Source organism: Castor canadensis, chromosome 9, assembly GCF_047511655.1.
Source record: "Castor canadensis chromosome 9, mCasCan1.hap1v2, whole genome shotgun sequence".
Taxonomy (NCBI): domain Eukaryota; kingdom Metazoa; phylum Chordata; class Mammalia; order Rodentia; family Castoridae; genus Castor; species Castor canadensis.
Window position 1 is genome coordinate 113,510,261 of NC_133394.1, and position 1,153,433 is coordinate 114,663,693.

Genomic DNA, 1,153,433 nt, shown 5'->3' on the forward strand with positions numbered 1-1,153,433 from the left:
CAAGATGCAATCATATCACTTGATATTATCCCCTCTTATTTATATATGCCACAAAAGTTATGTTTTCTCCCTACTTCAACTCTCATGGTAAATATTTTCCAGTGATTCCAGGGATCACATAGAAGGATTTTCCTGAAATTATTTCTTATTTCTCTTTGGTTGTTATAAAAGGATAGAAGCCTAACTTTGGGTGGCGGGAAATAGTTTGTCACTTTGAGTAGGTAGCCTTTTTATTATCGATATGATGACATGGCTAGGTGGGATGGTTTCAAAGACACAGGATGTTACCTTAAACATTTACAAAACCGTGGTTAAAACAGTCTCCTTAAACTACCTTTTCAACCCACAGAGCTGACATAAATATTTGGCTGTTGGTGACAGGCCTAATAAATCTGTTTAGAATGGCGCAGCAATATTTACTTACAAAGGAATGTTTTAAGCCCACTTTGGCCAATAGTTTTAAGATGGAGAGATGCTACTTTTTAGCACCTTGCATAAATATTTGTAAGACCTATAAATCCAAGATAACCCTGCCTCTTCCCTAAAGCTGTTTACTGCTTCCTATCCAAATGCCCCTTTTAGATGTCTCTTCATTCAGCTAGAAAAGCTTGACATTCTATTTTCTTGACTGTATTGGAACACATCACCTGGTACTGCGCTCTCATGCAGGGATTCTCAGATTTCTAATGGCTCAAATGCTGCAAGATATTTTCAAGTTGCAGGAAAAAACACAATTTCTTTTGCCTCTGAAGGGTTCATGCTAAAACATGAAAGTTTGGGCAGGGTGTGGTGACTCAAACCTGTAATCCTAGCTTCTTGGTTGGCAGAGATCAGGAGGACAGCCTGGGCAAAAAAGTTCACAAGACCCCCATCTCAACTAATAAAATCTGGGCGTGTGGTTCATATCTGTCGTCCCAGCTAGGCAGGGAAGTACAAATAGGAGAATGGGCCCAGGTTTGCCCTGGCATAGCTCAAAAATAACCAATGCGGGAAAGGGCTGGGGTGTGGCTCAAGTGTAGACCACTTGCCTAGCAAGCACAAGGCCCCGAGTTCAACGCTCAGTACATAAACATGAAAACTAACATGAATGTTTGGGAAATAAGTCTCATTGCACATGACCAGGAACTAAAGATGCCCCCTTTGGTGACCTGCCACATTATGGGGATTATAGAAAGTGCTGGGAACAGAAGTACATAGAAGAAGGGCTCTGCTGGGCATTGTTTCACTGGAGAAACTAAAATGAGACCCAAGCACTTTGGCAAAGGCGACAGGCCAAGCTGGAAGGTCCCTGTCCTTGTAAAGTGAGATGAAACATCATCTGACTTCTCTCTGGCTCTCTTCAAGAGTCGAGTTTCTTCTTGATTTCCAGAAATGATTCCTTCCTGGAAAAGACAGAACATGCTAAACATCTCTTCATGAGGATCAAACAGCAAATCAGCTCATGGTTGCTTAATGCACGCCTGGACTATTTTCTATCATGGTTGAATTATTTTTTTAAAAACTTTAAGAAACATTTCCTGTTTACTGCATGGTAGAGAATCAAGGCTATGAAACACTCATCCCAAACTCAAAATACCAAAGAATTTCAAAGTATTTGTTACTTCCGTGTTACAGTGATGCTATCCGTCTTAAGTAAGCACTCACTATTTATAAGAAAGCAAGACTGGTTGACTTATAAAGAACCCATTTCAAGGTCTCATATTAAAAATTACTTTTTTCCAGACTTACAGTGAGGCCTCCTGGTCTGAACGTTCCTAGAGAGGAAGAATAAAGAACTTGCCTTTGGTATTCACATTATCTAAGGATGCAAGAAAAGATGACGATGACTTTGATGTTCCTAGGAGGATGGTATTTATCCTTTTTTTAGTGCATGAATTTAAACCAGATGGTCCATTGAAAATATTCTCCAATCTAAGCCATTTGACATTAAGTGGGGCCTTACAGAAAGTCCTCATTTCCTCTCTGTCCGTCACTGGTGTGAGATCAGCCCCCTAGGAGTGAGTGGCAGGTTGTTGTGAACTTGCCTGTGCTGCCAGCCTGTGGGAGCTTGCTGCCCATCCATCACCACAAAGATGCCCACTTGCCAAAAGTAACTCCAGCAGAGACCGTCTTCTCCAGTGACTGCCATTTGGGTCATAGCCTTTTCTTCTGACTATGGGAATGGCAAATCCAGAAATACTTTGTTGATAATTGTTTCATTTATTCCTGGGAGAATGAGGATAGGCATCATGGAAAATTCAAGAAACAGATCTGTCAGGATCGGCTAAGCATCCCTAGACATTGCACAGTATGCTTCTGGTTTTGGGTAGTTTTCAGGATTATACTGTGCGTCTACAAGACATAATCCCTTCCGTCAAATACTGGCTCTTGGACTTTTTCCACATCAATGTCAAGTTCCCTCAGGGGAAGAACTTGGATGAATGGGTACTGTTTACATCTAAGAAGAAGGGGGAAGAGAGACAAAAAACTCAAGTATCTGTTTCCTGCGCACTGGAAGAAACACCTCCCAGTTCTCACCTGACCTTTCTTCTACCCTCACTGCCTCTCCTGTGATTTTCAATCCTGCCTGTGCATTAAAATCACTAGGGAGCTTTACCATACTGGAGAGTTTGGCTTCATTGGTCTGGGGATAGGTGCTACAAATGAAGCTTTTGTTTGGTTTGGTTTTTAACTCTCTAGTGAGGGTGATTCCACCATGTTGATAATCACAGAGTTCCCATCCTTCTGGGCTTGGTGGCAGTATAGAAGCCGGTTTTTATTGTAGTAGATGCAAAGATAAAATATGGTAGGCAGCTGGAGACATCATTTTACACTAGAGGCTTCTCTGTGCACAAATCAGTACTGAGTATCTTCTACGTAATGGTCCAGTGATGAAAGGTGATGGAAAAATAAAAAGAAGTAAGCTACAGTCTTATCTCTGCTTCCTGGTTGCTCACTATGTACTTGTAAGGAGGTGAGGCAAGCAATAATTACCATCTAATGAGAAAGATAAAGTGTGGTGACAAGGATGCTTTTGTCTGATTTCATCATTGATGGACCTAGGTAGTGCCTGACTAGCAACAGCATAAATGAAGAGAATGGATATGGCATCCCTAACACTGAAAAGGAATACACTCTTCCTAGAGAACAATTTGGAAATAATAGACAACCCATTTCACTAAACCCATTTCTGAGCACCCATACTAGAAAAGTCAGTTGAATATGAAAAGCTGTGTTTGCAATGTTACTCATCAGAGTATTCTCTATGATAAAAATTAAAATAGCCAAGTGCTCCCACACACAAGGAGAATTAAGTAAATTACAGCCAATCCATTTAATGCAATAATGCAGTCATTGAAGGTGGTGGTTGTGGAGTCTCTCAGTGTGGAGAAGTGTTTATGCCTTTATATGAAAAGCAAAGTTGAGGTACAAAATTATAAAAACATTACCTCTGCCTTAAAATTATTTTTAAATGAGGTAGGAATAAAGACTATACTTTTTTAAATGGTGTGAAAATGTGCATATTAAAGAGAGAAAATAATTAGTACAAAAGTTATTGCTAGAGTGGTAGGCTTATAAAGTAATTTAAAAACCTCTTTTTCAACAGTTTGTGACATTCTACTAATTCTATCATTAAGCATAATTTTAAAAGTTTTTGTTAAAACAACAACAAAGTGCTATGAAATTACCAAGAAGGGAGTGATTAGCTTTTAGGAGAGTTGAGAGCAACTCACAGAGATTGATATTCAGATGTTGCTCAAGGACTAATGCATTAGTCAGGAGAGGACAGAGCTGTAGTAAGCAGCCCTCACTGGGATTAACGCTCCAAAACACTGCTCCCTCTCTCCTCCCCACCTCCCTCTCTCCTCCCCACCTCCCTCTCTCCCTCCCTCCTTCCCTCCCTTCCTACCTTCCTTCTTTCTTTCCTTTCTGAAAGTACTTGTGTTTGAACTCAGGGCCTCATGCTTGTTACACAGGTGCTCTCCCACTCAAGCCACTCCACTAAGCCCTTTTTTGTATTTTTCTTTTTTTAGGGGTGGGACTGAGGTTTGAACTCAGGGCTTCTCACTTGCTAGACAGGTGCTGTACCACTTGAGCCAAAATTCTAGTCCATTTTGCTTTGGTTATTTTGGAGATGGCAGCATCGGGGGAGGGGGAGGAGGGTATCTCATGAACTATTTGCCTAGGCTGGCCTTGAACCCCCACAATCCTCCTGATCTCATCCTCTTGTTTCTCACTTCTAATTGAGTGTTAGATGCGTGGTCTTCCAAATGGTGATTCTGGGGCCCAGGATTTATCTCACAGCTCCATGGTTCTCTAGGACCTTGAAGTCTTCCACATCCAGCCATCAAGTGTTAAGATGAGAAGTGAGTATGGGGGGCTGGTGGAGTGGCTCAAGTGGTAGAGTGCCTGCCTAAAGCACATGCCTAGCAAGCATGAGGCCATGAGTTTCAGCCTAGTACTGCCCCCCAAAAAATAATAATAATAAAGAAAGTGAGTATGGGCACTTTAGAAACCAGCTCAGGAAATGACGGTAGATCATACGCACCAGATACCAATGGCCAGAGCTAGACATCTGACCCCACCTAGGTGCATCGGGACTGGACAATGAACTTGTTTGGTAGACACAAACCATCATCTTTGACCTGATGAGTTATTTACACCGTACAGGGAGGAGAAAAGTGGTTGCGGGTGAAGAGACTAGCATGGCAGGGGTTAGTGAGTGTTTTTGTTTGACTCACTTGAACCCTGAAAGAACACTGGTGCCCTCAAATTCTGAGTGCAGCTGCGGTGTAAGGAGGAGGAGTCTGGTGAGAGGTAGGGGTGAGAATGAAATCATGGCACATTCGCCTTCAAGGAGACTTGAAGCCACCCTGTGAAGCTCCTTCTGTGTTTTTGTATGAGTTTTCAACTCTGACCTGTATACAATGGAAGGCCAACGAAAATATTTAATAATCCTCACATTTACATATTAGAAAAGTTAGTCTGGTGACAGTATGGAGGACAGATTAGAGAAGGAGAGAAATTTGTTAGGAATTCATATTTCTAGATGTATGATTGGCCCCCTTAATTCATGGAAGACATTTAGAATTTCTCCTTTATGGTCAAACACCCGTTATTTGCTGTGTGCTCCTATTAACATTTTGGCAGGTGGGTTTACATGTTGACCTCCATACCATGAAATAAGGCCAGAAACACCTGATTTGTCTCTGTAACCTCCTCTACAGCACATGGAGGAATCCTCCAATTGTGCTGGTTTTTTTTATAACGAGAGGCATGTCTGACATGCTTGTTTCAAAAAACAATCATTTGATTTACTTACTTAAGGAGTTGCAAACTTATGTCTGTACAGAAACCTGCACAAGGATATTTATAGCAGCCTTACTCATAATTGCCAAAACTTGGAAGCAACAAAATCTTTAAACAAGTGTGTGGATAAACAACGGATAGTATATCCATATAAGAGTCTTATTGGCATGGAAAGGAAAGGAACTCTCAACCCATGAAAAGATGTGAAGGAAGCTTAAATGCATATATTACTAAGTGAGAGAAGGAAATTTTACTGTATGATTCCAACTATATACATTCTGGAAAAGTCAAAATTGTGGAGACAATAAAATGATCAGTGGTTGTCAGAGATTAAGAAGGGAAGGGTGACTAGATGTGCTTGTCAATATCAGGCAACAGATATTTTTATGTATCTGTCGAAACCCATAGCTCACCTTCAAAAGTGAACTCTAGTACCAATTAAGACATTGATTCATGTGTCGATGTTGGTTTGTCTAAGAGGCAAATACACCACTCTGGGTCAGAATGTTGCTTGTGGAAGAGTCTGGGAGTGAGGGTGGGGATGGGGGAGGGATGGGGTGGGGGAGGGGGTGTTTGGGAACTCTACTTCTGCTCAACTTTCCTGTGAACCTAAAACTTGTAAAAATTAGTCTCTATATTAGACAAAACCAAAGCCAAATCTCAAACTATTTTTTTTCTTCCCAGAAATATTAAGGATTCATAAATACCAGTCTCATATTGGAGATTACCTCTCAAGCAGGTTTTTACCATCATTTCTGTTTTCTCTTAAAAAACAAAGATTGGTATTCAGACCGTTAGATAAATAATGTTTCTGGATTAAAATGTGAAGTGATGAAGCCTTCTGGAATGTTGGTTGTGGATGAAGGGAATGCTGCCCTTTTGGTGGTGTCCATTGGAAAGCAAGGGTTATTCACAGCCCTGCCCTTCAGGGCATCCCATGGAGGCTGTGAAAACGCCTACCCAGGGTCTTACAATGAAGGCTGTGTTCTTTCCCAGAGCAGCCTTCCCTGGCTGGTGGCAGAGTCCTATGGGGTTATTCCATGGTGATAAAACTTAGTGTTTGGCATCCAAAAGTGATTCCATACCCCCCTGACTTTTGGTAAATCATGGGTTTGGTTATATTGGTCCCATTTTAAGACCGTGAGGGGAATTGGAGGACAAGGTTGGTTCCTTTTGATCACTCTGATGCTCATAGACAGAAATCACATAGAAAACCCGGCTCTCAGCAAGCAGTGGATAGACTGGAATAAAAAATAGATGATGGGACCTTGCAAGCAAATTCCACAAGGCTGAGTCAGCTGCCTTCAGCCACCAGGGTCTATGAAACGCCTGTCATGCACTTTCCTCCTACTGTCTTTAGTAGTGCGACCTCAGGAAGGATGTCAGGACTGCTGGGGCCTCTGAAGCCACCTGAAGGCTTGAGACCAGTCTACCTGCAGGGCCCAAACCCCAGTGATCCCCAAAGCACATACTGTATGACTGCCACCTAGGCCAAGCTAGTCTGACAAGTCTGACCACCACAGGGAAGTGAGTGTCCCTCATCTTGTTTGGCAGCTTCACACTTTTCAGCTGTGTCTCAGAGGTGGCTTCTCCACTGTGTAGGAGAAGTGTGGAAGAGATCCTTGAATAAGAAGTCTTCCTAGGGACCCAGGCACAGGTGCTGGGACACATAGAGATGACACAGACACATGTCATGCACTGACCCCAGTGTGGGCACCGATGGATAAACTCTCAAGTCACAACAGTGGTAACTGCCTTGAAAGAGGCCAATGACTAATGGAGGGGCTCAGAGGGTGGCACTGTTTGCAACACCAGCAGTCCACTAGCCAGGGACAGGATTGGGCCTGCAGGCAGAGGGTGGGAGGACACAGGGATGCTGAGTGTCATTTTATCGCTAGCTCCAATGGAGGGGACATGCCTATGTTTGAGTAGAGGGGAAGAGAGTCATTGAGCAGTCTTGGAAGTGAGAGGAAGGAAGAAGAAGCCCACAAGGGTTACGCCCTGGATGGGCACTGCAGATGTGGGGACAGAAGGGCCACCACACTACCAAGGCAAACTGTGGTGAGCAGGAAAGGTGAAAAGGAAGGGTAATAGGGACACTCCGACGGGGTTCTGTTTGTTTTTCTGTTAAGTTAGAAAAGCTCTGGTTACGTGTGTAGACTGAGGAGGAGAAAAGCGACAGCCTGAAAATTAGATGGAGGATTGACAGGGAAAGACATTAACAGCACACAAAGATTTGCACAAGAACGTTCATGCAGCTTTGTTATATGCAACAGCCTCAAACTGGAAGCAAACTCAAATGTCCATCCACAGGGAGACCACCAAATAATTGGTGGCAAATTCATTCATACAGGGAACTGCTACACAGCAAAAAAAAAAAAACCTGGAAAAACTGATGTTTTATGAATACTCTGATGAACCTTGAAGATGCAATGCTGAGTGAAAGTGTAGGAAATTCCCCCTTTCTGCATTTCTCTTTCTGTGGTTTCAGTTACCTATGGTCAACCACAGACTGAGTATTTCATGGAAAATTCCAGAAATAACAAGTTTTAAATCATGTATCATTCTTAGAAATCTTGTGTCATTTGCTCCAACCTACCTGGAGCAGGAATCATCCCTTTGTCCAGTGCATCCATGCTGTAGATGCTTCCTGTGCGTTAGTCACTTAGTAACCACTTGGTTGTTGGACTGAGCAGCAGTGCAGTACTGTCAGGCTTATTTTCTAATAGCATTAAAATACAGTATTAAATAATACTGGCCCCAAAGTGCAAACTTTTATTACAGCATATTGTTATAGATGTTCTGATTAATTAGTAATTGTTATTAATCTCTTCCTCTGATTAATTTACAAATTAATCTTTGTCATAGGTATGTACAGCAAAAAACATAGTACTATGTGCAGTTTAGGCACCCACTGGGGAATCTTGGAATATAATCTCCATGGACAAGGAAGAAGGACTGTGCAAAACTGAAATACTGTAAAACTGAAGGGCACAGAGAACCCTTATCGTAGGACTACCTTTATATAAAGTTCAAAAATAGCCACAACTAATCTGTGATGACAACGGCCAGAATATCCTTTACCCTTGAAGAAGACACTAAATGGAAAGGGCCACATAGGAACCTACTGGGTGGCTGGAATATTCCTTATGGAGACTGCATTAAGATTCGTAAGACAGAGAGGGGGGGGGGGAGGGAGAGAGAGAGAGAACAAACTGGGCAGAGCAAAGAGGTAGATGAGGTGAGGACCAGAGATGGAGCAAATATGTAGACATTTTGAGGTAGAATGGAGACAGGTGGCAGTGTTGCCTCTGACCCCACTTACCAGGTGTGAGGAGATCGATGCCTTCCTGGAGTGGTGATGAGGGGATGGAAGGAGGAATGGGTTCTGCAAAGGAACCATCTCCAGGACTCAGTGACTGAGGGTGGACTAGGATGCCCCTTAATCTGCACCTGGACAGGTGTGTGTGATGCCATCGGATCTGTAGGCTGGGCACTGACCCACTTCCCAAGGGCTCATCCTAGTTGTAGGACGTGAACACACGTCTTCTCCATTCAGCTGGGTCTGTGCAGCACAGACCTCTATTCACTGCAGGTTGTAGCTGTGTCATGGGAGGGCTCAGACTCAGGCACGAGAGCAGATCACAGGGGATCGTTCAGTGGACATAGCTCTTCTTCATCTTGGCCTCGTCAACACTAGATGGGGTGGGATTTGGGGATTGCCCCAAACCTATTAAACGGAGCTGATGCCTCCGTGAATTCAGGGACCACTTAAAGGCTTAGTAAAGTACATGTAACAAGGAGCCCCAATACCCTGAGCTCATTCGAAAGCCTAGAGCAAGAGGCTCAGGTAGGGAGAGGCTGCAGGGCCTCTGTGACCACAAGCTCCTGCTCTCCTGGTCAGCATCAGGAATCTGAGGAAACATGGCTATTCAGCCTTGCTAACCTGTGTCCTAGCTAAGGCACCTCAGGCTCCACTCTGATGGAGGGCTTTGGGAGGTTATGGTGAGAGGTCAGCTGCCTGGGTGGGTTCAGGAGAAAGGGCTCTCAGAGATGCTGGTGGGCTGGAAGCAGAAAGGTCATTCTGCATCCATGGGACACTGACCCCTCTTGTCCCCGGATGAGGATGTGTCCTTACTGGCTTGAGCCCCATCAGATCCAGGAGAGCCTGGTGTTTGTAAACAGCCCCACAGATGGAGGTATGTACACTGTTGGGGTGAGTGCTTCCTGCCGGATGCTGGGAACTGAGGCCAAGAGAACAGTGGCAAAGCCCTGACTTCAGCAAGGGCTTCCGGCAGCTGTGCATCTTAGGGAACCCAGGAGTAGAGGAGAAACCATGACTTGAGTTGGGGCTTGGAGGGAAAAGCTTAAGTTTAAGCTAAGCAGAAAGAAGGAAGACCATTCCAGAAAAGAGACTGGGTAGATATAAAGGTGTGAAGGTGAGGCACAGCAAAGGAGCAGTGGTTCCCATGTGGGAGTGGTTCCATGGCCAGTGTGGCCAGAAGGCCTCATCTAGAGGCCCTTCACTGTTAGTGTGCCTCGTGGCTAGTGATCGGGGAGCACATGGCCTGGTGTCCATGTGTGGGAGCCGTGAGCTCATGGAGAATGGGAAGAACAGACACATTTCTAACACAGTAGTGGAACAGAACCCAGGGGGCTGCAAGCCAGCACTCTGACCAACTCACATGGAAAGAAGAAAGACAGGGCCTCCCTGCCACCCACCCTCGTAGGGTCCTGAGCTCACGGTGAGCTGAGTCCCCCAGGCCTCATCAAGGTCTCACCACAGTGCAGCCCAGCACAGCAATCACAGAGCTTGGACAAGCACAGAGGTAGCTCTGGTCACTTCCTCCATCTGCCTCCGTCTCCACCTGTGGCCCTTGGCAAATGACCTCACAGAGCCCCCTTTTCCTCCCCTGCAAATGGCAACGCTGTAACAAGACCATCTTCAAAAGCTGTTTTGAAAACAAAAAAAAATTTCAACAGTCAAAAAAAAAAAGTTGTTTTGAGTTTCATGAACCTATAGAGGACAAGCCCAGCCATGGTCACGTGGTGAACTCTTAGCGAACATCAGCTGCTTTTATTTTTATTACAAGATAGAGTTGACTGCGTTCTCTGCCTCTGCCATGGGATGATAAGACTCATGTGACTTGGTGACTTCTGTGGTAGAGTCTAGTTGCTGCCCCATATCCACTCTCCCCTTCTTCCTCACAAGTTGAACCCCCATTTTATTCAATGTATCTGTGTGCTTAGATCACACACACGTGTTTTTCCCAGCTTCCCTTGCAGCTGGGAGTTAATATGATCTGCCCCACAAGATGAAAGGACAGAAATGTTAACTTAAGACTGGATGAACAGACAAGGAACAGAAAGTTAGATGGTGCCTGGGTCCCAGATCATGAGGGAACAGCCTAACACAAGTACCTCTACTGTAAGTCACATATCTTTGATACTCACCATTCATTGCAAATTGGAAATGATGAATTTCCTTCCTTCCTTCCTTCCTCACACCCTCCATTCTTCTTTTTCTTTCTTTCTTTCTCTTTCTTTCTTTCCTTCTTTCCTTCCTTCCTTCCTTCTTTCTTTCTTTCTCTCTTTCTCTTGATAGGTTCTTACTATGCAGCCTAGGCTATCCTGGCACCACTATGTAGACTAGGCTGGCCTTGAACTCAAGATCCTTCTGCCTCAGTCAGTGCTAGGATTAAAGGTATGTGCCACTGTGCCCGGTTGAAATGATGCCTTTCTTCTGACCCCCAAAATGTGATTAGGGGCTAGATTGGCTGGATTGGTTGCAGAATCCTCTGTAGGCAATTGGTTCCTCCCATGCCTTGGCCTCTCTCTTGTTCTCTCTCCCTGACACACACCTAGAGAGAGCTGAATGGGCCTCCCAAAAAGATAAGTCCATGGCCCAATCCCTGGATATAAATGTAACCCTATTTGGGAAAAGGGTCTTTGCAGACATAATTGAGTTAACAGTCCTGAAATGAGGAGATCAACCGTGCATCAGCTGGACAGGTCCTAGTGTAACGCCAAGTGTTTTTATAAGAGACACAGAGGGGAATGACAGAGAAAAGAGGAGGAAGTGTGACCACAGAGGCAGGGCCTGGAGTGATGCAACCCTGACTCCAGGAAGGCGACAGCCCCAGAAGCTGGAAGACCAGAGGACCAAATCCTTCCTTGAGTCTCCACAGGAAGTGTGGCCCTACGGACATCTTGAATTCAGGGTTCTGGCTTTCAGCACAGGGACAGAATACGCTTCTGTTGTTTTAAGCCATCTCCCGTGTGGTAATTTGTTACAGCAGCCACCGGAATCTGATACATACCCTCTGGCACTGTGTCCAGGCTTGTGCTGAGCAGGATTGGGGTCTTCAACTCTCTGCAACTCTGCCATCATTTCTTTTTAGACCTGACAGCTGTGTTCTCACGTCACAAACTCGTGGACCACGCTGTTTGTTCTCCCTCTCTGAGCCAGAAAGAGGCCAGCCATGACACTGACATTCCCCACACATTCCCCTTCCCAGACTCCATAAACAGCTGTATTCCAGCGGCAGCTGTAACCCCACCAAACGCAAGAGTAAAACCATTTGTAACCATCTGCGAGACACAGCCGGGTCCTCTTTCCTCTGAAATGTCTCTGAGTTTAGAAATCTAAACACAGATTCCAGCTTGCCAGGCTTCCCCAAGGCTGGGATATATTACATGGTTGCATAATTTTCAGCCGAGTGACCGGGCTGCCTGCGTGGCCCTCCACCCCCACTCCAGCCCCATGGGAGGAGAGGAAGGGGGCTGCATAGGCCTGGAATGGAGGGTGGGCTGCAAGAGGGCAGAGCAGCCTGGGGAAGTGCACTTGACCAACTCTGAATCTTTGACCAGCTCAATCGTTAAGGTTTGTTTTCTCATTCACAAAATGGGGAAGGCTCTACACCTGCCTCCTAGGGGATGGTAGCTTTGGGCAGTGCCTGGTGTAGGGTGAGCCTACATTATCAGAAGCACCTGTCATTTAATTTTAACAGAATCCATGAAAACAAAGGGACAGACATTACCAGCAATGCGTCTGTTTCTGGTGGATAAGTAACTCAGGTCTGACTTTCTTTTTCTGTTTTGAATCAGGACTGGCCAGAGCTTCATATCATAAAACTCCTTCCTTCCCTCAACCCTATGGCCAAGGCCTTCCCTCCTAGAGGGATCAGCAAACCACCTGCAGAGAGCCCCACCCTTCTTTGGGCTCCATGTGTGTTCCCTCACACATCCAAATTGTTTTGGCACCACTGGGATATGAACTCAGAGCCTCATGCTTGTTAGGCAGGTGCCCTACCACTGAGTCAAGTTCCCAGCCCCTTTTGCTGTACCTATTTGCAGATAGGGTCTTGTACTTTTTGCCCAGACTAGCCTCCAACCAAAATCCTCCTACCTATTGCCTCCTGAGTAGCTTGGATTACAGGCATGGGACCACATACCTGGCTTATTTGTTGAAATGGAATCTCACTAACTTTTTGTGTAGGCAAGCCTCAGACCTTGATCCTCTTACCTATTCCTCCTGAGTAGCTGGGATTACATCTGTGTACCACCATGCCTAGCTTAATTTTTAAAAAATTGTCATGAAAAAAATTAATGTGACAGGGCTCTGGAGGCCAGATTTGGCCTGAGGTCATTGATTTGCCACCCCTGCTAAATAAAGGTTTAAAGAGAATCAGCATTTTTCTGAGCAGATACTCATCGGCATTGGGAGGCTGCAGGAGGTGTCTGAGATCAGAAGGGGTTTTCTGTTGTGTCTTTGTCAGGACAGGAAGCGATGGCAGTGGCTTTCACAGAGGAAAGGTGGCTTTGAAGAGTTTCAGGGTTTGAAGGACACAAAATAGACCCGGAGGCCTGAGTCACACCCCACATACTCACCTCTGCCCTACTCCAGCCAGCTTCAGGGGCACAGGCATCAGTGGGAGCAGGTGAGACCCAGCCCAACATCTGGGCTCCTGTCCTACCGCTCAGAAATGCAGTCTATCCCCAGCCATCCAACCCAGCAAGGCACTTAGAAGTTCAAACGCTGAGCTCTGATCTCATAAATCCCTGGTGGCAGCTCTCCCCACCCAAGAGAGAGATGGGCTGCAATTCCCTGATAGCTGCAAAGACCCCTGGGGCGGGGAGCTGAGACCAGTCCTCCACCCCCATGCCAGGGTGCTCCCTTCTGCATGTTGTGAAAGCTGGCTGTGGCGACACTGCCCATGGCCCAGTTCCAATGGGTGTCATGGACTCCGCTTCACAGGATGGGGGCTGAGCCTGCAAGGAACGCAGATCACTCCTGATCAAAAGAGGAAAGGATGACAAGTCAAGCTGTCTTTATCCAAAATACTGAAAGGAAAAAGAGCCATAAAGCATGCAGTAACAACTCCCAATGGTTTCCACTGAGGCGTGTTGCAAGGGTCTGCACTTCCAGCGAAAAGTTCATCCTTTCCCTGGCTTTCCTCACATTTAATGTTATCAGTCAGGTTTCTCCAGAGAAACGGAATCAATAGGATGCATGTCAGGGGAGAGAGAGAGAGAGAGAGAAAAGAATTGGCTTGCATGACTGGGTGGTGGCCAGTCTGAAATCTGCAGGACAGGCTCGCACTAGCAAGCTGGAAACCCTGGGAACGGCTGATAGTGCTGCTCAAGGCCAAAGTCAGTCTGCAGCAGGCTGAGTTCTCACTTACTTGGTACCTCAGTCCTTTTCTTATAAGGCCTTCATTTGATTAGATGAGGCCCACCTACATTAGGGAGAATAATCTGCTTTACTTAAAGTCTACTGATTTAAATGTAAATCTCATTTAAAAATACATTTGCAGCAACATCTAGCTTGATGTTTGACCAAAGAGCTGAGTGCTATGGCCTACCCAAGTTCACATATAAAATTAACCATATCACTCATCTTACTACTTTTCTTTGGGCTCAACAAATTAGCCATAGATATTAGACAATTAAATTATGACTCTGTCATCCTTTATCTAGGATGATAAAAGGGAATGACAATAGAGATCCCCAAATGGCATATGCTGGCCTTTAGCTATGCCTTTGACTGCAACTGACATAAAATTGAAAGAACAATAGCTTAAAAAGGAAGAGTTTATTTTTCTGTCATAGCAAGAAATTCAGTGATGTTACAAGAGACCCACATTCTTTTCCTGTTTTGCTGTTTTATCCTGAATGATTGGATTTTTCCCCTCATACTTATTTGTCTCATGGTTTCATGGTAGCTGCAATTGCTTCAGACAGATCATCAACATTCAAAACCTGGCATAGAACAACCAAGATGGGAAGAAAGAATGGTACCAGTGGCTTTTTCCTTCGACTGGAAATCTCCCCAGCAGTCTTCCACCCATCTCACGGACAGCAGGAGTTGCAGTGCAGGCTGGAAAGACAAGCACTTCCTGGAGTTAGACTTACTGATGTTCCAAATAGAGCTAGGGTTTAGCTAGCAAGGAAAAGGGGTACGATTATTGAGTGGGTAACTCAGAGTGGCTGCCACAGGATGGTTTGCCATGACTTTTATGTGCATTTGAAAACTGTTTAATTATCTAGTCATCTAGTCATTCATTCAATAAACACTTGCATCTTCGTGTGATAGGTTTGAGATAGTTTGACTAAGATGACGTGTTTACTCTAAAGACAATCAAGTGAAATTTTCTGAGAATAAACCACATGTTAAAGGGGTATGTAGAAGAGGATCACCCAATTCACCCTTCTTCTTAGAAGTAGAGCAAAGTCCTACCGATGACAGAGACCAGTCCAAGGCCGAGCAGGCAGTCAGCTGCAGAGCCGAAGGCCAAGCCCAAGTGTGCAAGGTGTGCGAATCATCATTGTCAGGAAAACAGACACCTCCTTACTTATTTACATTTTTGAGATGGTCTCGCTATACAGACCAAGCTGACCTTGAACTTGTGATTCTCCTTTCTTAGCCTCTCAAGTGCTGGGATACAGACATGTGACACCATGCCAGCTGCAATATAGGGAAATTAAAGCAAAGGAGAGAGAGATGCTGGGGCCATACAGGGATTAGCATCAGCAGACACCACCACCACTTGGGTTGAAGGAAAAAAAGGACCAGAGGCTAACCCACAGGGGTGCTCTTTGGGAAGAGCTAAAACTACCCTAAAGACAGACACTGGCTCAGAAACCACCCAAGGTAGCAAGGGAAAACATACTCTGGGTCTCCCTTCTTTCTTACCCCATTATTTTGCAGTACCTCATTATTTTGCTGATTGCCCTAACCCAACCAGCTGGAAAGATGGGACATGGAAGCCTGTGAGAAGCATCCTGCCAAGGTCAGCCATGATAGACAAACACAGAGCAAAGAAAGGATGAGGGTGGATTCAGGGCAAACATGCCTAAAGCCAGGGATACCTCTTTAGGGAACTGGGAGTGTCACCAATGGTCACTAAGACAGCCACCATGGAAAGCATTTGGTAAGTGCCAGGACTGTGCTAAGAGTTTTGTGTTTTGCATGTGTTTAGCCGTGTTACCCGGTACAGGTAGGGTACAAGAGGGGTGGGGTGACATGACTGCAGTAGATTTCGAAGCATCACCAAGGGCTAATCTGTCACACCGTTGGGTTTGACATCTGTCCTGAAGGCACTGAGGAATTCACAAGGCGTTGGAAGGAGAATTGTACAGTCGATTTGCACTTCTGAAGGTCATTCCATGACCTTGCCTGCAGTTCAGAGAACTGCTAACTCATCAAGGTACGTGGTAGAGCTCTGTGAGTGTGACCAGCTTTCCTGTTCCCCTCCTCAGAACAGACAGCCTCACTTCTGAACACTTGTGTCATCTGTTGATATAACTAGGGTCTTGGTTTACACTGGTCCAGCAAAACTGGAGGGGCAGACCTTTTTAAACAAAATATTTGTTAGTAATCTATACAATGACTACAACGGTTGATGTAGTCATATATTACTCACCTCATTAACCCACTTCCGGAGGACTCTACATCTTGGCAATGTTTTCGACAGTCTTCTATCTACTAGTTCCTTAAAGCATCCTATGGTCCTTTTGATTTGCTTTCCAACCTTTAAAATAAATCAGTGTCATTTGTCATTGGCTTGTGGAGGTGGCAGTTGGAGACAGAACCTCAGATTAACTTGGAGTGTTGACACAATGTTATCACAGAGCCAAGACTCACTGCATTAGAAGAGACATTTAGAGCTCCTCTCTCCCAACAAGTTCCTCCACAGACAAGGCAGAGGCCACACAGACAAAGCTACCAGTCCAAGGATCTGACAGTAGTTAGTGGCTGTGGGGTGAGCCCAGATTCTCAGAACAGGACTCCTGCCATGTCCTGCTATCACCAAGGTCTTCAAAGCCTGTAAGAATCTGTCAGTTTCAGAACTATTGCTTAGGTAGAGGAAATTCCATCTCACTTGGATTTATCCAGAAGAGAGAGTTTATTGGCTCCAGAAATAGTTTATGTGGACACCAACTTCAAGCCTGGGTCAGTCTAGGGACTCTGTTGTCATCAGGATACAGCCACTCTGTTTCCTGGACACTTTCTGAGTCAATTTCACTGAGGCATGTCCCTTCTGTGTCTCTAGTGGCCAGGATCTATTTCTTTCCCAATAATACCAGGCAAAGTCCAGGAATTGGATTTTATTGATTTGGTTTAGGTCAGGTGCCCATTTATGAACCAATCACTGTAGCGGACATGAATGGATCACTCTGATTGGCCAAGTCTAGCTAATCACTAGTGTCAAAAGATGGGCTCAGCCTCTCCATTCAAATTTACACCATTCTGCATTGCTTAAGGTTGGGGATCCAGTTCTGAGAAATGCAAATGCATCATTAGGCATTTTCGTCCTTCTGTGAATATCCTAAGAGTGTACTTACACAAACTAAGATGGTATTGTGTCACCAGACAATTTTATCTTTTGGGACCATGGTTCTATATGAAGTCTATCATTGACCAATTGTTCTTATGCAGTGCATGACTGCATTTGATGAATGGGGGCTGTAAGATTTCCTGAAAAAAAAATTAAAGTTCCATCAATCCAAGAAAAGAAAATAGATACGGACAGACACAGCTGAGATGTACTCAGTATTGAGAATCAGTCAAATAGAGTGACTTTCTCCTACTGGTGAGGTTTTCCTGCTGGCTACTATCCTGCTATGCAAAATAACTAATTTAACTAAGGAACTAAGTTAGGGAAGATTTAGCTCCAGGTTGTTTATGATAATAAAATTCTGGAAACAACCAAGCTATCCCATACAGAAGAATTAGTTAAATACCCTATGAGACCATCATTGAACATACTGTTAAGTGGGAAAATCACAAATATAAAAAGAAGTTAGTGCCATCTTCCAGCTGATTTTATAGATAAAGGTTTTGAAGAATACTCAAGAAATGTTAACAGTTGTTTTCTTTTTTTCCCATTTGTACTCCTCTAATTTATCTTAAATGAGCATAAATGGAGATTATCACACTGAAAAAGAGAAGGAGTGGTAACCTGTGTGGTTTAACAGGCTTGCCCCCTAGGCGTGCCTCTCTCCCTCTTATGGGACAAGGCAGGATAGAAATGCCCAGTTCCCCAGGATACAGGGCTGTCATTTCCTGGTGGGTATCTATGTCTGCCCCAATCCCTGGCTGGAGAAAGGCCCTGAGCCAGAGATAAGCAAGCTTGCCCCAAGAGGGGGTCTTTTGATCTTTCTGCCTGGACAAGCCATTCCTTGGTAGAGCTAAGCCTTGCTTACCATGTTGGTGTTAAGGAAAAAGGCCTTTCACACACAGGAAGGCCTTTTCTTTCACACACAGAAGGGCAAATTTTCCATTTATTTTAGCAATATGATGTTCCTTGAATTCTCCCACTTTGCACACAGTGATTTATCAACTTTTACTGAAGATGAAGAAAACAGAAGGAAAGACAAAAGATCTGTTGGGCCCCTCTGTCTCCAGATCCTATCTGGTATGCTGAAATCTGCCAGTTCATATCTCTTTCTGAATTCTCTGCTTCATGATAAGAGCCCCTGTTGGTATCTTTATGCTTTTCAAGGGTAGAGGCTTAGAGCTGGGCAGAGCCCTTTCATGTTTAGCTGATAAAGCCTATGTTTACTTAGATTCAGACATATTGAATCCATTTCAATGATCCCATATCTGCCCCTACCCTGACTGAGAGGGCAATTGATATCTTTTCCCCCTTCCCTGTAGGTCCACTCCAAGACTTCCAAGGAATTGAGGAAATGTAAGTCAGCTTTGGGATGGACTAACAGTAAAAAATATTTCTAAGGCCCAGGTGTCTATGGAGCTGACATATTTTCAAATGGTCCTAGCCTCTCCAAGCCTTCACTCCAACCTCATCTCATCCCATTTGATTTCATTTTATTTCACTTCACAGTCAAGACCCTTCATTTTTCTGGTCGTGGCTCATCTGGATGGAGTTGCAGTGCTGTCCTCTCCCACCTGATGGATAATTTCCTGCACTGCATATTGCAAGACAATCTGGTGAACATGCTTTCCTCCCACTGAGCCAAAAGCTCTCATAATCCTCGGTCCCTCACAAGGGGCTCCAGCCCAGGAGCTGCAAAGACTCAGAACAGAATGAATGGCTCCTTTGCTCTGATCTTTTGGGTTTTTTTTCTTTTAGTTTCTAAGTTTCTAAGCACATGTCTTGAGCTTTTTCTGGCACTGTTAAGTCTTGTTGAATTCAAAGTCAAGGACGATATCTTCATAGCCATTCACTTTGCTGAGGACTTCTTCATTGACTCCAAAAAAGGTCACAGAGTCAATGGAGTTTCTTCCCCATCTGTTTATAAGATCTCGCAGAGCTTCATCAAATTGGATGAGGCTAGTTTATGGAGTGCTCAGAAATCCACAAAGGACATCATCCCTCCAAAAGACTCCTCCTCCTCGTGGTTAGCAGAGTTGCAACCAGGAAAGCAGATATTCTACATCTGGGGTGGTAGGCCCTTCCCAGGTAAAAGTCATTTTGTAAGAGTTGTCACCCCACTCCCAGCTCCTCTCTCAGTCCCCCATGTGTATTAAAATCTTTGCTTTTTCTAATTATAAAGAAACACTATCTTTCTTTACCTTGGAAAAAGTTGAACACAATTTTAGGAGTAGGATAAAGGGACATCAAAACCCCCTAAGGAATTGTGGGATTGATTTATATGTTCTCTTTGTTGATTATAGTGATAGTTTCACAGGTTTGCACATATTTCAAAATGTATCAAAGGGACATTTTGTGTACAGTTGATTGTAGGTGAGTTACACCTCAATAAAGCTTTAAAACAAAATAAAAACCTATTCCAATATTCTCCCTATCTGATCCATGAGTCTCCTCTGTTACCTTGCATTGTTATTAATAAGCTTGGCGTAAGTTAAAAAACAAAAAACTCCATAAGAAAATAACATTGGCCCAGTCAAAATTTTCTAGCAGCAGGGGGAGGGCTTGTTTTGTTTTTATTTTGCCTACTCTCAGAACCTAGAAACTGAAAGGCAGACCGCTTGTGGGAAAAGAGGTATGTATGCATCAGAAAGCAAAGTGACAAAACTGTGGCAGAAATAACTGACAAATTGTGTGTAGGAGACAGCTGGGGACCCTCTCTTAAAGACCCTGTGCAGTTTGAGGGATTAGCGTGGGCGCCATCTTAATTGTTATCGGATGGCTAACTGGTCACCAGTTCCTGTTGCCTGGGATTTAGACAGTGTGTATTGGTCAGTGTTAAGGCTAGAATTTCAAACAAGTTTCCATGCATTGGAATTAAGAAAAGAGAAGAGGCACTTTCATTTAGATGGTGACAAGTTGTCTTTTCTCATGTGTGTCAAACGCACACTCAATTTGCTAATTTCCTTAGATCAAATGCTAAATCTGTTCAGAGATGGGAAAGGGACCATCTGGACACTTGCAGTGACTGAGTATTTAAGAGCAACACTGGGTACAGGGGCTGATGGGGAGTCACCAGCAGGCTTTAGTGTCCCCAGGGTGTTGGTTCTCTCTATCCATGGCCAGGGCCCAGGAATGGAGCCAGGCATTGTGAAGCAAATGCATATTCCACCTTATCACAACCAGCCTTGTTCACTTGCTACGTGCTAGTGCTCTACATATGTTATTTTTCCCTCAACCTCACATTTTAAGATAGGTGTATCATCCTCATTTTAAGAGGACAACCTGAAGATGTGACACAAGTTGTCATAGTCACATAATACTGACACTAATGATAATAGTGAACAGTTTTATAGCATTTGCTATGTGCCAGGGACTATGCCAAGTGCATTGCATATACTAACACAGTTATGTCCCAATAACCTTACGAGGCATGAAAGACCGCTGCTCCCATTAAAGATAAGGGCACTGAAGAGAAAAGAGGAACAGTAACTCATCTGAGGTCACACACTTGACAAGTGGCAGAGTCTGTACTTCACTAAACTTAGCATTTTGTATATTGTAGACACGTGTGTGTGTGTGTAATTGGGAGAGTAGCTTCTGGCAGCATAGGGAAAGTATTTGCTCTATTTCTAACTAAAAACCCCTAATTAGTATTGAGGGGGTAGGGGGGATAGGGAGGGGGCGGAGTGGGTGGTAAGGGAGGGGGTGGGGGCAGGGGGGCGAAATGACCCAAGCCTTGTATGCACATATGAATAATAAAAAAAAAATAAATAAATAAAAACCCCTAATTAGCTCAAATGAAGGATTAGGGTTGACCTTGACATGAAATTTATGCTCTGCCAGGGTCACAGAATGCCCAGTGCACCACCAGCCAGTTTCCACTTACAGCTTCCAAACCCCTCTGAGGAACCGTGGCCAAAGTTCTAGAAGTTAATCACAGTACAATGGGGGAAGCCCGTGTCCTGTGCCGGCCAGTCTAAAACCTCCCCAATGGTCACTGTGATCAGCCCAGCATTGAGCATTTGAACCACTGGGAACCAATTAGGATCCTTCCTCGGGAATGTTTATTTATATGATCCAAGAGAAAAATCTGTTTCCTTTGGAGATTTTCACCAGGAACAATACACTTGAAGCTGTTCAAGGTCATGTTCCTCTTTATTCTGTTCTGCTCATGCTAGAAGTTCAGCCATAATGGGACAAAATGATGCCCTAATACCAAATAGGCAGAGATAGGTGATGGGGACAAAGAAGGAGAGGATGACAGAGAGCAAACGACATCCTTTGAGTCTCAGGAGTTTCTCAGGCTCACTTAATCCCTGAATTTCCTAGTTATAGGAACCAAACAACCTCCTTCATTACTTAAGGTGGTTTCATGTAAGTTTCTTTCACTCGTTACCTTAAAAGTACAGGAAATATTCTTTTTCCTTTTAAGATATTAAAATCATATCCCCTGCAAATTTATTTTTAATGATACACATAACATTCTGAGGGAGAATTGTTGTGGGTCCTTAAATACTCAGAGAGAACACTGGTTTATTTTTAGGGGAACTTACTGTGGAAATGTAGTAACATTAGGGAGGATAATAAGAATTAAAAGATCAGTATTATCCTCTTTATTGTCATCAAAACAGAACCAAATAAGCAGGGGCATAAGTTGGAGAGAACTCATGAAACCTACTGGACCTTGGGATAAAAATAGGTTCTTTCTGAAGATGACTGCCTTTGTCTAGAGATTAGCAGACTCAGTAAAAATCAGGCAGCATTTCAAATTTTTGCTTTAAAACAGAATGGTTCTGGTGTTCCTATAAAATTTGTCCCAACCAAGTAGATTTCAAAGACAGGGGCAGAGAAGTTTCCAAAGAGTCCTATTCATTTCCCTTGGTCCCCAAACACCTGAGACCAAATCCCTGCAAGTTCACTAGGAGAGAACCATTCATTTGATAAACACTCCCTCTTCCTCTGGTTTTCCTTTTAAAGAAAAATTCTTTGGCAGGTAACATTACATCACTGTCATCTCAAGATGAACCAGACCTCATCAAAACCTGGCTGCTTCCTTTATTCCCTATGTGCCTTACTTCCCTGCTTACTTCTCTAGACCTTTTTTTCTGCCTCTGTGAAATGGGATTATATCAGAGTTAACTGTCCAGCTCTTAACCTGGTACCTGGCACACAGAACATACTCAGTCAATAACAGCTGTCATCCTGAGGCAGGGGGGCACCCTGGCTGTGTGAAAGAACTTTGGGAAATGGGCCAGCAACCTTGCTGCTGAATTCACTTCTCTACACTCTGTTGGCAGGACCTTGACCAAGCGCATCTCCATTTTCCTCACTGGATAAATGGCTACGCTGTCACTCTGGTCTCTGTCTCAGTGGTGTAGACCTGAGATGGTGCTTTGAGGATAAAAATGAAAGAGATTTAGAAAGACTAAGTAGATTTTTCCAAATCACCACTACTCTCTGGGAGAAAATTGTTTATTCATTCAAATGTAAATATTTACCAAATGCCTGCCAGGTGCAAAGACCAAACCACAGACTTACCTTCCAGCAGCTGGTGAAAGCTGCTCCATGATGGGAGAGGTCAGAAGAGAGATAAGCTTAAACCTGGGGAAATGTCTGACATGAGCGGCCAGAGAAAGGCCTCTCTGCCCGTTTCTGCAGCAAGCTGATGCCAATGTTTTCCTGATCCTTCTCAGCATGGCCACCCCAGAGCATGCTCCCCTGTCACCTAGTCATCAAGTCGGGCCAGGGGAACAAATTCAGGTGTTTCCATGTGTCACAAATTAATGTCAGCTGCTTTCCACGACACAGAGGTTTCTTGATGTCTGAGATAACTGTCTCAGGAAATGTGGAGTGTGACCACATTCTGCCTGGCCCCAAGGCCCTCCTTCCATCCTTGGCCTTGAGCGTACCCAGGCTTCAATAACGGGCAGAAGGTGCTACTTTGTGACTCCTGTGGCTTCCAGTGACAGCATGTGAGTGCGGCTCCTCACATTTCACCTTTCTTCTGCTGTTTTCCCTTTCCCTCCACTTTCCATGTCAAGAAGACCTTGGAGGGGCAAGTGTGTGAGCCGGGGCCCCCTGAACACTTTTGATCAGTTTATGGAGGCTTTTGAGGTCTTGTAAAGCAAAGTGAGAAAAAGCAGCTGCTCGTCTGTGCTGAGCCTCCATTAGTGACAAGATGAGCATTTGTCATGAAGGTAAACACTGTAAGATGGGAGAAGTGGCTAGAGGGCTCTGAGAGGGGCAGAGGATAAAGAGGTAGCTTGCTGGTGATCCTGGGGCCAGCAGCCAGGGGTAATGCTAGTTCTGTCCTGGGAATAGGCTTCCATGCCCCAAACCCAGAAAGAACCCCAGGTCTGCCAGTCCTTGTCTCCTACACCTCTGGGCGTCTGGGACAGGCTTTCGGCTCAGCAAAGCCCCCCTCCTTCATGCACCCGACTTTAAGAGAAAAAAATGTATTCCAGAACTTACACTTCCAAATGCTGCTTGCCCTCCTCTAAGTTGTCACCCAGGGGGAGCACTACCTCATGCATGAGGGTCAATCTGACTGCTACTTCCGGGAACAGGCCCAGAAGTAAAGACATTCTTGCAAGACTTCTCAATGGTGGAAAGTCAACCACCATTTGGATTTTCAGAAAGTCCCTTAAATCTGATCAGCACAGCATTGGATCCACCAAGGAATGTGGATTAGAGGGGACAAACAAGGCTCAAGTTAGTGCAATATGATGGCTGATGTTTATAGAGGCAGCCAGACAAGCAGGTACTGCTCCAGATGTTCTGGAAGGATTCTCTTTTGGGATTTTCACAATACCTCATGAGTTTGGACAGTGTCGTTGCTGTTTCACCATCAGGAAACCAAGAGGCAGAGAAGTTAAATACTATGTCAGGTGTTTCGTGCTTCATAGTGGTACAGCTGGAGTCTGATTTCAGAAGCGTCCACTATACTGTCTCTCTGATTTACTTGAGGGGCCCATCAACTGCCGTATTTAAAGACTACCAAAGGGGACTTCTTGACTCAATCTCCTACTTTTCCACTGCTCATGGGGCCTGGACTTTCATCACTGGCGTTGCTCCTCAGGCATTTTGCTTGATGAAGGCTCCTGTTCAAGTGCAAATACGTGACTTTGGAGAGCATGTATTTAACTATGCTTAATAAATTGAAGACACAGAGAATAAGGCAAAGAATGCCTGAGAATGGGACCAATGCATTTTGACAGGGCAAAAAGTAGCAAAGAGCCTCATTGGAGAATTCTGTGGAGTGAAGCTGATATGTAGGTGCTTCATCGGTCCATCTACCCACCTACCCACCCATCTGTCCATCCATCCCTTTGTTTATTTGACAGCTATTTATTTATTATTTTTGGTGGTACTGGTATATTAACTCAGGGTCTTGCACTCTACCACTTGAGCTACAACCCCAGTCCTTTTTGCTTTAGTTTATTTTTCAGACAGGGTCTCATATTTTTTGCCAGGGGCTGGCCTCAGACCTTGATCCTCCTACCTCTGCCTCTCTATAATTATAAGTATAAACCACCGTGATGCCTGACCTGTGTTTGAGATAGGGTCTTGCCAGCTTTTTTTGGGCCTGGGATGGCTTCAAATCTTAATCTTCCCATCTCTACCTCTGGAGTATCCGGGATTACAGGTGTGTACCATCATGTCATCAGGTCCTAACAGCTGTTTATTGAAGGCCTTTGGTGTTCTGGGCATCATACTAAAATTTGGGATACAGTGCTCAAGAAAATTAGACTGAGTCCTAGAAAAAGAGAAGTACAGGTGCTAGGAGCACAGATAACAGGGATGGGAATGTGAAGATGTGAGTTTGCAGATGATTGGTAGGAGGGCGGGGACAGAAAGAGATGCCAAAAGAGGCTGTGGGAGGCTCACTGGTGCTGACTGCTGAAGAAAATTCAACTGGATCCGCAGGTTTAGCTCACGCTCTTTGCTTGGTGGTGGACAAGTGCATGTGTGTGCCAACTGCCTGAGCAGCATGGGAGGACGTTAATGTGTTCATAGAGAGGGCTGTTGTCTAGAGGGGCAGGAACTGTGACTTTAAACGTGCATTCAGCCTTGACCCTTCCTCCTTGACTCTACTACTCCCTGTCATTTCGGTCATCTTGACATTCCTTTCCTCATGATAGAATAATGCCAAACATCCATAAGCTCCCTTGAGAGTCTTCACATGGCTACAATTCCAGGGCTGCTGCTGCTACCTGTGTGCAGTTTCCCTGAGGGGCTGTACAAAATCTGATCAACATGAAGAGTGTCTGTAAGGCATTTGGTTCTAGAGTCCAAGGGGCAGGGAGAGCAGAACACCTGCCTTTGCTCTGCTATAGGAGGGAGCGGGGAGAGTCCTCTTTTCACAGGGGCCAGATCAATTAATTCCAGAAGACTGGGATTGCCTGGCAAACTCACAATACAAAGAAGGGCATTGCCCAAACTACACTAAGAGTACACCCTTCAAGTAGTCATCAATACTGTTAATGATAACACTAGCAGTTAACGTTGACTGAGCAGTTGATATGTGCTCCTTGCTTCATGTTCACGTTCTCATTCCTCATTTTAACTCTGAGAAATAGATACTGTGCTGCCTTGTTCCTGTCTTACAGAAGAGAAAGAGATGTAGAGATGTCACATGGCTTAACCAAATTCTCCCCACTCTTGTGGTGCAACTGGCTTTGGAAACCGAGATCTGACTGATCACAAACCCCATTAAACAATACTCTTAAAGCTTTTAAGGCACAATGGCATAAACCTATAATCCCAGCTACCCAGGAGGCAGAAGCAGGAGGATCTCAATTTGAGGCCAACCTGGGCAAAGTTACCAAGACCCTAACTCGAAAACAAAATAAAAATTAAAAGACTGGGGATGTGACTCAAGTCATATTACACAAGGCCCTGGGTTCAAACCCTAGTACCAGAAAAAAAAATAAAGATAGAAAAGGCTCTTTAACACCTGTCTCTACTGCTTCCATAGTGAAAGACATTAATATACAAACAATTAACAAAAGTTCTTTCGTTAAGAAAGGCAGGTCCCTAAAGACAGTGACCCTAACATTGCCAGTCTATAGATGAATAAAATTTTAAATTACACGGGCATCTGGTTAAAGGTTGCCGAGTTCTTACTTTGCTTAATGTAATTTTAAAAATATATATCACCATCATTTTACTAAAGAAAGATTAATGTAAAAAAAAGTAGGAATTAAGATCAGAATCTAAAAGGTGAATAAATTTAACGACGCTTTTCTGGTTTATCTCATTTTGCTTCAAACCAGTCATAATAGGGCCCCAAACATTGAGTGGCACCAATACGAGAAAGGGGTATTTGGGAGAATTTAGCCTTTGCCTTTTAATACAGCACTTATATAGCTGGGAAAATAGGGTGGTATTTATTATGGTCTTTTATAACTCAGACTTTCCATTACCTTCATCTGGTTTCTATCCTCCCTCACCACACAATTAGTCTGAATATTTGAGGTTTCCCTATTGTCTTCAAGAAGGTTCTTGAAGACAAGGTCAAACCAAGGGCAAGTCGCACAGGTCAGAAGTACTCTGCTTTGAGTTATATGGGTGTGTCTCCACATCCTTCTTTAAAAGTAAAATCACCGTGTTACTGAAGTTATCGAGGGTTTAAACCAAATGGGTGAGTAGGTCTTGGGCCAAAACCAAAGAACATATTTTAGAGATGGTCAATGATTTTAAAGTGATGATTCATCACAGGACAGATGGGCAGAGAGAAGTAACACCAGTCAGGAGGCCAAGGCCTGGCTCTGATAGATGTGCCGATGTGCTGGGAGTCTGATTGGTTTGGGGCCAGCGACCTTTCCCTGCCCCGATTTTTTTCAGATCTTCCTTACCATTTGACATCACACAGTTCATTTAGTTTATGAGCTGCAGGTTATCTTGAGGGCAGTGTCTCCTTCTCAGGGGGTGTATTGGAGAATTCCACCAGGTAAGCTGTGCCCATCACTTCATCACTTACTTCTTTGACATTTAGGGGAGCAATCGGTGGAAAGTACATTCAATGTCTTAATGTCTTCCTCGTTAAGCAAGGCACACGGTGCGGAAGAGCTACCTCAGTGAAACTGTTTAATTATAAAAATAAAATGAGTTTGACACCACATCTTCAAAGCAAGTCTCCGTATCTTGAAGTCACCCACGTAATTTGGTCAGTGTAGACAATCATTTCAAGTACTGCAGGAGTCTGCTCACTCAGTTCCCCTCAATTTTCAATGTGATGCAAGAGACAAAACTAAAGATAAGGGCTCCGAGATTTTTAGAGCCAAAGTCCCCATCGAAGCTAGCGACCATAGACATCTGAAAATAAATCTGAATTCCCAGGTGAGTTCTACCACTTACATTTTAGTAACCTTGAGTCACTTAACTGCTAAGCCCCAGTTTCCGTGTAGAGCTAAAGGAAGACACACACATTCCTGGCACTGTATCTAACATTCATAAAATGAGGCAGACACCATCTGAGCTACCAAATATTTTATGGGCTCCCCTACATTTCCCAGCATCGCTTGGTGTTAGGTGGAACCAATGGACCATAAATATATGTGTCACAAATGGGCTGAGACACTGGTGTATATCCTTCTGCCATTAGTGACCTTGATTGTCCCATGATAGCCAGTGGCCAAGCCATTGTGAACAAACTCAGTACCTGATGGTCAAGAACCTGCTGTTCACCTGCCGTGATCGCCACAGTCTCTCGTTGGGTGATTTCTACCCATCATAAAATATGGTGTTCCACTACCGACTGTGTATTCTTTAGCATAAATGTACGTTTAAGACCTGAATGAGAACTGGAGTATTAATTTCTTAGGGCAGTCATAACATAAACAACTGGATGGCTTAAACATTCATTTCTTTACAGTTCTGGCCCCTCTCTCTCTCTCTCTCTCTCTCTCTCTCCTGTTCAGACAGGGTCTTACTATATCTCCCATGCTGATCTTGGGGCCTCTTTCTTCGCAGATGGCCATCCTTTCTGCTTGTCTTCACATGGTCTTCCCTCTGCACTGTCTGCATCCAGTTTTCCTCTTCTCTAAGGGCACAGCCATATTGGATCAGGGCCAATCCTAATGGCTTTATTTGAACTTAATAACCCCTGTAAAGATCCTATCTCCTAACATAGTCTCACTTTGGGGTACTGAGGATTAGGACTTTACCATACAGATTGTGGGGAGACACAGTTCAGCCCCTGACACTACACAACCAGGATTCGGTGTGAAGTGATGCTCAAGCCTTGTCCCAGCCTCATTGTGTGACAGGCACAGACACAGGGAGGGAGTATGGTTTGGCCCCACAGTGAGAGTCTTGGAACCCACTACAAGGCAGTAGTGGCTAGTCAATGCTTGGAGTTTTCATTTAGCTAATTTGAATGATCTCAAGTTGATCATGATGTTATCTAGAGGCAGCTCAAGAAAGCATGAAAGACTGAAATTGTTTCCCTATCCCAGCTTGGTAAACAATAGAAAATTTAAAAGGAAAAAGATATTCAGTTTACAACTGGTACTTTAACTTTTGTGCTTTTGTTCCATTTGTGTTTTTCGGTCAGCTGGAACTGACTTGCTCTGAGGACCCTGCCGCATCCAAATAAATACAGCGTACACCACAGCCATTTCCAATTAAATGAAAAGATTTCCTTTTAAACTGGGTTTGCTTTACTCTTTGTACATGTAAAAGCCCAATTTGGGGTTTCAGATATCCTTTCGGGTCGTTTCACTATTTCAAACTCATGCTATGTGTAAAAAACATAAAAGGAAGTTAAATCAAGACTTGGAGCAGGGAGATGTGATTAATTGCTGGCCTTTCAAGACAAGTCACTACACAAAGCTGAGCAATAAATTAATAATGCCTCAGATCATGAATTAATCAAGACAGCTTGCCTAAGAGGTAGGTAATCATTCAGAAAGGGCCTTGGAGGCAAAATGTCTCAGACACCCCTGGGGAGGTAGAAGAATCGGAAAGAATGTCCCTGTTATAGCCCTTGCTTACTCTGCAAGAAACTTTTTTTGTTGTTTTACTTTTTCCATTTTTTGAGAAAGGGTCTTGCTATGAAGACTTGAACTTGTGATCCTCCTGACTCAGCCTCCCAACATCTGGGATCCCAGGTGTGTGCCACCATGCCAACTGCTGCAAGAAATTTAACAAATCTATCTCAGATTCTGGAATTAACTCCAGCTTAGATTAGAAAAAAGACTTTCTTTTGACCTCGACTGGGTTTGGTGGTATTGGGGAGGTGATAACAGGGGTTCCCACAAAAGGCAGCATGGTTTAGGTCAAGTCCTAGGTATTTGCTCAGGGCAGACTTGGATGGAGAACAAAGCCAGCTCAGAGGCTATTGGACGAGGGGTGAGTCGGACTGTGGGCTCTGCAGCCCAGGTTAAGAGGTGGGACAGTAGGTCCGTGCTAACTCCTGGGAGCGACCCTCTGAGCCCAGCTTCCTCCAGTGGCCTGGCCCTGCTCACCAAGACCAGCCCAGAAAAGACCTACAAGGGACTCCCTTGCCACTTGTAGAATCTGCCTGTGTGCTAGGCCCGCACCTGTCTTAGTGCAGGGAGAAACAAGTCCTGTTCTGTGGTAGAGCTAGAATCAGTGGCTTCTTCTAGCTGCCCACTGCCCAGGTCAGTCTGTGCTCCACACAGAGTCTGGAACTTTCTGTGCCTTGGTGACTCACCGGGTTGTCATGGGCTTTATCTGAGGCAATGTCTGTTAAATGCTTAGAACCTGCATTTCCCAAAGACATGAGTTCCAAAGACCCATCAAACCTGCCCTCTGCAGGGGACTGCTGCAGCCTCTCCCCATCACTGAGGGACACAGGACCAGCGCCTGAGGCTGGAACGCTGGGTTTGAATGCTGACTAGCAGAAATGCAGCCTGTGCCTCTTACCATTGACATTAGTTTGGTGGCCTCCGTGTTTGCCTTGGGAAAGGAAAACTGGAGACTGGATTTCACATGGGTTGGCCACCATGCCTTTTCTCCAACCAGAGCTAAGCTGGATCCCAGAGAGAAGGCGGCCTAGGCCTCTGACCCCACCCAGGGCCCCGGTCACAGTGCACACACAGTGGTACTCAGACAGCTTCGGAAGTGGGGGCCGTCTGAGCCCGCTGTTCTATCAAGCCCCAGAGGGTGTTGGCACTGCCGATCAGGGACTATGTTTGGTGACACAAGGGAATCTCTGCTCGGCCTCAAGTCTGTCCAATTCTTCTGACTCCTAAGGCAGGGCCCATGTGCATGGGGTCGTCTCCAGTGGTGGATCCCAAGAGTGGAGGGATGCAGTGCTAGCTCTGTCTTTCCCTTGTCTCTCTGTCTCTCCCTGGCTGAGTCACTTGGAATTTAATTACAGACATCATAACTGATTTCATACAAAAATTGATTCCATGAAATGAAATCAATATTTCAGCTTATTTCTCCTAGCACCAAGGGCATCCTCCTCAGAAATGCTGATATTACACCAACATTTCATATCTATTAGTAACCAACCATCCATATTTATAAATCTTCCAAATTGTGCCACTAACATCCTTTCTAGATTTTTCTAAAGCTCTTAATACAATGGAAGTTCTTTCCCACAGGACTTCCTAATGTCCCTCTGGACATTCATGTAAGTAAAAATATAAAGAAGTCTTGTTTCTGAGTCCAGAACCTAACTTTATTTAATAAGTAAGTGCAAAACAATTTTCCACAGTTTTGACGAAGTTTCTGTTTATTTGACGATTAAGTCAGAATTTAGACTATGTATTTAAAATTCCAGCAGTGCCCGAGCAAGGATGTTAACCCACGTTTTAATAAACATTAAATTTTTCACACTGTGATTAATTACTGGATCAATCAAGGAAAAGTGTACTAGGCTCATCTGGGATTGAGTAAGAGTTGTCACCATCTGGGAAAAACACCCGGCTGGTGGCCAACCAGCCCTGGCGTTCACATTGCCCAGGGCACCTGTGTCCTCCAGCTCTCCCCAGCAATTCCACTGCAGGTGTAAACGGTGACAAGTTTATTATGTCACCCAGGTTATGCTCGCCTATCCACACACCAAAGCACACCTTGTGTTATTGGACATTGCTTCCTCTATTTCTCTCTCACTTTTCAGTTGGGACATTCTGCTGTTGGTTTGGTAAATGATGCTTTAGAGGTAGGTGTAAAACAGTAAGTTTCACTTTGGGAGAATAGAGGGGGAGTTGCAAAGCACTTGTTATCAAAAGGCCCTGTTGACCCCATTAGAATGTCTAGAATGAAAACAATGGACCCTACAAAAGCTGGGGAGGATGGAGAGCAGTGGGGACACTGGGCACTGTGGTGAGGATGGAAAGTGTTGTTACCACCATGGTAAAATTAGGACACTTTCTTTAAAAGTTATACGCACTCCTCCCAATGACCCAGACATTTTCTTTCTAGAGAGCTACTCAAGAAAAATAAAGGCTTTTGATTGTACAATGACCTCTATATGAATGTTCATAGAAGTTTTATTTGTAATATTTCAAACTGTAAGTCACTCAAATGCTCTCTGGCAGGTGAATGGATAAGCCAATTGTACTATACCTGTACAATGGAATACTGCTTAGCAGGAAAGAGAATGAATGACTGACACACACCAACCATGGGTGAACTTCAAAGTGATTTGGGTGAGTGAAAGTAACCAGACAAAAAGAGCACAGACCACACGATTATTCCACTTTTATAAATTCTGGAAGATGTAACTTACAGGGATGAAAAAATGATTAGTTACAGGAAGGAGGAGAAAACTTTCTATTGTAATGACGGTTTCTTAAGTGTATAAATACATGTCAAAACTTACCAAAGTGTACACTTCAAATATATGAAAATTTTAATACGTCAATTATACCCGAATAAACCCATTAAAGAAAAAAGGAAGATTGTTACAAACTCCCACCCTATTAAATAGAGTTCAGCCAAAATCTGGGCCCTTCCCGCCTTTGCCCTGGCAAGCACCCTTCTCCTGGCGGGGGATCCTGACAGCTCCAATTAATTAGCGTGGTTTCATTCCTTTTCCTCCAAGAATTGATGTGGGCATGAGTTATATTCTGGACAATGAGATACAGAATCTGTGGGGAGGCCTTCTGGAAAGGTTTACCCCTTGGGAAAAAGATTAACAGAAAAAGAAGGATCTTCATCTTCCTCTTTTCATGGATGTGTCCAGATGTGATACCTGGAGTTTCTGCAGCCATCTTGGAGCTATGAGAGTTGGGAACCTGGGAACACAGCTAACATGGAAGAGAACAAAACAAAGATGTGGGAAGATACTGACAACATTGAATTAACCAACTTGGACTATCTCTAGACTGTATTTTGTGATATAATGAGCTTTGATATCGTTATCATGTAAGGCTATTACTGAGTTTAAGGTTTTTAACATGCAACCCAAAATATGTTAACTGATAACATTCCTTCTTTTTCTTACAAAGCTCAGGTCAATAGTCACTTCCTCTGAGAAGCCTTCCCTGATACCTATCCTGTTCAGGCCTGCACTGGGTAATACATCCCCACAGGTCACCCTCTTATGGCCCTTTTACACCGAGTGCAGTTTACCTGTCGGCAGTTCTCCTCCTTCTCTGCACTGGTGACCTCCCAGGACAGGACTGTGTGTCATTCTTCTCACTCTCAGCAGAACTAGACGGTAAGCGACACATAGGTGGCATGCAGTCTACAGACCAGCTGAACCGACTCTCACTGCCTTCCATCGTCCCTGGCCACGGCTCCTCACAGCACACAATCCCTGTCTTCCATTCCTCCATCCTCGAGCTTGCTCTTCCCTGACACCTGTGCACCTGCAGCTGTCATCTTCACACTGTGAGGGAGGAGAGGTGACCTTGCCCTTCCCTCCACCTGCGGGCTCACCGTGCCCAGTTCTCCCACTGTGGCCCTGGCTCTCGGGGAGGGTGTCAGCACTGCTGTCCCTAGCGTGCCAGCACGCCAACAAGACCTGTGTCCACCTGTCTCTCCCATTCTCCCAGGCCCACTCGGGATTATTTTCTACAGTGTCTTAGCCCACATTTGCCAAGGTTTCTAAGTTCTCTCTATTTAACTCATTTGTATGCCCTTGTGGGGCGTTTCCCGAGAGCATAGCTCTTGTGACACTGCAGGGTGACACTGTAGGGTGACACTGGGGGGTGATACAGTGGGGTAACACTGTGGGGTGACTTTTTCCTATTCCCAGGTTATTACCAGTGATAAAGAAGCAAGCCCAGCACAAGCCAAACCAGCCCCAGGCTCCTCCTGGGGCTGAACCTCAGGTTAGAGGCAGTCGCTTTAGCTACAAATTGCCAAACATGGGTCCTATTCTGAGCAAACAGGACTTCTTTAGCCTTTGTAATAAGCAGTAGCATATCCTCTCCTTCCTTCCTTGTCTCTCCTCTCCCTCTCCCTCTCCCCCTCCTTCTTTTTCTTCTTCTTTTTTCTTTTTCGCTTCCTCTTCTCTCTCTCTCTCTCTCTCTCTTCCCAGATTAGTGCCTAAGAACTCAGACTTTAGGGTAGAAGCCTGGTTCCAAATCCTCATTCAGCATTTACCAACTGTGCCATCTGTGGGAGAAAACTTAGCCCCAAAGTGGAGAGGACTCTGCTGTGCCTAGCTCACACAGTTGGATTAAAACTCCTACTACAAGGTAAGCATGCGTCTTAAGCATACAATCACTACGTCTGTTACTGCCATGGATACTGTTAGGAGCTGGCATTATTGAGCACATACTATTTATTTACTGTACTAAGCTTTTTAAAAACACTAGTCCACGTAAGACACAGTGGCTCAAACCTGCAGCGCAGCCACTCAGGAGGCTGCAGCAGGAGGATTGCTTGAGCCCAGGAGTTCAAGGCCACCCTGGGCAACATTGCAAGACCCATCTCAAACAAATGAACAACACGAATCCACTCAGTCCTCATTAGGTCTCATGCAGTGCTTACAAAGCCAGGTCTTCACGACTACATGACAGGCAATTGTGTAAGCTCTCTATACTGATAACATTATTTATTCATTCATTTATTTGTTTTGGCAGTACTGGGGATTGGATGTTCTATCACTTGAGCCATATTCCCAGCCCTTTCTTACTTTAGTTATTTTTCAGATAGGGTCTCATGTTTTTTGCCTAGGACCTCGGACCAAGATCCTCCTACCTACAGCCTCCTCCATAGTTAGGATGACAGGCACATGCTTGTTTCTTGAGGGGGGGGGTCTCACTAACTTTTTACCTAGACTGGCCTGAAGCCACAGTCCTCTCTATCTATGCCTCCTGAGAAGCTGGGGTTACAGATATGATTTTACTATTTAATTTTCACAATAAGCCTGTAAGGTGGTTGCGGTAACGGGCACTGTGTCATAGAGGAGAAAACCAAGACTTAGATTAAATATCTTGGGAATGTCATACCAATTGTCAGTGTGGAGAAGCTAGGATGTGACCTTGGCTTTGCCTAAACCTGTAGTTCTCTGACACTGGCTTGGGAAGACACCCACCCCGGGCCTTTGTTCGGGAGGCAGAGCTTGTTCTCAGTACGGACATTACCCTGCAATTGATGTCCTGAATTTTGTCAAGGAATCATGACCGTTGTCCCAGGGGACATGATGATTCAGCTCAAAGTCTTCTCACTCTGCTCTGAAGCTGGAGCTCAGGAAGTGCTCTCACTTGCATCGTGCCTCTGGCTGAGAGTATGTGCTTGTTAAGATTTTTATTGCCCTGCTATATTTTGTCTTTTCCTACAGAGAGGTCATTTATCTCATGAGCAGTTCCTTCAAAACGCCCATGAATCTGATCACTGATTCTACCCGATTGTGGGGAGAGAGGCAGAAGAGAAAATGGAGCTCCAGGTTAGGGAAAGGGTTTGGCTATCTCCCTTGTTAACAGCAGATAATTATCCAACGTGGGAGATGTCTAGAACATCACAATAAAGTTCCTGAAACTTAAAAACATAACCCATTCATGAATGGCCATCACCATCTTACTCACACCCAGCTCCAAATCCTCCCATCTTTGCTCTACTGTGCGATGTGCAGCTGGGCCCTGCAAACATTTCTCCTTTTCCAGATGCTGCAGTGCCAACCTTTGTCCATAGAAGACACTCTACCAATGGCACTGGGAGAGGCTTGCCTTGCTTTCCTCCCCCAGTGGCACAGCCTCTTGCAGTTGGTGGGCAGGTGGTACACACCCCAGGAAGTTTCTCCTGTACCCAGCAGACTGCTTCCTGTGGACCAGGCAGCCCTGGTCCACTTGTCCACTGGTGCCCCAGCAGGCCACGTCCAGCTCCGTACTCTCTAGAGAGCCATTAACCACCCAAGTTTGGAGTTTCTGCAGACTGGCCCCAGCTTGCCTGCCACTTCTAAAGAGTTTCCCCTGCCCCAAACTGTTCCTGCAGAGCACCAGGACCCATATTCTCTGGAAGTTTCTACATATGAATTTCTCTGCAGTCTTTCCATCCCCACTTTGGTCTGGGAGGTGGGTCCTCTCTCCTGTTCTCAGTTTTTCATTTTAAACTTTCTCTACTCTTCAGGTAATAGCTTCTTTTGTTCTATGCCAGCATATTTTAACTCTCTTTTAGTAGTCATCTACCTTTTATTTATTTATTTATTTATTTTAATTTTTTTTTCTTTTATTCATATATGCATACAATGTTTGGGTCATTTCTTCCCCCTCCCCCCTCCTCCTCCTTTACCCCCCCTACCTCCTCCCTCTCCCCCCTAACCCCCTCGCTATCAGGCAGAAACTATTTTGCCCTTATCTCTAATTTTGTTGAAGAGAGAGTATAAGCAATAATAGGAAGGAACAAGGGTTTTTGCTGGTTGAGATAAGGACAGCTATACAGGGAGTTGACTCACATTAATTTCCTGTGCGTGTGTGTTACCTTCTAAATTAATTCTTCTCGAACTAACCTTTTCTCTAGTTCCTGGTCAACTACCTTTTAATAACTAATAATTCTGTATATTCGATTTCCTCTGTTCAAGTATTGATGGGTGTCTGTCTCCTGACTAGGCCTTCATGATACGGAATTGATGTGGGGGTAGTCCCAGAAGAAAGACCCTGAGACAGGAGACTTCGTGGTAGTTTGATCATACTTTAGTCTTAGGCACAGTGATGAATTCCTTGCTCATGGGAAATGAGCACAGTCCATGGCATGGGGAAGCCTGGTAATTAATCAAGTTTTGGTAATTGTGCCAAACTATGAAAAGAAGCAAGAGCCCCTTGGTGGTGCCTGTGGTGCTGGATGAGTTCTCTAGGGCATTACAGGAAGCAAGGGGCAAGCTAAAAACTTTTCAATGTCAGTTCAAGCCATCATTTGAGAACCAGAAATTTCCATGGCTATCCCCAAAGCATTTCTTATCATGACCACAGGCTGAAATCATTAAAAAGCAAACAAAAATGTAACTGGTAATCTTGCAACATTACAATGTCAGCTGAGTTCACAGCCTTACCAAGTTTTTTGCATAAAAGTTAGGGAATTAAAGCCAGAAATGGTGGGGGCATTCCTATAATCTCAGCTACTCAGGAGGAAGAGGCAGGAAGATTGCCAGGTCAAGACCAGCCCTAGCAAAAGCAGGTGGAGAGACCTTGTCTCAAAAAGATGGGGCAAGGGGCTAGCTCAAGTGGTAGAGCACTTGCCTAGCATGCTTGAGATCCCAGGTTCAATCCCTGAAATAATGAATGAATAAATAAATAAATAGAGAGTTGATAGGAAAACATGGAGTGGGGACATGGGGTTGGAGCTGACAGCTACCCCCTCCCATCCCTCTGAGCCTCCCTCTCTGGTCCTTCTGTGTGTGAGTTGACCAGCCTTCCCCTGATTGAAAACCTGCGGTAACCTCACCCTGTACAGAAGACCTGCAAGGACCTATTCATCTTCCCCAAGACCCACCACAGCTGCCCCTTGTCACCCCTGAACAATAACTAGGTTGAAATCACAGCATGCTCCAGGGCTGTGATTATATTAGACTTTGCTAATATGTGCTGGCAGAAACCTGAAGGATGCACATATATCTTCCAGTAGGTTTTGCAAAAACAACACTAGGTCATCATTACTGTGTCTTCTTCTTGAAGCATAATTAAGGGTCCTTTTGTAAACAAAAACAAGTGAACTTCATTTTATGGAACAGTTACATGGAGATTAGTCTTAATAGAAGTTAAGAGTGTAAATAAAGCTACAGTATTCAAGACAGAGTTGCACTGGTACATGAATGAATATCACGGTGAGTGGAACAAAACAGAGTCCAGGGAGTTACTTGAAGATGAACAGGATTTCATTTATGAAAAGAAGTAGGTGGTTGTGTTAGTCAGCTTTCCATCACTATGACAAAATACCCGAGGTGATCAATTAAAGGAGGACCCATGGTTTCAGTCCATAGTTGTTTGGCCCTATTGCTTTGGGACCATGTGACACAGTATACCATGGCAGAAACGTATGATAGAGGAAGATGTTTCTGACATGGTGATCAAAAAGTCAAAGAGAGAGAGAGTGAGACCAGGGTCCTTCAATGGTGTACCCCACAGACCTAACTTCCTCCAAGCAGCACCCCCTCTTATTTTTTATAGGTCCCACCACGTCCCCATAGTGCCAAAAGCTGGTGACTAATATTTTAACACATTGGTTCTTGAGGGACAGTTCAGATTCAAACCTTAGTAGTGGTCAAAACCCAAGCAAATGAAAAATAAATAGTGCTGTGTCAAAGACACAGCAGGAGGAGGAAGCTGAATCCTTACTGCAATCAATTCCATTTTGATCTATTATTTGCAACATACAAAAAACACCCATAAAAGCATTGGAATGAAGGTAGCATTTTTTTTTCCTTGGGCAACTAAAGAACTTTCTTTGAAAGCATGACATAAAACCAAGAAGATATAAAGAACAGATTATAAACTGGGCCATGCAAAAATTTAAAATAGCAAAACAAGACCCAAAGACAAACAACAAACCAGGAAATGTAACTGCCACTCATATCATAGATAAAGATTAATTGAATTTAAAAAGAACTTAAGTCAGAAAACAAAGCAGAAAAATGGACCAGAGGAGTAAGCAGCTCACGTGATGAAAGCAGAATGAATGGCTTCGCAGTACAGTGAAGGCCCAACTCCACTCAGAATTCAGAGTGCGGGGCAGCCATATGGAGAGCATGTGAAGACGGGTGATGCCGGCCCCGTGGGGGCAGGAAAGGAAACAGTCCTGAGCCCGTGGTGGAGGAAAGCAATGGAGTCGGTTTTTGAAGGTGCAGTCAAATCTGTCCAAATTTAAAAGTGCATGCCCTTTAACCAGCTCTGCAGTATTTATGAAGTCTACACCACACAGGTGAGCAAGGCATTTCATCAAGACGCCTAGTGCTCGTTCGTTTGTATTCATGGGAAAACGCTGAATGCCCACATTTAGGGAACTGGCTACATAAACCATGTTCCACCCATGTGGTGAAACACGATGGAGACTGATCTACAAGCACTGACATGGGAAGATATACGCAGTATATTCCTAAGCAAAACAACAAAGAGAAAGACAGTTGCTAGACTGGGCGTGGTGGTGCACACCTATAATTCCAGCACTCAGGAGGTGGAGGTAGGAGGATCCTGAGCTTAAGCCAGCCTGGACTACAGAGTGAGACTCTGTCTCAAAAACAAGCAAATGAGAGGAGCAAATTGCTGGACAGTGTGCATTTTGTGTTACCTCATCTGTATTTTTAAAAATATAGACATGGACTGTAAATTTATAGAAAAGTCTGAAAGATGTATTGCAAATTGTGAGTAGATTTTACCTCTGGGAGTGGGGTGGGGAGGCCGTGTTTGATGAAGAGCCTGGGATTCTTAATTCTTATTTTATACAGTTCTGCACTGCTTAGTTTAAGTGAGTATATATACCAATTTTATATTTAAAAATACACTCTTCACTTTTTTAAAAAAGGTCTTCCTTCCTCTTTCCTGCTTGGAGCGTCCCTGCTTCAGGGAGCTGATATCTTTGCTCCAGGATGGGAAGCTCCAGCCAGGGTGGCCCAACAAGACGTGGAGGAGGGATGGCGAGGCTCAGAGACAGGAGTCCTGAATTCTGGGTCGTTCTTCTGCCTCATCTCACGGTGGGATGGCGGCCACCTCACCCTTTTCGACCCTCCGTTTCTTATTTGTGAAGCGAGGCTGCAAGACAAGGTGTCTTCCGAGGCCCATGTCACATCAACAGGTGACCTTCCCCTGCCCAGCGGCTCCCGCCCTCCTCCCTGTCCAGGGACACCAGCTCCTGCCTTACATGGGAAGGTCCTGCGGTGCCCACCTGTCACTTGCCAGTGCAGCTGACACTGAGGGACAGCAGAGGGCTTCCGTTTCACCCAGGTCTGCTCTATTTCAAGTCACTGTCAGCCATCTCACGCCTCAGACTTGCCTTTGTTATCTAAATGGCTTTTGGGGACTGGGAAACAGATACTCCGCCATCAGGAAGAGCTGTCCTTGTCTAGGTTTGAAGTGGGTTGCTCTGAGCACTCTGATCACCCCAAATGCTTGGGTGGCTCCTGAGTTGAGCCTAGAGGCAATGCAGGCTGGGACACCTGGTTGGGCAAAGATCATACCCCAGGCCTAATGGTTGCCTAGATGAATGCAACACACTTAACTCACGAGCATGACATTGCAGGCGTATGCATGGCTACCTTTGAGCAGCGTCCCAGTGCCTGCCAACACGCTGGGTGTTGACCATGGGATAGATCATCCAATCCTCTGGCAACCCCAGGAATGGGTGTTATTAACCCATTTCATAGATAAGGAAAACTGAGACTCAGCACAAGCAAATAGTTAACTTATAACTGTGTTCGAAAGACCAGTTGCTTTTATGAAGTTGAGTTAGTGGGCTGGGGATATAGCTCAGTGGCAGGGCAGGTGCCCAGCAAGTGTGAGGCCCTGGGTTCCATCAAAGAACATTCAGAAAAACTTTCTTCACGTCAAGAAAGTCACCCTTCTGTTGGCAACCTAATCGGTCACCCCACAATCCCGATCTTTTGTTAATTCTTCCCCACCCTGCTCCAACCACCATCGTGTTATTATTTCCACCTTCCTTCTTCTCCAGATATTAGGGTAAGTAAATAAAAACCTTCTGCTTGTCAGTATTTGCTAAGTTGTGGCCACTGGGTGGGAGACAGGAGGACCAGTGCTGAGGGGACAGAATACAAAGTAAATGTCCATGTGTTGTTTAAAATATGATCAGTGCCGGTGTCACAAGCTTGCCCAGATCTCTGATCAATTTTGTTGATTCAGGCACTTTTTGAAGGCTCAGCAACATATCTTGAAATATGAGGCTGGGAACAACTTCACCGGCACTCGTTCCTCAGTGACAAGTTCCATCTTACCTCCAGTGCCTCTGTTCCTAAAATTGCAAGCATATGCCTCACCACTGTTGAAAATAAATTTGTCGAGACAACAAGCTGTGCCGTGTGCAAAACAGGAAGCTGTGGCAAATGCTTCCATATTTTTCCAGGAGACAAATTACTCTGCTTTTTTCACTGGAACCACTTCAGAAATTAACATTTTATTTCCTAGACCTATAAAAGCCTAATTGGTGCCCATATGTCAGACTATATTTCTTCCAGCTTTTTAAAGTCTGCCGTGAGAATAGAGTGGGGTGGGGGGAAGACAAGAGCTGAGTTTTCCTTAGTCTTCAATGACCCCATGTGACATTAGATTCTATGTGTAAGCTGTTTTTTATCTTTACTTTTTCTGGGTTCCTTGTTAGTTCCTCTCAGTCTCACAACCAAAACCCTACCCAGCCTTTGCACTGTCCCCCACAATGTACAAGTCCAAATTGCTTCTTTATGAACCTAGAGACTATTCTAGAGTCCCTGGTCAGTTTTGCAATGTCCCAGGAGAAGGTACACATATCCTTTTTAAGAGGACACAAGAAATCACCCAGCTGGGGTCCTTTTACAGGGTATAATTGTACATGCCTGTAATACCAGCACTCCGGAAACTAAGGCAGGAGGATCAGAAAGTACAGGACAGCATGGATTGCATACTGAGAGCCTATCTCAATAAAATAAAAAATAAAATAAAATAAGGAACCCCAGAGTGCTGCCTTGCACTGCCACAAAGACACAGCTAGAAGGTTCTGTCTATGGACCAGGAAGCAAGGCTCCATCAGATCCTAAATTTGTCAGTGCCTCAATCTGGGACTTCTGAGTCCCTCAAAACTTTGAGCAGGAAATTTCTGCTCTTTAAGAGCCACCCCATCTATGGTGTTTTGCTATAGGAGTCTGGCTGACGAGGGCAGAGAGCAGGGATTTTTGTCTTTTTTCTTCATTCTGCACTGCCAACACCTAAGACAAAGCCAGGCACATTCTTGGTGCTCAATAAATATTTGCTAAATCAAAGAATAATGACGGTGGGCATCTGGAGTTGTCGTCTGGCTTCTGGTAAGAGCATCTACAACTTTCTTTGGAAACCTTTCCCTTCTTACTCTCAGTGCACCAGCTCAAATGAAGCTCTCACCCGTCATGGCTGAGCACAGCCCCAGGCCTGAGCTGTGGACCACAGCGATTGGCTCAGAGGAGCACAAGATCCAAGGAGAGTCAACCTGGGAAGACGTTTTCTTCCAGCAGAATGGCTGTCCCTAAGGGTCCTAGAAGCTTCCCTCCGTCCCTCCCTCCCTCCTTCCCTCCCTCCCTCCCTCCCTCCTTCTCTCCTTCCCTCCCTCCCTCCCTCCCTCCCTCATTCACCACCTGCTATATACGTGGTACTGTGTTGAGCGCTAAGGATATGACATCACCAGTTCTCACTTTCCTGAAGCTTTATACCGCTCAGTAAGTTACTAAAAAAAAAATCAGAGTTTTGATTTTAGATGGTGGCTGCTCCATGTGTGAAATCTGGGCCTTCCTTTTTGCGAGTTCTGGGAAGCCAGCCACCTCCAACTTCTAAGAGCCAGTGGCTTCGTCTTCTGTCCTATGCCTACTGAAGCAGGAAAAAATGGCCATTTACATTTGCACATTGTTCATCACATACATTAATTTTCATCATGTATATGTTTGATCTTTAATCATGCTAGTGAATACTGTCTCTTTCTAAAGGAGTTTCAGGCAATTACAGAAGGATGAAAGAGACATTTGTTTACAAATGCTTCCTGTATCATGGACATGTTGTGAAAATTCAATTTATTATTACAGTAAAGATATTATTTCTAAAATCATTTTTATTATATTTTCTGGTCAAAGAACATTCTTTCTCTCTCCCTATTTCTCTTTAGGGCACCTGGCAGAGAAGGTATCTAGATTTTCTTCTAATGTTGAGTGAATATTACTTTTATCTTTAATAATTTAATATATGGAATAGTGATTTTTTTTGTTTTAAAAATATGAAATATGCTCATTATAAAGTATTTGAGCAATAGAAAAAAACTGAAAATAAAAATAGTTTTTATAATAACACCAAACCATTAGCTGATATTTCATTCACATCTTCCTAAGTAGATGTATCAATGACAATGTTTTCTCCTCTAAAAATATGATAAAATCTGAATCTGGTTGCTTTAACACATGAAAGTGAGCTGATTTGTGCAACTGACCTCAGCAACTGGGTGATAGCCATCTCTCCATTAGGCCTCTTAAGGACTTCTAGGGACTGGATAAAATCTGAATGGAAATGCTTTAACAGAGGAGTGTGTCCATTTGTGTAACTGACATCAGAGGCCGGGGACTGTCAGGGGTGGGCTGATCCAATTTTACTCTTTATGACTTCCCCCTCAGAGTGTGGCGCTTAAGTCTCAAGCTGGCTTCACCTGTGGTGGTGAAACACCTGCAGCACTCAAATTTTGCAGTTGACTGACAAATAGAGAGGGGGGAGGGGCTCCTGCATGGGCCTTGCAAAGGCAGGAAGCCTCATTCCCCAAAAGTCTCCTCCACCAAACCTTCCCTCCAGTTCCCCTGCCTGAGCTGGGCCACACTCCTACTCCAGGTTTTGAGGCAAGAAGATGCCATACTCTAGTTGGCTTCCATCTGAGTTCCCTAGGACAAGGGAAAATGGGATTATTCTCAGACCAATGATGCCACCCTGTAACCAGAACTGAGTTCGGAGTCCCTGGAAGTCCTTAAGAGTTCAGAGATGGCTATTTTAATGAACATGAGTGCCATTGGAAGGGACTAGCTAGGAAAGGCGGATGTATGCTGAAGAGACACAGAGAGAGAAAGCAGATCTATCACAATTATTCTTCGGGAATATGGCATCTTTGTACACACTATTTAAATAAAAGAATAGATTGAATATTATTTGAATTTAACATTAGAAAAGCAAAAGTAAAGTTAAAGGAATGTTGTACTTTAGTTAAATGCGCTTTACCACAACAGATATGATTGCCTTTAAATTCCCTCCTGGGGGAAATAAGGTTAAGAAAAAAAATCATGAAAAATATTAGGAGGTTGGAGTTTTATGTTTTCAGCCACGTGTTTCAATTTTAGATGGTATGGAATGACTCGTGGTTATGAAAGATGAGTAAATCTTTAGCCTGTACTTCCGTCTCTCCACCACTCACCTCCCAATTTTGGCTCTATCACTATTCTTACACTATCAAGGTTTATAGCATTTACATTTGTCAGGGAAACATTTCTTCTGTAATTGTTTCATATCATTAGGTTCAAAAAATTACATGTTCACAATCAATTCTTTTTTTTACACTGGCCTGTCCATTCCTGACAACTTTTTTTTATCTCTAAATTGACTGGGTTTCATTACTGAAGAATTTTTTTCAGGAAAGACCCACGCATGTGTTTTCCCTGAGTTCTTTTGAGGGCCAGGATATTCATCTGTAACTTCTAACTGGATCCAGTCATGGATGAAATGGTCCTGAGTCATATTTTCTCTTGGAAATTCTAGATGGAATTTCATCATAACCTGGCACTGAGTATTGATGGTCAAAGTCAGATGACAACCTAAATAGCTTCCTTTACTTCTTATGTCCTATGCCAAAGGACTTTTTTTTTTCTTATGTTCTCAAAGTCCAATAAGGTAATGAGGATATGTCTCAGTGTTGGTCATTTAGGGTTTTTTTCCCTTGGGTCATGGTATGCTCTTACAGTCTGCAGATTCATTTCTTTGTTTGTCAGAGCAATGTTCTTATGTTATTTCTTTTGTCAATCAATTAAAACTCAGAAACTGCAAAAGTAAAAGGATTTTATTTGGGGTCTTGGGAATTGCAATTTGAGAGCCATGGGTTCAGAAAGCTTAGGATCTGTGATCCTCTAAGCAAGAGAGGGAGCTCATATGGACAAATGGCACTGATTTATTACCGAACAGTAAACATTCCTTTGTAGGAAATTTCTATGGAAATGTTGAGAAAGAACAGAGACCACAGATGATAGAAGATAAAGAAAAGAATGTATAAACAGAATAGAAATGTCCATAAAACAAGAATCTAGTAACCTCTTGATAGGTAGCACAGTGTAATTACCTGGGCACTTCAGATACCTGGCATCAAGGGTTCACATTCCAGGCAGCATCTTGAATGTGCAGCAGTTCTGTGCCCTTGATGGCCTCCCACCTCCATTTTGCAAAGCTCTCTCAGTGCTGCTGTCACCCTCGTTTTCCTTTCATTGTCACACTTTGCATATTTCATCTGTCCTATTCGCAGACTCTATGTCAGCAACAGCTGGGTTCAAATTGCTTTGTGCTTTCCACATGTATTCGCTATATTTATCTCAAAACGTTTTTCCTATGTCTGAAATTTTATTTTGAGCTATGTCTATTCAGTGTTTTTTGCTATTTTTACTTCTCAGTTGCACAAGAGTGTTATTTTGGTCATTACTGTGATCCTATAGGACCGAAATACCTATTTTTTTCCAATCATTCTCTTATTTCAGCATTTCCTCTTTGGGCCTTGGTGTGTTAATTTTGCCTTTCTTACGAATCTCTTCTAGAATCCACAGCGTCAAGAGAAATATTATGCTCGAGGTAGTTTGCTTCTTTCAAAATTGAGGCTTTTGATGGAAACTCTTAAGATTGGGTAATTCGAGAGCTCCAAAATTAGAACCTACTCCTCTGAAATCCCCCCTTTTCTTCCTTGTCCTTCTCTTTCTACAATAGATGGCATTAGACTTACCCATTTCCTTGCTGGCTTGTTGCTGGTGGTTTTTTCTCTTTTTTATTATCTTTTTGCTGGGTTTCATTACTTTTACTCACATTTTAGATATTGAGGGACTAGAGTCGCTAGTTTTCTTCATTCTGTCATCTTTCTTCAAAAGTCTATATTGCTGATATTTATTTTCATTTACTGTAAAATCAAGAAAAAGTGACTGCCGATTTAAAAAAAAAAATCAAGGAGTTGAGGTACATGAGGGTTATTTAAAACTTTGAAGCACAGTGGGCATAGTAGCAGGTGCCTGCGATCCCAGTACAGAGGGAGGCTCCAAAAAAGGGACTGGGGCATGGCTCAAGTGGTACAGTGCCTGCCTAGCAAGTACAAGGCCCTGAGTTCAAACCCCAGTACTGCAAAAACAAAAACAAAACTAAAAAGTCTTTGAAGTACAATACAAACATATACATATATTAAAAAATTTTTTTTTGCAGTACTGAAGTTTGAACTCAGGGCCTACACCTTGAGCCACTCCACCAGACCTCTTTTTTGTGTGTTGGGTATTTTTGAGATAGAGTCTCATGAACTATTTACCTGGGCTGGCTTCAAACCATGATCCTCGTGATCTCTGCCTCCTGAGTAGCTAGGATTACAGGCATGAGCCACTGGTATCCAGCAATTTTGTTTTTAATCACAGAATCTTAAGGTTGGAATAGATTTAGGATTTCCCATTCTCAACTCAGAAATCTGCAGCAGCATCTCTGATGGTGTCTTCTGCTGCTCTCTGAGATGGAGAAGCTACTTGTTGGCAGGCATATCTTTTGGTGGATGGACAGCTCTCCTTGTATTTAGATAAAACATGCTTCTCTTAACTTCAGCCTACAGTTTCTAGCTCTGCTCTGATTAGCAGGTGACATAATGAATGGGCAGCCTCCAAAGTCATCACAATGTAGGGACTCTGGCATCCTGAAAATAAATAAATAAATAAAACCTAAAAGATCTGGTGTGTTTACATGGGAAGAACACAGATCTTAATAACGAATGTGACTTGTTTTATACTTGTGCCCAAATATATACAGCAGAAAAAAGTGATGTTAGCTGTGAAAATGATGGTTTACCTGTGTAGCAAGTTTTTAAGTGAATTTAAAGCTTATAGGTGATTACCCCTGCCAATGCTGACAACCTTTTAAAACAAGGAAATGGAGTACCACTGATAGATGCTGTTATGTCTCTGCCTCTCAGGCTGCTGAATAAGCAAACGTTGAGAGAGAAACTTCCTTCCTGGTGGTGTCACCGGTCACTTCATAGGAGGAAGCAGCCAGAGCACTTCCTACTCTACACAAGTCTGCTTGCCTGCCCCTCAGAGCAAGCAATCCACTTAGAAATCCTGCCTGCACATATACCTGCTCTTGTAGGCAAATGTTCTAGAAATACTGAACAAAATCTTTCTGAGATTTTTTTACAGTCTGATGGTAGCTTGTTACGGAAATGTGTTTGAATTCTACAGTCACCTTCCCGTACTGCATCAGCTCGTGTCCCTTGAAACTGCTTAGCAGCTTCTGAAATCATTTGTTGTCCTCTGGAGAGCTCAGTCACTGTTCTGGTATACAAAGTCAGTAAGGAAATGGCATGGAGACATTGCCCACTAAGGAATCAGAGAAGAGCTAGATGGAAGCTAAGAGTGGTGTGGACTCCCCTTGTGGTCAGGTTGGAGATCCTTGACTACCGTCCACACACTACTTCTATCATGGTTAAAAGTCAAGGTGCTTTGTTCATGTGTCCTATAGCACCCAAAATAAAGGGTGACATCTCAGCCCGGCAATGCCCTTGAGACCCCTCTGCAAGATTTCATTTTTACATCCACACACAAACTTTAATTCATCCTCAGCCAATTCCACAGTCAAAGAGCCTTTCTTAACATCTTCTTTTTTCCTCCCCTGAAGACTGGGCCAACATCATCTTCAGCTGCAAAGGTGATGGTCACAGACCTTTCCTTTTTCTCTTCTCATCCCTCTTTCCTTTCTGACTTTGGGGAAGGGGCTGGTGGATGTTTGTGCCTCCATCCTCAGTCCCACAGGAGAACTTGGAGAAGACAGACCTCTTCTCCAGTCCCATTCTTACTAAACACCCATAGACTGAGACTCAGAGCACACAGCACAGGAGTCCAGCCCTTTCTGCACATCTCAGTGACTCTGGGGTGGGTTCCATCATTCTTATATCACACACTGGGGAATGACAGGTTAAATGACTGGCCCAGGGTTGACGATCTAGGAAGTAGGAGAATTTAAATCTGCATAGTCTGATTCTAAAGCACACTCATAAGCAGGACACAATGCCCTGTCTCCCCTCTCCCCCATGCCTTTATAACACAAACACATGGGTGTCAAGTACCTGCATAAACCAGGTGGCTGGCTTTGCTGTGCCTTCCTGTGAATTCTCCCAGATCTTATCTCTATGCACATCCTGTGAGTGTCTCACACAGGGCTAGCTATTCCAGATGGTAAAAGTGGCAGAGAAAGGTGTCTGTAGGTGGCCATGATGCTGGCATAGACTTACACGGGTCGCATAGGCCTAATGGGATTTCCATTTGGGGCAATGCAAAGGATTGCATTACATGAAACCCTCCTGCTAGGAGACACCTGGAAAAGCATTGTAAAACAGAACTCACAGGCCTCTAAATGTACAACTGAGCTCAGAAGAAGGAAGAGGAAATCCCAGGAGCCAAAAATGAAGTCGAAACTGAAAACCAGAGTCTCACCTGCAGCCTGAAGCCCGGGCCGCCTGGGGGTATTGGATGATCTCACAGACCAAGGAGTCATGATTTAATGGTTAGTCTAGGACAGAAGGAAAAAATTGATGTCCCACATAAAGCTGTTTCCCTTATTGAAGGAGAAAAGGGAAACAGTCCTACCTTCTTCCTGCCCAAAAAAGACCAAGGGAATACCAAGGTGGTCTGCATTTCTTGACATGAATCTGAATGGGGAAATTTCCTGAAACCCCAGGCCTGACCTCACTAACTTTGAGGTTATACTCCCTGTGTGGTACTGGACACCTTGGGTCTCTTCTTCTATTAGCATAGAAACATTTCCTAGAACTCCCAAAGAAAGCACTGGAGAGACCCAAGATTCCCACGATAAAAGATAAAATGAAATCAAAATCCAAGATTTTAAAAAAACCAAACACACGAGCCAATGCCGGCAGATATACCAATAGAAAATCTAAATTTTCCTAAACTTGGATATAAGATAGAGACTATAAGATAAGAACCTTTAAGGTGATGGAAGGAAAGAAGTGTGTGAGAAAAAGGAATCACTCAAACACTGAGCAGATTGTACTAAATAGACCTTAGAGAAGTGGACATAGCTGGGGAAGAGCAAGTGCTCAGCACAAGCAAGGCCTTGGTTTCCATCCCCAGCACCACCGGTGTGTGTGCGCACGCTAACAATATAGTTATGAAGATCAAACTCAAGGGGAGCCAAACAGACACTCATGGAAGCCATTGCCCCAGGTCTCTCTGATGTCTGAGAAGACAAATGAAAAAATGCCAGACGGCAACAACAAGGTCCACCAAAGCTAAAGTGGGTCTCTTATGGAAACCCTAAATGGGAATAGCTTTTTACAGTAGAGTTGTTGTCTGTAAACCTTTTTATTTTTTTTGTAAAAGTAATAATTATTTTTGCCTTTGCCAGCTATCCATCTCTTTCACTGCATAGTCTTCTTTGCCTTTTTTTTACAACCCATTAAAAATGTAAAATCTTTCCTTAATGCACAGGCTATACAAAATAGACCTTGGGTGGGATTTGGTCCAAGAGCTGCAGTTTGTGGACCCTTGTGTTAGGCCACAAGCTTGCAGTGGCTTGAGGGGAGATGTCTGCCTGAGAATGGCAGGCTATGCTGGGAGGAGGAGGGAGAACACAGATCCCCAGGATGTGGTTTGAGTGTCCAGGCCACCATCTACAAAGATTCAATCCAGGAATTTTTAGTTATGTGACCCATGAAGTGTTCTTTTTCAAAAGTCAGTTTGTCTTGTTTTAGGCCACTTATAAACAAAAAAAAATTCTCACTTTAAAAGAATCACCACATTTTTTATGTGTAATAGTCATCCTGCCTTAACATTATCTAAACTGCAACTTTATTGTTCAGGAATTACTCAAATAGTTAAGCCCAATGAGTGCAGTATTATTTTACAATCAGTTGCTATACAGAGGGAAAATAGGAGAAAGAAGATCATATTTTGTGTTAGACACTGTAGTGAGGGGTTTAACAAGAGGTCTCATTGAATAGTCATAGTAGAGACTGGGCAGGGTGGCTCATATCTGTAATCCCAGTACTTGGAAGGCTGAGGCAGGAGAACTGTGAGTTTAAGGCCAGCCTGGCTACATAATAAGACACTGCCTCAAAAAAAGAAAAAAGGGGGAGAAAAAGACACGCACAGAGAAAGAGAGAGACAGAAAGAGAGAGAAAGAGAGAGGAGAGAGAGAGACAGAGAGAAAGGGAGAGGGAGAGGGACAGGCAGAGGGGAAAGGGAGCAAGAAAGTTGTCATAAAAAATGTCAGTATTGATGACCTAAATCATTCATCCACTCTTTCTTAGAGCATTAGTGGCTGCTTCACATTCTTGTTCCTGTTCCCCCGACTTGGTCTCAAGCTGTTCATGGATACAGACAGTTCCTTCATTCTCTAGATCTTTCGTCAGCAGCTAACATCCACAAGTCAGATGCCACTCATGGGTGATCTGTGGCCCACGAGAAAATCATGCCTCTCTATACCTGCTTGCTTTTGTTTGTTTGTTTAATATAATCTTTTGGGTACTGGGGTTTGAATTCAAGGCCTTATACTTGAGTCACTCCCCCAGCTTTGTTTTCTGTTTTTTTGAGATGTGGTTTTGCTATATAGCCCAAACTGCCCTGGAACTCACTATCCTCTGACTCAGCTTCCTAAATGCTAAGATTACAGGCATGTGCCTCTATGCTTTGCCTCTTACTGTTTTCTGTCCTGTTTTATTTTGTTTTTGCAGTAGTAGGGTTTGAACACAGGGCCTTACACTTGCTAAGCAGGTGCTCTACCTCTTGACCCATGCCCCAGCTCTCCCCTGCCTGTTTTTATGAGTAAGGTTTTATTGGTGCACACTCATATTCTTTTATTTATCTACTGACTACTTTCATGCCACAATGGAAAAATTGAGTAGTTGGGGGGCAAAATCTTTCATTACATAGTCAAAATTTCTTGCCGTCAAGTGCTTTACAAAAAATGTTTGCTGACCCCTGCTCTAGCCAAAGAGGTACAAGTGTCAATACCTTAACTTTGGCTGAGGTTTTTCTTAAGGGGACGGTGTCTTCGCTTGGAGAAATACTTTGCAAAGTGTTTGGAGAGAGTCCCCAAGGGCCTTGGTATTTGAAGGAGCCCAGCAGAAAGGGAAGACACACCTTCTGTAGGAGAAAATGAGAGCTATGTTGGCTTTGGCCTCTTAAAAAAAGAAGGTATGGAGGTGGAAGCAAGGGTGGGATTGGAGAGAGAGGAGCTGGAAGGTGTTCAGGAGGCAGATTTGTAACATGTCAGGGTGAGGGGGATCTAACTCCTGATTGTAGGTTGTTTGCTCTGTAATAAGTCCCCCTTCCCTGGAGTAACTGGGCTTCAGGAACTGCTTGTTGTCATGGTTACTGGGGAGGTACAGAAGACATGTGGGGGTTGATGCCAAAACAGTATTGAAGAAATACTTTCAAGACATACAGGAAAAAAATTTTTTTGACGAAGTTAGGATATGAGAATGTCACCAGTAGGTGCTGTGTTTCAGACATTCCTCAACATCTAAGATTAGGTTGCTGCCCAGCTATAGCAAAAGAACCACGAAGAGAAGAAGGCAGCAAAGGGGGATTTATTAGCTAAATGGATTCCAACACACCTCAAGAGGGAGGCGGGCAGTTGGATGGGGCTGACTGCACCAGAGCTCTTGGGGCCTGGGTTTTACTGTCCAATTAGGTGGAGTTACTAGGGGGTGAGAAATTGAGGGCCTCCCTTTGTGGCTCCTCCCCTTGTTTGATGACTGTGCAGTGACTTCCCAGGTGTGGGAAGTCAAACATTGGTGCTTTTCAGAGGATGAGGTCAGGTGCCTGTGCATTTGATCCTCTTTGCCCCTCCTGGTTTAGGACTACCAGTGGAAGGTCTTGGTCACTGTATCACCAAGGGGTATGCACAATCTTGGGAGAGTGAGCTCCATAAGAAGGATATAGGGCTATTATATTGATCACTGGCCCAGGGTGGGGGCCATCTGGGGTTTTAGAATCGAATCTTGCAACCAGGGAATCTCCTCATTGCTGCTCATGTCTACCTATCTGACTAACAAGAAGAGAACTGACTATAAGACAGTAAGAATGTCCCCAGAACTGTGAGAGCCCTTGGGAAGTGCCTTAGGGTTCACAGATCTATGAAATCAGGATTTGAATCAATCTCATCTAGAGTTTAAAGCCCAGAGACCCTAGCTGCTAGCTGAGTTAGACACTTGCTCCACGTATGAGTAAGGCATCTTTCCACTTCCAGAGCTCATGCTTTGTGGGGAAATGGACCTAGGAATAAATGTGGAACAGGGCTCTGACAGAAAGACAAACAGGTACTGTGAAGGCACAAAGGACAAAATGATCTACTCTGCCTGAGGGGTCAGGAGGACTTCCTGTAGGAAATGGTACTCAAGCCAGGTGTTGAAGGATGAGAAGTTATTATTAGCTGGGACTGGTGACACTCAATTGTAATTCCAGCTTTGGAAGGTGGAGGCAGGAGGATTGTGAATTCCAGCCAACCTGGGCTACATAGTGAGACCCTGTCCCCCCCACCAAAAAAGTTTATTATTCAGGGAGGGGAAAGAAGAGTCTTTCAGTCAGAAGGAGCAGGAGGGGCGGAAACACAAGGTGGGAAAGAACATGTCAGAAATACGTTCCTGCGTCATGACCAGTGATGTGGACTTGCTTCCCCTCTGTAATGCTTACGAAACAAGCAAAACCCACAATCAAACTTGCTTTGCCATGGGTTAACACCTCTATTATTTAATAAGAATTGTGGCTTAATGTGACGTCCCTTTATCATTGCTGTCTGGAACATTTAACATCTGGTGTACTAACAGCTGCTCTTCTTACTGCTAACATGTGTCATGACCGAACGTCCTGATGTGCACTAAGGACTTGGGGTTAATTGATTATTTGGACAGCCCAGTGGCTGTCCCATAAAAGGTATTCAATAAATACGAGTGTCCTTTTTTCTAGTTAGATGGCATTCTCTCTGTACATGATTTTTTGATGGTTTTTTAGAGTTGTATTGTTCAAAGCAGTAGCCACTGGCCACATACACTGTTGAGCATATGGCTAGTTGAAACTGGGATATGTGATGGTCAATTTTCTGTGACTATGAAAACACTTGAGATGACTTACAAAGAAGAAAGGATTATTTTTGGCTCATACTTTTGGAGGTTTCAGGCCAGGACCAATTGGCTCCATTGCTTTGGGCCTGTGGCAGCACAGATTATCATGGTGGGAACACATGGTAAGGAAAGCCTTTTCACTTCCTGGTTGCCAAGAAGCAAAGACAGTGAGGGGAAGGGCTGGGTTCCCACAATCCCTTTCAAGGGCATGCCCCCAATGACCAGAAATCCTCCCACTAGGCCCCACCTCTTAAAGTTTCCACTACCTCCCAAGCTAAGGCTAGGACTTTAACACACGGGCCTTTGGGGGCACTTATCAAAACACTGCAGGATGTACTGTAATTAAATACTTACTAGGATTCAAAAGCTTAGTGTGAACCAGAGGTTGTAAATGCCTCATTAATAACTTCTAAATTGACTGTATATTGAAATGGTATTTTGGATATACTGGGTTATATGAAATGCATTCCCAAAATCAAGTCATTTGTATTTTTTAAAAGTCTTTTCAACATGACTACCAGCAAATTTAAAATTATACTTGTGACTAGAATTCCATTGTTATTGAACAACTTCCCAGACCTGCAAGTCTTCCCCAACCTGGCTCTCTCGCAGATTGGAAGCCCTAGAGTTTAGGAGTTCAGAGAAGGAGAGAGTTGCTTCCAGCAGGTGGGTAGGGGACCTTTCCAGGCTTTTTGCCTCTAAGGGAGGCTGTACACCTGTCATGTGGGTGTTAAGAAGGTCATTCAGAGAGCGGGAGCCATGATTCACTGCTTCAGCCAGCCATCATTGTGGGGCATTTCTTCTCAGCCAGCCCCACCGCAGGGGCTGGGAATGTGTGGATGAGCAAATACAGAGCTCACAGCCAAGGGGCCGATGTGGGAGTGTGCTGCCCCATTTATAAGGAAGACCTGCTGGAGAAGTATACACATAAAACTGACAGGGCGGGGCAGGACGGTGAACAGAAGGGAAGGCACAAACAAGCTCCCTTAGGCCTTACCTTTTTCTTTTGGTGGTACTGGAGTTTGAACTCAGGGCCTTGCACTTGCTAGGCAGGCACTCTACTGCCTGAACCACTCCACCAGCCTTTTTTATTTTAGTTATTTTTCAGGTATGGTCTTGCATTTTTTTATTCAGGGTCTGGCCTGGACCACGATCTTTCTATTTATGCCTTCCCATTGCTGGGATGATAGGCATGCATGACCATGCCTAACTGGGATCTCATTAATTTTTTGTCACTTTGAACCATGAACCTCCCATCTCTGCCTCCTGAGTAGCTGGGATTACAGTCATAAGCCACTGTGCCTGGCAGGCCTTGCTTACTCATAAGGGCTCTCATTCCCATTCCTGAGGACTCTGACCTTACAGCCTTAATCAAGCCTCACCTCTGAATACTAGCACACTGGGGATTAGATCTTTACATCTGAATTTTGGAGGGAATTAACGTTCAGATCACAGCAGTGCTCATCTGTAAAGTGGGTTGAAGATGAAAACCCTTTAGGCAGAGAACCCATGAAAAGTGGCCAAGAAGATAAATAGGACAGTCCAGATTAGAGTCTGGGCAAGGGGAAAGGAACTGAGCCTATCTCAATAAATGCCTGTGTCTCTCTGTCTCTGTCTCTCCCTCTGTCTTTGGCAGTGCTGGGATTGACCCAGGACTTTGCACAGGCTAAGCAAGCACTCTACCACTGAGCTACACCCCTAGTCCTTGGTTTTTCTGAGACAGGGTCTGGCCTTAAACTCTTGCCTCAGTCTCTCTAGTGCTGTGATTACAGGCATGTGTCACTATGCCTGGCTCCTTCCTCTTCCTTTCTTAGATATGGAATACATGCAGTGTGCTGGCTGGAAACACATTCCACCTGCTGGCTCTCCTCTAACTATGTGTGACCATATAAATTGCTCTACCAGTGTGATGACAGCGGATTGTTGGATGGGACATCCTGAGAAGTTTTAAAAGGAATTTGCCTTTTTGTCCTTTCTCCTTCCTCCTTTCATCTTCCCAAGATGTGGACATGATGTCAGAAACCCCAGCTGCTGTTTTAAGCCACAAACAAAGATGACAGAGAAGAAAAATGACAGGAGTGGGGTCTCTAATGTCCACAGCTCAAATATCTCCTGTCACAGAAAGAGGCTCTGTGACACTATTTGGGGAACCCTTGTAGCCCGTGTTTCTAGTGCAAAGTTACAGCCCATGTCCACCTTCTCAGACACCTTTGGCTATGTTTCTACATGTAAGCTAAACAGAATCATCTACTTAAAAAGAAACCAAAAGAAAAACCTGGACCTTCGGTGCCAGATAAGCATCTATGCCCTCGAGAAATTCTCAGCAGGCGCAGATTCACATGGACTGTGTATTATCTGAGCTCTTAGGGAGGCACAGGGTGACAGCACACTAAGACACAAAGAACTGCTTGGGCAGAGGCCCCTATCAATATTTGAAGGAGTACCATTTTTCCCGTTTCCTTGGCAACAGAATCTGCACCTCCCCTTCTTTTTTACGGGCAATAAGGTTGCCAGAACCATAAGCCCGTTTCCCCTCTCCTTCACAGCAGAGGTTTCCATGTGACAATGTTACATGGAAACTTCATGGAAATTCCTAAGTGGAACTTCTTGGAAGGTACCCTCCAGGGAAGGGCAAGGCTGTCTTTGGCCCTTCTTTCATTTGGGTCTAAGAGCTGTATCTCTAGGAGCCATCTTGGCCAATGATGTGACTGCTGTGCAGTAAAGAGAGTGGAAAGATGATCTAGAAAGAACGTGGGCTCTGAATGACTGGACAAGGCCTGCCTATGAAGAGAAAGAATCGGCGTTTTCATAGCGTATGTTTTTATTTTTCTATCACATGCATCCAGAGCTAATCCTGATAGAGTAAATGTGTCTGGAAAGATACAGCCACAACATAAAGTCATTGTAAAGAACCTTAAGAAGTTTGAAACTCATTTTGAAGCAATGAAAACAAAGTGAACATTTTTTAGTAGTGAATGAACAGGATGAGTTTCCTAACTTTTTTTTTCTTTTTGAAAAATTACTCTTGGGAGCAAAAGCATCTTTGGGAAGAATGGACTGAAGGAGGCTACATAGCAAGACTCTGTCTCAAAAAAATGAGTATGACAGATATAATATTAATCAGCAATAAATCTGGAAGAAACTCAAAACCTAGACAGAAGTCTTTGATTTTTTAAAAAAGCATATTTGAGTGGTTTTTAAAGCAAAATCAGAGTCCACAAATCTATATGGACATTCCAAAGAATGAAGAAATAATTTTTTATCAAAATCTTATAACCTTATTCATACCCAAAGAAATTGTCCCTAGCCGTGCTGACAACCTTGTGAATCTGAGAGCCCTGTGTATTTTTTTCAATCATACTTTGGAAGCATTGAATGAACTCAATGAAATTCCAGAATTAATCCATTCCAGTCTGGCAATATCCAGTGACTCATCCAAAACTCCTCCCTCTTCCTTTTAGCAAAGTCCCCTTTCTCACCCCATTTCCCCCACCACACACACACACACACACACACACACACACTCTTTCAGTTAGAACCAATGGCTATGAAACAACCAATTATTCACAGTTAAGCTCTGTGAATAACAGAAATAAGAGCTTATTTCTGTTCCTGCTTCTGTTGTTCCCTCCCAGATGGAGGAGAAACATCTCATTTACCACCTGGAACGTCTGCCAGATGACCTGAGAAGCCCGGCCACTCCTAATTTAGGGGGGTATGTTGGGTCCTGGTGCCCATAAATCCAAGCTGCTCAGCAGTCTCACATAGAATGCCAAGAAAGCTGTGTGTTACTGATCACACAAATGCCAAAATTGCAATGGGTTGCCATTTATTATGAGTGTTCATATAACAAACGAGTTACCTAGAAAGAGACACAGACTTCTACTGAAATGACATTTAATTCTTCTTCCAGGACTGGAAAGAGAGAGATTCTGTGAACCAAATTACCTTCAAAATTCATGGTTTTAGCTGCATAATAGATTTTCTTTTTTAATTTAACTTTTTCAAAAGATATAATTCACATACATAAAACTCATCCATTTAAAGTATACACGTCAGTGGTTTTTAGTACACTCATAAATTTCTACAACCATCATGACTACCTATTTCCAGAACATTTTTTATCACTCTAAAATGAATGCCATAGTCACCAGCAGTTTACCCCCACTCATCCAGTCCCCACCCCCAGACCTTTGCAATTCTACTTTCTACCTCCACTGGTTTGCCCATTTTTGACATCTCATAAAATTAGGATTGTATAACATATGACCTTTTGCAGGTGGCTTTCTTTCACTTCAAAATGTTTTTAGGACTTTTTTGGGAGTTTGTAATGACATGGTGGATTCCTCTTCTAATAGCTCCACCAGTTGTCATGTGCCTAGTGTCTGTTCATGCTGAAGGAGTCGATGTGCATAACCTCACTTCATCCTTCCAGCAGTGGACTGGGCACCACCATTACACCCATTTTATAGATAGAGTAACTGAGGCTCATAGAGAAGTCAAATAACTTGTCCAAGGTCAAACAGCTGACAAGAGACAGAGACAGGATTTGATCCAGATCTGTTTGACTCCAAAGCCTGTCATCTTAGCCTCCAGGCCCACTGCCAGAATTTTTAGAGCTGAGTTGTGATTTTGCTGCCTTTTGGTCTCTTAAAACTGGAAAAAGTGTATTCCAAAGATGCTTAGAGTGAAGGCAAGTTGGGAAATGCAGCCAGGGGCTCAACATCAGCGGCTAGAAACATAAGGCCTCAGGAACCCCAGGATCTGTCGGGGGACCCCCAGAGCTCTAGCAGTCAGCACACCAGGTGGGCAAGCGGAAAGCTTGGAATCTGGTTCCATCTTGGAATACTGCTGACACCTCTGCTTTGGTCTCTAAATGATAGGCTAATGAGTCAGATTATTCACAGAAGAATAAAGAAGTCAGTTTATTCACAGAAACTGGTCTTCTTGACAAGTTTTGGAGAAATAGACAAAAATAATCTTGCTCCTCACTGCACTGGGGACTGGACTTGATCATATGTGAACCAGACTTTGGATGCTGTGGCCAATACCTGAGGAAAAAAACGTCAGGGAGTAAAGATTTATCTGGGCTCACAGTTCCAGCCTGTAAAGGTATGGAGGACATGGAGGAGCAGAGCAGCTCACTTCCAGATGCCCAGCAGGCAGAGAGAGAGAATTCCTGTGCTAGTGGGCTTCTCTCTTCTTTCCTTTATGTTTTCTCTGGGTCCCCAGCCTATAGGGTGGTGCTATCCACATTCAGGCCAGGTCTTCTCCCCTCTGTGAATCCTCTGGAAGCGTCCTCACAGACACACCCACGGGTATGGTTTCCTAATCTCTTAGGCTTTCCTCAGTCCAGTCAAATCCACAATCAGGATTAGCCATCACAATGTTTTTCTCAAGCTCCGCAAAGAGTGACAAGGGTTCCCCAAACCTTGTCAGCTCAGCAGTAGAGTGCTTACTTTGCATGCAAAAGGTCCTGGGTTCCATCCCCAGCACCAAACAAACAAAAGCAAAAAGAGTGACAAACCATTCAGAGATCCATGGAAAGCTGTTGATTTTCATCTTTCTCCCAGATAAAGTGACATAAATTGCTGAAGCTACAGTTTAATCTTGTCTTAGTCAATAGTTTCACCATGAAGGAAAGATTGCCTCACCTCTCCTCAGTCCTACCCCAGCCCGGGAGCCCCTAGAGACTGTGGCCCTACACACTGGGCATGGTTGGAGGTGGGAGGCATGGGTTGAGAAGAAGCAGAACAGAGGATCTGGGTAATTCCTCCTTTAAACATCAGCCCCTGGATGCACTTTGGATGCAGGTGCAGAGGAAATGGTCTTTAAATGATGACAGATTATTAGGTGCTTAGTTAAAATGAAGCCAACACTCTCAAATGTTCAGATCTTCTTCCCAGGTCAATTTTGGGCTGGAGTTGAATTCTTCAAAGGGAAAAAGAAAGCATCATTCTCCCCTCACCAGGGAAGGCTTGTCCATTGTCCTACTCTGTCTGCCTTTCCTGCTAATTCTGGCAGCAGGAGTCTGTGCTCCAGGCTGAGCCTGAGTCTCTCTGAAGCTGCATTGGGACAGTGCTCGTTCTAGCTCTGCAGACAGACAGAAGTACATCTGAAACCCCCTCTGCATGCTCCTAGATGCAAGCCAAATCCTCCCTTTTCTAAGCCTGCATTTCCTCACTTGTTAAATGGGACTATTAATACCAACCTCTTAAGGGTGTTATGAGGATTAAATGAGCTAAAATATGTAAAGCACTTAGCAGAGTGTTTGATGTGTAGTAAGTCCCAGTAAATATTAGCTATTGTTTTTATAAATTCCTCTCAGCTATTTGGAAGTACATCCCAGAGACATTATGTGGTCTTATTGCAGCGTGCAGTGAGCACGTCTGACTTGGAGAGGCCGGGAGGGAGCAGGGTGTGAGCTGCCTCTAGCCTTCTACCATAAGCACTGGATCTGCGGTGGACACCCTCTCAGGTGCCTCAGAAATGGGAATCATTTTGTCCTTTATTCATGAGTTCTCTTCTCAGAGGAGGCAGGGATGAGAGAATGCCCAAGGGAGGAGCCAAATAGTGGAAGAGGCTGAGGCAGGAGGCAAAAGCAAAGGCAACACTGCTCAGAGGAGCCAATGGCAGCAAGCAAGAGTGGGAAGAGGAGGATTCAGGCCACGTGGTGATGGGGAAAGGGGAGACAGTCACCTCCATGTCTAGCCATATGGCTCTGGGAGTCAGGTGCCCTGTCTCCCAAATGACATAGCCCCTCAACAAGCTCCATGATTGGGTGAGAGGGTCATAGCAGTGGACCCAGGCTGGGGCTTGGTGGGTGTCTGCATTTGGATATGGACCATGAGTCTGGAACCAGAAGGATGAACACGGGATTATAGGAAAAGGAGGAGGAAGAGTCTCAGCGAAGCATTTCTCTCTGTTTTGCTGCATCTGTGAGCCTGCTGCAGACAGGTTTCCTCAGACACTGAGGTTGAAATGAAGACCAGGATACAAGACGTTTATCAGGGATCAGTACCTGTGGAGGGAACAGGGAGCCAGGAAGCTGAGCCAGGCAGAGGGCAAAACCAAACTGCAATGAGGCCAGGCAAAGCTCCAGCCAATAAGGTGGGGGGATGGGAGAGCCTGGAGCAGGAGGGAGGGCTGGACTCTGTTAAAGGGTCCAAGACCAGAGAGGGGCATGACCTTGGACAGGGTGGCTCTCTGTGGCTGAGGGGACCCTGACACTGGAGGTTGTCTGCCCACCCCTCTCTCCATGACTGGGCAGCATGGCGTTCTTTGAAAGATCTGAGCAGTGGCGCTCATGTCTATCACAACCACCTCCACTAATTCATGATCCATTACTGTCCCTGCAAACACCAATTTAGTAATGTTGATCCATTGCTCCTAGAACACAAGGTGAAGTCCCTTGGAGCCTTTGGTCACAACATTTTCATCAGTCAGTCAAGACATAGTCTTGTCTTGTGTGTCTTATAAAAGACAACTTACTTCATACATCTTGTTAACTCTTAGCATTGAACTTGTGGCCACAGCACTGTAACTCATGCCTGGATGAAGCTTTTCTAATACACCCATTTCCCATAGGCACTCCACAGTCTTCTTGTACCACCCCGCACTTCAGTACCACCCTGTGACCGTTTTAAGTGGCAAATCGCCAACAAAAAGCACAAAGATGAAAAAAAGTGACAGTAATTAGACCACTTGCTTATAGACACTTGTTTATGAAAACTGAAAAATATTAGAAGTGAGCAAAAAAAAAAAAAAACAAGTGTTGCCTTGTTGGGACATGTGTGATGGAGAATTCTAGTCTTTTGCTTGCTCTGTGCTTGACTGTGAGTGAAGGCAAAAGTACTGCAAGGATTGACATTTTAGTGATCAGGTGAATTCACAAACACTAAACTGATGACTCTATTTTTAAAAATTGCCTCCCTTCTTAAAATTTAAATGTTCACACTACTCTCATTCAGGTGTAGATAAAGTATTATGTTCAGGCTAATAATGGCACGGTTGCTAGGTTAACTGGACTAGTTGCTAGGACAACTAGTTATGTAGCCAGTGGCTGGATTTACATACGCAGTAGATGTAATAACTTGGCTGGATGCCACTTTTGTCTATGTTTGTATAAAAACCACTGCACAGAGTGGCCTGGAGCTGCTGACTGGCTGCTGCTGCTGGTAGCTGGCAATGGATAATAAACTGTGTAAAACTCTCTCTTGGCTCCTGGTGTCTACCCCAGACTGCCCAAATCAATGAACCCAATCTGCTTAGAACAGGGCATTTGACACACACTAGGTAATGTTATTGATGAGCTTGTGTTCATTGTGCTGGACACACAATATACACTGATTTAAATACATTTCTGTTAAAATTAAGTCACTCATCTTTATACTATCTAAAATCATCTTAGGCACAGGGCTACAGAGCCAATGATCCTGTGAGGCTGAATGTTGTTGGTGGCAAGGGTTTGACACACGCAGACTTTGGTCCTACTCAATTGCAGACAATCCATCTCTCCTTGGGATTCTATTGGAATTATTCATTTGTTCAAAGGCCTCTAAGCAACAGAAAACCAAGTTCTCTACCATATCCACTCAGCATAAATTATGTTTATCCTTCACTTGCTAATAAAACAACAGCTTGTGTTTAATTGTGAACCGACTCACATAAGAGAATTAGGCAACTTTCCAAAGCCACCAACTTCTTCCTGTGTGGTTAAGTGTTCCCATATTTGATGAAAATGGAGTCAGGAAATGACAAAGGACTTGGATATTATCCTGAAAGTTATTTGCTTGCTTATAAAATCTTAATAAAAGATTTCTTCAAGTTGCTTCTCATAACTTTGTGGAAATCGAGAATAATTTCTGTGAAAGAGATGGTTTTTAGACAAAAACATCATTTAATTTCAGAACACACCTTCATTCAGTTTTAAGTGCTAACTGGCATTTGTCACTTGAAATGTTCAGGGTTAGTAACTTTACAGACTCTGATGGTACTATAATCACAAGACTGCAAATTGACTTCTTTTAGTGGAAAGCTTTTTAATTGTTTTTAACCCCTCTGCCACACTGTAATCTAACTACATAGTTTGTAAGCAGTTGATGAGTTATTTATAGGTGAGGCTAAATATTTGTTAGTTCAAAGTAGGTAACGTTTAAACCAAACCAAAGACAGTATGTATGCATTTCTAAAATCTTGAACCTATGTTAAAATGTTCAAGAACTTACCATCTGCTTCCTTTTTCATTTGTCTTCTGATTTGGATTCCCTATGTAATTCCCCACCAATTAATTATGCAAAAGAAAGATGGAAGAGTTTCTTCAAATATAACACAACTGATAGCTCAGGTCACTAGTCCCACACCTAAGAGAGGCACTCCAATATTTAATGTGGACTCCAGATGAAGGGAGAGTCTGTGGTCCTAACATTCTTGCAGAGTCCTGACAGGTAATTCTGCTTCACCTGGTTCGTACAGCACCTAATTTCCCTCTCTATGTTATCCCATGATGGTGGCAACAGTTCTGGTGTCACAGAATCTACAACTTATCCACATGCCATCTTCTTTGTTCTCTAGACACCAGCTTTCCCACCTGTAAGCAGTAACACACTGGTGTGCTGCTAATGGGTTGCCAGTATAAAACCTACAGCCTTTGCGCTGGAGTGGATGGGGCCCCCCGACCCATTACCTCATGGCCCATCACCTCTGTCCCTGGGTAGTCTCATCCATACAGTATAATATGCCATACAAGAATTTCTGTGTGTGTCACGACATGAAACAGGTTGGGGAGTGCTCTAGACCAAGGTCATCATGGCTTTGGGAATCTCATCCTCACGTATATTTGCTTGACTCTAGTGCCTGGTGACTAGTTCCCCAGAACAGCTGGCTCATCTTTGGCTTTAAGACTAGTCCATCTTACTTCAGTCCTGCAAAGAGTAACTAGATGTTTACCCAACACACCTTAGATACAAACTACACTCCTCAGGCCTCTTTCACCCATGTGGGCATGGAGGACCAGCTCTTGCTGATGCAATGTAATAGAAGTGATGCATCACTTGTGGGTCAACACCATTAAGAGCTGTGTGCCTTCCCCCATGCTTTCCTCCTGTCCTGGCCTCTTGCTCCAAAGAGTCCTGGGACACAACATATGCTGAAGAAGGCAGTGAGGTCCCTGCACAATTCGTTCATTCATTCCATGATCTCTAGCTGATTTGAAATAAGCTTCAATATGAGAGACAAATGAATTTTTTATTGTGTCAAACCAAGACTTCAGAATTCATCAGTTCTAACAATTAGCATTATTTACCATGATCAGTAAAATTAATTTAACCTCCTAGACATGTGAGGTTTATGCACTGAATCTTGACTCCCACCCCATTCATGTGTCAAAGTCCCTACCCCCAGCACATCAGAATATGATGATATTTGGAGATAAAGCCTTTTAAAGAGGTGATTAAGTTATAAACTGGAGCAGTTAGTGGTGGTGCTAATCCAAAATGGCTGGTGCCCTTATGAGAAGATCCCATTGGCATGTGTACATATAGGGATGGCCAGAAAGAGACAGTGAAAGGGTGGCCATCCACAGAAGAAACCAACCAGCACTGTGGTCTTTGACTTCCAGCCTTCAGAACTGTGAGAGAATCTATGACTGCTGTTGAAGCCACCAGCCTGGGGTGACTTGTAATGGCACCTTGGCAAACAACGCACATGGTCACGTGTCCTTATGTCTCTTCTTGGACCCCTCTTATTTCCCAACAGCTTTGCTTGTATTTAACCTGTAGGCAACAAAGATGCTAGTTGTGCCAGCTCTCTTGGCTTGGCCATAGGTATTCTTCATGACTGGCCATCAATTTTGGATCAATTTTGGTAACTTCTTTTCTCAGAAATCACACAAAACCACAGACATGCCCCACCTATATTATTATTGCTTCTGCTGGATACTTTCCACATTTCATAATAGTCTTGGTCACAGAGACTTTTTCAATAAAAGCTTTTACCGTGCAATGGCTGGCTGCCCAGGACCAGAGCTAGATAGTTTAGCTAAACTCAAACTCCAATATTTTTGCAAGATTTTCCTTTTCTGCATCTCCTTTCTGTCACTAATAAACCTCATCACCTCAACACCTGTCACTAACAAACCCCATCCATTTACAGGTTTCTCTGACATAGGGTCTATCTCTGTAGATTCTGAGCATGACCAATGCTGCCCTGTGTGTATGCAAAGTCAGCGGGATTCACCCGTGCCATAGTGAAAACAGGGCCTGCCTATGGAATCCCAAAGGCTATCTAATTGTAGCAACTGTCATGTTGGGCCAAAACCCCACTCTGCTGATGGAAGCAAGATGTACAATTCTGGGAAACCCACAAAACCCAACATACCACCTTGCAAAAGCTTCTGGAGCAGAACTTTTGAGCAGGCAACCACTCCATTAATACATGGAGTTTCCAAAGTATACAAAGGGCCACCTGTTTGGCACAGTCTTTTACCCTTCAACTTGGGGAATTTGTTTAAGACAGCTTCTTCTACTGGGCTATTACTTACTCTGAAGCTTTGGGTGTCAAAACTAGAGAAGAATAGAACCAATCCAGTTGCCAACTGAGGAAGCATAGCTGATAAAATTAATGAGGAACATTATGTCCGTCACGAGAATGCTAAGAGGTGTGTAAGTGGGGCTCTCTGGGTTTTTGCCAATCCTTTCTGGGTGGTCCCTCACCTTCAAGTCCTCTTTGCAGCTCAGTAATCTGTCATTGGAGAAAAAAAGAGGCAGTAATCCTGGCCTGCCTTCTAAGTGGTACAAGATAATATGGTTATAGCATATTATTCTAGGGACAAATATAATCTCAAATTCAGCTCCACAGGAAATCGACAAGCATGAGAAACAAGAGGGCAAAGGTGTTCCAGAAAGGCAATCCAGAACACATGTTCAAAAGGGGTCCTTCCAAGATAAAGACAGCCTGAAAGGGAAGCAAGCAGCAGCTATGGTGAAAGTCTTATCTGGACATCAGTGGGAGCCCCAGGCTTAGACGGAAGACTATTCATGACCTTAGTGGAACTGCTACAGACTTAACAAAAATATACCCAGATTTGCTTCTTGCACCTTGCAAACTCTTTTTCCTCCTTTGCTGCAGAGCTGGGTCAGAAGGGAGCTCTAAAATACGGAATGAGGCAGAGAAGCCTCCATCTACAAAACTTGGGGTCATTCCTGTCTTGGCACATGGGATGCAGTGGAGCCACGGTGATGATCCCATGCCCACCATCCACTGTGACCACACATACGCCTCATCTGTGTTGGGGTTCAAGTGTCCAATAGCTAGAACCTTTCTTCCCTGCCACAGGAATCAGGCAAAAATCAAAACAGACAATACTGATAAAATCTGGGTTTTTGCATGGCTTTAAAAATAATGGCCAAGTGGGCTTTGCGATGTCTTCCCCCATATGGAACTCATATAGTTATAGGCAGCACCTTCCTGCAACAGCCGGCCTCTGTCAAGTTTATGGCTTGGAGCAACAGAGGGAGTGATCCCCAGCAGGGAGGAGCTGAATTACCCTGTCCGTTTCCTCTCGTGAAGGGCTAACTCTCCAATCAGATAAGTCATTCTTCCCTCCCCTGGGGAGACATGAGTAAAGAGGGGTGGGTGGGAGGCCAGCCTGACAATGTGGAACTCTAGCTAAAATATCGCCATGTGGAAGGAAATTCAACATGAATGTCCGCCAATGATCTCCTCTGGAAGCCTCCATACCCACTCTCCCTCCTTCCCTCTGCTCAGGCACAGGTGGGCAAGCCCCTTCCCCCACTAGCACCTGGCACACAGACCAAGGTAGAACTTCACCTGTGCCTCCAGAGCTTGCAATTACAACTACCATTGCCCTGCTCTATACCTGCTTGCTTTTCTGCCTCCTGCACTAGAACTTGAACTTTTGGAAAGCAAGGGTCACATTTTGTTTTGAGGCAGGGTCTCCCTATAAAAACTCATGATTTCCCCCAGCCTCGGCCTCCTAGAATTACAGGTGTGCACCACCACACCTGGCTCATGTTCTCTTATTTTTGAAATTCATCTCTGCATCCCCAGAGCCTAGTATTAACACATAGTGGATGCTCACTAAATATTTCTGGAACGAATGGGTGATGAATGGATAGATAAATGAATATAACCTATAGAAGTAGGGTTTTCTTTTTCTTGAGATACGCTGAGGTTTAGATTTGATTCAGTCTAAGAGCAAAGTTACCTTAGCTTTGGTAGAGAGGTCAGCCTAGAGCCGACCTTGGAGAGGGTTCTAAACTAAAACTCCTCCAAACACCAGGGTTTTCTCGGTACCATGAGTCCCTGCTGAGTTACCACAGCCTCATTCTGGCCCTGGCCTGAGTGTGGACCTCTTACTCGCCACACTCCTTCTGCTTCTTCTCATCTTCCCTCTTCCAGGCGGGTAGAGCTTTAGTTCTGGGCTGAAGGGTGGGTCTAGGTGTCTCTAACTCAGGAAAACACACAACCAAAGAGCAACCATTCATAAAATGTAAGTAAGCTAACTAGTCACATGGTATAATCACACATTTCTTTTGGCTTCATATACGCTGGAATAGCATCTTGCCCAGAGATCATACTCAGTGAATGGTAGTTGGATATGTTTAATTGTGACATAAAAGATACAAGATGCAATATGGCTTGAACTCTGAGCAGAAGGAAGGCTGTGAACAAAAGGAGCTATTACCTGGGGCCTCTGACTTGGTGTGCGCTAAGACATGAAAATTCATGGGGCAGACTTGTGCTGTGTTCCACCTCCCAGCAATGGTGACAAGTCCTGTAGTTTTTCTAACTGCAGTTGCTCTCCTGTCATCTGGACATATTAATGACACCCATTTCATATGACTGAGAATTTAACAAAATAAACCTTATGAAATGCTCAGCACAGCATCAGGCACATATAAAGTATTTGACAAAAATATTTTTGATTTACAGATACTGTTTTGTTATTTTTATCAGTAAATATTCCAGGGAAGGGGAGGTAGCCAAGGAGGAAAGACCACAACAGCTTCCAGCCGCCCATGATAAAATGGTAAAGCCCAGAGGGACCCCACCCTGTGGCACAGATCTCCGAGTCTCCCTATGTTCTCTTAGAACTCGTTTTCTGCAGAGTGAAGGTCCAGGGAACTTATAGGAGCTGAGAGGAAATCAAGAGTAGAGGCATGGATCTTAAAGTCCCCAACAAGGAAACCTCAGGCTTTAACTTAGAGAACTTGCTTTTGGGGCAGGGAGAGAGAGAGAGAGAGAGAGAGAGAGACTGTGCACCCCTGATGCCTCTGACCAGCTTCCTGCCTCCCTAGATAAAGGAACACTGTCCCTTAGCCAGTAGCCATCGAAGTTTTAGAGGGACGCCTTATGTCTGACTGCCAGCAAAAGCAAATAAGCCCTGCTTCAGTCCCCCAGGGACACGGCCCTTGAGGCCACTGCAGAGGGTGTCTGCACATGGTGGTCCATGGAGGGCAGCAGCTTGCACACATGGGGCATGTGAAGGACAGCTGAGACTGTAGACTGAAGCTGAGGGCTATTTTAGGCCATAGCCAGCACTGAAGGCAGTGGAGATTTTGTTTATGTGACATCTGCAAAAGGCCCTTTGGAGCAAATAACCCAGGGTCTGCAGGCCAGCGTGTGAGCAGGGGCGCGGCGTGAGTTTCCTGTTGTTCTTGGCCCTGTCGCCTGCTGTCTGTGTGGCTCCTCACTGGAGCGTTTTGCTTCCTTGCATGCTGCAGGCCACTCTTCAGCTCCCTTCCTAGAGGTCACAGTGCAAGAAGCAGCAATGTGGGCTGACACAGTGACTCAGGCACTGGGCTTCAGAGAGTTGACCCCAGGGTGCCTTGGCCACCCTGCAGCCTCCCTGCCCCAGGGTGTCCTTCCTACCCATTCCCTTGACTGAGCTGCTTCCCTGTCAGGTCCAGGGTGGTGGGAAAAGATCATGCTCTGAGCCAGGCCTGCCTCTGCTCATTGCTCATCTGGGTAAATTGCTTAATCCCCAAGTTATTTATTATATGCAAGGACATATAAACATATAAGCGTCTTGGGTGATTGGTTCCAGGGCCCTGTGGAACCATCCTGGGATGCTCAGATCCCTCGTATAAATGGCACAGTGTTTGCAGTAATTTATACACATCCTGCTACACTTATGTACATCCTGTGTGCACTTAAGTCACCTCTAGATGACTTGTAATTCCTGATTCTATGCAAATGCTGTGTAAATAACTGTTAGATTATATTGTTTGGGGAATCATGACAGAAGAAGAGTCTAAACATATTCAGTGTTGTTGTTTTGGTGGCATTGGGGTATGAGCTCAGGGCCTGGGCTCGGCTCTACCACTTGATCCATGATTCCAGCCCCTGATAAATTGTTTTTTAAAAAATATATATTTTTTTCTCTGTGCGGTTGGTTGAACCCATGGATGTAGAACCAAAGCATGCAGATGGAGGCTATACATCTAAGATAATTATAGCTGTTAATTTCCTTTCTTCACAGGCATGAAGACTATATCATTAGCCATTAGAAAAGACTGCAGTAAGAAGATCTTGTATCAGTTTAAATAAAATTTACATACACAAAAATACACAAAACTTACATGGACAGTTTGATACGCTTGCTTCCCTACGTAACTCCATGTTACTACCACTGGGATCGAGATGTAGAATATATTTCCATCTTACTTATGTGGAAAGTCCCTTCTTGTCCCTTTAGGGTCAATAACCCCTCGCCCCCAACCTGCCCATATTGATCTGCTAGGGAAGACATAATAAAATGCCATAAGCTTGAGGTTTAAACGACATAAATAATTTCTCACAGCTCTGGAGGCTGGACATCCAAGATCAGGTAGCAGCATGGCTGGGCTCTGGTGAGGGCTCTCTTCCTGCCTTGCAGATAGCTGCCTTCTCATTTTGCACAAATGGCCTCTGTCCCTCGGAAAGCAAAAGCAAGCTCTCTGGTCTCTTTTCTTAAAAGGACACTAATGCTATTGGATCAGAGCTCTAACTTTATGACTTCATTTAATCATGATTACTTCCATAAAGATCCTGTCTCCAAAAACACTAACACCAGGGGTTAGCGCTTCACCACATGAATTTTGGAGGGAGCGGGATTCACAAGTCAGTCCATAACACTAATAACATGCTCTGTTCCCCCAGCCTATAGCAGGTAGCTACTACTTCACCTTTAACCTCTCAAGCTGGAAGCAACCCAAAAGTTCATCAACAGAAAAACGAATACGTGAACGTTGGTATACTCATACAATGCAACACTGCCTCAGTAGGAAAGAGTGGATGCCGGTACCTTGGATCCATCCTGAGCTTTTCCCAGAGTGGGATTTGAACAAAGCAAAGCAACAGAGGCTTTTGGACCTTCAGAGTTCTGACCTGTGCTGCCACTGGGTTCATTAGGACTAAAATTTTAATTTCTCCTCATGTTTGGAGGCAAAATTTTAAGTCTTTAAGGATCTTGCCTAACTACTGCTAATCCTCCCATTCTCGAATAATGATGGGGACCCCAGATCACAGCAAGACTGGTTCCCAGTATAGCTTTATTAATATGAAACATAGCTTTCTTGGGGAAGAACTTGACTTTGAATTTGGACTTTCTATTATTCTTACCAAAAAAAACGATAGGGCAGCCAGTTGGCGGAGGAAAAAACAGCTGTTTCAAATTAGGTGTAATTTTGAATTAAGCCAATATTGGCTTAGTAGGTTTTATCCAAGATGTTTTGCTATACGTAGGATGTTTTACTGAGTCCTGCAAAGAGTGTGGTGGATTTCCACATCCATTGTTACTTGGCTGTATGTTTGGTAAAATATCAAAGTAAGTTTGTTTTTAACAGCTGTCCTACCAGTTGTTTACCAGAGAAAAGTTTTTTTATAAAAATCATCTCTTCGGGGGCAGGGATTCTTAATTCAGTCAAATCATAGATTTGGAAGTGAAGGCAGCTCACCCGTGAGATTTGAGATAATTGCCAAACATCTTGCAACTCTAAAAATGTGGCATTTCCCAGGCAGTGAATTAGTTTTCTGTTGCCAGAGCTTTCATTCTAGTTTCTGTGAGTCTGCTTTTATCCAGGGGTTCTGTTTGCCTGATGTCCCAATTTGCACTGGGAGGATATTAAATTGGCCAGAAGCAGAGTAGCAAGGGAAATGCTGAGAAAGGTTCTGTGTGTCAACATTAGAGAGACCTGGGTTTAAGTCTTAGATCTTCATTCCTGGCAAAGGGACCAGGAGCAAGTCCCTTGGTTTTTCAGATCCTCAGTCTCACCATTCATAAAATAGACACCAGAATATCTACCTCTGAGCATTGGATAAGAATCCAGAAATCATATCTGTGAATTGCCTAGCTTACTCATTTAATAAAAATTTATTATGTCAGACTCTTCAACAATGGGAACCCTGTGAGAACAAATGATCTTTGTCCTCCTGGAGTTCATGGTTGTTCAACAAATAGTCACCATGCCAACAGGTACCTGAAAGACGTTCAATATCACTAATTGTCAGGGAGATGCACAGATATCACCTCATACCTGTTAGAATGTCTTTTGTCAAATGTAGAAAATTTGGGGCCTTGGTACACTGTTGGTGGGAATGTAAAGTGGTACAACTGCTATAGACAACAATATGGAAGTTTGTCAAAAAATTGAAAACATAATCCAGCAATCCTATTTCTAGGTATTTATCCAAAAGAATTAAAACCAGGACCTTGAAGAGAGATTGGCACTCCCACATTCATTGTAGCATTATTGACAACAGCTAAGAGATGAAAACAACTTAAATGTTCGTCAGTGGATGAATGGTTAAAGAAACGTGATATATACACACAATGGAATATTATTTAGCCTTAAAAAGATGGAAAACTTGACAATTGTGACCACATGGATGAACCTAGAGGACATTTTGATAAGTGAAATAAGCCAGGCACAGAAAAACAAATAATGCATGACCTCTAAAGTTGAACACAGAGTAGAATGGTGGTTGCCAGAGGTTGGGAAGGGGTAGGTGTTATCCAACAGTGTAAAGTTTTGGTTATGTACTGTACACTTAAAAACCTGTTAAGAAGGTCAATCTCATCTTAACTGCTCTTACCACAATGGGAGAGACAGAGACAGAGACAGAGACTTCACTTGAGAGGAAGATGGTATAAATTAGAGATACCTAGCACTTTTCTGTATCTCCATGAGTCTGAAAAAAAACATTAGGTATGTTTTTAGAGATGGGTAGCATGGAAGGCACAGAAGAGCAACAGTAAACAGTAGACAGAGACCAGATAAAAATCAAAAAATATTGAACTTTAGATATGTAAATGAAACAACACACCCTAACTTTGGGCAGTAAGCAAAATGGCAGAGAAGGGAGAAAAATCACTCTCAGTGAGATTTTAAGCAAAAGAGAAAAGAAAGGCCTCAGAGATGTCCATAGGTATACCATCCAGCAATCTGCAAAAATAGTTTCTGATGTGAGGTCTTCAACCCACACAGCAAGCAGACACTAAAGGAGGGTCCCCTACACCTCCTAGTTTGCTCACAGGTGACATGGAGGGGAATCATTTCAAGAAAGGGCTTTCAGACAAACCTTTCCTCTGGGGGAGCAGCAGCCCCTGCATTCTTACATCTCCTAGTCCCAAAGGCCTCTCCTTTCTATTGGCCAAGCAATCAATCGCTCCAAGAATTAGTGTGGGCCCAGGAAACTGACAGTGACATGAATGCAGGTTTGGGGACATAGGTCTACATGGTGGGAAGTGTGGCCACATTGCAGAGGGAGGCAGAGGACGGTCACACTGGGGAACTTCAGCCCACCTTCTGGGAAGAGGAGAGAGACCAGCTATGTATAAAAGTAGTGGGAAACTGGAACAGAGACTAGTGTGACCAAGGCACATTGCTCACTCTGTGCCTGCATCTCATACCACCCTCCTCTCCCCAGAGCCAGTTTCCTTGGTTTGACTGCTTTCTATGCTCTCAGAGCCATGGGCATTTCCCATACCCACATATGCACTGGCAGAGCACCTATTCCAGCTGGGCAGTTCATGGCTCTGCTAGCAGGGACAACTGATGGACATTCCTATACTTAACTGTGTTGCTGGGCCTGAAAACAGAAGACACTGGTAGGAATTCAGTCCAATAGCAGTCATGGTAGCCAGCTAGCACACCCTGGCAGGGAAGGCAGGGTGGAGCTCAGTTGTTTGCAAATAGACATTTCTAGTTGGATCTGTTTGGACTTTAGACAGAAAATAACTCAATCCCCTGGTCCCCCTCCCACCAAGTAAACTGTAAAATCAGAAGTCTGGAAAAAAAGCAAAACATAGCATCTCTATCCCCTGTCTCTTCATCAAGGAAGAGATATTAAATGCCCTGTTTTATTATTTTCCCTTGCTTTGTATTTGTTTCATTTTGTTTTTCCTCCTCACTATTACGTATCATTCTTTCATCCCCTACACTTTCCCTCTATTTCCTATCTTGCTGCTTCTCTCTTTTTCTTTGCCCATCCCCTTTATATTACTTAATTATTAATAATTCCATTTTTACTTAATTTAAAATTCCTAGTTTATCCTACAAGTATCCCAGTTATTTTCTTTTCTATCTTATTGAGAGTATAGTTTTGTTTCCATTTTTACTGTATTTACATATCTTGTTTGTTTTTGTATTGTTATTGTTCTTACTTTAGTCTGCTTTTTCCCTCTGAGTTGTAGTGGGGATTGAGACATCAAGAGAAGGCTGTGCACTAAGAAGACCCCCATATAAAACTAGAAGTGATATCTCTCCCTACAAATGCATGAATTGCAATATAGAAACACAAAAACTATGACAAAGCAATGCAATATGACTACTCTAAAAGTTCATAACTCTTCAATAAAAAAAATAAAGATATTGAAATGGTTGAAAGGCCAGACAAAGAATTCAAAAGACTAATTTTAAAATGGTCAATGACATAAAAGAGAAGACAATTAAGTAAATGAATGAGATGAGGAATTCACTAAAGAGATAGAGATTCTGAAATGAAGGAAGGAAGTTTGGAAATGAAAATCTCAATAAAGCAAATAAAAAACTCAGTGGAAAGCATCATCAATAGATTAGATCAAGAGAAGAAAGAATATCTAAGATTGAGAAATTATTGCATTCCAAGAGCAGTAAGGAGAAAAAGCAGTTATCAGCACAGTGTTCAAGACCTCTGGGACACAATCAACAGACCAAAACTAAGACTCTTGGGTATAGAAGAAGGAGCTGAGATATAAACTAAAGACATAGAAAACCTGTTCAATGAAATTATAGCAAAAAATTCCCAAATTTAGGGAAAGATATGGACATCCAAGAACAAGAGGCATTTAAGAACCCAAAGTGGGCATGACAAGAAAAAGTTCTAAACACATTGCATTGTAATTAAAGTACGAACTGTACAAAACAACGAAAGCATATCAAAAGCTGCAAGAGAGACATGTCAAATTATTTATAAAGACATACTCATCAGAATTACATCAGACCTCTCAGAAACTCTAAAAGCCAGGAAAACATAGAGTGACATATTTCAAGTTTTGAGAGTAAATAACTTCCAACCATTATTACTATATTCAGCAAAGTTATCCTTCCAAGATAAGCACAAACTAAAGGAATTCATGACCTCTAAGGCAGCATCCCAGAAAATACTTAAAGGAATCCTATACACAGATGAGGAAAAAAGACAGTAACAAGCATGAGAGCTCAGGAAAGAATAAATCTCATGAGAAGAATGTATGAAAAAAATGAGAATTAGGAAATAATCTAACATTTTTAACTCAGTAAGACAACAAACCTCTAAGATGAATAAAAGAGAAAGAAAAGAAAAGAAAAAAAATACTGGACTCAACCAGGAAAAAAAACAAGAAAATTATAAGAATTAAAACATAATTCTCAATAATAGCCCTAAGTATAAATGCTTTTCACTCTCCAATTAAAAGACACAGACTGACTAATTGGATTAAAAAAACAAGATCCAACTGTTTTTTATCTGCACAAAACACACCTCATTGACTAAGACACACAGACTGATAGTGAATGAATTGAAAATGATATTCCAAGTAAATGGAATCTGAAAGACAGTTAAAATAGCTGTACTAATCCCTGACAAAATAGGCTCCAAACCAAAATTAGTTAGAAGGTACAAAGAAGGTCACTACACACTGATAAATTCATGAAGAATATACAATGATGATAAATACATATGCACCAAACATAGGTTCACCAAATTTCATAAAACAAACATTACTGGACATAAAGAGACAGATAGGGCCAGAAACAATAATATAAGGAAATTTCAATACCCCACTCTCATCAATAGATAGATCATCCAGACCAAAAATAACAAAGAAGCTTCAGAGTCAACATGCACCATAGATGAAATGAACTTAACAGATATCTACAGAACATTCCATTCAATAACTAAGAAATACACATTCTTCTTGGTAGCCTATGGAACTTTCTCAAAACATATCACATTTTGAGCCAGTAAAAAAACCTTAACAAACACAAGAAAAGTTTAAATAATTTCATACACTGTATCAGATCATAATGGAATAAATCTAGAAACCAAGAGATACTACAGATAATATATAAACACTTGAAGATTGAACAATACACTTTTGAATGATCAATGGACCATTGAAGAAATTAGGGAGGGAGGAGCAACCAAAAACTTCCTAGAATCAAATGAAACTTTCATTTACCAGAATCTGTGGGATGCAGAAAAGGTAGGTCTAAGAGGGAAGTTTATACCTATCAGTGCCTACATTAAAAATCAGATCTAGGGCTGGGATGTAGCTCAGTGGTACAGTGCTTGCCTAGCAAACGTGAGGCCCTGGGCTCAATCCCAGCACCAAAAAAGAAAAAAAAATCAGATCTAAAATAAATAATCTAATGATAGAACACAAGGTCTTAGAACAACGAGAAAAAAAAACCCAAAATTAGTAGATGGAAATAAAAAATAAGTATCAGAGCTGAAATTTGTGAAATGGAAGCCAAAATAACAATACAAAGAATCAAGAAAACAAAGAGATCGTTCTTTGAAAAGACTAAGAAGATGAACAAACTCTTAGCCAAACAAACCAAAAGAAAGAGAGAGCAAGAAGACCTAAATTAATAAAATTAAAGACAGAAAGGGGATATTAAAACAGACATCATAGAAACACAGAGGATAATTAGGGAATATTTGAAAAATTATGCTCTAATAATAAGTTGGAAAATGTAGCATAAATGGATAAATTGCTAGACACATATAACCTACAACAACTGAAACAGACTATAATGAGCAATAAAAATGATGCAGTAATAAAGAGTCTCCCAGCAAAGAAAACATCAGGACCACAGGGATTCACTGCTGAATTTTATGAGACCTTTACCAAAGAACTAACACAAATGCTCCTCAAATTATTCCATAAAACAGAAAGGGAAGGAATGCTTCCAAAGTAATTCTACAGAGCAGGCTTTACCTCAATATCAAAACCAGATAAGGACACACACACACACAAAAAAGCTATAGGCAGATTTCCTTGATGAACATAGACACAAAAATTCTTAATAAAATCCTTGCAAACCGAATTCAACAACATATTAAAAAGATCATACACCATGATCAAGTTGGTTATATAGCAGGAATGCAAGGATGGTTCAACTTAGGCAAATCAATAAAATAATAAAGCATATAAACAGAATCAAGGGAAAAAAATCACATTATCATTTCAATAGATGCAGAAAGGGCCTTAGACAAAATTCAACAGTCCTTCATGATAAGAGCACTGAAGAAACTAGGAATAGAAAGATCATACTTCAATATAAAGGAAGATGTATATATAACAAAACAGCAGCAAACATTAAATTCAATGAGGTAAAACTGAAAGCATTCCTCTAAAATGAGGAATGAGACAGGGCATCCACTGTCTCCACTCTTATTCAATATAGTAATTGAAATCTTAGCCAGAACAATAAAGCAAGAGAAAGAAATGAAAGCGATACAAACAGGAAAGGAAGAAGTTAAATTGCCTCTATTTTCAGATGATGTGATCCTATACTTAAAAGACCCTAAAGACTCCACCGGAAAACTCTTAGATCAATAAACACTTTGAGCAAAGTAGCAGGATACAAAATTAACATTAAAAAATTAGTAACTTTTCTATGTAACAATAATGAACTCACTGAAAAAGAAATCAAGAAAACAATCCCATTCAGAATCACCTGAAAAAAATACCTAGGCACTAATGAAATATGTGAAAAACATCTACAGTGGAAACTATAAAGCACTGAAGAAAACACTAGAAGACAGAAAGGCCTCCCATGATCCTGGATTGGCAGAATTAATATCATGAAAATGGCCATATTACTGAAAGCTATCTATAGACTCAATGAAGTTCCCATTAAAATTCCAATGGGTTTCTTCATAGAAATAAAAAAAAAATCCTAAAATTCATGTGGAAACATAAAAGATCCAAAATAGCCAAAGCAATCCTAAGCAAAAAGAGCAGTGCTGGAGGCATCACAATACCCGACTTCAAACTATATTTCAGATTCACAGTAACAAAATGAGCATGGTACGGGTAGAAAAACAGACACACAGGCCACTATTCACAATAGCCAAGTTATGCAAACAGCCAAGATGCCCCGCTACTGATGAATGGATTAAGAAAATGTGGTATTTATACACAATGGAATTTTACTCAGCCATGAAGAAGAATGAAATCTTGTCATTTGCAAGTAAATGGATGGAACTGGAGAACATCATCTTAAGCGAAGTTAGCCAGGATCAGAAGACCAAAAATCATATGTTCTCCCTCATATGCAGACTTTAGATCTAGGGCAAATGCAGTAATATTATTGGGCATGGGTCACATGTTCAGGGGAGAACATATACATGAGGGATAGGGAAAGGTAGGAAACCCAAAACTTCAAAGTGTTTGATGTGCCCACTGTAGAGGAGTTAATATAGTAACCTTAAAATGACAGAGGTCACTATGGGAAGGTGACCAGGAATAGTGAAGAGGTCAGGTAGAGATGAACCAGTTCAGGTTGTAATATGCATGTGCATGGAGGCAATGCTAGGAATCTCTCTGTATAGCTCTCTTTACCTCAAGCTAGCAAAAATGCTGTCTCTTTCTTATTATCGCGTATGTCTTTTCTTCAACAAAACTGGAGAAGAGGACAGAACAGGTTCTGCCTGGAAGAGGAGGGAGTTGGGGGTGAAGGGAGGGGGGAGAGGGGAGAAATGGCCCAAACAATGTATGCACATATGAATAAATTTTAAAAAAAGAAGACTCAGAAATAAATCCATGCAGCTACAGCCATCTGATTTTTGACAAACAAGCCAAAGACATCTATGGGAAAAAGACATCTATGTAACACATGGTGTTCCTTACATGAGAAGACAAAGTACATCCCTATCTCTCCCCCTTGTGTAAAAATCAGCTCTGAATAGATCAAAGACCTTAATATAAGATCTAAACTTTAAAACTGGTAAAGAAAAACAGAGAAGATTTCAAGACCTAGGTATAGACAATTACCTTCTGAATAGTATTCTAACAGCTCAAGAAATAATAGCAAGAATAGACAAATGAGATCACATCAAATTAAAAAGCTTCTGCATAGCAAAAGAAACAATTAGCAGAGTGAAGAGACAGCATACAAAATGGAAGAAAATCTCTGCCAGTTAGTCAGCACAAGGTATTAATTCCAGAATACACAAAGAACTCAAAACTTAAGTACTAAAGGAACAAATAATCCAACCGATAAATGGACAAATGAACTGAACAGACACTTTTCAGATGAAGAAGTTAAAATGACCAGTAAGTTCATGAAAAAATGATCAGCATTTAACCATCAGGGAAATGCCAATCAAAACAACACTGAGATTCCATCTCACCCCAGTCAGAATGGCAATAACCAAGAAAACAAAAGGCAATAAATGTTGGTGAGGACACGGGATGGAGGTAGGGAAGGAACTCATATGCTATTGGTGGGAATGCAAATTAGTACAGCCACTATTAAAATCAGAATGGTGGTTCCTTAAAGAATTAAAAATAGAACTACCATAAGATCCAGTTATCCCACTTTTGGGAATATACCTGACAGAATCAAAATCAGGTATATCTATACCTGCATTGCCTTGTTTATCACCTCCCTGTTCACCGCCAAGTTATGGAAACAGCCTAGGAGCCCATCTGCAGATGAATGGATAGAGAAATGTGGTACCTGTGCATATAATCAGCCATAAAGGAGAACATAATCGTGTAGTTTGCAGGAAAATGGGTGGAATTTGAGACCCTCATGTTAAGCTAAATAAGCCAGTCTCACAAAGACAAAAATGGCATATTTTCTCCTATATGCAGAATTTGAGGTAGGGGAGGGGCATGAAGCTAAAAGAAGACTGCTAGGGATGTGGAAGAGGGAAAAGGGGGGACATAAGAAAGGATAATGCAGGGGGTGAAAATGACCAATGTACATTTTATGCATGTATGGAAATTTCATATTGAAACCCATTACTTTTTATAATTAATAAATGTTAATAAAAATCATATGAAAAAGATTTTACTAAAAAATGAAATATCCTAAATTTGGATTATGGTAATAATAAATATAACTAAATATTTATTAAAATTAATTGGATTATACACTCAAAAGGATGAATTTTGTGATGTGTAAATTTGTACCTCAATAGAGTTGGTTTTAAACAGTCATTAATTTAATGGCCCCATTTCCTTCAATTGTTTGATGTCACTATTCCCCTCCCAAGCTTTCTTTGTTTTATCACTTTTTTTCATAACCACCTCCTAATATACTATATAACTTATTTCTCATATGTCATCAATTTTAAGTTGAGTGATTTTTTTTTGCATTTTAACACATGTGAAGTCTACATTCTACAGTTGACAGCAACGAATTAGCTGTATGTTTTCATTCTGTCATAGCACATAGAATGACTGCGTCTTTTACCAATTCCATCTTGCAATCCATAGACTGTAGCATAGTGCTATTGTTTCTTCTCTGTTTTCCCCTCTTGAATGTCAGCTGCACAGGGCGAGGATATTTATTTTGTTTACTGCTTGCTGTAAACAAAGTGCCTAAAACAGCACTGGCACACAACAGATCCTCAACAACCCTTCGCTGGCTGAATGAATGTCATGCCATTGTCAATAAACAGGTAATGAAATAAGAAACTTAAAATTAAAAGACAAGATGAATTAATAAAAGAACAACCTTGTTTTATACTGTTCCTTACCTCTTCAGGAAAGGCACCCTAGTAAAGGAGAATGTTATCAGGAAGGCACCAGGGCTCATCAGCCTCCAGGGGGCTGGAGTGTGGCCCAGTGGTAAAGTATGTGCTTAACACGCACAAGCCCTGGGTTCAATCCCAGCATGTACACACACACACACACACACACACACCAGAAGAGACATCCAGAGCCCTATGAAAAGCTTTGCATGGTTAGCTCACTCCCAGAAACTTCGCATCCACGCTACCTTACCACTGATGCACTAACTCACAATGTCCTCAAAAATGCAGAAGACACCTCTGTCCTGCAGGGCCACTGGTCCCACTGGTGGCCAGTTAATGCCTTAAACATTCCGAATGGTGCAGGACCGCCCACCACCAGAGCAGGCTGAGTCTCACTCCATTTCTGCTCCTGGTTGGCCCCTGAGGTCAGGCCTTGGGTACAGGTGGTTTCCCCCACAGTCTCAGGCTGAAGTCTTCATCTCTGTGGTTGAGGGCAGGTCCCATAGGGTACCTGGACATGTGTGCATGGGCAGACGTCATCTCTTCATTAGCCAAGTGCTTTGGTGTCTCACATTAACTCAGGTCCACAGGGGACTGTTTGGTTTGCCTGCAATTTCAAGGGCAAATCTTATATCACATCTCCCATTGCCGGCCCTCTGGAAGGCACTGAAGGGTCAAGGAGCCAGGAAGACCCATCTAGGGGTCCTGTAAAACTTCCTTTAAAAGTGAGCCCCCTTTCTTGAACAGCCTCAAGTCTCCAGACTTGGTTCTCCTGTTTTTGTTTCTTTCCCGATTCTCCACCATGCCCAGAGCCCAGGGCCCAGGGCCCAGTACACCTTTAGGGATACATGAAAATGTTTTAATTTCTTTTAAAAGAAGAAGTGAAAAAAAATGAAATCTTAAGATTAAAAATATTTTTAGTTTTGCTTCAATCTGATAAAAATGAAAATTTTAGTGTCTACAAAAAATCCACACTATTGAAGTCATTAAAGTTATATCAAAAAGAATGTTCAGGCTGACATTATTGGAGGAGGGAGCCCACGAGAGGCATATTACCAGGGAAAGAAGTATTGGACTGAGGATCCCAGCCCAGTGCAGTCACAGCCCAGGCACACAGCTGGGAGGGCTGTTTTAGGGAAAAGTGTGCACCAGCGGTTCTTGAGTGTTACTTGGTGTCACACATTTTAGGCATATCATCTCCCTGAGGACATTCAACAGCTTTGGGAATCCAACTGTCTGATTTCACAGAGAGTATAAAGAAATGCTACTCTGAATCCATTCCCTCCCCCACCGCATGTATTTCTTTTTTGTAAAAATAAATAAATACATGCACATGTAAATGACTTGTTTTCAATGACCTGATCCAAATATTGCTTGGAATTTTTTTAAGGCCCTTTATTTTTTGATCTTCCTATTAAAACCAGGAAGATGGTTTTTGACAGTGGGGACCTGATTTAGGTTTTGATTGTGGTCTGAGATACACCTAAGATCTCCCAGTCTTGATTGCCAAAGGCAGCCCAGCCCACCTGGGGAAACATGTACTTTTCACTTAGTTTTTGAAACATGTTTCATACCTCCGAGGGTAATTTAAAAGACAATTTCACCATCAGACTTTGATTGTCTTGGCCCCAGTGCAAACACCCACGCTGTCCTCAGAATGCAGCCCAGGGGACATTCAATTAGGAAAACCAGAAAACAAAGCTGACCCACTGGAAAAAAACCAGAGTGCAGGCTTCCTATTGGACAACTTGGTCCACTCGCTTATTCAACGCCTCTGACTGCTGCTGGGGAAGGGTCTGACCCTGTGCAGACATTGGGGGTTAAAACATAAGAGGCTCTAATCCAGCCCTCAGCACTCTCAGACTAACAGGGACAACCCTTGTGGCCCAAGTCACCACAGCCCTTCGCTAGCTCTGCAGTAGAAGCCTCAGCAGCCTCCCCAGCCAGCCTGCTCTTCATGATGTGGAGATTCTGTTAAAATGTGTCAGATCATGCCCCTCTTCTGCTCAGCAGCCTCCAACGCTGCCCACCTCACTCAAAGCAAAGCCAAGTTCACCTCAGGACCTCAAAGCCTCTGCCACTGCTCTCTGACCCTGTCGCCTGCTTCTCTTCCTCTTGCTCGCTCTGTTCCAAGCACACTCACCTTCTCGCTTCTTCTAAAGCTGTCAAGTCCCTTCCACATCAAGGCCACTTGCAATTCCTTAGCCCGAGGTTCATGTGGCTTGCTCCTCGCCTTCTTCAGGTTCAATTAAAGCATTCAGTAAGTTACACCTTCCCTGACATCCTACTCAATGTGGCAGCACCCCGCCCCCCAGCCTCCCTGAGCCTCTTCCCTGAATTCTTGGATTCCATTGTTCTTAACATCTAACCACACCATGGATTTCACTCACTTTTAATTGTCTCTCTTTTGCTTCTCGAGAGCAAATATTTTGTCTGTTTTGTACCTAACTGTATCCATAGTGCCTAGAATAGAGCCTACACAGAGTAGTCACTCAAGTAGCAAGCAAAGACCGAATGAGATGTTCACGTACAGTAAATGAGCAGGAATGGCTTTTCCAGAGCACATGCTTACAGAAATTGGTGAAGTGACTCAATGAAGTAACTCTGCACGTCATCACAAAAGGCTAGCGTTAGCCAGGTCTACCTAAAAGAAAGAGAAAGGTAATCAAGAGGAAGCCATGGTGTAAGCAAAAGACTGTCTTTGGGGATTGCAGGTAGTGTGAGTGTAGAGGATAGGTGTGGAAAGGGGAGAGGCTGGAAGGCAGGATGGATATGTTAATGGAAGCCAGCTCCTGTCAAACATGGCGCCTTGGTGATAGGATGCCAATGAAGGCTGGAAGGAGGAGAGAGACGTGATCAGATTTGTGTTTTAAGAAGATCTCTCTGGAAGGCCTATGAGAAAAGGTTTAGAAAAGATGGGAATTGGAGATAGGAAACGCAACTTCAGAGGGGCCTGAGCAAAACTGTGGAAAGCTGACCAATGGTCCTGCAGCGGTGACTTGGGGGTGTAACTGAGAGAGTCATTGGGTCATAGGCTCCAAAGGACTTGCTGACCATGGTGGGAGGAGAGGGAACCAGCTTGAGCAGAAAAGACTAGAAAGATTCTTCCAAATGTCTTCTTAGGTAATAATGTGAATATATGAATTCATCCAACAACTATTTGTTGAGAATCTACTATGTACCAGGCATTTACTCATGCACTGGGAGCAAAAGTAGAAAAAGCCCTAATTGTGCGACTTTCATTCCAGTGCAGGGGACTGTTAGTAAATAAAGCAAGGGAGAGAGAATGTAAACTGAGGTCGTAAGAAACTTTCTGAAGAAAGTTGGAACTTTCTAAAGATGGAACCCATTGTTTACCCCACACAGGAGTCAGGGAATTCTCTGAGCAGGTGATATTAGACTGAAGGAGAGAGCCAGGAAAATCCGGGAGAAGATGCTCAGGCAACAGGAACGGTGAGCGTAAAGAACAACGAGGAGGTCAGTGTGACTTAAGCTTGGGAGATGTGGGATGAAGGAGGCTGGGCAGGAACTGGATTCCTACAGCCTTGTCCACCATGACAGTGAGTATGGTTATCATTGTTCGTGTGACCGGAAGCCATTGGACGGGTTTGAGACATGGGTTGTAGCAGGGAACATGTTGAGAAGTAGATAGGCTTTTATCATTGGGAAGATAAAAAAAATCAGGACATACCAATGAATTGGATGTGGGGGAACAGGAATCAAGTCTCCCTCCTAGCTTATTTCCCTGAGAAAATAGGTGAATGTGGGTGAACAGGTGAATTACTGAACTTGAGAAGTGTTGGGGAGGAATAGGTTTTCAGGAAATAGAGGAGGTAATCAAAGGTTTTGTTTTAAGCACCTGACACTTGGAAAGCCTATGTGAAATCCAAGAGGAAATGTGGAGGGCTGGTAGAATGGCTCAAGTGGTAGAGCACCTGCCTAGCAAGCATGAGGTCCTGAGTTCAAAACGAAGTACCACCAAAAAAAGAAATATGGAGGTGAGATAATAGGGTTCTGGAATTGATGGCTAAGGTTTGGGTTGAGATAAAATTTGAAGGTATTTGATATCATGAGACTGGATGAGATTACCCAGGGAATGGGATAGAAATAGGAAAGAGAAAGTGGTTCAGGATTGTCCTTTGTCACTGAAGATCTAGTAGATGAGTGGAAAAGGAGGAGCAGCCAGTGAAGGAGACTGAAAAGGAGCTGCTGGAGGGAGAAATAAGTGAAGTTGTTTGAGGTAGGAGGAGGTCACCTTTCATGTGACATGCTGCTGAGAGGTCCAGCAAAATGAGACCAGAGAAAGGCCATGGCAAGAGGGAGCTGCCCCTCAGCCTGGACAAGAACTGTTTTGGCAAAATTGTATTGACAAAGCCCAAGAAAGAATGGAAGTAAGAAGGTGACAATTACTCTAGCGATGATTCAGAGAGCTTGGCTTTAACAGAGTGCAGAGAGATGAGGTGAGGGCTGGAAGGGCACAGGAGGTCAAGGACAATTTATTTTGTGTTGTACCTAGAGCAAATTTATGTGAAGATGGAGATTATCCCATGGAAAAGGGGCACTGTTGAAGGGCAAATGGGGTGAATTATTGGAGTCAAAGGCTTGAGAGAGCAGGGACACACTATCGAAATGCACAGGGTGCTCTTAGAAACAAGTGCGATGCCACTCATTGAAAGAGGAGGAAGGGGACATAGGGACTCAGGGGTGTGAAGTGTGGCAGATTTGGTTCGATCAACAGGAATGCTCTCCAGTTGTTTTTCTAGACAATCGCTCAGCTAGGGGTGAGGCAGTAGAAGGGTTCGAGACTTACATATGTGTATGGAGCGTATATGCAATTACTAAGTTAAAACGTGTGTTGAGAGACACACGCTGAAAATGATTTACTGGTATCGGTGCTTAACTGCCCACCACCGGCCGGGGCACCTGGAGCTGAGCAGCAGTGGAAGAGGGAGGGCAGTGAGCTCTCCTAAACCCACCAGGTCAAGGACATAGATAAGGAATTAGATTAGCTCTACAGAGCACAGCTCCACAGTGATGCCGTTCTGTGTCAGGAATTACAATTCTTAAATGATGAAGCTTCCAGAAATGAGACATAAGAAAAATACGCAGAACTTTGCAATGATTCTGCTGTCAAAAAACCAGCGCAGGCTTCTGCTGAATGTCCCCACCTGGTCACATGCAGCCTGCACTGGTGAGGCTGGCTGCAGAGGGATGTCCTCACTGTTAGGAAAAACACCACTCACACACAAAGAAAGCTCACGAGAAAAGTCTCACGTCCATAGAGCAAAGTTTAATGGCAGGCCTGAACTGCCAGGCTGGCTGGGGAAAAGATGGCACAGCAGCGAACCTGGACCAGGCGTGGCTTTTATAGAAGGGGGAGGGTAAGGAAGTTCGCGCATGCGCGGCAGTCTCTGGTAGGGGTGGGGCTGTCTTAGAGCTTGGGAACTTGTTTAAGGGCAGGGCTGTCCTTGGGAGTTTCTCAAGTGAGGTCTGAGGATAAAATGGCCACCGATTTATAAATGGCGACCTTATTGTTCCATCACTCACCAGGACTGGTTTCATTTCCTGGGGGAAGATTGGGTCACCTGACCCTTGAGTGCGCTGAGCACTAAGTGCTCGTGAGTGCGTGTGTGCAGAGGGAGCTGGGAACGTGGAATTCTCAAGTCTTTCTGCAGAGAGCTGGACTGGGAAGGGTGAATCACAGCTTGAATCTACTGAAGGGCATGGCTGCCCAGTTTGCAGGGAAGGAGGGGTATGCAGGCGTCTCCAGCTTGCTTCATGGGAGAGGGTGCCTGAGTGGCAAATGTGAGTAGTTTCTGTGGCTGGAATCTTCCTGTAGTGACTCATGAGGTCTCCACAGCAGGATGAAAATCACAGATGCTATATTTGGAGGCACACACCTGTAATCTCAGCACTTGGGAAGCTGAGGCAGGAGGATCAGGAGTTTGAGGCCAGCCTGGGCTGCTTAGTGAGCCCTCTACCTTGAACTTGGGAAGCAGCTGGCCTGGAGAGAAGGCACATTCAAGATAATAACTTTGGACTGGAGGTGTGGCTCAAGTAGTAGAGCACCTGCCTAGCAAGCACAAAACCCTGAGTTCAAACCCTAGTACTGCCAAAAACAAAAACAAACAAGGTCACGGCCTTGCTAACTCTTCCACGTGCCTGCATGCTAAGCACCATTCATAGAGCATCTTGACGAGAAGCAGGACTGTGGCTCCAGAGCCTGACTTTTTACCCTTGTGCAATGGTGGCTCTGTGACAGATGTGGGCTCCTGACTCCTGTCTGGTGTTTTCCCCATCCCACCCAGCTTTCTGTCTCACCTCCCTCTAGACACCCGATGCACACACAGCTGAACAACCTCTGTAAAGTACAACCATAATCAGAACTTTGCTGCTTACAAACCTGCCATCATTCCCTCTTGCGTCCCATGGTTAGCATAAATCCCTCTCTGGGTATTCAAGGCCCATGACAAACAGTTCCAGTCTTGTTTCTTACAGTTCCCTTGTGTGGGCCAACAAAGCCTTCAGCCAAACTCGGCTACGAGCTCTCTAACCTAAGCTGTGTCTCCTGCCTTTGAGGATGTCATTCCCTAGACCTGCAGTGCTCTGCCCCTTTCTTTTAGAACAGTTGAGAAATCCCTCTTTGTATTTTTCCTTTTCCTTCTCACACACCTTTGCTGTGCTGGAGGCTGCTGGTTGCCTCTCATCAGCCATCTCCCTTTTGTCTTCTAGAACCAGCGTCTCTGCATTTTAGCTTGACGCCTGGCTCTTTGGATTAAAGACATTCCTCAGCTTCTATGGTGACTCAGTTTGGCTATTCCTTCTAGCCTAGGATCTGTGAGCAGAAACCATGTGCGAAGTACTGGGTCACACCCAAGAGGGAAAAGCCACCTTCTTCTCCCTTCTTCTCCCTCTTCCCTCTGGATAACATGCAAACCAAGTGGGCAAGATGGGGAGTGTGTAACCTTCAGCCATGCAGATGGAGGCTATACCAGGAGACGTGGCAGAGCCAAGAGTTAGAAGGAGCCGGGACCCCCACACAATGGAGCCCTCACGTTCCTATGCTCAGACTGCCCTGTGTGAGAAGAAACTTCACAGTTGACTTTGGCAATTCGTGGCCGTCTTTGTGGTAGCAGCTTATGTACCTTACAAAAGCATTGGTTCTTCTGTGACCCTGTAGCTCATTGTGTTTTCCTAAGGCATTTCTTAAATTTCCTGTGTAGCAGGGTGAATGTGGGGTTTTAAGTCAGGCAGCACTGGCTTTGGATTCCAACTCCAGTACTTCTCTGCTGGGCGACTCTGAGCTGGTTGCTTAGCTTCTCTGAGCTTCAGTTTTCTTTCCTGTAAACAACTGAGACAACCCTACATGGAACGACTCTCCACTATGCCTAGCTGCCTTGTGGTGATTTTAGTTTGGGATTTGTTGATCGAGTTGATCTCTAAGGCATTTTCAACTGTCCACAGAGCCCCTGATTCTGTGAATGACACTGGCTACAGAAATCTATAAATCATATCACAGAATCAATTAAGTAACATTGGTTTTTGTTAAATGTGGCTTCCCCAGACCCAGTTGTCATAATTCACAATGTAAAGCAAACAAGCCAAAAAGCCTGCTGGTCTAGGACACTTGAGGTACACGCCTGCCCAGTTCTGCGCTTCTGTCTTCTGTCTTAGAAGAGGAATGGGGACCCTACGCAAACTGTTAAACTTTCTGAGTCAAAGCAGGAGTGAATTCTTTGCCAGGATCTCTTGAGGAGGCTGCTAGAGGGATCCCTGGGTCCAAATGCACCTCCTCACTAGAATTCCTACTTCGTAGAGCATTTCTGGGGGCTCTTGACTTCCTGGTTTTGGGGAAGAGGACTGTGCAGAGGGTAAGCATTGTTGCTGTAGTGCAGGGGGCAGGATAAAAAAGAATAAGCAGCAGGCTGGATGTTGGTGTATTATGGGTGGAATTGTGTGTTTTTCAATTCATATTCTGAAGTCCTAACCCCCATATCTCAGAATGTGACCTTTGTTGGAGAGACAGGTGCTCAATTTATGGTGGGATTAAGTCCTATGAGCCCATCACTAGTTGAAAACATCACAAATCAAAACAGCATTTAGGCCAGGCATGATGGTGCACACCTATAATCCCAGTTACTAAGGAAGTAGAGGTAGGAGGATCATGGTGTAAAGCCAGCCCAGGCAAAAGCTTGAGACTCTATCTGAAAGGTAAAATAACAAGCAAAAGGACTCTGGTGATATGGCTCAAGTAGTAGAGAAAGACTCTGAGTTCAATCCACAGTACCACCAATCCCCCCCCCAAAAAAAAAACCAAAAATAAAGACTACAATTAATATATCTAACCAACCAACATCCTGGCTCAGCCACACAGCGCTGTGGAGCATGGCAGTCCCCTCGTGATGGTGGGCTGCCTGGAGCAGAGTTTACACTGCACAGCATCACAAGTGAGTTCCTACTGCATATGGCTGGACTGGGAAGGACAAAACTCAAAAATTCCGAAGAGCCCTTGCTACTGCGTGCAAACCACTCTCCCATTCAGGCCAAAATCCCAAGGGAAACGATCCCAGGTCTGCAGCCGTCATGGGTAATAAAGCTAAAATGAAGCCATTACGCTGCACCTTAATTCCAGGTGCCTGGTGTCCTTGCTGAGGCAGAGGCACGTGCAGGGATGACACCACATAAAGAGGAAGGGAGAGAGCAGGATGACATTTATGTGAACCAAGGAATGCCAAAGAAACCCCTAGAAACTACATCCTCAAGGGGAGCCAACACCACCAACACCTTGATCCTGGGCGTCCAGCTGCAGCGCTGAGTCAGTAAGCATCTGTAGCCATACTGAACCGCAGCCTCAGCAGCCCAGCACGGTCTGCGTCACTGAGACGCTGCACGGCCAGCACCTAGCCAAGTGCCTGGCTCAGATTAGTTGATGAATTGTTGTTGAATCAAAAAAAATGCCTTTGTTTGCTTATTTTGAGGCAGAGGCTCACCCTGTAGACCAGGCTGCCTTGAACTCGGGGTCCTTCCGCCTCCACCTCCCAGATGCTGGGATTATAGGTGTGCCCCACCGTGCCTAGCTGAACAAATGAATCACCTTGCTCCTCACCACCTCTTTTCGGGGTTTGTCCCTCTGTTGTAAGCGGTGCATACTGCAGTCTTCCTGGAGAACAAGGGAGAGAGAAATGGCAGTGACAGCAGGAAGACACAACTGCCAGCAAATTCTCCCCAGGAGGCAGGTGCCCACGGCTTTGGCCAGGCCTGATAGGCTGAGGGGATTCGCCCAGGAAGATGGTTCATTATTTGCTCTTAGAACACTCATGTCTATAAATTCACTTAGGTTTTGAAATCAGCAAAATAGCTTGGAAAATGTGGGGACCTCGGGTAACCCTGGTGTTATTTTAGAGCAGTTTTTCACTTCGTCGTGAAAGAACTGTGGGTTTCTGTGGAAATAAAATCCATGTGTTTTGGCCCGTTTATCCTGAAAATTCATCCAGGACGACTGGCTTCGCAAGGGAGGGAGGAGAGACACCGGGAACCATTCGACCCCGTTCTCTTTGAGCAAGTGCATTCTCTTTTCCAGTTTCATCATCCAAGTCCTTTGATTCCATTTGAGCCTCAGTTTCCCCATCTGCTCCTCGGGGACCTTTGTGGTTGTTTCTGTCTAAAAGCTTCCTGTCATTATAATGAAGTACCTGAGGCTGGATACTTACATAGAAAAGAAGGTTAGTTAGCCTCAGTTCTGAAGGTTATAAGCATGGAGCTGGCTTTGGTTCAGCATGAGAGTGGAAAAGAGAGATCAACAGGAAGCCATGGAGAGGCTTGGGAGGAGCCAGAGACTGCCTCCCACTAGGTCCACCTCTTTAAAGTCCCACCCCCTCCTAACATCTCCACACTGGTCCTTTGGGGTACGCACTCCAACCACACCCAGACCCCGACAGCACCGCCACCCCTCCCCACTCTCAGCCAGGCCTTGCTTTGGCTCCCAGGCAGACTCAGACAAGGACCAGCCCTGGCCAGGGTCCTTCCTGCCTCCCTTGTTCCCTGTGTCCCACCCTGCCCTGCAGCGCCTCTTCATGAAAGGTGCTAAGTCAGAGCTTTTAGGGCTCCGGGTACAAAACAGAAATAGCAATGATGCGAAGCACAGACAGAGTGAGCCGTGTGAGCGAAAGACCTGCTCACTGTCATGGGGGAACAAAATGTTTGTCCCCTGCATCTTGGGACAGCAGGGGTTCGTCATAAATACTTGCATGTCTCCTGTCAGAGAAACCGATCCTGGATTCCAGGAAAACCCCAGAATATATGAACCCCGTGGGACTGAGCCCCTCCTGCCAGCTCCTCACTTAGCTCGTTCCAGCTTTCTGTGTGGGGTGAGCACAGACACTTAGAAAGCCCATGATTGAGCACTGCCTCAGGCTGAGGCAGGAAGATCACAAGTTCAAGACCAGCCTGGGCAAAGGTAGCAAGCCCTTTTTATTGAAAAATGAAAACGGGGGCATGACTCAAGTGGGAGAGTGTCTGCAGCAGGAAGGAAGGTGAAGGAGACTTCTGACTTTGCATTGGAAATAGTTTGTCACTGGAGATGAAAGGCAGGGAAAGAAGCGGTTAATGCTGGGGATGGAAAACTTTTGGGTCCGAGTCACCCAGCGTGGCCATCAGAGCTGCTGTAAATCAGCCCTGGACCAGGGCAGGGTGGGGCCTGGCACTGATTCCCCCAGAACCATAGGCTCCCACCCGAGGGACAGCCTGTGGCCTCCCCAGTCCCAGGAGCAACTTGAGCTGGTGAAAGGTCTCCCACCAGGCGTTGAATTGGTCACATTCCCAGCCCAAGGCTCAGAATTTTCAATTGACCTTGGGAAGTCCCTTTCTTTCTTCCATCTCCCGCTTTTCGTTCCTCTTCATTGCTTTCCTTGTGTCTCCTGCTCTTCCCTCCCACCACCGTCCCAATGCTTAATCAGGACGCGTCCAGGCATGCTTGCAAAACGAATCACCGTCTCTTCCACACACACCTTGTAACTCCTGCACACGGCATGGTGCAGTCGATCCCAGACTTACCCACCACTGTCCGAGTGACAAGATGCAGACGCTCTGACAACGCAACCCACAGACACTGCTGCCAGCAGCACTGATTCCTGAATGCAACAAACACTTACAGGAGGAGCACCTATGACGTCCCAGCTATGGCTTACTTAGGATGTATCATAAAACAAAAGACGGAAGAATTCTTCCACGCTTGGGGCTCATAGACTAGCAGACAGAGAAAGAAAATAAGCAAAAAGACTGAATAACATAAGCACATTATGTAGGATGCTAGAAGGTGACAAGCATTACGTAGAAAAAGAAAGGGCAGGATTGAATTGTGGGGAGGTGTGAGCACCAATTTAAATAGCATTGTCAGACGGGAATGGCGGTACATGCCTGTAATCCCAGCTACTCCCTGTAATCCCAGGTACTCAGGAGGCTGAAGCAGGAGGATCATGAGTTCAAGGTCAGCCTGAGCAAAGGTGGCAAGACCCTATCTTAAAACCAAAAGGCTAGGGGCATGACTCGAGTGGTAGTGCATCGAAGCCTGGGTTCCCCAGTACTGCAAGAGAGAGAGACACAGGAAGAGAGAAGAGTAAGAGAGCGAGAGAGAGGGAGGATTTCTTTCTTTCTTTTTTTTTTTTTTTCATTGCACAGTGTCACAGGAGTCATTGAGTGTAGACTTGCAGGGGCTAAAAGGAGGACAGCTATTCCCTGGGAAAGGGAACAGCCATCGCCAAGTCACCAATTAGGGACTGCTTGCAGGGCAAAGATGGCCAACGGAGTGGAGTGAGCAGGAGAGGGCTGATAATAGGAGGCCCTGCAGCATCCGAAGCTTTTGACTTGCTGGTCGGTGGAGAGTTGTTGGAAGGTTTGAGCAAGAAATGTCCTGAGCTGATTTGTTGTAAGAGGGTCACCCTGACTGTCATGCTGGGAGGAGACTGCATTTGCAGGAGGGCAGACGCAGGATTCCATTCAACGACTTTTGTGATGAGGTCAGTGACAGATGGTGCTGGAGGAGCCCGTGAAGACCATGAGTGATGGAGGAATTCTGGACAAATTTTCAATTGAAAGCTGATCAGATTTCTCAAAATTCAGCTTCTACTTGGGAGGTAGCAGCAAACCACGAGCCATAGTTCTCAAGCAACCTTAAAATTAGTCAGGACACTGACTAATCTACAAGCCTTTTCTGTCCTGGGCCCACCAGAGAACAGTGGTCTCAAGGCAGCCCGAGGAGAAAGGAGGTACAAGAGAGGAAGAAGATCCCAGCTAAAGTTTTCAAGAAATTCCTAAAGACTCAGTGTGGGCTCATATAGCAGGGACTACAAACACAAGGTGACTTCTCACGCCCAGCCTCACAGGCTTCTAGCAGGTTCCTAAACACTGGGAGCAGGGTAGGGAAGAGTCAGCAGCCTCAGTGGCTGGGTATGGAGAACAGGGAAAACCCTACCAGCTACCCAGCCCTCTGTCACAGAAAGCTAGTGTCTCTTGCCACTGGCAGAGTCTGGCAAAAACTACCATAAGAGCTCCTGGGTGGGTACAAGGAAACACAAGACAAGTTTGGGGCCTGAGCAGTGAGGGGAGAGAAAGGGCAGGCATTAGGAGAGGCCAGGACTCCAAGGTCAAGGTGCACTGTCCCCGCCTAAGACCAAGACCACACAGGAGAGCTGAGAACCTCACCCTCACTAATCAAGAGCTCGGGCCAGCAGTCATGGCCTGCTGCAAGAGGGGAAGAACGGGGACAGAGGGTGCCCAGAGGGAGCTCGTAAGGAGAGCTGAAATCAGAGGTTATGACAGAAGCAGAAAAAATTACTCCAGTACCAAGTCCTTCCATGAAGCAAAGCTGAAGACAACACGCCAGAGGAACTTGAAGTGGGGGCTGCACTGAAGGTACCACAGCCACAACAAATCCACCCTGAGCTCAACCCTGCACTAATGGTCCGACAGAAGAGGGACAGCCCGCTTCTGGGCACCAATGCCATTCATCTTAGTCACTACTGTTCTTCCAACACAATGTCTTGCAATTAGTTAGAAAATCAGAATAAAAAAGAAAGGAGAGGGGTGACCTTGTTAAGAGATAAAGCCATCAGAGATGCTGGAATGATCACAGCGGGTCTTAAAAGTAACTACAATTAACTTAAAAGAGCTAAAGGAAGAGGTGGCATGCATGCATGAGCAGATGTGGACTCTGCCCTTGAGGCAAGGGAATGGAATTAGTGTGATCAGGTCATTTCTTACAGTTGGGAGAGGGAATACCGCGACATCAGCACAAACAGCCCACCTGTAAACTGAAGAGCGTCAGGATTCTGCTAGCAAGGAAGAATTCGAGAAGGGTTATGATGTAGGCAGGCGGCAGCAGCATTGTAAGGACAGTTATGGGGCCTGGAAGTCACTGCAGGAACGTTTTCAAACACCCGAGGAAAAGTCTTCCTATCTTTCTTACGTGCACTGTGTGCGTGTGCGTGTGTGTATGTGTGTGTGTATGTGTGTGTGCGCACACACGCCAGAGTTAGGATAACAAAGAAGGATTTGCAGCAGGGACATGGGAGCCCTGGCCTGAGTCAGATCTCCTCTTACACTGGGTGGACAAAGCTCAGTAGACTCCAGGAAGAAACAGAGGTGGAGGGAAAGATCCAGAAAGAAATAAAAGGAAGCAGAGGCTGGATATAAAGGGGCCAGGATAATCAGAGCTACAGAGAGAAATGGACCTAGAATATTGTGACAGTGGGAAGGGAAAAAGAGAACTAGCACAATGAAAGCCAACTTCAGTGTCACTGGAAGTTATATCAACTAGGAGCATGTTACTGTAAATAACTGAAAACCTGCCTGCAGTGGCTGAAGCAAAGTTATTTCATTCTTACATGACATGAAGCCTGAACTAGACAGTTATCGATGTGGATTCAACAGCCCAGTCAGGTTCAGCAGCAATTAGGTCAGATAATTGATGAAGTGAAGTTCAGAAGTTCAATAACATTGGAGTAAATAACGTCACCATTGCAAGATGGTTGCCATAGCTCCAGCCATTGCATCTGGATTTCAAACAAAAAAAAAGGGGGGGAAAGATGGAGTAATGCCAACTGTCTCTATTCCCTTTATCAGGAAAACAAAGCAGTTCCAGTACCTCCATCAGTGCCTCTACTTATTGACCAGCTGGCCATGTAGTCACATAGCAGCAAGGATGCTGGAGACAGCAGGATTTATCTGGGTCCATTTCTTCTACAAACACGTGTAATCCGGGTTCTACCGGCAAGGAAAAATGGAGCATGTAACATTGGATAAACAACACGACCAGAGGCCAAACTGCGAGTATCAACTGAGGCAGTGCATGGGAGATCAATGCCACACCTGGCGCAGAGCTGCAGGCTTTTTCTCCAAGCAGAAGGATGGAAGCTTCTTTCCTGCGTGAGGAGGTCAGGTTCCCACACTCCAGGGCTGACAAATGGCGTTTAGACTTGAACTTGAGAATCCTTCTCCATTCAGGAGCACTGTGAACAGCTGGAGGGGCGGCTGTCCGCGCATCTGTATGATGGGATGGTCCTGTGAACCAGGAGGAAAGAAACGGCGCCAGGTGCAGAGACACAGCACATGTCACAGGAAGCCAGGGGACACAGGGGCAGCCCCGTCCCAAAGAGGACAGGGAGAGGTGGCAGACAACGGCGTGGCTGCTCAGAGCTGGGCACGGCGTGCTGTGTGAACCCCTCTGGCTCCAGCCTTCAGAGGCCTGACCCAGGGAGGGTGTCACACTCTCCAGGATCACCATCTCCACCTGTTCCTTCCTCAGCCTGAACTGCAGGGATAAATTTCACCATCCGTTTCCACATGGCCTAAGAGAACCATGGAAATGACTTCCACCCTGAGCTGAGTTCTTCTTGGAAGAAAAGGAACCTGCATAATGGATTCAGGAACCTTCTGTCCTGTGTTTCTCTCTCTGATGTTTCTGATGGTAACAGCTGTAGACTAGGAATTTCATCTCAGCTTAATTTCTTTCTCTTTCTCTCTCTCTTTTTTATTTTTTTGGTGGTACTGGGGTTTGAACTCAGTGCCTAGTGCTTGCTGAGGCAGGTGCTCTACCACTTGAGCCACCACACCCAACCCTTTTTGCTTTAGTTATTTTTGAGACAGGGTCTCGCACTTTTGCTAGTCTGGCCTGGACCACCATTTTCCAACCAACACCTCCCTGGGATCACAGGCATGCACTACCATGCCTGGTTTGTTTGTTGAGATGGGGGGGGTCTCCCTAACTTTTTGCATGACTGACTTTGAATTTCATTCTTCCCAATCTCCACCTTCTCAAGTAGCTGGGAATACAGGCAGGAGCCACCACACCTGGTCATTCTCAGTGTATTCTCTTAAGGGTGTGTGAGTTGTAAGTCAGGACTATCATAGACACAACAGACACCTACCTGTCTGTGTTTGCTTTCCATCACTGTAATAAAACACCTAAGATCATTGGCTTAAAGCGAGAAAGGTTTATTTTGGCTCATGGTTTTGAAGGTTTCAGTCTGGGGTCGCTTGGGCCTGTGGGAGGCTGAACTCCATATGCTCCTTAAGCACATGATGGAACAGAGCTGTTTGCCTCATGGTGGCCTAGAAGAGAGAGAGGAAGCGCCTGGGGGTTCCAGTACCCCCTTCTAAGGCACACCCCAATGACATAACTTCCTCCACTAAGCCCCACCTCTTAAAGGTCCCACCACTCCCAATAGCACCACAGGCTAGAGACCAAACCTTTAACTCATAGTCCTTGGGGGGACATTTTAGATCCAAACCATAGCATTTTTCCCTTTTCCAGGTGACACGCTGAATCCCCAGCACCTTCTGCTTTTCTATCCAATGGAAGATGAAGGACCAGTAGCTACAGAGAAGGGGCCAGAAGGTCCTGCAGGGCTACCAGATCAGACAGCATATGTTGACTGGGGTTAATCTTTGTTTAAGTAATCATTTAGGCAATCAGCACACAGTTGGAGGTCTTAATTGAGTTACAAGACAAAAAGAACATGTTTGAAGATGGTGTCATTCCATCTGGATGATCATTGATTGGCATCACCACACAGACCAGTTTTGACAAACAAAACAGAAGGTGCTTCCTTGTCATCGCCAGGCCTCCCTCATCCAGGAGGCCAGCTCTGGAACTGAGTGCTTCAGTAAAGACTCCAAATGACAGTGACTGTGTACAAGTTCTGGAAGGCAGCCAGGGCAGATATGGCCACTCACGACCCCAGAACCCAGGCTCCTTCTCATTTCCTGTCCTGTCACCCTTGGTATGTGGCTTCGTTGGGCTGCCGTGACAGACCGAAGGCTTGAACCGCTGAAATGCATCTTTTCAGTGTTCTGGACACTAGAAGTCCAAAGTGCAGGCAGAGTTGGTTTCTGGTGAGGCCTCTCTCCTGGCTCGCAGGTGGCCACCTTGTCACTGCGCCTGCACACAGCCTCTCCTCCATGTCCATCCTGAGCCTGGGCTTCTTAGGGGCCTGCCCTGTGCCACTGTAAAACCTCACCAAATACAGTGGCCCTGGAGTTGAGGCTCTGACGTGGGAGCTCGGCAAGGACACAATTCAGTGTCTAGCATGGCTCAGCAGAGCTGCCCTGCTGCCCCTGTGACATCCACAGCCCAGCCTCAACCCAGGGAGGGAGCAGCAGAGGACGCAAGAAATTTCTACCCATCACTGTCACTCAAAGCCCTTTGGCCAGATGCTGGTCAGATGGCCACACCTAGCTGCAAAGCAGGCTGGGTAATAGACTGTGTGGCTGAGCCTCCATGGAACTGCTTGCATTTCCATTCAGAAGGGGAGGATGGGTGTTGAGAGACAGCCAGCAGTCTCGGGGCTCCCCTCAGTGCACCCCAGGAGGAGCACGGCCGTGCTTACATTTGAAAGCTGCTTCAGGGCCTCAGTAGGAGACCTGGATGTGTGACCTCTGTCCCCTCTTCAGGAAAGAAAATGGAACAGGAGAGGGAATGAGGCAACTCGCCATCAGAGGGGACCCTGCAAGGCCAAGGGACCCCATGGGACATCCTGTGTGCAGTGGGGGAGACGGCCTTCTGCCCATCCACCCAGGACAGAGCTTGGGTCAGGGAGGAGGCTGACCTCTGATGATCATCCTCTCTGGGTCTGGCCTCCTGCTTCGTGTGTCTGGAAAGTGGAACACGTCCTTCCATTAGCGCTTTTCATCTGGTTCCTGCAAGGTTGTGCAATTTCCTGCTATTTCTCCTTGGATGATCTGGCTAGCTCCTCTTTGGGGGACCTCCCCTGCTGCTCTAAGGTTTCCCGAAAACTTTCCATGAGTCTCTTTGGAGAAAGAGTGTCCTTGGCGGGGACACTCTGTCCCTGCACTCATCTGACAGCTATTTAAATGTGCACCTTGTCACCTTGGCCCCATTTCAGCCAACAAGTGATTTCTCTGTTCCAACGCCCTTCTAGATCCTGCAGAACAGAGAGAGGACAGACTCTGAGGTGTGGATCATTTCCCACAAAAGCAGCTGAGGTCCAGGGACGCACAATTTGCCTCAAGGTCATGGGGCTGCTGAGAAGAGCCACCTGCCCACTCTCTCACCTCCAGTCCTCATTTACCTTTGCTTAGGAAGATGGAAGCAAGGATATGGGAGCACTGGGGGGTGGGGTGAGGCACCTTCTGAGGGCCCGGCCTGGTGTTTTCCATATGGTTCCCAGTCTGTGTCAGTGTGAAAGGTGGATTCTTCCGTGGCACTCGAACAGGGTGAAACCCACACAATGTCCCCACGCAAAATCTGTACCTTGTTTCTTCCTATGAGGACACTTCAAGGTAGAACAATGATACCTGTTTTGCAGATGGAAGGGGGGAAGCAGCTGGCCCAAGGTCTGCTCCTTTATAAGGGGCTGACACACAGTGGCAAGCGACATAGACAGCTCACACCTGAAGCCTCTGAGAAACAGAGCCATTCGTTTTTGTGACCTTGTCTAATTTGGCATTTTCTGAAGTCTCTTGACGGTGGCCCCCGTTTTAGAGCCACACCTGAGGAGGTGTAGGCAGAAGCAACACTGCCCCCTAGTGAGGAATGTGAAGATCACGTGGGAGCACTGCAGATCTGCGGGGCCGGGAGGAGGGGAGAGAGAGACAGGCTTTGCTCATCTGTTCACAGGGCGGAAAAAGGCTGCCTTGATCCACGTACTCCAGACTCCTCTCCACACACCACAGCAGCAAGAGCTGCCCTGGGCTTTCATGATTCTGTAGAATTGACCACTGAGATCACCCAGCAAATTCCTGGCTCTGTTTGCAGTTTACCCAGGAATCTGCTGCTTGTTCTGGCCCTTGGCGATTTGTCAATCAGCAAGACAAGTTATAGTTCCTATTGTTTCGGAAATTGAATTCTGGTTTATACTTCAGTCTCTAGTGAGTTTTGATATTGTGAGTCTACTACCCAACACCAACACCCACTCCAAGGATTTATTTAACTCAACTCGTAATTCAGATTCTGAACTTGTAAAGCTAAGGACCAGATCCCGGGACACCACAGTGCTGATACTTTTAGAGACTTCTTGGGATGTTATTCCTCTGTAAACTGCCACATGAGTCTCTTTTTATCTTCCCAACAACCTTGTGAAGATGTCATTATTGTCATTTTAAAGATGAGAGCACCAAGGCCTAATGGCAATGTCTTGGGAGGGAGTCTGGCCTGACCAACAAGAAGTTGTGATGAAAACCAGATTTTAATAACGCTCCTCCCTTTCCCGCCCCAGCTGCAGTGACCTGGGCAGCTTTGCTCCATCACATGACATTTGTACTGCCACAGACCCAGGGTGGAAGCCTCTGAAGCAGTGGACAGAACAAACCTCCCCCCTTTCTTGGGGGAGGGAAGTGAGGAGCACCTGCCCCCTAGTGGCAGCAGGAAGCTGTCACTGTGTAATCTAGACTGAGGCCATGGAAGGCTGCCCCGGGTCCTCTTCTGGGGCCTCCTCGCGGCTCCCGCGTGACCATCAGTGGATTTGAGGACACGACTATCCTCATGCATGCAAAGAAGTAGATGAGTGGTTTTCCCAGTCTGTGGTCACAGGGCTTACGCTTGCCTTTCTTCCACGAGGAAGAGGCAGCTGACTCTCCTCTCTCTCCCGCTCCCTGCCTCCAATGATTGTGTCACCTTAGCTAAAGGTTGTCACCTGCTGGGTCCAAGTTCTCTCGGTGAATCAGGGTGGAGCCCTGACAAAGGACCCCAGAGGGAGGGAGCACCAGGACATAGTGTCCTTATCAGATGCCTCCGTGGGGGTCTCTGCGGAAAGGTTCCTTCCCTAGTCCACAGACCACATGTGGCTGGACTGGAAGGGTCAGGAGAACACAGCAGCACACACAGGGAGGCCGAGGGCAGGCCACCTCCTACCTGGTTTCCCTCTGAGATGCTCTGGAGTGGCAACAAAAGTGAGGGTCACCTCCATGACACGACAATGGAGTTGAAAAGTGTTTAGACAGAAGCACACTAAATAAATCAGGTGGTCAATGAAGCAAGCAGGACAAGAGAACTGCAGAGCTGGAGGGGAGTGAGCCATGAGGGGAAGGGGAGTGGAGGGACTGGGACTTTCACTCTTCCTATACCCAATTCTAGATGGTGCTGGGGTTTGAACCCAGGGCCTCGCACTTACTAGGCAGGTACTCTACCACTTGAGCCACACTCCCGCCCCCTTTTGCTTTAGGTATTTTTTGAATAAGGTCTTGTGTTTATGCCCAGGTCAGCCTGGACCTCGATCCTCCTGCATAGCTGTAGCTGGCATTATACGTATGAGTCATCTCTCCTGGCCAGATAGCTGAAAGCGTTCAATGAGAATGCTTTCATTTGTAATGTAAGGAAATTAGCATAAAGAAACTTTTAAATAAATAAGCAAAAAACACACTGTTGCAAACTGGCCAACTTCAGCTTTTTTTTTTTTTTCCTTTAAGAACAAAGATTTTGAAAACTACTCAACAACTGTGCAGGAGGAGGTCCTGCGGGCTTCGCCCCATCCCCAGCAGCTGGCCACACGCTGTGGAAGGTGTTGGCTTCGTGTCTTGGACTTTGCCATTCTAAGCCAAGCTCCCAGCTAGCCTTGAGCTCCCCCCTTCACCTTCAAAGCCTCAGGGGCAAAGACCTGGGTTCTGTGCTTTCCTGGTAACCTTCCAGGCATCCAAGGACTTAGCCTTTTTCCTACCTAGGAGTCAAGTTCGTCGAGAGATCCAGAATGCTCTTTGAGCTCTGCTCAAGAACCAGTGGAAATGCTTGAAGCTGTGCGGGAGGTCTGGAGTGCTGACCCTTGCACTTGTGAGTCAAATGCCACCTCTCATGTGCCATATTGGGCAGTGAGAGTCCCGGGGAGTGACACAAATGCTCTGGTAATGTAATGGACTGGCAGATCGGATTGAAGACTTTGTGTTACATTTGCAGAAGATCCTAAGCACTGTGGTTATCGTCACTACTGCAGACCTACAGCTGCTTATCTTCACGCTTTTTAAAAATGCTTTTATTTGGCAGCTTTGCCTGTTAAATTTATTTCTAAAGAAGCTCTCAGATATAGAGAAAGTGTCTGGATTCTACCAAAGGAGGCAGCCCTTAGGGGCTTTCATCACCCTTGTCACGGACACACCCCTGTTTCCACACAGGAGTTCATAACAGTTTAAGAGGAAATGCTAGTGGGACCTAGTCCTGTACCGCTTTTCAGCTGTGTTTCAATTCCATGGCTTCAAGTGGAGGCAAATTCAGAAAGAGGGTATCAACAACTTATTAGGATTTTCCTTTAGACTGGAAATTGTAGTAGGGCACAGTGGTGCATGCCTGTAATCACAGCTGTGCAGGAGGTGGTCGTAGGAGAATTGTGCTCATTTTCTGGGATCTGTGCTTTTCTGGTGTTCCCTCCCACACTGAACCAGGCCTAGCCTGAGTGACCGTGGAATAAGATGTGTGATACTGCACCTTCCGTCTTGTCCTCTTGGCTCCCTCCTCACAGAGCCAATCTGAGAGGACACTCAGACAGCCCATGGAGAGGCCTCTGCCAACAGCCAGCGCCAACTCATCAGCCATGGGCAGTGCCTGGGTGGGGGAGCCTCCTGCTCCTGTCAATCACTCAAGTGGCTGCTGTGTGCGTGTTTGTGTGCGTGTGTATTGGGGTGGGTGGCGAGTGGTAAGGGAGCAGGCCTCACACTTTTTCCCTGAGGTCTTGTTTCTTTATAACTCATTTGAGACTTTTCACTGAGAGTGCTTTACTTCTATAATTTTTCCTTGTTTTGAAACAAGGTCACACTACATAGTCCAGGCTGGCCTGGAACTCACTATGCAGCCCAGGCTAGCCTCAAACTCAAGATCCTCCTGCCTTGCAAGTGCTGGGATTACAGGTATGTGCCACCACCTCCAACATTACTTCTACAATTTTTTTTTAAGTAAAAAGTAATCTCTCTTGATACTTGGAAGCATTGTATGCACCAGCTGAGAGCCACTGGACTGCAGCTGGCGTGGCTGTCCTGGCCACCATGGCACCACGTGCCCAGAGCATCCACACCAACTCTGGTTCCCAAGACCCACGCTCCCCAGAAAAGTCAGATGCTGAGGCTAACGCTGTAAGGTAACCCATGCCCGTTTAAATGAGATTCTCCCCAAACGATGAGATCCACAGAGCACTGAGCACACTGCACACAGCTGGATCTGCTTTAGAACAAGAAGAATCTGAAAAAACAAACACAAAATGGGCTCCAGCCGCCTGAATCGCTGTAAAGAAATCCACATTGAACCCAAATCCTCTTCACGTTTTCCCACCTCTTTTCCCTATGATGGGGGTGTCAAATCACCTGACCCTGTCAATAAGTCATGCAATGGATGCGGTCTTCTCAAGTACGGAGGTCAAGGCTTCTGCCCACAGAAAAGAGATGCATGCCAGATGGAGTCCCGGGGTTTTTCCCCAGTCTGAGATGACCCCATGAGTTTCTTCCTGGAACATAAGAAATCTGGGGTGTCCCACACGTTGTCTTTCTCATTCTTTTGTTTGGTTTTGTTTTGTTTTACTGTTTTTCTTTGTTTTACTAAGTATTGATCTTCAGGATGGACAAAAAGTTTGGTTCCCGAGATGGGCAATACACACTCTCCAGTGTTTGAGCCACCCCTTAGCCCAATTCTTCTTATATTTGTTTTCAAGAGGGTCTCGCTAACTTTGCCCCAGCTGGTCTCTGACCTGCATCCTCCTGACTCCTCCACCTCGTCAGTGTCTGGGATTACAGGCATGCACCACCACATCCAGCTAAAATCTGATTTTTCTTAATGCAGTAATTTCTTTTATCCCTTTCAAGACAGGATCAAATAGGGCACCTTAGACATACAAATTTGCAAGGTGAGGCAGAAATTTGAAAGTTGAGTTTTCTTACAATTTGCTCAGGAGAAAATTGCCCCCACAGCAAGCAGGTTGGAGAGTTGGATGTCCAGTTTGTGTGTCCAGCTCCAGGACTGACTGCAACTTTGAGCTAATACCTACATTACTCTGGGCCCAGTTTTCTTTTCTTTTTTTTTTTTTGGCAATACTGGGTTTGAACTCAGGGTTTCATGCTTGCTAGCCCAGTGCTCACCACTTGAGCCACTCAGTCAGCCCTTTTCTGGTTGGGTATTTTTCAAGATAGGGTCTCTCCAAATATTTGTCCAGGACTGACTTCAAACCAAGATCCTCCTGAGCAGCTAGGATTACAGGTGTGAGCCACTGGTACATGGCTGGTTTTCTTTGTTTTCTTCACTGATATGGCGGAAGAACTCTTTGTGAGCAAAGCAATATTAGAATGGTGACAAAGTAAGGGACAGAAGTCCTAGCTACAGATGTAGAACATGAGTGTGTGCGTTCAGCTGGGTTGACCCCATGGTAAAACTGTTTAATATAAAAGTTTTCAGGGAGTTTGCCTGGATTCTAGATTCTTAGATTTTTCAAATCTAAAATATAGCACTGATTTTTTTTTTTTTTTGGTACTGGGGTTTGAACTCAGCGCATCATGCTTACAAAGCAGTAACTCTACTGTTTGAGACATGCCTCCTCCAGTCCACTTTGCGCTTGTCGTTTTGGAGATGGGGGTCTCACTTTTTGCCCAGGTTAGACCTCAATCTCAGCCTGTTGTGAAGCTAGGATTATAGGCGTGAGCCGCTGGTGCACGGCCTAGCATTGATTTTGAGGATGAGGCAAGCACTTGGCTTAGCCACTTTCTAGTTGCAGTGTGAGATTTATTTTCACAAACATGTTATTCCTAAGTACAGCAAAGATGACTGTGAAGGAAACAACTTAAAGTGCAGTCCAAATTAGTCCACGTTGGGGTGTAGGGTTGGGGAGTCCTGTTCAGGTTGGGGACAGAAGAAAAGAGCCAATCAGGAATCTTAGATATTACATCAGCTCTCCGAGGAGCGGATGGAAAGTGACTCAGCCCTTTATCCTGTCCTCCCTGAAGCAAGACACATTAACCAAACAGTGAGAGGGAAGAGAATGGAACCAAGAGCACAAAGAGCTGTCTCTTCTGGCTGGAGAAAGCATGCATGGCCTGCTTAAACAGCTTCAGCATAAGGATCTAAGAGGCAGAGGGAAGGAGGCCCTAGCCTTTTCAATGAGGCACCCAGAACCAGGAACTAGAGAAAAGGTTAGATCAAAAAGAATTAACCTAGAAGGTAACACACATGCACAGGAAATTAATGTGAGTCAACTCCCTGTATAGCTATCCTTATCTCAACCAGCAAAAACCCTTGTTCCTTCCTATTATTGCTTATACTCTCTCTACAACAAAATTAGAGATAAGGGCAAAATAGTTTCTGCTGGGTATTGAGGGGGTGGGGGGGAGAGAGGGGGGGGAGTGGGTGGTAAGGGAGGGGGTGGGGGCAGGGGGGAGAAATGACCCAAGCATTGTATGCACATATGAATAAAAAGAAATGAGGCACCCAGAGCCTGGGGTGGGGGGAAAGCAGGGAAGGACCGATCAGATTGGTCCGTAACTCCTGATCTCATCAATCAGACTGACTGTTCCTCCTCCTATTGGGAGGAGCAATGCAGGGGTCTGGGGTTCCATATTGCACTCTCCTCTCTGACCGGAAGTTCCTTCCTAATATGTGCAGAAAAATAAGTGTTTCCTGGTTCTGCCTCAGCCCCCAAAATATGATCCCTGTGTGAATAAATTAGCTTGTAGGCTTTCCCAACGCATGCTAACCAGAACCCAAATGAAGATGAGAGGCAAAGAGGGTGTGTCTGGCGATGAGTCACCATACTTCTGCAAATTTATATAAAACACAAAACAGGCAAACGCTCTGCTTAGAGTTTTTGTTGCAGCAATTTAGGGGGAGTAGGTTGGTGGTTAGAATGTGGAACACATTTTCCCCCATAAACTAATGTCCTAAAGCTAAATGATACTTATTTTCCCAAAGCTGGCCACTGAAAGTTTTTATACCAGTGTAATTTTCTCTCTGCTTTGTTGTTTTCTTGGAGAATGAATTACAAACTCTAGCACGGAAAGCCAAAAGTGCATTAGAACAGCAGCTGCCCCCTGCAGCTTGCCCTCTACTCCCCTGGGCTGGAGAACAACTGCGACAGAAACAGAAGGGGGTCCTGGGCAGGGGGGACTTGGGTAAGTTCTGTAAGCCAGCAATTACTTGTGAATTCCCTCCCTCCGCCCAGGGAAGTCATGTCTGCATCTGAATAAGAACAGTAAGTTCCTCTTCACAGCTATTTAAGAAACTTGAGTTCCTTGAGTGACCTGAATTATGAAGAAAAAAAAAAAACATTTTCTATTCAATTACTCATTCCTGTATTAACATTTTAGAATCTGTTATGTATCAAGACAAAATCGACCTTCCTTTCCTCATGGAAGGCCACTCAGGGTGGAGGGGTAGCAATGGGTTGAATATAAGTTGAATATTAAGCAAATAGGCAAATAAATAACACGTACACAAATCATGTTAAATAGTACTAAGGAATGAGAGCAGAAGATAGGGCGGGGTGTCTCTGAAAAATAATATTTGAGATGGGACCTGAAAGATGAGAATTAGTCAGGAAGAGAATGAGTGAGGAGTGAGTGAGTGAGTGAGTGAGGTGGGGTCAGAACAGACCAGGCCTGAAGAGTGAAAGCTGAGAGAGGAGGAAAGCTGGGGGGGGGTTGCACACTGAGGGGAGGGGCTGAGGTAATGTGGGGGACCTGAGATAATGTTGGGGACCAGGCCTTTTGGGCCAAAGGAGGGATCTGGTACTCTACCCTGAGTACCATAGAGAGTCTGAGGCTTTCAGATAGACAAAGAAAGCTGAAAGTCTAGGCCAGGTGGAGTGTGGGGTTTCGATATGGAAGAGGGACTGGGGAGGGAAGGGAAGCAGGGAGATGTCAGGTGAGAGTGGGTGGGGCACAGCAAATTGTGGTGGTGGAACCAGGCAGTAATTGAAGTCGTCCCGCATTTTGGAGATGGGATTGGATGTGGACTGGATGAGGGTGGCTCTCAGGCTGAGCACAGGGTAGGTGAAAGGGCCACATGTGGAGATGGGATACAAAATCCAGGACCAGAAAATAAGGTGAAAGGTTGGCTTCCTGGGTGACATTGGAGATGGCTGTGAGACACTGAGAAAGAATACAGTTGGAACTCAGCAGAGAGCTCCAAACTCTGAGCCACAAATGGAAATGTGGGGTTGTTGGTACAGAGACAGAATCTGAAGCCCCAGCTGGGGCTCTGGGCTCTGGGCTCCAGGCTCCCCTCTGCCCCTTCCATTTGTTGGCGTGGGTGGGTAAACTAAGCTATATGCTAAGAGCGAAGAAAGGAAAGCAATCAGTTCTTAGCAGCTCAAAAAAGCCATTTCCTTTTTTTCTTTTTAGCAGTACTAGGGTTTGAACTCAGGGCCTTGCACTTGCTGGGCTTGAGCCATACCCAGCCCTTTTTGCTTTAGTTACTTTTCAGATAGGGTCTTGAGCTTTTGCCCAGGACTGACCTCAGACTGCAATCTTCCTGTCTCTGCCTCCTGAGTAGCTGGGATTACAGGTTACACTACCATGCTGGATTCTCAAAAAATACCATTTCCTACTTCCTATTAAAATAACCCATTTTCATCCTGAGCACCTCATAAGAATGAGAATGGGTCTCTAAAAATGGGCCAGTTTTCTTTCTGTAGTGAAGCTGCTTGCCTTCCCTTAGTAATTAGGATTTTAGTTACATTTGGACACTTCTGCAGAGTCAGAGTTGGTAACTCACTGGAAAGTCCCACTCCAACAGAAAGGCCACTCTAGAACCATGGCATTTGAGCAAACTCGGGCCTCCATGTGGTGGCCTGCCAGGGGTGAGTAATTCTGGCTCTGGAAAGGGCAGGTTTGTAAGGCTAAATTAATACGTCCTGTTTCTCATCCATGACTTCTCTGTTTCCAGTTTATAGCAGTCAGCTGCCTTGGTTACATGACCATGAGGAAAAAAAAAAAAAAAAACTGGAGGCATGTGTGTTTCTTGTCAACCTCAGAATGGACTCAGCTCTTGGAACCAAATCAATCAGTACTAACCCCAGATTCTCACCAGAAAGAAAGGAAAAATAAAATCCATCTACTTACCTTTCTTAATGGAAAACCCCCAAATCTCGACAGTCCCCACATCTCCCATCACAGCTCCCTGGTAGGGAGCAGATGAAGAGCTTCTTCCCAACGTTTGGTTTTCATCTCATTCAAAAAAGGTCACTAAGGCCTGGTTGATGGTTCAAAACTACCTTCCCATCAAAGAACTCCAAGAGCAGAGTCTGTAAACACACCAGACACTGCACTGAGCTGTCAACCACTGGGAAAGACAGGGAAATGATATCTAACCTAGACGCCAGCCTTCTGCCACCCTCCTCTAGGTGACTGGAACTCCAGTAAGTCAGTCTTCAGTCTGCTATGGAAACAAAAGGTGACCAACTGCAAGTTTAAAGGCTTATGTTTCATTAGGACAAAAAGCCTCAACAATATCAAATCCACAATACCAATTGCCAGGTGACAGGGGTGAGCAAAGGCCCTGCTGTCTCCACTCACATAGTTGCCCAAGCAATTTGGGTCCGGTCAGAATGCATCACTTTGTTGCCTAATTAACTGTTTTACTTTTCTTTGACCAGCAGCCAGCTCCCCTGGATAAGGGTCACAACACAGGAGAGCTAATTGCTCACAATTGGAAGTAAAGATGAAGACAATACAAACCCCCAAAAAAGGCTAGGTTGACCTCAGGTCTGAGAACACATGTGCTGATTTTCCCCTGCAGGAGTTTCCAGGCTGGGAACTTGGTCTCATTTCTTCCTAGATTATTGAGTAAAGGAACCTGGTAACAGTTGGGCTCCTGAAGCTGAAAGGACAAAGGAGCCATCAGGCGGTGACCAAGACACACTGAGGCCAAGAGATTTGCAACATTAAGTGAAATGTTGCAGCCTGCAGCACCACCTGGGACGAGATGGGATGTCAGGCATCTGGGTTACCTGGGTCCTACTTACATGCTACATAGGGGACAGGGTACCTCACATCTCTGGATCACTCCCTAATGGTCCATGTTTCTATGGGAATTCTTTTCCCAAAGCTAACAGTTTATTTAAGCAGAAGTTTTGGCCATCACTGGAGCTGTCAGAAGCCAACCTGTGAGAAGAGCACAGTGACATGTTTCATTGTGGTCACTTTGTGGGAGTGACTTCATCTCTGTCACTGTCGGTTTCTTCATCTCTATAATGGGAGTGACCATTCTACGACTATGGTGAGAATTAAATGAAATGATGCTAGTCAGGTGATTAGCACAAGGGTGCCGACAATAAGCACTCAACTGCTTGTGACTTTGGAGTGAGCCGCGGAAATCCTTGTTTCAACCATTACTCTGTAGTTTTAGAATTACGTTTTAAGAAGCATCAGCTCATTCTTTTTGTTGTTTAAACACTAATCAATGCTCAGTTAAAAGCGACACTGCCTATGGAAAATCTTGAAAGTTTCGGCAAGGTGTGGGAACAAGTCAGACCTGCCTGTGTTGTCTGATAGGGATTTTGGTGCTAGCATCTTTGCATATTCAGAAGTAAAAATACAGCTTAGGATTCTAAGGTGGGTGGTCAGTGACCCCTGCTTATTGGGGAACTAGTCACAGCATGACAGTGTCCCAGCGATAATGATGGCCCAAAGGCGCACCCACCCGGTGTGTATTTCCTTGTTGATTTCCCTTCTCTGGCTCCAAGCTCATTTTCCCACTGCCTTCAGGAAAACAACATCAAGATCTGGTGGGCCTGACTTGGCAGCCCCAAAGGTGAACAGAAGCATCCCTGCTTTTGATGAGAGCAGGAGGAAGTCTGAGGGCGTCTCTGTCATCCAAGCCAGAGAAGATGTGTCACTGGTGCTAACTGGTGCCACTCCGGGAACCACTGTCTGTGGAAGCCCCCCCAGGGGATACTGTCATCAGGTTTGGGGTCTGCTTTCCCCATGCCTGGCATCAGATGCTGATTAATCCCGGGGGGGGGGGCCAAGGTGAGCGGTTTCCATGCATGTCTGGAAGTGGGACTCAGAGAGAAGGGACATTTTCCCCCAGCTACTGCTGACCCAGAAAAGCTCAGCTCCCACGTGGACCGTGTCTGAGACCTGGACACCTGGGAACCCATCTACAGAGCAGCAAAGGTAAGACAGCCTCACTCCTCCACCAGGGGGATTTCACACAACCTCAGAAAACTCTGCCTTCAACACACATGTGCACACACGCACACACACACACACACACACACACACACACACACACACACTTGCCCAACACAGGAATGTCTGCGTATGCCTTCTTCAAAACACTAGAACATCCTCAGGGTGGTGGGAGGTCTCACAGCAGAGGCCTTATGTGGCATGAGGTAACATAAAACAGCGAAAAGAACTACACAGATTTCATGTGGACTCCCAGTTCTCTCCTCTGTTTACATAAATATTCATTTCTAGGTTGGTCCATAGGTATTGAAAACCAGAAAATGGCACTGGTACTTCCGAGTCCCATCCAATACCGCAAGTTCATTTCCATGCCTGTAACACATTTCTCTGACATTCATCAGAGTTCAGCTCCCATTATCCTCAGTATACTTGCTTCTTTCTTCAGTCCTGGAATCCCAAGAACCAGCTGCTATCACAAGCACCGTCCCCTTCCCACATAGAGGTCCTCCTCACCCGGCTTAGGGTCTGACACCCTACTGTGGGCCCCGTATCCCCTCTGCTCCCTGCACAGGTGCCTGCTTTGCTGGGCTCACCTAAAGAATATAAGGCTGTGCTGTGGATTCAGGGGTGCACAGATAGTCCTCAGTTTAAGATGGTTTGACTTGTAATTTCTCCACTTTACAATGGCAAGAAAGTGACATGCATTCAGTAGAAACTGTACCTCAGTACCACACAACCATTCTTGTTTGAACTTTCAGTACCATATTCAACAAGTTGCATGAGATATTCAACCCCTTATTATAAAACAGGCCCTTGTGAGCTGACTTTATCCAAAGGTAAGCCTAGGTATGTGTTGTGAACACGTGAGATGGGCTAGGCTAAGCTAGGATGCTTGGAAGGCTAGGGGCATTAAGTGAATCCTTGACTTATAATACATAAATATAAATACATCTATCCATATATTCATGCTTATATTTTTATGTGTGTGTCTGTGTGTGTGTGAGTGTGTGTGTGTGTGTGTGTGTGTGTGTGGTGGTGGTGATACTGGGGTTGAACTTGCACTTGCAAGGTAGGTGCTCTACCACTTATGCCACACCTCCAGACCTTTTTCTTTAGTTACTTTTAAGATAAGGTGCCACATTTATGCCCGGGCTAGCCTGACCTCAATCCTCCTATTTAAGCTTCCCTCATAGCTGGGATGACAAGTGCATACAACCAAGTCTAGTCATTAGTTGAGATGGGAATCTTGACAATTTATTGCCTGGGCGGGCTTTGAACCGTGACCTTCCCAATCTCTGTCTCCTGAGTAGTTAGGATTACAGACACAATCCACCACAGCTGGCTGGCCTTTCAATATTTTCTACATACAATGGATTTATCAGGATGTAAAGCCATTGTAAATCTAGGGACATCTGCATGCATGCTGCCACTGTCTTTGATTCTGGGGGCAGAACAGTTAACTCCAAACAGAGCACATGCTCCCAGCACCAGACCCTAGAGGAGCAAGTCTCATTTATTCTATTCTATTCTGTCCTCCTCTGCAGACTACAGGTTGCTCACCAGCTCAGGCAGAAAGACAACCTTGGGGAGCACGCTACTCTTTGGGCAATCACCACTCCTGTTTCTGCTCTGCCTCATCCCCACCCAGCTTCTCCTCTTTCATTTTCTCAACAATAGACACAAGCAAAGCACCAGGCCCTTGTATCTAGGTTGAGACATAAAGATTTAAAGCCTTGGTCTCTGCCCTCAAAGAACACTCCATCCACTGTGGGAAGTAGATAAGCCATCAGAGACAGCCAAGGGCAATGAGAACCGACTCTACAGTCTGTCACAGGAGGCCCGTGACCCAGATGAAGTGGGCAGGGGGAGCAGCCCCAGGAAATCCAGAATGGACAGGGATTAACAGGGTGGAGAAGGCCTAAAAGGAAAGCAGAGGCAGCGATCTGTATAACGGTGGAAGGATGAAATGGGAGGTGAATTTCAGGAGCTAACTCAGTGTGGCTGGTGCTAGAGGAGGGGCTGGACAGATAGGCCAAGGCTGGTGGTTGGGATGGGCCATATGTGCCAGGACAATGTGACCCCATTGTAGACTTTAGCATTTAGCACAAGAGGCTCTGGAGCCAGGCAGGCTTTCTGGGTGAAATCCTGGTTCTAAGACTTACTATGAGTTCTGTGATCTTAGGTAAGTTACTGCTCTGTTCCTCAGTTTCCTTCACTGTAACAGTGGAGATTGTGCCTGATGTGGTGGTACACAAATGTAATCCCAGCTACTCAGGAGGCTGAGGCAGAAGGATTGTGAGTTGAGGACAGCCTGAGCTACATAACGAGACCCTGTCTCAAAGCAAAGCAAAACAACCCTGGAGATGGTAACAGCACTCACTTCATGGAACCGGCTTGACTAAATTAGTGCTTTTACATGGTAATGAAAATGCTTACCCTAGGAAGCGTATGATAAATATTTGATCCAATAAGTGAATCAAAAGGAGGTGAGGGCGCTAGCAAAGCAGCACCAAGAACTGAAAAAGTTAAAACCCCAACTAACGAGCACAGAGATTCAGGTCTGCAGGATGAAAAGTGCTGTGAACGACATGATGAACTCAACACTTCTGAACTGTGCACTTACAAATGAACAGATCGCAGGCTTTTGGGTTTTACCATCATTTCAAAGTGTTGAATGAGTCCTGGCATTTTTTTTTTCCTTAAAAAGGCAGACCAATGGTATGGGAGAAAATGAGAACTACAGAAGGAAAAACCAAAGTCCTAGAATTTATACAGAATATTTCCATATCTCTGTGCTTCCTAGAAATGACAGAGATCTAAATTCTAATACTTTAAATTTTTAATGCTCTTCTCTGGGAAAATAAATATGTAAGAAAATAAATCTTGATCAAAACTTAATCATACTTTCAAAAATTTGGCTATGTAAATGGAAAAATGAGACCTGTTGAAACTATGCCAGGAATGGGGGGAGAGGGGATAGAGGAGAATGGTGGAGAGGGTGAATTCAACTTTGATATATTTGATATATTGTAAGAGCTTTTGTAAATGCCACAATGTACCTCCAGCACAACAATTTAAAAAGTTTGGTTAAGATGCTCTTTGTTAAATCATAGCATTGACAACTCCATGAATGAAATATCTAGAGATCACTCCCTAAAACCAGTAAGATCAATGTCATATTGAAGATAAAGAAATGAAAGCACACTATGGACTGAGTTGAGGCTTAAGTGGTTAAGCTCCTGCCTAGCAAGCACAAGACCCTCAATTCAATCCCCAGTATTGCCCCCCTCCAAATACACACACACACACACACACACACACACACACACACACAGAGAGAGAGAGAGAGAGAGAAAGAGAGAGAGAAAGAGAGAAAGAGGGAGAGAGAGAGGGAGAGAGAGGCAGTATGTGATATGTTCAATTCCTCAGTATGTGTGTGCCTGCCATGTGCAGTACTAAAATATTTTAGGCTTACATTTCTTGACAGGTGGCAGGCGATCTGAGATGGGACGTGAGAGGGTTTTAAGAAACATACACCTTCACCGTCCAGTTCTGCACCAAAGTTTACAGGCACAGACCCAGCAGGAGGCGGAATCTGAATGTGAGGGCCCAGCCCATGGAAGGAGAAGCATTCTCCTAACCTGTGACTCTGGGACAGGAGGAAGGGAGGCAGTGGAGCAGGGAGACCAGGATGGATGCCAGGGCCTCCCTGCCTCTTCCAGTACCCAGCTCCCCCGCCTCTACTCACTCAGGGATCACTTCCTCTCCATGTGGGGGGATTTTTAAAATACAATTTTTAATTAGGATATATTCATTATATGGGGGGGATTCGTAGTGACAATTCCAATTAGACTTATATTGTACATTATTTACATTGTCCTCATCGTCTCTCCCCCTCAACCCCTCCCACCTCACTTAAAGCAAGAGGTTTCTTAGTTCTGTTTCATATAGGCATATGAAGTCCATCTACCATATACTGTCACCTTAATCTCCTTCCTTCACCCTCCCCCAAACACACCGTACCTATTTTACAGTCCTAGTTTTCATTATTAATATTTAAGTTGATGTTCAAAGGGGTGTCTCAATGTATGCCCACTGTGGATATACTTTATTTTGGTCTGTTCAACCTCTTCCATTACTCTCCCTTATTCCTTTACCTCCCACCCCCCCATTTTTCAGCAGCTTTCAGTACACATCCTTACATCCTCTACCTTCACATCTTATGTTATGCAATATTACTGATGCTCTATCTTTCTCTTTTCCTTTCCCTTTCTTCCCGAGTTCCATAGAGTAGTTCCACTGTTACAAACAGTGGGGGATCTTAATGTACTCATGCTAAATTGGAATAATAATGAAATAATAACTGAAAAATTAATAGTGGGTGATGGTGCTGTGTAGAGTGTAAACCGGATATGTCTTACATCATTCCACAAAAAGACTGTGGCGATAAGGGAAGATCAGGGGCCACACACTAGCGTGGCCCATTTCTTTTTATTATTTTTTTTCTTTATTCATTTATTCATATGTGCATATATTGTTTGGGCCATTTCTCCCCCCACCCCACCCCCACTTCCTCCCTCTCCCCAACCCCCCTTGCTTCCAGGCAGAACCTGTTGTGCCCTTTTCTCCAATTTTGTTGAAGAGTAGACAAAAGCAATAATAAGAAAGACATAGCTTTTTTGCTAGTTTGAGATAAGGATAGCTATATAGAGAGATTCCTAGCGTTGCTTCAACACACACGTGTATTACAACCTGAATTGATTCATCTCTACCAGACCTCTTCAGTACTTCCCAGTCACCTTCCCATAGTGACCTCTGTCATTTTAAGGTTACTGTATTAGCTCCTCTGCAGTGGGGACATGAAACACTTTCAAGTTTTGGGTTTCCTACCTTTCCCTATGTGTCCTCCCCTTAGCATGTGACCCATGTCTAATAATATCACTGCATTTGTTTTAGGTCTATAATCTGCATATGAGGGAGAACATACAATTTTTGGCCTTCTGAGCCTGGCTAACTTTGCTTAAGCTGATGTTCTCCAGTTCTCATCCATTTACTTGCAAATGATAAGATTTAATTCTTCTTCATGGCTGAGTAAAATTCCATTGCATATAAATACCACATTTTCTTAATCCATTTGTCAGTGGTGGGGCATCTTGGCTGTTTCCATAACTTGGCTATTGTGAATAGTGCCGCAATAAACATGGGTGTGCAGGTGCCTCTGGAGTAACCTGAGGCACATTCCTTTGGGTATATCCCCAAGAGCGGGATGCTGGATCGTATGGCAGATCTATGTTTATTTTTTTAAGAAGCGTCCATATTGTTTTCCAGAGTGGTTGCACTAGCTTGCATTCCCACCAGCAGTGTAGGAGGGTTCCTTTTTCCCCACATCCTCACCAACACCTGTTGGTAGTGTTTTTGATGATGGGTATTCTAAGAGGGGTGAGGTGGAATCTTTGTGTGGTTTTGATTTGCATTTCCTTTATGGCCCAAAATGGTGAGCATTTTTTCATGTTTTTTGGCCATTTTAACTTCTTCTTTTGAAAAAGTTCTGTTTAGTTCGGATGCCCATTTCTTTATTGGTGCATTGATTTTGAGGGAGTTTAGTTTTTTGAGCTCCTTGTATATTCTGGTTATCAGTCCTTTGTCTGATGTATAGCTGGCAAATATTTTCTCCCACTCTGTGGGTGGTCTTTTCAGTTTAGAGACCATTTCATTTGTTGTGCAGAAGCTTTTTAATTTTATGTAGTCCCATTTGTTCATCCTTTCTCTTAGTTGCTGAGCTGCTGGGGTTCTATTGAGGAAGTTCTTGCCTATATCTATTGCTTCCAGAATATTACCTGCTTTTTCCTGTATTAACTTTAGAGTTTGGGGTCTGATATTAAGGTCCTTGATCCATTTTGAGTTGATACTAGTACAGGGTGATAAACGTGGATCTAGTTTCAGTTTTTTGCAGATGGATAACCACTTTTCCCGACAACATTTGTTGAAGAGGCTGTCTTTTCTCCATTGTATGTTTTTGGCAACTTTGTCAAAAATAAGGCGGGCATAGCTGTGTGGATTCATATCTGGGTCCTCTTTTCTGTTTCACTGGTCTTCATGTCTGTTTTTATGCCAGTACCATGCTGTTTTTATTGCTATTGCTTTGTAATATAGTTTGAAGTCAGGTATTGTGATACCTCCAGCATTGCTCTTTTTGCTGAGTATTGCCTTGGCTATTCAGTCTCTTGTGTTTCCAAATGAACTTTAGGGTAGATTTTTCAATCTCTTTGATGAATGTCATTGGGATTTTGATGGGAATTGCATTAAACATGTAGATTGCTTTTGGTAGTATAGCCATTTTTACTATGTTGATTCTGCCAATCCACGAGCACAGGAGATCTTTCCACCTTCTGTAGTCTTCCTCGATCTCTTTCTTCAGGAGTTTGTAGTTCTCCTTATAGAGGTCGTTCACATCCTTTGTTAAATTTACTCCTAGATTTTTTTTGAGGCTATTGTAAATGGAATTGTTTCCATATATTCTTTCTCAATTTGTTCATTGTTGGTGTATAGAAAAGCTAATGATTTTTGAAAGTTGATTTTGTATCCTGCGACCTTGCTGAAGCTATTTATGATGTCTAGGAGTTTTTGGGTAGAGTTTTTTGGTTCCTTAAGATATAGGACCATGTCGTCTCCAAATAGGGATATTTTGACAGTTTCTTTACCTATTTGTATTCCTTTTATTTCTTCCTCTTGCCTAATTGCTCTGGTTAGGAATTCCAGTACTATGTTGAATAGGAGTGGGGAAAGTGGGTACCCTGGTCTCCTTCCTGATTTTAGGAGAAATGGTGTCAGTTATTCCCCATTAAGTATGATGTTGGCTATAGGTTTGTCATATATAACCTTTACAATGTTGAGGTACATTCCTTCTATTCCTAGTTTTCTTAGAGCTTTTATCATGAAGTGGTGTTGGATCTTATCAAAGACTTTTTCTGCATCTATTGAGATGATCAAGTAGTTTTTGTCTTTGCTTCTATTAATGTGCTGTATTACACTGATACATTTGCGTATGTTCAACCACCCCTCCATCCCTGGGAAAAAGCCAACTTGGTCCTCGTGAATGATCTTTTTGATATGTTGTTGGATTTGGTTTGCCATTATTTTATTGAGGATTTTTGCATGGATGTGCATTAAGGAGATTGGCCTATAACTCTCTTTTCTGGAGGTGTCTTTGTCTAGTTTTGGTATGAGTATAATATTGGCTTCATAGAGTGAGTTAGGCTGTGTTTCTTCCCTTTCTATTTCATGGAACAATTTAAGGAGAGTTGGTATTAGTTCTTCTTTAAATGTCTGATAGAATTCAGCAGAGAATCCATCAGGTCCTGGAGTTTTCTTTTTTGGGAGACTCTTTATTGCTGCTTCAATTTCATTTCATGTTATAGATCTATTTAGGTAGTTAATACCCTCTTGGTTCAATATTGGATGGTCATAAGTATCTAGAAATTTGTCCATTTCTTCAAGATTTTAATTTATTGGAATATAGTTTCTCAAATTAGTTTCTGATGATACCCTGGATTTCTGTGGTGTTTGTTGTTATCTCCCCTTTTGTATTTCTGATTTTACTGATTTGGGTTTTTTCTCTCCTCATTTTAGTCACATTTGCCAGGGGTCTGTCAATCTTATTTTTCCAAAGAACTAGCTTTTTGTTTCATTGATTCTTATGGTTTTTTGTTTTGTTTCTATTTCATTAATTTTGGCCCTTGTTTTTATTATTTCTCTCCAGCTTGTTTTGGGTTTTGCTTGTTCTTGTTTTTCTAGGAATTTTAGATGTAGCATTGGGTCATTGATTTAAGATCTTTCTATCCTTTTAATATATGCACTCGTGGCTATAAATTTTCCTCTTAAGACAGCCTTTGCTGTGTCCCATAGGTTCTGGTAAGTCATGTTTTAATTTTCATTAACTTCCAGGAAACTTTTAATTTCCTCTTTTATTTCATCAATGACCCATTGATCATTGAGCAATTTGTTGTTCAGCTTCCAATTGTTTGCATGTTTTCTACTGTTTTTGTTGTTGAGTTCTAGTTTTAATGCATTGTGATCAGATAGAATGCATGGGATTATTTCTATTTTCTTGTATTTGCTGAAGCTTGCTTTGTGCCCTAAAATATGATCTATTTTGGAGAAAGTTCCATGGGCTGCTGAGAAGAATGTATATTGTGCAAATGTTGGATGAAATATTCTGTAGACATCAGTTAGGTCCGTTTGATCTATGGTGTGATTTAGTTCTAGAATTTCTTTATTGATTTTTTTGTTTGGATGACCTATCTATTGGTGATAGGCAGGTATTAAAGTCTCCCACAACCACTATGTTGGAGTCTATATATGCTTCAGAGTATGTTTGATGAAATTGGGTGCACTGACGTTGGGTGCATATAGGTTGATAATTGTTATTTCCTTTTGGAGTATTTCACCTTTTATTAGTATGGAGTGTCCTTATTCATCTTGTTTGATCAGTTTAAGTTTAAAGTCTACTTTGTCTGAGATAAGTATTGCTATTCCTGCCTGTTTTGGGGGGCCATTGGATTGGTAAATCTTCTTCTAGCCTTTCACCCTAAGCAAGTGCTTGTTTCTGTTAATGAGATGGGTCTCCTATAAACAACAGATTGTTAGGTCTTCCTTTTTAATCCAGTTTGCCAAATGGTGTCTTTTGATGGAGGAGTTAAGTCTGTTAACATTTGTGTTAACATTGATAGGTATGTGGTGATTCCTGTCACTTAGTTGTTCTTGTTGTTTAAAGGTTTAATTGTGTACAGCTGAATCAATGTTACTCTCTGATTCCTTGTCTTCTCCTGTGGTTTGGTGTTGCTTGTCCTCTCATGGTTTTGTTTGCTTTCGTTTTCTGTGTACAGAATTCCTTGGAGAATCTTTTGTAGTGGTGGCTTTTTGGTCATATATTGTTTTAATTTCTGCTAATCATGGAAGACTTTTATTGCTCCATCTATTTGGAATGATAGTTTTCCTGGGTAGAGTATCCTAGGGTTGAAGTTATTTTCATTCAGTGCTCAGAATACCTCACTCCATGCTCTTCTTGCTTTTAAGGTTTCTGTTGAGAAATCTGCTATAATTTTGATGGGTTTACCTTTGTATGTTGTTTTTTCTGTCTTACAGCCTTCAGTATTCCTTCTCTGTTCTCTGTGCTTGTTATTTTAATGATAATATGGCATGGGGAAGTTCTATTTTGGTCAAGTCTGTTTGGTGTCCTGAAGGCATCCTGTACCTGAATGGGAATGACTTTCTCTAGATTTGGGAAATTTTCTACTATAATTATATTGAATTTTGCACCTCTTTTCTCTCTTCAATGCCCATGATTCTCAGGTTTGGTCTTTTGATGGAGTTGGTGAGTTGTTGCATATTCCTTTCACAGGTCTTGAGTTGTTTGACTAAGAGCTCTTCAGTTTTTCCTTTAATTTCCATTTTATCTTCACATTCTGAGATTCTGTCTTCTGCTTGTTCTAGTCACCTGGAGTGGCCTTCCACTGTGTTTTGTGTTTCTGTTTCATTCTTTTTTCTGAGGTTTTCTATAGCATGGGTCACTTCCTTTTTAATATTGTCTATTTTCATCTTTAACTCATTTATCTCTCTATTTATAGTGTCCTCTGTTTCACTTTAGTGTTTATTTAGGGCTCCTATGAGTTCATTTATTTGTTTCTGTGTCTTCTCATATTCTTTATTTTTGGTGTCTTGAAATTGCTTGAGTGCCTCTTGTACATTTTGGTTAACCATGTCTAGTATCATCTCCATGAAATTCTCAGTGATTACTTGCAGGATTTCTTCTTTGAGGATGTTGTTGTGGACATCATTGGGTTCTTTGGTGTCATTTATCTTTGTTTTGTTGGAGTACAGAACTGGGTATCTGTTTTCTTCATTTCCCTCTGAATCCTGTATTAAATTATTTTGGGGGAGAATGATTTCCATCTCTTTTTCTTCTTCCCATCACTCCACTTGGTACTGTGCAACTATGTTCTTGATAGACTAGTTGGTGGTTTCAGTTTTTTTCAGTTTTGTGGCTGTCTTGGGTTTTTAGCTAAGGTGGTATGCAATTTCTGTTCCTGGTCTCAGTGTAATTTATTAAACCTGTGTATTAACTAATTCTCAGGTTTAATACCTGACCAGTAGTTTATGTGTTATACAGACTATCTATAAGCAGTGGGAGTTGGGGGACGCTTAACATTTGTAAGGCTAGCTATAGAAATTTGGGGAATTGGATAGGGTGGCACTAAAGGTGGAGATGGGAAGTGGGGTGAGTGACTGGGGAAAGCAATGTGGGGGCTGTTTTTGTGGTCCTTGTGTGTGTTTGGGTATATTTCTGTTGTTTTAGAAGAGGGTATTTTTGTTAGGGATTGCAGGGGTTTAGGGTTGTGTAAAATTGATATAGTAGGTTGTTCAGTGGGTGATGAGTGTGAAGGAGGACGGAGAAGTCTGGTGACAGGTTAAGAGAGAGTGGGAGGAGAAGGTGAGGGCTTGGGGAAGAGAATGGGTGAGGGGAGCAGAAGGAGTTGTTGGAGAGGGGAGCAATGGGTTTTAGCAGGATGGAGAGTGAAGGGGGAGAGAGTAGGGATGAGAGGATGATGATGGTTAAGTTGATAGTATAAAAAGAGAAAAGAAAAAAGATAACAGGAGTAAAAGTAAAAATAGAAAACCCACAATAATAAAACCAACAAACAAAATATATATATAAAATCAAAGAAATCAATGGGGAGAGATGAACAAACAGACAAGAAACAAACAAATAAAAACTCCAGGCTCAGGAACAGTAGAATTTCAGTCTTAGTAGTTCTGGTGTTACTCCTTCAGAATCCGGTCCTGGTGTTGGTATTTAAGCAGAAGCTCTGTCATAGTCTCGCTAGGTGGTTGGGTAGTGTTTTTTTCTTTTGTCTTTCAGCTGCGGCTGCTTGGTCAGCTCCTCCCTCAGTGAGGTGTGGCAGTTTAAGTTTGCATGCTGTCCTCAGATTCAGGAGATCAGCCCTGTAGTTCATCAGCTGTCTTGCTTTAGAGTTGGGTTTTCACTGTGCTTGTTTACTGGGGGCTTGTTTTCTTTGCCTGACACCCTTTCTCTGGGACAGGGTCAGTGTTCTGTCATCCAGCCCCTTGCTGTCAGCATGCTGTGATGTTTCGCTGTTTTTCAATTTTGCAGAGCCATTTGACTTTGGATGTTGCTCACTGGCTCAGGAAATGAGCTTTGTGGTCTACTACCTGCCCTGCTTCAGGCAGTGGCTTATCACCTGCCTGCTGTTGGCCCTTCTGCCTTTCCAACTTTTGTTTACTGATGATTAGCGGAGATCAGCTCCTTGTCTCTCCCTCCTTCTCTGGTGCACTTTCAGATTCCTGCCCCTTCTGCTGTGTGCTAGTTTTCAGTTCATTGTTTATTGTTCAGTTTTTCTTTTTTTTTTTTTTTTGCAGGGGGGTCAGTCTGCCCAGGGGGCTATGCTGGTTTATCCCAGGGTGGCTGGGGGAATACCACATGACTCTTGGCACCCACCTGTTTGGTCTGCCAAACATATCCCAAGAAGGTTTGGAGCCGGCATCTGGCAGTAGCAGGAGCCCTCCTGTTTTCTCAGTGTAACATGGCATGGAGAAGCTTTCTACGGGCTAAGGTTTCAGGGTATTGAAGTTTTGATTCTCCTTGGTGCTTCATTTCTGCCAAGTGTGGCTCCAGCATGTCAGCAAGGTTTTGGAGTCATGGAGCTCATGCTCCCTGGTTCTGCACCCTAGTTACCATCTTGGATCCTCCTCCTCCTCTTTCAGTGTTTTCCAGTGGGAGAAACACTCCCTTTAGCAACAAAAAGGCCTATAGTGCTGAATTGAAGAGACACATGTGTCTGCTAGCGTTGCTCATTTCTGACAAGCACTGGGTTGTACATTTTTATATTAACCACCAAACACCTAAAAAACATTAAGAGAGTTCATATAAAAATCCAAATTTCAAATTCTTTTGAAACAGGAAAATCTGGCACTTTAGTGCCACTCATTCATTTACTCAGCAAGCAAATGCAGACTGGATGACACTTCTGTGCCAGGCACTGGAAGGTATTACAGAGGTGAGACTGATAATAACCAAGCAGACAGAGTGGCAGGATAATTATAGAAAATGATAAGTGTTATGAGTAAAGTAGGGCAAGGGACAGAGACTGACAAAGGGTCAGAGGACAACATGCTCTTAGTACAATGCCCAGGGAAGACCTTGTTGCATTTGCCTTCGTCTCCACCAGCCCTATCACCCTGACTCCCTTCAGTCATGTACTGCGACCTGTCTGGTCTTTGGAGGAATCTGAAGTTATAATTTCTGCAATAAAATCATGGCCAATGTAAACACGACTTTGAACTGGGAACAGAACTAATAAAAATAAAGGTAGGACAACAGGACCAGAGGAAACAAGAATGGAGCAGAGATGTCATAGGTCTTCTTGATTGGGGGAGTTGGGCACCGGATTTAACTGAGCTTCCTAACAATGTCCCCAGTGACATTCTCATTTTCAGACAGGAGGAAATCATTCCATCCTTTTATAGGTATAAAGTTGTTCTCTCCTGAACTGGGAGAAGAAATTGATTGTGTCAGGCTTTACAAAGGGAACTGAGTGAAGCAGGGATTAAATTAACATCCTCACAGACACATGCACTGGACACGCCTGCAAAACAACTTTATTGAGACATGAAAGTAAGCACTGTAGATGTAAAAATGCCAGTCAATTTCTGTGGTTGAGGTAGGGCAATGCTTCTTTCCATTTCTGGAACAGCCCAGTGGAGATCATCAATATTTGTGCACACTGATCCATTAATGCCAAGAATGGCCCAGGGGAGGGAAGGTGGCCCAGGGGAGGGAAGGAAGTACTAAGTATATTCATTCAATCCCTGCACAAAAGGCCTCCAGCACATGTATTGGCTGGAGACCAAAGGCCAGGAAATCTTGGCTGCCTTCTAGAATGTTCCTCGGAAGCTTCTCCATGACTCCATCTCCTAACCCTCCCATGAGTTCCTGCGCTAAAGAAGCCCCTCCCTAGATTCTGACAGGGTGCAGAGTGTATCTATGCCTGCAAATGTACTCCTGCCCCAACCCCAGGAGAGAATATACAGGCAAAACAGGGTTAAACCAGATTTTCAGCCCTAAATCAGGTTTTTGCTCCTATGCTGCCTGACTGAACCCTTCCCACCTGGATTATCTTCTGGCTTACTGGAGTCTTTGTGGGCTCCCTCCCCTCCTGTTAGCAAGAATAGTGCAGCTGTCTGAGGGCCAGACCCAGGCATTATTTCTCCCTCATCCTTCTGAAAACCCAGAGGAGCCCTTCCCAGACTTCCTCCCATTACCACACCCCTGAACCAACCTTGCAGAACTGGTTCTCTGAGTTTGTAACAATGACCTTCCAGACGTGCCCAGAGCTCCCTCTAGCCTCACAGTCTGTGCTTGGCTGGCTGGCAATGGGCCTTTCAGGTGTCAATTAACCCTCCCCATATAAAAGGCTACCCCAAGTCACCTGAAGTGGAATCCCTCTAGATCCTAGAATGGGGCAGCCATGATGATCTGAGGATTGCTATGAGAGTCTCAAGTAACACTGAGTTTTAAGACAGACTTCACATTCATGGGCATAGTCAACACAGGTACTTAAACACTTCAGCATAGAAATACATTGTTTTCACTTAAATCACATTTTCAATCTATTTCTTTCATCACTAAAATGAATTATGAAACATGGTGAGTTCGACTTCTTCATCAGGTTTTGTTTTTAAAGATGAGGGTCATTATTATTAAGATTTTTAAAGTACATTAATAAAATTTTATCCCTAAATGGTGCTAAGAAGCAAGGAAACACACCTGGCCACGTGCCTTGCGTTCAGTTCATGGAATGGTAACAGCCATCACTCACTGAGCCCCTCCATTGTGGGCACTATCAGACTCAACATGGATGGGCTTCTCTCAGTTCATTCTCAGAAATTTAAAAACTCCTGTTGTTATTTACAGATCAGGATACTGAGGTATAAGAACCCTTAACAACTTACCCAGAGTCACCAAGCAGCAGGTCCTGGGTTGAAAACAGATCCATTACACTCCAGATCTTTTACTTGGAGAGACATGGAAGCAAGGGAAAGGTGAAGGCAGAGAAGGTGAGGTCTTGGATGGTCAGTTCTTCAGTCCTCTCAGGCTTCAGACCCACTCTCTATGTATATGCCCAGCCCTTGCGCGATGTGTGAGTCAGCCCCTTCCTCTGACCTTGTGTCAATCCCTGTTCATTCTGGGTAGCACCTGACTAAATCTTTAAGATCAACGTTTCTCAGTTTTACTGGATAGTTCTTTGTTGTGCGGCTGTTTGTGTGTTGTAGGATATTTGTCCATCCCCTTGTCCTCTGTGCCATAGGTGCCAGTAGCACCTCCCAAGATGTGACAAGCAAAGATGTCTCCAGACAATACCACATGCCCTCTGGAAGGCAAAATCCTCCCCTGCCCCCAACATGGAGGACCACTACCCTATATACCGAGGGAGGCAAAGGGAGATTGAAATTCCACAGAGGTGACAGTAGAAGTCCCCAGGAAAGGAGTTTTGTGGGCAGGACTCCAAGACTCTGGAACTTCCTCAAGTGGACCAGATCCTCAAACTAAACAGAAAAGGCCAGGACCCTAACAAACCCAAAGCAAGCCTTAGGCCATACTGGCCAGATGAGTGGGTAGAGCTAGGGTAGACCCAGAACAGTCTAGGGTCAGGATTAGCCTTCCATTTGGGCAGGAAATCTGTTACATACAGGAAAGGGTCCTTCCTACCATAACATTCATTTAACTCCCAAGCACAAAGGGTTGAAGAGCACATGTGCCAGGCCTAACTTTAGGGTCATACAGGCTATGTGAGGAGGCCCCATGCTGGCCTCTGGTGGCCTATCACGAGGTGGCCAATGGCCAGGGGAGCCCTTTGTCCCAGGCCCCACAACAGTACTCTCAAATTTAAAATCTTGGTATCATCTTTGATGTTATATACATACCCATTTTTTGGAATTATTTTTAATTAACATTGTTGGAATAGTAATAGATTTACAGAAAAGTTAGGAAGAAAATAGTTTCCATATGTTCCAAACCCAGTTTCTTTCATCATTAAAATTTTACATTAGTGTGATATACTTGTTACAAATAATTAACCAAAGGCAGGCTTGGTGGCACACATCTGCAATCTCAGCACTTGGGAGACTAAGATAGGAGGATCTTGAGTTCAAAGCCAGCCTGGGCTGTCTCAAAAACCCAAACAAACAAAATCAAAAATAATAATTTACCAATATTGATATGTTATTAGCTAAGTCCATAATTTAATCAGTTTTCTTCAGTCTAAGCCAAATTTTAATGGCATGTTCAAAATCACTCATTTGTTCCAGTGTGCATTTAAAATATATCATATTTCTTTTGTTTTCAATATCTCAGGACCCAAAAAGTGAAAGTGGCCTAGGCTTGTCTTGACTTTGGACTTGTGCTGTTTCTGCCATATAAGGCACACTGGGAGTGTGATTTCAGGGCTAGAAGGTCCTGCTCCCTCAAATTGCTGAAAATCCCCTAAGACTTACCATACAATGCCTTACATTTCAAGGTAATTCTTTAAATTAAAAAAAAAAAAAACCCAGGAGAATATATAATGACCTCTCAAAATGCAATACAGGTTGAGGACCCCTTATGTGAAATTCTTGGGAACAGAAGAGTTTTACATTTTGGACTTTTTTCAGTTTTAGAATATTTGCATATGCATGATGAACTGTCTTGGGGATAGGACTGAAGTCTACACATGAAATTCATTTGTTTCTTATACACACAGTCTGAAGGTAATTTTATACAGTATTTTTAGTGAGATTGCATTTTGACTGTGACACATCACATCGGGTCGCGAGTGGAATTTTCCACTTGTGGCATCATGTCAGTGCTCAGTTTCAGATTTTGGAGCATTTCAGACTCTAGATTTTTGGATTAGAATGCTCAACCTTTAATGAGAAAATAGAGAAACCAATTTCAGAGATAGTTCAAATAGAGATTTGAACAGTCACTACTTCCACGTTAGTACCTGGAGAAGATGTTTAACAACTTTAGTCATTAGGGAAAAGCAAATTAAATCCCCAGTGAGATGCCATTCCCTATTCCAATAGCTGAACTTAAAAAGGCTGACCACACCAAGTGTTGGTCAGGGCATGTAGGATCTGGCGCTTCGGAAGAGTTTGAAAGTTTCTGGAATAATTAGATGCCCACCTACTCTAGGAGCTGCCCGTTGTACTCAGAAGCATTTACCCATGAGAGATGAAAGCTTCCATGTACTCAAAGGGCTGTCCATACATTTTCACCACAGCTTTATGGTTACAGTCCCAAACTGAAAACAACCCAAAAGCCCATCAGAGACGAATGAACGAACAAACTATGGTATGTCTACACCATGCAATATTGCCAGCTATAAAAAGGAGTGAGCTGTTGGTCTTCACAAGGTGAGTGAATCCCCAAATTACCATGCTGATTGAAAGTAGCCACACACACACACACACACACACACACACAAAGAATGCACACTGTCTGATTCCATTTATATAGAATTCTAGAACATGCAAGCGATCGAGTTACAGAACGCACGCAGTGGTTACCTGGGAGCACGGTAGAGGGACCAGGAGTGAGAGAGCACAAGGGGACACAAGGAAACTTTTAGGGGTAATGGCTATGTTCCTTATCTTGACTGTGGGATGATTTCATGGGCATGCACAAATGGCAAACTTGTCCAGGTGGTAACATCAGGACGGTCCGCTGGGAGGCATAGGCATTTGCCCCACTTGAGTGATTGCACCATTTCTCTCTTCTCCAGCTGAGCACAGTGTGGCTATCACTTCTCAGCACTGTCTGAATGTTACTGCTGAGTATATCGTGAGAAATCCACAGTTTGTGGGTGGGTGAGAGCACTGCTGTGCCACTGCTCGCTCTCCCTGAAGGGCACCTTTTATCTGCTAAGTCCTCTCTGAAGGCCAGAAGCAATTAGACCAAAATACACCGATGTATTTGCATGCTGAAACCCCCACCTTCTTAGAGAGTAAAGAAAGTGTTCCCCCCCCACACACACTTCTCCAAAACAGAGAAAGTGGCAGAACAACTTGGATCCCCTCCAGGATGGCCAGGCCAAAAACAACAACAACAAAAACTGTTCAGTACCCCAGTGTTCTGAGGAAATAAAACACACACACATAAATGCATGCACACAGAACAGGACCGGCACTGAGCCACCTCCAAGGCCCGGGTCTGCAGGTGCGAGCTCCAATTACAGTAGCCAGGCTCCCAATACCTTTTCATCCCCAACAACAGCCAGCTCAGCCTCAGCCAGGGACTGGGGAAGGCCCCGGAAGGAGTGCCGACCAGACTGGGAAAAACAAAGACAGTCTAAATGTCCCTTGTGTGAGTTGAACCTGAAACCCAGCTTTGCTTTCAAAACCCCTTGTAAGACTTAGACAATGCACAGTGTGGGAAATCAGTTCCTGACCTCAAGGAAGCCAACCATCTTGCAGACCAGCAACAACAGAAGCAACCCAGGGTGATGGTTGAGGTGGTCCTCCACACACCACAACTGGTGGCTCTCTATTGTGACTATCACATCAAGGCTTCAAACAAAAGCAAAGAGGTATGTGGGTTTTGATGGCTTGTCATAGTTCTGTCCTCAGCAGAGAAGCACTAAGGTGACAAACTTGTTCTCCACTCCACTCCCTCCTCTCTTTTCCCCATTGATTTTTCAAAGAGCAGACTCCAACATCTACCAGGAACTCCATACTTCGGTAACCAAGTCAACTTGTCCCATGGCCATGGCCAAAGCCAAACAGGGGAAGAAAGACTACAGTCACTTTTTCGTGCTAGGGGCTGTCTCCTTGCCTTTCTGACCATCTTTCTTATTTTTAACCACCTAAATCTCCAAAGAAGTAGAACAATTTAGAAATGTTAACAGAAGGCCAGTTATGGTGACGCTCCCCTCTGGTCCCAGCTACGTGCGAGGTAGAGGCCAGCTGGGCAAAGTTAGTGTGAGACCCTAGCTGTGAAATAACTAAAAGCAAAAGGGCTGGAGCCATGGTTCAAATTGTAGAGGGCTTGCCTAGCATGTATGAGGCCCTAAGTTCAAATCCCAGTACTGCCAGGCACCAGTGGCTCTCACCTGTAATCTTAGCTACTTGGGAGTCTGAAATCAGGAGAACTGCAATTTGAGGAGAGCCTGGGCAAATAGTTTGGGAGACCCCATCTCCAAAATAACAAAGGCATGGCTCAAGTGGCAGAGTGCCTGATTTGTAAGCATGAAGCCCTGAGTTCAAACCCCAATCCCACAAGAGGAAGAAGAAAAGAAAAAGGAGCAAATTTCCGTACTGTCAAAAAAAAAAAAAAAAGTAAAAGAATGCCAAAACCTACATTTTTACCACCACTATCATTCCCTTTTTTCTGTACTTCCTTCCAGATCTTGCCACTGGGCATAATTTTTGTTAATTTAATGCATATCTACAGTTTGTGCCTACACATATAACTTCTGACTATTCCTTTGCCTTGACTTGTCCACTGGGTTTTCGGTCATGAGACATTATGGCTGGGAAGCTGGCAACAGAAGAAAGAGTCCTTTTGGCACTTTTACACCTCAAAGTCGCCAATCCTTATTAGCGAGAAGTGGTTCCTGGAGACTCTGGTAACAACATTGTCACCAAGTGACCAGTACATAGCCTCGACTTATGTGTGTCTCTGTTTAAAGAAGCCTCATGTAATACACACTGTTGATTCTCTGGCACTGAACCATAACTCAGGCCTGAATGAAGCTTATCTAACGCAAGTATTTTCCTCATAAAATGCACAGCGTCTTAAGCTAGCAGCACTGGACAGCACTTCAGGACTATACCTGAGGGCCATTGAAAATGGTGAAATCACTGGCAAAAAGCACAAAAATGAGGAAAACATGGTACTTCATAGACCACAAAAAGCATACTTACGTACAGTATGAGAGCTGGAACAAGAAGTCAAACATGTCCTCGTTCAGCCTCAGCTGGGAATGTGTGCATCATTTGCTCTTCTGAGCATGCCCACAAATGCCCACAAAACCGTCCTGCTTTGAGGTTGCAATTAAATTTTATCAAATAGACAAATTCACTACTACGGAATCTGCAAACAATGATAGGCTGTACTTATGTCGTATTCTTGCGACATGGTGAGAGAAGGCAGGTAGTTACTCAGATCTCCCTTGGAAAATAGTTTGCTGGGTCTTGTTGAGGACACTATCACAGTGGCTGTCATCTGTCAGTGGCAAGTCATTTCCTCCGAAGTGCTCGTTTCGGGAAAAGGCTTCCAAGATCAGCTTTAAAGTTTCTAGGTCCTGTTGGGTGGAGTCCATTTGGGCGGAAGTCGGAAGGTCTTGTAGAGGCCCAGCCTCCACCAGCACACTGACCTTAAACGTAGTATGAACTGCTTCATCTGTGAAAGGGAGAGCCCATGTTTCATCAGTTCACGTTTTAACATCTCTGAAACTGTGTGGGTTTTTTTTCTTTTTCTTGATTTATAATTGCTGATGTGTTGTAGTTTAATTGACAACATTCTGTGTTCTTTCTGGGTGTACCCAAAATAAGATGTACACCCCACCCTTTGGCCTCTGAGAATACAATAATGACAGTGTCTACCACATGGTGTGAGGATGGAGCTAATGCTACAATTTCAGTGCTATTGTGAAAAAGTGAACAGTATGTGAAAAGACCTAACTGGTGCAGAGTGCCTGCAATGAGGAATTATTGTCATATCTGTAAGTATTTACTTGCTTCTGGAATACATTCCCACACTCACCCCATCCTCCCACAGTGGGGATTGAACTCAGGGCCTTGCATCTGCTGTAGCTCTTGAGCCATGCTCCCCAGACTTTTGCTGTTAGGTTTTGCTTTTCAGATAGGGTCTTAGGCAAACTTTGCCTGGGGCAGCCTCTGAGTAGCTGGGATCACAGGCATGTACCACCACACTTGGCCTGCTTTTATTTTTTAAGGTAACTCAGGAAATTTCAGAAGAGCTATGCCACAATCTCCTATGACTCTGACTAGATTTTTTTTTTTTTTACAAAGAAGAGATTCCAAAAACAGTTTGAAAACCACAGTTTAGGAAAAAGCAAAACACTCATCTCTTAGAGGGTAGAGAAGTCCTTTCCCCACACCCACAATGCTATGACCCTGGTTCCATACCTGGGATTAGCGTCTTTGTATTATGGGATACCTTGCCAGTGCAAAGTGGGTCTCTTCCCGTAGGACCAGTTCTGTGTTCTGTCTTCACAGCAGAAAAAGTGAAGCAATTGGTATGGCAATTCAGTCCTAACTTATTACTGTGGCCCAAAGTTCTTCTGTCCACATCCCTAGGTCCGCACCTCAGTGCTCTGCTGCTTCCTCAGGGAGGGAGGGAGGCTTCCTAGGTTCTGTATAGGAGGGCAGCAAACAGGCCTCCGCTCTAAACATGTTCTGACTATACCCCATGACCAGCTCTCCTTGCGTATGTTTGTTTGTTTGTTGGTTGATGGAAAGGAGAAAAATAAATCTAAGAAATGTCACTGGCTTTACATGTAGCCGTATGGTGGCATCAGCCGTTGGGTTGTAGAGCTGAAAGTCAGCTGAGGGCTTACTCCCTGCAGGGGAGTACAGAGGCAGCTTTAACTGCTGTGACTGTCCAAGTAAGGGGATCAGTGGAAGGAGATAGAAAACCAAGGTTTGTCAGTCTGCTTCTGTGCATTGGTCATTTTGTGTAACAGTTTCAACAAACCTACATATGGACATTATGTCCATTTTACAGTTACAGAACTTGACACTCAAAGGTGAAGTGATTTGCTTATGGTCACGAGATAAAGGATGGACTCAGTGTTCTCCTCTATCTGAAGGAACAAGACAGTCTAACCAGAGTTCCTGAGATGCCATCCATTTCCTCTGCCTCCCTTTCTCCTGTGATCTCCTCTGAGGGCCGCTGCAATCCTGGCTGCTGTACTCAGACTGTTTTTCTTACCATATCATGTATAAGCAAGTGCATGCTAATTTTTTTTTGAGACAATCGAGCTTTGTTTTCCTTTAAATCAAGCTAGGATGGCTTAGCTCCACCACTCCTCCATTAAAGAAAGATAAAACAATAGAGGTGCAGTCTCCATCAGAGTCCCCTTTGATTTCCACTCTGAATAATAGGATTGTTCTCAATAGTTATTGCTTTTGGAGTGCTGGCCAATAAAGATCAGTATCTCCTTTACCCAGTGTAGCACTAGAATGGGGAGATATTGGTTGACTTGCCCAAAGTCACACAAGGAATTGGCCATGGAACCAGAAATGGAGCCTAGAGCTCCAATTCCCCATCAGTCCACACTGCTTCCTTATACTCACTTGGTAAATATTTACAGTTTTAAATATCTCCCCATTTGAAATTAGGACATGAGGTACTCTCATATATATGTCTATGCATATAAAACAGATGTGAGAAAATATAAACTGGAATTACATAGATACAATCTTCTTGATATTAAAAGTTCCAGGATAAACCCTAAGGTATCCAAGACCTAGGTGTTGCCCCTTTCAACACCTCTTGGATATTTTTGCTATTTCATATAGAAGATGGCTCTTTTAAAATCAGTTGGATGGAACATTGGCCAAATCATGTCCCTACTTCTCAGTAGACACCTTTTACAGTAAATAATTAAAAACCCTCACAACAAGGTAGCAGTTCTATTTCTCTCTATAATAATATTGAGTAATTGCACTATATTAGTACTAGATGGCCTCATTCTGTTCTAATGACAAATGTTCTTTAATGTGAGATGCTTGAGGAGGGAGAACATTCATCTAAGTGGAGATTTATTTTTTTAATGAGTTTCTTTTCAGCTTTATAGTGAATTATGTGAAGCAACCCTAATCCAAACTAGAAATCAGAAATTTTCTTGGCTCACAAAACAGGGAAGTCCAGAGGGGTGGATCTGGTTCAAACAGTGTTGTACTCTCTTTCTCTCTTCACATCTGGCTGCTGCACTGTTCTGGTTTATAATGTCTTGGTTTCATGTTTCCCATCCACACCATGTGACCAGAAAGATCCTAACTTATTTCCAAAAAGGCAGAGAGCTCTACCCTTCTACCTCCTAGTCCAAACACAGTGGGACTAATGAATCAGCCACTGGTTGGGCCAATCCCCATGACCAGAGAGAAATGGACTGTGGTCCTCTGAGGCTGGGTCCTATGCCCATGCTTCCTGCATAGAAAGTGGTGGGTTGGTTGGCCAATGCTGACCTATGACTACAAGGTCATTAGGAGCGCCCCAGAAAAGATAAGTATCGAAGCCAGAAGAAGGACCTGTTCTACTGGACCTGTGATAGGAGTACTTATAATAAAAATACAGTTAGACACCTGGTATTGGGTGCACAAGGCCAATGTATATCCTTCTGACTCCCACCCTGTCCAGCGTAGAGTGTTACCATGGAGGATATGGTTTACAGGATGAGTAAAACATGGTTTACAGGGTGCCCCTGGTGAGTTGATGTGCAGTGGTTTCCTAGTGTTATTAACAAGAACATTACTAACAAAATACATTGTTCCCAGTCAGTTTTTTCCCTGGGTTCCAGTGCTCCCCAAACAATACTTATTTTATGAATTCTAGGGGGTCCCTTGTGAAGCAGCTGGCACATATTTTACTGTAGAGCTTTTCTGGTGATGGAGAAACGGGGCCATAAGCAGGTTATGCAGTCTCCCCAAAGTCCCACGGTTTGTGGCTGAGCCTGTAAACTCTTGTGTCATCTCCTGACTGCAGGGATCAGTTTCCTTCTGGGCCCCCCATTTGGCTCAGATGAGGAAGATGGATGAGGGCTCTTTTGTCAAGCACTGGTATGATTGGTTTTTAATGGCCTTTACTTTCATATTTCGAGGAAAATAACGAATCCTTTCCTGGATAAATGCAATTTCAGGAAAAGCCACAAACCAGTCCCTGAGTCCTGTTTACAAAAATAAACCCAACCTCACTGCTGAGCTGACAAAAACTGATAACCTCACAGCAGCTTCTGTATTTGGGGGGATTGTCATGAATTTTTCTTAGTTTATCATGGCCAAAGAAAATGAAAAACACCACAAAAAATAAGATGAAGAAACTCTGGGAAAAGTAGATAGAGGAAGACATAAAAGGGAAGAAAGCCAAAATGGAAACGTCAAGAAAACCATTGTGTATTTGGGACCAAAGAGAAGCATGAAGAAGGAAAACTTGGGCTAGGTGGGGCCAAGGAGGCAAGACAGCTGATGTCACTGCGTCCCTGACATGTGCCATGAATTTTTCATTCTCTCGTTGCATTTAATGTGATCATCACAACATCCTTGGAAGGAATGGAGGGACAGCCTCTGGCATATAGAGAAGGAAATGCAGAATTACAAAGTTCAGTGATCTGATGAGCTCATGCAGCTGATCAGTGATGACCTTGGGGGCTGAACCCAGACATATTCAACTCTAGGGTTCGTGTTCTTTCTGCTTCTCCCTTTCCATCACCCATTGTCTTGGGATGGGTTATCTACAAGTAGAGCCCAAGATAAGGGTTCTTGTCCAAAGAATTTCTTGAGGAAGTGTTCTCAAGAGAAGGGGGTGAGGGAAAGAAAATTCTAAACAAGGATATAGCTTCAGCTATGCCTGCTTTAGCCTGATCTCACAAGGGACATGAATTGCACCTCTCAACTCATCCTGCTTTGAGGCAAAGGAGTAGACATTTGTGCTCTATATCCAATGGGTCATTGTCATTGGCTGTCCTTCTTGGCCAGGGTGAAGAAAGGATGGAGACAGGGTGACAGAGGAGCAGCCAATTGGCAGAAGGCAGTTCCCTGGAGAAGGAGGCAATTGTAAGTCATCACCAGGCACATGCACAGCAGTTGGGGGATAAATGCAACAGCCTAGCAAAGGAGGTGTGGTCACAGCAAGAGCACCCACCACACACCCCCTGCCAGCTTTGTGCTGTGGGAGGGAAAGAGAGGGGGAGCCCAGAAGAGAAGGCACCACTGTCCTGGCAGTCACTGCAAACACCAATCTGACTGCCTAGGTTAGATCCAAAGCCACCAGTGCTGTCACAGCTAATCTGAGCTAGCAGACCTCACCCTGGGACAGGTCCTGTATAATGCAGCCCTGGATCTACCCAGGCACCACCTTGTTCAGTGACCCACCTGTCACCCATGCAGGTCAGGATTCAGTAGATTAAAAGAACCACAGGACCAGGGATCATTGCTCTGTCCCTCACCACATCTGTGTATTCATAACCAACTCCTTCACCTCGCTCTGTTCCTTGCTTTTCTCTAGAAGACTTAATTTTAAAATTCCAAATACAGAATAACTGTGGAATCTAACAAAATCAAAGACTGTCACAGACTTTTTAAAAAGCGGGGGAGGGACAGTGTCTGGGCTCCATCTTCAGTGAGTCTTTGAATTGATTAATTAGCCCGGGATTTCTTTCACTCCCTGGTGACTCTGTATGCAACCAGATTGAGAACCACTATGCCAGGCTTTCCTCGGTCACTTTGGGCCTGCACTTTAGAGTCATCTGGAGCATTTAAAAAAATACCCATGCTTGGTTCCTTTCCACTAGAAATTCTGGTCAGTCTTAAGCCAGGGCTCTGACATTGGATTTAAGTTCCCAAATGTTTTCCAGTGTTAACCAAGATGAAGGTCCAGGAGCTTGGGGATTTTTTTTTTTTTTTTGAATTGTGCCCGGGGGAAGCATGACAGGCTAGGGAGGTTTGGAACCATGTAGGGATCAGAGTTCTAGGGAGAGAAAATGAGGTCTCCATGGACAGAAGCTGCAGGGTAGAGGAAGAAACACTCACCATTAATTTGACAACAAGCACCAGTTGGGGTCAAATGTTTTCTATCAAATGTAAAAGTGAGCTAAATTTTTCAGGAATCATTTTGTTTCTTTGGGTCTTTCTTAACAGGTTTCTTCCTGTTGGAGGCCCATAGGAGGCTCCCTTTCCCTCTCAGAAATGGGGAGTGGATGGGGAATCATTGGACCTGGGATTAAACCCACAATTAATCCACACAGTCAGACAGTTCAGGCTCTGGCATTACCCCACCCTGCTGCCAAGCCTTCACCCTCACAGGACATGAGGCTTAGGAAAGACCAGCACTCGTACTGAACTTGTCCCCAGGTAGCTGCATCCCTCAATTTGATGGCCTCCGCCCCACCCTTACCCCACTCATCACCCATGTTCCTCCATATTGTCCCAATCCATGGTCCCAAACTTCTACCCAGAGGAACTTACTGTAAAGTTCTGGCTAATAACCTTTTGGCTTACCTGGACTGGCTTGCTCAGTTAGCTTCTTTAATCGAGAAGATGAGGATGACTTCTTCATCCACCATGGCAAATGCTCTCTCCTCATCCTCCTTTCCCACTTCTAAAAGCTGATTCCGTGAGCTCTTGATAGTCAAGGTAGACAGGCTCTCTAAGTCACTGTGAATAAGTGAATTAGAAAATTCTGAACCATTGCTCCTAGGAAAATTACAGGATTAGTTTTCTGTGAGCCTTTGGTCACACTTTCATCAGTCATCCAAAGCATAATCTTGTTTTATATGTGTGTTTATTTAAAGACTCCTTACTTAATATGCGTTGTTGACTCACTAAAGTTGAATTCCCAGCAAACAGCACTGTACCTCGTGCATGAATTAAGCTTGCTCTGTGGCTCACAGCACGGCCTTCTCACATTATAAAACACTCGTACTTGGGAGCCATTTTAAACAGTGAAGTCGCCAACAGAAAGCACAAAAATGTGAAAATTTGGCACTAAATAGACCACAAAAAGGGTACTTGTTTACAGAAGAGCTGAAACCAGAAGGCAAACTTTACCTTGTTCAACCCTCGCTGGGAATGTGTACGTCTGGTGACTCAAATTTTCACCGCTCTAAATATGTCCACAAATGACCACAAAGAAACCATGACTATTGAGGGGGAAGTCACAATCAAATTATATGGAGTACGTGAATTCACTACTATAAAATCTAAATAATGAAGATCAGCTATATAAACACTGATTTCCACGTGGCAAAATGTTTTTATGCCTTGCTATTAATTTGGAAGCCTCTGTGGGGTTTTTTTTTGTTGTTTATTTATTTATTTATTTATTATTATTCATATGTGCATACAAGGCTTGGGTCATTTCTCCCCCCTGCCCCCACCCCCTCCCTTACCACCCACCCCGCCCTCTCCCTCTCCCCCACCCCCTCAATAACCAGCAGAAACTATTTTGCCCTTATTTCTAATTTTGTTGTAGAGAGAGTATAAGCAATAATAGGAAGGAACAAGGGTTTTCGCTGGTTGAGATAAGGATAGCTATACAGGGCATTGACTCACATTAATTTCCTGTGCGTGGGTGTTACCTTCTAGATTAATTCTTCTTGATCTAACCCTTTCTCCAGTTCCTGGTCCCCTATTCCTATTGGCCTCAGTTGCTTCCAAGGTATCTGCTTTAGTTTCTCTGCGTTGAGGGCAACAAATGCTAGCTAATTTTTTAGGTGTCTTACCTATCCTCACCCCTCCCTTGTGTGCTCTTGCTTTTATCATGTGCTCTTGCTTTTATCATGTGCTCAAAGTCCAATCCCATTGTTGTGTTTGTCCTTGATCTAATGTCCACATATGAGGGAGAACATACGATTTTTGGTTTTTTGGGCCAGGCTAACCTCACTCAAAATGATGTTCTCCAATTCCATCCATTTACCAGCGAATGATAACATTTCGTTCTTCTTCATGGCTGCATAAAATTCCATTGTGTATAGATACCACATTTTCTTAATCCATTCGTCAGTGGTGGGGCATCTTGGCTGTTTCCATAACTTGGCTATTGTGAATAGTGCCGCAATAAACATGGGTGTGCAGGTGCCTCTGGAGTAACCTGTGTCACAGTCTTTTGGGTATATCCCCAAGAGTGGTATTGCTGGATCAAATGATAGACCAATGTTTGGCTTTTTAAGTAGCCTCCAAATTTTTTTCCAGAGTGGTTGTACTAGTTTACATTCCCACCAACAGTGTAAGAGGGTTCCTTTTTCTCCGCATCCTCACCAACACCTGTTGTTGGTGGTGTTGCTGATGATGGCTATTCTAACAGGGGTGAGGTGGAATCTTAGTGTGGTTTTAATTTGCATTTCCTTTATTGCTAGAGATGGTGAGCATTTTTTCATGTGTTTTTTGGCCATTTGAATTTCTTCTTTTGAGAAAGTTCTGTTTAGTTCACGTGCCCATTTCTTTATTGGTTCATTAGTTTTGGGACAACTTAGTTTTTTAAGTTCCCTGTATATTCTGGTTATCAGTCCTTTGTCTGATGTGTAGCTGGCAAATATTTTCTCCTACTCTGTGGGTGTTCTCTTCAGTTTAGAGACCATTTCTTTTGTTGGGGAGAAGCTTTTTAGTTTTATGAAGTCCCACTTATCTATGCTATCTCTTAGTTGCTGTGCTGCTAGGGTTCCATTGAGAAAGTTCTTGCCTATACCTACTAACTCCAGAGTATTTCCTATTCTTTCCTGTATCAACTTTAGAGTTTAGGGTCTGATATTAAGATCCTTGATCCATTTTGAGTTAATATTGGTATAGGGTGATATACATGGATCTAGTTTCAGTTTTTTGGAAGCCTCTGTTTTAAGCAGGAGCTCTTTAAATATCACATAGTGTCCGCAAAAGGAGAAAAAAAATACAACTATTACCCTCTTTTTTAAATGAAACTTTTTCATGGGAAACTATTCATATTTCCAAAGATCTTTAAAGTTCTTTTTTCTTTCTGGGCCAATGAAACATAACAGAAAAAAAATGGTCTGGATACATTGTATAGAACTTCAATAGAACAGTACTTGGGAGGAATGAGAAAAATAGGTGTATTTGCAGTCTTTATTGTACACACATATAGATGATCTTTTAAAAAAATATTACAATCCATATAAAAAACCAAACCAGGGTGTGCCTGCGATATTTGAAAACTGTAGAGAGGAGGGCTCTATCCCACTCACGGTGATAGCTAGTGTTTTCCTGCTGACATCTGCTAGGAAGAGACACAGGTTAGCCATCCTCCATCCCCGTCACCCCAATGATTGAGCAAACACTAAGCTGGGTGTTGTTTTCCCACACCCCAGGCCTGAGCCTGGCCCTTACCTCCAGCTCTTCTCTGTTACCTCATCAACAAAGCAAATGGCTTTGCCATTGGTTTAGGGCAGCTTTGGGCAGAACAGTAGCTTGTGACACAGACAAGCCATTTGGAAAGCAGACTGCATCTGTTATAACACCACTTCATTCCAGGTGGTGGGGTGAGGCTAGGTTTGTCCCTACCAGGGACATTGTGAAAGGATAAGCCACAGCTAGGATAGAAAAATCCAGAGTGAAGTCTTAGCACAGAAGTTCTGCCCCTTCTGTAGAGGTGGCCCAAACCTGGTCTGTTCCTTGGTTGTAAGAACCTTGAAGCCATTACTCTGGTTTCTAGCAATGTCTTCCTGTTGTCCTACACCCATTTCCTGGATGCACAGAGGGAAGGCTGGGGACAGGAGGGAGGTGCTTAGGCTGCTACCCTCATCTCCAGCAGCACCCTAGTCAGTGCAGGGGAACATGCTTGTCATGTGGACACAGTTTCGGGAAACATCTTCCCCTTGCTCCCAACCTTCCAATGAGTGGCTTGCCTCTAAGCTTTGCTGAACAGAAATTCTGAAGATGATCTGGTTTCTGATGAATTTCACTGTCATTCCCTGTTGAAAACTTGAAGAGGCATGAAGAAAAATGCCTTCAAGTTAGTGTGTTGTATGCAATAGCCAGGGCTTTCTCCTTTGGTGCTTCCTAAATGTAGCTCTCCTCAGAGACTTGTGAAATCACAATTAGGTAAATCCTGGGTCCGTTTGACCCAGAGCTGAGTGCTGCCAAAGACTAGGCATTCTCGAATCTTCCTGGGGGAAGTACAGAAGGATGGGTCTAGGACTCCCAAACTAGGTGCTTCTAGATGGGTCTCAGGCAGCCACAATGGCAGTGGAGGCTTACCAGGCTCTGTGCAGCTCGAAGCATTGGATGTGGACAGATTAGAGCAACCCTTCTCACACCTGCCTGTCAGCACATCTAAAGGGGAAAATGACTTCACTCCTGTGCATTCATTCCACAATTATTTGATTTTTTTAAAAAATTTTGATGTTCCTCTCTTTAGGTTGAGAGAATTCAGTTTGAGATTATTTCACCTTACTGAAGTCAGGAAGCATCAGCTCAAGGAAGAAAATCCTTGTTCTGTTGACCTATGGTCGAGTCAAGTTCACCAGCAGAGCTTACTATGAGCAGGAACTCTCATGGAAAAATGTGAGTCCATCCAAGTTACTTGGAAGTGAATTACACTTAAATAGGATTGCTGGACTCTTAGAATCGGTTTGCCAACACATGGCTGGGCTTTTCTCATCATTAGTAGCAGCTTATCTTGGAAAGGATGCTAAAATGCGTCAAAGGACCACCCAGAACCTTCAAGGACAGGATAAGACAGGTAGGTAAATGGGGAGACCTTTAGGAAATCAAAACCCCACACCCGGCCCCATCTCTCCACAGAGGGTCTTATCACACTTGCTAAGCTTTCCTTCTGCTAGGGAGAGACACCACCGTCCTTTGCCACAGCCCTGTAAAAAGTCAGTGAAATGTCCCTGGAGCTGAAAAGGACAGAAGGAGCTCCCACTCCTGTCCACCAAGCTGGACCTTGGACCCCTGCCTGTCTCATTACCTCATTACAGAGTGTTCTGTTGAAGGTGTATGAGGGAAAAGGTTCTGTCTTCCCAGACTTCTTGTTGTGCCTATGGCTTCAATTTCCAGTTCACACACCTGGCAAAGATGGACTCATGGGCTGGTTTGTATTAGATTTCAAAAGTGAACTTAATACTCAAGTCTTTGCATCTTACGCACATAAACCCAGGAGCTTTCTCTGGATCATGAAAGAGCCAAAGAAAAGCTCATTTCCTTTCATTGGTCTGACTATTTATAGTACAAAGAGTGTAAAGAGGTAACTTCTGACTGAGAAGAGCTGAGATTGTCTGTTTGGCCGGCTCCCGACTTTGCCAACTGACCATGGCTTCAGATGATCAAGGTCTCCACACTGATACCTGGTGATCTTTTTGCTTTTGTTTTTAGTTTTGAGACAGGGTCTCTCTGCATGGGCCATAATGGCTTCGAACTCACAATCCTCCTTCACATTGAGATTCATGCTGAGATTAGGTGTGTGCCATGACACCCAGTCAGGTGATTTTTTTTGAGATGCTGTTACTCTCAGAACTTCCCACAGTCCCTGGATCTGCATGTTCAATGAATTCATTTAGTAAATGAATGACTGAGGAAATGGATCCAAGTCTGCAGGGAGTGAATCCTTATTAGTTAATTAATATTTATAAAAGGCTTTAAAAGAGTTGGGACTCACATATCATAAAATTCTCACCTTTACAGTGTATTACTCCATGGTTTCTAGTGTATTTAGAAGATATTCAACCCTCACTACTATTACATTTCAGAATAGTTTCATCACCCCCAAAAGAAACCCTGGGCCTATGTGTAGTCTTTCTGCATTCCCCTTTCTCTGTGTGGTTCCTAAAAATTACTAATGTATTGTAACATATGTCAATACTTCATTCTTTTTTATTGGTGAATAATATTCCATTGTGTGGATATACACATTTTATTTATCTGCTCATTAGCTGTTTTTTCCTTAGAGTTTTATTGCTTTTTCCTCTTATATGTAGGTCATGGATCCTTTCTGAGTTCATTCTTTATATACGGAATGGCTACTATTTTTGAAAATACTTACCTTAAAGATATATAACTCTTTCCAAAACAATTAAATTTACTCCTTATTCTGCACAAAGGATTGTGTCTGTAATGTCAGGCATTTTCCTTAATTGGAATCATTTCTCATTAATATTTTAACATGTAAAAGTTGCTTATATGTAAAACCTTTTCCTGATCTTTAGCCATACACGCATAGTACATAAGAATTCAGAAAAGTACATAAGAATTTCAGAAGATCACATTGTGATTTGTTGTGAAAAGGAGAGAAACATGATTCTGACTAAAAGACACAAGAGTCATGTACAGAATTATCTCAAACACGGGAAAGCAGAGCACTGTGAGGTAAGAAGAGAGAGCAGGAGAGAGAGAGCTCAAAGTAGCTCAAGAGAAGGAGTCATCCAGAGCCCAGTTCTCAGAGACAATCAGAAAGGGTGACGCTGATAGCATAGGTTCCATAAGTAACTCACAAATCAGAAAAAACTACATTCTTCCTATAAAGAGATCTTTTGACCCAAGGTCATATTTTAAAGTAAAAGTTCCAAACCTAGAATTAAGCTGTAGATTGGACAAACCTGGGTTCAAATTCTGCCTTTGCTACCCATGAGCTGTGCAATTTTGGGCAAGCTAGTAACTGTTCTGGTCTTCAGAAAAATGGGAATGATAATAGACATGTCTCATGGGGTTGTTTGTGTGAGAACTACAGACAAATCTCTCAATAGTTATACATTCTTAGTAGCTGTAACAAAAATAGAACATATCCAAATTACTTCAGTTGAGACTTGGCTACAATTGTGTTTTATTCCATCATGATCCTCTTTCTACCCTGAAGTCCCAGGGCTCTTAAGCAAAGCTTGAGAAGCACGTATGGTTTTTATAAGACGTGATCTTGTCCAGTCTTCCCTCGTGCCATTTCATGCAGTAGCAGTGAAATCTATTACAGGGAGTCAAGTCCTCTGGTGCAACTGACATGAAGCTAGATGTGGGTATCCATTCGAGCCCCACAAGGTCTCCAAGTGATCCGTCTTGTGATGAGATCACATCATTCTGAAATCTCTTCCAGGACAAGATACTAAAGCTCTTTATGACCGTCACCAGGCAACACTGTCCCTCATCTCTGGCTAATGAAAGAACAATCTGTTTCTACCTTTCTTGTGCAACTGTATTCACTCTGGGCAAAACTCATTAAATTCCCCTCCCAAAGAATAATATTTTGCTTCTAAGACAAATGGAGTTGTGAAAGAAAATGCTAGTGGCTTCCAGTCAGTCACAAAGGCTGAATTTTGAAGCCCTGTGACAGACGATGGTGAGGTTTCTGCAACACGGGGGTCTGCCTCCCACCCACTCTGTCTCTCCAAAAATGAGAAATTTCCCAATGAACACAGAAACTGCATTTGGGGTGCCTTGTTTTGCTCTGAGGCATTTTCCATTTACACTTTTAAACCTCTTCCCCCTCATGAATTTCCTCCCTTGTTTTCTTTACTGTATCCTGTTGTAATAAGAGGATTTTGTTTCTTATACTGATTTGGAAAACTTCCTTCCTGTCATTCAGCTTCTGTCTTCGGAGGTCGGAACGGGAGATAATAGTCCATTGCCTCCTATTCTGTGGAGGGGGACAAGGAGGGCAGAGAGGGAGCTGGGGTTTCCCCACGCCTGCCAGGTCGACATACTTCATGTGTGCTGAGTGGCCCAGTGTGTCAACAGTGGCTGTACTGTTCTCTCCCACAACACCGGGACATTAACATGCAAGGCCAGTGGTTTGAAAATTGTCAGTATTTTCTAATCCACGCACCCTTTGAAAAGTCAATCCGTTTCTAAAGAATTAATTCCTCAGAACAGAGTTGGATTGACTGCAAGTGCCAGCTTTCTGATAAAAACCCACTTTTCTTGACTTTACAGCATGCCCATGTCTTCCCAAGGCAGGTTCCATCCCATAGTTTCCTTCTCATGAAGGGATGATTTAAAAATATCTAGGGAAATAGGAGAAACGTGTATTTTAGTTTAACTTGCCTACAAAAGTGATTATGAGAAATGATTGTTAATCTCAAGAGGCCTGTTCAGATTAAAACCTTCATTTCTAAAGGGCCTCCCTATCAACAAATAGTTGAATTTTCACTTTTAAAAGACCTGTTGGTGTGTGGAGCACTGCAGGATTGGTCACTCAGCATCCTCACTGTGATGAGGAGAGGATCCAGAGGCCCAAATGCAAGGCCAAAAGCAATCCACCTCCAATGAGCCCCAGATATGGTACTCTGCTCTCAAGCCAGGGTCCATTTAGGTCCTTCTGCCTCCACCTTTTGAGGTGGCACCCGATACACCAAAATATAATGAGACATCATACCATAAACCTTTCAAAAGTGGAAACTGGATTTCCTCCTTCATGCTTATCCATTTAGTCTCCTTACCTTTCTGTCGAATTCTGTCTGACGCTGATGAACCAGACAACCAACTAGGGTTAGGTGAGTAGGCAGAGCAGAGTAGAGATCCCTCGGTGAAGTCCACTACAGATGTGGGGTCCACACTGGGCAACTGGCACATTTCATCCAGCTGCCCACAGTGTCACCAAGTGGAATGCACCGAGCATCTGTTACAGGCTAGACAGCAAGTAGGATCCGAATTCCTGCAAATAGCAGAGAAACACGAAACAGTCTCCCCACCCTGCAGAAGCCCACAGGTTACTGTTGGAGGCCGCAGGTAGGCAAAGAAACCACTCACAGTCAATGAAATGTCTTTTTTTTAAAGACAAATTTTATAGTGAAATTGATAGTAAAATTTAGTAGGGAAGAAATACACTTTCAGTAGACTGAAAGCAGGTCGAGGACAACCAGTGAGCTCTCTGTTTTTTGTTTTTTTTGTTTTTGGTTGTGTTTTTTGGGTTTTTTTGTAATTTTTTAAAATTTTTTTTTATTGTTTTATTATTCATATGTGCATACACGCTTGGGTCATTTCTCCCCCCTGCTCCCACCCCCTCCCTTACCACCCACTCCGCCCCATCCCTCTCCCCCCCTCAATACCTGGCAGAAACTATTTTGCCCTTATCTCTAATTTTGTTGTAGAGAGAGTATAAGCAATAATAGGAAGGAACAAGGGTTTTTGCTGGTTGAGATAAGGATAGCTATACAGGGCATTGACTCGCATTGATTTCCTGTGCGTGTGTTACCTTCGGTGAGCTCTCTTAAAGGGAGGCCCACTTCTCTGTGATCAGGGAAGGTAGAGGAGGGAAGGGCCTCGCAGGCAGAGGTGCTACACAGAGACTAACCTGGCAGGGTTGGAGAACTGTTGAGTCTTTCCGGCAGCTAGAGCTGAACTTGGAAACTTTCACAGGCACACAAGTCACCGGGGGTTCTTGCTAAAATTTGTGTTCAATTCCCTAGGTCGGGAGTGAGCTAATAAGCCCCAGTGATGTCAGTGGCCCTGTGTGCCTCACCTCGAGTAACAAGGAGCTTCAGGAGGGTGGAAGTGGAGACACAGGCAGGTGCCAGTCAGTGTTTTGAAGATCATGCTGTAGAATTGTACTTCTTTTGGAAGTAACAGGAGTAATGAGTGGACTTATCTCGAGGCTGCATTGGCTTTGTTAAGTCTATGGGATGCTCCAAAGTCACTTGCATGCTCCCTGGGTGGCACATCCTCATGTAGAGGGTGTTGTTAACACTGATTAGTCCAAATCACTTGACTTTAAGCACTGAAGGACCAGTTTTGTCCTGCTTCAGCTTTGAATCCTCAACCTGAATGCACTTACCTCCTTGCATTGGATCTGCCCTGAAGTTTCTATAACCTTGGTCACGTGTGGTTTGCTCGAGGGCAGAGGTTTTCAAACATTCACCCACCTCAGAGTCACCTGGAGGGCTTGCTAAAATAGAAGGCGACTCCCACCTGGACTCGGAGAGTGGGGCTGGAGGGTTTCACTTCTACTCTGCTCACAGCTAACGCAGTCACTGCTGGTCTAGGGACCACACTTTCTGAAACACTGGTTTAGAGGAGAGAGACCATCAAGGACTTCTTTCCTGCCAATGACATCCAAGGGGTGTCAACACATGAGGCACAGTAGTTTAGTGAAAAAAGCATGGACTCTTACCTGTCACTCACTCACTCTCTCCAAGTCCCGAGTACACATCCATAAAATGCATGGGGCCTAAATAATTCCTTCTCCCCAGGGCCAATAAGAGGACTCCATGAGTAACAGAGGTAACAGTGATGGTAAATCAGTCTTAATTATCTTACTAACGGCACAGACAGAGTAAAAGACCTTTTTAGGCAGGACACTGTGGTGCGCACCTGTAATCCCAGCATTTGGAAGACTGAGGCAGGATTGTGAGTTGGAGATCAGCCCTGGGCCATGTAGTGAATTCAAGGCCAATGTGACCTACATAGTGAAACCCTGCCTCAAAAGCCCAATGACTTTGGATGTAGCTCAGTGAGAAAGTGTTTGCCTAGCATGAACAAAGCCTTGGGTTTGATCCCTAGCAATGAAGGGATGGAGTGGTGGCAGGTCGGTGGGGGGCACCCAGGTGTGACCCAGCTTTCTATCAAAGCCCAATGTGTTTTACAAACTCACATTAAGAAACTGTGAGTCCAACCACTGATCTTTTAAACCTGTAAGAATAGCATAACTCTTGTTGCATTTTGTAATCACAGTTTTTATATTTTATTAATCTGTGAGAGCACCAGCTGATCCTAGGTTTATCATCCCTAGTGGGTGACTGTAATAAAAAAGACAGACAGTACTAAGTGTTGGTGAGGATGTGAAGAAGGTGGAACCTTCACACATTGGTGGTAGATGTGTAAAACAGTGCAACAACTTTGGAAAACAACCTGGCACTTCATTAAAAAGTTAAACATAGAATTAGCATATAAGCCAACAATTCTACTCCTAAGTTTTGAATTGAAAACATGTTCTCACAACTTTCATAGTCACTTTTTTTTCCTTTCTTCTTTGTCAGCACTGGGATTTGAACATGGGGACTGTGCACTAGCTAGGCAGGCACTCTACCACTTGAGCCACATTCGTGGTCCTCAAAAAAGTACATGATTATTCATAGGAAACACTGTTCACAGTACCCAAATGTGGGGAAAAAAAACTAAAGGACACGAATTGATTACTAGCTAAACAAGATGTGTTGTATGTTCATACAGTGGAATATCATTCAGTCAGAAAGAGTAATGAAGTACCAATCCACACTATGACACAGATGAAATTTGAAAACATGCTAAGCAAAAGAAGTCTGGCACAAAAGGTCACATATTACATGACTCCATTTATGTGAAATCTCCAAAACAGGCAAATCAATAGAGAGAGAAAACAAATTGGTTGTTGCCTGGGTTGGAGAAAGGAGACAATGGGGCATGATGTTGATGGCATGGGTTTCTCTTGGGGATGATGAAAGAGTTTTGGGGTTAGATAGTGGTGATGGTTGAACAGTTTTGTGAGCATACTAAACCCACTGACTTGGATGACTGGGGGTAACAATGAAGGCTGACCCTGACACTACCCCTTTCCCTGCCATGTGGGATTCAAGGGGCCCTAGTGGATCCTGGTGCCACAGCGCAAGAAAGAAAGCACAGGTAAACAGAAGTGAGCAACAGTATCAATGCCCATGTTCTAGATCAGTCAGCCTGGGCCAAGTTAAGTCAGCACTTGTAATGCCCACAAAACTACAGCAGCAGAGAATTTCCTAACACAGACAGCGAGAGAGACAACTCCCTGGGAAGGCATCAGGACAAGAGCTAGTCAAAGATCTTGAAGAAGTAAACCAACCAACAGAAAACAGTTAAAGTCCACAGAAGAAAAGGAACAGACTGACAAAGAGGCTGATTATTGAACTAAAAATACTTACATGGTAGAACTGAATGGAACAAATCCAGTACACAAGGTAAGACCTGATTGAATGTTTACTTTGTTTATTGTCTGCATGCCTTTAAAAATTAACTTGTTATGCAAAATTTAAAAACATTGAGCTGCATGCCAAAGAGACTTAATTTTATAGTAAGCAAATTATATGCCAATGTAAAAAACTGAAGGCCTTAAAATCCTACTTAGTTATAACATTTTCATCTTAGATTTGCATTGTCTAATGAAGTAGCCATCAGCCACGGTGGCTCTTCAGATCTTAAATGGAACTTTTAAAGTATAAAAGAAAACCACTTAAAAAATAGAAAGAGTTGGGGTTAGTGGTACACACTTGTAATCTCAGTAAATTGCACTTGTAAATTTTTTTAAATTTATGTTTTTTTATCATATTATTGTTGTACTGGGGGTACATTCTGACATTTATAAAAGCTCTTATAGTATATAGTAGTTGAATTTACCCTCTCCATCATTCTCCTTTATCCGCCTCCCTCTCCCCCTCCCCATTCCTGGAATAGTTTCAACAGGTCTCATTTTTCCATTTTCATTCATGAAGACATAATATTTTCACCATATTCACCCTCCTATACCCTTTCCTTATTTCTTCCCCCTCCCACTGGTACCAACCCCCAGACAGGAACTGTTTTATCTTCCTGTTCTCCATTTTTTAAAAAAAGACATTTTTGTTTAAGATAGCAATACAGAATGTTTCATTGTGACAGTTCCATGTATGTATGTATTATAACCCAAATTGGTTCATCTCCTCTATTTTTCTTTCTAACTTAGTCCCCTTCTTGTGATGATTTCAACAGGCTTAAAAATTCTATATTCATTCTTGTATAGAGAGTACATCAACCATATTCACCTTCTCAACCCTCTCCCATTAGTGACCTCCCCGTAGTGTGACTTGTTTATAAGAAGCTGAGGCAGGAGGATCTCAAATTTGAGGTCAACCTGAGCTACATAGCAAGACCCTGTATCAAAAAAAGTAAGCAAACCAACAACAAAAAATAACAAACATTTAAAAATAGGACATAAACTATCCCAATACATATTAAAATGACACTGTTCTGGATATATTTATTTAACTAAAACATGAGATTAAAATGAACTTTTCTATTTTTAACTTTTTTAATGTGAACAGTGGAAGATTCAAATTTTGTATAGGGTTCCCATTATTTCTCTGTTGGCCCGTGTGCTCCTCCCCAGTAGGTCGTGTGTCTCTGTGAGACACAGGACAATGGGGGCATCTGAGGGGTTGTGGAGCCCAGGCCAGTCCTTTCCTTTGTAGAGGGCTCTGTTCCACTAGCATGACTCAACCCATGTAAACAGGGCAATTCAATGGAGGTTTCCAGTTTTTGTTCTTTGAGTAGAAGGCCACCTGCAAAAACAGAGCCTTGTTATCTCAAAGAGCAGGGTTCTGGGCCATTATTATTTTAGAAAGAACTTTCTGTGTCTCTTGCTAATGAACTACTCAGCAAGACATCTGAAAAAGAAATTCTTAAGGCATAATTTCTTTCCACTTTAGAGTAACTTTTCCAAGGCTAAATCCTGCATCAAAATATCGTTAACTTGGATGTGTATTTCTAACTGGCAGTGACATTGATCATAAGCTCTCTCCTAGAAGGGAAAATTACTTCAAAATGAGTCAAACACGAGGAATATTCGACAGGCAAAGTAGTTAAGAGCAATTTATTTAAATGGTGTAAGAATGTCTTTCAGTAAGAAAATTAAGTAGGTTGATTGTTTCTTAAAAATCACAGTATCTTTTGACTATAAAAACAATAGATGTCATTTTGAAAAGTTTTAATGAGAAGAGAATAACTAGCACTTCTAATACCTCTACCAGGAATAATCGTTAATATATTTATACATGATCTTGACAGTGAAATTTTCTACGTATAGAGAATTGACTGAATTTCTGTTGTTGACTGTTGGTTTTTCATCCGATCATAAACAATTCTGTTAGCATTCTAAATGTTGAGAAGACCAGCCCAATTTCTATAGTTGTGGTTATCTAGCAGTCCTGGGTTGCAGTTTTGTGGCTGAGTTAGATGTCATCTTTTTGCCTTTACTTCAACAAAACAAGGAAGATATTTACATACCACACTGAGATGATGCGGATGGGCATGTTCCTGCATGTTTCTTTCCTCCTCTCCAACAGGCTGTATAAAAATATTTACTGCTTCCCTATAGATTCACATATGTGGTATAGAGTCCTGTCTTAGGACAGAAGGATGGATATTCACTGGAGTTTTTATGGACCCAAATCCAAGTGTTTCCCCAGCTGTGTTTACAGCATTTGGGTTTCTAAACCTCTTGAGAAGTAATCAGTTTTGATCATCTTAAATCCCAAAGTAAATTTTCTTTTCTGGATATTATTCTAGTTGCTAAACACAGGTTAGTTTGGCCTACTGAACTATCTTTTAGTGCTGTGACATCCCCAAATGAAAGCTGTGGTTTTACTCCAAGAAGGAGCAAAGGAGACTTGAAATATAACTCAGATTCTAGCTGAGGTCTCAATTCCTCTGCTCTTTAAAAAAAAAAAAAATCTTATTATATCCTGTCTTGCTCTTTGGTTATTTCACTGTGAAAGTATGACCCTTTGAAACAGTGTAAGCCCTTTTAGAGCTAAAATTCTCAAATGATTTTCTGGTATTATAGTTTATGTCTTAGCTCTTTCTATGGTCACGGGCACAGAACAAATACTCCTTAGTTTAAACCCTTCTCACTACACATCTAGCCACACTAACAGTCAGGGTGTTCATTAGGAGTTGAGGCTCTGCCAATTAACTGTATGAACTTGGAACAATCAATTAACCTATCTGTGTCTCAGCTTCCAAATGGAAATGCTAAAGAACTAATTAAGTTAATTCATGTAAAGTGAATGATGTGGTTATCAGCATATTGATCAAGGTTGTTTTTCTTTTTGTAGTACTGGAGCTCAAACTCAGGCCCTTGTGCTTGCTAAGAAAGCATTCTACCACTTGAGACACGTCCACAGCTCTTTTGGTTTTTAGTATGTTTCTGATAAGGTCTTCACTTTTTTTGCCTGGACTGGGCCTCAGACCTCAGTCTTCCTACTTTTGCTTCCTGAGTAGCTGAGATTACAAGTTTGTACCACCATGCCCAGGCTATTTTCAAGAATGGGTCTTGCTGACTTTTTGCTCAGGCTAGCCTCAAACTGTGATCCTCCTGTCTCTACCAGTCAAGTAGCAGGGATTACAGACATGAGCCACCATGCCCATCTTGACAATCAGGTTAGCTGCTCCTGCTACCACTGATATTACTACAACCATGACTCACTTGACCCATAAGACCAATCTTCTACTAACTAGAAAGATGGTCTTCTTCAAGGCTGGGTCCTTTGGGAGTTATCTAGTTAGGAAAATGAGGCAGTTAGACAGCATCTACAGAGTTGGCCAGGTAAACTGCACGACTAGACCTGTCATTTCATGACACAGCCAAGCATGAAGAAAATAAGATGTCAGAGCTGGGTACTGGTGTCTCATACCTGTTATCCTAGGTACTTCAGAAACTGAGATGGGGAAGATTATGGTTTAAAGCCAGCCTGGGCAAAAAAAAAAACCTATCTCAAACAGTAGCTGGGTACAGTGCCACACACCTATTGTCCCAACTACTGCAGAGGCATAAAATAGAAGGATCTTATCCAGGCCAACCTGGACAAAAAACCGAGACCCTATCTACAAAATAATCAGGGCAAAATGGACTGGAGGTGTGGCTAAATTGGTAGATCACCTGCCTAGCAAGTAAGAGGCCCTGAGTTTAAGACCCATATTGACACCAAATGAAGGGGGGGGGGGGGAGAGAGAGAGAGAGAGAGAGAGAGAGAGAGAGAGAGAGAGAGAGAGAGAGAGAGAGAAGAAGAAGAAGAAGAAGAAGAAGAAGAAGAAGAAGAAGAAGAAGAAGAAGAAGAAGAAGAAGAAGAAGAAGAAGAAGGAGAAAGAGAAGAAAAGGGGATGCCAGCACAATAGGTGACATCTTACATTGGCTTCCAATGACCATGAGCTGCTGCCCTGAGATGTCATGCCTGCCTTTACAGTCTTTGGTCTTCTGTAATCTTCTCAGCATGTACTTCACAGGAGTTATGGATGACTGTGTAAGCAATGTGTTTTCCTACTTCCTAACAGGACAAATGAAAAAGTACTTCCTTTTCCAATTAGAAAAAAATATCAATTGAACTCAAATGTCCAAGCCCCTGTATTAATCAGGCATTGCTATTTTACAAAGCACTTTCCAACTCAGTGGCTTAGACAACCTCTGTTCATTGTTTCCATCATTCTGTGTGTTGGCTGAGCTGTTCCTCTGTGGGTTTTACTTGCAACCACACAGGGACTGTCTTTAACTGGGAAGTCCAAGATGGCGTTGCTCACATCTGGGAGTTGGTGCTGGCAGACAGCGAGAGCCTCGGTTCTCTTCCTAAGGCCTGCTAGGCTGAGCAGCTTCACAACTTCGAGTTTCATGGTTCCAATGAAGGTGAGAGTGGAAGGTGCAAAGCCTCTGGAATTCCTGGTGTCCCAAAGCCAGCCTAGGTAGACCCACAGGTGTCCAGATTAGTTCCTACCTATAGTTGGGGGAAGAGGCATGGTGTTGCCAAGGGGGTTGACATGGTGTCAGTTAACCATTGCTGCATAACCAGCTACACTGCAAGATGCTAAACACCATTACGCTCTCAAGCAGGGTGCTTTCTCGAGTGGTCTCAGTTTCTTCCTGCAGTTTCTTAATGTGCCATGACAAAACTGGGGTCAGTGGCGTGAGGAGAAAAGAAAACTCCGTTTCTTTCCCACTCTCAGAGTTCAAAAGCAGACACATGAATTTCAGAGCAGCTCCAAACATCAGCTTGGGGTAAGGTGAAGAGAACCCACGTTGCACTACAGAGCAGGAGCAGATTTTGAGGCCAGGCCATACCCCAGGAAACTCCCCACACCTGGAGCCTCCTTTGAAGTGAAGGAATTTGCTCTACCACAAGGAGGCTGAGGGAGAGACAGATGTGGCCTGGAATGTAACCCAGCCAAAGCTCTGTCACCATCAGGAAGGAGTTGGCTCAGGAGCCACAAAGGGCGTGGGCTGGCCGGAGGTGTCTCCAGAGAGTGTTTTTGGCTTCTTGAATTTTACTTCTGTTTGATCCCGAAGACCTTCACAATTTAGGTGACTCTAAATGTCTGAGATGGGTCTCAGACACAAGTCCAAGACACAAGATCGGTCCAAGCACAAGTGATTGGATATTTTCCCAGGTACCTATGGTATGGACGCCCCCAGAAAATCTGCCTAAAATGGCTTTGCCCAGAGAGGTACATGTGAGGTCACGCATAAAAGGAAGTGTGGGTGAGAAGGAGCAGGAGTGGAAGCCCCAAAGGGACATCCAGAAGGTCCTTGTTTGGAGGTGCTGTTTCTGAGATGAAACACTGTATAAGGGAGAAACAGTCTTACAGCGTAAGAGTCCCAGGCTCAGAAATTCTTTCCTGGAGAATGTATCAGAACACAGCTACAAATGGGGCAGACCTGGGAGACAGAGCCACTCCAAGGTGCTGAGTGATTTCTGAATATATGGATACCATGAATTTTCATAAATGCACGTGTGTGATCAATTCACACATAGGTGTGTGTGTGCAATCACGATGGAGTGACCTTTTTGTTTGCTTTCCTTTTAAAGTTTTGGGGGTTTTGTTTTGGTTTTGGTTTTGCCAGCTGCTTCCTCTTCTCTATCATGCATATCAATTAGCAGCCCAGACACCATCCCATATCAATAATATAGTATATCTTTCCTGTTTCTGCCCATGTCAAATAGCTGGGTGCATATGGACCCATACACACATGCACACTCACACACACACACATGCACACATGCACACACAGACACACATTCACACACAGACACCACATGCACACACACACATGGGCTTTTTCATCATTGTTTATTTTACAAAACTAGGCCCATGTTATTGATTTTTTCCTGCATTGCTTTACTCAGTTAACAATACTTTCTGAGATTCTTCCTGCCAACTAGCACAACTCTGACTCATTCTTCTTCTTGTCTGGGACAGAGTTCTTTGCTTCTGTCTAAATTGGTATCTTGTTTGTTGGTTGGTTTGTTTGGTTTTTGGTGATACTGGGATTTGAACTCAAGGCCTCACACTTGTTAGATGCTATGAGCAGGCTGGAGGTGTGGAGGAGTCAAAGTTTTGCCTCTTCTCGGTGCTTTTTCCTGTAAGGTGTATCTCCAGCGTCTCTCCAAGATTTTACTTTAGAAGGCATGCTTTCTGCTTCCTCCTTCTAGCCGCCATCTTGTAATCTCTCCTCACACTTGTTAGATATGACACTTTACTGCTTGATCCATGTCCCCAGAGTTCATTCTTAATGGCTGCATTGTTCCATCATATGGATATGTCATAAGTTCTTCAGCCATTCTTCTATTTCTGGAAACATTTTTACAATTTGCAAAAACAAAACAAAAGCAAGCCAAAAAAAAAAAAAAACCCAACTTTGTACATGAATCCTTGTATTCTGGTGACATATTTGCATTAGGAAAGTCTCTGGGAAGGGATTGCTGACCTAAGGAGCGTTTGTGTCTTAAATTTTCATAGTCACCGCCATCCAGCTTCCCCAGAGGCTGTTGCATTTCTCATTCACCAATGCCAGGTGAAAGTGCTCCTTTTTCTATGACCCTGACAGTGAGTATTACAATTCTTTTAAATTTCAGTCTGCTGGGTGCAAAGTCACATCTCACTGTTAGTTCAGCTGCCATTCTTGTCACTCAGTGGATTTGAAAGAGGATTGCCCCATGTTTCTTGGCCAGTTGGATTTGCATTTCTATGAATTCCCCATTTTCCTGTTTTTTTTTTTTCTCTTGTTTCTCTGGTCAAATTATAGTAAATCACTGCATATTATTAAATCTATTATCTGCATCATAAGTATTTTACCCACGTCCTTCATGGTCTATTAGATTTTTGTGCTGTGTTTGACTAAACGATTCTAATTTTATAGGCAAACCTGTCTGTCCTTTCTCTGAGTTTTTGGCATCCCAGTTTTGAGTAGGAAGAATTTCCTGCCTTCTTGTAGTATATATGATCTCTTGGATTTTCTTGCAAGAGCTTTATTTTTTACTTTACCTTTTACATTTATCACTCACATATTTGTCATGTGTCAGCAAATATGCAACCAAATTGGAAGCCAAGACACCGATTTAAAAGCGGTGGCTTCATGGAGGCCCTAATAACTGGTAAAGAAAAAAGTCACCTACCCTTCTGTAGTTGTTTTTCCAAAATTGCATGTCTTTTCCTTGGTATTTATGTTTCTGTGGAAAGTTTAAGAACATTTTTTCTGATTATCGAAAAAGAAATAAATAAAACAAAAATATCCACCTGTGATGTTTAGTGAAACACACACACACACACACACACACACACACACACACACACACACAAGAAAAATAGGGGGAGTTTGATCCTCTATGGTAGTGAGGCTTCCCACCCAAGATTATGGCACTTTGTTTCTCCTTGTGTACATTTTAACATGACTTTGTCATTTATTTCCTTTTTATTATGTCGACGTGTAAATATTTCACATGGAGCATTTGTTTTTTTCAGTAATTTAAGTACATGTTCCCATTCCTATTCCAGGTCCTACAGTGGAGACAAGTTAATGATGTCTTCACATATTTTTGGATCCAGCTACCTTATAAAATTCTCTTCTTGATTCTAAGAGATTTATATTAAATTCCTTTGGGTTTTTTAGGTTTACAGTCATATCTGTGATCCGTAGAAGACTTCTCAAGCTTGATATCTCCTTTTCCAGTGTTTATTCCAGTTTTCAAATGTGTTGCCATAGAGTTCATATTGCATTATCTTTTAATACTATTTGTCATTTTAATATCTGTTCTTTCTGCTTCTTGATCTTTCATGATATTGCTTTTTCTCCGTTTTAAAAAAGTCAAGCCTAAGGGCTGGGGGTATGACTCAAGTGGTAGAGTGCCTGCCTACTATGCACAGGGCCTTGAGCTCAAATCCCAGTATTGCCAGAAAAAAAGAAGTCAAGCTTGCTTCTGGATGTATAGTTTGCTTATATCTTTTATACAAGAAGATTTCAAATTGTGCAGTCTGCTACTTGCTTTTCTTTCTATATCGTTGATTTGAAAAACGAGATCACTATTTGTTGATTGCTATTATTCTTTTTCTAATTCCTTTGGATGAGGATTTAGTTTGATTCTCAGGAATCTTTCACAAGAATGTCATTTTCCTATAAAATTTTTCAGATACAGTATTCACAGACTCCTAAGACTCATTTTCTCATAGCTTTTAAGGTAGTCAGTATTTTCTCTATTTCCTCTTTGAGTTGAATATTTTCCAAGTATTTCTTAATTTTTAAGTAGTCAATTTTTAGTCACCTTTTAATAATTTCTAATTTATTGAAAATTTCCTGTATCAGGACCATGGGGAGTTACTTATGGTGTTGGCACATATGTTAAAAGGAAAGACTTCAGCTGGTGAAGTGGCCATACCTGTAGTCCCAGCTACTCTGAAGGCTGAGGTTGGAGGACTTGAATACATAGGAACTGAATAGAATGAGTACTAGATGTGTGTGTGTGGCTGGGAGGGGGGAGGGAGGATATAGGTCAAAGTATACAAAGTTGTAGGGTGGATAAGTCTAGAGAGAGCTAAGAAGAGCTAGGAGCTACTAGATGGTAGTACTCTATGGTATACTGGGTATTTGCTCAGACCGTATTTCAGGTCCTCTTACAAACACACATGCAAAGTAAGATGATGAATATGTTAATTTGCTTGCCTGAAGTAATCACTTCATCATGTCTATGTATATCAAAACGCTATGTTGTACACCTTAAATTTATACAATTTAAAATGATAATATATTAAAATTTTTGTAAGAACTTTTATAAATGTCACAGTGCACCCCCAGCACATCAATAATAAAAAAAATTCCAAAGAGTAAAAAAGTGAATAAATAAACTAATATATTACAATTTTAAGCATTCCAGAGGTCTGTTGTAGCAGAAGGTATTTTCCAAAATGGCTGCCACAACACACCAATTCCCACCTGCAGAAGTAGAATCTGTTTCCATCCATTTAAGTCTGGGTGGGCTTGTGGCCCCTTCTAGGCACAGCCCCTAAGTGCCTGGCTTCTGCTGTGCCAGTGGGGACCCCAGTCTGGCTGTGCTTCGGTCGCCCAGCCTCCTGTGTCCTCCTACTCACGGTGCTGGGTATGCAAACCTGCAGGCGTGAGGAGGGACATGTGTCGCTTGCTTAGATGCAATTCATCTTTTTTGCCACTTGGTTCAATTCTGAGTTATTTTTTATTCTTCATAGGTAATTGGACTCCCTCCCATTCATTTCATAGATTTCTCTGTCTTCTTGAATTTCCTGTTCACAGCCCCAAGGTCACTCTAATGACATCCTGCACTTACCGACCATAATTGTATTTTTCAAAGATCAACTTATTATGTTTCTAATAGTTTTTGGGGTTTTTTTGTTTTTGTTTTTGTTTTTGTTTTTTATTATCTTATTATTCATATGTGCATACAAGGCTTGGGTCATTTCTAGTTTTTGTTTTTACAGTTAGGTGTTTGGTGTTTGATGCATACAGGCTTATAATCATTATATATCTTCTTTATAAAAAGTGTCTTATCATAACAGAACGTCCTTTTATCCCATTTAATGATTTTAAACTTAAATTCCACCTTGGCTGACGTTAATATTTTATTTCAGATCTCATTGTATGTTTTCACTTGCCTCATCTCCTGCCCTTGCTTCTTCATCTTAACAGCATGTAAATGTTGGCAAACAGTGTTTACTGTGTATCTGCTATGTGCTAGACTGTGTTCTAGGACTCGGTATGTCAAAAGAAGATACCTGACCTCAAGAAATTCTCTGGGAGGAGGTAAACAACACACACAACTAGAAATCAGCTAACATGGTGTGTTGCAAATCCAGTGCTCAATGCTAAGGTGAAAAATGAAGGTAGAGCAGGAGGTCAGGGGAGCAAGCAGCCATTGTAAATAGAGTAGTCATGGCAGGCCCTGTTAGCAAGGTGGTATTGGAGTAAAGATGAAAGAAGGGAGGGAGCTGGCCATGTGGATATCTGGGGGAGAAGAGCCAGGGAGAAATAACAACAGCCAATACCAAGTCCTAAGGTGGGGGTGTGCCTCCCACAGGCAAGGCAAAGCAGGGAAGTCAGTGTGGCTGGAGTGGAGATAAGATTGGGACTCACCATTGGATTTAGCAATGGGTTTTCAGTAGCATGAAAACAGTGAGTGTGAACATGTGGATGGACAGAGGAAATGCCATGTGCTGGCAGCATTAGGATAACGGTGGCTATGCCATCAGACCCTCCACAGGCTCTGAGAGGTTGCATTCACAGATGAAAATATTTGAGAAAAAATCACGTCAGCACTAAGCATGTACCAACTGTTTTCTTGGGATTAACTAAACAATACAGTGTAAGAGCTATGGACGTAGTGCTAACATTGAAAACAATGTATCCTAGGAAGTCTGGAGTTGATTTCAAGTGTACAGGAGGATACGTATAGGTCGTTCGCAGATACGATGCTGTTTTACATAAGAGATGGAAGCATAGCAGATTTTAGTATCCATGTAGTCCTGGAACCAATCCCCCTCAGTTACCAAGGCACGACTGTACTTTGTGGTTTTTTAATTTGTTCATTATTTACTTGATTTGGTTTATTGTGCTTTACCTTGATTTCCATTGGTTCAACCATTATTCAAGACAAGATATGCCCTACTCGTAGGCCTTGAGTTCTCTGCTGTCTGGCCCTTGTGTCATCTTTGTCTTTGCTTGCCACGAGGTGGGACAGGGGGACAAGGCAGGATTTTCAGCTATTCTTTACTACAGACCCTGGGCACAGAGGAAAAGGAAGGCTGTGCACATCCTTGGGCCACTGTCCCAATCTGGGCAGGAAGCAGGTGCCATTGTCAAGCCAGGTCATTGAAAACAGCTTACTAAAGGGACTATTTCCAAAACTGAGCACAGTGGTAGTAATAGTGTATGCACAAGGGATGGGTGGAGCCACTCCCATGCAGGTGGAGAGAAGCATTGACCAAGAGCTGGTGCCCTGTGTCAGGAACATAACCCCTCCTTTAATCTGGAGGGGAAGTTGAGACGCACAGAAGATAGCACATCTTCCTTAAGTCCCTGGGTCACTTCCTCTTGCTGCTTCCTGCCTCAATTCTCCCACCTTGGCATGGGCTCCACTAGTTCTGCTTCTTATCCATCTGGCTTTTAAGTTGAGAGAGCTCACCAGTTCCTCCCAGACAGCACTCACACCACTTACCTTAATCATGTTATAAGGACAAGAACAGTCACTTTTCATTTGGTCTCTTTTTTTCTTCAATCATTCTCCAACTTCAGAAGGACACCTTGCTGTGACAAGAGAACAAATAAGAATGCACAAGCTTTTGCTGCATGCATATTTTTAGTGGCACAGTGGGAAAAGAATAATATAAATTCTTTCCTAGGAAGGACAGAACAAAAATCAGCAGCTTATCAGCAACTTTGAATGGACATACCATCAATTTCACAAATCAGCCTCCATCGAATTCACAGGAGAACAAGTTGGTGTTGGCAGTTCTCCCTGTCTACACCAACACATCTATGAGAGTTATTCATATGATTGGTGGCACTCTGTCACAGGAGAATGGCCATCAGAAATAGATTATTTTCTATTTGTGAAACTATCTCCAAATAGTTCCATGCAATAGATAGCCCGGGTCACAGTGGGTGGTTTTCAAATTACATAACAATGGTTATAGCACAGGCATCCATCAGCCAATCAGAACAAAGGTCAGGAGTCAAAGAGTGGCACAGCCCCAGTTGCAAGCCACTCTGCCTTCCATCCAACTCTGCTCATTTGCACCATTTTGTATCCAAATCCTCTTTCCTTTTTCCCTCATAAATGTTGTGTTCCATTTATTGAAGTCATTCTTGAGTTTCTCCATGCACCAGGAGACATGAGAACAAAAATGACTCAGTCCTCAAGGAGCCTATAATACTCAGATGGTCCCATGGCCTGCCTTACCCATGGCCAGTAGGGCGTGGCCTGCTCATTTGCTGCCTTAACACTGTGTTGTTGTGGTGGACCATGTGTTAGAAAACTGCTTTCCTTGACCTTTAGAGCATCCTTTGATTTTAGAATTTTATACCTGGAAAGGATCTTTTACAGAAAAAGAAACTGAGGCCGGAGAACTCCATGCCTCTTTCCATTTTCACCTGTGTTTTCATGTTCTTTTCTCGTCTCAGAAGGGTTCTCACTTCATCCTTGCTGCCAGTGCTGAGACCAACTTGAAAGAATAGGAAAACTGTCACTTTCTAGGCTTTTAGGTACAGTTTAACTTTTTTTTTTTTTTTAATCATTGGTTGATTGGCTAGTTTTTGGCAGTATAGCGATTGAACTCAGGGCCTCATGCTCTGTAGGCAAGTGCTCTACCACTTGAACCCTTTTGTTTTTAGTTTATTTTTCAGATAGGGTCTAGCACTTTTTCCCAGAGCTGGCTTCAAACCAAGATCCTCCTACTTTCACTTCCCAAGTGGCTGGGACTAAAGAAGTATGCCATCAGGCTCACTTAACTCATTTTGAAGTAGAGCAAAAATGATCTATCAAGGATAAATCTGACAGTCCTTTGGCTGGAGTATACTTCTACTCAATTTTTCCTCTTGTTCGTATCACTGGTGTTGGCTTTGGATCACAGTCTGACACCTCTCCAGCCTTTCTCAGGCCATATCCCATGTCAGTCAGAGAGGTGTTTCCTCTAATCAAGTCCTGGCATATCTAATCTCCTTTGCTCCAGGACCTAGACTAATCAGTAATGTCAGGATCACTGGATCACTGGCAGTAGAGCTCACTTGCTATCTCTGACTCCATCTCCCATAACTGTGGAGGGTAACTTCTTTTTTTTTGGCAGTACTGGGGTTTGAACTCAGGGCCTCATGCTTGCCAAGCAAGTGCTCTACCTACCACTGAAGCCACTCTGCTAGCCCTGAGGGTAATTTCTTTGATGTGTGCATCAACAGACTTTAGTTTCTATTTCTTACTCTTTGTCTCTTATCAGTAGAATCCTAAGGTTTCCTGGCTTTTCTATGCGATCTCATGTAACCATTTCCAAGCAAGCACAGTGTGCTAGAAGGAGACATTGACCATTTCAACAGGACGTGGTATGCAGGTTGTACAGACTAGGGTAGGGGACAGGGAGAAATTGCAGTAACCAGTTGGAAGAGCTGGACTTTAGGATGACTGGCAAGTTGTTCGTTGGTGACCCCTGGCATACAACTTCTGGTTCATTTATCCAGTACAAGAGGCTACGGTGAAATGAGGTGAAGATAGATCTAGAATGTCATAGGTCTTCTCCTAACTTCAGGTTCCAAGGAACCGATATGTACAACAACCCTGAAGGCAGAGATGAGACGGGACATTCCTAACACAACTGTTGTGCTTTCTGCCCAACACCCATGGCCTCATGGTACCTCAGCTTGCACAGTAGCCACAACTGTCATGAGTTCCGCATGGCTGTATGAGACACAAACAGTGTTGTCCCAGGTGCAGCCTAACCATTTAGAAGTCTCCTGGGAAGGCAGTTTAGTGAGAGTCGCCCAGTGTGGAGGTGTAAGTACTTGTCAAGGCCGTACTTCCAGTCCCTCTCCTGGGCAGACTAAGAGAAAGTAGGTGAGGAGGGGACCTGCTACGTTAAGAGGCCACTGCAACTGGAGGAACCGGTCTGGCCAGCCTGGGCTGATGGCTAGCACTGATACTGACAGACTCAGACATCAGGGAACTTGGAGATCTGGGGCCTCTAACACCCAGACTACTTATTAACACTGCTCTCAGCTCTCATCCTGCCACATGTGGTCAGGCTGAGCTGAGCAGACTTGAATACAAAATGCAAGTCTCTTCTCAGACATTCTCTTATCCCTGTTCTCTCCTGTTTGTCATTTGGTCCCTAGATTGCAGTTAACGTCAGCATTTCCAATTAGAGATTAGCTGAGCTACTCAGGAATGGGGGACTCCAGAGCAGGTCCATATAACACCCCACACTCTCACAGTGACAAAGCCAGGGGCAGGGAAAGTACTCATTACTTGATGATAATGTGAACTCTACGCTAGAAGTCCAGCCTCTGCACAGGGAGGGGATGGCTGCTGTTGGACCCAGAATTATTGAAAGTGGACAAGGACAAACTCTCCCTCCTCATTGCTGGAATCCACGCCTGCTGCTCCACCTGGCTGTGACTTGTGGACCTCACCTGCTTACTCCAGGCCCCCCACCATGGATTAGTGACAGGTGCCACGAGAAATTCAGCTCTAAGAAGCACCAAGAAGAGACGTCACCCCATCCAAAATCACTGTGCAGATTTAAAAGGAGTGTCTTCTGGTCGTGATTGGAGAAAAGCCAGATGAAATTCTTTTTGCTGCGACCCCCTCACTCAGAATTAGACTGAGAAGGCATCTCTCCATTAATGGTGAGTGGTTTTCATGATACCTTCTTTCTTAGATTCTTGGACTTAGGAGTCTAAGAAGGACGGACTCCTTTGCTGTGACCCCTGTTTTGGAGGACGTGCCCTTTCTTGGATAAAAGTGAAAGTTCACTAGGAAGGAAATCGGTCTCACCTAGAAAGCTGTGTTTCCTGTTCTCACATTCAAATAGGCCAGCAACACAATTGTCCTTTTGCTTTGACCCTTTCCACTGTGTTCCCCATTGGAACATTTCTTGTCCATATGTGCCCTTAAGTACTTTGTGTCACCAGTGATTATGAATGATCAACCTCTTTGGGAAAAAGTTTGAAGAATTTGGTCTGTTAGGCCTGAATAGAATCCTCCATTTGAGAGCATGAAAATCAATGTTCAGGGTTGATGTAAGGAAAATGGTAATTTGTTTTTTCCACTGAAGATTGAATACACTCACATAGAATTAAAAGGAATTTAAGTTACACAATGCTTAAAAAGTTTATGATGTTTGAGGTAGGGGTCTTAAAAAAAAAGGTCTTCTGAGCTGTGAACTCTATGTTATAAGAATTTAAATTCATCTCAATACCTACTGAGATGAATGTCACTGTCACAAGCACAGCACCACTCTTTTTCAAGTTCTAGCCAAGTTCCCAACCATTCTTGACTGTGGGCATGCCATTTGAGATATAGCTGGTCTTTTTACCCACTCAGGGCATTTACCTCTAATAGTGTGAATTGCACGCTGTGAAAAGTTTAGGCTTTCCAGGAAGACACACATTGAATATAGAAGCACAAGCAGGTCCTAGTTTCCACAAGCCTCCTTATCTGCTTGGTCCTACATGGCTCAGTGCCAAGGCAAGACTTGGGGACTGAGCAGATTACGACTATACAGTATAGCAGAACTGCACTCAAGTGTGTGCCCTGCCATTTACTAGCTGGGTAGACTCATGCATGCTGTTTTAACCAATTGGAGTCTTTATATTACAAGGAGCCAGCTGGCCTCCCTGACTCAAGCCACAGTGTCTGTAACATTCCTCTTCTCTGGCAATTTCTACTTTGCACTCTAATTGATGTCCTTAATTCTGCTTCCCTGCTGGCTGTAAGAAACTGCTTAAAGGCAGTTTGACACTAACTCGTATATTGAAGGTGCTCAGTAAATCTGTTATACAAATGAGTAAATGAATGAATAATAGTTAATGTCTAGATTATTGTACATATTATGAAAATTAAGTAGGATAGTTAAGCTCCCTTCCTAGTGTGCAGGGACCTTGACTCTTGGGAAAAGAAAAGATGACTCAACATTTAACTTAACCACGAGTATTCCCTCCATCCCTCCTCTTGTCTTATATTCATCTTTAGTTCTTACAGGAAAATTTACTGTAGGTGTCCTACAGTAAATTCTAGAAAAGTCATATTTCTTACCTTGCAATCTTGAGAGAACAAAGTCTTTTAAAAATTCCAAGTAGTAAAATAGCCCAGAAGTAGCGTTATGTAAAGAGCACAGAATGGGCACCAGAGTCTGCTGGGGGAAATCAGGAAAGGTTCCATGAAGAGCAGACATCTGAACAGAGCCTGGAGCTGGAGTTTCTCAGGCTGAGGAGGGAGTAATATGCCTACAGCCCAGGATGGAGCCTCCGGTCTGCCCGCAACCAGCCATTTAGGACAGTTATTGCTCAGAGACTCAGTTTCCTCATATACTAAGTAGAGTTAACCTATGGAATTTCTGCTGGGATTCAGTAAGACAACATCGGTAGTGTGCCTCACAGCAATCCAGGCAATGGTGCGGGATGCCTGTGAGCCTGGACCTGAGAGATCCTGGTTGTTATGGGAACCACAGATGTTGCAGTCTTTCCTGAACCCCAATGGATTCAGGAAAGTTTGAGAAAAGTTTAAAAGAGTAATTATGGAGGCCAAAATTCACCTTTGAAATGGTAATGGCTAAGTTGGGGAATAAGCCTGGAACCAGGGAAGCACAGCTAGAACTGGGCAGCTCTGGACATGATGCCTTCTCAAAAAGGAAAGACTCAGAGCATGGAGCAACAGAGGAAAACTCAGGCTCCCGCCACGGTTTCTCTTTCTCTGGTGAGTAGTCAGGGACTCCCAGGAACAGGCTGAGAAAAGGGTGGAGTGTGGTCTGAGTGTGCTTGGGAAACCATTTCTCTGTGGCAATGGGGACCAGGGGAATGTTCCCCTCCAGCACAGTGTTACCAGAGCATGGGGCTGGAAAGCAGCTGCCATTCTGTGCACAAAAAGGACTAGGAGATATGGGGGAGATGTGACAGGCAAGCAGAGGTCAGATCCTGAAGAGCCACACATGGCAGGCAAGGCAAAGGACTGAAGGTGAACTAAGAGAGGGAAGGAAGAGCGAGCATCCAGGAATATCATCCAATGGATTGCTGAGGAGGCTAACAAGTGTGGCTGGCACTGCATAGCACACAAACAGGGTGGCACTGATGTCCATGCTTACTGGATAAGAGAAGGATGGTGACATGGTTCTGTCAGGTCCTTCAGAGACTGAGAATGGTAACAAGAAAGTGGGACCTGGGCTAGACAGGCCAGAAGTAAACACAGGAGAGGAGGAATCATTGTGAATCATCATGAGTCCAGGAACCACAAAGCACAGTGGATTCAGAAAGCAAGTAAAGTTTGAGTAAGGGAGTGAAAGACCCCAGTGGAAAAGAGGGTACACTAGAGAGATGAATTCTCAGATTCTTTTAAGTTGGGAGATTTTGGGGTGAATCTGAGAGTGGGTGGGCAAATATCATTGTCATTGTAGTCAAGAATGTCAAAGATGTTAAAGGGGGCATCTGCCAGAATGTGGAAGCCTTCAGACTGGGGTCAAAGTTAACAGAGAAGAAACATTTTCCATTTTTGATGTAAAATTGGGTCAATTAAAATAAAGGGGCCAGGCATGGTGGTACACACTTTTAATCCAGCACTCAGGAGTCTGAGGTAGAAGGATGGTTTGAGGCCAGCCTGAGCTATACAGCCAGACCCTGTCTAAACAACAACAACAAAACTCTGAGAGTTTGAAGGAACCAAGAAAGAAACAAAGATGTGACAACCTTCAAAGCGGCAACCACTACCACCAAAAAAATTGCATGAGAATAATTCGCCTGGTTAATGTAAAGATGGGGACCGTATAAACATTAGGATACTTACAGTTGTCACAAGATACAGGCCTGTGACAATTATACAGACAGCAGCAATTAAGGTCTTTTCTCTGCTGGCCAAAGATCTGTGTAGTGAACCTTCACAAAATATGTGCTACCTTTACTAAATGATTTAACTCTAATTTCCCTGAGATACTCCATGCCCTCCCCCTGCCCCATTCCCCAAAGCACACAATCTAGACAAGGGTCTCCCTCTAACAGGCGATGCACAGGGCATCCTAGTGGTATATCTGCAAACCAGGCAACACATGGGCTGAGTTGGGAGAGAAACGAAACCCCTTCCCTATCCACAGAACCAGATGGCATCCATCACATCGCTGACATCCGTGATTACTACTATTATTCCCCATAATCGTCCTGAGGTCTGCTCATTTGCATCATGCTAAGCACTTGTAATTAACCAATGAAAGATTTGGAGCTGAGCTAGTTTAAAAAAAAGTTGAGGCCTGTGTGACGCAATGTACGTGCAGCAATTTCATCTCGCAGTGCAAAATGTCTTCAGAAATTAGATAGCCAAGGCTTTTTCTACAGATGTCTTTTATTAAAGTCAGATGAAATCTGTTCGTTTGTGTTGTGGCATTCAGCCATCTTAGACAACTTTACAAATATGCTGGGGGCTGGGGGGAAGAGAAGCAAAACAGAGGCAAAGTAATTCTCTCCAATTGTGAGGTGTGCTGTTAGCCATAGGTTCAATGCCAGGAGGAAGCCTTGCGAATGCCGGCCTTCATTGTGGGAACGGAGACGAAAAGAGCTTGGAAAATGGACCTCCTCCCCACCTTCCATTGCCCTGTCAAGATACATAAAAGAGTTCAAACTAATCAAAAAGCCCAAGAGAGCTGGCTGGTTAACTAAGACAGGTCTAACCTTGAGTTCAGAGAATTTTCTAATGCTTCCCAACTGCCTCTCCAAAGAACAAAGTTCCCAGGATAGAGCAAAGCAGGTTTGTTCCTAAAGAGAAAGAAGACCTTAGGGTAGCTGAAATGGCGTGTCCTGGAAGGTCAGCTCAACACTGAAAACATTGCCACTCTTCCTTCCATGTAACCTGGTCCTTTCTCACCTGTCCAGGTTTAGCACCCAGTGGGTCCTCTTCATCCATCAGGATGAACAGATGAACACTTCATTACCTCACATTCCTATCTGTCCCCTCCTCCAGTCCTTCCCAGCACACACAGGCAATGTTGTGTTGATCATTCCTGCCTCCAACCATGCAGGTGCCCCACCTGCAGTGGTTCATCCTCCCTGCCATCTCTCCACATCCTTCACAGTCCAGTTCATTTCCTTTTGTCCTGAAGTCTTCTCCATTGGCACTGGCAGCATCGATCTTTTCCCTCTCTGCTTCTCCCCATAGAAAATGGTTTGGTCTTGGGGGCCAGTATCCACTACTGGTGCACCTGCAGTCACTGTTAGAAGATCCTGAGGTGAGCTACAGAGCACCTTGACATTTTAGCATTGACAACAGGAATGGTAAGGGAGAAGGGGAATGGTGTAGTGTGTGTCCAGTATTTGCCAAAACTGGTCTACACAATTCATGTTGGCAGTGGTTTATAATGGAACCAAATTTTCGTGTCTTATCCAACTGTATGCAGTTCTGGGATCTTATGGCCACTCTGATAAGATTTTTTAGATTTTAAAGAGCTAGGCCTTAAAATCTATCTATGTGATAGAAATGACCACAAAAGATGTCATAGAAAGTTACAGCTGGTCATTCTCAAAGGCACCTCAAGCTGGCCCTCTTTCTTTTTTTTTATTGTTTTATTATTCATATGTGCATACAAGGCTTGGGTCATTTCTCCCCCTTGCCCCCACCCCCTTCTGGCCCTCTTTCTTGAGTTTGATTTGATAGGTTCCAAAAAGATGTATTCAAGAATATTCCCAAGAGTGATAGATTTCCTGGTGCTTCTCATAAATATGTGTATATATGTATGCATATGTGTGTATGTATGCCCTACATAAACCAAATTACTAATTAACTTGCAACTAAAGACATTCCTTCCCAGAAACCACATTCCCCAGGTCTACTTCCAGGCCCTTCCTCCTGATAATGGACAGGTAAGAAGCTAAAGTTGTGTCCAGCACCTAGATAAGATGCAGTGAGCATCCAATCAGAACCTTCCCTTTTTTCTCTCCAGTGGTTACAAACTGCTCTTGTCCAGCCAGCCACCTGCTGGGTGAGCTGTCCTGAGGCAAGTTCTCAGTCTCTCTATGCCTTGGTGTCTCCAGCTGTAGCCTGCAAAAAGCACTGGGACCTGACTTACAGAATTGCATAAAGTGCTTGGAACAGCAAGTATCACATGGTGACACAAACTCATGCTAGCTTTTCTGATTATTTCCATCTTCTCTCCAATACCTTACAAGTATCATTCCCATCGTAATATATATAACAGCCCTGATGGAATAACGAAGCCCAGATTGATTTTTTTAGCATTTGAAGATTATGCTAAATCCGGGATCACAGAAGCCTGTCACCTGGCATGGCTTTTTCTTTATGCACTGTACCTGGCCCTTAGATCCAGTCCAAGCTTAGTGCTGGTTCTCTATGAGCCTTCTTTCCTCCTCTCTTCTCTCTTTCATCAGAACGTGTACGCAGATGTCTGAGTGCATGCGAATACAGCAAGTGAAATCCCATAGTCCGGAGGCCTTTCCGTGAAGTTTTATGTACATCTTCCCTGCACCCCTCTCCCAACGCCATGAGCCTAAGGCAAGTGGGATCAGGTCCCTTCTGCCAGGTGAGGCGTGACTGACAGCACTCGGAGGGCGGGGCTCCATGGGTCCTGCAGGGGGCGGGGCCCTCAAGGGGCGGGGTCTACAGGAGGATTTTTCAAGTCTGGCTCCTGGGCTCTTCCTCCTGTGCCTGGGGACACCCGGTCGCAGGATCGGAGAAGCCTGTCTTTTTCCTGAAAGACTTGCGTGTCAAAGGTTTTACTATCTCCTCTTCCCATCTCCCTCCTCCTCCTTCTTCTTTCTTCCTCTTCTTTTTTTTTTTTTTTTCGTTGTTTTTTGGTTTTGGTTGTTTCGCTTTTACTAATAAAGGTAGCCACACCTACTTTTGTTTCTGTTGGACAAAGACGTGATTTTTTTTTCTTTAAACCTCTAACTCTCCTCAAAGGGCACCAAGTTCCCAGATGGGAAAGGTGGTTTAGGCCTGTCTGGGGCGGCTCGGGGTGGGAGCGGGGCCAGCTCTCCTGCAGGTGATCCCTTGGAAGGATTTCTCCCGCCCCCCTGCCCTCCCCCGGCGTCGCAAGCTATCGGATGGCTGGCCACAGCCGTGAGGGAGGCCCAGGCACTGGATCCACACCTCCTCCCCTCTCCGCTCGGTTTCCTTCTTCCCCACTCCTCCCCCAGTCCAAACGCCCGCCAGCCGGGCCCAGCCTTAAGCAGCCAGTCTGAGAACACGTGGAAGAAAAGCATTTCCAGGATCAGGGGTAGAGGGACAGGAGGAAAGGGAGGCAAACATAGGGACAATGGGACTTTTTCTGCACTTCTTTTCTTTAAGGGAAAAATGTCTCTCGGCCAAGCCGACATCCGCAGTTTCCCAGGGTGGCACGTGCCAGAGAGTGAGCAAGTTGTCCTTGCAGGGATGCCGAACGCGGGTCTCCTAGACACGCTTCCTAGGGCGATGGCAGTTGTTTACCGTCCTCGCGGGATGCCAAAGGGCTGAACACGCAGCCAGGTTCCCCACAGCTGCGGCTCAGGTGGCATTAGCCTCTCTTTCCTGATGGAAAAGCTGAAGCAACAGTGACTGGTGCAGGGTCACACACCAAGCTTGGGGCCAAAATAACTCTGACTCCTCCTTCCTGGCTCTAACACCAAACATACCTTATTACGGCGCTATCGTTCAAATCTGAATCATGTAAAATGCTCCTAATTGCAGGCATCTGGTGAGGTGTAAGCGCCCTGTGACTAACTGCCAGCAAGCCCAGGTAGGAATGAAAGACGTTTTACAAATGCCAGAGCATGGCATTAAAATGCAGGGAGGCCGGGGTGGGGGTGGGGTGAAGAAAATGGAAAATGACTTTACTGACAAATATCATATTTCTATTTTTAAGAAATGAATTTGAAATGTCACCTCCAATTTTCATGATATTGGAACAGAGCTACGGATTTGGGATTCAAGCAGATGCCTCTTTGACATGCATTTAGGGGCTAGGTCTCAGACTCTGCTAAGCAGTCCACCTTCACACTCTTCAGATAGGTCACTAAATCCGTCTCATTTTTGTGTATAAACCTCCCCTTTAACTCCCATGCTGGCAACCGTGTGGCTTGAGGAGGGATTGGGAAGTTATCAGGTATATAAATTCAGATCTGTACTTGGGGCTGGACACGTGCGGTGCTCAGGAAAGAAAGTAAATTCCAAAGGGCAAAATTGCTCTAACTGATTCATTTGTCCTCCCAAAGACACCACCTACCTGCTTGCAGGTATTCAGGTGACAGGTGGGCGGAGCCTACTGTTTCAATCGCTAAGGTCTCAGCAATGCTTTACCTGTCCAGACTTCCGTGATGTCACACATTTCCTGCTTTGAATCAACCAATGCCCTCCTCCTTCCTCCAGGCACCTGTACACAGAAGTTGAGGCTGGTCACAGCTCAAGAGGCCCAAGAAGCTGCTAGCTTCAGCCACAAGTGATGACAACTGACTGGTTACTGCTGCTTTGAGACACATACAACACACTTTTTAAGGTGAGCTGAGACTTCATTTTCTCTCTAGGCATGTAGACCTCTGGCCTCCGAGGAATCTGAATGAGAAATGCAGGCTGAATGGCGCAGCAGCAGGTAAAGTTCTTTTGAGAGAGTATGTCTTAGACATCCTGGTTACAGTGAAGTTTTTGCAGGCCAGATACTAAATCTTTTTTGTTTCTCCTCATCATTAATCCAGCCTCTGCTTGTCTGTGCAGCTGATCTGATTGTTTAAAACCCTAGAGAGAAGGGGAGTGGAGACGTTTTTTGAAACTTAGCCCAAAGGGGCAGACCTGTTCCGCACGTTTAATGGGGGCTGGGAGTGCAGACAACATTCAGAGTTGCTGCTTTTGGCCTGATTTTGCCTTGCTTTCAGTGTTCATCTCATCAGAGGCAATTTTGATCCGAATCTGGGAGATTTTTCTGTCATTGTTGTGTTACCGCCCCCCCCCCAAAAATGTTGTTCCTCCGACAGGTAAACTTAGTGGCCCTATTCAGAAGCCTCCCCTCTCCCCAGTTTCCTCCCTCTTTTCTAAAAAAGACTACCTATGCTTGGTTCCTTTGCTCTTTGTTGAACACTCTTCAGAAACATTTTGCAGTCTGGATTAGAATTGTTTATCTTCTGATCCAGACTGGCTGCCTGCTGACCTCTGGCTAAAGTAAAGAGTATGCCTTCAAGGCCACAAGAATGTAACTTCAGGTCTGATTTTTAATTTGTTGAAACTTTGTCGCTTTTTCTGTCTCTGATTCTGTTAATAGCAAATATACCAAGAAAAGTGTCCTGCCAGGATCCGACTTTTAAAGTAATTTTACCTCCAGGGTGCACTTTTATTCTCTTAATCATGATTAGACAGCCTGTACTACTTCTGTCCTTCCCAGAGCAAAAAGCCACACTCCCCACCCATACCGTACTATTGTTAGCAAGAGCAAAGAAACCCTTTCGGAACCCAGGGATGAACTGGGAAACTGGGGAGAGAAATAAATGCCTTCATCAGCTGTTTTTCTAAGATTTAAGTTAGCATATAGGTTTACAGGAGAATAACCTGTTAGGAGTTATGCTCCTGCTTCTCCATCCAGAAATTAAGAGTAAAGGCAAATTCTCCAAGGGTATGAATTGAAACAAGCAGAGAAAATGTTTGCGTTCCACAGACAATTGCTTCTTACCATAAAGAATCTGTCCTGTTCTTGTTGCCAATTTCCCTCTTACTCCTGGGAAGCTCATATGGTACTCCTTTAACTGACCTTTGTGTCTGTTATTTCCCCCTGAGCTTCTGTGTATGGAGGCTGACTGCAGCTTATACCTCAATAATGTTTTCACTTGATTCAGAACATTATCAGGAGAGAGAGAGAGAGAGAGAGAGAGAGAGAGAGAGAGAGAGAGATTTCCTGTGACATGAATCTCCTGGATGAAAATATGTCTTTAAGGTTCCCAGCCTCTCTGTAAGATTGCATTCCCCTGTTTACATGGTTGATTAGCTCTTGTCACAATAGTTAGTTTATGATTAAAAAAGTCATTTCATCACTGCATATCAGCACCTCTGGTGGTTAAAGGGACAAATCTGTGGATGTTATAATCTCTGATATAAGAAAAGGAAAAGGTAATAAGAGACTGAAACTCAGTCGGAATCTCTAGAATATAGTTGGTGCATTGGATAGCTTGCACGGAGGGTCATCCAAATGTCCTGGGGTGACTCCATTGCCTGCTTGAAGTGGACATGAGACCTGATGGGAAATCGTACCATATCTTTTGCTGACATCTTTATACAAATTGCTGAATTTCTCTGACCCTCAGTTTCTTCATCAATAGGACAAAGGATAAGAATCCCTAAGATATAAAGCAGTCATGAGAAATAAAGGAAGTAACTAACATATTAGAGCAGGGACTCATCAATGCCAGGACCAAATATACGCCAGTCCCCTAGAGGAATCTTGCTGGGAGTTTAGATAACATGGTCAGAGCCTACCATGCAAGATCTCCTATGGTTGTGATAGTTAACAACCCTGCTCTTCTTGTTATTGTAATTAATTATAAGTAATTAACTCCAGAGTTAACAGTTTGGAGAACTACAATAGGGTGAGAGGAGAATGCTTGAACAGTTGTTATTAACCTGACTGAGCCAGGCAGCTGGGGCCCTGCTAGCCTTTTGGTGAAACCTTTGGGAAGCTGGTGATTTCTTCTTTTCTTCCTCAAGACTCTCACAACAGACACACAAAATGTGGGTCTCCTGCAAGCCTTTGGGGGGGATGTCTCATTGTCATTTGCTGTAATCTGACTTAGCCAGGAGCTCTTTCTGCTTTCAACGGTGCTATCTTCAGGGCCAACTGGGCACTTGGCCATCTCCAATCTTGTACATAAACACCATTCACCAGAGTCTTGGGAAGCAGATGGCCAGGTCACTGCAGGAGAGGGCACCATTCTGTAGAAGGAAGACTCACAAGTCCTCTGGATTTGATTGCCTCCTTTGGAGAATATCCTGTGCCCTTCAATGACCTTGAGTCATTGCATCAGAGCAGGTGTGTTTGCAAGCCGCTGGGAGCTTCTCCTGATCTCACCCTATCCTAAAGGGATAAATTTCCATCATTCAAGAGCAAGAACTATGGATTGAAGACAGTGGATTCTGACCTCAAACCTACTGCTAGCTTGCTGAGGGTACTCAGGAAAAACTCACTTTCCATGCCCTTTAGTTTTCTTCTCTATATCCTTTCTTCCAAGAAAGAATGCTAAAATAGTGAACTTCCTAACCCCCCTCAATCCCTACAGAAGCTAGAGGGGCTGCCCACCTAGATGAGGGGATCAGACTGACAGAGAAGAGCAGTGGGCAGTGCCTCACTGGGAAATAATTGATCTTATCCATTTAATTCTAGTCAATACAGGGCTCCTGTTCTAGAATAGAGAGATGGTTTCTGGTATCAAAACTCAATTCCATCATGGGCTCCCTTTGTGCCCTGGGACAGGGTCTTTCACCTGCTTTACCTCAGCTATAAAATAGGGTTGTCTGAAGAAGTGTTGAAACAGTCACAGTGCTTGGAGTGGTCCCTGGCATGATGTTAGCTATTACTGCTGTTATTTTCTTGAAAGGAAGGCATGGTGGGTGGAATCAGAGAGATCTGGGTTCGAGACCCAGTTTTGCCGTGTAATTACTGGCCTACATAAGGCTCTTCATATCTCTTTGCCTCAGTTTGAGCATCTCAAAAATGGAATACTTACTCAACTCAATGCTGTTGTGATGAACAATTGAAATGGCTCCATGTGAAATGCCTGGCATATACTAAGTGCTTGATAAGTGTTAACTATTGATAGGTGTTAAATACAACAAAAAGTTTGTTATATTGATTATATAGATCATGCTACGGTGTGGATATAAGACGAAAATGGTAGTAAGTTGATGACCAAAGCACTGAACAAAACACATTTCCAGAAAGGCCCCTGAAGGCTTAGAAAGAAAACCTGTTAGCAAAGATTATCTTGTTTATCTTGGCACTCAAAGGTAGTATGGCAGCCAGGGGTGATTCCTGGTCTTTTGCACCAGTGGGCAGAAGACTCTGTGATGTGAGAAATGGCGGGTCTTTCTGGAGCCCAGATGCCCAGCCGCACCTCTCAGTCCCCTCTTCTCCCTGACCTTGGCCATGGTAGCCTTTTATTTTTTTACTTCCTCACTTAAGGTAGAGAAAATAAGGTCTGCTGGGATTTTGCCACTTAAAGTCCACCTGTAAGAGGCTGCCAAAAGGTGACAGGCCAAGGAAGCACTCTAATAGGCCCTGCTCAGCACCGTGGTATCCCTGGTATATGGAACTATTCTTGATATTTATGGCTATAATTGCATAGACTCACTTTTATGTAGGTGGCAAATTTATTGTCCTCTGACAGCGCCTCTAAACAATCAAGGGAGGAAAGACTGTGTCACTCTTTCTGGGTTAACGAGATTTAACCATCTACTGTCCCCATAGAGTGAGGGTTGACATGAAAACTGTAAAGGCTGATACTGAAACTGAGCTGGAATCAGGAATAGAAATGCTGGTTGTCTCCTGTGGCTTTCCACATTTGTCATTCCCTCCTTGTTTCATAGAGACATGCTTCAGATCGATGTGAAGAAGAACGTTCTATGAATAGGAGTTGTCCAAAAATGTAGCAGGCTGCCTGTTGAGGTACCAACCTGCTCATCACTGAAGGTGGTCATTTTGGTGTTCAGTAGTTGGTATGTATTTGCCAGATGAATTAATGAATAAATGGCAAAGAGCATTTGTGATTCAGCAGCTGTGAAATGAAGGTTAAATGACAGTCTTATAGGATTATTTTAGAGATAGAGAGGATGCACGTCAACATAGTATCTTTTGTATAACAAATCTCCCATTTAAAGTAACAGTAATAATAATTTTTTTGGCAGTTCTTGAGTTTGAACTCAGGGCTTTGATCTTGCCAGGCAGGTGTTCTACAACTTAAACCACACCCGCAGTTCTTTTTCAACTTAGTGTATTTTTCAGATAGGGCCTCACCAGGGCCAGCCTCTGACAGTGATCCTCCTGATCTCTACCTCCTGAGTAGCTGATATTGCAGATGTGAGCCACTGCCCCCAACCAGTAATAATTAATTTTCTGTTTTGTATTATAGTCTAAAAAGAAAAAAAAAGAAAAAGAAAATGAATTCCTGCTCCAAACAGAGGGTACATGAGATGTCCTCCATACTGGAATTCTGCCCTATTTATAACAGTTCCTTTGTTCCTATTCCCTGCCCTTCTTCTACCTTTCTAAAAGAACTCCACCTCTGCCCAGGGAGCCACAATCCTTGACACTGTGGACTGACCAGTAAAGCTCTAACAGTGGCAACAGGTTTTATTCCAATTAACCAGGAAGTTTTTCTTTTTTTAACAGAAGGATTATGACTTAGAATTTATAGGCTTAAATTCCATCATTATTTTTGAGTGACTCGTGTTTGCTCTTGCCTTTGATGCATTTGTCACCAAGACACAAAAGACACAACCAACAACAGAATGGAAACTCCCCAAGAATTTCCTTTATTAATAGCCTCTTGGCACAAAGCATGGCAACAGTACATGCATGATGGGGCTGTCTAAATATGTCATTGCTATCTGTGGAGATGGTGTGCATAACTTGCTCATGACTGTCTGTCAGTCATGCGGCCTCTCTTGAACAGAACGTTGTATGTTTAGGCTTCTGCACATTCACATTAGTCCATGAGTCACTTGTGTTTTCAAACTCCTCATTAAGTATTATTGTCATACTTGTGTCACGTTTTCCACAGCATGCACACACTCAGCCATTCCATCCATGGCTTTGGTCCCCCTTGAGCTCCTAAGTTTCACAGTCATCTCTGAAGGCATCTACATTTTAAGTTATTGATAGAGTAAAGGGAAATCCTCACATTTTTACCCTAGGGAAGAACTGCTGTTCCTAAGTATAGGGCAGGCTAAGTGGCTTCCCTCTCAAAATATCCCTAAGCCACATAGAGAATTACTGGCAGAGACCATTAGAACTCTACAGCCCAACTCTTGGGACTACCCCTAGTAACGCACATTCCCATTGTGCCTTCCCTAGGGCTGCCATAACAAATTACCTTAAACTTGGCATCTTAAAACAACTCAGATTTATTCTTTCGGTTCTGGAGGTCAGAAAATTGAAATCAAGATGTCAACAGGGCCACCATGCTCTCCCCCTCCCCCCAATGAACACTGGAGAAGAGAGTCTTCTGCCTCTTCCAGCTTCTGGTGGCTCCAGACATTCCTTGGCTTGTGGCTGCATAATTCCTCAGTCCTCAGTTGCCTTCTCCTCTGCATTTGTCTCCTCTTTTGTCAGTCCTAAGAACATTTATTGTTGGATTTAGGGATCACTCTGATAATCTGAGATGATCTCATCTCAAGATCCTATATTTAATGATACCTGTAACGACTGGCATTCTAATAAACTCATATTTCCAGTCTTGGGGTTAAGCGTGGACATGTCTTTTGGAGGGTATCGTTTTACCCACTCTACTTCATAACTGATATTCACATACACAAGCCCTCCAACTATGTCTGAAGAGATTCTTTTGTCCACCTGGACAAAAGAATAGTTCAACTATTGGGCAAAGTCCAGGCAAGGAGCATTAACGAGTGGGCAGGCTTTACCACCACCATTGTTTGTTCCCCTGTTCAAGGACAGTAGTGTTTTGTGCTATAAAGACTAGCCAACAGTGCAACGCATCCACTGAAAGAAGTCAGTAGCAGCCACTGAAAGAAGTCACTAGCAGCCAATAGAAAAGCAGTATCCTGGTTAAGGACCGAACACTGCACCGAATCCTGACTCTACCAGTCCATGTTAAGTGATAACTATTCGTTTCAGGTTTCTTGGTTTCAAAGAGACCTTAACAAACTGGCAGACATCCTGGTTAGACCCAATACTACCCAGGAAGATAGTTGGAAGGATCAGAGACAAAAAGCAAAAGCAAAGGAGAAACCATCAATGCTGTCTTTATTTGGCTGGAAGGGGGGCTGTCATTTTTTAAAGGAGTAAATATGGTATATGTTATATTTAAAGCCAAAATAAGACCCAAAGTTCAAAGGAACAAGAGGGCAGCATGAGCTTTTTTGAAAATTGACAAGGTCCCCATCACTGGAAGCATTTCAAGTAGAAGCCAATAGGTCATGCTTTAAAGACTTTTGAAGGCCCATTTCCCCATTTGGTGAGAATCTGAGATCCATACCCAACTCAAAATCCTATTTCTATGACTTCTAAATAAATCAACTTGAAATCATCACATGGGATCACCAGCACCAGTGTGTAAACTCCTTTTCCTTGATGGATGCACTTGCTCAAGTTCTTTCCCTCACCTGCATTTCTTATCCAAACCCATTCCGCAGTGCGAGCCTTCCAGAGGTCACCTATCTGATAAATTCCCTTGAGTGTTCTTGAACACCACACACAGCTGTCTTCTTCCTTCTCCTCCCAAACTTGTCCAGGCCTCTTACTTGGAGAAACCACCCTCACCACTCATTGTGTGTCTTCTTGCCCTGCTTTACCATTTTCCCCTGCATAAGTTCAATCCTCCCAATTAGACTTCAACTCAAGTGAAGATGAAATTGAACTCGGAAGTTCCCACAGAGTTTAAGACAAATGCCAGGTGTGCGCTGGGCAGTCAGCACATACCTGTACAATTGAAATAGCAGGAAAAGTTTGAAAATTTAAATATCTTTCTTCATCATGTTCTCCTCTCCATAAAACTTGTGGGGTTTAAAAAAAAAATAAGTATTTCCTGACATAGTTTGTCAACTTTGAGTACAAGACTAGCTCAATTCTTTTCCATACTTCTCCTCTGACATCAGCTCTTCCCAGGGTCCTATGGTGACCCCTCTCATGAACAAAGCCCTTGATCAATACAGAGTTCTCCACCTTAATTTTTATTGTTGTATGTCACCATATTATATAGGAAATAGAAGGACATCTTGTCAGGCACAAGACATCCTTACAGACATCCCATCCTTACAAGGCCTTACGGACAAACCCGAGTATGGAAGGTATCCATGACACCTCAGGGGAAGCGTGGCAAAATCTCCCCTCATGGGAGATACAGCTGTCCTGTAACCTACATATGAAAGGACTTCCCTGGCCTCCAAACCTATCTAATTTGCTAGCCACTTGTAACTCCTCTCACTTCATCCCTTTCCTTGTTTGTCCCACTTTCTGGACACCTGTGCTCTGTTACTGACTCCAGATGTATGATGCTGTCCCATTCTGTCCAGTTCTCCTGTAATTTCCTGACGCACTCTGACCTCTTTACATGCCCATTGTCCTTTTTTCTGTCCTTCCTGCATAGTGTTAGAAACACTACGCAGGCGAGTCATTCACAGATCTCATCAATGAATTGCTTACTTCCTCTTTGAGACCATCAGGTTAGATGTCAAGCAGAATACACACAATCCTGAGGCAGCCCCTGAGCATCTTCCCTTTCGTCTGCCATGTGTGCCCCACCCCCATGCACACAGGCACACACCCCCTACCCCCAACCCTGGCTCTTGGTGCAAAGACAGTTTTTAATCCCATGTCACTAAAGCACCTACTTCCCTGATTCCATACAAGTCTAAAGCTAAGGAACAATGTATTTTACTTCACAGTTGGTATTTATTAAAAAGTTAATGGCATCTTATTAATAACTTTCTCACCAAATTTATCTAAAATTTAAAGCAGAATTCTAAACTTACTTTGTTAAAAAAAAAAAAAGAGTTGGCTCTAACTTTGGAAATTGGTTTTTTTCCAAAAATCTAATTTAGGAGTTATAGACAGGGCCAGGGCAAATATAGTGAGACAGACATGCCTGCCGGGTAAATTACTTCACGGTGTTGGGGATCGAACCCAAGTCCTCCCAAAAGCTAGGCAAACATGCTATCACTGAGCCATACCACTTGAGCCTGTGGGTGAGTAATTTTGGAAAGAGGGACAGGTCGCTGTGAAGACAGTCGACACTGACCATTTGATTTCTCCATGGGTGCTTCTGCTCGGGATAGTGTCCCTGTGATGTTGATCTTTGCTCTGAGGTGTAGATTTAGTGACCAGTTTGAAATCACCTAAGCAACCCCTCTGCCCCGCTCTCCGAGGGGCTTCATCCACAGTGTTAAAGCATCATTTTTTTGTTGTTTTGCAGTGGTAGGGATAGAACCCACGGCTGGGCTAGCCACGCTCATTTCTTGAAGCTAAAAGTTATCTGAGAAATCACCTGGTGTAAGGTTAGCCTGTGTATTTGAAATACATTATAAAACATTAGGGCTGATTAAAGGGATTGAAAGATTTTGAATAATTTTAAGACATCAAAAACTACAAAGGACTACCAGGCATGGTAATGTATGCTTATAATGTCAGCACTCGAAAGGTGGAGGCAAGAAGGATCCAGAGTTCCAGGCCAGCCTGGGTTACATAGCAAGACCTTGCTAAAATGAATGAATGAATGCTTAAAAACCACAAAGAAAACAGTACTACAGTAGAGTCTCTTACTGTTTATAAAATGTTGAATTCTGTGTATGTCCTGGCTGGGGAGGACCATTTATTATTGGACTGGGATCATATATTCATGAAACAAAGCTCTTAGGAGATCCAATTATTTTAGAATCCTTCTTTGGAACTTGGCTTTTGATTACACTTCTTTTATTTAAAGCATTTTGCTTCCCTTGCCTCGTGAACCTAGAGAACTGCTCACCCGGTGTTTCCATCAGGATAGCAATCAGGCAGAGCTCCAACCCATTTAGAGTGTGGTTAAAGTTCGGGGGCACACCTGTGAAAGCACACCTGTGAAGCATTCATTGGCAATTCTAGAGTCTCATCATTGCACCTGGCTGGTGACCAGGTCCACTACAAGGAAAATTCAGAGACCCACCAAGGTGGTTCTTGCCAGGGTTTGATCCAAGCCAGGTTTGACAGCCCACTCTCTCTCCTTCAGATTCTAAGAATAATATTATTGAGACCATGATTAAAGGTGAGGCAAGTGAGGCACTCACCTAAGGTTGCAAAATTTAAGGTGCCAAAAGCTCAGTGATCATGACTTTAATGCAGTCTTTTTTTAAAAAATCAAAGTGCAAAAAAAAATCCATGGTGCACAAAAGATCAAAAGCAACCTAAATACAGGCAAAATCAGTAAGCTAAGGTAACCAAGAGAAACTGTCAAATATGGCATTTCCTCAAAACTGCCATGAGCCTTTAAAGAGGTAGGTTTTGAAAACATTGAACTTGCTTCCTTTACAATCAGGAAAGTTAAATATTTTTAAAATTCTGTTTTCAGAGTAAATAAAATATTTAAACTTTAAATTATGTAAGTTTTAATATACCTACCTTTCCGGTTTTTCCAGATTTTTTCAAATAATAATCTGGTAAAGTTAACTTAAAAAAAATACACAAAAGCATGTGTATTGAGACACACATTTTCCCTTCTGCCTCAGGCTGCGACCTGGTTTGGCACAGCACAACAAAGAGGAATTTTCCATAAGCCAAGCTTCCTAGCAGACTCCCCTCTGCTGGGTGATGGTCCAAGATGATGGGCAGACCTCCCTGGACACGTTCCTTTTCAAGTTCTTGTTTCTTTTTTCTCTTTTGGATGAGTGGCCAGAGCTTCAGGTTTCCACCTCTTCCCATTGCCCCTCCATCAGCTGCCCTTAGCCTATCACTTTTCTAACTTTTTCATTTATTGATGAATTTCAGTGAATACTAGTATTTGTGCTCTTGGTGGCAAAAAATGACCTGTGATTAACTATTTGTTTACTTGGTCTCCAGTTGTCCTTTCTTGTATTATTTATTATGTCAGTACATTTTGAAACGAGATTTATCAAAATGAAGTAATGCTCACAAACTGACAGGGAGCCCCAAATTCCCCAAATCTCACTTGTTTAGGGGTGAGGACCCACCTTTCCTATACCATTTAGCTGCTAAAGACCTTCTGTGTCTGTAAAGCCATCAACAGCCACTGTGCATCTGCCATTTTCTAATGTGTGTCACAGCTCTTGTTTTTGACTTTAAGCCTTTGCATTTCTTCTTACTATCCTTGAGATATTTGCCTATCTGTGTCTTTCTGTCTGTTTATCTTCAATCTATCTATCAGTGTATCTACCTATGTCTACGTATGTATGTATGTATCCATCTAGCTAGCTATTTATGTCTGCTATCTATCTATTGACCTATATACTTACCTATGTCTGTCTATCTATTATCTATCTACCTACATATCTATATCTGTCTGTCTATCTATCTACCTACCAACCTACCCATGTATGTCTATCTATCTATCTATGGAGAGATTATTGTCCCTTGGTATCTGCAGTGTGGGGTAGTTACTTCCAGGACCCCCCACGGATACCAAAATTCACAGCTATTCAAGCCTTTTGCATAAAATGCTCAATATTTGCATTTAAGATTCACAATTCTCCCTTGTACTCTAGATTACTTACAATACTTAATACAATGTAGATCCTATGTAAATAGTTGTTATACTGTATTTTTAGGGAAAAAAGCAAAAAGGTTTAGTACAGATGCAATTTTTTTCAAATATTTTCTATCCATGTATGGTTGAATTTGTGGATTTGGAGCCCTCACGCAGGAAAGGCTGACTCTACACATACAGTTTTTTTTTTTTTGTTTTTCTCCTCCATAGCCAAGAATGGTCCCCTCCAGGCCTCAGGGCAGCACCTCCTGCTCAGCCTCTCCTGTGGCCACAAGGTGAGCTGTTGCTATGGAAGAAATCCTGGGCTGACCACCAGCTTCCGGGGGCAGATACTTCTGCTCCCCGCCCCACCCCGTCCTGGAGTTTTGGAGCTCATCCTACCCAGGCATTGTAGGAGGGACACTGACATGTCAGGGTTCTTGCAGGTGACATTTGGTCAGGCTCATAGAGTCTGGAAACCTGAAGAAGTGCTCAATGAACCTAAGGCTGCTCAGTCCCAGAAGGGTATGAAATCTGTCTTCAAATATTCATAGGATTGAAGGGTCCAGATGGACTCTGTAACTCTCCATGGATTGTGACCAGAGGAAGGTGGAAGAACTAGAGGGAAGCAAATTCCCTCTAGTTATCCAGAGCGATCCAGAGGCAGAATGATCTATTTCATAAAGTGAAAAAGGCCTGTTTCATTTAAGGACCATCTCTCAAAACTTCCTTTCATTTCAGATTCTGTGACAACACCGTTTCATCTTTAACAAAGTTAAGGTGTCCTTGCAGGACACTGTCATCCTTGTGGGTGGAGGGACTCTATTTACCTACTTACTCATTTATTTTTGCAATGCTGGGGATCAAACCCAGGGCCTTGTTGCATGCTAGGCAAGAGCTCTACCACTGAACTACACCTCACCCTCTGCCTAGATCCTTTTTTTTAAATTGGCATATGTTAAATTACATAGTAAGGGACTTCATTGTATTTTCACACCTGTATGTAATGTGCATTGGTCATATCACCCCTCCATTACTCGTTCTTATACGCTGTCCTCCCTTTCCCTTTTTCCTTCCATCTACCTAGCAGTCCCCCTTTTACTTTCATGACCTTGATTTTTTTTTTTTTGCTTTGTTTTGTTTTCCCCTAGCTTCCACAAGTCACAGAAAGCATGTGACATGAATTCTTTCTAATAACATGGGATCCCCTTACTTTTGTTAGAAACTGGGACTCAGGCAACAATTAAAGAGAAGCTTTAGGGTCATGTCTGTTTTTTCTAATAGGGAGAAAATATGAAACCATTGCTATAGACACCAAGGGATAAATGCAAACCACTGCTTTTCTATCTGCTTATTCTTGCAACGACACCAGACGACCATTTTCTCTAAAACCAGGATGCACTGATAAGAGAATTAGCAAGACAGAGCACATCAGGGCCCCAGTGTGCTATTGGGTTACCTTATTGAGAGATTTTTTCTACTGCCAAAAGGTTGTATTCCCAAGGTTGTTCCTGAGTCTGCTAGTGCAGGTGACATGTTCCTAAGCTCTGCATGACCCTCTTGGCACAGCAGCACCAACTTGCTTTTGCTCTGCTGTGGATCTTTGCTGCCAGTCAGTGCTGTGGTCTGAGTGGCCCTCTCCAAATGATGAAATTTAAGCCATGGTGACAGTACTAAGAGGTGGCACCTTTAGTAGCGTGGTTGGTCACAAGGGTTCTGCCTTGAGGGATGGAGGAAGGCTATTATGTCAGGAGAGGGCTAGTTATAACATGGTGATTTCACTTCCCCTCTGCCCTCTGGCTCTCGTGCACTCACTCTTGGACTTCCCTTATGTGCTAGGCAGCAGAAAACAGAGTAAAACAGCCAGGAAGTCTGGAATTTGAAAACCAGGCCAAGGAGCTTCTGCCCAGGTTTCAGGTCAGATCATAAAGTGGTAGGAAAGGAAACAAAGATGAGCAGAACATTGATGGCTTTGATGGCACATATCTCTAAAAGTCACCATGTGCTTCTGTCCTGCCCCAAAGTACAAGGAAGCTGGAGATGGTTGTTCCTAAGGCATGATACCCAAAAGTGCAAGACTTCCCTGCCCTCCATGCACACACCCAAAGAGAGGACCCACTTTCCTGTTTCCTCACTCCAAGCTGCAAAAAAGTCACATCATGCTCTCTCTGCCTCCTTCAGCTTGTGCCAGGAGTGAGGGCCAGAAGTGAGGGCTCCGTGTGGCAGGGTCACCAAACTAAGTCAATGCAAATGCTCTCCAAGCTGACGGGCCCTCTGTCTTCCTTGTTGGGGGAGAAAATAGGTTACCTGTGAGGTCTTAATGATTTTTGATAATTCTTCTCACTTCAGTAGTGAGGCTCATGTATGGCTAAAACCCATGCTACATCACATATAGACACAGGAAAGACAGAAATGGGGGATAAAGAACTGCTGGTAAATGACATTAATCATATATTTAAAGTCTACTTAGTTCTGTGCTCTAGAGCCCAAACCGCTCATTCACTGCGTCCATTTTTGAACTCCTTTTATTTCTGTAGGCTTTGTTCAGTCTAAAGTAAATTCAGAAGACATACACAGCACTGTTTATGGTAATACTACATTAAGAAATTGGGTTACCACATGGGTAAGTACCAGGAATTCAAAGTGCTCCTAGAGAGAGAGGGAGGAAGAGAGAGTAGAGAAGGAAAGGAAGAGAGAAGAAAAGGAAGGGGAGGCAAGAGGAGGGAAGGGAGGAAGGAAGGGATGAGGGAAGGAGAGAATAAAAAGAAGCAAGGAAGGAAGATGGAGGGAAAGAGGAAGGAGGAAGGAAGAAGAGGGGAAGGAAGGGAAGGGCAGGCAGATGGAGTTGTAGCTAAAGCCCACCATGCTTCCTTACCCTGTTCTGTTAATTCTGTCTCAGACATTTCCATGCTCAGTAGAGTCAAGGAATCCTTGTCTTCAGAGATCTTTGACCTGTCTACCTGTAATAGGGCCTATTTATCTTGAATTAGTTGCATGTTAGGTTTCAGACTTGTCACAATCAGGAAAGATGCTGGGGACAAAGTGGTGCAAAGGTGAAGAGCAGAAGGTCGAGTCCAGCAGCCCTGCCTGGTTAGTTTCCTGTTGGGTGTGTCCGGCAAGTTCCTTACATGCTATACTTTCCTTCCTCCTCTGTTAACTTAAAACCAAAAAGATTCCTGCTGGCTTGTGAGGATTAAGTAACATAATATAATAAGGTCCCTAGCACAGTGCCCAGCATATGGGAAATGTTCAAGAAACTGTTAGGAAACAAAGTTTAGAAAAAATAAAAAGGATTTTCCCAAACATCCGGCCACCAAAACAAAACAAATAACAACACTCCTCGTGATTAGCACAGAATCATAAAACCATATTTGCGAAAGAGACTTTATATTATCTAGACTAGTGATTAATAGTTTTTTTCTTAAAGCAGCACTACCTCCCAATAGTGCCACACTGGAAGCAGTCCTGTAACACATGGACCACCCGGGGGAGGCGACACTCATCTAAACCACCTGGACCTTTGTGGACCTTCATCCAAACCACAGCCAGTGGGCAAGCCTCCCCCCTCTCCCCTACCACCTTGTCTCTTCCTACCCTCACTCCCCTGGAAGATCCAAGATGTCAGACACCTTTAAACACAGTTTAAAAACTAAAAATCTGCTCCACACTACCACATCACTGATGAAGGAATGGCCCAGAAATAGGAAGTATTTCTTCAGTGGTACCATGAGATCTACAGCCCAATTTCTGGTTATAAATTCTCCCACTACCACAGACAGACAAAGAAGGCAGGACCCAAGCACACAGGACAAACTGATACAACTCTTCCAGAGAAACCTTCAAAGGTCTATGGCTTTACGTCACCATATGTGACCCTTTCCCCCCTGTACTGCTTCATAACCTTTTTTTTTGGTGGCCCACTTCCATTTTCATGTTTATTTTTAACTGCTTCTGGTGTTAAGTCATGCATTTCCTGTGAGGTTCCAGCCTTGGGGACAGAGAGCAACTGTGCAGGTTTCCATGAAATTTGTCTGAAAGAAACTTCACCTCCTCTCCGTGCCCTTACCTTTGCCTTCTGTGGTCCCATCTGACACTAAAGAAAGTGCTGTGGCTTCTTGGCGTTTTCACATTCAGGGCATTTTACTTCAGTCTCTCATCCAGAGGGTTGGCTCAGGCATCTCAGTGCAGTGCAGAAATGTAAACAGCAAAGCTGACTCTGTGAAATTTTGAAGTCAGTGTGTGAGATAAGGCTGTGTTCGCACAAACAACCTCAGACTTAATTTGGAAAAGAAAAAAGATGCCGCACGGTTTGTGCCTGTCATGCTGTTTCCACATGTGTCTAGTTTCCTGGTGAGTTGTTCATGTTTCTTCACATTCCTGTAGAAAGATGAAGGCCTTTTTACTGAGAAAAGAAGTTGAGTTGGAGGTTAGGGAGTGGCCAGGCTGCTGACTGGTCATGCTGGTGACCCACCTGGTTTGCACTGATTACCCTGACTCCTACCTACTTCTGTGAGTGTCCACCTCCTCTCCCGACTGGGGACTCCTCCAGAGTAGGGCATATCCTTTCCATCCCCTTCAGAGGGTTCCACCTGCAGCTCACTGCCAGCTCACAGTTGGTGCTTGATAAATATTTATTGACTGACTATCCAAGAGACTTTGGAGGTATAAATCAGACATGTTGAAAAGCTCTATTAGTTTGAACTTCTACTGTATCAAAGGAAAATACATATTGAGATGGTCTTCTACTGATTAAAAGAAATATATAACTGAATAAAAGAATATTGTTAAGACACAACTGAAAGAGCTATTAGAGCTATAGCTTTCAGTTTCCAGGACCACAGATCTAGACCGGAGATGGAATGAACTCTGTAACAGATACATGTAAGAACAGTAGCTAATAATAAACCCAGACACAAGTCTAAGCACTTTATGTAACTCATTGCATCCTTACATCAGGACTAGGAAGTAGATCAACATTATCCCCATTTTATAGACACGAAGACAGAGGCAGAAATCACTGGCCCTCAGTGGTGATGGATTGAACTCAGGCAGCATATCCACAGTCCACTTAACCCATGATGACTGAGCGAGTGAGTTAGTGAGATGCAGGTAGAAGAAAGTGATGCCCTTACCATAGTACGAATGCAAAAGGTCCAGTGGCTCAGATGATTTAATTAAAGGCAGGGATGTCGTATAATTTCAGAGTTTTGGAGAAAGATGGAGAAGAAACATAAGCCATCAGAGCATCAACTGTTTTCTTCTCTTGTGCTGATCGAACAGAATTTTTATAATTCACTTATCTATTTAATTTTATTGACACATTAAATCTCTTTGGGCATATTTCTTTTGCGTTATCTAGGCATTTCACAGGTAGACATCACCCCAGTGATCTTTACACACCAGTAGGATGTTAAGCATTGTTTCCGCTGCAATGAATGAACAAACTTAGGTACAGTGAGGCAAAGTCACTTGCCCAAGGTCCTGTTGGTCACTCCAGGGTGTGCACTAAGCCCTGTCCACTGACAGCTCATGTAAGTGTCAGTCTTCTGCATGCTGAGAAGCAAATGTGAGCCATCTTCTTCTCTTGTAGGTTTGTGGATGGCTCCTAGAACATCTTGACTTGCTCCTGAGGAAATAGTATTCTATTGGGTTTCCTGCCAAGCTATTCCCTCGTGAACCATGAACCAACCAGACCCTGCAGATGACCCAGATCCCAGCCCTGACCCCCTGTGCGTGGTGTGTGGCCAAGCCCACTCCCCCGAGGAAAACCACTTCTACACCTACGCTGAAGATGTGGACGATGACCTCATGTGCCACATCTGCCTGCAGGCCTTGCTGGACCCTCTGGACACCCCATGCGGACACACCTACTGCACCCTGTGCCTCACCAACTTCCTGGTGGAGAAGGACTTTTGCCCGGTGGATCGCAAGCCCGTGATTCTGCAGTGCTGCAGGAAGTCCAACGTCCTGGTTAACAAGCTCCTTAACAAGCTGCTGGTCACCTGTCCCTTCACAGAGCAATGCACACAGGTGCTGCAGCGCTGCGACCTCCAGCATCACTTCCAGACCAGGTAGGTGGCATTCCTCCTCCTCCTCCTTGCAAGCCACCCATGAGGGTGCAGCTAGGACCAGCCAATCTCCTGAGGGCTGGGGATTGGGGTGCCCTGGTGCCCCATGGGATGCTTGTTACTCTGTCTTTTTCTCTGTGACCAAAGGAAGGATCCATTCAGAATAAGACACATTCTCAGTGTCAATGGCTGTGAATCAGTGTGAGGAAGCAGCACTTGGGTAGAGTTGTGTGTACAAGCATGTGTGTGTTTATGGTTTTTAAAAGTTGTGGCAAAGGTATGTGACATTAATTTTACTGTTCTGACCATCATCAAGTGTGCTGTTCTGTGGTGTTAGGCATCTTGTGTACCATTGCCACCGTCCATTTGCAGTTTGGAACTCTCTCATCCTCCCAAACTAAAATTCTGAACTGTTAAACAAAAATTCTCATTCCACCCTCCCCAGCCCCTGCATTTTCCCTATATATAACGTGACTACTCTTACATACCATGTGTAAATGGCATACAATAGCTGTCCTTTTGTGACTGGCCTCTTTCCTATGACATTGATTGATTGATTGATTGGTGATCCTGGTGTTTGAACTCCCTGCTGAGTGTTGCTTGTTTTTTCCCTAAGAAAAAACTATCTCCCAATTTGATCCATGATGGTCAGAATTCCCTCTGTATGGAAATTGACAAGGCCCATCTGGTCTTTGAGAAGATGTGTGGTGTTTTCAACTAAGTCTTAAGAAGAGAAAATTTTTGTTCGAGTGACTTGTTTAGCTAACTTTTCAACTAAGGCCCACACACTCATAGCAGAATTGGGGTGTGCTTGCTGTTGCTGGTGGCTGGTAACACCCACTCTCTGCCAGCCCTCCCCCTCACCTCTTATTTTGTCCCTTTTTTGTTGTGGACAGCCTCACAAGCAGCCCTGGGCCTGTTCTACCTGAGGAATTCTCTCAGAACACTTAAAGGTGCTTAATCAAGGGTGAACAATAACGCCAGTTATTTTGTAAGAGGAAATTTGCAGGTTGGTGTTTTTCTTGGTTCCTGTCATGACGAGGGCAAGAGGCAGGTGCAGGTGTTTATTTTTAAAAGGTCACACATGCCTTAGGTCATGAATCTGAGACTTTGTCTTTGGGGACATACATGGATTTTCAAACGTGGATGTTTGCATGAACAGCAAGGGCCTGGGCGTAATGTTTAACACGTGCTTCTCATACCGACCATGCCGGGGGGTCAGTTTTCTCCCCAAGATATTGAGTCACATGCTTCAAACTTGGGTTTGCGATGCAGTTCAACATATGGCTACATGTCCCACCTCCCCATTTCCCCAGAAGAAGGTGTGGCTAAAGAAGAAGGAGGAAGGGGATCTATTTGTGACCTTCGCTGAAAGTTTTACCCAGGTATGAGAGGCACTGTGGGGAAAGACGTAGGCCTAGGGTCAAAGGTGAGGTAGGTGCTGACAGGTGGTGGTCCAAGCCCAAGACCACACTGTGTGGGGGAGGTGAGGAGCCTGAGGAGGAGAGAGGGCCTGGTAGAGCGCCCTCTGCACACGTCACACTCCCCTGTTCCTGACGTGTTGCAATCTATGCATGAATGCCGTGGGTGCAGGAGCTCCCTGTTGCTGCTGTAACTAATGGTCACAGACTTAGTGACTTAAAACAACTCAAAATCGTTATCTCATAGTTATAAATTCAATGTGGCTTCACCAGAGTAACATCCAGATGTTGCAGGGATGCATTCCTTTCAGCTCTAGGGGAGAGTCCCTTTCTTTGACCTTTCTAGCTTCTAGATGCTGCCTACCTTCCTTGGCCAATGGCACCCTCCTCCATCTTCAAAGCCAGCCATGTAGCTTTGCCCAGTTTCTCTCTGTGACTGCTGCTTCTGTTGACACATCTCTTGGGACCCTGACCTTCCTGCCTTCTTCTTGTAAGGACCCATGGGATGTCCCTGGGTCCACCTGGATGGTCCAGTGTGGTCTCTTTATCTCAAACTCCTTAATGTAATCACATCTTCAAGGTCTCTTTTGCCACAAAAGGGATCCTATCCACAGGTTCTGAAGATTAGGGCAGACATCATAGAAGGTCATTACTCTGCCCAGCCTGGAAATAAGACAGAAAAGAGTGAGAACTCAGACCCTGGCCAAGAGCTGACTTGGGGGAGAGTGTGCCTAAAAATAAGGATGAGATGGCATGTGGACTGGAGAGTAGCCCAAGCAGAGATGTATAGGGGAGGCTGGGGGAGGCCATGGCAGACCTATGGGGTCCCCAGGGGGAGGACTCAATGCACCTGGATGCCCGAGCTGCAAAGGGGTTTTATTCACCTGCCACACCACCCTGAGACTCACACACCTCCAGGAAGCCTGGGAGACAGTGTGGATTGCACAGCTGATAATGATATGCACTCAGGGAAAATAGCCAGGAGGGAAGAACCCCAGACTGACAAAAAGCGAGTCACCTCTAAGCTGTGGCTTCAGAGTCCTTGGCAGCTCTGGGGAGAGGAAACTCCCACCTCCAGGAGGTGTGGGCCTCGACACCTGCCCTTGCACCTCTCCACACTTGAGCTGCCTAAGTAGGTTGATGCCAGCATTTCCCAAAATATATCATAATTAGTCATCAAATGCTTAATATACACTCCCCCTCCCCCTCCCCCACCCCGGGCACTTTATTGGCAAAGATTAAGCCTTTGGATCCAGACCCTGACTCTGGACATCTCTTGGACCTTGGCCATGATTGGCCAGTAGAGCATTTCCTCCTTCCCTAGAAGGGACATGAAAAAGAAGGAATAGTAATATCTCTGGAGTCCCCTGAATCAGGTAAACTCAGAGGTGACAGGAAGATGAATGTTTCATTACTTGTCTATGTGAGACCTCCAGAGTGGTGACCAATGGTTGGTACGGTTATCATACATAGTACTGGAATGGAGATTTTTGTTTATAAATTTGGCATTTTTTGTTTGATCACTTTATTCGATAAATATACATGTAAAGAAAATAGCATTTACATTTTTAATTTAGCTTTTAATTAACAAAATTGTATGTATTTATGGTGTACATCATCATGTTTTAAATACGTAAGCATTGTGGAATCAAAATAATTAACACATATTACCTAACATGCATACCTGCTTTTTTGTAATGGAAAGTCTTAAAATCTTTGTTAGCAATTTTTACTCTTTGTGGGGGGGCAGTACTGGGGTTTGAACTCAAGGCCTTGCTCTTCTAGGCAGGTGCTCTATCGTTTGAGCCACTCCACCAGCCCCTTCCACGAGCAACGTTTAAGTGTGCAGTCATTGTAATTAACTCTAACCATGTTGTATAGAAGACCTCTTGAAGCTATTCCTCTAGTCTAAGGACTGTCTAGCAGCCTTTAACACACAGAGGACTCTTCGGGGCTGTGGGCAGGCAAATGCCATCTGTTCTCCAGGATTCATGTCACCTAGACATAATACTGCATGTCCACTTCAGAACCTCAGCTCAACATAAGTCCTTAGGAAGACATGTAAGACTGATTGTGGCTGGGGTGACCAGCTGGTCACTAACTACTTTGTTCACACTAGAGAGCTATTTTCTGAGAGTGACACTGAACATGATCCAGCCTTTGGAATCTCCTTCTGACCTCTGCCCTCCTGGAAGTTTGCAGACTCCCTGGTCTACTGCAGAGAATTCCCAGTAGGATGATGGGCTTGTCTTGAGTCAGCTGCAACCTTCTTGACCAAAGGACACTGTCAGTAGATGTCATGGGGCCACTGCAGAAGGCCCACCTGTACCTGTGTCCCAACACAGCCCATTGATGAGGGAGCTGTTCCCTGGATCCTAAGTGAGACTTGTCTTAGGCTCAAGACTACATCTTCATTAAGTAATATTACCATCTGCACATATATTTGTCAAAGATCCATAATATACCAGGTCCTGAGTAAAAGAAAAATCTCAAGCCATGATTCCTGCCTGTGGGGAAGGGACTTTTTAAAGGTAAAGAAAAGAAGCCAAAAACATAGGCACATTGGATCATTTCATAGGACGTCATGTCTCCCGTTTCTTTCTTATGCTCTAAAAATGACAGCTTATAAGGCTGACCCTCCCTACGTACCTACTAGCATGAATAAAGAGGTCATTGCTGTGTTCTGAAAGGAGCGGAATTACAATGAGAAGTCACTGCCTCAGGCCACACCTGTCTGAGCATTTTACGACTAACTTTGCACCAGTGTCCTGGGAGTTTTTTCAAAGGTCTACCCTGGGGCCTCTGCTGACCTTGACATCTCTTAGGGGTACTTTTCTGTAGTGTGCTCAGTACAGCACATGTTTAGCCCACTGGCTACACCACAGAGGGTATTTTACAGCAGGGAAAAGGAATCTTGGGGGCCTCACCTGTGGACAGATGGGCAGACTACCAGTCTTGTTGGTCATTTCAGCTTGGCTGGACATCTGCACAATGATTTGTATTGGTCCTTACTGTGACTTTCTAATACCAAAGCTGACTTTATCCTGATCCCTACATCAACCCTGTTTAGTGAAGAGAAAAGGAAAAAGAAAACAGAAGTTGATAGGGGATGCTGGAGGTGACATTTAAGGATAAATAGAACAGCCTGGAAAAGCATGGGTATGAGGAGGAGGGTTAGGGTTGTTTACTGGCAAGGAAGCTATAGAACAATCCATGGTCATTTGAAGGAGGGATTTTTTTCTTTTTTATCCCCAAGGGATTGTGTTAATTAGGCTTACATCTGGTTGGTAAAAGAACATTCAAATTGTAGAGGTTTAACCAGATACAAGTTTCATTTTTGTCATGTAACACAAAGTCTTGGGGTAAGAAATATGGGACTAGAATGGTGTCACTATGATGCCATCAGGAATCCAGCTCCTGCTTTACACTTTACTTTCTATCCTCAAGTCTGTGACCACTTGTTCTCAAAATGACTGCTCACCCAGCATCATGTCCAAGTTTCAGGAAGAAAGACTCAGGCAGGAAGGGAAAAATGCAATGTACAAACTGAAATTGTCTCTTTTAAGAGCTTTCTGGAATGCCTACCTAGTAATTCTGCTTATACCTCATCACAGCCTCTCTGCAAGAGAGACTTAAGCACACTACCACCATGAACAAGACTGGGTTCTGTTTTAAGGAAGAAGGAGAGATTAGGTACTGGAGAGGGGTTGAAGTAGCGCCATAAGGAACCGCGGGCAGCAATGTCTTCATTTCCATCTTGCATTCACATTCACTTCCCTCTTGAAATGCAAGGAGATGAGGGCAGGCAGCACCCTTCTTTGCTCCTACAAGACATAGCAAATGTCAGTAGCAGCCTGACAGGTTCAAGCTTGCCAGAAATGCAACCCGACACCAATACAAAGCCCACAGCCTGTGTTATGTGTCCCACTACGTACGAACTATGATCTTACACGGGGTCCTGAACCTCCAAGGAGAGCGTGTCCCAGGACTCTGAAACTCCTTATCTGGGAAACGATGCCACTATGTCATTTCCCTCACAGAATGAGAGAAGAAATAAGAAGAGAATGACAAAGCCTTTTGGAGACAGGTGCTAAGTGGCCAGCTAGGCTCAGTTGCTATTCTGAATAGATTTTAGTAACAATAGCTGCCACTCATTAAGCCCTCTGTTGTAGGGATCATCTTCCACCTTTATGACAATACGCTGAGTTCAGCATTATTATTTTTGTCTTTCCTTTACCAAAGAGGAGATGGAAGTTCAGAGAGGTTAAGCAGCATATCAGTGACACACAGCTAGTGATGTGGCAGAGCTAGGATCCACATCTCAAGCTTGACTGAGTCCAGCACCTAAATACCAAACCCGACTTCCTCTTTACTACTGGTCACCAGCTCTGACCCAGCTTCTGTTCTTACATGGAATAGAATGCATTCAGGCCCCCACAAAAATGAGAAGCCACACAATGCCTTCTCAAGGTTGCTTGTTTCTGATCTAAGCTGTCAGAGTTAAGGCTCCATGTTCTAAGGCCCTACAGTGCTGAAACTTTCCCTGCCTGGCCTCTGGTACAGGCAGAGCTCTGATGCCACACTTCAGTTACTGAACAGCTGATCACAGTTGGTCGTGTCCTGCACACTTTTCTCTGCTCTTCTATCAAATCGTCTCTGAGCCATATCTGTTAAGATTTAAGTCGTGAGTTGACAAAATGGGCTTGAATATGGGGCAGAAGGGAGTCCTGGGGGCTTAGGCATGCAAGGAGTCCTAACCTTTGGACAGGTGCTGCTTGATTTTTTGCTTAGTTGTTGTTTGATTGTTTGTTTGTTTGTTTATGGTACTGAAGATGGATCCCAGGGCCTCGTGCGTGCTAGACAAGTGCACTACCACTGAGCTCCATCCCCAGCCCTAGAATCACAGATCTTAAAGCTGGAAGAGGTGGTGGAGTCTGGGCTCTGCAAGGCCAGGTATTAGCTCTGTTTCAAGGATGAGGTGACCGAGGCTCAAGCTTAAAGGAAGTACTCAGGATCACACCTGTCTTATCAAGGTTAATTCAAGGAGGAATGGGCCACCCCCTTTCCTCACAAGATAGGAGCCTTCATGTTACTCAGGTCATTTATTATTCGCAAAGAAACGACAGCAGCCTATTCTTCTCCAGATCTTTCCTCAGCACTGGCCAGCGAGCTGTCTCCGCTCTTACGGACTCAGTGTAGCCAGGACAGTGGTGGGTAAAATGTCTCAAGTGCATGTTCTACACAAGTTCAGGAGGTGGAGGTGGCTCCTGTTTATTTTTATTTTGTCTTCTCTTTTTTTGGTGCTGGGATCGAACCCAGGGCCTCACGCATGCTAGGCAAGCGCTGTACCACCGAGCTACATCCCAGCCCCTATGGCTCCCGTTTAAAGCACTGCTCTGTCACAGTAACTGAAGGCTCGCTTTGAGCTCAGACCTCCAGGCTGAGGGGCAGAGATTTCCAGTGTCTGGCTTGAAGCAGGCTGTAGGACAGCTTCAGGTCCACACGTGGGGTCTGAGTGCACCCTGCTCTGCCCTCTTCCAACACAGCTTCGCTCCCAGCCTGGCTGCTCCCTGCCGATGATGTAAATGTACCAGCTGCTTCTGAGGAGCCAGTCGGCATCCTGCAGGAGGAGCAGGTCCCTCTCCAGGCATCACTCTGCTCCCCTCAGCCTAAGCCCTCTGGCCACCCATGGTGTGTCCCTTGGATCTCCCATCTCCTCATCTGAGACTCCAAGGACATAATTTTCTTACAGACTTAGGATTTAAAGTGTGGCTTAATCTACAGGCTCGAAGTCAGATTCGTTCTGATCTTCTGATTGTGGAGACATGAGCGGGTTTACTTAAAGGGGTTGGGCTGGGCCACTGCCACCAACAGAGAGAAGGTGGCTAGAAGGAAAGCAGCAGCCTGCTGGCAAAATGAAGGCACTTCTGTTGCTGGTCCTGCCCTGGCTCAGCCCTGCTAACTACATCGACAACGTGGGCAACCTGCACTTTCTGTACTCAGAACTGTGAGTCCCTCTCCCTCTCTGTGCCTGCTGTCGCGTGTGTGTGCATGTGCGTGTGCGTGTGTGTGTGTGTGTGTGTGTGTGTGTGTGTCTTGGTGCTGGGGTGGGACCTGAGTCACCTCCCCAGCTGGCATGTCTGTCAGGAGGATTTAATTCCACACACACTGCATGCATTTGGACGATATGCCCTGACGGTATTTGAAGCAGCATGCATATCTCAACCAAAAAACACCATCTGACTGGATGCGCTGCTTCCCCAACAAGGCATTTCTCCCCTGCTTCTGTGCCAGCACTGCTTTGTTTTTGCCTCTGGGCTTCTCTCAATAGATGTGTCTTCTTTTTTTTCCATAAATAGATTGCAAAGAGTAAAGAATAGAGTTCGCGCGCACAGATCTACATCCTCTGAAGGGTATTTCTGATGGCTAGCAGACATCAACCCTTTATTGAGACCATCAGTCCCATACTTAAAAACAGGGATGGTATCAGTAGAGGATAAAGACAACCTAATTATTAAAAAATACATATATCTAGCTAGCTAGATAGATAGATACATATCCATTTTATTTTTATTTTTGATCAGTTTTAAACTTATGGAAAATAAAAAACCATGACACGAGCACCTATACTTCCATTGCCTGATTTAATGATTAATATTTTGCTACATTTACTACATTTACTTCATATATTTTTTTTTTTTTGCTGGGAAAAATAGCCTAGGATAAATTGTAGCTATCATGACATTTCACTCCTAAAATACTTCGCCATGCATTTCAGAAACATAAAGGTATTTTCCTACAAGACTTATGTCTATTTTATAAGAGGAAATGATTCACATCCCCAAACTGTAAAATAAGTGTTTTTCTGGCTTCTTTTGTTAGTAGCTTTGAAAGAGGATTGTAGACTGTTGCAATGGTTTCTAACAGTCATATAAAAAGTGTTGCTATGTGTTCTTCAGTGTTTGGAAACTTTACAAAAATATTAAAATGTATAATTAACCAGACAGGTAAAACTAGCAATGGTCGGTGAGTATGTGAATTAGAGTCAGAGGGCAAATGAAAACAGAGTTCATAGCTCTGATTAGAAAGGCTTGGCTGGTCATATTTAGATTAGTGATGCCTCCATGACTATGTGGTGACAACCTGTGACTTGTAATTGGTTAGACCAGCCAATTTGCCTAGCACAGCAGCTGCTCAATAAATTCTTGACAATGGAGCTAGGTCCTCTGTTTTGAGGACTCTACTTTTCAGGACTACCTTACCTAGTCTACCTTATTGGAATGTAACCCCAGTGCCCCTTAGAATATAAGCCTCAAAGAGAAAGTGTCCGCTTCAACCTGAACCATGAGCATCTCTGGGGAAATTATGACCTTGTGGGAGCTTTTCTAGAAAAACATTCAACGGCAGAGCTCACAGAATTATGAAAAGGCTCCCTCCTCTCTCTTGATAGCTGCTGATGTTGAGACTTCTAAAACCCAGTGTGGTAGCATTGCTTCCTGCCCACTCTCCCACCTGCTATCCTTGTTGGATGCTATACTAGTTTACTCATTATTTGCTATAGCAAATAATCACAAGTTGGGTACCTAGACATTTACTGTCTCACAGCTTAGGGGTCCGGAAGCCTTGGAATCCAGGTACCAGCAAGTCCACACTCCCTCTGAAGGCCGTACGGGAGATTCCTTCCTCACATCGTTCTGTTTCTGGTGGATGCAAACATTCCTTGGTTTGTGGCTGCAAAACTCCAGTTTCTAACTCATCTGCACTGACTTTCCCTCCGTGTCCTTGCTAATTCTGTCCATCTCCTCTTTTTTAGAAGGGTCCACTTGAACTCCCCAGGATGACCACGTCCTGTAATCTTTAACTAACTTCACCTTCCAGTTCTGGGCGGACATATCTTTTTTTTGGGGGGGGGGTTGCACCATTCTCCCCATTTCAGTTGTTACTGAAGAATCCTCCACTTAGTTCCTTTCAGTTGTATGGCCTCATTGAAGGAGGGCTGTCCATCTTGGCTCAATGACTTTCTTTTCTATAAGAACCTGAGTCAGAGACAACTTACCTATGAATAACTAGTGGATACAGGTCATTCTTTCTAAAATGTGAAGCCAACCAAAAAAGCATGATGCTAGGGAATTCCCAGGATGGTGTTCCCAGACTGAACTGACAGGACTATCTCATAGTTGTTTCTAATGACTGAAGATGCTTTATGAGGGAATTCTGTGCAGCTATTACCTGATGCTACTGTTGGTAATGAACAAATCAGTCGCTTTCTGACACATTTCAGGTACCATGACATGCTCTAAAGAGTACAGGCAGTAAGAAATTAGGCCCAGTTCCCACTCTAATTGAATCTAATTGAGAAGATGAAGTTTATGTACATAAGAAATGGAGGGCTAGAGGTGTGGCTCAAGTGATAGAGCACCTGTCTAGCAAGCGTGAGGTCCTGAGTTCAAAAGAAAGCCATGATCCAAGGTAAAGTAAAGTAAGAAATACTATGAAAAGATGTGGAGATCGTCCACTTCTGGTTCCTAGTGAATGTTGGGGTCTGAGCAAAGCATGGGGGGAATTAGGCCCCATCAGGGATGGAAACGGATTGTGCTTCAGGCAGGGTGAACAGCACTGTCACCAAAGCTCTGAAAATCAACAATTTTAAACAGAGAGTGGGACTGCTGGGCTAGTGTGTCACCCTAGGACTCAGGCCATGGGGTGGGACCCCAAGGATGGGCAGAGCTCAGTGAATTAGCCGACTTCCCTTAGCTCCCTGAGCTCTGAGCCCTGGCCTTGGGTGAAGCTTACCCTGTACGGGTCCCCCACAGCCACACAGGCAGAGACCCTCCTGGATCAAGATCTTCTCAGTCTGAATTCTGCCTACTTGGGCCCAGACAGAACAGTGTGCGTGTGTATATATATATATATATATATATATATATATATATATATATATCCTTCAGCTCTCCAGGTGATGGCCTGCATTTGCAGGCTGAAGGAGCTCCTAGGTGATTCTTCTGAGCTGTCAATAAGGGGCCCTTCCCTCCTACTGGGATGTAAGCCCCTCCCCCTTCCTTGTTGAAAATCTGTGCTGTGCAGCCCCAAGTTGCTTCACATCTTTCTATTCTACCTGGTGAGTTCTTAGAGGTTGGTGTCCATACGCTCAGCCACACAGTTCAGCACAGGATCCAGCAGAACTGAATGATACGAAGCTGCTTCAGATCTTGGCCAGCTGAACATGAACATGGTGAGTTGTGATAACGAGGACCCTGGTCTGGTTTCTATGGAGGGGATGCTGTCTTGCTTGTGACAGCAAGCAACTCTTATAACACAGCTCTGTACTTGAGGCCTGAAGTCATCAGAACCCTCATCAGTAATCTTCTGTGGCTTCTGTATCATTTCTTTAAATACTCAGTTTAGTAAAAATACCAGGAAAAAAAATGCTGGAGTTTGGAGTGCAAGGCAGCATCTAATGCATTTTATTGTCCACACAGCAAATCCTCCAGAGCCATTTACAGAAAATTGAAGTTTTTCCCATATTTCTTCCACCTTTAAAATTTGCATTTCCTATCACCCTTGGAAATGCTTTTCACTGTCATGTTCTGGTGGGTGTAATGACCTGTCCATGCCTGCAGGCACAATCTGAGCGAGCTTTCAGGGGACACACAGAGTGTAGGGCATTGCTTTTCAATGAACACATCTGTCTCTCCCTAAAAGGACTCAGTTATCAACAAGACAGCTTGGCCTCATTGCTGGAGGGTCACATATCCCAGAACTACTGCTACTGCTTAGCTGTGTGACTTCTCATTAAGTCAGGAAATGCCGGCTCTCTATTTGGATAAACATTTTTGGTCTGTAAGTGGAGTCATTATTCACAGTATTCCTGCAGGAATCTGGAGAGAAAAATTACACTCTATTCCCTGACCCCTGTGAGATAGTGGTTCTAAGTGCGGATGGCTTATTCCCACTGGAGTTTTGTACTTGGGAAATTAAAGTGAGTGATTCAGTTTCGCAATTTGAATCATTTAGGGTTGTGGTGGGTTGAGGTCACCTGGAGAAACTGCCAAGAGCAGCGGGATGTCCTTCCTGCAAGCTGAGGTCAGCCCTAAGAGTCAGGGACCCAGGTCACCTACCAACTGCCTTAAAACTAAGCATACCAAGCACTCATCATGTCCCTAGAGGAGAACTTTCTGGAACCAACCTATGAAGCAAACCTCTAACAAATTTTACTGGCTTCATGCAACAGGGCATTGCTTGAGGCTCACAGGCCACAGAGCCTTCGGTCAAAGCCAGCTGGCCATTCTGGGCTTGCAAGTTCGAAGGTGACTTGCCTTGGTTTTGTATATCACTCATTAGCGGGTGTGGAGTATCAGTTTCCCTTCCTTAGGTCAAGGCCTTGTAGCAAAATTAGCCATCGTGGCTCCTTTTCCTCCTCAGACTCAGACTCAGGCCAAGTGTTGGACGATGGACCACAGAACCTGGGGACGGATATTTTTAAAAGCTTTATGGAGATAGGAGTGGGGAGATGATGTTTAGTTACTGGATGGAGGAAGGAGAGGTGAGCAGGAGGAGTAGTGAAAGGAGTACAGAAGGGTGGCCTCAGCACTTCATTTTTCTTGTTAATCCCTGCATCACTGTCCAAGTCCAAACCAACAGGGTGATCTTTATGAATTTGCCAGTAAGTATTTTCCAAACAGCATCTCAAGGAACTTGTTCTTTGATCAAAATTGAAAAGAAAAAGAAATGCAAGCTGCAGATCTCTGAATTTTTCTCATCGTGTTGTGAGCAACTGGGGTGGATTCAGGATTAGGAGCCAGAGAAAGGAGGTAGAGTTTACAGAGAAAACAGGCTGCAATAGAGAAATCACACTCCAACAGGAATGAGGTCCAGTTGTGGGAGGCGTGTTTGGATTTGGTGAGCATCTTAGGCGTTTCAGTTTGGCACTGGTGTAACAGGGCAGTTTCCTTAACTTCTTAGACTTGCATATTTTGAAGGTAATGGAAGTTTCATGTTGCTGGGCTATGCACACTGAACTCATCAAAATGCTGCTTTGCGATGATTGCTTGGTGTCCAAAGAGCATTGTGACCCTGTGTCGTGAATATAGCTTTGGCAAACTCCAAATACTAGACTAGTAACTGAAAAGTACAATTATTTTAATTTTATATCCAAGTTGAGGGAAATGTTAAGAAGAAATTATCTAAAACATTGAACACTGAAGTCTTTGTGATTTTTACCTGAGTTGAGTGTTTTCATTTTTGTTTTGTTTGAGATAGGGTCCCACTACACAACCAAGGCTGACCTTGAACTCCTCAGCCTCCCAAGTGCTGGGATCACAAGTGTGCACCACCAAGTCCAGCTGAGTTGAGAGTTTTTAATGACCTTGTCACTCAGGAGCATTTGGTGGGAGAGGGCAGTGGCAGAACTTAAAGAGGATGAATAGGGAAGTATCTTCTTCCTCGGGGGACAATCTGCCAAATTTTTGATTATAGAGTGATATCATAAAGAAGTTGGTTCATATGCCTGCCATCTGTGTAGTTACATATAGAGAGTTATATACAGTTGCCTAGACATATATGTATATAGTCACACCTATCATATGTGTATAGTATGTATGCTGTATATCTAGCTATCTGTACATTTTACACTAAACTACTGTATTAATGTATCCATCGGTGAACATGCTTAAAAACATTTTTTAAAAGTAAGAAAGTCGATCGAGTTTTAGCACAGTCCTCCGCCCCCATTCCTCACACTTTGGCAGCCCACTGCTTGACAACCAAGCCCTCTGAACTCCTTGGCACTGGAACACAACATTTTGAACCTTCACAGAGAACAATTTCTCACTGCAGTCCATGGGGTTGGTCTTGGAAGGAATGGGGCAGGAAATGGCCCACTTTTGCAGGCCAAATAAAACTTGTGGACCAAAGAATCAGACATCCTATTCTCTTAGTCATATTCCATTCCCGGAGAGAAAAGGACTGTCCTTTGAGGCACCCATGGTCCCCACCTCTCCAGTGTTTTCTGCAGCCCACCACTCTCTACCACATCTGCCTTCATAAACACAGCAGTGGCTTTGAGGAGCCAGGTTTACTGAACCTGAAATGTTGGTCATTTAACACATTCAGTAAGACTATGTCATAACGGTGACCCTCTGAGGGATTTGCCAGGAACTTTGACCCATGACCATAAGTCTCACAGTCACCCTGCCTTCCACCCGCGCTCTCACGAACCAACTTCACCCTTCCTCCTGACTCCCATTTTCTTCTTCTCATACATTTCCCTAGACAATCAGCCTGGCAGTCTTGCTGCCCTTCTGAGCCTGTTCCTCCTGCCTCTCTTGTGTCCCCAGAGCTGGAACTCTTCCCGATGCCCTGTGTGCCCTCCTCACCCTCTCCTTTCATTAGCAGCTCTGTCCTGGGCAGTGAAAGAGGAAGAGGTCAGAGTCCTAAGGCTACAAATGAGTCCACTTGTCACATTGATGACCATGATCAAGTGTCCCTCATAGAATGTTGGGGGTGAGAGGACCTGGTGGTGAGTGAGCAGGCACACTCAAGTCAGACTGACTTAGATTGCTTCTATAGTCTCTGCCAGCTGGGCAACTTTGAGCAAGTTACTCAGCCTCTCTGAGCTTCTGTCACCTAAAACTGGGAATAACAACATCTACATCATAGGTTGTTTTAAGTACTGGATTTACTACAGTGCCCGGTATACAGGAAACCTTGAAATTGTGGATTTCATTAGTAAGGGCACAATAGTTACAAGAACATATTTCATCAATACTAAGACATTTTTAATGTCTTTGGAAGCAAATTGCATACAAAGAAAATTGGCACCATTTTTCTTTCTTGGTGATCTGTAAAATAACAGTACAACTTACAACAGATGGAGTCTGATGAAATTTGACAAAGACCAAACTTCATCTCCAATGAGCATGTGGATCGAGATCAGAAAAGTATGAAACCACACAGTCTCCTCCTCCCTCTCTCACTGGAGGGGCAGGCAGGTGACTTACCTGAGCCAAGAAGGGGGTGACTAGCATCTTAGGGTGGAGGCAGAGGAGAGTCCTGACTCATTCATCAGCAGACAGGGGTCACACATCCCTTGCAGCTCTGCTTCTAAGAATCATTGGGTCCTAATTGTCATCTGTTCCCCACCCCCCAGCCTCTTGGAGTCATTCCTCTGCTATTTCTCTCCCTCCCTTGACGCTGTAGCACTGTTTCCTCTTTCCTATCTATCTTCCTCCTTCAACCCAGCATGTAGTTGGCCCGTGGAGTCTATGGTCAGGAGCCATAGCTATCTAGAGCCTCAGGAGGCGTTGGGGATGAGCTGGTCCAAGCTTCCCATTTTGTAGATGAAGAAACTGAGGCATAATAATTTCCCCGAATGACTCAGCCCTGTTGGTAATTGGCTATGTGACCTTGAACAAGGCATGCCATTGTTGGGAACAATGGTAACGCATTCATTATTATATGAAATGTGTCCTCAAGAAGCAATAAACCTGGAGCTGGTTGTTAACATTTTCAACCAACAGCTTTAGGCAAAATCAGGCTATAGATGTAATACAGTGGGTCAGGTGACTTTGTGCTTCACCCATTAGGGACTGAGCGTCCTGACCTAGGAATGCTCAGAGAATAGCATCATGGGACTTCTTTGGCTGCTTTTGTACAAATGCAACCTGGGGCCATTTACCAATAATAAAGCTTTCTATTCGAACATGGCATTCCAAGGTTTTTATATAATTCCAAGGGTTTCATATACATAGGACAGCCGCAAAGAGGAAGGGTAGAGTCCTGTCATAAAGAGGTTACAGGCTTCAGCTTGTAATCATTAAAAAGGTAGACTCTGATGCCACTTAGATCTGAGTTCAAATCCTGGCTCACCTCTGACTAGCTGTGCCACCTTGGATCCATTTTTTTAGCCTCAGCTGAACCTCAAGTCTTTCATTCTTAAATCAAAACTCTTAATGATAACATCTGCATCTGCCTCCTGGGGGCAGGGATTAGATAAGCTGATGAAGCCCTTGCAGACTCCTGGAGCATTGTAAGCATGCTGTAAACACAGGCCCCGGTGATGCTAAAGAAGTGACCTCTGTTGAATCTTACAGCAAATGCAGAAAATTTCATCTTCTTGATGAGAAAGGCAAGATGTAGTGAGGTGAGGGACAACCCCCAAGTGATCCAACGAGTCTGGAACACAGGCATCCTGATTCCAGGGCCAGGGCTCCTCCCCTTTAACCCCATCCCCCACACACACTGCACTTCCCTTGGTTGCCATGGTGATGGTGTGGCTGTGGTGCGTGTTCAGGTTGTTCCAGGCCTATAATTCAAGCCAGGTGAAGGACTGAGATGAATTCTGAGCCAGACAAGTGGTTGCTTTAGAGATGAAACCATTCTGCATGGGATATTTGGGTAGCTTCTCTGCCCAGTTAAAACTATGCCAAAGATGGAGCTTTCTAACTTCTATGGGTATTTTTCCCACTGAAGTAGTCATGAGAGAGCAAACTTGAGAGGTCCCAAAGACATTCTTTTAAGTGGTCAGCCAAAAACAGTTTTGGCTTCAAGAGCAAACTGATGACAGTTTACAGAGAAGCAAAGACACCCTTTTGCACATGCATCTGGAATAATCCCTCCCTCTTAGGTGCCACTGAAGTTTTTATAGAAAATGCATCTGGTCACCATCAGTAGTATAGAACTAACTCTCTCCTCCCCGAGGTACAAACCCTGGTAGTTGTGGTGGTGTTGGGGACATGTGGTGTGATTGAAGTGTGAAAAGACCCTAGGTGCATGTCTTGAGCAACTGCCTTCACTTCCCTGGGGTGTGGCGTCATGGCACCAGCAGCCCACGACAGTGCCTGGCACGTGGGCATTGCCCAGTGGGATCAGCTGTTTGGGTTTCCCCCTTTGCTACCTGCAAGCCTACCCCCTTACTCCCTGTGCACGCTTTCGCGTTAGAAAAAACCATCTCATTACTCCAGGGTCTTCCCCGCGTCTCCTGTCTTCTGGCCTCCTTGGGTTATTCTCAGCACAACAGCACAACTCATCTGGGAATTAGAATTTCTTCTTCTTTTTTTTTTGTGGCATTGGGGTTCGAACTCAGGGCTTCACACTTGCTAAGCAGGTGCTTTAACACTTGATCTACTCCTATAGCCCAAATTTCTTTCTTTAACATCACAAAAGAAGTTATGAAGCCCCAGAGAGCTGCTAACTCTCCAAGTTCCCAACACTACCACTTGAGCCACTCCCCAGCCATTTTTTGCTTTAGTTATTTTTCAGGTAGGGTCTTGTGTTTGCCTGGGGCCAGGCTCAGACCACTATCTGCCTCACTGAGATGAAAGGCACTCACCACCACGCCCAGCTTGGCTGAGATAAGGTCTTACTAACTCTTTCCCCTACTCTGACCTCAAGTGAGATGTCCCGATCTCTGCTTTCCAAGTGGCTGGGATTACAGATGTGAGCCACCATGTCTGGCCTGCTCTGTGGCATTTAAAGAAAGCATTGATTTTTTTTTTCATTGTTCAGTGGTTTGTTTGGACATAAGTTCCCCTCTCCCCTCCTTCTTTGTAGGTGTGGTGGGCAGGGTTGGATCGAGGCATGGGGACCCCAAAGGAGTTCAGCAACTTGGTTCTCCTTCAAATTTTAACATTTAGGGAAGACAGGATTTCTAGCAATGAAAACAATGTTTTAACAGAAGTTGGTTTTTCTTGTTCAGTGGAACTAAATTAATGTTGTGAAAAGAAATCCAGCAAGACATTTCCTACTTCTTAGAAGTTCGGGCCCTGTTTGGTGCTTTGTTGTCTAAGTGTGATTTTGCAACAGGGCACCTTCCTGGCAGATGAATGAGGAGTGCACTCTAAGTAGTAAAAGCACTCCCTCCTGGGAAGAGTGTAATTTACTAACAACAACTATTAATCAACTGCCAATGAAATGTCAGGCATGTCTTTGGCTTTGAGGATTCGCCCTTAAAGCTTATTCTGGTGCGAGGCAGTAAACAAGGAAACATACAGTACAAGAGATGGAAGGAAGTGGTGTGAAATAAACCAAGGTAAAAGATGCTGTTTTGCTTAAGGAACATGGTGTACATCCGGAGGCAGAGATCAGGAGGATCACAGTTAGAGGCTAGCCCAGGCAAAAAGTTATTGGGACCCCTATCTCAATCACCAGGCCGGTGGCATACACCTGTGAGTCCTACTATGTGGGAGGTATAAATAGCAGGTTTGCAATCTAGGCCAGCCTAGGCAAATGTGTGGGCAAAATATGAGACTCTAGCTGAAAAATAATAAATAAGGAGCAGAAAGGGCTCACGTGGTAGAGTACCCACCTAGCAAGTGGGAGACCTGGTGTTCAAAGCCTAGTACCACCAAAAAAAAAAAAGATGTCATCGAGAAAGTGGTGCTTGAACAGATGCCAGAAGGAAGTGAGTAGGGATTCGGATGTCAGGACAATCGATGCAAGGACAGTCAGGGCATCTGAGTCCTCAGTCCAAATCTGTCCAGTGTGACTGACTCTTATGTGAACAGCAAGTGAGTGCCAGCCTGTGCGAGGAGCTGGCACCTGGACAGGTGGATGTTGGCTTCTGCTACTTCTGCTTGTTTTCACCTTTGCCAGATTATCCCACAAGAAGGGAAAGGGGGAGATTTGTTCCTGGTTAAACATCACTCTGGGTCACATGCTCTGAACATCGCTTTAAATGGAATCACAAGTGCTAATGGCCGCCTCCCCATCCCCCCATCTGTGCTCAGTGTGAATTCATGTTTAACATTTTCACCTCTGCAGTGTATCACTTTCTACATTTCTCCAGCCCGCTCAGATCGACATTTTCAAAGGATTCTCTCCAATGGCAGATGTATCTTTATCTATCCTACTTTATTTGGTTTTCCTTCTTTCCCCTGTCCCATGTCTCCTGGGGGATTTCCCTCCTGAGTAACGTCCATAAATTGTGTGACTCTCGCTCCCAGGTTATCAACCAATCAATCCACTGTGATGGCAGATTGTTAAGACACCCTCTGAAATACCTTACCACGACTGGGCTTAACACCATGTTCATTTTGATTTGTCATTTTCAGCAAGTCCCCCGCTCTTTGAATACTTGGACTAACAATGAAAACAAAATATTTTCCAAGACACTGTATGTTCAGCTCAGCCCCCTCCTCAGTCCTTTTACAGTCTTAATTACAACAAGATCAGTATTATGGTCTTCAAAATAATCTCATACACTCATTAGTGGTAATTGAAATTCAAATTGCTCTGTTTATTGATCCCGGGTTTTCTGAACCTTTTAAATTTTGTTTCTCTTATAGTCCACGATTTTTAAACCAACAATTGCATATGTCATATACTAATTTTTCACTATTCTTTCCTTCTGTTTTCTTTCTGTATCACATGTGGTTGGTCTTTCTCCAACTTTCTGACATCCCCCTGAGGGCAAGGTAATTTTTTCAGAAATAATTATTCATTTTTACTGCACCATTGTTCAGTAAGCACATTAGTCAAATTCTTTTATCCCCCGGGGCCATGTGTCAACTAGTTCAGCTGATTTATGCGTGTTCACGTTTGGCAAATATTCATTTACCTATTTTTTTTTGTCCAAATGTATCTGCATGAGTTTATATTTCTCCAGATTTCACTTCATTCTACTTTTAAAAGAGTTTAGCATGTCAGGGTTTTAATGTTTTTATTTCAATATTTGCCTCTTTTACTTGTAGATCTGTGTTCTTTCCAGCTGGTTGGCCTCCCCTTTTTTTTCCTATGGCTCAAGATGAGCTTTTGGATTTTAAAGCTGTTGCTAACATATTAGTTATTTGTTCCAACTTGTGTATTTTTCTCTGCTTACTTTAATTGATACAGGCCAATGTCTTGGCCTCTTACTGTCCTGTCTCAATCTTCCATCCTGGTCAGTGATGCTAAGGCATTCAATACATGACTGAATAGCTGCCTACTTTTTCCACTTGATGGAAATAGTTGGAAACTAGAATGAAAAGAAACATGAACCATAATTTTCTTTCAGAAAAAAAGACCACTGGAATGTGTAGTCACATCAGCTTGGTAGAAACGACCACATCTTTCAAAGCACAGAACTTTCCACGCTGTGAATAGTTTGGCACTAATTATTTGCCCTTCCTCAGAGAATTAATGTTATTCAACCCAACCCCTTTTGTAAATGACCTTGCCAAGTCAACATGATTTTAGAGAAATTTTGTTGAAATTTATCCAGTTGCTAATGGTATCCTAACTTGGCTGATACCTCCACCCACCCACTGAAGAATCCTGAAATCATAGAATGTATTCGTGCCATTTATTTTTAGAATCTAATCCAATGCCCTTGTTTTACTCAAGACAAATGTTTGACCCCAGTATGAGGACAATTTGATCTGTAACCATTCTGGGCCAAAGACTGTTCCAATAGTAAGCTCTATGTATGATGCAGCAACGCCAGTTCTTAACAAATTTGCTTACAATATGATGTGGCATTTGACTTTGGATATAGTGTCATCCTAGGCTCAAGTGAAACCTCATTGCCATTTGTTGTTAGCAAAAGCAGGGAGTCATGCTATTTTACTTCATTCAAATAGCATTCAATTTGACACTCCTGAGCAAAAAAACAGGAAAAACCAAAAATATTACATTTCTGGTTCTAAGTTTGTGGCCAAGTCAACATTGACCATGAATACTCCTTGCAAGGATAGTAGCAATGAAGTACAAACTGCAGTGGTTACAGAGGGAGCAGCCTCATTGTGGTGGACGTCCTAGCAGCTTACTACAAGAAGCCACTGCTCCTGTCCCTCTGAAAGTAAACTTCGAAAATAAGCAGTAGGCGATATCTTGGATAATCCTGACATCGAGACTCATATACACATATGCTTCACAGAGGATCAGCACAGGGATTAAGCCCAACAAGTTAGGATGGAATCATTTTCTGAAACAAAAGCATATTCTTAGAAGTCATGTACTCACATCACTAGAGCAGACATTTCAGAGTTCTAAAATATTTTCAAAGCCTTTAAAAATCTTATACATAAACAAGTCACCGGAAAGGGAGGAACTAGGGAACATCTGAGCATTCCATCAGCTCCTGTGGAACTCAATCGATAAATACCTATAAACTCTACTATTCTTTTTATAGGTGGTGGGCAAAATAACTTCTCAAGACTCTACATGATTAGAGGGCCAGAAGGCTAGGAAATATTTCTGGGGATTTTCTAGGAAGGAGACGTGCACATCTTTCTAATCCGGACCTTGCCCTCAGGCACAACAGAGCCCTGGTTTGGTATGGTTCCTATAAAGTACCACGAGCACCTTCTGTGTAGCTGAATGAATACACAATGAAAGGAGCTGAGTCAGGAAATCTTAGTTAAAGCAAAAAATGTTTAAAAAAGCAAACCTTAAAACTTATTAAGCCTTTGGACCTGACCCCACTTTCAGTGGGACCAGGTTGATTTAGTTCTCTTTCTGGACTCCCTTCAACCAGTCGGATCTCCTGGACTTGGCCGTGTCTGACTGTCTGTGCGTGAATGTTAATTGGCTGCTTGGCTCCCTCCTTCTGATTGCTTCCAGAAGTTGCGGAACATGTTGTCCCTGCCGAGGGGCTTCAATTACATTTTTTTCCCCCTCCTCAACCCCAAAAGGGCTGTTGTTCCAATGTGTTCACGTTTAGCCCTTCCTGGCCATGAAACTAATGAGGCTGGACGCTAATGGCCGCTGCATTTTGAATTTTTGCCCGCGTCCCCAGTGAGCTGAACACCTGTGCGTCAGAAGGCTCTCTCAGCCCTAACTTTTGAGTCACAGATGAATCAAATGAGACTCAGGCTACACGGAGAAGCGATTTTAAATGAACACAGGCCATGACACCAGTCTGAAGCCATCTGACAGAGCGAGCTGATTGACTCTGATTGTTCCAAAATTTAGGCTAACTCAGATTAATTGTACCTGAAATGTGTACAATTCAGTGGTTTTTCGGAGATGAACCCTAATTCGTTCAGAAAAGCAGCACAGGGGGTTCTGATCCCCCCCAATCGCCCATTATGTGCCTGCCTCCTCCCTGCATTCCCGTGGAATATGCTTCCTCTGTGTAATCAAAAAACTTTGCAAGAGAAGCTGTTCCAGGTAGGGAAAGACACCACATAAGGTGTTTTTCTGTGGCTGGGGCCTGGCCCTCAGGATTGTCAAAGAGATCCTGCTCAACACAGGGTTTTCCTGGCCAGTCTAGAGGAAGGGGTACAGCCCATCCCCAAAAGAATGGATTCCAACGCCAAGTGTGTGACACATGCTCCCTTTCTGTCTTCTGGGTTCTGTGCTTGGGAGTTGAGTTTTGGTGGCATTTTTGTGATCATTAACGTTTTAAAATAAGACAGCTATATTTAGCCAGTGACTGGTTGAAACCAGTTGTTATGCAAATCTATTTCCTTAGTGATCTCTGTTATTTCATATCCAGAATGATAATTAGACACTGACAGTAGCCAAGCTTCCCAGCCTTAGGACATTCTGACCTTGTCCAAGAGGCACAGGCCCAGCTCACCTGAGTCCATGGTCTCCTCCACCACCTCCTGAAGAGAAGGAACTGGATGGACCAGACTGTCATTTATGAGGAAGGAATTCTGCTCATTGAAAACTGTTCTTTCTGCTGTCAAAGACAAAGACATTCCCTTCCCTGGCTGTGTTACAGGGTGTGGTTTGGTAGGCTCTGGTGGAACTCAGGGCACAGGCCAACTCAGAAGGTTGGTCCCAGGATTGTCCACCTGTGTAGGTCCTAGGCAGGACTGAGAGCCCCAGTCAATTAGGGGCTGTAGAGCCCCCAGTTGGTGCAAAGTTGGGTTAGCATAAATGGAAAGATGGAGCGAATGCTAAGGGAATATAAAAAGTGACCCACCCCACTACTCCTTTGTAGCTACTTAGGAATAAAACTAACAGTGTTTCCAAACAACCTGCAGCTGGCTACCTGTTGATAGAAACACTATAGCCTCCGTCCCTCATTGCCTCATTAAGGAACAGGGCTAGAGATAGGGAAGACTAGAACTCCGTCCTCAAACACCAGATCCAGTCAATTAAGAAACAGTGGACCTAAGGCAATTGTACAATTGGACTTCAAAGGTGTTGTTTACCATTTCAAAGCATTTATATGCACATTCATAATTACTCTATAACTTGCTGGGTGTTTGACGCCATAAAAGATGCCATACCTTCATGCAAGTTGGCTGGCTCTTTTAATACATCTGCTGCTATCATGTACCTTAAGAACAGATCAACTTTGAGAGGAAAATCAGTAGTACCCTTTCCACACTGCTCTCTGAAGATGAAAAGAAAATAGAGCAAGATGTGAGTCTTCACTGAATTGCTGTAGGGCTCAGGCCATATATAAAGCAATACACAAGAAGATACTTTGTCCTAAGTGACCAGAAAATAATCACTGTTCACACCACATTAGAGATATTTAGGTTTTGCTACCGACAGAGAAAATATAGATCCTGAGTTTGGAGCAGAAATTCCAGATTGGTACTAATATTCATATCACAGTGTAAGACATGCAATCAGCACAGCTTTTGTGTTGTTTAACCAAGTCAGTGCATCATTAGGTGAAGAATTAAGAGGAAGAAACCAACTAATTATAGAAACACAAATGAGCACTTTGTCATGAACACATTGTGCTTCCTCCAGTAATCAAAGGCTCGGGCCACGTTTAGAACACTCATTCAAGGAAGTCGGGTCACTTTGGCATTTGTAAATCTCTTTATAAAGCAGCCATGTGGAGAATGGCAGCCCCAGACTAGGAATGCAGTGACTCTGACGTCTATTCCAGAGTTGGAACATCTAGGGTGCCACACACACTTTTATAATTTGCTTTATAGGACACACTGTGCTGAGGGGTGAAAGTCAGGGATAAAGAGGGCTGGGGGGGGGTAGTCAGGGTTGCATGTGGCCTGGGCACACGCTCAGTATCACTTCTAGATACTTTTCTATGACCATTTTTTAATAGGTCCTTGGGGGATGCCTTCAGTGGCTGTGGCCTTTACGTTAGTCCTCTTCCAAGAGAGGTGTTCAGTGAGAATCTGTCCATCTGTATGGGTGGATTCACTCACAGGAAGAAAACCAGTGAAGGACATTTCTGTGGAATTCCCACCAAAAGCGTGTTTGACTTGCCCTTGAGAACATAAGAGGGACGTTCGCTGACCCTGGGCATTGCTTTTGTGTGGACATGGCCTCAGTTTTACTCTCTACCCATCTCCTCATGGTAAATCAAGAAACTGCCACCCTGTTATGTGGGGCAAAAGGCAGCTACCAAGTGCCATAAAATGCTTATTGAAAACAGATGGAAAAGCAAGGCACTGGTGGCTCCCGCCTGAAATCCTAGCTACTTGGGAGGCTGAGATCAGGAGGAATGACGTTTGAAGCCAGCTGGACCAATAGTTTGAGATACCTCCATCTCCAAAATAAGCAGAGCAAAATGGACTGGAGGCATAGCTCAAGCAGTACAGTGCCTGCTTTGCAAGGGCTAAGCTCTGAGTTCAAACCCAGGTCCCACCAAACAAACAAACAAACAACAAAAAAAAAAACAGATGTAAAGACTTCAGATCAAGGCCAAGCAATTCACCCACAAGGCTTATGGTTGGTGAGCTGAACACCTCTCAGAAATACTGACCTTGAATAAGTGTACTACTTCGGTATTTGAGGTTCCCCATCTGTTATATGTGGGTAATGGGGTTAGCACGGCCACAGTTACCAGGTGCTGCTATACCAAAGGTTGAAGTAAGGTAGTCCTAGCCAATGTGCTCAGACTGATCCAACAGATGAATGAGAAGTAGAAAAGGAGCAAGGGCAGGTGATAGAAATGAGAGACGAGGGAGCCCTGGCCCTATAGAGTGCTGGGGCTCAGGGCAGGATCAGGAGTTGCAATGGGCTAACCAGGAGCAAAGGAAACCCAACTCATTTCTGTGGCTCTCATCACCCTATCTCAATACAACCTGTGTCATAACTGATGGTAAGATTTACCTCTGAGGTTAACACGGTATTTTAAAGTATTCATTAACAGAAGAGAATGATAAAAATACAATATAATGAGTTGTTTTGTTTTACTAGATTGACTTCCCATGTGCCCTTGTAGGAAAGGAGAGTAAAATTATTTACTATTCTTGACCAAGGGGCAATATTTCTCTTGCGGCAGGTCTCATGTCATGGAAATAATAACATTTCAGGAGAAAGACAAGGATTACAGAATTTGATTTAAGCAAACCAACAGCACAGCCTGGTCTTGGTTGTTTATGGAGTCTAGAGAACCTAATTAAACAGACTTAGTTTGTAGTACAAACAGCCATATTGTTGGGTCTCAGACAACTTTGATTATATCTGTTGTATTCTAGAAAAACCCAAAAATATTTTAAATTCTGAAGCAGAAAGAAAAGTTCACTTCTGTGCCTCTTCTGTTTCTTTGAGGCCATGAGGATTTGATCCAAGAACAGGAATGACAATACACCCCCATCAGCTTCATGACAACGGAAACACGTTCATTTGAGCAGGCTCCTTCTGCCTACAAAGAGTCATTTCTTTCCATTGCAGGGTCTCAGTGGCCCTCGTGACAATGCTGAGTTAGGCCCAGGTTTCGGATGGGCAAGGCTCCCAGGCATCCAGCCTGGCAGAGAATATGACTGGTGAGCAGAGGAAACACAACCACAGATTATTGGTTCCTCATACAGCTTTTTTTTTTTTGAGCTCTAGCAGAATCGAGATGGTTCTCCTGAAACTTTTCACATCTTCTATTCTGTCCCACACCAAATGACCAAAATATGAGGCCTTGATCTCCCCTCCTTTCCACTATCAGCTTATGATAATTAATGCTGAAGATAGAGCTACCCAGAAGCCTGGCACACTTGAGAGGAGTCCTTACAAAGGCTTCCTCAGCCAGATCAACCAGGCTGTCGAGGCAGTGGTGGTATCAACTGGCAGTAAGGCCGTATCTCTGAGGTGCAGAAAAGCAGGCCCTGACCTTTCTTCTCAGGGTTCCTGGACCCCATTCTTATCCCTGTACATAGCCTATGATGAGAGGCCTCCGTAAGTACCTGCCCTGGCAGCCTGGGGTGTTTCCCAAAGGCAGGGTGGACCAGAATCTCCCCAGGTGAGGTACCTCTAGCAGGAACCCTTTATCTCCCCTGTCTCTCAGAAGCCAGGCAGGAGCAAAGCCCAATCTGAGGCTTCCTTTCCAGCAGGAGTGCAATGAGTGCTTTCAGGAATGCTGTTGTTTAGTCTGTCTCCTGAGGATGAAACCTCCTCCACATTGCCGTACTCGGGATGTTGTTTTCCAACTGGCATGAGGAGACTTTCCTCTGGGACCCTCAAAGTGCTGTGCTCAGAAGAGCTGTTCCAGTCAACAGAGAGGGGCTTCTCTGTGGCTCTTCACAGAAAGGGAACGTTTTGTCAGATAAGCCTGGATATAGCCAGGCAGCACAAGGGCTTCCAGGCTCTGGGAGCTGGAATGGTCTTGCATTGATGGTCTCGAATCTTGAAGCAGACGCTGAGGTTATTGATGGTGTTTGTGTCTTTGGTCTACCACTTTCTCCAAGACAAAAGTCACTGCACAATCATATTGAGAAATAAAGTCTGTGTTTTCTTCTCATTTAGAAGACTGAATAGATTCTTGGGGTCCCGGCTTGTGGCTTGTGTATTTTTTGTAACAGGACCAGAGTACAAAGAGCAACGGAGGCAGAAAGTGGTTTCTGGTCCTCCAGGCAGCCACAGCGGGTCTGCCCCCTAAACACTCTTCAAGAGGAGGACTAACTCCATCCCCGGGATGCTGTGGTGATGGGACAAAGAGCCACAGCGCCCTGAGTGCTAAGATCCTAAGAGTCATCTTGGAACTCCAAGCAGCCGTTATGGTCCAACATCAGGAAAAATGAACTGCAGAAAGGGTGGCTTCCCAGCAGCTTGGTTCCGACACACTGCAAACGTGGAGCTTCTCAGTCTCACGTTGAGTCGTGTTCACAGTTTACACAAGGATTGCGCGTTCATTCATCTCCCTTTCCATTAGGGCAAGCTTGTGTGTTTACATGGTGGAGAGGCATCAGAGCAGGCACGACCTAACAACTGGCTTCAAACTAAAATGATTTATATGAAAAGCATCACGAGAGCTAAATATTGTCCACCCCACTGTCCGTTCCTGTGTGCGTCGTCCAGGGAGCTGTGGGTGATGGGTAAGAGAGGGATACATGTCTGAGCCAGGCTGAGCCATGGGGAATTAGCATTGTCAAGGGCATTGGAGACTCTCCAGTGCAAGCTTTCCACTGTAGAGATCAGAAGACCAAGTCCCCAAACAAAACGAGTGTTTGATCAGGAGAACTCAGAGCTCAGCAGAACAAAGACAGTGGTATATCCTCTCCATTACTAACCCACTTTTCTGCTAATCACAGAATTCTGGGACCCATAAGTGGTAGGGTGCCTGCCTAGCAAGTGCAAGGCCCTGAGTTCAAATCCCATGCCAAAAAAAAAGGGGGTAATTCTGTGGCTTGTGAAGTATGCTTTCTGTATCTCATGGTCACAGCATTTCCTTACTAGACAAAAGTAAAGAAAAAAAATTCTTAACCAATGCCAGCTGAGTTTAGCTTCCTGGAAGAAAGAGAGTAGAAAGAGCTGGTGTGTGTGTGCGTGTGCGTGGGTGTGTGTGTGCGTGTGCGTGTGTGTGTGTGTCTGTGTGTGTGTGTGTGTGTTAGGATCACCATACGTGCAAAGTGTCACAGACAGGCCAGTTTAAACAACAGAAAGTTTCTTCTGTTGGAGGCTGGGAGTCCAAGGTCAAGGTTAGTTCTTCTGGGTGTGCAGGTGTCTCTGGAGTAACCTGTGTCACAGTCTTTTGGGTATATCCCCAAGAGTGGTATTGCTGGATCATATGGTAGAGCGTTCATTAAATTTTTATTGGACAATTCTATGCTCTAAACTATGTATAAGCAGGCAATGCAAGGATTGAATGGAATTAGATTCATGTTATCTTGAAAGGATAGAAACTACATCTGTGTACATAAGTGTATATAATTTGTATATTGCATTTCTTATTTAATATTAAACAATCCATTCCTATTTTATTTGCTGTTCTTTGCAAATATGAATTTATCTTCACAGGGTAGAATTTTTAAACATTCACAAGAACATAGAGAACAATCTCCTGAACACCATGGACAGTCTTCCAGTTCTAACAATGACCAGCACGTTAGAATTTTATCCACACCCCGCTGCTCCTTTTTTCTGCTGTAATATTTCAAGCCAAATTGTAGCTCTTCTGCGATTTTATCCCCAAATACCTTAACAAAAAGAATGGTTTTAACCACCTGCATGAACTTTCTGTAGACACAGGACATTCACTTAGATGTGTTCTTAAGTTTTTGTGTTTTGTTGTGGCTTGTTTCTTTGGTTGGTTGGTTTTCTGGCCATACAGGAAATTGAACTCAGGACTCTATCACTTGAACCACACCCCCAGTCCTGCGTTTCATTTCTTTTTCAGGTAGGGTCTCATGCTTTTGTCTGGCCAGGCTTGGGCCTAGATTCTCCTACTTCTCCTCCTTAATAGCTGGGATTACAGGCACACCACCATGCCTAGCTTGTTTTTGATGTAGAGTTTTGCTAACTTTTGCCCTCTGGCCTGGAACCGTGATCCTCCTAGCTCTACCTCCTGAGTAGCTGGGATGATAGACACACACCACCATGCCTGACTTACGTTTCTAAGTGTCCACTTCGTAGGTGATTTGTGATGAGTATTCTTTAATAAAAACCTCAATTTTAGACTGAATTCTTAGAAGTAGAATTGCTGATTCAAAGTAGAAGGAGATTGTAAAAATATCTGATACATATGCCAAATTGCTTTAAAAAAATGTGTACTCCTACTATGAGCTTTTGTGAAAAGTGCTTCACTTGGGATCTTCACAGCAGCAGAGCTGCTGTGTCGCCCTGAGCTGACACACTGGGGAGATGGGGTGTTATTTGTTATAATGTTGCACTTATTTAATTACAAGTGAGCTTGAGCAGTTTGTTCTTGTTTCATTTGCTGGGCCTGTTTCATCAATATTTCTTAGTCATTTTGGTGGCCTTTTAGGTGATTTCAATATACTTTTTACATGTTGAAGATGTTAACTGTTTTGGTGGTAATGGGGTTTGAACTCAGGGCCTCATGCTTGTTTGGCAGACATTTTACCACTTGAGCCACACCCCTGTCCCTTTTTGCTTTACTTATTTTTTCAGGTAGGGTGTTACAGGCCTCCCTTGGAGCTGGGATTGCAAGCATGAACCACCATGCCCAGCTTTTTGATTGAGATGTGGTCTCATGACATTTGCTCTGATTATATATGTTGTATTTGCTTTTTCTAGTGTTTTCATCTGTCTTTTATTTTAACCCATTACTTAAAGTCATTCTTAAAGAATGCTTAGTAACTAGAAACCACAGCATCTATAACCACATCACTCCCACACAACTGGTTTTTGCTGGTTGTGTATGCGAAGGCCTGCTTGTTACATAACTGCAATCAGCTTAACAGTTCAGAGAAATGTGTGCTTTTACTCAGCTCTGCGTCCCAAGCTTTACCTCTTCCTTCTCTCTGAAGTGAGCTCTCTCTATTGAGGTCTGGAAAGTACCTACCCCATTTTCCCCTGGTCTTTGCAGCTCTTTCCACAGGCCTCAAGTTCATTGTGTCTTCTTTACCTATTTCCGAGTGAGGGAAGCGCAGATGAGACTGTTTGCCCTGCAGCTGGTGTGGGTCCCTTCCCCTTGCGGGTGGCCATGCCCTTGGGAACCAGGCTGATGCTGTCTCTGGGGTACAGCTGTTAAGCCCCGCCCACTGCTCCTTCCCCAAAGTTCTCTGCAGCTGGCTGGCTCTGCCATGCTAAAGAGGCAACTTGTCCTGCCACTGCCTCCTGGGCCTCATGCTCTGGGAGCTTTCTTTGCTCCTGGGCCCCTTGAACCCGTCCCTGCTAAAAGGGACAGCAACTTCTGGCCTTCCTGGGTGGGTGAACTGTCCCTCCCAAGGTATAGTGCCATTGTCACCCTTGCTCCCTTGGCTTTTGTTCTCTCCTTTCTTGCACATTGCAATCTCATCATGGATAAAGAAATATATGAAAGCGATGGCAGTAGTTTGATGGTGCATGTGATGACAGCCTTGTGAATCTCATACATATTTCTGCGTTTCAGTTGGATAATTTCCCTAGGTCTCTGGACCAGGTAGCAGAGAGGGACATGGAAGAAGAATCTTTTTAGGGTCGGGCATTGTAGTGCATGTCTATAATCCCAGCTATGGGAGATGTAGGTAGAAGGATAGCTGTCTAGGCCACCCCAGGCAAAAACATGAGACCCTGAAAAATAACTAAAACAAAAAAGGACTGGGGATGTGGCTCAAGTAGTAGAGTGCTACCTAGCAAGAGCAAGACCCTGAGTTCAAACCCCAGCACCATGGGTGTCGGGGAAAGAATTTTCTCTTCTCTATCACATCACCACCCATCAGATCCTGTTGTTTCATGAGACAAGATCACCATGTGCTTCTCAACCCAGTGCCAGCACCCCCTTCATTTAGACTGTGTTGGTGTGTTGCCTATCTAAGTTTTGGTTTGTTGTGTTGTACTTCTCTCTCTCTTTCTCTCTCTCTCTCTCTCTCTCTCTCTCTCTCTCTCTGTGTGTGTGTGTGTGTGTGTACGCATGTGTGTGTGATGTGTTTGTGTGTATGTGCATGTGTGTGTTGGCAAGGTCTATTAAGTTACAGGTGCCAATGAGCCAGGAAACAGAATGGTCAGAATGATTTGTGAACTGAAGATGCAGACATCACTGGGTACTGGGTCTTGGGACTTGGTCAGCACTGCCCACTCTGCCATGTTCAAGTTCTGCTCAGCTCTGCACTGACTTTTTTCCTAGATGCCTCTTCCCACCTGTGAGGCATATAGTTGGCCCCCATCCATGGGTTCTGGATCCACACATTCGTCTCACTGCAGATTGAAAGGATTTGCAAAAAGCATTTGCATCTGTACTGAATAGGTACAGACTTTCTCCTTGTTCTTAGCCCCTCAACAACACAGTATGTCAACTATTTATACAGCATTTACATTTTATTAAGAATATAATAGTCTAGAGATGATAAAAAATACATGGAAAGATTTCACAGACTGTGTGCAAATATTAGGCCAGTTAATATAAAACACTTGAGTAACCAAGAATTTTGATATCAGAGTGAGATCCTGGAACTAGGGTCCCAAGGATACCAAGGGACAACTGTACATGGTCCCAACTCTGTTGATCTGATGTGGGTCACATGTCCATGGTGGAAGAAATCCCTCTAGCTATGGACATCTGATTGCTTAGGTTTGATCACAGGCTCCACCTCCCCAGCGCCCCACTCCTGCCTCCAAGGATCTGGTGCCAGGGTAGATAAAGCCAGCCAGTTCATTTAGGCCAGCCTTGATCAGCTATTCACTCTCCGTCTGTGTTGCCCAAGTCACATTGGCTTTTTAAATGTTTTGGATATCCCCCCCCCCGGGTGAGTCCATATTGATTGACAGGCCAATAAGCAGTTTTTCAATGGAAAAATATGCTTATGGACACAAAAGGTTAGGAGACAACTTTCTAAGTTGTTATGGTGACTTTTAGACAGCTTGGAAGGGCAGTGAACAAGGGTGATCATGAATCCCAAATATTAGATAAATTAGAAAATGAGAACATAAGACTTTATTATCAGGACCCTACACACCTCAAGGTCAAAATTAGTATCTGGGGGGCAAGTGAATGAAAAAGTAAACTATGACAGAGCCCATGTATCACCTGATGACTGTGTTTTGCCCTGGAAGTGAGACTAGACCCTCTCACTTTGTCCCTTATTTGTTGGGAAGATGCTGAATCCACCATGATGGGGCAGCTTTCACAAGCTTTCGTCCTCACAGAGCCCCAAAGCTGACAGCCCTGCACCATCCCTTGCCACTGTTGCTGAGGCTCGGCAACCTGTTGCACAGGCCACCATATATTTTGGATGTGTGATGGGCTTTACTGCTGAACCAATGACACAAAACTCAGGCTTCACTGAGTGAAGGTGACAATGCTACAGAACATTAGCAAACCCAGGACTATCTGGGGCAGCCCAAGCAAAGGGGGCCGGACTGGGCCTGAAGGAATGAAGGGAGCCATGAGTGTCCTGGGGCCAAACACCTTTAGGTAACGGAGCTGGCAGCAGGCTCATTCAAACTGATGCTGGATACAGGGAAGTCATGCAGACCCACACTCAGAAAGATTATTTAAATTTAATTTTTAAATACTTATACATCTTTGTGGGGTATATTCTGATAATTCAATACATGTATGTAAGGTGTCATAATCAAATCAGGATAATAAATATTTCCATCTCATCAACCATGAGTCATTTGTATATGATAGGAACTTTGTACTCCTTAGTCATTTTTGAAATAAGTTGTTTTAACCAACAGTCACCCTGCTGTGCTAAACAAGCAGCAGATGTGATTCCTCTGCTCTCAATGTGTTTGGGTCCTCTTGTTGAACTTTGTTCTGCCCCTCTCCGCTCGCCCTTCCCAGTCTTGAAGGATCACTGTTCCATTCCCTTCTTCTACGAGCTGATGTACTGGTTGGCACAAATAAGTGAGAACGTGTGGAATTTGTCCTTTTGTGTCTATCTTGTTTCACTTCACACAATAACTTCCAGTTCCATCCATGCGGCTACAAATGACAGGATTTTGTTCTTCTTACGGCTGAATAGTATTCCATTATATAAATATGCCATATTTTCATTAGCCATTCTTTAGAAGGCTTTTGAAGCTAACAGATACAGAGCACCACTGCAAATTAAGAAAGCGCATGTAAGTAGATACATTCATAGAAGAAATTATAATGGATAATTAAGTAGTCCTTGATTTAAGAAGATACTTAAGCCTGGTTTTTGCTAATATATTGAACATACATTTATTAAGCTATCCGTTTACTGAAATTCTTATTAAAATTTACAAAGATAAAATGAAGAAATTGACATTAGTGCTGACAATATAAAACTGAATTTTTAAATTCCCAATGATAAGTTTAATGTCTATAAACATGGTTCAGGTTTGTTTTGTTATTTTGTTTTTGTGTTGTCTTGGGAGGTTTTTGGGGGACGGGTGCTTGAAACCTCATTTGACCCAGCATGCATTTGGTGTGTGATTCATGAACTCCCACTCCTCATTTAGGTTTCATTTTCTATTACTCTAAATGGAGTTTGCGTGTCTCACAGAGAGCAATTTGCTCTACATTTTAATTCATTCTGAAGACATCATGAGCCTTCTTCAGCTGCTGAAGATAGAAGACACAGTTTCTACCAGTAAGGGGCTCATCATTTAAAGGGAGGAGTGGACACACTCACGACTGATACGTGCCAAAGATTCAAAGGTTCAAGAAACAAGAGTACAGTTGTCCCTCAGTACTGGCAGGGGATTGGTTCCAGGACTCCCCTAGGATACTGAATCCTGAGGGTGCTCAAGCCCCGTGTGGGATGGCCGTAGCAGCTGCATGTGACCTGTGCACATCTCACACACTCTAAATGACCTCTGATTGCTGCTCGTCCCCAGCGCAATGGAAATGCTCTGAGAATAGTTATTTGCACTGTATTGATGAGGGAATAATAGCAAGAAAAACATCTGCATATGTTCAGTCCAGATGCAATGGTTTCTCTGAATATTTTCACTATCTGGTTGGTTGAACTCATGGATATGGAGGGCCAACTGTACTTTTACCTTGGAGCTTAAATTTTTTAAGAGGCAACATTTTTGCTGAATCTTGAAGATAAAAAGGTATCAGAATTTTGTTGAGGGAAATACATTTCAAGCTCCTAGGATGGATTGGAAAAGCATTGGGATTATGACTTTGGTGTCTAGAGCAGGGCAGGTGGGCAATATGACCAAAGGGAAGCTCTTATCACGGTGACTGTGCAAGCTGTGTGTTAATTCATATTTTTTCTTTGCCAGCTTCTTAGCCAACAGTCTTCATTGGACTTTAAGATTTCTTGCAAAAAGTAGTCATTCTGATAATGAGTTTTGCTTATTAGACCAGGCATAGTGGTGCATGCCTGTAATCCTAGCCACTTGGGAGGTGGAGAGCAGGAGGATCATGGTTTGAAGCCAGCCTGGACAAAAAGTTAACAAGACCCCATTTCACCCATCCAACAAGCTAGGTGTGGAGGTACACATCTGTAATCCCAGATACATGTGTGGAATAAGTAGGAGGATTGTGGTCTGAGGCCAGCCCTGGACAAAATGCAAAACCCTACCAAACAAATAACTAAAGCAAAAAAAGAAAAAAAGGGTTGGAGGCATGGCTCAAGTGGTAGAATGCCGGCCTAGCAAGAGACGTTGAGTTCAATCCTTAGTACCACAAAAAAAAGCAAAAAAAAAAAATTGCACTTATCATTTTCCCCACTTCAGACATAATTCAGAATCATGAAATAGTTCAGAAGTAACTGTTATTTCTCAGGGAAGTGGTAGCCAGTATTCATCATTTTATGTCAATCTGTATAAATTTCCTAGATTTACTTTCTGCTAGCGACATGGAGATGAGTGCATAGAAATGGGTCCCCAGAGCAATGCGTCAGGTGACTGGGCTTTGGCTTGTTCATATCACTACTGATGACAGAAGCTTTCTTGTTGAACAAGACATAAGCACCCTAAAATCTTTTTTTTTTCTTTTCAAAAAGGTCCCTAAAAAATACTATTCAGATGCTTGCCAGTGTGTGATGGAGTGACATCCTGATCCATCATAAGATGTCCGAGCATTTACTGCACCTGCAAACTGCACAGCCTTGCTTAGCCTCGCAGTCCTGGAGCATGGTCATTTCCCTGGTGACCCTGTGGCTGACAGGAGCTGTGGCCCCTGCTGCTGCTCAGCCTCACAGGAGAGGAGGGTACCACATATCCACAGCCTGGGAAAGGATCAAAATCGAAAGTCCAAAGTTCAGTTTCCACTAACTGCATATTGGTTTTGCACACAAAGTCCAGAAATTTAAGTTGAACTGTCCTAAATCAGGAATCCTTTGTCATCCTTTCCCTTTAGATAACTTCTAGACAAACAGCCTGCATTTTGAAAAGTGGAATGCCAATTGTCAAGTGATTATTTTGATTAAATAATAACTAGATAGATACTGGCAATTTTCAGAGTGCAATTTGCAAATTACCCCTTTTATTAAATGACAGGGTATGGGCTGGCACTGCTCAGGTGGAATTTCCTGATCAGGGGTCTGAGATCACAAAGGCCTTCATTCTTGTAAGCAACAGCCTTGTTTGCCCAGTCTCCCCCATCCCACAGCCCCTCCCAACCCCCCCACTGCTCCCTTGAACAGATGCTATTGCAGGTGCAGCTTCTAGCCATGGTCTGCCATGGTTAAAAACTTTCCATAACTGAGGCTACAAAAAGTTAAGCAGTTTTGAACCCTCAGAATTGCAGTTTTTGAGCTCTGTCCATTCACCAGCCTGCCTGACAGTTTTCCACATGGTGGACGATGTGAATGAGTTTTGTTGAGTGAGGGACAGGAATGTTTCTAAGATCTAAGCTCAAAATACAGCTGGACTTGTAGTCAGGGGCCAACAGCTGCCATCTGTGTGGCCAGCTACAGAAGCTGGAGCAGTCTGAAGCACAGGCCAGCAAAGGGAAAAGTAAGGAGCTGGAGAAAGTGACAGAGCTTTAAGGGGTTTCTAAAATCTGTAACAAGGGAGATCACAGCACACACTGAGTAAATGAGAATGAAAGAGGAAGAGTGGGTGAGTGTGTGAAGGCCCGAGGGTTGCAAAGGGCTAACAAATGTAGACTACTGGTATTTGCCCAGTATGTGAGTGATTTCTGGAAGCTTTCAAATCATTCGCAAATCCCCATCTGTATACTCTGGGACTCCTCCTTGCAAGACCAACTTCAGGTCATGTGATTCGACAGCCCCTTCCTCTTGGCAGATGTACCTCCTGCTGGTGCCTCTTGGGAGACCAAGCACTAAGCGAAATGTCAGTCCCCTCAGTTTCTCAGTTAGGCACATGTGTGCAGGTCCCAAACACCTGGACTGTGTTTATTTTGCCTACCTCATATTTTTTGTCTCCTCAGAAATACAATTGACTTTCTGGGAATTGAATCTGTTCTGGAGGTGACATTGACTGGCAGAATGTGAGATCCAAATTATACTCACCTGTTCTTGATTTCTTGGTCTGCCATTTACTAGTTATACTAGAATCCGAGTCTCCAAGGAAAATCCTGCTGTGTGACATTATTTGAGGGACTTAGCTTCTCGGAATCTATTTTCTTACCTGTAAAATGGAGAGCAGTATTGTTTTGGTTCTTGGATTTAGATGTCAGTATTAAATGTGATAAATACTATCACATTCGATAATACAGGACTCAACAAATCATCTTCCTCTGGGGGAGGGGGGCACTTTGGCCCCTCAAGCTTGGCTCTTTAGTTACTTGTAGGACAAGAAACCTCTGCTCCTCATCATGAGCTCTGAAAATCCATCAGAATTTCAGCAAGTTAATGACCATGGTGAGATCAGCATCTAGTGAAAGCCTTTTGGCTATAATTTTAGAACACACACACGTGCATGCACACACACTTTATAAGACTATTTCTTATCAAGCCATATCTTTTCAAGATACTATTAACATTAAGAGAACAGATGGTGAGTCGAAATCTCCTGGCTTTCTGAAGAAACAAAGACCCTTATCCAAAACATCAGTTTTATGTAATCCAATTGATGGTCAATTTAAGAGTAGGCTGACTGGCCAGATTATAATTAAGTCAGTGGAAAAAAAGTTGTCTTCAGAATATCAGTGTTGTAATTAACTAAATCCCCTCCTAAAATTAACCAAATCCTCTATCACTGACAGACAACCAGGAGGATGGGTAGGCAAGGTGAATGGAGCCCTCATGGAATATTTTAGAATAATTAGTGGAGTCAAGAGGGTTGCTAGTTGTTTCAAGTGTCTGAAACCACCTGAGTGCAAAGTGATTTCTGTAATCTATCTGGGTCTGTCTTCACTTGAGATGCAAAACTATACTTCCAAGTTCACCTTCAAAGAAGAAAATCCATGGCCCCCGCCTAGTAGAGCACTGATTTTATAAAAGATGGGCATGTTTATATTTGAAAACTTGTACAGCTTGAGATAATCATTCACAAAATTCAAAATATAGCATGCAGTATGTGTAACTTTAATCTTTTACTTACTCTTTGTCAGGGCCATAAAACCATGCCTCGGTTGATGTCTCCTTGGAAGATTTCTGGGAAGATCCTATTCTTTAGCTGGAGGTCTCTGCAGTTGTTCATCTGTATTTTATTATATTATGATAAACAACTCATAATAAATAAAAGGCATAACAACTTAATCAAAATTTACAGTACCTGGAAGAGTTCAAATCCAAAGAATGTTAGCACCAAATTCTACCATGCAGAGACCTGAGTCCTTGCTGACTGTGGTAATCCCCCATGGCTACACATCCTCATCTCCTATTTCCATTTTTGGCAGATGGGCAGGAGCTTGACTTGAACAACTTGGAAGTCTATCATACCCTAATAAATCTAGGAACTCTGTCTACTCCTTCTGGAATCATTGGACGGATTAAAATGTTTGACCCCATTGATTTCAGTGGAGTTCTCTGGTGATAGCTTTTACTCATGAATAAGTTGAGTGAAAAATTGGGTGGTTGGCGAGTGGCCAAAGTTTGAGTTTCACTTATGGGTTATTTTTTTTTTTTCTGTTTCTGTTGTTTGGTTTCTCCTCTCTAGGGAAGGACTGTCAAATTCCTTGAAAACAGAAAAGAATCAAATGGATCAAGGCCAAAAAGGCAACCTCAGAGTCCACAAGTGATAGAAAATAGGACTTAAGGCCATGTTTAGGGGTTAATCAGTATAATAGGAGTCAAAACTAAACATTGAAGCATTACAGTATTAAAAGTAGTTTAATAGCTGTGCTGGAAGCAAGATGCCTGGTCAACCAGCCCTCAATGATGAAATGAGTGATTTCAAGAATTCACATAGCAATAACTGGTTGTTGGAGAGTCAGTTGTAAGCACATGTGTGCAATTCAGTCAATTAAAATAGTTGATGAGATCATGGTTTTCAGTCATGGCTACATGTTAGAATGACCTGGGGAGTTTTATAAAACCACCATTGTGCAGTAGATCCTCCCCAGAGATTCTGCCTTAATTGCTCTGAGGTAACTGAGAAGCTGGAGTTTTAAAGTCTTCCTGGGTCATTCTATTGCTCAGCCAAAATGAGAACCACTGGGCCAAACGTCCATGTTGAAACGTTGATGTGGGGGTGTTCAGTGATGCATCTTCAAATGCACAATCCTTAAAAATGTGGGCTTCCCTTGGTCCAGTTACGGGAACACGACACAAAAGCACACACATGCGTGTGTGCCTGTGCGCATAGGAGGAAAGTTTGGAAGACTGAATACTAATAGGCAAATGTCAGTTTTTTCAGGGGGAGAGAAATTATGGGTTATTTTTTCATGTTTTCAAAAATTTCTTCCCTGACCTCCAACTACTTTTGAAATCAGAGGAAAAAAGGAGCTATTTGTGTTTGAGTCTAATAACACTAAAGAAGCATTTCACAAATATCTGTGATAGCCACAGTCTTGTATGTATGATAGAAAATACAAAAGACAAAAAAGTCATGGGCTAGCAGGCTGGCAGAGTGGCTGAAGTGGTAGAGCACCTGCCTAGCAAGCACAAGCCCTGAGTTTGGATCCCAGTATGAAAGAGAGAGAGAGAGAGAGAGAGAGAGAGAGAGAGAGAGAGAGACTTTGGAACCTTCTAGAAATTTGATTCATGGTGAGTTGAAACCACAGATGGGGAACCTTCAGACACAGAGGGCTGACCATGTTGTTCATACTGTTTTGTTTGTGGACCTGTCTTATTTCTTTGCTAAATTGCTAACTACTATAGGATCAGTCATAGGAGCACCTCCCCTTTAGTCTACCCTTGGCAGACTTTAGTCATCTGTAGAATGAATGAGTTCAGGGAGGGAGATTTCAGCAGTTCCCTTTATCCATGCTTTTGCTTTCCAAGGATTCAGTTACCCATAGTCAATGAGGAAAGCCAGTGAGTATAATATAAGATACATTGAGGAGTTACAATTATGTAACTTTCACTACAGTATACTGTTATAATTTTTCCATTTTTATCATTAGTTACTCGTACTCCATAACTATGCTTACTGTATCGATTAAACTTTCTCCTAGGTACATATGTATAGGAAAAGAATAGTAGAAAAACATTTGCTACTGTCTGTGGTTTCTTAGAATGTATCCTCTGATAAGGAGGGAATATAATGCTATAAAGCTTCCATGGAAAAAGAACGTAAGTTCTTTGAGGGCTTTGCAGGGAAGAGGCCAACATGGACAATGACCCGTGGCAGAGATAGGTTTGACGTGAGTGGGGACAGCTTGTCAGTACTCCTCATGGTAGGAAGCCTTTTCTGGTGCAGTGACTGTACCAAATGAGTGGAACCAAACAGAGCAGTAGCTAAAGGATGGCTCTGACATGAGAGTGATGGGGAAAGAAGAGGTTTTCAATAACCCAGTGAGTCAATACAGAGTGAGTACTTCCTGCAAACAGAAGCATCCATTCTGCTCCCATCCCTCATTTGCACAACACAATTTGGAGGAAATGAAATTTGATTTATGGAAGGAATAAGATTGTTCCCTTTAAATATATTGAAAAGGAAAGGGAAGTTTATTGAGTAAACATACAAACTGGCTGGAAAAATAGGATTTTTCTTTATCTCATGCAAAAAGATTTGGCCCCAAATATCTTGCATGACACATTTGCAAACACAGAGTGAGGAAGAACACAATTTCTTAATATCTGTGTGTCATGGGGCACATCCAGGAGAGAGTTTGGACAAGCTGGCATCCTACGACTACAATGGAATGCCCGTGGTGCATTGAAGGAAGCCATTCCAAATGTCATCTGGGAATGATTTCTACTCCAGTGCCCATGCCACCTCCTCCCATACCTCCATCTCTACATGGAGCTCTGACAACCTCTGTGCAGCCCTCAGGATTGTGTGGACTTCACAGAAACTCCTGCTGGACCCCAGGCTGCTTCTAAAACTGGCAGGAAATATCTCGTGGGCAAGTAATTCTGATGTGCTGAAACCCTCCCCACTATGAAACCCCCCCTCTTCCAGCTCCCTTAAAATTCTTCCCAATGAACCCTGAAGTAGACAGCACAATTGATCCATAGCCCAGTTCCCCCCAAACAAAAGCTCGATGCTTGCCATTTTCAAATGTTTTAAAAGTAGAATAGCTGGGCACTGGTGGCTCATGCCTCTAATCCTCCCTACTCAGGAGTCAGAGATCAGGAGGATCAAGGTTTGAAGCCAGCCCCAGCAAATAGTTCGCTACACCCTATCTCAAAAGAAAACCATCACAAAAAAGGGCTTGTGGAGTGGCTCAAGGTGTAGGCCCTAAGTTCAAACCCTAATACCAAAAAACAAAACAGTAAGTAGAGTAATTGTAGAGACCAAAAGTTAACCAAAAAGAAACTGCCCTTCCCCTAACCCCACTTCACGTACACCAGAACCCACAGGCATTTGACGGAAAATACAAATCATTTGTAGCATGGGGGCTGTCTACTCCCCTCCCCCAAAGTGTCCAGGAAAAGAACTCAGTGACCCCAAACATGCCAGAGAGTCATAGAATGGATAAACTGTTCTGACATCTCGGTGAAGAAGTGACCTGGCGTGTGGACTGTGCCCAAATCCTCTCCCATCCCCCATCAACCACTGTCAACTTCACATCTGGTTTTGCCTTTGGAATTCTTGCCCTCGCTCCCGGGAGCCGCACTGGTGTTTATCAAGTCCTCCCGGCAATCAGCTCAGCTCTTTCTAAACTAAACAGTAGGTTAATTCTTCTTGCTGAGCAGCCCTGGAACTGCATGGGATTTGGGCCTGCAAGGGTTACTGTGAATGACTGCACTTAAGCAATTTGGGGGTGACATTTAGACATCCATCTAAGAGAGCAGAATATGAGAAGCACTTAAACCCAGGAAAGCCTCCCCCCCAAAGAAAACTAGTTCCATTTCTCTTACTCTTTAGACAAAAACATAAATAAAAAAAGGAAGACACTGGAGTACAAGGTTGTGGGTAAGATGATGCTGTAGGAGTCATTCTTTTGACTTCAGTCCCTGTCTCTGCCACTCAGAGGGTGACCAGCTCATTGGGTTTTCCCAGAACTGAGCAATTTTAAATCTGAAAATCCTGCCTCTCAGACAGAACCAGGTCAGTCCTGGCAAACTGGGACTGCTGGTCACCCTACATGCTAACCGTGTGACCTTTGCATTAAGTTTCCTCATCTGCAAATTGGGGGTAATAAGCACGCCCATCTCATTAGGGTGTTGTGAGGATTGAATGGGTAAGGACCCCATGTTTGGGACTATGCATGTCAATTGTTGAAGTTATTGTTAGGTAACTCAACAGATACACAGAGAATTTAAATCAGCATCAAAATCCCAGGCAGAACCATGCCTGACTTTAAACTCTTGCTTTAATGTTGGGTCATCCTGGGTAAATTACTTAATCTCTTTGGGCCTCATTTTCTGCATCTGTAAAATGGAGATAGAGTCTCTCAGCAAAGGCTGTGTTTGATAGGCTAAGCCCCAGTTCCATACCTGCAGATGAAGAACAAATGAGCATCACAGTGAACAGGAGAGAACATGGTAGACTAGCCAGCGTGGTGTCTTGCCTCCTCTCCTGAAAAAGCCTGTTTGCACCACAAATGCTGTGTGTTAACTGTGTCTGAATTCCTGGACTAATGACCTCCCTCTGGAGGTGGAATAAGTAAGCCACACAGAGGTGCCCACACAACCAGTCTGGATCATTCTGAGCTTCCACCTCTAGGATGCAGGGGCCACACCTACCCCCAGAAATAATTAGGTTATTTTTGGAGGGAAAGAATGGCAGGGAGATAGCAAGCTGGAGGGTATGTGGGGACCCAGTAAGCATGCTCCCTAACAAATGGCCCTGATCACAGGGCAGAAGCAAAGGCCCAGGCAGCAGGATGCTCCCCACTAATGCCTGTCAGCTGTAGTCCTGAAGATGAGACTCTATTAAAAGAGGCCACACTTCACAGCTCCTGCCGCCTGCACTGCTCATCGCAGCCACTCAGTAGCTGGCAGGGCATGAGATCAGAAGTAGCGAATATAACATTATAAATAATCTAATTTTCCCTGTGTTTCCTCTGCCTCCCATGCTGTAGCCACCTCCCAATTATCAGCCACCAGTGTGCAGGGCATCTTACAGTCCTGAGACGCACAGCACAGTTAAAATTCTGTCTGCCTCAAGTTCCCTAGGAACCCTAGGAAAGTTACTTAATTTCTCTGTGCTTAATCTTCTCATTGACAAAATAGAGACCTAATAGGAGTTCTCTCATGGGGGTGGTAGGAGGGTTAAGTGGGTTCATAGAAGCACGTCACACAGTGTCTGGTCCATAGTCCATAGTAACTAGATTGTAAATGTCAATTGTAATTATCTTGTTATTAATTTGTGAATTGAGACTCAAAAAATGGAACCAGAGATTCTTACAGGCACTAACTATATACACTAATCAAAAAAAAAAATGGCAGGGAAGGAAAGCCATTAGCGTTGGGCAGAATAGCAGAATTTTATTTCCTCCCTGCCTCCCTCCCATCCCGAAGTAGAAACTGACCCTGTTCAGAAACTGGCCAACTGGTTCTCAGACCTGCACAGCACTGGATGATATGATTCCATCAGAAACATCAGTGTCTTGGAGAAACTGAGTCAACTGTGCTTGCTGAGGTTGGCATTGGACCATTTGTTACCTGAGAGAACTCACCTTGATGGCACATTGTCCCTTTCTACCCAGGTGGCTCCTATAACTTGGCCCACCATATCACTATCCAGCTCTTTTTGAATTTCCCTTTCTTGTGTTTATTAGTAAGTGAAATGGATGGTTGGAAGAACTGGGGACAGACAAACGTCTTCCCAGCACTTTGGAGGCAGAAGAAAAGGGCTAATGTGGGGAAGCAGTGTGTGATGTAAGAAGTCCATTGGTTCTTCAAGATGAAGAACTTGAGCCCAAGCTCAAGTTCATACTCTAAGTCTAAACTGACTACCAGAGGTTGGGTTGGCCCCAATGATGACCTCTTTTACTTAACTCAGGACTACATATAAATGTGGTGATTTTTTTCATGTATAGTTTCTGGTAGCTGTGTGAGTGGTCTTTTGGTTCCATCCCAGAGAACATAGGTTTTTAACCTAGAAAAAGTAATCCGAATAAGGAAGAATAATTTTATGTAAATTTCTCAGACCAAAGAACTATTATTTAAGAAGATGCAGATATAGTGAATGAAATATATAAAAGAATTATCCCACCAGAACTCAGAAAGGTTCCTAGAAGGGTCCCTGGCTCTGGACCAAGATGTCTGAGAACTACAGGAGTCATATGAGTAGAAACTGTATTATTGTTACTTGAGTCTCTTCCAAGCAGGGCAACCAAGACTTAATTTGCAAGGATAGCTTCCCATTTGAGGGTGGGCTTGCGAACCTGAAGAGGAGTGTTTTGGAAATGACTGATAACATTTGTTTTTATCTCAAACACAATAGGGATTTCAAATACTTGGCATTAAAAACCTTATGAAATATTGACATGTATGTAAAATGCATAGCTTCCCTTCTTCCAAAAAAAAGGGAAAGGATTAAGGCAGCGCACAACTATTAAAACACATCTGGCCAGAACAATTAAAACTATAAACTGAGTGTTGGGCACAATGACTCATGCCTATTGTCCCGGCTACTTGGGAGGCAAAGATAGGCGAATTTTAGTTCAAGGCCAGCCCAGGAAAAAAGTTAGCAAGAATCCATCTCAAAGAACAAATCAGGCATGGTGGCATATACCTTTGATCCCAGCTACCTGGGAGGCAGAGATAGGAGAATCACCATCTGAAGCAGGTTCTGGCAAAAAGTGCCAAACTCTATCCGAAAAGTACCTAAAGCTAAAAGGGTAAGCAACATAGAGCTCTACTGGCAGAGTGCCTGCCTAGCAAGCTTGAGGCCCTGAGTTCAAAATCCCAGTACTGCCAAAAATAAACAAACACTAAACAAACTGGGATTGGAGGTGTGCGACTCAAGTGTTAGAGCCTTGCCTAGCAAGCATGAACCCTGAGTTCAACCCCTAGTACCACTAAATAAATAAATAAACTGAAAGTATCTAATAAAAGAGGAGCAAGAAAAAAAATGACTGCTTTCGGGAAATGATGAGCTCACTGAGGGAAAGGGAGGTACACATAGGTATCACAGTCAACCACAAGTGCTTTTGTGTTTTGGGGTTGTGTGGGTGCTACAGTTCCCAGCATGGCCATTTCAATAAAGAGAGTGCTAAAAGGGTGACTGGTGCTCATTCAATTCAGCAAATGCTTACTTCCAGCCCCGTGGTTGCCCAGAGCTAACCAACTAATTGAGGCTGAGCTGATGTGTCTTGACCATTGACCATGAAAAATGAGAATCCGTGAGCCAGCTGTACCCAAGCAAGATAAGGAAGGAGGACAGCTCAGTCACAGAGAGAGGTCTTATGTGTTCAGAGCTCAGCGCTATTGACTTCCTTGTAGACTATACTGGAATGCAATGTCTCTGGGAAATGTCTTGTATCAGTTTTCTGGTATAACTGTCACTGCATTTGGATTTAGATTCATTAAATATAGTTTGGACTGGGTATTTTGGTTTTAAAATATTGTCCCTTTATTAAATAATTTGTAAAATTAATGTGTTTGCCCTAACTATTCAAGTAAATGTTTCTCTGTGAAGGTCAGCATCCCAGCACTCATTAAATGTAACTTGTTCTCCTGTCTTGTTCCTGGTTCAGGGCCCTCTGCTTGAAGACTGAGTACCAAGATGGTAAGGCACGGTCCACTGAGACTGTACAGTGCCATGGGGAGATAGAAACGTGACTGACCCGTCCATGTCATCTGATTAATACAGCTAGCCTGTTTAGATATGGGTGGAAAACCCCTTAGTGAAATGCTTGGGACAAGAAGGTTTTGGATTTCAAATTTTCTGTATTTTGGAATATTTTCATATATGTAATGAGATATCTCAGAGATGGAAAACAAACCTAGACACAAAATTCATTTGTTTCATTTACACTTTTATACACATAGCCTGAAGGTAATTTTATTTATTCATTTTTTTCCTTTTTCTTTTATTATTCATATGTGCATACAAGGCTTGGGTCATTTCTCCCCCCTGCCCCCACCCCCTCCCTTACCACCCACTCCGCCCCCTCCCTCTCCCCCCACCCCCTCAATACCCAGCAGAAACTATTTTGCCCTTATTTCTAATTTTGTTGTAGAGAGAGTATAAGCAATAACAGGAAGGGACAAGGGTTTTTGCTGGTTGAGATAAGGATAGCTATACAGGGAGTTGACTCACATTGATTTCCTGTGCATGTGTGTTACCTTCTAGGTTAATTCTTTTTGATCTAACCTTTTCTCTAGTACCTGTTCCCCTTTTCCTATTGGCCTCAGTTGCTTTTAAGGTATCTGCTTTAGTTTCTCTGCGTTAAGGGCAACAAATGCTAGCTAATTTTTTAGGTGTCTTACCTATCCTCACCCCTCCCTTGTGTGCTCTTGCTTTTATCATGTGCTCATAGTCTAATCCCATTGTTGTGTTTGCCCTTGATCTAATGTTCACATATGAGGGAGAACATATGATTTTTGGTCTTTTGGGCCAGGCTAACCTCACTCAGAATGATGTTCTCCAATTCCATCCATTTACCAGCGAATGATAACATTTCATTCTTCTTCATGGCTGCATAAAATTCCATTGTGTATAGATACCACATTTTCTTAATCTATTCGTCGGTGGTGGGGCATCTTGGCTGTTTCCATAACTTGGCTATTGTGAATAGTGCCGCAATAAACATGGGTGTGCAGGTGCCTCTGGAGTAACCTGTGTCACAGTCTTTTGGGTATATCCCCAAGAGTGGTATTGCTGGATCAAATGGTAGATCGATGTCTAGCTTTTTAAGTAGCCTCCAAATTTTTTTCCAGAGTGGTTGTACTAGTCTACATTCCCACCAACAGTGTAAGAGGGTTCCTTTTTCCCTGCATCTTGGCCAACACCTGTTGTTGGTGGTGTTGCTAATGATGGCTATTCTAACAGGGGTGAGGTGGAATCTTAGCATGGTTTTAATTTGCATTTCCTTTATTGCTAGAGATGGTGAGCATTTTTTCATGTGTTTTTTGACCATTTGAATTTCTTCTTTTGAGAAAGTTCTGTTTAGTTCACTTGCCCATTTCTTTATCGGTTCATTAGTTTTGGGAGAATTTAGTTTTTTAAGTTCCCTATATATTCTAGTTATCAGTCCTTTGTCTGATGTATAGTTGGCAAATATTTTCTCCCACTCTGTGGGTGAAGGTAATTTTATACAATTTTTAGTAGTATCCTCATTTTACTGGAACCCATCACATGAGGTCAGGAATGAAATGAACACTGGAGGCATTGTGTCAGTGCTCAAAAAGTTTCAGCTGTGGAGCATTTTGGATTAGGGACGTGTGAACTATAATTCACTCCATTGTCTAGGAACCCGAGTTAACTCTTGTATTAGTAAAAGTGATTCTTTCACTTAAAAAAATCATATACTGAGCACCTTCTGAAAACCAGTTGTTGTTTTGGGAACAGAGGTGATAGAATTAACAAAATAGAACCAAAATCCCTGTCTTTTGGAGCTTGCATTCTATAGAGAACTAAGTGGTCAGCAAAGGTGAATGTCAGAGGCTTGGAGGAGGTGAGGGAGTAAAGCTGGTGGGGAAGGAATAGTCCAGACAGGGGCAACAGCAGAATGTGAAGACCCAGGAGCAGCAACATGCAGGGCAAGTTTGAGGAATACTGTGTGGACTGAGTGAGCAAGGGAAGGAGCGAAAGTCAGAAGTAATGGGACAGAAAGCCCAGGGCCATATAGGCAATTGTAAGCACCTATGTTTTAGTACAATGGATCTAAAGGATCGCTTTGGCTGCTGTTTTAGTTCTTTTGTTACTATAATGAAATGCCTGAGACTGGGTAACTTTATAAGAAAAGGGATGATGGCCCTCTTGCTGGTTGAGTCCTGAGGCAACACAGGGCATCACATGGAAAGAGACAGGAAGTGTATACATGTGTTCTGGTCTTTCTCCCTCTTTTTCTAAAGCCACCAGTATTCATTCATGAGAGCTCTGCTTTGGTGATCTTATCTGATCCTAATCACCTCTGATCCTAATCCTTCCTCTAAGGATTATAGTTGGACAAGAGATTTCACTCTCTTAAAACCTCACCATGAGGATTAAATTTCAACACCTGAAGCCTCAGGGGACACACTCAACTGGGCTCCAAACCATAACAGCTGCTCTGTTGGGACTAGATGGGGAAGGGGAGAAAATGTGGAGCAGGGAACCCCGTGGGGAGACTGTAGTAGGTGCTGTAACCCAGGCGCTGATGGTGGTGGACCAGGTGGCAGCAGTGGAAGTAATGAGAATTTGTTGGTATTTCTTGCTGGATTTTATTTGGGGCATCAGAAGAATCAAGGATGAGTCTGCAATGTAGACCTGAACAAAAGGAAGGCTACAAGGCGCTACTTAATGGAATGGGAGGGTACTGGGAGGGCTGGTTTGGCAGGGAGAAATGGAGTGCTTGGATATGTTTTGTTTAAGATGCTCATTAGAGGTCAAAGTGAAGATGCGGAGGGGGCCATTTAAGAAATGAGTCTGGAGTGCAGGAGAAGCTCCAGGATGGAGGCCAGGTCACAGGAGGGGAGAAAGTATGGAACCCTCAGCCTGATTCACATCGCAACTCTTGGGCAAGGCTTTTCTCCCTTCTAGCTTCTGTATCCTCAGCTGAGATGTGAGATGATAAAACTAATGCTGCAGGACAGTTGGGAAGGTTAAATGACAGCACATTCCTAAAACAGCACAGAGGACATAATAGGAGCTGGATGAATAGTCACTTCCCCTGGCCACTCCCTTTCTGGGTTGTCAGATTCTGTAGAGGAAACCATGATAGATAACATGGATCAAGGAAGGCCTGCAATGTTAGTGGGAGGAGGTAGAACTCGATCCCACAAGCAATCAGAACTATTTCACTGGGAAGTTTCTGAGTAGAAATAAGTTATGTTGGTCCAGATAAGGTGGACTGGATGGAGGAAGGTCGGGGATATAGACTGGGGACAGGGACATGAGCAATGTGTGTCACAAAGTCATGGAAATGTGGTATCAGGAGGACCAGGGCGAGGGTGGTGACCCTGGAGAAGGAGCTGGGGGCTAAGCACACGTAACCAATGCCTACCCTCAGTCCCTGGGGTCACTAATACCCTGACAGAGACTTTGTGAATTCCTAAGGCTTCCATGGCCAATTTCTCAGTTGCCTTCCCAAGGACACAAAGGACAGCCTGCTGCTATCTCACCATGACATGTCCTTCCTTGTAACACTGTCTGCACAAGGACCCCAGGCACCCTGCTTGGGCATAGTCTCAGGATCACTCATCCTGTGCAGTGGATGACCAGCTGCTAGCAAGAAACAGTCCTCTCCAGTGAGTCTTAATCTTGATTCCCTTTGACCAAAAGAAAGAATTCATACATCCATAAAGGCTGAATATCTCCTTTTCCTGTTAAATACTAGCTTTGGGCAAGTTATTCACTCTCCTGTGAGTGAAAGAATGGTTGAAAATTCAGTCTTATTCTACAACTTATTCTCCAAGTTGGATCAGAAACAGGGCTGCAAATTGTGAAAGTGAAGCCGTTTTGGGGCCATATTACCTATGCGTGCACCTCACATAGGTGAGGACAGAGGGAGGTTGGGCCAGTGGGTAATACTGCTTTCTAGGGGACTGAAAAGAGAAAAGTGGGCCCAGCCTGCCCACACTGGCAATTTTCTTATTACCACAGATTGTGATGTGCCATCCCTTGCTATAGAGCTGTCCTGCAGCTGTTTTATTTGGACCACACAGTGGTTTTAAATATTGCCAACATTTAAAATTCAAGCGATTTCACATTAAAAAACTGGATTTGGACATGAAAATGCTTGTTCCAGCCACCCTGAACTGGCCTTCTTCAGGCAACAATCAGAGAGACCCTGTAGTGACCACTCAGTACTTACTGTGCAATGCTGCTCACCATGGTGCACACCCATGCAGCCTTAACCCCCTTGTTTCCTCACCTGACCGCCTGTGAGTTTGGAGCACTGCTTTAAAATAAGATCAGACTGGGTAATTAATGATCTCAGAGGAGGTGACTCCATGTTTACCTGCTATGGAGGTGAACTGGGAGAGAGAGGCTGTGAGGGATTAGTCAAAGGGAGGTTAGGTAGTTGTTCAATGAGAATGAGGGTATGGAGGCTCACTTTCTTGTGGATGGTAGGTAAGGTCACTGACAGTAGGAGGCCGTCCCCTATATACCAGCTCATGCTGTTCTGTTGGCAGAGAGGTCACCCCATAACCTGTGTGAATTATGTTTGGGCTCCAACGTAGGCCTCATCTCCAGCTTCCATTAGCAGCTCCATCACAGACTCAGGAATTTTGTAGGAACAGAGGATCATTTTCTCTTCTCATGTTTCCTCCCTGCAAAAGAGACAAAAAGTCTATTACTTTTTGTGTGTAACATTGTTATATATAGACTGACTTGTCTCTACTTACTTTGATAAAGGAGCTCAGGACACCATTTCACTAGTACCAGGAAAACTGATTTTCAGAATTGCTTGTTTGAACAGATGGCACATCCAAAGTTTGTGGTTTGGTTGAAAAATGGTTTTCTATGTTCCTCGTGTCCATCCTTCAAGTTTATGGCCATCACCACCTGAGAATACTCAGTGCTCAGGGTAACTGAAAGGGAGCATAAATCCTGCTTGCTTTGAACACAGCCCAGGGATCATCGTATGTCCTGCACTGGCCAACGCTAATCAGCTCTTCCCTGTCCTTCCCTCTTTTGTGCTTGTAAATCAAGAGGCTCCAGTATTAGTCACTGCAAAAGGGATAATTAGTAAGTACAGCCACTAGCTTCATCCATCACTCTGTGCCTCAGCTAAGCCAAAAGGCTGGAAAAAGCTAACATTACATAAGAATGAGTCGCTGTAGTCGAAATTATTTTCAAACAAAGCTTGTGAGTCTGAATGTTTCAATCAGATTCTGCACCCTCCCCAGCTGCTGAAATGACAGCCAGGATACTAGGCCAATGGAAGGCTTACCCGTTTCATGAAGTTTTCTTTTCCTGAACTCAAAAATGTGTCTTTAGAACCCTTGGAATCGGACAGCAATGGTTTCTTAATGGTATATGTGGGGATTCAGATATTTTAAAAGTAGTTTACCCTCTTTGGTGCTGAGGCAGCAGAATAAGATGCTATTTTCTCACTGATCTGCTGTGTACCCACCCCCAAGAAAGCGGTGACTGTGCTTTTGCCAATTGTTTGTCCAATTGGAAAATTAATTTCCTGCTCTGGCAGAGCACATGGTCGAGGGCACTGATGCCCCTTAAAAACAGAGACTGTTTCCAGACCAACTAAATAGTCTAGGAACTTCTTTCCCTTGTATTGCTGACCAAATATTGCTGGCTTGCATGTAAGTGTTCCATTCATGTATTTATGACTTTGGAGCTGCTCAAATGCACACTGGCTTCTATTTTTTCCATCACAAAGTGTTTCTTCCAATGTTTGAATTCCCCGTATCAATTACTTTACTATTTTTAAGCAGGACAATTTCAAGTAAAAGTAGCTGACTGGTATAGTAAAAGCTCACCAATTCAAGCAGGGAACTTGAACTTTTCCAGTGAAGTCGGCACTAGCAGTGTAAGCTGGGGCATGTACTGGTCTCTTTCCTCTTCTAGAAGATAAAGGTATAGGGTTGTATAATCACGATCCATCCCTTTTTACTAATGTTTAAGACAAATTTCAGCAAAAGTGGTAGAACACACCTGCAATCCCAGCACTTGGGAGGCTGGGGAAGGACGATCGTGAGCTCAAGGCTAGCTTGGGCTACACAGTAAGTTCAAGACCAGCCTGGACTATAGGACAAGTACTGACTTAAAAAAAATAATCCATCACATCTAAGTGCTACTGATTATATTGTATGTACTAACAAGAAGAGGACATATTAAAATGTGCCACCAGTTAAGTGATCCCAAAACCCTTTTAACGATGTCCTCATGATGACTGAATAGGTCACATCAGACTCTTCTGGCTTTCAAATCCATGCAGGCAAATTTAACTGGCAATATCTCCTGCCTTGAGTTGTGTTGCTGGTATGAAATAAGCAATCATTTTCAGTGACAAATGTAATGCTGCTTTTCATCTGCTCAGGGATGTCTTCCTAAGCACTTAAAGCACTTACTTTGCAAAAAAAATATGGAATTGCAGACTTTCTTTTAAAGATGAATATTTACTTCATTGTTATCTAATTTATATCTTTCTGTTCTGTTTTTAAGACTTTCTAGATATACAATAACTTTTCATTTCAATGCTAATTCGTAATACAATCCTCTCAAAAACATTTAAATGGCAATTAAACTCTGGTATAGTGACAAGAGTGAACTCAACCCAGTAGAAGTAACAAGATGAACCTGTGATCATGTCGGCCATGCTCAGGCAATGGTACCTATGTTCTGTCTGCTGCTTGGCAATAGTCACAAATATGTCCTGATCTCAGACATATTAAAGGATGAAAAAATGAACATCTTAGAATGAATGAATTATGAAAATAGCTACAGTTTACTGAGAATTCACTATATAACTAGCAAAGTCCTAAATTCATGACAAAACTTGAGGTCATCTGAACCTTATACCAAGAAGTATGTACATATTATACAACTTCACCAGGTTAATGTAATTGTCCCAGATTCCCCAGCTAGGTAATTTCAGGATAAAGATTTAGAAGCAAACCATAGGAGCTTCCATTCTGTTAGTTCCGTGGTTCTGTAGGCAGTAAAAATAATGTGTAAGTACCAACTATGAACTAATGGTTTGGTTATATTTCCTTTCTAAGAACATGAAGCATCAATCCAAATAAGATCTCAAAGGTTTATTTAAACCAGCTCAATCATACTCAGCTGTGGTATCACGTACTTGTAATCCTAGCACTCAGGAGGCTGACACAGGAGGATGGCAAGTTTGAGGCCAAACTAGACTACATGTAGAAAGCCTATATCAAAGAAAAAAAAAAAAGTAGGGGCTGTGGCATGGCTCAAGTGGTAGAATGCCTCCCTACCAAGCCTAAGGCCCTACATCCAAATCCCAGTACTGCCAAAAAAAACAAATAAGTAAGCCTCAATCATATAGGGTTTTATGTAATTAATTGCTAAGAATAACATACAATTAACACATTTGTTACATGCAAATGGCCACTTCTTAAAGGGATTCATGGGAACGATTTCTGTTTTTACAATTGTGGAAGCTGGCTACCCTACAGTGGTGTGATGAGAAAGTTAAGTCATCACTGTTTCCTGAACAAAACCTCGCCTGTGAACTGAAATGACGTTCCCAGTGGCAATGGAAGTGTATTCATGGAAAATTACTGACCTAGATTAGCTCCAACCTTAGTCTTCTGAGCATACGGTACATAACTGGCCTAACTTACAAAGTTTGTTTTTGATGAAAGGGGCAGGGCACGGATAGAAAAAACTATGCCTTTGTTTAAAACCATAAAAGCTATTTTACTGTCCCGATGCTAGGGGATATGACAATGGTTCCTCTAAGGAACAAGGGAGGCCTTGTCAGACCAGCCCAGAGGCAGGGTAGCAAGCCACCACACTTGCCCCTAGAGAATAGCAATGCTGAGTGAACTGCGGCTTTGTGGTGACTTTCTGATCCCATGGACAGTTAAATATGGAACCTGGGAGGAGCTTTGTATTGATATTCAATGCTGTGGGAGCTGACTGGAAAGAAAGGACAAAGTGATTGAGGGCTTTCATGGTCAACATACACGCCAGCAAGAAGGAGCTGCCAAGTCCACACAGTTCAGATGACAGGCTTCAAGCCCTAGTCAAGTGACACCATCACTTTCTTAGATTTGTGGCCCAGCAGCCAGGGCAGAGGTTGTGTCAGAAGAATGCAGGAGACGTCTTTTAAACACTGCTCTCGCGGGTCTACAATCCATTCGGCTGGCAAGTGCCTTTGCTTGTGTGCAAAGGTTGGGAACCCAGAGCAGGCCTGGCAGCACCCCCTCCCCGTCTCTCTTCCAGCTGCAAAGGCGCCTCGCACTACGGCCTGACCAAAGACCGGAAGAGGCGTTCCCAAGATGGCTGCTCCGACGGCTGCGCCGGCCTCACAGCGCCGGCCCTCCCCACAGACGGCTCTGCGGCCGCCGCCATCTCCCTAATGACGGACGGGCCTGGCCTAGACAACCCTGCCTACGTGTCCACGGCGGAGGATGGCCGGCCAGCAGCCAGCCCCTCGGACTCCGGCCGCAGCAACCGAGCGAGGGGTGAGTCAAGGCCCGGGAAAAGGCCCTGGGCCTTCCTCGGGATTGCGCTCTGTGGAATACTCAATGTGGAAAGTTCTAGAAATGTTTTTTTTTTTTAAGGGGAAATGGTTCTGGTAGTTTTGGCAGCCACCCTATGTCCAATTCTCCAAAGTGAAATGAAACCACGAGTACCTCAGCTCATTAAAACTGTGTAATCTGACTTGGTGAAAGGGGCGGGAGGGAGACCTGGTGATTTATCACTTCTGTGGAGTCAGGACCTCTCCTGGCTCACCAAGAAAAGTGCTGGTACAATCAGTTTAGCTCAAGGAGGGAAAAGGAAGATTTTTTTTTTTTAAAGAAAGCCATACATATTTAGGAAATGCAATAATCCTATCACCTGGAGGAGCTTTATAGTGCCTATCTTAGCATAAAAGGTTCCTGCCTCCCTCTCTTCCTCCCTTTCTTCCTCCCTGCCTCCCTCCTTCCTTCCTTTCTTTTTTTAAGACAGGTTCTCACTGTGTAGCCCAGGCTGGCCTGGAATTCACCATTCTCCTGCCTCAGCCTCCCAAGTGCTGGGATTACAGACGTGGGCCATCACACTCAGCTAAAAGACGATTTCTGTTAACACTTAACTAATGTTCCTCTGTCTCTCTTTTCCTCAGTACGGCCCTTTGAGCGATCCACTATTAGAAGCAGATCTTTTAAAAAGATTAATCGAGCTCTGAGTGTGCTTCGAAGGACAAAGAGTGGCAGTGCAGTTGCCAACCATGCTGACCAGGGCAGGGAAGATTCGGAAAGTAACACTGCTCCTGAAGGTAAATGAATGTCTCCCCCACATGCACTGGACACCACCTACTTCCTATGATCCCTCCCTTCGTGAGGATATAAAATATTTTCTACCTTGACCAGCCTCCTTCTCTTATACATAAGTAAAAGCAGAAACTACTATTCTCTTATATATATATCCCTTACCTTCAGGTGACAGCTTAATGAATGATAATAAAGAGTAATATATAAAGAATAGTAATTGCTGGGCATGGTGATACATACATGTGATCCCAGCACTCAGGAAGCTGGGCAGGAGGATTGTGAGTTCAAGGCCAGCCTGGGCTACATCGCAAGTTCCATGCCAGCCTGAGTTACTACATTGTGAAACCTTGCCTCAAAGACAATAACACCACACAAACAAACAAAAAAAGAATAATAATTATAGTTAGTGAGTGAAAAACATTTTAAACAGTACCTTGCACATAGTTAATGGCATGCAGGTATTTACTCTTATTAGAACTACATATGAAGTGTGGTTCTGGGTGTTTTACATGAATTTCCTCATTCATCCCTCACAACAACCCTATGAAGTAGTTGCTGTATTATCCCTGATTTGCATATGAGGAAACTGAGGCACAGAGAGGTTACTTCATTTGTCCAAATGACCTTGCTGACCTTTGAATCTAGGTAATGTAACTCAGGATCCATGGAAAGAAAGTTGCTGGATCCTGGATCTTTTATATTTTCCCCAATGTAGATGGAGCTGACTATCTTATTCCTTTCTTTTAATTTTATATTACAACCTTAGAGTAGTGATAATAATGGCATTTTAAAAACTTGAGCTCTTCCTATGTGCCAGGCAGTGTTCTAAGTCATTGCTATGTCAAAGCCATGCTACAAGGAATGAAATAGTTTACAGGTGGGGAAATCAAGATCCAAAGAGATTAGGTAACTAGTACAAAGTCACTTAGCTAAAAAATGGCAGAACTGGGATTTGAACTCAGGTCCTTTGGCTCCAGAAGCCATTCTTTTAACCACCAGGTTATCCTGACCTCCACTCTTGGAGTTGGAAGGTAGAGCCCCAGCTGCTATATTTATTATATCCTCAGAAAATTCATGAACAGTCATAGGAGACCCCTTCTTTCTTACTCATGATCACCTCTCACTGTGTGTACTTACACTTGCTCACTCACCATGTACCCTAACTGACCTGAGCTTATCACAGTCCTGTATCTTATTATACTGCCATGTCTGTTTCCTCACCTCCCTGTTATTGTCCAACCCAAGCTTTTACTGTCTTTTCTGCTGGCATTCTAGCTCCATCTGAGAGCAGAGATAAGAATCTACTTCATAAGGTTATTAGGATAACCTAAAATATTCATTTATATTGCTTAACTCAACAATTGCCTAACATAATAAATTCATGAGAAACAGTAACTGTTAAATCCTTTAGTTTTTGAGCAAGGATATAACATTGAGCTCAAACTTTCCACACCAAGGCAAGTTTGACAGTTTAAAAATTACTTGGACTCTTCAAGGTCACAAGGGTCTCATTGGTGTGGCTGTAATTAACCGTCATTTATGAGTGTGACTGGATATGTCCTTTGGAACCATGAAAGCAGACAGCTTCAAGTAGTTTAGGATTGGAAGTATGGTTTTGTAAGTCTGTTGGGAAGGAGACAGGAAGGGAGGAGAGGGACTGGGAGAATCAGCAGCTTTGATGATTATTTCCAAATCTTTCTTTGTTCAAAATGACTTTTTTAAATTCCTATTCACCCGTTACCCAGTATGTTCTGGCACATGCTTGTGGTCCAGCCCACTTAATGCAATCAGAGTATTTAAACATTAATTGAACTCAGTCACCCACGTACAGTTAGCACCAGGAACTGACAGATTAAGACAGCTACTTGCAGTCTGCTAGCAAAGCCAGTTGCTTACGTTAAATTAAATCTGAATGGAGTTTAAGGACCCATGGTTACAATGTCTCAGGTTTCCTCTTGCCACTACATTTCCTTCTTAAGCATATTCAGTAATAGTTACAAATAACTCATTTTTCTGTATTGTTCCTGGAGAAACAATGGAAAAATGGACTAAGGTGGGTTTTGAAAACACTCACAAATAATGGACTATATAGAACCAGACCTGAAGTGGCATATCTCTCAAGATGACAAATTTACAGGAGGCTCTTAGGACAAAGGTAGCTGTCAGCAGCTACAGAAAATCAAAGGTCACAGCCCTTTATATGCTAACTGAGGCTCAGGCACTAGGAAGCACCATTTTCCTACCAGACTTCGTGGGGCTTGGTCCCAGCACTTGGTTTGCCCTCTGAATACATCTATTTCCAACTAAGTGTGAAAACAATGCCACTCGGTAGTGTGGGCTTATGGGTACCCAGGGCAAGTCCCCTGTACACTCTAACCTGGCCATGTACACCTGGCTCTGGGGAGCCTATGCAGGCCTATATGAGCCTGCAGGTTGTCAGGAACTGGTCCTGACTTGGCTCTGAGGCCACCTCACTTTGCAGCCTTCAGCTAATTAGTTCACTTCCCCTCTCTACACTTAAACAAACTCCTGTGTAAAAAAGGGCTGACTGTCACTGTGGAGCTGCACAGCAGCAAGCCACCATTGCCCCTCTCTACCTGGTCACAGTGGAGTGGGAGAGAGAAGGGAGCTGTGAAAGCTGTCATTGGGGAAGATGGATTTTTCAGTCAAAAAATAAAATTCAGGGATTGGGCGTGGTGGTGTGTGCCTGTGGTCCCAGCTACTCAAAGGTGGAGGTAGGAGGATCATGTTTGCTAGCCCAGGCAAAGATAGCATAAGACCCTATCTGAAAAACAAAATCAAACTTCAAGAGGAAAAAGACTGGAGATACGGCTCAATGGTGGAACACTTGCCTAGTAAGCAAAAGGCCCTGAGTTCAAGCCCTAGTACTACAAGAAATAACAGGGAAGAAGGGAGGTAGGGGTGAAGGAGGAAAGGATAGGGGAATGGAAACATCACTGAATTCAGTATCAGGCAGATCAGGGTCAAACCTCCAGAAGCCACCAACTAGACCTTGGTCTTAGCCTCATCTTGAATATGAATCCTGTCTTTTGACTTCTGTTTATTCACAGCAGGGTCTGCTTGAGAGGACTCATAATTTTCCAAGTCTGAAAAGCAGGATCTTCAAGAAAAAAAAATGTCCCAAAATGATCTGAGAGGGCTGAAGAGCAAGTTCTACTTTTTATCCCTAGATAAGTCAAGGGATGGGCCTATAGTTAATTCCACAAAGACTTTCATTCATTCATCCATCTGCCCATCCAGTCATTCCTGTTCACTCAGTTAGCATCAGCTGAAGGCTCCTGCATACAGAGATCTATGAACTGAACCACAGAACTGCCAGAAATCAGGCTGTGGTCTGGCCTACTTTATGTAATCAAAATAATACATTTATTGAACTCAGTTACCCAAGTATTGTTAGCACCAGGAACTGACAGCTACTGACTGCCTTATAGTGAAGCCAGTCCCTAGATTCTAGATTCCAGAGTCTAGTGGGGGATGTAAGAAATGGTACAAGTAACAATAATAGATGGTTGCATGCCGTGAGAAATAAAGGTGGATAAAGGATGGTGTGTTAGAGCAGGGAAAGAGGTGTATGGGGAGAATTTTATTAGAGGGGATCATTTCATGCAGGCTTTGAAGGAAAAATTGGGTTTAGGCCCAGGAGAAAAACATTCCAGCAGAGAAACTTACCCTGGTACCAAGGGAGGAAAGTGGCAGGCACGCACAAGGAACAATGAACAGTTTAGTTTGGCAAGAAGACTGGTTGGAAGTGCCCACTGGGTAGGTGTCTTAAATAAATACCATCTTTGTCCATTTCAGTCTTTCCAAGGTTGTATCACCTGATTCCAGATGGTGAAATTACCAGCATCAAGATCAATCGAGTAGATCCCAACGAAAGCCTCTCCATTCGACTTGTGGGAGGCAGTGAAACTCCGCTGGTCCACATCATTATCCAACATATTTATCGGGATGGAGTGATTGCCAGAGATGGCCGGCTACTGCCAGGCGACATCATTCTTAAGGTAGAGACTGGCTGTGGGGCTGTATGAAGGCATGTAAAAAACATTTTATTTATATATATATGTACATATATATATATATATGTATATACAGTATATAACATATAACCCTGCAGAACAAAGAGCAAATGATTGTGTGGGTGGATGGATAGATGGATGAACAGATGAAAGGATAGATAGACAGACAAGTGAAATAAACATGGACACTCACTTTCCGTAGTTATTGGAATTTGAGGTTCATATGTGATCTATAATTTGAGATAGGTCTTTCACTCTCACTCTCTTCCCCCTTTCTCTCTGATTATAACTACCTGTCACTGTATTGCTTTATCTCTTGACTCCTCCACTCCCCTCTTCCTTCTCCCATCTGCCTTTTTCCACTTCCCTCTTCCCTTTCCTTTCCTACTTTCCTTGTTTCCTCTTTCTTTTCTTGTAGCTTCCTTGATCGCTCCTTCTTAAGGCAGAAATAATATGAAATAATACAAAAATTGCGCATATATCTCTAAAAAAACTTAGAGCGTATTAACAGAACATTTTGTATTTTATCTGATTACATTTGGATCCCTTCTAAAGTAAATCTCCTATGGCTTAGTGGCCCTCCATGAAAAGAAAAGCAATCCCTGAGCTCTTCTCACCACCCAGAGACATTCCAGGGGAGACAGGTGTGGAACGATTGTCTTGGGCGTGCTGTCTTACCAGTCTTAGGCCAGGAAAAGGACTTTAAGGAGGAATTTTCAGAAGAAGGGAAAGGATGGAGGAAGAATTGCTTATCAGACAGAAGTCAGATGCATGCCAAAAAGTGACAAGAATTCCCTCCCTGCTCATATATTTCCTGTCTGATGCTCAGATAACAGTTCCATTCCACCCCTTCTGGGTTGCCAAGGGACAAGCCCCTGTCACAGTGTGAACTGTTTATTTGGCAATCTAATTGGAATAAGAGGAGAAATAATTGAAAGCAGGTAGCCCAGAAATGCTGAAATTCCCACTGGTGTCCAAGGTGTAGCACAGGGCAGGGCCCATCCACCTTGGGCATCAGGAGTGCAATCACAACACTGCATGACTTCCTCCCCACTCTAGCAGAAACCCCAGGCTGCCCAAAGGGTTGCCTGACGACACATTTAGATTCTGTGGCCTTCAGCTGGAACTTGCAGGCAAAAGGGATGTCAGGACCCTTTTGCCAACAAGCCTGACCCTCTCTTGGCTTAGGTGTGATGAATAGCAGGCCCTGCTCCCTTTGGTGTCATGCCCCCCTGAGGTTAGACAGTGGTGAAGACCTATATTTGCCTAGGGATTCCCCCATCCTTCTGTGGAGGTGCAACAGAGGACTCATGATTGTACCTCAGGAAGGCTTTTTCTAAAGTTTGTCGCAAGGTGCCTCTGACAATTAGCTGTAAGTACAAGAAGTCTTACCAAAGTGGAAATTCAAGAAGGTTGTTGCCCCTGCGTGGGGACCTTGCTCAAGCCCAGAGAGCTGTGAGCTGTTTGCTTCCCGAGCAGTGACTAACACTGAGGTCTGCAGCCCCAGGCTGGGCCTGTGGAGCCAGAGTAATTAAAACCAGAAAGTCCGATGCAGCATCAGCCCTGCAGATGACTAGTGAGGCCCAAGCGAGCTTAAGGATATTTAAGTAGCACCATAAAGTGATCCAGCCTTTCAATAAAACATCCTAGAAATTTCGTTTTGCGTTAACTTTTTTTTGAAATAATGCAGGCATTTTTTCCCTTTTGTTGAGAGCATGGGCAAATAACCTTGCAGACAACGACCTTGATATCCAACGTACACATTCATACACACTCACACACACACACACACACACACACACACACATTTAGGCACAATCTCTCTCACACACTCCTGTACTCCAATGTACTGACAAACGCACACATATATTGAGGTACATACTCGTTCATATACTCTCTCTCTCTCTCCCTTCGTGCCATCCCCCCTCTCGTTCATACACACAGTTATAGGAACTAGAAATTCCAGTACGGGTGGCACAGGGAGAAAGAGGGTGGAAGATTTTCTGAAAGAAAATGTCAACTCACTTTGAGTGAATGGCCATTTAATGCAATCACTTGTGGTCAGGGCTGCAGATTAGTGGCAAAGCGTGTGCTTAGCACGTTGGGCACTGGGTTTGATCTCCAGTACCTCCCCAAAAGAAAAAAGGTTTAATAACATAATCATTTGAGTAGAGTGGGAAAATTCCTTTCCTTTGTGTCTTTTCCTACTTTTCTGTCCTCCTTTCCCTTCCTACTTATTTTATTAATAAGTTTGGCAGACAGCAGATGCCAGGTCAGGGTTCTGCACATAAGAGTGTGGGCCTGTGTGAGGACAGATGGTGTCTACTCACTGAGACCTGCAAGTACTTTTAGAGGAAGGAGCTATTTGGACAGAGGTTAAGGAGCGAGAACAGAACAGTCTCTAGGGTGATAGTGTCCTATTTATTCTGTGTCCTGGGCTCTTACATTCTTAATTTTCATGGTGCTGGGATGAACTCAAGGCCTTGCACTTGGTAGCCTGGGCCTTTTAGGCAGAGTCTTGGCAGGTGGGGTTGACTTCGATGGCTTCCCGCCCCAGGTCAACGGAATGGACATCAGCAATGTCCCTCACAACTATGCCCTGCGCCTCCTGCGCCAGCCCTGCCAGGTGCTTCGGCTCACCGTGCTGCGTGAGCAGAAGTTCCGAAGCCGGAGCACTGGGCAGGTGTTGGACACCTCTGGACCCCGCAATGACAGTTTCCATGTGATTCTCAACAAAAGTAGCCCTGAGGAGCAGCTTGGAATAAAACTGGTGCGCAGGGTGGACGAGCCTGGGGTGTTCATCTTCAATGTGCTGGATGGTGGCATAGCTGACAGACATGGTCAACTAGAGGAGAATGATCGTGTGTTGGCCATCAATGGACATGACCTTCGATATGGTAGCCCAGAAAGTGCAGCTCATCTTATTCAGGTGAGTCACAGGGCGATCTGAGATCCCAGTCAGAAGCCCGAGCATGAGCAGAGCGCTCATCCCCTTACCACTTGTACCTGGAGTGCCTCCCATTCCAGGAGTCTGGAGTGAGGGTCGGTGTTTGCAAAGATTCTTCCCACATAAGAGCCTTTCTCAAGCAGAGGATGTGTTTCAGATCATGGGCCATCACTGTCAGTCTCACTTAGCATCGTGCATGCACAATGTCAAGTAGAACCAAGTGGTTCTACGCTGTGTGCCAGCGAGAACAGAAAATAGACCACATGAAACACTCACTCTTGAAAAAAATAGCCCTTTTTTCTTCCTGAAGAAACTACATTGGGAGCTTGATATTTTTTTCCTCTTTTAAAACTAGACTTTTAAGGGATTATCAATTTTTTTTTTCAAGTTACACTTGTTAGCGCCCTCTGCATGTCAGCCAGTGCAACTCACATTCTGGAGAGACTGCCAACTGTACTTCTCAATCTTTGAATGGAAAACTGTTTTACTCAGGTTATTTGGAAATATTCATTACATATGTTATTCTATTTTTGTGAATTAATAACAGAAGAGCAAAATGTTTTTCCCTGAGAAAGTTAATACATAAAAAAATCTTGCCTAACTGCGGGAATTCCTAAAAGATCCTTTTGCTTACTAAACAAAGCCAGTGTACTTTTATAAGCAGAAAGTATTTTTTAAAAAAAAAGGGCTAGGGCAAAGCTAGTTTAAAAAGAAATGGAAAAAAATAGGATGCTGGAAAAACTCAGTTAAGCAATATCTTGCTGTTTCTGAAGAGTGGATTTTATTTATGTGATACTTGTAATACACAGCAGGCTAGAGGGATTAAACCAAATACCTTCAAAGGTTGAGACTCAGATTTCCACCCAGTCTTTGGCTATGCTGCCCTGTATGTCTTCTCTATGAATCACATTTACTCACAGAGAAATTCCCAGACAGCGTGTCCTCTTGGCCATGTTTTCTCCACAGTACCACACTTTCTACTTTTTTTCTACATTTCCTCAGGGAAGAGTTATTACAGAGAGGCCCAAACTGTTTTAAATTTTACCAGCTTTACATATGTTGAGCCCTAACCTCATAGACCTCAGTGTTAGACAGATGGAAAGTCAAGTCCCTCAGAGAAGAAAGATTGTAAGGAGACAGACACCTCCCGGCTTGCTTCTAGCAGCTTAGTGAGCATCACTTCATTTTTCACCATTGCTTATTTCTCAAGCTTTTTGAGCACTATTATTGGAATAACTGTAAACAAGAGACTGCTTTCTGGAACTGTCTGATGTCAAACCTAAAATGATAGGACAAATAATAATAATAATAATAATAATAGTAATAATAATAACCAGTGTTTTGAGACCCAAGTTAAAAAAGAAGTTCCAGCAGCCCACACCCACCAGGAGGGTCAGCATACAGCCACCTGTCAATTTGAGAATCATGGATTGTGATAGCGTTGCCTATTTTCACATGCTTTCTCTCTCTGCAGTTCTAGATCAGGGAGTTCATGTTTACCTAGGAGTTCAAATATAAACAATTAATAAAGAATGTAATTGTGGCTTTATGCTGAAACTGAAAAAAATTCAGGTGGTAAAAAGAGATTTTCATCACCACTGAAGTAGGTGTGATTTTTGTTCCTCAGATTAATTAATTAATTAATGAGAAGTCATTTCATCAAAAAACCAAAAACAAGCCTCTTTAGACTTTTAAAAAGAATGAGAGGGCATTTCTAGCCAGAAAGCAAGCAATGCACTGCTCACATTGCCTGCTTTACTGTAAATACAAGATTCCAGCTTGTGAGTTCTGCTGCATTCCTAGAAAAAAAGGCAGAACTTTTGTGGGAATTTAAACATTTAAGTCCCCTGGAGCCAGTAAGAACTGCCAGTGAAATAAGACCTGCTAGGTCTGTGTGTTTTTCAGAGATCGGCATAGCTAGTATGGAATCCAATCCCTACTTAGATAAATTGTCTTACCATGGTACTGTAGTAAATTTAATGCACATAGACTAAACTGTGCACCAACTCTTAAATCTCCTTCATCTGAATTCTCAAAGTCTGAATGATTGTTATGTAGGGCTCAAAGTCTATGTCTTCTTGAGAAAATGGGACTTGGCAAACCATACAGCTTTTCAGCTTTGAATTTTATGAGAGCAAATCTTATGCACAGCTCTACACTGAGAGTGTTAAGGGGTCTTGAAACTTTTCTGCCCTTTTTCCAAATGCACATATCCTCCACCTCCTTGTTCTTTTACCATGGAACAGAACTCATCCTGGGAGTAACCACTGTGTGCTGGAGGAGAAGCAGTGTTTAAGGCAGAGGAGTAGGCGAATTCTCTTGACATCAGATCGAGGGGCTCAGAAACTCAGTTTGATTTTTTTGTTTGTTTGTTTGTTTGTTTGTTTTTTCAGTATTGGGGCTTGAACTCAGGGCCTACACCTTGAGCCACTCCACCAGCCCTTTATGTGAAGGGTTTTTTCTATATAAGATCTTGTGAACTATTTTCCCGGGCAAACTTCAAACCACGATCCTCCTGATATCTGCCTTCTGAGTAGCTAGAATTACAGGCGTGAGCCACCCGTGCCTGGCTTGGTTCATTTTTTGATCTTGCCATTGACATCTGTATGACCCTGTGTAGGTCACCACCTGTGTTACCATCATCTTTAATTTTCTAACACCTGAAAGATACCTGCTTCTAGGAACATAAGGATAGACATGGAGGTATAGACTAGTGAGAAAAATAAACCAAATTGTTGCCCTAATTCTCCTTTTCTACCCTGGTCAAATCCTAAGGTCTTCTTACCACTTTTACCCCCAAAGACCCTTTAACTTCCTGTTGGCCAGATTCTGATCATGTTTAGTTCACATAAGGAGCTGCCACCTCTGGAGCAGAAGAGGTTCATGAATTCCTTCTGTAATGTTCCAGGCACCGTGCTAGGTGCTGGAGGTTCAGTGGTGAACAAATCAGTTCACCCCAGATCTGCTTTCACTAAGCTCCTTTTCTAGGGAACACCAGTTTACCGTGTGTTAGCTTATTCTGGTTTATAGTTCTGAAACCGCCAGTTTTATGCTTAGTTGGAAGAACCTTTTTCCCTCCAGAAGTTCTTTCATTCACTGGAAGAAGGATAAAGTCAAGGACTTTGTTCCCTGGGCTGGGGGCATAGCTATGTGGTAGAGCACTTGCCAAACAGACACAAGGTCCTGAGTTCAAATCCTAGTACTGCCTAAAACCAAAAAGGACTTTGTTCCCACACCTTGCTGTGTAGTATGCAGTGTGTGGCTCAGTGAACAGGAATGATTGGTGACTTCAGTACTTTTCTACCATGTCCTTCGGTTCTGATGCCTCAGTTGTCCATATTGTCATGTAAGGACTGTGTGTCATCACATGGTTTCAGAAGTGGCTTTGCTGCTGTGCTGTGTTCTATAGTGCTGTCTTCAAAATCTCTCATCAGTACTGATGAAGACAGACATCTGTGGAGCATGGGGTTCTTGTCCCCACAGAACAGACAGTATTGTTTGCTTGTATGAAATAGCAAAGTGGGAATTCCACCTTTGAGGTCTGCCAGGCAGCTGGTAAATCAAGCAAAAAAGCCCCTGTGATGCTGGTGAGACTGGAACTTTTCATCTAGCTCCAGTTCTACACAACCACCTCAACCCAACTTTATTAAAGTGAGGCCAGAGTTTAACCATTTTTTGCTTGTTTTTTAGCACAGGGGTTTGAACTCATGGCCTCACACTTGCTAGGCAAGGGCTCTACCACTTAAGCCATGCTTCTGGCCTTTTTTGCTTTGGTTATTTTTTGAGATAGGGTCTTGCTTTTTGTCCAGGCCAGCCTAGATCACAGTCCTTCTATATTATACTTCCTACTGTAGCTGGACTGACAGGTGTGCGTGAACTGCACCTAGCTATTGGTTGAGATGGGGCTTGTGAACTTTTTAACCCAGGGTGGCCTTGGACCACAACCTTCCAACCGTCATCCTCCCAAGTAGCTAGGATTACAGGTGTGAGCTGCCAGCACCCAGCTCTCACTGGACTTTTGATATGACTTTAAAGCATTAAATTCCGGAAGCAGTAGGAATAGTTGATCTGGAAAGTGAAAGAACTAAGTGGGGGAGACAAGGAAAGTCATCTTCAAGTAGGGTTGTCACATGGACATAGATTTTGGGCTGTCCTACAGGGTGTAAAAGAATGGCAAATTTAACTTCAATGTAAAGACAAATTTTCTAATTAGTGCTGTCTATAACTGGCACTTGCTGCCTAGGGACACAGAGAGCTCTCTGTCATCAGGAGCATTGACACATGAACTGAGTGATGGCATGGCCAGGATGTTGGGTTAGATGATGTATGACATCTCTTGCCTGTCTGTGACTTTCTAATTTAGTGTACCAGTGTTCCACAATTCCCTGGGGCTTTGTGAGCACAAGATGAATGAACTGAGCATGACACGTGAACATTTGCTGGAGGGAAGCACAACTGGGGTAGCCAGACAGTGTGGACAGACACATGGCCACAAGGCTCCATCAAGCATCAGTTAAGCTAGACTGCTTCCTTCTAAGGTTTTTGAGAAAAAAGCCATTTGGGGCATGCAGAATGAGTTTTTTTTAAAAAATGATCATTGAGCCAGGCCTAGTGGTGCACGCTTATAAGCACCTGGGAGCCCAGACCAGCGTGGGCTATGTTGCAAGACCCTGTCTCAAAAAGAAATCATTAAAACTGTGCTGCTGATGGATGCAGCGCTAGATACAGAACACCTCTCCAGGCAGCCAGTACCTTTAACCCATCTCACCGACTCATACATATGTAAGTATGAGTCTCCCATTACCTAGACTGTTCTAGAAAGGGAGCTATGTCTGTGGTCTACCAGTCCTGGTGCCTGACAGTCCAGTTAGAGTCTCCCCTTTTCAGATGTTTGTATAGAATAGTACCCATCGGTATAGGGGAGGATGGTGACTCAACCTGAAAGTTTACAAAGCTGACTCAAGAAATACAACAAACGAACCCACATGAGTCAGGTATAGTTACTCGCCATTTTACTTAAGTATGTGCAGATGCACCCCCAAAGCAGCACAAATGCATTTACTTTAACCCTACTCCATCTTAGCCAAGTGAGAAGCTTACCCCTAATGTACAGGCTCTCTATTATCATTTGTCTGCCTGTAGTTGTCGCTGGCCCTCTTAGCCACTACTAGTGACTACACTGACAGGTCTGCTGTCCTCCCTTTCCCAGCACACACCACGTGGCATGAAATCAAAAGCCATTCTTTCTTTCGGTGTTTCTGTGCCTTCACCACATCCCCTTCTCGCACTTACACTACATTCACACCAGTGAAAGAAAATACTCTGGGGCCAGGGCTGTTTCTGTACCCTGAGTCCAGACGCTCCAGAGAGCCAGAGCCAGGACAAACACATCAGCCCATTTTCCACCTTGTATCTGCAAACACTGAAAGAAAGTACATCGAACAGAATCTCCTTGTGAGCAGTTTACAAGGTGGCTGGTAAGAGCCACAGATCCAGCCTTGCAGAGAATTTATTTCCAAGTAAATTGATACCAGACTTATTTATTGGAGTGTTTGTCCTGCCAGCAACTTAATCCCAGAGCCAGCATTTGAAAGCCCAGTGAGAAATTTGTGCTTGAAAATGTGAATTAAATAGCTCTCTCAGACTGCTCCTTGGCAGTGTGAATTTTGCCTGGCAAGTTGACCCAATCTGTAAGTCTCAAATATTCAAAGTTCTTGTGAAGTGCCCAGATCATGTAGACACTCCTTGTCCAAGATGAACGTGATACAATATGCAATCCAGAGATCAGCATGCTGCAGAGAGCTTTCAAAACATTGGATTTTCCCCCAATGATAAGAGAGCAACTCTGAGCTCAGCAATTGAAGTTTTGATCTGAATGCTTGCTGCTGCTTATCTTTCTTTTGGTGATTTTTGCTTCAGAGAGTTCCCGAAGATAACCTTAGTAGGATAAGTGAGGATTGCAGTCCAAAGAAAGAGACAAGTTATTACAACATTCTCTTCCAAGAATTGAATGTAGCTGGCTAATGGCCATAGTTCTGTATGGCAGCCTTCTTCACAATGATTTCCTGGGCTTGTTATTTTTATTCTCTTCAGACACAGGTTTCAGATACAAGGAGAAGCACCAGAATGCAAGATTAGGAATAAAGGAGGGCATGGAAGCAATGACTGGGTAGATTAGGAGTGATGATGGGGCTGGGAATGGAGGAAAGAAGGCTAAGGTCTCAAGTTTCCTTTTGGGGCCCTGTCCAGTAGGACTTTCCAAATTTATATGAAATGAATTAATTCACCTAGTCCACCATCCATTATGAGATTTACAATCAAAGATTCTTCCTGTACCTTAGCAGTTTGTCTTAAAGTTCATCTGATTTACCATCACCCAATTGACCCCTGAGTTTCGAGAGAACCTGGAGCAGAGATGTCTATTAATACAAGAATGCAAAACCATGAAGGTTTGGGCTACTCAGTGATGGACAGCTGTGGGGATCTGATTTCATGGGTTCATTGGGTTGTTATTGCTTATGCTTTTCAAAACAAGGGCCCAGTTCCTGAGATGAAGCTATGTAATTTGGGAAGGAAGACAAGAGAGGCAGTGTCTTAGTCAATTTGGGCCACTATGAAAAAGTACACTAAGCTGGATGGCTTATAGATAACAAAAATGTGTTTGGTATCGCCCCAAAGACCAAGATGCTGACAGATTCAGTGTCTGCAAATGGCCCCTTTCTTACATCTGCTGTCCTCTTACTGTGTCCTTAGGTGCTGGAAGGGGCCAACTCCCTTAGGCCTCTTTTATAAAGGCACTAATTCCATTCAGGAGGGCTCATCCCTGATGACCTACTCACCTCCCAAAGGCTGCACATGTCAATACCATCACCTTGGGGGTGAGGATTTCAACATACAAATATGGGGAAGGACACAAACATCCAGGCCACGGCAGGAGAAAGCAACTTCCATTGAACCAGTGAAGAGCAGGGACTTCCATGCCTTCCTTTTGACTTTCTCCATGGCCCCAAAATCATACCTGTAAAGGGAGTAGGTGGGCAGATCAGCTCAGATCTCTGCTGGGATAGTGAACGGTCAGGGGCTGGGATGAAGAGAGAAGCCACCAGACTCAGTTCTCCTTTCTCCATCTTCTTGGTCCCCAAACCCAGACGACCTTCCACTTTTACTTAAAGTGATAGGGAAGGTCAGCTGGCCACTTCAGCTGGGCTACTAGGGAGTCCTATTCTGTAAGATTCGTAGGTCTCAGGCCTAGTCTGTCTGCCCTGCAGGTCAGAAACCTCAGCAGTCAGCAAGTCTACAATGATGGTGCTCTCTATCAGACATACATGAACTTGATCTGTGGCAGAAAGCCAGTTATCAATTTACTGTGTAGAATGGGCCTTTCCAATAAGCAATACACTTGCTCTTCTGAATGCTCTGAGTATCAGTGTACACAGTATGAGATTTAGTGATAGTCACATAAAAAATAAAGGACCAAGGTGAGCCAATGCCTAATCTTTACGATGTCAGACACAGGATTTCCATTCCTGCAGTCCACTGATCCCTTTTCTTTCTGTATTATTCACCTTTGACCTCAGACCTTTCCTCTGCTCCTCCTTTCTATCCAGAAAGGCCTTCCGGCATTGCTCATTCATTAAAAGTATATTAGCATCTCAAAATGTCTCCTCAAAGATGTGAATGAACCAAACCTTCCCTAGGTTTTCCCTTAGAGCAATGCACCTGGTTTAAAATTAAAGGGAATAATTTTTATGCTCGTGCCAAATTACAAGGTGGACACTGACATAAGAACTATTAGATGGGCTGGAGATATAGCTCAATGGAATAGCACCTGCCTAACGTGCATGAGGCCATGGGTTTGATCCCTAGCACCACACAAAAAAAGCATAACCAAAGTCCCACCCTGGTGAGTATTGTGCTTAGCAGCTCTACATGTGGCTAACACCTGTATCATCTGTGTCTTCTTGCCCAGGCCAGTGAAAGGCGTGTCCACCTCATTGTATCCCGCCAAGTTCGACAGCAGAGCCCCGACATCTTTCAGGAAGCGGGCTGGATCAGCCACGGTAGCTGGTCCCCAGGCCAGGGGGAGAGAAACAACATTCCCAAGGTGAGTCCTAGCCAGGACATGTCTGCAGCTCCTTCAGGAAGCTGTTTCTTGGGGAGGCTGAGTACTTTAACATTTCTAAGTGTCATCTCTGGACTTGGTCACTTCAAGAAACACCACTTGTAAAATGAAAAGGCCAAATCCTGTCCTCAGACTTGGTGAGATGGCAGGTGTCTCCCATCCACACAGGAGGGAGGAAAGTGTTGGGAGAATTCTGAAACCTGACCTTGCAGATCCCATCTAGGGACCTAATTTCTAGTCTAAGCCAAAAATATGTCATGTTTCTACCAAGAGTCTCTTTGTATATGGACTGTTCTCTGTTCACTTTGAAATGGAACAAGAGGTTTACTCGGTTTCTGGGTTTTAAGTTTCCCAGTCACACTGAAAATTATGATTCCCCTGCTATTTTTAATGTTTGTGTTTGCAGAAGGGCCCAGGAAGAGAATTTGGACACTGGTGGGCCTGGGACATGCCAGAGAGCACATGTCCTGTCTATGGCCTTCAAATTCAGAAAAGTTTTAAAACACTTTGGACCCAGCAGAATGCATTTGTGGGTGGAATTCACCCTTCAGACCAGCAGTTTGTGACTCTCTTCAAGTGAGGTGACTTGGCCCAATCTGTACTGTCTGTGACGTCTGCCAAAGGCAGTGTCTTAATCTCCCCATTTGGATGGGTGTCTAAGCAACACTTAATTTGTTTAATGCAGATTAACCACCCTATTGCCTTGGCTTGGCAGTCTGTTAGTCATTTCCTCCAGGATCTGATTTCATTATTTGTAACAAAAACAAGTAAACATATCTGACAGAGTGGCTCAAGTGGTAGAGCACCCGCCTAGCAAGCATGAGACCCTGAGTTCAAACACCTGTACCACCAAAAAGAAATTAATTTTTAAAAAGTTAACAAAAACCCCTGTAGGTAGTCTATTTTTGCTACAGAGAAGAAGGAAAGAATGCCCTTTCCTTCTACATGAGGCCACAAGTTGACTTTTTGAGCAGTGTATGCAGAAATTATACTCAGAATTTAGATTTCAGAACATCTCTGCTTTATATTATACTCAGCCAACATTCCACCCTTAACCACACCTCCAGACAGCCTCGCCTCCATAAATCCATAAATTCCATGTTTATTTATAAGAAGCAATCTAGACAGACCAAGTACATCCTGCTAAGAGATAGATAAGGACTCCCTGGTTCCACATGCTAATAAATACCATTAGCCTGTTTAACTTAAATGGCAGTATTTATTAATGGAAAACTGCTGTATTAGCTTAATTAAAGTTTTTATCAAATAACTAATTTTAGTTGAATTAAGTAAATATGCTATATTTCTATGCTAAATTTTATGCTTTATTTATACTGTGTACTATGTTTTATTCTAAAAACAAGGCCTACACCACACGGTGGGTTTATAATTCCTAACCCACCATGAGTCACAGGAAAGCCAGACCACTCAGACCCAACAGAATCTCTTTGGTGCAACCCTCTGTCATGTGTCTGAATTCCTGGGGACGTTCTTACACATTGACCCACTGGGAAGCTATAATGCTTCCCATTTATAGGCTGGTCTGCTTTCTAAAATGCCCTCACAATAAACTGGCATACTTAAAATGAAGCTAAGACATGCATGGCTATTTGATGGTCTAGATTTTTATGTTCTGACTCAAGTTTTGATTTAGAAAACGTGGCATTTTGAAAATAGGAGCTTAAATGATTCAAAGAAATACCAAGAAAGGCAACCCAAGATTTGCAGGAGAGAAAAGCTTCGAGCTGATAGAAAAGCTAAGGACAGTAGGCACTGTATTTAGACGCATGGTTACCTACGGAAGAGGAGAGGGAATGTGGCCGGACAGGCACGTTAACCATATGTGGGGTGTTTATTTCTGATGTTGAGTTGTAAGGTGCATGAGTTAAATCATGATGTTATTCTTTACACTTTTTTAGATGTCTAAAATGTTTACATTTTAAAATCCAAAGCAAATATTTATATAGCTTGAGTGATAAATACTTGGTTGCTCACGATTTTTTTTTTTAATCAGCTTGAGTTATTTCATCATAAGTTGTTTTAAAGTGTTAGGGAACATTTTAAGGTCTCCAGTGTAGGGAGTAGGGAGAAAAGACAGAAAAGATTATCTCTGTCATACTTTCCTCCTCCCTAACGCAGGTTGGGCAACTCTGGGTGCGAGGAATTTACAGAAAGACTTGGGTTTTTCCATCTCTACCGTGGATCTCTGCCTCTGTGGGAAAAACAAATGGCCATTGGGGACCCAGGAGATGAGTGTTATTTGTGCTGTGGCAGTCACTGTGTTGAGTACTTTGGTGTTCACTTAAGTACCTGCCTTCTCAGCGCAGGCAGGGCTGTGAAAGAAGACTGTATAAAATAAGGTCACTTTTTTTAAACTTAGAAAAGCTTTCTCATGTTTGGAAGTGTTGCCTCACCACTATCAGGAATGGCTGACTCACCCAGCAGACTTGGTTATAGTTCGCTTTGTAGGCTTTACATCTTTTCCAGGGCCTCCAACCCACTCTGTCCTCCGTTTTCACTATTCCCTTTTAAAACGTAAACTTTCACTGGGCGCCTGTGGCTCACACCTGTAATCCTAGCTATTTGGAAGGCTGAGATTAGGAGGACTGGTTCAGAGCCAACCCAGGCAAATAGTTCAGGAGGCCCCCATCTCCAAAATAACCAGAGCAAAATGGACTGGAGATGTGGCTCAAATGGTAGAGTGCCTGCTTTGCAAACGAGAAGTCCTAAGTTCAAACCCAGTCCCATATATAAATAAATAAAAATAAAATGTAAACTTTCTTTGAGTCAGCTTACAGAATTTGAAATAATGTTACCTTGTTATGGGCAGGTGCAAAATGACAGTTCTTTTCATGTGTCCTTTGTGACCACCATTACTTTGGTTACATTGATGCACTTTGCATAATTTATGCAACTTTTTTTTACAAAAATGCATGTGAAAACCCATTTTGAATACATGTATCGTGTGTTTTGTCTGTGCCTCCAGCCCCTCCACCCTGCAGCCACCTGTCATGAGAAGGTGGTTAGTGTCCAAAAGGACCCCAGCGAGTCTCTCGGCATGACCGTTGCAGGGGGAGCATCACACAGGGAATGGGACTTGCCTGTCTACGTCATCAGCGTTGAGCCTGGAGGAGTCATAAGCAGAGATGGAAGAATAAAAACAGGTAAAAAGTGCGAGAATTAAGGCACAGGAGTGGCGGAGTATTGAGAGGAATTAGCAGTTTGCTGTGTGAGTTAACCATTTCCAGAGACTAAGAGAGTGAACTGACCAGGACATCTGCTGTTGTGTGACAATGACTAGTTTGAGTACAGTTACCTAACTATACTCATGTATACTCACTTGCCTGCTAGTATATTTGGAATCTCCAGACTCTCCCAGAATTAACAAGCATCTGCTAATTCTGAGCGAGTTGGTTCTTTGACATAATTTAGTTCTACTTGCTCTAAGTGGTTTTGCTGGACTACTCTAGTGATTAAATCAATTCATGAATTGTTCCAGTTATAGTCAAGTTTAATTTTTAGCTTATTAGAACCCAGTAAGTGATTATGTTAAAAGCAGAGTTCCCATCAAATTAACACTTCAGTCAGTGAACGAATGCATTAAAAGTATCCAAACATTAAGGCAGAAGTAAAACATGAAACCAGCATGTGCAATACAGACTGTAGAGTGTTACGATTTTCATATATTCACATAGAGCTTCATAGCACTACAATGTCAGTGCAGTCAGAAATGAATTGTTCCATCTTGCGGATTAGGGAGGAGAAATTATGTGATAGAGCGTGACTCAGTGGTACTTACTGAGTACCATGCCAGGTACTTTCCAACTGGTGAAAAGCTTTTTCTTCCTTTATTTTTTTAATCCCTTTTAGAATTTTTTTTAAATTGTTGTGCTGGGTAAGGGTACATTGTGGCATTTACAAAAGTTCTTACAATATTGTCAATTGTATCATACTTGAATTCACCTCTTCCATCATTCTCTTTTCCCTCCTTTAATAACACAAGTTCTGGGGCTACTATAAATGAAGAAAGGTGATATCAAATTTACCTCTGTCAATATGTATCCTTAATAATATTGTCAGTTTGCACGAAGGGGTGAGTGATTCTGCCTTTTAAGGGTTCATATTCAAGAGACAAACTGGAAGTTTCTGCCGCACAGTGACTCAGCCTCATGAGCCCCAGGAGGTGGTGTGATAAGAGATTTAGGTAACACAATAGTGCTTCTTTTGGGGTCAGCAGGACTCAAGACCTTTCCCACTTTCTTCCTCCTCTCTTTTTACTCTTGCTACGTTTATTCTGCATGAAAAAGATGGTGTGCAAGGGAGGCAGAAAATCAGGAGGGAGATAAAGGAAAAACAGTGAGGACAGGAGAGGTACACATCTGAATTTCTTTTGCTTTTCTACAAGCACCCAGATGGAGGTTGATAAGGGCTAACAACAAGTGACTTAACAAGAAAACTGAGCTAGATGGCTATGGCATATGATGAGAGGAGACAGCCTTGCACACAGTGCATGCTTAATGTGTGCTGTTTGTGCACAGCCCAGCAGTGCAGTGAATCCAGACGTCACCTCTGCCTTCCACCTCTCTCGGCACATTGGTCCAGGCCCATTTTCTTAACTGCCCTGGGCTCCTCTCATGGGTTGTTTCTTATTCATTCTTCTGCCCATGTTTTTTGGGAGCTTGGTTTATGCTAAGTGTTGTGCAAGTGGCAAGTACTCCCACTTTGTGCTAAAAACAGGAAACAAAAAGAGTGGAAAAGTAGATTTTCTTTGATGAAGCAGTAACCAATACCTCTTACCACACATCCCTGTACCCATTCGGGCCCTGTCCTTTGCAAGGAAAGCAGAAGTCCCTGTTTGTACCCACTAAGGATTCTTCTGCTTCTCTGGTTATCAGGTGACATTTTATTGAATGTGAATGGGATTGAGCTCACAGAGGTCAGCAGGAGTGAGGCAGTGGCCTTACTAAAGAGCACATCCTCTTCTGTGGTACTCAAAGTTTTGGAAGTCAGAGAGCATGAGCCCCAGGAAGAATGCAACAGCCCAGCAGCCCTGGACTCCAATCACAACATGGCCCCATCTGGTGACTGGTCCCCGTCCTGGGTCATGTGGCTGGAACTACCACGGTAAGTCCCAATGTGACATCCCTGCAGGGGTGTTAGAGGAAGCGATTATGTTTCTTAAACCACTCTCACTCTTTTGGGCTGATTCATGGCACTAGCATCTTAATGAGACCCAGTCTTGTTTGTGGGACTGTTTGAAATAATTCTGTCTTGCTATTGGTATCTAAAAGTGTATGCAGAAGTCCTAGGACAGGAAGGAAAGCCTGGTATTCATTTTGAGGAGGTCACAGAGCTGCCATGTGTGGCTGTGCAGGTTGTTCATGTCACAAGGAGCTTAGCTGACAGGCAGAAGGGGAAGAAATCTAGGCTATGGTTACCCTCTAGAGAGCTGAGTTACACCTGCTCACAGGAAGTTTCACCTTTGCCTAATCTGCTAGTGACAGTCCTGTGAACTTGCATGGAAGCTGGCTGTGGCTTTCCCTCTGTGATACCCAAAGCAGTGCAAGAGAACACTGTTCTTCACGCAGATGTATAAGAATCCCGTGTGGTAGTGTATCTCTGCTGGCTTGTTCTAAATCCTTGAGTGAGGTGAATTTTCTCAAGCAGCTGTCTGCTGGAGGTTCAGAACCAGGCTATACCCAGAGAGTAGAATTGCCTCTTCATGACACAGGGTTTGTGTGTTTCTACTCCCAAGCTGAGGCCCACCTTGCTGGATCACTCACAACATGTAGTCTCTCTGCCTTCCTACTATGTCCACAGACTCTTCCTGTCCTCGTGGGTTATCTGCTTGAGAATACATTGCTTTCCACACAGCTTTCTTCTCTGCCAGACCAAGCCCAGGGAAGTCCTGCTGCCTATTTCTGTGTTCCATCCAAGTAGGCCTGTCCCTGTGAACCCCACAGTGCTGTGGCCTTGGTGTTGTGCTCTCCAGCCGTGTGTCCTCTTTCACCTTCCCTCTTTGATGGTGCTTCGTGGTTGTCCCTCATACACAGGGACTCTTGGTTTTGCTCGTATGTCCACCCAGGCATTTTTCAGAAGTCCTTCATACTCAGTCTGCTCCTATGTTAGGCCTTCAGGTGCTCTCATGATGTAAGCCCCAGCCACACTGCCCAGTCTTCAGGGGCATTTCTAGTCTTGGAGGCTCAAAACCCCAAGGACCCTAGGTTCTCTCTCATTAATTCTGTACTGAGGAATTTGAAGCCATTTGTCATACCTCAGCAAATGTCATTTTACCTAAGTTGCTAGAGATTTCGACTACAGACAGATTTTAAAAACACATATGTAGAAATTACCTTCCAAGTCACAAATCTACAAACATTTTCCCCTTTCACTCAGCAGATTTTGGGGAAAGCTTTTTGTCCTGATAGATAATCCTGCCCGGTTACCTGAGGCTCTCTGGCACTGAAGAAAAGTGATATGTTGGCACCTCTGGTATGAGGGCAGCCATGGCGGTGCTGTGCTCATTTCATCTGAATGTATGAAGAGGGCTGCGTTAGCATGCTGGGGGAGGGGGGTGCCTGTGCTGAAGCAGGGGTGTCAGACACAGGCAGAGAGAGTCAAAACAAAGTAGGTGATACAGGGACAAGGCAAATGTGCATTACCAATAGTGCACTGCGTGCCAGGGTGACCCCTGGTAGCAACTCCACACTTTCTCCCAGCTACACTGTTTCTCAGCTGTTATTCAACAGGAAGTGATTTGGAGAACACTGACCACTTCTGCTCTTCTTTGGTGGCTTTTGGGGCCCACATTCCACATTTGGACTGGTAGAAGAGAAAGACACATTAGCTCATTTCTGCTCTTGTCTAAGAATTTTTAACCTTTTACTCTCCTGAAACTCCAAAAGCATTTTCATCAGCATTGTCTATATTGAATGGCAAGGGAGCAGATGTCATGAATATTTTTTCTAACTCAAAACCTTTGACATTTTACCTCTGAGACAGGGTTGAGTGACAGTAGTGGTAGCACAGCAGCTAATGCTTACTGAAACCCTCTATGTGCCAGGCACTCCCCTAAGAACTTCAGAGACTCTCCATACTTTTCATTTAAAAGTCACCTTAGGAGGCTGGGGTGCCTGCCTAGCAAGCACCAAGCCCTGAGTTCAAACCCCAATATCACCAAAAAGAAAAGTCACATTCTCTGTAGCACCTGTGTCCCACACACTCTGTGCAACTTAAGCCTCCAGTATTCTTCCTGCCTTTTTCTTCCCAGTAGAGGTACATACCTATTTCATAAGCTACAATCTGGCTCCTGTGGATTACACCTCACCTAATTTTCTGTATTTTATCTGAGCCCCTACTCAGTTTACCTCTTTCCCTCTTGGAACCATGAAAGGAGTGGACCCTTTTGTCCTAACAGTGATGCTTTGATTTCCTCCTTCCTCTGCCTCATCAGAGATCATCCTGCCTCTCTTTCTGTGGCCTTCATTCTGCCCCTCTCTGCTGCTTATTTTCACACAGGTTCCATATGTTCAGGTTCCTCCCATGTTAAAGTGATTGACACTTGCTATTTCACGCTTCATTTATTCAACTCAATGCATTTAACTTCTCTCCTCTCCCTATTCTTGCCACAAAATTGCACTCATCAACATCACCAAAGACCTGTTGATGGATTAATTTTGTGGACATGTTATGGTCCTTTTACTGCTCTATTTTATTATAGTATTTGCCTAGTCTTACAGCCCTAGCTATATAGTTACTAATAATTAATAACCCCCCCAATTGCCCTTTTCAGGCATTCCACTCTGATACCCACCTCAGATATTTCTAGCTCATTATGCAACAGATTTTTTTTTTAATACCATCTGAATTGGATGCCTGTTTTTGTCTAGATGGTGGAGACAGGCCTCCAAAAAGTTGACATTTAGTCCATGACCTGAATAGCAGGAAGTGTAGCCAGTCGTGTGAAGCACAGCAGAGAATTCCAGACAGGGGATCAGTCAACACAAAGCCCTAAAGCAGGAATAAACTTGGCACTGTCCAGGCATAGCAAAAGTGACTGTGTGTCTAGAATCCATGAATGAGGGGAGAGAGGTATGAGAGAAGGTCAGAGAGATAGGTAGGGACCAGATGAGGTAGCAGGAAACTGAACCGGACGAGGATGCTGCCTAGGGACTCAAAGAATTGCCAAGAGAAGCTGGAGACCACAACCTTGTTCTGTCTTTGTGGTTGTGTTACTTTCGAGTTCACTTTGGAATGCATCCCATGGGCCTATTAAAGTTATAATGTCTAGCTCATCCATCTGACTTACTACAGAATAACAGGCCTTCCTTGGGCACTTGGCTCAATCTTTTAAAATGATTAAAGCCCAGTTTTCACCTAGAATTGATTAATAGAAAAACTTGTAAGGAAATGTCAAATAGAAATTTCAATAATACATATTACAGAGCTACAGGTGATCTCACTTTAAATGCATTTTTAAGGCAGTGTAGCACAGGAGAATCAGCACAGTCAGACTTGGAAATGGATCACGGGACATCTCCTGGCTCCAGAATTCCTTGTTTCCCTGCTGTGAGTTAACTTTAACAGCAAAACGGAACTTCTTGATTTCCGTAAAAGAATCCAGTTTTGGTTTATTTTATATAATATGGAATACAATGGGTACCAAGAGAACATGGAAGCCAGAAAATAAAAATAAACAAAGTAGACCCACCCAAAAGATGGCTTTTCTTAAGAATACATTAAAAAAATACATACAGATGTGTGTGCACACACATGTGCGTGTGTGCACGTGTGCATGTGTGCACACGCATGATTGAACCCCTGGCCTGTGATCTAACACAGAGCTCCAGCTTTAGCCTCCTAAATATTTTAATATGAAAAGTTTGGTTATAGATTTGCAAATAATAAATACAATTTTAAGAATAAGAGGCTATAAAGTCAAACCACTAAACAAGAACTTAAAATGTCATTTCTGTCTAGTTCTGGCCCTCTCACTGATTTTACCTCATGCACAGGTTGCTTTATCTTTCTGGTCTCTTTCTTCTGACAGTAGTCCTGTTTAGCCAATACTCTTATTTTCTGCTAAATTTTTTAAAACTCCAGAATTTTCCCTGCCTGGAATGCTTCACATGACTGACTACTTCTTGCTATTGAGTTCATGACTAGGTGTCAGCTCTTTAGAGTCCTAAGCCACTGAAACAAAAGCAGGCACATCCAATTCAGATGGAAGATCTGGTAAGATCTGAGGTGGGGATCAGAGTGGAGTGCCTGAAAGGGAGCTGTGGGGTAGTAATTGTTGGTAATGACACAGAGAAAGACCGTAAGAATGGGAAGATACTACAATAGAACTGACCTAAAAGAGAACTTTTAATTTTCCTGGTTAGGCAGAACCTTAGTCAAATTTAATAATTTTCTTTAACTCTCTTTAAAGAAATGTGGGCGATTTCTCCTGTGTATTTTGTATCTTTAGGTAAGGGGTGACAGATCCACACATTGTGGGTCCTTGGTCTGCAGTGAGTTTAGAAGAGCGTTTACAGCAATCTGCTGTGGCTGCACATCAGCACACAATCAGCAAACCTTTTGTTGAAGGAGGCTCTGCATTACACCCAGAGTTTATTCTTTATCAATTCTTTATAGCATGTCTTATTAGCATATATGAGTCATACAAAGGGGTTTCACTGTGATATTTCCATACATGCATATAAAATACTTTGATCACATTCACCCCTTATCACTCCATCTCATCCACATACCCTTGCTAAAAACTTCAGCAGGTTTCACTGTTTCTGTTTTAAACATGCGTATAAAATACTTCAGCCACATTCACCCCCTTCACCCTTAGCAGGATTATACAGTAGTTCTATTTTTAGTTTTGGGTTTTTATGTTTCAACTAGTACTTAATATTTATTGGACAATTTGCAAAGCATGGTATAACACATAATGTACATTATCTCAGTTATTCTCATGAAAGCCTTTTGAAGTAGGTATTACATCTGTATCTCACAGATAATGCAAGAGTTTCAGAAAGAATGCACCCACTTCCCCTAGCGAGGGAGAAGCCAAACCATAATTTGATCCTACTCTGTCTTACACACGAGAATGACTTTTTCAGGGATAAAACTTATCTCCCATGTATGAGATCCATGTTTCCAAAGAGAAGCAAAATCACTTTATTTTAGAATCTCATAGAGGATCAGTGTCATCACTGTCTGAGAAATGTTGACTATAAATAATGGTCTACTTTGTTGATTTTGCTTAAATGTCTTCAGAAAGGCATTATCAGTGAAATTACCCAACAAACCTTCTGAAACAAAATACTATATTGGTACAAATTACACTTTTAGGACTTTATCCTATAGTTATGCCCTGCATAGATTATGTGTAACAGATCCATTGCTATCACCATAATAGAAAAAGAGCAACCTAAACATTCACCAGTACTTGATTAAATTATGGCAATCCATTCAGTAGAATCTTATGAAGCCAAAAAAGGAATGAGATTTCTTGTTCCTTACATACTAATATAGAATGAGCTCCGTTAAGAACTAAAAGGAGGAGCCCACAAGGGTAAGACCTCTGTTTGTTACCATTCATGTACCAAAAAAAAAAAGTGTAAAGAAAAAACAAAATCCATGCATGTGAGTGTTTAAGCATAGGCTGTTTCTCAAAGGTACACAGGGAATGGGTAACAGTGACTGCCTGGAAAAAGAAGCTGGGAGCAGGACAGGGGCTGGAGGGGCCTTTTTATAAACTTACTTCTATATCTTAATCTATGGGAAAATATGAAAAAAGTATGGACTAGCCAAGTGCAGTGGTACACACCTATACAGCACTCAGGAGGCTATGGTGTTAGGACTGAGCCCAAGAGTTCGAGACCAGCCTGGGTAACATGGTGAGACTCCATCACCCACACACACCCCAGAAAGATTAGGGTAATTTCTCATTGCAGAAAAAAATATCAACTGTAAAGAGAGAAATTTTCCTCCTTCAGTTGCTGATTTCGGTGTGAATTTGGACTATATTTTTCTTAGAAGAATTACTATGAAGTTACCATGTAAATACATTTTAACTGCTTATTAGCAGAAGGGTTTCACTGTGGCATTTTATATATGCTTCCAATGTACCTTGATTACATTCACCCCATCATTCTCCTTTATCCCTCAATTTTGGTGGGTTTCATTGTTCCATTTTTATCTATGTACATCAGCCATATTCACCTTCCCTCACGCTCTCCGTCCACACTGGTACCCACCTCCGAACAGGACCCATTTATATTCCTGTCCTTCATTTTTTTTAGTGTATGTTAGTGGTTCAGAGGGGTTTTGCGGTGGTGTTTTGCTCATACATATATTGTACCTTAATCAGATTAACTCCCACCTATACTGTCTCCTTTTCTGTCCTCCTGTCCCCATTTAACAGCTTTCAGTATGCTTCATTATGCCGTGATCCTATACGGATGCAATGTATTTCAATATAATTCACTATCATTTTCCTGTTCCCTCCCACCTCTCCCTAATTCCATCAAACAGACCTGATGTTAAACTCACTTTCTATATATACATAAAACCGTACATGGATTTACATATACGTCTATCTTATAGGTCTGGCTTCCACGTATGAGGGAAAACATGAGACATTTGTCCTTCTGAGCCTGGCTTTGCTTAACACAATGATCTCCAGTTCTATCTATTTACCTGTAAACAACATAATTTCATTCTTTATGACTGAATAATATTCCATTGTGTATATATACCACATTTTCTTAATCTGTTCAGTCCAGCATCTGGGCTGATTCCAAAACTTGACTGTTGTGAGTAGTGGTGCAACACACATGGGTGTGGAGGTTCCTCTAATGTATACTGACTTACATTCCTTCGGGTATAGGCCTATGAGTGGTATTGCTCAATTGGTAGATCTATTTTTACACCTTTGTGGCATCTCCACACTACTTTCCATAGTGGATGTTGGTGGGATGTAATTCCCACCAACAGTGTATGAGGGTTCCTTTTTCTGCACATCCTCACCAGCATTCACTGTTGTGGTAGCCATTCTAGCTGGGCTGAGTTTAAATCTTAATGTAGTTTTGATTTGCATTTGCTTTTTGGCCAAGGGTGTTGAGCCATGTTTACTGGCCATTTGGACTTCTTCCTTAGAAAAATGTCTGTTCAGGCACCTGCACATCCATGTTTATTGCGGCACTATTCACAATAGCCAAGTTATGGAAACAGCCAAGATGTCCCAGCACTGACGAATGGATTAAGAAAATGTGGTATCTATACACAATGGAATTTTATGCAGCCATGAAGAAGAACGAAATGTTATCATTCGCTGGTAAATGGATGGAATTGGAGAACATCATTCTGAGTGAGGTTAGCCTGGCTCAAAAGACCAAAAATCGTATGTTCTCCCTCATATGTGGACATTAGATCAAGGGCAAACACAACAAGGGGATTGGACTATGAGCACATGATAAAAGCGAGAGCACACAAGGGAGGGGTGAGGATAGGTAAGACACCTAAAAAACTAGCTAGCATTTGTTGCCCTTAACGCAGAGAAACTAAAGCAGATACCTTAAAGCAACTGAGGCCAATAGGAAAAGGGGACCAGGAACTAGAGAAAAGGTTAGATCAAAAAGAATTAACCTAGAAGGTAACACCCACACACAGGAAATCAATGTGAGTCAATGCCCTGTATAGCTATCCTTATCTCAACCAGCAAAACCCCTTGTTCCTTCCTATTATTGCTTATACTCTCTCTACAACAAAATTAGAGATAAGGGCAAAATAGTTTCTGCTGGGTATTGAGGGGGGGAGCGGGAGGGGGTGGAGTGGGTGGTAAGGGAGGGGGTGGGGGCAGGGGGGAGAAATGAACCAAGCCTTGTATGCACATATGAATAATAAAAGAAAAATGAAAAAAAAAAAGAAAAATGTCTGTTCAGCTCATTTGACCATTTCCTCATTGGGTCATTGATTCTTTAGGGGTTTAATTTTTTGTGCTCCTTGCAAATTCTGGTTATAAATCCCTTGTAGTATGTGTAGCTGGCAGATATTTTCTATAATTCTGTAGTCTGTCTCTTCAGTCTAGTGACTGTTTCCTTTGCTGTTAAGAAGCTTTTCAGTTTGATGCAGTCCCATTTGTCCTTTTTCTTAACTGAAGTGCTACTGGAATTCTATTCAGGAAGTTATTGCTGATGCCTGTATGCCCAAGAATAGGATCTCCCCTATTCTTTCTTGTAGTAGTTTCACAGTTTTAAGTCTTAGCCCGCTATGTTGCCAAAAGTGAATCCAAGTAAGAACTACATCATCATGTCAGTGGGGAGGGCAAGGAGCGTGTGAAGCCACTTTCAGTTTTTAAAGGAACCTCCATACAGATTTCCATGGTGGTTGCAGTAATTTACATTCCCACCAACAGTGTGTAAAGGGGCCTTTCCTCTCACACCCTCACCAGGATTTTGTTGTTTTTTCTTGCCATTTATACTTCTTTGAAAAGAGTTCATTTGCATTTATTAATTGGATGATTTATTGTTTTGGTATTTAATTTTTAGCACTCTGGATTCTATCCAGAATCCCTTTCTCAATTCTTGTTCGTTCTTAAGATTCTATTCTGAAAAGTGTTACCTATGCCTGTAACTTCTAAGGGTTTCTCCTAGCAGTTTCAAAAGATTTAGTCTTGCATTAAGATCTCTGATTCATTTGGAATTGATTTTTGTATGGGATGAGAAATAGGAGTCTAGTTTCAGTCTCCTACATGTGGATATCCTGCTTTCCCAACACCATTTGTTGAAGAGACTTATCTTTTCTCCAATGTAAGTTTTTGGTGCCTTTCCCAAAAATCAGATGGCTATAGCTGTGTGGGCTTACTTTTAGGTCTTTCTATTCTATTCCATTGGTTTTCGTATTTTTTTTTTGTGCCAGTGCCATGCTGTTTTTGTTACTGTATCTGTATAATGTAAGTCAGGTATTGTGATAGTTTCAGCATTGCTTTTTTTGCTCAGGATTGCTTTGGTTCTTCAGGGTCTTTTGTGCTTCCATATGAATTTTAGAATTGTGTTTTCTATTTTTGCAAAGAATTACATTGGAATTTTGATGGGCATTACATTGAATCTGTAGATTGCTTTTAATAGTATAACTGTTTTCATAATATTGTTTCATGAATATGGGAGGTCTTTCCATCTTTTAGTGTCTTCAGTTTCTTTCTTCAGTATTTTATATGTAGTTTTCACTGTAGAGGTTGTTCACCTCAGTTAGGGTTATTTCTAGCAGCTTTTTTTTTGTGTGTGTTTGTTTGAGGCTATTGTGAATGGGATTGTTTTCCTGGCTTCTTTCTTAGCCTGTTGCCTGTTTGTTCTTGGTATACAGAAAAACTATGGATTTTTTTTTTAAACATTGATTTTGTATCCTACTACTTTGCTGAAAGTTTATTAGATCTAAGAGTTTAATTGGTGGAATCTTTTGGATTCTTTAAGTATAGGATCATACCATCTACAAATAGGTTTAATTTGATTTCTTTCTTTCCTATTTGTATGCCCTTTGAGGGGGGAGGGTAGGGAGGATAGGGGGCAGGTAGAAATGGATCTAGGGAAAATTTAGAAAGACCTTAGTTTCTTGAATGGCTCAAGACTTACCCATATTCATTCATTAACTGATTCAGGAGTCAAATTTATTTGTGAGATAACCATAATTTCTCACTGGGAAGGATGACCAAAGTTCTTGCTATTTCTTGTATTATGCTAAGTCTTCTTCAGTTAGGCCTAAATTTAGAAAATGAGCTGAGTAAGAAAAAAGCTCACATTTACATTTAGAGGGTAAAGCCATTTAATTTCAGTGGTCACTGATCAAAAGCAGTTGTCATGTTTCCCAGTGGGGAGTTAAATAATTTATGGAAGAAAAAAAATACCCATTAATTAGTCCAACTGACTAAGGTCTTTAACTTTGAAAGGTTTAACATTCTAAGCTTTCCTGCTATGACAAAGGTAAATACTCAACACAACAAAAGAAAAACACTTAATAAAACCAAATTTGTAACACTGTACCTTAGATGAATGTTGCAGGAAGGCAGGGGGTTTTGTGTTTCTGTCACCAAGTATATCCCAAGTACCTACAGCATGTTATACTCAACATCTGAAAAATGATCCAGGCAGAGACCTTGCCAGTATAAAAAGTCTAGAAAAAACAGATGCATTTTGATACAAGAACATTTTTTAGATGGTTGTGCTTATAGGTGGTTCATATGACATAAACTATATTCATTAAAAGTCAAATGAAGTTAAGGTCCAAGGAGATAACTATGTACTGAAACATCCCAAAATTAGTGGTCAAAAGCAGCAGTTTGATGTACTGCTTTATGTACTCCTTTAAAGAATCATAAGTGGAAAACGTTAAGACAGATAATGACCTTAGATAAGAATCATCTAATTACTCCCTTTCTCCAGAAAGCTGGTCCAAGATGGGAATGCAATATGCTTTGGTGTTTGGGGAAAGCTAATTAATGACCTGCTTTGTACTGAGCACAGTTGGTAAACCATTACACAACATGTAGTTTCCAACAGACCACAGCTCCCACGGAATGAATAGTTTACTGCGAAATATAACAAATCTTACAATAAAAATAGAGGGTTTTTTTCACTTAATTCATTTATACTTTTTGCTATCATTTCAGTGAAATGGATTGTTGTAAATAATGTATAACTATGACAATGGATATAAAACAAAGATCTTAGCACTACATTTTAAAAATATTCAACCAAAGAATCCCCAAAACTTGTTTATTTCAAGTGAGTCAGCAACATGAAAAAAGTTGTTACATTTATAGGAAAGGTCAGTAACAAATGTAATGACCAACTTCATCACTTAACATTTCACAAGACTTTTTATTGGTTGTCAAGCAGCAGTTAATTGAATAGTTTAAGGTACAGTCTATAAATAAAACAGCCGCTATCTTGATTTTTCTCCAACATGAAAATGGGAGCTTCCTGGACTACAGCCACATATTAGAGCCAAATCCAGCTCCTAACATACCTCTTTCTATGGAACCTGGAGCACAGCTGCACTTAGCCTGCACCAATGTGACATGATCCAAGTGTCACTGAATAGAGAAAGAATTTCTTCAATTTCATTTTCTATATTAGTTGAGGGTTCTACTCATTTACAGAGAGCTGTGGTCTTTCCTTCTACTTATGCCAGTTTGTTTCTTCGCCTAGATGAAACACCACCTCAATTTCCATGCAGTTATGCCTGCATGCTTCTCCAAGCCTGTATTAGTATTAAACAACTTTATTACTTAGCACAGGTTTTAATTCCTTCCATTGAGATCATTTATTCAAAGGATTTTTGCCTTCTTAACCATTTATATCCTTAAGTAAATGAAAATATGATATCCCTCAGTATGTTTCACTTTTATCAATAAGGATTTAGGCATACCCAAATTTTGCTAATATAAATTCAAGCATTATCATTACGCAAAACCCGTGGTTGTCTTTCCCAGAACATAACAGGTGAAGTCCTTTTGTTTTTAGGGTGTTCATTCAGCTATTAGAAGATCAATTACAAAAAGCTGGCTAATAGCATAAAAGTTACTACTGAAATATGACATGATTTTGAGTGTGACCTATCCAGTGCTACTTGGCCTAAAAAAATGCTAATAAAAGAGAAATGAAATCACAGTTATTAACAGTTAAACTTAATTGTACATATACACTCATTACATTCTGTTTCAGGTATTTATACAACTGTAAAGATATTGTATTACGAAGAAATACCGCTGGAAGTCTGGGCTTCTGCATCGTAGGAGGTTACGAAGAATGCAATGGGAACAAACCTTTTTTTATCAAATCCATTGTTGAAGGAACACCAGCATACAATGATGGAAGAATTAGGTAATGACTACTCAGCAAAACTTCTATTCAGATATTTTGTTTTCTACGTGCAAAAGCCTGACCTCGTTTGAAACAAAGCGTATTAAATACTGTACTTATTTTTAAGGGACAATGATGGAAGAATTAGGTAATGACTACTCAGCAAAACTTCTATTCAGATATTTTGTTTTCTACGTGCAAAAGCCTGACCTCGTTTGAAACAAAGCGTATTAAATACTGTACTTATTTTTAAGGGACGGGAATTAGAAATTCAAAACTTCATACCCACTTGGTCCCAAACTGCAATTTCCTAATACTTTCAGCATCTCTTCTAAAGAAGCAGAATCGATAGTGAGTTTGGAGAATTTAAGTAAGGAAGTACAAAATCCTTAATTAGAAGCAATATAATTAAACTGGATGTAGTAAAAACTAGGACCACCAAAATAAACCTACATTAACTTCAACTGTGGATTAAAATATTAATCACCTATTTTTGTATTTCAGATGCGGTGATATTCTTCTCGCTGTCAATGGTAGAAGTACCGCAGGCATGATACATGCTTGCTTGGCAAGACTGCTGAAAGAACTTAAAGGGAGAATTACTCTCACTATTGTTTCTTGGCCTGGTACTTTTTTATAAAATCAATGATAGGTCTTAGAAAAAAAGAAAATCACAAGTAGGCTAAGTTGAAACACTGTATTTATCTTGTCAATTTTTATATTTAAAGAACACGTTGAAAAATGTGCAGTGAAGTATGATCTAATAAAAGCCAGTTACACCTCAGCAAATATTCTCCAAAAAATAAAAACTACTAATAGTTTTTATTTAGTGTGGAGGACTTTTTTAATTGTTCCACAACTTTAAGTTTGTATTTTTCTATTCAACAAAAGGCCCATACAACTAAAGTGGTTTGTGTGCCCCACTGAATTCAAGTCATTGATTTAAATTGAAATTTGGTATATGCAGAGTACTATACAAAGAGTACATTATGGACATTTTAAAATTAAAGGAGGATTTTAAAATGCTGAGAGATGTTCATCAAATGAGAAATAAATATTTTTCAAAAATTATAGTTGTCTTTTTACATGACTCTAAATTTATTTCTGTCACCATCACCAGTTAAAAGATTCCAGTTACTCATTCTTTCATATACCAAGTTATTTGCTACCACCACCGACATTTAATACCTAACTAGGGTTATCCCTAAAAATGCTCAGTTATAAACTTGTGTTTTCTTCATCTGAACAAGAAATAGACAAATCTAAAGCTCATCATGAAGTTGGTTTTTATTCACAATGTTGTAACTGTACAAGAAAAAATCCGTATGTTGCTCTACCAATGCGCTTTGGAAAACAGACCAAGAAAGTCCAAACCAGCTTGACTGTGGCTCCAATGGATGGCCATGAGGTGATTCAACTTTGTGTCACAGTGATGAGTGCCTGTATGTGTGCCTACCAGAATATATACATAAAGAGCAAATTACAGTCACAGAGGCCACCCAAATGCCTTATAGATTTTATTAATTTGAATATAAAAGTGTCTCATTTAACTTTCACCATGGACCCAATTTTAGAACACTGAAAACCTACTATCAAAAAAATGTGGTATCAAAAATGTATACAAGTTCTTTAATATTCTTAGCAAGAGTGCTACAGCAGTAATGATAAAGACGTTTTACTCTCAAGACTCAGAGGCCTTTTGCAGTACAACCTCCTAAGAGACTGGGATCTGATTAACAAGAAAACTGTGGCCAGGGTGCGTCCTTGACCTTTATCAGATACTGTGTATGTACATAGCTAAATACAGCTCTTTACATCCCCTCCTAAGTAAGTGACTCGTTCACATTATTTTCATGGATATAAAGTCATTGCTGCCTTTTTTTTTTTTTTTTAGTATTACAAAGACAAAGATTTTTAACTTAACATGAAAATTTCACTCTTTTATTTTGGAAAAAAAAATCTTCTCGTTCTAACTGAACAAGATTAAAGGCAAATTTCTTAAACATTATCCAGAAAAATAACAAGATTTATAGTATCTATTTCTGGGACTAGTATGCACAAGAGGTGAAACCCATGCCTATTCTGCAGGAGCAGCTTCGGTGCTCTCCTGTTCAGGAGCCGGCTCACTGCCAGCTTCTTTTCCTTCTTTGCTTCTTTTAGATTTTTTGTGCTTGTGTCTCCTGTGACTGTCTCCTTCTTCACTTTCATGGCGACGTCTACTATTACTGAAAAACAAGAAAAGTGTGTTCTACTTAAAAATGATTAAATATACAATTAGTGACAAAATCCACCCCACTCTGAGTAAATTCTCAAGGTAACATCAGGTTTAAGATAACCTAACCCAGTCCCATAAACACTGTTTTTGAGACTTTTATGCAGAGATTACATTATAGGGCTATGTTCACCAGGATCACCTCAAATTCCCAGTGCCCATTTATTCTGAAAGACTAATCACAAATTAGAAACTGAAGCACTAACTCAGAATGGGAAATACTATTTTATGGGGTTTATTTTCAGGAAACAATGGCATTAAAATTTAATGCTGTTTTTTTTGTCTTGATACTATAGGTGCTGAATTTTTTTTCTTTAAACCAAACAGTACTTTAACATTTACTATTAAGGGTCGGTTCATACCAAAATTCCCCCTCTGCCAATGAGATTATGTAATAAACCAAAATCTCCCATCTTATCCCATGCTAATTTTGTTTTTTGAGTATTAAATGAAATGTGTAGTCTTGTTAAATTTAAAAAATCTTTGTTGAAGCACTTGAGGAACCAACAAACCATTTGACAGATTATTCTGAATCTTCCAATTAGGATCCCATGTATTCTACGCTATTTGGGAATGTTTACTTTCATTTCCTGAAGTCAAATCAATTTCTCTCTTGGTGTCAAACTGACTCACTCCTGCACTCAAGAGCAAACCTGCGAGATGACTTGTGTCTGGTCTCCTCTTTCTCTCTGTGTCGTCTTTCTCTGTGTCGTTCTTCTTTCTCTCGACTTGCTCTGTGACGCTCATAGCCTCTTTCGGCATATTCCCTGTATCTGTATCGCTCTTCATCACTGCAATGGAAATGGAAACAAGTTTTCTTGACACCTGAACTATTAATTATGAATGACTGAAAATTGTAAAAGAAAAGATTCTGAAGTTCAACAGAAGCTTGCATGATAGCATCTTACCGGATAGGTGAGAAATAAATATTTTTGAGTCACGAATTACTCAAAGTACTAAATCTGGGAATACAAAACATATAATAACATCATGTTTGTTTAGATTTTGTGCTTTCACAGTTGTTATGCCATACAGATTGCATGTAACAACACTCTGCTTTTTATTTCTGGAAAAGGGACCTGTAATTGATAAGTTTTAATAAGCAGCTTCACTTTCTTTTGCTCTTATTTTAAAATTAAAAGCATATTTTCATATCTCAGATTCATAACAAAAATTCTTATTTGTAAAGTCTTGAGGAATCTAAAACTATATGGCTCATATGGCTACAAGGCAGAAAGCAGATAAAAGTTCTTAAACTGTTGGTTTGTCAATTATAGAAAATTTAAAATTTTTATTTTAAAAAATTAAATTTTTTATTCAATATAATTTTATTTTAAAATTTAAAATTATAAATTTGAATTTATACATTCATGGGGTACAGAAGTATAAACACAAAAAAACAGAGAACTTCTACAATGCTGTACAGAATACCCAAAGACTAGACATACCTGCACCGAGACAGTACAATCACTTCATAGTGTAACTCTTTGTACATGTGTGCTGGGGGTGGGTGGGGCACATGGCTTAGTAACTTCAAATGCATAAATGTAAGTTGCAGCTCCATTTTCTCATTTTGGATAGAGTTACACAGACTGGTAAAACTGGAACTGATTGTCAGTTAGAGGGTGGTTTTTCTCTACCTCTCTAGACCTTCCTCTCTCTATCTTTATGTTAAGCCCTTAAGTCTTGTTTTACCTTTGATGGTTTTGGTTTTTGAGACAGTCTTGCTATGTAGCCTGGGCTGGCCTCGATTGATCTTTCTGTCTCAGTCTCTCAAGAGCTGAGATTATAGGAGCATGCCACTATGCCTGGCTTTTTCCTTTTTTTTGTTTAGTATACAACAAACTACTTACTACTACACATCAGTACATTCTTTCACTTAGAATAAACTTTTTAGAACACTGTACTGAAAAGCTGTGATTTCTAGAAATAAGTTTAAGACATTATTAATTTGTATGAGGCAACACGATGTTCAAGAATCTGGGTGGCAGTAATAGAATCAGGTGGAAAGTATAATCCATAAAACGAAGAACAAATCAGCCTGTGTTTTAGTCAAAGCCATTGGCAATGCTATGTTTAATGCCAAATCATACTGCTGCCCAAGTTATTGCCTGTGATACTTTAAATTTTAAATGTTTTATAAAGAGAACAGAAAACTTTTAATATACATGTATGTATATGGACACACATGAATGCCTATATGATATTCCTAACCATAAATCTATACTTTGGAAGGTGGAAGAATGTCATGTGAAAGAAAATGTATTATCAAGGGCAGTGTAGAGTAGTGTGAAGACAACAGGCAGAGCACACAGAGCACATCCTGACTTTGCCACTTGCTGAATGAGTGATCTGGGCTATTACTTAAGCTCTGTAATCTCAGTTTTCTGATCTGTAAAACTGGCAACAATCTTTTGTAGGGTTTCTATAAAATTGAGAGTAACAAAGTGCTAGCAAGGGTAGATAAAAAAATGAAAATTTAATACTTAATTTTAAATTTAAATTTCTTTCAAGAAATAGAACTTTTGTAAAGGTTACTAACCTTATAATAATTACTATGTCTCTGAAGTGGAATAAACTACACAGTAGCAAATGAATATTATAATTAACTCCTCTCAAAAGAGGTTCTCTTTGTAATGACTCTAACTAAATTTATATTAAAATAATTAAATTCAGTTACCTCATAATTTATCATTTGTAACTCTCACCCTCCTCCCCCTATCCTAAATCCAACTTCTGTTACCTTTGGGCCTTTAGATTTTTGAGGGCAGCTGGATGATGGGAACCTTACTATTGGACAGTTAGCCCTGCATACAAAATATAAAGACCCTCTTTCCATTCCCTCTTCTGTCAAGTGGCTGTAGCACAAAGTTTTTTCTGGGCCTGGAAATCATTACAGCTCATTTCAAACATCCTAGAATGACCAACTTTCTTTCTGGCCCATAATTAAGATGCCTAAAAAACAGATGTTAAAACTGGCCTGTAATTTTAAAAACAATGACCCTGTAATTTGTAATAAAACACATTCTATATACCATATTGCTTTTTAGACATTTTTGTCAGTTTTAAGAACCAAATAGCCTTTACTTCACTGGGATTTTCCAGCGTACAGTTCTTCTTTTTAGTATTTTATCCTAGGATAATTCACAACATTCAAAATTCCTCTATCTTTCACCTTTCTGGCCTTAAGCTTTTAGTCAAATTTAGGTAAATATCAACTCCTAATGTCCTACAGCTCAGCAGCCTGAAAATCAAACATGGTTTAACCATTAACATTTTGAAGTTTTAGCACATGTTTAGTAACATCTCTGCATGTACACATTTGAAATAGAAGAACTGGAGAATGCAACCTCAACTCTTCTAAAATCATTGTGTATTTATGTAAAGAAAATTTAGGAACTCGACCAAAGCAATTCATTTAAGTATTCTTTCCTCTTAAGCTTTGCACTAAGTTCCTTACTTATGAACATGTGAATTCTAAAGATAACAGTGCAATCTCAAATATATTAATGTGAACTGCATTAGATGTAAGTCAACCTTCTGGAAACTAATGATCCTAAAATCAACAGTACATGTAAATAAAAAGCATGTACTCATACAAACACATATGCTATTTACTTACATGATGAGTAAAACTTTACGAAGTGTCTAGAATGTATAAATCATATTATTAGGAGCCAAAAGGAAGAAAAAGATAAATCTTATTTAGTTCCTTCTTGCACATCCTTTAATTAGAAAAACCAGTCCTGGCCAGCCTAACAACATGAGGCTTAATCTGTAAGAATGGTATAGAATATTTCTGAATCTTCAATATACAGCCCTATTTCTGGCTTTAGAACAGGGACTCAAAATGTCAGTTTTGCAAATAAAAGAATGAACTGGGTTTTTTTTAATGAACTACATGAAGAGAAAGGGGAACGAAAAGTTTTAGTCATTTTTTTCTGGGTCTTTTAAAATGGACTGTTTACTTTTATTATTTTTTATTTTATTCATATGTGCTAAGTCATTTTTATTTGTTTGTTTTGTTTTTTGAGGTACTGGGGTTTGAACTCAGGGCTTTGTACTTGCTAGGCAAGTGCTCTACCACTTGAGCCATGCCTCCAGCCTAAGTCATTTTTAAATGACTTAATTTCACATCTCCAGTAAATAGTATGGCTCCGTTACCTTAATCTTTCTAAGCTTTCATTTCCTCATTTGACAAGTTGAGATTTAGACTAGATACTAATCTTTAAGGGCCTTTTTTGGTCAAGAAGTCTATGATGATAAAACAAATGTGACCTGATTCAGGCTTATGTGTACATCCTGAATTAACACAGTGCTTAGTATTATCCAGTGAAATAAATAAAACTGTCTATTTCTTAATTCTTACATTTATTTCTCACCCATAAAAACAGATGGTATGCAAACTTATCTTTAACTTACTTCATTCTGCACTACGAAGGTACCTAGAATGGTTATGCTAGTCAGATGACTAAATTAATATTTTGAGTGGGAAAATGGTTTTATTTAATTTCAAAATTTGTCTAGGTATCCTAATTAGTTTCTCCAACAGTTTTCAAAATTGCTTTCTTTCTATTGTATCATACCTAAGTCATCTACTCACTTACACATTAGGTATGTGCCACGCACTACTGTACGAAATGCCGAGGAAACAGAAAACAAAAGGCTTAGGGAGCATGTGAATGAAATGATTACTTCTGTCATTATGGTTCAGGGATGCTGAAGATCAGATGTGAGTTGCATGCTGAAAGGATGATAGGAAGTTTTTGAGGCTTAGAAGAGAGGAACAATAGGAACAAATGAAGGGTAGCTAGGAAAATGGTGCACTGGCTTGGGAGACAACTGGTATCAGAATATATTAGGAAACAGTGAGGCAAGATGTAAAGTGGGTTATGTATCACAGGATAAGATTTTTGACATTTATTCTTTAAACCAGTGGAACAAGCTAACACCCCATCTGTATATGAATTCTTTTTAATGGCATGGAAAGTCTACAGAGTAAGTTTTCAGATCCTCAACATCCATATCTACCCCTAAATCTGAACTGCCTAAAGATGTACCTGCAGATGGAGTGTCATGCCATTTCTTCACCTAGCCTCTCCTCTTATAATCACACCACATCCTTTTACAAAAGAAAGTCACCTTTCCCACCAATTTTACGATGATACTTTGGTTCAGGTTATAGAACCCACAAAGGTTTCAAAAGATCTAACTTAAAGTATGAGTCTCAGTAAGACCAGTTTTATGTAAGGATCCATAAAGCTTCCATAGAACTTGGGTCTTCCTGCCTTATTCATGTTTCTGACAACATCGAAGTAAGCAATACAAAATGGCCTATTTTGGCTTATGTCCTGAGCTGTTCTAAATACAGATAGACTGTACAGTAGTGAGTGGGAGTCATAATACTTTCTTCTGAACTAGTTTCATGAGACTGTACTTCAGACAAGCAAAATAAAGTATTGGGAGGTCAGCACCTTTTTCTAGGATCTATGACAATTCCATTTATCTTAAGGAATATGGATGAAGTCATTTGCCTGAACAGAAAAATGAAATCATGGACTTTGTTCTGCTAGAAATTGAGGACCATTTGGCTGGAAGGTTTGACAATGAGAAAACATCTTTTACTAACTAAGTTACATGGTAGCTGTTTTCCTAAATGGAATGAGGGAAAAGTATTATTCCAAGGTCTTCCTGATAATCTTTAAAACATACAAAGGTGTTTCACTTTTTAAAAACGCCTCAGCAAATATGTACTGAAATCAATGGAATTCTGGCTTTTATAATACCTTCTAACCATAAGTTAAATAAGCTGTCCTTAAACTAAAGACTTAACAAGTATAACTGGTAGTGTCTTGGAAAAGCATTTTTGGTGTTCTAAGAAATAGAAAACAGAAGTCTTCAGTTAGCAACATACAGGACTGTACTTTGAACTGTGTCCCAAGAAAGGTGTGATCAAGTCCTAGCTGTGGGTATTGACCTTATTTAGAAATAATATTTTTGCACAAATAGTCAAATTAAGTTAGAGGTCTCATTGGATTAGGATGGGCCGAATTTATGTGACAGCTTCTTAGTGCTTCCTTTATATCTTAAAATTTTTTTCAATCTATTTATCTATAAAAATAAATAACTAAAATCAGGATCAAATTTTGAAACATTTAAGACAATTATGGCCATAAAACAAATTTCTTTAAACATCTTAACTTATATAGGTCTGTTTCAGGAAATACAGAACAATCAATTTAAAAAATGTAAAGATTACAGTCATTTTATACTACAGAAAAATTCTTTGGGGGAAGTAGCACAGAAATGAAAATTCAAAAATAAAATTTCAAACTGGTGAAAAGATCTTATTTATGCACTTTTAAAAAAAAATGGATAATGGTATTTCACAAATCACAATATTTTAAACCCACTCTACATATATAAAAGAGTGAAAATTTTATTTTAAAAAAATTGCTTTAGGTAATGGGAAGCCTGCAAGATTCCAAGTGACTGGAATTCACTTCCTCATACCAAATAGAAATTCTAAAGTATAAATGAAATACATGCATACAAACTCCTGCACGCTCAACAAACCTGTTGAAAACACTTGGTGTGGGACTGTGATCACGCTCCCTCTCTCTCTCTCTGGTGCGTTCTCTTTCTCTGTCCCGATCCCGATCTCGCTCTCTGTCTCTGTCTCTTTCTCTATCTCGGTCTTTCTCTCTTCTTGCATAATAGTCCCATTGCTTGGTGGTGTCCACAAGACTAGGCCATGAAGGAGCAGAACCAGTAAGATGGGGAAAGGCAACTAAAGAAAAAAAAACACATTAAAAAAATGTTATGGTACTAAAGAAACAAAAAGGAAAAAAAAAGGATAAAGTTCCCACCAGAAATGTTCATTACATTATAATAGAAATTTACTTTATAAATAGAAAAGAGAAATATCACATGGTAAATACCCACAATATTGAAAGAAGGCCAAGCAACAAATTAAGAAGACCTAGCAAATATTAAAGACCCTTTGCTTGACAGAAGACCATAAAGTTCCCAGCATCAAAAACAGAAACCTGAATACATTGAGACATCGTCAAAGTGTTGAGAAAACATAATTACCAACCTACAAAGGCATATATCAAATTATATTTAGAAGGCTGCGGATGAAGCTCAGTGGTAAAGCATTTGCCTAGCATGCTTGCTGCCCTGAGTTTGATACCCAGCACTGCAATCAATCACTCTATCAATAAATTCTATTTGAAGAATAAAGAAGGCATTTATAAACAAAAGCAAAACTGATTATCAACAGACTTCATCAAAATAAGATGTACTACCAGGTAAAGTATTAAAAAAAGGGAAAATTACCCTAGAAGATCCAAGATGAGGAAGAAAAGGAAAATTACTCTAGAAAGATCTAAGATGAAAAGAAAGAATGGTTGAAGAAATAAATGATACCATATATGCAAAACCAAACAAATAAGCATACTATCCCAGAGTATTTTTGAGGATAGATTAAAATATAAAACACAACAGGGTATAAATTTTTAAAAAGACATTAAACACTGGGTGCTAGTAGCTCATGCCTATAATCCTAGCTACTTGGGAGGCTGGATCAGGAAGACTGTGGTTTGAGGCCAGACTGAGCAAATAGTTCACAAAACCCCATTTCCAAAATTACCAAAATAAGAGCAAAATGGACTGGAGGTGTGGCTCAAGTGTTAGAGTGCCTGCTTTACAAGTGGTAAGCCCTGAGTTCAAACCTTAGTCCCACCAATTGAGAGAGAGAGAGAGAGAGAGAAAATTTCCTAACTTATCCCATGTGGTTTATATAACTGTTATACCAAAACCAGTACAAATAAAGGGAAATCACCAACTACACATATATATAAATTTAAATGTCTAAATGCAAAACAAGGATTAGCAAACAATTGCTGTTTATTTAAAAGATAATCATGACCAAGTTAGGGTAATCTCAGCAAATAAGTAATAGCTTAATATCAGAAAAACATACAACTCTAATTTCCCACAGAAACATATCAGTACAAAAAAGCAATTATGATCACCTAAAAAGCATCTGATAAAATTCAGTATCCATTTACAGTTGAAAATCCCTTGGAAAATTAGAAAAGAAAGGGAATTTTCTTAATTTCATGTATGGTTTTATTAAAATCTTAACAGTAAAAAAATTTGGAAGCATTCTCTTTAGAAAGAAAAAAAGTAACAACACAAGAATTTCACTTTCAGTACTTCATTATTTAGAAGGTTCTTACCAGAATAAGAAGGGAAAACAAAAAGCCAAAGGGGGAAGGAGGAATAAAAACCTTGGGGTGGGAGGGAGAAACAAAATTGTCTTTATCTACCTGTATATACATTATCTGCCTGTGTATAAATTATTATTTATCTCCCTGTGTATAAGTTCAGGTGGTATTATAACCTGAATAGGTCTGTCAGAGTCTATTATCATTGTAAACATTCAGCAAGGTAAATGGCTATAAGATCAGTATTTTAAAAGCCCAACTAATTATATTTCTAAATACAAGCAAATATAAACTGAACATGTAGTTCAGATATGCAAATGAATATACACTTACACACAATAAAACTGCAATAGGCACCCCTAAAGACTAAATCTAACTAAAGAAATGCAAGAAGCATTTTAACCAAACTCATTAAAGAATATCTCTATAAATGAAGAGATAGTCCTGTTTATTGGTGGACTCAGCTCTGTAAAGTTATGAATTCCACACACACTGATCTAAAGCATCAATGTGATTCCAACATGGTATATAGGAAAAACCAAGGACTTGTGAAGCCAGGCTGCACAGATTCAAATCCTGACTGCCATCTGTTGTAGTGGGGAAATTATTGAGTCTGACTGATTAATTTCTTTACATGTAAAATGGAGATAATACCAGTAATACTTTAAAAGGCTGTTAGAATTATATGGGTTAATGTAAATAAATTTGCTCAGAACACTGTTACACAAGACTGTAAATGTTAGCTATTAATTAAAATCCTAATAGAGATTTCATGGAACTTGTAAAACTGATTCTCAAACACATATGTAAAAGCAGATCGATTTTGCTAAAATCAGCTAACACATTTATTTATTATGAAACCCATTATTAAGAGACAATAGCATTATTGGCACAGGGACAGTCAAATTAACACCTGAGTAGTCTACAAAGCCCCAGAACAGATTCATACATATATGAGTGTTTTATGTAAGGTAGAGATGATACTGTAGAACCCCAGGAAGGTAAGACATTAACAGAAGGTGCTGGGACAATAAGATCTTTACATTGTATCACAGGCAGAAATTAATGCCAGATGGCTTAGCAAGTTAAATGTGAAAGCAAAATTTACACTTTTTTGGAGGAATAAAGTACTAGAGAATCTTTGTGTATTTGAGGTGTAAAGTTACAGACGAGTATGAACTGAATGAAGGCGTGGCATTACTTTTCACACTAAGATGGTAATTTGAATTTACATATTTGCCACAGGATCTTTCTCCTCGGAGAAGCATAGGTGATATAATTATCCCTGCAATGCACGAAATTTCCATAGCCATAATAATATACAGTTTTTAAATTTTTAGAATAAAAAATGTTAAGAGCACAGATAATTTTGTTACAAGACAGAATGTAAATGTTGTAAGTAGAAGTTCTAAATGATCAAAGCTGAGAAGCAAAAGAAGAAGGAGAGGTTAAGGCTTGGGAAGATGCATTAATATTTCCATTCTACACAGTGCAGATGAACGGTACATAAAGCAGAGAGATAATTTCTGACGGGGGAAAAAAAGAAGAGGGGCAGTGGTAAGTGAGCAAAACACACTATCGTAACAGGAAGATAACAGATGGTATCTAAAGTTAAATATCAAGAAACAGGATGATAAGCATATGTGCAAGTGCCATGGAGGCCACTAAGAGAATTAAAAGTAACCCACTGTCTCTGTAGTTCTTGAATATTACAGCAATAATTATTTTTAAAGCAGGTCTCACTTTACAAACAACATTCATCAAGGCCAGTGACTCATGTTTATAAAGCTAGCTAACTGGAAAGCTGAAATCCAGAAGACCATGACTCAAGGCCAGCCTAGGCAACAGAAAAAAGCTGAGTCACTGCAGTCCCAGTGACTGCAGGAAGCTTAAAATAGGAGGACTGAGGTTCAGGTCAGCCAGGGCAGAGAGCAAGACTCTATCTCTAAAATAACTACAGCAAAAGGGACTGAAGGTGTGGTTCAAATGGTAAAGTGTCTGCCCAGCAAGTGTGAAGCCCTGAGTTTAAACCCCAGTACTATAAAAAGAAATAAAAACAGACAGGAAAATAAGTACTTCCATATATATTATTTTAGTAGTGTTTGAGGGTGAATTACAAAGTTCTAAGTAGAACAAAGGTAAAACAGAACTATGGGCAAAGAAACTATTATTTTCATTCTAAAGCTTCAACTATGATTAAGAAAATTCCTAACTCTACTTAGTTTTTGCAATATGCTTTATAGTTGTTATAAGAAAGACTTCATTAAAAAAAAGCTGTCTGAGAGAAGAGTGAACACACACACGCATCACTTTGAGAAAAAGTAACAAGTGGGCCATCACGTGACCCATCCTATCACACGCATCGTAAGTGTGGACCAAACCTGCAGCATCTCCATGGTGTGCATGCAGTGCTCTGTCTGATCACATGCTTTTTCAGCCTAGCCACACCACACTTCTTTCAGTTCTTAAAGGCCATCATGTTCCCTCTTATCCTCATGTCCTTTGAACAGTATGAAAGTCAGTGTGGGAGATGACACCTTCTCTGTCACCTGGCTATCTCTACGCTAACCTATAAATTTGATGAGGGTAACTACTTTCTCACAGTAGCCTTTAAACTTAGTACAATTTGCAAAACATTTTGAAAATGAATGAATTTAGTATCAAAAACCCCTGGAATGGACAAAACTGTTACAAGTGAAAGAGGACCTACAAATGATTTGTAAGGAAAAGCAAGTCAGTGAAGGGGAAAGATGGGAACATGGTTAGTGGATGCTATGGTTCACATTGACAATGATGACCAAGACAAATTGGTGACAAATTTAAATCCTTTTAGGAAAAGGAGATCAGCAAATATCTGTTGTGCCAGTATACATTAATTTTTTAAAAATATAGTTGAGAAATAGGTAATATTTACTATTAAGTAACCTGGGAGACATGTAGATCCATTTATTCTTTCAGTTACTATTTCTTAATGCCTCGGTAAAGATGTTACTTTAAACCATGGACACAGATTTATTGTTTAAAAAACACTTAAGTACTTTACTGACTCAAACCAAATCTGGAAACTAGTAACTTACCGTTGCCATATGGAAATGCACGTGCAGAACGACTATCATAACCAGAGGAATGCCCACTGTCAAGGAAAAGAATGTATTTTTATGTCTCTTGCAAATAAACCCTCAACCTTAATAGTTTGATATGAGTGGGAACAGCACCATAAGGTCATAGCTTTTCTGTTCTAGATAGGGCCATGCTGCGCTGTCCAGGCTGGCCTTGGGCTTCTGTGCTTTTAGTTGACCCTCCCATTTCAGCCGCCCAAGTTACTGGGATGACAGGTGTGCAACCCGTGCCCAGAAAATCATAACTTCCATTTACATTAAACGAAATCTTTAATTATGTAATGTTATTTTTTTAATACAGAAATTCTATAGGCTTTTTAACCACTAAAATATTAAACCTAACGCCTAATTTTAAAGAAAAACACAATTTGCTAGTACTATTTAACATGAATAATACAATCAATTTCAGCTTGGCTCATAGTTAAAAAACAAAAATGTTGAGGCTGGCAGAATATTTGAGATTTTTAAATTAATTTTTTAATTGGCCTAATGGTTATAAATCAGTAACTCAGCCCCACTGATAAGATTAACAGATAATATCTTCTAACATTTTGATTGAAAAACAAGTATATGTTTAACAAGGACTCAATAAAATCTAATCCTTATGTTCTTACAATTCACGAGTTTCTGAGTTTCATTGCCTTTGAACACCATATACATGATTTGCTGCTACTAAGGTAAAGTTCTCACCATTTTTCTTTCTTTTTACATAATTTGAAAAAATTTTTAGAAAGAGTAATAGAGGGCATTTGGCACTGAAAGGGGAAATAAAAACAGTTCCTATTTATTACTCAATTTTATCTGCTGACTTCTATCTGCCAAGAACTGTGCCCTGGTCATGTGTCACTGAAAGTTTTAATCTCCACAGCTCTAACAATCTCTACAATGAAAAGAAAAACAATTCTCAAAGAGATTATGGACTTTGCCTAGCAACACTGTGATTCCAAACCTTTGTTAAACAAAATATTGTCACCCATCAGGGGAACCCTGCTCAATACAACATTCTACCCAATATAAACTGTAAATATAAGGTATAAGAAATAAGATCAATGACATGCTGAATGGATCCAACAAGTCCCTGTGGAAGCTAAGATGCAGCAGGGCAGCAAAGAATAAGGCAACTTTTCTTTTTTACAGAAGTTCAGTAACACTTGTCCTTACTTAATCCCAAGAGAGATATGCATTATTCATGATTTCCAGGAAACTGCAGTACTTTCCACAAAACTGAACAGCCACAAATCAAAACCAGACCCTATTCTGAAATACTATCAGTTCATTATTTTTGTCCAATTTTGTTATCAAGTTATAAGTCTAATACCTTACATAAAAGTAATTAATACAGATTGTATTTAAAACTAAATACTGAAAATATTATCAAGACTTGTGTACGATTCTTCTGTCAAAAGGCTAACAATGACCAGAAACTTACAGTATCCACACTGATTTACCTTTCTATTGTTGGTATAAGAGATGGAGGTGGAGCGCCTGGTGGAGGAGGAAAACCTGAAATAGTCAATCATAAAACAAAAATAATTAACAGAACTATATTTAATTTCAAGAGTGAAACAAAGTTGCTGTGTATGACTAAATTTCTGGGAACATAAACGTGCTTCTCTATGTTCTAGGAGACAGAAAAAAAATGCAGCTTAAACTTATAAAGAGCTTTTTGGAGCAATAAAAATTTCAATGAACAATCTGGCCTAACACACAGAGCACAAATTGGGAGTCAGGACACCTGGTCTTATTTTCAGCACCACACACAGCCCATTTTGTGAGTATGAGAAAGTTAATCTCAACACCTTACCTTTAGCATATAAAAAAAAAAAAAGTAGTGTTGCCACCAAATGTTTTATTTAAAATATTTTAGAAGAAAAGCAAATAAAATAGCATTTACCTCTTTTAAAAAATATTGTGAGTATCAAATGTATAGAAATTTCCTTAAAATGCACAATTTGTAAATAAAACCTACCCAGTAAATATATCAATATTTAAAGCAGAGAACATCCACCACAACATATTTTAAATAGCATATCCCCAACAAACTACAAAGAAAGGCACATATGGAGTTTTTGGATTAGTCAGAGGAAAATAATTTGTACCTTTATATGGCAAAGTCTGCATTCTCAATAATTTTTAATACCTAAATGAAATACCACTGAATAATTTTGCTAAAGGGATCATAACAGTTACTCTACTCTGCACTTTCAAATTCAGTAGGTAACATAGCATTCCAACAAAACGACTTTTAAGATTTCACAACTTATGATACCAATTTTTTCCAAGTTTTAACAACTCTCACTATTAGGAAATGCATTAAATGATATCATGTAAATCGCTCATTCATATACTGTCCTGATGAGGACAAGTATTCCACTATCATAGTCTCCATGACTTTCTATACATTTGAAAAACTTTTCTACTAAGCCTCCTTTACAGTATTCTATGTAAAATGAATCCCAGTTCTCTTACCCCTTCTCAAAGCTTCATTTTAAATCAAAATCTAACCCTGCTTCAAGCTATTTCAAGTTTACTACATTCTTCACTGTACCCACCTTTAGGATCTATAACTCCTCCATTAAACATCAACATAAGCACAAAGTTTAGCAATTACCACAGTACTCCTAAGGTCCCCAATCCTACATTATACAGCCTGCCTCTCAACCACATTGATTTTTTAAACTAAAAAGACAAATAAATTCCTTTGATGTTTTCTAATAAATCTTTTTCAGACACATTCACACACAATCAGTGCCTCTATTCCACATCTAAGTATGTATACTACCCTGTGCAATCTAAACTTCTCTATTTCTATTTGTCCAGGTCATTTTGAATTTAGAGCCACCCTTCCAAGCATCATCACCTGTCATTCTCTTCATACTCCTTAGTTTTTAACACTGAACTCAGTAAGCACAGCTGCTAACAGGGTTCACTATCATACAATAAAAAGAAATAATTGACAGAAAATATAAAAAACAACACTGGGTCACATATAAACTCCTACTAACCATACCATTACAACAACGAACGATCACCAACCACTCTAAGAACCACCACCTGATCAGTTATCAATTCATCTAATTGCTGTGTGGTTCAGAATTTATTTTCTCATGATACTGAGTTATGACAGCAGGGTAAAAAAATCAGAAGCCACAATAAAGTCAAGATAAATTATTTTCTCTTAACACTTTATCATCTAAAAAATTCATTGGTCAAAAAAGCTTTTTTAATAAAGATTTTTTTATATCTCATACTGTTTTCGTCACAAATTGAAAAGGTGAAAATTTTCTCTGAATCTCTATTTCTACAGAAATGGGTGAGACAGGTATAAGAAAACCAAGTGTCTTAAAACTGGAATGAAGCAAAGGCAGAGCTGAAAATAGGACCTTGAAATCCCAATAGCCTACTCACATTCTACCACATCGACACTGTGCCTCCTGCAACTATGAGCTTGAAACTTCATGTTCATTAACAATGATGGAGAAAACATGAAAAAAAGTTTTACCTGGAGGTGGTACAGTTATTGGAATACCTAAAAAACAAGTGATGAAATTTAATATAGTAACTGGATTTCAGAACCTGTTATGTATTTATGCCATCACCAAAACAAACTTTGAAATAAAACCCCTCGCCTCATTATCCTGGCTTAGCACTCAAAAGCATTCTGTTTTCTTGCAGACCAACAATTCGAGTATAACATCCAACTTCCCTGATGAAAAACCAGTCTAACAACTTGATAACAAGATTTCCCCCACTAGCTGTAGTCACAAATGAAGTTAGACATCACTTACAAAGCACACTTGTGCGTACACAAAAATCAAACTCCGTAACATTAATGCTAACTAAATTTGATAACTGATGTCTGATTTTGTTATCTTAGCATTTTAATAGGGAAACTGAACTGTGGCTCTTTATCACTGTAGGTAGTACAAAGTAAATGAAGATTATGGGTATCATTCACTTTTGTAAAATTCAATGTTTGGGCCACTCAAGTGTTCAGGTCATTTACTATCGCTGGCAGGAGTGAGGGAATAGTCTGTATTTTCCTTGACTATAGAAGAAAAAGGGGGTACAGGAAATTCATTCACATACGCATACCCCCAGCAAACGTTAACATAAATTAGATGAATTATTTACTTCTACAGATGTCAGCAAATACTAATTTGAGTGACTCTGTCATTATTTGCACAAATAAACTTTAAGAAATAAACTATGAATGAACATTCGCAATTTACATTGGCCAAATATGGCCTTAAATACTAATGTCAAATTTATTTACTAAGTACTAAAATTAAATCCGCATTTCAAACTGAAGAGATACATAAAAGGCAATTTATGTGGCATACCAAACTGTGACTACTTTCAGTTGAAGAAACGTAATGATTTTTAAATAATAGGAAAAAAAGTTAAAACAACTTTTTCATGAAAAGTTTTATACCAAAAGAAAGTTCAATACAGTTGGAGTGTTTTGCTACTAAAAATCTATCTTAAAAAACTACATCAAAATGAGTCCAAAAGAGAGGGAAAAATCGAATTCATTAACCAAATGCATGCAAAAAAAGGAACAGAATCACTTTCAAATGTTTTCTTAATAATGGAACAATCGAAAACTTATAGTAATTTACTTAAAATGTTCTGACATGATTTATCAGAATGAGAGGTTTATGTAAAAGAAAGTCTTAAGATGACAAATGGCCTTAAAATACAGGCTGAAGTACCTGATTTAACCATCCATGCAATAAAAGGATACGCTACACTTACAAAACCAACAAGACTGAAATAGAAATGTAAAGCAGTCATGTTTCAGAAGTCAACAGGCTTCCATAAATCTAACAAACTAAAACTAACCCAGAGTTCATGGAAATTCTTATTCATCCTGAGGTTACTTTGTTGCTTCCCAAATCACTAAAAGAATCCAGCAGATAATACAAGCTAATAGTCCTAGACTCCAAGTTAGATGGGAAAATTAAGGAGGGAAGAGCATTAAATATTCTTAATATACTATTACTTAATTTTCTTTAAAACAGTACAGACTTTTAGGACACTATTGAACTTCACTAGTTGACCTAGTTTCCATACTTAAATACATGATTGTTTTCTTTGGTATGTAAGACTACATCAAAATCAGTCACCAATTCTGTGAGGCCATATTCCTAGTAACTACTGAAATGAATATATGAGTAGCTAATTTTATGTTTACCAAAATGTGAATTCATGCAAAAAATAAAATGTGAATTTTGACTGGCCCCATCAAAATTCAGTCCTCAAAAATAGCTAAGAAACTTTAAGAAAATAAACAAACAACCAAATTATGTACAAAGACAGTTAGTTAAAAGTTATAGTCTTGGGGCTGAGAGTATAGCTTGGGGTAGAGCACTTGCCTAGCATGGGCAAGTCCCTGGATTTGAACCCAAGCACCAAAATAAATAAGTAAACAAACAAACAAAAATTACAGTCTAACTTCAATGTCTATACGTTAGAAAGTTGGCACAGGATTCTTATGAGACTTCTATTTCATCTAAATGTAACTCTTTATTGGTAAATGTTGACTGAAAAGGACTATAAAGTTAATTAATGAAATATTACACAACTAATTCCTCAACAACTATCAAGTACATTTTCAAACTACACCTAAAAAGCTTCCTCAAGTGACACAAAAGGCCAACATTCTCATTTAAAAATCACTAGTATTCAAGTTCTTAACCAAAACAGACATAATGTAAGGGAGAGAAAAATCTGTCTCAAAAATCCTCCTCTCCCTGACTTGGTAGCCCCATATTCCTGGTCAACATGTAAGAAACTGCCTAACCTAGCCACTGGACTTGAAGCATACGAAACAAGTATTGTGCTTTTTTTCTATATCCTTTATCTGTAAAACGAGTAGGAAAAAAATGTTATTTTCCTGGAAAGCCTTCCGTAACAGGAGTAAGAGTAAGATTTCTAACAGTAACCAAAAACTTTTGAAAAAGTAACAGTCACACTTGCTCTAATGGAATGAATAGACTAGCAGTACTGAAACTTGATCCTGTATCAGAAATCACTTGCAGAGTTTGTTAAGTACAGATTGTTGGGCCCTTCTCCTAGAATTAGTGATTCAGAATGTTTAAGGTGAGTCCAAAAAACCTGCATTCCAAAAAATTTCCCGGAGATGATATTGCCGGCCTGGGACCATACTTTGAGAACCACTGGATGAGGTTATAAAGATCTCTCCTAATCTCACTGCTGAGAAACTCAATACTGAATATAGCTGAAAAATACTGTATTCCAAATTTTGATGAAACAAAATTTTTATGATAGTAAAATAGTATGACATTTTTAGAGACAGGAGAGAATATATTTAGTTTTTCCAGTAGGCAATCCACACTCTTAAATGTGAAAGGGGATTAGGGGTGCAGGAGAGAGAACCTAAAATCCTACTTGGAGAATTGGGGCAAAGAAACAGAAAGGCAGTATTCTTGCTAGACAGAATATTAAAAAGAATTTACCTATGTTAAAAATTCCCACAAAATTAATTGTGAGCTCTGTAGTCACAAAAAATGAACAAAGACTATCTATAAATAAACTCATTCTCAATGTGCAAATTCTCATCAATTTGTGTAAGGCAGGTAAAAAAAGAAAGTGACAGACAACTTCTGCATGGTTCTGTGATTCCTGATACACATGCCTTTGCATGTTTCTGGTATTTGTGTTCTCCTGAGTATGGGCAAGACGTTATAACTTTATTTCTGACACACAGACAAATAACCAGCAACACTGGTAAGGCTATCACTTCCATGACTAGGTTACAAAAGACAGTGATTTGTATTTTGCTGGCAGCCTTTCGTTGATGAAGTAAGCTGCTATGCTGAAGAGGCTCACAGCCAGTGAGGAAATGAAGCCCTCTCAGCCCAACAGCCTAGGAAAACCTAAGTCCATTCTTTTTTTTTTTTTTTGGTGGTGGTGGTACTAGAATTTGAACTCAGGGCCTTGTACTTGCTAGGCAGATGCTCTACCACTTGAGCAATTCCATCAGTCCCAAACCAAGTTCTTTTAACAAAGAGGTGATTAAGTTGAAGAGTAATCCTTCTTCAAACTGTTGGACCTGTCTGTGAGGAGTAAGAAAGACCCTGAAGTGGAGAACTCAGCTAAGGTAGTCTAGATCCCTGGCTTAGAGAAACTGTGCAATTTTAAGCCACTGCATTCTGCAATAATATGTGATGTGAAATAGAAAAGTAATACATGTAATAACTATCTGTCTTTTCTCTATGAAGCTCAAGAGAAAAAGTGGCTGAATTATGTGAATTCTGCTTCCTATTTCTCACTAAATTCCAAATTCTATCAGAACTCACAAAACTTAAATCTCATGATTTCTACTTAAAAGCTATCAAGCTTAAAAGTAAGCTTGCACAATGCATTTGAGTATAAAGAGTCAAGGTACATAAAATCTTTAAATATCACCTTCTACCAGAAATGCTTTTCTATATATCTGGATTTTAAAAATTAGACACACACATACATATATACATACCACCACACTACCACCTATCATTTGCCCCCCAAAAATTGAATGCACATACTATAAACCATTTTTAATGATTAAAGCAATTAATTAGAGTACAAGGATGAACATAATTTTAAAAAAATTTATTAAAAATGCTGTAGTCACCCACACAAAAAAACCAAAAAGTTATCAGCATACTTCATATCTAAAAATTTAAGATAACCTTACATTACTGTAAAATGGACAATTTTATCTTTTTAGCACCATGTAAATCCTCTAGTTTATAAGATATAAAGGAAATTAAAATTCCATCTTAAATTAAAACACATTTGACAGAAATATCAGTGTTTTTATGGAGAACTGATAAAAGTAGTGGATTTTTAACACATCACCTATAATCATAAAATGACTGGAAGATCAGCACAAAGAAAAGGCAGATATTAAACCCTAAGTAGATTTTATGAACTGCAGTGTCATAAAATACAATATAGTATTTTAAGGGGAGCACCATGGAGGAAAAAGACACTCAAAAACAAACTTCCCGAGAAGCTTTCAATCCCTATGAAATTTACATTTGAATTAATTGTGCCAGAAAATACTATTACAGGAATTAGCAACATTCTGCACTCAAGTTTACAAAAAACTGTTTTTTTAAAGAAGGAAACAACAAAAGAAAAAATGAGTACAATTCTTAAAACCTGTTTTTCCAAAGGTACTTCTAAAAAATATGTGTATTTCTGGCAAGCAGTGGCAATATGAAGTAACTTATTGGGTACAAACAAAAATCCATAGCACAATAGCATAATATTATATTCATAAAATAACTTAATTTGAAAGGGCAAAACTCAAAAGTAATACTCATCTAATACAAGCCAACCTTCTGCCAAGGCAATAAACAGTTCTCAAAGTTTTTTGTCCACGGATCCCTGGGAGTCTCTATTGAGACCCTTTCCAAGGTCAAAATCACTTTCATAAAAATACTAAAATGATAGGCATAATGGCGTACACCTGTAATCTCAATACTTGGGAGGCTGAGGCACAAGGTTCAAGGGTTCTAGGCCAGACTGGGCTACAATGAGACCTGCTTCAAAACAACAAACTACCTAACAAAAATACCCTAAGCTATTGCCTTCTTTGTGTTTATTCTCTTACCAGTACACAGTGGAGTTTTACTCAATCTACATGGCTTATGGTATCATTATAGATTTAATGTAGAAACAAATAGGAAGGTCCACCTTTTCTTTATTAAGCCACATAGTAAAGACATTTACAAAGTGAAACAAATTCACCTCCTGTCATTAAATGCTTTTTCATTGTTCTACAAAAAATGCTATTTCTTATAAAAATATTATTTATGTTAACCTGTAATGAGTTTGGATATTTCTAAATCATTATCTTATTATGTTTAAATTTACTATAGAAAAAGATAGCACTAACATCTACAAATAAGCTCTTTGGGGTGTGTAAAAAGAGTTTAAAGAGCTCTGTGTCCTGCAGAGAAATACTCCAATGAGACTACAGACCTTTTAGGAAATACACAAAGAGCCCAGCTGTGAGAATGGATCTGTGACCTCTCTGTCCCCCCATGGCATCACTAACCCAAAATCAAGACAATGAAGGAATGAACATGACTTTTAAGTTCATACAATTAGTAGTACTAGATGACTGGGTAAGGTACTGATTTACATGACAAGTCTTAGGAGACATAACTTCCTTCTAAAATGCAGAATCTTTTATAGTTGATATCTACACAAATAGGTAAATCCGCTTTAAAAGCAAGATTTAATAAGCTTTAAAAGGCCGGGTGCCAGTGGATCACACCTCTAATCCTAGCTGATCAGGAGGATTGCGGTTCGAAGCCAGCCCAGGCAAATAGTTCGAGAGACCCTATCTCGAAATCACCGATCACAAAAAAAAAAAAAAAAAAAAAGGGACCGGGGGGGGGGCCCCCCCCCCGCGGGGCTGGTAGTGTGGCAAAGGTGTAGGCCCTGAGTACCACACACACACACACACACACGCAAAAAGAAAAGCTTTAAAAGTTTGTGGTCCAGAGTAGTTGGGTTACGAACGAAGTGCCTTTTTCTAGTTAGAGAAATTCTACTTGTGGGCTCAATTTCAATTGTTCCCAAGAGCTACAAAACCAGTCACATGACTCTTACTATTAATTAAGGCAACAAGAAACGAGTCAAATTGAACTTGCCTTCTATTTTTCAACAAACTCCATTATAAAAATGGAGATAAAATATGATACTAAAGAAAATTAACATTTAAAAGTCAAAATCATAAGCCCTTAAGGCATATAAAATTAGTTCACAATACTTATTTTAGAAACAAAACAGGCTTGACACATATGGACAAAAGCTACTGCCTGATTCCACTAATGTAATGTACTGAGAATAAGCCAATTCAGAGAAGCAGAGAGTAGAATAGAAGTTACCAAGGTCTGGGAAAACAAGGGAAGGAGTTATTGTTTAAAAGGCATAGTTTTCATTAGGGATTATGAAAAAGTTTAGGTTTACAGATCATGATAAAGGTTGCACAATGATCTATACACTTACAAAATGGCTAAAATAAAATTGTACATTTGACCACATTAAACAAACAACATATGCAAAATAACCTAACCTGTAACATCAATCCTTCCATTTTCACAATATATTTTTTCTAATATTCGAGTATTTCAAAGTGACTTGTTCAAGTAAACATATACTCCTTACACATATTATAAAATAATAACACCTTAGTTAAATGGACTTTACTTAAGAAAATCTAATTCCTGCTCTTTAGAGTTTCCCTAATTTCCCTACCCAGAAATACACATGCATGCAATTCAACATCAGAGAAGTGGTTCTGGGGGGAGGACTGAAGGGGAACGTTCTAAGACATGTTTTTGTACATATACATCATCTAATAATAGTTTTTTTAATAGGTACCGACCTATTTCAGCATAGTTAATAAAGAAAATAAGCAATCCAGAAAAACTGCCTGGATTAGAAGTCTGGTTCTGCTGTTACTTAAATTCCTTAAGCCCCAGTATGTTCATCTGTAAAATCAGAATAATATATACTCTAGATATTATTCTAGAATCAAATGAGACAATACCTGGGATGTACCTGGAATGGTGCCTTCAAAAGTGAGCAATCAATAGTAAATACTAGGTATTATTTCCATTATTAGAAAAAGCATGAAATCACACTAATGTATTCTGAAAAAAAATCAGTAAAAAGAATCTAACAAAAAATAATAGACAATCTGAAATTACAAAGGACCATAATTAAACATTATTTGTTTTCAGGATACTGTTAGTATGGCTGCAATGAACAACATGAAACACTGCATTTCTAGATGTCTGTTCCATCTTTGTTGGAAGACAGGTTCCATTCTTCTTACAAATTTATTATGACCAGAAATACTCTGTTCTCTTTATGTTACTAATAAAGTTTAATACATGTTTGTAGATGGGTAGTTGAGGGGAAAGGAAGACAAACCTCTTCTGTCAACAAGAGAAGTGTAGTGTTAAGAGCTGTTTCTGTCACCTTATTATTAAAAACTATGTACACTTACATAATGAGCCATGTCTGTAAGTCTCCAAGCAAACTAACATAAATCTTAACCTCCAAGTGAGGGAATGACTAGGAATGGTAATTATGCTGAGATAAAAGGTGTGAAGGTAATTTGTTACAAGCAAATCTGGATATATAGTGACCATATTTATTTAAAAAGCCTAGCTAGCAGCTAGGAAGCATCCTAAAATTGGGCATAACATATCATTATTGCATTTGTCCTAGCAAACATAGAACTTTGGCTTTAAGTTAAGCATCAGAAATCTAATTTTAGCAAAGGTAACATTAAAATACATTAAAAATCAATCCTCAAAAGATTTTTCCCTCCTTTCCTTTCAAAATTTCTAAAGAAAGCAAAAAACAAAATCCAAGGTTTCTCTAAGAAAAATGTAGTTATTGTTAAGGTAATACTCAAAAGAATTCTAAGTCACAGCTTTCTTTCATTAGCTGCTTCTGATTTCTAAGGTGATTTACATTTACACCAAAGTACAAAACGGGGTGTGATCATGTGGTTCTGTGGTAAATGGCAAAGCAAAGTATAGCTTTCTTCAGGGCTTCTTTCAGTAGATATATGTCTATACAGTCATACTGTTGTTTAGAGAGTAAAACTCTGATTAAACATACCACCTATCAATCTGAAAATCATCTCTGTTGTTAAAGAAACTTAACTATGTTGTTACTCAATTAGCTAACATATTCAGGGAATGCCAAGTGCACACAAGACACTATGACTAGCACTGTAGGCAACACAGAAATACCCTACACTCTATGCAAGAGAGTATAGCAAAAACAAAGATTAATTCAGATAGTCTCAATTAACAAATTTTGGTTATAATGTTAATTGACTACCCCCTCCCCCACATCAAATATGTCAGTTAGGTACTGTTTAAATCAGGATTAGAATTCATTTGAATCTGCATTCCGTAAATAGTGATAGGACAGCAGGAAAACATACTTCAAGAATAAGCATCAAAGAAAACCTGGATAGAAAAAAAATGGAGCTGAGAATTAATATTAAATAGATGAACAGATTAAGCAATGGAAAAACAGTCACTGGTACTTCGTAGTATAATGCCCCTCATAATCTAAACAAAGATTTTTTTTATTCTTATAAACAAATACTACATGGCAAAGAGCAATTTTACCATTTCTTAAAAAAGTAAACTTTCACATAACACCACTGCCCATCACCAATTTCCCCATAATTTTTCAATAAATTATACCACTTTCATCCTACTTAGTGAACAAACAAGCTAGTATTGAACATATAAAAATGTCTACTAGCTAATTAGTAAGAAAACTCTTTCCTTTTGTCATTTGCAACAGCATGCATGAGCCTTGGGGACAGTATACTGAGTGAAACAAGGCAAGGCACAGAAAGAATACTGCTTGATAGCTCTTCTAAGTGAGATCCAAAGAGCCCAACTCACAGGAGCAGACATAAGAATGGAGGTTACAGAGGCAAGGTGAGGGAGGGGTGGGGAGTTGTTTAAAAGGGTACAAAGTTTCAGTTAGGAGGAATAAGTTCTAGAGACCTAGTGCACAGCACAGTAACTATACTTAATAATACTAGCTTCAAAACTGCTACAAGAACAGATTTTAAATCTGTGTAAAACCACAAAACTTGGTGAGAATGTGAAGTGATGGATACATTAACTATCTTAAAATCATCCTATCATGTAAATATGTACGAACACATCATATTGTGTCACATAAACAAGTACAATTATTTATCAATTAAAAATAAAAATTTTCAAATTTTCAAATCTAAACCACCTTTAGTTCTAGTAATGCTTAAATAAAATTATAAAGCAATTCAGTGTTAGAACTTAATAGTTATAACAGGCCAAGTGAAATGAATGAAATGTGCAATCCTAGCTACTCAGCCCAGGGCAAAAGGTCTGTGAGACCACATCTCAACCAATGGCTGGGTATGGTGGCTTATGCCTGTCATTCCAACAATATGGGTAACCAAAAATCAGAAGATCGCAGTCCAGGATGGCAGGAGCATAAAGTGAGACCCTATTTCAAAAGTAATCAATGCAAAAAGCGCTGGCGGACTGGCTCAAGTGGTAGTGCACCTATCTAGCAAGCACAAAGCCCTGAGTTCAACCCTCAGTACCATCAAAAAAACAAAAACTATTACCACAAACATTTATCACTTTAGTCTCATGAATCAAATATATTCAAAAATTAATTATTTCTACATTTTTATCTCACTTTTTTCAGAGGAAAGTGGACTCATTTATAATATAAGCCACATTAAGTTTTCATTATGAATCACGTGTGCCCCCTATCATTTGGCTAATTCTAAGTGTAGTGAAGACCCAAATCACAGGTCCAATCCCAACTTAGAAATGGTTTGTGCTCAATTTCAGCTGTTGAAATAAGAAAGTCATTGAATTTCAGAAATAATGTTGTCTGGAGGAAACACGTCTAACCTATTCTGGTCTTCCTCTATTTTGAGACAACAGATTCTCTAAAACCACCAATCATTTTTCCTAACATGCTCTCGTGTTTGTGAGAGCTGAGGTGATAGTGGGAGGAAGTCACAGGTGCTAGGGATGGAGGGAAGAGGGATAACTGAGATTCAGAGGCCAAGGGTGAATAAGGTCTGTTATCTGGCTTTACTCTGATGATAACTGGCACCATAAAACAATGATAGGGCTCTCGCAGATATACAGTGAGTGAGGGTATGTGGCTCTCCAGTGCAAACTGATTCTACTAACAAAGCAAATCCTAACACATGTCTACCTGTAATCCTTATGAGGAGCAGCAGCTAATTTGTACCATTTACTACTGGAATTGTCCCTAGGAAGAAAGTAATTATAATCTGAATCAATCTTGTTAGTTTTATAAAAAGGTGGTTAAGGCAAATAAATATTAAAAACTTACCAGAAAGAAAATAAAAGTATAACTAAAAATGGAATTTGGGGATTACGTGCAAATATTTCTCTGTTACCAATAACCTGGTTTTTAATAAACAAAAGTAGTTAAAAATATGATAAAAATGTGTATTATTTTCTGTCATGTTTAAAAGTAGTGAACACCAGGTACCTTATATCCAGGAGCAGTCTCTCAAATGGAAATCAGTACACAAGAAAAGATAATAGGACTGACTCTTCAAAAGTTATAATTTTTTGGAATTACTCCAATCAAGTATCTTCAAATTTTTCTCAAATCAAGTTAACATGTGGTTTACAATTCGATATGGATTTATACAGATACTATTAGCAACATCAGTATGGGGATTACTATTGCATTTTTGGGTCAATTTTAGTACATAGGTATTCTTTATTTTAGAATATTTTCTCTACTATGCTGAAATAGCAAGACATGTATAATCTTTGCAGTATAAATCTGCAGAAAACAAAATAATAAATGATAACTATTACTTTTAATGTAATTAATCAAGGTATTATCTTCAAATATATATTTTCACTGTTAAACAGTCTCAAACTGTTTTTCTTTCGAAATCAAATGCCATTTTTACTATTTACCTGGTGGTGGGATCAGAGGCGGAGCAGTGCTGACAGTTGGAGGAGGAGGAAGGAAGGGAGGTGGTGGAAGGTGGGTAGGAGGAGCTCCTGGAGGGAAAAATGGAGGTGGTTTGCTAAAATTGTTGTCTACTTCAGTAGCAGACCTTTCAGAGAGGACCTGAAATTAGAAAACACTCAATTAGGAAGATGAGTAAATGTTCTTATCTAACTTCATCTTAGTAAATCAATTTCATTTAATCTAAGAAATAAAGTAAAAGGTAGTTTTAATTCACATACATATATTTTGAAGGGTAGTATGTCTAAATGTTTACACACATATGTTCGCACATACTTTTTTAGATGTTCATATTGTAATATTCATGTTCTAGGAAAAGGAACCCTTTTGTAAGAAATAATAACATCTCAAATAAGAAACCTTACAAATATAATGTAGCAATTACCATATCTGTAAAATCAGCAAAGTATTCAAGTCAAAGTGATATACTCATTAACCATAAATACTAGTCCTGAGAAATTATCATGGTAGTAGATCAGACATTCACTGTACCAGTGCCTGTCACCATGATTGCATGTATGTAACAGGTTGCGAGGATTAAGACATGTAAAAAACTTTTATGTGAGTCTGTAACTTTAACAACATTAAAAAGTGAAGCAATGTTTGCAAAATGCTAATCTGTGTGACTAGGTAAGGGACAGGCATGATCAGAAGCAACCCAAACCTTCTGAAATACGGCAGCAAGCAAGGTGTACCTGGGACATTTGGTTTTGACAACGCATGTCACCTGAAGGATTCTGATGTGCAAACAGATTTGGGAAATAGTAAGAATAGCCAATGTAACACTATAAATTAATTTATCTTGAATCCTTGCTGACTTAAGCGCATCATTTAAACATGCAATCCCTCTTTTGATTAACCTTTTATTACATTTGAATACAGTAATTTCTGTAAGGTATCTGCTTAAAACCAGTTTCTTAAAGTACAAAACAGAATTATTTTAAGAAACCATGGCATTATATATAATAGTAGGGAGAATGAAAAAGAGAGCTATCTTCTATTTTACAAATAATTAACTGTAAAGATGCTTAAACATTTTACATAATTAATGTCAAAACACTGTGGACATTTTTAAGGTACTCAGAAAAAAGAGAATAAAAAATGAAAAATGATGGCCAACCTGAATAACGGTAATGTCAGTTACTGAATTCTTTGCATTCCTACACTCTGAATGCAAAGCAACTCTACTTCCCTCAGAAACATCACATTAAGGGAATTATGGCACATATAAAATGAAGCTATCATGATATTTTAAATCATATTTTTCAAATAATATTGGGAACACGAAAATAATTTTGATGGGAAAAAAAATACAAAACAGTGTAATAAGCCGGGTGCTGGTGGCTCACGCCTGAAACCCTACTAGCTCAGGAGGCAGAGATTAAGAGGATCGCAGTTAAAAACCAGACTGAGCAAATAGTTCACGAGACCCTATCTCAAAAAACCCTATCACAAAAAAATGGGCTGGTGGAGTGGCTCAAGGTATAGGCTCTGAGTTCAAGCCCCAGTACCACAAAAAAAATTTTTTTAAATTAAAAAACCAATATAAAAGTATCTCAATTTTGCTTAGTAAGTAGAAAGAGATGTACCAGAAGTGAAAATGTAACATGTAGGTAGTAGAATTATCAGTGACTTCCTGCCACATCCCCCCCATATTGTTTGTTCAATACACCTAATGTACTAAGTTTATTAAGAAGGAAAAAGAAAAACCTTACTAAGAAATGTTCAGAGATTAGGCCAGGCCTGGTAGGATACACCTGTAATCCCAGATACTTGGTAGTCACAAATTGGAAGGATGGCAGTTCAAAGCTACCCTGGGCAAAAAGTTGGTGAGATCCCCTTCTAAATCAGTAAGTCAGGCATGATGGTGCACACATCTGTAATCTCAGCCACACAGGAGGCATATGTAGGAGGATTGCAGTCCAAAACTGGCCCTGGGAAAAATTAAGATCCCTATCTAAAAATTACTAAAGCAAAAAAAGGGTTAGAGGGCTGGCTCGAGCAGTACAGCAACTGTGCCTAACAAGTGTGAAGGCCCTGGAATCAAACACCAGTACTGTGAAAAAAGAAAGGAAAAAAGAAAAGTGCAGAGATTATAATTCTAAGGGAAAAGTGTTTGCAATAACATAAGAGTGACTGGTTCCACATTATAAGTCTCTGCAGCACTCAAAGTACCAAACGTGTAGCACAGTATTTTTTATTGAATAAATTCAGTTAGAATGTAGATATAATCCCTTGAGTAAAAATAATTGTTTTAAGTATTAAACCTGTATATTGCTGTTCTCATTTGCTCGTCGCCTTCCTTCTACTCGGCTAATAGTTATAGTTTGACCAATAACATCGATTGCTCCAGGTAATCTCCTGAAATACAAAAATTGAATCCATTCAGTTTCACCTAATTAGTTTGAACAGAGTAACAATTTTAAGTGAGAAATAAAAACTAAAACGCTTTCCAATGTACTTTAAAATAGAACACACATTGAAAGATTTCACTGAATTATATCTCAGTATTTTACAATATAATTAAAAATTACATGTAAAAATTACAATGTAATTAAAATTTAGAAGATAAAAATTATAAGCTAGAACCACCAACATACCCAGTAATAATTGTAATGTTAAATTTTGAGTATTTGTATAGCTTTTCTTCTGAATTTACTGTTTTTTAATAGTTTGCAACTGAATCAAAAAGCAAGTGCTAAACAAATTGAAATAAAATTTCTTGGCCATTGTAATTGTTAACACATATCATAATTCTGCTACATAAATTTTTTAAGTTTCCAAAACTGCTCATTTTACATACACAGGTCATTTCCCACAGTGATATATTCCAAGCATTAGAAAACATTAGAAACCAGTTTTTCATTTCTGGTTACTTGTCTTTAGACATAAGAGTACAAATATTTAAGCCTGCCCTATCCCCAGCTGTATTTATAATCCCTTAAAAGTTTAATCAGAGAGAATGTGGAAAAGTAGTCTACCACAAAACAGTGCTGAAAATTTAATAAGAAAACCTACAAGTCAAATTTTTAAAAATTAAAATATTAAGTTACTGTGTACTTGAGGAAGTATGGGAAAGTATATATGCCTAACAAGACACAGAAGTCACTTGTAGGGACAAGCAATGAGAATATAAAGCAGATGAATTTCCCTTTATCTTTCAGTTCTAAATAATTCAACCTTTAAATCTTTTTAGGAGGCCTGATAAGGTGGCTCATACCTATAACCCTAGCTACTTGGGAGGCAGAGATCGGGAGGATGGAAGTTTAATGCCAGCCTGGGCAAACAGTTATCAAGATCCCACCTCAATCAATATCTGGGTGTGGTGGCACAACCCTGTCATCTCAGCTACACAGAGGAAGCATAAATAGGAGGATCAGCCAGTCCAGTCCAGGCAAAAAGAAACGAGACCCTACCTGGAAAAATAACTAAAACAAAAAGGGATGGGGATGAGGCTCAAGTGGTACAGTGCCTGCCTAACAAGAGCAAGGCCCTGAGTTCAAACCTCAAGTATGACCAAAAAAAAAAAAAAATTTTTTAGAAGATAATTAAAATGCCATAGTCTTCCATAGTTACCAACTTAGGTTCCTCAGATGACTAGTAACAACAGCTACCATCCATTAGATGCCTAACCTGTTATTCTTAAACCTCACAAAAATCCTCAACTTAAAAATTAGCATGTATGTGTTGGTCATCATAAAGTCAGAATTCAGACTGAAGTCACTGATCTAAATAATAATTAAGTGGCAAAAACGAACTTTCAAACTTAAAACCTTAAACCCCAAAGCCTGTAAGATTCCTTTTTCCTTTGAGCTATGCTTCTTCCAGCAAGATAATTCACTCCTGAGAAATTTAAAACTATAGTGAAAATAACGAGTTTGTCAAGTAAGCTTTTCAAACACTCCACATGTAATTTTATACCCTATTATTTGAGGTACATAATGACACCTGAAATGTGCCATTCAAAGCTATCAAGAGTGTCTTTTTTAATATTTGACTAAATCACCTAGTCAAAAGCTGATATAAAAACTAATGTCAATACTGACACCTCTTGTCAAATTAACACTTGTCTGTACTTTTAATAGAATACATATAATACAAAACTTTCTAATTCTATGCCTGAATCACTGATTTTCCAGGCTCCTTCATGATCCCTAAGACTGAGAGTCATTTCACTTAACTTATACCCGCCACTAGCATAACTGGGAAAATTTCTTGACATTCACGAATAGGAAAAATCCAAACACCTCAAAGATGAAACAAACAGTTCTCCAATATCAACCCTGAAACTTAAAATAATTACAAAGCTCTGCCTACCACCACTTAGGTACCTCTCAGACTCCAACAACCAGATATAGGAGTGTATCCTGGGTCAGCATTCCCAGAACCTTTCACTGGGGCCTAGACTCCATTACCAACACCTGGAGCTCTACTGTACTACCTAATACATAAGACTGCTTCCCCCTCCACTTTTAAACACATTCCTATCAAGAACAAATTCTCCAGGATGATAACAAATAGTTAAAACTACACCTTAATTTTTCAGTTAAAGAGGAAGATTTCTAAAACCTGTCTTTTATCATTGATCTTGAAGGTGTTTTGGTTTTTAAAAATTCTCGAGATATCTGGGAGTATTCATCTCTTAAAGTTTATCTTAAATAAGTCTAATTTTCTCAGCTTAACTGGATTAATGATTCTACAAACACAGCTGAGAAATAAATCTTACCAGGAGTATATCCTTCAAGGAAAGTCCAGGAAATTGCAATTTCCTATGTCTTCGTAAGACTTCTCAGGTATTTTTAATCATATAAAGTTATTTACCATAAATTAACCAGAAACCAAGTTCACCATTTGCTCAGAAATCTCTTATGATAGATACATAGTATCAAACCAAAAACACAAAGTATTTAATACAACTAATTTTAAAATACAATGCTTTTCTGATGTCACATTATGAAAAACAATATTGAACTGCATTATTCCATGCAAGCGTCCCCACCCCCTACTTGCGGAGGACTGAATCTAGGGCATCAAGAACGTTAGGCAAGTGTTTCCTACTGAGCTACAGCCCCAGCTTTCTGTTCTTGGTGGACAGCTTTTTATTTCACTGCATGAAAGCATTCGGTAGAACTTCACTACAGGCAAATCTACTAGAACGCAGATATCCACACAGTACAGGCTAACTGGGCCCGCAAACCTTTTTTTTAGTAAGGTAGACAGCTAATTGTTTTTTTCTGTATTTAGGGCTTAATCACCTAGTAAAATGCTTGAGACAGAAACTAACCACAGTGGATATGAGTAAATCTACAGTTTAAACAAGCTCTGTTCAAAAAGCTTCCATCTTCCCTCGCAGCACAGGTAAATACAAAAATCTCTCTTAAATTATAATAGAATTAAATTAAAATGCCATATTTTGATGATTCTAATGTGCCCAAAAGACATTTTTAAGGGCTGCTGGCAGAGATAAAACAAATTTTTAAATCACAATTCAGTGTCAAGGGAAGTTATAAAAGGACACCATTAATACAAAAGTTTTTAATGTGCGTAAGCTAAAAGCAAAGCATTTGTCTGAATGCTTTCCCTGGCAACAGCAACAGTATTTGTTTTTAGCGAGCACTTACTGTGCTAGATAAACACTGTTCTATAAGCACTTTATTCCTCATAATAACCCTATGATGTAGCAACAATTATTCCCATTTTTACAGGTGAACAAATGTTTACCCTTCGAGTTCACTTTAAGACAAAATATAGGGAGCATAGCCATTTTTACATTACTGATCGCGAAATGCAGTTCAGAAGTCCATTGTCCATAGCAACCCAGGACCTACATATTACATTTAAAAACTTAAAACTTTCATGAAACCATGCTTACATAAAGGAAAGGTGACAGTAAAATGATTTTAGTAATATTTAAATGTAACAGGAATAAAGCAAATAAACAATACAAAACCAAGAAATACTGCTTGGAATCACCAAATTCATTTTGTAACTCAGAAACAGAGTGTAACCTCATGTTTTGAAAAGCACTGAAATAGAGACAGAATTTCCAATATTATTAAAACAAAATCAAAAGTGAGCCATACACTGGTGGCTCACATCTGAAATCCTAGCTACTTGGGAAGCTGAGATTGGAAGGATAGAGGTTAGAGGCCAGCCTGGGCAAAACATTTCTGAGACCCTGATCTCCAAAACAACCAGAGCAAAGTATACTGGAGCTGTGGCTCAAGTGGTAAAGTATCTGCTCTGTAAGCATGAAGCCCTGAGTTCAAACCCCAGTCCCACCAAAGAAAGAAAAAAAATGAGTTTCACATAGCTGTTTTTCAAGACTGTGTGAAGCATAACAACGATGTCCAATTCAACAAATGCAATTATAGTAAGGGGAGGTAAAACGATGTGGTGCTACTATTTATCCCTCTTATCAGTCAGGCTTGCTCTAAGGATTTATTTATTTTTTTGTGGTACTGGGGTTTGAACTCAGTACAGAAGCCAAGAATGTGAGGAAAGTATTATATGCAGTATATTTCTATTATCTATCATTCTGCTTGCAACTGAGAACATAATACACTCTTGGAAGTGGTTATCAACCAAAAGACATTCAAAGAGGTAGAGAATATAAATTAGATGAAAATCACATAAAGAAAAGGACTCTGAGGTTACAAAATACTTTGCAAATATCATTTCTCACTACAGTTAAATCTATCACTTTACTTCAAAACCCCAGGTCCCCAGCTAGCATTTGATTTTAACCCTTAAGCCAAGCAGAATCTAGTCTTGAAGTCACTGTTTATCAATCCTGCTGGCACATAAGAATGATCTGGGGAGCTTTTAAGAATCCTCAATGTCCAGGATGTACACCAGAGTATTTAGAACAGCATCTCCTGGGCCTAAGCATCACTACTTTTTTGAAAATTCTCAAATAATTCCAGGACATAGCCAAAGTCAAATATTACAACTACCATCTAACATGTTCAAGAAAGACATAAACATTTGATTCTCTTCTAGAAAGAATGTAAAGTAGCTGATGAAAATTAATATTTAACTTTTCTTTTTCTTTTTGGTGGTACTAGGGTTTTTGAACTCAGTGCTTATGCTTGCTAGGCAGGCATTATATAATTTGAGACACACCCGCAGTCCTTTTTTGCTTTAGTTATTTTTCAGAGAGTATCTTACATTTTTGGCAGGGCTGGCCTGGACCCCACCCCTCATATTTACACATACAATCCCCTTATTTATGCTTCTTGCATAACTGATATTATAGGCATGAGCCACCTTGCCTGGCTAATATTTAACTCTTCTTTGACCTTTTTGTGGTGCTAGGATCAAGTATTTAGTTCTTCATTGTTTTGCTTTGGGTTTTTTTGTGGTACTGGGGTTTGAATTCAGGGTTTTGTGCTTATTAAGCAGGAACTCTACCATTGAGCCATACCTCTAGCCCTCTGTAATTACCCATCAAGGTCTGATAAGAAAAGGATAGTACTCATTACGTATTTTTACTTGTGACATGACATAATACTGCTTCTCTGTATATTTAACTTTCACAGACCCAAGAATAATTTTCTCTATTGTGCATACATAATTTATAAAGAATGTTTACATAGTCTAACAATCAGGTTAAGAACTGGCCAAAAATCCTAACTAGAAAATAACATGACCAAAATAAGTCACAAGACTTAAAACTTTGCCTTCTGGACATATAATTTGTTTCCTTCAGTACTACTTTCAAAGGTCCTGGGATAGAAGCAGAGAACCAACTGGAGCTAACAGGTGATTTTTTAACAGGTGCTCTCACATAAGCTTAGAAGTCAGCTTGCAAGTAAGTCTAATTAGTTTCATTTTTATAGACATGCAAAGAGGCTCTTTTGCATAGAAAATGGCAGCACCAGGAGTCAGGAACTGTATACCTAACTCCAAATTCAGTCTACCTTTCCCTTCTTCCACAACACTGTTTCCCATATTAACTTTATGAAGCATGAATATTTTAAATGTTAAATTACTTTGTAAGCTCTATTCAAAACAGAACATAATACCTCAAATGATTAAAGGTGAAATATGCTCAAATTCAACTCACTGGAGGACACTGATATTCATTAATACAGTAGTTTACAATAAAGCTTTACCTGCCATTTTATGCCTAACTTCATGCTTTTACATATATAATCGACAGGGAAAAAAAAGCTCTACAGAACTTAAAAAAAAAAAAAAGCCTTTCAGATACCCAATCACATAAAATTTTAAAGCAATATGCATGCACTCAGAGTCATCGAATGCCACAGTGTACATTGTCTCATCAACAGACAAAATGTAGACAAAGTTGTGACTCATACACAATGTTCATTTAACATCCAGGGTGTTTTTTTTTAATTTTGTGGTTTTGAACTCAGGGCCTCAGTCCTTTGAGCCACTTCACCAGCACTAACATGGAGTTTTATTGTAAATTTTGTGTTTGTCTATTATAAAAGGTGCAAACAGGTTTAAATATATTAGCGATTCAACAACAAAAAGCAAATTTCACTACTTCTTATTTAAGAGCCTGAATCAGTTCAAAAATTTTTCTGATATACCACACAAACTTAAGACAAACAATGAAGAATTTAAAACTTAATTATCTAAAAGGAGGATTTGGTACTATAAAATGAAAACATAATTCAGAAAAAAAATGGATATTAGGGTAAGTTTATAGCAATTAACCATACTGTCAATTTCAATTTTCTACTAAAAAGGCTTCATTCTTCTTACTAATTGGTTTTGCAAATGGTACAAATTGCAATTTATAAAGCAAACTTACACCAATAAAATGCCACTGCTGAGTATAGAGTCAGCTTAAACAATACTGCTAAAGTTTAAGACACACTTATACACATTAAAAATTGTCAGCCTGAGGTAAGAGGTCCAAACCTTCAAAGCATGGTAACTTACGAAAAGAATCTCAACTTCTGGTCAGCTGCTCTTAACAAACAGGCTTAAGGAATGCCACAAGTTCCACACTTCTCAGTTACATTATATATGAGACCTGGAATCTAGTTTTCTATCTTATGCTATCCACGTGCACGTGAGTACTTATACAGTATACACTCTACATATATACACACAATGTTTGAAAAGAGAATAAACAGCTTTCATTGAGGGTATTTACTTTTGAATTTCCAAAAGCACATACATAAAGTACACAAACTGCTTTGTCAAATTTCCTACTACATATGCATTCCCTAACGCTACTCACAGTCAGAATGACGAGCATTTTGTGTTTCCAGAGCATCTTTTTTTAGGGGGAGAACAGCAGGGAAGGGACTTTACATAAATTAAGCACTGAGATGCATCATCTTCAGGTATAAGAACCAATTATTTTCCCTATAAACTAGTCATTTTTAAGAAATAAAGTATATTAAAGGCATAATAATTTTAAGTAAAAAATTCCAAGTCAAATGACTGACAAAAGGAATTTCAGATGCTAAAACAATAAAGGAAAATAAACCAATATAAAGATTTAAATTACATTAAAATTAAGATTTCTCAGTATTTCTAAACTTTTGCCTATGAAAGTCTACTTGCCTGAATTGAAGGGACTCTATTCTTGGCTCTGTGTCATAACTAGCTGTGAATCTAGGCAAATGCCTTACTTTCTATGATCTCCTTTTCCATTGTAAACAAAGGACTAGCCAGGAAATAAGCAATTTCAGAAATGAAGAGGCTTTCCAGATTATACAGTCTAGTCTCACCATTTCACAAATGTGATAATGGAGGCACAGAGATTTTAGGGAACTCTCCTTAATTCACAGAGGTAATTACTAACAAAACTAGACTTAAAGTTCAAATCTACTACTTTTGCCATAGAACAGCTGTAAGTTTAAGAACATTAGTCATTCTTCACATAGAAAGATGGCTACTAATTCATTACCAAGAGTGGCATACTGATGCATATATAAAGTTCAGCTGACCAGGTCAAATATAAATCCAAGTGTGTACTAAATCAAGTTAATCACCATGCAGAAATTATATTTAGAGACATTTGTAAAATAAAAAAAAAGAGAGAGAAATTAAATGGGTTTCACAGAAATGTCAAATGTGAAAAAGTTAATATACTTCACTCCATATTTGTCAGATCAAACTTTTCTTTATTTAAAATAACTCTCATCAAAAGTAGTGGCACACGTGTAATCCCAGCACTAGAGAGGCTGAGGCAGGAAGATCAAGAGTTTGAGGCCAGTTTGGGCTACAAATCAAGACTATCTCAAAAAAGGTCTGTTTTGTACCTCAGTGGCAGAGCCCTTGCATAGCAAGCACAAAGCCCTAAATTTGATCCCCAGCACCATGAAACAAAGCAAAACAAAACAAAACCTTGAAACTTCTCAATTCCTCAAGTAGAATTTTAGTATCAAAAATCCATTTGCCATGTGCCAGTGGCTCACATCTGTAATCCTACAGGATTACTACTCAGGAGGGTCGCCATTCAAGGCCAGCCCAGGCAAATAGTTCATGAGGACCTTTTCTCGAAAAAACCATCACAAAAAAGGGTTGGTGGAGCTCAAACTCCAGTTTGCAAAAGAAAAGGAATCATGATATAATGCATATGAAAAAGTAAATTTATTAACATAAGATTTACAAATTTTCATTTCACAACTCACTAAAGCAACACATGTAACATTACTCTGAAAATACAGATAATTTATTTCTACTTGTATTAGTTATTAGACCTGACCTAACAGTTTGGAATATTCTTTAACAGGTCAAAATGCTTTTTTCACTTTGACATGAATTAGCTATTCTTTTCTAGTATGAAATCCTAACAAGGCATTGACTAGAACTTCTTAAAACTCATGGCACTGTTCTATAGAAAAAGATTTGCTTTTTATAAGGCATTATAATCAAAGGCATCTTACCACAATTTATGTATCTAAAAGTTTTTTAAAATTAGTTTAAAACACAATAACGTAAGATTTTAGAAAGTCTAAAATTCTTAAACAACAAAAGCAAAACAAAACCAAATAAAATCAGGCATATGCCTTATTATTTAAAATGTCAAATGGTGTATTTGGAAGCTATATTAGTCAGTATTTCCAAGTTAGGCATTGAAGTATAATCTCTCAGACTAACTACTGTTGGCTATGGATTTTCATATCCTAGTGCTTCTCATTATCTCACTAAAGAATCAAGTTATTATTTCTGCTTTACAGGCACAGAGAACAGATTCTATCTATTTAAGGTTGTATGCTTTGTAAATACACAATTTAAGAAATACCAAAATTCTTTGGAGGGTAAGATCATGAGTCAAAGAATAACCACCACAAAAGACATTATACACTCTAAGCGAGCTGGCAGACCCACTTAACTGAATAGCATTTTTATGCACTCTAGTTGATATAAAGATGGGAAAGATTCAGTGGAGTCAAATTTTGTAGATACTAAATACAAGCTCAGATTAGATTTTATTCCATAACTAGCGAAAAGCACCTGAGGATATTTTAACAGGACATGAGAAAGAACCTGCAGCAAGCGAAAAAGAAATAGATTTATTGGGCACCCATTAGTGCGGTTCAGTGCAATTTATTATGCATTGTGTATTGTACAGCAAGACACATGCTGGATGTTTAAGGTAATTAAAAATCTCCCAAATGTACCCTGAAGAAGCATTGTTTGGGGAGGTAAAAATATAATACAGGCTAATCAAAATTTGCTGTACTACCACAGACAAAATAACACTGATGACCTAAACATCAGAGTACCCAATGTTTAAAAGTATCCTTACCTCAGATCAGGTGACTCAGCCCTCCCGTATCGATCCTGCCACTTCCCAACGCTTGAATTGGCTTTTCTGGAAGCAGTACTTGTCTGAGACTGGGAAGAGGTGCTGTTTCTGGTGAGATAAATTATCTGTGTTTTTTTTTCTTACACATTGTTGTCTCTCACCCCCTTGTTCTATTTTCAACTTTGACATGCTTTTTCAAAAATTCTGACATGTTCCTATAAGTATCTCTGCTTTCAAGTCATATATTTGTTGTCATAGTAAGACTACAACATATAAATATAGATATGTTATCAACATTTTATTAACGCTACAATTATTTTTTAGAAATATTCTTCAACAATGTTTATCAAAACGCAGGAATGAGAAAATAACCAAGGGCTTCAGCTAAAATACATCGCCAAAAAATAAATTTCTGTGCCTCTGAATTAATTTTATGAAAAATTTTGGCATTTCTCTCCCTATATTTGTAGTACTAAGTGAGCCAGCTCATAACAGCACTCTGGTGTGTTTCACTAAAACCTGTAATAAATACATATATATATAATTATTAAAACTAAATTTTAAATTATCAAAATTCCAGAGAAAGTTCATTTTATTTCTAGAAACACACTCCATAAAAAGTTCAGGTATTCATACTCTCATCAATCCTTTTTTTTCCTTTAGTTTAATATTATAGTTGATTTCAAAAGGATTCATACTATTTACGCATAGGAAAGCAGTATTGGACTGAGAGTGATATCTAGTGTCAACACTACTGTTCATTTATCTTAGTACCTAGGTAACTAACTGAAGAACTGTTCTGTAGCTGATATTTTTATCCTATCAAGATGGCCAAAGCATTCACCTTTTTTCTGGTTTGTAAACAGACACACACACACACACACACACACAAACAGATGCATATATAGACATGTTTTTACAGTCTATACACACACAAATATGAGGATTCTGGATCCAGAATTCCTGAGTTCAAATTCTCATTCTTGCACTGATGGTTCACGCCTGTAATCCTAGGTACTCAGGAGGCAGAGATCAGGAGGATCGCAGTTCGAAGCCAGTCTGGGCAAATAGTTTGTGAGACCCTGTCTTGAAAATATGCATCACAAAAAGGGCCGGTGGAGTGACTCAGGGTGAAGGCCCTGAGTTCAAGCCCCAGTACTGTTAAAGAGAAAAAAAATTCCTATTCTTGTCAATCCTTTAAAAGATTAATAAAATGCTCTTTCCAAACAACTAGAAAAATATACACATTTATTTATCTGCTTGTTTATGTACCCAGAAACACAGGAATAAACTAGAAATTAAATGAAATTTATTACTGACAATAGTGAAAGAAATAGAGAGAAGAGTGACAAATCTCTATATACCTTTGGATAACTTGCCTTTGGAACTATATTAAACATATTATATATACAAAAAAATTGCATTAATAACAAGGGTGGGAAAAAAAATGCTACAAGTGAAAACAAACAGATACAATGGATCAAATTATATTTTAAATGATTAATACACCACTCCAAAGAAAACTTTTGAACACAGTAGTTTTGCTATTCCTCAGCAAAAAAAAAGAAATGAAAGAAAAAAATTCCCCAAATATTGAACTTTACTTAACAGTAGAGTGAATGGTTAGGTGTAGAAGTTCTTAATCTCTTTTGTACTGAATTTGAATATGGATCAAGTGAGTATTTACAGTGAAGTTGTTGGGAGTCAGCTTGTCACCATGAAAAAAGGAAGATGTAATGTGGAATAGAAAAGAGGTAAGAACTCTGTGATTTCAAATTGGATGTAAAAGAAATGCAATGACTTCATAATTAAGATTTTATAAAAATATGAATATGATAATTTCTTATGAAAACTACTTTTTTCCTGGCCTGAATGTGCAAATAATGATGCCCAATGCACTGACCACAGTTAGCACCCTCACCTTGATTTGTAATTACCATTTCCTGCTAATAGGAATGAGTGCCTTCAAGAGATGGATGGTTCTTGTGAAGAAGCAGGGAAAGCACAAAATAAGCCTGGAACATCCTGGTAATGCCAAATGTAAAGAATCCAATAGGAAAAAAAAAAAAAAAAAAAGGCGGTAACATATGAAAAGGTCAGAGAAGCCAGTTTGAAGAGACTTCCACTGACCAAATGTGGAATAATTTGAGAATCAAAATGAATTATAGTGTATATGTATGGTTGGTTTAGACACCACATAAATAAATAAGCCATACTTACAAACCACACATAATACTCTGACACATAAAATAAGAGTTAATCTAGGCAAGTGTAGTGGTGCATGCCTATAATTCCAACACTAGGGACTGAGGCAGGTAGATTGAGAGTTTGAGACCAGCCTGAACTACAAAGCAAAACTCTATTTCAAAAAAAAAAAAAAGTAAATGATCCTGGATCAAATCCTAAATCAAGGAGGAAAGAACTGCAATACAGGACATTACTGAAAGGACATTAATGGAATAACTAGCAAAATTCATGGCCTGCAAACTAGACAACAGTATTGACTCATTACCAGATTTCTCTGCCTTTGAAAACTGTGGCCTATGAACATGTATATGTATCGGAACATCCTTGTTCTTAAGAAACACATACTGAAGAATTTATGGATAGGAGGAATTATGCCCACAATTTCCATTCACTGGTTCAGAAAGAAAAACGGTTTTGAGAAATTCTAAAGCAAATATGGTAATGTACTAGTACCTGATAAATCTGTGTATAAGGAAGATTTTTGTACTTCTCTTGAAAGTCTTTTTAAGTTTGAATTTTTTGCCAAAATAAAATGTTAAAAAAAATAAGCAACAAATGAAAGACACATAACAGGGACTTCTGGGAGAATGATAATGCTCTGTTTCTCTTCTTGTGTGTGTGGCACTGGGGTTTGAACTCAGGGCCTCATCCTTTCTAGGGAAGCACTCTACCATCAGACCCACTCTGCCAGCCATGTGCTGTTTTTCACTCTGTGTGCTGGTTTACAAGGTATGTGAAAACCCATCCAGCTTTAAACTCATAATTTTGTCTGTATGCATGTACTTCAAAAAAAGGTAAATAATATGAAAACTTTTAAAGATTAAGCAGGATATTCTGATAGTAAATATAGCATTTTACTTAAGTATGCCAATTTGCTGGGCAGTACAAAAAGCTAGAAACTCAATTTTTCTACTAAGAAAATACTGAAAAGTTGTTAAAGTTCTGCACAAACACATCAATATTTATCTGTACACTCATAAGGCAATCTAAGATTTTCGCAATGGAAATATAGTTTTAGGGCAGCAGTACAGCTATTACTCCTAAATGTCTACTTTGTAGTCTTCATTAGGTTTTAATAAATGACGTCCCCGTCTCCTCCGTCAAGTCAATAAAATTCTACTTCCAAACATAATTTAGGAAAATATTTCAAAATGACTGAAAATTATTCTTTTGATCAATTCAGGATGAATCTTGAATCAAACTTTCCTTATGAGCATGGGCACTGTTCTTTATATTAAAAAGTGACAGTGCTACATGCTACATGCAAAGCCAGTGAGTTTCTATAGGTTGTAGAGGTAATAGGCCTGCTCATTTTCCATCCTTCCTTTAGCTACTTTTTACTGTCATTTATCCATCTCTCCTTAGATCACCTTTGAGTATATGCTGACTTTTTGGCCCCTCTATTCCTTTGTTATATTTACTTGATATAACCTACCTCTACTCATGCTAAAAACCACTCTAGCTACTCTTCATAGACATACTTTAAGCATACACGACAAAAGTGAAAGAAAATACATAAATAGGCTAATATGGCTTATTTAAGACCATGGTATTAATCTCAAGAAAAACTGGAAATACAGTTTCTCTCCTGTGCCATCTACTTTTCATTCTACTAACTCATTCTCATCAGCATATAAAAAATACTGTAATTTTTTCCACTTTGAAGAAAATTCCTCTAGCTGGGCACCAGTGACTCACACCTGCAATCCTAGCTACTCAGGAGGCAGAGATCAGGAGGATCTCAAGTTGAGGCCAGCCTGGACAACAAAAGACCCTCAAAAATACTACACACACACACCCACACCCACACCCACACCCACACACACGGCTGGTGGAGTAGTGGCTCAAGTGGAAGAGTACCTGCCTATCTAGTGTAAGGCCCTGAGTTCAAACCCTAGTATCACAAAAAAAAAAATTAAAAAGTCCACTCCACACTTCCTTTCTACTGCCAAGTAAGCCTATTCTTTCCCTCAATTTATTCACTGACTCCAATAAAACCCTATTTCAGCCCTTTTCCTCTCTTCTTAAACCTTCAAATCCCCACTCCACCATCTTTACTCTCTCCAGACAAGTCTACAGCTTATTTTACTGTGAAAGAGAAAGCAATCAAGAGAACTCTCAATTGTTCCCATTATTATGGGATCCTGCATCGTACATTCTCTGTTATTATGAGTGACTTGCTTTTTGTCCATGCTCCTACTTAAGTCTAACCTTGTCACTTGCATATTACATCCCATCCCCTCTGGCCTTATTAAGAGCACTGCTGTACAATTATTGCCTTTCTCATTTGCATCATCAATTTCCCCTCCAGTTAAATCATCCCTCAAGTATACAAGGTGCTGCAAATTCTTCAATTTTGCAAACCCTTGACTCCACAGTTCCCTCCATATACTGTCCATTTCTCTGCATCCAGCCCCCACAGAAGAAAGGAAATAGTCTTTCAAAAATAGTCCATATTTTTTTTTTCTAATCCCTCTCTTTCAACTTTTTGTCTTGAACCCATTCCAAAGTTGTTTACCTTTACCTTCACCATTTAAAACCACTTAAACAATCCTGCTCAGAATCTGGTAACAGTGACCTTCATAGATGAAAATCCAATAGTCACTCTCAGTCTTCATCTCCTTGACCAATCAATCATTAACATTTTGACAGTTGATCATTCTTTCTTAAAACATATTCCTTTGTAAAAACACACTGGGCTTCTTCCTACTTCACTAGTCATTCCTCTTTATTGGTCTCCTTTTACTGATTTCCCCTGACAGAGTTCCTCAAGGCTGTCTTCTTACCACTTTTCAATCAATACTTATTTTATGGTTTAATTCCATCTCATAGCTTAATTAAATATCATCTGAATGGTGTCATCATTTCAAATTTCTATCTCTGGTTAATAACCTTCTCCTTATTCCAGATACATATATCCAACTTCCCAAATTTCCCTTTTTATTTTGAATAGGCATCTAAATTTTATTATATACTAAGCTGAAGTCTTGGTCTTCTCCCTTTCAAAAGCCACTCCTCCTATAATCTTTCCCATCTCAGTAATGACAACTTCATCACTGCAGTTGTATTGAAAATAAAAATCTTCACTTCTTTTTCTCTATAATCTATATCCAATCAATCATGATAGGCTATTATTGGTTTGACTTTTGAAGTATTCAGTATCTGATGACTTCTTACCATCTCTACCACTATCACCTTGGTAATGTCACCATTATCTTTTGCCTAGATATTTGCAGCAACCTTCCAACTGTCCCTTGTTTCCATCTTTAATCACTGTATAGGCTGCGCTTAGTAAAGCAGAGAAATTGAGATTTAAAAACCTGAATCATATTATTTTATTGCTTTGCTCAAAATCTGACAGTGATTCCCTATTCATTTCAAATACAGGAAAAGCCAAAGATCTTATAATGACAAGGTCCTATATAATCCAGCGCAATTTAAAAAAACAAAACAAAAAAAAGTGGCAAAGTACAGAAAAACTGATATGGATTTTATTTTTTATTTTATTTTTATTCATATGTGCATACAATGTTTGGGTCATTTCTCCCCACTCCGTCCACCCCGTCCCTTACCCCCCACCCCCTCGATACCCAGCAAAAACTATTTTGCCCTTATCTCTAATTTTTGGATTTTAAATAGCTTAATTATAATAGCAAGCACTATTCTAAAACACTTCACATAAATTAACTCATTTAATACACAAAACTGTACTTCCCTAGTGTTCCTGTCCTTTGCTGTTTTCCCTATAATGAGGTTATAGGATAACTATTTGTCACACCTGAATTAAAAAGACATTTTCCAGCATATTTGCTTCTTTATTTAGATTTTGTGTATACAAAAGTGTTATGTAAAACTAAAGAAAGAAAAGCAAAGCATTTTAATTTGAAAGATTTCCCAGACTGAAATTTCTACCACCTCTTTTAGTAAAATCAGGCTAGACTTAGGAAGTCCAATAAATCTTTATGTTAGAATAATATGCACAGAGAACAGCGTGGTCACTGTTACCACCTTCCCTGAATATAAGATTATTGTCTCTTTAAGCATACGCATTAAGTATATACTGTTCATTTCTTGCTTTCCCAGGTTTTTAAAATGGAATACCAACCAAAAGTTTTCACAAGGACTTTGTACTGAAAGTAGAATGTTCCAGTTTTTGTTGATAGAACCCTGGGAAATTTTATACTTAATACAACACAAATACAATGTAAAGATACAATAATTAAGATAAAACTGTCTAACTAACCTGCTTGGTGGGAGTCCAGTCTTGAACAAAGATGGAGGAGAAGTAAACTCAGCTTTTGTAGATGGAAGTGTTGTTTCTTTCTCTGAATTTCCAGTTCTTCCCTGCTGTACCTTAAAAAAAGGGGGAGCGAGAGAGTTTATTAGCTTGTGGGTTATTAGCTTAATTTAATAGAACACTCCAATACAATGCACTTAAGATGTTAAAATAAGCTTATAACACCTAATTTGAAGTTAAGTGCAAAGAATGTTTCACAGCTGAATTTATTAAAACTGACCTGTTTTAGATTAGCACTTAAGTGAAAGACATAAAGATGGATTCTAGGATCAAAATGTTCCAACTATTAAAAATGTTCACATTTTGTCAGAGGTTCAATAAACTGCAGTTTTTTCAAGACTTTTACATATTCTTCCAGATCAATACAAATGAATCCAAAATATTTGATTATGACTTCATGTTTCAGAATTTATAAAATGCTTTGAAGAATTTTCCCCTTTTGTGTTCACTACCGTTATCAAAGAAATTAGTGACCATTTTACCCACACTGACCATTTTCTACTTCAGGCTGCAACTTGCTGCAACACCACTTTGATAATCTGCTCCTGCACAATCTTTCTCCATTTTCCCATCTCCTGGGAAACCAGTGTTTCCCAGGAGGCAACACTAGTGCCTCCTGCCAGTTCAGCAGAACTAGATGTTGAAAGCCAGTCATCTGTCCCCTTACTACTTTTCTCTCTCTTTATATTAGCTTTCAAACCAGGTGGGCACTTACACTTTGAATATGGTCCAGTCATACACCTCTGGACCAGTATTCATGCTCTTTTCATTTTATTTTCACCTTCCTAATGTAAAATCATCATCAAATTACTAAATTTAAGCAAAGCTCTTCTATACTTAAAAATAACATCACATCACATATTAGGCCCCACTTAAATTCTATTCTTCCTGTTCCATCTAAATTCAGCATCACCACTGTCGTTCTCTATGAAGCTATGGCCAAGACAACTTCAGGTACTTTGATTCTGACATATTTTAACTAGTGATTCAATTTCAGAACTCATCTGCCTCCCAACTCATCACTGTGTGAAGAACAAATAAAACAAACCCTTCAGAATTTAAGTTATCAAGAGTCAAAGCTCTTTTTAATCAGTGATCAGCGTTATCACGGATACCTTAATATAATTAGGGTGTAACATTGTTTGGAGTTTTTTTTTGAAAATGAGTTCTACTGCTTAAAATGCAAATCCATTTAAAACACCCTGATACTAAGGAGAGATGAAGATCACCACTCAAGAGTTGACGTTATGGTCCCAACTGCTCCTGAGCACCAGCAATTTATATCCAAATTCTAACGGGCATCTCGAAGTTACTATGGACAAAACTAAACTACTGATTCCCCCTAATCTGATCCTAAGTCTTCCTCATAAATAAATGCCACTGTCATCTACTAAGTTTCTCAAAGAAAACAAAATATAGTAGGTATTACCTAATACATGTCAACATACACTATGTTAACTTTACCTCTACAATATATACCAAACTCCATCAGTATGATGTCTGCACCCAAAACCCAAGTCAAATCCATCAGTATATCTCAATTATGCTGCCAAATTAATTTGGCTCTTCAGTTTTGCTCTTAACAATCTAAAATCTATCCTCTGTACACAGCCAAAGCAATCGTATTAAAAGTGTAAATTAACTCAAGTCTGATCAAAATTCTCCAGTGGCTTCCCATTACATTCAGAATAAAATCAAATCTGTAACATGACCTGTAAGAACTACCTCTCTGACCTTCTTTTCCCCTATTCTTTCCCAACTCATCTTTACTACACCCAGTCACAATAGCCTTGTTGTTTTTTGGGTTTTTTTTTTTGTCTTTAAAACATACAGGCTTCTCCTTTGCCAGGGTTTCTGCACTGATGTTCCTTCTGTTTGGAATATTCTCTCTCCTCATCATCTCACAGCTTTTTCCTATTCAAATACAGGAGCCCCCTTATCTACAGTTTCACTTTCTGTAGTATGTTATATGTCAAAAGTAGTTCAAAAATTTTAATGGAAAAATTCTAAAAATAAATAATTGCTAAGTTGTATATGGCCTGAGTAATGTAATAAAATCATGTGCTTTCTCATCTCCATCACAGCTATGACCTCAACCATCCCTTTGTCTAGTATATCCACACTATCAATTAATGGGCTCTCTGCCCATTAATCCCAGTTGTCTGGGATACTGGATTGACTGTAGTGATATCACAGTGCTGGTGTTTAACTAACCCCTATTTTACTTAATAATGGTACCAAAGAGCAAGATAAGGGACGCTGGCAAGTTGGCTATGCCAAAGAAAAGCCTTAAGTTACTTCCTTTCAGTGAAAAAGTAAAAGTCCTCAATTTAATAAGGAAAAAAAATTATAAAGCATAACATAGTATGCTGGGGTTGGTAAGATCTATAGTATAGCAATTATTTTCAGAGAGATCGCATTCACCTAACTCTTATTACAGTGTAAGGTTATGATTCTTCTAATTTTTATTAGGCATTATTGTTAATGCCTTATTTGCTTAATTTATAAAGTAAACTTTATCACGTATATACAGAAAGAGGAAAAAACACAGTATATATATAAACTTCAGGACTATCTGCAATTTCATGCATCCTCCTGTGGATATGGAAGAACTATTGTATCACTCAAATTACTTCCTTAGAGTGGCCTTCTCTCACTTTCAGTCTCTATCATGTTATCATTTTTTTATTTTCTTCATAGAACTTATTAGTATCATTAGCTGAAATTATCTTATTTTGTTGAATGACTATGGTCTACTGCCACTTTAACAGGATCTTTGAAGACATGATCTATGTATAATATAAATCTGTACCCAAGTGCCTACAAAACAGGACCTAGCATATCAATAAATACTTGTGATTTGATTGTCTTTGGGACTCAGCTTTAAGGTCACTTTTTTGAAGCCCTTCAAAGACCATGGAGTTTATGGCCATATAATCTGTGGCTTGGTCATTTAATCACTATCTTTCCCATTAAGACAGATAAACTATGGGGTTATATCTCTTATGCCCCCCTTCTCTGCCTGCTGAACCTACTGCATTACCTGGAATAGTCAAAAGAAGAGAAATGGGAGAGGACAAAGAAGGAAGGAAGCAAAGATTTAAAAATACACATACATATACACACAAGAGAAGGAAAGGTGAAAAGTCAAGAAGATAGATTTTTTAAAAGAAGTAATTATGTGGAATGCACCAAGAAAAGTATGGTTTATTACAGGAATTCAAAGTTGAAAAATGAATCACTATAATTTGAGATGTTAATAAAGTAGACAAACAACATGATTATTTCAGCAGCAGAAAAAGCCAGTAAGAAGACTCAACATTCACTCATGACAGAAATGTTCACAATAGTACAAACTGGAAACAACTCAAATGCCCATCTACAGGGGAGTACATAAATAAAAAGAGGCATGTCCACACAACATAATGCTAATCAGCTATAAAAGGCAACATGCTCCTGGTACACGTGACAGCACTGATTCGTCCCCAAATCATATGTTGAGTAAAAAGAAGACAGACAAAAAGAAGTGCAAACTGGTTGACAACATTCCTACAAAGCCCCTGAGCAGTGGCCAGGGGGAGAAAGAGGCATGGATGGCAAAAGAGCACAATGAAACTATGGAGGGTGATGGAAATGTTGAGTGTCTATGGTGACAGTGCTACAGTAGATAGACATCTGTCCAAACTGATCAAATTGTTTGTTTTAAACGGATGCAATTTATTTGACATAACGTATGCCTCAATAAATTTGATAAAGATCATGCAGGTGAACTATAGGGGAAAATATTTCCGATGTGTTTGAGGAAAATAATAATAAAATATGCTAATTTCTGAATTTTATGTTAGCATTTTTAAATTTTTTAATTGCCCATAATTGGGGTAGATTCTTAAACATGTAATAACTGACTTTTCTTTTATCATTAATTTCTCATAATACATTCATTATATTAAACAATTCTAGCAACCTTCCTGTTCAACTTGAACTATCATGTTTGTCTTCAGGTGTTACATTTGGAATTTCATACTCAAAATGTGTCTAGCCCAGAGTATAATGGATTCACACACCCCAACATTCTAAGAAGTGACTGTAAGACATTACAACTGATTTCCTAAATTCACATTCTTGTCAGATACTGCAAATTCAAAAAAAGCTTAACTGAATCAGTAAGTCCGAGAAACAATGTTTATCCAAATTATTTCTTCAGCTATACCCAAAGTTTTGGAATTATTTTTTAAAACCTCCTTTGGTCATCCACCATGGCATCATTTTAAAAAGTTTAATATTATAATGAACATTTAAAAAAAAGAAACTTGTTAATTATGGTATGTATATTCAAAAGATTATACAATTATTTAAAATTATAATTATCAAAAAAGTTAATAACCAAAGAAAACATTTATGAAATAATGTTAGGAGAAAAAAGTAAAAGTTGAACGCCATAAATAAATTACTGCAATGTTGTTTCATCCCACAATAACAAAAAAATTAAGAATACAATGAAATTTTGGATTCTGAAAGCAGATGAAGAAAATAGTAACTAAGCAGACCAAAGAAAGCTGAATCTTAATTCAGCTATGAGAAAGCAAAGATACTGATTGAATATTATGACAGGTAGGGCTGGAGGGCATGGCTCAAGTGACAGAACTCCTAAGCACAAGTCCCTGAGTATAAACCCCAATACTGCCAAAAATAAAAATTTTAAAAGGTTGTATTGAATATTATGGCAGGACTCCCCACCCCTAAAATAGTTTGGGAACTAACATCTTAAACTCCCAAAATATTTCAATCAGCCAGCCATACACCTTCTAGGAAGGAAACTGAAAATACCTACTCTGAAAAATCAGATTACTGCAAAAAAAAGAAAAAAAAAAGAAGCAAAACAACAACCTAAAAATATTAATACGTGAAAAGAAAAAAGCACAGCCTTACAGGAAAGCCTACAGCCAACAAGTTCTATTTAATGCCCAAAAGTTCCAATCAACTATTAGCAGCCCACTGTTAGAAGACAAAATGGTCAATATTCAACAAACATTTGCCCAAGTCCGAAGCCAAAACAACAAACTAAAAAAAAAATTTACTTAAAAGAAACAGATCAGGCATGAAAAGAAAACCTAACAGAAGCAAACAACGTATCATTAGCATCCTTTGAAAGAGGGATACTGCAAAAAAGAATGTTACAATTAAATAGTAAAAATTTCCTTGGAAATTAAAAATGTAACAGCAGAAATGAAATAAGAAAAAGTGTCCCAGAAATGAAGGATATATGCTTCCAAATTAAAAGGGCACAATCAAGTGCTTGGTGCAAAGGACAAAAACAGACCGAGAAACATTCACTGTGTAATTGCAGAATATTAATGACAAAGCTCATACAAACATCTACACAGGGGAAAAAAAATCTATGCACATGCACACACATGTACACATATGGTTATAAAAATATTTTAAGAAAAGGTTGTGGACAATTTTTTTCTTACATACATATTACCCATTCTCAAGTCACTTCTCTCCTGCTTCTCACCCTAAATTATATTATTGCAGAATTGTTTTTGCACCCAATTGAGAGACTTTATTTTAATACCTAATTAAATTTAATCTTTATTTTGTTAAAAAAAAAAAAAAAAAAAACTTAGTCAGGAGTGATGGCACAGCCTATAATCCCAGAACTTGGGAGACAGAGGTAGGAAAGCAAGTATGAGACAAGCCTGGACTACATAGCAGGCCCATCTCAAAAATACAAACAAAAAATCCATCCACATTTGAATATATAAAACGCTATTACATCACGACTGAAAATGCTGATAACCACTGAAGCTGTGTGATAAGCACCTCTTTTGTACTATTCTACTTGTTACCATGTTTTAAAATTTATATAATGTGAAGTAAAAAAATATTACCTTAAAGAGGCTGATGGATTGTCTCTCACTACACTAAGGAAGAAAAAACTATCTTTGCAATAGATATGAAAAGAATTTAAACTGCAATCTTAACTACATTCCGAGGCCCCATTCATCACTAATTTCAGGACCTTGTTCATTTCACTCCTATGGTACCACAGCAGTTCCCTATTTTCATCTTCCTTATATACTACAGTCTACCCCTATGTCTAAAAACCAGATTTGTAAGCTATCCTACCATTAGAGACCTTCAAATGGCTTCCCACTACCTCCACAAATGTTTGCAGATAGTTTATGGTCTTTTTTCATCATGGCCCTATTTCCACAATATACACAAAGTAAAAGTTTGCCACACACATTATTAAAATCTCCAATACTCAAATCAGGATTTCTAACAGATATTATTAGTATATAAGCACATTACCAAAGCAAGCAAACCATGAGATTTCAACCATCAAATTCAAGCCCCTATCCACTCAGAAGGAAGTAAGAATGAGATCGTCAATGACCTCTATCAAATCATCAAAAGAAAGTGAAAACTAATTTTTCAATAGACAGCAGGTAATGCGCAATCATGAAGGCTACCTGCAATGAGACCCTATGAGATTTTTGTCTTTAAGTCTACTATAAGGGCTGGAGGTATGGCTCAAACAGTAAGAGTACCTGTCTAGCAAGCATGAGACTCTGAGTTCAAACCCCAGTATCACCAAAAAAAACCAAAAGGAAATCTACTATAAAAAAAATTAAGGATATAGAAGCTGACAGCTTGTAATAGTAGTTCTCATCTATTAGAAACAAATAAAAAGCACCACTGCAAACAAACTAGTTCGTTGCAAAGACAGCTTTTCTATCTATTCCCATAATCAACTAAAACAAAATAATCAGTGCCCAAGTAGACAGTCACCAAAAAAACCCCGATGACCATTTAAAACAGGGTAGATATCATCAAGTACTTTCAAAACTTTTACAACAGAACAAGAACCAAATACTTACCCATAGTAGGATGTAAATTAAAATTAAACTCTCTACACAGAGCTGTGTCCAGCAGAGCAGCTACATCTGCGGATATAGCACATGCATTGCATAAGGCAGGGTTTTGGTGGACAGGGCTGCAGTCCCCAAAGGGACACCGAGGTCCATATCCAGATGACAAAAGTTCCCTGAGTGTATAACCCAATCTAATCCCAGTGTCATTCAACATAAGAAACAACTGTTAACAAAAAGAAAGAATACCCAACCAAATTTCAAAGAGAGGCATGAAAATACAATACTGTGCATTCAACTAGGGCTGTGATCAAACCATGGCATGGAGAAGCCAAAAGTCAGACTTGATGCCCAGATGGTAATGTCAACCTTCAGGTCCCTTACACAAACCTAGCCCTTTGCAGTATTAACTGTAAAAATCAATGGCTTTATCCTGTTCTATTGAATTCTTAAGACTTTCAGAGAATGCCTGAAATTCTTGAAAATATCTTGAACTATGAGAGACATTACACCATGATTTCAAGGTCTTTTTTTTTTTTTTTAAAGAAAATTAGGAAAAATAAACCTACAATTCTGCTGATAAAGATTAGAGCATAACTCGAGTTATGCTCAAGTGTTTAACCTGTGGCCATGGACCTTTATATCCTACAAACATACATATACAATACTCAAATAAAACCACAACATACAGCAAAGAACAGTTTTACTTGGCATTTGTTAGTATGATAGACTATAAATTCACATGCTTGCAAAAGTGGAGATAAAACAACAATCAGCAAATTTGTAAGTCACCAGGAAGCTGAAGGTTTGGAAAAAAAAGGTAGCTATTTTCCACTTTAAATTTGTCCCTTGAGTAGTGGTATGGGAGCAGACTCAAGAACAAAAAATGAGAGCAACCAAGGATAATTTACTAAAATTCACCTTAAAAAGATTGAATCTGCCATCTTGGATCTCTGCACCTGGTGTAACTTCCATAGTACAGTCTTCGGCCTAAGTTAAATAACATATTCCCCATTAAGATACCACACAATTTTTAATTAATAGGCCATAAAAAGACAAACTAGCTGTGGCTAGTCTGACTTGAAACTAAGAACATAAGATAATCATTAATATTCAACTCCGAAAGGGAAGGGGAAAAAACATGGTAAAGAGAATGAAATTTTTTTAACTATCATGTAGCATTTAACCACCTTTGTAGGGAAAAAATGACTTATTTGGGGAGTCAAAGTGGGACAGTAAAAAAGGCATGGGTATTCTGGAATATTTACTAATTACCGTAATTTTATTTGTAGTGGAAGTAACTGGTATAACTTCAAGTCCCATTCGTATCCTCTTTTGCTTTTCACAGTAAGCTTTCCAGGTATCTTCATTAAACCCATAATTAAAATAATCAGAAAGATCAGCACCTAAAGATAAAACATACTTTTATAATGCAAATATTTCCACTCTAGAATGAAGTAAAAACATGTAAGTTCAGAATTTTATCATCTTACCACCTACCCCTTCTCAAAAATTACCTCCATGAAGCAAAGAGTATAAAACATTTTGATAGGACAGGCGGAATGGCTCAAGTGGTAGAGCCCCTGCCTAGCAAAAAGCAGTATGGAGTCTACATTTACCATAATGCTTGGCCACTAATTAAATTTAATAATCTAAGTCTTTACCACTCATTTGTTTAGGACAACAAAAACAATATTGAAAAAACAATATTCTAATGGTAGATGTATTTTCTGTTCATATACGAAAATAAAAGAATGAAACTTGTTGAAGTTGTTCTAAAAAGCAGGAAGAGGAGAGGCGGAAGAACAAATGGAAGGGGTAAATCCAACTAAGATACATTGTAAGCACATATGTAAACATCACAATGTATCCCCTGTACAACTATTACATGCTAATAAAAGAATGAAAAAAATAATATGCTAAATTGATGCTCAAAAATACTTTCTAATGACTAAAACTCTTTCCTAGGCATGTGCTCTACCACTTGAGTCATTCCACTAGCTCTCTTTTGTGTGTGTGTTGGTCATTTTCAAGATAGGGTCTCGCAAACCATTTGCCTGAGACTAGCTTCAAACTGTGATCCTCTTGATCTATGTCCTGAGTAGCTAGGATTACAAAAGTGAGCCACTAGAATCCAACTCATAAAAATCTTTTGAAGCTAATATAATGTACAATAATCTTACCAGGTTTACGCCATGGTTTATCTTCAAAAGAATCCAAATCTACCTCCAAAAGTGGAACTCCATTAATGCTTCCAGGTGCATCAAGGTCTACCCCTTTGACTTTCGTTCCTATTTTATAGAAATGTTAAGATGGTAAAGGAACTACATTAGCAAGAAGCTGGGAGATAACACAGACTAACAGAAAACATTAACACCTTTTTTACTTTTCCAGGTACAAAAACTGGCAAAGTTTCAAACAGAGTATTAATGTTTACCATAAGTAAAAGTATGTAAAGTCAAGCTTTATGATGCAATTTTAACAAAAGCTGAATGGAAAGATTACATATATTACTAATAAAGGATTCTTATACCAACAGAAAATTGTTAATTTCTATGTTTTAAATCACTGGTTTTGGTACAGTGTGTGGGTGAAGAAAAGTTGTACATTTTTAAAGGGCTGTAAAACAAACCAAAAAGAACTAAATAGCAAGAACAGTCCACAATTCTTGCTACCTTGCCCTCTACAGAAAAAGTTTGGTGATATCTTTGACATATGGTCAAACATTATTTATCAAAAGAACTACTAAAATCTACTTGTGATTTATTCAGGATATGTGCCTTCTCTGCCTATTGATGCAATTACAAATACAAATTTTACCTGTGGTTCCATAAACTCTTCCCCCTGTCTTGATGTTAAGATTTACTGGTGCTGTTCCGTAACTCCTAAATACAAAATAAAATTATCTTGAGAACATAAAATACATAAAACAGGAATATATTCAGTGCCTTATACAGCCACATAGTAAATGACACTAAAACAAACATTTCAGAAAACAGTTTATACTAATTTTAAATGTTAATTGTTTCCATCTCAAGTCTCCCTGCTACTAACTCAATATCCCGTTTTAACAAACTTCGCAAGAAATCTGGCTGGAAAGGAAAAACTAGCTTATATGCCTTTGTTTTATTTCCACACCTGCTAGTTATTTATCATACAGCAATCCTACAAGAGTGAAATTTCTCCATCTTTTTGGCCAAATCTAATGGTCTTGCTTTAGTCCTTCTCACATTTTATATTGCTGATAGAACCTCTTTCAAGTACAGAGCATTCTGTTCAAATAAAAATGAACTGATTTATGAGAAATTAAAAACTGAATCAGGGTACAAGCAAAATAGTCTGTGCTGGTGGGAGATAGTTAAAAATTGAGACAGATCAAAGGGGAAACTTCTAGGACACTTATAATGCTCCATATCTTGACTTGGGTTGTGGTTATATAAATGTACACATTGAAAAATACTGAGCTGCATTTTTAAATGTAATATAATATACATATGTGATTCTAAAAAATGAAGTTAAACCAATTTTCAAATACAAGTTTTATCAACTATTAGTTGTGTAATCTAGGCGAAGTCACTAAGACCCCAGGAGCCTTGTATAAAGATGATTTATAGTTTTCTACTTTTCTATACAGTACATTCTTATACATCAGAGGAAAATCAAATATACTAACCAAACTAACATTATTGTGAAGGTTAGGAAGAAGGGGATAGAGCAGAACGGGTAAAGAAGGCATGATTCTAATTGAGCAAAACAATAGTACTTTAATGATATGTTTGTCACATTATATTCATGATATTTAATTTGGTTCTTTTTCCTCACAAGTTCAGCCAACTGGACCTGTGAAGATTCATTGCTTTTGGTCTGCCTAATTATCTGTGGGTTGAGGTGTAGCTCAGTGGTAGAGTACTTGCGCCACACATGCAAGACTGTGGGTTTGAGCCTCAGCATTACCAAATATATAGTTATTATTTACATCCTTTGTCTCCAATTGATAGGACTCAAATTTTTAGTTCAATAAGCACTATCACTTTTTTTTTTTGGCTTTAAACAAAATACAAATGCAAAAGAATATACAAATGATTGTATCAAGCAATTATAGCTCCACTGCTATAAACACAAAAAGTACAAATTGTGATGTTTAATTTTCTTAGACTGATTAATTTAACAAATGCTTACTGAGCACAAAAATATTTTCAATACAGTTCCAGGCTAAGGAGGGAGAATGAGGAGCTATACAAGTATGATTCTTATTCTCATCATGTTTACATTTCAACAATCCAAGTTCAACATAGCAAAAGTAGCTCAGGAATATCTATACATAGCATAATGTATAAAGGCTCTAGTTTGAAAGAATGTGTACAAAAAAATCAAGGAGTGTCTTCAAAGTGTCGGCCTATAGGACTGCTACAGGATAAAACAGTATTTATAAATGGTTTAGCCATTTGAAATTGTTCTAAGAAGGGGAACGGGAGAAGGAGGAAAATGATGGGATACATCTAACTAAGATATAAGTACGTATGTAAATATCACAATGTATCCTCCTGTATAACTATTATATGCAAATCAAGTTTTTTTAAAAACTGCAAAACAAATGGTTTCATTCTAAGTGTTCAATAAATGAGCTTCTTTGCTTCGTACCAGCTACTTTCCATTCCTCACTCTGCTTTTAAATCATCACTTGTTAAGTCACAATTCCTGTACATTCATTGTGTATAGAGATACTTAGCTGTCTGGAAAACTGCACTTAAGCAAATCTGGTATCTTATTACCCAATAACGTCCCGGGCCTCATGAAGTCTCTATACTAGGTGCTAGATCCCATATACATGGGTTTCCTAAAGAACTTCAAAAATATGTCAGATTTATTTTAATGTACTACTTCATGCACTCTAGAAACCTTAACTGCTCTGGAAACCTTTAAGTCCTGAATCCTTAATTGTCTCCATCTATGACCAACCAGTTAATCAAGTTAGTATTATGCAAATAACAGCAACTCTTCTCAAAGCTTTTAAAAGTTTATGTTTGTTTCTCATGTTGCACTAGAAGTATCTATCTTCTTCACTACTTTTGGGAAAAAACTCATTTTTCATATTCCCATCGTCAGATAATAAATTCGAAAATCAAAGTTGCTATTTCCATGTAACTTTGCCTAATGAGTTAACCTTATCTTTATCAAAGAAAAATGTTCACAGTGAAATTTTCACAAGTTCTTTTGTACAAGGTTAAGACAGAAAAATGTAAACCAATGGAATCAACTGCTGATGGTTTGATATAGGCACACTATCTTTGTTACTTCACACAATGCCCAACAAAAAGCATCCACTGAATAAATGCATAGAGGAGTCTCAAAGAGAGCCAATTACTTCCCTATACAAGACACATTGTTCCTATTTTAACATTTGCTTGTATTTATACCTTACTTGTATATAAAATGAGTTTGAAAGAAAAGCATGTTACCTTAAAAAAATGCTATTATGTATTTTCTAACAACCTGAAATTAAACAATTTAGTATTGTCCCTTCAACATTTTGCTCTTTTAATCTGCTTCTGAAAATGCTGTGCACAAAGTAAATATGTATTAAATTTTATTTTCTAACTGGCTTTCTTTCAGTTTTCAAGGGCTGTATCTTCAGAACTGAGGTTAAACAAATTATGTGCTCCACAAAGGTGTGAACCTTACATTTGAAAAAAAAAATGCATAAAATAGATTGACAAATGGTTAAAAACATGGATAAATGGATGTATGAGTCAATGGAAACACAGCAAAATGTAGATTGCCTAATCTAAGTGATGAGTAAATGAATGTTTACAAGTCAATTCCTTCACTTTTTTGGGAATATCTGAGAATTTTCATAATCAAATGTTGAGAGGGAAAAAATCTACATAGACAACTGCCAATTTACTCAATAAACATTTAATGAATACTTATTATACAGAAGGCAATGGGAATAGGAAATTTCATAAACCATGGTTTTTACTCTAAAGGAGTTTAGAGTCTAAAGGTAGTAAAGTTGTACAAACACAACTAGAATTCATAAAACTGAAAAGTGCTATACACAATGAAGTTCAGATAAAATATTATGGAAGTCTATGAACGTTTTAATATTTGCATGCAATTCCTATTCCCAAAATTGGCCAGGTTAATAAAAAACAAAAAATTGCTTTTGCTTTAAATTACCTTATACTTGCATATACAAATAACTTAATATAACAAAACTAGCAGACATACAATGATCATCATAGTGCAAAAGGTATACAAACCCAGCACTGTTCACTTTCCCAAGTGAGGGTGACTGCGTTAACAATTTCTGCCCTTGAGCAAGGCGTGGTGGCCCCAGCCTACACTCCTAACATACCTGGGAGGCTGAAGCAGGACAAGCTTGAGGCCAGCCTGGGCTACACAGTGAAACCCTGTGTCAAAAAAACAAAAACCAGCCAGGTACGGGTGGCTCATGTCTATAAGCCTAGCTACTCAGGTGGCAGCTATCAGGAGGATTGCAGTTCAAAGTCACCTTAGGCAAAGGGTTCACCAGACCCTATCTCAAAAATACCCAACACAAAAAAGTGGTGGCAGAGTGGCCCAAGTGGTAGGGCACCTGCCTAGCAAGCATTAAAGCCCTGAGTTCAAAATTCCTATACCACAAAAAAAAAAATTTTAAAACTCCCACCCTTTTTAATGGGGAGGAAGGTAGTACTGGCGTTGAACTCAGGGCCTCACACTTTCAGCCTTATTTTTGAAATGGGGTCTATGCCCAGACTTTATGCTGTGATTCTCCTATTTATGCTTCCCATGTAGCTAGAATGAAAGACACACACCATCATATCCAGCTTTTATTGGTTGAGATGGGGTCTCATGAACCTTTTGCCCAGGCTGGCCTTCAACTGTGAGTCTCCTAATCAGCGAGGATTATTGGTTTGCACCACCACATTAGGCAGATTTTCACTTTTAATATGAATAACTGAGTCTTTTTACCTTGCTCCCTAAAATTTTAGGAATGGGTAATCATTATTATAATGCAAAGACAGCTATTACAATATATGAATTACTTTTAAGCTTCCTGAAATGACTTTTAAAAAAATGGCTCTACTGAAGAAGCAAAATATACAAAATTATTTTTGTATATACTGGCCAATTCCAGATAAGGCTGCTTAACGAACTATACTGAAATTAGTGAAGTTATTTTATGCATCTACTGCACAGCTTTAATAACTGCATCATATAGCAATTTTAAGGGAGGAAAAAAACACTCTTAACTCTACCACCATTAACAAAATAAAAACTCATATTTCAACGAATTTCCTTCCAATCTTTAAGATTCCTACTGTGTTCACTTAGTCATCTGCTTGGTCCAGTTCATGGAAGACAAAACTTAAAACCAACATAATGGTTAACTAACATGAAAAATAAGTTATGAAGAACAAAAAGAAAGAAATTTGATATTGTTTCTATTGAACAAAAAAATTAGAAACCTAAACTAAGGTATGGATAAGTAATAAAGTGATAGAATAATAAATACAAATGCAAATTACAATTTAAGGTTTTCTAAATCTAACCAAAAATGTATACCAGTTTATCCTTTTACAAAAATACTTCAAATGCAGGAATCAAAAACTGTTGCTTCCATGTACTACTAACTACCTTTAGGATGTACGTATCTTCTTGGTGAAATTAGTAGAAGTTCTTTTATATCATGTTAACATAGAAAACACAGAAACAGTGGAAGCAACCACTGACAGTCAGATATAGGCACCCAAGTGTGACTCAAAAGGAACTTACCCATACTGTGGTGCTCCTGTTTTAATGTCTCCTATAGTGACATGGACATCATCCTCATCATCATCACTGTCACTATCGCTATCATCTTCCGTCTCCGTCACTTTCTACACCAACACAAACAATTATAAAATACGTTAAATAATTCATCCCAATGTTTAATGTTAATAAATGAAAATTTCCTGCTTTTTGAGACATAGAGAAAAAACCTACAAGCTCATAATACTGTTACTTATTTCAACTTATTTCTAACTTTGATGTTCCACATGATAAATAGGAAATAATGTCACATTTTTTTTTACTAATTGATAAATGACCATTTTGCAAAATGGATCTAAGGCATGTAGTTATCTACAAGATAAAATTATTTAAATTTTTGAAAAATTCCTGGCCAAAAGAAAACTAATATGATTGTGAGATTCAGTGTTAAGGTTAAAAAGTACTGAATGGCCACAGAGCAGTTGATTATCCTCGACATTCACTTATCCTAGGAGACGTCCAGCATGCAAATGGTTGGGGAAACACTCTATGGCTTCAAATTAAAGTGGGCTGTTTATGAAGTTTTATTATGGCTCTAAAAGGCTATTATGTAGTAGGTTATATAACAGGAAACAAGGGTATCATCTAAGCAAAATGCTTTCCTGTATACAAGTTCAAATTTGCAGAATAATAAATGCCTTCTTTTCACAGGATCAAATACTAATATCAGAGAACCTTCTAAAACATCAGTTTAACAGTAAGTCAGGGATTATCACTTTAAAAAAGGGTTACTAAAAAACCATGACATTCAAATTTAGGTTGAGGGCTCAGTGTAGGGCTTTGCAAACCAAACTCACTTATATATTCAGTTGGTCTACAACCATCAATTCTCTGAGAGCCATAGACATCAAGCCTGTGCACATTCTTATTTCCTCTGAATCTCTCTTCCCACTAGGTCCCCTTCTCACTAAGTCCTACACATGGTCCCTTTGATGTTTTCAGATAAAGTAGAAGATATAGAGGAAAGATCACATAGGATAGTGGAGGTTATGTTAAATGTTTTTATCTTCAATTATGAAGTTATTGACAAATATTTAAAACAAAAAGTAACTGGATTTCAAAGCCGTATGTGTATGTTACCGGTTTTGGTACGCCATTTTCAGCAGTTTCATCTTCAATTCCAGATGGAGGATTAGCGCTACAAACAACAAAAATAAGTACACAAGTAAGATACTGCTTTTCAAGACATAGCTAGATTGTAGTACTTTTTTTTTTTTTGGCAGTACTGGAGTTTGAACTCAGGGCCTCTTGCTTACTAGGCAGGTCCTCTTACCACTTGAGCCACTTTGCCAGTCCTTTTTGTGGTGGGTTTTTTTCAAGATAAGGTCTCTCAAACTATTTGCCCTGAACTGGCTTTGAACAGTGATCTTCCTTATCTCTGCCTCCTGAGTTGCTAAAATTACAGGCATGAGCCACTGACACCCAGCTACTTTTTTTTAAGCTATGTCCAGTAAGGTTTTCTAAATTCAACTGTCTCCCATGGATGGTAAGAACAAGGATGGTACAATCTGTCTGAGTTACTCTGTTATTCCTACCATTTCACATAAAGCAAGCACTCAACATTAGAAGTAGGGCTGGGGAATAGCTCAGCAGTACAGTGTTTGCCTTAGCATGTCTGAAGACCTGGGTTCAATCAACCACAAGAAACAAAACAAAAAAATTTTAGATGTAGAATTGAAATGTGTCCACAATTTGTTCATGAATTACAATTTGATGGTGGGATATAATTCAAGTCCTTTACATATTTAACTAAGCTGCACTTATTTACTTTTACTTATCCTAAATCTTTATTGAACATCCACTGTACTACAATAGCTATGTAACAGTTTCCTCTTCTCCTTGGTGCCTGGGAAACTTAGATTTATGACACTGACCATATTAATTCTTTCAGTACACAGTTAACGTACATGCTTCTGCCTGGTTTCTTCTTTCATGAATCATAATTTCACCTCATCTTACAGACAGGAAAAGTAAAGCACAAAGAAACTAAAAAGTCTGACTCAAATCTCAGAAAATTTAAGTAACATTTACAAATGCCCATGTGTTGGCAAAGTTCAGAGGTCTTTCATTAGAGTTCTGCTCATCTCTCCTAACCTTCACTTTTGTCAAGCAGCTTCTATGTAAGATAATTTAATCTCTTAAGTAGCATTTTAGAACATCATCCCCAGCCAAAGCAAAGGATAGAAACTAAAAACTGTTAAATTTTCCTTGTTCTAATGCTTGACTCAACAAGACAAACATCAAACTATAATTCTTCAGTATCCTGTTTAAGTAAACTAGGCAGCCAGAAACAAGTTACAATTCTTTGTGTGTGCTTGAATGGGGTGGGGGGTGCATGCTGCACTAAACCCTCACCCAATTTTGATATACCATGTTTAGCCAAAACTTGGGATAGAAAAAACACAACAGAATTGTTAACAGTGTATGTAATGGTTAATGATAGAGATTTCAGCAATGAACCAACCAGTCAAAAGTTGAGACAAACTTCAACAGCAGAGACCTAGACAGCACAAGGCAATGATGTACAGCTAGATACTCAGAGGCTTGGCCAAACTCTTTGCACCAAGAGACCTACTCTTTAAGAACTTTTAATTTTTCATCACCAATAAAATGTCAGAAATGATAAAATTGTAATTTTTTTCTAGAAAAAAACTTTGAGACACATTTTCCCCCATGGAATAAAACAAACACAATAGTTCTCCAAGTGAAGTTTCTATAAAGAATATAAAGAAGTTTTGACAGTGACTCTCAGAAAAGGTGGTAGAAAGCTTATCTCTAATAAATTTTATCAAGCTGTGTACAGAATTTTAAAAAGTTCAATGAAAAAGGAAGCTTCGAGAATTGTAGCTAGGAACTAATAAAAAGTAATGTAATAAAGATTTTTCTCATAATAGTTTGATAACTCTACATGCACTGTAATCAACTAATGTCTTGGTCAATGGAAGAAATATATATGGAGAAATATTTTATCATTTTTGTAACTATAAACCATACGAATCTCAACTTTGTGGTTAACTGAGATTAGGATTAGGAACAGAGTTGAATACATAAATTTCAAAACCAAACGATTAAATTTCAGATGACACAGTAATGAATGAAACAGGGGAGAATACTGCAATTTCAGCTCTTCCTAAGCTACTTCTACTTTTTCTGTTGTTATAACAACTTTATTGATATAATTCACTTCCATCCATGCAAAGGGTACAAGTAAATGGGTTTCAGTACTAACACATAGTGTAACCTTCCTTACTATAATGCACAGTCATGCATATGGCCCTAAATGAAATCTTGTGTGTCAGAGGCATGGCTCAAGAGATAGGGCAACTGCCTAGCAGGTACAAGGCCCTCAATTCAAAGCCTGTACCACCAAAAAAAAAAAAAAAAAAAAAAACTTTGTATATATTTATCACTCCCATTCTCCCCTTCCCATGACCACTAGTCTCCCTCTATGGATTTGCTTATTCCAGACATTTCATAAATGGAATAATACAACATATGTTGTCCTTTGTGACTGCATTTTTTCACCTAGCATGCTTCCAAGGTTTATTCTTTTTATAACATATATCAATTTTCAGTTTTCACTGCTAAACAGCATCCCATTATACGGGCATACTACTTTAATATATCCACAAGTCAGTTGATAAAATGTGGGTTATTTCCATTTTTTTACTATTATGGATGTTGCTGTGAACATGCATGTACAAATGGTGTGTGGACAGTATTTTTTTTCATTTCTCTACCTATGAGGATAACTGCTGAGTTATATAACTCTACATTTAACCGTTTGAGGAAAGTGCCAGGCTGTTCTCCAAAGCAGTCACACCATCTTACAACCCTACCCGCAATGTATGAGAGTCCCAATTTTTCCATATCCTCACCAATACCTGTTTTATCTTTGTGATTCCAGAAACCCTACTGTGTATGAAATGACATTTCCTCCACTTTTAAAATCCAAGTATTCCTTAAATGCTTTTTTCTTTTTTAAACTATTCCTCCTTTCATTATTTACAACACTAAAGACTGATCAGAGTAGTCATCACAGACATGTACTTATCTGCAAAAGTTGTTTTAAAATTTCTAGTAAATTTCTTGTTCCCTATATATAGTCTGTAAATGATACTTTTTACCTTTCAAATACCAAAAAAAAAAAAAAAAACAACCTTTTAACGCATTTAGTTCTACTCTGAAGTTAAATATAACGAAATAATTTTGATAAATTTGTTGAAAGAACCATTGTATCACACAGTCTGTACAAGCATCAACAGAAAATTTCACTAACCTGGCATTTTCTTCTTCTGGCCTTTCAACTTCATTTTCATCTATCAAGTAAAATAAAATAAAATAAATAACTAAATAAAGCAAGCTTAAAGAAACCAGTATTATGAAAATCTGAAGTGATCATCACAAGCACTAACCTAGGTCCTTTGCCAAATCACTGTGCACATGCACGTCCCATGGGCCTATAAGCATATCCAAAGTTAGATCACCTTATAATTACTTAACAAGATAAGTCTTTTATGGAATAAAATCAGACTTTACTGCTATAAAAATAAGCTTAATTTAAGAGGTACTGAAGATTCCAAATCTTTGTAAAAGAAACCCCACACATTCACATTTCAGAGAAGTACTAATGCTAAATCTTTCTACCAAAGAATTTTTTTTTTACAGGTTAATCAAAGTTACATGGAGGAGCTATGTGGTGGCCAACGTGCACTTTTACTATACTACTCCTGAACAGTCAAGACTTTACATTTTAGGCAAGGAACAAATATTAACTTTCAAATCTGGTGTAAGGAGGGATTATAACTTAATGAAAGTTAAATCCCCTGCAAGAAGAAAAGTACAAGATGCATTAAATTTAGAGAAAAAACACATGACACTGAAAACTGTAAGTCTAAGGGTCACGAAGTACATCTATGATGTGGGTTAAAGAGCAGTCTCTTAAAAAAGAAAAACTTCACCTTAATACAGGAGACATTCAGGGTTTTCTTTATGGGCCATAATGTATTCCATCTTTCTCTCTCTTTCTTTTAATTAATTATTTTAAAGCACGACTTTCAGACAAGGAGGTACCCTTGCAGGTGCATTCCATACAAACTGACCATCAAGAAACAAGACGTTAGTTTTACAGCATTCACTTTATTTATCTAGTATTACAGAATGACTTTCTGAAAGGGGCAGGAAGGGCACCCTATGGACACGGGCAAGAGACACATGGGACACACCTGAGACTCCACAGGAGAGCGGGGGCGAGAAGACCCCCGCCAGGCCCCCGCCCAGCCGGCCCGCGTCGCGCAGTGGGTGCGGGTGGGGGGCGTGGGCGGGGCCAGGCCAGGCCGCGGGCGGGGGGACGCGCACGCGCGCTCGGCCTGAGCCGGCCAGGCCCGGATCCTACGGGAGGCCCCGGGCGCGGCGCCAGGGGCCCGGGGCGCCGGCCGTTTGGAGGCCGCGAGGGGAAGCCTGAGAGAACCCGGAGAGAGACAGAGACAGGAAGTTCCGTACCGCCATACAGCCACTCTTCCTCCTCATCCCCTCCGGTCCCGCCGCTCAGCTCCGACACTAGTCGCTCGACCTCGCCGGCCGACATGGCCGCCCCACGCACAAAGTTAAGGCGACGATCAACAGCCCCTTCCAACCCCTTCCCCAGCCTCGCTGTCCCGGGGCGCGAGAGGGGCGCGAACCCGCCGATGAGCGAACGAAGAAAGCGCGAGACTCCAATGCAGGGAAGGCGGCGGCGGAGGCGGCAAAGATGAAGACTCCGAGACTGGTCCTCCTGCGCACGCGCAGCAGCACCCAAGCGGCGCGGCGTCTCTAGGTGGCTTCACTTCCGCGGCGGCGGCCACCTGAGCGCGGCTGCGCATGCGCGGAACGTTGACTTCCCCGCCCCCATGGAATCCCGCTTTGCCTTCGGCGTGGCTTTCTCGGGGGCCTCTTGCGTCGGCTCGGGCTCCCCTCCCCCATCCTTCTAACGCTGCCCCTGCTGCCTTTGCCACGCCATTGTTCCCTTCTGCCTTTGATGCTTCCTCCTGGCGACCTGTATTTAAGGTCTCCCCAAAGGCTTTGTGGCATTTGTCACAATGTTGCATCCTATCTAGAACCGTTACCAGCCCATCCTGTTTCTCATTAAATAAAGAAGAAATAATCTTTACTGTTAAATTTCAACAGCCAGCAAAAGAAAAACTAATGCGTATTATTTACTATGCATTATATGCTAATGTATTATGTGACTAATACAATCTCTTTGTTTTATATATATATACACATATATGTATTACAGCCAAGATCAAAGACCACCCTCATCCTCTGCCCTCTTCTACTGGGGTTAGCTGTTCCGTCTGGTGTTCAATTTTACTTGAGAATCTGAGGTTGAGGAGTCTTAAAAGGGCACAGTACTGTATATCCTCCTGCTGCTTGCATTTTTTTTTTTTAACTCACCAGTGTCTTCAGATTTTTTTTTCCCCGTTTTAATATAAAGATAGGTCCTCTTTTTGTGCTTTCTAAGATTCCATAGCATGGCTATAACAAAGTAAATATTGCTGTTTTCCTATTAATGCACATGTAGATTACTTTCAAACGTTTCATTTTGGCCAAAAGCAAACAACAAAAAACCCTACAACGAAGGTCCTTGTGACTTCTTGAAGATTTGCCCAAGTGTTTCCCCAAGCTAGATATAAAGTGTGAGTAGTTTTTATTTTAATAATGCCAAATTTTCAGGCCACTTGAGGAGGTCTGTTTCCTTTTTATTTTTGAAGTATTTTTTATTTTTTGTTCTATTATTGTTGTACTGGGGGTAATTGTGTTAGACCATTTTTAAAAATACATCTTAAAGCTGGTTGCCCATGGCTCACGCCTGTAATCCTAGCTATTCAGGAGGTAAAGATCAGGAGGTTCACAGTTCAAAGCCAGCCCTGGCAAATAGTTCACCCTATCTCGAAAAACCCTTCACAAAAATAGGGCTGATGGAGTGGCTCAAGGTGAAGGCCCTGAATTCAAGCCCCAGTACTGCAAAAAACAAAACAAAACACATCTAACAAGGAAGATATATAGAATATATATCTTCTATATATAGATCTATAGAATGGGTTGAAAATAGAATTCCAGTTCTTAACTATCATCAGCTAGTAGGTGACCTTGGGTAACCAATCTCTCTATGCTTCAGTTTTCTCAACTACAAAATGGGAAAACTGGATTAAGTAGCTGTAAGATCTCTTTCAGTTCTAAAGGTTTCAGACAGGACACTCGGTTTTCAACAGAAAAAAAAAATTTTTAATCAGTTGGGTTTAGTAGAAATCTTCATTTTTCAAAGCTTAATTCAAGCCACTTAGCTATCATTCATCAATTCTAGTTCATCAATTCTCCATCAATTCAAGGAGTTTGAATTGCCTTGAAAAGGCAAGCTCATTCCAGCCAGCTGAAGAGAGAAAGAAGCCCTTCATCAAGACAGTTGATTCTCCCATGAAACTACCAAAGTTCATTATAGACTCCTGGAACAATAAATACAGAGGTAAGTAGAGGAGACTTAGTGTGGTTGGTTGTCTTATGATACTCCAACACAGTAAGGAAAAGCTTTGCTCCATTTCTTTTATTTTGTAATTATTATCACAAAATGAAAGGATTTTTTGTGCTGTGCAATGGATAAATATATTTCTCTCATTTATTTAATAGTCATTGACTCTTTGCTCTAAGAGATTGGAAAATAAAGACATGAGCAGAACATAGCTGCTGCCCTTAAGGAGCTCTCAATTCATTAAGACAGAGGGTGGTAAATAATTAACTTCCACAGTTGAATCCACAAGGAAAAGGTGGATAGAAGCACAAACGAAGTGTTTGAACTCCTGAATACCACATCATCTCACATTATTTAAACAAGGTATGTTAGTTGTCCTTATCTTTCAACTTATTTCTACCTGCTATTTCCAGTTGTGTTAAGTACAACTCCTTGCCTTCTAGCTTTAGTTCAAATATAATCATCTTTGTAAAATCTTTCCTGAATCCCACTTCATCCCTTCCCTTTTATGGTATTCAATAAATATTTATGGAAAGTCTACCAAGTATCAGGAATTCTTCAAGGCTATGTACATTCAGCAATGAGTAAAGGAAGTCCTTCGTTTCATGGAGTTTTCATTCTAATCCAGGAGTCAGACAACATACATATAAACATATCATGTTGCTAAGGATTATGAAGAATAAGATATAAGGGGACCCAGAGCAAAGTGATTAACAGGAAAGGGGTATAATTTTATATCAAGTGGAAAGGGAAAGCCACTCTGGTGAAGTAATATAAGTACAAAGGTCCTGAGGCAGAAGCATAGTAGGGTGTTCAATGAACCCATATGTAGCAAGAGTGGAGTAGGGACAATGCAGATGAGTTCAGTGGTTTGGGGGGGTGTGAGGCAATCAATTCTACAGTGACTTTAGACCTTGTGCTGCTCTAATGACATGTGCTTACCACAGTTTACATTAATTAATTTTCCTCGGACTCTTCGCTATTATATTCCCTCAAACAGGGCATCTTGTTTATCTCTCATTTCTGTTCCTTGTCTGGTGCATAACATCAAGTAGATCTTGATTTTTGGTGAAAGAAATGGAATGGGCCAGGCCTGGTGGTGTGCCTGTAATTCACTCAGGAAGTATAGGTAGGAAGATCATGTTCTGAGGCCCCAGGGTGGAAAGAAGGAACTGGAGACCCTATGGAGAAAATAACTAAAGCAAAGAGGGCTGGGACTTGGCTCAAGTGGTAGAGTGCCTACCTAGCAAGTGTGGGGCCCTGAGTTCAAACTCCAGTGTCCCCCAAATCATAATTTAAAATATTTTTTAAATGTAGCAGAGTTTTTCCTTCCTGCCTGGGAGTATCATAAGGCAACCTCAATCTATATATTCCAGGAGTCTATAATGAACTTTGGTAGTTTCACGGGAGAATCAGCTGTCTTTTGGTGAGGGGCTTCTTTCTCCCTTCAGCTGCCTGGAAGGAGCTTGCCTTTCACAGCATTGCTTAAGCTGAACTAAAGAACTGATGAATAATAACTGATACATCTGAATCACTTGGTGGAGATAGCATTTGATCTAAGCTTTGAAAATGATGACTTCTGCAAGCAGAAAAGTCCATAAATCACTAATAACTACTCATGAAGGATTTTTCCTTCTTTGCTCCTAACCTGAGTTTCTTGCCGAGATATGCTTCCTTTGTTAAAAGTATTTTTATCTCCTTTCTCTCGTCCATGCATTATGACTTTATCAAACTACATTTAGTCTGAGTATATTTGTTTTCTATTTTATTGTTTTGTGGTTTGTTTATTCTTGGCAAAAATAGTAATAAATAGGACATAGTGATGCACAGCTGTAGTCCCAGCTACTCAGGAGGTTGGGGGTGGGGAGGACTACTTGAACCTACAAATTGTCAGCCTGGGCAACATAATGAAACCCTGTTTCAAAATAATAATTATTAATAATTATAATTATGGTATGTTTTAATATATTATCTGAGAGGTACTGAAAAGGGTTACTTAATTAAAATGATAAACGATGACTAAATGATCATTAAAATGATGGCAAGAAGACACCCAAAAAAACTAGATAGCATTTGTTGCCCTCAATGCAGAGAAACTAAAGCAGATACCTTAAAAGCAACTGAGGCCGATAGGAAAAGGGGACCAGGAACTAGAGAAAAGGTTAGATCAAAAAGAATTAACCTAGAAGGTAACACACATGCACAGGAAATTAATGTGAGTCAACTCCCTGTATAGCTATCCTTATCTCAACCAGCAAAAACCCTTGTTCCTTCCTATTATTGCTTATACTCTCTCTTCAACAAAATTAGAGATAAGGGCAGAATAGTTTCTGCCGGGTATCAAGGGGGTGGGTGGTAAGGGAGGGGGTGGGGGCAGGGGAGAGAAATGACCCAAGCATTGTATGCACATATGAATAAAAAAAAAACGAAAATTGCGCTCAGTAGTCACTGTGTGGAAGTATAGTACTCATAAGTAAGTGCATTTTGCATAGATGTAGTATTTAGGTCCAACCGTGCTGTTCACTGCCAACTTTAGAGAGATCACTTAAATCTTCACATACTTTAGTTTACACATCAGTAAATTGATATATTAAATTAACCTCTTATATCCATTCCTTAGAAGGATAGCAAAGCTCAGATGAGGTTCTAAAATCAGAGCATTTGACTAGTTAGAGGCCAGCAGATGTCCTGTTGTGGGTTGGGCCTTTTCTCCACTGAAGGACCAGTATGTATGTAGAGCTTGCCTTCTTTTAGGTTCTTCACTAAGGAATTAAGCCCCAGTTAGCCATCCTCCTCTGCATCTTAACATCCTTTAACAGTAAAATTTATATTGCTAAGTGTTTCTGGAATATTCCATCATCTACTATTCACTTCTTTACAGTTATGTAAGCCTTACCCACCCTTTGAGGATGAGAATAAAATCTTTTTATTTTTGTAGTTTCCAGATCCTCTCTCACAATGTCAGTCTTACAGAAAGTGCTCATTGGAGCTTTAAGAAAAGCACTAAATCATCCATATGGAAGACCTAGAAAGAAGGAGAAGGGAAATTGCTTGATTTTATGAGGAATCAGAAATGAGTACTATTTTGAATAAAGTACAAATCACAATTTAAGAAAGTAAATAGAATTGAATGGTTTTAAGCAGGTCATTTTAGCAGGAATTCATTCATTCCACCATTACATCTGAAAGCAAAAAAGGGCTTTTTTGTGAGTTCTCTTTTCTGTTTTACCTGGTGACTCTCTTGGGTAGTAGTTAATAGGCATTTCAAACTTATACTCAAATAGAACTTGTGAATTCCCATCCCCCCATACTTGCCCCATACTCTCCCAAGTTTTCACATCTTACTATCAGTAACCACCATTCAACTAATTGTTTCAGCCCCAACCCTTAAATCATCTGTGATTCTTCTCTTTTACTCATCTCACACCTATGCAAATCCATTGTCAAGGTCTGCTGGCTCTTCCTGTAAAAATACATCCCAAATCCATATACTTTCCATTAACACTCCCACACTGCAATTCAAGTAATACAAAACTCTTTGATACCTCTTACATGTGATATAAAAATTCAAGCTCCCTTCCATGTGGCCTATGAACTTCGTGGTCTACAGCCCCTTAAGTTGCATGTGGCTGTATAGGTTCCATTGCACAACTTTTAGGGTTCTTCCATATCTCCTCATTCTTAGTCACTTTTTGTCATCTTTTTAAGTGCCATTCCCTCACACCTATGCTATTGACTGAATGCTTGTGCCTCACTCCCCCAAATTCCTGTTTTGAAACCCTAATCCCCAGTATGATAGCATTTGCAGATGGGCCTTTGGGAAATAATTAAGTCTCCCTTAATGAGGGAGGGTATTAATGTCTTATAATAAGAGACCAGAGAACTTGCTTCCTCTTTTTCCCTGCTCTCTTCCGTGTTAGAGCACAGCTCAAAGACAAGCCATCCAGAAAGACAGCTGTTACCAGAGCTGGCCCATCCCAGCACCCTGATCTCAGCATTTTTTGTGTTTTTTTTTTTTTTTTAAATATTTTGGCAGTAGTAGGGGGTTGAACTCAGGGCCTCATGCTTGCTAGGCAGGCACTCTAGCACTTGACTTGAGCCACTCCATCAGCCCTTTTTGTGTTGGTTAATTTTTGAGGTAGAGTCTTGCTTTTATGCCCTGGCAGGTCTGTATGCTAATCCTCCTATTTCTGCTTCCCTACCTGGTTGGGGATGACAGGTACATGCCACTGTACGCAGTCACTGGTTGAGATGGGGTCTCAAGAAATTTTTGCCCAGGCCAGCCTTGAACCTTGATCCTTCCAATCTCTGCCTCCAAGGTAGTTAGGATTACAGGCTTGAGCAACCTGTAATGATTGATTTTACAGTCTGATCTGACTTCCTAGCCCTCAGAACTGTGAGAAATAACATCTGTTTTTCAAATCCTCCAGCATATGGTACCCAAGTCTTAATATTTTGGCAGAGAGGAACTGGGAGTGTAGCTAAGAGGCAGAGCATATGCTTAGTATGTGAGAGGTCCTGGGTTCCATCCCCACCTGATAGGAAAGGAAGGAAGGGAGGGAGGAAGGAAGGAAGGAATAAAAAGGAAGAAAGGAGGAAGGAAGGAAGAAAGGAAGGAAAAGAAAAAGAAAAGAAAAAAGAAAGAAAGTTAGGAGAAAGATGTCTGCATTGTTCACTTTCACTGAAACCCAACTTCCCTCCAAGGACAGTACTTCCATTTTTCTACACTACATGACTTCCATTATCGTTCTCCCTGCTGTGCCGTGGAGCCTGGTGATAGTATTGCCATTTCCCTGGCTCTCATGGGCCACTACCAGGCCATGATGGTTCTGCTTTGCTGTGGAAATTTATGTCCTTCTCAGCTCATGCCATCAAGATTAACTGTCTCTGCCCCCACCCTCTTTGTTTCCCCTTGTTCATGATGACACTGCAGACTGACATGGGAAAAAGTCTTTTTTTCATCTGCTACTTAGCATCATAATGACATACTTGCACATCTAATTGGCTCATGTTTTATTTGTTTGTTTGTTGGTTTGTTTTTTAACTTTCTGGAATCTATTCAACGATATTCACACCACTTCAGCACACCATGTTTAGGACTATGCTTTGGATCTGATTAAAACCTAGAATAGTCCCCTCTTGAATTTTAGAGGGCAACTTACTTTCTTTGACCCTAACTTCATATTCTTCCAGCTTTCTTCCTTACTCATTCAACATCCTCTTTTCTCCAACCTTATAGAGGTAGTTCCTAGGGGCCTCATTTCCCCCATCTATTGACTCATTCTACACTCTTAGTGCTCCCCCATCATGTCTGCACTTCCTGGCTGCAGAGATTCAAATCCTATGCATTCTTTCTGGATTCCATCTTACCTTTACTTTCTCAAACACTTGACACCATTGGTCACTGCTCTTGAGACATGCTTCCCTGTCACTTCATGTGCCCACTTCACTTCTTCTGCCATCTATAAAGATTTCTCTAAACTCTCTCCATCACCTCATCTTCTTTCTTCTTCATGCAGTCTGAAGTACACCCATTTACTAATGATTCCCAAGTGAACAGATTTCTCTCCTGCAAGCCAGAATCATACATTCAACAGCCTACTAGACATTTGTACCTACATGTCCACAAGAATCTTCAAAACAGTATGACTCCACACCTATTACGATGACTACTTACAAGATAAGCAGAAAATATGAAGTGTTGGAAAGGATGCAGAGAATCAGTGTCCTTGTGTACTGCCAGTAGGAATATAAAACGGTGCAGTTAATATGAAAAAGAGGTTCCTCAAAAGTCAAAAAGAGAATTACTGTTTTATACAGAAATTTCAGTTCAAAATATGTATCCAAAAGGATTGAAAGCAGATCTCAGAGAGACATTTGTACATCCATGTTCATAGCAGCATTTTTCATAATAGTCAAAAGGTGGGATCAACTCAAATGTCTATTGACATATGATACACAAATGTGGTGTGTATGTACTATGCAATGTTAGTCAGTTTTTAAAAGGAAAGAAATTTTAACATGTGTTACAATATAGATGAATGTGGAGGATGTTATACTAACTGAAATAAGTCAATGACAACAAAACAAATACTATATGGTTCCACTTACATGAAGAATCCAGAGTAGTTCAACTTATGGAAACAGAAAGTGGAATGGAGGTTGCCAGAGGGTGGAGGCAGGGGAAATAGAGAGTTGTTTAAAGAGTACAGATTCAATTTTGCAAGACGAGTTGTTCTGGAGATTGCTTATACAACAATGTGAATATACTTAAGACTACAGAACCACTCACTTCAAAATGGTTAAGATAATGAATCTAATGTCTCACAAACAAACAAACAAACAAAACTCAGTGTATTTATCCTCCAGTCTGCTTCTCTTCTGGTTTTCTAAATTTCAGTAGCTGCTATTTACTAACCATCCAAACAGAAAACTAAAATTTCTCCATTGCCTCTTTCTCTCTGCCAAATGAATCACTGAGCCTTTTTTGTTTGTTTAGTGTTGAGCAAGTTCTAGCTGTGTATCCCGTGCTGGCCAGGAACTTGATGAGGCTGGCCTTGAACTCTCAATCCTCCTGCTTCCATTTCTGGAGCACTTGGATTACAGGTATGTGGGTGCCACCACATTTTGCATGTCACTGTCTTCTGAACTTCCTTTATACACTTCAATCTGTCCATCTCCTTTACTGTTTTCCCTATCAACTCTCACCCAGGGTTGTTGCTGGCTCCCTCTGCCCTAAATCTTGCTCCATTTCAAATTATTTTCCACATAACAATCTGGAATATTTTCTTCTAAAATCTAGAGGTGAGCAAATTATTCCCATTCCTAAAAACACTTTAATAGTTCTCAACTGGCTACTACTATTTGGAATAGAAAATAAAGACTTGCCCTGATTTAATCTGTTCCTTTCTATTCTAATCTCTTGCATCTATTTGTTCTTAGGCCTTTCTTCATGAAATACACTCCAGCCATAATAACCCATTTGTAGTTGCAGAGAACATGTTGTACTGTTTTGTGTCTCTTTGCCTGCCTTGTCATTATTCTGCACTTCCTGCCTGCACTGCCAGGAATCCTAACCCCGTCCCATCCTGTCCACCTGGTGAACACCTGGTTTTCTTTGAGGGCAACTCAAAACTCATGTTCTGAGTCAGGGCTTCTGACCACTTCCCTTTTTCTTTTACTCAGAGTTTATTTTTACTCCTTTGTATTTTTTTAAATCTTTGCTTCCGTAACATTTTATTACACTTGTTCACGTGTATGTGTCCTTTTCTTTCATTATAATTATTTTGGGAGTTGGGCTGTAGCTTATTTTTCTTTATATCCTGAATACTCAACAGAGTGTCTGGAATACTGTATATGCTCATTAAAAGTTGGTTGAGCTGGAGGCAGTGGCTCATGCATGTAATCCTAGCTATTCAGGAGGCTGAGATTGGGAGGAATGCAGTTCAAGTCCAGCCCAGACAAAAAGATTTGAGAGATCTCATCTCAACCAACAAAAGCTGGGTGTGGTGGCACATGCCTTGTATCCCAGGTATGCGGAAAGCATAAATAGGAGGATTGAGATTTAGGATGGCCTAAGCATAAATGCAAGGTTTTATTAGAAAGTTAACTATAGCAAAAAGGGCTGGGGACATGGTTCAAGTAGTAGAGCATCTAAGTGTAAGGCCCTGAGTTCAAACTCCAGTACAGTCAATAAATAAATAAGTGTTGAATGTATTATTTATTATGTGAATAGTAAGTAACTGAACATTTAACATTTATTGAACAGCCGTTATCTTCTAGGCTTGGGGAACTCTGTGCCTCTAGTTAACAGTCTGGTAGAACGGATATGTTAAGGAATACAGGTGTGTTAAAACTTTCCCAATGATGTCAACTACTTAGCAGAATTTTCAACTGAGGATTGTGTCAGGGAATGAAGAGGACAGACTAGCGGAGGTGGTGAATTAGGAAAAACCATACCTGGGAGATATTATTGGAATGACTATTTCCGAAGAGCAAGCATTTACCCGGGGTGAGCTCTTTGTGGATTAGATAACGTACTTTATTAACCATTGTCTCCTTGGAGGTTGGCATAATGATTACATTAATAAGTGCTTAATAAATATTGCTTTAAAAAACTGAAAGCATGAAACAGTCTGGGCTTGGTCTGTTGACTTCATTGTATAGGTACTTAAAGTTTCAGGCTGGGAGCAGCAGGAGAGAAATTGAGAAATCATGAAGGATTTTGATAGAGCCTCGATGTGTCTTGTAGGCAACTGGGCCAGGTGAAACTTTTAAGCAGGAAAGTGGTAGAATCGGCTTAATTTATCAGGAAGAAAACTGAATTGGAGGTGAAAAGAGATGGAAAACTTATAGTGGAGGATTATTGCAACTGTCTAGGTGAGAAATGGATGGCAGCAAGGATAGAGAGGAAGAACTAGATTGCAGGAGTTTTGAAGCTGATCAAGATTTAGATGCAGCTGGGGGCTGTGGTTCACACCTGTAATCCTAGCTATTTGAGAGGCTGAGATCAGGCAGATTGAAGTTTGGTGCCAACCTGGGCAAATAGTTGGTGAGAACCCATCTCCAAAACAACCAGAACAAAAGGGACAGGAGGTGTGGGGGTAGAGCACCTACCTTGCAAGCATGAAGCCCTAAGTTCAATCACTAGTCCCACCAAAAAAATATTTAGATATAGTGGGAAAAATGGAGAAAGCCTGCAGGTGCTATGGCTTAGGACTGTAACCCCAGCTACTCAGGAGAATGGATTGTGAGGGGAAGAATGGAGGCTAGCCTGGGTAAAAAGTTAGAGAACCCCACCCTTCCAACAAAAGAAGCCAGGTGAAGACTCACCTACAAGGAAAGGATAGGTAGGAGGGGCTGGGCTCAAATGGGAGAGCACCTGACTAGTAAGACACCAGAGTTCAAATCCCAGTGTTGTCAAAAAAAAAAAAAAAAAAGTGGGCAAAGTGAAAATGAGACCAGTATGTATTTTTATGAGGCTTGTGTGCAATAATGCATGTGATAGCAATCTGTAAACTACAAAATATTACACGACATTTCGTTGTTTCCATTATTTTCTCTGAATGCTTAGAGTTTAGATGGGGAAAGTGGCTGTGCTTTCAGAGATGTGTTCAGATCTAAGGAAGATATAAAAACTTAAGGTTTTATTATTTCTAAGAATTCTCAGAGAACAGGAAAGGTTATATGAGCAGAGAGGCACATTAATATAGCAGTTCAGCTCTTTTCTAGACAACCCCTTCTCATCTCTGACCTTTTGAGGAAGCTTGGAAGCATGGAGCCCCGCCCACTTCTCATTCCCAGCCCAGCCATCCCTCTAGCCTGGCCTCTTCCCTAGCCAATCAGCGGTCCGTGACGTCATCATCGCGCGCGGTCACTGGGCTCGTCAGAGACAGAACCACGTGTACTGTGTTGACTGTCAAAGTCTTCTGGAACCCATTTTCCGGAAGTGGTGAGTTCTGACAGAAGTTCCTGCACGCGAGTTCCCCGACACTGCGAACCCCGAGCCATGAGCGTTCCCGGAGTGCTGTCCTTTACCCAGCAAGGCTGGGAGCAGGTGTTGGTCAAAGCGAAACGGGCTCTGGTCTACCTGGACGCCGCCTGCGCCGAAAGCCTGCACTGGGGCTGCGGATCCTCGCGGCTCCTGGAGGCGGTGGGGGGTCCTGCGTGTCACGTGCGGGAGTTCGAGCGCGATGCAGTTGGTGGTGGAGCTGAGCAGCCCAAGGCGTTGTTCGTGTTGAGCGGCCTGCTGAAAGGCCGGACCGTGGAGATTCTACGGGACATTATCTGCCGCAGTCACTTTCAGTATTGTGTGGTGGTCTCGGCCGTGAGCCACGCTGTCCACCTCACGGCTAACCACGTGCCAGCGGCTGCAGCGGCCGAGCTGGAAGGGCAGCAGCCGGTGTTCGAGCAGCTGGAGGAGAAGCTGTGTGAGTGGATGGGCAACCTGAACTACACGGCCGAGGTGCTGTACGTCCCCTTGTTACTCGCCCCTGCTGCTACCCACATTGCCTTGACTCCAGCCTTTGCTACCCTATTCCCATTGCTACCCCAGGATGTACATCTCCTTAATAATGCCCGTCCGGACAAGAGGAGGCTGGGCAGCCTGGGTGAGGTGGATGCCACTGTCCTGCCCCCAGAGCTGCTGCTGCAGATCAGATGCCTGGTGTCAGGCCTCAGTTCTCTGTGTGAGCATCTAGGGGTACGGGAGGAGTGTTTTGCTGTGGGTCCCTTCAGTCGGGTTATCGCTGCAGATCTGGCTAATTATGCTCCTGCCAAGACCAGGAGGAAAACTGCTCCGGGCAGGGCATCCTTGGTGTTTGTGGACAGAACTCTGGATCTCACAGGTAAGTGGCCTTGCTAATTCTTCCTATTCACTCTCCAGGGTGCTGGGACTTTGATTGAGTCAGCATATATTTCATCAGCATCTTACTGTATGTCAAGTTGAAGATACAAAGATGACCTTGATGCACATGGCCCCAAATGTCGAGTTTAGAATTTAGTTTAGTGTAGAGGGGAATATAGACAAGCAAATTAAGAGTTACAATACAAATTGTTAAATGCTGTGATATGGCCTTACCGTATATTTTCATGTAAACAAAACAACTTTATCTAGTCCAAGAGATTGGAAAAATGGAATTACTCTGACACTGGAGGAGACCTGTATATCTGAGAATCTTTTAGAAATTGCAAATACCAGTATTCACAAAATTTTTTGTGGGAGGTTGGTACTGGGGTTTGAACTCAGGGCCTCATGCTTGCTAGGCAGGCACTCTACAACTTGAGCCACTCCACCAGCCCCCACAAGAATTCTTAATACAAGAATTGGATTTGTTGAATAGGAACAGGAAAGGTACGAACAGGAAACATTAAGTTATCATAGACTATTGAGGTTTAGGTTTCTTTAAGTGAGTGTTAAAAAGTGAAGCAGACCTTATGTATCACTAATAAATGAGATGGAAAGAGAATTGTGGAAAATATTTTCAAATGTGTTTTGTTTTTTTCTTAGTTCTCATTCTGTTAAAGTTTGGGTAATCTCAACTTGTAGAAGTATTTATAAGTGTAATTAATTAAGAAGTATATTAATTATTTATAAATACAGGGAACAAATGTAATCCTTAAAAACCACTTTCTGATATTGACATGTGCACTTATTTTCAAGGGTCAACTTTATTCTATTTAGGTACATATAATGCTGCTACTAGTCTAAGCTAGCTACATCCAAGGTCAGTGAAAATAATCAGGAAACTGATATTGGTAAGTATTCCTTTTAGCAGGCCAGGAAAAAGCCTGAATGATGTTATAAATATGACAATATGTATACTTACATTTTTGACCTTAATAAGATTAGCTTTAAGATCATAAAATAGGAAGTAAATTAAATGGCAGAACGTTCAATCATGTGACTGGAAAAACCAGGTGTCCCGTTTGCCAATGTGATTTAAATATGTATAATTATTATTTTTTTGGCAGCACTGGGGTTTGAACTCATGGCCTCATTCTTGCTAGGCAGGCACTCTTACCACTTGAGCCACTCTGCCAGCCCTTTTTTGTGATAAGTGTTTTTAAGATAGAGTATTATGAACTATTTGCCTGGGGCTGGCTTCAAACTGTAATCCTCCTGCTCTCTGCCTCTTGAGTAACTAGGATTGCAGGCATGAGCTGCTGGTGCCCCACTAAATATGAATAACTATAACATCATAGACTTCTTAGAGGATTAAAAAAGATGCCACTTGACGAATATATGTTTGTGACTTTTTGAATGAATGGAATATACCCTTTATACTTCTATTTGTTTAAGCCAAAAATGTGATATTTCACAATTAATAAGTATACATACGTTTACATTGCCTTCAGTTAGGTGAACCTTCATATCCGGGTTGCCCAGCAATGCTCAGATGTCAATGCTTCTTGACATCTTTGCTATCTAAGCCTTGTGTATGCCTTTTTTTCTACATATAGAACAAATGAAGTAAGCATAACTTCTGGACTCTAAAAGCTTACAATATGAAGCAGCGAAAAGACTTAGAAAATAAAGGTCTGTACAAAGTTAACACCCAGCAGCCATCATTTCATATTTTCCTTCTCTTCACGCCTGCAGATCTTCTTGCCTACACATCCTCTTTCTTGCTACTAGTATCACTGAGAAATTTCAAACCAGCAGACTTCCACACTTCTCATTACCAAATCTCCATCCTTATGCATGTATTTTTCTTACCTTCTTTCTTATTAAAAGGAATGTACTGTCCTCCTGTTATCTAACATCAACTTTTTCACCTATGCAGACTAGATCTTCCACTTTTCACTTCTCTCAGATTTACCTTTGTCAAATACCCCTTATCTAGATCATCATTTTTTTCCCCGTTTCTGTGTATTTTCACGATTGGCATACAAACAGAACGGAACATCTCCTTTCCTGATGCCATGTTCCTCCAACTTCAGTTCCATTTTGTAGCAGACTTTGAAGAGTTGTCTATACTTGCTGTCTGCACAATTATGTGCTCTTCTTTTCTCTTGGCTCCCCTTCAATTCAGCTGTTCTTTTCTAATATTTCCCACTTTCTTCATCAAAGTCCTCATTGGCTTCAGTATTATCAAGTTCAATGTTCAATTATCAGCACTCTCTTTTCTGAAACTCAAAGCAACATTTGACACAGTAACGTAAAGCAAATAGCAAAGAAATAAAACAAAATGAAATAATAAAGAAGTACAAAAGATATACAGACAAGCAACCACTTTAACCAGTTCCTTGTCTGGTCTCATCAAAGCATGAATCCAACATGCCATTTGTTTGTTTATGTTCTTTTCATCACACCTACTATCAAATTCAACTCACCATTGATTTTCTTTTTTTTATGGTACTGGATTTGAACTCAGGGCCTTGTGCTTGCTAGGCAGGCGTTCTACCATTTGAACTATGCTCCCAGCCCCTTACCACGTTTTTTAAGGCCACACATGACCTACCTAGGTTTACCTCTTCCTCTGCTCTCCCCTCACACACTACCCTTCAGGCATTCTGTCCACCTTGTCATTCTTCAGATATGCCATGCACATTCCAGTCTCAGGCCTTTTGAAGTTCCTGAAATGGTTTGTTTTTGTTTTCTTTCTTCTTCTTCTTTTTTTTTTTTTTAGTGGTACTAGGATTTGAACTCAGGGTCCTGAACTTGCTAGGCAGGTACTCTAACACTTGAGCTATGCTTCCAGCCTTCTTTACATTCCTTTAAGATCCTTCTGCCTTAGGGTGACTTCCAGGGTATCCTTTAAACTGGTGAAGGTACTCCATAGGCAGAGTATGGGTGGAGACATTTTAGGTTCATGAGACCATGTGAAATAATAGTTGTTGAAAGGGGCACTACTCAAAAGGACTACATGTGAGATTTCTCTGTGTAGATTCAAGGCAACAAGGACCTCTGGCAAGGGCCTAGGATAAACTATACAAATATTAATATCAATGGAATCCTGAGAAAATTATACAAGGTGTGATAATAAAGCAATGGCAGTGAACTTTCAAAAGTTAGCTGTGGATCCCCCCAGTATAAGAACATTATAAAGGCTTTGCTTCCTTCATACCTTATTGAATCGTTCAGTTCAAAAGCATACAGGTCCTGAGTTCAATCCCCAGCACCACAAAAAAAAAACCAAACCAAACCAAAAAAAAACAAAAGCATTTAGGTAGAGCTAAGCAAGAGCAGTACCCCACAGTGAGAAAGGCGCTGGCTGGTATGTACAGATTAGAGCCTGAGTTCTGTCAGGGGGAGATCTCTGAGTGGGGCATGGTAACCTGTGTGAGGAAGTAAGTGGCAGCAGCAGTGGCCTAGTGAGGTGGTGAAGCCAGATCGGGATAAGGGGATGGTCTCAGGTCTGAGTGTGTTTGCTTATCTTCTGATATGTAAAACTAAGTTGTACTTGAAGTCCGCTCTGAAACCAGTCACCTTTTGGCATAATGTTGCCAAGAAATACCCATTATCTCTTTCCCATTTAAAATTTATGACATGCTAGACGGGCATGCCCAGTATGCACGTCATCCCAGCTATGCAGGAAGACATAGGTAGGAGGGTTGCGGTCTGCTGGCCCCCGGGAAAATGTGATACCCTACTTGAAAGACCAAAAAAAGTGGGGGAGACTGAGGGTATGATCAAGTGGAAGAGCACCTGCCCAGCAAGCACAAGGTCCTGACTTCAAACTCCAGTACCACAAAAAAGGTAACAGTAGTTTCTTAATTCAAGTGTATTGTGGAGCTCCCTTGCTTGTTTTATTCTTTAAACTGTATAGTATGCCTCAAAAAAATTTAAAGTATTTATGATCTTATTCCCAGAATAAGAAAAAATTTTCACAGTGGTTCCTACTTCTGTATTTTTTTTTCTTCTGTAGTATAGTTTATACTTTTTTGCTCACAGTACATTGCAAGGTAAATAGTTGTATTACCCTGGTTCCCTTTTATGGACCCTGAGAGTTTGGAGGTTCTAGCAGGGGAGTGTACCTGTTTGTATACCCTTGACTAAAGAACAGTCCTCCTCTATCAGGGAAGGTTGTCCTCTTTCTTATTTATTTGTTTGTTTATTATTCATATGTGCATACAATGCTTGGGTCATTTCTTTCCCCTGCCCCCACCCCCTCCCTTACCACTCACCCTGCCCCCTCCCTCTCCCCCCCCACCTCCTTGATACCCAGCAGAAACTATTTTGCCCTTATTTCTAATTTTGTTGAAGAGAGAGTATAGGCAATAATAGGAATGAACAAGGGTTTTTGCGAGTTGAGATAAGGATAGCTACGCAGGGAGTTGACTCACATTAATTTCCTGTGCGTGTGTGTTACCTTCTAGGTTAATTCTTCTTGATCTAACTTTTTCTCTAGTTCCTGGTCCCCTTTTCCTATTGGCCTCAGTTGCTTTTAAGGTATCTGCTTTAGTTTCTCTGCGTTAAGGGCAACAAATGCTAACTAATTCTTTAGGTGTCTTACCTATCCCATATCTCCCTTGTATGCTCTCTCACTTTTATCATGTGCTCAAAGTCCAATCCCCTTGTTGTGTTTGCCCTTGATCTAATGCCCGCATATGAGGGGGAACATACGATTTTTGGTCTTTTGGGCCAGGCTAACCTCACTCAGCATGATGTTCTCCAATTCCATCCATTTACCAGCGAATGATAATATTTCATTCTTCTTCATGGCTGCATAAAATTCCATTGTGTATAGATACCACATTTTCTTAATCCATTCGTCGGTGGTGGGGCATCTCGGCTGTTTCCATAACTTGGCTATTGTAAATAGTGCCGCAATAAACATGGGTGTGCAGGTGCCTCTGGAGTAACCTGTGTCACGGTCTTTTGCATATATCACCAAGAGTGGATACCACATTTTCTTGATCCATTCGTCAGTAGTGGGGCATCTTGGCTGTTTCCATAACTTGGCCATTGTGAATAGTGCTGCAATAAACATGGGTGTGCAAGTGCCTCTGGAGTAACCTGTGTCACAGTCTTTTGGGTATATCCCCAAGAGTGGTATTGGTGGATCATATGGTAGATCAATGTTTAGCTTTTTAAGTAGCCTCCAAATTTTTTTCCAGAGTTGTTGTACTAGTTTACATTCACACCAACAGTGTAAGAGGGTTCCTTTTTCCTGCATCCTTACCAACACCTGTTGGTGGTGGTGTTGCTGATGATGGCTATTCTAACAGGGGTGAGGTGGAATCTTTGTGTGGTTTTAATTTGCATTTCCTTTATTGCTAGAGATGGTGAGCATTTTTTCATGTGTTTTTTGGCCATTTGAATTTCTTCTTTTGAGAAAGTTCTGTTTAGTTCACTTGCCCATTTCTTTATTGGTTCATTAGTTTGGGGAGAATTTAGTTTTTCAAGTTCCCTGTATATTCTGGTTATCAGTCCTTTCTCTGATGTGTAGCTGGCATATATTTTCTCCCACTCTGTGGGTGTTCTCTTCAGTTTAGAGACCATTTCTTTTGTTGAGCAGAAGCTTTTTAGTTTTATGAAGTTCCATTTATCTATGCTATCTCTTAGTTGCTGTGCTGCTGGGGTTCCATTGAGAAAGTTCTTACCTATACCTACTAATTCCAGAGTATTTCCTACTCTTTCCTGTATCAACTTTAGAGTTTGTGGTCTGATATTAAGATCCTTGATCCATTTTGAGTCAATATTGGTATAGGGTGATATACATGGAACTAGTTTCAGATTTTTGCAGACTGCTAACCAGTTTTCACAGCAGTTTTTGTTGAAGAGGTTGCTTTTTCTCCATGGTATATTTTTAGCTCCTTTCTCAAAGGCAAGTTGGTTATAGTTGTGTGGCTTCATATCTGGGTCCTCTATTCTGTTCCACTGGTCTTCATGTCTGTTTTTGTGCCAGTACCATGCTGTTTTTATTGTTATTGCTTTGTAATACACTTTGAAGTCGGGTATTGTGATATCTCCAGCATTGTTCTTTTGACTGAGCATTGCCTTGGCTATTTGTGGCCTCTTGTGTTTCCATATAAATTTCATGGTAGATTTTCATTCTCTTTAATGAATGTCATTGGAATTTTGATGGGAATTGCATTAAACATGGATTACTTTTGGGAGTATAGACATTTTTAGTATGTTGATTCTACCAATCCATGAGCATGGGAGATCTCTCCACTTTCTATAGTCTTCCTCAATCTCTTTCTTCAGAAGTTTATAGCTTTCCTCGTAGAGGTCGTTCAAATCCTTTGTTAGGTTTACACCTAGGTATTTGATTTTTTTTGAGGCTATTGTAAATGGAATTGTTTTCATATATTCTTTTTCAGTTTGTTCATTATTAGTGTATAGAAATGCTGTTGGTTTTCTATGTTGATTTTATATCCTGCTACCTTGCTATAGCTATTGATGGTGTCTAGGAGCTTCTGAGTAGAGTTTTTTGGGTCTTTAAGATATAGGATCATGTCATCTGCAAATAGGGATATTTTGACAGTTTCTTTACCTATTTGTATTCCTTTTATTCCTTCTTCTTGACTAATTGCTCTGGCTAGGAATTCTAGTACTATGTTGAATAGGAGTGAAGATATTGGGCAACCTTGTCAAGTTTCTGATTTTAGAGGGAATGGTTTCAGTTTTTCACCGTTAAGTATAATGCTGGCTGTAGGTTTGTCATATATAGCTTTTATAATGTTGAGGTACTTTCCTTCTATTCCTAGTTTTCTTAGAGCTTTTATCATGAAATGGTGTTGGATCTTATCAAAGGCTTTTTCTGCATCTATTGAGATGATCAAGTGGTTTTTGTCTTTCCTTCTGTTAATGTGGTTTATTATGTTTATTGATTTTTGTATGTTGAACCACCCCTGCATCCCTGGGATGAAGCCTACTTGGTCATGGTGAATAATCTTTTTGATGTGTTGTTGAATTTGGTTTGCCATTATTTTGATGAGGATTTTTGCATTAATGTTCATTAAGGAGATTAGCCTATAGTTCTCCTTTTTGGAGGTGTCTTTGCCTGGTTTTGGGATAAGTGTAATAGTGGCTTCATAAAATGTATTAGGCAGTTTTCCTTCCCTTTCTATTTCGTGGAACAGTTTAAGGAGGGTTGGTATCAGTTCTTCTTTAAAGGTCTGATAGAATTCAGCAGAGAATCCATCAGGTCCTGGACTTTTCTTTCTGGGGAAGACTCTTGATTGCTGCTTCAATTTCATTTTGTGTTATAGATCTAATCAGGTGGTTAATTTCCTCTTGGTTCAGTTTTGGATGATCATATGTATCTAGAAATCTGTCCATTTCTTTAAGATTTTCGAATTTATTTGAATATAGGTTCTGGAAGTAGTCTCTGATGATTTCCTGGACTTCCATGGTGTTTGTTGTTATCTCCCCTTTTGCATTCCTGATTCTACTAATTTGGGTTTTTTCTCTTCTCATTTTAGTCAGGTTTGCCAGAGGTCTGTTGATCTTGTTTATTTTTTCAAAGAACCAACTTTTTGTTTCATTAATTCTTTGTATGGTTTTTTTGGTTTCTATTTTGTTGATTTCAGCTCTTATTTTTATTATTTCTCTCCTTCTGTTTGTTTTGGGATTTGCTTGTTCTTGTTTTTCTGGAGTTTGAGATGTGTCATTAGGTCATTGATTTGGGATCTTTCAGTCTTTTTAATATATGCACTCTTGGCTATAAACTTTCCTCTCAGGACTGCCTTAGCTGTGTCCCATAGGTTCTGGTATGTTGTGTTTTCATTTTCATTGACTTCCAGGAACTTTTTAATTTACTCTTTTATTTCATCAATGACCCATTGTTCATTAATAATGAGTTATTCAGTTTCTAGCTATTTGCATGTTTTTTGTCTTTACTTTTGTTGTTGAGTTCTAGTTTTATTGCATTGTGATCAGACAGTATGCATGGTATAATTTCTATTTTCTTATATTTGCTGAGGCTTGCTATGTGCCTTAGGATATGATCTATTTTGGAGAAGGTTCCATGGGCTGCTGAGAAGAATGTATATTGTGTAGAAGTTGGATGAAATGTTCTTTAGACATCAAGTATGTCCATTTGAACTATTGTGTATTTTAGATCTTGAATTACTTTATTGATTTTTTGTTTGGATGACCTATCTGTTGATGATAATGGGGTGTTAAAGTCTCCCACAACCACTGTGTTGGGGTTAATATATGCTTTTAGGTCTTTCAGTGTATGTTTGATGAAATTTGGTGCGTTGACATTGGGTGCATACAGGTTGATTATTATTTCCTTTTGTTCTATTTCTCCTTTTATTAGTATGGAATGTCCTTCTTTCTCTCATTTGATCAATGTAGGTTTGAAGTCTACTTTGTCAGAGATAAGTATTGCTACTCCTGCCTGTTTTTGGGAGCCATTGGCTTGATAAGTCTTCTCCAGTCTTTCATCCTAAGCCTATGCTTATTTCTGTCGGTGAGATGGGTCTCCTGTAAGCAACAAATTGTTGGATCTTCCTTTTTAATCCATTTAGTCAAGCAGTGCCTTTTGATGGGTGAATTAAGTCCGTTAACATTAAGTGTTAGTACTGATAGGTATGTGGTGTTTCCTGTCATTTAGTTGTCTTTTTTGTTTGAAGGTTTGATTGTGTGTACCTAAGTTGAGGTTACTCTCTACTTTCTTGCTTTTTTCTTTTCCTGTAGTTTGGTGCTGCCTGTCCTTTCATGGTTATGTTGGGTTTCACTTTCTGTGTGCAGAATCCCTTGAAGAATCTTTTGTAGTGATGGCTTTGTGGTCACATTTTGTTTTAGTTTCTGCTTATCATGGAAGACTTTTATTGCTCCATCTATTTTGAATGATAGTTTTGTGAGGTGGAGTATCCTGGAGTTGAAGTTATTTTCATTCAGTGCCTGGAAGATCTCTCCCCAAGCTTTTCTTGCTTTTAATGTTTCTGTTGAGAAGTCTGCTGTGATTTTGATGGGTTTGCCTTTGCATGTTATTTGTTTTTTCTCTCTTACAGCTTTCAATATTCTTTCCCTAGTTTCTGAACTTTTTTTAATGGTGATATGTTGTGGGGTAGTTCTATTTTGGTCTGGTCTGTTTGGTGTTCTGGAGGCCTCTTGCATCTGTATGGGATATCTTTCTCTAGATTTGGGAAATTTTCTGTTATTATTTTGTTGAATATGTTACACATTCCCTTCGCTTGCACCTCTTCTCCTTCTTCAATGCCCATGATTCTCAAGTTTGGTCTTTTGATGGAGTCAGTGAGTTCTTCATTTTCTTTTCACAGGTCTTGAGTTGTTTAATTAATAGTTCTTTGGTTTTTCCTTTAATTACCATTTCATCTTCGAGTTCTGAGATTCTGTCTTCTGATGTTCTATTCTGCTGGATTGGCCTTCCGTTTTGTTTTGCAGTTGTTTCATTCTTTTTTCTGAGGTTTTCCATATCCTGGGTCATTTCATCTTTAATGTTGTCTATTTTTGTCCTGAGTTCTTTTATCTGTTTAGTAATCGTGTTCTTTGTTTCACTTTGGTGTTTACACAGTGCTTCTATGGTTTCTTTTATTTCTTCTTGTGGTTTTTCAAATTCTCTATTTTTGTTGTCTTGGAATTTCTTGAGTGTCTCCTGTACATTTTGGTTGACCATATCCAGTATTATCTCTATAAAATTCTCATTGAGTACCTGCAGTATTTCTTCTTTTAGATTATTCTTGTGGGCTTCATTGGGTTCTTTGGCATAGTTTATCTTCATTTTGTTGGGGTCTGGATCTGAGTATCTATTTTCTTCATTTCCCTGTGGTTCCTGTACTAATTTTTTGCTGTGGGGAAACTGGTTTCCCTGTTTTTTTTTTTTGTCTTCCTGTCACTGCCCTTGGTGTTGTTATTGTCCCTGTACTGTGTGCAATTAAGTATTTTCTGACTTGTAATAATAGCAGTAGTGATGTTTAGAATGGAAGGGTGAGAGGAGATGGAAAGCAAAGAAGTTAAAGGAAAAGGGAAAAACAAATAAACAAGTAAAAAAAAAACCAAAGAAACAAACAAAAAAAGTTTCAAAGATATAAACAGGGAGAGATTGTGTACTATTCAACTGTAAGCTGAAAAGGCATTAGAGAGACAGAGAGAGGATTGAAAATAAAAATAAATAAATAAATAAATAAATGAAAAAAATATATAAATAAAAAAAATTAAATGAAGTAAAAAAAAAAATCCAAGTTCAAATGCAGTTTTGGTGTTTGTCCCTCAGCCTCCAGTCCTGGAGATGGTGCCTCAGATGTTGTTGTGTAGTTGTCTCATTAAAGGGGAAAATTAAAATAAACCAAAACCGCAGAAAACAACAAGAAAAAACCCCACAAAATGTCCCAAGTTCAAATGCAATACAGTTTCAGTAAGTTTTTCAGCATGCAGGTGTAGTTCGGTTATTGTGTCATCAAAGGTAGGGAGAGAGAAAAGAAAAAAAAAAAGAGTCTGGAGACAGTTCTGAGAATGGTATCTGCAGCTGTGGCTTGCCTGCCTGCTGCTGTTAGCCTGCTGTTGCTGGCGGCGTTATTTATGCAGCTCTCACGGGTGAGCTTAACACTCACCTGGTCCTGAAGGCTTTGTTTACTCAGAGTTCTCCTGTGCGCCAGCTGCTGTTACAAGCTTTCCCCTTTCCAAGCACACTGGGGGAGGTGACACTGCACCCGCTTTCTCAGGCTGGCATGTTTATTTACAGTTCAAGTGGGATATGGGTCTTCCCCACCTCCTGTGAAGTTTTCCTCCCACCAATGCTTTTACAAGCGCTCCTGCTCCTGGTTGCTGGGCGTGTGCTGCCGCTCCTACCTTCTCTGGCCCAGCTTATTTATTTACAGTTTTGTGAGGGATTCCCCTCCCCGCTCTTCGTGCTCAAGGCACCCTGTCCTCTTTCCCACGTGTCTTTATTGTTCTTATTGCTTGTTACTCAGTTTCTCTTTTTTTTCCCTGGGTGGGGGTCGGTCTGTCCAGGGGGCTGTGCTGATCTGGCCCAGGGTTGTCTGTGGGAGCACTGAGTACCACTTAGCTCACCTTGTAGTCCACGTCTTCCCAAGCCGTCTGGGCTCCAGCATCTGGTGGTGGCCTGGGGGCCCTCCTGGTTTCTCCATTTTATGTGAAGTGGAGATGCTCTGTGCAGGCTGGAGGTGTGGAGGGGGTCAAGGTTTTGCCTCTTCTTGGTGGTTTTGTCTGTAAGGTCTTTCAGCGTCTTTCCAAGATTTTACTTTAGGAGGCACGCTTTTTGCTTCCTCCCTCTAGCTGCCATCTTGGAATCCCCCTGTATTTTTTTTTTTTTTAAGCTCAAAATTTTAAGAATTTCTTCTGCCCATCTCTCTGATAGGCTTTGGAGGTTAATCCATGACCTTTTTGGACTTTCTGCTGGAAGTAATTTAAGGGTGCCTGAGTAGATGGTGAATAGTAGACTGAGACAACCTTCAAGTGATTATGTCATTGTTTTCTTGCTATGTCTCTAGCTTGACGATTAAATACAATCTTGGCTTAAAATCAAATGGCATTAGTTATTGTGTTTTCCAAATCAGAAACATATTTTAGTTAATATTTTAAGGAACTATGAAGCCATACAAAACCCATCAACTTTTATGCTCTGAAGTGGTTCTGCTTTGAACTTTTTTTTTTTTTTTAGTGGGACTAGGGTTTGAACTCAGGGCTTCACACTTGCAAAGCAGTGGCCTACAACTCAAGCCATACTTCCAGTTCCTTTTGCTCTGTTTATTTTGGAGATGTGGGTCTCATGAACTATTTGCATGGGCTGGCCCCAAACTGCAATCCTCCTGATCATAGCTTCCTAAGAAGTGTGAGCCATAGGCACCCAGATGATCTAAACTTTTATGCTCTACAAAGAGGTTAGAGAGATAATGGTGTTAAATTAATGAAATTTATCACCAGTATGCTTAATATGGGTATGTTTTCCACATCTGCTAAAGAGGAATATTTTTTTGAGACAAGGTCTTTGATTTAGATGTTAATTTATATACTACGTTTTTGTGATTAATTGTTAATATTTTGGAGGCAAATCTTAGTAATTTACCATTAGATACTTTATAGACTTAGATGTGAAACTGGCAATACCAAAATTACCTTAAATAATTCATAAATACTTGACATTGTTAAAATTATGTTTACAATATAGACAAGTTTCTCTTCTTTTTGATCTCATCTTGCTGAAAGTCCTATTACCTTGTCTAATTTTTTTCAGTAAATGTTTATTGAGTGCCTATTGTGTGTTCAGCACTGTTCCAGGTGCTGGAAAAGCAGTGGTGAGCAAAATAGACAATTTTCTTGCCCTCTTGAGGCAGTTAATGAACTCAGTGCTTAAGAACTGTAGAACGTTTCTTGTAATTGTTTTAGAAGTAAATGGTCACTGATTTGTCTATCTCTTTGATTCTAGCTTATTTTGACCATTTCTAAACTACCCAGGGGCTTGGGCACCAAGACTTCAGGCATGTTCACATAAAGGATTTAAGTATATTATTCTGTGGACTTGCTTCAGTTTCTGGTTGATTTCCAGAGACAATTATAATAATAGACTTGATTCATGAATTCCTAAAAGTTTGAGTCTAGTTTCCTCTCCTTTTTGGGCTCTTGAGATTGGCCAGGGTGCTTTGCTGATGGTCTTCAAGTTCAAAATAAAAAGATGGGGGGTAGTGGTAATTCTGGGAATTAAATTTCTTTTGTTCAGTTTTTCTGATTTAACTTCATGTGAACTTTTAAATTCATATGATTAAAGATTAACTCTCAATTCAGTGGGTGGCTTTTAATCCTGGGATATAATATACTGAGGTATTCATATTTGTTTAAGGTGTGGTTATATATTTATTTGTTGAAATGTGAGACCATTAATAGCTGACACTTGAGAGTGTACTGTGTTTTTCAGCACTCTATGTGTAAATGCCTGTAATTTTCACAATAGTTTCTTGGGGTAATTATCATAATTACTCCCATTTTACAGATGAAGAAACTGAAACACAGATGACTTCAGTAACATAGATAAGATCACACAGTTAATAAGTGGTCGAGCCAAGATTTGAACCCTGACAGTTTGCCCAGGGCCTGTGGCCATGGTCACTCTCAAAGGGATGGCTGCAGAAAAAGTTTGAGAATCCTTGTTCTGGATAGTCGAGATAGTGCAGATTTGTTGTTTAGAAGTTTACAGCTTCAGAGACTAAACACGGTTGTTTAGTCCAGTACTGCTTTAGTTCAGTACCTCCTCCTCCATTTTTTTCCACAAAATGCAAACTAATGAATTTATATCCACATGAGAGTTTAAGGGATACTGTTTAAGATCAGCATAGGAGGCACAGGAGTCCTACAATCCCCGCACTTGGGAGGCTGAGGCAGGGGATTGAGAATTTGAGGCCAGCTGGACTACAGAATGAGTTCCAGGCCAGCCTAAGCTACACAGCAAAACCCTTTCTCAAAAATAAAAATAAACATTAGACATGAGACATAACAGGGAAGCACCTACGTTGCTGATGTTAGATCCATACCACCATAACCCCAATTCCTGGCTCAGCTAATTACCTTGCCCCTCATTGAACATTTTCTTTCATTTGTAAAGAAAAGAAAATGTCAACCTGCTGGAAGGTCATGAAATCATTCATTCTTTATTCATCGTTACTTGAGGAGAAGTAGTGTTAAAAATATCAAGGTTCTTTCATTTATGAAGCTTATATTTTGTTTGGGGATGAAGATAGTTAACAGTTTACTACATAATATTAGGATTAAGGGCTAAAGAGAACAATGAAATGAGAAACAGTGGTTTTAAATTGTGTCTGCAAAGTCTCTGATGCCTCTTCCTTCAAAAAATAGAACTTAAATTCCCCTCTCCTTGAGTATGTGCTGCTCTTAGTGACTCACTTACTTCCCATAAAGGCAGTTGGAAGAAGTGCTGATGTGTAATATCTAAGTCTGGGCGTAAAAGGCATTGAATCTTCCTCCTTGTATCACTTCCTCTGGGGAAGCTAGCTAGTTGTCATGTCATGAGGACATTCAGAGCAGCCGTGCGGAGTACTCCCCTACATGGGGAGGATGAGTCCCCCATAGTGGGGACTCGTACTCCTTCCAACAGTCGGTGAGGCACTCCTGCCAATAGCCACTTGAGTGAGCCACCTAAGCGGATAGGATCCTCCAGCCTCAATCAAGTGTCCAGATGACTGCAGCCCCAGCTGACACAGTGCCTATACTTTTAGGAGAGACCTTGAGCCAGAACCCAGTTCAGCCACTCTGAATTTCTGGACCCACAGAAACTGTGAAATAAGTAAATTTTGTCTTAATTCTCTAAGTTGTGGGGTCATTTGTTGTGCAGCAACATACAACTAATATACTGGGAAACAGATGAGAAATTAGAGCGATGGAGTTTCCATTTTAGATAGCATTGCTAGGGAAGACCTGTGTGGGAATGTGACATTTGAGTAGGGGCTGAAAGAAGAGAGTAAACAGTCCAGGAGGCTACCTATAGATAGAACATATAAGACCCAGGGGATGGCAGTGGACAAATTGGAGGCCAGCATAACTGTATTGTTGTGAGGTGAGGAGCAGTGATAGGAGATAAAGTTGAAGAAATAAGCATGGGAATGCAATATTGGACAAAATAAATATTTAAAATAAAAAGCAAGGTATGATGTGAAACTATACAGAGGCTTTGAGCTGTGATGTGAGATGATCAGATTTATGTTATACAGAATCATGTATATAAGAAATGTGTGGATTGAGGTAGCTCCTCAATGTATGGTAGCAGACCTGTCTCAACACAAAGGGTCAATGGACACAGCTCCCAAAATCCTGTTTGTGAGAAACAGAGTAGACTGTTGCTTTTTAAAATCTATTTAGCCTTAAGAACATGCCTCAATTCTTGCTTTTCATTAATCCATGTAAGTAAAGGCAAGATATTTTATTTAGACTTTTTGTCACTGTGACAAAATGCCTGACACAAACAACTTAAGGGAGGAAGGATTTATTTGGTTCATAGTTTCAGAGGTTTCAGTCATCGTGGTGGGGAGGGTGTGGCAGAGCAGAGCAGTTTGCATCAGAGTGCCTGGAAAGCAGAGACAGACAATGCCTGCTCTCGCCGACATCGTCCTTCCCCCTTTGTTCCATCTGGGCCCCAGTCACTGAAATGGTGCCACTCAGATTCAGGGTGAGTGTTACCTGCTTAGTTAAAAGTTAATCTTCTCTGGAAAAGTCTTCAGAGATATACTTGGAGATGTGCTTTACTAAGTTTCTAGGTTCTTTTCAAGTTGACAATCAAGATTAATCAGCACACATACAAATGAAGATGTTAAATGCCTTATGAAAATAGTATAACATATATAGTCACAATGTGACCCACAGAATTGGTATTTTTCTAGTGCTATTAACTAAAAAGGTTTAGTCCTTGAAGCATTACCTTAATGTAGGATCTCAGATCCCTGGTCAAGGATGCTTAGGTGTCAGTTGGACTGGCTCTGAGTTTTTATTAGGAAAATTGCACCACATTGATGAAAGTTGCCTAAGATCACACAAAATCCTAGTAGAGGAAGGGACCACTTGAGCTCACATCTTTTTTTTTCCTTCTTGGTAGTACTAGGATTTGAACTCAGGGACTCATACTTGCTAGGCAGGTATTGTACCACTTGAACCACTCCAATCCTTGAGCCTACATCTCTGTTTTCACCCTCTATCTCCTTGGAAAACATGGAATTGGGAAACCATTTTTTGCCCAGAGAAGAGATATCTTGCTCTTGGCCAGATTAAAAGTAGGACAGAGAAGAAATAAGTGGGTCCTGGCTACCTTCCATTCTAGAGTGTCTCAAATCATATTTTAAAATTTATGGAATAAAGGAAAAATTAAGCTCTCTGAAAATATGTAAGTGTAATTCAAATCTCGCCATTTTATTCAGTTTATAAAAGGATAGTCTGAAGTTACTGTGACATTTATAAGGTCCAAATAGTCTGTTTAAAACAGCACTATCTTGAAACAGTACTAACTAAATTTTTTAAATGAGTACTGAACCCTCTGAAGCTGGACATGTGAAAATCTGTATTCACAGAAGTGCAGTTTAGTACAATTAGCATTTTGTTATTCCTCTGATGTAATACTTAAAAAAGTTTCTGATGGAATGTAAATAATTTTTTTTTGGGTGGAACTGGTGTTTGAATCCAAGGCTTCACACTTGCAAAGCAAGCACTCTATCACTTGAGCCACACCTCCAGTCCATAAGTTAATTTTTAATTAGGTAAACCTCATGTACTCTTTGTAGCAAACATTGAAGGAAAATGAAGTTTTGCTAGCATTTATATCAACCATAGTCTTACCAGTCAGAAATAACCCTTTTTTATAATTTTGGAATATTTATATGTGTATAAGTAAGTATTTGTGTAATGTTTTTTATTCTTCTTACAACAAGTATGTATATTCACCACAGAAAGTTTAGAAATTCTACATGAATAGAAGAAAATTAAAATTTCAATTTGAGAACTGTTTTGATAAATATATCTATAAGTTAAAAAACAAAACAACTATTCCTGTGGGCTAGGTGTGGTGGCAACAACAGCCCACTGTTGTTGCAAGCTGTTACCATTCCTCCATTTATTCTTTCCTTTATCCAGGAGATCCTTAGTGAGAGCTCATTAGCTGCCATGCCAGACATGGTGGGTACAGGGTGAGCTAGATAAATAGGGCCTTTGCCATTATGAGGATACAGTTGCAGTGGAGGAGAAACCTGTTACTCTTATTCAGGCCCTAAGCTCTTCTGGGTCTTAATGTCTTTATCACTAAAGCAAAAATAAAATTCAGCTTTAAAATTTTAGGATAATACCATCCTATGCCACTATTTTACTGACTGACTATATGCTGATAATATACTCAGAAACACTTTTTGATGCCTGTTGTATGGATGTACTGTGTTGCTGCTGGGAATATGTAGGAATTAGAGTAGATGTGCAGTCTGCCTTTGTGGAGCATTAAGTCTTCCCTATGAGGCATACACTGACTCGGTAATTGTGAATGTGATTAGTGTTACAAAGCCCAAAAGTTTCTGTTGTATAACAGAAACTACAAATGTCTGTTATTTTTTGATAGAAGAGACATTATCATAAAGTATTTATCTAGTTAACTTTTTCCTTCCAGTTTGTGAGTTTACATTTGCTTGTCTGTTTCAATAGGAGCAGTCGGACATCATGGGGACAACTTAGTAGAGAAGATTATTTCAGTGCTTCCACAGCTTCCAGGCCACACAAATGATGTGATGGTGAACATGGTAGACCTCACTGCACTCCATGCTGAGGAGGAGAATCACAGTGTGGTTGCACCAGGTTGCCTTGCACAATCCAAGTAAGACATGCAGTTTTTTTCCTGTCCATCTCCCTCTTCCCCCTTTCCTATCCTGTACTGAACATCCATGTAGAAAAGAAACAATGAAACCTGATGTGGTAGAGCATGCTTGAAATCCCAGTTATGGGGAGGCAGATTTGGGTGGATTACAAGTTCACAGTCATCCTGAGCAAAGTTCATGAGACTCTATCTCAAAAAAAGAAAAAAAAAAAAAAGAACTAAAAAGAGCTGGGGCTGTAGTTCAAGTGCCATACAAGTGGGAGACCCTGGGTTCAGATCCCAATACTGCAGCCAAAAGTAAATAAATAAATAAAAGAAGGGTTGTTCTAGTGGGAAAATTCATAAAGGATCACATTTAGTAAATAGCATTTTAAACTTAGTAATAGCCATATCCATTAAACATAACTACAAGCCAACGAGTATGGAATTTTTGAGGCGTATCATTGGAACTTGTTCCCAGGCTCCATTGAGTCAGCTTATACATTTCTATTTCACAGATGTTTTGATGTGGAGTTAAGTCTAGGCCTCAATTTCTTTTTCCCAGTTGACTTTGTCATATGACTACAAAGCAACCCACATAGCTGTGAACCACTGCCATCTTTTTATATGTAAATAATATGCTCTTGGGCATCAGTGGGAAAAGTTTTTGTTTTTAAGTATATTTTTTCACATGTTTAGAGAAATCAAAGACAGAACATGGTGTACTTTAAATCATGCAGCATTTCAAAAGCAAAAGAACTTCTCTCCAGAAACAGCAATAAAAAGATATGGTCTTTATTCTCATGAGAATTATTATTTTTTAAAAAATGTTTAAGAAGGGAAAATGGTGTCTACAAATATCTAGTTCTCTTATCTCCATATTTTGAATTTTTAAGTAAAAGAGGATATTTTGACATTGTAGTTTCAAATGCTAATAGTAGCAGATACATTTAGAATTTCCTATCATATTTGGAATTAATTTGCAACTCCATACTCTTCCACATTTTTTCTTTAGTTAATAACATTTGTTAGATGCCTGGTGTGGGAAGAGAATGAAAAGCTCTAGAACTTGTCTTCTTTGTATGCTTTTACATGCAATGAAGATATAGGCCAAGGGCTCACAGCTGTAAAGCCCTCAAATGATTGTGACTGAAAATACTTTTAGCCCCTCAGAGGGCCATTCAGATGTTAATTATTAAGGACTTACTATGAGTCTTACTTTTGGCTAAGTGATATGAAGGGCATAAAAGAATATGAAAATATAATTCCTGCCTTTAAGAAATACTTCCCTTGTATGGGAGTCATAATTTATATCCAGGCACAATGAAAAAAACAAAAACAATATTAAATCAAGACTCCTATGCAGATGACAATTCCTGCAAGTGAATCATCAGATGATGTGGTCTTTATAGGGGCAATCGGGCTTCATGGAAGTTGTGATGCTTGAGTTAATTATGTCCTGAAGGATTTGGAAATGGAGAGAGGGTCATGTGAACAAAGGTACAGAAATAAGATGGTCTGGGGCTTCACATGATGGTTGTGAAGAAGAGAGATAACCTCACTGGGCCACTACTGCTATCAGCTCTGTTAACCTTTTTAAGGACATACTGTCTGCCAGGCAAATTTCAATGCATCTTACATTTGTGAAGTTGTATAAGTTTTACAGTGACTCAATTAAGGTACAGAAATGGAAGCAAAAGAACATTTAGTAACATAGGGTTGGAGCTAAAAATGATTGCAGAATGTTTGACTTGAAAGCCACTTTCTTCCCTTCTATCCTATCTATGCAGGGCCAGAGAAGAGTTAGATCACTGAATGGATTTATGGACACAATGAGAAACAAAATAAAGTTACTTCATGATTTAATTTCAGGAGTCCTATTTGTTCAAGATAATGGTTAAAGAAATAACAGAAATTAACTTTGGAATATATCAACAAAAAAAGGAATTTGTAAAAGGGTTCTTATAATAGCTAATTTAATCAAAGGAAGAATTTGTTAATCAAATATTGAAAGGACAAATGGAACAGGAAATCAGGAAAAGCCTTTTCCAGACCTTGACATCAGAGAGACTGAGTTTTAACTGTTTTCTGTTTTTAAGTCTTCCTGCTTAATACTCAGATTCTAGGGGAAACTGGTAAGATGGGCTGTGTTGACTGTTGTGTCTGCCTTTTGTCCAGTGGGAGTTCGGAGTTGTTTACACTAAGAATTGTGCCAAGGTCATATGGCATGGCAGTAAGGTGGTACATACAGAGCAGTGTGGCCTGTATTTGAATCTAGGTAGTCTGGCTCTAAAGTAGTACTTACCATTACCCTATCCTACTTCCATAGAAGCCTAAAGTAATTAGAAAAGAATAAGTAAGCCCCCCAAGAGGAGTTTGCAGAAAGAGAGAAGAATTGAATGTATTATTGAAGAGCAGAAACAGATGTAAATTCTTAGAAGTATACAGGACAAATGTAAGAATAAAAGTATTTCTAAGATCTACAACAAATTTTTTGATTATGGCCAATTTATTTAATCTTGATTTTCCAGCAGTCATTCTGTCTCAAGCTTGTTCAAAGCCTCAGCCAGGTCAGTCTTAAAATCCCATTTCCCTTGCCAGTGATTGCTTTAGAAATGAACATATGACAAGATTCTTGCTAAGGTATCTTTTCTTTCTTTTTTTTTTTTTTTTGTGGTACTGGAGTTTGAACTCAGGGCTTCACACTTGCCAAGTGCTCTACCACTTGAGCCACTCCCCCAGCTTGGTATCTTTTCTTCTGCAGAGTGTTTCAACAAATAGACATGGGTTCCCTCCCCCATTGCTGTCCTTCCCCAGCTCCCAAGACCCCAGTGTAAATGTTGGAACTGCTGCAGTCATTTGCTCATACTCAGAAGCTGATGCTAACACACAGAAGGTGACCTGGTCAAGATTGCTACAAAAAGCAGCTTTGGAATCCCCATGCACTGTTTGACCTCATAATATGTGGGAGAATATGTTTCCTTATTGCTTAGGCCAAATTCTGTTGCTCTTTCTATAACTGGTAAGAAAAGACATCTTGACACATTTTGTATACTTCATTATTTCATCTATTAAATGAGAGCGTTGCTATAAATGGTTTCTAAGCTTCTTCTTATATTGAAAATAAAAAGTGTCCTAACTGAGCCTCTGCTGTGACTGAGCTTTGCCTGTGAGCACTTGGGCTATGATCATTTGTATGTGTTTTCCTGGTCTTTCTCTTCCTTAGTGTCCTTTTGTTCTCATTAAACTTTGAATAATTGTTATCCTAGAAAATGAACTTTGAGTGCCATCTAAAGATGAGTATGGTCATAAATGTCAAAGATGAGTTCTATAGGCATTGTAATAAAGAAGAAAGCTTTAGTGAGAACATGTTTGGTGAGATAATAAGACTGGAAGTGGGTTGTAAAAGATACAGAGATAGGTGCTGAGAAAATTATGAATGTAAAAGGTGTAAAGCAATAACTGGAAGAAAAATGCTAGTTTTTCAGTTTCTTAGAACACAGCAGGAATTGCACTGATCAATTGCTCTGCAAAGGATGAACTGAAATAAATCACAGCTTTCCAAGCATATATTGTGTACATCAAAATAACAACCACTACTACCTCTAACAACTCCCCAGAAACTTCTCAATGAAAGGAGAGTGAGGATATAAACTGAGTACTGAAATGGAAAACTGATGGATACATGGCAACAAATGTGCTTAAAATGGTATAATCTTTAAAAGGAAAGTTTCAAATCATGATATAAACCTTCAAAATAAAAATTTCTTGTTGATATAGTTTTCATAATAAGCTGTTTGCAATTATAGCAATTGAAGTTACTGGCAATGCAAATGAGAAATCGAGAACTCAAATGCATCACAACATGGCTTTCCAGCTCCAGTCCGTTGTTCCCTAGATTATGTGGAATATTTTTGGCAAGAAGGAGACAGAATCTATTTTGTCCTTATGTTTTCTTCCTGTTGAAGTAGGTTTCTGTTCTCTGCCCCCAGCTCCATTCTTTCTAACCCATTAATCTTTCAGTTCCTTAAGCAACCTTACCTGATTCCCTGCCTGCATTTATGACAGTTGTGCTTGGTACCCTGGCTCTGGCCTTTGCACTCACCCATGGTGCTGCTGCATTTTCTGGGCACAGTAACCCCTTCTTCTCCTGTTGCTTTCTTCATACTCCCTTGTGAAAGCCAGATGTCTTACAATGGCATAGCTATAAGACTGTGTACCATCTGATTCCCTGGTTTCTCTCCTACTTGCTCCTTTCCAGCCATTCAAGCTTTCTTGTTGTTACACTATAGAACATGTGCTGCTTCAGGACTTTGGTTCTTGATGTTTCCAGCCTATGTCACTCTTGTCACAGGTACATACTTGCCCCATTTCCTTTTTTCCTTTTTTGTAAGTCCTTTTCTGTCCACCTTAGCACTTTGTATTTCCCTTCTGTATTTTTAATTTTTTTCTCCCTTAGCACTTCTCACTTTCTGATACAGTTATTTATGTTGTGTTTTGGTCTCTTCCTCTACTTTGGAGCGAATTCTCCACTTGAAATGTCCATAAGAACATGGATATTTTCTAGTTTTATTCACTGCTCTGTGTCATTACCTAGAATAGTAGTTGGTACTCAAGAGGTATATGCTGAATGAATGAGTGGTAATGGACACTGCCAGGGCAGGATGAATGAGTAGAGCAAGTTATGGACTAAGCTAGAGAGGCTTAAGCCAAATTAGAACATGGGGCTTTTTAGACTCTAACTGTTTAATATTTATTTATTGATTGATTTTTTGTGGTACTGGGATTTGAACTCAGGGCCTATAACTTGAGCTACTCCACCAGCCCTTTTTTGTGGTTTTTTTTTTTTTTTTTGGAGTTATGGTCTCACAAGCTATTTGACTGGGGCTGGCTTTGAACCTTGATGCTTCTTATCTTGGCCTCCAGAGTAGATAGGATTACAGGCATGAACCACCACTGCTTGGCCTAATTGTTGAATATTTAAAACAGCCGTTGCATTAGTAAAATATTTGTAAAAAGGAGGAAAGTATATATTCACTTTTGCTTATAATGCACTGAATATATCTGGAGAATGTGTAAGATACTGGCATTACCTACCTCTATCAAGGGGTACTGGGTGACTGGGGCACAATGAGAAGTTAGTGAAATGATTGAAGATGGAGAAGGAGGGAGGTGCCTTACTACATATATCAGTTTGTATGTTTTAAATTTTCTTTTTTTAATTAATTAAAAATTTAAAATTGTACTGGGTGGGGGTACATTGTGACATTAAAAAAATTCTTACAATGTATCAAATATATCATACTTGGATTCACTCCCTCCCCCTCTCTCCTTTATTCCCCGCCTTTGTCTTTTTTATTTTTTTTAAGTGGCACTGGGGTTTGAAATCAGGGCCTCATGCTTGGTGGGCAGGCACTTTAAATTTTCAATCATGTGAATATTTCTCATATTTTAAAATAAATGGATTTAAATAAGAAGATCATTTCCTTCTTAAACTACATTAAGGAAAGGTTGTTTGGTCTTAGGAAAGTTGCTATCTCTTACTTTGTAACATCTAGAAAGCTTCTCTCTCCTGTGTTGTGCTCCTTCCCCAACAAAATTATTCTTTCCTTTAAAACTTCTATTTAAATGCCAAAACAGTATAATGTAATTGTTATATAACTGTCTTTTCTATTAGGTTGTAAATTCTTTGAAGGTAGTAGCTGTACCTTGGTGCTTCTATTTATTTTTGGCAGTACTGGGGATTGAACTCAGGGCCTTGCACTTGCTAGGGAAGCTCTACCACTTGAGCCATGTCCCAGCTGCCTTGCCAGTCTTCAGAGGTTGTATTACTTTCTTTTGCTTAGTTGTGACTGAGATTCTTGAGAGAACAACTTAAAGGAGGAAGGATTTATTTTGGTTCATGGATTGAAACGATTCAGTCTACAGTTGCTTGGCACCATACAATTGGGCAGAAAATTATGGTAGTGGGAGCACATGGGGGAGATGTGATTCACCTCATAGGGGAAGGAAAACAGAGAAGGGAAGGGACCAGGACTAGGTATAACCTTCAAAGATGTGACCCTACTGGCCTACTTCCTCCAACTAGGCTCTACCTCCCAAAGTTTCTACCACTTCTCAAAATAGTGCCACAGACTGGAGATCAAGCAGTCAACATGTGAGCATGTGGGGGACATTTCATATTTAAATTCTAACAGAGGTGCTAGTGAATAGAATAAAAAAATTAATAAATGGCCAAATAAAACTTTTTCAAAAAATAAATTGTAACATTGGATTTGAGGCCAAGTATAAAAACAATGGCATAAATCCATTAAAAATCTTATCTTCTTCATTCATATACATATACACATAAATGTGTGAGTTCATATATACATATATACACTCATACACACACATATATAATCATGTATTACTTAATGATAGGGATACATTCTGAAATGTGTGTCCTTACGTGATTTCATTGTGTGAACATCATAGCCTGTTAATCATCTCACATGGCCTCTTGATGCACTCAAGAGACACAGCAAACATGAAATGTATGAGGCTGTTGCTGGTGTAACATGGCATACTATTTAACAGTAAGCTTATAGAACAAGTATTAGGAATGCATTCTAAAATAACAATATTGTGTATTAAATACATAAACCAGTAATAAAGAGTTTATTATTATCAACTATTATGTACTATGCATAATTGTATATGTTATGCTCTCATACAGTTTGTAGCACAGTATGTTTGTTTATACCAGAATCCCCACAAATGTGTGAGTAATGCCTGTGCTACAAAGTCACTACATAGGAATTTTTCAGCTCCATTAAATTTGATAGAATCACCATCATTTATTTGGTCCATCGAAACATTGATACATGTCTGTGTATCTTTGTTCCTGAAGAATAAGACTACTTTTTTGTTGTGGTTATTGCTGTTTTGGTGCTGGGAATGGAATCCAGGGCCTTGTGCATGGTTAGATAAGTGCTCTACCACTGAGCTACATCCCCAGCCCTAGATTGACTGATTTCCTTCCTCTCTCTCTCCCTTCCTCTCTCCCTCCCTCTCTCCCTCCCTCTCTTCCTCCCTCTCTCCCTCCTTCCTTCCTTCCTCCTTCCACTGGGGTTTGAATTCAGGATTCTAGGGAGGTGCTCTACCACGTGAGCCATGCCGCCAGCACCCCCTCCCCTTTTTTGTAGTGTGTAACTTTTTTCCAAATGCCTTTTGTTGTCTAGGTTAGTGAGAAAGAAGAAAGTGATGTCCAGTACTGATTTTTTTTTTTGTTTGCTGGATTTTTTTTTTTGGTACTGGGGTTTTGAACTCAGGGCTTCATACTTCCTAGGTAGTCATTCCACCACTTGAGTCAAGTCCCCACCTCTCTTTTTTCTGATTATTTGTTATTATTATTATTTTTTGGTGGTACTGGAGTTTGAACTCAGGGCCTCATGCTTGCTAGGCAGGTGCTCTGCCACTTGAGCCCCTCCATGGGACCCTCCTCTGGTTATTTTTTTTAGATAGAGTGCCTCTTTTTTACCCAGCTAGCCTTGACCACAATCCTCCTGTTTATGCTTCTTTGCTTGGATGACAGGTGTGAGCCACCACCCCCAGCTTTTTTGGTTGATATGGGTTTTCTTGAAATTTTTGCCTGGGTTGACCTGGAACCAATTCTCTTGATCTCAGTCTCCCATGTACCCTGGGTGACAGGTGCATGCCACTGTGCCTAGCTGTTGGTTGAGATGGGGTCTCGAGAACTTTTTGCCTGAGCTGACCTCAATCTTTGACCTTCCTCATCTCAACCACCCAAGTAGCCAGGCTTACAGGCATGAGCCACTGGTGTCCAGCTGCTAGGTATTTTAAAATGCATTGTTTCACTTAATTCAAAAGCAACTCCACAATGTGGATATTCTTCTTCTTTTTTTTTTTGGTTGATTTTTGTAGAAGTTGAGGGAAAGAGACTTAAATGAGGTGAACCAAGCCAAATTTCCTCTAAGTGAGTATACATGATCTTTAAAAATATTCTTTCTTTTTGAATGCCAAGGCACACTTCATTTCTACTGTCATATCAGCCCTTTGAGACATGTTCATTTGAATGCATGTATAAATAAACCAATGTATTCAGAAGTTATGGGTGTCTAGTTTATAAAAAGTAGTATTTTTAACTCTAGTTTTATTTTTAGTTTTTATTTTGAAGGTGGAATTTTTTTCCCTAGACTATAGAGCAATGGAGTGAGTAGAGCACATCAGACAAATGCAGCAGTTTGACCTTAACAATGATGAGCTGAATTTTGGTTGACTTTAACACCATTAAGTAATCTGGTAATGGTTGTACATTAAATGATTGATAGACCCTCAAAATAAAAAGTTGTTAAATCACTTCCAAATTGTGATATTTGTTTTCTCCTTCCTAATAGCAATTAAATATTACCATGAAAGAGACTGGCAGTTTTAGAGGGAAGAAAGATAAATTTTATTGCAGCAATGTTATGCTTTGGATGTGTCTTCTCCAAAGGTCCATGTGTTAAAGGATTGGTCTCCAGGGTGGCACTGTTGGGAGGTGGTGGAAACTTTAGGAGGTAGGGCCTAGTGAGAGGTCCTTGGACTGTTGGGGGTGTGGTATTGTGGAACACTGGCCTTTTCCTCTTTCCTTTTTCTTTCTGACTGATAAGGTAAGTAGTTTTGCTATGTTGCCATTTTCCATCATGATATGCTGCCTCACCACAGGCCCAAAGCATGTGGACTGGAATATCTGAAACTGTAAGTCAAAATAAACCTTTTCTCTTTATAAGTTAATCATCTTAGGTGTTTCATTATGATGGAAAGATAATTAACATAGAAGTATTAGAATGATTTCTATAGTCAGAAGTACTACCTTGATTTTAAATTCACCGATAGAATTAGTGAACTTAGATGTAAACATTGAGTAATTACACATTAAGTGTTGACTTTGAGTTGGAAAGTCACTGCCCTAACAGGTGTGTCCTTACATTGCTGGGTGTACAGGCTGTGAGCATCTCCCTATCTCCTGTTCCCTGCTTGAACCTCCCTCTTTGTACTTTTCTTTTTCCCAAGTACCTCTTAGGAAACCTGTTGTACTTTTCAAGTAATCACAACTAATTATAAGGGAATAAACCTACCTTTTCTGAGTACGCAGCTTGCTATATTTAACTTTTTTTGAGGAATTTTCCAAGGCTCTGTTACAGTTTTAGAAAATAGAATTAATGAATAATCTATAAATTGTTCTCTGAAAATTAAGTGTCCACTAAGAAATTTTTAAATAATTTAGTATACCAGAAACATTTTAAGTTGTATTACTTGATAAAGAATTATGTTTAACAAATATATTTTTGCGGAATTCTTTTAAAATTGCATATTAAGAGAAGAAGGTTTGAAAGTAGATGTTATTGTTCTGTAATTGTTGACATATTGCTACTCTGTCATAGTATTTGTTAGTTAAGTAATGTGCATTCAGGCCCCAAATCTTTTCCATATTGACTATTTTAAATGATTTGTGGTCTCTGTTGTGAGAAGACTGAACTCTGGGTCATTGTGGCTTTGGGATTCATAATTTAAGCGGAAACTATGGCTCCTTTAAACAAAGCCAAGAACCCTCAGAAGTTAGCTAAAATAGAAAAGGAGGAATGGAAAGACTTACTACATTTGAATGACAGGTAAGTGATTGCAGTTCCTAATTAGGATGATCTTCAGTGCCAAGTAAAAATGAATAACTAGTCCAAAAATCTAACTCCTTGAAAGTTAACCGATTGCAGGGTTTATTGGGGTACTCTTAAATTTTATGTTGTATAGTCAAGAGTGTATTCAACACATGCCCAGATTGTCCTGCAGCTCTGTTTTAGCTTCTCTCCCCTAACATCTGCTGGTATTCTTGCCGTAGGGCTTTTTCTGATTCTTTTCTCTGCCTTCTGATAGTGTCTTACTGGGGTAATGAGTGGTGGTAAGGTGGCTTGGAACAACCACCCTTCTATCAAAGCTGGAAGGAGAGCAAGGTAGGGATTTCAAAGCAAGGGGATGGTGTTAGCAATGAAAGGAGATATCTTTAGGCCCAAGAGAGGCAGAGAGATCTGAAATCCAAGAAGTCTATCTGGATGAAATACCATGATGTAGAAGTGAAGCATCATGTAAATGTGTGTTGTTATGGTTTGGATATGAAATATCCCCCAAAGACTTACCAATTAAAGCATTTTGGGAAGTGATTGGATCATGAGAGCCCTGACCTAATCATTGTGTTAACCTGTTGATAGGTTCATAATTTGATGGCATTCTTGGGAGGCGGTGGAAACCTTCAGAGGTGGGGTCTAGTTGGAAGAAGTAGGTCACTGGAGGGGGGTGTCCTTGTGGGCTATATCTTATTGTGCTCCTCCTACCTGCCTCTTGGCCACCATTAAAGTATAAAACATATTGTAACATGTTAATCACTGTTCGTCACTCTGAAAAATACCTGAGAGGAATAGTTTAAAAGAAGAAAGATTTTTTTTGGCTCCTAGTTTCAGAGGTTTCAGTCTGTGGTTGGCAGGCCTCATTGCTGTGGACCTGACACAAAGCTGAAACATTATAGTGGGAAGGCATGGCAGAAGAAGTTGGCTCATTTAATGGTTAGTATTGTGCTATTTAGTTTCCAAATGTTTGGAGATTTTTTTTTGTGTTATATTTCCGATACTGATTTTGAGTTTTCTTCCCATTGTAGTTGGAGAATACACTGTATGGTTTCAATTATTTTAAGTTTATGGAGACTTTATTATGGCCCATGATACAGTCTACTTTGAAATATGTCCATGAACACTTGAAAACTGTATATATATATATATACATATATATATATGTAATATGCTGTTGGGTGGAGTGTTTGATAACTGCTGATTACATTCTGTAGGTTGATAGTTTGTTGAGTTCTTATGTATCTTTCCTGATTTTCTATCTACTTATTTTATGAGTAGTTGAGAAAGGAAGAGGAACTCTCCAATTACATTCATGAATATTTTAGTTTTTCCTTTCAGTTCTATTAGTTTGCTATTTTTCAACTCTGTTGTTTGATGGTTACACTTTGGGACTGCTATGTCTTTTGGTATGTTGATCTTTTTATCATTATATAGTGCCCCTCTCTGCCTCTGGTCTTTTCTTTGCTCTTTAGTTTACTTTATCTAATATCAGTTTAACTGTACCTGCTTTCTTTTGTTTCAGGTTTGCTTGATATGCCTTTTTCCTTTTAACCTGTTAATGTTATTATATTTGATGTGAGCTTGTTATAGAAATCATATGTTTGGGCCATGATATTTAATGCGTTTTTCAGTCTCTGTCATATATTTAGACTCCTTATGTTTAGTGGAATTACTGATATGTTAGGGTTGAGTCTTCCATTTTAGTTTCTATTTTTAATTCATTGCCTCTGTTTTTCATTTCTCTGTTTCTTTTACCTAGTTTTCCTGTGGGCTGCTTGAGCGTTTCTTTGAATTCCCCTTGATTTGTCTAAAATGTTTTTGAGTATATCTATTTCTATAGTTTTTCACTGGGTGTAGTAATGTATAATAATTTATTATGGCATGTATTGTACTATACATTATATATTTACATATACTATATATGCATTTACATATCAATAATTACATACAATTATATCACAATCTATTGATATTGTCAATAGATTGGTATATAGGAACCTTACCTCTCTTACTTCCCTTTATCTTCTTATACTTACAATTATCTTAAATGTTTCTTCTACATACTTTTCTTTTTTTTTTTTTTGCCAGTCTGGGATTTTGAACTCAGAGGCTCACTCTTGCTAGGCAGGTGCTCTGTGACTTGGGCCACTCTTCCAGTCCTTTTTTGTGATGGGGTCTTGTTTTTGGCCTGGACTGGTCTCAAACTGCTATTCTTCTGATCTCTGCCTCCTGAGTAGTTGGGATTACAGGTGTGAGCCACCAGCTCTACATACGTTTTGAATCACAACAGTGTTTTAATTTTTGCTTCTATCATTAAACATGGTTTAGGAAAGTCAAGAGAGGAAAAATTTATTTTATTTACCTATATTTTTGCTCACTGTGTTCTTTCTGATATTTCAAGATTTCTTCTTTTTCATTCTTTTCTGTTTAGAAAATTTCTTTTGCCAGTCTTTTATAGTAGCTGACTGAATATGAAGGCCCTTACTTTTTCTTTTTTTGTGTGGTACTGAGGTTTGAGTTCAGGACTTCACAATTGCTAGGCATGTGCTTAACTACTTGAGCCATGCTCCCAGCCAAGCTCTTAGCTTTTATTCATTTGAGAATATTTTGATTTTCCTTCACTCTTCTTTTGGGGGAGGTGATACTTGGGTTTGAACTCAGGATTTCATGATTGCTAGACAAGTGCTCTGCCACACTCCCAGCTCTTTTTGCTTTAGTTTGTTTTTCAGGTAGTGGCTTATGCTTTTGCCCTGGCTCAGCAGGGGACAAAAATCCTACTACCTCCACCTTCCCAGTAGCTTGCTCCACCATAGCCATCTTTGTTTTTGAGACAGGGTCTCACTAACTTTTAGCCCAGTCTCCAACTGTGAACCTCTTATCTTTGCCTTAGGAGTAACTGGGCTTACAGTTGTGTGCTACCCACTCCCTTTACTCTGGAATGATAATTTTACTGGGTATAGAATTCTGGGTTGGCAATTTTTTCTTTCAGTCTTGAAGCTTTTTGACTTTATGGTGATGTGAAAACAATATAGACTCAGTAGAAATTGCAGTTTGGATTCTGACCTATTTTCAGGCTAGCCAAATGTGGTAGGATACTCTTGTGGCACTAGACATGGCAGTAAGCCATAGTTCTTAGTCAGCCACATGATCATAAGGGTTAGACAACTGGTACTCTACAGTGTAGTGTTTTGCTAAGCTAGGATGCTTGGTAGGTTAGTTGTATGGTTTGAATATGAAATGGTCCTTCACAGGCTCATTTGTTAAGTCTTGTCCTCAAGTTGGCGTCACTATTTTGGGAGGTTATGGAAGCTTTAGGAGGGGCCTAGCTGGAGGAAGTAGGTGACAATATGTGTGTGTGAGTTCTTTGGGAGCTATAACTTGCTCTAGCCCTGCCTCCTACCTCTCTCTTTTCTCTGCTTTCTGGTTGCCATAAGGTGAATTACTCTGCTTGTCTGTGTCCTTTTGCCATGATGTTCTACCTAACGGAACTGAAACTGAAAGTGTGAGCCAAAATAAGTCCTTCCTTAAGTTGTTTATATCAGTTATCTTTCCACAGAGACAAAAAAGCTGACACAGAGAAAGTTGGTACCAGGAATGGGGTCCTTGTTGTGACTGTTCCTGATGATGTGGTTCAGAGCTTTTGGAACTGGTTTGTGGGAGGGATGTGGAAAAGTTTGGAGAAGCAGTGTGGAGAAGCCGTAGAAGGCTATAAGCAGAGTTTCATGGGTGCTTCCAGTAGGAGCTCAGAATGTCAAGAGAAATGTTGACAGTAAAAACTGTATTTGTGAGGCTTTAGATGGGATCCAGGACTCCACTGGAAGTTGGTCTAGCAGCCGTTTATGTTCATTGTGGCAAAGAACTTGCCTACATTTTGTCCTGCCCTAAGACTTTGTGGGAGGCTGAGTTAAGGTGATGGACTAATTAATCTGGTAAAGGAAGTTTTGAGGCAGGGTATCCAGGCTGTGGCATGGTTATGGATGGTTGTTTTTAGCCATCTTTATAGTGAGAATTGAAAGCAAAATGCAGAGCAGAAAGATTTGAAAAACTTGTAGTTCACTAGAAAAGAAATACCTTTAAAGTTGAGCCTGAGGAAGGCATAGTTCCTAAAGAGATTTGCACCATTAAAAAGAATCCAAGTACTTTGCAGCAGAAAGATAGGAAAGATTCCTTGAGGGAATGTCAGGAATCAACAAGACCCTACCCAGATGAAGGGTGTGAAAGTTTAAACTCATTTAAAAGACCTTTTTACTTGAGAAGAGTAAAAAGTGCCCAGGGAACCCTGATTATGCAGCACTACCTGGAAAGTTGCTTCCCCAAGATTCAGATACCCAGGCACTCACAGCGTGATTCAATGGCCCTGGCTACAGCTCTGTTTGGTGACAGACCTTGTCATTGTCCTTGTAATGGTAGTTGTGCTGGCATGCTGCAGGCAGGAGTTGTGGGGTCATGCAGCAATATGTGACAGGGTCAGAGTCCCTGCAGGCAGCCCCTGAGAGGGTGATGGGTGCAGCTATGAGAGTGAAGCCTCAGATGTAAAGGAGAACCCAGGAATTTGGAGATGCCAGAAATGTGGAACCTCTGATGAGGAGAGCTGCAGGCAGGCAGCAAAACCAACTCAAGAGAGAGGTCTTATTGTCTTTAGGCAGCAGGCCATAGAGGTGGGGTTGCATATACCCTTTGGTGCTCACATTACACCAAATTAATGTTTGCCCTGCTAGTTTCTGTCTGCTTTCATCCCATTTCTCCCTCCTGTGCTCCATTCCTCTCTTCTGGAATGCAGATATTTATTCTGTACCACCATATTTTGGAAGTATGTAATTTCCTTTTTGCTTTTACAGGGACTCAGATAAGGGTTTATCCTGAGTCTCAGAGGAGACTTTGGACTTGGACTTTTAAGTACTGTTGGAACTGTTAAGAATATGAGTTTATTGGAAATGGACTAATTCATTTTGCATTGTGAGATGTACGTGAATGTTTGGGGACCAGGGGAGGAATGTTATGGTTTGAATATGAAATGTTCCTCACAGCTTTAAGTATTCAAGACTAGTTCCCCAGTGGTGTTGCTATTTTGGGATGTTCTGGAAGCTTAAGAAGGTGGGGCCTAACTGAAGGAAGTAGGTCACTGGAGGCTGTCTTTGGGAATTTGCTGTGGCCCCTTCCTCCTCTCTGTCCTCTTTGCTTCCTGATTGCCATGAGGTGAATATTGTATTCTACTACACCCTTCTGCTGTGATGTTCTGCCTCACTACAGGCTCAGAAATAATGGAGCAAGCCAACATTGGAATGAAACCTCTGAAACCAAGAGCCAATACAAATCTTTCTTTCTTTAAGTTGTTTACATCAGGTATTCTGCATCCATAGTGACAAAAAGCTAACTAACACATTAGGTATATTAAATGCACTTTTGACTTATGATGCTTCCAACTTATGGTGAGTGTTTCAGCTCCATCATGAATTGAGGAGTATTATATATGAAATTCTAGAGTACATTAATTCCTAGAGATAGGCAACATTTGAATGTTAGGGACAGGCAGAAGTGGGAAAAGCTACTTCTTTTTTTTTTTTTTTTTGACAGCATTAGGGTTTGAACTCAGGGCCTAATGCTTGCTAGGCAGATGTTCTTACCTCTGAGTCACTCCACCAGCCCTAGATTGTACTTCTTGAACAGTAGTCCTATCTGTTTTCTTTCCTCTGTTTTTTCTTCCTCTTCATCTTCCTCCTTTTATTTCTGACCAAGTCTTTGTGATTTGGTTAAATAATGCATTAATTATTTTTGTTAATGATCTATGTTTTAGGGGGCCATGGTTCCCAATGCATGTTCGAGATTGGAAGTTTCTAAGAATGAATTATGTTTAGAGTTATTGTCATCTGTTTTCCCTAGAAAGACAATGAGTCTTCTCTTTTTACTGTCATACATATGTAAGTACACACATGTACGCACACAGGATTATGGGGTACTTAAGGATAGTGGATGTCAGAGACAAAAGTAAGAATTTCTCTAGTGAGAAATGGAGTACTGTTAGCTAGGTTAGGGTTGGAGATGGAGGCCCTGATTATTGGTTGGTGTCATAGAGAGCTTTGTTGAGATGAACCACATGAACTTTTTTCATCTGCTGCAATGTTATTTAGCCTACTCTCTCAGGTAGTATTTATATGGTTAACTAGTGTCAGTAGTTGTATTAACAATATTCTCTGATTTTTTGTATTCTTGATGATCTGACATCTGAGGCCTGGAGATAGCAAATATCTAACCTGGAAGTGTGCCTTTCATATGCAAACTAACCAATCAATCCTCACCTTCCTCCTTTTATGGGGCTCTTAACACTCCAGGCTAATACTTTCCTGCTCTAATCACCCAGGGCTAGGTACCAGACAACTAGCAGCAGTCCCGGTATCCCAGAGTTCACTGAAATTACTTGGAAAAGCAAACCCTAAACCTGCTCAGCTTGCTTACATTTCCTTGCTCATTCCTTCCCACAAAAACCACTCTGCAGGCTTGTGCCCACATTTTCCCATTGCCCCTTCTGCCTCGTGACCAACCCTGGTGCGACTCCATGTGGCCTGCCCTGGCTTGGCCTGCCTGCTGCTTCAAGGGATCTGTGACTATAAAACTTTCCTTCTCAACAGTCTTTTCTGTGTCTGTATGTCTTACCATACCTGATTAAAAGAAATTTCAGGTACATTTTAAAACTATATTAAAGATGTCTATCTGGGAACGACATGCTTCTAGCCTAGGAGGTTGAATGATTGTAAGTTAGTGCTAATTGTTAAGGCCTTATTAACTTCACTCTTCCTTATAGAGGACAGTCCAGATATATTTGCTTGTTATCCCTTCATGTTGGGTCTTTACTCTGAATTTCCATCTCCTTTACTAACCAGTAATTTTGGCTACAAAAATCTAGGAGGAACCCTGAAGGTTCCTCTTCACTCTGTTCTTTTGGCCTGGAGCTTTTTGAGGTGGTTCCTAGACTTTTGGAAAAAATAAACTAATGTGTAGCTTCCTGTTTTTTGTGGGTCAAGTAGGTCCTCTATTTTTCTGTCTCTCACACACACGTATACACAAGATTCATTTATGGTATTAAAGATGCTTTAGCTCAAATAATTTAGCTGTTTGAAACTTGACTTCATCCCTACAATAAGTGAAAATAGAACACTTAAGCAAATCAAACTTCAAAATTAGCTCTTTTTCTTACCTCTAAACAGATTTCTATTCTTAACCCACTTTGTAGAAAGAACTACTATATATTCTTCTCAGAATTCTATTTCTGTTAACACCTCAACACTGTTATATATCTCTAAATATTAAGGGAGATGGCAAAAACAAAACAAAACCACCTTAACAAAATCTCTGTCCATTAAAATAGTAAATAATAGGTATGATATAAATTCATATTCTACCTGAACCAAAACCCAAACAAAAACCAGTTAGGAAAAAAAGCCTATACTAATTCTTGACAAACCAAGTTTTCCTAATTTAGTAGCTTTGAATCTTCATATATATGTGTGTTTAGGCACAATGGTACCACCCAACAGAGTGATAGATTCTGGAATCACTGTATAATTACTAGAATAATAGATTATGTTGATGTTAAAATGACCCCTTTTCATGGAGTGGAGTGATGGGCAAAGTAGGCACATGAGTTTGCTTGTAAGATTCTCTATGAAACTCACTCACTGTCCTGGAATTTCTTGACACACAATTAACTCTTGACTTTCTGCATCTTGACTTCAAGCCCCAAAACTTACCAACACTTAGAATAGTGTTCTCCAGTGGAACAAGTGCTGGTCTTTGGAACAGGGTCAGGAGTTCAAAGTCTATCCTTTAGCATCAGAAAAATGTTCAGAGGGGAATTCTTAAGTAATCTAGTTGTGCTAAGTGATTAAAAAAAATCCTCATATTGAGTTAATCCATTTATGAATTAGGAATTCATATGAAGAACGTCTTCTCAATGCTTTACTGTTTGGTAGGAGGAAATTGTTAATAAGTTTTGTGTTGGTTATAGTATTTTCCTTAACAAGCTGTAGAAAGTAGAAATAAGAAATATTTATCTGTACTAAGATAAAGCCCTGTTGCTTTCAGTTATTTTATATGACAGTTAAACAGTTTATATATTGTATTTTGGTCTGTTTTTTCATAAGTTTCACAGATGTATTGCAGTGCTGAATAAGGGCATCATATTGAAGGAATAAATGAATAAAACTTCGATTATCTGTCAGTTGCACATATTCTTCTGTTGCTCCAAGCAATCTCATATTTATTTGGATTTTTTTAGTTTGTATATCACATGATTATAATTTCTACACTGTTAAAGATATTCTGGTATATTTATAATCTGGAACCAATTACACAGATTTTCTCTCAACTATAGACTGATACGGAAGCATGCATTCTTTTAGGACATGTTAAAATTTTTAAATGCCAAATTAAAAGAATATAATTCACAACAAGATTATTATGATACTTAAATATTTATAATAGATTAAAGCATTTATGCATGCTTTATAAATAACATTCTTTTCCCCAGTTAGAATCATACAAATTAGATTTGTATGACATTTTATTCCTGTTGAATGAATTAATGAAAGCTCTTTTCTATAGTATATGAGGTATATAGTTATTCTGCTTTATCCTGAAATGTACTCTAATGCAGTATTTGAGTTTAACATTATTTTTTCCTTTTTAAAAAAAACTTTGACGGTGCAAGGGTTTGAACTCAGGGCATTATGCTGGCTAGACAGGCACTCTATCAATTGAGCCATAGCGCAAGCATTTTTTGCCTTTTAGTTATTTTTTTAATAAGGTCTTGCTTTATGCCTAGGCCTGCTGGACTACAGTCCTCATATATGGGCTTCGTCATTCCCTGTTACTAGGATGACAGATATATGTCACTGTGTTCAGTCATTCTTTGAGATGGGGTTTTGTGAAATTTTTGCCTGGGCTGGAAACCACTATCCTCCCTTTCTTTGCTTCCCAAATAGTAGGATTACAGTCTTAAGCCACCATGCTGATTATTTTTTGTCATTTGTTTTTTTGGGACAGGGTCTGAGTTTTTTAGGACATTTTTAAATTGCTCTTATATTTTTCAAAAGTGTATTTGATAGTTTGGGGACAGAGTGGGCACAAACACTCATTAAAATAATCTCCTTTCAATTGATGAACTGTGTATGAGAAGCTGTTTCTCTTAATGTGGATTTTGTTTTTGTTGTCCTTGAATGGCTTCTGTGTAGTTTTTGTTTCCTAGAGTGGTGTAATGGTTTTCCATTAAGATGCTATGACTCTGACCAGGGTACTTTATCATGGTTACAGTTTTCTTCTCAGTAAAGAAAGTAGGTGAGATGATTTCTAAGGAACTTTGTAAGATTTGAATTCCTCTTTATGATTTCCAGCTGTTGTGTTCTGAAAATAAACTCTAGAACATAGTTTACAAGAAAGTAGTGGCTTGATGTTTGCTTTGTTCACTGTTATATCCCCAGTCCCAAGAACAGTGTCTGGCGCATAGTAGGAACTCAGTACATGTTTGTTGAATAAATGAACAAAACCCTAAATAATAACCTACAACAGGAAGAAATGAATGGATTATATTCATTGGCCGGGAAGTACATTTATTCAGCTGTGCAACTAATAATAAACCTGATTCTAATATGTTCTGGTAAAATCTTTCAGTGGTCTGATGTTGTCTTTTGGGTAAAGACTTAAACCTCGGACTTGTTTTAGAAAGCCTATTTGATGTGCTCCCTGCTTATTGTTTCAGCCTTCATCTTCTCCATCTCTTCCTGCTCCCTCCTTCCCATTTTGTCTACATGTTCATAATCTTGGCTGCAGCTACATTTAACTTCTTTCTGGCCCCCAGTTTCTTGGTATCCTCCCTTTTGACCATTCTATACACTACTTTTTCCTCCCCACCTCCACTTTTGTCTTTGCTTCCAATAGATAGAATCTTTTATTTCCTATTTCAGCTCATAGTATGTGACTTTACAATTGTGAGTTTATTATCTGTTGTCTCTAACTAGACTTTATAAGCTTGTTGAGAGAAAGTCTGGGCTTGACTTGCTCACCCTTACATAGTATTGTAGTTCTAGTGCAGGGCTCAGAGGGTGTTGGTAGTCTGAGTACACTGCCAGCCATTGGCGTAGTATGCAAAGCACTATTTTATTTGTTGTACTGGGGTTTGAATTCAGGGCCCTGTGCTTGCTAGGCAAGTGCTCTATCACCTGAGCCACTCCACCAGTCCTTTTTTGTGTTGGTTTTTTCAAGATAGGGTCTTATGAACTATTTGCCCACACTGGCTTCAAACTACAATTCTCCTAATCTCTACCTCCTGAGTAGCTCGGATTATAGGCATGAGCCACCAGCACCTAGCTAAGCCAGAGTTCTTCTGTTCTTAATATTCTGTGGCCACTTTTCTCCCAAATTTATTGAAATAAATTCTGTTTAGAAAGATTTTTGGTTAGTGACTAACATGATAAATATAAAATAGGGGAAGTGGAATTTGGAATGGAGGATGCCACATTTGCTGTCGTGGTCAAGGAGAAAACAGTTTAGCTGTACCAAAATCAGTCCTGGCATTCTAGTGGGTGCTTAGCAAATATTTCTTGATTGAATAAATGAATGAGACCTAATTAATGCCCATCTGGAGGAAGTAGATTCTAGGCAAAGGGAATAGCAAGTACCAAGGTCCTGAATTCGGAACACCCTTGACCCTTCAGTGGTCTTAAAGTCATGCCAGTGTGACTGAGGCCTAATGGATGAAGCCAAGAAGTGGGAGATAAAGTTGTACACATAGGAATGTACAAGTCCATATAAAACTGTAGGCAAAGGTAAGGAACTTGGACTTAAACTTAACAATTGCATGGAGACCTGGCAGAGTTTTGAGCAGGGGAATGATAAGGATCTGATAGCTTTAAGAAGTTACTATTCTCTAGTCAAGCCATCATAGATTCTTGTTTGGATTATGGCAGTAGCTTCTTACCCTGTCCTATTTTCCACTGTTAGTAGTGAATAATCTTTTAATAATGCAAATCTGATCAGGTCAGGCTGTTGTTGAAAACTCTTCAGTTGCCCTTGGAAAAAAAGTCTGCAGTCTCTAATATGGGTTGCCAGGCCTGGAAGGATTTGATGTGTGCAGAGGGTGGTGTCAATCTAGATCTTTCTACTTTATCCTAATTCTTTTTATTTTCTTGAAAAAGTCTCAAGTTCTCTCTAAGGCCCATTGCCCATGAGGCTTCTCTGCTTGTCCTCCATTCTTCGCTGGCTGAATCCTCCCTAGTCTTCAGGTATTAGGACACAATTCTTAGCTACTTTTTGACTTCCACCTTGCCCTTGTGCCAGGTTAGGTTTATACACTCGAAGAGCTTCTGTCCTTGTCTCCCTGCAAGAAGATGCTCAGTTCTAGCCTCCCTGCTAGATGTCTACCTCTGTGTGACAGGGCACTGGAGGCTCCTCACTGAATGTCCAGCCCACAGGAAGTGCTTGTATTTTGAAAGAAAGAAGGAAACACTGCTTTCCAGCGCCAAGGGTCTATTTCACACACCCTGCATTGAACTGATTTCATTCCCATTGAGGTGAAGGCGAATGGATAAGTTTGTTAAAGATGAAGTAATTATTTAAAAAGGTACTCAAGAGAAAAGACAATGAAGTTTCTGTGAGTAATTTACAAACTTACCGTTAGAGCTCATTAAGTTCACACTGAAGGAAGCGATTATTCCCTGATGTGAAAAACTATGACTCAGCTTGATCTCTGTTTACAATTAGTTGCATTGTTTTTGTTGTTATTGTATTTCTGTTGGAATATTGTGACTGTTACTTCAAATCCTGAGTAAGCTCAGCTTCCTGTGCATGCCATGAAGAAACTATTTCCCTGAGTTGAGTCACAGAATAGTAACGTGCATTCATATTTCATTCTTAGTCTCTTAATTATGTGCCTTCTCTTTGACTGAAGTAGCACTGTGATTCAACATTCAACCACCTTTTAAAAATTAATGCTGTCTTTTTTGTATTTTATTTGGTGATGAATATTTCCTGTTTGTTTCAGTGGATTGCATTTGACATTTCATACTGGCCAAACCATGGCAGCTTCTAAGATTTAATTAAGAGTTGAGTAATTCTGGTGAATAAACAGCCAGGAATGAGCTGAAAAGACCATATCTTCATGTGCAGAAGTCTCTTGAGACTATTTCTAGCAGGTTTTAACTATGTGTACATTATTGGTTTGTAGTCTTCAAACATGATAATTTGTCAAAATATTTTGATTTTTAAGGATATAGGATAATCAGTTTATCAAAAAAAGATACACATTTAGTATTCACTTGGTATTTTATGTAGTTACAATGTAGAAAGTAGTTATATTTCATAATGCAATGGATCTTTTCATAGGGCAAATATTTTACTTTTAATTGTGTACGTCAAAGAATCTGTTGTAACAAATAAAATTATGTTCTAGTAGTCAATGAATTATAGTGTATCTCTTTGGAGGATATGACTTTAAAAACACAGAAGGTAGAAAATTGCTTGATTTATATTCTACAAGCTGTTGGAAATGTTCTTTTGTCAACTTTTTTTATTATTTTCACTGGATTTGTGAAAAAGAAAAAGGGTTTTAGTAAAAGAAATAACAGCATGGGATATTCATCCATCTTTTGCTGAGCTTTCGAAAGTTCATCACGAACCGGGAGCCGGTGGCTCACACCTATATGCCTTGCTACTCAGGAGGCAGAGATCAGGAGAATGGAGGTTCAAAGTCAGTCTTGGGCAAATAGTTCGGGACACCCTATCTTAAAATAATCCCACCACAAAAAAGGGCTGGTGGAGTGGCTCAAGGTATAGGCCCTGAGTTCAAATCCCAGTACTGCAAAAAAAACAACAGAAAAAAAAAAGTTCATCATATTAGTACATGTGAACTTGGAGCACCAAAACATAATGGAAACCTTATAAAAATATAGCTTGTTAGAGACCAGTGGAATCTCAGACACTGGCATTTTAGTTCAAGTCTTTTGTTTTGCAGAATTGCGTGGTATCATGGTTAATGAACAGAGTTTGAAGTTTACAAGGAACTAGATTTAAGTCACACTTTATTGGCTATATAATTTGGACAAATTATTTAATCTCTTTAAGATTCAGTTTTCTCACTTATGAATTGAGCCAGTGGTACTTATCTTGAGGGATTGTTGTTCAATGACTATGACATAGTGAGTTCTTAGTATATTAAAATAATAATAAGTATTATACCTATAAAGGAATATAAAGTCCCAGAAGATTAACTGAATTACAAAAATCACAAAAACAGCTCATTGGCACTTCCAGTGTTAGACTTGCGCTCTAACCATCCTTTAAAATTTTTAATTAATAATGAAATGTTAGATTTTGGCTCAGATTTACGAGTCATAAAATAACAAGAGAATATCTTTTCTTTCTTAAGGATATAATGAGCATACAATAAGAGCTAGTTTAGAAATAATGCTTCTCGGCAATTTAGTATTTTGCACTTTCAGTTTTATAAATTACATATATGTAGAATGTTTGAAAATTCAACAAAGTTTTTTTGCAGGGAAACATTTAGACAATGAAGTTGGATAAAAGTGGAAAATGATTAGTATTGTATAACAAAGTGGCTGTCAATGGCTGATGGCGACTACAAGGGGAATAGTATGTTATTAAAAGCAGAATTCTAAGAGAGCTTTACCTTCATGAGTTTATGTAGATCTGCTTCATTCTTCACTTTATTCTGTTCTATCTATGTGGGGGCCACATATGAATTTAAAAGGAGAATGTGGATGTTCAGTGGATGTTAGAAAAGTAAACAAACATGAAAATTTGAAAATAATCAATATTCCACATAATTGATTCTCTCTGATGATTTTCTTACCACCAAGTATGACAGGGTTTAGTAGAACGATTACTGGGCTTAGAAGTCAGTTGCTTCCGTATGAGCCCTGGTTTTGCCATTTGCAGGTTGAGTGTACTTAAGAAAGTTAGCTGGCTTCTCTGAGGCTCTTTAAATTGGGTCAGTGATAATGGCTTAGCTCATGAGGTGAGGATCAAATGACATTTAAAATGTTTTGTAAATTTTAAAATGCTTCTAAAATGGAATGTAATGAAGGCAATTATATTTTATTTACCTTTTAAAAATCCTTCTTGATTTAGTTATAAAAAATAAGCAGTTTTGGGGTGGGCTTGATTATTAAAAAGATATTTACCAGATGTTCCTAAACTTAAGAGAAAAGACTAAGCAAGATAAAGTAGGTTTACAATAGAGCACAAAGGGTTTAGATTAAGTATAAATAGGACCTAATAGTAATTTGATTTGTTTGAAACTGTGTTTTTCTCAGGCATATTATATAAATTTCTTCAAGGGCTTTCAGAAACTAAAGTAGAGTTTTATTTTCCCATGTTGAGTTGGGTAGAGTCATGCTGAAGCTGAAAAAATGATTAATATTACCTTTAATGTTCACTTCTTACCTAAGATTTGTACAGCCATTTGATAGTATGGATACATGGAATCTGAAATCCTCATAACAGTAGAATTGTAATTTGAAAATGTTCTGTGGTGTGCAGTCTCAGAATTTCAATGTAATCAACTGGAGAGTTGAGAAGTAGGTTCAGAAGTCATTGCTTCATAGAAGAACTCTATATTCTTATAGCTGCCAGGGCCTATGTAAGCTATTCTAAAGTGCCTTATTTTATTCCTGAAAAATAAAAATTCTTTACATCAGCTTGTCTTACATGGGGAGATTACTTCATTTGGAACTTTCAGTGTGTATCATGAATTGTTCATTATCTGTTGCTGACTAATCATACTGGAGCATGAAGCTCCTGACAGTGATTAAATACTTGTATATGCAAACAAGTATGGGAAAGACTACTATATTTCTAAAGTGGGCTTCCTACAGTTATAGAAATATCTTAAAAGAAAATTTTGTCTTTTGATTTTTTACATTACTACTACCACTGTTTCTGTGTTTATTTTATATTTCAATGAATTTTTTTGACTTAAAATTCAACATCAGGAGTTGATTTCATGTGAAACATCAATTGTATGAAAAGTTACCTATTAGATCAACTTTTATGAGCATATTAGAGAAAGGCAGGGAGTTAACTCCCACAGTCAACTCAGACTCCTTTGTAGGAATACATGTGTGAACCACCATCTATCACTGATAGAGTGATGTAGTGAAGAATTTTGTTCAGGAGACACAAGAGATACAGTAAGTGTGACTTTGATTCCCTTCAGTGTTAGTTAGAGAACCAAATCAGTCCATGAATGTTCACTTGGTAAACTTAAAGTGACTGTGTGTGATGTGGGATGTTAGTGTGATGTGTTTGGAAAACTATTTAGGACAGGAAGTAGGTATTAGGAAGTCAGACATATCTAGGCAATCAGAATTGTTTATATCAACAAACTGAGTTTTAAGAAAACATGACACATCTATGTGTTAGTGTTAGAGATCATGTAAACTTTGTGTTTTTTCTAAAATGTTTTAGTAGACAAAGCTAGAGAGCACAAACTCCAAGTATATGCACTAATCATGATTTTATGAATACAAATACTCAATAACTAAGTGAATTGGTCCAATATACTACAAACATGTGATCATATTGAATTATAGACCACAAATATAAGACATTCATTATAGTAGTAATAGTAGTAACAAGTGCTACTGCTTACATTTACAATGAATTAGGAAAGTGCTTTGTGTAAATAAATTTTATTTAACCCTTACAACAACCCAATCTCTATAAATGAGAAAACTGAGAAAAAGGAGAATTACATTTACAAAGTTACAGAACTAGCAAGTATCATTTATTCAATATTGAGTGTACCTGTCACAGATCTGGCACCATTCTAGGTAGTGGGGGGATAGTAATAATTAAAACAAAATTCCTGCTTGCATAGAAGAATCTCACCTTTAATCAGGGAGATATGCAACAAATAAACCTGGAAATATATAATTAGTCCCATAGTAATAAGGATTAGGTCGAACACAAAAGCCCAATAAAGAGGAAAGAGAGTACTAGGATAAGGGAGGATAAAATACTGGAATGGGCTTTATCACTCTTTTATACAGGGTTGTGGGGGCCTCTCTGATAAGGTGACATTTCAGGAGAGAGAGAGAGAGAGAGAGAGAGAGAGAGAGAGAGAGAGAGAAAGAGAAAGAGGGGGAGGAAGGGAGGGAGAGAGAGAAACTGATTGATTTTATAGGAAGAATGTTCCTAGCAAGTGAGAGAAAAAGGTCCTTACGGGAGGATGATAGAGGAGACCATGTGTTTGGAGTGGGTGGCAGGGAGATAGTTGAGTTCAAACACAGCTTACTCTGACTGCAGAGCACACATTAGTCGCTACACTAATATAAAGGGCAATGACAACATTATCCAGCCCACTGTGATCTTGACACATACTGTATTGTGAGATACATATTCTCACGGAAAGGAGGAAGGTAGCAGTGTTTTACTCCAGAGGTTCAATGTTGAAACTATCTGAGAAATCTGTGTGATCTGGGGAGAGGCACTTTTGGGAATAAGAGTAGGGAATGATTGTGGACCATTAGTTTGGGAAACTGGGAGTGTAACTTCCCTGCTTAGAACTCATTAGTGATTCCCCATTGCTTGCCAAACTTTAAAGAAATTAGATATCTTTCTGAAAACCCCATAGCAATAGACTTACTTTTGGATTATGATAAAGACTGTGCTTATGACTGCTGAGTTACATGTTGCTCTTCTCAGAGTATGAAATCAATTACAAACCCCTTGGCATTCTGTCACTTACAGATTGAAGCCTGCCAGACTTGACAAGAACACAGGGGCCTCATATTGTATCTCCTACCTTCTCTTTGTCCTTATGTCTACGGCCCCTCCCCTTGCAGGTTAGCATGGAGCAAAACAGCCCTCAGTTATATACCTAGGACAGTGCACATTTCTGAAATAACCTCCTTTCTCTTGTTTTATGACTAAGATTTTGTATTTTCCTTCAAGGTTTTTTTTTTTTTGCCATTCTCCTTCATAGACTGACTTATAACTTCTTCCCTTGGCTGCTTTTAGAACTTATGTTTCTTTGTACTTGCTCACTATTTCTAGTAGAAATTGTTCCCTCAGTTTCTGTCCTCACAGACAGGATTATATTTGCATAAAAGTCTATGCAAACTCCGATCACAACTCTTATCATCTTCATCTCTTACCTTTTTTCTTTTTTATAATTTCTTTGCTTATGTGTCTGCCTCTTCTTCTAGATTATAAGTCATTGGAAGTTTGTTTTTATCTATATCCCAACCAAATATAGAACTTAGTATGCAGTTTACCTGCTCACTTAAATAAAACTTAAGGACCACAGATGCAGACTTGGTTTAGGATCCTCTAGAGAAGCAGAACCAATAGATTGTATATGCAGTCATAAAGGGGGAATATATTAGATTGGCTTACACAGTCAGAGGCTAGATAGTCCCACAATGGTTGTCTGCAAGGTACAGAACAGGGTAACCAGTAGCTGCTCAGTCCAAGAAGCTGGAAGCCTCAGAACAAGAAGGATCATTGATGTAGCTGCCATCACTACCAACAATTAATATAAGTAAAGGCTTCTGTAAGTGCCATCCTTCCAAACTAAGGCCCAAAGTGGAATATTTCAGGCCATGGTTACTTAGTGTAAGTCTTCATTTTCATTCTAGGGTGAAGGCCTAGAATCTCTCTGGAGAGTTGCTACTGTGAGTCTATATTCAAAGGCTGAAGAATCTGGTGTCTAATGTCTGTGGGTGATGGAGGCAGAAAAAAAAGTACGTGCTCAAGAAGAATTGAGCCTGTACATTTCTATTGGCTTCCCCCCCTTTTCTGCTTTCTGTACCATCCACCTATTGGATGATATCACCCACATTCAGGGCATGTCTTCCACACTCAGTTCTCTGACCACATGTGAATAATCTGTGGAAATAACCTCATAGACACACCAGAAGTGTGCTTTACAAATTTTCTAGGTGTCTCTCACTTCAGTCAAGTTGACAACCAAGATTAACCATTACAAAAATTATAATGATGAAAGCTTTGGTCACATTAAAATAAATAGAATATGTTGAACAGAAATGTTAGCTCACTCTGGAAAAAACAGATGATAATAAAAAATAACTACTGTTGAAATATTATTGTGTGCCTGACATTAACTTGGTGCTAAAATACAATATTTCATTATTCCTGATCAAATCCACACTTGAAAGATGTATCCTGTTAGGTCTAACTTTATAGGCAAATTAATATCTTAATAGGTATAACTTTTACAACTGAATTTTAAAAATGCATTCTTTTTCAAATTTTTGCTAGCAGGATAATAAAGGAATTAGTGGGACTTTAAGTAGAGGAAGAAGTCCTTAGAAAGGGACAGAAGTTGTCCTTGTTTCTTTATATTCAGTTTTGAAAACGTTACTACAAATGTGTATACTTGGCTGCATGGCAGAGATCTTCCAGCGAGAACAGCACACTCATTTATAATGTAGACATGGTGTGTTGGGTGAGACAGAGAGCTATTGGGGAAGTGAGCCCAGATGAGGCTCTGCGTAATGCCATGCTTCGGGTGGCTCTCAACGGTCCATTGTGAAAGCTTCCGTAAGTGCTGTCCTTCCAACCTGAGGCCCAAAGTGGAATACTTCAGGCTGTGTCTACTCAGTTCAAGTCTTGATTTTCATTCAATAGGAATCCTACTAAGTAGGAAATCTATTGAGTAATTTTTGAATAGAACTTCTCGTTGCTGATTGCTCTGTGTTTCTTAGACAAATATGTTGTCTCAAGTTGATATGCTGCGTATAAATACTGATAAATCATTTTAGCCATACATTTAACTTTGGCTTACATACATTTATATTACTCTGACAATGAATTGCACCCTGAAGTATGTTTAAAATCTTTTAAAAAATAAGCATATAGTTTTCTCATACTTGTTATACAATATGTCTTTTCTTCCATTTTGTCTTGATTTTATTGTTCCCTTAATTTCTCAATATTTTGTGTCAAGTAAATGAATTAGATATTATTTGCTGAGTCCTAGTACTTCGGTTTACCAACAGGAAAGACCATATTAATGTTCAAAAAAAGATATTTAAGGTTTTGTTTTGCTTTCAATGCTTTCCATTTCCCAGTAGAAACTTATTCTAAAACTGTTTGTGTCTCTGCTGCAGTGACACCTCAGCCAAAGCCCTGTGGGAAGCTTTACTGAACACCAGGCACAAAGAGGCAGCTATGGAGGTTCAGAGACATCTAGTGGAAGCAGCAAGCAGAGAGAACCTGCCCATCAAGATGAGTATGGGTAAGCCTTCCTCTTCCTCCAGGACAATGACCCAGGCTCTAAGGGGAAGCTTGCTTAAGCCTGCATTGAACTGTGGGCCAACCTAGCTAGCATGGAATCTAGGTAAAAGTGTTGAATACATTTGTGAACTGTGAAAGAATAGGGGGGGAATAAGTACTCACTGTTCTTGGAGCTCTGCAATGACCACTTTTCTCAGCCTCAACTTGGGAACTCTAGGAGAGTCCTTCCTTACAAAGAACAATTCTTTTTGTTTCTTCTTTCTTTTTCTTTTTTGCTGTGTAACCAATGCAGGTCTCAAACTTGTAATCCTCCTGTTTTTGTCCCCTAAACTCTGGAATTATAGGTGTACTTTCAGTTTCTTAATTAATCTAGAACTTTCAAAATCCGTTTAGACCATCTCCCCTTAATTCTGTTCCACCCCTACTCTCCTTTCCCTCCTCCATAATGGATGAAAGTGCTTTTATTGGTTTTGAATTAATGAATGAACTATTGTACTGAAAAGTCATTGAACAGGCAGGTAGGCTGACCTGGCTCCTTACCCTTACAGTGGCCCGCTAATTGTCCAGTCACATGAGTGTCACCCCTTTTCTTATCAGAAGATCATATACCTAATTTTTCTCATTTTTTGCACAGTGAGGTTTATCTTTGTTATTAGAAGAATTTGGCTGTGGTGGAATTTAAGTTTTAAGTGTCTTTTTCTTTTGATTAAAAAAGAACCACAGAACTAATGTTTTGATATTAGAAAAGAAAAGCATCTTTTTACTTTAAAAAATATGTTCAATAACTTAAATATGGAAAAATTTATGGATATATCTGATTAGTAGGTAGAATTTACTTCTGTAAACTTGGATTTTATTTCTCTATTATTATTATTTTTTTTTTGGCAGTACCAGGGTTTAAACTCATGTTGCACTTGCTAGGCAGGCTCAATCATTTGAGCCAAACCTCCAAGCCCTATTTCTCTATTTTAATGATAGCATTTCTTTCTTATAATCTGCTCTTTGGTATCTAGTAAATATTACTACATTTTGGCACTTGATATTCATAGTCCAAATTCTTATTTGCTTATGGGTACAAAAATCAAGCTATCAGGTTGAAATAGAACAAAACTTTGGAAGTAGAAGAACGCATGACCTTGGAGGAAAAAAAGTTACAGTGTTACAATATGAAAACACAGTCGTGGCTTTTAGTGTATTTCATGACTATAGATGACAGCTTTAAGGAGCATAATAATGAAAAACATTTTTTGAGGACTTATAAATGTTTATGTATATTATTTTATTTAATCATTGTAGTAATAATGTGATAGGAACCATTATGTCTTCCATTTTTCAGATACAGAAATAAACAAAAATTAAGTAAGTTGCTCAAGGAACAATACATCTGATAAGGTGTAGAACTGGAATTTTAATGCAAGTATTCTGATGCCAGAGAATATTCTCTTTATTTATAAAATTATGCTAATTCCATATAACCAACAGTAGACATTCTATGTACTGTTTTGGAGTAGAAATAGAGTTGCTATTAGGTCATTCTGACATCTAACTAGTTCCTTTCTTTCTTTCTCCCTCCCTTTTCTCCATTCTTCCTTCCTTTCTTCTTTCCTTCTTTCCTTTCTCCCTCCTTTCTTTCATGCCTACCTTTCCTTTCCACAATCCTAGGTGTGCATTACTAACAAGTGTGTTTACCTTAGAGTTCCTTATTCATAAGTAGGTTGAAACAAGAAGTAATTCATATTGTGAATCAAGAAAAGTAGGAATGCACAAAGGATTTTGATAATAAGGCTGATTTATATTATATTTCAGTGATATAATCTTATGATGCTATCACAGAGCATAAATCAATTTTTATTGCTCAATGCAGGACTCTTCAAGGATCAACAAACTTTGCTTTTCTAAAGAGCTGTATCTTTAAAAAGTAACCAGAGCCAGAAATTTAAAGAAAGATGAGGACCCCATGAAGAATTCAAATTTAGTTGTTTGAATTCTCTGTCAACCAAGAAGAAATTATATAGAATGGTTTGCTTTATCCCAAAACTCCAGACATGGGTGGGAAGAAACAGATGTTTGTTAGCAAGATTGGCTCATGGGCTATCCTTGTGCCAACTACAGTTTAATAAAAGATAACAAAGTGTAGCTACCCAGTTCTGCTTTGTGTCACTAGCCAGAATTTCTTGTGTGTCTCATTTTCTTATGCAAACAGATATACAACCATGAAAGAAAAAGAACTAAAAGTTTAAAACACAATACGACATTGATATTTGAAAACTGCCTATCATGTAGCTTATCATTAAAAGTCATGCTCTGGTGTCTTAAATGGCTCAAATGCTTTTCCTAGCAGTATTTAAAACTATGAAATGTACTGTAAACTATGCACTGCTCCCATTCCCTGTTGTAAATTTTACTGAAATATAATTTTTTCTGACTGTGATAAAGGCTTCTGGTATTTTTGAGACATTAAACAGATTTTTTTTCTAGTCTGAGGATTTTCTTATGTTTAAATTCAATGAGAGGGATCCCATGATTGAAACCTCATACCTTAATATAAAATTTCTTAGCACAAGGTAAATTCATATTAAAATATTATGAGCACCTAGAGAAATAAACATCATTCTTTTAAATGATGAAAGTTTAATTGCTAAAATAAAGAAAAATTCATTTTATCATTGCACATATAAACATATGTCATCTTACTGAGAGCTTGTTATTAAATTGTCAGTTAAGTAGATATGTTCCAGAAAAGTGATTTTTAAAACACTGAAAGTGAATTGTATTTTTCCCACTGGCTGCATAATGAAAAATGTGTTGTGAAAGTAAAAAACAAATAAACCCTAAGAAATCCATTTCTTTGAATCCAAAATGGCCACTCAGAGAAGAAATGATACCCATCTAAACTCTGCTACACTTTACGGAGATTCTTTCTCTGCAGTACCATTGTGGTTGACAGATCTTCGCCTATTTGTTCCATTGCTCTCTACAGAAGGGATGTACTCTTCAGTGTTTGATTTGTGGGAGAAAGATTCTATTTGAGCTGAAGTAAAACAGATCTCTTTCTGATACCATTTTTCTTTTGTAGCTGGATTTCTTGTAAGAGTATTCAATACTTGATGCCTCTGTTTATTATTTTAATGCTTATTAAACATTATTATCTTAATGTTTATAGTGTAGTCTGGCTTCTCTACTTTTTTTTTTTTTAACTGGAAAGTTTCCCAGTCCACTAAATATAAGAACACTTTCCTCAGTCCTTTTCCATCTTGACATCTTTGCAGTGTTCACTTCTAGATTACTGGTGCTTCTTTGTATATCTGTGTCTTCTTAGGCTGTCCTGATTGATGGAATACAGTTAACTACATCTGGAGGTGAATCACAGTTCTGCCACTAATTAGCCAAACTTTAATTTATTTATTTATAAAAGTAGGGAAAGAGCTATTTCCTGGAATTTGAAGGAGAATGAAAGCTCTCAGCAGCATAAAGTTATGACCGTGAAGCAAATAGAAATTGCTGTGGTTATATATTCTCTATCTACCCTCTACTAGCACAGTCTCTATACAGAATTCCAACTAGTTTTTCATTGTCAGTTTTGTTGTGATTATATTCTATTACCTCTTTCCCAACTTTCTTCATACCCCCACCTCCATCCACCCAACAGTGATCCCCAAACCTCTGTAACATCCTTGGGCTACATTTCTAGATGATAATTTGACTCATTTCACTGTGATACTTCTTAATTTTCTCTTTTAACCTTTGTGTCAGCCCACTTAATCATTATTTTCTTTTTTCTAAATTAAATGACATTTCTTTCAGCCATTTGTGAAAAGATTCTCCTTTCCCACCTTTATCCACCATTGTTCTCTCTTGCACTTGGAGTATATCATTTATACACATTATTTTATACCCTAATGTACTGTGTCTTGGAAAATACTGGTTCTCTAAATTATATCAATTTTTCAAATGCTGAAATATATTATACAATATAATAAAACTATTTGTTGATACTAACACTGATATTATTATGTCTTTCAGTCCTGGGAATCTAAAGATACAGAAGCAGGTATAAGTTTTCCAAAAGTTTTAGTTTTTTATATGAAAACTTGGCTTTTGTTGTTGGCAATATAAACTATCAGTGGTTTTCACTGACGTAACTGACTCACTTTATTCATATTTTGAAAAAGTATCTCAAGAGTCCTTTTCAGCTCTTTCCTCTAGTAAAAATTGTGGCAGTTTTCAGTTTATAATCACAGCAGTACTTGCTCTCAAGATCATCATTGTATTTTAGTATGCACTACAAGTGATTTTTGTGTATTTCCTATTTCTTTACACAGCATATTGATGGTTTCTTGAGATAAATTATTCAGTGTCCTTCTGGCCTTTAGAGTTTCTGCTGAGAAATCTGTTATTCTGCTGGGTTTGCCTTTATATATGACTTGGCAATACTCTTGCAGTTTTCAATATTCTTTCTTTGTTTTGTACTTTTGACATTTTAACTATAATAAGATGTGGAGATTTTTTTTTTGTTCAGGTTTATTTTGGGTTCTAAATGCCTCCTATACCTGGATGTCCATATCTGTCCCAAGATTTGGGAACTTAACTGAATATGTATTCTATGACATTAGCCTATACCTTGGATCCTTTGTCTAAATCTATTAATTGTACATTTGTGCACTTAATCATGTCCCATTGGTCTGTGTATTCTGTTCATAATTTCTTATATTTTGTTTTTTATTATTGTCTGAATGTGACAATTCATCAACCTTGACTTCAAGCCCTGATATACTTTCTTTTTCTTGATCTAGTCTATTGGTGAGGTTTTCAACTGGTTTTTTAATTTGACTTATAACCTTTTCACTTCCAAGAGTTCTGTTTGGTTCTTTTTCAGAATCTCTATCTCTGTATTGATATGTTTTTTCCTATCCTATATTGTCTTCCTTAATTCATTCAGATGATTATCTTTTTTGAAGTCATTTTTTTGGCAGTACTGGGGTCTGAACTCAGGGTCACATGCTTGCTAGGCAGGCACTCTACCACTTGAGACACTCCACTAAGCCCTTTTTGATAGATACAGTGTCCCATTTATGCCCAGGCTGGTCTTGAATGCAGTTATCCTATTTATACTTCCGTCCAGCTGGGGTGACAGGTGCATGCCACTATTCCCAGCTTTTATTGGTTTGCCTGGGCTGGCGTTCAACCAATCCTCCCAATCTTTATCTCCCAAGTAGCTAGGATTATAAACCGGAGTCACTATGTTCAGCTGTGAAGTCATTGGTCATTTTAAAATCAACTTTTTGAATTCATTTTGTGTCATTTCATCCACTTTGATATCTTTGTATTCAGCTAGTGAGTTATGAACTTTTGAAGAAGGCATATTCCCTTATTTATTTTATATTTCTTGTGTTTCTATGTTGAGGTTTACATATATTTTAGAATGGATATCCCTTCCTCTTTTATGTGAGGGTATTCTTAGTGAGCAGCTTTCTCTTGAAGGCCTGTTTCCCCAGTACTGCTCAGATAGGAGGAAAAACCCAAAAACATACCATACCACCACCTCTAAAACAAACCAGGTGTAGAAACACAGTAAAAACCAATTAAAAATAATAGGTACACCACCAATAATCAGAAAAGGGAGGGAAAATATTACACAAGATAAACTAAAAAATTAAAAATTAATAAAGATAAAAATAAAATAATAAAAGGAGGGAGGAGAAATGGAAAAGAGAAAAAAGCAAGACAAAAAACAAAAGAGAAAAGGAAGAGAAAACTGCAAAAGATAGAAAAATTGAATTAAAGCATTAAAGAAAGTAAAAGGATTGTGATCCAAAGCCAGCCTAGGCAAAAGGTTACCAAGACCCTATCCTAAAAACAAAATGAAATAAAAATTTTAGGAAATTGTAGGAGGCAGGGCAAAATGGCAAACCATTTTAACTCCATGAATGAGAAAAGTCAGGTAAAACAGGAGAAACTATATTCTGAAGACAGAGAGGAAGAGCATAGGGAGCCACAAAAGAGGTAGTAGGACAGCAGAAAAGAACAGAGAAACTGAGGTAACAGAGAAAAGCAGCCTATAATTCCAAGCCTATCTCCAACTTCTTGGGAGGCAGGAGGAAATCTGATGATACCATCACAAGGTAAGACAGCCCTGGTGACAGATCAACAATTCTAGCTACAAGATAATACCACACCTTCCACAAGCCTTAAGCCCAGTGTGGGGATTTATGAGATAGTAATGGCTCCAAGATGGAAGGCTAACCTCAGTGAAGAAAGGCATTCTGTCACTCCCCCTTCTTGGAGGGCACCATCTTGAGAGGAGGTCTGTTGTTTGAGACTGAGATAATCTGGGGGTCTGAAAACAAGAAACACTCATGGCTAGGGAGACTTGGGACACCCTGCTACAGAGCCTGTGTGGGAAATGTCCACAAGAGTTAGTTAGGAGAGGAAGAGGGTCTAACGTGGTCCTGTAGAGAATTTTAAGAAGAGGAGAACTCAGCAGCATCAAAGGGTGCTGTGGTAGTCAGAGATCCCAACCTCACTGGCCAGGAATGAGTCCCATTATATGAGGCTTGGGCAGAAACACAGGCACTGAACCTGTGACTGGCTTAGAATTCAGCCTCTGTAGCCTGCCTTCTGGCTGCATGTTGACTGCTAGGTGGATCAGAATCCTACACCCTGATCCTCCAAATCACATGATACCCACAGCCTCCATCCCCTGGCCCTTAGGGAGGTGAATTGTGGGCAAGGTGTGAAAGCACTGAGACCTATTCTTCCAAAACTGCATGCTGCATCCTTTCATGTGCTTGCTGACAGTCAAGACTGAGGTCCCAGAGTCCAGACACTCTAATCATGAAACTTCCACAGCCTCTTCCTCGCCTCAGGGAGGTGCTCTACTGGATGGGGTCTGTAAGCTTTGAGATCTGCAGGTAGAGTAACTAGATTCCTCAGTTCTCCCCCAGCCAGTGCAGAACTCAGTGCTCTGTTTGCTACTCCCAATCTCTGATGCATTCAAGGTTCATGCCAGGGCTTGGATACTTACTGCCTCTGACAACACAAACTGGGGGTGAGGGTTGTGGAGCAAGTGCAAACCTACTCAGCCCACAGGCAGTAAAGCTTCCTGCTGCCAACAGTACCTCCCAGTACATAAAGAAGCTTCTATAGTGAAAGCAACCTAGAAGTGGACATCTGACCCTTTTACAAGAGACTTCAGCTAGTTTACCACAATCTGAGCCATTCTGGGGATCAGGCACGATGCTGTGAGCACATAGGTAAATGCTTGTCTACTGAGTCATACCTACAGGTCCAATGGTGAGAAAGCACCTCAGTCTTGCTACTATACTATCCTGTCTGAACACTGAGACTATTTCAACTGAAAGAATACAGGTAATAAAAACTTCCAACCAATGACTTGGCCTCAGATGCTTAAATCCCAATGTAGAAATCCAAGGATGAAATAATAACATGTCTCCTCAAAAGTCAACAATTCCACAATAAAGGACTTAAATGATATTGAAGCAGATGGATTTTCAAATAATGAACTCAAAAGAACAATGATAAGAATGATCAACAACATTAAAGAGGACATGTATGAGCACCTGAATGAATTCAAAGCTGATACAAATGAACAGCTTAATGAGCTCAAAAAGAATTCATATAAACTGCTGAATTAAGAAAGACAATACAGGATATGAAAGAGGAATTCAATAAAGATACAAAAATCCTGAAAAAATCAAATCCTAGAAATGAAGAAATTGATAACCTAAATAAAATACCCAGTTGAAAGCTTTGGTAACAGAATGGAACAAGTAGAGGAATTAGATCAATCAGACAAAGACTAAGAAAATATTAATGGAACATATAAGACCTCTGGGACACCATCAAAAAACCATACCTATGAATCATGAGTTTAGAAGAAGGAGAAGAGGTATAAGCTAAAGGCATGGATAACATACTCAATAAAATAACAACAGAAAACTACCCCAATCTTTTTTTTTTATTCATATGTGCATACAATGTTTGGGTCATTTCTCCCCCCTTCCCCCCACCCTGTCCCTTACCTACCCCACCCCCTCCATCTCCCCCCCCCCCCCCCGCTACCAGGCAGAAACTATTTTGCCCTTATCTCTAATTTTGTTGAAGAGAGAGTATAAGCAATAATAGGAAGGACCAAGGGTTTTTGCTAGTTGAGATAAGGATAGCTATACAGGGAGTTGACTCACATTGCTGTCCTGTACATGTCTAAATTAATTCTTCTCGAACTAACCTTTTCTCTAGTTCCTGGTCCCCTTCTCCTATTGGTGTCTGTCGCTTTAAAGTATCTGCATTAGTTTTTTTGCACTGAGGGCAACAAATACTATCTAGTTTTTTGGGTGTGTTACCTATTCTCATACCTTCCTTGTGTGTTCTCGCTTTATCATGTGATCAAAGTCCAATCCCCTTGTTGTGTTTACCCTTGAGCTAATGTCCGCATATGAGGGAGAACATATGATTTTTGGTCTTTTGGGCCAGGCTAACCTCGCTCGGAATGATGTTCTTCAGTTCCATCCAATTACTTGTGAATGATAAGATTTCATTCTTCTTCATGGCTGCATAAAATTCCATTGTGTATAAATATCACATTTTCTTAATCCATTCCTCAGTAGTGGGGCATCTTGGCTGTTACCATAACTTGGCTATTGTGAATAGTGCTGCAATAAACATGGAAACTACCCCAGTCTTGAGAAAGTTAGGGTCACCCAGGTACAGGAGGCTTTTAGATCACTGAGCAGGAAGTTCAGAGATGAAACTGCCCTATACATGTGGTTACAACACTAAATATACAGAACAAAGAAAGAGTATTGAAAGCTGCATTAGAGAAGTGACAAGTCACATATAAAGGCAAATCCATCAGAACAACAGCAGATTTTTTTTTTTTAGCAGAGACTAAAAGAAAGGATGGCATAGAATGACATATTCCAAGCCCTGAAGGAAAATAGCTGTCAATCTAGATTAATGCATCCAGCAAAGCTATTCTAAATAATTCAAGGAGAAATAAAAATCTTCCACAATTAACAAAAACTAATGTAATTTGTGACTACTAAAGCAGCACTGCAGAAGATACTTAAAGGAATTCTACGCACAGAAGAGAAAGATAAACACAGCTAAGAAAATATCAGAAAGAATAAATCCCAGTAGATGAATAGATTAGCAAATGAAGATTAGAAAAGAAGCAAACATCACAAAAACAACAAAATGCTGCAAACCTTTAAATGTTAATACTGAATGTCAGTGGTCTCAGTTGTCCAATCAAAGGAATTGAATGGTGGTTTCAATTGAAAAGAAAAAATTGACCATTTGTTGCCTATAAGAAACACATCTATTGACAAAAACAACAACAACAACAACAAAAAAAAAAACCCAAAAAAAACGTATTGGTTTAGGGTGAAAGAATGAAAAAAGATTTTCCAAGCAAATGGGCCCTTAAAGTAGGAAGGGATAGTTATATCTAATAAAACAGACTTCAAATCAAAGTGAGAAGAGACAAAGAAGGTCACTTCATATTAATAAAGAATAATTCATCAAAAGGAGATAACAATTTTTAACATATGCACTAAATGTTACACCCAATTTTATTAAACAAAAGCTGCAGGACTTACAGGTGCAGATAGACCACAACTTAATAATAGTTGGGAGACTTTAATACTCTACTCTTATCAATAGATAGGTAATCCAGACAAAAAAAACAACAAAGAAACTTCAGAATTAATCTACACAATAGACCAAATGGACTTAACAGACCTGTAGGTCCAGCAGCTTCCCAACACACATTCTTCTCAGCAGCCCAGTGAACTTTCTCCAAAATAGATCATATTTTAGGACATAAAGCAAGTCTTAGCAAATATAAGAAAATTGAAGTAAGTCCTATATTGTATCAGACCACAGTGGAATAACACTGGAAATCAACAACAAAAGAAGCTATGAAGGTGTTTAAAAACACAGAGAATGACATTTTTGAACAACTAATGTGTCATTGAAGAAATAAAAGGGAGAAATAAAGAAATTTCTATAATCTAACAAAAAGGAAAAACAGTTTATCAGAACCTCTAGTATACAGAAAAAGCAGTGCTAAGAGGAGAGTTTATGAGTATCTACATTTAAAAAAAACATATCTCAATAAATAGCCTAATGATTTACCTCAGACTTATACAAAAACAAGAACAAACCGAACATGAAATTAGTAGATGGAAAGAAATAATGATTCGGGCAGAAATTAATGAAATGTAGTTCTATTTATTTGTTTTTGCTTGTATAGCTTGAGCTTTTGGTGTGATATCTAAAAAAAAAAAATCGTTGCAAAATCCAATGTCAATTGAGTGTTTCCCCTATATTTTCTTGTAGGAGTTTTATGGTTTCAAGTATTACATTTATGTCTTCTATCTATTTTGATTTTATTATTTCCATATGGTGTAAGATAAGGGCCCAATTTTATTTTTTACACATGGAGATTCAGTTTTCCCAGCACCATTTATTATAGAGACTGTCTTTTTCTTATTGTGTTTTCTTGGTGCTCTGTTGAAAAGTAGTTGACTGTGTGTGTTTGGATTTATTTCTGGGATTTGTATTCTGTTTCAGTAATCTGTGTTCCTGTTTTTGTGTCAGTACCATAGTGTTTTGATTTCTATAGCCTTTTAATATAATTTTAAACTACAATGTATAATGCCTCCAACTTTAAATTTTTTTATTTATTTTTTATTAGCATATATTGTGTAAGGGATTTCATTGTGATATGTCCATACATAAACATAATGTGCTTTGATTAAACTCATCCTCTCTATTACTCTTTCTTATCTCCCCCTTTCCCCTTTATTTCTCAGTATTCCTTTGGCTATTCAGTTTTATGTGTGTGTATGTTGTGTGTGTGTGTTTCAGTATGAATTTTGGGATTGTGTTTTCAGTTTCTGTGAAGAATGTCATTGGAATTTCAATAAGGATTTCACTGAATCTGTATATTGCTTTGGGTAATGTGGAGATTTTAACAATATTAATTCTTCCAACCTATGAAAACAGTATATCTTTCTATTTGTTCATGGTTTTTTTCAATTTCTTTCATTAATATTGTATAGTTTTCAATGTATAAGTATTTTAACTCTTGTTAAATTTGTTCCTATGAATTTTTAATGTAGTCATAAATGGAAGTGTTTTCTTCTCCCTGCTTCCCTCCTTCTCTCCCTCCCACGCTTTCTTTGAGGCAGGATCTTACTATGTAGCCCAGGCTGCCCTGGAACTCACTGTGTAGCCCAGGCTGGCCTTGAACTTTTGATCCTCCTACCTCAACTTCCTGAGAGCTGGGTTTAGAGGCATGAGTCACCACTCCTGAAACAGCAGTGTTTTCTAGATTTCTTTTTCGTCTAGATTATTTGTATATAGGAAAGTTTCTAATTTTTGTATCCTGAAATTTAATGAATTCATTTATTAGTTGTGACCGGATTTTTTATTTGTGATTTTATTAGCATATAATAGTTGTACAAGAAGATAGATTATGATATTTGCATATGTGTTTGAAATCTATCTAAGTTGGCTTTACCTCCTCCATCATTCTCCCTCTTCCCCTCTCCCCCCTTCTGAGAACAATTTCAACAGGTTTCATTCTTCAGTTTTCATATATGGATACAAAACACATCTACCATATACACCCTCATTCCCCCTTTTCTTGTGCCCATCCACCTCCCACTGGCACCCATCCCCAGAAAAGATTTATTTTTCCCTCCTGACAGGATTTTTTTTGGTGGAATCTCTGGGATTTTTTACAATTTGGATTATGTCATTTATAAAGAGAGATAATTTTATGTCTTCCTTTCTGATTTGAGTGCCTTTTATTGATTTTCTTTCTTACTGCCCTTGCTAATACTTGCAGTACTCTATTGGCTAGAAGTGGCAATGGTGGGCATCTCTGCTTTAAACCTGGTTTTATGTGATTTTTATTTTCATTTGTACTACATTTTTCAATAAAATCAGTTATTCCCTATTGACTATGGTGTTAGCTGTGGGGTTTTCACAACTGGCCTTTATTTTGTTGAAGACTTTTTCCTGTGCTTAAATTGTTAACAGTTTTTTTTTTAAATTAAGAAAGGCTGTTGAATTTCATCAAATGCTTTTTGTACATCAATTGAGATAATTGTGATTTTTATTTCTTCACTATGTTAATGTTTTATAATACATTGATTAGTTTACATATGTCAAATCAGCATTCACACTTGGTCATAAGGTGTAAAATTTTTGACGTTGTTGAATTTGGTTTTCTAATATTTTATTGAAGATTAATGCATTAGTGTTATGAGGATATTGACCTGTATTTTTTTCCTGTATGTCTTTGTCTAGTTTAGGTATCAAGGTTATACTGGTGTTATAACATGTGTTTGGAAGTGTTCCCTCAAGTGTTGTATTTGGAAGAGTATAAGTATTGGTAGTAATTCCGTGATTGGTGGAATTCTAGTCTAGGACTTTTCTTTGTTGGAAGGTTTTAAGTTACTGCTTACAAGTGTCTTTATTTTTATTGGTCTCTTCAAGCTTTTCATTTGTCTTGATTCAATCTTGATTGCTTATATTTTTCTGGGAATTTATCCATTTCCTCTAGGCTATCTAATTTTCTGGCAATAATGGTTTATAATAGCTCCTTGTGATCTTTTTATTTCATGCTCAGGAGCATGATACTTAATTTCTGCGCTTTTGTATGTTTCCCAAGATTCCTCTGGTTATTGATTTTTGCCTTCATTCTGTTGTGGTTAGAAGTAACACTAGGTATGATTTCAATCTTCTTGAATGGTTTAAGATTTGTTTTGGGGTATAATGGTCTATCCTGGAGAATGCTCCATGTGTGGTAGAGATGAATGCACATTTCACTGCTATTGGATGGATAATTCTATATATGTCTGTTAGGTTCTATTTGGTCTAAATTACAGTATGAGTCCAGCATTTCCTTATTACTTTTCTGACTGGTTAATTTATCCACTGTTGAAAATGAAGTATTGGAGTCTCCTACTATTATTATATTGGAACTTATCTCTCTGTTTAGATTGATTAATATATGCTTTATATGTTTAGGTGCTTTGATATTCAATGCACACATACATAATATATGTTTATAATTCGTATGTCATTTTGATGACTTGATTCTTTTATCACTAGATAATAACCTTCTTTGTTTTTTCAATGGTTTTGACTTGAAGACTATTTTATCTTACGTAAATATAACCACTCTTGCTCTCTTTTAGTTCCTTCTTTTATGGAATATTTTCCTTTATCCCTTCACTTTCAGCCAATGTGTATCATTTAAGCTAGTTGTTGTCTTATTGGCAGCAATATAGTTCAATCTTGTTTTATAATCCATTCAGCCACTCTGTGTCTTTTGGTTAGAAACTTTAATTCCTTTACATGCAAGATTATTATTAATGGGTAAGGACTAAGTACTTCCATTTTGTTGTTTTCTGGTTGTCTTATAGATCCTTTGTTCTGTTATTTCTCACCTGTTTACCTTTGTGATTTGTTTTTCTTATTTGTATATCTGCTGTAGTTTCTAGCTCTTGTGGTTTACATAAGGCATCACATTATTGTAACAGACTTTTAAGCTCACAACAACTTAACTTTAGTTACATACAAATGCTTTAGACTTTTAACTTCTCCCTCATATTTATATTTTTGTTGTCACAATTTATTTTATATGGTATACCCTTTAGGAATTTTTTGTAGCTTATGGTTTTTTTTTTTAAGTTTAAACCTTTATCCTAGAGATGTAAAAGGTTTATACACCAGCATCATAGTAACAGAGTATTCTAAAGTTGACTATGTATTTACTTCTACTAATGAGTTCTGCAATTTTATATATTTCACAAGAAGTAATTATTGTTCTTTCTTTTGCAGTTGAAGAATTTCCTTAAAGAATTTCTTTTGAGGCAGGTCTAGTGGTGATAAATTCCCTAGCTTTTGCATGTCTGGAAAAGACTTCTCCTTCATTTCTGAAGACCTGCTTTTCTGGATATAGTACTATTGGCTGGTGGGTTTTCTTTCAGCACATTGAGTATATCATCCTGTTCTCTCCTGGCTTGCAAAGTTTCTGCTAAGAAATCTGCTGATATCCTAATGGAATTCCTTTGTATTTCACTAGGTGCTTTCAAAAGAAAGCTGCTTTACAATTTTCCTCTTTGACTTTTTTTTTTTTTTTTTTTTTATTTCATTGATCTGAATGAAATCCTATATCTCTCCTAAGACTTGGGGAGTTTTCAGCAATATTTTATTAAATGACCTTTCTCCATCTCTTTTCCCTCAAAATCTCCTGTAACATGAACATTTGTTTACTTAACAGTGTCTCATAAGTTTGCAGGATTACTTCATTCTTTTTCATTATTATTTTCATTTGTTCTCCTCCTGGGTTATTTTAAAGACATGTCTTCAAGTTCACAGATTCTCCCACTTGATTTTGTCTGCTATTGAAGGTTTCTATTATATTTTTATTTTGTTCATTGAGTTCTTCAGCTTCAAGATTTCTATTTGGTTCTTCTTTTTTTCACTTTTTTTGAAACTAGGTTTTGCCAGGTAGCCCAGGTTTGCTTTGAATTAGAGATCCTCTTGCCTCTGTTTCCAGTGTTCTGGGATTATAGGTCTGCACCATCATGCTTGGTTATTGTTTGGCCTTTTAAAAATATTTTCATATCTTTCTTTAGCTTATCACTCAGTTTATGAATTGTTTTCCTGTTTCCAATGAATTAACTTTCTATATTCTCTTATAGTTTACTAAGTTTCCTTAAGATCACTGCTTTTTATTCCTTTTTAGGCAATTTGTAATTCCCTTTTCTTTGGGGACAGTTACTTGGAAGTATTACAGTCCTTTGGTAGTGTCATGTTTCCTCCATTTTTCATGTTTCTTGTGTCCCTGTGCCTGAAGTAAAATAATTACCACTTTCCAACTTAGAGTGGCTTTCATAGGGAAGACTTTCTTCTGTAGATGGGTTCTACAGTAGCTTTTGGACAAGGTGTGTTGGCTCTTTTCCAGATAGATGTAGTCTTCATGCAGCTTCTTCAGCTGTAATCAATGTCAAGGACTGTAGGTATCTCAGTGGCCCAGGCTGTGGGGGTTTTTAGCAGTAGTTGTGACAGGATATGTTAGGGTTCTCAGTGGCAAGGGATTTAGAGGTCTTCCTATTTTCCTTTTCCCATGGAGGGGGCCTTAGCTGAGGGGCTTCTTCTTGGTATCAGGTCTGGCATGACCCATAGGCAGCCCCAGCAGTGCTTTGTTCTGGGGCACAGATGTTTGGAACTGCTGTGACACTGGGGCCCAGACTTAGTGTCTTGAGAACTACTGTGACACAGTTTCATTTTCTGAGGTGTGGGTAGATACAGCTTTTCCACAAATCTGGGACCTGTGACTTTGAGGTGCCCCCTAGTAGCCTGGGCCTAGGAGATAGTGATGTAGCTGTAACTCTGATACTGAGGGTAGAGCACAGCCCGGGCATGGTTCTGGAGAAGGAGTGTTCCAGAGACTTGAGCCTTGGAGAGCAGGATATAGTGGCCATTTGAGCACCAAAGAAGGGTCTACCTCATAGCAGTATCTCTGGATGCTGGGTGAAAGGATCCAGACTCTGTAAGGCTGGGTGCAGCAGTATGAAGAGCCCAGGAATGGCAGTGCAGTGCAGCTGTGGCTTGTGCTCCAGTGGGTGGGGGGGGGGCGGGATAGAGTTGGTGAAGAGAACAATGAAATGATAGCAATACTCCAGAGCCTGTAGAGGCTAGTCCACATTCATGGAAGCAAGATTCTGTAGCCATTGGCCCAGAGGATGGGATGGCACAGCTCAGGCAAGGCTCCATTTCCATGAGGAGAAGGGTTACTGAGCATCAGTTCAGGTGCCTGGGAACACAACTGCTCTACTGGGCTGGGGCTGTGGGTTGCCCAGGGGCTGGGTGCCTGGGGGATAGGGCTACACTGCTGGACTTAGGTTCTGAGAAGCTGGGAAATAGAGTGCTAGAGTCCTAGAGCCACTAGGATGGGGCTTATGGAGTGCCTTTTATGAAACTTGTTCCTGGAGGGTAAGAAGCTGTAGCAGCCTGGCTAGGGAATGATACACTCCCATGTGTGCAAATGTGTTGCAATGACTGCAGAGCCTTGAGGTCAAAGGGATGCAGTGGCTATGGGCCTCTGGAGGAGGATGCACTCTAGCAGTGGCTCTTGTTTCAAGATGCTGCAACACTGCAATACATTAACAGCTTGAACCATGGGGGAACAAGACACAATAGTAAGTTGCCTTTCTAGAGTAGTGCCATGTGAACTCCACTACAGACAGGTCCAGTTATCTCCCTAAACTGAGCTCAGGGACTGTAAGGACTACAGGATTCTCTAGAAATGAAGATTACAAGTATCTGCTGCAGAGATGGGGATCACTAGGTACTTACTGCATACTTTTTCCTGCAAGGAGAAGTCCTGGTTCTCACTGGACATGGGGCAGCAGAGGCAAGGTGTTCCCTTCCCTTCTCTTTGTGGGCATTTTAAGTTTTTTGACTCCACAGGGTTTCTGCCACTTCTTTGCTGTACCATTTTTCAGCCTTCTCCTTTAGTCAATGTAGTTGTTTACTCATTGCATTGATTCTTTCTGGGGAGAAATGGAGAACACAAGAATTAGGTACCTAATTTTTAGGCCATCTTGTTTATTAATCCTCTTCAGCTTCCAGGATAATTCTCTTGTCTTGAACAAGAGAATTAGTGATGGGAGTTAGAACAAAACAAAATAAAACAACAACAAAACACCCTGCCAACATGATATGGCAAGAAGGCCTATGACTTTGGGCTAAGAGTTTTTTGTTTTGTTTTGTTTAAATTCAGAGGCTCTTTTAAGAGCAGAAATTCCTTTCCAAGTTAGAGTGGACCCTCCAGAGAAATGCTCCTCTATCAGTCTGGATATCAGTGGTTCCACTCTTATCCTTGCTTGCTGCTGAGTTTATAAATGCTGAGACAGTGTTTAAGTTAGCTTCAGGAAGGCTGCATTTCTGTGGAAAGCCAAACCATAAGTGTTCCTGGTAGTTTTACATTTCATGGTTTTGTATAACTTAAGCAAGAGCTGTATATTTTGTTTGTAACCCCTGATCCTGTGGCAGTTACACTTTATTCCATAGTAGCCTAGAAGTAGCTCTTGCAGCAGATTTTTGAATTTTGAACCCATTAAACTGAGTTGACTCATATAATTAAGTGCTCTTTTCACATTAGTTTCTTCTGGTGCTATTATTGTAGTGTTGTAGAATTAAAAAAATTTTATAACAAGGAACACATACTATTTAAAGGATATCCCTGAAAACCTTCTTCAGTATTTATGGTGCTATGAAAATGGACATCCATTCACAGCTGGGCTTTATCCAAGTTTTACTAAACAGATGGCTGTATATACTGCCCTTCAAATCCGTGTGGGAGAAGATTTATAATTTCTTCCCTCTTTCCCTTTTAATAACTTGTTCAATGTCTAATGGTCATCATGATCAGGAAATGTTTCTCATGTTTGACTTAAATTTCTGCATCTGCACATTAACCACATTTCTCTACCCTTTGCCCTCAATTGAGGTGAGAAGTAGGCAGTCACTATTAGTCTTCTATTATTTTATCCGTTGAAAGGCAATGCTTTACCCATTGTGCAACTCAGTGGTAGAAATAAAGTCACATTTCTCAGAGAAAAAAATAAACATCTGTCCATTGTACGTGAAACAGAAATTACTTCTTTCAGAGACAAGAGAAAATTTAAAAAGTAATACTACAATAAGCTTAGAAAATTCAAATGACAACATATGTAAAATAAAAAACAAGTATACAGTGCTCCCATTCCCCTTACCCCCACTATCCTGCTTTTCTTTCTTTCTTTTTTTTTTTTTTGTGGTACTAGGTTTGAGCTCAGGACCTCATACTTTCTAGACAGGTGTTCTATCACTCTAACCACTCCATCAGCCCACCATCCTGCTTTTCAAAGAAACTTTTTCAAATTGTCTTACCTTCCATGTGTTTTTTTAAATGTAATTAGGTAAGAAATTAAATAAACAAATAACTAATGAGAAAAATTAAATTTAGGTATATACAAATAGCAGGGTAAAATGGTTTTTCATTGTGATCTTTTTCCCTCTAATTCATAATACAGTTTTGGCTACCCAGCATAAAATGCCATGACACTGAATCATATAGTTGTGCTTCATTTTAAATCTTATATGTATATTAAAAATTATGTTAACTTAAATCAAATTGAAGTGCATAAGGATATTGGTACATTCATAGCAAATGTTGGACTGTATCAACTAAAGCTAATAGTATTTGCTCATCCCAGACCCTGGGCATATATCCAGTGGAAATGAGTGCTCATGTGCACCAAAAGAAATATGTAAGAATGGTCATGGCATCATTATCTATAATGCTCCCCAACTATAGAAAGTAAATGTGTTCAGCAGCAGAATGGATATAGCCATACAGAATAATAAAGCACAATGACGAAGAAAGATTGAGAGCTTTGGAACAAATGAGGCCACACACAAATTAGTACATGCGTGCAGTTACAATTAAATGAAGTTCAGAAGCATACAAAAGATGATGTGTCATGATAGAGATCAAAGTAATGGTTTACCTTGTGGGGATTGTTGGCTGGATAAATATACATATGCTGAATATATGCTACACCTCGGACTGGGAGGTCATATGTGGACAGACGTGTGAAGATGTATACTTAAGACTGTGTGCTTTTCTACATGCATGTTGTGCTCTTCACTTTCCACTTCCATTATACCTGACGCCTGTGAGTCTGAAGTTGACCGTGTTCTGACAGATGGCTCCTTCTTTGCTGCAGGATCTGTTCATTTACTAAAGCAAAGCCTTTTATGTGATAACGTAGATTTTAATTATTTTTTTTTGCTCCATTAGTTAGTACTCTTCTATTCCTTTTTGGCTTCCAGGAATTTATACTTCATGAAGATTTAAAAATTACATGATGAAAGTTTTACTGTATAAAAAGTCAGAGTTCAATTATTGTTATAATTACTTGAATATTCTAATTTTTATTGCTTATCTGTTTCCTGGTGTAAGTATAGTTATGTCTCCCAGCTGGGAGTTTTGTTTGGGTTCTATTTCTACTATGAATGGATCTTTTTCATTTGGTTAAGGGGTTTCTTTTAGGGGTGATAAAAAGTTTTGAAATTATATAGCACTGATGGTTGTGAAACTATAAATATATCAAACACAATTTAGGATGAATTTTCTGGTAAGTGATTTATATCTCAATTAAACTGCTATTCAAAAAAGATTCCTTAGAAATAAAAATATTTTTGTGAAAATAAAATATTTGGCAATATTTATCTTTAAAGATAAATCAAGAAATCTCAAAAAAAATCTCCTAAAATATAGGAAGAAAGAAAAGGATATTGAGAAAATGAAAACAAGGTAAAAGATGTACAGAACCAATCCAGGAGACTCAAGAACTCTTAGAAGTTTCATAAATAACCAGGTGCTGGTGCCTCACTCCTGTAATCCTAACTACTCAGGAGACAGAGATCAGGAGGATCATGGTTTGAAGCCAACCAGGGCAAATAGTGCACGAGACTCTATCTTGAAAAAAGGGCTGGTGGAGTGGCTCAAGATGTAGGCCCTGAATTTGAACCCCAGTACTGCAAGAGAGAGAGAGAGAGAGAGAGAGAGAGAGAGAGAGAGAGAGAGAGAGAGAGAGAGAAAACAGGTAGGAAATTAGCAAAGAAAGAGTATGAAACTTACTCAGATATGAATAGAAACATTTCAAATTGAATAGACTTACTGAGAAGCAAGTACGAAGAATATAAAAACCTGTAAATTAAGCACAATAATTGTGATTCTCCAAAGTACTAGAGAATGAGAAGATCTTAAAAGAAAGTCATCTGCAACAGAGCAAGAATGAGATAAGCATGTATTTCTTATTAGCAACCTGTAATGCCAGAAGACAACGAAGCAATGCCTTGTTTTCAACCCAGAATTCTAAACTCAGATACATCATCATAAATTGTGAGGGCAAAAATCTTTCAGACATAAAAATACTTTGTTTTCCATGCATTTTTTTCTGAGGAAATTACTTGAGGATGTTCATCAAAACAAGGCAGTATACCAAGAAAGAAAACAGAGATCCTACCAAAGAGAGCAATCAAAGGATCCCTGCTGGTAGCTGTGCAGAAGGTCCTAGAGAACCATCTGCTGCAATGGGACCGGAGAGTGAAGGGGTTTTATTTGGGTTTGGGTTTTATTTTAAGGGTGATGCGATGTTCTGAAATTATATAGCATTGATAGTTGTACAACTCTGTTAATATACCAAACTCACTGAATTGTACACTTTGAGGGTGAATTTGAGACATTTTTGGGGGTTGAGGAGGAAAGACACGACAATGTATTTGAGATTAGAATAGTTTAGAGCTTTGATTAAGGTAGATAATAAGAAATTTTAAAAATCCATTGTACATTTTAACAGCAAATAAAATATAATCATATGAGTAGGAAATGTAGTAGAAGCAAATAATTTGACTTTGTTGATATAAACAGTGTTGACTGATTTTGAACTTCCAGAATCAAGTATAGAAAAAGGTATAGAAAAAAGATAATTTTTTTGGTGGTACTTGAATTCAGGGCCTTGTGCTTGCTAGTCAGGTGCTCTACCACTTGAACCACTTTATCTGCCTGAACATAATTTTTTTTTAAAATTTATAGAATTGGAGATTGGTAAGTCTTTGTTTTTCTTTTAGGTAGATTAAAATCAGAAGCTTGTTTCTCTTTCTTTAAAATGAATTAAGTAGGAAAAATAAAGCCTAATAGCAATTCTTACTTGAAAAACACTTTTCAGATATCAAATTGTCACTTTTCAAAAAGTTGCTATATAATACACAGTCTTGATATAAATTAATGTTTGGCTTCTGGCTCTTTAAAATGTTCTGCAAAGCCTTTTGGGTTGACATTTTAAAATCACTGTGTAATCTGATGGAGAAGTTTTTGTGTGTGAAGTAAGGTATGGATAAATGCTCTATTTTCAGTACCTGGTCTAGCTATTTTCTGTTTTAATTAATGAACTGTGAAGCTTTATTCAAGTCATTAATTTCTCACTACAATACTTTTGGTAGTCAATTAGTTGATTTCCATTTGCTTTTTATCAGGTTGTAATTAAATTTAAATTTCAAAATTGCCATTTGAGGGGACTGGAAAGTAGTAAAGAGGTCTGGTAGAGATGAACCAATGTGGGTTGCAATACACATGTGCATGGAAGCAATGCTAGGAATCTCTCTGTATAGCTATCCTTATCTCAAACTAGCAAAATGCTATGTCTTTCTTATTATCTCTTATGTTTTCTCTTCAACAACAAAATTGGAGAACAAAAGGTGGAACAGGTTCTGCCTGAAAGGGGAGAGGGGTAAGGGGGTGGTGGCCCAAACAATGTATATGAGTAAATGTAAAAATGATAAAATAAAAAATTTTAAAAATTGCCATCTGTGTGAAATACCATTTTTCAATCTGAATTCCAATTAGTACATTATGGATATTAGGGGAAAAATCTGCTTCCATGACATATCTCATTATTTATCTAATAGGGGCACATGTGTATGAGAAAAAAATATACTGTGCAGAGGAAAACAGACTAGAGCAGCAATGGTGAATAACTGCTACATACACAATGTAGCATTCTGCTGGCATTTCCTATTAAGAAATATGCATATTTTGTTCCTTTATATCATATGCCTTATGCATAAATATGGTGACTGAGTCTGGGTCTCAGCTATGATATGTTAATAAAAATTGACTATGTTTTTTAATTGAAGACCCTCTTTTAAAAAAAAAAATCCCAAACCAGCTAAGAATTTTTTATTTTGATTTATCATACATTAATAACTAATATGAGGGGATTTCATTTTGAGAATTCCCTACATGTATATATGTGTACTTTGAATAAGTTCACCCTCCCCATTATATTACCATTCCTCTTCTCCTACTTCCCTGCTCTTTCCAACAGTGTTTTGTGGATTTCATTATGCTGTCTTTGTATGCAGCTATGAAGGAAACTTCCATCCTCTTCATCCTTCAGTATTCTTTCCTTCCCCCCTCACTGATCCCCTCAGAGATCCTGTATGCATTCTTCTCCCATTATTATCATCATCATTTTAGGTCTGGGTTCCACAAATGCATGAGAACATTCAATATTTGGCCTTTTGAGCATGACTTACCCCACTCAGCATGATGATCTCATCTTTAAAATGAACATATGGTGGAGCTAGAGGTATGGCTCAGTGGTAGAGGGCTAGCCTAGCATGAGTGAGCCCTGGGGTTGACTCCAGCACCACACACACACACACACACACACACACACACACACACACACATACACACACAAAACGTACAGTTATTACAACAGAAATCTAAGCTCATGACTTCCTATACTCTCTATAAAATGAATTATATGTGTCCTGAGCCTTGTTTCTCCACTTTCATTTGTAGAGATAGTAGGCAGTTTTCGTACCACATACAACCTTTTGTACTTTCAAGACTTTTTTTTTTTGCGGTACTGAGGTTTGAACTCGGGGCCTATACCTTTAGCCTCTCCACCAGCCCTTTCTTGTGATGGATTTTGCTGAGATAGGGTCTTGCAAACTGTTTGCTGGGCTGGCTTTGAACCATGATCCTCCTGATCTCTCCCTCCTGAGTAGCTAGGTCAAGACGTGTTTTCTTAGTAGTATTTATCATGATTAAATGATTATTAGTATGGTTGTTAAATTGCTGTCCCTTTGATAGGCTCTGAAGGTTCAGAAGCCCCGTTGCATCACTGGCAGTACAGCATATAAACAAATACATGGGGGGCAGTGGCTCAGTGGTAGATCACTTGCCTAGTGTATGTGAGGCCCTGGCTTCCATTATCAGCATTGCGAAAGAAAAAAACAAAACAAAACAAAATAAGACTACTTGGTAGTCTTAAGATTTTAGCCCATTTGTTTTCAGATATTTGATATAATAAGTACTAGAGGATATCATGGCATAAAAATATTAATCATTTACATAAAAGGTCCTTATCACTTAAGAGAGAATGACATGTAATAGGTTGAATTAATTAGGAGCATCACAGAGATGTTAGTCTTCTTTACTTTTTGGTCAAATACAGTGTCCCAGGAAGGGATTTTTGTTGGTATTCATGGGTTTATTCCTAAGGGCAAGAATAGTGCCTGGCATAGAAAAATGTATACTGAATCAATGAATTGATGGAAATTAATGATATAACTCAATAATGAGGAAATAAAACAAGTAAGAAATGGGCAAAAGATTTGAAAAGACACTTTACTTGAAAACATATTTTGTGTCAAATAAGCACAGGAAAAAATGTTTACCCTCATTACTCATTAGAAAAATGCAAATTAAAACCACAGTTAGACACTGCTTTATACTTATTAGCATAGCTAAAATAAAAATCAGTGACAGTATCAAGTGCTGGTAATGATGTTAGGCAGGTAAACTGCCCACATGTTACTCGTGAGATGCCCACTATGGAAGTCAGTGTTACAGTTTCTTATAATTACATATGACCCCAACAACCTACTCCTAGAAATTTACCCAAGAAAAATGGAAACATATTCATATACACATGAAAATTTGTACACAGATGTTTGTGAATGCTTTATTCATTATTTCCAAAAATTGTAAACAACCCAAATGATCATTAACTGGTAAATGGATCAATAAGTGGCCAAATAAACTATGGTTTAGCTATACAATGAACTGTTAGCAAGAAAAAAAGAGAAAAATATTAATCTAAGCAACAACATGGATGAGTTGCAAATACATTGAGCTAAAGTGAAAGAAGCAAGACTTAAATGGTTGCATCTGTGTGATTCCGTTTCTGTGGCATTCTAGAAAGGGAAAACCACAGAACAGAAATCAGATAAAGGCAGGTAAGTGTTCACCAAGGGATACAGCTGGGAGACAGAATTGACTACAAGGAGGGGATCTTTTTGGAGTAATGGAAATGCTCTGTATTTGATTGTAGAAGTGGTTATCTGCTTGCATTTGTCAAAACTGATTGAACTCTATACCTGAAAAGTGTGAATTTTATTATGTGTATGTAATACTTTAGTAAACCTATCTAAGAAAACAAGGAAAGAAAATGTAAATGAGACTTTTTTCTATTAGTACTGGAGGAGGAAAATTGCTGTTTTGAGAACCAGGAATGAGCCATTGTTTTGCCAAGGAAACTAGTGAGACTCACTTCTCTACTTGATCACTCCTGCTGCTGCTGTTGCTGTTCTCCTCCAGTTCTTGGGATTAACTCAGGGCTTCATGTTTACTAGGCAAATGCTCTATCACTTGAGCCATGCCCAAGTCTTTTTGCTTTGTAGTTTGTTTTTAGGTAGGATCATCTGCTTTTTCCTGGGTTGGCCTGGGACAACCATCCTCCTACCTCCACCTCCCAAGTAGCTGGGATTACAGGAATGAACCACTATGCCCAGGCTACTATTCTTTTCTTTAGATGCTTACCCTGATAAACTGGAAAGAAGGAACTTCAAAATTCTTAATCTCTTTAAAAAATTTAATGAAAAAAATAGAAACCTTGCAGACTTTTAAGTTTCCTATGGAAAGGTTTTTATTTTGTGTATCTTTTGCCTAGGCCATTTATTAAGTGATATATCTATTATCTACGACTTTGGAAAACTAAGTTTATAGTGCCTCAGGTGGGGCAAACAGAGGCATCATTATCCTCGTTTGCTGCCTCATGAAGTTGCCATGACAATCAAAAGAAGGTGTGTTTATTTATTTGTTTATTTTTGAGGCAGGATCACAGCATATAGCTCAGGCTGGCTTCAAATTTGAGATATTACTGATACTGCCTCCTGAGTGCTGGGATTAATGGCATGAAATACCATGCCTGGCTAAGAGGACATGTCTTTGTAAGCACCTATAAACTGTAAAGCATTAAATAAATTCAGGTGGTTTCATTGCCTGTATTTAAAGATCTAGATATAATAACAAACTCTAATTTCAGTGTCAAAGAGCAACCTATAGACATGGCATGGATGGGATGTGTAGAAATGATTTTTTGGGGTTGCAGCTATGTGTGCCCCATGGCCTTCTTTTTGCCTGATGGGGAGAATCTATTGCAAAGCACTGATGAATGTCAGGGCTGAAATGTAACAGATTGGTGAGCTGGATGTGAGTCAGTCAAAGCGCTGCTGTTCACTTCAGGTCTCTGAAGGATTGAATCCACAAATTGTGTGTGTGTGTGTGTGTGTGTGTGTGTGTGTGTGTGTGTGTGTGTGTGTGTATGCGGGTGTCTGCATATGTGTGTTGCTTAACCTCTGACCTTTTCAGGTGGATTGTCCTGTTCTAAATCTAGGTGATCATTTTAGCAAATGTGCCATGTTCCATAACAAATTCTTTCTCTGATGTCTCTTCTATTGTTTTTGCTACTGGAAAAATGTGTATTTTTCTATGTGTAACAGGCAGTTTTGAGCTTCATGAATATTGTAAAACCACTAATATCAATGCTTAAGTCTTACAGTAGTCATAACAGATTCCTCCTCTTATTTGCATATGTGTACATATGCCAACTAGAAATCTTGCTTTTTTGGTTCTTTAATTCCTGTATCATGTCATGAATTGGTACTTCAGCTTGAATTCAACAAATATTTACTCGTGTGACTTTATTTGAAAACTTGTTTATGGGGTATTACAAAATTATAAAATGAATTCTACTAGAAATATGACCTTGGCCAGGTTCCTGAACAGCTTCTTTTAGTATCAACTTGCTATTGTCACTGTTTTGTTGAAAGAGCACAACAGTTTAAGAAAGCGTGCAGCAACTCTGAAGTTCTGTGCAAAGATAAGGCAGTAGTATTCAGTGTTCATGGCATCCATCTCATAATTTTTACTATTGATAAATTGTTATGTTTCTTCAGGGAGAGTCACACCAGGGCAGCTCACATCCTATATTCAACTCTTCAAGAACAACATAAAAGCTCTAGTGAACCATTGTGGGCTCCTACAGCTTGGGCTGGCCACAGTTCAAACTTTGAAACACCCGCAGACTGCCAAGTGGGACAACTTTCTGGCATTTGAAAGGCTCCTCCTCCAGGTATGTTGCTGTGGAAACTTGTTGGAAAATTAATAATTAAAGTTTAGGTTTCAGAGAAACACTTTGATATTTGTTATAGTCTTAGTCATTAATCATATTGTTGACATGTACTGTGTGTTGAATTGTCTAAGTGCCCCCAAATTAAAATTCAAGTGGAAACTGTTTCTACACTTGTTTTATAAAATTTTTAACAGTGACATCTTTGGCTTCTTGCTGAATACTAAAAATGGATTTTTTTTGAATATTAGACTAACTTTTGAAAACCTTATTTCACTTTTATGCCATTTGGACTTTTCTTGATTTCATGACATCTTTATTTGATCCTTGCAACTTTTCTTGTAAAAGACTACTGCTGTTTACCTTTCTATGACACCACCTAGCTTAAACAATAGAGAGCATATGCCTTGAAGTGATGTTTAGCAAACGATGAAGAGTGGGGAACTCCATTTGTAGTGTTTAGGCAGAGATTTGTGTGTAGGATAGGAACTTATATTTTCATGGGAAACTGTAATATTTTATATTTTTATATTATAAGGTATAAACAATAAAGAATTTAAAAATCATGAGGTATTTTTTTACTTACATAAAACACAATTTCCTATGTACTCTCCACATAGACTCAATACAACTTATCATTTCCCCCATATTTATCTTAGATTATTTTTCATTAAAGAAATGAAATTAGGGCTGGAGGAGTGGCTCAAGTGTCAGAGTGCCTGCCTAGCAAGTGTGAGGCCCTGAGTTCAAACCCCAGTGCCCTGCCCAAAAGAAATGAAACTAGAGATAAAGATGAAGCACTCTTGATACTAAACTCTTATGATCTTCTTCCTTCCCCAGAACCATTTTTTGTCTCTGCCCATTTTTTATCTATTGGGTAACAGAATATTTAACTTTTAAAGTTCTATTATGCAAACACCTCTCAGTTTGTGGTTTGGCATTTGACTTTAATTTTTACATATTTTATTATATAAAATGTTGCAATTTTAATATAGGCTAGTTAATATTCTTTATCTTTTGCATTTCGTATTATTATTTTTTATTTTTTTGGAGGCACTGGGATTTGAACTCAGGGCCTCACGTTTGCTAGGCAGGTACTCTACTGCTTGAGCCACCCCATCAGCTCTCAGGAAGTTCCTTCCTAATCCTACTTTGCTAAAGTTTTTGCTTTTGTTTTAAAATCATGTATTAGTGTTGAATTTTATTGAATGCTTACTTGGAATGCCATTTCACTTTCCTCCCTTAAGGTGTTAATGTGAAGTATTGCATTTGCAATTTTTAAGTGTTAAATAATCATCATTGCATTCTTGGGATAATATCAACTTTATCTTACACACACACAGGGTATACCACACAAACATTGCTGGAGTCAGTCTACTACTCTTTCCTTAGCTATTTGCATTTATGCTCATAGGTGAAATTAGAGTGCATTTTTTTTTTTGTGCCACCATTGTCTGGTTTTGAAAACAAGGTTTTTACTAGTTTGGTAAAATCAGGATAAGTTTCACTTTTTCTGTTCTCTGGAATTATTTGTCTAAGAAAGGAATAATTGGGCTGGGAGTATGGCTGAAGTGGTAGAACAATGCCTGCTTAGCAAGTATGAGGCCCTGAGTTCATACCACAGTACTGCCACAAAAAAAAGAAAGAAGAAAGAAAGAAAGGACTTACCAATTGCTTGAAAGCAAATATACTTGAAGAATCACCTGGACCTATTGTGGTGTTGTTTATATTAATAATAACAAAAATATCATGAATAACCATTAATAATTGGGTGATTCAAAACTGTAATCTCTTTAGTTTCTTATCCTTGATTTATCTTTTGATAGCATTTGTTTTTAAAAATGTCTCACAGTGAATATAGATTTACTAATTATTATTTATATTTTTGTCTGTATCTTTATCACGCTTAAAAGCCATGAGTCCATACAAATATCACAATTCTAACCTAGTGCCATAAGGTTCATTTGAGTTTTCTCTCTTTCTGTATTTGTGACTTCCTTCTCTGGCAAGTGTTCCCAAGGAACCTGTCTCCCATTATCCTGAACATATAAATAAATCTCCCCTCTGTAAGTAACCAGGCTTCCCTTAGTGCTGCTGCCTGTTCCAGTGGATGCCCTCTGTTATCTGGGTACTTCCTGCCATAGGCCATGGCCAAGCCCACACAGATGTTCTCTGACACTCATGCATCATGGCTGTGTTGAAGCATCCCCATGCGATGTCCTTCTCAGCTTGCCCAGAATCTGAGGTCTCACACTGTGCTATCCCTGCCTCTGCCTCCTGCATGGGTACCCTCCTCCTTCTTATGCTCCAGCCCCCACACCACACTCCCACTGCTGCTTCATGGCACAGATCCCTCCTTACTCTGCAGCCTCTGACACTGTATGCCATGTCATTGCCGTTGCCACTTCTATTTGGATGTCCTCGCTTTCTCAGGCTCTGACACTCTGTTCTGGGATGTTGCTGTTCCCTAATCTCTGCATGGATCCCTTTTGCTTCTGGCAACCGAAGCATGGCTGCTGCTGCCTGCTCTCCTCTCTCTGTACCTCTCCCTACCCCCTGTCCTCTCTACCACCCTTGGTCCCAAGTAGTCACTTGGACACCTTCCTCTCCTTGCTCAGGTTTTGATACCCTACACTGGGACCTCTCTTCTGCCATTTTCCACATGGATACCCCACCATCTCTGCTTGGATCCAACAACACATACTCTACCCTGCCAGCCCTTGTGCATAGATGATCTTCTTACCTTGCTTTGGTTCTGACATCCTGCACTGGACCGCTGTCACCTATTCCTGGGGACATCCTCTTTGCTCTGAAAACCTGCTCTAAGCCACTGTCACAACCTCCCTCCTGCTCCCTGCCCTATTGCATGGATCATCTCCTCCCCTGCTGCTGCCTACTATTGGATATCCTCTAAGGTGGGGCTGCAAGCTCCAGAATCAAATCAAAGTGTTTCCAGACAAGACAAGATAGAGATTTTCTTCTAAGAATGACAATCTGTCAACTTATTAGAGGTTTCTGAAGAAACCACAAAATATTAATTCTAAGCCATCTTATATTTATAATTTCATATTAGACTATTAAACTATTAGATGTGGTGATGGAATTTTTTATGCTTCCTTCAGAAAATGGAAAAGGAGTAAAGAAGCTGGGGAAAAAAGTAAACATTTGAAATACTAAAATTCTGTTTTGATCATAATGCATATCATTCTAGCTAGCACTCTGTTCTCAGTCATTTCTGGGTTCTAACAAGTTTGTGTTTTAGCATATGCAAACTTATAAACTGGCCGTTGTAATTGCCTTCTGTTTATGAATGTGCTTATTTTGTATAGTGTACACTCATCCATTAGTGTAACAAGTCATAATATATGGTCAGCTGTCCCTTTTGCAGACTTTGGTTAGGAAATGGAGCATTTGAGTTTATTTTCAGCATGAAGGCAACGTTTAGTTTTTCCCAAGGGTTCAAACACCACTGAGAAATCTTAGCCAGCAGTGAGAATTGTTTATTTCTTTGGAGACTCATTTCCACCACTTTCTACCAGGTCTCCATCACTGAAACCTCAATGATGACTTATGGCCTAAGTACCATTATAGACAACCCTGGTTAAGAAAAGGAACTCAGTCTTGGAAATCTGCAATTCAAAGTAGGTTATGGCATTTCTTCTCACTGCTACTTGCCGGCTAGTGGTGCTTTGGTGACCTAGTGTGGAGTTAGCAACTCAGGCTCTGGAACGTGCTCGATTTAGAGATTTAATGAAGAAAGTGAACATTGTGTACTCAAAGGAGAAACTATTTCAGAAAAATCTAAATTTATAAGCAGTGGATAAATTTTAAAAGGACAAAGGAAATAAGTGTGTTCATGACTCTTTTTCACTCTTTTTATCTCCAAGGTAGTATTTTAGGCATTTAGTATATATGTACAAATTACCAAATGATTCTCTTTCTGTTTAAAAAATGAACAAGTTTAACCTGAACACAGATGCATTTTTGATGTGGTTAATGAATGTGTTCACAAAGCAGCTTTGCTTTCTTTTAATTGTTTTACATTGCTTTTATTTCTTCAATTTACAATTAGAGCAATGCATTGATTTTTTTATTTATTTAAATTAAGTTTATTTTTAACTAATACGTAAAAACATAAAAATTAACTGGGCACGGTGGCTCCTGTCCATAATCCCAGCTACTGTGGGAGTTAGATATCAGGAAGATTGGGGTTCGAGGCTAGCCTGGGTAAAAAAGTTGGCAAGATCCCATCTCAACCAATAGCTAGATGCATGCCTGTAGCCTTAGATATGCAGGAAGCATTGATAGGAGGATCGTGGTCCAGGCTGACCTGGACAAAAAAGTAAGACCCTGTCCATAGAATAACTAAAGCCAAAAAAAGTTAAGGGTGTTCACTCAAGTGGTAGTGCACCTGACTGCCAAGTGCAAGGGCCTGAGTTCAAACCGTAGTACTGCACACACACACACACACACACACACACACACACACACCAGAAAAATTATGCATCTATATATACATTGTTTAGTGTCGAAATCTGATTAAGCATTTCTTTCTACTCAAATGTTTATGATTCCTTTATGGTGAAAACTCTCAAAATTGTCTCTTCTAGCTTTTTGAAATATGCAGCACATTATTGCTACATACAGTAACACTACTGTGCAATAGCACACCAGAACTTCTTGTTACTACAGTTTTTCTTTCTTTAACCAGAGTACAGATTTACTTATTTTGCGGTTAAGGATATGAAGAATTCCTTTTTTATAATATAGCAAGAAAGTTTGGGTTCATTTCTTCCTCTAAATGTGAATAAAGAATCTTTCTCAGTGTTATCGTCAGGATTGAATGAGATTATATGACAACATCACTAAGTTTAATAGCTGGCAGGCATATGGTATGTGTTCAGAATATGGTAATTATTATTACTTATTCTTTTAGCTGGGCCAAAATTACCTAAAATGCCAGCCTATTTTATGTGAGTAATGTCTTTAATATATTCTCATCTAGATTTTGTTTTCCTTAATTAAAATTTATTGAGGGGGAATGAGTCTGTCACTAGAAAAATGTTTCTATCTTTTTATATTTACTATCCAATAATGTTTACCAATATTTTTCATTAAATCTTCAATGTATACTTGATGTTTTTATGCTGATTGTCACAGGGAAAAGCTTTTATTGAGTGTAATATAATTTATTGTGGCTATAAAATGCTAGCAAACTATGGAGTGAAGGAAACAGCTGTGTTTATACTTTCTAAAGCACATGCTTTGTAAATATATACATATTACCATTTCCACTTATTTCTGAAGGCAAAATTTTTATTTTACATAAAAATCCATGTTGGAAGATGGGTTTTAAGTAAGAAGTAAAGTATAAAAACCATCCAATATTATTCAGGTATAATGGTGCTTTAGTTTTAAATTGTATTTGTCTTTGCAATGTAAAATAGGCATGTTATTTTTTTAGTTGTCAAAGTAGTTTTTAATAGTAGCATTTAAAAAAAATTACATTTTAGATTACCTCTTTCTGAAACAAAGTTTACCTAAATGAAATAATAGTATGTCTGCTAGTTCTATTGTAGATTAGTGGGTTTTGCCATCTGAGTTCTCTACTTCTATTACCTTTCAAGCCATAAGGCTCAGCTTGGAAGTATAGTGGCTCATTTTAGCATGCTCTGGCTTCACCACCCCTTGGGAGGCCCTGTTTTATAATGCCTTGTTTTTAGCCATTTATAATAATTAGGACTGAGTTTTTCTGTGAAGAAGTTTCTAGCAGTCTGGTTCTATGTGGCCAAAGGCCATGGTATCCTGAACCACTCAGCATGGGGTGTTGTCACTTACAAACATATATACAATATCATTTGAATAGAGAGTGAGGAAAGCGGCAGAAAAGATGATCTATGTCAAACCTAGGTGCTGTTTATAGATGAGAGAGAGAATTTGACAGGATTTTTTCTAAGAGGGAAAATTATGGAATAAGCTTTTCACAAAACTACACCAAAAAATAACTGCAGAAGCAAGCATCAGGGGGAAACAACTCTCTCCTTTTGGGATTTCCATGCAGAAGGGTTTTCCTAGGCATACTTTTGGCCTCTCTGACTTTCTATTCCTCCCTGTCCTGGTGACAGTGGTATTTTATCTGGCTGGTAAATTTTAGATAGCCAGAGGGCTTAACTGAGCAGGCTCACCTTTGCTTTTCCTCTTCTGGGGGAGGCCCTCCTCAGGGCACTGCTGTACCTGTGTTTTACTCTCTGGGGTTGGGATCTGCTGTCACTGGGTGGTAGTTGCTGCTTCCTTCTCCACTCTTCTTTAGAGCAAGCTGTCTTGCATTTTCATGGGAGTCTGCTCTGGCTGGGGCTTGCCTGTGACAAGGAATAGAGGCTCTCTGATTCCTAGTCCCCCAATAGCAAGTCAACTTGGCTCACAGTAGTGGCAGTCCACCCTCTCCTCTTGGGATTTCCATGCAGAAATCCCCCAGTCTGGCCTCTATCTGTATATTCATAAAATATAAATGAGTATCTTCACAGTAGATAAAGATTTACTTGTCCTAGTGCAATATAAGGTTGTTGGGGTTTAAAAAATTTACAAAGAATTTATTGAAAAAGTCTCTAATGAAGAATATTTACTAGGAATTAAATAAGCAGTCAGAATGGCTAAGAAGTCTAAGGAATTACAGAGATCTGAGTTACCTAAAATGCTGGTTCCTCAGATCAGACCCTTATTATGACTCTACTTTTAGTGACAGGACCTTCGTCTTCCCCCTTTTTGACAATTCAGAATACCTGGGGAAACTCTCTCACTTATAGATAGGATAATAAATTTTACTTGTTCTCAGAAATATAAATCTCTACATCACTTTCTCTTTTCCCTGAGAGGCTCCCCAGTTTTTTGCCAAGAAAGGTGTCATGGTCAAAGGAAAAGCTGAAAAGCCTTTTCCAAAAGAATGTATTATGATTCATTCCACATAATAACCATCTCTTGAGCACATGCTGCCTGCTGGACAGTGAAGTTATGAAGCTGAAACATGGATGGCCAACTTATTTTGTAATATGAATTAGATATCAGTACATTAGAACTATTTGTGCCTTGTAGGACCAAACAGGATTTTGTAGATTGGCCTGAGTATCAAGTGCTGCATTAATACTATTGTTTCTCTGACCAACCAATTTTTAAGTGAATTTCTTGAGCCAATAAATTAAATTTAAGAACTGTATGGTAGAGGTTGGAAAATTTATGCATTTGACTATGATCCTACTGTAAGTATCAGAGGCAGGCTAAAAGCCAGTGTGTCTGATACTGAAGTCATGCTGTTCACTACTCCGTGTTCCTGGAGCATTTGTCCTGGGGTAAAGCATCAGAATGGTTCTCATGCCCCTCTCTTACTTGTTTGCAGATATGAGGGTAAAAAGTTTCTGAAACACAATAGAGATGGCATGACTCAGTTATAAAATGCTCACTTAATATGCATTTAAATTGATAACTTTCTCTATCAGTACTAAAATCATAGAAATGCATTTTTTCTCACTAATTTTTCTTGATCCTTGATATATAAGTTTGGTATTCAAGTTAGGTTTTCATCTTGAGTTTTATTTCTTAGAAATGTTTAATTGATCCTTATGAGACTTTACATATCCCTCCATAAGAATTTTTATCATCTTGATTTCACTTTTTTCTTGCAGAATATTTTGTTTTAATATTGCATGTTTGAATGATGAGAGAGAGAGAGACAGAGAGGCAGAGAGATAGACAGACAGAGAGACAGAGACAGAGAAAGCAATACCCATAAACTACTTCTTCCCCTGTGAAGGGTGCTGGATGAATTTGTGTCAAGCACCTGGTTAGAAAAGGAAAGTCAAATATGTAGATTGTGTAAGCTATTGCTCTTAAACTGGGCTTGACACAGAATCAGTGACATCATGTGTTATTCCAGCTGGAAGCCAGAGTTAGTAATTAGACAAAGTAAATTCAAGGCTAACCATTTTGGTTCTTTGCATTTTGTGGGCCTACCAAAAATGTTTCAAAATACAGACTTTATGCCAGTGTCTGAAGGTACTTGTGGGTGGGTCTTTGGTGAAAAACAAGAAGGGTATAGCCATTCTGGTTTGCTTGACCAAAATGGATAATAATGGTTTGTGTTTCTCTTTACTGACTGAATCTTCCATCCTGAGCCACTCCCTGTAGTTGTTTGTACCACACTAGCCATCCCATGATTGCTGAGATTTCTTTTTAAACATCTGGATTTCTTTTTTCCCTTCCTTTGACAGTGTTGGGGATTGAACTCAGAGCTTGTGCATGCTAGGCAAACGCTCAACTACTGAGCTACATCCCCAGCTCTAAACATTTGATTTCTAAGAATGAGTGGAAATAACACTGTATAATTGAATTTCTTTTGGATATCAGTTACCCATAGAGAAAGCAGTCTTGCTAATGTTCATTTACAGGACACCTTGGGACTGACCTAATGGCATGGTTTTCTGAAGGAGGCTTATACCTTACCTGGCTGACTATCTAGAACATGCTGACTTAGGAGTCTGAGGTACTAGAGGTTGGTTTAATGTTAATGGGGATGTGAGACTGGACATTCCAGTTGGATGTGAGAGTACATTTCTCCCCTGTTTTCCATGTTTTTCCTATCTTAGAGGGTTAGATAAGGGGAATTGTTGATTGAGCTGTTTTGTATGGGCCATGGACTACTACTCTTCAATAGCTGGAGATATATTTCAAGAGATATTCAAGCTTCCTTCTGGCTGGGACGCTGGAGTTGGCTGAGCCTGGCTTACTTGAGCATCTGACCATCAGTGCCTTGCTTTTCCCTCTGTTAGTCCTGTTCTCTACTTTCAAGTCAAGGAACTGACTGCAGAAGTGGAGAAGTGCTGAGTGGACACTGCTTAGTCTGTCTTTGTCCCTGCATGCGTTACTGTTTGACATGATGACTGTCTAAAGACACAGCTCCCTTGACCACATTTTTTGCTAAGTGCTATCCAGTGGTGTTGTGCTAGCTTGTAACTTGCAGTGTAGTATTGCAGTGTCATTTTACAAACATTATGGAAGTACTTCTTCTAGAGTAACTTATGTCATTTTACATCTGTGCAGAAAAATAAATCCATAGCTGGGTAATTACTTATAGGTTACACCATATATTTTTAACAAGAATCTTTCTTAACACATATACAGGAACACTATTTTTTTTTAATTTCCTGATTTTGAATTCTTAAAATAAACAGGCAAAACAAATTGCAAAAAGCCTTTTCCAGGAGAAAATGTGTTAAACATTGATGGAAAACTGCCCTGAAACATAGAGTTATTTCTCTTGTTACCCACTCAAGTGATTTTTCTTCGGATTTTCACTGTGGTTTTATAAGAGAGAACACAAGATCCGTTTCATTAGTTAGTCTATGTAGGGATGATGTAGTCTTCATTTCTTTGTTTGTTTTTGGTGAGTTGTTTTCTTTAGTGTGAGACAAAAGGCAAATACAATAGGAAAAGTATTTGCCATAAAAATAGTATTGATCATACCTGACTTCAAACTATATTACAAAACAATAACAATAAAAACAGCATGGTACTAGCACAAAAACAGACATGAAGACCAGTGAAACAGAATAGAGGACCCAGATATGAAGCCACACAACTATAACCAACTTGTCTTTGACAAAGGAGCTAAAAATATATGATGGAGAAATAGCAGCCTCTTCAACAAAAACTGCTGGGAAAACTGTTTAGCAGTCTGCAAAAAACTGAAACTAGATCCATGTATATCACCCTATACAAATATTAATTCAAAATGGATCAAGGATCTTAATATCAGACCACAGACTCTAAAGTTGATACAGGAAAGAGTAGGAACTACTCTGGGGTTAGTAGGTATAGGCAAGAACTTTCTCAACGAAACCCCAGTAGCACAGCAACTAAGAGATAGCATAGATAAATGGGACCTCATAAAACTAAAAAGCTTCTATTCATCAAAAGAAGTGGTCTCTAAACTGAAGAGAACACCCACAGAGTGGGAGAAAATATTTGCCAGCTACACATCAGACAAAGGACTGATAACCAGAATATATAGGGAACTTAAAAAACTAAATTCTCCCAAAACTAATGAACCAATAAAGAAATGGGCAAGTGAACTAAACAGAACTTTCTCAAAAGGAGAAATTCAAATGGCCAGAAAACACATGAAAAAATGCTCACCATCTCTAGCAATAAAGGAAATGCAAATTAAAACCACACTAAGATTCCACCTCACCCGTTAGAATAGCCATCATTAGCAACACCACGAACAACAGGTGTTGGCGAGGATGCGGGGAAAAAGGAACCCTCATACACTGTTGGTGGGAATGTAGACTAGTACAACCACTCTGGAAAAAAATTTGGAGGCTACTTAAAAAGCTAAACATTGGTCTACCATTTGATCCAGCAATACCACTCTTGGGGATAAACCCAAAAGACTGTGACATAGGTTACTCCAGAGGCACCTGCACACCCATGTTTATTGCGGCACTATTCACAATAGCCAAGTTATGGAAACAGCCAAGATGCCCACCACTGACGAATGGATCAAGAAAATGTGGTATCTATACACAATGGAATTTTATGCAGCCATGAAGAAGAATGAAATGTTATCATTCGCTGGTAAATGGATGGAATTGAAGAACATCATTCTGAGTGAGGTTAGCCTGGCCCAAAAGACCAAAAATTGTATGTTCTCCCTCATATGTGGACATCAGATCATGGGCAAACACAACAAGGGGATTGGACTTTGAGCACATGATAAAAGCGAGAGCACACAAGGGAGGGGTGAGGATAGGTAAGACATCTAAAAAACTAGCTAGCATTTGTTGCCCTTAATGCAGAGAAACTAAAGCAGATACCTTAAAAGCAACTGAGGCCAATAGGAAAAGGGGACCAGGAACTAGAGAAAAGGTTAGATCAAAAAGAATTAACCTAGAAGGCAACACACATATATAGGAAATTAATGTGAGTCAACTCCCTGTATAGCTATCCTTATCTCAACCAGGAACACTTGTTCCTTCCTATTACTGCCTGTACCCTCCAACAAAATTAGAAATAAGGGCAAAATAGTTTATGCTGGGTATTGAGGGGGAGAGGGAGGGGAGAGTGGGTGATAAGGGAGGGGGTGGGGGCAGGGGGGAGAAATGACCCAAGCCTTGTATGCAGATATGAATAATAAAACAATAAAAAAAATTGATCTATATGTGACATAAAAAAATCTATTCCTATGAATAAGAAAATTATTTCTCTTACCATTCCACAGAAGAAAAATGGTCAAAAAATTGACAAAGCAGGGAGTGGTGGCATGTGCCTCTAGTCCCTTTTCTTCTTGCTGAGGCAAGAGGATTGCTTTAGTCCAGAAGTTTCAGGTCAGCTTCAGCAGCATAGTGAGAGGCTGTCTCAAAAAGGAGAGGGGGCAGGGGAGCAGCCATTGTACAGGTGAAGAAATAATAGTGACTAATATGCATATGAAAACTGTTCACTTAGCCAGGAAACTGTGGCTCACACCTATAATCATAGCTACTTGGGAGGCTGAGATCAGGAGGATCACAGTTCAAGGCCAACCCAGGAAATAGTTCATGAGACCACATCTCCAAAATAACTACAACAAAATGGATTGGAGGTATGGCTCAAGTGGTAGAGCATCTGCTTTGCAAGTGAGAAGCCCCGAGTTCAAACCCCAATCCCACCAAAAAAAAAGAGAGAGGGAGAAAGAAAGAAAGAATAGTGTTACTTTTCCTAGTAATAGAAATATAAATCCAAACTACCCTGGATGTAATTTACCACATCAAATTATCAAAGATTTACAGATGATAAGTTAGTGCTGGGTAGAGCTCAGTAGTGTGATCACCCAGGAACACTGCTGTTGAAAGAGTGGATTTTGTCAAAGCATTTAGATGATGTATGTTGAGAGTTGACATGGTTTATGGCTTTCCTGGTAACTTCACTTGTGATAATCAATACTGGTGACATAATCAGTGATATTGATATAATTTATGTCAAAAGATGTTCATTATAGTTTTATTTAAAATAATAAAAGTTAGGAACTACCTAAATGTTTCACAATTGGAGATTAATGGAATGCATTATTCATTAAAAATTAAGATATTGTCTAGATATGGTGGCTCACACCTACAATCCCAGCTAATTTGGGGGAGAAGATAGGGGAATTGAGGTTTGAGGCCAACTCAGGGAAAGTTAACAAGACCCTGTCTCAAAAACAAGCTGGATGTGGTAGCTCATGCATGTACTCCCAGCTACTAATGAGGCAGAGGGAGGAAGATTGCAATCCAAGTCCTACTCAGGCAAAAGTGCAAAACCCTATCTGAAAAATAAACTAAAAGCAAAAGGACTGGGAGCATGGCTCAGGTGGTACTGCTTGCCTAGCAAGCGCAAGCTCTGATTTCAATCCCGGTACTGCTTTTAAAAATTAATGTATTGAAGAATATACATACTTATGAAGTATATATATTTCACATTAGATGGGTAATGTATTGATATTATAGAAAGATTTGAGAGAAGCATATCTTATACATGTTTATGATCTACAAAAGGATCTGAAGAATATTTAATGAGGTGGGGAAATGGTACCCATGTCATCTTAATGGGAAAACAGTTTCTATGGATAAGAAAAATAAAACTGCATGTATACTTTGAAGCCAACTCTGTTAAATATTAAAAAGGGTGAACAGAGTAGAGGGAAATTAGGTGCTTAGAAAAAATTACAAGGAAACCATGTGTGGTGGTGCACAGCTGTAATTCCAGCACTTGGGAGACTGAGGGAGGAGGATCATGAGTTTAAGGCTATCCTGGGCTGTATAGCAAGAGCCTGTTTCCAGAAAAAGGAGGCTGAGGAGGACTAAGAGAAGGAGGAGGAGAAGAAATAATAGTAATAGCGGTAACAACAACAATGCTGCAGAATACATCAAAATGACTGTTAATTTTTCCATGAGTAGAAGCTTCCATCGTTACCTGACAATAGCTACCCCAAACCTGTGCTTAAAGCAAGCACTTCATTATAGTTCATGATTTTGCAGGGCTTAGCTGAGCAATGCTTTGGCTCCCCATGGCATGTGTTGAAGGTACTTGGTAATGTTCACTGGTGGAGGAAGGATCCAAGATGGCCTGGGGACATATCTGGGCTTTGTAGGAGCAGAAGGATGGATGTGGCTACAGGGCCAATCCTTGGTCTCTCCAGCATGGCAGCTGCAGGGTAGTCAGACTTTTCAAGTAGAGGCCACATCTCCCACAGAAATTTTTCTGGGGGATCTGGTGGAGGTTGCAGGAATTCTTGTCTTGGAATAATTCAGAATTATTGTTAACAAAAATCAAGGGGAAAGAATTAAACTTTATTTCCTAAGGGGAAGAGAAGCAAAGAATTTGTGGTTATCTTTATTCTATCTCAACTGAATTGAGAGATTTTTACTTCCTTTGTTTTTCTCTTGTATCTGTTGTAGAAACATAATTTGCATAATAGAATGTATTATTTTATACATTTCTAAGAGCTGTTTATCTGTTGAGACTCTAGCCTTGAATGAGATTTCATAACAGAGTTAACATGGTGCCTAGCTTAGAATTCTATGCAAATGTCAGCCGCCTTCAGTATTCTCTTTATTTCTTTTCCATTAAAATAGAAATGCAATGGTGGGTTTACGCTGGTGTGTGGCTCAGTGGAAGAGCACTTGCCTAGCATGTGCAAAACTCTGGGTTCTATCCCCAACACCAGAAAAAAAAAAAAAAAGTATTGGTGGATTTACTTGCAGTGGCTCATTTTTAAAAGGCATTAAAAAGATCAAACTTTCCCTAGGCAAACCAAACAGTTCCCAATGATGGTTGACACTTAAACTATGAAGGAAGGAAATTTGTAAGTTATGGGGGAACAGAAAAAACCCACAAAGTAGTGGGAAGTAAATTTGCAAGGGCGCAGAGTTCAGATGGTACACAGCATGTTGCAGGGCCTTTGGTGTGTTTGATGTGAATGTCAGCTACATGCTTGTGGAGAAAAGGCTGATACTTGGAGAGGAAGGGTAAAACTCAAGAGAGAATGCAGAAACAGAAGATACAGGCTCTAGTGACTAATTTACTATAGCGAGTCCCTGACGGTTAAAGCAAACATAATTTAACTCTTCACCAGGTAAAGCTATCTTACTATCTCTTCCTGTTTCAGTTTTCCTTCCCTAACTTTAACGTGAACTTCATGTGTAAAGGACAGAATTCAGACCACGTAATAAACTAGATGTGGATAAATTTCCTTTCAAACTAAAAAAATTAAAGATTTGGAAAAAATGACAGGTTGAGTCATATTTCTAAGTTTAAAAATAAAGTGATATATATATATATGATATATATGATATATATATATGATATATATATATATGTATATATATATATATTTTTTTTTAGAAAGTCAATAGAACCAAACATTTGTCCATCATCTCAGAGTGGTTGCTCCTGTCTGTTGTACTTTTTAGTCCATTCTTATTGTCCTAGTGCCATATGGACTCCACATCTGGTAGCCAGTCCATGTTCTTTTGAGGGAAAAAAAACTTCCTTTGAGGGACTACATAAATACATTTCTGTAGGATTCACTACTGCCCTTGTCTGCAAATATCTGGGTTCCAAATTAAGTGCATGGAGCTGGAGCTGCATTACTTTTCAAAGCTGACAGTAAGTAGATAGGACACAATACAAATTAGGGCTTTAAAATTTTTGGCACCGTTTCTTTTCTCCCAGCACACTACTTGCGATGATATCTCTTTGATGTTTTAACATATCTCTGAAATCATGATTAAATATAGTAACCAGAACTAGTACTGACTTGTGCTGGGCAAATCATTTGGAATCAATGTTATAGGGATAAAATGCTATTTGAAATAGCTGTTCTATTTTTAATGAATTCAAGTAGTGTTGAAGTTCCAAGTCCTTTTCTTTTTCCTTCCTTCAGAACTGTCATTAAATTAGTTATCACAATAAGTTATTAAACCAGATAAAAACTTCAAATAAAAAAGCAAGTTCAAGGTATTATTAGCAAATGTTTGCCACTTAGTATTTTTTTTTTTATTTCATAGTTGTCCACTGTCCTGTCTATAAAAATGATAAGCCTTTTGGCAACTACTCACAGTGGTCTGTTTGCAGTCATTTAAAAATAATTTCCTCAATCAAAGCCTTGAGAAGAATGTTGTAGCACATACATGTACATGATTTTCTCTAGGCTGGCTAAAGGCCATCTCGGTGACACAAGCAGGATTCTGTGTTTCAACACTGAGATTTTTATTCTTTTCTTAACTCCTTCAGTCATTGCTGCTTCTCTCACTGTTTTACACCATGATCACAGTTTGTACCAGTTTTCTGTGTTAAAGAAACAGAGAGAGGCTACAGGGAAAGACATAATCCAGATGAGATGGTTGTATAGAAACAGATTTTCAAAGTGTTAACCGATGTTGTAAAAAGCTGTTTTAGTAATGAGCCTAATGGGAAAAAATATGGTCAGGAAACTCGCAGATATTGAAATCTGATTCTTTCAGAGTAATGTCAGGTACACCAGGAACAAAGGATGCAGTTAGCAGAAATCAGTCCCATATGTTGCTGGACTTGTTTTTCTTTGTTTCCTTTGCTGTGTCTTCTGGTAGCCTCCCCTGGTGCTCCATGGTGTTTAAGTCAGCTGATGGAGCTGTGCTTTCTCCTGCTCCTCCCTTTCTTAACACCATCTTCCAGTAAAATTAGTCTCTTCTTACCTTCCTCTAATCTGTCTCCTGGAAATGCCATTTTAATCTTAACCTGATTGTCTTTTCCCAGTACAAGAGCCTACATTTGAAGTTTGAATGAATAGTAAGTAAATAAATAAAACAAAAACAAATGACCAGTACCCACCACCAAACCAAGAAAACAGTGCAATCAGAAATTTAACCCAAATCTGAATAATATCTATTAGATGAGAATTCATATCACAAATCAATGTTGGAGAGGGATTTAGAAGTAGGGAGACATTATCATTTCAAATTGTGGCAGTATTGTTAAGAAAAAAAATTATTAGCAAGGTCGTTTAAACCATGATTTGCATTGAAGGGTTTCTAATTTAATTTTGCAGTTTTTATTATAAGGCAAGATGTTGGCAAAATTAATGACATAGAGTAATTTAGTCTCAATAAACAAGGACTCCTGCGTGAGAGTTGAAGGATCTGATCTTCAGTCATTAAATCCTTTATCAGTCAAATGAGATATTAATTTCTCTCCTCCTTTCCTTAAGGATAGTCTGTATGATCAAGATTACCCTACTCCAGTCTCCAAGGAAAGTTGCTTAGCCTGTTGTTTGTGTGATTGGGGTGGCGTGTGGCTGGCTGTGGGCATTGGGGATGATGTATATACTACACAGTGCCTGTCAGGTGTGAGCACTTACAATATAGATTTGACTGTGCAGTCATACTACTGTTTCCCCTGTGCTCTACTGCTATAATTTTCATTATTTGCTAGCATTTTAGTAGTGCCTATTTTTTTCTCTGATTAAAATAAACATCATGACACAGATGAGATTAATTTCTATCATGGCCTATACAGGAAACTATTTTGCTTTATTGGAAGGAAAGAGAACATAGCATTTCAAATACTCCTGTATATAATTTAAATGAGGGCTTCAATTTTTTCATTTCAGTCAAGTATATTTATTTTCTTGGTGGAATTCTTTTCCCCCTAAACCCTCAACAGAATAATCAATCATAAATAGAGTCTTTGGGAGTTCTTGTTATGTATGGGAAGCCTTTCACATGATCTCTGAATCATAAAATATATTGTCATTGTTATTAGGATGGTGTTACTGCTTTATTGTATACATTTTATAAAGGTGTGTGTATGCATTTATTATGGTCTTTGAATAATATATCGTACCACATTTCATATAAGAATATTCTTTGAATTTCTTTTTTTACTTTTTTGGTGGTACTGGGGTTTAAATTCATAGCCTCCTACCTGTTAGGCAGGCACTCTACCACTTGAGCCACACCTGCAGCCCTTTTTTCCTTAGCTACCTTCAGGTTGAGCCTTGTGTTGCATTTTTGTCAGTGGCTGGCCTCAGGCTGATCCTCATAGCTGGGATCACAGGTGCATACAACCACACTCACCATATGGATTGAGATGGGGGTCTCATTAACTTTTGCCCAGACTGACCTCGAACTGCAATTCTCCTGATCTCTTCCTCTTGAGTAGCTGGGATTACAGATGTGAGCCACCATACCCAGCTAACATTATTTTTATTAGCATATATTAATTTTACAAGGTGAGGGGTTTCATTGTGACATTTCCATTCATACATATAAAGTACTTTGATCATATTCACTCCCTCTATTGTTTATTCTTATCCCCCAATGGTTTTTTAAACTTTCTTAAAAATTTTTAACGGTTTTCATTGTGTCCTTATCATATGTGCATATAACATTCTTCAATCATATTCTCCCCCACCTTCTTTTTCACTTCTCACCTCACTGCTAGTCCCCAAGATAGTTCCCTGCTGTAAATAATTTTTATTTATTTTTTTTTGGTGGTACTGGGGATTGAACTCAGGACCTTGCACTAGGCAAATACTTTACTAGTATTTGAGCTGCATTCCCAGTCCTTTTTTTTTTTAAATAAAGATTCTGTATATGAGAGAAAACGTGTGATATTTTTCTTTCTTAGTCTGACTTATTGTGCTTAACATGATGATCTCCAGTTTTATCTGTTTTCCTGCAAATGACATAATTTCATTCTTTTTATGGCAGAACAATACTCCACTGTGTATATGTACCATATCTTCTTTATCCACTCCTTTGTTCAGGGGCACTTAAGCTGATTCTATACCTTCACTGTTGTGAATTGTGCCTTAATAAGCATGGGTGTGCAGTGATCTGTATTGTATGTTACGTACATTTCTTTGGGTGTATGTCCTATTCTTTGAGTTTCTGGTAAGCTGTTAGAAAATATTAACAAATAGACATACAGAAAGTACTCAGTTACTCATTTCAACAAAAATTATTGAGCACTTACTATGTGACTGTTGATTGTTGTTATGGGTGATAGGGGTAGAGCAGTGAGCATTAGAGTCCCTGCCTAGAATTGTCATTCCAGTTAAGAAAACAGACAGTAGACAAGCCTACAAATATGTGAGGCCTGATCCAGTAATAAGCATCATGAAAATGAGCTTAGAGGCTATCAGGTTGTCTGTAGTGTTTCCTCCATTGGTTGGGGTTCTTGCTATACTTGTAGGCTCTCAAATCATCTGAGTGTTGCTTTGGTGAGAAGTGCTATGTTGAAAAATAAAGTTGGGTCATAGAGATTATAAGAGCAGAAAGTATCAGACAGGAGTGTGTGGGTAAGACTTCATTGCTGTGACAAAATACCTGAGAAAAACTGAATAGAAAGAAAGATTTATTTTGGCTCATGTTTCAGTGCATAGTTGTCGTTTGGCCCCATGCACTTGGTCAAAGCATCATGGTGGAAGGAGCACATGGCAAGAGGAGGTTCTTTGCCTCATGGTGGACAGGAAGAGGAAGGAATGACAGAGAGGGGCATGAAACAATCTACAGTACCCAAGAATAAACCTCAGTGGCCTACTTCCTCCAGCTAATCCCCTCCACAAAGTTTCCAGAACATTCCAAAGTAGCACCACCAGCTGAGGACCAGCCCCTTAATGCATGAGTCTTTTGGGGGGCACTTTATAACCAACTTATGACTGGACATACAGTTTGATCAAGGTGGGACATTTCTGAAGAGTGACATTTGAGTGGAGATCTGAATGAAGACAGGGAGTAAGCAATCAGGCTGTCTAGGGAGAGAGTGTTCTAGGCAAAGGCATCGGAAAGGGCAAAAACCTCATGGCCGGTTGGAGGCCCCTGCTGGGTTGTAAGTGGCAGAGTGGAGGGGATAAGCTCTGAAGTGTGGGGGTAAGGATCACTGGGGGAGAATCTGAGACCTTTCTCTGGTAGTAGTAGTGGTGGTAGAAATGGCAGTAACCATTATTATTGTCATTTATATTTTGATCTTAGTATGTCTTAAAATAATATTAAGCAGGGTGATAGAGAAAAAATAGTAAAGGTGGTTAATCTGATTAAAGCAGCCCCCCTTGAAAAAGCAAACCCCCCTTGAATAATCAGTATGCACTTAAAAAAATGAAGAGCAGGAAGATAAAACAGGTTTTGTCTAAGGGTGGGTATCGATGGAAGGGTAAACAGAGAGGGGGAAGGAGTGTGAATATGGTGGATGTATTTTGAATTTGTGTGTGAAAGCAGAATAATAAAACTTGAAATTATTTTAAGAAGTGGGGAAGGGAGAATGATAGAGGAGGTGAATCTAATTAAGATATATTATAAGCACAAATGTAAATGTCACAAAGTATTCTCCCTGTATAACTATTATACGCAAATAAAAAAATTTAAAAAAATAGTAAGCCTTAATAACCATGTGGCATTATTAGTTTGAATAAGAAAATTTGAAGAACTCTGATCTAAAATTTTACTGATACTCTTTTATGTTGTTTTATTTGCCTACAAATATTAATTCTGGAGCTCTCTTTTTGCCTGAACAAGTATGAAGTTTTTGTGTGTGAACTCTTAAAAATTTTTTTACAAAAGAACTTTTTTTTGGGGCCTAGCTGAATACAGATAGACTTTGGAGGTCACACTTAGCCTGGTTTTAATTTCAGACCCATCTTTGTTAAACGTCACATCCCTGAAGAGAAACGAATTAAGTCAGAGTCTTTTTTTTTCTTCTTCTCTTCCAAAAAAGGTTTTGGAGTTTTTGTTTTGGCACTGTGTACCTTTAGAGTGATTTTATTCCTATACACCTGCAGCAATAAAACTTAAAAGACTCACGTGATCTTGAGTTCTGTCTTCACTAATCTCTAAGCGTATACTCAAGACAGTTCTGTCCAAGTTTTATATGCAGTTGGGTTGTCTTTAGACTTGAACTTTGTAAAAGGAAAGTAATGAATTTTACACAAAGCCTACTAAATAATTCTAGTGTAATCATCTTTGCTAGAAAGTTTTTATGTGTACCATATGTGTTTATGCACACTTCATTTATCATTTTACTGAAGTGTTTCCACATATTAACATGAACAGCCATATATGTGTGTATATACACACACACACACACACACACACACACATTTATGGACATGCTGAGTGTTTTCCTTGGCCATCTGTCTACCTGTATTTATTTACCTATTTGGTTTTCTCCCAGGTATAGAATGTTTTTCAACCAACTATATTTTCTAACAAGACAAAAGAAGTAAATGTTTAAAAAAAAAGTGATGCAATCATCGTGAATGAGTTAAGGTTCACTTGGGAAGCAGAATTTGAATGGTTCATTTGATTTCCTTTTAAAGACTGCCATCATTTAAAGGGAAAAAAATGGTTCCAGGAAACAGTTGTATGAAAATAACTACCCTAAAACTTTATTTACAAGACGAACGGTTCTCCCTCTACCTTAGTGAATATTAGTAATGTGTACACAATCTAATCTCCCTTACTGTAACGCACACACACTCATCATCTCCTTAATACTTTATTATGCTACTCTCAGCTCATGTGCAAATAACTTTTTGTTCTCTTCTAATGTGGACACTCTCCAGCCTGTCCTGGACTGTGTTGTTGGTTTGCGAAGTAAGATGGGCAAATGCTGACTATGCAATTACTTCCATCATGGTTTTATCAGCCTGAGTGTCCTGGAGATTACACCAACCTAACTGTTCTGCCTGCATGTGCTTTTTTGACTCTTGGTCCTTTCTAGGCTGCTGTATGTGCTTAGTTTATCAGCTTTGGGAAAGGAGAATGGTTTTTCAACAGTGAATTTTATTGAATTCTGAAACTTTTTTACAGCTGAAGGAACACTGATGCCATACCTGAGTTATTTACTGTTTAGCTTGAGGAAATGTGGTTGGGGAGGGAATTACCTATGCAATATTATAAGGTAACTGAAGAGAGGAAGGAAAAGCCCAAGTGAAATTTGCCTTGTTATTCACAACATCCAAACTTCTTAGTTGGCATTTTTGGCCTTTTGATGCAAGGTCTAACCCAATGGATCTTAAATGTTTTGGACATAGGACCCTTTATATTTTTGAACATTAACATTGATTCCCAAAGAGTTTTTTTTAATATGGATTATATCTATTGATATTAGCCGTCTTAGAAATTAAAACAGAAGTTTAAAAAATACTTATTGGTTTAAAATTATGAGAATAAATATTAATTCAGTAAAAATAATATGTAAAGCATGCTAACCTACATTTTTCATGAAAGTAGTATTTTTCAAATCAGAGATATTTAGTGAGAAGAATAACATTATTGTACATTTTGCAAATCTCTTTATGTCTGGCTTAATAGAAGACAGCTGGATTCTCTACCCACTTCTGCATTCAATCTATTGTCATATCACACATCACACAGCTTCTGGAAAACTTCACTGTATGCTCCTGAGAGAATGAGAGTGAAAAAGGCAAATAATGTATTAGTATTATTATGAAAACAATTTTGACCTCATGGACTCCTTGGAATAGTCCCTATGGGTTCCCTGACCACAGTTTGAGAACTATTGGCCTAATCAGATCTTTCCCATCCCTCTTTCATAGTAAGCCTCCATGCATGAACCTCCTTCAGCTTGTTCCTTTCTTGATTTCCATCCATTTGTTCTCCTAGCTGTCAACAGTTTAAGGGTCAGACTCTTAAGCCTTAGAGTCAAGTAGATCCTATCCAGTACAGATGTCTATCATGGGAGAATTCTTTCACTCAAGGTATTATAAAAAGAGTAAAAGGATTAATTGAAAATGAGTGAACCCACTTTCTGAAGTTAAAATTATAGTTGAAATCTTATCTTTAGTGATCAGGGATAGAAGATGATTGGTTAATTGAAAAGCAGTTCAAAGGAGAGAATCATAAAAATATACATATATCAGCATTTAAAAATTGTATATTACATAAATTATCCATTATTTACCAATCTTTTGATGTAGTTCCAGGTCTTGTCTTGAGGTAAGCATTTGCTGATTGTCGTTCCCTGTCTTCTTGTTTGAATGAGCCACACTCAAAATGCATCAGCTATCCTTTCCAGTTTTGTGTTTTTTTTAAATAAGCAAGATATTAAAATCAAATTTAAAATAGTCTATGAGCTCTAAACACACTAGGCTGTCACTTCTTTATAGTGTAGTTTCTTGAGGACAGAGACAATGTCTTGCCTTAACAAGGCCATAGTCAACATTCTATGAAAGCTTGTTAGTTATATACATAGTAAGGGTATATATCCATGAATGAAGCAGAGGCTATATAATGAAATTCTGTTTATTATAAATGACTTCTGACCTTATCAGCTCTACAGGAAGGAACAGTCAAGTGAACAGTCCTATATTTAGGAGAAATTGGCCATTTGTGTTGAGCCTTTTCTGGCTCTTTAAAGAGAATCATCACATTTTCCCACCCCAGCTTTCAATTGTTCAGGAATACAATAAGTACAAATAACAACAAGCCAAAAGTCTATTACTCAAAAGGGAAGCCTTGCTGGCTACTACTATCTTATCTAGATTACAGTCATCCCCTGGTATCCATGGTGGATTGGTCCCAGGACTCCCCCTTGAACAACAAAATTCTCAGATATTCAAGTCACTTATATAAAATAGTGTAGCATTTTCCTATAACCTACCATATACTATAATCTTTCTGTATACTTTATAATACTCCCATATACTTTAAATCACCTCTAGATTGCTTACAACACCTAATGGAATATAAATGTTATGTAAATAGTTGCTATACTGTATTGTTTTGGGAATAAGGGCAAGAAAAAAGACTGTATGTTTTGTATAGACAGAGTCAACATAGGCTTATCTACTTAGTATGTGAATACGATACAAGACAATGCTCAAAAGAGTGCTAGAAAAACTGAGGGTCTATGAAGCGAGGGTTTAGGAAGAAACTACCACAGGATGTTCTTCCCCACTTCCCTGGAATGGATTCAGCATAGTGCTAAGCACACGGCACATTCAGTGTTACTTTTTGGAAATTTTTTTCTGAGTATCTTTGATCCATGGTTGGCTGAATCTTTGGATTGGGAAACTAGATATGGAGGGCTGACTGTATTTCAGCAGTGTCACAAAGTTGTTCTGAATATTAACAGAGGTAACTTGCAAGAGGATGTGTGACATATACTTGATTATTCAGTAAATACTGTAGAACCACTGTTGATGTATCTGCATAGTTCAGTTGTTACTTCACTGATAAACTACTTTATTTGTTCAATATCAGGTTTTTCATTTTACATGAGAGACGTGAAAAGTAGTTCTTTACAGATATATGTACTTCATGTTTCCTAATACTAACTTTTTAAAATTACTCAGCTATGTTTTTGTTGATCCATAATCTTTCCAGTTTTGACTTTTTTGGACATTAGGATTATTTTGTCAATTTAATAATTTGAAATATGTAGGCACTTTTTTCATTCTCTCCTCCTGTCATCACACTTTTTGTTTTCAAAAAACTATATTTAATTCCTAGACTTTTCCAGGTACTGTTAATTGTAGCAAAGTAATATGTGCAAATACAAACAATGCTCATTTTGACTATAGGGCAGGACAGTAAAAATGACTGTGGTAATTGAAGTTATATAAAGCCATCTTGAAAATCAGTGGGAAAATCACAACTTGTCCATAACCTTTAAAAAGTAACATTAAAAACTCACTTTTGGTTCTGTTTGTATAGGGGAATTATTGATTTAGCACATTGTAATTTTAAGCAGTAGAAACATCGAGAATTAAAGTGCTCATTTTTTTTCCCTTTTGTTTTTTGTGAAACACCAGGAGTATTTTGAACATTACTTGCTTTCTTATTGTGTGACTTATGGTATGGAACAAGTGTCTTTTCTATATCTTGGTGAACTGTCATAGTCCCTTCTAAATTTGAAGTCCTTGAGTATGAAATTTTACCTGGAATGTCTTCATCCTCTTCATCACAACCCATTTCTTCTTTTATGTGGATAAGTTTACCTTTACTATTTTATGTGCATCCTATTTGAATTTCACTTTTATTGTTACCATTTTTTATTTATGCACTTTTATCTTTGTTGGCCAATTTCCATTTTTGGTTATTCGCTTTTTGTAAGCATGTAATATGGTTTTAATCACTCAGGGAAAGGAGGCACCACAAGTGCACATTGCATACTGTTCTGTCTCTGTGTAAATGGGGTACCAGACGTGTAGTTACTCATCACTGACCACCCTGAAAGATGTGACAGGATAGGCCACATCACATGATGCATATCTGGTATTTCTGTAGTAATTAGTGGATTGAAGAGCTAGCAGTGACATAACTACTTTAACAATTACTTTTTGTTAATATACCTAAATAACTGAAATTTGAGCTGTTTTGGCAAAGAGACTGGTGTTAATAATTAGTGTTAGTAATGACCAGGAAACTATTGACAGCTGAGCATGTAATATACTATGACTGCTTTTTATTTTATTTTATTTTTTTTGCTTTCTGGATTTTTTTGGGGGGGTTATAGCTACCATAACTTTAAGGTTATGTAGTACCTGTTTAGTAATTTTTTGCTTTGAATTTGAATTTTTGAATTTTTGGTTCTGTAATTTTCTATAAGATTAATCACATTAGTGACAGGGTTTCAATCAGCTCCATTTTTGTTTTTGTTTTAACCACTATTCTTTTTTTATCTGGATGCTTAGTTCTCATCCCAGGCTTCATTCTTTGCTGTCATATTTCAGATTTCATTTGTATTTTTCTTGAGATGGAGTGACATTTTCTTGGGTCTCTTATCTTTATCTTTCTTGTTTTACTCCTTTGATTTGGTAGAGTTCATCCTCTAGTCATGATAGACTAGTAAAGGGTCCAGTGATGATGACAGTCTTGCATGCTTGACTGTGGGTCACACTGGCTCCATCTGGACAGTTTATCTCACATGCTTGATGCACAGTTCTTTCTTTACTATTTACAGATTCCCTTTGCTTCTCCCTTTTTGTTAGGTATCCTGTTTTCTCTATCATATGTCTTCCTCTCAATTTTTTCCTTTTTTCTCAAGGACATTTTCTAGTAATTTCTTGAGAAAGAAAACCTAGAGAATGTATCTTTTCTGATTTTGAATAGCTAAAAATGCCTGTATGCTGTCCTCCTATCAATAATTTGTTTAAGAATTCTAACTCAGAATAAATATTGTTTGCAATTTTGAAAGCATTGCTCCATTGTTTTCTTATTTTCTGTGTTGCATTTGAATGTCTGAGTCCATTCTGGTTCCTAATTTTTTTTTCTTTTTTTGTAGTACTAGAAATTGATCTTAGAGCTCTGAGCAACTTTCTGAGCTAGGCCCCCAGCCCTTGATTCCTAATACTTTGTAACACATTTTCCTCCCTTTGTAAACTTATCAGGTCTTATATTTGTTGCCAGTTTTCTAAAATTTCATAATCATTTACCATGCTTCAGTTCTGTTTTCATGTTGCATATCCTTCAGCTCTGGGAAATTTTCATGATTTTTGTGATTCCTTCCTTCATTCTTTCTATTTTCTATTTCTTGAATTCCTTTTATTTGGATTTAACCTCTAAATGGTCTTCTAACTTTGGAATCCATTTTCTCCTGTTTTCTGTTTCTTTTGTTTGTTTGATTTTTCTCTTCTGGAGATATCCTTGACTTTTATCTTCCACACTTTTAATTTTATTTTTGATATCATAATTTTAAATTTAAATGTCTTTATTACTATGTTTGTATGTTCTTGTACTCTGAATATTATTTTAAAATATTTTTAATGGATACAATATTTTTCTTATTGTTTCAAGGATATACATTTTTTACATTTCCTTCTCCCTGTATGATTTTTCTACATTTCTCTTCTTTTAAAGTTGTTTGTTTTATTCTCTATCTTCTGATGGTAAAAGCTTTTTATTAGATATTAATTGAATAGTCTCTGGTTTTAATGTTTAAGAGTGGAGGTAAAACAAAGCTGACTGAACATGCAGGATCTTTGGTGTGCTTGTAAATTTGAGGTTGACTTTTGGTAAGTAAGTGTGTTGTTTGTTGGTGAACCATCCAAAGTAGTACTAGACTTTTCCTCTTAAAATAGACATACTCCCCTAAAGAATGACCTTCCAATTTTCAGTGTGATCTCAATGCATCTTCTGTGAGTCTGGAAGAAGAAAAGATAGATAGTGTCAGCATCCACCTTTTGGTGTATATTCAGTAAGTAATCCCCAAGCTTTTCCCTCAACCAAAAGCCTTTGTTTCACTCTCTCCAGAGAATAAACCCCCTGTCTACTGTTAAGTAAAAGAGAGAAAGATGCTGAATGATGAGAAAAGTGGAAGGGACTTAGAGATCTCACTAGTTTTCAAATAATTTCATTCTAGTTGCTATTAATCTACCTTAATTCCATTCCAATTTCAGAGCAACCTCTTGCTGCCATTTTCTGAGCCTTGGAGAATTCTGCAGTGCAGACAGATTTGTTCTCAGCTTTTCCACCAGTTGGAATTTGACTTTTAGATTCTTCTCACTCCTTTAACACTTACCCATTGGCTTTCCAGTTTCAGAAATTTTGTTATTATAATCCCCTCTCCAGTTTTCTTTGTATTTAATGGGGTTACTTATTAAAAAATAAGGAATGAAAACTTTTTTCTTTTCTTTTTTGGTAATTTTAGTAGAGCTCTGTGAGGTAGTGCATTTATATGTATGCATTTACTTTGCCATCTTAATCCAGAATTCCTTTGATCTTTCTAAAATTGATAATCCTATGTACAAATCTTCAGTTACTCCTAATTATCTCACTGGAGTCAAGTGTAATCTTAAAAGAATATCTGACCATAATTTCTTTTTAAATCCAGTTTCTATTATTTATAAATGATATTCAACTTTATTTTTCAGGAAGTCCTCAAATTTTGCTAAATTTAAAAGTTTTGAGATAGACAGTTGATTTATGCATTTCTGATGAATTATCAGTGAAAAATTAAGTGTACCCAGAGCTGAATGAAGTCATTGAGAATGTGTTTATGTGCATGTATGTTTCTGTGTGTGTGTGTGTGTGTGTGTGTGTTGAGACTGAGTCAATTAGAGGCTATACAGGTCATACTGTAGATTAAATTCATGCCATTCTGACAGAATGTACTGTTGTCTACAGTTATCTCTCAGCAATAAATATATAGTCAGGATTTGATCTAGATATATTTTGCCCAAACCAGAGATTCTCTACTTCATGGAAGAAAACTTCTCTTCAGTTATTAGCAGAGCAGTTATTTGGAAAATCTTCCTGACTTTCCAAACAGGAAGTCTCAACCTTCTTTCCAGAAACAGTTTATTGCTTTCACCGTTAGTAGAGGGAAAACTCTGTTATTAGTCATGGAGATAGTGCTTATATTTTCCTTTCAAGTCTGATAAAATTGGGTTCCACAGTCATTGCTTTCATTTGCAATCCACGTTAATAGTTCATAGGTTTCAGAGATTCCTACTTGTATTATGTCTTATATTTCTCAGTGAGTTTTTGTTGAGTATAAATTTGGAGGTGGAGGGATGAGAAGAGGAACAGAAGTTTCTTTGTAGGAATTAAGATGAGCCCCAGTTATAATGACTGTAGGGTTCACTTAGTTTCTTGTATTCTGTTTTAAAGCATTTGGATATAGAAGAATCACTCATGTCTAAGAAGAAGTATTATTCCTGACTACAAACTGTAATTTCCGATTTTGGCCAATGACTTCAGTGCTACGAACTGAATTTTGTGTCACCAAAGCTCTTACGTTGAAGTCCTTAACTCTAATGTGATAATATATAGAGATGGGGCCTTTGGGAGGTAATTAAGTTTAAATGAGGGTATAAAGATGGAACCTTCCTCCTTATAGGATTATAACCCTTGTAAGAAGAGGTACCAGAGCTCCCTCCTCCCCAACTCTCTCTCATCATCTCCCCTCATGTGAGAACACAGCAGGAAGGCAGCAATTTGCAGGAAGAGAACCCTCACCAGAACCTGACCATGCTGACACCCTGATATCAGACATCTTACCTCTAGAACTGTGTGGAAAAAATGTTCTGGATGTTTAAGCTACCCAGTCTATGGTATTTTGGAATGGCAGCCTAAGCTGACTTACGTACTCAGATGTTCTGTTGTTGGTCATGTTGGAGAAAGCCTGGCTTCATACTCTGGAAGTTTTTCCTGGGGAAATATTTTTTCACACCAACAAATTCTCCAATTCTCTGGACACCAACTGGGTGTCCAGTAATTTAATTCATTTCTGACACTGTATATCTGGCATTAGTGTCAGATCTCACAAATTAAAAGGCCCTGACAGATGCAAGTTGCAAGTCCTGAGCCACTCCTTCTTTTGGCTTCCTCCTCAGGTTTGATCATTTGCTAGCATGGCATACAGAATCCAGGAAAACACTTTACTATGGTTACAATCTATTATAAAGGATACAACTGAGGAACAGTTAAGTGGAGGAGGCAAATAGAGCAAGGTATGGGGGCAGGAATTTTCCATGACCTCTCCAGTTTGGCCACCTGCCCCAGGTAGTCCCTTTGTTCACAGTGAAATCTTGCTGGTCATGAATTTTTGCAGAGCCCAGTGTCCAGTCCCTATCTTCTCCCCATAGATAGATGGGTGGGGTTGAAAGTTCCAGCCCTCTAATTACTTGGTCTTTCTGATGACCAGCCCTATCCCGGTGATGTCTAGGGGCCCCACCACAAGTCACTTAATTAGTATAACTCAGATGTGATCAAAAGGGGTTTGTATGAGCAACACAACACAATTCTCTCTCTCAGGAAATTCTAAGGGATTTTGAGAACTCTTTGCCAGGAATCAGGGACAAATACAAATATATTTCTTCTTATACCTCACAATCCCAAGCTCACACCTTATTGTTGACTATCATCTCCTTACTCATTCATCAGGTATATGAAAAAGGAAGAGCAGCAAGAAAGTAAGAAGTAGTATATTAAGATGCTTTTTGATATAGATGACAGAGAAATGACTAAATAAGGAAAATGTGTTATTGTTAGGAGAAAACACTGCCTCCTTTCCTATCTTAAAGCCATCATCTGGAGATGAAATATGCTTGCCTTTGGAGGGATGGAGTGGTTATATCATCTTTGCTACAGAAGAACCTTGGCCCCTCAAAGGACTTAAAACAACCTTGGCAGGGATATTTTGGTTGGTGAGAAACTAATTAGAAGATGGGGCCTTTCCACATGCTCTTCAAATGACCCAGAGTTTCAAACAGATGTTTCAGGGAAATGCATACCTGCTGCTCTTCCATTAGCCAATTACTTTGTTGCAACTGTCACAAGCTCTTTTTTACAATAATTATGAAGAATTATGTCCCATCTGGCAACGCAAATGTTTAGCTCAATTTGAGGGAAATTTGGTGGTAATTACAGGCCCAGTTTTTCTGTTAAGTCTTGAACAAAAAAACCGCTGTCATCACGATTGAGGAAACCTTGGTGAAAAGGTATAGAGGCCTTCTCTAAGAAGTGTGCATGTACACACACAACATAAAGCCAAGAAGCCTCCACCTCCAAAACAGCTTAAACAAAGATGTACAAGTAGAGAGAGTATACTGTGTTATAACAATAGAAATATAATAAACCAAAACATAGCTTCATTACTGAAATTTAAAATTTATAGCATTTAAACACCATTTTATGAATTCTTGTTGGTTTCTTATAACATTTCAACAATGTTCTAATATCTATAGGGTCTCTTTTTGTACATTTAAGAATATTAGTCTACATATCTATAAAACCATAATTTTAATATTGAATTTTTAATGTAATTATTAATTGTAAAAAAAACCTTCTTTGAGTTTATAATGCCCTACTTTCTTAAAGCAAGTAAGCAAACAAACCTTTGAGTTGAAATTGAAGACAAAGATAAACACTTGCTAAGACCATAAGAGGTTTGAGTCTTTTAAAGCTAAATAATTAGTTATTTTTTTGTTTAGTGACCTTAAGGATTTCAAGTATTATATAAAATTTTAATCACTCAAATTTATAGTAATTAAGAGATATCAATATGGAGTGCCACTATGTATGGTAAAAAAAATTAGTATTATGTATCTATAGGATTTTTTTCTTGGGACCTGGAAAAGACTTTGTATTTTGTCCCTTCTGCAAATTCCCAAAGCATTATAAGTGTTGGAAACCAAGTGTTCAGTACAAACAGCTTCAGTTTCCATACCTCTAGCATTCTAGCCAAGAGCTATCCTAGGCAGATGGAAAGAAAAAGTTTATTTCTGGAAAATATGAAACATTCCTGTACTTGTAAATATTTTCTTACCCCATATTTTTGAAATTAACATCTAATTAGCATGGGTCACATTGACTTGTGTTTATAAACCAGCTCTGCATTTCGTTTTAGACCAAGATGAAATACTCATTTGTTTATTTATTGATTTTACCATCTCCCAGTGTGATATTATATTTACAATAAAGAACATCTGGATATTTGCAATTGGGGAAGTCTTCATGCCTTTGAAATATGACATTCAATAAATAGTTCTTCCACTGCTAACCAGCAATTAGCATGTCTCAGATATTTGAGTAGATTTTTTTTTTAATAAAGTGCATTTGCTTTTTGTATTGTTTAAGACATCTCAATAAAGGAGGTAGGTGGTTAGAAAGCAGGTTGGGTTTCAGGGGAAAAAATCTGAAATTTTGTAATAAATTAGGGTAATTATGCCAGTAAGGTTAAATCTTAATGAAGAATAATGGCCCTTTTTCTTCCTTTGGTCTGGGCTTGTCTTTTCAAGAGTGAGCATGATGTTGCAATACTGCCCCCTACTGTAAGATTTTGCTTGACCCTTCCAAAGGACATCTAGAGAAAATTAGAAGAAACTAACAGTTGAGTTAGTATATCTAACAGTTGAGGGCAAGTATATTTAATTACATTTGGCATTTTAAAAGCATGTTCTGAAGAGAAATTCAGATCCCTTAAGTGCAGAAATCTACAATAATAATATAATACATTCTTTTGTTTTTTAGTTTGTTTTCTTTTAAATTAATGTTGTGCTCTCTTCCTTTGAATTAAACGCAAAACTTTTTTCCCTTGACACACTTGGGGATGATGAATCTTACTTGAGGTTTTGTGAATGTATTTTTGTTTTAATTAGTGTTGGTTTCAAGGAATTTTGCATCTTTGAAAAAAGTACACAATATCTTTGAGGCTAGATAAAGAATGATGCTTTTGTCTATCTTCAGTGTGGCTGTGGTATTTTTAATAATAGGAACGAATCTTGTGGTAAAGTATATCGATTCAACCGATCATATCTTGGAGTTCATCCAGTCTTAAATCTAACTATCTATAAACAATTTTGTATTATTTAACGTTGAGTAAAACTATAAATTCATGTGAGCAAGCCTTTGGCATGGATAACATTTAGAGTGCCTTTTATTTTGGTGAAAAGTTGAATTCTTTTTTTTTTTTTTTTTTTACCTTTTTTATGGGTATTGCTTTAACAAAATGATTTTGATGACATTTCTTTTGCCAATGCATATTTTCTGACATTAAAAAACAAATTGAAAGCCACTTATCATATGAATCATTGTTAAAGTGAGCAGTAATCCACTGTGTAAAATCTCCCTGTAAAGGCTCAGAGGCTAGGGCTTAAACCTGGAGCACATTAAATTAGTTCCAGTCTCTAGCGAATGTGCTTTGCCTGGCTTGCTTAGGCAGGCAAAACGGAAACAGGCAGTTTATAACAAGAAGTCTGCTTTAAAACCATGGGGTTCATTGGAGAAAGATTTATATCCCCCACTTATATAAACATTACAAATGTGGACTGCAAGTAGGAGGGAAACCTTTATCGAAAGCTCTTGAAGAGCTTTTTCATTGTGAGTAAAATGGACAGCATGCACTGTTGTTTGAAGATCCGCCAGCATTTCTACAACTTTCGTCTTCACTGCTTTGCCTGATTAAAATGTAGCATTGTGAAGACTAACCAGACCACCTACTTTTAATTTATTTTCATGATGAGACTATGTTGGCATCAAAAGTGGAGCCAAAAAAGCTCTGTGCCAAAGGAAAAAAAATATTTCGGGGTTTGAAGAAGACAATATAATTGTATAAAGTCTTGAGGTAATAGAATGTGGACATCGGTTTATATCACCTCCTGATTTAAAATGATTTTTATATATAAACACTATTCTAGATATCATGTTGTCTTTGGGATTGTAATAGAACCCAGATGAGGCTTGAAATATTTAGTCCAATAAAATGAGAAAGCCTGAAAGGAAAGATTACCATTTGAGATTAGACTAGCTATTTATGTGATATTTCACATATGGTGAATTTAGGTCCATGAGCTAAATTTTTGTTTTTCTCTCGTTTGGTTTTATCTGATCTTTAAAACTTGAAAATTTCCATAGAAACGTATTTTCCTTTACTCTAAATATGTTAACAGAACACTAAAACCAAATTACCTTTTTTTCCTTTGGACTTCTTAACAGTAGCTACTATTTGATGGGTTTTAGTCACATTTAGGTAGTACTGAATCAGTTTTTCTTAGAGTATATCTAATCTGTCTGAAAGCACATCTGTTTTTAGCATTCTTAGCAGGGTTCAAATGTAAAGTTCTTCAAATGCACCTTAAAAATTGGGGCTGACTATAAGAAGTGACCTGGTGAAAGCCTTTGAAGGACACAACATGACACCAGGACTCACAAGAATAGTATGGGGGTTAATGTCTCAGAGAGTGCCGCCCAAGGAGAATCATCTTGGGCTTTTTGTCCCCTAGATCTATTTGCCTGGAGAGCAATTAGAGGCAAAGCAGATTTCTGAAAAGGAACATCATTTTTTTTTAACTTTACCAGGTGTGCAGAAGTGGAAGATGTGGTTAGGTATAGCATATAAAAAATTGGTGAAGTCAAAGTCAGGCTTTCTGATCAATAACATACGTCTATGATTAGTAATAATTTTGGTGGATGTCATATGTCAAGCTTTCGTAATATACCATGCAGTATGCTTAGTGCTTTACATATTTCATTATTTTAAATCTTTGCAACAACTCAAATTTTAAAATGAGGAAGCTGGGATGTAGAGGCTTGGTTCATGTGCTTAGGTCACATCTCTGTGGGTGGCAGTGATCATTCTAACTCTAGGGCCTGTGCACTTAGCATGCTTAATCACTACATGATACATGTTGATTTTTCTGTTTTTAAAGCCACTTGGGGTTTCTACATCACATCTGTAACCTATAATCCTATTAATGTCCAATTCTGTCCACGTGAGATCCATGGACTTTTTATCAGCAGCTCTATCTGTACTTAAAGCCATAATGCTCATATAAGAGGCACTGAACATGAGAATGGACTATTTTTTGTCATGTACTGGTAGGAAACAGAGGGATACAGGATAACTTATGCCAGAGGTCATCCAGGTAGTGATGAAGATAACTCTTTAGTCAGGGAGACGGATGCTCTGTGCAGAGGATTAAGATGATAGATGGTTCCTGTTAATCTGCAGGTAGTCTGTGATCTTTCCCCCCAAACAATTAAGTTACCCTCAATCTGTAATATTTCCTAATGATAGAAGTCTACTGTGGCAGGTCTTTAGTTTCAAAGATAAACTGACCTTAAGCTGAAGGCAGCGGAGTTCTTAATCATTTGCAACTACTTCCTTGGTTGAATAAAATTTAGTTATTTGAGAAACTTGACCTGTGTTCATCTGTAATGTGGAGAAAAGAAAATATATGTTATAACAATGAGTATTCATAATGCATAGCAATCTTCATATGTCAGACACAAGTGTACTACTAGCAATAACATAATTATAAGTTCTAGAGATGGTTGTGATACAGAATAGTGAATTTGGTTTATTAACCAAAAGAAAAAGAATTCCAAAGGTAATAGAAACACAAAGAAGAAGAGGAGGATAAAATCCTACACTTGTTAGTATGTTTACCTGTGAGTTAAGCGGTATGGTCTATGGTTGATGGTAGATACAGCATATAGTCTTTAAAATTAACCAAGAAATGAAAATTATGTTATAAATATGTGTTGTCTGTATATATGTGAATTATATTTGGAAGTTAGGGATGCAAGTGAGCTAAATTCTATAACAGGGGGAAGTCAATAGATAATGTCAAAAATTGGTTCGTAAAAGAAGTGACATAACATTATTTGATGACTTGATGCAGATTTCAAGAGTAACCAAAGTCAAGAATCAACCAGAAGTGGTTTTCTCTGAGAAGTAGGAGCAGGCCTGGAAGGATGTAGGAGGCTACTGCTCTTCCTTAGAAATCTGGTACTATTTGAACCGAATCTTATGAACCATATTCATATTTCCTTTGATAAGAGTAAAATTTGGTCAAAACAACTGTGATAGGAATAAGAGAATGCTCATGGTTCTACATATTTTAAAAGATAAGAAAAAAATCCCTTCATGTTCCTTATTGTACTTTTCTTTCCCCCTTAAGCAGAGGTCTCAGAAATTAAGTAGAATCAGCATAGAAATAACTTCTACTGGTTTTGTTTAGTCTTAAAAGTTCACTTTGTTAGAAAGGTGAAGGTTCCCAGAAAAGACATCTTTCATAATCCATTCTGTTAATTAGGCCAGTTTTTTGATGACTAAATAAACCTGACCAATGACCTGTATACCATTTTGATGAATTTTCAATCCTAAATTACTGAGTTCCATAGATTTATATGATGGATGTAGTGACACATGCCTCAAGGACTTCTTAGATTATTTTTGTCTTTTCGTTACTGTAACCAGAATATACTTGTACTCTGTAGGTCTGTTTCTTTGTAACAGATAATCACAGCAACCTTGACTGTCTGGAATTTTAAAACTGGTTAACCACTTAAGGAAATTGTGTATGCTCTCTTGAGGTAGTGGTAATCCCAGCTCATTACATGCATTTTAATATCAGCATTTGTGTTGGTTTCCTTTGCAGACTATTTTTGCTCATTTCTTACATGGTCATTCCTAGATAGACTTTTTTAGTCATGTTTTTTTTTTTCCCTGAAAACATTTTTGGCTGAATTCACTTGACCTTAAATTTATCTTTAATTTTCAGGAAATTTAGTCATTTATGAATGTAGCACTCTCACAAGTTAGATGTTATTTATACTTATACATTAAAAAAAATAAGGATATTATTTTAAGTTATATTTTTGTATTTCCAGGGATGTATTCATGAGCTTAATTTTTTTTATTCTAGGAATAAAAAAGATAATCAAACTTTCTTAGTGTACCACCCTTAAAGATTCATATATGGTGCTGTTGTATGATAATATTTTTATTTATTTTTGTTTCTGTGGTTCTGGAAATTGAACACATGGTCTTCATATACTAGGCATTTATAATATTTTTGAAATATGCAATCATGTCTATGATTAACATTTACTGTGTGGTGGCCCCTCTTCTCTATAGAGCACTTTTACATCTATCATCTACTTAATCCCCATGACGAACCTGTGAAGAAGGTGGAGAGAATCACTATTCCCATCCAGAGAGGAGAGGAGAGAGGAGGAGCGACTTTTACATAATTTCACTATCAGGAGAGAGGAGCAACAGTTCAATTCTGACCTTGATTTCATATTACTCTGCAGTAGAATTTAAATTAGTGCCTAATGGGCAAGAGTTTAATGAAACAAACAGCTGAATATAGAGCGCTCAAGGTTTATGATTACAAGCAATAGGAACTGTACTGGACTACACAGAGCAGGGATGTGCAGCTCTTCCTGGCCAGGAGGCAATGGAAACAAAGTGTAAGACAACAGGGAGTCATGGCACAGCTGTGAACCTGGGAGCAGGTGCCCCATCTCAAGGGGCAAATACTCTTCAGCTTCTCTTTTTTATTCAACAGCTCAGCCCCAGTGTAGTTTGAATTTGCAGATTTTTTTTTTTTTTTTGGTGGTACTAGGGCTTGAACTCAGGGCTTTCACATTGAACCACTCCACCAGTCCTTTTTTGTGATGAGTTTTTCGAGATAGGGTCTTGCAAAGTATTTGCCTGGGCTGGCTTTGAACCACGATCCTCCTGATCTCTGCCTTCTGAGTAGCTAGGATTATAGGCATGAGCCACCAACGGCCTGCTAAATTTACGGATTTTTAAGATAAGTTGGAAGTTTGAGGTTTTTTTTCTTAATGGGAAAATACCTAGTTTTCAAAACACTTTTGCATATAAAACATTTGGGTCCCAGGACCTGCAGCTTGGGATCTCTGCCATAAATCTTACTGTTCCTCTGTGTAGTAATTTGGGGCAGCCAGGGTTGATCACTCCATGTGGAGTGGTCTTGACTAGAAGGGAGACCATGAAAAGAGTACTTTAGGGACAAGGGAGATTATAGGAGGGGGACATGGGGCTTTCCCATCTAGCAAACCTGTTTATGTTGGTGTTTTCTGACTTCCTAGTAGAAAAACATTTTCTTTACAAGAGAAACAACAGAAAAATACAAAGAAATGGAGATTGAACAATATACTTTTGAATGATCAGAGTGTTATTGAAGAAATAGAAAATTTTAAATATCCTGGATCAAATAAAAATGAAAACATAACTATCAGAACTTATAGGTCATAGCAAAGATAGTACTAAGAGTTTGGCTTGTAACTGTAAGCACCTACATTAAAAATTCAGAGAGAGTTCAAATAAGTAAATTTATGAGTACAGTATCCAGTAGTTCTCATTTTCAGGGTGAGAAGGTAGGGCCTAAATCAAAATCAAGTCAAATATATAGAAGAGCAACTCGTAAGAAGTATAGTAAGGTATAGCAAAATTTAATTCATGTTAGAAATAACATAGACTTTGCTAGATCATAAAAATTAATAATAGGAGCTCAAAGGATATATAAGGCCAAGAGGACTCTTGGAGTCACTTCTACACCTCAGACAACCCTCAGAATGAAAGTGAGGCCATCTAAGGTCACATGAATAGGGCTAAAATATGTGTGCCTCAGAACACTCTCAGATTTCTGGAGAGAGATAGAGAGAGAGAGAGAGAGAGAGAGAGAGAGAGAGAGAGAGAGAGAACACTTTGGATCAGTAATAGGAGACTTGGTTTGGGTTGAGTCTATAGTTTATATGTTGGTTCCATAAACTATAAAATACCTCAGAGGGTTACCATAAGGAGATAGGTGGACAACAGACCTGAAAGTAAACTTGATAAATATGCAAGGTATCAGTGCTGTTATTTCTTTTTTTTTATTCATTTATTCACATGTGCATACATTGTTTGGGTCATTTCTCCACCCTGCCCCCCTCCCCTCCCCTCTCTCCTCCTCCCCCCTCAAGAATTACACAATATATTCCTATTGTGTTCTAAGACAGTGCTTATTTAATTTGTATAAGAGGTCAATAACTATGGCCATGTTCTGCATATTTAGGAAAACATAATTTATGAATTTTATGAACTTGAGTTTTCTGCAAATGAATATTGGCTAAATTTTATAATTAATATTGTTTCAGATCTAAAACAAAGTAAATGAAATCCCTATACTCTCTGGTTATCAGTACAGTTTTTCTGTATGACATACTTCAGTTGTTAGATAATTTTGTATGTCATAAGTTCAGTAGCATATGGGACAATTTTATAAGAACTCTGGTTTTAGATGTATTTATGACAATTCTCTTTCTTCTGAAAGAGTTCATAGGCAAAATCTTCTAGAGTTTAGTGAATTGGAAAATATGTACATTCAACTTAGCTTGAATCAGATCATTTGATGATTCAGTCATAGCTTTTTTTTTTTTGCTTCATATCCTTTATTCATTTATTCAGTATCTTATTATATGCTTGGCCTTGGGGGTTAACAGAGAGAGAAAAAAAACAGACTGAAATCCCTGCTTTCACAGAGTTCATCTTTGTGTGGGGAGATAGATGATGATGGAGAAAATGAGTAAGGGAATCATGTACTGTACGACGACAAAGGCTGTGGGAGCAGGAAGTGATAGTGGTAGAGAAGTTTGTGAGTGTACATAGGATGCTCAGGAAAGCCTCACTGAGACAATGACATTTGGGCAAAGACTTGAAGAGAAATAAGGGATTAAGCCACATATGGCATCTACAGGTAGAGGTTATAGTGAAAAGCAAAGGTCCTGAAGTGAGAGAAGCCAAGAGTTTTCAATGAACATGGAGGTCTATGTGGCCGGAACAAAACAGGCAAGAGGAAGAGATGAGGTCAAACAGATCCTATGGGCCCTGTAGACCATGACACAGCTGCAGACTAGTGCTTGTGCACATACAACAAGAGGCAGCAAAGTCTACAAAGCACACAGAGGGCCTTTCCAGAACCTGCCCGTGCTGGCACCTTAATCTCAGATTCCCCAGCCTCTAGAACTGTGAGAAATAAATGTATATTGTTTAAGCCACCCAGGGTGTGGTATTTTGTTCTAGCAGTCTGAGCTGACCAAGAGAAGTGTATCAGTGGGCAGAAAGGAGACAACCATCTAACTTCCCTCTGTTCCATATTTACTGCCACCTTTTGGTTTCATGTGACAGAAATTTATATCAAATGGTGATTGAGGTTCTCTCCAGCATGGTTGTATCTACTTTTAAAAATGGTTTGTCAGGGGAGGGGAGGAAAAGAAAGGGTATGGAGGGATGAAGTGAATCAAAGCACACGTGGACACACACGTATGTATACATATATATGAACACACACACATATATATACATATGCATATATATGAAGATAGCATACTGAAACCCACCATTGTTTGAAAAAGGGTATAGGAGGGAGGGAGGTTAAGGGAATGTAATAGAGGGGGTGAGCTTATTTAAAGTATATTGTACACATCCATGAAATTATCACAGTTAAATCCCTTGTACTATAAGTATATGCTAATTTGAAAAGTAAATAAATAAATATTGTTTAAAAGTAGTTTATCAAGAGTTTATTTCACTATTTTTCTTTGTTCTACTTCCTTTTGGGAGGTTTGAACTCAGGGCCTCTTGCTTGCTAGGCAGGTGCTCTACTACTTGAGCCATGCATGCAACCCTTTTTGGCTTTCGTTATTTTTCAAGTAGGGTCCCTTCTCCACTGCCCCCACACTGCCATCCTCCTACTTACGTGTCCCACATACATAACTGAGATCACAGGCATGCACCACCATGCTTAGCTTTATTGGTTGAGGTGGGATCTTGTTAACTTTTTCTCTGGCTGGCCTCGAACTGTGATTCTCTTGATGAGGTGAGAGCTGCCATTTGAACTCAGGCCCTTGCACTTGCTGAGAAGGTGCTCTACCACTTGACCCAAGCCCCCAGCCCTCTTCTGTTTCTTTTATTGTCAGTAGGTTCTTTCCAAGTGTTGGGAAAGATGTCTGCAGCAACAATAGGCTAGTATTCTCCCAGCATGGTGAGTGGAGTGGCTTAAGTGGTAAAGCACCTGCCTTGTAAGCATGAGGCCCTGAGTACAAACCCTAGGGCAAAAAAAAAAAAATTCCTCCAGCATGGAACTCAGAAAGAATGTGTCCCATGAGCTTGAAGAAAAATTCAGGTCTGGTGCTTCCAGTTTCCAGGGTGCCTGCCATGCACCTGATGAATATTCATTCTGTCTAGGGGAACAAATTCATTGTATGACTGTTCCTGGGTTATCTGTCAGTTCCTGAAGTTAGGATCAGAGAAAATGTGATAGGCAGTCCCCAGAGGAAAACTGGGTTTCATTCTCCAGAGGATGTGTACAAAGCAAAGGGTTATGGCATGGATAAACACACAATGGAAGTGTTTTCTAGAACTATGACCATACAGAGCACTATAATTAATGTTTGTTTTTGTTTTTTCTTTTATTGCTGAGTAAGCACAAGCTTTTTAGCTTTATCCGGTACTTCTTAATTTTCTTCTCTTTTTCTCTCCTGCCATTTAACCATTAATCACATGATGTTCCCTTGAGTTGTTTTCAGTATTTAGTTGAGCTTTTTCATTGTACTACTTATACTGCTTATACACCCATAGGACCTGTGAGTGCAGGCTTCATATTGTATGCCTTTCTAAGGAACGCAGTGCAGCATCACTGAACATATGGTCTATTGTCAGAAGCATCCAAATGATAGGAAAGAATATCTCCTAATCTTTAATCTTTCCTTTTGGAAAAGATTTTTATTATTTTCTTAATTACAAAAATATGGTTAGTGTAAAAAATTTAGATGTTACTAGAGAAAAGGTCAGTTCGAGAAGAATCAACTTAGAATGTAACACATATGTACATGAAAGCAATGCGAGGAATCTCCCTGTATAGCTCTCCTTATCTCAACTAGCAAAAACCCTTTGTCCTTCTTATTATTGTTTATACTCTCACTTCAACAAAATTAGAGATAATGGCAAAGCAGTGGTCTTTGTGGAAGTGACGGGGTGGCGGGGGGGGGAAGGGAAGAGGCAGGGGGTAGAGGGGAGAAATGGCCCAAACATTGTATGCACATATGAATAAATGAAAAAAAAAATGAGATGTTATAGCTTTCCTATTATTTCATTATCTAGATATTATCAGTGTTAGCATTTTGCTGTTTCCTTTCAGAGATTTTATATATTAATATAAATATGAATATATGTGTATATATACACACACACATTTCGATATTATTGTCTTTATGAAAATGGGACTGTTTTCTTTTTTTTTTTTTTTTTTTTCATTTTTCTTTTATTATTCATATGTGCATACAAGGCTTGGTTCATTTCTCCCCCCTGCCCCCACCCCCTCCCTTACCACCCACTCCACCCCCTCCCGCTTCCCCCCTCAATACCCCGCAGAAACTATTTTGCCCTTATCTCTAATTTTGTTGTAGAGAGAGTATAAGCAATAATAGGAAGGAACAAGGGGTTTTGCTGGTTGAGATAAGGATAGCTATACAGGGCATTGACTCACATTGATTTCCTGTGCGTGGGTGTTACCTTCTAGGTTAATTCTTTTTGATCTAACCTTTTCTCTAGTTCCTGGTCCCCTTCTCCTATTGGCCTCAGTTGCTTTAAGGTATCTGCTTTAGTTTCTCTGCATTAAGGGCAACAAATGCTAGCTAGTTTTTTAGGTGTCTTACCTATCCTCACCCCTCCCTTGTGTGCTCTCGCTTTTATCCTGTGCTCATAGTCCAATCCCCTTGTTGTGTTTGCCCTTGATCTAATGTCCACATATGAGGGAGAACATACGATTTTTGGTCTTTTGAGCCAGGCTAACCTCACTCAGAATGATGTTCTCCAATTCCATCCATTTACCAGCAAATGATAACATTTCGTTCTTCTTCATGGCTGCATAAAATTCAAAATGGGACTGTTTTCATAACAGCATTCTGCTGTTCTATAATTTTCTTTTTTGTTCGTGGCACAGTATATTATTCCTAAGATCACAGCATTCAGTTTTGTAAAGGTGTTGTAGTTTACTGTTGTCGTTGGATCACTAGGTTATAGCCAGCTTTTCACTTACAGACAAGGCTGCAGTTTATGTGTTTGTACATATCAACGATTATTTCCTACATTGTGAATACTGTGATCTTACGGAAGATATACTATGCCCTGCCTACATTTCCTGGGTCAAAAGGTACGGACATTTTAAGGCTTTCAGTAGGTATGGGTAAAATGTCTTTGGAGATAGATTGATTTAAGCTCTATACAAAGTTCTAGCAGCATCCCTATTGCCTTATCATCATTGATATTGCTGATTTAATAAGCAAAACCAAACAAAAATCTTAACTAATGTCTTCTAATTACTTAAATAAGGTGGATGTTTTTCCTGTTTAGTTATTTCATTTGCATATATTAATATTTTTTGAAATGCTGAATTCTGCTCTTTTTAAAAATCTCTTCTATTGATGTTTTCATCTTGTTAATTTGTAAAAGCTATTCGTATGTCTTGAATCTTAATCTTTTTCATGTTCATCATTTGATGTTTATTTGTTGGTATTTGTAGAGCACAAATGTTATTTTTCTATAGCCAAATCTATTTCTTTGTCATTGGCTCTTTTTTTTTTTTTTTTTTTTTGCCGTACTGGGGTTTGAACTCAGGGCTTTGTGCTTGCTTGTCAGGTGCTCTACTGCTTGAGCCATGCCATCAGCTCCTTTTGCTCTGGTTATTTTGTATATAGTGTCTTGACTTTTTTTTTTTTTGCCCAGGCTGTCCTGGACCACAGTCTTCCTCATCTCAGCCTCTTGTATACCTTGGGATGATAGGCATAAACCACTGTGCCCAGCTATTGGTTAAGATGGGGTCTCATTTGCTTTTTGCTTGGGGTGATCTTGAACCATGATTCTTCCAATCTCAGCTTCCCAAGTAGCTATATACAGGTGTGAGCCACTGGTGCCTGGCTCTCATTGACTTATTTATAAAGTTTATGAATAAAGTTTTTTCTAGAAACTTGTGATACAATGGAAGAAAGAAAAACATGCAGAAGGAACTTGGGGGCAAATTATGATAACTCCTATGAAAGACACACGTAATAGAATGGGAGTGGTAGGAAATAATTTGAATTGATGGAGAAAGTGGGAATAATTAAGGAAGGACTTGTGTGTGGGTGAAATTTAAGCCAGACCTTGAAGGATGGGAAAAACTCATACTGTAACATGGGAGCCTAAGAGAGCCCTGGCATAAAGGCTGTCGTAGATACCAGATGAGTTAATACCTGCAAGTACAAGGAACATGCCTGCCATAAGTTAAGCAGTAAGTTAACCCTTGTTTTCTGATCACAATTGGATCAAAATCTTAAAAAGTGCTGATTGTAGACTAAGTCCTACCTTGCAGATGTTTCCTTGTGTATCAGATTCTTCTCTAGATCTTTTGTGTTAATAGTTGCTGGCTTGTATGCTTCATGGTTTTCTGCTTTGCTTTCTCAAAGCTATTCATGTTGTGTTTGAAGGAGGGCAGGGTATTACTAAAGGAAAGTAACTTTAATTAACTTGGAGCCAGTTTTATTAAATTTTATATAGCATGCTTGTATTTTGAAAATTATTCGTTTGTTACAAATTAACCTTAGAAAGAAGTTTAATTAACAAAGTCTGGCAGTCTCAACTGTAGATTGTAATCATAGTTAAATTTAAATATCTTCAAACAGTGCTGTATGTGTGCATGCTTAGTAACTAAAGCAGTGGCTACAAATAATGTATTGGAGTAATTGCATTTTGACTCTCATAGTGAATAGAAAATTTTTAAAAGCCATGTTTGAAACCTTTGCAGTCAACTGATTTGGGTGTTTGGAGGATTGTCCTGGCTGGAGGTCAGTCCTTGCTGGAAAAAGTAGTCAGAGGGCAGCATCAGAGAGCAGGAATCAGAAATTTGGAGCCAAGAATGGAATTTTGAGAGGAGCACTATGTAGCAGTCTGAAATCTGGGACCATGACTAGGTCACATGGATGATGACTGCTAAGCTCCTCTATATTTAACCTTGAGAGTTAAGCCAGCCTTCAGAGAGAGATGAGGTTCATGCAGAAGAGCAGTGTTGGTGGACTGGAGGCTGACTGCAGCTCTTGATGATCTTAAACATTTATGGTACACTGGAGTGAGAGCCAGACCATTTCCCTTTTCTTCTCTCTTTTTTATCCATACCCATCAGAACCATCACTTTCTGCATCACTAGAGCCAGTTTTCCCTATGTAGTTATGGAATTGGAGAAGAAAAACCAATGACTTCTGCTAGTTCATATGATACCATCATAGGAATAGAAAAGGGTCTCCTCCAGACATGCCAGAAACAGTCTGTAAATCTACAGTTCTGTGATTTGAATCATGCCCTCTTACATATACAGTATGCAACAACATGGTGCTACCCTGGCAGTGAAGACTGTATATTGGGAGACAGAGAGGGAAATTATAAAGTTCATTTTTTTGAATAGGCTTATACTGTTGTAGTCTTATCACACCATATAACTTTACCTACCGTGTCCTCTGGTAGGGTACAATTGACAGTTTTCTGTTGTGCAGGACTATGTGGGTCATTGAAGAATATTTAGTGCCACTTCCCACCTCCCGTAATGCCTGCACTCCTCCATCATTTTGTCAGCCAAAATCATCCCACCCCCTCACTTCCAGGGACAGTATCATTAAGGTTGGGAACTTTTACCCTGACACCTATTACTAATCCTTCTTTCTTGAATATGCCATATTAAAGCTCATCCTTCAAGACCTTTTTTTTTTTTTTTTTGAGATAAGCTCCTCAGGCTAGCCTCAAACTCTTTTTTTTTTCTTTTATTCATATATGCATACAATGTTTGGGTCATTTCTCCCTCCTTCCCCCCGTCCCCTCCCTTACCTACCCTGCCCCCTGCCTCAAACTCTTAAGGACATCCTGCCTCTGCCTTCAAAGTGCTAGAATTGCAGGCATGGACCACAAACCTTACAAACACCTATTTTGGCATTACCTCCTCTGTAAGTTTGTGCTCCTACATAACAGCTGAAGGGAAACTACCACTCTGCATTGTCATTGGGTTTGAGGGTCTGTGTCTGTCACTGCCGTAAGATTTTGGACTTTTTGAGATAGGAGATAGTGTGGTCTTCCTGGTACCCATAGAGTTGAGCACATCTTCCTGGGAAGATTTTCTTCCCTTTGTCTACAGAGTCAGCTAAAATTTTTAAATATCAGAAACTTACTTTAATTTGTTAAAGTGTTTTGCATAATGAAGTGCCACTTGAACTTAAACAAAGATATAGGTAACTCTAATTCAAGGTGATTGGGAGTTAATTCTGTAATGTATTAACATATTAGCTTCCTATCCAGGCCAGCATGTGCAAGGATGGCAGACTGTTGGTTGGCTGGTATAAAATATTATTCTTGGTCAAAATTTCCATGGTTTGTTACTACTGCCTAAGGGAATAAGAGAAGCTGTTTCATAGTATGGGTGCTAAATAGTTTATTGATTTTAAATTTAATATTGCAAAGGATTATCATTTCAAGAACAATTCATTACTGTAGATATCTCTGGAGTGTGCATTGCACTGATCCAGCCTCTGTGGCCAGAAGTAAGTGACAAATATTTTCTCTCTTATTATTGTATAATATGTGAGAGTGATAATGTTTACTGGATATTGTGTAGGGAGGGCATTTTTATATTGCATTTGGTTTATTTTAAATGCCTTGTTTTTCTAGCAAAGAAAGGAGTGAAATTCATCACAATAAATCCATCTGAAAAGAGAAGTTAATCACTTAGCGACTAGAGACAGTTTCATAGGCAGCCAGGGTACATTAAAGCAAGGAAAAAGTTCCCAAGCTTTCACAAGGACTAATGATAACTGACAACGTTCTTCTTTCTGTCTAGCACTGTTGCTACTTGATGAGAAGTTAACAATAAGTACTAAAGTGAGGGATTGATGGGTTCAGTTCCTTGTTCCTAATAGCTTGCTTACAGACATGTTGCCAGCCATCTAGAAAGCCCTTTGATCACCCAAAGCAGACTATATATAAGTAGACATAAGCGAGATAGAAATTTCATTTTCATTCATGTAAAAATTCCTGTTAATAGTCTAGGGTTAGTAACACAGCTTCTTGGTAGTACTGTCTCAATTACTGTTACCCTAATGAACATACTGTTTTCATTTTATGATCCAAATAGCAGCACTAGTTTGCAAGAATTTCCTAATTTCATAGATCAAAAATAGGGACAAGGTGGGAATCATGGGTACGGCATATTCCCCTTAAGATCGTACCTAGAAATTGCACACATCATCATGTCTTACCATCCCACTGACCAGATCTTAGTTACATTGCCGCACTGTGTCAAGAGAAGCTGGAAAGTGTACTCTTTTGAGGGAGTAGTCATTTGCCAAGTTATGTTATTAAGTAAAGTAAGGAAAAATAAAAATATTTGGGCACAAGAAACAATCTGTACTAAAATGGATTTTACTATTAGTTAGAGTGTTGAAAGTCAATGACATAAATTGCATTTTTGGGGGGGGAGTGGTACTGGGGTTTGGCCTTGTGCTTGCTAGGCAGGTGCTCATAAATTACATATTTTGATAGTCCATTTCTTGAGTGCAGGTTACTTTCCTAGTTAATTTTGCAGTCTTCAAAAGACATTTGTTGCATCAAGTGATGCTGATGAATTTGGCAGAGTCATCATCCTTGCTTGGATTAACTGTGGTACATGCTCAAATTAATTGTTCTATGTTTCATTTCCATGCATCTTTGAAGCCAAGAGCAGGCAGCCTGTTATATTTTCAGGCTGCTGTGGCTGCAGAAATGGATGCTAATACAACTTTGTTCTTCAAGTTGTTGCCTTGTATTTACTAAGTAGTCTCCATCATCCTAATAACCAAAACATTAGAAAGATGGAAAACTCTATAAGGGAGTCCAAAGTTCAGGCTTGTTCTTTTTAAAATCCTGCTTAAATTAATTAGTTTAAAGATTTAAAAAATTATGCTCACCATCTCTAGCAATAAAGGAAATGCAAATTAAAACCACGCTAAGATTCCACCTCAACCCTGTTAGAATAGCCATCATCAGCAACACCACCACCAACAGGTGTTGGCGAGGATGCGGGGAAAAAGGAACCCTCTTACACTGTTGGTGGGAATGTAAACTAGTACAACCACTCTGGAAAAAAATTTGGAGGCTACTTAAAAAGCTAGACATTGATCTACCATTTGATCCAGCAATACCACTCTTGGGGATATACCCAAAAGACTGTGACACAGGTTACTCCAGAGGCACCTGCACACCCATGTTTATTGTGGCACTATTCACAATAGCCAAGTTATGGAAACAGCCAAGATGCCCCACCACTGACGAATGGATCAAGAAAATGTGGTATCTATACACAATGGAATTTTATGCAGCCATGAAGAAGAATGAAATGTTATCATTCGCTGGTAAATGGATGGAATTGGAGAACATCATTCTGAGTGAGGTTAGCCTGGCCCAAAAGACCAAAAATCGTATGTTCTCCCTCATATGTGGACATTAGATCAAGGGTAAACACAACAATGGGATTGGACTATGAGCACATGATAAAAGCGAGAGCACACAAGGAAGGGGTGAGGATAGGTAAGACACCTAAAATACTAGCTAGCATTTGTTGCCCTTAACGCAGAGAAACTAAAGCAGATACCTTAAAAGCAACTGAGGCCAATAGGAGAAGGGGACCAGGAACTAGAGAAAAGGTTAGATCAAAAAGAATTAATCTAGAAGGTAACACCCACACACAGGAAATCAATGTGAGTCAATGCCCTGTATAGCTATCCTTATCTCAACCAGCAAAAACCCTTGTTCCTTCCTATTATTGCTTATACTCTCTCTACAACAAAATTAGAAATAAGGGCAAAATAGTTTCTGCTGGGTATTGAGGAGATGGGGGGGAGAGGGAGGGGGCTGAGTGGGTGGTAAGGGAGGGGGTGGGGGCGGGGGGAGAAATGACCCAAGCCTTGTATGCACATATGAATAATAAAAGAAAAAAAATTATGCTCAATTTACTTAGACTTTCCTCAAAGAAAAATTTAAACCCTTTCCTACTTCACTCTCTGCCTCTCTCCAGATTCTGCACGGTCTCCCCCCTCCCTTCTTTACTAGAATCCTAATTCTGTATTGGGTGTACCAAATATATCATGCTGTACCAGCACAAATGATATTTACTCTCATCAGACTAGTGCTGTGTATGTAATTGCTTGTTTATATGCTACTACCTTCCACTTGACTCTGACCTGTAAAAGGAGATGGACCTTATTCATTCATCAGCATATCTCTTTGTCTAGCAAACAGTACCTGAATATACATTTGTCAAACAAATGTAAGAATTAATGAATATAGAGAAGAAAGAGAAGGAAGGAGAAGTTAACAAAAAAGGTACAAGAAAGCTGGGCATGGTGGTGTGCACCTGCAGTCCCAGCTACTTGGGTGCCTGAGATGGAAGGATCACTGAAGCCCAGGAGTTCAAGGCCAGCCTGGACAACATAGATGTATCTTATTAAAAGAAAAAAAGAGCAAGAATAGAAAAGAAATAAGTACATTTTATTTCATTAAACTGATATATTTAAACCTGTTTCTGTCTGACCCTTCCAAGTGGCAGGGCATTCAGAACAATGATATAGAAGGCTTTGTTGCTCAGATGCCTGCTTCCTTACTATAGTGATTATTCCTTCTCCATTCAGTACCCCCCACCACCAGCTTACAGGAAGAAGAGGTGATTAGGGAAGAAGAAGGAACATTTTTTTGTTGGCCTGCTGGTCATTTCCTCCCTAAGGGGTCTTATCAGTTTATTCCCAGAGAACTCCAAGAGGCTTGAGTAGTTTCAGCAATGTTTTAACTAGGTATTACATTCTAGTAATACCTTTAAAAAATAAACTTCCTTTGAATATTCTCTGTACTTTCAAGCATTTCTAATTTAAAAATCTACTTTTGCTTTAAGTTGCAGCCTTATTTATTTATTTTTTTATTTGCGGTAATGGGGATCAAACCCAGAGCCTCATGCATGCTAGGCAAACATTCAACCATGCAGACTTTTTAAAGAAGTTGTTTACTATTTAACTAGGTTAATTTAAATCTATCCAATGACTCTTTTTTTTTTCAGCACTGGTATTTAAACTCAGGGCCTCATGCTTACTAGGCAGGTGCCCTACCACTTGAGCCACTCCTCTGGCCCAGTGACTCATTTTTTATTTATTTATTTTTTCATTTTTCTTTTATTATTCATATGTGCATACAAGGCTTGGTTCATTTCTCCCCCCTGCCCCCACCCCCTCCCTTACCACCCACTCCACCCCCTCCCCCTCCCCCACTCAATACCCAGCAGAAACTATTTTGCCCTTATCTCTAATTTTGTTGTAGAGAGAGTATAAGCAATAATAGGAAGGAACAAGGGGTTTTGCTGGTTGAGATAAGGATAGCTATACAGGGCATTGACTCACATTGATTTCCTGTGCGTGGGTGTTACCTTCTAGGTTAATTCTTTTTGATCTAACCTTTTCTGTAGTACCTGTTCCCCTTTTCCTATTGGCCTCAGTTGCTTTAAGGTATCTGCTTTAGTTTCTCTGCGTTAAGGGCAACAAATGCTAGCTAATTTTTTAAGTGTCTTACGTATCCTCACCCCTCCCTTGTGTGCTCTCGCTTTTATCATGTGCTCATATTCCAATCCCCTTGTTGTGTTTGCCCTTGATCTAATGTCCACATATGAGGGAGAACATACGATTTTTGGTTTTTTGAGCCAGGCTAACCTCACTCAGAATGATGTTCTCCAATTCCATCCATTTACCAGCAAATGATAACATTTCGTTCTTCTTCATGGCTGCATAAAATTCCATTGTGTATAGATACCACATTTTCTTGATCCATTCGTCAGTGCTGGGGCATCTTGGCTGTTTCCATAACTTGGCTATTGTGAATAGTGCCGCAATAAATATGGATGTGCAGGTGCCTCTGGAGTAACAGTCTTTTGGGTATATCCCCAAGAGTGGTATTGCTGGATCAAATGGTAGATCGATGTCCAGCTTTTTTAAGTAGCCTCCAAATTTTTTTCCAGAGTGGTTGTACTAGTCTACATTCCCACCAACAGTGTAAGAGGGTTCCTTTTTCCCTGCATCCTCGCCAACACCTGTTGGTGGTGGTGTTGCTGATGATGGCTATTCTAACAGGGGTGAGGTGGAATCTTAGTGTGGTTTTAATTTGTATTTCCTTTATTGCTAGAGATGGTGAGCATATTTTCATGTGTTTTCTGGCCATTTGAATTTCTTCTTTTGAGAAAGTTCTGTTTAGTTCACATGCCCATTTCTTTATTGGTTCATTAGTTTTGGGAGAATTTAGTTTTTTAAGTTCCCTGTATATTCTGGTTATCAGTCCTTTGTCTGATGTATAATTGGCAAATATTTTCTCCCACTCTGTGGGTGTTCTCTTCAGTTTAGAGACCATTTCTTTTGATGAATAGAAGCTTTTTAGTTTTATGAGGTCCCATTTATCTATGCTATCTCTTAGTTGCTGTGCTGCTGGGGTTTCATTGAGAAAGTTCTTACCTATACCTACTAACTCCAGAGTATTTCCTACTCTTTCTTGTATCAACTTAAGAGTTTGGGGTCTGATATTAAGATCCTTGATCCATTTTGAGTTAATCTTGGTATAGGGTGATATACATGGATCTAGTTTCAGTTTTTTGCAGACTGCTAACCAGTTTTCCCAGCAGTTTTTGTTGAAGAGGCTGCTATTTCTCCATCGTATATTTTTAGCTCCTTTGTCAAAGATAAGTTGCTCATAGTTGTGTGGCTTCATACCTGGATCCTCTATACTGTTCACTGGTCTTCATGTCTGTTTTTGTGCCAGTACCATGCTGTTTTTATTGTTATTGCTTTGTAATATAATTTGAAGTCAGGTATTGTGATACCTCCTGCATAGTTCTTTTGACTGAGTATTGCCTTGGCTATTCGTGGCCTCTTGTGTTTCCATATAAATTTTACAGTAGATTTTTCAATCTCTTTAATGAATGTCATTGGAATTTTGATGGGAATTGCATTAAACATGTAGATTACTTTGGGGAGTATCGAAATTTTTACTCTGTTGATTCTACCAATCCATGAGCATGGGAGATCTCTCCACTTTCTATAGTCTTCCTCAATCTCTTTCTTCAGAAGTGTATAGTTTTCCTTGTAGAGGTCTTTCACATCTTTTGTTAGGTTTACACCTAGGTATTTGATTTTTTTGAGGCTATTGTAAATGGAATTGTTTTCATATATTCTTTTTCAGTTTGTTCATTATTAGTGTATAGAAATGCTAATGATTTTTCTATGCTGATTTTATATCCTGCTACCTTGCTATAGCTATTGATGATGTCTAGAAGCTTCTGAGTAGAGTTTTTTGGGTCTTTAAGGTATAGGATCATGTCGTCTGCAAATAGGGATATTTTGACAGTTTCTTTACCTATTTGTATTCCTTTTATTCCTTCTTCTTGCCTAATTGCTCTGGCTAGGAATTCCAATACTATGTTGAATAGGAGTGGGGATAGTGGGCATCCTTGTCTGGTTCCTGATTTTAGAGGGAATGGTTTTAATTTTTCTCCGTTAAGTATAATGCTGGCTGTAGGTTTGTCATATATAGCTTTTATAATGTTGAGGAACTTTCCTTCTATTCCTAGTTTTCTTAGAGCTTTTATCATGAAATGATGTTGGATCTTATCAAAGGCTTTTTCTGCATCTATTGAGATGATCAAGTGGTTTTTGTCTTTGCTTCTGTTAATGTGGTTTATTACGTTTATTGATTTTCGTATGTTGAACCACCCCTGCATCCCTGGGATGAAGCCTACCTGGTCGTGGTGAATAATCTTTTTGATGTGTTGCTGAATTCGGTTTGCCATTATTTTGTTGAGGATTTTTGCATCAGTGTTCATTAAGGAGATTGGCCTATAGTTCTCCTTTTTGGAGGTGTCTTTGCCTGGTTTTGGGATAAGTGTAATACTGGCTTCATAAAATGTGTTTGGCAGTTTTCCTTCCCTTTCTATTTCATGGAACAGTTTAAGGAGAGTTGGTATCAGTTCTTCTTTAAAGGTCTGATAGAATTCAGCAGAGAATCCATCAGGTCCTGGACTTTTCTTTTTGGGGAGACTCTTGATTGCTGCTTCAATTTCATTTTGTGTTATAGGTCTATTCAGGTGATTAATTTCCTCTTGGTTCAGTTTTGGATGATCATATTTATCTAGAAATCTGTCCATTTCTTTTAGATTTTCAAATTTATTTGAATATAGGTTCTCAAAGTAGTCTCTGATGATTTCCTGGACTTCCATGGTGTTTGTTGTTATCTCCCCTTTTGCATTCCTAATTCTACTAATTTGGGTTTTTTCTCTCCTCATTTTAGTCAGGTTTGCCAGGGGTCTATTGATCTTGTTTATTTTTTCAAAGAACCAACTTTTTGTTTCATTAATTCTTTGTACAGTGTTTTTGGTTTCTATTTCGTTGATTTCAGCTCTTATTTTTATTATTTCTCTCCTTCTATTTGTTTTGGGATTTGCTTGTTCTTGTTTTTCTAGGAGTTTGAGATGTATCATTAGGTCATTGATTTGGGATCTTTCAATCTTTTTAATATATGCACTCATGGCTATAAACTTTTCTCTCAAGACTGCCTTAGCTGTGTCCCATAGGTTCCGGTAGGTTGTGTTTTCATTTTCATTGACTTCCAGGAACTTTTTAATTTCCTCTTTTATTTCATCGATGATCCACTCTTCATTAAGTAATGAGTTATTTAGTTTCCAGCTGTTTGCATGTTTTTTGTCTTTACTTTTGTTGTTGAGTTCTACTTTTACTGCATTGTGGTCAGATAGTATGCACGGTATAATTTCTATTTTCTTATATTTGCTGAGGCTTGCTTTGTGCCCTAGGTTATGATCTATTTTGGAGAAGGTCCATGGGCTGCTGAAAAGAATGTATATTGTGTAGAGGTTGGATGAAATGTTCTGTAGACATCTACTAGGTCCACTTGATCTATTGCATATTTTAGATCTTGGATTTCTTTATTGAGTTTTTGTTTGGATGACCTATCTATTATGATAATGGAGTGTTAAAGTCTCCCACAACCACTGTGTTGGCGTTTATATATGCTTTTAGGTCTTTCAGGGTATGTTTGATGAAAATGGGTGCGTTGACATTGGGTGCGTACAGATTGATGATTATTATTTCCTTTTGGTCTATTTCCCCTTTTATTAGTATGGAATGTCCTTCTTTATCTCGTTTGATCAATGTAGGTTTGAAGTCTACTTTGTCAGAGATAAGTATTGCTACTCCTGCTTGTTTTCGGGGGCCATTGGCTTGGTAAATCTTCTTCCAGCCTTTCATCCTAAGCATATGCTTATTTCTGTCGGTGAGATGAGTCTCCTGTAAGCAACAAATTGTTGGATCTTCTTTTTTAATCCATTTTGTCAAACGGTGTCTTTTGATGGGTGAATTAAGTCCATTAACATTAAGTGTTAGTACTGATAGGTATGTGGTGATTCCTGCCATTTAGTTATCTTAGTTGTTTGAAGGTTTGATTGTGTGTACCTAACTTGATGTTACTCTCTACTGTCTTGCTTTTTCTTATCCTGTGGTTTGGTGCTGCCTGCCTTTTCATGGTTAAGTTGGGTGTCACTTTCTGTGTGCCGGATCCCTTGCAGAATCTTTTGTAATGGTGGCTTTGTGGTCACATATTGTTTTAGTTTCTGCTTATCATGGAAGACTTTTATTGCTCCATCTATTTTGAATGATAGCTTTGCTGGGTAGAGTATCCTGGGGTTGAAGTTATTTTCATTCAGTGCCCGGAAGATCTCACCCCACGCTCTTCTTGCTTTTAATGTTTCTGTTGAGAAGTCTGCTGTGATTTTGATGGGTTTACCTTTGTATGTTACTTGTTTTTTCTCTCTTACAGCCTTCAATATTCTTTCCTTAGTTTCTGAACTTGTTGTTTTAATGATGATATGTCGTGGAGTAGTTCTATTTTGATCTGGTCTGTTTGGTGTCCTGGAGGCCTCTTGCATTTGTATGGGAATATCTTTCTCTAGATTTGGGAAATTTTCCGTTATTATTTTGTTGAATATATTACGCATTCCCTTCGCTTGCACCTCTTCTCCTTCTTCGATGCCCATGATTCTCAAGTTTGGTCTTTTGATGGAGTCGGTGAGTTCTTGCATTTTCTTTTCACAGGTCTTGAGTTGTTTAATTAATAGTTCTTCGGTTTTTCCTTTAATTACCATTTCATCTTCAAGTTCTGAGATTCTGTCTTCTGTTTGTTCTATTCTGCTGGATTGGCCTTCCGTTTTGTTTTGCAGTTCTGTTTCGTTCTTTTTTCTGAGGTTTTCCATATCCTGGCAGTTTTTTTCTTTATTGTTGTCTATTTTTGTCCTGAGTTCATTTATCCATTTATTCATTGTGTTCTCTCTTTCACTTTGGTGTTTATACAGTGCTTCTATGGTTTCCTTTATTTCTTCTTTTGCTTTTTCAAATTCTCTGTTTTTATTGTCTTGGAATTTCTTGAGTGTCTCCTGTACATTTTGGTTGACCCTATCCAGTATCATCTCTATAAAATTCTCATTGAGTACTTGTAGTATGTCTCCTTTTAAATTTTTCTTGTGGGCTTCATTGGGTCCTTTGGCGTAGTTTATCTTCATTTTGTTGGAGTCTGGATCTGAGTTTCTGTTCTCTTCATTCCCCTCTGGTTCCTGTACTAATTTTTTGCTGTGGGGAAACTGGTTTCCCTGTTTTTTCTGTCTTCCCGTCATTGTCCTTGGTGTTGTTACTGTCCCTGTACTGTGTGTAATTAAGTATTTTCTAGCTTGTAATAATAACAATGGTAATATTGAGAATGGAAGAGTGAGCTGAGATGGAAAGCAAGAAGTTAAAGAAAAGGGGAAAACAAATATACAGACAAGAGGGAGAAAGCAGAACAAGGTATCAGACAAGAGAGTTTCAAAGGTATAAACAGGGAGTGTTAGTGTACTAATCGACAGTAAGCTGAACAGACAATAGAGAGACAGAGAGGATTGAAAATCAAAGATAAAAAAATAAAAAATAAGTATATGAAAGTAATATCTATATATAAAAATGAATTAAAATAAAATGGAAAATAGAAAATTAAAAAACAAAAACAAAAACAAGAAACTTCCAAGTTTATGTGCAATGCAATTTCAGTCTTAATAATTTGGATGTCCATCTCAATCTCCAGTCCTGGAGTTGGTGCCTCAGATGTTGTTCTGTAGTTGTCTCATCAAAGGGGATGCATAAAGTAGAAGAAAACTACACTCACTCACACACACAAGAAAAAAAAAAAAAAACAAAAAACCCCAAGTGTCCCCAGTTCAAATGCAATACAGTTTCAGTAAGTTTTTCGGCTTGCAGGTGTAATTCGGTTGTTCTCTCATCAAAGGTAGGGGGAAAAAGAAAAAAAAGCATCTGGAGGCAGTTCTGAGAGTGGTATCTGCAACTGTGGCTCGCCTGCCTGCTGCTCTCAGCCTGTAGCTGGCGGCGTTATTTATGCAGATCTCTGGGGTGAGCTAGTACTCACCTGGTCCCACAGGCTTTGTTTGCTCAGAGTTCTCCTGTGCGGGAGCCTCTGCTACAGGCTTTCCCCTTTCCAAGCACTGGGAAAGGTGACACTGCCCCTGCGTTGTCAGGCCTGCGTGTTTATTTACAGTTCATGTGGGAAGTGGGTCTTCCCCCCTCTCCTCTGAAGTTTTCCTCCCACTGCCACTTTCAGAAGTTTTCCTGCTCCTGCTTACTGGGCGGTGCTGCTGCTCCTGCTGGCCGTCATGTTTGTTTACAGTTCACGTAGGAAGTGGGTCTTCCCTCCTCTCACAAGCTTCCCCGCTCCTGGTTGCTGGGCGTGCGCCCCGCTCCCACCAGAGCCTCTCCGGCCGCCCGGCTTGTTTATTCACAGTCCCTGGAAGGGTTCCCTTCCCCCAATCTTCAGCGCTCAGGGCGCCCCACCCTCTTTCCAGCATGTCTTAACTGTTCTTATTGCTTAGTACTCAGTTTCTCTTTTTTTCCCGGGTGGAGGTCAGTCTGTCCAGGGGGCTATGCTGCTCTGGCCCAGGCTTGTCTGTGGGGCTACCGCGGTACCGCGAAGCTCACCTGGTCCGCGTCTTCCCAAGCTGTATGGGCGCCGTCCCCTGGCGGCCCCGGGGGCCCTCCTCGTTTCTCCGTTTAACGTGAAGTGGAGATTCTCTGCGCCAGCTGGAGATGTGGAGGAGTCAAAGTTATGCCTTTTCTCGGTGATTATGCCTGCAAAGTGTGTCTCCAGCATCTCTCCAAGATTTCACTATAGGAGGGTCGCTTTCTGCTTCCTACCTGCAGCCGCCATCTTGGAATTCCCTCATTTTTTATCACAGTATATTCCATTATTGTCTTCAACATTGATATCCCTTTCCCAATTGAAGGAGCCTGCTCTGTAAAATAAAGTGAAGAACTATCATTGGTGTAGATAAAATGTGGTATCTATACACAATGGAATTTTATGCAGCCATGAAGAAAAATGAAATGTTATCATTCGCTGGTAAATGGATGGAATTGGAGAACATCATTCTGAGTGAGGTTAGCCTGGCCCAAAAGACCAAAAATCGTATGTTCTCCCTCATATGTGGACATTAGATCAAGGGCAAACACAACAATGGGATTGGACTATGAGCACATGATAAAAGCGAGAGCACACAAGGGAGGGGTGAGGATAGGTAAGACACCTAAAAAACTAGCTAGCATTTGTTGCCCTTAACGCAGAGAAACTAAAGCAGATACCCTAAAAGCAACTGAGGCCAATAGGAGAAGGGGACCAGGAACTAGAGAAAAAATTAGATCAAAAAGAATTAACCTAGAAGGTAACACACACGCACAGGAAATCAATGTGAGTCAATGCTCTGTATAGCTATCCTTATCTCAACCAGCAAAAACCCTTGTTCCTTCCTATTATAGCTTATACTCTCTCTACAACAAAATTAGAAATAAGGGCAAAATAGTTTCTGCTGGGTATTGAGGGGGTGGGGGAGAGAGGGAGGGGGTGGAGTGGGTGGTAAGGGAGGGGGTGGGGGCAGGGGGGAGAAATGACCCAAGCCTTGTATGCACATATGAATAATAAAAGAAAAAAAAACAGAAAAAAAAGATTAATTGAAAGTGGGAAAGTATGTATTGGGTAGAGAGATATATAGAAAATCCATCACTTTTGTAAATTCACAGTACTAGCGTTAAGATCCTCAATGAACAAAGAAAGAAGTCAGGAGTTGGAAGATAAGAAGATTCTATAGGTATTAAGGAATTTTCAAGCTAGAACCAGAGACTTTAAAAGTCTTCTTGGACAGCACTCCCATCTTCAAGATGAGGAAAAAGCAAGTGACAAAACCCTGGTGACAGTTGTCCTATCTGCTAGTTAAGGGCTTTTCCATTTTGAAATGCTTATGGCTTATAGTCATGCAATCTGATAAGATATTCCATGGAGGCAAATTTAAAGATGCCAAACTGTTCTAAATCAGCCATTGACCTTTTTCACTTTACATGTTTTCTGAGAAAAAAGATGGTGTAAATAAACTAATAACAGATATGAATCTGATTCATTTTAGTATTCTAATGCAATTAGGAGTTGGGTTTAGTCTAAAATCATTGCTATAGAAAATAAAAAGATTTCAGAAGTACATAGTCATCTTTCAAAGTCATTGAATTACTTGCAGATATAAACAATTAGTCTTGTTCCATGTGCAAGTGAAAATTTAAATTTAGTAGGCTTTTTGGTTATACTTGAATAAGTTGGAAAACATTACAATTTTGTCTCAAGAGAATTTGCATATCCAATTTCTTCATCTCTTAAGACAGGAAGTTTAAAAATTCAAACCAAGTTAAAATATGTTACATTACATGGTTTTAAGTTATATTTTTTTCTTTTCTAATAATATTTGTTTTTTACTTAGGTGGGAAAGTTATTAACTCTAAAGTGATCTGGAGATTTGCTATTTGTTGGAATACCTTATGAGTTCCTGTATTTCAGTTCAGACTCCTGTGAAATTCTATGGGGATTGCTAAAATACACAGTCATTGTTAGGGAAAAAAGTTTTATCTGTAGTCAGCAGACTATGAAACCCCAAAGTAAGCTGAAAATGAAGCTGAGTAAGACTTTCTGTATCTGTCATAAACATGCAGAACTGTTGTTTATGCTGCACTGGATAGGCAGAACCATTTGCATGAATAATATGATTCTTTTTTTATAAACAAAAACACTGTGTGCTAACTGTGCTGAATAAAAGTCATTTCTTTTGACTGAGGATGGGGGTGAGATGTAGGGGTCTGGGGGACTTACTATTCCATGTTAGCAGATATTTTTCACTTTGTGGTGAATTTGCTATACATCCCCCTCCCTAACCCAGGCTCTATCAAAATGAAGAAATAAACCAATTTCAGATTTAATTAATGTCTTATTTTATTCTTTCCAGTGCCTAATTTAATCACTTGATGGAAGTAGAGATGGAGAATAGAGCTGATTTATTATACCAGCATTTTCTGGCCACTTTAGGATGTGCCTAACATAAGACATAAGTAAACTAAGATGACTAATACTTTGATTTTTTTATTCTACTATATGCAACTTCTATTTTTGCTATCATGACATCTGTAGTCATTATACTATCAGTTCCTTTGTGATCCATTTTTCTTTGATTGCTTTACAGATTTGTATGTGTGTTGCAATTTCATAATGTTGTAAGTGTCTAATTCTGGATTTCTATACATTTACCCTGTTTGATATACATCATATATCCTGCATCTGAAGATTTATGTTTTCCTTTACTTCTGTAAAATTCACATGTATTATTTCACCTGCTTTCATGTTTCTTTTCTGTTTTTTTAAATTCTAGAACTCAAACATGTATCAGACTTTCTCATTCAATATTCTCCATATTTTTGTCTATCTTTACTTCAGTTTTGTTAATATCTTTAGACTTACCTTCTATTATACTATTTTTTCTCATCAGTGTTTGAAGCCATTATTTGAGTTTTTAAATTTTCAAATATGCTTTTAATTTTTAAAAACTTATTCTTTTCTTTTAAACTTTAGGTTATTCTTGATAGTCTTTTATTCCCACCTTAATTATTTTGCTTGTATCTTTTATGTGAATATTTCATATATAGCCAGTTTATAATCTCTAATTTATAATGTAGACTTATAAATTATTAAAGTCTGTTGAATCTGAATCTATTCTATTGTATATTTGTGTGTCTGTATGGTTTGGGGTGGGGAATAAAAATGTAGAATTAAAGGTAATCAAAGTTAAGTTCTTATCAACTTAAATAACTTGTTATGACTATCCAATATTTTATATAAGCCTTCTGGCAATTTGTCTGTTTTCATGTTGGTATAACAAAATACCTGAAATTGAGTACTTTATAAAGAAAAGAGATTTATTTACTTAACATATTATGGGAGGGCAAGGCACTTACCAGCTCTCGTGAAGACTCTCTGGCTCTATCACAGCATGACAGATGGTAGATATCACATGGTGAGATAGGAAAATAAAGAGGGATTCAGGGGCCAGGCTTACTCTTTTATGCAGCTCACAGTTTCAGGAACTAACTAGGGTTTCTTGAGAGATATATTAATTCTCTTCAAGTGCAGTGCCCCAAATAATCTAATACCTCCTACTAAGCTCCACCTCCTAGAAGTTCTACTATTTTTCAACATTGCTACCATGGAGGCCATCCTTTTAACACATGAACTCTGGAGAGACAAAGCCATAGCAGTAACCACAAAACAAAAATCTGTAGTAGGTTCACAAAACATGAACAGAAAGGATTCAACCATAGCACTACAGAAAACCATCAAACCAGAAAGGCAGACAGGAAGAGAGAAAGAAAGAAGCAAAGTAGGGACAAAACAACCAGGAAACAAAATTTCAAATGGCAGTAATATGTTCTTACCTATAAATAATTACTTTGAATGTAGATGGATTAAATTCTCCAAGAAAAAAAAAGACATAGATAACTGAATGAGTGAGAAAATAAGACCAACTATATTCTGTCTATAGCAAACTCAACTTTCAAATGGCAGTAATATGTTCTTACCTATAAATAATTACTTTGAATGTAGATGGATTAAATTCTCCAAGAAAAAAAAAGACATAGATAACTGAATGAGTGAGAAAATAAGACCAACTATATTCTGTCTATAGCAAACTCAACTTATATTTAATAACACACATAACCTAAAAGTGAAGACATGGCAAAAGACCATCCATGAAAATAGAAATCAAGAAAGCAGAGGTAGCTTAGCTATACTTATGTCATACATAATAAATTATGTCAAAAAATATAAAGAGGCAAAAAACAGATTATCTAATGATAAAACAGTCAGTTCATCAAGAGGATATAATCATTGTAAATATGTGTGCACCCAAGATTGAAGCCTAAATATATTCAGCAGCTATCAAAGGATATAAAGAGAGAGGTAGATACAGTAATAGTAGGCTTCACTACCCCATTTTCTACATATGGTAATCATCCAGGTCGAAAATAATAAGGAAACATTGGACTTAAACTATACTTTAGGCCCAGGGGACCTAACAGACATACATACAGCAGTCTATCCAATAGCAGCAGAATACATTATTCTCAAGTACACATGGAATGTGCTCCTGTGTAGATCATGTGTAAGGCCACAAAAATATATGAAGAAATTTAAGAAAATTAAATAATATCAAATAAGTTTCAGTAACAATGACATGAAATTAGAAATCAATAACAGGAAATCTTGGAAAATTCACAAGTGTGAGGAAATTAAGCACAATTCTCCTAAAGAACCAATGGATAAAAAAGATCAAAAGGGAAACAAAAAATCTTCTTGAGACAAATGAAAATGGACAAACAATATGTAAAAACATATGAGATGCTAGTTCTGATAAATTTGTAACAATAAACATCTATATAAAAAAAGAAAGATCTTGGCAGCAAGCGTGGTGGTGTAGAACTGTAACCCCAAACTTTCAAATACTAGGTACTCATGTATGAAATGGAAAAATGAGACACGCTGAAACTATTCCAGGAATGGGTAGAGGGGGAGATAAAGGAGAATGATGGAGGGGATGAATTCAACTATGATATATTTTAAAAACTTTAGTAAATGTCACAGTGTACCGCCCAGTACAGCAATAATAAGAAAATAAAATAAAATAAGTTGGAGACAAGAAAATCACGAGTTTGAGGCCAACTTGGGTTACATAGTGAGATGCTATTTCAAAACTCCAAGAGCTGGGGACATAGCTCAGTGATAAGAGTGCTTACTTCACATGTGAAAGCCCCTGGGTTCCATCACCAGCACTAGAAGAAAAAAAATCTGAAGTAAAGAGCCTAATGTTATATCTCAAGGAACTAGAAAAAAACAAACCAAGCCAACATTTAGCAGAAAGAGGGAAACAACAAAGATCAGCAATACAAGAGGAAAAAAATGGAAAAAAATTCAATGAAGAAACTTTTTGTTAAAAAAAAAATGAAATTAACAAACCCTTATGTTATCCAACTAGAAAAAATAGAGAAAGCTCACATAAAATCAGAAATGAAAGAGGAGACATTATACTATACACAGACATACAAAGTCATTAGAAATTATTATGAATCATTAGATAACAAGAAGAAATTGATGAATTTCTAGACAAATACAACCTACTCAGACCCAACCAAGAAGAAATAGAAAGTCTCAACAGAACAATAGATAAGGAGATCGAATCAGTAATAAAAAGGTTACTATGAAAAAAAAGCCCATGACCTGATGGCTTCACTGATGAATTCTACCAAAATTTAAAGAAGAACTAATACCAATCCTTAAGCTCTTCAAAGTATTGAAGAGGAGGGAGTGGTTTCAAACTAATTTAACAAAGCTAACACTATCCTAGTACCAAGGCCAGACAAGGAAATTATAAGAAAAGAAAATAACAGGTGAATATCTCTAATGAATGTAGAAGCAAAAATTTTCAACAAAATAGTAGCAAGTCAAGTTCAACATCTATTAAAAGGATTACTCACTGTAGTCCAGTTGAATTTATTCTTGATGTGCAAGAATAGTTCAACATATGCAAATCAAAAATTGTGATATATCACACACATTCACAGAAGGAGGGACAAAAACCATAATGATATCTTATTAGATGGAGAAAAAGCATTAGACAAAGTTCAATAGCTTTTCATGATAAAAACTCTCAATAAATTAGGTGTAGAAGGAAGATTCTTCAACACAGTACAGGCCATGTATGACAAGCCACAGCTACCAGTATGAAGACTTGAAAGCTTACCCTATAGGATCAACTAAGCCTTGCCACTTCTGTTTAACATACTACTAAAGTCTTTTCTGGGGCAATTAGGAAAAAAAGAAATAGAAGGGATCCAAACAGGGAATGAAGATGTGAAATTGTTGTTTTTTGCTGATGACATGACCTTATATCTAGAAGCCCTAAATACTCTGCTAAAAACCTATTAGAACTAATACATGAATTCAGTAGTTATAGTTTACAAGATCAGTATATAAAAATGAGTAGCATTTCTATACACTAACAACCAACTATCTGAAAAAGAAACAATCTCATTAAAATAGTTATGAAATACTTAGGAATAAATATAATCAAGAAGGTAAAAGATTTGAACACTGAAAACTATAAAACACTGCTGAAGGAAATTGAAGAAGACAGAAATAAATGGAAACATAGCCCATGTTCATGTATTAGAATTAATATTGTTAAAATGCCCATACTGTCCAAGGCAATCTACAGATTCAATACAATTCTTATCAAAATTCCAGTGTTGTTTTTTACTACAATAGACAACACAATCATAAAATTAATACGGAACTACAAAAAAATCCTGAATAGCCAAGATACCCTTGAACAAAAAGAACAGAGCTGGAAGCATCACACTACTTGATTTCAAGTCCATAGTAATTTACAAATCTATAGTAATTAAAACAGTATTGTACAGAATGGAGCACCTAGGAATAAACACAAGCATCCAATCAATTGATTTTCAACAATGGTGCTAAGAACACACACTGGACAAAGGACATTAGTATACCAGGCTTTGCCAATGAGAGTTAACGATTCCTGCTCAGCAAGCAGCCTGTTTGTTTTACAGATTTTTTTTCTCTTTTTTCACTAAGACCTAGGAAGGGAATTGATATTTTGGCAAGGATTGGATGTCATGACCTCTGAGGTTTCCTGTTCTTCCTTTCTATGAAAAGTGCATCTGATTCACTAACATTCATAACAACATTAATCACAGTAGCCAGGAGGTAGAAACAACCTAAATGCTCACTGATGAATGAGCATCTAAATACAATGTGGTGTAATATATAATGGAATATAATTTAGCTTTAAAAGGAATGAAATTTGAGTACATACCACAACAGGAAGAGACCTAGCAGACATTCTGCTAAGTGAAATAAGCCAGAAACTAGACCACAAATACTGTATAATTTCACTGTATTTGAGGGACCTAGAGTAGTCCAATTCATAGACTACATTTAAAATGGTTAAGATGGTGCTGGGCTTGGTGGGACATATGTGTAATCCCAGCTACTTGGGAGGTGGTGATCAGGAGGATTGCTGTTTGAGGCCAGCCCCAGTAAAAAGTTAGCAAGACCTCATGTCAATCAACAAGCCCAACATGGTGGTACATACCCATAATGCCAGCTGTTTTAAAGGCATAGAGAGGAGGTCATGGTCCGAGGCTGGACTGGGCAAAACTGCAAGACCCTATCTGGAAAATAAAAACAGCAAAGAGCTGGGGACATAGCTCAAGTGATAGAACATTTGCTTAGAAGTGCGAGGCCATGAGTTGAAACCTCAGTATTGCACCCATACCCACACACACAAAGGTTGAGATAGTAAGTTTTATGTCTATGTGTTTCACCACAATAATAAAAAAGTGATCTGAGAAAGGATAAATTGGAGAAAATCATATTGACTTAAAGGTCATTCATTATTCAGAGACTTCATTTATTCAATCATTCATTCAACAAATTTTGAGTTCCTACTGTGTAGTGTGTATATTTTAGACACTGGGGATACCGTAGTGAACACAATAGGCAACAATTCTTGTCTTCCCAGTGTTTTAGTGAGAAAAGCAAAGTACATGAGTAAGACATCTGGTAAACAAGATGGTGAAAAGTACTATGGAGAAAAATAAAGCAGAGAAAGGAGACTAGGTGAGCATGGCTAGGAGGGTTGGAGCACACTGAAGGGAGGAGGAAAGAGAGGGAGAGAATGGAGAAGTAGGGCTGGACACCAAGGCCAGGCCGTGCAAGTCAGCCCGAGGAGATGTCATCCCCTCCATAGCTTTCTGGGATCGAAACTGCAATAGCATTAAGACAATAATTAGATTCCTTATATCACACTGGGTAGTGATTGCTTTTTCATTAATTATGTAAGTGTGGGCAGAGATTTTCTCTTTCCTCAAGGATTTTCTATTCCACAATTGATACAAGTAGTCCCTTGCAGAGGCAGAGAGCGTGTGCACACATATCTCCCCATATGCTAACTCAAACTCAAGCACTATAGTTACCAACTTCTCCTTTGTGATCTCTGTACTGTTTCCCTAGGAAATAAAGTCTGAGGCAAAACTTATGTAGTAATGCTTTAAAAGGAGGTATGGGGGGTGAAATCCTGGAGCAGCAAGAGTAAGGAAAATCAAAGGAAGGAAGGAAGGAAAGCAAGTCCAAGGGGGTACGCTACTGAGCTGGTTATCATTTTGTAAGACACAGCCTTAGTCCTTCATTCATGAGGATACCCTGGAGAGATGACCAGACAGTCCTGTTGTGATTTGGGATCGTTTGCAGGGGAGAAGCTGGATGGGGAATCTTCCTGCCAGTTCTTACCCATCTGTATTTTTTTTGTTTATAAACTTTATCATAAGGAATGCCAAATGTCCTTACTTCTAGATAGTGTCCTCTGGTACTTCTAGGTGGCCATGAAGGAAGCCAGAGCCTCCATGGGGCCAGTTGGGTTGGACCTAAGTATGGAGCTACTGTGACTTGCTCTATGGTGGGTGTGATGTATCCATGACAAAATTATTACCCAAGACATCTGAAAGAGTTCAGGGACTCCACTAAACCCTACTGAAGTGGCTAAGTCTTGGTTGAGAGATCTGAGGGTAGTGTCTAGGGGCATGTGAATATATCTGGTTCACCAGGCCTCTCTAAACAGAAGCATCCCTTTGGAGAGGGAGGTAATAAAATAGTAATGAATGTAGCAATAAAACAAATATATAAAGTTTGAAGTTAAAAGCTCATCTGATTTATATTCCATGACAGCCTGGTGAGGTATGTGGTAATGTCCTTTTTACCAAGAACTTTGAGACTCAGATATGTTAAATGCTTTGCAGAGGTCTAATGGAACTTAAATTACTGCCTTTCATACTATCCCTTCAAGGAAATGTGATATTTACCTTCTGAATATATACTATTGTATTTTAAAAAGAAGAGAACAATATTAAGTACCCTTCAGTTAGTTTCTACAAAATGTGCTTTGAAGAGATCCAGGAAGTTTCTATGCCCAATTACTGCCCAGCTACCGTGGAGCCAAATTTAACCACTAAGGAGTCCTTTTTCCTCTCAGGTTGTCTCTTCTCTTTAAATGCAGGCTTCCAGAAGAGCTCAGCTATCTAGTCATTCATTTCCTAGAGAAGGAATGTGTTCATTTGCTGGTGCTAGGAAGAAGCTAGTGAGTTCTGGGCAGAGACAAGGGAGAACCAAAGTCAGAAAATAGAAAGTAGAGCTACTGAAGGCAAATTTGCTGTTTCCCTGATTTTGCCTTTGGCCTCCATTCCATCATCCAGGATGACTTTTTAGGAGTTTGTTCAGACTTCCCCTCTAGAGCAGAGAACATTCCAGAATTGCTTCTTTTTTTTATTATTATTATTTTATTTTTTTCCTTTTTCTTTTATTATTCATATGTGCATACAAGGCTTCGTTCATTTCTCCCCCCTGCCCCCGCCCCCTCCCTTACCACCCACTCCGCTCCCTTCCTCTCCCCGCCCTCAATACCCAGCAGAAACTATTTTGCCCTTATTTCTAATTTTGTTGTAGAGAGAGTATAAGCAATAATAGGAAGGAACAAGGGTTTTTGCTGGTTGAGATAAGGATAGCTATACAGGGCATTGACTCACATTGATTTCCTGTGCGTGGGTGTTACCTTCTAGGTTAATTCTTTTTGATCTAACCTTTTCTCTAGTACCTGTTCCCCTTCTCCTATTGGCCTCAGTTGCTTTTAGGGTATCTGCTTTAGTTTCTCTGCGTTAAGGGCAACAAATGCTAGCTAGTTTTTTAGGTGTCTTACCTATCCTCACCCCTTCCTTGTGTGCTCTCGCTTTTATCATGTGCTCATAGTCCAATCCCCTTGTTGTGTTTGCCCTTGATCTAATGTCCACATATGAGGGAGAACATACGATTTTTGGTCTTTTGGGCCAGGCTAACCTCACTCAGAATGATGTTCTCCAATTCCATCCATTTACCAGCGAATGATAACATTTCATTCTTCTTCATGGCTGCATAAAATTCCATTGTGTATAGATACCACATTTTCTTAATCCATTCGTCAGTGGTGGGGCATCTTGGCTGTTTCCATAACTTGGCTATTGTGAATAGTGCCGCAATAAACATGGGTGTGCAGGTGCCTCTGGAGTAACCTGTGTCACAGTCTTTTGGGTATATCCCCAAGAGTGATATTGCTGGATCAAATGGTAGATCGATGTCCAGCTTTTTAAGTAGCCTCCAAATTTTTTTCCAGAGTGGTTGTACTAGTCTACATTCCCACCAACAGTGTAAGAGGGTTCCTTTTTCCCTGCATCTTCGCCAACACCTGTTGGTGGTGGTGTTGCTGATGATGGCTCTTCTAATAGGGGTGAGGTGGAATCTTAGTGTGGTTTTAATTTGCATTTCCTTTATTGCTAGAGATGGTGAGCATTTTTTCATGTGTTTTCTGGCCATTTGAATTTCTTCTTTTGAGAAAGTTCTGTTTAGTTCACTTGCCCATTTCTTTATTGGTTCATTAGTTTTGGGAGAATTTAGTTTTTTAAGTTCCCTATATATTCTGGTTATCAGTCCTTTCTCTGATGTATAATTGGCAAATATTTTCTCCCACTCTGTGGGTGTTCTCTTCAGTTTAGAGACCATTTCTTTTGATGAACAGAAGCTTTTTAGTTTTATGAGGTCCCATTTATCTATGCTATCTCTTAGTTGCTGTGCTGCTGGGGTTTCATTGAGAAAGTTCTTACCTATACCTACTAACTCCAGAGTATTTCCTACTCTTTCCTGTATCAACTTAAGAGTTTGGGGTCTGATATTAAGATCCTTGATCCATTTTGAGTTAATCTTGGTATAGGGTGATATACATGGATCTAGTTTCAGTTTTTTGCAGACTGCTAACCAGTTCCAGAATTACTTCTTAATAGGCTGATCCACCCTGCAAAACTTCTGGAGAGGACTCCAGGCCTTGTCCCAGCTCCACTGAGCTGTCAGGTTACTGCAGCCAGTCTTGAATGTGAAGAACTGTGCTTGTACTGAGTACACTGTTTCCATGTTGCCTGTCACTCATAGGAAGCCTGAGGCCTTGGCCGTTGAAGTGTCATTCCCCTTACTTCTAAGAAGTGATATGAAATGTGTTGAAACAGTACTTAAGATAACTGTTTTGGTCCTCACAGAAAGTTTTTTTTTTTACTCTTCCTTTTTTGCTGGCCACATTCTCCTTCCTCCCCAAGCCTTAAGGAATCTTAGCTTTGCTCTGTGGATCCTAGAAGTCAAATTCTAGCACAGGCTGGGGACTGCAGGAATATGTTCTCCATTAAGATAGCTAAAATTTTATGTTTTCTCTTATATATCTCCTAAGTAGTCAAAATGTAAATCCTTTTCTTTAGTCAGCAAAATGACATCATTTCTCTCGCCTGCTAAGAGTTGTAAAATTGTTTGGCCAGATATAAAAACAAGCAAGCAAGCAAGGAAAGAAGAAAACAAAACTAAACAAAAACCAGGTTTAAGATAATGTACCAGGTTTAAGATTTTGTGGAATATTTTGTTTTTAAGTTCAGAACGTACCTATAGCTGAAGCAAGGAGTAGACATGTTAAGTTGGCACTGACTGGAGAACTGTGATTTAAAAAAGTTTTTTTGCGGAGGGTTTGGAAAGCCCAGCATTGACCTGTTTTTATTATTTATGTTGGCTCCCTTGATGATCAACAGACAGACCTAACGTGGGGCCAAAAGAACCAGCAGGAAATTTAGGTCACGGATAATTGCATTTTAAAAACTCCAGTTTTTAGAGGCTGCTTCATCATTGTAATTGATTGATGATAACATAGCAACCAGGGCTCTTAAATCATTAAAGGTGGCCAGATAAAGATGAACGGCTGGTGGTTTTGTTGGATGCACAGTCCCAACTCCCTGTGGTGTTCTGTTGGACTCTCAGAAGAAGTCACTTGGCCCTCATTTCATGCAACTTACAGCCCCCAAAGCACAACAACATAACATCATTTCTCAAGAGATGGGAAAAATATTACGAAAAGGATTCTATCTGTGTGTATTTTAAACTGAACACCATTGAAATTGTTCTTTCCATCTTTCTCTGAAATCAAGATCCTTCCCTGTCCCTGTAGCCAAAGGTAAATGTAGCCCAGTGAGATTATTTGATGAATTCTGTAAACATCTGATGTTTTCCTGCTCTTGCTTTGGATAAAAGCTAATCCGTAATAAGAACTCTCTAAGTAGATAGCTCTGTTCTTCCCAGGATACAGGAAGTATGGCCTGGTATAATGGAATTTTAGAAACTTTTTATTAAGGTAAAATATAATATAGAAAAGTACAGCTCAGTGAGTTTTTACTAACTGAAGACAGCTGTGTAATCCACATCCCGCTCAACCTGGAAGATTACCAGCAGCTCTGGAAGGGCCCCCTTTTGCTACTTCCCAGTTACTCCCTCCTCCCGAGGGGTAGGGACTTTGAAAAACATAGATTAGTTTTCCCCAGTTTTTGTATTTCTCATAAGTGGGATTATATAATGTTATTTTTCTGGCCTTTTTTCTTCAACATTATGTTTGTGAGATTCATTCCTTTCCTTGTTTTATGAAATGACAGATTGTTCATTCTCATTGCTATGTAGTAGTTCCTTATGTGAATATCCCACTATTTTTTTCTAGTGGTATTTTTAGTGGAAGAGAAAGTTTGTAGACTCTACTCTCATGTCCATGAGGATTTCATTCTCTCTCACTTCCTCAGAATCATTTGCTCCTTAGATGCAGAATTCCAGTTAGTTCCAGTTATGCCCCATACAGATATTAAGTTTTGAGAAACATTTGTTCTTTCAGATCAACCTCTGTCATTGTTCACATATACTTGTTCTCTAGTATATCTTCTTGGTGCATTCTTCTAGTTTTCTGGTCTGTCACTCATGCTATCATTTTACTTACTCCGAAGTCCTTTTATAAAGTCTGGACCCCTTTCTCACTGTCCTGGGCTTAGACAGCCTACTTCCTGAAATATTTATTTCTGTGACTTACATCTCAGAAAAAAAGAAAAAATTCAGAGCTAGGCGTCCTGAGCAATCTGACTCCTACGCTTCATGTCTTTCCATCCTTCCCATACAGTTGCTATGGGAACTGAGCCTGCCACATAACTTTTACCCCACTGGTCTGGCATCCTTTTCCTGCTTCTTTCCATCAGAAGCTCATGCCATAATCTCAATCTTCCATCTTTAAATTAGCTGCTCTTAGAGATCATTTCTACCCTTTTTTTTTATTTCAGGGTAGGATTACTTTTTGTGTATACCTCTTTAACGCATTGTATCCTTTTTCCACATGGGGTAGGTATACGGTTTATATAGCACAAACTGGGTAGACAGAACTGAAGACCAGTGGCCCGGAGGCACTGGCTGTCTAATACCCCAGCCAGCCATCAACATTTGTGACTGGAACCACATATCCCTCCACCAGAGGTTTTAACCTTGACTAAGGTTCTGGGGTCAGTCGTGTACCTTACCAGAGTACTGTAAGGATCTGCATCGCCTCTGATGGATTAAGTCACCTACTTCTGCTCTTGCTCTTATATGATTTATTTGTTGTCTTATGAGCTGGGTTCCCTTGACTGTTTTCCCTAGTCAGAGTCCTTGTTAGAATCCTCCTCATCCCCAAGGGTGTGCATTCCCCTTTCCCACAAATTCTGATTTCTCTCTGACTCGGAAGCATTGGAAAAGAAATGTGTAGTGGATCAGATATAGGTTTTGGAGAAATACCATTTTGGATTGGATCACAGCTCACCCATTCATTAGGTGACATCTTTGTGAAGTAACCCTTCTCAATCTCATTTTTTTCCTCTGAAATAATAATGCCTATGTTACAAATGTAATTAGGAAGAGTGAGATAGTATGCAATTGTATGCTTACTAAGTGTTTGTCTTTTCTTTTTCTGATGTCAGCTTTTTCATTGTAGAGATGAATGCACTTTCAGTATCACCTATGTTCAAAGGACAGAGTTATGTCTTGGAGATGGATTAGGAATAGGTTGTGGCTCTCGGCACCAAGGATTTTTAAATCTTAGAAGGGAGCTTACTATGAGTAAATAATTAAATTCAGGGTGAAAAATGTCATGGTAAGGGGACATAGAAGCTCCCCTGGGGTCATAAACTGAGCCATTTAACTGAAAAAAAGGAAGGTCGTAATAGATAACGATTGAGTTGAATCTTAAAACTAGGGAAAGAAGACGGAAAAGAACATTCCAGGCAGGGAGATAAGTTTGCGCAAATGCACAGAGGCAAATGAGAATTTCAATCTATGAGGAAAGGATTCATGATAGATGAGGCTAAACAGCTAATTAGGACCAAGAAGGTAAAAAGTATGCATATGTAATGACAAGGACTTTATCAGGAAGCTTTTATTTATTACCAAATAATTCTAAGTAGAGAAAAATTTTGTTTAGAGTGAGATAAATCATGGCTAGAGATAAGGATAATTACAACTTAGATGATATAAAATGAATGCAGAAGGGACTGTGAATATGCAAAATCATCAGGACTTGATGGTTGATTGGATGCGGTAGGGACAAGGGAGAACCCTAGTAAAGTCCAAGTGTCTACTTGGTCAACTGGAAGAATGATGACACCACACAACAGTATAGGATACACAAAATGAAGAGCAATATTGATTTCAGTTTTAGACATATTGGATTAAATTTGCAGGGGAGATGTATAAGTGAAGTCTAATAGATTGCTGAATTTAGAGCAAAGGAAAGAAATTTGGCTAGAAATAAAACCTTTATGAATTATGTTATCTAATAGTAAAGTTAAAGTGTATTACAAAAGAGCCCATATAGTGACTCATACAGGATTGTTTAGTTCACTTTCATGCTGTAGTCTAGAAATACTTGTGTGGTCCAGTCCAGACACCTCTCAAAATGTGGTCCATACACCAGCAGCATTGACACCAACCTGCAAACTTGGTAGAAATGCAGAATCTTCAGGTTGCATCTAGACCTAAGAAATTTGACAAGAGCCCAGGTAATTTGTATTCACATTACATTTTAAGATGCTCTGATCTAGGGATCACATCTTCCTTCTATCTTGTTGCTTTACCTTCCTCTCTAAGAACATAGCCGAAGCTAGTTTACTCTCACTTTAATCTGCATTTCAGCTAAGGACAGGCGAAAACAGAGAAGAAAATAATAGATTTTATTTTTAGGATATGACAAACTTAAATTATTAAATATTAATATTTATTGTGTTAGAAATTAAAACAGGAAATTTAATAGTATTTGTTTATTCCTTAAAAATAACAAGCCCATTACATGCTGATATAAGTAACGTATTTTATGAAAAGTAGCTATTTTCCAAAACAAAAAAAAATAAGTGAGAATGGCATTGGTTTATGTTTTTGGAAATCTTTTTAATGTCTTGATGGAAAACAGCTGGATTCTTGAATTAGCTTCCTCATTCTATGTGGTGCCATATGTTGTTTTGGTTGAAGACACGAAGACAAGCCAGTTCATACAGACGCATAGTTGGAAAAGGGAGGAATATTTTGATAGCTTTTTCAGATGTTTCTGGCTATTCTTTTCTGATACCATATCTAAGCTCTGTAAGAAGTGATTTCTTAAAGGTAACTTGAATGTGGACTTGAAGGCCGTATCAATGAGCTTTTGTACTCTTTTACTTTATCTGTGCTTTATTTTGGATGGAACTTCTTACATCATGCATTGGTTATTTGGAAAGCATTGGTTCACTGAATTTTACAGATCTTCCAAATGTTGATACATTTTATTATGCAATTCATAACATTCACATTTTAATGTCACCATTGATCTCATCAGAAAAGTCTTTAAGAATAGAAAATGTGGCATTGACTGATACAAGTTTTGAAAATTCAAATTTTCTCTTAAAAGCCAGAATTTTGTCACTGACAATATATCAGTTGTTTTTCTTGAAGGAACAGGTTCACTTTTCTCAGTTTTTTTTTTTTTTTTTTTTGAGGTAGGTCTCGCTATATAGCCCAGGCTGCCCTTGACTCCATGTTTCCTGCCTCAGCCTTCTGAGTGTTTGGATTACAGGCATGCTTCATAATGCCTGACACTTTACTTGATTTTGAGAAAATGTTTGCCAAATCCCCATGTCTTAATAATCACAATATCTCTGTCATTCTTTTAAGCAATATTTATATTACATGAGAGAAGCAATTTTAGTTCAAAACTCAAACAATTGCACAAGTGTTTTTCTAGAAGTAACTATTATCCAGTAGATGGGCTTTACACATAGTTTCATTTCATCACATACGAGATGGTTTAGGCCAGGCGTGGTGGCTCAGGCCTGTAATGCTGACTACTTAGGACACACAAATCAGGAGGATAGTGGCTTGATGTCAGCCTGGGCAAAAAGTTCACGTGACCCTATCTCAGCCAAGGGCTGGGCATAGTGGCATGTACCTTCCTCCCTGCTGCTCAGGGAAGCACAAATAGGAGGATCATGATCCGGGCCAGCCTGGGCATAAAATGAGACCCCATCGCAAAGATAACCAATACAAAAAGGACTGGAGGATAGCTTCAAGAGGCAGAGCACCTGCCTTTCAAGCATGAGGCCCTTAGTTCAAACCCCAGGACCACCAAAAACAAAAAAAAAAGAAAAGAGTTGAGAGTCTGCAAGATTAATAACTTTTACTGTGTCATCGAGGGCATTCTTAAATAAAATGTAAGCCCTTAAGTGAAACCAGTTTTTAAAATTTTTAATTGCATCTGTGAGTACATAGCATTGTAGTAATGAATACACTGACTGTTAGTGTACTTTGGGGCCACTTCTCAATCTGTGTTAATTCACTGACAATTGCTAAATGGCCATGCTTTTGCAAATGTCTACACAGGGAACAAAAGGCAGAGAATGTCTTGATATTATTATAAAAGTATTTTTGAACTCATGGACCTCTTGAAAGATCCATGGATCCCACTTAGAAAACCATTGTCCTATTGTATAGTCATTCTGGACCTGATGAATGTTTTCTTATGATACTGCATGGACTGACTAGCTGTAGGCATAGTTGTTGTAGGGCAGGTTTTAAATCTGAAGTGCCCCATGCCTTCCTTTTCTACTGTATCTTTGAAGGCCCTCACTGACTCCCCAGTGGTGTAGATGGAATGAGTGCCACTGTGGTATCAATTAATTCTTGCTCTTGCTTATTCATTTAATCACTTGGTAGCTATTTATTGAGCCCCATCTCTTGATTCATTTTGTGCTGATGTAATAGAATATCCAAGACTGGGTATAATTAATACCCATATTAATTATATTATAATTATAATTATATTAATACCCATATTAAGACTGGGTATAATTAATAGAATTTCTTTGGCTCAAAGTTCTGGAGTCTGGAAAGTCCGATGTCACGGTATTGGCATCTAGCAAGGTCCTTTTTGCTGTGACATCATGTGATGGTAGGTGGGAGGGCCAAGAGTGAGCAAGAGGTAGCAGAACTTACCTCTTTATAATGTACCAATACCACCCCTGAGGGTGGTCCCCTCACCACTTAAGGATCCCAGCTATTAGTACTGTAACAATGACAATTAAATTTCAGCATGAGTTTTGAAGGGGTCAAACATTCAAACCATAACACTCTACCATGTGCAGGTTCTCTGCCTGGGATATATGTCCTGATACAAAGCTCGAGCTCAGAAACCACCTGTGTTAACTTCCTATTTGATGCTATAGCAAATGACCACAAACTCAGTGGCTTGACACAACACATAGTAATTTATTATCTCACATATATTTCCTGACAATTCTGAAGGTCTTACTAGATTAATATCAAAATGTTATCAGGGTCGTGTTCCTTTTTGGAACTTGTAAGGGAAAATTTGCTTCCTTGTCCTTTCTGGCTTCCGCAGGTTCCTTGCATTTGTTGGCTTAAGGTCTTTCTCCTCCATCTTCAAAGTCAGCAACATTACATGTCTCTGATTCTTGATCATCTCTCTGACCATGGCTGGGAAAGCTCTTATTTTAAAAATACATGTGATTAGATTGGACACATCCAAATAATGCAGGTTATCTCCACTTCTCAAGATCCGAATCTTTCATCACATCTGCGAAGTCCCTTTTGTCATATGAAGTAGCGTATCCATGGATTCCAGGGACTAGGGTGTGGGCATCTTGGTGTGGGGGGGGGCCGTCATTCTACTCACCATACGCTTTTGGTAAGTGTGTATCATATATTTGTTGAAGGGATGAAGGAAGGATGGTACCTCATTCTTCAATTCTTAGAGCTTTGCTCCTCCCTAGTATTAGATGCTGACTGTTTAAAATTCAGTTGAGGTGTACCTCTTCCAGGATTTGGGAGTGTTTCTAAGTGAATGCATACCTCTGCTAAAGAACATTCTTAGGCAGTGTCATAGCTGATTATTCCTCCCACCTCTCACCTGTGAGCCCTGCAAATCTCATGTCTTGCTTTTTTCTTTGTATGTCCAGAGTATAGCACAGTGTCTGGCACATTTATTGATGTATCAATAAATTATCTGAACACACATCAACTTACATTTGGCATTTTGCCAAAGACAGAGTGGATTTAATTATGAGAGTTGAAAGCCATGTGGCAAGTTTGGTGGTGAGTACTGTTCTGAGCAGAAGGCCTTGTGTACTTTCTCAGGCCCCACTGGCAACATCTTCTGAGTCTGCAGACATTGTGGCTGGGAGGAGTTGCAGAGATAGATCCTCTAGCAGCAGCTTGGAGTAGCTTAGAGTTCTACCAAGTGTTTGCTGGCTCTGCCCCACAGAGAGGCAGGTGTGGGCCAAGCTGGGACTGCCCTGTTGCCATAAAGAGTATGTACCCTATGCCAGAACAGAGTTGACTCTTGACTTTGCAGAGGCACATTAATTCAACTGAAAGGTCAGCTTTTCTAAAGACAACGTGTTTTACAGAGGGCCTTTGTGTGGAGTTACTGAGGGCCAATTCAAGAATAACAGGAGCCCCAGACTGCAGATAAACAAAGGTTTGTCACTCTAGACACAGCTCCAGTCCTGTATCTCCTACTAGTAGGCCCATTTATATAAAAGTCAATGAGGAACTTAATCCAGGTACTCAACAAAGAAGGCCTTTTTTTCTCTTTCCGCTTTGGTTTGTGGTTGCTGTGCATGTCCTTTTTCAATGGCAGCTTTGAATAATGTTTATATTTCCTTTGACTTTTTACTAACTTCTGTAGTGAAGTTCCAAGATGTGAATGCCCTTCCCTCCTTTGAGATCACCAACTTCCTATTCCTAGAAGGTATGCCATTCCTTACTAGACACCTTCAGTTCTGCTGGCTAAGAAAGAAGCCCCATAGACTGACTAGGTGTTAGGTTACATTTATTGGATACCATGTAGTTTACTATAGTTGTTAAATCCTCAGATCAACCCAATGAAGTAGAAGCTATTGTTATATATTCCTAAATAAATTATTTTACACAAAATTGGCCCCCAAAAAGAGGGAGTCACTTATGTTTAGTCCTTACAAAGACAGTTCTATTGACTAATTGCTTTATTTTAAACCATAAAGTAACTTAAGCACTGTGTCCCAATGTTACATAAATGGACACCTATGCTATGAATCTGTCTAATATTCAGATATTTATGATATTATTTTCACTTTACAGATGAGGAAACTGAGAGGCTTGGAAGTTAAATTATTTGTCCAGGGCTGTAAAGCTAATAAGTGGTAGAGGCAGGACTCAAACCTAGTCATATAGTTTCCCACATCCTCGTGTAATCCTGCTGAGATTCTCCTCCTCCTCTTCTTCCTTCTTCTTCCCTTTTTCCTCCTCCCAGAGTCCTTTCAGTTTTCTTTCCAGGATATCTCATTATAGTCTGTGATTCTGTTTCCTTGCCCTCATCTGCTGTGTGACAGTTTTTCATGACCTTGATACTTCTGAGGAGTACTGGTTGAGCATTTCATGGAATGTCTCTCGAATGAGACTTGTCTGATGTCTTTGGGATCATGGATTTGTGGGAAGAATACTGCAAAAGTGAAGTGCCATTCCTAGGGATATTATTAGGATTTTTGTTAACCTTGATCTCCAAACTAAGGTGAGGGTATTCCTCCCCTCTCTTCTCCATCCTCTGTGTTTGAAAATCAAGTCTTTATATGCAGCCCATATAAAAGGGGTGGAAAGACTAAACCTTCAACTCCTGAAGGGAAGAGTATTTCCAAAAGTTGTTTGGAATTCAATGATAAAAATTTATATCTTCTCTCACATTTATATTTATCAATTTAATTACTCATATTAATATGAACTGATGTTTATTTATTGTCTACTTTGGGTTATAAGAAAATACAACTTTGTTAATTTTCTTATTCAAATTGTTCCCCTTCAAATTGTCTTTCAGTTGGCTCTCATGACCCTTTGATATGTCCCTACTCTCTTACTTTCTGAGCACTGCCTTACTTTCTGGCGCTATGAGATCTTCTAGTCTAGGCTCTCTTGTATTTCCCCTGACTCATCCCTAATGCCAGTCATTTCTTTGGGGAGTCTTGGTTCCTTTTATTGGAGAAGAATATTAGAAAGTAATACCTGTCTAGTAGTGTACTCATTGCTATTGAGATGTCATGACTTTCAGATTATCTCAGGGGACAGAGGAAGGAAATACCTGTGTGTGTGTGTGTGTGTGTGTATGGTAATGCATGTTACACACATACCTAAAATTATTCTTGGATTTGCCTGTTTCCATCCATAGTAAAGCTGTCCTTTTAGATCATTTTTATTTTGCTAAGTAGCCAACAGTAAGAGTATAAATTGCTGCTTTCTGCTACCAATGGTAAAGTTAAAAAAAAAAGAAAGAAAGAAGGTGGTGAAAATGAAGAGGGAGGCCTTGGCATAGTGTGGTGGACTCCTTCTCCATCCTCTAGTCAGATCATGTCATTTTAGAGGCAAAGACCTCTTAAGAGGTCAAGGGATTAGATAGTGGAACAGTCAGTATGGGGATCTGGCTTTCTGAAATGGAATCTCTATTTCCACCATACTTCATGGCTTTCAATAACTGGTCAATATTCTCGGCTTTGTAGTAAAGTTAGTCAGTGACTTCTTGGGATGAATTAAGCAGATTTAGAATGTAATTTTAGAAATTGGTAGGTTCAAGAGAAGTCTTCCGGAATATCATTAAGGAGAGATTTTGCTCTCTCAAATATATCTTTGGACAGTGACTTGAAATTGATGCTCTGAAATCCAGATGTTAGTGAGTGAATCTTTACAAATGATTATGATGATTGTTTTACCCTTGCTTACTTTTTATAACTATCTTTTAAAAGCCTTTCTTCTCTGAGGAGAGACCCACATGGCTCCTATTGGACAGATACTTTATATACACACCTGTTTTTTAGAAATAGGATATAAAGCAAAGAAGGAATCTGCTTGTTGTCATCCAAGGAGTTGGAGATAGAATGAAAGCAAAAGCATAAGCTGCAGCCTCCATGCCCTCTCTTAACAGGCCAACCACAGGCTCCTTTCTTTTAAATTACTTCTGGCAGCTTGTAAACAAAGAAAGAACCCTCCAGGGTTCTACTTCTGAACTGTGGAGCAGTCCTAGGATGCCTTCAAACATTTTGCCTCCTGTTACCTCTGAGGGGTGTGTGTGTTTATACTTTGTAAATCATGTCACCTTGTACCAGTAAAGTCTTCATCCTTTTCCATTTTTACCTTTTCCAATCCAAAGACTTAGCATTTTATTTTTGTGTAGTACATTGTGAACCTTCAAGGTGTTTAGTGGAAATAAATGGTAACAGCTGTTTTTTGCGTACAAAATATAATTGTGAATCTTAACCTTAACATGATCTATCCAAATTTATCCAGGTGTGGAAATGACTAGAAAAGCTCATTTGGGTGATCAGCCCAGTATGAAGCAACATTCAGCTGTTTGCTATATGTTGTTTGCTGTTACAGGTCTTTCTCTACCAAGTACTCCCTTCTTAGTATTGCTCATCCTGTGTAAATTAGTGCACATCCACACACACACATATGCACAAGCCTTGAGGTCCCATCTTCTTTTATTGTTTTGTTTTCCTTCATAGGACTGTCTGTGGTACCACGTATTTTATTTCTTTGGCTTTTTGATTGTAGCTTTCCCCCACTAGAATGTAAACTCTGTAACAGTAGGAAATTTATTTGTTCTCTGCTATATCCCTAGACCAACAATAGTATTTGGAACATAAAAGGTAATCAGGGAGCCCTTTGAATGAATAATGTAAGTTGTAAGTTGTGATAATTTGGCCTCCTGATTGAGTATCAACACAAAGAGTAGAGTTTCATTTTATAGGGCTATTTTATAAGGGAAATTTAATTGCATTATTTAAAATGAGGATTTATTCAGCAAAACCCTCAGAATTTATGCTAGAAATGAGTAAATTTTCTTGGGAGTTATACAGTTGCTACAATAATGCAATGCTATTATCACACGCAAAGAACTCTGAAATTCTTGCTAAGTATCACTTAATAAGTTGGTGCAAGAAAGACCTAAAAACAAAAACAAAATTTTAAAAATTTAAGGTCAATTACCTTTAAATTCACTCAAAGAAATCTTGAACCAACTCTAAGCAACATTTCCCAATTTGATTCTTCTTTCTATTCACCAGATTTAGTAGAAGATGATTTTTTTGCTATAAAAATATTCTGAATAATATTTATCAACATAGAAAATGCTAAAAAGAATATGTGATGAAATATGAGGTAATTCATTTGAGGGAATATTACCATTCATTTGGAAGTACAATTCTGCTGATTTGTTTTTAAAAGAGTGCTACTCTACAAATATATTTTTATTTAAAATTTCAAGTGTCTGAGGTAATTCTTATTTTTTAAATCAGTAGACTTATTTGTTTAAGCAATAGTGTGATTATATCAAAGGGCCTGCAACTTGCCTAGCCATTTTATAAACTAAGTCTTTCAAAACAAAAATTCTTGATGTCAGACTTCTTGTAGTGTTCTCTCCAGGGCAAATAAACCCAGAAATAAAAGGTAATGTGGTTCATGAACATCATTGTTTACGTTTTTTGGACTAATGTGCTACATAAGTCATGTCTTTGTACAAGATTAGCATCTTTTCCTAAAATTGCTTTCTTTTTCAGAGCATTGGGGAATCATCAATGGCTATTGTGTTCAACCAACTGCTACCTATGATTAAACCTTCAACCCAGAGGACCAATGATGACTATAATCCTGAGGAGCTGCTGATCCTCCTCATATATATTTATTCTGTCACTGGGGAGTTCACAGTGGACAAAGACCTGGGAGAAGCTGAAGAAAAAGTGAAGAAAGCATTGGCTCAGGCCTTCTGTGAAGAGTCTAAATTGTCACCTTTGCTGCAAAAAATCACAGGTAAGTGTTGAACAAACTTAAAAGTACGTAAGTATCGCTGATGCAGATGTCAGGTTTAAAAGTAAAGGCTGTTTCAGGAAGAGGATGTGACATCTACAGTGGAATTGTTTAGAATTTCGTGTGGCCTGGTGATTGCTAGCTGCCTTCAGGGTCAGGTTTTCTCTACAGCATTTTTCTTTTCCAGTCTTGGTTGTGGAATGTCCTTCTTATTAAGTGCATAGCAGAGTTCATGTTCTTTAGAGTCAAAGCCTTGTTAAAGTAGAACATGCTTATAGAGATAATGATAATCTTTAAGGAAAAAATGAAACAGTGCATCTTATACAAAGGGTTTTTCTTTGTTTTTATTTTTTTTCTTTTCAAATTTTCTTTTTTTAATTCTTTTGTTTTTCTTTTTCCTTTTCCTTATACAAAGGGTTTCTATTGACATACTCTTTTTGGAAGTTTAAATTCTCATTTCCAACTTGAAGTCTGGTTCTTTAAGCTGTTATCATATATGTGTCATGAAACACATTGTCATAGGATTGGAAATTGCCACTTTCAGGAGTAATTTCATGTTTTGACTTTGCATTTGGTGTGATTCAAAATGATACCCTAACATCCCAGTAAAGTAGGCTATGCTAGTTTGGAGGAAAATGTGTAGTACTGTAAAATCTGTTTTCACTTCCAGTAGGAAATGTGATACAACTCATGAAGGCATGCATTTGTGACATGTTTTATCAAATTCAATATAGCTATTTATATTTTGAGTAAAGCAATTTCCATTGGTATAGATCAAGTTTATGTCTGAGAGTGAGAAATTATTAAAGCTTACCTGTAAAATATACTTTAAAGACATACCAAATTTCCATTCATTCATGTGTGTGTGTGTGTGTGTGTGTGTGTGCGCACGCGTGATGTTTAGGTATATATAGGTCTCTGCACTCAGAAAGGTTCAACTTAGGCATATTATACATCCTCCAACTTTTCCTGTTGTTCCCTATTGGGCTCACTGGGATGGGGGTGGGAGTGGGCATCCAGAATTCTCCAAAGCAGACCCTGGAGCTATAAACCTTAGCATACTGTGTGCATTTGTTTTATTTTGTGCCACTACTGACCTTGCCTGTGGTTGGCTGTAGAAAGTGAAACCCCAATGAAATGGAAACTGAATGAAGTTTCCACAGAAATGGAATGCTGCTTCTTTGCTTAGTACAGAGCCTGTTTGCCAGTATAAAATCTACTTAAGCAAAACTTGTGGGATTTATTCCCATTTCATTAAGTACAGGACTAGATGTGATTACATGTGTTTGTTTGGCTATAAATAAATATTGACTTAAAGAGCTTTAATATGGTTTATGTAGTACTTAGAACAGAGCTGTAGTTGAAAATAAATTTGAATGCTACGAGAATTTAATTGGATGTTATTCTTAAAATGACTACTTTCAGAGACAGACAAGGGTAGTATGCGTGTTTTTACTGAGGTTATTTGGCTAGGTCTTTCTAATGCTTGCATGCTGCCATGTTGCTTTGGGGACTGAAGTCATGCTGTAAGAGTCTTCATTTAATGTTTGCTCACGTGTTTATTGATCTGGCAGTTCATTTTTACTATTTTGTTCATGATCGCTCAGGATACTGCATTTTCTTGCTTTTAAAATACTTCTGTGCATGTGTGTATATTAGGAAACTTTTTTTGTAAGATCAGACGTTGAAGATTAAAAAATAAGAAGTTGTGGAGATTTTAGTGTATTTTAATTTTTAGAGATATTTTATAATATTAAGTATACATTCTTGTCTAGTTTAACTTTGGACATACAGTTTAAAGAGAGTGGAGAAGACATGTTTCTTAACCTTGGTGTTCATGAACTAGCCACTGAAACACACTCTCTCTCCTTCTCCTTCTCCCTCCACCCCCCACCTGATTCTTCACATGCCAAAAGGACCTTATTTCTGAAGATAGACTTCTACTAGGCCAGTATGGGTACAGCCCTCCTTAAGTATGTTGAGAAGTCAAATGTCCTAAAAAAAAAAAAAAGGTGGTGTTGGGGGTTGTTTATATTTACAATTAGCTGCTGAGGAGAATGTTTAATCTACATCTCAGGATAAAAAGTAATGGCAGAGTATGGGGCAGTGGTGACTCAGTTTTGTAAAGTGGGAGGGATGTCTCAGTTTGTATTGGAACAATTGAATTGTCTTCCAAATGTGCTCACTATCCTAGAAGTAGGTTAACCTGGCTTGTACAATGAGCCTGCCTGTAGAATTGTGCTTATGTTATTCCAGGATATGGTCTTGCCTTTCTTGTAACTGAGTGGAAGAATTTATTTGATGCTTTGTGCATGTCTTATGGTGGATGAAAATTTTGTTAAAAAGAATTATTGGAAACAAGCAATTAATCAATAAAATAATTCTGCTCTTTATGTAATGTTACAGTTTTATCATCTTAACTGTTGATATGTTCAAGAAAGCAGCCCTTTCTCTGTACTGGTTGAGGGGGTGAATTCAAATATAATATATTTGATATATTGTAAGAACTCTAGCACAATAAAAAATTGTTAAAAATTAAATTAAATTAAAAAACGTATATAATTTTATAGAAAAAAAAACCTTAAGCATGCTGTCATCTCTCAACTGCTAAGTGATAGAACTAGGAGTTAGAGCTCATGTTGTCAACCCTGAGATCCTAAACCTGTCATAGCCCATTGTAATCACTGCATTTATTTATTCTCTAATTCATGCTTGCTTGCATACATTGTTTTATAACATGAGTGCACAATCATCCCATCATATTGTTATTATCTGGACAGAGAGTTAATATTCTTGTTAATATATTAGGTATTGTCTATCCTTTTTAATCTGTCTATATTAGCCACTTGTAGATATTTCCCTTATCTTCCTGTTTTCATGTATATATCCTCTTTGTTTTGGCATTGTTATTGAGAAATTAAAATATTATTTCTAGCCATTGAAATCTATTAGTTGTCTAGCTTTTTAAAGCAGAAATAGAAAACATAAAATTTTCTTATTTCAGAAATATATCTTGACAGTAATTGCCCATGCTTAAAATTCGTATTTCCTTTTATCTGTTCACTATATACTTTATTTCTGACATTTTCTTTCATGTCCCTCTTTTCTTTCTTTGTGTGGAAAGGACAATAACCAACTGCGCTTGACCAAACAAAACAAAAACTTAAGCATGTTTGTCAATGGCAGTATATATATATATATATATGTATATATATATATATATATATATATATATATATATATATATTTTAAATCTGCTCTCTCTTTAATAGATACTGTTGGGGGGATTTTTAGAATAGTGGGCAAAACTTCTTTTCCACTTGCACAAAATAGCAATGATTGGCTGACTGGGTGTTGCAAGCTCTAAAAAGAAAATTGGTCCAGCCATCATATGCTGATTAGTGTTTTGCTTCCTCAGTCCTGCTAAGTTCAAAGAGAGTGTCGGTTTCAGTGTACATTAGATTTTGTATGGCAGTCACAAGAAAAAACAAAGGAAAGCCATTTGAACTTTCTTCAGAGAATGAAATAAAATGCGAGTCTTACAGATTTGTGTATGCTTGGAATGTCATCATACAGAGAAGTATATCAGAATAAACTTAGAGTTTGGATGTAAAACTTCTTGATTTAAAAGCGTGGACTCTGCCATTTCCTAGTATTGTGGTGTCGTAGTGGGCAAATCACTTATCCTTGAAACTAAACGTAACTGCCCTAGCAATGACTCATGATTTTGCTGAGAATAAAATGATATTATGTGTATGAATAAAGTTTGCATCCATATAGGATTATAAATCAGTAATTATTATTTCGATAGCACCTAGGTGTCATATAGGGTCATTCTCTTCAAGCCTTTTCTCCTTATGGTACACACAGACAATGAGAACAGTTGTATGGTATACTGAGGTGAGTGGACAAGACTGTTGTGGTCCAAGGCAACCAGTCCTGGGGTCATAGCCACTCAAGGCTGTAACCACTTGACCCAAGGACTAAGGTGAAGCAGCAGCTTGGCACCCCATTAGTCTCATAGGAGCCAAGCAGTGGTTTAAGAGGGTTGTTCAGAAAGCTCTGAATCAGGAAACAAAGAAAAACAAAACTTCTGCATTGTTGTTTTGAAGTCAGCCATATCATTTTAAATTTATTAAATGTTAGTTGTACAAATTAATGGGTTTCATTATGAGATTTCCATGTATGCAATACCTTGCTTTGATTATATCCATCCTCCCTCCTCCCTTCTCTTATGCTTCTCTTCCTTCCCTCCCCCTTGCAATATTTGTCTTTCTGTGTCTAGCTTATTATTACACTTAACACAATGTCCTTTATTTCTATCTGTATTACAAATAATCATATTGGTTTTTGACACATGAAAGTATTTTGGAAAAACTTTTTTGCTAATCAATTTTTGTTATTATTTATTTATTTCCTTTAAGTTTTTTATGGTGTCTCTAAAGAAAAGGTCAATAAGGGAGCTACATCTATTTTGGTCAGGTTTAATGTAAAGCCAGAGGATAAATAATTCAAAGTATCTTAAAATTTTGTGTTTCAAGAATCGAGAGGCATGATAATACCATAAAAATGATATTTATAATTACTAAAATCTTATTTTACTTCCTGTTGATAGTTTGGGACTATCAATTATGGCATCATTGTTTTAGGATTGCATTCAGATATATGAAATAAAAATATGCCAGATTAACTTGCCAAATAAGGATTTATTTTCTCAGCAAGCCTACCAGAGACAGGCAGATCTCATACTCTTTTAGACTTCCTTCTTCAATATCCTAAAGTGTGGTTTAGTCATTATTGTAATGAGGTGGACACTTTTCCTGAGGCATTGTGCACATGTGTTGTGTAAGAAGAGAGGAAAGATGAAGGTAAAAACCATATATTAATTAAGTCTGCCTCTTTTTCATTAGAAAAACAATAGTTTTCCTCAAAGCCTCATCCAAAGGGACAAAATGAGTGTTCTGTTAGAAGAAAGAATGGCAGGACAGACTTTAAGCAAGAAACTTGGATTTGCTACACTTATTATATACTTCCCTGATGGAGGAGATATAAGGCAAGATAATGCTGAGCAGTGGAGTGATGTCTAGAATGTCTTAATTTTATTGTTATAATTCTGAAATTTCTTTTCTAGAAAATTCTGAAATCATATAGTATCTTATTCTGGCAGCATAGGACTTATATCCCATTTTCAGTTTATCAGTATCTGTTGAACATGTCTATGCACCTAACATTATTCTAAGCTCCAAGCACAGGAACCCTGGGGCAGCAGAGGGCGGAGGTTCTGAGCACAGGACTTGGAGTCAGGTGGGTCTGGGTTATGGCTCTTAGTAGTTACACAGTCTGGAGGAGATCATTTAACTTCACAGAGTCTCAGTTTACTCATAAGTAAAATGGGGGTAATAACAGCAACCAATTCCATGAAATAAAATAGTCCAAGTGACGCATGATGTGTCATCAGTTATCTGGGTCATCATTGTTATTTTGTCATCATGGTTATCATTATCATCAGACAGTCTCTCTCTCTCTCTCTCTCTCTCTCTCTCTCTCTCTCTCTCTCTCTCTCTCTCTTTCTCTTTCTCTCTGGTGGAACTGAGGTTTGAACTCAGGACTTAGTGCTTGCAAAGCATGTGCTCTACATTCCAGTACATTTTGTTCTCGTTATTTTGGAGATGGGTCTTGGGAACTGGACTGGCCTCGAACCTTGAGTCTTCTATCTTAGCTTCTCAAGTAGTTAGGATTATAGGTTTGAGCCACTGGCATCCTACAACAATGTCTCTCTTAAAAGAGCTTCAGAGCCATTATAGACACAACTAGCACAGGCAATACTATGAAACAGCATAACAAATATAATCCGTGTCATGATGACTTGGTATTAAATGACATTCGTGAGTAAAGAATTTCCATTACCATATCGAGTCTGACCAAATAGAATCCCTTGTAGAAAAGGACTGGGGTAATGCCCTACAATAAATTGTGATATCTTATAATTCTAGGTAATAAAATTGTAAGTGTTTAAAGTACTTTCATGCACAATATTTCCTTTGAGACTGACACGGTGCCTACTGCGCTAAGGAGGCAACCTCAATATCTCCTTTGATAAGAAAAGAATATATAAGTATAAGCTCATATGCTTGCCTGTCTAATAAATATACTCAAACATCTAGGCTCAAGTGAAGTATATCTGTAATACTAACTTCTGTTTGAGATCATTTATTCACAAATAAGTACACTACTAGTTTTTCAAACATGGTTTGGAACAAAGAATAAAATTGTATTTAAATTTGTAAATAGTAGAGCTACCATTTTCACTGTTTCTATTTTTCCATAGCAGTCTTTTCTGTAGAAAACCCAGGGACACTTTTGGGAGGTCCTGTAGTTGCCCAGGTTTTTATGCTAGGTATAAGGACTTATAAGGCATGGTATTTATTGTTTTATTAATGGGAAGATTCTGAGCAATTATCCAGTCTATTTATTCACTTTGTACATGAGGAATCAAGGCCACAAATGTTAACTGCCTTGCCTCAAATTACTACCCAACAGCCTGCTCAACACAGGAATGAATAGAGACTATATGTTGATTTCTACTCCACAATTCTTTTTATTAGAGCAGTGATTCTAAACCTTTGGTTGAAGGATCCCTGCAAAAACATAGGACTTAGAACAAAAGTTTACTGTTAGGGTATGTTTCATGTATCATCCATAAACTAAGTATTCCTTTTTTTTTTTTTTTTTTGTGGTACTGGGGATTGAACTCAGGGTCTTGTCCTTACTAGGCAACCACTCTACCACTTCTGCTATGCCCCTAGTCCCTAACTATTACTCTTTTCCTATAAACATACAAATGTTTGTAGATGCTATTATGACTTATAAATGACAAATTCTTAAATTAACAGATACCAAAGTATAACTATATGTGTCTTCATACTTTAATAATGTTTGAAAGCATGAGTTGCAGTAGTGTCTCAATTCAGTTACCTTCAGAGGCTAGCAAGTAATATAAATAATAAAATATGTTAGGTTTGGGAAAAGCAACAATGAAAAATGTGATGATAAATGGCAAAGGATATTCCCAAGGAGTAGAAGAGATTGTGTCAAAATGGAGATTCTCTCTCTCTCTTTTTTTTTGGCCAGGGCACCATGAATCTGATATTCTAATCTCTCAAGAATCCAGGAATCTAATTTCTTACTAACAAATATGAAATCACTCAAGTTTTAAAAATTGTCTTATTTTCTAAAACAGTTGTAAGTCAAAGAGATCTTATTGAAGGACAGAATTCAGCTTGTGCATTTGCATTTTGTGATCTTTATCACAGAGCCCTGCTTTGGCATTGATTACAGAGGAATATGCTGAATCTCTAACCAAATCTCTAACTTACTAGACATCTGAAAGATCTCCAGATAGAAGAAATGATGTACTTTGTTCCATTAAGAAACAAAGGGAGGAACCTAGTGATCTCCTCTTTTGATTTCTTTTAACTAAAAGAAAAGTCTTATTTGTTTAAATTTTAATCTGGCATAAGTTAACTAAACAGGTTGCATAGGTTTTTCCTTCTAAATAGATTCTGTGAAGATACATCTAAGTAGAAGTAGACTTCTCACAGAATTCTTGTTTGTGAGGCAGAAAACACTGACAGGAGGTTCTGGGTTTAATATAAGAAAGATACTTTGGAAAATAACCTTCGTAGCATGGAGAGCTGTCATTGGGGCTTATTGGTGGGAGTTGTGCTAATTGAGTTCTAGGACTCAAGTATATATGGGAATGTGAAGAGTAAGTTTTGTGGAAAGCATATAAGCTCCTCTCCAATTCTGTGCAGATATATTAGTTCTGTAGTTAGGCTTCCTTGCCATAAAGTCACAAACCTTTGGCACATAATAATGATAAAGGGATTTTTGATACCTTAACTAGAATGTTTAAAAAAAAAACACCCTCACATTGATTTGCATAAAATATATAAATTATCTTATAACATGGACCATGATTTTTAAAAATAATTTTCAACTTTAACAATTTTTGTTTTCTAAATTTTTTCTTCTCATTCCTTCTTACCTGTGCAATGCCATTTTTAAGATTAATAACATGTAATAAATGAGGAAAGGAAGGTCCAGTTTGTTTTAAAATTATACTATATTATGGTAAGAACACTTAAGATGAGATCTACCTCTTAAGAAAAGTTTAGGTGTACAGTTTGGTATTGCTCACCAGGTACACTACTATACAACAGCTCTCTAGAAACCTATTCCTCTTGTGTACCAGAAACTGTATGCCTGTTGATTAGCATCTCGTTTAACTTTGTCCTGAACCCCTGGCAATCACCATTCCACTCTCTCATCCTATGGATTTGCCTATTCTAGATACCTCCTACAGATGAAATCATGCAGTATGTGAGTTTCTGTGGCTGACTTACTTCACTTAGTATTAATGTCCTCAAGTTTCAATCATGTCCCACATGGCAGAATTCCTTTTATTTTTTTGGTGGAGTGGCAATGGGATTTGAACTCAGTGCTTCATACTTTGCTTGGCAGTTGCTCTTCTACTTGATCTATACTGTCAATTCTTTTTGCTCAGTTTATTTTTGAGATAAAGTCTTACTTTTTTGTCTGGGCCAGCATGGACCAAAATTCTATTATTTTTGCTTCCTGCAACAGCTGAGATGACAGGAGCTTGCCACTGTGCCCAATTATTAGATTAGATGGGATCTCATGAACTTTTTCCCTAGGCTAGCCTCAAATCACGATCCTACCATCTCCACCTCCTGAGTAGCTACTACTACAGGCATGAGCCATTTGTGTGGCAAAATTTCTTTCTTTGTAATGGCTGAATAACATTACATTGTCTTGAAGAGATGTTGGCATTCTGGTGTTCATTATATCACAACTCAACAATAGTCAAGATGTAGAAACAACCCAAATGCCTATCAGTGGATAAACAGGAAGTGCTGTTCTTGAGAGCTTGTTTGGAGGTTCTAGCAGGGGAGCACAGCTACTTGTATACCCTTGACCTAAGAACGGTCCTCCTCTACTGGGGATGGTCGTCCTCTTCCACTGAGCGCACAGCTTTGGGAGGAACGCACATGAAGTGGTGAGGGAGGAAGGGGACACCCTCCTAGCCAGCCAGATCAGCCAAATCAAACCTGGTGATCAATGGGGTGACAGATGTCGCAGCCAGATCACCCTCACATCCGAAAGTGCTGTTCTTAAGACACAGGGAAGGTGGACATCCTTAACGGACATCTAGCAAATGAGACTCCCTTCATCAGCTGTGAATGAGGAAGGAGCTGAGGATTTGTTTTTCTTTGGGTTGTAGAAGGCAGCTCATTACACTGTCAAATTGACTTTGCAATGGAAAACATGTATGTGCTCTTATCCATAGTAAAACAAAGCTATGTTCTACAACCAGCTTTAAAAATCTGCTTGCAATCATATATTCATGACAGCTTTCCTTTTTTTTGAAAAGTTCAGGTAAGTAAAGACCCTATGAAATTATCATTATTATTTATGGCTGCCACTCAATTATAAACCCCTTCACTCTATTGTCACCAGGCATTGATGCTTTGTTCACTGTGGCAGAGGAGGTACGCTTTCAAATAAAGCATTTTTCATATTTGACCAGGTACTTTATCCCAGCTTTGTAGAAAGTTAGCCTTCCTAGCAAATTATGCAGCACTTTCAAATTGAGAATTGTAAAAAATGAGGAGGTGTTAAAAATTTCTTCTTTTACACTTCTCCTAATATGACCTCTGCATTCTTCTTTAATTTCACAGTTTTCTCTCAGTAATTCATCAAATTTCAGAATATGCATTTCTACATATTTCTACCCCAAAGGATACTATTCCAACTGAAAACCATTTTCAAGACTTCAGAAATCTTTCCACTGAGCATACTTCCTGGTGTGTTAATGACAAGGGTGTTGCTATGGTAACATCCTGGTAATATCCTGTGGTGATCCTAGAAGTTCGTCATCAGCCTTCATGTCAGCCTCACCTGAACAGAAACTTTATCTTACGGTGGGTAATAGTGTGCCAGCTGATGACAGTAGAATATACCCATTCAGCTAAAAGAAGACTTCAGGATGTAGGGAAGGTATCCATTTCAGACTTCTGCTTCGTCTTTCTAATTTATGGATCCTCATGTATTATGCCATGCCAGTATTAGAACTTTCCATGAGGAATATGCCTTCATTTCTAGTGTTTCAGATTTCTTGTTTCAGGCTGCCAAAACAAAACAAAAGACAGCTTTAAAGATTGTTGTTTTCCATTATGGTTTGCAACACTGTTTGGTATAATAGGGTCTATTTTTTCTCTTTTGATTTCTAAGATTTCTGGTGGAAACTGATGCAGAACATATGTCTGCTCTCAATCACTCCCCAGAGAAATGTTGGAACTGTTACATTTAGTTTTACTATCCAACATATTAAGATAGTTAACCACAGCACATGTTACTAAAAAGCCATCTCAAGCAAAGTTTAAAATGTTTAGTATGTATTTTAAATATATCACAAGCTGTGCAGAAAGCTATTTAGAGCTGACTATTGAGGTACCTAACTAGCAAAATAATTGTGCTAACATATTAAGGGATCCCTACAAATTACTTTCTCAAGTACTTAATTTTTCCATGACACATTATAAAAAACATTCTCAACTAAGACACAAAAATAAATCTTGTACTGATACTTATATGTACTCAAATGAATAAGACAAACTGTGTCACTAATTTTTGTGTCTGCACAGAATGCCAATAGTAATACAGTCACGCATTGCATAATGACATTTTCAGTCAATGATGGACTGCATGCATACATGACAGGGGTCACATAAAATTACATCTCATGTTTACTGTCTCTTGATTATATCAAGAGGCCACGTCAGGTGATTAACCTAACCATCTAAATGTGTGTAAGTATACTCTATGATGTTCACACAATGGCAAAATTGCCTAATGATGCATTTCTTGGGACATATTCCCATCATTAAGCAACACAAAACTATAATCATGTATGTGATTATAGAATTAATTATTTAAGAGATTAGTTATTACTGATTCTTATTAAACATATATTAGATGTATAAATTTCTTCATCATGAAAAGAGAAGACTGTTTGTGTATAGAGGTAGTCTTCTTGAACACATCACTATGGATCCAATAGCAGCGGTGGGTGACGTAGCTGACAAGTGCACAGTGGGGAGGAAGCCTAACTTTTACTCCTAATAATGCACATAGGCATGTGAACTGAAAGTATTTTATGACTTGGTGTGCTCATCGTAAACTGGAAGTCTTTATTAGGCAGATCTAAGGTGTGCTTTTTCTCTACTATCCTGTGGATCTAGCTTTGTGTATTTTTTATTTTATCAGAAGCAGTATACTGGCCCCTCTACTTCCAAATAAGAGCCTACTTGATACTATTCTGTCCTTTTTAGGGGTGGGAACATCATCTCAGGAGAGAAGTAGTAGAGTTTTTGACTCAGCTTCACCCCTACAGCACCTGACCAGTCCTTGCAGCCCATTTCTCTTCCCTTTGAGACGCTGTTTGTATCTCTACAGAGATGCCCCTTTACCCCCAGACGCACACTGGTCATGGCCTTCTCTCTGCCATTTCTGATTCTATGACTGCCCCATTCATCCTGCATACTGATTCCAGAATAACATTCTTAATTTTATATTTTAATGCCTTTACTTTAGGGTTTTTCTTCCCCACTGTGCACTTGTCAGCTACATAACCCACCTCCGCTATTGGATCCATAGTTATGTGTTCAAGAAGACTACCTTTGTATATATACAGTCTTCTCTTTTCATGATTAAGAAATTTATACATCTAATATATGTTTAATAAGAATCAGTAATAACTAATCTCTTAAATAATTAATTCCATAATCACATACATGATTATAGTTTTGTGTTGCTTAATGATGGGAATGTATAATATACATTCTTATTGTAGAAATTTGGAAACATTAAAAATATAGAGGCTACCTATAAATTTCATTTGTTGGTTACTACTTATGAACTTTGTTGTTTCCTGCTGAATTACTCATTTTATGCTTAATGATCTAAAATTGGAGTACTTGCATTTTAAGATTATTAGCACTGAGTTGTATATTTTGCTAATATGTTTTCTTGGTTGGTGTTTGCCTTTCTTATTTGCTTATGAGCAAGGGATAGTTACAGTTAAGAGTGTTGGCCAGGAGCTCCAACAATGTGGGACTCTGAATCTTCTAAACTTTTCTTCATTTTAGGTATTGGTCCCATTCTTTCCTATCACAACTGGCTCTGTGTGACCTCTCATCTCCCTAGACACTTCTGGTTTATGTCAGTTTGTGGGTTATGTCATTACAGAATAGCAATTCATGAAAAAGTTTTTTTTTTTCCTCCCTGGGTTGTAGGATCTACCCCAGGAAAGAAAGCTGACTGACTTAAAGTCCCTGTTGCAGGAGGGTGGGGGATGGGGTACCCCTTGGCTAAGCCATAACTGTGTGTCTGGATGGGAAGGGAGAGTGACAGACGGGATTTGGAGAAATAGATGGTGAGGTTAATACTGTGATTGACAGTCCCATCTTTGCCACTTAGAATAAGAGATGGATTGATTCTACAAAGGAGAAGATATACTGACATACAAAAACAAGATCTGTCCACCATCACAACGTTCACTAATAAAACAGGTTTATAAATTTCTGTTTAAAGAAATTTCCCCATCTTATCTTCCCTCTCTTGAATTTGATGTTTCACCTGAAAATGGAAAAAAAAAATCAATGATATCTGAATAATTGCTTGAAGAATGGGTGCTTGAATGCCTAAAAATGATTGTCTGAAATTTTCTTCAGTGTCTTTAGAAAACAGCATCAGAACAACTGCCACTTAAAACAATTCTTAGAACTAGAGCTGCTTTCGCCACGTGATTGCCCTCAACACTCAAGTAGTGGTAATTGTGATGCTCGAATCTTTAAATATAAGCTTAGAAGGGTAGAGATAGTCACTTGGACAAAATTTAAATCTCCATTCATGCTTACAAACCCCTTAAAATATTTATACTTGGTTTTTTTCTGATAACAGAAGTTATACTTGTTCACTGTATACTTGAAAAATCTTTTTCTCTTTAACAATCACAGAATAAAAATTCAAATTATCTATAAACCTACTACCTAGAGAAATGACTCTTAGTATTTTGATGTGTATTTGGTGCAAAATCAATTAGCAAGTAGACAGATGCCATATATGCCAGGTGAAGGTTTCAGGTAGGATCTTCTTTTACTCTTGCTTTGGAGATATCCATTAAGTCTTAGTGCCTAGAATAAAGAAGGCACAGGTATAACGGCCAACATAAAGATATCAACACTAACATTGCAAGGAAACTATTGAGAATATTGTTGTCACATTTGTGTCCCTAGTTCTAGGAGATATTATTCCTGCAAAGTAAAGTTACTTTTAATTAGAGAATAAAGAGGATCCTCTAACCAACCCCCCCGCCCCAGAAAAGGGTCATAACAATGGCGGGGGGAGGAAAAACATTTAGGTATACAAACATTTCAGCCTAAAGTTGCAGGAGAAAAATATTAAAAGAGACACAACAGATTCTAGACTCAAACTTATTTATGATATGAGAATGAAAAGGAGAATGTATTGCACAACCACAGTGATACTGATTTGTATTTTGAAATTTAGTTTTAAATGTAACCAAGAATGTAATTCCCATTAGAAGTCTCACTTTTTCTATCTTCAAGTGTTGCCTGTTTATTCTGTTCTTAGCACCTGGATTGCATTGGTCTCAAATGGAATGGTAATTTTCACTGAAGTGTTTATGAAATGAAGCCCCCTTCTTTTCTTTCTTTCTTTTTAAAACACAAAACATATGCCTGCACCTCTTGTTCAGGCTCTTGAACTGTTGCCAACCTGACAGAGAGCCAACTGGAACAGGAAACTGATATGCTACAGTGTTCATTAACAATTTACATTTTCTAAAATGTGAAAAGGGTTAGGACTTTAATTTTAGAAGCTGTGGTATTATCCAAACTATACTCTAAACTGATTCCACTCTTTCTTTCCTTATTTTTGTTGTTGTGGTTAAGAAAAACAGTTAAATCTGAACTGTTCTTTTCATATAGTGATGTAGGATTTGGGGTCCTTTTCCTGTACCACCTTGCAAGGAATTCATCTTTGTCCAAGAAGCCTCCTCCATAGTTTAAACCTGTTTGGATACTTTCTAACTGGGAATGCACACTCTTTCTGTGAGAGTATAGACACAGTCCACTAAGTAAACAGTAACACTGTAGTTGGAGTTTGCAGTATTTTGGTCTTCTCTTTCATTTATGAGAAGTGAAGCACATTTGTTTAAATTAAAAGGAGATAGCATTCTTTATATTTTATCCCCCAGAAGCTGATTTCAAGACATAAATTTACTCTGTTATTGTATCTTTATTATTATTGTTAAACTTTAATCTCTTGCATACCAGTCCCCTTCCCCCTTTCTTGCTCCTAATCTCACATCTCTGTGAGAGAAATCAGAAAACATGCACATACATTATAACTGGATACTTTGGGAGCTTGCACACTTTTCTGGATTATTTCAAGTTGTTCTCCTCGGTAACACAGGAGTGTAGACAAAATGACATCATCTGAGATGAGTACACCTTTTATTTTAGAAATGGACATTTTTAATGGCTTTTGACTTCAGGTGATGGTAGCATTTTCAGAGCAGCAGCCCTACCAGATATTAGGATGGATGTGTTGAAGCTCTTATATTGGGCAGCAATACTCAGTTTAAACAGAGCAAAAGCCATCAGACTATTTTTGTTGAGGGTAGGGTATGTGCAAAGAAAAATAAAAATATCAGATCCTTAATTACTTATTGTTATTATCCTTACAGTTCTTTCTTGAGACAAATCATGCCTAAATTTATTTAAACTCAGATTTTCCATGTGAAAAAAAATCATTAAAAAATTTCAGAGAACATACATAAATTAGCTTTTGTGTGTGTGTGTTCTGGGGATCAAACCCAGGGCTTTGTGGATGCTAGCCAAGTGCTTCACCACCAAGGTGTCCCCCAGCCCCATGTATTAGTTTTATGTTTAGTTTATTTTTTAGGACATGGCTCCTGTTTTCCAATTCATTGTGAAAAAATCAACAATTTGCTTAAAATAATGGAATAGCAAAAAAAGCACATGATCAGGCTGAAAAACAATCTGGGTCATTACTCTCCCAGGGAGGGAGGAGCGGGAAACAGTTACCAAGTAGTGTGCAAACCCATCACATCCCCTATGTCTGGACCAAGCGCCACATCCCTCTTCCAGACTTTGCAGAGCAGTAGCGTCTCATTTTTCCATGATCAGCTATGAAGCCATTTTCTTCTTTCTTTTCCTTTGTTCCAGCCACAGGCGTCTTAGTTCTTTAAAGTCTGGTTTCCCTCCAGGCTTGACATCTCCCAACTAACTCCCCAGTCCACCCAGTTAACCCCACAGATCTCAGCCCAAACCACAACTCCTGAGGTCAGCCTTCTCTGACCCTCCAGACTCATTCAGTGCCCCCCCCCACACATCCTATTGTGTATTTTAAACTGAATACAGCTTATTATACAGTTGTGTGATCATTTGATCAGTGTCTGGCCTTCCCTCACAGACCATAAACTCCATGAGTTGTGCTTACCATTTTATCTTGCGTGCCAGTCATGTTTGGAGGCACATAGTAGACTCTTAGTAAGTATTAATTGAATGAATGAGAGAAGAAGGAGGAAGCTTTTCTTCAGGTACAATGTTTCCTGTGACACTTTGCAAATATGTCATAAATTCATCAGAAGAACTCAGCTTTGGAGAATAGAAGATTATTTGAAGAAGAAATGGAATATCAAAGAAACCATGAGCTATGAAAGAACATTTTGAAATCCCATTGTTTGAAATATAATCAGGAAAATATTTCATGTAGTGAAAACACACAATACCAACTATTAATATTTTTATGCAATCAAATTTTGAAATTCTGGAGATTTTTGGTTAAATTGGCTGTTTCTCCATTTCTCCTTACTTTTTCATGCTTATTGCTTTCTCTTCTTCCTTTCTAACTCCTCATCTAGTTTTCCTAGCCAGGTACTGAGTTTTCCATTTGGCAATATCTGAGATGAAAACATTTTTAAACCCATCTGGTTTGTGGAAATTCATGGTCATGTGAATATTCTTCTCCAACTTTAATGTAGTGGGGATGAATCAGGAAGAACTTCTGTGAAAGGAACTCACAGCATAGGAGATTCTTGGAGTCCCACTTTCTCTCCAGGTGTGGTTCAACTACACCACTTGTGCTCTGTAGTTTGGTGGGCAACTGATTTGGCCCACAGTATGAGGAAGCTTCCAGTTACAAGGTGAAAGAAGGTATGCCATGGATAAACCAGCATTTATGAACCTAACACAAATAGGCTTTTGAAATGGGCTGTTCTTTCATTTCCTCTCCCTCCTCTCTTCTTTATTTTTTTCTTTTTCCAACCAGTTACTGTGGAGGAACAATTATGCATGTAAGGTGATGCTAGGTAGGCAGGTGCAATTGGAAGTGCATAGGGTAGGCAAGATTCCAGTCCTCATTGGAGTTAACTTTTAAAGTAACCGTGTCTCTTCTTGATGCCACAGAAATCCCTTTTAGCTTGATCTCTCCAGTTTTCTTCAGAACCTCCTCAGCATGCCTCTCTTCTCTTTATCCTGGACCAGAGGAATGCCTGTCTGAACCACCCAGCTGCTGCCCAAATCTTGAGAACCTTTCTTAACAGACCTCTCTGCAGTCAATTTCTGTAGTCTTCCTGGATTGCTCTCCTCAACCCTCCCAACCTGGATGGAACCATATTTCCAGACACATTTTCTAAAGCAACTGCTATTTATACCATGTCTGACCTTCCTTCCTTAGTAATCAGGCCCGAAATCACATTAGTTAATCATGAAATTAGCACTTCTAAATTACAGCATTTAGGTTGCATAATGTTTAATATAAAGTAGCAGAAGTGTATTTGCTCCCAGCCCCAAGTATCTGTGTGTCTGCTTAGGTGTAACTTGGGGTCCTGTCATCAGGCATGTGTACCCATGATAGAAATGAGAGTATGTGTCCCAGTTTCTTGAAAGCAGGAAATTGCTTGGCTTGTCTGGGCACTTACTGTTTTTCTTATACATACAGAGGAATATTCGATAACTTAGTGTTGCCTATGATGAATGGGAACATTGCAAAACACTAGTGAGGGAGAATGAGAATGGGCAAAGCTTTAGATCCCTGCATTTACATGCACACATGTAAATGAATTTTATGCAAGGTCATTATTATAGTCTCCATGTTATAATCATATCAATAAGAACCCTCTCTATTCTTTCCTCAGTGCTAAATAATTTATTTTTGTCTTTTTTATTATCATATTAGTGTTGTGCTGGGAGTACATTGTGACATTTACAAAAGTTCTTACAATATATCATGGTTGAATTCACCACCTCCATCATTCAGTGTTAAATAATTTTAGCCCATGTCTTCAATCAACAATTTTCCAATGGTGGTATATTTTTAAAGTATTTCTTATGCTTCAAATTCATTTCCGGCTCTCATTCTTGCTTGTAAAACTTCCTCCCATTCTTTACGATGTTACTAAATATCACTGCCTTTCTTACTTTTCTCTAATCATCCAAAACCCAAATGACTACTGCATCTCTATTGATTTGTGACAATCCTAGGGAACTTTTATTTGTATTGCCTTGAGTGATTGAAATTTGTACATGTGTATTTTTTAAAATTATTTTTACATTTACGCACATGTATATACATTGTTTGGGCCACTCCCCTGCCCCCAAACCTTCTACATCCCCGCTTCCAGGCAGAATCTGTTCTGCCCTCTTGTTCTCCAATTTTGTTCAAGAGAAAACATAAGAGATAATAAGAAAGACATAGTATTTTGCTAGTTTGAGGTAAAGATAGCTATACAGAGAGATTCCTAGTGTGGATTCCATGCACATGTATATTGCAACCCACATTGGTTCATCCCTACTAGACCTCTTTACTACTTCTTAGTCTCCTTCCCATAGTGGCCTCTGCCAGTTTAAGATTGCTATATTCACTCCTCTGCAGTGAGCACATCAACCACATTCAAGTTTTACGTTTCCTTCCTTTTCCCTATTCCTTCTGTGTGCATTCTCCCCTTAGTGTGTGACCCATGTCCAATAATATTACTGCATTTGTTTTAGGTCTATAATCTGCATATGAGGGAGAGCATGTAATTTTTGGCATTCTGAGCCTGGCTAACTTCACTTATGATGATGTTCTCCAGTTCCATCCATTTACTTGCAAATGACAAAATTTTATTCCTCTTTATGGCTGAATAAAATTCCATTGTGTATACATACCACATTTTCTTAATCATTCATCAGTAGTGGGGCATCTTGGCTGTTTCCATAACTTGGCTATTGTGAATAGTACCGCAATAAACATGGTTATGCAGGTGCCTCTGGAGTAACCTGAGTCGAATTCCTTTGGATAGATCCCTAGGAGTGGAATTGCTGAATCATATGGAAGATCTATGTTTAGTTTTTTTAAGAAGCCTCCTTAATGTTTTCCAGAGTGGTTGTACTAGCTTACATTCCCACCAGCAGCATATGAGGGTTCCTTTTCCCCCACATTCTTGCCAACATTTGTTGTTGGTGGTGTTTTTGATGATAGTTTTTCTAACAGGAGTGAGGTGGAATGTTAGTGTGGTTTTGATTTGCATTTCCTTTATACCCAGGGATGATAAGCATTTTTTCATGTGTTTTTTGGTCATTTGGACTTCTTCTTTTGAAAAAGTTCTGTTTGGTTCAGTTGTCCACTTTATTGGGTCATTGATTTTTGGGGAGTTTAGATTTTTGAGATCCCTGTATATTCTGGTTATCAGTCCTTTGTCTTATGGATAGCCAGAAAATATTTTCTCCCATTCTGTGTGTGTGATCTCTTCAATTTAAAGACCATTTCTTTTATTGTACAGAAGCTGTTTAATTTCATGTACTCCCATTTGTCCATCCTTTCTCTTAGTTGCTGAGCTGCTGGAGTTCTACTGAGAGGGTCATTGCATATACCTATTTCTTCCAGAGTATTCCCTGTATTAACTGAAAGGTTTCAGGTCTGATATTAAGGTCCTTAATCCACTTTGAGTTGATGCTAGTACAGGGTGATAGGCATGGATCTAATTTCAGTTTTCTGCAGGCAGATAACCACTTTACCCAGCAACATTTGTTGAAGAGGCTGTCTTTTCTCCATCAGATGTTTTTGGCACCTTTGTCAAAATTAAGGTGGGCATAGCTATGTGGATTCATATCTGGGTCCTCGATTCTGTTCCACTGGTCTTCATATCAATTTTTGTGCCAATAACATGCTGTTTTTATTGCTATGGCTGTGTAGTATAGTTTGAAGTCAGGTATTGTGATACCTCCAGCATTGCTTTTTTGGCTGAGTATTGCCTTGGCTATTCACAGTCTTTTGTGTTTCCAAGTGAACTTAAAGGTAGATTTTTCTTTTTCTTTTTTTTTCTTTTATTATTCATATGTGCATACAAGGCTTGGTTCATTTCTCCCCCCTGCCCCCACCCCCTCCCTTACCACCCACTCCACCACCTCCCTCTCCCCCCAACCCCCTCAATACCCAGCAGAAACTATTTTTCCCTTATTTCTAATTTTGTTGTAGCGAGAGTATAAGCAATAATAGGAAGGAACAAGGGTTTTTGCTGGTTGAGATAAGGACAGCTATACAGGGAGTTGACTCACATTGATTTCCTGTGCGTGGGTGTTACCTTCTAGGTTAATTCTTTTTGATCTAACCTTTTCTCTAGTTCCTGGTCCCCTTTTCCTATTGGCCTCAGTTGCTTTTTTTTTTCTTTTTCTTTTATTATTCATATGTGCATACAAGGCTTGGTTCATTTCTCTTCCCTACCCCCACCCCCTCCCTTACCACCCAGACCTCCCCCTCCCTCTCCCCCCCCAATACCCAGCAGAAACTATTTTTCCCTTATTTCTAATTTTGTTGTAGAGAGAGTATAAGCAATAATAGGAAGGAACAAGAGTTTTTGCTGGTTGAGATAAGGATAGCTATACAGGGCATTGACTCACATTGATTTCCTGTGCGTGGGTGTTACCTTCTAGGTTAATTCTTCTTGAACTAACCTTTTCTCTAGTACCTGTTCCCCTTCTCCTATTGGCCTCAGTTGCTTTTAAGGTATCTGCTTTAGTTTCTCTGCGTTACGGGCAACAAACACTAGCTAATTTTTTAGGTGTCTTACCTATCCTCACCCCTTCCTTGTGTGCTCTCGCTTTTGTCATGTGCTCGTAGTCCAATCCCATTGTTGTGTTTGCCCTCGATCTAATGTCCACATATGAGGGAGAACATATGATTTTTGGTCTTTTGGGCCATGCTAACCTCACTCAGAATGATGTTCTCCAGTTCCATCCATTTACCAGCGAATGATAACATTTCGTTCTTCTTCATGGCTGCATAAAATTCCATTGTGTATAGATACCACATTTTCTTAATCCATTCGTCAGTGGTGGGGCATCTTGGCTGTTTCCATAACTTGGCTATTGTGAATAGTGCCGCAATAAACATGGGTTTGCAGGTGCCTCTGGAGTAACCTGTGTCACAGTCTTTTGGGTATATCCCCAAGAGTGGTATTGCTGGATCAAATGGTAGATCGATGTCTAGCTTTTTAAGTAGCCTCCAAATTTTTTTCCAGAGTGGTTGTACTAGTCTACATCCCCACCAACAGTGTAAGAGGGTTCCCTTTTCCCTGCATCCTCGCCAACACCTGTTGTGGGTGGTGTTGCTGATGATGGCTATTCTAACAGGGTTGAGGTGGAATCTTAGCGTGGTTTTAATTTGCATTTCCTTTATTGCTAGAGATGGGGAGCATTTTTTCATGTGTTTTTTGGCCATTTGAATTTCTTCTTTTGAGAAAGTTATGTTTAGTTCACGTGTCCATTTCTTTATTGGTTCATTAGTTTTGGGAGTATTTAGTTTTTTAAGTTCCCTATATATTCTGGTTCTCAGTCCTTTGTCTGATGTATAGTTGGCAAATATTTTCTCCCACTCTGTGGGTGTTCTCTTCAGTTTAGAGACCATTTCTTTTGATGAACAGAAGCTTTTTAGCTTTATGAGGTCCCATTTATCTATGCTATCTCTTAGTTGCTGTGCTGCTGGGGTTTCATTGAGAAAGTTCTTACCTATACCTACTAACTCCACAGTATTTCCTACTTTTTCCTGTATCAGCTTTAGAGTTGGGGTCTGATATTAAGATCCTTGATCCATTTTGAGTTAATGTTGGTATAAGGTGATATACATGGATCTAGTTTCAGTTTTTTGCAGACTGCTAACCAGTTTTCCCAGCAGTTTTGTTGAAGAGGCTGCTATTTCTCCATCATATATTTTTAGCTCCTTTGTCAAAGACAAGTTGGTTATAGTTGTGTGGCTTCATATCTGGGTCCCCTATTCTGTTCCACTGGTCTTCATGTCTGTTTTTGTGCCAGTACCATGCTGTTTTTATTGTTATTGCTTTGTAATATAGTTTGAAGTCAGGTATTGTGATACCTCCTGCATTGTTCTTTTGACTGAGTATTGCCTTGGCTATTCGTGGCCTCTTGTGTTTCCATATAAATTTAACAGTAGATTTTTCAATCTCTTTAATGAATGTCATGGGAATTTTGATGGGAATTGCATTAAACATGTAGATTACTTTTGGGAGTATCGACATTTTTACTCTATTGATTCTACCAATCCATGAGCATGGGAGATCTCTCTACTTTCTATAGTCTTCCTCAATCTCTTTCTTCAGAAGTGTATAGCTTTCCTTGTAGAGGTCTTTCACATCTTTTGTTAGGTTTACACCTAGGTCTTTGATTTATTTTGAGGCTATTGTAAATGGAATTATTTTCATACATTCTTTTTCAGTTTGCTCATTGTTAGTGTATAGAAATGCTAATGATTTTCCTATGTTGATTTTATATCCTGCTACCTTGCTATAGCTATTGATGATGTCTAGAAGCTTCTGAGTAGAGTTTTTTGGGTCTTTAAGGTATAGGATCATGTCATCTGCAAATAGGAATATTTTGACAGTTTCTTTACCTATTTGTATTCCTTTTATTCCTTCTTCTTGACTAATTGCTCTGGCTAGGAATTTCAGTACTATGTTGAATAGGAGAGGAGATAGTGGGCATCCTTGTCTGGTTCCTGATTTTAGAGGGAATGGTTTCAGTTTTTCTCTGTTAAGTATACTGCTGGCTGTAGGTTTGTTATATATAGCTTTTATAATGTTGAGGAACTTTCCTTCTATTCCTAGTTTTCTTAGAGCTTTTATCATGAAATGATGTTGGATCTTATCAAAGGCTTTTTCTGCGTCTATTGAGATGATCAAGTGGTTTTTGTCTTTGCTTCTGTTAATGTGGTTTATTATGTTTATTGATTTTCGTATGTTGAGCCACCCCTGCATCCCTGGGATGAAGCCTACTTGGTCATGGTGAATAATCTTTTTGATGTGTTGCTGAATTCGGTTTGCCATTATTTTGTTGAGGATTTTTGCATCAATGTTCATTAAAGAGATTGGCCTCTATAGTTCTTTTTGCAGGTGTCTTTGCCTGGTTTTGGGATAAGTGTAATACTGGCTTCATAAAATGTGTTTGGCAGTTTTCCTTCTTTTTCTATTTTGTGGAACAGTTTAAGGAGGGTTGGTATCAGTTCTTCTTTAAAGGTCTGATAGAATTCAGCAGAGAATCCATCAGGTCCTGGACTTTTCTTTTTGGGGAGACTCTTGATTGCTGCTTCAATTTCATTTTGTCTTATAGGTCTATTCAGGTGATTAGTTTCCTCTTGGTTCAGTTTTGGATGATCATATGTATCTAGAAATCTGTCCATTTCTTTAATATTTTCAAATTTATTTGAATATAGGTTCTCAAAGTAGTCTCTGATGATTTCCTGGACTTCCATGGTGTTTCTTGTATCTCCCCTTTTGCATTCCTAATTCTACTAATTTGGGTTTTTTCTCTCCTCATTTTAGTCAGGTTTGCCAGGGGTCTATCGATTTTGTTTATTTTTTCAAAGAACCAACTTTTTGTTTCATTAATTCTTTCTATGGTTTTTTGGTTTCTATTTCGTTGATTTCAGCTCTTATTTTTATTATTTCTCTCCTTCTATTTGTTTTGGGATTTGCTTGTTCTTGTTTTTCTAGGAGTTTGAGATGTATCATTAGGTCATTGATTTGGGATCTTTCAGTCTTTTTAATATATGCACTCATGGCTATAAACTTTCCTCTCAGAACTGCCTTAGCTGTGTTCCATAGGTTCTGGTAGGTTGTGTTTTCATTTTCATTGACTTCCAGGAACTTTTTAATTTCCTCTTTTATTTCATCGATGATCCATTCTTCATTAAGTAATGAGTTATTTAGTTTCCAGCTGTTTGCATGTTTTTTGTCTTTACTTTTGTTGTTGAGTTCTACTTTTACTGCATTGTGATCAGATAGTATGCACGGTATAATTTCTATTTTCTTATATTTGCTGAGACTTGCTTTGTGCCCTAGGATATGATCTATTTTGGAGAAGGTTCCATGGGCTGCTGAGAAGAATGTATATTGTGTAGAGGTTGGATGAAATGTTCTGTAGACATCAAGTATGTCCATTTGAACTATTGTGTATTTTAGATCTTGACTTTCTTTATTGATTTTTTGTTTGGATGACCTATCTGTTGATGATAATGGGGTGTTAAAGTCTCCCACAACCACTGTGTTGGCGTTTATATATGCTTTTAGGTCTTTCAGGGTATGTTTGATGAAATTGGGTGCATTGACATTGGGTGCATACAGATTATGATTATTATTTCCTTTTGGTCTATTTCCCCTTTTATTAGTATGGAATGTCCTTCTTTATCTCGTTTGATCAATGTAGGTTTGAAGTCTACTTTGTCAGAGATACGTATTGCTACTCCTGCCTGTTTTCGGGGGCCATTGGCTTGGTAAAATCTTCTTCAGCCTTTCATCCTAAGCATATGCTTATTTCTGTCGGTGAGATGAGTCTCCTGTAAGCAACAAATTGTTGGATCTTCCTTTTTAATCCATTTTTGTCAAACGGTGCCTTTTTATGGGTGAATTAAGTCCATTAACATTAAGCATTAGTACTGATAGGTATGTGGTGATTCCTGCCATTTAGTTTTCTTAGTTATTTGAAGGTTTGATTGTGTGTACCTAACTTGATGTTACTCTCTACTGTCTTGCTTTTTCTTTTCCTGTGGTTTGGTGCTGCCTGCCTTTTCATGGTTAAGTTGGGTTTCACTTTCTGTGTGCAGAATCCCTTGCAGAATCTTTTGTAGTGGTGGCTTTGTGGTCACATATTGTTTTAGTTTCTGCTTATCATGGAAGACTGTTATTGCTCCATCTATTTTGAATGATAGTTTTGCTAGGTAGAGTATCCTGGGGTTGAAGTTATTTTCATTCAATGCCCGGAAGATCTCACCCCACGCTCTTTTTGCTTTTAATGTTTCTGTTGAGAAGTTTGCTGTGATTTTGATGGTTTACCTTTTTATGTTACTTGTTTTTTCTCTCTTACAGCCTTCAATATTCTTTCCTTAGTTTCTGAACTTGTTGTTTTAATGATGATATGTCATGGAGTAGTTCTACTTTGATCTGGTCTGTTTGGTGTCCTGGAGGCCTCTTGCATCTGTATGGGAATATCTTTCTCTAGATTTGGGAAATTTTCCGTTAGTATTTTGTTGAATATATTACGCATTCCCTTCGCTTGCACCTCTTCTTCTTCGATGCCCGTGATTCTCAAGTTTGGCCTTTTGATGGAGTCAGTGAGTTCTTGCATTTTCTTTTCACAGGTCTTGAGTTTTTTAATTAATAGTTCTTTGGTTTTTCCTTTAATTACCATTTCATCTTCAAGTTCTGAGATTCTGTCTTCTGTTTGTTCTATTCTGCTGGATGGCCTTCCGTTTTGTTTTGCAGTTCTGTTTCGTTCTTTTTTCTGAGGTTTTCCATATCCTGGCAGTTTTCCTCTTTAATGTTGTCTATTTTTGTCCTGAGTTCATTTATCCGTTTATTCATTGTGTTCTCTCTTTCACTTTGGTGTTTATACAGTGCTTCTATGGTTTCCTTTATTTCTTCTTTTGCTTTTTGAAATTCTCTATTTTTGTGTCTTGGAATTTCTTGAGTGTCTCCTGTACATTTTGGTTGACCCTATCCAGTATCATCTCTATAAAATTTCATTGAGTACTTGTAGTATGTCTTCTTTTAAATATTCTTGTGGGCTTCATTGGGTCCTTTGGCATAGTTTATCTTCATTTTGTTGGAGTCTGGATCTGAGTTTCTGTTCTCTTCATTCCCCTCTGGTTCCTGTACTAATTTTTTGCTGTGGGGAAACTGGTTTCCCTGTTTTTTCTGTCTTCCCGTCATTGTATTTTGTGTTGTTACTGTCCCTGTACTGTGTGCAATTAAGTATTTTCTAGCTTGTAATAATAACAATGGTAATATTTAGAATGGAAGGGTGAGCTGAGATGGAAAGCAAGAAGTTAAAGAAAAGGTGAAAACAAATACACAGACAAGAGGGAGAAAGCAGAACAAGGTTTCAGATAAGAAAGTTTCAAAGATATAAACAGGGAGCGTTAGCGTACTAATTGACAGCTGAACAGACATTAGAGAGACAGAGAGAGGGTTGAAAATCAAAGATTAAAAAAAATAAGAAATAAGTAAATGAAAGAAATATCTATATATAAAAATGAATTAAAATAAAATGGAAAATAGAAAATTTAAAAAAAAAACAACCAAAAAAAACCCCTCCAAGTTTATATGCAATGCAGTTTCAGTCTTAATAATTTGGGTGTCCACCTCAGTCTCCAGTCCTGGAGATGTTGCCTCAGATGTTGTTCTGTAGTTGTCTCATCAAAGGGGACGCATAAAGTAGAACAAAGCTACACACACACACACACACACACACACACACACACACACACACAAAATCCCCACCAAGTGTCCCAAGTTCAAATGCAATACAGTTTCAGTAAGTTTTTCGGCTTGCAGGTGTAATTCGGTTGTTCTCTCATCAAAGGTAGGGAGAAAAAGAAAAAAAAAGAGTCCGGAGACAGTTCTGAGAATGGTATCTGCAGCTGTGGCTTGCCTGCCCACTGCTGTCAGCCTGCTGTTGCTGGCGGCGTTATTTATGCAGATCTCTGGGGTGAGCTTAGCAGTCACCTGGCCCTGCAGGCTTTGTTTGCTCAGAGTTCTCCTGTGCTGGAGCCTCTGCTACAGGCTTTCCCCTTTCCAAGCACTGGGAAAGGCGACACTGCCCCCACATTGTCAGGCCTGCGTGTTTATTTACAGTTAATGTGGGAGGTAGGTCTTTCCCCCTCTCCTGTGCCGTTTTCCTCCCACCGCCACTTTCACAAGCTTTCCTGCTCCTGCTTACTGGGCGGTGCTGCTGCTCCTGCTGGCCGCCATGTTTGTTTACAGTTCACGTGGGAAGTGGGTCTTCCCTCCTCTCCTGTAGAATTTTCCTCCCTCCGCCACTCTCACAAGCTTCCCCACTCCTGGTTGCTGGGTGCGTGCCCTGCTCCCGCCAGAGGCTCTCCTGCCCACCGGCTTGTTTATTTACAGTCTCGGGAAGGGTTCCCTTCCCCCAATCTTCAGCGCTCAGGGCGCCCCACCCTCTTTCCAGTGCGTCTTAATTGTTCTTATTGCTTATTACTCAGTTTCTCTTTTTTCCCCGGGTGGAGGTTGGTCTGTCCAGGGGGCTATGCTGCTCTGGCCCAGGCTTGTCTGTGGGAGTACCGTGGTACCGCAAAGCTCACCTGGTCCACGTCTTCCAAGCCGTCTGGGTGCCGACCACTGGCAGCCCGGGGGCCCTCCTCGTTTCTCCGTTTAACGTGAAGTGGAGATTCTCTGCGCCGGCTGGAGGTGTGGAGGGATCAAAGTTATGCCTCTTCTCAGTGATTATGCCTGCAAAGTGTGTCTCCAGCGTTTCTCCAAGATTTCACTGTAGGAGGCTCGCTTTCTGCTTCCTACCTCTAGTCGCCATCTTGGAATCCCTAGGGTAGATTTTTCAATCTCTGTGATGAATGTCATTGGGATTTTGGTGGGAATTGCATTGAACATGTAGATTGCTTTTGATAGTATAGACATTTTTACTCTGTTGATTCTGCCAATCCATGAGCATGGGAGATATTTCCACCTTCTGTAGTCTTCCATCTCTTTCTTCAGTGGTTTGTAGTTCTCATTGTGGAGGTCATTCACATCCTTTGTTAAGGTTACTCCTAGGTATTTGATTGTTTTTGAGGCTATTGTAAGTGGAATTGTTTTCCTATATTCTGTCTTAATTTGTTCATTGTTGGTGTATAGAAAGGCTACTGATTTTTGTAAGTTGATTTGTTTCTTGCTACTGTGCTGAAGCTCTTTATGGTGTCTAGGAGTTTTTGGGTGGAGTCTTTTTGGGTCTTTGAGGTATAGGACCATGTCATCTGCAAACAGGGATACTTTGACTATTTCTTTATGTATTTATATTCCTTTTATTTCTTCTTCTTGCCTCATTGCTCTGGCTAGGACTTCCAGGACTATGTTGAATAGGAGTGGGGAGAGTGGACATCCTTGTCTCATTCCTGACTTTATGGGAAATGGTTTTAGTTTTTCCCCATTGAGTATGATGTTGGCTATAGGTTTGTCATATATAGCCTTTATGATGTTGAGGCACATTCCTTCTATTTCTAGTTTTCTTAGAGCTTTTATCATGAAATGGTGTTGAATCTTATCAAAGGCTTTTTCTGCATCTGTTGAGATGATCAAGTGGTTTTTGTCTTTGATTCCATTAATGTTCTGGATTACATTTATTAATTTGCATATGTCAAACCATCTTTGAATCCCTGGGATGAAGCCAACTTTGTCATGGTGAATGATCTTTCTGATATGTTGTTAGATTCAGTTTGCCATTGTTTTATTGAGAATTTTTATATCAGTGATCATTAAGGAGATTGTTCTTGTCTGGTTTTGGGATGATTGTAAAACTGGCTTCATAGAATGAGTTAGGCAGTGTTCCTTCCCTTTATATTTTATGGAAAAGTTTAGGAAAATCCGTCAGGTCCTGAACTTTTCTTTTTTGGGAGACTCTGTTGCTGCTTCAACTTCATTACATGTTGTAGATCTGTTTAGGTGGTTAATGTCCTCTTGATTTAGTTTTGGATGGTCATAAGTATCTAGAAATTTTTCCATTTCTTCAAGATTTTCCAATTTATTGGAATATAGGCTCTTAAAGTAATCTCTGATGATTTCCTGGATTTCCTTGGTGACTGTTGTTATCTCTCCTTTTTTGTTTCTGATTTTACTAATTTGGGTCTTTCCCCTCCTCATTTTAGTCAGATTTGCCAGGGGCTTGTCAATCTTGTGTATTTTTTTCAAAGAGCCAGCTTTTTGTTTCATTGATTCTTTGTATGGGTTTTTTTGGTCTCTGTTTTATTAATTTTGGCCCATATTTTTATTGTTTCTCTCCTTCTGCTTGTTTTGGGTTTTGCTTGTTCTTGTTTTTCTAGGAGTTTGAGATGTAGCATTAGGTCCTTTATTTGAGATCTTTCTGTCCTTTTAATATATGCATTCATGCTATAAACTTTCCTCTTAGGACTGCTTTTGCTGTATCCCATAGGTTCTGGTAGGTGGTGTTTTCATTTTCATTAACTTCCAGGAATCTTTTGATTTCCTCTCTTATTTCTTCTGTGACCCACTGATCTTTGATCAATGTGTTAGTTAGCCTTCAATTATTTGCATATTTTCTGCTGTTGTTTTGTTGTTGAGTTCTAGTTTTAGTGCATGTGATCAGATAGGATGCAGGGGGTTATTTTTATTTCCATATATTTGTTGAGGCTTGCTTTGTGCCCTAATATATGATCTATTTTGGAGAAAGTTCCATGGGCTGCTGAAAAGAGTGTATATTGTGCTTTTGTTGGATGAAATATGCTGTAGACATCAGTTAGGTCCTTTTGATCTATGGTGTCATTTAGTTCTAGGATTTCTTTGTTGATTTTTTTAATTTGGATGACCTATCTTTTGGTGATAGAGGGGTATTAAAGTCTCCCACTACCACTGTGTTGGAGTCTATATGTGCTTTTAAGTCCTTTAATGTATGTTTGATGAAATTGGGTGCACTGACTTTGGGTGCATATAGGTTGATAATTGTTATTTCGTTTTGAGGTATTGCCCATTTTTTTAGTATCATATGTCTTTTTTTATTTTGCTTGACCAATGTAAGTTTGAACTCTACTTTGTCTGACATAAGTATTGCTACTCCTGCTTGTTTTGGAGGGCCATTGGCTTGGAAAATCTTCCAGACTTTTGCCCTAAGCCAGTGTTTATTTCTATCAATAAGATGGGTCTCTTTGTAAACAAGAGATTGTCGAATCTTCCTTTTTTTTTTTTCCTTTTTCTTTTATTATTCATATGTGCATACAAGGCTTGGTTCATTTCTCCCCCCTGCCCCCACCCCCTCCCTTACCACCCACTCCACCCCCACCCCCTCCCCCCCCACCCCCTCAATACCCAGCAGAAACTATTTTGCCCTTATTTCTAATTTTGTTGTAGAGAGAGTATAAGCTATAACAGGAAGGGACAAGGGTTTTTGCTGGTTGAGATAAGGATAGCTATACAGGGCATTGACTCACATTGATTTCCTGTGCGTGGGTGTTACCTTCTAGGTTAATTCTTTTTGATCTAACCTTTTCTCTAGTACCTGTTCCCCTTTTCCTATTGGCCTCAGTTGCTTTTAAGGTATCTGCTTTAGTTTCTCTGCGTTAAGGGCAACAAATACTAGCTAATTTTTTAGGTGTCTTACCTATCCTCACCCCTTCCTTGTGTGCTCTTGCTTTTATCATGTGAGCAAAGTCCAATCCCATTGTTGTGTTTGCCCTCGATCTAATATCCACATATGAGGGAGAACATATGATTTTTGGTCTTTTGGGCCAGGCTAACCTCACTCAGAATGATGTTCTCCAGTTCCATCCATTTACCAAAGAATGATAACATTTCGTTCTTCTTCATGGCTGCATAAAATTCCATTGTGTATAGATACCACATTTTCTTAATCCATTCGTCAGTGGTGGGGCATCTTGGCTGTTTCCATAACTTGGCTATTGTGAATAGTGCCGCAATAAACATGGATGTGCAGGTGCCTCTGGAGTAACCTGTGTCACAGTCTTTTGGGTATATCCCCAAGAGTGGTATTGCTGGATCAAATGGTAGATCGATGTCTAGCTTTTTAAGTAGCCTCCAAATTTTTTTCCAGAGTGGTTGTACTAGTCTACATCCCCACCAACAGTGTAAGAGGGTTCCCTTTTCCCCGCATCCTCGCCAACACCTGTTGTTGGTGGTGTTGCTGATGATGGCTATTCTAACAGGGGTGAGGTGGAATCTTAGCGTGGTTTTAATTTGCATTTCCTTTATTGCTAGAGATGGGGAGCATTTTTTCATGTGTTTTCTGGCCATTTGAATTTCTTCTTTTGAGAAAGTTCTGTTTAGTTCACTTGCCCATTTCTTTATTGGTTCATTAGTTTTGGGAGAATTTAGTTTTTTAAGTTCCCTATATATTCTGGTTCTCAGTCCTTTGTCTGATGTATAGCTGGCAAATATTTTCTCCCACTCTGTGGGTGTTCTCTTCAGTTTAGAGACCATTTCTTTTGATGAACAGAAGCTTTTTAGTTTTATGAGGTCCCATTTATCTATGCTATCTCTTAGTTGCTGTGCTGCTGGGGTTTCATTGAGAAAGTTCTTACCTATACCTAGTAACTCCAGAGTATTTCCTACTCTTTCCTGTATCAGCTTTAGAGTTTGGGGTCTGATATTACGAATCTTCCTTTTTAATCTAGTTTGCAAAACGGTGTCTTTTGATGGTTGAGTTGAGTTCATTGACATTCAGTTTTAATATTGGTAAGTGTGTGGTGAGTCCTCCCATGTGGTTGTTTTTGTTGTTTAAGGATTTGATTGTATGCAGCCAAATCAATGCTACTTTCTGATTACTTGTCTTTTCTTCTCCTGCAGTTTGATACTTCTGGTCCTCTTGTGGTTTTATTTGCTTTTATCTTCTGTGTGCAGAATTCCTTGTAGAATCTTCTGTAGTGGTGGCTTGGTGGTAATATATTGTTTTAGTTTCTGTTTATCTTGGAAGATTTGTATTGCTCTGTCAAGTTTGAATTGATAATTTTGCTGGGTAGAGTGTCTGAGGGCTGAAATTATTTTCATTCAGTGCCTGAAATACTTCACTCTATGCTCTTCTTGCTTTTTAAGTTTTCCATTGAGAAATCTGCTTTTATTTTGATGGGTTTACCTTGATATGTTATTTGTTTTTTTCTCTCTCACAGCCTTCAATATTCTTTCTCTGTTCTCTGTGCTCTTTGTTTTAATGATAATATGCCATGGGGAGGTTCTATTTTGGTCATCTGTTTGGTGTTCTGAAGGGTCCTGTACCTAAATGGGCAAAAGTTTCTCAAGATTTGGGAAATTTTCTGTTACTGTTTTATTGAATATATTATGTATCCTGTTGGCTTGCACCTCTTCTCCTTCTTCAATGCCCATGATTCTCAGGTTTGGTGTTTTGATGGAGTTGCTGAGTTCTTGCATATCCCTTTCACAGTTCTTGAGTTGTTTGTCTAAGATTTCGTTTGTTTTTTCTTTTTTATCTTTTTTATCTGAGATTCTGTTTTACACTTGTTATAGTCTGCTGGAGTGGCCTTCCACTGTGGTTTTTGTTTGAGTAAAGGGACTTTTTATTTCCAGGATTTCTGTTTGATTCTTTTTCTGAGGTTTTCAACTCCTCTTTTATATTTTGTGTTGTCATCTTTAATTCATATATCTCTCTTTTTATAGTGTTGTTTATTTCACTGTGATGTCTGTTGAAGTATTTTCTGAGTTAATTTATTTGTTTCTGTGTTTTCTTATGTTCTTTATTTTTGGTGTCTTGAATTTTTTTTTTTTTTTGCTTTTATACTTAAAATCATTTTCTTTCTCCTTTTATTTTATTGTTTTTACCTTCATTTACATGTGTATACGTTATTTGTGCCACCTCCCCCTCCAACTCTCCTGCTTCCAGGCAGAACCTGTTCTGCCCTCTTCTTTTCTGATTTTGTTGAAGAGAAAACATAAGAGATAATAAGAAAGACATACCATTTTTGCTAGCTTGGGATAAAGATAGCTATACAGAGAGACCTTAGCATTACTTCCATACCCTTGTGTATCGCAAACCACATTGGTTCATTTCTACCAGATCTGTTCATTACTTCTTGGTCCCCTTCCCACAGTGGCCTCTACTAATTTAAGATTATTTTATTTGCTTCTCAACAGGGAGCACATCGACCACATTGAAGTTTTAGGTTTCCTTTCCTTTCCCTATTTCTCCTGTACGTGTTCTCCCCTTAGTGTGTGGCCCATGTTCAATAATATTATGCATTTGTTTTGGGTCTCTAATCTGCATATGAGGGAGAACATGCAATTGTTGGCCTTCTGAGCCTGGCTAATTTCACTTAAGATTATGTTCTCTAGATCCATCCATTTATTTGCAAATGAAAAAATTTCATTCTTCTTTTTCATTCTTCTTTGTGGCTGAGTAAAAAAATATAGAACATTTCATGAATTTGCGTGTCATTCTTGTGCAGGGGCCATGCTAATCTTCTCTGTATCATTCAATTTTAGTATATGTGCTGCCGAAATGAGCACTTGAAATTTCTTGAGTGCATCTTGTACATACATTCCGGTTAACCATGTCTAGTATCTTCTCCATGAACTTCTCAGTGATTTCTTCCAAGATTTCCTCTTTGAGGGTTTTTATGTGGGTGTCACTGGGCTCCTTATTGACATTTATCATTGTTTTGTTGGAGTCAGGAACTGGATATCCATTTTCTTCATTTCCCACTGAATCCTGTATTGAATTATTATTATTATTTTTTCGTTTTGAAGAGAGTGGTTTCCATCCCTTCTTCCCACTGCTCCCTTGATGCTGTGCAGCTATGTTCTTGATAGGATAATTGGTGATTTTAGTTGCTTATTTTCTTTCCTTTGATTTAATTTTTGTGTTGTGACTGACTTGGTTGTTAGCTAGGTTGATGTGCTCTTTCTGTCCCTGGCCTGGAGATGTAATCTAGCAATAACAAATTCACAGTTTCAATGTCAGACCAGTTGTTTACATATTATATAGAAAACCCCTTGGTGACAGTATCTATAAACAGTGGGAGTTGAGGGATAATGGTTATTAGGCTAGATATAGAAATTTGGGAAATTGGTGAAGGTGGCACTAAAAGGGGGTGTGGGAAAAGGGGTGGGTGGGTGGGTTGGGGAAGAGATGGGGGGCTCCTGGGTTTTGTGGTCCTTGTGTGTGTTTGGGTATATTTCTGTTGTTGTAGTGGAGGATGCTTGTGTCGGGTTTGCAAGGAGCTGGAGTTGTGTGTAGTTGATGCAGTAGGCTAGTCAGCAGGTGGTGAGTGTGTAGGAGAGAGCGGTAGTTGGTGACAGGTTGGAGGGGACAAGACAGGGATGTGAAGACAGGGGAAAGAGTGTATGAGAAGGGGCAGAAAGAGTAGTTGGGAGGGAGAACAATGGATTGTAGCACAGGAAAAGGAGGGCAAGTGAGTGGGTAAGGATAGTGATGGTGAAGTTACTAATACAGAAAAAAAAAACGCACATGCAACAAAAAACACCAGGTTCAGGAACAACAAAAACTTCAGTCTTTTGGTAAAAGTTCTGGAGTTATTCCTTAGATATCCAATCCTGGTATTGGCATTCAAACAGGAGCTCTGATGTTGTCTCACCAGGTGACTGCTTATGAGTAGTATTTGGTTTCTTCTGTCCACAGGGTTAGTTGCAATTGTGAAATGACATAAGTCTGCCAGTTCATGCAGGGTGGTTAGAGCTGTTGTTGTTTTCACCAGGTGGCAGCTTCATTGCCCTTCAACTGCAACTCTGTTTTGTCAGCTCCTCCCCCAGCAAGGTGGGGCAATTCAGTTTTGAATGTTGCCCTCTGTCCCACAAGATCAGCTCTGGGATCCACCACTTGCCCAGCTTTGGGAGTTTGGCTTGTCACCATGCTTCCACTCTCAGCCTTTGTTGCTTGAGCCATGTTCATTCACCCAGTGCTTGGCACTGAGAGTGTGACACCTTGCCCCATCCTGGTTTCCTAGGGCAGGTTCAATGTTCCACCCCCACCTCTACTGTCAGTGTTAGGTTACAGCTCACTGTTTATGCTGTTCAGTTTTGTTGCAGGGACAGTTCAGTCTGCCCAGTGGCTGTGCTGAATTATGTTCCTGGGGGTAGGAAGGGGAGTTGCCCATGGTGTGTGATGCTTACCTATTTGTTCTGCAGATTGACGCAAGCAGTTTTTAAGCCAGCTGGTGGGAGGAAATGACTCTGCTTTTCTCAGTGCAGCGTGGAGAAAGGAGGCTTTCCCTGGGTTAGGGGTTCAGATGTTGCTGAATTTGATTCTAATTGATGCTCTGTCTTCTGCTTGTTGGAAAAAAAAATAAATAGAAATGGCCGGCCGGGCTTTTTTCCTAGGGCTGGACACACTTTGCTGGCTGTACCGTGTGGGATTTTTATGGCTGTTAGGTGCAGCTAAAAGCTGATTTAAGGGTCAGTCTTTGAGTTTTATGTGACCTAATGTGATAGTCATTATTATTTTGGCTAGAAGCAATCAGAATTACCCAAGTGTAGTTCCAACTTCTCAAGATGGTTTCTGGAGTCACAGAGTTTATGATTTCTGATTCCCTACCCTAACCACCATCTTGGATCATGTGTATCTTTCCTACCTGGGTGATCTTGGGAAAGTTACTTAGTCTCTCTTTACCACCCCCCCCCCGTTATTTCATCTCTAAAATGAGGATATAATAATACCTGTCTCATCGAATTGCTGTATATAGATATTATTGTTGTTGTTTCCTATTATGTTAAACTATCGCTTCCCACCTATTTACTCTATTTCTTTCTCATTGTTTATCATGATACAACTGTGTTCCATTTAGTGGCTGAAGTTCTTGCCAGGACAAGAACTTTTTCTTCTCTTTCATGGTGATGGTGCCGGAGCTTGTTAGCGCCACAGTAAGTAAATCTTGGAAATCAATCCTTAGGTGGTTCCAGTAGGTCAGCATTGGGTTAAAGTATACAACATTATATAATGATAGCAGATGGAATATTAGAAGCAAAGACCCATTTGGGAGAAGAGAAGAAAAAATGGACTGGAGGTGTGGCTCAAGCAGTATAGTGCCTACTTTGTAAGTGTGAATCCCTGAGTTCAAACCCCAGGCCTGCCAAAAAAATTTCTGAGGGTTACTGCCAGTGGGACGTGTAGGATATAATGAAAGGATGTAAGAGGGTGAATATGGTAGAAATATTATGTACTCATGTATGAAAATGGAAAAATGAGACCTGTTGAAACTGTCCTAAGAATGGGGGGAGAGGGAATAAAGAAGAATGATGGAGGAATAAATTTAACTAAGATATATTGTAAGCACTTTTGTAAATGTCACAATGTACCCCCAGTACAACAATAATAGGATAATAAAAAAAAATTAAGATGAAAAATGAGTGTGACCTTGGTAGATACTTAGATTAGTACTCTTGATTGACATCTACTTAAAAAAAAAAAGACACACTAGCAGTGCAGCTCTAACCATTATACACCAGTTGTAACCAATTGCCTATGTTTATGTCATATGAGATAACATGAAGGCATGCTGGCTGGAATGCCACTTTCTCCTATGACAGGAGTCAAGATCACATGTCTTGTGGCTCCACCTTATACCTTGTCTTTGCAATATAGCCCTGTGACTGTGAGCACAGCCCTGTGTGGGCCCTGCCAGTATTTCACAGGGTCATTTCTTCTGTGGACTTGGAAGAGACCTGAAAGAGTTGTCTAGACAGCATTCTCCTGATTCCCTTAGAAGCAAACTGATTTGCAGACTCAACGCAAGCCATTGCTGTTCAGGATCCTGTTTTGCTTGGCCTGTTTGGTGTTTGTGATTGCTTTCAGCTGAAGGACAAACTTGTAAACAGACTTTACATGAATAGCTGCATTTTTATTTATTTATATATTTATTTTGATTTCTCCTTTTTAAAAAAATGTAAGGAATGGCAGGAATGGTTGGAACTGAGTGGTGGCTGTCTGCTGCAGGAGGCCTGTGCTCCCAGCCTGCCTCAGAATCTGTTCCTTGCTCCATTCTCTGGTATTACCTATGGCCTCATTTTACCATCTCTGCAGTGTTCACGTGACCTCTCCCTGGGGGTGCAATGGATGACTGGAATGAGCATCACTTCTGATCCATTTGGAAATGGTTCACTTAGTATTTTCTTACTTTCTTGTAAACAGGATCTCAAGATCTGCACAGGATGTGGTACGCCGTAGCCACTTGGCAAACATCTGTTAGATGAATGAATCTACACTGGAAGTCCTGAGTGCTTGGGGACCCAGGGTCATTTGGCTCAAAGAAGAGGCATTAGGGGGCCGTTTGGGGACATTAATAATATTGTTAAATACATACAGACTTTGGATGATAACTGGCAATTTCCCATGTCCATGAAATACAGGATTTTATTATTATTTTGTGATGGGATACCTTGTTCACTTTATACCTAAAGTCCTTTTCTGGGATATTAAACTTTGTTGACCATATAAAATTTCAACAAATTGCCTTTCTTTTCACCCAAGCAAATGTCCTTTTGGGTTCAGTTGGGTCTGACTGTCTCTCTACTGTTTATTCCTCCCAATGTGGACTATGGATCTTTTATTTAGCACCAATTTAAGTGAACCTGGGCCTAAGAAACATTTGGTGTTAAACATGTATACATGTTTTGTTAATTACACCTAGGTTCTGCCCTACCAGACAAAGTACAAATTAGTACTGCTCTTACCACAGAAGTTTAGAACTAGGACTTGGTATGTCACTTGGCTTTGAATCCTGGTTCTCCTATTTATTTGTATGGTCTTGAGCAAGTTATGTCACATTTCTGTGTCTTCATTTTCTCATATGCAAAATGAGTATACCAGTAACACCTAGATCATAGTATCAGTAGGGATTACCTGGTAAATCATGAACTCTCAGCAAATGATAGCTACTGCTCTGATGGGGTGGTGATCATAGCAATGATATCTGCCTTAAACTACAGAAATGTAACCAGTAAGAACTCTTTTTGAGATTTAGTTGGTCTTTTTCCCCAGCTTTGCTGAGGTATATCAACAAAGAAGATTGTATGCTTTTAAGATAAAGGGTGCTAGTTTTAATTGGGCACATTACTTTGAGAGTTTCTCTGGTTACAAAATCTTTTTGTCACCATGCTGTAGAAATATTGGATTCCTCTTTTTTCATGTGGGCCACATGCTGGCAGACCAAGCATTCTGTCACTGAGCTCCACCCCCAGCTCAATTTTTCCTTGTAACATATGTTGGCATTTGGTTCTGCAAAGCAGGAGCCTATCAAGTACATAGGGGCCATGCCCCGCTTTGCTGTTTGAGAAAGGCAAATGAGGCTGTTTCAGGGAAGGTGATATCTTCCCACTGTAATTGCTCCTTTAAAAAAAAAATCCAGTGCTCTGCCTGGCTGCTGAAGGAAAACAAGGCTCTGATATCTACCTGAGCTCCTTGTAGTGAGAGACCATCTTTGGAATGTGGTGTGGCGTCATTGCCAATCAGCCTTGGCCTTCTGGGTTTCCTCTGTTATTGGAGTTATCTCAGGGTATCTGCTTTCCAGGGAGATTGCAGCCTCTTTGGGGGGCTTGGAAAGTTCTGGCATGTAAGCATACTTCAGCGGTTAGACATGTCTGTCCTCACACTGGCAGTCCTCACAAGTTAACAGTGTATGCTAATGTTGAGGGGACTTGACTTTTTTCACAGCCATTCAAACTCAGGATGATTTAGCTGACCTTATTAAACTTCTCTGATTCATTCCCTTACTTATTTTGAGCAGAAACTTGATTTGGAGGACAGCATTATAAAGAAAGTGGTTTTTTGGGTCCTTTCTTTCCACTTACTTAGTAACACTTTTCAGGTCTTTATCAAGAAATGGTAAATTCAGTCAGAGTTAGATTTGATTCCCAAAATCGCTTTTGTTCTCAGGTGATATGGATACCACTGAAACAATTCTTCCATTAAAAAAAAAAGCGAATGCCTTGCAGACTTGGAGCAGAAATATAGTGTGAGTGTTAAAAGGCAGAAGAGGTAAATGTAAGAGGAAGTCTTCTGGAGTCAGAATTTTTCTGTGATCTTGGCAAGTTCTGTCTTCTGTTTCATCCTCTGTAAGTCAGGAATGTGTGAACACCAGAGCTGTGGGAGGAGTGTGCTCGCCTGCTCACAGTAGGCACAGTCTGTAGCACGCTGCCTTATTACATGAGGTGCAATTGCACCTTACTCTAGACTGAACTGTTAGTGGATCTGTTATCCTGCCTTATTCAAGACTGAACCTGAAGAATACTCTGCTTATTCCAACTATGAGATCTCATATTCTCAAAACTTTCTAAGTACTTTTTTCTGATAGAAATATTCCCCTCATCCCTTTTTGTGACCATATCTCATTTCAAATTTTATTGAGCACTACAACCTCTTGATCTAATCAGTAACTACTCATCATTATGACTAGAAGAAATACACTCATCATTAGGACTGGTGTTGTTTCCTATCAACCCTAGGAGATCAGAAGCTGCTTGAGTTGAGCATTTCATTAGCTGTCCATCATTAGTGAGTGCCTCCTCCATGCTGTGCAAGAGTAAGTTCTGGGGTACTGTGTATACTAGGAAAAGCTCCTGCCCTCAAGAAGCTTATTCTGTGGTGGCAACATTAATTTTTATTCATATCTATGTCCTCTCACTTTGCATAGTACCTGGCATAGTAAGGTTTTGGTAAATTGAGTGTAACTTAACTGAAGTGGAAGTCCAATGTGTTCTCTCTGGGACTGTTCATTAAGAAAAAAGAAAATCTGGGCTGGCGGAACGGTCAAGTGGTAGTGTGCCTGCCTAGCAAGTGTGAGTTCAAACCCCAGTACCACCAATAAATAAATAAATAAAAGAAAATCTGAGGTTTTTCCTTTTAAGGACCACCTTGTCTTGATGTTTTACCTATTTACAATCTCCCCATTTGTCTAACTAGATGCAAACACATCTACCTATAACTATTTCCCAGCTGTTTGAAGAAGTCCTTCACTGTGATCCTATGAATATAAAATTGCCTATGATATTTGACTGTATCACAAGATGTATAAAAGGAGAGCTAGGCATGGTGGTTCATATCTGTAATCCCATCTACTTAAGAGGCAGAGATAGGAGGACCATGGTTCGAGGTCAGCCTGTCCAAAAGAATTAGTGAGACCCTATCTCTAAAGACAAGCTAGGTGTTGTGGCACCTGCCTGTAGTCCAAGTGACTCAGGAGGTGGAGGTAGGAAGATCATAGTGCAAGATCAAAAGCTCAGAGACCCCATCTGAAAAACAAAAGTAAAGCAAAAGGGGCTGGGGCATGGCTCAAGTGGTAGAGTGCTTGCCTAGTAAGCATGAGGCCCTGAGTTCAAACCCTACTACCACACACATGCACACAAAAGATATGTATAAAGAGGTTTAACAAAAATACAAACTGAGGCTGGGAGTTTGCTCTTGGATAACTTTGCAACTTGACAAATTCCTCCTCTAATGCACACAGAACTCCAATCTGCCTGCACACCAGCAGTCTCCCATTCTATGCCTCCAGATAGAGCAGCATGACAGTAGGTGGTGGGATGGGTAAGAGGAGGCAGAAGGAAGACCTAGTTGTTAATTTGGGTTTGTACAGAGCAGTATATATTATATGTTTTGTTGTTGGTGGTGGTACTGGGGCTTGAACTCAGGCCCTCACACTGAGGGCCCTCTAACATCTGAGCCACATCTTGAGTCCTTTTTTTTAGTTTGTTTTTCTGCTAGGAACTTATACTAACTTTGCTGCAGCTGGTCTCAAACTGCAGTCTTCCTTCTTGCCCCCTCCCACCTCTGTCTGCTGAGTAGCTGGAATTACGGTGTGCTCTACTACACCAGGCTTGTTTCTGAGATTAAGTATGACTAAATTTTGCTAAGGCTAGCCTCTAACCACAGTCCTCCTGTCTTCACCTCTCAAAGACACATTACATTTTTAAAAACCACTTCTTGGTTAGGTATGCCCCTATCATCTCCTAACTAATGTTCAATGTAAAGCTGTTCAGAATTTTCACAGTGAATTCCCTCTGTACAATTAATGTATGCTAATAAAAATGAAGAAATCACTTCTTACCTGTGAGGGGATTTCTGTGGTCCCATTGCATAGCTGAGGAGCAATGACAGATGTCACATCTGTATCCTTAAGCCAGAGTGAAAGAAATGTAGGTACCCAAAAGAAACAGAGATATTAGAAAAACAGAAGATGAATGTTTTGCATATTGAAAGGATATATGTCTTTTATACCATAAGAAGTAGTGAAAAAAAATCTGAAACATTTTATTTTTACTTTGGAGCAGAAATCCCATTGTTAGAACTTTTAGAAGGCTAGTATCTGTACAAACCTATTAAAGAAAATTTTATGATTGCCTTTATTGCTTTACTATAAATAAATATGCCAGGAAAAAATTAATTTGCCAGCTCAAGGTGAAGAAACTGTCAGCCCCATATCCAAATGTCACTAATAAAATAAAAGATTAAAACATTAACATGACTGCCTTTCCTCCCTCAAGTTCTTCATGTAATATCCCTATGACTCTAGCATGTACTCTGCCTTAGGGTAGTTATCTCCAATGATAGGACTTGTCTTTCTTTGAACTGTTTCAGTGATTGATGATCTATCTGCCACTAACTAATGGTCATTGATTCTGCACCCTAAAATCAGGATGAAAGCAAGTCTTACATGCTTACATGTGTGTGGAAGATTCTAAGATGGACCTGGCATAAAGAACAAGTTTTCACTGTATATTTAAAAATACTCTATCCAAATCTTTTCATCTTTGAGTTAATCTTACCATGTTCTTTCAGTGTTTCCAGAATGACATTGTTCTAAATCTCCTAACTTAACTATATGTTTTATTCTTCTTGTACTCAAATCTGTCTGTGCATCTAGTTTGTATTTATTTTTTCTTTGTCTATAGTATTTATCTTTTAATTTTGTGTGTATAGACCATTTATATTTATTGTAGTGGTAGAAATGCTTTGATTTAGTTCTGTTTTATTATTTTTCTGTTTGTTCTTTTTTCTTTTTTTTTGGAGTTTAAAAATTCTTTTAATATGAAATGAGGCTTATCTTTTTTTTATTCATTTATTCACATGTTCATACACTGTTTAGGTCATTTCTCCCTGCTGCCCCCCACTCCCACCCATTCCCCCTACCTCCCTCACTTCCAGGCAGAACCTGCTCTGCACTTTTCTCCAGTTCTGTTGAAGAGTAGAAATAAGCAATAATAAGAAAGACATAGCGTTTTTGCTAGTTGAGATAAGGACAGCTATACAGAGAGATTCCTAGCATTGCTTTCATGTACAAAGGTGTTACAACCCAGGTTGATTCATCTCTAACTGATCCTTACACTGGTTCTTTAAACCCTTCTCATGTTGACCTCTGTCACTTTAAAGTGTCTGTATTAGTTCCTCTGGAGTGGGGACATTCTTTTGGGGTTATTTGAATATTTTCTAGTATTCTACTTAAATTTTTACTGTGTGTATAATGTAGAGACATCACATATTTCTAAGTCACTTTATGTTGTAGTTCCCTTATATATATATTATATTTGCATTCATTAAAATTCCAGTAGATAATGTAATAATTTTTATTTCAATAACTGGACATTTTAAAGATATCACTGAAGGAATCATTTATTATATTGACCCAGATATTTACCATTTCTGTTGATCTATTTATTTTTATGTTCTCTTTTGTCTGAATAACTTCCTTTAGCAAGTCTTTTAAAAAACAGGTGTTCTCTCAGTGAAGTTTCTTAATTCCTTTCAATTGAAAAATATTGGTTTAATCTTCAATCATAAGAAATGTTTTCACTGAATATATTTATTGCCTTTTAGCACTTTAAAAATATTGTTCTACTTCCTTCTGGCCTTTATGTTTCTGATGAGAAATCTGCAGTCATTCAAATCGAATTTATGGCAGTTGGGCTACACTGGGTACAAGCTGGGGGAAATAGAAGGGGAGAAATGGTATATTCACCACCAGCTTGAGATTCAAAGTCTTTTTATTTTCATTCTGGGTTTAGTCATTCTGTCCAGGTTTTAATTCAGTAGGAGTGAAAATGTGGAGACTACTGACTTCATCTATTCAGAATCTCTCTCTTCATCTGCTCTGGGAAAAGACTGGGTATGTAGTTCAACAGGAGCTGCTAGCTCCCATTTTGGTGCTACTGTGTTATATATGCTGTGTGTACATCTATGTATGTATTTAATGAATACCTGCTTAGTGGTTAGTGTTGCCAAATATGGTTTTAGGTAAATTGCAAATTAATTTGTTTAATCTTCATGACAGTCTGATGAGGTACATATATAATTATTGTCCCATACTTTACAAATAAGGAAACTGAAGGAATGAAAGTTGAAGTAACTTACCAAGGTCTATAGCTAGTAAATAGTGGAGAATTCATATCCCAGATAATCTAGTTTCAGAGAATAGCTCTTAAGCATTTCACTAAGCTGCCCCTAATTAATCTATTATGATTATGTAACAGTAATACAATGCAAGAAAAAATAATACCTCAATATTATTGAACACTTTCTATATCTTTATTCTATCTTAATTATTTTGTGTGCATTATCTAATTATAGATTAATTAAGTCATTAAATAAATTTGTTCATGTATCCAAGTTTTATTGAGAGTTATGTCAGGTACTGTGCTAGGTGCTAAGATACCAAAAGTCAAGAAGACAAACCCGCACTGGTGGAGGCTGTGTCCTAGCAGGAGGTGAGTCATTAAGTGAACCAGTCACCTAGCATTATAAGAGTGAAGCCGTGAAAAGTACCAGAGGAGGTGTTAGTGGGGAGTGTTCTAGTGGAGTTTCTAACTTAAGTCTACAAATCAGGATAGGATAGATTGTTTTGAAATAATAAACAACTCCAAAATTTCAGTGGCTTAAAACAATAAAAAACATTTCTTGCTTATACTATATGTCCATCAGAAGTAGTCTGAGAGCTCTGTTCTCCATGGTTATTTTTGTCCTCCTCACTCACAGGCTGACAGAGCAGTTATTAACAAACACATGGCCATTCTCAAAAGAGGGAATGAGCAGGGAAAACAGGTCTGGTGATTAAACTTTTTGCCAAGATCTGACATAATAGCTTCTGTTCATGCCTCCTTGGCCAAAGGGTGGGTCATGGTCACTCCTAACTTAAAGGCCTGGGAGTGCAGTCCTTCGTTTCCTCCTAGAAGGGAGAAAATCAGAAATGTTTGGGGAATAGGATTAAGATCTTCCAGGCTAGACCTCTGATGAGGGAAGGTTTTTTTTTTTAGGAGGCAAGCTTTGACTTGATTTCTGAAACAAAAGACAAAGGGACTGGAGTAGGAAGGTGGAGAAAGGGAAAAGAATAGCACAAGGCCTCATGAGCAAAAGGCTTGGGTGTTTATTCTAAGAGAAATGGGAAATCCTTCCACTTAAGAGTTCTAAGTGGAAGTAATAATCAGACTTGAATGTTTGATAAGCTCCAATGGCTGTTATGAAGAATAGGTGTGAAGGGGGTGTGGTGCAGAATGAATAACGAGAGGCCAGCAGAGAAGCCATTGCCCTAGTAGAGCTAGAAAAGGTAGAGGTAGATTTAGGCAGTGGTAGTTGAGAGAAGTGGGTAGACTGGAGAAGCAGGGCTTGGAGGTTGATGGGATAATCCTCCAAGATCGTCTGAGGAATCCATTATTATCCATATTTTCTCACAGCTTGGCTAGTGAGTGGCAAACCTGGGATTCAAAGCTAAGACTGGTTCCAAGGTTATGTTTTTAACTTCATTGTCACATTACTTCAGTAGAGTATTTTGAGGAGGATTATTTTAGGGCTCTGACTTGACTCACATAGGGCTTACAGACCCTTTGACAGCAGATACTGTGACTCTTACTGTTATTTGCTCATATCAGAGCCATGGCAAATGCACAGGAAATCTCAATTGAATTTATATGATTAGAGGTAAAGTTAAAGTTGAGAATCATATGTAAATGCTTCCATTTGAATTAATTTATGCATTGAGGCTAATCTTTTTATATTATAAGATGTTTTCGGGGTAGTTAAGCCTTAGAGATTTTAGTTGACTCTGGTTCCTTCCTTACTGTCCTCTTCCATTCTGTGTTCCTTTTTTATCTTCACCCATCCATTTGGCCACCAAGTGGCTTTTGAATAACATTTACTTGGGGGCAATGTCCCAGAGTGGTTTGTAATGTGGAATCTAAAGTCATTCTGTAAACTCCTCTTCTACTGACATCAAAATCCACCCCTAGCTCAGTGTCTTCTGGTCCATGAAGCTTCCTCATCTGCCATGCAGTCATAAATGACCTTCATTTGTCCTGGCTGTTTTAAGCACATCTGTCGTACACTGACCCCCTACTTATCTTTGTAGTCTGTTCTCCTTGACAATGAGGAACTTATTCTTTATACTTCTTTCATTTTATCCAAATGAACTTATCATGGTACTTACCACACATTTGCTTCCTAATACTCGATTATGGAAGGATGAATGGTGTTTTGTCTTAATCTTATATTAATAAAATTGTTATAAGCTGTGAAACACAAGTGATCTTAAGATCCAATCAATAATAATGTGTCAGGTAACATGGAAACCCAAACTAATATATCCAAATACAAAAACATTTAAATAGTAAAGTTTGTATAGAAGAAATGCAAAAATTCACCTTATACAATTAATTTTCTTCTCAATTCTCAATTATATGTCAAAGACTGTCTTGGGCTCTAAGAGTGCAATAGCTTTCCTACAAGTCATATTTCGTCTACAGTTTGTCCTAATTTTTATCTTTCTAAGTATCACAAAATTTTCCTTCAAAGGTGAAAAATCTCAGCGATAAGTATAATTCAGAATAATTCCAGATTTCAAGATGGCTGATAAAGGGAGGAAGCAGAAAGCGTGCCTCCTAAAGTAAAATCTTGGAGAGATGCTGGAGATACACCTTACAGGAAAAACCACCAAGAAGACACAAAACTTTGACTCCTCCACACACCCAGACCACACATAGCATCTCCACTTCATGTTAAACGGAGAAACCAGGAGGGCTCCCATGCCGCCACCAGATGGCAGTGCCCAGATGGTTTGGGAAGACACTGACCACAAGGTGAGCTAAGCAGTACATGGAACTCCCACAGACTACCCTGGGCCAGATCAGCATAGCCCCCTGGACAGACTGACCCCCACCCAGGGAAAAAAGAAAAAGAAACTAAATAATGAGCAATAACAACAAAAAAGACACGTAGCAAAGAGGGTGGGGTGCCCTGAGCACCAAATGGGGGGTGGAATCCCTCACAATAAGCCAGCCAGAGAAGGCAGGAATGGCGGCACACGCCCAGCAATCAGGAGCGGGAAAGCTTGTAAAAGTGGTGGTGGGAGGAAAACTCCACAGGAGATGGGGGAAGACCCACTTCCCATATGAACTGTAAATAAACACACAGGCCTGAGAAAGTGGGTGCAGTGTCACCTCCCCCAGTGTGCTTAGAAAGGAGAAAGCTTGTAGCAGTGGCTGTCGCACCCAGGAGAACTCTGAGTAAACAAAGCCTGAGGGGCTAGGTGAGTGTTAAGCTCACTCCTGAGATCTGCATAAATAAATCCTCCAGCGACAGCAGGCTGACAGCAGTGAACAGATGAGCCACAGCCTCAGATAGCCATTCACAGAACTGTCTCCAGACTCTTTTTTCTTTCTTCCTTTGATGAGACAACAACCGAACCACACCTGCATGCTGAAAAACTTACTGAAACTGTATTGCATTTGAACTTGGGACACATTGTGGTGTTTTTTTGTTTTGTTTTGTTTTGTGTTGTTTTATTTTGTTTGGTTTCTTTTTTTTTCCCCTTTGATGAGACAATGACAGAACTACTTCTGAGACACCATCTCCAGGATTGGAGGCTGAGGGATGAACACCAAAATTATTAAGACTAAAACTTTATTGCATTTGAACTTGGAGATCTTTTTATTTTTTTTTTCATTTATTTTTATTTTTATTTTTTTCAAGCCTCTCTCTGTTTTTCTAATGCCTTTTCAGCTTACCATTGATTAGTACACTATCTGTCCCTGTTTATATCTTTGAAACTCTTTTTGTTTGTTTCTTTGTTTTGCTTTTCTACTTGTTTATCTGTTTTTCCCTTTTTCTTTAACTTTTTTGCTTTCCCTCTCCTCTCACCCTTCCATTCTAAATATCACCATTGTCATTATTACAAGCTAGAAAATACTTAATTGCACACAGTACAGGGACAATAGCAACACCAAGGGCAATGACAGGAAGACAGAAAAAACAGGGAAACCAGTTTCCTGACAGCAAAAAATTAGCACAGGAACCAGAGGGAAATGAAGAAAACAGATATTCAGATCCAGACTCCCACAAAGTGAAGATAAACTATGTCAAAGAACCCAATGAAGCCCACCAAGAATAATCTAAAAGAAGAAATACTAGAGGAAATCAATGAGAATTTTACAGAGATGATACTGGATATGGTCAACCAAAATGTACAGGAGACACTCAAGAAGTTCCAAGACAACAAAAATAGAGAATTTGAGAAAGCACAAGAAGAAATAAAAGAAACCATAGAAGCACCAAAGTGAAACAAAGAACATGATTAATAAAGAGATAAATGAACTCAGGACGAAAATAGACAACATTAAAGAGGAAGTGACTCAGGATATGGAAAACCTAAGAAAAAAGAATGAAACAGAATTGCAAAACAAACTGGAAGGCCAATCCAGCAGAATAGAAGAAACAGAAGACAGAAGCTCAGAACTTGAAGATGAAATGGTAATTAAAGGAAAAACCAAAGAACTATTAGTTAAAACAACTCAATACCTGTGAAAAGAAAATGCAGGAACTCACTGACTCCATCAAAAGACCAAACCTGAGAATCACGGGCATTGAAGAAGGAGAAAAAGTGTAAGCAAAGGGAATGCATAATATATTCAACAAAATAATAACAGAAAGTTTCCCAAATATAGAGAAATCTATTTCCATACAGATGCAAGAGGCCTCCAGAACACCAAACAGACCAGACCAAAATAGATCTACCCCACAGCATATTATCATCAAAGCAACAAGTACAGAGACCCAAGAAAGAATACTGAAGGCTGTAAGAGAGAAAAAACAAATAACATACAAAGGTAAACCCATCAAAATCACAGCAGACTTCTCAACAGAGACATTAAAAGCAAGAAGAGCTTGGGGTGAGATCTTCTGGGCACTGAATGAAAATAACTTCAACCCCAGAATACTCTACCCAGCAAAACTATCATTCAAAATAGATGGAGCAATAAAAGTCTTCCATGATAAGCAGAAACTAAAACAGTATTTATTGTGGCACTATTCACAATAGCCAAGTTATGGAAACAGCCAAGATGCCCCACTGCAGATGAATGGATTAAGAAAATGTGGTATTTGTAAACAATGGAATTTTATGCAGCCATGAAGAAGAACGAAATGTTATCATTTGCTGGTAAATGGATGGAATTGGAGAACATCATTCTGAGTGAGGTTATCCTGGCCCAAAAGACCAAAAATCGTATGTTCTCCCTCATATGCGGACATTAGATCAAGGGCAAACACAACAAGGGGATTAGACTTTGAACACATGATAAAGCAAGAGCACATAAGGGAGGTATGGGGATAGGTAAGACACCTAAAAAACTAGAAAGCAATTGTTGCCCTGAACACAGAGAAACTAAAGAAGATACTTTAAAGCAACTGAGGCCAATAGGAGAAGGGGACCAGGAACTAGAGAAAAGGTAGATAAAAAAGAATTAACTTAGAAGGTAACACACACACACAGGAAATTAATGTGTGTCAACTCCCTGTATAGCTATCCTTATCTCAACAAGCAAAAACCCTTGGTCCTTCCTATTACTGCTTATATTCTCTCTTCAACTAAATTAGAGATAAGGGCATAATAGTTTCTGCCGGGTATCAAGGGGGTAGGGGGCAGAGAGAGAGGACTTTGGGGTAAGGGAGGGGATGAGGGAAGGGAAGAGAAATGACCCAAACATGGTATGCACATCTGAATAAAAAAAACCAAAAAACTATGCAATAAAAAAAGAATAATTCCAAACAATGTTGTGAAATTAAAAGAACTAAAATTACATGTACTCAAATTTTCTGTAATATATTGTCTTATTGCTAGTATTCCACCCTATTTCATCTTTTACCACCAAATTTCTAACTGGCTGACCAAATGAGCATAAAATGCTGCACTGTGTAGAAATGTCAGGTGGTCTCTGTTAGGTGATGATACTCTGCAGTAATGATTAGCACAAACTGTTCAATTGGCATGGATTTTGTTTTTGTTTTAAATAAGATTTATTTTTTAGAATGGTTTTAGATTTCCAAAAGTATTGCAAATACTCCCTGGCCCTGCTTTTCCCTGTTATTAACATCATATATATTTGTATGGCACCATTTTTATAAGTAAGGAATAGATGTTGATACATTGTTATTAGTTAAAATCTGTGTTCCCCCTGCCACCCGGCCACCAGATTTCTTTAATATTGTCCTAATACCTTTTTTTTCTGTTCCAGGACCATATTACATTTAGTCATTATGTATATTTAGGCTACTTTTGTCTCTGGAACTTTCTCAGAGTTTTCTTATTTTTGATAACTTTGACAGTCTTAATGAGAACTACTCAAGTATTTTGTAGGATGTTTCTCAATTGGTATTTGTCTGATTTTTTCTCGTGATTAGATTATTGTTATGAATTTGAGAGAGAAAGACCACCAAGGAAATATGCCACTTACATTGTACCACAGGTCTGCACTGTCTATGTGATATTTATCTTTATCACCTAGCTAAAGTAGTGCTTTTCAGATTTCTCCACAGTACAGCTACTCTCCCTCCCTTCTTTCCATACTGTGCTCTTTGGAAGGAAGTTGTTGCTACATGCACCCTGTACTTGATGAATGGCAGTTATGCTTTACCTCCTTGGGAGCAAAATATCTATGCAGATCATTTGGAATTTTTCTACACAAGAGATTTTCTCTCATCTATTTATTTAATTCAGTAAGGTTCAATAGTTATTTATTCTACACTTTGGGTTATAATCAATACTTCTTTTTTCTTTTATTTCTTAGAATGTTCTAGCTTTGGCCAATGGAGCTCTTTCAGTTGGCTTATATGTCCTCTGCTCTTAAGGATTTCTTTCTTTTTCATCTTCTCCTTATTCCTTCTTTTCTTCTTCTCATTTATCCTTACTTTCTGAAGCTATGAAATGATTAAGACTCATTGTGTATATTTCCAACATGTTCTAGACTCAGCCATTTCTTCTAGGAGTCCTGGTTCTCTCACTGAGGGATATTGGGAATCAAGGTCTGAGGGTAGATGTTCTCTTTGCTACTGGGAGACTATTGCCCTTTGTTATTCTCTTAGCTGACAGAGCAAGAAAATATGTGTATGTATGTGTATAGATCTGGGCAAATGCACAATTCTAAAATATTTCTTTATGATGCTATTTGTCCTCAGATTAAACTACACATTGGTTGTACGGATGTATCCAACTCTAACCCATTGCCACCTGAATTATTCTGTATGGATGGGTAGAGCATAGCCTCATCTACTTGTGCATCTGCACATTCTGCACCAACAGTGAAGAACCTGGCTCCCACCTTCCTCCACTTACTGAATGGTTTACATTCACTCTCATCACCCAGACAGAACATAAGTGAGACTGCAGCCTTCCTCGGTGTCATATCCAGAGTCTTTTGATATTTAGCCCTCTTCATCTGTGATACTAGTTTTGGTCACCTGGTCAGGATGTTATCTAGTTTCTTTTTGTAATATATTTACTGTGTTCTACCTTATAACCAATGGGTAGTTTGTGGTCATTGACTTTTACATTATACAAATATCCTGCTCCTCATCAAACTTTCCCCCCTTCATTCTTTCCCCCGACCATCTTACACAGATGGTGGTAAAAGAGTGACTGCCAATTCTACCAGTCCCTCTGCTCATTGGTTGACATACTATTAGAAGGAACACCCCTAATGTGCATACTCTCTCTCTTCCTTTCTCTTTTTCTCCCCCCTCCTTCTCACTCCCTCCCCTCCTTTTTTTTTTCACTCTCTCCCTCTTTGTTTAATTCAACTAGTTTTAATTAGTTCTTTTTTTTTTTTTTTGCATTCAGTTATCTTAGATTTGGCAAGTGGGAGCTCCCTTAAATTGGTTACTACTACTAAAAAAAGTTCAAAATTTACTGCAGGTCCCCTACTCTCTCGCCTAGACTGAGGGCATTTATCAAAGTATTGCATTCTAATGTTACATGGATTAATTCTTCCCTGCTCATCCCTACCCTCTAATGTGGTAATATTATTCAGTCAGGATTATTTATTTTTGTTTGTGTTCAACTTTAGGGTTTTTGCTTGTGCTATTAATTATATTTTTCCCTCTGTGAAACATTAGCGTCCTTCCATATTTAAATATATTAAAAGGTACATTCAGAAATGTCATTCACTCATATGTCCTTTCCAACCTGTGTTCCTCCCACGAAATCCTTTTGCAGGTAACCAGTTGGTTTCCAATAGATTTTCTGTGCTTCTTTTTGTGAAAATAGGATGGGAAATTCATGGTTTCTTAAAGGGCCAGTTGTGGTGGCACATGCCTGTAATTCCAGCTACTTGGGAAGCAGAGATAGGAGGATTGAACTCTGAGGCTACCCTGGGCAAAAGTTAGTGAGACTATCTCAAAAAACAAACTGGGTTTCCCCACAGCAAAATATTAGTACAGGAACCAGAGGGGAATGAAGAAAACAGAAACTCAGATCCAGACTCCAACAAAATGAAGATAAACTATGCCAAAGGACCCAATGAAGCCCACAAGAATTATTTATTTATTTATTTATTTTATTTTATTTTATTATTATTTTTTTCTTTTTTCATTTTTCTTTTATTATTCATATGTGCATACAAGGCTTGGTTCATTTCTCCCCCCTGCCCCCACCCGCTCCCTTACCACCCACTCCGCCCCCTCCCTCTCCCCCACCTCAATACCCAGCAAAAACTATTTTGCCCTTATTTCTAATTTTGTTGTAGAGACAGTATAAGCAATAATAGGAAGGAACAAGGGTTTTTGCTGGTTGAGATAAGGATAGCTATACAGGGCATTGACTCACATTGATTTCCTGTGCGTGGGTGTTACCTTCTATGTTAATTCTTTTTGATCTAACCTTTTCTCTAGTACCTGTTCCCCTTTTCCTATTGGCCTCAGTTGCTTTAAGGTATCTGCTTTAGTTTCTCTGCGTTAAGGGCAACAAATGCTAGCTAGTTTTTTAGGTGTCTTACCTATCCTCACCCCTTCCTTGTGTGCTCTCGCTTTTATCATGTGCTCATAGTCCAATCCCCTTGTTGTGTTTGCCCTTGATCTAATGTCCACATACGAGGGAGAACATACGATTTTTGGTTTTTTGAGCCAGGCTAACCTCACTCAGAATGATGTTCTCCAATTCCATCCATTTACCAGCAAATGATAACATTTCGTTCTTCTTCATGGCTGCATAAAATTCCATTGTGTATAGATATCACATTTTCTTAATCCATTCGTCAGTGCTGGGGCATCTTGGCTGTTTCCATAACTTGGCTATTGTGAATAGTGCCGCAATAAACATGGATGTGCAGGTGCCTCTGGAGTAACAGTCTTTTGGGTATATCCCCAAGAGTGGTATTGCTGGATCAAATGGTAGATCGATGTCTAGCTTTTTAAGTAGCCTCCAAATTTTTTTCCAGAGTGGTTGTACTAGTCTACATCCCCACCAACAGTGTAAGAGGGTTCCTTTTTCTCCGCATCCTCGCCAACACCTGTTGTTGGTGGTGTTGCTGATGATGGCTATTCTAACAGGGGTGAGGTGGAATCTTAGTGTGGTTTTAATTTGCATTTCCTTTATTGCTAGAGATGGTGAGCATTTTTTCATGTGTTTTCTGGCCATTTGAATTTCTTCTTTTGAGAAAGTTCTGTTTAGTTCACTTGCCCATTTCTTTATTGGTTCATTAGTTTTGGGAGAATATAGTTTTTTAAGTTCCCTGTATATTCTGGTTATCAGTCCTTTGTCTGATGTATAGTTGGCAAATATTTTCTCCCACTCTGTGGGTGTTCTCTTCAGTTTAGAGACCATTTCTTTTGATGAACAGAAGCTTTTTAGTTTTATGAGGTCCCATTTATCTATGCTATCTCTTAGTTGCTGTGCTGCTGGGGTTTCATTGAAAAAGTTCTTTCCTATACCTACTAACTCCAGAGTATTTCCTACTCCTTCTTTTATCAACTTTAGAGTTTGTGGTCTGATATTAAGATCCTTGATCCATTTTGAGTTAATCTTGGTATAGGGTGATATACATGGATCTAGTTTCAGTTTTTTGCAGACTGCTAACCAGTTTTCCCAGCAGTTTTTGTTGAAGAGGCTGCTATTTCTCCATCATATATTTTTAGCTCCTTTGTCAAAGACAAGTTGGTTATACTTGTGTGGCTTCATATCTGGGTGCCCTATTCTGTTCCACTGGTCTTCATGTCTGTTTCTGTGCCAGTACCATGCTGTTTTTATTGTTATTACTTTGTAATATAGTTTGAAGTCAGGTATTGTGATACCTCCTGCATTGTTCTCTTGACTGAGTATTGCCTTGGCTATTTGTGGCCTCTTGTGTTTCCATATAAATTTCATGGTAGATTTTTCAATCTCTTTAATGAATGTCATTGGAATTTTGATGGGAATTGCATTAAACATGTAGATTACTTTTGGGAGTATCGACATTTTTACTATGTTGATTCTACCAATCCATGAGCATGGGAGATCTCTCCACTTTCTATAGTCTTCCTCAATCTCTTTCTTCAGAAGTGTATAGCTTTCCTTGTAGAGGTCTTTCACATCTTTTGTTAGGTTTACACCTAGGTATTTGATTTTTTTTGAGGCTATTGTAAATGGAATTGTTTTCATACATTCTTTTTCAGTTTGCTCATTGTTAGTGTATAGAAATGCTAATGATTTTTCTATGTTGATTTTATATCCTGCTACCTCCACAAGAATAATTTAAAAGAAGACATACTACAAGTACTCAATGAGAATTTCATAGAGATGATACTGGATAGGGTCAACCAAAATGTACAGGAGACACTCAAGAAATTCCAAGACAACAAAAATAGAGAATTTGAAAAAGCAAAAGAAGAAATAAAGGAAACCATAGAAGCACTGTATGAACACCAAAGTGAAAGAGAGAACACAATGAATAAACGGATAAATGAACTCAGGACAAAAATAGACAACATTAAAGAGGAAAACAGCCAGGATATGGAAAACCTCAGAAAAAAGAATGAAACAGAACTGCAAAACAAAGCAGAAGGCCAATCCAGCAGAATAGAACAAACAGAAGACAGAATCTCAGAACTTGAAGATGAAATGGTAATTAAAGGAAAAACCGAAGAACTATTAATTAAAAAACTCAAGACCTGTGAAAAGAAAATGCAAGAACTCACCGACTCCATCAAAAGACCAAACTTGAGAATCATGGGCATCGAAGAAGGAGAAGAAGTGCAAGTGAAGGGAATGCGTAATCTATTCAACAAAATAATAACGAAAATTTCCCAAATCTAGAGAAAGATATTCCCATACAGATGCAAGAGGCCTCCAGAACACCAAACAGACCAGATCAAAATAGAACTACCCCACGGCATATCATCATTAAAACAACAAGTTCAGAAACTAAGGAAAGAATATTGAAGGCTGTAAGAGAGAAAAAACAAGTAACATACAAAGGTAAACCCATCAAAATCACAGCAGACTTCTCAACAGAAACATTAAAAGCAAGAAGAACGTGGGGTGAGATCTTCTGGGCACTGAATGAAAATAATTTCAACCCCAGGATATTCTACCCAGCAAAACTATCATTCAAAATAGATGGAGCAATAACAGTCTTCCATGATAAGCAGAAACTAAAACAGTATGTGACCACAAAGCCACCACTACAAAAGATTCTGCAAGGGATTCTGCACACAGAAAGTGAAACCCAACTTAACCATGAAAAGGCAGGCAGCACCAAACCACAGGAAAAGAAAAAGCAAGACAGTAGAGAGTAACCTCAACTTAGGTACACACAATCAAACCTTCAAACAACTAAGACAACTAAATGCCAGGAATCACCACATACCTATCAGTACTAATGCTTAATGTTAATGGACTTAATTCACCCATAAAAAGGCACCGCTTGATGAAAAGGATTAAAAAGGAATATCCAACAATTTGTTGCTTACAGGAGACTCATCTCACTGACAGAAATAAGCATAGGCTTAGGATGAAAGCCTGTAAGAAGATTTACCGAGCCAATGGCCCCCGAAAACAGGCAGGAGTAGCGATACTTATCTCTGACAAAGTAGACTTCAAACCTACATTGATCAAACGAGATAAAGAAGGACATTCCATACTAATAAAAGGGGAAATAGACCAAAAGGAAATAATAATCATCAATCTGTATGCACCCAAAGTCAATGCACCCAGTTTCATCAAACATACCCTGAAAGACCTAAAAGCATATATAAACGCCAACACAGTGATTGTGGGAGACTTTAACACCCCATTATCATCAATAGATAGGTCATCCAAACAAAAAATCAATAAAGAAATCCAAGATCTAAAATATGCAATAGATCAAATGGACCTAGTAGATGTCTACAGAACATTTCATCCAACCTCTACACAATATACATTCTTCTCAGCAGCCCATGGAACCTTCTCCAAAATAGATCATATCCTAGGGCACAAAGCAAGTCTCAGCAAATATAAGAAAATAGAAATTATACCGTGCATACTATCTGATCACAATGCAGTAAAAGTAGAACTCAACAACAAAAGTAAAGACAAAAAACATGCAAACAGCTGGAAACTAAATAACTCATTACTTAATGAAGAATGGATCATCGATGAAATAAAAGAGGAAATTAAAAAGTTCCTGGAAGTCAATGAAAATGAAAACACAACCTACCAGAACCTATGGAACACAGCTAAGGCAGTTCTGAGAGGAAAGTTTATAGCTATGAGTGCATATATTAAAAAGACTGAAAGATCCCAAATCAATGACCTAATGATACATCTCAAACTCCTAGAAAAACAAGAACAAGCAAATCCCAAAACAAATAGAAGGAGAGAAATAATAAAAATAAGAGCTGAAATCAACGAAATAGAAACCAAAAAAACCATACAAAGAATTAATGAAACAAAAAGTTGGTTCTTTGAAAAAATAAACAAGATCGATAGACCCCTGGCAAACCTGACTAAAATGAGGAGAGAAAAAACCCAAATTAGTAGAATCAGGAATGCAAAAGGGGAGATAACAACAAACACCATGGAAGTCCAGGAAATCATCAGAGACTACTTTGAGAACCTATATTCAAATAAATTTGAAAATCTAAAAGAAATGGACAGATTTCTAGATACATATGATCATCCAAAACTGAACCAAGAGGAAATTAATCACCTGAATAGACCTATAACACAAAATGAAATTGAAGCAGCAATCAAGAGTCTCCCCAAAAAGAAAAGTCCAGGACCTGATGGATTCTCTGCTGAATTCTATCAGACCTTTAAAGAAGAACTGATACCAACCCTCCTTAAACTGTTCCATGAAATAGAAAGGGAAGGAAAACTGCCAAACACATTTTATGAAGCCACTATTACACTTATCCCAAAAGCAGGCAAAGACACCTCCAAAAAGGAGAACTATAGGCCAATCTCCTTAATGAACATTGATGCAAAAATCCTCAACAAAATAATGGCAAATCGAATTCAGCAACACATCAAAAAGATTATTCACCACGACCAGGTAGGCTTCATCCCAGGGATGCAGGGGTGGTTCAACATACGAAAATCAATAAACGTAATAAACCACATTAACAGAAGCAAAGACAAAAACCACTTGATCATCTCAATAGATGCAGAAAAAGCCTTTGATAAGATCCAACATCATTTCATGATAAAAGCTCTAAGAAAACTAGGAATAGAAGGAAAGTTCCTCAACATTATAAAAGCTATATATGACAAACCTACAGCCAGCATTATACTTAACGGAGAAAAATTAAAACCATTCCCTCTAAAATCAGGAACCAGACAAGGATGCCCACTATCTCCACTCCTATTCAACATAGTACTGGAATTCCTAGCCAGAGCAATTAGGCAAGAAGAAGGAATAAAAGGAATACAAATAGGTAAAGAAACTGTCAAAATATTCCTATTTGCAGACGACATGATCCTATACCTTAAAGACCCAAAAAACTCTACTCAGAAGCTTCTAGACATCATCAATAGCTATAGCAAGGTAGCAGGATATAAAATCAACATAGAAAAATCATTAGCATTTCTATACACTAACAATGAGCAAACGGAAAAAGAATGTATGAAAACAATTCCATTTACAATAGCCTCAAAAAAAATCAAATACCTAGGTGTAAACCTAACAAAAGATGTGAAAGACCTCTACAAGGAAAACTATACACTTCTGAAGAAAGAGATTGAGGAAGACTATAGAAAGTGGAGAGATCTCCCATGCTCATGGATTGGTAGAATCAACATAGTAAAAATGTCTATACTCCCAAAAGTAATCTACATGTTTAATGCAATTCCCATCAAAATTCCAATGACATTCATCAAAGAGATTGAAAAATCTACTGTTAAATTTATATGGAAACACAAGAGGCCACGAATAGCTTAGGCAATACTCAGTCAAAAGAACAATGCAGGAGGTATCACAATACCTGACTTCAAACTATATTACAAAGCAATAATAATAAAAACAGCATGGTACTGGCACAAAAACAGACATGAAGACCAGTGGAACAGAATAGAGGACCCAGATATGAAGCCACACAACTATAAGCAACTTATCTTTGACAAAGGAGCTAAAAATATACGATGGAGAAATAGCAGCCTCTTCAGCAAAAACTGCTGGGAAAACTGGTTAGCAGTCTGCAAAAAACTGAAACTAGATCCATGTATATCACCCTATACCAAGATTAACTCAAAATGGATCAAGGATCTGAATATCAGACCCCAAACTCTTAAGTTGATACAAGAAAGAGTAGGAAATACTCTGGAGTTAGTAGGTATAGGAAAGAACTTTTTCAATGAAACCCCAGCAGCACAGCAACTAAGAGATAGCATAGATAAATGGGACCTCATAAAACTAAAAAGCTTCTGTTCATCAAAAGAAATGGTCTCTAAACTGAAGAGAACACCCACAGAGTGGGAGAAAATATTTGCCAACTATACATCAGACAAAGGACTGATAACCAGAATATACAGGGAACTTAAAAACCTAAATTCTCCCAAAACTAATGAACCAATAAAGAAATGGGCAGGTGAACTAAACAGAACTTTCTCAAAAGAAGAAATTCAAATGGCCAGAAAACACATGAAAAAATGCTCACCATCTCTAGCAATAAAGGAAATGCAAATTAAAACCACACTAAGATTCCACCTCACCCCTGTTAGAATAGCCATCATCAGCAACACCACCAACAACAGGTGTTGGCGAGGATGCGGGGAAAAAGGAACCCTCTTACACTGTTGGTGGGAATGTAGACTAGTACAACCACTCTGGAAAAAAATTTGGAGGCTACTTAAAAAGCTGGACATCGATCTACCATTTGATCCAGCAATACCACTCTTGGGGATATACCCAAAAGACTGTTACTCCAGAGGCACCTGCACATCCATGTTTATTGCGGCACTATTCACAATAGCCAAGTTATGGAAACAGCCAAGATGCCCCAGCACTGACGAATGGATTAAGAAAATGTGGTATCTATACACAATGGAATTTTATGCAGCCATGAAGAAGAACGAAATGTTATCATTCGCCGGTAAATGGATGGAATTGGAGAACATCATTCTGAGTGAGGTTAGCCTGGCTCCAAAAACCAAAAATCGTATGTTCTCCCTCATATGTGGACATTAGATCAAGGGCAAACACAACAAGGGGATTGGACTATGAGCACATGATAAAAGCTTTAGCACCCAAGGGAGGGGTGAGGATAGGTAAGACACCTAAAAAACTAGCTAGCATTTGTTGCCCTTAATGCAGAGAAACTAAAGCAGATACCTTAAAAGCAACTGAGGCCAATAGGAAAAGGGGAACAGGAACTAGAGAAAAGGTTAGATCAAAAAGAATTAACCTAGAAGGTAACACCCACGCACAGGAAATCAATGTGAGTCAATGCCCTGTATAGCTATCCTTATCTCAACCAGCAAAAACCCTTGTTCCTTCCTATTATTGCTTATACTCTCTCTACAACAAAATTAGAGATAAGGGCAAAATAGTTTCTGCTGGGTATTGGTGGGGGAGAGGGAGGGGGCGGAGTGGGTGGTAAGGGAGCGGGTGGGGGCAGGGGGGAGAAATGACCCAAGCCTTGTATACACATATGAATAATAAAAGAAAAAAAAATTGGGTGTGGTGGGGCATACCTGTAATCTGGCTAATTGGGAGGTGTATGTAGGAGGACTGAGATCTGAGTCAGGCCTGGTCAAAAGCACAAAACCCTATTTGAAAAACAAACAAGGCAAAAAGGGCTAGGGGTGTGGTTGAAGTGATAGAGTGCTTGCCTAGCAAGTAAGTGCAAGGCCCTGACTTCAAATATCAATAGTTATAGCCAAAAAATTATTAACACCATGCCCTTGAAATTATTCCATAGCAGTTCATAGAGGGCTTTCTTATATTTTTAAGTTACATCTGCCCAGTAATTCATTGTATGAAGACATCATAGTTAACTCATCCATATCTCATGTTTGGAAATGTGGGCATTTTCCAATATTTATGATCGCAAATGATGTAATACATAGCCTTGTGCAGATGTGTTGGAAATGAATTTCTAGGTGGGTCGTTGTTATGGTATGCAGGGAAGAGTTTAATGCACATAGCTTCATTAAACATCACCAAATGCCTCTACCTAGGTAGTTTGCCTTCCCGCTAGTCATATATGAGAAGGCCTATTTACCTGCAACCTCACCAACAGACTGCATTATCGAGCTTTTGATTTTCTGCTACTTATGGATAAGAAATTATATCTTGATGTAGTTTTAGTATGAATTTCTTTTTTATGTGGTTGAAAATATTTTCATATTGTGGTGTAATTATATTTTGATGTGAATTGTCTACTCACATCTTTTGTCCATTTTTCTATAGTATTTGGTTTCTTTTTTACCAAATTTTAAAGTTGTTTATAAATTAAGAACATTTATTCTTGATGATATATTTGCAAATATTTTCTTCTAATTTATTTGTCTTATAAATTTTCTTATGGTGTTGTATTGTTTAATTTTTTTATATTGTCAGGTATACCAATCTTTTAAGAAATTATATTTGGATTTTGAGTTATTATTAGAAAGTTTTTTCTATCCTCATGCTTTTGAGGACTTTGTCCACTTAAAATTAATTTGTAGTTTTAGTTTTTAAATATCAGATCAGTTTGGAGTTTTTGTTTATGGATGGCATGAGGAATGGTGAAAACTTTTCATACCATTTGTTGAAAGGTCTACCTTTGCCTCCTGTACTAGAATAACTTGCATCTGTAGTCAGGTCTCTTTCTGGACTTGCTGCTCCATTTCATTGGTCTGTGCTCCACAGGATACCCCTTTAGTTGTAGTGAGTTTGTAGTGGTAGATTTTAATATCTGTGCTATGGCTCTTCTGCTCTCCCAGCCATTCCTTTTCATTGTTTTCCTAAATATTCTTGTTTAGTTATTTTTTGTGTGAATTTAAGGATGTAATAAAGTCAATTTGTCTATTTCCTCTATTTAAAAAGCCTGTTTTTCTTAAAATTGGGATTTCACAAAATGTTTGCATTGACTTAATGACAACAGGTATCTTTCAAGGATGTTCACACATCCTAACCCAGAACCAGAAATGTCATTCCATTTGTTCAAGTCTGCATTTGTGTTTTACAGTGGTGTTTTAATCATATAGGTTGAAACTTTTAAAAGTTTATTCCTAAGCGTTATCTTTGTTTCCCACTGTTATCCAAATGGGGGTTTCTCTACCATTATCTCTACCATTATTTTAAAGTATCTGTTTAAAAGAACTACTTAATACTTTTTTTTTCCATTTTAAGCAACTATCTCAGCACAGCCAGACTGTACTAGGATCAAAGATATTTCTTCCATGAGTAACTTCCTCTATATCAGTAGATAAGTTTAAAACGTCACACATGTTCTGTGAACCAGAATCTACTGGAACCCTTCATTATCTAGAATTTAAAAGATCAACTATTAGCAAATGAGAATATTATTCCAGAAACTCTGTGGTGGTTCTTTGGATGAGTGCAAGAGGAATGTTGTAACAAGGGTCAAAAAAGAGTTACAGGACCACAGAGAGACTTGCTATCCTCATAAGGACATCAACATCTTGAAGCACGGCTCTTTGACGACATAGGAGTGTCTAGCGTGGCCCCACAAATCCATGAGTCCTGAGCTCCTACAAACAAGTCCTTTTTATAGTGTGTAAATTAAGTACTTTTCCACAAAGACAGGATTGGTCGTTTCTCTTGTCTGTGGGAGCTACATTGCTTCAGTATAATCTTTGTGTTTGACGTTTTCTGTCTCCACTGAGGCATTTGAAGTTGTGCCAGAAGTGGAGATATTTTTTATACACTAATCTCACAGCTGTGGGTTTGCATGATTCATTCTGAAACACAGTAGAGGGATGTTGGTTATTTATGCAAAGGCTCTGAACATTTCCATAGTCATGAGATTATTATGGAATCCTTTTGTTTTACAGTTTATTTTCAACATTAGTATAGTTTACATACACTACAAAGGACAGCTACTTAAAAATACTAAAAAAGAAATCAAATTTTCAGGACCCAGAATAGTGCCAAAGTAAATCAGAAACTCATTCTAGATACTTGCTGGGTTTGGACTGAGGTTATGTAATTACACAGGGATCTGTACATCTGTTTACCCATCCCCACTCATTCGTTCCCTGTCCACATCTTATTCACACAGGGTGCTTGGTCAGAATACCTATGAAAGCATCCTTCAATATAATGCAATCCTAATAATCTTTCAATCCTGATTTATCGAAGACAATTAAATTTTGGTATTTAGCATGAATAAACAGTAATTTTGTTATGGCTAATTAAATGATTATATTAAGAAACCATTTCTCTCCCTACACATGTACATTTGTGCACATTGATTTAAATACTTGTATAGTTTATTTAGTCTTTCAGACCTGTGATGATACTTTTGACTAATGACTACAGGGCCATCATTAAGAATGTTCAGATTTTCAGAACTTAACAAATAATAAAAGATAACATTTGTCGTATACTTTTGAACTAGGCACTATTTCAAAGAATATACTTACTCTTCATAGAAGCCCCAATAATTAGTTGCTATTATCCTACATTGAACACATGAGGAAACTGATTCAAATTAAATAGCTTGCCAAGGTCCCCAAAGTTGTAAGTATTGGTAATTTATTTCCTGAGCTCTTAACCCCCACAGAAGTGAAAGCTAGGAGCTCTGGTTTCTAAAGCAACAGATAGTAGAGTGATAGCATTGTTATTTTCTTCACCAGGTCCCTGATATCACTCTGATTTCCTTTTAATTTGTTTGTTCCATCATTTATTGGTATTTCTGGCACCTTCAAACTAGTCTTTCCTTTGTAATTTCTACATCTACTGAAGTAGAATTATGTCCAATTCACTGTCATATCAAGTGTTTTATAAATATTTACATATTTTTTCATACTTTTCTAAAAAGTTGATAAACAAAACCCCTCAATAGATTGACATCCATTAGGGGAGATTTAATTAGGGAAATGGCCAATAATTGTGTGTTTGGTGGGCACAAGGTAAAAGGAGCATAATGATAACCTACTCTTTTCTATTTCAACTCTTTTCTATTTTGTGATTCCATGTAGAAAAACAGATTGCAGAAATAGCCCTATAGGTGAGCTTAATTATTTGGAAAGCTGGTGAAGACTTATGGTTTATAGTTTATGTATTCTGTCTCTCTCTTTCAGAGTCTGGCTCTGTAGCCCAGTGGGATGGTTAATCTTGATTGTCAACTTGCATTGGCTGAGAAATGATTGGAGGATTAGTAAAGCACACTTCTAGGAGTGTCTGTTAAGGTGTTTCCAGAGAGGATTGACAAGTGGGAGAGCAACTAAGGGGGAAAGACCAGCCCTGGATGTGAGGGACACTGTCCAATAGGCTGGTGGCCTGGATAGAATAAACAGGAGAAAGTCAGCAGCATAGACCTTCTGTCTCTATTTCCTGGCTGTGATGATGTGAGCTGCTCTGCTCTGCTATACATTCCCTGCCATGAAACTTCTGAATCGGCGAGCCAAAATAAGTTCTACCCTAAGTTGTTTATGTCCAGTATTTTGTCATAGCAATGAGAAAAGTAACTAATACACCCAGGCTGGCCTTATACTCAAGATCCTTCTACCTCAGCCTTCCAAAGTGCTGGGATTACAGGTGTGCACTCACTCTATTTGTGTATTTCCAACATTAATGTGAAGGTAGAAGTAATAGAACCAAACATAGTAGTACCTGTGTTCATTCACTTAAATATGGTTTTTGAGTGCTTACTGAGTATCAAGTGCTATTCTTGGTGTCTGGGATATATCAGTGAACAACACAGACAATAATCCCTTTCCCACATAGAGCCTACAGTTCAGCAGGAGGAGACATTAAATAAGCAATAAATGTAACACATGTGTGGATAGATGAGTAAATGACAGAATTTGTTAGAAGATGATAGAGGACTATGGGAAAAAGTAGTAGTGTGGTAGTTTAAGGGAGTTAATGAGATTACGAAAAAGTAACCGTATACTGTTAAGGGAAGCAGGGGCATGTGTGTGCTTGCACACATTTGTGTACACATGTGGGTAGTATTAAATAGAGATGCTAGGAAAGAGCTCATTCAGCTGAAAGATGGATGAGAGTAGTGTTGACAAGTTAGTTAGAGGATATTTGGGGAGAGAGTTTTCCAGGAAAAGGAACAGAACAAAGCTTCTAAGGCAGGAGTGAGTCTTGAACATTTAGGAAACAGAACGAGCATGATTGAGGAGGGTAATCATAGATCATGCAGAGTCTGTGGGCATTTTAAGGGCAGCAGTTTTTGCTTTTCTGTCCATCTATCACTATTTTTGAAATTTATTATCCTTTTATTTTACTAGGAGTACACTATGACATTTGCCAAAGTTCTTACAATGTATCATAGTTGAATGCACTCCCTCCACCATTTTCCTTTTTTTCCCCTTTCCCCCGTTCTTAGAATAGTTTCAACAGGTCTCACTTTTCCATATTCATACGTGAGTGTGTAATATTTCCATCATATTCACCTCCCACACCCTTTCCTTGTATCCTCCCTCCTTCCACTGGTACCAACCCCCAGACGAGGGCCTGTTTTACCTTCCTATCTTCCATTTTTGAAAAAAAAAGACATTTTTGTTTAAGATATCTTTACAGGGATTTTCATTATGGCATTTCCATTTATATATGTATCATATCCCAAATGGGATCATCCCCTCCATTTTTTTTTCCACCTTAGTTTCCTTCTTTTGGTGATTTCAACAAGTTTAAATATTCTATATTCATTCTTGTATAAAAAGTACATCAACCATATTCACCTTCTTAACTTCCTTCTTTTACCCTCCCCTTTCTGTTAGTGTCCTCCCTTAGTGTGACCTGTTTTTTATTCTTGACCTTCATTGTTCAGATGTCTGTTCATTGTTCAGTGGGATTTTTGGCTGGGTATTATCCCTGTACATGCATTGTACTTAAGTCAATATAACCACCCTCCACTGCACTTGCTCACCCTTTTCCCCTTGATATGTTTTTTAACAGTTTTCAGTGTGTTTCCTTTTAGAGAAAAAGAAGGGAAGAAAGGCAGTGAATAATAATGAAGTATATCACATCTGTGTAGGGAAAAGACACAGGGCTGCAGTTTTAATTCTAAGTGAAATATAGAGCATTGAGTATTTTAAGCAGAGATTATCTGAGATTATTTTAAAAGATCACATCATTTATTTTGTTGAGAAGACACTGAAGAGGGGCACAAGAGCAGAAGCATGGACCTCTGTTCAGAGGTTTCTGGAGTAATGTGGGTGAGAGGTAGTGGAGCCTAGAGCAGGATGGAATGGTGAAGAAGGCTAAATGAAATCAGATCCTCTCTGTATTTTGAAGGGCATTCTCTAGGGATTGACTGTAGACTGCATGTGGGCTCTCAGGGAAAGAAAAGTACCAAAGATGACGCTCAGGTTTTTGATCTGAACAACTTGAAACATTGGAGTTAAAGTCTGCTGGGAAGGGAGGAGGCTGTCTATGAGCAGGTTTTTGAGGGAAGAAAAACTGAGTTTGACATATCTGTTGGACATCCAAGGCAAAAAATTAAGAGTTGTTGGAATGTAAATGTTATGTAAGGAAATGATATCACCAAATGAGTGAGTATATAGGTAGAGAAGGAATACAGATCAAGAACTAAAATTAAATAGCAGGGGAAAAGCAAGGAAGCAGCAATGGAAATTGAGCAAGTGCAATAGGATCAGAACCAATAGAGGTGTTATCTTTAAAAGCAAAGTTAAGCTGTGTCATTGATGCTGCTGATAGGACAAGCAAGAAGAGGTCCAAGTTTTGACTACTGTATTTTGCAACATAGAGTTCATTTCTGATGTATGCAGTGGAGTTTCAGTGGAGTGAAGGGACAAAGCTTTGTGGGAGTGAACTTAAGAGATAACAGGGAAGAGGAATTTAAGACAGTGATTATGGACAAGTCTTAGTGACTTAGACTGTAAGGAGACCCAAGAAACAGGATGGTTGCTGAAGGGGAAAATGGAGTCAGTGAGTTTTTTAAAGGTAGAAGAAATAAAAACACATCATATGCTGATAGAAAAGATCCATGAGAGAGTAATAAATTGACAACACTGAAGGGAAAATAGAGCTCAACTATCTTATGAGCTGAATTGTGACCCTTCCAAATACATGTTAGTTTTAACCCTCAGTACTACAGGATGAGACTGTATTTGAGGAAGCTCCTTAAAGATGTTAATGTGAAATTAACAAGGTCATTCGAATGGGTCCTAATTCAAAATGGCAAGTATCCATAGGAGAAATTAGGATTCAGTTACATGTGACAACACAGGGAGAAGGTGACCATCTATAAGGCAAAAGGAGAGGACTTACAAACAAACAAAACACTCTATTGACACCTTGATCTAGAACTTCTACAATCCAGAATTGTGAGAAAATACACAATTGTTGAAGCTATCCAATCTGAGGTATTTGTTATGTCAGCCCTAGAAAACCAATACAAACTCCATGCTTGCATAGATAAAGGGATGGGTGAAATGCACCGCACCATGGAAGGACTAACTTTAATTAGAAGCAGGATGCCCTATAACAATCCCATTTACAAATAAGGAAATTGAGGCTCAAATAGGATGTGTGGCTCGTCTGAGGTTATAGTCCACTGATGCCAAAATTGGTCTCAAACTCAGTCCTTCTAATTCTAAGTCTCAGATTTCCTTCTCCTCAACCTAATTAAAGTATATAAATAATCTTAAAATGTGAAAGATAATTTTAATGTGAAATATGAGAGATAATTTCAAGGCTATTCATTTTTAGTCACATAGTTCAAAATCCAAAAGTTTAAAAATAACATACAGTTAACCAGTTTCCTTCCTTCCATCCTGCCCCACCTCAACCCATCACCCACTGTTATGCTTCCTGGAGACAATGGATGATACAATTTTTTGTAAAGATATCTTACACACACACACACACACACACACACACCAGTGCATCTACTTTTCTTCCCCATCCTTTTAAAATATAACTCATATCCGTCCTGTCTTCCTCGTATACTCACTTGATTTGCTCCCTTCCTACAGAGCAGCCTTGTAATCCACACATGTGAACAATACCTGTCATTCCCCAGTGGACTCTTTGTCGTATTTTTTTCCATAATGTCATTACCATCTTACATGCTATGTTTTTATTTTTATTATCTCTGGCCACCTGTACTCTGTTTTCCTTCTCTGTGATTTTGTCATTTTAAGATTATTACATCAGTGGGATCATACAGTAAGTGACCTCTTGAGGTTGGCTTTTTCTCCTCAAATGTCATTGAGATCTATCAAAGTTGTTTCATGTGTCAGTAGTTCCTTTGGTATCCTGTGTCTATCCTTTTTTTTCTGGTGAGCACTATGCCATGGAGTATACATATCAGTTTGTTTAGCTATTCATCTATTGATGGATGTGCAGGTTATTTCCAGGTGTTGGTTATTTCCGGTCCTTTTTGCTCTTGATTTTCCTTGAGAGCATAATTGTTGGGTTGTGAGATAAGTATATGATTGCTTTCTAAGTAAAGTTGCCAGACCATTTCATGAAGTGGCCACTTTACATTTCAACTAGAAAGATTAAGATGATTTCCCTTGTAAGATGTTGAAAAAATGAGAGATTTTTATTATGTGCTGTAGTATGTTTTGTCAGACATCTTGTAATGTCAACTCATTAGAGGCTGAAACTGTCTTTTGTCTCTGTACATATGCTTCTGGCACAAGTCCTGGTACACTGCAGTCTGTAAATGTTTGTTAAACCAAGCGGGAGTCTGTGGTACAATTTACATAATATGCCATATGATATCTTCTAACATAGCTTTTGTTCAATAGGATTTTTTTCATAAGTAACATTATGTTTTGATTTCAGTGTCTCATTTTCTGTTTAAAATCTTACAGTGATGATTTTGACTCTGAAGATTCATACTTCTTTAATTGTTGAATCATTGCATCTTTTAAGAGTTTGCTATCCCAGTAGAATGTAAACTAAAGGAATTATTTTTAAGGGAAAAACTCTAAGTCATTATAAATGGAAAATGAACATGACTTACAGTGTCTTAATGGAGAAGGTATGACATTGCTAAAATGATTTGAAAGTACCAGACTTGCTGGGCATGGTGATGCACTTCTGTAATCCCAGTACTCCAGAAGCTGAGACAGGAGGATTGTGAGTTCAAGTCCAGCCTGGGCTATATAGCGAGTTCCAGGCCTGCCTGAGCTACACTGGGAGACCCTGTCTCAAAAAGGAAGGAAGGAAGGTAGGAAGAAGGAGAGGAAGGGAGGGAGGGCAGAGCCATGCTATGCTTCAGAGTGCACTTCTTGTCTTGGGCATTCTCGCATCTGCCTGTGCTATATCACAGGTCACCCAAACAGTTTTCACAGGATTTAGGAGGAGCTTTAGGTTTCTAAATCTGCACTGTTGAGGGTTGAACTAAATTAATATTTTATAGACTGAAAAGTCAAAATTGATTTTTATTTAGCAATAAGATTTGTGTAGGCATCTCTAGAGGATTATGCAAATATTTTATAAGGTATTTTGAAGAGTCTGAATTGGGAGAGAATCACCAGAGAAAATACATGTATATTCAAATGATTTTTTTCAGTTTTTATATTCTTCTTAAAAGCATTTCCACTGGTATATAATAGTTGTGCAGGGGTTTTGTTGTGACATTGCCAAGTGTGAGTCACCATGCTTGGCTTCTTAATACCTTTTAAATAATTACTTTGAGTCTTTCTCCATACCATTCCAACATAGAGTTTACCTATTTTCCTCCTCATTAAGAGTTAATTCTTTATCCTTATGGGAGACAGCTCCCTTCCATCTTAGAAAACCCCAAAGCATTAATCTCTCCCGTTATAAACACCTTTTTAACTTTCTGTCCCTTAATTTCCCCTTTCTTGTAACAATCAGCAGAGGCACACACTCACCTCCCTTGAGCTTCACAAATCTGAGAGCTTTCCTTTTCATCTATGAATGACCATAATACCATAATATGAGGTTAGATGGCATAGCAACCATTTGTATACTTGCAACCTCAAATTAAACAGTGTGGCATGGCAGTTAGGAGTATGGTCTTGAGAGTCACATGACAAATCAGTGATGAGATTGTGCAGTGGCCAAGAGTAGAGAATCAGTGGTCAGGCAGACCTATATTTGAGCCACTTTTCCTGGACCATAACAGGACCCTTTACCTGAACTTCAGCTGTCTCCTGTAGAATGAGAATAGTGACAGCGCTTTATCTCCTTGGGCTGCTTCGAAGGTCAATACAGGTGAGCCTGCGTGCAATGCCTGGCACATCTCAGGCTCTGTAATTACTAGCTTTTAAGTTTAAACTCCATGGGGCCAGGATTTGGTCTGCTTTGTTTATTCCTGTATTTGCAGTACCTAAGATATTTGTAGATTCCCAAATATTTGCTGAGTAAGTGAGTGAATGGTTACTAAAGAAGACCGCTGCATAGTCAATAATCTTTCCTCATCCCAAGTCACAAAATATAGAAATTTTCACTCAAGCTCATTTCTTTCCTCTTACGTTAGGGCCTTGCATTTACTAGGCAAATGTTCTACCACTTGAGCCACCCCCCACACTCCCAGTGTCCTCTCCAGACCTTATGATTCTTCCCTATACCTTCTCTCACATGTTTATTCAGCCAGCACCAAGGCCCTAAGAACACAGAATGAAGAAGGCTGAGTCTGCACTCAAGGAGCTTTTGTCTTGTGAGGAGACAGAGCAGCTGCTGCCTGATGAGGCGCCTCCTCTGGTTATTGTTCAGTCTTCATCCTATCTCGTAGCATCTTCAGTGAGCTTAACACGTGCATTTTCTAAAAAGCATTGCCACGAATGATTTGAATCCAACAGAAAGTCCAACTGTTTTGTGGGAAGATGTTTGTTTTGGGTTCTTATTTTTTGTTTTGTTGCCAAAACAGTTTTCACTTGTCATCTGCTTTTTGACTAGCTTCCAGAAGAATTGCAGATACAAAGCAACAGATGGCTGGGAAGGCAGTTTCACAACATCCCCTGGGCCTAGTGAAATCCTGCTTGCCACCCAGACATCACAGTTCTTGACAAACCTTCAGAGCATCTCCAGCTTGTTTTTCATTGCAAAACTATACAGAGCTTGGAAATCACCATGGCATATTTTATTTTTACCAAAGTGAACTATGGCTGATGGAGCTCTCCATAGAAGAAGCAAATATGTCATACATATTGGCACAGATGTCTTTAAAATTAATGTTCTTTTAATGGTTGAGCATGTTTTGAAATTTCACAAGGGAAATATCTGTATATCTTTACAACTTTAAAAATGATTGCAAGCAAAGACGTTTTGTGGATTAATATTAGCAGTTAGTTCAGACACACACTCCAAAACTGTTTTTAAAATACGGAAATTCTACAAGAAGATAGACCATCTAGTGATGGTCCTAACTTCTCTCCACTGCAAAGAAATTGGTCAGATTTATTTTGGTACCTTTCTAAGCAATTTTTCCTAACTTGTGTAGAAAATAAAAGCCACTTTTGTTATGTGTCTTTTGACAAAATGAAACTGTGTTTTCTATATAATTTGTAATTTACCCACTTCATAGACACATCTCTTTTGTGACTATAGACTTAATTAGAATTTTGGACTTTTGTGCCAATAGAGGAATTGCAAGATGATTTGTTATTCAGTTTTTTTGTGAAATGAATAACCATAAAAGGACTTGTATTTAAATTTTAGTTACTTTTATCATAATGAAAAATTTGATAAAGAATTTTGTGGTTGAAAAATAAGCACAATTTGATTTTGTCAAAATTAACAGCTTTGCTTCAAACTCTTTGGAACCCTAAAAAGAAAGTGAAAAGATAACTCAAAGAATTGGAGAAAATATTCAAATTATATAACTAATGATCTTGTATTTAGGATATATAAAGAATTGTTAAAACTCAACAAGAACACTGACAAATAATTCAATTAAATATGAGCAAAGGGTTTTGTTAGAATTTGTCTTAGTCTGTTTTTGCTGCTATTACTAATTGTCATAGACTAGGTGGCTTATAAATAGCAAACTTTTTTTTCACAGTTCTGGAGGCTGGGAGGTCCTAGACCAAAGGCTGGGAGGTTCAGTGTCTGGTGAGGGCCTGATTATGGGTTCACAGATGGTGTCTTTTTGCCAAGTCCTCACATGGCAGAAGGGGAGAGGAGTTCTCTAGGGCTCTAATCCCACCAACCTACCTAATCACCTACCGAAGTCCTTACTTCTTAATACTACCACATTTGGGATTAGAACCTCAACATATGAATTTGGGGAGGACACAAACATTTGGTATATAGCATCCCACTATTGCTTCCCCCCAAATCATGTCCTTCTTACATACTAAAGACATTCATCATGTTCTAACAGCTCCCAAAGTCTTAACTCATTCCAGCATCTAAACTCTCAAGTCCAAAGTGTCACCCAAAATATCACCTCTATTAGATACAGGTAACATTCAAGGTATGATTCATCTTGATGCAAATTGCTCATCAGCTGTGAGCTTGTGAAACCAAACAAATTTTATGCTTCCCCCAAAACATAATGGTGGTACAGGCATATAATAGATAATTCTATTGCAAAGGGGAGAAATAGGAAAGAAGAAATGAGTAATGATAAGAAACTCCTTGAGATTTTAATGCTTGTGAATAATTTTCTTTGGCTTCATTCTCTGCCTTCCAGGGCTACTGGAGCAGAGATCTTGCCTCTGTAGCTTTACCAGATAAGACTTGGGTCCCCATGGCTTTGGATAGCCCTGTCCTCACAATTTTGGATAGAGGTCATCTGTCCTCCTAAAAATGAGGTGATAGCGCCCACTCTTTTGAAATCAAGGATGTAGCCTTGATGATCTCTGAATCTTCTCTTGTTTGGAGAATCACTTCTGGTTCTGTTGGGATGACTGACTCACAGTCTCCTTATCAGATGGTCTCTTTCCACACCCTTAGTTTTCTTTCCAATACTGATAGGCTGAGAATTTCACAAATCTTAATGTTCTGCTTCCTTTGTGCTTAAAATTCCATCTTTAAGCATTTATTTTTTCTTCCATTTTACTATAAACAGTGAGAAGGAGCTAAGCTTTCTTTTCAACATTTTGCTGTGAAATAGCTTCAACTAAATACAGGATACTCTGGAGATGTTGCAGGTTCACTTCTAGACCTTTGCAATGAAATGAATTCACAGTAAAGTGAGTCATGTGAAGGTTTTCAATTACCAGTGCAGATAAAAGTTATACTTATACTATACTATACTATACTGTACTCTATTAGGAGTAACACTGTATCTTAAGAAAATAACATGCATACCTAAATTAAAGAACACGTATTGCAAAAACATGCTATAGATCATCTGGCCCTTCAGCAAGTCTAATCTTTTTGCTGGTGGATGGTATGGCTTCGTGTTGATGGCTGCTGATTGATCAGGTGGTGGCTTCCTAAAAGTTGGGTTGCCTGTGGCAATTTCTTAAAATAAGACAACAGTGAAGCTCACTGATTTGATTGGCTCTTCTTTTCATGAAAGACAGTTCTACATCATGAGAAGATTTTTGATAGCATTTTACTCACAGTCCAATTTTTTTCAAAATTGGACTCAATTCTTTGAACTCCTGCTACTATTTTGTGAACTAAGTTTATGTACTATTCTAAATCATTTGCTGTTACTTCAACAGTGTTCTCAGCATTTTTACCAAGAGTAGATTCTACCTCAACAAAGTACTTTCTCCTCATCTGTAAGAAGAAACTTCTTATCCATTTATGTTTTAGATAAGATTGCAACCATTCAGTCACATCTTAAGCTCTACTTCTCATTCTTACTCTCTTGCTACTTTTACCACATCTGCAGTTACTTTCTCTACTGAAGTCCTGAACTGCTCAAAGTTATCCATGAGGGTTGGAATCAACATTTTGATCTTGTCCTGTGAATTATCAATGTTCTTCTTCATTGTCTTCTTTTTTTTGTTTTTTGTAAGCATTGGGAATTGAATTAAGGGCCTCGCACCTGTTAGGCAGGTGCTCTACCATTTGAGCCACTCCAAGTGTTGGTTATTTTTGAGATAGGTTCTCACTTTACGGCTGTGCTGGCCTGGACGTTGGGCCTCCTATTTGTGCTTCCCTGCATATCTGTGATGACAGGCATGTGCTCACTGTTGAGATGGGATCTCATGAGGTTTTTGCCTGGGCTGGCCTTGAACCCTGATCCTCCTAATCTCCGCCTCTCAAGTACCTAGGATTACAGTCTTGAGCCACTGCACTTGGCATACCACTGTTTTTAATGGCATCCAGAATGGTGAGTTTTTCTAGAAAAGTTTCAATTTACTGTGCTCAGATCCATCAGAAAAATCACTACCTATGATATCTATAACCTTATGAAATGTATTTCTTCTTTTCTTTGCAGGGCTAGGGTTCAAACTCAGCTCCTAATACATGCTAGACACATTCTCTACCACTGAGCTCTTGATTTTTTAATATAGAGTGTCACTATGTAGCTCAGGCTGACCTTGAACTTGCTCTATAATCTATGCTGTCTTCAAACACAATCCTTCTCTCTCTTCTCAGGTGCCAGGGTTATACATCCAGGTATGAAATGTATTTCTTAAATAATAAATTTGAAAGTCAAATCTACTCCTTGATCAATGGCTACATCATGGAAGCAACATGAATTTCATTGTATATCTCCACTAAGCCTCCTGGGTGTCCGTATGCATTGTCAATGAGCAGTAATATTTTTGAAAGGACTTTTTTTTTTTCTTGAGCACTAGGTCTCAACATTGGGCTTTAAATATTCACTGAGCCATGTTGTAAGCAGATGTGCTGCTATCCAGGCTTTGTTCCATTTACAGAGCACAGACGGAATAGAGTTGGTGTAATTCTTAAGGATCCTAGGATTTTTGGAGTGGGAAATGAGCAGTGATTTCAACTTAAGGTCTCCAACTGCATTAACTCCTAACAAAGAAACTCAGCCTGTCCTTAAAACTTTGAATCCAGGCATTGACTTCTCCCAGGCTGTGAAATCCTAGATAGCATCTTCTTCCAACAGAAGACTGGTCTATGCTGAAAATCTGTTGGTTAGTGTTGCCACCTTCATCAACTCTCCTGGCTAAACCTTCTAAATAACTTGCTACAGTTTCTACACCAATACTTGCTGCTTCACCTTACACTTTCCATGTTGTTGAGATGGCTTCTTTCCTTAAACTTCATGAACCAACCTCTGCTAGCTTAGAACTTTCCTTCTCCAGCTTCCTCACCTCTCTCAGCTTTCTCTGAACTGAAGAGAGTTAGGGCCTTTCTCTGGATTAGGCTTTGGTGTCAGGAAATGTTTTAGCTGGTTTTATTTTTATCCAAACCACTAAAACTTTCTCTATACCAGCAATAAGGTTTTTTCACTTTCTTACCATTTATGTGTTCATTTCCTTTAAGAACTTTTCCTTGTCCTTCACAACTTGGCTAACTCTGTAGCACAGGATGCCTAGCTTTTAGCCTGTCTTAGCTTTTGACATTCCTCCCTCACTAAGCTTAATCATCTCTAGCTTTTAATTTAAAGTGAGGGATGTGCAACTCTTCCTTTCACTTGAGCATTTAAAGACCATCGTGGGATTAAACGGCCAAATTTCACTATTGTGAATACAGAGGCCCCAAGGAGAGGAAAAGAACTGGAGGAATGGCTGGTCAATAGAGTAGACAGAACACACACACAACCTTTATCAATAAAACTCTCCATCTTATATGGGCAAGATCTGTTGCATCCCAAAATAATTACAATGGTAACATAAAAGATCACTCTAAAGATCTAATAATAACAAAAAGGTTGAAATGTTGTGAGGGTTACCAAAATATGACACAAAAATAAGAAGTGATGATATGCAGTTAGGAAAACAGAACTGGCACTGAGAGACTGGCTCAAAGAAGATTTGCCACACACCATAAGTTTGTAAAAATGACTATCTGTGGAGTTCAGTATAGTGAGGCACAATAAAATGAGATATGCCTGTATCATACCTTGAGGTATATATATATATATCCTATTGGTTCTATGGTTCTATTTGTATATATATATATTTATATATTTATAACATATATATATAGTGAAAGAGACAGGTAGACATTTATTTTAAGAGATTGACTTACGACATTATAGAGGCCAAGAAATCCTGCAACCTGTTATCTGTAAGCTGGAGGCCTTAGAAAAACAGTGGTGTAGGTCTGCTCCAAACCTGAAGACTGAGACTAGGGGAACTGATAGTATAAATCCCAATCCAAGTCTGAAGACCCAAGAATCTGGAGCACTGATGTCAAGCAGGACAAATTTGTTCTTCTGCCTTTTGTTCTTTCTATGACCATCCCTGTGATCTTTTTTACTCAGTCCATTGATTCAAATGCTAATATCTTCTGCAAAGGACCTCACAGACATGCCCAGAAATGTTTTACAAGCTCTCAGGGCCTCCCTTAGCCCAGTTAGTTGACACATAAGATTAACCATTCATTCTCCAAAGAAAATGAGCAATAAGTATGTGTGTGGAAAGATGTTCTGCTTCATTACCTCTGTGGAAATGCAGATTCAAACCACAAGGAGAAATTATTTCACACTCCCTATGATGGCTACAGTATTAATTTTAAAAAGGCACAATGACAAGTGTTAATGAGGATGTGGAGAAATTGGAGCCTTCATACATTGCTGGTAAGAATGTAAAATAGTACCTCTTTGGAAAATGGTCTGGCATTTCCTCAGAAAGTTACCAGATGACCTAGCAATTCTACTCCAAGGTGTTAACCCAGAAATTCCACTCCCATACCCAAGAGCACTGCGGATATATATTCACATAAAACCTGTACATAAATGTTAAGTTGTTATTAATCACAATAACCCCAAATTAGAAACAAGCCAGTGTTCATCAGCTGATAAATGGTTTAACAAAATGTTTTATATTCATACAGTATTCAGTCATGAAAATAGATGAAGTACTGACACATGCTACAACATGGATGAACCTTAAAAACATGCTAAATGAAAGAAGCAGAACACAAAAGGCTACATATTGTTTCATTTCATTTATATTAAATGTCAAGAATTGGCAAAGCTGTAGACAAGAAGGTGCGTGATTGCCAGTGGCTGGCAGAGGGGTGGAGAAAAAGTGGGGAAGGGAGAGAGAGTGATGAGGAATGACTGCCAGTGGGTCTGGGTTTAAGAGTGACTTGAATGTTCTGGAATTAGAAAGTGGTGGCAGTTGTACAACCTTGTGACTCTGATAAAATCCACTGAATATATCATTTATAAAGTGGTGATTTTTATTGTATGCAAATTGTCACAAATTTTAAAAATCAGTACAGAATAAGGCAAAACAAATGACAAGAAAAAAAATAAAAGCATTTTAAAAAGAAAAAAACAAAGAAAAATCAGCCCAGGAAACCAATAAAAATCAATTAATAATTTATAGTAATCTAGATATAACAGTGTAATAATAACAACAATGTGATTTCCCCCCTAATGTTTTAAAGGTAAAAAGTAGTTTGCCACAAGTAATTGAAATAATGTACCAGATAATCCCTAGTGCTGTGCTTATCTCAGTGTATTTCATCTAGGCTAAGATGCACTTTTTTCTTAATTTAACATCTTTGGGGTGTAACTTACACTTGAATGATGTCTTGGACATGATGAGCTACAGCAGTTGTGTTCTGTGTGTTACTTCAATGCCTTTGAGAGTGAGCAGTATTCCATACAAGAGTGACTTCGTATTCCCCAAAGGGCTGCTTATATTAAAATATCTGCCAGTACGCCCCCAGAGGTATGTTTATTTTAAGGTTTTTGAAACCAGGATGTTGACATATCTCCTAATTGCATAAAAATAGTTCTCAGAGGTTAAATGAAGGCTTCCCACACCCCCTCCCTGTCTTTTTGCATTATGCATATTAAGAATGATGGCCTTCCTCCATTTCTTTGTCCTTGGAGCTTATTCCCTTGTGTCACTTTGAGTCCTTTGAAGAAGTGGAAGCTTAATCAATTATTTTAAAGTCCTATTTCTACTGAATATGGTCATGGATACCTGTAATCTCAGGACTCTAGATACTGAAGGGGAAGGATGAGTTCAAGGCCAGCCTAGGCCAGCTATAGGCCAGCTATAGGCTGGCCTTGAACTTTTTTTGAGATCCTGCCTCAAAAAAAAAGTCCCGATCCTACATATGTTATTTTTATTTGAAACTTTTAATTTCTTCAATGTTTATATTATAGAGCATAATTTAATAGTTTTCCATTGCTATAACATTCTAATTATACTTACATATCCTATAATATAAAAAAGTTGAAGTTTTGCCCAAGTGTCTTCTCTAAGGCCTTTTGAACTAGAAAGTCTAAGGTTTCTGAGTGGAGGCTGGGCAGATGTTATTAATCCATGGTTTACAAAATGTTTATTTTACCCTCAAATGCAAACTGAACCTGGTTATTACAAATGGTCAAACTTCTTAAAAATCTAAACATAAGATGGGAACTCAGCAAACTTAGGATAAGCAGCAATTGTCAGCAGGAGTTGGGAGTGTTGGGCCATTTTCATTTTCAGAACATTTGGTCTGTGTGTTGATATCTTTTCCAAAGGCAGAGTGCCACTGGCATTACCTTTAAACAAATATGTTAATCCTTACCATGTGTCCATATGTGCAGTACAACTGGAACACCTAACTTCCCCTGTGAAGAAAGGAATTTCTTTATGTATATATTAAAATATATATTCATGCATATAAATTTTCTTATATATGTTTTCTGTATAGGATTTTTAGGTCAATGGTGATTTGTAATGGGGAGAGTGCCTTTTTTTTTTTTTTTTTGGTTGAGGACTGAAATTGGATAGTAATTCCAAGTGATAAAGCATGATGTAAATGAAATGGAGTATAAGCACTTAGGCAAGGCTCTGATGATCACTTTGCCAGGACGTAAATAATGGTAATTATTGAGTGCTTTGAACTTACTTTTCAGTTTGAATTCTCCTTTATAAAACGTCCACTGGGTCTTAGATGATCACCTGCACTGGACAGACTCTCCCCCTTTTCCAGCCCAGTTCTGATCCCTGCTGATGAAAAGGGGAGTAGTGTTCCAAGAGCAGGCTGAGGCAGGAGGTCAACAAACTCTCAGTGCTGCATTTGCCTAGTTCCTTCTGCCTAGGCTTACTGCCTAGCCTGTGAGGGGTACATAACCTAACGACAGGACATGTGAAAACCTATGGCGGATCCATGATACTGCTGTGTTCCTGTTTGATTTACATATTCTTTGTTCCATCTTAACCAGTATGGTGACTAATTTTGTGTGTCAATTTATGAGCTAAGGATGCCTAGAAAGCTGATGAAACATTATTTAAGGGTGTGTCTGTGAGGTTGTTTATAGAAGAGATGAACATTTCAGTTGGCAAACTGAGTAACAAAAACCATCCTCACCCTCTCCAATGGGAGTAGCCATCACCCAATTCATCAAAATTGCTCTCTGTTTGAGATAGATGTTTCAGTTCCTAGTTCTTGGACTTTCAGACTAACATCAGACACATACTTACATAGACAGCTCTGCCTTTCCCCATTATCAGGTCCTCAGACTCAGACTGATTTTTAAAAATACATTATCTATCTATGTATCTATGTGTCTATCTATCTATCTATCTATCTATCTATATATCTATCTATCTTCTGTTTCTCTGGAGGACCCTCATATACAAAGTGAATATGAATAAAAGAATGAAAGAATGGTCATAGGCCTTTGATGAATTGACCTTTTCTTAGTATATTAGTCTATATATGTGGATAAGAGTATGGATACTGGAATCAGACCACATAGATTCATATTCTAATTTGATTGTTTACTAACTGTCTGACTTTAGGTGAGTTAAACTATCTGTCTGTAGTGTAGAACTGGCAACTATACCTGATTATAGCATTCTTCTCATAATTAAGTGAAGTTATGTATGTGAACCACTTAGAACCCTGACAGTACCTAGAGTAAATACCCAAGGAAATGCCTCATAATTTGTTATAGAAGGTAGGACTTTAATTTAGACCCTATTGTTTAGAGAAGCACACAGGGCACAAAATAAAAATTAAAACCTTGGGAATATTTTCTCATTCAAATAAAGTTAATATCTTTAAAATTATGATTTATGCATCAAAATGAAATTTTAGAATTTGGCTTTGCCACAAGTTGTTCATTAATTAACTAATTATGGCTGCTCTCTTTCAATTTTAGAACTAAAATGGATTTTGACCTGTGCATGCTTTTCTTTTGAGTTATTTTCTATAAAAAAGAATAAATTAAGAATAAAAGGCAGTTTAGTATGAGCTTGGGAGATGTAATGATCTGGTTTTAAATTTTCATTCCATCATTTATTGCTTTGTGTTCCCAGGAGAGTGGTTACCTCCTCTGAGCCTCAGTTTCTTGTATGTAAAATGAGACTAAAGTGACAATTGACTTATCTTAGTATAATAAAAATGATGGTACTCAAAAAGCAACTCCTATAACTTTATCAATAACCAGTTTCTATTGACTATGCAAATGATTTAGAAAAAATGAACATGAATTGTGCTGGCTACTTTTTCATTGCTATAAACAACTGAAGGGAAGAAGGGTTCGTTTGGCTCACCATTTCAGTGGTTTAGGTCCAGTTGGCTGGATTCATTGCTTTGGGCCTGAGTTGAGGCAGAATATCATGGCAGCAGGAGTGTGTGACCCATGCTGGTCAGGAAGTGGCATGTCAGAAAGGGGCCAGATATTAGGTATATTTTTCTAGGGCACATATTCAGAAGCCTACCTCTTCCTACTTTCTACCACTTCTCAATAATGTCATCATATTATGAATTCATCAAATGATTAATCTTTTAACTAGGTCAGATCCCTCAGGAATCAATTACTTCCCAAAAAGCTATCAGTAGGCAACCAAACTTTTAACACATGAGCCTCTTGTTGGGGGAGACACTTCATATCCAAACTATGACAGAAACTTAAGATGGTTCCAGTGGTCTTGATCATATGACACTCCTAAATATGCTGGAACTTAAAAATGATCAGGGCTCACCAAGCTCATGTAGAATTTTGGCCTATAAAGTGAGACTTATCACAAGAAAAAGTGGTAAACATTTTAAATGTAAAATCCAATAAACAAGTGGCAATAGCTTAATAGCCAGGATTAGGCAAGGTGACCTAATAAATTTCATTTATCCTTTTAAAGAAATGTTCATGAGTCCAGGAAAGATAGGATAAGCTCTTATTACCGTAGAGACAATTGAACATTTGTCAAACTAGGGCACAGATATTCCTGGAGTTTCACATGATTTGCTGAGAAAACTTGAGGATGTGAGAAATGCAGAAGTGAAAATTAGATCCTAAAATTGAGATATGACTTGTCAAACACAGCCTAGCACTTAAAGAAAACATATTAAAGTTTTGAAAACACTGATCCAATGGTGGAAGTAATTGCATATAGAAAACTTCTGTTTTTAATGTTGTTATTTTTCCTGTCCAAACTATGAGATCTTAAAACTGAGTATGTTCAGTTAGGTTGGTAACCTACATATGTATCCCCACCCCAAACTAGATTATATCAGAAGAACAAAGGAAAGTCTTCCCGCTAGGAAGAAGCTATAAGATCTATGATTGCCCATTGGCTGCTCCAATGATACACATCTTATAGCCGAATCACATTCCTAGATCTTTTCTTGGCATACTTTGAGCAAGTCACAAAATTACTTCCAGTGTATTAAAATCAGTGCGACTACTAAGCCTGTTGTTTCCAGGTTCTACTCTGCTAAAAGAAGAAATAATTTGTTCTCAAAAAAAAGGGAAAAAGAGGGCAAAGGGGGAAAAGCATATTGGATAAACCCCAGTGCCACCAGCAGCTGTGTCTGGGCCAGTGTAGAGAAGTGCTGCGGAGGGGCCCCAGCACCCCGCTCATCACCATTTAAGCATTCATCAAGTTGGATGGAGACTTATATTTAAATGTTCAGAGTTGGCAGGTCCTTTTTCCCTCACAGCTTTTTAAATTCCTTCTTCTGCCACCGATTGGTCTATTCACTCCATTTTCCTCTTCATATTTCACTAGCACCTCTGCTCCTGACAGTTATGAGGACACAGGCCAGGCAGATATCAGCACGCTCGCTTAGCCCAGCCGTGGCTTGGGAACAAGTCTGACAAGAGCCAGGGAGCAGAGGCTTTGCATAAATAATGGCGTGTACTTGTCAGTGGTTTTGGCCCTTGCAGGATGGTAACATGTTTCCATACAGATGGGTCAGCTCTTGCCTGCCACTCTGTCTTTTGAACTTCCTGTTCGAGGGTATGGTTCTCATCAACCTTGATGCTATAGAGAACACCTACTTTATTAGATAGGATTTTTTTTTCAGCCAAAAGAAAATAGCAGAATGTTTTTGTATAAAAAAGGTTTCTTTAGAAAAGACTAGAAGGGGATGGTGTAAGCACCCCAGATGTCCATGTGGAAAGTTGTAACTGTGGTAGAAGCTCTCTCATAATGTATGAAAATTAAGATTGAGGAAAGCAACACTTTCTAGCTGCAGGCTTCATTAAATATCTTTAAGAAGTTATACCTTTGCTACAAAATTGTTTCTGCCTCTTTTTGTTTTTGTATATGACTCTGCACATATGTCATTTTGTCCACTCATGTTTAGAAATCTTTAGTCAGGAAAAACAATGTCTTCTGCCTTTTCTTTTCAGCATCTTGACTTCATTTTCAGAGCAATAATCCAAACACCATTCATAGGGTGAGCAGGGTTTGGAATGCTTGGTATGCTAGCCAGCAATACCAGATGGTACTTAATGCTGGGTTCAAAACATAGTGCTGGTAAATTACAGGGACAGGATCAGCCTTCTTAGGCACGTGACTATAATCCCAGCTACTTGGGATGTGGAGATCAGGAGGACTGTAGTTCAAGGCCAGCCTGGGCAAAAAGTTAGCAAGACTTGTCTGAAACAAACAAGTCTGAGTGATGGTACACATCTGTAATCCCAGATATGAAGGAAGCTCGACAGGAGGATCACAGTCTGAGGCCTGCCCAGGCAAAAATTCAAGAAAAGTAATCTAAAGCAAAAAGGGCTGCAGCTGTGGCTCAAGTGGGTCAAGTTTCATAAGTGTAAGGCCCTGAGTTCAAACTTCAGTACTGCCAAATGAAAAAAAAAAGAAAGGGGGCGGGGAAGAGGAGAAAGAGAGAGAGAGAGAAGGAAAAAGGATTGATGCTACATAAAAATGGAAAATGCTCTGGAACCCAGATACAGGAAGCCGGCAAGCCTAAGGGGAGCTAAAACATCTTTGTGCCTTCCCTCTCGTTCACTCAATCTCACTCCAGGACAGCTTCCTGTTTTGCATCTCTGTGTGTGCACATCTGCCTGTCCTCTTCCTTACAGACGATTATCTCCCTCAACCTCTGCTTCTTCATAAACTCAGTCATCAGAGGGCTTTGGTGTCTCTTAGAGCACTCTGTCTCTACTCTACATGCTCTTACCTTTCACTGCCCCGCAGCTAACCAGCACAACCTTTGCATCACCACTTCAAATTCCAAAGAAAGAGTCTGACTAATTCATCCCAGCCTATGGATTAGTTGGTCCCTCCCCCGACACACACAAACCACTATGCATCAAATATTTATTCTTTGCCAGGTCCTGGTTAAGAACTATACATGTGCTATCTCATGCAATTCCCAAGCATTTTATCTGCAACATCTAAATTAACATAGTCCTGCAAAATTAATATGTACCTAATAGGGTTCCTGAAAGGATAAAATTAGATAGTGTATGATCATGCAGCACAGAACCTGACCTGTAATGACATTCACAGTGGTATAAATGAATAAAGTCTTCCTGGATTAAAGGGAAAAGCTGTGAAGATCTGATTCTTACTGTGATTTTTGCAAGCCACTAAATCTCTGAAGTTTATACATTTATACTTCATTCGGTTATAAAAAATTATTGTTAATTTCTTTGGGTATGGTAGCATACCCAAACATGTTTTGTTTTAAACAGTCATTATCTTTTAAGTATATGTACTGAACTATTTGGGCTTCACTATGAAGTAATTTGAAAGAGGGTGGATAGAGATGAAAAAGACTGGCTATGAATTCTGTTAAAGTTATATCAGGAATTTCATTATACTATTCTTTCTAGCTTTGCATAGGTTGAAATTTCCCATCATATGAAATAAAAAATCAACAGAAGGAAATCTGATCCCAGAAGACTAACTCTAGTCATTTTTAATGCTATTTGAAGCAGTGTTAACTCACAATCTTTAGCTTCTATAACCGATCTTTGAGTTTTATGGGACTTGTATTTTTAATTACAAAAATAATGTGGGATAATTAGAAGTAATACAGTTAATCATTAGCCTCTACCAGCTCCTTTCCCCAATTCCTACCACTCTTGCAGTAATCACTATATCTTCTAGACTTTTTTGTGGTCATATGAACATTTATATGCATATGTAGGCTTGGTATTTTGTTTCAAATTTTTCTGTTACTTATTTATCACTTAGTTTCCTAATAAATCAAGGAACTCCCCCCCCCCCAGTAAATTTACATCATGGATTTAGCCAATTCTTTTTTTTTTTTTTTCAGTACTGGGGCTTGAATTCAAGGCCTTCACCTTGAGCCACTCTCCCAGCCCTATTTTTATGACAGGTTTTTTGAGATAGGGTCTCGTGAACTATTTGCCCGAGGTGGCTTCGAACCACAATCCTCCTGATCTCTGCCTCCTGAATAGCTAGGATTACAGGTGTGAGCCACTGGTGCCTAGCTAGATTTAGCCAATTCTTAAAAACAGTATATTCCATTTTCTATGGAGGTATAGGTTCAATTTCACCAACGATGGCTTAAACTATCATAGAAATTTCCTTTTGAAGTAACAGTTCAGATAGGAGAAGCCAAGTGTTCAATTTGCCATTGTGCTAGAGCCCCAGACTCTTTCTGATTTATTTCTCTGCAATTCCTGGGTTGTTGTGTTTATTCTCACAGGTCAGGATATCTCACTGTCACATCTCATTCTAGCCAATGGAAAGGGGACATGGGAAGAGACAGGAAAAAAGCTGAAATTTACTCCCAATGGCCATAACTAAAGGTTACAAATATTGCCTTCATTCTTACATGTCTCAAATTTAGTCACGTGGTTTCAGTCTTCCATTATTGAGAGATACTCAAGTTATTTTCCACTTATTTTGTCATTACAAATAAAGTTACATTAATATTCTTGTATATAGAGCCTATCTGCTTATACTAGTAATTTCATAGGATAGCTCCTCAAAAGTGCAGTTGCTATAAACTTACATTTTTATACATCATACTTAAACTCTTAAAGAAAATTTTGTAGTTGGATTCATATTTTATTGATAAAAATCATTAGCTACCTCTTGATGGCACTGTCTTATGCTCAGCAATCCTATTTTGATAATGTTGCCATGTTTGGACAATTATTTTAATGTCCTATTGTATTTCATTCTTATTTATAAAAGTTAGTGGTAAAAAAATGGAAGTTTTGTATTCATGAGATTGCTATTAGAATTTAATAGAATATAAATATTAAAGAACCTGAGATTTTGTCTCTTTTGTGTTCTCCTTTATTCCTGTTGCCTAAAAATATATCCCATGTAGGAAAAATGAAAGAACAAGTCTTATTGAAGCAAAATGGAAATGTTTAGGAGTGCTGTACAAATTTTTGAACTCAATTAGACACTGTCCTCAAACTGATTGCTTGAGTGATCATTTGTTAAAAAGAAGAAGAAAATTGACTAAAATGTATGAAATAGTAGAAAGGTGCATTGAAGAATGTGCAATATGCAATGATATGATTGAGAAGGATGGAAAATTATGCATTGAAAATATCATCAAAAATCACTCTAGAATTTGAAATGTCAGAAAGAGTTCATAGAATCATAGCTTTTTTTTTTTTTTTGTGGTACTGGGGCTTAAACTCAAGGCCTTCACCTTGAGCCACTCCACCAGCCCTATTTTTGTGAAGCGTTTTTCAAGATAGGGTCTCACAAACTATTTTCCTTGGCTGGCTTTGAACCATGATCCTCTTGATCTCTGTCTCCTGAGTAGCTAGGATTACAGACGTGAGCCACTGGTGTCCAGGTCAAATCATAGCATGTTGATGGGAGACAGCCTACCTAAGAGTTGTTTGCCAAGAAATTAAGGTGACTCAACATATTCATCATGGTGAAATATTTGAGATTAAGATAGTTAGGGCAATCACTGAAAAATCCCAATAAGGAAATCACAATTCTCAGTATTGAAATCATTCCTCTGTTACTTTAAATTATTCCATTCTTGAAGCTGCTCATCTTCATAAGGTACAGCATCAGGTCTGTTGGGTATCCCCAGCTCCTACCCTAGCCTAGTGCCTAACACATAGTGGGTGCCTAAGAAATGTTAAATGAGTATAAGAATGAATGTGTAGCAATTTAGTTTACATATGTTTGATGTTTATCTTAGTCAGTATTCTTTAGGTAGCAAGTAATAGAAACCCAACTCAGACCATCGTCATGAAGATGGTTTATGAGAAAGAGACTCAGCCCAATCAAAGGTCAGAAGCCAGAGCAGCCCTGGGCATCTTCAGGGACTAAAATAAGGGCCTGAATTGCAACAGGACTCTTTACCTCTCAGTTTCTGCCTCTTCTTATGTGTGAGTGCTGATGTATTGCACATGAGGTTTTTTTTAAAGAATCATATGCTAACATTTCACCACCAGAAGAGGAATTTTGGACTACCACCTTCAGTTATAAATGGAGCTGTGATAGAAGTACTTGTATTACTCTGCTTTGGGTTGGACATGTCACTAGAAGGAAGAGTGGTGGTGGTAGTGAAGCATCGCAATTAAGCAAATTGTTTTTGCCTTTCATAGTTTAATCATCTGCAAATTATATCATTTTCTTGTACAAAAAAAGTAGAAACAATTTTAACATAATTAAAAGTTATAATATATAAAAAATTTTAGTTATAGGAACAGAATCTCCCTTTTAGAACATAATTCTTACACTTAAGTTATATGCAGTTGTGCCTTTTGGCCGAAACCACCTTCTTGCAGTAGTTTGCCAAATGATGAATGCAAAGGGAAAGAGGAGATGAACCCAATATATGTTTTTTAGGCCTTTTAGGAAACATGGAGTTGTTTCTCTGGCTACACACATACAAATCTACAAGAAGGGTGATATTGTAAGTATCAAGGGAATAGGTACTGTTCAAAAAGGAATGCCCTACAAATGTTACCATAGCAGAACTGGAAGAGTCTACAGTGTCACCCAGCATGCTGTTGGCATTGTTGTGAACAAGAAAGTTAAGGGCAAGAGTCTTGCCGAGAGAATTCATGTGTGTATTGAGCATAGTAAGCACTCTAAGAACCGAGATGACTTCCTGAAATGCGGGAGGGAAAATGATCAGAAAAAGAAAGAAGCCAAAGAGAAAGAACCTGGGTTCAATTGAAGTACCAGCCTGCTTCTCCCAGAGAAGCCCACTTTGTGAGAACCATTGGGAAGAGGCTGAGCTGCTGGAACCCATTCCCTATGAATTCATGCATGATGAATGTAAAAGCATAAAACTCTGGACTGTAAAACATTTTTCTTAATTGAGTAGAAGTGTGGTATACTCTTCCCCCAAAGAAATATTTAAAGCAAAAAAAAGTTATATACAATTGCCTTTTCTTACATGTTAAGAATGATTTTTTTATTAGAAATAAGGGCAAAATAGTTTCTGCTGGGTATTGAGGGGGTGGAGAGGGAGGGGACGGAGGGGGTGGTAAGGGAGGGGGTGGAGGCAGGGGGGAGAAATGACCCAAGCCTTGTATGCACATATGAATAATAAAATAAAAAAAGAATGATTTTTTTTATAAAGTAGAGCATATCTGTATGTATACAACAGTTATTGGAAGTGATAAAAGCATAGGATCTGGAGTCATTTGCCTTGATTGTAGTTTTCACTCTATTTTTAACTTTGGGCATAAGATGTATCTTGAAGATCAGGATATTTTTTCATCTTTTAAAATCAACAAACATAGGATGAAAAACAGTATTTACTTCATAGATGATTATGAAGATCAAGAAAGCTAGTGAACATGAAGAAATTCTTTAACTACAGAGTACAAATATTTAAGTGGTTATCATTATATTATATATGTATTTCTAGATTTAGCATTCATGGACATCCCTCCAAAATTATAAGCTAATTTTTATGTGTTTATACCTGTCTCAGTTAACATTAGTTTTAGCTATGAGTGACAAAACACCTAAAAGTAGCTATCTCTTAACAAATTATGTTTATTTCACTCTCAAATACACAAAGTTCAGAGATTAGCCATCCAGTACAAGTTCCAGACTCTTCTCCTGTTGTTTTGCTTTACTAAACCTAGGGCTTCTTTCTCATTGTCCAAAGCAGCTCAAGCTCCAAGCTGCTATAGCTACATGCAATCCAATAATAAAGGTAAAGGAGAAAAGGGAGTAGAAGGCCATGTTACCTACACCTCCCCTCCTCAAAAAAAAAATTTCCTGAGTGTTCCTGGAGATCATCATGTTAAGCAAAATAAGTCAGACTCAAAAAGTCAAGTATTGTATGTTTTCCCTCATGTATGAAACCTGCATGTTAAAAAACAAACACATGAAAGCAGAAGGAAGACTATTTGGGAAGAGAAGGGGGACCAATGGAAGGTGGAGAGAGGGGACAAGAGAGGGCAATGTGGAGGGTGAATATGATCAAAGTATATTATATTCATGCATGACAATGTCGTAATGAAACTCATTATTTTGTACAATTGATATGTGGTAATTTCAAAGTGAAAACCAAGGAGAACCCTTCTTGGAAGTAGAACATGGCACTTATGCTTATATCTCATTGGCCAAAACTTAGTCACATGATTCATCTAACTAAAAAGAGCAACTAAGAAATGCAGTCTTTATTCTAAGAGTTCGTAACTAAGCAAGAAGGGAGCATGCCTAATGGGGGAATTTTGTATGTCTACAATAATATGGATATGTGTTTTATGTATGTATATACATAGTTATGTATGTATAGCATTCATCAGAAGTTTAAAGAGAAAATGTAAACATTTTTTAAGAACCCACTGCTCCAAAGTGGAGTCATTTACTTATAAGCCTATAGATTATATATATCTGCCTAAGTATTTGGGCTGTGAGAAGAAGTGTAAGAAATAACCAGTCAGTAAGCACATATTTGCTGCTGTCATGTAGACAGCATAGATATCATTTGATAATGACTGTTTATTATTTTGATATAATGTCTTAAATCAAAAAGTTTACACAACATAAGCCAATTACTTCATTTTCGTGCATTCTGCTTATGATCTGTGCTTAAAAGATTCTTAATTAAAATTTTATCTACACCCTTCTTTTATCATTTGAAATACTAATCAGGATTCCTTTTGAAAATAATTAACTTTTGTTTTTCATAGTAATTTAATTTTAAATTAATAAAGTACTGTCATCTTCTCTAGTTTAATTGTATTTTTGCTTCTAATGCTTTTGCTTTGTATAAATCATCTGATCTTTTTATTTTCACATTTTAAGTAGCACATGTTGAGCAACACCAAATGTCAAAAATTCTAATTTGTTTCAGAAGTAAACAACTGATAAGATTAATGCTAAGAAAGTGAACTGTGTCTTAGACATTTTAATGGATTTATTTTTATTGTACAGTCTTTTTTCTTATGCAGAAATTTATAGCTATAAATAGTTGGATTATTTATTTTAATTAATGTCTACTAGGAGGCTTCCCTCCTTCAAAAAAATTCACATGTCAACGCTGAGACACGATGCCCTAAATGATCTCAGGAATTTCACTACTGAGATAAAAACGTCAAGATTTGAAAGCATTAGAAGTAGCCAATTATGCAACTGTTAAATATTAACAGTGATTGACACAGAAAGTTATGTGTATATCATTAAAGTAGAAAAAGAAGGCAAGTATATCAAATATGTTTTTTAATATTTAAGTGTTGGGGGGTGGGGAGGCTGTCTCTAATAATATACACCAGCTACCTAATCTTTTAATAGCACCTATCTTTGGATGATGGGATAAAACATGATTTTTTAATATATATTTTGAGTTTCTTTTCCATTTTCTATAGATTTTTTTAGTACCATGATTATTTTTATTGCCAGGAGAAAAACCTACTAGCAAGCTTTTTCCATTTGGGAGAAAAGTTATAAGAAAATCAATAAATAAAGGTTGTATTTTTTTCCCTACCATATGCTTTATCCTCTTAAAATAAAACAAACAGGCACTTAGAAGGTAAATTGTATACCACATGACTGACTGCTGTGGTTTTGAAGCACAACATTTGAGAAATATGATATATGGCTGCTTTTGTTGATGGAGCTTCTTTGCTTTGCCTGTGGTGGACTGAATTGCGGTAGCTACACTGAATTGCAATAAGATATGGAAATATAGTAACTCAATGTGAATCAGAAATCCAATCTATTGAATATCCTTCCCTTTAGAGTGGAAGACTCAATGTAAATGAGAATGTGTGTGTGTTACTTATCCTAAGGTGTAAGATTAGCAGATGACTGCTGGACAAATCAGTAAAGTTTTTGTTTACTGTGAAAGCAAGAATAAACCATCTATTTTAACCCAAGCCCAGACATTCCCTTCACTGAATTCCCTGCAAATCTTTCAGCTGAATTTGAGCCTTAAAAATAAAGCCACTTTTTGTGCTTCTCTATGCCTACTGAGAGTCCTGCCAAAGCCTTCTATGAAGTATCTGTGAGCTTACCCTGTGAGAACACCACACAGTGTCCCTGGCTTCCTGTTCTAAATGAGCCACTCCAATGACACACTGTACTACTCCTCAAGGTAGAGAGAATGAGCTGCCAAAACCTATTGATCACTTTGCTGCTCTTAGACCGTGCACATCCGTCCAAAGTTAAAAAGGGTCATGGGTAGAGCTGTTCTCTCCCACTTGCCAACACTAGGATCTTGTAGAAAGATTAAAATAAATTATCTACTGTTTCCCCATGTTCATTTTCCCACCCTACAAAACACCATTCTTTAAAGATGCATGAAAGAATGAAGCAGGGAAAACAGATATTTGTAGTTTCACAAATAAATATTGAATGTCCACAGCTAGGAGAGACTGGTTAGATAGATTATGGTTATCTATAAAATGAAATGTTATGCTATCTTTAAAAAGAGTGTTGAGGAATACTTAATAAAGTACAAAGGTGGCCAGAATATTCCATTAGATAATGATCATCTATTTAACCAATATAGTATGTACAATATCATCTCAATTTTTATAAACAATTTATATATCTTTATTTTTATTAGCATATTATAGTTGTACAGGGAGTTGTGACATTTACATATGTTCTTAATTAGATTCACTCCCTCCATCTTTCTTCCTCATCCCCTTCCTCTTTCTTAGAACAATTTCAACATTCTGTTTTCATACATGAATACAAAATACATCCACATATTCATCCTCCCTCACCTTTCCTTGTGCCTGCCCCCCATACAATGGTGCCCACCCCTGTACAGGAAAAAATAATGGAAAATGTCCTCCAACACACTTTTTGCAGTTTCTTTTCATCAGAAGCATTACATTTGAATTTTCCTTTCTTTTCTCTTTTTCTCTCCTCTTCATTAGTATTTACTAAATTTTCTGCTTTCAAAGTAAACTAAATATTAAGTTATTTAAAATATTTAGTGCCGATACTTATCTAAAATAGAAAATTTGTCAATTTATGAAAACAAAAGGGATAGATTTTAGAACATTCATTTCTGGCAGTTAAATTTATATCTTTTTTAAAAATGCTGTAGAAATTATGGAAGGGAACAAGGCACTAGTACACGGGAGATACACTTTCTGCTGAAATTTTCTGTAAGCTTTCTCTAAAAACAAACCTTACTAATGAAAATTTTAAAATGCTCTACATTTGCATTACTTAGCCATCTTTTATTTTCTTGCCATCCCAGATTATGTCAAGATCACGTAAGTAACACTTGAGTCTTAATAAGCCCATATGGGCAGTGTTTATGACAAGATGGTTCTGGCTGTCATCTAGAAAGAAGTCCGGGTTTGCTGAGTTCTCCTTCTGGCTGGTTCCTCTTGGCATCTTGAACCCCGAAACTCCACAGCCCTTATTCCTCTCCTGGTCACAGATCAAGCAGATGTTTCCCCCTGTTGCTTAGTTGTGCTGATGAGGACCTCAGAGGCTTTGCTATTTTCCATGCAGATGTCTGCTCTGAAAGGATGCCACAGTGCTTTAACAACCTCTCTTTGGTTATGACCTTGCCCCCAGAGAACCCATATTAAAATTAAATAAGAATACTAGCCATATTGCCAAAAAGCAAGGTTTGAGATCAAGGATGAATAAAACAGGTTTGAAATAAGTGCAGGAGTTAGAAGGCTAAGATGTACTAAATTGAGATCTCCATGCTTGTCCTGTTTGTCTTGCTCCATCCATGTTCCCTGTAGCAAGAGGAGAGAAAGTAGAAGGGAACCAAATAAGATTGGTGAATGTTATACCCACTCTACTGTGCTTGGCCTTGGGTAGAGTTCTAATCATCATTATTGCCTAGTAGTAATACTGGTAAGTAGTTAACCCACTAACTATAGTTACTTCTGCCCCACCTCTTCCCTTCTTTTTCATCCTTCCATAAACGTGTACCCGGCTCTGCCCTAGGTGCTGGGACTATAATGATGAGAACAAAAATCAATGACCCCTTGCCTTCCACATGATTACAGTGTAATGGGAGAGAACTGATTGAACAACACACATAATAATGTAAAGTTACAGCTGTGATAAGTGCTGCAAGGTACTTGTCAAAGGAAAGGTATTCATACAAAACAGAAGGTTTGAATCTGGCAAGGCAAGAGAGACATCCTCAAGGAAACATTGCCTCAGCTCAGCCCTGAAGGATGAGTTAGAGTAAACCAGGCAGGGAAAGTGAAAGCTTTTCCAGGCAGAAAGAGCAGCCTGTCTAATATTGTTGGGTGGATAGAAGCTCCCAGATCACAGAGAAAAAACTTCAGTTTTTAATGTTTCAACTTCCAAATATCCCACAGAATCTACCCAGGTGCAAGTGAATGTTGTTTTAAACCTATTACATTTATTTTGGGGGGGGGGCGGTTTATCAGTTAGAAAGTTTGTTTTTACAGCTGTACTTTTGGGTACAGAATTTTAATACATATTTTAAAACCATCACAAGAAAAGAGCACATGCAATATTTGTTCTGATTTGATTACTAAATGCCAACTGTTGTCCAGTAGTTATTTTATCACCTTGATAATTATAAAATGACAAGGGGTCAGACTCTCAAATTTAATTTGTCTTAGTAGCATGATTCTTATATATTTTTTAGTTTTGCTTATGGTTACAGCTTTGATTTTAGATATAAGCCAAAAAAAAAAAAGATTGAGTCTTGCCTACAAGTTGTTTTCTTTGTAATGTTTGATAAGGTAAAGAGTTTTGTCAAGCCCTGTTTTCAATGCTTGAACTTGGAGAACTTCAAAAACAATTAGTCCTGGGCAGAACATTCATCTGTGATTATTTTCATGGTGGAATGATAGTATTGAATCTCCTGACATTAGGGGAATGATTTTACTTCAAAGCATAGTTCCAGAATATTCTGTCTGGTCTTGCCACAAGTTCATGTTCCTTAAAGTTTTATTCTTATAAGAGGTGTTCAATGTCAAAATGGATCAAGGATCTTAATATCAGACCCCAAACTCTTAAGTTGATACAAGAAAGAGTAGGAAATACTCTGGAGTTAGTAGGTATAGGTAAGAACTTTCTCAATGAAACCCCAGCAGCACAGCAACTAAGAGATAGCATAGATAAATGGGACCTCATAAAACTAAAAAGCTTCTGTTCATCAAAAGAAATGGTCTCTAAACTGAAGAGAACAACCACAGAGTGGGAGAAAATATTTGCCAATTATACATCAGACAAAGGACTGATAACCAGAATATACAGGGAACTTAAAAAACTAAATTCTCCCAAAACTAATGAACCAATAAAGAAATGGGCATGTGAACTAAACAGAACTTTCTCAAAAGAAGAAATTCAAATGGCCAGAAAACACATGAAAAAATGCTCACCATCTCTAGCAATAAAGGAAATGCAAATTAAAACCACACTAAGATTCCACCTCACCCCTGTTAGAATAGCCATCATCAGCAACACCACCAACAACAGGTGTTGGCGAGGATGCGGGGAAAAAGGAACCCTTTTACACTGTTGGTGGGAATGTAGACTAGTACAACCACTCTGGAAAAAAATTTGGAGGCTACTTAAAAAGATGGACATCGATCTACCATTTGATCCAGCAATACCACTCTTGGGGATATACCCAAAAGACTGTTACTCCAGAGGCACCTGCACATCCATGTTTATTGCGGCACTATTCACAATAGCCAAGTTATGGAAACAGCCAAGATGTCCCAGCACTGACGAATGGATTAAGAAAATGTGGTATCTATACACAATGGAATTTTATGCAGCCATGAAGAAGAACGAAATGTTATCATTCGCTGGTAAATGGATGGAATTGGAGAACATCATTCTGAGTGAGGTTAGCCTGGCTCAAAAGACCAAAAATCGTATGTTCTCCCTCATATGTGGACATTAGATCAAGGGCAAACACAACAAGGGGATTGGACTATGAGCACATGATAAAAGCGAGAGCACACAAGGGAGGGGTGAGGATAGGTAAGACACCTAAAAAACTAGCTAGCATTTGTTGCCCTTAACGCAGAGAAACTAAAGCAGATACCTTAAAGCAACTGAGGCCAATAGGAAAAGGGGACCAGGAATTAGAGAAAAGGTTAGATCAAAAAGAATTAACCTAGAAGGTAACACCCACACACAGGAAATCAATGTGAGTCAATGCCCTGTATAGCTATCCTTATCTCAACCAGCAAAACCCCTTGTTCCTTCCTATTATTGCTTATACTCTCTCTACAACAAAATTAGAGATAAGGGCAAAATAGTTTCTGCTGGGTATTGAGGAGGGGAGCGGGAGGGGGTGGAGTGGGTGGTAAGGGAGGGGGTGGGGGCAGGGGGGAGAAATGAACCAAGCCTTGTATGCACATATGAATAATAAAAGAAAAATGAAAAAAAAAAAAAAAAAAGAGGTGTTCAATGAATACAGTAGCAAGAAAATGGATGAAAAACATATGCAAGGGCTCAGTTGATCATTTTACTTCTTAAACTTTCAGTCAGCAATCTTATTTATCTACAATACAGGACCATACTGGGCATATGTTAAAATGGTTGAAAAATGATAAGTGATATATGGTAGTAGAATGGCAACAGGCTGCATTATGTGCATTTGATTGGTTTAGGTTTAAAAAGAAATCAAACTCTTATTTGGGTGTGATATGGAAATAGAAACCAAATAGAAAATTATTATAAAATTTTGGTTTTAAGATAAAATTTTCTCAGAATAGATTATTAATGCTATGTAATAATGTTGATCTAAGAGATACTTTGACATACTTTGAAATGTGATATTATTAACATAAAAATAGAATCACACTTAATATCTTTGAATATAACTACAGTTTAATAAAAATAATAAGCTATATTAAATGAACTGGAGTGTTACTGATGGTTTGCTATGATAGTTTTTCTGCAGGATTGCATATCTTTTCCATGCTTTCTCTAATCTGAATTTCACTTATTTGTATTGTGAGTTTCTTACAGTAGACATGTTCATTTTCCTTCCATATTTCCTTTCAAATTTATACCAAAGTTTCTCTCTGTTATCCTTTTCCTCAGATTACCTTCCTGGTCTATATCATTGAAGTAATTTATATATAGAATCAATATTCTAAACTATAAGAATGGCATTGAATTAATGTCTAACTGTTGGAAGTGATCTATAACCACTGCTAGTCTTAAAGTATTTTCTGATTGAAAGTTTTCTTTTTCCCTTTTGTAACTATTGGAAAAAAATTAATGGGCTCTTTTCCAAAAAGAAACATGCTTTTATAAATAGACTTCTAGAAGCATACATTCTGTCCCAAAAGAAAATGCTAAGAGCACTGCTAACTGTAAATGATGCTTGAATCCCTTCTATGTGCCTAGCACTTAGAAGTCCTTAGCTAAGTCCTTTACATGGATGTCTCATTGAACCATGTGAAATCAGTGCCTTTTTTATGCCTGAGTTTGCAGATGAGGAAGCTGAAGCTCAAGTAAATTAAGAAACATGTCCAAATCTCATGAATACTAATGGTAGAGCTGGAATTCCAACTTCATAGGCATAATATAAGGCTATGATTGTTTCTTTTTCCAGATAAGAAATGTCACACCTCATTGCATTAGGTATTTTTTGAAGGGACCTTATTTACTTGACAGAACCTTTGCCCTTCAACCATTATGCCTTACTCCCCTTCTCTTCTTTCAAAGACCTTAGAGATTTGTGACTGCTACTTGGATTGTCCTCGGAATTTTCAAAGATAGAAAATGAATATAGAAAGTAAATGACAATCCTCCTAGTTTTGAAAATGAACCATAACTGGGCTCTGTAAAGTCATTAGGAAGTTTACTTAAGTAATAAAGTCCTCCTTCCATTTCTAGTTTCTAAAATGTCATGTATAACATTAGGATACTGTTAGAAGTTTCATTAAATAGCAACTTTGCTCTTGCATTCAAATATTGGCTCAGAAATGGATGTGCTTGAATCATTACCAAACAAAGAAGGTAAATTTGAGATGATACTGATATTTTGTATAAAGACACTTCTGAAAGAAGAGAAGGAGGGAGAAGAAAGGGAAGGAAAGTGAGAGACTATAGTTTGCCTCAAAATTAGCCACAAATGATAGGATAGCCAATGTATTGCCTTGAGCCTAGCTAGAGTAAAATTATGATGTGCATAAAATCTGCCAGAAAAGCCCTTTTCCAGAAGCCGTCACATTCATCCAGGATGGTCTTAGAGGGGTACTTTAATCAAGTAAATCTACACTTAATAATCACAAAGTCATTTGCAATGAAGAGAATCTGAATTCTGGGCATCTTCATCAGTGAATCTTATTCAAGTCATATAGTGGTCTTTTGTCAGACAGACCTGGGACTGAATTCTAACTTCCCTGTTTATCAGGTTTGAGACTTTGAGCAAATATCCCTTCATTTTCTTTATCTGTTAAGGGGGCGATGGTATGATTTTGAAGTGAAATCAGGCCCCTCTTCTTTCTTCCCCTTTTATCTCCTTCTAAAATGAAAATTATTATTTTAATGCTATTTAAATATTATTTAAATGTGATAGTTATTTTCATGATACTTTTCCTCTGAGAAAACATAACTCTTTATTACTTTGGAAAATTGTTAAATTGGGGTTGAACTGTATACAGAATAATTTCACTGGGTATTTTTGTTTGGGGGAGATTAGGATTCGTAACATAAAGATTGATTATGGATTTTCACATTTAAAATTGGAAGTCATGTCATCAGTATTTATGAAAAAATTAGGAAGAAAGCCTAACAAAGACATTATTCCAACTATTATTTCCAGCCAGGAGGAACATGAAATTGCTAAATTAATCTTCATATTATTATCAAGTATATGTTAAACTCCTATTGTGATAGGCAGGATCTTATCTTAGGTATTTTAAGCATAAACATATATTTTTATAATTTTAACTTCCATGTTGACATCTCAATGTGAAAAGAATTCAGGAAATTGCTTGATGAATGATTCTGTTTTATTTTGTTTTTGTTTTTTTTTTTTTGGTAGGGCAAAGTCCTTTCACTTTTGCAATAATGTTTTCATACTGCTGTGTACCTGTTAGATTACATGGGTTTCAAGTAACAATTCCAGCCTTGTCACGCAAGAGCCTAAATCCCAGGAATGTCCTCAAAAAGCAGGTCTTATATCGAGTCATAGATGACATTTGCATCTTCTCTTACTTGAACTGAAATTCTTTTTTTGTGTGTGCCACTGTTAAGTCATAACTTTATTCTGATATTACATTTACATAATGTTGCAATAAGTTGTAAGATTTGAATTTTTAAAAATTTACATGGTAGAAAGAGCTTCAGAGTACCAAATTCTTCACTCCTGAGTTCACCTGGCTAGATACAATGTTTTGGCTAGTGGGTATGTGTGTCAAGATGTTTAGACAAAAACACCTGTAATTCTTTGTTTACTTCTCTGATAAGCAGGATTTCAGTTTGGGCAGAATTGCAGAGGGAAGTTTACAAATGAGCTATTGTCTAAAAGGAAGTAAGAGGCCTGCTGGAAGCAAGCATAACTCTTCCATGAGAGACTATTACTACTACAACTACTACTATTATTATTTTATATATTATATAATTGCAAATTATATATTATTATATAATATATAATGATATATCTATATCTATCTATCTAAATTATCTAATAGCAAATTACTTCCTCCCTGGACTAAAGGCTGGCACCACATCTAGATATAACAACATCAGGCCAGCTGACCCTTCTCACCCCTCTGTCCAGCTGTGGGTTTGGGGAAAGTGACTTATTATCCATCTTGTACCAGCATGTCTACTAGTACACATTTCTTTATAAGATGATGAAGGAGGACTGGGTAAGGCGATAGGATTTGCATAATGAACATCAAGGGACATATTGCCTTTATGAGAATTTCTTGTGACATACCTCCCCAGGGAAAAAGTCCTTAGAACTACCATCTGATCTCCCAGCCCTGAAGCACTTCACACATGGGGTATTATTTTCCAAATGAATAGCTAACACAACTGCAGTAAGCAGAACTCTGCCCTGAAGGAATCCAGAATGTAAAGATAGCAGAAGGCAGAACCATGGACAGCCCCCACCTCCTTGCATTATGGGCCCATCACACTCTTGAAAGCCTTTCTGATTTGTATTCTTCCTCTCCCCCTTTGCACTCACATTGCCTTCTATTCTAGCAAGTAAGAGAGAAAGATTCCTAGAGAGTGGACTGGATGAGTCTTGAGTCACCAATTCAGTGATTTGTAGTTGGGCTGGGAAACAGACTACCTGGGTCCAAATCCTGGCTCTCATTTACCAGCAGTCTAACCCTGGACAAGTGAATTGAAGCTCTCTGGGCTTCAGAACATCATTGCAAGGATTCAGTGCAGAGAGCAAATGGAAAGTCTTAGAAATAGGCCAGCAAAGAGTAAGAGCTCAGTAAGTTGATATAAGAGTTCAATTTTGTATTTTATTTATTAACATATTGCAGAATTCCAGAAAGACACAATTTTTTAAAGCTCTTAGCACCTTTTAAGTTAAGAAATGTCAAGACAAGTTTATTAAAAGTATGGTATATCTTAAATATTTATATTTTCTATTACTTTTTATATGCTATTTATATAGAAGTATTTGGTTAATACTTTTTGCCAAATAAGCAGCCTATTTTTGCTAATGAAAAAAGTACTGCAGGATCAATTCTGAATTCACAGTTCCTTCTAGGTGCTATGGCCTACTAAAGCAGCAGCTCTTTGGACTGTGTCATACTCTTAAGAATAGTGAGAAACTCCCCAGAGTTTCTGTTTAGATGGTTTTTCTCTACTTTGTGAATGAGAAATTAAGCCTGAAAATATCATGCTAATGTAGTAGCATATCTTTATTTAAAAAAAACTATTTTCAAAAGCAACAAAAACCACATATTTATAGGGAATGACATTATTTTAAAGTTCTGCAAATTTCCTTAAACTCTTGCTTACTAGAAGACAAGTAGATTCTCTTATCTCCTTTTAGATTCTGTCTATTCAGTATCACATCTCAGGTAGCCACTGTGTGCTTATAAGAGAAGGAGAATGAGAAAACAAACAGTATCTAGTCATGCATCACTCGAGAAATGCATTACTAGGCAATTTTGTCACTGTGTAAACATTGTAAGTGAACTTTCACAAGCCTAGTCACTGTAGATTAATCTCTCAGCAAGGCTTCTGCCAGGTATAACATAGCCTGCTGTTTTATAGCAAATTTTTTTATCAGTAGAGGGAGTGTACTCTAAAATGATAAGAAGCATAGTACAGTAAGTATATGTATCAGTGACATAGCAGTTTATTATCATTATCAATATTGTGATATATATAATTTTATGAGCTGTACATTCATAAGACTGACAATGCAGTGGGTTTGTTTATACCAGCATCACTACAAACACATGAATGATGTGAGTGATTTTGGTCTAAGTATTATGGAAAAATATTTTTTGCTCATCTAAGGGAATAATTTTTCTAATCTAATTCCCATTAGATACAGCCATCAAATGCACTTTGACATTTGATGACTATATCACTATGCAATAGGAATTTTATTCAGCTCCACAAAACTGGAGTATGTGCAGTCTACTGTTGACTGGCACACTATTTTGTGGTATCTGACTGTATTAGTATTATGAAAATACTTTGGCTTTGTAGACAGAGAGATCATACTTTAACAACCAGTTCAGTAAAGAGATCTAAATTTCAAGTTGTACCATAAACATCTTTCAGACTCCCAAGGACATCTCTGAGACTGCTTACAGAGTCTGCTTACTTGTAAACCTGACTTGGATACTGTGCCACATATGTACATTTTAATCCCTTTCACCCCTCACCCCTGTGATACCTTTGGAGTAAAATGGAGCACAATACTTTTTGGGTTTTGGCAGTGGTGGGGGAGTACAATACATTTTTTTCAGTACTGGGGGAACACAGTACTTTTTTCATGGAGGAAGTAGAATTAATAGTATCTCTAGTTTCTTAGCACTCTGACATAATTCTACATTTTTTTCTTTTTCTTTTCCCCCTTTAATTCCTGTCTGTTCTTCATTCATTCTACATTGATTGAGCAGGGCATATTATTTTGGTCTAAGTATTATGGAAAAAAATATTTTTTGCTCATCTAAGGGAATCATTTTTCTAATGGGAACATTAACATTCCCATTAGTAAACAAGTGAGAAAGTTGGACCACTGAGCCCAAGAACCCTTTCAGTGTAAGATTCTATTCTTCCCAGTAAAAGTGGGAATATTATCATTTAAAAAGAAGGAAGAACTTGTTCTATGTGTTTAGTTACTGTATGTCTGCAGATTTCTTACTGCATAAAATTTCAGATTGCAAAATTATGAGGAACAGTGAATTTGTTTTGAGAGTTACCAAAGTCCATCTCAGTCACCCTCCTGCCAAATCAAGGAGCCTTGAATCACGATAAAGTGCACTAAATATATTTTTGAAACTTGTCCAATATAAAAGCATGGTCGAAGAGGGTCCTATAGATTATCCCCTCCTATCTAATGGAGGGGAAAAGGGAGAGAAAGGAGGTTTTATCAAAAGACATTTGCAAGTGATTAGTAAACAGCTTTGCTTAGGGTTTTGCTTACATTATTGTTGACGGGCTTAGGCTCTGAAGTGAGGCATGACCAGGGTCCATACCCCGACTCTGCCAGTTGGTACATATGAGTCTTGGATACTTACCATCTCTAAACCTCAGTTTCCTCATCATAGAAGCTGAAAGTATCTGCTTCATCTGGCTGCTCTAAAGGTTAGTGAGAGAAGGTTTTATCATACTAGGCCCATGGTTGTTCTAAATTCAGGCTCTGCCCAGGACTAGGTTTCTTCCTCTGTAAAATGGAGCTAATGACACATCGCTTTCCTGGTTGTGGAAGGATGAAGTCAGCGCAGCCTTCACCCAGGTTTTGGGGGCAAGAGGTTCTCTGTTTCATTTTACCCAGTATTAATCTTCTGTTTTCTTAGAGTGGGGAACGATCAGGATGGAATGGACTGGGGAAGAAATCTGATGTTCTACACTGTTCCTCATATACATTTTCAACTGTTCTCCCACTTGGCTCTACTCTACACCTTGGCCCACAGCAGCCTGGTACCCCAATTCCTGGGCATTTCTGAGAAGCTGTGGCATTGCATGACATGCCACATGATGCTTTCCTTAGCTCTAAGTCACCACGTGTCTTGCAGAGATGGAATTTGTCTTGACCTAAGTTCATCTCCTGTCCCATTTTCTTTGTCCTTGTGGGTTTATACCTTTAAAAAAAAAACTGCATTATTGTAAGTCTGGAGGTTGGAGTCTAAGCAGATGTGTACTTGTGTATTCAGTCTTCTTAAGCATTCTATAAAGGCTCCAAACCCAAAGATCTGCAGTAGGGCAGGTTGTTGGGGGTGGTTCTGCTCCCCGCTTTTGGCAATGGTTTTCAACTTTAGCTGCAAATTAGAATCTCCTAGGAGTTTTAACACTCTTAGTGCCTGATCTCACCTCCAGAGACTCTAATGCCATTGACCTGGAGTGCAACCTGAGAATAGTGACTTTTTAGCTTTCCAGGTGACAACACATGCACCAGTTCACAGCTGAAAGGACTTTGGTCCTGAAGTTCTGCGTATATTAAAAGCAGCCATTTTCCGTAGGCCGTTGCATGTATTTGAACTGGAGACATAGTTAACTGTCTATGAAGTTATCTGACTGACTGATATATTGAAACATATTATTTTTGTTTTGTTAAATATGTTAATTCAGATCTTTTCTTAACATAAATGAATCTCCTGCCCTGTCCCCCACAATTATATGGAAATATACTAGTAAAGAATTACTTATGAATGAAATAGGATTCTTATTTATATAATCTATAATAGTATGAAACACTAAAATTGCCACCTGTATCTTAGCATTGTTGTTTAAGGAAGAATGTTAAAATTCATCACATTTGTAATTAGCTAAGTTAATAATGAATTCAGCTGCCTGTTGGATGATCAGGTTTTTTCTGATAGCATTATTTATCCTGTGGAACTATACTTTGAGAGAAAGTGGAGATGCCCTTCTGTTGAATTCTGAGATGGCTCACATTGTGGGTTCCACGTGTTTTTCCACCCTGTAAGCAGTCTCTGCTCCATAAGCTGACATCCAGTTCTTGCCACTCTCAGCATTACCCTGTGGCTGCTCAGTGTTAGTATTGATGACTCTACTTTTTGGATGCTAAACTTGATTTTTTAAAAAAAAGTGTATGTGATTTTATTTTTATGCTTTGCTACATTTGGAAAGCTAATGAGAGGCCTCTAGTGACCTTCCCTTCAATCTTGAATGACGCACATACCAACTCCCTACTTTTATGAGCCAGTGAGTGCCCTGTCTGCAATACTGTTTGTTAGCTCTACTTGACTTTCTTAATATTTCCTGCTGTGTTCTCAATAGTCTTCCTTCTCTATCTTTTACATTCTCCTCACTCAGGCCCCTTATTCCCCCTTTCATTACTGTGCTCCAGTGTATATACACAAGACTCTGAAACTGCAGGAGATGGAAAAAAGTACAAGGACATAGATTGTTGGTGGCTGAAAGTGGTTTGTTCCTTCACTAGGGAAACTGAACAATTAGAAACATATCTTGTACAATGGAAATTCCAGGTTCTAAGTCAGCATCATGACAGTTCACCCTGCTTATTATTGTAGCAAATCTCATATCCTCTTCGATTCTATAATCTAATTGAATAAAACTAAGAAAAAATGTTATATGTAAATCCATTTGTGGATAAAACAAGACATTTTCCAATAAAATCTACTCTTAAGTCCAGGAGTGATCCTTTTTTTGGAGAGGCAAACATATATATTTCACATTAACATTTCAGAGATGTTGATGGGGTCCAATGCTAAACTGAGGCTGAGTTTGAATGACCTAGAGTTGCTGTAAGAATGGACATCCCCTGGGTACTCACCTGAGGTCATTAAATTGATTTAGTCTAGGTCCGCTGACTATATTTTAATGTAGTTTAGCTATAAAAATACAAGGCCCCATTATATAAAACAGGCAATGCATTGTTGTTTTTTCAGGCCTGTCAATGTAAAAAAATGTGTCTGCTTGCTTTCCCCTATGACCTGAAAAAAAAACTTAGCTACATTTCAGAGCAGCAGGACACCCTGGAAATGTTGGTTTTGGATGGTACCTTGAGGAATAACATATAAAAAATCTGCCAGTATAATTTGGTAAAAGTGCCAGGGATACACATGTTCTGTGGCATGCTTCATTATCCATCCTTTGAGTTAAGTGCTGGGGCTAAGGGTAAGCCACATGAAGAGTCTCTGCGAGGCTGGTGGTTCTGCTGATGGTGGTCTGCTGTGGCCAGAAAGGTTGTTTTCACTGGAGTTAGTTAGGAGAGAGGCCAAGCAAATGGGCACATGCTCCAGCACCCAGAACCCTAGGAAGCCACACTTATTATACTGTGCCCAAGATTTGCCCAAAATAAACCAGATGACATTTGGCATGCTGGGGTATTTGCTAGATTGTTTGATGTGGGTTGTTGCAGAACCTGAATGTCTGTCATAAGACTGGTGAGTCCTGGTGTTTTCTCTCCTTCCTATTTTTTTTTTTTTTTGGCATGTGGACATCAGTAGCTATTTCTTCAGATCTGACATCCTTTGAGTTCCTCCAGGGTGGTTCTGTTTTGTGCTAGGATGGATACCTTACAGGAAATCACCACACAACACCACATGTGGTTTCCTAATGGGTCTGTTTTAAGGCTGCCCTCCAAACCCTTAAGGTGCCCAGCCCTCTTTCCCAGGACAGCTCCCCAGCAACTGCCTAGGTTTAAATTCTGTGGGTGGACACAGAGGAGAGAGTTAGGCCACTCTTTTGTCCGTCACCCACCATAATGTGGGCTTCCAGGAGCTCTTCTGAGAGTGTTACTGGTCACAATTCCACTGCTTCAGGCTCTGGAGTCTCACAAGCCTGGCTTGGAATCTGAATCCTGACATGGATTGTCTGCAACATCTGGCAAGTTAAACTCTTAAAACATCAATTTCCCGACATGTAAAATGGAGAGTAACAGCAGACCTTCAGAGGTTACTGAGACATTAAGTCAGATGATATTTGCAAATTGTCTCGGAAATAGTAAGCACTCAATAAAAGTTAGGTACTACAATTGACTGTCATTGCTGCTATTGCTATGAATATCCTATCTCATGCCCTGTTCCTACAAACAGACCCCTAATTACTGTCACTGTTGTTTCTCTTCCCTTTACCTATTAAATTTATCTTTTCAAAGTTGGACTTTAAGAAAACTAATTTTTACCCTGAAAGACCTAAAAGCATATATAAACGCCAACACAGTGGTTGTGGGAGACTTTAACACCCCATTATCATCAATAGATAGGTCATCCAAACAAAAAACTCAATAAAGAAATCCAAGATCTAAAATATGCAACAGATCAAATGGACCTAGTATATGTCTTCAGAACATTTCATCCAACCTCTATACAATATACATTCTTCTCAGCAGCCCATGGAACCTTCTCCAAAATAGATCATATCCTAGGGCACAAAGCAAGTCTCAGCAAATATAAGAAAATAGAAATTATACCGTGCATACTATCTGATCACAATGCAGTAAAAGTAGAACTCAACAACAAAAGTAAAGACAAAAAACATGCAAACAGCTGGAAACTAAATAACTCATTACTTAATGAAGAATGGATCATCGATGAAATAAAAGAGGAAATTAAAAAGTTCCTGGAAGTCAATGAAAATGAAAACACAACCTACGGGAACCTATGGGACACAGCTAAGGCAGTCCTGAGAGGAAAGTTTATAGCTATGAGTGCATATATTAAAAAGACTGAAAGATCCCAAATCAATGACCTAATGATACATCTCAAACTCCTAGAAAAACAAGAACAAGCAAATCCCAAAACAAATAGAAGGAGAGAAATAATAAAAATAAGAGCTTAAATCAATGAAATTGAAACCAAAAAAACCATACAAAGAATTAATGAAACAAAAAGTTGGTTGTTTGAAAAAATAAACAAGATCGATAGACCCCTGGCAAACCTGACTAAAATGAGGAGAGAAAAAAACCCAAATTAGTAGAATTAGGAATGCAAAAGGGGAGATAACAACAAACACCATGGAAGTCCAGGAAATCATCAGAGACTACTGTGAGAACCCATATGCAAATAAATTTGAAAAACTTAAAGAAATGGACAGATTTCTAGATACATATGATCATCCAAAACTGAACCAAGAGGAAACTAATCACCTGAATAGACCTATAACACAAAATGAAATTGAAGCAGCAATCAAGAGTCTCCCCAAAAAGAAAAGTCCAGGACCTGATGGATTCTCTGCTGAATTCTATCAGACCTTTAAAGAAGAACTGATACCAACCCTCCTTAAACTGTTCCATGAAATAGAAAGGGAAGGAAAACTGCCAAACACATTTTATGAAGCCAGTATTACACTTATCCCAAAAGCAGGCAAAGACACCTCCAAAAAGGAGAACTATAGGCCAATCTCCTTAATGAACATTGATGCAAAAATCCTCAACAAAATAATGGCAAACCAAATTCAGCAACACATCAAAAAGATTATTCACCACGACCAAGTAGGCTTCATCCCAGGGATGCCGGGGTGGTTCAACATACGAAAATCAATAAATGTAATAAACCACATTAACAGAAGCAAAGACAAAAACCACTTGATCATCTCAATAGATGCAGAAAAAGCCTTTGATAAGGTCCAACATCATTTCATGATAAAAGCTCTAAGAAAACTAGGAATAGAAGGAAAGTACCTCAACATTATAAAAGCTATATATGACAAACCTACAGCCAGCATTATACTTAACGGAGAAAAATTAAAACCATTCCCTCTAAAATCAGGAACCTGACAAGGATGCCCACTATCTCCACTCCTATTCAACATAGTACTGGAATTCCTAGCCAGAGCAATTAGGCAAGAAGAAGGAATAAAAGGAATACAAATAGGTAAAGAAACTGTCAAAATATCCCTATTTGCAGACGACATGATCCTATACCTTAAAGACCCAAAAAACTCTACTCAGAAGCTTCTAGACATCATCAATAGCTATAGCAAGGTAGCAGGATATAAAATCAACATAGGAAAATCATTAGCATTTCTATACACTAACAATGAGCAAACTGAAAAAGAATGTATGAAAACAATTCCATTTACAATAGCCTCAAACAAAATCAAATACCTAGGTGTAAACCTAACAAAAGATGTGAAAGACCTCTACAAGGAAAACTATACACTTCTGAAGAAAGAGATTGAGGAAGACTATAGAAAGTGGAGAGAGCTCCCATGCTCATGGATTGGTAGAATCAACAGAGTAAAAATGTCGATACTCCCAAAAGTAATCTACATGTTTAATGCAATTCCCATCAAAATTCCAATGACATTCATTAAAGAGATTGAAAAATCTACCGTGAAATATATATGGAAACACAAGAGGCCACGAATAGCTTAGGCAATACTCAGTCAAAAGAACAATGCAGGAGGTATCACAATACCTGACTTCAAACTATATTACAAAGCAATAACAATAAAAACAGTATGGTACTGGCACAAAAACAGACATGAAGACCAGTGGAACAGAATAGAGGACCCAGATATGAAGCCACACAACTATAACCAACTTGTCTTTGACAAAGGAGCTAAAAATATATGATGGAGAAATAGCAGCCTCTTCAACAAAACTGCTGGGAGAACTGGTTAGCAGTCTGCAAAAAACTGAAACTAGATCCATGTATATCACCCTATACCAATATTAACTCAAAATGGATCAAGGATCTTAATATCAGACCACAAACTCTAAAGTTGATACAGGAAAGAGTAGGAACTACTCTGGAGTTGGTAGGTATAGGTAAGAACTTTCTCAACGAAACCCCAGCAGCACAGCAACTAAGAGATAGCATAGATAAATGGGACCTCATAAAGCTAAAAAGCTTCTGTTCATCAAAAGAAATGGTCTCTAAACTGAAGAGAACACCCACAGAGTGGGAGAAAATATTTGCCAGCTAAACATCAGACAAAAGACTGATAACCAGAATATATAGGGAACTTAAAAAACTAAATTCTCCCAAAACTAATGAACCAATAGAGAAATGGGCAAGTGAACTAAACAGAACTTTCTCAAAAGAAGAAATTTCATGAGGCCTCATGAAATTATGTTTTCTCATTCAAGACAAGCATAGTGTGCTGCAAGAGGTAACTCAGGGGACTAGATTCTTTCCCCAGATAGTTCCACCAGCTTGGAATTGTCAGCTGGCCACCACTGCTGGTTGGATAGGATGCTCTGAGACCAGGTCTGGAAGGAGCTCACATCACTTTTGCATGCATTTGGTCAGATGGAGTGCAGCTACAGGCCCCAGATACCAGCTGGAAGGGAGACTGACAAGTGTCCTGAGTACCAGGAAGAACAAGAAATAAGGGATCAGCATCTACCCAGTCTGCCCCTGTGATATAAAATGTGCTGTAACTGTTGTTACCTTTTATTAATTGCATTTGCTCATTATTATATTCAGTAAGTCTTTGTTAGTGCCTGAGTTGTAACAGGCACTATAAATACAGCAGAGAGCAATTTAGACATGATCTTTGCTTTCGTGAAACTTGAATTTTAGCAAGGAAAGAGAAGTAAAACAATTACACAAGTAAATATTTAATTAAAAATTATTAAAAGGGCTCTGAAAGCAAAGGTTTGTGGTAAGTGAGAGCACATATCAGGAGACTTGACCTAGTCAAGAAGTGTTCAGGGAAGGCCTTGCACAGGAAAGGGCAATATAGATGGCAAGAAGTCTACAGACAGTTTGAGCAACTTTCAATGGAGCAAGAAGGGATACGAGAGTTTAAGAAACTGAAGGAAGCATCCCTGAAGCCTAAACAGAGGGGAGACAGGAGCCAGATGTCCTAGGGTCGGGTGGGCCATGGAAATATAAGCTTTTGGTAATAAAGCAATGAGAAGCCATTGAGTGTTTTTAGCCTGGGAGTACCATGATCATCTCTGTTTTATAAAACACTCAACACGGAGAGTGGACTGGAGAGAGGCCAGAGATGGTTGGCAGTCAGTTGCTTTATCTGTGTGGTTTTTCCTGGTTTTTGTTCTTCCTTTATAACTTCCCACCACTGGATGTAAAACTCTCAGGCTCCAATGGATGGCTATAATTTTCACTTCCAGACATGAAGATGATATCTGTATTATTGAAGTAGAATAATCTAATCCAATTCTGAGTTTGTTGTCATCTTGAAATATTCCTTATGGCCTCTCTACTATTTGTCTTGATTCAGTTAATCACGTCAGCTATTTAGCCAGACTGTTGCTGGTGATGTTGGCCGCCACTTAATCTGGAACTGGTACAATGCAGTGCCTCTGGCTGCCGCTTACGCCATTTTGAAAATATCTAATCAGCACCTCATTTGTTCCCTGTTATTGGGAAGGATATAGTATCTGCCGTAGAACTTGCTTGTCTGGGTTGGAGACATGGCTCAGTGTTAGTGTGCCTTGAATGCATGAGGCCCTGGGCACTGTGTGAAATATATACATGTATGTATATATATATATATACAGAGAGAGAGAGAGAGAGAGAGAGAAAGGGAGAGAGATCTTGTTTCTCTTAAGTATTCAAAGGTATTTTTAAACTTTTTAAAAAATTCTAATTTCAAAATTGACCATAGAAAAATATTAAAGATAGAATTTTAAAGGAAAAATTGCTTACCTCTATTATACAACTACTTTTGCATGGAGTATTTGTGGACTTAGATACATGTATCAAAATACCTTCTAATACTGTTCTTTTCCTTTTTTAACCTCTATATCCTATAGCAAGGATTAAATAAACATTTGCTAAGTAAATGAATGTATGAATGAATGCATATTAACTGAGGAAAAAATTTAAATGTTGAAAAAGCCAAAAGAAGAAAATTTAAAGGACCTAGAAGAAAACAACAACAAAGTGACCATAACCCATTCCTGAGAGAAAGCATTTTGCCTATGCATTTGTGTATAGTTTGAATTTTCATTTTGCATCCTACTTTTCTAAAGAAATGTTTTAGCAGTCATTTCCTTATAATATTTGTATGATTATCTAACATGAGGTAATCAGAATAGATCTTATTATCAGAAATTTTATAAAGAGACAAACTCAGAGGCAGCTTGGTGCCATGGGTTGAGCTAGCCAAGATCCATGATTTCACTAATGCCTTCCTTCCACTCACCATATCCTGCTGCCTCTCTGTGTACTCTTATATGTCATTCTGTCAAGGGTATGTCCTAGCACTGAGGGGACAGCACCGTGGTTTAGAGTACCAGGATTCCAGGCTGCCTGTGTTTGAATGCTAGTTCTTCTGTGTGAGCTTGTACAATTTATCTAACCTCTGTAGACTTACCTCAGGATTGTTGTGAGGATAAAATAAATCAGGAGAGGATATGAAAAACACCTAGCATAGTGTGTGGCACATGGTATGCACATGCAAGTGTTTGTCTTCATTGTTGTTACTACTGCTATCAATAATCTATAGCCTGACCATTGCCTTTTCTCCTCCCATCCAAACAGAGTGCCAGTGCACACCTGCTAATGGCAATGCCAATCAGTCCTTTGGCCTCCTAGCTATGCTTTTTCCCTTCCTGATAAATTCTAGATGCCTAAAGGTTTAAGTTTATTTCCAGGAAGAAAATGCCTTTCCTTGTAGAAATAAACCTATTATGTCTTTTGTGTTAAATAAACAGACCACCATTCTGTTGCACTTAGTCTTTGGGACATGTTTTCTAATTTTCACTCACTGATTCACTGCAAGCTAAAAAAGTTTCCCCAGATTCATATTTTGATAGTGTCTTTTTATGTTTTAGGTGTTTTGGCTTAAGACCATGCTGGAGAAGTTAAAATGATCCACTGAGTTTTAATCAGAGTACTTAAGTATTTTCAGGTTACCTTGCCCAGAATGTCTCGGGTCTTGTGTGTAGTCTGAATGGATGCTTGAACCACATTCAGAGATCACCAGCCAGAATTGTGGCCATTTGGAGCAGGAGGACCATCAACCTGGGAGCAGTCATATTTTCAGAATTAGACACCTCTGCAAAATATTTCCAGTTTAAATCTCAGGCTTTGCCATCTGGAGATTCCCATTTCAAAGAAGGTTCCAACCTCATTTCTCTAAGGAAAACAAAACAACAAAGCAAGCCTTAGGCTCCTCGGGAAGGAACAGTACAATGTTCATGGATTTCTTTGGACACATGCACCTGAGTAGAGCCACGAAGACAAAAATGGAAAAACATTGCCGTCATTCTGAATTTCAACATTGTGAGAGGTATAATGGATCAGTCGTAGGGGTGTGTGTGTGCATTAATGTGCTGTGGCTCTGACCAGGTGAGAGGGGGTGTGGTATGAAAGAAAATTCAGGGGCACGAGGAAGCAACCTGTGAAGAATGTGTTTGGAAGACAACTGAGTTTTCCTACTTTTGAGAATAGCAGCAGAGTAGGAAATTTGTTGTTTTTTTTTCAGCCTGTCTTCAAGTTGAACAACCATTCTTGAAGTGTAGTAGGTATTCAATAAATATTTCTTGAATGAAATATGAAAAGAAGTCAAAAGTTAGGGAAATAATTACTGTATACATCATTGCAGTAACATGCAGCACTGCTGAAGTGGGAATGTCGGGTACTATTAAAACCAGAACTTTCTAGTTACTTTTGAAATACTATTTTCCAGAACTTGTTCTTGTCTTTGTGACTTTCTGAGTATCGCCAGAAATATCTGTGCTGTTTTAAAAATGATACATATTTTAAAATAATTTGTGCCTCCACTATTTCCATAATCATAAATGTTTTTTTACCTGTGAAGCAGGCATTCTACCTTTTAAGCCACTCTATCTCTTGAACCATACCTCCAGTCCTCCGAAAAGATTTTTAAGTATGCATTCTTAACCTCAAAGTAGAAGAGAAATAAAAACTGAACTGAAAATCTAATTTTGATTATCCAGTTGTGGTTCAGCTCCTACCTCTTAGTGGCTATGTGTGCCTTTGGGTAGGCATGTGACCTCTCTGCACTGTAGTCTCCCTATCTTTAGAATGAAGTGGTCAACTAAATAGACCAGGGATGCCCCAGGTCTATAAAACTATGACTTTTTAAATAAACATCTATACTTTAAGAAGTTAGATAACTATGAGTGAATTAGTCTATGAAGAGCATTTCATGGCATATTAAAATTTTTCTTCATTGACAGGAACTTAAGCTAGATAGCTACAGACTGTGGTTTTCTAAAATATGTAAATAGCTAGTAGATAGAGTAATTCATTTACTCATCTGAAAAGCATTTTGAACACTCACTATGTATATGTATATAAATATGTATATATATATATTTGTGTGTGTGTGTGTATATATATATATATATATATATATGCCGGGAATTATGTCATGTGCACTCACAAAGAAAAATACATTATTTTGCCAAATAAAAGAAATGCAAACATATAAGAAGCAATCCAATTTTATAAGGAAATTTTCTGGATAAAAAAATTTTAAATGCATTTCATTATACATATGTGAGAAAAGATCTATTTAGATAATATATATATAAACTATAAATACATATAACTATATATAAAACTATAAATATATATAAACCATATATAAAATATATATATATATATATATATAAAACGAATGTATATAGCGTGTAAAATCCTAAGTTTTGGGTATATAGTAACATGTTACAAACCCTCAAAATTACATTTTTAAAACTAAATTCCATTTCTAATAAAATGCATTGTCCATGGCATAATAGGACACAGCAGGCAGCAAAATGCAAATTGTGTTGATAAATGAATACCCTTCCCTATAGTGTCCCTACAGAGTAAGCAAGCAAATACTAGTACTATATTTCATTAAATACTAGTTACTAAAAACCATACTATAAAACCAAAGTTAATGAATTCCAACAGAGTGCCTGCAGCCAAAGCAATGATCTTGATAAAGCTTACTACAAAGGAAAAAGTAAAATGCTGTCAATGCCTGAGTTCTTTTTCAGGAAGTCTGAGTATTTGTGTGAAATTCATTTTTTTTCCTGACATGTTGGGGTACTACACTGTCACCCCAGAAGCGTGGCTACTCTGCTGCTGCTCACTAAATGCAGGTGGAATATTTAGCAGTTGTATTTTTTTTTATTGCAATAACATTTTTTATTTTTGTCTCTTCTTAGTAAAATAGTTTGTACTGAATAGCTGTAAGTTACCCCAGCTCACCCCAAACCCAAGGCAGTTTTTCTTTTGTGGGGAGTAGAGATGGGAGTTGGGGTAAGGAAAAAGATGACTGCATCTCATGGACTGGCATAAAGAGAAACAATAACATTAAGAAATACTCTTTCCTCCTAACAGACTCGCTGTGTAAAGAAAAAGTCAGAGCGGTGGCATAAAACCTTGTGGTTTTAATCATAGCTTCATCAGACTCTAAAAGATAAGCTAGGAGGTGGACTAAAATCTGAGACATTCTATATCACAGCTCCTCTAGTGAGGGTATTTTGAACAACAACTTTTCTACTAAAACTGATAGGATCTATGAGAACAGGTGATGAGAGCTGAATTTGACCAGGCAAAAGGTACTTCCGAAAGGGCTTGCACGTCTTGTATGCAGAGGGAGACAAAAGCTGGAAACTAATGCAATCGTATTTGGGACATGGCAAAGTAACTTGCTGAGAGGCAACACTAGAAACAAGGCCACCTGTTAGGAGGATGCTGGGGTGTCCAGGGCAGTGATTCTGATAGCCATTGCGCTAGCTGGAGAGGAGGGAAGAATTTCTAAGAGGCGTTTAAGGGGTAGAGTCAACAGAATATGGTGTCAGTTATAAAAAGTTTCTGGTTTGGACAACTAGGTAAGTGGTGCTTGCCTTAAAGATGGAAAGAATGTCCGGGGAGGACATAATGGGCTCAGTGACTTTGGAATGGCTGGGAAACATCTATCTACCAGATGTAATTATATTATCTCCGAACTGGTCTCCCTGCCACTGCCTTTACTCTCTTGTAGCTTTTTCTTTTTTTTAATCACAAAAGCCAAAATTGTCCTTTCAAAAATATGTTAGACATATCATTCTCAAAAACCTCCCCAGTAGTTTACTGGGGAGAGTAAAAAAGCCAGTCTTGCCACTGACCTAAGGGGCTTACCTGATATGTAATCTCCTTGACCTTACTTCCTACTATTCTTACCTTGCTCATTCCACTTTGAGTACACAGTAAGTCCCTCAATGGCCAGGTCTGCTCTCTCCTCAGGGCCTTTGCACTTGCTAGTTTCTCTGCCTCAGTTAAGTGGTGGTGGTGGTAATGATGGTGGTGGTTTTAGCCTGTGTTCAAGCCAAGAGCAAGAGCCAAGGACATTAGTGAGTGGAGAATGGCTTCTCCTTCACCTGTTCGGGTCTTTGTTCAATTACTTCTTGCGCCCTCTCCTAGCACTCCCTATACCTAGGAGGGGATGAATCAAAGCAAGATGCATTGTAAACATATATGAAAATATGACAATGAAACCCACTTGTACAACTAATATATGCCAATAAAAATGTTTTTAAGTTTCCTCACATTTACCTCTCCAGCCCAAATAGCTCAAACCCATATGTACAATAATATTTATAAGCCAATATGTATAGTAATGTATATTATTACATGGTAACTTATGTCTATCAGCAAATCTGACATAAGACAGAAGGATAGGGGAGGATCTTAACTTGGGTCCAGGTTTAGCGGGAAACATAATGACAAGGCTGAGCTGTATGTTAGAGGAGTTACAGTACTGCGTGCTGAAGTTCTGGCTGAAGAGGGAAGAAAGTAAAATCCTAGAAACTGCAGATAACTTTAAGAAGACTGAAAAATAAGTCATATTTCTTTTGTCCACAAAATTAAACATTTTCATTTACTTGCTTCTAAAGACTCAAAAACAGCTTCAGAGGTTTTAATTACTTTTTAGTTTATTCAATTCAGAACATATTTATTGTACACATTCTGTTTTATGCATGGTCGTGGCCTTTGGCCAAAGAATCCTAGGCAGATTATAGAATAAAAGAACTGGAAAGCACCTTAGAAATAAACTAATCTGAATTCCTCACATTTTAAAAATTGCAAAACCAAGACCTAGAAAAGTGGCTTGCCAGTTTTGTATAACTAGTTAGTGGCAAAACTGGGATTTGTCTTTAGGCACAAAATCAGTGCTCAATCCCAAACCTCACACTGTCCTCATTTCTTGGGACCAAATTTTTCAAGATGTAAGCTTGCCATTTTATGATGAACATAACTGGGAATTGTGCTGTCTGTACAGATAATTCCTTTTCAGCTTGTTTTTCAGGAACCTCCATAAAACAAGTGCAGTACAGGAGTATATTAGAAGAGAGAGTGATCACTGGAGGTAATAGTTAGGAAGTAACAGTTGGCTACTTGAGCTAGTATGCTGGAGAGGAAGGGGAGAATTTATCGTAGGTTATTATGGTGATTGGGCCAGCATGGATCATGTGCCTGCTTCTACGCAGCCAGTAATGTCATGTGATTAATTAAAAACAAGCTTGCCCCGGAATTCCAGGGTGGGAAGGTGGAAAGGAGAGGAATTCCTGAAAGGGAAGGAGTGCCTGTGGAGTGCAGAGAACCCTAGAAGGCATCTGTGTTGCTTGGGTCCTCTAGGTAGCAGGTGCTGGGACAGAGCTGGAAGTGTGAGAGTCTTGTGAGGGCCTTGACAGATCAAAGGGGGAAGGCTCAAGATGGAGCAGGCAAAGCCATCCCCTGCCATGTCCATTTAACAGTTGTGACAGGCCAGAGGGGCAAGTAGGATGGTGGGGAGGAGGTTATCAGGCTCAGGTGAGGTCTGACAAGGCATGCGCAACCTCAGTGGGGATTCTGGAGGAAAGACTGCCTATTGGAGACTTGGTTAGGAGGAAATGGTCAAGATTAGTGCCCTCCCCATCTTCATTGGCTGGTACTACCTGGGAGAGCTGTGGCCTGAGCTCAGAAGCTGAAGAGGACGCTGATGCTGGACTTCTGAAGGCTGTCCGCTAACTGTACAACAGTCAAAGGCAAGTTCATTCTCAAAAGAGATTGAACAGTGAATGTCAGATCTGCCACTATGTTTAACATTAATTTTGATACATTTTACCTATCAAATGCAAGAGCACATAACCACCTACATTGATCTCCAAAAATAAAGGATCTTCTGTATTTGCAAATACATTTGGAATTTTTTTTATTTTAAATATTTTTAGAGTTCTTATTTTATAATAGTAATTTTAAAGGAATTCTATTTTTTACAAGGCCTATAAATAATTCAGAAGTACACAAATGTTTCTTCTCTGCTCTAAGCTACCACTTGAAAAATCTGGTGTGTCTCTTAAATTAGTCTTTTCTTTTATATATATTTGATAATGTATTATACATAAAATATATAATAATGGGACAATATTAAAAATAATAAATTTTGCCAATTGCTTTTTGTATTCAACAAGACCTTTAGCACACTTGAACGTCTTTCTCCTGATCCAACTCTCATGTTTTATTATAATTACCTAGAAATTTCATTCCAAATAATTATTTTTTCCCTTTATATTTCTTCAACAAAATTAATTCTTGTTTACAAATGCATGAAATTTCACAGCAACTTGTCCAAAAATCATTTATAGTTATGCACGACTGGTTTCTTTTCTCAACGCTGTTTCATATATGTCAAGTCTCCCTAATTCATTTGTATTTGTTGGTTGACAGCCACCTAAGATCTCCAGCCCAATCATGACACTTTAATTTTGCTGCCATCTGTTTCCTGCCTGCTTTTGGCTGGAAGCCATCACTTTTGCTCCACTCCTCACTGACGTGGGCTTCATCTGATTCCCCACAGTGCCTTTCCTTGTTCCATCTGATGCGCTGTTGCCTTGAGCACTTTGAAGCAGAGTTAGTGAGATGTTTTCCCAGCTTCTGTCCTTCCCATCCTGCTTTCTTTAATAAGAAGCCACTGGATTAATGTATAATATGGGTATATTTTTCAGTAGCCAAATCCACTGATGAAGTGGTATTTACTTTTAGAAATAAGGCCTGTGGCTCCATTATTGTTCTAACTTAAAAAGTCCAGGTGCTCTCTGGTTTCTCTGTCCCAAAGGCAGTAAGTCCTAATGCCTTTAGCTATGAAGACTGATTCCAACCTTGGTCCAGGACAAACCAAGGATTGTGATTGCAACCACATCATCCCCAGAAGAAACCCTGAGACTGCTCCAAGAAAGGAGGTCAGCTCCTTGTGATTCTGGGGCTGCATTGTATTGCTACTTTTGGAAATAAAACACTTGCATAAGTGGAGAAAAGCAGGATAAAATGGTGGCATTCAGCTGAAAAAAATGGGCTGGACAAAATAAAGAGAAAACTGCTTTAGTATGTGAAGGTTTTTTTCAGAGAATATCTTGTCTGATAGCAGAACTTTTCCATATGGACACATGATTTCATTTGTTTATTGAGATTCTTAGATCCTGCCTTAAAGTTCCGATTTCCATGAAGCCAGTATGAATCCCCTCTGCTACCCCCCACCCCACACTGAGAAAGGCAAAGAACATGGTATGTGGAACCAAGCTGAGTCATACGCAGGGACCAAACTCCTGGTTCAGTTCTAGTTCATTGTGGCCCTGTGAGAATTGGGGCCCAATGTCATCAGAGCTTTGGATTTTTTTAGGGAGAAGCCTAGTACTATTCACATAGAAATAAATGTCTTTGATAACCAGGCTGTTGAAACCAAAGCAATGATTTTATGTACTTTCAGATTTGGGTTGGGAAACTGGTTTCTACCACCATAATGGATAGAGGATGAGAGAAAATCCTAGAACAATTCCCAATTCCCACCAAGCCTGGCTTTGCAAGCCATGTCAGTCTATGCTTAATCAGACCCAGGAGGCCAGGACTGGGAGACCAGGACATCTCATTTGAGATGTGTTTTATCTTTGTGACAGAGTCAATTTGTTCCTCAGCTTGTCTTAACAAAGTAGAACATTTCTGTACCACACTTTTGTACTAAAAAGGTGACAAAAATGAAAACAAGGAAGTTCTTGGCAGCAGATAGTAAAATGAAGAGCCAGGTAAACCCTGGGAGATAGGATCACACTATGAAATAGCTGAAAAACTCAGCTGTTTTCTCACCAACAATTATAAGTAATTGTATTATCATTGAAACAGGGAAGCATGTTTTTTGAGGAGGCAAATTATGTATCTTTTGTTTGATTTTTGGTTTTTTGCGACAAGGTCTCGGTGTAAAGCCGAGGCTGGCCCTGAACTTTTTATCCTCCTGCCTCGGGCTCTTCAGTGCTACAATTATAGGTGTGAACCATGACAGCCACCCAATCTATGTGTTTCTTAAGAGCTGTAGCAAACCCACGTATGCAAAGTGACCTCTTTCATTTTCAGAGGCAGAGACCAATGTAGCTTGCTTTCTTTATTGCTGTCATCCTCCCCCAATACTTACTTAGAAAGCTAAATTCTTATACTTCCCCAAACCTGAGGACTGGAGTGCACAAGTCACTTAGTGACTCACACCAGATGTCTCATCTCCTGATTGAAATGCAGTTTTACTGTGCACAGGGGTGGTAATGGATAAATGTAATGGGATGTTGATATATTCTGCATAAAATTGTTAGTGCAACTTGACCATAAAAATTCTTAATGTCTACAAGTCTTGTGCAATGATTTTAAGTCCCTATCAAATATGAAAACACCGGGAAAGCCACCAGATTCTCATCCTCGTCAGTGAGGATGTCTCAGGTACCCCTGGAACTGTAAGAGGCAACATGGGATACAGCAGACTGAGGGGTTCCAGAGATGGTGACATAATCCCTTTTAATTAGTGTATTCCTGACCCAGTAATAGCTTCTTCTGAGAGATGTGCTTTCTATTCCAGTCCACCCATCTGCCAGGGAAATGCTGCTCAGGACCACATAACAAAAGTCTTTATGGAAATACACATAGCATATGTCCAGCGGCAGGTTTATAGACTGGATAGTCCCTGTGGTTTTCTTCATCCCCACCAAATAAAGGAAATGAGTAAATATCTAAAACCCGAACAATTATTTAAGTTCAATAATGGTATTATATCATTCATAAAAGATTCTCTACCAACAAGTTTAAAATCTTTAATTTCTGTTTTTAAAATTAGTTATCACTTTTACTCTTTATAAAGATCCTTTACAAAATTCACCAGTAAGGTTTGAACCATTAAAAAATACAATGCACACTGGTATGGTGGTTCATGCCTATAGTCCCAGCACTTAGCAAGGCCCATTCAAGGCCAGCATGGGCTACACAGTGAGGCCTTGTCTCAAAACGAAAGACAAAGTACAATACTTATTGGCAATGCTGAAAGTTCATGAACCTGTTATTGAGAGTCAGTAAGAATTCATGGTCAGAGGTTTGCAGAAAAGATAGGAAACCTTAAGAATAGGGATATTTATCATTGTACAATTTAGAACATTTTCAAGAAATTTTCAGCCAGATTCTCAGCAAAAGCAGAGGAAAGCAATGTATATAATTTGCATTAAACATAGCTACATACTTTCCATTTTGCACATCAGCAAGCTTTCATAATGAAGCATTATAGAATCTCAGAATATTTCATTTTTATTACATGTTAAGAAATTAAATTTTGAGTTGAATAAACCCTATTTTATGATACTGAGGTATGGTTACAGAAAAAAAAAGTCAAATTCCAACCAGACTATCATCTTGAGAGAGAATTTATAGAAGGATTTTTGTCAGTATTAAAATACTGTGTGTGTGCATGTGTATGTATGGTATGTACATGTGTATACATGTGTGCATGTGTGTGTGCACATGTGTGTTTGCACATGTGGTGTGTGGTGTTCCCTCCATTTGTTGCTCTCATCCTCCTTGAGTACCTGCGCTTAGAATTACACATGCGTTGGTGGAGAACTTGTTTCCTTTCCTGTATTCTCTCTCCCCGTCCTCATCCTCAGATGAAGCTCACAATGCACCAGACGCAGAGGCTTCAGACAAGAGTTCAGGCCATGACATAAAACTCTCCTTGCAAATCTGGTTTCATCAAAACCCAACTGTCTTGCAATGAGAGCAATTTAAAGCAAGCTCTTCTACAAACATTTGAACACCTGTGAGGAAAGATACAGTAGTCCACTTATCATTCTGAAAACTGATATCTGAGAAATCCAGCTGCCTTCACAGGTGAGGCTGGACCAAGAGGAGGAGACTTCATCTGCAGAGTCCTGGGTCCACAGAGCCCCTGCAGATGGAGGACAGGGTTTGCCAGTGGCAGACAGGGAGTTCTCTTACTGGATTCCAGCGGGTGCCAGTAAATAGCTTAGTAAATCAGAAAATGCTACTTTTTCTAGACCAATATTCATTTCTCCTTTCAGAAGTATCTTTTCAACATACTGTTCTCATTAAGGAAAATTCTGGAAACCATGTGGCTCTTCTACAGTCAATTTATGTTTCCAATTAATTTTCAAAAAATATTACATTTACAGCCTGACATTGCCACACTAAAGCACCATGATTTTATTTTCACTGAATGCAGTCTTAATAAAAACTTCTATATCCTGGCTTACAATAAAGTGTAATGTTCCAAGAAACTATCCATGGTCTGTATTTCCCAGTGTTTGGTTGAACTGTGATGTGAATGTCATTGCTGGATTATAGACATGTAGATCTTGGTCCTTGGCCTGGCTTGGCCAGGATGAGTTCTCCGGCCTATATCAGATCTATGTGGTTCCCAGAGAACATAAGAATCCAAAAAAGACAAGGCTTGGAGGCTGTGAAAAGCTATTCTTTTACATGCACCTGTGTGTATAGGATGTGTCTCATATTGGTTTGCATTTTTCACTGGTTACAAAAAATATTCTTTTAAACTTGGCAGGCACTGATGATTGGCAACCCAAATGCCTCTATAGTGTTCTCCTGGGTTGGATTTCATTAAATGACATACAAATGCTTGCTCAAGGGGAAACTGCCAATCTCATTCTCAAACCTGACTCAACTCAGAGTCAAGTTTCAATCTTCCTTCTACCTTTTTGCCTTTCTTCCTTCCCTCCTTCCTTCTCTCTCTCTGTCTGTCTCTCTCTGCTTCTCTCTCCCTCCCTCCCTCTCTCCTTCCCTCCCTCCCTCTCAGTCTCTCCTTCTCTCCCTCTCTCCCTACTTTCTTTTCTTTCTTCCATATTCAATGCATTGACCTGCTATAATGGACTTACAAAAGGAATATGATGCAGTCCCTCTCTGACTATACCTGCAGGACAGAAAGTAATAGTATAGCATGATTCTCAGAGAGTCATCCTACATTTCCTAGCTTTACCAAAGTGTGCTGATATTTTTCACCAATAAAATAGTGACAATTTTTTTAAATCTAATTTGCTGAAAGAGTTATAAACTTTAAGCATTCTCTCATACACTTTGAGGGGAGGGGTAGGGCAGTACTTGGGTTTGAACTCAGGGCCTTACACTTGCTAGGCAGGTACTTTACCACTTAGCCACTCCATCAGGCCTCTCATACCCTTTTCCTATGGATTTAATACTTGCTACTACTTGTCTATCCCAGAAATAAGAAAACAATGAAATCTGAATTAGTGCAAAAATTACTTGCTTTTCATTAAATATATCATTGTTCATACTCTTCTACAAATCACCCCCCATATTTTCAATTGAAGAATTTAAAAAATTGTCCAAGTGGCAAATGTCCAAGTGGTACAGACTGATAGACATTGGGACTGAATGGGACCCCCATTCAAATCGCCCCTATCCATGCCTATAAGGAAGCCAACATGACAGGTGGACCCACTTTTCCCAGCTCACTACCAGGATGTTTCAGAGCTGGATCACCTCTTTCATGTTAGTAACTTCTGAGAGTGCCTCAGGTAGTCACCAAGGAGAGAGCTGTGTGTGGCTGTGCATCTGAGCAGACTACATGAAGGAGGCAGACAAACAAGGTCTGGAAGGATGGGAAAAACTGGGTCAGCTGAGAGGATGTGTTTACAGATCTCTTGAATTTGGAGCACTCCAGGAAAGCATGATTCTGGAGGAGGCTGACTCAGAGACAGGTGCTCTCACTGATAGCGCAGTCAGTTAGGAACTCAAGAATTTCTACATGGCTGTAAATTAATTCTGTCAGGTTATTAGTGTGACAGTTATTTCGTTTCTATTTCAAAGCAGCAAAATGTGCACAGCTCATTTGACCAGAGGAATTATTTCTTATTTCACACTTTTACTAGCAGGAAAAATCTGAAAGAGTTTAGTAACAATTTTCAACTTTTGAATTTGTTATTCTCCATTCCTCAGTGGTTTAACCAAGTTTGAAGGTTTGCATCTCATTGTGTTTCTTCTTCATGCCCTGAACCACACCCTGGTCTAGTGATCTTCAAGCAGGGTACCTACTCTAGTTATTTAGCAGTTGTGGAATGTTCCAGACACCTACAATGGTCTGGCTCCTAGGCTGAGTGCCTAAAACTAGAGTATAGGAAACAGCAACGTGATGATAAGCCAGTATGGATTTGTAGTGTTCTCACTTTAACTCTATTCTGGTATCCACAGCTACAATATTCATTCAGCCCTGAAAATAGGCCCTGGTGTTTTTTTTTTTTTTAGTGCATCACTGTGAAACTTGCCTGGTGGCTTCCATAGTACTGAAGAAGGCCTGGACTCGGATCTCAGAGGCAGCATTTTCACCTCATCTTAAATCATCTCTTTCTCCAACAAATATTTATTCAATGTCTATATGTGCCAGGCATTGTACTAGTCATTGGAAACACCCTGGTAGAGCTTCAAGTATGCCTCTGATTAGCAGTGGGCTCTGGGCAAGTTTTCCTTTTCTGTAAGTGAGGAACTTGGACCAGATGCTCTTGAAAGGTCCTTAAAACTGGAATATTCTGTTTCTGAAAGCAGAGAATTCTCTGAGGGGAGCTGGAGGTGGGGGGACCAACTTAAGCAGCATGGGGAAAACAAATCACATTGTTTAACAGAAAGATGTTTGTGCTGATCATGATAGCTTTTTTGAAAAAAATTAACTTTTAGCCATTTATCCCATCCATGTTAATTAAAAGAGATTTTTAAAACATTATTCATTGTAGGAAAAAAGATTTCTTGAAAATTTTAATATATGAAATTAGCCTTGTGCAAATTTAGGGTTAGATTTATACATGTATTTAACAAAAGTAAGATTTTAACAAACTTTTATTTACAAATTTAATCCATAAAATTGATGATAGGCCTTCAATTAAGTAAATATTTTGTTTCTGCTGTGACCACATGGGCATCAAAGGTGGGTAAGATAATGGTCCTTGTCATCACAGAGCTGTTTATCTAGCATGAATTGAGTGGGTTTTTATTTCTTTCTTCATTTGAGTCCTTAGCATTTATAATAGCGATATTCTACCCTTGGATAATGAGTGGTAACATGAGAGAATACACTAAAAAGACACTAAAATGGAAAGGTCTACTTTGGCAGTGAAAACCTGTGCTTTGACTAAAAATGATGGAAACTGAGCCAGAGCTGTCTGCCTATTGTAAGGATGATTAAGTGTACTTCTTAGGCATTCTCCATTAGCAGTACAGAGAATATACAGTCATTTTCATGTGCTGCTTAGTTTGGAAGTATCTATGCTATTTGGTATCAATTAAACTAAAAACTGTTTTTATGGATTAACAGAAATATTTGCTTTAGTGTTGATTTTCTCATTTTGTTATAAAATGAATAGTCCCATCTGTGCTTCACCACAACTTGGAAATAAAGATATTTTTAAGTGTATAAATATGATTTGAGAATTTGACCAACTTAGTGTGGTATTTATATGAGCTAGTATAGATTTCTATTTAAGAGGTAACCACCCAGAAGGGCTAAACCACCTTCCCCTCTCTTCTAATCCCCTCTTCTTCTTTTCATTCCATTCCTTTTATTCCTAGCTATAATAATAGAAACTCCCAGCAGAGCTGTGGAGACGCTCACAGGTTGTATTAATCACGGGTTACCCCATTCTGCCATGACCAGATAAGTCTCAGTGTAACCAATGAGCAAAATATAGTGGATATGCGGAGCCTAAGCTGATATTATGGGGGAGAAAAACAATTTAGAAGCTGTTTCAATGTTTGCAAGTTACCAAGGACTGCCTCATTGAACTTCTTGGGCCCTGGAATGATCTGAGCTGCCATGTGATTGTTAAGGTGTTGACAGGACAGAGTTAAGGGACAGTGGGATGTTTCATAGTAATATCATCCCATGGGTCACCCTAAAACTTTATTTGGAGGGCTAACACCAAAGAAAATGACTGGAAGCCTTAAAAGTAACTTTTTAATAAAAATACTACCATTGATTGCTTGGAAAAAGCATGCATTGTTAAATTTATTTTCAACAGAAAGTAGAGTTCCCAATTTAACATTACATAGTCTTCAAAGCAGTCGAACCAAATATCTTTAAGGCACTGAGAGTTCTTAACCACCCATTTGTTCATTCAATCTGTCATTCATCAAATATTTAGTGACTGCCTCCTAAAGCCACTTCCTCTCCACCTTCTTCCCTTCCCCCCAGCCTTGTCTTCAGTATTTTCCTTGGAATCAGTCATGTCATTATTTGAATAGGGCATTAAATCCTGATTACCTGTTACCTGAAACAAGCTAGATGAAAAGCCTTATATTCTCAGTGTTGTTAGCTCATCTGTGCTAAGTAAGAAAAAGTGAATATGCCATTAGCTCTCCAGAGACCTTTACTGGGACCAAACATTTGTTCAGAATTCTTTATACTGGGGAGGTAAGTAGATCTGGAGTCTTCAGGCTTCTTTGTGATGGCTAAGACTTGCCATTAGGGTTTTAGAAACACAGCCACAAAGGAGTTTGAGAACAGCAGGTTTCCATTGGTCAGTTGGCTCTGCATGCCCAAGAATAAAACCAGTGCTGATGGAGTTTCCACTCCAAGCCAGCCCCACATTTATTTGAATTAGTGTCTCTAGAACTCTGGATTTCCATTAACAAGGGTTCCCTCCAAGCCCTAGTCTCCTACCCCAGCAGAGAGGTGTTCTTAATGTCAGCATGCTTCACACGGCAATCACGTCACACCCTGTGCCACAGCTCACACTCAGGGCTACGTCCATCGTCAGGTTCATTCTGGAAACCTCCAGATGGGCACCTAAAGTTGCATTTGTTAATATTATGCTTCATTCAAAAGGAGATTCAAAGTGGTTTGCAGAGGAACAAACTATAAAGAGTGATAATACTAGGGTGAAAAGAAAAGAAGAATACAAGATGAGATGAAGCTAAAGGCATAATAAAGAAAGGCACTGAATATAACTATAAAATAATATAAAATATACAATAAAAGTCATAAGGTCCTAAGCGGTTGAGATTGGTCTAGACTCGGCACAGAGCTTCCTAAAAGGTAAAAGAGAGAGCGAGAGAGTACAAAGATTAATTAGGTTTGGGAAATCTAATTGGGAACTAGTGTGATAGCATCCTGTCCACCCAGACCGTACCTCAAAGCAGGGCCTAAGACTCCTAGACTCTTGGTGCCTCCTACAGCTGTAGCATTATTGTTAGGGTTCCTTTGGTTCTGTAATGGGTTTCCTAGTTTTCCCAAGTACAGTGCTAGAATCAGGAATTCATTCAATTAGAGTCACAATTAAATTTTAGATTTCAATTTCTCATCACAGCAATACTTACCCTTTGGCAAGCAAATTTCAATCAAAAGGAAGGAATGCGATTTAAGAAAGGAAATTAGTTCAAAATTAGACATAACATTATAGGCATGGATTTTTCCTCCCTGGAGTCTAGACCCATGTACCCATGAGTCTATAAATATTTATTGAACTCTCTATGCACAAAGGTTTCAAAATGATACAACTACCCAGAGGCACCATAAATTAAATCGTCTATGACATACTAAAGACATTAGTCTTTAGCTTTTTGCGTAGTTTTCATAAAGCCTGTAGAGCTACTGCTTGATCTGTAGATTTACCTTGCACCCCATTCATTCCTTTACACAATAAATAATTCTCACACTCCAACTATTTGCCAGGCACTCTGCCAGGCTCTGGGGATAAAGCAATGAATAAAAATGTCAAAATCTCTACACACATATAGTTTATAATTATTATTTTGATATTACTTAACATTAAGAAAAACTTTCTCTTGTATTTTTTTTCCTAGCTGTCCAGTCAGCCTCTTGAGCATTTAAATATCTCATTTCTGTTTTGATCTCTAAATTACCCTATGAGGTAGTTTGACAGGAATTAATCCTCTCTCTAGAGATGAGAAAAAGGTTTAAACTTGCCAAGGTCATGCAGAGTTGGAACTCAAAAACCAGGTCTCCTAACTCTATTGCCTAGCCTTTCTCTATTAGAACATTCTCCCAATTATGTATTTTCACCTCTAATTTTCTAGGTGGAGAAAGATAAGCAGCTATTTATGACTATAGATACAGATACAGATTTTTTCAGAAAACCAAGAAGATAGGGAATAATAATCTGCACAGAAATGTTTTTTTAGACTTGCTGCCTGATTTAATGTTGGCCTCCAGTGGCCTCAGAGCCCCTGGCCTTATGGACTCAGGCATATTTTCAGGGCCGATTTATGGATACAGAACAGAAAGCCACTCTGTTCTTATCCCTTGTCACTATCCACTTAAAAAAATTCAGTCCCCTAATAAGAAAAAATAACATTTTTCAATGTTTCTTCCTTTTTACATGCATCAAGAATTGCACTTGACATTCTTTTGTAGTCCAACTTCCTTCCCCAACCTAGTAGAGATAATATTTTTCCTACTCCCAAAGTTTAAATAACAAGAAACTATTGAGGGAAGGGTTTCCAACAACACAAATCACTTGATAGCATCCCTAGTGGCATTAACCATTCATGCTCCATGGTACGTGGACCTGTGACCCCTCCTCATTTTTCACAGGGGATGCTGGCATCCAGTCATTGGGGTAGAATTGGCCCAGTAATGTTTTCCATCTGCTGGCTTGGCACTAGTCATCATAGAGTGTCACCTGGATTCTGTCTTATGTTCTCCAGGACCAAGGTGAGAGGCGCTATGGAGCAACAGCTACCATATTCATCTGTTGCCACTATTTATGTGAACAAAACAAGATTTTACTGAAGTATATGAAATAAATTTACTGGAAAAAAAAATCCAGCCAAAAAGTCCAGAAAGACTTTTCCCTACCATCTTTCTTCCTTTCCTCTCCTCCACATCTTCAAATTCCGACACCTCTCAAATGTCACCTTCTCTAAGGAGCTTTTCCTGACACCCTCACTATCTCTATGCCCCTGGAGAGCTTTCTTCATACTGCACTGTATTGCTGTTATTTATTTGTGTTCCCCTCTCTCCCTCCAGACTACAAGCTCTACAAAGGACAGCAAGCATTGCATCTTTTAAAGTCTATAACATCACAGTGTATTTCTGCTCAGGAAATGATCTGCAAGTTTAGAGAAAACTAGTCATCTCCGTTACCTTTAAACTAAACCCACTGGAATAAAATATGTTGAAAAATGTAGCAGTTTAAAATGTTTCATCTTTTATAAAAAGTTGGGAATAGAAGTTCAGTGTTTTAGGTGTTCAGATATCTTTTTATGGAAAAAAAATAGAAACAATGGAAATTTTTTTTCATTTTTCTTTTATTATTCATATGTGCATACAAGGCTTGGTTCATTTCTCCCCCCTGCCCCCACCCCCTCCCTTACCACCCACTCCGCCCCCTCCCTCTCCCCACCTCAATACCCAGCAAAAACTATTTTGCCCTTATTTCTAATTTTGTTGTAGAGACAGTATAAGCAATAATAGGAAGGAACAAGGGTTTTTGCTGGTTGAGATAAGGAGAGCTATACAGGGCATTGATTCACATTGATTTCCTGTGCGTGGGTGTTACCTTCTAGGTTAATTCTTTTTGATCTAACCTTTTCTCTAGTACCTGTTCCCCTTTTCCTATTGGCCTCAGTTGCTTTAAGGTATCTGCTTTAGTTTCTCTGCGTTAAGGGCAACAAATGCTAGCTAGTTTTTTAGGTGTCTTACCTATCCTCACCCCTCCCTTGTGTGCTCTCGCTTTTATCATGTGCTCATAGTCCAATCCCCTTGTTGTGTTTGCCCTTGATCTAATGTCCACATACGAGGGAGAACATATGATTTTTGGTTTTTTGAGCCAGGCTAACCTCACTCAGAATGATGTTCTCCAATTCCATCCATTTACCAGCGAATGATAACATTTTGTTCTTCTTCATGGCTGCATAAAATTCCATTGTGTATAGATACCACATTTTCTTAATCCATTCGTCAGTGGTGGGGCATCTTGGCTGTTTCCATAACTTGGCTATTGTGAATAGTGCCGCAATAAACATGGATGCGCAGGTGCCTCCGGAGTAACAGTCTTTTGGGTATATCCCCAAGAATGGTATTGCTGGATCAAATGGTAGATCAATGTCCAGCTTTTTAAGTAGCCTCCAAATTTTTTTCCAGAGTGGTTGTACTAGTCTACATTCCCACCAACAGTGTAAGAGAGTTCCTTTTTCCCCGCATCTTCGCCAACACCTATTGTTGGTGGTGTTGCTGATGAAGGCTATTCTAACAGGGGTGAGGTGGAATCTTAGCGTGGTTTTAATTTGCATTTCCTTTATTGCTAGAGATGGTGAGCATTTTTTCATGTGTTTTCTGGCCATTTGAATTTCTTCTTTTGAGAAAGTTCTGTTTAGTTCACTTGCCCATTTCTTTATTGGTTCATTAGTTTTGGGAGAATTTAGTTTTTTAAGTTCCCTGTATATTCTGGTTATCAGTCCTTTGTCTGATGTATAGTTGGCAAATATTTTCTCCCACTCTGTGGGTGTTCTCTTCAGTTTAGAGACCATTTCTTTTGATGAACAGAAGCTTTTTAGTTTTATGAGGTCCCATTTATCTATGCTATCTCTTAGTTGCTGTGCTGCTGGGGTTTCAACAATGGAAATTTTTATTGATGAAAACTGACAGTATATTTGAAACTACTCAATATCATAAATATAAATCTTGGTGGGACTGGGGTTTAACTCAGGGTCTTTGTGCTCATGAAGCAAGCACTCAACTGCTTGAGCCACACCTCCAGTCCATTTTGTTCTGGTTATTTTTAAGATGGGGTCTTGAGAACTATTTGCCCAGGCTGGTCTCTTGCTATGTAGTCCTTAAAATCATGATCCTCTCACTTCAGCCTCCCAAGTGCTGAGATTACAGGTGTGTACCACCACACTTGGCTTTAATATCATTTAAAATTGACTTAAAACATTTAACAACTGACCATCATCTATTAAGTGGCTTAAGTTCATGCTTGTCATTCTAAAATGGGTTTCTGCTGTAATTGAAACGTTATTTGTATATCATCTAAGAACATATATGCTTTGTCCTAGTAGAAATTATTTCTAAAAGAATATAGAACTTTAAGAAAAAATCTATCACTTTGAGGGGGGGACTTGGGCAGTTTAAGGAGAAATGATGAGGTGACCACACAGCAATGCTGGAAGGAGGAAAGTCAGGGAGAAAATTTTGACTTCAACTTAACCAAACCGTTTACCCTGGCATTAAGACCATCCACACCAAATTCCCATCACAGGCCAGTGACTGGCTGTAGTTCAAGATTAGTATAGATACCAGCCTCCATCTCTTCAATGCATGAATCTACCACTGTACACAGCAGGTCTCTGTAGGCCCAGTGTGACAGTGTTAATGTCACTTGCACTCACAGTGAGAAACACTGCTCTTCCTACCTGCAGGAGAGAGTGGAAGACATGGGCTACCCATGGGCCCAGGAAGAAGAAGAGAGTAACCTGGTGAACAGCAATCTGGTCTTTTTTGAGATCTGGAATCATCTCTCAGATAATTTTGCGCCAGGCATAGAGCCATGGGAGTGGACTGAAAGATACAAACACCAAAGCTATTTGTTTTTTGTTTCATATAAAATATATGAAATGTAAATATATAGTTGTTGCAATGCTGAGCATTGAATCCAGGGTCCCACACATGCTAGGCAAACACAGCACCATTTGATTACACCCCCAGTCCCCCAGAGCCATTTGAATCACCAGGATTTATTGACTGACTAAAGGGGGAATCAAAAAGGCAGAGGGTCAGTACTGACAGTTTTTTTAGCCTTTCCCCATAATCTTTTTGAAGCTGTCTGAAAATAATTTCCAAAAAGCGACTGAACTAGGCTCAGTCTAGTTTGTCTATTGCAAAGTTCTGAAACAGTGACCTATTAAGTCACCAGATGACTCTAGACCGTCTGATTTTCAGAGGGATCACAGTCCAACTGGAAGGAGCATACCATGTATTAATGTGAACTAACATTAACAAGCGTGGTACTGTTACAGATCCATTAAAGGCCTTCACAGTGAAGAAAAGTCAGAAATGACTTGCTAATAGTGTGTAGGCACCAGAAGACCCATTACCTATTCAAAAATAGTTGTAAAAGAATCAACTGGGCCAAGCTGGTCACTAATGGCTTTAGCGTGGGAGGAGAGAGTGCGTTGCAATTCTTGGCTCCCAGGCGGGGTCAACAAGATCACTAGCCCGACAGCGACCTTTGTGTTTGGAATATCTCCTGTTGACTCACCAGACTCTTGTAATTTGGTCAGCCAAATAGCAGACATGTAGACAGAGCTCTCTGCACCTAAACCTTAAACCGCCAGGGTAGCTTGTTCTTTATGATCAAGATTAGCATTGCTAGGGATCCAAACCAGAGCAGTCACCTAAGACCTGCCATATTAATCTAAGTTAAGCCAATGAGTGACCACCAGACAACTCACTAGGAAGATGGGGGTGGGAGGCTGAGTGGCGGCAGCTTCATAACTTTGCATATTCTTTGTTTAGAGTGACTTTTTGACAAAAGTGATGTGCCTGCTAGAATGAGAGCATTTTAGCAACATGGATGCAGTCACACATTTATCAAGTGCTAAGATAATCCAACCCCTTGGAATCTGAGTGAAATTTTTACTCTTTATTTTTTCTCCTAATAATGAAATAATTATGTATCCTTTTATATAATCAGGCCAATCATATTTTTCAAAATTAAGCAAGATTGTGCAGATAAAAAATTTAAGCAACATTAATTTTATCACCCACAGAAAAACACTATAAATATTTTGGTAGGTTTCTTTCAATTCATAAGAATGTGTACATAAAAAATGTATATCTACCTACATACTTAAGCTTTAAATACAAATTAGCCTTTATAGCAAGGATATTTCCCAAGTTATTTGTTTTCAGAATTTATTTATTTGAAATTTTTTTCTTTTATTTTGGTAGGAGTAGGTGCTTGTACTCAGGACTTTCAGCTTACAAAGCAGGAGCTCTACTGCTTGAGTCATGCTTCCTCAAAAATTTATTTTTAATACTTGCATTATATTCTAAGATTTACTATTATTTATCTGGGAATTTTTCTATTTTTGTATATTTCAGTTGTTTGTAGCTCTTGATCATCCTTGTGCATAAATCTTTGTCCTTATCTTTGATTACTTCCTTAGGATAAAGTCCTAGAAATGAAATTACAAGGTCAAAGGCTATAATCCTTAAGGTTCCTGATAACTGTGAGTCACACTGTACCCCAGAAAATTTGCTGCAGTTTTTTCTCATTGTTTGAGTATAGAGGGCCTGTCTTACCCAAATCATTTTATTTCAGCATTGAGTATTATTCTTTGCTTACTGAATGGAAATCGGATGTGCCAGAGCTCTATAGCTTTATGGGCTGCTCTGATTAACATGTGGTCACCTTGAATACACACTGCATAAGAGGCTATTACAACAAACCTTATTGTGGTTGCCCTTAGTCTAAAGGCTAACAAGAGCAGACACAGCCATCTAAGATATATCCTGCATGAACGCATGCCTTATATTGTTCTTAATGAGCAAGGTCAGGCTGGCATGAATTTTGTTATATTTAGTTGTCCTAAGCATCCTTTGGGAGGGTTGTGCTTGGTCTCCAGGGTTGATGTGCTGGGTCTTGTTCCCAGAAATGTCTAACAATAAAGGAAACTCCAAGCGTAAAAACTGCACTTCATGGACCCAGTGGACTTTTCCTGCTGACAGAAAACTGATTGACTGAATATAAATTGCTGTGACTCGAGTGACTCTGTCCACCCAGGATGAATTGGGAAGAAATCACCAGAAAGAAATTGGCTTCTGAAGTGTGAGAGCATTGGATTATTGCCGTCAGGAGTAATGTTTGTCAGAAGCATTGTATTTTTGCCTTATTTTGGATTATATGTTGCTCTAAGATTTAGTCTGTCTTTCTCTAGGTATATATGTCTATATATTTCCTTTTCTATTTTGATATCTGTAAGCAAATTTATAATATTTACAGTTTATAATGCTTCGTTTATTTTATCTGTAATAATATCAGGTTTTCACCAACCTTTTCTTAAATGCTTAACAATATCCCCCAAATTAATCAAATCATTGATTAAATATGAGCGTCTGTCGCTGTCGCAGGCCTTGGAATTGAAGCAGTGAATAAGAGCAAAGAAGTCATAACATCATGGAGTTCTGGTGCTGGAAGATATGACAATAAAGAAATATGTGATATCACCCATACTCAAAGAAACTTTGAAAAAGAGCAGAACAGGGAGAGGAAGGGAGGGTACAGAGTAGGCTATGGGGTTGCTATTTCATATGGCATGGTCAAGAGAGGCTCCTTGAAGGAGACTTGAACAGACCTGAAGAGAGCAAAGCCATGAGCCTTTGGGATATGACAAATGACCCTCCAGCTATGGGAAATACCAAGATCAAGGTTTTGATGAGGCAGTTTGCTGAGTCTCATCCAGGAACAACTAGGAAGTCAGAATGAGCAAGGAGGAGTGTGGGGGGGGTGGAGCAGAGCTCAGGGCAGATAGGACCTTGTTGGCTTTCATAGAGACTTTGGCTTTGATTCTGCCTAAGAAGTGGGTCACAGAGGGTTTTGAGCAGCGAAGTGGCTTGCTTTGACTTCAGTTTTGGTTGGCTACAGAAGCAGTTTCAGACACAGGAGAAAAGGATGAATACATGCACACAGGTGCAGAGTTTGGGAGATGAAAATGGGAACATGTGGAAGGCCCCATCTGAAGACTTCTGTTTTGTTGAAGCAGAAAGCCAGGCCACCAGCTGAGTGGTTAGGAATTTTGGTGGCAGAAAGCTGAGGAGAGGAGAGAGTGGGACTCTGAACGAACCACAGAAGTGTAAGTGGAATAAGAATTGATATAGTCATTAATGCCATGATTATCAGTAATTTGAGTAAAGGAACCATGGCTTAAAATTTATTCTTGAAACTCTTTTCAAATTTTCCTTTAGCCAGATGCCTCTCCAGCATTCAACCTATAGTCCTTAGCTGATCTTCTTTGCAAGTGTTGGTACATTACAACTTTAAGAGTATGGTTGTAATAACTAAAATCCTGAACCAATAGAGTTGGAAGGGGCCTTAGAACTCATGTGGTTCTCCCCCTTCATTTTACAGATAAAAGTCAGACGCCCACTAGAGAGAGAAATGGAGATAAAGTAACCTCCCTAGGGCACATAATTCATGGCTTGTAGAGCTGATCTCAAATCCTGTCTCCTGATTCCCAACCCAGTACTCTTTATGCTACCATAAATAGCCAATTATTTTCCCCAAAAAAATTTCTTTTGAAAGAACTTAATCTTACTAATGTTAGCTATTTTTAAGTCCCATATTCTAATGGAATCTAAATGATTTAAATTTAAAAGCTAAAATGAAGTTGGGTCAAATACTTAATTTGAAGGTTTTATTTAGGATTGTAAAACCCATCTAGCACTTACTATTTTATCTTCCATGGTGAATGTAGAAATAAAATAGAGTGCGTCATCATCACTGAAATGGAGTCACCGTTACTTCCCTCTTTCACACGCATGTTCTTACTTAACTTGTTTTTATTCCTCCTCCTTCTTTTTTTAATATATGATTTAAATGTTTTCCATGCTTATTTCTAGTGGGTGAAGTGTGGTCCATGTGGTATCATTGCACAACCATTCCTACCCCTGAATATTTTTTTTTCATATTTTTAGGAAGCATAAAATAGCCTATTGTATTATAATTAGTCAATGATGCCCACCCAAATGTGATTATTATGGCAAGAACTTTTGCTTCTTTTCTCTTTTAGGGGAAGGAATAAGGATAGGAGCAGGAGGGAGGATAATATTTCAATTATTTTTAATGTCCTGAAGTACTTGGGAAATCTTAGGAAAGATTTGTATTTTTATAAGCCCTTTAAGAGACATAAAAATCCATACAAAGCCAATTTAAAACTAAATGTTCTAAACAGTGAGCAACATAAATTTTCTTTCATTTATCTCCTAATTAGAACCTTTTACTCATCTCTAGTACTATTCATCTATTTTGTCTAGCACAAAGAAGATTTAGAACATTCATTCATGGCTTAAAGTTCTCAACACTTGTAGTTAGGTAACAATTTTGAATCCCCAGAGTCCTGAAAATCTTCAAAAAGATTGGAGGACTTTTTAAAAATTCATGTTGTAATAGTATACAGTTTATACAGTTTTTCTGAATCTCCTTGAGTCCTAAAATGAAAATGTTAGCATAGGATAGATATGATTTTCTTGCTTTCTATTCTTATATGGTCCAGGAGTGATAACCAAAAAGTTGAATTTGTGACAGTAGATTTATTTCCATGACAACAGACTGTAATGTTACAAACATGAGATTATTGGCTAGCTCAGCATGAAGGTTAAGGAAGATTCCTATTTGAACAGGATCGTCCAAAACTAATGCCAAGTGTAATATTGTCAGAGCTGCTTCCAGCAGTATGTCCTTTTTAAAAATGTTCTTGTTATTCTGAGATCTTTGCTTCAGCTTGTGAACGTTTTTGTTGTTGGTTGTTGTTGAATGTTTTAGTTTTGTTCAATCAATTGTTTTATTTATTTCCCCACCCCAGGTGACCCAGTTGGAAAAAAAAATGGTTATTTTTAGCATTAGAAACCCCTCTCCTAAGGTCTCTGCCTTTGTTTAATTCTTCCTTCATAAGTAAGATTTAGTTTGGAACTTTGGTCAAAAACATCTGTAGTTTGTGCTGGACAAACATCTGCCTTCTTATTAGAGCTGCTGGCCTTCTGATGTTAGATAAACCCATTTTGCTCTTGGAAAGCTCCACACAGAGGAGAAAACTCACATTCTTTAATCCAGAGTGCCTCTTTGTGGCCCACACAAGTTACTACAGAAGAAAGAGGAAGCATCCAAACTTCACCACTTTGCTCTTCATTCCTCCCCCTCCCCAAACTTAGTAAGTATGTAAGGGCATAATGTGTTTTAATGAATATATTACTTGACATGCAGGATAGACACCAAGCACAGGGGAGCACTAGAGATGTGTTGCCATACTGGAAGATGGCCAGAGTTGGAGGGCATCCCACCTGGTGCTGGGAGATTCTTTTTCACCAGTTTTCAGTCCTGTCTGAACTGCCTGATAATTGACAACCCGCATTGGAGAGACTGGGCAGCTCCTGGGAAGCCTGCCCTGGCTTTCCTGCTGCTTCTTCCAAAGGTGGGATTGGTTGTCATTTTTTATTCCCTTTTCTGTATCACTTACTTAAATTCTTCCAGGGAAAAGCTGTTGTCTTCCTCACCTCTGTACCCCCATATGCACAGCCTAGTCCCTGACACATCGTAGTCTCCAGCAAACACTATAGGTGTTTAAGGACCAACTTTGGTGGGTGAGAGACATAAATCTATAATTGTGGCCTGTGTCGTAACCATCAAGTATATAGTTACTTTCTATCACTGTTTTTCTCTATTTGCTCTTTTTAAATTGCCTTAACTGTAGTGAGCTTTGCTTAATGAGAAACTGAGGTGGCAAATAGCACACCCTGTAACCAAGCTGGACATTTTTAACACAGCTCCTCCACTTCTCCCTCCTGACTACTGACTTCTGGTTTATTTTGCTAAGTCAGTAGCTTATGATGTCTACTCCATTTTTCAGAACATCTGCCACCCAATACTATACCAGTAAAATTTTCTAGTGGATACTTTAAGCTCAGAACTAAAATACTCCTTTGTACCCTAATATCAGTGCTAGTTTTCACAGACTAGGGACCCTTAATCAATTTTTTTACTATCCCTTACCACTCTATCAAAACGTGCTATGCAGGACACTGGGTTTGATTTTAGAAGTGCATTTAACTATGTTTTGAGAATTGAGCCATATCCCACCTAACTCAGGCATTCATTCAACAAACACTTAATAATCTACTATGCTTGGCATTGTGCTAGGGTTATGGAAGTGCTTAAGATGGTCTCTGTGGACCTCAGGGGAGCCTGAGGGGCCTAATGCAATGTGCTGTGATGGGAGAACACACACAGGGGCCGAGGCTGCACAGTGAAGCACATGCTGTGTGGTTTGAATTCAGGGCCTTCTGAGGTAAATGATTACCTTTGTGTACTGTAAGGCCAATGAGAATAGTGTCTGGGATGACAGTGGAGGATAGCCTCACAGATAATGTCACACACCACACTTAGAAATGTTGACTTGGGCGAGGCAAGGAAGGAATGCTTGGATTTTAAGTGTAGCCAATAAAAGCCAGACTCTGAATGTAACCCTCTCTTAACCTCCCCCAGTGTGGATCACTGACGTTGATTTTACAAGAATTCAGACTTTCTTCTGCAGACCTTTCTACAAGCTATTCCTTCTGCCTGCAGTTTCACTGCCACCCTCCCTCCACATCCATTCCCTTTTCATCCTGCACGAAGAATTTCTCTCACATCGTGGCACTTACTGCACCTTCATGGGACATAATATGTCTTGTCTCCCCTGGAGAAGACATGGGCAAGTCTGGTTTTCTTTAGGGCCTAAACCTTGCTTAGCACTCAGGACTTAATGAAGATGTGTTGATCACATTAGAGATTAATGTAACTTGCAGTGGCCCTCTCTGTCGCATCTCTGGAAGTGACTTCAGGATGCCAGATATTTCTTAGCTCACCTCTTTGATGCTGAAGGAAGAACCCTACTCACCTAAATGAGAGGAATGTAAAGAGCCTCACAGCATAGAGTTGAAGCAACAGTATCCGTTCTGTATATGGAAGGCTTCTTGGAGTATAAAGAAGCACATTCTTTTAAATAAAAAGGAAGATACACAGTCTAGTATCTGCCCTTGAACCTGTCCCTTAGTCTGTAAATGAGAGGTTGCCTGATAGCTATAGACATTTGCTCTAGCCACCATTGCCTCAGAAGCTGTCTCATAACTACTACAAAGCCATCTTATTACTGCCAAGATCCCAAGTAATGTTAATTAGGATTCTGTAGAGTACTCATGAACAGTCTAGAAGAAACAATGAAAAGACTTTTCTCAACAGCCTTTAGTACACAAGAGCTAAATGATTTTTTGTTGACTAACTGAAAAACTGAGGGGGAAAAAAAAGCCATATGAAAAACCCAAATAGTAAAAAAAGGAAATATATTCCCATTGTTGGATTTTTTTTTTTCTTGAGATAGGGTCTTGCTATGTATCCCATGTTGGCCTGGGATATGCTGTGTATCCCAGGCTAGCCTCAAAATCAGGTCCTCTGTCCTCAGTCTCTAGAGTCCTGGGATTATAGGTGTGCACCACAGCTCCCAGCTGTTGTTGCAATTTTTAAAAATGGAGACCTCTCCCTGGGCAAAAGTAGACTTGTATGGTAAAAAGGAGTACTTAAGCACAGGAAAGGGCCTGTGAATTTGAAGTGCAATACTTGTCTAATGGGGGAATTGAGGCTATGTATATAGCTTAACTGTATTTATAGGCAAGTGCTTGATAAATGTCATGGACTAATGATTTGATGAGGTGTCTTTGAAATTTAGTAACAAGAAGTCTCAGGAAGGTACTAGAAGGTGTGATGGAAGCATGGTCCTTTGTAAATGGGTTTTCTTTCCTTGTGTATATGAGATGGCTACTTTTCTGTAGCATCTAACAATTTTCAACACAAAAGTACAGTGGGTTTGTTGTCACCATTTGGAATTGGTGCAGGACTCTGCAGCTTCTTTGCTCTGTAACTGTCTTGAGTGTGGTGCAGTTCAGTCTAGAGAGGGCCCCTTCCTGTCATAAATAAGATTACTTTCATTTCACTTGTGGAGTGTGCTATTCCTCAGAGTAATGAATTTCCTCTGTGCCTTTGAGCACATAAACATGTTTTTCATTAGCTTTCTCTCAAAGAAAAGAAAGAAGGAAAGAAAGAAAGAAAAAGGAGGAGAAAGAAGGAGTGAGGGAGAAGAGAGCATCTGAGCAAAATTAATAAGATGCCAATTAACTCCATGAAAGCAGATGCATTTTTTTTGCCAAATGGCTGTGAGCAGTGCCAAAAAAACACAAATTTATCATTTCTGAAATGCTGAAAAATAAAGCATTTATTTTTAATAAATGTAGGGGGGGTACAGATTTACCCTACATGAGCAAAGGAACGAAAGAGAGAGAGAGAGAAAAAAAGTATTCTCTTTCAAATCTTATTTTAAGGAGAACTGCATCCAAAAGCCCATTAGAGTGACTGTAGACCAGACAAATAGTCGAGGGTTCTTCTGAAACATGGAGTACATCACAGAGAACCAGCCTGTCTGGACAGTACCACAGTGTAGTCTCTGCACCCGCCCACCTTCCCCCACTCCCATCCCATCCGTGTGTGTGCACTCATGTACATGTGTGTTTATGCTAACAAGACACCCTAGACTTTCTCAATTTCTAATGTACCCCTGGAGATTTGTAAGTCAGGCAGCTCAGAAAGCCAAATATGCAGTTGTCCAACTTTATGGTTTGGAATCTCTTGTCAAGGGTGACTCATGATAGCAGTGCTGGGCTTCTCTCCTCATTGACACTGCATATTTGAACCTGAAAGCTATTTAGGATCCATTGACCCTTTGACTTCTTCCAGGGTCTTTTTCACTATTGTTTTTTGGAAATTTGTGGGCAGTGAGTAGAGGATGAGAGCCTTCTCAAATTATTCCAGTGAAGGAGTTAAGTCATTTTAAAACACAGTTTAAAACTGGTTTGTTTGAAATTATTCTTAATGGAAAATCCTCAATTTGTCTGCCCAGAATCTTTTTCTTTCTCCCCAAATCAGTGTCGATTTCAGACTCTAATTCATAGGATATTATGTGCTTATTTATGTCTCTAGAGAGGAAGAAATAACGGTGTTATGAATGCATCCAGGAATTAAATTCCAGGCCACAGGTTGTCACTGACAATTCACTGCAGGCCGAACTTGTAACATGGAGAAAGAAGTATGAAGCATTTCACAGTGAGGTGTCTTCCAGCTCAGCCTTGACCTCCCGGCTAGGTGTTCTTGTTACAGTGTGGAAGTACAGCTGGTTTCCATTTGGGGTGAGAAGGATGGAGTTATTTAAGGAGCCAGTGCCTCTCCTAGGTGAAGGCTGCCTCACTAAATGTGTACAACACACTACAGGAACCTTAAAAACAAGCTTCCATTTCGCTTAGCTCTAGCACAGGAAATTGTTTCTGGCTTGTTTTTGTTGTGAACAGAGAGACTATTGCATATTAAAAATTCCCTGTAGTTGTTTAATATTTGCTTGGTAGTGTGCTGCTTCCTAATCAAGTCCTTCTTCTCAGTAAATCATGTCAACTCTGGCACTGTTTTGATTGGAAGCATGAATTGTAATGTTGAAAATCTCTCAGGACATAAACCTCTGCAGCTGGGGAAGGCCAGAGCTATTTACTGAGATTATGAAAGGAACCTGAACAACTTCTTTGCAGAAAAAAAGCTAAGATGGAGTGAAATTCATAAGGTGCACTGAGATTTAGGATGAAGGTTTTAATATGAGCACAGCCCTGTAATAATATCCTTATAGAAATAGATACAGAATAGTAACAATTGTTCCATAAATTGGCAAACAGTATTCTACTGTCTTTTTTGTCTTTTAAATGGGGAAAATAGAGTCCAAATGTAAAATATAAAATCAGATTTAGTAATTTAGAACAATGTTTGAACTGAATGCTTTCTCAATGTACTCAATAGAAACCTTGATTTTCTGAAGGCATTTTGCAGGGTTCTCCACTAATTTTTTGTGGCATTTGTTCTTCTTGGAACAAAAGAGGTACAGAAATTTTTAATTTTCATTATTCTAAGGGTATGACTGACTAATCTACCCCCTGGTGTATTGGTGATCTGAGGACTGTTCTCAGAATATAAAAGTGTACATTAGTGGGATTGGCTCCCAAAGAATGGAGAAAAGAGCAAAAGGAAATAAATAGTTTTGTTTGAAGGTGGAGACCAATGCTATGCCTACGATGTTTGTTTTCCATATTACTTCTTTGTCCACTTGTTTGTTCCTTTATTCAACCCTCTGTTCTTTTACAACATGTTTATTGAGTATCTACTGTGGGCCTAGAACTGTGCCAGGTACTGGGAGGTCTAGTTTAAAGGCAATTTGCCCACAAGGATAGGGATTCCTGCCAAGAATGTTCTGTCCTCATTCCTCATTGCTGTAGTGTAAGGACCAGCTGGACTTCCAGTCAGCCTTGACATTCAGCAGAAGTCAGTGTGTCTGCATCTAAAAGCACAAACCTGTTTGCACAGAACTGTTCTTTTCTTTGCCAGCATCTTTGCTATTGTGTAAAAGCCATCGTTTGTCTTAAGGCAATCTTCTAACTGGATATAAATCTCTGCCATATCTTGAGAAGCAGTACAAGGCCCAAGAAAACAGTTTATAAGAAATAATTTTAAGTAATTTAAAGTAACTGTAAATGTGGAGCAATTCTAAAGCTTACTGTTGGTTATCAACATCAAGAAGATCTTGCAAAGTCTACAGAAATTTGAAAATGTGCTTTCTTTGAGGCCAGAGCAGGATAACAATTAGGGAATAAACTTGTGAAATATCAGCTTGGCAAAGCGAACACAGGACTTTTGGAAACTGAAAATCATGGGGAGTCGTGGACACTGTGGGAGATGCGCAATAGGATCAGATGGTCACCAGCCTGAGCTCGGAGGAAGTGAAGCAGAAGGCTTTGACTTAGAAGATGAAGAGCTGCAAGCTATCCCAAGTGCAGCCCAAGAAAACACAGTGAGCTCTGAGCTCCTGCAGGCCAAAAGCCACGGGGATGCTAAGGTCACTGGGAAAGACACAGGATACCAGACTGGAAGCATGCACAGAGACATCGTGTGTTTTCACATGGAGTGTACATGCTGTTCCTGACCTTGTTGCTCAAGAAAGATTGCTTGAGATAGGGGAAGCTCTGAGAAATGCAGTAAAATTGGGTGATGGGGATGATGGTGAATGAGAACAGATGCCATATGAGGAAACAACCAAATGGCTGGGATCCTTCAATCTGTCGAAATGGAGATTGAGACTACTCGCGTCTATAAACAAAGATTATAGGTAAGGGCAACGTTAAATCTCAGTTTTACTAGAACCAGGAGAAAGTCTGTGCATATCATGTTTTCCTCCAATACATTCACTATTCACATTTGATATTAAGAGTTCTCAAAAAGTTATTATTATTTAGAAAAACCTAGTTAACTTCCCCAACTTGTTTGACCATGAAGTCCTTTGTTCATTTACTTTTTGTGAGGACTTTGGCAATCACTTTTTGGGAGACTGGACTCCAAGATCTTTAAGGTCCCTGGAAGGAAGTTAGTTTGAGACAGAATAAGTACTGCCTGACACTATGAAATTTGTTACTTCTAGAGCTGATGCTGGCAGAAAATAATAGCTTGCAAGGAGTAGGAGTTTATAGTTATTTGTGGATGATGACAGGTTTATCACAGGTAATTGGGAGGAGAGGCAGACAATCCCAAAGGAAAGCACTGTAGTCCACACAGTGCTTTTGGAATGCAGGTTATTCCATTAGGATCATGTAACTCTTTTGCATCATTGAAAGAGAAAGTACATAGAGGACACTCTAAGTTTTGGCTGAATCAAATAGAGTTCTGTATAGGAATGAGATATAAAATTGGAAAATAGTCCTCTTGGACTTTGAGGCCAGTCATATTCCATTAATTTTGAGGTTTTGCCCATTAAAATAATATCAGCTGCTTTCTACAGCTTGTCTCTAAAATCCTGGCAAGGAATCGAAATTCAACAATTTTGTAGATTCATGGGGTTTTTTTCCCCCCTCTAGACAGTTTTTACTATTTTGAAAAATGTTTTGTACATGCACCTCTCCATTCCCTGACCCATTGGCTGACTTTCCATCTTTCTTTCACTCCCCCACTTCATCAAGCATGTTTACATAGCTACAATGTCCTTCCAACATCATACAGAGTTTTCCTGTTTTTTGTTGGACTTTAGAGAGAACAAATGAATATGGTAGATTGAAAAATTAAGGCTTCAACTAGCTTTTTTTTTTTTTAACTCTCTGATACATTTTAGTCTCTGTTCCTTTTGCTTCATCTTTCTCTTTGGGTTGGGCTGAAGAAGAGGATGGGTATGAAAACTGACATCCTGTATGGACTGCACTAATGAGATCTCTGGCTGTATGGCTTCTGGTTGGGATTGGCTAATGGGGAGGGACAGGCTTTAGATTTTAGTAGGAGATTGAGGCCACTATCTCTGTTGAACTTCTTTTTCTGGTATTTGGATAATTCTTCCTTCCGCTGCCTCTTCTGTCCTAGGCATGGCCTGTTATTAGCCCTGGAATATTAGACCTCCAATAGGTAGTTCCCTTAAGTCCTGCCCACATAAATAGCCCTGTATTAAATAGCTCTCAAATTACCCCATTTGAGTGTGTCAGGTTTCCTGCAGAGGCTTTGACTAATATTCCCACCTTCCCATAGCCTTCTTTGCGCTTTTTGCTGTCTAGCCAGTAGCAACATTCAATGGAGTGCAAGTTCTCTTTCTTAAGGAAGCCTCTGTGTTCACATGAATCTCTTCTTGAGATGTAGTTTTTATAATCTGCCCCTCTTATATGCATCCCAAAGTTCCCTCTTGTATGCTGACTTAAATGTACTAAGACGAGTGCTTCTCATGCTCATAGCTGATGTCTCATGGATTGTGGAGGAAAGGTGGCTATTGAGGAGAGGTTGCCAGTTGGCATCCTGACTTTTGGCAGATAATTGGCAATCATCAAACTTTCATGGAATGCTTCCAAGCACTGGTAAACAGGTTGTAGACTTGGGAGTGGGAACTTTATCATCTCTATTTCACAGATGTTGACATACAGAGGAGTTAGGTAGATTGCTTCAAGGCATGTCTATAGTAAGTGATAGGACTAGGATTTGAATCTACACAATCTAGCTCCAGAGTCAATGCTCTTCACATTTTAAATTTTCAAATTACCAGTTAGCAGTAAAAATCTTATTTTACTTTACAATCTACATTCCTTACATCTCTTGAAAACTAGCAGGTCTGGCTGCTGGCAGCGTAGGTCATTGCAGCAGCTGGCCAGAGGTAAGCAGCAGCTGCACCATACCTGTGTGTGCTCTCTGTGTGTGAGGGCCTCTCCCGGCCCGGGCCTGTGTCCACACTCTTTCCTGGCTTCACAGGCATGAGGGGTGGAGCTTGTGCATGACAGTGATATATGGTCTTTTGGAAACATTTCCATGCCCTTCATCATTTCCCACATGAACTTCAGAGGCTATGTTTTGAAGTTAGCAACTCAAGAGAGAGGTATATTAGGTAACTCACAAGGACATGGAGGGCATCCTTGCTCTTGGATTGTGTTTAATCCCATCAAACAGTCTTCTGAAGACAGGTGTGGAGTCTGGGAGGATTCTCACAGCCTCACTGCTATTGGTAGTATCACTGCTACTGTCTCATTCACTCTAGTCCCAGTGGAATAAAGTTCCAGGGAGAGAGAACAGCTGCTGCTTGGGAAGGGCTATAGGAGAGGTGAGAACCTACCTCAGGGTGGAGCAAGAAGATACAAGTTGTTCCAGAGACATGAGAAAATAGAGGCTTCTGTTACTGATGAACAGGAATCCCAGAAGGCACAGAGATTTGGAAGTTGAACAGGAGAAAGAGAGGCAGAACGGGCCTGTGCAGAGCCAAATTGGGAACTAGAGTGGTGAGGAATGACCAAGAACCTTGGCCGACAGAGCAGGACATGCAGGGCTTAGGCCTGTGGTCCCCAAGGCAGATTGTGATGTGAGGCCAGGACTGTTGAAGGAGAGCCAGGGATGGGGGGAGGGAAAAGATTCTGCCAGGACTATGCAGGGCTATGGGTCTTCCTCCTTCTCTCCACTGCAGTGTGGGGTGGAGTGCAGAGTACACAACAATGCATAACAGAATGCCTTTCACATTTGTGAATACACACATAGTTTAGAAGGCTTCAGTAGAATCTGGATGCTTCTATAATGCATGGCTAGGACGTTTGCTTCAGTTATGTTAGAAGCATATAAACCCTATTTTTTTGAAAGTGATATTCTTTGGGTCTCTTTAATTACAAGCTATATTATTCCATCTTATAACTTGGCCCTTCTTTATGGAACACAAAACTTCAGAAAATAAATGTAATTAAAAAATTGAATCTTTCCTAAGCCAGGGGACTGGTACATTTGTAATGGGTAATCTGCACATGTGTAGACAGAGGAGTATGAAGAGCTTTCTGTGCCTTCAGTTTAAGGTACTAGGGGAGACCTCCCAAACTACTCCTCATGAAAAACTGTCAGTGGTTGGGAGTACAGAGCTGGCCAAGAATTAGGGCTCTTGGTCTTTGCTGAGCAGGGTCAGATTCCTGTCCTCCAGCCAAGGACTTTTCTATCAGCAGAGATCAGTGGTGGTGGGTGAGTAGTATTCATTTCCTCTAGAACTTCATGGAAAAGTACAGAATTTGCAGATCTCTTCAACATCTGCTGCCTTGGCCACCATGAACTTAGGGAGTAGAGTGATGACCAAAGTTAAGAGTAGAAATCTCCATCTCTCCCAAGAGTAGTGAGCTTTCTAGGAGGTGGAGAAGGGAAATATTTAACACTGAAAAATACCCCCCAACTATGAGCAGTCTCCCAGATGCTCTACCCTCCTCACTTCCAGTGGTGCACAGCCTGTCTTCCTTTCCCCAACCACACTTGGCATATAATTAATGCTTCCAAATTCTAAGTGGCTATTTAACAACTTAGTCATGTGACCTTGAGCAAGTTTCTTATCCTCTGTGACAGTTCTTTCATCTGTCACAAGGAATCATAATGGTACCCATCTTGTAGGGTTGTTGTGGGAATTAAATGAAGTAAAGCATGTCTGGCATGTAGCATCTAAGTGTTCATTCTGGGATATATTCTGATGATAATGATAGTGGGTGGGTGTTTGGACATCAACCAGGTCATCTTTGTGCAGGATAATCAACTCTCATGTTTCCCTGGTCAGCAGACATTGGTCACTGAAGTTAGCCCAACCTAGCCTCCATGCAGCACTTGTTTATGTCTCCTTTGCATACTCGCCAATCTCATGTTGCTGGGATGCCCATGGATTACACAGCTGAGCTGAGAGCTATTCAGAACCAGATCCCAGAGGTCTCCTTCACTGACCACATAGCATGTGTACATTGTTATTCAGTTTCCTTCTGTGGCTAAGGAATGGACATCTAAGTACTGCTTCTTTTCATAGTGAGCTCTGATTGCTGATTAGAAGGGAGGTCTCACAGAGCACTCATTTTGAAGAGTATAGTAATACTTAAAACCTAAGACTATTTTGGGCATTTAATGCAAACTGTTTATTTCCTGAAATAAGGAGGGCATGATTTTTGTTTACATCCTCCTAATGAGAATTCCTTAGGAGTTTGAAAGCTGCTATTGTACCCTTTTCCCTGCACTCACCTTTCCGCTTATCCATACAGAAGCATCTGACCAATGCTATCATCAAAGTTGTCATTTAACTTCAAAAGGAATCCTTTTCTACTGTCCCTGTAGAATTATATTGGCCTGCTTGTATTAACCAAAAGCATATCATAACTTTTAATCATATTTTCAGTCCTATTACCAGTTCCTTTCTCCTTGGGGAGATGTTCCTTGGCCTATCCTAATACGTACTTCCTCCTCTATTGCTGTACTGGGACATACTTTTACTGTTGCATCTATCATACTACTTTAATATTTAATAGCTATTTAATAGTGCTTGTTATGTGCCAGGAGCAGTACTAGACTCTAAAGACCTAGCTGTAAATAAATTCCAGAACAGAACTAATAGAACTTGCTGTGACAATGAAGATGTTCTACATCTGCACTATCCAGTATGGTAGCCACTGTCCAGATGGGTCTGTTAAGCACTTGAAACGTGGCTAGTCTGACTGAGGAATGAAACTTGTGATTTTATTAATTTAAATTTACAGGTAAATACCTACTAGCAACTACTGTTCTGAAGAACACAGCTCCAGAACATAAACTTCATAAGGATAGTGACCTTTCTTGCTGTGTTCCCAGCACCAAGAAAAGTGTGTGTCTGCTATGTGTAATGAATAAAAAACAAAGAGAAGAGATAAGGGTAGGGAAGGCTGAGCAGGGAGACATCTGCCCTTATAGATGTTAAGGTATGGTAGGGACCTATTTGTTCCTATATTTGCCCCAGAAGGGAGGGATTGTGTTTTCTTTGCTTATCCCTTTAGACCCATTGTCTAAAACCATATCATGTGTACAATGTACTTTAAACAAGTTCACTCCCTCCTTATAGTCCCACTTCCCCCTCTATCTTTCCCTGCTTTTTATACAGTGTTTGGTGGGTTTCACTATGCTTTCTTCAAACACACACATCTAGTATATTTCGATCTTCTTCGTGCTTCAGTATCCTTTCCTTTCTCTCTGCTCCCTCCTTTTGATCCCCCTCAGATTGTACCCCTTTCACATTCATATCCCACCACCACCATCATCAACACCATCATCATTACCACCACCATCATCACCATCATTTTAGGTCTAGGTTCTACTTCTTTCTTCTCCATTGCAAATCAAGCAAGTCACATATATCAAATAAACAAAGAAGGAGGAAGAAAGTGGTGGAAAAACAACTTTGTAAAAGGCAGGGAAGTAGGGTGAAGTTAGTGTAAACTCTTTTAGGGAACTAGAGCTAACTCTTCCATTGGTCTTCCTGACTGGCTTGGAAAAAAAGAGCACAATTTAAATATGTAAACAACCATGTAGAACAGCCCTCTGAGGGAGACACCAAAAGATCCCCCAGTATCCATGTGCTCCTACCTCCAAAAAGGGGCACATTCTTAAGAAGGTAGCCACACTGTGTCACTCAACTGCTGTTGGTTTTGATTGCTGTAGATAAGTTTTATATTTGAGAAATATCAAAATGGTAGTATCATAGATTTATTATAACATGTCATTCATTGTTCTTGATTAAGGACTGCAATGATAGAAGAATTCTAGATCCTTCTACAGCACTCAATTTTAGGACTCAACTGTAGTCTCATTTCTGCCATCAGCAGGCTGCATGACCTTGGACAAGTTCTTAAGGCTTCAGTTTCCTGTCTTTCAACTAAGGAAGCAGAAAATGTAGTTGCTCTATGATATAATCTCTCATATTTTATATGCCTGTGATATTGCACAACAGTCATCCCCCTTATCCATGTGAGATATGTTTCAAGACCCCCAGTGGATGCCTGAAGCAGCAGATAGTACCAAATCCTGTATATAAGTGTTTTCTCTTACATATGCACTCCTACAATAAAGTTTAACTTATACATTAGGCACAGTAAGAGATTAACAACAATGATAAAATAGAATAATTGTAATAATAAACTGTAATAAGATTATCTGCATGTAGTTTCTCTCTCAAAATATCTCATAGTACTCTATACATCCTTCATGTAACATTGTGAGATGACACAATGCCTGGTTGATGATATGACGTCAGATGAAAAATAGGCATTGTGTCCTAGCCTTGGTCTACTAAGTAAAGATTACTTTAACACAATCACTGTGATACCAAGGTAGTCAATATAATAACTGAAATAGCTAATAAGTTATTAATGGGTGTGTAATATATATAGCAAGGATATGCAGGACTAAGGGATGATTCATACCCGAGACAGGGTAGAGCAAGGGAATGAGAGATTTCATTACACTAGTCAGAACAACATGCAATTTAAAACTTGCAAACTATTTGTTTCCTAAAATAAATTAGGATTCATATGAACTAGCAATTAATAATTTAATGATTTTTATTACATTACTATAATGCATTGTTTATTTGTGGAAATGTTTGTGTATATTTTTGGACCACAGTTGACTGCAGGTAGCAAACTGTAAAGAGTGAAACCAAGGATAAGGGTTTAGCAACTGTCTAGTTACTAAATATATGCCATTTGTAATTACAGCATTTGCTAAATATGTGGGAAAAAACTGAAGACCACTTTTTTTTATTCATATGTGCATACAATGCTTGGGTCATTTCTCCCCCCGCCCCTCCTCCCTTACCACCCACTCTGCCCCCTCCCTCTCCCTCCCACCCCCTCAATACCCAGCAGAAACTATTTTGCCCTTATCTCTAATTTTGTTATAGAGAGAGTATAAGCAATAAATAGGAAGGAATAAGGGTTTTTGCTAGTTGAGATAAGGGAGTTGACTCACATTAATTTCCTGTGTGTGTGTGTTACCTTCTAGGTTAATTCTTTCTGATCTGACCTTTTCTCTAGTTCCTGGTCCTCTTCTCCTATTGGCCTCAGTTGCTTTTAAGTTATCTGCTTTAGTTTCTCTGCATTGAGGGCAACAAATGCTAGCTAATTTTTTAGGTGTCCTGAAGACCACTTTTAACAATATTTTTAACTGATACAGAGCAAGTTACTGGACAGCCTCAGCCTTTGGAATAAAATGCAACTTAGGAATCATAGTTCCCAGACATAGGAAATAAAGAATAAGCTTATTTATCTTAGGATAGAGAATTATTTTCATGTTTCTCTTTTCCATTGTTCTTAGAACCTTAATGACATTGGAGAATTTATTCATGTAGATTCCCACTGTGAAATAACAGGAGACAAGGCACTGGAGAGTTAAGATTAGAGTTCACCCTGTCCTTAGGGGCTCAAAGGTCACAAAATTCTCTGAGGGCCTCTACCACCTTCCCCTCCCTTGACATCAGCAGTAGTCTCCTGGAGGAGTAAACTCTTGAGGACAGAGTACAGTTTTCCAAGTGGACAATGTATGTGTGTGTGTGTGTGTGTGTGTGTGTGTGTGTGTGTGTGTTGTGATAGTGACAGGAGGTATACACTCAGAAGATAATTGGGACTTATCCCAAAAGGCTGTGTCTGTCAAACCAAGGGCTTTATTTTGGAAGCAGTAGGAACTGCTTAAAGCTCTGAACTAGAGTACCTGATTAGATGCATGGGGTCTACTGGGTGGTGGCACTTTTCTTTTTAACATGTTCTTAACTTCAGTTTTTAGAACCATTAGCCATGCAACTCAACAAGAAACATTCTCTTTTCAGGGAATTCTCTTTCCTTCTGTGTGTGATATTATTAAATCTTAATGTTATTGCCCAAATATAAAAGCCTCTCTCAATGTAAAGAAAGTCCATGAGAATTTGATTAATATGCGTATATTCATCTATTTGAGTACATGAGAAAATGGTTATCACTCAATAAACATATGTTCAGTGGTCACCATGTTAGCATGACAGTTCTGTATGTCCTCATGAGGGAGCCTTGCCTTTCTCTGCTGGCAGAAATCTACTGACCCCACTTCTGAATGCAATAGGCTGCCTGGAAGATGGGTCAGGACTCTGGGTGCTCTGACGTTTCTTGCTGTGTCCTGGGAGCTTGAGAACTTCAGGACTCGAGTTGGGGTTGCACTTGCCCATCCATACACGATCTGACTGGTTTTATAACCTGTCCTCCAGTGGAATGGGGCAAATTCATAAGCTGCAGGGGCGCATGGTTACAGTAAGTACAAAAGGTGGATGGTCAAGGACTGTTTCCTACCTCAAGGGAGAAATTGCTGCTCAGCTCCTGCTGGTTACTACAAAGTTAGAATGTGTACCAAATGCTGCAAGATTTAGTTTTTTCAAGAGAAGCTGGAAATTCCTATCCATGCTTCCAAAGAGAGCCACCTGTGAAGGCACTTGCCCTCACTTGAGGGCCCTGTCTCCTTCAACTCTCATTGACTCTTACTGAGCATCTGTGCTCAGTATACCCCAAGCTCCATGCTTAGAGCTGGAGGGGGATGCAGAGCATAGAAGAAGGCAGTCCCTGGCAAGTTCTCAGAGCACATAGGAATTGTTGACCCAGGGAGGCCCCCCCATTGTCCCACAAGCCAGAGACTAATGTCCCTTTCACTGCTTGGTCAAGTCCAGAAGGAATGAGAGAAAGCAAGAAAGTCTTCTTTGACACTTCTCCAGACTCTTCAATGCCCTGACTTTGAGCCATGCTGAGCGTGAGGCAGCAGACAGGCTTCAGGTGACTTCAGAAAGTCATAGCTTGCCCAAGAATTACATTATAGAAGCAAACCTGAGTATAAATCTTAAAATCAAATGGACAAAAATGTGAAAAGGAAACTCGTCCAGGTTTAGACATCACTGAAATAAATCAAGAGGATTCCTTTGCATTCCTGATGCTTTGGGGAAAATAACTTTCTCTTTTCCAGTACATGTGAGTAGTTTGGATGGAGCAAACACACTGCTGTATTATCTCAATGTTTCCCCTATGGTATACATGCCAGGTTTATTATAAAATTTCTCCTGGATGGATTAGGGCATGGCTCAAGTTGTAGAGTGCTGTCTAGTAAGTACAAGTTACTGAGTTCAAGCCCTAGTACTGCAAAAAAAAAAAATTCTAGAGTCTTTGATTTGCATAGATGAAAGCCAGATAGAGCAGCCCTGGGATGCAGCCTCACACCTGGCCTAAGGGCAGCAATGAAGCACATATACTAGCTCTCTCAGCTGAACCCTACACAAACAGTGAGGTTCGCTGTGCAGAGAGACAGGTACTTTTTAGTTTTCTGGCATCCAATTATGCCAAACTGAAAAGGAAGCCCCTTTGCATTCTGTTAGCTTGCACTCACTGAGACTGCCAGCTCACCTTTGATAAAAAGAATGGTGCATAGTTCCAAGTTCAGCCTTGGCATCTCTTGGGCCTTTTTCAGAAGGAGTCAGAGTCCATCAGTTGTGGTCAATGTGTCTTGCCATTAAAAATTTAGTTCCGTAGTGAGATGCAAGAGGTAGTAATTGGTACAAACTCTGGTTAAGACTTTTGCAGTGGGCTCAGCTGTGTTCAAATTTTAATAGAGCTAGAACTCTACTGAAAGCAGTGACACTCAAGTTGAAACTGATGGAAAGAAGGAGTTAACAAGATGAAGAGGCCAGAGAAAAGAATGTCTTGGGCAGTGGGAATGGCATATGCAAAGGCCTCTGAGGGAAGAAAGCTCAAAGGTGTAGAAGTGTCTACAGCTTCAGTATAAAATAGAAAGCAGAGGAAGATAAAACTGGGTAGATAGCTTATGAGGGTCTGCAATATGGCACCCAAGCTTTACCACAGGGCTGCCATCTTCTCTGTGACCAGAGCATAGGTGTTAGCAGGGAACATGAGCCCCCCACACTTTTTGACATGGTGTCCCCACCCCTCATCACCAGGGTCCGGAGAGAAAATGTCAGCTCTATTGAAAAAGAAATGTCTTTGCCCTATTTGATTTTGCAAATTTTTCATCAAGATAGAAACCAATACAAAAATAATGTCCCCATTCATGTAGATACTGCCCACAATTCCTTCAGATTAGTGTCACCTGCCTGTCTCCTACCGTTTCAGTTATGCTAAGGAACAGAATTATCTTGTAATCTGATGATAATTATTAAATCAAATATAAGTTCATTAATTTTTCCTTTAATAATTTCAAAATTATGGTAGTTTGCTCAAATATTGGACAGAGTTCTCTGTTGTCCCAACTCTGAAATGAGGACGTTAAAGCAGTGCAGCAGTTATATGTAGTCCTGGTCAGTTCTTTAAAGCTGGTCATCAAGGATTCTGCTCACCAACTCCCTCAGGCTCATCTTATGTTCTTGAAAGTAATAATCATTCAATTCTTTAAGAATCGATTCTATGTAATAACTCTTTTGCTACTTCAGATTGGCTGCAAATTAAATTTGAGGGACATTGTTGGACTTTTGAATCTGGTTGGGTTTATAGAAGATAGGGTGTTCTTTGCCCCGGATGAGGGTTTATCCTCATGACACTTTTCTCCTCCATCTTATGACTCAGAGACTGTTGGAATGAGGCACAGTACCTAGAATGTGGATGGAAGTCCCAATTCTTTATCTGTCTACAATGGTGAGTGAGTTACACCATGCAGATGCCTCTGTGAATCTTGTGGCCTAAGACCTCTTTCCCAGAGAGGTGAAAGAATCTCTTTTCCACAGGTCAAAACCCTGAGCTTTGCCTTTTGGATACTTCACTATTCCAAGTTGCACAAGCAAACGAAAGGCCATCTCAGACAATCCTCTCTATAGGCTAGACCTGTGCTTGCCTGCCTCATCCACTGGAGACCTCCTATCCCCAGTTTTTACTCCAAAGTGGGTCACATGGAAGCAGGTAGCTCATCTTTCTGCACCCCTCCTGGAAAGGATGGGAGAACATACCACTAAAGCCTTATTGCCTTTTTATTTACACCATCAAAAGTTCCAGCAGCTGCTACCCTCAGTGCCCACCTGTGTTTTCCCAGATCTTTTATCCTTGATTCACTCCAGAGGGCCTCTGTTTTGGGGGTGGAGTGGGAGAAGGTGAGCCTGGAGCTCCCTTGAAAAGCTGCATATGGAGCCAACAATAACAACTCACGCACAAAGGCATGAGCCAGGGGAGAAGTTCTGAAGTAGGCTTAGAGGGCAGCAGTTCTGAAGATTTCCATCATAGCAGAATTAGAGGGTTTGGGGGAGGTCAGTCAAGGTCCCCAGAGCCAGACCTAGTCAGTAGCCTGCCTGGATTCATGCATGCCCCTGAAGCAAGATGAAAGTTGAACATTCAAAGGTCGCCTAATGACTCTGCCATTCTGACCCTTTTAGACTTACAAATGCAGCCAAGTGTTCATGCTGGGTTTTGAAAAAAGATTGGGTATGCTTCCAATGAGCAGTGTTTCCAGTAGAAGCATGGAATGCAGCCTTATCTGCTCCCTCTCTCTGCTGACCCTCTGTCCTGGCTGTTGACCTTGCTCCTTTCTCACACAAGGAGGTTTTCTGGACTGGGAAGAGCAATAGATGCAGACAGGCTAATTTGTTCTTGGCAAGAACCACGTCCTGCATTGCTATAAGGGTCAGGAGAATCATAAACAATTCACAGGATTTTTGTTTTCTGAGATGAGATGAGCCAAATTAGTTAAAATTTCATTTAGTTCTCCTTTCTTACCCCAAACTCCATACACTCCTATAGCTGCTTATCCCTGAGGCCAGCACCTTCCCTTCTGTTCGGGGACAGGAAGGAACACCCTCTCCATGTGAACATAGAACACATTGAGTTAGTATGTGAGGATGCTGGGATTCAGAAACTGGGACAAGTTGAAAGCTGAAACATAAAACAGCATTTTTAAAAGGGAAAATGACTCCAATGTGTTTCCAATATGCACTGCACAGGAAACAAGGGCAGAGGCTCCAGTGCATTCAGGGGCATTCGCCCCTGCCTCCAGCTGAAGGGCTTTTATCATTGCTCTGCTAATGTCTGTGCATCAGGTGTCCAGTCAGAGGCAGTGAGTCCTGATGGCCAGAGAGGCTTGGAATGTCATCATGACTTTGCAAGTCCTGTTGTCTCACTTGGGGTGTGAATGTGTGAACAAATGCTTCTTCTAGCAAAGTGAACTTTGGTTGGGTTTGGGCCTTACTCTTTTTTAACTAGATACTAGGGAAGAAGGTGACTCAAAGGGAAGTGCCAAGATTCTGTTGTGTACTGCTGTTTAGACATGGAATGTCCCTCTGACTAGATCTGGCATTGAGCAAGAATTCAGCTTAGTGTCTTTACTGCCATCAGCAGGACCAGTCTTTCTTTCTACCATTGCTGAGGACTCTGTGCCAGGAGGGAATGGGCAACCTTAGATCTCCTGCATGGGATACAACACTGCAAGCTAAACACAGGTAAAACTCTTGACTCCTGGCTTAGACTCTTTTAAATCCCTTCTCTCCTTTTCTCTCTGCCAGTCTTGCCTTGCCCCTTTCCTTGAAGGTGGGGTCAAGAGAAGTATTTGTTCCTGAAAATTGGTAGTGCCCTAATCGCAGCTTTAATAGAGGTTGTTTGGAGTGGTGGGAAAGAAAAGCAAAGGGTTTTGGGTTATCTGTGAACTTTCTCTTTCTGTCTCACCAGGACCTGGAATGATAGTAAGTGCTGGAAAACAGAAATGAGTCAGTGCTTGTTCTTAAGAAATCAAATCTAGAAGAGGAGACATGAGTCAACACAGTAATTATTTCATAGTATCAGTTGATTCCTTCCTTATGGTACTTATCATTTCTAAGTAAATTAACTTCTCCAGCAACAGATGTTGGTGGTATCATTAACACAGTATGTATTTGTAAAGTTTTTATAATGATGACGATGGTAAATACACTTTATATTATAGATACAGATAATCTCTTTCCTATTGTTAATGAGTTTCTTTCATTGTAAACAATGTGAACATAAACTGTGCCAGTCTAAACTGCTCTGAGGCATCTCACAGCAGGCAGAACTTTGATGGTCAATGGTAAATAAGGTATTTGTAGAGCAGGGAGAAGGAAGGGGAAGCTCTGAAGTCCAAGTGCAGCCCTTAGAAGATACCAAGGGAGCACATGGCTGTTTGATGCCTTGGTCTCCTCATTTCTAAAAGGTGGTCCTTGTGTCAGGTGGTTCATTTGCAGATTCCTTGCTAAGACCTATGTCTTGCCGTTTATTCTCTCTACCTTTGACAAGGAAGACTGATGCCAGAAGGTTCAGTCAGATTGCTAGCATTGCCAGAAGTAGAATCCTGTTCTCTGGCACTAAAATCCCTATTCTCTCCACAAAATATCTTATAATTTCAGGGTAGTCAGAGGCAGTGTAAAGCAGCTAGTGAAATGTTAGGGCCTTTCAGAAAAGGAGTGGCCCCACTCTGGCTGTGAGGAGCTGTCCTTCTGAACCCAAATGACCTCCAGTGCTGCCCTGCTCTACCTACAGTAGACCAGAGTGGAGCAGCCTTGAGAGGATGAATGGGGGCCAGGTAAGGTGCCCTTGCGCCTTAGCACCTTATCCCCTCTCTGTGGCACTACTGCCGAGGTGTATAGTTCATGACTCCTATCCTGTCATCTCTTTGACACGTCCAGTTATCTCCTGCACTTCCTTAGTCTCCACCTCTTTTTTTCCTGAGGATAGTGATTGCCAGATAAAACGCCATCTATGAATAAATTCAGTGTCAAAACAAAAGTCCCTGTCCTAGAGAGTTACAGTAATTTTCATTAATTTTATGGCTATTTTTATCATTGCAGTTTGGAAACTTGAGTTGGAAATTCAGCGATATTGCCAACTTTTCCCCAGTGTCTGTGAGGTGGCATTTTGTTTTCACCACATAGTGTATGTGTGCCAGACCCCTGCCACTGTCTATTTTTTCTGTCTTGAAGTATTCATTTTGAGGAGAGAAATAGCACATGTGAAAAATTATATGGAGCCTCCAAATACACTGGAGACCAAAACACAGAGCTGCCTTTGGGTATGAATCCTAGTAAGCCACCAGAGGTGTTGGTATGATTTAGTTGTAGCACATAAATAAAATATCCAATTAAAGAAGAAATACTTAAAAAATGCACTCACTTTTTAAGACTGCCTGGGGAAGTACACCCAACACAGATGTGTACATTTTTTAAGTTCATACCTCACCCCATTCCAAAAGGATTTGAGACAACTTCAGGACAAACACTGGCAGATAGAACAATCTGAACTCAACATTTTAATGGCAGAATGGCTTCCCGCCCAACAGGCCTCCACCTTCCACAGCTGCAGCTGTACTGCAGGCTCCAGGACCAGTGCTGTCCTTAACCTGAAAGTCACTGCCCTTGCTCCATGGTTGGGTGGAGCAGTATGCAGACATTGTGAGGCTGTTCTGTGCAGATGGGGGGGCTTTAGTGAGCGGGGTGTGCTCTGCCTCTAGTGATCACCTCCTGTCCTGCAATATCACCTGCAGTTTCATCTCCTGATGTCTGTCCCACTTCCCAAGGCCAAGCCCATTCTTAAAACCTATGTGTAATTTCTCTGCTCCTCCAGGGTCAAGAACCTTCCATCCTCCCCCTAGTTCTCTTGGTGCTAGGGCTTCTCGCCTTTCACTCAACCTCTTCACTAAGGTAGGAGGACAAGAATGTGAACTTTGAACTCAGTAGATCTGTAAGTGAATCATAGTCTGCCTTTCACTGTCCTTGGAATCTTGTGATTTCCTTATCTTTAAATGGAAGTGATTATTATCATACCAACTACCCCAGAGGGATTGGTGAATAAAATAGACATTTTACCTGTCCTCAGTTTATTTGTGCTTTGGTAAAAGCACATACTCTCATACTATCCAGTGTGATAGAGCATATATTTGTTATTGTCATACTTCTCAAAATACCCTGTTTTAACTTTGTAATTAATTTGAGAAAGTTATTTAACACATGTGTGCCTCATTTTCTATCTGAAAAGTAGAAATAATGATAGCCTCTACCTATGGCTTAGTAGGCAGCCTTGGCTTTCCACCTTGCTAGAACTCCTTAATGCAGCTGTATGCAGAGCCTTCCATGAGCTGATTCCCTTTTAAGTAGTTAAAAAGGGACAGTAAAAGTTGGCAGGTTGGTAGTGCTCACTAACAAGTTATTCGTTGTATCAGCAAAGCAAAACTAATGTAAACACAGTGGTCCTGCAGGACTGATATCATTCCGGGCCTTAAGTATTTCTGCAGCAGCTTTGTCTCATTATACAAACATGTTTGTAATCAACATTCAACATAAGAAGACAGCTTTCTTTTAGGGTCAGTCCATCCGTCAGGAGCCACTGAATCATGGAAGATGTCGCTCCCTGTCTGACCCCTGCTTCAGCACTCCTTCTGAGAGGATAAAAAATGAACTTGTTAAATTTGCCTGCTGCAGTTACCTATTGTCCATGCAGTGCCACAGGAGATTGAGAGCCTTTGGATGAATGACAGGTGACCTGGAGCTTATCTACACATGCAGCAGTAATGAGGCAGGAATGAAAGATGTATGAAGGAGGAGAGCGGGGAGAGGGAGGCAATGCCAGAAGGTGAAGCATGAAGACAGAGAGGAGAATACCAGAAGGAAAACAGAAGGGGAGGCTGGGAACTGGCCTAGTGAACATGGAGGATGGGAATAGGGTGTCAGGAGGGCAGAAGGTGCACTTTTCTGTTGTCACCCAACAGAAAAGGCAGGATTTTGAGAAAAAAAAGCACCATGGCTACCTGAACGCATACATTGTTTGATTACATCTAGCAAAGAGCAAAGGTTTGTCCAATAGAAATCACTGTATACTCCTGTAAGGGCACTACTGTAAGCCTTCCCCAACCCGACCCCAGCACTTTTTTTTACATTACATTTGAAATGAACACACTAGGGGAACTTAGAATGTCTTTTACATTCATTGAACCTAAGTAAGAACATTCTAAGTGCTGAAACACTACAGTATGCTAATAATTATTGTATTATATGTGTTATTTATTATATTATATTGGAAATTATAGTATGGATAAAGACAAAACTGAAGTTATGCTGTTAACAAGATTTTTAAATCACCTCTCCTCATTGTACTTTATAAATAGTGGCATATCAGTCCCAGAACATTCTCTTAAGATCAATAGATGGGTATAATTTCACTGAAAGACATTAAAAGACTAACTATATAATCCACACATCATTCCCATAACAAGGAACAACATCCAACTTTCCTATCACTTTCTTAAAATTATTGTCCATTCTGTCACCCTTCAGAGGATGACTAGGGACTGGACACCCCCTGACCAAAGACTCAGCTTCCTGGTTATTAACTTTGTCAACTGGAGCAGCTGACTCGGCCTCCCTGAGGATCTAATTTCTCATGCAAAATGGGAGTGCTACTCCTTTTTCCTCAGAATTATTATGAGTGTTAGAAATAAAAGATGTAAAGTACAGGTGTGTCTCAGCTTACATAAGGTTACATCTTGATAAACACATCACAGACTGAAAATACCTGAGTTGAAGAAGCACTTCATGCACTTACCAACCAAAACCATAGCTTAGCAACACAGCACATTGGAGGTTAGTGGTTGTTTTCCCTTGTGATCCTCTGGCTGCCTGGGAGCTGCGACTCACTGCCACTGCCCATCTCATAACAGAGTGTCATACTGTACATGACTGGTCCAGGAAAAGATGAAAATTTAAAGTACAATGGTATCATTTTTGCATCATTGTGAAAATAATAAATCGAGCCATACTAAGTTAGGGAACATCTGTATTTGGAACAAGTAGATTGTCAATATATGTTGGTATTATTTTCATGCAGCATAAAATAGAAATATACATCTTTATGATCAAGAAAAAGTATCAGTGCAAAAAAGGGAGAGGAAAGTGGCAAGTTTAAAGGAAAATAAGCAAATGAGAAAATATACAAGTATATTTATCATAAAGTAGAGATGTATTCTTTATTGCCTCTAAGTCAGTGTGCCTAAATGGAAATAAGTACAACAATGGAGTACATGCAACCACCTGTTGTTTCACTCCATGAAATGGAGGTTTCACTCCCTCAGAAGTTGTCTTAATCCGTACCTTAATGGTAAGGTACAAATTATTTTGGTCCATTCAACCCCTTCCATTACTCTCCCTTATCTCTTTACCTCCTGCCCCTCATTTTTTCAACAGCTTCCAAGAAGCTCTGCTGATAACAGCAGATTGGCAATCCTCAAGTTTGAATTTGCCTTCTGTCTAAAGAGAAATTCCCTAGGAACCTGGTGGAGACTCCAAGAAAAAGAAGAGGAAAGGGAGCAATATCTAGAAAAGCACTGTCATGAAGAGGAAGGTTTGTGGAAAGGGGTGGCCAAAGGAAAGGAGAGTTTACTCAACTATATTTTAAAAACCACAACTATTAAGGGGGAAAGGGAGTGAGACAGAGACCATTCATTTCAAAATTCTTTCCAACTATGGTTGGTTTGCAACTAAAAATCACAAAGTCTGAATTCTCACAGAGCACTAGGTTGAGCCACATGAAACTTGGTCAGATGTGGCCCAAAGGAAATTCCCATTTGATAGAAGAAGATGTTCAAGTGTTAATAATATCAGACAGTTTAGACTTTGGTTTTCACTTCTTTTATCACAAATACTGAATTTGTCCTTGCAGTCTAGGAATTTAAGATTTCTAATTAGGTATGTTTAATCTCCTGATTACATCCAAAGTGTCATGGGATGAGGGACAGGCACACCATAGCTACTGAGAGGTTGATTCCCTCGTATCACCAGCTCAGTCTGGCTTTGGCTGGAGCCTCATTATCAGCCACAACAGTCTATTCTTACCATCAAGCTTTCCCCGGATGCACAAAGAAGGTCCAAGATATTAAAACCTTTCATGTCATAAGCAACTTTAAGAAAATTGAAACAAGAAAGAAGGAAAGGTGGGATGCTATCTTCTTCAGGGTTAAAAAAGGCAGCTATAGAGGGAAGTAGTTATGTGTACCTTCAGTCCCAGACCCCTACCAAATCCAAGGGAGGTGGCTGAAACAAGATCTGCCTGGCTTTGCTTCTCCCCTGCCTGGATGTCAAGGAGGAACACGAACAAAAGGAGAATATGGAGAAGAATTTCATGCCACTTCTGATCCTTCAATATCTTAGGAGAAATTATTTGTTAGCAGTCTCATCACCACTTTAAAAATCTCTGCATACAGCCATGCTTCTTTCTGGTGTTTTTCTTATCTGATTGGAAAGCCCCAAATGTATTAAGAGCTTTGTTCTAGAATGGATGAACATGGCTAGAATTGCAGAGCATCATCTGTTGCATATTTGGAGAAACTTTTTAAAACCTACTTGACCTTAACCTGCTGTCGTTGACCCAGAATTCCAGACAGATACTTGGGTCTTCTAAAATCATAAACAGTTGATGTTTGTGCTCCTAAACTAGTTTTTAAATGCAAAAAAAAATTTACATCCATCATTTTGCAATCTTCTAAAGGAAGTCTTCCAGACGCCTTTAGGGGTGTGATTTTATTTTTAGTGGTACTAGAGGTTGAACTCAAGGCCTCACACTTGCTAGGCAGGTGCTCTACACTTGAGCCTAAGGGTGTGATTTCTCAATCAAATAAAACTGCCATGGTTTTGTTATATGCACTAGACATCCCCCTCCAAACACTCTAAATTTTATTAGCATTCAAATCCCCAAAGTCATAAAGATGATATTAGCATTTCATTATAAATGTATTTGGGATCCTTAGTAACTTGAAAGGCTTCTATTTTAGTATTTAGGATGAAACATAAGGCTAATTAATAAAATATGGAACTAAGCACCATGCTAAATGAAATAAATATTTATTGGAAATAACTAAAATCACTTCTACAGTAGGATGGTCCATAACTGTTCTCTGAAGAATGCTGAATATGCTCATATGTTTTCACTAATATATGCTGAATATTCCATCCAGCTCTCCAGAGCTGGAAGGAAGGAGAGTAAGGATTACCCCTAATGCCAGGGAGCAGTCGTGCAGTTGAACAATATTAAATATATTTTATGATCAATACCCTTAAAACCCCAAAAGAAATTTTGAAACTTAAATTTTCTGAGGTTTGGCTGTATGGCTTCCAATTAAATAAATGAATTCAGTTTTTAAATATGCATGTCCTGCTCAAAATTCCCCACTCCTTTTTTTTTTAAGTTATAAAATGTGTGACTGGTGACAGAATTCAGCTTAATGAGTTTCTGGAAGTTCTGATAGTTTATTCACACTTAGGCTTATTAAAGTTATAGATAAGTAAGCAAAAATCATTTTTCCCATCTCCTACATTATTGGAACAGATACAAAATCCAGCTGCATTTCATTAAAGCTGTTTTGGAAACTTGAAGACAGCCCATGAAGGAAAGAGGACTCAAAATTAAATACTTGGAACCTGAGGTTATCACACATGGCTCTGTGCCCCTCTCCCTTTATATCAGAACAATAGGTGATTTTAGAACTCTGCTAACCTAAAGTTTTATCATTAATGATTCAACAACAAGAACTACTTAATCTTGTTTAGGAATCCCAATTTACAAACTATTTCCCATTCATTCTGTCATAGTTAATTTTAGGTCAGAAATGCCCCCAAAGGACGCTGGCTTTAAGAACTGCTGAAACCTTTGCAAGATCTTTTATAAGTCCAGTCCCACAGGAAAGCATTTGATTCCAGTGTCCATCACATTCACGCACTTTTTGTCTCCCTAATAAGGAATTAAAGGGAGGCTGGATTCTCATAGCAGTGTTTGCAGAGCACTCCTGACAATGGTGGCTTTGTGGCACAATATTGAGTTCACTATTTTATAGAAAATGTTACTTTTTAATAGAAGCCAACACTCAAATTCTTCAACTTTCTATGTCAGTGATTTTAAATTATACATGACCCTTTTGTTTCAATATGAATATATCTGACACAGCCTCTGCCTTTTTCAAAGTTAGTCTTATGAAAAGTGCCTTTGGAGTAATTCACTCACTGGGGTTGTACACTCACTTCCTGTTTGGGAACATGGTTGAGACAACAATGAGTAGGACTGAGACTTGCTTTCAGAACAGTCGACAATTCTATATTCTCCTTCATGGACTCAAGGCACTGCAGCAGCTTTTCAGAAAAGTGGTAAACAGATAACCCTATTTACTCAGTCAAAAAGCTACTATCAAAAAAAAACTTGTAAGGATTAGAGAAAAAGGAATTCTCATATACTGTTAGTGAGAATGTAAATTAGTATAGCCACAATGGAGAACAGTGTAGAGGTTTCTCAAGAAACTAAAACAATAGATCTATCATAAGATCTAGCTATCCCACTTCTATGTATATATCCAAAGGAAATGAAATCAGCATACTAAAGAGATACCTGCATGCCCATGTTTATTGTGGCACTACTCACAATAGCTAACATATGGAATCAACCTAAAGTCCCATCAATGGATGAATAAAGGAAATGAGCTATATATGCACAATGAAATATTGTGTAGGCATAAAAAGAATGAATCTAATTATTTACAAGAAAATGGATGAAATTGGAGGACACTATGTTAAGTGAAACAAGTCAGATGCAGAAAGATAATTACTGTATGTTCTGTCGCCTAGGTGAATGTTACAGAAAAAGTCAATTGGGATGTGTAATACTGTCTCCTGGAGGATGAAAAGGGTTGGGAGGAGATATGGTGAAAGGTTGAATAACTGCTACCCAAACATAAATAGAAGTAATAGGTGCTAAGGGTTCTACAGAGGTAGTGGGGGAATTACCATGGCACCCTATTATATATTTTATGAATAACTAGAAGAGAGGCACTCGAAGGCTCAAACACAAAGTAATGATGAGATGGACGTATTACTTACCCTAATTTGATCAGCACATATTATGTATCTGTATAGATATATCACACTGTACCCCATGAATATGTGCAATTATTATGTGTTAACCAAAAATTTAAAACAAATGTTTAAGGAGATGGAAATGTTAACTACCCTGATTTGATCATTATATACTGAATACTTGTATCAAATTAGTAAATTGTACCTCATAATTTGTACAATTAAAATAGTAATTAAAAAAGAAAAACAGCCAACCGTTCTAGATTAGACTGAGTATAATTAAATATAGTAGATGGTACTTCTTTTTTAAAGAATTTAAAATGCTAGCTGAATGTGACAAGGTATTTTGTGTAAGTATCCGCCAAGAATTCATTTATTAAAATAGCAATTTTCAACATATCCTGCCTTAGAGAAGATTTGATATTAAGAAAGAAAAACCCATTTAAAAGAACTTAGGTTGAAAGTGAGTATGCAGCATGTATATAGGAATTTGCCTGGAATCTGATTGTTGGTGTATAGCATGTCTTTACACATTAAAATCCAGTTTTGTGATTTGGTTTAGCTTTAGTTTAAGTAAGTCTGTACACACACACACACACACACACACACACACACACAAACAGAGAAAAGAAGGAAAAAGAAATAAAAGAAAAGGGGAAAAAGCTATGTGGAGTCAATATTTGGTGTGAGGCTTTCTCTGAGCAAAATAGTTGTCCAACAAAACAGCCTCAGGTCTCCAGGACAGCAGCTATCACATGAGGCATCAGTCTTAATGAGGGTCTATTTGCTGGCAGGCAAGGATTCTAGGTTCACCCCTAAAGCAGTATAAAAGTTTCATTTTCCATATTTTAAATAATGAAAGCAAACTATAGAAAAAGGGTCTGTGACTCTAGTTTCTCTTGATTTTTTTCCAGCAGAGGTCACTATTTTCATGATCTAGATAGGCTTCAAAGTCTTAAATATGGGAATTCCTAGGTTCAATAAATTAGAATCAACAAATTATTGAAAGGATCAAGGAAACTGAGAACAGACCCTTTATGAGCCACTTTAATCTATAGAAAGAAAAACAGTGATTGTCTAGAAAATGTTGGTTATTTAAAAAGTTTAATTTAGATCTTGGCATTTGAGATAAGACTCCACTAAAGATAAAATAATACATATCTTTTGAGCATTTGTGTACACATATAAAAACAAATGCAATGACAGTGTTAAAATTATTTTGGGTGCTTTAAAATGTGACTACTCTTCTTTCAGAGCCCCCAACACAAAAGAGTCATAAAGAATTACTTATTATAAATTGCCGCATTGCTGTGATTTTAGATATCTTAAAACCAATTCTATAAGCACTGGAAATAGCAAATGTGTTCATTGAAACATTTGAGTTAGGTTTGATAGTCTCTGTTGTCCTTAGGAATAGGCAAATAGTTATCATGCCCTTCTGTCCCTTTATTCATAAATTTTGGTAGACTCTATTGTCTGAGAGCACCCAAGTCTTTGGTTGAAGGCATTGAACAAATACCTTATGTGAATTGAATGGTAATATTGTCAAAAGTCATCACAGTGAAGTAAGGGATCAAGTAGTTCACATTAGAACTCAATAAAAATACTATGTGAGAATAGGGAATAGTGGTCTTAAATAATGCCTGATGCAGATCCTTGAAAACTGATTTTGTGAAAATATTTGTTGCCCCATATGGATCATTATTTTGACTGTTTCTGTCATGTACATCTCCCTAAAATTAACTTGGATGAAATGTAGAGATAGTAAAGGTTGCTGCTCTTCCCCATACATTGCTGTATGTGCAAACTTAGCTGAATGCTGAATCATTTTGAACAGTAGAGAGCAGTAGAGGAGTGTCTGAGCACATAGCCCTCCAAAAATCAAGATGGTCAGTGAAAAAATTTTTTTAAAAGTTTGCTCTGTTAAGATAATGCCTCTACTACAGTGAAAGACATTTGTGCACTATGTTAAAATGTGCTCGTTTTTAAATAATAATCTCTCAAACAGGAATGCTAGAAGCAGCTTGTCTATTTGTTTTGAATTAAAGCTGTTTACTTTGGAAGAAAGTATTCAGTAACATTTCTGTACAAGCTTTAGATAATCAGTAATCGCTATAATCCAAAGTAGGCCTCTGACTAGTTATATAGAAAAGTAATCGATAATCAATATCATTTCACTGAATGCCAATTAATAACCAACATTCAAGAATTTTGCACCAATTTGCCAATAAATGTGTCTGTTACTTACACTGTAGTCAAACTGGCTTTTGTACCAACTATATCATCACTCTTACCTGTCTCCCTTGACCTTAGTTACTCTCCTCAGGTAGTAATGATGGGGACAGCGATAATAACATTACCATGCATATTCAGTTCCAGATCAAAGTCGTCTTTGATCCCTCTCTTTTCCTTACATCCCACATATCCTCTCGATTCCAATTCTAAACTATATCTCAAATCCTTCCCTTCTTTCCAATTCTGCTAGCATACATTCACCTGGGGGCCCATAATCTCATATCTATACCACCGTAAGAGCCTCCAGCTGGTACTTCTCCTTCCAGCAGCAGTGATATTTCTATTTGAAAACAGATCAGCATCTATCTCCCTATGTAAAATCCTTCACCTGCCTCCTGTTAATGTTGAAATGCAAACTCCTGATGGAGGCCCAGCAAACCCTGACCTTGTCCCTGCCTCACCCTGTACCCACTCCAAGCTCTTGCTGACCTAGGGACTTTCTACATGCTATTGCATTGCTTGATAGTATGTGATTTGGAGAAGTCTCTGAACCTTCTGGGCCTTGGGTTTTGCCTCTGTAAAATAGGGAGCGTGTTCCTTTCCAGCAATGACCTTCTTGTTTCCTTTGGAAAAGACAGTGATTCTCTTGAATTTGTCTTCTGATAAACTTCTACTACACACTGATCCTGAAATAATATGAGAGGTTAGCCACAGACCCTTTGGAAAATATTCTCAAGTATAGTATAGGAATATACAAGCTTTGAAATGGAGATTTATATGTTAACAGCAATGTTTTCAATTAATAGAGGGATGTTTATACCACGTGAGAAGCCTTAAAGTCTACAATTACCACAGGACAGAAGACTTCTTTCAGAGAAAGTAAATTTACTGTTTCCTCACAAGTTTCTATCTGAATGCACAATTTACATATGGATTTGTGTCTAACTTGGAATTCTAACCATCCTTCCTTAAAAGTGCATTTCCAAGATTTATACTGTTCTCATCAGCAAAACAATCTTGTCCTGTTCCCAGTCTTAAGTTGTCAGGCACCCAAGCCAGAGTTCTTCTGTTACCTATAATAGATAATAATTAGATGCTCTTAAACCAGTGTTCCATAGAAAATGGAGATGAATTTTTGAAAAAGGCTTATTTATAAACTGAACAAACCACACCAATTCAATCCAGTTTCTGCATACTTTGTTGAGTATCTACCAGATGCAAGGCACAATACCAAGTACAAACTTACTTTGAGTAGATCCTGGGCCCAACTCTCAAAGGGCTCACAGTCTAGCAGGAAGATACATATGCAAAACACCATATCAGAAATCAGGTAAGTGGTAAAGGAAGGTTCTGTGAACTCTAGGGTAACCATTGCTTCTGTCAGTGTAGAAGGGTCAGGCAAAGTATGATGGGTGAATGATATTTACCTGACAAAGAAAAAACAACAGTTCAAGAAGAGGGTTCAGGTGTGCAGAGAGATAGGCAGTGCATCAGTAGTGACCTCTGGATGCAGCCAGAGTTCAGCCAGAGACAAAGCTGAAAAGAGAGGCAGGCACCATGTCATGAAGGACCTGGTATATTCTGCATGCGCTCCATAAAGTTCAAACTATATCCTGAAAAACAGATAACATTAAGTAACTTTATCGAGACCTCAGTAAATCCACTTTGTGTGATAGTCATGTAATACTCGCATGGCTGAGGAGATTCCAGCCCAGTTAGGACCCCTCTTGAGCCCTGCTCTGAGCCCCTATGCTCTTCTACCTCCAAGAGAAAAGGAGCCATAGAACTTGTGTACCTTGGAAAATTACTCAACACCTCTGAACCTCATGTCATCATCTGTAAATGAGAAAAATCATTAGTACCCTAACTAAACTAGCTAAGATAGGTAAAATACTGTTAGCACTGTGCCTGACACATAGAAGTGACCTGCTATCATCATCCTCAACATCATCATTATACTCTTAAGATTTTAAAAAATACGGCACCATAACTACACTTGTATTTTAAAGGGGGCTAAGCGGGCAGTATGAGGGAAGGCTGGAGCCAGGTCTGTCATGTTTCCAAATCCAGGCAACAACTTCCACCTTGTAGTGTAGATAAAATGGGGTTCTTGGATCTAGGCTGTGCAGTAGCTCTGAGCAGACATGACAAGAAGTAATACGGGAACGACTGGAACCTAGATAGGGAGCAGAGATGGACACTGAGGAACCAAGAGTGAGTGGGTGGGGATAGTAAGGCAGGGGAGCAGTCTCCACCCACTGTGCTGAGGGGAGACACAGGGTATCAGAACCAGCCCAGATGATTGTATGTTTCTGAATATGAGTCTCTAACTTCTTTCCAAAGAGAAAATAAATCTGATTTTAGATTGGCAATTCTCTTTCTATTAAGGATACATCTCTTCCTCTTCTACAAAGTAAATGATTAAAATTGTGCTTCCAATAACAACATGTCCTAGTGAGGTTCAATGGCTGGACAAATGTCAGGATCCTGCTTTGGTTTTTACTGTAGCAGACTTTGGTCTGGCAAGATTTGTCATTTCTGAGTAGATGGTTTCAGTCACTGAAGGCACCTTTTAAGTGAAATGTGGTCATACAAATGAAATCTGTTGATCATGGGAAATCTCCTCATTGTGTCAATGTGTGTTTGAAATACTTCATCATAGGGTATGTGAATGTGTATGTGTCCTTTTGTAAAGACAACCTCAGGATGTGCTGAAGATAGAAGAGACAAGAGTAAGGGATGTATCATTGCCTGAGCCCTGGGCAAACTTACACACCTGGAGTATTGTTCATACCCACCAGTTTGGGAGAAGTCTCTACCTAACCTCCCCTTCCTCCCAAGAACAGATAGAATGTTACAAGATGATTTTCTTAGTCCTCTGAGTTCAACAATATATTTTCTGTTTTATGTTATTTTAAACTACTCTCTCACAAACAGAATCAGTTCAATAGTTCACAGTGGCTGGAGCACATATTTCTTGGGAATCTAGTTGTCACCTCTGCTTTGCCCTAAATGTGATACTTATCAAATATGCCACATTTTTAGTGCTGCTCCACACATAAAGGACCAGAGCCAGAGAGCTGTTGAATGCCTTGGTCATCCTCCAATCCATGACATGCTCTGTAAGCACACATTATCTGAGATCCAAGTCTCAACCACTTTTCTCTACCATTGCTCCTTCATTTGTTTGCTTGTTTTAAAATAAAATATGCCCTTTTACTTTTCCACAACAACTAATCAGAATAAACATCCAATAATCCAGAAAACAATCTAAAAACAAACTTTAAAGAAATATCCCATCTGTACTACTGAATACCTTTAGAATAACAAGCAGGGTATGCTGGTACAACTGTAATCCCAGCACTCAGGAGGCTGAGGTAGGAGGATCTTGAGTTTGAGGCTATGGTAGGCTAGGTGGCAAGTTGAAGGACAGCCTGAGATACATAGAAACGCCCTGTCTCCAAACAAACATATAAACAAAAAGATAAAATCACAATAATAGCTACTATTTGTTGAATGCTGCTCATATACGTTACATACGTTCTTACTTGTGACCCTCACAACCACCCTGAAAGATATAGTGGTTCCATTTTCCACATGGAAAGGTTGGGCTCAGATATATATAATCCTGGCCTTCCTCCCAGAACCTCTCTGTGAATGTTTAGGAGGGGTGCCTAAAGGCTGGTCTCAGAGTAGGCTCAACTACCAGGATCAGTGACCAGGGCTGCAGTGGAGTTGTGTTTGGGCGCATGAGGGCACTCTCTTACTCTGGGGTACTTTCAATGTTGCCTTTTTCTTGCCCAGTGCAACCTCTGGCACCAGCTCCCGTGTTGGACTTGTTCTCAAGGCTACTGAATCCATTTCTCCCTCAGTTATGGTGACCATTGGCTCCCCTGCTACCCTCTCCCCAATACTTCTTCCAGTCCTTCATTCTGCCTCTCTCAAGGAATTACTGAGCACTCCTATGTGCCAACCCTTGCTCTAAGAACTGTAGGTAGAAAACCCTTGTTCCTTCCTATTATTGCTTATACTTTCTCTTCAACAGAATTAGAAATAAGGGCAAAATAGTTTCTGCCGGGTATGGAGGGGGTGAGGGGGAGAGGGAGGGGGCAGAGTGGGTGGTAAGGGAGGGGGTGGGGGCAGGGGGGAGAAATGACCCAAGCCTTGTATGCATATATGAATAATAAAACAATAAAAAAAAAAAAGAACTGTAGGTAGACAGAGCAGTGAACAAAGAAATGTATGTTGTGTAGCTCTTTGTCCCATAGGGCTATGGTGTACAAACAGAAAACTGATCAAGAAATCACCCTAAATCTTACTTTGAAATCAAACCCCTTTGAATTTTGTATATGACATGAGGCTTCTGACCAACCACATATCAAAAACCCTTGCACAAGCTTTTTCTCATCTGCCATTCACAGTGTGTTCATCTGTTTATCCTTCCCAGACTATAAGAATTTGTGGACAGCCCTGGCCTATGTGTTTCTTATTCATATGCTTAAATAATGAGCAAGTCTGTATAGGGCCTACTGACTCTTCTGTGTCAATTTTCCTCTTTATTACATATTTATCTTCTCAACAACTATGGCACAAGAGAAGCTAACCAGTCAAGCAGTCTTTATTCCTGAACGGTGTCTGCCCCAGATCCTCTGTCTTTAACTGAGAGGAATAATCTAGAAGGATACCCAATGTCCCCTTTTTCAGTCTTTCCTTGTCAGGTAGCCTGTCTTTCTTCTGGCCTGTGGTCAGACCCCTTGAGCTCAGACGATCCTACAGAAGCTGCTTCAGCCATCATCTCATAACATTGTACTGTGTCTTCCCACAAAGTTCCCATCTCCCTGACCTTGACAAAGGGAAAAGGTAGAATATGGTAGACCCTCAGTGTTGCTAGGAAGGGCATCCTGAGCTCTCAGCAAATATTCATAAATGATACTGTGATATCTCAGAATTCCTCCATAGATCATAGTGGAGAGTGGCCCCTTCAGACCCTTAGTGGTGCTCTGAATGTTCTACAGAAATAATTGAATTTCTTCCAAGAACCCTTAAGATTCTTTCCACTCCCAGCACAGGACAAGGAGTTAATTCTCCTGTGGGTGCAGTTGTTCAGAGCAAGATTGCCATCTAAAGGCAACTACAGCAATTTGGGCAGCAGCAACAGGAGCTGGCCTGCCACAGTACTTGTGTAGGTGAAGCTCCAGCTAAGAGCTTTGCACAAGTGACCCTTTTACTCCTCCAACAACCTTCAGAGGATGCTGCTGTCACTCCTCCCAGTTTTCAGATGAGAAAACAAAAGCACCTAGAGGTAAAAATAACTCACCAAGGCTACCCATCTAGCAAATGGTGGGACCAGGATTCAAACCAAGGCTACCCATCCCCAGAACTAATGCTAAATCTCATCTCTGTGGTTGCTTAATAGACGTGAACAATAAAGCTGTGATGAGTACACATCCTGGTCTCACCTGAGTGCAGCTCCCATGCCCGATAGCCACAGTGAGGCATTCAAAGCCATGTGAGGTACAAGCTACCAGGGTGGTAGGTGTTTGGGGCCCTGGGAATGTTTGCTGTTTGTATGCCAGTGTCTGTTGACCTTCTGACTTGACTGAGCCCAGCTGTCTTTGGGTCATCTAGCTTTGTATGTCCAGTTTGTTCTGTAGCTGTGCTTCCCCTCCACTGAACTTTCTGGGATGAGGGGGAGGAACGGAAGCTCTGGGTTTAGGTCTGATACTTCTGTTAAAGGGTGAAGGGTATCACAATTACCTGACTTCTAGGCAGAAAATCCTTTTCTGCTTGTCCTAGACAAGGGAAGTGCCTCCTCTAACAAATTCTGTTTGTCAAAGTAGCACCCTTAGCTAGGTGGAGGCTCCTTCGTTGAAATAGACAGCATACTTTCGCAGTCTTACCTGAAATGCACTCCTTGGGCTTCCTTCACTGAAGCTTGCTGCCCTGCGGCCAATTGGTGTGGAATAGAATCTTAGAAACTCCCCATTGTCTTTCACAGTTCTAGAGCTTTCTATCCATTTTACACATTCTGCTAAGTGGAAAAATGTGTGCCCACACCAAAGGGAAGTGTCCATTTTAGAAATTCTCACACTGACTTTCCTGTCATGTCTTCCACTCAGGCTCCTGACTAGCCTTGCTTCCCTGAACTGTGCTTGCAGCTCCTAGTAGTCACTCGAGACTGGGTTTTGCTCCAGTTACAACAAATCTTCAAATCTCATGGGCTCAGCACACCTCAGATTCCCATCTCACTCACTCTGCATCTCTACCTCAGGTCAGCAGAGGGCTCTGCTTATCACAGTCACTCCTGAGCTCCAGTGGCCTGGCCCTACCATAGCACACACTTCTGCAATCATTGCAGCTGGGAGAGAAGAAACAGTGAGAATTACACAGACCATCAAAAGCTCTGCCTGTAGAAACACCCATAACTTCCACTCAACCACCAGCCAAAACAAGTCACACCACAGGCCAGCTTCAGGGGCACTAGAGTTGTACATACATAAGTAGTGTGCCTGGAAGGATGAGATGGAGCAATTGAAAATAGCCCTTATGGTCCCATGGGTGCATTTTATCATGAATCATAATTTGCTGAAGTATTTTCCTACTCTTGGACAGTTAGGCAGAAGCAATGTGCTTCTATGTGAGTTTAAAACAAGCATTTGATTGTTTTATGGCATCGTACCCAAGTAACATTTGGGTGCCTGTGCATGAAATTCCTTGTAAATACATATACACACTCTCTCTCTCTCTCTCTCTTGCCCCCTTCCCTCCCCCTCTTCATCCCCTCCCCCTCCCCCTCTCTCCCTTCCACACACACCACATATACATGCACAGTCTATACCATTCCCCACACCAGCAGCTTCAACCTGTCCAATTCTGTCTTGTGGTGATGGAAGTTTACATCAAAGATCTTGCCACACCCACTTTCCTGTGCCTAGGCTTATGACCATCTCTGTGCAGTATTCCTCTTTTGCAATGAAGAATTTATAGTAGTATCTATCTTCTATGTCAGCCAACTGCAACTGCACAAACACTGAAAATGTACGTGTGCACACATCTGGTCATCTATCTGCCCTGTGGCCATGGATGGGAGGATCAGACTCCAGCAAAGCCCAGCTCCATAGCACAATGCCATGTGTCTGCAAGATCTGATTTGCTCCCTTTGGAACTCAGGTTGTCACCTTAAGTGCCTATCTCCTCCATGCTGCAGTCTCTGACTTGCTACCTTTTACTAAGAATATATTTTGTGCCCAGCATTTAAAATGCCAAGCACAGCCTCCTCTGCATAGCCCGAGCCCACAGCACCTGCATCCTTGGGACAGACCCTGACACACAGTAGTCCATGTTCCACTGAGAACGGAGCTGACTTCAGAAATGAAATGAGGATACATTGCTTTGCAAAGGTGATTGTGTCTCCCAGTTATGTCTGCTATTAACCCAGGTCAAAGGACCACTGTGGCTTTTGGATTGGATCATTGTGTATTGTCAACCTTCTAGATTATAAGGTAAATATTAATAGCACACAAGAGTCATCTGGTCTGTCTTTGAATAATTATGTTTAAGTAAGAAATTAATGACTGAAGGGACTCTGGCTGAAATTAAGTTGGAACCAGGAAACAACTCAACACAGGTGGGAATGAACAAGGGAGGGATGAAGGAAGGGTGGAATCATGCAGAGCAATGCAAGAGACAAGGTCTTCAGACCCCAGGTGGTCAACAGGGCTGGTACAGAGGCGGCACAAGCTCAGGTGTGGCTCAGGAAAGCACTGGCACCACCAGGCCCAAGTGACAAACGGGCAATGAAGAGAGAGTCCAAGAAGAATAAGCCACAGCTGAGGTTGGGGAAGAGTATGTTTATTTGTGAACACATTAGGAGTACAGAGAACTGAACCATTTCCCCTGAGGAAGGAAAGCCAGGACTGGCAGGAACTAAGAGACATCACAGGATGTTTGAGACTACCTCAGTTCCAGTTCCGGGACTGCCTTGTGTTAATCATATTTCCTTCAAAAATTACAGACCCTCCCTCTAGTTGTTTTTCCTGATCTGTAAAGTGGAGTTACATAACCTAGTCCCTACTGCACAAGGATGTTGTGAAGATTAAGGAAGATAATATATGTAAAGTTGCTTAGAACGAGTTAGTGCTTTAAAAATGCAGTCTAGGAAGAGGTCTTAGGTCTCAGATGCTAAACGAGATTTTGGCAACGTGCTAGAGCTAGAAGCAAGCCAGGTTTCCATGCAGAAGAGGCCTGACACCGGAGTGGAGAATCAGTTAGAAGGCAGGTAAAGCCATGGTAGAAGATGTGAAGTGTGTGGGGACATGCCTTTTGGAAGTTGGCTAAAGAAGCAGAATATGGACAATGTGGGTGACCCTGAACCTGTTATGCAAGGCAGGAAAGGACGAAATACTTTCTAAGTACACTTACATATGGTGCCTAGAATACTCAGATTCATAGAAAAAGAAATCATAGTGTTACTTCTCAGGAACTTGGGGCAATCACCATTTAGTGGGTACAGAGTTTTAGTTTTGGAAAATGAAAGTGGACTAAACTGTACGCTTAATTTTTTTTTTTCAGTGCTGAGGAATCAAATGCAGTCCTTGCCTTGCTAGGCAAGCTCTGTACCACTGAGCCACAACGCTAGCCCCTACACTCAAAATTTTTAATAGGGTAAATTTTATGTTGTGTATTTTTAGCACAATTATAAAGAAACTAAGGAACTCTGTGTTTCAGATTTCTGGGCCTCAGTTATGATCATGTATCAAAATTGGATCATTAATAATAACAAATGTACCATATTAATGTAAGATGTCAATAATAGGAGAAACTGCATACAGAAGTATATAAGAAATCTCTATAACATCTTCCCAATTTTTTTGGAGGTACTGGGGTTTGAACTTAAGGGCCTTGCACTTGGTAGGCAGGTACTGTACCACTTGAGCCATGCCCCCAGCCCTTTTTGCTTTAGTTATTTTTCAGATGGGATTTTTGCCTATCCAAGTTGGCCTGGACTGTGACCTTCTATTTACACATCCCAACTAGCTAGAATGGCAAATGTGTACCACCCTGCCCAGCTTTTATTTTGCCTGGGCTGGCCTCAAAACATGATCCTCCCAATCTCCACCTCTCAAGGAGCTGGGCCTACAGGTACGAGCCCACCTTCCTAATTTTTAAAATTATTTTAATGGACAAATAAGAATTTATATGTATACATACTTGTAGTATACAACATATTTTATATGTATATATATTATGAAATGATTATGGCAGGTTAACTGATATATTCATTTCCTGACATTGTTAACAATTTTTGTGGTGAGAACATTTGAAATCTACTCTCTCAGCAATTTTCTAGAATAGAATACACATTATATTTGTTGTGTTATACAATAGATCTCTTGAACTTGTTCCTCCTGTCTAACTTAAAATGTTGTGTTCTTTGACCAACATCTCCCAAATCTGCCCATTTACAATTTTTTTTCTATAAATCTAAAACTGTTCTATAAAATGCATTATATTGTTTTAAAAAAAAGATGCAGAAGACAGGAACTACTTTGACTAGAGTGAAGAATGGTTCAGATTGCTGGAAAGATCATTATAAGCCTGAAACACTGATTCTAAATATGATTTGGATGGTAATATGGGAAGGAGGAAGGGAACTTAAAAATTTAGAAGATTGGTCATAGTGGCAGGTGACCAGATGACCATTGACCCTGGCTAGAAAAGGATCCAGGTCACCAAGTGGACCTATGCTCACATTTATCTCACTTTGCACCTGTGTGGAAGGAAGTCATAAAAACAGGCAAATAAATCAGTCAAAGATGTCTCAAATACCAAATAGGGAAGATTACAAAACCTGCATCCTTGGACATTTTCTTAAAACAAAACAGAACCCTGACAATTTAGAATGGACAGAATGGTAGAATGCAGGGTATGAGGCCTGGGCCCCAAAATGTGGGTGGTCTGGTGTGGGCCCAAGTGTTGATAATGTAAATCAACCAGATATCACTTTTATAGGACTGTGTGTTTTAAATAATTGTTTCTAAAAGTCTTTAGAAAGTCTTTATGAATCAGATCCAAATTCAACACATTTTTTAGCAGCCATGAAATTTTATATTTGGCATGTTTGCCCATATTGTTTTAATTCTTACAATCACTGTTGTATTATTACTTCAGAATATCATACAAAGAAAATCAAATCATGTGAATAATAAGTGATAGAAGAAGGAATCAAACTACAATCTTCTGCCATAAGTATGGAAGGGTGAGTTGTGAATTTCTAAGCTCCTTTTACAACAACTGCCAAGACAGTAAAAGCATGCAGGTTTTGACCATAGGCATTGTGAGTTTGCCTGCAGACCTAATCCAGCCAGACATACTGTTGTACAGAGGCATGGGAGAACCAAAGCAGGCACAAAACAGGCTTAACATGTGCCCTCCTCACTCCTGTTCGCAGCTGACTTGTAGGCAGTGTTGGCACCATTTTGAATATCTTCACAGATACTCAGATTTTGACCAATTGACACGGGAAGAGGGTGAGGAAGCTTCAGAGAATGCAGAAAAGTAGAACAATGTGGGCAGAATGAACACGAACATAGCAGGAGAAGAATTATGGGAGAATGCATTCAGCTACTAGAGGAAAGTGGATGTTGGGTTGGGGCTGCCTAAGGGCCATGTGACCTGAGCTGAGGCAGACAATCAGAAAATAGTGTCTATACTCTATAAAGTTGAGAATATTAAGTTCAGTGTCATGCTAGGAAAGATTTCTCTATTAGATCCCTGGTATTTATGAACCTCCATAATCCATTTAATTTATTAGGGTATTTTCAATATGGCTACCAGAAGTGAAAGCCATGTGCCAAGATACAAAAATGGCATGGGAAGATTAGCATGAAACCTTGCAATGTTCTCCAGTTCAGCTCAGCCAGTCATGATGGCTATAGCACGGAGTAGGTGTACAATAAAACTATCAGCCTGAAGGGATGGATCATGGAATAAATGGGAACAGCACTGTGTGTGTGTGTGTGTGTGTGTGTGTGTGTGTGTAAACTTTAGTTACTATGTGAGTCTTTGTTTTTGTGTCTGCTTATCACAAAAACATGATAAATTCATTCTGCCTTTGAGATCAGGAATCAAGTAACTAATGTCATCTTTGTAATTCTTCACAACTTTCACGAGGCTTTTTCTTTTTTTTTTTTTTCATTTTTCTTTTATTATTCATATGTGCATACAAGGCTTGGTTCATTTCTCCCCCCTGCCCCCACCCCCTCCCTTACCACCCACTCCGCCCCCTCCCTCTCCCCCCCCCTCAATACCCAGCAGAAATTATTTTGCCCTTATTTCTAATTTTGTTGTAGAGAGAGTATAAGCAATAATAGGAAGGAACAAGGGTTTTTGCTGGTTGAGATAAGGATAGCTATACAGGGCATTGACTCACATTGATTTCCTGTGCGTGGGTGTTACCTTCTAGGTTAATTCTTTTTGATCTAACCTTTTCTCTAGTACCTGTTCCCCTTTTCCTATTGGCCTCAGTTGCTTTAAGGTATCTGCTTTAGTTTCTCTGCGTTAAGGGCAACAAATGCTAGCTAGATTTTTAGGTGTCTTACCTATCCTCACCCCTTCCCTTGTGTGCTCTCGCGTTTATCATGTGCTCATAGTCCAATCCCCTTGTTGTGTTTGCCCTTGATCTAATGTCCACATATGAGGGAGAACATACGATTTTTGGTCTTTTGGGCCAGGCTAACCTCACTCAGAATGATGTTCTCCAATTCCATCCATTTACCAGCGAATGATAACATTTCGTTCTTCTTCATGGCTGCATAAAATTCCATTGTGTATAGATACCACATTTTCTTAATCCATTCGTCAGTGCTGGGGCATCTTGGCTGTTTCCATAACTTGGCTATTGTGAATAGTGCCGCAATAAACATGGATGTGCAGGTGCCTCTGGAGTAACAGTCTTTTGGGTATATCCCCAAGAGTGGTATTGCTGGATCAAATGGTAGATCGATGTCCAGCTTTTTAAGTAGCCTCCAAATTTTTTTCCAGAGTGGTTGTACTAGTCTACATTCCCACCAACAGTGTTAGAGGGTTCCCTTTTCCCCACATCCTCGCCAACACCTGTTGTTGGTGGTGTTGCTGATGATGGCTATTCTAACAGGGGTGAGGTGAAATCTTAGTGTGGGTTTAATTTGCATTTCCTTTATTGCTAGAGATGGTGAGCATTTTTTCATGTGTTTTCTGGCCATTTGAATTTCTTCTTTTGAGAAAGTTCTGTTTAGCTCACGTGCCCATTTCTTTATTGGTTCATTAGTTTTGGGAGAATTTAGTTTTTTAAGTTCCCTGTATATTCTGGTTATCAGTCCTTTGTCTGATGTATAGTTGGCAAATATTTTCTCCCACTCTGTGGGTGTTCTCTTCAGTTTAGAGACCATTTCTTTTGATGAACAGAAGCTTTTTAGCTTTATGAGGTCCCATTTATCTATACTATCTCTTATTTGCTGTGCTGCTGGGGTTTCGTTGAGAAAGTTCTTACCTATACCTACTAACTCCAGAGTATTTCCTACTCTTTCTTGTATCAACTTAAGAGTTTGGGGTCTGATATTAAGATCCTTGATCCATTTTGAGTTAATCTTGGTATAGAGTGATATACATGGATCTAGTTTCAGTTTTTTGCAGACTGCTAACCAGTTTTCCCAGCAGTTTTTGTTGAAGAGGCTGCTATTTCTCCATCGTATATTTTTAGCTCCTTTGTCAAAGATAAGTTGCTCATAGTTGTGTGGCTTCATATCTGGGTCCTCTATTCTGTTCCACTGGTCTTCATGTCTGTTTTTGTGCCAGTACCATGCTGTTTTTATTGTTATTGCTTTGTAATATAGTTTGAAGTCAGGTATTGTGATACCTCCTGCATTGTTCTTTTGACTGAGTATTGCCTTGGCTATTCGTGGCCTCTTGTGTTTCCATATAAATTTAACAGTAGATTTTTCAATCTCTTTAATGAATGTCATTGGAATTTTGATGGGAATTGCATTAAACATGTAGATTACTTTGGGGAGTATCGACATTTTTACTATGTTGATTCTACCAATCCATGAGCATGGGAGATCTCTCCACTTTCTATAGTCTTCCTCAATCTCTTTCTTCAGAAGTGTATAGTTTTCCTTGTAGAGGTCTTTCACATCTTTTGTTAGGTTTACACCTAGGTATTTGATTTTTTTTGAGGCTATTGTAAATGGAATTGTTCTCATACATTCTTTTTCAGTTTGCTCATTGTTAGTGTATAGAAATGCTAATGATTTTTCTATGTTGATTTTATATCCTGCTACCTTGCTATAGCTATTGATGATGTCTAGAAGCTTCTGAGTAGAGTTTTTTGGGTCTTTAAGGTATAGGATCATGTCGTCTGCAAATAGGGATATTTTGACAGTTTCTTTACCTATTTGTATTCCTTTTATTCCTTCTTCTTGCCTAATTGCTCTGGCTAGGAATTCCAGTACTATGTTGAATAGGAGTGGAGATAGTGGGCATCCTTGTCTGGTTCCTGATTTTAGAGGGAATGGTTTTGGTTTTTCTCCGTTAAGTATAATGCTGGCTGTAGGTTTGTCATATATAGCTTTTATAATGTTGAGGAACTTTCCTTCTATTCCTAGTTTTCTTAGAGCTTTTATCATGAAATGATATTGGATCTTATCAAAGGCTTTTTCTGCATCTATTGAGATGATCAAGTGGTTTTTGTCTTTGCTTCTGTTAATGTGGTTTATTACATTTATTGATTTTTGTATGTTGAACCACCCCTGCATCCCTGGGATGAAGCCTACTTGGTCGTGGTGAATAATCTTTTTGATGTGTTGCTGAATTCGGTTTGTCACGAGGCTTTTTCCATTGTGGGATGGAACTCAGATGGTACGATTTTCTAAACTGCAGACTAAGTTCACATAGTGTTCTTTCAAATGCTTCTCCTAGACCACCTTGCTTAATGCTGGCATATCCTTAGAAATACCCAAGTGAAGGCTGGAAAACCAACAACATTGACTTGGAGTTTGAGATTAAAATGTTCAAGGATCCCTTCTGACACTGAGTCCATTTATCTGTGACCTCCAAATCCTCAAGGTCAAATTCTCTTGTCAATCCAAGGTGAATGGTAGTAGCTGAATATGTTGTCTTCATATTGCAAACCAATTTTGTTTAGCCTGAACCATTCATTGAAAAATCAAGACAGTCAGCCTGCAGTGCTTGTAGTATGTGCCTGGAAATGTGGATGACAATAACCAGGGTTTTTCAGGGACCACTGAAAAAGACATTGGTTTCCAGAACATATAACAAAATGTTTCCCTTTCCTAATATGGAAAAATTTGGACATGTTGTTTAAAGCAATTAGCAATCACTACTAACTAATGACTAAACACTGCACCAAATCCAGCCTGGTGATACATACATCTTCACCCTCTGCTAAGCTCTTATGCCTTCAAGAAGTCTAGAACTCAAACAACCAACAGGCAGAAAAGTGCCTGACCTACTTTTTAAATCTTTACATGATGCATAGATAAAAATAATTTCTCTGCACTAATTAACTTAAAAGTCTTGGAACACAACAGCTTGGAGGTTTGCCATTTCTAAAATTGGTGCCCAGAACATTGCTAAGTGACCTACTCTAGGGAAAGATGTGTTAGTTTTAATTAATCCATCAACGAACTTTTCAACGGAAATAATTTGATAAAATCCATGTATTATTTTTTCCTCCCAATTAATGACGACAAAGTAATGTAATGCATTAGTCATAGTTCTATGACTAGCTCTAATTTTTAAGCATCTCTTGGTTTCTGTGTCTCTGAGTTCCATGATTTGATTCAATAGCTACTCAACCTGGAACTTTAACCTCCGATAGCTATTATTTCTTGTCTTGTCCAACTTGTCCAACTTCTTTTCTTTTCCTTTTATTTTTTTTTTTGGCAATACTGGGGTTTGAACTCAGGGTCTCACACTTGCTAGGCAGGTGCTCTACTGCTTGGTCTGCTCCACCAGCCCTCTTATCCAACTTATGATGAGATCAGAAAGTAGAATTTCCTCCCCCACCTCTGTTCTTATCAATGGTGCATCTTGTGGAGGGTGGACAAAGGCTGAGAGAGAGACTCACATTGCCATTCCCTGTGTGTGCAGAGGAGCTACCTGTCTCAGAGATGTTCTTCTCCTTCTTCCTGAGAAAACTAAATCAGGAATCATTAATCACAGCTAGAAGAGAGGGCAAGAGAATTTGAATTCATTTCATGAGGACTTTCTTTCTGACGCTGGATCAAACCCAGGGTCTGGGATATGCTAGGCGAGTATTGTACCAGCAAGCTACGTCTTCCCTAGCCCTTGATGGAGAGACTTTTGAAGGCAGTTGAGTTTATGTCTTAGATGCTTATATTTGAATTGTTTTAATTTTGGAAAAGAACATGGTGGGAGGTGATAAAACATACACACACTGTCAAGTCAAGGATGTGGGTACTCAGAAAGATAGATTGCCTTTTAGAACCCAGCTCCAAGAAATGGAGAAGAGAATGGCCTTGTATCAAATTCTTAATGCAAAAGAATGAAGTATATGTAAACATTTTTAAGGCAGTAGGGTGAGTGACCCCAAGTAGGCCTGCTGTTTCTCCAATCTCATGTTGAATCAGAAGAAAAAAACAACACAGAGAGAATGACAATGGGGAGAAATATTTTATTTTTTCAATTGAAAAATAGATGAACCCAAATAGTTCCAATAGTAATCCTACTTGTAATGTTTGTTGTGGGGTTTTTTTGGTTGGTTGATTGGTTGGTTTTGGGGTTTTTTTGGGGGGAGGGTTTGCTTAATTTAGTGACCAGGGCATTTCTGATAACAAGTTGCAAATTTAGGAAATTCCTTTTAATAGAGGGTAATTAAAATGCCTTCGTAGTAATGGAGTACTTCTGGAGAATTCAACTTGGTAAAATTTGTGTTTGTTTAGTAACTTCTTGATTTAAACAAAGCCAGTATTTGTGCATTGGGCTGGGGGAGGAAAAAGAAGGCAATCAAAGAGCAATACATAAACAAGTCACTTTTATGTGGACTTCAGACCTTGGCCCTTCTTTCTATTCTCTCCTTTTGGGATCGCATCCAAGCAGAACGTCAACTATGTCATCCATGGAGATACTTAATTTGGAAAAGAAAGATTCCCACTGACCACGATAGTAAAATACTGGATAAACTGCCCTGGGTAAAAGGGATTAGACTTCACCACCACTGAAGCTTTCATCATCTGGGAAAGGCAGGTTTCCTACACTGATTAAAGGAGAGGGAAGGAGGCAAGAAGACACATGGTGGCACTTTGTTAGTCTATCTTATAAGCATGCTGCTCCCCCTAAGCTGTTCTCAGCATTAACACAGCTATCTATTAATGTATTATTTTAAAAAAGAAAAAATGGCTGGGGACATCTACTTTTTGAGAGTGTGCCAAGGAGAATGATCTCCAACATATCTTGAGCCCAGCTCTGCTCTTTCTTACCTGTGCCATCTTCAGGAGGAAATACTGCAACCTCTGGATTGAATTTTTAGGGAAAACCATTTCAGCTTAAGAAAAGGGATCATTTTATGTTAGAGCTACTTAGGAACAAAGCTGATGACATCAAAAGTTTGTAAGGTGCCTGGAGTTAAAGGTGTTTAGGTTGAAAGGCCAGCTGTCAGAATTTCTGGAGAGGAGATTCCTGCTGTGGTTTGGGGCTTTACAAGGTACTCTCTGAGGTCACCTAGAATTATGAGTTTCCCTCATGCCCAAACTAACATTTGCAGCCCTGACCTCCTTCTGAAATCAGGGAGCTACAGAATTGGCCAGGACCTCAAATCCCATACACAAAGAGAGTAAAGGACTGTGTGACCACCTTTGAGCTCTGCTTCACTTTTTCAAAAATCTAAGGGGGAGACTATATCTCCTAAGCCATTCCACCCCTAATGTCCATCAGTGGAACCCATCCTCCGATTCAGAAGTATAGAGACTCGACTTCTTCCTTTTTTCTTCTCCTTCCTTTGCCTCTCACAACTAATCACCAACATGGTGCCAGTTCTTTTCACACATTTCCAGCTCCCTTTCCCCATTCTCACCAGAACCTCTACAGTATCATGCACAGCCTGTTGTTAACTGCCTTGTGTATACCTGGGTTCTGTCTCATGAGCTCTAAGCCATGCTGCCCACTGTCACCGCCACTGCCTTCTACACAGAACCTCCACGTTGAAATCAAGTCCAGAGTTCCCCTTGCTCTACGTTGTATCACACATGAACCTTTGCTAAACATCTCCTCTACCATCAGTATTTTCTTACTTAAAAGTTGTCAGTGGCTTCTGTTGCCTTCAAGCTGTAAACTTATTCCCTAACTTTGCATTCATGCTTCCCCTCCCTTCTTCTGCCATGTCTGACCCCATGAACACCTCACACTATTTCTTCCTCCAACTTACAAATAACAGCTGATCAACTCTGCCTGGTTTTTCAAAATAAAGTCAGATGACTGGCTCATATGAAATAAAAGGCCAAGGATAGTTTCCTCTGTCTTTGTCCTCAGGAGTCTGTCTCAGTCTTGGTTCTGCTTTCCTCTGTGTTTTCCTCTCAGGTCTCCATTTGGTAACAAAACAGTCACGGACTTCCATGGTTGCATCCTCGAAGCACGCAACACAAGAAAAGGGGGGGGGGATGGAGAAATGACCCAAACCTTGTATGCACACAATAAAAAAAAAAAAGAAAATGGGGGGGTTTTCTTTGCCCACAGCTACAGAAAGCCTCAGGAACATGTCTCATTGGCTTGATCTGGATCAGTGACCCATTCTCAACCTTCACAGTGGCCAGATGCATAGGGTGCTTTGGTTAGCAGGATTAGTTCAGACCCACCTGAATCATAAGAGCTGAAGATGAGCTTACAGAACATCAGAGTGCTGTTATCAAAAGAAGTGGGATTGGAGATACCATTGCTCCCTCTGCTGAATGCTCTGCCAGCCCTCCTCAGACTCTCCTGCAAGTCTCTACTCAGTCCCACTTCCCCCACACCAAATTTCTATCAAACTTGCTTCCTGTGGGACTCCTGCTTTCTAAAATGAGGCGCTAAGGTCCTCAAAGGTAAAGACCACATCTTAGGCAACTTCATATCTTTGTTTTCCTCAGAGTACCTGGGACTGGGCTTTGCATATTAAGAGGATTGCACAATACATTTTTGTTGTCGGCTCTTGCCTCAGTGTGTGTGTGTATGTGTGTGTGAGAGAGAGAGAGAGAGAAAGAGAGAGAGAGAAAGAGAGAGAAACAGGGATAAGTAAGTACATGGGGAAAGGAGATACGCATCTCTGTGAAAATGCATCAGCAGAACCCCTGAGCCGGGAGGCTGCATCATGGATGCTGGCATTTGGCCATCTTGGTAGCCAGGGTGGAGCCCTCAGCTGAGGAGATTTTGATTTTTACATATCAGTCAATAAAATGATGAAATTCCCAGGTTTCCCTTTGACCTCAGTTTAAGCAGAAAGGGGCAAAAATAAATAGACCCAAAAGAAAGAATGACAAGGAAAGGGTAAAAGGGGCATTTGTAGGGGGCAATAGTGTCATAAGTTGGGAGAAAAAGTCAAGATTGTGGCCAAACATGACAAGACCTACTTGTTCTTGGTGAAAATAAGACCTGTTTCTCTCACATTGTTTATTTACAGCTTAATTTTACACATGGGGGTGTGTGTGTGTGTGTGTGTGTGTGTGTGTGTGTGTATTATAGTTTGGAATCACCACCACCATCTTACTGCTCTAAGTGTTCTCTGAACCAGTGACCCTTTCCTCAGTAACTAGCTCCATATGTTTATTTACGTGTATTTGTAAAAACAGTTTTAAGAAAATTCTTTTGCTAAGGTCATGTCATCTTGTTTTTGCATTCCTTTTAAATGAGAAGAATTTGGCATGTTTTAAATCCTGTAGAGATAAAGAATTTGTCTGACATGTAAGAAGCAAGTTCATTGTGTTATGTAAAGCTGATCTAAAGAAGGTATTTTGGATATTTTAGGGTTAACCAATGAAAGAGAACAGCTTGCATTCTTGGAGAGTCTCTTACCAAAGGAAACCATGGGCTGGTATGACAGAGCTAGATGAGATTCAGGACTCAGGTACATTGGTATCTCAAACTTTGCCACGCTTAAGAATTGCCTAGGGTTCTTGTTCAACAGATAGATTCCGGCCTTTATCCCTAGAGATTCTCACTTTCCTAGAGTGGAGCCCAGAAAATTACCCCAAGTGATTCTGGTGAGACTGGTCCATACATCTAGCTCTGGGAAACACTGACTCAGCCAACATACAATGACTAGGCATAAGGAAACTGCAACTAATAGTTGTGAAGGGACCTGGTCATTAGACACAGGTCTCCTGAAACCTTGTCCCTGTGCGTTGCCCCTCTGCCTCTTCTGTAAGAGGCATCATAGTACAACTTAAGAATATGGACCCAAGAGTCAAACCATCTGGGTTCCAGTGCCAACCTGACCTCCTCAAAACTGTGAGACCTCATGCAAGTTACTGGACCTCTTTAAGCCTTAGTTTCTTACTTGGTAAATTGAGATAACACTCTTTCCTACTTCCAAGGGCTATAAAGGGGATTAATATAATATAATAGTATGTGTAAATCACTTTGCATAATGCCTGACACAAAAGAAGTTCAGGTTGATACTTAAGCATGATATCAGCTTATGATTATTATTTATGGTATTTATCTCCCATATGAACTGTACTTACTGTAGAGTTTTCTAAAAGGTACAAATGCCATTTCAGATGGAATGGCAAGGTATCTCTGGGAGCAAGAGTAGTGCTCCAGAGCCATGTAGAGATACCTTTCCTCAGCCCTGTCCACATATTCTGACAGTTGGTGACTTACATGGGACTCAGTGGTCCCCAAGTTAGAGCCTTTCTGATGACTTTGTCCCTGTGCCTGTAGTGACTGTGAGGAAATCCATCTGTCTGTGGATTCAGAGATGTTATATTAGTGGTAAGCAAACTAAAGTCAGTTTTGGGGGGGTGGAGGAGAAATCATAAGGAAAGATAGGCTTGAGAACCTCAAAATGCTGCCATGTATAGAATGTTAGTGCTGAAAGGTCCCTACAAAAACATCTGGCCCAGTGCCCTCCCTCCCTCCATTAAGAAGTGAGAAAAAGACCTGGTTGGAGACATGGCCAGGATAAGAGACCAGTTAATTCCCTTCCTGACCAGAAATAAACAAACACGCAGAGCCTGCCATATAATATTAATAAAAGGGCCTCACAGCTCCGTCAGATTTTAATATGTAAGCACAAGTTCATGACCTCGTAATAAAGCCCAGGATCAAATGTGCATGCATGGGTGTGCTTTCTAATTAAACTTAAAGTGTCATTGTTTTTCCTCTCCACCTTGGGGAGTAAAAGTAGCCCTGCCTAGTCTGAAGCAACAATTTGGATGCAATAAGAGAAAAGGAACCTTTTTCCTTTGTGTCTGACTTGATTTCTCATGTACAATGAGCCTGTGTTCCAAGGGTTGCCTGGACATGGCCGTAAGAGCATAATCACCTCTACTGTTCAGCTGCACAGTGAAGCTGAATGTCGGGTTTAATGGGACTCCCTTAAACACAGCTACCAACCAGCTAGTTAATAAAAAACAGCCTTTGCTGAGTCCTGCTGTGGTGGCTAGCTTTGTTTATATTAACACATTAAAATGTAAGGATAGCCATAGCTGATATAAGCGCATACCTCTACCAGGCTAGGTTTACATCCACACCTGGGCATCTAGCCCAGCACAAAGAGCTGCAGGTGGAAGTGGGCTCTGCAAAGAAAATCAAATGAAGATTGAGTTGGAAAAGGCAGACACAGGGAGAATTCTTTTGCTGACATCTCCATGAGTAGCCTCCCCTTTCTCTTTCTCTGTTTTTGGGGCCTGGTGTGCGCCTGCATTGTGAGGCTGCAGAAGGGGCAGAAACAAAGCCTTGTAAACGTGCATGGTGAGTGATGGCCATTGGAGCTGTGTGGTATGTGGGCCTCAGCCTTTGTGAGGGGTCACTGGGATTTGTGAGAGCCCATAAACTGCCACGTCAGGAAGAACCACTGCTATTCTCAGCATCTGATAGCTGCCAGCAGCTGCCAACGTCGTTTTTTAACTCAGACCACATACTGCTCCTCTCCTGCTGTTTCTTTAAGTGGGGCTCTCCAAGTGGCAGATGGTGACAGTTCTCCAGATGTTGTAACTTTCATGTTCATCTGATGTTTATATGATGTAAATGAAATTGCATGCCCCTCGCTTGTGTCTCAGGTCCTGCTGTCAGAGCAGTGCTGCACTGCTTAGATCAAGGTGCACTGTCCTGACTGGGTGTCTCACATTTTCCAGCTGTTGTGTTTATAAGCCCAGCCACGTTTGAATATGAGGCTCAGGGTAGTTTCTGATATTGTGGGGATCTCCAATCCACTTGCCCTTCTTTCTTATGTGACTTTGGTCTCCCAAGTCACCGAAGTTCCTTGCAATTGTAAAGACCTGGGTTGTGAAGAAACATTTCATTCTAACCTCCGGTTGAATTTTGCTGGAATTTTATCAACTTCAGCCCTTTGGTCTCTTCCACCATGGCCACCATTGCCCCTGGGGCAGAGACTTGGGGGCCCAGAACTAGAAGATCCTATGGTGACAAACTGCCTGGTACCCAGCCCTTCTTCTGAGAATCCGTCATGGGAACCCTTCTCTTTCTCCACTACATTTTAGTGGAGACTGTCACTCACAGTACCTTGCCTTTTTGGTCACAGCAATGGACCATTTGGATTTCTTATCTAGGACTTTACTAATTGTAGTGAAAGGAAACACATTATATCTTAACCATAAAGCTGGGAAATTGTTTTAATGAAAGCTGCTGGCAGCCATGTTTTAAAACTGCATGGAAGATGCCAGTTGCAGGAGAGTTAGCTGATCCTCAGAGGGAAGAGAGAGACAAGAAAGGGCCTGGGAGGTTCCAGGACCTGGCCTCCATGGACCTTGCTGGCCCCCTATCCTCTCATGGCTTGGTTACTTGAACCAATACATCTCCCTTCTTTGTCTTAAGATTATTTAAGCTGGATTTCTGTCACCTGCAACAAGAGTCCTACTTAATGTCATCTCCTTGACTTCTGCTTTAGTCTTTGTTATAAAACCAGTTCACTCTCCTCTGAACCATCAGTCACCCTCCCCTTCCAGTCCCCTAGGAAAAGGTGGTTTTCCTGCTCATTGTGGCAGGTGATTCTCTCTTGCTATAGGGAGACAGCTCCAGGGATGATATTTCTTCACACCACAGAAGTGTTTGGGGCTTCTTCCAGACATAGATCTCTGGCTATGGAAAAATTTATTTCAAGACCCCTCATATGACATCTAAGAAACCATGAGACTGGGAGGAAGATTGGGACCCATTGTAGCCTTTACTTGATCAACAAATTTCAAGTCCCCACATTGAAGTCCCCATGGTGTTGCTGACATAGCAGTTAACTATCTCAACACATTGTGGGACACCATGTTAACGTAATCAGTTACCTTCCGTTCTTTGGAAATGTTTCCCCAGCCAAATAACTGTCTTTCCCTGAATTGCAGCATTCTAGCTTTGCTAGGACAAGGGATGTTTTTCCTCCTCCAGTTGTAACTGACTGCTGCCTTTGTTTTGTAATACCATTGTGGAAAGGCATGTTATTTCTGTTTCTGTGTAAATAAGTATGTTATTTTTTTGGTTCCAAATTGCTGAAGTACAACTTACTTCCAGAATCTTTTTTATGAATCTCCTACAAAATTACAAAAAAAGTGAGACAATTTTCAGGGGAATTTTAGAGGAAGGCTAGCTAATGCAGGGGCTTGGGACTCTGACTTCCTGATTGGACTTTTGGCTGTATACCTGTGCTGTCCCCTGAGACAAACCACCTAACACCTGTGCACCTCAGTACCCACATATGGAAAAACCACCTTTTTCACAGAGCCTTTGGTAGGAATTAAGTGTCATAAACACATGAAGAGCTTAGCATTGCTTCTATCGTACTAGTAGTAGTCATTTGACAAATACTAGCAATAAATAACTACTTCACATGGAGCCTGTGGGATCTAGTTTCTTATGTTACTTTTTATTCTGTAAAATGGAACTTGGCCAAGTTGGCAGAAAGAAGATCAGTGAAGTGCAGGAAGAGAAAGATGGTGGCATGACACTTGCTTGTAGCTTTGAGCAGAGTGCCATGCTAGACATCCACTGTGCTAAGCCCTCCTGTGCAACCCAAGGTCAAAGGGCATATGCTGGAATACTAACTGCCTGATTTGGAGATCTGGGCCACTATGTGCTCTCCCTTGTCCCCTTACAGGTCTTCCTTTTTAGGAGAGGGGACAGAAGGTGAAGTTTGAAGGGTGGGAGGAACACAGCCACAAGATGGAGCAAGGAGAGTTTCAAGATCAGGGTCCAGCATGGGAGAAGGCTTGACGTCAGGAGCAGGAGGGTGGGTGAGGTTCTTTTGTGAATCAAAAGGAGCAGGGCAGGAAAGCCACAGAGAAAGAGGACTGCATGCCATGCATATAGAAGCAGGCTCCTGAGGAAAGATGGAGCCCCTTCCCTGTCTCTTTCATGGCCCCCTTCCTTAGTCACGTGTAAGCCCACCAGCCCTGAGCTGATGTTTGTGCTTGGGACATGAGTAGATCCTGGGTTTAATTTATGCATGTCTTTGCAGCTGTGTAAGCCACTATTTTATTTACTTTTCTTCAGACTCTCCATTATGATTTTTGCTAGCTGTTTGTTCCTTTTGCTTGCTGCTTTTCTGAGCCTTTGATCTATTTACCCATGTGTGTTACTTTGAAGTTTATGAAATTGCTGATTTTCAGCCATTTTTAACCTCCCAAACAGCAAGCTTATATGGTTCAGATGAATGTTTTCAAGTTCAAATTACAAAGATAAATTCCCACAGGAGCAAGAGCATGGCCACCTGTCCTGAGTCCCTACCACCAAAGAGTAGCCAGATGGTGTCAGAAACTTGGTTCACTGTCAGAAAGGGAAGTGGATTTGAGAGCAGTTCTTACCTAGATCTTCACGCTCTGTACCTGGCCCTGCCCTGAGTTCTATTCATAAACCTCACACCAACCCCATGGCATAAGGACTTAAAGTGTCCCCACCACTGTAAGAGAACTGAGACACAGAGATGTAACGTAGCTTGTCTAGATTTATACAGCCAGTAGGTGACAGAACCAGGATCAACCCATACACCTAGCTCAGGAGCCTATGATCTTAGCCACTGCACCACAGAATGGCATCTGCCAAACAATGGAGTTAGTAAGCATGCCCATCCTTCAGACTGCTAACACTATTGTTATGAATAAGTATCCCTGCCCATCCTTCTCATCTAGCAGCTGCTGTGGTGTTACTGACTTAGATGAAGTGGTTTCTCTGGAGAAATTCTAAGTCCATTAGTAGCTATCTTCTTTTTTTTTTTTCTTTTATTATTCATATGTGCATACAAGGCTTGGGTCATTTCTCCCCCCTGCCCCCACACCCTCCCTTACCACCCACTCCGCCCCCTCCCTCTCCCCCCCACCCCTTCAATACCCAGCAGAAACTATTTTGCCCTTATTTCTAATTTTGTTGTAGAGAGAGTATAAGCAATAAACAAGGGTTTTTGCTGGTTGAGATAAGGATAGCTATACAGGGCATTGACTCACGTTGATTTCCTGTTCGTGTGTGTTACCTTCTAGGTTAATTCTTTTTGATCTAATCTTTTCTCTAGTTCCTGGTCCCCTTTCCACAGTTGCTTTTAAGATATCTGCTTTAGTTTCTCTGCGTTAATGGCAACAAATGCTATCTAATTTTTTAGGTGTCTTACCTATCCTCACCCCTCCCTTGTGTGCTCTTGCTTTTGTCATGTGCTCAAAGTCCAATCCCATTGTTGTGTTTGCCCTTGATCTAATGTCCACATATGAGGGAGAACATATGATTTTTGGTCTTTTGGGCCAGGCTAACCTCACTCAGAATGACGTTCTCCAATTCCATCCATTTACCAGCGAATGATAACATTTTGTTCTTCTTCATGGCTGCATAAAATTCCATTGTGTATAGATACCACATTTTCTTAATCCATTCGCCAGTGGTGGGGCATCTTGGCTGTTTCCATAACTTGACTATTGTGAATAGTGCCGCAATAAACATGGGTGTGCAGGTGCCTCTGGAGTAACCTGTGTCACAGTCTTTTGGGTATATCCCCAAGAGTGGTATTGCTGGATCAAATGGTAGATCTATGTCTAACTTTTTAAGTAGCCTCCAAATTTTTTTCCAGAGTGGTTGTACTAGTTTACATTCCCACCAACAGTGTAAGAGGGTTCCTTTTTCCCTGCATCCTCGCCAACACCTATTGTTGGTGGTGTTGCTGATGATGGCTATTCTAACAGGGGTGAGGTGGAATCTTAGTGTGGTTTTAATTTACATTTCCTTTATTGCTCGAAATGGTGCTGGGAAAACTGGTTAGCAGTCTGCAAAAAACTGAAACTAGATCCATGTATATCACCCTATACCAATATTAACTCAAAATGGATCAAGGATCTTAATATCAGACCACAAACTCTAAAGTTGATACAGGAAAGAGTAGGAAATACTCTGGAGTTAGTAGGTATAGGTAAGAACTTTCTCAACGAAACCCCAGCAGCACAGCAACTAAGAGATAGCATAGATAAATGGGACCTCATAAAGCCAAAAAGCTTCTGTTCATCAAAAGAAATGGTCTCTAAACTGAAGAGAACACCCACAGAGTGGGAGAAAATATTTGCCAACTATACATCAGACAGAGGACTGATAACCAGAATATATAGGGAACTTAAAAAACTAAATTCTCCCAAAACTAATGAACCAATAAAGAAATGGGCAAGTGAACTAAACAGAACTTTCTCAAAAGAAGAAATTCAAATGGGCAAAAAACACATGAAAAAATGCTCACCATCTCTAGCAATAAAGTAGCTATCTTCTGATGCTTAACTTTCCTGGCGTTTATCACCAGTGGCTGACACTTTACACAGCTGTGCCATATTCAGCTTCTCATGCACTCCTCATACTCTCTGTCTTATAGATAAGGAAACTAAGGCTTTGACAGGGAAAGGAATTTCCCAGATCACATGGATGACTGCCACTTACAGACAAGCAAATAGCCCCTAGGAGTCTGACCCAGAATTCACTTGACTGCTAAGCAGACACCTGAGCCTGCTCCACTGTGTAGGGCTGTGTGAGGTGATTTGGTGAGGTACCCCTCCCTCCTGACCATCAGTTTCTTACTCTTAGATTGAGAGTTCTCAGGCCTGCCAGGCCTGGTGCCAAGCTGCCTGTTTGTAGCATACATGGTGGACAGAGTAGAGATTCCTTCCTTCCTTTTTTCCCACTTGAGGCTGACTATGTTACTTCATGTCACAGCCATTGGCATAAACTGAACCCTGCCTAGTGTAGGATGTAAACCAAACTCAGCTAGATACATATTCTCAACTACTGTGGATAAGTGGGGGCTTTTAGCACATTTCATTTGCAGGTGGGGACAATGATAATAACTGCCTCGAGGACTCCTTGTGAGAACTGAAGGTGGTAATACCCCGTGCATAGCACCTGGCGCTTGGTAAATGCTTAGATAATATAGCAGTTGCAATTATTGTTGTTACTATTATTCTTTTGCTACAACTTTTCCAACAGGCCTTTGTATTGAACCTAGCCAGTAAAGTAAGTTGCTAGCCGTGTGGGACATTGTAAAGTTATAAATACTCTCCTGTATGAAACTGGAGAACATCATTCTGAGTGAGGTCAGCCAGGCTCACAAGACCAAAAATCGTATGTTCTCCCTCATATGCAGACTTTAGATCTAGGGCAAATACAGCAGTGTGGTTGGACTTGGGTCACATGACAAGGGGAGAGCACATATGGGAGATATAAGAATAGGTAGAAAACCCAAAACATGAAAGCATTTGATGTCCCCACTCCAGAGGAATTATTAATACAGAAACCTTAAAGTGACAGAGGTTATCATGAGAAGGGGATCAGTAACCAGTGTAAAGATCAGTTAGAGATGAATCAACATGGGTCAGTGCTAGGAATATTTCTGTGTAGCTATCCTCAACTCAACTAGCAAAAACACTTTGTCTTCTTGTGTTATGCTTGTGTCTTCTCTTCAACAAAATTAGTGACAAGGGCAGAACAGGACCTGCCTGGAAATGAGCGGGGAAGTGTGGGAGAAGGTGGGGAAGGGGGATGGGGGGAGAAATGACCCAAACAATATATGCACATGTGAATAAATGAATAATTAAAAATAAATAAATAAATACTCTCCTGCTATTCTGTAGCCACTAAGATGATACATTTACCAGATTTCAAGATGCTACTTGACATTTTATTACTGATTCCCTGCTACTTGATGATCTTCCTGGGAAACTTATGCCCCTTGCAGATCTATTTTTATCTGAGTAAAAGCAGGGGAGAATTTAATGTTTGGGGTAATGAAAGGATTATTATTTTTCTAATGGACCCCTTTTTTTGTTGGTGTCCCCTTCTCACCAACAAATTGTAGAGCTATAGACCTTGCAGTTGCACTCTGAATCAGGAGTTACACATGAGGAAAGAAAAATGCCTTCAGCAATCTGCACAGCAGCTCGGTGCTGCTCAGCCACTTAGATGTTGCCCTTATGTGGCCGCCATCCATTTCAAAAGATTTTTTTTCATTTTTCTTTTATTATTCATATGTGCATACAAGGCTTGGTTCATTTCTCCCCCCTGCCCCCACCCCCTCCCTTACCACCCACTCCGCCCCCTCTCTCTCCCCCCCACCCCCTCAATACCCAGCAGAAACTATTTTGCCCTTATTTCTAATTTTGTTGTAGAGAGAGTATAAGCAATAACAGGAAGGGACAAGGGTTTTTGCTGGTTGAGATAAGGATAGCTATACAGGGCATTGACTCACATTGATTTCCTGTGAGTGTGTGTTACCTTCTAGGTTAATTCTTTTTGATCTAACCTTTTCTCTAGTACCTGGTCCCCTTTTCCTATTGGCCTCAGTTGCTTTAAGGTATCTGCTTTAGTTTCTCTGCGTTAAGGGCAACAAATGCTAGCTAGTTTTTTAGGTGTCTTACCTATCCTCACCCCTCCCTTGTGTGCTCTCGCTTTTATCATGTGCTCATCATAGTCCAATCCCCTTGTTGTGTTTGTCCTTGATCTAATGTCCACATATGAGGGAGAACATACAATTTTTGGTTTTTTGAGCCAGGCTAACCTCACTCAGAATGATGTTCTTTAATTCCATCCATTTGCCAGCAAATGATAACATTTTGTTCTTCTTCATGGCTGCATAAAATTCCATTGTGTATAGATACCACATTTTCTTAATCCATTCGTCAGTGGTGGGGCATCTTGGCTGTTTCCATAACTTGGCTATTGTGAATAGTGCCGCAATAAACATGGGTGTGCAGGTGCCTCTGGAGTAACAGTCTTTTGGGTATATCCCAAGAGTGGTATTGCTGGATCAAATGGTAGATCGATGTCCAGCTTTTTAAGTAGCCTCCAAATTTTTTTCCAGAGTGGTTGTACTAGTCTACATTCCCACCAACAGTGTAAGAGGGTTCCTTCAAAAGATATTTTTAAGTGAGACATTGCAGTAATAGTGGAAATACTTTAAAAGTCTATGTTTAGTTATTTGTGAGAGGGAGAAGATAAACTTTGTTCCAGAGTAAAATGAGATTGGCATTGTTTAACTTCTTTGCTTTGTTTCCCTCAGGACTCCTCAGCCTCTCAAAGGTGCCAAGTTCTAAAGTATTCACTCCCTTTGAGCACACTGCAGGAGCTGCAGAAAGGACAGCAGCTGCCTTGGGATTGCCCCTGGACTAGAGAGACCCCCAACTGTGGCATGGGTCACTGTCAGTGCCCCACACGGACCCCCATCTGGGGCAGGGAAGTGGCAGGGGTAGCATTGGGAATGACTTGTGGCCATTGGACAGAGAAAAAGAAGTGAGTTTCTTGCTTCACTCCTGCCTCCTGCATGTAGTTCTCTTTCCTAGCCTGGCATCTGAACCCAACTTTGGTACTATGTCTATGCACAGATCCCCTCAGTAGCCTCAGGAACTAACATGAACAACTCATCACATAACAGAGGAGAAGGGTTGTAAAGTTAAGGAAATGTGACTTTATGCATGTGCATGCAATCCATTAATATTTTATAATGTTAACTTCTCAGGGTACCAGCTTCTTTTGTTCCTAGGTTTACTCTATAGGCATCTTCACATGCTCTGTCCACTAGTGTCTGCTGTCCTGTTGAGCATGCAGATGTATTTGTTCGTGCCATCTGCTCACCTCTCTGCCTAGAGCAGACCCACAGGCAGCTTTACGCAGCATATTCAGTGGGTATGCTGCAATGCCAGGCGCACTGCCCGGCATGAGACTCTGTGCCCAGTAACTGTGCTTGCCCTCTGCTTTCCTGGATTCTGCACCAAGGGCCAAAGATACCTGGTCCATTCTGACATTTTGGTAGTTCAGGTCCTGAATCAAAGGATAAAATATGTGGGCTCCCTTGTTCCCATGGAGCATTTGGGTCTGGCTCTTTTGGTTCTCCCTGTAGCCGTGCATCTTCATAGAAGTGGGAAAGGATGAGACTTCAGGGTGGTCACCACATACTGCAGTGCTCAGAGCTGTGCCTGTAACCAGGGGGAATTTATTTCCCTGTGCCTCTCAGTAGCCTTGTAGGAAAAACTCTCTGCTGAGAACCCTGAGGGAAGACAGACCACGCATAAAGGAGTTTGAGGGAGAACACCTGTTGGCTAAGTAAAAAATCAAAGTGATGAACCTCAGACATCAAAAGGGAAAGTAGCTGCTCTCCAAGACAGCTGCAGCTAGACATGGTTGTCAGGAATGAACGCAACATGCCTGAAAGGGCAGTCTGTGCATCACCCAGGCTCCCAGGATCCCAAAGCCAGATCTTCGTCATGTATGCCCTGGAAAACCCACTGTTAAAACATGAACATGTATGTGTGCGCATGTGTAGCACAGTAGTGTTCTGGGAGTATTTTGTTGTCTCGTAAGAACTTATGCCAAGAACATGGAACACCAGTGAGGCTATGGGCTTTGCCTCAGTCTCAAAGAGAGTTGGTGGCCCAGCAACACCTGTCAAGGTCCACTCTTCGGGCTGTCCATCCTGTGTTTCTCTTCCAGAGGCCTTTGTGCTCAGAATTTTAACTGGGTCTGATGAAGCAAGAGTCTTTTCAAGCTGTTTCTTAAGATGCTTGCTTTTAATAAATTGGTATTCAAAGTGCTTGTTTAGGGAGAAGAAAATAGAAGGCAGGATGTGGGAGAAAGAGAGAATATACATTACAACCTTGGAAACAGACACATAAAAACATCAAACCGCCCATCGATTTAAATCCAGCCTGTCCACCCCCATGAATTACACACTGGCAGGCAAAAGAAAGGATCCAGTCTGTTCTATTGTCAGTTGCTTATGCTGGCGCCACTTCCTCTGGGGTTTGCACTTCATACGTAGATGTGAAACCCTCACAGTGCTCCTGTGGTTGTAGTAAAGAGCCTTGGCATGCCACCATGAGGAGCAGAAGATGACCCTGGTCAGACTTGTGCAGCTCGGGGCAGTTGGAGTTGCACTTTCACTAGTTTGATGGCCTTGGAGTTCTAGCTCTATGGAGGAGGAAACTGGAATTCAGGGATGAAAAATCTGTCCACAGTTCTATGTCTAATATGCCCGGTCCTCAACATCCCCACATCTGCTACAAGCACTATAGCTGCCTCAGCGATGCTGAGTCTTGTGCGAATGGTAGACCTTTGCAGGAGTGCTGGGAATGCTGTGGTTTATTGAGACCTATGCTTGCCAGGCTCAGTGGCTCACACCGATAATCCCAGCTCCTCAGGAGGAGGATCCTTAGGGTCCTCATTTGAGGCTAGCTCAGGCAAAATGTGAGACCCCCCCCATCTTAATCAAAAAACTGGAAAACTACAAAATCATAAGTAATATTGTTGATTGTGGAGATTAAAATCTCACAATTACTCATGAACTTAGTCACAGCCACTGTCATTGTAACTTGTATTTCCAATTGTAGAGACTCACAAAGAGCTGTAATACTCCTCTTTGTTCAAAAAGAAATAATGAATTTGAAGTATATATATTAAACATGTTTTTAGGAGAATTAAGGGGAACAAATATCCCTAATCTTTTCAGAGTTTGAATACTTTGGTAATTTCAAAACATGGCATTCTCTATCCCTCCAAAACTACTCAATGGAATATATTTTTAAGTAGAAAAATTCTTAAATCTTTTGCTATGAGATTTTGAGGATATCTTTGGCTTATGATGTCCACGGCTGATAATCACAGTCTGGAAGATGCACTTTATACCAGGAAAGAAAGCATAGTTGACTCACCATCAACCCAGCCATGGTGCTAAAAGTGCAGATCCCAACCACTGCTCCCAGAGACCTGCTAGCCATCCATTGCCATTTTCTCTGCTTCTGAATCAAGCATCTTATTCTCTCAATGTTTTAAGGTAACCTATTTCATTTTTCCACTATTATTCCAAGTTCATAGGCTTTTATTTTCTCCTAAAACTGTGAGAGCTAGACAATGATTTTAAAGAGATTTAGAATTTGCTTTTAAAATCCAGTTCAAGTCAGTAAAAGAATCATCCCATTGAGATGTATTACTTTGTGAAGCTTGGAAAGCACCCGCAAGAGTAGCTGAGCACTGACAATTACGAGATGACCGTATTCTACTGGGAGCTGGAACTTTTTGTGACAAGAAATGCTCTCCTCTGGGCTTTGTTTATTGGTAATGGTTTATTGGTTTTTTTGATTAAGAGTTTTTTACCCTCGACTCTAGCAGAAATACAACACATTTCCCCATGGATTTCCCAACACTGAGCACTGATGAAAAAAGAAATATTTGTGAAAAGGTCAGTGTTACACACTCATTTATTTCCATGACAAAGATACACAATGATTTGTCAGAATAAGTGCCAAATGAGTATGTTAAAAGAAAGAAAATTTGAGTGGTGAGAGAGAAAAAATTAAGTGAGAGCTTGGGTGCCACCAATAAGGAAGCAATCAGATATAGTTCTTTAAGGAAAAGTAGTTAAATGTACGGTTGAATGAGGTCCATAGTGCTTCTATGTATGAATACAGTCTCCTGTAACAACATTTGACAATGCTGAAAAAAGCATAATTTCCCCTTGATGTCCTCTCTTTTCTCATTCCATTCTGCTTTCATAAGTAACACTGACATCAGTTTGGACACAGTCTTATACACTCTTTTGAAAGTATTCACATACAAATATACATGCAAAAGAGTGTGTGCTTTGTAGGCATGTATGACATCATACTCTACATATTGCTTTTCAGCTTGCTTTTTCCACTTAATATTTCTTAGAGTTCTTCTCAAATTACTCCATATAGACCTTTTTTTTTTTTTAGCAGTACTGGGTTTTGAACTCAGAGCTTCACACTTGCTAGGCAGGTGCTCTACCACATGAGCCACTCCACCAGCCCCCTTATAGACCTTTTTAATGATTGCATAATATTCCATGTTATTTAATCATTATCCATTATTGTACATATTAAAGAATTGTTTATAGTTATTGTTGATTGTAACCAAGTTAGATTATTTCTAGGGGAGATTTCCCAAAACTAGAGTTTCTAGGTTAAAGGGTTTATACATTTATTTTTAGTTGTTGTTACTATATTGCCCTACAAAATGACTTTACTGAGCTACATTTACACCAATTCTCTACTTTATCACAAGCATTCTGTAATTCATGGTGAAGGAACAAACTTTATTGTATTTCAGTTTAATGAGATTTAATTTTAATGTCTTTTATGAATTATATTAATTCATGTGCATGTTTGTACACACACACATACACAGAGGAATGCCTTCCCTGGCCCCAGGGTCATGGGTAAATTCACTCTAAATATGCCTTGATACAGACTCAAGCCAATACTGCCTCCAGAGTCCAATTTGAAGACAGAATAGGTGGCTGGTGTGGCAGTCAGCTATGAGGAGAGAAGACAAGTCCCTTTGGGTTAAGCACTGACCCCGTGCAAAAGAAAAAGGGGTCGGTCTGCAACATGAGAGCGCTGGAGGCCTCCTTCCAGCTTGAACGAGCTGAGTTTCTCCTATGAGAACCTCTTAGATAGTTGGCAGGAAAAAACAGGGCCTTGAGGGAATAAGATACAGGGGAGAGAGAGGTAGTCAGGGAGTAGCTGCAGGCAGGGGGATCACAAGAAGGTTTCATTACCTTGGAGTACTCAAAGCCATTGAATAACTTCAGGGAGGGACAGCGGCAGGAGGGTGCCTTCCTCCTGTGGCCACCAGTTGACGTGGAGCTCTGCTAAGAGGGGTGTTTCTGATGAAGCATTTGGTGACAGCGTCCAGCTAGTCTACTGCAATGTACTTAAAACTGAATTACAAAGTTGAAGCTGCTCATCTATGTTATTAAGCAAGACAGATGAGAAGAAAGGCCAGCCAATTTTGCCCTTGAGAGCAGTTTAGATGATAGGTGTGTCATCAGAAGAGCAGATACAGGCAATTCGATTTTGTTTCATAAAGGAGTCATGGCACGTATCTCTGTAGAGTGCTGCACAGCTCTCTGGCATGGAAGGACTGTAATAATACAGTTACTATCCTTCTTCGTCCTTTAACCCTCCATGGCCAGGTTCTGCTCTGAAGTCCTAGATATTTAGGCATGAGAAGGACTCTAACATTTGTGAGACACGGTTGTAATAAAAGCAATAACATTTCCAATGTCTCTCCCTGAGTCACAGACCTGCTGGTGTGGAACTCAGTAACATCATTAAAATATGGAGAGCTTCTTTTAAACAAGTAGTAATACATCCTCATTTGTATGAATAAAGAAATGAGAACTCTCCGTCTTGGTCTACATTAATGTAAAATAAGTAGCAATTATGTTATAACTACATTAGTCCAGATACAACTAAATGAGACAGGATGGGTTTAAAACTGCAAGTATTATCTATCATTCAATAAAGTCCATTGTGAATATTTTTAGTGCTTATTATCCTTGTCAATGTCTAAGGTTTTATCTGTGGAATAATTGTCTGCACCACTGACATTTGGACATCCAGATGCTCTTATGTTTTAGACTTTCCTTTCATTAGATTGTTTGGTAAATACAATGTTCTCTGGGCTAAAAATAAAGGTACACCCTGTGTCCAAATGCAGCCCTCTCATGTGGTTCTATTTTACGTAGGTTGAAGGGTGGGGAGGAGACCAAGAAAGCCAAGGTAGGTCATCCAGAGACACTACACTATGGGATGAAGGATTCGGTTTCCATATTGCTGTGGTCCATGAGTCCCTCAAAATACAGGTGTTGCCAGTGTGGTAGGATTAAGAGCCAGCATCTTTAAGAGGCAATGAAGCTATAAGGGCTTTTCCCTTGTGAGCAGGTTAAAGGGCCTTATAAGGGGACTTGGCAAAGACAATTAGATCTCTCTTTTCTTTCCAACTTCTGCCACTCGAGAACATAGCAAGAAGGCCCACACCGCATGCTAGGACCTTTCTCTTGGGCTTCCAAGCCTCCAGAACTGAGAGGAAGTAAGTTTCTGGTTTTTATAAATCATGTGGTCTCAGGCATTCTGTTATAGCTACCCAAAATGGACTAAGCCACCTCCTGCCTTTAGGAGGGGCTCCTTTTTAAAGCCATGCGTTACTAACAGGGTTTCTTGAGCATGAGAGGTTTAAAATTCACCACGTCCCATAAGGCTACTCTGGATCACCAGTGCAGTCAGCCTCTGTCAGGCATGTCATCATGAGTCAGCAGGCTACTCCCACGACTTTCATTCGTTATAATTATTTTGTACCATTTTAGAAGATTTCTTTAGGAGCAGAAGGGTAATGTCATGTTCAGATAATGCCAAATTGCCTTCTGTTAGTGCTTTTTTTTAACACTTTTCTCTTACATGGTAGATTTATATAGGTCATATCCTTAGCTATCTATAAGCTTTGCTATATAAGCAAATCCCATTTTGATGAGGAATATTCTCATGCCAAAATGCTTAGGGCAGCTAAAATATTCCCAAGACCAACCCCCCCCACCACTTGCTTTCTATCATCTTCATTAGCGCCAAATGCTTTCTCCTTGACCCTCAGTCCCCTCCCTTCTCTTCTAACCCCGGGTGTGGCACACTGAAAGTGCCACCTAAAGGTAACTTACCTTCACTAAATTGATTTCACTGAGTGCCAGGCCCTGTTCCAAGGCCTTTCCCTACGTTAACTTATCTACTTCCCTAATTACTCTATGGAAGAGGTACTGTTACCTCCCATATGAGCACAACAGAAGCTGGGTGACCTGTTCAGACCCAGACAGCTAGTGCTGGAGAGAGCAGGAATCACACCAGTGTCCTTGTCTGCAGGGCCTTGCTCCTACATGATTCCTTCTCTTCTCAGTCAGAGCCCCACAAAGATGGCCCTGTCTCTCCAGATCAGCTCCTACCTCCTCTTGGATAAGATGGACAGTGAGATCAGCTCTCACAATTTCTTTCCAACTAACACACACTTTCCAGCCTCTCTGTTACACCCCATGGCCCACCCCTTCCCTTGGCTAAAAGCTGAGAAGCCTGCCTTTCACCAAATCTTCTATAGTTCTGCCCTTCCCTTTCCTTCAGCCACCATTCACAGTCAAGATCTTAATCCTTCTCCTCCACTTTCTTTGCACTCCATTCCTTCCACACATAGACATCAGAACATTTCCTCTAACATATCATTTTCATCTGGCTCAAGAACCAGTGGTGGCTCCTCTTTAATGATGACACAGTATTAACAGGACCTGCTGGCATTCACCATGCAGTGGGGAACTTGTGCTCACATCCTAACTTCATAAATGTACTTCATCCCTCTTAGGGTAGGCCCCTGTTTTAACTAGCTAGATGGGGCCATTCATTCCACAGGCATTCAGTGTATGCCTTCTGTGTGCCTGAAAGAGAACCAGAGTAAGTGTCTGACTTGTAGAAGCTCACTATCCTAGGATGGAGACAAGTTTAACAGCATGGGATACCCCGCACAGTATTCCTGACATCTTTGAGTCTACTGGGGACTAAGTTCTTGGACTGGGCATCCAAGAAATGGGAGTGTTTAGTTTTCCAGCCTCTGCTGTACAAAAAGGCCCACCAAAAGAAGCTGAAAGGGGCAGGAAATTCATCCATCCTATTGTCAGAATCAGCACTGCTTTGTTTGTATTTATAGCACTTACTACATTCTGACATTTACTTAGACTATTTGTTCATTGTCTCCTTAATTAGAAAGAAAAAGCCACTCACTAAACAAGAATATTGTCTTGTTCATAATTGCATGTCCTAGAAACTGTAGCTGGTACACAGTACGGACTCAATTCATATGTATTTAATTCAACCAGCAGAAAGTGACTTTCTGTAGCTGTGTTGAGAAAGGGTTTATTAGTCTGTTTTCCACTACTATAACAAAATATGTCCTGCTGGGTAATGTACAAAGAAAAGAGGTTTAGTTACCTCACAGTTCCAGAAGTGCAAGAACATAGGACCACCTTCTACTCAAGTCTGGTGAGGGCTTCATGACAGATGGCATCCCAATGACAGGAAAGCAAGACCAATCACATGGTGAGACAGGAAGCCTGAGACCAGGAAGGAGCTATTCTTGATATATATATTTATATGTATATATATATATATATTTTTTTTTTTTTTAACAGCTTACTCACACAAGAACTAGCTCCCTCTAGGAAACCAGCAGTTTATCCATCCTGAGGATGATGCCCCCAGAATCCTAATTACCTCTCAGTAGGCCTCACTTTTTAAAGGTTCCACCACCTACCAAACATTGCTACCCCAGGACTAAGCCTCCAATGCATGAACCTCTATGGATGCACACAAACCATATCAAACCATAACAAGGGCACAGGGCAACTCCTCATTTGCAAGGAATGTGCCAGGATATAGAAGTGTCTTTCATGGACCTGAAGACAAGGTTTCACCACTGACACTACAAGTCTGCTATCCAGGACCTCAGGGAACCCAAGAAGATTTCATGAGACAGATGACATCTGAGCTGACACATCAAGGGAAAGGAAAGTTTACCAAACACAAGAACCAAGAAGACATTTCTGACAGAGAGAACAGCATGTCTTAAGGTTTTGACCCCCCCACAAGAGAACTTGCTCACTGCAACCCCACAGAGCAGTATATACCTTTCCACCATTGAAATGCCCTCCCTCCCCAAATTCTCTCAGTTTGTATGTTCTCCTCCTTACTCCTGCTACAAGAAGCCTCTCTGCCCAGTGTCACAGCACAGATCTTCATATGGCTTAGAGACTCTGGGCTGCCCTTCTGACACTTGAACCCATGGGAGAAGCGGTTGGCATTTCCTGCCATTTCAGCTATATGCCTTTTTCTAGGTGTAATTAGGATCCAGGTTACAGAGGCCTACAGGTAATCTTCAAATCTTCTTGACATATTAACCCTTCTGTAGTGAGATTATCAAATTTGCCCAAAGACAGATTATGTCTTTAATATCTAATGTGGGTTTCATTTCTCTGCCTGGGCCCTTGGGCCTAGACTGTCACCTAGCATTTCTACTTGAGAATGCCATTATTTCTTAACTTGCCAATGGATGGGATCTTTCTGAATCTCACAGTTCAGACTGCATCATTGAGTGTAAGCAGAATCAGTCTGAGCTATTCTGGAGTCTGTTACTGGGATGTCTAGGGCCTCAGGCCTGAGGGAACTCAGCAGCCCCCAAATTCATTACACAGCTTATTCACTCCACTGCTGTTCATCCTCGACCTGTGACCAGTCAGCATTTATTGATTGCCTGCTGAGTATCAGGCACCATACACATAGTGGGAAATATGACAGAATCATAAAAGAGCAGGGAAGACCAGCCAATACAAGCTTCCCCCACCCCAGTCCTCCTGAGTTGGGGTGTTCCCTGCTTTGGTTTAATTCCTAAACTAGCTGGGCTGGGGATTGCTGTTCATAGCACAGCAGAGCCACCTCTCTTGGCTTTCATGGTAGCCTTGATGTCATCAGCCATAACTGTGTGCACCCTGGCGAGGCATATGGCATGTTCTTACTAAGTGTGTGCAGATCTGGACAGGAAGAGAGTTACGTCAATGGCATTTCTTTATTTGGCCATTGCTGCTCATTGTTTTCCCTCTTCTTCTGTTTTATTCCTTCTTTCTTTCTTCCATGCCTTTCAGTGTACTTCTACCTGTCACCCATCCCCTTCCTAGCCAGATAGCTTTTCCCACACTGTATTGAACTTGCCACTTTGCTGGACTATAGCCTACACCAGACTGTCAGCTCTTCCCCAGAACTGTCTTCTTCACTCTAGGCCCTACCTCAATGCCTGACAGACAGACACTAAGCATGCTGTACGCTGTACCTTCTGTGAATGCCTGGGTACCCCTCCCACCCAGTGTTCCTGTGTTTGACCCTTAGAGAAATCTAGTTGCACATGATGTAACCACAAGATTCAGACAGACTTGGATTTGAAATTCCTCTCTGTCTCTTACCAGCTTTATAACTTTGGCTAAATCCCTTTCCCTTTGAAAGCCTTGGTTTCCACATGGATAAAATAGAGAAAGCATCCATTTCTTTCTAAGTTACCAAAAAGATTAGATGTGAATAATGTGACTATCTAAAATATGGCAATGGTCAATTGATGTGTGTTTTCATTGCTTTCTAATTGGCAAAATAGATTCTTCATTTCCTTCTTTTTCACTTCGAATTTGGAGGGTTGATGTTTACATCAGTTAGAATGGGCTAATAACAAACAACCCCAGAAAATCAATACAGTCATCTCTCAATATCCATTGGGGTTTGGCTCCAGAATCCTGCAAATTCCAAAATCCTCAAATACCCAAGTAAATCCCTTATATAGAGTGGCATGGCATTTGCATGTTTTAAATCATCTGTAGATCACAACAATACCTAAGACAGTGTAAATGCTGTGTAAATGGTTGTTGCATTATATTTTTAGGGAATAATGAAAGAAAGAATTGTCTGTAAATGTTTGGTACAGATAACAATTTTTTCCTGTTTTTGATTTATGGCTGATTGAATCTGTGGATGCAGAACCCTTGGGTATGGAGAACTGTTTACAACTGTGATTAGTTTTTACTCAGTTCTCCGGGTCTCCTCAGGTCTAGGGGGCTCTGACTCCCCTGCTCGCAAAGGCAGGTAAAAGGCAAAGTGGTAGCTTGCGCACTGGCTTCTAAAGACTTCCTTGGAAATGGAACCTGTCACTGCCCATCCCACTGTTCTTCCTCTTTTGGAAGCATGAAATCCTACCACATGTACGAAAGAGAGAGCTGGGATACTGTTGGGTCTCAGTGGCCAGCTGGGCAATATGGAAGTGAAACCTTACTTCCTACAATGAGATATATTAATGTGAGTTACTTGCACTGAGACTGAGAGTGAGGATTGCTGGGCAAATGAGTAAAACTAATGACCCTGTTATGTTGGTTGTTTAGCCTGATTGAGGGAACAAGTCACTTTTCAGATTACTGGGTGTTCAGTGTCACCTACAGATACTTTCCTGCCACCCACTCTTACTGTTCATGGCAATAGGCAGCCAAGCGAGACCTGCACTGCTGAGTATCTTAGCTAATAAAAGAGGATATCTTTCTAAATAACCCATAACTTAAACTTGTCAACATTTAGACTAATCTCTCTCCCAGCTATTTATTTAAATCTGAGCGGTTTTACTATGTTTATGCTGTACTCGTTATCATAATCCTGCAGGTGTTTATTGACTTCCTGTAAAAACATAACATTTAAGAGTCTGGACTCTGGGTCTAGACTGCCTAGCTTCAAATAGTGATTCTACCATTAATTGGCTGTGTGGCCTTGGGCAAGTTACTCAGTCTGTCTGTGCCTTAGTTTTCTTGTCTGTGAAATGGGGATGATGACCAGCTTCATAGAACAGTTCTGAGAAGTAAATGAACTCATACGTGTAAAGTACTTAGGCTAGACCTGGTCGTGATAAGTGCTCAATAAATGCTGGCTATCATCATCACATTTGGGCACAGTGGAGAAATGCAAGAGAAGTTTAATGCAGACAACAATATTTATGTTTCGCTCACTGCTCTGTACCAGGCCCAGAACCATACCATGTACAGGTGCTCCGTAAATGTTTGCTGACTGAGTTGGTGATGGGCTCTACCCTTAGTACTGTAAAGGCAGCTTAGTCTTGACTCCTCTCATGGAGCGATGAGTGTCCTTCCTGTTCTTAAAGCTACCTTGAACTGCCATTGAGTTTTCAAGATCAGAATGAGCCAGCTGCAAACCTCACTGGCTGAGGGTTTTTGAGTCGCCTATGCTTGCCAGCTCACTTTCAAACAAATGCTGGCGCCTCTCTGACTTCCCCTTCTTCATACCCTACCTTAGTTGGTGACTCTAGCATTATAATGTTGAACCCCTTGCAGCAGAGTCTGGTGACAATGATGCCATGCTAACATGCCAACTTCCTTCTATGGCAATTTGGATGATTGTGTGTTATTTAAGGTGCTTTGCCTCACTGAGTTTCATTGTGTTCCTACTGTCAGGAAGGGACAGGGGAGACATTGCAAAAGCTTGGGTGTTTGAAATTCAGAGCTTGTGAGTTGTCTGTAGCCCCTCCAGATGGCCTGCTGCCTTCCCACCCACACATCCTACTGCCATCCACTCATCAACACAGGAAGATACCGGGCTGTGGGGTCCATTCCCATCCAGTCCTCACCCCTCTGCTGGGGACCCTGTATAAGGACCCATGTGACAGGGCCCTGTCTGCCTTTCTGAGGTCTCAAGTCCCTCCCTCCTAAGCCAGCTATTTACCTTACCTCAGGGCCTTTGTACTTGTCTGTCTCTACCCTTGAAGGTTTTTCCTAGATATCTGCAGTGTTTGCCTATCACAACAAAAAAAAAGTCTCTGCTAAAACACCACCTCCAAGAGGCCCTTTTGGGCATATCTAAAACATCATCTACCTCCACTTTCCTTCTGGGTACTTTTTCTAATGATTTATTTGTTTTTTGTTTTTTGTTTTTTGTACATTTTTGTGTTTGTTTCTGTTTCCTTACCCAGTAGCACAGGCACTGTGAGTACAGACACTATACCTTTAGTGCCTGGCACAGTTAGTACTCAATAATTTAGTATTAAAAGGCAGGAAGATCAGTGGACAACCAAGAAATAAATGGGCTGATTTCTTTCTTTTTTTTATTGTTTTATTATTCATATGTGCATACAAGGCTTGGGTCATTTCTCCCTCCTGCCCCCACCCCCTCCCTTACCACCCACTCCACCCTTCCCTCTCCCCCCCACCCCCTCAATACCCAGCAGAAACTATTTTGCCCTTATCTCTAATTTTGTTGAAGAGAGAGTATAAGCAATAATAGGAAGGAACAAGTGTTTTTGCTGGTTGAGATAAGGATAGCTATACAGGGAGTTGACTCACATTAATTTCCTGTGCATGTGTGTTACCTTCTAGGTTAATTCTTTCTGATCTAACCTTTTCTCTAGTTCCTGGTCACCTTTTCCTATTGGCCTCAGTTGCTTTTAAGTTATCTGCTTTAGTTTCTCTGCGTTGAGGGCAACAAATGCTAGCTAGTTTTTTAGGTGTCTTACCTATCCTCACCCCTCCCTTGTGTGCTCTCGCTTTTATCATGTGCTCAAAGTCCAATCCCATTGTTGTGTTTGCCCTTGATCTAATGTCCACATATGAGGGAGAACATACGATTTTTGGTCTTTTGGGTCATGCCAACCTCACTCAGAATGATGTTCTCCAATTCCATCCATTTACAAGCGAATGATAACATTTTCTTCATGGCTGCATAAAATTCCATTGTGTATAGATACCACATTTTCTTAATCCATTCGTCAGTGCTGGGGCATCTTGGCTGTTTCCATAACTTGGCTATTGTGAATAGTGCCGCAATAAACATGGGTGTGCAGGTGCCTCTGGAGTAACCTGTGTCACAGTCTTTTGGGTATATCAAATGGGCTGATTTCAAGTCAGCATACAGGAAGCCTGTGTAAACAATAGAAAACAGAGGAATGACTGGAGCTTAGGAAACATGGATGTCACCAACACAGCATCTGTAAGCTGAGGGAGGCAGAGGAGTGGCGCTCTCCTGTCAGCATGTAGAGGCAGAGGTAAAATGAGAAGAGCAGATAGAACAGAGCCCCAGGAGCCCGCCTCACACTGGAGGTCAGCAGTAATTCATTAAGGCTTTGATAGGAGACTGAGGAATGGTGGACAGGATTCAAGTGAGCAGGGGAGAAGAAGATGCATCCTAGGATCTTCTCTCTCAGATACTCATGACTTAAAAAGGTGATGAATCAGAGCTATGGCTGACCTTATAAATAACAGAGGAATTATCCCCACATTTGAATAACAGAGACAGTATTATCTGTCAAATTTTCTTTCCCACTGGAAATTTCTGCTGCCTCGCTGAGAGTTATAGAAGCTCTGAAGCCTGCACTAAAGAGTGAAAAATGAAAATTTCACTGCAGCTCACTTCTGCCAAGCATCAGGGACAAGAGACTGAGGTTAAGTGGGTGGAGCTGTGGCATCCAAAGCCAATCCAGCTACTTAGGAATAAATTACTCCACTGCCCAGGGGCCAGCCTTCCTTCCTCCATACCAGCCAAAGTGAGTGGTACTTTGGCCAGCCATGAAAAAGAAAAGAATGAGATTGATGTATTCATTTTATATTGCTTTTCACAATTGGGAGTATTTTTTTCTTTTTTGCTAAATGCTTCAATTATTTGCTTATGAAAAAATCAAAATGGGATAGAGTACAATAAAATAAAGTAGAAGTCTCCCATGATTCCAGGCATAACAACCCTTAGGAGGTTCATTGTTTCATTCATCAACTATTTATTGAATAGCTACATATGCCAAGCCCAAACACTATTTTAGGAAGTTCAAATACATCAGGAATTAGAAGAAAAGTCTTTGTCCTTCCAGTGCTGAAAGTCTACCACTGTGCTCTACTGTACAGTAGCAAGTAGTCATGTGGCCACTTACATTAATTAAAATTGAAAACAATTTAAAATTGATATACCCAGTGACACTGACCACACTTCAAGTGCTTAAGAGCTATATGCACCTATTGTATTAGGCAACATGGATGCAAAATATTTCCATCATTTTAGAAAGTCCTACTGGGTGATGATGTTCTAGAGGAATAATGACTTAACAGTTTGTAATGTTATTCTATTCTTGTATACAGGCATACATTTATATGTATGCATGTGCATATATTTATATGTATGTGTATATATATGTACATGGTCAGGTATATACTGTCTAGCATATCTACTGTACATACTGCTCAGCAACTTACTCTTGTCACTTCATCTGGCATGAGCATATTTTATTAATCAGTAAAGATCAAACAGATTCTTTATTATCCTCCTATTGATGGATATTAAATTCCAATTTTTTACTATCTTAGACAATATTACCGTGAACATCCTTGGAACTTATATCTGTATACACTTCTCTAGCCCTTTCTTGTTTGTGTGTGTGTGTGTGTGCACGCATCGCATGCGTGCATGTGTTATCTTGCTTTGTTTTTGAGACAAGGTCTCATTATGTAGCCCAGGATGGCCTGGAACTCATGCTCCTCTTGCCTCAGCCTCTTGGGTGCTGGAATAATAGGCATGTGCAACCATGCCTGCACCCAGTCCTTTTTTAAGGTAGGTTCTGTGAAGTTTCCCCAAAGTGATGACACAGTCACATACTGGTACACAACAGCACTCGTTGCACATTGACCATCTTGCTAGAGACTTTGCAGAAGTCCCTGGAGATGCATTTCTAGTTGCTACAGCTTTCAGAGCTTCCTGCTTGCATCAGCGCAGACTTTTCACAACCTACAACTCACACAGCCACAATAGCCTCCAGAAATGTGGAGCCCTGAAGCCAGAGCCAGCAATTTCCTTGAAGGGTTTTTTGTTTTGCTTTTTTTCTCCCCAGAATAATGACCTGTTTTGAATCCAGCCACATGTTATGTTTATTGACCACCTCCTGGGTGCCTGGTCCTGCACAAGGCGCCAAACACACTGCAGGCTTGAGACCTGTCTCAACTCAAGAGCTCACAATGGAACCCTTGTGGCAACCTGGGGGCAGGAGCCTTGTCCCGAACTCTGGGCACAATGTTTTCACTGGGAGGGAGGGAGGCAAACAGTCTGCCCAGGAATGAAGGCAATTTTCTGCTGCTGTGTGAAGAGAATTCAAGTGTTATCCACCTGGCCCATCTGGTTAGTTTTTTCTCTCCTTAGTGGAGCCCCAAAGGGAATTCCAACCATTTTGAATTCTTTATTTCTAAACTAATTCATCCCCCTTACTTCTGCCCCACCCTTCTCAGCTGCCAGGGTGTCTTCTGCCTCAGATCACAGAGCTGGCTCCAGGCTCCCTGTTCTTTAGCCTGCCCATCCCAGCCTCTTCCTGCAAAGGGGGAGAGCTCTGCCCCACCCAGCTGCTTCACTGAAAGTCAGCTTCCATGACATGAGTTGGACAAGAGTAACTATGACAACAGCTGTAGGCTTAAAAATGGCCCTGTCTGGAAGCAAGTGAAAGACTAGATACCCTGCATCTTTTTGATCATTCATTTTTTTGCCAAGAGTGTGGTTCATCGTAGTGATCTTTGCCAAGGAGAGCCAAGCTCAGTCTTGGGTTCAGTAAGCAGAGAACTGCATTCCGTCCTGCCTGGTCCACATCCTAACTCCTATTGGAACATGACTTGAACACACTTTGAGCCAGACTTGTAGAGAGGCAGATGTCTCTGTCAGCACTCCTGATTCCTCTGCACTTGCTCCAGGGTCCACCTTCAAGACTCCTCCTTTCCTTAGAAAGGGATTAGGAGAAGGGCACTATTTTTACCCTTCTCTGTCTTGTGACAAGTACACAGGCAGCCCTTTCTGGACAGTGTCCCATCTCGGAACCAGGCATGGCTAACCCACACAGTAATCCATGCTGCCTCCAAAAGAAAATACAAAAAGGCCATAGATGAGGGGCCTCATTTAGAAGGAGCTTAAATTTCAGGCCTAGTGATGCAGGCTTGGGTCAATGAAGATTTACAGCACCAGGTGAGAGGAACCTTAGAGTGAGGCAGAGAGTGATTTGTGTGTGTGTTGGGGGAGGGGAGAGGCAGGGGCGCACTTGATCTGACTGCTACTGGAAGAAAACTAAACTCCATTTGCTCTTCTATTCTTTTAAGAAACAAAAGGGATGAAAGAAACTTTAGGCCAATAAGCTTCTCTTCTATTCTTTCCATTTTCTCAAATCAGAAAATGATCCCAGATTATTATCCACCTCACTTTCCCCCCAAGATGGAGAGGAGAGACCCTGTTATCCCCCTGGGTTTACAGAATCTGCTCAAAACAAGCTCAGAGAAGCCAGAGCTCAAAAACATAATGGAAAAGAAACGGTTGTAAAGAAATCTTCTAAATAGCTGTGAGAACAGAAGGCTGGGGGAGGCAGACAGTAATTTGAAAGGCTTTTAAATATGCCACAATTTGAACTTCTGATTCGTGCTTTTCTACAAATGGGCATTAGCTATAGCAAGAGTTGTATAAGTAGCAGACAAACATAACTCTGAGGAAATACGCATTGTAACCTGGATAAGAAAGTATTTCCCAGGAGCATATCACAGCCTCAGATCACAGAGGCTGTGATCACAGCCAGAAATGACACCATATTATTCCCACATTCTTTACCCAATTTCATTGGCATTTCTCATCTCTTTAAAAAAAGAACAACTCCCCATGTGCAATGAGCTTTGGGTAGTGTTATTAAAGCCAGGAACCAGTCTGGGCCTGGGCTGAGATTCAGAGTAGAGCAGAAGCTGTGCCTTAATGTGGTTCTCCATGGTTCCTTCTTGGCCTGCACTTCTAGGAAGCCTTCCAGGTGGTCTTCTTGGGGGAACTCCAGAGCCTCTGATGCAGCTTAGTCATGTCAGGCCCCTCTAAAACTCCCCTACATACTCTTCTTCCCCATGCTTGTGATGGAGAACAGGGAGGGACAGTGTGAAGGGTAGCAAGGTACAGGGCTGTTTGCAGAAGTGGAACATCAGCCTTCTGGGAGGTTTGCGAGGGACCATCCATGAAAGGAGCACCTGGCCTTTCATTTCCCCCTCTCTGCCATATTGGCTTTGCACTTTAGGAATACTATTCCTGCTCAAATAGTACCAGGTTTTCCCCAATTCTAAGAAAAATAAAGAAAAGATAATATTTTCTTCCATAAGTTTTCATGCATCCTGTGTTATCATTGCTGCTGCTTCATATTTTGTGGGACCCCCCCCCAAAAAAAGTTACCAAATTTTCACATAGAAACTGCCCACTGTGCTTAAGGCATGCTTTGGAGATTCTTTCTCATGGTTTGTGTTCTTGTAGTTCAGAAGGTGAAATCAGCACTAATAAATTGTCATAGTGCTCATCTACGATGTGCAGTCTAGTTCTCAGTGCTCTGCCACCTGACAGCTTTTGAAAGCAGCCAGGTCCAGGCAGCCTCTCAAGCCAGCCTTGAGAGTCAGCAAACCATTTTGAGCTATTCAGAACCACCAGAAATGTCAATGCCCTTTGAAAGGAGACTTATTATAGCCTAAGTGGCAAATATCTAACTCAATAGAATTACTCAACAGAATAAAAACAAGCAAACTTTTGAGAAGGCTCACAGAGAACTTTGCTGTGATTGCTGGTGGGAGCAGGTGTGCCAGCTGCAAGGTTTGTGAACACAAGCTCTAGTGTAAGTGACAGTGTGGTTATTCCCAACTTGTGGTAGGTTTCACAGCTGGGAAAGGCCCCACAGTTAAAATAATATGAAAGAGATCTGGTTCAGCCATAATGACAGCCTGATAATAGAAGACTATGTATCAGATCAGAAAATACAATGCCTGCCTTCTAAAAGAAATAGCCTCCAACATTGTATGTACTTCAGTTGCTTTGATTGGTGAACTTGGGGGTCTTTTTATCCATAGTGTATTTAGATTGAATTAATAGGCAACATAATAACCAATAGTACTAATAGTACTTCCCTTACTTAACCACCTAAAACCTTAAGATAAAGAAACTGATTTCATTCAGTTACGGCCATCAGAAGAGCCACTTTTACGGGCATCTTGAGAAAGTTTCAGAAGAAGTCTAGGCTGTTCTATGTTTTGAGTTTTTTTGATGACTCAGGATTGCCTGTTTTGCTGCTTCCTTGATGCCTCTCCAGTTATTACAGACACTGGATTGGATCGGGCTCCTGGTCCCACTGCCAGCATCCTGAACAGTTCTGATTTCTGGCAACTTGATCTTGTGCCCTACCAGGCAAAGCTGCCTTTCCTTCAGGCCTCCCTACCACAGAGAGCCTCAGAGCCAGGGCTAGCTTTCTGGGCATCTACATGCAATTATGTCACATTCTCTCCATGTACAAGTCTTCCCCTGTCCACCACATGTCCCAGACCTGCCTAGTAATAATAGATTTCAGCTGTCATTTGTTCCTTTAATCAGCTATTTTTAAAAGCTGAATTTGCTGTAGGCTTAGAAAGTAGTAGAACTGGTTTTTATTATCTTTTTAAACATGAGAGCTGATACATATGAAAGATTATATGATATATATGTTGGAGAGCATAATTCCATAATAAATACCCACAAACCTACCACCCTACCCTGTTCCTTTGTTTACCCACCTCCCACCCCTCCCTATCCAGACGTATGCCCTGAAGTTTGTGTTTATCCTTCTCTTTCTCGTTAAAACAGCTTGTCACAGATGTTTGTATACCTAAACCACATGTAGCTTAGTTTTGCATGTCAAACGGACGAGCAGAGTTTATCAGCCCATTGAGGTTGCTCTTCTCCAGTAGCCTTTTTGGGAGCTCATCCACTTCCCTGTGTAGCTGCAATTGCTCAACACCAGCTGCAAGCTCTTTGTTTGAAATTTCCTGCCGAGATAGTTTATCATCTGCTCCAATGTTGCTTTATAGCGTGTTTGGTCTGATTCAACTCTTTTTTCCTATGGCCTCTCTATTTTCCCCATTCATTTATTTAAGAAATGTTTAGTGGGTGTCTTCTGTGAGTCACGCACTATCCTTGGAAGCAAGGAGCATCCAGAGTCTCTGCTCCCACTAGAGCTTGTCCTAGCCCTCCTGTCTCATTTCCTTGTTTATCACTTGAGTAGCAACTATAGGCTTCGAGTTAAGAGATTCCATGACAAGGAAGAGAGCAGGCCAAGAGGCCATGGGTTCAGCACGCACAATAGCCAGAGAGAAGACTTATAGAGGGTGGAAGTGGTCAGCCTTTGTGAGGGCCTACCTGTCTTGGGCCTTTTGTGGCCTCACTTTAATATTTCTGGCTTGGATTTTGTTAGGCTGTCTCATGCACTCATTCAAGTAAAGAGAAACCCCTGTCATTCAGATGAGTCAAGGACTTAGTAATGAAGGATGAAAGCAGTCCCAAAAGTCTAACAACCCAGAGTATGATTTTTTTTTTATATTTGACAAACTTAAGGGTCACAATAGGTCATTAAGCCTGCCTGGATAGTATAAATATGGAACCTAAAAAATATGTATATATATTTTTCATTTATAATAATAAATAATATAATTTATGTATATATTTTTTCATGTATTCTAGGATTACACACTGTAATCCTAAGAAATGTGACTGATGCCAAAACTCTGGCCACTAACGTTCTACAGCCTCCCCTTGTGTGCCCAGCAGGTCTGCTATGCCCAGGGGAGTTGTGTGTTTTCCAGAGGACCTATGTTTGTCCCCAAACCTGCTTATGGCAATTTACTTGCTACTAAATAGCAAATTTTAATTAAATGTTTTCACATACTGATGAAATATAAATTCAAAAAGAAAACTGTTTTCAGTAACAACCCCAATTGAATGCTTTTGAAAGACTCAGTAAAGATGAGTAATTTTTAAATAATGCTTTTGAATTAGGTGTCAACAAGATAACAATAAAAGATAGAAGGAAAAAACACATTAAGATCTAGAAGAATTAAAATCTCCTATAGTGCTTTGGGTATTTTTAACTTCTGGTTCCACTTTAAATGGACTACATATTATGTCAGAAATCATTCATGGTACATAATGGTTTGTTTAAAAAAATAACTCTAATCAGCAGATAATAGTCAAAGAAAAGACCTTGAAAAGGATTAGTGAATGAAAGCACACATATGTTTTCATTTAAAACATAACTTTAAAAATGTGTATTTATATGGGTGGATGGATGAATGGATACAGATATGTGTGTGAGAGAGATAAATTTTTTGTGATTCCCTTCTTTAAATGATTTTCCCAGTCCCTCGTTTGTCCCAAGCACACCTGTTTGCCTTGTTCACTTGCTAAGATCACCCACCTCGAGAGTTGCTTTATCAGTGTCACTAGAAGATTTCAAATATTGTGCCACTTGCTAAGGCTTTTTGGTTTTTATTTTGTTTAGTTTTGTTTCCAAGCATTTGTTGAGAGCCCTGAGAAAAGACTCCATTTTAAAAACTATCATTTCAAAAGAGAGAAAAGATGATGTCAGACTGCTGGATGGATGAAGGAGGTCATGACCTCCAAGTGCTTTGCCCTCTCTAGTCATGTCAGACCCTGAGCAAACCTTTTCTCTGACTGCCCCATGGAGGTAGGCACCCTGCTGCTTGGGGATTGCTGAAAGGCAGAGGGGTGCAAGCAAGAAAGTGGGGCACATGTTTCCAACTCCAGGCCAGTACAAGGATGAAGAGACCAGCTTGGACCAGATGAAAAATGGCCTCTTACCCACGCTTGAAGGTAATTCTTTGACCCTGATTTTCCCAAAAAGAGTTAGGAGTCTGAGGAGACTTTAGAACTGTGAGGAAAATAGTATCAGTAAATAGGGAGATGTTTCTGTCTTATTCCAGCCATGCCCCCTGCTCTTTAGCACAAGAGCACTTGTCCAGCTGCACAAGTGACCCACTTCATGTTTGATCTGTACAAGTGTGTGTGTGCACAGGTGTGTGTGTGTGTGTGTGTGTGTGTGCCTTAGACAAGGGCTAGTCAAGCTCCAGTTCAGACCTAAACAGCCTCCTATACAAGATAGTTTCTCTTCTTGAATGAGATCAAATTTGTGAAAACCATGTTCATATGAAAAGCTGTTTCAAGAACCAGAAAACTTCAAACCTTCTCCTGGGAGAATGAGATGGAAAAGAGCTCAGCCAACCAGAGGAAAGAGTAGCTTCATTGCAACCTTCCTCAGAGGATCACTAAGCTATTCAGTCTTCTCTCTCTGTTAGCACATTGTTGTGCTGGAGGCCATGGGTCCCTGTGGTGCTCAGGGCCATGGAAACCCTGTTCTGCCTCTGCTAAAGTAAAGGGCATTGAGTAAGTGGAGAAGGGTGAGAGGGGAATAGAGGGAGGGCAGGCATGACACAGGAGCCCTATGTAGTTACTCTAAGAAGAAACTGACCGCTGCCCAAGGGTCCCCAAACCCTCCAGAGAAAGAAATTGCAAGAGCGTGAGTCATTCCCCCAACCCCATTTGGAAGAATACGGAGGTGCCCTGGAGGTTTGGGGGCCTCCCTTATCACAAGGTAGGCAACTGAATTACACAGCCCATGCTGGGATCAGCTTCTGGCTGATTATCTGTTTAACTAAGTGGATTAAATGAGAATTGACTGGAATTGTACACTTAGAATTCCCTTATAAAACGCTGTTATCTCGTGGGCTGGCTAATGGAGCAGGCTGTCAGGGGCTTATTAGAAGAAACTGAATACAGCACCTGACAGAGCAGAGATTCAAAGGAGGCAGTGCAGCCAGCCTGGGAAACCTCACACCTTGTGTGGCCAAAAGAGAAGGGTTTGGGTCTAACTGCAACCCAGGAACATCTTCCCTAGGGACAGGCCCAGGTCTTCCCAGGAAGAAAGGCATTGGCCTCTCCCTCCATTTTAAAAGCATTTATTCCATTTAAAGGTGAACTAAGTGTCTTACTGCTTTTTTTAAGCTTGCAATCTTAACGCATGTGAAAGGCAGCAGAATGTCTTTTCCCTTTACTAGTTACTTCTCTATGGCTCAGTTCTCCATCGGCAAAATGGAAATTATAATAGTATCTACCAAGTTGGGTTTCTGTGGGCATTAAATATGCTAATATGCATAAACTTCTTGAAGAAGTTCCTGTCCTAGAGCGATTATAGGGATACCTCCTGTCACAGGAAATAGCTCATCCATCTCATAGCTTTTGCATGCACCTCCTCTCTTATCTATTGACTACAACATTCGCAGATGAGACTTTGCTGGGAGGAGCTCAGGTCTGCAATCAGAGGGACATTTTGAATCCTGGCTGTGCCAGGACAGCAATGTGTGACCTTATATCAGTCTGACTTCCAACCCATTATCTCTAAGGACTTTATGTGTGTAATTTTCATTATAGAATTTGGGTAAATGAATATAAATACCTTTCTTAGCAAAGACTGATAAAATTATTTTTAAAAAATAATTAACAGAAGCAAAGACAAAAACCACTTGATCATCTCAATAGATGCAGAAAAAGCCTTTGATAAGATCCAACATCATTTCATGATAAAAGCTCTAAGAAAACTAGGAATAGAAGGAAAGTTCCTCAACATTATAAAAGCTATATATGACAAACCTACAGCCAGCATTATACTTAACGGAGAAAAACTAAAACCATTCCCTCTAAAATCAGGAACCTGACAAGGATGCCCACTATCTCCACTCCTATTCAACATAGTACTGGAATTCCTAGCCAGAGCAATTAGGCAAGAAGAAGGAATAAAAGGAATACAAATAGGTAAAGAAACTGTCAGAATATCCCTATTTGCAGACGACATGATCCTATACCTTAAAGACCCAAAAAACTCTACTCAGAAGCTTCTAGACATCATCAATAGCTATAGCAAGGTAGCAGGATATAAAATCAACATAGAAAAATCATTAGCATTTCTATACACTAACAATGAGCAAACAGAAAAAGAATGTATGAGAACAATTCCATTTACAATAGCCTCAAAAAAAATCAAATACCTAGGTGTAAACCTAACAAAAGATGTGAAAGACCTCTACAAGGAAAACTATGCACTTCTGAAGAAAGAGATTGAGGAAGACTATAGAAAGTGGAGAGATCTCCCATGCTCATGGATTGGTAGAATCAACAGAGTAAAAATGTCGATACTCCCCAAAGTAATCTACATGTTTAATGCAATTCCCATCAAAATTTCCATGACATTCATTAAAGAGATTGAAAAATCTACTGTTAAATTTATATGGAAACACAAGAGGCCACGAATAGCCAAGGCAATACTCAGTCAAAAGAACAATGCAGGAGGTATCACAATACCTGACTTCAAACTATATTACAAAGCAACAACAATAAAAACAGCATGGTACTGGCACAAAAACAGACATGAAGACCAGTGGAACAGAATAGAGGATCCAGATATGATGCCACACAACTATGAGCAACTTATCTTTGACAAAGGAGCTAAAAATATACGATGGAGAAATAGCAGCCTCTTCAACAAAAACTGCTGGGAAAACTGGTTAGCAGTCTGCAAAAAACTGAAACTAGATCCATGTATATCACCCTATACCAAGATTAACTCAAAATGGATCAAGGATCTTAATATCAGACCCCAAACTCTTAAGTTGATACAAGAAAGAGTAGGAAATACTCTGGAGTTAGTAGGTATAGGTAAGAACTTTCTCAATGAAACCCCAGCAGCACAGCAACTAAGAGATAGCATAGATAAATGGGACCTCATAAAACTAAAAAGCTTATGTTCATCAAAAGAAATGGTCTCTAAACTGAAGAGAGCACCCACAGAGTGGGAGAAAATATTTGCCAATTATACATCAGACAAAGGACTGATAACCAGAATATACAGGGAACTTAAAAAACTAAATTCTCCCAAAACTAATGAACCAATAAAGAAATGGGCATGTGAACTAAACAGAACGTTCTCAAAAGAAGAAATTCAAATGGTCAGAAAACACATGAAAAAATGCTCACCATCTCTAGCAATAAAGGAAATGCAAATTAAAACCACACTAAGATTTCACCTCACCCCTGTTAGAATAGCCATCATCAGCAACAACAGGTGTTGGCGAGGATGCAGGGAAAAAGGAACCCTCTTACACTGTTGGTGGGAATGTAGACTAGTACAACCACTCTGGAAAAAAATTTGGAGGCTACTTAAAAAGCTGGACATCGATCTACCATTTGATCCAGCAATACCACTCTTGGGGATATACCCAAAAGACTGTTACTCCAGAGGCACCTGCACATCCATGTTTATTGCGGCACTATTCACAATAGTCAAGTTATGGAAACAGCCAAGATGCCCCAGCACTGACGAATGGATTAAGAAAATGTGGTACCTATACACAATGGAATTTTATGCAGCCATGAAGAAGAACGAAATGTTATCATTCGCTGGTAAATGGATGGAATTGGAGAACATCATTCTGAGTGAGGTTAGCCTGGCCCAAAAGACCAAAAATCGTATGTTCTCCCTCATATGTGGACATTAGATCAAGGGCAAACACAACAAGGGGATTGGACTATGAGCACATGATAAAAGCGAGAGCACACAAGGGAGAGGTGAGGATAGGTAAGACACCTAAAAAACTAGCTAGCATTTGTTGCCCTTAACGCAGAGAAACTAAAGCAGATACTTTAAAAGCAACTGAGGCCAATAGGAAAAGGGGACCAGGTACTAGAGAAAAGGTTAGATCAAAAAGAATTAACCTAGAAGGTAACACACACTCACAGGAAATCAATGTGAGTCAATGCCCTGTATAGCTATCCTTATCTCAACCAGCAAAACCCCTTGTTCCTTCCTATTATTGCTTATACTCTCTCTACAACAAAATTAGAGATAAGGGCAAAATAGTTTCTGCTGGGTATTGAGGGGGGGAGCGGGAGGGGGTGGAGTGGGTGGTAAGGGAGGGGGTGGGGGCAGGGGGGAGAAATGAACCAAGCCTTGTATGCACATATGAGTAATAAAAGAAAAATGAAAAAAAAATAAATAAATAAAATAAAAAATGCTTGAAGACTGATCAAAATGAGCCCCCTTCATCTGGTGTCCCAAAAACATATGTGTTCTAGAACACTTGCTCTGAACATAGCAGAAAAGTTGGAGAGGGTTAATGGTGTGGACAGAAGTTGCCCTTGGATAATTGGTTTGACCGGAGGATATAATTGACAGTTTTTCAGAACAGTTTTCCTTTATTTGTAAATTTTGGGTTTTTTTGTTTTCCTTCCAGCAGTTTCTCTTACAGTCTTGTTTTTCTGTTGGGTTAATTTATGTTCAACTTACCAGTAACCTATAAACACTTTCATGAAACAACCTGCTCCACAGAGCTTAACCTTTTCAATTTCACCCCTTTTGCTTAATTTCAATTTATAATCAAGTTCTATAAATAATCTTTATCTAGTACATGAGTTTATTATACTCAGTCTGATGGGTGAATATCATACTCCTTACTTTCCAAACAATTTAAATAGACCACCTTGAAACTTAGATGAATTTTTCAGTTCTATAGAAAATGAATTTTTTGAAATAAAAAGTAATAGTCTAAGCTAGGTTCCAGTGGCTCACACCTGGAATCCTAGCTACTTGGAAGGCTGAGATTGGGAGAGAGCATGTTTTGAGACCAGTCCCAGGAAATAGTTCACAATACCCCACCGCCAAAATATCCAGACCAAAATGGACTGGAGTTGTGGCTCGGACAGTAGAGTACCTGCTTTGCAACATGAAGCCCTAAGTTCAAACTCCAGTCCTACCAATAATAATAATATAATAATAATAATAATGTCTCTTAGCTGGATTGTCTTTTAGAGGAAATAAAACTTTGCATGGTGTTAGAACTAGATGTGTTTTCTTTGTCCTTGCTTTTGTGCCTTTGTTACTTGAAAAATGATACATAGCCTGAAACTTGTAGACACAAGTGATCTAATTTTTCACATAGTAAATGGCTTAATCTGAGAGTTTCAGAACAGAAGTCTCATGAATAAGGAAGAAGCCAATCCCTCCAAGGGTTTCTTCTGGTTGATTATTGTGTACAGCACAAGCTGCTGTGTCTCAATTAGAGCTGCAATGCCAAGGGCAAGCATGGTTTGGTGTCATTCATGGTGTGTCCCTGTGGATTTGAACTTTTCTTGGTTACAAACTGCTTTAAGAACAGGAGAGCCAGTTGTTGTGGTCCATGCCAGTAAACAAGGCAAAAAAGATTAGGCAGGAGAATCATGAGCTTGAGACTAGACTACACTTTTGAGCTACACTTTTGAGCTGGGGGCATGGCTCAAAAAAAGCACCTGCCTAAGCAAGCATGAGCTGAATTCAAATCCCAGTACCACCAAAAACAAACAAACAAAAAAGAATCGAGAGCAAGTTATGGACTAGCTCCTCAAAAACTACTCATTTTCTCCTTTCCAATAAAGCATGGCATTGACAGTCCATGTGAATTCCCTGAATTCCCTCCATCAAGTCTCTTTTGCTCCCGCTGTCTACAGTTCCCATTGTGTAGGGTCTACTGAACAGTGGAAGACTTCCTCTCACTTGGCTTGACCTCTTGCTATGTTTTAGGTATGGAATGTCCCCAAGATTCTTGTGCTGGTGTGGTGATATGAAACCCTTAAATAAATGAGGCCTAGTGGATGGTGATTAGGTTATTGGGGACTCTGCCCCATAGAAAAGATTGATGCTGTTATAAAAAGAACAAGAGAAAGTTGTTATAAAAAGAACAAGAGTGGCCTCTCCTCTGCTCTCTGGTGCCCTGTCTTGCTAGGTGATCTCTCACATATGCTCCCACAATGATAGTATCTGACATGTTGTGGCTAAACAGATGAGTCTACCTGATTTTGGATTTTCAACCTCCAAAATTGTGAGCTAAATAAACCTTTTTTCTTTACAAAGTAGCTAGCTTCAGGTATTTTGGATACATGAATGGATATATAAAATGTAGTATATCCATACAATAGAATATTAGTAGGAAATAAAAAGAAATGAAGTACTGATATATGCTACAACTTGGATGGACCCTAAAAACATGGTAAATGCAAGAAGCCAGTCACAAGAGGTCACATATTCTATGGTCCCAGTTACATGAATCATCCAGAATTGGTGAATCCATGGAGACAGACAGCAGATTTGTGGTTGCTAAGGGATCAGAGGAAGAGGGGAGTGACTGTTGAAGGTATAGGGTTCTTATTGGAGTGGTAAAAGATGTTCTAAAATTGATTCTGGGGAGTAATGCTTGTGCATCTCTGTGAATATATTAAAAGCTATTGGACTATATACTTTAAATGGGGAACCATATGGGATGTGAATTATATCTCAATAAAGCTCCTATCAAAAAAAAAAAAAAAAAAGAAAAAAAAAAGGAGAGGCTCCAGGTTGTTGTGTTCAAATTACTGTGTAAGTTCTGTTGTCCTGAGACAGGATTTGAGTGCAACTACTGCATTTGGAAAGGTATCCCCAAAGTACACTGAGGAAGTAGGGAAGTGAGATTAGAGAAAGAAAACCCATAGTGGGTATGTAAGTGAGTGAGTTACTGTGTGGGCAGCCTTGGCTTAGGCCTGCTGAGGCCCCTCAGAAAGGACACTAGACCTCAGAACTGTCCCCCCCAAAAATGGGAAAGTTGGCTGTTTCTGTGGGAGTGGCCTGCCTTGTACATCCAGCCTGCCCCATATACTCAGTACCTTTCATTCCTCCTGGATGATTGAAACAGCCCAGTTTGTGAACAGTCAGGGAAATACAGGGTTAAAGAAATTCCCAACTGTGTTACACTGAACTTAAGATGTCATGAGAAAATTTAAGGATTTGTTCAACGAAGAAAATATCTCTGGATTTTTCAGGCTGTGACTCTGCAATTAACCTGACATTTCCCAAATCCAAAATTGCTGTGGACGAACTTTTTGCTTCTCTTCGGGATATTGCTGGAGCAAGGAATCTCATGAAACAGTTCAAGTCTGTGTATGTTCCTGGAACTCACACCCACCAGGCAAGTGCATGGGTTCTAAAGTAACTGTCATAACTGTTAAGTCTATTGTGTTTTCAGGATTCAGAAACTATAGCAACAAGGAAAAGTTCCTTTAACCTTTGTATGATGGGGCGAGGTGGGGGGCGGAGGGATGGTTCATTTTACATGGCCTCCAAGTTCCCTTTTAGTTGAGAGTTTGGGATTCCACTGTATCTGAGGTCTCCTAATTCCTTTGAACTCCAGGCTTGAAGCAGCAGGATGAGCACTAGATTGGTGCCACCCATGCTTTGTAACTGTGAGTCTATCACAGATTTATTCTATAGTTGTAGATAAGGTCCTTCCCTTCTTAGGGACACAATTGCTATAGTACCAAATGAAGTATTGAGTTTAGATGATTCCAGAGCTAAACAATCCATAAACATTTTGAAATATCAGAATAATAAAAGAACCTAATAATACTATTGCAAGAAAAAGAGAAATTTGTGATAGGGGGAAAATTATTATTAAAATTCCCCTGTGGTTTTCCAAGTAGAGTAGGAAAACCGAAGAAGAATATTTTGATGACCATTGATAGGAAGCCAGTGTGAGAACCCAATATTCTGCGAAACTTGAAGGGGGCAAATGCATAGAAAGCTCAAAAGGAAGCTTAGGGAATGAGGAAAGGCTGGGGCCATGGAGGCTAGGGAGTCTGTGCACAAGGTAGGAGAAACGACAAAGTTTCCTGGTGGCCAAAGATGCACTTCCAGGGAAGAGCAGATGTTTCTTATGGAAAAGTTCACTAAGTTTGACAATGGGAATCCTCTGCTCCATCTCCCCCATGAAACCTCTGATAAAATCTACTCATACATTAGGGCTTCTGGGAAGGTTGAATGTGCTACTAGTGGGGACCTCCACATAGTGAGGAGTTCTGCTTCAGGGTGCTGACTCATTAAGTTTATGTAGACAAACTAATGTTCCCCATGACAACCCAACAAAACCCTTATTCTTCCTCCTACATATTGTATAGCAGCTGATTCCTGAAGAACATTTCTATACTTCACTTTTCTTTTGATTCCTATAACAAGTAAGCCAGAGAGGTATCATTCTGGGATCCAGGAAGGCCAGATGACTTGACACAGTGGTCTTTGCAGCCAACACAAAATCTCTTCCTCCACTGTAGCATGTCTCTCATGAAGGTTCTAGAAGTATTTATTGACAGTGTTGACGGTCATCCAAAACCACCAAGATACTAAAGACCATAATACTGGCATCAATAGAAACATCGATGTTTTCCATCCTCTTTTCAAAGATCTGAGAAAACAACCACCAAAAATACATTAAAAATCACTTGGATCACTAACTACATGTAGTTTCATCATTTTTTTTTAGAGTCAACCAACTGTGGTATGAACTAGTTCCAAGACATGATGGAACTGGAGGTATATGATGAAATCTAGACCAAAGAATGTCAAGAAGCACACAGCTACACTAGTTGGCAAAGACAAAATAAAGCATGAAATTAATGGGGTCTGTTCCATTTTATGAACATCATGGTGACTGATTTGTTGAACTTCACATAAACATGCATTAGCTGTAAAACTTGGGCACAATAAGGACAGCGATGAACAGCCAAGACTTTATCAGCCTGCTACCAATGCTGTCATGTCTCCAGGCCTCAGAACACTGTCCTGTGGTCATTACTTTTGGAAAATGACATTTCCCATGTTGCATATATCCCCCCTTACAGGGAGTCAGCAACATCAGCATGCTTGCCCAAAACCCTAACTCTTCAAAACCGTAAGTGAGGGAAAGTGGGGAGGTCTGAGGTAATGTATGTATGCTGCAGGGATTAATTTAATAATAATCTAAATGTATAGCTCACTGCTGCACAATCATTAAATGAATAGAATAGACCCAAGTTCACTGGGCAGGGCTGTATTTGAATACTTGTCTCAGGGTCTGTTTCTTGAACTCCAACTACAACAGAGGTTCAGGACCCATTTGTGGGGGGACTTAAAAACCTGATAAATCATTCTGTAAAGCATTATTCTACCTTGTAAAAATATAACAAAATAAAATAAGTATATATGAGTATGTGTAATAAGTCTTTCAAATTTTAGGAAAAAATTGCAATAGATAACTTGTGGGAAGTGCTGGAGAAGCACTGACTTCTTGCTTCATATTTATATAGCTAGAGAAGATGCTTTTGATAGGATTATATATCATTTTTACTTGTTTGAGTTCTCCAGAATTACAGATGTCAGTCCTGTGAGGACAGGGATTCTGATCTGTTTCATTTACTGCCATACTGTCATACAGAGGTATCTTACACCTAATAAGTGCTTACTAAGTATTTGTTAGATGCATTTTCAATGTGATGCATATATCTTTATTACAGATCAGAAGATGTATGGGATACAAAGTGAATAAATAGGAAAGTACAGGTATAACCAGAGTCAGAGCCCAGCTAAAGACAAGACTTGGCTGGATATTATGGTTTGAATCCTATGTCCCCCCAAAGTTTGTGTGTTATAGACTTGGTCCCCAGCTGATGGTACTATTAAGAGATGGTGGAAGCTTTAGAAGATAGGACACAGTTAGAGTAAACAAGTCTCTGGGAACATGCCCTTGAAAGTATATTATCTCTCTTTGCTTTCTGGCTACCACCTTGCCACAGGTCCAAAAGCAGCCAGGCTAAGCAACCATGGCCAAAACTTCTGAAACTGTTAAATAAACCTTTCTTCCCTTAATTTGATTTCCCTCAGGACTTGTCACAGCATTGGAAAGCTGACTAATACACTGGGCAACTTTCTGTCCATCTCTTCTTCAAATTTGGTCCTTAGTCCCAAAGCTTCAGGAAAAATCTGTGCTTTCTACCCACTGCCATGCCACCTCTACACACAACCTAGTTGGGATATCCCAGGCTGTCCAGGGTACCCAGGACAGCACTAGCCCTGGTCTGCCCCCAGGTTCCTGTTCCAGCTCTGCGCTGTGCTGTGCTCTGAGCTGTCTGTCATGGCTCTTGGGCCCTGTCACCCCAGGCTCCCTCCCAGTGCCCTCTCTCCAATCTATTCATGTTTCCCACTAGCACTAGAGACACCGCTTATTTCATCCTTATCCAATACTCCTTCAGGAAGATGTATTAGTAGTGGTTCAGGTGCAGAGAGTAGATATACTGCAGTCATTTGAAGAAGAATGTTATTTACTGTAAGGAATTATCAAATCTCTGGAAGAACCAGAGGAGTGGGATCTGGACTAGAAATAAGTTCCTTGTATTCCAGGAGAATTAAGACCCTGCCTTGTTGGGGGTAGAGGTAGATTGGCACCAGGAAGCTAAAGCTCTCAGCTTGAAGAACATCCACCATGTTCTTCATGGTGAGCAGAGAGGTGGCTCTGCTCTTATTTTCCACGGGTCTATGGGGTTCAGTGTGGGATTGCCCATACTGGGTAGGTGGGGAAGGGAGGGCTAGAGTGTGGATCTTATCCAAAATGGCATGTACTGTGTTCTTAATTCTTAGAAGGAGGTCAGCATGGAGGGGAACAGAAAATCTTAGAGCTGAGCATCTGTGTTCATAGCCCAGCTGTGCTTCCTATTAACCATGTGGTCTTTGACAGGTAACCTCACCTCTCTGCCTGGTTACTCCAGTGTAAGAAGGAATAACAATAGTAGCATCTCACAAAGATGCTCTAATGATTTGGTCATTTAATACCTATCCAACTCTTGGGACAGCATCTGACACATATACAGCCCTCACTAACTGAGTGTTTGAGGTAACAGCCATAGAAAAGTCAAGAGCAGAAGAGGCTCCTCTTTGTCCTCTTTTGTAGCATCCCAAGTCTTCCTTTGTCAGGATGTGGGCTACTTAGAAGAGGCAACAATTTGGGGCCAAACATCACTTTGACCTCAAAAGTTCTCTTTTGTTCCTTCTAATGTAAATAACAATAATAATAATAATAAGGCATTTTCATGGGCCCCTACAATAACATGGGCCCAAGGCACTGTACATCCTATGCCTAAACTGGCTCCATAGTCCCAGCCCCACCTGACACCAGTCTGCCCAGAACAGGAATATAGCTCACCATAAAGAGTTTTAGTGCTGGCACCAGCTTGTGTGAAAAGGCCATTTGTGTGGTGCTCCTGTTGACCTGAAGCCAAGCTCCCCAGGACCCTGTGGACAGGTCTTTATGCCCTTCAATTTCTTCTTGCATGTGTCCCCCTTGGATGGAGGCTTGGGGCTCCTTCCTCAGTGCATGGTATTAGATGCAGTGCTGTTCCTCAGCTGCAGCGTCGGGAGGTCATTAGCAGTGTCTTGGAGCAAATAGTTCACAAGGCCTTCTGATGAAATGTTGTCTGGCTCTGCCATTATGGGTTTGGTGTAAGTCTCCAGAAGCAGAGCTGCACTGGAGACAACTGCACGGATGTGCACTGTCTTGCGGGCCTCTGGCATGTTAACAGGAGCTTGTAGAGCCAGCGGTGTCTACAGAGGCTTGATTCATCTTCTGCCAGGGAAGTAGGGCTCTCGGAGCAGTCTTTAGGCCTGGCCTCTTGTCAACATGCCCCAGCTCTGACTGCCAGTTGTTCATATCCCGTTCTAATCCCTACCCCACCTCCTGATTAAATATACCTATCCTGGACTGGGAGGCCTTTTTGAAAGAACCAATATGGGACAGTACTACACTGAGGAGGGCAGTTTACTTCTAAGTCTGAAGTCTACTCCTAACTGGTGTGTAAACTCAAACGGTTTCCTTATTTTAAAAAAAAATTATTATGAATGTATATGTTATATAGTGTATATTAATTGTACAAAGGGTTTCACCACAGTATTTCCATACATGTATATATTGTACTTTGATCAGATTAACCCACTCTTTCGCTCCTTCTTTTCCTTGTCTCCTCTCTCCCCTATTTTTAACAGTTTTTAGTGGCCTTCATTATTGTATCTTCATACATAGATACAATGTATATACTGTTCACCTCCCATCATTCTCTTTCCTCTCTCCCCTCCCATCATCCCCCAATAGTCCCAATTTGCATTCATATTGGAGATACATAGGTATAGATATAGATAGATATAGATATAGATAGATATAATATTTTTAGGTCTAGATTCTGCATACGAGAGAAAACATACAATACAAACACATTCTTTACATCTGTGAACTTTGGTTTCCTCATATTGAAACTGAAGGAACCACATTCAAATTGTTTTTTAAAAAAATCTACTTCTGGATAGAAGGATGAATGAATGGATAAAAGGAAGGAAACAAAGCTGGATGGATGGGTAGGTAAATAAATGAAACATTTTTAAACCTATACACACACCATTTCCCTTAAGATGAAAGGAGAAAAAAATCAAAGTATAGCAAAAAATAAAAAATTTAAAAAGTCATGGAATAGTCAAATAAAGCTACCAGCAGTTTCGAGCAGATGGTTTTCTGTGCCATCTTGGACTGAAAAAGAACGACTACCCTGGACAAGCCTACTTTTCTTTAGAAGTTGGTGCTGAGTCACTCTGCAGGAAAGGGGACAGGCCTAGAACCTCCCCATCTTCCCCAACTTTAGCCAGCAAAGGCAGGCTCACAGCCCTCCTGAAGGAATGGGGTTGTGGCAACAATTCTGAGGTCATCTTTAAAGTACACCTAATTCCAGAAGGCGCTGGAGTTAGACCACATGTGTAATGTTTGACACTGCTGCTGTACTTGGTTCCTCAGAATCTAGTCCCAGTAATAAAAGTCTTCCAGACACAACCATACCAGATAGAGGCGTAAGAATTTTATGTTTCACATTTTGCTTAAATATGTTACTTTTTAAAGCCCAGATTATTCTGAAATGATACAATTCATCTAACGAAGGAGGAGAAGTATTTCAGATAGAAGATCAATTTTGTGTCACAGCCGTCAGGGAGTGTCTCCAGGATTCATCAGGTTTCTAGCCTCAAGAGACCATCATGATCTTCAGGGGTGCCAGCCACTTTTGCTTCTGCAAGCCCCTTGCTGCATAAATTAAAATACATATTCTGTGATTATATTTGGTGTAAAGACAAATATATTAATATTTCATATCAAAACATTCTACTTTGACCTAAAGATTCTCTTTTTCTCATCTGGCATTAAAAGATTAAGGAATTTTCATGATCCCCTAAAAGTGACATGGGCCCAAGGTACCATGCATCCTGGGTCTAACAGATAAGCTGACTTCTGTGGTGCCAGCCCCACCTGACACCAGTTTGCCCAGCACAGGACCATGGCTCACCATCAGAGGAGCATCAGGTACTTTTCTCCTTGGGATCATCCATGAAACATGAAGCAGCCTGTGTGGCCATCAGGAAGCCATTGTTTTGATCCTGACATGACAGTTTAGGAGTGAGAGTACTAGATTGACAGATTCACAACAGGTGGATGCAGGTGCCCCCCGCCCCTTGCCGGCCTGAAAACCTCATATCCTATAATGGGAACTAATTTCTCAGCCACAACTCCATGAGCACAGCTTCCAATATTCCCCCAAGGGGCATGCCCAATTATTACTCAAGAGTCATCCTACCCAGAGAAGCCCAAAAGCTTCAGATTTCTATCAAATATTTGTAGTTTTCCCAGTCTACCGCAATTTACCAAGCAGAGATCATTTCTGTCAAAAGTACTCTTTCTTTCCTGGCTGCACAGTGTGACATTCTTTCTTTATCAGGTTTCTAGGGAAACAGAGCTAGAAAGCTAACCAAAAGCCACCTTCCTATACAAAGGGTTTAAAAATCCTTTACCCACATGTGTAACTTACAAGTCCACTCCAACTTAACAGAGTGTCTGCAGCAGAGACTATGCTATGTGTGCCCCAAACTCCATTCCTTTTTCTTCCTGGGAACACAGTGAGACCACATTTCCAGACTCCCTTGCATTTAAATATGGATTTGTGACTAATTCTGGCCAATGAACTATAGGTAGAAATGACATATTTTCAGGCTGGGCCCATAAAATCTCTCTGGAAATCCTCCCAACTCTTCTCTTTCACTCTGTCCATTTGTAGATGAGCTGCTGTCTTTAGCTCAGGATTCTCAGTGGCCCAGGAGTTTGTGGAGCCACACAGTGGCAGGAGCCTGGGTCTCTCTGAATGATCGGTCTTCTAAAATAGACCCTATCACAACTCCTACCTGATGTGATAGAAGCAAGAGATATGTGACCAGTGAGAAAAAGAAAAAACAAATTTATCTGAGTTTTTTATTTCTCTCCTTCCCCTGCAAAAAGGTGAGCTGGCAGAGAACTTCAATTAAGAACATTAAATGACTGTGGTTGACCCTCTTAATGTTAAGTGAAGCCCTCTGGTCCTCTCTAATATTTTATTAAAACTTGGAGTAGGGCTCCAAAGAGACACCTCCTGGTCCCTTCTTCATGGTTATGTGCTGAGAGTTGGGTAGTGCTTGGCTAAGTGGAACTCTCATCCAAGCACTACCAGAGTAGAGTTCTCATCCAAGAAGCCACTGCCAGAACAAGTCATTCCTGTCAGAATTCACTGGCATGATCCCAACCCAAAGCCATCAACAAAGTGGTTGAGAGGAGGGATCCAAAGGGTCTTATTCTAAAACCCTAACGGGAAAGAATTCAAATGGGTTTGCTAAGAAAGTATGCTAAGGACACATAAGACAAGCATGGCTTTGTACTTGAGAAAGTCTTTCCCAAACTGTGCTCTTTAAGCACACAATGCTTTTTAGTCATTTTGTGATTAGTTGTTTTAATAGAGAATTTAGAAGGGTTTTCCTGTAAATTATTTATGTAACAAACCTATCAATTTCTCTTTAAAGTAATCATATTTTTATTATTTATGATGATTTTGGTTACAAGTAAAAATGGAAAAAAGAAAAAAGTCTCAAGGACCAGGCATGTGGTGGCTTACATCTATAATCTCAACTACTGGGGAGAACCATGGTTCAAGACCAGCCCAGACAAAGTGAACTTGAGACCCTATCTGAAAAATAAACTAAAAAGAACTAAAAATAAACAAAAAAGAACCAAGGGTATGGCTCAAGTGGTAGAGTACCTGCTTAGCAGGTAGAAAAAAAAAAGTTCCAAATGGCTTAAATAAGAAAGGTAATTTACTAGATCCCATGATGAAAGTCCAGAGGAAAGTCAGTTTTAATTAGTGAGAGAGGCCATTGCCAAGAGATGCTGCCTTCCAAACTCCCTTAGGTAAAAACACCCAGCAGAATCCAACAGATCTCATTGCAAAGTACAAGTATGATTAGCAGAGCCAGAGCCCAACATCATAGAAGAACTGAGTATGGAGTGGAGAGACAATATCTCAGTAACTACCACATCTGTATAGAAACATACTGTTTCAAAATTGTTGTCATTTGGAAAAGGTAGTCAAAGAGAATGCAGCCCCAAAAATATAAGAAATGAGTTTTATAGAGTTATGTCAGACAGCTAATACAAACATTCATATGATTTTTCTGGATGACATGATGAATTTGCTATTACTTTTCTGTATTTTAGATTATGGTTTATTTCTTCATTCTAAATAAATATCTACCTACTACCATAAAAAAATGAAGTAAAAAAGATTGCCAGTCTTCCCCAGTATCACACAGAAATCACAAGTCTCAAGAATGAAGTGCTGAGGGAACAGCACTTCCAAGTGTCTGCCCCCATCAGGGGAACCTGGCTCAGTGGGCTGTGCAACTGGTGCTTTATTCCCACAGCTTAGCTGAAAGGGAAGCAAGAGAGAGAAAGACCGAGCATCCCTGCCTCCTCAGCCCCTCCATGCCTCCATTCCAGTCCCAATCCACATTGGGGCCTCTAGAGCCTGGGCATGCTGTGCCTTGCAGAGATGTGCAGAGTACAGTTCTGCAGTCCATTCAGTGCCCACTGGGTCCAGGTTTGGGTTCTTGTCACTCTTTCTTCTTAGAAGGTGCATCCTATGGGCAACAACTAATGTTTTATTTTTTTACAGGCTGAGGAGTAAATTTTCTTCTCTCAAATATTGCAGCCTATGTATATTTCTCTGTGATTCTGCTTCCTTATATAACTAGTTTTATACATGCTAATAAAACAAATACTGTAAGTACCTAGAAGAAAGGAAGGAAGGAAGGAATGGCCTTGTATGTCTCTATAGTCCCTTCATTCAGTTGCAAGTGACAGAGAGCTAGAATATAGTGGCTAAAGCATATAGGTTTTTCAGACCAGCAATGTCTGAGAGTGCTCTGTATCGCACAGCCTCATCAAAAGTATGTAGTTTCAGACTTTTGGATTTTGGCCAGTCTGATAAGGTTTTAAAAATCTATCTTTGAATAACCTTAAATTGAATTTCTTTTATTAGGAACCAGGTTGATCCACAGCTTTAAAAATATTCCTTTCTTATTAATATTCCTATTCAGTGCTTATCCTCCATCGTGGTTAATCATGAGATCTCTGGACACACAATGGCACGTTAGACTAAAACCATGAAGTAGGTGACATCCTCCACTGGACAGTCACTCACTCTCCCTGTGTTGTACCCCAAGGAATATGCCAACTACATTCCGATGAATGATCAGTCATGATGTTGATGGTCCATGCCCTGCTTCGTATTTAAGACATTTTAAGAGAACTGGAATATAAGAAAAATAAGTAAAAACTGTCTATAAGAAAAGCAAGGTGAAGCCAGGAATGAGCTCGGTACACTAAGCATCGTGACCATGGTTACAGGCAAGTCACATATTGGCCAAAAAAAGAGACAAATAGAGGTCAAGACAGGCTGCATCTCAGCAGTGCCTCATTAGAAGCTGGCTTATCTGGAGGAACCCTAGATAAGAATACAGGGAGGGGACACATTCCTTCTGCCTCTGCCCTGCAGGATCCCCATGTGGTGTCAAATGAAAGCAGAGCAGCAGAGGCAGCAACAGGATTGGGAGGAAAGTGGCCTGGCTCATGGAAAGAGAAGATACAGAATGAACTTCCATCAAGAATTTAGGAAAGAGATGTAGAGAACCAAGCTGAGAAAGTGCAGGAAGACAGCTTCCTCAACACAGAACCTAAATATGGCCAGGATATTCAGGTCACAGAAAAGGAAAGCACCATTTGTCAAAGCAGAGGAGTTGAAAACTAACATCACCCCGATTCCAGGGAAATATCTATAGCACCCTGTGGTCTGTTTTCTGCTGGGACATTGGTCAGATTCCTCTTGTCATCTTAGCTGCTGTTTCTGGCCAAGTCATACTTGGAGTTGAGCTCTGTAGAGGAAGGAGGATTTGCTCTAAGCTTGGATGTTGATAGCACATCACCAATAAACATTCACGTTCTGTGCAGAGTGAACATAATTCTCAGAATGTTTGGGGAACACTGGAGACCATCTTCATGTTTATATCAAGTGGCAGAACTCCACCTTCCAGCATATTTTGTACATAAAATTGTCACTTGACATCTAGATGGAATAATTGGTCATACTGTGATTATGGCTCTGGTAAGAGATACCAGATACCCTGCTTGCAGAAGGGGCTGTGAGAGGCAGAAAATAGTGCTAGAGCATTGGGCCAAATGTTTATCAAAAGTCTCAGATTGTCTTGGTGTCTTTTCACACACATAAAATCACAGCTGTTTCCACTATCAAACTAAACTTGCTTTGCTTCCTTTGATGTAGATGAAACTGTCCTTTCTCTAGACATATCAAACAAAGCACTTTTGCTTACAGCACAATATTTTGTCTCTCCAGGCATCCTATAAGCCATTGTTGAAGCAGGTCGTGGAGGAAATATTTAATCCTGAGAAGCCAGATCCCGTTGACATTGAACACATGTCTTCAGGCCTCACTGATCTCCTTAAAACTGGATTTAGCATGTTCATGAAGGTAAGTGGCCATGAAGAGGTAATCCTGAGTATAACAACAGCCCCTTTGCAGGGCATGAACCCTGGCACCCCATTAGCCCAGGCCGGTGCCATACAGATAATGGTTGATATTTTGACTTAGGGCAATCTTCATTTAACTGTTGGGTATAAACCAACCTTATCTCATAGTAGCCTCCTACAGCTTCTTCTGACCAGAGCACTATGATCTTTTCTAATCAGCATATAGAATCTATGGTGACAAACAAAAGCCACCCCCCCCCATGCCGTGAGAGCACTTTTGGAAACTTGTCTACTTATGGCCCATGTTGTCACGTTACATTATCTACATACTATTCACAGAGCTTACAGACAGTCCTTTGCTCTTAATTCTGGAATTTACTGTCTAGAATAATGAGCAATTCTGCACAGTCCCATGACTAACATCACCCTCAAAACCCACTTGGAAATGACTTTTGTTTTGGTGCAGCAGACTCCTAGGTGACAAGTGCTACAATTTCTCTGCCTTGTATCTGGGGTAGGTTAGAATGACAACAGTGGAATGAAAGGAGGACAAAGTACACAAATGTGATCTATTTTTAACTCACTGTAAAGTTTCTTAATATAAAAGAATCTAAACAAGATTACAGGCTGACCTCCCAGGCTATCCCAGGATTTCAGTGGTAATAAGTCTTGGAAATAACAGAATGTTTTACCAGCTTCAAAGAGTCTTTGAAATTGTTAATTAATCTGCATAGAAGATCTGGCCTTTTGGAGTTCAATAAATGCATATTCCAGGAAAACTGGTCCACTCCAAAAGCCAGAGGACAAATGCCAGGCAAGCAGAATGGAAACCAAGCAATAAACTGGCTGGAACGGCCATGCCAGCTCTATTCCCAATTACCAGTGACTTCTGAGGCAACGCCTGGCTGGTCCATTTTCCTACTTCTTCTCCCTTTTTTTCCCTTAATAAAGCAATGCAGATCAGACTCTTAAAAGTGTCCAAGAATTCCTGTGCTGAATATAGTAAGCCAAGAGTGCTGTTCAGTGACTCCCTGTCCTCAATCGCTGTTCTTGGTGGCTAGTTTGTATAGAAACTTCTAGGCTACACATGGTTTCTAGCCCTCTACTTTTGAGCACTCTTCCTTCATTCACAAGCTTGAACTTGCTGAGGTGATCATGACCATGTTAGGGTCTGTAGTCATGTGGGAGGACTGCCCATGTGCATTTTCTATGACTGTTCCATGAAACAAGAAGTCACATTTTAAAGTTACCCCTTCAAACTCTGGAGAGTGTTTTCTCCGTCTCTTCCTATGATCAGAAGCTCCACCGTCCTAAGCATGCTTTGCCTAGTAAGGAGTTTGGGACCATCCTGGGGCAGTTCTGGGAAATGGAGTATCTCTCCCTGCTCAGATCTCTTCATTAGGGATCCTGCAACTGAGGCTGAGCTCAGAGGGAGGTTCCCAAGGAGCGGATTAAGGATGAGGAATCTGTTCTCTCAGCAGCTGTCAGTGTCCAGTGCCCAGGCCACAACTGTGGGGCCTCTGCACTCAGTTGCCAGAGCAGCTCATTTGACAATGGGACAAGAGTCTCTCTGGCTGGCTATAATGCCCTCTCCTCCCCAGCATCCCAAAAGAGTCATTTTGTTTTATTTCTAAATGGGCCTTTGTAGCTAGCTTTTCCTGCCACTCCAGAGTTCAGCAAAGACAGTTACATCTGGCCCATGTGTATAGAATTTGAATAAAACTGGGATGAACTTAAAGAGGACTAGCCAATAGAAGACTTGAGGAGCTAACTGTAATTCCCTAAAGAGCTTTGAGATGGTGGATAAGCCATCCAGAGAGACTCCCATTCTGCTAAGGCTCCTGGAGAAAGGAGGAGGAAAGGTGCAGGTGGGTCTAACATGAACATGGGCATCATCCAGAGCTTTCTCCCCACCCCAAGTTATAACGATAACCTATGGTTAGTGTGTTCTATGGAGTCAGTCAGAATTTTTCCCTCTCATATCAATGTTTCTAACAACCTTAGGAGGTAAGTCCTATCATTTTCCCTGATATACCAATGAGAAAACTGAGGCCTAGAATGTGTAAGCAGTCGATGCCAATTTCCAGAAGGCTGGGGTTGCATCTCACTCTTCTATTCTCAGGTATTTCCCAAAGAGCACACAGGAAATATTGACACCAGGATTAGTCCCCAGCTCACTCTTATTCCGAAGCCCAGGCTCTTAGTCACAACATTTCTTGGCTCCAAGATGCTGCCAGGCATTTTCTTGGAAGTTAAGTGTTCATGTGTTATTAATTCTGGTTTTCTTCAGAATTAGTTGTTGGCATAAATGCTTTCCCTTTCCTGAATTGGGGTAACTCATGAATAAAGTCTGCCTGGGCTGGTCTTGGAGGCAGCTAGTGTGAGTGAGATCTATCAGGTCTTGAGGCCACCTGCTATTACCCTGTCTGCTTTTGTGGAGCTTGGGCCCAGGGTTCACGGATGGATCTGTCACTGCAATTGAGTTGCCCCGACACATTGTATCTTCATTCCGTATCAGCAGCGAACAGTTATCCCTCCTGTCTTTCTTACCACTTGCAGCCCTACTCTGTGCCTCTGGAGTCTACTCCCCACCTCCCATTCAAGTCTCACCAGTGCTGAGCCAGGAGGAAACAAAGAGGCAGAGCCTGTTAAAGTCTTCCACGTGGAATCCTTTCTGTGCCAGGGGTACTGTCATAAAAATGGGAAAATTAAGGAAATTTAACTTCTGCAGGAAGGCAACTGAGCTGGTCTGTCCCTGTTCTGCCTCTGTATTTAGAGATGGTGTCATGGATGATGTTGACTTGGGGTGACCCAGAGGCATTGTCTGTAGATGGTGCAGAAGACAAGGGTAGACTGGGAAGCTGGTGAGAACTGCCCTAAGAAATGGAGCATGCAGTTATTCCCCAGGAGGCACTGAGTGAGTTTCCCAGCAAATGACAGAAAGAACATAAGAAAGGGTGGTCCAGGCCCTGGGGGTCTCCTTCAGGGCTGTGTACCTTTCGTGCACACCCTGGTGCTTGCACTTATGCATTGTGTTATGATTACATCTATTAAATATCTTTCTCCAAACTAGTGTTTTATTCAAATTAGTGTTTTCTAAGTGCACAGCTTGGTCAGTTGTATATTAGTGGATCAAGACATGAATTCAATGGGTTGTAATCATTATTTTTACTGGAAAGTAATAGAACAGACTAGGTCAGAGTTTATTTAGTGAGGAAAGCAGCACAACCTTGTCTCACACACACACACACACACACACACACACACACATACACACACACGTGTGTGCGCATATTACTTAAATATCTTTTCAGTATAGATCACTCTCAAAGGAACGTAAAGTGGTGGGTGCCAATGACTCACTCCTGTAATCCCAGCTACTTGGGAGGTTGAGATCAAGAGGATTATGTTTTTAGACCAGTCTCAGCAAATAGTTCACGAGATCCCATCTCCAAAATAACCAGAGCAAAATAAACTGGAGGTGTGGCTGAAGTTGTAAAGTGCCTGCTTTGCAAGTGTGAAGCCCTGAGTTCAAACCCCAGTCCCAGCACACACACAAAAGAGAATGTGAGACCACGGCTGTGAGAATGGAGGCCCAATCTAGCTCTTCCTCTTTCCTACATTCTCAGCCCTGGGCATCGGTATGCAGGTATACAGCAGGTGTTTACTAAAGGTGGGGGGTGTTATAGTGCTTGTTCACAAAGCAGCACAGCTCTTTCCAACTACAGTCGTCCCTCCGTTATCCATGGGAATACCTTCCAAGACCATTGGAGGGTGCCTGAAACCGCAGAGACTCCCACTCCTTTTATGTCCCGTGTTCTTCCCTACACACGCACAGCCTTAGTGCTCTCTTCATCTTAGCTGAGCACATATCACACTCCATTGCCAGAACTTTGGTGCCTCTCACATGTGACCGCAAGGCTAGCACTAATTTCTTTTTCTTTTTTTTTTATTCATTTATTCACATGTGCATACATTGTTTGGGTCATTTTTCCCTCGTGTCCCTGCCCCTCACTCACCACCCAACCCCCTCACTTCCAGGAAGAGGCTGGTTTTTTTTTCCTTTTATTATTCATATGTGCATATAAGGCTTGGGTCATTTCTCCCCCCTGCCCCCACCTCCTCCCTTACCACCCACTCCGCCCCCTCCCTCTCCCCCCACCCCCTCAATACCCAGCAGAAACTATTTTGCCCTTATTTCTAATTTTGTTGTAGAGAGAGTATAAGCAATAACAGGAAGGAACAAGGGTTTTTGTTGGTTGAGATAAGGATAGCTATACAGGGCATTGACTCACATTGATTTCCTGTGCGTGTGTGTTACCTTCTAGGTTAATAGGAAGAGCCTGTTTTGCCCTTTTCTCCAGTTTTGTTGAAGAGAACACATAAGCAATAATAAGGAAGACAAAGTGTTTTTGCTAGTTGAGATAAGGATAGCTATACAGAGACATTCCTAGCATTGCTTTCGTGTACCCATGTGTTATGACCCATGTTGATTTAACTCTAACTGATCTTTACATTGGTTCCTGATCCCCTGCCCATGATAACCTGTCATTTTAAGGTTTCTGTATTAGTTCCTCTGCAGTGGGGACATCAAACACTTTCATGTTTTGGGTTTTCTACCTATCCCCATATCTCCCATATGTGCTCCCCTTGTCATGTGACCCAAGTCCAACCACATTGCTGTATTTGCCCTAAATCTAAAGTCAGCATATGAAGGAAAACATACGATTTTTGGTCTTCTGAGCCTGGCTAATCTCACTCAGGATGATGTTCTCTTTCTAGTTCCATCCATTTACTTGCGAATGATAAGATTTCGTTCTTCTTCATGGCTGAGTAAAATTCCATAGTGTACAAGTACCACATTTTCTTGATCCATCAGTAAATTTTCTTGATCCGTCAGTAGTAGGGCATCTTGGTTGTTTCCATAACTTGGCTATTGTGAATAGTGCTGCAGAAACATGGGTGTGCAGGTGCCTCTGGAGTAACCTGTGTCACATTCCTTTGGGTATATCCCCAGGTGTGGGATTGCTGGATCATATAGCAGGTCTATGTTTAGATTTTTAAGAAGTCTCCAAATTTTTTTCCAGAGTAGTTGCACCAGCTTACATTCCCACCAGCAGTGTACGAGGGTTCCTTTTTCCCCACATGCTCGCCAACATTTGTTGTTGGTGGTGTTTTTGATGATGGCTATTCTAGCAGGGTTGAGGTGAAATCTTAGTGTGGTTTTGATTTGCATTTCCTTTATGGCCAGAGATGGTGAGCATTTTTTCATGTGTTTTTTTGTCATTTGAATTTCTTCTTTTGAGAAAGTTCTATATTAGGTTCAATTGCCAATTTCTTAAGTTTAGTTTCTTAAGTTCCCTGTATATTTTGGTTATCAGTCCTTTTTCTGATGTATAGCTGGTAAATATTTTCTCCTACTCTGTGGGTGGTTTCTTCAGTTTAGAGAACATTTCTTTTGTTGTGCAGAAGCTTTTTAATTTTATGAAGTCCCATTTTTCCATCCTTTCTCTTAGTTGCTGAGCTGCTGGGTTTATATTGAGGAAGTCCTTGCCTATACCTTTTTCTTCCAGAGTATTCCCTGCTCTTTCCTGTATTAACTTCAGAGTTTCAGGTCTGATATTAAGGTCCTTGATCCATTTTGAGTTGATACTAGTACAAGGTGATAAACATGAATCTAGTTTTCAGTTTCTTGCAGAAGGATAGCCACTTTTCCCAGTAACATTTGTTGAAGAGGCTGTCTTTTCTCCATTGTATATTTTTGGCACCTTTGTCAAAAATAAAGTGGGCATAGTTGCACTGATTCATATCCGGGTCCTCTATTCTGTTCCACTGGTCTTCATGTCTCTTTTTGTGGCAGTACCATGCTGTTTTTATTGCTATTGCTTTGTAATATAGTTTGAAGTCGGGTATTGTGATACCTCCTGCATTGCTCTTTTTGCTGAATATTGCTGGTCTCTTGTGTTTCCAAATGAACTTTAGGGTAGATTTTTCAATCTCTGTGGTGAAAGTCATTGGGATTTTGATGGGAACTGCATTAAACATGTAGATTGCTTTTGGTAGTATAGCCATTTTTACTATGTTGATTCTACCAATTCATGAGCACAGGAGATCTTTCCACCTTCTGTAGTCTTCCTCAATCTCTTTCTTCAGAGGTTTGTAGTTCTCTTCAGAGGTTTGTAGTTCTCTTTGTAGAGCTCATTCACATCCTTTGTTAAGTTTAAACCAAGGTATTTGATTTTTTTTGAGGCTGTTGTAAATGGAATTTTTTCCATATATTCTTTCTCAGTTTGTTCGTTGTTGGTGTATAGAAAAAGGAATGACTTTTGTAGGTTGATTTTGTATCCTGCCACATTGCTATAGCTGTGTATGGTGTCTAGGAGTTTTTGGGTAGAGTTTTTTGGGTCTTTAAGGTATAGGATCATATCATCTGCAAATAGGGCTATTTTGACAGTTTCTTTACCTATTTGTATTCCTTTTATTTCTTCTTCTTGCCTAATTGCTCTAGCTAGGAATTCCAGTGCTATGTTGAATAGGAGTGGAGATAGTGGGCATCCTTGTCTCATTCCTGATTTTAGGGGAAATGGTTTCCATTTTTCACCATTAAGTATAATATTGGCTGTAGGTTTGTCATATATAGCCTTTACAATGTTGAGGTACATTCCTTCTATTCCTAGTTTTCTTAGAGCTTTTATCATGAAGTGGTGTTGGATCTTGTTGAAGGCTTTTTGTGCATCTATTGAGATGATCAAGTGGTTTTGTCTTTCCTTCTTTTAATGTGCTGTATTACATTTATAGATTTGCATATGTTGAACCACCCCTGCATCCCTGGGATGAATCTGACTTGATCATGGTAGATGATCTTTCTGATGTGTTGTTGGATTTGGTTTGCCATTATCTGATTGAGGATTTTTGCACTGATGTTCATTAAGGAAATTGGCCTATAGTTCTCTTTTTTGGAGGTGTCTGTCTGGTTTTGGGATGAGAGTAACATTGGTTTCATAAAATGAGTTAGGCAGTGTTCCTTCCCTTTCTATTTCATGGAACAGTTTAAGGAGGGTTGCTATTAGTTCTTCTTTAAAGGTGTAATAGAATTCAACAGAAAATCCACCGGGTCCTGGATTTTTCTTTTCTGGGAGACTCTTTATTGCTGCTTCAATTTCATTTTGTATTATAGATCTATTTAGGTGATTAATATCCTGTTGGTTCAGTTTTGGATGGTCATAAGTATCGAGAAATCTGTCCATTTCTTCAAGATTTTCAAATTTATTAGAATAAATAAATATAGGTTCTCAAAGTAGTTTCTGATGATTTCCTGGATTTCTGTGGTGTTTGTTGTTATCTCCCCTTTTGCATTTCTGATTTTACTGATTTGGGTTTTTTTCTCTGCTCATTTTAGTCAGGTTAGCCAGGAGTCTGTCAATCTTATTTATTTTTTCAAAGAACCAGCTTTTTGTTACATTGATTCTTTGTATGGCTTTTGTTGTTTCTATTTCATTGATTTCAGCCCTTATTTTTGTTATTTCTCTCCTTCTGCTTGTTTTGGGATTTGCTTGTTCTTGTTTTTCTAAGAGTTTGAGGTGTAGCATTAGGTCATTGATTTGAGATCTTTCTGACCCTTTAATATGTGCACTCATGGCTATAAACTTTCCTCTTAGGACTGCCTTTGCTGTGTCCCATAGGTTCCGGTAGGTCATGTTTTCATTTTCATTAACTTCCAGGAACCTTTTAATTTCTTCTTTTATTTCATCATGACCCATTGATCATTCAGCAATGTGTCATTCAGCTTCCAACTGTTTGCATGTTTTTTATTGTTGTTTTTGTTGTTGATTTCTAGTTTTAATGCATTGTGATCAGATAGAATGCATGGGATTATTTCTAGTTTCTTATATTTGTGGAGACTTGCTTTGTGCCCTAAGATATGATCAGTTTTGGAGAAGGTTCCATGAGCTGCTGAGAAGAATGTATATTGTGCAGAAGTTGGATTAAATATTCTGTAGATATCAGCTAGGTCTATTTGATCTATGGTATGATTTAGTTCTACAATTTTTTTATTGATTTTTTTGTTTGGATGACTTATTTATTGGTGATAGGAGGGTATTAAGGTCTCCTATTACCACTGTGTTGGAGTCTCTATATATTTTTAGGTCTTTCAGAGTATGTTTGATGAAATTGGGTGCATTGATGTTGGGTGCATATAAGTTGGTAATTGTTATTTCCTTTTGGTGTTTTTCACCTTTTATTAGTATGAAGTATCCTTCTTTATCTTGTTTGATCAATTTAAGTTTGAAGTCTACTTTGTCTGAGATAAGTATTGCTACCCCTGCTGTTTACAGGGGACATTGGCTTGGTAGATCTTCTTCCAGCCTTTCATCCTAAGTCAGTGTTTCTTTCTGTCAGTGAGATGGGTCTCCTGTAGGCAGCAGATTGTTGGATCTTCCTTTTTAATCCAGTTTGCCAGACTGTGTCTTTTACTGGGAGAATTAAGTCCACTAACATTCAGTGTTAGTATTGATAGGTATATGGTGATTCCTGTCATGTAGTTGTCTTTGCTGTTTATGGTTTGATTGTGTGTAGCTGAATCAATGTTATTCTCTACTTTCTTGCCTTTTCTTCTCCTGTGTTTTGGTACTGCCTGCCCTTTCATGGTTTTGTTTGCTTTCACTTTCTGTGTTCAGAATTCCTTGAAGAATCTTTTGTAGTGCTGGCTTGGTGGTCATATATTGTTTTAGTTTCTGCTTATCATGGAAGACTTTTATTGTCCCATCTATTTTGAATGACAGTTTTGCTGGGTAGAGTATCCTAGGGTTGAAGTTATTTTCATTCAGTGCCTGGAAGACCTCACTCCATGCTCTTCTTGCTTTTAAGGTTTCCGTTGAGAAATCCACTGTGATTTTGATGGGTTTACCCTTGTATGTTATTTGTTTTTTCCCTTACAGCCTTCAGTATTCTTTCTCTATTTTCTGTGCTTGTTGTTTTAATGATAATATGTCATGGGGTAGTTCTATTTTGGTCAAGTCTGTTTGGTGTCCTGGAGGCTTCCTATACCTGAATGGGCATAGTTTTATCTAGATTTGGGAAATTTTCTGTTATCACTTTGTTGAATATATTATGAATTCCTTTTGCTTGCACCTCTTCTCCTTCTTCATGCCCATGATTCTCAGGTTTGGTCTTTTGATGGAGTCAGTGAGTTGTTGCATATTCCTTTCACAGGTCTTGAGCTGTCTGACTAATAGTTCTTCAGTTTTTCCTTTAATTACCATTTCATCTTCGAGTTCTGAGATTCTGTCTTCTGCTTGTTCTAGTCTGCTGGAGTGGCCTTCCATTTTGTTTTGTATTTCTGTTTCATTCTTTTTTCTGAGGTTTTCCATATCATGGATCACTTCCTCTTTAATATTGTCAATTTTCATCCTTAATTCATTTATCTCTCTATCTGTGGTGTTCTCTGTTTCATTTTGGTGTTTATTTAGGGCCCCTATGATTTCATTTATTTGTTTTTGTGTTTTCTCATATTCTTTATTTTTTGTCTTGGAATTTCTTAAGTGTCTCCTGTACATTTTGGTTAGCCATATCCACTATCATCTCTATAAAATTCTCATTGATTACTTGCAGGATTTCTTCTTTCAGCATGTTCTTTTGGGCTTCATGTTGGGTTCCTTGGTATAGTTTATCTTTGTTTTGTTGGAGTCTGAATCTGGGTATCCATTTTCTTCATTTCCTTCTAAATCCTGTACTAATTTATTTTGGGGGGGAGAATGGTTTCCATCCTTTTTTTGTCTTCCCATCATTCCAGTTGGTACTATTTCTGTCCCTGGTCTATGTGTAACTTAGTATTAGCTAACTTACAATAGTAGAACTAACAAAACCAAGAAAGAAGAAGGATGAAAAAGAAAAAAAATGGAGAACCAAAGAAATCAACAGGGAGATATAGTTGACAATCAGACAGCAAACAAGACAAATAAACACTTAAAGAAAAGAGAAAAAAAGAAAAAAAAATTCCTGGTTCAGGAGCAGTAGAATTTCAGCCTTAGTAGTTCTGGTGTTACTCCTTTAGCATCCAGTCCTGCTTGTCTGCATCTCCTAGGCAGGTTTGGAGCTGGTGTCTGGTGGTGTTGGAGCCCTGCTGTGGCAGGTGGTGGGCACTGTGCTGGCATGCAGGCGGGCGGGTGGCGGTCTGGCGGGTTGTGGGGTGGCAGCCTGGTGGGGCAAAAGCCTGGCAGGTCCACAGGGCGAAGACCCAGACAACCAGCAAGCAGTGGCCTGGCTGTTCTGCAGGCCAGAGGCCTGGCAGGCCAGCTGGCAGCATGAGAGCCCACTTGTTCTTTCATTGTATCGTGGTATGGAGAAGCCTTCAGTCTAGGAGTTCAGGGTGCTGAAGTTTCAGCTCTCCCTGGTGCTTTACCTCAGCCAAGCATGTCTCCAGCATCTCAGCCAGGTCCCTGATTCACGGAGCTCACACAGTCTGCGTCTGTGTCCCAGTCACCATTTTGGATCCTCTCTTTTTTCCTTCTTCATAATTTCAGGGATAGAAAATTTGTTCTTAGCAACCTTAGCATTCAAAATTTGTTTTCTTTCCTTGTCAGTCAAGAACTTGCATTTTTTCACTTAAGGAAAGTACTTTACAGTCTCTCTTTGGCCTTTCTGAATTGCCAATTACATCACTACTCTTGTGCCATGGGGTCATCAGGAAATTAAGGGCTGCTTGAATACAAGCACTGCACTACTGCCACAGTCATTCTGATAACCCACGTGACTACTAAGTAACTGAAGAGCAGGTAGCATCCACAGTATTGATACATGGGACAAAGAAATGATTCATGTCCAAGTGGAACACAGCAGGAAAACACACGATTTCAACAGGCTACTCAGAGCAGTATGCAATTTAACACATGAAGTTTATTTCTGGGATTTCCATTTCATATTTTCAGACTGTAACTGATGGTAGGTAACTGAAATCATGGAAAGCAAAACATCAGATATTCCACCTTAAGCAAGTTACAGATGGTAACAGCCCTATCAGTCAACTCCAGTGACCTTCAACAGCAGCCCTGACCCTTCTCTCCAGTAGCTACTAAGCAAGGCAAAGCTGGTTATGGATTCATCACTACTTGACTCTAGGTAGTGTCCATCGTACTCCATCTCACCCCACTGTGAGGTGATGAGCCCAGGGAGACAGAAGCCTGCCTCCGCCTCTGTCAAAGAATCTGAAAGTCTTGTCTCCTTTCCCCACCAACAGCATGGAAATCTCTCCTTTTTTTCTCCCCGAAGAACAGAACAGAAGCAAAAGTGCTTGTTTTATAGAATGAGAAATTAAATGAGTCAAAAGAGGAAATGTCCTAACAGGGTGGTCAGGTGGAAGGGTGGGTGATACCAGGGGAAATTTGAGGGTCTCTTTCTATTTAACATCTTTATGTTTTTAGTTTGATTATGTAAATAGTAGATGGGTACTTATCTTATATATTCCTTTCTTGGCCTTATGTTCATGCTCTACTCACTTCATTCTACTGACTGTTTACAACAGAGACAGTAGAGTCAGGCTGGCTGCGTAATAGCCCCACCACTTACTAGCTACATGACCTTGGGTACATCACTTAGCCTCTCTGTGATGATAATCTCTCAGTCCCACTTGTTCTGGTTACCTATTGCCACATGAGAAGTCATCATGAAACTTTAGCTTGCAGTAACACTGACCATTTAGTCTGTCATGGGGAGAAGACCAAGTGTGCCCACTAGGTCTGGATGATAATACCACCAGCTTGATAGAGCTGTTTGAGAATTAAGTGAGTGACAATATGCACAGAGTACAGTGTCTGGCTGTGGAAGTACTTCCTGTTCTTATTTTTTACAATTTTGTGATCTGGCCAGACTATGACTTTTAAGAAAAGAGCCACCTTGAGCATCTTTATATCCATGGACAGAGCCAGTACTCAGACATTTGGCACATACAGCCTAATTTTCAGGTGAACAAGTGAATTAAATAGAAGACAATAGATTCACCACCCCCAAAGATGTCACAGCATTACAAATTTTCCTAGCAACTCACTTTTGCCAGAAGCATGTGCAGTTAAGTGCGCTCCTGGTGCGTCTGTGGGAAGCCACATTCATGAGGCTGTGATGTCTGGGTTTTCCAGACCCCCTTCTTCTCCTCTCTGGGAGTCTAACTTGTTGATTCCTCAGTCTTGGTACATAAACTGTCCCATTGGGGAACTGGTGAAATGCTGTATACATATACAAGATGGCTCAAGGCGTACAAACAGAGGATTAGCCCACAATGACTCAAGCCTCTGACTCCCCCAAGCCCTCCCACCAAGCACAGCCACCATGTGCTGGGAGAGAGCAGAAGCCTCCTCACGGGTTTATGGCTGCTCCAGAGGTACCCATGGTGCCATGGGGAAATGCAGGTCTCCACTCTAGCCCTTTGGAAGTGGCTCATAGAGCTCAGCCTTATACATACATTTCTACAGGCAGCAATAGTTAAGAAAAGTGTCCATGTGTCTGAGGTGTTCTGCATCAACCCAATCCTCCAGGCAGAGATATCCAGGCAACTGTATTTTGCCCTTGCTTGAGTCATAACTGCATTTGCACCTCATTACAATGTGTTAAATCAATTTCTTTATAGGGTTTTGCTGTGTAAATCAGAGAGTTCAAAGAAGTCTTTCAGCCCCACTTATTCTGGTTACCTATTGCCACATGAGAAGTCATCATGAAACCTTGGCTTGCAATAACACTGACCATTTAGTCTGTTATGGGGAGAAGAGAAAATATGCCCACTAGGTCTGAGAAAGTGTTTCAAGTCAGCCAGCTGCATTTCTCACCCAGAGGATAGACTTGTGGCTACCCACATAAGGCTGCCAGTTTCAAAGGGCAGCCAGGGATGCCAATGAACTTGCATGGGCAAACCTGACATTCTTAAGTAGCCTGGTTCTCTCCTGAAAGTTCTGCATGGAGCTCCTTGGGCTCCTTAGAGGAAAGCTGGATAGATAGCCATCTAATAAATAAATTGAAGCATACCTTCCCCTCTCACTAGAACATTAACTCAATTTAAAACCAGCACATCTAATAGGCAACACTTTTAAAATACATTTCTGGAATTTGTGGTTTGGATTTCAGTCTCCTGAAAATAATATATTTTTATCTAATCCATGTGTTTGAAGTTCAGTTTGTTTTGACTAAAGGACATGATTTGTCAAGATGTTTTCTCTGCTGGAACCAGCATGAGGAGTGTGTGTTTTATCTAATGAAAAACCTTTACCTCCTTTTCTGTGCTTTGTAAGAAGTTTTTGCTGTTGTTGGTGGCTCATTTCTTACATGGTTATGCTTAATTGGAAAAATAAGAGATTCATAACAAAGAGTAGGCCTTGCCTCTGGGCCCTGTGTCTGAGCTAGTAGAAGAGTCCTATTGACTTAGTGGCCCACAAGGAGAGAGAGAGAATGACTGCTCAGGCAGACCCTAAAAAACTGGTGGCAGTGACAGGATAGCAGTTGAAAGTATTCATTGCAGTTAAGGTGCCAACTAATTGCAATAACTCAATTGAAGAAAGGATAATTTATTGTGAGGACAAGAGGTGTTCTAGGGTACCCAAAGACAGCAATGTTTTGTACCTCTGGGAGGAATAGGACCAAGAACTGGAAAACAGGCCATCTTTGGGACTGACCATGCTCTGTAGAAGATGCGGATCAGTGCTCAACATTGTAGGTGCTAATTAATTACTTGAGCAAATGCCTTAGTAGGCAGGCTGAAGCTTTTGGTTCTTCTTAACAGTCTGGTTTTAACTAAGCCTCATATGTCTTAGATCAAGTCTCAATTCCCAGGGAAAGATCTATAGTTGCCCAGCCTGGCTCAGAGCTACTTTCCAAGACCAGTTGACTGTGGTTGGGCGGTGAGATCCCATTGTAACTACATGGAATCCACTCTCTGACCATGTGGATAGAGGAGACTGTTGGCTTGTATGGGGAACAGGCACCCACAGTGGAGTTTATAGCAGGTAGAAAGGATGCTTTAGGATGAAAGGTAAAAATGCTTGGCTTCAGGTGAAGTCTGATGTCAGAGATTCTTGTGAGAACTGAGCCTACCTTGAAGGCCATCTAGTCTCTCCTTATTTTTCATACAACAAGAACAAGACTCAGAGAGAGAAGCCTTTGGCTGAGGCCCATTATACTTAATTGTATTTCTACAAGAGGAAAACATTTCAGCATTCTAGTTTGTTGATTAAATGTATACAATTCCTGGAGTTCCTCTTTGTAACACTATTTTGTATTTTCTTCTTAATTATGCTACATATTCTGAGGTAGGATTTGATTTGTGTCTAACCTTAGCTAAATTTATTCCATAAGTTGTAGGAAGATGATTTTGATACGAATCATTAAACAAGAACAAAAACTTGACTTTGGCAGTCTATGTACTTTGTCTGACAGTGAGAAATCATGGAGAGCCACTTTTGTGTGCTGGTCATTATTATGGGTAAAAAAAACATACAAACCAGACATCCTGTCTGTCGTGGCATAACCTCTATCACTTGGCTTACAGTTTGTTGGGGAGACAGAAAAGCAAGTAGAGGATTGCAAAGAGGAGAGCAAAGTGGTGTGAGGAATGAGATGGGAGAGCACAGAGTAGGACTAACTCAGTCTGAAACTTAGGATGTTTCTTGGGATATTGAATTTTGTCCAACCAGTAGCAGTCAGGCACAAAGTGATGAAATATCATGGCACATGGAGGGATTATGGCTAGTTTCTAATGGCTGGACCTAAGTTGGTGTGTTGGGAGTAGAATACAAAGATAGAAATAAAAAGGAAATAGATCAACAAGGGCTGAAGATTTGAAATTTGAGCCAAAACAATGAGGTACCATTGAATGATTTTTAGGACTAGCTAACAACTTTATATTCATTTTAATAAGGATTGCCCTGGCAGCACTGGGAAGGGGGCAAGGGCTAGCTTGGTGTCAGGTGGGAAGGGAAGGAAAGAGGCTGACAGTTTGCACTCAGGTGCAGGAGTGGGAATGAAGCACTGGTGGACTCCACAGGACTGGGTACTGATTGGATGTGGCAGTAAAGGACAGGAAATGCTCCAGGCCTGGATGACTGGATGGATAGGGTTACCGTTGTCTACTGTTAAGAAGCAGAAATGGAGAAAAAGGTAACTGGCATTTTAGGCTTGTTGAGTTTAGGGGCTCTGTAGCTCAGCTAAGCCTGTGCCAACAGTCATAAGCTGGAGCCACTGGCTTATGGGAGGGCCTTGAAATGTAAGCAGTGATAGGGTCACCAGGAAAGGTGTTGGGAGAAGAGCATGGACCAGAGGCCAGAGCGGTTAGGAACACAACATGTTTTGGGACAAATGGAGCAAGAGAACCATCGACAGAGAGCCCAGAGAGGAAGGAGAGAAGTGAGAAGGGCTTAGAAAGTGTAGGCACAAGAGAAGGTTCAGGAAAAAGAAAACCATAGACATAGACACAGCAGGGAGGCCAAACTCAACCACAGAGCAGCTCTGGCAGTGCAGAAACCCTGCACAATGCCATGCAATGAGTAAGTCCCCTTGGTAACTGGCTGATGTTTATAAAGAACTGAAAGTGCAGAGTTTTAAGAGATGAAAGCTAGTAAAATTGCTTTCACTTTAAAGAGCCAGTTTGTAAGTGGCTGTGTGTGTATTACATGGTAGTACATTGTTTACAACTCTCCAGTGAACTAGATGTGGTTTCAGTCTCAACTCTAGCTCAGTGACTTAGAACTAAGCTATTTCACTCTTTAAGTTTCAGGGCCCCTATCTGAAAAATGGGGCTTCTACCTATCTCATAGATTCTAGAATTTCCTGCAATAATGCTCCACACACCCACTGGATTTTCTTCCATAGCATTCTCCTTTTTTCCTTCTTCCCTCTTCCTCCCTCCCTCCCTTCCTTCCTTCCCTTCTTCCTTCCACAGTCACCACCTTCATTTCTCATTTACTTTCATTCTCTCCCCACTAAAATATAAGCCCTGTGCTAGCAGGGATTCTTCTGTGATGAACTGCTAAATCCCTGATGCCTTGACTAGCATCTGGCTGCATAGTAGTTACTCAATAAATACATATTGCATGGACGAATGAGTGCAAAAGCAGCAAGCAGCACAGTGCTGGACATGAAGGGTTTGGTGTTAGTGGTGGCATGCTCACTAACTCCTACTTGGAGAAAAGCCATTACCAGGGACCATGATCAGAGTCAGTGCATGTCATTCCAGGGCCTCATTCCCTTTAAGGCCCAAAACCCAGTTTGTGCCTGTACAAGGTACTGCCCATTGCTGGAGAATGAGGGATCTGATCTTCCTATTCTGGGAACAGGTGAGTCATAGGTGGGGAGAAGCTGAATGAAGGAGCATGTGTGGGGAGGAATCAGCAGCAGGATTACCAGATCTCCTGGACAGCTCCCAGGAACCCTTCTCTTGAGAAGCCAATAAGGACATCAAAGAATTCCCTGAGGCCCCACACCTGCACAGAGCCTTATACCCTGTGCTGCCAAGGCAGGGTGTGCTGGTGGGAGGAACCCAGCTTCTCTGACCACAACTGATGTCTTCAAGTCACAGCCAGCGAATGTTTAGAAAATGAAAGAAAAAGTAGAGACCCTGAGTCGCTTTATCAAGCTCTGCATTTGCAGTGGCGGAAATGATACTGAAATCTTTCATCTTCAAAGTGTGTCACACCATGAACCATCAAACTAACAAGACTTAGCTATGTGTGGCTGCTTAGGACAAATGTGTGATTCAGTTGGAAAAGTCTCCACTTTCCAACAGCCTGCTGACTGGACACGCTCTGAAGGAAAAGTCTGCTATCAAAACATAAATCTAAACTGAAACCAAAATAGCAAACACCAGCATGCATTAATTGGACCCATTTATTTGTGCCGAAACCAACACTCCCTTCATTCCTTAGCCCCAGGGACTTGCTCTTTGTTGTTGCTGCTCGTTTCATTTCCCCCTTTTCATCTTTCAGTGCATCCTTCCAAGATTCTCGGCATGTCCTTCAGATTCCAGACTGTCTTATGGAAAGCATATGTCTTAGGGAACAGCTTGTTCTAGGCTGAAGCTCAGGAGCCAGTTGTATTTCTGTTCCAGAATTAAGTGTGAAACAACAGTTGTTTGCAGGACTGGGAGTAATCTCTGGGTCAGTTACTTCAGCTAGAAATCCATGCATAAAACAGTAGGAAAAGCCAGGAGCTGGTGGCTCACGTGTATAGTCCAAGTGACTCAGGAGACAGATCAGGAGGATGGCAGTTTGAAGCCAGCCCAAGCAAATAGTTCTTAAGATCCTATTTTGAGAAAAACCCATTAGAAAAAAAGTGCTGGTGGAATGGCTCAAGGTGTGGGCTCTGAGTTCAAATCCCAGCACCACAAAAAAAAAGCAGTGGGAGAGACCTCTTTAAGAGGAGAAGGACATATCCCATTAATCCATGCACCTCACTCGCTCATCTGTTTTCTTCACACAACACTTTCTGAAAGTTTATCATGTGCTAGGTATTATGTTCAGCACCAAAAATGCCAAGGTGAGTGCTCTGTCCTGGCCTTCAGTTGCTCAGAGTCTGGGAAAGAGATGGTTATGTCAGGCAGCAATCAAGCTTACCATACTCCATTTATGGGGCAGGAGCTGAGAGATGGCTGGGGAGAACTCAGAGGAGGAGCTGCTTTAAGAGAGCATAAGAAGAAGGGAAGCAGAGAAGGAGGCAAGGCACTCCACATGAGGAAGCTGCAAATGCTACTAAGACAATCTGATCTGGTGACAGGACCCAAACTAGTAACTGAAATGCCAAGCCAACCCCACTGTGGCCCACCAGTGCCTGTGGATGCATGTCTTTCCTATCAATAGGGAAAACTCCCAGGTGCAGAGAAAATCAAAGTATGATGTAGAGGGTAAGAAGTCAGGGTGGTGGTTATCTGCTGAGAGCTAGCAGCAGCAGGGGGCCTGAGAGGGTCTCTGGAGGCTGGTTTTCTGTTTGTTGATCTGGGTGCAGCTCACACAGATTTGTTTACTCTGTGAAACTAAATCAAGCTGTACATTTGTGATAAATTCACTTTTCAGTGCTTGTGTACAATAAAATGTCATATGTTCAATTAAGTATTCAAAAAGACAAGCATGCATTTGGGCACAGCACAAGTCATCATGAGTGGCTCCAGCAAATAGTGTGTGTGGAAGAGATGAAATGGAGACACAAACAAAAGCCATGTACAATAAGCCTTATATACTGGAGTTTGAACTTTCTCCTCAGAACAATAAGACTGTGGTGTTTAGGACTGATGTGCTTGGTTCCATGACTTAGTTACTTCAATTTCTCATCTGCAAAATGCATTACTAATGTGTTTCCCTTCTAAGGATATTTTGAGAAATATAGTTAGCATACTTACTAGAGTCAATACTAAATATCAGTATTTTAGGAAGTTTACTAGGCAGAAATGAGGATGGGGACTGGCCATCCCAGGGATGGGGAGAGAAAGTAGATTATAATAGTGATCTAGTGATGGTACAGGGGCAGTGGAGGACAAGGAGATATCAATAATGGTGAGGGGTAGAATGGGCAGGACTTAACCTGGGAAATGAAAGAGGTAGCAGAGTCTAAGAGAACTTTTGTGTGTATGGCTGTGAGGTTGGTGATGCTGTTAGAAAGTCAAGAGAATTAGGAGAAGGTAGCATATCATATTTGAAGTCTGTTGAGTCTAGGATCTAGAGAGGCATCCAGCTGGTGATGTGCATGTTGCTTGATGGAGAGGCTTGAGTTGAAGTGATAGACGTGGGTAGTATACAAAAGGTTGTCAAGGGCAGGTGAGACAACAAAGTCCCTTAGGGATGGCGTGTTGAGTGAGAAGAGCAAGAGGCCAAGGACAGAGCCCTAAGCAATGTCAACATGTAAGGAGGCAGACCAAGAAAAGGAACCAACAAAGAAATTAGAGAAGACACAAAATCAAAAAGTAGAAGGAAGAACCAAGAAGGGTGTCATCAACTGTGACAAATGCCACAAATGAAGCCAAAAAATATCCATTGACTCCTACACAATAAACTCCTACACTGAGGCCATCGGTGACCTCAGTGAGTGATGTCAGCAATTCCAGGGGATAGTGGGAGAGCAGCAGGGTTGCTGAGGGTATATATTAGAAGAAAGCTGTTAACAGGTGCAGAGGAAGGAGGGATCCAGAGCAGGATGCCGAAGGCAAGGGAGGAGTCGAGAATCTTTTTCCAAAGATGAATTTTCCAGTATTTGCGACTATTTATTTTGTCACGTACTTATTTTTGCCACTTACTCTTTCCTTCCCTCCTTCCTTCTTCCCTCCTTCCATTCCATCCTTTCTTCGTTTCTTCCTTCTTGGCTTTGTTGTGACGTGCTATCCCATTCCACTATTCCTCAGACAGCCTGTGCATTCGTGAACAAGAGTGGATACACTCACTGTCTATGATCCCTCCTGTTAGAGGTGAAGCCTATTTCTCCCACCGATGGCTTCAGTGGCCATGCTAGCAGCGCACTTCTTGCAGTGATTCCCAGCATGCTCTCATGCCAACTGAGCCTCAAGTTGCTGGTGACTGCTCATCTCTAGAACTTGGCCCACACCATTTCTTCTTCCCATTCCTCATGGAGAACACCTCTGGCTTCCAGATAGCACTTAAAACTTATGATCTTCAGGAGCCTTCTCTTGTTCCCTTAGTGTCCTTACCACTAAGTCTGGTTATGCATGCTTGTGCATTTCCTGAGAGGTCACTGAGTCTTCATTTTGTAATATAATGGCACACTGACTCCTTGGTGAAATCATAAGGAATTGGGAAGAATCTCTACAGCATCTAATGCAAGGTCCACACACTCTAAGTCGTCAGGTAAGGCTGCTTGGAAAAAGTAATGGGCCAGATCATAATCTCCTTAAAGGTGGCCCTGTCTCCTCCATCCTTGTACATCTTCCACCCTCACCTGCCCAGCTCTGACTGGATTAAGTTTGCAGACATTTATGGAGCACCTGTTCTGTGCTGGAAAAGTTAAGCGCAGAGGTCAGCAGGGAACTAGACAAACTCAGGCCTGCCCTGGTAGAGTCTATTCTAGCAAAGGAAACAGCCAAGAAAGAAGCAAACACACAAAAACCATATCCCCAGGAAATAAGCACAGAGCCATGGGGCAGGGAAGGGCAGCAGGTTGATGCTGAGGCATGCACAGTGATGAGCAGTAAGTTGTCCTTGGCTTTTCTCACTTAGTATCCCAGCACTTTGAATGCTCGGTTCCATAAAGTCTTCGTGTAAAGGTTGTACTGAGGGGCCAAATGGGCATATTCTTGGCCAGTGAAATATCAAAGCACTAGTACACCTACTGGAAAATAAACCATCGGGCTCCAAGGCTCACTCATCCTACCCACATGAGGCAGGCCTGGGCCACCATCTGAACTGTACTGTTCTGTTTTGCAGGTGAGCCGGCCTCATCCCAGTGACCACCCCCTGCTCATCCTCTTCGTGGTTGGTGGCATCACAGTGTCTGAAGCCAAAATGGTCAAAGATCTTGTGGCATCCTTGAAGCCAGGAGCCCAGGTACTGAATCGTGAGTGATGTGAGCACAAGTCCAAGGGAGAGTCCTACAAGACCCCTCTCTTCTGGTCTCCCCACCCTGGCTTCCTTCTGTCCTATCTGCTGCTATCTACCTTCCCCAGGCCCCCCATACTGGTGCAGTGCCTTTGATCCCTGTGGTAGAGGACTCATCACTTTGGTAAAGTTCATCCTGACAGGTTAAACTCACTCATGGAACAAATGAGCCCTAAGTGGGGCTTCTGTTATTTGCAAAATAAACTGCTCTCCAGGTGGGTGGGCTGGGGCAGGGTGAGGGACAGAGGAGAGCTCTCCATTCCCACCCCACTCACCATTCCCAGACCTTGCCACCTATTCATGACTATTTAGGGAAGGTACTCTTTTGAGTGCCTGACTAATCATTCAGAGTGACTGCCTAGTCACTCAAGAATTCATCCACTTTCCAGGCTCCAGATAATTGAGGATGACACCAGGGATCTCCTCCCAACTGTGTGACAGTCGGGCACAGGGCATTATCAAGATAATGACTCCTGTGTTGCTTCTTCCTCACTCCCTCTTGCCAGGTCCCATACCATCTCCCAAGAGCCCTGTGGCTCATGGCTAAGAACAGAGACCTTTTGATTTTACAAGCCTGAGTTCCCATCCTTCTCTGCCTTTGACCAGCCAGGAGATCCCAGATAGAAAGGTCCTCATCTTCCTCTCTGAGGAGACAGGGTGGTGGCTGTGAATCGACACTCAGCTGAGGCTGGAGAGTACACTTAACACAGCCGGGCTCACAGCTGTGTTGGAGACTATAGTTACTCTCAATCCTTTTGGAGCAGTCACCGGCCTGCTCTGCAGAAGGGTGGAGGCTCATGCCTGAGAGAGTAAATTCTGGGAAAGAAGGGCCCATGCCTCTGCAGACTTCATCCTGGCTGGTGACGCAGAGCCTATAACTCAGTAAGGTTTAAAACTCTGGCTTTTGGGTCCCCAGACATACCCTAGGACAGGGACACAAGGGCAGCTGGTTTTCTTGGGGGATGATCCCAATGAACAAGTGGTGGAATAAGAAGATAAGAAGGGAGAAAGTCCAGAACAAGTGAACTGTTGGGCTGGTTCCCACTGTGGGCATCTGAGGCATGGTCTTTCTAGGGTCCTGAGGAGCTGGGTGTGACAAGTCTCAGCATTGTCATACACCAGAGGACAGGGAGCCTGGACATCTCCCCTCAACCCTCATTCCCCTGGCCAAGACACTTCTGGGGCATTGGCTTCCCAGCACCCAGAGGTTGCAACTTTGGGCTTTTCATGGTTTGCAAAAGCAAAAAAGTTACAGGGCTTCTGGCAGGACCCTGGCTAGTGCCAGGACTGTCCACACAGCTCACAAAAACCAGCTGGGTGGGAGCAGTGAGATTACAGCCCCAGTCCTGTAGCCCTGTGTCCTGCCTCCACCCGATTTTCTGCATGTCCACACAGCCAGCTAGGAGAGGCCTGTTCTCCCTTTTTGTGATGCCTCACCTGTTGCTCCAGGCCCTTCCTGTATCTCTGCTGGCATCCAAAACCCACACTATGCAGTGAAGCCCTGGTCTGCTCACTGATTGGTCCATATCTGCTAACCTAGTCTCCTTAACCAAACACGGATTCCCTGAGGACAAAGGTTAGGGCTACCCAGGCTTGTGCACATGGCAAGAGCTCAGTCAGCCTAGTGGTTTACTGGATTTGTTGACTCCAAGATACCAGATTTGTTAGGAGCAGTCTGTGTGGTTGAGTGACTGGGTTACCTGGTGAAGTCAAGAGGGCATGGTAGGGAATGGAAATGGGGTATTTAGGGAACTATAGCAGGTTCTTGAGCTGGGGGGTAGCCAGTCATTGGCTGTAACCATTTTTTCTTTTACTATCACCTGTTATGGTCATAGTTGGTGACATAAATTGGTAAGTCTAGCCTCATTTAGTACCCTCTGTCGTCAGTTAAGGATCTATTTAATGAGCTATTGCCTCTTTGAGCAAACTGGAAAGCATCCTTTTTCTTGCTATATATAACATAGTGAACCAAATTCTTAGGTCTTCAGAACAGGAATGCATTGTCATAGCCTGACAGACATAGCTATCCTCACTCTAAAAGGATAAAGTGCCAACAGTTTAAAGCCCTGTGGCTGAATTGGACCACAGAGACTGGAACCTGTGTGACTTTGCTGCAGGACTGAACCTGCACCCAGACTTCTGCAGACAGAGCCCCTCAAGGACTTCCGGGGGGAAGGAACAACCTCAAGGTTACTTTTCCCTTTGTTCAAAAAGCTCCCAGAAAAGTTCACAGGCCCTAGGAGGAACCCCAAGGCACCAGGGAAAACAGAGGAGGGCATTTATCACAGCACCCTTGCCTCAAGCTAGTGAGAGCAGGACAATTAACTGCATGCTGCTGGACTAACACCACCCAAGGTGCTGCCCTTGCTTAGCCTGACAGACACAGCTGCCCTGGCCTGCAGTGAACACAGAGTTTGGCCTTCTGCTTTTAGAAGTGCCCTAAACTCAGGCTTTGCTGTCTGAGCTATACACAAAGTGACATGTGTACCACCAATTTCGTTCTTTGCTTAGGCTGACTTCTGCTGGGAGCCCATGAGGCCTAATTGAAGGGGTAGGGTCATGGGAATCTTCATCCTGGAAGACCATTTGAAGGCACACCTGGTAAATGAGAGAAACTCTGACTTGATCTTCAGTGTAAACAGGGCAGATGCATGCAGCAAACACTTCTGTTCATTCCACTTAGTATTGCCTGTCTCCCTGAATGAGTCCTTGCCCCTCCCACTGCAACCTTCTCCAGTCGTGGGGTGGGGGTCTTCATCTGAGGCCTGTTTCCCCCAAATTCCTCCGGAACTGCCACTCAGCGCACTCACTCTTCAACGCTGTGTGTAGCAGTGCCACACAGGACTGAAAGCAAACATGGCTTGTCATGTGGAACTCGTTCCACATGACAGCTCAGTAGACATGTGAAGCAGGTCCCCATATCCTCCCCAACTTTTCAGTTCCTACTGCCACCCCACTCTCACCTTGTGATGTGGATCCAAAGCCCCTGCTGTCCTCAGCCTCATTTTGTCTCCCTCTTTCATGCATAGTTGCAACTGAAAACCATCCCTTGAGGTGGACTGATGAGTGCAGAGAAGTTGGGGTATCTCCCCCTCATCATCCTATAGTGGACTATAAAGCTCTGTGTGACCTCGCCCTGCCTCCCTTTGAGCTTCTCTTCTTGCCCCACATTTTCCTGCTTACTCCCCTCCAGCCTCAGACTTTGCATTTTTGGACTATTTAGTGGAGATGCATGAATATTCATTGAATGTCCAGTGCTAAATACTGGAAACTAATATTATTGCAGTGTAAAAGAGAAGTGGCTTTTTGTTTTTGGCTTTTTTTTTTTTTTTTTTTTTTGAAACAGGTTCTCACCTTGTGCCCAGGCTGGCTGCAAACTCACACTCTTCCTGCCTGAGCCTCCCAAATGCTGTGATTGCAGACATGCACCACCACACCTGACTTCACACCCATCTGCTGATTCATATTTAAAGCTACTTTGTCTTTTGCTTCTATTCCTATTACCCTGCCTTCCCTATTCTGTCTTTGCCAGTGGTTTTTGGACCTAAGAATAGGCTATTATGATCATCTCTGTTAAACTGGATTCACTGATTATTTGACAAATACTTTCAGAGCATCCACTCCATGGCCAGCTTGGTTCTCCATGCTGAGGGTACAGCAGTGGCCACACTGGACTCAGTCCTGCTTTCATGGAGGCTGACAAGTCAGTGGGCACAGGACACAGGAGCAGTGGTAGGGAAACTTTTAGACAGCACCTGCTCCTCAGGCAGGGGAGGCTTTGCATCTGAGATATGAAGAGCATTTAGGGATCCGCTATTCAAGGAAACCGATGGAATATTCTTAAGGTACCTGCAGAAACACAGGGAGCCAGACTACATTCCCACCTGCAGGTCATAGGTCTGCCGTAACTCTAAAATGGGCTCAAATTTACTCTCACTGCCTGCGGTGGCTGGCCGTGTGCTGATGAGAGAAAGTAGGCAAGGTAAAGATCCTCCTTCCTGACTACAAAAACGTCCTCTTTCCTTGACTTGACCAAAGAGGTTGACTTCCCAGTCCATCCCAAACAGCTGCAAGAATGAGGTGGGACTCTTCCCAGCTCTCCCTTCTTGTGATGCACCTGTGTGAGGCACCAGCCCATCTCCTCACTTCGCTCACCACATGGTGAATGCCGTAGCTGGATGGTGGCAGTGAGGCCATGACCTGTGGCTGTGAAAAGAAAATAATGGGGAGGAGTTCTCTCAGAAAACACAGGGAATGGCCAGCTCAGGAAGAAGAGGACGGCCAAGCTAGCAAATTGCCCTGCCATCCACTGTTCTTTATAGATGAGCCTATGCCTGTCACTTACCCACATACTCATGCACGTCTACACTTTTGGAGTTAAACAGTTAATGAGGACATATTTAAAAAAAAATAGATCCAAAAATATACACACAACTCTGCATATGTTAGGGGTTCAAAGAGACCTAAATCCTGCTCCAGTTTATTTTAAAGTTGATGAGAACCCCAGGAAGGGAGATCAATGACTTTTACACCACCAACAACAACAAATAAGAAGGGACAAAGGTGAAAAGATGACTTGAAGTTTTACTCCTCTGTTTTCCAAAGAGCCTGAGGCCTGACCTGGCACTGAGGTAACATATAAAGAGGTCAAATACTTCACAGGGAGCTTTCCAGAAAGAATAATCCATTGCTTCCTGGTTTAATGAGCTAAACCTTTTATGTTAACACATATGTGAGTGTGTGTGCAAGCAGGATTAGACAGTGCCTCAGACATCTTATGTGTTCAAAAAAGCAGTGTTTCAAATGGATGAATATGCATGTTGGCGCCTGACCCTATGTGGGATACTTCTGGAAATTTAAAAGTAGGATACTTCTCTCAGATTTAAAAGAAAGGAAGAAAGAAAATTTACTCGCTGCTCGTTTTGCTTCTCAATGTTAGAGATTGGAAGGTTATGAAATCCAAATCCTAGAATTTTCCGACTCCCCCGCCTTGGGCAGAAATAGAACAGGAAGATGGTGGCACCTGCAAATTACAGGGGTGGCTGGGGAAGAGGAAAGCCAGCAGCCAATGCCTTGGAGCACTAGGCTGTGTGTTCTGGGTGCAGGGCAGCCTGAGAACAAATACCAAGACAACGAGAACCCATTGGTAGCTAGAGGGACCTGGGGTCCTCTGCCCCTGTCTCAGTTAGCTAGCATATTTTTTGTGTGTTGTATATCTTCTTTGTCCCAAAGGTTTGTTGTTGAAGAACAAATTCCCTTTTTAAATGCTCCCCAGTGGAATTGCCTGCCGTTAGCAACACCTGGTGACACCTAAGTCATAGTTGCCCTGAAGCTGTGGTATAAGTCAGGCTCTTCCCAAAAATTGTTTGACTGCTAAATGCTATTTCTCCTGTGAAACTGTCAGATCTATCTGCAGTCAGCAAAGGTTCTTTTGCTTGTTATGAGTTGCCCTGGTCTACTGGGTGACAGCTGGGTGGGGGTAGGAGGAGGCCACGCTGAGCACTGCTGGTCACATGTACACTGGGCTTCTACCTGCTCAGCAGGTGAAGAGGTGAAGGTTGGCAGCCAGGAGCTAAGGGGTCAGGGTTAAAGCCTGCAGACTCTTGAACCCAGGCCTGAGCTGTAGAGTTAAAAGCAACATTTGCCAAAAGGAAGAAGAACGAGAAGGAGAAAGAGGGAGGGCAGGAGAAGGAGAAAAGGCTATGACATAAAGAAGAGGAAGAGGAACAGAAGTCTCTGAGAACAGGAGTCGTGAGGTACAAGGAGTGAGCGGAGGACCACGTCAGTGCCCCTGGACACCTGAGGAGACAGTCCTCTGAAAGAATTCTCTAATGTTTCTTTTGCCTACTGTCACACTGTGGCTATATTTTAAACATTTAAACTGGGCGTGGTGGTACACACCTGAAATCCCAGCACTCGGGAGGCAAGTTCAAGGCCAGGCTGAGCTACATAGTGACACCCTGTCTCAAAAAAAAAAAATTAATTTCACCTGATAGGCCCATTTCAGCTTCTTCTGAGCATTTTCATTCATTTTTGAGTGTCTTTTCTCCCATCTCGAGCCCATTTATTTTAGAATTTGTAGAACTATATTAGCAAATAATAGAGAAATAGTGTTACTTGAATGAACTGGGGAAAAAATGAAAATACTAGAAAGCATCTGAGTGCCAGAAATGCCTAAGATGTAAAAATACTTCAGGCCCACCAACTGTTACACTGTGTGTGAGTGCTAACAAGGCGACTCTGCCTGCTCTTCAAATAGGGACTTTTAAGTAGGTTTTTTATTGAATTGATTTGAAGTGAATTTACACAGAGCCATTTAACCATCCTTTACTAGAGACTCCTGAATGGAAAACTTGCTTCTGGCTATTGCTAAAATCCCCACTTCCTTACCGTCTTACTTCTTCTTCCCTTTCAATTATTTATAAACTCAATGGATCAGGACTGCTCTCTCTCTCTCAGGCTCTGTGCTGAGAAACAGTGAAAAGGGCTAACGAGGGAAACAGGGAACAAGGCATGCAAACAGCATGGGGACATGCTTAGCCTCTGGGGAGGGTGGTCTGGGAAGGCTTCCTGGAGGAAGTGACTCCTGAGCAGACTGAAAGAGAGGTCTTTAGGCAAAGAGTGGAAAACTCTATTCACATAAAGAAGCATCTTCTGCTGGGGATAGTTGTACATGCCTGTAATCCCAGCTACACAGAAGGCCTTGGGAGAAGGATCCCGTCTCAGGTTGGCCTGGGTAAAAAACTTGAGACCCTATCTGAAAAATAACTAAAGCAGAAAGGGCTGGAGGCATGGCTCAAGTGGTAGAGTGCCTGGCTAGCAAGCATGAACCCAATCCAAGTACCATAGTCCCCAAAGAATCGATCGCAAAGCTGAGAATAGTTGAGGGTAGCTGGCATGGGGGACTGCCAGTGAAGAGGTAGAGGTGTAGACAACTCCACATCCCCTGCACCGCCCCAGTAGCTGCCATGAGCTCCCCAGAGGGAACAGACGAGGAGGACAGCGACAGTGGTATAAAGATGATAATAGCAGTTACCATTGTAAGCCCCTCTGGAGCCTGCGTTATAGTAAATTAAATGTCTTACGCCAATGTTCACATGTGATCCTCATAATAATCACATGAGGTAGACAGCATTATCTGTACCTTACAGGTGAGGAGAGTGGAGCTCAGAGCAATTAAGCAACTTCTCCAGGGTCAGGTGACTGGCAAGTGACTTAGCTGGGTCCAACCCAGGCTGGGCGATCCTAACCCTTCTGCTCTATGGAAGGGTCCCTGAGCCAGCCCTGCACCCTCCACACAGCCCCACCTACTTCACAAGCTGCCTCTGTTTTCCATCTGTCTTGTTTCACGTCTCCCCAGAGTAGGCCCCAGATGTCCCTGGTTGAGGCCTCACGGTAGCTGACACCCTATGTGCTGTGTAAGTATCTGTTGTTTAAATGTGAGGAACTTTCTCTGTGATGGGAAACAAATTTATGGTCTCTTGTCAGCCATAGCTGGGAGCCCGGCACCCGACCCGACAGTGACAAATTCTATGGGCTCTCAAAGAGTTGCTATCCACTGACTGTGTGGCCCTTTCACTCCAAGCCCCTCAAACTTGCCAACAAAATTTAGCTATCCTAAGAGACTCACCTACTCCTCACGCCGCCCTGACCTCAGCAGAGAGGAATCCACCAGCTTTGCAGTGACAGCAAGGACCACAGGGCTGGCAGTGGGGGGATTGGCACTCATTGAGCAGTGCTGGACCCTCCTTCCTCATAAGGGTCTGCTTTCAGAGGGTGTGCAAAGGATTTTTGTCTTTATGTATTTATATGTGCGTTTTTAAATGGCCTTTCTAATTGTGGCCTACGAATGCATGGGAGTCCGTGAACCTCCCCTAAAACTCTATTGGAAATCTCATGTATGAACATGTGTTTTTCTAGAGAGTTCTTAGCATTCATGAGATTCAAAAGGAGGTCTGACCCAATTGCAAACCACAAGAGAATAGCAGCTGATGACTTCTAAGCACTTCCTGTACTCTCCACACAAGAGCTTCCATAATCCTGGTGATCCAGGTGACAACGCCGCCAACTCAGCTTTTCTTTTCCTTCTGGGACAGAGGAGGTGACTGAGCCTCCAAGTCCAGTGGATTTGCTGAAGGCATCCAGCCAGTGAGCAGTGGAGCTGGCATCTCCCACTGCTGAGATTGGTGCAAAAGACAAGGAGTGAGTAGCTGCCCCAGTGTTGTGTCTTCAAACACCAGCTAAGCCCTGAGAGTGGGTGGTAAGGGTGCTAATTCACACACTGCCCTCATACTCTACTTGCTTGGCTTTTAAGGGAAAATGAGAAGCACTGATTTCAGTGTATTCTTTTTAATGCCATGACTGACATTAACCATATATTTTTTGGGATAGTCCTCTTTCAAGAACAAGTAAAATAAGTGTTTCCAAAGACTGGTGTTTAAAAAAAAAATGCAAAACAACAACGAAACAGAGAACCTGCTCCAAAGGTTGCTAAAAGGTGTTTCTTAAAACAAGGTGATTATAAAAGGCTTCCTTTCTCCCCCTCTCCCTTCACTGTGGTCCCTTCCATTTTCCTCCACCTTGCGTTGAAATGTGGACTCTGTGTTTCATCAGTGTGGTCTAGTTCAATTGGGAACTGGTTACCTCACTGATCTGATTACACAGGGACAACTTTAGGAACAGGAGGGAGTACAGGGAAGTGTCCAGGACACTCCCCTCCAAAGTGTGGTGGCCAAGGCAGTGTTGTGAGGGGAAGCCCAGTGTGGCTGGGCCTTGCTGGGCTCTGGAGTTCCTTCCTAAGCCACCTTCCCCACTTCCCATAGTCACCTCTTCATACAGGGGGTGTCCAGTGTCTGCTTGGGCAAAACTTCACCTGGCCCTTACAAAGCATATCACACACCTGCCTGGCCCTGGGAACAAGCTCTCCCAGTGATGCCGAGAAAAATCTCCCCAGAGTGAAGTCCAGCTGACAGAAGGCAGAACTGTCATCCAGCAAGCAGCCAGAGCATGGCAGCCATGCCCAGAGGCTGGCAATAGACAGTGAATGGCCCCAGGGCCAGGGCCTCAACTGCCCCCAACTTGACCTCTTATGTGTGTCCTGGACAAGCCACTAACCTTTCTGTTCATGATTTCCTTATCTATAACACTGGAATGATAAATGTAACTAGTTCATAAGGGTGGAATAAGGATTAAATGGAGATTACATGAGACAAGTTTAACATCTAATCATAAGAACTAATAAATCTTAGCTGTTATCATCATCATTGTTAGAGATAGAATTGTGTCCCCTGCCCCTCCTCAGGGGGATTCTAGCCCCTCCTCCAGGACCTGTGAATATGACCTTTTTGGGAAATAGGGTCTTTGCAGATGATCAAGTTAAAGGGAGGCCATTAGCATGGGCTCTTACCCAATATGACTGTGTCCAGATAAAGGGAGGAAGTGTGGACACAGTGACAGACAATGTAGACAGAATCTAATGTGAAAGCACAGGAAGAAGAATAAGGCACAGAACAGATTCTCCTTGCATCCCTGATAAGGAGGCACCCCTGACAACACTTTGACCTTGGACTTCTGGTCTCCAGGACTGTGCAACAGTAAGTTTCTGTGCTTTTAACTGCTCAGTGTATGGTCCTAAGTAGCCAATCCAGTCACCACCATCATCACCACAAGCACAGCACCCACCTCGTACGTATGACTTCTAATACTCCTCTTTAAGAAACCTTGATATTGAGATCAGCTTAATGCCTCACAAAGCAACAGTCTGACCATATTCAATTCAGCAGCGAGGTGGTGCTCAGACTCTGCCTGTCAAATGCACCCAGCATTTTTCTCAGCCATTTCGGGGTTTGAACTTAGGGCCTCAAGCTTGCAAGGTAGGCACTCTACCACTTGAGCCATGTCTCCAGCCATTTTTGTTTTAGTTATTTTTTCAGTTAAGGTCTCTCATTTTTTGCCCAGGCCAACCTGGACCACAGTTCTCCTATTTATGCCTCTCAACTACCTGGATTAAATGGCTCACCACTATACATAGCTTTATTATTGAAAAGGGAGTCTCACTAACTTTTTGTCCAGGCTTATTCTCAGTCACTCCTAGTGCATTGTTGGTTAAAAGTCTAGTAGATCCAGCCCCGCTGTCCCTCAAGCCATCCTTCCCAGGCTGTGCACCACTCCTTCTACCCAGGGCACTAGCAACAGGTGGCATTCAACCTGTCACCATCATCTTCAGGGTACTCCGCTCCATTTGCTGCATTTATTTCTCATCATCAAATAACCTGAGATTGACTGTCTGCAGTGTGTTTGCCTTCTGCTGCAGGTCATTGTGCTGTCCACAAGACTCCTGAGGCCACTTAACATTCCTGAGCTGCTATTTGCCACTGACCGACTACATCCAGACCTTGGCTTCTGACATCTGTTAAGAAGATAAGACCTGCCGAGCTGGAAATACCAATACCAATCCATCACTATTCCAGATATGCCTCCAAAGCCAGCGTCACTCTGACTAATTGTGGGTCTGACTGAATTTTGCCAGAGGGTCTTGATAACGATGCGTGCAGTGAGGTCCTTTGCTTGGATTGCTCGAATTCTTAAAAAAATTTTCCATTTTTCTAAAGGTGTCAAGCTGTCTTTAAGAGACTGATTAGTGATGATTTCCATTCATCCATAGCCCTTTATTTGTAACCTTCCTGATCCTACCTGTAGGTTCATTGACTGTAAATAAAAGCCTATTGGCGAACGCTGAGTAGGTGAGTCTTTTGATTTGATGTTGGCCAAGGAAGTTGGCCAAGCTGTAGAATTATGAATGTGCGGGATGCATGGTTCTCCTTGAGACTGTGTAAGTGAGGAAGGTGGCATCAAACGGAGTCTGGGGCTTTGTTTCTCTCAGGATCTGAAACATTTCTGCAAGGCAAAGAGGGGGGTACACTGGGCAGCCTGGCCGCCTGCGTGTGTTGTAAATCATCCTGCCTTAACAAAGGACCACATTGTTCCAGATTGGTGGCTGGGCAGGGTAGCCAGGCCACTTGGAACAGCAGTGGGAAAGTGTGAGACTGCAGGGCTGTCCTTGCCTATAAAGGGCTCCCCCCACCTTCAGAGGAAGATCACAGAAGCTCTCCCCTCCCAGAGGGTCTGGATTGTAACCTCGAAGGACACCTAGAATTTTTGTAATTTTCAGTTCCTATTGAAATATGAACTTTTCTTTTCTGTAAATTTAAATTTTCATTATGGCCATGGCAGAAAAACCCAGACCTGCCTAGTGAAATTATATGAGAACTCTGGGGAAAGAAAGAAAGAAACAGAACTGCTTGGATCCCAGACATTTGCAGGTGTGTGGCTGATGGAAATTTCTGGATCTCTAAAAGATGTTTGAAATAAGGAGGTAAAGCTGAGAAATGGTTTCTAGTGTGAATTAAACAGGTAAAGGATATGCCTCTGATTTTAGTGTCTTTACAAAACACTGTCATTTTGGGGGGAAGAAATGAATTTAGAAACCACTGTGAGATGTAATGAAAGCCGAGTTTCTATGGAAATAGATGTTCACGTTTTCCCAAGTATACTTTCCAGCTAACACCAGTTCTTTAATGATGAAACATAGTAGACTTCAGCTGCTTTCTTGTTTATCCTGCAAATCTAAAACTCTTAGGTTTAAGGGAGGAAGAAAATAACAGTAGCTCTGAAGAAATTATACTGTCAGCAAAGATTAGTATTTTCTAAAATCAAAAATAACCTGTTATATGACTCAAATCTGTATTCATTCATCCATTCATTCTCAAATGTTGAGCGAGCCCCTGCACCCAACATTCCAGGCACTCTGTGAGGAATAGTCATCGTGAGCCAGACAGGTCCCCAACTCTGTGACACTCACAAACAAGCAGCTGGTGCTTCTCCTGATGCCTGGGCTCTATGTGAGTGCCTTCTCAAGGTGAAGTGTCAAACCTGTGTCCACATGTGGAGGTAATTCTCTGAAATATAAACCACACTGCTAACAAGTGCTTAAGTCCAGGAAGAAGTACTAGAGGGAGGGCTACGGAGGAGGAGTCTTCTCTGTATACTTCTGTATTATTTCAACTTGTTTTTCTATAGCAAATGTGTATTCCGTATTACTTTTGTAACTTAAATTGTATCTTTACCAGCTTATTTTTTTACTTTATAAAAAATAATCAAAACTTCTACTGTGATATAATAATAGAAGAAAGTTGCTGACTGTGTCACCATGAAGCAGTTACCATGACCTGAAAATGCTCTCCGTGCTGCATTAAATGTGGCTGCAGGTAGTGTCTGAGTGGTGGAAAGAAATGTCAAAGATTTGGTTTATTATCCTCTTTTCCATTTCTGTGGCCACCGGTTAGAAGAACTGAGCGAAGCAGACAACCAGCTGGTGGAAGGCTTTGGAGAAAAGGTGAGCTGGGAGAAGTTGGTGGTAACCAGAGTTTGGTTAAAATAAGAAGGAAGAAAGCATTAGGTGGTATAGAAGTCCACACCTGTAATCCCTGCTCTCAAGAGCCTGAAGCAGGAGGATCATGAGTTTAAGGGCAATCTAGGCTACAAAAACAAAAAAAGAAGAAGAAGAAGAAAGAGGAGAAGGAGGCAGGGGCACAATATAACACAACTCCTGGATCCTTGAATACTTAAATGAAAAGCAGAAAGATGGAGCTGTAGCTCAGTAGTAGAACTCTCAAAACATGGATTTGATTCCCAGCACCCCCCTCCAATAAAATCAAAAAACCAAGACTAAATAAAAACTTGGTGTGGATCCCAAAAGGGCCCTGAACAAATAAGGAGAAAGAAGGTGGTTCCAGACCACTGTTATGTGGCAAAGCCTCCTGGAACCGTCCTAGCACTGTCTAGTTTTGTGCTCCTTTCACAAGCAAGGAGGAGCTGGAGAAGAAGGCATTTGCCTTCTCTACTCACTGCACAAGGGCAGCATGCAGAGCAGGGCTCTCACATCTGTGGGTTTAAGTTTAGAGCACTGTGGCCGCTTCCAAGTCTCTGCATCTACATCTGCCAGTTACAGATACTGGTGGTACCTACTTTGTAGGAGGGTACTATGGAGCCATTCCTAACTGCCTGGCTTGCACTTGACCCACCAGAAAATGTGGGTCTTTATTGCTGAGGACAATAATGAAATGAATTACAAAATGAAAAAATGTCGACAGAAGAACAAGATCAAATAAAGTAAAGGATTAGAGATACTTTTGAGGAGATGGAAAATGGAGGAGGAGCACTTTGGTCCAACATACTTCCAAGGCAGTCTAATCCAAAGGTCAGGAGCAGTGACCCGAGTCCAGTCCAACGGCTGGTTTCAATCCCTCCTCTCCTGCACAGTAATTTATTTCTTTTGGTCTTAGTTGAGCCTGAAATTGGATGACAGTAGGACTTACCACATTGTATTATGGTGAGAATTTAAAAAGTTAACACATGTAGAGTCCTCAGAGCATGGCACATGGTAAGCTGAATCAGAGCACCCATGCTAGCTTTCTGTGACTGTGACAAAATACCTGAGAAAATCAACTTAAAGGAGGACAGATTTATTTGGGCTCACACTTCCAAAGGTTTCAGTCCATGGTCAGCTTCCTGCATTGTTTCTGGACTGCGGTGAGGTAGAACATCATGGTGGGAAATGTGTGGTATTGAAGAGCTGCTCACGGAAACCAGGAAGCAGAGAGGAATGGGCTGGAGACAAATGCACATTTCAAGGGCAGACCCCCAGCACTCTACTTCCTTTACAAAAGCCCCACCTCCTAAAGTTTCCACCACTTCCTAACAGTCCGGTAAGGCATGAACCCATTAATGAATTGACCCATTGATGAGGTCAGAACCTCAGGATCCAGTCACTTCCCAAAGGCTCTGCCCATGAGCACTGATGCATTGGGGACCAAGCCTCGAACACCTGAGCCTTTGGGGGACATTTCAGGTGTCACCTAAGAGTCACCACTATTGTCAATAAGTGTCTGAAAATTGCTCCTACAGGGCCATACGTCTCCAATAGAAATTTCTCCATCACTAACGTTAACCAGAAAATCTTTAAGAAGAATCTGAGATTCACATCCTCATTTGCATTTTCAGCCTGTCCCAAATGTGTATGTTTTAAAGGACTCCCTCCCCCTGCCCATATGGCAGCCACCTGAAGGTGACATGAAAGGCTTAGCTGAGTGGTAATGCTGGTCCCTCCTCTCTCAGGCCTGGGTATGAGTGTTTACCACCATAACTGTGGCTGGCCAGTGCCAAAGCAAGCATACAAACGCAAATCCCCTGCCAAGGGCCTCTCAGGCCGCTTTTTATATACAGGATTGATAGGGAGTAAATACTTTGTAGCAATTGACTTCTGTTTTTGTAAACCTCCCTTTGGAGCACTCTTCCCAGCAAACATAGCAGACAGAGAAAACTGTTTGGAAGTGCTCCAGAGCTGTGTCAGCCCAATGATGTCCCCAGAGAGCCAGAGCCTATGCAAATAGCTGTTGGTGCCACGGCCGCTACTTTACAGTGATAGTTCAATAACAGAGAATTCCACAAGCTCCCCCCAAGACCACTATTATTTATCTTACCCTGGTTACCAAACACAGACTCTCAACAACAAATAATCCAGTATTACAAGTGTTGTCTGCTGTCCTGCCCAAGAAACATCAAGAAACTCCATCTCTGCTTCAAAAGGAACTTAAGAAGACAAAGCCAGATAATGGAGGGTTTTCAGACTATGTGCAAAGGAGGTATGGGGGAAGGGGTGCCTGGGGGGTCTAACCCTAGCCTTATTCTCTTCTCAAATTCAGGAGTAGTGAAGACAATAAGAACTTTTCTGAAAACTTTTCTCTTTAGACTTCAGAGGGGCTGCGGACAACACCAGTTTTTTATTGTAACCAGACAAGCTCTTCCTTCTGGGCCATTCCCAGGGAGTCCTGTGAGGAGTTCTCCATAGACTGTTGGGCTGTCCCTGTTTCCCCTTATCCAAAGCAGATCACAGTTTCCCAACTGCTCCTTTGTAGGGATTTGCCCACAAGCTTGTTTGTTTGCCCAGAAAATAGATTTGTTTTTTTCCCTGTTAGAGTGTAAGATGAATGCTGAAATCCCACTTTTCTCCTAAACAAGCGGCCGTCTGTAAACACAGTGGAAACTCCTACACCTGGGGTCAGGAGCCCAGTGACCTGGGCTGCGGATCACTGACTGGTGGTGCCGTGCGAACGAAGGAGTACTGGGGAGGTTCAGTCACCCCTATGACTGCACAGGGGGGCCTGGCCGGCTGCAGCATGCTGTGAATGGTTTTGATTTGAAGCAGGGAGGAAACTCAAAAGCCAGACATCACCACAGATGTGGGTTCAGTTTTGAGACAGACAGGCTGTGCGGGCGCCCCTCCCTGCCTGGACATCTTTATTACCAAGGTGGCTGGAGGCCAGTAGCAGCCGGCTGATGGCAACAGCAGATGTGGTCCAGCTGCAAGGATGGTGGCCTAAGCTTGGTAACAGAAGGGAGATGGAGCCAGAGCAAGAGGGTGGCAGGCAGGAGAAGGAGAATTCTACACGGAGTTCTGTGCAGAGAGGTCTGCTGCAAGGAGCTGAGATGTGGGCTGTCCCAAGGGTTTAAGTACCCAGGCTGGAATCCTGGCTCTGCCAGTTCAGAGTTGGGCCAGGTACTCCATTCTTCTGAGTCTCTCTTTTCCTTCTCTGTAGAAAAGGCTAAAGACATCCTAGGGTAGAGTTGTGGAAAATGTTTTTTCAAACACCTCCTACTGTGCCTGATGCATAGATTTTCAATAAATACCATAGAAGCAATCATTGTTACTGTCTGTGTGGCCCTAAACAGGTAACTTAATCTCTCAGTCTGAGTTTTCTTATCTTTAAAATGGAAAGGAAAAGGCCAGGTGTGATGGTACACGACTATAATCCCAGATACTCAGGAGATTCAGAAGGTGGAGGTAAGAGATCATGGTCCAAGGACAGTTGGGGTAAAAGCTTAAGACTATCTAAACAAACAAACCAAAACAACTAAAGCAAAAAAGGCTGGGGCATGATTCAAGTAGTAGAGCCCTGAGTTCAAATGTCAGTACCCCCAATAAATAAATAAAAAGTAATCAATTTTACAAAGGAAGTGCTCACCTGGCTACTTCAGTGTGTAAAGCATGGGATGCTTCATAAAATAGAAGTAACATTACCTTCCTCAGGATTCTTCAGAAGATTAAAGGACAGCATGTGTAATCCGGCACATTGTCGATATTCAATAAATCTGAATTCCTTCCCTTTCTCTACTGCCTTCCATTCAGACACATACACACCCCTGCCTTCCTCTGGCCAGGTGGCCAAGAAGGGGTCCTCCTGCCTAGGATGGAGAGCACTGTTTTCAGGGCCAGGGGAATGTAGTATAGCCATTTAAGGTGGGGGGAAGGGATTAAATGAAGAGATGAGGAGATAATGAAACACCATACCAAATTCGAAAGAAGAAAATAGGGTGAGTGCCAGAACTCTAGAGTCAAGTCAACCTGACACAGAGGACAGAACTAGAACTTGAGTAGTTTCCAACAAGGACAGTATCTCTGTTTTCCTGTCTCTTTCTATCTATGCGTGTATGTTTGTCTATGTCTGTCTCTCTGTGCCCCTGACCCCTACCCCATGGCCTTGAACAAACCACTTTATTCCCCTAGACAGACCAAAGCTCGAAGACCCCTTGCAGCCAGAGCACATAGGAGAAGTGTGAGTAACTGAGTCGTGTGCACAGGTGAGGAGGTGAGGGGAGATCGGCAGTGCCCAGGGCAGGAGGTGAGAAGGTGTGGCACACCAGCAGTGGGGGAAACAAGACTGCACAGGTCTGCAGAGGTACAGAGGGTGGAAAAGAAAGGGGGAAGCACCACTGCCCTAGCATTTTGCTGCAGAAATCTGCCACAGGAAAACTTGTATCTTCTTTCACTCCAGAATGTGAGGAGAGACCAGGGCAAGTATGTAAAGACGAACCTCTTGCTCACTGGCCACTGTTAACATGGCCTCAAAGTGGGAAGGGATGGGATGATGAAGCTGCAAGGAAGAGAGGAAAAGCAGGGAGGAGCCTGAACGTCAGGTGTGCTGGTTCCTTGGCAGGTCAGCTACTTTAAGTGAGGGAAAACATTGCTCCATGCCCCACCCACCCAAGGAACTAAGTCTTATCACTGGCAGAATTCTACCTATCTTTTCTAGTGTTACTGAGTTTTTGAACCCAGGGCCTCACACTTGCTAGGTAGGTGCTCTCTTTTAACACAACTGTAAGATTCAGGAGACCTGTGGATATCCTGGAGAGAAAGAAAAAAAGCTATAGTACTTGACTTGGTGCACTAAACTGAGCATCTAGGCAGACACAGACCTACCCTGAGCTAGGGTGATAGAAAGGGACCCACTATTATGTAAGTGACATTTCTAAAAGTCACAGTGATTTGATTGTGCAGGAGAGTCAGCAGGAAATGTTAGTTCCATTCCCACCCATCTAGGGTGAAGAGTCCATGGTCTTCCCTAAATCCCAGGGGCTGGAGCCTGGGATTGGCATTTCCCAGAATTCCTTGCAGCCAAGGTTCCAGATTAAACTTCATCAATGACAGGCAGTAAAGGATTGACTTAGTAAGTGCGCTGAGACAGAATCAACATTATTGGTCTTCTGGCAGTGGTGGGCAGATACGGGGGTTTTCACAAATGTGAAGCTGTGCAGTGGCCAGCAGGTTTTCTAAGTGACCTGACTCATTGTTATTGGCAGTTGTCACTAGGGTTCCTTCTGTTATGCCTTCAGTTTTGTGATCATACAAAAGCTGCTGGTGAACCTAACAGAGCTCTCCCTAGCTCCCTCCTCACTATTTTCTAATGGTTCTGTGAGTAGCTGTTCTATTTCCCTTCTTGTTTGAAATACCCGAAGTGTGTTTTTCTGACCGATACCTTGCTTCTGCTAATAATGTTACAGGAATCTCAAGCTGAGATATGAAACACTGAGGCAGATTAGCAGGAAGCAATGTTTTCTTGTGCCAGCACAGACCCAGTGGACTCGTGTCCAAAGGCTGAGCCCTGAGAACAAAGCGGTCTCCCCTTATATACCCTTGCAAGCAGGTTACAGAAGCAAAAAGTATATATGGTTGCATGTGACTAATTGGCTATTTCATTCTCCCAGTGCTATGTGACCTTTTTCATGTTTCAATTCTTTAAGTTTTATCTCTGCTATGCCATTCCTTCCCCCTGCTATGTTATCAGAACACAAACTCTGTTTCTTTTCTTGTACAATAAAGGTATATACCTGCAAACACCTCTATTAAAAAAGCAAAAACACGGCCTCATAGAATGAACACAAATAGAAGTGAGTATCTACTGGAAATACTTGTCCCTGCCCTGACTTCCACATTTTTGAGAGTATCCCTGTTGCCAACATTTCCCTCCCCACCCCCAACACATGCCCCCTTCTCAGAGGTGAGGTTAGGCTTGGCACATAGAAAATTGCCCTGTGTACAAGGAAGTTTGGGTCATCCCTACCAAGAGATCCCCTCCCCCTGGAAAGCCTGGCCCCATAACAGACTCCAGTAGCTACTCATGTTGATGGCTTCCCATATTCCACCACCCCAGCTCTGCACCATTACCCTGTATGTGATACATCATGAAGTAAAAGATCATTCAACATAGGAGATACTGATTGAGGGGTCCTTTGTGTGAACTCGAGGACATCACCCAAAACTCAGAGCCTGTTTTTCTCATCTGCAAAATGGTTATTCCTGAGGCTTAAACAAGGTCAGTATATGAAAAAAACATTGCTCAAATGTAAATGTGGTTCTTTGCCTATAAAGATGGCAACTCAGAGCTTGCATGCACTTCCTGGACCAGATGGGAGTGAAGAGCCTGGCTATTGAAACACACACACACACACACACACACACACACACACACACACACACACACGGCAAGGGACACACACACACACACACACACACACGGCAAGGGACACACACACACACACACACACACACACACACACACACACACACACGGCAAGGGCTCCATGAGAATAAATTCTGGTTTTTGGAAACAGCATACCCAAGAAGTTCATCAAATAAATGGTCTTGTCTAGAAGCATGAATACCCTTAAAGACTTTGCTGAGAGAAATGTGCACAGACTCTTCTCAAGTTTACCTAGAGGACCATGAAGGAAATGAGAAGGGGCACCCGCCTCTAGCAGCAAACAGATTGCAATTCATTACATTCATGGATCGTGGCTCTTTAGTTATTTAACTTGCTCTGTAAGCCTATTTCATCATCTGTAAAATGGGGATAATAAAATGCACCTCCTTGGTTTGTTGTGAGACTCAGGAGATAACCCCTGGAAGGGACCCTGCTGACTCAACGTGCCCAATTCATTTGAGACCCTGAGTAATACCTTGCCTGGAGGGCAGAGGTGAACATTTCAATAAACACCAAGTCAGACGTCTGCTCTTTTCAAATGAGATTTATTGTACATAAAATAAATTAATTACAGTTTAAACCAAAGCATGAATGGCTTTTTAAAGTGCATCTGTTTAGGGGATTTGGCGGGAAGCCCCTGCATCTGGTCACTGTCTGTTGGATAGTGTCTTTGTATTTCAGCCACCCAAAACCATGACTCGGCCAGGCCTAGGAAGCAACCCAACGTCACTGCCATGAGCCATTTACACAAATCACACCAAATCAATTGATACTTTTTTTCTTTTTCTGGTACCTAATGCAACAGTTTAAAATACAAAACTATACAGTCTCACAATTGGCCAGTCCTGGATGGAAGAGTTTTTAAGCTACTTGAGTCCCACTAAGCATACCCACCCTGTGCAAGGAGAGCCAGCTACTTCCTGCAGACCCCTACTCACAACTGTCTGTACACAGAATATTCTCGACCTTTACTGGTGGCAAGAAGAGGGAGGGCCCTCTTGTTCTTAAAGAAAGAAATCTGGGTCTCTTTTTGGTTAGAAAGGTTTCCTGTAAGGACTAGTGCTCCAGAGATGCAAATCATACTGATAAGGGAAAAGAAATTCCTCCTCTGGAAGAAAAAAAAAAGACAGAAGGAAGCGGGCAGGGGAGCCTGTGAATGCTTAATCTCTCTCATTCACACCCTAAATCACATCAATATATTTGGTGACACAGTAACTGACCATCATCTACAAGGCAATGAAGAAGAAAACCCAAATGGTGTCTGCCCCTCCCCACTCTGAAGGACAAGGCATATCCAGAGTAGCTTGGTGGGCTCACGCAAGCCTCACCATCTACCCCCTGCTCCACACACTTCCTTTCCTGCAGCAGTTCCACAGGGCCCCTGGGCCCCTCTCCAGCCCTTTCTGGAACCATGAACTATGGCCAGCACTGGAAGAACCTCAGGCCCTCTTCCCGGAAGACCAAACCCCCTTGAGTGGTCCTGCTTCAGACAGAGGTGACAGTCCTCACTTTGGCAGAGAGAGCCTGCTTGAACCTCCTCTTCAGGTCCTGCATGTTGGGTGACTTGGGCCTAGGAATGAGGGAGGTTCTTCGCTTCTCGGGCGTGCTGCTGGGCTGCTGTTTGTGACTTACTTCTTTGCACAGGACATGGAAAGCGTTATAGACATCGTTGTAATTTTCACTGACGGACACTTCATAGAAGGAGCAGCCCAGCATGCTGGCCAGCTGCAGTCCGAGCTGAGGGTCAACCTGCTTGATGTGCAACAGGTCGGCTTTATTGGCCACAACCACCACAGGCAACCGGGTTCCCAGGTGGAGCTGCTGGATGTGCTGGTGGAGCTGGCCAATGAGTTCGTAGCTCTTGTGGTCGGTGATGGAGAAAACCATCACCACAGCATCTGCCCAGCGAATGCACCGGTTCAGCTGTTCATTACAGCTCAAGCCGTTCTCGTGGACCTGAAAGAGAGGGGGCACAGGAGGGTGAATGGTGAGTGCCACAAAGAACCCTGGCTTGGTTAGATCCCGAATTCAAAAGGGTCCTTCACAGTAATGCAGGTTGCAGGTCATAAACAAATTATATCCCCACACACTTCAACTTTCTTGACAATATGTTGATCCAGCTGCACAGAGCTGGAATAAATAACAGCTCACCATACTCAAGTGGAAAATTGACCTGCCGAGAACTCCATGCAGAGAGACTTTGTAGTTGCACAAAATGGGAAATTAACTGGCGAGACAGTAAGTCTGGGGAAGTAAAGATAGGAGCTGGAAGCATTTAAACCTGGATAACTGCCCAGTTCAGGAGGAAAAAAAAAATAAGCCAACCACTCGCAGGCTCTTTTGTCTGCACAGAAACTTTCCACAACATAAAAGTGATCCTAAGTATTTGAGACTATACCCTAGCTATTTGGTTTTTAATGCCAAAAACACATGTGTAAAAACTGACCTTTTTAACTATAGCAAGGAAATGGTGCCAATTCCAAGTGTTTGGTTTGGTCTTTCCTCTGTGTTGAATCCTTCTGCAGGAAGAATTCTGCTCCGTAGCCAAATTTCCCAAATTAGGCCAGGCCAAGACTGACCAACAGCCAGACACAACTCAAGTGTCAAACAGCATGTAGAAGTCTAGCCCTGACTCCTCAAATCTTCTCCTTTTTCAGCATGAGGGACTCTGAGAGCAAGTGGACAACTCCACAGCCAGTCTGCCCCAGCCACAGTCTCAGACTTCTCACCTGAATACCTGGAGTGTCCTGAACTTGAATCGCCAGCATCTCACCTTCTATCTGGACTTGTCTGGTATAGAGATTACCTATGAGGGTAAAGGAAAGAGATTATGTTCTTCCTTCACATGCGACTTTTAAAACATCATGGGTTTTTTTTTTTTCCTTACATTAGGAAAACAATGTATCCTCCATCAGTGCACAAAAAAAGATACAGTTTATTTCTATCTAGTGGGTTTACTTCAGATTTTTCTTAAAGACCAGCTGCATTTTAACCCCGTTGTTAAAACCAGGGCAAAGTTTGTGAGTTTTTAGAAACCCATTTGTCTAATTTTAAACAGTTTCCACATTTACAGTTCTTCCTTGAAGCAAATTTTCCTGCTTGGCACGGGTGTTTTTGTTTTATCTTGACCCATTGTCATTCTTTGACCATAAATTTGTATTTTAGCCACTAGATATAATGGATTAGTAAGCAAATATGACTAGTTAATATATAGCTAACATCAGTTGGAATAAAAATGTGACGTAACAATTATTAACTCTACACCAAAGTAGAGGCTACAGGATCTTCTCTTGGCATGGCTTATATAACTCATTTCAAATAATCCCCCATAGGTACTTCATGGAGCCTATGGGCTTAAGCAGTTTGCTAGCAGGACACAGGTAGGAAGCCCTTAAGCCTTCCCAGTAGCTGTTCTTAATCACAGCGATGGAAATACTTGTGCTTTCATTTACTCGGGAACTCTCCTCCTAAAATTCCACCCATCTAGTTATTTTTCTTTGTTAAGAAAAGGGAACTTTAGGTTTACAACTGCTGTCCTTTGGCCTTTGCTTTAAAAGGTCACCTCTGAAAGGCAGCCAGCAGAGAGGGAGAGGGGTGGGGGAGGAGCTGGCCGGCAGTTTTTTATGACTTTTGCAGGCATGTTTTGAAGGGAGAGGCCTTGGAGTACAAAGGGTGCTTCCAACTGGGGTCCCTATAGTTAAAACATACCAAGGAGAATACTTTCAGGCACTTGATAAAATGATGAATGGGCCTGGAATGGAATGAGGCCAGATGGCAGTTATGTGGGGTGGAGGAGGAGGAGGAGGGGCATGGAGGGGCACACAGGGTGGAGAGTGCCAGGATCCAGATGCTCACATTGTCACTCTGAAGGACCTGCCTGGGTCACCCTGAGAAACGGGAGCGGCAGTGCTCCCGACAGCGCCTCCTCTTAGTGCCTCTACTCACCTGCATTTCTCTCATAGTCGCCAATGAATCGTTTGGTGAGGAACCGGACCACCAGAGCTGCGGGTCAGAACAGAGAAAGGGAAGAGGTTAGCCCTGGAACTCAGACGGTCCTCCATGCCAGCCCGCCTGGAAAACCACTCCCCAAGAGAAAGCTACAGCCCGCCACCGAGGAAACTCCTACCGCTGACCCTTCTTTGGAACACAGGAGGAGGCAGAGGCCTGGCGAACTGCGGCTCTGCCAGCTGAGGGTCTTGCAGCCCACCCCTCCCCGGAGCCCAGCAGGGCCACACCTAAGCCTTCCAGCAGGCGAATGTCCTCCTAACATACAGACATGTGGGAGGAGTTCTCTAACTGCCCCTCTGTGCCAGCCACAGCCAGAGGCTCGACCCTCCACGCCGCCCCGCCCGCCCGCCCCAAGTTCCAATCCCCCTGTTCTGGTAGTGCCCGGGAAGTCGGCTGGCCATTCTGGACCCCAGTAGAAATGGGGGAGGGGGATGGAAGCGGTGATGGCTGAGGTCCCTCTCAAACCCGCAGTGGATCCTTAGCAGTGGGCGAGCCGCCCAGCTGCAGCACCCACTTCCCCGCCTCGTTTATCCGCCGATCCCGCGGGGGTTCCACACGCCGTGTACCGGAGCCAAGCCCGAGGACTCACCGGTCTTGCCCACGCCGCTGGCCCCCACCACGGCGATCTTGACGAGCCGGCGGCCCGCGGCCCCCAGGCAGCAGTCGGCGGCGGCGGCGGCGCTGCCCGGAGTGGGGTACTCGGCGATGGTGCACATGTTCTGGATGAGGCGCATCGCCGCTCCGGCCGGGCTGCACCGCACGGGACAGGACGTGCGGGGCGGGAGGAGACTCGCGCTGCGCGGAAGAGCGCGAGGAGCGCGCGGGATGGGGTGCGCCCGGTCTAGAGAAAAAGACCAAAGAGTAAGCAAGCAATGCAGGGAACACGGTGCGCGGCTCGGACGCTCAGGCTCGCGGCTGGACCTGCACCCGGGGGCGCGCGCTGTTTTCTCCGGCGCCGGCCCCGCCCCCCGGCCTCCGCGGCCAATCCCAGCGCGCCCTGCTCGAGGCCCCGCCCCCGGCGCCGCTCCGCGCGCTGCGCCCCCGCCGGGCGCCGGGAGCCAGTGCGGGGCCCCGTGAGGCGCGGGGAAAACGGGGCGGCGAGCGCGAGGGCGGCAACGTGCGGGCCGAGGGCCCAAGGCGCAACCAATGGCGAGCGCCGCGCCGAGTCCGCGGGGTCCCGCGCAGCCCCGGCCTCCCGAGAGCACAGTTTCCCCGTATCTGCCGCGCCCAGCCCCCGGCCCGGCTGACTTGTCACTCCCGGGAACCTGCTCCCCGCAGGCCCGGGGCTCGCGGGCCGAGAGTTGCCTGCTGCCACGCTCCGTGCCCTGGGGCGCCTTAATTTAAGGCGTGATTGCACTGACTTGAGGGCATCTGGGATGTAATCCTGGACCGGGGATTTGAGTTACCATTGCAATTATTGACAAAGACCCCCCCAGCCCCGAAAATAGAAACTTGACTTTGAGACTAATGGCACCCATTCTGCTCTCGACCACGTTCTCTGGCTCTTGCCGACAGTGAGGGCTCACGTGAAGACACACAGGGTGGAGCGCATGTTCTGCACCCGAGACAATCCAGGTAATTATAGAACAAGCCTGCCAGCGCCTCAAGCACAGTCGCGCCTCCCCAGGAGCTGTGAAATGGTAAGAAAGCAGTCACTCCAGCTGCGCCCTCCGTGGACGCCCACTCCTTGGGAGGCACAAAGCTGAAAGGCCCATGCGTAGTCTCTGGTCCGAAGACACGCAAGACTTAGTTAAAAGTGGCTTGATGCCAAGAAAGACGAGGGCCTTGCACTCATAAAATCATGAGCTCCGGCCCTATGCTCTCATCAGGGAAATGCATCTTCAATAGCAGACCGAATTCCTTCTCCAAGCAGGCCAAACCCCTCGCCTGTAGCTGACTCCAAACTGCGTCACCAGACACTCAGCTGTCCCCGCACCCCCCTCCCCAATCTCCCCACCCCCTCCCTTCCAACCTTTCTGGGTGTTCAGATGTCCCAGAGGCTTTTATCCTGCAGCATGTGAGACAAGGAATTCTCGGTCTTTTGCACATCCACAGCAAAAGTGGAAATGTAAAAGTAAAATAAGCCAATTTCCTCATCTACACATGTCTGACATCTAGTTTGACCCACTTCCACCCTGGACTTAACCAGGTATTTGGTAGGATTTACCATCCTGACCCAGTTCAGACCCTCCATGAACCCTCTTAGCTGTACAGTATAAGGGTTTGCAGCAATTCATATAATCTCAAACTAAGTTGGTCGCAAGTTTTCCAGAATGGGCAAAGTAATTAACAAGACTCGCAACCTGAGCAATAACCAGAATAAAGTATCAGCTTTTAGAGATATCACTAGAATGAAATAAGGTCGCCCATTTGAGTCAGAAAGCAAAAGAGCATTCCCAATTTGCATCATGTCTTTCTATGTGGTTTTTAAGTCAAACTTGAGTTTTGCTGGTCTATAAAATCAAACTTAGCAAGACTATAATTACAGGTAACCATGTACTTTTTAAACCCCTCCCTCCCCAAAACCTGCAATTCCATCTTGTTTACATGGTTAAATAATTATGTAGTCTACAGTGTTTGTTTAACTGCTTTCACACACACACACACACACACACACACACACATACACAGAGAGAGAGAGAGAGAGAGAGAGAGAGAAAGTTGTCAAGGAAATTTTGCTTTGAATCATTTTAGCTTCTGGGCCTTTTCATTATCATTAGACTATACCAAACCTATGATTTTTCTGTCTGCATCACAAAGGCTGAATTTGGTATTCTTATTTTAGGTCTAAATGATCTGGCCATGCTTTAAAGAACGCTGAAAAGACAGAAAGGAGAAAAGAAAAGAGTGCTATTCAAATTCCAAACATCTGCCCCATAGCCCCCTCCACTTGCCTCCCTCACCCTCGATGATGACACTGAGGGCGATCCTTGAAAATTCAAGTTAATTAAAAAAGAAGAGAAAAGGGAGACAGGGCAGGAAAAGTGATATATTTTGAGAGTTTGTTTTATTCCAGGCTATAGGAAAGGGATTTTGCATTTACAGAATCCCATTATAGGCAAGCATAGTGGTGCATGACTGTAATCCCAACACTCAGAAGGCAGAGGTTGGAGGATCTCAAGTTCCAGGCCAACTTGGGCTGCAATAGTGAGATCCCATCTCAAAGAATATTTTAGAAAATCATCTTGCCTTCACGACAGTCCTGTGAGATAGGTGTTATTTCCAGTTGTGGTTATCTATTGTTGCTCCGTAAACCATCCTAATCCTTAGTGCCTAGCAATCTTTTGTATTGACCAGGCTCAGCTGGATGGTTCTTGCTTGGGGTCTGTCTTGTTGATGCAGTCAGATAGCAGCTTGGTCTGGTGTCATCTGAAGGCTCAGCTGGGTTGAATATCAAAGATGACTTCTTCACAGGCACATCTGAATTTTAGCTAGAAGGGCCAGAATGGCTGGGACTAGTCAGGCTTCCTCACAGCATGACTGAATTCTTTTGGGTGAACATTTTAAGGAGGGAAGTAGAAGCTGCCAATCTCTGAAGTCCTGTGCATGGAAATTGGTACAGCATTCCTCTGGTCAAGCAGTCACAGAGCCCATCCATATCAAAGAGGGAAGGAGAAGGACATGGATCCCATCCTTAGATGGTAATAGTGTCAAAGAATTTGTGGCCACCTCTCTTCTCCACATTTTAATTTTACAAATGAGAAAACAAAGCTCTGGTTAAAAACTCCTTCAAGGTCACATACTCTATCAGAGACAGAGCCAAAAATCTGAAAAGGATCAAGAATATTCATGACGAGATGGTTTCCTATGGTACAATGATACCAAGTGACTTAAACTCTTCTCTCTCTCTCTCTCTCTCTCTCTTGCTGTCTCTCGCTCTCTCTCATCTCTGTATCTACCTCCCTCCTTCCTTCCCTAAAGGGAAGAGGATAAGAGAGACTTGGAAAAAAAGAAATATTTTTGTCAGTTTTTATTTTGCCCCAGCATCTGGAGTTTCTTTTACCTACTTTGATCATAAGGGCCAATCTTTGAACTGAGAGCTTCCAGAGAAAACTTAGTGTCTGGATACCAGACTGTAAATTCAATAAATGTTTATTGAACATCTGAACTATACCGGGTACTGTGCTGGGTCTTGGGGCTATACTGGTGATCTTTGCCATTACTACAGTTACATTTGGCATGGGAGACAGAGAAGTGACCAGTTTCAGTACAGTGTGAGGAAATGCCTTGGTAAGAGAAATTCAGGAGTTACAAAAGCAGGTTATAGGACTAAGAGCTTGGATTGTGGCAGTCAAGGAGGAATGTATAAAGTTAGAGTGGCCAAGGAATTGCACAGTTGTGTGTTGTGTACAAGCCTACATGTATATATGTATATATATGTGCAAAGATACAGCAGAGGGCTAGGAAGTAGGGAGAGTGGACTGGAGTGGGCTTGTTTACAGAGGTACTCATAAATATTTATGGGCTGTGTGATAAAAGAATGAGGAAATAAAGCAAAGTCCTCACTGGAATTGAGAGAATGAATTCAAGAAATAGAGAATAGTTCCTGTTGAGTGGACAGATAAATTCTAAAGAGAGACACAATAAGCCTGAGAAGTTGAAGTGGTCTTGCTTTCCCCATGGGAACATGTCCCAGGGGGACCAGAGGAGCTGCTCCTTTGCCTATATCACCAAGGAGTTCTCCCCAATTAGCTTGAGCATCTAGACCTTGGCCAACAACCAGACTTTACTTATTTTTGAGACTTGTTTGAACTCTGCCTGTTTAGATCCAGAAAACAGACACTTCTTGGGCTATTTTAAGCAAAACATCATTTAATAAATTAAAAATCAGAGCATTCCCTGCTTTCAGTGTTGTTGGTAGGGACAGAGTAGTGACCTCTGTGCTACAGAACAGACCCACCCCAGAGAGCTGCTGCCTCCTCCACATAATCAGGGGAATCCACAGGTTGCCGGTTGCCTCTGTGGCTGTCTAGAGACAGCCACCTTGGAAAGTTGCTGCAGAATAGCACACAGTTCCCACAACTGTGCCTGGCAGCAGAACATGATCAAGCGAGCAGAAATCTGCCTTCCTTCTTCCTTACAGAACATCTCTGAGCACATCTACTCAATGAAATTAAATTGTATTCATGGCACTAGCTGCAAGGGAGTCTGGGAACTGTCATATTTAACTTTCTAGTCACAGAAACACATAAAGACACAGTAGAAATTGATGGAAAGGGAGCTACCTACAAACCCATCATTTCCTCTACACTTTTCCAGCAGCCCAAAGAACACAAGGTCCAGAAAAGGATTTTTCCCCTCCAGCCATCTAATTTTCAGTCATAAAAGTGAATAAAGAGGGTTTTGTTTTGTTTTTGATGAATTGCCTTGAGGCCATGTTCAAGACAACTATTTTCATTGCTTTTATGTAGCATGCACTAATACCCATCTCTTCTTTTTTGAGGTGTTTTCTCATAATCTATTGACTTCACTTGCCAGAATTCTTGCCCATTCTTTCAGGAAGAGCACCCAATTTTCCTTTGGAAACTTTCCCTGCTCTACTTTCATACTGGTCAGGTGAGGATGGTGGGGTGGTCCCAATCTCTAATTTCAGGATTGGGTCCCAGCCAGCTACCAGGATCTGTTCAGGGCTGGAACCTTCCTGAGCTGTTTTGATGGAGAACAGCTTCTTCTTCATTTGCACTGTGTTTAAATCAGCTGGTGAAAGTGAACCTGCAGCTCCAGTTAGCTATCTTGGCAACCTCAAGGGGAAGTCTATGTGAGAACAAAGCTAACCCAGAGGAAGGTAAAGTGAAGAGGCAGAGAGCTAGGACCTAGATGTCATCTTTTCTGGCCCTACATTCAGCCATGCTGAATATACTTACCCCCAGTTGCAAAAGTCAACCCAGTGCCTTTGTACTGTTAGCTGGTTTGCACTGGGTCTTTGTCAAGCCCTCACACATCCTGTTCTTACGGAGTCATGGTCTCCACACATGCTACACTAAGACTGAAGCCTGGTGTATATCACACCCTTCACTCAGAACTCTGTGACTCAGCCATTCCCTCTTCACTAGACATCACATAGGAGGCCATCACATCCTTTCTATTTCACCTTTGTGGTGAAATAGAAACCAAGATACTAGTACATCCAGATAAGAAATACTATTCAGCACTAAAAAGAAATTATTTATTAAACCATTAAGAGATACAGAGGACACTTTGGTGCATGTCACTAAGTGAAAGAGTCAATATGAAAAGGTCACACACGATATGATTCCAATCGATGGCATTCTAGAAAAAGCATAACTATGAAGACAGTAAAAAGATCAGTGGTTTCCAGGGGCTAAAAGAAGGAGGGACACATATGGTAGTGCAGTAATTCTGGATGGTTCTGGAATGGTGGACACATGGTATACATTTGTCTAAACCCATAGGATGTGAACCCTAATGTAAATTATGGACTCTGAGTAATAATGATGTGTCAGTGTAGCTTCATTGATTGTGACAAATATATGACTGTGGTGTGGGATATTGACAATGGGGATCTGGGAGTAGGGCTGGAGAGTATATAGGAAATCTCTGTACCTTTCTCCTATTTTTGCTGCAAACCTAAAACTGCTCTAAACAAGAAAGCCTATTTCTTTTTTTTTTTAGGAAGAAAAAGAAATTACAAATAGGGCATCTTGTCTAACTCCTTCTCTGAGGTTGTGAATTGTGACTTTCTCATACAATATTCCCACTGAGAGATTGTCCAACCTAATCTAGAGCACTTCCCAGATGAGACCCTTACAATCCACAGCACTGCACTCCTACCAAGGGGATATCTTCCACTCAGCCTCATTCCAAAAAGGCATGCTCACCAGTTTTCCAAATTCCTGCTCCATTTTTCACAGCATTTGAAAGTACAGATAAAGGACACAAAAAATTGTAGCTGCCTGTGACATGGGATTGCATAGGAACAGCAAGCATTGGAGGTGTTTTGAGGATGACTTGCAATCAGAGTTTTTAACATTCAAATGTTTTAAAGAGAACCATGGCTGAGAAACAGCCACTGAGTTAAAGAGGGGAGGAAACTTATTTTGAGAGATTATATCTTCTGAGAGATCTGAGGTACAAAAAAGGAACAGGACAGACACAACGAACAACTCAGAAGGTTTGCAATCAGTGATTCTACATGACGTACTAGACGTCTCATAGTCTTTTATATTTCATGCCAAAGAGCTGTGCTGGCAATGATTTTTTTTTTCTTTAAATTGTCAACCTTCTGTCTGGTCAATTCTGAACTAAAATAAAGCCAGAATCCCTAGATTCAAAAAACAAAGTAGGAGTGAAGGTAGAACTGAATTAAATAAAAAAGGACACACACACCCCTATCCACACCACTGTTGCCATTAAAAAGGCAACCTTTTGACTAGAACACTTTTAACTTTGAACAAAAAGTAAGATCTTACGTTCCAGGAGGGAAGAATGGGCCTCAAATGGGTCTTCCCTCTCCCTCCCACATACCTTGGTTGGTTTCTATGGCAGCGGAATGGCCACTTTCCCCTCTGGGGTGTGGGGAGAAATAAGGTTCCACAGTTATAGTCCCCTGTAACTCAATCAGATTTTATCTCTCTTTTCTGGAAGATTGCCTCTGCCCTCTTTCTCTATTGCAACATATTAGCACAAAATCTGAGATTTTCTTCTACTCTCTATTTGAAATAGCCTACGTCATTTTTCTGGGAACATAGAACAACTATTTGATAAGCAATCTGATGACAATAGCTCAGAATAAACTCAAGGTTTAAACATTACTTAGAACAACTAGTGAGTTTCTACTGTGTTTTCACTAGGAGTAGGAAAAATCTCAGTGCCCATTTTCCCAAAGCCTTTGGAACATCAAACAATAGGAACTGACATTTCTACATTATTAATAAAGCCATTATAAGAGTTCCCTTAGCACAATGAAAAATTTAATAATATTGCAGATATCGCAGGCAGAATCCTATCTGCCCCTTGTCTTGCTAACCCATCATTTGTCTAGAAGATTAAGAGGCAAAAAGAAAGGAGCATTGGCCTTGGGCCCTCAGGATCGAGTACTCTGGGAATACTTGAGATTTTGTGATCAGAAGATAGGCACAAGTAGAAAGGTTCAGAAAGATACAGACAATTGAAGCAATTGTTTAACAGACCTATATGGTCTCAAATTCTTAAGTTGATTGGACACACCTAGTATTTGCCCTCTGACTGCCCCTGGGAGTGCAGAAGAGGCCACTTTAGGCATTCTTCTTGTCTTTGCACAGAAGGCGGTGTCCTTCCCCCAAAGTCTCTGCAGCTTAATAGTGTACTAAGCTAAGAGAAAATAAAATATTTTTATAAACATCCACCCATGACTTGGGGAAAGAACAAACCTCACTTCCCCCTCATTCCTCACTTTATCTCAAAAATGAGGGATTAAGCTTTGTTTGAGGCCAAAGTCACCGATTCTCATTGCTCTATCTGGCTCTTAAAATTTCGGTGACCCTCAGATATTATCTAAGTCCTAGTGAGTGCCACTATCTCAGGCCATTCAATAGTGTCTTAAATCTCACAGCTTATAGTATGAAGTGTAGGAGCTGAGCCCCAAGTTAGCAGAAAGCATCTGAGTTTCTTGATTAGAGAAGAGGCAAATGGTGAAATGACCTCACCACCAGAAAAGCATTTTCCTTCTAGCAGCAGTCCATGAACATTAAGGATTTTCACCAAGATGTTCGCATTGTTAATGCGTTTTTCTTCTGATTAAAAAAATGGATAGCAGATGAGAACAATTTGATGTGATGGTTTTTAGGAAATGCACAAATGACTCATGTACTCACTTAATTTAACAAGGGTACAGGTTTCTATATAAAGAAACAACTTAGCCTCAAGATAGAAGTTGTGCACAGCAGAACGTAGCTAGTAGAGGAATCACACTTCAAGCATCAAGAGTATGAAGGTTAGTATGCTGGGACAGCTCTGCTGGGAAGTTTGTGTGAAGCTTATTATTAATTATTATTAATTCATCTGGAATGTAGAGCCAACCACCCCAGGACCTTCAGTGTTACAAGTTAGGAAATCTCTAGTGTTGCTCACACTATTCTTATCTGACCCCCAAAACAATAGCAGCATGTATATTCCCCACAATAACTGGAAGATGTATTTAGCTTAATGATAAATAAATTATGACAGATTTTTATGTCACCCAAGAAGTTGATTATCTAGTGAGGTTCATCATATGAAAGAGCCAAGCAAATTATACAATTTTAATACTCTTACATTTTCATAATGAGTGAAGCAAAGAGCTATTTTTTCCAGCCCACATTGTCCTTTAATCAGGAGGTTGGGAGATAGTGTATTTATAACTCATCAAATCCTCTCCAAATTCCTCATTACCTGGGCCTAGATGAGGAGATAGGAGGAAACACCACGCTAAAGCCTTTCTTGTATGCATTTGCCAAAGCACACAGTGGAGCCAAGAGCCAAGGCATTCCTCTGCTCCATATCCACAAGCAAGAGATGGGATGATTGTTTTTGAACAAGTTATTGCATTGCGTTATCAACCAGACCCTTTATAATGTCAGGAGAGGCTCCTTGTGGTATAGCACATGCCAGCCCCAAAACACTGGGGAGAACAATATCTAGACTGTTGTCCTAGCCAGCAGTTGGCTCCAGAAGTTTCTCTCAACAAATTGTTTAAACATTCTCCCTCACCATTATAAAATAACCGGATCCATAGGAAGCCCCTTTCCTTGGCATAACCTACCTCTCTCTTTCCCTCCATCCTTCCTCCCAAGTTCATAACCAGGCCCAGGGCCACATGCACTTGTATTCATGCTTATTGTTCAGTTGTTCCTCAGTAGCTATGGGTTACAGAACCTTCCATGGATGCCCAAATCCTTCAGAAGCTCAAGTTCTTTATCCAAAATGGCATATTTGCGTATAAACTATACATACCTTCCTTTAAACTTTAAATCATCTCTAGAGTATTTATAATACCTAATATAAGGTAAATGCTATGCCAATCATTGTAATACTGTATTGTTTAGGAAATAAGAAGAAGAAAAAAGCCTGCACATGTTCAGTACACACAATTTTTTTCCAGAGTATTTTCCTTTCTCAGTTGCTGTAGTCCTCAAGTAAAGAGGCCCACTGTATTCTTCACTATGCAGTACACTACATTATTTAATTGGTTGTTTATTATCCAACTCTCCACCCTAGAATGTAAGCTCCCTGAGCTTACAGATTTTGTTTTGTTCGCTGCTTTATCCCCAAAACTTAGAACAGTGCTTACTTAGCACATGGCCCATGTTAGAAGATGTGTACTGGGTGTTTGCAAGTGAACGAATGAATGAATGAATGAACAAATGAATGAATCTATGCATTTTGTGAGTATTGAGAAAGGACATTTGGGAGAGAGCCTGAGGAAGCTAGACTTATGGAAGTGGATGCTGGGGGGCAGAGTGAGGGATGGGAACACAGATGAGACTGACTTTGGAGTTGAGGCAGGGCATCAGGTGGCTACAGTCACTGGCTCACCTCGGCTAGAGAATGCTATGAAGGCCGGCTCAGGTCTCAGGGAGGTAGAATTAAAGTCACTGGCCCAGAGTGGGAGTTAAGACCAGGGAAAGGCAGGATGGTCGTGGGAAGGTGGGGAGAGAACAGAACAGGCAGGCAGCATCTGGTGCGAGTGCTTCAGTAAGGACTAAGGGTGCTGCCTAAGTGAGAGAATGCCAGCCAGCATGGAGCGCCTCAGGGATGCTCTGTGGGGAAGAAGCGGCAGAGGAGGTACATCTCAGAGAGCAAAGGGGGTGAGTTGGTCTGGGATTTTGTTGAGTGACTGACTGTGGAATGGAAGTGGAAAGTGAATCAAGGACACCATGAGAAGCCAACTTGGAGGGGGACAATGGTGAATAACACCTTTCTATGGGCCAGGCACTGGGTCAACACCACGGGTCTCATGCTGAGAGCAGCTATGACTGGACTGTAGGTGCTTTCCATGTTCGTGTTCTCTCCTTCAAGCCTGAGCCTGGGGTACATTAGAGCCTCAATCCCTCAATATGTAGTTGATAATTAAAATTCCTGAACCAGAGCAGGTTCTGTTGTTCACTTCCTGGTTTTCTATTGTTAGCTGCTTGCTATAGATCTGTCCTGGCCCTTTTGGGAACCAACACACCTTCCACTGCAATGATAAGTGACACTAATTGATCACAAACCATATGCTGGTGCTGTTCTATGTGTTCCATGTGTATTGACTCATTAATTGTCATGACCAATCCAGAAGACAACTCCAATGCTTGTATCATCCCTGTGCACAGATGTAGAATCCAGGCCCAGAAAAGTTGGGCAGTTTGCTCAGGATGACACAGTAAAAAGCAACATTTGAACCCAGACAGTCTGGCTCCAAGGTCCCACAACTCAGAATCTGCTGCCCACTTCTCAATAGGCCCCAGTGTGTAGTTCCCCCGGGCGGGCGAAGTGCCCTTATCTTCCCTCTTCATCTTTTCTGTGACCCCCAGGTTGGAGGAGGTTTGTATTTGGAATGGAATGTGTGAAATGCGAGGATGAAGAAAGAGCAGGTTGGAAAGAAGGCTGGTGTCGTGTGTGTGTGTGTGTGTGTGTGTGTGTGTGTGTGTGTGTGTGTGTTGTAGCAGAGGCTGCAGTCATTAAAAATGGCTTCTCATACATTCCCCCTAGATCCTGTGGTCACAGCTACAGGATAGTGCTGGAACCATGGTGTTACCCCTGCCAATTTAGAATCAGAGTGTAGAAAGTTTAGGACACGTTACCCAAAAAAGCACCACCAACTCAACACTTTCACGTTGCTGTCAGTAGAGAAGGGAAAAGAGTATCATTTCTTGAATTTAGCTTAAGCATTCAATTCAATCACCTCTTCATTTTGCCCAGAAGTCCCCAGGTCTGGAAGAGAAACCACTTGGAATTGAGTCTGTGGAGTAGAATTCAATTTAGCTTCAACCACAAGCAAGGTGCTCTGTGGGGTGCTTAAAAAAGGAAAACTGGTAAACACCAGTTTTCACATCTATTTCTTGGTGTTTTTCTTTTTGCACCCTCTATCCTTCGATTACATAATGCTAGCCCCATGCAGAACAGGAATAATGCCTCACAATAGGGCCAGCACTCAATAACGTGGAGCACATTTGCTGAACACTGGTGGCTGTTGACAAATGCCACAGCTCCACTTGAATGTTTAATCATCAACAGAAACTTCCATTGCTTCATATGCCCTGCCCATGTGACAGTTACGTATAGTTAACAGGCTCCGGCGGGGTTTGGAGGATAGCATTCTATTTCTATCTTGAGCAGACAGTTCTTTCTGCTGGCTTGGGTGGAAAGTTCATTCCTTAGCAAACATATTTACCTTCGCTGTCCTCATCAACATGATGGTGCAAAGTTGAAAGAGTGTATACTTTTTCAGATGGTAAAAAAAAAAAAAAAAAATATTCCAGTCACATTTGGTGTTTAAACCAGCATGTGCATGTGTGCCAATGTGAAGGTCATTGAAATAATTTGGCATGACTTTTGTACTCAAGGAGTCTATAGTCTACTGAGGAAGGTAAGAGCTACAGGATAAAGAATGAATGATACATGTGATCCGTTAAAATGTGAAATTTAAGTGAAAAGATCAGTAAGTATTGGAGTGGCCATAGGAAGCTTCTTCGAGGAGCTATAATTTGAGCTGGATCTTGACGGTGAGATTTGGATGAAAGGCGCAGTTGAAGAATGAATGTGACATTGTGGTGAGGGGTGGAAGAGGCTACAAGGACAGAAGGAATTGTTAGGATGGAGTGGGAACTTGGATTAGATTCAAAAGACATTACTAAATTATGGAAGGACTTGGAAGCTTGGAGGCAGAGCATTCAGACGTGAGCCTTGGTGCTCACTAGAATCTACATTCCATTCCAGCACACAGGAGAGACTCTCACTGCAGCCAGCCACCACTTCTGGAACACACTGGCAAGGCAAGTTCACTCCAGAATTTCCTAGAAGCAAAAGGTTTGAGGGACCAAATGAAATAAGAGAAGGACCTTGGCTAATATCGTAAATGGACCATGATTGAAAGATTGACTTGAACTATGGTCTGTTTCCAATCTTTGTTTTTTCTACAAAAGAGGAAGCTGGGAACGGTGGTACTCACCTATAATCCCAGCATTAAGGAGACTGAGACAGAAGGATTTTGAGTTTAAGGCCAACTATATAGTAAGAACTTGTCTCAAAAAAGCAAAACAGAAAAGACAAAGGAAGCCACAATCACCAATACTAGTGCCTTTCATCTTAGTTTGTTTTTTGTTGCTATAACTAAATACCAGAGACTGGCTAATTTGTAAAGGAAGTGTTGGGTCTGGAGACCTAAGGCAGGTGAGTGAGTGTCCCATCCCCCATGGAGGGCACTGTCATTCCTGCATCCTGAGGAGATGGAGGCCTGCATTCCTGCATCCTAAAGGAGAGATACAGATCTGCCACAGGGCTGATGAGCAAAATGCTCTCAAGATTGTTCCCTTCCCCCAATAAAGGTGCTGACCAAACTGGTTCACCTGAGAAAGCCCGAGAATCCATGGCCAATGAGAAAAACCCACTTAACCCAGAGTAAAAACGTCCATAAAAATCCCAGCCTTCACCTGTGCAGTGAGCCACCAGTTTCCGGGCTCCGCTGCAGTACCTTAGCTGCAGCCTTTCCTTTCTCTCTAATAAATCCTATTTTATACACTGGCTTTGGCTCATCAATCAGCTGCCTCACGAGCCAGTTCTCTGGCCTGTGAAGGCAAGGACCCTTGACACCGGCGTGTAACAGAAGAATCACAGTTTTGGATCCTGGGAAGTCCAATATATGTTAGCAGCTTTTGGCAGTGGCCTCATGCTGCATCATAACTTGGTGGAAAAGCAGGTCAAGTAGGTGTGTGCAAAAAAGACAAAGCAAGAGAGGCAGCCTTGCTTTATAACAGCCTGCTGTCACTATAACTAACCCAGCTGGGAAAGAGAGAGAACTGCTGTGAGACAGGTACTAGTCATCTCTCCTAACTCCCCTATGACCTCTTCAAGATCCCATCACCACTCAATGCCATACATTGGGAATCACAAGTTTCAGAGGGGACAGAGCCAAGCAGTGTTCCAGATGCAGGAGTCCACACGTGGGATCAAGCAGAATAAAGGAGATATGGGATGACAAGATAAAAGGACCCTGGGTACCCACAAATCTGGAGGAAGATGGTGAGAGCAAAGAATCCTAGAGAATTGGCCTCTTGAACAGATCTTTTTCAGGAGCTAAAAATAATCAGTGAAATTGTCTAAATGGAAAGTAGATACACATGAACTAATCTAAAGGCTGATACCATCCAGTCAGTATTTATGAAGAACCCACTATGTGTTAGGTTCATGTTGGAACCTAACTGGATTAAAGGCAACCTGGAATAGACAACTTGAAGGAGAAACTTGAGTGCCCAAAGAGAAAAAGCAGCCAGAATTTCATTCATCCATTTATTTCCTCATGTCTTCTGTTTATCAACAAAATGTATGGAGTACATTCACTGACTTGCCCAATTCTAGGTAGTTTCATTTATACTATTTTCTATATAAAGGGCACCTCTGGACGCTAGGTAGAATAAATATGAGCAGATCTTTTGGAACTGTGTATCAAGGTGGCCTGAACTGCATGCTTTACATGTGTGCCAAATATTGTAGTGTTGGTCCAGGATGAGTCCAAGAATAGGAACCAGCTAACAGCCAAGGTCAGAGGTCAGAAAAGCATAGAAAGACCAAAGAGCAAGGTACATGCACATAAGGCGCCAAATCTAATCCTGGCAGACACCAGGGACTGGGCCAGGCTTGCTTGGCCTGCTCATTCCCATCCTTCCACTGAGGACAGACATGAGGAAAGCATAAGGTGGCTTTTCCAGAGGAGAAATCAAAGTACATTTAGAGACAGATGATAGGTTTATAAAACATCCCCTACAAGACCCCAGGTGGGTAGCCTTCCTTCCATGAGGAAAGATCAGCCTTTTTGGAGGCAGGCCAGACATCCAAAATGGTTGGGAGTAGGAGTCTCAAGCCTGGGCTATAGAATACATAAATGGTTTTGCTTCCTCTGGAAGGCTAACAGTGGTGAATAACTTCAAACCTGTGATGACACCTTTTTCTTGACCTCACTAAGCCCTTACTTGAACGAGAAAAGTGAGGTCAGTAAAAATTTATGAACTGCTTTGCCCTAATTTCTACAAAACTTCGACTTTTCCTTCTCATTGGCTGCATGATTTATGGAACATGAACAAACAGGCATGAACCTGATACCTGGGAAGCACAAGGATGTTTTGGGGAAGTCAAATGTAATGCCACATCAATGGCTTATGGCAGTCAACTGTCCATAATGTCACAGCAGATGTCTAATTGCTTAAGAACATGAAGAGAAATTTCCATAGAAAGGATGAGTCAGCAATGAGCCTCTGGTCACAGCTGTCTCCCATTCAAACTTAAATCCCTCAGTCCTGGAGTCATTGTTGGAGATGGTGTCAGCCAAGGTATCATCCTTTGATGCTAAACACTAACTCATGGTGCCTTTAGCTAAGCCAGAAAGTTACTGCAGAGATTTTCATCTTACCATGTAAATAAGTGGATATCTGGAGAAGATAGGAAAAGTCTCCCTTTTCAAATGAGTCAGGATATTTCCTGGAACAAAATGACCAAGACCCAATTTGAGGTGACTTAAGGATCAAGATGAAACTTATGGGCTTTTTTAATGGGAAAAACTAAAGGTGGGTTTGGTGGATTTGGGCATAACTGGATCTATAGGGTCCTACAGGCATAGGTCCATAGGCCACAGACTTGTCCTTACCTCAGGCAGGCTCTGGACAGGTGGCTGCCCCTGGAAACTCCAGGCCTCCATCCACTTCAGAGCCAGCAATTCTCAGCCCAAATAGAAGCCCTCTTTCCCAGTTGCTCCAACAAAAGTTACAGAATTGAATCTGATTGGCCTGGCTTGAGTCACATGTCCATCCTAGAGCCAATTACCTTGATCAGGAGGATAGAAAATGCTGTTGGCCAAGCCTAGATTATGTGCCCACTCAGCCCTGGAGCAGAGCACATGACCAAGGTGACCCTGGTGAGGTCAGCTCCACTGATCAACTTTGACTAGGAATGAGAACAGAAAAGTTATAATGGGAAATGGATGCCAGTTACATAAGAGCAGATCAATAGCCCGTGGTCCCCTTCAAGTGTAAATGAAGTCCCTTCTGGGGTCTTCATTGGCTTATTTGTGGTCCTGGCTCACAAAATTGAAATAGACCAGGGTATCCTACCCTGGAGTCCTAGGGGAGCTTTGTGCTTCTCATTCTTACATGTAGTGTGTCTCTCTAGAAGACAGAAAATATGGGATGTAGAAGAATTTTCCTCTCCAATGGCTGCCCATAGGCACTGGAAAATCAAAGCTTTATGGGTGGTAGGAGTGGGCAGTAGAGATATTCACACCCCTAGGTCTGATTTCCAACTCTACCACCTGCTTGCCATGTGATCTTAGATTAGTTGATTTTTGAGATTCTGTTTCCTTTCAGCAAGACAAGAATACAGTGCACCTCCTACCTATATGATTGTGGTGAGGCTATGAATAATAAAAATGGAAGAAAGCCTTGATGTACTATTATTACTAATAATTATAGATACAATTTACTGAGACCCTCCCATGAATAAGGCAACGTATACATTGTTTACATTACTTGCAGTTTAGAACTAAGGAAAATTAGTCCTAGAGAGGCAGAGGAACCTAGTCGCCTTGCTAATAAGCAGTAGAGCTAGGATTTGAACCTAGATGTTTTTGCCCCAGTATGCAGCCTCCCTATCACACATTTCTACTCTTGTAAAGACCCATTTTCCAGCATTGATTAAAATCTCTGTGTCCACTGTAGCTATCACTGCTGCCTGAAACCACCAAGATCACCTTGGTCATGTGGTTTGCCTGAAGAGTTACCACCACCACCATAAGAGCCAGAGTTTCTGCCTCCAACATTTTGGTCCTTTCGTAAAACAAAATTTAAGACTAATTGTTATAATTTCCCAAAGCATTATAGCTTCTACGACCTCCATCATTCACACATCTATTGAACTTCTTCACTACCACCATGTCCCATCTTTACCATAGTACCACCAAAACCACCATAACTACTAAAAATGTTGCCAATCAGTAAAGTGGATTCCATCAAAACCAAATCCCTGCCACCACTAGAGTCCATGTCCGGCTGACTGATACTCTAGCCAACCCTCAGCTGGGCAACGCTCCCCTCACTCCACAGCTGTGGTCTTGCTGGGGCCCATTGAGCGAGCTTTTTCCTCTTGCTCCTTTGTTATTACCGAACCTAATTGGGGATAACTGGGGGAGACTGGAGATTCAGAAAAAACACAGGATAGACAGACAGAAAGTGGGATCAGATGTGTTGGGCTCTCGGGTGGAGATGCACACCCTCATTGTTGCTTTTCTCTATTGTTTTCTTCATTTTACTCTGCTTCTTTTCTCTGTATTCTTTTAAGTCCTTACTCCTTTACAGTTCTTTAAAACCTTGCTTCTGAAGTCTTTACTTAAAACCTTGCTTTAAAACTTCTTTCCTTAGACTCACATTGTCCCATGTTTTCTCTTAGCCATTCTTTAGCATAATCTCTCTTAAAGTCTTTGCCCCTACGCTTGCACTGTCCAATGTTCTCTCTTCAGCTTTCTTAAAACTTCGGTGCTCAGACTTGCAAACAACAAAACTGCATATGCATAGCCCTTAAAGTCCTGGTCCTTCAACTTGCACTTGCCCATGTTCTCTTTAGCTTTTCTTTAGCTTAGCTTTTCTAAAGTCTATGTATAAAGTTCTCAGTGCAGAGTTTCTATCAACCCCTCTTTAGCAATTCCCCTTTAGCAGTCTCCCTCCCTTCAGCAATTTTTTTCCCTTCCAAAAGCCTCCCACACCAAAAACCCAAAAAGCCCAAAAGCCTAAGACCAAAAGCCTTCCCCATCAAAAAGCCAAAAAGCAAAAGCCTCAAAGCAAAAGCCTGGCATCCTCCTTCAGTGAGTCTTTTATATCCAGTGGTAAACAGGGTGGAACAGCAGTTCTCAGGGAGAGGCAAGACATTTTAACAGGAGAAACCTGTTCCTGCTTCTCTGAATGTAAACAACTTAGAAGCAGCTGTTCTGCATTTCCCTCTTCTGTGGCTGGGTCTGTGCCTATCTTGGCCTACAGATAATCTTAGGAAAAACAGTTGAGCTGCATCTCACCTTGCTTATGTCCAGTTCTCATAGGCTGTTCATAATCAGCTCTCCACAGCCCATCTCAGTGAGGACTTTCTGTACAACAATTGCATCCACAGAGTCATTGTCACTGAAGGTGACACAGGGGTGTTCTCTAGGAAGAGGAGTGTACTTCAGGGCTGAGAATCCCTGTCCTTCCCTTGGCCTGGGGAAAGCCCTGGCTGAGGCAGATGTGAGAGCTAGAAAGGCTACAGGGCAAATTGCTGTGAGCCCAGCAAGACGCCACGTGTACAAAGTCAGGAGAGGACATCCTTTAAGGCTAGACACAACTGCGCATAGGAGAAGTGTTGAGTATCTCAGGCTGCCCATGGTAGACAGTCAGGGTGGGCTCCACAGTGTTGTCAGGGTCCTGGCCTCATTTTCTTGCCCACCACTCTACCTGTGGCTCCCATTCTAGTAATGTTATTTGGAGCAAGTTGCTTAACCTTTCGATTTCCTCACTTGAAGAATGGGAAAAGTTACAGTATTTGCTTCATGAGACACATGAGCAGAATAATTAAGACAGTAATTAAGATAAGATGTGAAGAGTGCTTTGCACCAGAGCCATTATTCTTGAATATTTGTTTTGTCCAGAGCTAGCACAGCACCCAGCTTGCAGTAGGAGCTCAAGATACACTTGCCCTATTAAAATTAATGTTATCAGTACTATTGTTGCTCTGAAATACCCACAGTTCCATCTAGAGCAGGCTCTATTTCCACAGCACCTAGGAAGATCTGGTTTCTTGGCCCATCTTTTTTTCTGGCCCAAATTGGGACTGACCTGGAGCGCAGTTGTCAAAGTGCAGCTGACAAAGGGATTCACCCAGGTCGCCCACCAAAGCCTGCAGACAACCCCAGTGCTGCCGCCTCCTCCAGACCAGACACTACTAATGGCTTTTGTTCCTCTGCCAAATTTTCCCCCAGCCTCCTCTGGGAAGAAGGAGCAGATATGACTGAATGCTCTGGAGGTCAGCACATGCCAGAGACTGGGAGCCTTGGAAGGGAATGAGGAGGCGGCCACTGGAGGCAACCTGCGCAGCCCTGAAGGTGTTTTCTTTGTACCCTGTGTGCCCCTGCAATTGCAGGCCTTCCCTCAGATTGCCTGCACTTTCTTTCCTCCAGAGGGATTGTGGTGAGAAAGCTCACAGGAGTCAAAACAAGCCTGGTGATATGAAAACCATATGCAAACTTGGCAGGAACCCCCCTTCCTGTCTAATGGGCCTCCCAGGCATCCCAAGCCCACAGACACTGGCCCTTTGTAAGGTTGGGGCCTGGCTCCCTCCCTCACTCCCACTCTACTGAGACAAAATTTAAAAAGGAAAGACAGACAAGGGGCAGCCCGTCTCTCTAGCCGCCATGTGCTTCAAAGGGCTGAGAACAGAGTGACGTCAAGTGTCAGGCACTGCAAGTGATGAGCCAGTACCAGGTGCTTGCTGCCACCAGGCTCAGTCACAGTGGCCCTCATTTCTCTTCTTTGGTCCTAATGGTCCCTCATCCCCTTTTCAAAGGTGAGGTCACTGAGGTTGATGGAGGTCGAGCAGCACAGGTGGCACAGCAGCTGGGCTTCAAATGCAGGACAACCTAACTGATACACTTGAACTTTACTGTTACAGATTACCTCCCAGATGACCTTTCGATTATTTCCAACAAATTTACCAGCACAAAAAATTTTGCTTGAGGGCTTAGCTTTCAGAAAAAGGTGTTTCATGTTTCAGAGAAAAATTTTGAGATAACTTTTCCTTTGTGACATCACCGAATTTTGGACAGCATTCTAACATGGCATTGTTATTTATCCCTGAAATGACTACATTTCAAGGCCTATTAGATGTGAAGGGAGATTCTTTTCCATCATTGTGGTGCAAAAATTAAATGTTCTTTTAGAGGAGCTTTTAAAAAAACAGAAAAGGAGAGAAAAGCTAAACCAGAAAGTGGCCGTGCTGATATAATGACTGCTCCCTGTAGGTTCCCAAAGAACAGGAAAAAAATGCAGTTGACATGAAAATACACACAGAGATTATATTCTGTCTATAATCTATGTATATATGTCTTCTTGGAATGTTTTCCAAAAGATATATTAAATATATTTGAAAATTCAAGTTGCTTTTCTTTCTTTGGTAGTGGTGGTTGCTGCTGTTCTTGGAGTTTTTAAGACAGAGTCTCACTGTGTAGCCCATGGTGACCTCAAATTCATGATCTTCCTGCCTCAGCCTCCCAAGTGCTGGGATTACAGGTATGCACCACCACATCTAGCTTCTCAATAAGCGTTTGTGTAACCCACAGGACTCTGGTGTTCTAAATTCCTCTCTCATGAACTTTGGGAGTAGAGCCCGGGACAGAGCCTGCTGCAGGACACTTTCTGGGGCTTTTTGGAGCTCACTTAAGTCTGGTCATTTTAGGAAGCATGACCCATGAGGGATTCTCCTACGTAGGAGGGAACGATGGAAGAGAGAAGAATGGGGGGGGAGCAGGGTAGCAAAGCAGTCCAAATAAAGGGACAAAGCATCTTCACAGCCCACTGGCAGGAGCCAGGTGAATCCACATCCACAGGCAAAGTGGCTGAGAATGAGCTGGGTCTATGGGGGTTGGTAAGGGACCATCGTTTCATTAGAACTTTTGGGTTTTATTGGCAGCAAATCTTTTCAGTGCAAACCAGCGTATAATATCTATAGTAATCTTCCCTTATATGTGGGGAATATGTTTCAACACACCCAATGGATGCCTGAAACCACGGAGAGTACCAAAATCCTACATTTACTCTTTTTTTTTATATATGCATATTTATGAGGAGATTTAAGGTATAAACTAAGCACAGTAAGCTATTAACAACAATAGCAAGTAGAGCATTATAACAATATATTATACTAAAGTTTTTTTAAAAACTTATGAATTGTTTATTTCTGAAATTTGTATTTAATATTTTTGGGTGGCAGTTAACCATGGGAACCAAAACTGGAAATCAAAGCATCAGACAAAGGGGACTGCTGTACCACATGCGTGCCCTGCTTTTACAGAATACTCTGGTTTTTAAATGCAGAGGAAGTTGCCATGGTTTAACCATTCTCCACCATGAACATGACACCATCATGGGGCCCTGATCGCTGGTCCAGTTCCCAAAGATGCTATGTGAGTGGACTGGGTACCACTTGGAGAGAGGTGGGGTAGTGAGGTCCATTTCATCACCTTCCACGTTCCCCAGGCCCCTGACCAAGAAGCTGGGGCTTTCATTCTCTGGCAGCCTTCAATCTCCGTTGTTCTAGTTCTAGTTTAAAATAGATAAGTTAAATCTCACTTTATGACTCCACGAGGTGATTTTGCAATGCTTAGTAGACATAGCCTACCAAGAAGGAGAAACCAAACAATCGTCTCTCCTGGTCTCCAGTGGATAGATGGAAATCGAAATTTCTCTCTCACCATTTTCCTCACCAAATTAAACAAGCACATTGTGTTCTCTAAATGGGTTTAAGCTACAGAGAGAATGGCTTTTTCTCTAAAGTCACAGTAACCCTGAGTCAAGTCCGGCTCTCAGGCCATCTGGCCACAAACCCCACAGTACTCTATTTATATCCCAAGCAGTACTGATTGCCTTGTTAACAGAGCTCCCCTCAAGAGAATGAAATTTAAGCAGAGGAATATCAAAGCATGATTTTAAGAGAATTGAGTTGATCCAGGAACTGATAGTATTTCCAGCAACCAAGTCTCAGAAGGTTTTCTGAGCAAATAAAAAACACTTTAATGACATTGTCGGGAGGATACGACTTGTCAAGGCAGATTTGCAAACAGGAAAAGGGGCAGAGACTGTTCTTGTCTAGACATCTGATTAGTGGGAAATTGTAGGATTATGAAGAGTGTGGAGTTTTCTGGCTGCCATTTCTGAGGTGGTCAGGTTTTCTCTGCAGAGGGCTAGATGAGAGAAACATTTGTATCCAGGTGAAAATGCTGACTAGCCCTTATCTTCTCATGGGCTCTGGCAGGGATTCCAGACCGAGGGCACATACACTGAAATGCCGTGCTGCTGCTTGGCATGGTGAGCTGGGAGGGTCTGGGGCTCAGAGATGGAAAGAATCACTGGGGAAGGTGAAGCTCTAGGAGTGTCATCCCTTTCTGCCCTCCCATCTTGGTCTCAGTTTGTGTTCTGATCATGCTGTCAATCCTCTGGACTTGACCATCTGCTCTGCCAATATAACAGTCCACTCTCTGTCCCCTCAGCCACACAGGACACTATGGAAATCACAGCTCCTCCGAGGGGAGAGCTAGGGATTATGAGGCGCGCACGCAGATAATTCTCGCTAGAGTGGCCATGAAGCCAGGTGAACTTGTAGGAAGGTAGGATGATTCATGGGCTCAAGGTAGTGGGTGGGACTCTGGAGGCAACAGGTGAGTTCTAAAAGGAATTGGGTTCCGAATCACGAAACTTCTGGGATAGTTTCTTCATCTCAAAAGTGAAGAAACTCTTGTAGCTCTCCCTATCCCTGTCCCTGCCCCACCTCAGTTACTTCTCTTAAGGACCATGGACCACTACTGCCTGAAGTACAGCCCTGGGTTGTGTACTTCCCATGACCTAAGCCAGGGACCTTCAGTGAGGAAGTCACAGACCAGTCCATGACAGATGCAGGCACTATAGAAAGGCAGCAACTGGAGTTTAAAAATATACAGGGTAATTACATCAGTGTGAGTCCAACTAGGAAACAGCACTGCATTTAAAGCAGAGAAATGTGTTCCAGGGAATGTGTTCCAGGGATGAAAGAGCTAAGAAGCCAGCAGGATGGTGACACAACCTGAAACAGGACAACAGAAGCAGCCACTACCTGAAGGCTGCACAGACAAAGGAGGAAATGGTGTAATTAGGGCTAAGGCAGAAACTGGAGGAAGCAGACCTGCCTGGTGGGAACCATGGGGGAGACAAGAAGAAGATATTAGCCAATCAGGAAGAGGCGGAAACAGAATGGCTTTCTCCCTTTGCCCCACCCTCCAGTGGCCTGTCAGTGCTTCTCATTGGCTGAACCAAGACTGGCCTGGGAGCCTGGGAACCTGGGAAACAGTGCTAGGGGTGGACACCTGCCTGGTGAAGGGCAAGTTAGGGCAAGTAGATCAGAGTAAACAGGTCAGACGTATAAAACACTCTCCTAGCTCCCTGTGTTTCTCCCTTTGCCAGCAAGAGGAATGAAAGCACAGAATGAGTGTTTGTGTAATTATTAATGTCTTCTTCACCTTCCCCAACGATCCCCTTAACCCTGCAAAGTGAAGGTTCCATGTGGTCAGGGATGGAGTCTGCTGAAGTCATTAACTGTATCCCCAGCACCTAGCACAGTAAGTGATCTTAGTAGGTTCTTTAGAAATGTTTGTGGAAAACGATTGAGTGGATGAATCAGTGTGCACTGCTCATCTGTGAGCAAATGATTTTAGGATTTTTAGATCTAGGGGAAAAGGATCAGGAGGTCATTCCAGCCCCTTGTGGGGTGCTTCTAAGAGCTCAACTTCATACAGCTTCAGCAGGATTCTAGAGTTTAATTTTTATTCTACTATTATGACAGGCTTCTGCCATTTGATAAAGACAAAATTATTTTTTAAACTACAAAATGATATATTAATGCCAAAGATTATAGTAACAATTACTGAACTTTACATGGGTGAGCACATCTACATCCACTCAGAGTGGCAGGGAAGAATTTTAGGGTTTCTTCTTTTAAGACTTGTTAACATTTGACATAGATAGAATTTCAGGTGACAATTTAAGCTACGTAGTCACAGGAAGAAATAATGAAGGGGAAGATGAAAAATCATATGGAGACAAAGAGTCTCACATAGACAAGGAAAGATGACATGGAGTAGTTCATACATCCTCAGGAAAAAAGGAAGCAAAGCAGACAGGTGGGGGGAGGCAGGGAGAACTATAACCACAGTTGCAGAGGGTTCATAGAGCTGGGTGATTAGAAGTCAGTGAGAAGTGAGTGAAGCAAATGCCAGTTAGGCAAAAGCATGATTAGAATTTGGGTTAATTTTGTAAGAGCAGAAGACAACCGACAAGTTGATAGCTATAACAAAGAACCACCACCACAACTTACATCTTTTTATTGCTTATGAAATTCCAAGTGTCCAGATAGGCATTAATTTTCTGGACAACTTTGGGAAGCAGATACTACTATTTTCCAATTTTACTTGAGGAAGGCTAGTGGATATTTGGTGTGTGTGTGAGTGTACATGTGTTTGGTATTATTTCCTTTTGACTTTGCAGTATCTTTTCCCTCTTCCTACCCATGCTCTGATTTCCTTTCAAGGAAGTGGTATCTGGGTTCTAGGATGAACCTCCTCTCTGGTATTGACACATGTTATAGTCCCATCCACATCAAATAGGACTGACCTACATAAGCAAAAAGAAACTGTAGAAACAGGGGCATGTGTCATAAAAGACAAGGCAGTACCCACTTCTTTCTTTTTTGGCTCACTTACCCTGGGGAGCCAGCTACCCTGGCGTGAGGTTCTCAAGAAGTCCCACAGAGAGGTCCAACAGCCAGTACCAGCTTGCCAGCCATGTGAGTGGCATGTCTTTGAAGCAAACTCTTCTTGAAGTAGGGGGTGATTGGAGTCCAGTGAGGAGCCCCAGTCAAGCCTTCAAGCCATGCCTGCCTACTTTGTAAACTCATGGAAGGCCCAGCAAGCCACTCCTGAATTCCTGGCCCACAGAAGCCACCAGATAGTAAGTGCTACCTTAAGCAACTAAGCTTTGGGGTGATTGGTTCTGCAGCAAGATAAATATAAGGAGTTACTTTTCTTCATTCAGGATAAGGGGAAAACACATGACTGAGATGTACTAGTCAACACTTGCTGGTTGGAATCAGAATGAAAATGCCAGGGGATTATCCAGTGATGAAACCCTTCCTGCTAAAGATTGTCCCTACTGCTCAGTTCCCAGCTCCAGTGTGCCTTGGTCCCTGCCTATTTTGCAGCCTGGTGCTCCTGCCTTCCCATCAATTCTGCGAGTATCCAGTGTCCTTCGATCAGGTTCCTTTTGCTCCAGTTAAGCACAGACTCTGGAGCGAGAAGACTGGTCTTAGGTTCCCCACCCCCACCCCCACCCCCCCCCCGCCCCAACTCGTCCTGTGATCTTGGAGAAGTTGCTTAAGACCTCTGTCTCTCTTTCCTCCTCTGTAGAAGTGTGTGGGACCTATTAGTACCTATCTGATGGGGTGTCCAGGGGGTTAAAAAAATTCATGTCTACCAAGCATTCAAAAACTGAGTTTCTGGCACATACAAAGCAGTATTAAGAGTTGGCTAATATTGAAGTGCCCTCTCTTGGGACGCCCCCCCCACCAAATCTAAGTGCTCTATTCTTCCTCTTTACCTTCTCAATAAACTTTCCTGCTTCTCTCTCTCTCTCTCTCTATCTCTCTCTCTCTCTCTCTCTCTCTCTCACACACACACACACACACACACACACACACACACACACGCACAGTTGGCTATTATTGAAGCCAAAGAACGTTTACTGACCAAAAACCACGTCTGGACAGGAGACTTGCTTACTGACTCCTCAGTAGTATAGAACATCCCACCACATCTGGGCTCCGTCTGGATTGTCTGATAGCGCGTCTCCATACCCTAATCGCCTTGCTAGAGCCCAGCCTTAAGACATACCCTTGACATTGTGCCAAAAGTAACCTTTAGTACAAATCAGGCAATGGCCTTTAGCTTGCCTGGCAGGGTTACAACCCAGAGATAAAGAGTATTTCCCCTTATCTGTAGCCATTCCCATCTCTATCACACATTCTGATCTCTGCTCCAACAAGGAAGAACAGCCTCACCTGGTGCCTTCTACATCTTACCTTTCCTCATCTACCTCATTTTCCACTCCCACCTGGATGCAGATGGGTACATTCCTCTTGCTTACCTTATCATTTCACTGAGATGAGTGGGCAGACTGTGGGAGCAAATTTCCAAGAGGAGCTGACAGGTACCTCTGGGCAAACAAGCAAGTGATACGGGTTCCTGGGACATCACCAGGTACAGGGAAGAACAGGCCACTGGGATCAGAAGCCACCTCAACAAGGTGGAGGAAATGGGTGAGAGAGTGGGCAGTTTGTGAGCAACAGAGTTAGGAGTCCAGGACCCCAACCTGATCAACAGGATCAGAATCTGTGTAAATCCCAGGAATCAGGTGTATGAAGACTCATTTGTTCATTCTTGAAACACTATTTACAGAGCACCTACTATGTATCGGGTACTGTTCTAGGTACTGGAGGTGCAGCAGTGAACTTAACTGAAATTTTAGGGGGAGAGTTGGACAAAGTCAAATACGATACAGTATATTAGATAAGCACTAAGAAAAGAAAAATAACAGAAAAGTCTTAGCTTGGATATCCTAGAAGCAGAACCTGAGACAGGGATTTTTGTTTTGTTTTGGCTTGGTTTGGTTTTTCGTTTTCGTTTGTTTTGTTGCATATCTGAGGGAGAGCTCTCACATGAAAAGGAGTAAAGGAAACAAGAAATAGGGAAAAGGCAAGGGAGATGTGGTCTGATCCACGGGAGATGGGAATAGTCACATGATGCTATGAAATTTTCCCCACCTTGAGGCAAGGAAGCAGATTTTGGTGTGCCTGTAGCATCAGTCATTGGCTGTGGGCTGCCCTGGGGTGGGTAAAGAAGGGAGTATGGCCTCCCAACCAAGGCAGTGCCAGTTCTCCAGAGAAGCAGGACACCTGGGAGCCATTGGCAGTGGGCAATCAGAACAGATTGGGTAGGTGGACTGGCCGGGAAAGAATCTAGAAGGGGCACAACCATGTCAACCTCAGGAGGAAAGGGGTAGGAAGAGCTGGTGGAAGGCCAAATTATACATAGACTGGTCAGGGAGACTGCACTGAGATGGTGGCTTTTAAAACATAATCTAAAAATGCAAGAGCTTCTCGTGTAGCCAAGGGGCGGGGGGTAGGTGGGTGGGAGGAGAGGGAGTTCCAGGGAGTGGAAATTGCTGGTGCAAAAGTCAGCCAAGGAGATTGGAGTGGAGCACCAGCATAGCACAGAGTAGACAAAGTGGACTATGGCTTTCCCTCTGAGAGTTAAAAAGCCACTAGAAAGTTCTGAGTAGAGGATTGACTTGATTTCACTTTTACCAAGCAGGTTCATTCTGGCTGCCATGTTGCAAGTAGACCAATGAGGCCAAGAGTGAATGGGGGACTCAGTTAGGAGACTGTTGCAGTGACCCAAGGGTGAAAAGATAGAGACTCAGGGCAGGGCAGTGGCAACACAGGTAGTGAAGATGGTCAAATCTAGAAATATTATAAAAGTTGAGTCCACAGGATTTCCTACTATAAGAGAAAGAAGTCATGGTTGGTTCCAAGGTTTAAGACCTCAGATAGAGATGGTTTCCATGAACTGAGATAGGGAAGCCAGGGATGGGGCATTTTGGTTAGAAGTTCCATTTTGAACATCTGAAGTATGAGGTGCCCACTGGATATCCAAGTGGAAATACCAAGGAGGCATTTGAATATGCAGGGGAGTGATAAGTAAAAAGATGTCACTTAAAGATATGAGATCATACAGGGAATGAGTAGAGGTTTAAGAAGAAAAGGAAAAGGGTTTCAATGATGCCTGTCTCAGGAAGAACAGCCCAGGGCTGGCGGAGTGGCTCAAGCAGTAAGAATGCTTACCTAGGAAGAACAGCCGGGCCTGGGCCACCCCACCAGCCATGGGGGTCCCTTCCCAAGGTCCAGGCCAGATCCTCTTTCATGTCCTCGGGGCACTCACCCATTGGGCATCACAGATGATACCGTAATCCTCAAAGCCCCCAGCCTTGAGACAGCAGATTATGATTTCAATCACAAACACAGAGACATTCAGACTTAAACAATACTTGTATCAAGACCCACCATTTTCAAGGAAGATAAAGCAGAGAGCTGATAGTTGACAATAGTTTTATAAATGAATCCCCAGACCTGCCATCCATCAACCTTAACACATACCCCTCTCCTGTATTTCAAACAGAATCCTGTTTGCAAAAATAAGGACCATCTATTTTTTATCAGTGCACCTGTTGTTTAAAGGGTCACCTGGCACCAGGTTTAAATACTTAGAGGTCATCTACTCATATCACCCACTGGGAATGTCATTTGCAGAATTGCCCATCAGTCCTCCCTGCCTGGGAAGAAGACAAATCAGAGCAGGAAGAAGGAAGGGAGGTTGTCTCTGCTTCTGGGACCCTGAACTCCAGCCCTACGTGAGACTCCAGCCTGTCACCAAAGCTTCTCTTCTCTGGTACATGTGAAAGTGACATGCCATTTCAGGAAGACACCAAACAAAAGAAGTACCTTTTCAAAGGGGGCTCTGACTTGAACACCTTTTCTAAAGCTTTTGGGATATAGTAGAGAAAACACCAGACAGAGGGGCTTGCCCCATAGGTGCTGCCATGAACCTGCCATGACTTCTGGGAGTGTGTTTAACCTACTTATATTTCAGTCTCAGTCAAAGAATAAGTTATTATATTTTGTAGTATGTAATCATAGCTTTTAGGAGTGCCTGTTATTATTATGAATTATTAGTTTTGCGTGGATTCTGTGCCACCTGGCTTTGTGACCTGAGGAAAGTCAGTACACCCTCAAAGTTGGTGGCTGTCACCCTCTGAGGTGCTGTCATTCCCACTGCAGTTGGTGACTAGCACTCCTTTCTCACCTCTGAGTTGAGGCACAAGATTCCAGGAGCACTCTCAGGAGACTATAATCACTGACGATGACCAGCCAAGGTCACACATGGGAAATAGGATGGTGCTGTCAGAAGCAGAATGAGGCAGTGAGAAAGGCTGGCCTTTGCACATCTTGCTGTCTGTGTCCTTCTTCCCAGGAAGAACTATGTCCCTACCCTCATCCCTCCACACTCCCTTGCACCTTGAATCCCTGAAAGAACAGTAGGAAGTGCTCAGAACATCCTAGGCTTGTCGTGTCATGTTTATAATTTCAAGAAAATGATCACATTTTATTAACTTATTCCAGGAAACAGATTCATGACAAACTCCTTTAAGAAGGATTCTGTACTTACAGTGTCTATGGAGTCTTGCTTATGTCTGAATTCTCATCCTCATCAGGTTTGGGGTGGGGCATGGGTACATCTTGCCAAGCGGGGAGGGAGGAGATCTTGGGCATCCAGTAGGAGACACTGGATAGCAGTGAGGCTGTACCAGCACAGCCTGAGAGAGGCAAGGGAAGGGGGCAGAGGCAGGGCAGAACCAACAGAAGCCTGGAGTCACCATGGCAAGCTAACCATTTGACCTCTGACTCAGTTAGGAATTATATTTAGTTATGATTATATGAGACTTAGCTCTGGTGCCTTCAGTAAGATTTCTCTCTCTCTCTCTCTCTCACACACACACACACACACACACACACACACACACACACACACATACACACACACACACATCTAGAGGGTTGTATAGTATCTCTATAAGTTCATTAGGGTCGCAGGCTTCCTTTAACAATCTAATTTACTACTTTAGTTCATTGCTTTCATCCTTCCCAGTTGCCTCATGATCCAACATGGCTATGAGGAGCTCCAGCCATTACATTCACGTTCCAGAGAACAGGAAGGAGGAGCCAAGGAATGAAAAACGAAGCTCATACCCTCTACCCTTCATATAGCCCACTAAGAACCCCTCATTTCCATGGCAAGAGCTCACATGACCACACTTAGCTGCAGAGGAGGCTGTGTGGCATATGAAGACACTGAGAATGATTTGATAGAAGGGGAGGGGACTATTAGGAGCAGTACAGCCACCATGTAACTGCACTGAACAATTCTGCTCTGGCCCCAAATTTGCACACCACCTAGCAAAAGAGAATCACTTCATAAAGCACTGTGTTTTCTCAAATGCTGTCCTGAGGATCCCAAAGCTCTTTCCCAACCACATGTATCAAAGTCCCTTAGAGGGGACTCTGGCAGAGAGTTAGTTTCTTGTGGAGACATTTCCAAAGGTGGTTTAGCTTCACTGTAACATCCAAACTCTCTTAAAAGACAGGTGGTCTGGGAAGTTAGCTGGCTCATCTCTCAAGTCTGGCTCTGACTAGAAGACCTAGTTCTAGTCCTGGCCATGACTATCTGGATTCTTTATTCATTCAACAAATATTTCTTAAACATCTTACCCACCCAAGACATTATGATAATATTATGATCACAAGACCTTGCACCATCGATGTCTAGTGGAGATTACAGAAAATTCATGTTCATGGTGGCAGCGTTTTGAAGGTCAAGTGGAGACTGTGAATTCAGCTTGTGAATCATAAAGAAATCACAAGCTCAGAGGTGGGAAGATAGTTCTGACCACGATACAGAGAACGCACTGGCAAGAGTGGGTGTGGAGGCAAGGAGGCCAGGGAGGAGGCTGTTGTTTCCCCTAGGAGAGCAGAGGAGAGGCAGGGGCAGTTTGGGTGGAGAGAGGAGTTGCGTATGAAGGCTGTTCTGCAGGTGGCATCAAGAGAACTTGGTGACTGGTCGAGGAAGAGGATCTGTTTGTCATGGCAGGAGAGAGTCGAACATGATGGCTGGCTTCCAGCTTTGAGGCTGCATGATGGCATGTCATGGAGTGAGTAACACAGAAAGGACAGTGGCTAAAGCCAGCCTCTCCATCTACCCCGTGTCCTTGTGGCCCTCTGTGCATGCTGCCCTCTGAGTCTTGATAGGGAGAGATGCTCAGCATCCTGGGAGAAGCTCCAGCAGCCTAGACAAGAATTCTGGGGTCTCAGGACACAAAGGTGTGTGGGGGAGTCTGGCATGGGCTCTGGGTGGTCACGGCCCTGTGGGAAGAGGCTGAGCAGGAGAGACAATAGGGAGGCCCCCAAATGTCCCAGGAAGCCTGGTCTAAGAACAGTGCTGCAGGTGGGAGTAGGGTTGGGGGAGGTGCCTGGTGTGGTGCCTGTCAGGCTGGCTTTGCAGAGCCTGGGGAGATGGCCAGGAGGCAGGCAGAGGTGCCATTCTGGGGCTCAGGAGACACACTGGGGGATCACAGGTATTTCTTCTCTCATTCGTTACCCTCAACATCACAGGTGTAAACCAGGATGATGCTGTACTGTGATGTGGTCCCCAGCTCCTTCCAGCTCCCACTCTCTGCAGCATAAACTGCCCCCATCTCACCACCTGGGCCCGAGCTCGTGGGCCATGTGGCCGTAAAGCATGCGGAAGTCTGTCCAAGGGGCACAGCCCAGCCTGACTCACCAAAGTCTTATAATCAGTTTAGTTACACGACAAAATTCAGATCAGAGCAAGGATTAGCAGAGGTAGTTTGTGAATGGTGCTTTGAACTTCCTGATGAGAGCACTCCCCCATGACACAAAGAAAGCCAGAGGAATTAGATGTGACATAAACACATTGCCACCCTTGGCCTCCCTGCTGAGACTCAGCAGCCGGCTGGGTGATCACCTGGCATCCCAAATTGCCTTCCTATGACATTCCACTCAGTCTCCCAGGGGGGAAGAGGCTCTCTGCTGCTCCTGGAATGGCAAGCATTCGGGAGGCTGGCCTGGCTCTGCCTTCCCCAGGATTCCCACATTCACAGGGGGACAGCAGCCGGAGGCAGGATGCCGGCTTCCCTCCACTCTCCCATCTCACTAGGGCACAGCCAGAGCAGAGCAAAAGGCGGCAGAGCCAGGACGGACACAGAGCGGCCCCTGCACCTCCTGGCCTGCGGACCGGGTTATTGTTCCCAGATGGGGACTGTCAAACCCTGTCAGCCTCAGATACACAGTGAGAGCACTACATCCGCATTCCTAGGATGTGTAGCGGCCCTGGCTTCACCTTCCTCAGCCCTCAGTTCAATAACATGTCAAGTCCCTTCAGTCTCACCCAGAGCTCAAACCCTCACACCCACTTACCGCCTCTGCACACATGCCTTGCGCCTGTCCAAATATTTAAGCTGGGCCTAGCGTAGGCACTGATTACACTACTTGTCCAAGCCAACTGGGTCTCACCTGCTCGTGCCAGTTCCATTATGAGCTTTGGGAACCAAGAGCCCTTGACTGTGCACCTTGGGCCTTGGGACTAGTTATTCTGAGTGCAGTCCCAGGATCTGGCAGTTTAGGAGAGCTGGGGGAAGGGACAAGGCAATTTCAGGATCTGCTCTTTAGTATGGTCCAGCTGCTGGCACCACAAAAGAACTTGCTAGGGACTCCTGGAGGAGTCCTAGTGTTCCCATTCTCTACTCAGCATACCTGGGTCTTGTATGATGGAAGCATCTGACACAACATCCCGTTCCCATGCTGGTCTTGGCTTTGCCCCTCAGAATTACCAGGGGACTCCCAGTTGAGCAAACCATTCCCACCATTCCTTTTGATGAATCTGAAAAATGTAGGCTCTTATTCAAATAGCATTGACTCTGCAGAACATGAGGGTAACTGTGGGGACAGAGGAGGGGACCTGGGGCTCAGGATCATAAGGCACTGGTGAAATAGTTGGCTCTATAATTCCAGCACTTTGACTTTCCAACTGTTATGGATTGCATTGTGTTCCCCCAAAAGATATGCTGAACCTGTAACCCTGATATTTGTGACTATGTAAATCAGGTATTTGCAGATGTAAAACTGAGACAAGGCTATTAGGATGGGCCCAAATCCAGGATGACTAGTGTCCTTATAATAAGAAAGAAATGTGGAAGCAGACCCAGAAAGAAGAAGCCATGTGGAGACAGAAGCAGAGATGAGTTATGTAGCCTCAAACAAAGAACACCGAGAATAAACCACCATCAACTGGAAGAGGCAGGAAAGGACCCTTCCCTAGTCTTTGGAGGGAGGGAACATGGCCCTGCTGAGGCTTTGATTTCAGACTTCTAACCTCCAGAACTGTGAGAGAAGAAATTTCTGTTGCTTTGCGCCAGCAGTTGTGGTATCTGGTTATGGCAATCCAAGGAAACTAATACTCATCCAATAGTACTTGGCTCAAGGATGCTGAAATTGCAGATGAGACTGCAGCTCCTTAGAAGTGATGGCAGATGGCTCCTTGTGGGCTGGGATTCAAGGGTACCACTAGGTCACGTTCAATGTGCGAGTGGTCTTTGAGAACCTGAGGCACTGCACCTCCTCTAACCCTGAGGAAAGCTCTCAGTCAAGACCTGATGATATTGGTTCTTATCAACTTTAAAACTTCAATTTATGGACTGACGGTAAGCCAGAGCCACTTTTCTTCTTAATCCTTCTTTAGGCTGCCTGCTATAATTCTGATGACTCACGTGTCAGTGGCCTTCCCATCTGAAGGATTTAAGGCACTGAAATTCCATGACCCTTCAGAGTTGCCTTTAGGGTCAGGAATTTCTAGTTTACAACTGCCCTATATCTCACCCTCTTCCAGTGACTCCATTAAACTGAGTCATTTAGTTTTGTGGACTGAGTAACGATGATAAAAGGTGGCATAGAAAACACTGGCTCAGGCTTTGGGCCGACTGTGGGCTGTGGGTTTGGGCAAGTGGACGCTTTGCATTTGACCTCAGTGCTTATCCCAGTTCTCAAGAGATGGAGATTATGAGCGCCAATTTTCTGAGACTCCATTAGCCAACTCCTGGAGTCTGTGGTGATGTTCCTTATAACTAGGTGGTTTTGCATCAGGAATGGCCCTAATACCCAGTAATGCCATGCCAAGGGAATCCTCAAGTCTGTTGCCTTCTGCCAGCCTCACATGTCTGCTGAGGTTGGTTTCCCGAGCCCCAAGCCTCCTGCTTGCGTAACTTTGGGAATAGCTTCTAAGTATCTTCCATTTCTTACCTCACTGTTTTTTGCTGAAGCCTCTTGTTTACTATGGAAGAGTTCAGAATCTAAACACATCAAGGAACAGTTCTTTCTACCTCCTCCCCAGGGCATGAGTTGAACTAAATAGAACCATACCTTTGCTTTCTTTCTAAACCAAAGAGTGGGACCAATTTAAAACCTTGTGATCATACAATGTGTGTGCAAAACTTTCCCTGCATGTTTTAATGTTTCTACCAAGAATAACATACTGTTCTTGCCTGTGTTTTATCTACCAAAGACAGGCATTGCGCTCGAGGGACAACAGGGCTACAGAATTGGCCAGTGCTGCACACATCCTGGGACAGCCGTACCATGCACCCATAGGTAGCCCCAGCAAGTCGTGCTTTGCAAGCAAATTTCATGGCAGGGGGAAACGTTTATGATCTGCTCTTAAGTGAGGAAAGCTGCTTGCAAAACAGAATGTACAGTATGAAAATAAGTATGCAAACACTATGTATATATCCATAGAAAATCTGGAAAGCTAAACGCCAAAGTGTAAGCAGTGTAGGAACCCTCAGGGCTGTGCGCGTACAATGCACGGTGCAAGGGCATCCACTGGTGAGGACAGCAGCGGCTGGGAACTTGGCACTGGATATGCCCCCTGGAAAGGCCTGTCTCTACTGTACAATGGGACAACATAAGCTGGCGTCAGCCCCGAGAATTGTGGGTGACTCTCATTTTTATTCTATATGCTTTTTCTGCTTTCCAAAAGTTCTTCAATGAGTGCACGCTCCCCTTGAGTTAAATTTTTAAAAATGTTACAACCAGTTTCAAAGATAAGTGTTGGGATTTTGAGCATGACTGAATATTTGGTGACATGAAGAAATCTTTCTTACTTTTCAGTGTGCTAATGGTCTTGCGGGTATGTTTTTAAGAGTTATTAGCTTCCAGAGATGCATACTGAAGTGTGGGTGGATGCGACGGTATGATGCTTTGGGTAAGCTTCAAAATGATACAGGCAGTATTTGCGTAGGAGCACAGCATCAAAAAGAAAGGTCATGAGTTAATTGTTGTAGAAGCCAAGTGCTGGAAACATAGGGGTTAGTAATACTATTTTGTCTCTTTCGTATCAGTTACAAATTGCCATAATAGAAACAGAAAATTGGTTTAGGTCACTGAAATTGTCAGCATTCTCTGGAGAACCAGAATGTACATGTGCATACAGTAGGCCTCCTTATCCATGACTTGGTTATGCTTCCATAGTCAGCCATGGTCTGGAAATATTAAGCAAAAATTTCCAGAAATAAATAATTCATTGGTTTTGAATTGCACACTAGGCTGGGGATGTAGTTCCAAAATAGAGCACTTGCTTAGCATGTGTAAGACCCTGAGTTTGACTCCAGCAGTGCAAGAGAACAAACAAAAAGAAGTAAGCAGGGCAGGGTAGAGCATGCCTATAGTCCTAGTCACTCTGGAGGTGGAGGCATGAGGATGGCAAGTTAGAAGCCAGCCCAGGCAAAAATAGCAAGAGCGTATCTCAAGAAATGGGCGTGGGTGGAAAGCTGGGTTGTAGCCCAAGTGGTAAAGCCTTTGCCTAGCATGTGTGAGGCCTTAGTTCAATTCCCAGTACTACATAAACAGACAGATGATAGATAGATAGATAGATAGATAGATAGATAGATAGATAGATAGATGATAGATGATAGCAAGCATGCTGTCTGAAATCTCACACAATCATCCTCCCTCCTGCTTAGGACACAAATCATCTCTTTATCCAATGTATCCATGTTGTATATGCTACCTGCCTATTAGTCATTTAGTAGCTGTCTTGGTTATCAGATCAACTGTCATGGTATTACAGTGTTTGTGCTCAAGTAACCTTTATATAGCCACGAACTGGTAGCTCACACCTATAATCCTAGCTGCTCAGGACACAGAGATCAGAGGCTTGGTTCAAAGTCAGCCCAAAGCAAATAGTTCGAGGGACTCTATCTAGAAAAAATGCATCACAATAAAAGTTGGCAGAGTGACTCAAGTGGTGGTAAGAGCACCTGACTAGCAAGTGTGAGGCCCTTAATTGAAACCTCAGTGCCACACACACAAAAATATCCTTTATATAGTGGCCTAATCCTACAACCCAATATCACAATACCTCCATCATTTATCTCACTTCATCTCATCATGTATCATTGTATCAATCAGCATAAAGAAAAGGTTAGTGCAGTACACTAAGATCGTTTAAGAGGGAGAGACCATATTCACATAACAGTTGGATGCTGTAATTGTGCTTTTTTATTATTTGTTAGTATTATGAATCTCTTACTGTGTCTTAGTTATAAATTAAGTTTACTACAGGTCTGTGATATACAGGGGAAAATAACACAGTCCATTCAGCCCTCGTGTTCACAGGTTCCATATCCATAGACTCAAACAACTTAGATTGAAAAGATTTCGGCGAAAAATTGTATCTGTACTAAATATGTGCAGACTTTTTCTTCTTGTGATACCCTAAACAATCCAGTACAGCAACCGTTTACACAGCACTTACACGGTGTCAGGAATTTTAAGCAGTCTAAAGGGGATTAAAGTATGGGGAGGGTGGTGTACATCATTTGCAAGCACCATGGCATTTTACATGAGGGACTTGAGCATCCGGGTATCCTTGGGGGTCTTGAGGGATCTCCTGTGAATGTTGTGCATGTGGAGCTCAGTGCTGTTGGAGATTTCAGGCATCGGTCTTGGAATGTGTGGCCTATGGCAAGGGGGTCCACTGCATACATGGGGAGGGAGACTGAGATTTGAAGGAATTGGTTGACACAATTGCAGAGGCTGGTGAGTTCACAAGCTGCCTAACAGGCCCAGAAGTAGCCAATGGGCAGCTTATGTGTGAAGGCCACCTGCTCCCCAACACTCTAGCTTGAAGGAGGTCAGTCTTTGCTTCTCTTCCAGCCTTCAAGTGACTAGCTGAAGCCCACCCGCATTCTGCTTCACTCCAAGTTCACTGACTTAAATGCTAACCTCATCCCAAAACTCCCTCACAGAAACACTCAGAACAATGTCTGGTCACATTATCTGATCATCATGACCCAGCCAAGATAATACAAAAATCAGCCATTACAGTCATTGTGGCCGACACCGAATCGGCTTTCCCTTGTCCTTTTGCTTCTGGTACAATTGTGACGTCCCACAAGCTGCCTGAGTGACCCCCATGGTGGGGTGCGGGGGAGGTTGGCTAGTGGAACATGATGACATGGTGCCCAGTGGGGCCAAAGAAAGCAGCAGGACACATGCCAGCTGCCCACTTCCAGCAGTGGTGGCTGCTAAGCCCCGTTCTGGCACCTCATTCAGCTGGAGATGGCCATGAGAATGGCATTTGACAAAGAAGTGACATTCTCCCATCCCAACTGAAGACAGGCAAACAGGTCCCATAAGCTGGATTATGAGCAGCCAAAATTTAACCCTTGACAAGCGTCATCACATATCTAACCAGGCTTAACTGTGCAAAGCGTGAGGACCAGCAAGTCGTCACAGAGACAAAAGAAGGGGGAAGAAAAGTAATTTATAGTGAAAGAGATAGCTTTAACTACATGGAGAGTCTTGCTACTGGTACGGGAGTATTGAATAGTCACAAGGCCATTGTATCACCCAGGAGCACTTCCAGCTGTCAGAAACTAAAAAATTTAACAGCAGGGCTGGGGTTGCAGCTCGGGATAGAACGCTTGCCCCGCGTGGGCAAGCCCCTGGTTCATCCCCAGAACAGCCGTAACAATGGCTCATGCCATCACACATTTTAAAATTTTATTTCATTTATTAATACAGCATGCACTGATCCAGTCAGGATAATTAGCATTTCCCTCATTTTCATTTATTTATTTGGAAACTTCAATCTCCTCTCTTCTGGACCTTCATAATTATATATGCATACCTAATTAAATATTTAGATTTAGATGAATTATATAATGTGTAATATGAATGTGTATATTCATATTAGGTTATTGTGAACTAGGGCTGCCCTGCAGACCCCATTACTTATTCTTTCTAACTGGCACCAGTTTGCCAGACTCCTTCCTTCCCCCACCCTCACCCTTTCCAGCCTCCAGGGATCTCTATTTACAGTCACACTGATGTGTTTTATAGAAGCTATAAGAATAGTATATTTGTCAATTAGTTAACCAACAGTCAACAGGTGGGCAGTCTCAGGGTTGGTTCAGCACAAATGACATCAAGAAGTCAGCTGCTTCCCTATCTCTGCTCCGTTTTCTTGAGCTTTGATTGATGCAGGTGATTTCTCACAAAAATAGGGACATATGTACATGCTTGCAGTTGTAAATTGTGAGGCCCTGAGTTCAAATCCAGATATAGCAAAAGAAAAAAAAACAACCATGCAGGCCCCAGAGCCAGTGGCTTCAGAGCCTGGGCTCCCACTTACTGATCTTGGGACTTACACAGGGCACCTCATCTTCTGATCTGCATCTAGTGGCCCCCTCTAAGATGGCAGGAAAGGTTAGACAGGTGCAGAGGAGAAAGTCCTTGGTCAGTGCTGGCTCTTAGAGTGAGGACCTCAGACTGCAGGTGAACCATGTGCTTTTCTTCAGCATCACCCAGGTCACTGGGTTCTTTTAGTGCCTCTGCTCACAAAGCCATGTCATGGGGTGGAAAGAGTGTAGCTTTGGGGAAGAGAGCTTGGCACAGGCCCAGCTTGACCACACTCTAATTAGGCCACTGTGGCTGATAACAGTGTCCCATCCATTAAGTAGTGATGCAAAATCTCCTCTCAAGTTTCTAGTGACAAATAGTTGAGATCGAGATCGGGTAGGTAGAGAATCTGCTACATCCAGCATGGGATAGGAAGCAGGCGTCAACAATGGTGCTTGCAGGGCGAATCCCACACCTATGTTACACCCAAGAGGCCCCGCATGCTCTGGCTGCCACCCTTCATCCCTCTGTTACTTCTCTGTCCTAGTCCCTTGCTGCTCCCGCCATGCTGGCCTCTGTGTCTTGTGTCACTCACACACGATACACATGACACGCTGACTCCCCATCTCCCTGGGATTTGACTCACAGATCACTGTTCCATAAGACCTGCTCTGATCCTTGATTCATTCCTATGAGCTGTGGAGACAAACTATCACTAACTGGGTGGCTTTAAAACAACAGACACTTATTCTCTTACAATTTAGGGGACAAAAGCCCAAAGTCAAGGTGTTAACTGAGCCACACTCCCTCCAAAAGCTCTGGGGAGAATCCTTCTTCACTTCCAGTCTGGGTGGCTCCAGAGGTTTCTTGGCTTGGGGCTGCATACTCCAGTCTGCCTGTCTTTCCATTTGTGTCTGTGTGTCTCAAACTTCTCTCTGCCTTTTCTCTTAGAAGGACACTTGGTGTTGGATTAAGGACCCACTTGGATGAGACAGGGTGGGCTCATTTGAAACCTTTAATTGTATGTGAAAGACCTATGATTCCAAATAAGGTCACTTTTGTTGTTTTTGAGACGGGGTCTGGCTATGTAGCCCAAACTGGCCTGGAACTCAGGATGCTCTGCCTCTAAAGTGCTGAGATTACAGGTGTGACCCACCACACCTGGCAAACACAGTCACTTTCACAAGTTCCAGTGGTAACAACTTGAACATAGATTTCGTGGGGACAATATTCAACCTACTACACAAGCCTAATTAATAATTGCAAAACTAAACACACACACACAGACACACACCACACACGTGCACCTGATTCCCCTTACTCTGTCCTATTTTATTTTCCACAGCACTTGCCACCTTCTAACATACTGTTGTTTGCTCATATATGAGGTTTATCATTTTTCTTCCCTCCTACTAGAATGGAAGCTCCTTTGGCAGGAATTTCTGTCTTGTGCATTGATGTGGGCAAGAACGTGAATGTAGAAGAATGCTGGGCATATAACAGCTGCTCAGTGAATTCTTACTGGACGAGTGAGTGTATGAATGCTGTGACAGGGAGCCAGTCCCCCAATAGCTCCAGGCAGAGAGTCCAAATCAGTAAATCCCACGTGTACACCTGTAATCCCAGCACCCAGGAGGCTGAGGCAGAAGGATTGCAATTTCGAGGTCAGCCTGGGTTACATAGCAAGACGCTGTCTCAGCAAAAAAAACAAGCAACGAGTTAATAATGCTTGTTGAGTAAAATGAGATTCATTGTAAACCCACTCTCAGGAGACCTCTGGAGACCCTCATTGGAGACATGGAGTTATTCCCTTCCCAAACTCCTTTTTCTGTTTGTTTTTTCATTTTTTTCCCCTCAGATTTCCAAATCCTGTGCTACCCACTCGGGGAGCACCCGCTGATGATTCAGTGTGAAATGGCTCCTGAGTTGCTTGAACCGAAAAGTGCTCCCCCAAGTGAGAAAGACTTCTGTGCTCTTCCACAGAATGTGTATTGGTCTCTTAATAAGGTATAATTAATCGCCCAACGAGCACAGTGGCTGAAAATAGTTTCCAAAGAGCAATGTAAGGCTAGCTGATTATAAATCAGAGAGTGTGATGAGTTCAAGAGGTGCTAGACGAGAACACTGATGGCCCAAGCTGAGCAAGCCAAGCACTCCATGATAAGCAAACTGCCACCGGCCTCCCACACCCACGACAGCGCCATTTGTAAGCTCCCTTGCCTCCTATAAGCTACTTTGGGAGGTGCTTATTTCTTTATTTCTGGAAGCCATGGCCTTCAAGACTGAAAATATAAAATGACTAGCCGGTGAGAATGTGATTTTAATGATAATTTTATTTTTAACTGAAAAGTAAGTATTTTATATATTTATGGGATGTACTGTGATGCTGTGCCCTCCATACACATGGTGGAATGATTAAATCAAGCTGTCATCTAGCACTTCACATTCTTAACATTTTTTTGTGGAGAAAACACTTCAAATTTACTTTTAGCGATTTTGAAATGTGCAGCAGAATATTATTAACTCTCGTCCCTGGGCTGTGCAATAGATCACTGAAACCTCTTCCCCCCGTCTACCTGAAACTGTATGGTGTGACCCATCACCCCGTCCCCATCCTTCTCCACTGCCACCAGCCTGCTACCCTGGTTACCAGGGTAACCAAGGGAGCCTTTTAGATTCCACATGTGAGACATACAGTATGTCTTTCACTTAGCATAAGATCCTCTAGGTTCATCCATGTTGCTGAAAACTGCAGGTTTTCCTTCTTTTTTTGAAGACTGACCAGGGTACGCACACACTTATATTTTCCTTATCTATTCCTCTCAATGAACACTAATTAGGTCACCCATATCCTGGCTATTGTGGATAATTTTACCATTGTGGATAATTTTACAATGAACATGGGAGTGCTGGTATCTCTTTGACATCCTGGTGTCATTTTCTTTGTATAGATACACCCAGTAGTGGGACTGCTGGATTATATGGCAATTCTTTTTTGTTTTTATCTTAAATTTTTGGCACCTGGGTTTTTCTTTGTTTGTTTTGTGTTTATTTCAATTTGGTTTAGTTGTTTTGCCCTTCTGAAAAATTCACAGCACAACTGAAGTCTTTAAATTATAATTTATTTCTTAACTTTGGTAAAACAGTAAGGTTCTTTTTGTTTTGTTTTTTGTTCTTTGTTTTTTGTTTTTGTTTTTGAGACAGGGTGTCTATATATAGCCCAGGCTAGCCTCGAACTGGCAACCTCCCCACCCCCCCTACCCCAGCCTCAGCCTTCCCAGTGCTGGGATTACAGATGTGTAACACTACATCTGACTTTGAAGCATGTTTGAAAACAATGATCAAAAGAAAGGAAATATTTTAAATAGCCTGTAACCCTCTGTTTTGCCTTTCATTCCCCCCTTTTGTCCCCACAAGTGATTTCTGCAAAGCCTCCCAGGTCACATTTGGGATCTGTTGGAAAACACAAGTCTTGAAACTGAAAAACTGAAGCCTGTGTCCCTTTTTCCACTACTCTTCCTGGAGGAGTCCATGCATCCATCCATCTTCCCAGTGCTCTTTCCCTTTTTCTCTTCACTGGGGGTAAGATGATTGGAAAGCCAGAATTCCTGCCTACTGCAAAACTGGATCCAGAAAGGGGAGGCAGGCAAGGAGGGGATAGCTGGCAGCTGCTGTCCTGAGCAGCCTGCATGCGGGATGTTCAGACTGTCTTTATTAAGTGCACAAGAACCTGGGGTCTGCACAGAATTTCCCCAAAGGATGGTGCTGGCTCTCTGGGCTGGTGGCAGTGGGGCTAGGTGAGGGCCAGGGGACTTGCATTGATACAGAGAACTGCAAATGTCCGTGGCAAAGATATGACCGGCTGGACAGTCAGGTGGGAGCCAAACCTTTCTCTTCAGATTGGAAGGAAGAGGTAAAGCAAGAGGAGAATGGAGGGAGGGAAAGAACAGATACAGGGGGAGAAAGAGGAAGGAGACTTGAGAGCCAGGCTTCCTAAACCAACCCTGTGTAAAATTCTTGCCACCACTTAGGGAAGACTGCAGCCCCCATATCAGGTAAACGTAAGCATTCACGGATGGAACTGGAACTCGCGTGTGGAGAGAAGCTGGGAATTGCATAGGAGTGTGCTACTGGATAGAATAACTTCTTGGGATAGCACAGCATTAATGCATCTCACTGGTGGGCAGGGTTCTTGGAACACCTTCTTGGGCCCTCAGTGCCATGGAAGGAGATATTTGCTCCTCATTTAGAAATGAGGCGCTCCACAGAAAAGCAGAAGCCAACACCTTTGGGCATGTCTCCAAAAGAAAGGAAAAGAAAAGCTAACCCTTATTAAAGCCAGCATGCTTAAATGAAATGGTTCAGTACAGTTGATCTAGATAAAAATACTGCAATGCAATGAAGCCATTTTAGGCTTGTATGAGATACACTTGCTACGTTTTTAATTTCTTAGGAACCCGTTTGGTGTTGCATGGATCTATGTTTCATATCAGCTATTGAGGTATGTTTAATTTTGTCATAACTTTAATATATTTGATACATGGAAAAGCATATTTTAATTTTGGGGAAGAGACTCCTTTTTTAAATGTTTCTATTAGTATATGATAGTTATACAGGGTTTTTGTGACATTTCCATGTATACATATATTGTATCCCAAATTGGTTCACCACTCCATTAATCTGCCTCTTCTCCTACTCCCTTCTTTTTTTTTTTTTTGGCAGTACTCAGGGCCTCATGCTGCTAGGCAGATGCTCTACCACTCTTCTGGACTTTTCTCTTTCTTGAAATGACTCTGACAGGTTTTAATGTTCCATATTCATACAGGTACAGAAAGTACTTCAGCCATGTTTGCCTCCTTTGCCCTCTTCATTTCTCTCCCCCTCCTGCTGGGGCCCTCCCCTGAACCTGACCTGTGTAACATTGCTATCCATTGTTTTGGTGTCTGTTTATTGTTCAGTGGGGTTTTGCCCTGGTAAAGACTCCTTTTTGAAAAGCTCATTATAAAAAGTTACACAGAAATTTGTAAGGGTAAATCACACCACAGTATCAGGAGAACCATAATTAACATTTTTTTCTTTTTTTTTTTTTTTTTACCACCACTGGCGATTGGAGCAAGGGCCTTGCACTTGCTAAGCAGTTGCTCCACCTTTTGAGCTACGCCCCAGTTCCCCTCTCCACTCTTTGAAGTAGGGTCTCACTAACTGGCCGGCCTCAAATTCTGGATCCTCCTGCCTCGGCCTCCCTAGCAGCTGGGATTCCACAAGCACCAATAAACCCGAGCACTGTTAATTTTTCAATGTCATCCTTCCAACCATTTTTGTACATAAACACTGTGGGGTTTTTTTTTTAATTAGGTAAGCATAACAATGATGTGATCTTCTTAACTTAGAGGGTTGCAACGTCTAGACAATCTTGTACCCTGGTTTGCTCTTATTACTGTTTCTACTTACCACGTAGTCTGAGGGTTCTCCTGCATGTTCTCTTACACTGCTCTTATCCTTGGTGATACGGTTTTCCATTGTGTGGATGTACCATGATGCTCTCACATCAGCCTCCTGCTGTGCCTCGTGTGGTTCTTTGTGGTCATTTATTTGTTTATTTACTTGCTATAACAAATAACGGATTTGTTAGATACACTTGTGTGCACAATTATGAACAGCTACCCTCCAGAAACACTGCACCAATTAGTATTCCAGAAATGTAGGGGGAAGTTGAACACACAGCTCTGGATTCAAATCTTGGCTCTGCAATTCTCTGATCATGTGACCAGGAGAAAATTAAGGAAATTTTCTGTGCCTCAGACTTCTCATCTGAAAACTAGGGGAAAGAAATGTATTTATGTCATTTGGCTGTTTTGAAGATTAAACAAGATAAAGTGTGCGGACCTGTGAATGACATACTATCAGTGCTCCATATGAGTTGTCTGCCTTCGTCATCATCCTCAGGAGAAACTACAGCCAGATTCTTCCACTCAGTGACTGAACTCACTCAACAGGAGCACATGGAGCATCCTGGGATGGCCTGGGCTCTGTTCTCTCTCAGTAAACAGAACAAACAACTCCTCTGGTCCTGGTTCCAGTCGGGGAGGTTGGAGACATGAGAGTAACAGACATCAAAAACAAGTAACCTTACAGTAGCTTAGAAAAGGACACAGAGCAGAGTGGGATTTTGAAGAATTCATGGGTGGTGGACTTTTGGAAAGGCAATCAGAACAGGTGACAATGAGAAGGTGACAGATCAGCAAAGACGTGAAGGAGTAGGACACGAGATAGCAGGAGAGAGGCTATGAGCAGCAGTGAGCATGAAGCCTCAGAGGCAGACAGGGTGGTGTGGCTGTAGTCAAGGGTGAAGGGATGGGAAGAAGTCAGAGAGGTGGTTGCCCCAGGGGTCATGGGGACCCTGCAAGTAGAGTAGAGAATGCACAGAGAGGTCAGAGCTCACAGGTCCTTTGCCCTGTGTGGAGTAAACAGCTATTGCTGGGATCTGAGCAGAGGGTGACATGACCAGATTTACATCTGATACAAATCCACTGGCAGAATGCTGAGATGGACGATAGGACTCATGTGTAGAAACAGGAAGCCTATGGGGCATCTGCACAAGAGGTGATGGTGACTCGTATCAGTGTGGAGGAGGTGACTCCAACCTAAGGCAGTCACATGCTGGGTGTTTTGAGGCAACACCTGTAGGATTCCTATGGTGTAGGAGCTGGATGTGGCATGAGAGGAATGGGAGTCCAGGATTCACTCAGTGGCTTTTGACATGAGCCCTTGGAAGGATGGAACTGTGGAACTGCCTCTGCCTGAGACAGGGGACCTTCAGGAGGTGAGCCTGTGTGGCAGACGTCCAGATGGAGACAGCAAGGAGGCAGTGAGGCAGATGACCTCTGGAATACAGGTAAGGGCTAGAATGAAGTGTGACTTCAGCGTCATCAGCACAGCTATGGCGTTTTTTAAGCTATATGGCTTAGTCTCTTCAGGTTATACTGGGTAGAATGTAAACATCAGAACTTCATTTCTCACATTCTAGACACTGGAAGTCTAAGACCAAGATGCCAACAAATTTAGGGTTGGTGAGGGCCTGCTTCCTTCACCATCTTACCTGTCCTTCCATGGCAGAAAGGAGATGGAGAACTCCTGGGTATAGCGGAAGTGGGTCCCCCAAAGGTTTATGTGTTCAGATTTGGACCCCAATATGGTGGTGTTGAGGGGTGTTGGAACCTTTCAGAGGTGGGGCCTAATGGAAGGCAATTAGGTCATGGAGTCTCCATCCTCAAAAGAGATTAATGCTAGTCTTACATAGTGAATAAATTCCTGCACCAGTGGGTAGTTATAAAAAGAGCGAACCTGGCCCCCCCTGGTCTCTGGCTTCCTGTCACCCTATGTGATCTTTTCTGCCCAGGCTCCACCATTGTGATGCCATCTGCCACGAGGCCCTCATCACAATCAAAGGGATGCTGGCACTGTCCTCCTGAGTCTCTTTTCTTTATAAGGTCACCAAGCCTCAAGTAGTGTCTTAGAGCAACAGAAAATGGAATAAAACAAGAGCTCTCTGGAATCCTTTTTATAATAGCACTAATCCCATTCATGAGGGCTCTAGTTTCATGACTTAATCACCTCCCGATGGCCCTGCCTAACACCATCATATTGGGGAGTGGGTTTTTAACATATAAATGTGATTCCAGGCAGGTGGCTTATGCCTGTAATCCTAGCTACTCTGGAGGCAGAGATCAGGAGGATCGTGGTTTGGAGTCAACCCAGGCAAATAGTTTGTGAGACTCTATCTTGAAAAAAAAACACCACAAAAAAAGGCTGGCAGAGTGCTCAAGCAGTAAGAGCATCTGCCTAGCAAGTGTGAAGCCTTGAGTTCAAAACTCAATGCTGCCAAAGGAAAGAAAAGAAAAAAACCATGACATAAATACAAGAGGACACTGACATTCTAACAGTAGCACTGTAAGATGAAATACATTTAGAGTGGAGACCAATGACAGGCCAGTGACTGCCCTGGGATGCTCAATATTTAAAAGGCTGGAGGGAGAGGAAGAAACAGCAAAGGAGAAAAAAGTGCTAAGGTAGGTGGAAGCTAGGAGAGTCTAGTGTCCTGGAAGAAAGAGGATCAAGGAGGGAGAGATCCAAGGTGTCATGTGTGACTAAGAGATGGAGTATGGATGAGGACCAAGAGCTGGTGGAAGGATTTGGCTACCTTGTTTGATAAGAGCAGATCTGACCAACAAGTAGAACTAAAGGCCTGATCAGAGCAGGCTGAAGAGAAATAGAAAAGAGATGACTTGGAGACAGCAAATACAGAGACATCTTGGAGGAGTGCAATCTGAAATTCACAAGGCAGTAATTGGCTGACGAGCTATAATTAAAAGGTCAGGCCAGTTGTGGTGGTACATGCCTATAATCCCTGCTACTTGGGAAGCAGAGATAGGAGGATTACAGTCTGAGGATAGTCTAGGCAAGAAGTACAAGTTCCTATCTGAAAAACAAATTAAAAGTGTGGCTCGATCTGTAGAGCACTTATCCAGCAAGTGCAAGGTCCTAAACTCAAATTCCAGTACTGCCAAAAAAAAAGAAGGTGCAGCACACATGTGTGCGTAGGTATGTGTGTGAAGAATGGCACCTGTGTATGCTTATGGGAAGGGTCCTGAAGAAAGAGAAAAAAACTCACCAGTGTAGGAGAAGGGAGACCTGTTGGGACAGTATGTTGAGTGGCAAGAGGGCTGGGTGTCAGGATTGGCCTTAGATGGAAACTTGTCCATATGAAGGTGTGCTCAGTGGGCAGATGTAGCAAAGTGAGTATGAGAACATTCTCTTCTCATTTTTTCATGTACTTATTGAGCACCTACTGGATGCCCAGCACTGGACTGTCTATTAGCTTACAGGCAGCCTCTCCATGTCTCTGGCAAGACTTAGCCTGTCTGCACTTACAGCTCAGGACTGCTTGTAAGACTTCTGGGTTTCAAGTGACAAAGGAAGTGAGAACTATAGAAGCCTGAGTGGATAAGCAGTTTGCAAAGGCCTCCCTGAGGATGTGGGCCCCTCCTGAGGTCAAGAATTTGAAGCAGTCACCCTATCGCCCATTACTAAACTCTGATAGAATTTTGTTCTAAAAATAGCTATGCTAAAAATAAAAATTCCAGTACTTATCTGAGTTTGTCAACTAACCGACAACACTGACATCTACGTTTTTGGAAGTATCTGTTCAAACCCATGGCTATTTGGAAACATCAGAGACCTTGGCTTCAACTGGCATTTTTACAGCTTTGTACTCTTTATCTAGATAGTTCAAATTTGTGTAGACACGGCCAGGCAGATGCAAATGATCACCTGAAGTAAAGTCTCTGTCCACAGAAATCTGGCTCTGTTTTCACACAGACACCAAGGGAAAGAAGAAAAGCAATCACTGGCCCATGAAAAACAAAATATGATCACCATTTCATCTTGATATTGCCCATGAAAAGAAATGTTTCCCTTGTATGTACAGCTAAACTCTCTCACCACATTTTCATTGTGTGCTTTTATTCTCTTCTCAAGCCATTAAACTATCCTGATTTCTTAGGTTATCTCAAAATTTTTTCCATCTTATTCGATGAAATCTTAAACTTATTAAAGCCCTTCCACCACATGGCCGACATGAACTCTTTAGGATTTTCTTATCAATCCCCGTGGATCAGTCACTTGCCTTTTATTGCCTTGGGGTTCTGTTACTGCAGATCTTGATGAGTTGTGGATAAGATGCCACAGGCATAACTAACAGGAAAGTAAACCCAGGGCACCACTCAGCTTGTCTAAAAACCTGTGATTATGTCTAGCTGATAGGTGCTAAATTTTACTTCCCTTATTTAGGTATCATGACGAAGGATAACCTGATCTTTTAACCATCCTCTTTACACCCTTAGGAGCACTTTGCAATCTGTCGTCCTGTGGTTACACATAATTATTGTATATAAAATGCCACTGGGCTCAAGGAAAAGCAAAATTCTTAGTAGCTAGTCCCCAACTCCATGCTACTGCTTTGTCCCTCTGGTGCAGTAACAACTTAGGGATGCTTACATGACTTTCTTTATATGGTTAGATCCTAATAGAAAAAGGAATTTTTTTTTTCCTTTAGTGTTACTGGGGTTTGAACTCAGGGCAGGCGCCCTACCACTTGGGCCACTCCACCAAGTGCCAAAACTGAGAGGTACTGATACATGGTTCTACGTAGACAGCCAAATAGAGGCCAATAGATTGAACAAAGCCTGAGAGCAGAAATCAAGAGAAATGGATAAACAACCTCCAGAGTCATGAGAGAAGTGAGGCATGACAGAAATATCTGGGCAAATTTTCAATGTGTGGGATCATTTCACGCATTGTGGTCAGTCACATTTCTGTAATTACAAAAATAATAAAAAGTGTTCTACATTTTCCCAAATGTCTCTTACGGGAGCAGAACCACACATGCTTGCGTATCATTGATTGAGCCCAAAAGCTTCACCTCTTCAGATGGGGAAGGTAAAGCCTTCAGAGGAAAATGACTTGCCGATGGTCACATAGACAATTGGTGGCAGGGCTATGAGTAGAACCCAAGGACTCTCTTCCAAGTTGATGGCTGGTGTCCACTGTGTAGCCACATTAATTTACAGTGCTTTTATGCAGGGCGCCAGTGGCTCAAACCTGTAATCCTAGCTACTCAGGAGGTAGAGATCAGGAGGATCAAGTTTTGAAGCCAGCCCAGTAAATAGTTCTCAAGACCCTATCATGAAAAAAACCCATCACAAAAAAGGACTGGTGGCATGGCCCTGAGTTCAAGCCCCAGCATCACACCCACACAAAAAGAATGTTTATAACTTCAAGAAATAAAGAATTCAATTCAATCTTACTTAAAGACAAGGAAATCTATCAGGTCACCTCACAGGAAGTCCTGAGGTAGAACCTGCTTCAAAATTATTGACTTCAAAGACTATGACTCCACATGTGTGTTGGCTTCATCTTGAAGCTATGGGAAAATGGTTAGAGTGGTGTCAGGCATTGGATTCGAACACTAACAACCAGGCAAAGTAGGAGAGGGTAGCTTTAGAAATCCTCCAAGGAAACTAGAGAGAACTTCTCCTGCACCCCAAACTCCTGCAAAATGTTTCTCATATCTCCAGGGCCTAACTTGATCAAATTATATCCAGATAATATGAGCTAACATTAGGATCGCCAGGTGTCCCTTACAGCTAATGGGGCTGGCTCCCCACCCCTGCAGCATCCTGTGTTGAATTGGGAGGGGGCGATATCTGAATGATATCCAGTTTCTATTATAAGGACAGACTTTCCTGCCATTAACACTAACCATCAGTGTTAATAATGACCTTCTTTTGCAGCTTATCCTCTGAAATACTTAGCCAAGTACCCCATCTACAACATACTTTGGTTCCAGAGACCAAAGGAGATGCATAATAAACAACACTAAAGTGTGGTATTTTGGCATTTACACAGTACATGGTACATATATGAGTTCAGATTATGTTTGGCTGCGTGTGACATATGGCCAGTTGAGCAATAGTAGCTTAGGAGCCAGAAATTCATTCCTCTTTTACAGTTTCACAGTCTATAGGGAAGCAGGCCAGGCTTGACAGGGTGGCTCAATAGCAAACAAGAACAAAGACTTCTGTCTTGTTCATCCAACATCCTCAAAATGAGACTCCTTACTTCAGGGTCCAAATTGGCTGCTCAGCTTCAATTGTTGCATCTATATTTCAACCAAGAAGACCAAAAGAAAGGTGTGTGCTCCTGTTAAAGACATTTCCAGGCAGGATACCATAAAACTTCCACTTAAATATTATTGCTATACTAAGTTGGCCACATTTAGCTGTAAGGGGAGCTGAAAAACTTAGTCCTTATCCTGGACCATCTGCAGATTTAGAACTTTGCGAGTCTTGCTGGGCACGGAACTACATGCCTATAATCACAGCTACTCAGGAGGCTGAGGCAGGAGGGTCACTGAAGGCCAGGAGCTTGAGAACAGACTGGACAGCCTAGCCAGACCCTGTCTATAAATAAATAAATACATAAATCAGAAGTGTCATTATTAAGGAAAAAGGAGAAAGGGATGCTGGGAACAGGTGGGATCAATGCTCCATTCACATAAAAACTAAATAACAAATATAAGTTCCCCAAATCCCCATAGCCACTGATAAAATATACAGTGGTCCTTCATAGCTTGGGTTCTGCATCCTCAGGTCCAACCAACCTCAGATCAAAAATATTTGAGAAAATAAGTTACATCTACACTGAACAGGTACAAACTTTTTATCTTGTCATTTTTCCTTAAACAATACCATATAAGTTGTACAGCACTTGCCCTGGATGGGGTATTACAAGCAGTTTAGTGACAGTTTAAAGCATACAGGAGGATGTGTGCATGTTATAGGCGAATGCTATGGCTTTTTATATAGGGATTTGAGAACCACAAAGTCCTGGAGCCCATCTCCCTAGGACAGGGGGCAACAGTCTCAAGAATTACTCAACCAGGGCTTTGTACAAACTAAGCAACTGCCGCTGCACTTAGAGAATTCTTGACTCTGTAAAGTCCAGTATAAGTTAAAAATGAAAAGTGTCAACAGCCGAGTGCCAGTGGCTCATATCTGTAATCCTAGCTACTTGGGAGGCTGAGATCTGGAGGACTGAGGTTGGAGACCAGCCATGGCAAATAGTTCACAATACCCTATCTCTAAAATTACCAGAGCAAAAATGGACTGGAGGCATGGCTCAGAGGTAAAGTGCCTGCTTTGCAAGCACAAAGCCTTGGGTTTAAACCCTAGTCTTACCATTAAATAAAGAAGGAAGAAAGGAGGGAAGGAAGGAAGGAAGAAAGGAAGGAAGGAATGAAGGAAGAAAGGAAGAAGGAAAGAAAGAAAGAGTGTCAACCAGCCCAGCTAAGGAGAGACCAGTCTGCTTTGGGCTCCTTTAAGGTTTTTGCCTCCCCCTAGGCAGGTACCTGTGTGGACAGGAGCATCAACTCAACTAGTCAATAGATAAGAGTCAGAGACCCAACCAAGTGAAGGAGGCGGTTATCTAAGCATAACCTAGAGATAAGCTGGGCTCAATTAAACATTAAGCACATTCAAAGAAAAAAGTCAAGACACCAGGTAGTTAAAAAGCAGTTCTAGTTAGTTGTGTTTTGGAAGGACTATAAGGACTCAGATTCAAACCCCACGGCCATACTTCCTGTGCTCTCAGAGCTCTAAGGCTTCAGACCTAGACCTGCTGTGAATATTGGTACTCCACTCTTGGAAGCCCTTTTCTTCCCTGCCATCCCTTTACCCTGCTCTGTCATCATGCCCATAATCTCCATTTTGAACTCCAAAGGCCCAGAGGTCAGCCAGGCAAGAGGACCTGCTTGGAGTGGGGGAAGGGAAAAGGTGATCAAACACAGATGAGACAAGGATAGGGAAGGAGGGAGTGGAGAACAGGGAGAGGGTGGGACACTCCTGGCTGTTAAACCTCTGCGACAATCACTCTGGCGTATGTGGTCATCTGGGCCCCTTGGTCCCTCCAGAGAGGTCCTCACGGTGCCCTCTGAGTCACTGGCCACGCAATGCAGAGGCAGTCCAAGGCAAGAAGACTTTCTTGGCTCCCTGGGAGGACCTCTGTCTGGGGAAGGGAACTGCATGGCAGCTGGGGTCACTGAAGATAAGGCTAACCACCTATTGTACATATATCTGAGCTGGGCAGAGTGGTATGCACCTGTAATCCCAGCTGCTCGGGAGGCTAAGGAGGGAGAATTGTGAGTACATAGCAAGACTCTGCTTTAAAAACAAAACAAAACAAAAAAACCACCTTCATTCAGGACTAAATCAGAAATAATTTTGGGGGGGAGGTGCTGGGTTTGAACTCAGGGCCTCATGCTTGCTAGGCAGGTGCTATACCACTTGAGCCACTCCACCAGCCCCCCGAAATAATTTTTTTTTATTAAGTTAATTCTGAAAGATGGGAGCAAATGTCAGAACTTGGTATATTAGAAACACACACACACACGTACACAATCAAAGGTGTGACCTCCATAGTCAGATGATAGATGGAAAAAAAGAACCTTGACTCAACTTTAACCAAATAGAAATGGTGGACAAAATGTTTCCAGAAAATACTTAAAACACAAATCACACTAAAGAATTGGCAAAGAATATCTCCAGGAGAAAAGAATGAAGAGGCAACTCATAGCCACAGAGAGAAGCAGGGTTGAACCAGGGCAGCCTGCAGACAGGCTGGATTTGAGGCTTTGTGGATTTGAGGCTTTGTAGCTGTACTTTTTAACACCCTTGAAGAGTTGAGCAGAGAGCAGTGGACCCTGTGCAGTGCCAAGAGCTGGACCTCAGCTCTCCTCCTGATACAGGAGCCAGAAACCTGCTAACCAATTTGTCTGCAGACACCAAGAGAGAACTGAGTGGTATCATAGGATTAGAGCAGGAAGCCAGGGACAAGGCCAAGAAACTCACAAACTAGACCACTCATGGTAGAGATGATCAACCAAACCCAGCAGCTATTCTTCAGGGGCCTAATAAAAGGAATGGGCCTCTGGCAACACTGATTTTTTTTTTTAAAGCAAAATGAGCAATATAAAGGCAGAAAAGACATTATGACTACAGATACACTAAAGAGGGGAAAGTATTCTATGAACAAAGATAACTTGTATGACATGGGATAATTTTCTAGAAAATATGAAATACTAAGATTCATCTAGAATCCCCAGGCCTCCACAGCTTTCCGTAGTCCAGGATGCTATAGAAACTTCAATCATCTTGGCCTTCGTTGAGTCTCATATTTTGCAGTATAAGCATTTAATTAAAATTGTTTTGCCCTTGTGAAAATAAAATTTATCTAACGTGAAAAAAGATCTGAAAAGTACTCTATGTTAGTCATGGCTCCTTTTTTCAGGCACCAAAAGTTATTTTTGTTACAAAAACTCCCAAAAGCACAGTGCAAGAGGAGTTACTAGTTGCTGTCATGTTGACATTTAATTGTTATGGAAGGGATATTAAGAGCTAGGGGCTTTAAGAGGTGGTGAGGGCCACATGAGACTGCACATGAGACTGGATTGATGCTGTTATTTGCAAGATTGGGAGTTATTTGTTATCGTGGGAGAAGTTCCTGATAAAAATGATGAGTTCAGCCCAGTTTCTCTCTTCTCTCTCTCTCTCTCTCTTCCTTGCTTGCCCCTATGCCAGGTTAAGATGCAGCATGAAGACCCTTACCAGACACTAATACCATGCTCTTGGACATCTTAGCCTCCAGAACCATTATCCAAATAAATTTATGTGGCTTATAAATAACCCAGCCTATGGCATTGTGTTCTAACAGCAGAAAATGCATGAAGACATTGGGCAGTCTCCCTTATGGACATGTATGCAAATAGTCAAAATAAAATGTTAGCTCGTTGAATAAAGCAGTGAATTTTTTTAAATTCCAAAAGCAAAATAATGCTGTCATTAGAGGACACCATGCTACCTCTAGACATTGATGTCCCTAAACACATAACGTTATTTCTTGTAACAATGATACACAAGAAAAAAAGCCTACAGTGTCCTTGATTCCTTGTTAATATGTTCCAGACTTAAAATTTCAGATGAGAAGTTCTCATTAGCTGAGGCTACAGCATATGTCCACATCCTGGTGCTCGCTGACAGAGGAAAACCTACTGACCATTTAACTATAATAATGGAAGGCAAGCCCTGCCTTTGGCCAGGAGTTAGACCATAGTCAACTCCACAAACAGCTAGGTAGTTTAGATGCTGGACAGTAAAAAATGGGAAAAGTTCCACCAGAGCAAAAAATTTAAAAATCTCTCCCTCTCCACAAAAGGCTTCAAGTTTAAATATTTCTGTGGACAATTTTTGTCAAATCATCAATTATAAAATTGCCCCAGAGGTCTCCATTCTCTCCACGTCAATCTACGTATTCAATAACATCTCAACCTAATTACAAATAAAATTTGGGGAACTTGTCACACTGCTTCTCATCTGTGTACGGAGGGACAGGGTCAGGGATGGAGTTCAGTGGTACAGTGCTTGCCTCACATAAAATAAAAGAACAAAATGTTTGAGAAGAGTCAAGAAAACTCCATGATAGATGGGGAAAAGAATTGTTATTTCAGACTTGACAATGAATTATGAACCTATAATAGCTAAAACAGTGCAAGTATTACACAAATACATCAGTGGGAAAAAGAAGAAAGCCATGCTGGCCCATGGCTCAAGTGGAAGGAGCACCTGCCTACCTAAGTAGTAGACCTGAGTTCAAACCCCAGTACCATGAAAGAAGAAAGAACAAAGGAAAGAAGGAAAGAAAGAAAAGAAAAAAGAGTCAAGCCTCTGTAGAAACTTGGAATGTGTTAGGGAGCCATCTGTTCTTCTTGGATCACTCTAAGAAGAAGGTATTTGATAATTACAGAAGATTATAAATAGAAAGGAAATTGAACACATTTTCTACTATGCCTCAAACTCAAAAGTCACCTCTAACATGAGGAATTCTCTAACCCTGTATGTCAGATTCTTCCCTTGAAGTATATATTGTGTGAAAGTGGGACTCTCCTTTTTCCATTTGAATAACTAGAGTTTATGTTATGCCAAAAACTAAAAAACAGAACTGGAGATGTGACTCAAGCAGTAGAGTGTCTGCTTTGCAAGCACAAAGCCAAGTTCAAAACCCAGTACCACAAAAAAAAAAGCTTCAAAAGTTAAAAAATATATAAGTATATCTAAATAGGCTTTGTTACATAACTGTAAAATAAAAAAAAAAAACCCTAAAATCAAAAATGAATACTGACCAAATGAAACCCTGGGTAGTAGTCACAGATAACCTTGATTTATGATCTCACCAGAACACACTAAATCCTTGAGGACACTTGGTATCAATTTAGAGTAAAGAGCATTAATGGTTACAGATAAAACAAGGAGGCTCAGAATGAGTGCCATGTTCTTAAAACACAGAGACAAGGAAAGAACACAGTATGCAGATGAGAGCGCTGATATCACTCCGGAACACATCCCAGGACAGTGCGGGGAGATCCTATTAAGGAAATTTTGACTTTGGAAGCTATTTAGTAAATGATTGTCTCATGGAGAGGTAGAACCAAGCTTACAACACCGAAAAAGGCATTTCTTGACTTGACTTCCAATATTTTGCTTTAATAGAGACCACAGCAACAATCTTTCCATTTTCATATTGTTCTAGTTTGATTCAAAGTCAGTAGGCCTTTCTTATACCTTATTATTTTGATCCACATCTAAAACAATATTTTATTAAATTAGTCATTGCTAAAAATTTTTTTTAAGTCAACAAAGATGGCTATAGCTAAAGTTATGAAACAAACGCTGGTATTCAGAGAATGGTGTTTTATGGAATCTTAAATGTAGGTGATCTCATCTCCCAAATCCTTAATTCTTAGCTGTCCCATAGCTCTGCCACACACATGGCTGAAAAAAAATAGCACTCATTGCTTTCTGGGAAAGGGACTACCCAATCCAGAACAGAGGAGACATTCACAGTTTGCTGTTCAAATAGATTTTTAATTTAATATGCATATATATCCAGGTCCCAAGAGTCTAACATAGTATATCAAGATGCTAATTCTGTTCCAGGCAATGTTCCAAGTACTTTACATGTAATTCTCAATAAAAATTTGGCATTCCCTCTTCCGTTCACAGATCATTTCTTCCTGTTCTGTAGGTAAGGCACCAGAGGGCCAGAAGGGCTGACCTAGCCTGCCTGGGTCATGCAGGTAGCACTGAGAGGAGCTAGAATTCCAGCTGCCAACAACATTAATTGGGAAACCATTAGACAGAGACTGCTCTAGGGCCTTGGATTCCTATCAAAGCAAACCAAGCCCAACTCAAGGTAAACAGTAAAATAAAACATAAACTTAACTAATTAGAAATGTTCAACAAATCTCTAACTAGGGACTTTCCTCCACCTTAATGAATTAAATGGGTCTTTCTTTTGCTTCCACAAATAACTTATTAAAGTTGCCATCTTTCCTCCTTTCACACCCCCTCCGCCACCATGGAGCACTAAACTCCCTTCAGTCTGGTGCTGCCCAACCCATGAACCTCGGTCTGCCCAAATAAACTCTTTAAATTTCTAACAAAGCCCAGGCAATCTGATTCTTGAGCTATCAGATTTGGTAAAGTTCCAAGACATAGATATGGTGGATGAACATAAAAAGAACTTTAAAAAAATGGTCATGTTCAAAAGAAAGAAATCTCCAGAAGCAAAGAAGGAACTTGGAGCAAGAACCAGTGACCCACAGGGGCCATTGCTTTCATTGCCTGACATCATGCATTTAGATGACATTACATGCCCATCAGAGACCTAGTCTACCCTCTGCCGTAACTACTAGCAATGTTTCAGAGCTGTGCTACTTAAGCCGTGTCCAGCAACCAGCCCTGCTCTTTACATTCTTGGCTACCAGTGCAGAAAGTGAGAGTAAGCAATTAGAAACTTTATAGTGAGTTGACATTGCTACAACATTTACAGGTGTGATAGTGAGCACACCTCATTGAACAGTGTCTGGACCAGTTCAAGAGTTGCCAGACTTGCTTGATAAGCCACATGTAGAATGAACTACTAGCTATGAACAGTAGGACCATATGTGATGGTCTAAGTCTAGTTCATTAATGTTGGCATAAATAGGTATAAAAATCTGAGAAAAATTAAGCTTTCATTTGTTTTCCTAATTCACTATTTTTCTAATAATTTGAATATCTAATCAAATCTATTTTTAATTTGCTTAACATTAACTAATTTAGGGAAGTCTGAATTTTTAAATGTTTTCATCATTACTTAGAGATGAAGAAGTCTCTAGATGCTTTTGTCACGAAAAGACACAGCTAGTCCAAATGTACAGGTAGGAGGAAACCACGTGAGACAACAGGAATGACTCCAAGGAAATGAACACCAAGGAAAGGAGTTGATTTTAGCTGCATGGGAAACATCAGCCAGGGAAGCCAAACAACTACAAGTTCTATAGGATCAGAGATTCACTATGGAATTTAGATCTGAAAGACTGAGGAGGAACTGGGAAAGCAAGATTTAGATCTTAAGGATTTGAAAGGAGCTGGGGAGGTGAGGATCTAAAAGATGGAGTTGGTGATCAGAAAGTCCCTAGTAGCTATCTTGCCCACTTGGATAGGTGGCCAAGTCTGGGAGGTTTGAGAAGCTAAGCGTGTTCAGCTGCTAAATAGGACCATGAAGGCAGAGCTTAAGAGGAGGTGGATGGGAAGCTGCCATGTCTGTGTAGCTACCACCGAGCATCTTGTCCTGGGTCTGAGAGACTACTGACTGTCAGCAGGGTTGGCTATCAAGAAAAGGAGTTCGAAGCAGGGTCAAAGAGAGCAAGGACAAGCTGGAATCCACTCATCACTCTGCTTATAATGACATCTAATTGCAAAGGGCAACAGGAATCTTCATAGCAACTCCACTACAGTAGACAAAAAACTAGAAACAACCTCACAGATTCACTGGCCACTGAGTGCATGAACAAATGATGGTATAGCCGTACAATGAAATACAACTTGGCAGTGAAAAGATACAAACCACAGAGAGGCTAGGATGAGCAACAGATCATCCAAGTGGATATTGATCTGCTGTGAATTAAGGCAAGAGTGGTACTGGAGAGTAAATCAATGAAGCAGGGGCTAAAGAAAGAGATACCAACAAGGATAATGTGGAAATAAGTAGAAGATAAGGTGTTAGTCTGTTGCTTTAACAAAATATCTAATGCTGGGGGGACATAAAGAAAAAAGGTTTATTTAGCCCTCAGTTGGGAAACTGAAAGTTCAAACAGCATGGCATAAGCTCTGGTGAGGATCCCACTGGCTGTGTCACATCACGTCACATTAAGGTAGAAGCAAGTGTGGGAGGGAGAGATCACATAGGGAGGAAGCCAGAGAACAGGAAGGAGCCAGGCTCACTCTTTTATAGCATTTCACTCCCTTGAGAACTAACTCAAGATCCACGGAGACTTACACAAACCATTCCGAGGGTGATGCTCCTAATAACCCAAACACCTTTCATTAGACCCTACCCCATAAAGGTGACACCACCTCGCCACAGCCACACTGAGGACATGGCGCCTCCGGAACACACTCTACCCATATCCACACCATAGCAACCACCAGCCACCAAGGGCAGTAGATGGTAAAAGCTAATGACCTTAAAGCTGGAGATTTCTAGGAAAGAGGGATAAGGGATGGGGGTGGTGGTGGCAGATGACACCTAAACACATCTGCAAGCTCAGAGGGAGATGGCTAATGGAGCAAGAAAAACAGCCAGCCTTATGTTGAGTACAGGCAAAGCGTGTCCTCAGGGAAGATCCCAGAAGACGTAGAAGAAGGGAAACTTCAGAGAAGCAATTAGGAATAATTTCAATGATATTTTTTTTGGAAATGTCATTTGTTTTTCTCAAACAAGATTAATTTCTTTTAGCTTTCTGTTCCTTTCTCGATTCTTATTTCCACCTTTTATTCTTTAAACTAATGCACAGTTCAGGCTCTGTAGGTCATAATACTAGCATACTAAATCATTGCAAATTGAATTTTTGTCAGCATTTCTTTTTGGCTGACTCTCATTCATGATGACTCATTTCTCATGCTTGCTAATGTTTTATTGTTAGCCTTGTGCTATGGCGCTTGATCTTCAGGACCCTGAGTGACCTGAGTCAAGGATGCTTTCCTCCTGAGTGGCTTTGAGATTGTCTTGGCCCCATGCCAGAGATCTTTGCACACTGTGACCAACACAGATCATTGTAAGTTCTGAGCATGTAGTTTTCTCCCAGTTGCATCGATAACACAAATTACATCCCATGTGCTGGGTGGTGTAATTTCCACACAAACAAATTTTTTTTTTCCTATCCAGATAATGGTAGAAACAAATAGTTTCTCTTGTAGCCTCAAAAGCCAGCAGCCAGCAGGTGAGTCCACATTTTCCTTAAATTGCACTTTTCAGGGTCCCAGCTTTGCTTTATATGGGCTTTTGCTCTTGAACGGTTTGGGAGAAACAAGATAGAGACATAAGAAACTTAGCCATTGAAGAAAAGGTTCAAAAATGTACATCAAAAAAAGTTTAATCATGGTAAATTATTTGGTTCAGCAAGCACTATTTAACATATTAATCATGTTATGATTAGATATGTTGGGTACATAAACGAGTTAATTACAATAAAATAAATATTAAATATTTGTGAAACAAAGTTGTGAGGAAATTTTATTGGAAGAACTAAGAGCATGGAGAAGGAAAAGGTATTTGATGATATCCTACCATCCATCATGGAATCAGTAGGTAATGCCTGACATTTATACTCCAGAAAATAGGTAAAATCTTTCAGTCCATGAGTGGCTGGCTGCATTCTTTTGGGCCTATGGTGGCACATCAGGGTCCAAGTACATTGTCAGACAAAACTACTTCATGGCTGGGAGGTGACAGACAGGAAAAAGAAGGAGCTAGGACCCTACTACCCCGTTCAAGTTCATGTCACCAGTGACCTGAAGACTTCCCACTAGGTCCTAACTCCTAAAGGTTCACCATCCCCCAAAAGCATCACCAACGGAAATAAAACTTTACCACATAGGCCCGGGTGAGTGCTGGGGGAGACATTTATGATCCAAACTGTAGTAAAGCACCTGTTATTGAAAGGACTGAAGCATTCATCTGTAAACTAGACCTCCAGCGATGACTCCAGAAAAACACTGCTAAATTCACCCTAGAGACATTTTTTTAAAAGCTTCCTTTTATCTGGAAGAGTGCAATGAGATATCACATCTGCAAACTAATAAGATTGTGTGTGTGTGTGTTTGTGTAAGTGGGTATCTGATCACATGTGCATGAGGGAAATTATGGAAGAATGCTGTCCAGATTGCTAGCATGGGGTGCCGGCATAGGTGGAGGAGTGTGGGTGAGGTCATGATTTGAAATGCTATGAATAAATAGGTTAGGAGGGAATGAAAAAGGGGAGCAAAAAGAAAAGGGAAAAGAAAAACACTAAAAAATGATCATGCTCCAAGTCACCTTCTCAAACCTGTGACTTAAAAAGCTTGTGTTCAAACACTGACCTATAAAAAGACACCATCACTCAGCCCTGCATGTCATGTGGTAGATGTAACCACAAAGCCAAACTATTGCTTAAATTATCCAGATGTTCATCTGTTCTACCCCAGAAAGCAACTTGCCAAAGGCCATAAGACTTTCATATCCATTGATCCAGAAATTTATCCTTCCAAAAATTTATCCCAAGGAAAAATTAGAGAATTGGGCATGACTCTTGGTTTAAAGATGTTCCTGTAGTGTTAATTACAATGTCAAAAGTAAAGGGAAAGCAGTCTAAATGTTCAGAAAATTAATTTTATATATCCATAGAATGTAATGTCAGGCAATCACTAAGAACCACATTTTTAAAGTTTTTAAAAACATTACCTACAATATAATATTAAGTGAATAATAAAACAAAATGAAATATGTGTTACATGATTTCACCATTATTACACACACACACACACACACACACACACACACAAACATACATGTACACACACAGAGTTAGAAACCGTTAAGGAAAAAACACCAAAATGTTAATAGTGATAAGTTCTAAAAAGAGATTATAAGCAATTATGTTTTTCTTTGTTTCTGCCTTTTTTCCAAATTTCCTAGAAAGCTCAGGGCTGGTGGAGTGGCACAAGTAGTAGACTGCCTGCATGAGGCCCTGAGTTCAAACTCCAATACCACCAAAAAGAAAACAAAAAACAAGCCAACAAACAACCCCCTCAAAAAAAAACCCTGATTTCTAGAATGCTCACATATTTGGGGCAGAATGCTGTTCTTTTGCTCACTTAACGTGGAAGCAGTCTAGCTAGTAACTCAGTACTTCAGGGACCCAAGACTGTGAACGATACGAGGGTGGGTGTCTGCTAGCACCATGTCCTCACTGCTTAGCACTTGGTAGTGGATGGATGGATGGGTGGGTGGAAGGATTTGGTCATTCAATTGGGCCAGGCAGCATTTCCCTCCTCTGTCAATCGCTATTCTTTTCTCTTGAAGTGACCTGCACAGGAGACTTTCTCACAGATTAGAGCACCATCTGTCTCCTTCTGTTATATCAGTTTGTAAATTAAGATGAGGATAGTGTTTGTAAGGGAACTATCAATAACCACAGATGACTTGTACATTTCTTAGGCTGACATATGGAATAATCGTAGGTATGTATGGCCTCACATTCTATAGCAGGTCTGGATTCTTTAATGAGTTGTGTTCTAGTATCTTCAGTCTTCTGTGGCAACCAAGAAGGACAGAAGCCATATTGAACCAGGAAGAACTGGGAAAGGTAAGGGATTTAGGAAATTTTTGTGCATTTAAAACCCATGCTGGGACACAAGTGTTAGTGTGCCTGCCTAACCAAGCACCAGGCCCTGAGTTCAAACTCCAGTACCAGGTCTGGCAGAGTGACTCAAGCAGTAGAGTACTGTCTAGCAAGTATGAAGCCCTGATTTCAAAACCCAGTACCACCACAAGAAAACAAAAAACAAAAACCATCATGACAAGCTGGGTGCAGTGGCTCAGGCCTGTAATCCTAGCTATTTGGGAGGCTGAGAATGGGCAGATCACAGTTTGAGGCTAGCCACAGCAAATAGTTCACAAGATGCCCCCCTCCCCAAAATAATCAGAGGAAAATGGACTGGAGGTGTGGTTCAAGCAGTAGAACACCTACTTTGCAAACTCGGAGCCCTGAATTGAAACCCCAATCCCACCAAAAAAAAACAAAACAAAGGAGTTGGTGGAGTGGTTCAAGTGGTAGAGTACCTGCCTAGGAAGCCTGAGGCCCTGAGTTCAAATCCCAGTACCGCCAAAAGAAAAAAACAACCAAACAAAACAAGATTAAAAAAAAAAAATCATGCCATTTATTTCATTTGAGACTTGAAAAATTTTATGAAATGATTATTTTGCTCCAGATTAAGGATCTACCTATATATTAGGCAACTTAAATGTATACAGCACATGTTTAATGACAATGTTATTCTCCTCATTTTATTTCTGAAGAAACTTGAGAGGATGTAACTTGTTGAGGGCACCTAGCCAGTCATTGCCAGAACCAGGATTCAAAGCCAAGCCTGTCCACTTCCCAGAGCCCAGGCTCAGCCCAGGACGCCCAGAATCAAACCCCCATCTTGATTCCCTCCCACTCCCACTGCACTAAAGCAAATCTTTCTTTGCCATGCCTATACATTCCTTTGCAGTCAGTCACACGAGGTTTTAAATAGCCTTTGCTGATGGATGCTAATGCTTCTTTCTGGAGCTAGCTTTCCCTCCAGAACTGCTGGGAACATTTCAAAGTCACAGCTGAGCAGTAACAAATTAGATTCTCCTTAACACATTTCCCACTTAATAACAAAACGACTGTGGATGTTACAAGTGTCTGTTGGTATTTACATCCTGGCTGTGAACAGTAGCAAAGAAAAACATCAAAGTTTTATGCATGACAAAGAATCACCTCTGATCTTCACTTCAAAGACAACCAAACAAAAACACCTTCCTAGCAATAGTTTGAGATTAATGTCAATCAGGCTTTTTTTTTTCAACTTGTCTGCACAAGTGCAAGCTTTATGATGGTAGAAACTTGTTAGGAACCTGTAAACCTGCTCTAAGAGAGCAGCAGTGTACCTACAGCACACACGCACTCAATTATTTCCTCATCTGTTATAAGGACTTTTCGTTAATGGACCCTTTTACTCTTAACCATGATTCCCTAAGACGTATTTTAAAAGGGTGCCAACTAATCTCTGCCACAAAGACACACTCATGATGTTTCTAAGCCCGTCATCTAAACACCTGACATTTTTTTCAATGTTTGCAGAAATCTGCTTCCTCTCTGGAACCCACAACTCTTCTCAACTCCCAGGAACCCACTCAGCTTTACAAACCTTTTGGTTCGAGTCTAGGACTTGCTCAAGATTCATAACAGAAGTTCTCCTGGGATACAGCAACCCGAGGGAGGCATCCTTGATTCTGGAACCCATCCCAGGATGTCTTGTTTCTGCCTCTCACAGGGACCAGTGCTGCCTTGACCACTTCAGTCACTGCACAGTTATCATCATTCATGAGTTTACTTCAAGTTAGGACATGTTTTGATCATCTTTGTGTCCCAGGCACATAGTCCAGTGTCTAGGACACAGTTGGTGCTCACCCAGTAACTTTTAACTGATTAGGTGCAGGAAGAGATGTGCAGAGATCCCACCCCTACTCCCACCCCCACCGTGTTGGTAGAAGTAGGAGTCCTCAGGAGTGTGGAAAGGAGACAGACAGTGGTTGGGTTAGTCAACTGGAGCAAAGCTTGCAGTTACAGTTTCTGATGCAGAAAGCTCCAAGAAATCAGAGGAACTATATTTAGCAGAAATGGGTTCATTAGGCACAGACAATGGCCAAGTGGATGATAATATGACAGTGATGGCAGACACAGGCCTGAGCTTCAGACTCCAGGAAGCTGGTACTATTTTCTTTGCAACAAGTATTGGGGGTGAACTCTAGCTTTTTAAACGATTCTTATCTAGAAGTGTTGGCTGCAAGTCTGTATTTATGTGAGGGCTAGGTCAATGTGGTACTGACCTCTTCTATTTGATAAATACCAAAAACTTACTGAGCACTCATGGCCTCTGTATTAGTCAGCTTCCTGTCACTGTAATGAAATATCATAGGCAATTAACTTATAAAGGGAAAAGATTATTTTGGCTCATGGATTTACATATTCTGGTCCATGATCCAGTGATCCCATTCTTTGGGCCTCTGGTGAGGCAGCAAGCATGTCATGAGAGGAGCACATGATAGACCAAACCACTCAACTTAATGACCAAAAGGCAAAGAGAGGAAAAGGAAGAGATCAGAGTCCCATAATCCCTTGAAGGACACAACTCCAGTGACCTAGAGACATCCCACCAGGCCTTACTTCCAAAAGGCTCCTCCATTTCCCAATAGCACCACCCTGAGAACCAAGCCTTTAATACATGAGCCTTTGGGGGGTACATTCATCCAACCACAGTAGCCACCTTGATGGGTCTGTCCCAAAACAAATTTGGTAAGACCACCCAGCCCAGGCCAGGTGTGGTGATACATACCTGTGATTTCCAGCACTATGAGGTGAGGCAGGAAGATCCGAGTTCAAAGTCAGCCTAGGTTACATAATGAGTTCAAGGCCAACCTGGGACACACACACACATACACACACACACACAAACACACCAGAAACAATAACAATAAGGAAAAAAACAGTCTGGATCAGATCACCCATAAGTAACCTACTTGCTTACTAAAATTTGATTAAGGACATTATGAAATGCCTTAAAATGGCCTTTCAACATTTTCAATTCAAACTTGAATTTAATAATTCACCCAGTCATCAACAAATATTTGTTAAGTTTCAAATATGTGTTAACTACCGTGCTAGTTCTAAAGATACGGCCTCATGCGGCTGTCTTTGCACAAATATTTGTTGGAAAGGCGCAAAGCAAAAACATTATATTTTTTCCCATCACCCTGACTTCTATAGTCTTTGTCAATCTAAAGTGTAGATATGCTGGGCACCAGGTGGCTCCTGCTTGTAATCCTAGCTACTTAGGAGGCTGAGATTGGGAGACTCACAGTTCGAGGCCCCATCTTCAAAATAACCAAGCAAAATGGACTGGAGGTGTGACTCAAGCAGTAGAATGCTTGCTTTGCAAGGGTGAAGCCCTGAGTTTGACCCCTCCAGTACTGCCAAAAATAGAGAGTATTATAGATGTGAGCAAGGGCAAAAGACAGATATGTATTACTCCTATATTGCTTTCAGCATGTATGAAAAGGGTGATTTCTCCTCTGAGTTACTGAAATGAAGTGTGTTGGCTTGAGGAATGGAATGAATAGATTGTCCTTTTTTTTTTTCTTTGCACAACCACTTGAGCCAAGATGCTCTTCCTTCCTTATGTAATCTTCATCCCAGAGTCCAGTAATGAACATTAACGCCACAGGTCAGCAGGTCTCAGAGACCTGGGTGCAGGAAGAGGTTGTTCCTCCCTGCCAGTCAGAGGAGAGGCTCCTCCTTCCCTGGGGAGTGGTGAGGAGGGAGCAGAGGCAAGCCAGGCATGTTATCCTGCAGGAAACTCCACTTGCACTCCACAAGACTGGGCAATAAGCCCTTCCCGAAACCAGCTCAGTATTTTGGAAAGGTTGATTTCATTCCCTGTGATTCTGATCCAGACTCTGTCTTTCAAAAGACAAGTAAAATCACAATGTCTGTCTCACCCAGTTGCTGAAATAAGCTCTCCCGTGTGGTACAGGACATTAACAGTCACGGTGGTTTGAATATGGCTCCATCAAAACTCAAGTTGAAATTGGATTCCCAGTGTGGTGGTATTGGGAGGGGCAGATTTGGGAAGTGAGTGGATCAAGGGGACATTACCTTCATGAATTGGATTAATGTCTTTAACAGGAGACAGGATTAGTTATCTTGAAAGTGGGTTATTAAAAAGCAAGCCTGTTACACTTGACATTGTCTTTTTTCCAGCAAACCAGTCTCATCCAAGATTTAATAATGTATGTCAAATAATCTAACTAATCTTACTGAAAGTAAAGCGTGCCTTCCTCCCTTCAAAAAACAAACAGACCTCAATTTATAAGGCAACCATTTTATGTCCTTCTTACTGTTTTGATTATCACTTGAAAGGTTTATCTTCTTCTCCTCTTGTTTAAATTTGGAAACTGGAATTTTAAAGAGAAGCTGATCACACACATTCCAGATTTTAAAGTTTTAGCCTCATGTTAACTCCTTAGGAAAGAAAAAAAAAGTAGCAGATTTTCATTTCTCATGAAAATATGGCAATAGAGATGCATTTGCAGTTACAAAATAGGTCAAGGTCATTTGTGGTGCTCATTAATCTTGCTACTTATGTGAAAAGGCTAAAAGCATTGCCTGCATTTTGCAGACAGAAAAAAAATAACAGGTTCCATCTTGCTCTGGGTATAATAGCAAAGCCAGAAATAGAAGCTCAAGGGATTTGTGTTCCTTTTCTGATGTAGAACAGTACTCAGTGCAAGCAGTCTCATTATTAAAATCATGTCACGGAAGAATGAGGCTCACTCAACTTTCTTTAATAGAATTAAATAGTTCATTCCATCTGTACTTTCAGTTGGATGCCTAATGCTAATTAGTCTAACTGAGAAACACAATATGATTTATAGAGTTGCCTTATGGAATATATGGAACACTAAGCAGGATGGATAACATGTCATCATTTTAAGGAGTTTTTTCAAAAAAAAAAGCAATACTTAAAATCCAATATAATCAAATGCTGTGAGAAAGGAAGCTCTATTAGGGCCATCATGTCAACATGTAACTTCTAACACGACTGCCTTAATACAATTCCCAATTTAAAAGGAGTCTAAATTCTATCCCATGATCACTTTTAAGAAAAAGCACCTTCAATGTGACAGAATTCCATGCTGCCATCTTGTGTCTACCATCTTGCCATTGCACATTTCTTAAATCTGTATGTTTGTGCCCATGGGTGTGCAGGTGTTAGGGTGATACTGCATGGGTTTAGGATTCCTAACATCTGTACTGGGGAGCCAAATAGCTCTCACCAAATATTAGTAATACGTGGATACTCATGTGCAAAATGGGCATACTCTACCATGCCCAATGGGTAGAGTAATTGGAGGATTAAATGAGATAATCTATATAGAGTGGTGAAAAGACTGCAGAGCATGTAATAAGCATGCAATAAAGGCTAGCTATTATTATCTAACATGTTCACTTGAGCATATGCCAGTCCTGCAAACATCAACTTCTTATTGGCAGACATTTGTACAATAGATTTTTGAGCATCATTTGTGGACATTTTTAGTATAGTCTATAATTTCCATCATGGTCTGGCCATCCCTAGCATCTCCAGCCACAGCCCAGTGTTTAGTGTCTCATCCTGTACCTCTGTCTGCCTATCTCTTGGCTGCTGATGCAGAAGTCACAGCAGCATCTTACATTTCTGTGAATGCACTGAGCTCCTTCCTGGAATGTGCTCTGTACATGCTCTACCCTCTACCTGGAACTAGACCCCAAGCTGCTCTCCTTTGCTTCATAGACTCATCCTCAATTTTCTGCCTTATCATCCCTTCCTCAGCCTCACAGAGTGTCAAGGAGTCCTTGACACCTTCATTTTAACTCTTGTTAAGTGGTATTTTTATATTTAATGAATCTTGTGTTAATATCAGTTTTGTACACCATATTAACAGTTCACAAGGGCAAGGTCAATGTTTTGGAGTTTTGTCTCATTGTCTATTTACTCCCAGGTCTATTTATTTAGAGTGCTTCTCTAAATATATATTGCTTCTGTATATATATTCTTCTGTATGTATATATATATATATTCTTCTGTATATATATTCAATATATATTGCTTCTGTAAGTGAATTAACACATCCAACCCAAGGCTAAGGAATGGACATTCACTGTATTTCGCAATCACTGTTCTCATCCATTTTACTAGGAAAAAATGCTTGGGAGATGTGAATTTAATTGGCAGGGAAAGGGAGAGAGAGAAAAAGAGAAGTCAATGTAGTCAGTGTAGTGGGATATGGGGTGGTCAGTACTATGTATGTCGAAGTGTGTACGGAACATGTATAAAGGATTTTTTAAAGAGTATTACTAGCTTGTGTTGAGAATAGTGTTACTGTACATCAGGTAATGGATTATTCACCTCAATGCATGTAAAGTGCTTATGTTACTGAAGGAGAAAGGGGAACGGGTGGAGGAAAAGTAGAAATGAGGTAGTGAGTCAACATAGCAAAGAACAATATGAATGGGTTAACCCATGTCTTGAACCAGACAGGAAAGCAAGAGAGAGAGGAAATCAATGAAGAAACAAGATGCAGAAAATAATAGCCTAGGAAGGCTAAGACCAGTGCACTGGAGCTCAGACCAGAGGGATAGGTAGGCAGGTGTGGGGAGTTGGGTTGGGGTACCTCCAGCTGGCAGAAGAGTGGGATGAACTAAGCAAGCTGCAGTCCACTCAGAGGTTGGAACAGGAGAGACTGGGAAGCTAATTTGTAGACCACTACTTCACCCAAGGACAATCTTCTTTAGGAGTGTCCTCTCACTAGTGACTAGGGCTGTGAACCTTGCACACAACCTTGTCCAACTTGGGTCTCTTTTTGCATTACCAAACACGACAAAATACAACCCGACTCTGGTGTGCGGGTGTCAAGCAGCCATCACTCCTGGTAAAGAGCCAATCTCATATCCATTTATGCAGTGAAACACATTTGCTAAAGTGGCAGAGCAACACCAGTCAAGACCACTTTTGTTTCTTTGTTTCTTAATTTCAAAGGGGCTTGTGTTCCCAGAAAAGTTGATTTGCTAGGTTTTTTTTAATTTTTCAAGTTGTAATAAAAACTTTCTCCTTAAAACATATTTTGCATTTTCACCTTGATTTTTGTTTGTTTTGTTCTCCACTACAACTGTCAGTCTAAGTAAGCCTTCCTTTCATCCATTTAAGGACTGGGAGGCAGCAGGGCGCGTAGAAGGCACTGGACGAACCTGTACGGATTACGTAAGTAAACAAAAATGTGGCATAAGACACAGCAGCTCAGGATCCTGAGAAGTGGCTCTGTGACTCAAAGCCCTAGGTTAGGCGCCAATGTGGGGCGACTGTAAAAGCGAAGACCTCCCGGGAGAGCACCGGAGGGAGGCATGCAAACTGGAGCGAACCAGGGCCAAGGACTAGTGCAGAGCCAGATAAACCCGATTCTCGCGCCCGGAATTCCTGAGGCTCCCAGGACTCTGCCAGCAGGCTGGATCCGTTCTCCCGCCGCTGCCTGAAACGGAAGGCCCCCCGACCCGCTGACGACCTCGGGCAGCCAATGGCCAGGCCCGTATGGCCCCCGTCCCGAAAGTTCCCGGGGACTGGCTGTCCGCTCCTCCTAGCCCCGCCCCTTCCCGGAGCCTTCCTTGGGATTGGCTGTGCGCCCCGTCCATCCTCGCTCCACGTTGCTTTCCGGGTCACGGTGGGCTAGGTGGCTGCCCTCCTTGAGCCCGCTGCTCCCGGCGGCCAGAACGGAGGGGTAGAGCAGCCCTCGGTGGCCCGGGGGTCGGGTGGCCGTGCCCGGCTCGGGGCCGCGCGAGACACAGGCGCCGCGCGCATCCGCACGGAGCCTCCCTGGGCCGCCGGGCGGGGTGACACGTTTGCGCTTTGTTTCCCCAGGGCCGATCCGATGCTACTTTGTAGGGGGCTCCGGGCGGGGCCTCGCCCACGGCTGCCGGAACCCCGACCCGGGCCGACCTAGGGCCACGAGAGTTTGTCTCCAGCGTCAGCGGAGGGCATCACTCTGAGGTCTAAGCGCACGTACGTCCCTGCCTTGAGTGAAGTGACCCAGGTTCCAAGCACGTGCCAGATGGCGACAGGAAGGTTCCCAGGCCGGTGTTTGGTACTGAGGCCAAAAAAAACATCGCCCTTTCCTGTGCCCTGTTAAGGTTGACGCAGTGCCTTGAGAGGCTAACACAGAAGGGTAAAGGAAATCTCCATAAAACCCAGAGAAGAGCTTGTAAAACTCCTCCCTGGATCCTGTCTGGAGTCACAGCTGAACCAGAAGAAATTTAAGTTTCATCACCTTGTGATGTTCTTGCATAACAGCACAAACGATGAATTCAAATTTGGCTTCAATGGTACATCAGGAAAGGTGTTGGTATTTGACACTGATGGCAGTAACAACCCACCAAATGGCATAAAAACCACTTTCCTGCACCTCTGACAGAGAACATCTGAAGGTACTGGCTGACTGAGGCCATGAAGCCTTCCAGAACCAAACTGCAGTGAGTACAAGGAACTGTTACCTATTTCAGCCATGAAGAAGAGTACTCAAACTCACCCCCTAAATGCCTTTCAACAATTTTGTCCCCCCTTTCTCCAAATAATAATGCAAACGTTGAGGGACTGCTGGTTATTGCAGCCAATGGATTCCAGTTTTCAGGCCCCTCTCACCTTTATACCCTCCTACATACACAGAAGCCTTTGCTGGAGTACTGATCGCCTTTAAAATATTGAAATAAGCATTGTCCACCCAGCCCTTGATTAACTCAGTTTTAACAAACCTATTCACTTAAGAAGTCACTTGACAGCAGAAAAAAACACTTTACTTGCAAAGATTCTGGCACGGGCATTACAGCTGCATAGCTGCTGCCATTCTCAATCCTCAGGGAAAATGAAACATAAAAATCCAGACATACAAAGAACTCTAGGCCCATAATTCCAGAAATGGGGGAGGCAGAGCTAGGAGGCTCACAGTTGGGCCTGGGCAAAAGCACAAGATCCTATCTGAAAAACACTTTAAAAACAAATAAAACTCCAAGGGAAAGAGTCTGTTGAGAAACTATAGAGTCAAATGTCCTGAAGCATTACCCTGTGCTTTAATGAAAATCTGAAATAATCCAAATAGAAGCATTAACCGTTCAGTTAGTTTTTGGCTGCCCTGTATCTACTGGCATCTCCATCTAAGCCTTTTGTTCCAGGTGAGCATCATGGGACATGAGTAAACAAGGCAATAATATGGCTTGTTACACACAAGAATTACTATACATGGAACATACCTTCAAAAGATGGGAAAGTGTGGCCTTCTCTGACACGCCCTGCCCTTCCTTTCATCAGGCAATCCAGTGTACATCAAAGTTGTTTAAAAGCTGAGCACCTGTGGCTCTTGTCAATAATCCTAGCTACTTGAAATGCTGAAATCAGGAGGATTACAGTTCAAGGCCAGCCTGGGCAAATAGTTTGTGGGACATCATCCTCAAAAAAATAACCTGACCAAAATGGACTGGAGGCAAGGCTCAAGCCAGTAGAGTACCTGCTTTTCAAGCACAAAGCTTTTAAGTGCAAATCCCAAAACCTTGTCACTGACCTGGGAGGGGGTTTTACAAGGTACTGGTGATCATCTGCACTGCCATCAAAATGAAAATCCCAATTCCTGAGGTATACTAAACTAGATTCAGCTCATCACCTAACAGTGGAAGAGAGTTTGGATTACCTCAAATTGAGAATTTCTAGAGCCTTCTCACAGGCTCCCAGAACAGATGATGCAGTAAAGTGGACAGTTTTACCCCTTATCTCAGGCCAAGAATTTTTTGTAGCCACTTACTTGAAATATCTCCCTTCCCTGACCTGGAAAATTCAAACAAAGTACTAATCCATTTCACTTATCTCAGCTGGTTGGAGATTGCTTATCTTAACCTATTCTCTTCTCCCTCTGTACCACCACTATGGGCTCCCTTCCAAATTATGCCTTGCTTTAACCCTTACTGGGGTTTTTTTTCCTTTGTGTTTTTTGACATACAATTCCAACCTGTGTTCACACCAGTCTTCCAAACCCGGCACTTTAATTGATCGGTCTGATTGCTAGTTATGTCAACACCTAGATAACACAGAAGAACCTGAACTAATTTTTGTTCCTGCCAATGCAACCACCTGACGGATCCATTCTGGGCAGTGGATGTATGAAAGAGGTGGCCCACACTTACAATTCCAGCTACTCGGGAGGCAGAGATGGGGAGGATCAGGGTTCCAGGCCAGATGGATCAAAAAAGTTAATGTGACTCCTATCTCAACAAATAAGCCTGGAATGATGGTTCATGACTAACCCCAGGTTTTCTGGAGGCATAAGTAGAAGTATCCCTGTCTGAGGCTGGTCCCAGGCAAAAGGTAGGAGAATGTCCAAAACTAACTAAAGCAAAAGATGGGTTGGGGGCGTGGCTCAAGTGGTAGAGTGTCTGTCTAGCAAGCCTGAGGCCCTGAGTTCAAACTCCAGTACTGCCAGAAGAGAGAGAGAGATCGAGATGATATCTACAAGTTGGAGAAGAAAATCACTCTCCTTTCTCCTTTGGTCGAGTGATTTGGCCCTGAAAAACCTAGATGGAACTCAAGGTCTAACTTAAGTGAGGATATCAGAGGGAAGTTTTTCTCTTTCCATTGAAAATAAAAATGACCCTGTACCTTCTTCTAACATACCTTAACAGTACTGTAATCACTGGTTTGTTCTACAGACGGCACCTTCACACCCTCTGTAGGTGTTATGAGTGAATCAGAGGCCGATGATTATGAAACAAGTGTTTCCTTAATCACTAGACAATGTTCCAGATATGCAGACTGCATAAATGGGACCTGGAACAACTTAGCTGTTCCTTTCATTGGTCAGTTCAATATCAGAGTCTACAAATGAGTAGACCACAGTTCTCCATTACCTGTCTTTCTGGGTAAAGACACCTGTCTCTAGAGCTACCAACACCAAATCAGAAGTCTTCTCTGCCAGATATTTTGTAACCTGTTTTGCTGGTAGAACATGATGGAGGCACATGGGAAGTGAAGATATGCAGGGGCCAACGTAACTAATGACATAGGTCGTGATGAACACCAGATCCAACCTTGTGGGTCACAGGTTCCACTCTGGCCTTGTCCACAAGCAACTCTTGTCTATTTTATAAAGTATTTGCACCAGGGATCAAGGCGGTGTGGACCTGGGTACCTGGCACCTTCCCAGCAGGTATTCCAGCTCGATGTGAGCTGTATTACAAGCCTGGGGTGTTTATGCATAAAGAAACACCACCTAGATGCACCCAGCATCACGGACAGTCTACCTAAGCATCACATGTCATTCAACGTTGCAGGACCTCTTTCTAAGTTTGGGAACTTAGGATGCAGAAAAGCAACTCTAAATTCTTCCAAAGTGATGGGACATGTATTTAGTGCCATCATGCAGACTTTGGAATTTGCCAATTCAAAGATAGCAGTGTACCCTCTACATATGCAGGTCAGACCTGCACCTACTGACCTCCCAACAGGAAGCACGTGTGCAATTGTTGGCAAGCAGTGTTGCTTCTATAAAAATAAGGTAGAAATTGTGTGTAATCTATAGCTATAAAAGAGGAGGTCAACACCACATCAAATAAGTATGGTGCTTCATTTAATTGGGCTGACCCGCTTCTAGGAGTGGGAGACTGAGTGGAACATGGGCTATTTGCTCCTATTTGTTCTTTTTTCAACCCTGTTCTAATCTGTAGTTTTGTTTTTCAGAGATCTTTAACTCCTGACTTTTAACCTGAGTCTTGTATGCCCAGCAGTATAGCCAACTCCTTGTCTATAAAACCTCATGTCTGTTTTCAGATGGGACAGTGAAGGGCCTAGCAACCCATCAGGATAGCCTAAAGGCTGTTCAGCCTGACAACATCTGAACAAACAGCAGCTGCAGAAAAAAAGCCTTATCTCAGCTTCCCTTTGATGAGGAGAATTCAGCTGCTATAACACCCTCAGAGGAACCTCCTGGAAGAGACTGAGCACTGGGGCCTTACCAGGAATTGGATTGCATAAATAAGCCTTATCAGAACCTTCCATACTTTCCTCTGAAGCCTTAACACATACACACATCCTGACTCCTAGCTGTTGAGTTTATTCATTAATTTTCAGGACCCCCGCCCAATCATTGGATCCTAAATTGGTAGAGGACAAGTTTTCCTCCCAGCAACACTTTCTAGATTTTGCTGGATAGAGAGTATGTTCAAATAGATAAGGGCATTTGAAACTTCAAGTTTGTTTGAAGGTGGAAGAATGCAATGCATGAAAATACACTTGTCTTTCTTCTTTGGAATTTGCCTTAGAGAATAAACTTGGGTAGTCATTCTGTGAGTTTAAGAGCTGAGTGAAACTTTTTATTTCCTTTAGGAAGAAAGCTACAAACCATTTAGGCCGGTTGATCGGTGTTTTTTTGACTTGCTGCAGACACTTTAATCCACAGTCTGATGGGGCATTCGTCTGGTGTTAGTGCAGCCATCCTGCCACCCTGGCCTGGATCGGAATAGGACTGTAGGGACATGGTAGGGGAGCCTTTATTGTATTGAACACTTAATTCTGCCTAGGTCTTGTGGTAAGTTCATAAAAAGAAAAGAAAATAAGAAAAGCAGTATGTATGCATACATGTATTTGCAAGTAAGCCTGGAAGAGTGAGTAAGAAGCTGATGAAGATGATTACATATAAAGAGGACAGACAGTGCCTCCTTTGTAAGAGTTGAATATAAACAAACTAATGAGCATTACAGCAAGTTGACTATTAATGGAGAATTATTTCCGGTGACATAAGAAATATTGCTCTGGACACATTCTTAGAGGTAAGCTTATTCATTTTTATGTGAGTGTGGTCAAAAGAAGGCAAGAATCAAGAGCTATTGCATGAGGGCAGGGCATAATAGAAAGAGATGCCTTAGGCTGAAGGATATTGCGAGTCCTATGAAATGCAGTTAAACGCTGTGTTGAAAGTAGAGAAACCATTAAGCCGGGCGCCGGTGGCTCACACCTAGAATCCTAGCTACTCAGGAGGCAGAGATCAGGAAGATCAAGGTTCAAAGCCAGCCTGAGCAAATAATTTGAGGGAACATATCTCGAAAATACCCAACACAAAAAAAGGGCTGGTTGAGTGGCTCAAGGCCTTGAGTTCAAATCCCAGTATCGCAAATAAAAAGAAAGAGAAACCATTAAAAGCCGGGCACAGTGGCTCATGCCTGTGATCCTAACTACTTGGGAGGCAGAGATTGGGAGAATCCACCAAACCAGGCAAAAAGTTGGCAAGACTCCAACTCCATTTCAACTAATAAAAGCTGGGTTTGGTGGTGTGCCTGTCATCCCACCTAGGCAGGAATGATAAATAGGAGTATCAATGTCCAGGCCAGCCCAGGCATAAATATAAGACTCTATAAAAGATGTAAAGCTAAAAGGGTTGGAGGTGTTACTTACATGGTAGAGTGCCTGCCTGGCAAGCACAAGGCCTTGAGATTAAATTCCAGTACTACAAAAAAAAAAAAAAATTAAGAGAAGATCAATCTTTCAGTAATAGTAGGTATTTGTGGTACTTGTTTAGCTTTATTTCACAATATGAAGTACTAACAGTTCAAAGAGGAAATGTGAAGCAAAGATGCATGCCTTGGAATGTAGAAAATGTCTGTTGAGAGTTTGACTTAAGTAGTACAATGATTTTGAGACTGAGGAAACTGCACAATTTTGAGTTAGCAGACATGAGGCTTATTGCCGCTTCCACATGTAAGATTTGTAGGTCATGGAAGGTCATACAAAACAGTTTCAGAATAGTTAAAGATGGCCACAAAGGCATTTTTGATATTTGAAACTCAAACTGTATAAGGAAAAATCCTCTTTTCATCATTGTGCTTCAGATGGAGCATAATGTGCTTTGGTTGACAAAAAGTTTGTCAGCAACGTCACAAACCACTAGCTGGACTTCATATGACATCAAATACCCACTACTGAAACTTTCGGTAGCTTTTTATTTTCTTCTATGTTATTAATTAGAATTCAGCAAGCTATTTCAGTATGGACTCATGGAAATATAGATTATTCTTAGAGTTGTAATCCAGTTGATACTGTTGCTCAGAGCTTTGGCCTCTGAGAGCTCTTTGAACTTGATTGCTGGATCCTTTTTTTCTTTTTTGGTGCTTCCATATGTCCAGGCTCATCTTATATTTTTCCTGCTCTGTCATAGGATCAGTCATTTTTCCAGGAAACCATGGACCCTCATTAGACCAAGATCTAGACAAAAGATGTGCTCATTATGATTGCTATGAGGGTATCAGTGCATCAGCCCCTATAGTGGACCATGCTAGGAAATGTATGCATATTAACTCCTACATGCATAGATACTATATACCTAGATTTTTTTTTTGGAGGGACTTCAATTTTGAACTTGAGGCTTTGCATTTACAAAGCAGGTACTCTACCACTTGAGCCACATCTCCAGTCCATTTTGCTTTGTCTGTTTTGGAGATGCGATCTCACAAACTATTTTCCCAGGCTGATTGTCAAGCATAATCCTCCTAATCTCAACTCCCACATAGCTAGGATTACAGGTATGAGCCACCGGCACCCAGCCTAGATTTGATTAAAATAAATGAGTGTATACTGATTCCTCTAGCTCTCAAGTCATCACCACAGGGTTTATTCTCACCTTATCCTTCTCTTATTTGTAACTTCATTTATATGACAGAGTCTGACTGTATGTGACAGTCAGAGTCAGAGTAAATATCTATGATTTATTTACTTGTTAAAGTCTACTATGTCTGTAGTTATATAAAGTACAGATTGCTAACCTATACCCCTATGAGAAACAAAATTCTCAATGGGATACAGTGCTTGCCTTTTTGTCCTTAGCTTTATAGTATCCAATCATTTTCAAAAGTTAAGGGCTTGCAGTTAAGGGGTGTAGCTCAGTTATAGAGTGCTTGCCAAGCATGTACAAGGTCCTGGGTTTGACTCCACCAAAAAGAAAAAAAAAAGTAGCTTTCATATTTATATATGTGTATATGTTGGAATTTAGATAAGGCAGGTACAAAATGGAAGCAAACAGAAAACCACTTAATTGACTTTAAAAGAGATGTGCTCCTCACTTAGTTCTAATGTTGCATTGATAGAACACTGGAGAATACATACTTATTCTTCTGGTTATTCCCTTAAAGCTTTATAAGAGAATATTTAGATTGGGGAGGGGAGCAGTGCTGGATTTTGAACTCAAGGTCTCATGCTTGCTAGGCAGGGTTCTACCTCTTGAGCCACTCTGCCAGCAAAAAGAATATTTAAATGTAGCCATCTTAACCACCAGTCAGTAGTACTGCTATGAAACACTGCAGCAAGATAGACATGGGGCTCACATCTATAATCACAGTAGTTGGGAGGCTGAGGCAGAGAGATTGTGAATTCAAGGCCAGTCTGGACTACATAGTGAGACCCTGTCTCGAAAGAAGAAAAAAATTCTATAGCATGTGACTTACATTCAAAACCTAGAGGTCTACAAAATGAAGGGTGAAGGAGATGCCCACTCAACATAAGAACGATTGTGATGTATAGTGATTACAACTGTGAAGAAATGTGCATAATAAAACAATTGCTTGAAGAAGGTATGGAAGCTTTTCTCAGTCTTACAAACTGAATACCTTGGGTATAATGATTAATTTTTGAAAGATATCTTTGTGGTGGCATAATTCTATATCTGGATTTCAATGGTTATGTGAATCTACATGTGACAAAATGACTTGGAACCATGAGACATTGGCACCATGTCCCAGTATTGGTTTTCTGGTTTTGCTGTTGTGCTGTAGTGAGTTCCATTGGGGAAGTCTGGGTGAAGGGTACATAGAATCTCTGCACTGTTCCTGCAACTTATTGTGAAACTATAGTTCAGAACAAAAAGTTTCATAAGTGGAATTTTAAAGTCTCAAATGAAGCTTTCATATGTGTGTATGTTAAAATATAAATGTCTTTGTGCATATTTATTTTTCTATATTGTGGTCATATTAAGCCATCCTTCAGAAAGATCAAAGCATAATGGGATTTACATTCATTCTCTTTGCCTGAGTAATTTCACTGGGATGCCTCTTAAGGACATACTCCACCCTCTTGTGCTGTCTTTCTAGTAAGAATTTCTACTAAATGTTCAAAGAATCTGAGCTTATAGTTTAAAAGTTTTGATATTGTGACATTTGTTTCTCTCACCATCTTTCTCTCCACTATGCGAAATGCCAACCCTGGTTGACCCCAACCAGCCACTTATTTCTTGTCTGCACCTGTGCGTGACAGGAATTTAATACTTAGCTGTACAGCCATGTCTCCCACTTAAGTTCACGATCACAAATCCAAAATTGGTCTCTATTGCATCACAATTTTAGCTTTTGTTATCCAAATCAGAATAGTTTTATACTATCCCTCCCCACGTTCTCATCTGATGCCCTTGTTTCACGTTTTCATTGAGAAATAGAAGCAGTTATCATCTTGTCTTCAACCTGTGCTTCCAGTACCACACCTTATCTGTTTCCTTGAAGTGCCCTTGAATTTACTGATATGTGCACCTCACATCTGTGTCTCAACCTCTGTTGAAGCTTCTATCAATGAATTGCTCTTTTCAAGGACACTCATGCCTCCATTTGCCAAATAAATAATCTTTTCTTAACAAATCTCAAAGTGTCATTCTTAGTGTTTGGCCATTCCCTCCTTCCAAATGCCTTCTTTGCATCACCCTGATGCTTAGTTTTATGTGTCATTTGATTGGGCCATGGGGTTCCCAGGTAATGGGTCAAGCATCTGTAGACTGAGTGAAGCAGATTTTCCTCCCTGGTGTGGTCTCATTTGGTTCGTTGAAGGCCTGAGTAGAACAAAAAGGTTAAATCTCCCCTAAGTAACAGACCTATCTTTGAACTAAGACATCAGCTTTTGTCTTGCTTTCCCACTTAACACCAAAACCTTGAACAAACCAAAACCAAAGCCTTTGAACAGAATGACACCATTGACTCTGGAGTCTCAGCTGTAATCCCCACATCTGTGTCTCTAAGCCTGGGTTTTTCACTCCTCCAAATGTGAGCGTGTATGTATTTGTCACTCCACTTCAGTGTTTCATAAGCACCTCAGTTTTAGCAAGACCAAAATTTGGCTCTCAGTTCTCTTCCCAAACTACTTGAATTTTATTTTCCAGGGAATAATGACACTATCTACCTACTTGCTCTTGCCAAAAATCAGATGATCTTTCACCTTTAACCCAACCCATCCAGAAGATGAGCCCACCAGCAAGTTCTTTCAATTCAGTGACTACAACATAGTCTAAATGTCATAGCATCACCCTAGTTTAAACCACCGCTTCCTTTAGCCATCTCCCAACTCCTACTGTATCTATCTTGCCTCCCTAAAATCCATCGTTGATGCTTAAAGCAAGGATGACTGAAGAGAACAACCACTGTCACTACTCTCTTGCTGAAAAGCCTTCAGGGACTTTTTTCCTCTTCTACAATAAAATTCAAGCTCCCTGAAATGACTGCAAGCCCCTGCACAAGCAGGTGTTTAGTTCACCAATTTGTTCTTGTGTTGAGACCCTGCTCATCTTTTCCGCTGCATCCCCTGAGGAATACCTTGTCTCCCTCTTCACATGACTTGAGTTATGATCACTAAGGACTCAGTTTAAATACCAAGTTTGAGAAAAGCATAGTCCCTCACTTTTTTGGTACATCACATTGCCAGTTATCTCCTCTTTCTAGAATAAAGGAGGGATGGTTAGGTCTATAGCCATCAAGAACACAGCAGTAAGAGTGAGAACTTTTGTCCTTTTGTAATCTTGTGTTTTATCAAGTTGAACGATTTCTTAACTTTCTCAGTGATTCACTGAACAGCAAACATGGGTTGAGTCTTTATTATGTGTTTGCCGTCATTCAAGGTGCCAGACATCCAACAGTAATCAAAACATATGGCTTATATTGTACGAAGAGGGGCTACTTCACAAATTAAAAAAATTATGTTTTGCAAAGCACTGTACAGTAAATCTGCCTTACTCATGGATTTATTACATGCAGTTTTGACCAATCAAAAAAATGATAAATTTAAAACATCAAAAGAAATTTCAAAAACAAACATTTTAAATGCATCAAATCAGGCAGTCCAGTGGATGCAGAAAAGCTCTCAAGTCAGTTCCCCGTTATCATCAGCTGTTTAAATTGCTGTTATCTGAGTGTTTCCTGCCCCTCCTTTTGTGAAAATCTGCCTCCCTAAAAGTAAATGATGTCCCAAAGCAAGATAAAAGTGAATGTGCTTAATTGAAGTGATAAAGTGAAAATTTGAGATTTGTTGAAAGGTGGCATGTCTTTAGCAGGAGTTGGCCGGTGTTGTGGGAAAATGAATCAAGCACCCTCAGTACTGCCTTGAGCATCCTAGCATGGGCGGTTTGTCCTCAACATTGTCTCCTTTGAGCCATTTGCCCACAGATACCAAAGGTCTTCTGTAATGACAAAAGTCATGTGATTGAAGGTAGCTGGCTTATAAGCAGCAGAGAAGGACAATTCCATGATGACTGATAAACTATTGCTGTTTCTTGGAATGTTTACATAACTGCTGGAGTTCAGTTTCCTTGCTCTCAGATGGGAGTGATAATAATAGTCTATTGCGAGTTCTTGTGAGAGTGTATGAGTTTTGCATGTAAAGTATTGGAAAGTGCCTGACAGAAAAAAATTTCATAATTTTTACTTTTTCTTATTACCTTAAACTGGGGACTTGCATATGGCTTCTTGGAGGAAGAATTCTGCCTTGTGAAGGTGAGGCAGAGGAAACAGCTGCTCCACAGACCACAGCTGGCTGTGGGATCTTGTAAACCCTGCCTCCTTAGAGGAGGGGCTGTTTCAGAAGTTGAGGAAGAGATGCTGCCAGGATAGAAGCAAATGTGGAGGGAAGTGGATGGATTAATATTTTGTCATCTTGATTTTTAAAACTTTCTGTGCTCTTATTGGTGTTTTTGTTTTCCATTTTACATATAATTATATGTGTGTGTATGCATTCAGATATTTTAATTCTCCTGAATTCTTCATTGCTGTGTTTAAAAAAATCGCTTCTAAATAGTTTTTCATTAATTTAAGCTTTGTTTTATTCTTTTTTAAAACTTGGAGCCATGTATGTTTCTGGATTCTTATTTGTTAAGGTGAAATTTTACAATACCACTGCAATTCTGTAATTGTTGCATAACAGGCTCTTAAAAAGGCTTTTTCCTTTTTCAGGTATTTTTTTTCTATTCAAATTCACTTATTTTTCCATGTGAACTTTTTTGGGGGGTGTTTGGTTGGAACCCAGGGCCTTGTGCATGCTAACAATCGCGCTACCTCTAAGATATATTTCCAGCCCTCCATGTGAAATTTTACAAACCTTTTCTCTTTACATTATATTTGGTGAGTGTATTAAAATGAAAACTTTATATACATTCTTATATCTATAAGCCTCCACCTTCAGAACTTATGTACCAGCCATCCAATGATTCTCGTCTCCCCTCATCCTTTTCACCTGTGAGCTCACTCTATTCAAGAATGTGCTGTAGCTCTCCCTGTACTCAATTTCTTCCTCGAAAGACTGCCAGTAATCTAAAAGCTAGCCCTGACATGGTATCGTAATCCTCCATGCAACCCTTACAATACGATCAGGTAGGTACTATTATTTTCCCCATTTTCCAGTTAGATAAACCAAAGCAGAGAGGGTAAGTAACTTTTCCAAGTTCCCATACCTGCTAAGTGGTGGGAGCAGGATGAGCTCCAAGAAGTGGCTCTGCAGACCGTTTAGCATCCACTGTGTAAGAAGGATGATACATCCTTTTTGCTGTTTTAACTTTTTTTTTTTTTTTTGGTGGGACTACGGTTTGAACTCAGGGCTTTGTGCTCAGAAAACAGGCACCCTACCTCTTGAGCCACACCTCCAGTCCATACTGCTCTGGTTATTTTTGGAGATGGGGGGTCTCCCAAACTATTTGCCTGGGCAGGCCTTGAACTATAATCCTTCCAATCTCAGTCTCCCAAATAGCTAGGATTCTATGCATCAGCCATGGGTACCTAGCTTGCTGTTTTAAACTTAAAATTTTGTGACTATTATACATTACATATCATTTTTTAGCTGTTTATGTAAGGGTCCTGTTGACTTTTATCATTTTTGTACTTCCATGATTTTTTTTCAGCTAATTTCTTTGGGGTTTCTATCAATTGCATTATCTGCAAATCATAGTGCTTTTCTCTCTTTTGTGTATGTAATTTCCAAAGCAAAATTAAATACTAAATTGTGTTAGAGTTAATTTTTAGTTCTAAAATTAAAGCAAGTATGTCTAGGGTTTCATTAGTATATTAAGGTTTTTTTCACATATTTGAATACTGTACAGCATTCATCTTGTATCTGAGGGGAACAAATATTTCCTTAACAATGAATGGTAGGCAGATCTGAGATTTTCTCCCTGATCTTACACTATAAGTGTAAGTGTTCTGCCTGGAATATTATGGAACAAACTTGAGTCAGCTACATTGGATTTGAAGGCATGGGATTTAGATTTAGAGATTGTGAGGAAAGGTAATGACCCTTAGATGAAACACCATTTATGAGGCATGTTTAGGCACTCATTCTCAAAGCTACCTGCATTTGGAATCACCTGGTAAGACTTCCACACTGGTGCCTGGGTCCCACTCTCAAGTATAGGTAATACTAATGTCTGGCCAGCTTTTATAACCACGAGCGGAGTCCTTAAATCTGTTTCCTATACTGTATAAATTCCAGATAAGAGATTTGTATAGCTTACTACTAAAATATACCAGTGTGTACACTTCTGCTCATACATTATTATAATAGCCAAATGGAAAACAACCCAAATGTTCGTTGTCAGATGAAAATGTGGTATATACATACAAAAGAATATCATTCAGCCATAAAAAAGAAGAGAATTCTGACAGTGTACACATGAATGAACCTGGGAAACATCATATCTAATTAAATAAGCCAGGTATAAAAGGACAAATCCTGTATCATTTCACTTACATATGAGTTACCTAGAATAGTCATATTCATAGAGACAGAAGTAGGCTAGTTGAGGAAGAGGGAAGTAAGAAGCGTTTGTTTAATTGGTGCAGAGTTTTCAGTTTGGAATGATGAAAAAGTTCTGGAATTGGTGGTGGTTGCACAATAATATGTATGTCATGGAATTGTTCACCTAAAATGGTTAAAAGGATAAGTTTTATGTTGTACACATTTTAACACAAGAAAAAAAGAAAAGAATATCAGTGGGTGGGCTGTGAACTTCTTTTCCCAGCTAATTTCAGAGTGTTAAGGAGGGCAGTATGGGGATGTTTTAGTAGAGCCTACAACAGTTTGTTTTGTGGGGTTTTTTTTCCTCATAGCATTCTCAAGGAAGGGAGCACTTACACACTGCTAACATCTAGTAGCTGCTTTAAACCATTACCTGTGTGCAGACAGGCAGACATGGACTGAAACCTGTAGTGCACTGCTGTGAAGGCCTTTTGAAGCAAAGATCAGAGGTGAGGAGTCTCCTTCACCCTGGCACCTTTGAGCCGACCTGCTGCCTGTCACACATACACACCAAAGTTAAGACATTGAAGTCACTGTTTCTTAATACGTGACATCCATATCAAGAGAAGTATGGTTTGTATCTGACGACATTTCTGGTGTTCTAAAGAGAAAGATGAACTGAAACATCTCTCTTTGGTATCAGTTTTCTTGAGAAAAATGAGGCCATGTATAAGTGACTTGACTGGTGAACAGTGATGGATCACAGGGTCAAAGGAAAGCCTTTGACTACTGTAGTCCTGATGTTCTGCCTTATCAACAGATAGATGAGCTTTTGTGGCTTGCTCGTCCTAAGCAAAACAGTGACATGGTAAATTCATATAAATTTTGACATGCACAGCAAATTACATTCAGAATATCTGCATTCTGAAAGATTAGCATTCTCGAGATCTACTACGTATGCTTCCTTAGCAAGCAAAAGACTTGAGCTGCACTGTCTGGCGGTGTGCCCTTCAACTGTGGCTTGTGCTGCTGGGTGCATTAATCTCCCATGACTGCTGTACCAAGTCAACGCAAATATGGTAGTGGAAAGCAGTATACATTCATTCTTTTACAGTCCTGGAAAGCAGAGGTTCAAAACAGTTTCACTGGTCCAAGTTGTCAGGGCCACACTCCTGTAAATTCTTTTATTGGTGGTCCTGGGATTTGAATTCAGAGCTTCATGCTTGCCAGTTGCTCTTCCACTTCAGCCATGCTGCCAGATTAGCCACACTCCTTCTGGAGGCATTAGGGGACAATTTGCTTCTTTGCCTCTCCTAGCTTCTAGAGCTGTGTTCCTTGCATCTCTTTCCTAGAGGTCCCTGCCTGTGGCTTCAAAGCTAGCAGCACAATCTCTTGCTTCAGTCGCCACATTGCTGCCTTCTTCTGTTCTTCCCATCTCAAATCTCCCCATCTCCTTCTCATGAGGACACAACATAGCTCTTAGGGCCACCCAGACAATCTCCCCATTTCAAGATTCTTAGTTTAATTATGTCTGCAAAGTCCCTTTTGCCATATAAATTTCCAGAGATTAGGGTATGGACATATTTAGAGGTCATTATTCAGTCTACCACAGGAAGAAACTGAATACTCAACTTAGCTCTATGACAAATGGCTACTGTATTTATTTCAGCAGGAATCTTTTCTTGTCATTTTTCATCATGTCTGATCAAGGAAAATGCTTCTCCAACAACTGAGCTATCCCATACCTGAAATAGTTATCTTCATTGCTAATGCAAGGTCAAGAAAACTAGGGGTCTTGCCCATCTGTAGGAAGCTGTGTCCTGAATTTCTTTTAAAAGGTTTTGTTTGGTTTGGTTTTGAATACTAGGGATTGAACCCAGGACATTGCACTTGCTAGGCACTTGAGCTCTGCCTTTGGCCCTAAAAGAGGTTTGACATAGATATTTTTTGAGGAATAACACATTAAACTCAGGATGGGAGATATGATATAAAGCCTTTGGTATTGGCTTCTGGATGCCTTCTAGAGGAGTGCTATCCAATAGAGCTTTCTGTGAGGATGGAAATCTTCTACATCTATGGTACCCAATAACTATGGGGCAATTTAAATTTAATTTAAAATCAAATTCACTGCTACATTATCAAAGCTTATTATAATGCAACAGTAATGGAGACATGGTATTGGTGCAAAAATATACAGAGAGTTGACAGAAAAGAATAGAGAAATTAGTCCAAATTGGTCATTTGATTTATGACAACTGCAAGTGGAGGAGTGATCTTTTAAATTAACCATATTGGAACAATTGGCTATCCACATAGAAAAAAAAGGTGTCTGCACCTGCCTCTATATCCCAATTCCAAATGGATGGCAGTGAGCAAACTAATTCAAGGTTTTAGAGGAAAACATAGGTGTCCTTATAACTCAGACTACTTAAACTCAGAGTTTAAAAAAGCTCAAAGCACTAATGTTGTGGGAGTTTGCTAGCTGGGATATGGAACTCTTGAGGCAAACAGCAGGAAGAAACATTTTATTGTGCCAGCACAGACTCAGTGGACTCATGTCCAAAGGCTGAGCCCCGAGAACAAAGGGGTCTCACCTTATATACCCGTGCACACAGGTTACAGAAGCAAAAATGTCTAAGCCTTATATAGTTATATTTAATTTTATTGGCTACTTTATCCTAGTGCTATGTGACCTTCCTCATGTCCAGATTTCTCAGGTTTTATCTCTGTGCTATGCCATTCCTACCTCCCTGCTACTTTCTCAGGACTCAGGCCTAGTCTGTTTTCTTTTGATCCTCCTCCCTGCTACACTAACTGTAAAGATGGATAAACCAGAGTATTTTAAAATTAGGATTTTTCCCTCAAAAGACACTATTAAAAAGAATGAAAAGTAATCTAGAATGAGAGGAAATTATATATGAATATTCAGAATATTTTTAAAACATTACAGCACTCTATTTCTAAATTTTACTGAGGATAGGTCTTAAATGTTCTTTAAAAAAATAATAAAGAGGGCAGGAGGAGACTTTTAGAGGTGATAGATATGTTTATGGCATAGATTGTGCTGGTGGTTCCACGGGTTTATAATTATCCACTAATTCATCAAGTTGTGTATATTTGGAACCAGAATTTTCAGCCCCAGGCTCAAACTCCTGGAGTTCCACATGTCATGCCTGCTTATTCACCCCAACATGCCAAATGAAGAGATAAATAATGTTTTCTTAAGTTTTTTCTTTTGGTATTGGAGTTTGAACTCATGTCCTCACACTTGCTAGGCAAACACTCTTCCACTTGAGTCACTCAACCAGCAATGAGATGAGTAATGTTGGAGGGCAGAGAAAAAGAGGTTTATCACATGGCACAGGCATGCACAGGAAGAAAGTTCTTCAGTTTATCTTCAGAATATGGACATGAGCTTAAGGTTTAAATAGACAAAGAATCTCGGCAGGGGTGAAATGTATGCATAAATGATTAAACAGTCCTGATCAAAGTAAAGCCTGATTGATCATTATTTCAGTCCTTGTTTGGGGGGGTTCTGTAGAAGTCATCGCTGTCATCACTTGAGAACAATCTAGTCAGGATAAGCAAGTCATTATTGCCTGGTGGATGGCCTGTCCTGCAGAGACTCCTTTCCTAGTGGGCAGTACTGTCCTTCCAGGATTCCTAGGTGACTGTAAGGTGAATAGCTCAGAGCAAAGACAGATTAAAAAATGGAGGCATGTATACCAAACTTTTCTCACACTTAGTTTTTAATTAATTCATGGGCCCAAGTAAGGAGACAGTGCTTTTTTAGCAAAAGCAAAAGGTACTTTTTAAGTACCTTTTACACATTGAATAAGTACCGAATTTAGTGTGGCAATCAGACCTCCATAGAGTGAATGAAAAAGTACACTTACAATGGATAAATAACCTATGGTATATTCATTGGCTGGAATGCTACTCAGAAATAAAAAGGAATGAATTATTGACAATGCAACAACATGGATAATCCTCAAATACACTGTGGTGAAAGAAGCCTTACACAAAAGAACATACTGTATGATTCCAGTTATATGAAACTCTGAAGTAGGCAAAACTGACCTACAATTGGGGGGAAACCTCAGCATACCAGGTGCCCTTAGGAAAGTAGAAGTGGGAGGGACATGAGGACTTTCTAGGGGGGACAGTATGGTATATATTTGATAAGAAGTTTCGGCTACACAAGTAAATGCATTTGTCAAAACTCACAAATGTATGCTGAAGATCGTGTATTTTACTTCAAGTGCATAAAAAGAAACCTTAGATACTGATTTCTAGTTAATGATGCACATGCTGAAATATTTAGAGGGCTAAGCAAGTATTGCTATCTGCCATTTACTTTGAAATGCAACATTAAGATGGACAGAGGAAAGGACAGAAATATCATAAAGCAAGGTCTATAAAATATTAATGGTAGAGGGCTGGTGATGTAGCTCAGTGGTGAAGATACAAATTAAAATCATATGAGACTCAATTAAAGCAAGTGTTGATGAGAATATAGAACAACTGGATTTCTCATTTGTTGATGATAGGAGTGTGAACTGACACAAACACTTTGGAAAACTTAAAATACCTATTACATTTTTGGCCATACTAGAGTTTGAACTCAAGGCTTTGCACTTGCTAGGAAAGCACTCTACTGCTTGAGCCAGACCTCCAGCCCTTATCTACTAAATTTGAACATGGTATGCCTGTGGTCCAATAATTCTATTTCTAGGATTATACCAACAGCAATGTATTCATTATGTATCATATTCATCAAAAAATATATATTACAATGTTCACAGCAGCAACATTTTAAAAAAGAGGCATAATTATTGTCACTGTTCCAAATGTACATAAAAATTGGAAAATAACTCCCCAAACTCAATTCCTCCCACCAATGCAACATTCTCTCCAACACAAATACTTTTTTCCCCAAACCCAAAAATAAACTGGTTCTGGTAATTCCATAAACAGTGCAGTTGAAAAAATTTAAAGATATTTAACAGAATTCAGATCCTATCCATTTTGTCCTCTGAGTCTCTGAGAGTAAAAATTCCATGTGGTTCCCAGTCCTCCCCAGTGGTTTTTCTGTCTGTCTCTGGTAGAAGAGTCCTTTTACAAAGTGGTATATACAGCTGCTGCTTTAAAGATCCTCTTGTGCCTTCTTACTCTTCTTGGGTTTTTCTTCTTGAATTATGGGGTAGGAAAGAGGGGAGTGTTTATAGCTTCTTACTGTAGATAGCTAATAAAATCACTTATTTCATGGCTAGAGGAGTGGCTAGTGACTGAAAGAAAACACTCTGAGATGCTGGTTCTGTTGCTTGAGCCAGTGGCTGGCTGCATGAATGTGACTAGCTTGTGAAATTTTGGCGAATTGTGCACTCAGGATTGCTGTATTTACGTGTGACAAGGAATCAGCCTTGGCCAGAACCTATATGCAACAAGAGGCCACAGAAGGACCTGACTTAAGAGACTTGAGAAGGATTTGAGAGACAAGATCGGATCTGAATTAGGAAGATTAGTAGAGGATGGCCTAGAGAGGAGTTTACCAAGTTGTTTGCAGTCGTAATCCACACGTGCAATTATGGAGGCTTTAATTAAGGCAAGAGCAATAGGGTGGGAAGGGCATTTAGGAAGTAAATGAAAAGGATATTCAGAGAGCAAACATGACAGAATTTAGGTACAATACTAATTCCCCCGTCTCTGTTTTCTTTCTTGAAAAATGGGAATAACAGTATGTACCTCGTTGGAAGTCATTTTGAGTTAAGGGAATTTGGTAGTGATTGCCGTCCCCCAATAAATAAACAAGATTTTTTTAAAAATCAGTGCTCGTCGTTTCCTATACAGAGCAAATACAAGACACTGAGACTAGAAAGCTGGAGGAGAAACACCTCGATTTCGCAAGGTCCCCGCCTGTCCCCAAGCTCAGGTAAAATCGCCTCCCTGCTTAGGACGGGTCAAGGTAGGACACAAAGTGAAAGGCCGAAGTTAGGAATGAGAGCACACATGTCGGAATCTCGGTGTGGAATGGGCCCAAGGTCCTGTGAGTAAGGGGCTAGCACCATTCCTACTCTGACAGCCCGAGTTCCAGGAGCGCGAGGAACCGAATGCGAGGATAGAACTTTGCTCTCCTGCTCTGCTCAACCTCCTGGGAGGAGGAGGGGGCAAAGGGGGCGGGGACTCAGGCCCAGGAGGGCGGAGTTGGGAGCGGAAAAGGGCCAATGGAACGCAAGCCTTCCCGTACTTACCCGAGCACTGAGGCCCACCCCCGATGGTGATTGGCAGACACGTTCTCGCGGCCGGCGCGGGCATGTCAGAAATCTCGCGAGAGTGCCGGTGGTCGGGGTGATCTGACGGTGTTTTGGTACTGCTTCCTTGCCTCTGGTGTCCTCCACTGGCTCGGGACATTCAGCCGAGAAGGAGCTCGAGGGGAGGTGGGCAAGGGCAGGGAATCTAACGGGCCCGGACCGGGAGCCTCCTCCCCTCGAATCCTGGACCCGAGGCCGAGGTTAGGCGCGCCCATCTCTCTTCGCTACGGGGCCCGTGCTGCTGGGCCTCTCGGCGGAGGGGCCCGTGGGAGTAAAGCGACTCCATTAGCCGTGCGGGGCTCTGGCGCGCCCTCCAGCTATGAAAGGCAGCTGGGGAATTGAAAATGGAGGGTGGGCCTGCGGTATGCTACCATGCAGTGGGGTCACCTGCTCCCGTTGTTCTCCCCCCCACCCCGCCCCGCTTCTAGCGCATGTTTTTTCCTGCTAGTTTAAAGATAGTTCAAGTGGGAAAAGCCACATTTGCAGTTTGAAGTGCCTTTCCAATGCAAAACCTAGAGCGCTCACCTCCCTAACAGCTAATGCAGATTCCTCCAGTAAAGGAATCTTGCACTGGGCAAACAACTCAAAATTATCACAAAGCATCTTTTACTAAATACCGTAAACGTTCGCAGAAAGCAAGTGGTGAGGCTGTGGAGAAAACATAACCCTTGGGCACTGCGGGTAGGAATTTAAAGTGGTGTGGCTGCTATGGAAAAAGTTTCATGGTTCCTCAACGAAATTATAAATACTACGTGATCCAACAACTTCATTTTTTTGTAAATACACGAAAGGGGCTGAGGGCGTGGCTGAGGGGGTGGAGAACTTTCTACAAGTACCCGGCCCTGAGGTCAATTTCTAGTACTGCCCAAAAAAACCCCTAATTCTATCATGAAGGCCCCACTCTCATGACTTCATTTAACCCTAATCATCTCCCAAAAGCCCCACCTCCAAATACCAAAACATTGGGAACAGAGTTCACCATAGGAATTAGGGTAAAAACCCAAAAGAATGGAAAGCAGAGACTCTTGATTCTTTACCCTAGTGTACAGAGTACCATTATCCATAATAGCCAGGAGGAGGAAGCAATCCAAATGTCCATCAGTAGCTGTATGGGTAGATCACCATGTGCTATAAGCACAGTAGAATAGAATTCAACCTTGAAAAGAAATTCTAGCCATGCTACCACATGGATGAACCTTAAAAATATTCTAAGTGAAATTTAGAATTAAGTCAGACATAAAGTCTTAAGGTCAAATTCATGGAGACATAAAATAGTGGTAATCACAATGGGGGAATTTGAGATGATGGAAAAGTTCTAGAAATGCAGAGTGGTGGTGAGTGATTGCACAACATTCTGAATGTACTTAATGCCAAAGAGTTGTACCCTTAAAAATGGAAAAAAGGATGCCAGGCACCAGTGGTACATGCCTGTAATCCTATTCAGCAGGCAGAGATCAAGAGGATGGAGTTTTGAAGCCTTCAGGGGGCAAATAGTTCCTAAGGCCCTATCTGGAAAAAAAAGGCTAGTGAAGTGGCTCAAGGTATAGACCCTGAGGTCAAACCCTAGGAAAAAAAAAAAAAAAAGACAAAAGGATAAACTTTGTTTTGTATATTTCAACCACAAAAAGTAAACAAACCAAAACATCCCATCAGTAGATCTAGTCACATCCAATCACTGGAAAACCTCATTTTTAATTCCAGCATCCACACTGTAGTCTTAATTTGTGAAACCTTTTCAAACTTTGATCTGAGAACTAAGTGAAATATGTGTTCAAGTTTATAAGATGCTACTTTTTGATGTATGTGTGTTGTTTTCAATTCTAAATATACAAAGTAGTATTTGGGGGATGAATTTTGGAACAATACTTGTGTTAGAATTCCTGGGAACCCAACAATACAAGGTGTATTATTACAAATGAAAACATCAGCATCCATTTTCTTGTTTTCTACTTGGAAATAGACTTGGTATATTGCATTTGAGCTACCATATCAATCAATACCAATAGAAAAACCAAAATTTCATAATTTCCCCCTAGCTCATTATGTAAAACAAGAGGCAGGTTGTGTATTTTTAGCATTTTTATTATCTTAGATCTTTTGGGGGAAGTAATGTTGCCTGTACATAATTAATGTACTTCAGATATCACTAGTGAGAAAATGTGCTTTTATCCTTCTACAAGTGGGAAAATAGAAGGCATCCAATTTGAGGTGGTGCTGAAACCTTCATCAACTTTCCTGAAGATTATTTGTTCTCTTCTACTGAAACTTCTAATTTTTCATGAGTAGTTTGTAAAAATAGGAGTACTAACTGTTGCTGCAGTAAGTTGTAACATGTTTTTCAGTTAGCACATTAGCACTTCCAAAGTTACCAGCTAACTTTGTAAGTAAATGTGAATAGATTTTCTTTCACCATAAAACTTAACATTATTTAAAGCATAATTCCTTTTAAACTTTGTGTAAAGCTAAAGGTACAAATGAGACATCTGAAATGTTAAAGTACCTAATGGTGACAAAGTAATGTCAGAAGCAAGTAGTTTTCACTGGCACAAAAAGTTTAAAGGTAGGGAACCCCTGGGGCATTGCACAAGTGGTAGAATGCCTGCAAGCTGGAGGCCTTGAGTTCAACCCCAAGTACTGCAACAAATAAATAAAAATTCAAAAAGTGAGAGTAGGAGTGATACACATGATGACGTATAGTCACCAACCAGTCACCCACAGATCCCATGAAGATGCTGAGGGTCAGAAATTCGATTTGCTAAAATAGCCAATTAACTATGAGAAAATGGCTGACAAACAAATAAATACTTATTCTGAAAGACAACTTGTACAAGAAGAGTTTCTAGGAAGATTCCTTCTCATGATATTGTGGTTGATAATCTTGCACAGGCCAAACCAAAACAGAGCTTTGCAGGAACCTGCAACTTGGACAGACTCAGGGCACAGCGCTACTGCTTTGTCTCATGGGTTGTAGAGAAATTTCAGGCTGACACTGAAGAGCTGAGTGTCTTCAGACATTTTCCATTGGCTTGGTACATGATTTAAGCAGCATGAAGCCTCTGGAGCTCGGAGTGATAAAGCAGGGCATGGAACTGGCCATTTATTTATTTATTTTGCAGTACTGGGGTTTGAACTTAGGGCCTTCACCTTGAGCCACTCCACCAGCCCTATTTTTGTGAAGGGTTTTTCAAGATAAGGTCTTGTGGAACTATTTGCCTGGGCTGGCTTTGAACTCTGATCCTCCTCATCTCTGCCTTCTGAGTGGCTAGGATTACAGGCATGAGCCACCCACACCCAGCAGAACTGGCCATTTTTTAGGAGCCTAGCACACTACCTCAGGGTGAGGAACTAAGCACAGAAGCACTCTTGCCTGATTTCTTCAAGGTGAGCTCATTCAAGATGTAAATGAAACCTTCAACAGAGAGCTAGAGAGGAATGATATAACATCTCAGAAGGAACGAGAGTGGCCATGTTTAGGCAGACACAGTCCAGATTTAAGTAATAAAAAATAAAAACAAGAAGAAATAGACTTAAATAGTAAAAAATAAAAACAAAAAATAGACTTATAATGAAACTTCTTTTTGGAGTGGGAACTGAGCTCAGATGTTGGAAACAAGATGCAATTCTGCCAGCAAGGAAGAACAAAAATAAGAGGCATATAAGGAATGATGTACAGTTACTCTTCCTGAACAACAGAGCATCAACAATATTGTAAAACACATCTGTGAAGGTACAGGATACGAGGATATGTAACCAAAGGCTGTTGAAAAATGGGGGAATCACAGATAAAGTGGTAAGAAAGAGTAATGGAAGGGGTTGAATGGTCCAAAGTAAAGTAGACTCACAGCAGGGACACATTGAGAAACCCTTTCAAACACTGACTTAGATATTACTGATGAAAGACAGGACTTTAAAATAGGTATAGTTTGTATGGGAGGGGTACTTGCAGGAGGAGGGAGGGTGAGGGAAGCAGATTAAGGTGAGGGAATATGGTTGATGGACTTCATATACGAAATAGAACAAAGAAACCTCTTGAAATAGTTTTAAGTGGGATGGGGAAGGGCCCAAGGAGAGGGTGGGAGTGATCTAACCAATGTACAATATAAGCCTATTTGGAATTGTTACAATGAATGCCCCCAGTACAACAAATATATTCTAATAAAATATCAATGAAAAAAAATACTCTTTTCTTCCTTAAAAGTCACTCTCCCTACCACCCCTTAAAAAAAAAATCAGACTTAATTTTGTTCAGCCTATAAACCTTTTCAATTTTAACTGGATTTTGGGTGGGTGGGTAGGAGGAATGGGGAACAGGTTTGAACTGAATGAAGCAGCTGCTCTATTGCTGGAGCCACACCTCCAGTACTTTTTGCTCTGGGTTTTTTGGGGTTGGTGTCTAGCAAACTGTTTGCTTGGGCTGGCCTTGAACCTGATCTAGATCTCAGCCTCCCAAGTAGCTAGGACTACAGGTGCTACTGTAGTAGCCACACATGCCTGGCTAAATGATTTTTATATACAAACTGGTTTGGTATGAAACGTTGACATTTCTTTCATCGTGATATTCTGTAGATTGAGTTTCAAAACGTATCACTCCAATTAACACACAAACCACAACATACATAAATCTTTTCATCTACAAGGGACTGAGTTTTGACCTTCACATTACATGTGTTACTGTGTGGACTGAACATATCCTAAGCTTCAGCTCTAACAACCTTTATTAAAGGGGAGACAGTATCTTGAATATTCATGAAGCTGTAATAGCTTCAAGTAATTATGATCTAGTCGACTGGTAGTTTTGAAACGTTTTAATAAAGACATTAGAAATTCATGTCAGAGTTGATATCAATGCATTCTATAGAAAGTAGGTAAAAAATGGTTTTACATGGAAGAAATTCTGATCAGCCTAAAATTAACGCAAAGGACTTCAGCATACTTGTCCTTTAACATCTTAAAGAGCTAGCTGAAATGTGCTGTTCCTTCCCATAAGAAATTTGAGTTCAACAAGTACAACTTGAGTTATTTGCCTATTTATTTCCGTCTTTAAGGATGATGCTATTGAAGTGTGGTCTCCCATTATTATAAGTGTTACTGAAACCCAGACAACAAAACTATCATAGGAAGGACTTTGTCAGCCCTAAGGTGGTTAACCCTGAGACAACTAGTTATGTTATACTATTAAATTTTATTTATAAAAATCTCCCCAGAAACTCAAGTGACATTTCTTGGAATGTGAGCCAAAATTGAGGTTATTTATAGACAACTGGTCTCATTTTAAGTCTGTATCACCCCTGGGTACTGCTGGTGAAAGCTCTATGGCCTCCAGGGCAAAAAAATGTTTTCCCTATTAAATTCAGTTCTGTATTGTATAAATGAAATTTATGTGTGTATATAATAACTGGCTTCCAATAAGCCAAAAAATAATCCTTTTACCAGTTTTGATGTTTTATTAGGAATTTGCTAGTTCTGCATTTTAGCCATTCTATCACTTATGACTAAAGCTCAATTTTATTTATTAGTGAAACTGGGGTTTGAACTCAAGGCTTTGCCTTTGCAAAGCAGGCACTCTACTGCTTGAACCATGCCTCCAATCCTTTTTGCTTTGGTTATTTTGGAGATGGGATCTCAGGAACTATTTGCCTGGAGTGGCTTGGAACTGCCATATTCCCACTCTCAGCCTCCCAAGTAGCTAGGATTACAGGTGTGAGCCACATGAGCCCAGGTAAAGTCTAAATATATTTTAAATTGATGGCCACACCTGACACTTTAAAATAAAAACTAAAAAGATAATAAAAAGTGTGGGAGGCAGTCTGGTGTGTTGAAGTTCTAACAAAGCAATGTTTCTTAAGCTTTTCACTTGTGACCTGTGGCCACTACAACAAATTACCAGTAACTCTGCTTAAAACAGAAATTTATCCTCTCACAGGGCCACAAGTCCTTTTATTGGTTCCTTAACCTCCAGTTTCTGGTGGTGGCTGCTTCACTCCAATCTCTGCTTTGTCTTCATATGGCTATTTCCTATATGTGCAATCTGTCTGCCTCCCTCCTATGAGGGACCTTGTGCACACTAGGATTGTCCTGACAATCATCTTCACATTTCAGAACCCTTAATCCAATCCTATCTGCAAAATAAGGGAACATCTGCAGGTGCCAGATGTTAGGACCTGGCATCCTTGGGCGCCTTGTTCAGTTACCAAGCCATCTCCCTAGACAGATTGGTTTTCAAAATCCAAGGTGGCCACCATGCATCTCTACAACAGTACTGCCAGCAGCTGTACAAAAGTGCAAATGTTCGCTACCTGTGCTGTCCCTAACCACATATAGCTACTGAGCACTTGAAATGTAGCCAATGCAACTGCAGAATTGAAATTTTAGTCTTACCTAAATAGCCATGTGACTAGTGGTCAGGTCTGCTATCTCTGTAGTTCTTTATTCTGGGCTATGTTTCTTCCCATTTAACAAACTGTTCATGTTACCTGCTGCTAATTCAGCCTAACAGACTTCAAACTAGTAACCCAAAAATTGTCAAAAACAGGTTCCATGGCAGGTGCAGTGCCTCCATAGGCTCACCCAGCCCAAGTAACTCAATGGGCAAAGAACTATCTGGAGGGCTCAGTGGAAAGGGAGAATTTGTGAAAACTGATTACCTTTGAAAGGGATTTACTAAAGCCTTGTCAGACTTCATGCACTTTTCATGACAACACCTAGTAAACATAACTTCTCTGGACTCCTTGTCCTACCAGAATTTATTAGCTTTGGGATTTTTTGGCAGTAGTGTTTGAACTGGGCCCAGCATTTGCTTGTCTAGCACCACCATTTGAGACATGCCCCAAGCCCTTTTTTTGCTTTAGCATTTTTCAGGTACTTCCATTTTCGCCCAGGGCCAGCACCTTCCACGGTGGTCCACACTACCAAGACCAGCTTATTAAGAGGGGGGGTCTCCCTAATTTTTTACCTGTAGTTACATATGCTTCCAGCCAACTATATCCAGTCTTTTCTACCTTGTCTCCTATGTACATACTACTTGGCAGATTAAATGAACATGAGAGCTATTCTATTGTAAATACCCATAGACACGCATCATGACTGACAACACCGTATCAGTAATACAGCATCATAAAAATGATGAACAGGCTGGATGCCAGTGGCTCATGCCTATAATCCTCACTACTTGGGAGGCTCAGATTGGGAGAATGATGGTTCCAGGCCAGCCTTGGCAAATAGTTTATGGGACCTCAATTCCAAAATAAACTAGACAAAAAAAAAAAAAAAGACTAAAAGTTGGGGGGTGTGACTCAAGCAGCAGAGTACCTGCTTTGCAAGTGAGGCTGAGTTCAAACCCCACTCCCATCAATACATTTTCCCAGGACTTACAATTTTAAAACAGATGAAGTAGTAACTGGTATAAAAATCACATCAAAATGTAGGGTTTGAAACCTAGGCCCTAAACATTATACTGTTGCTATGAGTAGGTGATGGCTATAAGCCATCCATTTGAATGTCACATATAATCCAACAGAATCAAAAATTTCTTTTCCTTAAGGGCCATCCCTCTTCAGTCTTACTTGCTTCCTGCCTGAAATGCTCTCCGCCCCATTTATAGAAACACTTAAGATGTGATACACATCCTCTAGTCATATCCCTGGTCACCTCTACCTGCAATTATGAGTACCATCCCCCAACAAATATAGCCAGCTAAGACTGGCCTTTGGAGTATAATGCAGAACATGAAACTGATAGGCCAAAACAGTTACAGAAATAACCAGTAAGGACTTTAAGATAAACATTAAATAGCTTTATTTAAAGTTTCTAGAAAATGATTTTAAGTGCAATTCCTAGACATGTAGAACTGGGTACATGCATTTTCCTTCCCAGATTGTCATAGTTCTTCCCACATGAAAGCTTTCCCACTATCCCCAATACTATGTTCTTTTAATCCCCTTTTTACACCTCACTATGCTAACACACCTTTGAAAACACTAACAAACTGAATGAAGATGCTCCTTTTGTGCCAAAGGGAACCTGGTAAAACAGGCTCAAGGTGATAACTACAAAAGATTTATATTCTTAACAGCTTTACTGTGTCCCTCTTTCCACCCAAAGTATACCAATCTATAGAATTTTTTTTAAACTCTTACACTGACACCAAATCTCAGGGATTCTATTAGACACCGACTCCTTGTTCAGTTGAGTTCCAACCTAACCCATTTCTTCCTCTGTAAGATGGGAGAACAGCACCAATCTCAGGGCTGTGAGAATTAAACGAAGGGGTTCAATGAAGCACTTGACACATTGCCCTGTCACCACTAGCTCTGTCCCACTGTTCTAACTCCTGTGGCATTGTGGACACCTGGTTAGTTACTACATCTAAAAACATTTCCCCTCATTAGAGGCACTTTCTTATTGTAACTGTGGAGTGCTAATAGGTGAAATTGTTAAAATACCAGGAGATTAGTCCAGCTTCAACCGTTTGCACCTGTAGTTTCATCCTACAAAAGGAATGAAAACGTTTTAAATAAACAGAAAACGCTGCGGTACATTCTTTCCAGTTTGTCTTAATGCATTTCAAGCAAAAGCCTTAGGTACATATGAAGTTTCCACTTTCAAAGAAAACCAAAGTACCCAAATTTCCTTACTATAATAGTATCCCAGAGGAGTCCAAAAAGTATGTGTGAATATAGCAAAGCAAAGGCTAAGTTTAAATGTATCGTTTCATTAACTATATATAAAACATCTCGGTTATGTTTAAACTGTTAACTAAATTTCTTCTGGTTCAGCTGTGACTCCAGACAGGATCCAGGGAGGAGTTTTACAAGCTCTTCTCTGGGTTTTATGGAGATTTCCTTTACCCTTCTGTGTTAGCCTCTCAAGGCACTGCGTCAACCTTAACAGGGCACAGGAAAGGGCGATCTTTTAAACCGTGTAACACGTCTGCCAACCCATGAGGGGCAGTTGTTCTGCGTGAGCCTGCGAATTTCCTTTCCGGTAAGTGTCGATTTGGGCCTCTGCAACAAACACGCGCCTGGAAACCCTCCGGTTGCAGTTGGCCACGTGTTCGTCGCATGCGTCATTTCAAGACTAGGGACATACCTGCGCCTAGAACCGAGGCAGCTGCAACTCTGGAACGCTGGAGACAAACTCTCGTGGCCGACCTACCCGGGTCGGGGTTCCGGCAGCCGTGGGCAAGGCCCCGCCCGGAGCTCCCTACAAAATAGCATCGGATCGGCCCTGGGGAAACAAAGCGCAAACGTGTCACCCCGCCCGGCGGCCCAGGGAGGCTCCGTGCGGATGCGCGCGGCGCCTGTGTCTCGCGCGGCCCCGAGCCGGGCACGGCCACCCGACCCCCGGGCCACCGAGGGCTGCTCTACCCCTCCGTTCTGGCCGCCGGGAGCAGCGGAGCTCCGGGCGGGCAAAGCTCGAGGGGACGCGGGGCCACCCCAGCCCCTACCCAGGTCCACAGACCGACTAGTACCCTCACCTCGGGAGACCAAGAACAGACACACTCACCGCCAAACCCACGGGACAAAGAGGCCGGCGACCCGAGCGCGGCGCAGAGACTAGGACCGCGGGGCGGGGCGGGGCGGGGCGGGGCGGGGCGGGGATGGACCAGAGAGACGGGCAGCCAATCACCGGAACGACTCGGAAGGGGGCGGGATGAGGAGCCGGGAAGGCGGGGCCAGGGAACTCTAGACCGAGAAGGGACCACCAGTCCATTGACTGCGGTAGATTTTTCGCTGGTACTTGCAGTGGCGGGACAAGGTGGGGACCCTGTGCGGAGCATCCTTCCGGGAACCAGATTCTTCAGGCCCCCTACCAGTGCTTGCCACTGGTGAATCTGGGGTCACCGTACTTTTCCTCAGGTGCTGTGCTGGAGAGGTGGTCGCGGTTCCGCCAGGGCTGGGCTATAAGCCCCGAGATACCCTTTCCTCAAACTATTAATTCCATGTATGTCCTGTCCAACAAGCTCAAACTTCTCACCCTCCCTCCCCCGTGACCTCTCCTAAACCCGGAAGGACCAGCCTCCTTCCCTCCTGCTCCTTGTTCATCTATTTTCCAGTATTCAGCAAGTAGACTGCAATAATCAACAGAGGGTCAGATGGAGGTGAGGTGCCTCACAGCTCAGCAAGCATTCTCAAGGTGACAGACTCAAACTTAGCAAACAAGAGTGTTTACCATAGGTTAACAAAGTTAATCCTCAAAATATTTCTCATCCCCAAATTGTAGGTGGGAAAACGGACACGTTGAGCAACTTGTCCAAAGTGACAGAGCAGCTAGCGAATGGCGGTTCTGGGATTTGAACAAAAGCAGTCTGAATACAGAGTGCCTCAAACAGCATTGTCCTTCTGCAGATGTGGGGGTGGGGCAGGAAGAGAAATCAACAAATAGACTACAAGGTAGGTGCCTGAGGACAGGCGTTGAAGGACTACAGAAGGCAGAAAGAACAGCATACCCAGAGCACCATGGTAGAACAGGAAAGTGGCCTGTGTGGGACCCCAAAGTGCAACCGCCCTGCTGAATCTGTTATTGTCCCTTTGAAGACACATTACTTTTATTTAACTGTGATAATTAACGTGACTAAGCTTCAAAGGAAGAATCTTACAGATAAATAAATCTCAGGAATTCAGTGACAACCTGATGAGATTTGGGGATAGTTGTGCAGAATATCTTCTCCCCAAAATCAGGTGATAAAAATGGAAAGAAGTTATGTAATATTTAACTTGAATTTATGAGAAATCTACCTCAATTTGAAAGCTTCACTCTGGCCAAATTCTCAATTCAAAGGAGATGACAAACTCAGTTTTTTGAAATGATAAACTGTTCCCTTGTCTTAAAAGAGACTGTTTTCCCAACTCTAAATACATATTTCTTATAATATATTATAAATATGACACTAAATTGCATTATAAATATATTTATTATAAATGTATCTATAGTTAGAATTAAATATAGAGGTTATAGAGCAACGTAAACCCATTTATACTTTCTTTTGAGTTACATTCGGAATAATCTGTCTTTGGCATTAAAAATGCTTATAATAGGGTTGGGGGTTTAGCTCAGCGGTAGAGTGCACATCCAGCATGCCAAGGCCCTGAGTTTGATCTCCAGCAACAGACCCCTGTGTGTGTGTGTGTGCGCACACACACACACACACACACACACTTGTAATGCAGTTTAAAGGGAATTGCATCAGTTGTATTTCTTAAAATTTAGTCTGTCTAAATTTAACCTGTCAGAAATTGAACAAAAGGTCCTAGAGGAATAGGGATCCAGATGGAACAGCATAAGAGACCTGTTGACAGTCGTGATGGAGGTTTAATGTCGTCATAGTTCCCAAAACTCCCACTTTAATAAACGGTTTTCCTTGGTCCCTATTAATCCCTTCCCTTGGGCTCTGGGCTTTGCCCCTGCTAGCTTCCTCAGACCCCCAAGCTAGTCATAGTTTCTTGTCTTTGTCTCTTCTCTCACTTCCTCTCTCTGGCTTCTAGCTCATCTGTGTATGTATACTCTATATTGGAACCTGAATAAACCTTCCCTTCATCAAATTTCCTCCAGTCCCCAGATACCACATACATGGTTCCCCTTCCCAACCAGTCTTCAGAACAGATTATGTCTTCGTGTCTCCATCATCTTAGCCTGATCCACCGCTCAACTCAGCATAGTCTTTCTTCCTCCCTATTTCCCTGAAACTGAGCGGCCTCCTAGTGACCAAATCCAATGGTCCTTAACTTACCCAGATTCTCTGGTATAACACAACTGCTCACTCTCTCCTTGGGTCCTCCATGCCTCTGAGTTTCTGGATTTCTGTACCTCCCTGGTTTTCCTCTAACACTTGTGGCCCTCTCTTCTCTTTCTTCTTACTCTTCAAGTGCTGTTCTGGCTGAACTCCTCAACTCTCCTTTTGCTCTGTATACTCTGTCTGACCAACTTCCCAGGTATAGCAATAATAGAAGTCATTTACACTGGGCGCTGGTGGCTCATGCCTATAATCCTAGCTACTTAGGAGGAAGTCAGGAGGATATCAGTTCCAAGTCAACCCAGGAAAAAAAATTCATCATAAAAAAGGAGTGGCAGAGTGTCACAAGTGGTAAGAGTGCCTGCCTAGCAAGTGTGAGGTCCAGAGTTCAAACCCCAGTGCCACCAAAAAACCAAAAAAAGTCACTTACTCAGCAGTAGACATTTTACACATGTTATCTATAATTTTTAAAGCAATTAAGGGAGATAAGAATATTAGCAGCATGAAACAAGCATTTATAAGCCATTCATAGAATTTTCCCTTTACATAAAAATACTATTATCAACATTTTAGAGATTATAACTGATGCCAAGAAGGCCTTCTTGGCTTTCCCAAACCACTCAACTCATGGCAGGACTGGGATTCCTATCCTGGGTCTCAGCCTACCTGTTTCCCACCAGCACATACCGTTCTCTTAGCTTCACAGCCTGGATATCCTCAGGCCCTCCAGACATTTCCTCCGATATCCCAGAGACACCACAAAGTCATCTTATTCCAAATGGACATCACTCTCTTCTACTCACCCTGCACTTCCCTTCTCTGTCTCTTTCTTAAAGAATAACAATTCCATAGTCCTTGATACAGGAGGATCACTTGAGTTTTAGTCCAGCATGGGCAACACAATGAGCCCAACCGTCCAAGATTCAGTTCAAATGCTTTCCTCTCTCAGTCTCTTCCTCCATCTCTCTTACCCTCTTCTCATCAATCAGTTCTCTCTGTTGACCACTGACAGTCTTCCTCTTCTCTCCATCCCCTGCCTGCCAGTACACTGATTCTCTCTCATCTACTTTCTGTCCAATGTAGCAGTTTCCACTGGGCCTCCCTGTCCCAGTCTTCCTTCCCTGGTAATTCCTCATTGCTGTCCTCTCCCTTGGAAATCCCAAATGGCTCTTCACTGCCACCAGGAACAAGACAAATCCCTATCTATCTTTCAATCCCTATCTGTCTATCTTCTCACATCCATTGTGATCCAACCATGCTGAACTAATTGCAGTTTCCTGAAAGCAGCCCAGCGCTAATACAACAGTCTCCAATGATTGAAATGTTTCCCCACATGGAGCCACATGTGGCTACTGCCTTCTTGAAATGTGAGTAACACAACCCAAGAACTGAAGGCCTGGAGCCAAAACATGGTTTGTGTTCTGCACAGCAACTAGTCTGCAAAAATAATAGGATATTGTGAAATTTGATTAAGCAGCAAGGTGAAAGGAGATTCACTTTCGTTAGTTAAGGGTGTTAGGCAAGCATTTCTTCAATTCTAAAGACAGACCAGAAGGGAATTTGTGTTTTATACTTTAGAACAAAGGTGGCTTATCTCTGAGTGACAAGCTAAGTGTTTCAATGGGCTCTTGTGCATCTGTGATCACATTTATGTGTCTGTATCCATTTGTCAGTCTACTACTATCAGCAGGTATTGGTGACTTGGATGCCAGGCTGTACCCAGGTATGGTGAGGTCAATTTGGGTGGTCCTCCTTAAGAAAAACAATGCAAAATATCATACTTTTATACCTTTTACAAAAATATACATTCATGTGGGTGCATTGGGGGATCCCTTCCCAGGCCCTGGATGGAGTCCATGCAAATAGAAGGTAAAACCCAAACTTCACACCAGAAATCTTAGGATATTTCCAGCTCAGCTGCTCAGATGCACGAGAGCAAAAGCTTTGCTGTTCCTAATCACAGACAGCTAAGGAGGAAACTGAGCATGTGCAATGGCTTCATCCTTAATCACCAGACTAATGGCCAGCTTTTACTTAACCCTTGTTATTATGTGCTGGGTGCCTGACTATTTGAATCCTCATATCAGAACTTAACAAGTGCAAAGCCCTGACTTCGACCCTCAGTCCCACAAAGGATGGGAGGGGAGAGGAGATAAGAAAGAGTAATAAAGGGGTTGAATTTGATGAAAATACATTATATATGCTTATGGAAATATCACAGTGAAACCCCTTTGTACAACTAATATACACTACTGAAAAAAATGAATAAAATAGCAGTTAGAATGCCACATGCCTGTAATCTCAGTACTCAGCAGACTGAGGCAAGAGGATCTCAATTCAAGGCAGCCTGGGATATACACAGAGACCCTGTCTCAAAAAACAAAAACACAAAAGTAAATATGATAGCTTTAATGAGGAACTTGAAAACAACCTGCATTTGTTGGTATCTGATTCATGTTTATTGTGGGGTTTTTTTTGCATTTATTTGTAATGATTTATAATTTACTTTGTTCATTTATTCATTTGTTTATTCCTATTTACATTCCATCCTAATCCAAAAAGGATTTGGATATAATTTACAAGATTATAATTACAATGAGAGTTCTAAAACATAGTGAGGAAGTTGAAATGCAGAGAAAATAAGACGAAGCTTAGGGCTAGTACACCATATAATCCACAGGATACATTTGCCATTTGCCAGGTGAAAGGCAAAAAAAGCTCTACTCTGAGTTGCTGGGCAGTCAATGCAAAGATCAAAAAATAGAAACAAACCAGGCCCTCAGGAGAAAACCAAACATTCCTGAAAGAAATTGCCTCCATGCATCTTCACAAAGAAATTGCCTCCATGCCTCTTAATATCAATAACCTAAAAAGAATATGTTTAATCTCTCAAACATTCATGTTTCCAAGATTTTTGATGCCTAGTCAAGGTGATGGAGGAGACTTAAACTCAATGAAAGCAAACATTTTTCCAAGTCTTACTTGTCAAGTGGCAAGAGGGTTCTAGGTCAGGCCAGGAACCTTGGGAAATGAACTGAACACTGAATATGAAGTCCATAGGCCACACCCTACTGTAAACTGAGACTAGTGACCGGGAAGAGGTGGAGTGGGTCCATGGAAGGATGTACTATAGGGCTGGGGATGTAGCAGTTGGTACTGTGCTTGCCTAGCATGCATGAGGCCCTGGGTTGGAACCCCATACTGCAGAGAGAAAGGGAAAAAGAGGGTTGGGGGGAGATTATATGGGTTAGCTTCCTGGTCAAAAATTTAACATTAAACTATTACACACACTAGCTTTCTTTCTCTTTTTTTTCTTTTTGGTGGTTCTGGGGTTTGAACTCAGGGCCTCACACTTGCTAGACAGGCACTCTTACCTCTTGAGCCACTCTGCCAGCCCTCACCAGCCCTTTTTTGTGTTGGGTATTTGTGAGGTAGGGTCTTGTTGGCCTCCAGCAGTGATCTTCCTGATCTCTGCCTCCTGAGTAGCTAGGATTATAGGCGTGAGTCACTGTGCCCCATTGTTTTGGATTTTTGAGACTGGGTCTTGCTCAGGCTGGCTTCTAAACCCACTATTTAGCCTAGGCTAGTCTTAAACCTGTGATTCTCCTGAGAGCTGGAATTAAATGTATGTTTTACCACACATGGCTCATAGCATATTTTTGGTTGTTTTTGGTGTTTTGGTTTGTTTTGGATTTGAACTCAGGGCTTTGCACTTGCAAGATATGTGCTCTATCACATCAGCCACCCCTCCAGCCCTTTTTGCTCAGGTTATTTGGTGATAGTCTTGCTTTTTGCCTAGGCCAGTCTGGACCTCAATCCCCCTATTTCATGCTTTCTGCCACAGCTGGGATGATAGGCCTGTCCCACCATGCCCAGCTTTTTTCCATTGATCTGGAGTCTCTCAAACTTTTTTTGTTCAGGCTGGCCTGGAACCACAGTCCTCCCAATCTCAACCTCCCAAGTAACTTGGGATGAGAGGCAACTACTGTGCCTAGTTATTGGTTGAGATCAGGGTCTCTTGAACTTTTTGTCCAAGCTGGTCTTGAACCATGATCCTCCCCATTTTAGCCTCCTAAGTAGCTAGTATTTTACAGGCAGAAGGCACTGGTGCCTGACTCACTAGCATACTTTTAAGGCAAATAAATTAGTCTAACAAGATTATAAGAGTAAAACTAGATTCTGGAAACAAAATATCACCACAATAAAGTGTTAAATATAATACACCAAAATACAAGCTTGCTTAATTAATTAACTAATTGATGGTACTGGGGATTGAACTCTGGGCCTGATTAGGCAAGTACTCTACCACTTGTACCACATGCTTTGCATAGATGTGAAATTAACTGGTTGCTCAGAGTATCAACTGAATACTTAGTTAACGACAATTTTGTAGACTTTCAAGTGGCTTTTGATGAGAGAATTTAAATGATCTTCCTCATTTTAAAACAAGGCAGGCACCTGTTGGTCACGCCTGTAATCTGAGCTACTTGGGAGGCTGAATTGGGAGGTTTGAGACCAGCCTGAGTAAATAGTTTGCAAGACTCAATCTCCAAAAATAACCAGAGAAAAGTGGGGTGGCGATGTACCTCAAATGATAGAGCAACCTGAAGTCCTGAGTTCAAACCCCAGTCCTGACCCCACAAACAACTGAAAACAACAAGAAACTCTGAGCCCAATGCCTTTCCTATTCTGTGCTTTAATTTCCCCATTAATAGATGTATTCAAAGTCTTCTCTCTAGCCTGTTCCTGCTAAAAAGTTCAATAGTAATGACCTACTTCTAATATTATCCTTCAGCCTCACCCTACCACAACTGAAATTTTTGGAGTCAGAATAAACTAAGATGATCAAGTGAAATTTTCCAAACATGTACAAAAATAGAGTTCAAGGAGCCCTTGTGTATTTCTCTTCCAGTTAACAACCAATAACCAAAAACATTTATTTTGTGTACTTGTTCCATCTATCACTCTATTTTGTCAAGTATTTTAAAACAAATCTCAAATATCATGATATTTTATCTCTAAATATTTCAGTGTCATCTCTAAAGAAAAGACATAATCATACCTGACAACAATGCCAGGATGATTGCTAAGAAAATAAACAATAATTCTAAGTTTTTATTCAAACTCTCCCATTGTCTTAGAGTGTCCTTTTTAGCTTGTTTCAATCAGGGCTCAAACAAGGCCTACTCATTGTATTGAATTATGTTTAAGTTGCTTTCAAGCCCCTTTTAGTCTAGAAAAAATGACCTTCTTTCCTTTAAAATGCCTTTAATATTTTTAATAACAGTTTGTTTAGATACAACTCAGGTATTAGAAAAGTCACCCTTTAAAGTACACAAATCAGTGGTTTTTAATATATTCAAGTTTTGTATAATCGTCCCAGTTTCTAATTCTAAAACATTTTCTTGTCTTTCTTTCCCTCCCTCCCTCCCTTTCTTCCTCCCTCTGCCCCTTTCTCTTTCTTTCTTTTTTTGAAATAGGACCTTACTGTGTAGCTCAGGTTATGGCCTGAGACTCTTGGTCTTCCTGCTTCAATCACCTAAGTGCTGCTTCACAGTTTTATTTTTGTTTTTCTGGTGCTGGAAAAGTGTCAGAGCCAAGTGCTCTGACAACTACATCCATCCCCAACCCTGATTTGAAAACATTTTCATGTTCAGCATTTCCCTCCCAAGAGAATCCCCTAGTCCTTGGAAACCACACTTTCTACTTCTATGATTTGCCTATGCCCAACTTCTCATGGAAATGGAATTGCACAAGCTATGGCCTTTCGTATCTGAGTTTTTTCAGTTTGACCTAGTGTTTTCAAGGTTTATCTATGTTTGCTCTGCCATTTGATCCAGCAGTACCACTCTTGGGGATATACCCAAAAGACTGTTACTCCAGAGGCACCTGCACACCCATGTTTATTGTGGCACTATTCACAAAAGCCAAGTTATGGAAACAGCCAAGATGCCCCAGCACTGACGAATGGATTAAGAAAATGTGGTGTCTATACACAATGGAATTTTATGCAGCCATGAAGAAGAACAAAATGTTATCATTCGCTGGTAAATGGATGGAACTGGAGAACATCATTCTGTGTGAGGTTAGCCTGGCCCAAAAGACCAAAAATCGCATGTTCTCCCTCATATGCATACATTAGATCAAGGGCAAACACAACAAGGGGATTGAACTTTGATCTCAAGATAAAAGCGAGAGCACACCAGGAAGGTATGAGGATAGGTAAGACACCTAAAAAACTAGATAGCATTTTTTGCCCTCAATGCAGAGAAACTAATGCAGAAACTTTAAAGTGACAGAGGCCAATAGAGAAGGGAACCAGGAACTAGAGAAAAGGTTAGTTGGAGAAGAATTAATTTAGAAGGTAACACCCATGTACAGGAAAGCAATGCAAGTCAACTCCCTGTATAGCTATCCTTATCTCAACCAGCAAAAACCCTTGTTCCTTCCTATTATTGCTTATACTCTCTCTTCAACAAAATTAGAGATAAGGGCAAAATCTGCCTGGTAGGGAGGGGTGTGGGGGGGAGAGGGAGGGGGGCAGAGGGAAGAGGGGGGAAATGACCCAAACATTGTATGCACATATGAATAAAAGAAAAAAAAAAAGAACTAAAAAATAAGTAAATAAAGCCTTGCAGAGTAAGTGCTAAAGCCAAAAAAAAAAAAAAAAAACCTGTAAAAATTAAGTGGAGTGTTATACTATACTACAAGTATAGACCCTGCTATAAGTGGAAATGACAATTTTCGTTATAAAAATATAGCTATGTATAATTATATTCAACCTTTGAAATATTGTGTCAATGTACAACCCTTTATATAAAAGATAAGAAAATAGTAAAAAAAAAAAAAAAGGTTTATCTCTGTTGGATCACTCATCATACTTCTATCTAGTTTATGACTGTGTGGAACAGCATTTGTTTGCCCCTTTACCAGTTGATGGTAAGGCCTTTGGCTCTTTGAAGAAGCCAGGTCAGTGGTCCTATGCTCTGTCACATGTTGGATTTGGCTGATTGCTTAGGCCTGATGCTGTTCAGCTTGTTTTTCTATCCTTGATTTTCCTCATAGACTTGGAGAAACCTCATGTTCTTGAAAACTGGATTGTCAGACTTCAGTCTTGGAATAAATCACCTGGCCCGCTTGCTAAAAAGTGCAGAGTTCCAGGTCTCATCCACAGACTCTGGTTTCATAGGCTCAGGAGGGGGCCCAGGAATCTGCATGCTTAATACACTACTTAATTTTTTTTTTGCATTTTTATATGCTCTTGGGTCTTTTAAATAATCACCTAATGTATTTTATTAGCATATATTAATTTTTAAAAATAATGGTTTTCATCCTGACATTTTCATACATGTGTATATCATACCAGTTAATTCTAATTCAGGCACTGAACACAATGTTGAGAAACTTACCAGAACACAATTCATGAAACACTGCTGGGTATTCCTAAATCTTGATTTTAATGGTTCTTGGCATTTCACAGGAAATGACAGTAGGTCACTGACTAAATCTTTTAAAAAACAAAGTTGGAAAGAATACTTTTAGAAATACTAAAAAGAGCCCAAGTTAGTATCCATGCTGATGTCTTTTGAGGTGAAGATAGACATTTAAGGGAATGATGGCTAAGAGAGTTGTGTGTACATGTTAACAGATCACCTTGCAGTGAGTGAAATAGCCAAATTTAGCTTTCAAGGTAATGAAGCCAAATGGCCGCTAAGAATTGCTGCATATACCTTTATAGTATTGTCCTTAGAATTTACAAATGCACTCAGATTAATTAGGGTACTTTTTGATTCAGGAAATTTAAATTCTGAGCCTGATGCCATTTTCTTTAAGGTGACTAAGAACAAGTAAGTTTTGAATAATGTAAGATAGTTATCCTTTTACTCTATAAATGTGCTCAAACAGAGCATAACCATTGTGTTAACACATTTTTATTTTTAAAGATTATAATACCAGCCAGGTGCCGGTGGCTTATGCCTGTAATTCTAGCTACTCAGGGGTTAGAGATCAGGAGGTTGGAAGCCAACCTGGGCAAATAGTTTGGGGGACCCTGTCTCAAAAATACCCAACATAACAACAACAACAAAAAAGTGCTGGTGGAGTGGCTCAAGGTAGAGGCCCTGAGTTCAAGCCCCTGTACTCCTGTACTGAAAAAAAAAAAAAAGATTAAAACTCCTGAGTAGTGAAAATCATTATACCCTAATTTCATGAAAAGCATTTGTGTTCACTTAATAGATGAGTGATGCTTTTTAGTCTTTGAATGTGGCTCAAAGCTGCAAATGGTGTTCCATTTACTCTTTGTGACACATTAAGCCATTATAGAAGTGGGTAATGCAGCATATGGAAAATTATTGGTGCTTTTTGGGGCTTTGAGAGGAAAAAAACAGATTTCAGGGAAAGAGAAGGAATTTTGACTTTCTGGAAGGGCATCTGTATGGGAGACATTAGAAGGGATGTTTAATTCCTGAGTTATAATAACTTATACTTCTTTCTCAGTCCCTTTGACATCATTAGCCTGATGTGGGTGCCAAAGCGACAGTATATTTTTAAAAGCTTCTTATTATGGAAAATGTCAAGCAAACCCAAGGGTAAGAAGAGTATAGCAAACTTCAGCAACTAGCAATATTTTGCTAATCTCATTGCTATTGTCCACCCACTCTTATTTTTGCCCAAGCTTTTGCAAAAATACTTGACTTTCCTGATTGTCTCAAAGTTGCCCTTTACAGTCAGTCTCCTCTCATCAAGTTCCAGCCATAGAATCTGCTTATGTCCTTAGGTCTTTTATTTTGTAATACTCCTCTTTCTGCAGCCAACCACTCATTGTTGTAGAAATTGGATTGTCCTGTAAAATGACCCACATTCTGGATTTGTCTTATTGCTTCTTCACAGAGCATTTATTTCTTTATCTCTTGTATTTCATTAATTTCTGGCTTGATGAGATTCAGATCGAATTTTTGGGCAAGAGAACTTCCTGCCTCTTAGTGTCGGAGACTTCTGGTGCCACTGGTTGGCAAAAGAATTTACTAATAAGACAAGCAAGTAGAAGCAAGAAGTTTATTAGGACACAGAGAAGCAGAGGACAGCTGAGCACTAGGAGTGGTGCTGCAGGTCCCATAAGAGGGTTGGGCAGTTTTACTTATGTAAAGGAAAGCAGCACCTCAATGGGAGGGGGGGCACACTCAAGAGGTTAGTGCTGTGTTGGAGGTCCCAAGACCTCAGGCTCTTACTCAGGTCTGCAGACATGGGAGTGGTCAGTCCTGAGAACTGGGTTATGTGTTATTAACTCTCAGAGACTGGGCTACGTGTCATCACCTCCTACCATATGTCAGGTGGGGAGTTTTTGGCCTTGGATAGGCAGACTGGGCTGTTATGTTTTGTGGGCTCCAGGAGCTTCCGGTCAGCAAATCCCTGCTGTACGTCACAAGCCCTTCTGTTAACAGCAATCTAGAATGTGATTCCTTATCCACATCCAAGCCATAGTTCTCAGGTTACCAAACTCCCTGCTTACCTCTGTCACTTAGTGCACCACATTAAAAGGCTCTTGATGACATGTCAGCCCCACTTTTCTGAGCTTCATCAGTGGGTTCAGCTTGTGTCAATCAAAATTCCCCCAAATAAAGTTTGCCTTCATCACCTCTGACTGCATAGCTTTGGTGTCCATTTACGTTCATGCTTTGTAGCCCTTATTTCATTAGTGTCTGTAAACTGTGATCTTTTAACATTTGCGGTGCTGTGAATCAAACTCAAGGCCTGTGCATGCTAAGCAAGTGCTCTATACCCAGCCACATCCCCAGCTATGACTTTTTTTTTAAGTTTCATCATTTCTGCATTTATTAGATTATATAAAGAAGAACTTCCTTTTATATACTCTTTGGTTACCATGGAAAATAGTTCAAATAGGAAAGGCAGCATAGATTCTTTTCCTTGCCCTTTATTTATCAAATTTAACAGGATAAACAAGTCCAATAATGATGGAAGAGGTTTTGTATTACTATGAGTTCCAAATTTTTATATTTTTGTCATTTCATCGAATGCATGTTTTTAAAATTGGTACTGGAGATGAAATCATGGAATGCTGCCACCTTCTGAGATGACATTTCTGAAAGGGTAGCCACAGACTATGTATATCAGAACCCTCTGGGACCATTGGTTAATGTGTAAGTTCCTGGTCCCCACCCGGTCCTATTTGCCCTACTGGATCAGAGTTGAGTATTTGGGAGCAGGGCTCTGGAGCCTGAATTGTTGTCACTCTCTTCTAGGGATTTTTATGGAGCCAGACATGGTAGGATATGCCTATAATCCCAGCTACTTGGGAGGTAAAGGCAAGAGCATCTCAAGTTCAAAATCAGCCCAGGCAAAGGTAGTGGCAAGACCCTGTTTCAAAAACTCACTAAAAAAAAACTAAAAAGGTGGAACCCATGCACAAGGCCCTGGGTTCAAATCCTAGCACCACAAAAATAAATACATTTTAAATAAATAAAATGGCTGTAGAATGGATGGCCTGATGGCAGCTTCATCAGAGACTAAGAATAAAGAACTAAGGGGGTGCACACTGAGCAGTTATTCCAAAATAAGTTCACAAAATCAACCAGTGACCTCATGGTGTACAGCTTTCTGGGCTGGACCTTTCTATTTATTTATTTAATTTATTTACTTTTGTGACAGTGCTGGGGCTTGAACTCAAGGTCTCATGGTTGCTAGGCAGTTGCTTTACTGCCTAAGTCACATCTCCAACTCTTTTTGCTTTAATTATTTTTCAGGTAGGGTCTTGTGCTTTTGCCCAGGTTGGTTCATCCTACTTATACCTTCCACATAGCTGGAATGACAAGTGATGCCATCACACTCAGCTTTTCTTGGGGTTCTCATTAACATTTTTGCCTTGAACTGCAATCCTCCCAATCTCTTCCAAGTAGGTGAAATTTCAGGCATAAGCCACCTTACCTGGCCTCAGAGCTGGATGTTGATTGACACAAGTGGAATTCTTACTACCTGCTGTTCCTAGAACACGTGGGTGTTTTTATCACTGTAGATCCTATACATTGTGGTTCTATTTGACAGTGAACTAATTTCCCCTGTGGACTGTCAGGGACACGGTGTTTCTACACCCACGGCCTGACATCCTGCACAGCTGCTCTCCCCTGGGGCCCCAGAGCTCCTATGCATGGTTTGTGTCATCCCATCAGGACATGGAATGCCATTTATATTTGCAGTATCAATTAGCACTGTTGTCATCCGCTCTGGTTTTGAATTGCTCATCTTCCCTCAGGAATGTACTTTCCATATTTTATTAAAGTCCCTGAATGCTTGACATTTTGAGTAAAACATTTGTTTAGTTGGTTTTCCATAAAAGTGATGATCCACTTTTATAATTTCTTTTGCCTTTAGTTATTGAATTTTAAATAGCATTGTTGAATGCACTGACTCACAGGGGGAAAATATAGCTGCTTTAAAAAGTTCGAATTTGCAGATCTTGTCCATTGCATTTCTTGCAAATTAGAGAAACTACGATTCCCAGCACTTTTCTGCTCATGGGTTTGGGAAGAGGGATGGGAATCAGGTTCATGGGTGTAACAGAAATCCCAGAACTCTGGGTGAATGCTGATGCATTGTATGCCAGTAAAGTTTTGTGCTTGTCAAGATCCAGCCTGTAGAAATGGCATGGCAATGACAGGTTTGGGCAGCCCAGTAGGCCTTGCAGGGGCACAATTATAGGCAACTTAATATGAGATTCTCCAATTGCTGCCCATGCCTTGGTGTTGTTGCCTCTAGGCAGAAACTCTAGTTTTGGGGCTATTGGATTAGGACAGGGTTCATTGGAAACTCAAATGCCATCGAAGTCAGGAAAGTAGCATAAAGGAATGAAGAGGCCTGGGAAGGAGACTGGTGAGTTAGGGAGACATGTCCCCACTGAAGGAGGCCACCCCCACTCAGCTACTCTTGACCACCACCAGTAATGTGGACCCTGAATGGCTAATGCTTTTGATGATTCAAGAGTAGCTGATAATCTGAATGTTTATGTGAATGTCCTAGATTTCAATTGTTGGCATTAATTCAAATAGGTTTTAAACACAGCCATAGTTAAACTAGACATGTCTATAAGTCACCATTTTGGAGCTTTGTTTTAAGTAATATATAAGTACTTTAAATTAATACCACAATGGGATAGAAGAGAATTTATGCTTCCCAAATCAAGATGAGAGATGACTGAAAGTCATGCTGCTAGCAGAGATTCAAACCATAAACCTTACAGGGACAAATTAGCCTTATTTTGGTTAGTAGCCAGAGGTTGGACCTCTGTAGTTAGGAGCTATTTGTCACCTAGCAGCTCTGGATGAATGTACATGGATCAGTGCAGAACCACACTCTGTGGATTGTGGGCCAGTGGTGACATCCTCATCCAAGAAACTATCACATTACTGAGGTAGACCCCCTCTTGAGTCCTCAGAGGAAAAGAGAGCTGGGTATTTACATGGATTGCTTTATAAAACTCTAAACCTTGACTTGCTGGCAGAGAAGTAGTGGGAGTTGAGACAGACTACTTTTGTCTTTCTGAAGAGTGATAGCCAGATAGCATGTTCTGTTAGGATTGGATTTCAGTGTAAAGCTGGCTCCTAATTAATCAGGGAGAGAAAGCATGGCTATATTATTACAACATATGGACATACTGATTTTCTTCACAGTTAGCTAAGTGCACTTGCAAAATTAATCTGAACTTTGTGAAATTAAATGGAGTTTAAAGAGAAATTTTAGATGTAAGAAAAGTATGTCAATAAAATTCTCAGGAGACCATAAAGGGCTATGGGTGTTTGGACCAAACTTCTAGATCTGGCTCTGTCTGCTGTTGGTGAGGGTTTGAATTATTAAATCTTGCTTGGCTCTAAATTGGTTGAATTTGATGAATCTCACTGTAATGTTCCATTTTCTAGTTCGTATTTAATGTTTTAAAAAGCTGGTTATTTCTCTGTTACTGCTTATTGTTTCTATCATTTGTCCATCTTGTATTTTATATTATTTTTTGTGACACTGGGGATTGAACCCAGGGCCTTGCATAAGTGTTCTACCACTGAGCTACATCCCCAGCTGTCTATTTCAAGAAGGTACTAGATGAGTCCTTCTACTTACTAGATGTTTGGGATGGATCTATCACATGTCTATGTTGGTGTTTTTGTGTTAAGATCATCCTAAAACACAGTAGGATGATATGGACTCATTATCAAGACAGGATCATGCTATGTAATCCAGGCTGGCCTTGAATTTGTGATCCTCCTGCCTCAGCCTCCTGAGTGATGACCAAAAATATTTGTAATGAGTATTATGAAGTTATATATTGTTCCCTCTGTTCTGCTATAAATAGAAGCACAATTAGTTATTTTATTACAATATAGTATTTAAAATTAATATCACAGTGAAATATAACCAAAATGGCAAAGTTAACAAGGCTGATAAAACTAAGTCTTGGAGAATATGGAAAACCAGAACTCTGACACTGTACTAGTGGGAGAGTTAGTATGATCACTGGTAGAAAACCCCTGGGACACCATCTTACCAAGTTAAACACTCCTTGACCCAACAACTTATGTCTAGATATATACCAAACAGAAATGTGTGTATATCTACACCAAAGGATACACAAAAGAGCCTTCATAGTAGCATTTGTTTAATAGCCTCAAGCTAGAAGCAATATTGAATATATCAATGTTGAATTTGTAAATGAATGGTTACATTTTCAAATAGAGGAATATATCATGCAGCAATGAAATAAATAAGCTACAGCTCCCCCTCCCCTACCTGTCACAAGAGATGGAACCCAGGGCCTTGCACATGCTAGGTAAGGCTTTATCATTGACCCACACCTGGGACTCAGATCAGAACTAGTTTTCTTGAATCTCATAAACATGACATTGAGTAAAAGAAGTTAGTTATGAAGCACATGCTGCATGATTTGATGTATAGAAACATGCACAAACAAAACCTGAGGCAAAACTAAACTATGGTATCAGAAGACAGGATGGGGATCCCCCTGGGAAGGGAGGTGGTGACTGGGAGTAGCATGGGATGGGGAGGAGGAGTGGGGTTTCAATGATGCTGGTAATGTCCTTTGTTTTACCTGGGTGGTGATTACACGGGTGTGTCTGCTTTACCATAATTCGCAAAAGTTTTGTGTACTTTGCAGAATATATGTTGTATTTTAATTAAAATATTAAGACAGAAAAAGTATGAGGCTTTTACTTATAGTCTTTAAAAAGTTGTAATAACCTCAGCAAGCAAACCCCAGTACTGCCAAAATAAATAAATAAATAAAATAAAATAAAATAAAATAACCTGGCTGGGTATCAGTGGCTCACACCTGTAATCCTAGCTTCTCAGGGCATCAGCCATCAGGGACAGTAAGCAGGGCGGCATGTGTAAAGTGCTTTACAGGGTACAGCGCACTACAGCCATTGGCAGAAGGAGAGTATCCATGTGGCCTTGACAGTGCAGAACTTAAATCTGCCTTTCCAATTCTATTTTCTGAGAAGAAATGAAGAAGTGGAACCCTAAGCCCTCACTGGGGACAAAGTTTCACAGTGAAAGAATTCATGGTTTACAGCTTTCTAGGAAAAGACCAAAGAGAATGACAGGTGCTTCCCCTCTGAGGGAAGAAGTCCCCAGGTGCCTTTTCTATATCCTTGTCCTCCCACCAGCAGGTGGTTGGGGTGGGGTGGGGTTTGTTAAAATGGAAATGACACCACACAGACTACGAGGACCCTGAGGTCTAACTTGGCCAGAAGAGTTCTGTATTGCAAATAGTGTTTGTGGACTGGAAGGAATATAAATGTCCCCAAAGAAAGCCTGTTGTAAATCTGACCTGGCCGTAGAACCATTACTCAACTTACCCTAGTCTGTGCTTAAGTGTTCTTCCAAGTTTATACTCTTTTGATCAGACCCTCATTCAACAAACATTTCCTGAACACCTTCTATGTGCCTACAGTTCTGAGGGATCCAGCAGTGGACAGAAAAGTCAAATCCCCTTGGGACTAGTGAAGAATATATTCCTATCTGCTTTACTGAGAAGATGGAGGCTGTCCTATATGAGTTTCCTCAGCTCACCGAAGGACTTCCTAAGTTTCTGGGCTCTTGGTCTGTCCTACCACTCAACTCCTTCTAAGAAGAGCTCCCAGCAAGCCTCACTGTTCACTAGCCCCTCATAAACCTACGATAACCTTGATAAAAGGAACAGAACAGATAAAATGGACAGAACCATGGATTCCCTCACTTTCCTGGAGCTTCTGCCTGAGATCTCTCCTTATATTATGGCCTCTCCAGGGAATCTCATTTCTAGGGAAGCCCATTTGCTGCAGCATCCTCACAGGACTTACTTGCTAAGTGCTTCCCCCACCCCACCCCCCGCCCCTGTCCCAGGGTTGTAGGCTCTACATCATTCATACCAGAGTTTGGAGGACAGAGAAACTATCAGGAAAGCAAGATGGTAAGTAAAATGGTTGTTATAAGTGAACCAAGTGTTTCAGGTAAAATAAAGACCTGCTAAGTATCTGAGAACCTCCTGTGGATGCCACCCCCCTTCCCACACACACACACTGTGCTAGGTGTTTTAAGTTTCTAAAGAGATAGAAAAAGTGACCTTTGATTTGAAGTTTTACTGGAGAGGGCAGAGATATTCCTATGGAAGTGATCTTTGGGGAACTAATGACCTAGAAACAAAGGGGACATGGGGTGGGGAGCTGTGAGCCTGGAAACTTGGGGTTAGCCATGAGTTTGATTTACAGATTGGAAGAGGTGGGCCGAGTCAGACCAAGCAGACCAGGTAGAAGAAACCCCCTCACTGGAGGAACTTTTGAGGCCCATTGTCTACTACCTACCCCTCCTTTCCTTCAAAGCCAAGTATCTCTGGCTTCTTATCTCCTTTTCACTTACCACTCTATTCCCACTTGTATTCTATCCTAACCCATCCACACAAACTGCCCCTGATAGAATTCAAAGAAGCCTTTGGTGACAATGCTTATACAACTCTGGATAAAGTTACTTAACTCCCCGAGCCTCAATATCCTCCCCTCTACAGTGAAGAATTTAGTAAGTAATTTACCTCTCTCATAGAACTATCTAAAGGATTAATTGAACCTTAAACTCTGTTCAAGAAGTGACCACTGTTGCCATTGTTATTTATCATCTTTGACTCCTTAGCTGTATTTAATATACTGGACTACTCCCTCTATGTTCAAATACTCTGGCTTTTGTGATTCTATGGGACTTTTTGCTTTTTTTCACCCAGTTTGGAAGCTGTCTTCATTTTCATTGGCTCCTCTTTTTCTGCCTGTTTCTTGCATGGTGAAACTCTTCTGGACCACCTCCTTGCCTCTTTCTACTCACCCGTAATTGCATGTCCTCCATTACCTTCCGTGTATTAATTACTCAGATTTATTTCTCCAGTGCAGATTCTTCTGAGCTCCAGATTTGGAGAGTTAAGGGCTAATTGATATGACTATTCAGATGTTTCATGGTTGTCTCAAAGTCAACACCTTTGAAGCAAGCTCATTTCTCCCCAATCACCTACACTGAGACTCCTCCTTCAGCATCCCCTATCATTAAAAAAAAAAAAAGACATGCTCTTCATTCTAGTCAGAACCAGGAGACTTGTCCTCGTTCCTCATCCCAGTCAACCACAAATTCAGCTGACTCTTTCCAAAAGCAAGTCTGGCCACTTCTTTTTTTCCATTGCCACTTCCCTAAATCCAGGCTCCCAGAAACCTGGGACTGTCCTGCATGTCTAACTGGCCTCACCTGGAGCACTTTTGCTGTTCTTGACCTTCTTCACTAGAGTAGTCAACTAGAGTACTCTCTTCTTTCAGTTAATCTGAATGTATCGAGTAAAAATCCAATCATGTTCCAACGTAGCTTAAAAATCCTTCAGTAGTTGAAAAATCCCTTCAATGCACACTTTAAAATAAGACAATTGTTCTGAAAGCTTAGGATTTTTTGTGTTTTCATGTGTTTTTTTGAGACAGGGTTCCATTGAGTAGCCAAGGCTGGCCTGGGCCTCACTATGTAGCCCAGGCTGGTCTCAGTCTTGATGGGATTATAGGTGTACACCACCATGCCTGGCAAGTTTAGGAAATGTTAATTACCCATAAATGCACCATGAAACTATATCATCATTTTAGATGTAGTTTCTGAAGCTCACTCCAAGGTTATGCTTATACTAATAGCACTAGCAGCAAAGACCTTCATAAGCAATGCAGAGGGACACTGTGTTAGAATTGCCTTTTTTATTCCAGGATCGCCAATGCCCCTCACAGGCTTAGCACAGAGTGTGTCTTTAATGTTTGGATACTTGAGGATTAAGGAAAAAGGTGGTCAGAAAGTTCCTAGGGAACTGAAAAATACTCCACAGAAGCAGTTTGGCAATCAAAAGTGTACAGACAGCACAGTCTCCCCTCCCCCAGCCAACGGTTATTAGCACTTGCGTGGTAAATGAACTGCAGTCTTAAATATTTGGCAGGGAGGAAAAGGGAAAGGAATTAATGTGCCAGGTACAGTGCTTGAGACCATGAGGTTTTTAGTTTAGTTTAGTTTTGTTTTTTGAGACAGGTAGTCCCTATGTAGCCTAAGTTGGCCTCAAACTTGCCATTCTCCAGCCTTAGCCTCCCAAATTTTGGGATTATAAGAACTATCATGTCTGGCTTTGGATGGGTTTTTAAGATATAATAGGCTAGGTTCTGTCCCTCCAGGAGCTTCCAGACCACATGGAGAGAGGCAATTGTCAAAATACTCAATTTAAACTCCTATGGACAGTGTGCTGTTTTTTAGCTGCAACATGGGGACCAATCTCTTCATGTCTGATGAAGGGTAGGAAACAGACAGTAATCAAATTACCTATGCACAGTAATAATAACTCTCACTTAGTGCTTAGTATGTGCCAGGCATGCTCTTCATATTTTACAGGAAATAACCCATACTTTGAGGGCTACTCTTACTGTCTTTATTTTATAAAGAAGTTGAGATATGAAGAGGTGAAGAAACGACCCATGGTTATATTGAGTCCAGACAGCCTGACACCAGGTCTACTGTTTAGCTACCCACTGCCTTCATTCTGTGCTACAAGGTATAAACACATTTACAAGTGTGTAGTGGAGAGGATGATGGTGCTCTAGGGACATGAAATAAAGGCATCTCACTTGTCTCAAGGCTGAGTGAGTGTGAACCAAGCAAAGAGCGAAGTGGATGTTTGTGCTAGGCAAGCACGAGGCCCTGAGTTCAAATTCCAGTACCACCACCAAAAAAAAAAAGGTTAGGTAGAGCAGTATGTGTGGGAGGAGCAGTCTAGGAAGACTATATGGAGGAGGCCAATTGTGAGAGATGGGTTTAGAGGGCAGAGAAGAAATGGGAACATCATAAATTCAGAATGAGCCTAATGAATTTCAGGGACAGCACATACTGGTGAATTAGGATTCTTTCAGTTGGGAGTAGCAGACACCCAACTTAAAGTGTTCAAAGAAAATGACAACTTTACTGGTTCAAGTTACTGAAAATTCCAATTGGATAAATGATGCCAGGATCTCTCATCTATATTTCAGCAAATTTTCCCTGTGTTGGCTTCATTCTCAGACAGTGGAAAGGCCACAGCTGTAGATTTATATCCCATCAGCTCAGCAAACTCAGGGAGAGGAGCATTCCTTTCCCCCCAAATCCCAGGGCCGACTCTTACTGGTGTAGCTTGTGTCACATCCTATTTGCTGAACTGATCCCTGTGGTTACATGATGAGGTGCCCTCATTGGGCAGTCCTGAATCTGGAGAGAGGTGAAACACACCTGAACCCTAAGGTCTGAAAGCCAGAGAGAGAAAGTTCCCCAGAGTAGAATCCAGGTGCTGTTATTGGAGAAGGGAAATGATTGCTACACAGACAGAGCTGGAATTCTAGCCAACAAGTGCTCCCCACTTAAGGCACATTCTGGGATGAGTACAGCTAACAGCCTCCCAGCTGGTGCCAATGCTGCTGGTCCATGGACCACACTTTGTGTAGCAAGGGGCACACTACCTGGAGTGAATGCATCCTCAAATTCATTGAGGCTGCTTAGTACCAGCCAGTAGCCTATTCTACCATTTGTTGTGTTTCCCATCCTAACTCTGTACCTTCCCACCAGCTGTTCTCTATAGGTAGAATGCTTTTTCTCAAAATTTTCTCACCAGCAAGTCTCCATTTTCAAGATTTTACCTCTTACCACCCCTGAATATGCTTCCTCACTGAGTGAAACTAAATTACAGCTCTCCAACTCAAGCTGTCTCCAGTTTAGACTTATGAATATCAGCTCTGTGGAAGAATGAAATATATTTAACCATTCATGAATCTAACAAACTCTGCTATGTTCAATCGCTTTGTTGTGTCTGGAACTCATTGCCTGAGTTTCAATGCAGTTGTTTGTACTGAGCACTTTAGTTTTACTGTAGGCTGTTAGAAGGCATAGAGATCAAGTTGACTTGCTAATGGAGCACTCTGGAAGAAGCTTTTACTTTTCATTCCATCAACGATGCTTTCCATACTGTAGACTTTGCCATCTATGTGTCCATATTGGGAGAAATAATGAACTTTTATCATGGCATAAAAATTCCTATCATTTAAAACTTTGGATTAATGTGTATAGTTAATCTTCGGTGAAATAGTTCAGAGGCCTGAGTTTTAACCTTAGGCTCTCCTGAACTTAAATGACATTCCTCAAATCTTTAAACTTTTTTGGGCTGCATTGTCTGACTGGTCATTATTTGGGTGTTTTGCTGTCTTCCCCTCCTCCCCAAGTAGTACCCAACCTAGGACAGCAACCAGCTTCCTCTGTAACATTGGGTAACACAGCCCTGGGCAGGACACTTGCTCCTCTCAACCTTAGGTTACTGATGTGCAAAAGGAGGTAAGGGTGTCTAACGGACAGAGTCATGTGGAAATCGAGGGTGCATAGGTATAAAGAATCATAACTGACAACCATAAGAAATTAAAGTTAGCTGTTGTGATCATCGGGATCTACTTGGAAACAAAATTTGGGTAGGATGACTTATCACAAGCAGGAATATTAATCCTTATATCCATTCAAACGTACAGTGTGGGGATGAACCCACGAACCTTCAGTCAGCAGTGTCTGTCTTCTGTTTGCACTTGGGTCCTGGAAGCAATCAAATCTTACATGTATTAAGACTGTTTCTCCTAGTATATTAACATTGGTTAGAGAAAAACTGTCTTCAATTATATTACTTTCTCTCTTATTCAGCTTGTCATTAAATATATTGGTCTACGAATCTGTCACATTTCATGTGTACAACTTCTCTGCTGAAAGTCCTGAATCGGCAAGCTGGCCTGTAAAAGTGTTTTCCCACGTTTGAACAGGTTCTTTCAATCCAGGTGAATTTACCTGCTAAGCGGGGTACAGGGTTGGCTTTGAGTCTGCAGCCATCACCTTTTTTTGCGGGAAAGGTGTACAAGCTGAGCGAGAACCCATCTCACAAAGGGGAGGTTAGGTGCCCCAGAGAGGGCTATGTCTTCCTGGAGGATGCAGAAAAGTTTTGTTCTCGTTCTTTCCACTCTGTGGACAATCTGCCCAGACCCTGGGCTTGTCCTCTGTACCTGCTAATGTCACAAACTGCCTGAGTGCAGCGAATCCTATTCTTTCCAGGCATCCTCTACCAGGCAGCGCTTTCTAGCCACTTCCCATGTCCTGACCCCATTTTACTTCTCGGGTCCCCGCGGGTGCCATCAGGCTGGAATCCCAGGGAGAAAAACTAAAAAGTTGGATGAGTCACCCCATACCCTTCACTTTCTCCACACGCCCCAAAAGAAAACCTGGGAGACGGTTGGGGACCGGGCGGGAACAGGCAAGGAGGAGAAGCGCCCGCGTCCCTGCGGGGCCTCTCCGGCCAGCGCGGTGATCGGTTCCCCAGCGACAAGGCCGGGGGATCGGCTGCGTGACTGCCGCGTAGTCTGCCGATCGGGGAAGGGAGCGGCGCGGGGCAGGGAGGGCAGGGCGCGCGGGGCAGGGGCGCGGCCGCGCGACACCGGGTGGCACCGGGCTGAGCGGCCGGCGGACTCCGCGCGCGACCGCCCCTCCTCCCGCTCGCCCGCGGCCGCGGCCCAGGCTCCCTTGCTCCGCCACTCCCCGCCCTCCGCGTGCCTCCCGCCCGCCCCTTCCCCGCCTCCCCGCCGCCGCCGCCCGGCCCGGCCTCCCTCTCGCAACCAAACTGAACGCCGGACCCAGGCCGCCTCGCCGCCGCCCGCCCGGCCGCCCTCGCCGCGAGCGCTCCACCATGGCCGGTGCTGTTTTCCCCTTGTAAAGATGGCGGTGCGGGATCGCTGCAACCTTTAGACTAATGACTGTCCGAAACATCGCCTCCATCTGTAATATGGTGAGTGGCCGCCCGCCTGCCCGCCTCGGGGGTCGTGAAGAAAGGGGCACCCGTGCCGCGCCGCACGCACGCCGGTCGCGGGCCAGGGGTTCAAGTTCCCCCGGCCCCGGGCTGCAACCTCCCAGCGACCCCCGTCTCTGTCCCAGCCGGGGACCGGAGCCCGCCGGCCGATCCCAGGGATCCAGGGCCGCTGCCGTGCCCCCACCCTCGGGTTGCGGTGCAAGCGGTGGTGATGGTTGTGGGGTGGGGGAAGGTGGCCGCACACGGGTGTCCCGGGAGAGCAGAGTGGGGGTGGGGGTGGGGAATGTGCTGGAAGTGAGTGGGGGGCACCTATTCTCTCCTTGCAGTAAATAAACCTTTGCCGGGCCGCCTGGCTGCCCTTATCTCATTTTGAGTTCAGCTTCGATTGTATTTAAAATTCACTTTGCAACTGCAATTCGTGTGTCTGGAGAAATTTGAAATGTAATAAAGCTGTAAAAAAAAAAAAGTGCAAAATTGTAAAGAGGTGAACTTCAGCTTGGTTGAGGAAAGCACGGCTGTTTGTTCTGCATGCCTCAGTTTCCCCACCTGTGAAAGAAAGTCTGTGGCAGTTGCATATGCAAGCCCTTATGAGGATGACTGAGGGCTAGGAGGAGGACTCCGGGGCAATCCTGCCCCATCCACTGCAGACTCCAAGAAGGCTGACCAGCATGGATACAGCAAGGGACATTACTGGGCTCTGATGGGGTCTGGGTCCATGACCCATTGCAATGTCCCATTGCTTTCTCCTTTCAGTTTCTGCAAGAACTGTGTCCAGCCTCTGGGTTCCTAGGGTGTACCCTCCTGGCACCCCCACTTGTCAGAGCTTTGGGGAGCTTAGCATTGCCCTCTGTGCAGGCTTGAGGGGGTGTTCTTTGCTCACACTCTCCAGACCCCTCCAAGCCAGTAGAAGTGAGGTCCTTCGGTGCCAGTTTGGGGAAGCCCTCCCTGGAAGCTGGTAATATGGGCCATCGAAGGGAACCAGGGAACCAGAGGAGGCTTGATTGAGAAGTGCTGGGGTAAGGTGACCCTGCTGCCCTCCCCCATCACACAGCCTTTTACACCTTCTGTCCCACACTGGGTTCAAGATCAACACATGGCAGAGGAGCACTGAGAGCCATGTGTCAGCTCTGGGGTGGAATTGAGACCCACTGTTGCTGGTTTCAGCTTTCAGCATGTTGGGCCAAGGCCATGGCCAGCAGAGTAAATGCTGGAGCTTCCTAGTGATAACCGCCCTGCGTCGGTGCAGGGTGAGTTAGATAATGCGGATGGCTCCTGGAGCCTTTCCATTTCCTCTGTTTTTTTCTTCCTTTCTCCACCAGCAGACAGGTTTCCTGTTTCTTCCTGTCGAGTGGCATTAATGTTGTGTGGTGCAGTGAGAAGGAGATGCGTTTCTTCTCACTGTCTCTTTGCTGCGACCAGCTCCTGAGGGGAACTGTGAAACATAGCAGCTTGAATGCTGTCTTTTGTGCTGCTGGGGTGGCCTCAGGCCTACAGGGTCCCGAGGCTGCGTCCCTGTTCTTGGTGGTGTTCATGTCCTGCTTGCGTGTGGTGACATCTCTCAGTATTGAAGCAGGGTGGAAACTTGAGAGGCAGCACGTCCCAAGAGGAAGGTAGCCTCTGGCTTTATTTTGCCTTCAGTGCAGCTGGGACGTCTTGGCACACCTGGGCAGAATGTCACAACCGGTTTTCAGTGAAACTCAGCCAGGGAGACAAGCTGCTGGAAGGTCATGAGAGGAGCAGGCTAGTACTGTGTCCAGAGAGTTGACAACTCCTGTGGCCACCTAAAAGTATACAAGTTCAGGATTACTACCAGAGGGAAGTAAGCACTCGGTAATTCATAAATAGATAATTTCATCTTCCTATTTGGACGGTGTCTTGGGCTAAGGTGATGAGTTTGGACTCTAAAGTCAGACTCTGGGTTCAAGTCCTGCTTCTTTTTGTTGTTTTATATTCTGAGACAGGGGCTCATAGCGTACTCTCCATCCTCCTGCATCAGCCTCCAGATTACCTGCTGGATTACATGTGTGTGCCACCACACCCAGTTTTCAGGTCCTGCTTCCAATATGTACTAGCTTTGTGCTCTTGAAAGTTGCTCTCTGTCTTGCTTTTGTCATCTATGAAAACGGATGGATGATAGTGGCTGCTGTCTCACCAGGCACTGTGTTAAATGCGTTGTTGGGGTTCAGGGCCTTGTACACAGCAAGTATGCAGTGAATGCTGGCTGTTATTGTCAGGGTCTTTTCTCTCATTATGTCACCTTTCCAGTTGTTTAAGGGATGGTGGAGATTATGCCTTCTCCAACCTGATGGGAACAACTTGATGTAAACAGCCCGCACAGTTCGCATGCAAACCAAGCCCAATGGCAGTAAAGAAAGTCTGGGATGGGAATTCTGAACCCCGCCCCTTATAAAAAGCTGCTCAGGTCACCTCTGCCCCTCCCAGACTCATTTCCTAGTGGAGAAGGTTGGTGATGTGGAGCCTGCTGTCCTTCCACCCAGTCAGACATAAATGTTCACTGGACCCCTTTAGCGTCTTCATTCGATGATGAATTGTTTTCAGGTAGGTCTTTTCTGGTTTCACCTGCTATTGGACTTCTCTTACTTGCTTTCTTGATCCTTCCCACTTCTTACTCCCTTTGGTCCCAGCTGGTTTGTGTAGTTGTAGTAAGAGCAGGTAGGGTTGCCTTTTTTTTTTGTTTGTGGTGCTGGGGATGAAACCTAGGGCCTTGCAAGAAATATTATCCTGAAATAATCCCAGAATAATGCTTGATGCTAGCTTGAGTGCTAGATTTGAATTCTTTTAAATAAATGAAATTATATTTAAATGAAGGAGAAGTAAAATTAGTAAAAATTTGCAACATGACAGGATTTTTATACAGTTCAACTGGTTATCCGAGGCAAGTAGTTTGGTAATTTTTTTGTTAATCATTTTTTATGAAGACAAATAGACCATGACCTGGCACTGAAAAGCAAACTTCTTTCCTCCAGCAGAGCAGAAACAAAACTTGTAGCAAACCTTTCCTGTGATGGAGAACTGAGCACCACCTCTCCTCCCCACATTTCTTGTGCCAGTTTTAGATGGAGGGGACACGGAGCATATCTCCATCCTTCCTCTCGCTTCCCATACTGCCGAAGTTTTATTGTCCTTTGGAAGTTTAATACTGGTTCCCATTGACTTCTGCCCTGTGAGTTGCTACGGTAGTAATTCTTGATGAACTTGCTTTGGGCAAGTGAGCTTGGCCACAAGGCAGTGTCTGGGAGGAAGATAGGAAAGCTTGTTTGGCTGGTGTGTTGTAATGTTGAAAATGCTTTAGCTGCTACCAAGCGTGAGGAAATGCCCCCTGTTGATTGTCCTGGTTTGTGTCCAGACTGGTGGATTTAACTTCTGAGGTACAAATGAAAGGTCTTTTTTTAGTTTTCTGTTGGCATTGGGGAATTTTCTAAAGAGGAAGTATTTAAGAGACACCAAATGTGACTTGTACCAATGTACTGGTCTAAATCATCTGATCTTCATTTCATTCATTAATAGTGCTATAAGATATATTTTGAAGGACATACCATGTAGCAAATACATTACAAGCTTTGGTGGCTGGAGATGTATGTAGTTCAGTGGTAGGTTGCTTGCCTAGCTTATGTGAAGCTAGAATTCAAACCCCAGCACTGCAAAAGAAAGGAAGATAGATGACAAATTTTGTACCTATAGCTAGCCATCTGTTGAGGACCTCTATGTGAGTGCTGGTACATACTGTATGGAGTGCTTAAATGAATGAGTCTCCATTCCCAAGTAGCTCAGCCATTCCTTACCTTTCAGATGGAACACTGGTAAAGAGGAAACAGTTTCAATGCAAAGTGACATCCACAGATAGAAGTGAACAGAATCTCAGAAGCAGTTAATGGGAAGCCTAATGAACACAACAGGGCACTTTCTAGTTGCAGCTTTTATTCTTATGAGAATATGATTGTCATCAGTGTCAGAGAGCTGGAATCTGCACCGTGGGGTGTCACCCATTAAGGATGAATGTCATGGTAACTTTGGGCAAATTGTATTTCTGGTGGAGTCTTAGTTTTTCTCATCTTGTAAAACTGTTGTATATGTTTTTTGGTCATGAAAACTTCTTAGTAAATATTATTTCTTGGATAAAACCTTTATAAAGATCCACATCTCTTAATTGGCCAAACTATCTTGTTTAAAACCCTGTTGAAGTTATCAGATATTAGCATCTGTGAAACAATCCCAGGATAATATTTGAGTGCTAGATTTGAATTCTTTTAAATAAATGAAATTATATTCAAATGAAGGAGAAGTAAAATTGGTACAAATTCACAAGACTGAGGATTTTTATACAGATCAACTGGTTACCTGAGGCAAGTAGTTTGGTAAATTTTTTAATCCTTTTTTGTTAGTGTATGATAGTTACACAGGGGGTTTCATTATCACATGCCCTGGTTTGGTTCTTCCCTTCCATTCTTCCTCCTACCAGTTTGGTACTTTGGGAGGGTGGTTGGAAATTTTTTTTTTTTTAAACTTTATTTTGTGGTACTGGGTGATGAACTGAGGGCTTCATGATTGTTAGGCAGGTGCTTTACCACTTGAGCCACAGCCCTAGCCCGAATTTTTTTTTTCTTAATTAAAAAAGAAAGTCTCAATGTGTGTGAAGAGATAGCTTACCTTTTGTTACTCATGCTTTCTGTTCTCAAAGATGATTGGTTGCCAGAAGTTTAGTGTATCTGGTAGGAATGGTTACAGGTATGTGTGAGGGCTACAGGATTTTTTTTTAAATGCAGCCTGAGCTGAGGTGAAATAATGTTTAATTTTTTTTTTCTCTCTGGCCCCACAGGGCTAAGGTTCTGGAGTTTATGTTAGGTCAAAACCTGACAGTTAGGCCTGTAGATTTTTCCTCTGTTTTTCTTGGAATCCTAGGGGAAGACAAAGTTGAATACTAATATTTAGATAGAATTAAAGATTGTAAGATTATAATATCTTTTCTCAATATCAACTTTGTGTTCTAGTTTGCCCATACACTCACAACTCTGTGTGTGTGTGTATTTTTTTTTTCTTTTCCTTTTTTTTTTTTTGTGTTATTGGGTCTTGAACTCAGGGCCTTCACCTTGAACCACTCCACCAGCCCTATTTTTGTGGTGGGTGTTTTCAGGATAGGGTTATGCAAACTATTTGCTGGGGCTGGCTTCATGATTGTCCTCCTGTGTAATACAGGAGGATCAGGCAGTTCTCCTGATCTCTGCCTCCTGTGTAGCTAGGATTACAGGCATGAGCACCAGCGCTTAGCTCAGTTTTTTTTTTTTTACTAATGTGGAGTTTTGTGCATTTGGGTTATACTGAAAGTAATTTTGAATTTGGTTATCTTCACAATTATGAGAGTTTTCCCTAGTTCAGATTAAATTTATTATTTTTATTGGGGTTTGAACTCAGGGCCTCCTGCTTGCTAGGTAGGTGCTGTGTCACTTGAGCCACTCCACCAGCCCTTTTCTGTGTTGGGTATTTTTGAGATAGGGCTGGTGTCAAACTACAATCCTCCTGATCTCTGCCTCTGAGTAGCTAGGATTACACGCACAAGTCACTGGTGCCAGGCTCTAGTTGAGATATTTTCCCCATTTCCAGCCTGGTTTTTCTAGTTAGTTTGAACTGGTTGTGGTTTTATGATATATTAAGTTTGGAAGTATCAGAAAGATATATCTTGGTGGTCTTATCTCGCTTCCCGGTGAAGCCAGCTCAAAGCGAACCTACTCAGAGTTGTATGAGATAGTATCTTTTGTTACCTTTTCTGCTTTAAATATTTTAATGCAACTAGTTGTAACAAACTTCCAGTTGTGGAGCAAAAAATGTGGGCTGGTCTTTTGAAAGAAAAGGCCACCCAAAAGTGAGCTAGCAAAAAGTTTTTTTAAACAAATAAATTCCATATCAGTCACCAATGCTGGCACTAAAGGCATTTTGGAATGTTTCTGTTCTGGCATTCTGGGTTAGAATTGGGGGGCTGTAATAAATTGCCTACATGGAATTTTGCCATAGTTCTGGGGTGTGATTATTTGCTGTGGACAGTTTTAAGATTACCAGGGGTGGGGAACCCTGTTGGTTCCTAAGGCTTCACTCAGGTCTAACCTCCTTGCCCTGAAGTCCCAGTGCCTCTTTCAGAACCCACAGATGGATTAAAGTAGGTCAAATGTGGGATTCCTTTGCTGGGTGGAGGTGAATTTCAGGCATCCAGGAAAGTATGGATAGTAATAGTGAACACTCAGTACTCCCCACCCAGTGAAGAAATAAAATACTGTACAGTTAAAACCTCCTGCAAGCCCTTCCCTAGCTTCTCACCCTTCTTCCCAGATTATCCACTGTTCTGAATTTGGTGTTTATCACATGTTTTTATGCTGTTACTAGATGTGTGTGCATTCAGAGACCAGCTATAGTATTGTTTCCTTGTATTTTAGACATGCTCTGTAATACTAAGGTAATCTGTTTGTTAATATTGCTTAAGTTATGATTTTTGACAGCTATCCATTAAGATCGTGCAATTCTAGTTTAACTGCTGTATAATATTCTTCAAATGCATGTGCTGCAATATCTTTTTTCCTTTTATTGTTGATAGTCGCTTAAAGCTAACAACTTTTCATCTGTGCTGTTTTAGTGCTATGAACAGTTGTGAACTCACCTCCCTGAGTAAATGTTTAACATGTTATATATCCAGAAGAGAGATGCTGATCAGAGGAAATGGGTGCCTTCTACCTCGATATATTGCCAGATTGCTCCCCCAAGCAGCTGTACCAATTTGCTTTCCAGCCAGCAGTGTTTGGGGGTGCTATTTGTTTCATATGCTTGCAGACACTTGATACTATTAGACATGGCATTTTGCCAATCTGATGGGTGTGAAATTGCATCTTTGTGGTTTGTTCATTTATTTTTCAGCTATTTTTTTTTATGTGCAAATAGTATGATTTGAACCCTAGGATTTGGGGATCCTATGCATGCTAGGCAAATGCTCCACCAACTGAACTACATCCCTACCCTCTGTGGTTTCAACCTGCATTTTCCTGTTCACTAGTGAAGATGGATGTCTTGTGCTGGTTGTTTTTAGCCCTGGGGCTGAGGAGCAGTCAGTCTTCCAGCTCTTGGGAGTTAGGATTGCAGTGCGGGTTTTGAAAATAGGAAAAGGGAGGAAGAAGAGGAAAATCAGGGAAGGCAAGAGGGTCAAAAGGTTGAAGACAGGGTGGTCACTGTGGAGGGTTGAGAGAACTTATAGCAAAGAGATGATAGACTGGAATGGAGATGGTGTCCTGAATGTTGACAGTAAATTCAGGATATGCTCCTGTGCTGGCCAGGTTTCCCTGAAGCCACATTCAAGTCCACGCTTTGATTGTAATTGATTCTGATGAAAATTGTGTCAGGGTGACTTCCGGTGAGCACAGCAGCAAGGCTGGATTTGTGGAGCTTTCCTGTTTCCCCCGTTTCTTTCAGAAGTTCTTTGAGGAAGGCAGTGTGAAATTATCGTCTTCCTCCTATAGTACATTTCTTTGTCCTTCAGGTTAGATATGCTGTGCAGGAAACCATTTTTTTAATCAGGATTTGCTTGAAGGTCTTGGTGGAATTACTGTCTTAAATATTCAGAGACCATTTCCTGCACTTTAATATTCAGAGTCTGATGAATGTCTCCTTATTGAGCACAGAAATACAAGGTTTTAAATGGATGGTTCACAACAGTTTTAAAAAAGTGTTACACTTTAGTGGTTCTGTGGTGTATCAAAGAATGGTACCCACAGGTACATTGTCTTATTAAAAATTTAGATGGATTGTATCCTAGAGATTTTGATGAAGTAGGGGAGAGGTGAGCCCTGGAGTCTGCATCCCCCCCTCCCTGCACTCTGCCACGAGGGACCTGAGGACCACGCTTTGAGAAATACTGCTTTTCTTGCTTTGGCCTTTTAAGAAAATATTGCTTATTTAAATTACCTACTATGTGAAAGTTTCTCAAATCAGTGTAAAGTTATTTAAGGTCGTCACTTAGCCTTAAGAGCTGTACATTGTCACCTTCTGTAGATGTATGTCTTCATATTAAATAGCAAGGTTTTTATTATTTAACATCTCTAAAGGAGAAATTCTGAGCTCTGACTACATAATCACATTACCTGTGAAACTTTTAAACCTAAAACAAAAAATCATTAACTCACAAAACACCAACACCCCAAAAAGTATGGAAAAAAAAAAGAGAATAGGTTATATACCAAAATACCTACTTTTCAGACTTAACAGAGATTAAAACTTAGCTATATTTTGTTGAAGGTTTTTTTTCTCTTTCAGACATAATACCTTAAAAAAACAATACTCACTGCACCAATATCTTTCCTTATTTCTCCTCCCAGAGCAAACCATTTTCATGAAGGTGATAGGATGGTTACTATATGTGTCATTTTTTTTGTCTACCATTTTCTGAATTCTAAGTATATCAATATTTGTGTGTGTGTAAAAATATATGACCTTTTGCAACTATATTTCTTTGCTGAACAATTACGTTTGAGATTCTGTTGACACACAGACTTGGTTATTCATTCTGATTGCTTTATGACAGTAGCCTTTGACCTAACCATGGTTTACTTATTCATTCTTTTATTTAGATCACAGTTTCATAGTTTCTAAAATACCCTCTTCTGAAAACAGCACCTCAGTGCATATTCTTGTTCCTGACTCGTGCACATGGCATGTGTGCCTTCGTTTCTTCAGGATGGAGCTCTGGAAGTGGAAGAGCTGCTCTTAGGCTATGCTCTGCTGCAGGCTTACTAGGTGCTGTAGTTTGGATATGGTTTGAGTGTGTCCCCAAAGGGTGCATGTATTAGACGCTTGGTCCCCCAGCACCCTAAGAAATGGTGGGATCCTTGAGAAGTGGGACCTCGCCAGAGTGGCTCATGCCTGCTACCTGGGAGGATCACTGTTCAAGGTCAGCCGGGGCAAACAGTTCTAGAGACCCTCCTGGTAAAATAGCTAAAGCAAAAAGCCCTGGGGCTTGTCTCAAGTGGTAGAGCTCTAATTACAAGGCCCTGAGTTTAAGTCTAGTACTGCAAACAAACAGACAGACAAAATAAGGTGGGGACTAGTGGGAGGTTGTTCGGTAGGAGAACTCTCTCAGGAGGAGCTGATGTGGTTTGCCTTAGATTCTGAGCAGCTCTCATGAAACAGCCCCTTGCTGGTCTCTCTGGCTTCCTGCCTCGCAATGTGATCTCTCCTTCATATATATGCTCTGGCAGTTGTGACACATAAGCCATGGGGTCTTCACCAAGGCATGCACCATTGCTGTTTGGACTTTCAGGCCTAAAACTGTAAGTTAAATGTACCTCTTTTTTGTATTAGTTATCTGGCCTTGGGTATTTTGTTACAGCAATAATATTCTAGATATTTTCAAATTGCTCTGCAAAGTGACTCCACCAATGGAGCCTGTTTGATATGCAGCTGCTGATGGGCCTTGTCTCATGGTTCCTGACTCTGTATGGATGTAGATGGGTGGAGTGGGTTTTATGCCCTTGTGTTTATGCGTATCTGTGTTTCAAGTGGCACTGTTGATTCTGATGAACATCCAAGCTTGAGAAGCTGCCGTGTTTGACTAGCACCTCCCTCAGGGCTGGAGCTGTGTTATTGTTGACCCCAAGCTGTCTGCATGGTGCCTAGCACAGTTGTGATAGACACTTAATAAATAAGTCACTGAGAAATGAATGAGGAGAGGTAATGTGGTGGAACAGAAACTTACCTTGCAGTAACAGCACTGTCCTTCCATTGTATTGCAGGAAGGGATTACTGAAGGATCTGTAAGAGGGTAGACTGACTCAGTGTGTTGGGGGTAAGACTGGGATCTGGCATTCTGTCCAGCTCTCTGGTGATTAGGTGCTGCTGATGTAAGGAGGACGTGTAGAGCAGCAAGGCCCTTGGAACAAAACAGAACGATTACTTCCATGTTGTAAAGGGGAGGAGCTTGGGACTAAGAATCCTGCTTGGGAAAGCTCAGAGCCTATTTCTTCATCCCTTTGCAGCAAAAGCGAGCAATGAAGGGCCTTTCCCACAGCTTTTTGGGTGCATCAGAGGGGCCCTTGCCCTTGGAAGCACGTGTGAGCTACCCCCCTCCCCACCCACAGGGTGCCTTCTGTTATTACGCTACCTCTTGCCGTGAATCTGTGTTCCTGCAGTTCGCTGAGTGCACAGAGCAGTTGGAATTGCAGCATCCAAGGAGCTCCTGTTTTCCTTTTGGCCTGCCGTCCACACTGTATGGGGCATGTCATCTACCAGAGGAACAGAATAAGAGAGAGGCCCAGGGCTCTCTTCTAATCAGCGCTGTACCAGAACAGGTGACTAGATAGGAGGGAGGCTAATTTATTCCCCAAGTCAACCTTCTTAAAGGGAAAACTGTTGCTCAAGTTAAAGATAAGATGGGTTTTTTTTCTCCCCCTTTTTTTGTTTTGGTTGCATTGGGATTTTTTGAACTCAGGGCCTTATACTTGCTAGGCAGGCACTCTCTACCACTTGAGCCACTCCCCAAGCCCTTTCTGGCTTGAATTATTTTTTGGATAGGGTCTACATTTTAGCTTGGGGCTGGTCTCAGACACCTGTTCTTCTGCCTACAGCCTCCTGCATAGCTGGGATCAAAGATTTGCACCACCACACTGACTGAGATGTTCTGCCATTAGTTTTTTTGCCTAGGCTGAAATTGTGATCCTTCTGATGTCTGCCACCCAGTAGCTGTGATTATAGTATGAACCACTGTTTCTGGCCTTTTTTCCCCATTACTGGGGATTGAACCCAGGACATCCCACATAGTAGGCAAGCGCTCTGCTACTTGAGCCATGCTTCCAGTTCCCCACTCCCATCTTGTTTTTGAGATAGGGTCTCGCTAACTTTGCCCCCGCCAACCTCAAAGTCAAGATCCGTCTGCATCCACCTCCCAGGTGTCTGGAATTACAGGCGTGTTCCACGATGCCCGGCAACTATAAAGTATTAATAGAGTTACTGTTAATGGAATATGAGCTATTCAGGGCAAACTAGACAAAACTAGACCTGGGAATCACCCTACAATCAAGCCACCAGAAGACACTGCTACTTAAATCAGGGTTTCAGGATGCTTCAGTAACTGAGGAGTCTGTCTCATTGATCTGAGAGAGGCTGTGTGGTATGGAGAACGAGGGCAAATAAAGCTAAAATAAAAAATACAGTGACATTTGAAGTGTCTGCAACGTGTGTTGGGGCAGGGTGGGGTACCTGTTGCTCTCCAGCTTTTCTTCCTCTAGAGGACCTTGGGATGGGTCTGATTCCTCGGGTCAGAGGCCTCAAGTGCCAGTTTGTTGTGCTCCCTGGCATTCTCTGTACCTGTGTTGCATGTGAACTTATTTATCTAGTCGCGTCCTTACATCTGTTCACCTTGTTACAAGTTAACCTCCTTCTGTGCCTCAACTCTGAAACAGTGGGTTTGAGGAGCTAGACTTGTGCTTTTCTAATGTATGTGAAAAGCAGAAATGCTGAAGTTCAAAATGTCATCCATGTGCCCCTAAGCTCATCTCCCCTCCCCGCAGAGTGCATGGTTCATGGTTTGTGAGACATCGGCCCACATAAAGGGTTCTTCATAGTGGTTCAAGAAATGGCCTGTTAGAGGGGCGCCATTCTTTTATGTTTGTTTGTTTATTCTTTTTGGCAGTACTGGGGTCTGAACTCAGGGTGTGGCACTTGCTAGGCAGGTGCCCTACCACTTGAGCCACCTGCCCCAGCCCTAGGGCAGGTGTTTTATTATTCATATGTGCATACAATGCTTGGGTCATTTCTCCCCCCTGCCCCCACCCCCTCCCTTACCACCCACTCCGCCCCCCCCCCCAGCCAACCCCTCACTACCCGGCAGAAACTATTTTGCCCTTATCTAATTTTGTTGTAGAGAGAGTATAAGCAATAATAGGAAGGAACAAGGGTTTTTGCGAGTTGAGATAAGGATAGCTATACAGGGCATTGACTTACATTAATTTCCTGTGCGTGGGTGTTACCTTCTAGGTTAATTCTTTTTGATCTACCCTTTTCTCTAGTTCCTGGTCCCCTTCTCCTATTGGCCTCGGTTGCTTTTAAGGTATCTGCTTTAGTTTCTCTGTGTTGAGGGCAACAAAGGGAGCACCCTTTTTTAAGCTGGCTTGCAGACTACAGGACTGGTCCGAGAGCTTCCTTGCGAGGCAGTTAGCATATGGCTGGGATCTGGTGGGAGTTTCCACATGCTGTTTGGTGGGTGTGAGAGCGTGGTGTGCCCTACCTGTCAAAGACCCCTTCTCATGCGTAAGAGGACTTTCCTCCCTAAGCAGTTGTGGCATTATATGGAATTATATAAGTAGTTGTGGGAATTATATGGAATCTCTTGTGGCTAGTGCTTCTCTTGATGCCTAGACATTTTCTTACTGCTTGCTTTGAGTTACTCTTCTTTTTCCATTAGTGGAAGAGTCTAAACAACGTAGAGGACAGAGCCCTGAGTTAGGCATCCGAAATCCCTGGCTCTAAGTGGCTTTCTATTTCAGGAATGTTGGGCGGGTCACTTAGGCCTGCTGGGTGTATACAGTAAGAACTGTTCCTGCTGGGAGCAGTGGTGAGAAGATGAACATGTTACAAACTGGTTGTGGCCTTCAATCAGGGCAGACCAGGGAGGGGGTGGCAGAAGGACAAAAGGAGGAAGAAGCTGTGATTTCCAGCTGAAATGTCACCAGGAGACACAGTGCTGATGGTGTATGGCCAGGCATTTGTAATAATCAGTTACGATGTAATGTTTTCCCTTTTCCTGATAACAAGGTACATGGTGGAGTGAAAGACATTTAGCCCTCTGTTGCTACTTGGTGTATGATGCTAGGCATTCCTGGGAAATACATTAAGTACTAAGTTCAGTTTCTTTTAAGTTTTTAAATAAGGTTTTTGAATAGGTAATTTGCATTTGTGTGGCAGAAATTTCAAAATGTGCAAAAGGGTATTTGTTAAAAAACAGGCCCACCATCTAATTCCTCCCTTTCCGTCTATCAGTCTGTACAGTTCTTATGCTTCTATTTAGGGGTGTCTTCTGCATTTACAAAGTATGTTTATGCTTTCCCCCTAGTTTTTAAAACAAAAATAGTATATATAGTGTAGACATCTCTGTCCTGATCTGCCTCTTGTTTTTTGTGTCTTTGAGGTGAATCTATATAGAGCTTACTCATTCTTTTTTTTTGCCTGTAAGATATTCAGTTGCGTGAATGTCTTGAGTTCTTAGCTCTGCCCCCATTGACTACCAGGACACGAAGGTATTTTTCCAGTCTCTGTTTTTCACAAACAAGGCTGCAGGGAAGAGCTTTGTCCATATGTCATGAGGCACATGTGGGAGTCTGTCTGTCGACTGACTTTCTAGAAATGGATTTGCATTTGTAACTTTGAGGGATTTTGCCAAATTGCCCTCCACCAGCAATATGTGCAACTTGTGTTGCCCACAGCCTTGCCAAAGCTGTGTGCCATCCAGAAACCTTTTGATCTTTGCCAGTGGAGGGGGAGGGAAGGGAGTAGTGTCTGGGTGTATTTTTACTTTGCATTTCTCTTATTAGAAGTATGCTTGAGCAGCTATTCACACATTTAAGAGAATAAACTCAATCTTATTTAAATGTTTTACTGTTGGCAATTATTTTCAAAGTCTGTAGGGGAGGACCCATTTTATTTTTATTTTCAATCTGTCTGAAGCCAATATTTCCATAAAATACAATAAAAAGGATCATTAGCAAAATGGGATTAAAAACCTAAAGATAAATACAATGCAAATCTCAGTTTTTTTATGATTCAACTTGACAGGTACACAATTGTTTTTTCTGTTCATCATAGAGACGTGTTTGCCATTTGTGAACCTGGCTTGGGTAGAGCGTTAATGCTTTGAGTAATGTTGCTATAAAGGACTCCTCATTTCCTTTCTCCCACTGCCACCCCATTGGGGTGCAGGGAGAGAGCACAGAATTTTGTATTTCTCTTTGCGCAGTCAGTACATATTAGGTGTTTTGATTAAACATTTTTGATTAGGTGTTATATTAAATATCTGATGGTACAATACTGATTCAGAAAGGCACAGTTGCCAAGGGTAGAGATGTCCCACACACTTACAGCGACTCCCCATGCTGTGAGGAGGAACTCTGGGGTCATGGTTTTCACTGATGAAGATCTTACACTTGGACGGGTGGATGGAAGGATGGAGAGTGGCGAGAATGAAATCACACTGTAGTAAAATTTTCAGAGCTGACCTCTGACCAGGGGCTTTGTCAGGATCTCATCCTTCCATCACCCCACCCCATATCTCCACATGGCCTTTCTATAAAGTGATGGGAAGAGAATGTTGGCTAGAGTAGGAGCTTAAGGGACCTCATCGTCCAGACTTTGCACTGGGGGTGAGGTTCCTGCTTATAACTCACTGAGTTCAGTGGCTGGGCAGTCCTTTCTTCCTTCTCTGCATTCAGCTAGAAAACAGACATGGGCGCAGTCTTCTTTGTTGTGCTTTTGAGTTGAAGTTCACGTCTGCATGAGGACTTCTGAGGCTCTAGCAGGTCTTTAGCGCTCTTTCCTAGACTTTGCACTACAATGCAGTCAGGTATCCAGGGTCAGCTTCGTCAGTTTTGGAACTGTGTTACAGTCACTAAATGAAGTCATGTTGAGGTTTGTTTTTGTTTTTTTTTTTTTGAGTAATTTTCTCCCTTCTGGTATCAGGAAAGGGATGGAAATCCATGCTGTCCCAATGCAGAATGAAATACTATTTGTCTCCTTGTGGGTGACTGGCTCCCTGTGAAAGGCTGAAGAAGATGGGTGGTGAACTAGGAATTAGAGCTGGAGAGTCATAGTCACCACTGATCTCTGTCTTGTTCTCAGTTGACCTTGGCAAGTGACTTAACTTCTATGATGTGTCTTCATCACTGGTTTATTTGGAAGGGAGAGTTTTGTTTAGTGTTGCTCGGTGGGACAGGGGCTATATTGCTAACTCAGCAGCACGGGCATCCATAACCGCGTGGAGATGTGCCTGGTTGCTAATGTGCGACAGCCAGCAGCCAGACATACTCAGAAATCGTCCTGGCTCTCTGCGGTTCCTACATCTTAAGGAATTCCTAGACACATTAGTGAAGGCCCTCCCTCCTGGCTTGTGGTGAAGAGCTCAGGTTCTGGAGCCGGATCACCGAGGTTTGAATCCTGGCTCCACCCTTACTGGCTGGGTGAGCGTGGCTGCCTCCTGCTTTTCCAGCTGTAGAATGGTGAGAGTAAGAGTACCACCCTGGCTTGATGGGCAGGATTGAGTGAATGTATAGGCGTGAAGTTCTTTGACCAGTAAGTGCATATACTGCTTACCCTTCCTCGGTCTCCAAGTTTATCCCATCAGCAAATCTACCGAGTGCTTTCTATGCACCAGTCACTCTACAAGATCCTGGCAAGTGAGTCAGACGTAATCGCTCTCTTAACAAGCTTCAGGTCTAGTGGAGATGAGTGCAGGGCTGACAGGCTGTTCTGTAAAGGGCTGGACAGTAAAATTTTAGGCTTTGTGGCTCATAACACCTCTTGTCATAACTATGCAATGCTACTATGGGACTGTGAAAGTCGTTGCAATGAGTAAGTAAATGATCATAGCCGTGATCCAGTGAAACCTGTAATTATGAAAACAGTCAGTGGGTCAGCTTTGACCCTACAGGCAGACCTGTAGATCAGTGGGAAAAGCAAATTGTGGTAAGTGCTGTGAAGGAACACACAGGGAAGAAGTGATGTGGAGGCCACATGGTGTGGGGAGGCTTTGGGAAAGGGACAGTGGGCCAGACAAGGGTGGCTCGGAGGGGTGAACACTGGTCTGGATGCCTCCCACCCAAGGGTCTCTGCATCACAGCCTTCATTTGTGTCTTTCAAGGTTGTGTTTTTTTTTTCCTCTGCATAATTCCTGCCAATTTTCTCTGCCTTCCCTCCCCACTATCAACCCAGTATCAAGAGATGAGCTACATTGGCATAGTAACACATTTTGTCCTGCATACTTTAGAACTTTCTCCTTCTTGATGCTCCATTGTTTTTGTTATTATCTTTGTAAGAACTGAGAGGACTTTCTAAGAATTTAGAAGTTAGGGAAGTAAGGTTACACTTTATTTCACTATTAGGTGTAAACTGGTTTACTCCTTAGAATTTTGAATAGTTTTCTCTTTTTTACCTTTTAAAATTTATCATTATTTTCCTATTTGGCAAAAGACTCTCAGCCTTTGAAACTGTTATGAAAAGTCTTTTATGGAGAAAGTGAAGCAGAAAGGAAGTGATGTAGCTAAGGTCCCAGGATAAGTCAAGAGCTACCTGCCAGAGTTCTAGGATGGTTAAGGAGGAATTAAGGGACACTGGTGGGTCAGATGTAATTAATCACAGTCATGACTGGGCATTCACTGTGCCCAGTCACTTCTATAAGGACTTTCTGCACAGTTTCCTCACTTTAATCCTCACAACAATCCCGTGAGGAGGATATGTCCTATGTTAAAGATCCGGAAATGGTGTCACCGCGAGGTAAGTGAAGACATCTCACGTCTCTACTTGCAAGTCCAGCTGTCAGTCTCCTTTGCACAAGTCACAGTGTTCTGTGGAGATTTTGTAGACTTGTGTGCTCTCATTCTGTTTCAGGGGGTGCCTCAGAGGTAGGCGTGCTCCTGTATAGCTTTTTGACCCCTTCAGTTCCTATATTTCTGTGGTTGCAAGAAAAGAGACTGTGCCCTTGAGAGTCAGTGCTGTACAGGGCATACTCTCTGGAGCCCGACTGTATGAGTTCAAATGTTTCACTGCTTATTAGCTGTATAAACTTGCCCACTCTATGACTCCAGTTATCTTTTTTGTTTCTCATGATAGTGGGGATTGAACCCAGGGCCTCATGCATGCTAGGCAAACACTCAATCACTGAATACATCCCGAGTCCCTCCATTTTCTTATCTTTAATTTCTTTTCCCAGCACTGGAACTTGAACTCGGGTCCTCACTCTTACTAGGCAAGTGCTCTATCACTTGAGCCATTCCGCCAGCCCTATTTCCTTATAATAATGGCAATAATGGTATTCTCACGGAGTGTTGTGAAGGTTAAAATGAGTAAACTATGCAGAAAACCCTTACAAGAGACTGGGCACAGTACATACTATTGTGAGTCATTGTCATTAACTACATCTGAGGCACCAGTGTCCCTTAATCCATCTAGAGCAATCCCTGAACTCTGACTCATCTGAGACCTTGGGCTAGATCACATCCTTTTTGCTTTACTTTCTCCATGAGGCTATTTTGGAATGACTGTTGTCATCAGAAGACCAGGAATATTAGTCCTTTGTGTACTATCATACTTTAGTAATGTAAGCGATTAATGAAGTGTTTTGAGTGTAGGCCTAAAAATGTGGTTTTAGTAGCAACATTTACCGCTTCTGTCACCTGTTTCATTTATGCACTGTAATTGATGACTTACTTTCTGTGTACATAAGTGTGATCCTTACATGATATCTTTGGCTTTTTTCTTGGTGTTGGTACTGGAGTTTGAACTCGGGCCTCACACTTGCCAGGCAGGTGCTATACCACTTGAGCCACTCCACTAGCCCTTTTATTGCACTGGTTATTTTGGAGATAGGGTTTTGCTTTATGCCCAGGCCTGCCTGGACCTTGATCCTCCCATTTGTACTTTCCTGGGTAGCTGTGATGACAGCTGGGTCTAGCCATTAGTTGAGATGGGGTCTCCAAACTTTTTGTTCAGGCTGGCATCAGACCACCATCCTTCTGATCTCTGCCTCCTGAGTAGCTAAGACTACAGGCTTGAGCCACCTTGTCTGGCCTTATCTTTGGCCTTTCTTGCATGCCCTGTCTACTTTGTACAAATTTGAAAGAGAGGCTGGGTGTCCTGGAAGGCAGATAAATGAGCCACCTTAGGAAGATACTGGGGAGTAAGTTTACTTCTCTGCGCCTTGGTTTTTTTCACCTGTGACATGGTCTAGTTGACCTCCAAGGACCTGTCCTAGCCTCTGTTTTTGTTTTGGGCTCTGGCATATCTCAACAGTGTTCTCAGGAGTTTTAACAGACCTTGTCGTGCTGCTGTTCTGATTATTTTCTCCTTCCAGGCAAGTATCTTTCTCATATTTTCCCTCAAGGAAGGAATTCTAACTTGTTTTCTGTGTAAGTTGTTTCTAAAATTGTTTGAAAAAGAAACTCCTTTCTATACCTTCAGTGCATTTGTGATTCATCCTTTCTGAGTCGTTGTTGTGTTTGACATGTTGTTGCACCCTTGGCAGTCATCGAGTTGCTTTCAGAGGTGCTTTGAAAAGCTAACATTGTAGTCTTCTTGTTGGAACTTGTCCCAGCTCAGATTCTATTTTTAATAAAGTTGACTGTATTGTTTTTCAAAGGTTAATGCTTTTTTTTTTAATGGATGGAAATAAGAACTTTGCTCGAGACCCTGTGATTTATCCCATAGATGCTTTCTTCCTTCCGCCTCTGGTCTTATAAATTCTGTCTCAGCGCCTCCCTTGTGCCATTATGCTAGCATTTGCCATAGAAGTGCAGGATTTTGGCCTTGTGGGGAGTTTCACAATTTCTGTAATGCCAGTAGCAGTCACAGTTTTGCTTTAGTCTCTCTGCTACCCTTTGGAGTGGGCAGGTAGCTATCAGCAACTTGATCTCTCAGCCAGGAAACTAATCCAAAGAGCCTTCAAGTGACTAAAATCAATATTGGCAAGAAAAAGAGGTGAAAGAAAAAGAGGTGAAAGAAAAAGACCTTAGGAAACTGGTCTGTAGGGAATTAGCTTACTAAATTTTTATTAAGTTATTAATACAAAAATAAAAATGCTCTTGGTAAAAAGTTCACAGAATTGAAAAGATAAAAACAAAAGTCTGTTGGTGACTCCTCATTTCCCAGCTCAGCTCTATGACCCTCGTGACTATCGGCAACAATTTCTCCAGTGTTAGCCAGGCACGTGGTGTGTGCCTGTAGTCCTAGCTACTTGGGTGTCTGAGACAGGACAACCTCTGGAGCGCTAGAATTTGGGACCAACCCGAGTAACATAGTGAGACAGACCCTGTCTCAACCTGTCCCCATCCCAAGAAAACAACCCAAAGGAAACAAAATGACTTCACTTTTGTTCTTTAGGGAGTTTCCATTAAAATGTAGGTGTTGAATACAATGGCCTGGTTCACGTTCGTTCCTCAGATAGAGTAGGGCCTTGGTATCTGTGGGCATGTGGTTCTAAGGAGACCGCCATTGAGGGAAACTCCTCAGGATGCACAGAGCTCAGTGCTGGACTGAGGGTGCTTGATTCATTTTTCCCACACCACCACCCAACTTCCACTAAGGACTTGCTGCCTTTCAACAAATCTCATATTTTCCCTTTATCACTTCAGTTAAGCACATCCACTTTTACCTCACTTTGGGGGCACCATTTGCTTTTTTGGGAGGCAGGTTTTCACAATAGGGAGGGCAGGAAATACTCAGTGGATCTCCATGATTTAAACGCAACAGAGGATAACATGGGACTGTATGAGCTTCTCCATATCAACTGTGCTGCATAATACGTGCACAGGATGTAGAATTTTGGTTTTTGAAATTTCTTCTGATTTTTTAAAATTTATGATTTTCAAAACCACATGTAATAAATCCATGAGTAAGTTGGCTTCCTGTATTGAAGAGTGCTGGGCATAAAGTGTGGACAAAGCTGGGGTGTATTTGTATTGATCAAATGAATAACATTTCCAGGATTGTCCTACACATTGTGACTCTATACTACCTATCATGGATGAATTTTCATACCTGTAGAACAACTTTATTTTTAAAGATACCTATATAGAATTCTGTTATATATGGTTACCATAATTGTTTAACCAGTTTAAGTTACATTTAATTTTGTTCTGTTACAAATCTTGCTGCAAGAACCATCTGTGACACTGCAGGTTGACTCAGGTACAGATAACCTTTGCCAGCTAGACATGACCATGTCATCAGATTAGATTCTGGCCAGAGGGATTAAGCAAAAGTAATGTGTGCAAATTTCAGGAGCATCCTTGCAAGGAAAAGAGCAGTCCTTCCCATAACAGAGGTTATTTGATGGTAGGAGCTGGAGTAGCTATCCTGGCTCTAAAGGCAGAAACTGACCCCCCCCCCCCTTTTTTTTTTGTGGGACTGAGACTGGGGTTTGAACTCAGGGCTTTGCACTTGCAAAGCAGGTGCTCTACTGCTTGAGCCACACCTCCAGTCTATTTTTTTGTTTTGGTTGTTTTGGAGATGGGGTGTTATGAACGATTTGCCCCGTCTGTCATCGAACTACAATCCTCCCGATCCCAGCCTCCCAAGTAGCTAGGATTACAGGTGTGAGCCATTGGCGCCCAGCTAGAAGCTGACTCTTAAGGATATCAGAGCAACAAGATAAGAGGACCTGGTGTCCCTGGTACTGCAGAGCTGCTGCACAGGTCTGCACTGCATCCTCTCAAACAGTTACATGAAAGACACAAATAAATTGCCATCTTGTTGAAGTCACAGCATTGTTTGGATCTTTGTTACAGTCTCCTTATCTCTTCCCACCTGTGTGAGTATATGTGTGGAATACATTAAAGAATTGCAGGTTTGAAGAGCATGGTCATTTAAATTTTTGATTCATACCACCTAATTAATCTTCAAGCACTCTCCATCATCGCCATCATTGCCATCATTCTCTCACGAGACATTCCCATTGTGTCTGTGTTGTCTCATCACGCATACATTTACATCTAACATATCGAACCTCCAAATCTGCTAGACATGCACAAAGATTCATGTTACCAAAGGAAAATGCTAATATGAGAAGCAAGGGTTTGGTTCCAAATGTCAATATCGGTGACATTCTGTATCCGTGGAAACCAGTTCCTGGAGTGTGTCTATAAAAGGGATGGGAGGATGGGGAAGCAGTGGAGGGTACCACTTGTGCCTCATATGAACGGTGCATAAGGAGAATGCACATCTGTGTCCAAATTATCACGCTCACAGTAACTTTTCAGACAGCCCTAACTATCCATCCAACCATCCTTTCAGCCTGTGGGCCTACTATGTGCTTGCCACTGAAAATGCACCATTGGGCAGGTCACATATGTCTTTGCTCCCATGAGGTAGCAAGTTGAGGGGATAGAATATATATTAATGATTACATAAATAATAATTTGAATATGTAAGGGTAGACACACAGGATGCAATGAATGTGGGTAGAGGAGCGGAGATGGACTAGTTTCCTATTGCTGCTGTTAAAAAAAAACTGGTAGCACAACTTTAAACTTAAACTTAGTAGCACAACTTTATTACCTTACAGTTCTGGAGGTCAGAAGTTGCAAAATCAAGGTGTGGCTGAGTTGTGCACCTTTCCGAGGCTCTAGGGACAATCTGCTTCCTCACCTTTTGGGGTTTCTGCAGGCTCCCTGTATTCCTTGGCTCATGGGCCCTTCTTTCATCTCTGAGGCCAGCAGCATAGCATCTTCAATCTCTCTGACCTCTGCTTCCATACATCTCCTCACTGACTCTTCCTGTCCCCCTCCCACAAGGACACATGTCATCATGCTAGGCCCACCCAGAGAATCCAGCTAACTTTCCCATCTCAAAATAGATTCTCATTTAGTCACATCTCAAAGCCCCTTTTGCCTTGTAGGGTAACATCACCAGAGATGGGATATGGATACATGGGGAGGAGTGTTATTCTGTCTGTCACAGGACTGACTTAATGGAGGGGTGGCTTGTAAGGAATTCCCTGAGGAGCTGGCCTCTGAGCCACACTTGCAGGACAGGAGGATTCAGGCAGGGTAAGGGCCTGCCTGAATGGGAAGGAATTTGGGACGTGGGAAGGAACTTGAGGTAAGTAGGGGCAGAAAGGCGGCCATTGGGTTAGGCATTATATATGGGAGAATAAGTGACAAGATGAGATTGGTGACAACAGTGATGTCTCTATGGATTCAAAGTAGATTTATGTCTGAAATGGAGCCCTTTTGCTGCAGTATTGACAGGAGTGAAGAGTGAGTAAGTGGACTTGGAGGCCATGTAAGAGGTGGTAGTAATTCAGATGAGAGATCCTGGCAGCCTGGCCTGGCTGGGGGCAGCAGAGAAAGAGGAGCACATGGCATGGAGAGATTTAAGGAGGGTGAATCGATAGTGCACGGTGATGGATGGGGTAGAGTGCAGTGGGGGATGTTGAGTTTGATCCAGAGGTTCTGGCCCAAGCCCAGAGGAGGAGGTTGCTATCATTTATAGAGTGGGGAAACACCAGAGGAGTGAGAAATCCAGTTTGTGGTCAGACAATTGAGAATGCCTGCATTTATGCAGTGTGGAGCTCAGAAGTGAGGTTTCCGGGTTTCAGATGAGTTGGAGATGGTTGGATTGCAGCTGCTGATGTTAGTCATGGAGTAGTTACTGCCTGGACCTTGGGTAGAGAATGAGGGGGAGGAGGGCCTTGAGCCACTCCTGGAAAACATTGGCCATCTAAAAAGCACTCGTGCTCAAGCCTGCAACATTTGAATCTCAGGGATGAAGTGAGGTGGAATCAAGAAGGGAATCTTTTGTTTTGCTTTGTTTCTTTTTTCAGTGGCAGGGCTGAGGACTGAGTCTTACAGATGCTAGTCAAGTGCTCTACCACTGAGCTACTGCCCCAGCTCAGAAGAGATCTTTTGAGGGGAGATCTTGGTGGTGAGGAAGTATAGAGGAAGGTCTTATAGAACCTTTTATTATAGGAAACCTCAAACATACTGTATTCATTTCCTATGCTCCAGTTACATAATCTCAGTTGGCTTAAACAATCCACATTTATTTATCTTACAGTTCTGGAGGTCAGAAGTCCAAAATGGGTTTCACTGGGCCAAAGTCACTGTGGTGCAGGACTGCATTCTTCCTAGAGACTCCAGTGGAAACTCCATTTCCTAGGTTTTTCCAGCATCTACAGGTTGCCTGCATGCCTGGGCTCTACCCCTTCCTCCGTGGTCAAAGCTCCAAAGCCGAGTTGAGTCCTCACACAGCATCACTGACCGTCCTGCTCCTCCCACTCTGCAGGACAGTCGTGATTATGCTAGGCCTGCTGCACAATCCAGGACAGGCTCTGGGCTTTCAGGTCAGCAATCAGTGAATTAATACTATCTAAAGTTCCCTTTGCCGTGGAAGGTATTGTATTCACCATTTTGGGGGATTAGGAGGTTATCTTTGGGGGGCCATTATTCTACCTATATATATAGCTATGTGCCTCTTGGTGTTTTGGTCAATGATAGAACACATATATGACAGTGTCCTGTAAGATTATAGTGGAGCTGAAAAATTCCTACCACCTAATAGTAATGCCATAGTTGTTGTGAGAGCCAACACCTGACTTGTGTCTGTGGTGATGCTGGTGGAAACAAACCTACTCCTAGTAATAGGAAAGTAGAGGACACACAATTATGTGTAGCACAAGATATTTGATGATAAATGACCGTTACTAGCTTATGTATTTACCACACTAGATGTTTTAGGACATACTTCGAAACATTTAGCCAGGCATGTTAGCTCATGCCTGTAATCCTAGCTACTCCAAAGATGGAGATCTGGAGGATCGAGGTTCAAGGGCAGCCTGGGAAAAAAGTTTGTGAGATATTCTTCCTTCCCCTGTCTCAACAAATAAAAGCCAGGTGGCTCACACCTATCATCCCAGGTATGCGGGAAGTATAAATAGGAGAACCTCTGTCCAGGCCAGGTTGGGCATAAATGTGAGACCCTATTAGAAAAATAACTAAAGTAAAGCAGCTGGGGACATGGCTTAAGTGGTGGAACACCTGCCTAGCAAGCACAAGGCCCTGAGTTCAAATCCCAATACCACCAAAATAAAATAAAATAAAATAAACTTTACTGTAAAACCGTCTGCTATATATAGAACAGTTTGCAGTATGCCGGAAGCAGTCTCATTGCATCTTGTGTTTACTGTAAAAGAGTTTTTAAAAAATTGAATTTTATTTTACATGAGTACAGTGTTCCTTGAACAAGTTCACACCCTCCATTACATTTACACTCCACATCTTCCAGGTTTTCAGTGTCTGGTGGGTTTCATCACGCTGTCTTTATATGTATGTGTGTAGTGTCTTCCGTCCTCTTCACCCCTCAGTCTCCTTTCCTTTCTCCCTCTTCCTTCCCATTGATACACCTCCCCACAGTTCCCTATATCCATTCGTGTCCCATCATTATCGTCACCACCATCAGTTTAGGTCTAGCTTCCACTAATGAGCAAGAATGTGTGATATTTGCCTTTTAAGCTTGGCCTACCTTCGTCAGCACAATTATCTCCAGTTTCATCCATTTCCCTGAAAATGACATAATTTCATTTTTCTTTATGGCTGAGTAATATTCCATGTACCATTTTCTTTATCCATTCATTGGTTGTTGGGCACCTCAGCTGATTCCACAGCTTGACTATTGTGAAGAGAACTGCAATAAACATGGGTGTGGTGGTATCTGTCTTGTGTATTCATTTACATTCCTTGGAGTGTATGCCCAAGAGTGGTATGGTGGCATCATAAAAGTTAAGTTTATTCTTAGTTTTTTGAGAAACCTTCCTTCTGCTTTCCATAGTGGTCGCATCAGTTTACATTCCCACCAATAGTGTATGAAGGTTCCCCACCCCCCACCCCGCCCCATCCTCGCCAGCATTTGCATTTGTTGTTGTTTGTTTTCTTGATGATTGCCAATCTGACTGGGATGAGACGGAATCTCAGTGTTGTTTGATTGGCATTTCTTTTATGGCTAAAGACTTTGAATATTTCTTCATGTATTTATTAGTCATTTGTATTTCTTCTGAGAACTGTCCAATGCATTTGCCCATTTATTAATTGGATTATTTGTTCTTTTGGTGTTTATTTTTGAGATCTTTGTATATTCTGAATATTAATCCCTTACCTGTCAAATAGCTGGTGAAGATTTTTCTCCCGTTAGGTGATTTGTCTCTTGATTCTGGTAACTGTTTCTTTTGATGTACAGAAGGTCTTTAATTTGATGCAGTCCCATTTGTCAAATTCTTTCTCTTAATTTCCTAGACAATTGCATCCTGTTCAGAAAATGATTACCTATATCTTACCATGTCTCTCTGTCTCTCTTTTTTTTGGAGGTACTGGGGTTTGAACTCAGGGCCTTGTACTTGCTAGGCAGATGCTCTACCCCCTGAGCCATGCTCTCAGTTCCTTTACCATGTTCTTGATTACATCCTTTTCTCTTGTACTTGATTTAATTTTCTTTGGGCCTTAGGAGCAATAGGCTGTTCCATATATATGTGAAATGTGTGTGTGTGTGTGTGTGTGTGTGTGTGTGTGTGTGTGTGTGTGTAATGGTATATATTATAAATACACACACATACATATATACCTTATAGCCTAGGTGTATAGTAGGTTATACTATCTAGGCTGGTGTGAGTAAACTCTGTGATGGTCGCCCAATGACGAAAATCACTTAAGAAATTGCCTAATGATGCATCTCTCAGACGTCCCCATGATTAAGTGATGCATGACTGCATGTGTAAAAATCTAAACAGGGTAGTACGGAGAGTCTCCGCGTATCTGTCACTCAGCTTCAACAATACAGCTTTCTTCCCTCCCCCACTTCTCCACCTTACAGATTGTAGAATTTGCCTGACTCATCTGTGAGTGTTGCAGCACCAGACAGTTTTTTAAGGAATTAAGGTCTCAAGGTGGAGTGAGAACGAGGTGGCAATTGGGGGAGCAATTGTGCGTGCTTGCAGTTTTGATACGGGAGATGCTGAAGGACGTTTAACTTTTGATGAGATGGGTCTTATAAGGAGAGATCCTTAGACGAGAGAGAAAGAGAGACAGCTCCATGCAAGAAAGAGGTCTGTGAGTAGCAAGTTAAGTGAGTCTCTGTGTGCTGGTTAAAATTTTATTTTTCTGTTAAGTGGGAGAGGTAAAGCGAGCGGGGTGCAGGGGATGCTGACGCTTTGTGGGACTTGGGCAGAACTGGAAATAGTCATTGTGCAGTGAGGAGTGAATGCACTGTTGCAATGTTGGTATGTTGAGGGCCACTGGAATTGGGTGAATTGCAGTGATCTGGTCAGCGTGGTGGCTTGACTTTTTCCTCTCTATCCTTGCACATCTGTCTGGGTGTGTGTTCAGAGAAGGTGAATAATTTGGCTCATACTGGGTTCATTTTTTGTTGGGTAGTTTGGCCGAAGGCCAGGGCAAGGGAACCTTGGAAGGGATGATTGAAATCATCACCCAGAGACTCTAGGCTAAATAAGAAGGAAGAGGAGTGAAAGTGCTGGTGGCGATGGGATACTTAAAGAAGCCAGCAGACTTCTCTGGTGAGAGCGGAGTTGAGGATTGCAGGGTGGTGGCCAGATCTAGGGTATGTGTTTGGGAGGGGTGGCTGGATTAGAGTGGAATGGCAGTAGGGAATAGGACATGAGGTTGCTGGGGGAACAGGATGTGGGACGGCTCATCCACATGGGTATTGAAACCATCCAGAATGGTGGCAGGAGCTGAGGTGTAAAGATAGGTTCTCAGTGAATTGGGGGTTGGCCCAGGCAAGGTGAAAGAAGGGAGTCTGTACAACAGGGGCCTGGGACACAGAAAGCAGGCTGTTTTGACAAGAGGGTGAAGGGCAATGGTCTGGAAGTCACACTATGGATCCCGCCCAGCCAGCTTCTCCTGTGACCCTTCCACATCACCTGGATTGTGCAGGATAAGCAAGCGTGACCTGAAGGCTGTGGACCTCAGGGAAAAGCCAGGTCAGGGAAGAGCCACTGTCTCTGTCCTCAGTATGATTCATTCCCTCACTTCCAGCTCCCCCTCCACAAATGGGGAGATTCTAAGGTAGAAAAGAGAAGACTCAATCTAAGAATTAAAAGTTAGCAGAAGTCATGGATTAATTCAAATATATTGCTTTTTCCTGCAGAGAAAGACTTAATAGATTGATCTCCATGTGCTATATTTTTATATCTGACATTTCTTCTGGGCTCTGGGCCATGTGTTCTAATGTTGCCTGAAAAGTGGCTGTGGGTGTATTTAATACACATTATATTTGTATTAATTTATGACTGAGAAGTAACTTTCTTAAAAAATTTGTAGTGATTTTTGTCTATGCCATAAAATCCTGCCATAATTTGTTGTGTTATTTCAAAAGTTCAGCCTTGTACATGGAGTCATTATTGCAAAAGCAGTGACCCTTCACCCACAAACACTAAAGGAGAGCGATTGACGCTGTTGCTCACAAATGAGCATTGAACCCAAAGTCTCAGATGACAGGTAAGGGAACTTATATTGGCAGGACGGTGTAAAGGACCTAGAAAACACATGGAAGCAGAGGATGCTGTGATGAAGGGGTGCAATGTGCTGTTTCTGCTGCTGTTCTATTTGCTTAGATTTGGGTTATTTTGTTTTAACGTTTGCCTGGTGACAAGTGGCCATTTTGATTGGTTCTCAGTCTACTTCTTGGCAGTTTCTTCCCGTGGAAGGAGATGCTAACCATGAGTCAAGCATATGTAGTAGCTGTGGATTTTTTATTTTCTTAAAGCATGCTTTTTTTCTTTTTATCTCTCTCCCAAATCTTCAACTCTCTGTGAGCTGTGAGCCTTCCATGATAGCCTGAGAAACTGAGAAGTACAGAATGATGGAAGTTCCACACTTCCAGTGGTGCCTGAGCCTTCCTGCTGCTCACACCTCAATCGTCCCTCCATATCTATGGCTTTCCTTCCATAGATCAAGCAACTGCAGATGAAAACTATTTGTGTCTGTCCTGAATATGTACAGACTTTTTCTCATTCTACAAACAATACAGAATACTAACTTTGCATACTATTTATGTGATATTAGGTATTATAAGTAGTCAAGGAATGATTTCAGGTATACAGGAAGATGTGTACAGGTTATAAGCATTTTCTATGAGGGACCCAACCATCTCCACAGGGGTCCTGGAAACAGTACAACAGTACAGCAGTTCTGTTCAACAGTTTATTGAACTGAACTTTGGTTGTTCTTCCTAATCCCAGCAGACTGTTTTGGCCTGGAGGAGTAATGACAGCCCATCACCAGGGATGGCTCTTAGTGGGGCTCAGTCAATGTTTTAACAGATAGGATTGCTCTGCATAGCATTCAGTTAATTGGGCTATCAATTTCTGACCCCTGTGTTCACCCCTAGCTCTATGATGCATTGCTTGGGTCCTAGGGCAGATTCTTCAATCCTTCTGAGCTTTATGTTCCTGTCTGTTAAGTAGGATTCGTAATAGTTCAAGGATCGTTGTAAGGATAAGTAGATAGTCCTTGGCCCATGGCAAGGTTACCCAATATCTGTAGTTATTATCCTGTGACTTACCAGTGTGCTGCATCTGAGTGCTGTTAGGTTTCAAATTCCATTTCTCCATTAGTCCTGTTACTCTTTGGGTATTGGCCTTCTCAGTAAGGCCTTCATGATGATTCTACTGATAGGTACAACTATCCCCTCTTGCCACCCGCATGCCTCTCCCTGTCAACCCCACCACCTCCTACTCCGTTTCTTCCACTGCACTCAGCACCTCCTGAAATACTGTCTAATGCCCTTGCTTGTGTTCCCAGCCATGCTTCTGTACTAAACTGAGAACTCCATGAGAGCAAACGTCCATGTCTGTTTTGTTCCACTCTCTTATCAATTCCCAGACCCAGAGGCCAGTATCTGGCTCGGTGGATGCACAATAAATCCTTATCAGAATGAAGAAATTGACTTTGAAAGTGGTAATATATTTCTGCGCACCCTGCTTCTAAATGCTGTTTCAGCTGTCTGGAATGACAATGTTTTATTCAGAAGTTCTCAGGGATAGTTTGCTCATTTGCCTATCAATCTAAAACCTTTCCTAGTGGAGGATCATGGAAGCCACGTAGAACAGGGCTGAGGAGATGCATAAATGGGTGAGAGGAAGAACAGGGCTGACATTATCAGCCAGTCTACCATTTACTTCTGACACCTTTTCTTTCGGCACGAGTGTTCCAAACACCTTGTTGACCAGGGGAGATGCTTGTCTCCGTAGAGGACTGGCTCAAGTACCGTCTTACTTTCTCGTCTATTTTACATGCAACAAAACATTTGGTGTGTTTTCTTTCAGGGCACCAATGCCTCTGCTCTGGAAAAAGACATTGGTCCAGAGCAGTTTCCAATCAATGAACACTACTTCGGATTGGTCAATGTAAGTATTTAACATTTTTAGTATTTTAAAATGTTTATCAAACATTTTAGAGTATTTGACACCACTCCACTGTCCTTTTCTTTTCTCTTTTTCTTTTTTTTGAGACAGGGCCTCACTATGTAGCACAGGCTGGCCTTGAACTCTTGATCCTCCTGCTTGGCTTCCTGAGTTCCTGGGGTTATGGACAGGCACCACCATGCCTACCTGTCATTTTCATTACTACTAATTTTTATTTTTTTCCATTTTTATTATCATAGATTCATTGTACCTGGGTAGGGGGGTTGTTGTGACAATTCTGAATGGCTTTACATTGTACATTGATTAGATAGCCCCCTTCCCCCATCATTACTAATTTTAAACAATTGTTCATGTACTTTAGTTAGTAGAAGTGGCAAATGTCAGAGAAGGGTATTTTAATCTATTTTGAAAGTATTAGTTGTCCCAGAAAAAAGGTTTTATAATTACTACATTATTGGGTCAAACTCCCATCCCCCTCCCCATCTTTGAAGGATTCCCTTTGCACACATCACTTCATAGTGATTTCATTAGCCTTTGTAGCCCAATCCACTTTCTTCTGTCCTTTCTTTATTGTTCTTTAGGCTGTCTTTTTTTGCTATGCATTGTACATCCAGTTTTGAAGGTGTTACCAGCTCACCACCAGTAACTCCCTCAAATGTAACTTGGTCAGGTCCTTCCCTGAAGCTGGGCGGGCTGGAGAGGGAGAACTGAGACCAATTTACCCCAGAATTGCCTGGCCTCATTTTAAATGTGCTCAGCAGTAGCCCCTTGTGTCTGGCTTGACTTACAGGTGCTGCTTCATTGGGCAGTTGATGGTAACTGTGTAGTAGGCAGTGCTGGCCACCTCACCCATGAGTTTTCTTCCTCAACTGTCCTTTCTGTCTGGGTGAAGTATTAGGTGACATCAAGTGGTAACTCATAAACACATGGTTTTCTGGAACCACTGCTCTGCACATGGTTTGCCAGTGTCCTGGTGTGGTTTATAGTAGAGGAGGCTGAAAATATTGTCTGCAGGTAAATGCTGCCTCAGATGTAAAAGAAAGAGCGCTGGGTTCAGTGCAGTACAGAGCTACAGAGTTTGAATTCTGCCTGTGTGTTCACTAGCTGTGTGAGCTGGGGCTTGTTATTTGCTCTCTCTGATCCTTTCTCTCCCTGTCTGTAAAATGGGGATTGTAATGGTTTCCGCCCTCTTGGGTTACAGCAAAGGATGAATGAGTGTTCTTAGGTAAGACCTTGACCTGAGACTCAGGCATGGTTGGACCCTTGGTGGACCCTTGGTATATGTTAGTGCTATTTCTTTCCCAGGAGTTGTTCACTGGGTTGAGCAAAGCCTGACTGAAGGGTGACTGAGTAAAAGTGAGACCCTAAGTAGAAAAGACTGGAAGGAGGAAGGCTAAGTATCATACTGGAGTATAGGGACACTGAGTTGATAAAATACTGATGTCTGATTTTAATACAATTTTTTTTAGCCATGTGTGTTGGCCTCTACTAACTTTTAGAAAATGGTTGTTCAAGTGATGGGAATTCTGCCCTGGCTAAGAAAATTTAAATGCAGACTGGAGAAAAAAGAATTAGGGCCATTTCCTAGTTTATGGAAGAATTCTAAGATCTATATTTAGTAAGAGCTTCATCTACAATCCCTCAAATGGTAATTTATGAAGGTTCTAGCTTCTCTGAAAAAGGACTTGTGTCTGGTTACATAATTTTGTCAAAACAGATTCAAATATATGAAAATAGGGACAGTTCCACCCCAGGATGTGTAGAGATTTCACAGAAGTATGAGAGAGCATCCTCTTCATCTTGGGTAGACCACACAAGCCAGCAGCCCATTCTGAGAAGGTGTCCATGCTCTATCAATCTCCATAGCACTTTGTAATCTGGGTTGTTAATCTTGTTATTTCTTTAGGATCTTTTCCTGTTCGATTTATAGCATAGTAACAGTTCTGAGATGAAAGACTCAGCCATGTTCTCCTACAGAGTTTGTCTTATAGTCGATTGGAAACGAGTGAGATAATGATGACTTTTCCTTCTGTGATCATAGTCTCAGTGTCCATGATTCTGAGAGGGATAAGGACCACTGTGTGGGCCATAATCTGAGTATAGAAGACTAGGGAGTTGGGTGATACTGTATTGGGACAGTTGCTATGTTGGAAGAAATAAGAGGGAAGGTAATTTAGAAGTTAAGAGGTGGGAAGCTGAGATGACTTTTTGCCTCCTTTATACTGGAGGGAGTGAGGCTCTGTGGTCCGAGCCAGTGGGCAGGGACACTGGAATCTTGAAAGAGAAAAACAGAAACAAGCCCTGGCTTACTTAAGGCTGTTTCAGCTGTGCTGGAGGTTCTTAGGTCCCTCCCTCCCTCCCTTCCTTCCTTTTTTCCCTTCCTTCCTTCCTTCCTTCCTTCCTCCCTCTCTCTCTTCCTCCCTCCCTCCCTCCCTTCCTTCCTCTTGTCTTTGTTGTAGTGCTACATCCTCAACCTCCTCAATTTCTTTTTTTGAGTTGGAATTTTTTTTCCCCATCATGGGAGTTTTGATGTATTGTAATTTGGCATCTTTTATCTAGCCAGCTGCTTTTCTGGGTCTCCATATTATGTACATTTTTTTTTTTGTTTGTCTTTGTAAGCACCAGAAGGACCCATCAGATTCTTTAGGTCAGAGTACTTATTATCACTTTAGAGACTTTTATGGTTTGAGAATTATAAGTTTCAGGATCCCAGTGGATGTTTAAAACTGTGGGTAGTACCAAACCCTGCATAGATTGTGTTTTTTCTAAATATACATACCTATGATTAATTTATAGACACAAGAAAAAAAATGAATGACAATAATAACTAATATTCTAATAAGATAGAATAATTAAAACAACATTATAATAACTTATCAGCATTACCACTTTTGTTTAATTGTAGCTTTGGGGCCATTGCTAAGTAAAGTAAGGGTTACTTGAGCATAGCACTGTATTACTGTGACAATGTATCGGTAAAAGACTAGCAGGCAGGTACTGTATACAGCATGGATACGGTGGACAAAGGAATGGTTCATGTCCCAGGCAGAGTGGTGCAGGATGCCGTGAATTTCGTCATGATGCTCAGGGTGGTACACAACTGAAGATTTATGAATTGTCTATTCCCGGAATTTTTCATTTAGTGTTTTGGATTCATTTAATGTTCATGTTTAATTTGCTGTTTTGGATTTAATGTTTAACTCGCAGTTGAAAGCACGGAAAGCAAAAGCACAGATAAGGGGGCCTGCTGTATACTCCTACTCCTTACCTGTTGATCAGGTGTTCACTGAGGCTTACAGTACTAAACTAGTTTTCTAATACAGCTAGAGCTAGATTCCAATATAGGGAAATTTGGGCAATCTAGGCAAGTTCATGGCTCCTGGCCATCCCCCGTTTCAGAGATGGCTTGTCCCCAGAGAATGATTCAAGCCACTCTTCTTGTGCTTTGGCAGTTTGGAAACACATGCTACTGTAACTCCGTGCTTCAGGCATTGTACTTCTGCCGGCCGTTCCGTGAGAATGTGTTGGCATACAAGGCCCAGCAAAAAAAGAAGGAAAACTTGTTGACATGCCTGGCAGACCTTTTCCACAGCATTGCTACGCAGAAGAAGAAGGTTGGCGTCATCCCACCAAAGAAATTCATTTCAAGGCTGAGGAAAGAGAATGGTGAGCAGGATGGGGCTCGGTGGGTTTAAGGCTGTGGAATAAGGAAATCGGGCAGTTCTTTGTAGGCTCAAAATGAATGGCTGATTTTCTTTTTTTTGAAAGGGAAAAATAAGCATAGTCATCTATTCAAGTGTCATTTGTTAAGAAAAGTTATTTTTAATCTAGTATATATAAATAAAAGCCAGATTAGAAATATATGCTTAAAAATTTAGATTTAGCATCTCATTTTAGTATGATTTTTAAATATTTTCTCCATTTTGGTTAGGGTCATTGTAGGGGAAAAATTGTCTAAGGCAATGAGTAGGACACTCATCAGATTAAATGAGTTGTTGCAGTAATGGAACAAAATAACACTATCTGATGAACTTAATGTAAGTGATTAAATCAAGTGCATATTACTGAATTGGAGGCTTTACTGTTTTAAAAATACTATCCCTGTTTCGGTTTGAATATGAAATGCCCCCACAGGCTCATATGTTGAATGCTTGGCCCAGGCTGGTGGTGCTATTTTGGGAGGTTCTGGAATCTTTAGAAGGTGGAGCCTAGTTAGAGGACGTAGTGTTACCAGAAAACCGGTCCCCTGGCCTTGATGACAGTTCACAATGTACAGATAATGAGAGCAGGGTTTTGAGGAGAAGGAAATAAGGTTTATTATTTGTCAGACAAAGAGGAGGACAGGGAGAGTCACCCTCTCAAAGCTCTGTCCTCCCGCTTCTGAGAGAAAATGTCCACCTGCTAAAGGGGAGACGGGCTCAGGTTGACTGAGTGACCAGATGCATGTTCATGGCCACTGACTGGCCTTGATTCTCCAGGTGTCCGGCGCCATTTCTCTGCAGCTATATATGTTGGCTGTCAGGTTTACTGCCCTGGTGGTCAGAGAGACACAAGGGCTAGCGAGCTGCTTAGCCTATTTGGAGAGCAAAGGGAGTTAATCTTCATTACTGGACTCTCCAGCAGTTAGACAAAGAGAGAAAGAAAGTTAGTTTAATCAACAAACAGAGTAAACTGGCCAGTAGGCAAGCTGCTTATTAAAAAGGTTTTTTTTTTTTTTCTCTTTTGTGGTCCCTGTTACATTTTCCCCACTGTCAGTTTATTCCTTTCATCTCTATGGAAAAGAGGCATTGCAATCATCTAACTGGTTTCTGCCTTTAGTTGATTCCTGGGCCCAAGTAAGGAGTCAGAGCTCTTCAGCAAAAGCAGCTTTTAAGCCCGTTACAGTAGGTCATTTGAGACATGCCTTGAAGATTACACGAAGTTCCCATTCCCTTCCTCACTCTCTTCCTGTTTGCTATGAGCAAACCGTGTGGGGTGCCTGGTCCCACCACCATGATGTTCTGCCCAAGTGATGTGGACTGAACCCTCTGAAACCATAAGCCAACATAAACCTGTCAGATATTTTGTCACAGAAAACTAATACAACCTCCAGTTTTGTTTGCAAATTGATATCTCTATATGATGAAAATGTCCTGCGGTAACCTGATATTTTTGGGTTTTTTTCTCTCTTCTTTTTTGGGGGAAGTGGTGGAATGAAGTGTGTGTTCCAGAAGTTTTGCATTTTCCTCATTACAGAAATATTTGCTGTGGCAACTTGTATCTGTCTTAGATTCTGCCTCACTCCAGCAGACTTGGACAGTTAATCAGATGTTGGTTTCACGAAGTCTCATTTAACTAGGTTGTTGTCTTTTGAAGCTGTTGTAGTTTATGTGTAGTAATTAAAAGGGACACGAGTAGAGGAGGAAGCCAAGCCCTTGCAGAGTAGTCGTGAGCATGTTTAATAATGGGGTCTCATAGTGACCTTTGTCTCCGGATGGCAGGGAAAGGCAACAGAGGCTTCTGGACTCCTTTGCGGTTGCTTTCAGAGCACTACCAGATAAGCAAGCACCTGCTTGGTGCTCATACTCCTCGTCCTCCTTAGGTATTTCATCAGGCTGCTTCCAGGCTGGTCCAGAGTGAGTATGTTGTTTGGGAAGAGACTCCAGTTGCTCTGGTTAAATTACCCAATAAGTAATTGGTAGTCAAATCATATTAAAAATTGATATTTTATCAGGGATCTTGTCAGGTAGTTTCTGTTCTGCAGGACAAATAAAACTTTTGGATACTTTTTGTATACATGACTATAGGAAACTGGGGAAACTAGTTCTTGGTGGGTGGCAGGAAAGGGAAAAGAACAAAAATTCTTTTGAAATTTACTCACTGATGCTGCAGAGTAGAGCTGAATATATTTATATTCCATACCTGACCACCCTTTCAATATAAAAATTGAAGTGTGTGTAAAACTAAGCATGTCTGTCTGTCTGCTTTTCAAGGACCAGAGAGTAAAGTAATGGCCTTCTCCCTTCCAGATCTCTTTGATAACTATATGCAACAGGATGCTCACGAGTTTTTAAATTATTTGCTAAACACAATTGCGGACATCCTTCAGGAAGAGAAGAAACAAGAAAAACAAAATGGGAAATTGAAGAATGGCAACATGAATGAACCTGCAGAGAATAATAAGCCAGAACTCACCTGGGTCCATGAGATTTTTCAGGGAACACTCACCAATGAAACCCGATGCTTGAACTGTGAAACTGTAAGTATTGGGGCTCTCCTGTAACTTGCTCATGCATAATGTACAGGCTATGTTGTGTGTGAGTACAGTGTGATATTACAGCACTTAGCAGTTGCCATAGCAAGAAGACAGCCATCTGCATTTGCCTTCGGTATATGTGGAAAATCCTATTTATGACTATGAAACTCAAGTGCAAGTCCCAAGTTGTCTCAGCTGGATGAAACAAGGAAAGAAGGCAAATTTCCTGAAATTCTTGATTGTTTTGTGCCATAGGCAAATTTTAGGATCTAAAATTAAAGTATTAAACTAGACTTTGACTAGTTGCCTTAAATTTCGCACAGGAAATCAATGCGAGTCAACTCCATGTATAGCTACCCTTATCTCAACCAGCAAAAACCCTTGTTCCTTCCTATTATTGCTTATACTCTCTCTTCAACAAAATTAGAGATAAGGGCAAAATAGTTTCTGCTAGGTAGCAAGGGGTAAGGGGGGGTAAGGGAGGGAGCGGGGGGGGTGGGGAGGGTAAGGGTGGGAGTGGGGGGAAGGGGGGAGAAATGACCCAAACATTGTATGCACATATGAGTAAAATAAAAATTTTTAAAAAATTGGTGATTATGCAGAGGTCAGGTATGATTTAGAACAGACCAACTTCCCCCACTTAGAATCAGCAGTGGTACAGTGAACTTGAAGTCAGACAAAGATTGGATACTGTTTGTGCCACAGTGAGCTGGGTAAACGAGGAAAGTCAGAGTGCTGTTTAAAGGGTTGAGTGAGCTTATATGTTTGGAAAGACCTGGCCCATGGTGGCACCTAATGTTAGTTGAATTTGAAGACATGGGCTCCAAAGCATGATTCTGAGTGTCATATTTGCTTTTTATATTGAATTTAAACTTTGTGACTGGCTACCTCTTCTCTGTTTTCACTGTCCTCATCTGTAAAGTGGGGGTGATAAGTGTGCTGTCTCATAGGTTGCTGGGAAGAGTAGATGAATCAAGTGTTTTACACTTGTAAACAGCTTAAAGCCCTGCTTGGCACATAGCACGTGTGTAATAAATGTCTTCCATTGTTGTTTATTAGAACTACACATAACAGCAAGTCTGTGGGTTAACTAGGGGGTCTCAGAGTTTCTTGATATTACGTGAAAAATTCTGTATAATTGTACATTTTTCTGAGGAGACAGATGGTAGTGTTTAACAGATTCTGATATGGGCCTATGTCTTGGTTTGGTCAGGCTGTTACAGCACAATGCTTTCACCATGGCTTAAACAACAGAAACTTATTTCTCATAGTTCCAGAGGCTGGAAGTCTGAGTTCAGGGTGCCAGCCTGGTTGGATTCTTGATGAGGACCTTCTTCTGGGCTTGCAGATGGCTGTCTTCTTGCTATGGGGGAAGGAAGCTCTCTCATGTTTCTTATAAGTGCACTATCCCATCATGGGGTCAGAGACCCTGGGGTCCAAATGCCATCATATTAGAGATTAGGGTTTCAGCATAAGTTTTGAGAGGACACAAATAATGCAGTCCTTTGTCAGTCATGACCCAGAAGTGTTTAAGGCAGGAGGCTTTTGTTTTGGGCAATCTTTCTAATGTCCTTTTCAACAGTGTTTAAATCACATTCTGATCTGTTCACCATAGATACAATTAGAAGACGTAGCTAAGTTAAAAAAGAAACTGAAAATTGGCAGTATTCTTCCCACCCAGAGATGTTAAAATTGTAACATTTTTCTAAAAATTGTGATCACATTAGTCCAGAGATAACCACTTGAACACTTAAAAATATATCCTGCCAAAGCATTTTCTGCACAAACTTATTTCTCTAGAGAAATCTTCCCTCTCCCTTCTTTCCTCTTCTGTCTCTCCCTTTCTCTCTTCTGTCCCTTTATGCTTCCTATTCCAGTAAGATATAACTAAATACAAAAACAGAGAGAATAATATAACAAAATCCCATGTGTGTGTTATTCAGGATCAACCATTGCTTACACTTTGGCCCATCTTGGTCTTTTTCTCCTTCCATTCCCCCCCACCCCCCAATCACACTGGTTTGTTTTTAAACAAATCCCAGATACAGAATTTCATTGGTAATTTCTTCATTATTTATACATATCTCTAAAAGGTAAGGAGTCTTTTTAAAAGTAAAATACCATTATCACACCTAGAAATAATTCCTTTACGTCATTAGTCATTATTCAAGCAGTGTTCATTTCTCTTATGGCTCCATATTCTTTTAGTAGTTGGTTAATTCAAATCACAATCCAAGTATTAGTGTGTATCTTAATCTATAGTTTAGCCTCACCCATCTTTTTCCTTCTTTTTGAAGGAGTCAGGTTGTATGTCGTGTAGAATTTCCTATATTAAGGAAGCATCCTTGTGGTGTTATTAAAGCATGTATACTGAAGTGGCAGTAATGGTTCTACCATTTACCTAGTCAATCCACTTCCAAGGACATATGCAGAAAGATGTTTGCCCATGCATGCCAGATTTGTATAAGGCTTGTAGCAACATTTTAAAGAATAAAGAAATACCAATATACCATATTCTTAGAGTGAAAAACAGAACATTATCAATAACCCTGAAATGCTCTGAGTGGTTCTTTGCAATATGTTTTCTCTCATTTTCACCCTTTACCTAGGGTTAGCAAATAACTATTTTCAGTTTTGTGCGTTAATACCTATTTTTCTTTGCAGGTTTTGGTTTTATCATCCTTGTAAAATAAGTTCTCTTTTTTCTTTGGAAGAATTTGTATGTTTTGATCTATCTGTTCTTTGAACGTTTTCTAGGATAACATTTGCTTGTTTTTGATATTTATACAAATGGCCACATAGCCTTTTGTGTCTTGGTTTCTTTTGCTCAATTCATTATTATTGCCATATAGTATCTTATTGCATGAATATACCACAATTTACTCATCTACTTAATTCTTGATAGATATTTGGTTGCTTCCACTTTGGGGCAATTATGAGCAGTGTTGCTGTGAACATTTTAACACATAAACCCAGTTTCTCTAGGATACACAGAAGTAGATTTGTGAGATGACATGATATAGTTGCCATTGATATGATTAGAAAGTGTCAGATTCCCTACACGGTTCTAGCAGTTCACACCTCTAGTATAAGAGCGTTCTTATCACTCCCCATCCTCCTCTGTCATCACTTGTGCTCATCTAGTGACTGTGTATTTTGTTTTGTTTTGTTTTCTGGGTCATGCTAGGCAAGGGCTCTACCACTGAGCTCGATTCCCAGCCAATATTCTTTTGTTCAGTGAATGCTTCCACCACCACCTACCACACTACCATGTAAAGTTAGGAGGCACTGAGGAGACAGTGAGAACCTGCCTTTCTAGAGCCTCTATCATAAAGACAGATGCTAACAAGATGAATTATTAATGATATAATTACGATCACAAAATGATGTGAAGGAGAAGTACAGACTACTCCACAAGCTTATGTTGGAGAAATCAGGACAGCGGGGCATCATATTTCTGTGTCTGTAGCCAGGAAACCCACACCACACTGTACAGCTGGTCTAATCCTTTTTACTTATCTTTGAAATTAACACAGATACTAAATCCATTGTGGTGGTATTCTGTGAATTTTCAGAATGACTCTGATGATAAGCTTAGTCACATTTGTACTTTCTTTTTTGTCCATGAATAGGTCAACTGATCCCAGCAAATGCAAATACTGCATCAAGTATTTATATCACAAAAGTTATTACCTGGTCTGTTGTTTTCGGGAAGGTCATCATAGACTGAAAGCCTGTGTCCAAAGATCCTCCAAAAATTTTGAATCACACTGTGGAGTTTGTTATAATGGGATTCCAGCTGTTAATATTTGGCCTTTAAAAATGAATGACAGTGTGTGGCTGTGACTCTTTGGAAGATGGAACAATCTTTAAAAGCCCCCTTTCCCCCCTGAAATGATTAGATAATTTGAGGCAAGAGTTTTTTTTGTCCTTTCAAGTTGGTTGAATAATCCCCTCCATTTTATTTGATCCTCTAGGAAGGAGTCCTAGGTATCATCTAATCCTTCTTTACCAGTGCCCAGGTTCCTTCTGTCATGTCCTAGCCAGTTGGTCACCAGCATCTGATGGGCCCTGTCCAGAGATGGGGAACCCAATCTCTCAAGACACATTCCATTTTTAGAAAGCTCGAATTGTTAGAAAGCCCTCCACTTTCTAAGCATGCATTGCTGGCAGGCTTTTCCTGTAGTAAAATGCCCAGGACTTAGTGTTAAAGAAGACCTAATGTGAAAGTCTCCTGGGCAGGCAGCCTGCAGACAGCCTTCAGTTAGAGCGACTTGTGAAATCTCATAGTGGGATTAAAGTGCCCTAGATCCGGAGCTGCAAATTAGCCCCTGGGGGCACTTTGCCTTTGTCTCTGCCTCAGCCTTTGTTCCTTCAATTGTGGAAAGCCTTCCTGCCAGTCTTTATGTTTTCAGAAAACAAGGGTTCTTTCCTTTTGCAAATGTTGCCTATGATTGCAGTGCAAATGTCAGCTGAGGGATTTTTGGAGACAAGCAGTTTGACTGCAGTAGATGTGGAGAGACTGTGTTAAGGGTAATTCAGGGATGACTTTCCCAGATAACCTTGACATAGACTCTTCAGAATTGGGGGTGGGGGTTTCCACTCTTGTCTAAGTGCTCCTCTGGTTGTGCCTTTCGTGGTTTCATGGTTCTATAACATTTAGTAGGCAGTTGGTTGTTGTTTATTTTAATTCCCTCCCCTTTTATTTGAGCTAAAGGTTTTGCTCTACAAATCTGTGATTTTTTTTTTTTCTGTGCTTCTCAGTGGCTTTAAGACACATTTATATTTGGTGCTGGAGCCAAAATGTTGTTGGAAGAACTGTTTTATTGAGTACTGATATCACAGCTCCTTGCTTTGTCTGCAGAGGTTTAGAGTGATCCAGCAGAACTTCTGAGGCTTCATAGACAGTGGTGGAGCTGGGTGTCAGGGAAGGTGTCTCCAATTTTCAGTGGGGATTTTCAGGTCAGGGTGTCCGATGGGCAGTAGTGGTCACCTCTCCTGATCCACCTTAGGTACCACCCCCAGCAGCAGTATCTTCATGGCTGAGACTTGTGGAGCTGCTGCCTCCTCACCTTTTCCTCTAACCAAGCAGGAATCTGGGGGATATAGAGGCATGTTTGAATAATACCTTTCATGACTCTAGACCTTAGCAAAGCTTCTGATTTATGTGTATGGCCTATACATTCATTTGTTGTATTAACTGATTTATAATTAGGAACAAGGAGGGTCTCTTCTACCTGTTTTAACAGGGGGAACTTGATGACTAATTAGGGGGAGAAAGAAAGGAGAATATGATGTTGCCTGTTCTTGCAGAGAGTGTTGGAATGAATTTCTTGTAATATATGTTTCCTTGGAGACAAGCTGTATTTTCCCTTAGACCAGATCCTTGTGTGTGGGTAGAACATGGTTTTCTTTTCTGGCAGCTTTCTTGGAAGAAAGAAAGACAAGCAATCAATCAATCAGTCAATCAATCAATCAATCAATCAATTAAATAAATAAATAAATAAAAAAGAAAAGAAAAGAAAAGAACCCAAACCCAACAACCTGCAAAGGATATTGCTTTATCACTCATGGCTTCTGGGCAGGGAGAAAGAAAAGTCCAGGTGGAAAAGTTGTCATGTTTGATGGTTCTTGCAGGGTGGTTTACATGACTAGCCCCTTCTCACTGGAAGCAGTTTGCATTTGGAATTGAAAAAAGTACAGTAACTTTATTTAGTTGATGAGATTTGAGCCTTTTCCCCCTCTCCGTGGAACCATTCATGACCAATTGTATCCAATAGTGCAAAATGGTTTTGACTTTCTTTGTACAGGAACTTAGGTAGAACCTGATCCTATCTAACTTCTGTAGGATTCAGCTGGCTGTAATCCTTTTATTTTCTTCCAGAGAAGGGTTGATTAAGTTAAGAAAAAGTTTGATTACTTAAAAAAATTTTTGGAGCAAGCTTTTTTTTCTCGCTACTGGTTGTTACTGAACCTAACTGGGCCTAACTGTGTGGCGATAGGAGATTAAGAAAGGACACAGGGTCAGGTGTGCTGGGCGCTTGGGTGGAGACGCACAGCAGCCTCCTTGTTTCTTTCTCTATTATTCTCTTCATTTACTCTGCTTCTTTTCTCTGTCTTTATTCTTTAGGGCCTTACTCCTTTACAGTTCTTTAAAACCTTGCTTCTAAAGTCTTTCTTCTTTCTGTTCTTTAAAACCTCACTTCTGAAGTCTTGTTTTCTGTTCTTTAAAGTCTCTTTCGTTAGACTCACTCTGTCCCATGTTTTCTCTTAGCTGTCCTTTAGCATAATCTCTCTTAAAGTCTTTACCCCCAGGCTTGCACTGTCCCATGTTTTCTCTTTAGCTTTCTTAAAGCCTCAGTGCTCAGACTTTCAAACAATAGCCATGCATAAAAACTGCATATGCATAACTCTTAAAGTCTCAGTCCTTAGACTTGCACTGTCCCATGTTCTCTTTAGCTTTCTTAAAATCTCGACCCTCAGACTTGCTAGCAATTCCCCTTCAGCAATCCTCCCTTCAGCCAGCAATTCATTTTCCCCCTTTCAGCAATCTCCCTCCAGCAATCCTCCCTTCTAAAAGCCTCCTGCATCCAAAAAGCCTTCCCTGTCAAAAAGCCCAAAAGCCTGTCATCCTCCTTCAGCAAGTCTTTTATATCCAGTGGTAAACAAGGTGGAGCAGCAGTTCTTGGAGAGGGATGTGACACTTAACAAGAGGAACCTGCGTTCTTAGGAAAAGCAGTTGCTCTGCATCTTATTCTCACCTTATTCTTGGGTGGGGCTGTGCTGAAGTCAGCCTATAGAACACTGGGCACAGTTGTGCTTATGTCCAGTTCTCATGGGCTTCTTATAATCCACTCCCCACAAATGTTGTAGATTATTTTTAAGAAACAGAAATCAGAATATATTAAAAAGTAAATCATTCATAGTTCTGCCACTCAGATGCCAGTGTTCACATTTGGATATCTATTTGTTCAATTAACTAATTCACTTAGTAAATATTTGTAGGGCAGCTACTGAATGTTGGGAATGATATTAAGTATTAAGGATATGGCAGTTAAAATAGAAAAGATGATCCTGGTGTTTTGTTTATTAATAGATAGCTGTAAGGCTGTGAGTTTCCCTTTAACCCCTGCTTTAGCTGCATCTCACTTTTTTTTTTGGTCTTTTTCTTTTTTGGTGCTTTTGGGATTGAACCCAGTGCCTTGTGTGTGCTAAGAACACCTCACAAATTTTAATGTTATGTTTTCTTTGCTATCAGTTAAAAATATTTTCTAGTTTCTCTTGTGATTTTTAAATTGACCCATGCAGTAGTTTGAAGGATACTGTTTTAATTTCCAAACATTTTAGATTTTCCTAGCTATCCTAATGTTATTAATTTTTAATACTGTTGTAGTTAGGGAATGTATTCTGAATGATTTCATTCATTTTACATTCTAAGCCATGTGTTATGCCCTAATAAATGCTGTATCCTGGCAACTGTGTCATCTGCATTTCAAAGCAATTTCCCAAGCATATAACTATTAATGACAGAACTTTTGACATTGCCAGAACTATTGGCATTTGGTTCAGATAATTCTTTGTTGTGGGGCTGCCCTGTGCACTGTAGGATGTGTAGCAGTACGTGTGTCTTCTACCCATGTGTGTGGGTGTGTTGCATGGTCATTCTAGCAATTCCAATGCAATGTACAGTCTTCTCTCTTCACAGTCTGTTGCCGTCTCACATAAAATATGCTATGGTTGCTACATGTATTGCCAATGATAAAAACTTCACAGGGCCTTGTTCCAACTTTTCCTTTAAAGAACTTAAGTATTATTTTAAAAACTAAGGGGAAAGCCAAAACAACAATGCTGACAACCAGAGAAGCCACCCAAGTCCTTTGTGCTCCTACAGGTGAGTCTACTCCTTACTATTCAATATCCAGATCTCCAAAAGCCTGATTTCTCTTTGGCTTGAAGAACTTCCTTTAACCTTTCTTGTAGTGAAGGTCTGTTAGCAATGAATTCTTAACTGAAGATAGTTAAATAGTTTCTTTAAAATCCTAATCTGCTCATTCTAATGTCTGGGTCATCCCAGAATTGGACTCAGTTGGTTTTCTTTCATTTTAGAATGTCTCCCATTTTCCTGCTTCTTCACATACTGTATGTTTGAATTTTGACATTGACAGTGTTAAATTGAAGAGACTCTGGATTCTGTTATTTTCTTCTTCAGTGAGCATTGACTTTCTTTAGTTTTAGCAGGCAGTTATCTTAGATTCAAACCACAAATTCTGTTTATTGGGTGGTGGCTTGAATCTTGGCTCAACCCTTTTGTCCTCAGCTAAGTGGCTGTGTGGTTTAGCTTAGCAGTCAGCCAGACAGGGGCAGAGTTGGGGATACCATCTCAGACTCTCCGTTTTTTCCAGTGGATGTGGTTTTTCAGATTCATTCTTCTGGCTTTAATACCAGAATGACTGCATTTCCCCAGATAAATGCTGTGAAGCCACAAACTCCTGTGCTCCCCATCCACGTGTTTGTGTTTGTTCTCCAACACCATTTAGGTACCTACTCTTAGCATATGGTTTTCTAAATTTATAGGTATCTGGAGAAGTTTATAGTTTTTTGAAGGCACGTTAATATTAGTATGCTAGGATTTCAGTTATTACTGAAGCCAATCTTTTGAACTTTCAATTATAAAATGCATATAATGTTATGTGGTTGTATCAGTTCTCCATTGCTTTGCTACAAACCATGTCCAATACACTGAGGATTAAATGAGACTATCATTAGAGCCCATGCAACTATGGGTGGGCTAGGGGGAGACTGATCTATCCTAGACTTGGTTGAACTCTTGTGTTTGTGGGTAGCTGGCTCAGTCGTGTGTCACAGGTTGCCTCTGGGCTGTGCTTGGCTGGGGTGCCTGGCTGGGGTGCCTTACTTGGGATAGCCCTCTTTCTTGGGTCTCCCATATTTTTCCTGAAAACAGTGGGCTAGCCTGGGCTTAGCCTTCTTATGGTGATGACAGACGTGCAAGAGAGCAGTTTCACAAGTGATTGCTGTCACCTATAACATGTCTTCTAAAATCCCACAGACCCAGGCAAGTCACATTCTCCCCCATTTATTGAATGCTTACTTTTTAAAACTCTTAAAATGTATTTCATCCATGCAACAACTTTATGAGATAAATACTCTTACTATCACCACTTTGCAAATGAGGAAACTGAGGTGTAGAGAGGCTAAGTAACTGGCTCCCAGTCATCTAATATACTTAGGTCAGGAACAGAATATGGGTCTGGGATGTCCGTCTCAGGACCCATGTTTGTGTATACCTATAAAAGAGTGTGTTCACAGCTCTGAATATTTCTTTAGATAATTCACAGATTTTGAGGTCCTGGCACAGCTGTCACACTTGTAAAGGAGTGCAATATTCATTATGCTGCCAGTTGACTGAGCACTTCAAGTTTATTGCTGGGCCAGCTTGTCCATCCACTCCAAGAGCAAGACAGACAACCCCAGGGTTGTTGGTAAACGAGTGGAATGTAAGCACTTGGTGAGCTTTGATAAGTAAGAGAGCCAGCACTGGAATGTTCTGACCTGGGAGGGCTGAGGAGTGGCTGGGGCCAGTGAGCTGGCTCAGCCAAGGACATCCACAGCATGGCAGCCTGTGTGGGCCAGGGCTCCAGGCCAACAGTGACTGTTACCACAGACAGCACAGGACTCTGCAAATAATGATCACTTCCGGGACAGCGGACAGCTTGATGGGTAGGTAATTGGTGTGAGACTTCAGCTCCCTGGGCCCACAAATGGTTTGCTCAACAAAGCATGGCAAAAAGGGAGTGAATTCAAGTGACTGGATTTAATGAATGGGCAATAGATTTTCTGTCTCTTGTCCTTTTTCCATTTCTGTCATTCTGCCAGTCTGGAGAACATGGATGCTTCTCTTATACTTCCTGTATTAAAATTGTAGCCGGAACAGAAGAGAAATCTGGTTGGGTTTTAGTTATTAAAGCTTTGAATTGGGCTGAGGATGTAGCTCAGTGGTACAGCACTTGCCTAGCATGCGCAAGGCCCTGGGTTCAATCCCAGCCCCCCCCCCCAAAAAAGAAAAGACAGATAAAACTTTGAATCAACATTGTAATAGGAATGAGGCTGACTTGAGAATCTGTACGTTCTCTAGATTGGGATGATTCTGAAGTAACTGGTTCCGTGAGTACACCTGACTTCTATAGTTCCAGTGTTGGATTACCTGTAAGCACTCAAAGTTATAGCTACCATGTCTACTGTGTATTTTGTGCCTAATACACCTCCCCCGTTTTTTTTTTTTTTTTTTGCTTCAGGTGAGTAGCAAAGATGAAGATTTTCTTGACCTTTCTGTTGATGTGGAGCAAAACACTTCTATTACCCACTGTCTGAGGTAATCTCATGAATTCTGACTGTGGTTTGACCCTTTCATCAAGCTAGTAAATATACGGGGTAAATAAAATCCTGTATTTCTTCAGGATGTAATCTTCCTTGCTCTGAGACCAATATTATCGTATTATTTTCTATTTCTTCTTTCCCAAGAGAGATTAAAAGTAAGTACAAGTGGTTTGGAGAAGAGGCTCACTGAGCAAAAGGGAGGATCAGGTGGAAATCAGTCACTAAAGTTAAAAATAAAATTTTAATCTTTAATACAGATGTATGCTTTGGACTTTCATCAGCCTTTCTCTCACATACACTCTCATGTGAGAGTTAAAAATTATTACAGATGCCTACCATTAACTCTTTCTTTTTCTGAGATAGTTTCTTGTATTTTTAAAAAAATTATGCACTTTGAGAACCAATGAGGGAATTGCCTTTTCCTCCATCTTTTTAGTATTCTGGGGAGATGATTCACGGAAGGAAATTCCTCCTCATTAATGCTGAGAGAAGGTAAGAAGCCCAGAGTGTAAAAAAATGTGCCCAGGATTACTGTAGATATTGCATATTGATTTGTGCATGGAAAATGTGCCCAGAGTTGCTGCAGAGACAAGATTCCCACTCTCCACTCTCTTTCAACAGAGGAAATGAGTACTTATAATGTGCTGGGGCTAGAGGAGCAAATGTCAGATAAGTCCCCTGCTCTGTCCTGCACTTCCATTTTAGTGAGATACACAACTGATCAGTGCAATGAAGGAAAGAAAACTGGTCTAGAGGGTGACTGCTGGTAAAGGTGCACATGTAGACTAGGTGGTCAGGGTGGGCCTCCCTGATGCACTGGTGTCACAGCTCAGGGACATTTTGTATTGTCATAACAAGGCACTATTGATTTGTATCAGGACAGTTCAGGTGACAGGACTATTATTTCAGGAGCACAGGTTACCTGGAGCGAACAGCAGCTGGGGAAGAGGCTCTTGTTCATTAGGTGTGGTATGTTGTATGAGCTGGGGGCTGATTGCTTTCCCACTGCCCAGAGGCCCACCCCTCCCCCACCCCACCCCCATAAGCTGGTCATCTCTTTGTTTGCAGTGTGTTTTGTAGGCCAAGATGGTCTCTTTCTCCTGCCTAATTCTGTTAAGGGCATAGGTTCCCAACACTACTCCAAAAAGAAGCTATTTTTGATCTCCCCAAGGTTTTATGATCACAGGGTGTGGAAAAAGCTGAGGATGAAATGTACCACCATGAATCACAGATGAGGGAATGGGGAAAAGGCATTATTTGCCCATTCTCCTTCTTGGTGGGAACTTGGGGTTGAGGAAACAGACAGCTTGACCTCTCTTTCAAGAAATTCCTGGGCTGTTCAAGTGGGCAGGTGGCCATGGCTATCGTGTTGAGATGAGGCAGATAAAGGCCTGAGTAGTTAGTTCTGACTTCAACCTTTGGAGAACCATGTTATAGAGAAATGTAAACCCATATTCACTCTCCTGCAGAAGGCAAAGGTGGGGGCATTTGGGAATGTTGGCGCTGGGATAGGTGAGTGTGCAATGGCCCGAGTGCCTTTTAAACATCATTAGGTTTCCATCTGACATGCACCCCCTCATCTTACATCACCCCCAAATGAGATCTTGACTGACTGACCTCCAGCTGCTCTCACATGTGCATCTAAAGAAAAGTCTGCCAGGAGTTGTCATGGAGAGTTCTGTGCTGGGGTGGGGAGCAGCTTTTGTCCTACCCACCAGAAGGAAGTGTAGGGAAGAGGCTCTTGTTCATTAGGTGTGGTATGTTGTATGAGCTGGGGGCTGATTGCTTTCCCACTGCCCAGAGGCCCACCCCTCCCCCACCCCCACTCCCATAAGCTGGACATCTCTTTGGGAAGAGATTCAATAGTTTTTTTTTTTTTTTTTAATCTCTGAATCAGAAAAGAAGGAATGATGTTGATCTTCCCCTTTCATGATTTAATTCAGTTTGTATCCATTTTATTTTCTTTGTTTTTAAATTCAAATTATCAATTTTCTTTAACATCATGTCTTTAGCTCATGTGATGTGAAATTTCTGTCTTTCATCTATTTTAATGACTTTTTAAAGAATCAAGTAAAATAGCAGATTTAGTCCTCACCACACCTCCTTCCAGTAGGACTTTTTGTTTTTTGCTTTTTAGTGCTCCTGGGGTTTGAACTCAGGACTCCACATGTGCAAGGCAGAAGCTCTACCACCTGAGTTGCTCAACCAGCCCAGTAGGGCTTTAGTAATGAATTATAATGTATTTTCGCTGAACTTTTGTCTCAGAGAAATGGTATAAATAGTGGTTAAATCCAGGGCATAGGTCTAGAGAAGTTGTAAATCCATACCGTAGCTGGGCTATGATTGTAATTTTTTAGACTCAGTGGTTCTGTGTCTTAGGCAGGGGAAGCCATCTGCCTGATAGCAGGACACACGCACAGAGAAAGATTTTTATTCTTTTAAAAAGGTCAAGAATACCCTCTGGCAAAAACTAAAAATATGTGCCATGCAGTTTATCTTCATTGTCCTTGCTTGGCCTTTCTGGAATTTTTTTTTTGTCTTCCTCTTGAGTGCCTTAGTCTCTGTGTAGCTCCTTCACAGAACCTTAGCTTTTTCCTCTGAGTGCTCAGGGTTTTAAACCCACCTTCCCCTCCCATCTTACTATCACTTACAATCCACACTTTCCCCATGCCAGGGAGGTCAGCCAGGGGTCCTAGGAAAGCAGCCTTTAAATTCTCCCCAAGCGCTTTCCATTTGAAAAATTAATCTTCTTTTGAAAGGAATCCTTTTCTACTTCTTTTGAGAAACTGCTTTTATTTAGTTTTTATGCACATCCATTCCTTCTGCTTATCTCTCCTGTTTCTGTGGCCAGCATTTCAGTTTTGACTAATGTTAATATATAGTACTTCCTAATACCTGACCCACAAGCCTTATTCATGGATTTAAAAAAATTTTTCATTAATACTTAAGCCAGTGGTTCTCAAACTTCAGTGTATATCAGAGTGGCTTGGGGATGTTAGTAAAAATAGAGGTCCAGGCCACATTTCAAGAGCTTCTTTGAAAACAGAGTGTGGTGGTATACACTTATATCCCAGCTACTTAGGGAGACATAGATAGGAGGATCTCAGTTCAAGACCAGCCGAAGGCAAAATCATGAGATTCTATCTGAAAAATAGCTAAAGCAAAAAAGGACTGGGAGTGTGGTTCAAGTGTCAGAGTACCTGCCTGGCGAGCTTGAGGCCCTGAGTTCAAACCCAGTACTGCACAGTGAGTCCAGCCTCTGTCTTTAATTTGTACTCTGGTGATTCTAGTACCATCCACACTCTAGCTCTGCTACTCACACAGAGGTCTGTGGGCTAGCACTGTTGACATCACCTGGGATCTCATTAGAAATGCAGAAGCTCTAGAAACAGCCTGCATTCTGGCAAGATTCCCCAGGTGGTTCAGGTACACATTTGGGCAGCAATGGAACAGCTGTTCTCAGTCCTGGCAGCAGTGTGACTTCTGAGAAGTATGAAATGCAGTAATGCCTGGGTTTTACCCTGGTTCTGATATCGTTAACAGCGGTGGAAGGGGGTGGGCATTGAAGTTGATTTTAAACATCCTCAGATGGTTCTATGAGCAGCCAGGAGACGAACCTCTAACCTAGATCCTCGAGTGGAGCTTCCCAGCACCAGGGAACATGGGTCACATGTGTGCTGACCATTCAGCTCCTGGGAGGCCAGCCAGGGCCTGCACTGCCACAGCTGCACGACCAGCATAGGAGCATCCACATCAGTTTACCCCAGCGTGCTTCTCACATGGCGTCAGCTTCTATGTGGGTCACAGCATGGAAGTTATCAGAAAAAAAAAACAAAAAAGAAGCATTGTTAAGATTTTTTTCCCTCAAATCAGTTTTTCAACTATTACATTGAGTGAAAATTAAAATATTAATTGAAAATGTATCAAGTATAGACATTTGGACACCATAGCTGTGTCTGCAGTAGAGGTAAGCTCACATCCAGAAAGTCTTTCTCCATTTATTCAAGTTTTCACATGTACGTTTTTTAAAGGTTTTATAATTTCCTTTATAAAGGCATGTATTTCTTATTGGATTTGTTCCCAAAGCATATCTTGAAAGACCTTTGTTCCATCTGCCTCCCCTTTCAGTGTCTCCTTGAAAAACTTCCTCCGTCTTTGTTGCTTTTTTGTTTGTTTGAAACAGGATCTGCCTATGTAGCCCATGCTGCCTCTGAGATTACAGGCATGCCCTTCATGCCTGGCACTTTTATTGCTCACTTTTGTTCTGACAACTACCAACTTGATCCCACAGTCCTGGTCTCTGTCAGTTTACTGCTGGGGTTCATTTTCCATTTCTTAGAGCCAGTGCCGGGATAATGTCACCTTTCCTGTCATGGCAGTGGGCTTCCAGGCAGCTGGGGCTGGGAAGGATGGTGATTACTGATCACCCCTGTTAGAATAGCCATCATTAGCAACACCACTAACAACAGTTGTTAGTGAGGATGCAGGGGAAAAAGAAACCCTTGTACACTGCTGGTGGGAACGCAAACTAGTAGAACCACTCTGGACAAAAATTTGGAGGCTTCTTAAAAATCTAAACATAGATCTACCATATGATCCAGCAGTACCACTCTTGGGGATATACCCAAAAGAATGTGACACAGGTTACTCCAGAGGCACCTGCACTCCCATGTTTATTGCAGCACTATTCACAATAGCCAAGTTATGGAAACAGCCAAGATCCCCACCACTGACGAATGGATTAAGAAAATGTGGTATTTATACACAATGGAGTTTTACTCAGCCATGAAGAAGAACGAAATGTTATCATTCGCTGGTAAATGGATGGAACTGGAGAACATCATTCTGAGTGAGGTTAGCCTGGCCCAAAAGACCAAAAATCTTATGTTCTCCCTCATATGCGGACATTAGATCAAGGGCAAACACAACAAGGGGACTGGACTTTGATCACATGGTAAAAGTGAGAGCACACAAGGGAGATATGAGGATAGGTAAGACACCTAAAAAACTAGATAGCATCTGTTGCCCTTAACACAGAGAAACTAAAGCAGATACCTTAAAGCAACTGAGGCCAATAGGAAAAGGGGACCAGGAACTAGAGAAAAGGTTAGATCAAAAAGAATTAACCTAGAAGGTAACACCCACACACAGGAAATCAATGTGAGTCAATGCCCTGTATAGCTATCCTTATCTCAACCAGCAAAACCCCTTGTTCCTTCCTATTATTGCTTATACTCTCTCTACAACAAAATTAGAGATAAGGGCAAAATAGTTTCTGCTGGGTATTGAGGGGGGGAGCGGGAGGGGGCGGAGTGGGTGGTAAGGGAGGGGGTGGGGGCAGGGGGGAGAAATGAACCAAGCCTTGTATGCACACATGAATAATAAAAGAAAAATGAAAAAAAAAAAAAAATTTATGCACAACCTGTTTGAACCTCTGCTATATTTCTACCTATCTGGATCTACAACAGACATTTTTTTCAGAGTGTTAATTCCTTGCTCTTTGTAGTGCTTGGTTATTCTGGTTCTTCAGCTAGATAAAGAGGTTGGTCTGGGGAGATTGACAGATAATAAATCTCCACATCTCACTGCCCCCCAGCTCCCCCCTCCCACACTAGTCAATCTGTACAACCACAGATGTCACCTCACTTAACTCAGTTGACATATTCACTCAGCTAAGTTTGAGTCTGCTTATGCATCAAGCACTAGAAATCTAAAAGTCAAGCCTAATTTGCCTTCTAAATGGTTTCCCTACCCTCTGATGCCCTCCAATCCTTCCTCTTCAGTGCTGCTCAAAGTGGTGTTTCTCAAAAGCACTGAGTGTCTTTTCCTCGCTGAGATCTGTTCATGGGGCCCCAGTACCCAGGGTTGACACCTGCCTCCTTAGTCGGGTACCTGGGGCTGAGGCACTCACAGGGCTGCACACCCAGATGTCCCTATGTGCCTGACTTATCCTCCTGGCACACTTCCTTCTGTTAGGTCCTGACATGGGCCTTGCCCCTAAGGAAAGCACCCTGAATTACAACAGTTCAAGTTCATTTCTCTTCTCTGTAGTTTTTCCTTGACTTTATATTTGCACCTGTCCTGATTCATTCATTCATCCAGCAAGTATTATTGAGTGTCAGGCTGGGAATATAGCAATGAAAGAGGCAGACAATGTTCCCTGCCCACTTAAGAGAGACAAGTAGTCAGATGAATAGGAGGGTGGTTCAGATGGGGAGATGAGCTCTGAAGAAAACCAGAAGATGGGGCTGGGTAGGATGTCCTTAGAGCATTCATAGAAGTCTTCTCTGAAGAGGAGTCCTCTCTGCTGAGCTCTGAACAGCCAGTCCAGGTAGCCTTGGAGGCCTCTGGGAAGAGCTAGGTGCTGAGGAAACAGCTCTAGCAAGTGCCCTAAGGCAGAAAGAGGGCAGCCCAAGCCCCTGTGACTAGAGCCAAGAGGAGGAGGTTGGATGGAGTAAAAGATGAGGTCAGAAAATCAATTGGGCTGATGGCTTGATGACCATGGCATACAGGCACCAGAGAAGTTGGGCTGTCATTTCTGAGGGCAGCAGGAAACTTGGGAGGTTTAGGCAGGAGAATCACATGTAGTACATTGTGTCTACGCTACACTGTGATCATTTGCATCCATCTCTGTTAGACTGGGAGCTGCATGAGGACAGTTACTCTGCAGATCTCCAGGACAGAGCCCGGAGGACTTGTCAGTGAGTGACTGGAGAGTTCATGAATGAACAATCTGTGTTTTCCTTTGATGTGCTCTATGTAAGTGACAGAGTCATTAACACCATTTCAGTACTGTTTTCTGTAGAGTAAAATCTGATCATGCTGCTTCGAGGACACTCTGTGTCACAGCGCTTTCAAAATTCCAGGGTATTATTATATTCTGGATGTTCTTTGCGGCCTTTTGAAGTGGACCACAGAAATGTTAATCTCCATGACCAGAAAAGAAGGGAAGGCCTTGACATTTAAAAACGTGAAAACCCTAACTAGAGTAAAATCTTACGATAAGACACATAGACTGAGCACAGTGGCTTCTGCTCTTAAAAGGAGGCAGACTAAAGTTTACACCATGTGGCATTGTGGGGACCAGGGTAGGGGCAGGGGGCAGCTACTTCCTGATAACTTGGGGTTTTCATGGTTCAACTTAAGGGCAGTTGTGTAGTTCAATTTCACTGTCGTTACTCTGTGGTCTTTGAAAATATGAACTTTTTTTTAAAAAAATTAACTGTACAATAATGTCACCTTGCATTTTTCACAATTGCCTTTTTGAACCTGATAACCTGATTTAGGTGAGCTTTTACTATAGATAGTATTGTTCTGTTTTAATTTTTGATTTTTAACTTATAGCCATTTTCTACTAAGTCCTGAGTGGTTTTTTTTTTTTTTTTTTTTGACTCTGTTGGAAAGCCTAGGTTATACCTGCCTGTGTCTCCTTAAATAAAGTTTTTATTTTGGAGATAGGGTCCAGGCTGGCCTCGAACCCACTGTGTAGTCCAGACATGCTCTAATGGTGTAACAGCCCCTGTCTTAAGAAGGATCCTTTGTGATTACTGTTTTCCCCACTTTCACTTAAAAATTACTCTGCAGGTAATAGAGGGGATTAAAATGTGGTATACCAAGTATGTTTGGACATTTTTAAAGAAGAAAATATTTTTCTCTACAGAGACTTCAGCAACACAGAAACACTGTGTAGTGAGCAGAAATATTACTGTGAAACGTGCTGTAGCAAGCAGGAGGCCCAGAAAAGGTAGGCAAATGACTCAGCCTGGGTGGATTTGTGTCATGAGAAGGAACCAGACTACGGGGCATAACTGGTTTGCTTTTGAGCCTCATCTTCATGCAGCTTTGGGGGTCAATTACCTTCCTCAGCAGTAAAATCTGGACAAGAATGCTGACCTTGGACAGTTGTCCATTTGTCTGTTTGGTCATTCCTTCAGTCTTCCATTTAACAAATAGTGAGTACTGCTTCGTGCCCGATTCTGTGCTGGGTAAACGAGTGGGGATCAAATATAATCATCACCCTCTTGGGAATTAAAGATAAATTATGTGAGGTGCTTAGCACAATACATAACATACACCCAATTTTTTTTTTTGCATTAGATATTGGGATATCTTATTTACAGCTAGATATTTAAAACATCTGTGATTTCATGAGGTATTGTGAGGGAATCAAGGACATTTCAGTTGCAGGGATAGGTGAGAAGAAGGTTATTGTGTTCTGAATTCACACAGGATCCAAGGCTCCCCATCTTCTTATCAGCACCTGCCAGTTATAGCTCTTGGACAGTTGGAGATAACCAGGTGTTCCCCATCATCTGCCCCAAGAAGCAAAGAAGCTTGACAGTTTAGTCATCCTATAAAACCTTCCTACAAGTGAAATTTATCATGCTGGTGGTTCTGGAATTTTCAAGGTTGCTCGTAGAGGCTCAATACTGCTATGTAAAAACCCTCAGGAGTCTAGACCAGAAATTGAAATAATTTCTCTGTTCATCTCCCCAGCCCACACATCACTGCATCAAAACTTGCAAAAGGTCAGCTGGTTGTAGCAGGCCACAGTGGGAACTCACCTCTGCTTCCCAGCCAAATAGTCTCATTTGCCTAAGGCGTACCAGGTCCGCCTATGTGGCATGAAGGTGTTTTCTGTTCGGTCCTGGAGATTTTATACTTGAAAATGTCATGTGCTTCTATAAATTGTGGTTCCCTATAATTCTTATTTTTCTTCTGTTTTTATTTTGCTTATTTTTATGAACAGAGTCTCACCTTAGTAGATTCCTTTAATAAATTTTCTCTTAAAATCAGTCCTTTTCAAACAATATGCATTGAAAATGTACGCAGTGAACAGCACTTACAGTAATTCAGCACATTCTTAGCATGGCGGACCTGAGAGATATCTGGGAGTCCTCTTTCCTAGCAGTATTACTGTTGTGACAGTTTACCAAGGAGCATTAATGGTCATGTAGTGAAAAGACCTTTGTGTTTATGTAAGCTTGTGACATGCTGCTTCCAACAAACCAGAACAGTTCTGTTATTGCAGGATTTCTCTAAACCTTAAGTGCATGAATGTACACAGAGGCCTTCAAATAGGCAGTAGCCTTGTCCAAACTTGGCCATAGGAATCCCACACTTTCAACTTAGCTGGGGAAATGTAGCCCTAAGGCAGCCCCTATATTTTATAAATGAGGAAAGTGAGAACCATTGAAGGCGACTGACTTGACCAAGATCACAAATTAAAGAGTGAATGTGAGCCTGGCACCCTCAGTGTTGATGCCCAGGTTTTCGGGCCAGAAACATCTTCTTGCAAGCCCTTAGAACCGGAAGTTCCGGTCTGCATGCTTGGGCTTTGTCCTCTTTTCAACTTCTTCTCCTAACCTCTCAGCTCTCATGTGCATATCTTAGGAGTTGGATTATCCAAATATTTTCCATTCTGGGAGGCAGAGGGCAGTGTCAGAGAGCAATTATACATCATGCTTTTTATTGGTACACAAATTCTGGAGTGTCTGCTTTGATCAAACACAGGCACACTATTGAACTTTCCTCTTGCTGGCAGGCTCCAGGTACCCAAATATGTAGGAAGTCAGTCTCACAAGTGAGCACATTTTCCTTCTTGTGAGCTTTTTGGTTATTTGCTAGACCCTCTCCTGTTTTTGTTTGTGCAGGTGACCGTGTATTCTCTTTCCCTAAGAGGCTTTAGGTACAACTAATTTTCTGTTTCATGCTTTTTTAGGATGAGGGTAAAAAAGCTGCCCATGATTTTGGCCCTGCACCTAAAGCGGTTCAAGTACATGGAGCAGCTTCACAGGTACACCAAGCTGTCTTACCGGGTGGTCTTCCCTCTGGAGCTCCGGCTCTTCAACACCTCCAGTGATGCCGTGAACCTGGACCGCATGTATGACCTGGTCGCTGTGGTTGTTCACTGTGGCAGGTAAAGGTGGGTCAGGAAGCAGGTGCTTCCTGAGAAGCATAGGGATTGTCTTGTGGACATAGACTCAGCTGCACCCTCACTGGGTTGTGACACTCAGTACTTTTGGAACTGTCATCCAAACATTTGATTGCCTCAGAATATACAGATGTGTTGTTTAACAATAGAGATAAGTCATAAGAAATGTGGGAGCATATGGTTTCATCATTTTGTGAACATAATAAAGTATATAGCGTGCACTTACACAAACTAAGTCTGTGACATCAGTAGGTTGTGTTAGTCACTTTTTATTACTGTGATAAAATCCCTGGGAAAATTAACTTAAAGGAGGAAAGATTTATTTTAGCTTATAGTTTCAGAGGTTTCTGCCTGTGGTGAGGCACAAACATAATAACAGAAAGGCCTGGTAGAAGAAACCTCATTTTATGGCAGCCAGGAGGATGCTTTAAACTTCTAGGTATAGGTTCTGTCCTATACATAGAGAGGGCTGGCCTATGCATGGGGAATGGGTGGGTTCCTGAGGTTTGATCTCTTATTTCCTGGGTTCTGTACTAGGATCTGTCAATACCACAGTGAACATGACACATGTTATGGAGCCCTTCCCTCATGAAACTTTGGATATGGTGGGAAAGGTAGATAATGGGCAAGTGAGTACAAATCTCTGCACCACCAAAACCAAAACTCTGCTAGGTAATTTAGGATGTCGATTGATGCTCTGAGGAATAAACAGGGATTTTCTCCCCTAGAGAGTCACTGCTGACAAAGAAGTAAGCAGAGTTTTGTAAAATAAATGTTGGCTGCTAACTTTCTTGGATTTGTTCTTTTCTAGTGGTCCTAATCGTGGGCATTACATCACTATTGTGAAAAGTCACGGTTTCTGGCTTTTGTTTGATGATGACATTGTAGAGGTTGGTATGCAAATTCATCTCCAACAGGCATGCAGTGTAGCTGATACTGGGGGAGTCTACTGTGAACATTTTCTGAAATATGCCTGTTTGCCCATAATCCTACTTGAAAACACTTTACATTTTTATCAAAACTCAATTTTGCTGACTGCATTCTCCATGGAAAGGGAGAGGAGCAGGATTGTGGAATTATTCCTACTGTGTTCTTGTTAACTGCTCGGCCACACACACATGTAGTATCTCTGAATCTCAGGCCACCTAAAATCACACTGATACATAAGTCCCGTTTCTTGCTGTGACGAAAGTCCTTTCTGGTGCAGGGCAAATAATAGCTTTCAGAGTCCTGTTAAAATTCTGGTAAGAAATTTTTATTGTATTGATTATTGTTGAAAAATATATATTTTTGTCTGTGGGGCCCTGGACACCAAAGCATTGCATACAGATTTATTTTTTTTTTTTTTGGTGAGGTGACTTCGATACTCAAAGACATGACCTGAAAAAAAACAAAAAAAACAAAGACATGACCTGCTTTAACCTACTAGCGTAACTCTTGCAGGAGCTTCACAGCAAAGGAAATGAACTCTTTTGGCCTGAGGGAACTAAGGGTACGCCCAGGCCCTGCATGTGCTTTTTGAAAGACAATTGCTGGTTTCTTCCAAGAGCATTTGTGTATGGTTGCTGATAGATAAAATGGTGACTTTCTTTCCAGCCATTTGCAAATTATGTAATGATGTCCTTCTGTCAAGTCTATGGAATTAACTATTTGCTATCAAAAGTTCCTAGTTTTGCAGACATATTGCTCAATGGTAGAGTGCTAGCCTTACAGGCACGAGGCTCAGGGTTTGATCTCCAGCATCACAAATATACACCTAAAACCAGTTCTTAATTGTGACTTATAATAATCAGTGTTTCTCACATTTTATTGTATATTCTGTTCGTTTTTCTTTTTCTGGGACTCCTGGTAAATAATTGCATTGTTTTATTTTTCCTTCATTGCAGAAAATTGATGCTCAAGCTATTGAAGAATTCTATGGCCTGACGTCAGATATATCAAAAAATTCAGAATCTGGATATATTTTATTCTATCAGTCACGAGAATAACTTAAAAGAACTGTGGACTAATTCCAGTGGGGGAGAACGTTCAAAGCACTATTATCCAGTTTCTCTGCAGACCTCCTTCCCCAGCGGCCCACTGATACGACTCTGAGTCTCAATGGTCTGACTGTGTTAAACTTTGTCCCTTTGTTTTTTTACATGCAGCACTACTCTTGGTTTTATTTTGGTCTGAGGTAGAGTTAACTGCAATCAGATTGTAGTAAGAGTTATATGAATAACAGTTGCTAAGTTTAGAATTTGGGTAAATGCTATGACACTCCTTATGTGTGACTGAATTAGAATGACATTTCCTATGAATGACCCAGGTCATTCTGGTATTAAAACTTCCTAAATGGCATCGGGGGTCCTTTCCAATGCATTCCCCTTAACGTGTCCTGGAAGCATTGCTACCCATTTTTAACATGCCTATCTTTTCGGGCAGAGGGACAGAAGAACTGGGTGGATGTTCACCTTTTAGGGCTGCAACTATAGCTTTAAGTTTGTGCAAGTGAAAGTGTTTCAGAGTGAATAACCTCAATACTAAAAAGCCACCCTCCACGGGATGGAGTGAAGAAAGGCTGGTGTTGGTGGTGAGCGTCCACTCCAGGCTGTGCTTTCACAGCCATTAGAATTCCAGGGCCTAAGAAACGGAGCTCAGGGCAGGCAAAGCCAAGAGGAAGAAGTTTTTGTGGGTGGTGAAAAATTGCTTTTCTTACCTTTCTACCAAAACCAAGTTTCTGGAAAATAACTCGATGCTGTTAAGTTGTAGTGACACTTTTCTTCCGTAAGGTCCTGTGAGTTGAATTTACCCTGTATCTGACACTGCTGAGCTTTTTAAGCTATCATTGCAATCCCATTGATGTGCAGTCTGTGGTCTTAGGGCTGAAATGACACATGGACTGCCTGTGACACATGTCTCCTTAGCCAGTCAGCACCTGACACCCTTCCATATGAGGAGTAACAAAGCACTGCACCTTGATAACCATCAGCTGCGTCACACAGCTTAATTTTTTAAGTTTACTGAGGCGCTGGTGGGTCTCAGGGCTAACGATGAACCTCTGTAGAGGGAATGCTGGAGTTAGCTACATGTGAGTTGAGTCACAGGAAGTGTTAGTGGGTATGTGGAGGAATGAACAAGCTGGCGGCTGTTTCTCTGGCTCAGACTCCTAGAATGCTTGATACGACAGTTTTTTGGAAGAACCTCATCTCACTCTACTTACTTTTTTCACTTTCGTTATATATGTATTTATTAGAGCATTTGAGAGTATTGGTACCTTTTGCTAAAAAGGGTCAATTTGGTGTTTTGCTGTTGAGCTGTTTTTTGGTTTCCTACAAATGCTATGAGTCATAGATCTTGGCTTCCTTCAGGAATTCAGTGGAATTCCATACACTATAATATACTGTGAACATGTTATTTTGTTACCTAATATATCAGCAAATGAACATGCAAACTCTTGACGCATAATGTGAACTAAAACTGAAATAAAAAATGTTAGTGGCCATTTTGCAACCATGAAGAGGATAGCACTTTATCTAGATGAAAACTGGATTTCTTATTTTTGAAATATCTTGAATTGTTTATTGCTCAGAACTTAAAGCATGCCAACACTTCATTTGTTCATGCTTGAAGTTACATGTTTTATTCTTCACTGGAGAAGACAAAACAGGGTGATCTTCATGTTATTGTTTTATACAAGTGACACAAATGTACCTTGCCTTGGTTAGAGGCAAATTCATATTTATAAGTGTTTTGTCTTTTTTTTTTTTCCTCTATAAAATGTTCAGTAATCACTTACCTGGGAGGTGAGTCTTTATTCTTTAAGGAAAGGCACTTTCCAGTTGAAGGTCATTCTTACAGGGAAATGTTTGTACAACATATAACCCACATATAAGACTGCAAGTTACAAAGTTTAAGAAAATGATGGTCAATCTCTAATATGTTGGAATTGATTCATAAGAAAACTATTAAAATTGTCTTTGAAACGACTCTGGAAGCTAATTTGTTAGACAAAAAAGTTTCAATTGGAAGCCTGTAGAAGTAATTTTCTTTATTTTTTGAATATGTAAAGAGATTTTCCCAGTGATTTCACTGAAATACTTGCTTTTAATAGAGTCAGTTAAAATTCAGCATTCATGAATAGATTTTTGGGATTAAAAGAAAGATAAATGTGGAGAATATTGCACAGATATTCAAATAGTTGTGAGATATAGGAAAAGATTTGGAGAAAGACCAAACATATGTCTCCATCAACACTCCATTAGGTTTTTAAAATTTAGAGCTATCTGGTAATTCCTTACTTTTTCTTCTTCAATAAACAGAACAAACATTAGGCAGCTACATTTTTCCCCCAACCATTTGCTTTTATGTAAAAACAGTAGCATGCAAACACATTCTTATTTTCTATCACTCATTCCTAGTATAAAGCAGACAATGGTATGGGATATGTGAGACCTTTCCAAGGTCACAACAATGGCACAAAGGCTCAGCAGTGTTTCCTCCCATAACCTGGGGACTTCTGTGTCCTTTTTCAGCAGGAGTGAGAAGGCCTGCTGTATTTCTTTTAACTGCTGGATGTTTAAAAATCAGTTATAGTGTTTTACACTTTAAAAAGAAGAAATATTTGCTTTATTGGTTGCTTACTAGTTTAGCATCTAGATTATGGATCAGTATGCTAATAAGTTAATTTAAAAACAAATTTTGGTAAAAATGGTAACATCCAGTCCTATTATGTTAATGCATTTTTCCCTTCCAAGGCAACTTGAAGTGGATTGGTTTGAAGAGAGCAAGGACTAGCACAATCAGGGTATTGATTTGAATAGGAAACCAATCATACTTGGTTTTATGGCCTGGTTATATTTTGGATTTAAGATGAAATGAAATGGTCCCTATGCATTTATTTTCTTGGATACCCTTAATTTCACGGACATGCCTAACGAACTATGTTCTAACTGGTGCGTAGGGCTTATTTTAGATATTGGAGTGTAGCTTTATTACAGATGGATTTTATCTTTAAACATTGCATTTTGATCAACTTTGTATATTCATGTGTATTAAAATATTGTGCACTAAATGTTTCCCTCTGGTTTTCTATTATCTGGTCAAGGTGTTTATCACCATTCTTGTGGCTTACTCATACAAATGGCACGAGTCAGGAAGTTCTTTCCTATTTTTCTGCCTAATTAAATTTCTGTTTTCTAGTATTACATTAATTTATTTTTGGCTCCCATTTCTGTATATCCAAAGTAGTTACTGTAATTTGTGTGGCATTCACTTGATTGTGTTGCTTAAAAAAAAAAAGAGACTTGTAGTTTTTATTTAAAATGATCTGTATCTTAGTTTTTTTTTAATGTAACCCATTCAAGCACCTTAAGCAATAATGTCAATCTCGTGAAATTTCAATCAGTTTAATACCCTGCCTCTAAAATTGTTTGCAAAAAGATACAAATAAATAAAATAGGAATTTTCTTCCTAGAGAATTATATCCAGGTACTGTTACGCTTGTGGACCTAAAATCCTTTTTAGCAAGTGTGAGTCAGTGGTGGATCTCCTGTCCAGGGACTCACTGCAAACTTAATTTTGAAGTAGTAGAAAGGTAAAGATGATTCTGGTCATTGTGATATGTAAAGGCGATGCCGCTGTCAAGGTCGATAAAAATCAGTGTTCTGGAGATGTGTGGGGCAAGAGCACATTGAGAAAACCAGGGGATGACTACTAACTAGACATCGCAACAAATCCCTCGTTTGGGGCTTTACTAGTCACTAAAGGAAAGATCCACTCCTAAAAGAAGGAAGTGGTTTCCAGCTTGGAGGTCCCTTCAGCATCTGGTTTCTAGGAAGGAGTAGGAATGTGGTCCTGGCCCCCTGATCTTGATCTGTCTGATCTGTGGGAACCACAGCTTCAAGAATCCACAGCTGGATGCACTCTACACCCTACCCAGAAAGTAACTGTTGTAGGTCCTTGCCCTGCAGTCTCAGAGTTTATCCTACAGTTATCGTAGCCAGGGCTTCTTTTCCGAGTCGGTCACTTTGATGGGCCTGTGTGTAGACCAGAAGCTGTCATCTGTATGTGTGTGGACCAAGTTATGCAATACTGACCAAGAGCAAGAGGGACTGTACCATTAGGTGGTGAATCTCTTGGTTCCTGCCATCTTCAGTTGGGGCGATGCGGTTGAACCTGACTGAGAGGGAACAGAGGCTGTTGGGAAAGTCATCTGCCTGCCAGGAAGGCCACAGGAAGAGAAGACCATCTTGGAAGTCTTAGGAATGGGTTTTACTTTTCTAGGCCATCAATCAGGTGGGGTTTATAGGGTAGGCATGTCACTACCAAGGTAATCATTTCTGGAGAATGAGAAGTGTTCCTCTTTTCTTCAAAATTCCCTCCCTCTTTTCTTTCTTTCTTTTTTTTTCTTTTTTTCTTTTTCTTCTTTAGATCGTTTTTGATAGGGTCTTGTACTTCTGCTTAGGCTGGCTTGGACTATAATCTTACTACCTCCACCTCTGGAGTAAATGGGATGACAGGCCTCCAATACCATGCCTAGTCCTATGTCTTCATTGACACTTAAACACCTTTACCAGGGAATGAAGACTCCCATTCCTATTGCTTTATCTGAGGATAAAAAATCTTTGCTACATTGTTTTCTTTTTCTTGAGGGAAAGTTATGATTATGGGCCCAGTTCTAAAAACAAAGTAGGTAGAGCTGTCCTAAAGATGCCCCAGGTGGAGGAATTTCGAAGCAATTATTGGGCACCTTTTGGGGGTGGACGTTGTGATAGCAATTGGGACTTAGAAGGTAAAGCAGATAGGGTCTTCTTCTCATTTCTTCCCCCAAGGGAAAATGTGTGGAAAAGAAATTTAAATTTTAAGTTGTGGAAATAATGTGGGAATGCACAGGTGCTGGGTGTGGGTGTTACTGTGCAGATGGCATTGTGACATAGAGAGGCTCATTCCTTCCTTCCTTGGAATTTCTTCCCTGCTACATTTGGCATTGCCTTAACCTACCTTCTAACTCCTATGAACACACAAATTTAAAAATGAAGAAATAAATCCACAGGTTGCAGCAATGAACATGAGTGTCTCACCTCTTAATTCTCATGGTAAAAGAGCCAATATGTTGAAAATCCTAACAGTAGATTTTATGGAATCACATACTAAACAATCTATTTATATTATTACCAAATAATTAGAGCCTATTCAGACATAGCAAAATAACTCAGGGCACAGGAGTCTTAAAACTGACTATTGGTTTTAGTGGCTTAACCTGTGCTGGCACTTTTAGGTGCCTGATTTAAAGTGCTTTCAACCAAACACATGAGCAGCTTACAAATAAATGAAAGGTAATTTCATTTTTACTTGAGAGACCAGAGTTAGAAATGACATTACATTTTGTAAAGAGGATTCCTAATTTTGTGCCCATTCCCCCATGTGGTTTTGGGTTTGTTTCTTTGTTTCTGGGGATTGAACTCAGGGCCTTGGGCTTACTAGGCAGGTGCTCTACCACTTGAGCCATGCCTCCAGGCTGTAATTGTAATAAAATATTAACCTTGGACTATCATATTCAAGTTATAAATTTACAGCTGCATTTTTCACTTTTTTGTCTTCCAGGAGAACATAGAGATTGTGTGTAAAGCATGTGGAATTCCACAGCTCATCATGGGAAAGGTTGGGCAAGTGTGGAAGGTTGTGGTCCTATTTTGTTCTTACCCCCTTGTGATAGCAGAGGGCTTAGAAATGAAAAGGGAGACCTGGATAAGACTTGACTGGAAGGAAAATGGCTTGATGGATGGTTGGAGTCCTCTCCTGTGGAACCAACTCAACTATAATTATATTTTAGAGCCTCTGTTAGTGGACCTTGCCTGAGAGAACTTTGTGCACTGAGTCAACTCAAAAAAGAGAAACAAGAGTTTGGGGTGGGGGGGTTGGTACCTTCTGCAGCAAGCTAGGTTTCTGCACTTTAGAGTTCATCCATCTCTAGATTGAGAATTTCTGGTTTTTACTCTGAGGGGACTTAGAAAGATACACTGTACTGGAGATTGAACTCACACTTACTAGGCAAGTGATTACCACTTGAGCCATGCCCCCAATCCTTTTGCTTTTAGTTTGTTTTTCAGATAGAATCTCTCTCATTGGCCTCAGACTGTGATCCTCCCACCTCTGCCTCTCAAGGAGCTGGGATTACAGGTTGTACCATCATGCCCAGACAGAAAGATAATGAGTTATGTAAACTGTATGAAGAGACACAATTGCTCTCCCATGATGAATTGTTCAAAAACTCTTTGGAAACTATTTAAAAAGAAATAACTTCTGCATATTTTTCTACCCGCTACCCCAAACCCCAGAGAGGACACCACAAGTATAAATTGCTGACCTAGGTATGTTGCTGTGCCAGCTTGGATGTAGAAGGCTTCATCAGAAGTAGGGGAGGCAATAGAAAGGACAAAATCTTCCAGGATGTTCACCAGTTGATGTGGACTTTAAGTGACAAGGCGTCTGAGGGGCCTGTAGTGGTTTGTGAAGGATGAACTCACCGTGGGACCATGCTTAGATGAGAATTTGTACAGAATGTGGATGGATCTGAAAGTTAAGAGGAGGCGAATGAGGGGCTCCTTGCAACACCTGCCCCAATGTTCATTTGTCCTATGGAGTTAGATGGGATTCAGCTCAACCCCACAAGTGCTCTAGCTGAAAAGCAGCTCACAGGGTCTATGCCCTTTCTGTTGTTGCCACCTTGATCTCTGATAGAATTTTAAATACCTTTGGTAGTTGTGTGGAGAAACCTTGGACTTGGAACCACAGGTCCAGGTTCCATTGTGGGTTGGTCACCAGCCAATGCTGTCGTCATAGCATATGGAAAGCAAAGGGTCAGGAACCATAAGACGTGAGCACAAGGCTCGCCTGTTGCTTCCTGGTTGGATGGTGTTACAGGTGGACATACTGAGGTAGGATGACAATGGGTGACATTTGGAGGAGCTGCTGTTCCTCAGGTCCTCGAGGGAGACACAGACACAATTACAAAATGAAGGAAAGCTTGTGATAGCTAATTGCTCAAATAAGAAGTCCTGGGTACCATGCATTTAGAACTGGCTGGGACAGCAGCACCTCTGTTGCCTTCAGGAGCTGGCCTGGCTCTCACAGTTGGGCCATGCTGTGACTAATGAAGTCAGACAAGAAAACATATCCACTTAAAATTTTTTTCTAATCATAGGCAAAACCGAGGTCATGGTGTAAACCGTGAAATACCAACTTCCTCCTTCTGCCTAGTCCAGGGTCCTACTCCCTTCCCTGACAGCACCCAATCCCAGTAAGCCCCGGTATCTTGACCCTCCCCCAATTACCCAGTCAAAGATTCAGGCCTCTCAGTTCTAATCCCCCCTGTTCAGAGTGTGATTTCTGGTTTGCCGCAGGGAGCATTAAACTCAGTCTGTTCACCCTAGTTGTGTTCATAGTCTGGCTGAAGGGCATCAACCGAGGAGTATGGTGGACACAGCAGTAAGCCATTTCCTCTGGAGTCATCTGTTCTGAGTTGGTTGAAATAAGAGCCCCATATTCATTAGTGTCTTGCTGCCTAATTGATCTATAGCAACTCCTGCCCAACAGGTTGACCATGTTGGTGTGGTCATTGAGAGGTTTCCAACTTTGGGTAAGTCTGGACTTGAGCTTTCCCTAACCTAAAGAATAAGGTTCAAGAGAGCGGGTTTATAATGTATAGAAACTGCTAGAAAGCACAATAGGCATGCAGCGTGGTATTATGGGAACCTCACAACTACCCTGAGAGTCCCTGTGGCTAAAGCTTGTTTGTCTCCAGAGCCCTTAAGTCAGCTGTAGTGTGAGAACCCCCCATTTGAGGCAGTCTGAAACTACTAAGATGGAGCCTGAGCTCCTTCCACAAGGCAAGCTCAAAGTCTATCCTAGGCGTTTAGGTTTGTTTCATCAGAAGAGGTCCAAGTTCTGTCTGATCTTGTTATATATGCAGAAAGCTTCCCAGAATCCTAGGGTTTGGGGGGATAGAAAAGGCAGAAGGCAGATGGCTATGAGGTGACCAAGAACACAAGTGCAGGATCTGGTGCCCTCTAATGGAAATGACCTTAAAATACCCCTTGATTTTTCTCAGAAGAGTTGCTGTGCAAGTCTTGGTTTTTTTTTTTTTTTATACATTAGTTGTCCATGGGTTTTTGTTTAAACAAAACAAACAAACAAACAAAAAAACCCCTAAAAACCAAAATCTGACAAGAATGATCTTAAATCCAAGTCAGGCCTTCATCTTTCTGCAAAATGGGACAGTGAAACGGGATCATTGAAGGAGGGAAGAAAAGGAGCTCCATGAACATAACATGTTCTGTGACTGGAAAGGGTTGTTGATTGCATGATGTGGGTGGGGGCTAGAAAGAAAAAGTTAGGAAAGAAAGAAAATGGCACCACTGAGAAATTGATGGAAGGCTCTAAATCAAAGACCTGAGGACCACTTTCTTCTCTTAGGAGATATAGGGGGAGAGCCCATATCAAGCCAGCTAATGTGAAAAGCATTAATTTAGTCAGAGTTCTGCCCAAGAGCAAATACCAGGTTTTATTTCTGCTGTTCAAATCTTGGTTACAATTATTTGCAAGCTATTGAGTTTTGCCAACAAAGTGATACGGGATAGACTTGCTTGCCATTTTAGAACTTCCGGAATTTTTTTTTTTTTCAATTTGGAGCAGTCCTATGTTATTTTTGCTAGAGGCATTTATTTGTAATTGTGTCTGCTGAATCCAAACTGTAGATTCTCTAATAGAACTTTGATTATCTTAGGCTCAAGATTTTTCGCTTCTCCATGGGGAGAGACGGGCAGTGAAGTATTAGCTAAAAAGTCTGCAGTGCTGTTCTGAGAACAGGAGCTGTGAATAACAGAATGATGGAAGTGTGAGAAGAATATTCAGTAAAAATTTGCAAAGCAGAGCTGAAGGAACAGAGAGAAATAATGTGTTATTCTTCTTAGACATGACTAGTTAGTGAGTGGCTTCTGTCACATTAAGATTTAGATGAAGCTGCCTGATGGAATTTATTTTAAAAATAGATTTCAGGAAGGCAGATATATTTTTTTGAAACAATTTAAATGTACAAGGGTAGAGAGAACAGAATACTGACTAGTTATGAAACAACATTTAGCAATTAATTGTGGCCAATCTTGTTTCAGATGGATAGGATTTTCAAATAGAATTGAAAAGCCACCAAAATAACAAGACTTCAACTGTTCAGAAGTTCTAAACACAGAAAGCGTAAGTATGAGGTGTTAATATGGTCCAGATTGGCAAACAGCTTTGGGGGATTATCCACTTATTCTGTCATTTCTCTTACTTAAAGTCATATGCCATCAGCATAAATATGGGGACATTTTTTTGATACAGAGTTTAGTTTTGAAATGGCTTTAACTTCTATAATAATCAAATGATACGAACTACAATGAAACTGAAAGTGCAGTGTATGGTAGTGATGACATTTATTTGGAAAATTATGATACTTCATAACTAATACAAATTATAGAATATGGTCTTACATACATTTATGCAAACGTGGAAATCAACAGCTTATGTCTGTTGTCTTCTAGGTTTTCACCTTTCCATCTACCCCTTACTTTTCTGGGATTGTCCCAAAGGGATGAGTCCTGGCTCAACATTTGCCCATTTGTCTCAACCCTTTCACCTCATGGCATGTCACCTGCAGTTATCGCTGTTCCCTGGATTACATTTTTTTTTTTAACATTTGATCATTTTATTCACAAAATATACGCAACACTTACATTTCCTTTCTGTTGAACTTTTCCCTGGATTACATTAAAGAATGCCAGGGTGGGAAGAGAATGCCAGGGCAGTGGTCCAAGCTTTCCAAAGTCCAGATAAGGAAAGCAAAGCCCTGACATCAGCCAGCCTTGAGTGCCTGGCTTTCCAAGTTGGTATTACCAGTGAAGGAGGGACTGATGGCAGCTGCTCTGCCCTGAAGCAGGGTCACTGCTGTGTGAGGACTCTCACAACAGGAAGGGAATGTGAGCTCCATTATTTAGCTCTGAAATGCCACCTCTTCTTGGAGCCAACAGACAGGGTCTCAGAGAAGCACTGGGGGCCTGAGCTGCAGGGGTCTGGGCAGGAAAGAGAAGGTGTGGGCTTAGCAGTAACAAAATTAGTGTCATAGAATTTCACACTCCATGCTCCATTGTCCAAGTAGTCCAGAACAATCAGTATATATATATGTGTGTTACATATATATATATGTAACATTCAATGTATAACTATATATAATATATATTATACACACACACACACATATAGTTTGTTTGTTTTATAGTACTGGGGTTTGAACTCAGGGCTTCATGCTTGCAAGCCAGGCACTCTACCACTTGAGTCACATCTCCAGCCCTTTTTGTGACTTTTTTTTTTCAGTATTGGGGTTTGAACTCAGGGCCTACAACTTGAGTCCCTCCACCAGCCCTTTTCTGTGATGGTTTTTTTTCGAGATAGGGTCTCAAAGAACTATTTGCCTAGACTGGCTTTGAGTCTTGATCCTCCTGATCTCTGTCTCCTGAGTAGCTAGGATTATAGACTTGAACCACTGGTGTCCAGTAATAGGACATCTTATTAGTATACACTCCTTTCATCAACTATTTTTTATAAAGTTAACGAAAGCAATGAGGTTATGCGATAAGCATGAAAATTTGAAATAATCCTCGATTAGGTAATTGAGTAATTGATGGTGTGGTAGTACCAGTCAGTCCCCAATCAATATCTGAATTTTGTTTTTTTTCATATGAGATTAAGACAATTCAAGTATGCATTGATATATGGTTTCAAGTACTGTGTTTTGCTGTTTTAAATTTTTTTCTCTTTTGCCAGCATATATAATTTGTACCAAATAATAGGTATCATTATGATATTTTCATGCATGTATATAATATACTTTCGTCATATTTACTTCCCATTACTTCTCTGGTTCTCCTTTCTCCCTCCTGCTGTTCCCCCAATAGTCCTTCCTCTACTTTCACGTCTTTTTAAAAATCTAGATTATGCAGATGAGAGAAAATGTGATACTTGTCTTTCTGAGTCTAGCTTATTTCACTTAAAGGATGACTCTGTGTGTGTGTGTGTGTGTGTGTGACATTTTCTTTATCCATTTGTCTATTAATGGGCACCTATGCTAATTCTAGGACTTGGCTATTGTGAATAGTGGTGTGATAAACGTGTGTGCAGGCGTCTCTATTGTGTGCTGACTTTGATTCCTTTAGGTATATTATATACCCAGGAGTGGTGTAGCCAGGTCATAATGGTAGTTCTGTTTTTAGTTTTTTGAGGAACCTCTATGCTAATTTCTATAGTGGCTGCACTGACTTACATTCCCACTAGGAGCGTTTAAGGGTTTCTTTATCTCTGCCTCCTTCTCATCATTTATTGTTGTTTGTTTTCCAGACAATAGTTATTCTGAGATGGAATCTCAGTGTAGTTTTGATTTGCCCTTCCCTGATGACTAAGGATGGTAAACATTTTTTCATATATTTATTGGCCATTTTACTTCTTTTGAGAAGAAAATAGGGCATTGCCCGTTTAGTGTTTGGATTATTTGTTCTCTTGGTGCTCAATTTTTTGAGTTCTTTATATATTCTGGATATTAATCCTCTATCAGATGAGTAGCTGGCAAAGATTTTCTCCCATCCTGTAGGCTTTCTCTTCACTCTGGTAATTGTTTCCTGGGCTTTACAGAAGCTTTTCAATTTGATGTAATCCCATTTGTCAATTCCTGCTATTATTTCCTGACCTATTGGAGTCCTATTTAGAAAGTCAGTGCCTATTTCTCTACCCTGAAGTGTTTTCCTCTAGCAGTTTCTAAGTTTCAGGGTTGGGTGTTTTTTTTTTTTTAATTAAGGTCTTTGATCTGTTCTAAATTGATTTTTGTACAGGGTGAGAAATAAAGACCTCATTTCACTCTTGTATATGTGGATATACAGTTTTCCCAGCACTTTGTTAAAGAGGCTATCTTTTCTTCAAAGTATGTTTTGGCATCTTTGCCGAGAATCAGGCAGCTGTAGCCACAAGGGTTTATTTCTAGGTTCTCTATTTTATTCTATTGGTTTATATGTCTGTTTTTGTGCCAGTACTCTGCTGTTTTTGTTGTTATGGCTTAGGAGTATAATTTGAAATCAGATATTGTGATACCTCCAGCATTGCTGTTTTTGCTCAGGATTGCTTTGGCTATTCTGGCTCTTTTGTGCTTCCAAATGAATATTTGGATTGATTTTTCTGTTACTGTAAAGAATGTCACCGACAATTTCCTGGGGATTTCATTGATTCTGTACATTGTTTTCAGTAATATGGTCATTTTCACAATATTAATTCTGATGGTCTGTAAACATGGGAAGTCTTTCTGTCTTCACGTTTTATTCAATGTCTTTCTTCAGTGTTTTATAGTTCCCATTGCAGAGGTCTCACACTCCCTGGCTAGGTTTACTCCTAAGTTTTGTTTTGGTTTTGTTCTTGAGGCGATTGTAAATGGAATTGTTTTCCTGATTTCTTTCTCAGCACGTTCCTTATTTGGTACATAGAAAAGTTACTGAGTCTTGTATGTCCATTTTGTATCTTGTTACTTTGCTGTATTTATCAGATCTAAGCGTTTTCTGACAGTCTTTAGAACGTATTTTGGGTGATGTAGTGCATGCTGGCAGAGAGGGTGTGATAAAGCAGAATTGTTCACCTCACTGTGAGCATGCCAGGAAACAGAACAGGGAGGGTCCAAGGCTAAGATACAGCCCTCAAAGGCACATCCCAGTGACATACTCCAACTAGCCCCACCTTCCACAGTAGTCCATTCAAATTTCGAATCCATAGATGGGTCAAACCATTGATTAGATCAGAGCCCTCCTGACGTATTTGTCTATGGAAATGTCCTCACAGACACACCAGAAGTGTGCTTTACTAATCTTCTCAGGGTCTCAGTCTAACCAGGCTGACAGTAAAGGTCAATCATCACAGCCCTTACATGAGTTACCTCCTTGGGTTTTCGAAATTTGGTGAGATAGGTTCACGATCTTTTCCATCTACAGATAAGAAAACTGAGTCCTTTTGGAGAGCTTTGTCCAGTGGTCACCTAGTCTACTTAGTATAAAGTCCAGATACAAGTGATGAGGTAGGTTCAGAACCAAGCTTTTGTTCATCTAAAAAGATAGATTTTCTCCCCAAGTAACACATCAGATGTTGAAATAAAATAACATGAATGTAAGCTGCACTGTTCCCAGCGGGGTATACCTGGACAATCTTAGTTCTCTCATCTGCAAAATGGGAATAATAGCAGTACCTAGGTCTAAGTATTGACCCATTGAACTGAGGCAGTGTATCAAGCACATAACATGTTGTGCTAATGTCATTTGGCTTGATTTTTTTTATTCTTTGAAAGTAAGATCGCTTCTTCGGATCATGTGTGGCCTGTGCTGTGGCCTGATTTGAAAGGTAGCTAGTTAGTCTTAGAGAAAGAAAAGCTACAGACTGGGACTGGGGCAAAAATGAATGCTATTGTTGCCAACCAAGGAAAGAGGACAGAAATGGCTGGTATCATAAGCTCCTAATTCTTGCAGTTTTGGGAAAAGTGTTTTCCCAGGAGCTGGTGTGAAATTCAGTCATCCATTCCTTCACAAGTGTTGCTTCTGCACCTCCTAAAGGACAGGCTTGCCTGACACAGGCTTCCTCACACTCACACACTGTTTCCAGAGGCCCACACTCAATGGCCACAAGCATCTTTCCAGGGCCTGAAGGAGAGTCAGTGCGCCCACCATGAGGGCAGCCTTCTTGGTTCTGGGCCATTTCCTGGCAGCACAGACTGCTCCATATTTGTAGCCATTTGGCAACCTCTTCTGTGAGCAATTTGAGGATCTCCTAGGCTCCTAGGGAAACCACTTTGTTCTCTGCTTCCAGTCTTCTCATTTTAAAACACTTTATATCATTGTTGTTATTACTGTGTTGCTATTACTATTTTCTTGAGACAAGATCTTGCTATGTTATCCAGACTGGCACCAAACTCCTGGATTCAAGTGACCCTCCTGCCTCAGCTTCCTGTGTAACTGGAACTATAGGCATGTACCACTATACCCAGACAAAACACTTTGTATTATTTTAAAAATACAAGTAATAAATGCTCATTGTCCTTAGTTAGGAAAACATAATACAAAAAAGATTTTCACAATACTTTTTTGCCATTGTTTTAAGCATTTGACTTTTGTACCATTTTTAACAGTTATACAATTGACATGATTAGAGTAAGAAATTCAGAAATAAAGTGAAAACTGAATGGTCCTCTTTAGCACAATTCCATTTTCTTCCTCAAAGGTAACTACTAATGAAAGTTTGTAGAATCTTCTTGCATTAACACAGGTATTTATGCACTAAGATATATAAATAGGTATAAATATACTCAGTTTTTATTTTTTGAAATAAATATTGTAAAATAATAACCTGTATCTTGTTATTTTTTTCAACCTAATATTCTTTTTTTAAAAATTTTTATTTTATTCATATGTGCATACAATGTTTGGGTCATTTCTCTGCCCTTCCCCCACCCCCTCCCTAACTCCCCTGCTCCCTCCTTCTCCTCCCCTTACTCCCTTGCTACCCAGCAGAAACTATTTTGCCCTTATCTCTAATTTTGTTGAAGAGAGAGTATAAGCAATAATAGGAAGGACCAAGGGTTTTTGCTAGTTGAGATAAGGATAACTGTACAGGGAGTTGACTTGCATTGATTTCCTATGCATATGTGTTACCTTCTAGGTTAATTCTTCTTGAACTAACCTTTTCTCTAGTTCCTGGTCCCCTTCTCCTATTGGCCTTAGTTGCTTTAAAGTATCTGCTTTAGTTTCTCTGCGTTGAGGGCAACAAATGCTATCTAGTTTTTTAGGTGTCTTACCTATCCTCATACCTCCCTTGTGTGCTCTTGCTTTATCATGTGATCAAAGTCCAATCCCCTTGTTGTGTTTGCTCTTGATCTAATGTCCACATATGAGGGAGAACATACGATTTTTGGTCTTTTGGGCCACGCTAACCTCACTCAGAATGATGTTCTCCAATTCCATCCATTGACCAGCAAATGATAACATTTCATTCTTCTTCATGGCTGAATAAAACTCCATTGTGTTTAAGTACCACATTTTCTTAATCCATACGTCAGTAGTGGGGCATCTTGGCTGTTTTCATAACTTGGCTATTGTGAATAGTGCTGCAATAAACATGGGAGTGCAGGTGCCTCTGGAGTAACCTGTGTCACATTCTTTTGGGTATATCCCCAAGAGTTCAACCTAATATTCTTAAAGATCTCTCTATACCAGTGCTACTCCATTAAAATAAAGTCACTATATAATTCCATAATATGGATATACTATAATTTATTTAAAGAACATTCTTAGGGGTTTTGGTTGCTCTCGGCTATTATAACCAACCTTGCAGTGAGTATCTTTGTACATATATCTTTGTGAAAATAAAATTTAAAGTGCTTCCCCATAGGACACTATGGATTTACACTAGCAGGCTCAGAAGACTTAGCCCTATCTATGTGCAAATGTTGAATTAATCCAGGGAAAGTATTTGGAGAAGTTGGAGGCATTCATTAAATCTTTTGGTCAAAGAGCTAATACTGAACCCCAGCACTACTTGGTTTTATTGAATGCCGAGAGAGAAGTTTTTAGTTTCACATTTGATTAACACACACAGATTCTGGAGTCAATCTACTAAGTGTAATGGTCTGAGGCATGATGCTAAGATTCTGAAAGACAGTGTAGTGTACTATCTGTCCTCATCTGGTGCATAGGAGTCTTTCCTCTCAAGTATCCCAGGCCCAAGAGAGGCTTGAAGGTTGATAGTGTATATTTTTCCATTGTTGCCCTTTCAGAAGGGTCTATAATTTCCAACTGGTCCAATTGTGAAACTTGTCTTCTTGCAAAAATGTTTTCATTGATTTGGAGTTGTTTTGTAATTGTTGCCAAAGTAACATGATATGAATTGTAAATGCCACAGTGTTTATTCTGTTTTTCTTGAGATAAAAGAAGGAAATCTGAAAGGTGAAGGGCAGGACTTGGAAAGAGGACTTAGCAAGATACTGATTCAAAGTCCTTGATGAAGGAGATGACATCTCTTCTTGCTTTGACTTGAGGGTCTTGACTAATCCTGTTTATCTGGCAGATAATTCCTGTTTCAGTGATTAATAAGCTCACTCTATCCTGAGAATGGATTTGCTCTGAAACATGGAGGGAAGCTAAACACATCAGGGTCAGAGTCTGGAATTCAAATATCAACTATGTCACCAGCAATACCAATGCCACTAATGACAGCATGAACACCACTAGTAACAGCAGCAACAACATCACCACCACCAGTAATACCAACACAACTGTCACCACCAGCAATACCAATATTATCACCATCGCTGATAACAGTACATCCTCCCAGGTCTTACCCCACACCTACCGGATCACAGACTCTAGTGTGCCGTTATGGATCGAGCACTCGTTACATTAGTGGAAGCAAGGTATTGGTATGGACTTTATAATAATCACATTGATAATATGACATAATAATTATTATGACACCTTGAAAAGTACCTTGAAAGGGTACTTTTCTTTCACTGTGACAGAAAGCTTGACATAAACAACTTAAAGGAAGAAGGATTTATTTTAAGTCATGGTTTCAAAGGGGTGGAAAGACAGAGCAAGATATAGACCCAAGGACATGCCCCCAATGAACTACTTCCTCCAACTAGACCCCCCCTCCTACTTTTCACCACCTCCCAGTAATACCACCCTGTTATGACTCCATCAAGGGATTAATCCATTCATCAGGTCAAAGCCCTTAGGATCTAATTATCTCTGGAAACACCACCACAGATATACCCAGAGGTGTGCTTAACTAATCTCCTAGGATTTCTTAATCTAACCAAGTTGATAATCAAAGTTAACCAACACAATTATGTTAATAGATCAATCAGAAAGAAATTAACCCAGTAGGTTTGTATTGACAAGTGTAAATAAGACACGACATTTCCTTCATTCCCTAAGCTCATATCTTCACCTCTAAGACATATGTCAGCTATGTTCTCCATGTCTACTGTCAACTCTTGAGTGCAAACCACCTTCTGTCTTGTCTGAACCAATCTTTCTTGTCCCTCTAATCCATTCATGGCACAGCAGCCTAAGAGATTTCTTTTGCCTTTGCATTTTGAAAATTTTAAACCTTACAGAACAATTGCAAGAATGGAACAATAAGTACCTGTCTACCTTTCACTTAGATTTACTGATTTTAATCATTTGTATACCATCTCTCTTGTTGTATATACATAATATATATTATTACTGACTTGTGTGAGAGTACATTAGTGATACCATGATACTTTGCTCCTAAACTTTTCTGTCTGTGACCTCTAAGAACAAGGATGTTTTCTTATATAAGCACAGCACAATATCACATTCAGGAAATTTGATTTAATGGTATTTAATTTATAATCCACATTCAAATGTCACCAATTGCCTCCAAAGTGTCTTGTATAATGATTATTTTCCTTTCAGGATCTGATCCCAAACAGACATTTATTTAGGTGTCCTGTGTCTTCTGCCTTCTTGAATTTCAGACTTGACTTGTCCCTTGTGACAGGAGTTTTGAAGAGCACAGGTCAGCAATGTACAGAAAGTTCCTTCACTGATTTCTTAGGAGCAGGCTAAGCACTTATGGTAGGGGTCCTTCTTGGGGCATCACATCAGGGGCAGAGGGACCCTTGAACTCTGGGAAGCAGATTGTGCTTCTTCCTGACATCTTGTCCTCCGGTGGCATCATTAGATTAGCTGTTCCCTATCTGGGCTGACAGGGTCCTGCACATGCAGGCCTCTACTTCTATCCTGGCCTCTTCTTCCTCTCACTGGCTCTGGCCACACAGAGCCTCTTCCAGTTCCTTGAGCACGTCAAACATTCTCCCTGAAAATCTCCTCCCCACTCTCTTCTGTTTCCAGTTGCTTACCTATGGAAAAGAGGCAGAGGGTAAGGAATTGTCAGATGGAAGTAACTGCAAGGTGAGTTTTGTTCAAATATTTTCATCCTCTCTATGGCTACCTTTGGATAAGAAAGACTGTGATGGTTAATCCTGATTGTCAATTTGGTTGGATTGAGAGGCCCTAGGAGATTAATAATGCACACCTTTGGGTGTGTCTGTGAGGGAGTTTCCAGCATTAATTAATTAAGGGAGGGAAAAGACCTGCCCTGAATGTAAGGAATGTGGGAAGTACCCTCCAATGAGCTGAGGGCCCAGACAGAACAAAAGAGGAAGAAGGAAGAAGCCCAGGCAGTCATGCTCTGCCTCTGCATCAGTCATGGCCACCATGAGTTGAGCAACTTTGCTCCGCCATACCTTTCCACCATGGTGTTCTACCTCACTGTGGGCTAGAGATAATGGAGCCAGCCAACGTGCACTGAAGCCTCTGAAACAAATCTTTCCTTCTTTTAAATTGTTTCTGTCAGGTATTTGTCACAGTTTGAAAAACTGATTATCACGGACAGAACACTTACACTTGGTATACTTGAAAGTGTGCCCCTTCTCCCATGTGACAGGTGTGGTTGTTTTGTATGTGTGTGTTTTAAGATTTTTGCAATAAGAGAATCTGAAGAGCAGCTTGAAAATCCTTAAAAAGATCCTTTAGGTTTTTATCGGAAACATTTTTGGCATCTTAGATGTAAAAAGTAAGTGTGCTAGTGTTTATAAAGTTAGATGATCTGATTAATTCCATTAAGAATTCTTAGGGAAATTGTAAGCAAATATTCCTACTATGGAGCAGGAGGATGAAAAACTCTATTTCACAGAAGAGCGTTGGGTTCCTGCAGCCTCATGAGATGAAGCAAGGTGTGGGGGTCACAGGGTGAAGGTGCTTACACACGTAGTTCTGGAGGCTGGGCAGTCCAAGGTCAAGACCCTGGCAGAGTTGGTGTCTGGTGAGGACCTGTTCCTTTAAAGATGGTGCCTGCCTTCTATGTATTTGTTCTCACATGGTGGGAGGGAAAAAGGTTTTTTTTTGTGTTTTTTTAGAATAATTTAGATTTACAGAAAAGTTGTCAAGATCTTACTAAGAGTTTCTGTGTATTCTTCGCCAATGTTACCATCTTGTATGACACTAAGAAAACAATCTTTCTACGTTGTTAACTGCACTCCAGATTCTACCCAGATCTTACCATGTGTCCACTAATGGTATCTTCTGTCTGATGGTCCCATCCAGGAAATGCTTCATTCATTGGTCATACCTCCTTTTCTTGTTTCTCACAACCTTGACAGTTTCAAAGCATATTATTCAGGTATTTTGTAGAATGATTTCAGTTTGGGTGTGTCTGGGTTTTTGTTATTTTTACAATGAGACTGTGGTTATGAATTTTTTGGAAAGAATTCCGCAGAACGGTGACAGAGGTGCCCTTCTCATTGTATTAGATCAGGGGCCTGTGAATTTCACAAGACTTATCACTGGTGGTGTCAACCTTGGTCTCTGGGTTAAGGTCATGCCATCTGCAGGCTTCACCAGGGCAAAGCTTTTATGATCTATTCTTTGGAAACACATCACCAAGTCCAGCCCATACTCAGCGTGGGTGTTGTGATGGTAGAAAAACAGCCTTAAAGTTGCCTTGTGAGTTTTGAATTTAGTGTTTTTCTTTTCAATTATTTCCAGGGGGAGGAGCTATATTCTTTTGAATTGTCTCATCAGTCACTGCCTTGAATAGCTCCCTAATACCAACTGCACACACCATAGTATGGTGTGGCATTTCTTAGCTGGTTCTTAGAACTAGCAAGGATTTGCTAGGAAGCTTATTTATGTTGAAAATAGTTTGGACTGGATGAAGAAACCCTTATATTCACTCACTCATTTAATGACTAGATATTTATTGAGCACATACGGTATGCCAGGCAGTGCTGGGGATGTCTCTTTCGTGGTTTAGTGTGGAATAAACGTAATCACAACCATTATTGAAGATCAGCGGCAAGGCTGGGTATTGTAGAGTCATTATGAAATCCTTTTCACAGTCCTGCAATTAAGTCTTTTTTTTTTTTTTTTTTTTTTTTTTTTGTGGTACTGGGGCTTGAACTCAGGGCTTACACCTTGAGCCACTCCACCAGCCCTTTTTTGTGAAGGGTTTTTTCAAGATAGGGTCTTGTGAACTATTTGCCTGGGGCTGGCTTCGAACCATGATCCTCCTGATCTCTGCCTCCTGCATAGCTAGGACTACAGGCATGAGCCACTGGCGCCCAGCAAGTAAGTCTTTTACTATCCCTGCTTTATGTTATTTTAAAAATCAAATTTTAAAATCAACATAGTCTGCATATGTAATTTAAAAGCTCAAATAGACCAAAAGATTTACAATGAAATACAGGAGTTGATCACCCATTGTCTATGCAATAACCCAGAAATGACCACCTTTGCCTATTGTAGCCATTTCTTCTGGTGTTAATCTCTGTACTTGTAAACAATACGCATTACCTACTTTGTATTAAATTACTTCAAATTTAAAATATTATTCAAAAATAATGTATTTAAGTTAAAGTAAAACACAAATACAGAATATCATACAGAACCAATGGATGGTTTTGTGAGTCGTACATTCCTGTAATCACTACCCAACAAGAAAGAGAACATTGACAGGCGCCCTGGAAGCCCCTCCATTTGCCCTGTACTAAGCAGAAGCAACCATGCCCCTGAATTTTATAGCTATTACTTTCTTGGGTCTTTAAAAATAGTTTTATTACCAAGTGTTCATTGTTAAACACCATTGTTTGTTTAATTTTAACCATTAAAATTTTGTTATCTTTTATCATCATTTTCTTACAATTGATCATTTCATTATTCGTTTTGTTTTACAACTCCATTTTCTGGGTTTCCTTAGTTTTATATCTTAGGAGGCATCTTTAATGTGAACCTTTTTCCCAGTACCTTTTATACTGACTAGATAAGCAAGTAGAGATTAACTATTGTTCTTTTGGAGAAAGACGTATTAAGACAGTCAAATTAATCTGAAAGTAGGAAGATGAAGGCTGAACAAAGGTACAGGTACTTGGTAGCAATGAGCAGGATTTTTATCCAATAGTTTTTCTTTTAGCAGAAAAAACCCACTATTTTATGTATTTTTTTAAATGAAAAAGAGTTTTAAAATAGCATACTGATTAAGAATAGGTGCTCTGGTGCCTGCCTGAGTTCAAATCCAGGCCTCTCCACTTGTTAGTGGCTTCATGACCTTGGGCAAGTTCTGTAACCTCTTTTTTCCTCCATAGTCTCTTCTGTAATAACTGCTGGAGGGTTGGGAGGATCAAATGAGATTAATATACGTAAGGAGCTTTGAACCATGGTTGGCAAGCACAAAAAATGCTCAATATTTTAAGCTACTACTATTATTAATTTTTTTTCAGTAGGAAATAGATTGAAGATGAGTAGCTTAAGTCTAATGTATATGACTAGGATTTCAATTCTTTTTTAAAGTTGTTTATACATTTATTCACTTTCACTGACTTTTACTCCTGGTACATTTTCAGCTCTCATTTATGTGCTGGGGATAAAATTAATTCATCCACAGCTGTTCTTTAATCTCTGACTATTTTCTGACTGCTTGGTAAATAAATGATCTGCCTTTAAACTAAACTATTAGTCTTAGCTGGAAAGAATTTGTATACATATCCAAGGCCATGCACCATGGCACAAATCCTTTGTTTCCTGTGTTTATGCACAAACTTCAGTGTGACTACTGAAACCCCTGCTTTCCTCTAAGGCATTTGGGGAACAAAAAGACTATAGCAATTAATGTTTGGCATCAAAGAGGGAGCTGGTATTTTCCTATACATCCTTAGAACTCAGAAATTGTTCATTCTAGTTTTTCAGTTATATTTTCAAATATATACTCTTGCAGTGAGTTGAATCATGTCCCCCAAAATAATGTGTCAAGTCTTAATCCCTGATACTTGTGAATGTGAACTTACTTTGACATAGGGTCTCAGTAGAAATAAATAAGTTAAGAATCTCAAATGAGATTATTCTGAACTTAGGGTAGACCCTAAATTAATGACTAGTCTCCTTATAAGAGACAGAAAAGGAGGGACAGAGACACTGGAAAAGCCAGGGAAGATGAGAAAGAGATTGGAATGATGTATCTATAAGCCAAGAACTTGGGACAAGAATAACCAATGAGCACCAAAAGCTAGGCAAGAGAATGGAAGGGATTCTCTCTCAGTGCTCTCAGAAGGAACCAATGCTGCCAGTGCCTTGTTCTTTGTCTTCTAGTTCCCTGACCTAGGAGAGAATATATTTCTGTTTTTTTTTTAAGCTGTGAAATTTGTGGTAATTTATTATGACAGCTCTAGGTTAGTGGTAGAACATTCATGATAAAAAAGGGCAGTCTAAACATTTTTCATCTGAAACTAAAGAAATGAGAGGTAGGTGTAGACATTCTATTTTTGCCAGTGTGAGTAACACTCACTTTTCTCTCAAACGCGCACCTTTCCTTTACCCTAAACCAAACACAGTTGGGAGAAGAGCAAGCTCTTGTTAACTACTGTGTTACACACCAGTGTCCATGTTTTTAAGAAACCCAAATATTTGAACTGTGTTGCAGATAAACTAATCCTTCTTAGTGACTTAGAAGGTACTTCATGTCATCAGAGACATGAGAGCTATCTGTTGTCATAGTCTGTGCACCTTTAACAAAACACCATGGATGGGTAATTTATAAAGAACAGTTTATTTTCTTATAGTTCAGGAGGCTAGGAAATTCAAGATAAGGGTGCTGGTAGGTTTGGTTGATTGGTGATGGCTGCTCTCTACTTCCAAGAAGGCACCTGTTGCTGCAGACTTGGAGGGGAGAAACACTGCGCCCTCACATGGCATAAAGTGGAAGAGCAAGTGAGCTGAAAGTTAAAGTGAAGCCTCTCTTTAAAAAAAAATTTATTGTTGTGTGGGGAGTGGGGATACATTGTGGCATTTACAAAAGTTCTTATAATATATTAAATAGATCATAGCTGAATTCACCCCTTGATCTTTCTCCTTTACTTTCTGACCCCCATTCCTGGAATAATTTCACAGGTATCATTTTTCCATTTACATACATGTGTACACAGTATTTGCACCATATTCACCCTCCTACACCCTTTCCCCACATCTTCTCCCTCTCCACTGCTACCAACTCCCCAAACTGGACCTTGTTCACTTAAAATACCTATACAGGGAGTTTCCTTGTGGTATTTCCATGTATATATGTATTACAACTCGAATTGGTTTGTCTCTTTGATTTTTCTCCTTTCTACCTTAGTCCACTTCATCTGGTGATTTCAACAGGCTTAAAAATTCCATATTCATTCTTGTATAGGAAGTACAGCAATCATATTCACCTCACCTTCTTAACTTCCTTCATTTACCTTCCCCCTTCTCATATGTGACCTCCCCTTAGCATGACCTGTTTTTCATAATATTCTATATTTGTGTTAAGTCTATATTCCACATATGAGAGAAAACATGCAGCCTGTGGCCTTTTCTGAGCCTAGCTAACTTCACTTAAGATGATGTTCTCCAGTTCCATCCATTTACCTGCAGACAACAAAATTTCATTCTTCTTTGTGGCTGAATAAAATTCCACTGTATATAAACACCACATTTTCTGAACCCATTCATCAGAAGTGGGGCATCTTGGCTGTTTTCATAGCTTAGCTATTGTGAATAGTGCTGCAATAAACATGGGTGAGCAGGTGCTTTTATTGTAATCTGACTTACTTTCCTTTGGGTATATATGTAGAAGTAAATTGCTGGATCCTATGGCAGTTCTATTTTTAGTTTTTTGAGGAGCCTCCATACTGTTTTCCATAGTGATTGTACTAATTTACATTCCCACCACCAGTGGATGAGGGTTCCTTTTCCCCCACATCCTCGCCAACATTTGTTGTTGTTTGTATTCTTGATGGTAGTTATTCTAACAGGAGTGAGGTAGAATCTTAATGTGTTTTGATCTGCATTTCCTTTATGACATTTCTGTGTTTTTTGACTGTTTGGACTTCTTCCTTTGAGAAAGGTCTGTTCAGTTCATTTGCCCATTTCTTCATTGGGTCATTGATTTTTGGGAGTTTAGTATTTTGAGCTCCCTGTATATTTTGGTTATTAATCCCTTGTCAGATGTATAACTGGCAAAGATTTTCTCCCATTCTGTGGGCAGCCTCTTTAATTTGGAGGTAATTTCTTTTATTGTGCAGAAGCTTTTAATTTCTTGTAGTCCCATTTGTCAATCCTTTTTCTTAGTTGCTGAGCTGTTTGAGTTCTATTTAGGAAGTCATTGCCTATACCTAATAATTCCAGTGTATTCCTTTCTCTTTCCTGTACTAGCTTTAAAGATTAGGTTTTATATTAAGGTTCTTAATCCACTTTGAATTACTTATTCAGGGTGAAAGACATGGATCTAGTTTCACTTTTCTGCATGCATATATCCAGTGTTCCCAGCAACATTTGTTGAAGAGGCTGTCTTTTCTCTATTGAGAAAAGGTGTTTTGGGCGCCTTTGTAAAAAATCAGGTGGGTGTAGCTGTGTGGATTCTTATCTGGGTCTTCTATTCTGTTCCACTTGTCTTCATGTCTGTTTTTGTGCCAGTACCATGCTGTTTTTATTGCTATTGCTTTGTAATATAGTTTGAAGTCAGGTATTGTGATACCTCCAGCATTGCTATTTTTGCTGAGTATTGCCTTGTCTATTTGTGGTCTCTTGTGTTTCCAAATGAACTTTAGGGTAGATTTTTCAATCTCTGTGATGAATGTCATTGGCATTTGATGGGAATTGCATTGAACATGTAGATTGCTTTTGGTAGTATTGCCATTTTTACTATGTTGATTCTGCCAGTCCATGAGCACAGGAGATCTTTCCATCTTCTCTAGTCTTCTTTGATCTCTTTTTTCAATAGTTTGTAGTCCTTCTTGTAGAGGTTATTTACATCCTTTGTTAAGTTTATTCCTAGGTATTTGATTTTTTTCTTGAGGCTATTGTAAATGGAATTGTTTTCCTATATTCTTTCTCAATTTGTTCGTTGTTGGTGTATAGAAAAGCTATTTATTTTTGTAAGTCAATTTTTTTATCCTGCTAGGAGTTTTTAGGTAGAGTTGTTTTTTGGTTTTTAAGGTATAAAATCACGTTATCTGTGAATAGGGATAGTTTGACTACTTCTTTATCTATTTGTATTCCTTTTATTTCTTCTTCTTGCCTTATTGCTCTGCCTAGGAATTCTAAGACTCAGCTTTTCTCCATTAAATATGATGTTGGGTATAGGTTTGTCATATATAGCCTTTATAATGTTGAGGTCTCATGGTGGGCAGGTAGCAGGGGCAGAGAGAGGGAGACAAAGAAGGGCCCAGGACAAGATACAGCTCCCAAGGACATGCCCCCAGAGACCAACTTCCTCCAGTGAAGCCCTACCTCCTAAAGTTTCCAACCCTTTAATACATGAGCCTCTTGGGGGCACACTTCATATCCAAGCCATAACAGAGGAATTATGTGAGTGCATAATTCCAGGAGCCAAGGGACAGTTGGGGACATCTTAGACACTATCACAGGACTGCATTATGTAGCACCATCATTCACCTGTGACTAAAGTCAGTTCAATAGGAAGTGCTAACTCCTGGGCCACCTCTTTGTAGAACCTACTCAGTTGATGCTGTTAGTATTTTAAGATCTAAACTTATAGTATAACATACATAAAATCATAGTATTTCAGTCTCTGAGGCTTTCAAGAGAAACACACACTACGCTATTGACATAGGAATAAGTCTACCCAGGACATTGGTTATAAAGTCAGTTCTTATTTGCTTGGCAATTTCACAGTGGGCTTTAGAATGTCTGGTATCAGCTTATACCGAGATTTGAAGTCTAGGGGAGGAGTGGCCAAGAACTTCTGAAAGAGAGTTGCTTTGATTCAAAACACCAAATATCATGAACTGGATCCAAAAAAGGATTGTTATCAACACAACAGTGTGACGCCCAGAGTTTGGGGCTCCAGAAAGGGGTGTTTGACCATTCTCCCTGAGAGTGTGCAGGCCTGAACTCCTAATGGGCTATATTTAAACTTCATACGTTGATCTTCATTTGCTCCAGTGTAAAAATAAAGCTTTTATTTTCACTTCCTTTTGGCAACTGCTTGCTAATCTGTAGAGTTTGGGCAAAAATCAATGCCATGTGCTTGAGTGGTCTCCTGTCAATCTCTTTACTTCTCCATTGCTGTTATCATCATTTATAACAGCCAACATTGATTATTGTGTGCAGGAACTAGGCTAAAATATTATAATTTATTCTGTCATTTTTCTTCAAAATAACCTATGGGTTAGTTATTATTTTATCTTCATATTTCAGAATTTAAAACTATGGCTCAGTGCTAGGCGTGGTGGTTCACATCTTTAATCCCAGCTACAAGGAAGGAATAGGTAGAAGGTTTGTGATTTTAGGCCAGCCCAGGCAAAAAGTGAGAGACCCTTGCTGAAAAACAATTAAAGCAAAAAAGAGCTGAAGGCATGGCTCAAGTGGTAGAGCATCTAGCAAGCATGAAGCCCTGAGTTCAAATCCCAGTATCACCAAAACAAATAAAATAAGACAAAACAAAAAAATCCTGTGGTCCAGAATGGTGAAATAAGCCATCTAATGTCATATGCTGAAAAAATAAAATAAAATTTAAATAAATAAAGTCTTACAGCTGGCAAATGGTACACCAAGACTTAGAGCCAGGTCTGATAGACTTGCAAGCCCTAGCTTCTTACCACAACTCTCCCCATGCTTGGCTAAGTCTCACCTGCAGATATTGGCCTGTGTCATCTTTTCCCTTGGCATGACCTTCTTCTCTGGACTCTCCACGTTCACCCCACTTTAACATTTGAGTGTGCCTTTCTTACTGAAAGCTCTTCTTATAGGGGATACTTTCGTCTTTCCCTTAACTGAGTTTGATTAGCAGTTCCCATCTAGGCCTTTCAACTTAGCCCTGAAGGGTCTTGGATGTGGACACTGAGTATTCCACTCCCAACTATGCTCACACAATACCTTTGTGATTCTTGACTGATGCATTGCTGTGTCTCTGGTGGCCAGGCCTGGTGACCCTGGACCATTTGGCCCCTATGATGGCTTAGCTTCCTGAGCATAATTGCAGAGAGTGTGAAAGTCAGCACTGGGGATCTGTTAGCATGCCCCAGTCAGCCATGGCCCATTCTGTTACCCATGCCACCAGCTATTGATCGCCAACCTGAAGGTAATTTTTTCTGAGACAGGGTCTCACTGTGTATCCCACATTGGCCTGTAGCCCACACTGGTCTCAAACTTACAATCCTCTTGCCTCAGACTCCCAAGTGCTGGAATTACAGGTATATACTATCATACATGGCCCTAAAGGTAATTTCATACAATATTTTTAAGGGCACCTGAGTTTTGACTGTGATAGTCACGTGAGGGCAGATGTGGAATTTTCCACTTGTGCTGTCATGTTGGTCCTCTAAAAGTTTCAGATTTTGGAGCATTTCAGATTTCAGATTTTCCAGTTAGGGATGCTCAGCCTGTACTTCCACAGTATTTTGTACAAAACTATTTAAAAGTTTTGACTAATGTGTATTTTGGTGAAGTTTTCCTGTATACATTGATTTCCTTATTAGACCATGAACCCCTAGAGAAGGCCAGAGTCTCATTTGGTATTGTATCACCAACACCAGCACAGTGTCTAGCACATAGCAGGTATTCGATTTGTGCCATGGGTGCAATAGAATATCTAAACTAAAAATCTGTCCACAGTTCCTTGTCCTATGCATTTGTAAAAGGCAGATAAAGTTCTGCTTAGCTGGACCACTTGAGAGCAAGAAAAGATGACTTTCCCCATATTGCATTTCTGAGCTATTTGAGGACACCATAAGGAAGTCTTCTCAGACTTATAGAAGAAAGAATACAGATTTTCCACTTCTGCTCAGTGAATTTGTAGAGCACAGAGTGTGTGCTGAGCTGACTTTAATCTCCAGGGACTCTGAAGTTCCAAACGCGATGCCTACAATTTAACCACCGTGGCCAACCAGACATCTAAGCCAATGCTACCCCTGGAGTGTGAGCGCTTTAGAAGTCAACTCTTACAATGAAATTTTTCTCTTTGTTTTTCAAATTAATCTCCATCATCTCTTTAATCTTCCTTAGCAATCTAATGGATTGGTGGGTCGGAAATCAAAAGTGACAGAATTTACCCAAGAAGTGTCTTCATCAGCTGCTATGAAAATGGAAATGTATCTGCCAAGAGCAACAGACACACGAGAGCAACTTCAGTTAGCATAGAACTGGAGCTTTTTGGAATTTTGTCGAGGTGCCCCTCAGGAGAGACACTAAATCTACAGAAGTAAAGTCCTGGCTGAGATTCCATGGCAACCATCTCTTATAAAGATAATAAGAGAAGAGAGCTGGGAGCAACAGAGTGGCTTTTTATCTTGTGGCCATTGCTAATCGTCCAAGTGCCTGTTTTCCTTTTGCAGTTGTTTATTGAAAGAGTCAGCCACATAGGGGGCCCACCTTAGCAAGTGCAAGTTTACACATTGTGCACGGCCTCTTTGCTGACACCATTTTACAACTCTACCTTATCTTTATAAGTCCTCATGAATCAGCTTGTGAACAAAGTGGGAATGATGGAAACTGGTTGTGCACAGGGCTCATGGACTGTAGCCTTCTTAGGGTACACACGAGTCTAGAGATCACTTAAGATTTTTTGCATGGTGGGACTAGGTGCCACTAATTCTTTCCTTTTTGGTTGATTGCTTTTGCCACAGAGGAGTCCTTCAATTTCCTGCCTTTCCCCCCATCTTCATATGTTTTCAGAATCCACCAGACAGAAGGAAGTAGGAAAGAAGGCACTGACTTTTCGATTAGTGTCCTCCTGCAATTTTGCCTTCTGTTTCCCTTTACAAGGGTGTGCTTTCCACCTGCTACCATTAACTACAAGTCCTCCCAGTGATGCCAGAGGGGTTGGGGCCCCGTAAGTGATCCATTTTTGTGTGAGCAACCATATAATGTGGACAGCACTCAGCTGAACTTTCTCTGTTGGAAACAAAGCTGTTCTTCAGTTTACCTGCAGCTTATTAACCTCATGTTTTCCTCAGAGACTTAAAGGAATTATCATTGAGAGTTCCAGAAAAAGCCCTGCCCTGTGTCTGCCATTTAGGCTCTAGGTCACCCCCACTCAGTAAAGACTCCAGTCTTTAAGAACTGTTTTAAGTGGTGTGGGTACACACCATGACAGTACTAGTCTGCTTTCTCCAGTGAGCTGTCCCAGACTCATTTCCATGCCTGGACCCTGCTAATAGGGGCCTAGTCTTCTCTGTGACTGTTTTTTCTAGTGTCCTTCCAGTGTCTTTGGGGAGTGATAGCCCTCTAAGTGACTCTAAGAAAATTTAAGCCCAGGAAGATTGGAGAAGCTGGATGACTAGGGGAAGCTGCTTATTTTGTGCTAGGCACTCTTACTTCTACATATCAAGAATACAACAGAGAAGAAAATAGGAGAAATCCTTGCTTCCTTGGAGCTTACATTCTAGTGGGAATGAAATGGAGTTTAAGTTTAAAGGCAGCAAGACCAGTTTTAGGAAAAACCTACCTACTCTTTCTAATGTAGAGTGAGTAGGATACAGGTGATGCATTGAGGTCTCTAACTCTAAGCAAACATAAAGTCCTTATAAACCCAAAAAGAATGAACACATGGATAGTTGAGTCAACAATGAGTCTGGAATGATCACTTGCTCCCATGAGGTCTAGACTAGATGGCTCTACCTCATCTACTGAGGACCTGGTGACCTAACACTCCAACTTTTAATGGCTGCATGCTTTCTGTTGGACGTAAGCACACTGTGTAAGTGTTGAGGATAAATCCTGATATGATAGCTGCTGGAACCAGCTCTCTGTCTTCCTTGTTGTTGAAAGCTGGGAGAGTACCCATGCATTTACAGAAATCTTGCTATTATCTGAAACTTTTTTCGCCCAAGACACAGAATCAACACTCTAGATAAAATTCCTCCAAAGTTAGGAAAATTGAAGTCTCCTTTTACTTTTTAGGGGATTAAAGTCTTCTTTTGTTATCTGATTGGAGAGCACAGCTTTGGCAGTGCTGGTCATAGGTATCTGTTGGTATGGGGTCATCCAGTATCCATTTATCCCCTTTCTGTTAAGTCTCGTTTTCATTTTCTTTGGGGAATCTACCCTCCCCTGTTCTCATACCATGTGATTCAGACACACACTGCCACTCACTCTCTCCTCCAAATGTCATCCTGTAGAGCACAAGGGATGAAGCATATGATTCAGCAAGCAGTGTACTCAGACTCCCCCTCCCCATAGTGATTACTCTGGCCCTGATTAAAATATGTGTCTCATATTTTAATCAGGGCCAGAGACACTCAAAGAGGCCTTCTATGGAAATACTATGGTAGAAGCAAGTGGTCTTCCTTAATGAATTTCAACCCAGTCCTAGGAAGACCTAGGACAACAGCCACCTTTGAAATAGACGGACACAGAGAATAGAGCTAAACTTGAGGAGTAGAGCTGAAAGTCATTGAAAGAAAAAAGGAATGACAGATGATACTGAAGGAAAGAGGGAACAGAGATTAGATCCTGGTAATGTTACTTCAGCCCTGGATCAAACCATGCATGAAGCTAGAGACAGAGCCCTAGAGTTTTAAGTTAGATGAATGAATAAGCTAAATGTTAGCTTTTCATCACTATAGCAAATACTTGAGATGATCAACTTATAAGAAAAAAGTTTTATTTGGGCTCATGTCTTTGGAGGTTTCAATCCATGATTTATTGGCCCTGTACTTTTCTGTTGGTAAAGTAGCATACCATGGTGGGAGTGAATGTCAAAGCAAAACTGCTTACCTCATGGCTGGGAAGCAAAAGAAGAAAGGGAAAGGAAGGGGCTAGGGTTCCCTTACTTCTTTAGAGAGCATGTTGTCCAGGAATTTGAAGACCCCCAACTAGGCCTCACCTTTTAAAGGTTCTACCACCTCCCAATAGTGCAGTGGGCAGGGAACCAATCCTTTACACATGGATCTTTGGAGGACATTTATCCAAACCATAGCAGTCTTCCAGTTTTACTTAAGCTCATTTTCATTCAGAAGACTGCTTCTTGCAAGGAAAGAAACCCAGTCGTGAAGGGCATGTTCACAGAGGAAGTCACTGATGTGTTTTGAAGGAAAAACAGTCCCAGATCCAGCAGACTTGATGAGAGAGGTGGGCAAGCACCTGGTCTTCCTCCAGGAACCAGGACCACCTGGAGCTTGGAAAGAGGATGCCTCTGTTTGTGTTAGGAAGTACTGGGCTCCTGTGTTTATAAACTGGGGGAAGACATGTGATTTGGGTGATTACAATTAGAATAACAAACTGCATAATAGGATAGGTACCCCAGGTCTCTCCAATTCCAGAAAAGAATGTGACTCTCACAGAGCTCTACCATTTGGATTCATCCTTAGGATTTTGGGTCAAGGGAAAGAGCCTAACTTCCTGCATTCTAACCCCCAGAATCTCTTTTAAAGTTGAAGTATAAAGTAAACTGCATAGTGCAGCCAGGAGTCAGAGGACTCCATATTGTAGTATTGCAGCTTTTAAAATTCCATGCTATTGTAAACCCCTTCTGGTTTTGCAGAGGCTTCTGTGGCAATCTTGACAGTTGGGAGCCCTGACCCCCATTGTTGACCCACCTTCAAAACCAAGGTGTCCGTGTTTCACATGGAATGCATGGGTTTCATTTCGTGTTTTTCTTCAATTCCAAGCGTGAGCCTGGTTTCTAAAGTGGGTGTGCTGCCCTTTGCAGCTGATCACAGTGACCTTCTGAAGGGCTTAGCCAAGAGAGTAATCCTCATTCATATGAAAGACCCCTGCTGCGAAAGCTTAACTTAAACCACATTCCACACATCACACACCCCCAGGACAGACCTCCTTCCTAAATACATGATTGCACTTTTTGTTTTCAAATACAGCTCAAGGCTCTGTAAATTTTATCAGGGATTCTCCATGGGATAATGGGATTTGGGAATAGGATTAATACCAGAGTTTGTATCCCAAAGTTTCAAAGAATCATTATTCTTTAAATCCTGTTTTTCATTTTGTTAGAAAATGAAGCTAAAGGGATAGCAAATTGTTTGTTGGCTTATTTGTTAATTAAAACAACATGGAGCAAGAATTCTATCCTTAGTCAGTACTTAAAAAAAAAAAAGAATTCTCTGCCCAACTTATCTGTGAAATCATCTGGTCAAAGTGAATAAAAGAGCAAAACCAGGTAAATATTGTCGGCTGCTTCTATAGAGTACATTATAGTGTACTGTATACAGTGTCGCAAATAGCCCCAATCTCAAGGCTGAGAAAGCTCATTTGGTTGTTGGGAAAGCAGTCTAGTGAGCCCACTGTCTTCATCATCTTGGTGTAGTCCACTATAGCCTCTGCATCTGTCTAGCAGACCAGGAAAGAGCAAATGGAAGCATGTGGGAGGATTTGGTGGACACCACTTACACTAACACTGGCAGAACTCAGTCTGGAGTCCCTAAAATGCAAGGGAAGCTGGGAAATGCTGTCCTACTCCGTTCCCAGGAAGAGGACAGGGTTTAGTGAGCTTCCTGCTGATCTCTGTTACTCCTGCTGTGAGTCTCATTCTATGTCAGCAGAGAGTTTTCTTTCCCTTTTCTGTGTTCCGTGTAATCTTTATCAAAATTACAGTATTTGCAAAATGCTTTATAAAGCCTCACAGGATCATTATTTCAAGTAATCCAATCACTCTGAGTGATAACAATAGCAATCCCCATTTTAAAGATCATGTTAAGTGAAGTAAGCCAGGTTCAGAAAGACAAAGGCTGCATGCTTTCTCTCATATGTGGAAGATAAATCCAAAAGATAACATATGCACAAACTCAAACATGATCATATACACATTACATATAGAACATGTTTGTGATAGTGGAACTACTCTGTGGAACCTGGGTATTGTTAGGAAATATAGGCCCCAAAATGACCACGTGGAGAGGAGTGATCTGGCCAAGAGATTCTTTATTGCCGGGTGGGAGAGGGAGAGAGAGGGAGAGGGGCAGGGGCTTAACTACCCCTCAGTGGGACTCAGCATGATCTGATTGGTTAGGATCTTAGTTCATGCTGATTGGAGGTTGGGGCAGAAGGAGGGCTCAAGCTAGACTTGAGGCAGGACTGTGACCCTGGGAGGCAGGACCCTGACCCAGGAAAACAGAAGCTTAGGGGTGCAGTAAGAACCAAAACCTATCAGCGCCATTATTGCCAACATTCCTCCCTTTTGTGTTTGTTAAGGAAGGGGGGCGTTGTGTTCGCTCTGGCTTCTTCGAGCTGGCAAGGGGCGGCGTAGGGGAAGGGAGGGTTAGTTAGCAAACAATGTTGGGGTGCTGAGCCTCATGATGGTGTACGCCCAGGCTCTGAAAATGAAGATTTCCTCTTCCCTGAAGTTGATGAAGGTCCCTTGTTAGCCATAGGTCATAAGGAGTCTCGAGCCAATTCTCTGACCTCCGCATGGTGGGTATCAGCCAACTATCCTGGCGTTTTGGAGAGGTTGGTATCCCTGGAGGTACAACTGGTTAAATTTTGATTAGCAATAACAGACATGCGGTATGCTACAAGGGAGGAACCTTAAGAATAGGAGAGCGAGAACACAGGCATTAGGATGGGCATTGGCCAGGAGAACCACTGTGAAATGTTCTTCCCTAGACAATATCAAGAGTCCTCCAACTACAGAGAGAGAAATGGGTGGCCATACATTATCTAAGACCCAAATAGGAATATTAGGAGAAGCATAAAAAGGTGTCTGTTCAGGGACTACATACCTAGGGATCTAAATTCTGTAAAATCCTATAACTGCCAGGAAAGCTGTAAGCTGTCTTATGGTATGTGGGCTGGGAAATGGAAGATTGGGTTGATGCATTTATGACTCAGGGAGTGAGTCTGTCCCTTTAAGGCCACACCTAGGTAGGTGACCTGTGGGAGGCAGGGGCTGTCAGGATTTAAATGTAACACCCTTGGATAAAAGAGAGCTTTAGCTCATTATTTTATATAAATTGACACCTTTAACTTTTAAATGTCTGTACCATATTTAGATAAAGTATAACATAACTCTGTTACAAGGTGGTCATTTAAGATACATAAGCAAATATGTAAATGAACTCTGATTTAGTAGTACTTAAAGCTTGACAAGATCAGCAGAAAACACGAATAATTTCTTTGATAAAATCTTTCTCTGTAATGGTTTTTTGTAGATGTTACTCAGAGCAGAACAATCTTAAGATAACCTTGTTATTTCATAGACATAGAGGATTTGATTTTAGTTTGACATGACCCTAAAAGTCTTTTAGGCAACTCTTAGATTACATTCAACTTTAACTTTATCACACACGGAAGTTTTTTATTATGCACTTCTAAAACTTACTTAGACCTTTATATAACATACTAAATCCTTTGATGGCTTGTGTTTATCCCTCCTACTGGAAACAATCTTTAGGATAAACCCTTTTTTGCAAAATCCCTTCTCATCCAAAAAACCATTCCTTTTTCCTTTAACTTCTCAAAAAATACATTTATTACCTATCTATATCCTTTCCAGTTGTTTACTTTGTAACTTGTATTTTAAAATTAACTTTTATAAGAATTTTAAATTTATTATAGGGGCTGAAGTAACTAACTAGTAGCCCTTGTTGTTTTAAGGAATTTATGATAGGCTAAGGCCTCATTGTCCCTCAGGCTTGAGGGGATATTGTTTTAGGTGTGGAAACTGTGAGGGATTTTTGAGTTTTATTTGAATAGGGAGGGCCATCCTGGCTCACCCTACACTCATCAGTCCACACTGTGAATCTTCTTTGTTCCTGAAGGAGGGGGCAGCAGAGATAGCTGCCTGGGGGGAGGAGAATTTGAGCTTTTAATTGAGATAGTAAATCCTATCCCAGCAGGGACACTGGAGTTTCAGGTACTATGGAGAAAGAGTGACAGGGGAGGAGGTCTCCCCAAGAGCAGGCCAGAGGCCGGGTAAACTAGCGCTCTACGGGCTGGCCAGATTTGCCCTGAACGATAACTTTTGTCATTGGACTGGGGACCAGAAGAAAAAGGTAAAACAGAGAACTGTCTAGGAGGAAAATGGCCTTTTTTTCCCCCTGCCATTATGGCTCCTCAACATTGATGCCAAGAAGTGGAATGTGGCCAGGAGGCTGGGACCCATCAATCCATAGAAGGTGGCACCTCGCCTTCCATCTGGTGACTGGGGCACTTAGACCTCCAGTGGTTACCTTTGCAGAGGGCAGGGTCCCAGTTGGGGGTGGGGCTGTCTCCTGGGCTGTCCCCCCTTAAGCATTCTCTGCAGAAGTGCCCTTCCTGTCCACCATGGTAGCAAGTTCAGGATACAGGCCCCAGTCGGGTGGGGCCCTCTCTGAGAGCAGCAATGAGGCCATGGTGTCTCTTATCTTTTTCTCTCCTGTTAGTAAGGTCCCGGACATACAGACATGGCTGTAAATACAGACGTGGCTAGCTGTATTACTTGGTTCAATGACTTTTCCATTCAGCCACAGTCTTGAGTTTTTACGAATATCGGGGACTGACTGTTAGAAATTTATCTTTGAGGAGAACCTCTCTCACCTGTGACTCTGAGTCCACCGTGGTATGCTTTCTGATAGGTTGTTGCTGTAAAGTAAAGTTGTTTTACATTGACACCTGACACTCTGGAGAGCAAATCTCTGAACTGTTCTGGGCCTCAGTTTCCTCACTTGAAGAATGAGGGATCTGGTCTAGGTTAAACTATGTTTTTCCACTATGAGATGGCTGAAGTGACATTAATGCCACTTATCTTCTTTACCATTTTTTTTTTTTTTGTAATGCTGGGGAATTGAACCCAGGGCTTTGCACATGCTGGGCAGACATTCTCCCATTGAGCTACTTCCACAGCCCCAAATATTATTATTATTATTATTATTTTTTTTTACTTTGGCTGTACTGGGCTTGAACTCAGGACTTTCTGCTTGTAAAGCGGCACTCTACTGCTTGAGCCATATAATCATTTCCAACCTGACTGGCCTGGGCCAGAACCCATTGCTTTTCTAATGAGATAAGAGGCTGGTCTAGTCACAGAGATAAAGGCTTGAATGTATTTGGGCATCAGTACAGCTGTTTAGATGTTTTTAAATTTCCCTTAGATCTGATAACTGGAAGGGGACATACAATTTGTCCTCTTCCTACCATTGCCTGTTGAAGAAGGAAGCACTCGTTAAGAGGTTCTGAGTATTGGAGTGACTTAGAAGGTAGAAATTTGTATAGGGGATCTCAGTTTACTTTTTTTACTTTTATAGAAGAGGTCTATTGTAATTTAAGGAACCCTGTGAAGGCCACTTCTCTTGGTCACCCAAGGCATACTGAGGCCGACCTCAGTACAAAGCTTCCAACATCTACCAGCCAGAAGACTGGAAGATGCAGGTCCCATCTAGAAAGTACAAAACGTTAGGATCCTGTCTTTTAACTAACAGCAGGCAGCCTCTTTAATAAAGCCTACCTTTTTAACAAACAAATCATTTGTAAAGTTAGAGAAGGGCATTCAGAGGGCATTTCAGGCTGATAACAGTGCCATACGGGACAACTAGTGTTAATATTTGGAGGGAAAAATTTATGCTGAGGCCAAAGGTATAGAAAATTTTAAATGAGAAATTTAGAGACCACAGTAATGTCTATTTAGTTATTTCTGGAACTATAACCTTGAGCTAACAATTGGCTTACAAGGGTCTGATGCCCTGAGGTGTGAGGTGGGGCTAGGAGCAGGACTTGTGCAAGGCGCCACTCCCTCCACACACACCTGGGACAAATGACCCTGACTGACTAGGCCCGATCGTGCGGCCTGTCGCCTGTCCCCCCTTCCTGTGTACTCTGCACGTGTTTTATTCTAGGGGAACTGGCAGCAGGCCACAGCCATCGCGACATGTGGCTGGCGGTCCAGGATGTACTGGGTCCTCTCTATGGATTTTCCTAGCTATGGCAGGCGTTTTTGCTGTGTCCAGGAGCTGGCATCCTGTGCACAGGTGCGCCTGTTTGCTTTCCCTCCTCCCCTTGTGTGGGCGGGGTTAGAGCATAAGCGTGGCAGCCGCAGTTTTTTGTAAGCGCTTTTGTAAAGCGGCTGATTTAAAGTTGCATTAGACTGAGAGGCCTGGCAAAGTAGTTGGAATAACTTGAGTCATAGGTACCATGCTACAGGTTTTTCATGGGAGGCAGGGTCCCAGTAAGCCCAGGGAGGGGAAGGCAGACAGAGACAGAGGACACGTGGGAGGAGATAGGTATGGTAAGCAGTGTAAGAAGTCTGTTTACATGGGGAAGGAGGAGGTTTGGAGAGGAATTGGCTGATTTAGAAACTGGTTTACAGGCTGATAGAATCTGTGCAGGGGAACAGAAAGTACAGAGGGAGGGTTTGAAGTCAGAGAGCCGGATTTAGATGGAGGTATGAAAAGGCTTGGACATAATGGAATCTCTCCCCATCGTCCCGATCGCTCACAGTAGATAAATGTCCCGTAAAAGGTTGGGATTTAAAGACCCGAAAAGGGGCCAGTGATTTTGGTTGTCTAAAGGATAAGTGGGTCAGATTTGAGTGCAAAAGTGGATCAAATTTTTGGTTTTATATCTGGGGTCAAACCCAAGGTGTCTAAATTATTGAGGAGGCATCTCAATGGGGAGTCAGACGGCAGAGAAGATGTAGTGGCACCCATTATGAGGGACTGGGTCCTGGAATGGGAGAGGAGGATATTATGTACTGTGGAGCATCCTCGTGCAGCACATATATCCAAGAAAACGCAAAGTGCACGTGACCCAGTCATCACTGAGTTCAGGTGGTTTGCAGGCCAGAGGCCGGCGGCTTGGATTACCTAGGCCTAGGGTTTGTAGGGTCCCGGACCCTGTAAAATCCAAACCCTGCAGAGAAGGGGATCCCTCTATCGTCTGAGCCGCCCAGAGATAGCCCAAAGCAGGGGAAGTGTTCTAAAACCCAGAGACACCGAAGGGAGAGACTGTAAAGGGAGCCCAAGAAGGGTAGGTGGACTCACCAAAGAATGTCCGGTGTTGGATGCAAGCGAGGGTGATTGGGAGGATGAGTCCTGGCCAGTCATGTCCTCAGGGTGGTTGTGGGGCAAGTCGGAATGGGGGTCCCACCAGGATTGGGGGGAGCCTCCATCCGAGTCAAGGCACCAAATGTAAGGAAATATAGGCCCCAAAATAACCACGTGGAGAGGAGTGATCTGGCCAAGAGATTCTTTATTGCCGGGTGGAAGAAGGAGAGAGCAGAGAGCCAAGAGAGAGAGGGAGAGCGGTGCAGGGGCTAAATACCCCTCAGTGGGACTCAGCATGATCTGATTGGTTAGGATCTTATGGTTTATGCTGATTGGAGGTTGGGGCAGAAGGATTCAAACTAGACTTGAGGCAGGACTGTGACCCTGGGAGGCAGGACCCTGACCCTGGAAAACAGAAGCTTAAGGGTGCAGTAAGAACTGAAACCTACCAGCGCCATTATTGCCAACAGGTATGAGGGAAAGGAGAAGAGAATGATAGTCAACAATATTGAAATACATTGCATATGTGAAGGTAGATGGCATAAGGATACATACTGATGAATGGTAGGGGATGGAGGGAAGGGGTAAGAGAGAGTAACAGGGAGTTGAACTGACCAAAGTACAGTATATTCTCAGGTAAGATACATTGAGAAACCCCTTTGAACACGGCCTCTGGAATTAAAAGTGAATGACAAGTCTGTAAAATAGTTCTTGTGTGTGCATGTGAGGGTGGTAGATACTTGTGGAAGGGGAAGAGGGTGACTGGAGGACAAGAAGTAGAGTGAATATGGTTGATACATAAAATAGAACAATGAAACCTTTTTGAAATTGTTTTAGGTGGGGCGGGGAAGGGGTTGAGGGAGAAAGATGGTGGGGGCAAACCTAACCAATGTTTAAGATCAGGTTATTCTGAAATGTCACAATGAATCCCTCCTGTACAATTAATGTATGCTAATAAAAATGAGGGGGAAATTGCACTACCTTCAAAAAACGCAAAAAGAAATTGTCCTAAGAAGGGGATATCAAAGATAAAGGAAAAAGACAGAGGGGGTGAATCTAATTAAGATATATTATAAACATTTATGTAAATGTCACAATGTACCTCCTGTACAACTATAATATGATAATAATAAATATTTTTAAAAATAAAGATATGCAAACTGAGGTGAGTCAATGAACAGCAGAACTGGGTCAAACCCTAAATGTGATGACTCCAGTTGCTCTAATTCTTAGAGGTAGAGCAGTGAGGAGGCCAAGGGACTGGGCTCTATCTCAGACCGCCTGGCTAAAACCCAGGCTCTGACACAGTTGGCCACACAGCCCAGGGCATCCTGTGAAGAAGACCAGTCCCTGGGACCCCAGTCATGGCAGCCTTCCAACAAGGATCTTGAACACTTCAACTGTTTCCTTTTAAACCCATGGAGGATTTCTAACAATACTAACGCCACACCAAATTTCCATGGACTCCATAATTTATTAAAACTTTTTTTTAATTTGATCCTTGCCCTACATTGATTTCATAAGGGAGACATGGAAGACACTGATGCACAGATGACACATGTAGGAATTTCAGGTGCTCAGGGTTCTTGAGCCCGCTCTGAGGATGAAAGCACAGACAGACACCAACAGCAGAGGTCAGAAAGATTTTATTTGTAGAGAAGAGAGAGACTGCATACTGGGGAATGCAGGGGGACCTGGAAACCAGTGATCCTGTGAATCAGGGTGGGGAGTGGGTTTTATAGCTTTTTTCTTTGTGTATTGCCTGAGGGCAGAGATGCCTTTCAGATGTAGATGGGCGTTCCCTAGGGAGGAGATGTGTCTCCTTGACCTCCTGCAGTCTGTCCTTCAAGTGTCCTCAGTGACCGCCCTAATTGCTGTTAGGGATAGGGACGAGGAGGTCTATTCAGTAACTGATTCCTGCTGACAGGGGGTGATGAAGGGGCCCGCGGCATCAGAGTTGACCATGAGAGGGGTTGTCAAGGGGACTGCGGTACTAGGTCGTTTTCATCTCCATCAGAGGCATTTGTAGTTTGATGGATTCTAGGCAAGAAGAAACAAACTTGACAAGTAAGTTTAAAATGCAAGTCCCAAACACAAGCAAGAGAATAATGGCAACTATAGGCCCCAGAAAGGGTAGGAACCAAGTCCTGGAGGGGAGCCAGGAATTTATTTGGTCCCATACCTGGGTAGAAACCTGAGTTTCAAGAGATTGCTCCTGGAGCCATTTAGCCTGTTGGAAAATGTAATCTGCACGTTCTTCTACAATGCCTGAAGTGTTTATATATGTGCAACAGGAGGTATTGGTGATGGCACATAGCCCCCCTTGCTTGGCCAAAAGAAAATCTAGGGTCAGGCGGTGGCCATGACCATACAGGCAAGGGATGACAAAGACCTTTGCATGTCCTTAATGGCAAGGCCTACCTGGTCTGAGGTGTCCTCTACCACTTTGGTTAGGTTTTTTCTTTTGCAGTTACATGATTGGCAATCACCCCACAGCTGATTCCATCTAGGTCTGTAACTAATGCTGTTTTACCTAAAACAATTAAAGTAACCTCTTTTTTTTATCTTTATGGGAAGCTGTTCCTGTTGTAGTTAGTATTCTCCTTTCCTTCCAGATGGCTGGATGAGCATGCAGGATAGGAAGGCAAACTAAGAATCTGTATAGATGTTGACTCTCTGTTCTTTTGACAGTCTTAGGGCTTCTGTTAGGGCCACTAGTTCTGCCAACTGAGCACTTGTATTAGGAGGAAGAGGACCTAATTTGAGGATGCCAAATTCTGTCACAACTGCAAACCCTGAATGTCTGGCACCATTCTTGACAAAGAAACTGCCATCAGTGTAAAATTCTAGATCTGGGTTTTTTAAGGGCCAATCAGTTAAGTCAGGTCGGGCAGCATAATTTTCCTTAAGTACTTCCTCACACGTTGTGCAGGATTTCCCTCTGCCTCTGGTAGAAGGGATGCAGGATTTAGGCTCTGACAGGTCCTTAAAGTTATTTCTGTCCCTCCCAGAAGCTGGGCCTGGTATTTAAGTAGAGGGCTGTCAGATACCAAAGTTTTCCTTTTGAGTTTAAAATTCCTCCTAGGTCATGTGGAGTATAAACCATTAGGGGGTGGCTTAGGATAAGTTTTTGAGCTTCAGGCACTAGAAGGCTTACTGTGGCCCTTGCTCTGAGGCATCCTAGCCATCCCTTGGCTTACCTGATCTAACTCTGCTTAAGTAGCCTAGCTGGGGAGTGATGCCCTGGAGCTGAGTCACCACTCCCAAGGCCAGTCCTCCCTTTTCATAGACATATAACTGAAACTTGTCTTGTACTGGGAGACCCAGGGCAGGAGCCATCATAAGAGCCTTTTTAAATGGTGGAATGCATTTTCTGACTTGTCATCCCATTCAATAAAGGGCTGGGGATCCTTCTGTACTTCCTTAAGGATTTGCTATAAAGGCCTGGCTAGGTCTGCATATCCCAGGACCCAAATTCTATAGTATCCTGTGACCCCGATAAAGGCCCTCAATTGTTTGAGTTTTAGGTAGAGGAAACATCAGGATTGGATGGATTCTATCTTCTCCTAGAGACCTAATTTCTTTCTCCAGGACAAGACCTAAATATATAACCCTACACTGACACAATTGGGCTTTTTCTTCAGAGGTTTTATAACCTCTCTCTGCTAAGAAGTTTAGTAAGGATTCAGTGGCTTGTGAAATGACAGGCTCACTTGGTCCACAGAGCAGGAGGTCATCTACATATTGTAGCAGAGTAGCTTGTGGATATTGTCATTCTGCCAAGTCTTGGGTTAGAGTTAATCCAAAGAGGTGGGGGCTGTCTCTGAATCCCTGCGGGAGGACAGTCCAAGTGACCTGTCCAGACTTTCTTGTGGGGTTCTCAAAGGCAAACATAGGTTGACTTTTAGGGTGTAAGGGAATGCAAAAGAAGGCATCTTTTAAATCCAGGACAGAGTAGTAAATGGTACCTGGAGGTATTTGGGCTAAAAGCATATAGGGATTTGGAACTACAGTGTGGAGAGGCACTACTGCTTCGTTGATCAGGCAGAGATCCTGGACTAGGCTACATTTGTTAGGTCCCTTCCTGACACCAAGAATAGGAGTATTATATGGGCTGGAGCATTCTATTAGCAGTCCCTATCTCTTTAAGTCTTTGATTATGGGAATTAACCCCTCCTTAACTTCTGGCTTTAAAGGATATTGTTTCTGATGGGGAAACCAGGAAGGGTCCTTGAAATAAATTAGGACTGAGACACCTGTTCATGCCCGTCCCATGGTGTGTCCATCCATCCACACTGTGGGGTCTACTTGTTCCTCTATCAGGGGCAAGCAAAAGTACTCTCCTGGGAGTAAAAGGAGTTGTACCCCCAATTTAGATAAAAGGGCTCACCCTAGCAGAGGAGTAGGAGTTTCTGGGACAATTAAAAAGGAATGACAGAAATGGAAATCTTCCTAGGAGCAGCTAAAGGCTGAGTTAAATAATGCTCTAGAGGCTGGCCTGATATGCCTCGAACAATAATTTTCTTGGAGGACCTGGGTCCAGGAGAGAAAGTCATAGCCAAGATGCTGGCTCCAGTATTGATAAGGAGGCTGACCTTGTGCTTCACCCGGGGCTCCTCTGCTTTTATGGTGGTTACAGAGCCTGGATGGGAGGCCCAGGGACCCATCATTGGGTGGGAAGGAGGCTCTGGCCTAGGTTCCTCTGGGAACTGGGGACAGTGTGCCTTCCAATGTTTTCCCCAACAAATGGGGCAGGGTCCTGGAGGTAGCTTTCTCTGGAGGCACTCCCTCCTAAAATGGCCTGCCTGTCCACATTGAAAACATGTCCTTGAGTTTGGAGTTTACCCCAGGGAAGCCTCTATGAGTGCTGCGATCAGAGGCTCCTTTTGCTTATCCTTTCTCTTTTCCTTTTCCAGGTCCTTCCTTTCTTCTTCTATAGTATGCAGACTTGGCTACATGAACCAATTGATCTAGATCTCTGCTTCCTTCAGCCACCAGTTTCTGAAGCTTTTTACAGATACCTTGTGTTGACTGTGTTAGAAATTTATCTTTTAGGATGATTTCCTCTTCCTGTGACTCTGGTATAATGTTGGTATGCTTTTGTAAAGCATCCTTAAGTCTCTGTAGGAAAGCTAATGGGGTTTCTAAGGGTCCTTGCTGTACAGCTGTGACCTGGGAGTAATTAAGAGGTTTTACCTTGGCTCTCCTTAGACCCTCAAGAATGCAGTGGATGAAATGGTTATGGCTCCGTTCATCCTTGTCATTTTCAGGGTCCCACTTAGGGTCATACCTAGGCACTCCCTGATCTCCTGTTGGAATTGGGAATTGAGGTTCCCATCCAATGCCTTTGTCTTTCTTCTCCTTCTGTGAGGGCCCAGTCTGAGATAGGCCTGTAGAGCCGCTTTTATCTAAGTGATAATTGTCTCCAGTGTGACTGCCTGATCTAGCACCTGCTGTTTCTCCAGAGAAGTAAGGGTCTGAGATAGAAATAGCACTACATCTTTCAGCTCAGTTCAGAGTTTTGGCTGACTTCTCTAAATGCTTGGATGTACTGATCTGGGTTTTCTGTGTAATTTCCTAAATCCTTTTTTATTTCTTTAAGTTCCCTCATTCTAAAAGGAATGTGAGCCCTATCTCCAGGAATTAACTGGACGGGTTAGAGTCCTGTGGGATGATGTCTGGTGTGTGAGGTAGCTGGGTAAGGGGGAAGAGGAGGAGATGGTGGAGCATCAGATGGGTTTTTTGGTTCAAGAGAGTTTGGGGGCTTTTTGCAAAGGATTATCATGGTCTGGGTATCTAGCCTGCATTTGCTCAGCCATTCTGGGTGGTCTCTTAGGAAAAAGAACGTTGAACATATGGAACTTCAGTCTACTTTCCCTCCTTTTATTAGAACATATCTAATTGAAGAATGGTATTATAATTAATGCTCCCTCCTTGTGGCCATCTTTCCTCATTCCCAGAGGATACTGTGGCCAAGCATGGGTGCAGTAAAACTTGAGTCGCTTTTGCTGAAGACTTTCTAGATTAAGATCTTTCCAATGCTTTAATAAGCAGGCAAGGGGGGGATCCTTCCTGGATCCTTAAGGCTTGATTCCTCATCTAAAAAAAGGGAAACAAGGGAAAATTGGTCACCTTAACAGAGGTTTCTCTTTTTATCTTGGCGTCCCCAAATGAGGAGAAACTCTAGTGGGAAAGGGCGTCCCGCTCTCCCTTGCTCCTTCCACTGCCACTGTGGTAAAGTCATGGAGGATTTACAGATATTTCAGGTGCACCCACCCCCCTGAAATGATCTTTTACCAATCTCTAATCTATTTCAACTTGCCTGTTTGCCCTGCGAACCAGGTAGGCCTGGTTCTCCTCTACCAGCTGAAGTCTTGCAATTTAAAAATAACTCTATTAAAGTAACCAAGAGGGCTTGCATGGCCAGAGGGAGGACCCCTGTAGAGGTGTGGATGGGGACTCCTGATGAAGTAGATTTGTCCCCCTATATGTTCTGTGAGGCATATATGCTTTTTTATGAAAAAGATAGAATGAGAGCTTCTGGAGGCTTTTGCTCCTGTAAGGGGCAAAAATGGAGAAGACCTGAGGTTTCTGCCTTTTAACTGGTTTTTTTTTTTTCTTCTTCTTTTCTTTCCCTGAGGACAGACTGCAGAACCTGCTTAACCAGTTAACCTGATGCTTGACAAAGACAGTTAAGCCTAAATTAGAGATTAGCACTTTCTGGTGCCATAGGGATTTCCCCCAAACTCCCTGAAGAAAGAAGCTCACTGCTGTTTAGAGCAAAATGGGGAGGGGGACATTCACCCTGAACTACTTGGGAAAGGGGAAGGAGAGGCTGAGGGTTGGGGGAAAAGAGAGTTTCCAGGCTCAATGCATGAGGGATTATTGGTCATCACTGCCGTCCAGGTCAATCCTGCCCAAAGGCAGTACTGGAGCATGGAAGTAAGGGGTGACCTCCACTCTTGGGCCATGGAAACCATGAAGGAAGCATAAGAGATCTGACTGTCTGTTTGCCGCAGGCATGGCTGGAGGGGTCTGAGACTTAGCTGCCTCTGGAGCCTTAGGGCGGGTCAGGAAGTTGCATCTCCAGCCTTTGGGTGACACCAGGGAGTGCCCCAGCCAGAACACCTTTTTTGTCTTGAAGACAAACTTTCCTTTCCACCAGCTGTTTTTGGACCCCCTCTTAAGCAGGTCAGATCTTGAAAGAGAGAGAGTTAGAGTTTAAGGAGAGGAAAAAAAGCCTCGGTGCACTGAAGTTGGGCTCTGCCCATGTAGCATTGGCAGTGCGGTATAAACCCCTGCCTGACATCTGAGTTCCTTCAGATTGCCTGCCTTACAGATGTAATGGGCTCAGAGCTTTTCCTCAGTTTTCCAAGGGAGAAACTCTCCTTAACAAGACATGGAGAGAGAAAGAAAAGGTCAACCTGAGAGTTCCACTGTAGCTAGGCCGTGGTTGGGGGTCTCTCCTGGAAAACAGACTCCACCGGAGTGCTGGATGCTCATTGTGACATTCCTCGGCAGCCTTTCCCAATTTGGCACAACCTACACCGACCTCAGGTGACGGCTGGTCCCTTCATGGTTGCCAAATATGATGCCTGGATGACACATGCAGGAATTTCAGGTGCTCAGGGTTCTTGAGCCTGCTCTGAGAATGAAAGCACAGACAGACTCCAACAGCAGAGGTCAGAAAGATTTTATTTGTAGAGAAGAGAGAGACTGCATACTGGGGAATGCAGGGGGACCTGGAAACCAGTGATCCTGTGAGTCAGGGTGGGGAGTGGGTTTTATAGCTTTTTTCTTTGTGTATTGCCTAAGGGCAGAGATGTCTTTCAGATGCAGATGGGCGAAGATGTGTCTCTTTGACCTCCCATGGTCTGTCCTTCAATACCATTCTCCATTTCTAAAGCTCAGGAATCTGAATCCTCAATCACATGAACATTTAGAGTATAAAGTGTCACTGCTTTTCTTAGGATGAAGTCCTGTAGAACCAGACTCTGAGACAAAGACTGGAGGGCAAGTATTAACATAGAAGCAACCCCAAGAAGTGAAGGAATGAGATAAGAAAGGAAAGGAAGTCAGTAGAATATGCATTACACAGCAAGTTACTCCTGTGGGCACCCTGAGGCTCATTTGCTGGGAACTCTGGGACATAGTGTAACCATCTCCAGCTCCCCTATGTCACTGGCTGACAGCCCCTCAAGAGGCATCAAGTCCCTGGCCCATTCAGCCTGCCTTGTGCCAGGCTAAGAGCAAGCTTTCACGTGGAGAAGTCCTGGGACTTACAGGAGGATTCTTCTGACATGTGCCCAAATGATGAGAGTGAATGAAGAAGGACCCTATCCTTGTTCTAACTCCATTTTGTCCCTCTACCTGTTTTTTCTCTCTCTCTCTCTCTCTCTCTCTCTTTTTTTTTTTTTTTTTTTTTTGCAGTTCTGGGGCTTGAACTCAGGGCCTATACCTTGAGCCATTCCACCAGCCCTTTGCTGTGTTGGATTTTTTTGAGATAGCGTGTCAGGAGCTATTTGCCCAGGCTGGCTTCAAACCATGATCTTCCTGATCTCTGCCGTCTGAGTACTGTTTTCTCTTTGAGGTGTTTCTCCTCCCCAGCTTATCTCAAATTCCAGGAAAAGGAAGGCCTGTAGGCAAATATCCCAGAACAGGAACCAAAACTGCCCCCTAAATGGAATGAATTCTCTGGCACCATCAGGACTCTGCAGAACTGGACTTGAGGAAATGACCACCCTGACCAAGATTGCTGCATACTTCTTGGCCATCACTTTTGTTCTCCTGTTATATACCCCTTGAGCTATTGTTACCACCCTGAAGGCAGTTCTTAGGTGGTGAGACTCCTGCATCCGTGGTGTTGACCACTCTGAAATAAATTCCTTCCCAGTTTCACCATCACTCACCTCTCTGCTGTTTGATACTCAAAGAGGCAGGTGGTCAAAAGATGCCTTCCCTTCCCTTTCCTTCACCACCAAGTGCCTGATAACATGAAGGAAGGGGATATGTTTGGGTCACTAACATCATTTTTCAGGCTCCTATATAGGACAAGAGACCTCCTGCCAGTGTCCCTTCCCTTAACCCTACCTTGATCTCACTGACTCCTCTGCAATGAGGCCCTTAATAGGGATTGTGACTTTCCCAAGGGCTGTGCAAGTTTCCTGAGTGGGAAAGGACTCAAAATATCTAATAATGGGGATGTAGATTAAATGCTGAAATTAGCCCTAACATTTCCTTTCATAAATCACCTTAACCTATCAGAACCTATTCCCCACTTATAAAATAGAGATAATATAGATCACAACGGGTTGTTGGGAAGGTTAAAAGTATAAAAGCTAAAGTATAAGCTTCATGACAGCCAGGACTGGGCAAGATTTAGTCATCAATTTATTCCCAATACTTAATACAGTGCTTGAGAACATATGAATGAATAAGTGAGTGAGCAAATATAAAGAAGGAAGGCAGAGAAGAGAGCTGGGTGTGGAAGTTTATACCTGTAATCCCAACTACTTGGGATGCAGAAGTAGGAGTTTGGCCCAGGCAAAAGCTTAAGACACGATCTGAAAAAAAACATAAAGCAAAAAAGGGCTGGAGGCATGGTTCAAGTGTAGAGCATTTATCCAGCAAGTACAAGCCCCTGAGTTCACTCCCTAGTTCGGCAGGAAAAAAAGGTGGGTGGGGGAGGCAGAGGGAGGGAAGAAGATGCCTTCAGGTGCTGCAACACTAGGCAGAGCAGGTGCTACTTGCTGCTGCTTTCAAATGCCAGGCCATTGGTGGTCAAAGCCCAGAGCAATAAGGTTCTAGCCTGAGTATCGAAAGCCAGAAGTCGCTGGAGCAAGAGGCCTCTGCTTTCAGGACTTGAATCTGTAAGCCTCTGGGTTTGCCAGCCCAGCCGCTTGTTTTTGGGCACTCAGGGCCTGGGGCTACCAACACGAGAAGAACTTCTCCTTGTCTAGTCACAATTTCTATTTTGGTACAACAGAAAGACCCTGGCCAGCTGATTTGTAACAGCTTGACAGATGAGGGCAAACTCCAGCTGTGGGGGCCACAGGTGCCAGTGACTGGCAGCTCAGTCACATTTACTCAAGGCTTTTGCTTACAACAGGGTTCCCTTCTTGGGGACTTGCATGAGGCCCTCAGGATGCCCCTCTGTGAGCAGCTCCAGGGCTATGTTCTATATTACAAGTTACTGTGTGCTCAGTTGTTGCACACCGGTTTCAGTGTCACACAACTTTGTTCCTAGCTCACTCAGCTCTGTTTGTTGAAGCTGACACCCAACTGGAGTGTCACATCTCCAGGTGTATCATAATTACAGGCCTACCTTAAAAATGTATTATAAAATTCTTGGGCCCATGTGTGGGATAGTGATTTACCAATGAAGATTTAGAATAAAGAGTAGATAAGAGGAAGTTATACTTTTGTTTATTGTATAATCAATGCACATGATTTTGTTCATGGTATCTAGGTACCATTTCTTTCTATTTTTAAATTTTTAATTAATTATTTTTTGTGTGGGATAGGGGTTTGAACTCAAGACTTCATGCTTGCAAGGCAGGCACTCTACCACTTGAGCCATGCATGCCTCCAGCTCCAAGTCATCCTTTTTGGCAAATGAATCATTTTTGACTAACTTCCTATCTTCTATCCTGCAGTGCTATGAAGGTTGAATATGTTATTATTGCCCACAGTGCATCCATTCTTTGGAGTCAGTTTTTATTGGAACAACATAGGTTTTCTTGCCTCTGCAGTTCCCTGTTTCTATTAATGCAGTGCTGTTTTCACACCACTGTTCACATCATCCACCATGCCATCTGTGACCATGGGCATCCTATACCTCCCTCAGGGGCTGTTCCTGTTCTTCCTGGTGATGAACACATACGTGCAAGCCTTAGCAGTGAACACAGGAAGATGGAATGATAATTCGTTTCTTCTCAAGTTTTTTTTCCAGCATAACCATAGAACAGCACTTCTCCCAGCCATGTCTGCTCTTGAACTCCTAAGGCTGTAATCATTGCTGTCCTAGAATTTGGTTTCTTGTGCTGAAGGCACCTATGTCCCCACATGACCATCGGAAGGAAGGAGAACAAGACACCCATGAAGAACAGACTCATGTACGTGAGGAGGGACTGTCCCTCACTTAGCATTGGTTAAGATTGACTTAGAAGAGCAAGATGTACCACATAGACTAAAGGTAAGACAGGTAATAGATTCAGGGGCCCATTGTTATAGAGCAAAGATCTTGAAAGTCCTCAGAAACACAGGAACAGCCACCGTAAAGACTGCTAGACACAGTATGGAATTGTGGACAGGGTGGAGTGCCTGCATGGGGGGACTATGGGATAAAAGATGTTTCTGCCCCTGCCATCTCCCCACGTGAGCTTTACCCATGGCTCAAGCCTAAGAGTTGGTGGTGGGTCACTGGTAGCCTAGAGCCTGGAACTCTTCCTTGTCTGACAGGAAAGTCAGTCCAAATCAGTGTGTTAGTACCATCTTTCAGCCCAGACTTGTGCAATCCTGAGAAAGGAACGTGTTAGTTAGGCAATAGAGGCATAGCTCAAGTGGTGGAGTGCTTGTATGAGGCTCTGGGTTCAATACCCTATTGGGTATTGCAACCCTCCCCCCCACCCACAAAAATGCTGGTTAGGAGGAGTGGTCTGCTTGCTAGATGCCCTCTTGGAACTGGTGCCAGTCCACAGGGCCCAGAACAACCCAGTGGGGAAGCTGGTTGATCTCACCTGTAGGAGCACATGGTGTTATAACCCACAATGCATTGGTTCTTTGGAACTTTTTAAAAATTGAAACAATATGGGTTTGCCTCTGCAGTTCCTTATTTCATTTATATGATATCCCAAAGGGAGGAATGGGATCCAGGGCCCAGGTGTGTCTTGATCCATGTTTTTTTTTTTTTTTTTTTGTGGTGGCACTGGGATCTGAACTTAGAGTCTCACACTTGCTAGGCAGATGCTCTTACTGCTTGAGCCCCTCTGCCAGCTCTTGATCCATGTTTGGGTGTTTCCCTTGCATTATGCTGCCTCTGTATGTTCCCAGGCACAGAGAGGGGCTTAGAAAATGTTGAGGAAAGCTTTTCAAAGTGCAGAGCCCCTGGATGCAGATTTAAGGACAGTATTCTCACTTCTATGGTGTCATCCATATAGAGACACACCATCTACAATCCATACACCTAACTGTGGGCACTGGGTGAGATCTTGACACTTCCCCACAGGACTCTTAAAATGGAGGTTTGCCTGTAGGAGGAAGCTGATATTGCTCTCAATATCAGCAAATATGGAGGGAAGGCTGGCAGTGAGTGAAGCTAGTTTCCCCAGAGAGAGAAGAACAGAGATATAGTTGTAATGAAGGCCACCTCTGATCACAGCACTATTTACAACAGTAAAACTATGGAATCAGCCTATTTTCATTTTTATCCATTCAGATAAATAAAATGTGGTACATATACCAATGGAGTATTCAGCCATAAAGAAGAATGAAATTATGTCATTTGTAGGAAAATGGGTAGAACTGGAGACCATAATGTTATAGAAAATAAGACAGACTCAGAAAGACAGATACCTCATGTTTTCTCTCATATTCAGAAGCCAGATCTAAAGAAATAAAATGGTCATGAACACAAATGGGGGCTATTTGATAGGGGGAACTAGCTGGAGGTAAGAGAGGGAAAGAGGTGAGAGAGGGAGAATACTATTGAAGAACATTTTATGCATATATGAAAAGTTCATAATGAAACTTATCTTTAAAAAATCTTAATTAGTAGTTCTACTAATTAAAATGTCAATGTCATCTAAAAATATTCTCATGGAAACTTCTAGAATTATGTTTGACCAAATATATGGGTACCATGGCCAAGCCAAGTCAACATACAAAATTTGTATGTGAGAGGGAAGGGAAAAAGTTACTCTCTGGGAAAGTAGGAGGCAATATCCACTCTTTGTGTCCACTCTCCCAGCCAAGTCCAGCACTGTCACCTGCACCTGCCCCTGCCAGGATTGGGCAGCTGTCACAGGGGCTTGAACCCAGGGAGGCTGGGTTGCAGGCTGGGTTGCAAGCCGAACAGAGCCTGACTGCCATGTGCACCAAGCAACTTAGACAATTGGGTTTATTTGCATGTTTTATCAGCCTTCTCATTTCATCCAGGGTTACACTCGGCTGGGCAACTAAGAGATGAAGTGAGACCGAGGGAGAGCCAGCATCTTTCAGTATCCTCCACCTTGCCCCCTCTCCCTCCAACAAATGAGCTGGACCCAAATTCCTTCACTTAGCACTTACATATTCTCCTTTTTCATCCCCACAGATGCTTCAACTTTCCCATTGAGCACTTAGGTCTAGTAGTAAATTCATTTTTTTCATACAAAAGTGTAACTTTGCCTGGCATAATCATCCAGTTTGTTTTTATGTTTAACTTCTCTTTCTAGTTTAATTACACTCTCAATATGCCTTCTGAGTGTTAAGCTTTTGGCTGACTTATCATGTGGATTTCTTATCCACAGAAAAACACGTAGAGACCTTTTCAGCTAGTGCAACTGTGTATGCAGCTGAGTTATTATTTTGGAATATCTTAGAGCCTTTTTTTTTTTGTTTGAACACTCCCTATCTATCAAGCCCAGGACTGCACTGGAGAAAAGAAAATATGGGTTGACAGCTCAGTGAAAAAGTAATAGTGTTCCCCATTCTGCTGGGAACAGGTGTATTGTTTGTGTGGGCTGGTAGAGTGGGGTAGGGAGACCCTTTCCTGCAAAGTTCCTGCTCCTTGTGTTACTTATTTCCTTTTTAAAGCACTGGAAAGTTCTTTGATTCTAAAGAATTGTACTTCTGACTCTTTCCCTTTATCTTATTTCTCTGGTGAAATATAGCATTTAAATTTAAAGGAATTCTGGAGAGGGTTATTCTTTTTTTAAATTTTTTTTCTTAGTGATTTTGTTAGCATATAATAGTTGCACAAGGGGTTACATTGTGATATTTACATATGTGCTTACAATATATCTTAGTTAGATTTACTCCCTCCATCTTTCTCCCTCTTCCCACTCCTCCCCTTCTTAGAACAATTTCAACAGTTTTCATTCTTCTATTTGCATGTGTGGATACAAAACACATCCACCATATACACCCTCATTTCCTTTTTCCTTGTGCCTACCCCCCTCCCACTGGTACCCACCCCCAGAAAAGGCTTATTTTTTTGAAGAGGGTTGTTCTTATGTTTCTGTAGATCATGTTGTTATGGTCTGAACGTTTGTGTCCCCTCAAAATTCCTGTGTTGATACTTACTGCTCAATGTGATATTAGGGGTGGTGCCTTTGGGGGTAATTAGATCACAAAGCAGAGCTATCATGAATGGGATCAATGCACTTATGGAAGTAGCCAAGGGAGATGGTTTTCCCTTCCTTTGTGAAGATATAGCAAGGTGCCACCTGTGAACCTGAAAGCAGGATCCCCCAGACTCTGAATCCAACAGAGCCTTGATCATGGACTTCCCAGCTTTGGGAACTGTGGGAACTAAATATTGTGAGCCACCTGGTTTTGTGACATTTGTTGTAGCATCCTGAATAGGCTGAGAAACATATAATAATGATGCAAATATCAAACTTAGCTTCCAATTTCTGTTTCGAAACCAAGGTTGAGTTTAGGAGAAGTCTAGTCCTGCCTTCGACCCAGTCTCACTGTTACATGGCAACAGTTTTCTAGTATGTCCTGTTGTTCTTGTGGAATTCAGTGGTAATTGTGTGATGATAGGGTGGGGGTGGGTATATGTGCTGTGGGTCCCTACTGTGAAGGTGGTCGAGGGGATAACTAGGGAATGCCTCTCCGTATGCCTCTCCGTACCATTCCCTCACTTTCTTCCCCTCTGATTCCCATTGTGTAACTGCAGGAGTGCTGTCTACTGTCTTTCCATAGCTCTGCACTGCTTAACCTGTTGTCGTCACCTTGATATCCTGAAGGCAAGACTCGTCTCCACTGCCTGGTTGAGCTTCACTGTGACAGGCCCTGATTTTTGTTTGCCCCCAACATTCTCCAATCCCCCTTACTCTTGTCTGTCTGTCATGATAGAAGCTGAAAAGACCACCCTCCATACCTCTTCCTCTCTCAGTCAGAATGGCTTTGGCTGATGTAAGAGAAGGTGGCTGGCAGGGACCTCTGGGAAAGATTTTCATCTCTGATAAAAGGAGATTGCACACAAGAGGAGATCCCTAGTATTCTTCTCCCTGCCTTTGGATGTGGCATAAGCAATGCAATGCCTGGAGCTGTTATAGCCGTCTTGCAACCATGAGGTATCCAGATAAAAAAGTCAACATCTTGAGGAGTAAAGTAGAAAGATGGCAAGAGTCTGGCTGGAAAAAGCCCACCTCTGATTTTCTCATTCTATATATATATACATACATACTCTGGCCATACCTGACTGTTAACAAGGCCTCGTCTGGAAGACCTAAAGTCTGAGCTGGGATTATCTGATGGTTCATTCATTTTCTTGGCTGTGGTTGATGCAGGGAAGTTCCAAGCATTCAAGGGCTGAAACAGCCGGCTCTCTTTGGGCACCTCTTTTTATCTCTTTCTCCACATAGTCTCTCCAGGATTGCAACTTCAAAGTAGGCAGACTTTTTATAACATGTGCATTTCAAGAGACAGAAAGAGTGAGAAAGCAAGCCAGGAGCAATCTTTATCCTTTCCATGACCTAGCTTCAGAAGTCAGGTAGCATCACTTCTGCCATACTGTACTGGTCAGAGCACTCATGAACCTCCAGGTTGGAGGCAGAAGAAGGGAGGGGAGGGGAAATAATTTCCCCTAGGTAAAAGCCCCTGTGTTAAAGGCTTGCTCCCCAGGATGGAGCTATTGGGTGGTGGTAGTCTTTAGGAGGTAGGTCTGGTGGGAGGTGTTTAGGTCATTGGGTATATGCTCTTGAAGATGATTATGGGACCCTAGCCTGCTCCTCTTCTTCCTCTTTGCTTCCTGGCCATGCGATGGGTGGTTTTGCTGATGTGGACTTGCCTTCCTACATGTCAAGTGTATAGCAATGTTATCTTCTGGAACTTTCTGCCATGAGGACAACATCCCATACCTGTGCTGTCCCAGGTCACATGTGGTTACTGCACAGTTACAATGTGGCTAATGTGACTGAGGAACTGAATTTCACATTTTGTTTCATTTCAACTAATGTAGCTTGATTTTAAACAACCTATGTGGCTAATGGCTGCTGTATCGGACAGCTCATTCTTGAGGGTTAAGTTTGGTAATTCTGTCTCCTTTTTGCAAGACCAATTACTATGGCCTTTCTTTCTTCAGCAAAAGATTCAAAGCTACAATGGTTCTTTTGTGTCCCTCTGTACTCCAACCCTCTCACCAAAACACTTCTTTAAATTCCTGAGACAGCTCTTAATTGCTGGTTTCAGCAGCGTTCTTTGCTATTCACATTCTGTCTTCTTTTTTTTTTTTTTGCCTAGTTAATGTTGACGTACAATGCTTTTTGTTCCCATTTTGCTTTCTGTTTGGAAAAATATTTCCTGATGTTTAATCTGTATCACACACACTAATGCAATTATCTCTGTTGAAAGGTTGCAGATATTACTTAAGTCAGTTACCCTTTTCATGCACTTTGACTAAACCCTCCTTTAAACAGACTTGTTGATCGCGCTCATTAAACATCTTCAATCTGCAATTCCCTCGTTAATTTCAGTCATCCTCTGTGCTTTCTGGTTGGCATGTCCTGTTTTTTATTAAACTGTCAGCAGATAGTTCTTGCTTTTATGTGGCCTCTGGGAGTAATGAGCTTTGTCTTTTTCATAGTTTGGAAAGCAAGGCGGCGGTCATCTTATTGACAAAAATGAGTGGTAGCTTTGTAACCCTGTTTGACCAACTTGACAGTAAAACAAACATGTTTTCTTCCCTAAGCCCAGAGGTACTGCCAGGCAGAGTTCAGGAAGTGTAACTGGGGTTCTGGAGCACTTATATTTCAAAGGCAAACTTTATTTTCATAAAAACAACTGTGAAATTGGAACCCGGAGTGCCTTGAGGGTCTAGGTTTTGCAGCAAGGTCACCTCGGGTGTAGTGGAGAAAAGGCACAGGCTGGCCCGGGCATTTGTAGGAAACAACTGGAAGATAGGATGTTGGAATAGCACCATCGATGTATTTATCCCAGTGAATAGCACCTGTGTGCAAGGGGTAAGGGATAAGTTTGCACAAGGCAGATAATTTCATTTATTTTATTCATTCTTGTACCTCCAGCACTTATTCACCCTATGCAACAATTGTTCAATGCCTTTTTATGAACCAGGCACTGTATCAGTGAATAAAGCAGATTAGGATTTCTGTATTGTGAGGCTGAAATTCTAGCATGAAGTGGGATGGAGAAAGGCAACAAATAGAAGGCAATAAAGGAGTGAATTACAGTGTTAGCAAATAGCACATGCTATGAAATAAGAAAATAGAGAGCAGAGTAAGGGATATGGCAAGGCTATAATTTCAACTGCAGTTTTAAGTATGGCCAGACTAGGCTTCATTGAAATTATATTTGAGCCAAATCCTAAATTGTAAAGTACATTAGCACCTGGAACAATGACTGGCACAAAGGAAATGCTCAGAAAAGATGTGTTATGAGTAAATTCTGCCCATCCTTCCATTCAACTCAGGTGCTCTTCAGGTGGGCACGAGTTAAGGTGTGGGACTCTGTTGCTGTTTATGAGATCTAGATATTTGCCTCATGTATTTCAGAACCATGGGTTGGCAAAGAGAATTTACCAACACCAGAGAGTAGAGGGAAGCAGCAAGCAGCTGAACAAGAAGGAATGTGGCTGCTATTGGTCTACATGGGCTGAGACAAGATTTTATGGGGTTAAGTAAGAGTTAGCTAATTGGTTGTTTCTTTTTCATGGGCCTTGTTAATTGGCTGTTTCTTCCTTGGAAGATGGTTTGAATTTGGTGGGCACAGGAACATTTCACACACTTAGCCCTTACTTTCTCTTCCACGTGGCTCTTGATACATTGTTCCTGCCATGACTCTTTCAGGGGGACTTTCTTCCACCACTTGGTTATCTCTCTACTGATCTCTCTGTGTTAAGGATTTTCATAGTCTCGACTCCTAATTATAAGCCAACAAGTTTATCAGATGTTCCACTAAAGTTTTAGGGATGAGTTTAAAAGGCAGAGGAAAGCATTGGCTTTATTAAATTTGCTGAAGATTGCACTTATACAGGATTATCATCTCTGGTGCATGCTTTTGCAAGGTATGTCAAAGCAAATCCTGTAGAACATGTGTCTCTGTCCATTGAGCTGAATATTGTGTTTGTGGGGCGATGGAAATGTGGGAGGGCTGTAGAGATTTGCAGAGCTGGGTTAGAAAAGTTAAGCTTCAGCTCATTGTGGTGGTGCATGACTGTAATCCCAGCTATTCAGGAAACAAAGGTAGGAGGATCTCTGTATGAGGCTGGCTGCCTCCTCAGGTTCAATCATTTTTTAGAGTAACTCACAGAAATCAGGATCATATATTTTCTGGTTTATTGTAACAGCCAAATGGAATAGATGCATAGAGAAAGGTGAGAGCTATTATTCCTTCCTTGAGTTACATTACCCTGCCAGAACCTTGATTTGGTCACCAACCTGGAAGCTCTCTGAACCTTATTGTGTAGGGATGTTTATGGAGGCTTTATTACATAGGCATGATTATTCATTGACTCCAGGAGATTGAGCGGTAGGGATCAAAGTTCCAACCCTCTAATCTTGCTGTCACTTTCTGGTGACCAGCCCACATCCTGAACCTATCTAGGGGCATCCAGCCACCATTCATCTCATTAGCATACAAAAGAACTTTTTTTACTTCAGAGATTCCAAGAAGCTGTGTGCCAGGAACCAGGGACAAAGGTCAAATACATATTTCTCATTATACCACAATCGTTTTAAGGCACGATCACGAGCAAGCTATGCCATTAATATAGATCAACATGTTTGTGTCTTTCCACAATGTCAGAATTTACTGACAATCAATAGATTCACAAGCTACATTGGTTTCTTTGGAGTACTCCTGGTTTCACTGGAAGTCACGGCCAAGACAATCATAAATTTGTCATTCCACTATAATCTGTTTTTTCTTTTTCTTTTTTGGAATATTTCATTTCCATTTTAATCCTTCTCTTCATTTATTGAGAACATTAATTATACAAAGGAGTTTCATTGTGCTATTTCTATACAAGCACATAATGTACTTTGACCAAATTTACTCCCTCTATTACTTTCTTATCCCCCGCCCTTTTAAACAATTATTAGTGGGTTTCATTTTTCTATTTTCAACATGTGTATGAGTATTTTGATCATGTTCACCTTCCCCTCCTTCCTTCATCCTTTCCGTTCCAATCTTAACCCTTAATTACATATCACACTTATATTATTAGGTCACAAAAAGTTGGAAATGAGCAAAGACACGAGAAGATTTTAAAAGGCAATGCAAAGAGTTGATGCAAATGCAACTGAGTCGTTGCGGGTAGTCCAGGTTTAAGAAACTAATGCAGAACTCTCAAGGTGGGCCATGGAGACAGTGTTAAAGTGGGCAGGGAAAAATCTTGCTTAGTTGAGTCTGGGGACAGTTAAAACTCATTCCTTGGCAATCTCCTGGGAAAGGCCATGAAAAATATACTGGAGTAGTTGATGACCAGGTGACAGGCCAGTTTGTCATGTCAAAGGCTTAGGTGCCCCTCCTTTTATGTGTTGTAGATGAGGAGGTTGCATCATTAGTTGGTCTGCTGCATGTGGTAAGTTCACATGTCTTGTTTTTCTGATATGGTCTGTGTCCCTGGTTTAATTTGATATTTCACAGGTGGTAATTTTTGATTAGCATAAATAAGTCATTTATTAGGTTGTGCTGTGCAGATGGTGGTTGTTTAATTGTCCAAACAAGATGTAGAGTTGTTCTACCGTAGCATTTGTTCTCTAAATGAAGTAGCTTAGGACAAGCTACAGACAGAAAGCTGCTCTATACAACATAGAGGAACTCAGGGTAGGGGACAGACAGCTCTTTCCAGACATCAAACTCTGAAGTAATACTTTACTGAGTAATTGATAGCTAATCCAGATGTTGGTACCTGGGAGGGACAACAAAAACCTGAAAATGTGGTTTTGGAATGGGGTGGTGGGAAGAAGGACTTGGAATGTTAGTTAAAAGCTGAAGAATCTGATATGCAGATGACATGCAGGAACTTTTGGGTGGTGAGGGCCCTTGGTCCGCTCTTAGATAGAAATTAAAGCAGCAAAGGTCAGAAAGATTTTATTTGTAGAGAAGAGAAAGGAAAGGCTGCATGGGGGCATGCAACAGGACCCGGAAACCAGTGGTCCACTGAGTCAGGTTGGAAATTGGGTTTTATAGCTTTTTTATTACCCAAGGGTGGAGGTGTCTCTCTGGTGCGAACAGATGTTTCTTTGGAAGGAGAAATGTCTCCCTGGCTAATTGTCACATTTTGGGACCTCCTGCAGTCTGCCTTTCAAATATTAGTATCACCTGAAGTCAAGATAATCTGACATTGGGTTGTAACTTTGCTTTTTTTTTTTTTTGTTAGCATATATTAATTGTAGAAAATGAGTTTCATTATGACATTTTCATACATGTATATAATGTACTTTGATATTTACCACCCCTGTTACAATCTCTTATTCCCCTTGCTCCCTCTCCCTTGTCCCCTTCCTCTTCCTGAATAGTCCCCTTTCTACTTTCGTGTCTGTTTTAAAATCTAGATTCTGCATATAAGAGAAAACATGTGATATTTATCTGTCTGAGTTGGACTTATTTTGCTTAGCATGATGCTCCCCAGTTCCATCTATTTTATTGAAAACAACATGGTCTTTATGGCTGAATAATACTACCGTGTATAAACTCAACGGGTCTACCTCCAAAGCTCCCCTTTTTATGACTGCCTTTCATGACCATCTTCTACCCAGACACAGTGGCAAGGCTGCCCAGGCTCTCTGACTTGTGACTGTTTATTTCAGGTCCCCAGGGTAGCTCAGTTGCAAACAGTAGGCCCCCTCTCAAGATGGCACTCCAAGATACAGGGAGTAATTGAATGGATTTCTTTTCTAATGTTGGCCTACCCCATGGGCAAAGTCACTGTCACATCAAATCCTCCCCTCTCACTGGATTTAAGGCTTTTGAGAATTGTGGGATGATCCTGAAGCTAGTACTGCCAGACTGTTGTCACCAAGGCTGCCTGACTTACCTTGTGATTGCTTCAGCTTAGCCTCCCCGAGAGCTGAGGGAGCTGGAGTTGGAGCTGCAGAGTTTCCTATGTTTTTCTGGATCATCTTTCTGTTTCTCTGTACTTTCTAACTGTCCTGTCACCTCTTTCTTGATTCCCCCATGCTCTTCCTCTCATGCTCTCTTCAGAATATGGTTTCTCTTTTGTTACACTGATTCATCTCACTCACAGAGTCACAATGGAAGAAGCTTCTAACCTGCCATCTCATAACTTTACATTTAAAAAGAAAACATTGCTGTGTGCCACATGGCTGCTCTTTCTCAATGACTCTTAAAAAGAGCTCTCCGGGTGACCTTAGACCTACCCAGTTCTCCTCCTTTTTTGCTTTAGTTCTCAAGAATACTGCAGAATGTGCTGAGAATGCAACATCTGTAGATGTGGTTGGGGAAGCCTAGCCAAAACAGCCTGGTCCTGTTCCAGTGCCCCCCATAGGAATAGGGTGGCCTTCCAGGCTTTGACTCAGAATGTCACGTTGCCCAGAGGTCTAAAGCCTAGGATCGGCAGTTTTCCAAGGCCTCTGAGCTGCAGTGCAAGTAGGGTATGTGGACTCATCTTCCCTGTGTAGCTTTCTTGAGCCCTGGGGGACAAGCTTGCAATGAATCTTAGGCTTCTGCTATCCCTTGGTGGCTATCTGTAAGTAATAAACCTATTTCCTGTAGTGCGTGGGTGTTCCATCCCACTGGATCATATTAAACTAGGAACCCAGGACACAGTGAACCTACTCACTGTGGAAAAAGGAAGCTTTCTTCAACAGCTTCTAGAAGCATCCTTAAAAATGAATGATTCCTAAGCACCAGGAACGGGTGAGGCAAAAGTCACATTTATGCTTCTCGTTTGTCGACTCATTCACTCACCAAATGCATATTGAGGATATGCCATGTGCCAGGAACTGGTGATACCAGTCCCTGCTCTCATGCAACATGGTTTTCCTCAGGAGAAGAGGGCGAACAAATAAACCTACTGATAAGATCGTTTCAGTGGGTAAGACAAGTTTTCTGAGGAACCTGAAGTCTATGGTAAAAGTAATTCTTATAATAATCTCCTTTGAACCCTGATGACTCATTCATATTACATCATTACAACAGATTCCAAGAATTCTGCATATACCCCCTCTTTTTACCAGATGGTTTTTTTTTCAAACATCCATGGCTGAGAATTTTTGATACTGCAATCAGGGTATGAAACTCTTGAATCAACCGGTTGTTATAGAAGTGACATACACACAAATTCAGGTTGACAGTCTTTGTCTTAAGTAATGAAGTGTGTCAGTGTGCAGGCATAGGGACAAGTCATCAAAATGACTTTACAAGCTGCCTATTGTATTAAAACCCATGGTTATCCTAAAGGCTAACTCATTTAAAGAAATTAAAATATATCCATTTCTCCCATTTTTACATTTTAGCTTAAAAATTAATATACCTTTTTTTTTGGTACATTTTAACTTGTTTTGTTGCACATATTTAATTTTAATATATTAAATATATAATTAATATATATTAACATAGTAACAATAACAATATATTAATATAACAATTGCACATATTTATGGGGTATACAATGTATACATGCATACATGTATACATTGTATAATATTCAAATCAGGGTAATTAGCATTTTTCTCTGCTTAACATTTATCATTTCTTTGGGTTGAGAACCTTCAAACTCCTCTTTTGTAGTTCCTTAGAAAATATATAATAAATTGTGAACTGTAATCACCTACTGTGGTGTAGAACATTAGAACTTGCTCCTCTGGGGCTGAGGATGTGACTGAATGAATGGTAGACCATTTGCCTAGCATGTTTGTGGCCCGGAGTTTGATCCCGAACACAACAAGAAAAATAAACAAAGAAAATTAAACTACAATAAAAAGGAATTATTTTTCCTATGTAACTGTATTTTCAGTATCCTTTAACTTTTATTCACACTTCCTCCCCACATCTAAATGCCTGTGATGTGTAAAGCACCCTTGGCTTGATGGTAAAATAGTTGTTTAAAAATTTAACTGGATCTGGAATGCTAAGAAACAGTGGCTACAGTGTGCATCATAAGATTACAAACAGAAAAAAAAGAGAGGACTCTATTGCATGCAGGCAGGTCCTGCACAGCAGATTTAATTCATGCTGGGTGACGACTGTTTCTTGGGATTAGCCCATGCAGGCATGGATGGAGAATTGCTTTCATTCTGCTTGGAACCCTTTATGTCAGTGTAAGAGCCCTGTCCCCTACCTCTTGACTTGCTAAATGTTGACAGTCTTCAAGATATATGGATAAGCAAAGAAACATTCAGAATAATATGTATAGCCAATTACTATGAAAGATGGGAGAAAATATTTATATATAACTATTTCTTCATTATTGATATTGCTAGATACTTAGGAAATAGAATAAAACAAAACAGATGGAATCACTGCCATCGGTGAGCTTTTACACTAAGGGTGTGAATAAAATTCATTTATTTTAGAACAGAGCTATGTGGCACATAATTTGTGAGAAACGAACAAAAGAAACTTCAATAAATTGGGAAAACAGGGGAGAAGATCTTTTGGAAGCAATGAAAGAAAAGGTGATAATATTACTTTTATGAGTGTAAGAACCAGAAATATATATGAGAAGACAGCTGAAGCTCTCTTAACCACCAATAGCAACAAGATTGGTAGGAACTTGGGGGCAAGAGTGGCTGAAGGAGGAAGATACCATAGGTTTCTTCCAGAATTCAAGAAGGAGTTGAGCAGCTAATCCCAAGGATGGTAGGTGTGGATTCCAGCTATGACATTAATGAGCTTGGGCTCTCAATTCAATTTGAATTTTTGAGAGAGAAAATCATTATCCTATGACTCAAAACAGGACTGGTTCCATTAACAGGGGCCATGTGTCTGTTTCCTCATGAAAGAGTAAGACTCACCTTTTTTCCAGTTAGGAAGAAAGGATAAAGTGTCGTCTGTTGGGTCCCTTCATTGAAATACTTTCACACTTGGATCCCATTTTATTTAAACAAATATAGCAGCCTGTCCAACTGCCTCTCTTCCCCCTGGGCCCATGGCAGAACTAGAAGTGGTCAAGGGCAGTGCTCAGGGTGGGGACTCAAGCCACCCCCCTCCTCCACAAGTCCTTTGCTCTCTCCAGATACCTTGCTGCTCCACTGGAGTGATTAGGACCATTCCCTTCAAAGGGCTAAATTGTTACATAATCAACACCACCAAAAATTTGTGCATCCTTTGGAAGTGTGGAATGGCAAATTGGCTTTTCCTGAATTCTGGAAGACTTATTTTATCTTAGAGGTCATAAGCTTTAGTGGTTAATAGTTTGGGTGCTGGAACAGAATGGCAGTGGGTTCAAATTCCAGCTCTGCCAATGACTAGTTGGGTAGCATTGGCTAATTTTGTTACCCTGTGTATTTTTGTTTCCTCAGGTGTAAATTTGAGATAGTGACAACACAACTTAATCTCACAGGACTGCATTCGTGGATTCACCATTCAGACTGTGGAATTAGAAGATCTGGGATGGCTCCCAGCTTCATGACGTTGGCAAGACATTTATATGCCCCAGGTGCTCTTCTCTGGAAACTGGGCAAAAGTTACCCAAGCATCTGTTTCAGAGTGCTGCGGCAAGATTAAATGTATTAATGTGTAAGTGTTAAGGGTCAAGTTGGGTCCTCTCGAATTTGTATGTTGAAAGCCTACCCCCACTTCAGAATGTAACCTTATTTGAAAATGGAGTCATTATAGAAGTAATCCATTTACTATGGGGTCATTTAATATGGGGTCCAGATGCAGTATGATTGGTGTCCTTATGAAAAGGACTTGGCAGTCATGTGAGGTGGGAGTGATGTGTTTCCAAGCTAAAGAACACCTCGGGGGTTACTGTCAAGATTGTGGGGGTGCCAGAAGCTGGAAAGCAGCAGGCCCTGGAGTATGGTTAGGAGTGTAAACACAACGTGGCCCTGCAGCTGTGCCTACTCATCATAACAAATGTCAAAGGCTATGGGGAGAGCAATGTGAAACACTTACCACCCAGAAGGGACACTGATGGGAGTCTCCATTTGTACTTGGGAGATGGGCTTGGGTATGCAGGTTGGGTGCTCTTCTTCACCTACTTCTTCTTGGTGCCCTGGTTGGCCTTGACTTTGTCCTCCATCTTGTGTTAGAAACTGCTGTTATTTCCTGAACATATAAAAGAGACTCAAAATCCTGAAAGCCATGTTTCTGTCTTGGCTGTTGGGATGTGACAGTCCTGACCTCCTCTGCTGTGTCCTCAGTTAACACCAGTGCTGACTGCTGACCACTTACCTTTCCCCTGACTTCTAGAAAAAGGAAGTCTGGGTAATGGTAATAGTAATGGAAAACTGTCACTGGTGTTTTTAGCCCAGGGGAAAATACTCATTTATTCTCAGCAGGCTTGCTGATGTACCTATAGGTCCTCCTGGGTCACAGAGCCTGGGTCCCTGTGGGAAAGAACAGGACAATTTCTTCTGTCAAACTCCTAACTGTGTCCTTTTAGTTTCATTGTCCAAGAAACAATGATGATATGATTTTTTTTTCACAATTTCTTCTGGAGCTGATCTGAGGAGGAGAGGTAGAACTAAAAGTACATAATTTTGAAACAGGAAGCTCTCTTAAATCAACACATATGGACCCATTATGTTTTATTTGTATAAAACATTTCTCCAGAGTGCTCTGGGTGAGTTCAGATGTTTTTGCATGTGTCCTGAAGATTCTACAAGGTTCTGCACAGTCCCCCTGTTCCATTCTGCACCGTCCCACCCAGTAGCCACTGAGCTCTTGAAAAGTCACTAGTACAAACTGCGACGTGTGACAAGGGGGAAACCCATGCCAAATTTCAAAGACTTAGTACCGAAAAAGAATGCCAAAGAGTACACCAATAATCTTCTGTGATTACTTGGTGAAATGATATTTTTAATATATGGGTTAGATACTAAAATATTACTTAACCTATTTTTTTTCCATCTTACCTGTTTCTTTTTACTGTGAATGATTTTTCTCATAGCCACTTTAAAATTCCATTTCTGACTTGTATTTGTGGCTCCTGTTGTATTTCTATTGTATAGCGCTTGTCCATTTCATTGGTGCAAGGGTTTTTTTCTTAAAGAACACCTGCTTATTTTTTGTAAATTGTTCTCTCATTAAGAGTTTAGAAACTGATAACTATACCTCATTCTGATATTTCATCTCTCTTTGATTTCTTTTTGTGCTTGGTTCAGACAACCAAGCAATTTTGCTACGAAATATTAAAATATATAATTGAGCCTTTAAATCACAGGGCTGGATGTGGTATGTGTCCAGAGTTCTTCTGGCTTTAGGGTTTCATGCTTCTATTTTAAAATGTGAAGCCTAAAAAGAGGAGGAAAAGTAGATTAATTTGAGAGATTCTTGACATTTGAGGTGGGGTGGATTTTCTGAAGATAAAGTCTTTTAACTAACCTTGTTTTAGCTGAGCTAGAAGCCTATAGACTCCAGGAGCTAAGCAGACAATGAGGGGCAATGCTGCCTCCTACTGGACTAATGGGGAACAGCAGGGCACTGGGAAGTGGCCCTGCATGGTTGCTTTGATCTGGTCAGAGCCGGAACAGTGAGAGCAGTAATAGCTCAGGCAGCAGACACAAATGTAGGTATGGGGGATCCTAACGCGTCCTCCAGCAGGCTTTGCTCCACACCCCTTGCTTAAAGGGTCTAACATTTGATTAAAACGGGAGCTGACCACACCCTCTGGGTATAGTGCTTGCTCTAAGAGTCTCTACCAGCTGGGGAAGTGGCATGGATGTGAATACAGGATGAGCTGTGCCCATCCTCATTCAATCTCAAGGATACAGCAAGCTTCCAGGAAGTAGCTGGCAAGGGCAGAATGTTATCTTAGGCTTGCTAACCCAAACTAGGTTCTTTCTCTTTGACCCTATGTCCTGTCCAATAGAGTCTATAAAGATTCTTTGCAGCTTTCTGAGTAAATGCAAAATGACCCATAATATAGAAGGGAGACCTGCCGGTTACTTCCAATATGCAGTGTACTTATGACAAAGGGGAGCTGCAGACCTGTGTCAGACAACAGCATGAAGCTGTCTGCTTCTATCACTCCCACTTCCAGCCTCCCCACCCTAGCGCCTACCTGACCTCACAGAGTTATCACTGCTGTGCTGACCGCTACATCATTTGGCCTCTCACCTCATCTTCCTAACACAACATACTAGGAAAACACACACACACACACACACACACACACACACACACACACACACACACACATGACTCCTTTGCTGTGAAGGAAATGTCAAGTAAATGCTGGGTATACATGGAAATGAGGGTAACAAAAATCTCAAACCTGTTGCCAGTCCTCTTGGGATGGAGGGAAGCTACCTAACCTCCAGAGAAGAGCAAGACTCCCAGCATAGTGGAGCACCAAAGAGCCCAGGATCAATCATGGTACCCAGAAGGTCATTTAGTAGCCCCATTCCTACAATGCAGTTCTCTTGTCTCCTTCTCCTTGTCTGGTCTTCCCTTTGTCCCAGAAGTTGCAATCTGTTGATCTTCAAGGGTCAACCATTATGCAGTTTGTCTCCTTTCTACCCTATGTCTAAACACCTCATTCAAGACATATTTTGACTTCTGCTTCCTCATTGCTCTGATAACTTCTTTTATAATATTTGCTTTCTCTTGACTACTTAATAATCTTTCTAATTCTTTCTGCCTTTTCTCTGTGTTTTTGACTCTGCTACCAAGCACAGACACTTTCCCTATATTTCTACTTCGTATTACCAAGAACCTCACTATATTTCCATTTTATTTTCCTGAGAAGTAGAATTTGATGACTTAATCACTATTATTTCTTTCACCAGGAAATCTCAAGGCTACTGCTCAGGTCTTACACGTTTTCATGCAGATATTGATGGTCTCAATGATGAAACCTGAGGAGAAATGAGCTTGCAGGAGAACTGAGCTCTCAGCTCTGGTTACCCTTGGGTTGTGTATCCACTTCTGGTTCAATCAGCTGTGGCCCAGGACAGGGTCGTGGGAACAGAACATGACCATTGGTGCTCATGGAGCAGAAGCTTAGTGACAGGCTTGAGTATAACCCTTTATAAGTGGTCAATGGGGGTGGTGAATTCCAAAGCTTTTCCAATCTCACGTTCATCTTCAGGCTGCTTCCACTCTCACCCACAACACCATTCTCCTGTCCAATGCTCATCTTCTTGGTCAGGTTTTGTAAGTTACCCCCTGCCTTACTTGGAATGCTTGCTTTTCTCTTTAAGAGAATGCAAAAGTTGAGGTGAGGGGGAGAGCTATATGAGTTTGCTTTTTTGATCACAAAAGACTGGAAATGTAATGTTTTATGGTGATATACACAGCACACATCTTCTGTGCCCTCAGTGGAAAATAAAACATGCTGTGACTTCTCCCTTAAGAACTTTTTGGGGAATCAGAAGGCCTTTGGGAAGTAACCTGAGGCATCTCACTTACACTGTTGGTCCTCCAACTGTGAGGGCTCATGCCATGGGACAGCACTGGCTGCAAGGCCACTCTACTTCTCCTGCCTTTTTATTTAGTCATTTAGTGAAAACCCAAGATCTTTACCTAATGTCTGCAATTTCAGTCTTCACTTCTCTTCAAATAGCTCTGATTGTGCTATTCAAAATTTTCTGAGTATAATTGCTCCCTGCATACTTCCATGCTCTGCTTTCCATGAACCTGAATGAAATAACTTCAGGTAATTCTGAATCTGTATGGTGTGATTGATGAAACCTGAGGTGAAGTGAACTTGAGGGGAAATACCTTACATTTCTTCCTCCTAGAAGCATTTTCATGTTTTAGAAATGTAGACAACTAACCTCTTCTGCAAAGTTCCAGGTCTGTCTCCTGTATGGTTAATGGTGAGCCTTACTCCAGGCTCTGTTTTCTAGTAAAATGCATGGTTTCCATTAGTTCCTACTATGCTCTGGACACTGCTATAGGTTCAAGTTGACCAGGATGTGTGTATTTGTAACTTGTAATAAACTCAAGAATGTGCAATGGATCAAACACGATAGAAGTTTATTTTTTCCTCACATAAATTTTACAATGGGTAATGCTGCCGAGTGGGTGCTTGTGTTAGTTTTTCATCATTGTGACAAAATACCTCACAAAAACTACTTCAGGGAGGAAAGATAAATTATGGCTCATGGTTTCAGTTCATTATTGCAGAAAGGGCATGGTGGAATGGTTGCATCATGAAAGTCAGGAAGAAGAGGAAAAAAGAGAAAGGACAAGATACAGCTCCCAAGGGACCTCCCCACCCCGCCCCAAGTGACCTACTTCTTCCAGCTAGACCACACCTCCTAAGATTTCCAGAACCTCCCAATATCGCACTACTAATTGGAGACCTAGACTTAAAGCTATGAGCCTACTTTCATATTCAACCCATAATAGTGCCTTATCCAAGCAGGTATTTGAGGACCTAGATTTCTTCCTCTGTTGCTTTGACGTCTTCATGTGGCTTTAGTTTTGTGGATCATGGAGGGTTGTCCTCTTATGGGTTGTTTTGGTGGGCCAAGTCAGGAAGAACACACATTGTTTCTATTCAAATTGCACTGGTTGATGCTCAGTCATATGACCTGCCCTAATTGCCAAGGAAGCTTTGAGGTGAGGGTAGGTGAGTGCCCAGAAAGAAGAAGTGGAGTTTGGTGCACAGAAGCAGTTTTCATGGCAATAAACAAAACCCCAGTTTTCGTAAAACATTCATCTGTGATTTCAACGGATGGAAAACACATCAGAGTTTGACAGCCTGATGACTGGCCCATAAGGAAGAACCAATGAACTCACGACTTCCTTGGCTTTGGATCCTGTTTACCAAGCAAACTGCTGGATCACTAGGCTTCCACAGAAAGAAGGCATTCACTGAGACCACCAGAGCTCCCAGCATTTGGGACTCATGTTGAGCCAGTTTACAACCTGGCTCTAATGATAGTCCCCGATATTCTAGCTGATATTCTCGGATATTTTCCTAGGTGTTTGCTGCTAATCTAAGGATGTTGGGTGTAGAAAGAGAACATAGACTGAAACTACAAAGGGGGAAAGATCTTAGGTTTGTGCTAAAGGACTAAATAGAAAGCCTGAGTCATGTGGCCACAGTGACATAAGCCACTGAATGGTCCAGGCCCAGGCAGTTTGCTCTAGAGCTAGGCCTCCTGACCATATGCTGTGTTTCCACCTTAATGAGTGAATCAGTTATAGTGCACTGACATTGTGCTTTCTGTACCAGTCTCTTGTGCATTTAGTTAGGGTGAAACCTGATCTCCCACACTTAGTTGCCCTTTGTACACTGATAACACTGCATTTTGAGATGTGGAAAGTAGAGAACTCAACTCTCAGCCCTAGGGAGGCTTCCCCTACTAGTGCAATGGATCAAACATGATCGAAGTTTATTTTTGATAAACTTTGATAGAGGCAGGTGCTTCTATAAGTATCCCCTTCTGTCCTTCTGTGGACCATTCCACAGTCCCTCTCCCAAGCTTTGCTTCCTTCAACACTGTAGCTAAAAAAAGTTCAGCTCTGAAACTCAGTGATGCAAAGCACTCTTCATTATGGGTGGAGTCTTCTTCCATTTCTGGGGTCTAGTTTTAATGGTGAAAAGGGACAAAAGGGACTTAAAATAGCAACAACAACTCTGAATTATGAAGAAGGGGAAATACTTTGTTATTTCAAAAAGATTATATTATTCTGTGACTTCAAGCATGATTCTAGTTGTCTTTGCTTTCAAATAGAAGCATGGAAGACCAATTGTAAGAAGTTTTTTTATTTGTTAGCAAGCCTCAACTCTTCATTAGGCATTACACCAGATTCTGGGAATGTAAAGATGCAAATGATGTAGGTTAAGGAGAGAGAGGAATATGAATTACCATACATACTTAATGAATAGCTGAGGACAAATGCATGAAGAAAATGTGGGTTCCCAGGGGATGGAGCAATGAATTCTGTCTAAGATGGGGGTTTAACTATGTTGAATTATGAAAACCAGAACCATGTCAAATAATAATAATATTTTCGGTATCTTTTTGTTTGTTCTTGAATTTAATGCTTCAGCTCTCAATATTACATATTAAATATTTGTTCGGGGGCTGGCAGAGTGGCTCAAGCAGTAGAGCTCCTGCCTAGCATATGTGAGGTCTTGAGTTCAAGCCCAAAAATCACCAAAAAATATGTATTTGTTCATATATTCCCTTTCCTGCACACTCAGACAATATTTTTGTATTCCTTATTTTTTGTCACTGGGGATTGAACCCAGGTCTTTGCACATGCTAAGCCTGTGCTCTACCACTGAGCTATACTTCCATCCCCCGTGGTTCATTTTTTGAAGAACATAACCTGAGTGGGGCACTAGAGGACCAGTGGACATACTAGGGAAGTAGAGTGTATAGGCAAAGAGGTGCAAATCAGAGTCTGTTTCCTTCAGGTGCCATGTGGAAGACTAGCACCAAAGCAGTGGCAGGCAGATGCTGGGGCAGGGCTGGGGCAAAGGACCTTATTAAATACCAAGGCTTGGTGAGGGAGGGGCAGGAATGTGTCTATCTTCACGACTGATTTCTACCTTAGGGAATTGACCCAGTTGGGTGTGCTTGAGAAGACGGCAGATGAAATGGGATAGAGAGGATGATGGTGGATTCTGTTGGGTGCCTATAGGCCATCTAGGGTGACATGGCAAATAGACAGTTGGAAACAGAAATCTAGAAGTTGGGTAAGAGATTAGAGTTAGGCAGAGAGCTCTGAGTACTCTCAATGTGTATTGGGAAGCAGTAGTGAATGTCATGGGTGTGGGTGAGATTCCCCGGAACAGGTGGGTAAAGTTAAGGGAAAAACAGGAACCCCAATATTATGGGTGCAGGCAGAGAAGGGGAAACCAGTTAATGAAGCTAACAGGTAGCTGAAGAATTTGAGTAGAAACTATGAGCATGTAAGATTAATTAACATGTTATTGAATGCTTACAATATGCTGGTACTATGCTAAATACTTTCTCATGCATTACATTTGACTATCATAACATCGCTATGAAATTGACTTTATGTCCTTTTTACAGATGAGGAAGTAGAGGCTTAGAAAGAGTAAGTAGCTTAGCAAAAGATCATACTATTAGCCTGTGGTCGATCAGGATTTGGACTCAGATTTTTTTTACTTCAGAGCCTTTGCTCTCACCCAATAGCAGCTTGTTGCCCTGGTATCTTAGAAATCAAGTGAGGAGGCAGTTTAAGAAGCAAGTGGGTGGCTCCAAAGATATGGTGGGGGAGCAGGTTTGCCTATCCAGTTGTGTCTCAGACTAATATCAATGAGTGTACAGGCCCTGGTTCAGGGAAATTGAGTGAAAGGACAAAGATCCCTAATGTGAAAAGATCTTAAGAGAAGCCTCAGTTTGAGAAGAAACAGGAGAGCAATCGAATCCTACAAAACTCAAACACAAAGGAGACTAAGAGGCAGGTGGAAGGTTAAATAAACTACAGACTCTGACGGTTGAAAATGAGAAGTAATGATTTCCAGATTTTACTATTTGAATGCGTCATAACCATAGCCAAGTCTCTCAATGGTTGGGGATCCAGATCTCTCTTTACTTTCCTATTTCAGAAAGATCATAGCACACAGCCTGCTCTCTACATTAAAATACTAAGTACTGGGGCTGGACTTCCAGTCTCTCTCACCCCTGTGTCCTACTGCACAGGTGCTTCCAAACTCTGAAAAGGGAAGACAGGCGGGTATCACCCATAGACTCCAATGCTAAATGTTCCACCCCAATTATGATAATGAAGAATGCTTTGGGAACCTCCAAGTTCCAGACCCAGAGCAAGCTGCCTTAGGTGGCAGGAGTGGAGCTGAGCTGTCTAGGCAGGTTCCGAGAACTAGGTTCCTTCTGGAAATAATCACACATATCCCAATCCAGAGAATCTTTGTAGCGCACTTCACAATGTGAATGAAATGGATGCATCCTTTAGCGTTGTGTGGACAGGCAGCTGATCTAAGGATTAAGACCTCCCCAGCCATCAGTACATCTAGCTTTCAGGAGGGGCACATCCAGGCAGGCAGACTCCTTCCGGATTTGTCAATCAGCTGAAGATCTGATTTTCCAGTCCCGAAGTCACAGAAGACAATGTTTCACCCAGCGTCACAGAGGAGTCAGGCATGTGTGTGTGTGTGTGTGTGTGTGTGTGTGTGTGTGTGTGTGTATTACATGAAAAGGGCTGTTGTCATGGTCATTTCCACTTCTGTTCTAAAAGGATTATTTTTTGTTTTAGCTGCTGTTGAACTTGAACCCTCTACTAGTTAGGTCAGTGAAGCTGCATAAATAATTCTAAAACTCATTGTGTTTTAGAATCACTAGGTATTGAGGGGGTGGGGGGGGAGAGGGAGGGGGCGGGATGGGTGGTAAGGGAGGGGGTGGGGGCAGGGGGGAGAAATGACCCAAGCCTTGTATGCACATATGAATAAAAAAAAAAAAAAAAAAAGAATCACTAGGGACACTTGTTACAAGCACACTTTACCAGGCCCCATTTCCTGAGATCCTGATTTGGGACCTCTGGATACAGGACTCTAAATTTCAACATGAACCACAGGCTCTCCCTGTTCCCCCTCCCCTGCATGTTTTTATGCTGCTTGTCCTTGGATCATATTTGGGGAATCACATTAAATGATATTTTATGACTGTAGTTGGAGTTTTTAAATACAAATTTTAGAAGCAACAAAAGATTTTAAAAGGTAAGAAAGGGTATCTGATGCAGAAGTTTTTGAAGTGTGATGTTGAATGCTTCTCTTCTTTCTTAGTACTTATGGGCCCTATTGAAGGTTGTGATTACTGGTTCTGAGACTGACACAGCACCTTTGAGGTCAGCTGTGCTCAAAGCATCTTACCTTAACCTTTCTACAGTTCCCAACTAAAAGAAACAACTTTTATGGTAAAAACAAAATTTAATTTTTTGATGAGTAGAAGAGAATTTATTTATTTAAAATTTTTTTATCATATTACTGTTATATTGGGGTACATTGTAACATTTTCAACAGTTCTTACAATATATCATAGTTGAATTCACCCCCTCCATCATTCCCCTTTATTCCCCCACCCCCCATTTCTTGAATAGTTTCAACAGGTCTCATTTTTACATTTTCATACATAAGTATGTAGTATTGCTACCACATTCACCCTCCCACACCCTTTCCTTATATCCTTCCCCCTCCTATTGGTACCAACCCCCAGACAGGACCTGTTTCGCCTTCCTGTTAAAGTCAGGATTTTAAACTCATTCAGTCCTATACCCTGTATCAGGTGTTTTCCTGGCCAACTGGAATGATGAAGTATAACTTGTGATACTAACGTTACCCAAGATGTCCAGGAGAAAAGACAATTCTCACTTCAAAAAATACATCTTGTGTTACAATCTTGTTGGATGGATCCAAAGTGAAATATATAAGGTACTGAATTTATGAACTGTGAATTATTTCTGTTTCTGACATATTTTACTAATTTGATCTAAACCTTAGGGCAGCAAAGACTCAACATTCAGCATAATGCAAATGCAAAAAGTAAGTAAGTTCCATTTCCTCTCTGGCAAGTGCTGTGTTAATCTTTTCTCAGATTTCACAGCAGCTTTCCTCGAAGCCCAGTGGATTGGTCCTGGGCGGGCTGTGGAGACAGAGCCTTGCTCTCCAGGGAGCTGGTACATTTCCATGTTCCAGGGCTCAAGGGAGGAAGCTGGGACTGTGATTATACCCTTTATCCCTTTCTCTGTCTCTGTGAATGGAAGGAAATGATTGTTCTTCAAGTGACATTCTATTTGGAGCTCCTGAGACAGTCCAGGAGAAAGAAATAGCACATAGGTGGTTGGTATTCTGAGTCCAGGCTGATGATAATCAAGGGCCTGGCATTTGGAAGAGCTCTGTGTAGAGGAAAAGTACTAAATGATGCCAGTTACCCGGAGATGCTCAGATGCGAAAAATGTCGCCTTACTGGAAGCTCACCCCTCTGAACAACAACTTTTCTTTTTAAAACATATTTAATGAAAATCTTTCTAAAACTTCCTCATTCACTTTTCAAGTTCTTTAAATACAGAATATGGAACACAATTTAATGTTGGGGGGGTGGTTGCTGATCAAAATCATCTGACTCAACCCCTCCAGTTTTTTTTTTTTTATTTTTATTTTTTTCATTTTTCTTTTATTATTCATATGTGCATACAAGGCTTGGTTCATTTCTCCCCCCTGCCCCCACCCCCTCCCTTACCACCCACTCCACCCCCTCCCACTCCCCCCCTCAATACCCAGCAGAAACTATTTTGCCCTTATCTCTAATTTTGTTGTAGAGAGAGTATAAGCAATAATAGGAAGGAACAAGGGGTTTTGCTGGTTGAGATAAGGATAGCTATACAGGGCATTGACTCACATTGATTTCCTGTGTGTGGGTGTTACCTTCTAGGTTAATTCTTTTTGATCTAACCATTTCTCTAGTTCCTGGTCCCCTTTTCCTATTGGCCTCAGTTGCTTTAAGGTATCTGCTTTAGTTTCTCTGCGTTAAGGGCAACAAATGCTAGCTAGTTTTTTAGGTGTCTTACCTATCCTCACCCCTCCCTTGTGTGCTCTCGCTTTTATCATGTGCTCATAGTCCAATCCCCTTGTTGTGTTTGCCCTTGATCTAATGTCCACATATGAGGGAGAACATACGATTTTTGGTCTTTTGAGCCAGGCTAACCTCACTCAGAATGATGTTCTCCAATTCCATCCATTTACCAGCGAATGATAACATTTCGTTCTTCTTCATGGCTGCATAAAATTCCATTGTGTATAGATACCACATTTTCTTAATCCATTCGTCAGTGCTGGGACATCTTGGCTGTTTCCATAACTTGGCTATTGTGAATAGTGCCGCAATAAACATGGATGTGCAGGTGCCTCTGGAGTAACAGTCTTTTGGGTATATCCCCAAGAGTGTCAACCCCTCCAGTTTTGCAAATGAGGGAACTTGGGATTCACTGGCAGCAGAACCATCCATGGTAGAACCAGGTCTTCAGAGAAATATTTTGATAATTCTTTCTATTCCATCATGACATTATTTTGTAAAGTCTTATTATTTGCTTGTCTAATACTATTTTTAAGTAGATTATGGCTAAGGAAATGCATAGAGGTTTTCTCTTGGCTGCAAGTCTAATTTTGTAGATAGACGAGAGGTCGCCCATGATGAAGGTAAACTGTCCTTCAGAATCAAGTGCTTTCCTTTGTTCAAGTTCATTTTTGCTTTTGTGTGTATTGCTCCCAGAAAAAAACTCGACTTCTTCTCAATGTATACAACACCCTCCTCTCTCCTCTGCAGTCCTATATGTTGGCTGCTTCTGTTTCTCTTCAGCCTGGAGAAGAGTTCTGCTCAAGATTCACCTTCCCAATATCAATGTCTTGTTTTCCTAACAAATAGGAGGCCCTGTGTGGGTAGTACTTACGTTAGATGGAATTGCCCACCAGAGAAGAAATTGCTAAAAAGCATGAACGACCCCAATGTGTTCCTTACAGAATAAATCCAGCTTTTCTCCTTCCGAATTGAGAAGATTAAAACTATTTCTCTGCTTCACTTTTCTGTACCTCACAGAGATTCACGTGGTTTAAGGGTGCTGTGTTTCTAGCTGTTAACATGAAACAGCAGATTGTGAGAAAAATTGAGACTCCCAAAGCACTTAAAATGGAATGCTATTTTCCATTTCCATATGAGAAGATATATGAATTTTTTTTGGAAAAAAAAGTCTTTAAAATCCTAAATAATGTGGTGCCATGGCTATATTTAAAGACTATTACTGATTTATAACTGTGTCAGTGCTATTAACTTCTATTTCTTTATTTCATTATGGCTTCAAGCATAGTTTAATAAAGACAAAAAATGAGACCACTTCTCTCACCCATTTAGTCTCTTAGAATCTATTTGTTTGCTTAATTTTTATTGATGCACAAAATTGAAGTGTATATTGAAATAAAATGATATGAGTATAGAGCTTAGATTTTTACATATGCAGATATTCATGAAACTACCACTTACGTCATGATATAAAAATCTACAGCATCTCAGAAAGCTCCTTCATGCCGCTTCTTCTCTACACCCTACCAGAGGTCACCACTGTTAGGATTTTTATCACATTAGTTTTGTTTACTCATATACTTCCTACTTATGAATTGCAAGGTGTTTCTCTTTTGTGTCTAACTTCTTTTGCTTCACATGTGGCCCCCCATCCCTTTTGCTTTTAGTTTGTTTTTCAGATAGGGTCTCTTGCTTTTGCCTGGGCCAGTCTTGGATCAAGATCTTCCTACTTTTATTTCCTGAATAGCTTGGATTTCAGACATGTACCACAACACCTGGCCAAAATTAATTCCTCTTGTTGTTTGGATTTGTAGACGTTTCTTTTTCAAATTGTGTATAGTATTTGATTACGAGAATATATCTGAATATTCCCATTCTCCAATAGATGGGCCTCTGGTTGTTTTCAGTATTGGGCTATCATAAATAAAGCTGCTGAGAATATCCTGGCATATATCTTTTAGTTGGCACAAGTACTCATTTCTTTTTAGTCTATATTCAGGGGTGCAGTTGCTGGGTCATTGGGCATCTGATTGTTTATCTCTAGTTGTTATCGTCAAACAGTATTTAAAAATGTAAATGGACTGAACTCCCATCAACAATGTGGAGGAGTTCTTATTGCCCCCTATCCTTACAATGCTTGGCATCTTGGTATTTTTAATTTTAGCTTTTCTGTTGGATATTTCTCTACCTGTCTACATGTTAGCCAAGAAGTCTACCACTGAGCTATGTCACCAGCCCCTTCTATCTTTTAGAACTTTACCATTTTACCTTTTTATATTTATACCTATGCTAATCTCCAATTAGCTTTTGAGTGTGACATAAGGTAAGGATCAAGATTATTTCCCCTCCCATATGGATAGCCAGTTGCTCCAGCACTCTTTATTGAAGAGACCACTAAAGTGGTTCTTTTGTTGTAAATCACATGATTACACATGTGTGGCTCCATTTCTGGGTGTAGAAACTCCATTTCTAGTATAGCTATTGCAAATATTCTAGTGGGTGTGGCATTGGTGGTGCAGCAGGAGCCTTGGCTTCCAGAACTGGTTTTGCCAGGAGAGCTGGGAGACTCAGGATTAGAGGACACACTGATCTTTTGCTGCCATGTCCAACACTTCTTCCTAGCATGTGTGCCCTAAACTGTGCAGCCACTATGTGACCACCTTCCCCCTTCAGTCACTCCAGTCACTCGATTAACCATGATAGCTTCCTGGCCAATGCCTACTAAGCTACTGGATCACTAGCAACCAATCAGATTTTCCCTCTTAGGAATTTGCCATGAGAGTTATTGAGGCTGATGACTGCATTGAAAGATTATATAAAATAAGTGATTTGGCTAAGAGAAGACAAAGCCATAGGCCAAGTTAAACTTAAAGGAGACAGTCAGGAGAGGGAGAGAGAAAGAGAGAGAGAGAGAGAGAGAGAGAGAGAGAGAGAGAGAGAGAGAGAGAGAGAATGGAAGAGTAATAGAAAGAGGAATGGAGATGAAAGACCAGATGAGGCAGTGACAGAAAGAAAGACTATTGAAAGAGCTCTGTGAGAGACTATTACAGTCAATCTTCCAACTGTTGTTAGAGAAAAAGCAGGAAAGATGAGCAGAAAGGGTCTAGGTAATTAAAACTGCTCTCTCACCCAGAGGCAATGCAGAGTACTTTTTATAATTAAAAAGTCACATAAAGACATATTTCAACAATTTCCTCTCCCCCTTAGGCTTCGAAGTAACTTTGAAGTTTGTTTTGTACAAGATCTCAGGTTGTGGCCAGTAAGGTACATTTCAGGGACACCCAGTCCTTCCCGTAGTCCTTCCCTACCCCCGCTCTCCACACTAGAGGCAAATGTGGGTGAAGTTGCTTTGCCAGCATGAGGTTTGAGTCCACTACCTTCAATTCCACATAGGTTGCGTATCCTTAGAAGTTCTGCTTTTATCAAGCTAGCTTGGATATTTCTTGCAACCAAATAAATTTTGCCTAGAACACTCGGATTTTCCATTTTCCAGAACACTTGGATTTTCTCACTTCTTTTGTAAAACAAAGGTCATCACTCTTCTCTGAGGTATTGAAGAGGGATGTGTTGGGATAGGAAGTAAAATTTGCCACAGAAGCTGAATGTGTGAGTGAGTATGAAGCAGTTAAAGAACAGTAAGAGGCAGCCATGGGGATTCCCAAAGGGGGAAAAATGAATAACAATAGTGCTTAGAAGGCATTTTTTTTTCCTTTTGAAAACCAAATATAATTCTCCATGCATGAGCTCATAGCAACAAGTCTTCTTAAAAACCTGGAGAACAGGCTACCATCAATGTTTGGTAGATCCACACACAATGTGTATGATTAATATCTTCAAGAGTAAAGCAAGCCACTGTCTGTGCTCGTAAATTTGGTAATTTGGGGACGGCTAAACCACTAACACAATCATAATTTGTCATTAGAAATGGAACTCAAATCAATCAAATTGTATCCTCTTTGGATAAAGAGTAGATAAACAAAGGACAGGGTGTACCTGGTACATTCTGGTGAGAGAGATACTACCTGGTAGAGCGCCAGCCTTAAAGTGCCTGGGGAGGACATTTTGCTGAGGCAGAGGCAATGACCTGGATGGACCTCTACAACTATCCTCCTTGTTCTAATGCCTCACTGTCAAGCCATTTCTGATTGCCAGTGGCTAATATGCCTTCCTTAGTAGTTTGCTAGTGGGAAGACAGTGCCTTGGGAAGGAGCAAAAGTATTTTGGGTACTCTAAAGAAACAGCCCAATTGTAAAGAAACATAGTTGTGGTCTAGTTTATATATTTTAATGAGCTTGAATGGCAAAAGTCAGAATTGTTGTTTTTACCCAGCTCTGCTGCACTAATAAAGCTGAGCATAAGATCCTGCTTGTCCTTCTGCAAAACAGCTTTATGGTTGTCCCTAACTCATCTAAGAGTATTATGGAAGATAGTTTTAAAAACCATCTCATCATTGCACAGGAATCATCCTGTGAGCTATAATTTGTAAGGTACTTATAAAAACTTTGTATTAGGTACTTAAGAAATGCATCTGCACTGGAAGGTACTCAACTTGGAATTTTCAATGTTTTGTGATTTGAGATCAAGAACATGGGAAAAGAAAGAGCATAGAAATCATAAGAAATAAAGTGATATATTAAGTTTGCTAAGCTGTCATTACAAAATACCACATGGGTGGAAGTTCTAGATCAAGGTGACTTTAAGATAGACACCCTGTTGCTACGTCCTCATATTGTCATCCCTCTATATACATGCTTCCTCCTCTTATAAGGACACCAATCATATTGGATTAGGGCTCTACCCTAACATCTTCATTTTCACTTAGTCACTTCTTTAAAGGCCTTATTACCAAATGAGATCACATTAAGAGGTACTGGGAGTTAAAGCTTCAACATATAAATATAGGGCAGACACAATTCAGTCTATAATAGCTGTTGAACTCTGTCTTGACAAGGTAGAAAGACTTCTCATTTTTCTTTTGTTTTGTTCAGTTAAAGTAAGGAAGAATTGCTGGTCATTGGGTAGCCTTGTCCAAGGTTAGCACTCCATCTGGGCAGGTAAGTTTAGCTCCCTCACTGTACAATGTCCTCCACTTTTAAAGAAAGCATTATGAAAATGATCAACTATTAATTATTGTGTTTAGTGGACAGAACCACAGCAAAAACCAACATATCATTATTTTAATCTCAAAGCCAATAGGTGATGAACATACATTTCCCAAGCAGCGTAGGTGTATTGGGCTGGTGTGGGCATAATGGTTGTTATTGTTTATGGAGAAGGGCTTTTCTCTAAAGCATGGCCAGTTAGAAGGCTTAGAAAAGGAATTGGTGCTTCCCCAAATACTGGGGTTTTGCCAGGGTCCAGTTGGTTCTTAAACAGGGTGCTCGGACCTTGTGGGGTGAACTCTAACTGCTGTGTGGCCTGAGTCAACTTGTTCCTTGCCAGTATTTGCTCCATGTTTGTGAATGGTGAGAGGAAACAGTTGAGTACAAACTAACTAGAGTATGATCTCTGCTGCTGTAGCCATGGCCTCAGGGCTTCTGGTGATGGACTGTGCTTTTCCAGGTGTGGTTTATTTCACATGCTATGTTAGCTGCCAGGATAGAATTGCTGTTAAGAGTTGTGGTGCACATTACTGTAGCAATAAGTGGAGGTTTGCAAGCAGCAGTAGCTTCAAATCAGAGTTAGAATGACCAGTATGTTTATTCCTTTATTGTTGAGTACCAGGTACTGTTAATGGACTTAGTGGTATACTTCTAATAAAATAGACAAAAGTCCCTGTCCCCATGGAGCTCACATTCTATCAGGCAGAGATGGACAACAAATCAAACCATTGAGTGGAACGTATCTTTTATCAGTTGGTGATGTATGTATGTATGAGAAAAATAGGGAAGAGAAGGGGACTAGGAAGTGTCCCAGGTGGTGGGCAGCTAAGAAGTTATAAATGATGTCACTGAGAAAGTGACTTTGACCAGAGTCTTGAAGAAAGGAAGGAAACAAACCACAGAGCTGTTGGGGGAGAGGTTCCAGGCAGAGGGATACTTTGTGCAAATGCTCTGAGGTACATGCAGGAAAAGCTAGGGAGCCACGAGACAGTAGCAGAGGGGTGAGGTAAGAGAGCATGGATAGATGGGGCAGGTAAATAATATAGGGCTTTCCAGGATATTGTAAGGACTATGACTTTGACTTTGAGTGAAATGAGAAGTCATTGAGAGTCTTGTAGAAGAGTGTGTGAATTACCCACTTTTAAAAGAGTTGAGTACAACTGCAAGGAAGGCATGAGCAGAAGCAGGGAGACTAGTGAAGCTGATGGTAGCTTGGACCAGGTAGCAGGGGACCGGAGAGAAGTGGGTGGATTCCAGATAAGTTTTCAAGTAGAATTGGATATGGCTTGGAAGTAGATGAGAGGAAACAAGGAGGCGAGGTGACCCTCAGGGTGTTAGGCTAATAATTAGTAGAAATTTAGTGCTAAAATGACTGGAAATTGTATTGGAAAGTAATTTTAGTCAAATGGATAGTTTAGATTATCTGATATGCAGATATCACTTCCATAAACTACTCTAAAAGTACAAAACGTAGACAATGCTAAAATCTTCCAGTCTAGAATCACAGTATCACCTGCTGTCTCCAACCCTCACATCTACCTGTCCATCCATCCATCCATCCATCCATCCATCCATCCATCCATCCATATATCCACCCAACCATTCCCCCATTCATTCCATTTATCAGCTGTATCTCAGATACCAGTCAGGAACTCCCCATACCTTGAGATCTACATAAGGTTTATTTGAACACTCCCAGTCTATGATGTGTGAAAATCCAAGATCTTCCAAGGACATTGCCCAAATTCCGTAACACTGTGGGGTGTCAGGGGCTCTTGATGACTTAGACTGGTGCATCTGTTTCTTCACTTTTATTCTTCCCTTTTCTAGGAGTAAAAGTGACTTATTTAACAATTTTTTTTCTCCTTTTATTTTGTTGTTTTTACATTTACTTACATGTGTATAGTAATTTCTTTATTGTTTTCTGCGTAGCAGTTTAGGGAGGGAGAGAGAGGGAGAGAGAGAGAGGGAGATGGAGAGAGAGAAAGAATTCTTCCTTCTCCCTTCCTCCTTTTTATTCTACTCAGACCCTCAACAGATGAACCAATATCCCACATTGAGGAGGACCATCTGCTTTACTCAGTTCACCAGTTCAAGTACCAATCTCATCTGGAAAAACACTCATAGACACACCTGCAAACAAAGTTTAACCAAATATCTGGGTTCCTTGTTACCTAGTGAAGTAGACACATAAAATCAACCACCATGCTCTCTTATATCCGCTCCCCACTCATCAGTCAGAAGGACCCTTCGAAGATGTTAATTACAACATGTTATTCGCTTGAAGCCATTAAATGGCTTTCTGTCCTATAGAGTAAACCCCATTGACCTACAAGTTCTGCATTATGAACTCCCCTCCTCCTATCTGGTGTTCCATCCTACTCTCCCCTTCTCTCTTACTCTCCTCCAGTCATGCATCCTCCAACCATCACATTTACACTGGCTCTTCTCTCCACCTAAATGTTCTTCCTCCAGGATATTTACATAGCTATCTCTGTCTCCTCTTTTTTCTTTTTTTTGGCTTTCATTCAAATATCAGTGAGGTTTTCCCTGACACTCCACACACAAAAGCCCCCGCCCAGCATTTGTAGCCCCAGCCATGCTTTGTTTTCCTCTGTAATACTCAGCACCATCAGGAAAGTCAGTGTTCACTTTTGTTTGTTTTCTGTTGCTCTTTTAGAGTGTATTATCTAAGGGGCAAGACTTATGTTTCATTTCTTCTTTTCAGCACCTAGAATTGAACCTGGCTGAGAGTAAGCACTCAGTAAATACTCATGAGATGAATGGGGTTCGCCTCTTCAAGTGTGGCTGGTCCTCTTTGGAGGGCACTCTGATCTTTTGGCTGAATGACTTGGGTGAAACATAAAGTTGTGCTTTCCGGCTGTGGTAGTGGTTCACCAAATGGATCCAAAGGCCCAGAGAGCCTTTTCACTGTGTTGATATTTGTTCTGGTAGAGACCAAATTTAGTTCAAAATAATGTTGAGTAAAAATGGTGGTGACAAAGCACAAGGCAAAGTCCTGGTCCCAAACTGTTTCGTTAGGTGTTGTAGCTCATGCCCAATCCACCATCACACACCCATATAAAAAATTTGTCACTGTCATTAAGAATGCTTCTAATACAAAAGTTAACTGTGTTAAATCTCAACACTTGAGTAATAGCTTTTTAATATATGGCGTGATGAAATGGGAAGTATGCAGAATGCACTTTTGCTGCAAACCAAAGTAAATGGTTGTTTCAAAGAAAAGCTCTTGATAAGATTATTTGACTTGCAAGTTGAAGTAGTCACTTTCAGCAAGGAAGTCATTTTTTTTTTTTTAAAGGAGATTAACTGTTTTAGTCCATTGAGCTGCTATAACAAAATGCCATAAACGAGAAATTTATTTCTTACAGTGTTGGAGGCTGGGAAGTACAAGTTCAAGACTCCAGCTGACTCAGTGTTTGGTGGGGGTCCCTTTACTAATTACTGGGTCATTGGTGCCTTCTTGCTGCAGCCACATGTGGTAGAAAGAAGGAGGGCAGGTAGCTTTCTTGAGACTTTTTTTCCTGAGGGCTCCTCTTTCCTGATCTAATCACCTCTCAAAGGTCTCATTTTCTAATATCATCACATTGGTGCATAGGACTTGTGGGAGGGGCGCAAATATTGAGATTATAGCATTGGCTTAGAAATAATGGCTATTTAGATTTGAATATGTGGCAGACATTTCTAAAAAACACATGAACCTGCCATTTATTCATAAGTGAGGCTGTTATTTAAAAAAAAAAAGACCGAGAGCATTTGTCAAATTATAAAATTTGAGTTTCCAAGTAAAAATCAGAATTTTTTAGAACTTGGTGAGTTTGGCAACTTTCTAAGACTTGAAGACTTTTTGGTAAGATTGGTGGTATTTTATCAATATAAAATTTGTATATATATGTTAATATATAGATTTATATGTGTTAATATATATGTTAATCATTTATTGATGTGTATGTCTGACATTTTAAGAAACTACCAAATAGGTCTCCATTGTAGCTGTACTATTTAGCATTCCCACTAGTGTTTATATATGTACATATAATGAAATATGAGCACATTTGGAAGATCTGCATAACTCTGTGAACAAATATTTTCCAAAAGACCATGCTGCTATAAAATAATACATGAAGAAGACCCATTCAAAGTGTACAATGAGCCAATGGATTTTGATATAATAGATTATGAAAAGTTTGTTAATTTAGTTTCAGATTCTACACTGCTCCTTTAAGAAAATACCACTTGTCAAGCCTGATGTGATATCAAACATCCCTATAATTACCTGAAAAGGCCATTAAAATATTTCTCCCTTTTCCAACTATATACTTATGTGAAGGTTGATTTTCTCTGTATTCTAAAGCTAAAACAACACAATGCAACACACTGAATGCAGCAAATAGAGATGAAAATTCAACTGTCTTTCATTAAGTGTGACATAAAACAGATGTGCACAAATGTCAGGCAATGACACTTTTCTCACTAATTTGTTTTGGAAAATATAGTTATTTCTTTAAGTGGCTTTATTAACGTATAATTGAAATACAATAAACTGCACATGTTTAAAGTCTATACTCGATACATTTTGGCATGTGACTACATCTATGAAACCATGACTTCAATTAAGATAATGAATCTGTCCACCTGCCCCCAAAGTTTCCGTGTGTTCATTTTTTATTCTCCTGTTTCTACTTCCCACTGATTTCTAGACAACTAATGATTTCTTTCTGTCACTCTATTTTACTTTGCATTTTCTGGAATGTTTTATAAATACAATCACAGACTAAGCACACTTTTTGTCTGCCTTTTTTCATAGCATAATTATCTTGAGAGTCATGTTTTTGCATGTATGAAAACATGCATTTTGTGTTGCTGCATACTCTATCATTGTATAGACAGAGTATAATTTGTTTCTCTGTTCACCTGTTTTTGGGCATTTGAGTTGCTTTCAGATTTGGGCTATTACAAATAAAAGCGCTATGAATATTCATGCTGAAGTCTTTGTTTGGACATCTCCTTTCACTCCTTTTTGGTAAGTACATAGAAGAGAAATGGCTGGGCAGGATGCTAAGCACATACTTAACATTTTCAGAAACTGCCTAACAGGTCTCCAAAGTAGTGGTACCATTTTAGATTCCCACCAGTGAATGAAATTTCAAGTTCCTGCACCTCACGACCCACACCTGGCCATGTGAATTTAATTTAATGACTGATAATGCTGAGCATATTTTCTTTTTTTTTTTTTTTCATTTTTCTTTTATTATTCATATGTGCATACAAGGCTGAGCATATTTTCTTGTCTTATTTGGCATTCATGTGTCTTCTTTGAAGTGTCTATTCAAATATTTTTCCATGGGATAGCCTGCTACACACCTAGATTATTTGGGACACCCTGTATTTGTGGTCTGACGTTAACTGAGGTATTGTTACATGGTATATGAATGTGAGGATAACTCCTTGAGCCAGTCCTCCAGGGGACCACCAACAGGTCAAAACAAACCACAACTCATAGGAATCAGGTCTGTTCTGTTCCCCTCAGTACTAAGGATCTTTCTTGGGCAAGTGGAATCTTGTTTTCAAGGTTCTCCAGAGCAAAGTGTGGGAGATGGGGCCAGGGTAAGACAAAACACCTCAGAGAAGTTTCTTTGAGTGTCAAGCATGTTTTCTTGATTAAGCATTCATCTGGTTGCTGTATATTTTAAAATTAGTTTATTTTAAGACTGATTATGACAGTTTTTGTGGGTTTTTTTGTTGCTTTTTGGAAGAAGACTTTGGAGTTCCCTCCTGACCCTGTTCACTGACATTCTTCAGTTTATTCATTTTCATTCTCATCTTTTTTATTTTCTTTTTTGCTCTTCCTTTTCCTAGGTAAGGACTGAGCTCACTTAACTGGGTGTTTCTTCTCTGTGTGCTTCAAACATCCCCCTAAGGAAAAATTTGGTGGCATCCCTCCAATTTTTCAGTGTGTTTTCATTTTTACTCAGCCCAAAATGTTTTGCAATTTCTCTTTTGATTTCTTCTTCACGCTTGGATTATTTTGAAACATGTTATTTAGTTTCCAAACCATAAGAGATTTTCTAGATACTACTACTAATTTCTAATTTAATTTTTGATGTTAGAGAACCTATAGTATATTATAAATCATTTTAGATATATTTAGATTCATGTGAGAGCCCAGAATATAATCCATCTTGGTGAATTTTCCATGTGTATGTGAAAAATCTACATTCTACATAATGAAACCCATCAAACACTGTTGAAAAAGGGGAAGAGGAAGGGGACTATCACATTGGAGGGGTTAAACTTGCTAAAAGAGCATTGTACGCATGGGTGGAATTTCCACAATGGCCCCCCCACCCCGCCCCCGTGCCATATTACTAACATAGACTAACTCAAAAGTCTAACAAAACTATTTAAAAATCTGCATATTCTACTTGTGGGTGGAATGTGTGACATGTCAATTACGTCAAGGTGGTTGATACTGTTTTCAGGTCTTCACTTTCCTTTCTGATTAAAATTTCAGCTTATAATAGATTTGTCTAGTTTGTCTTTTAGGTCTGCCAGTTTTACTTCATGTATTTTGAAACTCTATTAAAGGGTAATCATGTAGGATTACTGTTCACTTTCTTGATTCATTAGCCCCTAGATCACTGTAGAATGGTCTTCTTTATCCAACCGATAAGGAGCTCTACCGTCTGGTGTTAGCATAGCCTAGCTTTCTTTGGAGTGGTGTCAGCGTGATCTACCCTCCTCTATTTGTTTACCTTCAATCTATGGGTATCTTTATATTTTAAGTAGTTTTTTTCTTAGATAGCATAGAGTTGGGTGTTGCTCATTTGTTGTGTGTTTCCAATCTGCAAACTAGGGTTAGACCATCATATTATATGGGATTATTGACGTGGTTTCATTTATTACTTTTTTTTTTTTTTTACAGTACTGGGATTTAAACTCAGGCTTCATGCTTGCTAGGGGGGTGCTCTACCAACTTGCGCCATGTCTCTAGCCCTTTGCCCAGGGCCAGCCTTGGACCACAGTCTTCCTACCTATGCCGTCTGCTAACTAGGATTGCAGATGTGTTCCACTGTGCCAGCTTGTTTATTGAGATAGAGTCTTGCTAACTTTTTGTCCAGGCTGGCCTCGAATCACAATTCACCTGATCTCAGTCTCCCAAGTAGCAGGGATTACAGGTATGAGTCAACATGTCTGGCCAACATGGTTTCATTTAAATCTACTATTTTGCTATTTGCTTTCAATTTATTCTCTTTATCTTTGTTTCCTTTTTCTGTTTTTTTTTAATGGTTGAGGAGTTTTTATATTTCCATTTTCTCTCCTTTTCCTGTAATTCTAGGCTGTGTTATTTTAGTGCTTGCCTTAGGGTTTGACCTGTAACTTAACACAGTCTACCTTCAGTACTGCTTTGTGTATAGCATGAGAGCTTTGCAACGGTTTTGCACTTTTCTCCTCCTGACTTGAGTGCTATTGTCATATGGTTTACTTCTACGAAAATGTACACCAATCCCACAATGTATTCATATCAATTTTATTTTAAAAGTCAGTTATCTTCTTAAATTTAAATATTTAGATAATGAGAAAATTACCTAGGTAGTTACAATTTCTGGTGTTTCTCCCCCCACACACCTTTTTTTGGTGGGGATTTGGTATTCTCCTGTTTAAGTAAGTCCAACAGACTTAAAATTTCTGCTGGTAATGAATTTTTTCAGCTTTTCTGTCTGTAGAAGTCCTAATTTGTCTTCTTTTCTCAAAGATTTTTTTTTGGGCAAAGAATTCTAGGTCAACTCTTCTTTCTTTAAAGATGACAGAGATGTTACTGTACTAGCTTCTTGATTGCATTATTTCTGATGACGTGTTTTTCTGTAAATAATGTGTTTTTTTCCTTGGTGTTTTTGATATTTTCTCTTTCTTATCATCTTTAGGCAATTTGATGATGACGTCTTGCTGTTTCTTGATATCCATGAATTTATGTGGGTTTATAATTTTCAATTTTGGATAATCACTAAAACAATGTTTAATGTACAAATTCTCTCATCTGGGTCAATGCAAATTCATTGATTTTACTCATTCTGGATTTATTTTTCTACTTCTTTGTATGCCTGGTAATTTTTAAATTAAATGCCAGATAATGTGAATTTTACCTTGTAGGATCTTGGATAGTTTTGTATTTCTAAAAATACTCTTTTATTCTAGCATGCAGTGATGTCACTTTAGTTTGAGCTCATAGAAGTCTTGCTTTCAAGGTTTGTGAAGTTGGGTCAGAGCACTATTTTGTCTAGAATGAATTTCCCCCCATACAGAAGCTTAACATTCTGTCCAGAGTGCTGGGAATTCCTGCTCTGGTTGTTGAGACTGGCCTTATGTGAGCAGTGGGCTCTGCTGGCTCTAGTGCTTTTCAGATGGTCTTTCCTGGCCTTGGGAAATTCCTTCACACACAAGCTGCTCAGTATTCATCTGAATACTTGACAGAGCCCTCGATGATCACTGGGGTTTACTTCTTAGCTGACTCTGTCCTCTTTGGCACCTTGTCCCGTGTCCTTTGTCTTACTCCCAGCTTCATCTCTTCAACTCAGGGACATGCTACCCTTGGGTTTTTTTCTCTCTGTGCCATTGCCTAGCAACTTTATGTGGTATGTGCAGATTTAAATCTATAATAAAGGCCCTTAACAACAACAAAAAAGACACCTGACCCTAAGAGTAAACTGATACAACTGTGGGGCTCAACTCATTTATTTCTCTCTCAGGGATTGCTGTCTTTTGCCCAATATCTGGAGAGATGTTTTATATATTTTGTCTCTCTCTTTTTAAAGTTCAGTTGGGATGGTATATCTGATTTTTGCTACTCCTTCTTGATTGGAAGTGATTATCTACAATACAGTTATAATTAATAAAATATAGTTTTACATTAACATGTAATGTTTTTAAAATGAATTAAAAATAAATATTTTAAATTTCTCTTTTCAGTTTGTATTTGGTAAACATCAATAGAACTATTAACCCATAAAAACAATAGGTTTTTTTTTTTGTGACTCCTAAATAGTTTTTCTTTTAAATTAAGAGACATCACTTTTTAGACCAGTTTTGGATTTATAGTAAAACTGAGTAGAAAGCACAAAGTTCCCACATATCCCCTCTCACCCCTAGTTCCTCCCCTATAATCAGTGTCCTGTGCCTGTGTGACATACTGGTTACAAAAGATGAAGCATCATCAGGCAAAACTCAAAGCTTACATTCGGGTTGGCTCTTTGTGTTTACATTCTATGGATTTTTGATGATTATATAAAGGCATGTTCACCATTATGGTATCATGCAGAATAGTTTCATTACTTTAGAAATCTCCTGTGTTCTGCCTATGTGTTCCTCCATCCCCTAAACTTCTGGCAATCACTGGTCATTTTACTGTTTCCATAGCTTGTCTTTGTCAGAATGTCATGTAGTTGGAACCACAGCCTTGGGATCTCCCTCACACATACAAGCTGCTCAGTATTCACTGAATACTTGTTGGTACCCTTGATGATCAATAGCGTTTACTCGCTATATATTTTTTGGTAGGAACTCCGAGCCTGAGATGGCTTGAAACATGATTCTCCTATTTATGCTTCCTGGATAGCTGGGATGACATGGGTGCCACCATGCCCAGCTTATCAGCTTATTTGTTGAGATGGGGGGGTCTCTCAAATTTTTTACTTGGCTGACCTTCATCCTTGATTCTCCCCATCTAGACCAAGTACCTAGGATTATAGGCTTGAGTCATTACACCTGGCTTCTTTTACTTAGCAATATTCATTTAAGTTTCTGTCTTTTAATAGCTTGATAACTTCTTTTTATTGCTGAATAATATTCTATTGTTTGGATGTACCATCCACCTATTGAAGGAGATTTCACTTTTTTCTAAGTTTTTGCTATTATAAATGAAGCTGCCATAAATATTCATGTGTCCTCAATACCTCTAGGAGTGTAAGGGGTTCTTGCAATAAAAATATCTCAGAACCACTAGGCTGGGGGCAGTACCTCTAATGAAAGGGGAAAGGAAATCTCTCTGTGCTCCAATTGCTATATGTACTTTCATTGATGAGCTAATAAGTTCGTTCAATAGATACTAGGTGATTTCTTCCTTTATATCATGTGCTTAAGGAACACTTAACTTAAGAAGATATAAGAAATACTTCTTAAGCAGCTACCATGTCATACATTCCATGGAAGAGGTGAGTACAAAAGTGGTTACCAGTATCATGGTCCCCAATTGGATTAGAGTTGCAGCAATCTGATAGAGTCTAGTAGTCTACCTAGTTTAAGTGAAAATGCATCTCTTTCCAAATTCTATTGCATTTCTAATTATTTTGGATAGGAAATCGACACTTTCACCAATTTGGTGACGTTTTAATAGATTTTAAAACAACACTAAATGAAATGCATTTCTTTTCACATTGGTAGAATATATCATGGTAACTCCCTGGAGTCATAATAGTTTAGTAATCTCTTTTGCTTTCTATCTGAACGTACGGTATACTTACGTTGGAGACATGCAGGAAAGGCTTGCAGAGATTCAGCTGCATGGATCTAATGTGACTGTCAACTCAAATAGAGTTTGTTTGTTGTCTTAGTCATGGTAATTATGGAACAATAGCTCTTAACAATCCCAGTGGAGGAGGTCTCTTGCTATGGCCTGCTTGTTTCTGTCTGTTTCTTCACTGATAAGAAAGACAAATTAGATTTGTGGTAAGCCAGAGCTTCACTTCATTTGAAAAGGTCACATATCCCAGACAAACTAAGGCCTGATGTTTAATTACAGCGTTGAGAAGCCAAAGGGCTTTCCACTCTATCTTACAGCTTGCACCAGCACAGTGCCAAGGTCAGTATGACTAGAAACATGCTGCCTCTTATTGGGACATTAACACTATGCATCTTCATATTCTCCATTGGGGTAGAAAATTCAAGTATGTTTAAAACACAAACATAAATACAGATGACATTTAGTTAATTTGGGTCAGTGACTCATTCACAGATATTAAATTTCCTTGCCAGAAGTGGCTCAGTTTAGAACTGACTGACCTTAGCCTCTTCTCTTTCTCCCACTCTGTAGCCATCCCTCCAAGCCCAAGTGTCATCAGCACCCTGAAACCTTGCTAGGCAGGTGCTTTACTGCTTGAGTCATGCCCCTAGTCAACACCCTGAAACCATGACCTCTCTCTAAAAGGATCAGCTTACACAAGCAGACACAGGCCTTCTCTGTTTGAACTTTACTATAGGTTGTAAACACCCTATGTACAAAGCTCTGTGTTTCTCACCCAAGTAGAAAAGTATCAACAATATTAATTCCAGATAAATAAAGGCCAAAAGAGGGAGAAAGGAAAAGAAGGAGGGAGAAGAAAGATGAGAAGGAAGAGGGAGGAAAAACTGGGAAAGAAGGAAAAAAAGACAAAAGAACTAAGAAGGCAGCCTGTGATTAGCCAAAGGGAGCAGCAAACACCATCTGCTGACACTTCCTGTTTCCTCCAGTCATCACCAAATTAGCATCACACCATCTCTTAGCTTCCGGTGTGATTGTCACTGCACAAAAGCCTTTCATGACCTCCCTGAGCAGATCAAACCTCCATCATAGCTTCGCTTGACCCTGTGTACCTTTTTCCTTGCATTTGGCTCAGTGGCCATTTTTATATTAATTGACTATTTAAGTAATGGTTGGCTTCCCCCATTAAACTGAAGTTCCTTCAAATTACAGCCGTTCTGGGTTTTCTCACCATTGTACCCATGTGCCCAGCACAGCATATGCCATAGAGGAGGAAATAGTTGAGCAATTTTCAGTTTCCAGAAGTTCTCTTTCTTTCATCAGGGAAGAGAATGAGAAATTTATTGTAGTATTTTTCACCCACTGAAGTGACATATTAGTTCTTGAAACACATTTCATATTGGCTTTATCTTTGCATTAGCATAGTTGAACAAGTTGACCAGTCTCCCATTTCTCACCCAGTGGCACATTAATTCTTTTTTTTTTATTTGGTGGGACTGGGGTTTGAATTCAGGCACTCTACAACTTGAACCACATCTCTAGTCCATTTTGCTCTGGCTAATTTTGGAATTGGGGTCTCACAAATTATTTGCCTGGGCTGGCCTCAAACCGCAAGCCTTTTGATCTCGCCTCCCAAGTAGCTAGGATTACAGGCAACATGTTAATTCTTGAAACTTGTCTATCAGTTGTGTCTCTGCCTTAGGACAGTAGTCACAAACTGGCCAGTCTCCTGTACAAAGGGACAGGAGCTACTGAAAATATTTTTTTCTCTATTAGATTGGCTGCACAGTCACAGACTCATGTGGGTATTATGGAAGCAGTTATGAGTCCAAGGCCTCCAGAAATATAGATTTTCCTAATTCTACCTTTGGCAGTTTCTTTTGCAGGATCAGAGCAGTGTTAAGGACCACAGAGGGAAACCACTGGTTCAGAGTGTTTCCATCTCAGAATTCAGAACTAATTTAGGAGGAAGCCAGAATAGATTAGATCAATTGGAGAACTGGTTTGCTTTAAGGTGCTTGTGAACAAACAGCAGCTATTTACTGACTACTTGGTGCTTACTAGGCATTGGTCTAGCCATGGGACTTGCATTTTAATAAGGAAGATAGTAGCAAAACAATAAAAATGTAACAATGTTAAGTTGTGAAAGATCTCAGGAAAAAATAGTGCAGAGTAAGAAGTTAAAGAATGATAAGATTGCCAGAAAAGCCACTTTTAAGAGATGACATTTAATCAGAGATCATCATGAACTGGGAGAATGAGCCATGTGAAAATTTGGGGAAGACCATACTAGAAAAACAAGGAGGACACATAAAACCTGCAAAAGAGCTTGGCTTATTCGAGGTCTAGTCATGAGGTCAGTGTGTCTAGAATAATGTCAAAAGAGTTACGCAAATTTAGTAAAACCACTGGAACAGAAACAAAATGTTCAATAACTCTGATCAAGACAAATAAGTAAAAACATACCAAGACACATGTGGGGAAATTACTGAAAACCAGCCACAAAAGAGAAGTCTTAAATCAGCAGAAGAAATAGGAGATGTACAGGGAACAGTAATAGTCATTACAGCTGACTACTAACCACAAATGATGGAGACAGAAGACAATGGAATAGCATCTTTAACTTCTCTTCTCCAACTGACTTTCCAAAATATTTCTCCCAAACATTGATGGTATTCTCCCACAGAGAAATCCTGATAGATCTATATTTTCTTTTAGGGTATAAATTAAATTCCATGCAGCAGAGACACAAAATAACAATAGCATAAATGAGATAGTGCATTTCATTCCCAACTAAAAGTCTATGCTAGTATAAAATCTTTGCTCTTCAAGATCACCGGGAGCCCAAAATACTTCTCTTTTGTTGACTTACCAACTGTATGGTGGTGGTGTCACCTATATGGCCTAAGATGACTCATTACCATGCTTGTATTCCAGTCAGGGGAATGGGGAAAGAGGAAGATATGAGTGTCCTTTCTTTTTAAGGACAGGACCTAGAGTTACATGTCACTTTATTTTCATCTCTTTGGCCAGCACTTAACTATATAATTACAAAGATATCTAGGGAATATAGTTTTCATTTGGCATGACTTTATACTAAAACAAATCACTAAAAAATTCACTGGTAAACAGGAGAATGGATAATGATGAAAAACCAGCCGTATCTGCTTTAATTATGCCCTTTCTTGGCTTGTAGTCCTCCCTTGGGTCTGTGACTTGCCTGCTTCTCTCTCTGCATCTACCCTTGGAATCATCTCAGGGATGAGGATGAAGTGTAGGACTGACCCTGTGATAAATCTTCAACAAGCACAGCAGCTCCTTTATGTTTTTCCCATATGTGGTGGCCACTTCAGATAGTTTCAAGTAAGGGTTCCTGGTTGTGATGGTTCAGTTTGTGTGTTAACTTGCCTGGGCTATTGGGTTCTCAGATATTTGACCAAGCATTATTTTGGATGTGTCTGCAAGGATGCTTTTGGGTGAGATTAACATTTGAATAGGTACCGACTAAAGCAGATTGCCCTCCTTCCCCTGCCACAATGTAGAAGGGCCTCATCTCTTCTATTAAAGGCCCGAATAGAAAAAAAAAAAAAAAGACAGACCTTCTCTCAAGTAAGAGGACAGTGCTCCTGCCTGGTTACCTTGAGCCAGGATATTAGTCTCTTCCTGCCTCAGCTTGAACTGAAACATCAAGCTTTTCTCAGGTCTTGAGGAGCTGGCCTTTAGGTTGGGAGTATACTTTTGGTTTTCATAGGTTTGCAGCTTGCCAACAGAGATCTTGGGGCTTGTCAGCCACCATAATTGTATCAGTTGGTTTCTTAAAATAAACACACACACACACACACACACACACACACACACACACACACACACACATACAGAACCTCCCTGACTTATACATTACTTAAAAAATAAAAAAAACCTAGGAATTGTTGATTTAGTACCTATGTGTAACAGATAGGAGACTTGGACCCAGGGTCATGAACTTGGTCCTATAAATTAAGTTGCCACAAATCCAGGACAAGGTCTTCTAACCATCAGTCTACTGCTGCCCACACAGAATGTTTCCTGTCCTTCAGTTACATTACAGATGAGAATCCACCATGTTTTACTCAAGTCATATCCACGTACTACTTCTTAAGTACAGCTGATCTTGGGATTCATTTTATTTACATAATTTCCATACAAACCATAAAATATAAATTCACTCTTTGTGTGAGTATTTTTTCCCCAGCCTAAAATGATGGGAAGAAGTGGAAACAAATGCATCTTGTCTTTTTAATGGTTAGCTCTGGCACAGAATATCCTTTAAAATCTGCCTGGTAGCTTAATTGGTGATTGCATTCCACAATTCAGCATGTCCAAAGTACACACAGTGTTAGAACAGAGATGTACTGTGAGCACTGTGTGCTGAGCAGACAGGGATCCAGATTTGATTTGTTAAGCTAAAAAATAACTTCTTGCTGAGGCAGAATTAACATAAGTAATGCCAAGTCCCATTCTTCCTGATGTGTGGGTAGAAGGAGAGAACAGACATCAGGAAGAATTATAACTCTTATGCATATAATGACAATATTTTCTGTACCAAAAATTAGATCATGTCAGCAATGGGTTTTAAGAAGAAGTTAATGTAAATTTTGGTTTGATAATGACAGGGGAATTTGTGCCAGTTATTACATTTTTTTACTACTAAAGGCCCAACTTTAAAAAAAAGGTATAACTCACTTACCAGGTATTTTATTTAAAGTGTACAGTTTAGTGGTTTTTAGTATATTTTAATGTTGACTAACCATGAGCACCATCTAATTCTAGAACATCTTCATCCCAAGAAACCTTTCCTACTAGTAGCTCCCCATATCCATGTCTCCCAGTCCCTGGAAACTACCCATCTGCTTTCTGTTTCTATGGATTGGCCTCTTCTGGACATTTAATAAAAATGGAATCTTATATAACATGTGCTCTTTTGTATCTGGCTTCCTTGACTTAGCAAAATGTTTTTAAGGTTTTTCCATGCTGTGACTGACATATATTGAAACATCCTTCCTTCTCATGGCCAAATAATATTACATCGTATGGCCAAATCCCATTTTATTTATCAACTCATTGGTTGATAAATTGATGAAGTTGATGGTTTCCATGTTTTGGCTACTATGAATAATGCTTTAGTATACAAGTTTTTGTGTGGACATTTGTTTTCAGTACTGTTGGGTATGGACCTACCACAGGAATTTCTAGGTCATATGGTAACTCAATGTTTAACATTTTAAACTAACTGTGATTGTTCTAATTGTACATACTTATGGAATACAGTGTGATAATTCAATGCATGTATACCATGTGTAATGAACAAATCAGAGTAGCTAGCTTTTCTATCTCTTTAGACACTTTTCTTTGAAGAACTACTAAATAGTTTTCCTTAGTAGCTATATTACTTTTTATTCCCACCATCAATGCATGAGAGTTCCAGTTTTTCTGTGTTCTCATGGATACTTGCCATGCTACATCTGTTTGATTACAGATACCCTTCTGAATGTCAAGTGCTATCATTTGATTTCGATTTGCCTTTTCCTAACTATCACTGACATTGAGCATTTTCATTTGTTTCCTGACTATTTTTCTTTCTCCTGTGAAGTATCTGTTTAAGTATTTTGCTCTTTTAAAAAAATTGCATTGTCAGTTTAAATACTAAGCTTTTGGAGTTCTTTAAATAAGTTCTCTGTCAGATTCAGTAGATTTATTTCAATTATTTTCTTCTAATGTGTGACTTGCTTATTTTTTTTCTTGCGGTTCTGGGGTTTGAAGCTGGGGGCTTCCACTTGCCAGGCAGGTGCTCTACCAGCTCTATGCTTGAGCCTCCCCCCCACCCCCAGCTCTTCTTCTTTCTTAATTGTGTTTTCCAAAGAGAAAAAGCTTTTAATTTTGGAAAAGGTTTTTAATTTTATCAACTTTTTCTTTTATGTTTTATACTTTTGATGTCCTGTCTATGAAATATTTTCCTATTATACAATTGTGAAAATTTTCTAAGATTTTTTTCAGAAGTTTTAGAGTTTTTGCTTTTATGCATAGTTCTATGATGCATTTCAAGTTAATATTTCTGTATGGTGTGACTTAAAAGTTGAGTTTTTTCCTCATATGATATCAAGTTGTTCCAACACTACCTGTTACTATTTCCTCACTGAATTTCCTTGACAATTTAGTCAAAATCCATTGCTGTGTATGTCTGTTTCTAGACTCTCCTGACTTATGTGTCTCGACTATCACTGACATGCATTGTCTCAGCTTCTATAATTTTAGTAAGTCGTGAAATCAGTAGGGAAAGTCTTCAAACTTTCATCTTTTTCAAGAATGCTCTATTTTATGTCCTTAGAATTTCCATATCAATTTTAGAACCAGCTTATCAATTAGTATATTAAAAAACTTCCCTTGTTGGAAGGGTTCAAATGATAGAGCGGCTGCCTAGCAAGCATGAGGCACTGAGTTCAAACCCCAGTACCAACCAAAAAAAAAAAAAAATCCAAAAAACCCTCTTTCTGAGATTTTGATTGGGTTTGCTTTCAATCTATAGGTCACCTTGGAGACAACTGATATTTTAATGCCATGAAGTCTTCCAATCTATGAACATAGATACCTCTCCAGTTATTTAATACTCTTTAATTTCTCTAGGCTTTTAATAAATGTGTTTTTATTACATCTACCCATTTGTATTTTAGGTTTAGAAATATTATTATAATTTTTACATTAATCTTCCATTTTTGTGTCAGTATAAATATACACATGTTATTTAATATACTGGCCTTGTATCCTATAGTCAAGTTAAATTAATCTTTTCAGAAGTTTTATGTATTTCTTTGGGTTTTCTATGTATTCAATCATGTTTGTGAATAAAGGAAGTTATACTTCTTTCTTTTCAGATTTTGTGCCTTTTATTTATTTTCATTGCATTATTGCACTGGCTAGAGCTTCCTGTATGATGTTGAATAAAGGTACTGTGATTAGGCAATCTTGCTTAATTCTTGATCTTAGGAAGAAACCATTCACTCTTTCACCATTAAATGTTATGTTAAATGTAAATTTTTTTTTTCATGGATGCCCTTTATTAGATTAAGAATATTCCTTTCTATTCTCTTTTTGCTGAGAGTTTTTAATTATGAAAGAGCGTTGTCAAAATGTCTTTTCTACATCTGTAAGATGTTCATATGATTTTTTTCTTGTTTTGTTGATGTAGTAAATCACATTGATTTTCAGTCTATCTTGAATTTCTAATGTAAACCCCATTTAACATGACATATTTTCCTTCTTGTAACTTTTTGGATTTGTTTCACTAATTATTTTGCTAAGATATATTATACTTATGTTTTAAGGGATATTGAACTTTAGTTTTTTTGTCATGTCTGGTTAGACTAGTGTCAGGTTCTGCTGGTCATATAACACAACTTTAGAGCATTTTCTCCTCTATTTTGTGAGTGTGTGTAAGATTGGTATTACATCTTCCTCAGCTGTTTGGTAGAATTCACCAGTGTACAGGTTGGATTCTCTATAGAAAATGCTGAATGGAGTTTGGTTATCATGGATCAACACCTGTGAAGGGAGAGGGAGAGGACGATTCAGTGAGTGCTAACAATCATTGGGCAAGTCCAGGATACTCTAAAGCAAGCGATGCCCATTGGAGATTCTGGTGTAGCCTTTCTACCTTGCCCTACTCCGTCATTATGTGCAGGCCACTTCAGGAAGGCTACGATAATGGATGAGGCAGCAATTTGCAGCTCAGGTTGTCCTACCAGTCCTAGCCAAATCAGCATCAGAATTCTGATCTCTACCTCTCAGCTCTCTGAGCAGGCTGATCTCTATTGGGGTTCTTTGTGTGCCATGATCCATGATCCATGTGCTGGGTCAGTTGTACGACTCACCTTTTTTTTTTTTTTCCTTCACTTCACTCAGGGATCATGGTTCCATGGTCCCCATTGCCAAGAAAAATGACCATTTCACCTGTCCTTTTCAGTTTTATAGTCGTTTTCAGCAAAGGGCAGGGTCTAAGACAAACTCCACCAGGGTGGGAGAGGAAATCTCTTAGTTTAGCTTTTGTCAGCCAGGTAATGTAGATACTTATTTTCATTAGGAATTCATTTTTGATGAAGCATTGTAATTTTAAAATTTCTTTTTTCTTAGTTAACCAGAAGAATTTAAAAATCTTGGAAGTACAAAAGGCACAAGAGACCCAGACCACAGCCTGGAATGTTTTGTTAATGGAGACCCTTATCAGATATTCACTGTCCCCTATCACCACAGCAATATTCTTTTTAAAAATATAATTAATCACAGTAAGATGTTGGGCAGATTTTTCAGAGCCCTCAGCCCTTGTAGATTCCTTCAAAATTTATCTCTACTCTTGGGCCATTTCAGCAGCAACCTGAATGGTCTTAGCATATTTGCAATAGTGTATGCTGTAATCACCCACCCCTTATAGTACATCTTAACCTGTGTGGGCTGCTGCAACGCAAATACCATTGACTGGGTGACTTCAGCAACAAACATTTATTTCTCATACTTCTAGAGTCTCTAGGTTCTAGATCAAAATGTGGGAGGGTTTCGGCATCTGGTGATGAGCTACTTCCTACTTCATAGATGGCTATCTTCTTGCTATGTCCTCACACAGCAGAATGGGTGATGGAGCCCTCTGGGATCTCTTTTATATGGACACTAATCCCACTCCTGGGGACTCTACCTTCATAACCTAATCACCTCCCTAAAGCCCAACCTACTAACACCATCATCTTAAGGATTAGGGTTTCAGCACAGGAATGTTTGGTGAACAAACATTCAGTTCATAACAGACTGTCTCTATTCTTCATACCCACATGTGCTGAAAGGCTGGCAAGTCTACCTTGTAGAGGGTTTGTTTGTGTGTGTGTGTGTGTGTGTGTGTGTGTGTGAATGACTGGGGTTTTGAACTCAGGACTTCGTGCTTGCAAAGAAGGTGCTCTACCTTGAGCCACAACCCCAGTCCATTTTGCTCTGGTTATTTTGAAGATGGGGGGTGGGTCTCATGAACTATTTGCTCAGGCTGGTCCTGAACCATGATCTTCCCAGCATTCCATGTATCTAGCATTACAGGTGTGAACCACCAGTGCCCAAATAACTTGTAGATCTTTTGAGGCTCATGTTTTTAAAGAAAGAATAGTTGAGGAAAATTAGGTGTTTAGAATGAGAGGAGTAGAAGATGCCACAGAAGGGAGGAGTTTAGACATATTTCATTTTCATCCCATGCTAGGTATACAGTAGGCACTCAATACTCCTTGATTATTGGTTAATGTGGAATTTCATATTCAGTTTAACTGGTACTTTTCCTTTATTAGCAGTCATATTATTTTCAGCTGTATATTTCCCTGTGGAAGAAATCATTTCTTTATTTTGGCACTTTTGAAGTAATGACAGGCATTGTGGATGCAGGAGCAACAGCAGTGGCACAGAAAAGAGTTATCACAAGTGAGCTGTCTGGCGTGGGTGTTGAAAACTAATGAAATGCAGTATTATTCTGTGTCCTGCTCTAGAGAACTTCTGATATTCTTCTTTAGTTAAGTTTGATTCTATTATGTATTATCATTGCAGAAATGTGAAGAATAAAAAGTTCAGAAGCCATTTGTGTTCAAACAGACTGCAATTAAAAAGTCCCAGGCAAGCATTATGAGCTTATAAATAAGAGAGCTAAGGAGGAAAAAAAATCAAGAAGCAAACGCTGAAGCAAGTTATAACCTGCCTGATAGGAGAAAGGTAATAGAACACCAAGAAGAAAGAAAAGAAGACAAAGAACTGTTGTGACTGTTAATTAGTAAATGGAAAAGGTAATCAGTGTCCTCAAAGAAGGTTGAATTATTAAAAATGCTGCCTCTATTTTAACAAAGAAGTGCCAGGCAGTGATATGCTTTTAAACTACAATGAGGATTGATGAGCAGAAAATAATCAGCATCAGAATATTTCAGGGAACAAAGAAATAAATGAGCCCAAGCTACAATTTTTAGGAAAAGCTTCCCTTCTAAAAAAAATTCTGCCAATGATGGAATATGTCATTCTACTCACATAGTAGAGTGGAAGCATTTGATTCCTCCTTTCTGGATTGTCAGGTACCTGGTCATTTTTGCTCCAAAAGATGCTGTCTTTTGCAGGTCATTGAGGGCACTGCCACACACACACACACGCACAAGCAAACAGATTCTCTACAGATCATGTTCATATATGACTGACTGGTCTCATCTGTAGTTTGCAATTATTTTGATGGAAGTCTGATGGTTACTGTTATCATAGCACTGTGATAAGACTATAGAACAAAGCAGAGTATCCACTGACAAGAATTGGTCAGGAAACATCAACAATGCAAACAGTTCCTGTAATACAAGTAGTTATCATTTCTTGAGTGCCTAATATAGGCAGATTCTGTATACCTAATGTCTGATTTTATTCTTTTAATGACCTTATAAGCATTATATAATGATCTTTATTTTACAGATGGAAAAACTGCAGTTCACAGAGATTTGATAAATTGCATAATGATGTCACATAGCTGATGAGTGGCTGAATTGAACTTGACCCAAGTTTTTCTGCCACCAAACCACATGCTTTTATTATGACACCAAGTTCCTATTATTTTGTGGGTCCCCTTTGCAGTGTTAGGTGAATTCATATGAGCAAAGACTACTACGAAGATATTAAGACACTCTGAAAAAAAAGCTGCTATAATAAGGGATTTACTCAACAAAGACAGTGAGAATCTTGTGTTCAGGTTAGATTCTAGAGTCAGTAAATAAGGTGAAAACAGTTTACAGAAAGACTCAGTCTTCAGTGACTGCAAAGGACTAATCCCCTCTAGTCACTCTACATTGCTGATTATAGCTAAAAACTGGACAGAATACATATTGGGGAAAGAAATAAAATAATGAAGAAGCACTGATTCAGGTAGGTTTCCTTTTTTCTTCTGGTTTATACTGGAGAGCAGCCTAACACTGGAACTTACATGGGTGTGGACAGAAAAGGGCTCCAAGAAAAACCCTCACTTTTTAGACAGATGAAAAAAGCTGGAAGCGGGTTCCTTACAGGACCAAGTGTGTGATGGGAAATCTTCCTTCCTGTATTTTTTTCTTGTTTTGCTTTCCCAGTCCTGCTCTGGAGGGACCTAACTCTCTGTGGGAACACTTTTGTCTCTGAACTGTAGAACCTTTGCCCTTAAAATGGACTCAGTCCCTGAATTGTGTGACAGTGCAGGGAGGACAAAAACTCAACTACCTACTCATAGAGCCAGGAACAGGAAGTTTGGGAATTGTAAATTATGCAGGTGGTTCATAACACAGAGAGAAGGAATTTCACTAAGCAATGCCCAAAATCTGTGTACCAAAGGCTAGGCTCCACACTGAGGTGCACATTTGTGAGACTGAGCTGAAGCAGCAGAGAAAAGGCTTGGAGACAGAACCACAGTGTGGACACTCCTACATCCCAGATGGGTGGTGCTCGAATGAGGCAGACCAAGCAGTGCAGCAAAGCCCAGGAAAACTTAACAGACAAGAAAACTGCAGCAACACACAAAGACTGGGTCAACCAATTGCATGGTAGAATGAAAACATTTCCTCAGGACTTAAACAAGACCCAGAGACTCAAAATATTCTCAATGTCCATGATGCAATCCAAAATCACTCAATGTATAAAGAGCCAGAAAAAAATCTCAATAATTTTTATGGACAAATAATAACCAATAGATTCCAACTATAGGTTCACTTGGATGTTGAAATTAACAAATACCTTAAAAAATTATTGTATCTATGCTCCATGAAACAAGGGCAAGCACTCTTGAAGGGAAATATAGAAGTTCTAAAGCAAATAAATAAAAATTGAAAAAGTAATCAAAAAATATTTTATAATAACTGAAGTAATTTTATAATAACCAAAATAAAAAGCCCCCCCCACCCCTGCATGGTTCAATAGCATTATTCCAGAGTAGTCAAGGAACTTGACAATTGATAAGCAGAACATTTTCAAGAAAATTTAAAGACATTGTGAACATAACAAATTTATGGGATGCAATTAAGGTTATCTATAGGAAAAATTAAGTATCAAATGTTTATATTAGAAAAGAAAGGTCTCAAATCAAAATCTAATAATATACCTTACAAAAATAGAACAGGAAGAATAAATTAAACCCAAAGTGAGCAGAAGAGAAAAAATAATAAAGTTAAGACTGGAAATCAATGAAGTTGGAAATAAACAAAAAAGAGTAGAGAAAATCATTGAAAACAAAAACTGATTCTTTAGAAAGACCAATAAAATCTAGATTGCATTGAGAGAAAGAGAGAGACAGAGAGAGAGAGAGAGAGAGAGAGAGAGAGAGAGAGAGAGAGAGGGAGAGAGGAAAGAGAGAAAATATAATTTGCTAATTTCAGGGACAAAGACCTATCACAATGACCCACCAATATTAAAAATATAACAAAAATACCATAAATAACACTATGTCTATAAATTCAATTAGAGGTGAGGGGCAGCATTTGACCACCTAGGTGCAGTATGAACTCCCTCCCTCTTTGGGACAAGGAAACTAACTGATATCCTGATTGTGGAGGTCGCTTCACTAATCCACACATTGTTAAAAACTCACAAAGCTGTACTCAAAAAGTTGATTTTACTGCATTTAAATTAAAGAATGCATTTGAAATTATGTTTGTAACTTCCTTAAGTAAATGCCTTAAATTATTGAAATACCTTGCTAGAAACAAACAGCAGAAGCCTATGAAATTTTGAGGGAACTCTCTTGCCAATGAGCTTTTAAGCCTTGTTTGTGACAAGCCCTTAACCAATCCCTAAGCCAACTCCAAGCTGTTCCATAAAGGGGAAATTCAAGCCTCATCCCTGATTGTTTAGTTTTTACCTTCTAGTTTAAGAACTAGAAATACAAGGAAGTTTGTTGTTTTCATAGTTAATCAGAGTGCTAAGAATCAATGAAGATAGGAAAATTTAAAAGAAATTGAAAATGGCCAAACATCTGACAATATAAAATAAGTATAAACACATTTTGTTTCTGGCGAGTATCATGTGCCAGTTTGAAGTTTTGAACCAGGTATTCAGCTAAGACCTGGACAACATCTTTGTCTCATTTGGCATTTTCAACATTTTCTCATGGCAATGCTTACTAGAAGCCCATTTATGTATGAGAAAAGGATTCTATCACATTAGTACTTGGAGGTCATGTTGTTTTGCTTGCTTGTTTGTTTTCTGCTAAAGAAGAGCTATTTGCAGTTGAACCTGCAAATATTCCTCTTCAGTTCTGTTTTGTGCATTTTTCATCTATTATTTATGTAATAAGTAACTATAATGTAGTTGGCTGAGAAAAACAGCACGTTTGCAGAGAACAGAGGTATTCGGAGCTTGTGCTGGACATCTCATTTAGACTGATTGCCACTTATTTGAGAAAATGAGAGATGGATGGACAGACAGATTATGAAGAAAATGGCAACTGGAGAGAGCCCATAGGTGCTGCAACCTGAAATTATTATGCACTACTATGAAGATATGTAGAGGAAGATGATTTGAGAACATTTTCAACTCTGAAAAGCTGTTTTCTGGTAAGGGATATATTTTGCCATGTTGACTAGCACTGACAAGAAGGGGATGGCTGCAGCCATTGAACTTACACAGCAAGCTGCACTCCTTGATGTTTCTCATAAATAGAATTTCTCCCACTAGCTGGAACATCATCCTAACCAGGGCAGAGATAAGCTAGTCCTTCTGCAGCATGACCCACTGTGGTAGAGAAGTGAGGCTAAGGTTGTGGCAAAGAGTCTACTGGTTAACAATCACTGTGAAGTACCTTCTCAAGGTTTCACAGAACTTATTAGGGTTGTCTGAGCCTCACCCAATTCTGAGTCGCTCCATGTAAAGTGCGTGTAAAGTGTTTCAAAGACATCAAGCCTAAGAGATCAACTTGAATCCTTTAGTCTTTTACTTGGAGAAAAAAAAACAACCCCAGTTGTATCTTGGGCAGCATAACACACACATTATTGTCTTTTTAGGTGAGAGACAAAACCATTGTGTGACATGATTTTGATCAAGTGTAGAAGAGCAACTGTATTTTTGATGATGCTCAGAAACACAAGCTCATTTTGTGCTTTTAAATTCACATAATCTTTAGGACTAAACTCCCTTTGGAAAGCAAATGGCAATGTGAAAAGTAACAGAAATCTGCCTTTGCGGGGAGAATATCAAAGCCAAAGAAACTCTGGGCAGGACACCTATAAGAACTCACTGATGATGAGTGAGTATGACTTCATTTTTATTTTCCCCACCGTGCTCTGAGCATTGCAAGGAAATTAATGCAAAAGAAACAATAGAATTGCAGGTGTGCTAGAAAACAGAACAAGTGCTGTTCAACAAATCTCTTTTCTTGCTATGGCATTTAATTAAATATGCATGTGATCAAAGACTTTATCTGTACAACATATGAATGGTATTAATACCATAATCTGCATGCATTATACACCTCGCTTTTTCAAGATGCATGTAACAACCCTGGAGACACGTGTAATGTCATAGGTAGAAACGGGGGTGGATTTTTTCCATCCTCATATGAAGTTGTTCAGTTACAAAGCTGCTCACTAAATGAAAAAGACAGATTCCAGAGCTAGGAGCATTTAGTGGATTAAACTAAATGAATTGGACCAGATATTCAAATAAGTGTAATTTTCTCTCCACCAGACAAATTGTCAAATGTGAATTTAACATCGTTTAAAAATGAAGGAGGAACTGACCTTTGCTATTTTTTAAAAATATAATTGTATCTTAATAATTTTGAGCCAAAGAAAATGTATTCTCCTTTTTACTTTAATCTACTTTTTCCTGTAATCATACTTTTAAATGGGCAACTGAATTAGTTTAAGGCTATCTGAAAAGGAGAAATTATTAGTAATTATGTATTAAACAAAACAGAAATTCATGTGTGGCGACACAGTACTTCTGTAGTTTTTTTTGTGCGTATGTTTTACTTTGAAATTGCGTAGGGAGTTAAAAATAATTTCCCTTTTATATCTCTCCATGAACTGAGTTTTTTGTGATTTTAGGTTGAGAGAAGTAATAAGATAATGTTAATTAGGTAAAAACATGAGGTGGTTGGATTAATTTTCTATAAAATCTTTGTCTTTCATTTTATGTACATATAAATTTAAACAACGAAGTTATAAAGGATTATAGATCTTAAGTTATGGTTTAGTCTTAAAAGATTAAAACAGGTCAGATATTGGAAAAGGAAGTTAATGAAGTAATGTAGTCTATTACTTGCTGGATTTACATTATTGAAACTGTTATCTAACACAGGTTATCTAACACGAGATGACTATGCATCAACTATAAACCCTCACTGCTACAGAAAATTTTGCATCTAAGGTATTAATGGGATACTATAATTTTGAGTGTATCATTCAAGTGTATGAAATCACAATACATTTTAACTTTATAAAGTGCTATAATAGTGTTACAATGTCTCTTTCTTCAAAGACTAATCAAAAATGTCATGTTTTAATTATTCTCTTAAACCAGGCACAAACATTCACACCTTTTCAGTCGATTTCTTGTCATGTGTACAGTGGACTCTGAGATTAAGGACAGTGCAAGTGCTTTGGATGAGGGATGAGCTGGACTGGTCATAATCAGGGAGTCTGTGAAAGTCTTTTGAATTTTTAATTGACATTTTGTTATGAAAAATTTAAAAATATGGACAACATGGATGAATTTTATAGTGCTTTCCCCACAGATCCATCTCCTAGATCATTCCACAACGATCATTTTACTATGCTGGATTTAGCCTCTTTCTGCCCAGCTAGCACATCACCAATGTGCTTATTTTTTCATACACTTCAAAGGAAATTGCTAACAACAGCATACTTCTTCCCAAGTACTTCAGCATACATGATATAAAGTAGAGTTACAGAAAGCTTTTAAGAACAAAAGAATCGAAACTGACAGGCACAGATGTAGTGGTGCACGCCTGTAATGCCAGCCCTTGGAAGGCTCGAGCAGAAGATTGAGAGTTTGAAGCCAGCCTGGGGTACATAACCAGACTGTCTCAAAAAGAAAGTCAAAACTCACAATGTGACACTTGGATGAATTTCACTATTTTATAGTTGACAGTCAGAAAAATAAAGACAAACTGGTGACACAGCTTAAGATGAGGGTAGAAAACATGTCTAAGCCCCAAACTTGCACTGGCAGGAAGTTGTTCATTCCCCAAGATGGGCGTTTGCTACAAAACCTGTCTCTGCTATGGCTGATTCTCCTCCTTTCCTCTTCCTCTCGTTCTCTCTGTCTGTTAAATGAGGCTAACTTCTAATGGAAGCAGGAGAAATAGGAAGGGGATTTCTCCCTGTCTTGGCATTCCCAATACTCTGTCAACTAATTCTTCAGTTTATGAACAGGCTGCCACAAGCTATTTTTATTAATTTCTAGAAATTCACTCAGAAAAAGTAGACGTCTTGGCCCTCACACTACCAGAATGTAACCGAGAAGTGACCATGGGATGAGGAATGAGGTGATTTGCCCTCTCAGCTTCCTAAGCACATTAGAGCAAGTCTACTTTTAGGAGAAAAAATTTAAAAACTTTTGAGAACACTAAGAGGCAAATCATCTTGGTGTCAGATTTTGCCAATCCTGTATCTGAACTAACTACATGCATAGAATTTTTCAGCTGGTTTAACATTCCATGAATTTCACAGAAATCCAGTTTTTGGTCCTAGACTTCCATTCTGCTGTGAGCCCTGACTGCTTATTGTTGCAGTTGACCTCATGGAATTTTCCTTTCATGGTTCCCATGGTAACTTGGACCTGTTGCTTTGGGCCTGTGGTGAGGTGGTCATCATGGAGGGAGGGCATGTGGAGGAAGCTGCTTACCTCATGGTGGCTGGGAAGCAGAGAGGCAGGAAGGGGGTGGGGCTCCAATATCCTCTTCAAGTCCATAGTCCCAATAACCTAACTTTTTCCCATGAGGTCCCATATCCTAGAAGCTCCAAGCTTTCACCACAGTGGCTTTTGGGGGCATTTAGACCCAAACCACAATACCTGGTCTACCTATAGTTCCCTTCAGAGCAGCCCTGCCTTTCTCCTACATCTATGCCTCTGCACCAGCTTTGTCTACTCTTTATGTCTATATAAAAGGAACAGTATGACATTCTTGAGTCACATTTTGAACTTCTGTTAAGGCTTAAAATGCCAGTAGTGCTGAAGTTTGCAAACCTTGCACTAAAAGACAGGAAAATGTTAAAAATGTGTTGTACCCCCAGGCTTTCCTAGCTTTGGAGTGCCCCTTCCCATTGTCTCCTACCAGTAGCAACCCTATGCCCTTCTACTCAGTCACCCTTTTTTATTCTACATTGCTTACACACAAGAGGAGGTCTCCTTTATTCAGCTATCACTTATCCACTGTGCTTCCTCTGTACATAGAGTCCTTTTAAAAAGGAATAATGAAAACTCACCTCAGAATAAGAGCCTTTCATCTTCCAGGCCTTTGCCTGTCTCCCGAGGGATTTTGCTCTCCTTCCTCCTGTTTGGCATAATTCTAAGACTATGTAGCAAGTCCTTAATCAAGCTCTCTTTGTAAGGTTAGTACATTGCAGCCTTAGGAAACTAGACCATATCTCAGATTGATGTCACCCTGTTAAGCTTCAGTTAATAGTCAGCTCTGTTTTTGCGGAAACCTAGCATCTTAACATTGAGGGTGGCCTTCATCCATCATCTCAGATAAACTTTATTTTTGCAGAATTTCCTTTCAAGATAGTAGATTATTGTACATTCTAGGGCAAGAGGGTGAGAGAGGAGTTTGTTCTTGAAATTGCAGGTCTGATCTCTCCAGGGTAAAATGAGTCAGATCTAATTCCTTGGTTCATTGGATTAACTCAGAATTCTTTATTAATTGACCTCCAAATCTTGAGACGTTTGAGCTATGAGAGATGAGAGGTCACTGCTCAAAACAAGAAAAAAACACTAGCTGGGGCCATGACTGATTACATAGTTGTAGGGCAAGAAGGTCAAAACTGGGAGCTTAGCTTTTATGTTCCATAAAATGAGAAGTTACAGCTGGAACTATGAGCTCAGATCTCACAGTGATTTAGGTTTCACCCACATCATGATTCATTTGCTCCTCATCACAGGGACCCTGTGTGGTACGCAGGTCAACAATTATTATCTGGTTTGGGCCAAGGAAGGATGAGAATTCATCAAGGTTAAGTGACTGGTTTCAGGTAAACAAAGCTGAGAGCTGTGTTAACTCACTAAGAGATTCAAGATTTTTTAATACAGCCAAATGTTTCTGACTTCCTAGAACAATGAACAATTTGGTCTTTGTCACCAATATGTTCCTTTATCAGATAATGCGTCCTAAGTTTTTACTCAATATATGCAGTCACTGAACCATTGAGCTGCAGTGGCCACATAGGAATTCCTTCATGTGTTTAGTTAGCAGCGATTGGTTATTTTTCCTGCTATTTGTGAAAAATACTTGGGACTGGGGGAGAGGGGAGATGATAAACAAGATATATGGTCTTTGCCCTCAAGTTGCATATACAGGTGTTCCTAAGGATCAGTGAGGGAGTGACTTCTCTCCTTGTGTACCAAAATCTGCAGATGCTCAAGTCACTTATGTAAAATGACATAGTATTTGCATAACCTCTGAACACCCTTCCATGTACTTTACCCCATCTCTAGATTACGTACACCTAATGCAATGCAAATGCTGTGAACATAGTGTTATACCATATTGTTTAAGGAATAATGAAATAAAAAATGTCTGTACATGTTCTGTATAGATGCAACTTTTTTTTCAAGTATTTTAAACCTTCAGTTGGTTGAATCCATGCTTGCTGAACCCACAGCTATGGAGAGCTAACTGTAACCTTCTAGTGGATGCAAGCCATCAGCAGCCACACAGGAAGAAGGGTTTGAAAGGTCAGAAGCCACAGAGTGAGGACTAAGTAGAGAGAGCAACTCCTTCTGCCTGGGAGGGGATAGTGAAGCTTAGAGGAGGAGGAGGGAACATATAAACTTGGCCTTGATGGAGTAGGAGTCTGAAAATCAGAGAATTATATCACAGAGAAGGAAGAAATACTGACTTCATAATATTTCTGGTGAAGTTTTCTCCAAAATTGTAAGTGTAACATCAATTTAGGGGTTCTCAGTTAATTATTAGGCAGTGCCTTAACCTGTAAGTCCACATAAGAAGTATTTTATCTTTTTCTTCTCAGAAATGAGAGTACCCTCGAGTAAGGACACAGACTAAGTGGAACTTTTGCAAGAGAAAGTTATCTCATTTCTCATTTCAGTTTTCAAGGTTAATGCATTCCCAATCATTTATCTTGTCTGCATCTTCTTCCTTGCATATCTTGGTAAATGTCTCTCTCTTTCTCCCCCTCTTTTACACACACACACACACACACTTTTCTCTATGTATCAGCACAGATCTGTGAGTTATATGCTGTTATTATTCCCATTTTCTAGCTAGGGAAACTGGAGTACATTGAATTACAGCAATGACTGAGAAGGTTTGCTTCACTTAAAAGCCTGTGGCGTTCTTCCTCTGCCTCTGGCTAATTCTATAGATGGGAACCCACGGCATGATAGAAACTGATCACTGATCCTAGAACCCATTCTCCTTTTCTTCTAGGAATATCACTGACTTCCACTTACCCAAATAATCTCAGCAGCAACAGGGCATTGGTCTGCATCTGTAAGTTGGCTTGGCATGAGGTGTGACCTTGTGCAGTTTTCTCCTCTACTTGGGCAACACACCCTTAAAAGAAGAATGCGGGCACTCCATTTTGTTCCTGAAGACTGGAACACAGTCATGATGCTGGCCTTCCTGATATGGTGGAGCAAAAAGGTGGAAAAAAACCAGGGTACTTAGTGGAGTAGAGATTGGACCACTCACCCACGTCACCCACAGAGAAACTTCTGTCTTATTTGAGCCATTGTAGTTTTTTGGTTTGCTAAATGATTCCCTAACCAATAGGATTTCCATGATTCAAGAGCACTAGTGCAAATTTCCTAGGAGGTAAGAGACACCCCATTTCAGATACATAAAAAGTATAAATCATAGTGGTCACTACCTAAAGCCCTCTTGACAAAGTCTATTCATTTTCTGGCATTTTGAGGCTTAACCTTAAACAGTGTGGTCCCAGAAGTCCCCGCTGCTCAAACATCACATGATCCCTTGTATATGTCTAACATAAACTGACAGGATTCCACAGTCACTCTAGCATCCAAATTACTAATTTCACAAGGGTAAATCTGTGTTCTCTTCACTGGGCAGAATGGCTCATTTTATGTGCCCTGGAACTATCTAATTAAATTAAGAAAATATACAGAAAACAAATGAGCAATTTCATCTAAGTATTCCTGAAAACAGAAATTTTATTGTTTGTTATCAGATCTCATTGACCTTGGCTAAGGAAAGATATACCAAGTAGATTTGATATGCTACCTGTTTGAATTTATGCTTCTGAATTTGACTCTGACTGCCCTTATTATTCACTGTAGTCCTCACCAAGACACAGCAGAAGTCACATATGATAGGTAACACTGCCGGAGGTCTGTGCAAAGAAGCAGGGGTTTGTAGGGAAAATGGAGGTTTCCTGAACAGCACTAGCTGCTGATTTGGGACACTGAGCTGTCCTAAATGAAAGTCAGACAGGGCATTTAGGAGTGACTTATGCCAAGAAAAGGTGTTGATCGGTAGAACTACTTTCTAAATAAGACCCACTGTGAGTTCAGACTCTTGAAGGCCTGCTATTTTGTTCTCCTTGTTCCTCCATCCTTCTGGCCCTGGCTGGCTAATAAATTTCCATTTATCACCAATCTCAGAATACTGGGAACTCAGCAAGAATAGATGATAGCATATATATGTATATATGCATGTGTATATATATATATATATATAAAATCTCTGCGATTAGAAGTTTTATGAGTGCAAGCATTTACAGTCATTACAATATAGATTCCTTTGATCAGCTGAAGAAATCTATAGAAAAATTTACATTTGTACATTATTTTGCACATCATTTCTGGGATGACCATTTCTGGGCAGCCCACCCATAAATCCCTAGGTTAGTAACCCATGCATCCATGGCTGGTTGGTAGCAGTACATTTGCATTAAAAATACAGCCCACTATTCAGCATGGTCACAGACTAAGTTAGAAACTCCTTGAGGACAAGAGTTATAATACATTGCCCTTGTAGAGTCCTAAGAGTAGGTGTTTTGTGAGATGTACAGAGAAGCAAGTATCACAGGCTTGATTTTTCCATTTGGTTTGAAGAGTTCCAGTCAAAATACTTTATTTTTAGAAATACATAGAAAATGAGGTGAGAGATAGAGGAAGAAAATGGTGGGAATTCAATGTCAAGGAAAATCTCAATTCCATCCTTATGTAAATCATTTAGCAGCTTGCAAATGATTCGGCAGCTGGTCACTGGGCAGGAATAGATCTTTTTATAGGCAAGAAGCCTTCCTTTTTTTACTATTTAAAAGATTCAGCCTAAAATTGATGTAAGACTTTGACCTGTTTAATTTTCTTAACTTGATTTAAGTAAAAAAAAAATTATACTTGTTATTTTACCCTTTGTGGCAGTCTGTTCATTGCTTCCCAATATTCATTTTCTCATTCCTGGAGAACTCCAGGCTTTTCACAGGATTACCTGGAAAGAAGACCTTCACCAGCTTCCCTGTAGCTGGGTGTCACCATTGGATTAAATTCTGGCCAGTGGAAGGCAAGTGGTTTGTAAGTTATCTTCCCTTACCCGTGATTTTGATTTCCTCAAATCAAAATCAGTTACCCACAGTCAATTGTGCTCTGAGAGTTATAACTGGAAAATTCCAGAAATAAATAACATGTAAGTTTTAAATGAGTACAGTCCTGAGTAGTGCTTTGAAATCTCATACTGTACTGATATGTCCTGTCCTGGACATGAATCATGCCTTTATCCAGCATGTCCACACTGTATACTCTACCTACCCATTAGTCATTTAGTAGCTGTCACAGTTATCAGGTTGACTGTCGTAGTATCTCAGCAGTTGTGTTCAAATAAATCTTATTTTGCTTAATCATAACCTATTTTTTATTAATGTTTGTTAATCTCTTGCTGTATTTTATCATACCTATGATAAAATACATAGGAAAACATAGGAAAAAACAGTATATAGAAAGTTGAGTGCCTCATGGCTAAGACTTATTACAGTGATATATTAAGGAGGCACAGCTAGATGAGGAAAGAAGACACAGGCAGAGTCTGGAGGAATCTACATAAAGGATTCCTTACCGTCTGCTTCCTGCCAAGAGCTATTCTTCCCAGCAATAAAAATGCAGGAAAGTGTGGGATGTTTCAGAGCAGTTAAAGTCCGTGTGGGAGCCAGTCATGTTAGGCACCTTCCGCCTGGTGTGTACCAAAACTGCAAACTCCCACAAGGAAAGGGAACGGGTAATCCAGGCACAGTGCTAAGAGGTCAAAGATCCTTGATTCAATGAAAAACAATCCTGCACTATGTTCTTGCATTTTGAGACAGAGTCTGCTGGTTGTTCCCCAATACAATCTAATTGTTGAGTAGGGACAGTACTTGAGTCCAAGTCCCAGTAGTAGTCCTTACATAGCAGACCTGCTATGAATTCTTCTGACCAGGAACTATCTAGATTTATCTGAAAGACGGTAAACTTGAAACTTGTTCAAGGCAACATTTCTCTGGGTTCTGGGTCTCTCTTAATCAAACTTAATTCTAATAAGTATCCTTTCTTTTTCAGATTCTTGACACCTAAGCCGAACTACATCTTGGTGTCTGGTTTAACAATGGAGGTGGTCACTACAGGAAGACTGGCACATGCCAGCCCAGGAACACATGTTTTCATATTGAGCAAGCCCAGCAGGCAGCTTCAATTTACAAAAGGACTTGTGTTCCCAAGGCTCATTTGTCTTCTGACTGACCAATCAGTATATGAAGGAAAGCTAATGTGATAGGGGAAGGCTGAGGCCGACATGGATTAGAGGGACCAGGGTCCAGCTTGTTTCTTCCTACTCTTCTGAATCCTTCAGTGGAACAGGCAGTGACCCTGAGCAGTGACTGTGTGGGAATGACATTTTTCCAGCTTACTGCAGACCAGATAAGCCACACACTTGTACCATTTTAGCTTCACTATGGTAGGTCACACTGGGAAACTGAGCTTTATAGACTTTGCTACATCAATATTCGAGCTTTGGGATTCAGAACTATAGATATGGTTTATCTATTATCTATCTGTCTATCATCTATCATCTATCTATCTAGTGCTCTATCTATCCATCTATCAATCATCTATCTGTCTATCTATATCTATCTATCACCTGTCACCTATCTATCTCTCTCTATCATCTATTTATCACCTATTATCTATGTATATCTACCATCTATCAATCTCTCTATCCATCTATCAATCATCTATCATCTATCTATCTATATCTATCTATCTATCTATCATCTATTTACTTATCTATCATCTATATATCTATCATCTACCTATCTATTCAAGAAGTGGAGAGACCCTAGGCCAATCTTCTCATTTTATAGTGGTAAAATACAATACATCTCATAAGATCCAGAGAGTTAGCAAGAATGGAACTAGAAGTCTTTCCTCTTGGTCACCACTATCACACCACCCTGTACAATCACCTGTGAGCGTCCTACTTGTCCTAGTGGGAAACATGGACTCTGTGAAATCAGGTCTGGGCACATGGCCAGTTCCTAAACATTGACTCACAGACCGATTGTAATGTCACTGACTGAACCCTTGAGCTGTGTGGTCACTTTGGAGGCAAGAGGAAATGTCTTCTAGTAGCTGCATGTGGATGAACAGAAGGCAGATTATTCCATGACATGACATTTGCTTCATGGGGATTTTAAATAGTGCCCGTGGGAGAGTAAAAATTATCTTAGCACACAGGAAGCCACTCAGTGCTCTGTGCTGATTAAAACCTCAAGACTTCCCCTCAAATTAACTTTGGACACTTATTTGGCATCCTTTTGAGGTGTTGCTAAGATACTTGCTATTAGTGTTTAAGCTGCAAATTAATTTGCATGTATTCCAAACAACACTGCAGTTTTCCATGGTTGTGTGGGCACTCGAAAAATGCTATTTGAGGATGATAATATCTATTCATCAAACCAAAAGATGTTTTCCAGTTGTTAATAACAACCCTTTGTAAAGAAAAGTAGTACGAGTGTGGAAAGCCTGTTTTCAACAATCAAGTGACTCAATGAGTTTTCTGAGCTTTTTTAGATAGGGCGCTGGTCATTTGTTTCCTGCTTATCTAAGGGCTCTTAGATAAATGTGTGCTGACCACTGCCCAGGGTGTCTTAATCATTGGGTACAGTGTGACCATCCACTTGCCAAGGGCGCTTTTTGTCATCTAATGTAACACTAAGCAAAGAAGAGGAGTTCTTATGAGCACAAAGAGGAAAATGCAAGATGAAAAATTTTTTAAAATCACCAAAGACCAGGTCACTTGACCTGGGAGCAAGAAGGATAATGGCAATGCATGGACTTTGATGTCCAAATGAATCTCCTGTGAGCCTCTTTTGAGCTCTGTTCCTTCCTTTACTGCTAGAAGCCTCAGTTCTCCCAAAGAGGGGTGTAGCATCACTTAACTCAGGGCAAAAAGAGGATATTTACAGGAACTTCTGTGAAGTGTTATAGAGGGCACAGAGAGGCCTATTCACCCTTTCCATGAGAAAGTATTTTTGAAAGTGTAAGAAATAGTCCACATAAATTCTGAGTTATATGTCAAGGTTTTGTTTTTGTGTTTTGTTTTCCTGTTTCTAGATAGAAAAGAAATATGGTGTGTCTACATTTGCACAGATGACTTCTGCTCACCAGGTCATTTCTTCCCAGGTGACCTTGCATGAGCCTGCCTGTTCATTCACAAAGCCTGTGGTAACCAGGTTCTTTCCCCCTTTCAGTTCCTTGACATACTTACATAGTATTTGTGGTTTCTTTCTTGCTAATGTTTTGCTTTTTATTCTGAACAGGACTGTGATTACCAGCACTCAGCCCAGACCCAGTGGCTTTGCCCCTTCAGCAGACCCTGCCATTTGGATCTCTCTCCTCCCCATCCCTAGTCCTCAACCCTGTATCTCCAGCCACCGACTCCCCACCTAAGTCCAGCTTGCTAAGATGCCGGAGCCCCAGCACTCTGGGTGGAGAAAGAACCCTCCTTGGAGCAGTGTCGCCAGACTCTGAGGCTTGACTTTCTGTGTGTATGTGTGTGGTACTAGAGTTTGAATTCAGTACTTATTGCTTGTTAGGCAGGCATTCTATCACTTGAACCATGCCTCCAGTCTTGGAATGTGACTTTAGGTGACACATTCCATCACACCTGGAGAAAGTTGTTCCTTTTCCAATTTTCTTCATGAATTCATTGTGCTGTTAATACATTTCTAACACTCACGTTTCTTTTTTAACAAAGAAAGATCAGATCTCAGGTTCACAGCATTTGGCACACAAGAATTTAATAACAGGGTTTTGTTTTTACAGTTTTAAATTTTATCAGAATTTCCTATTTATGCCAAATGATATGCCATTTTTCATTTATAATAATGTGAGCTTCCTTTAAAAAATAAATTTCCTATGAATGATAATAAACAAAAATCTCCTTTAAAAACCAGTATTCCTTAAATTTAAAAAGTGAGTGCTTTAGGGCTGGAGGCCTGGCTCAAGTGGTAGAACACCTGTGAAGCAAGCGTGAAGTCCTAAATTCAAATGCCAGTACCGCCAAAGGAGAAAAAAAAAAAACGAGTGCTCTAAAGAAACAAACAATAGTACAGGAAGTGCATCGAAAGCTGAGGTGGCACTAACGTGGCTAAAGCGTGCCCATTTTCTCAGGGCAACTGAGAGAAACTAAACATGTCGGGGAGGGCAGATAGGGGCTATTCGGAGCAGTTCCTTCCAGTCTTTCTTAATTCCAGTTCATCCTGTGCATCATATCAACTCCTCTTTTCTCCCACCAGCTTCTTCCTGCGGAATGACAGTGCTGCCCACAGGGCTACCTGGGCACATCAAAATTCTTCTTCCCATCTCTCACAACTCTCCTACCTGTCCTCTCCTTCTCCTTGCATTAGTCTGTTTTTTCATTACTATCACGAAATATGTGAAGCTGGGTTACTTTATGAACAAAAAGGTTTGTTTACCTCACAGTTCTGGAGGTTCAAGGGCCTGTATCTGGTGATGGCCTTCTTGCTGGCAGACTCCTGTGGTGGTATACAGCACCACAGGGCAAGAAACAGCATGGGGACACGCATATCTCTTCTATTCGCTCTCTTCTTATAAAGGCACCAGTATTCAATCATGGGAGCCCCACCCTGAAGATCTTATCCAATCCCATTCACTTGCCCAAAGGCCCACCTCTAAACTTTTACCTCATAGTGGAGATCGCATTCCAACACTGCAACTCCTGGGGAAACCAGATCCAAACTGCAGCACCATTCTGTTTCACCCCAGAACAATTTTTATAGTTCCGAGGAATGTAGCTATGGATGTTCCATGGTCTATTTAACCAAACTCTTATCATTAGATATTTTGGCTGTTTCCATTTTTCTCATTATAACAAACAATGCTGCAGTGAAATCCTATAAACAAGGATCATACCACTTACCTCTGTCTTACTTCCGTACCCTGCAAGAGACTAAACAAATAATCAATGACCAAGTAAAGCATCAGGAAAATAAGAACATCCCAAAATGTCACTTTAAACAGGATCCTTAAATTGTTGAAAAAAAAAAAAAAAAAACCAAACCTCATGCCAAGCATGGTGGCTCATGCCTGTAATTCTAGCCCTCAGGAGGCTGGAAAAGGAGGATGGTAATTTTGAGGCCAGCCTGGACTACACAATAAGATGCTGTCTCAACAAAACAAAACAAAAAACAAGACCAAAACAAAATAAACAAAGCAAAACTACCTTTGGATCAGTTGACCTTGTTTCCTTTTCTAAGCAGAGAGCAAAGAGAAGTAAAACGGCAGCAAGATGGCATGACCTTGCCCTTTCAGAAGCTCAGAAAGGTGTTCATTGCCAAGCTCTCACGAATGCTGAAGTTACGATTGGAAGTTTTTCAGCCCCAAACTGCAGATCAAAGGCTTGCTGAAGTGACAGCCTCCAGCCCCAACTCTTTGTGTACTAGTGGAGGTTAGAAATCTGACCTGGAACTGCGTTGACGAAGCCACTTATTTTTGCTTGGTGGGAAGCAGGGGCAAAGAGGTGAGAGGCCAGTCCTCTAAACATGATATGATCCAGTTGTCCAAATATGGCAATACAATTCAGCCAGTCACCGCTCTCCTAAACCCAGATGTTCGCCATCACACAATCTCAAATTGTCTTCCCTTCTAGTGAACGTCACTTGAACTAATTACACTTGTCAAGGGCTTGCATTTGCTGTTAATTTGAAGACTTCTGTTTGATTCGCCAGGCCCTCTTAGCTTCAATACTGGGGCACAGTTGACATTATTAAGAAACTTTATTGCCTACCTGACCTTTGCCTTATGACAAAATCACTGAGGTTTTCGCTTCATCTGAGTTCAAGTTTAAGAAACATCAAAACTGCACTAAATATTCGAGGGATCATTAGTATCTGTTAGAATTCAAGTGGTACTCTGACATTCTCTACCTCTGAACTCCCGGGATGGCAACGGGCGCTTAGTATTTGCTTTATCTTGTGTACGGAAGTGTCCAGCAATTACTGTCACTGTTAGACCTGCTTTCAAACTCTTACCAGACCAGGCAACGAAAATGCCTAGGTCACCAGTAATGTCTCAGCTTACTTTCCTCATTTGAAAATTAAAGAATCATAAAATGTGAGAATTAAATAACGTGGGATATTTCAAATACTCAACAGGGTGTTCAATGGGTAGCATGTGGTTGTTTCCATTCCTTTCAGATCTCCAGATAGGAATCTGTACTGGGGTTTGAACTCAGGGCTCCATGCTTGCTAGGCAGGTGCTCTTTTACTTAAGCTACTCCACCAGTCCAAAGTCTGACTTTTTAAAATGCACATGTGGTTACTCTAGGAGACTGACACAGACTTTTTTCCCTTTCTCATCCTCCTTTAAAAAAAGCAATTTTAATGGGTTTTATTGTTCTATTTCCACACATGCATAAAATATACTTCAATCATATTCATCCCCCATCACACTCCCTTTTTTGCCCTCCTCCTCCCATTGCTTTCCCCCTTCAGACAGTTACTTGTTTACATTCATGTCTTTTTTTTTAGGTCTAGAGTCTTCATATGAGAGAAAACATGATATTTGTCTTTCTGAGTCTGGCTTATTTTGCTTACCATAATGAGCTCCAGTTCCATCCATTTTCCTGCAACTGACAAATTTTATTCTTCTTTATGGCTGAATAGTACTCCATTGCATTCTTTATCCATTCAGTGGTTCTTGGGCACCTAGACTGACTCAGAGCTTGGCCATTGTGACTAGTGCTGCTATAAACATGGGTGGCAGGTGTCTCTGTTTTCCGCAGATTTCTTTCCTTTGGGTCCACGCTCAGGAGTGGGGTGTCAGGATCATACATAGTTCTAGTTTTGGCTTTCTGAGGAACCGCCACACTGATTTCCATAATGGCTGCTCTAATTTCCATTCTCACCAACAATGTATGAGGGTTTCTATACTTAGCACGCACGCTGCACTTTCTACTTATCTATGCAGACGCTTTACGAACGTCATTTATCCCATTTGTTTGCTTTTCTTCCATAGCAGAATAGCATCTTTTCAAACACAACACCCGAACATTGTAGTTACTAATCTTTTGACATTTGTCCTACTTGGCACGTGGTAAATGCTTTGCTTTGAAGACCTCTGTCTTATTTCACAAATGTTCTTGTATCTTTCTTTGCTAATTTCCTTCTCTGCATTCCTTCTTCTACACTCCTTATTAGTAGTAAGTGGGTTCAGCCACATCAATCATTTATATCTCCCACCGTTTCCTCATTTCACACTTTCTTGTCTTTTCCTTGTTAAGAAAAATTCCTGAGCTTTCTCTTTCAACTGCCTCTTGACTTTTTTGAGTTCTATAATCACTTTTTTAAAAACTGTCTTTATTTTTCAGAACAGTTTAGGTTTGCCAGAAAAATTGAGAAGATGGTACTGAGAGTGCTCATATACTCTGTCCCTGGTCCCCTATGTTGACATCTTACAGTATTGTGATAGATGGGTTATAATAAATGAGCTGATATCGATACTTATTATTAATTACTACTACTTTATTTCAATTTATGTACTTGTTACTTGCTATCTTTTCTAGGATCCTATCCAAGATACCACACTTTGTCATCATGTCTCTTTCGGCTGTCTTGGCTATGGTGATTTCTCAGACTTTCCCGTTTTTAATGACGTGGACAGTTTCGAGGAATACTGATCAGATATTTTGCAGGATGCTCTACTATTATAATTTTCCTTATATTAAGATGGGCAGTGGAGGAAGACTGCAGAGGTGTCATTTTGATCATATAGACATAATTTGTGCTTGTTATGCTAGCCTTGGTCACCTGGCTGAGGTAAGGGCCACTTTCAAATATCAATGCAGAGAGGTTTATCAGAGACACAGAGACCCATAGAAGCTGTCCTGCTTAGTCCTGGATGGCTCATTCATTCTCTTAGAGCAGAGTCCTGCTTTTTTTTATGAGGATGTGGAACTAAATGCCTGGCTACTGTTTACCCTGAGCCCTGGTTTGGGAACTCACTGTGGAGCCTTTTCCCCTTCGACCGACCAGTCAGTAACACTATTTCCTGCTTCACTTCCCACTTCTGCCCTGCATTGAATCACCTGCAGTTTCCAAAGCTGGAGTGTCTTCAGAAAGAATCCTGAAGATACCCCAGTCTTCTCCACATGGGGCTACATTGTCCACCCTACATGAGTCTGTGTTCTTCCATCTGCTTTCTACCTTCTAGAAACTTGCTAAGATCTCCCATACTCATATGGAGCCCCTCCTTTTCTGGATGCTACTCTAGTAGTCTACTGATGTTATTATGAGAGGGACAGAAGATAAATATATTCAGTTTGTTACCTTGAACACTGCTCTGTTAGTTTTCATTATTGATTAAGGTAGGCTGAACTGTAACACATTGACCTTAAAACATATCAGATCTACCAGAAGTTTATTTCACAATAGTGCAATGGTTCAATGTCAGGGGCTGTCCACAGTGCAGTGATTCAGGAAGTCAGGCTTTACCTGTCTGATGTGGACATCCCCAGATCCTCCCTGGGATCTGTGCCTGGCCAGTGGAAGAGAAGAGAGAGGGGATGGAAGAGAAGGAAGATATGCCTGTTTCCCAGCAGCCCTGAGCCAGCAGCCTGCATGTCCCCTCTGCTTACGTGCTTCTGCTTAGAGCTAGTTCTATCCATTAGATCCAAGGAGGCTGGAAACAGTCTCTGAATAGGCAGCCACTTCCCAGCTGCACCTCCAGGTGATAAGGGAAGGATGGATCTGGTTGTACATCTAGTCTCCTTCACCTCACATGTTTGGGATCCAGAATGGAGTTGCAAGGCAATGGTAAGGTTTGGGCAGAATTATACTTTGCTCAGGGGCAATCATCAGTCTTTGTGATAGCAGTGTGATGACACCTTCTTACCTTCATAGTCCCAAAAGCTGCTTTGAAGGGAAACTCAAGGAAAAATGACTCTCATTTGGTAAAATCTCTGTGTCAGGCATTGTGCTAAGTGATTTACATACAACCCAGACAACACATGTTCTCTCTGAGTCACAACAAAACCTGTCTCTGTTTATGAAATCTGGGTTCCTTGTGGGAAGGACTTGGGGATCTTTTTCCTGGAGGAATTTGGCAGCATATTTTTGCTCGCCTACTAAGCACTAGACATTATGTCAGGTTGAGGGACACAAAGATAGGAAATGTTCTGTGCCTAATTTCCAGGAGCTCAAAGTTTTCCAGAGTTTAAACAAACCATCATAATACCATGTGATGAGTGTTGCAGTGGGAGGTAAAGGAGGGAGAGAATTTTCTCTGCTTAGAGGTGTGTGTGTGTGTGTGTGGGTGGGTGTGTGTATGTGAGAGAGAGAGAGAGAGAGAGATGTTCAGCCTCTGTGGTGTAGGGTTTTAAGGAATAGCTAAGAATTTGCCAAAGAAAAAGGGGCCAAAGTACTAACATACAAAGTTCAAGAGCCAATGATTGCCCAGGGAGTGACTGGCAAGGAGTTTGGTGTCAGATACAGGGACACTTCAAGATGGTGAGGCTGGAAAGGTGAGGTGCTGGTGAGGAGGATGGCAATGGTCACTAACCCATAATCCACTTCCTGCTGAACTTTCCGTCTCCGCTCACCACTTTCCTCAGAGAACAGAGTGAACAGCTTGTTTGACACCAGGGCTTCTCAACTTCTGAGGCACTATGACATTTTAGGAACACAAAATTCTTGGTTGTGGGCCGTTCAGTGCATTGTAGCATGGTGAGCAGCAGCCCTGACTTCTCCACTAGATTCCCATAGCACCTCCCAAGTCCTGACAACCAGACCTGTCTCCAGACATTGCCACATGTCCTCTGGGGTACAGAATGGCCTGGTTGAGAACTCATGCATTAGGCACATGATGTCTGTCTCTTACAACCTCTCATAGAATTAAACATAGCATTTTGCATTCAGCAGGTTTATATGCCACTGAAGACACAGCTCTCTTGGGCCAAAGTGATTTATCTCACTAGCCAACAGTCTGCTCTCCTCTGGAGTGGTGTTAGAAACAGCCAGTGCATAGCAGGTACCCTTTATTGTATCAGATAGTAACCAACAATGTTTATCTCCCTCTGTAAATCATCAGCTAACCTATCAGGCATTCAGCATACATTTGTTTCCTTAAATTGAAGGGCAAGTCATCTCTTAAACATTAAAATTTGAGATCCAAGCAAATTAAAAATGATTTTTTGAATGTCTTATCTATCTTTTCATGCCAAAATGACCTCTCCCACATTTTACAACTTAACCCATTTAAAAAAATCCATTTATTCACTTGCAGTTCCCCCTGTGGTCCACCTGGAGGAAATATAGGCTCCTACATGTTCTCAACTAGATGTTGACTTTGCTATTCACACATGTGGTGTCTAAAGCATATGGGTCCCTTTTTAATCAACAGCTCAGAATACCATCACTTTGAGCACCTGTTGGAAGTTTCATCCAAGAATTGATTGCAGCCCAGGATTTTCCAAAAGTGTGACAAGACATCTGATTTTCAGAGAGAGCATCTAAATGGTGTGTTAACTTCCCATCCTCTGCATTCTATCCCCGCACAAAGTCGGCTCATCAGGAAACAACAGGGCCGGGTTCTATTATTATTCTAGCTTCTCACAGAAATGGTTTTAGCAGAAAAAAGTTGTGATTTTGCTTCTTTTGATAGAAGGAAATATAAGAAATATCCATCTGTGGAAAAATCTGTCTTTTGCAAAATCATGGTCTAAGTTGGTGCCATCTATAATCCAGTGTCCAGTTCCTAAAAATGAATTGAATTCTGGCTCTGGCAGTGAGGCAGGAGAAGCCAGAAGGAGTCTTCAAACAGAACACAGATCAGCCCCAAACCCAGCACCACAAATGCCAGAGGGAAGAAGGGTTCGTGTCTTGCCAAGCTGCCAGGATGTCAGTGACAACTGAATGCCAAGGAATTGGGCATGTTCTGGGATTAGAGAGGATGCTTCGAGGCTAGGGTGGAGGTGTCTTCTGATTTCAGGAGGGATTCGCCTATATCATAGCTTTCTTGACATATTCAAAAGTAGGGTGACCCTGGAGAGAAATGAAAGACATTTTGGAGCATCTGGGGCATTTAATTTGAATTAAGAGACTGAATACAAATGGATAATGACTAGACCAAGTAGAAAAGTAGAACCCCAACTCATCTGCACCACCCAGCTCCAGGGAGCCAACGTATTAAATTATCTATAGTAACCAGCCTGGGAGGCCAGCCTGCCAGCTCAAACTTGGGCTAAGTCAGACAGCTATCTCTAGCAGCAATCCAGGAAGCCAAACAAGACCTCCCATAATAATTGTTCCAAATGACCTGGACAGGATTAGTAACTGGCAGCTTCTCTATTAACTGACCCCGGTTCTAACTTCGGACAACTGGAGAACGTCCCCAATGAACCACATAAATTGTTCTGCTTCTGGCTGTCCAGCATCCCTCATGCCAATTGACACTCATACCTGAAGCCTTCTCTTTCTTCCACTGTGTTTTCCCCCTCTCTACCTGCCTCTGTCTCTCTGCCAAACACCATTGATGGCAGCTGACTCCCTCACTACAGCAAATTCTGAGTACGTAGCCTTTGCTCATTCTTATTTGAGGAGTCTTCATTCATTTCCACAAAAATGTTGAAAGTAATGTAATGGAAACTTGAACCCCAAGCTAGTAAAGCATGATGGAGCAAAGGCATGGAAATGCATGTGTATAACATGGCCTTACCTTGTCAATGCCTGTGCACCCAGTTCCTTCCATCTGGAATGTTCCTGTCCCCTCCCCTACCCCTAGGGAAATCCTACCCTTGTCTCAAGTCCAGCAGGAGTGTTTTTGCTTCCAAGGAGCCTCCCCTACCTATCATCAGCAAAATCCCAGAATTCCATTCTTCTTCCATGTTGGCATGCCCACAGCAGTCCAGCATACGATGTCAATAGGAAAGAAATGAAAATTTCTTGAGCATTTTCCTGGGTATTTCTGACATGTATCATCTCATTAAATCCCCCACTTACTGTACAAGGTAGGATTTCCTCCTTCTACCTCACAGTAGATGAACACAAGGCCTTAACTCCTAGACAAAATTAAAGACATACCATCTTTCTCAGATTCTGAGCTCCTTGATCAGATTATGTCTTATGCATTTTAATTGATCATTGCAAAATAGAGTAATTGTTGGATGCACAAAAGATATTTCATAATGGCTTGCTGAGTGAATAAATGAGTGAATGGATTACTATAAGGCAGGACAAATGAATTTGTCTATAAGCCTATCCTGACTTAAAGAAGTAATTATTGTAAAGCATAGACCAGATGGTTCCCATAGGTAAAGGGATATAAGTCGAACTTTTTCTTCCACCCTAGACTCCATTTCTCTGGACAGGAAATCAATCATTGTAAAATTCCAGGTGGGGGCTTTGAATGTTTCTAGCCCTGGTTATGTAGGTTTAGAGGTTTTGATGTCTGTAAGGCACGTATTGAACACTTAAACCAGGCAGCTTCAGCAGCTTCCTGCCATGAGTAAGAAGGGAAATGTCAGCAGGTGATCTATAACCTGTGCTTAGGCGATGGCAGAGTAAACGTTTTGTAAGCAGTGTATGTGAGTATATCATTTCTCTTGGCCTGAGGGAGTCTGCATCTTTGGTACTTTTAGTTTACTCAATTATTTTAAACATTTTTTATCAAAAAGTTGTCATAGCAACCGCGCCAGCAAATATTTTGCAGGGAAAAAGTCTATTTCCAGCACTTTCAAGTAATAATTTTCACTTTTCCCCATTATCTACCCATGCTCATCCACACCTAAGCATTTATATACTGGCAACCACAAAGCAACATCTATTTTGCACTCTGCTTTTTACACTTCACATTACATCCAAAGGATTTTCTATGTGTCTACATTCTTCCTGTTTAAAATGTTCAAAAGCTGCCATAATCCTCCACACCTTATTAAGCCAGTACCTCATTATTGTGCACTTACTTCACGTCTCATTTTTTCTCCTATATTTTAGGTCATGTTACAGGAACCATCTTCTCCTATAAAGAATAATCAGAATTTACTCTGGTTATTTTCTTTTTAGAGTAAATTCGCAGGAATAGGACTTTTGATGTCTTTGTGGCTTCTGCTACATTAGTACCACCTGGCTCTGCAGAAGGACTTCTGCTAATTTGGAGGGATGGGTTATGGGTTAAGGACACCTTGCCATGAAGCCTGTGCAGACTTCTTAGGGTGGCAGGTGAGGCTAGACAGTCCATGGATGCAGTATCTCCTTAAAAAGAACTAAAGGGCGTTCAGTGAGTTAGCCATATGGCCTGACCATGTGGGAAAAATTTACACCAGGGCTGCCGTGATTAGAATTTTCTGAAGCAAAACTATTTTGTCTTGGTTATGTGAACTCCATGATTCCAACCACCGTCAGCACTGTTGGGTTTTTCTGGACCATTCCAACAACCCCCTCACTTGCTGTGTGCTTCTGCCCTCATGCCACTGTAATCTAATCCCCACACATCAATCAGCGTTGTCTCAAAACATGAGTCAGGTCAAATCACTCCTCTGCACACAACCTTCAATGGTTCCCATCTTCCTTGGAGGTCAAAACAGCAGCCTGATTCTCACCCTCTCCTAGCCCTTTTATCTCCCATGGCATCTCCTCATTTATTCTTTTCCAGCCACACTGAATTCCAGGCTCTTCTCAAACATAACAATATTGTTCCAGCCTTAAAGTGAAAGGGATATAGCTATGTATTGCGTAACGCTTAAACTCATAGTGCTCCCTACTGCCAAATGATGGGGTCCAAACAATTGTCCTGAACTCTGACTTGCAGACACCACTTTGGTTGTCTCCATTTTGTCAGTTTTAATGCAAATGGAAGAAATTGTAGTGGACTCAGGGGCTTTGACTGGTACTAATATGTGATATGAATGTTTTTTTGGGGGGAGATTTTAGTTTATATTTTTTTATAAATTTAATATCTCCCCATAATCTTGGCTGCAAGTATTGGCTAAAGCATTGCATGACCTGTCTATCACTTTCTAGGCAAGTGAAGGATATATCAGATATTCCCTGGTTTGTGATTTAGGACAGGGATGGGCAGAACTTTCCTATAAAATGCTAGATATCAAATATTTAAAACATTTCAGGTTATTTTAGCATTAAAGCAGCTTATAGACATAAACAAATGAGTGTTGTGTTCTAACAAAATTTAACTTACAAAAAAGGAGGTGGCCAGATTTGGTCCTCTAACCTTAATTTTCCAGCCTCTGATTTAGGGACACATGTGGGAGCTCAAACCAACATGTGGGAGCATGCTTTTTATTTTCCTCTTTGTCTTGTACTTTCACTGTCTAATGTCTTACCTGAAACATAGTAGACATCAATAAAACCTTTTGGAATAAATGGATGACTCAATGAATGTATAGAGTTTGGAATGGGAAAGCCTTTTTCTACACCTACAGAGAGATCTTGATCATTCAGATATGTGTTAGACAAACATTTATCCAGTGTCCCCTAAGGGCCAGACACTGGAGCTGAGTAAAGATGGGCTTTGCATCAGACCTCATTCACAGAGCACAGAGTCCATTTGGGAAGGCAGATGTTCATGAGCAAGTGTCAGCAAAGTATGAAAAGTGTTAACACATAGGAACTCACAGGGCTTCAGAAGCTCTTTGAGGGTAGGGGCACTCTCAGGTAGGTTCGAGGAGTGAGAAGTGCCACTGGACCTGGCACTTGTCAATCAAGAAGGCTTTAGGGAACTGGTAGAGTGGTTCAAGTGGTTGAGCACCTGCCTAGCAAGTGTGAAGCCATGAGTTCAAACCTCAGTACTGCCAAAAACAACCAACCAACCAAACAAAAAAAAAGGCTTTAGTTTTGCTGGGCAGCAAGTGCACAAACCCATAAGTGTAGGGACCAGAGTTTACTTGCAGCTAAAAAACTGTTTAGCTGCAAGTATTCACAGTCAATAGAGGAAGCTCAAAATACTTCCATAATGAGCTTTTCCAACTCTTATTAGTTAAGTGGCAAGCCCTCTGTTGTGAAGGCTGTGTTAGGAATTTCTAACACCATTTGATTTCTTTCAAGACTCTTTGGGGGAGTATTAGGCTCTGAAATAGCCTTTTAACAACGTATTGTATTTAATCTTTTACCACTTTGATTTTTTTCTCTAAAAATGATTTCTATTATTCCAAATTTCATTTTGCCTTTTCTATACCTCCTTTGTAAGTTTTTCTTTAAGACATAAAGAGCCCATTAAATGCTGTGAAGTTCCAACTTGCCTTGCTTTGAGAAGAATATGGGAGCCTTAGTTGAAGGTCACGGCCTTGTGAGAGAAGTGGATTGACAGTTAGCTATATACGTGCTGCAGGCAGCACCTTGCTGTGATTGTAAAAAAAATGGCAAATGCTGCCTGTTCACATTCTCAGAATTTCGGTTCTTACGTTGAAGACAGTCAGACTGCTGTAACAGATGTAATGGTTCACGTCATCAGAGTCCCAAAAAGAAATGATGAAGAGGTGGGCTGAAAAAAGTATTGAAGAAATAATGGCAGAAAGTGTGATAAATTTGACAAAAGATACATTAAGTCTGTAGATGCAGGAAGCTAGGTGAAATTCATACCACGATGCAGTGTATAGAACTTGCAAAACTTAGACACAAAGAAAGATCTTGTAACTAGGAAGAGGAAAGCAAAACCTTGCCTAAGGGGGACAGCAAATCCAATGACTGTACTTTTCTCCAGAAACATGGAGGCTAGAAGAAAGGGACACTTTTCTGGATGCTGAAAGAAAAAAGCTGCCAACACAGACTCTTACTTCCAGTGACAGTGTCCTACAGGAGAATCCAACCCATTCTCCAATAAAGGAAAACTAAAGCCACTATGTTACCTGCCTTAAGGAATGGCTAGCTGAAGAGCTCTAAACATAGAGGAAACAATAAAGCAGGAAACTCTGGGTATTTATCTTGCTCTTTCAGATAGCAAACATGATATCATGATAGAACAAGACACACACACACACATATATATATACACGTATATATATATATATATAAATTTTTACTATAGTTCCTAAATCTTTGCAATTTCCTAAGTAACTATAGCAATAGTAGTAGTATCTCTGGGTAAAATATTTGGCCTTTTGATTTTGGTTGCCGATATAACTGATAATGGAGAATAATGTGTCTTTTGTTATTTTTAAGACGCTCCTTTAAACTATATTTGAGTTTATATTACTGAAGTGGGTTTTCCACTTTCCTGGATAACCACAGGATGGGGTCTGGTTGCCGGTGGAACAAACCATGCAACTGTAGGATTGGAACTTTCAGTCCCTCCCCTCAACCTTCAGGGACGGGAGAGACTGAAGGCTGAGTGAATCACACAATGGCCAAAGATGCACTCAATCATGTCTACATAATGAAGTCTCCATAACACTTGAAAAAGACAGGGCTCAGAAAGCTTCTGTGTCGGTGAATCAGAGTATACCCATGTGCTGGGAGGGTGGTACATCCCAGCTCTATAAGGACAGAAACTGCTGTGCTCAGGACCCTTCTGAAGTTCTGTGGATCTTCTCATCTGCTGTTCATTTGTGTCCTTTAAAATATCCTTTGTAATTAGTGGGTAAATGCAAATAGAGTAATGCCTAAGTTCTATGAGGTACTCTAGCAAATTAATTAAATTCACAGAAGGATTTGTGGAAACTTCCAATTCATAGCTAGCTGGTTAGAAGTGCAGCTTAGAACCTGGGACATGCAATTGGCACATGAAGACTGGTGGGCAGTCTTGTGGGACTTAGGCAATTAATCCGTGGGACCTTTAAATGCTATCTAAAGGTCGACAGTGTCAGAATTGAATTGAATTGTAAGACACCCACCTGGCATCCACTGGAGAATTTCTCACTGGCAAGGAGAAATCCTTACACATTTTGGTGACCAGAAATGTGTGGCATATGGGAAGTACTTAAAGCACCTTGGTTTTTCCTAACTCAAACAATGCACATACATACATATTTCTTTCTTCTCTTGAGTTTTCTAAAATACATTTGGTAGTAGAAGCAAAAAGGCTAACTACTGTGCATCTGAATGTATGTAGAGGAAATGTTTAGGATAGTCATAAATGAAGGAGGACAAGGGGACATAAAGGGAGGTACGCTCTGTACTTCATTCAAATAAGTGAAGTGGGGGCTGGTGGAGCGGCTCAAGTGGTAGATCGCCTGCCTAGCAAGTGTGAGGCCCCGAGTTCAAATCCTATGGCCACAAAAAAAATGAAGTGACAACACCAATAGATTGTGTATTATATATATATGAGGTAATATGTAGAGCAACCAGAAAAAAAGTACTTATTAAAATACAACAACAAAAAAAACCATACTACAGGTAAATCAAAACTGAATTCTAAAAAATGTTCAGGTAACTCATAGAAGAAGTGAAAAACAGACAACAAATAAAACTTAAAATAACACATACATTAACAATAATTATACTAAATGTAAATGTCCCAATTATACCCATTAAAAGAGAGATTAGTAGAATGGATTAAGAACTACGACAACTAAGTGTTGAGAGATTATAAGGAACTCATTTTAAATATAATTATATAGGTCATTGGAAAGCAAAAGGATGGAGAAAGTTATATAATCATTAATCAAAGGAAAGCAGGAGTAGCTATTTTAATATCATATAAAGTAAACTTCTGAGCCAAGACAATTAACAAAGACTGAAAGGAACATTATATAATGAAAAAAGGGCCAATATTCCAAGAACACAGCATAAATGTATGTGCATCAAAGTTACATAACGCATGAAGCAAAAACTGAACTGAAAGGAGAAATAGGCAAATCCACAATTAAGTTGACAACTTCAACACCTCTCTCAACAATACATGTTGTTGTTTGAGCCATAAAATCAACATGAATGTAGAATAACTCAACACCACCATTAACCTACAAGATCTAATTGACATTTGAAAACATTCCACCTATCAATAGCAGAATATCCCTTCTGATAAGTCTACTGAGATAGGTCATATCCTGGCCATAAAACAAACCTCCTAAATCCAATAGAATTGAAATCATATAGAATGTATTCCCTAAACATTAGTAACAGAAAGATAACAGGAAAATCTCTAAACACTTAGAAATAATGTTTCTAAATAACCATGGCTCAAAAAAAAAAAAAATCTCAAGAGAAATAAAATGCATTGAACTGAATGAAAACAAAACAAAACACCAAAAATTTTACAGCAGAATGAAGCAGTGATAAGTGCGAATTTATAGGTCTCAAATAAATAATATAACTATTGTCTTGAGAACTTAAAAATATTAAAGTAAATTAAACCCAAAGCAAGTGGAAGGAAGGAAGAAATCAATAAAAATAAGAGCATAGTCAATGAAATTGAAATAAAGAAAAACAATAGGAAAAAAATCAGTGAAAGAAAGTACTGCATCTTAGCAAAGATCCATAAAATCAACAAACCTCCAGTGAGACTGACAAAGAGAAAAACACATGAATGAAACATTAAGAAAAAAATAGAGGATGTCCCTACAGACACCAAAAAGATTATAAAGGAATGTTCTGAATGTCTCTATATACATAATGTTTGTTGATAACATATTTGACATTATGCAGACATAAGTTAATAAAATTAGATGAAATGAACCAATTCTCTTAAAACCCACAAACTACCATAATTCAATAAGAAATAGATAATTTGAGTAGCTTTATAACTATTAGGGAAATTGAATTTTTAATTGGAAGATTTCCCTCAAAGGAAATCTCCAGGCCTGGATGGTTTCACTGGAGAATTATAAAAAAAAAAACAACATAATTTCTATTTAATCTCTTCTACAAAATAGAAGAGGAAGTCATTCTTCCCAATTCTTTTTATGAAGCTGTATTGCTTTGATACTCAAATAAGACACACACAGTACATGAAAAACAGCTACAATTGTGTTCCCCATTAATAGATAGATGTAAAATTTTTTAATGAGACCTGGTGGAGTGGCTCAAGTGAGTGCCTGCCTTGTAAGCATGAGGCCCTGAGTTTGAACCCCAGTATCACAAAAAATTAATGAAATATTACCAAATGGATATTAACATACAAAAATACAAGCATATAAAAAGAATTAGACACAATCCCCCAATAGGGCTTACTCTAGGGACACAAACCAACAAAGCCAGTTCATACCTGATAATCAATGAATAGAATCTACTATATTAATAGGCTAAGAAATCAGAGTATTAATTAATATAGAAAAAGCACTTGACAACATGGAACATTCTCATAAAAATAAAAATCTAAGAAAAATGTAGTATAGGGGAATTTCCCCAACTTGATAAAAAATACCTATAACAAAATTATAAAAAAAATTACACTTAAGGTGAAAACTGAATGTTCCTCCATATTATTGGAACAAGGCAAAGAAGTCCAATTTCACAATTGTAATTCAATTTAATATTTGAAGTTCTAATCAGGCAAGAAAAGGAAACAAAAGATATACAGGCCATGCAATAAGAAAGAAAACTATTCCTATTTGCAAGTAACATAATTATTTACATAGAAAATTCCAAGAAACCTACTGAAACCCAAAACTCCTAGAAATAATAGATGAGTTAGGCAATGTCACAAGACATAAGGTAGGCATACAAAATATGCAAATTTCTTTATAGTAGAAATTAACAAAAAGACACCGAAATGAAAACTAGGAAGTCATTTACAATGTGAGGAAGAGAGAAATTGAGAGAAACATAGCCATAAATATAACAAAATGTACAAGACTTATACGCTGAACACTCTATAGTTTATGGAAATCAAAGAACAGCTAAATAAATGGTGAGATATACCATGTTCATGGATTATAAAACTCAACATAACAAAGATTTCAATTCTCCCCAAGTTGATGTCCAAATTTTCTGTATTTCCTATCAAAATGCTAGCAAGATTTTTTTGTAGGTATGGACATTATCATAAAATTCACATGATGAAACATAAGAAAGAGAATAGCTAGAACCATTTTTAAAAATAAGAGTAAAATGTAAGAAATCAGTGTACTTGATTTTAAAACTTACTGTATAGCTACAGTAATCAGGACTGGGCAGTATTGTAGAGTGATTAACACACAGATCAATCAAACAGAACAGAAAAACACAGAAATAGATCCCCCTAAATGCTTAATTGATTTTTTACACAGTTGTAAAAGGAATTCAATGGAGCAAAGACAACCCTCTCAAAATAAATGTTGCCACAGTGACTGGACATCTGTAAGTGAAAAAATAAACTTTTACCTAAGTCTCATATACTATAAAAATGAACTCAAGATGAGTTAATTTAAGCCATGCGGCTTAAATAGAAAACTACTAAACATTCTTTTGAAAAGAGCATAGGAGAAAACATCCAGGATTTAGAGTCACACAAAGAGTTCTTAGGTATTATATCAAAAGCATGATTCATAAATGGAAAATTGGTAAATTGGACTTCATCCAAATTAAAATTTTTATTCTGTAAATAGTGATCTAGTTTAAAGGAGGACAAACAATATAAACTGAGGGCAAACATTTGCAAACCACATATTTGACAAAAGAGTAGTATTTAGCACGTAAAAGGGACTCTGAAACAAACTCAACAGTGAAAAATTCAACTAGAAAATGAGCAAAAGACATAAAACAGACATTTCACCGAAGTGGAAATACAAATGGAAAATAAAGATATGAAAAACATTCAATATCATTAGCCTTTAGTGAAATGCAAGTTAAAACTACAACGAGCTATCACAATACACCTACTAGAAAGGCTGAGCTAGAGAACAGTGATAACATAGCCAGGCATGGTGGTTCGTGCCTGTAATACTAGCTACTCAGGAGGTAGAGGAAGAAGGGTCTGATGGAGCAAAGGTATGGAAAACCAAACCCAAAAAACGGTCTGGGAACAAGGCTTAAATGGTGGAGCACTTGTCTAGAGTGTGGGAGGCCTTGGGTTTAGTGCCCAGTGTTAGAAGAAAAAATAGATAATGTAAAACACTGATGAGGGTGCAGAGAAACTGGGTCATTCACACACTGCTGACATGAATGGAAAATGGAAAAAGATTGACTGTTTCTTTAAAAATTGAAGACTTAACCCAGATATTACACTTCTGGACATTTTATTCCAATGAAATGAAAATTTATGTTTATACAGAAAGCCATACATGAATATTTATAGTGGCTTTATTTGTAATAGCCCCAAACTGTTAAAAACCTAGATGCCATAGGTGGTTGGATGGTTTAACCACAGACTTACACATTTATACCTTGTGTTATACTTAGTAATTATGGAGAAGGAACTGTTGATAGATAAAACAATTTAGATGAATCTAACTGAAAAACTCAAATGCCAAAAGATTACATACTGTACAATGCCTTTTATGTAGCATCCTTGAAATAACAAAATTATAGAAATGGAAAACAGATTAGTGGCTTTCAGGTATAGGAGATAGTGAGGACAGGAGGGAGGTGAGTATGGACATAAAAGGACAGTATGAGTGATCCTTGCAGTGATGGAAATATTCTATATCTTGACTGTGCCTAATATCAACATCATGATTATGATATTGTACTATAGTTTTGCAAGATGTTGTCAATGGGAAAAACCAGGTAACAGGCACATGTATGTCTGTGTTATTTCATCACCATAACAAAATACTTGTCAAAAACAACTTCAAGGAAGGAAAATTGATTTTGGTTCATGGTTTCAGAAGTTCCAGTCCATGGTGGGCTGGCTCCATTACTGTGGGTCTGAGGTGGGGCAGAACTTCATGGTGACGGGAGTATGTGGAGGAGGACGCTATTCACCTCATGGCAGCCTGGAAGCAAAACCGACCAACCAAACAAAAAAGTGACAGGAAGAGGCCAAGGTAAGAGGCACCCTTCAAAAGCACACCAGCAGTGATCTAGTTCCTCTACCCAAACCCCACCTCCTAACATTTCTCTCACCTCCCAATAATGCCATCAAATTAATCATTAGATTAATCCATGCAGGAAATCAGAGCCCTCATGACCCAATTACTCCCCAAACACCCCACCTCCAAACACTGCTTGCCCTGGGGACCAAACCCTTAATACAAGAACTTTTTGGTGGGGGGACACTTTATATCTAAATCATAACATTGCATCATGTTCAATTCCTGATGCTAAATGCATTGAGTCTATCAAAGAGATGACTCTGTAGTCTCCAAAGTTCCAACACTGTTCAAAACTTCAAGTTCAAAGTATCTTCAGAGTTTTCTTGCTTGTGAGACCCCATAAATTTAAAAACCAAGTTACAGACTTCCAACAGACAGTGGCACAGAGTAAACATTCCCATTCTAAAAGGGAGAAATGGAAATGTAAAAAGGGAGATGAGACAAAAGGAGAACAAGCACTAAATCCTGTATTTCCACTTCTAGCATTCAGAGCACATGGCGTGATGTGAGCATCAACCTGTTTGGATAGCCCCACCCCAATGACCTTTCCAGCTGCAGCCCACATGAAGTTAGCCTCTCTCTTCAGCTAACTTCACTTGCTGCCTGAAACCTTCCATTGCAGATATTATACTTTCCTGGCATCTCTAACTTCTTAGGGTCTCCATTGCATCTTTGACTGTACTCTCCTGGCATCATGCATAACCTTCTCAGGGGATCCCTGTGTGGACTCCAAGCCTCTGCAAAGCCTGGTCTCACAGGCTTTCCTTTGTAATCTGGGTGGAAGCCTCCATGACCCCATAACTCTTGCATTCTTCGTGCAAGAGCATCATGTGAACAACACTAAAGCCTTCATCAGTTCCAGCAGTAGCTGGACACCCTTGGACCACAGCCGCAGCATCACTGAGTGCCTGGATGGCTGAGCATGATAAAATGAATCCTGGGAGAAAACTTCCTAAGTGGCTTCAGGTGAGTAGGGTGCCCTAGTGGCATGCTCTTCTCAAGGGAAAGTCTTTCAGATGAGTTTACACTTTGACCTCCTTCAGCCTGTGTGGCTTTTTGCTGATTCCTGAGATGTACTCATGGCATCTTTCCTATTGTCTTGGTGCAAGGTATGTGACTTCGTTTTTAATGATGCACTCTCTTTAACAACCACGCCTTCCTTAACCCCAGCTTCACACGGGTCTTTCTGACCAAACTGCAGGTTTTTCAAGTCTTTCTGCTGTGCTTTTTGCTCCCAGTTCTCACTGTCAATCTAGCTAAAAGGAGCCTGCAGTAACCATGTGACAGCCTGAATGGTGGTCTGCAGTGAAATCTCCTGTCAGCTAACTTAGTCCATCACTTTTAAGTTCAACCTTCCACAAAGAGTGGGGACAAGGACAAAATGTAGATAAGTTCTTTGCCAGAATATAGCAAATGGTCTCTAGTCCAATTTCCAATGGAGTCCTCCTTCCTATCAGAGACCTCACAAGCACAGTCTTTTTTTTTTCTTTTTCTTTTATTATTCATATGTGCATACAAGGCTTGGTTCATTTCTCCCCCCTGCCTCCACCCCCTCCCTTACCACCCACTCCACCCCCTCCCTCTCCCCACCACCCCCTCAATACCCAGCAGAAACTATTTTGCCCTTATTTCTAATTTTGTTGTAGAGAGAGTATAAGCAATAACAGGAAGGAACAAGGGTTTTTGCTGGTTGAGATAAGGATAGCTATACAGGGCATTGACTCACATTGATTTCCTGTGTGTGGGTGTTACCTTCTAGGTTAATTCTTTTTGATCTAACCTTTTCTCTAGTTTTTGGTCCCCTTTTCCTATTGGCCTCAGTTGCTTTTAAGGTATCTGCTTTAGTTTCTCTGCGTTAAGGGCAACAAATGCTAGCTAATTTTTTTGGTGTCTTACCTATCCTCACCCCTCCCTTGTATGCTCTCGCTTTTATCATGTGCTCATAGTCTAATCCCATTGTTGTGTTTGCCCTTGATCTAATGTCCACATATGAGGGAGAACATACGATTTTTGGTCTTTTGGGCCAGGCTAACCTCACTCAGAATGATGTTCTCCAATTCCATCCATTTACCAGTGAATGATAACATTTCATTCTTCTTCATGGCTGCATAAAATTCCATTGTGTATAGATACCACATTTTCTTAATCCATTCGTCAGTGGTGGGGCATCTTGGCTGTTTCCATAACTTGGCTATTGTGAATAGTGCCGCAATAAACATGGATGTGCAGGTGCCTCTGGAGTAACAGTCTTTTGGGTATATCCCCAAGAGTGGTATTACTGGATCAAATGGTAGATCGATGTCTAGCTTTTTAAGCAGCCTCCAAATTTTTTTCCAGAGTGGTTGTACTAGTCTACATTCCCACCAACAGTGTAAGAGGGTTCCTTTTTCCCCGCATCCTCGCCAACACCTGTTGTTGGTGGTGTTGCTGATGATGGCTATTCTAACAGGGGTGAGGTGGAATCTTAGTGTGGTTTTAATTTGCATTTCCTTTATTGCTAGAGATGGTGAGCATTTTTTCATGTGTTTTTTGGCCATTTGAATTTCTTCTTTTGCGAAAGTTCTGTTTAGTTCACTTGCCCATTTCTTTATTGGTTCATTAGTTTTGGGAGAATTTAGTTTTTTAAGTTCCCTATATATTCTGGTTATCAGTCCTTTGTCTGATGTATAGTTGGCAAATATTTTCTCCCACTCTGTGGGTGCTCTCTTCAGTTTAGAGACCATTTCTTTTGATGAACAGAAGCTTTTTAGCTTTATGAGGTCCCATTTATCTATGCTATCTCTTAGTTGCTGTGCTGCTGCGGTTTCGTTGAGAAAGTTCTTACCTATACCTACTAACTCCAGAGTAGTTCCTACTCTTTCCTGTATCAACTTTAGAGTTTGGGGTCTGATATTAAGATCCTTGATCCATTTTAGTTAATCTTGGTATAGGGTGATATACATGGATCTAGTTTCAGTTTTTTGCAGACTGCTAACCAGTTTTCCCAGCAGTTTTTGTTGAAGAGGCTGCTATTTCTCCATCATATATTTTTAGCTCCTTTGTCAAAGACAAGTTGGTTATAGTTGTGTGGCTTCATATCTGCGTCCTCTATTGTGTTCCACTGGTCTTCATGTCTGTTTTTGTGCCAGTACCATGCTGTTTTTATTGTTATTGCTTTGTAATATAGTTTGAAGTCAGGTATTGTGATACCTCCTGCATTGTTCTTTTGACTGAGTATTGCCTTGGCTATCTGTGGCCTTTTGTGTTTCCATATAAATTTAACAGTAGATTTTTCAATCTCTTTAATGAATGTCATTGGAATTTTGATGGGAATTACATTAAACATGTAGATTACTTTAGGGAGTATCGAAATTTTCACTATGTTGATTCTACCAATCCATGAGCATGGGAGATCTCTCCACTTTCTATAGTCTTCCTCAATCTCTTTCTTCAGAAGTGTATAGTTTTCCTTGTAGAGGTCTTTCACATCTTTTGTTAGGTTTACACCTAGGTCTTTGATTTTTTTTGAGGCTATTGTAAATGGAATTGTTTTCATACATTCTTTTTCCATTTGCTCATTGTTAGTGTATAGAAATGCTAATGATTTTTCTATGTTGATTTTATATCCTGCTACCTTGCTATAGCTATTGATGATGTCTAGAAGCTTCTGAGTAGAGTTTTTTGGGTCTTTAAGGTATAGGATCATGTCGTCTGCAAATAGGGATATTTTGACAGTTTCTTTACCTATTTGTATTCCTTTTATTCCTTCTTCTTGCCTAATTGACGAGCACAGTCTTTACTTTCCACATGTCTGTCAGTATTCTGGTCTTCTGAGCTCCATCAAAATCAGCCTTTAAGCTTTGCTTCCAACATTTTAGGGCTTCTCTAGCCTGTTTCTCCAAACTTTTCCACATCTCTTCCACACCAAAGGTCTCTGAACCACATTGTCAGGTAAAATAACAGCAATGACCCCACATCTTTGCTATCAATTTTCTGTGTTATTCACCTTTCATCACTGTGGCAAAATACTTGACACAAACAACTTAAAGAAAGAAAGATGAATTTTGGCTCATGGTTTCAGAGGTTTCAGTCCATGGTAGGCTTGGTCCTGAGGCAAGGCAGACAGCATGGCAATGGTTACTGTGAATAATGCTGCAGTGAGCATGGCAGTGCAAACATCTCTGACACAGATTTCATTTCTTTTGATTATATACGGAGAAGCAAGATTGCTGGACCACATGGTAGTTCTATTTTTAATGGAATGAAGGTGTCAACTTGGACTGCAGTTCACTCAAGGCTAGAATGGGTAAGTTACCTTCCAAGCTCACTGCAATAAGTGGCAGAATTAGTTTCTTGTACTATAAATTTCTCCCTAAGACACCTCACAATATGGCCATTTACTTTATCAGAGTAAGCAAGTGAAAAGAGCCAGAGAGACAGAATGGGAGAAAATCAGTCTTGCAAGTGACATTCCATCACTGTGCAGTGCTCTTTTTGTTAGGAACAAGTGCATAGGCCCAGCCCACATCTGAGTGCAGGGGATCATGCAAGTGTATGAATGCCAGGAAACCAGAGCTGGTTGAGAGACATCTTAGAAGCTGCCCTCCTCCCCACATGGTGCCTAGAAATTTGTTGACTGAAGAATAACTAGATAAATGAGGTTATATTTTGATGCCAATCAGAAGGAGCAAACCATATAACAATAGTGACAGTCAATTCATATGGTGAAACGCTTACAGATCAAGCATGTTTCAGTGAAGGTCCATTCTTGGAAGGCTCTAGGTGTCATTTGTTAGGTACTCTTGCAGCTTTGTTGAGTCAGTGGGGTATAAGCAGGCACTTCCTTATAATGTCTATTTTGTCTGGTTGGGTCCTGCCAATCTGGCTGTGTTAGGCAAGCATTACCACTGAGCTGTCATTGACTTCCTCAAGAAGATTCAGGCTTATAAAAACCTTGATTAAACAAAGAAGATTGTTATCAACCAAGGAAAAATCAGATACAATGCATTTATAGAGACACAGTATAGACTTCAAACTAGTGAAAGAGTTCATAGCAATATCAAGTATGAAGCAACTTTTGCAGTTATGTATCTCTGTGGGTCTGGTGTGGATGCTGTGTGCAGACACTGAGCTGTGGGGCTCCACTAAATGTCATGCTTAAACCAGCCTCAAAGTGCAGGTCACTAGACACAGTAAATATTCCTATCACAACCTGTAGCACATCTCTCTCAATGTCAGGAGCTGTGATTGTTGATTGTGCTAGATTTCTAAAACACAGCCCTGCTATTATCAGAACTAACCCTGTGGATAGGGAGGTTAGGTGGTCACTACTGGATGTAATTTGAAGGTTGGGGATTTACTGCTTGGCTCAAATGCTTCCCCTTTTCTTTCATTGATGTCACAGCCATCTCTGAAACTCCTATTACCCAATATAGCTAAGGCAGACTCAAAGTAGGAGATAACTGCCTTTAAATGCATCTCACCTGGGTGAAGACTCATAATAACTCATAAGTAAAAAACAAGCAAACAAACATCTTATCACATTCTGAGCTGATTTCTGGTAAACAAAGGTCCTAAGAGTAAAGTTTAGTGCAAAGGTGTTGGCGAGGCGCCTGGAGGACTCTGGGCGATCTGGGTAGGTCCCTGGGGTTCCTGTGATTGGGAGAGAAAGAGCCTCTATCTAGTTCAGCCTGCCTTTCTACTGGACCACTGCTGGGCATCACTGTATTAAGCAAGTCATCTCTGATCTACCTCACAATCCCACTAAGGGTTATTGTTACCATTTCACAGATGAGAAAGCAGTGGCCTAGTAACAGGATTTGAGCACAGAGTTATCTAGCTTCATTGCTTTAATGTGACCACTGTACTGGATTGAATTGTACCCTCCTCCCCCAAAATCACATCCATTTAGAACCTGAGAACATGACCATTTTTGGAAATAGGGTCTTTGAAGATGCATGTAACTAAAATGAGATCACACTGGGTTTGGGTGGACCAGAAATCCAGTGACTGGTATCTTTACAAGAGAAAGAAGACAGAGACACTCTCTCTACCGACCCCCCCTCCTCCACATACATATAGGGAAGGACCCACATGGAGGCAATGAATGGAGTGAAGCAGCTACCAGCCAAGGACTCTGGGCACTGCCAGGAGCCACCAGAGGCTGCAGAGAGGAAGGGAAAGACTCTTTCCTAGAGCCTTCGGAGGAAACCTGGCTCTCCCAGCACCATAGTTTTGGACTTCTAGCCTCACACTGTGGGCCAATACAGTTGTGTCCTAAGCTACTCATTTGGTGGTACATTGTTAGGCCAGTCCAAAGAAACTAAGAGTCCTTCCTGAAATGACACATGCTAAGTGTCCTATAAATGTTATTATTGCTGGGACTTCTAATTCCACCATTTCCATGCAGGACTCCAAATAAACACTTCCTGAGCAGAATCTGCCATCATTGCCTTTCCTGATTTCCCCAGTGCTGTTCCTTCAGGTCCAAATTTCTTTCTATCAGGGTTTATATTTCTTAAGGATTCATGAGGAAATCTGAGGCTACTCACCTCACTTTGCAGCGTTTCACATTTTTTCCCATCTGATCAGGTGAGTCCTAAGATCCCTAGTGCTGGATGCCAGATACCCAGCTGCCCAGTACTGTCCCCCTTCCCCGCCCACCCCACGCCCCGATTGTGAGACCTATGTTTCCAGTGCACAGTGGAGTAAATATAGGCTGTAAGATTTTATTCAAAAGGAATGCCATTCTTTCATCTTATCTATGGGTTATCTCCCAATAGATAACTTCATGTTATCCAGTCAGTGGACATCACCAAAGAGAGCCAGATTCTTTGTAAAAATCCCACTGAGTAGCTTTCTTCCAATAGAGTTCCCCCCCAAAAAATGGCCGTCTGCCTATTGTCCTCAGTAAATCTTGTTCCAGCAAGTTCTGTATCCACTTAACTTTATGAATTTGAGTTTTGCGGTTTGGATTCCTGCTCCTCCACTACCCTCTTCCCAATTTGAATTTATTTAAGCCAGGATTTCTGACAGAGTTGGGGGCTGGGAGAGCTGAACTGATCATCTTATTCTTTATCTCTTGTTGCCCCCTGCTGGCCAAACCATTGCTGAGTTTCCTTTTCTTCCCTCTCCTTCCCTTCCTCCCTCCCTCCCTTCCTTCCTTCCCCTTTTCTTTTTAAGCAAGGAAATGAACAGATATGTTCCTAGGGGTGGATGAGTGACTGAGAAGCAAAATGAGCAAGAAAGATCAAACTTTTTAAATTTAAGGCTCTTGGTTTATTTTTTTAATGAAGAACAGAAATTGTTACATATAAGATGCTTATATTTAGCTGACTGGTCTTTTAAAACACACACAAGTGCAATACACATGCAGCCAGACTTAGCATGAGGTTATGTCTCAATAAACCCATGGGAAGTTGAAATAAAGTGACTCAATAATGTGTTTACTACACCTAACCTACCAGACATCCTAGCTTAGCAAAGCTTACCTTAAATGTGCTCAGAATGCTTATATTCATCAGTTGGGCAAAATCATGTATTTTATAATAAAGTGATAAACATGTCATGCAATTTCTTGGATTCTGTACTGAAAGTGAAAAGTAGAATGGTTATGCAGTGGACACTGCAAGTACTATTTCTACTGGGTATGTGTTACTTTTGCACTATAATAGTAACATTGAAAATCCTTATAAGTCATGGACCATCTCTGTATTGTCATTGTGCTTCCCAAGATCATTTGATTTGTAAAAGTATTAATTCAAAGTACACTGCTGTTGGCATGAACTGATGATGGGATTGTCTTCTCTTTCAACCTCCTTAGCATGTCTCACATCAAGCCTGCAGTCAGCATGGCATTTGGGGTGATCATGAGCCCCTTTACCAAATGACCTTCCCACCAAGGAGAACTCTGAGGACAAGTAAGGTCAGGACCAGCTCTTAGAGAGCTTCAGAGGATGGGATAATGGAGGAGAGGCAAAGGAGAGGGTGAGGAGGACAGTGCAAGTCTCGGGGTTTGGTCTTCCCAACAGGCACACATCCAAGACTGAGATTTTGGGATCCCTTCCCTTGGCTGCCATCTTTGTTAGAAAAGTTCTGTGGGGTAGCAAGGCCTCTGAAGTGCCCCTGCTCAGAGCTTCTCAAGTATGGTGTTGACTCCAGACACTGCCCCAGGACAGAAGGCCATCAGAAGAACCTGAAGCCAACCCCTGAACTCAAGACCATGACTAAGAGCAGAAGGAAGATCACTGAAATAGCCTTAGTGCTGGTTGAGTGACGTGAGGATGCCAGGGTCACTCTGCTTCCGGGGAAGAGGCAGTCAGTGGAAGGAGGTTCTGTTTAGGTTTACAGACTGTGGACCTCACTCTGGAGTGGCAAGTTCTCTTAAGAAAATACCGTTTCCTAGCGTCAGGAGCCAGTCCATCAGGCTCAGATACTAGGAATCACTCCCTTTCCAGGTCTGTCCCACCCATTCATCCTTCACCATCTTATTCTCGGTAGGTGGCTCAGCATAATTCTGTTTGTGAAATTGTTTCTTTTTCACTGTGAGTTGATTCAAATTGGATGTATCATCTAAATGAGTTGATCTTAGAGTCTGGAACAGTGAATTCAAATCATACTAAGTTGAAGGAACATATTGAAATGACAATCAATGCATGTTACACTTCCCAACTGAGTTTGCAAATTAAAATTCAGGCCTATGTATCCACCTGCCCAGATATCTCTTATATTCACCGAGCTACCCATCTTATCAATATTGTTTTTAAAAATTACAATTCAACTTGTTTAATAGATATAAAGCTATTCAGATCAATATCTTGAATTCTGTGCCTTTCTCTAGACCTACTTCTACTTCAGGAAAGAGTACCACAATCTATCCTACCTGAGCAAATTGACAGTAAGCGTTCAGAAACGTATACTTCAGTGTGACATTGCGGCTGCATCTACACACACAATCTGAGGCCAGTTCTGGTGCTGTCAAATGAGGGTGGAAGGTCACAGTGGTGTGAGGGTGCACTGATAACGCCCATTAGGATCATATAGGTTGGGATGAATTCAGAAATGAAAACCTTCACAATAGGTAGTTGAGAAGTTCAGGAGTACTGACCTCCTCTTCTCATCTGAAGGTGACCATGACCTCTGTTTCCTTGGCCGTTTATTTGTTTTCTTTCCCACTGGTGTGTGAGCCCCAGGAGAGCTCACACTTGCTATACAGTTTACAGTGGAACTCAGTCTAGATCAGCACACAGTGAGTGCTCGATACACACTTGTTTATGGTTTCCCTGCCCCGTGGTCAGCAACCCCTCAAACCCAATTCATTTTCCAGGCTTCAGCCAGAACAATCTTTGTAAAATTCAATCCGATCAAGACCCTTCCCAACTTAAAGCCCTTCAATGACTCCTCAGTGATCAGGATAAAGTCAAGCTCCCTAAAATTGATTTGAGTTCCAGCCACACTGAACCTTTGTGTAATAATAAAGAACCATGCTTTTAGGCCTCCTAGCATACTTGTAAGCTGTGTCCCCTCCTGAAATTCTCTTTCCCTATTCTTGTTACCAGTGGTAACAACTTTGGGTCTCAGCTCAGCTATGACTCCCACAGAAACGTCCTAAGGGAGACACAGATTGAAATATGCCGCAATTACCTTACTCTAGGCCTACTTGAAGTCCAGTCAGTCCCTATAAATACCCCAAAGATGGCAGCAAACATGGTGAGGTAAGGAGGACTCCAGAGGTTGTGATTATAGGACTGGGGGTCAAAGTCATCCCTCACTCAGCAGGTTCAATTGTCCACATTCATCTGGTTGATTTAACCTCTCTGTCCCTCAGTTTCATCTACACCGTGGGAGAATAAAATCAGGTGGAGCCCCTAGCCCAGGGCCTGACAAATTTCCAGGGGAGTGGCAAACTTGAATGTGGGGTAGGGAGAGGATAAAGTTGGTTTGGAGTCTGTACTTAACTATAGGTCATATGGAAAATTCTCTCTTTTGGGAATTTGCATCATGACAAATTATACGAATAAAAGTTTTCCTAAGTACTAACCAGAAAGAGTAAATTTTTAGAATGCTTGAATTCTAGCCCTCAGAGTATGATTCGGTCTGGAGTTCTCCAACCTGATCGAGCATCAGAAGCCCTTGGAGGGCTTAATGAAAGTCCAAAGTGCCGCTGGGATGACAGAGCCTCTGTAGGTTCTGAATCAGGAGATCAAGGGCAGGGCCAGGTAAGTCATACTTCTACCAATTTCTGGGGGATGCTGGTCTAGGACTGTGCACTTTGGGAACCACTGATTAGACTTGGCTGCATACTGGGATCACCTGGGAGCTTAGAAGTCAATAGTGCCTGGATTCCACTCCAATGATTGTTTTAATTTGTTCAGAGTATGACCTGGGGGTAAGAGATTTTTTAAATCACCCTGGATGATTGTAATATGTAGCAGAGTTTGAGAACCAACGGGAGAAAAACTAGTATGTTAGGAAGAAGAAGGGTTTTTTGCAGACTCAGAGTGTATGAAGTAGAATACTTTGCCCAAGTTATCAATACCAAAATGAAGTCACCTATGTCTTACCCTAATAAAAAACAGCTGGGAGTTCAGAAAGGAGGAGAAATTCAGGCACTATGACTGTACCAAAAAAATATCACAGGTAGTCTGGGATGTCGCTCAGTGGTACAGGGCTTGACTAGCATATGTGAGGCCCTGGGTTGGATCACCAGCATCACACACACAGACACCAAAAAAAAAAAAGACCACAGGAAAATTTTTTTTCCAGACTGTAGCTTGCTGCACAGGTCACACAAGGACAAGTAACCACACAATAACAGCTAGTCACACAAGGACAGTAGGCTGCTTGCCTAGCTTGCCTGACATTCTCTCCACTAGTGAACTGACGTCAACTCCTGCAATAAGACCCTGCAGCCAAGGCTTTCTGTGTCTCAGAACAAATGATATATACTTCTCACTACTGTGTTACAAGCTTCCTCAGTGCCACGACCTGCTAGAGCACACATGTCCAACCTCTGCTCTGCCCAGGTAAACTCTTTTTGTGGAGAGTTTGTCTCCCTGTGGCTGATTTAGGCGGATAGCCTTGTTCACATGACAGTTATCCTGGATTGTAGGGTGGGAGAGGAGCAGGCTTGTGCTCAGAGTCTCAAAGTGTAGGACTTGTCAGCAATATCATTGCCCAACAGTGTCCTCAGGCTCCCAGAGGCTTCAAAAGCCTTCCTGATACTGGGTATTTATAGATTTTAGGGTTCTTAGTCACACATAAGAAATTTGCTGCTTCCTAAGCAGGGAAGGAGCTTAGTGAATGGCAGTTGAAGCTGAGTTTCCAGAAGCTATGCACAAATCCAAGCCTGCTGAGGGAACGGTCAGGCCCTCTGCTCCACCACCACTGCCGAAACCCGGAACGCGACACTGTAAATCTCTGGCACCTCTGGAAGCCAAATGCCTCTGGTGCTGCCCACACAGAGACACTTGTCTCTCAGAAGCCTCCTACTAAGTCAGACTCAGGCGAGTAAGTGTGATTGGGCAGCCCCTGTTACATGTCTTGCTCTGTCTAGAAACATCAGAATACAGGTTCTTACTGAATCTGGTTGTGGGAATTCCTCCCAACACTACAAAAGTCTTCCATAGCCAGGAAAGATGACACAACATGGTCATTATTATATTAGTTATTGTTCCATAGCCCACTGGCTCTTCCTTATTTTCTGAGCTGCTAGATCATGCCATGAATGTTCTTCAGCCCACCAGAGGCAGGAACACCTGTCATTGCCAGTGGTCTCCATCCTCTGCTCCTTTTGGGGATGGGTTTCACTGTCAATCACTGCTTGTTTCAAAGAGCCAATATACAAAATGACAGCATTAAAGCAAAGAACCACTGCACTTGTTTTATGTGAAATGCCTTCTGTTGGACCAGAAAAAGGTGACAAATGGACTGAACAGTCTGCTTTGTTGTTCACCTTCTGGTTCCCATGTAAGGAAGACCAAGGGTGGGGCATTTGGCGTGCTTCTGCCTGGACTGTCCTGAACCCCTGACATAAAACAGAAAAGAGGAATTGACATCCAAATTGTGTTGGAGCACATCTCACTGCTTGAGTGTGGCCTGGCCTTCCTTATTGGAAATGAAAGCCAATGGCAGGTCTTAGAGTGCAAATTTCCTTTGCTTCTCCAGAAGCTACGTGTGTGAGCTCCTTTGTCATTCTTTACCAGGCCTGATGAGAGTACCAGGTCATGGTCATGGGCTGTGTCATGCCCGTGAATGGGCCTCTGCACGCTGGCCCACTTAACCCTCCACTACCACAGCAGGTATTTTCATGTATTCCTGATTTGCTGACTTGCTGAGAGGGAACCCCAAAGTAGGGAGGATAAGAAACTCACCCAAGCTCAAGTGCAAAGTGATTCAGAACCATGCTGACCCCAGAGCATCACTCTTTATTTCACAATAAAGCAATCTATTTTTCCTGAAATCCTACCCCTCTGAAATAATGACCATTCACATTTTTGGTTATTTTCTTTTGTGCATGTGTTTGTATGTACATACATGTTTGCAATTTTGCATAAATAGAAGCCCTATGCAAACATTGGGTCCTGAAGCTCTTGTTTGTTAGTCAGTGGAGCTACTAAGACTGTGGGTGCAGAAGGAATTTGCTGTAAGCAAATAGAGCCCTTTAGAGCTTCCAGCCTCCTTACTGTGTAAAGAGTACACAGGGCTGGGCTGGGTACTGCAGACACAGAGCAGGGCCCACAGTTGAGGACAAAGGTGCTAGAGTCAGGCTGCAGTGCCCTCACTGCATGGCTGGGTACATACTTAACCTGCCTGCATCTATGTTCCCAGCTATACAGTGAGGATAAAAGTACACATTTTAGTTTTTTCAAGGTTTAAATAGGAAGACATATGCAAACTTAGAACAGGCTTTCTTCTAGAGTAAAGGCTGAATGCTAGCTGAAAGTACGAGAAGCTCCGCAGGTGAATCACTAATTACCATGAAGTTACTGGTGCGTTACACTACTCCTTGATATTAATAATATTTAGTGCTGTTGGCTCACTTGCAAGCATAAGGTATACAGACTAGAAGGGGAATTTTGTAAATGGTTATATTATATCAGGGCATGAAACAAACTGCATATAATGTTGGAGAGATTGTAAGGTCAAAAAGCTGAATGAATGTAATAATGTTATTTTTATTTTTTGGTGGCACTGGGGTTTGAACTCAGGTCCTCACGCTTCTTATGCAGGCACTCTACACTTGAGCCACTTCACCAGCCCAAATGTATTTCATTATCATTCCCTATTTTTCTTTCCTTCTTTTTCCTCCTCCCTTGGCCTCCTCTACCAATCCCACTTTTGGGTACATGTTCTGAATATGTAACAGTGCTTGTGTTTGATTTGGGTCTATATTCCACATATGAGAGAAAACATGTGATCTCTGGCTTTCTGATCCTGGCTAACTTCACTTAAGATGATGTTCTCCAGTTCTATCCATTTACCTACAAATGACAAAACTGCATTCTTCTTTGTGGCTGAATAAAATTCCATTGTACATAAATACCACATTTTCTTAATCTATTCATCAGTTGTGGTGCTTCTTGGCTGTTTCCATAATTTGGCTATTGTGAATAGCGCTGCAATAAACATGGGTGTGCGGGTGTCTTTACTGTAACTTGACTTACATTCCTTCAGGTATATGCCTAGCAGTGGCATTTTTGGATCATATGGTATTTCTATTTCTAGTTTTTTGAGGAGCCTCCATACTGTTTTCCATAATGGTTGTAATAAGGCCTACTCATTTTATAATTTAAGCTGCACAATAAATATGGGTGAAAATTGCCCAGAGACATCCAAATTAACTATACTTGTTTATCCCGTTAATCATACAAAGACAGTAGGAGAAAATGAATTTCACAATTGAGTCCAAATGTCTACCACCCAATTTGATGGAACATAAGCTTCTTTCCAGATCATGACTCATATGTGTCCCCCAGGGGAAGATGCTGCTCTTATGAAAGTGTGCTGAGGCAGGCCCATCCTCTTAAGAAGGAGGGAGAACCACCACAACCGGGCAAAGAGCATTCTACTTTGCACGTGTGCCTTTAGAAAACCAGTGCAGTACTCCCTTATGACAAAGAAACAAATGCTTGATGGAGAGGAGAGCACTTTGTCCTTGGCCAAGGCCAATCCCTTTTTGGCATCTTCATCTTGGTGGAGCAGAGAAGGGGTTAGCTAAAGCATGTGCATAGGTTCTTAGTGGACAATAAAACAGATGCAGGAGTAAATGCTCTCCAGTGTAATTCACTTGATCATGGAAAACTCCTTTAGGTCCACAAAGGCTATTTTAATGGCTTTTCCCTCCTCCTAATCCCATAGCATCCTTACTTGCCTCATATTAATTATTTGTTATAACAGATTCAATGATTTTTCTCTTGCTGGCAGACACATCACTGAATTTTATTGCTAGCCTTGTGTGTCTGTTAATCAACCACCTTAGGGAAAAACAGCAATGTTGGACTAAATATGAGTGGTGCTTTCTCCAGATTTTATATACAGACACCCAGTTTTATGTCAATTGGAAGAAATGTTTCTCCACTTTACTAAACTTGGATCTCCTTCAAGAAAATGTCACTGAACAGAGTAAAATTCATTGTTGGCACTAGTATCTCTATTCTTGTATGGAAAAAGATCAAAATTGCAATGTCAGCTATTAAGAAGGGCAAAACCTGCTCCATTTACTTTCCCATTGTTTGCTGAGTTCCGTTATAATCAAAAAAGATGATGAAAAAACAGTATGTTATTCCTCTCTTTTTTGCAATGTTTGGCACTGGGGCTCCCCATGGGTCTGAAGCAGACCTTGAGGAAGGGGTGCCAGTGACTGGTCTGAACTGAGGCCCCTGGTGTGGCTGCTGTGCACTCCACATGCCACCATGCCGTGCTTGGCTGGAGACCCAGCCTAACACCTTATAAAATATATCCTTCTCTGGAACATTTGTTTCTTCTTTACATTAAGTATATAAGAAGGAGATTCAATTAAGGAAAGACCTTTTTTTTTTTTTTTTTTTTTACCAAAACTGATTGTCTTTGAAGATGGTGTATTTCAGAGAGGTTGTGTTCACCCATTAAATCAATCACAGTTATCTTTGGTAGACTCTATAAGTTTCCAAAACACCATCAAGAGTCATTTTTTTGATAGGTGAAATATTTAATGGGTATGAATCTCATTTCACAAACTTAGGCACAAAAATATGTAACATTGACAATGGATGTTTTCTCTAACTCAACCTCATTTCTGTCTGAGAGATTTTTTTTTTTTTTCTGGACCTGGGGGTAGTAAAGGGTCTTAGGACCAAGATGTGTGTATGTGTGTGTGTGTGTGTGTGTGTGTGTGAGAAACAGAGAGAGAGAGAGAGAGAGAGACAGACAGAGGGACAGACAGAGAAAGACAGAGAGAGAAGGGGAGATGGAGAGAAGGGGAGAGGGAATGGAGGGGAAATCTGGTTACTAGTGTCTATTACCCCACCCTCTTACCTGTTGGCTTTGACAGATTCCAGGTGTTCAACCTTGATGTTTTGACATACATGCATGTTGTGAAACAATTACTACAATTGAATTAGTTAACGTATTCACCACCTCACTGAGTTACAATTGCTTTTTTGTGTTGAGCACACCCAAGGTCTACTCTCCCAGCAAACTTCAAGTATATGATTTGGTGTTATTAGTTAGCACCACCATGCTGTACAGTAGATTCTGAAACTTACTTGTTCCACATAACTGAACCCAACATCTCCCCAGACCTCCCCCACTTCCAGCCCTTGGAAACCCCTATCCTACTCCCTGCTTTTATGAGTTTGATTCTTTTAGATTGTACATGCAAGTGGGATCATCATTCTTTGTCTTCTGTGTCTGGCTTATTTCATTTGTTGTAATGCCCTCTAAGTTCATCCATATTGTAGTTAGTGTCAGGTTTCCTTCTTCTTTAAGGCTGAATGTTATTGCACTGAGCATGTGCGTGCTCTTGTGGACATATGCACTATGTTTTTCATTCATTCATTGACAGACACTTAGGTTAATTTCATATCTTGGTAAATAACCCTGCAGTGAGTATGAGTTATGGATGTCTCTTAGAGATAATGATTTCATGTTCTATTCTTCACAGCCCATGTCTGAAGCCTAGATTTCAGTCTTGAATAGTACAATTTTATTTTTTTGTGGTACTGGGATTTGAACTCAGGGCCTGTACCTTGAACCACTCCACCAGCCTTTTTTTGTGAAGGTTTTTTCAAGATAGGGTTTCACGAACTATTTGCCCAGGGTGGCTTCAAACCATGATCCTCCTGATCTCTGCCTCCTGAGTAGCTAGGATTATAGGTATGAGCCACCAGTGCCCAGCTTGAATATTATACTTTAAGGACAACCATAGCAGACTCAAGGTAATTTAGGTACAAATACACGAAATTGGAATTGATAAAGATTTTAAAATTTTACCTCTACTTGCTTCATTTTGGATAAAACTTTAAAAACTATATTGCTGAAATTGTTTTAAAATATTTTCTTCTGTTCCTATTAACATGTTTCTATGAGACTGATTTCTCTGCTGTGAGGTCATATATTCTCCTTTGCAAGGTCATTTGTCATCCATCTTACATAGGCAACATGAGTTTTATTGGGTAAGAATCAAGCTCATTTGGTCACATTAGACTTTAAGACTCAAAGTGCATGGGATTTGTTATAAGTCTGCATATAGATGCTTACTGTGGGTTATTTCACTCATGGGTCAGTTTAGTGTGCTTTCACACAACAGAAAGTTATAAATGTGGTTGCAATTATGTTTTAATCACCTATGCCCATTCTCTCAATGAACAATATTCACAATATCTGTAATTTTTTCCCCATAATATTGTTCTGACTATATTTGTTGAACCATAAGTTTTTGTCTCTTGAATCTATAAAAATTTTCAGTGTATTTTGCATTTTTCTAATTATTAATTTTACAAAAGCATTGGTCTATCTGGATAGAATCTTCTTTTTTTTGGTACTTCTGGGTTTTGAACTCAGGGCCATGAGCTTGCTAGGCAGGTGCTCTATCACTTAAGCCATGCCCCCAGATGACAACAGGAAATGTTTTAAAAAGTGAAAACCAATAGAACACAAAACAAAAGCCCCATCTGGTCTTTACTACAAATGGCTTGTGAGTTTACAAAAGGCAGGACCCAAAGGGAGAGCCCTAAGCATTGCATGACGACCTTTCTCTTCTTCACTGAGAACGCTGTGTCTCAGAGCCAGCTTTCCCAGAAATCCCTGGGACAGCCCAGGCTGGTCCTTCTTAGCCCAGAGTGAAAAAAGAGACACGGTTGTGGTGCCACTAGGGCCATAATGACTACCAGAGCTGACAAAGGCTCCATGGAACATTCATACAGAAGGGTCTAAACTCCAAAGGCTGCCCTCCTGAGACACCATGCTGGCTGCTGAAAGAGGCAGGTCTCGTTTGTTCAGTAAATATACTGCACAGCCGTTATGTGCCAGCTTGTTCTGGGCAGTGAGAAGCCAGTAGTATTTCAGACACACAAACTGCAGCCATCAGGGAACTTACAAATGCCTAGGATTTTTAGTACATCTGGGTCACTCTACCTCAAATCAGGCTTCCACAGGAGGCCTGCGTTCTACACCAGTATTTTCCTATTGAAAGCAAGTTCATAGAGAGTTTTTATCCCAGTTCATGGAGAAAGTAAGTTATCAATTTTAAAGATTTATCTAAAATTTTCTCAAAGCATCCATCCTAGACTTAAGGAAAGATGAAAACTATTTCAGCATAAATGTAGCTTGTTATTTTAAGATGAATATATTGATGTTTTGGGTTATTCTGTAAAGATCACATGCTCTTCAGGTGTTTCATCTCCAGGTACAAGTGTGAAAACCCTAACCCTATTCCTGGGGCAGTTATACAAACCTAGAGGTGAGTGGCCATTCTTCCTCAGAGCTGACTTCAAGAGGAGTTAGCTCATTTGAAAGGGATATTGGGTTAATACCTTGGAAATTTCTAATAGAAATACTTAGAGTTCTTCAGAATTGTCAAATGCTGACATCAGACGAAGAATGTATCAAAACCAGTCAAAAAGATGCGGGAAATGAATAAAAGAACGTGAAAAACAAGGACTAGTACACATATATTTAAATGTTCACCTCACTTGAAATCAAGCAAACATTAAGCCAGCAATAAAATGCCATATTTTTCCTGTCCAAATGGCAGACTTTAAAACAACAATGATAATTCTGGAGAGAATAATGAGGTGCTGGTTCTTTTGTAATTTTGTGTTTCAGATTTAAATGAACAGTTTTAAATAGGTGCATAGTCCTTTTTACAATAGATAGATTTCTGGAACTTTATTAAGAATGAAAAAGTAGTACTGCTGAGAGCTGGAGGCTCACACTTGTAATCCCAGCTACTTGAGAGACAGAGATCAGGAGGCTCACAGTTTGAAGCCAGCCAGGGCAAATAGTTCCCAAGACTCCATCTCAAAAAAAAACCCATCACAAAAAAGGGCTGGAAGATTGGTTCAAGTGGTAGAGTGCCTGCCTAGTAAGCATGAGACCCTGAGTTCAAACCTCAGTGCTGCCAATAAATAAATAGAGAAAAGGCTATGTACAAAAATGTTTGCTGCAGTGCAATTTCTCTAAGAAAAAAGTGTAAACAATCTCCACAAAAAAGAAATGGTAAATATAACTCATGTGTTTTAGTTACACCCCTATTAACTACTCATAAAGTTAGGAGGCAAAAGTAAAAGTATACAATGATGTTGAGCAGGGGAAAATATATACGTGTTAAAACTAGGAAGAGGAGCTGACTGAAATTTTAACTGTCATATTCTCTGGATGGTGGTATGCTGAACAGTTTTTTGTTTTGCTTTCTTTTTACCTTTTTGTATCATCTATGTTTTCCATAAATATGATATTTGTGGAAATAAATAAATAAATAAATATTGCTCTGATAATAAAAATGGGGGGCCAAAAAGTCCAAGTATAAATTTATGTAAAGTTGTGTGTTCATGAAAGATTTCTGTAATTGGATGGAGGCGTAGCTCAAGCGGTGCAGTACCTGCTTAGCAAGTGTGAAGCCCTGAGTTTGAACCCGAGTACTGGCACGCCCCCAAAAAGGTTTCCATAATTAAGAGCTAACCTTTCTACAATTTAAGAAATACTCCATAGTTGAATAAAGCACTGAATTAGTTCATTTTGTGTTGCTATAACAAAATAGTCAAGACTATGAAATTTATAATGAAAAGAGGTTTATTTAGCTCACCATGTGGGAGTCTGAGAAGCTCAAGATAAGGCAGCTGTTATTTGTATCATAACAATGGAATCATGGGGCAGGAGGACATGCAAAAGTGGCAAAGAGGCATGTGTAGGAAGAACCAAAGCTCTCTCTTACGGTAACTCATCCAGTCTCATGAGACCCAACTCATCCCTGCAGGACCTAATCCATCCCTTTTTTGTTTGTTTATTGTTTCTTTGTTTCTTGAGACAGGGTCTCACTATGTAGCTCAGACTGGCTTTGAACTTGTGATCCTCCTGCCCCCATCTGCTAATTGCTGAGATTGCAGCCGTATGCCACCATGGTAGGCATGAATCCATTCTGGAGATATTTAATCCAATCTTTAAAAAAAGACATTTATTTCCTAAAAAACTAGCTAGCATTTGTTGCCCTTAACGCAGAGAAACTAAAGCAGATACCTTAAAGCAACTGAGGCCAACAGGAAAAGGGGACCAGGAACTAGAGAAAAGGTTAGATCAAAAAGAATTAACTTACAAGATAACACACACACACAGGAAATCAATGTGAGTCAATGCCCTGTATAGCTATCCTTATCTCAACCAGCAAAAACCCTTGTTCCTTCCTATGATTGCTTATACTCTCTCTCCAACAAAATTAGAAATAAGGGCAAAATAGTTTCTGCTGGGTATTGAGGGGGTGGGGAGGAGAAGGAGGGGGTGGTGTGGGTGGTAAGGGAGGGGGTGGGGGCAGGAGTGAGAAATGACCCAAGCCTTGTATGCACATATGAATAAAAAAAAACATTTATTTATTCATCATTTATTCCATGATATAATCACCTCCCCAAGGTCCCAGCTTTTGATATTGTCATATGAGGAATTAAGCTTCAACATGAATTTTAGTGGGGAGAAACCACATCCAAACATAGCAGGCACCCATAAGAACAAGCACATATGTGGGAAGACTGGGTAGGCCAAATGTTCTCCTCACCAGTCACTCTATGAGCAAGTGCCTTTGCATTTATGCAAGCACCACTGCACGCAGAGTTCTAGGTACCAGGGCTACTGCAAGAAGTATTGACACATTGCACCAGGTAAGTGTTCCCCTGGGGCAGGTTCTGTCCTAGTTATTACAAGGTATTTAGCAGTGTTCCTGGACTCTTCCTATTAGATTCTAGTAGTAACTTCATTCCAAGTCATGACAATAAAAATGTCTTGCTGGGTGCCAGTGGCTCACGCCTGTAATCCTAGCTACTCAGGAGGCATAGATCAGGAGGATCACAGTTCAAAGCCAGCCTGGGCAAATAGTTTGTGAGACCCTATCTCAAAAATACCCAACACAAAAAGGGCTTGTAAAGTGGCTCAAGATGTAGGCCCTGAGTTCAAGCCCCAGCACACACACACACACACACACACACACACAAAGTCTCTAGACATTGACCAGGGTCCTAGCGGGGATCCCTCCCAACAGAGAACCATAGATGTGCTCTGACACCTGGAATGATGTGCACCTGAGTGTAGGAGTGTGACACCTCCAGCTTCAGGTCATCCATTCTATTCATTGATACTGTGATGAGCCTGTTGTTATTTTTTTCCCCTTTTTTTCTTTTCAGCCAGCAGCAAGTACAAGAATTGTGTTTAAAATTTTGAGTGTCATATTTCTATATTGTACTTTGTGGGCAATTTAAAGAGGTTTCAGGGAGCACTTGACTTGACGTGATTTCCCTTATGTTCTGATTTTGAAACCGAGCCCAGTACAGAGCTATTCCATTATATGTAATCTTTTATGCAATATTTACATTTTATGTAATCTTTAAACACATATGTGGTAAACACCACATTGCTAACGGACACCCATTATATGTTAAGTATTATTTGTCCTGGATGATAAGAAAAAATTGATATAATTTTGTTTTTAGTGGCTTTGGAATAATAAAAAAAAATCCTCCCAAGGGCAGTTCATGACTAACTCTGGCTTATGGAATGACCTGACATGCTTCTGGTTGCAGGTAGAATTGTCCAACTTAGGCAGGCTAGAATCTCTCCACAGCTTCCGGTAGACCTGTAAAGGCATTGGACAACTTTGGCAGAATGCTATTTTCCTTTTTCTTCTTCTTCTTTTTTTTTTTTGCAAAAAATGTATTATTAAAGAGTAGCTTGGAAATGAGGGTATGAAATCATCTTAAGAAATGTAACTGAAGACCTAGGGGTAGATCTATAGGTGTGGATATGTTTTTGCATGAATGTTTGTTTAATAGAACCCGGACTCACATCTGGTTATTTTATTAGTCACAACACTGGCCTTCCTGATAATAGCTACAATTATGAGCTATTATCATATGAGCTATTGTGGAGCCATGAGGATCCACAATGACCTCATGGAAACAGGTTCAAATCTGCAGGTATTTTAGTACTAGATGATCTTGGACTATACAATAAAGCTTTGCAAAACCATTTGACACGTAATATCATCCTGTTCAATTGGAGATCTCCAAACTACTTTCACACAGCTTTCTGTCATGGTGACAAAACACCTGAGGTAAACAACTTATAAGAAGGAAAGGTTTATTTTATCTCACGGGTTCTGAGGTTTTAGTCTGTGGTTGCCTGGCCCGGTCGTGAAGCAGTGCATGTCATGGCAGGAACATATGGCAAAGGAAGGCGAGAACCTCATGGCAGCCAGGAAGCAAAGAGAGAGAAACAGAAAAAAGCTAAGGTCCCAATGTACCCACCAAAGACACATCTCCAATGAACTAACATCTTCTCACTAGGCCCCACCTCTTAAAGGTCCTAACACTTCCCAATAGTGCTGCAGGTTGGGGACAAGCTTTTAACACAGGGGTCTTTGGGGGACACTCAAGATATAAATATAATAACTGTTGTCATACAACACACACACACACACACACACACTTTTGGCTAAATGCCATTCTGATCCAGGCATTTGGCAGTAGAGCCATGATTTTTTCCACTCCGTAGCAAGGGCCAGGTAAGAACTCAGCCTCAGTTTCTGCAATTGCCCCATAACCACACTGCTGTAAGAAGACACAGGTGGCCATTGGTAAGGACTGAAAAATGAAGAAGACAGGCTTTAGGGATGATACATGTTTGGTGACACATATGTAATCTTGTACATGGCAAACAATTCCTAATGGATACAGATATGTTTGCATAAAAGTACACAGTACAGCTGTAAGAATATTCAATAGACTCATGATACTGATGGCCTCTAGAGAGGAGGAGACAGAAATGGAATCTCTCCAAGGGACCATGTTGTATTTTTTTTATTAAAGGTAAACATGAATTGACAAAAACCTTGCAGTATTAATAACTTTGGGACTTAGGAGTCAAACAGATCCAGGTTTGGTATTTACCATTTACTACCTGAGAGACCTTGAACCAGGGTCTTGAATATACCAGGTCTCAGTTTCATCAACTGTAAAATGAAGATAACAGTAATACTCACTTTATTGGGTTGTTACAAGGAAAATTGAACAAACTTGGGGTCCAGCACCCACTATGTGCTCAATGGAAGCAGCCACTGTTGATCCGAGGGTTCCAAGGTTGTGAGCATTGCCCCTGAGTTTCATAACAGGACACTGTCTTGATCTGTGCCTGGAGAACTGACTGAGGGCCTCACATGGAGCACTCATAACAGAGGCACAGGAGGCACCAACTCAATGGTGGACCATTTTCATTTGAATTACTGTGGCAACATAGTAGGAGGTGACTCCCACAATGTCACAGAGGGAGTTAAGAACATATTTTGTTGGGTGGGAGATTAAAAGTTAAGATGATAAAGATAAAGCACATAGATCCCTGATTTCTCTTCATTCTGCATAGCATATCAGGCCAGCCTGCTGACCACATAGGCTATATCTCAGGGAAGCCCCCTGCTGTCCTTTGGCTCATCATTTACTAAGCAAAACTCAAAGGTAAGCCTGATCAGTGTGAGTAGGTGTGGCCACTCACTGTTCATCTCACGTGTGTGTGTGTGTGTGTGTGTGTGTGTGTGTGTGAGAGAGAGAGAGAGAGAGAGAGAGAGAGATCCTCCTTTCTGGGGAGAGGAGGCTTCCAGTCCTGTGGAAAGTTTAGTATAGGCAGAGCTTGGGTGAAGCCAGCATTGCCCCACATAACCTATTTGCAAGCAAACCAGAGGGAGCCCTATGGTCATCTCCTGGGCAATCCTTCTTGTACCTGCACATTAGAGTGGATAGAAAAGACTACACAATAATAAGAAATGTTCTACAATGAAACTGAAGGCCATGACACTAACGATAGCAGGTATGAAACTGATGCAGAGTGTGGTCATGTCCTCCATAAAAATGCTGTGGAAGATAGAGGCTCTTGGGGTTTTGATGAGCTTGTCATGGACATCATTAGCTGTGGAGAACGTGAGTTGATTCACCTAATTCCTGGACTCCAACCTGATGCCAGATTCCCAGATGTCCACTCGCGTTGTCTCTAACACAAAACATGTCTTGAGAGAGAAGCAAAGCAGAGATCAAGAGTGGCAGTCAACTAAACACTGGACCACATAGACTGACTCTTGCCCTGAAGTGTGCCAAACCACAGTCCTTGAGGATCTCAAAGAATTTGAAACCATATATAAAATAAACAAATGCAAATGGCACATTTTCTGAAGAGTCTCCTTAGACCTCTTCAGATCCAAGTTTTCTCCTTGTTCTTTCCCTTGCCGGTGTCAGGGGAAATGGGGCCAGAGTTTGACCCCTTGCTGAAAGGTCATATACAAGGAAGGAGGAACCAAAAAATGCAGAGTCCAATCCTATGGAGAAGCAAATGTAAAAGTAAACATATCCCTGGAAAAGAAGTCTTTGCTCTTTCAAACCCCAGAATGCTACCTTTTCATCATGTTAAACTTGAGCAGGCCTCTTTGAAGAGAATTTGGAAATCTTAGATGAGCCATCCTAAGCTGTACAAATCATTTCCACATTTTCATAAGTTATGCATCTATTTGTCTATTCTTGGTTTTAAGCTCCTACAATTCAAATTTTAATATGGTACTCGTCCAAAGGCTTATAATACAATGTTAGTTATGTATGTATCCTTCTCTCTCTCTCTCTGTTTCTTTCTCTCTCTAAATGGCTGAGGCCTGCTCCAATTTCTATTTCTGCATAACAAACTACTCTAAATTAGTGGAATGGAACAATAACTGTTTATTGTTTTTATAGATTCCTTGATCAGGAATTTGGGCAAGACACAATAGGGGGTGGTTTATATTTATTCCATGACATCTGGGGCCTCAACTTGAAGACTTGAACAGCCTGAGGTCATGTGAATGCTTGGGTGTTAGTACCTATGGGACCTCTGCATGCAAATGCCTTGTGCCTTCACAGGGTCAACTGAGACAGCTGGCCTGGGCATGAACATGTGGTATCTCTACATAGATGGAGTTTCTAGCTCCAGGGCACATTATGGTCATTGAATTTTTACATGTTGCATGGCTCTAAAAATTGACTATTCTAGGCCACAGTCTTGGAGATTAGAAGCTGCATGGCCTTCTATCACCCAACCTTAAAACCTTTTGACATCACTTCTACTATATTTTACTGGTGAAAGCAGACCCAACACCATCCAGATGGAAGAGGAGTGGGTATAGAGTCCACTTCTTGGATGGGAGAAACAGTAAAGATTAGTGGCGACATTTTAAAATCAATTGAACTTATTGTTCAATACAAACTTGTTTGTATGCACTTCTTAAGAATTTGAAGCTCCTAAGAGTTTCAAAACACTTTATTTTCAGACAGGAGTAGATTGGTTATTTAACCCACAGAGCAGGCCCTTCCTTTCAGAATGTAGGAGTGACTGCCCTCTGAAGAGGGGAGCATGAAGGAAATAAACCTTCAAATTACCACCTCATTTGCTACCCAAGAACAGAACATCTGCTGGACTCTGACATGAGTATCTGTGTGCTGACAGGGTTTGGGTAATCTCTGGAGGTGGGAGAAAAGGAATCTGGCATGGAGCATTGACCCATTCATTCTCTTAATGAATGAATGCTTGGTTTCACCCTTACCAGGGGTGCACCTCGGGCCACAGGGGGCGTTTCTGTCTTCTAGTCCAGACACATTACAAATTAGCTCACATTATCCAACAGTAAATGACATGCTTCTGAATTGCCTCTCTTCAATCTCCAAAATTCTCCCCAGGGATTAGGAGTGAGAAAAGAAGAAGCCTCAGTTCACTGGCCAGAAAGCCACCAATTCTATGCTATAAAGGCAGAAAGGAGGCAGTTATAATGGTTTCAGAGAAAGTGAGTTGAAAGCAAGTACATCAGGTCTGCTGATGGGAAAGTTGAGGATGGGGAGGGGACCAGTGGTCAGGAAGTCACAGAAATAGCTTTCTGTGTCAATTTTTCCTAGGCTCAGCCATGCTCCTGGCTCAGTTTTTTCCTCCAGATGTCGTACTACTTCACCACCACTAAAACTTAAAACTTTAACAAAATGACCTGTCACTTAAAGAACACTGGAACTAATTCCTGAGTTGACCTTAGACCAGTCAACTTACCATCTTAAGTTGACTTCTTGTTCTATTCCACTATGGTTCAGATGGACAGCTTGGTTTCTGAAAAGTTTTGAACATGTATTCAAAGGTAGATTATAAAGGTAGGTTATCTTAATGTACAGCTGGTAAATGTTGCATAGTATACATTTATGCTGAAAAATTATTTGTTATTCACCTGAAATTCAAATTTAACTGAGCCTCCTGTCTTAGTTTGTTTTCTGCTTCTAAAACAGAATACTACAGAATAGGTAATTTATAAAAACAAAAAAAGAAAAGAAAGAAAGAAATGTATTTCTCACAGTTCTGGTAGCTGGAAGTCCAGGAAAAAAGGGCTTCATTGGATGAAGACCTGATTGCTGCATCAAAATATGACAGAAAGACAAGCAAATGTGCATAAGACAGAGAGAAAATAAGGTGAACTCATCCTTTTATCAAGCACTCACTTCCTCAGTAACTATCCCACTCCTGTGAAAATGGCCTTAATCCCTTTTTGAAAGCAGTGCATTTATGACCTGTGTTAGTCAACTTTCCATTACCATATCAAAATAACTGAGATAACTAACTTATAAAGGAGAAAGGTTTATTTTGGCCCACAGTTTTGGAGGTTCTAGTCCATAAAGGATTTGCCTCAGGGCTTTGGACCTGTGGTGAGGCAGTACATCATGGTGAGAGCACATGGCACAGCACAACCACCTCAAAAGAGAGGCTTCGGGTCCCACAAACCTTTTCACGGTGTGTCCTCAGTGACCTAAGACCTCCCACTGGGCCCTACCTCCTACAGTTTCCACAGCCTCCAGTAGCACCACCCTGGAATCAACCCCAAACACATAGACCTTGGGTCATTCAAGATCCAAGTTATAGGGTCGGTGGAGCTACTCAAGCAGTAAGAGCACCTGTGGAGCAACTTTGAGGCCCTTCACTTAACCTTCATAGCAGCCTAGGTTGTAGGTAAATCATGATGGTGATACTGACCCCCATTTTACAAGGAAACAGTGACCCAGAGAGTAGGTGGCTTGCCCAGGTCACCAACATGGCAAGTAGCCCAGCTGGGGTCTGAGCTCCTTTTGTCTGGCACCAATTAGCCTCATCCCTGTTCAAGAGTGAGGAGATGAAGGCAACAGGAAGATTAGAAAATACCATGTCAAATGTTTGCAGCGATGTTTAATGGTAAGTGAAGTCATTTATTTTCAAGGCACACAGCAATCTTCCCTCAGTTTTCACTTTAAAGGCTTCTTTCCTGTCCTTATTCAGCTGCCCACTTCTGTGGTACCCATTGGCTCCATCCCCACCATGTGGCAGAAACACATTTGAGTCTTAAATGTTGGTGGTATCAACTCTTTTTCTTCCTCTCCAGGGTTTTTCTTCTATTTCTTCTACCTTCCTGCCTCCTTCTCACCTCTTCTCCCCTAAATTCATTTCTCTCCTTTTCTCCACAGCTTATTCAGGGCTGAAAAGAAGCCAGGGGAAAATATATTTGCTTTGGGAGAAAGAGAGAAAAATAAAAGATTATCTAGCCAAGTCAAAGAATCACTCTGATTTTCCACAAGGACTACTTTGTGGAAAGAATGTGACTTTCAGTGCTTTCTTCTCTCTCTCTTCTTTAGGAAAAGCAAAGTTGATGTAAGCAGCTGGAGACTGTGACTTGAAAAACCAAGAAAGTAAGATAAATGAAACTTCCTGTTTTCCTCTCTGACCCCAGTCTACAGGGGCCACCTTCCAAACCAGATGTTCTATTCCTCAGGTTCATTTCAGAATCTCTGCACATCAATTGTTCTTTACAGCACCAGCAGACTTTAGAGTCAATTACAACAGTGTGCTTCAGCCAAGTGCCTGCTGGGACACAGAGCCTTCAGGGAAAAGCCAATAAATATGGCCTGCATATGACTTGGGGCCAATGAGCTGAACTCTACTCTCCCCATCTAAGCTACGTGCAACCTTAACAGAGCTCCTCCCATGTGCCACACACTGTGGCAGTACTCCAGATTAGCTCATTGAATCCCATTAGGGAGATACTAATACTGTCCCCGTGTCACTAATCAGGAAGTCTAGCTTTAGAGAGGATGATTATCTGCCCCTGGCCTCCACACCTAGTAGGGCCTCTCCCACCTTTTCCTCACTCTCCATGATGCTGTGTCTAGAAAAGATGAATTTATTGAGAAGCGATGATGATGGAGAAGCCCTATTACCACTTGGCACCACTTCAGCTCCTCCCTGGGTTGCTGGACCAATTGCTTTCCCCCTTGGCTGCTCATCCTCTTTGGAGACATGTTGTCATCAATTTTAAAGGTCTGTCTGCATCCTCTGTGCTCACACCCAGCTGCTGAACTGCCAGTAACAATGCTTAGCCCCTCCCAGCCTCTCTGGCTCTTTTCTTCCCTAATATGTTCTAAAGCAGGGAGGATGGGTCCCCTTCATGGTAAAACTCTTAAGTGCTTAAACAGATCTTAAAAATGAGCTCTAAGCATGACATCCACCTATATTTGGACTTTTCATGCCGAGTGACAATCTGCCAATAGGATTAGTGGTGGAGCTGTTATTAGCAGTCTTTTCCTTGCAAAACAGGGCACAGTGTGCTTTTGGGTAAAACTGATTCTTGCCTGGTGGGTAGTTATTAGTAGCCAGAAATATCAAGTCATCAAAAGTGTGTTTGTTTTGTTGACTCTCCAAAATCTCACATAATTTTCTAATCATGAAGGGTAACAGGATTAGCATTTCAAACAATTAATGAATACCCACAAGTAGACTTCAAAGCATTTCTGAGTGGCCTCATGCCAGGTCAGCTTTGAGCCCTCCCTCTCCATATGTCCCAGTGAGAAGAACATGCTCACTTATAGCCTCACACTCCGTACCATGCTTTTTTGAGGAAGAGTAAATCAGCCTTTCTTCCAAAGTTCAGGAGCTCCCAGTGTCACCTTGTTCCTCTTCTTTAAGCAAGGATACTAATGGCCCATGTTTCATACTCAAAATCTGGAAAACAGATGTCTTTACATCAGAAATCCCCAGTGCCATTAATATCCTGTCACTCTGAGTCTCCAAGAAGTAAATGCAATGTCTAGAGTTTCCCAAACATTTTTGACCTAAGAATCCTTTACTTGAGAAGCCCTTATGGTATGATTGTTCCATATACACTGTCTTAGTCTATTATCATAAGAAAATCCCACAGACTACAAAACTATAAAAATCAGAAATTTATTTCTCACAGTTCTGGATGCTGGAAATTCAAAGATCATAAGACAGCTGGTGAGGACCCAGTCTCTCTGTTTCCAGGACAGTACCTGGCTGCATCCTCAGGAGGGGGAGGAACACTGTCCATATGTGGTAGAAAAGAAAGGATGGAAAGGACAAACGGAAGCCTTTTTTGTCAGGGCATTATCCATTCCCCAAAGGATCCACCTCATAATCACTTCCCCAAAGACCCACTTCTTAATACCACACAATGGGAATGAAGTTTGCCTATGGTTGGAATATGTGCCACAAAGTTCACATGTTGTAACCTTAATTGCTAATGTGGCAGTTTGGGGCAATGGCGCCTCAGTGGAGGTGCTTAGCTTATAAGGACTCAGTCACATCAATTGCTTGAGAACATTCTTGTGGGCCGTAGTAGGTCTCACAGGAGTGGCTTTATTCTAAAAGCCAGATCTTCTTCTGCATGCACTCACTCACCACCCACCCATTTTTCTACCAAGAGATAAAGTACGACAAAAGTCGTTGTCAGGGGCTGGGTATATAGCTCGGTGGTAGATCTTTTTCCTAGCATGCATGAGGCCCTGGGTTCTATCCCCAGTGTATGCTTGTGCAAACACACACAACAAAAATAGTCCATGTCAGATGCAATCATTATACCCTTTGACATTTTAGCCTCCAGAATAATGAGCCAAATAAACTTTTTTCCTTATAAATTACCCAGTTTGTGGTATTTTGTTAGAGCACCATACAGCCAATGTATTCAGACACTTTTCAACATGGATTTGGGAGCAGATACACATTGAAACCATCACAGACATACTTTAGGAAATTGCAAAGTAGACATCATGGTCATGTTGTATTAAGGATACTATGAAGCTCAGCCCAGTGCTGGGTGTTCTCTATACTTTTTTCACTTAATATCTATCACATCCTGAAAGATGGACCTTACTATCACCATTTTATAGGTGAATAAAACAAGGCTTAGAAAATTTCAGTGACTTGTTCAGAGATACACAGCCTTGAACAGCAGTACAGAGACTGGTCCCAAAGGTTTTGTCTCCTAAATATTATGTTTTTTTTCCTCCTAGGAACATTTTTCTAAAGCATTTTTTTTTAATGAAAAGGTGAGCCAAGAACCATTTAATTCATTTTTCTACTATGCAAAATTAGTAAGTTTTAAAATTTGGTCATATTTGTTCCCAGTATTTCTTAAAAATAAGTAAAATATTAATAATAAGTCCTATTTTCTTCTTGTCAGGCAGCTTCCAAGGTTGTAAATGAACCCCAGCCTTAGAGATGGGCGAGGGAGGCAGTAAAGTTATAGAGGGCAACAGCCCAGCCTCCTTCAGTGTGCTTTCTTCTGCCAAATCTATTAAAATACTACCTCTCATCTTATTTTTCAGTGCCCTCTTCAGTTCCCATCTAAATCCAAGGCACAAAGAGAAACATTTTTAAATAATGTGATGTACAAAACCTCAGATCCATCAATACATTGGTCTATAGTTAAGAAAGGAACCTCATTCAGTTTCTTGAAGCAGCAAGCAGAATGTAGGGAGATGTTCTCAGGGGTGATTGAAGGTGCTAATGGAGTGACAGTGATCATGCTAAGGAGTTTGAACTAGTGACATTGTGTTGTTTATACAAAGACATGTGGTCTATGATATGTGGACAGATAACCATCATGCCTAGGTCTAATGCAAGACTCCCTGCCATTCTTAGCTAATTTTTTCTATGGAGCAATTGTCACTGCCTGACATTATTCTTATTTGTTTCTTGTTTCTTACTTGTCTTAACTTCTAAGATGTAGCTCTCTGAAAGCAGGGCCTTGTCTATTTGTCACTGTGATATCCATTCACTCACCCTCCCTGCTCCATCTCAGTTAGAGAATATTCCATGTTTCGGAAGAGCATGAAAGAACTCATTCAAAGAGGAAGCAAGACAAATTTAATATTTCAAGGAAGCAAAGGAGAATCACTTTGGGAATCAAGGATTAAATATTCATTATGGCTCCAAGAGGGGAAGGGAAGAAGATATCACATTAATGGCATTAGTATCTGGAAGCTTTGGGTGGGACTGGTGCCCTTATAATGGAAACCTCAGAGAGCTTCCTCAGCCCTTCTACTACGTAAGGATGCAACAAGAAATGGCCATCTGTGAATCAGGAATCAGGCATTCACCAGGTACTGAATCTACTGGTGACTTGATCTGGGACTTCCCAGCCTTCAGAACTAGGAAAAATAACATTCTTCTATTTATAAACTACCTAGTTTATGGTGTTTTGATATAGCAGCCTGAATGGATAAGGACACTCATGAAATCTTCCAATAACCCAACATAGAAGGATTTTTTTCTAATCTCCATTTTACAATGGGAAAATGAAGTAGAGAGAGGTTGAATCATATTGTGAAGTCCGCACAAAAAGTAGGAGGAACCAAGATCCAAACATAGGCAGACTGGCTCCAGTACACCTGACAAAAGACAGAGTGACTCTTACACCTAGCAGAAAGACTATATTTGGCTGGTAATCTGTTCATCTTAGTGAGAAGGTCCTTGGTAGTATCAGTGGTATGGGAAGAGGACAGTGGAGCTGATTTCCAGGCAATCTGTAAAACCAGGTACTGTGGGTTTTTGGTGGTGAGAACATAGGTCATGTTGATGGAAAAATAAGACTCCCAAATGCAGTGTTTCAAACAAGAGAGAAGTTGAGTTTTCTCTCCATTAACAGGTAATACACATTTCAGATCTGAAGGTGGCTCTAAAATGCAAGGTCCTCCCAAGACCTGGTTCCTTTGATACAGTTGTTTTGGTGTTGCTTTGGTATTGTCTTTGTCCCCTCGGGCACAGAGCTTGTTGGCCATACCTCATCTGCATATCAGACTAAGAGAAAGAGACCCACTCTGCATTCAAGCACTAAGACAGAGATCAACTGTAGTTTCACATGTCATTTCTGTAAATGTTTCAAAATGATTAATCAAGTAATCAGATTGTCAAAAGGAGTGAATATATTATGATCTATTAAGAAATACATTTTCTTAACTGGAAATCTAAGTGTAAATTTAGCATTCTCAGATTTCTTGAAATTTTGTGTTATACATGATGACATAGGAAGAACCAGCAGCTGGCCCTGAATCTGTGGTCAGTCACCTATTCCCCCCACCCCCTTCCACCCCTGCTCCATCTACACTTCAAGCATCCTGTGACAAGGTGTGGACACTCTTGCCCATGCACCTTTTCCTATACTGCTGTTCCTATATGACTTCTCATCTTAGGACACAGTACTGTGGCTTACAAGGAGGGACCCATGGAGGCTCTCTTTCAGACTCTGAAAACAGGCTCAGAGATACTGGGCCAGGAATTCCAGAGTCTCAAGTGTCTAGAGAATGTAGAGGTAAGCGTGTCCCCTTTGTCATATGAATTCTCACTCTGTGGGGAGGGACATGGTCAAAATGAATTTTTTAAGCAAAAAATGTATAGGCCTCAGGTCAAGCCACCCCTTCCCTGGATCTAAATGCAAATAATTTCTAGTTTTGAAATTTGCCAGAGACATCAGCCTCATAACTTCTCACATTTAATTGACTAGTACCTAGTTGAGTAGACACACTTTACCTACATGAGAGGATGGGAAATAAAGTCTTTAGCTAAGCAGACATATCAGTTACAACTTGAGAAGGACAGTATATTCCAAAATGGAAAAGTGGCACATAAGAATAAGAATAGAGGAAATAGGGAGATATAGGGAGAGGTTCTTATGATTTTCAGAAGATATATGAAAGGGGATCAGATATAATATTTATGATTTTAGATACCAAGGCACAAAACAGCTGTTCAGTGACTCATCATTGTATTTCCATCTATTGTGAGATATATTTTGTCATTAATGATAAAATACAATTTCTTTTACTTTTTAAAAAGTTAGGTAAGATCTTATCTATTTATGCTAATTCAATTAATTCTATTCTCTTTTAAAATGCATACAGGGATAGAATTCTAGCCATCATATGAAATCCACAACTTGTATTATATATTCTATAGTCATATATGAGCCTCCTAATCTTAACTCTAACACTGCACAATTTTCTTTCACTAAAAAAAAGTTACCATAAAAAGGACGGAAACCATTCCCCCCCCCCAAAATAAATTAGTACAGGAGGCAGAGAGAAATAAATAAAATGGATACACAGATTCAGACTCCAACAAAACAAAGATAAACTATACCAAAGAACCCAATGAAGCCCACAAAAACACTCTGAAAGAAGAAATCCTGCAAGTAATCAATGAAATTTTCATAAAGATGATACTAGATACGGCCAACCAAAATGTACAGGAGGCACTCAAGAAATTCCAAGACAACAAAAATAATGAATATGAGAAAGCACAAGAACAAATAAAAGAAATCATAGAAGCCCTAAATAAACACCAAAGTGAAACAGAGAACACCATAAATAGAGAGATAAATGAATTAAGGATGAAAATTGACAATATTAAAGAGGCAGTGACCTATGATATGGAAAACCTCAGAAAAAAGAATGAAACAGAAATACAAAACAAAATGGAAGGCCACTCCAGCAGACTAGAACAAGCAGAAGACAGAATCTCAGAACTCGAAGGTGAAATGGTAATTAAAGGAAAAACCAAAGAAAGAGAAGAGGTGCAAGCAAAAGGAATTTGTAATATAGTCAACAAAATAATAGCAGAAAATTTCCCAAATCTAGAGAAAACTATGCCCATTTAGGTACAAGAAGCCTCCAGGACACCAAATAGACTTTACCAAAATGGAACTACCCCATGACATATTATCATTAAAACAATAAGCACAGAGTATAGAAAAAGAATATTGAAGACTGTAAGAGAGAAAAAACAAATAACATACAAAGGTAAACCCATCAAAATCACAGTGGATTTCTCAATGGAAACCTTAAAATCAAGAAGAGCATGGAGTGAAGTCTTCCAGTCATTGAATAAAAAAAACTTCAACCCTAGGATACTCTACCTAGCAAAACTATCATTCAAAATATATGGAGCAATAAAAGTTTCCCAGGATAAGCAGAAACTAAAACAATATATGACCACCAAGCCACCACTACTAAAGATTCTTCAAGGAATTCTGAATACAGAAAGTGAAAGCAAACAAAACTATGAAAGGGCAGGCAGTACCAAACCACAGGAGAAGAAAAGGCAAGAAAGTAGAGAGTAACATTGATTCAGCTGCACACAATCAAACCCTCAAACAACAAAGACAACTAAATGACAGGAATCACCACATACCTATCAATACTAACACTGAATGTTAATGGACTTAATTCCCCCATCAAAAGACACCGCTTAACAAATGATTAAAAAGGAAGATCCAACAATCTGCTGCCTACAAAAGACCCATCTCACTGACAGAAATAAACATAGGCTTAGGGTGAAAGGCTGGAAGAAGATTTACCAACTCAATGGTCCCTGAAAACAGGCAGAAGTAGCAATACTTATCTGGAAAAAGTAGACTTCAAACCTACATTGATCAAACAAGATAAAGAAGGACATTCCATACTAATAAAAAGGGAAATACACCAAAAGGAAATAACAATTATCAACCTACATGCAGCCAATGTCAATGCACCCAATTTCATCAAACATACTCTGAAAGACCTAAAAACATATATAAACTCCAACACAGTGGTAGTGAGAGACCTTAATACCCCCCCATCACCAATAGATAGGTCATCCAAACAACAAATCAATAAAAAAATTGTACAACTAAATCATACCATAGATCAAATAGACCTAGCTGATATCTACAGAATATTTAATCCAACTTCTGCACAATATACATTCTTCTCAGCAGCTCATGGAACCTTCCCCAAAACTGATTATATCTTAGGGCACAAAAAAGAAAATAGAATGACATTCATTAAAGAGATTGAAAAATTTACTGTTAAATTTATATGGAAACACAAGAGGCCACGAATAGCCAAGGCAATACTCAGTCAAAAGAACAATGCAGGAGGTATCACAATACCTGACTTCAAACTATATTACAAAGTAATAACGATAAAAACAGCATGGTACTGGCACAAAAACAGACATGAAGACCAGTGGAACAGAATAGAGGACTCAGATATGAAGCCACACAACTATAACCAACTTATCTTTGACAAAGGAGCTAAAAATATGTGATGGAGAAATAGCAGCCTCTTCAACAAAAACTGCTGGGAAAACTGGTTAGCAGTCTGCAAAAAACTGAAACTAGATCCATGTATATCACCCTATACCAAGATTAACTCAAAATGGATCAAGGATCTTAATATCAGACCCCAAACTCTTAAGTTGATACAAGAAAGAGTAGGAAATACTCTGGAGTTAGTAGGTATAGGTAAGAACTTTCTCAATGAAACCCCAGCAGCACAGCAACTAAGAGATAGCATAGATAAATGGGACCTCATAAAACTAAAAAGCTTCTGTTCATCAAAAGAAATGGTCTCTAAACTGAAGAGAACACCCACAGAGTGGGAGAAAATATTTGCCAACTATACATCAGACAAAGGACTGATAACCAGAATATATAGGGAACTTAAAAAACTAAATTCTCCCAAAACTAATGAACCAATAAAGAAATGGGCAAGTGAACTAAACAGAACTTTCTCAAAAGAAGAAATTCAAATGGCCAGAAAACACATGAAAAAATGCTCACCATCTCTAGCAATAAAGGAAATGCAAATTAAAACCACGCTAAGATTCCACCTCACCCCTGTTAGAATAGCCATCATCAGCAACACCACCAACAACAGGTGTTGGCAAGGATGCGGGGAAAAAGGAACCTTCTTACACTGTTGGTGGGAATGTAGACTAGTACAACCACTCTGGAAAAAAATTTGGAGGCTACTTAAAAAGCTGGACATCGATCTACCATTTGATCCAGCAATACCACTCTTGGGGATATACCCAAAAGACTGTGACACAGGTTACTCCAGAGGCACCTGCACACCCATTTTTATTGCGGCACTATTCACAATAGCCAAGTTATGGAAACAGCCAAGATTCCCCACCACTGACGAATGGATTAAGAAAATGTGGTATCTATACACAATGGAATTTTATGCAGCCATGAAGAAGAAGGAAATGTTATCATTTGTTGGTAAATGGATGGAATTGGAGAACATCATTCTGAGTGAGGTTAGCCTGGCCCAAAAGACCAAAAATCGTATGTTCTCCCTCATATGTGGACATTAGATCAAGGGCAAACACAACAAGGGGATTGGACTATGAGCACATGATAAAAGCGAGAGCACATGAGGAAGGGGTGAGATAGGTAAGACACCTAAAAAACTAGCTAGCATTTGTTGCCCTTAACGCAGAGAAACTAAAGCAGATACCTTAAAGCAACTGAGGCCAATAGGAAAAGGGGAACAGGTACTAGAGAAAAGGTTAGATCAAAAAGAGTTAACCTAGAAGGTAACACCCACGCACAGGAAATCAATGTGAGTCAATGCCCTGTATAGCTATCCTTATCTCAACCAGCAAAAACTCTTGTTCCTTCCTATTATTGCTTATACTCTCTCTACAACAAAATTAGAAATAAGGGCAAAATGGTTTCTGCTGGGTATTGGGGGGGGAGAGGGAGGGGGCGGAGTGGGTGGTAAGGGAGGGGGTGGGGGCAGTGGGGAGAAATGAACGAAGCCTTGTATGCACATATGAATAATAAAAGAAAAAAAAATCTTAAAAAAAATAAATAAATAAAATAAAAAAAAAAAAAAAAAAAGAATTAACCTAGAGGGTAACACCCACGCACAGGAAATCAATGTGAGTCAATGCCCTGTATAGCTATCCTTATCTCAACCAGCAAAAACCCTTGTTCCTTCCTATTATTGCTTATACTCTCTCTACAACAAAATTAGAAATAAGGGCAAAATAGTTTCTGCTGGGTATTGGGGGGGATAGGGAGGGGGCGGAGTGGGTGGTAAGGGAGGGGGTGGGGGCAGGGGGGAGTAATGAACCAAGCCTTGTATGCACATATGAATAATAAAAGAAAAATGAAAAAAAAAGTTAAAAAAAAATGCAAAATAAATCACAGTGACTTTAAAATGAAAAAAAAAAAAAAAGAAAATAGAAATAATCCCATGCATTCTACCTGATCACAATGCATTAAAACTAGAAATGAACAAAAACAACAGTAAAAAACATGCAAACAGTTGGAAGCTGAACAACACATTGCTGAATGATCAATGGGTCATGATGAAATAAAAGAGGAAATTAAAAGATTCCTGGAAGTTAATGAAAATGAAAACATGACCTACCGGAACCTATGGGACACAGCAAAGGCAGTCCTGAGAGGAAAGTTTATAGCCATGAGTGCATATATTAAAAGGACAGAAAAATCTCAAATCAATGACCTAATGCTAACTCCTAGAAAAACAAGAACAAGCAAATCTCAAAACAAGCAGAAAGAGAGAAATAATTAAAATAAGGGCTGAAATCAATGAAATAGAAACAAACAAACAAACAAAAACATACAAAGAATCAATGAAACAAAAAGTTGGTTCTTTGACAATAAACAAGACTGACAGACCTCTGGCAAACCTGACTAATATGAGAAGAGGAAAAACCCAAATCAGTAACATCAGAAATGCAAAAGGGGAGATAACAACAAACACCACAGAAATTCAGGAATCATCAGAGACTACTTTGAGAATCTATATTCTAATAATTTTGAAAATCTTGAAGAAATGGACAGATTTCTAGATTCTTATGACCATCCAAAATTAAACCAAGAGGATATTAATTACCTGAATAGATCTATAACACAAAATGAAATTGAAGCAGCAATTAAGAGTCTCCCAAAAAAGAAAAGTCTAGGACCTGATGGATTCCCTGCTGAATTCTATCAGACCTTTAAAGAAGAAGAACTAATACCAACCCTCCTTAAACTGTTCCACAAACTAGAAAGGGAAGGAAAACTGCCTCATTCTATGAAGCCAGTATTACACTCATCCCAAAACCAGACAAAGACACCTCCCAAAAGGAGAACTATAGGCCAATCTCCTTAATGAACATTGATGCAAAAATCCTCAATAAAATAATGGCAAACCGAATCTAATAACACATCAGAAAGATCATCCACCATGACCAACTCGGCTTCATCCCAGGAATGCAGGGGTGGTTCAACATATGCAAATCTATAAATGTAATACAGCACATTAAAAGAAGGAAAGACAAAAACCACTTGATCATCTCAATAGATGTAGAAAAAGCCTTTGACAAGATCCAACACCACCTCATGATAAAAGCTCTAAGAAAACTAGGAATAGAAGGAAAAAAGCTCAACATTATAAAAGCTATGTATGACAAACCTACAGCCAACATTATACTTAACAGTGAAAAATGGAAACCATTTCCCTAAAATCAGGAATGAGACAAGGGTGCCCACTATCCCCACTCCTATTCAACATAGTACTGGAATTCCTAGCCAGAGCAATTAGACAAGAAGAAGAAATAAAAGGAATACAAATAGGTAAAGAAGCTGTTAAAATATCCCTATTTGCAGATGATATGATCCTATATCTTAAAGACCCAAAAAACTCTACCCCAAAACTCCTAGACACCATGTACAGCTGCAGTAAAGTGGCAGGATACAAAATCAACATACAAAAATCATTAGCTTTTCTATACACCAATAACAAACAAACTGTGAAAGAATATATGAAAACAATTCCATTTACAATAGCCTCAAAAAAAAATCAAATACCTAGGACTAAACTTAACAAAGGATGTGAATGACCTCTACAAGGAGAACTACAAACCCCCGAAGAAAGAGATCGAGGAAGACTACAGAAGGTGGAGAGATCTCCCATACTTATGGATTGGTAGAATCAACATAGTAAAAATGGCTATACTACCAAAAGCAATCTACATGTTTAATGCAATTCCCATCAAAATCACAATGACATTCATCACAGAGATTGAAAAATCTACCCTAAAATTCATTTGGAAACACAAGAGACCGCGAATAGCTAAGGCAATACTCAGCAAAAAGAACAATGCTGGAGGTATCACAATACCCGACTTCAAACTGTATTACAAAGCAATAGCAATAAAAACAGCATGTACTGGCACAAAAACAGACATGAAGACCAGTGGAACAGAACAGAGGACCCAAATATGAATCCACACAACTACATCCACCTTATTTTTGACAAAGGCGCTAAAAATATATGATGGAGAAAAGAGAGCCTCTTCAACAAATATTGTTGGGAAAAGTGGCTAGCTGTCTGTAAAAAACTGAAACTAGATCCATGTTTATCACCCTGTACTAGTATCAACTCAAAATGGATCAAGGACCTTAATATCAGACCTGAAACTCTGAAGTTAGTACAGGAAAGAGTAGGAAACACTTTGGAAGTAACAGGTTTAGGCAAGGACTTCCTCAATAGAACCCCAGCAGTTCAGCAACTAAGATAAAGGATAGACAAATGGGACTTCATAAAACTAAAAAGCTTCTGCACAACAAAAGAAATGGTCTCTAAACTGAAGAGAACACCCACAGAGTGGGAGAAAATATTTGCCAGCTACACATCAGACAAAGGACTAATAACCAGAATATACAGGGAACTCAAAAAACTAAACTCTCCCCAAATCAATGAACCAATAAAGAAAGGGGCAAGTGAACTAAACAGAACTTTCTCAAAAGAAGAAATTCAAATGGCCAAAAAACACATGAAAAAATGCTCACCATCTCTAGCAATAAAGGAAATGCAAATTAAAACCACACTAAGATTCCACCTCACCTCTGTTAGAATAGCCATAATCAAAAACACCACCACCAACAGGTGATAGTGAGGATGTGGGGGAAAAGGAACCCTTATACACTGCTGGTGGGAATGCAAATTAGTGCAACTACTCTGGAAAAAATTTTGGAGGCTTCTTAAAAATCTAAATATAGATCTGCCATAGGATCCAGCAATCCCACTCTTGGGGATATACCCAAAGAATGTGACACAGGTTACTCCAGAGGCACTTGCACACCCATGTTTATTGCAGTGCTAATCACAATAGTCAAGTTATGGAAACAGCCAAGATGCCCACTACTGACGAATGGATCAAGGAAATGTGGTATCTATGCACAATGGAATTTTACTCAGCCATGAAGAAGAATGAAACCTTATCATTTGCAAGTAAATGGATGGAACTGGAGAACATCATTCTAAGTGAGGTTAGCCAGCCTCAGAAGACCAAAAATCATATGTTCTCCCTCATATGTGAACTTTAGATCTAGGGCAAATACAGCAATGTGGTTGGACTTGGGTCACATGATAAGGTGAGAGTACACAAGGGAGGTATGGAGATAGGTAAGAACCCCCCAAAACATGATAGTATTTGATGTCCTCACTGCAGAGGAACTAATACAGAAACTTTAAAGCGACAGAGGTCAATATGAGAAGGGGATCAGGAACTAGAGGAAATGTCAGGTAGAGATGAATCAACTTGGGTTGCAACACATTTGTACATGGAAGCAATGCTAGGAATCTCTCTGTATAGCTATCCCTATCTCAACTAACAAAAGCATTTTGTCTTTCTTATTGGCTTATGTCTTCTCTTCAACAAAATTAGAGATAAGGGCAGAACAGATTCTGCCTGAAAGCGAGGGGGAGGGGGGGAGAAATGGCCCAAACAATGTATGCACATATGAATAAATGAGAAAAAAAGTAAAAACAGTTACAAAAAACTCTTGGAGATATGTATTCAAGTTGCTGTGAAAGTGCAACTCCAGATAAGCTGAATTGCTCAGTGGAAGGGGATTTAGCAAAAGTCTTTCAAGTTATAGCCCCAAACACATTACTAATTCAAGTTCCAGAGGTATATTTAATTTTTCTATAACTTAGATAACAACTTTTTAATATTTACTGAGCACTTCCTGTGTCTTAGGCATTAAGTATTCTGCATATATCAATGTACTTATTCTTTAAAAACAATGCTATATTGTTAACTTCTATTTTATAGTTGAGAAAACAGAAGCCAGAAAAATTATGTAAATGCCCAAAGTCACACAGTGAGTAAATGATGAAGCTGGGTTCTTCAGGTAACACGATCTGAGAGCTTGCATTCTGCCAATCAAATGGGAGAAAATGGAATATGGTTTCTACTTTATTTACCCTGGCCAAGGTGAGATTACCCTCTAGCCTTACATCTACTAGCCTTCATTTCCATCTTCTTTGAGTTGTCTATGTGGAACCGCTTCTTTCTGTGGTAAGCAGCTTTCTAAGGTGGACATTGATCCCCTCCTCCTGGAGTCCACTCCTCGTGTAATCCCCTCCTTTGAATCCCCTCCCTTTGAATGTGGGATCATAATTTGCCTCTAACTAGGTGAATATTGCTGAAGATATGGGATTTCATGTCTTAGATTAAAAAAACCTGTGACTTCCATCTTTTTGGAACTCTTTGGCTCTCTCTCATTTGTACAGTTTGATGAAATCTGCTGCCATGTTGTGAGCTGCCTTCTGGAGAGACCCAAGTGACAAAGATATCCAGTGTGGAATTGGGGACCTCAGTGTGATTTTGGATTTGGATCCTGTTGCTGTAAATTCTCCAGGTGAATGCAGTCACACTCACACCTCCATTGTTTAATCTATCTGCAATTTACTCTTGTCTGTGGGTATATTAAGGACCTACTTTCCCTCTTCTGCACATGGATAGCCAATTGTCACAACATTGTTGAATCATCCAATTTTTTTGGTTATTGGCTAGATATGTCACTTTCATCATTTATTGTATTTCACATATATGCAAATTTCCCTCTCTCTGGGCATTGATTTATTTGTGTTCTTAATTCTTGTCATGATTTTAATGATTTTATAGAATATTTTGATATTTGGTAGCACATATTCTTTCACATTATTGTTTTCTAAAGGTCTGTTACCTATTGTTTTCCAGATGAAACTTAGAATTAGTTTGCAATTTCCATGAAAATCTCTATTAACATTTCCAGTGGAAATGCATTAAATTAGTAAAGTAACTTAAAGACAATTGACATATTTGTAACTTGTGTGGTTTGTTCTAGAAACATGATACATTACTCCACTTGTTCAGGTTTCCATTACTCTCTTTCACTGGGGTCTTATGGTTTTCCTCATTGTTCCATCTTACATGTTTTGTTATTGTTGTTATTATGGTTGTCATTGTTTACTTTCAATTGGTTACTGCTGCTACAGAGGAAAATCATTGGTTTGTACATTTCATATATACAATAGTACTTTTTGCTACTTTCTCTTCCTAGTTTGTGGTTTGGTGTTTTTGTTGTTTTGCTGTTGCTTTAATGAGGAATGGATACTGAATTTGAACAAACACTTTTTGGTAGCTATTGAGATGCTCATGTTTTTATTCTTAACACAAGAAGTAACATGAACAGATTTTTTTTAAAAATTTGGGCTGTATTTTGTACTTTTAGATTAAAGCCTACTCAGTTATGATGTAACATTCTTTCAACACTCTCCTGGATTTGATTTACTAACATATTATTAAAGCTATGACTTGCTGACATTTTATTTAGGATTTTGCCTCTGTGTTTGGAAAGTGAGATTAATCTGCTGTTTTCTGACTTTGTACCAAATGGGTCTGGTTTTGAAAGATGTTAGGCTGGCTTTAAAACTGAGTTGTGATGGTTTCTTTTGTTTTCATTTTATAAGACAACCATGAAATATAGAAATCATACATTCTTTGAATGTTTTTGAAAATGTCACCTTTAGTCACCTGGTTCTGGTAACTTTTAAAAAGGTACTGCATTATTTCATAATTAGAAATGTTTTCTAAAACTGAGTCAAAAAGTTTATTCTATCCCACTTACTAGATTTCTAAATTTATTTTTCTATTGAAATCTTTTTAATAACCTAATTATTGGCTTAATCTAACTACTTAGAAGCTTTGTATTGTATTTATTAAAACTGTTTTTCAAAGGTATTGGTTTCTGATAGTACTGTGAAGTATTTCATACTTGGGCAGAATCCATTTACTGTTAAGAAAGACTAGTAAAAGTTGATATCTTCAGCTTTAGTTCTGCACTAAACTAACAGTACAGAACTAACAGTACAGAATTCCTTGTACTGGAATTCAAGGAATTCCAGGAAAATCTGTATAAACATTTCAGGATTAAAATTCTATGTAAAAGTAGAGAAGTAATTTTCTCTTTAGCGCCAACAGATATGTTTGTGGTTCATATGATAAATTATCAGGGGAAGACCTCACTCCAAAATAAAGTGCACATGGACACACATGTACAACACACACACATACACACATACACACACACGCACACACACACACACACACACTGTATTCTCTGAGATTTCAAACCATTGGAAACAGAAGGTACTCATTACTTTTAATTACAAAACACAAGACACATTTCCAAAATAGCAGGGTTCCTCTTCCCTGGGAGACTTGGGAAAGTTGATTAGGGCCTCAGTGATCTGTGATATGAGGCATAGGTTATGGCCTTCAATGCCCGAATTCTCCCAGAGGGTGTAATGATTTTGTGCTTTGTCCTGATAAGATTTCACACACTTTGAGCCAGTAATGGGGCTCCAGCTTCATGGGAAGGAAACCAGATGAGACAGCAAAGCTGAGAGGAGGGAAAATGCAACAGTAATGTTCCATCAGATATTAACACATGAAATCATCCCATCTACTTTCCCAGAATAAATACTGAACCAATATATAAATAAAACCATTCACTTCTAATCATTGCAAAGTAATGGCATTTATGGTGGCAGAAACTCATAGAATTAGACTTAATTATCATAGGCATTAGTCATAGGCATTAGTCATAGGAATTAGTCATAGGCATTAGAGGTGTTTTCGAGGTTTTGGAGATTTTTGTTTCTTGTCCTCAGTCCCCTTAAGCATCTTTGAACTACAGTTTCAGCCTTTCCCAGAGTCTACTAAAATCAGCATTAAAACTATCATTAAGTGGTATTGAAATTAATCTTACTAGCTTTAGCTTTCTTTTCTTTCTAAACTCTACTGATCTCAACAATACATGGTTTGTTGGTTTTTTTTTTCTCACACCTTGTATATGATTGGGCTTCTCCCTGAATTTCCTGAGTGCACCAGTTTCCCATAACAGAACTAGAATCCTCTGGAGGACATCCTTCAATCAACCTGACCTCTGGCCTCTTCCCCACCTCACATCCTCATTACCAGGGATGGGGGACCTCTTTCCCCATGTGACCAGATAATCCTGCTTGCATTGCCCTCCCTCCCACTAAAATTTCTTTAAAATCATTGCTGGCTCTCATTCAGTGCCCTGGGGCCGTGCCCTACTAGATCCTCTGAATAGATTGTGAACACCTCTGGGTACCTTGTTTGTCCCCTCATCCTGTTCTTAGCTTGTACACATCTCTTAGTTGACCTGAAATTGAGATCCCAGATAGTCTCATGGCCTCATTCACATGGGTTAGGATACAGTGCTAGAGCAGGAGTGCTAAATGAAATATGTGAACACTCCCTAATTTTGTTTTTTAAAAGAGGACACAAGTAATGGTATGAGACTTCTGGCTATATCAAAGTAAAAATGACATATTGTCTTTATTTTTGACCAAAGTGATGACTGACTCTTAAATTCTGTATCCAACAAACTATTCCCTATTTGGTATCCATAGCTACTCTGTCTACCTTAAGTCAGCTCCAGGCACAACTATTTATTGGTGTGAGAACTGGAGGGCTACCATGGCCTGGAAAACAGCTTGGCTATTGCATACTGTAAGATGCTTCCATTTGAGAAATGGAAATGAGTTCTTAAAATCTCCCAGATCCTCTGTTCTTCTATTCTAGTTTTTATTCTATCACTTATTTATTTATTTTCTTGGCTGTTCTGGGGTTTGAACTCAGAGCCTCACACTTGTAAGGCAGGTGCTCTACCACTTGAGCCACTCTGCCAGCCCTCCATAGTTTTTATTTTTTAATCATTTAAAATAGAAGTTGAAAAACAGTACAGAGTTTCTGTGTACCCTTCACCTGCCTTCTCTCAATGATAGTATCTTACATAACCACAGTATATGATCAAAATCAAGAAGTTGACATTGATATTATGCTATTAACTCAGATAAGACTACTTGGGTTTCATCTGTAATAGTATTTTTGCATCATTATATTATAAATCTATGGAACGGATAAAGATGCTTCTCAATAAGCATGGTAATAAATGTATAATTGAATCAATATCTAATGTGGTCCTCTCATCTCAAGCTATTATAAAATAAAACCCACTTCCTTTCATTTGCACAGTAGGTCTGGTCAAACAATAATGATTTCCTTTTCTTCCCCATATTCTCCTTTTTCTTTCTCATCATCTCTTCCAAGTTTGATTTTTTCAATGTCTAAAATTACCTCCATCCCTCTCTTCCCTCACTTGCTCTGATATTTCTTTCTGGGAAGAGACCAGTCTGATCTTGAGAAGCTGGACTAGACTTATGCATATGAGAATGTATTAGTTAGCACACACTCTGGCTGCTATAACAAAAAAAGACCCCACAATACAGAGGCTGGCAGGTGATCTATGCAGGAGGTAGCAGCATTTCTCTGGAAGACCACTCAGTGTCCAGGGGCTTTCTGCCATCTGTTTTTCCCTTGGGTATTGTCTTTTTCTGCACTATTGAAGTTCAGTTGCTGCCCATGATACTCCAGCCTGCAGGAAAGGAGAAGGAGGCAGAAAATTGAGGACAAAAAGCTTTCCTTCATGCGTGTGATGCAGAAGTTGCATACACAGTTTCAGACATCCTGTTGACCAGAACATAGTCATATGACCTTGCCAGGCTTCAGTGGAGGCTGAGAACTGTAGTTTTTGTCTGTGTAGCTATATGCACTATTAAAATTTGGGTTGGAGATTCTATTACTAAAAGAAAGAAGCAAAGAACAGGAGCTAATTACTTATCTTTGCCACAGGAAGAATGTTGAATTAAGGAATACAAAAGTTTTTCAGCCATCTAAACTAATTCTGGTAGCTTAAGGGAGGTGTCAACAGCCTCTGGCAGCATTTTCCAAGAGCACATTAGCTGCTTTGGGTTCCAAGCTAAAATTACAGAAAGCAAAATTTGATCTTGGCATTTTCCCTCCATCCTTTCTGAACGTCACACCCTCCTTTTCTTCTTTTTCATACACTGATATGGTAGGTTGAAAATAGGCCTACCTGGAATTTATAAATGTGACCTTAGTTGAAAAGAGCCCATGCTGGTGTAAATAAGGTAAGGATCTTGAAGTGAGACCATATTGCATTATCTGAGTGGAGCTGAAACTCAATGACAAGAGTCCTTAAAGACAGGGAAGATGCAGACAGAGAGAAGGAGGTGTGTGAAGACAGAAGCAGAGACAGAGAGTGTCATCTAGGTGCCACATCATGTCAAGGATTAGCTCCACCAGAAAAAAGAGGGGGCGGTCAACACATCCTCCCTCAGAATCTTTCAAAGAAACCAACCCTGAACGCACCTTTATTTTAGACTTGTGGCCTTCAGAACTGTGAGGGAATAATCTTCTGTTGTTTTAAGCATCCGAGTCTGGGGTGATTTATTCTGAAAGTCTCAGGAAATGAATAACCTCAGTGCAGAGCTCACTCTCTCTGTTCAAAATTCCTCCATTCTGTGCCAGTGGCTCAATCCTATAATCCCAGCTACTTGGGAGATAGAGATAGGGAGGATTGTGGTTGGAGATTAGCCTGGGGGAAAGCTCAAGACCCTACCTCAAAAACAAATCAAAGCAAAAAGAGCTGAGAATGTAACTCAAGTGGTAGAGCCCCTGACTAGCAACTGTGAGGCACTGAGTTCAAACCCCTGTACCTACCCTCTCCAAACAAACCTTAGTTACTCTAAAAAAAAAAAAGTGCTGTGAACTGGACCTAGGTCCATTCTGATGTTCAGGTAGATGTTTTCCCCTGAGACCCATCTCCTCCTGGTCCAAATGGCTTGGGGGACAATATGGAGCACACAGCTCTTTACAGCCAGCAGCATGAGGTAAAGAGTAGTGGAACCAGCCACACTTACCTGCCATCTTGACATAAGATGCTGTCTGATGTCTGCTTTGTGACGTCTTATGGAGAAACCTTGGTCCAGCCAAGCTCTGACACATTTGCCAGAGACATAGGACTCTGTACACGACCACAGATGGTTTCCATCTGTATAATAATTCAACATCAAAGTTGCAGGTGTTTTTATAGATAACAAACAAAAAAAGGAGTGCTTCCAACAAGAGGAGGTACACTTCTCTAACCACTCACCTGTGTGTCACACTCTCCAGGTAGAATGAACCTGAGTGCTAAGGGCTTTGCTCTTTGTGCAAAGGCAGCCTTAATCGTACAGGACTGTGGTTAATGTGAGACTGTGCTGATCTCTAGAAAGATATCGAGATAATTAAGAGATGATTCTAGCCTCAATGAGTTCACAAATTCAAATCTCTCACAAAATGTCACAAAACTACAAGATTCTCTGAGAACTAAGGTTCCTGCTGCCAGGCCTGTCCAGGGTGGACAGATGGCACCAGAAAGTCTTTCCTTCTTGTACTCAGGACCAACATGAACTGTGTCTTTAGATGTTCAGGGTAACTAACATTTGTGACTAACATTTGGAGGCATGGGGAGGCTGCAAAGCTGAATGAAACAGCTCCTAACCTTCCGGGGACTGGCAAATGGTAGATTCATTTCTCTATTTTTATTATGACTAAAAGCACTTTCTTCTTCTACCTCTGCCCTGTTTCTGTGAATCTCCTGAGAGTAGTTTGCTTTTGTTTTTTAAACAAAAATTCTCTGCTAAAAAAAATTGTACTTCCTAGCCCCCTACTGACCCCTAGATACTTGTAGGTAAGAATTCTGTGCTCACTTGTCTCCCCTCTGTCCATAGGCCCCACATTCTACAGCTGTATCTCAGCTCTTCCACATCTTTCATTTTTTTTCAGCCACTCCCTTCTTCCTACCCATTCCTCACCGTCCAAGTCAAATCCTGGCTTTTCCTGAAAAGTCTTCTTGGATTCTCCTTCCTTTCCTTCCTTCCTTCCTTCCTTCCTTCCTTCCTTCCTTCCTTCCTTCCTTCCTTCCTTCCTCCCTCCCTCCCTCCCTCCCTCCCTCCCTCCCTCCCTCCCTCCCTCCCTCCTTCCTTCCTTCCTTCCTTCCTTCCTTCCTTCCTTCCTTCCTTCCTTCCTTCCTTCCTTCCTTCTCTTCCTTCTCTTCCTTCTCTTCCTTCCTTCCTTTCAACAGTACTGGGGTTTGAACTCAGTGAAATTTCTAGGCAAGCGCTCTACCACTTGAACAATGCCCCCAGCCCTTTTTTGCTTTAGTTAACTTTTTCAGTTAGGGTCGTACATTTTTTGCCTGGGGCAGGCCTCAGACCATGATCCTCCTACCTACAGCCTTCCTCATAGTTGGGATTACAAGGGTGCACCACCACTGCCTTGTTTGTTTGTTGAGATGGAGGTCTTGGAACTTTTCACCAGAACTGGCCTCAAACTACAATCCTCCTGGTCTATGCCTCCTGCATGGGCCCTTAAGTTTTAAAGGTCATAAGAATTATTGTACACACACACACACACACACACACACACACACACACAAACACATGCACCCCTACATAAGCTCATATAAAATTTTATGGGCAAGTTGAAAAATTTCTCAAGGGAAATTTTGCTTAAATGAGATTCTCTATTTACTCCATTAAAATAGACTCCATTGTATTTTTCAGTCCTTAGGTTGCAAAACTTCTGGAGGGTGGGGGGCTGCATTATATTTCTCTGTCTACCCACCATCACCACCACCTCTCTGCTCCCAGGCTAGTTCAGCGTTTGATTGAAATTTTTGCAGTTATTAACATGTCATTTAGGAATGCATTTACAAATGCACAGGGCAGCATTCTAGGGAGCTCTGGGGCAGAATTTTGCTGCCCAAGCTTCTATGCTAGAGTGTGCAGCACTTCTCCATGTATGTATATGTGCCTATCCTTTTTATAATTAAAAAATTAAAGCCAGGAAATTCCATAAAGTCTCTTGGGTGCCTGTTTCTCTTGCCAATTAAAGCGACACAGTTTTTCTTTACCTCTGACTGCCAATCAGGTACAAACTGGAAACAGGATATTTTAGAAAAAATTTTCCCTCCCCAGATTTCATGACACAGCTGCTCTCAGCTCACACACCTTAACAACTGCAAAATGCCCCATGCATAGCTGCACTTGAAGAGGGCATGTACTAAGTTTTGGCCTTGTACCTGGAAATCTTCCCCAGGAGACAAGTCTAAAGTTCCCACTCTAGCTGCAGGAGGCTGTGGCCCATTTCTCTTCCCAAGCCTGCCCTCTGTGGGTTCTCTGTTTGTGCAGCTGGGTGTCATGGATTGTGATTCCCAACTACTTCACCAAGATTTGAGGGAGGACAACAATTAATCACTTTGTGGCCTTTAGTTCAAAAGTGCCACAACACATGGGCAGGAGACAAAGCGCCTTTGGTGGAAAGGGTGGAGAAAGGGGCAGGAAACACTCTCCAGCAACCAGCTTTCCCTCCCACAGGTTAGATTGCTCAGGCATTTAGTCAGGAAGTAGGCCTCTCATCCTCCCATAGTCACCTACCTGAGTGCCCTCTCGGTGAAAGAAGATACCCATTCCTCCCCTCCCAGAACTGAGGTGGGGCCTGTGCTCAGTAATCTTTCTTTAACCAATGTTCTCAATCCTGACTCAGCCTCACAGGCTGCAGAAAACACTTGGTGGAAGGTCCTGCCTGGTGGCTTTACATCTCACTTTGAAATGTGGTATCTATATCATCAGACGTCACCCTAAATGAGGCAAGAGATCAATTTAATGCCTCATTTTTTTTCTGTTAAATTGCTAGACTCCTAACAGGTGCTTAATAAATTTGGTTGACAAAGTGAATACTGTCTTTCTTCAAAGTTGATTTCCAAGCTGGATACGGTGGCTCATACCTGTGATTTCAGCTACTCAGGAGGCAGAGATGGGAAGATCATGGGGAGAGGCCTACTAGGGTAAAAAGTTAGTGAGATCCTGACCAGGCAGGAAGGTGGAGATCAGGAGGATCGTAGTTCTAGGCCAACTCTGGGCAAAAAGTTAACTAGAACCCTTGTCAACCAATAAAAATCTGGGTCAGTGGCACACTTGTCATCTTGTCTATGTGGGAAGCATCAATTGGAGGTTAATGGTCCAGATCTGCCTGTGCATAAGAGCAAGGCATTATTTGAAAACACAAAAGTAAAAAAGGCTGGTGGTACAGTTCAAGGGGTAGAGCACCTTGCCTGGTAATCACGTAGCCCTGAGTTCTGAATTCAAACACCAGACCTGCTTAAAAAAAAAAAAAAGCAAGCCACTGTGGTTCCAGCTACTAGGGAGGCAGAGGTAAGAGGATCAAGGGCCTAGACAAGCTTGGGTAAGAGTGCAGGACCTTCTCTGAAGAGCAAACTAAAGGGCTTGGCTCAGCTGGCAGAGCATGGGGCAGACTTGGGAGTGGTAGGAATATTTACCTTCACAACACACTTCAATAGAAGTTGCGTGGTTGATTGCCACAACAAAATGTGACTACATTTTTCTTGGTTTTTTTGTCTCCAAGGGCAATGTGTAATTTTTTTGCATTACTGAAGTAATACATAAAACCTTACTCATCACAACATATGTGGGAGATTCAATGCACTTGACAGTTCTAGCATGCTTCCAAGGGTTACACATTTCCCCTTTCTATACTTAGAGAAAGCCATGTGTCAAATCCATTCTACAGTACCTCATGCCCCCAAGGCACTAATTTTTTAAAAGTTTTTTGAGGAGCGTCTTACTGTGCATCCTAGGCTGGCCTCTGATTGACTAGTTGCCTGGGGTTGGCCTCAAATGTGGAACCACCTCCACCTCTCAAGTGCTGGAATGCAGATGGGCACCACCAGGTCAGCCTAAATTTGTACAAATAAAGATGGGCAAACTGGAGATACAGAGGAACTTCAAAAATCCAAATCAGTGATGATTCAGTTCTGGTGACTTAACCACCGTGGGATGAGATGGCCCAAAGGATATTTCTCCACATCACTGCATTGCCTTGAGAAATCAAAGGAGTTAGAACCAGGTCTCTCATGAGTTTATCCACCTGGGTATCTGTGGGGAAGATGGCAGACAAGCTGACTGCTTGGCAACTCTCTCCTCCATCTGGTGCACTGTCTTGTCATCCTCTTAATGTTGCCCTCATTGAGTCATTAGCCATCACCTTGAAGGCCATGGTGGCCAACACTGGTTATTTCTTCCCAACCAGAACCACTCCTACATCCTTTGGTTCTTTGAGGACCCATCCACCTTTGCCCATGTGGTTCAGGTAGGAACCTGAATACCTCTTGGGTTTGGAACTTCAAGACAGGTGATTTATTCTCTCTGCCTGGTTATAATGATGGGTGGAAAACTGGGCATGTGAGCAAGTTGGACAAATCAGAGTTAGTCTTGAGGCTGTGCTAGACCACTTGAGAAAGAAGTTCCCTATTCACTTGGATTGTTGAGAAGAGAAGAAACACATCTATACCTACTATTAGCCTCTTTGCTACCATGAGACAAAACTTGCCTGAAGACAAACCCAACAATGAGGAAAATGGAGCCAAGGCATGAAGAGACTGAGTTGAAGTCCAGATGCATCATTTGAGCCCCTAGATACAGCTGGGATTGAAATCCACACTATCTATGATTCATTTATTATAGATCATTATTTCTTTTCATGTAAACTTATTTGGAATAAAGTATCTTTCGACTAGAAAAGTCCTGGCAGGAACACTCCCTGTTCTCTTCGGTACCAGGCTAAAAAGTGCATAAAGGAGGCACATAATTCACATGATTAAGTACTAAATTTGTTTTTGAAGTGTTTGATTTCTTTGATTTTTTTCTTTCTACTGTGCTTAACCAATGCCTTGCATGTATATGATAAACACTCAATAGATGTTCCAGTATTCTGAAATAATTTCAAGGTTTTAGTGAGCAACTTAGGGATTAGAGGAGAATGGTGAGCTCAAATCTTTGGGTATGTTATAAAATTTTGTCCTCAGCATTCTTTGTTGGGCTAAGGACACAGAACTCTGCAGAGAGACAGAGTCTGTGAGTTAATTAAAAACACCTGATATGTGCAAAGGTGTGATTGTGCTACTATTTTTTTTCAAGGATAATTACAATTTCATTCATTTTTCCAACACCAGAGATTTTTGCACTGACTCCTACTATTAAGATACATACCTAGCAATCTTAAGTAAAATTTTTGTGTCTCACTAAGCTAATGTTAAATGTCGGATGGAACCCCTTTTTTATTATGGGAAGTTTTATAGCCATTGTCTAGAATGATGATTACATGCTCTGAAGTAAATGGTTATTTGTTTAAAAATAGGAGCATTCAAGAGCAGGGAATGAGGTCAGCACAGGGTCTGGGCATCCATCTCTCTCTCTTGACGTTCCTGGTTTTTCTTTGACCTCTGCAGCAAATCATATCACATTCTTTGGATTTGACCTATATACAAGGTAGGCAGATCACAAACTCTATTCTGCATGCACTATGATGTTGTATATTTGGATCTCTCATGGAGGCCAAAGTCTGTGGTCTCTGAGTTTTTCCTAGTAGATTAGAATTTTAAAAAGAGAAAAAATTAAATAAACAAGCATTGGTTCTATGAAAAGGTCAACAAAATTGACACAAACTTTAGCTAGACTGAACTGGTAAGAACAAAAGAGTGGTGACTCAAATTATTGAAACTAGAAATGAAGGAGATAACATTAACACTATCCTTAAAGGAATAAAAAGAATTAAAAGAAGTACTATGAATAATTAAATTATCTGCATGAAATGGAGAAATTCCTTTTTTAAAAAAAACCACGAATTGTCAAAACTGACTCAAGAAGAAATAGAAAATCTAAATAGTCTTGTAATAAGAAAAAAAGGATTTCCTTAGTAATTTTAAAACTTCCCTAAAATAAAGCTCAAGCTCAGATGGCTCACTTTTGAATTCTACTAACCACTTAAAAAGGAATCAATACCAATCCTTCCCAACCTCTTCCAAAAAATAAACAGAAGAGAAGGAAATGTTCTCTAACTCTTCACTATTATCCTGTGATCAAAACCAAACAGAGACATCACCAAAAACTACATGCCAGCATCACTATGAACATACGTGAGTCAAGCCTCAAAAAAATACTAGAAAAGTGAATCCAGCAGTGCATTTTTTTAAAAAAAGAAAGATTATATAACTTGACCAAGTAGTATTTAACCCAAAAATGAATGTCTGATTTTTAACATCTGAAAAATCAATTAATGTAATATACATTAAAGAATAAAAACTACATGATTATTTCAATAGATGAATAAAAAGAAGTTGACAAAATTCAAAATCCTTTTTTGTTAAAAAAAATGCATCAGGAAAACTTCTTCAAACTGAGACAGCATCTAAAATACCTGAACACTGACATTATATCCAGGTGTGGAAGACTGATTTCCTCCCAAGATCAGAAGCAGGACCATGATAACTACTCTTACCACTGTTATTCAACATTATGTTGAAAATCCTAACTATTCACTGGTGACATTATGTCATATGCAGAAAATTCTAAGAAATCCACAAAAAACCTATGAGCTCAGCAAGGCTGAAGGATATAAGATCAAGATGAAATGTATTTCTGTGCACCAACAATGAAAAATTCAAAAATGAAATTAAGAAAAACAATTCCATTTATAATACCACCAAAAAGAGTGAATAAGAAATAAATTTTACAAAACAAGTGTGAGACTTGTACAATGCAATCTATATAACATGGCTGGAAACAAATTAAAAAGACCTAAATAATTGAAAACCATTCCATATTCATGGGTTAGAATACTTAATATTGGTTTCTTTAGGTGTATTTATTTATTTGGTTTTTGGCAGTACTGGGGTTTGAACTCAGGGCTTTGTGCTTGTTAGGCAGGAGCTCTGCCATTTGAGCCATGGATCCAGCCCTGTTTTTTTACTTTAGTTCTTTTTTGGATAGGATCTCACTCTGTGAGAGATGAGATGGAATGTCATGAGGAAACTCAAACAGTCACATAGGGGGGACTGCATGACAAAGCTTCATGCCAACAACCAAAACAAACTTACCAGATATTGAAGTCTGACATCTAGGAAGAAGATGCTCCAGTTCCAGGAAGTCGTGGCTCCAGCCAACACCAACAACCTCGTGAGAATCTGGCATTGAGACCACCCAACTAAGCTACTCCTGGGATCCTGACTTATAAACAAAGAGAAGCAAAAATATCTGTCACTTTATGCCAGCAAGTTTTGAGGCAACTTGTTACCAGGCAATTGATAACAAATGTAGATTTGGGCACCAGGATGTTGGGTGCTATCATAGCAAAGATAAAATGTGGCATAGCTTTGGAATCTGGCAGTCAGTGGGAACTGAAAGAACTTTTAGAAAAATGTGTTGGTGAAAATATAAGATGTTTTGATTAAATGTCAGCAGGAACCCAATGGCTAGCACGTAGTAGGAGTTCAATGAATGAATGTTGAATAAACAAATAAACAAATAGATAAATAAATACCTAGTTTAGGTAACTAGACTAAGAGCAGTTAAGAAACTTCCTTCAGGTCACACATCTGATTTTTTTTATAGTTTGAAGTATGTACGACAAACTTACCTGAGTATGTCTGGAGGGAAGTTACAAGCACACACTAATAATAATAATAGTAGTAGCAATAATAGCTTTCCTTATTTTCATAGGTACTAAGGAATTTGAAAGTTGCTGGTGAAGACTCAAAGGGGAGAAAGAAAATGTCACTGGAAATTGGAGTAAAGAGGATCCCTGTCACCTGCTGGTGGAAAGTTGAAAGTCTAGCCACACTAAACTGTGATTTAAAAAGTAGAAAGTGTGTGTAATGAAACATGCCTTTTAAACTCTTGATATATACAGCTTTATTGCATCTATTAGCTAACTATGCTTAGTTTTACTGCAATTATTGGTTAGATAATTAGATAATTCATTGCCAAACATTTCTTACCTGAGACACAGGAAGAGCAATATTGCACAGCTAGGCTATGAAATAATTAAAAGAAGAAATTGCCACATAGTCACAGAAACATGGACTACTAGAGATTTTGGGAAGTTATTTTCCAGCCGTCTCAGGCAGGGACACCTTAAACCATTAACCAGATGAGATGAATTCATCTTTAATTGGAAAGATGTCAATAAGAATCTTCAGCCTCCATCACTATTTCAGTTCTTTCTCAGACTCTAAGAAACTTCCCAAGACCTCTCTTGGCAGTACTTACGAAACACGCCTTTCCACAACCTGGACATGAATGGGGCCACTTTAAAGTGGCATGTGTCACTGGTCCATTATTGAAACATCTGCGATAAACCAACTTCATGAGAAAGAAGGCTGATTTTGGTCCATGGTTTCAGAGGTTCTAGTCCATCATCAGTTGGCTTTTGCTTTTGGGCTTGTAGGAGACGCACATCATGGTGGGATGTGTGCTGGAGGAAGCTGCTCACCTCATGGTGGGCAGGAAGCAAAAACAAAGGAGACAGCAATCCCATAACTCCCTTCAAGGGCATACCCCAGTGACCTGAGACCTCCCACAAGGCCCCACTTCTCAAAAGTTTTACTTACCAAACTGAAAAACCAAGCCTTTCACATTAATATGGCCTTTGGGCAACATTTAAGATCCAAACTACTGCAAGCAATTGCCTCAATTTTATATTTCCAAGCCCCATTTACAAAACTTCAGAATCACAGGGCTACCATCAGGTTGTCACAGACATTTCAGGGAATGTCTCCCACGTACTTCAGTGAGGTCTGTGGTCTAAGAGCCCTCTTGTTGGTCTGCTCTTTGTGAGAACATCACTTTCCCACTTAGGTCATGACATATTTGTGCTACACAAACGGTAAAGTCCCTGGAAACTCTGGCATGTCTTGAGCTGATGGCGGGGCGGGGGGAGTCTCACAAAGAACCTCATAGTAATGAAAGCATGTGCCTTTCCTCATCGTCTGTTGAACTGTCACATGATGACCTCAAAATAGCCCTTCTTACATCCCAGATCTTAGAAATTATCCCAGATACTTCCTAGATCTTTTTTTTTTAATGCCACATCTTCTCTCTTCTCAGAGTACAGGCCTAGGGAGCCTTCCCACCTATGTGCGCACAAACAACTGTCTTCATGCACACAGGGTTGACATTGAAGAGGACATCTGGACTCAGTCCTCCAGACAGCCTGGCTGAGACTAAACTGAACCAGGACCACTGGCCACACATATTTTCTTCTTCCTGCTTTTACTAAAATGGAATCATTTTTTTACAGTATTATTTTTTACTTAAGATTTATTTTAACTTTTTATTTTATTATTTGTTTTAAGATACTTGATTTTTTATTTAATAGAAGTGCATGCATTGCATGTGGAAGCAAATTAAAGAACACAGAGAAGATTTTAATGCAAAGCTAAGCTTTGCATGTTACTCCCCACCTCACCCCGAGAAGTGCTGATTTAGTTTTTTTTAGTATTTCTCACCAAACCTAGTTAATGCAGATATCCTTTCATTTTAAAATCTATCACCTGTAGACCATATCTGTTAATTTTACTTGTACCTCTTCCTTTTGTCTTCTCGAAACTTGATATTTACACTATTAACTTTAGTTTCAAACAGTTCTCTTGTAGCTCTAAGTACCTGACTTTTTCAACCTGCTTTTGATAGCATATTGAATTTTCATAAAACTCAAGTAGACTGTCATTTGTCTGGCAAGGTTATAGATAAGGAAAAGGAACCTGAAGTTTTAAGTAATTTACTCAGGATTCCATAGCTAGAATGTGGTGAACCAATAACTCAGCAGCCATGTTTGACCTCTCACTTCAATTATTTGAACACTTCTGATGAAATTGGTATTGTTAACTATTTCTGATCTGGCTATGGTTTGAAGGCGTCTCCCAGAAGTTCAGGTTTTAGAAACTTAATACCAAATTCTTAAGTTAGCAGTATTTGGAGGTGGGGCCTTTTAGAGGTAATTAGGATAGATGAGGTCCTGACGGCAGGGCCTCCACGATGCAGTCAGTGGTTTTATAAGAGGAGGAAGGGAAACCCTAGCTAGCGTGCTTACTCTGTCTCATCATGTTGTTATGTGGCAGGAGCTCTCTCACCATCGCCACGCCATGCTGCTGGACTTCCCAAGCTCCAGACCTGTAAGAAATAAATTTCTTTTCCTAATCAATTACCCAGTCTGAGCTATTCTGTTACAATAACAAAACAGATGAAGACAGAGCTCTATATATATCGATACAGTTTTTTTCAACTATATTAACAGAAACACAGATTATACCCAGAGCAAAATAGTATCACAAAATTTTAGTTCAAGAAGATCTTATTTTATTGAAGTCGTGGTCAAAAACTAACAAGGTGCTTAATTTCATTTTGTCTGTTATTTCCGTAGATTTTTCCCTTCTTTGGCCAGATGCTGGTAAGGAAGGGTTTGGTGTTTCATCCTTACCCACTTTCTTCCTCTTAATGAATTTCAGAGAAGGAACTATGACCAAAGAAAAGTCCACCATAGGAACTATGAACATCCAAGGTCCATATGGAGCCAAAGTGGAAGCCATAAAAGTAACTTCATCCTGTTTGCATGGTGAAACCACTTGGGCAAGTGCAGTCATGACACAAATCTATTGCCAGATGGCAGTGAGTGTTTGGCTGGGTGATTATTTTTGTCACTCCATCTGCCTGGCATCACCAGAGCCTCCAACAGCACACTGGCTGGTTGAGACAGTCTGACATAGAGGAGGGACTCAAGCTCTCTCATTATTGTTTTACTTCAGTACATATGAGAGTCCTTTCCAGCTCAGAGCTCTGTTTTGATCTCACTAGGAGTGAAGCCCATCACTCTCTCTGGGAAGGCCCTGCTGGCTCACTCAGCAACCCCAACCATTTTAACTTCATATGTGAAAGCTTGTCTTGAGCCAGAGGAAAAAGACATAAATAGCAACCAGCTTTGAAAACTGGACAAATTGTGTCTCATTCATCAGTCTTCTCACAAGGAAGTCTCACCCCACCCCACAGTGATTCTGCAAAACACAGGCACAGACACACAGACACACACACATATACTCACACACACACACACACACAGGTTGGGGGGAGAGATAGTTATTAGGGGCAATTTTCACAATAACACAGAGACATAAAGACTATGAGTTCTGTCCTCAAACTTGCATCTCTTTGGGCTACCTTCTTAATTTCCTGGATTTGTTATTATTCGACATTTCTTTGCGTGTTATATGCTCAAACTTGAGTGAATATTGCTGTCTTTTCAGGACTGTAAGTAAGAACGTTAGGAAAGCTAAGTTGAAGTGATGGTGGGACTGTTTCCTCTAGATGCATGCACCCTTCAAGGCTTGAGCTTTGCCTAAATGTTTGCTCCAATAAACCCGGGCCACACATGCAATGAGAGTTGGTAGTTATGGTGGGAAGGTGACAATACACTGGCTACTCATAGACACCTGAGTTCTGAATTTCTACAGCAATGTTTTGATTTGAGGTCTGTCTTCAAATCCTTTTAGAGAAAGAGAGAAAGATATAAGAGGACGGGAAGGGAGAGGAGGGGAGTGGAGGAGGGGAGGAGAAGAGACAAGAGGGGAGGGGGAAGGGAGGACAGGGGAACAGAGGGGAGGAGAGGGGAGGGGAGGAGAGGAGAGGAGAAGGTAGGGGAGAGGAGGGAGGAGAGGAGAGGAGATGACTTCATGCTTGACCTAGAACTAGGAAATCTGAGGTCAGGTGTTCTTCCTCTGCCTATGAGTGCAGAACTCAGAGTAGCCATCAGAAGCTCATCAGCTTGATCAGCTGTATTCTCTAGGGAACTGTAGGTTACTTGGTCTCACACACAAAGAAGCTTCCACAGATTTCACCTGCCCTTGGGAAGGCTTCCAGTACCAACCCTGAGAATACAGATCTCATTAGCTCCAGTTGGGATTCTCAAAGTCCATCATCTGTATGAACAAATGTTTTCGTGCCTTTTTGACTCTTTCATCACCAAAAAAGCCATTACTTGTTGCTGCTTATGGAATCTTTGTAGATTGAATGCAGATTACATCACGTGGTAGACCATTCACTGGCCTAGAAATTAGAGGAAGTGTGTTCTGGTTCTTTATTGACTTTTATTACGTGGGTAAACTTGGACAAATTCTGAACCTCTTGAGACTCAGTCTCCCCATCTTTAAAATAGGGACAAGGGTAAAATCTGCCCTACCACCCACACAATCCAGATCTCAAAGGAGCCAGAGTATATGAAATGGCCCCAAAATTGTGTGCTCCAAAGGAAAGGCATCTTGCAATTTAGGTCAGCTTCCAGTTTGCTTAGGGGGATGTGTGGGCCCCATTGCATTCGTGCTGCAGAAGCATGGTGTAGTAGAGGATGGTGGGTCTCACTGCAGATATTCTGCCCCTAAGTGACATTTAGTGATGTCTAGAGACAGCTTTAATTGCCATGGCTGGTAGAGGATAAGAAGGACGCTTCTGGCTTCTAAATGCTAGAAAACTAGATGCTTCTCAACATTCTTCAATGTACAGGACATCCCCTCACAGCAAAGAATTTTTGAGGTCCAAAGGACAACAGTGCAGAGAACAAGAAACCCTGGTGTGTCGACACACTTATACTCTGTCCCTCAAAACCAGTGATCACTCGTTGGTGACTTGACATTCTGCTATTCCTTTGATGCTGCTCTTAAAACCTTTTCCTCCACAGCTGAGTCATGTGGAGAAGAACATGTGAAGTCTCTAACAGTAGTTTTTAACCTGTGGTTCTCAGACCGGCAGCATCAGGCTCTCTGGGAACATGCCAGAATTCAAAGGTGAGGACCCCACCATGTGAGTTTGAACAAGCTCTTCTAGGGACTCGAATGCATGCTATAGTTTGAGAATCACTGACTAAACAATTGCTACAACTCAGATTTTGCCACTCTGCACTTGGAAAGCACATATCAGTTTGTGTCCAGCTGTGTGGACTCCTGGAAAGATTTTCACCCAGGAATTTCCCTGCTAGCTCCTCTCTGCTTCAAAGACCTTAACCAACCTCTAGCTGCAGAGGCAAATGTTGTTATGACTTAGACCTCTCCTTACAAGATGGCTTGCTGAGGGCCACCTGCAGGGACCAATGTCACCAGCTGGCACACAGTTCATTTTGTTAAGGTTATCAGACTGACAGACCTCTGGCAGCAGAGACTGGGGTCTTTCACTCACCTCCGTGAGAGCTGGCTCCAGGTTCCATGTGTCTGTATCATAGGTATGTCATGTGCTCTTGCTGGAAGGTCCTCCAGGGATGCCTTTGAGGCATAGGTAGAACTGGCATGATGGAGGAGTATCCAGAGCTTGTGAGTTTTCCTTCATAGAGATACCAGACATTTACCAGTGGGCCTACAGTCACATCCCAGTGAGGAGAGAACACAGTGAATCCCTTCCATATACCAGAACTGGGGCCTGGCCCTAGCTCTGATGTGTTCTCTGACCATGTGGCCCTGGGAAAATTGGTTAACCTTCTCTAGATCACAGTGACTTCAGCGCCTCCCATTCAGTAAACATGTCTTATATACAGACCATGAATCATGTGGTGTGGAAATTTCTAAGTGGGAATTGAAGATGTACAACACAGAATCAATCGAACACACACATACAGAATCATCCTTAATGTAATGTGGTAAATTCTGCCCAGAGTCTGATGGAAGCACAGAGGAGGAGCTGCAGAGGTCACTTAACAGTGAGGTGATCTGAGCTTGGACCATGGGACGTTTACCTACAGAGGTCTCTCACAATGACACTGGAAAGAGTCCATGTGATGTGTCCACATGGTCATAGGTTTCAATTACACTGCCAAAGTAAGATTTTAACAGTAATTGTTTTAGCCACTGCTTCCTACCACTCTGGCTTCCCTCTAGGTTGGGTGACAAAGGCATTTTAAGGATCCAGAGAAGGGACCGGCAGAGTTAGAAATATTTTTATTTAGGCTTGAGTGGAATTATTATTATGATTCTCAGTCATTTCAGATGTTTTAAAGTTCTTGCTTGTTATTCCAATTTAGGAGAGACAACTGGATATTATCTTACTACCCACCGTGTGTTTTGCAGCCAGGTGGTGTTATGACCCACGGGTATAGGACAGGGATCACACTGTGACATGGGACATCCTAAAGCACCAATCCTAGAAATGTGGGTGGAAGACAAGAAATGAAGTTTGAAATGTTAGGAGCCAGGCAGTCTGTGGGAAATTTTAATCTTCAGATGTTATAAATGGATGAATCAGTTCATCAATGTCTAGTTGAGACAGATGTTCTCTTCTGCTAGGAGTATTACTTGACAATGTAGGATACGTAAATATACACTACCCATGTCACAAATTTTTTAGGGACATTAAAGGAAACTGAATTTTTCAGATTTTTGTATTTATAGAACACATACCTGCAGAAATACTACAAATAGCAAGTTTTCAAAAAATAAACACAGGTTTTATGCATTCTAAAACATCTATAGTAAAAAAAAAAAGTGATCACCCATGTTAGAGAAATGACTGAATTCTATTGTTACTGAAAATATTATACATAATAATATAATATAACCATTATGATGTGAAGAAGTGTTAAAAGAACACCATGTGTTGAAATCTTAACACCCAATGTGATGATTTTGGGAGGTTGGATCTTTGGGAGGTAAATAGGTCATTAGAGTAGAACGCTCATAAATGGAATTAGTGCCATTACAAAAGAGGTCTCAAAGAGCTTTCTCACCCTCTTTTAATCAAGTGAGGTCACTGAGACAAGTCAGCAGTCTGTAACCTGACTGTGCCACACCCTGATCGCAGATGTCCGGCTCCTAGAGCTGTGAGAAATAGTTTCTGTACTGTGCTGAGCTGAGCCACTCAGTCCATGGTTCAGCTGTGGCAGCTGGACCGACTAGGAGAGAAGATACATTTTCACACAACTCCATTTGCTTCTTTGAATCCTTCTTGGTTCAAATATGCTTAGTTGTCTTACAGCCTAAATGGACAGAGAGAATACATATGTGGGATAAATATTAAATTATAGCCCCATGAATTATTCACATAAAGGTTAATAGGGAAGACAAAAACCCAGAGTGAGGCATCTTTTCTGTACAATTGCCTTTCAAACACACATGCTGGGATTATAAACAATGCAAACCAAAGGAGGAGAAAGGTCTGGTGCTCCCTGGAGCCCAGAGCTGCAGACCATATGGAGTGGCAGAAGCCTGCCAAGGTTGCTTCATGTTGAAATAACTTTCAGCTGCTCCTCTGAATTCTGCTTTCAGTCAGGTTCAGCAGCTTAGTTTTTGAGTTTGAGAAAGGATAGATCCCTCAAGGCTATAGCTTCAAAACCCAAAACAAAACCTTGCTAGATGTGCTCCAGTTTTTCCTGTCCTGAGACAGACATCTGCACTGTGGAAGTCAATGCTATATAATGTTTGAAACAGGAGGATGGGACCCTGCTTCCCCCACTAAATAAGAGCATGCTTTTTTTAGTGGTGGTAAGGGGGATAAATTACAAAGCACTGACTTTGTAGAAGAAAATATGTGATGTCTGTCATTAAGTGATAATGGTTGTGACTTGAGGGACAGAGTGATGGTGTCAATGGATGAACCTCAGACATGGTCTTTGTTTTGTGGGTTGCACAGTAATTATCCCCAACCATGTGAGAAGCTCTTCCTTAACGTAATCAGGGAGTAAGGGAGCCTCTGCGCTTATGCTTATTTGGTGACATAACTTTGCAACAAAATTTAGTTGCTGGGTGAAAAAGAAATTCAGTGAAGAGCGGATGGAGGCCTTTGAGGTTTTGCCTTGCTTGCTGGGTCACAAAATTCTCTTGCCAGTAGAGGACCTGTTCCAGATACGCATACATTCTTATTCTGATTTTTGCAATAAGCCTGCCAGATAGGTGTGATCCAGGTCTGTTTTGTGTTAATTCTCCTCCCAAAGACAAGCTCTGTGGTTAAGCTGGGGTAAAGGGAAGGGATGAGGCCAAAAGCAGAAAGAAAAGAAATGTTAAAAAAATCCTACTTGTAATTTATTTGCTTGGTTATTATGGTCTTGTGAGAAATCACACTGATGTCATGGGACCCTCCCTGTATGTTACAAGAAAAACTATCCTAGAGGTCCTGGAACAGAAGGTCTCAGGGACAAACCAAAATGCTTGAATTGATGGAAAACACAGCCCAAAGTTAGGGGAAATGGATAGTAGAGGAAACGCCTTTGATGGGTGGAAGGGCCACACTACCACCGGCATCCTGGATTAGGCAATGTTTACATGCTGTTGCTTTTTCTGCCAAATCAGCCTTTCTTACCGATGGTATGGTTACAAAGACCAGAGCTGAAATTTGACTAAGGAGCTCCCAAAGGTGGAAGATATCTTCCCCCAAAACACACACTTGCTCTCTGGAAAACATGCAGGCACAAGGACCTTTGAACCTGGCAGTAATTTGCCTATTAGCATGATGAGCAAGTTTGGGTTTCACTTGTGTTTCTTGGGCAGAGGATACATGGGGCCAGAGTGGGTGTCACCAATGAGAGGCCAAATTAACCCTGGGTGTGCACATCACAGTTGGATTAACTCAAGCTGGTCCCCTGGGATAAACGCTCTCTCAAGTCAGACTTTGCCTGTACGTTTACTGCTATATCTTTATTGTCTCCTGTGTTGTGGGTGCTTTTTAAATTGCTTAGTAAATGAATGTCTTTTAAGTAGGGAAATAGATAATAATTAGGCTAAAGAAAGGGAAGGAGGGAGTTCAGGAACTAAAAGCTTCCTCTTCTAGAAGCCTTGGGTCCAAGCCACAGGTATCCTCCCTTGTCTAGTTCCCACCTGGTCTGTGGTTCTGCCACAGCAGTGCCTCTCAAAGTGTGGCCCTAGACCTGTGGAATCAGCAGTATCTGGGAAATATGAAGAAATGCAAAGTTTCACCTCCCAGCTCCTCCCCATCTACTCAGTGAGAATCTCTGAGGGTGGAGCCCCGCAATCTGCTTTCACAAGCCCTCTGGGTGACACTAATGCATACTTAAGAATTCGACTGCTACTATGCCAGATGGGTGCTATAATGGTTTTAACTTTCAAGATATTTTCCTTCCAGGATTCAGTGTTTCCCCTTTGAAACAATAGTTCACTTTTATTTGTTTGTAAGTGAAACAGGTACTTAGGAATTGCTGTTGCTAAAAAGTACTGACTCCTCACTGACCTCACTAACAGTGCTAAAAAGCACTGACTCCTTTTATTTGCCTACAGATGCTCGGTGGGCAAATAAAAGCAGGATAAAGCCTGGCAGCTCTGCCTTCAGCTTGTGTGTGTTTCCTTTACATTGAGCCAGACTCCTGCCAAACTCTGCACACAGGCATGTTATTCATTTTGACTGATACCTACCCTATCTCATCCCGCTTCAAGGCTGAAGCCACAAAAATAAGAGTAAGGTATTTTCCTATCTGCTTTTACAATGTCCTGTTGCAGATCCTGGAAAAGGCACCTGAAGGTCTCCAGTCATTGTCCCAAACCTGTAGTCACCTTGGATTCCAGAAATAGTGAAACCTCCCAGAGAGATCACCCCATGATGAGATCACCCCTGCATGGGGTGACCCAGGACAGAAACTGAGGCTCCCCTCCCCAGCAGAGGTGATCATCTTTTGGGAACTTGATGTTCCCCTCAAGTGATTAAGCATTTTCTGGAGTCATCTTGCAAAACCAGGACAGAGATAATGACCAACCAGACCACAGTTTAACCAAGACTGCTCAGTTACCTCTTGCCTCCTGCCCCAATTCTTCATCTATTTAAGCCTGAAGATCATGTCAATACCCCAAAGATAGGCTGAAATGCTTGGTCTCCATCTTCCAGATGTTGATTAAAATCCTTTCCTGCCTTTTCACCATTACTTACTTTTGTTTGCCTTGTTTGGTGCAATTGGCTGGACCTAATTTGTTGGGACCCTCCCCCACTTCCTCCCACCCCAAAGTCAAGCCTCAAGCACAGGACTTTAGTTATAGAATCGCATGTGTAAGTAGCCTCCAACACTGATGTTTCCTCACTCACAAATGCTACACGAGCAAGATCTATCCACATGCCCACAGACTGGGCACAGCTTGCATGCTGGCTCTTTTCTAGAATGACAATCCAGCAAGGGCAAAGGGAAGGGTACAAAGAGGAAGCATCAGGACAAGGGGGGTATTTCTGAACAAGGTTCATACCAGCAGTCAGGCAGTGCTGACTTTGTGGACAGCACCTGTTCCCAGCTTCCCAGTTGTTCCCGGCAGGTTCAGACCCTGAGGGAGGCAACAAATGCAACTGGGGCCAATGCGTGTTTGCTCTTTCATACAGAAAAGAAAGGGCCTGGAAAGGAAGCCAGGATCCCATGGCTGAAATCACCAAGCATCATTTCTATCTTTCCATGAATTTTTCAAATTACAAATATATTTAGAAATAAAACTGTTTAATTATAAAAGGAGCATGTTTAAGGGCTTGGTATGTAGCTGAGAGGTAGAAAGCTTGCCTATTACAGTAAAGGACCTATTTATTTATTTATAAATAAATGGAACATGTTCATTGCAGAGAATTTGGAAAACAGTAAAGTATGAGGAAGAACATTTAAATCCTCCATTATTCCACTCTAGACAAAGAGCACTCATAATATTTTGAGTATTACATTTGAGACAGATATAAAAATAAATAAGTAGCTATTATACATAATATTAGAGTAAGAAATTCTGATTTTCTTATTTAATATTATATAACTTCTCATAAACATCATTTTAATAGCTATAATATATTGTATCATATGAATTTTGTTTAACCATTAGCCCATTATTAAAGATTTAGATTCTTTCCAGTTTAATGCTAACATAAGTGCCATCTTTGGGCCTTTCTTTGCATCTCTAATTATTTCCTTAGGGTTGGTTCTCAGAAGCGGAATTGCAGGGTCAGATGGCATTTTGTGCACCTTATGCAAGGCAGGAGAGCTGCACTCACCAGGGAAGAACACAGAGCGAGCAGTCGCATTTTCCAGAGATTGATCACATCATCTTGAACAGGACACTTTCTAGCCTCTGGATAGGAGTTCTCCACCATTAAATTGAAGAGTTGAGAATAGGTCCTTACTTCTCAAATGGAAGTACTGTATCACTCAATGAAGAAATGTAAACCATTGTTTTTGTATTAAAATAAGCTCAGGGATGTTATGGGAGAATTATAGAACCTGCTTATATTTGGCTAGTTGGACATGCCCCATTCCTCCCCCAAGAATCTGCTCTCTGCCTTGGCTAAAGGGCCATGTCAATGAAGACTTTCGAGAAGAGGTGAAGTAGGTGACCTTGGATGTTGCTTACAGTCTGGGTGGTGTGTGCTTACATGGCTCCTGCCGTATAAGTTGTGAGGTCCTTAGCAAACTTTCCAGGCCTTCCCCTGACACTGGGAAATTTTCATGTTTGTCACGTGGACTCAGGTTAAAAAGTTCCAAATGTATTTTCAAAACTTGATCAATCTGCCTTCAGTCCACAGTTGTTTAACCTCACATCACAGTGAGTATCATAGAAGCTCACCTTCAGGACTTCTTCATACATGCAAAAAACACTTATCATACAAAGATGACTAAGAGCTCATCTCTGTCCTGCCTTCTGGAAGTTAATAATTGCTTTTCTACAAATCAGTCCAGAACGTACCCAATGTCCATAGGTATCATTTAAAGAGAAAGAGTGTTCCCTATCAAATACATTTGGAAATTGCTGAGTTAAAGGAAGCTAAGTGGGCTTATTTACGGAAGGCTTTTCAGAGTCTTTAATATGCTAATATGCACTGTGAATTCTCATCAGGGCACACAGCATGTTCCTAAAGTTACTGGTTGAGAAAACATCACTTGTGGGGCATCTTCAGGACCAAGAGACCTGTGGTGTACAAGTTGAGTAACACTGACCTAGTGAATCTAATCTGAGCATTTATTCAATCAAAAGGTAATCATTTTATAGGTAGGGTAGACAAAATACAGAGGAAACTGAAGGCAGATTTTTGCTCCTAAAGAGCTTTTCAATGCAGTAAGAATGACAGCTCTGAAACACACATAGAGAACATCCACAAGCAAATGAAGATGCGTGTGAAAGTGCTGATAGGGGTGTGGGGTCAGCAGTCCTCCTGGAAGGAGATGAGGAGAAATAATGAAGGATAGTTTGTTTCACTGAAGCAGAGTTTTAGGATAGAATTTCCTTCACGAACTAAGCTTTCATCACTTTAAAAATAAGGGCTGGTGAAGTGGCTCGAGTGGTAGGGCACCTGCCTAGAAAGCATGAGGCCCTGAGTTCAAACCCCAGTATCACAAAAATAACATATAACTTTAAAAATGAAAACTATGCATGCTTATTAAGGAAAATTTGAAAAACTACAGAAAAGTAGAATAAAAAAATTCAAGTATGTATATACAAATACATATACATGTGTTTTATACGCATTAAAAAGTAAAGGACACTTTTCAATGAGGGATAATTTTATATTAGTATTTTTATTATGCTCATACTTACATAGTGTAGTGCTTACCCTCTTATACTTTTTAAAGTATACAGTAGTGTTAACTATATGAATATGGCTGCAAAGGAGATCTCTATAAATTTTTGATCTGTGAGACTGAAATCCTATGTCAATTGAAGAACTTCTCTTACCCTCCCCCTAGCTCCC

General features: G+C 40.6%; 5 protein-coding genes, 2 long non-coding RNA genes, 3 other non-coding genes and 2 pseudogenes across 48 annotated transcripts; 6 read left to right on the forward strand and 6 right to left on the reverse strand.

Annotated features, from left to right (window-relative positions):
* The first annotated feature begins 158,478 nt into the window (after positions 1-158,478).
* Positions 158,479-269,916, forward strand: Lnx1 (ligand of numb-protein X 1). Of its 10 annotated transcripts, none has more exons than XM_074042231.1 (12): positions 158,479-158,496; positions 166,205-166,331; positions 182,810-183,290; positions 235,856-236,097; positions 236,739-236,891; positions 240,706-240,908; positions 243,481-243,852; positions 251,840-251,974; positions 254,979-255,156; positions 256,888-257,116; positions 268,708-268,866; positions 269,350-269,916. In XM_074042231.1, exons 3-12 carry the CDS (start codon positions 182,899-182,901, stop codon positions 269,483-269,485), a joined length of 2,199 nt encoding a protein of 732 aa, XP_073898332.1. In that variant the 5' UTR covers positions 158,479-158,496; positions 166,205-166,331; positions 182,810-182,898; the 3' UTR covers positions 269,486-269,916. The 10 variants fall into 10 exon arrangements, with proteins under 10 accessions (XP_073898332.1, XP_073898331.1, XP_073898338.1 ...); XM_074042230.1 differs by lacking the exon at positions 158,479-158,496 and adding an exon at positions 165,490-165,575; XM_074042233.1 differs by lacking the exon at positions 158,479-158,496 and adding an exon at positions 170,396-170,524 and having other exon boundaries at positions 166,153-166,424.
* Fip1l1 (factor interacting with PAPOLA and CPSF1) lies at positions 267,842-335,874 on the reverse strand. Of its 23 annotated transcripts, XM_074042238.1 has the most exons (19): positions 335,548-335,870; positions 334,461-334,505; positions 334,325-334,364; positions 331,126-331,183; positions 330,010-330,113; positions 325,051-325,115; positions 324,414-324,521; positions 323,506-323,636; positions 323,152-323,220; positions 315,299-315,408; positions 308,809-308,916; positions 299,333-299,426; positions 297,011-297,167; positions 285,973-285,999; positions 283,919-283,973; positions 282,429-282,484; positions 277,694-277,907; positions 271,771-271,908; positions 270,109-271,070 (listed from the first exon to the last, which is right to left on the reverse strand). In XM_074042238.1, exons 1-19 carry the CDS (start codon positions 335,630-335,632, stop codon positions 270,923-270,925), a joined length of 1,812 nt encoding a protein of 603 aa, XP_073898339.1. In that variant the 5' UTR covers positions 335,633-335,870; the 3' UTR covers positions 270,109-270,922. The 23 variants fall into 23 exon arrangements, with proteins under 23 accessions (XP_073898356.1, XP_073898345.1, XP_073898358.1 ...); XM_074042255.1 differs by lacking the exon at positions 277,694-277,907 and having other exon boundaries at positions 267,842-271,070; positions 335,548-335,872; XM_074042244.1 differs by lacking the exon at positions 308,809-308,916 and having other exon boundaries at positions 267,842-271,070; positions 335,548-335,871.
* Positions 335,875-346,915: 11,041 nt separating this feature from the next.
* On the forward strand, positions 346,916-760,600 carry Scfd2 (sec1 family domain containing 2). Of its 6 annotated transcripts, none has more exons than XM_074042261.1 (9): positions 346,918-347,898; positions 365,115-365,283; positions 394,070-394,197; positions 420,108-420,283; positions 499,168-499,417; positions 718,389-718,534; positions 729,168-729,302; positions 749,698-749,817; positions 760,160-760,600. In XM_074042261.1, the coding sequence occupies exons 1-9, from the start codon at positions 347,061-347,063 to the stop codon at positions 760,271-760,273; spliced, it is 2,076 nt and encodes a 691-aa protein (XP_073898362.1). In that variant the 5' UTR covers positions 346,918-347,060; the 3' UTR covers positions 760,274-760,600. The 6 variants fall into 6 exon arrangements, 5 of the variants coding, with proteins under 5 accessions (XP_073898365.1, XP_020017382.2, XP_073898362.1 ...); XM_074042262.1 differs by having other exon boundaries at positions 346,919-347,898; positions 760,181-760,600; XM_074042263.1 differs by lacking the exon at positions 749,698-749,817 and having other exon boundaries at positions 346,919-347,898; positions 760,181-760,600.
* Positions 531,983-532,088, reverse strand: LOC141411108 (U6 spliceosomal RNA). Its single transcript, XR_012435949.1, has one exon. It is a non-coding gene; the product is annotated as a U6 spliceosomal RNA (small nuclear RNA).
* Positions 558,845-585,076, forward strand: LOC141410978 (large ribosomal subunit protein eL21-like; annotated as a pseudogene).
* An 8,675-nt stretch (positions 760,601-769,275) lies between the features above and the next one.
* On the reverse strand, positions 769,276-773,691 carry Rasl11b (RAS like family 11 member B). Its single transcript, XM_020161782.2, has 4 exons — positions 773,344-773,691; positions 772,692-772,748; positions 771,476-771,552; positions 769,276-770,702 (listed from the first exon to the last, which is right to left on the reverse strand). The coding sequence occupies exons 1-4, from the start codon at positions 773,486-773,488 to the stop codon at positions 770,232-770,234; spliced, it is 750 nt and encodes a 249-aa protein (XP_020017371.1). The 5' UTR covers positions 773,489-773,691; the 3' UTR covers positions 769,276-770,231.
* Positions 773,692-796,142: 22,451 nt separating this feature from the next.
* On the forward strand, positions 796,143-801,496 carry LOC141410769 (uncharacterized). The gene is made up of 3 exons (XR_012435553.1): positions 796,143-796,302; positions 797,563-797,689; positions 801,102-801,496. It is a non-coding gene; the product is annotated as an uncharacterized lncRNA (long non-coding RNA).
* A 41,095-nt stretch (positions 801,497-842,591) lies between these two features.
* On the forward strand, positions 842,592-842,713 carry LOC141411284 (small nucleolar RNA SNORA26). Its single transcript, XR_012436075.1, has one exon. It is a non-coding gene; the product is annotated as a small nucleolar RNA SNORA26 (small nucleolar RNA).
* A 27,559-nt stretch (positions 842,714-870,272) lies between these two features.
* LOC109685092 (uncharacterized) lies at positions 870,273-871,491 on the reverse strand (annotated as a pseudogene).
* On the reverse strand, positions 870,553-870,674 carry LOC141411285 (small nucleolar RNA SNORA26). Its single transcript, XR_012436076.1, has one exon. It is a non-coding gene; the product is annotated as a small nucleolar RNA SNORA26 (small nucleolar RNA).
* Positions 871,492-894,696: 23,205 nt separating the features above from the next.
* Positions 894,697-955,707, forward strand: Usp46 (ubiquitin specific peptidase 46). Of its 3 annotated transcripts, none has more exons than XM_020161790.2 (9): positions 894,697-894,893; positions 923,992-924,072; positions 927,543-927,756; positions 930,099-930,328; positions 940,639-940,715; positions 948,381-948,464; positions 950,442-950,639; positions 951,466-951,544; positions 952,541-955,707. In XM_020161790.2, exons 1-9 carry the CDS (start codon positions 894,858-894,860, stop codon positions 952,640-952,642), a joined length of 1,101 nt encoding a protein of 366 aa, XP_020017379.1. In that variant the 5' UTR covers positions 894,697-894,857; the 3' UTR covers positions 952,643-955,707. The 3 variants fall into 3 exon arrangements, with proteins under 3 accessions (XP_020017379.1, XP_073898367.1, XP_073898368.1); XM_074042266.1 differs by lacking the exon at positions 894,697-894,893 and adding an exon at positions 897,087-897,473; XM_074042267.1 differs by lacking the exons at positions 894,697-894,893; positions 923,992-924,072; positions 927,543-927,756 and adding an exon at positions 929,571-929,705.
* An 86,417-nt stretch (positions 955,708-1,042,124) lies between these two features.
* On the reverse strand, positions 1,042,125-1,069,575 carry LOC141410979 (uncharacterized). Its single transcript, XR_012435810.1, has 3 exons — positions 1,069,156-1,069,575; positions 1,061,871-1,062,042; positions 1,042,125-1,042,356 (listed from the first exon to the last, which is right to left on the reverse strand). It is a non-coding gene; the product is annotated as an uncharacterized lncRNA (long non-coding RNA).
* Between the last annotated feature and the right edge of the window lie 83,858 nt (positions 1,069,576-1,153,433).

Coding starts and splice junctions, on each gene's coding strand:
- Lnx1 (XM_074042231.1), top strand. CDS start 182,899: ATGAACCAACCAGACCCTGCAGATGACCCAGATCCCAGCCCTGACCCC. Junction 183,291..235,855: donor CAGCATCACTTCCAGACCAG/GTAGGTGGCATT, acceptor TCTCTCTTCCAG/CTGCAAAGGCGCCTCGCACT. Junction 236,098..236,738: donor CCGCAGCAACCGAGCGAGGG/GTGAGTCAAGGC, acceptor TCTTTTCCTCAG/TACGGCCCTTTGAGCGATCC.
- Fip1l1 (XM_074042238.1), bottom strand. CDS start 335,632: ATGTCGGCCGGCGAGGTCGAGCGACTAGTGTCGGAGCTGAGCGGCGGG. Junction 334,506..335,547: donor GGAAGAGTGGCTGTATGGCG/GTACGGAACTTC, acceptor ATATGCTTATAG/GCCCATGGGACGTGCATGTG. Junction 297,168..299,332: donor ATGAGAACAGCAATATACAG/GTTTAATACTTA, acceptor TTCTAATTTCAG/GTCCTCTCTGAAAGGTCTGC.
- Scfd2 (XM_074042261.1), top strand. CDS start 347,061: ATGAGCGTTCCCGGAGTGCTGTCCTTTACCCAGCAAGGCTGGGAGCAG. Junction 499,418..718,388: donor TTTGCTGCAAAAAATCACAG/GTAAGTGTTGAA, acceptor TGGATTTTTCAG/GCTGTGACTCTGCAATTAAC. Junction 729,303..749,697: donor GATTTAGCATGTTCATGAAG/GTAAGTGGCCAT, acceptor TCTGTTTTGCAG/GTGAGCCGGCCTCATCCCAG.
- Rasl11b (XM_020161782.2), bottom strand. CDS start 773,488: ATGCGCCTCATCCAGAACATGTGCACCATCGCCGAGTACCCCACTCCG. Junction 772,749..773,343: donor CAGCGGCGTGGGCAAGACCG/GTGAGTCCTCGG, acceptor TCTGACCCGCAG/CTCTGGTGGTCCGGTTCCTC. Junction 771,553..772,691: donor CGACTATGAGAGAAATGCAG/GTGAGTAGAGGC, acceptor TTACCCTCATAG/GTAATCTCTATACCAGACAA.
- Usp46 (XM_020161790.2), top strand. CDS start 894,858: ATGACTGTCCGAAACATCGCCTCCATCTGTAATATG. Junction 924,073..927,542: donor ACTACTTCGGATTGGTCAAT/GTAAGTATTTAA, acceptor GTGCTTTGGCAG/TTTGGAAACACATGCTACTG. Junction 948,465..950,441: donor AAGCAGGAGGCCCAGAAAAG/GTAGGCAAATGA, acceptor ATGCTTTTTTAG/GATGAGGGTAAAAAAGCTGC.